The sequence below is a fragment of the Triturus cristatus genome, chromosome 5_2 (assembly GCF_964204655.1).
Source record: "Triturus cristatus chromosome 5_2, aTriCri1.1, whole genome shotgun sequence".
Taxonomy (NCBI): Eukaryota; Metazoa; Chordata; class Amphibia; order Caudata; family Salamandridae; genus Triturus; species Triturus cristatus.
In genome coordinates this window covers 472,078,196-473,231,628 of record NC_140588.1, presented here as the reverse complement: position 1 = coordinate 473,231,628, position 1,153,433 = coordinate 472,078,196, and the positions used below count along the sequence as shown (strand labels likewise).

General features: G+C 44.6%; 1 protein-coding gene across 1 annotated transcript; it reads right to left on the bottom strand.

The window, feature by feature from the left end:
• Positions 1–248,622: 248,622 nt before the first annotated feature.
• On the bottom strand, positions 248,623–1,076,985 carry VPS41 (VPS41 subunit of HOPS complex). Its single transcript, XM_085607440.1, has 29 exons — positions 1,076,870–1,076,985; positions 988,805–988,843; positions 889,181–889,288; positions 854,676–854,753; positions 725,200–725,274; positions 708,707–708,769; positions 707,336–707,401; positions 634,698–634,817; positions 605,455–605,601; positions 598,151–598,217; positions 596,966–597,063; positions 584,325–584,445; positions 559,837–559,952; positions 556,521–556,577; positions 538,615–538,676; positions 515,868–515,949; positions 502,414–502,506; positions 491,202–491,329; positions 486,056–486,200; positions 478,582–478,623; positions 445,325–445,375; positions 436,127–436,264; positions 412,193–412,247; positions 392,966–393,106; positions 367,044–367,180; positions 341,466–341,565; positions 332,626–332,670; positions 305,962–306,041; positions 248,623–248,973 (listed from the first exon to the last, which is right to left on the bottom strand). The coding sequence occupies exons 1-29, from the start codon at positions 1,076,888–1,076,890 to the stop codon at positions 248,893–248,895; spliced, it is 2,556 nt and encodes an 851-aa protein (XP_085463566.1). The 5' UTR covers positions 1,076,891–1,076,985; the 3' UTR covers positions 248,623–248,892.
• Positions 1,076,986–1,153,433: the final 76,448 nt, after the last annotated feature.

The following is a 1,153,433-nucleotide window of genomic DNA, read 5'->3' as shown; positions in this document are numbered from 1 at the left end:
AACTGGAATGGCATGGTGAGCAAAAAAACGATGGATTTAGGCCCAGATCTCTGTACTGGGGTGAATGTATGACATTGTTCTGCATTCTGTTCATCAATTGTTGTTTTTGCATTTATCACCCCGAGTGGGACGGGTATGCTCAGACGTGAGTCCCGTGCTCTCCATGCCACTGGAATCAAGCTATCCTGGCTGAAGAGGGGTGAAACCCCGAAACCGGTCCTAGGATGCTTGTTTCCAGTCCAGGGAGTACCTGGCTTGGCAGTTCGGGCTGGACTGTTCCCATGAGGCACAGGGTCAAGACTGATTTGCATATGGCTGAGTTCAAACTGGAATGGCATGGTGAGCAAAAAAACGATGGATTTAGGCCCAGATCTCTGTACTGGGGTGAATGTATGACATTGTTCTGCATTCTGTTCATCAATTGTTGTTTTTGCCATTTAGGAATGGCACCCACAAACTTCAGAACTGGGGGAGCTCTGGTGACAGACGCCCTACGACCTCCTGACTCTAGGTGTTCTTCCTCACACAGCTGGCAAGTAGGCGCTAGGCCTCCCACCGGGTGCTCCTGTAATCAATCAATCAATCAGGGAATTGTAAGCGTGCTATTCACCCATGAGGGTCTCAAGGCGCTGAGGGGGAGAGGGGGTGCAGATCCGTTCAGCCGAAGAGCCAGGTTTTGAGGGTCCTCCTAAAGGTGTTCAGGTTGGGGGTGAGTCGGATTTATGCTGGCGGCTCGTTCCATGTTCTGGCTGCGATGTGGGAGAACGATCTTCCACCTGCTCTGGCTCTGTGGATGCGAGGGGTTTCGGCCAGTGGGAGGTTGGCAGACTGGAGGTTTCTTTTGTGTATGTGGAGGTTTATTCTGTCATTTAGGTATTTTGGTCCGTTGTTGTGTAGGCAATTGTAGGCATGGGTGAGGATCTTGAAGGTGATTCTTTTCTCTACGGGGAGCCAGTGGAGTCTCCGCAGTTGTTGGCTGATTGAGTGTTTGTTACGGGGGATGTCAAGGACGAGTCTGTCTGCGGTGTTCTGTATGGTCTAAAGTTTGCGGAGAAGGGACTTGTTGATGCCGGCGTAGAGTGCATTTCCATAGCCCAGTCTGCTGGTGATGAGTGCATGGGTGACTGTCTTCCTTGACTCAGGGGGATCCACTTAAAGGTCTTGCAGAGGATGCAGAGGGTGTTGAAGCAGCTGGAGGTGACGGTGTTGATTTGTCTGTTCATGGTGAGCGATGAGTCGAGTATGATGCTGAGGTTTTTGATGTAGTCTGAGGGGGTAGGTGGGCTCCCGATGGCGGTAGGCCACCAGGTGTCGTCCCATGCTGAGGGGGTGGTTCCGAGGACAAGGACTTCTGTCTTATCGGTGTTGAGTTTTAGGCAGCTCTTGGTCATCCAGACTGCGACGTCTTGCATTACTTTTTGGAAGTTCAGTTTTGCGGTGGTGGGGTCTCTGGTGAGGGAGAGGATGAGCTGGTTATCATTGGCGTAGGATACGATGTTGAGGCCGTGTTGTCGGACGATGGCTGCGAGGGGGGCCATGTAGATGTTGAAGAGGGTCGGGCTCAGCGATGACCCCTAGGGACTCCGCAGATGATCTCCATGGGGGCAGAGAAGAAGGGTGGTAGTCTGATCCTTTGGCTTCTTCCGGTGAGGAATGATCGGATCCAGTCCAGGGCAGTCCATAGTATGCCGGCTTCATGCAGCCTGGCTACTAGAGTGATTCGAGAGACGGTGTTGAAAGCTGCGGACAAGTCAAGGAGGATGAGGGCTGCTGAGTGGCCTTGGTCCAAGAGGGTGCGGATGTCATCTGTGGCGGCGAGAAGGGCGGTATCAGTGCTGTGGTTGCTCTGGAATCTGGATTGGGAGGGGTCGAGGATGGCGTTTTCTTCGATGAACCGTGACAGTTCCCTGTTGACAGCTTTCTCTGCTACTTTGGCTGTGAAGGGGAGGAGCGAGATGGGCCGGTAGTTCTTGAGGTCGGTGGGGTCAGCCGTGGGCTTCTTGAGCAGGGGCCTGACTTCTGCGTGCTTCCAGCTGTCTGGGAAGGTGCCTGTTGTGAAGGTGGTGTTGATGGTCCATTGTATTCCAGGTGCAATGGTGTCAGCGGGTCTGGGGTAGATGTTCGGGGGGCAGGGGTCGGTGGGGGCTCCTGAGTGGATGCTTTTCATGGTCATGGAGGTGTCCTTGGTTGTGATTGGAGTCCAGTCGGTGATGTTGGGCTGGGTGGTGTCTTTGGAGTACAGGGGGCTGGCAGTGGCATCTTGCGTGCGGCAGACGCAGTTGTCATAGAGTTTTCTGATCTTGAGGTCGAAGTAACTCCCAAGCTTCTCGCAAAGGGCTTGGGATGGGGTGATGTCTGCGGCTGCGCTGTGAGGGTTGGTAAATTCCTGGATCACAGTGAAGAGTTCCTTGGAGTTGGTGGCGTTGGTGAGGATTTTGCTGTGGATGAAGTTCCTTTTGGTTGTTCTGATTTGGTTGTGGAAGTTAGTCATGGCGTTCTTGTAGCTGGAGTAGTTGTCAGTTGTCTTGGTGTTCCTCCAGGTCTTCTCCAGGCGTCTGCAGTTGCGTCTTGCTTCTTGGAGATCTCTAGTGAACCAGGCGGCTTTCCTGGGGTGTTGCTCGCCGGGGTTCCGTATCGGGGCGAGTTCGCCCACACAGTTGGAGATCCAGGTGTGGAGTTCTTTGGCTGCGGCGTTTGTGTCGGGTGTCCAGGTGGGGTTTTCTCGGGTGAGGGTGGAGCTCAGTTGCTCGTCAGTGACCTTGCTCCAGTTCCTTTGAGGTAGGTGGGGGAGGTGTTGGTGCCTTGGGTGTGTCAACGGTGAAGTGGACGCAGTGGTGGTCAGTCCATGGTGGTTGCGTTGTGTGGCTGAAGCGGACACTGTTGCCTGCTCTGTGTGTGGGCATGGTGACAAGTTGGTTAAGTCTGATGTTGGCAAAGTTGTCGTGGAGGGTGGTGGAATTGTGGTCGCTGGGGTTGTCTAGGTGGAAGTTGAGGTCTCCGATGAGTAGGTAGGTCATTGATGCGATGGCTTGAGGTGCGATGAAGTCGGTGATGGTGGTGGCAAAGGTTGTCTGTGGGCCGGGGGCCTGTAGATGAGGGTTTCTCGGAGTGTGGTGTTGTGGCTGATCCATATCTGGAAGTGCAGGTGTTCTGCAGTGGGGAAGGTTTCGCTGGAGTTGGTTAGTCGGAGGGTGTTCTTGTGGACGATGGCGAGTCCTCCTCCCGGGTGGTTGGTACGGTCCTTCCTCTGGATCTTGTATCCGTCCAGGATGGCGGTGTTTGATGTCCGGAGCGGAGGCGGCATTGGTCCAGGTCTCCATGAAGAAGGCTATGTCGGGCGAGAGAGAGTCGAGTAGGTTCCAGATTTCCAGGCTGTGTTTGTGTACGGAGCGCATGTTGTGGAGAATGCACCTTAGTGTGTCGTTGGCGGCGGAGTCTGTTCGTTCCGGGAGTCGGGGAGGAGTAAAACGTCTGGCGGCAGTGGTGGCAGGATAACTGGCTGGGGGTCGAGGCTGGAGATGCCAGTTGGCAGTCTCTGAGTTTTCCGGGGTTGAGTATGAAGAGGGCGGCGTTGTTGTAGCGGTGGGAGGTCGTGGATCCAGGGTTCCTGGCGCTGGCTGCTTCCGGGACGCTGACGGGAGCAAACGGGCTTGCCTTAGGCGCCAGCTGTGCGACTGCGCAGCGGTCGGCATCAAGTAGGGAAGGGGGGCGGGACCGGAGGTAAGGAGGCGGGAGCGGGGGCTGTGTCGGGGTGGGAGGGGCTGCAGGGGCAGCAGGGGCGGGAAACCGGGCTCAAGTCAATTACGCAAATTAAATATAATAATCAGAGAGTCCGTTGGAATTGTGTAAAAGAAAAATAAATCACCTGGAAACCTGGCGGGCTGCAGGCGCGAACCCTGCGCAGGCGGAGGACTAGATTGCTGTGGCGGTGAGGCGGAGCTGCTTGGGAGAGTGCTGGCCTGGACGAAAGGTCTAGGCATCACACGCGCTCCCCCCGCAGCGGTCGGCATTAAGTAGGGGAGGGGGCGGGACCAGAGGAGGGAGGCTGGAGCGGGGGCTGTGTCGGCGTGGGAGAGGCCGCAGGGGCAGCAGCGGCGGGAAACCAGGCTCAAGTCACTTACACAAATTAAATATAATAATCAGAGAGTCCAGCGGAATCCTGTGAAAGAAAAATAAATCACCTGGAGACCTGGTGGGCTGCAGGCGCGAACCCTGTGCAGAGGAGGACTCTAGGCTGCGGCGTGGAGGCAGAGCTGCTGGGGAGAGTGCTGGCCTGGACCAAAGGAACCCTCCAGTCTCTGGGGTGGGGTGGCAAACCCCTGGGGACGCAGCTCACACTCCCTCCCTCTCCTTTGAGACAGGGTGCTAGCCGCCATGCTCCCCCACTACTCTGGGACCTACCAGTTCTACTTCACCTCTCTTCCCTCTCTAGGGCCTTTTCAGGCCCTTGGACCCATGATCAGGGGTCCGTCTCTTGTGCCTGCTCCCGGGAATCAAAGAGCTCACACCCAACATGGGTTGGCGCAATCCTGGAAAATAATTACTGAGCCTAGGCTCCCTAGGGGTATGAGCACCCCCTTCAAATCATTTGCCATGCTCACCAACACCCTGGTCTAGCTGCTACGGCATTCTTTGAATGCTCTGCGAAATATGACATCTGCCCCCCCTCCTCTCCAGGAGGCTCTTAATCCAAATATTCATTCTCTCCTGCTTGGACTATGAGAATTCATTATATCTGGGCGCAACAAAAGCTGTGACCAAAAAACTGCAAGTGGCACAGAACACTTCAGCCCGAGCACACCTCGAAGTCCCCAAACACAACTCCATCCGGCAGGTCCTTGCCACTCTCCATTGTGCACCTGTTGAGTAGAGGATCAAATTCAAAGCCCTATGCATTGCTCATAGGGCACTCCAACTAAAAGGCCCTTCCATCCTCAGGCCTCTGATCTTTCCCTATACACCAAATAGAGCCCTTCGATCCTCCAACGCCCGCCTGGCAACTGAACCCCCTCCCTGAGTGCAGGGGTTGTTTTTTATTTTGAGGGTTATTAGGCGTTCTCAAAATGGAGATGTCAAATGTATTCATACAAGAGCAGAACAAAATACCATCCAAAACATAGCATTCTGATATTGCTATAGTCAGGTGTAAGACGGGACATCTTTTTAAGAGGTCATACCACTTTTTAAAATTGTCTTTGCTTACCTTTAAAATGTTGACACTGTGGCATTGCCATTCAGTCTCACAGTGCATGTGCTATAACCCTAAAATATATGGCAAAACTGTTTACATTCAATCAGTTTATTGAACTTTTAGGTAAGACCACATTAGTTGGCTCAAGAAGTGCAGTAGTGACACAAAGGCCCATAAGGGTTCCATGGCTGAAGGGGAATACATAGCTCCAGGTTCACCATTATGGCCTGGCTGAGTACAGCTTAAACCCAACAGTAACACATGTGAGAAGAAAGTCCTCTGACAAGTAGAAAATCCTAATTTTAATCATTAAAATAAATCACCTCTAAGGGTTGATTATGTGCAGGTCAAATTTGGGTGTGGTGATAGTGGGTGGCAGGAATTAATATTTTCGGATGGTAACCCCACATCTAAAGTCAGCTATTACAAGTTTTTAGGTCGAGCCTGAGCCAGCGCGCATGTGCTGCTCTGCGAGACTTATTGTAGACGAGTATCAAATAGAAGCACCGCCCACTCTCCGCCCATGTTTGCCATTGGCTTATGTCATTGTCTGTCCTATAGGCTGGCTTCTGATTCATCAATAGGCTTGTTAGTCCCTCCTTAGTACCGCCTCCTCTTCATTTGTCACCTCCTGTGGTGACTGGCCCCTTTACTTCGAGTGTTACACGGTACGTGTTATTTAGACTGTGGGCACTATTTTCCTTAATGAGGTTCTCCTACAGCCTTCTCTACTCCCCCCTCCCTCCCGTTGTCCATGCCTTCTCCCCCAGCCCACACTCCCATTGCCAATGCCTTCTTCCTCCCCGCCCACTCTCCCGTTGTCCGTGATGACTGCCATTTGCAATGCAATAGGTCTCGCGTAAATGCGAGACCTATTACACAACTGCTTGTTATGCCTGGAATGGGAATAACTTCCTGGCCTAATTTTGCTGATTCAAATAACTCATGTAATCCCTTTTCTGGGCCAAACGATGGGCTCCTTTCGGCTTCCTACCTGCTTTGAGTGTACCTGGACACCGACATCTTTTCCATGGCAGTCCTTTGTGAATTACATCTCCAGTCATGTTCCTGGGGAAGCGTCCCATAAGGCTCCACTACAATCACAATCACTGCTGAACCATCACCTCCAGGGAGAGCCAGATCACCTTGTGCCTGCTGCTGGCCATAGAACTTGCCCAGCAGGCAGTGCCTGCCAACACCTTTGCCACCTGCCACCTACTTTGAGCAGGTAGTAAATGAGAGTGAAGGGATCACTGTAGTTTAGAGGTGGGGGTGGGAGGTCGGGAAGATATGAGGGCTCATGGCAGGCTCTGGGATTGGTTGAGGGAGTGTTCCATGCTTCCCTCTAGGTTGGGAGCCCAGCTGTGGCTATGCCCGCTTCGGCCCAGATTGGCACGCAGTTTTTCTAGGCGTACTTCCACCCGGTAAAATCAGTCCTGATGTTCCAGCACGCAGTAATCACAGGTGCAGGCACAGAACCGCGTGTGATGAGTTGGGCTGGTTACCTGTCGAGATACCGCTCCACATGACTTGTAACCGGGCCCCTTATATATCTAGTAGGCTACAGGGCTACGTGCCTAATTTAACACAGTTTGACACATATTAGAGAAAAGGATGCCCCAGTATTGAATGGCTGAAAATGTAGTTCATATTGTGTAGGCAAAGTGGCATTTTTCTAAGGAGAGGACACGTTGTGATTAAAAGTTTAATTTTAGAATTTCGGCTCGGATACTGCAAGAAATGTCGAAGTTCATTTAAAAAAAACCAAAAACCTTGTTTAATGAGGATAGTAGATTATTTATAATTATATTATAAAGTTAACTTTTAAAAATCATGCTATGCGCTGCCTGAGGCTGAAGTAGTAATTGATTTAATTCTGCCGGGTTTTGCTTCCGACAGTAATTACACCTTGATGAGGCATGAAAAGCTTCTCTGTCAATGAAACCAAAGACCTATTTTTGAGAGCGGAAGAGGAAAATCACTAGTCAATTATCTGGGCATGTGACAGCTGAGAATGGGCAAGAAAACATGGTCCTACAAAGGCCTGAATCAGGGCCTCGCATATCGGATGAAGATAACACTTGTGGAATTGTGTGCAATATTAGGAGAACACTCTCAAATATTCACCTCTGCTCTCAGAATGAGCTAATCCCACATCAGGCAGAGGGTGTGGTTTTTCATTTCCAGGTCAGAACCTCGGAAGCAAATAGGAACTCTGACCCTGACTCCTGCCACTTTGAACAAAGTCTTCTGGGATAGTTGCAGGACGACAAGACTGCGAATTCTGCAAAAGTGGGATAGAACTTGATCGGAGGAATCGTGAAGTGAGTGATTATGGAAGAGCACAGATCCCGGCTAGTGCATTGGATAAAATAAAGCCGCACCACTGGCTCAGCAGAACGTTCCTGATTGTGTAAAGAATCAGACGAAGGAAGGCTTCTCAATGGATCTCCCGGTTGAAAAAACCCGAGGTACAGGCTGTTCTCCGCTTGGATGGACCAAGTGACTGGTAGTGCCCTCCTATGGCCAGTTGACTTCAGTTGACTCCCCTCTTGTACTGCGTCAGAAATGTAAAAGGCTGAAAAATGGGCCGACCTGCCCAGGTGGGACTGGAATGCAGCGAATCCAGTGTGAAGCCTGGATGAGAGAGTTCTGGAGCGTAGGATCCGTCTTTAGAAACCTTGGAGTGGTGGAGAGACCATGAGTGACTTTCCAGCATCTTCAAAAAGGGGCACTTCATCATCTTTTCAGCCCCTGAATAACTATAACTGGGACAAGGCACCGAAGCTCCCTGAGAAATGCACAACATGGCCGGCTACAAATTGGTAGCGTAGCCCACCTGGAGCTTTTTCCAGCGAAGTTCGAAGCTACTGGCTGGGTAGCTAAAAAGAAGTATCTTACCCCGTGGAGCACTCATCTGTGCAAGGGAAAGGATGCAACACAGAGACGTATTCATAAAAATTGCCTGCTGCTGTTATCATTCCCTGCACTGGCACACTATAAGGCTGCCTAGCACCATACAAAATCTTTGAACCCCTTTCGCAGAGGTGTGCGTGCTGTCTAGCAAAAGTTTTGCACTGAAAGTATACCCTTCCTGTATAAAGTTCCAATTTTAGACAAATTCTGTAAAATAGCACATATTTTGGGGCTTATTTGCAAACCCATTGCACCGCTGGTGCATCACTTTTACTGACACACCAGCAGTGCAATGGGCTTCCCCCAGCCTCGGCTCGCACAAGTACGAATTCAATAAATATATAAAAGCACTTTCCTTGCGCTCGCCACATCGCAGACTTCAGCGACGCGGCGAGCGCAAGGAAATTGCTTTTATTTATTTCATTTTCAAAGTGCTGACGTATGTCGGAACCCCCTACACCCCACCTCGCCCCGCCCCCGTCATGCCCTGCATCACCACCCCACAGCATTTACCTGTGCGAGCCGCTGCTGGCTTCCCCATATTTACAAGGCCATGTAAAGTCAAACTGCATGAATTTTCATGACCATGTAAATATGTTTCCTTTCACGCATAACTCTGTGTAAACGGGCGTTCCATAGGTGTTGCTGTGGGTGATTCCACGCAACATCCAAGATGCATTCCCAGATTTACAACATTTTGTAAACCTGGGAATGTGCCAGAATCCTACGCCTCGTAAGTTTTTGGTGCTGTCTCAGACTTAAGATTTCTCGTACATCTGGGGCAGTGTCAAAAATATATTGAATGTTGCTGGGAACGCCCCCAGCAATCCCATGAAACGCCCCTTTCACACAGTTTTCTGCATGAAAGGGGCACATATTTATAAGGCCATGATAAGCCAAGTAACATGGCTCTACGCGGACTTATAAATATGCCAGTGGCACATTTCACCACTAGAACATCAAAAAAATGATGTTCCGGCGGTGCAAAAGTGCCGGTAGGGCTTCATGAATGAGTCCCTTAGTGATATCTGTTAGCACGGTAGTTACAATGTTGTTAGCACGGTAGTTTCAATACAATTGTTGTGACATTAAATTTCAGCCTCTTGCCTTTAAGAAAGAAAGAAAGAAAGAAAGCAAGAAAGAAAGAAATGAGGGAAGAAAGAAAAAGGAAGAAAGGAAGAAGGAAGGAAGGGAAGAAGGAAAGAAAGGAAGAACAAAAGAAGAAAGGCAAGTAAGAAAAGAAAGAAGACAGGAAAGAAAGGATAGAAAAATAAACAGAAAGAGGGAAGGAAGGAAAGAAGGCTTGAAAGAGACAAAAAGAAAGAGGAATTGAATGAAAGCTTGAAAGAGAGAAAGAAGGAATGAAAGCTGGTGAGAAAGAAAGAAAAAGCAGGAGAGACAGGAAAAGAGAGAAAGAAAGCAAGAAAGAAAGAAAGATAAGTGAAAAAGAAGGGATGAAGGAAAACAAGAAAAAAGAGGGAATTAAATAATAAAAGAAGGAAAGTAGGAATGAAATCAAGAACTAAGGAAGGAAAGAAAGAAAGAATGAAAAAGAAAGGAAAAACAAGAAAGAAGGCAAGACAGAAAAAAAGCAAGAAAGAAGGAATGAAAGAAACAAAAAAGAAAGCAGGGAAGGAAGAAATGGAAGATTGAAAGAAAAAAGAAATGCAGTGAAGAAGGAATAAAAAAGGATAGCAAGAAAGAAGAAAAGGAGCAATGAAAGAATAAGAAATAAGGAAAAAAGATGGAACAAATTAAGTACTGAAAGAATGAAATAAAAAAGGAAAGAAGGAATGAAAGGGAAAAGGAAAGAAGGAATGAAAGGGAAAAGGAAAAAAGCAATGACAGAATGACATTGAAAGAAAGAAGGAATGAAGGAATAAAAAGAAAGAAAGAAGGAAAGAAAGAAAGAAGGAAGGAATAAAGAAACAAAGGATAGAAGAAAAGAAAGAAGGGAATAAAAAAGTGATGCAGATTTAACACTACAATAGTTGGAATCTTACTTAATAAGGTTTATGGGAGTCGCTGCGTGAGGACCATGGGATTCCGCGGAACTCTGCCTTGAGGCACCGTACCTTTTTTCAATGAGAGTGGTCTTTCCTGGATAAGCGTGTTGCCGGGCTGGTCTAGAGCACTCTCGGCGATCTGAGCTGCTCTTCTGTAAGAGGCGGCGTGGCCTTAGGAGACTCGTCATCACAGGGTTGCTAGTTGCCTTGGCAACGCGTCTCGCTACGGACTTTGGTAGGCTTCCCTGAAGGCAGGGCAGCCTGCGTTCGCAGGCCTCAGAAGAATGCCCCGCGCTGTACACAATACAGGCTTTCCCTCAGGGGGGCTCAGCAGCAACCACGCTGAATTCCACAAGGGTAAGAAGTGCTTACCGCGCACATTGCTGGAAGAATCCGCTACCACAACCCCCCTCACCTTAGATTCAGGCATGAAAACCAAAGCGCTCCATTCGGGCTAAGGAAGTCAGGCAAGTTAAAGGCCTGGCGCAGTCTCACAGCGTTCACTACACACTGAGCTCCTGGGAGAGCACTTGGGGGCACTAAGGTCCAGCAATGCAGGAAGGCAGACCAGCACAATCAGGGTAAATGCAAGGTGGCAGTCCCTTATGCAGCCCAGCAATCAGTAGGCAGAAGACCAGCACAACAAAGCAAGTAGTCCAAATGGGAGTTCCTCCTGGCGGATCACTGACAGAATATTGACAGTCAGAATATCGAAGTACAGAAATATCGACACAAGAATATCGATGTCCAGAATATCGAAGTCTTGTCTACATTATTGGTTAGTACAAAAATATCGGGGAAAAAATATTGGTCAAAAATATCATTAAAAATATCGTTTTTTTTAATGTTAAAAAAATAATGTAAAGAAAGTAAATAATATATATAATTACAAGAAACATAGTTAAAAATATTTAAAAATGTTTGAAAATTATAAATAATACATATAGGTGCCAATTCCGATCCTGTATTTTTTTTCCTGTACGACTCGTATCCGTATTTTTTTACGTACGAATCGTACAATTACCGTACAAACGGTGAAGCACGATTCGTACGTGAAAAATACATACGATTCACTAAGGAAAAGGGTATGAGAGGGAGTCGGACAGTTTCACGAATCGTCAAACTGAAGTCCGAGCGTGCAAGTACGATCCGTACCGCCCTTCCGAAAACCCAAGCGCATGGAAAATGACCCATACGTAGCGAACGCAGCACCACTCATATCCGGGGCAAATTGTGCCCGGGATACGAGTCGTACAGCCCACCCCTCCCCCCGCATATGTCAGCACCGTACCCCCCACATGTCCGCACTGTACCCCAGCCCCGTGTACGCGCCGTACCCCAGCGCGGTACCCCACCACCATACCCCAGCCCCGTACTTGTACGCACCGTACCCCACCACCGTATCCCAGCCCCATACTTGTACGCACCGCACCCCAGCGCCGTACCCCAACACCATACCCAAGCCCCGTACTTGTACGCACCGTACCACAGTGCTGTATCCCAGCCCCGTACTTGTACGCACCGTACCCCAGCGCCATACCCCAACACCGTACCCCAGCCCCGTACTTGTACGCACCGTACCCCAGCACCGTACCCCAACACCGTACCCCAGCCCCGTACTTGTTCGCACCGTACCCCAGCGCCATACCTCAGCATCGCGTATGTACAAACCGTTACAACAACATTGCATATGTGAGGAGCACTGTACAACAATAGCGTATGTAAGCACCTTACATAACGACTCGTACATAACCAGGACACTGTAAAACAGCACAAGGAGGGTCAATTTGACTCGCACAACACCACAAAACACATCTACATGAGAAAATGCATCTAAATGACTGACCTGGCACATCCAAACAGACAAACAGAGGCCCAAAATCACAACCACCTCTTATAACACACCCACCACATTTTCAAACCCAGCCACTCCCACAAATGGACCAATAAAAAGGGCCCACACACACAAACCATGAGCCTTTGCAACAGACCCACTGCTGACAGACACCACACACAAACAACTGCACCCATACACCTTAACTTACACACCTTCACACAACCTCCATCACACAGACCCCCTCTTCACATTCACACCCACACTGTCACATTCACACCCACACACCCACAACCATCCACACCCACACCCCACACCATGCCCACAGACAAGAATCCAAAGTTCACAAGGGAGGAGCTGGACATCCTTGTCAACGAAGTCATCAGAGTCGAGCCACAGCTCTTTGGAACATTGGTCAGACAGACCAGCATAGCTGAAAAATCATGCATGTGGCAGAGGATCGTCGATAGGGTGAATGCTGTTGCGCCCATCAGGAGGACCAGGCATGAATGCCAAGCCAGGTGGTATGATCTGCGGAGGGCAGTCAAGCGCAAAATGAACGAGGACTACGCCCAGAGCAACATCACTGGAGGTGGGCTGCCCCGCAGACCGGTACATTACCATCACTGAGAGGAGAAGGTGATGGCCCTGCTTCCGCCAGTGGGAGTACACAGAGTCCAAGGAGTGGCAGAGCCTGGTGAGTACACAAACAACTTGCATAACATGGGGGTAATGGCATCCACACCCCAACTACACAAAATGCACGCAACTACCCCCAAGCCCTCACCCTACACAACCACACTAAAAAACAATGCAAATGCCACTAACATGTCCATGCCCCATTCACAAAGCAAGGCCATGCCATGTCCCAGTCTACACGAACAACAAACCCAAGACTGGATGTCCGTGATGCTGGGAGGGTGGGGCTCACAAAACACATTGTTCAACTCAGAAGCAGACACCATTGCCCTCAGCCCATATGGCCCAGGTACATACCCATGCACCATGCTCAATGCACAGGGACTGGCTAAGTACTGACAAGGTAGCTGACACTTGGCCATGCTGTAGCCAGCACAAGGCCCTCCTGTGACCACTGTAAACTCAAACACCAACACCACAAGCTCAGATATCTAGCACAGGAACTCACACTCACTGTCATGCCAGCATGCTCCATGAGGGGACAGATACATCACCTGGGAGACCCAATGCCAAATCACACTACACCCAACAGCAGGCCCTGTCACACACACCCCTTACACAAGCACACACCCCCGGGGCAGGCAACGGATTTACCCACTCTCACAATGGACATGTGACACTACAAGATCAATCCATAGTCAAATATGCATCCAAGCCACAAAGCTACATGTCAAACACTCAGGAGAACATATCAATCTGTCCCCTGCAACATAGCCATCCACAAGTGAACATTGAGAGGAATGCTAGGCACATCCAACTACCTGGAGGAACTGTGCCAACTTGAATATGTATGAAACATGGATGTCGCACGAAACAGCATTAACATTGTCTCTCTCTCACACACAGGGCAACGTCATGGATCTCCCCCCAACACTGGGGGGGAAGAATCACAGTCCCAGGCTCGGCAGGAAGATGATCCCACCGGCAGCGACGACTCTCAGCACTCCGTGGATGACCCCAACCAACCTGGACCCTCTGGTGCCCAAGCCCCTGCAGCACCTGCTTCAGGTACATCTGTGCCAACCCCCCCATTCCTGCCACTTCCCAGGAGACACCCAGGAGCCCTGCCCGCACAGAACAACTGAGCCAGTTTGACCTGGAGGGACAATCCCTCAGGGGTCCCATAGACCCGATGTGCCCACAACGGCAGGCCAGGCTCGTGTGGGCAGGGGTGGTGGGAGTGGAGGCAGACGGAGGCGCGAACCTGACCAGCCAGGTGAGGGAACCGGTATGTCACACATACGCCACATCTTGGACACATACCGGCGTGACACCAGGGGAATCAGCCAGGTAGTGGCGACCCTCAACGAGATTAAGAACCAGCAGGCCAAGCAACACGCCAGTCAACAACAACACCAAGGACGGATGGAGGCAAGACTGGCTGAGGTCCTGGAGGTGCAAACGGACATAAGCCGTTCACTCCGTCGGATCGCTGACAACATGGGCAACCCTCCCTGTGCCCCCAGGCGAAGACCACCACCAGCCACAGGGAGGGAGGAGGAGGAGGAATCGTCCAACGGAGCGTCACAAACATCGTCAAGGCCTGCATCTGAGGGTCCCCCGAGGAAGGTGGGTCGTCCACGGAAAAGACCGTGAGAGGCAGCGGAGCATCCACATCTCCCAGGTCACCTGGCCTGGCACCTGGCCCTCATGCGCAACAGCAGCACCTCATCCAATGACATTCTCTGCCACATGGACTTGCTGGTCACAGTCTGACCAATGATGACCAACACTGTGGTCTGGAATCTGTTGACTCCAAATGACAAGGATCTCATCTCCCCCTGTGAACTTTGGATTCCATGCACACTGTATAGCACCTATTTGTCCACAACAAACATGCCCCCCACCGAGAATAAATCTTAATTTCTTTAATTTGATGTTGCAGTCATTTTGCATGAGTACACAACCTACGTGTGGGGAAATGTCAAACTATGCCTGAGTGTTGAACTAACTCCAGCCATCCATACCCTGGGATCTGAGTCTGGTACAGGACACACATGGGTCACAATGTATCATACAATACAGACATGGAGCACAATACTCACCCGTGATGGCCTCAAGCTGCTGAGGGGGGGCTTGCAATACTGTGCGGACAGACCAATTGGGAAGAGTATCATGAAGGCGTAGAGGTCATGGCTCATGTGGATGTTGCCGGGGAGGGAGTAGCAGGTATGTTTTGCCAGGTGGGAGAACTATGTCCTGCATGCTGGTGTACGGTGGATGTGAAGAATGGTGGCCAGGGCAAGGTTGGATGCACGGAGTTGGCACAACGGGGTCTCGGATGACGGCCAAGGTTGGTTTGGGGTCTGTGGTTGTGGCCTGCCTCCTGAGTGTGAGCGAGGAGTCTGAAGGTCATCCTGCAGCAGACAGTGATCCATTGCAGCTATCTCTGGTGGACGGTGATATGGCTGGGGCGCAGGATGTTGAAGCTAAGGTGTACAGATGCACCCTGGATGTGGACAAGTTTCCCAGGAGTTTGGATGTACTTGCTCTGTAGAGGGCGGGGCAGTCGTTGACACGGCTGTTGTTGTGGACCTGGGGGATGGTCTGTCTTTCCTTGGAGTGGATCTATCTGTGGATCATGTGCATCATGCAGAGGCTGTTGCAGCATGAGGTAAAGATGCTGGTGATTTGCATGGCAAATGTGAGCGTCGAATCCATGATGCACACCATCTTGTGTGCGTGGCCACTGGGTGCTTGTGCAGGGCCCTGGTGGGTGGGACACAAGGAGGTGACCCAGCTGTGAGGGGACAAACCTCAGATGATTACCTCAGTCCTGTACAAGTCCAGCCTCAGGTGGCTGATGTTCAGCCATTCATCAATGGACCTCATGCCTCCTTGAATGTTGGAACTGGCAATGGCTGCGTCTTTGGTGAGGGTGAGGAGCACCTGGCTGTCAATGGCATACGAGGTGATGATGAGGTTCTGTGTGCATGTGATGGTGGAAAGGGGGGTCCTGGACACATTGAAGATTGACACGCTGAGAGATGACCCCTAGGCCATGTGCCAGATGACGCCACTATACTACATGCTGAAGGCTCGAGTCCCACTCCCATGGCCTTGCTGGTGGATGGAGCCGGTGGGGAGTAGGAGGATCATGACCTGGTTGGTGTGACAGGGCCTGGAAGGCGGGGCAGCGCTGTGTAGGCAGTTGGAGTAGCACACTCAGCATGCAAAAGTGTCATGTGTGTGCTTAGGGTATGCCTGAGAGCAGCCAGTTGATTGTTGGATGGACATTGCTTGGAGGGTGGCTGCAACATCAAACTGTAGTGTGATGTGGGTCATGCAAGAGACATTAGGGTCGTGCAATGTGCACGTTGCATGCGCTGACGGTCCTGCCTTTGGCACCGTGTGGCCGCAACAGTGGCACAGACAAGCTGATGACAGACAAATGAATGGGTGGAGGGAGGAAGGGAGGAGCATCTTTGAGGCGTGTGTGCTGCTGAATCCGGGAACTTCGTGCAGGGGCCGCAGCAGCAGGTGGCATGTCCTGGAAACTATGCCAAAAGTTGTACACGAAGACAAGGATGTCAGAAAGGAAAACTGCAACAGGCGCATGTAAAGGAAGGAGTGTCCGGTTACCCATGGCACTCCCAGAGAAAATGGATGCACAATCACCAAAGATGACTGACACAGGATCAGGAAACTGCGCACAGGAGACACACCCTCAGCAGGTGTTGACGGCCCGTTGGCGGGGCCAACATGCCCAAATACATGCACAACCATGGACTTCATGCACAATACAGATTCAAATCCATGAAGAACTGCATGCATGTTGCTAAACTACACATAGACTCATATGCACTATCTTTTACAACTATGCCAGAGATGGCGCATGCAAAGTGGCAAGAGACCTGCATTGACAGAGATGAGGCACCTTGGAGGGTGAGGAACACCTTTATTACTCAGGCTCACACAAAGGGAAATGCATCAATATGAACAGACTCACAGGTCATTTGGCTGAACATGTGGGACCTACACTGGACACCCCCTTCACAACACAGATGTTGTAAATCCAAATGAACTGGCACACAAGTGAAGGGGGTGAGCCAAACACCCCCTGCTGCACACAGAGAGGCTGCAATTCCCCATTGAGCCTCTTATGGGGATGTCCCACACTATGCCCACCTGTAGCATCCCGTATGTGTCTGAGGGAAGTTTTACACACATTGATGCCTTCATCAGAATCCACATACCATTACAGATGACTGTCACGAAGGGTGACTATCAATTCCTGGGAGTCATGCTACATGTCATGTGCCCCATAGTGAGTCGACATATATGCATGGTAACACAACATGCACAGGAGCAGTCCCCACACATTCCAAACACGTACCACCCCCAAAATGCCTTGCTGCAATCCTTACCCAATATGTATTTTCAACATGTCCGTGCATGGAACGCTGATTCAGCATACGTTGCAATACTCATGAGGACTAGCAGGAGGCCAACGATGACACGAGCAGACAACATGCGCAAGACCCTGGGGATGACAGACACACAAGAAGTCTTTGAAAAGATAGTTATCCGCATACATGGTCATTTACTCTACATGAATAATGTTGTCACCATGCAAAATCAAAATGTAGTGTCTCAGCTAAGATGTGTGGAATGACATCATCACTCGAGTAACACATCAGAACACACCTCTAAGTCACTTAGCATACAGGCAGCTGGACACACACATTGCAAAACCTGCCATACAAGGCTCCAAGCGTGCACACTCAGACCCAGTGACTCACCATCATGAGAAGAAGTTGCGTATGAGCTGACTCCGGATGTCCTCCTCCTCCTCCTCCTCACTTGCCTCATGACCAAACCCTTCATCCTCCACGGGTGGATGTTCCTGCTCATCCGGATCCAGGATGAGTGGCACAGCCTTCTCCACTGCCATGTTGTGCAGCATGCAGCACACAAGGAAGATTTTGCAGACCTTTGCCGGTGCATATGGGAGGGACCCACCTGTCTTGTGAAGGCACCGGAATCGGCTCTTCAGGAGGCCAAACGTCTTCTCAATCACTCGCCTGGCCTGCCCGTGTGCATCGTTGTACCGGTGATCTGCAGCTGTTCTTGGGTTGCGGAGAGGCGTCATCAGCCATGGCATGTTGGGATAGCCAGAGTCCCCTACATGGAAACATCATGTAAAGAAGTGGGTCAGGAGATGCCGTAAGATCCAAAGATAGCGCTAAACACAGGACAAACAGAGTATACCCACCAACAAGACATGCTCATTCGTTGTGCAGCCGCAGCCTCATTTGTGGCACCCTGCTACGCCTCATGATGTAGGCATCGTGTGCTGACCCTGGAAAACGTACACAGACATGGGACATCAGCATGTTAGAAAGACACGCCACAAGGGCATTAATGGAGTGGTAATGTTTACGGTTGCGATAGGCTACCTCCTGTGCCTGTGGTGGTACCAAAGCCACATGTGTCCCATCAATGGACCCAATTACATGGGGCATCCCTCCCAGGGCATAGAAATCACCCTTGACACCTGTCAACTGCTCAGGAGTCGGAAAATGGACGAATTCATCCAGGTGCTCCAACATGGCTTCTAAAACATCATGCAGGACACGGCTGAACATCGTCTGAGACATGCCACCAACATCAGCTATGGTGAATTGAAACGTACCAGTGGCAAAAAAATGTAGGGCTGCCATCACCTTCATCTTGGGGGTCAGCGCAGTAGGATACCTGTATCGCGGTTGGAGGTGTGGTTCCAGCTTGGTGGTCAAGCCCTCAATCAACTGTTGAGAGAATCGGTAACGTCTTATGCAGTCACGTTCCCTCATGGCACCCAAGTCTGGCATTGGTCGGGGGAGAGGCGGTGCCCTGCAGAAAATGGGAATGAATAACGAAGAGTGAGGACATAACAACATCAATGTCAATGAACTGAGCACATGCTCAGCTGCTAATACACATCTGCTAAATACAGAGTCTGGACTGTGCAATACATCCAGGACACGTATGCCAGCCAGGTGATATTCCTATGAAAAGCCAGCTACACCCGTTGATTAGCAAGTCTACATGACATGCCCTAAATCGAGCTGTAGGCCAGTGTAAGTGAACAGCCAGAGACATCACAGGAGTGACATACATCCACATATCTACATTTGAGGGATGTCATCTCATAAAGACAGCTGACAGCAAGCTAGACGCACAGGTCACATGGAAGGTCGAATGTACAGATCACACACATTGCGATGAAGGGGTACACGTGAAAACTGAAACCACAGACATTGAGACAACGCAGATATGTCCTCATGTCGAATTACCATGTTCGATGCATACAGACACACGTTACGTGGGATTCCACATGTGGCATGGTGTGCGTAGATGTGTACAGAATTATTCAAACCGCAGTCTGAGCAAAGGCGCACTATCCACCCGCCCTATGAGGTGCCAAAAGGTAAGTAACAGATTCTTACAGGATCATGTTATAAATTATATTGTACACGAAACCCTTAATGTCAGTGTTGGATATGTACCCAATTCTAACAAAAGCAAAAAGCGTAATCAAACATTAACATGCTAGTAAAGTACTGTATCATAATAAATTCATGAGTGCTTGAAAAGTGTCAATGAACTTCTGGTTCAACAAACAAGATGAATATGAAACAACGATCAAAGGTCTTCTTTTCTAGTGCAGAAAGCGTTTTATTTTTTCAGCCCAGCATCATGACATTCCAATGCATTTCGGTTATAAAAACCTTCATCAGGGAAAAGCTGAAAGAATATATGTATACCCATAAGTACTTTGAATTCCTATCCAAATGACATCTTATGAAAATGCAAAACAATTCAACAGGTAAAAGCATATATTGTGTGCACATGTGTTTTGCATCCAGTGTTTTAACCAGTGTTTTAAACAGCCAATATCATAGAGCAGTTAGAGAATCCAGAGACAAACAATAGCCACCTATAATAATGATAAATCTGGAAACTTTCATGATATAAGATCGAACAACACCAAATTCTGATACATGTTCAAACGTATACAGATATTGCAACAAAAGCCCCAAGACCCTGTGAACATCAGTCGAGTGAAAAACCGAATGAACAGTGATCACAAGTGTGAACGATAATGCTACCCAGCCACCTGTAGAAGTCAAGATCACCGTGTGCGCGCGAATGTGCAAAACAAAAGGCTCACCGCCAGATTTCTCTGTGAGCTTGTGCTATCAATAAGGTGAAAGATGACCGTACTGGAAAAGGAAGGGGAAAAGGCCAGGTTATAAAAAATGAATGAATTGGCGTCTCCAGTAACCTTCGATTAATGTTATAAAGTCATAGAAAGTGAACCGTGCTGCCACTTACTTAATAGGCGTAATCAAGAGCCTGCAACGAAAACGGCTGCGACATGGAAGTATGTAGCGTCTTAGTTCAATGAGTGTCTGTTTGAAAAAGTTTAATAATTGCATCAGTTGCGGGTTAGCCAGCAAAGGAGTAAGCTTCACGAAGTGAAGCGATTTAAGCATAAAGGTTACCAGCTAACGAGCCGCCGTTATGTGCCTAGAAGGAGTTCGATGTTCCGACAGGAAAAGTGTGGAACTGTTTCAGCGCCATGTCCGTTTGTATATAACACGGACCACGTGTAATGCGTGCCGTGCATGCCTGTGTGACTGATGTGGAAAACAGACTGTAGCCCAGACGTGGTGTAAACACTGATGAAGCCAAAAATAAAGCCGGACACCCGTGCAATAGAGACAGAATGTGTCGTGAGTGTTTCATTGAGAAGTAGGATGCGCTGAAATGGTCATAAAAGTGAGGAAAGATACAAAAATGGAAATAAAGAGCCAATTGTGGAAAAAAACCTGTATACAGACATGCTACCAATGATTTGCGCGAATACCACAAATGAAGAGTTGTTAACAGTGAGTTTCCATGCTATTCAATAAGCATGTAACGTTATACAATCCGAATTGTCACGGAAAATGAGAAAGTTCACAGAAAATGAATGAGTTCAATTTTATCATTCAGCCCACAAGGGATCATAGTTTGCAAGAACCGTATCCAAAAGGTCTCTCTTTGAGCCAGATATTTATTAGGGTCAACATGTGGTGGTGCCGACACATGTTCAAGGATTGTAAATCGGAGTTGGGGTATGGTATGTTTGTGTGTGAACCAGTGTGCCGCTAGGCAGGATTTCCTATTCGATGTTCGAATAGAACTTTTATGTTCTGTCACTCTTATTTTGATTTTCCTAGTTGTCCTCCCCACATAAACTAGCCCGCAGGGACATTTGATGGCGTATATTACCATGGTTGTGTTGCAGTCAGAGGAATGTCTAAGCTTTATTAGTTTACCCGTGTGGGGATGTGTAAAGGTATCACCAACTATCACGTTACCGCAATGTCCGCAATTGTGGCATTTTCTCATCCCTGTTTTGATGGAGCTGACAGGATCTCGCTGCTTTGTGGCTAGAATTTCTTTGATGTTTTGAGATCTGGCCAGTGCGAAAATGGGTGTTCCAGAAAAGACATCCTTGAAGTCATGTTCTTGTTCGATGATTTCCCATCTTTTGAGAATGCTTCGTTTGATGGCTCTAGCTGCTGTGGAGTATTTTAGCACGCATACTTCCCGTGTAGAAGCAGGTTTTATGGTTTTTTTGAGTAGCTGTGCTCTTTCCATGTGAATTGCCTTATGTCTGGCAGTTTCGAGCACTGATGGTGGGTAGCCTCTCTCCAGGTATTGTTGAGACATGATTTCAATGTCTGTTTTTCCTTGTTCGTCATCCGAACTTATTCTGCGCACTCTAATAAATTGTGACAGAGGTAGATGGTTTTTGAGAGTTGGAGAGTGAAAGCTCCGGTAGTGGAGTGCATTGTTCCTGTCAGTAGGTTTCTTGAATACTCTGGTTGATTAAGATGACCCTTTTTTTTCAATCAAAATATCCAGGTAGTTAATGGTGGATGGATGGATAGAGTGTGTAAACTTGATGTAAGGGTGACAATCATTGAGAGTGGAAATGGCCCCTTCCAAGGATTCTTGAGTGCCTCTCCAAAAGATCAAAATGTCATCAATGTACCTCAGGTACAACAGTAAGTGATCAGACCACTGCTTGTTATGTAAGATGTGTTCATCCTCAAATTTTGCCATAAAGATGTTGGCGTACGTGGGTGCCCCAGAAAAGCCCATAGATGTACCGGTCTTCTGTAGAAAAAAGTGTTGTTTCCACGAAAAGTAGCTGTGATACAAGCTAAACTGGAGAAGTTCAAGAAGAAAAATGTTGAGAGTTTCTTCATAGTCGTGTCTCAGGAGCATCCATTCAACAGCCTCAATACCTTCGCCATGTGGGATGGAAGTGTAGAGTGCTGTGACATCTATAGTGCCTAATAGCATCTCTTTGTTATCAGGTATTTTGATGTGTTGAAGTTTATTGAGACAATCTGTGGTATCCTGTACGTATGTCACCCATTGTTGAACCAGAGGTTGTAAAAAATAATCTATGAATTTACCCAATGGTTCATGCAAGGACCCACAGCCCGCCACAATGGGGCGGAAGGGAGGATTCACCATGTCTTTATGCATCTTCGGGAGCATATATATATGTGGTCTTTTGGGATAGTTGGTGGTCAAGAATTTGAATGTGTTTTCATCTATCCAATTGAGGTCTTTGGCCTTGGTTAAAATTAGAACCAAAGTTGCTTGAAAGGTGTCCGTCGGATCATTGTCCAGGGCCATGTAGGTGTCGGTATCTAGAACATGTTGATCCACTTTATCTTCATAATATGTGGTGTCCATCACCACTAGGGCACCACCCTTATCTGCTGGTTGAAAGGTTAGGTTTTTCCGTGAAGCAAGATTAATGAGTGTCAACCGTTCTTTTTGAGTGAGATTGCTTTTTGTACTGACTCTTTGATGAATAGGTGCAAGATCTTTTTTGACCAATGTTTCAAAAAGATCAATGGCTTTATGAGTGACTGGTGGCATGAATGTGCTCTTTGGTCTGAATGCTTGGGGTCTGGTTTCTGCCACAGACTCAATCGGTTGGTCTTGCATAATCTGGTGGAAAAACCACCGTAAACATAGTTTGCGTGTGAATTTGAAAAGTGATATCTCCATTTCGAGTGCGTTGGTCCGATATGTAGGAACAAAAGACATACCCTTGTTCAATAAAGTCAGTTCATTTGGTTTCAACTGGACACTAGAAATATTCATCACTAGTTCCGCTTGGGATTCCTTCGGGTTCCATTTGTTTTTTTTGGAGCCTGGTTCGGTGGTACTGGCTGCTGGTGATTCTTCTGGTGGATGGTTCGAAGTTCGACCCAACTCTAAAAAAGACGTTTGTTTAGTTGTGCCGCTGGTGGATGGTACACTTTCCGATGACACTGTAGCTAAAGGAGTACGAGTAGCTAAAGGAGTACGAGTCGAGAGTGTTTCTTGCTCCGTTGCTATGCTCTCTTCCGAGGTTGAAGCATCCGGTTTTCTAAACGTGCGTCTTTGGGCATACATCTCTGCCCATGTATAAACCTCGTTCAGTTTATAATCGATGGTGTCTCGTCTAAACTTACGAAGTTTCCGGTCATGAACTTCTTTTGCGTGTTCGTCAAGCTTCTCATTGATATCTTTGAGAGCTTGCTCAAGTTCATTCGAAGATAATCTTTGTGATAGATCATCTTTCAAATCTTTTATTTCAGCTTCCAATTCTTTGAGTATGACTGACAGTTCTCCAACATTAGAAGAATCAAGTCTAGAGAGCACTTATTAAGAATCGCAAACCATTTGTTCATGAAAAGGTTTATTGAACTTAAACAGCATAGGTCTGAGTGCAATGCGTAGCCCTCTAGGGATGCGTTTCGCCTTGTGGTACTGAATCAGTGTGGTAGCATGAAGTCTCTGATTAATTTCTCTCTTCAGGGTGTATTGTAATTGCTTAAGTAATTGGCTGGTGGAACCGGATGGGGCCTGAAATGCCCGGGTTTCATCGATCAGGGAATATATGTTTGCTGCTTCTTCCGCAGAATAACCTTTTGTTTCTGCTTGATTGGTAGTTAGGTGAGAAATGTCCTCAAAGTCCATGGTGGGTGCTGGTTGTCAAAAGTGGGGCTGGACAGTAAATGACAAGAATGTAAGGGTAGACAACCTGCACTCCTATAATTATGTATTAGTTTATGAAATAAGGTGTTTACAATTAGTGAAACTTAAGTGATCAGGGGTGCTGCCTTTGTGAGACCTGTTCAGCCCCGAACAGGCTATGTAAGTAAGGCACAGAATTATTCAAACCGCAGTCTGAGCAAAGGCGCACTATCCAACCTTTGATCATTGTTTCATATTCATCTTGTTTGTTGAACCAGAAGTTCATTGACACTTTTCAAGCACTCATGAATTTATTATGATACAGTACTTTACTAGCATGTTAATGTTTGATTACGCTTTTTGCTTTTGTTAGAATTGGGTACATATCCAACACTGACATTAAGTGTTTCGTGGACAATATAATTTATAACATGATCCTGTAAGAATCTGTTACTTACCTTTTGGCACCTCATAGGGCGGGTGGATAGTGCGCCTTTGCTCAGACTGCGGTTTGAATAATTCTGTGCCTTACTTACATAGCCTGTTAGGGGCTGAACAGGTCTCACAAAGGCAGCACCCCTGATTACTTAAGTTTCACTAATTGTAAACACCTTATTTCATAAACTAATACATAATTATAGGAGTGCAGGTTGTCTACCCTTACACTCTTGTGCGTAGATGTGTGCCATGCCCATCTATACACCGTCACATGTTGGATGCAGCAACAGCAGATGCAGTTGGCGGGACACCAACAGCCAGCTCATGGGAACACATGACACACACATGACATAGTCACATCGTGGCACGCTGGTCTTTAAATGTCAGTTATCAGTGTCCCTGTCCCTGGCATCAGGGGACATTTGCGGGTGTTGTTGACTGTGCCATACCAGTGATGCTGTGCTTGACACATTTGTACTACATGCACACATGTGCAAAGTGTGAAGGGGAAGTGTGCCACATAGTGCCCCATCACACATGACATGTGTACACAGGTCATCACACATCTATTGTGCTTAAACATGAGGAGACATGTGCAATATCACTGACTGACACACCTAGGCCCTGCACATGAAGGACTGCAATGACAATGACTTGATGTACAGCCTTGTGCGAGTATGACACCTCCATTAATTACGTGTGCGTCCCCTATCACCAGTGTAAACGTGTGAAACGCACCGTACACACGCACTGAGGGCGTGTGTACGGTCCGTATCACTATAGTAGTGGTGCTGTAGGAGCACGCGTGTTACGGGCCGTACACACGTACATGTACTGAGGTAGTACACGTAAGTGCCTACACGTACGTGTACTGAGGTAGTACACGTACGTGTACTACCAGTGCCTACACGTACGTGTATTACCAGTGCCTATACATACGTGTACTGAGGTAGTACATGTATGTGTACTACCAGTGCCTACACGTACGACACGTACATGTAGGCACTGGTAGTACACAGTACACGTACGTGTAGGCACTGGTAGTACACATACGTGTACTACCAGTGCCTACACGTACGTGTACTGAGGTACATGTACACGTACGTGTAGGCACTGGTGGTACACGTACATGTACTACCTCAGTACACGTACGTGTACAACTAGTGCGTACATGTACGTGTACTGAGGTAGTACACGTACGTGTACTACGAGTGCCTACACGTACGTGTACTGAGGTAGTACATGTACGTGTACTCCCAGTGCCTACCCGTACGTGTGAAACGCACCGTACCTGTGTGGGGATTTGAAAATTACATAGGGGACACATAAGGGACAAGTTTTAGGCCCTAAATGCATGCTGATTGTCATGGATACCGAGTTTTCTGTTCAAATGTTTCCATCAGGTGGCCTTGAAAAGTCAGTTGGCCACAAAATACAATGTTGCAAAGTAGTTGTTGACTTGACAAGATGCTGCTAATTTGAACCATGCAAATGCTGTCACTGGTGTATGTTTAAAGGGATTGGAGGAAACGTAGGATGCAAATGAGTCTGACCAATCACTCTGTACTCCTGTAAATGAAAGACCCCAGCAAGGCAGATATAAGTCAGGCAGAACCCATGAGAGGGCACTTGCCTGCACAACCTTTCAGTCGACACCACTGCTGCTGTCTGTGCTTCCTCTGGCACCATGTCAAGGTCTGTGAAGTGGGCCCAGCCTTTCACCCAAGAGGAAAATGAGGCATTGCTTGATGTCATCCTCCCACAGTACCCTAGCCTGTATGGGAGACCAGGGGAGCAGGTGAGTGCTGACTCCACTACCTTTGACTGTGCACCTTTTTTGTGACTGTCACTTCTGGCATTGTATATAGGTGTGACAGACATGCAACGTTGTTTAGAGTGGGTCCCAGGGGGAGAAAGGGCTTATGTCTCTCATGCAGAGCATGATGTAGTTCATGACATTCACTGCATAGTGCATGGCACATTCAGCCTGGCTAATCCTTTGGGACATTTTTGTTCTATAGTCCTGAGGTGTTTCTGTGGTCCCCCCGGTGTGACAGGTGACTGTACCCACAGATGTGTGTGAGTTGAGTGGAGCTGTGGTGAGAGTGTCCAAATGATGTCTTCGCCCCCTGGACATTGATGTGTGTGAATGTTCCTTGTCATGTGGGTGAGTGTCTATGTGAAGTGTTGCACCACAGCTGCATGGAGGAGGCAACAGCTCTACCCATCTGATGTGAGAAGTAAGCCGTGCTGTGTGTCTGACTTGCTGATCTAGCCCCACACCTGTGACACCCCACAGGCAAGTGGCACATGTGCAGAGTGAGGTTTGGATCCGCTGTTGCCAATGGCAGGTGATTGATCTGTGCCTGTGTGTGTCTGTGTACTCTGCTGAGGTTGCGTCAGTGGCCTGGGGCATGTGACTGCTTTGAGGTGCTGTCCATCAGCCTGGTGTTGCTTGTGATGCACAGTGTGTGCCATGATCAGGGAGTGTGTTGCACCCCTCATGCCACCTGTGTACTTTCAATGCCATGTAGTGAATTGGGGCTTCCACAGAGGCTAATGTCCCTATGACAAAGGTGCTATTTGTTGGCAGCATACTATGCCCTGTTCAACATATCAAACATGTTCAAATGTGTGTCTCTGTGACATGGGGCAGGTGTAGTGATGTTGTCTCACTTTGTCATCCTCACAGGTAACTGCCTACGAGAAGGAGAAGATATGGAAGCGGGCCGTCAAGGCCGTGATATCGGTGGATGGTCGCAGCCGGCACCTAGCCCAAGTGAGGAAACGTTGGCAGGACATCCGGTGCTGGACCCGGAGGATTGCCCGGGTCCTGCTGAAGGACTCACCTCCACGTCCCCATGGCGGGTGCCGACGCCTGACCCACCAGATGAAGCGTGTCCTGGCGGTGGTCTTCCCTGACATGGATAGGCGGTTACAGGAGGGACAGAAGCAAGGAGGGGATAGGTACATGTGTGTTTGTTGTGTGTCACCAGCTTTTGGAAGTGCTCAGTCGCCTGGATACACTGCCAGGCTTTATATATGCAGTGCATATCCTGTTCCCCCAAGTCAACCGGTGCTGTTCTTCCTCCCTTCCCCTCCTTGACATGTGTTCCCTGGTCTGTGTGTAATCACTATTGCACATGGTCATATAGGCTGCCAGTTAATCCAAGTGCACACTGCTTTCTGCATCATGTGTGGAGGTGGTCTATGACATGTGTTGGTACCTTGCCTGTGCCCTGTCCTGTTCAGTCATTTGGGGGTTCATAGTTGTTGGCACTGATGCTGAGTTTCAACATAGGAGTGTGAGGTTTCAAATGAACAGACTTGCAGCATGCATGACCGATGTTGTGGCCTCAGACATGATGTGCATGAGTGGGAGATATGCATAGTGCCGGGACGGTTGCTCATTTTACAGTCAGATCATTCCAGGACCATGGAGCAGTGTGCCCACTACAGTCCCCTGAGACACCCTTGCCTCGGAATCATGTGTGTCATCCAACACTGTGCCCATTCTCTGTGTGTTCTGCATAGGTTGGCCTCTGTGGCATTGTTCCCTGGCCTCATTTGTATTTATGTAAAGTGTGCTACATGTGTCCACTGTACAAGGTGACCCCATTTGGATTGTGCATACTCACACTGGCCAGTGCCTGTGTGTCTATGTACAACTATCTGTTGATGGTTGTTTGTCACAAATATGTGTTGGCAGCCTCACAAGGCGATGTGGAGTACATTTAGGAATTCTTGATGCACATTTTAGTAAACCCAGATTAAGAGGTGTAACTTCTTGATCTGTCTCAATCACATTGTCTCAGGTATGGGGGGTTTGTGCGGGCAAGGCCTACATGTCCAAACCTTATGTCTCCTTGCCAGGTCTGACCTGTGTGTGATAATTGTCTGGACAGACACTCAAAGTGCAGTGACCCAGTCATGTTGTGCAGGGTTTAATGTTTGTGCTTTGCAGCATGTGTCAAAAGTTACAATACATGGTTCCTGCTCATCCATTTTTGGCACCAGTGTGTGGTCCAGATGCTACGTAGTTTGGTCTTTGTGTGCTGACATCTGTGTGGACATTCTTGGTTCCCATGAGGGTGTCTCCTCAGTGCAGGTGCTCCTTATTCCGACACAATTGCAGGCCCATTAGCTTATGCATTGTCCTGTGTTTGGACATGTGTGTCACTCCACATGACAGGCAGTGGGTCAGATGTGTTGCCAACTGTGTCATCATGGTACAGATGGCCATGTGACAGGTGGCATGATTCAAGTTGTTAGTCAAGAAGTCTTGTACCTTGGCACTCACTACACTTGTCAACATGTCTCAATGTTTTCAATGCTTGGCTTTTATGTTTTGTTGTGAAGGACAATAATGTGCCTGCATGACAGATGTCTCCCAAGGAAGTGCACAAGAAACCACCTTTACACTTTCCGGGGACACACTGGCACATTTAAAAGAAAGGCACAGTTTGAATAACACTTGTTTTGAGATTATACATATACATGTTCCCACAGTGTAGTTGCATTTGGGTAAGTCCTTGGTTGTTGCTGATACCAACTTACGAGTGTCAAGTCATCCAGACCGCCGTGGTGCCATGTATATGTACTTACTGAAACCCCATTTCTTCCTAACAGTGGCTTATGTGAATAAGGCTGCCAGCTCATACAATGACTGTGTAAATGTAGTTTTGTGTGCACCTCCTTGTGTGACTTCTTTTATACAGGCACATGTGTGTTCTGTTCAGAAAGTGGCACATTCACACATTCAGAACATGTAGATTGTGTAAAGTGTTGTGATTCTCAAGGGATCACAATGTATTTTTTTTGGGTTTCCAAAGTACTCACAGGTCTCTGAGTGTGGGGACACCTTCAGCATTGAGGTCTGTTATTTGGCCTTGGGTGCACCAATACTGTTTTGTTCACAGTGAACAAGAGGTGGCATGCCTTCATAGTCTTGCTGTGCTCAACTGTTCCCAGACACTAGCTTCTCAGTATAATTCGATATCAAGTTATTTGCTGTTGTGTCCTAATTTTCCTTGTTTCCAAGTGGCATGGTGGGTCAACCAACTGGGGAGTGCAGGGCTTACATATGTGCGGAGTATTCTAGATGTTACTCATGATGCATTTCCTGATATGCACTGTGACATATTTTGTTTGGACTCAGGTGTCAGATGTATACAGGTGACTGATTATTTTCTGTATCTCCACCTTTCCCACAGCATCATCGGAGGACACCGTGGGAGACACCTGCACGGACGTGGAGGAGGGATCCAGCACCGGTGCCACCACTGCTGGTGAGTCTGCGGGAGCAAGTGGCACGGAGGGCGAGGGGAGTCAGGCGGAGGACCTGTCTGGTGGCGACACCGACTACGATGCTGACGGGTCCGAGGCTGAACTCCTCGAGGGGGCGGAGGCTGCTACAACACCTGGCAGCAGCACAACATCTGTCACCGCCTCCTCCATTCCCATCACCACCCTCCCAGTTGCTCCGGTCCCTTCTGTCCGTGCAGGGCACCAGCATGTCTCCTTTGTGCCAGGCACCGCACCCCCTGCCCCTGTCCCCCCTGCTGCCCTCACTGCAGAGTTTGTGGACATTCAGCGGCAGTTGCAGGTTGGCCAGACATCGATGCTGAATGTCCTCCATGGCCACACCAGACTGCTGACACAGATGGTGTCGTTCATGGAGGGCATGTCATCAGTGACCAACGGATGTTGCTGAGGTCCATGGACTCTTCACTGATGGCAGCAGTGAGTCTCCTGCAGTGCTTCTTCCCCCCTACCCCTGCACCATCCACACTTCCCACTCCCATGCCTGTCCCATGCACACCCAGACATTCCCAAGCACGCACCCCACCAGACACAGGCAGCACACCAACACGTAAGGGCAAGCGCACACCTCCTGGCACGCACACTCAGGGGGATAAAGGCACACCCACTGGGTCTGGGGCACACAGGCATACATGCAGCCACAGTCTGAGTCCGCATGCCTCACTACCCAGTCCCTCCAAAGACATTCCCCTCGGCTCCCCTGCCCCACAGTCTGACAAGGAGAGCTACTTGGCTGTGCTGGGCCTCATCCCCACTGGGTCACCAGCCCGCAAACGGGCAAGTCACTCCACGGGTAGGGGAGTTGAGTCCCCCCCTGTCCACCCCCTCCCCCAGTAGCGCTGCACCCCATCCCTCCGACCCCCCCCCTCCTTTGTGCCTGTGGTTTCTTTGGGTGCTGGGGATACTCTGGACGCCCGGGCAGCAGTGTGCAGCGCCAAGCTCACCTCCACCATTGGCGCTGCCCCACCCCCTGTGGTGGAGGCGTCCGTCCCTGCACCCACCACACCTACCCTTACACCTCCTGTCCCTGCGGTGCCTGGTCCTTTCCCACATGATGCCCCCCCACAGTCAACGAACCTGAGGGTTCTAATGTGCAGGCAAACTAGGGGAGACGCGTGGCCATGTGTCCCCCCCAAGGGCTTCTGATCTGGACTGGCCATTGGCCTTTGTAAATAGTGTCCTTTAATAATTTTTCATTTAATGCTGAATGAAGCATTTTCTTTTTACTTTGAACACTATTGCATTTCAGGTATTGATGTTGGTGCTGATGCTCCAGGAGTTGGGGTTGTGGTAATGTGTTAGGTTTCAGGGAAATGTGGTATTCTGATGCTCATGGGGTGGACCATGGTATCTGTGCCCCGCTCCCGCTCCCGCCTCCCAGCTGCTCCTCCCTCCCTCTCTCCCTCATATGGAGGCCGCGCGGTGGTGAGAGGAGCGACCCTTGACCTTGTGACCAGGCAGGTCGCTCCCTCTGCCACCGCACAGACCCCCTGTGCGCCGCTGCTTCTCTCGATCAGAAGAGTGGTTTGTGCCGATTAGCAGACTGTGATTGTACTGCCTGCTGACTGTGTTGCCCCGGTCTACTCCTTGTGCTTCGCTCTGTGCCCCCTGGTTCTTGTCCCTTTGTCCTCCTCTCTGTGCCCCTCGGTTTTTGCCCCTTGTTTTCTCTCGTTGTGCCCCTGATCTTCAGTATTTTGCTTCGTTTACCCCTTGGTTTCCTCTCGCTGTCCCCTGAACCTCAGTGTTTGTGCTCTGTTTTTGCCCCTTGGTTTTCTCTTGTTTTGTGCCCCTGATCCTCAGTATTTGTGCCTGTTTGCCTCAGTGCCGCTGTACCCTCTCCCCCCCCGGTTTCCCGCCGCTTGTGCTCCCCGCGGCCCCGCTCCCCGCTTCCCATTGGCCGCCCCGCTCCCGCCTCCCAGCTGCCCCTCCCTCCCTCTCTCCCTCATATGGAGACCGCGCAGCGGGCGCGCCGCTGGCGCGCCGAAGGCACGCTTAAGGCAAGCCCGTCTGCGCCTGTCCGCGCCGGGACCGCGCCCAGCGCCAGGACCCCTGGCCCTCCTCGACGCCAGCCCACCCGACTGAGCTACGATGCCACCATCCTCAACGCACTCAACACCGGCCGGGCCACCGCCTGCCACCGAGCCACCCCGAAAGCACCCATGGACCCTTCACCTGCCTTGCCTGCAAATTCACCTGCCTCCAGACCTGCACTGCACCCGCCAGACCAGGCCCCAGCAACAATCACCTCAAGTGCGTCCTGCTCAACACCCGCTCCATCCACAGGCATGCCATCGAACTCTGGAACCTCCTCAACACAACAGCGCCGGACGTCGCCTTCCTCACAGAAACCTGGATGAACGCCTCCTCAGTCCCCGACATCGCCATTGCCATCCGGACGGCTACAAAATCACCCGGAGGGACCGCACCAACCAAACCGGAGGAGGCATCGCCATCGTCCACAGAAACACCATCCGCATCACGACCAACTCCGACGACACCCTCACCACCGCCGAACACCTTCACTTCCAGATACACACCAACCCCACGACCACCCTCAGAGGCACCCTCAACTACAGACCCCCGGGACCACGCACACATTTCAGCGAAGCCATCGCGGACTTCATCAGCCCGTTTGCCCTCACCTCATTAGACTACATCCTCCTAGGAGACCTCAACTTCCACCTGGAAAACAACAATGACAGCAACACCACCGCCCTGCTAGACAACCTCGCCAACCTCGGACTCAAGCAACTAGTGAACACCCCCACCCACTACGCCGGCCACATGCTTGACCCCGTCTTCTCCTCCAGCAACCACATCTCCTTCAGCCACTCAACCGGACTACACTGGACAGATCACAGCTGCGTCCACTTCAACTTCAGGAAAACAACGACCCACCACCACCCGCAACAGATCCCCCGAAGATGTTGGGGCAAGATCACCACCGACCAGCTCACCACCTCGCTGAGCCAGAACCCTCCCACCGACACTACGGACTCTAACGAAGCAGCCCTCAACCTCACTCAGTGGCTCACCAACTGTGCCGACACCCTTGCTCCACTGAAGATTCCTCCCAACAGACCCGGCAGCAAGAAAGCCTCATGGTTCACCAACGACCTCAAAGACTCCAAGATATCCTGCCGCACCCTAGAGAAAGCCTGGCGCCACGACCAGTAAACAGAAAACATGACAGCCCTCAAGAACGCCATCCGCAAACACCACCAACTGATCCGGACCACCAAAAGGGCAGCATTCAGAGAACGACTAGACAACAACACCCACAACAGCATGGAACCCTTCAGCATCGTCAAAGAGCTCTCCAACCCCAGCGCCAGCACCAGCAACAACGACATCACGCCTTCGCAAGACCTCTGCAATTCACTGGCCTCGTTCTTCCAACACAAGATCGTCGACATACACAACAGCTTCGGCGCCCAGACCACGCACCCAACCTCCGAACCAACGCCCCCCACCACCACCCTCTGCACCTGGACCCCCGTCAGCACTGAGGACACCACCCACGTGATGAACACCATCCACTCCGGCTCCCCAGCTGAACCCTGTCCACACCACATCTTCAACAAAGCCGACTCCATCATCGCACCCCAACTGCGGAACATCATCAACAGCTCCTTCGTTTCGGCCACCTTCCCGGAGAGCTGGAAGCATGCGGAGATAAATGCCCTCCTTAAAAAACCTACCGCGGACGCCACGGACCTCAAGAATTTTCGCCCCATCTCGCTCCTCCCTTTTCCCCCCAAAGTCATCGAGAAGACCGTCAACAAACAGCTGACCGCATTCCTCAAGACAACCGGCTCCCTCGACCCATCGCAGTCCGGCTTCCGAGCGAACCACAGCACCGAGACTGCCCTCATCGCAGCCACCGACGACATCAGGTCCCTGCTCGACAACGGAGAGACTGCTGCCCTCATCCTCCTCGACCTATCGGCCGCATTCGACACAGTCTGCCACCACACCCTTACAACCCGCCTCCACCATGCCGGAATCCAAGGAAAAGCTCTGGATTGGATCACCTCCTTCCTCTCAGACAGAACGCAGAGAGTCCGCCTCTCTCCCTTCCGAACAGCGTCCCCCAGGGATCCTCGCTCAGCCCCACCCTCTTCAATGTCTACATGACCCCCCTCGCAGCCATCGCACGCCAACACAACCTAAACGTCATCTCCTATGCTGACGACACCCAGCTGATACTCTCCCTCACCAACGACCCCACCACCGCCAGAGCCAACTTCCAGGAAGGAATGAAAGAAGTAGCGGATTGGATGAAGCTCAGCCATCTGAAACTGAACTCAGACAATACGGAAGTCCTCATCCTCGGATCATCCCCCTCCGCCTGGGACGACTCCTGGTGGCCCCCGGCACTAGGAACCGCCCCCAACCCCACGGACCACGCACGCAACCTGGGCTTCATCCTGGACTCCTCCCTCACGATGACCAAACAAGTCAACGCCGTCTCGTCATCATGTTTCAACACCCTGCGCATGCTCCGTAAGATCTCCCCACCGAAACCAGAAGGACGGTCACCCAGGCCCTCGTCACCAGCCGACTGGACTACGGGAATGCCCTCTACGCTGGAACCACAGCCAAACTACAGAAAAGACTCCAACGCATCCAGAGCGCCTTGGCACGACTCATCCTGGACATCCCCCGCCACAGCCACATCTCCGCCCACCTGAGAGACCTGCACTGGCTCCCCGTCAGCAAGAGAATCACATTCAGGCTCCTCACCCACGCACACAAGGTTCTCCATGACATGGGCCCCACATACCTCAACAATCGCCTCACGTTCTACACTCCCACCCGCCAGCTCCGATCCGCCAGCCTTGCCCTCGCCACCATCCCACGGATTCGCAGAACCACCACCGGAGGAAGATCCTTCTCCTACCTGGCTGCCAAGACATGGAACTCCCTCCCGCCCACCTACGACTGACCCAGGACCGTCGCACCTTCAGGAAACACCTCAAGACCTGGCTCTTCGAGCAGTAGCAGCACCACACCCCATCCCCTCCCCCCAGCACCTTGAGACCCTTGCGGGTGAGTAGCACGCTCTATAAATGTCATTGTTGTTGTTGTTGTTGCGTGCCATCACAAGGTCTCTGCAAAGAATCTTTGGTCATGTGTGCTATTTGTGTTTGGAGACATTGTCCCAAGGAGTGTTCCTTCCTCTGTGGCACCTGACATCTTCCCTGCAGGGAGTTGCACAATTGTTGTGCTGACCTGTGCCTACATTTCCTTTGTTGGTGACGGATCCCTTCAACTCTGGCCATGCCTGCTCAGCAATGTCTCCGGTTGCATCGTCTGTGCCATCCTTGCTAGTCACTGTACTTGTGTATTGAGTATGTTGCCATGCCTTCATGGAGAAATTGTCCCTTTTCTGCACTATGCATGTGTGTAATCCCAGCCTAGCACACATATGGTACTTGTTCTGAAGGGTATTTGGGCACCTGACTCACAATTGTGGGCATTGTATCTGTGGGAAGTCAACCCTATTCCTTCCATGAGAGATAACATCTTGGTGGCTGTCCCAGCACCTGTACATTCCTATCAGTCCTGGGATATGCGTGACAGTGTGTGTTCCCTTTGGCTCTCTTAGTTTAGTAGGCATTGACATGACTATACAGTCTTGTGGCATGATTTCTGTGTGTGTATTGTGCTGCATCCGCCAGGGGTGGGTATGGATGTGTCATTTGTCCTCACACCCACATGTGGTGTGTCATGCAATGGGGGAAAGACATCCATCCTCATGGGAGTGGGACACTGCTGTCAGTAATGTGTTGTTATGGCACTATCAACATAGTCGAAAATTAGGGATGCGTACATACACCCATGGAGTTGTGGTCATCTGATAATGATGTACACACCCCCATGTCTCTGTCCACTGCTGGGAGTCCTCTGCACCCACCCCTCACATGTCTCTGTCCACTGCTGGGAGTGATAGGCACCCACCCCCATTTCTCTGTCCACTGCTGGGAGTGAAGGCACCCATCCCCATGTCTCTGTCCACTGCTGGGAGTCCCCTGCACTCGCCCCCATGTCTCTGTCCACTGCTGGGATTCCTCTGCACACACACCCATGTCTCTGTCCACTGCTGGGAGTCCTCTGCACCCACCCCCATGTCTCTGTCCACTGCTGGGAGTCCTCTGCACCCACCCCTCACATGTCTCTGTCCACTGCTGGGAGGGATAGGCACTCACCCCCATGTCTCTGTCCACTGCTGGGCATGATAGGCACCCACCCCCATGTCTCTGTCCACTGCTGGGAGTCCTCTGCACCCACCCCTCACATGTCTCTGTCCACTGCTGGGAGTGATAGGCACCCACCCCCATGTCTCTGTCCACTGCTGGGAGTGATAGGCACCCACCTCCATGTCTCTGTTCACTGCTGGGAGTCCCCTGCACCCACCCCCATGTCTCTGTCCACTGCTGGGAGTCCTCTGCACCCACCCCCATGTCTCTGACCACTGCTGGGAGTCCTCTGCAACTACCCCTCACATGTCTCTGTCCACTGCTGGGTATCCTAGGCAGCCACCCACCCACCCGCCCACTCCCTTGGTGCAGTACACTGCTGTCCTGGGCATACATCCCCCCCCAATATACTGGTTATATGCTGCACCAGGCCCTATGCCAACATTCGTGGCGTGTGTACGCCTTGTATCACAAATGTACTGGTGCCCTAGGGGTACGGGGGATGCGGTCCGTAACCCCGCATTCATAGGGTGGGTACGGTCCATACCACGCGTACCCCTACGTCACCACTACAATGGTGGTACGGACCGTACCCACGCCCTCAGAGTCCGTACCACCATTGTAGTGGTGATGTTGGGGTACACGTGGTACGGACCGTACCCACGCTCTGAGGGCATGGGTACGGTCCGTACCACCACTGTAGTGATGATGTAGGGGTACGCATGATACGGACCGTACCCACGCCCTCTGAGCGTAGGTACGGTCCGTACCATGCGTACCCCTACGTCACCACAACAATGGTGGTACGGACCGTACCCACGCCCTCAGAGCATAGGTACGGTCCGTACCACGCGTACCCCTACGTCACCACAACAATGGTGGTACGGACCGTACCCACGCTCTGAGGGAGTGGGTACGGTCCGTACCACGCGTACCCCTACATCATCACTACAATGGTGGTACGGACCGTACCCACACCCTCAGAGCGTAGGTACGGTCCGTACCACGCGTACCCCTACATCACCACAACAATGGTGGTACGGACCGTACCCACGCCCTCAGAGCGTGGGTACGGTCCGTCCCACCATTGTAGTGGTGACGGGTACGCGTCCACATCCACTTCCGTTGTGGCGGTATGCAGGGATTGGTGGACACGCCCCCGAAGTGACCAGACCCTAGAGGTAATGTATGTACAGGATATATTTTTTTTATATTGGGTAGGGGTTATGTTTCCTGCTCCTCGCCCCCACCTTTGCCCCTGGGTGTTGTTCTGACCTTCTGCGGCGTGCACAGCAGTTTCGGTGCACCAGGTCGTAGGCTAGGAGGGCCGGGATGACACGTAGGATGGGGTCCATGGCTGTCCATCGCGTACCGGTGCTCCTTCTTCACGTTGTCCTCAATTTTCTGGGAGTTTTTGGCTGCCGTAAAAAATGAGCTGTGCGGAGTGACACGAATCGTACTTGCTGGTCCGTAAAACACTGCCTGACTCCATCCGGACGTCACGTACGCGATGTCCCGGATCGGAATTGTGGGTATTTTTTCGCCGCACGTAGTTTTTTACGATTCGTACGGTAATGGTATTTCTGTACGAATCGTACTTGCTGCTTTGTAAGGAGGATTTCCCGGCTACGAATCATACGGAGAATACGCTCCGTACGACCATTCGTACCCGGGTTTTACAGGATCGGAATCGACCCCATAATGTAAACATACATTAAACATATAAAATATACTATACATACCTAATAATATTCATAAATAATTATTTTAATATCTTATAAATTGTTAAAAAACATTTTCTAAATTATAAATACATATATACACATACAACAATAATATAAATACAAATATAAAAAATATATATAACAAATTAAAAAATGACAGTATTTTAAATATTTTTTAAATAAATTATACACTACATTAACAAAAACAGTAGAGGAAATATTGGATAGCGGAGGGAATAAAATTGCTATTCCCACTCCAGAGAGTGTAACAGTAGGGAAAGTGTTGGATAGCGTAGGGGTAAAAATTACTATTCCCACTCGAGAGAGTGCAACAGTAGGGAAAGTGTTGGATAGCGTAGGGGTAAAAATTACTATTCCCACTCCAGAGAGTGCAACAGTAGGGAAAATGTTAGATAGAGAAGGGGTAAAAATTACTATTTCCACTCCGGTGAGTGCAACAGTAGGGAAAGTGATGGATAGCGTAGGGGTTAAAATTACTATTCCCACTCCAGAGAGTGCAACAGTAGGGAAAGTGTTGGATAGCGAAAGGGTTAAAATTACTATTCCCACTCCAGAGAGTGCAACAGTAGGGAAAGTGTTGGATAGCGTAGGGGTTAAAATTACTATTCCAACTCCAGAGAGTGCAACAGTAGGGAAAGTGTTGGATAGCAAGGGAGCAAAAATCACTATTCCCACCACAGTGAGTGCAACAGTAGGGAAAGTGTTGGATAGCTTAGGGGTTAAAATTACTATTCCCACACCAGAGGGTGCAACAGTAGGGAAAGTGACGGATAACGGAGGGGTTAAAATTACTATTCCCACTCCAGAGAGTGCAACACTAGGGAAAGTGTTGGACAGCAGAGGGTTAAAATGAACATGCTTATCAATTAAATACTTTTGTTAATTAAATAACCAATTAATAATTATTTAACAATAAATTAATGATCAATACCAATAAATAAAAAAAAAAAACTTTATTATAATTAATTTACTTCCCACCCTATTCCCCTATAAACCCACAACCCACTCCCCCAAAAAATTAACACAATTAATATAATTATCAATTAATAAAAATGAATTACCAATTAATAATTAATTAACAATAAATTAATTATCAATACCAATAAATACAAATTAATAATTACTTCATTATAATTAAATTACTTCCCACCCTATTCCCCTATAAACCCACAACCTGCAACGGTACTAAAACACAAAATTTACTTTAAAAAAATCACTAACTTCTAAAAATGTAATACATATATTAAAAAAAAAAATACAAAACATAACAAAACATGTGAAACACATACATAGAAAATACATACTAAAATACATAACACTAACATAAACCGATATTATTAACAACGATATTTTTGCAAAAGATATTACTGACTTTGATATTAACAAAAACAATATTTCTTACCTTCAGGTCGATATTCTGGTCACCGATATTCATGATGTCGATATTCTGTCCCTTCAATATTCATAACTCGATATTTCTGTACTTTGAAATTAAAAAGTCGATATTATGTCTGTACACCCCTCCTGGCAGCATAATAGTCCCTGGCATTGTGCAGCATGTAGAGCCTGTAACATCTTGTTACATGTCCCACACCGTGTCTAAAATCCTGGGTTCAGAGCCCCTGTATTTATACTCAAAATGTCTTGGATGCAGAGGTAACTTCAAAACAATTTTAAAAGGACACAACACCCCCTTTCAACCCAGCTCTGGCTTCAGATGTACAATAGGAGGGGAACAAGCCCTTTGTGTGAGTTCAGGACACAGCCTATACAAATGTATGTGCACCCCGCCTCCCTCTCTACCAGCCCAGGAAGACCATTCAGTATGCAGATGTAACCCTGTTACACCCCAGCCTCCCTGTGTAATAGCTGTCTGTAAAGTATGCACAAAGCCTAGCTGTCACTCTGCCTTAGATGTGGATTGGAGTCAGGCTGCAAAGCTCAAGAGTCATAAGCACATAGAAATGCACACTTTCTAAAAGTGGCCTTTTACAATCGAAAAGAAAAACCTACCTATCCAATAAGCAGGATTTATCACCACTGTTCCAAACATACCAAACATGGCAGTGATACTCCTTTCAGATCAGGAACTACAAGTTAAACATATATAATGGAATTCCCAAAGCTAGCCTATAAGAGGAGCAGGCCTCACAGTAGTGAGAAACAAAATAGGGTGTTTGTCACTACCAGGAAAGCACATGTCCTACCTTATATTTACAGAGCACCCTACCCATAGGGCTGCCTAGGGCCTAACTTAGGGGTGACATATATGTAGTAAAAAGGGCGTTTAGGGCCTGGCAATTACTTTTAAATAGCAAGTCGAAGTGTCAGTAATCTTCGCACGCAGGCACTGCAGTGGCAGAGGCCTGAGATAGGTTTGAAAGGAAACTTCTACGGGTGGCGCGATCAGCGCTGCAGGTCCACTAGTAGCATGTAATTTACAGTCCCTGGGTATATGGAGTACCACTGTACAAGGGACTTACAGGTAAATTAAATATGCCTAACATGTGTAAACCAATCATACCATGTTTAAAGGAGAGAGCACATGCACTGTAGCACTGATTAGCAGTGGTAAAAAGCCCACAGATCTAAAACCAACAAAAAGCGGGTCAGAAAAATAGGAGGAAGAAGGCAAAATGTTTGGATATAACCCTACAAAAAGAGCCAGGCTCAACAACTGCTCAATCCACAATGGTCAAATGTAGGGTAGACATGGATCTCAGGATTGCTCTTTTGGGCTTGGTGAAAGCAATTGTTACATCTCACAAGAAAATTATCACATCAGCCCTACACCTGGCAAAGAGACAGGTAGCCTGGTACTGGGGTAGGAGGAGGTCTCCCAAATTTGAACACTTGTTGAACTTCATTGTCTATTAAAACAAACTGATGGAACTGCATGCTGACCTGATCCCACTTTCCTCCAGACCCAAAGACATTTGAGGCCCACCAAAGGTGTACCTGCTCTCTTTGAACCCATAACAGGCCAACAATCAATGTCAGTACTGCAACCTGTAGGCTTGCACCTGGCTGTCCCACTGTGAACTATAAAGGTTTAAACAGGGCTTATGGTGCGTGACAGACATATCTGTTCATAACCAATGTATTTGCCATCGTCATGATCAGGAACTTTTTTGTTTGCTATTATCTAAGTGTGCATTGCTCCTAATGCAATGCTAGTCATTGGACAATGGTGTGGAGGGAATGTATATTCTGGATCAGTCATGTAGTATGCTTCCCATGCAAACAGTCCCAACTATACTGATTCTTCTGTGCAAGCAGTTACTTGGGTTGTACTGAAAGTTGTAACAAACTTAAAAACCTCAATAACATTTTTTTGCTACATTTGAAATAATGTGTGCAAGTACAAAATTAGGGTTTGACCTTTAGGGGTCGATTCTGATTCCGTTTGGAAATCGAACCGACCGTCACGGACCGGGAACGGAGTCCGACCAACACGTACAGGCGCCGTACGACCCATGTAGTATGATGCAACGCCCGTGACGTACAACCGTCACGTACGGAATACAATCCGTACGACCAAGCCGTAGGGAAACCAGTGATTCGCCCGGAAACGGGACGCGATTTGCACCGACCGATACGCACCAGGAATGAACCCGACCGACACGCACCCGCGATGTCCGACCCACGCAGTACGATGCAATGCGTGTAAAACCAGACCGACTCGCACGGAGCCCAAGCCGCATGACTGACACTCACACAAAACAGGGACCTGAAGCAATAGAGATCTCCGCAACCGACGTGTATGAAACACAGAAGAAAGTCAGCGTGAAAGACCCGGAGAAGCCCGCACGAGCCAACATCTTCATCCGTCTCAGTCAGAGGAACGTCTTCTTCATGCCTAAAAAACCCAAAGGAAAAAATACAAAAAAAAGGACCAAACAAGCAATGACAAAGTCAATAAGTATTTTTTTTTTAAACTTGGAACAAAGACACACCCGCAACTCCACCTATATAAAGGCCACAGATCACTACCATGATCCTTTGCAAATTCAAGAGAACAGCCAGCAGAGGACACCATCAGACAGCAACCACAGACACACTCACAACTCACCCATCACACAACCTTCACACCATTAGCACCTCTCCAAAAGCACTCACACATACACCTAGCAAAACTGACACTCACCCACCTTCACTTGCACCCTCACAGACACATCACTCACCACCATCACCCATCACCATGCCCCCAAAGAAGAATCCAAAGTTCACAGATAGTGAGTTAGAAGTCCTGGTAGATGAAATCATCAGAGTAGAGCCCCTTTTGTTTGGTACATTGGTCCAAAGGACCCCCATGTCATAGAAAACAATGATGTGGTCGAGGATTGTGGACAAGGTCAACGCACAAGCACCAATGTTGCGCACAAAGGATGACATCCAGAACAGGTGGTATGATGTGCGCAGGAGGATCAAGAAGCTCATCGAGAAGGATCATGCCTTGAGTCAGCGCACTGGTGGTTGCCCTCCTGCCAAACCCGTATACTTCAGGTCCTGGGAGGAGAAGGTGCGGGACATCCTACCACCAGAGAGCGTCTATGGTCTATCAGACATATCAGAGCCTGGTGAGAACACAACCAATATACTCAATATTGTGTGGCAATACACACACATCACTATCAAGGGGACAGTAAAAGCATGCACCGTTAGCAAAGCCACAGTAACCAATAGATAATCATCCCAAGATGTGTATGCTAGTCAGACAAACACAATACCTGCCATCTCATAGTGACTTGTAACTGTGTCATGACATGTACAAACCTACCAACAAATTGAGAAAGGCAGTGGCACAAATCTAAATAAGCACTGTCAGACATTTTGCCACCACAAACACACTACCTCACAGTGAAGCTGACTGACAGGAAGGAATAGTGGGTATGCTGGAGAAGTGAGTGTATCCAAAAGCATGATGGAGTCTGTAGTCACAGATAATGCTCCCCCTCCCAATTGGCCCATCAAGACCTCTCTGAACCATGCTCACACCACAGGGAGTGGAAAATAACTGACAAGATGGCTGACACTGGGTCCTGCTGTGGGGAGCACAAGGCCCTGGTAGGGGTTGTGCTCAAATCAGAAGCAGGACACCACTGCCTGACATCCTGAAAGCCAACTTGTACGCCCTGCAACGTAAGCACGTTTCATGGTGGGATGTCTAGCCGGGTGGGAAGGAGGACTGACAGCTCTGACCATACTTACCAGCATGTTTCGTCACACACACCCCTCAACACAAACTCCACACAACTCACCTGGGATAATGCATTGACTCACACTCTATTGAAATATCACCCAAAGATACACCACACTGGGTTCTGCTGTGTGAAGCACAGGGGCTCGTTTTGGACTTGTAGCCAAACAAACACCAGGACTGCACTGTCAGCCATCTTGCCATTGCTGTCACACTCCCTCACAGGGAAGCAGAGTCAAAAGGAAAGAAGTATGGGCATGCTGGGAAGGGGGGGTGTAGCCAAGAGCATGATGGGAGTTGCAGTCACAGACAATCCTTACCTACCTACATGGCCCAGCAAGCTCACACTGAACCATGCTCACCTCACAGGGAGTGGAAATGGACTGACAAGATGTCTGACACTGGGCTCTGTTGTGGGGAGCACAAGGCCCTGCTGGGAACTGTGCACCAACAAACAACAGGACTGCACTGTCAGCCATCTTGCCATTGCTGTCACACTCCCTCACAGGGAAGCAGAGTCAAAAGGAAGGACGTATGGGAATGCTGGGAAGGGGGTGTAGCCAAGAGCATGACGGAGTTGCAGTCACAGACAATCCTCACCCACCTACATGGTCCAGCAAGCTTACACTGAACCATGCTCACCTCACAGGGAGTGGAAATGGACTGACAAGATGTCTGACACTGGGCTCTGTTGTGGGGAGCACAAGGCCCTGCTGGGAACTGTGCACCAACAAACAATAGGACTGCAATGTCAGCCATCTTGTCATTGCTGTCACACTCCCTCACAGGGAAGCAGAGTCAAAAGGAAGGAAGTATGGACATGCTGGGAAGGGGGGGGGTGTAGCCAAGAGCGTGATGGGAGTTGCAGTCACAGACAATCCTCACCCACCTATATGGCCCAGCAAGCTCACACTGAACCATGCTCACCTCACAGGGAGTGGAAATGGACTGAAAAGATGTCTGACACTGAGCTCTGTTGTGGGGAGCACTAGGCCCTGCTGGGAACTGTGCACCAACAAACAATAGGACAACACTGACTGACATCCTGAAAGTTAACCTGCACCCACTGCAATGGTGGCACGCTTCATGATGGGATAACTGGCCTGGGGGAGAAGGAGGTCCTGACTTAAAAACAAATAACACGGATGCTGGCCATACACACACCTTCTTTGCTAAAACACATTGCACACGTGGTACCAGTCACTCACAAAGTAAATGCCCGGGCAAGATGGCTGACACATGGGCCTGATAAATTATGTGGCTGCAAATCACACATATGCACTGGCCAACCCAAACACGTTCGCACTCACAGCCATTGCAACCGTATGTTCAAACTCACTGTCTGGGGATGCAGTGTCCAGGGGTGACCCCTGGCTTGGCTGTGGAGGTGTGTCTTGCAGATGACAAGTGTGGAGATCCATATATAGTACATTGCACAAAACACACAGGAACTCACATATACATAATTGACAGTGGACGTCTGACAGTGAATGGAATGGACACATCAATATAGCTGACACTGTAGCATAGTCTCATTCACACTGGGTGCTGCTGTGAGCTGCATTCCACTCCTACATCGGTCTGCAACATATGCATCCTTCACACAACACACCACTCACTGTCATAGACACTGTAGACACAAGGTCTAACCTGGACTGCATTGGAGGAGACATGCTACTCACAGCAGCAAAACCGCAACACACACAACACTGGCTATCACTGTCATGAGCATGGAAAAGCCAGAGAGCTGCCTTGCTCAATCCATATCACCATGGAGAACATTGACAAGTTAAGTCAGTTCTGCACGTACAAAACTCAGCACCAGCCTCATTAGCTACGGTGACATCATCACTTGTATGAAATGAGATGGGGACTAGGAACACAGGAAAATAAAAACACTTTCTCCCAAGAGATCAAATGCATACCGGACTGTGACCATGTCGTACCAACACACCAATGTGACGCACAAAGACTAGCAAAAACTGCTACCACACATGCCCCAATCTTGCAATATATCCTAAGTGTTAAATTACATGTATGTCCTCGTTAAAGGTCAAATGTGTACAGGGATGACACACCTGTGTCAGCCACGGGATGGCCCTTGAGTAGCAATGGCCATGTACACTCAAATCTATACATGAGCTGGTCATGCACACACTTCGACATGCACATTGAAATGCTTCATGTTGGCTGGACAATGTGCTACAACAATATCAATCTCTGTCCGTGACAACTTTGGACAATGCAGTGTACAGGCACGCATCCTGACGTACAGTTGCAAATGTCATGTATGTGAACCATTGATGCCTGTAGAAACATAACTTACATTGTGTGTCTCTTCCAAACACAGGTGGTGCTTGGGACACAGCAGCAAAGTCCCTGTCCCAGACTCTGGTGGACCGTCAGCTCTCTGGTGTGGATCAGTCTCTGTCCTCTTCAGATGATGAAGAACAACCTGGCACCTTCGGTGTGAGTCATCATGCAGCACCAGCAGTACAAACATCTGCACCCCCTGCACCCACGCCTCCAACATCTGGCAACAGACAGAGCAGCCCCGCCAACATGGACAGACCAAGGACACAGAATTCCGACAGCACAGGGACACTGGCCACCCAGGAAACTACGGACAACACCACCAGTAACAACACCCGAGGGGGCCCAGGGTCACCTGTGCGTGCCACCGCAGGTCCTGCCCGTGTGGCTAGTGGGGGCGGGAAGGGGTGGTAGGCAGAGGTCACGGCTTGCAGAGGGGTCTGGACTGCATGATGAGCCCCAACTGGCACGCATCATAGATGCGTACCAGGATAGCACCGGAGGGTTCAGCCAGGTAGTGGGGATCCTCAAGGACATTCAACAGGAGCAGGCTGCCCATCATGCTCGCATTGAGGCCAAGTGGGATGAACTTACTGCGGTGCATAGGGACATACTGACATGCCTCCGCCAGATAAGCACCAACATGTCCATACCTCCCTGTGTGCCAACAACATCTGTTGCCGCTAGATCTGCTAATACCATAAGCAGGGAGGATGACTTTGGTGGAGAGTCCTCTGCACCGCAGACGCCTGCACCTGAGGATACCCCCCCGGAAGAAGAAAGGGGGTCGTCCGAAGAAGGAAAAGTGAGACGCAGATGGCCATGCACATCCTCCAGGGACACAAAACCTGTTCTGGAAAATGTTCTTTGTGTGCAAACCGTTCACCTTGTTGTATATAACCCAACTCGCCAACATGACATGGAGGGTTTATGTTGGTCTAATGTAGCAGATGACTGTGGACTTTACTCTGGACATTTCAGCTACCAACACTTCCAACTCATCTGTGAACTTTGGATTCCAAACCCAATGTACAGCACCCACTATCTTGTGCACTATCCTCACACATGTTTGTAAATAAACTCACTATTACACTATATTTGCCTCTGTTGTGATTCCAACTTGGTATGTGTCATGGAGATGATGATCTGCTAAAGAACACAGTGCATGTTATTTACTACAGCAATGTGATCACTGTTATGTGAGTCATGGTGATGTGACACATGTGAGGGAGACACACCACTAGGGCAACACAACACATACTCACCATGGCCATGTAACTTATCGCCCACAATGATGTTGACCAGAAATACAGTGGAATGCACAAACACCACACCTATCCACAGTCAGTGGTAACAAGCCCACAGATGAGGTAAGCAAATGTCAGTCAAATGTGGGAAGACAGACAACGCACATAACAAAGTGTAGCACAGGTTCATTACACATCAGCAACATGTTTATTCCACAACAGTTGCAAGGTAATTCTACGTGACAGTGGACACATGGTCACCAAGTGTCGAAGAATTGAAGTCCAGGGGTGTGTGGTACATCACTTGATGGGAATAGGCAACTTACACCCTGGGATTGGATTCTGGGTGTTGGGGGTCAGAGTTGACCAAACAGGCAAAGTACCCTGGGAAGGACAGACATAAGACACAGTCAAAAGCACATCAGAACAGGATAGAAATGCAACACACATGCACAAGACACCTACACAGAAACAAGTTTATTTCTTTAAAAAAAAATATTTGAGTTTTATATAGAGCTGGCTAGACCCGGAGGTATCCGAGCGCTTTACACAAGGTTCCACAAAATGACATCAATTACAAGTTACATGAGTTACAAGAAAACATTTCAAGAGCGTCGGAAGATGTAATAAATGGAGATTAGAAGTGTAAGGAGGTGGGGTAAGATGTAGGAGGGAGAAAGAATGGAGATAGGATAGATGGAGAGACGAAGGAGAGTCTGCCCAAAGTCCGGCTGGGTAGGTGACGGCCGAGGGGGAAGTCCACAGCCCATCTCCTCTATAGCTATCAGGTAGCACCACCGGGTATCAGCCAAGTGGCTAGGTCTCAATGAGAAAACAATTAGAGAGCAAAGAGTAGGGATAAATGGAGCATAAAGGCGAAAGTGGGTGGAGTAAAGGGGTATGAGGGAGAGTACGACGGAGAGACTAAGTAAGGTCTGCCCAGTGTCCGGCTGGGTAGGTGACGGCCGAAGGGGTAGCCCACAGCCCATCTCCTCTATAAGTAACAAGTAGCTCCACCGGGCATCAGCCAAAAAGCTAGGTCTCCACGGTCCGAGGCAGGTTCACAGATTTGGTATACTGAAGGGTAGGCTAGATGGGGGATGTGTTTGAGGTCTGGACAAAGTCCGTTTTTTTCTCAGAGGAGTAGCACGACGTGGTAGGGAACACTGTGGCAGTCATCTTGGGGTCAGGCAGTCCAAATGATTTTAAACAAGTGATCTTGCAATTGAGACGGGGGCTGGTCGTCATCCTGTTGTGCTTCTGCATCATCGCTGGGGGGCTGTTTCCACGCTGAGAAGTGCAGTTTCGGCTGCTTACCGTCTGTGCGGCCCATTGTTCTCCTCCCTCCTTTAGGCTTGATCCAGGTCCCACGTAGCAAACAGTGATCGCCTCCAGTAGCAATAAGGACAAGATTGCAAGGAGTCACAGGTAGGCAGTAAAGGAACGATTGTGCTCTCTGCACCAGGGTCTATGTGGTGTCACGCGTCTTCCCCTCACTCGCAATCATGGGACTCATGGGGGCGCGAAGCATACACTGCAGTCCACAAGGTTCGCAGGGCGTTATCATGCAGTGTGCGAAGAGTTAGTGTGAGTCTTCTGCAGAGAGGTGTTCTCCCATGTTTCAATGCCACAATTTGGAAGGTGCAGATGCAATTGGTTATGCATTAGTGGGGTCCACGGGCACTCCCCACAATCCACCGTCGCTGTGCTCAAAGCGTGTCATGCACCGCTGCGACATGCATACCATAAGCATTCCCTGCACTCCGCACCCAATGTTGATTCGCAGTTGTAAGCAGGCTCACGCTTCTGTAGTAGGAGCCAGGAGCCCCTACCCACACAAACACCATGGAACGTCTCGCAAGGGTCTCGGGCTGCCCGTTAGTCTGTGAGGTAGCACACCACACGCGCTGCTGTGCAGAAGCGGCCCAACACTGCAATTCCGATGCACTCGCGGGTAAAACGTGCCAATGGGTGCGTCCGCAATTTACTTGGCAGATAGATGTGTCCCCCGGCCTCACCAGGCAGAGTAGCACTGTATGTGGGCCTCAGAGCAGTCGCCCCCATATCCGCTCCACCGGGAGCATAGCAGCATTAGTCCGGGCATTCACCCGCGCGTCGGGCACGCACGTCTGTTTCCTGAGCCTCTTTGCAGGAACCCCGGCGGCCACTCAGGACAGCGTCCCTGATGGGCATCATCAGGATAGTTCAGCCGCACCGGAGCACCGGAGCCCCCCCCCCCGCGTACAATCCCAGCTGGCTCCGATATTCAATGAGCACAGCAGGCACAAAGGTAATGCTCGCGACGGTGATAGAAAGCGCCTCCGGGGTTCCAGCTCTCACCTCCTTAATGCCCGGGTGCTGCCTTGTACCTCTCAATGGGTGAAGGCAGGCGTAGTCAGAACTGGGAGTTTTTCCCCACCCTCCCGGAGGGGCAGCCGGCAAGTCCGTTAGTCGGGAAGAGGGCAAGCGGTGATGAGAGCCTCATCTGCTGAAAGAGTGTGGTTCGGCAACATCACAGGTGGATTCTCTCGGCCTCCGGGTCCGTCCAGCAGCTCCTCGGGCACCATCTTAGTGCCCGCACCTACGGGGACGTAGCGACTCAGTTATTGGTCAGGCAGGGTCGAAGAGAGGCAATGCTTAGTTTTATGTGAGCTGCCTGCATTCCGATTGCAGAAAATTGGTTTTCCAATGGGAATTGAGCGCGGAAATGCACCATTCTGGAAACTGGTGTGTGAGTTCGCAACAAAGCATCAGCTCCGAGCGGCCATCATAGTCAGGCCACGCCCCTTCTTCAATGTTAGCATGTCAACACTATTGGGGAGTACAGACTACCTGAAAGGACACATCACTGCACACATCCAGTCAAGTAGCACACAGACACACTCAAACAGCAACAGAGCAGCACCAACACATTTCAGGCTTACTCAATACATTGACATAACAACCCTGTAAAATCACATTCAGGTGAAGAAGTTGTTGATGAGCTGTGTGCGGACGTCACCCTCATCATCATCATCATCACTGGCATTGTGGCCCAGGCCTGGATCCTCCACAGGTGGCGGATGTAGGTCATCGTCATCCTGGATGAGAGGCAACTTCTTCCGCACTGCCATGTTGTGTAGCATGCAGCATACAATGATAATTTTGCACACCTTTGCAGGGTCATATGGGAGGGCCCCCCCGGTTTTGTCCAGGCAGCAGAAGTGGCTTTGAAGGAGACTAAATGTCCGCTCGATCACCCTCCTGGTCCGACCATGTGCCTCATTGTAGCACATCTCAGGTAGTGTCACAGGGTTCCTGAGGGGTGTCAGCAACCACGGCAGGTTGGGGTATCCGGAGTCACCTACATACAAACAATTGAACAATTAGCTGAGTTTTGAAAGAGGGTCGAATACAACATTGCCAAACGCACACAATGGTAAAGAGTCATTACACACCGACAAGCCAGGCACGCTGGTTTGGCATCTGTGACATCATCGTTGCAATGCGACTACTCCTCATGATGTAGGCATCGTGCGCAGAACCGGGGAAACGTGCACACACATGTGTGATACACATGTCCGCTAGACATACCACCGGAGCATTGATGGAGTGGAAATGTTTCCTGTTCCGGTATGTCTGCTCATGTGCCTGTGATGGTACCAGGGCCGCATGTGTACCATCAATAGATCCGATGACGTTCGGCATCCTCCCCAGTGTATAAAAAAGCAGCCTTTATGTCAGTGAGTTGACCTGGGCTAGGAAACTTGATGTACAGGTCAAGGAAAGGAAACGCAACATCCCCTCCAAGACATCGCGAAGCACACGACTGAACATAGTTTGCGACATACCACCAGCAGTAGCCACAGTGTACTGGAAGGTACCGGTAGCAAAGAAGTGCAGGGCTGCCATCACCTTCACCTCTGAGGTCAGTGCTGGAGGGTATGTCTGGCCAGGTAGCAGATGTGGCGCCAACTGCTCCGCCAACTCCTCAATCAGTGGCCTGGTGAAGCGGTACCATCGGATGCAGTCGCGTTCCAGCATGGTTTCAAGGTCTGGGAACGGTCTATGGACAGCGGGTGCCCTGCAGTACAGAGATGAACAAAGGAAGATTGTCGATTCACCACCCATGTGGCTATGACCAAGCAAAATATCACATGATACATCATGACAATACACAATGTACTGAAGTGTGTGCTGTTGGGTATGGGCACATATGTCACCTACATGCCCATCATCTCACATCTCAAGTCCACATGTCTACATAACTTCCATGTAGTGCAATGGCAAATCATTAGGCTGTGTCACAGTACCTATGTACTGCTGTCACGTTACAAACACACACCACAGTGACAAGTGAGGACTGATGTCTCCCAGGCATCACAGCTCTTTGACAGGCAGATACCCAGGGTCCCTGTATTGCCACATGGACACTGGCATGACATGGCGTATAATGTACACGCCACATAACAACCATGAGTCCCACAGATAGTGGCCCCTGTTGTCTCTGCAGGCCATACATGGACGTCTCTGAGACACACACACAACATCAATGTTGGTGCACAAACCACATGGATGTGGAGACCGTCTCCCATTGGGCACATAGGATCAGACACATCTGAGATACAACATGCACACAGACTGTGGGTGTACATCAGAATTGTGGCTATGGGTCTTGCTGTGACGTACATACCATCCCACCCAGGACCCAGGGTGTATGTGACATGTCATAAACATATCCAACCTGCAACTGTGTCCATGACTCATGCCCATAACTGTACAGTTGCACATCACAGTGGTAATGTGCACAACACACAAAGGATTCTGTCCCCATGAACCTGTGCACAGCCTGGGAGTGGCTGCACCAAAGTGCCACACAACAAACCAAATGTTGCCCCCCCTAAACACACAGGTAATGCAGCCTTACATGCCATGGGATACAGTGTGGCACATGCTGTGGTCTGGTAGGTGTGCACCAGAGTCCCTGGCAAGTAATTGTGTGTGGAATCCGTTAACAAGTTACACCAATGTCAACCGATGCAGGTGACTTCTACAGAGATGCATCGCACAGTTGTGGACCGAGCCGTGCGCACGCCTTGGCCAGTGACTGCAATGTTAACCGTTGCGGGTGACTATTATGCATACGTGTCGTGCAGGCATGGACCGAGCCATGCACACGCCTTGGCCAGTGACTGCAATGTTAACCGACGCGGGTGACTATTATGCATACGCGTCGTGCAGGCATGGACTGAGCCGTGCGCACGCATAACCCATTGAATTGTATGGAGACGGGTGCGTGTGGATTTTCAAACTACGCGTCGTACAGTTAGTTGACCGAGCCGTGCGCACTCCATGGCTATGGACTGTCATGGAGACGGACGCGGATTAAAAACTTGTACGAGTCGTGCGCTGGAAATTCAGTTGGCTGCCTACAACAATGTTGCAATTCCTAGGGTGTCATGAAGGTGAAATTTTGAACAATGCGAAAGACGTGTACGAGCCGTACAATTCCATGGATTGGCCAGATTCATGGGATGCAACCGTGTTGGACCTATCACTTAGGACACATGGCACAGATTCTGCCTCTGCAGCACAGATATAAGGCTGGCTGGCCCCCAGAGAGCTCACTTGCCTGCACTACATGCTACAGGACCACATCTCTGCTACCACTGCTGCTGTCTCTGCATCCTCTGGCTACTGCTATGGCACTTACTCTGGAGAGAGCCCCAGCCTTCACAGAGGAGGAGAACCAGGCCCTGCTGGACGGGCTCCTTCCACAGTACTGCAGTGGCAAGCGTACTCACTGAGTACTTTCAACCACCAAAGTGTGTAGGTACATGTGATGAACAGGTGTTCTGCAGCAAAAGTGCATTTGTGCAAGCTTTAACTTCCCAGGCAATGTTACTATGTCTGACATGCCGGGCAATTGTCCATTTCCATGTGTGCACTACCTGTGTACCTCATTTACCTTTGTGATGACTACATGTATATCCAACTGTGTGCAGTACAAATATGTGGCATGTGTGGTAATGGCCTTTTCACTTTGTCGTCCTCACAGGTTGATGCCCATCAGAAGCACAAGATCTGGCTGACCATCGCCCAGGCAGTTAGATCAGTGGGGCTCTACAAGCGGCAGATCCGCAACTGCCAGAAGAGGTGGCAGGACCTTCGGGGCTGGACCCGGAGGATCGCAAGGGTCCAGCTGAAGCTGTCGCCTCCTCGCAGGAGGGGCGGACACCGGACCCTGACCCCCCACATGCTCAGGATTCTGGCTGAAGTCTTCCCGGACCTGGATGGACAGCTGAAGGCCATACAGCAGCAAGGAGGGGGTAAGTCCATGCCTAATCTGTGAACTATGTCTGACATGCTATTTGCAGTCTTTTGGCCTGGTTACACTTCCACATTACGTCGGTCTTGTAGTCCAGGACTCATGTCCCTCAATTGTGTAATGCACTCTCCTCATCTGATCGACAGGTGTGGCCCCTAAAGTCTGTGACTTGTTTCACTTGGGCACTGTGTCCCTGCAGTCAGCTATGCTTAAGGTTCCGGACAGCATCTGTTACCGGGACTCTGTTGTGTGCTTTGTGGGTGGGTCAATTGTTTACACAATGCCTGACATGTCATCTGTGTGTGCCTTTGATATGTGTTCCAATTGCTGGTCTGACTTGCCACATGTGCCTGGGGTATTTCAAACACACCCATGCAGCAGGTGACTCTAATTTTGGGGCCTCAGGAGTATGTATATCAAGTGTGTCACACTTGCTTAGCCACCTGCCTACTGTCCAGGGCTATACACTGTTTCACGTAGACCTGGGCAGTCATGCCTACTCCAGGGCATTAAAATGCTCTGTACTCCCACTCCCGTGTATCAATTTACAGATTGTTCTTAGTGACATGTGCCCTCAGATGTCTGCCTCTGTGTCATTGTGGTGTGGCTTCCTTTTCAGGACAACTGGGGTGTTCATGAGTTTGAGGGTCAGCAGGACATCTGAGATGTGACTATAGGAGACGAGACCTGTGTGACATATAGGTGTGTGATCACTTGACAGTGCACAATGGTGTATGCAACTGTGAAGTTCAGGCAGCTGTGTTTCATTCACAGCAGACTGTGAGGTGCTCATGTTCAAGGAGTTGTGTTCGCAGTCACTCATATGTCTGATTTGTATGATGTGGGGTCATCAGAGTCCAGAATATGTTACTTGCAGGGGATGGACAAGTGCACTTGTCAGCTGCAGAGTTTGCTTTACCCATGACCTATGATTGCACTGTGTCACAGACTGTTGTTGTCTGGATGCCCTGCCCCTATGACAGGAGACAGTGATGACTGACTTTCCAGGCATGCCTGTGCCATGGCATTGAACTTGCTATGAGGGATCCTGCAGTGGAGTCAAATGTGCTCCATGCACCCCATTGTGGCATTGACTATCAGGACATGAGAACATCATTGTGTGTGGTGCTGGTATACACCACAAGCATGTGAAATGAGACTCTGGCCATCCCTTCTTCCTGACACCTGTACTGAGTCAGTGGCAAGAGATGTGATGTGTGTATAGTGACAAACTTCTACATGTTCACGTGCATGTCCAACAACTGTGTAGGTGGTGCATGTCTGCACATTAGGGTATTAGCATCCAACATGCAACAGACATATGGGTGCAAGTCCAGGAAGGATATGAGTGCCATGGTTGATGGTCAGACTGACAATTGGCTTATTCAAAACAGTGTGAGCACTTTGAGCAGTGTTCAGATGATGATGCCAGGGCTTGCCCTGTGATGTGCTGTACTCACTGTGGTGTGTGCGGTCAGTGCAGGTGACTAATGTTGGTCTGGTTTTCCTAATTCTATCCAGATACATCCACGGCCACCGGAGGGGACAGCGCCACGGACCAGGAGGAGCCGCAGAGCCAGACTGGACAGCAAGTGAGGAGTTGGAGGGACCCAGTGGCACGGAGGGCGAGTGGAGCCACACCGAGGAGTCCTCAGCACCATCCACCCCAGCTGAGGACCCCAGCAGCTCAGAGGATGACTCCCTTGTGGAGGCGGGTGTCAGCAGCCACCAAACCCCAGCTAGTGAGGCTGTCCTTGCCACCACCAACACCATCACCATTACCACCCTCCCATCGGCTTCCATCCCAGAGGTCCGTGGAGGCTCCCGTGTTTGGGAGCATGTCTCCTTTGTGCCAGGCACTGCACCCCCTGCCCCTGTGTCCCCTGCTGCCCTGAGTGTAGAGTATGTGGACTTGCTTCAACACATCCATGTAGGGCAGACATCAATGCTGAGTGTCCTCCATGCACACACCAGTCTGTTGACACAACTGGTGTCGTTCATGGAGGGCATGTCATCGGGCATGTCTGCCCTACAGAGGACCAATCAGTCCATGGCCTCCTCCCTGACGGCAGCTGTGTCCCTCCTCCAACAGTCCCTCACCCCGCCTACCTCTGCCCCATCCACAATTCCTAGCACCCTACCTGTCCCAAGCACACACACACCAGCACATTCATCCAAACCCACAGACACGGGCAGCACACAAACACCCAAACCAATGTCTAGACGTGCATGCAAGCAACCTCAGGGGACTGATACCACACTCACAGGGGATGGTTTGCAAACACACACAAAGGCATCCACAACCACTCCGCACTCCTCCGAGACCTCTCCCTCCAAGAGCCCTTCCCTTGCCTCACCTGCAACCCCATCTCCCAAGAATCTCTTCCTCTGTGACCTTGGCCTCTTCCCCACCGATCCAGCAGATCCAGCATACAAGGGGTAGAGGAAGTCCCCACACACAGAGGGGAGTGCCCCTCACACCCGGACACCCTCCCCAGGCGCAGACAGACTGAGGCCCCCACCTGCAAGTCCCCCCGGACACGGAAGAGCAGGACTCCACGACACAGTCTCCATCCTCCTTCCCCCAGGCCACCACTCCACAGGTTCCCCCACCACGCCTTGCTCCAGGTTCCCCCACCCACAGATACACCATCCCCAAAATGCTCCGGCCCTCCCCCCTAACACTTGCTCATCCACCCCCACCCCCCTGGTCAGCCTGTTTGTGCCACTGGTGTGGGGACCGTGGTCCCCCCCCTCTGTCCTGCCGACCTCACCTGAACCCCATCCCGCTCCCATGGAGTTAGGTACTGCAGTGGAGTCCACGACCTCCCCGTCTGACTTGGGCACTGCAGTGGGGACCCAGTCCACTCCATCTGACCTACCCACTGCAGTTGTGCCATCACCCACCCCATCTGACTTGTGCCCCACAGTTGTGACTGCACCCACTATGCCAGACACCTACACTGCAGTTGCCAGTGACTCTCCTGCACCCACCACCCCTTCACTGCCTCCTTCTGCAGAGCCCTGATCCTGTCCCTGCGGTGTCTGGCCTGCCCCCATGTATGCCCCTCTGAGTGGATGTCCCCTGTCCTTAGCAGTGCAAGCAACCAACGTGTGACAGTTGTCACTCACACCCTATTTGGACTTTAGCTATGAACTGGCCATTGGCCTTTGTTTTTCATGGACTTTGCATTTGTATTTTCAAATTTGCTGAATAAAGCATTTGTTGTTATCCTTGTGAATTTGATTTAGCTGTACATTATATTGATGATGTTTACCATGACCTTGCTGTTATAATGCTGGATTTTCAATGTTGAGTACTGAGGTGTTGATGTGATGTACTCCATGTGGTCCATGAGATATGTATCCTATTCTGGTCGGTATCCATGTCATCCTTTGCAGCAAACTGGGTGTGTCATGATTAATAATTTTTGCACATGGATGTAAACATTTCATTTGCATGGTCACATCTCTGGCTTGCATATGATGTGCTTCCCATTGTCCAATTTGTCTATTTCCCTGACTCTGGGCCCATCTCCACTGGACATGCAGGTGTGGGCATCATTGTTGTAGGAGCAACTGTGTCCTCTGTGCAACTTTCTAGACATATTTATTGAGTATGTGCAGAGGACTTAAGGGACACTCCCGTACCCAGGCTGATGTGACCAGAGCCTTCATTGGGTGGTCACTGATGGCTGACTGACCAAGTGCTCTGCTGACATGACTGAGACCTGCTGGAACTATGTTTGGCACAGCTGAGCTTCCACTGGAGTTGAGTCCCCTCAAGTAAGTGTGTTTTTCCGTGACATTGCCTGGGCCCATGGTGTGTGTTGTGTGAGCATGTGTGTGTGTGTCCACATCCCTTTTTCTACACAGGCTGTGTTCCCTTAATATGTTTCTGTTGTTGATACTTGATGAGTTGTCCTGTGTTCATCCCACATCTTTGTCCTGAGCTACCAGAAATGTGGGTGCATGACTCACTACTGTTCATAGGTGTGTCATCATTGAGATTTGTCAGTTCTTAGTGGTCATGATGTGGTCAGATGCAGATGGGACACAGTCAGGGGTCCCCATGGCACTTGTTTGTTCGCAATATCATGTAGTTGTCCCTAGGTGGTACCTTTCAGTGATTGAGACATGTGTATGTGTGTGTGACTGCTCCCACTCATCAGGTTCAGAGGTGCAATGTTGACAGGTGGTAGCATGTGTGCCTTGTGGTTCTCCTTGGCTTCTGCATTGTCCTGGGACTGTGGCAGGTATTCCGAAGGTTACGGGAGCTTTGACGTCATGTCCATGTACAACATACTGTGCAGTATGTCTGTCATTCACCAGGGTTGTAGACTGTCCTTGTGTGATGAGTCTGTGCACCTTAGATCCTCCCAACATTACTGTGTTTATCATGGGTGCATGTGCAATGTCACCAGTCCATGTGGGCTTCACTGATGCACATTGGTGCACTTCAGGGTGTGTGGTGTTGAGGGTGGACAGATGTGAATGTTTGCATGGCTCCGCCCTTACCTCCCTTTTGTCCCTGGATGACGGGCCATGCTGAGTGATTTATGTTTGTGTTTAGGTGTGATGTACGTTTGTGGCACAGGACACATGTCTGAGTTTCACAGTTTGAACTACATCAGCCTTTGTCATCACAGTGGACATATCATGCAGGCTTGTGTCACCCCAGTGTATGGTCCCTGGGGTAGTGGGGTTGTGGGTCTGTCTCTTGCTGTTTTAGTTGCTGTTCATTCCAGCTTGTGTCACATGTGTCTGTTGGGATCCCTCTAATCTTACAATGCCGGATTGCCCACTGAGGGGTGCCCAATTAATGGGTTACTTTTGTATGGCACTGTGTCCACATCTGTGTCAATGTGGTTCAGCCCCCCTCATGTGTTGTGTAGTTACCTGGGGATACTGAGACACACACACACACATGTTGTGTCAGATGTGCAGTGTGAGGTTGCCTGTTTGTGCATCCGCACCGGTGCATTGGTATTGCTGTTGTGGGCCATTGGCTGGATGTTGTTTGGGTGATTTTCCCTACTGTCCCTGTGAGTCATATCTTATCATTCTGCACATTCATCCTGGTTGTTAGGTCCCATTGCTACCATGGAATGGAAATTTGTGACCTGACACCTACAGTCTACACAGGATGTATTGATTTGTGTGTCTATTTTCGAGATGTGTGTATGCATTCTGATGGTCACTTCTGCTTTTGTGTCATTGTACACTGTATGCAATGTCAGCCCCCATGGGTTGTGCTTGTCTGCACATGGCGGAGAGTATGTTTTTTTTCACAGCACTGTTAGCCTCACCACATCTCTGTGGGTATGGGACACAACCACTATTTTGCCACAAAAGTGTTTCATGTGTTGGGACCAGGAATCATACATGCTGTTTGGCATTTGCAGCTTTTACCATGACGACACTTACCTTTTGGTCAATGTGAAGATGGGGGGTTTAGACCCCATTACCACAATGCACAACATTTGCTGCAGTTTGGAACCCCACACTTAACTTTTGTTCTACACAGTGAGGGGGGTTAGTGCACATTAACACAGTGCTATTGTGATGCTTGACTTGTGTAGCCCACAATCAGTTTTTGGTCACACATGTGATGGGAGTTACATTGTATGTTCGAAGTCATATTTACTGTTGTGGGCATTTGTCACAGACTACACACTGTTTTCATGATGTTAGGGGGATGTATTTTGCTGACATACCTAATGTTGGTGTATGATGGATGTGTGGCGCATCACCCATCCTTTGGGTGTGGGTGTTGATATTGATAGTCACACAGCACCCTATGAGTGGGGGTGGCAGTACTGATAGGCAACAAGTCCCCTATGAGTGGGGGTGGCAGTAGTGATAGGCAACATACCCCCATGAGTGGGGATGGCAGTAGTGATCGGTAACATACTCCCTATGAGTGGGGGTGGCTGTAGTGATAGGCAAAAAGTCCCCCATGAGTGGGGGTGGCAGTAGTGATGGGCAAAAAGTCCCCTATGAGTGGGGGTGGCAGTAGTGATAGGCAACATACCCCCTCTGAGTGGGGGAGGCAGTAGTGATGGGCAACAAGTCCCCTATGAGTGGGGGTGGCAGTAGTGATAGGCAACAAGTCTCCTATGAGTGGGGGTGGCAGTAGTGATAGGCAACATACCTCCATGAGTGGGGATGGCAGTAGTGATCGGTAACATACTCCCTATGGGTGGGGGTGGCTGTAGTGATGGGCAAAAAGTCCCCCATGAGTGGGGGTGGCAGTAGTGATGGGCAACAAGTCCCCTATGAGTGGGGGTGGCAGTAGTGATAGGCAACAAGTCTCCTATGAGTGGGGGTGGCAGTAGTGAGAGGCAATAAGTCCCCTATGAGTGGGGGTGGCAGTAGTGAGAGGCAACAAGTCCCCTATGAGTGGGGGTGGCAGTAGTGATGGGCAACAAGTCCCCTATGAGTGGGGATGGCAGTAGTGATAGGCAACAAGTCCCCTATGAGTGGGGGTGGCAGTAGTGATAGGAAACAAGTCCCCTATGAGTGGGGGTGGCAGTAGTGAGAGGCAACAAGTCCCCTATGAGTGGGGGTGGCAGTAGTGATAGGCAACATACCCCCTATGAGTGGGGGTGGCAGTAGTGATAGGCATCGAGTCCCCTATGAGTGGGGGTGGCAGTAGTGATAGGCAACATACCCCCTATGAGTGGGGGTGGCAGTAGTGATAGGCAACATACCCCCTATGAGTAGGGGTGGCAGTAGTGATGGGCAACAAGTCCCCTATGAGTGGGGGTGGCAGTAGTGATAGGTAACAAGTCCCCTATGAGTGGGGGTGACAGTAGTGATAGGCAACAAGTCCCCTATGAGTGGGGGTGGCAGTAGTGATGGGCAACAAGTCCCCTATGAGTGGGGGTGGCAGAGTGGGGTTGGCAGTAGTGATGGGCAACAAGTCCCCTATGAGTGGGGGTGGCAGTAGTGATAGGCAACATACCCCCTTTGAGTGGGGGTGGCAGTAGTGATAGGCAACAAGTCCCCTATGAGTGGGGGTGGCAGTAGTGAGAGGCAACAAGTCCCCTATGAGTGGGGGTGGCAGTAGTGATAGGAAACAAGTCCCCTATGAGTGGGGGTGGCGGTAGTGAGATGCAACAAGTCCCCTATGAGTGGGGGTGGCAGTAGTGATAGGCAACATACCCCCTATGAGTGGGGGTGGCAGAAGTGAGGGGCAACAAGTCCCCTCTGAGTGGGGGTGGCAGTAGTGATAGGCAACAAGTCCCCTATGAGTGTGGGTGGCAGTAGTGAGAGGCAACAAGTCCCCTATGAGTGGGGGTGGCAGTAGTGATAGGCAACAAGTACCCTATGAGTGGGGGTGGCAGTAGTGAGAGGCAACAAGTCCCCTATGAGTGGGGGTGGCAGGAGTGATGGGCAACAAGTCCCCTATAAGTGGGGGTGGCAGTAGTGAGAGGCAACAAGTCCCCTATGAGTGGGGGTGGCAGTAGTGATGGGCAACAAGTCCCCAATGAGTGGGGGTGGCAGTAGTGATAGGCAACAAGTCCCCTATGAGTGGGGGTGGCAGTAGTGATAGGAAACAAGTCCCCTATGAGTGGGGGTGGCAGTAGTGAGAGGCAACAAGTACCCTATGAGTGGGGGTGGCTGTAGTGATGGGCAACAAGTCCCCTATGAGTGGGGGTGGCAGTAGTGATAGGCAACAAGTCCCCTATGAGTGGGGTTGGCTGTAGTGATAGGCAACATACTCCCTTTGAGTGGAGGTGGCAGTAGTGATAGGCAACAAGTCCCCTATGAGTAGGGGTGGCAGTAGTGATAGGCAACATACCCCCTATGAGTGGGGGTGGTAGTAGTGATAGGCAACATACCCCCTATGTGTGGGGGTGGCAGTAGTGATGGGCTACAAGTCCCCTATGAGTGGGGGTGGCAGTAGTGATAGGCAACATACCCCCTATGAGTGGGGGTGGCAGTAGTGATAGGAAACAAGTCCCCTATGAGTGGGGGTGGGAGTAGTGATAGGCAACATACCCCCTATGAGTGGGGGTGGCAGTAGTGATAGGCAAAAAGTCTCCTATGAGTGGGGGTGGCAGTAGTGATAGGCAACATACGCCCTATGAGTGGGGGTGGCAGTAGTTATAGGCAACATACCCCCTATGAGTGGGGGTGGCAGTAGTGATGGGCAACAAGTCCCCTATGAGTGGGGCTGGTAGTGGTGATAGCCATGCGAACCCTATGATGGCCTGTTGCCAATGGACAGGATATGGATCCCCTGGGTGTGTGTGACATTTGGCGGGTATGTGTCGTTTGTTTGTGTGGTGGGTGTCTGACTTACCATCTGTGCCCTCCGCGTCTGTTCCTGATCCGGTCATAGATGTACAGTACTGGTTTGACCTGCGCGATGGGATTTATGATGTGTTCGTCTCGTACACGCTGCTTATTGCTCCGTCTTGTACCCGTTGCTAGCTGGTCCGTCTCGTAGCCGTGGATTGTGTTCTGGTGCGAATCGTACCTGATATGCTGCTTTCCCAGGTGCTGTGACGTGCTGTACGTGGCGACTCGTCCGGCACGTATGATTTGCGCATCGTACTTGTCCAGACGGAAACTGCTGTGGGAACTGCTTCCGGGCGACTCGAATCGGCGATCGGAGGTACGGCTCGTACGGGAAATGCTGCTGGAATCGCAGCCTACATGTCGGACGGAATTGTGTCAGTTATGCGCATTGTACTTCATTGCCCGGACGGACCGGCTCCCGGAGTGTGTCGGTCGCAAGGTAAGGCTACGAACAGCTCTCGTAGGGCTGTCCGTCCCGGATAGGAGTCGACCCCTTAGTGTTCTATAGTGTCTCTTTGTATTCTAGTACTTGCAGTTTTGATTGTCTTCACTTTAAAGCAGCACTAAAAGTACGAGGAACGCAAAGAAAACATGTATTTAAAAATTCAATGCAGTTAATGGTTTACATTTTTTGTATCTTTATTATGAAACTGTAGGCCAAAAGCAGGCAAGAATAGGGTGCCAAATTTGATTCCACCCAGGGTGTGGTCTGAGCAAAAACTAAAATATCACTATAATCTATTGTTTTTGCATTGGATGTTTGAAGCTCTGGCATAAGTTCATCACATATTATATACTGCACAGTCTTAGAAACTGCTGATAGATTTCAATGTAGCTTTTTAGAGGTCTGATATTGCTCTTCTTAAAATACATAACTGTACCCTAGAACAACCAGCAATCAGAATAGTTTGAGAAATGACACACATTGATTGTTTAGTACTGAAGGGACGACAGAGAGCTTGTGAAGAGTGATGATTTTTTATCGTTAATAATGTTACACTTACATTGACATTAACATGTAACGAAAATATACTGAGTGTATTTTTCACGTTTAGATTGTCCATAGCTAATGTAAGCCAATTCCAGGTATATTATCTGGATGTGTTCTTGGGCTTCTGTTCTCATGTGAAGTGTTTTTCTTTAGGAAATCCTTGTAGAATATACTTATGAGCTGTTGCAATGCATCTGCAGAGCAGAACTTGTTCCACATGTAACCCGTTATTTTGCAAATAACGGTTAGTTTGAAGAATATTTAGAGTAGCCTTATTGTGAGGCAGCTAGAGAAAATAATTAATTTAGTTATTAGTTTGTTCTTTAACCTGATTGGTCAACTATGTGGGAACTAATGCAATGTAGATGCAGATTCAGATGCCTTTAGAGCAGATGTCCTTTCACTTGTCTTTACGGCAGAGTCCTTTTTCCTCACTTCCTGGCAGAACCTTTCCCTGGTTTAGCAGTCTAGGGTGCACTCGCCATGGGAGATCTGATCTTGCCTGATTTTCCCTTTGAGACAACTTTATAATAGTCTTTGCTTACATTACTTCTGAAATGCTTTCAATATATTTACTAAAACATCCACGTATCGGTTATGTTTTTTACCACTAATTTGATGATTTGAGTTTGGAACGTTGCTATTCTTTTAATAAACCTTTATGGTTTGAAACGCAAGCACTGTCTATCTTCCTTGTGGGGCCTAATGTGCTTCGGGTAATTGAAATGCATTGAACTTTGATATTAGCCTCAGTCAAAAGTAAAGATTATTCGGAATTCGCTTTATGAACCTGACTTAGCACCAGAATTTGCACAAAGCAAAGTGCTCTATCAAGCGACAGACTCCACTCCATTGTGCACAGAGATTTAGGCATTCTTACCACGTGTAAAGCAAAATTCTGACAGAGGCTGGGATTGTTTTACTGTCAGCACAACTGCAATTTTTGCGATGGCTCACACCTTTCCCATCCCACTGATTGTCACGTCAGTGTAGGCAAGACTAAAGAGGTGGAAACGGATGAAAGCCACATGGAAGAAAACCTGTGAGCCTGATTCAAAGACTTGTAAGTGCTTCAGGCTCAAGTTAGGTGCACAAAAAGAACAGTCTGATGTTAATTCCAGAGATTTACAGAACCAGGATCTAAACAGTTGGCTGCCTCCTGATCCATGGCCTGAATAGCTGATAAGTATGGTGCAATTCCATGGTCTGAAATGTAGGCATAAGAGTGGAAAAAAGGGTGTGCAAAATGTGCTTCTAACAAGAATAATTTCATGCATTTCTCGAATATTGAACTTCCCAAAGCTCTCATATGTTTTTCCTTTCTTCCATATGCGCTTGTGGTAAGTTTTTACTTGCAAATGTCAGTTCACGCTGAAAGAGGTTGCGCCTTTTTCTCGTCAGAGAAGTGAAACCTGAAGTGTGATGGTTGCACTACTCTGTCAACCTTTTCCTTGCCACCTAAAGAAACTGGATGGACCTTCACAATCTTTTTATTTTTATTTCAAGGTGTTCTTTAAATGGAATCATACTCACTATACAGAGTACCTGTTCACTCCTGAAAATTTCTGTTACTCTCCCATTAAATGTACTGTAATGGTGCTGAGAAGTGCAGGTACTCTCCATTTCAAATTTGAGAAGTGCCGGCACTCAGTAATGGACAATACCTGCCCATTTAAAGCACTGGCTTGGCATATAGTTATTTGGCAGGCTTTAATTTTAGGAACTTTTTAAGTGGAATTCAGTTGAGAAAGTTTAGGGGCACATTTATGAGTGGGGTTGAGTAGCACTTACACCACAAAACTTGGTGCATGCACGAAGCAAGCCCAAAATGTGATTAATGAAGGCTTGCAAGTCCACCTTATGTGGCCCTGAGGGGCCTCATAAATCCAGAGTAACGCAGCGCAGCACAAATAGCTATGCTGCATTACTCTGCTCCAGGGAGGTGTTCCATGGGTGTTCCCATGCAACATCCATGGATTTTGACGCATTCCGAGTTTTACAAAAAGTGGCCAACCTGGCAATACCCCAAAATGTGACACTTTCCCAGGTGAGGTGCAACGAGGAGAAATATCTTTATTTCTCCTCGTTACTTCCTCTTTTAGTGTGTGCTGCACTCTGCAGCACACAAAGAAAGAGGAAAAAGACTTGGGATTGTTTTTGTGTAGGAAGATAGCCCTTTCTGCACAAAATCAATTTGTGGGCACTAGGTGGCCAAAACGGCCCCAGCGCAGGGACAATGGCAGGAATTTTCTATTTTCTTTTAAATACTGTGCATTTCTCTACTTTCCCTGTTACGCAGCACAGCACAGTAAGTCAGCTTGCTGCGCTAAGTGACTTTGCCATAAATATGGCCTTTCCTACTCTTCATCTGTGCATCTCATGTGTTTCTTTACACAAAAATGCCTACAGGAGGTAGCAGTCACTGTGCTTATTGCACATCTGTGCCAACGTCCCCTTTCTGCCCTCCACACTCCTCCCTTGTGTTTGTTAACTGCCTTTTGTTTTTGGCAAAGATTCTCGCAGTTCTGTATCTTTGTCTTCATGATCCGTGCATTTATTTTGGGAAATCAAATAAGCGCGTTGGTATGAATTTCAGTTTGATGGACTGATGATGGGCGAGCCATAAAAAGCATAAAAGGTTAAAAGCGCATTTTGTTTCTTGTTTGTTGGCATATGAGGTGGGGTGAATGCAGGCTAGAGCAGACCCATGTAAGGACTAAGGGACAATCACAGGGCTCATTTTGTATTTAATGGGCATTTTTATTGTACTAGAATGGGATGGTTTGTTGCTGGGTTATGTGTGTTTGTGTGATCATTGATTATGTGTTAGTTGTTCTAGCATTTTTACTTATCTCCCGGCTTGGGGTCTTGGGGTCTTGGTGTACTAGAAGATTTCAAGAGTCCAGAACTTGTATCTTTTTTTTCTCAATCTTGCTGCTGGTGTGCTGGCACTAGTGGTCTTGTGGAACCTACAATTATTTCACGAGATTTTTCTAATTTCCTACAAGTCTTTCTATTGGAGTCCTGAATGTTGCAGGGGCCTTAATAATTGTCAATGATGAAAGTAAAAGAAATTGAGATTATTTCAATTCACTTTTTGTCCTTTGTGTTTTTGGTGAGGCGCTCCTTGCTGCTATATTAGAAAATCCATTTACTTACTTCATGTGTTTGTTGCTGGACTAGGCACCTGTATTGTGTGTGCGTGTCTGTTTGTGTTTTCTCTTTTCAATGTTCTTGAATTTTCTTCAATTTTTTTAGATTCTTTCCACTGGAGTTCATGGATGTATTAAAAGCTATGTGAAGCCCACAAATATTTTCGCCTGTTTCTTTTAATTTTCCAGTTTTTCAGCTGGTGGCCTGGGTTTGAAAAGGCCTGGGGTGATAAGATACTTGGGAATTCCCTTTAGCCAGAGCGCTCAGGTTTTGAGCATTATGCTTCCCTAATACCCTCCCAGAGTATGCTATTTTTGGCAGAGGCCTCTATTCGGATGTGGTAGGTAATTGTGAATAATAATAAAGTATCTCTAATAAGAGTGAGGGTCTAAGGGATAAAGGTTTAAAGACTCAAACAGTGCATAATCCCCAATTCTACATATCTGACCAAAAAAGAACTGTGAGTCTACCAAATCAAATGACCCAAAGAAGTGCTGTACCCCAATTACTATAACAGAATGTTCGTGTCAAAATATCACAGTGGATACATATGCATTGGAGATCTATATATGCATAAAAAGGTTCCCATCACCCACTGGAAGTGGCTCGCTTCATCATTTGGGAAACCAGGGATTTCTCAAAAAACCATCCATCACTAGATGAACATTGATAGAGGTTCAGAGATTATCCCAGATGCAACCATAGATGTGTCGCTCCAATGAAAGGAACCAACCTACAAAATGATATGGGGTGATGTGTGCAGTGCAAGTGAAATAAATGTGATGAGTAAAATTGGAAAACAAGGCACAAAAAGATTTTTATTTGAGTGCTGCCTTGATACCAAATTAAAATCAGTGCTGTGACAGTTTTAAACAAATAACTGTGTTGGATCTGGTCTACATGTTTCAGCTTATAGGTAATTTGTACCCCAGCTTTCGTCAGGACCACGACAAGCTACTGCATATTAAGTGAAGAAACACCTACACACTTTATCATGGAATGTGCCAGACTGGCGATGACGGAGAATTTCTTCAGATTTGAGGAAACCATCTTTCTCCAAATCTCCGGAACATCTATGGGGAGTATTTACGCACCCAGTCTGGCCAATCTCTATGTCCACTGTTTTGAACAAAACATTGTGTTGACTGACCAGAATCCCTTCTGAGGGCAGATTGCCTGTTGGAAGAGATATATAGATGATATCCTGGTGGTCTGGCATGGCACTGTGGCTACCCTTTTAGATTTCCATTCTTGGTTGAACTCTCAAAACAATTTCTTGAGATTCACAGTCACGCATGACAAGACCAACCTTCCCTTTTTAGATATCAGTATCCATCCAACATCAGGCACATTAGGGAGTGAGTTGTACAAGAAACCTCAGACGAAGAACTCTCTTCTGAGCTTTCATAGTCACCATCCTAGATCGCTTCGACAAAATCTGCCTATAGGACAGTTCCTGCGTATTCGCAGGAATTGCTCAACCAAAGATAGCTTTCTATCCCATGCTGATGATCTGTCTAAACAACTTAGAGCCAGACAATACCCGACCTACTTGGTAAAACAAGCTCTTAAACGGGCATCCAACAACAATAAAGATGCCTTGCTTGAACCCCCGGGTCCCAAGGTACCTCTGGCTAGAATGACTCTGGTCACCACTTTCAGTACACTATCCAATAGTGTACAGAAGTCAGTACGCAAGCACTGGCATATCCTCAACGTGGGCAATGATAAGATCCCAACTCCTTTGTTCTCCTTCAAACGAGGTTCCAGTTTGCGTGACAACCTTGTTCACACCAGACCCAAAGCGAAACCGGCCTTGAAGGCTTCCACACTCTGGGATTTGCCACCTATACAGGGCCACTATCCTTGTGGTTCTTGTTCTGCATGTCCTCAGACTCAACAAACGAAGTCTGTTGATGTAGGATCGGAAAAACCATGGGTCTTACGCAATCACACCAATTGCAATTCAGAGAAAGTGATCTACCAAATAACATGCCCTTGTTCACTTAGATACATTGGAATGACAACACGCAAGATCAAAATCAGGATCGGTGAACATAAGAGCACGATAAGACGCAACAAACAGGCCACCAGACTAACCAGTCATTTTCTCACCCTGAATCACAAAGCTGAGGATTTGAGGTGGCTTATCCTTGAACAACCGTTCATTCCACCCCACATCACTGACATAAAGAAATTTCTTTTTCTTCGTGAGCAGAAATGGGTTTTCAGACTCAAAAGCGATGTCCATGGACTTAATGATCAAATACCATGGACATCATTTTGATAACTGGGGAGGTGTAGACAGGGTGAATCACTAGAATATGCTGTTGTTCATCTAACTTATTGCACTCCTTTGAAGTCTAATCCTCCTATCTATGGTGATCCATCTTTGGGGCTACAATGTTATCTTTGTTTGTTCCCATTGATACGTCATCGATACGGATGATGTTCAACAACCCACTGGGTCGTCCCACAAGACATCTTGTCTTTTTGAATATAAAGAAATCTCCCAAGGTGTCATTGATATGGCCGCCATGCTCTCTAGCGATTGTATGTCAGACTACTGTGATTTCGTCATTTTACTCTTCAGCAGACGGCTAGTCTTTTCAATCATAGGTGATGGATGATGTTAATATATATTCCTTTACACTAGTTGTTGCGCATTAAGAAAGAAGTACTACACTTTTTATGATGATTCAGGCGCTCTTGCACGACACTGTTTTGGCACTGGTCCTTTCCTAAGCTGTTGACTTATGCACTAGATGGTGACTACTACAAATCCCATGACCACCAGGGGCATACGTAATGGCGCACATACGTAATGACGTATTGACGCAGTTCCGTCATCTGGACGTCCCGAAACACGTCGTTACGAGAACGGAGACCCCGGGTAAATAAAAGGTCGACATCACCTGAGTCGAGTACCTCCCCTACTGGCTCAGCAGCCGTTTGAGGTACCGACGGATAGGTAAGAAGAGAAACGTTCATGTTGACTACTTTGGGAACCCTTGTTCTAACCTTACAAACTTTTAAGTCGGTATTTTGGTCCTAGTTGGTTACGGGGAATTGCTATTGACCTAGTTTTACGGTCTTTCGCCTGATTGATTCGATATATGTCGGCTCCCTGCATTAATAGTACCAACTCTATTCAATAGTCTTCCATCTTGTGAAAGACAACTTTCTGCAATTGAGCTCATGAACTACGTCTTTTTACAAAATTACCATTATGACAGACTGTATACTGCACTTACATAGGGCAGAATTTCTTTTCGTAGGCTAACACCCCCTCTGTTTTCTTAGCCTTGGTTTTTAGGATAAGCGTATTTCACATTGAGGTATTGTTTAAATCTTAACTTTGGAATATGCCTCTTATTTTCTTTAGAGCGGTGCCTCCTTTAGCCTGAGCAGTTGCCAGGTGAGGTGAGGCTCATACCCAGATTCATTCGGGTGAGTGCTAAACAATAAGCATCTTAATTTCCTGATACGATGTATTCACTAATATGTGTTTTTGCATAATTGAATAATACTTCTTGTGCATTTCGCGACCCACAATAATTTGGAATACTTAGCTGTACTCTCCTGTTTACTTTTCATTGTGTTTTGTTTTCACTTTAACAGGTAATTTCTCCTAGACCTAGTAATGGTTCAGGTTGTATGATTTACCTTTTCTTCACTTAATATGCAGTAGCTTGTCGTGGTCCTGACGAAAGCTGGGGTACAAATTACCTATAAGCTGAAACATGTAGACCAGATCCAACACAGTTATTTGTTTAAAACTGTCACAGCACTGTTTTTAATTTGGTATCAAGGCAGCACTCAAATAAAAATCTTTTTGTGCCTTGTTTTCCAATTTTACTCATCACATTTATTTCACTTGCACTGCACACATCACCCCATATCATTTTGTAGGTTGGTTCCTTTCATTGGAGCGACACATCTATGGTTGCATCTGGGATAATCTCTGAACCTCTATCAATGTTCATCTAGTGATGGATGGTTTTTTGAGAAATCCCTGGTTTCCCAAATGATGAAGCGAGCCACTTCCAGTGGGTGATGGGAACCTTTTTATGCATATATAGATCTCCAATGCATATGTATCCACTGTGATATTTTGACACGAACATTCTGTTATAGTAATTGGGGTACAGCACTTCTTTGGGTCATTTGATTTGGTAGACTCACAGTTCTTTTTTGGTCAGGTAATTGTGAATGTCAGATTCTTTGGCCACACTACACAGCTAGCTATTGGAACATAATGTTAGACCTAAAATAGCACAGAAGAGCACACACGTAAGCTAATGGAGATGGCGGCTACCATTAAATGGGAAGAGTAGAAAACATGTTCATTTTTGAAGATCTGTAGGTATTACACAGCTGAGTGCACGATGCTATGAAAAAGAGAGATGGCATTGCTCTAGGGTTATCCAATACGCATATGATTTCATGAAAATACACATTTGAAGGATTGCAAAGAGGTTTCCAAATCTAATGTTCAAAATGAGCGACATGCCTTTTAAAATAAAATGATCATTCCAAAACCATATCCCTCCTTGTCATGCTTCAAATAATGAATGCGCGTAATGTTTAGCGATCATCGGAGATTGTGTACACTGCTGGTGTGCCTTCTCATGCTTTGTCAACATCGTGTTGAGAAAGCTGCATTATTGGATTTGACATAGATCCAATATTCCTTAATTTACTACCGGTTTATTTGATGTAAGAGCATCTTTTCTTCACTCAACAACTTATCATGTTAGAAAATGCTGCTTCAGACAAAACAATGCATGTGCCCTAGAGCAAACATTCCTACACAATAATTGTTTTACATTGCTACATGAATTAAAGATGCATACATTGGTCTCAGTAAATCAAGAATATTTTAGAATAAGCTACCAGCCTATTTCCCATCACATGCCTGCATACCCCATCGCCATGGTTACACAGATGCACAGAGACCAGCAGTTCATGTTAATTACAACAGAGTTGCAAAGATGCCACTTAGCATCCTGCATGCTGAAATTATTGCTAGCTTCAAACACAAGTGTTTATGTTCCTCTGCTAAGTGCTTCGGTTTCCAATTTAAATTACTACAGTCCAATTTAACAAGAAACACCTGTTACACTATCAATTATAAATCACTAATGGAAAATTATGCAAACCTTTTTTATTACATGTTTTCAAAGTTTTTAATTTTTTCGAATGACATTTTTCAGTTTACATCCTACTGCGCAAATTTCGAATGTGAAGACCTTTAGACATTCATCTTACCAGACCAAAGTGATACGTTGCTGCGTTGCATTGAGTGAAAAGGAGAGAAAAGAACAATGACAAATCTACTAAGACATGGTGCCGTTTCTCTCCCCCCCCCTGCACTGGTGCACTTTTGGCTGCCTTGCACCAACACAATACCCCTTGCACTTTAATGCATGCCAGTTGCTCGCTAAAGAGTGTTTTTATGAACTATGCTTAAGCAATTTATTATTTACACAAAAGGCAGGAGCTAGATTGATAATATCATGTTCTAAATTTGGTGTTTCAGTTCAATGCAAGAACATTTTAAATGGAAATACAATAACAGTTACAATAGGGCTGCTGAAGTCGAAAGCAAAGTAACTGGTTTTTAACGCGGATTTACCATACATTTATGATAAAAAGGAATCGTCAACACTTGCCTAGTGTAAAGTTTGCATTTGGAATTTCAGCATACTTGACATTGGTACCCAGCCCTAACTTACATCATGAGCTTCTGCATTCTCAAATGAGGGTCCAAGAAAATCGACATACCAAGAGTGCGGTGAATTTACTGTCAAAGAGTCACCGCTGTTCCCAGAGACCAACTGTTCTTGTACATATCAGATTATTAAGTCCTGTCTTTAAAACCCTAAGATTGAATATTAGAAACCTGTATTATCTGAGAATAGTCTCCATAATATTGATGCTGCATTTAGATTTGTAACTGAACTGAACACGGAAAGGATTGTAATAGCAGTTACTTTATGTTCAGTTAGGTTATTAACTTTTCTTACTGCTTTTTAAAGACTCTATATCATGTTTTAAGCTGTTGTTTGATATTTTTTAGATGCATTAAATCTGTTTTTATGGACTAAAAACTCGAAATAAACTTTGAATTGAATTGAATTGAATATGGCTTTTTCCTGCATGGCCTTACAGAAGAGGTTTTGACTCAATGGATTCCACTCTGAAACAAATCCTAAACCGATTTGAACATAGTCATCAATAACTATACGACTGTCACAAAACACTAAACTTGCTCTCTTGATCCAATCCAACTGCAGTGATTTACATTTCCACCTCCCACCACAATCACTACAGACAATACACAGTATTATAGGGTGGGCAAAAAGTAGAGCAGGGCAAAAGTGAATGGGAAAAGAGAGAAAGCAGAGACACCAGATTTCACCACTCTGGTTTTGTACTCTGCTGCACACTGACATTGGCATGTTGAAATGGGTATCTAAAGGCAAACAGAAGGCCTTATATTAATCTGCCATGAATTTTCTGCACCTAAGTTTAATAGTGAAACGATATAGCTTAGAGATGTCTCTGTGTCTCTTTGCTTTTGATATTCAGCTGAATTTCCAGACACTGAAATGTAGCAAGATTTAAGCGACTGCTGAATGCCCCCTAACGTCCTGCCCTGTTGATGAGATGACCGCCTCCAGCTTAAGGCACATGCGCCTTCTGATATTAATTGTCTTGAGTTCTGAATTTCCATTGATGCAGCTGGAAAATATTCAACAATCATTAACACTGCTTTAGCTACTCCTAACCACATATATATCACTTACTAAATACCACTTGAACCTTAATTGCACATACACATACCAAAATCAATGACATTCGATGCCAAAATCCTTCCTGTTCCTTCTCAAAAGAAGTACGTCAAAGTTCCAAAAGAATGCAATTACTTCCCATGTCTCTAACTACAAAAGTCCATGTTTAAAAATTTTTTAATTTTGTTTTGCCACTTGACTTGATTTTCTGTATTCTTCTCTAAAACAAGAATGTCTTTCAGCAAGCTGGCAAGGAAGAAATTATTCATCCAATACGAATCGGGAACTCACGAAGTAAGTGTCATAACTACAGCAATATTGTAGCTCGATTACCCAACAAGGGCGTACTGACACACAAGTAACTTGATAAACGACAATCTTAGAAGTCCTCTGCCATCTCCAAACCTCAAGAAAGATCAAGGATTCCTGCTAACAGGGGCCTGTGGCATGGGGGACAGCCTACATAGGGCCCCTTTGAAGTCCCCATTCAGCCCAAAGTCAATGAATGTCTGTGAGCTATGGAAAACTCAGGGGCCTCTCATCACTTTCTGCAGAGGGGCTCTCTCATTTTGCATTACGCAACTGCCTGGGAAATGTAGCTTATTCTCAGACAGCGTTGAATTTGATAACTTTTACAATTGTGGATCCTTTTGTCAGGATGTGTCAACATTTGATGCACACCACCAGCCGCTCCGACCTTGATACTCAATACAGGTAGGTTTAGAGTATGACACCCACCTTTCACTGAGTAGCTATTGGAATGTGCTACCTCTGAGTCTGCCTCCAGACAAAGATGAAGGCAGGTCCGGCATGATGACATCCATGCTTTTGACTCCTCATAAAACATATTGTAAAGATGTTCACACCCTTCGAAAATACCACATCATACCACCAATGACAAGTCTACCTGGAGCGAAGCTATTCCTCTGATGCAGGTGCTGTCTGACCAGATGGTGATAATGTTAAGGTCTATCTACTGATGGTCCAACCAAGACACTATTCTGTCACCTAAGACAAATGCTAGAGTCAAGAATGACATATAGGCCTCCTCAGAGTACATCCCTGCCACTATAATGGATCCATGCAACTACCTATATTTTGGCTAAATTCCCAGAAAAATCTCATGCAGTAAAAGTTGTGGATCTTGAACATACTGTTGGTGCATAAACAACAACAGTTGCATATTCAGGGGCAGGGAAGAAGCAAGTGAACTCTCTCTTTGCACACGGGGTGAGAATAGCAGCACCAGAACCACCAGCTCACTACCAGCAGAATATCAATATATACTGTGTTTAACATTCATCATCCCAAACAGCATCACAGGTGCAAAGTAACACTTCACTTTAGAGACGGATCTGTCCCTACCTGCATCAATGGGTTGATTCAACTTTAAAGAACCAATTTCCATTTGATTTTTTTAAAACATTTGAACTATTGTCAATGGGATGCTAGCTGTAACAATGCCAACAATACCAAAAAGGCTAGTATTAGCCCTGGCCCCTTGCTATACCTCCATAAAAAATTGTTGTCCAGAGATTTTTATTTTTGATTTATGTTTTTGTATCATTAGAGGACTAATTTAGCTTTGGTAGACATTGCTCATCCGGGGCAAATTTGTCTGGACAACATTTCTAAAAATGGCAGATATGTTGCAGTGAATATGTAATATTTCAGGAACCATGAGACCTTCATACTTCATTTTGGAGTCAAAACATAGGTTTTGGGGGTCACATATGTATATAGAGATGCAAAATAACTCCTCAGAGCAACCCTTCTGCCATTTTCCAAAATGGTGGCTCTATAATGATGTATTTTAGTCATCATATTGCCAATTTATTTTAAAAGTGTTTTTGTTTCAGGATTTCTGTTGATTGAAATTTATAAACATGAGCGAAGCAGTTGGCAGCAGATGATCTTTACCTCCAGACACAGTGTTTCGAACTACATAATCTGAGGACTCCTTCAACAAAGAAAAACATGTTGTATGCCAAAGTAATCCGAAAGAAAAGCTAACATAAACTGTAGCTGGAAAGAAGAGAGTTTGAGATGAGGCAGAAATACGGCACGACACAGTTCACAAAAGATTGAAACTGATGGGTGAAGAGGATCAAATATTTTAGCATTGTACACAATGGAAAAAAAAGCCTGGAAAAAGTTTGTAAAAGAAGTTGCAGAAACCAGTGAATAACAACAAGAATCTGAGTCGTCTGAGAAAAAAACGACAATCAAAATCAATGCCCATCCACTTAGAAGATCGATGGCTACCCCTCATCCACCTCCAACAACTGATTGGAAAGCAGAAGATCTTCAATGTGTTATCTGTGGTTTAGCCAGAACAAGGGCCAAAGGGATTGTTGAAAGAACAAAGTACAGAGCATGTGAGTCTCAAATAGCAAACATGTTTTTATCCTCAGGTAGTTTCTTCCAAGATGAAGTTTTCAGCTGAGTAACTGATCTAAACAGCAAGGTGCATGTATTTGCAGTGGAGTTGTATGGTCATCCAAACTGCATGCATGCATACATTTGAAAAAAATATTGTACAATGAGCTCCCAGCAGCAACATAACCACCAGTCTTCAGTTAACTTTGCATTCTTTGAAAAAGCAAATGAAGTTTTAAAGCCACTCTTGAGTGCTGGCTAGGGGTTCACACTCAATGAGATCAGAGAAATAATGGGCAGCGTTGATGAAACTGAATTGATCCATAATAATGAAATGAAGATTTTTCTGGGAGAATGTACAATTACAGAATTAGTTTTTTGTCAGTCTAATAAAAAGAATGAGCCACTTATGGTGTTCTCAGTTGATTAGACTCCTGAAGCTCTGGCTGCCAAAATAAGATCACAGGATGCAGGAAAATGAGCAGGAACAATTTTAAGAAACATCCTCAAAGATTTAGATTTTTGACTGAATGACACATTTTGTGATGCCCCAGGGTTCCTCCAATCATGGGAGTCAACAAAAATGCCTGATATTATCTTAACATTTTTTACATCATTGTTTAATATCAGCAAAGAAAAACTGTTACAAACTAAAGTTCTTGAGTTTGGAACAGAATCCAACAACATTTATGATGGCTTTGAGGATATAAGCAAAGAAGTGGAAGACAATCAGATGAACCAACAAGCCTATGCTGTGCTAATATACTGTCTATTCCAAATCATGTTTTATGAATTTCATCATGACAAAAAAACACTCCACTACACATAAAGACTGCCCACCCAATTTATGACAAGTGCAAAGGTAGAGAGCTAATCAATTCAATTAATAGGATTGGAATATCAACAAGTTAAAATGACATAGTACGGAGCAGGAACTTGTTAGCAGCGCATGCTGTAAAATCTTCTGAATCCAACAGCACACCACTCCCAAGTCACTTTACCAGGAAAGGAGTTTCAATTGCTGCTCTTGATAATTTTTATTTTGAAGACAGCTCTTTTTTGTCTGGAACATCGAGCTCACAGGAATACTGCCATGGTGCTTTTTCAAAAATGTACCAATGAAGTAGCTGCTGGAAAACAAGCTGTGACAGCTGCAGGCATAAACAAATGAAGCTGCAAACGTATAACCCAAATGCCTTGCCAATGTGTGCAAAATCACCACAAGCCATAAACACATCCCAGTCTACCAGAAAGTGCCAAAGTGGCTGAGGACATGGATCTTCTTCTACCTCATGCTACCGTCCACATAGCTGATTTAACTGAATTTATCATAATCCTTATTCGGTGCGGACTGAAGGATGAAGAAAAGCCAGTTCCTCCGTGGGCTTGCATTCATGCTCTAAACTCCCACAATACCGTCCCACTGAGGAAGGTTGGGTTTTTACCAGTAATATCATTTCCAGTCACAAACTTCGTAAGAGCATATACAGCTCTAAAAAATTTCCAAAATGCGCATGCTCAGCTTAAAGACCAGCCTATCCTGCCAATTTTCTGCAATGAAGGTGTTTTCCACATTGTAGCTGACATTTTTATGACCAATCCAGTAGAATTTGATGATCTTTATTCAATGATAAGCGTTATCCACATGACAAAAGTTGCATTAACCCAGGATATTATGGGCTGTTGCACGTATAAAACTGTTCATGTAGGATGCTTAACACGGGTTAAACGGGTTGTGGGACACCTAAGATGGCTGCCAGCACTGTTTTGCATGTTGGAGGAAACGTGAGTCATGTGCCTGCCTTCATGACGTCTTTTGTTTTGCTCACGCTGTGTTATTTTAAAATAACTCAGACTTAGGGATATCTGGCAATTACGAGCATGAAGTTACTATTTAACTTAAAAACTGGTGGTCATGGAAACCAAAACTCTGTAAATTGCTGATGGGTGATGTCCTAGTATGTCTAGCGTTTTTGATGTTCATTGAATGCAATGTGACTGAATATGCATCGGTTTCCCTGGGTTTCTGTGTTTTCCTATGGAAATTGGTTATTAGAATAAGTACTATATGAAGGACACTTTAAACAGATGTTCTCCTTGATCAATAAATGTATAGGATTCAACAAAAAAATTGAGTTATACATGTACCATTGATGTTATATATTAAGGGGTGCACATGAAAAAATAAGTTGTTTTTCATGTATACACATGTATATTGAATATATAAGAGTGAGATGTTTTTTATACTCCATATATCTGTTATTTTCAGAGTCTTTGAATTTTATAGAAGCTTTCCGAACATTGGAATTTTAAACTGTTGAATTGTACGACCGACTAATGAACACATTTAATACCATACTGTGAAGGTACGAGGTTTATTATAACTATATGAATAATCTATGAAGCCTCTTTGAAAAAACCATATTCTTAAGTAAACTTTGCCAACTGTTTAACATAGCGCTCATGACCTCATAAATACTCTTGCTGGTAAATGTCCCTTTTTGGTAATAGTGTAAACAGATCCCTGTATGTTTAAAGAATTTATTCGTACGCTGTATTTGAAAGAAAAATTATTTGTATGTTTTTGTAAAAATGTGTGTTTCTCTCTATGTATTTGTAATGATGTGTATGTCAAGGTTCACCTTTTAAAATTATATTTGTATGTATTATTTAATAGCCCTGAAGAAGTCTCTTTGGGAGATGAAACGTGTTGGCTATGGCTATGATCATTTGTTCATAGAAAATTAAAGAAAAATCCTTTTAAGAAAAATAAAGAGAAACTACTTCAAGAAACACACATCTTGGCTTTGGATGTCTCCTTGTGTGCTAACTGTCCTTGAACTTTAATATGACATGTTTATATCATATTGTATAGTGCTGAACCTTTTTGCACTAAATACTGTTGTAGGACTGGTTCCTATTTTGGGGAGCATAGAGGGGAGTGCTCCTTGGTTTCGTGCACTATTTGACACCTTGACACATTATTCATTTGTTGAGTGCGGCCTCAAATAGCCTCGACCCTCAGTTTTTTGGTTCTCATTGTATGTGGGCTGCCAGCACTGACATTTGAGGTCAAAATATCAAAAATATAATAGAGTCATGGATTATGACGACAAACGTGAAGAGTTACTAGATGATCTGTTTAATGACAAATCGCTAACGAGTGTAGCGCACAAGGACATGTCTTTAGAAAAAAGTGAAGGCCTAAAAAGAAAATGTATGTGTCTAGAAAAATTAAAAAAGATCGAGTTGGGTAAATGGTAGGATGGGGCCACCCTCAAGAAATATATTGAAAATTGACGTATTCCAAGATGATAGAGGATTCTTATCTTTCCGAATTTTGAGGATTTGATCCAGATCTTTTCAAAGAATGGGAAGAAGGACTATATGAGGCTTCATATAAGATGATGGGGACATTAATCACAAGCACAGAGAGAAAAGTCTCTAAGATCAAGGAGGAAATCAGGATCCTAGAAAAAAAGATTAATGAGAGCAGTCTTAAAGACGTGATACAAAAGAATATGGAAATCCTGAAAAAGGAGTTGAATAGCTATCAATTGTATCTCAAAGAGAAAAAGCAGAAAAAATACAAAGAGATGAAGGAGATTACAGAAGGAGACGTATTTTCACGATCGCGAAAAAATACGATGATCTGATTCCGAAACCTCAGGCAACTGAAAAAAAGAGTGAGAAATCAGTCAGCATCTCATCTAGCAGCACCTCCCTCTCTTCATTGGAAAGTTATCCAGGTGAAGGGGCTAGCAATGCAACCTCCCTAGACCCTCCCTCTGTTTTTTTACAGGAGGTACGGAGGTATCGATTAGGGAATCGCATGAAAATACCAAACGAAGATGCAGGCGGAGGGGTGGCAAGAAACACCAGGTCAGGTACAAAGGCCAGGGAGCAGAATGTGGGCAACAAGAAGTAAAAGATGGTACATCAAGTGAAATTGATTGTTTTGATGTATCCCCTGATTGTAATGCATTGTCAATTGTAAATCTGTCTTTAGGGAGTTATCACCTCAAGAAGAGCTTGTTCTAAGTAAGGGTCTTAATTACTGCCCAACAAGTAAATGTGATTTTGTGAATGTACACACAGACTTATTTAAATTCATCCATAAAGTAAAAATAAAAAAGTATTTTGAAGATCATCCTGCTGTGCAATGTGTCCCCTTACCTGTTATTAACAGTAATCATGTACTATCTATAGCGGATATACATCACACACACCTGCTCGCCTCACTATATGATGAGGAGGATATAGGAGATGTTATGCAGGTAGCTAACCATTTGAGTATATCTCAGGACTATACAACTGATAGCGGACTATGTTGTAAATCTAAATTTATGCCACCACAAATACAAGAGTTAGCTATAGATGCCTTCTATGAAAAGGTCAAAAATGATCTTCATGATCTAGAGGATTTGTATCACAAAAGGAGGGGCTGTATACATAACAATAATCTCAGTGAAGCAGGGAATAAAATACTACAATGGTTAAAAGATGATGAAAATCTGGTTATCAAGGAGGCCGATAAAGGCGGGAACATCGTTCTTATGAATCTAAATGACTATCTGCAAGAGATCGATAGGCAACTAAATGATGTTCAATGCTATGAGAAATTAATGGTAAATCCTACAACTCAGATAGAGGAGAACATCAACTCTAAACTATGGGACTGGCACGAGTCTTGTTTATTGTCTGATCAGGAATATACATTTTTAGGGGCCCCACCATTCTCGATCGTCGTGTATTTACATCCTACCGAAAATCCATAAAGGGGGCCCTTTTCCACCTGGGCGTCCCATTATTTCTGGGAATGGTGGGCCCACTGAAAACATTGCTCAATATGTGAATAATTTTCTTCAACCCACTGTAAAGAACTTGCCGTCATATCTTAGAGATAGTTCTGATCTCTTGTGTAAACTTGAGGACTTTAAATGGGATCTTGATAATCTATTCTTTGTGACCATGGATGTGGAAGTTTATAAACCTGTATTCACATTCAAGATGGAATGAGAGCTCTTAAACACTTTCTCTTCAAGCGGGGGGCGCAACATCTGGAGCATACGGATATGTTAATATCCATGGCGGAGATGGTCTTGACACAAAATGCTTTTCTGCATAACGGCACATGGTTTTTGCAGCGACGGGGCACTGCCATGGGCTCCAGATTTGCTCCATCTTATGCTAACCTCTTTATGGGGTTGTATGAGGTGGAGCATGTCTGGGGCCCAGGGGCACACTTGTGGAGTGACAATGTGATCTTTTACGTGCGTTATATTGATGATGCCATCATGATATGGCACGAAACGGTTGAGCAACTGAATATGTGCCATTCCTATTTGAATAGGAATACATTTAATGTGAAATTGACTATTCAATACTCTGAGACCAGCATAGAGTTCTTGGATCTGAGGCTATTTGTAAAGGATGCTAACATACATAGTGATATGCTCAGAAAGAAGACGGCGTGCAACAGTTATCTCCAGGCCACCAGTGCACATTTACAGTCTACCATTGAAGCCATACCATATGGCGAAATGGTTCGCGCTAGGCGCAATTTCAGCTTGGATGAAGACTTCACTAGAAACATCAATAAAATCAAAACCAAATTTTCTAAGAGGGGCTATAATCGAGCCTGCTTAGATAAGGCAGAGAGGAGAGTTGTGTCTCTCAAGAGAAATGAAACACTGATGTCCAATGCTGGAAGAAAGACAGATACTAGAAAACTTGATTCTGAGGTCCTTTTCATTAATGAGCACAACGCTTTCAGTAACCATATTTACAATATTTTAAGAAAGAACTGGCATCTCCTTGAAATGGAAGGTTCTTTGAGCGCTATAACATCAAAAAAGCCCAGAGTGGTATACCGGAGGAGTAGGACATTAAAAGATATACTAAGTCCCAGTTACATTAAAAGTATCCCTACTTCCTCTACAACTTGGTTACCTGATAAACCTCTTGGTTTTCACATCTGTGGAAACTGCTGCATAAGGCCAGTAAGTTTAGCAGCAGTGAATCTAGGGAGTTCTCAATAAATTGTTTTATCAACTGTAATACAACATTCACAGTGTACATGATCACATGTGCCTGCCAGAAGAAATACATTGGCAGCAGTATCCGCAGTCTTAAACTGCGGATACAAGAACATGCAAGAGCCATAAAAAATTGTGATATGAAATACCCGGTCGCTATACACATACAATGTGAGCATCTAAATGATAAGAACTTTAAATTTTACGGCATTGATCATGTTAAGATGCCTGAACGAGGAGGTGATAGAGAGTTGATTCTCAGGTAACGTGATTTTTCCGCTTGCTGATGAATTTGTCTGCTGGATGATTTGGAACTGTCTAGTGAGAGACCAGACTTGAACTTTCCTGATTTTTGCTCCATTCCTCTTGTCCATGCCCATTGACTTTTTCCTAGTGGACTCTAACTTGATCCTTTTGCCCATGCTAAGAGAACCCTTGTGAACCATCCTCCTGCCTTAGTTGGTGGCGGATATTATTAATTTTTAACCATTCTCTTTATAGATTAATTTAATGAGAAATAGTTTTTCTTTGACTAGATGTGTGGTTCTATATTTCAAGCTGATAGATTTATGACAGAGCTTCTTAAAATGCTACTTATATGCATTGATTTTGATTCTTTAATACAATAACTAAATTATCTAAATTTGTCTCACTCTTTTATTGTGTCTTAATGTTCTTTCTACAGAAACTGTGCTTATCGCTATCTGATTTCTAAGTGCATGATAGAGAAAACCATAGATTATTTTCAGAACATCAGGTTCTTTCGCTCTGTTTTGTGTAGCCACAGTAGAGATATTGATATGTATGATTCTTATCAGACTGAACTTATTTAGGACGTTGGGTCTTCCAGTTGTAATCCTCTATTTTTATAGCATGATTCTGGGAGTAATAGATTTGAACCTGATCTGTAATTTGTGAGTCGGCTGCCAAATATTGGTCCTTGTTGGGTGACAAGCAGTGGCACACCCTGATTTGTCATTCCTCACTTTGACGATGAAAGGTCCTTTGGATGATCATCACCTCTATGGGTGTAGAATCTGAGTAAAGCAGTTGTCATATTGGCCCAGTGCTAGGAAACCAGTTTATTACTTGTGCTGCGACAAAACCTGGCAGCAAAGATATGATTTTGTCTAGTGACATGAAGAATTTAGGGTGCCCAAAATAGATTTTCCCCTGTCCTGTCCAAAATGCCCAAAATCCCATGATTCTGCAGAAGGAGTGATGGAGTACTGGGATTTCAATGACTTATAGCATCAAAGGAGTGTGAGTATTAATGGGGATGCGTGTTGCGATTGCTTTGGCATAAATCGCAGTGTTTTAAAATGGATGTGCGATGTTATGCGAAGTTGAAAATTTGTATGCGCCATATCCCTTAATGAAATAAGTTGAAGTTGTTATCCGGTCTGTTTGCGGCCTCAGATCCTGGGATACACACCTACGTGGTGGTCATAGTGTAGGAGACACTATGTAAGTGGCCTGCTGTATTGTGGTGTTTGTTGAGTCGTCTTCGACAATATCTTATGGATAGGGACTTTCTTTTATGTGCTTGTGGTAAGCTATTGGTATAGTCATTCTCAGGTGCACCGGGAATAACTGTATCAATTAGGTTGAAATCCTGCTGGTCAAGATTTCATTTGAAGTGAACGAGAAGGATAAGTATAGAAATATTATTTTTTCGTATTAGCTTTGACTGAGAGACATTTCTTTTTCCTTTAGAGGAGCAGACAGTTTGATGTTGAAAACACTTGCACATTGTCTTGTGTATTTGCTTGGAACACGCGCTGAAAAAAATTGTAAATGAAGGTGAGCTGCTCTAAGGAGTAAGATTGACGTCACAGTGTGTCGCGATGTGTTTGGTCCGTTGGTGTATAGACACGCGGAGATTGGATGATTATGTCATAAAAGTCATGCTATTATTGGTTGTGATTGACAAGCAAGAGAACTTTGGGAGAATTTCTTCCCCAGATTTTAGTGGAAAACATTTGTGAAATACGAAATTGAATTAAAAAATGAAGGTTTTCCAAGCATCACGAATATTAATACAAAGAGATGTGACCATACCTGTTAGAGCCACAGGGCATGCCTGGATGCACTGCATTGATGGGTAAAGGATTGCATCCATGAACAAAGGCATAAACTTACAGAGAAAGACAAGATTCTACAGTTTCCTTGTTATGGGACATTTAATTTGAGAATAATTGAGAATTTGAGGAGGAAATTATTGTAAAGTAGACCACATCCTAGACCTGCTCAATTTGAGGCATTAAATACTTTGGAACACATAGCTCATCAAAAAGAGAAAGGAAAGTATCAGGGAAAATATAGAGGCACCATAGTTCAATGTGCATAAGTTAGATGGGATGCATAACAGAACGTATGGAGAGCAGATGTTATACAGGGAACAAGAACATACTCCTTGATACCTGTTGAGGGAGAGATTAGGGGAAAACAAAAAGAGAAAAGGAAACACATTGAGGCAAAAAAAAGTGATGGTGAAACAGAAGGAGAAAGTAGTGACGTGTGTGATGATCTTTTAAATGACCAATTGCTGAATCGTCCACCATCATACAATGAATCTCAGAGTGGAGTGAGAGTTTGACAAACAGAAATACAGCTGAGATTCCAAATGCCCCTCTTTTGCCTCAAGTACCAAAAGAAGCTACACTAATTTCTCCTGTAAGGGGGGAACAGAATTACCAACTCAATTGAACCCCTTTGTACTGAATGCTCCAGATGCTTTAACCATGTATGATTCTTGTTAGGCGGAACTTCTTTTGGAGGTTGAGTCTTCCAGTTGCAATCCTCTATTTTTATAGCATGGTTCTGAGAGTGTTAGACTTGGCCCTTTTTGCAGGGTCATCCCTAAACGTTTTGCCTTTCTCCTAGCCTTTTTTCCAACATAGTGGTAGTGGTTTTAGGACTCTGGGCACTTTAGCACTGCTGTCCAGTGTAAAGTGTGCGCGCTCTGTGTTACATTTTGCGAGATTGGTCTGCCCTCACATAGGAATGCATTGGGGGGTTCCCTGATAAGTTGGCATTTCTGTGTGCTATGTGTCTGCCTGCCTGATGTGAATTGCATGTCTGGCTTTTAAGTGACAAGGGCTGAGAGGTGTGTGTGTCTCCAGGAGGGGCAGGGTGAGTTAGCACTAGGCTGAATTGGAGCTGCCTGTCATTTTGGAGGGAATCCCGATGTGGAGATCCCCCCCCCAGTGGAGCGGGTTCCCACCCTGCTTATTGAAATTTAAATCGCGGGTGCCCACCACGCTTTTTGCTTTATTTGAATGTCGGGTGCACACCCCGTGTTTGTGCTTGTTCTGGCGGGTGCCCACCCCATCAGTATCTTTAAATCGAAGCGGGAGCCCACCCCGCGTTTCACCGCCGCGGCCCGATCCGACAGTGAAGAGGACCGGCTGGAGGCTGCCAATGGTAGCGCGGCCAGAGAGGAAGTCAGGCAACGTGATGCCTGACGTGGGGCAGGACTTCAGCCTCACCAAGAGAAGCCCCGTGTCCACGGAAGCACTGGCAAAGCCGTCTGGAGCGTCGCGGGCTCCCCTGCAAAGTCCCGGGTCCCAGTAGAGGGACCGGGTGAAGGTGAAGTGCAGGGGGAGCCTTGCGAGCTCTCCAGGAGTACGATAGACATCCCAGTCCCAGCAGAGAGCCTGGTGAGTGGAGATGGCTGGGGGGGCGAGATCGAGGCACCAGTGCCGGTGCCTATCTTCTGAGTGGCCCCGCCTGACAGTGGGCCGCTCCAACATAGGCCACATTGTTTTAGGGCCCTGTGGGGGTCCAGAGGGCCCAGGGTTGCCCGGGTCCTTTGTTTGGTGATTTTCCCAGCTACCCCACCGGACAGTGGGCAGCTGCAACGATAGGGGCAGATTTGTTTGGCAGAGCCCCAGTGCAGGGCTCCTTTGGTTATTTCCCAGTTGCACCGCTGTAGCGGGGACTGCAACGTGTTGGGCATATTTGTCTCAGAGAGTCCCAGTGGGGACCCACCCAGAGGGCACAGTGAGTGCCCAGGCCTACAATTCATCACAGCTGCACGGCAATTAGCGGCAGCTGCAACATTTAGACTGACATTTCTTTGGGGGCATTTTTAGTGAGACAGGAGTGAGGTACACTCCTGTGCCCCAGCGCAATTGAGCACTTTTGGATGTTGCTGCATTGGCAGCCGCCCTGACACTTTTGGACAAGGGGCATTTGAGCCCTCTGAAAATGCCAGTTGGCCAGGGGGACTGTTAGTTTGCTAGGGCGCCAGGCCCTACTTTGATTTATGTGGTGCTAGGAAATGTGATTCATGTACAGTGATTTATGCACCCTGTGTTACGCCTCTAAATGTGGTTTATGTATGAGGTTATTTGCATACTGTGGTTTATGCTTGTGAGGTTATCCTCTACTGTGATTTATGCCTAATGTGAGTTATGATTAGGAGGTTAGGATCTACTATGTTTAGGCTTATGAGGTTGGCGCATAATATATTTTGCGCCTGATGTGATACTGTACATAATATGGTTTATGTTGCAGGATAATGCTGAGTACAGTGTTTGCCAGTAATTACTGGTTGTGTTCTACATTTACTATGTTCACTTTGTGATGGTTCTGACAGTGGTCTAATTGGCCCTGTCACATGTATATAATCCCCTGTAAATATTGCCTAGTGCCAGGTGGCACAGTGTATATTGTGTGATTACTATTCTAATGTGTTTTATGATAATACAAAGGCTATTTTTGATATAACCTTGTGTGGAGTTCCTTTTGTGGTGTGCCTAGTATGTTGTTGCTTTGTGTGTGTTGCGCAAACGCTTTACACATAATGGCGGGATGGGCACCCGCCAGAACAAGCACAAATACGGGGTGTGCACCCGCCATTCAAATAAAGCAAAAAGCAGGATGGGCACCCCCGATTTAAATTTCAATAAGCGGGGTGGGTACCCGCAATTTAAATTTCAATAAGCAGGGTGGGTACCTGCTCCACGGCATCACTGGGGGGGATCCCCACGTCTGGATTCCCTCCAAAACGACAGGCACCTCAGCGCTGCACAGCCCACGCTCCCCTCCTTCTTGGGGAAATAAAAATGTAGCGCTCACGAGGCGCTAGATGCAGCCAAAAGCCTTTTAAGATCCTGGAGATCAAGGGGGCAATGCAGGGCCCAGGGAGGCAAGCCCTCATGGTGATTCCTCCTGGGCCCCAGCAGCAGCATGCCCCAGCAAGGTCAGGAACAGCACACCATCACGGAACACACACATGGGGTCACAGCCCCTTTACTTATACCACTTCTTTCCTTTGTCTGCAGTATAGGGAATGGGAGGAACCAGATGCAACTGGTTCAGGGGGGAATTGGAGCACTTTGTTTACCAAGCTCCTCTTCCCCTTTGTCAGGTGGGGGCTAGGTGATCAGACACACCACAGGGGGCGGAGCCAGCATTGTCCAGGCTGGGCACAGTCCTATTCAGAGTCAGGGGATTACTCCTCCCACTACTCCCAACACAGATGTCCCATTCAGCCTAGTGCTGACTCACCCTGCCCCTCCTGGAGCCACACACACCTCTCAGCACTTGTCACTCAAAAGCCATGCATGCAATTAACATCAGGCAGACACATAGCACACATAAATGCCAACTTCTAAAAGTGGCATTTGTCAAATAGTCATAATAAATCTGCGCACACCATTGCGTAGCATTTATTATTAATATTCCAACCATACTAAACTTGACCACTCTGCTCCTCTCATAACAGGAATTACCACTGACACACTCATCAGGGGACCCCCCCAATGCATTCCTATAGGAGGGCAGGCCAATCTCACCAAATGTAACACAGAGTGCGCACGCACTTTACACTGGACAGCAGGTGCTCAGAGTCCTAAAACCACTACCACCAAGTTGGAAAAAAGGCTAGGAGAAAGGAAAAAAGTTTAGGGATGACCCTGCAAAAAGGGCCAAGTCCAACAGAGAGTAATGTATTTTAACATGATCTCTAATTTGGGAGATGGCTGCCAATTATTGGTCCTCATTGGGTGGCTAACAGTGAGACAACCTGATTTCTAACCCCTCACTATGAAGAAGAAAGGTCCATCGTAGGACCATTGCCTCTGTGGGTGAAGAATAGAATCTGAGTAAAACAGTTACTCATATGGGCCCAATGCTAGGAACCCAGTGTATTGCTTCTGCTGCAACAGATTTAAAGAGAGCAGATTCATTAAAAGACCCTGCCATCCCTGAACCCATAGGCAGGTGAGTAAAGTTAACGACCACCCACTGTAGGGATTGGAGGAAAACAAGGAAAGGGAGTAAGAGGAAAACACTGGACTGGTCTCCCAGAAGGGATTCATCATGGACTGGGAAAGGTACTGAGTAACCTGAGAGGAGGAATGGTTAATCATTGCGCAGGCTGTTTTAAATATGGAAAAAACATGTGTACAGCACAGAATGAGAAAATAATTGTAAAAGAAACTCAGGCGTTCTAGTATCAGCAGAGGATGATGCTGTATTGAGCCCCTGGCAGACCTGGATATTAGACAGAAACCCTAGGATGCCACATCAATCAGACCACACAGAAACTGTGTGCCTGAAGTTATCGCCCACAACAAAACGCACATTAATGGAGCGAAATAGAGGGCTTCCTCTACAAGAGGGGACCAGTAAGGAACAAAAGTATAAATGTAAGGGATGCATAAATTGGTGAAAGCTAGTAAATAGTGGGAGTCACAACATGTAATGACACATTGCCAGGCATAGACTCCACGTCCGAGTGGAATACTGGCGCTACCTCTTATTGCCTGCAAGTGCACTAAGAACCAGGAGGTGTGTGTGACAATGTGGTTTTGTCTGCTTTGCGGTCTAGTGTGCAAGTCTCTTCAGTTTCCATTGTCCAATCTCTACAATCTCCAGCTCAAGCTACCCCTACACTTGGTTCCATGTGTGTGTTGAGCCTAAATACTGACGCATGGACTGCAACACAGAGTGGTCAGGCTCTGGAGCAATAACAGGGAGGGGCCCAGAGAGGTCAGTCACCTTATTCAATGTATGTTATGTTAAAAATATTTATAGTGCGCACGTTCACCATTCCGATATTACTTGACCTGCCGCCGGCTTGCGACACGGTTCCACATGAGAGATGTCTTGATAGATTGAGGCACTTGGGCATAGGGGGGACAGCTCTGGCCTGGATGATTTCTTTCTAGAAAGACAGGTATGGAGGTCCCAGGTTCAAGCAGTGTTTGGTTCCTGTTTGGGCATACTTCGTATGCTAAAAGAATTCCTTCCTCTTCTGTCATTAGATACCAGGAAGATAGTGGTCCAAGCCCTGATGACATCAAGACTAGACTGCGCCAATATCTTGTACCTAGGCCTACCAGTCTATCTCATACAGAGCATGCAAGTGGTGCAAAAAGCTGTGGCCGAGGTGATTCTGAGACCCAAAACCCAGGTCCCATATGACCCCCATCCTTAAAACCCTACATTGATTGCGAATGAAGGAAAGGATCAAGTTCAAAGCTCTGGTGATATTTTTCAAAGCCCTTCATGGCTTAGGAACCAGCTACATTCCAGCGCGGACTCCAAGATCCTCTTCTTCCAATCTCGCCCACACCCCTAAAGTTCACTTGGCCCGCATAGGGGGCAGGTCTTTCGGGTTTTTGGGCGCACAAGAGTGGAACAGATTACCAGCTATGCTGAGAGCAACAACTGACCTGACTACTTTTAAGAAACATCTAAAAACTTGGCTTTTCAGGAATTAGTTGCGCCACACAATCCTGCCACATCTTCCCACAATGCCAGGACACTTTTGTTGAGTAGCTGAGCGTTATATTAAATCTCTTTCATTCATTAATTCATTCATATGGTTTCTTGGCTCTATGTATGAAAGGAGGTATCCAGCTGCTCACTAGGGGCCATATGTAGGAAGCCTAATACCGGTCGGTAACGGCCGATTTTCGGTAAATATACCGTTACCGACCGGTATTTAGGCTTTTGCTATGTAGGGGGATCATTTCAGGATTCGGTAATTTACCGAATCGGTAAAATTACCGAATCGGTAATTTTACCGATTCGGTAAATACCGAATCCTGAAATGAGATGTAGGGGGAGTGTGTCGTGGGTGTGGGGATTCGTTATTTACCACCAACTAAAAGTTGGTGGTAAATGACGAATAGGTGTAAAAAAGCATTTTTGTGCACTTTGAAGTGTGCAATGTGGCAGACATACATGCCCTTAGGGCATGTATGTGCGCCACATGTGCACACATGGACGAATCAGGGGTGCAACAGGGTGTCAATGTGACACCCTGCCACCCATGATGATGCCTCCCCCATTACCGATTCGGTATTTACCGATTCGGTAATGGCAACTGGCTAACCATTCATTCCTATGGGCCTCCAGGCCCATAGGAATGAATGGGAAGCCAGTTGCCATTACCGAATCGGTAAATACCGATTCTAAAATACCGACACTTACCGATTCGGTATTTTTTTACCTACATTACATTTACCGATTCATAAATTCCGAATCGGTAAAATTCGGTATTTAAGTAATCGGTAAATGTAATTTACCTACATATGGCCCTAGATCATTAATTCGTATGCCTGGGAGAACAACCAAGTTTTTGATTGTCTCCTGAATTGGGAGTAACATGTTGAGAATCTGATTTTAAAGGGAAGTGCATTCCAAAAATTAGTGGCCAAGGCCGCAAAACGAGAACCGCCAAGTCTTTTCCGTTTGAAGGGGGGGATGGCCAAAAAGTTCTGATGGGATGACCTCATTTCCAAGTGGGGGCATACCTCTCTATAAGAGTGGAAATAAATTCTGGGCAGGTACCGTGAAGGATTTGAAGATGAGGCATCCGATCTTGAATGAGCAACTTTGTGTTACAGGGAGCCAGTGTAGCTTCCTCATGAGAGGGGTGACATGGAGCAACCTCCACTGTTGCTAGATCAGTCTCGCCGCCTGATTTTACACCATTTGCAATATCTTTGTTAAGTAACCTGGAAGGCCGAAGTAAATTGAATTGGCATAGTCAAGGTGAGAGATGACCAAAGAAAGAACGGCCTGAATAACATCTTCCATCCTAAGGAATCTGCTGATTTTCCTGATGATCCAAAGTTGAAAAAAACAGGTGGAAACTACTGTTCCGATCTGGGTCTTCAAAGTGAGGTCGCTATCAATTATAACACCAAGGCTCTCGGCTGAAGGAAATGGGAGTGATGGCACTCCCAGCTCGGCCTGCCAGAAATTTGAGGTCCAACGGTTACCAGAGCCGCCATGTAGGATCAGTTCTGTTTTATCAGGATTTAATTTACCGTGATTATTATTCATCCAATTGCGGATATGTAACATAGTGGTCAGAAAATTCAGACTAGAGTCAATGGTGTTATCGATGGTGATAATCAGTTGCAGATCATCTGCATAATTGAAGGTGCACACCTTTCTTTCACCCAGGGACAGAATAAGTGGTAGATGATACAAATTGAACTAGTGCAGGTACAGGTAAGAGCCTTGCGGAACCCCACAAGTTATTTTAACTCTGGGAGCTGTGAATTGGGAGAGGCGTACTGATTGGAAGCGATCATCTAACAAGGGACATCAGCCATTGGAGGGCAGGTCCCTGAACCCCTGCTTCTCTGACACGGTCCCCCAGGATTTCAAGGTCAACCGTGTCAAAAGCCGCAAAGAGATCAAAGAGCACTAAGGCTTGGATGGTGCCTCTGTCTGCTTCTTTCCTCATTTCATCTAATAGGGTCAGAGTTACCATCTCAGTAGAGTGAGAGGGGCTGAAGCCTGCTTGATGAGAGTGTAGAAACTGAGATTGTTCGACAATTGGCGACATGGGCTTCCAACATCTTAGCTAGGTAGGGGGCAGTGAGATGGGGCAATAATTCAGGGGACCAAAGAGTCTGCGCCTATTGTCTTGATTAGTAGGACTATCACAGCTTCTTTGAAGGATCTGGGGACCAAGGGGCATATGTATCAAAGGATTTTGTATTCGCAAACGCTGCGAACGCAAAAAAACAGCGTTTGCGAATACAAAATCGCAAAAGGAGATGTATGAGGCATTTCAGCCTCGCAATCTTAAGGAATCGGTAAATTTGCGATTTCTTAAGTTTGCGTAAGCATTTAAGAAATCGAAAATTGCGATTTCTTAACTGCAATGTAACACGCACCCAAGTTGTGCGATTTCTCCTTATGAAATCGCAAATTACCACCAACTTCAAGTTGGTGGTAAGTTGCGATTTCTTTGAAATATGCACTTTTTTGCATATTTCAAAGTGCCATGTGGTGCATATACATGCCCTTAGGGCATGTATGTGCGCCATATGTGCACACATGCTAATTTCAGGGGTGCATCAGGGTGTCATCATGACACCCTTGCACCTTTGAAATTATTCTCAATTTGCGATTAGCAAATAGCGATTCGCAAATTGAGAAGGACTTCCCATTCATTGCTATGGGCCTCCTGGCCCATAGGAATGAATGGGAAGGTATTCCTTAATTGCGATTTCGCAATTAGCTAATCGCAATTAAGGAATTTTAAGAAATCGCAAAATTTTTGCGATTTTTTAAATACATCCCGTTTTGCAATTCTCAAATAGCGATTCTCAAAAAATCGCTATTTGAGAATCGCAAATGGAGATGATGATACATATGCCCCCAAGTCCTGAGTTAGCGAGTCATTTAATAAAGAGAGGGCAGGCTCGGGCATGCAAGTAAGACTTCTCTCAGAATATGAGGGGGGCAACTGTCAACAGGGGAGCCAGATTTAACTTTGGTTAGCAGGTCTGGGAAGGTTTCTCTGCTAATTACCGGGAACTGATGGTTCATGGGTGTCGCATGCTGGTCACCAGGGGATGTATTTAATGGTATACTCACTTTAATGGAACTGATTTTATAATAAAAAAAACTGTTCAGAGAGTTGCACAGAACCTGGGTTGAAAAATAATTTTGCCGTGACTCTATCTGGGTTAGACAGCTCATTCACAATCGCAATTTTTGGGGGGGATTTATTTGTAAAATTCAAAATCGTATTTGAGAAATAGGTGGCTTTAATTTGTAGAATAGATTTTTTATATTGTTTAAGTTGAGTTTGATTGATATCTTTATTATCAGGAGAGTAATTCCTTCTCCAAATACGTTTTCTGCGGCTTATTGCTAGTTTTTGGGATTTTAGATAATCTGGGAACCACCTCTGAGCATCATGACGCCTGGACGTTTTGACTTTCCTGAGAGAGGCTTGGGAGTTGCTGGCGACTGCCAGCCCTGATCTAATGTTTTCTTCCCTTTGGATGACAGAGGAATGATGTGTGGGCACAGTAGATTTCAATAAGACGCTGATATTGCTATGGTTCTAGTTCCTTGCCATCAAACTCGTCTTAGCTGGGGGTTTAGGTATAATCAGATTGTGGAGGGAGAAGTTTATTAAAAAGTGGTCAGACCAGGTGCATGGAAACACCAGCAGACTGAACACTGTGAGGTTAGTGTTCCAAATTTAGTCAAGGATGTGGCCTTTAGTGTGGATGGGCGATGTCACATGTTGGATAAAGTTCAACCAGCTAAGAAGATCAGTGAATTCTGATGAGCGTGGTCCACCCATCTTATTATGGGCCCAATAGCTAAAGTCACCAATTAATAATACTTTAGCATGGGGGACTACTAAATGGGATATTTGTTCCGCCAGTAAGTGGGACAATAGAGGTATGTTGTGCGGGGCCTGTACAACAGTACACAGATCAGGGGGGTGGGAGGGGAGTTAAGTTTAATAACTAAGCTTTCCACAGAGGTGATATCTATCACTGTGAGGGTGGTGAACTTCAAATCTTGACGGATTATACCAGCTACCCCTCCTCCTGTCTTCCCTACTGGCCGATTGGCCTGAAGGATATAGTAGTGGCTAGGGAGAGCAGCAAAGCTGTCGGGGTTGCATTCCTGAGAAAGCCATGTTTCTGTTAAGAAAAGTATGTCTGGTTTGGCGAAATCCAAGAGATGAAATATTTCCAGTTGGTGTTTCACCAGTGGCAGAGGATTCAGATACATCATAGTTAGATCAGATGACCTATGATTATCTTTCCTCCGTGTGATGTTTTCGATGGAAGATGGCGTGGTTGAGTTGAGGACTGTAATCCCTGGGATTCCTAATCCCCGGGTTAACAAGTCTTGCGTGGATATCGAAGTTAAGTGGATAATTTTGGAGTACTGTTGTTTAAGTTTGAGTATAGAATAAGTAAAAATTTGAGCATGATGGCTAGCCTCTAGCGCCGGATGGGTGCAGACGGGCTTGCCTTTGGTGCACCGTCAGCGCGCCCACTGCGCTCTTTCACTGCACTCCCGTGCTCCAGCCAGTATTAAATGGCTGAAAACAGCTAAGTGGCTCCGCCCCTGTCCACTGTGATTGGATGCCCCGAAGGATCTAGGCCGGGAGAAAGTATCCAACGTCAAGCGCCGAGAAGAGCAAGAAGAAAGTGCCGAGTGTGCAGAGAGCCGAGGACAGGCAAGTCAAATTCAAGAAGGCATTACAAATTCAACAAGTCATTTACAAAATGTTTAGGAGCATTACAATATGTTTACAAACAGGTGTTACAGTTGCCATCTTTGACGTGGTTGCCCCTGACTTTTTGCCTCTACCACCTGTATTTTTGATGCTATGCTTGATTTAGTTTTTGCTGGCGTAGATGCTTTGGGCACTTTGCCACTGCTGATCAGTGTTAAAGTTCAAGCGCTCCCTCTGTAAATAGTTGTCACAATTGGTTCTTCTTGATTGGCATATTTGATTGACTGGTAAGTCCCTAGTAAAGTGCACTGAAATGTGCTAGGGCCTGTACATCAAATGCTACTAGTGGGCCTGCAGCACTGATTGTCCCACCCACATGAGTAGCCCGGAAAAGGTAACTCAGACCTGCCACAGCAGTGTCTGTGTGCAGTTGTTAACTAACATGTCGACCTGGCAAGTGCACCCACTTGCCAGGCCCCAACCTTTTCTTTTCGTACATGTAAGGCGCCCCTGGGCAGGGTGCAGTGTGTGTGAGAGGTAGGACATGTACTGGTGTGTGTGATATGTCCTCATAGTGAAATACTGCCAATTTTGTTTTTCACTATTGAAAGGCTATCTTGCCCCATAGGATATAATTGGAAATGCTTTGTAACATCTTACAAGTATAACTTCCTATTGGGACAAGATTTAGAGATAAAGTTTAGGCTCTCTGAACTCAGAATTTAATAACACATCTTTTGTAAAGATGGTTTTCTAAATTGTGTGTTTGAAAATGCCACTTTTAGAAAGTAGGCATTTTTTTGTTTAACCATTCTGTGTGCCTCTACTTGTTTGTGTATTGACCATCAGGTTTTGGAGTGACAGGGGCTGGGGATGTGCATTCACTGTAAGCAGCCACTGGGGGGGGTTAGGTGTGCCTGGCCCTTCCTGGATGACTCAGCTGAGCTGAATGGGGTTTGGCTGCCTTTAGAGTAGTGGGAGGAGATTTCCTTGCACCTGAATAAGGCCTGTATCCCTTGCGCAATGCTTTCTCCACCCCCTGTGTTCATACTGCACCAGTGAGGACATAACTGGTTTGGACTCGGCTCAGAGACTCTTGCACAAATAGAACAAAGACAGTTGGGGTATAAGTATTAGACCTAAAACCCCAGAATCTTCTACCACTTCTGGAATCAAGAGGAACCTTTACCAAGGAGAAGAGCTGGAGAAACTGGAGGAGGATGACTGCCCCTTTTCTGTGTGCTGTCTGGAGTTGGCCTGCAGTTGCTGTTACTGCCAAGGAAAGGACAAGGACTTTGCTGTTTGCTGTGTGCTCCCTGCTTGAGGAAGATCTCTAAGGGCTTGAGTAGAGCTTGCTTCTTTTTCTGAAGTCTCAGGGACACAAAGACTTCACCCCCAGCTCTCCTGAACTTCCTTGCTGGGTGTTCTGACCTGCCAAGAGGTGCCTGTGATGGGCCTCTGGAGGCTGTTCCTGCTGTTGTGAGCTAAAAAAGCAACGCAACTACATGAAAATTGATGCATCGCTCCTCTAGCGGCTGTTTTGCCGACACAGCACCGCTGTGCGAGAAGCATCTCCACGCATCGCTGAACTGCTGCTGAAACCAACGTGGCACCTGTTGCCACTGCAAGAACCAATGCAACGAGGGATCGCGGCTGAAGAAAGCGACTCCATGCCACTCGACGACGCCACATAGATCGTCGACGCATCCCAGATGTCCACGCATTGACCCTGTGAGGCAAATGTTCCCGATGCATCACATGCAGACCAGAATCGTCTCTGAATCGATGCATCACTTCCCCTATAGACCGGATTTGACGCCTCACTACTGTTGCATCACCTCCCCATGGTCTCAGGAACTGACGCATCTCTTTGTTTTTCAACGCTTCCCATATCTGCGGCTGTTTGGCATTGTGAATTTTGTCTCTCAACTACAGGTACTTTGAGAGAAATCACGCATCCATAGTTTTCTATGGACCCAGATGCCTAAAAACGTTTTAAAGTCATATTAATACTTGTATGTTGGATTTTTGTCATTTTCGTCTGTTTGAGTTTAGATAAAGATATTTTATTTTTCTAAGCTGGTGTGGTGTCCATTTGTGATGTTATCACTGTATTGCTGTGTGTTTTGAGTGCAAATACTTCACACATTGCCTTTGGGGTAGGGCTGTCTGCTCGTGCCAAGCTACCCAGGGGTGAGCAGGGGTTATCTAAAGTGTGTATCCCCCTTACCCTGACTAGAAGCAAGGGTCCCTATTGGGACAAAGGTACCTACCTCTGCCAACCAGAGACCCCCATTTCCAACAACCAGTAATTAATCAGGGCAGCCGCGATACCTCTATTGCCAACTCCTGCACTACAGCCAGCATTAAATGGCCTGAAACAGCTAAGTGGCTCTGCCCCCGCCCACCGTGATTGGCTGCCCCTAATGGGCTAGGCCGGGAGAATGTAACCAGCGTCAAGCGCCGAGAGAAGCAAGAAGAAAGTGCCGAATGCGCAGGCACGTCAAATTCAATAAGGCATTACAAATTCAATAAGGCATTTACAAAATGTTTAAGAGCATTACAATATGTTTAAAAACGAATAATTAATCAGGGCAGTGGCGATACCTCTATTAAATTCTTTCCAACTCTATTCTTTTGTAAAAAAAAGAAGGCATCAGAGAGGTAAGGCTCTAAAGGCAGGGCAATGGAGGCCCAGACAGAATGGACTGAGAGGCATAGCGATGTTAGAGAGCCCTTTGAAAGATCAGACTCTTCATCCAGTGAAACAGGAGAATGGAGCGAAGAGGTCGAGCACTTGGGCCGTTGAAACTGGAAAATAAAGCAGGGAAGGCAGACTCTGTAACTAATGCAATTCCAAGAGAAGCAGAGAGGACCAGCTCTGTGGCCAAAAGTAGAGCAAGGATTATAGTGTTTCAGGCAATATAGCAGTTTGTTATTTGAGTGCTGTCTGTTCTTTAATAAAAAGGCAATGTTTCAGGCCTTTTCCTGTATACAGCAGCAAGTCCATGAAGGCACCCTAAGGACCGGGCCAACACGCTCTCGACTCATGGGAATGCCTCCCCGTGTCCAGTTAGGATAACAGGAGAGAAGAGGATAAAGGGATGTTGCTACAGTTAGAGTATGACTAGTAACGATGCTAAGGTGAACAAGTGAGAGATGCCAGTAAATATCAATGAGAATTCCTACAATGATACTCAAAGAGATCTAATGAATTGTGCAAGTGAAGAGTTTTGAAGAAAGTTATGGTAGACCTGACAGAATGGCACTTTGGCCATCTTCTGGAAAATATGCTAGGAAAATGTAAATCTACAAAGGCGTCTCCACATTACAGAGATGTATTAATGTATAGCTGATTCACAGACTCCCCTGGTGTTCGCTTGCACTGCTTGGATGTTCAGTATTTAACTTTATCGATGTATGATAACAACAAACATTTTGAGCAAAATGTGCTTTTTCTGAATTCTACGAATAATTCCGACCCTGTGGAAAATCATCATGCATAGAGTTTGCAAAGGAAAATTGGTAAAGCTGTTTTTTCACATGTAAACTGTTCTTTCCCATGCAGTCTTTCCTTCCCTCACAGTCCCTGTGGAAATTTGGATTTACATACACTTTATTCTGCTTTCTTTCGATTTTGTCCTTGTCAAGCTCTCCTGCTGAAAGAGCAGACCCAGGAATGTCTCCTAATCTGTTTTGTTCAGCTGCAGACAGTTATGGCAATTTCATAGGATGATCAATTAGGGCAGCCAGCTGCTTCTGTCTGCCATTCATCATGTCACACAATGTAAGCAGTTTTATATGTCCATGGCAACTAGCAGCTCCTCTGATGTACAGTGACACCTCTCCCTTTGAACATTTTTAGCATGCGAATTCATCAAACAAGTGACCACATGAAAAGTGACACAATTAGATGCATCTTTTGTTCAACATTCAAAAATTCCTACCATCCTCGGATGATAGCGGTACCATTAAAAAACAGAACGAAGAGAAAATAAGTAAGGTGTGAACTTTAGTCATTCATACCATGCATGCCCTCCTGTGAGCTGACAAAAGAGTAATTATTCTTTGAGGTGTGTGGGCACATACATTGACAGATTCTAAATCCAGAGCACCAAAATGAGAATTGGAAACCAGTTTTTACCATACACTGCAGTATTCCATAAAACTTGGCTGTGAAATTGACTTTGTAAGTTACAAATTGGCTTACATTTACATTTTAAGCATTTCACATCTCCCCTTAATACAGTGCAAGTCAACAGGCAAAGTGAAGTGTCCTAAAACTTTTCATAAAATCTCCCTCTTCCCTGTTTTCAATGTTATCAAGTCCGATTAGCAAGTGCAGACCACAGAAAACGTCAACATTTGAATGTGAATCAAAGCCTTTAATCAACAAATGTCCATATGTGCTCCCTTAGTGAACATTTTCCCCATCAACTTACATCCTTGTCACGCTGTGTCTCAAATACCCTCACATAAAGGTCAGCATGTGTGCATTTGAAAACATCGTTTGAAAACAAATACCGTGCGACAATAATTTAGCTATAGAAGTGAGTGGCTTCAGTTATCTCAAGGACTGCATGGCGATGAACTTTTTGAACTGTATGGGCATGCTCAATTCTTCAGGTATTTCCCACCATTCCATAGAAAGAACATCAGTGATTACTGAAACTGTAAGGCCAAGTTTGAGGTTGTGGTGAAAGCCATTCAAATGTTTGAGCCCAAACTCTTTTGATCAAAATGTCATCATACACTACTTTTGTCAAATAAATTGAATATTTTCTGAACAGTGAAATGGTGCGGAAAATTACAGAACTAAATAAGTTGTTATCATGGTGTACCTGCACAGTATTTCTCATTTATTCAGTTGGTCAAGTACCCTACGTCTACTTTCTATTAGTGACACCTCAGCATGTTGAATCAATGACACTGTATTGTAAAGTGAGATAATTATAGAAGTTGTTTCACATCTTCTCTTTAACAGGTGGCAAGAGTGAAGGAGTGAAACGAACCAATATGTACATACACAAAGCAATGTGGACACAGGCATCGTTGACAATGCTCCTGAAGGTGATGCTGAACACGAGTTGGTGCTGCAACATGATTGATTTGGTGCTCCACCAGAAATGATGACAGCATCGTTGAATAGAAAATCTGCAATCATCAACCCAAAACACCACAGGACCCTCAGACCCACAACCCTCCTGGCAACCCATTCAAAGAACCTCAATAGCAATTGACAACCAACTCACCATGACTGATCAAGTGAACGCAGTCTCTGTCTCCTGCTTTCACATGCTAAGGAGGCTCAAGAAGATTTTCTAATTGCACCCCACCAACACTCTCAGAACCGACAGCCAGGTCCTCATCACCTTCAACGTGGACTACGGCAATGCACTCAATGCCTGAATCAAAGCTCAACTCACCAGAAGACCATCCGAAACTCAGCGGCCAGGCTTACCCTCAACCCCCTACCCTGCACTCACATCACCCCATACCTCAAAGAGCTCCACTGGCTCCCAATCCACAAAAGGAGCCGTCTTCAATCACCTCATGTACACATACAACCCCTTACAAAACATCGGCTCTACATACCTTAAGAACCACAGAAATTACCATATACCTACTAGACACCTCCACTCAGCCGGACTCCTACTTGCATACACACGTGCATACACAGAACCAGACCCGACTAGCCTGCCTTCTTCAACCTATCTCCTAAAGTCTGGAATGACCTGCCCCAGCCCATCAGAGCCACCTCCTCAATTCTAGAATCCTGTAAGAAACTGAAGGCCTAGCTCTTCACATAGCCCAACCCTGGCTCTACCCTCACAGCTCCTGCCTCAGCACCAGGATACACTTCTAGGTGAATTTTGCCTCATTCAAATACACATATCATAACATATCATGGTAGGGGACCAATCAGGAATAGGTTAAACTTTATCCATTGCACTACGAATTTGCTTATGACCTCGACACAACTTTTGTGGAGGAGACAATAAAGTACAATTCCTTAGCAACACAAAATTGCAAAGAGAGACACTTGGCCAACTGGATCAGTGTTTCAGTTATTGCCTTGCAAGGAGAAAACATGAATGATTGCTGTGAGGAGTGAAATAAAATAGTCTGAACACTGCTTTCAAACAGATTGCAAGTATTCTAGAGGCAATGTGCACCTATATAAATATAAGCATGAGTAGGTATGAATCTATGGATTGTGGAATGCTGTCCAAGTACTGCTCATGCTCTGTGTAAAAGACATGGCCTAACCAGTAAGATCTTTGCTGACATCAGGGAGACTGGTTTACTGGCCCTAAATTCACTGTACATGTTGACATCAACCTGAAACTCACATCCCTGATGCAATTAGAAAACATAGAGAGAAGGGAGTCATTTTTTTCTGTTTCTTGCGGCAACAATATTATGTTACCTAAAAAGGTTCCACGCTTATGAAAGGCTGTTTTTGGAACTTTATTCATATTATTACACTTGATTTGTATGAGCCCTGTACTCTGATTTTGGAATGAACTGTGTAAATTAGAAAAATATACGTTTTCAGAACCAGGAAAATAAGTATTAAACATATTTAATAATTATTTACTAATCAAAATGTAAGCATTTCCGCAAATATGAGCAGAATTAGCAAATCACCACAGTAGAGCAAATAGGGATTAAGAAAACAAAGGGCTCAATTATTAAAGCTATTTGTGCATGTACTTTTTGCATAGACCAGCCAGTTAACCTTTTTTTTACAATTGTAAAGCCACTTTGGCATTGATATTTTGAGCCGTGGTTGCCGGTGGGGCCCACTGACACTAATTTTTGGGGACCAGCACATATTTTTCCTAATGAGATATTGACTGTGAAAGAGAAAAACAAACAAACAGGAAAGGAGAAGAATGACTGAAAACAGACACAAAATGAGAAAGCTGGGTCCGGCAATGGTAAGATAAAGGGGCAGCAGTGTCTGGTGGTGGAATAAAGAGGCCTGAGGTGAATTAAACACTACGCAGCCTTGGGATTCTGTGTCCTTACTTTTAACAGTACAACTGGAGCAGAGGTTTTGACACTGGCACTCATTCTTCTACAAATTAATTACTGATTCACAGTGCTTAATTTGAGCCAGGGCTTTCCGGTGCTAAGCACCAGCACTTAATTAGTTACCAGTGCTCGGCAACTAAGTGTCAACACCATACTTAGACATGGTGGCGCTGCTCATCTAATTTAGAGATGAGCAGAACACCGGTAGTTTAGGTATACAATATACATTAATACCTGCCTCCCCAGCCGGGAGACAGTGTTTGCAGAGCTGGTAATACCACATGGGTTGATAACAATGCGGACGTTACATCGTCCGCGTTGTTACCACGCATGGCATTACATCTCAAGTCGTTGCGACTTGCGCTAGGTGGCATGCAACACCAGGGAATGTGTTGGATTTTAAATCCAACACCTTCCCTGCTGCTGCGCTAACTGGAGTAAGAATAGTAATTTATACTATTCCTAAGTCCAGCGCACCATCTAGCGCAAGTCGTTGAAATGACTTGCAATGTAATGCCATGCGTAGTAACAACGTGGACGATGTAACAACCGCGTTGTTACTTACCGCGTGGTAACACCACCCGTTGTAATATCACATATTCTCCCCAGCCATTCCTTTAGCTTTGGGGACCTGGAATAATCTGAACTCTCGCATTTACACGCGAGAGAGATGATTAGCAGTTGTTTTGGCAGTGATGACTAGGGCGATGGGTGGTGCAAGCTGCAGTGGCATCCTGGTCAGAGCCCTGGCACTTAATATTTTACAAATTAGGCACTGCTGATTCAAGAAACCATTGAAGTCCTAACCGGCATCTGTAAAGACGCACAGAGCTACAGACCATGAATGCAATGCCGATGCAGCAGCACCATCAGTGCACATGGGAACATTGCAGTGGCTTGCATGCTCTGCTGCTGGCATTCTTCTTTGTTTCCAAAGTCTGTAATGTACTACGGTCTCATTTCTGTAAGGACAGAACCCCTGCACAGCAATTTACAGATGACCAATGATGGAACATCATACACTATGTAGTGTGCATAACAGCTCACATTGGAAATGGACACATATCAATGATGTATCTGTAAGCACCACTGCGGTGCCTCATCTTGTAATTATCTCATCTACAAGAGATGGCTCATAGCCTCATCTTAAGGGTAGGACATATAACAATTCAACCACGATAAAGGACCCACTATTGAGAGGAATGTTGGCATTGTGAAGTCTCCTTTCTGCTGTCTACACTATCCCATAGGAGTGGGGGCCTATTATAAAAGGTAAAGGTCAGCAGCAACATTGTTTGTTTCTGTTCTGCTCATCTTTATTACACCTTAACCTGGAAGTTATCTTTTTTTGTCCCGGGTGGCTGCTTCCCCCCAGCGACCCTTTTAAGGCAATACCTGCCCCATCCACGCTTATTTCATCATGTGAAGCGGCACAGTGGCTAAAGGCCTACAAAACAAAAAGTAGCATTACTACTTTAGTTGCCTTCGTCAAGCATATTCTTCACCTTGTACTTGAGGCGTTCAATTGCTTTCTGCATCTATTCAGTACACACCGCATTGCAGGACACAAGGTCAGAGGGATGAGTGCAAAGCAACAGCTAATAATAGCATCCTTCAATAGGTCAAACACCACATTATATATTGGTATTGGCACAGCTATGTTTCACCCAGCTAGGAAGGCTGAGTAAATGTATATATTTATCCACAACCCTACAGCTTGAACAATTACAGTGTTGATGACAGAGCACTACTTAATTTAGATCTATCGGGACACTTTAACAAATCAAATTCATTGTGGTTTGGGATCTGGCACACGATTGGATCCTTGCCTCTTAACCAGAGGGAGCCAGGCCATCTCACTACCACCCCTTCCAGTCAAACTCTTGATCGACTTTAGGGGTTCTTCAGGGATTCACTGTGTCTCAGTTGAGGAGGACAGATGGAATCTGCTTTACAGCCAGTCCGGGCTTTTTTAAATCCCCTTCAGCAGTGTCAGAAAGCTGGTAGCTAAAGAAAGCAAAAACGTCCTACATTACTGCTTATGCTGGTATTTTCTCTTGTATGATGGTAATAGGGGGCGGTGAACGTTCTACTTAGCACGTGGGGTAGCGGGGTAGCAGATATCTCGCATTCAATGCCAGTGTAAGGCAGTCCAGCTCCACAACCAGGATTAAGGACCAGAAGCTAATGCAAGATATGGATGGATGGACATGTCCTGGGAGACAGGGCTGCAAGGCTCAATGAGTGGCTAGTCGGGTGACGAGAAGTGGGCGCATGATTAATCCAAGTGGTCGCAACGCAGCGGTCAAGGGTGGGTGCTCTGCTTTCATTTTAGCTTCTACATTAAAACATCACTCTCCCCAAACACTACTGCCATAAGTCCTGATGAAACATGCGTAGTCTAGCTGTTCTTAAGTCAGTACACTGATTGAGCAACCCAGTGATCTTAATACAATTCATTAGGCTCTGATCTAAAATGGGAGAGAGACGGAGTGAAATAACCATGAGGTGAATGAATTGCACAACGTAAAAACCAAGAAATCTTGCATCAATTCCAGCTTCCACTTGACCACATTGTGTGATCATAGGCAATTACTTATTTTACAATGCTTCCGTTGCCTTTATCTCACTTGAGAGCACCTTGAAATGAATCAGTTTGCGGTGCACGCTGTATAAAAGTAAAATACCATGATATTACTCCACCTACAGTACACCCTGGGAAATGCATAGGTGACAAAAGACAGCTGACGTGACCCTGGTCCACTAATAGCATTGTCATCAGGGCAGTGGTGGTGGGATCATGAATGTTTGTAAGATCATGATTAGAATCTGTCACGTCTAACAATTGTCACTTAATGCATTGGTATAATTTAATATAGGTAACTGAAATGCGTTGCAAGGATCGCATTGTAAAGAAATGCACTGGATTTTGTAGCGTCTGTATATAAGTAGCAGACTCCCTGAGCCAAGCAACAGCAGCCGCTTCGACCCTGCCTCCTTCTCCCCCACCGAAGCCTTGAAGGTCAGTGCAGTTGTGGCGACACTTCATGAGACTTGGTTTTGCCCTGTTTATTCAAATCTCTGCAGCCAACAAACGCCGCTGGTCCGAGCCTAAAAGCAAAACTGTCCCCTACCGCAATCAGGGCCGGACTGGCCATACCGGGCACCAGGCATTTCTCCGGTGGGCCGCCAGGGTGGGTGCCAGTTTTTGTTACTGGGGGCTGGCAATATCGGCTCCCGGTAACAAAATCGGCAGAAACCGGCACTTTCAAACAGCTCAGTTGCACCCCCGCTGCCCCCAGGGGGGCCGGCCGAGCAGTTTGCCAGGGCCAATTTCAGTTCCCAGTCTGGCCCTGACCGCAATGTCTAATGGTTAAAATGCCCAGTGCCCGATAGTGCCAGCCCAGGCCAGACTGACCATGCTAATGAGGATGATCCTGAACCTAGTATCGTTGGGCCACCTGGGAATATTGACAAGACAAGAACAAAATAGACACTGGGCCCCTATTTCAAGGACCTGAACTCCAGAGCTACCAACATAACATGACATGAACATCAACACAAAAGCATCAATGCCAGAGATCTATTGGCAAATGATGAGGTTGAATGCTTAATGGGAACACCAAAAAAGACACAATCAGCGTGGAACAAAACATTAATCTTGAGTGGGTATCATGTATTTGAAATACTACAAACACTCACTATTTATCCGCCAAATGCACACCAGAGGCGCAACTAGAGCCAAATTTCGGGGGGGGCTAAGAAAAAATTTCGGGGGGGGCTGAATCTTTTAAGCCATAGGTAGAGTGGAGCTGCAGGGGCTCTTAGAAGGGGTGAAACAACAGCGAGGCCTCATTAACATGCAAATGGTCTTTTAAAGACCTGTGAAGTGCTCGGGTGTGGCTGTGTGTGCGCCCGGGAAGTTGTCTCATCCCGGGCTGCCACACACGAGGGGGGGGGTGCTGAAGCCCTTTGAGTCCAATGGGTGTTGCGCGCCTGATGCACACTAACATTCATGCTACTTTGCCACACAATAAAGAAGGGCTTGCCTGCTGTATCACAGTGGACTCCTCAAATTACCATGCCTCAGACACCAGGAATCATCTGAACAGGACAGATGACTAAAAAACAGCAAGTGCATGAGGGACCATCAGCCGAACATTCAGATCAGACACACTGAGCTAATAGACGATTGACATACTTGATGGAAATTGTGCATGTTATTTGACACTCAAATATGGTAGGTGGTGGTGCAAAAAGTGAAGAGGTTCAGGGTGAAGAGAAGAAAGGAGTAGGTCACATGAAACTATTTCATGGTCAAGTTATTAAGGTGCATCCACTCACCCTCTGTTGAGAATTTGTCATGCACATTTGATGTGTGTATTTTGGCCCCTGATGACTGTTGGTGCTTTGCACTAACACATTGAAAGGGCTGAGGGCTGATGTGCAAGAACTCGGCTAGAGCTCTTGAACACATAAAGAAAACCTTTGCAGGATAAAATTCTAAATTAAAAACCATGAAGCTGTATTCAAAATTTAAGAACTATTACAAATGTCAAAAAGTAGTTAGATTCAAATTAATACCAATAATGCATAACAATAAAGTCAGTTGCAAGGGAATAAGTCATAATGAGATATAGTTCAGTAATGAACCAGCATAAATCTATTCAGTTTGTAATTAGCCACCGAAAAATGAGATAAATTAGTAGGCAGTTTAATGTGGAGTTCACTCAGTTAAAAAGCAAAGAAAAGTATAATTATAAAGTCAGATAACAGTCTGACATGGGGACTGCTGGTATGAAAGCAAGGAAAGGACAAATCAAATAAGCAAGCAAAAGACATGGCAAAGTCTCTGGCACACATCCCAGAAAAGTGTAAATTGTTTACTTTAAAATTAGTGAAAAATAGCACATTCCACATGGCGGTAAGTGGTATCATAGGGCTGAATTGCCAAAGATACATGGCATAACTCCATCAACATTGCAGAAATTGTGATACATAAAATAAGATGCTCTAGTAAACGCCTACATCGCAAATTATTAGTGGACATCATTTACTCTACACATAAAAGAAATTATATTGTACTATTGAAGCAAACTAAACAAATTGGCCTTTTGAAATTAATGAAAATATAGTTGTGGCTTGGGCAGCAGCACCCTTGAATATTGCAACATTGGAGAGCATCTCAGCCTGCCTCCCTCCAAGGGCATGCAGATAAATACATTTTATTCAGTACAAGAAAGCAAAACCATTAAATGAATCCCATTTTCACTAGTTTATGAAAAGAAAAAATAAACAAGCAAAACATATACTAGGAAACTTAATGCAATTTTAAAAACCACAGACCCAATTCACAAAGGTAAACTTATACTTTTGTGTAAATCTACTACTTTTCGGTATTCACAGCGGGAAACTTAGACCAAAAGTCTAACCTTATTACTTTTCGGTATTCACAAAGGTACACTTAGACCAAAATTCTTACTTTACTAACACATCACATGAAAAATCCCACAGCAATTTAGGAAAACAGAGCTGAATGTAATAAAATATTTGACACCAAAATGATAAAAATGCAATCAGTAGAACTGGAGATATGCAATTTCAAAGATGTAAGGTAAGTAAAGTGCCTAAAAGTCCAAAGTGCCACTTGCGGTTATCTCGTCATGCGAGACCGAGTGAAAGTCACTGCGATGGACTTTGTGTTGGATACAGGGACCAGGTTAATCCAGCTGAAAAAGTTACCTTCTAAAGTCCAGTACGAAAAGCCCAGTTCACGGTGGAGGAGCCTGCAAGGAGCAGGGAGAATGTCACGGATGGTCATCAATGTAATGCGAAGAGCAGGCTGGGTATGAGGGATGGTTGTAGTTGCAGCACAAAGATTCTGTACAGCATCACAAATGGTGGTTGCTGGAGATTTGTCAACATCGGCAGTCACCGTGGGCTGTCGATACTGTAGTGAGAAGTGCAGATCTTGTGTTGCCGGTCACCGCTGCCAGTCGCTGTAGCCTAAACAGTAGGGTTTCCTTATGCTTTGCGTTAGCAGTCAAATCGGGCAGCAAGATTTTGGCACAAATTGGCCCATTCACAGATTGTGAAGAGCCCAAAACTTCAGGACTACTTCTTTTCTCCTAGTAGGAGCTCAATTGATGCCACACTAAGGGGTCCATTAGGATGTAGGGCGGCTCGCCACCGCCCGCATGGCGGTGGCGATCCGCCCTACATCCTTCCCCACATCCATTTCCCCCGCCATACTAAAATGGCGGGGGGGACCCCGGCAGACAGAAAGACTGTCTGCCGGTTTTCCGCCGGTCACACAGGTGACCGAGCGGAAAAGGGTCCTGCTATGGTGGCGGTGTCTGTTAGACACCGCCATCCATATTAGGAAGGCAGCGGGAAGCTGCCTTTCCGTGGCAGCAAAGCCGCCACAGAAAGGCATGCGGATAGTGACGTTGGGGGCCCGTTGCGGGCCCCCAGGGTATTGGGGGGTAGGGGGTGCCCTACATTGTCATGAACAAGGTGGCTCCAACTCTTAAACTCTATAGCTCAAAGGTTGTGAGTAGTGTACTCTATGGGGCAAAACTGTGGGGTCTGGTGGACACAAGGAAATTAACAACAGTTGAAAACAAGTTTCTTAGCAGTCTTGTAGCCCTGCCCCAAAGCACCGCCCTCCTTCCTTTGAAACTGGACCTGGGAGTTAGGTCCATACATGACTAAGCGAGTCTGCGCCCCTTGCTTTTTTGGTATAGGTTAGTCACTACCCCCGACCTGGCCCCTTATGTTGCTGCTTTGATCGAAGTGTCCGCCCTAGACAGGAACAAAAGAATTGGGTGGATAAAATATGTTAACACTGTTCGGGCAGCAATTGGCCTCCCTAATGAGCCTGCCAGCTCTCCACCACGGTACTCAAAGGACCAGCTAAAGCATCAATATTGGCTATGGGTAGAACAGACCACCTACTCGAGGATTCGTCATGGTTGTTTAACCAATTGTTTTTTAGACATAAAATCCTCGAAATACCTTGAGAAATATCTTGATATTATCAAAGTGCCTGGGGACAGGAAATTGTATACTCAGTTTAGGTTTGGCTGCTTACCCATCAATGCCTTTACCAACCTTTGACTAAACAACACCAGCCAGCCCAAGGGATGCCCATCCTGTCCAGACCCAAACGAAACTGTGGGCCATGTTTACTTTGCATGACCAGCCTACGATAGACCAAGAAGGAATTGGTTGGTCCCACTATGCAGACAGTTGAGGACACATAGCCATCTTGACGCACTACGGATTTTAGAATCGGATACGAGACTATTCTTTGTATGTGCCATTGCAAAATTTCTTGGCCGGTTCTGGGCCATTAGGCGAAGGCTCCTGTCCACTTTTCCTTGTGCCAGGGACCAGCTGTAGTAAAAACCTTTCGACTCGAGGGTGCTTTAATCCCCAGGATCCTGTTTTTAACTTCCTTCTCAAAGTTTTATCAAAATCTTTTTAAATTGAGGACATTGTTAGTCATTATTGCACTCGCACTTTATTCCTGTTTTATCTTTTTACTTGATTTTTAATTGAGTACACACATAGAAATGTTGCATCTTAGTGATTTCCTCGGTGTTTACAATTCTCAGTACGTGATACTTGTCCATTTGAAACTGGTGTATTAAATATCTACTTTTACTTGTGTAAATTGTATCATGGGCTCCACTGCCAAGGAAGAATATGTGTGTATCTTTTATGGTTTTACAACCGAAATAAAGATTATGATGATGAACAAGGTGGCAGGCACCGCACGGTGCCTGTCACCCTGAGCATGACAATGCACACTGTGCATTCCCAGCATTGTGGCGGGCGGTGCTGTCAGCACCGCCCGCCACAATGCTGGGAATGGAGGATGCCACCGCCACGGTGGTGGTGGCATCCGAATTGCAGGCGCGGGACAGCCGCACCACTGGCGGCCGGTCCCAGCACCGCTAAGTCCGCCCTCCCGCCATCCTAATCGGCCCCTAAGGGTCCAGCAGCTGGGAGGCACCTATTGGGGATCAACAACTCACTCCATCAGTGGCCAACAGAACTCAGGCAGGTCCAGTTGCAGGTCTAGTGCAGCAGATCAGCTGGGCAGTTGCAGTTAATCCTCCGGAGCTTGTTGTACCTGTAGCTTAGAACAGGAGGTCATTCAACTGACCCATGAAGTAACTTCAGCCTGGGATAAAGGTTGCAGATCTATACTTCCTTCTCAGACAGGAGGGCAGGCCTCAAGTAGCAAAACAGTCCTTCTTCCGTAGTATCCACAGGCCAGGAGTGTACTGAAGAGTGGGTCTCATTTTTACACCTGATGCCCACTTTGAGGTGGAAGAAACTTCTGTAGTTTTCCACTTACAGAGGTTTCTGGAACTTCCTGCCTCCCTGTCCTGGTTCCAATCTGTCTACAGGCACAATAAACTAGTGTGAAATCCTTTGCATGTGACCTAAGACCGTGTCTTTGAAGTGTAAGTGTGACAGTTGACAGCTCCGGCCCCCTGCGAGTCAGGATGGCCAATCCTGCTAACACTCAGACCCTGTACTGTGTGGAGGTCTGGGAGGAATACGCAAAGGCCAACTGTCAACTACACTTAATCATGCAACCCAGGAACAGACTGTATACACCAAATGGTTAGGATAAGAAAAGGATAGCTTTCTAAAAGTAGCCTTTTTAGAACTAGGACTTAAAGCATGAGATACCTACCTGCTCCTCAACAAATTTAGCATGTAATAAATGTAATAGGATAACCCAATGTTGGTGGGAGAAGTGGGCCTTACAAAAATGAAAAATTAATTTGTGAGTTTTTCACTACCTGGACATATAAAACTTAAATGTACATGTCCACCTTTTTTAATGCAATGCACCCTGCCCTATGGACTGTTTAGGGTCTTCCCTAGGGGTGACATATGAAATTAATAGGTAAGTTTTAGGCCTGGGAATAGGTTTTGTTGCCAGGTCAAAACTGCATACACAGGCTGCAATGGCAGACCTGAGACATGTTTTCAAGGGCTACTTAAGTGTGTGGAACATTAAATGCTGCAGGCTCCCAGTAGCATTTAATTTACAGGCCTTGGGTACCTATAGTACCACTGTACTAGGGACTTATAAGTAAATTAAATGTGGCAATTGGGCTTAAGCCAATTTGTATTACATTTGAATGCAAGAGCACAAGCATTTTAGCACTGGTTAGCAGTGGTGAGGGGCGCAGAGTCCTAAAGCCAACAGAAACAATTTCCGAAATACAGGAAGCGTGAAAGCAAAACATCTGGGAGGAATCCTGCAGAGAGGGCCGGGTCCAACACCCTCTGTGATGATTTTTTAAATCATCACAAACTACATTACACTACTCTGCAACCATTCATCTATCAATTTTGTTTTCTTCAGCTTTGTCTTCTGCAAGGCCTTCTTTTCATCACAGACTCAGGCATGTCATCAAGTATAATATCTTCCCTCTTTCTGTTTCTGGTTTTCTTCTTATTTCCACAATCACATTGCAAACCTCCCTTAAAACACATAACTTAGGTTTTAATAGAAGAAATCGACCATTCAGACTAAGAATAATTATGGCATTAAGGTTAGTTCCACGACCGACATCACTGAACCATTCACCAATCCCTCCAATTCCTTTTCCAATCATACTAAACCAAGAGATAATCATTTCCTGTGCACCGGTCTCTCCCAAGGTTTTAGCTTCATGCTAAATATTAGGTAAATTATTATTACACTTAATAATTAGAATGCTATTATCGGGCACAAATGTACATTTGCGGACCTTTATTGAGCACCACACACCATCATACTTCACAAGTAAAACATCCAAATCAAGCCTAGTTAGTATAACTATCGCACCAATGGGTTCCACATCTTTATTACTTTTTTTATGCATCTGCAGTATTAGTAGCTAAACATTCCACTAAAGTAGACAGCTTTCTAATTTTCACACCATTCAAAACCACACCAGTAGGTGGAATCAACACACCAAATATATCCATAAGCACTTGACCTAACCCACTTTCCACCCTTTTCAGACTTGTTTCACTCATCTCACCTACATGACACACCATCGGAAAGACTAGGGCAAGATAGCTGTGACTTGGAATGTTAAAATAAGCTGTTTACCACAGGGCGATTGATCAAAATATCAGAACAAAAATAGCATGTGACATGACTGCCATGGGGTACAGTGATCAGGATTTATCAGGCCAAAGCAGTCTGATGTGTGGGGTTATATAGACTCACAAGAGCTCCAGTTCCAGTATCCACTCCTGCATGTATGGTTCATGGAGTGCCTTACTTGTTGGACCTCATTGCACTGCGCCCCTTAATTAGGTGGCTCACCATTTGGGTGAGACCTGAGAATCACTTTAATAGGGAGATACTTATGGATTGTATGAAGCTCCATGGGTGGAGGTCAATTAAATGGTTAGCATACATATGGGACACCTTTATTAAACTAGGAGAATCAGCTCTGTTTGATTCTCCCCAAAATATTTTGAAGGCAGATATTCTTTGTCATGTTGGAAAGCAGTAAAAGAGGGTGTAAAACTCGAGAAGTCCTTGGTGTGAGGACATGCACATGTTTTAACAGAGCCAGTTATTGAACCCTATTTTCTCAATGTCCCCAACGGTCATCATTGGTTCCTTCTTACTAGATTTCGGTTTGATCAGTTTAATCTGTTGCTGATTTTACCTAGGCCTATTACTGGAAATGTGCAGTCTGGACCCTGGACATTTGATCATTTTTCTGCTCAGGTTCTTGTACATATTATGTTTTTTGGTAGTTTTTATCATGTTCCTCATGAGATTTTTTTGGTACATTTGTTGGAATCCCTTCATTTACTCCTGGATGTTTGCGTAACTTATTCTGTTTCCTGTTTCTTGGCCTCGTCTCGGAATCTGGGCCGACTTGATCTGTTATATAGAATGTACTTTATTGTTGTTACAAAAACCTTTACGACTGTATACCTGATAGGTCAGATGGACCCAAATGTCATGCAATGCAATGTTTTAAGGGGTCTTAGTCTAGAAAATGGTTCATACATTTGACTAATGTTCACATTAGGTCTATTCCAATTTTCAATATGTATAGTTCAGGAATTAATTGTCTTGACCTATTATTTGACTGCAATATTTTGTATTCAGGTTTTTAATATTGAGTTTGTCTTAAAATGTTGATGTACTTTACATAACAATATCATTGGAATCATCAAAGAATAATTATACTTTTATGGTGCAAATAAAGTTTTTATGATGATGATGACTATTGAGTCAAAATTACTGTGACTAACAAAATATAATGCAACAGAATATCTAGGGTTAAAATATCTTTTTTATTGCTATAAAATATAATTTTTAAGAATACATTCCATATAATTTACTTTAATATAGTTGCACTAAATATTTTTGGGTTATTTAATATAAATTAATTGTTGTTGTGGGGTTTGTAGGGAAGTTCATTAAATTGTTAAAATGTAGTTTTGTATAATTCATATTTAATTGATTATTAGCGATGTAAATTGTTTAATTGATATTTAATTTAAGTTTTTTTAGTTTTATTTTATTTTTAAATTTACATCAACAATTTACATCTTAATAAGAGCTGTTGGTTTTATAGAGGCATGGGGAGGCAATTAAATGATAATTATTTTGATATAAATGTTTATTATATTTTTTGTCCAAATGGCATAATTACTTGATTGTTATTTTTAAATTGTTTATTTTTGTAATTTTCATTCATATATTTAGGTTTAATATGTAAATTATAATGTATATTTAAATTTGTATACTTTTGTTAGTAATTTATATTTTAGTAGCAGGTTGTTGTGTCTGTAGTGTAATAGCTTGGGAAGTTATTGAATATATATGTTTTTAATTTATTATAAATCTTAGTTAATGTTTTCTTCACAAAGAATTATGTATATATTTTAATTGTTAGCTCATTATTAAAATATTTTTTATTTGAATTATTTATTAATTTATTGTTGCACGGTTTTCATATCAATATTTGTAAAATGTCCTTTTTAATTTTTTGTGTATTTGTTTTATTTAAGTAATTAAAATATTCTTTATTTAATTGTTGGAGTGTGCATTTTTTTAGGTTGTTAGGGAGGTAAGCAAATTTAATTTTTAATCGTTTTTTTAAGTATATATAATATTATTCAACACAAACAAATCTGAGATAGTTTCATATTACAAGCAAAGAAACAATATATGAGTCTTCTTATGTATTCATCTTCTGATGTTTATTCTTATTTTCTTTGTAGAGATTTACATATAAGAATCACAGTGATGCCTTCTGCGGTACGGGCTGAGGAAAAGGTTAGACGATCGTCGAAAGGTTGAGAGATCTTATCAAGGATCAGTAGACTGAGGACTGATAAAGAATACACTCTGATTATGAAGATATATTTTAGCTGTGCAACAAGTATACATGAATAATTAAGGAACCTATACGTAGAAAACGGAGACTCTACTAATGGGAGAACTTTTTCCAAAATACAAGGCAAGAAGTGAGATTAGCTACTTAACTGAGCCCTGAAGAAGCGCAGTGTGCACGAAACACGTGTTGGCTTTACTGTGATACTTGTATGTAAATCTGAACATAAAGGAAAAAGAAGCCCTGCAAACTCCAACACTTTCCATACTGTTGCATAGACTAGAGTGGAAATAGTAAATCTAACCCCATTTGAAGTCAAGCACTTTCTCTACGGTTACTTGGACTGGGAATAGTAAATCTTACCTTTTTGAAGGCAAACACTTTCTCTACTGTTGCATGGACTGGAGTGGGACTAGTAAATCCAACCCCTTCGAAGTCCAACCGTGTCCCTATTGTAGACTAGACTAGAATGGTAATAGTAAGCCTAACCCCTCCAAAGTCCAGCAATTTCCCTACTGGTAGTTAGACTGGAGTGCGGATAGTAAATCTAACCCCTTGAAAGTCCAATACTTTCTCTTCAGTTGTCTAGACTTCAACGGGAAAAGTAAATCTAACCGCTCTGAAGTCAAGCACTTTTCCTACTGTTGGTTAGATTGGATTGGAGATAGTAAATCGAACCCCTTCCATTGGAGTGAAAATATATTAAATGCACCCCTCCAAAGTTCAACATTTTTCTTACAGTTGCATAGACTGGAATGGGAACACTAAGGGATGAATTTGGATGTCACCTGAAAAGCCTCCGACCGACATCCAAGATTTCAAATCTGACCACCGTATTACAATGATGGCATTGGATTTGCAACCGGCCTGTCAATCTGACTGGCTTCCGACAGACTCAAGGAGCCTGTTGGCCAGTGGGAACAGCCACATAATCCCATACGGACTGCGTTTCAGCCATTGGGACAGTGGCGTAGCAAGGTCAGGTGGTACTCGGTGCAGAAAATTTCTTGTCACCCCCTTCATGACAAAATAGCAAAAATATGTGTTTAAAACACATATTTATGCCATTTTGTCACCCACCCCCACTCAGTGATGTCACCCGGGGCGGTCCGCACCAAACGCACCCCCCTTTCCTACGCCACTGCATTGGAATTTAGATGTCGGTTTCCGACAGGCTTCCTATGTCGGGCTTTCCGATACGGAAAGCCTGTCAGAAAGCAACTTTGGGTGCCCCTAGCAGGCCCCCCCTTCTTCTGTGGCCTCTGGTTGGGGGCCAAGCACCTATGGTGCCCCTCTGAACATCCCTACACTGTGCCTCCCATTTATCTATAAGAGCATTTGCTGCGGGCGGTTTCCGCCCGCACCACAAGGTCCCATAATGAAATGGGAGTTTGCAACAGCATCATGTGCGGTCGCATCGTAATTGCGGTTTTAACCACCATCCTGGTGCCGATCGGTTCCGAAACTGCAGCGATGTCGGTCAGAGGCAACTCCAACCGGCACCTTAATTGGCCCCCTTATTTAACCCCTCTAAACTCTAACACTTTCTCTAGTGTTGCTTAGACTGAAGTGGGAATAAAAAATGTAACCCTCCCCCCGAAGTCCAACACTTTCCATACTTTTGCTTAAACCAGAGTGGGGATTGTAAATCTAACCCCTCTGAAGTTCAACACTTTCCCTAGTGTTGCTTAAACTAGAGTGGGAAAAGTTAGTATAACCAATCTAAAGTCCAACACCTTCCGTACTATTGTGCAAATTGGAGTGGGGATAGGAAATCAATCCCTTACGACCACCAACAGTTTCCCTAATGCTGGTTAGTTTGAGTCGATTTATGGTATTTTTATTATTGGTGAATAATTAGTTTTTTAATACTTTGTTACTTTGTATTGTTTATTTAACTTTTACAAAAATGTTTTATTTTGTACATTTATTATATTGCTTTTATTTACTTATTATATGCATATACTTAAATGTTTTAATTTCTGTTAGGATCATTTTTGTACATTTTTAGATAATGATAAAATATTGGTATTATTTAAAAAAAATATATGTTTTTAATATTTCTATATTTAGTGTGCAGTGCTGAATTATTGAATAAAATATTTTTATATGTTTATTTTAATATTTAATTTAGTTGCAGGTATGTTTGCTAATTTCTCATCTTATTTTATTATTAATATTTAAAATTAAATGTATTGAAAAACAGTTTATTTATTGTTATATTTTTTAAAAAACACTCCCTGCACCCACACACACACATAAACATACACATATATATCCTTCAACCTCTTTCTTTGTCACAAAAGAGATCGGCACGCCGACAGCTTACTCTTACAGATTTATTCATGCAAAAGATGTGGTCAAAGCAGTTTGGCTTGGTCTCTGGGGTCAGCAGACCACCATGCCTGTGACTGCTTTTCAATAAAGCAATTTAAAAAAAAAAATCAGCCTATTTTCCTTAAAGGAATACAGGGTGTGTTTAAAAAAAATAAAAGGATAGTTTTCTTAAAACTTTTTAAGGGTAAGCAGTAGTCCGTGGAGCCTTGAATGTTTTGCGAACATATTTTGTTGCAATATATTCACACATACCACTGCAATTCAGTATTAGGAAGGAAAGCCCTAAATACGCCCCTTCCTAAAACTAAATCACAGACCCAATTTGTGATTCAGTAATAGGTTATCAAATCACAAATAGGGATTTGTACATTAATAAAATGCTTTTTTTGCAGTCGCAAACCACCCGTTTCTGCTTTCTACATTTGTCCCTAAATCTCTAAACAAGGTGTAAGAAACTTCAGAAGCAAATTCTTCAAAAATGATTAGAAATGTGATGTCATTAATTTCAGTTTTCAAACAAAATTGTTGCAAATAGATACAGACATATAATTCAACAGCTCATATCTCAACGTTTAATGCAAACACAAAATTATCTTCAGCTGGATCACCAAGGTGTAAAATTAATTATTTAATCTTCTTCAAAAGCAATCAATAGTATTATAATACGACAATAAACAAAAAATCTCTGTCATTCTGATCTGTTGCTGTTTTAGCTGATGTCTCTCTATTTTTTTCAAACTGCAAACTCTTTGGAACACTCCTTTTCTTTTCTCTCAGCTTCAGATCAATCAGCTTGTATCTGTATCAAGCTTACACCTTCAGTCAGATTTGCTCCACTTGACTTGTTGTCATCTTTATTTGTTTCATGATTTACACAACTTGCAACTGGACCACCTCAAGTTGCTCTTGGGGTCTTCATAGTTCCAGTTTTTGAGGTTTGTGTTTCTTGTTGAGTTTTGACATTTGACTTTTGTCTTTGTTCTTAAACTCTTTGTTCTCCTTGTTGTTCTTGAAATCTTTTTTTACCCTCTGGATCAATATAGTGAATTCAAGCTGGATTCTGTGAATTAGTTGTTTGTGTTCACTCCCTTCTTGGAAGATGCATGGATCCAACGTGGTATGCCTCCACACTTCACAGCAGTATTCGACATTAAGATTACTTGATAGCAGTCTTTCCATCAAGGTTCCAAACCGCTCTTATGAACATGTTTCTTCACCACAACCCAATCACCAGGCTCTTGGTCATGGAAGGGTTCTCCACTTGCTGAAGAGGTTTAGGTGCTATGGTATGCTCTATCTCTAATGAGAGGTGGAGCATACCATAGCACCTAAACCCTAGCAGTAATCCAAAAACAGATCATCAGTAATATTCACAAGTGCAGCTGAAGGAGCATCAGAAATCCTCATAGTTCACCCCATTAAGCCTTCATGGGCAGACACGCCTATAGTCTTCTGAAGTGTGCCCCTAATACTCAGCAAACCTAGGGTAATATATGACCATGTTAATGTTGTTGATGTACACACTGTGGACAACTTTGATTTCAGGGTACCTGTGGTGCTCTGTACAATTCCTGATGTTTCTGCATGATATCCATAATCACATTCTTCTCCACTGACTAGTCCGCACAAAGGACTTGCATGACATCAATTTAAAAATGAGTTCCTCTACCTGACTCTAAAAAAGTTGGCAGACCAACACTAGGGATCAACTTTCTAATTAAAAGCTTGGCTACAACTGGTCGCTACTACCTTTAACTGGGTAGAGTATCCCTTATCAAATGTCCATACCTCCGTCACTTGTTTTCCTTTTTATAAATATACCTATCAAAATTAACATCAAGCACTTTAGGGAGCTGGAAACTATGTTTAGACAGTTTGTTTGGGGGGAAAAGACATCAAGGGTTAAGCTTTCTTTATTACAATTAGATATCAACCGGGGTGGATTGGCCTTACCTCATGTTCGCTCATATTAAGAAGCAGCCTTTTTAGACTTAACATCTCGTTTATTGGTTTCTAATGGTTCAAATGACAATTTTTTTGTGGATAAAATGGTGCAGGAAGCGGGTTCCCAGATTCCAATATTTTTAATAACCTCTAAACTCACAAAAAGGACAAGATATAAGACGTTGAAGGATTACTCTATCAGACTTTAATCTTTTTTTAAGAGGGCTGATTCCTCCGGGTTCCACTATTTAAAATTAGAAGAATGCAAAAAACTCGACCTCCAAATCCCATTTAGACATCTAAGAAATTGGAAGGATTGTGGGTTTGAAGAGTCAAGACATTTCTCCATTCAGAACAGGATAATCACCTGGCAAGAGATGCTGACGAGGAGTGCGGACCGGAGGAAGCCCGTTTTTAAAAAAAATATCTACAGATTTTATATTTCCTAAATTGACAAAATTTTATTTCTAGTATGCCCTTTTTGGAGCAAAGCTAAGAGGGGTGGGTAACTGGTTTGTCTCCTGCGCAATCATGGCCAACCCTTACTGGTTGAGAAGCACCTAGAAAGGGTAACTCGGGAAACGCAATGTACCCTCTCTAGTCAAGAATGGCAAGTCTTATGCCAGTATAGTAGTAAGGCCTTGAGAGCTGCTAATTTTAAAAGAATGGCCTTTCTATCCCGGTGGCTGGCATACTTTACACCCAAAGCACTTAATAAAAAATACCCAGAAGTTGAATATAGATGCTTCCGTTGCCAGGCAGAAGGTGAAGGGGCCTGGCTACATATTTTCATTAGATTAGGGCCCTTCTGAAATAAGATCTTCTCGGCTTTAAATAGGGCAATTTAGAAGAGGATCCAGCCAGAGGCAGAGGTTGCCCTTTTTGGAATTAGTACAAATAGGGCAATTCTGATAAAAGCAGAGGAGGCTTTTCTCTCTATCTCTTCCCTGGTTCCAGCTCTTTAATTCTTCAGAACTGGAGGTCGATGGAAGTACCCACTTATGAAAAGGGGTTCAACAAAATGAAGAGGTCTAGGGCCTTTGAGGAAGCATATGCGAGGTGGGTGGGTACTTTCAAAAAGTTCAATGAAATCTGGAAGTATTTTAGGAGTTGGCATAATCCGATAGGATTGTAGTCTTACTAAGATAAGGTATTTAGGTCCTTTTTAAAGGTTGGTTGAATATGAGGTATATGTTTAAGGGGTTTGGAGGTTGATTCCCGAGGCATTTCAGCACTTTAAGACTTTCTTATATTATCACTTTAAATATTTCTGCAAGAATTAATGGCAGTTGTTCTCGAACCTCTGATGAAAAAATGTTTCTCGCACATACTTTATGCTTTTATAAACTGTTTTTATCCATATATTGATCTATTGATGTTATCCTGTTTTATATTCCTTTTGTGACAAGTTATGCTCTCGATGCCCTGCTCAATAATATATATATTTTTTAAAAAGCTTGGCTACAGTAAGTGAGTCACACCTGAGGGTTGAGTACACCTCAACCCACATATAAAAAAGACAGACAATCACCGAAATATATATTAGATTGTTAAAGGGAGCATCTCTATAAAATATATCTGCAATCTTCCAAAGGGACTTTCTGACTTTCCTGTGTGACTCATGGTTACATTTGTACTCCTACCCATTCACTGGTGACTCATCCCTGACATAGTGTCTGTACAATTTTCTTGAGATGAGGATGAAATCAATACTTTTGACAACATACCATCACGTCACACGTTTGCAGTCCCAGGCAATAATATGGATTCAAGCAGCACAAACTTCTTATCATTCCACATCCAAATCCCATTGCTGTCTTTGGAACATTCTGCTTTCTCCCATTTTTTCATCCCCAGGCACTTCATTTTGCAGTTCTTACAACTCCTCAAGTAGTTGAACTAACATTGGCAAGAAACTTTTTTTTTTCGCGCCAGGATACTATACTATTTAGTAGCAGAGCGCGTTATAAAAGCCTCTATAATAATTATAATAATAATAAACTATTGACATTTTCAATTTCACAGTCTGTTTATTTGTACCCAATCTACCAGAAGCAAGTGCACAGTACTTCTCAACCTTATCTGCTGCAAAACTATTGCCCACTGAAACTAAGATGTCTCCACTCTTGTATGTGGCTCATTTAACAACTGTAATCTTCTTTGGGATTTATGCCTCTAAAAATTCAACATTCTTAGCCTATTTCTACAGGTGCCAGCAGATGTCAAGAAACCCCCTTGTGACCATATTTAGCCAGAGTCATAAGACACTTCAAATTCTTATTGACAGTCTGTATGGATTGTAACACTCAATCCATTGGCTACGCAGCATGCTGTTCTAATTGCTTGTAGTGCTCCTACTTATACTGAAGTTACATGACGCACGTTTGATGCTTCAACAATATATGCTGCTCATAGTGTTCAATAGCATCCTCTCGGACAAAAAATAATCCCAAATAAAGTTTAATTGGCCATTTCGAGTGGCCCATCTTGAATGTCTGGTTTTAGTGTACAGCTCTGTCACATCAATACAATCATGGTCGCTTTACTTTATTTCTTCATTAAGCTCATTATATGACAATGGTAGAAGTGTTGCAGGATTCAGGGTATTGCAACAATTTATTGAAATATCTCTGCTGCCACAATAATCTGTTCATATTTAGTTAAGCAACTGTTTGTAAGATACTGAGTATATGTATGAGTCAACAATGTTTCAACTGAGTGTGGAACCAGCATAATAATTGAGTGAAATGTTTGGAATCCACTGATGATAGTAGCCAACCAACCCTAGAAATGTACTCTCTTCTCTCTGTGTTATTGGTGGGTTCATTCATAGTATCACAGAAATGTGCTCTTTGAACATCTTTCCTACTCCCTTCTTAATTTAGTGTCCTTAATAAATCTTTTAAAAAGCAATTATGTAAAGTCCACAGCCTTCTCTCATTTTGGCTGTGACCAACACGTCATCAATATATTGGACTATCACTGAGTCACAGGTCAAAGTTAAACTGTCCTAGGGTTTGGGAATAGATCGAAGGACTTTCTGTATACCCGAGTGGGATTCTACACCAAACAAGGATTGCAAAATATACTGACTATCCTCATAAAGAGGAATTAAGAAATATCTTTGACACCAGTTTACGTCAGTAAACCACTTGGCATCTGCAGAAATCTGAAACAATATTGCTGCACGATTTGGCACCACAGGACAACATGGAATCACTACATCATTAATTTTGCTCATGCCCTGTACTCTTCTCCATTTTCTACTAGGCTTTTTAAATCCCATAATCAGAGAGTACATCTTTTAGAATGCACTGCTCAATCATTTTATCAATAATGGATGAAATCCCCTCATCTGCTTCAAGAGTAAGCTTGTACTGAAGAGTGCGGGGATACATTGCATTCAGCTAAACAGTGAGCCGGGCTGACTCTGCATCTCATCTCTCCTGACGCTCGACTCTCCTGCTCCTATTTCTTCCATCTGCACTTGAACTTGAGCCTTGTTACATTCAGGGGGTCTCACATCAGTCAACAATCTGTCCATAAACTAATCTTCACCATCAGAATAACTCCTATTCTTTTCCGTCTCATTCTTGTTCTCATTTTGGTCATCTTTTGTTTTCTTGTTGTCAGATTCAGAAGTAATTACAGTGAAATCACCTATGGTTTCCAGCATTTTCTATCTCCATGCCTTCTTTCATAAACTCAATTTCACATCCATTCAGCAGTTGACAGCTTTAACAATTTGCCCTTTCAACATTTTCTTATGCATTTTATTATTCCTCATATAATCCTATTCAACCAAGGTTCTGAACTGTGCAAGTCTAGGCTGCGGTTTCATCTCAAAGCTACCACGACTAGAATTCTCAAACTTTTTCACTTCTAACGTACCATTTACAGGAAATTGTAACTGTTTATTGTCAGCAGTAATTTTATTCCATTCTTTAAGGCACAAGCATGTGTGTAACCTATGGTCAAAGAACACTTTGAGGGCAGCGGTACCGATTGGGGTGGAAATCACAGATTCTTTCTAAAGTGCACCCATTGTAACCTCAACCTAGTTTACACATACACACAATATTAATACAACCAATCATAATAACATTTCAAAACATGACCTGAAACACAATCAAAGACCAACACAAATAAACCTTTACCGGCTTACTGGGATACCATACAGAAAATCAAACTCACCATAGAAAGGAAAAAACACCTTAAATGCTTCCAGTCACACCAAACAGGCTCTCAACCAGCAGTAACCTACCCTTAGAGTCAGCGTGCCTATCCTTGTGCACAATAGAATAAATAACACCACCCGATAAGTTTAGACACAGCTAGACTATTAATGGTTTTATAGTAGTTTAACCTAAGGGGCTTTAACATATAACCTAATGTGAGGCCACCCACCTTTTCACCATACAACTGTATAATATAGTGATTAAGAAATCCGAAAGAGCGGTAATGTAGTGGTGTGGCCGCTTGACATGTACTTGAATGAAGGGAAAAGACAGTTAAATGACCCAGACAGATATGATAAATTATCAAGAAAATGCTATGAATGATGCTAACAACGAGTATTTAGACAAACTCATGAATAGGCGGGATCAAGGAATTTTAGAATGAGAATGTACCGAGTACTAGCGGTTTTTCAGTTCATCAATACAAAGATTTATCTGGTAAAACAATCCAGGCTTGAATCCCAACCACGGCTCACCAATGTGAGAGGCTGGCCTGGTATATGATGTCCCCTAATGTAAGTGGGCACCTTGCACCAGTCCAGACGACCCTTATGGTGATTTAGGAGGTCTTAGACAACCTTAGAATGCTATCCAAGTGGTAGCTGTGGAGAGCAGCATTCAGGCTTAGTCCTGAAGGAGTATGAAGCAGCTTGTTTCACCAGAATGCAATCTTATAGTATAGATTAAATTAAATAGAACCACACAAAGTATTTATAAAAATATGTATTTATTATATAGCACTCTCTAGAACGTTACAGTATCTCCTAGAATGAGATAGACACAAAGCACACAATACTCTAGCAAAGAAATCACAGTAAATAGCACTAATTGACAGTGGGCCCTCGGGGGGACCAAACCATATACTAAGAAAGTGGTACAAGAACCACAACTCGAGTCAAGACACTGTTTAGAGGATGTAGAATTTCTGGAGACCCAGAGAACAGCCCAAGGTAAGTAGATACGGACCCCACGGAGCGCGTGTGCAATGTGTGAACACAACCAAGTGCTCCGTACAAGTCTATGTGCAAGTCGGGGTTGGAATTTTAAAGATTAGGGACCCTTCCCAGTGGACCCTGAAGACACCCTGTGGAAGACAGAAGGTTGGATAGCCACCCCACCCCACCCATGGTTACCGTGGTACCCAAGTTACCTATCCCAGGGAAGCTGGGTGCATAGGGGTGAACTGGCGTAGGAAACCGCCGTTGAACCCAATGGAGGACTTCAGGAAAGTGCCACTGCTGGAAGAGGAGAAAGTGTTTGGAGGAATCCAAATAAATGTGGATTCTTGTAGAGGAGTAACTGAAAGCAGAGCGGACAGAGTCTATGTCACTCGGGAGTGACCAGGAGCCTTGGAAGACGAATATCCTCCGATGTCGGGTGCTTCAGGAAAGATGACGTGACCTTGACTCTGCAACTTCGAGGACCAGGTGATGCTGAGGACAACCAGGACCTGTCCCATGAAGGAAGTCGAGTGCTGAGGTATCGGTGTCTGGCGGGGGCACCAACAAACCTTGCCAAATGCAAGCCACGCAGGAAGTCAAGAAGGTGCACGGTTGGGACCAGCAAGGTCCAGGTGACTCACCAGAAGCACAGGAGTCAGGGCAGGCCCTGAGCAATTGGGGAGCCCAAGGAAAACAAAGGTGACCCTCAAATGGACCCACAGGCTGAAGGCACAGGAGTTGTGAGAGGACCTCAAGCTGCTCACCAAAAGATGCAGGCCATGATGCACATGATATGGTGTGGGCAAAACTTCTGGTCACTGGAGGTGCTTGAGGTTGGGGCTACTTGGAGCCCGAAGATCTTCTTGCATAGATGTCAACAAGCCTTTGCAACTGCAAAGGGGATGTGGTACCCAGGGGTTCGGTTATTGCAACACTCACAAGGACTACTGGCCTCAAACTTGGTGAGAGGGTAGAGCAGGCCTCAGTAGATGAGGAAAACCACCACCTGTGTTGCAGAGCCCACGGAGTCTGGAGGAGCTTGGGATATGCAGACAAGTCGTCTTTGTTGCGTTGCCTGCGAATGCAGGGGAGGGGCTCCTTCACTCCAAGGGAGATTACTTTGATTGTCCTTGATGCTTCAGAAACCTTAGAATGTTCCTGTATGATGCACAGGCACAGACGATGCAGCAGGCTGGTAGGGAGATGAAGTCAGGCCCAAACAAAGTCCATCGAAGTCCAGAGTGCCCAGACGGTAGAAGTACAGTGGTTTCAGTTTTGAATCTTATCCTACAATGAATCTAGGGACCTACACCCAGGTAAGCCCTTAAGTACGCTAAGGAAAGGGTTGGGAAGGGTTGGGAAGATTCAGGGGACCCTCCCAGGGGAGAGTCTGGACAGGGGGGAGGTTACTCCCATGTCCTTTGTCCAGTTTCGCACCAGAGCGGGAGCCAACGGCTCCCAGGACTGGTTTGAACTGGACTATGCACAGGGACAACAAATGTGCCTCTCCTACAGACTTTAAGGCGCTGGCAAGCGCACCCACCCAGCCCTAATACACTAAATCCTGTCTGGGAGGTGGTCACACCTCCCGGTGACAGGATGCCTTTTGTTCTGCCTTCCCCTGCTCGAGCTTGGTTCAACAGCAGGAGGGCAGACATGTGTTTCTGGTCTGCAGCAACCATTTTGTGCTGTCCGGGGCTAGAAGGCTGGTACTGGGAAGACTGAGAGCCTAACGGCGGGCTCTTCCAGTGCTTGGAATCATACCTCCCACACTTTTTATGTTGTGGGGGTAGGATTCCAACATGCTTGATACCAAACATGATAGGATTCGTTGCAGTCGTTTTCGAGATGGTCGTCGTGCGATTACGCGACGCCCCTCTATATAGTATGGCTGCTTCACTAACAACCCGGGAGAATGGACTCCGTAGGCTGCAGGGGTGTTCTGCTCATGCAGGGGCACCCTCTCACTTAGAACCAAGCACCCTGCCCTCAGGATTGTAAAAGACTGCTATAGGGGTGACTTATAGGTTTTAAATGCAGTCACCCTTAGATATAGTAAATCTATATCTTTAGTAAGTGGTGCATGCACCGACTTACACAGGCTGCAATGGCAGGCCTGTAGTTCAATTTTGAATGGTCTCTCATGGGTGGCATAATGCATGCTTGAGCCCATGGAAGGACTCTGGGGTACCTATGCCCTGGGTACATGGTTACCATATACTAGGGACTGACAAGGGTACCCCAGTATCCAATCTGGGGTGTACCGAGGTACTGAACAAACTAGTTTAGGTAGAAAGAAGAGAGACTGGGGTCCTAATTAGCAGGATCCAAGTCAGACTAGTCAAAAACAGCATCACATCAAGCAGAAACTGGGGGTAACCATAAGAATCAGATCCTACAATTCCATATCAAGGTAGAAAACTAGAGCAAAATGTATTAAATAAAACAAGATGAAAATGACAAAAATCCAATCAGTAGAACAGGAGTTATGAATTTTTGAATAAACTGCTCTAAAGTGCCCAAAAGCATAAAGCACCAAATGTGTCGGAAGAAGTGTAAAAAAATGTGGGATACATGTTTTGTGCATGTGATCTTATGTTCTACTGCTCTGAATTATAGAGTAATTATATAGCTTACCCAGTCATGTAACCAGAAACAGGTTGCAGGCACCTATTGCCTAAGGCAAGAAAATGCCAACTTTCTAAAAGTGCTGCAGCAACAAATGATGGATGGAATGCTGAACGAATCGAACATTCACCCCCTGTCAAAGAGATCTGGATTAAATCGATTGTTCTTTTACTCACTACGCCGCCCAAGTTTGGACCCAGCCATGTGCAAATCAGTCTTGACCCTGTTCCTCATGGGAACAGTCAAGCTCGAACTGCCATGCTGGGTCCTCCCTGGACCAGAAACAAGCATCCTGGGACCCGTTTCGAGGAATCCACCCTCATCAGCCAGGCTAGCTTGAATTCACTAGCACAGGGAGCAAGGGACCCACATCTGGGTATATCCATTCCACTTAGGGCATAAGGTCCTGCTGCAACAAATGATGGACAGAATGGTGAATATATCAAACATTCACCCTCAGTAATGAGATCTAGGTTAAATCCATTGTTCTTTTGCTCACTAAGCCACCCCAGTTTGGAACCAGCTGTCATGTAGTTCCTATAAACCTATGTAGGATCTGCGCGTTTTGACAACATGGACTGTTGGATTAGTGTCCAGACTGATTACAGACACCCCCACCGGGTATATTTGCCTGTATACCTAGCTAACTCACAGTGCCACTGTAAACTCCTCTTACCAAGGAGAGAATAGTTCCTGGCAACTATCGAACATGACAACTCTGTCCCATCAGGGATTGTGGAAACAGTACAGTACTTTTCCCTCAGTCACTCATGCTCACTTTGTCTCAGAGAGATACACAGAATAAACGGTGGGGACGTTCTCAATAAGTATTTATTGAACCAGCATCATTGTAGTGTAAATAGGTGGGCCGAAACAGCCATTAGACAGAAACAGATATAAATGATTATTAGCACCAACAGAGTAAATGGATGGTAGATTCCTACCATAGTGCTAAAGACAATGAATATATGCTAACATATAAATACAGGACAATAGTAATGCGTACGCCTACGATGCAACCCGACTAGGGTATAAACTGCTCAGGATTGTGTTGCTAAAGTAAACAGCAAGTATTTATTTCTCAATGAAAGTTCTCCAAGGTTATTGTACAACGACTACCCCACGTTGTAAAACAGGTGTTGACCTAGGTCCACACAAATGAAACAATGAAAGAGTCAATATCCTGAGCAACGATCATATAGTCAAGCCAAAACCAGTCCAAGCAGTAGTCTTCACAATTTCTTCTTTGTGCTTTATTCCGTATTTCGTTTGCATATATCTGTGCTTCAATCTTCATCAACCACCAATAATCACATATTAAGCCAACACATGTTTTGTCTTATGGGTATAAGCAAAGACTTCCTCTGGCTGCCTGCAGCGAAATATGACTGAATCTTAACGTAGTGTCCTATATCAGAAACCGTCTTCATAAGAATCTCAAAATCCAGACTGTATCCTAAGAAACAGCAGCAATTCAACGGAGAGTGCGCCGCACATATCCTCGACATGTTGCATAGCATGTATGTAGGTGTAGAGCCAAGAACCCCCCTAGGCTGAAGCCAATCCCATTACCTGAAATGAGAGACTGTGGGACCCCGTCTTGGTCTCGAGATCGGCACTCCACGAGGGATGACAGACCACTGTGAGCTGGAGTGTCTGCATGCAGGAACATAGCATCTCGCGTCAGTGTGTCAGCATGGAAATCTTTCTCCTCTGCTCACCCTGGCAAATATGTGGTGTATTTATATACCCAAAAGATACCCTCAGGGGACTCTACCTTGCTGTGTCATGTCTGCCGAGGATGATGGAAGGGATGACCCTTATACAAAGTTATCATGCAGAAGATGGTAATCCTGCTGTGATTCTGAGAATCGTTATGCATAATTAATGAGGTTAGTTTTCGGGTAAAACCACACGTTTATGCAGCCCTTAGCTAGGTAAAAGGTCAATACCAAAACTCATTATGTAGTACAATGGTACAGTAAATGTTGGTGAAGGGTCAGGTGATCACTCAAGCCTATAATGGGGTACCCTACGAAACATAACACAGGTATATAAATAAATCAGTCTTGACCATGTTCCTCATGGGAACAGTCTAGCCCAAACTGCAAAGTCTGGTCCTCCCTGGACCAGAAACAAGCACCCTGGGACCGGTTTCGGGGTAACACTCCTCATCAGCCAGGCTAGCTTGAATCCTATGGCACAGAGAGCAAGGGACCCACGTCTGGGTATTCCCATCCCACTCAGGGCTTAAAGTGCTGCCGCAACAAATGATGGACTTTCTAAAAGTGGCATTTTTAGAATGGCAATTTAAAATCTGACTTCACCATAAATTAGGATTCTAAATTAGCACTCCAGAGACACCAAACAGCTATTCCTATCCATTTGGATATTGCACTTATGAAATGAAATAGGCAATTCCAATGTTATCGTATGGGAGGGACAGGCCTTGCAGTAGTGAAAAACAAGTTTACGCATTTTTCACTACCAGGACATGTAAAACTTAAAAGTACATGTCCACCATTTTTGGCACACTGCACCCTGTCCTTGGGACTACCTAGGGCCTATCTTAGGGGTGACTTATATGTATTAAAAATAAAGGTTTTGGTGCAGCAAAAGGGTTTTTTGCCAGGTTGATATAGCAGGTTAAAAATGCACACATAGGCTCTGCAATGGCAGGCCAGAGACATGTTCAAAGGGCTACTTAAGAGACTGGCACAATCAGTGCTGCAGGCCCACTAGTAGCATTTAATTTACAATCCCTGAGCATATGTAGTGCACTTTACTAGGGACTTATAAATAAATTAAATATGCCAGTTGGGTATAAGCCAATTCTACCAAGTTCTAAGAGAGCAGAAGCACTTTGGCACTGGTTAGCAGTGGTAAAGTGCACAGAGTCCTAAACCCAACAAAATGAATTGAGCAAAAATAGTAGAGGGAAGGCAAAACGTTTGTGGGTGACCATGCAGGGCCAGGTCCAACAATACACCTATATTACACAAAAATGAGGTAGGAATGTGTTTTTTTGGAAGTGGCATTTGCTCTGTGAGTAAAAACTGCCCTCACTCAGAAAATTGTGACATGCTTCATCATCGGACTTGCTAACTAACACCCGTGCGTAGACCAACACCTGGGGTGGAGCAAAGGGGAGGGGAAGACAAAACAAACACAAAGTAATGGGATCACCAAAGAAAAGTGCAGTGCGTGAAAATTAAAACTAGCTCATATGTGCCCCTGATACTATTTCTATTCCTGGACCACCCGGTCAGGGTTAAAAACATGAAGGATGGTGGTGAAAGGAGAAAATTAGGATCACTTCACCCCTCCTTACTGCAAAGCTGTCAACATGTTTCTGCCGATTCGATTGCACACACAATGTTGGGTCACTCCGGCATTCATCAGGACCTTTAGGATCTCAAATGCAATACCCATCTCTGATCCTAATTTGGGATTTGCTGGGTTATTCCTTCCAAGATAGGGTTTCAGTAACTCACACTCTTAAGAACCTGTGAACAATACAACTTCCTTCATGTAACAGAAAGTGAATGAACTGGTGGTGATCAGTGCTTAATTTATAAAAGAATAAGTGTCGGGCCTGCGCTATTTAATATCAGCATGCCAAATACCAAGGCTGCAAAATCTTATGTCTACCTTATGTCTCTTTCATCCACCACCAGACACTCTTCTCCTTTATCACAATCTTGCTGGTTCTTCGAATTTCTGCTTTCTCTCTTTGTCACTGTTTTCCATCTTTTGCTATCTCCTTCTTTCTTTCCTTTGTGTTTTTCTCTCTCTTGTTCTGGGTTAAATTAGAATAAAAGCGGGTTATCAAAAATATGTGCCAGTGTGTCCCACCTGCAACCACCGGCTCAAATTGAGCAATGGTGATGGCATTTCCTGCGTCTCTGAGCAAATGCATTAGCCACATTCTTTATCATTTGTTTATATATAGATTTCTGCCATGTGCACATGCACAACTCATGCCCAACTCACTGCCCAGAACCGGAAGATAAATGACAAGAGTTTACGGTTTTATTTGTTGGGCAGGCTAAATCCCCTTAACATCACATTTGAAATTAGCAGTCCTTGAGGTAATTTTAAAAGTAGAGGATGTAATGCAAATGTAATATTTCCACCTGGGGTGTTGCTGTCTTTCCTCTTTTCTGCAGATTTACGACACAATAAATCAATGTCAGCGAGATTATCTAGGGTGTAATATTCGGCTTGACGTTGTCTCGGTGGTGTAGATGTCTTCACGGTTGGCAAACTTATGCATTAAACTAAATCTACTGCTTCTCTATCGAGAGTTAAACTGACTTTACCTTGTTTATATTGTAATAGCAGTAATTTTATGCTGGGACTGCAGTATGTTTTTTTTTTAAAAAACTGCCTAACAACAGGCACATTTCATGCAGGGAGGCCCGCGAAATCTACCTGACTCTCTTGTATAAGGAAGCGCAGAAACACTTGGATTTCGTGTACATTATATCACTTGAGAGCATCGTGGTCAGTTCGAAATGGCGACGCCGACTATTTGATGATGAATTTAAGTTTTTTTAAAATTTAGCTAGTATTTTTTATTTTAGTTATTTCACTTTGGCTAATAATTTTTATAAGTTTCCTGTCCTAATTTTCAATACGTGCTACTCGATGCGTTGTTTGGTAAATGGCCCTGAGCAACTGGCAAATGCCCTCCACTAGGGATGCGAGGAACCGGGATTTGGAGAGTTTGAGACATCCCTTTGTCCCTTGACTCATTACAGGATCCCCCTTTTACCGTGAGAACAGATACCGGGGCTACAGAATGAGCAATTCCGGACGGTACATCCCCGTTAGTTAGCCGTGATTAGGAAGTAAGATGCCGACCCTGGAATACCTGGTCCTATTCCGAGTCTTTTTCCCCATTCAATACAAATATCAGTTTCAAGCCCGATGCTGGGCACACATTACCACGCGCTTGCTGTATGGCAGAAAGGGTGTGGGGACTTGTTTTTCTTGGCAGTGAGGGATCTATCTTTGCTCTCATATAACGCCCTGTGCAGTTGGCCTGGGAGCAAGGCAAGACAATCTTGATCTCTGAAGAGTATTGGGAAAACGTTTTTAATCGAGGTGTAATCGAGGACGATGGTATGAAACGAGTATTTAATGCAGGTCCAGGAGTGCCGCATTCAAGTTAGATTTTCAGATTAACTATTAACTGTGCAAAGGAGTTTCATTTCAAATCCTAGGACCTTATTATGAGTTTGGCGAATCAACCCCCATAGGACCGCGTCCGTGACTGTCAGGAGACCTCTTTGCCATTTGCCGTACGACCGCTGTATTACGAGTTTGCTATGGGGCCGGAGGTATGGCTGCGGTGGAGGGCAATGTATTTCAATATGTATTGATGGCTGGGTGTACATTGCGACTGCATATGTGGAGGATGCACATATATGCATGATACATGTTGAAAAATACCACCTACCCATCGTCGGAGTCCGAATCATATGTGGGCAGTCCCTCTAATGGGTATATGGTAGCAATGCACATACCTGTATTTCATCACACACGGGGTATTATTCCTCGGGGTGAAGATGCTCCTGTGTAAGGAGGACTTACAAAAAAGGGATCCACATAGAAATCTGCTGCGAAGAACAGGAAAGGGGTGAGTATATACCCCAAATCCTTCATCTCCGTTGACCTTTAGCCGGAGGTTGGGTCACTTTGGTCAGCTTGTGGTAAAGCCAATACATAATACGAAAGTCGGTCTTGCTCCTTTGTACTGCTCAATGAAGGGTGCCTTCGCCCGAATGTGAACCCGGTGGTCAGTGGTCTGCTGGTAGTGCCGCTTGTCCAGTGGTGGTCCCTGCACAGGCACCACTCCCAACTCATAACGGCTCACCGCTGACGGACTGCTACCGCCGAGACGGCAGTCCACAAACCGCCAAACTCATAATAAGGCCCATAGTATGAAAATCTATCTTTGCAGGGTATCCAGAAATAATGGGGTGGATTTAGCTCCTCTGGACCTAGGATGGGCTTATCTTGCAGACGAAGCTTGGGCTTATCCACATCCCTCTGACACATGTAGGGGTTCAAAGGGTATAAAGACTGCTGAAGAATTTGTTTGCTCTTGCACAGTGTGAGCATTAGTGGCAGTAGTACATGTTCTGTCCCCTATAGAGCAGTCTGAGAAAATACTGGTTATAGCCCTTTCTCACTTCAAAGGGGATCAGGGCAGCAATGGAGTCAAGGTGCTCATGTCGGTCATCAATTGCAGTTGTCACTGCACTGGCCCAATTTTTCAGTAGAGTGCAGCAGTTAAGATGCTGGGTAATCCAAAGGTCTTAGTGCAGGTGGACGACTGTGCTAAGAGAATACTTCTTACTCGTTTATGGCCAGCATGTGGATAAGGGAATGCCCTTTCCTTGGATGTTAAGTGTTTAGTACATTTTTTAGAAGGTTTTATGTGATTCATATAATTTTATTAGTGTGTTGGATGAGCTTACATTTTTGTAATTTTCTGTTTCTTTTGGAGTCTAATTTCTAATACACACGCCACCGCTGCACACAAAGAATGCATATTTAGACTGACTGAAAGATTATTTTGTTTTAAAAGAGCCAATTCAGCCAGCTCTCCCTAACCTCTGCCTATTTTCTCAACAGTTTCCTTAATCCAGCGCTGAAAGGAACAAACTTTACCCCAGGATACAATAACTTGGGAGAGGCAGAAACAAGGTAGAGTCATGAGGGCTGGTAACATAATGGGAAATATCAGAAGTGGAGGTGCCTGACAGTTGGTGTTAGACCAGTCAGCCTTAGGGTGGATTTCCTCCAAAAGGCTGCCTTCACCTTCCTGAATTAGGTTTTGATGGCCTTAGAACTCTGTGCACTTTACTACTGTTAACCACTGCTAAAATGTTTGTGCTCAGTCCCTAAAACATGGTAAAATTGGTTTACACCTGATTGACATTTTTAATTCACTTATAAGTCAATAGTAAAGTGGTATACAATATAACCTGGCCCTGCAAATGAAATGCCACTAGTGGGCCTGTAGCACTTACTTGAGTAGCCCCTTAAAAGATGAACGCCGTCTACCATTACAATTTGAATGCAGTTTTAAACTTCCATTTTGACTTGTCAAAATAACCCCATTGCCAGGCTTTACACTTCCATTTTATTACATATGTCACCCCTAAGGTTGGCCCTTGGCAGCCCATAGGGCAGGGTGCATTGTCATTGAAAGGTTAGACGTATACTTTTAAGTTTTACATGCCCTGGTAGTGAAAAGCTCCTAATTCCGTTTTTGACTATTGTGAGGCCTAGCTCTCTTATTGGATAACATTGGGCTGCCTTATTACGTTTAAAAAGTGCTAACCTTTGATTAGCAGCAGGCAACAAATTTATGTTTGGTGTCTAGGAAATTGTCATTTAAAATCCTGTATAATGGTAACGTCAGAATTTAATTCACAATTTTGAAAATGCCACTTTTAGAAAGTTGACATTTTCCTGCCCTAGCTATTTTGTGCCTGAAGCCTGTTCCTGGGTCACATGATTGGTTGCAGTTGGCAGTTGGACTTTGCGTATTTCTCCCAGACAGCCATACAATAGAGGGATTAGGTGTGCCTGGATGGGCCATCACTGGCAGGATGGGGGGAAGACCTGGGCACTGCCCCTCTTGTAAATTAATAGGCTGTGCCTTGCTTTCACACAAAGTACTTCACACTACCTCATTGTGACTGATGTCAGGCTGGAGCCAGGGCAGAGGAGGCAGGAAATTTCAAGCACTTAAAAGCACAATCTTTAGAAACTTCTCCTACTTCAACTGAGCACCTGGAATTAAATAGTATCTTCAGACCCACTCTTCAATTCAGTTTTTGGACCTGCCAAAAGACTCTCAGAGGAGTGTCAGCTGCTGTGGCTTGCTGTGGACTTCAGAAGACTTCTTTGTTGTACTCAGAAGGATTGCTCTGCCGTCTGAAGCCTGCCTAGAACTCTCAGAAGCTGGCTCTGCTGCTTTAGCCCTCTTCCACCTCTTGAATCCAGGACTACCAGAGTGGCTCCAAGGGCCAGTTGGCTGGCCTCCTGATCAGAGACTCAGGGACAGAAAAGGCTTCAGCCATCTTGATCCCACACCTGGAGCCAGCCTGAGTGATTCCTGGCCCTCCAAATGGTGCCACTCCATGTCTAGGCCCTTGGAAGTGGTGCTAAAGGTGCTCTGATAGCCAAAATCAAAAACTTAGGACTTGGAAAAATTTGGGCTAAATAGTTTAAAGTCTCCAAGAGGAGACCAGGACCTATCTGTTTGCTATTCTACCCAATGAGCATCACCTGTCTGCCTGACTTTGCAGCAGCTCTCTCTATGTACTTTTCCACAGCAGCACATCCTGTTCAGCCGTCCTTCACAGAAGGGGTATCCAGTCTCGTGGAGTCCTCATCGGCTTCAGCTTGCAGCTTTGTGCTGCTGGAGATTTATGACTTCTAAAAAAGAGACTAAGAGACCATTTCCGATCTCGTTGGGAAAGCCCTACGGCCGACTCGGTCCCGTAGAGCTTTCCGAACGACTCATGCTCCTGGCCTCCGAGTGCCCGAGTACGATGCAAGTGCGAGATGACGGACTCGGGTCGCTCGGAGTCCCATTGACATCTATGGGAGCCTGATGTACGTTGCGTACATAGGCTCCCATACAGAAAAAATGTATGTCGCGGAAAAGGGCGCCCCCTGTCGCCGGGACGCCTCGGTGCCCTCCGCACTGTGCATGCACGTGTCAGGGGGCCCTTGGATCCCCCACTGTAACCGACTCGTAAGGCTACGGGTCAAGGGGGGCCCACTATGGCCCCCCCAAAGTCCACTTCCCGAAACTTTTTAGAGTCCGAGGCTCCAAGTCAATCCAGCTGCCCCACGCATGCATCGTAATTGGTCGCTTGGAAATCGGACCCGTTGCGCTGTACTAGGTCAACCATGTTGTAGTCGTCCTGAGGGCTTCGCTGACGGGTACAAGTCACTCGGAGCGTGAGGCGATAATTACATCGTACTTGCTAGCTCGTACGGCGGGATGAGCCGGTCAGAAATCAAGCGCGTGACTCAGACTTGCACCTGACGGTTGCCGTCAGGAGCCCTTCCAAGCGAGGTCAGAATCGGGCCCTAAGTCGGAACTTAGAAATATTTACTGCGACTTTGACCTGTGGCTCCCTGACGACGGTGCTTCCTCCTCGGACACTGCTTGCAGCCTTGCCCCATTGTACTTACCTTCTCTGACATTTTATCACAACATTTCTGCTAAGTTCTGAGGTAAGCATTGACCGGGCTCAATCTTCTTTTTGTATCTGTCTGGCGCTCCATTGTGGCAAGCCATATTTTTTTACTATGACTCGGTTTTGCGCGTCTAGTGGTCCACGGTTGGTGCTTTGATGTTTTAGGCACCAGTTTTTACCTTGGACTTTAAAAGTTCATAACTCCGTTTCTACTGAATGGATTTTTTGTCATTTTGGTGTCAAATTATTTATTAAAATCTACTCTATTTTTCTAGATTGGTGTGGGATTTTTAATGTTGTGTTTTCACTGTGTTGCTGTTTGTGTATTGCATAAATACTTTATACATTGTCTCTAAGTTAAGCCTGACTGCCTTTGTGCACATCTTACTAACTGCCTTGGTGCCAATCTTACTAACAGCTAATTTTCCTTTGAAATTGCACTAGCCTATGTTCCTGTCACAGAGGTAGCTAATCACTACAGCTTACTTATAGACAGTCTTTTCTATCAACTAAAGAAACACAAAGTAGGCCCACCAATGAACTATTTTGAAGAAACCTGAGTTGGCAGACTGCACCGCTCTGGACACAGATGACAAATCAAATGCCTAATACCGTGGTAAAATGCCTTCAATAGCACCTCGGCTCAAGAAGCCAATCTCGACAACCCATTCAAGTATATGGCACAATCCCTTCCAATCCACACTAGGCAGAACCCAACCTCCACTCATTCATGGGAACCCTGAGGGCCAGACTGGCCGTAGCAGGCTTCGGGTGTTTCCCCGGGAGGCTTGAAGGGTGGGGTCTGGTTTTGAAGCTGTGGGAGCTGGTTTTGTTACTGGTGCCTGGTTCGAACAATGCTGTAATATCGGCCCCCAGTAACAAAAGGAGCAATGCACCAATCCCAGCTCACAGGGCGAGTGGTGTTGGGGGTGCGCTGGTCGGACAAAAGTGCAAGGGCTGCTTTGGGTTCCCAGTCTCACCCTGGAAACCCCACAAATCAAAGATACCAACAACTACGAATGGAACAATTAGTAACCAAATTTAAGCCTAAAGTTAGCAAACAAACCAATAAAATGTACAACATCATACAATGTAACATAAAACTCTTTATTAACAACAAAGGAGTACATTATTTAGATAGCTAAAACCCATTATAAAAAAATATTTCCTATAAAGCACCCAATAAACCAAAGCAAGACTCCAAATCAGCATAACCTCAAAATTACAATTAGAATCAAACAGAAACAATTAACTACAACACATAAAATATATTAAAACAAATACTAATCATATAAAATACATATACATAATAAAATATGCCATTTCCCAAGCACAACAAATTACTTGAGTAGCTGCAGACCATCCTCCGTCTCCAGGTGGTGAAAAATATAATCCACCAAAAAGGTAAAAATAATTTCAAAACAGCCCCCCCAAAAAAAGCAAAGTAAAACTGGTCCAAAAGAGATCCATTGAAGTATTCCAAAGCCTTATCGATCCACAAAACCCCTAAAAATTGTTAAAAACAGAAACGCTCCCAGTAACCTGAAAAATCCTTTAAAAATAAAAACGCAAAATCCAAAAGTCCATACAAAATCTTTGGATCGGTTAACTTTGTAAAATAAGATACAATACCCACTCACAAAAAAACGTATGTTCAAATGCAACATGAACACCACAACTAATCTGCACAAAGAATATAACATAAAATAACAATACATTACTAACAAGCTCTACCTAAGCCTAACACAAAACACTACAAAACAAAAATACAAAAACTACTAATACACTTTCCCAAAAACCACAAAACAACACCATAACTAGCATTTACTAGTACTACATACATCCCCGCTACCCTCACAACAAGGGCCGGACTGGCCATAGCGGGCACCGAGCGTTTCCCCGGTAGGCCGCTAGGGTGGGGGCCGGTTTTGGGCCCCAGGGGGCCGTTTTTGTTACCGGGGTTCTGCAATATCGGCCCCCGGTAACAAAATCGACCGAAAGCGACTCTCGCAAACTGCTCGGCTGCACTCCCCTTTACCCCAGGGGGGCCGGCTGAGCAGTTTGCTAGGGCCGGTTTCTGTTCCCAGTCCGGCCCTGCTCACAACACTGGGGCAGATCTACAAGAAAGTGCCGCAGCATGGCACCGCAAGCCCTTTGCCTGCGCCACGCTGCAGCACTTTCAGAGCACAGGAATGCAACATACCTACAATGATATGTCGCATTCCTGTGCTGTCCCCTGCGCTGGCGCACAAACAGCTGCCATGCGCTGCGCAGGCACCCTTGCACCATGGTGCAAGGATGCCTGCGCCATGGAGAAATTGGTTTGTGCAGGAAAGAGCACCTTCCTGCAGAAAAACAATCACTACAGGCATTTTTCTCTTCCAGTGCGTACTGTAGAATACAGCACGCGTTGGAAGAGGAAAAAACAAGGAGAAATTAAAACAGTTCTCCTCGTTGCGCCTGGCTACGCCACCCCTAGGGTGGCATAGCAAACTGACACAAAATCTGGAAATGTGTCTGGTTCTATGGGTATTGCGTGGGAACACCCACAACAAGACCCATGGAACGCCCCTTTCACGCAAAGTGCTGCGTGTAAAGGGGCTATATTTACAAGGACAGGAAAAGCTACGCAGGGTGGCTTTTCCTCTCCTTGTAAAAAATGGGGCAAAAAAATGCACTGCCAGTACGTCACAAAAAGTGCCGTACTAGCAGCGCAAGGGGCTTGTAAATCTGCACCACTATATTTTTAAAAAAACACGGAAATAAGCTCTTACTTACTCCGATGAAAAGTAGCCCTTTACCATGACTGACTTCCAGTTAAATGAACCAAAAATGAGACAAATTAACTACAAAAGCTAAGTTAGCAGAATTAATTTTTGCTAAATGAAACTAAGAAAATGCTTTTTCACAATGGAATATGATGGGGGATTAACTGGAAAAATATTTTAAAACTTTTAACAATGTAAAAATGTTTTAGTAATGTAAAGCATGTCAAAAAAGTGATATACAAATATGACCCAATTATGTAGAGTTTAAAGTAAATAGTACTATAAAAAAATATTGTATTATTTAAAATACTTAAAATAATTATGCTAACATTTTTTTAAAAAATGCATGTGAAACAACTGTATCAATGTACAAAAAAATAAATGTATCACTTTGGAAAAATATATAAAAAAATATAGAAATGTATGGCGCTGTTTAAATATTATTTGCGTATTTTCTTGAATATTTCAATTGTATTAAGTCATTATTTAAATATAACTATAAAAATGTTTTTCTTGTGTGTAGAAATATATATGGAATAAACACTGTATACCTATACATCAAATACATATTATAAAATATAAGTAATAATTACAAACTGTGTTATATCGCTTTATTGTTATAAAATGAATAATTATTAATTATGTATGTTAAAATTGCAAAACCAACTCTTATCTAAACTGTTTTGAGAAAGGTGCTGGAAACTAAAGGAGTTACATTTGCTACTCCCACTCCAACCTAAACCATTTTGGGAAAGATGTTGGACAGTAAAAGGGTTACATTTATTATTCCCTCTGCAATCTAATAAACCATTTTGAGAAACATGTTGGCGACTAAAGAGGTTATATAAGGTGTTGGGCACTAAAGGGGTTACATTCACTATTCCTACTCTAATCTAAACCATTTTGAGGTACGTCCTGGACACTAAAGGGTTTACATTTAATATTCCCACTGAAATCTAAACCATTTTGGGGGAAATTATGGACACTAAAAGGGCTACAGTTACCATTCCCACTTAAATCTAAACCATTCAAAGAAGGTATTGGACACTATGGGCCCAATTACGAGTTTGTTGGTCTTCCCGTCGGAGCACTGACGCGGCGGCCCCAAGAAGACTGACAAGCATGCTGTCTCTCGCCTGCTGGATTACGAGTGTAATCCAGGGCTGGCGGTGTAGTTGCAGTGGTGTCACTGCGTCAGTATGTTTGGCTCATGGGAGAGTCATACAAGCATACCACTGCCATGACAGCACCACTAGGCCCTAATAGGCGTACAAACCAGAATGCAAAGCAAAACACAAGTAAGGAAGTGAACATCATATTGGATGAATGTAACAGTGAGGATGAAACTACTGCCAATAATCGAATCGCAAATGAATTGAATATTGTAAACTTGTCAGGAAGAACTTTGACCAATTGTGAAAAGGACATCCTACGTAAAGGATTGAGCTTTTGTGTTACGAACTCATGTGATTTTGTTGATGTCCACATTGATCTCTTCAAATTTGTAAGAAAATTGAGATTAAAAAAGTTCTTTGAAAATCGACCTTGTATGCAAAATGTATTGTCTGACCATCCAAATGTTTCCTCACTAACCATTGCAGATCTTAATGCTACACATCTTTTGGCCACTCTTGATAATGATGATGATAACATTGATATTACGGATACTGCAAGTATGTTAGAAATTTTTGAGGACACTTCAATAGATAGTGGTTTAAAAGATAGATCAAGATTTCAACCACCCAGAACACAGGACACCCACATTGATGAGTTCTACAATAGGGTCACACAACAGTTACATCAGTTGGAGGATAAACACACTGGAAATGCCCATTGTAAACACAAATACAATATAACTAAAAGAGAAAGGGAATTGCTAACATCACTAAGGGAAGATCCAGAAATAGTTATAAGGGAAGCCGATAAGGGAGGAAACATTGTGGTGATGAATAGATGTGATTACTTGGGTGAAATTGACAGACAATTGGGAAATAGCGAATGTTACACACAACTTAAGGAGGATCCAACGAAACTGATTGAACAAAATATCAATGCTAGTCTACGCGACTGGCATGAATCATGTCTTTTGTCTGATAAAGAATATAAATACCTACTAGCACAGGATTCTAGGAAACCATGCATCTACATTCTCCCGAAAATTCATAAAGGAGGGGGGGGATTTCCCCCAGGAAGACCTATTATCTCGGGCAATGGGGGACCAACCGAGCACCTCTCTGAATATGTAGATGGGTTTTTGCAACCCTTTGTTAAGAATCTGCCATCGTATCTTAAGGATAGTAGGGATGTCCTTTGTAAGCTGGAGGATTTTGTCTGGGACAGTAATGATCTTCTATTTGTATCCTTAGACGTTGAGAGTCTATATACATGCATAAAAACTGATGTTGGACTTGAAGCTCTAAAACACTTCCTTTACAAACGTAATGCTTGTCACCTGGAGCATACTCTCATGCTCCTTGAAATGACTCTCATGATTCTCAGTATGAATGCATTTATGCATGGTGAAAAATGGTTTCTACAACAGCAGGGCACGGCCATGGGATCCAGGTTTGCTCCGTCTTATGCGAACCTTTTTATGGGTCTGTATGAGACGGAGCACGCCTGGGGACAAGGCTCAAAAAATTGGAGCAATAATATCATTTTTTATGGGAGATACATAGACGATGTGCTCCTAATATGGAATGGAGGAGTGGAAGACCTAATGGATTACCATAGATACCTAAATCAAAATAGATTTAATATAAAAATGACCATCACTTACTCTAGAGATTCTATTGACTTTCTCGACTTAAATCTATATGTGGCAAACAATCAAATACAAAGTAAAATGTTTGCTAAACCAACTGCATGCAACAGTATCCTGCATGCTGAAAGTTCACACCCCAGGTCCACTATCAATGCCATACCCTTTGGGGAAATGATTAGAGCACGACGTGCGTGTAGTGAGGAAAGCAATTTCACAAAAAGCATTAATGACATCAAACATAAATTCAGAAATAGGGGATATACAGAAAAATGTCTGAAACAAGCAGAATCAAGGGCATTAAAAATAGATCGCAAAACTACTCTAACATCAAGTCAACAAAAAGCAAATATAGGGGTAAAAACGGAAGAAATTCTGTTTATAACCAAGTATAATGCTTACAGTGATCATGTATATAACATCCTACGAAAAAATTGGCATTTAATTGCCAATGAACAAATGCCACCTGGAAGTGTACCTAAAAAACCGAGAGTGGTTTATAAAAAAGGTGAAACATTGAAAAAGATTCTCTGTCCAAGTTACATTAAAAAAACCGACCCAAGACCAATAACATGGCTTCCTTGTAAACCATCAGGGTTCTTTATATGTGGTTCATGCAATGTATGTAAATTTGGATGCAACAAAAAAACAGATTTCCGGTACAACACTCAAAAAGGCTATACAATTAATACTTTTATTAATTGCAATTCAACTTACACAGTCTATGCCCTTGGATGTGCTTGTAATAAAATCTATATAGGCAGCAGTATTAGAAATTTAAAAATCAGGATCCAGGAGCACATAAGGGCCATAAAAAACAAGGATGAGCGTTATCCAGTAGCAATACACATCCATGAACATCACCCATCTAAAACAGATATATGGTTCCATGCATTGGAACACATAAAAATACCGGAGAGGGGTGGGAATAGAGAATCGATTCTTAGAAGAGCAGAGGCTGGTTGGATTTGCCGCTTAAGAACTGTAGCTCTGGGTCTAAATACAAATGATGAACTTTACCATTTCTTGTGAGTCTGAATGCCCTAGAATGATGACAGGTGATTAGTCCCATCTTTAAATAAATCCTGTACGGATGATGATTGACACATATATAAGGGGTATGTACTCTTTAAGAAACTGGCCCCCTTTAACCCTATGTCTTTTCTTTAAAAAAGATCATTAAGAACTACCTGTGGTATAATGCCACGCATGGGGGTGAATTGGAATATAAACAAATGCCTTCATTCCCCATGTGATGGTGGCATCATTATATAGAATACTATACAAAGATGGCTGAATCTAAATAGAAAGGAAAGGAAGGAAAAAAATTTTTTATGATGAATCCTCTAAAGGGATCTAAGTACGTATTACATAACTAGACAAAGTAATTCAGGGAATACTCGTCAATTGCTATATAGGGAGCATGTCATTGGGAGCACAATGTAGGATTGATGGCAATACACCAAACCCTCATAATGTGAAAAGCGGTGTGCATCTTCAAAGGTATAAAATATAAAATAAAATCCCGAATTAACAAAGTTCACCAGGTATTAGAGTATAATTAGGCTCTTAAGTAAAAGAAACGCGAACAATTTGTGGCACAACACCCATTCTAAGATGGCGACCGAAATTAGAAATCGCCTAAAAGAACTTTTACTTAATAATAATACGAGAATGAAACATGTTAAGTATCTATTCTAAAATAGCGACCAATGTTACGATTAGCTAATGAACAAGGCGACGATCTAACAGAGATGCATAGAATTCCGATTAAAGCTGGGATAAGTTGATTATCATTTACTTAAACCCATTCTAAGATGGCGACCAAAATTTAAAACCGTTAAAGGACGATGCGATAACTGAATAAAGGTGCCGGCATATTTCTCGGTTTAAAAATAGAAAGTGGATAAAATACATTTGCGCAAGAGTGCACTAGATAAATTATTTAAATGACGAAAGAGATCTTCTTAGGTAAAACAACGAGGATAGAATATGGTAAATTACCTATTCAAACATGGCGCCTAAAACTAGAAATAGCTAATGAACGAGGTGGCGAGGTGCATTGAATTCCGATTAAAGCTGGGATTCAAGCTGGGTTGAGTTGATTATCATATACTAAAACCCATTCTAAGATGGCGACCGAAATTTAAAATCGTTATAGGAAGATGCGATAACTGAATAAAGGTGCCGGCATATTTCTCGGTTTAAAAATAGGAAGTGGATATAAATACATTTTGCACAAGTGTGCAATAGATAAAGTAATTGAATGACAAAAAAGATCCTCTTAGGTCTAACAACGAGGAGAAAATATGTTAAATTACCTATTCAAACATGGCGCCCAAAACTAGAAATAGCTAATGAATTAAAATTATTTAAATGACGAAAGAGATCTTCTTAGGTAAAACAACGAGGATAGAATATGGTAAATTACCCATTCAAACATGGCGCCTAAAACTAGAAATAGCTAATGAACGAGGCGGCGAGGTGCATTGAATTCCGATTAAAGCTGGTATTCAAGCTGGGTTGAGTTGATTATCATATACCAAAACCCATTCTAAGATGGCGACCGAAATTTAAAATCGTTATAGGAAGATGCGATAACTGAATAAAGGTGCCGGCATATTTCTCGGTTTAAAAATAGGAAGTGGATATAAATACATTTTGCGCAAGTGTGCAATAGATAAAGTAATTGAATGACAAAAAAGATCCTCTTAGGTCTAACAACGAGGAGAAAATATGTTAAATTACCTATTCAAACATGGCGCCCAGAACTAGAAATAGCTAATGAACGGGGCGGCGATCCAACACAGGTGCTGTGCATCTCGATTAGAGCGGGGTATTTAAACTGGATACTCACACTTCTTTTGGTAACAATGACGCCACGCGAGTAGCCGGCAGACAAAAAACGGAAAGGTAAGCCTATGGATAAAAATATTGGAATCAATGAGGAAGTAACTAAATACCAGGGAAATTAAGACTAATGGGGAATTACTGGAATACAAGGGAACTTGTTTGTGTGTCTTTATATTTATATCTTTTTATTTTTTACATTTTCTCAGCCAAAATAATTTTGGGAAATAAAATTGAGGAGAATATACCCACCTTGGAATTGAGAGTTGTGCTAGTTTTAAATTCCTACAGCCTTGTGAGCATGTTCATATTAGATTCATATAAAGAATGGCTTTAGCTAAAATATTTTTGTGATATGAGCATGTTTAATTTAGATCCATATTAGTAATTGGGACAAAAATTTAATCATACCCAGTTTTGGATTAACATTATATCCAAACTGAGATAATAACGCAGTAGCATGTTTTCATTAAATAGAAAGGAGACATAAAAAGAAGGGGAAAACTAGGGAGAAATAAAGTGGTATATGTGTAATCAGGGTATATGGTTACCATGGATGGAATAGCAACAGACCTTTGTTATTTACTCTTGGATAGATACTCTCTGACTGAGGAATGGCGGATACTGACTAATCCAACAAACTGGAAAAATATAAGGAACTGGTTTTTCAATCGCCCGAGCACTCTGTCAGGTAGGGATATGCAAAGTAATTGAAATTGGAAATTTGGAAAGTAAGAAATAGCATAAATCCCCGTATCCTAACCTTATTATCTGTTTGTGGATAACACCACGAAGCTTGTATACATACTTTCGCACCTTATAAGATCTAAAGAAATTCTTTTATATAAAATGTGAAATGAAAAATAATATCTTTTTTTAGATATTGTAAAAACGCACACAACAAATAGACTACCTACAATCGTAAGGAAAGAGCACAGACCACAGAAAAACAAAGCTATTATTTTATGGTAAGCCTGTTGGAATTGATACCACTTTTTCACTACTCTAGCTAAGGTTGTTGAGTTGCTCTAATATGAGAGTATGTGTTGATGTGGAACGTACATGGAATCTTGAATAAATGAAATACTCTAGGAATAGTATATATAATTGTTCCTCTCTTGTAATTTGGAATTCAGCAGAGTGATTATGATCCCATAGTAGATGTATTGAAAAATGGGCAGAAGGAAATAACGAATTTTGAGTACTTTTGCTTTATTCTTTCATGTTAAAAGAATTGTTAAAGTCATTTTTCTTAATCATATGTTATGATTGTTTGAATTGTATATAGTGTAATATAAAATGAGAAACTTTGTGTAAATAATGTATATTAATTTTATGTATATGTATGTATTGTTTATAGCCCTGAAGAAGTCCGTGAGGATGAAACGCGTTGGCTATGGTCTGTTTTAACATGTTGAAAGAAAATTTCTGCATAAAGGATCAAAAAAAGAAAAGAATCGTTTCTGCTGAAAATCCATTTCTTGAAAGACGAACTGTCGACATTTATTTATGTCATGAACAAATGTCTAATATCTGTTGCTTTTTGGGTGCTGGACCATTAAATTTTACCATTTTGAGGTACGTCCTGGACACTAAAGGGTTTACATTTAATATTCCCACTGAAATCTAAACCATTTTGGGGGAAATTATGGACACTAAAAGGGCTACAGTTACCATTCCCACTTAAATCTAAACCATTCAAAGAAGGTATTGGACACTATGGGCCCAATTACGAGTTTGTTGGTCTTCCCGTCGGAGCACTGACGCGGCGGCCCCAAGAAGACTGACAAGCATGCTGTCTCTCGCCTGCTGGATTACGAGTGTAATCCAGGGCTGGCGGTGTAGTTGCAGTGGTGTCACTGCGTCAGTATGTTTGGCTCATGGGAGAGTCATACAAGCATACCACTGCCATGACAGCACCACTAGGCCCTCCATGCATGGTGTGTCATGCACCATGTCATGCATGCCACACAGTGCATACACGACTGTGCACTTTTGGGGGGAAAATCCTGTGCCCCCTCACCCACCCCATGGGGAGATTTGGCCAGGGGCATGTTGCTGGTCCCTTTACATGCCTTTTGCCAACCATTTCATGGCAGGGTTACCACCATGAAGTGCTTAGAAGAAAGGCAGGTCGTAATCTGAATGACGGTGCTGGGATCGGCACCACCGCACAGACCTCTGCCTTCTCGACCACCGCCCCCTTGAGATCCAGGAGCCTGGTGGCGGTTGCGATCTTCTGTCAGGCTGCTAGCGGTCCAACTGCCACCATCGTAATACAGAAGTTGGATCACCAGGGTGGTGGCGTTTGACCGCCACAGCGAGTGTGGCAGTCCCAGGACCTCCGTACTCATAATAAGGCCCTTAATAAATAACATGTACTATTCCAACTCCAATCTATTACATTTTGGAGAAGGTGTTGGACACTAAAGAAGTTATATTCAATATTCCCACTTCAATACAAACCATTTCGGGAATGGTGTTGGACCCTACAGGACTTATATTTACTATTCCAACTCCGATTGAAACCATTTAAAGGAACGTGTTGGAGACTAAAGAGGTTATATTCCCTATTTCCACTCCAATCTAAACTATTTTGGAGAAGATGTTGGGCACTAAAGGGGTTATATTTACTATTCCCACCTAAATCTAAACCATTTTGGGGAAGATATAGGATACTAAATAAATTACATTTACTATTCCCACTCCGATCTAAACTATTTTGGCAAAGGTGTTGGATATTTACCATTCCCACACAGATGTAAACCATTTTGGGGTAGGTGTAAGACACGTATGGCATTACATTTACTGTCCATACTCCATAGTAAAACATCCTAAAAAATAGTTTTAAAATAAATAAAAACATTACTTATAGCACACTGGTACCTAATAAACAAGTCCTGAATAGTTAACATTACAATTTATCATATTAAATAATTATTTTTCTTTTATAAAATGAAATTATTTAGATAATACATTCAATATTATAACTAATTCAAAATTCTTGTTTTACATAGATCAGAAAAACTCTGATTAACAAATAGAAAACATAATTTAAATGTTATATATAAAATAACATGTATACATTCTATTACTGTTGGAAAGTGGATTATTGGTAGTGGCAAACGTAGATCTGCCACTGTCAATAAGGCCACTTACACAGTATAGGGTTCAGAATAGGTCTTAGAAAATTATTCCTATGCTCAATCCTTGGTAGCTTGGCTGCGAGCAGGAAGGCTTAACTTCAAAGACAGGTATGTAAAGCATTTGAAAACACCAATTTAGTAAATATTTAAGACACAATGCACAACAAAAATCCAATGCTAATTTATAAAAATGGAACATATTTTTTATCGTTAAAATGACACCAAAATGAAAAGAGATCCAATAATGGGAACGGGAGATATGCATTTTCTAAGATTTAGCAACTACAAGCACATAGAAACCCATAGCAGCTTATCGGGACATCTGGTCGCGGTAGACCGGGTCAAAGTCAAAGTTTGAGACCGACCGCGATGGAGCCCTGATCGGCTACCCCTCACGATAGGTCTCGTCACAGTTTTTACCTTTGGACTTAGAAAATTTTCTGGAGTTTTTTCTGCGGGGTCCCTCGATGCTCTTTACCAGGCCGGTTAGGAGAGGGTTAGCTGGCCTCGGATTTCGCCTATTCCGGGTCAAACTCTGGAAGTTGGACCTACGGAGCTGTTCAACGGGACAAACCCGGACAGCAGGCCGGCTCGCGGTTGAAAGCAGGCGGCATGGCTAGCCAGGTTGAGTCGGTCCCCTTATGGAGCTTTTTTCCAAAGTTGCTCCACAGTTCTCCAAACTCCTGGAACTTCTCCCTGAAGTTCCCCAAAGGGCCCCAAAGTGTCTCAAACTCACTCAAAGGGTCTGGAATTTCCAAGATGGTCCTTGAATGTTGAGGACTTCAGTTCCCACAACCCACTTGGACAAAACCATAACAAATCCACTGGTAGTTCTCCAGGTTGAGGATCCTTGGTGGTGATGTTCCCGGTGAGCTCTGTTAACCAGTAGCTTGAAGGGAGTCCACTCTTTAGTCCTGTTACATCAAGGTAATCCACAGGCTGCAGTTTCAGATGGTGCAGAATGTGCAATCTTCAGAGTGCAGGCCTTAGGAAAAGCACATCAAACTTCTCAGCATTTCCCATCTTGCTTTCTTAGGTTTCAAGTAGCAGATCTGAGAGGCTCTGCCCCTCTCTCAGATACTTATTCCAAATTCTCTGGGTCAAGCAGGGGGGCACTTCTGCCAAGGGAGTGTAGGGTACCGCCCCAATGTCTGACCACGTCCTGAAGAGTGTGGCACTATTTTGTCCCAGCGTACACCAATTCTTCCAAATTCATAATGGCTGATTTTCCAGCAGGGAGTGGAGAGCTGGCTAAACAAACCCCTGGGATGGCTAATCTACATAGTCTCTCCCCCTTGCATCTGCTCATTTCTTCTTTAAGCCTAGCATCAGGCTGGGTTCAAAAGAGTAGAGTTGTAAATAACACTGGTGTCGTCCCCTTCCCTTGAAGTCCATTGTTTACGACTCCTCCCCATGCTCTGGCATTCCTGTGTAACAGAACACTGCCCTCCCAGCAGAGCTGGTCAATCCCAGGGGCTCTTTATCGCCTCTTCAAAGAAGCCTGGCTAATCCATGTTAAGTTTATTAATACTATTCTGGGAAATCTTTGAATGGCATTTGTAGCCTTCTCCTATCAAGAGTTAGTAGTTAATAACTTCTTGCCATATTAACATATATGGCATGGGATTTGCAAAGGGAAAAATTACTTGGGCCATTTTTGCAGCACCCAGGCTTATAAAAACAAATTTTATAAGTATTCTGCCTATATCTACAGGACCCCCATCCCTGGAAAATCTAGGGGAGACCTTAGGTGTCCCAAATATTTAAAAATATTTTAGATCCTCCCTTCACAGTGCTCCTAGCACCAAAGTCGATTTTGGGTAGCACTTCATCACAATGTGGGGAGTTCAATGTGCAATTTCACTTAACCTAGGGCATAAAAAACTCATTTTATAAGGGTCCTCCTTATACATACCTAAGACCCCAACCCTTGAACACCTAGGGGAGATGTTGGGAGTACCTAATATGCAGAAACATTTTAGGTTACCCATTTGTAAGTGCCCCAAACACCAAAGTCGAGTTTGGGCACAATTTACTTTTTAGAAGCAGTCCTGCAACACAGGGCTACTTTTAAACTGACGTCAGCCTCAGCAGTGCACACATGCAAGTGCAGAAAGGGCTGCCAGACTCTAAACTGCCATGCCCTACTATATACTAGGGACTGAGAGGTAGTTTCAATCCCCTTGCCTGATTTTGTAATAGGACCTTATAGGGTAGGTCATGCCAATCACAGGGGAACCCCAACCAATAGTTTACCCTAGTGTATGTAGGTGTTTTCACTGTATTCTAAGTGTGTCTCTTTCAGCTTAGCACTGGCCCTGGGCCTTATTAGGCAGAGCCCAGGGCCCGCCAACACTGCCCCAATCCCTTGTTCTGAAGCATCTGTCTGAACTACAAATTATTTTGTGTAGTCAGGGGCCAGCAGCACTGGTGCTGAACACATAGCAGCTTTCAGTGTGTCAAAAGCCTTCTGACAATCTGGCGTCCAATCCATCTTTTTGGGCCTTTTCTTAAAAGTGAGTTCTGTTAGGGGCCCCACAATAGTCCCATAATTATGAACAAACCTTCTATAATACCATCAGTCCAAGAAATGCCCTGACCTGAGTCTGGGTAACAGGATCTCTCCAATCCAAAATAGTTTGGACTTTAGCTTGGAGAGGCTGTACATGGCCCCACCTACCAGGTGGCCCAGGTACACCACAGAACTCTACCCTATTTGGCACTTACTTGCCTTAATAGTCAGGCTTGCCTGCTGCATGACCTGAAGCACTTCCCTAAGGTGGCTTAAGTGATTCCCCAGGTAGAACTATATACAGCTATATCATCCGGATAGGCTGCATTGAACTGTTCCAACCCAGACAAGACCCTGTTCACCAATCTTTGGAAGGTGGCAGGTGCATTCTTTAAGCCAAAGGGCGTAACTTCGAACTGATAATGGTCCTCTGGTGTGGAGAATAATGATCTCTCCTTTGTTTCATCAGTGACGGCAGTCAGCCAGTAACCTGAAGTCAAATCAAAAGTACTCAGGTACTTAGCAGCCCCTAACCTGTCAATGAGCTCATCAGCTCTAGGTATAGGGTGAGTGTCAGTCTTTGTGACTGCATTCAATCCTCTGTAGTCCACACAGAACCTTAACTCCTTGGGTTCCCCCTGTGGATTAGGTTTAGGTACCAGCACCAATGGACTGGCCCATGGACTCTCAGACGGTTCAATTACCTCCAATTCCAGCATTTTAGCAACCTCAGCTTTAATGCTGGCTCTGACATGGTCAGACAACCTGTACAGTTATTTTTGAAAGGTTGGCTATCACCAGTGTCAATGTGGTGCACACACCACTCAGTGATGCCTGGGGCCAAATGGAACAGGCCAGCAAACTGTTCCAGCACCTGCTTACAGTCTCTGTGCTGCTGGCCTGTCAACTTGGGAGAGAGTACAACTCCTTCCACTAACCCATCTTGCACATTAGTGGAGAGGAGGTCGGGCATTGGATCAGTTTCCTCCTCCACTCCCTCATCAGTGACCACTAACATGGTCATATCTGCCCTGTCATCGTAGGGTTTCAATCCATTAACATGCAGGACCCTACGACCCTCACTAAGATATACCTATTCCCTGATGCAATAGGTTGGTCTAGGGGACCAACAATGCCCATCCCCACCCTTTCAAAAGGAACCCCAACCACTGGCAGTAGTATTAGGGGAGCCTTTGTCTTGCCCCCTGCTATGCTACTAGTCTGACAGCTGATACAGGAGCTGCAAAACTCCTTTACCTTTTCAGACATATGGGGCCAGTAGAAGCGGTTCACCAATCGGTTCCTTGTCTTTGTCTGTCCCAAATGTCCTGCCAAGGGGATATCATGACCCAAAGTCAGAATGAACTCTCTGTACTTCTGAGGCACCACCAACCGCCTGATGGCCACCTCCTTGAGGTTTCTGGCCTCAGTATAAAGCAGTCCATTTTCCCAGTAGATTCTATGAAACTCACTGTCATCCCCCTCCTCTTGCTTAGAGGTAATCCGCCTCAAGCTCTCAAGGGTGGGACAGTCTCTCTATCCCACACTGAACTCCTCTCTGGAGGGTCCACCTGCTCCTATCAGTTCTGCCAAATCTGACAACTCTGGCAGGGATGGAGTCCCTCCCTCAGAGGCCAGATCCTTCCCATCCAGATTAGATTCTTCCTGCACCTCTGGAGTTCCCAGGGCTGGCTCACCAGGCCCAGTGCCCTTGTCCTTGGATGCTTGACCCTTTGTTCCAGGGTCCAAGTGTCCAACTCCTCTCTTCTGGCTAGTCTGTGACCTAGTCCCAGCACATACCCACTAAGGGAGCTCCAATATTTTCATAAGGAGTCCTTTCTCCACCTCTGACCACTCAGAGACTTCAAGATCATTGCCCAGTAAACACTGGACTGGGAGCACTTAGACACAGCTACCTTCATAGGACTTGTTACACCCCCCCATTCCAAATCCACCACAGCCATATGAAGGAGTTTGGCAGTGCTGTCTGCATAAGTCACCTGGTGAAAGTCACCAGGTAGTAACCTTCCTAGAGGCACCAGCTCATCCAGGACCATAGTTACTCCAGCGTCGGTGTCTCTGATAGCCTCAACATCAGTCCCATTCACTTTAGGCCTCTGCCTGTACTTGTCCATGTTTGGAGGTAAGGCATCAAGGGATGAAATAGTCACCCCACCCAGGGGCACTAAGGTTGCTTCCACCACCTGTCTACCCCTCTCTGGGGCACAACTCTCCACCGCTACACTTATGCTAGCAATCCCTGTGGATGGCCCCTTAGGGGCGAGCTTCTTGGCACAGACAACATCTCAATTTGTGTGCTCTGGCTGGTTACAGTCAGAGCACCTACCCACCTTTGAGGGATCAAATTACCTACCATTCTTTCCCTGATACCCCCTCCCTGTGAATTTGGATTGGCTCAGCCCTCCACCATCTTGTTCAGGTTTTTGTGGGTCTTTTGAGGGCTCCTTCGGTTTTGGCCTTCCTTTCCCTGGGCTTTCCCCTGGGGAGGGACCTGTCCTCCTTCTTCTGGTCAACCCCCTGGTGCTGAATGGAAACCCGGGTTCTCATCCACTCATCAGCTGCTTCCCCAACTCTTTGGGGTCTGTCAGCTTAAAGTACACTAGATACTGGCATAACTTCTCTTCTGCATATGGAGTCAAAATATGTTCTTTCAAAAACAAATTATTCAATCCCTCATATGTATCAACTTTTGTTACCAACAATCCAGCCTTCCAGTGCCTTCACTGAAACATCCACAAAGTCTACCCAAGACTTTAAACTCACTTTCTGGGAGCCTCTAAACTTTACCATGTACTGCTCTGGTGTCAGACCAAATCTCTTGACTAAGCATGCCTTTATCTGCTGCTATGATTCTGCATCCTCCCCCTTCAGGGTCAGGAGCCTATCCCTCCTAGCTACTGGAATCAACTTCCACAGGAGTGCACCCCAATACTTAAAGTGGACCCTACTCATTCTAAGTGCCCTCTCAAAGGCTGCTAGCCACTTGTCAATGTCATTCCCCTCGGTCCCTCGGTGTACCTCGGCTCTATACCCTTGAAAAGTTTGTGAGCAATACCACCACCCCTGGACATCTCAACATCTTCATCATTTTCACTGCCTCCTCCCACTTCTTCTCGGCCAATTCCAGTTTCCTCTGCTCGAAAGCTATCAAAGCTAATTGAGCCTCAAGCTGTCTCTCTGCAAGGGACAGTGGTGTTTCCAGAGTAAGAGACCCTTCCCTCTCCCCCATCTGGAATCATATGGGTAACACTAGAGAAAATGGAAGAGGCATCATCCCTATTGCCCTCTTGGGTGAGGGGGGGGGGGAACACCCTCCATACTCCCTTGAATCTCCTCAGCTAACCCAGCCCAGGCTTTTAGGGACTTAAGCAACCCTGCCTTCCTAATCTTGTGGGCAGCAGGCACCCTCCTCGACCTATACTGTACCCTAAGATCAGTCTTCCTGAACTGGGACAGTTTAGCCAGGTCCAGCTTCATGGTTCCCTAGATTTGGGTCACAACAACTAGGCACAACAGAATTAGAACAATTTGGAAAAATCAAACAAATGGATTAAAAATGGTTTCATCCAAATTCCAAAAAATCAACCTCAAAGATTTTGCTCTAAGGCAATTTAGAGGATTTTTACAATCTTAATTCACGTTACTGAAAGCTGTACCTTTTAAACACAATTCCTCATCCACACTGCTGAGCACCAAATGTTGGAAAGTGGATTATTGGTATGGGCAAATGTAGATCTGCAACTGCAACTGGCAACAGCAACTGGCAATAAGGCCGCTAGCACAGTAAAGTGCTCAGAATAGGTCTTAGAAAATGATCCCTATCCTCAACCCTTAGTAGCTTGGCTGCGAGCAGACAGGCTTAACTTCAAAGACAGGTATGTAAAGCATTTGGAAACACCAATTCAGTGAACAATTAGGATACAATACATAATAAAAATCCAACACCAACTCATAAGAACAAGAAATATTTGTATCTTTAAAATGACACCAAAACGACAAAGATCCAATGTAGGGAACCTGAGATATGAATTTTCAAAGATTTGGCAATTTCTAGCACATAGAAACCTATAGTGCCTTATCAGGACATCTGGTCACGATAGACTGGGTCAAAGTCAAAGTTTCAGGCCGACTGCGATGGAGCCCTGCCCGGCTAGCCCTCGCGGTAGGTATTGGTCACAGTTTTTACCTTCAGACTTTTCTGGCGCTTTTTCCCGCGGGGTCGCTCCATGCTCTTCACCAGGCCGTTTTCGGTGAGGGTTCGCCGGCTTCGGATTTCGCCTACTCCTGGTCAAACTCTGGAAGAAGGACTTATGGAGCTTTTCAGCAGGACAAACCTGGATGGCAGGCTAGTTCATGGTTGAAGGCAGGCGGCTTTGCAGGCCAGGTTGAGTCAATCCCCTTACGCAGCGTTCTTCCAAAGTTGCTCCAAAGTTCTCCAAATTCCTGGAACTTCTTCCTGAAGTTTCACAAAGGGTCCCAAAGTGTCACAAACTCACTCTAAGGGTCTGGAATTTCCAAGACGGTCCTTGAAAGTTGAGGACTTCAGTTCCCATAATCCAATTGGACAAAACCCTTACAAATCCACTGGTAGTTCTCCAGGTTAAGGATCCTTGGTGGTGATGTTCCAGATAAGCTCTGTTAGCCTGTAGCTTGGAGGGAGTCCACTCTTTAGTTATTTTACAGCAAGGTAATCCCCAGGCTGTAGTTTCAGATGGTGCAGAAGGTGCAATCGTCAGAGTGCAGGCCTTGGAAAATGTGCATCAAGGTTCTCAGCATGGCCTGTGTTGCTTTCTTTTTTTTTTTTTTTTTAAACTTTATTGTGCAAAGAGCATCATTACAAATATGGGCCTACAACCACCAGGGCCGGCCGCTAGTATATGCATGTCAATTGCTAGACGTCACGAAGCAGCGACCGATCCCCAGAGGCTCAGCAGGATTACAGGAGATATTCTCGGCAACTCAGAAGTTAGGCAGGATACAAATATTTTAAATTTTAATAGAAAAGAACAAACAAAGAAACAATGAAACAAAACTCAAGGCGAGAAACAGTCTAAACGGTGTGGAGCGCCGACTGTGTTGCTTTCTTAGGTTTCAAGCAGCAGATCTGAGAGGATCTGCCCCTCTCAGATACTTATTCCAAGTTCTCTGGGTCAGCAGAGGGTCACTCCTGTCCAATGGAGTGTAGGGTACGGCCCCAAGGTCTGTCCACTTCCTGCAGAGTGTGGCACTATTTTGTCCCAAAGTGCACCAATTCTTCCAAATTCATAATTGCTTATTTTCCAGCAGGGAGAGAAGAGCTGGCTAAACATACACCTAGGATGGCTAATCTCCATAGTCTCTCCCCCTTGCTTCTGCTCATTCCTTCCATAAGCCTAGCATCTGGCTGGGTTAAAAAGAGTAGAGTTGTAAATGACACTGGTGCCTTCTCCTTCCCTTGAAGTCCATTGTTTCTGACTCTTCCCCTTGCTCTGGCCTTCCTGTGTAACAGAACACTGCCCTCCCAGCAGGGCTGGTCAACCCCAGGAGCTCCTTATCACCTCTTCAAAGGAGCCTGGTGAATCCACTTAGCTCTGACCAATCAGGATAGACCACTGGAAGGCTGAATCTAGGCTTACAAACAAAAAAGTCTTATAATTCATTGTCTGTACATTTTAGGAGAAATTCAACAATATCATATTGTTCAGTTTATTAAATACCATTCTGGAAAGCTTTTGAATGGTAGTTTTAGCTTTCTCCTATCAAGAGTTAGTAGTTAATAACTTCTTGCCATGTTAACCTATGTGGCATGGGATTTGCAATGGGAAAAATGACTTGGGCCATTTTTCCAGCACCAGGGCTTATACAACATATTTATATTTTCGATATCTACAGGACCTCCACCCCTGGAACACCTAGGGTGGACTTTAGGGGTGAATGTGTAAAAATATTGCAGATCCTCCATCCACAGTGCTCCAAGCACTAAAGTTGATTTTGGACAGCACTTTATCACAATGTGGGGAGTGAAATGTACAATTCACTTAACCCAGGGCATATAAAACCCGTTTTATAAGGGTCTTCCTCATACATACCTGACCCCCCACCGCTGGGACACCTAGGGGAGACCGTGTGGGTACCTAATATGCCCAAACATTGTAGGATATCCACTTTTAAGTGTCCCAAACACCAAAGTCGAGTTTGGGCACAATTTACTTTTTAAAAGCAGTCCTGCAACAATGGGCTACTTTAAACTGATCTCAGGCTCAGCAGTGTACACATGCAAGTGCAGAAAGGGCTGCTCGCCTCTAAACTGCCATGCCTTATTATGTACTGGGGACTGAAAGGTAGTTTCAATCCCCCTTCCCTATTATGTACTAGGGCCTTATAGGGTAGGTCATGCCAATTACAGGGCACATCCCACAGTGTACCCTTTTGTATGTAGGTGTTTTCACTGTATTCAAAGTGTGTCTCTTTCAGCATAGCACTGGCCCAGGGCCTGATTAGGCAGTGCCCAGGGTCAGTCAGAGTTAGTTACCACCAGTACCAGTCAGCAAAAAGTTAGGGGGGTGCCTAGGGCACAGGATGAATGTTCAACAATTACAGTTATAACATTATGATCGCACTTATATAATATATGAATTATATTCACAGTATCCTATTTTTAGCAGTTAAAAACATAATATATTTAAATAATAAAACATTTTTGTAAATGAAAAATAGAATACGTAATAAAAATCAATATGATTATCAATTTTTAAATATACATGTATTTTAAAACATATTAATTCAATTTTTAACATAAAGTTAGACATATAATACATTTAAAATACATTAGGATATTACATTTTGAAATATAATTATAAAATATACACATAGAAATTATAAAAAAAATGAACTAATCTAGATTTCCAAAGTAAAACAAAAAATATACCATGATTAATTTTGAATTAGAAATTTAAATGTAAACAAATAATCATAACAAAAGAAATATTTTTTATTTAAAAATATATTTTTAGGGGAGCGTGGCTAACCGCCGAGGGTAATGGCCGAACGGTCGCTTAGCTCCGTTGCACCACTCCCTTCATCTACCCTGAAAGTTTGACTTGCCCCGTGTCACATCAGCGGAAAGTGGACTCACCTGAGGAGCGTCCGCCACTCGGGCGGAGATTTGGCCCGATTGGCGGTGGTCCGGCGCAGCTATCAGCCAGACTCTGAGCAGCGGCGGTGTGGGGCACAGAACGGAGTGTCAGACCCCTGCCACTCTATGCAAATCGACGCCGCGGCTGTAGAAAGTTCATTAGGCCCATCTTCACAACGAAGGAGCCGCACTGCCTCTGATTGTCTCTGGCGGCCTCCCTGGTGAGTTCTTCCGCCCCACAGCCCCCACGGCACATTGCCTTGTCTCCACACGTGTCTCCCCATCAGCGCATGGACTGATTTGTTCCTCGCGGGGTAGAGGGAGCGAGGCTTCATACGATCGTTAGGCTCTGAACTTGGCGTGGGGGGTGCCGGCCGGAGAGACTCTTGGACCAAAGGGGGGGGGCTGATTGGCACAATCTCCTAGTGCAAAGTCGCAATCCCTCTTCACATCGGGGGGAACACTCACCCATCATCTTGCTTCATTGGCTTCAGCCTCCACATTGCTGGCGCTTTCCCCCCAACCCACCCCCTCCTCTTGGTGGTGTTCAATCTCCAGCATCGACGTGCCGCTTGGTCTGGACTTACCCAGCAAAACCCAACAGACTGGTGACGGGGAGAGGACCTTTTTTTCCTCCCCGGTGAGTAGCTGGTTCGCCCAGGCCCTCCATACTCGGGGCCACACACAGCGACCTCATCATGGCGAGCGGCCACAGTGGCCGGAACTCACATCAGGCGAAGTTGGAGGAATACACCTGGCAGAAGGGCCAGGAGGAGCAACAATCTACCCCTAAGCCCAAGGGGACTCCACCAAATCCTAACTTTGCAGGGTATCCTCACGGCGATAACGACTGTGCGCACCTCCTTGGAAGGTCGTATCAATTCTGTTGCTACGGAAGTCTTCTTGATCCGGGCTGATATGCGCAAGATGGCAGAGTGCGTTACTGAGGTCGAGAGCACAATCAAGGGCCTCACAGCTGACACTGACCTCCTGAAACGCCAAGTGGCTGACCTGCAATCTAATCAAGAGGCGCTAGAACGGCAACTCGACGACTAAGATGGCCGAATGCAACAACATTCGCATTCTGGGTGTTCCGGAGCAGGCCGAGGGGCAGGCCTCAGACCTCTTTGTCGAGGGGCTGATCTTGCAACACCTTCAGCCCAAGGGCCTGTCTCAGTACTTCTCCATTGAAAGAGCACATCGTGTGCCAGGTGGTCTCCCCAAACCCGGTGCACCGCCCAGGCCTCTGCTAGCAGGAGTATTTAATTTTCGCGACAGGGACACTATCCTGCAGACAGCAAGGGCGGCCCCACCAATCACTATCGATAATAGCAGAATCACACTCTTTCCTGACTTTACACAGAAGGTACAGAAACAGCTTCGTAGCTTCCTGGAGGTGAAGCCCGCACTGAGTAACCAAGACATTAAATATGCAATGATGTTTCTCGCAAAGTTTTGCATCGCTTCCGAAAGGAAGGTCTGGTTCTTCACAAGGCCAGAGGATGCCTGGGACTGGCTCGATGGCTGGCGCACCGTCTACAAGTGGTATCGCCCCTCCACCGGGGCCAACAGAGGCGAAAACAGACCGGGTCTGGTCTCTGCCTCCCCCACTGGCACCGCATCGGGCACAGAGGGACAGAGTACGTCCCCATCCAACAGCGACTTGGTGGCACAGAGTCCGAAGGGTTGAAGTTTTATGATCAGCAAGTATAAGTGACTGTCCCCTAGGCATTGACCACCTGAACATGCATTTGGTGGTGGCTTCATGTTTAGGGTGCCTCACCTCTTACATGGGGTACAACAGATCAGGGTTCATAATGATCCAATTCCATCTTGTTCTTGGTTTTTAGTGTATTAGATAATGTTATCGCTTCACTATTGCAACAAGGTATTAGTGGTGTTCATATACCAGGTTATGGGCTTGCTGGCCGGGTCTGTTCCTGTTCTCATGAACCGTTGCCATAGGGAGTGGGGTTGTTCACGTACCCGACACTGTTGAGGGAGGGCGACAGGCACTCTGCAAGTTGGGGGTGGCGGGTGGTTTTGTACCCGTTGTGGGGGCAGGGTGTTGAGTTTCAGGGAGAGGGGGGGGCTTGGATGTCTTTGGTGTTCTGTTTACTGTACTCGTGCAATGCTACTCTTTGTTTTCCTTTTCTTCAATGGGTCCAATTTTCCTATGCACCTATTCACTTTCACTGTGGTATATAATGCTCCCCGCCAAAATGCAAAGGCATCACAATGGGGAGTGCTGGGGATACCTGGAGATCAGTACAGGTGTCCACTCGTTGATGCGACTGGACCCAGATCTGTCTTATTGCCATACAGCAGGCTCCCCTGCTTCTGTTGCCCCGGGGCTGCAATTCTGACCTCACCCTCTGATTTCAGATATTTTTGTCATCCAAACACATCACCCATATGGCTTCACACTCAGTCCTTAAACTCCTGACGTGGAACATCAATGGCCTGGGTGACAAGATTAAGCGGGGAATAGTACTGCAATACCTGAAGCGACAGGCACCGGATATCGTCCTACTCCAGGAGACGCACTTGGTTTGGAACTCTTGTGGGGCACTGAATAGGTGGGATACGGACTGGTCGCCCATTCAGGGTTTACCTCGGGTTCACGGGGCGGGAGTACTCCTCTGCAGGGGCTGTCCATATATGATCCACAAGACTTGGACAGATGCGCAGGGTAGATATGTACCATTTTCTGGCACCTGGGTGGGACAAATTCTCAACGTCATATCCATCTATATCCCCGCTGGTTTACAGCGTCCCGTGTTGCAAGACATAGGTGCGCTCATACTTGACTTGCCATTGGGTGTACTTGTGCTGGGAGGTGATTTCAACTTGACATTTGATGGCGCTAGGGATCGCCTTCCAGCCCGCAGGGACCCCCTCCGGGGATCCCAACTGAACGAGTTCTCATCCGCCATGGGCTTGGTGGATATCTGGAGATGGCTTAACCCGACCACCATACAATTCATGTTTCAATCAGGGGACCACAATAGTCAATCCCGCATTCACACACGCCCAAGATATTCATGTTTTTTCTGAGTCCCCAGAATCTCTGATCACTCCCCCATTCTCACGACTTTAACCTTGGGGCAGACCAGGCGCTGTTCTACTCTCTCTATCAATCCATGGGCGCTTAAAGTACCCTACATTAGGGAAACACTGCTCAAAGACACTGACTACTATTTCACAGAAAACGTGGGGTCGGTCACTTCCGCCTGTGTAATGTGGGGGGCGTTTGGCGCTGTCATTAAGGGTCGAGCCTTATCATTGATGGTGGGATATAGGAGGGAACTTTCCAAACGAGTAGTGGAGTTGGAAGAGGAAATCCTGGTAAAGGAAAAAGCCCTTGCGTGTGCTCCTGATTCAGACGCACAGCACGTACTCAATATGGTGCCTCTGGACTACCATTAGCTACTGACGGAAGCTGCCAAGATGCGCTAGCTTGCTACCCGTCACAAGATCTACGAGCATGGCAAGCGTGCAGGTAAACTCCTGGCCTGGCTAGAAAAAAGGGAGTGGGCATTCAGGTGGGTCCACTCAATATCTGGGGTTGAGGGTGTGCTTCTCACTGACCCTCAGCAGATTGCTGAAACATTTGCCTCTTACTTCTCACCTGTATATACTACTGCCGAGACGTCCCAGGCCTCTATGGCTGCAGACCTCCTGTCTACTATCAAAGTCGCTCGCCTATCAACACAGGATTGTGACTCCCTGGAGAGTGACATTACAGAGACTGGAATTCAAAAAGCTAATCAGGTAAAGCTATGGGACCTAACGGGCTCCCAATTGAATTCTTTAAACCAATGGCTTCTAAGCTCTCTCCCCACTTACTGCGCATGTACACCGAAAGCTTTGATCTAGGTATCCTTCCAACTGATGTTAAGACGGCCTCAATTGTGGTGATACACAAACCAGGCAAGCCAGCGGATGACTGTAAATCCTATCACCCTATATCCCTTCTCTCCGTGGAGGCAAAAATCCTAGCAAAATTATTGGCCAATTGACTCATCCCCCATATTACTGCGCTGGTGCATGCAGAGCAATCCGGGTTTATGCCAGGAAGGAACACAGCCTTGAACCTGTGGCGGTTGAATGGGGTCCTCTGCAGACTAGACACCGTCAGGGAAGAGCGATCCTGTTGTCATTGGACGCCACCATGGCATTTGACACCATCAAGTGGGATTTTCTCTTCGCAGTTTTGGCTCGGATTGGCTTTGGACCCAATTTTATTAGATGGATTCAGCTACTTTACACCCAACCTACTGTGCATGTAACTGTCAACAACCATGTCTCTAGTAGTTTCCCATTGTAGCGGGGCACGAGACAGGGATGCCCTCTATCGCCCCTGCTCTTTGCCCTCGTATTAAAGCCGCTGGCTGTCTGGATCAGGGGCGACCCGGAGATAAGGGGACTTAAGTGGACTGAGGATCACGAAGGTCGCATTTCGCTCTATGCAGATGACATTCTCCTCTACTTGGCCTCGCCTGCGTCGAGTGCCCACGTATTCCATATATTTGGTGCCCACTCAGGGTACACAATTAATTTGGCCAAGTCCCAGTTATATGTGCTGTGGGGTGAACCACCACTTAGCTCCAGGGGCTACAACATACCGGTGGCATCTCAGGGCTTTAAGTACCTTGGCATATTCATTACCCCGGACCCAACTTTATTCTATGAATCCAATCTGCTGGGGCCCCTGACCCGTCTGAAATCGAATGCTAGATATTGGCGATCTCTCCCTCCAACTCTTCTGGGGCAGGCGGCACTTTTTAAGATGCTTGCTCTACCGTGCTTCCTGTACGCACTGCAAAATACCCCCAACGTTATCCCCGACGCCTATTTTTCCTGTATTGAAAGCGTAGTGTGAGGACTGCTGTGGGAGGGGCGGGCACCGCGTATAGCCATGACTAAACTTACAATGGGATGGTATGATGGAGGTATTGCATTGCCTGATATGCGGCTCTACTACCAGGCGTCACAACCGGTTGCGATTAATAAGTGGGTACATGGGGAGTACGATGATCCAAACTTTAGCACAGACTGCTGGCTTTTGGGACGGGGAGGATACCATAGAGCACTCTACACGAACCCCCGTAAGCTTCGCCTCACGGGGCCCACCGCACGCACAGTGGAGGTCTGGCACGGAATCACTAAGAAATGAGGCTGGCACAATCGACTTACAAAAGCTACGCCACTCTGGGAACCAGATATGTTGGGTCAGCTTAGTAAATGTCCTGGCTTTGACAGGTGGGATATGATAGGCATCTCAACGGTGGGGCACATATGGGTAAAGGGGAAATTGGCCACTTTTGCCGACCTACAGGCCAGGTATCAACTGGCGCCCACCGAGACCTTCAGGTACCTTCAGATCAGCCGTGCTGTCTCAGCTGCCATGCCCAAGGAGCTCTCCATTCGAGGACAGATTGATGCTTGACCCTATGCCCACAAAAGCTATATCCCTTACTTATAAAAAACTGTTAAACAATCGGCCTGATCCTATGCAACGCCTGCGGCAGGGTTGGGAGTCGGACCTGGGGAGCATGGATGATGAGGACTGGCGTGACGCATTGGCTTCTCCTAGAGAAGTTGCTATCCCTATGAGACTGCGCTTAGTTCCACTCAAAATACTCCATCGTATGTATTTGGATGCAAAGCTTCGGTTCAAGCTAGGTAGGAGGCCTGATTCCTTATGCTTACGAAAGTGCAACCAGAAAGGCACCTTCTTCCAGATCCTATGGGACTGGTGGGGCAATACTGGGATAAGGTTACAAAACAGAGGGAGAGGGCTTGTGGCAAGATCTTGAAGGCCTCTCCCCAGTTGTGCCTCCTCAATGTGTGGGAGGCCACTGACCTCTCGCAGATCGTTCAAACATGGACCCCAATGGGATAGGCCATCGCAAAACGCAACATTGTGCAAAAATTGGGGCTGGGGCTCCAATATTGTATTTATTAAATACTCTATAAATATAGGTAGGGGCTTCAGGTCAGGTTTATTGCCCTATTGGGTTGGCACATTGTCTTTCTATTCAGTTAAATGTGCCCTTTTGCTTTTTGTGGAATGCACAAGGAACTGTTTTATATTCGAAAATCAGGCTCTGCCATCACACATTTAGTTCTTTATTTAATTCATGGACTGTATATACAAAACAATATTTTATTTTCTACCCCAGCACGGATATGTTATTTGCTTTTGTCATCATCACACTTGGAGGCATAAGTCTCTGCACAACCAAAAAGTTCAATAGGCCAGTCTCCCTTTTACGTGAATTGCCTTGAGATTGCCATTGGCAACCGAGCTACGACCAGGAAAGCTGCAGGTTTGCTATCCAGTCGATATATGTCCTCAAAGGAGGATACAAATGCTTGAAAGCTGAAAGCTGAAGATGCACTCACAGAAGAATATAATCGAAATCAAAAGCTGCAGGTGTGCAATGCAACCTAATGATGTCCTCACAGAAAATGGAGGACTGCTATTCTAGTGAAGGGAAGACAGGTATGCTCACATAAAATTATAATTTGGAGGAAGAGAAAACTGAGGCTGAGCTAGAGTCTCTTGTAAAAGATAAATGTCGAAGGACAGTTGGAGGGGGCATAAAGTTCAGAGGATGGCAGCACTTTCATATTCTGAGTGCCACTGCTCTTCCTGGGTAAACACCTAATTAATGGTTCATACAGTTCAACCTTTTCCCTGCAGTCTGTTATTTGCAATCTTTTAATGGCAGTATCAAACTAAACAGATAATAAATCTGGCTTTCCTTCACTATTTATACATAAGCTTCAGAAGGGAGAGCTGGGGGACCAAAAAACAAAGGAATAAGTGTGCACTGGCACAGTTGTCATCTTGAGAAAAAGTGTACAGCACTGCCCTCCATTTAAGTCCAAGTTTTTCACAGCTTCAGGCAAGTTGAAGAGTCACTATGCAGCCTACAGATGCCCTAACAGAAGAGTACAATGGTGAGAAAAAGCTTGTTGTACTGTACTGCAAACAGGTGTCCTCAGATAAGAATATGTGAACTTGAAAACTAAAGTTGCACTGTACTACCAACAGAGGTCATCACAGAACATTGGAATGGAGATGGGAAGCTGCAGTTGCACTATACTACCAACAGAGGGATAACAAAAGAATACACTGCTGGTGAAAAACTTATTGCACTCAATGGAAAGCTTGCTGCACTCTACTAGAAAGTGTAGGAATATGTATTTCAAGGCATTACGAATAGGGAAATAATAAAACTTGGTAAGCAAGGAAACAGGCCCCTTTCGACCTTTTTTGGGTGTTACAGGGCAGAGAGGGTTGCTGGTCTCAGGTTGTGGCAATCTGAGCTTTTTACCATCGGAGTATTGGGGTTTAACCTTACTACTGAGGCCAAAACCGAGGGCAAGGTTTTCCCTTTAGCATTTCACCTCAGGGTAGCGAAGGTGAGCAGTCAATCAATCAATCATTTGTAAAGCACACTACATACCCACGAGGGTTTCAAGGCGCTGGGGAGGGGGCCGCTACTGATCGAATAGCCAGGTCTTGAGTATCCTCCTGAAGGTCAGCAGGTCTTGGGTCTGTCGTAGGCTCAGTGGGAGGGTGTTCCATGTCTTGGCGGCGAGGTGGGAGAAGGACCTCCTGCCGGTGGTTGTTCTTCGGATGCGTGGGACGGTGGCGAGTGAGAGGTCGGCGGAGCGTAGCTGGCGGTTGGGGATGTAGAAGGAGAGCCGTCTGTTGAGGTAGGCTGGGCCGGTCTTGTGGAGTGCTTTGTATGCGTGGATGAGGAGCTTGAAGGATATCCTCTTCTTGACGGGGAGCCATTGCAGGTTTCTCAAGTGGGGGGTGATGTGGCCGTGTCATGGTACGTCGAGGATCAGTCTTGCCGAGGCGTTTTGGATGCGTTGTAGTCGTTTGATGAGCTTGGTCAGGACACCCGCATAGAGGGTGTTTCTGTAGTCGAGTCTGCTGATGATGAGGGCCTTTCTTGTATCTGTCTGGATCCATCTGTAGATCATGCGGAGGGTGTTGAAGCAGGAGGAGGAGACGGCGTTGACTTGCTTGGTCATTGAGAGCGTTGAGTCGAGGATGATTCCCTGGTTATGTGCATGGTCGGTGGGTGTCGGGGCTGCCCCCAGTGCCGTCGGCCACCAGGAGTCGTCCCAGGCTGAAGGGTTGGAGCCGAGGATGAGGACCTCCGTCTTGTCCGAGTTCAGCTTCAGACGGCTGATCTTCATCCAGTCGGCGACAGCCTTCATTCCTTCATGGAGGTTGGCTTTGGTGGTGATGGGGTCCTTGGTGAGAGAGAGGATCAGTTGAGTGTCGTCGGTGTAGGAGATTATGTTGAGGTCATGCTGTCGGGCGACGTGTGCGAGCGGGGCCATGTAAATGTTGAACAGTGTTGGGCTGAGGGAGGATCCCTGGGGTACGCCGCAGATGATCTCGGAGGCTTTGGAACGGAATGGGGGAGGCAGACGCTCTGAGTTCTGCCGGAGAGGAAGGAGGTGGTCCATTCCAGAGCCTTGTCTCGGATCCCTGCGGTGTGGAGGTGTGCGCGTAGTGTGCGGTTGCAGATGGCGTCGAAGGCGGCGGAGAGGTCTAGGAGGATGAGTGTTGCGATCTCACCGTTGTCCAGCAGGGTCCTGATGTCATCGGTGGCGGCGATGAGGGCAGTCTTGGTGCTGTGGTTGCTGCGGAACATTCGAGGTATCGGGTTAGCTGTCTGTTGACGATTTTCTCGATGACCTTGGCCGGGAATGGGAGCAGAGAGATGGGCCGGTAGTTCTTGAGGTCTCTTGGGTCTGCCTTAGGTTTTTTGAGTAGGGCGTTTATCTCGGCGTGTTTCCAGCTCTCTGGGAAGGTCGCGGTCTCAAAGGAAAGGTTGATGACATTGCATAGGTGGGGTGCGATGGAGCTGCTTGCTTTGTTGAAGACGTGGTGCGGGAATGGGTCTGACGGAGACCCGGAGTGGATTGTGCTCATGGTCTTGATGGTGTCAGGGCTTACTCGGGGAAATAGTGTGTGGCACGAGACTCCAAACTGAATAGAATATTCAAAAACAACTAATAAATCAATGTCCAGACAATGCTTTTACTTTAGAAGAGTAAGTAATTTACTTTTTAGCACAACATGATACTGTACATAATGTCAGAGGGTGACGACATGTTCTTGGATAGCTAAGCAATAGTTCTAGTGAGGCAGTTCCCACTGATACTCTCTGTGCAAATCAAAAACGAACTCAGAAGAAAGGTGGTTGCCTGATAGTCTGCATTTGTGGGGGCCAAGCTGGCTTTACTAGTAGTGTGTTTTCTTCCCTCTCCTCAATTTTCTGGTAGCTCGCCCCCACCCCCATCTAGGAGCACACTACCTTCATATCTACATTCAATCTTTTCAGTGGCAGAAAGGACATGTAGTCGACCGCGATCAATGGAGGTAGCGCCTCTCTTCTATGGCCAACTGAGTGGAGATGTTGAGGCTCTTACCCGCCCAGTCAAAGTGATTGTGCTTCAAAATTAAGGTGCTGGCTGACTAAGATAGGCAGTGTCATCAGCATTGGTGTTCGCAATTCTGCCGATCTTGTTGCTTGGGTCTTTACTCGGGCCCAGCAGCAAACCCCACCATCCAAACAGGCCAGCTGCCCATCCCAAGTAACAGAAGTAACTATTTCTTGCCTGTACAGTCCCCTCTGTTATTGTAGCTCTTCTACCTGGAATTGTAAACTTCGTCTTAGTACAAGTGCAGATTGCGGTCAAAATTTCTTTAGTGTCTGGGCCACATTTATCATTGGATTGCATTGCCCTTGCATCACATATGGTGTTGCAAGGGCAACAGTCAGATTTACCATCACTGTCTTACATTACTCTGCCCTGTGAATGGGTTTCCATGGAAGAAGCAAGTTCTTAATTTGAGCTGGTTATTTTCGGTGCTAAGCACTGGCACTTAATTGGTTTCCGGTGCTCGGTACCGGCACCTAATTGTCAACACCATACTAATTTAGAGATGAGCAGAACAACGGTAGTTTAGGAATACAATACATATTAAAATTGTTAATACCTGCCTCCCCAGCCATTCCTTTAGCTTTGGGGACCAGGAATAATCTCACCTGTTGCATTTACATGGCAGAGAGATGGTTAGTAGTTGTTTTGACAGCAATGACGAGGGCAATAGACAGTGCAAGCTGCAGTGGCCTCCTGGTCAGAGCCCTGGCACTTAATATTTTACAATTTAAGCACTGGGTGGAGTGTGAGTGTTCACACATCCACCCATTAATTTAGGTGCACCCCCACATTTACCAGGACTGTTAAACCTGGGAATGTCTCAAGTTGCTGTACCTTCCTGACAGAAGCTTAACAAGGTGAAATATTGTTATTTCTCCTAGTATTTTCCTCTTTTTCTGAAGCACACAGAGAAAGAGAAAAATGTCTCTAAGGTTTGCTTTTGTGCAGGAAGGTATACCTTCCTACACAGAAACAATCCTGCCTAAAAATGCAGGTGAACTTGCACCATAACACAAGGGTGCCTGCGTTAGCGCTTGGCTGCATTGAGTGCACCACAGCAAGGAGAGAGTAGGAATGCGACATTTCTTGATAGATATGGCTCATTCCTGCCCTCTTTATTTGATAGAGTACAGCACAGCAAGTTGTCTTGCTGTTTTGCGCTGTGTCAAAGTTTGGTAAATCCATCAGGACCCCAAATAATGTGCCAAACAATTTGGGGACCTTCTTCAGTGGAGGCCGGGTTCTGCTTGCTAGCCAGCAATCTGTGCGTCACTAAAGGAACTGAATGCTCCCTGCCCTTCTCAGTGAGCTGGATGAGAACTACTCCAAATCTATTGTTGGAAAAATTGCTCTGCGCAATAAATGGTTGACTGTAGTCAGGGGCCTATAAGAATGGTGCATTGCACAGTGCAGCTTTCAGGTCATCAAAGGCCTTCTGATGCTCCTCATTCTAAATCACCTTTGTGGGCTGCATGTTGGATGTCAGGGGTGTGAACGGGGAAACCTTGTCCCGTAGTTAACCACAAACCTTATATCATACTCTGTTAGGCCTAAAACCTAAAGTTGTTATTTGGGTCTGAGTCATGGGAACCTCACAATTCAACATTTCTTATACTGTTATCTCTACTTATTGTTCAAGAAAGAACTTTAAGGACTAACACGCCTGGCACTTTGTAACTTGGATGGTCAGTTTTGACCCTGCATCCTCACAGACACCTACTCCAGGTGCTTCAGACAGATGGTTTTCCCATGAACATCTGAAGATAGAAACATCATCTAAGTAGGCTACAAAGAACTCTTTCAGGCCAAGCAACACATAGTTGACTATGTGCTGAAAAGTGTCTTGAGCATTCTTTAAGGAATAGCTTTGAACTGATAGAGGCCATCTGGGGTGGAGAAGGCAGTCATGTCCTTAACACCAACTCTGTGTAATCTGCTGACAGCCACTGATCGGACCAAAAGTACTGAAGTACTTGGATGTATACAATGAGTCTACTAGCGCTTAAGATTAGGGAATGCGATGAGGATCCATTGTTGTTATGGTGTTGAGGGCCCAACATTCCATGCCAAAACACATACCTGTTGAGTCTTGCTTAAGAACTAGCAACACTGCTGTAGCCTAAGGACAATGGGTACACTCAATCACCTCCAGGTCCAGCATCCTGGCCAATTCTGCATTGATGCACTGCTGGGCACAATCTCACATCTTATATAATTTGCATTATTGGGTAAACTACCCCTAATGCGTATGTCATTGGCACAGAATGGAGATAACTCTAGGTTGAGTGAAAAGAGGTAGCCAAACTGTCCCAAATTCTCCCCACACTTAACATATTTTTCTTGACTCGGGTCATGGCCAAGTTTTACAAACTTTTACTGAGCCTTCTTTCCTATCACCCTGCTACATATAAGGAAAGGCTCACTCTCCCTCTCAACCTGTTCTGCCATCTTCAGGATGCTAACAGTGTAATTTCTATTGAAGCAAGATTCCAGCCCCTTCATGTGGGGGACATCCTTTGTGGTTCCAAAATGCACTTGCATCAACTAGGTAGTTGACATCAGAAATCTTATTGACCAGCTTATAGGGACAACTTCATTTGTCTTTCAAAGCTTGACAGCAAATTGGCTTAAGCACCTATACCTCTTGGTACCCAGTCAGCGTTGTTTTCTGGTCATCCCACTCCCTCACCAACTCTTAGCTAGTCTGGAGGTTCTACTTCACCTGTATCATCAGCTAAGCCATCAATTTCCTAAGATCCTGACTACAGTCCATTATATCATGGCCTGGAGACTCAGTAGTACCTTTCAAGCATTTCCGAACAAAGTCATTGTCCTACAGACAGAATGGCCAAACATAGCTTCAAAGGCACCAATTCTTACCCCCTTCTGTGGGATTTCTCTGTAAACAAGAGCAAAGGCAGGAGGAGATCCAATTTCTTTGGTAGAGTTCTAATCATGCTTTTTAGGGGTTTGCTGAAGCGTCCACAAACCTATTGGTTAGCAAGGGATATGCAGTGGAGAAGCGATAATTTATACTACCTTGCTTGATCTCATATTGCCCACATGTATGAAGAGATAAAATGTATTCTTGTGTCAGACACAGGGAATCCAACCCTGGAAAAAATGGCAAGGATCACCCTTGGCACTCGTCGTCCTAGGGGATACGACTTCTGGATATGTCCTCCCGATATTTATCGCAGTGAAAATATAGTTGTTCCCAAAGTAGAGGGGGGCATCAAAGGGACGGACAATTTTGATGTTGACCCTCTCAAAAGGCACACCGACTATTGGTACAGGTACTCACTGTGCCTTGGTCTGCCTTCAGGACATACCATTGGAGAATGAGTTGTCAATACCCTGCGCTGATTAATGGCTTGTATTTTATGACAAAGTTCTCCAGACCCTCCACGGTCAGTGTATGGGACTAGTGGGTGACTCCGATCAACGGCGGAAGGCCTCCGCACCAGGACACTCGTCCTGGGCCTGGCCACCCGTTGCTGATCATCGAGACCCCATTTTGCCGATCACCCGTGAGTGGAGTCTGGCTCTCTGCTACACTGCAACCATGTACTCAACTTTTTCTATTTCGTGTCCAGTTGATGGAAATATGTGGGACGTAAAACTTTGATATATTGTTTGTTCCTTTCTTCTTTTTTCTTTTGTCATTTATGTTTACCTAGGCTTATATCCAGGAGCGACCGTACAGATATCAGGGCAACTTAGTCCCTGTACGCCCGGATATATATATTACGGGTATTATCCCCCAGATCTCATTTGTACCTTTTTTGCACTTTATAGTTGGTCCTGAGGAAGCACCACGGATCCTGTTGGACCGCAGGGGCGCGAAACATGTTGACCACTTTGACCACATTTTAGTTATCTGATGGGACATTATCCCCATTAGCGTAACACCTAACCTACGGGTTTTTTAGTGTGTCAAGGGTGCCATCCCTTTGTATTAAACAATATTCCACAGGCAACCCTTAGACACTTTTAATTGATCACGTCACACACATGACTGCACCACTAACTCCCTATTTTTAGGACCCATATCACACACCCGCATGCACCAAACGGCCTTTTCTCTTAAAAGATCTCCGCTAAAGTGACCCTTCGGGGGACCCGTAGGGCATTGCAGCGCCGGCCCGACGAGGAGCAAAACGCCCGATGATGAAGCATGACACCTTTCGGGGTGTGTGAGGGCAACAAGAGAAACTAAGCTCTGCTTCCCCTCCCCACACTTGGGTCCTATAAAGCCTAGGACTTTATCCTCTCATGCCTTTTTGAGTCTTTCTCCATTTCTCTCTCTTTTTGGAACAGTGTCTCCTTTTTTGATTGATAATGTTAATAATGATACATTCATATGTAAGAACTAAATTGCATCTCTATTATCAAATTCACCTGTCATGAGCTTTCCTTCAAACGTGACTCAGAAATCGGTGGTCAGGCAGGCTCTGAGACCTAGGCCTGAGGCTACTAATTTACAGGTCACAGTTGGAGTGGCACATAGCTGACAGACAAACGTTCGAACAGGAAACTCAGATCAATCCCACAGATAGGTGCAGACCAGCTTGTTTAACTGTACCCCCAGCCGAAGCGTTTAATTAAATTAACTGTTCCTGTTTTGCCAAACGCCACTTGTTTTTTGTTTTTTCATGGTAAATTCATATTTGAGCAACGGGACTACAAAACGGAGTTCCAGGACCTAAGGATGATTCCCTAGAGACAAAATCTCTATTTTATCTGCATTCAACTTCACAAGATTAGCATGCAACTGAAGAAAGACATTCCTGCAGCTCAAGGGAAAAGTTTAAGTTACAAGCACATTTTTGAATCAGGAATCTAATATCAACAGCTAGGTAAAAAAAAGTAAAACCAAAAAGAACAAATTGGGGCTTAAAAATGTAATTCACAACAGTTCCTAATTAATCAATGCCCTGTGTTTTTACTGTTGGGATGAAATACTGTAATTCATAAACAGCTAAATACTAAACATAAAATTACAAATGTGCACAAGGAAATCAAGACCAATCTAGCACTACCTGAATTAGAGCTCTGTGTCAGAATGTCTCTTATTCTTAAACAATGTTTAGACTCATCCTAAGGTGTTTGTCAAGAAAGCTCTTCCAATTGTAGTTGACACAGAATTATCAATGCAAAACCCTTTCTTTCAGTGAGTTCTCAATGTATAACATGAATACCCAGGTATTGAGGCAGAAAAGTCCAAGGTTAACTCTGGAAAGAACTGAGCAACACATAACAATAACACACACTAAGTCAATTTCCAACCAAAATATTTTATCTAATAAGGAAAAGTACTTTAATGCACACACAACTAAATACTATACCCAAAAGTACAAACATTTGCAAAGTTTCAGGTGGAATTACAAATTGGAATTCCTCCTTTAGGGGCCTCTCAGACTAACCAGACTGCAAATCACTAAGTTGTAAATTAGGTATGTTCTTGTTATCTGTGAGGTAACATATGACACTTTGTGCAACAGCAGGCTTTAAACCTTAAATCTAGCACTGCCCCTTTATGGGCCCATTGGAAAAAATGTGTCCATCAAATTGTCTGCAGGCTTTGGTAAGTAATTCAAAATGTAAAATGAGAGGCCTACTGCCCTTTTCACCACTCAATAAAGAAGACCTGTTGGCTGTGCGACAAAAATAAATAAACATGCACAACTCTGTGGTCTCTGCCTAGAGATAATTGTCAACCATTTTAGAAAGATTCAAAGTATACATTAACATAAACCTTAAATCTCCCCCTGGAGATATTAAGCATTTTCCAGTGCGAGATCAAGAAAATGGACATATGTACTAAACGGCTTCTTATTGAATCTGTCAGAGAGTTCACAATGTTTATCCAGGGTCAGACTGGCAGTACCGGTCATCAGGCATTTCCCCGGGAGGCTGAAGGGATGGAGCCAGTTTTGCAATGGAGGCCTGTTTTGCAATATCAACCCCCAATAATAAAAGCAGCAAGCAAGTATTTCTAGCCTCCCAAGGCCAAGCAGTGCTTCCCCAGGGGCTGGGCCACGAAATCTTCCAGGGCTGCTTTGGGTTCCCAGTCCAGCCGTGTGTATATCCCATTCCTATTGTGTATGTTAGATAGTTAAGAATGTAAAGCCCCTTTCTCTGGTGTTAATCCTTGAGTTCAGATTATATTAACCCTTCCTATTCTGCAGAGAATTCACTGTGTAACACCAATTTCTATTGTATTTGTCAGAGTTTGGAATGTAATACCTGTTCCTTTTGAATTTGCAAGACAGTTCAAAATGTGAATTCCCTTCCTAAGGTGTGCCATGGAGTTCACAATGAAAAAGCCCTTTTTTGTTGTATTTGTCAGAGACTTTGCATCGTAAAATTCCTTTGTACTGAAGTTACTAAATGTCAGAAGGTGGATAATTAGTTAGGGTGGAAGGCAGTCAAACCTCAAGATATAACAAAACTATCCTTGCTGCGTCCAGCAAAGGTTTCAGTAAATTAGCCCTGATAGCTATGGCACAGAGGAGGTAGCCTTAACCTAAGAAAATGTGTAAAGCATTTAGAAGTACCAAAACATTTATTAAAAAAAGATCAAGAACATAAAATAAAAATCCAATAAGGGGAACCAGAGAAATGAACTTTGAAGAAAAAAAATGGCAAAAAGCACAAAGAGTTAATCATGGGCCACTGGTCATGCTAGACTGGGACAAGAGTAAGGTTCAAATCTGAGCGCTGGTCAGATATAGAGACCAGGTTTGTCACAATCGGACGTTTTACCTTCTGGCCTGATTTATATATTGGTGGAGAGTGTACTTAGTCGCTATTGCAATGGAGTTCCCTCCCAGCCAATATAGTGGTCCACCCGCCAAATTTAATTGTGGTTGGGCCTTACGTTTGGCCATGGCAGAGGCTACTCTGTCTCCACCACGACCAAACTTCTCCAGCGGCCCAGGGAGTAAGGGCCATCAGAGAAATGGCTACATGTCCGCACACCCAATTTAGATGGGTGGACATGTAGTTATGTTTTAGTTTCTTACCGACAGTGAGGAACAGTGGAATCATTATAATGCTCCCCCGCATGGGAGAAACCTCCCATGGCGAGGGAGCATTATATTTTTTCTTCATAAAACTAAAATCCGGTTTCAGTATTTGTTTTGTAAATAAAGAACTATTACTCTGTGCTATAGGACTGCACCCTGTTGATGCAGCCCCATAGCACACAGTAATATGCATTGCCAGGAACTGCCTTGATGGTGATTTCTGGCAATGTTTTTATAAATGACCACCTGCTTGGCACTGATTTATAAACTGGCGCTGATTTATAAATTGGGCAGGTGGCCTCTCCACCATGTGAATGGAGTAAATGACTCCATCACCATGGCAGAACTGACACTTATCCAAGGGGCCCAGAACCTTAGGGACACCACTTAGGAGACAGGACTCATTCCAGTAGAAGCCACCAGCAGGGTCCAGGTCAGGTTAAGTTGGAACGTGTCAGCTGTGCTCTTCAGCAAAGTTGACATCTTGCAGCTTTTGTGTTCCTGTAACTTAACAGGAGGTCAGTCAACTATCCGTTGTAGTCCACTTCTAAATCCTGGGTTTAACGTAGGAGCAGGTCCAGCCCTTGGGGGTCTCCTCACACGTCACTACAGAAGGTGCAGTCCTTCTTCTGCCTTCGCAAGTGTTCACAATAGGGCACTGGGAATAACAGTGCCAGCCTATGGGTGGGGGAAACTCCTGGCCACTCTCTATCCAATGGGGTAAAAGTTCCCAGGGATGACCCTATCTACTTTTGAAGCACTTCCTGTCTGTTTTACTGTACATTATGGCAGAGTAACCCTCTCTACCTTAAACCAATGTGGCAGAACCTTCCTTCCTCTGTGCAGAGCTCCTTGTGCCCACCAGAGGTGTGGGTATGATAATGGGAAAACCCTCCCTTGTGGTCACTCATACCCATTTCTGGGGGCAACACCCCTCCAAGTGGGAGGAGAGCCTGGCTCTCTTGCAGGACAAGAGAGAGGTCAGGCCTAGTTGTGAGCAACAGAGTAATTCCATCCACAGGCAGCCTTTTATCTCAGCCCTGGTATCCACTTCACACCTCATCAAAGGAGTCATTCAGCTCCAGGGTGAAAGTGTGCACTGGCTGAAAGGCACATTTGGCTCAGGCAGGAAAATTACAACTCTCTTAAAAGTGCAATTTTCAAAAAAAGAATGTAAAATTCTACTTGATCATTAGTTGGAATTTAGATTACTATCAAAATGAGTTCTTGAAGTATTTTTCTAGCTACTTCCAAACTGAAATTATGAATGAAAATGTGTTTTCATGTTACCTAGTGCTTTTCTATGGGAGAACCAGTTTTACCACTGTGAAAAACGACTATAGGGTTTTTTTTAATGCCAGGGTATGTAGAACATAAGTACACCTGTCCTACTTTATAAACACCCTGCCCTTGGGCATGTGGACCTACATTTGGGGGTGACTTATAAATATTGAAAAGGAAGGTTTAGGCCTTGCAAAGGTTTTATTTTACCAAGTCGAATTGGTAGTTTTAAAACTGCCTATCACGGCTGCAGGGGCTAGTCCAGAGATGTGCTTTGGATTTACACATTAGTGCTGGCACAATATATGCTGCAGTCCACAAGGGAAATTTAACTTACAGGCCCTGAATACAGTTTGATACTATATTCTAGATACTTGTAGGTAAGTTAAATATGTCAATCAGGAGTGCAGCCTATTTTGACGTATTTTAGGGGTCAGAGCACATGCATTGGGGATTGGTTAGCAGTGATGCAGTGTGCAGCGTTAAATAGACGCATTAGTACAGAAAATGGGGATGAACATACACTAGATAGTTCGTATTGTAAACCCCTTTCTTTTTTACTTGTTGAACTTGACAACATCATCCTACTATATTCTTCATAGAGTTCCCTCATTATTATGTTTTTCAGTGAGTTTACAAAATAATACTCCTTCTTCAGTGTTTTGAAAGGAGTTGACAATGTAAAATTCCTTCCTATTATATTTGAGAAATTGAGTTTCACATATCCCAGCGCAGTCACTAGTTACTGGGCTCTTATTATGTAAATGTGTATCTCTTTGCTTTGATGTCCTGAGTCCTCTTACCTCAGTCCCTCAGACTGGGGACCAAGTACTACTTTTAATCCTCATACTAATGAGGCAAAGCAATCCAAGGCTTGCTCAGAAAGGTAATGTGGGCTCGCAAAATTAAAGCACAAAACTATCACTAAATGAATGCCTAGACAATGTGTCTTTAAAAATAAAAAGTACTTTAATGAACACACAACTAAATACTATGCACACAATGATATATATTTACAAGATTTCAAGTGGAGTTACAAACCGAAACCCTTCTTACAGAGGCCTCTTGAAAGTGCAAGTAATTACCATGTATATGGGGCTATTGCAACTGTACTAAACTGTTTTGGATGCCTTTAAGACTCTACACACTCTAGTCCTGCTAACTAGTAGTAAAGTGCTGTGTGTTTCCTTAAAAAGTGCTATATTTGGCATGCACCTGATTGGCACATTTAATTTACTCATAAATTTCTAGTATATGGTACTACATGTACACAGGCCCTGTAAATTAAATGCTACTAGTGGACTGCAGTATTTACTGTACTACCCACTTCAGTATCTCTGTAAATCATTTCTCCACACTTTCCACTGCAGCCTGGCTCTCCAGTTTTAAAAATCAAATTTTGACTTGTTAAAAGCTGCCCTTCTGACAGTGCTAAACCATCTTTTTAAATATGTATGTCATCCATAAGGTAGACATCCTTGCCCAATAAGGCAGAGTGTATGGTCTTTAAAAGTATGACATGTAAAAATGAATGTAGCACATGTCCTGACAGTAAAAATGTCCCTAAATCCCTTTTTACAAGGTTATCTGCTTAATAGGAACACACTGGATTACATTATAACACCTTATAATTATTTTTTATGGTTAAAGAACGGGAAACAACCTTTAAAACGCAGTCATTACATCGCACAACCTTTACATAGCAGTCATTACATCGCAACATCCGTTACATCGCATGTCATTACGATGCAGCCATTACATCGCATGTCACTACAACGCATGTCATTACAACGCATGTCACTAGAACGCAGGTATTACATCGCAAGTCATTACAATGCATACCATTACAACGCATAGTACCCTTACACTATCCAACACTTACCCTACTGTTGCACTCACTGGAGTTAGAATAGTAATTTTATCCCTACACTATCCAACACTTACTCTACTGTTGCACTCACTGGAGTTAGAATAGTAATTATTACCCCTATACTATCCAACAATTACCTTAAATACGATGTAAGGGTATGCATTGTAATGGTATGCGTTGTAAAGGTATGATGTGATGTAACGGAATGCGTGGTAAAGGTAGTTTCTGAAAATGCTATGTAATGGCATGCGATGTAAAAAAAATGTGTTGTAAAGGATGCTGCGATGTAAAAACTGCGTAGTAAAGGAATGCGTTGTAAATGTATGCTTCGTAACGTCATACATTCTTAAAGAACAGCTACAAGATTAATTCAGGACCTTAAAGGTTATTCCAAATACTATTTAATGGTGAAATCATATTTGGACTAACTGTTTTGGAAAATGTACTTTTAGAAAAGTTACCTCCACCTGCCTAAACCTCTGGAAATGTTCTGCCTGTATTCAACTGTCATCTGCATGCTGATACCCTGTAGTGAGATGTGGATGCTCCCATGCAGAGGACCAAGGGCGGGTGTGTGAAGGCATTTGCCTTCCCTTAACAGGTTGGCCTGGTGGCTGTGCCCAAGGACTAATTACACTTTAAAGAGGCCTCCCTGTCACGAGCAGATGGACTTGACGCCAGGCCTGTCCCCTAGTCATCCTGGATCCTAACACAGTGTGAGAGGGAGCTGCCCCAGAAATGGTTTGGGTTGATCACAAGGAATGGTTTGCCCATTATCATAGCCAAGCATTTGGCTGTGTCCCAGAAGCTATGACTGAGGGAAGAAATGTCCTACCATCTTGGGCTTAAGTAGGGAGCGGCACTGTGGGATAGTTTACAGTAAAACACACAAGAAGTGCAAAAGTGGGTAGGGCCACCTGTGGGAACTCTTTCTTCACTGGCTAGGGTGTGGCTAGTGGTTGCCCCCAGCCACAGGCTGACACTGGGCATAAATGTAGCATTCCCAGTACCCTCCTCAGAACACTCCTGGACCTAAGAAGAACCAAAAGAAGGACTGCCATGCTGTCTGAATAACCTGATTGAAGACTTGACCTGTTTGCCTTGAATCCAGTACCCCAAAAGGGACTCCAACAGCCAGTTGACTGACCTCCTGTTTGAGCTGCAGGGCCACAACAAGCTTCCAGTGGGCTTTTCCTGCTTTGCAGCTGACCAGTTCCAACATGACCTGACCTAGTCCTCTCTTCTGGCATCGGTGGAAGAGAGCCCTGACCTCCTAGTACTGTCCACAAGGTCCTAGACCTGTGTTTGTGGTCAGAGTCTACTCCTCCCTGCCTAACAGAAAGTTTTGCCAGACTCCGCACCAGGCAGCAACGCTGATAACCTTTGTTAATGGTTCTTCAGATTCACCACTGACAAGCCTCCAGTCAAAAGACTTGACTCCTAGCACCATCCGAGCGTTGGCTTCACTTGAGTCGATGTCGAGGAGCATCCGAGCTACACCAATGACCTTCGTTGATGGCTTCACTGGACCCTATGTTGAGACGCCTCCGATCGATTACGAGACCTCACGCAGGGGCTGCCCCACATCATCCAGTCTGTTCTCAGACCCAGTCAACTGCTTGGCCACACTGAAGACTTTCTGCCTCCAAAAAAGCTTCATAGTGAGATAGTAACTTTGTGAGCGGGATATCCCTGGTCCAAGTACCTGACCCATGTTCGATCGCTGTAAGCCTTAAATCTTACCATTGTCCAAGTCCAGTGCGACCTATTGCCTGCAGTTGATATTCAGTGTGTTTTGCCGCTATTTTATTTAAAAACTTTAAAAATCCCTAACCCAGGTTCCTACAAATTAGATTTTTGTCATTTAGTGTCATCTTATTTTTTTTAAATATTCTCTATTTTTATAAATTGGCTTAGGATTTTTTGCATGGTGTTTTCATTTTATTACTGCTTGAGTACTGCATAAATATTTTAAACATTGCCTCTAAGTTAAGCCTGGCTGCTCTGTGGGATGGTTCTCAGGGTGTTGAGCACAGGTTTATTTTGTGACTTATTGGTTCACCCTGTTAAAGATTGTGATTATTATTTGAAGTGGGTTAACACTCCCCCTCAACTAATACTCCAATGCCTTACATTAGGCCTACAGTATTTGTCAGTCACCTACTAAATATTATGAGAGGCCTACTTCCTTCGTCACCACATTGAAAAATCAATAAAGTAAATATATTAACTTTACATGAACATAAATATGACCATGTAGTCTTTGCCTAAATAGACCATCAAACATTTTAGACAGCCCCAAAGTATACATTGACATGATCATAAAGAGTGACACTCAGAATATACTTTTGTTAGACCATAAAAGGGAGCTCTATAACAAATTCCTTCCTATTGCATTTGTCAGGGAGTTAACAATGGAAAAACCCTTCCTCCTGCATTTGTCAGAGGGTTCACAATGTTAAACCATGCCTATGGTGTTTGACAAAAGAATCCAAAGTGTAAGACCCTTCCCTATTGTATTTGTCTGAGAGTTCACAATGTAAAGCCACTTTGTATGTTTTTGGGCAAGTAGTTAAAAGTAAAATACCATTTTATAATATTTGCCAGAGAGTTCACAGTGTGAATCCCCTTCCTACTGTATTACTCATGGGGTTGGTAACACAAACAAAATCCTTCCCACAATAGTTGCCCTGGGGGTCTGCAATAGCAATATCCCCTATCAGTTATGAGCAATGGAACTACTACTTAGGCAAACTAACACAACTATTTTCTATTCAAATGCTTGAACAAAAGAAGATGAACGTGTGGGCAGAGCCCCAACTGCTCTTCAAGTACCATTTTTACAACTCTTTTTTTGTTGATCACATAAGCCCTCGCAGGCAATTACCCAGTCTAAAAAATACTGGTCTAAAGGCTCTAATAGTATAAGTACAATCCTCCCATGAAGGGATATTGGCTTTAACATATGCTTTTCACAACTAATTACCCAGTCTACTGTCTTTGACACAACTTTTCATAATCAACAGTTCTTTTCCTGTTAATTATCAGGTCCACAGACAGATTCACAGCTACACTGTTAAACCAGAGCTAAAATATGACACAAAATACGACGTTTTAGGAATGGCCACATTAGGTTGTCTTGAAGGAAAACATTTTTTTGCTTTCACGACACAAACTCTAACTTGATTTTGATTTTGCACACATTAAGCAAAATACAAATGCCCTTGCTTAAGTGCATTGATTAAATATTTAGCAGTAAATATGTGTTCAGAGCAATGGGTAAGGAAAACAGCTCAATTTATTGACACACATGCAATCCTTGTTTTAGTAAGTGCTAGCTAATGAATAAAAATTAGGCAAATGATTCAAGTGTAAAGTACAGCAGATTCCTGCAGGCAAATGATGAACAGCTCTTCTGATCACACTCTCATCATGTGTGCTGGGATGATGGTCTCGCCATCTGTCGCAGGCTCCTCTGGTGCCTCTGCTGCACAGGAAAAATACAAAGAGAAAACAAATAACACCGCGTTATTGTCATCTGTCTGAAAACTATGTCCATAGATAATACAATGCATATTAAATATGCACTGATTAAATATGCATGAACCTTCTATGTCAGAGAAGAATTAACTATCAAATCAACCAGAGGGCAAGTAAACATAATTTACCACGTCAGCACCAATACAGATTCTAGAATTTAAAAAGGAATCAGATTGGTTTTTGTTACAGGTGTAATTGTGTACATGCATTACAGTTAACATGCGTATGGTATGTATTACAAGTTATATCACTATCAAAGGAGAGAGAGAGAGGACTAGGTAGCTAGTCCGTATCCCCGGGGTTTATATGTGAGATCAAAAAGGACTAGCCTATTTATGAATTTACATAGACTCAAGACTGTAAGGCAGGGTACAAACCATTTTGTTTGTTCATGAAGCCCTCACCCACCAACCATGTTGGTGGCATGCTTCATCATCGGGCCCACCGAATGACACCGAGTGTGTCCTGGGTGTGCTTCGACGCCTGGATACAGCGGAGCGGGTATGTATCTGAGTGTGCAGTGTAGTGACGTGAAGGTGACGATTTAAAAGCTATGCAGGGATCCCAGTACCCGAGGGTAAATTATATTTTAATAACTGGGTTTCATGAACAAACAAAATGATTTGTACCCTGCCTTACAGTCTTGGGTCTATGTAAATTCACAAATAGGCTAGTCCTTTTTGATCTCACATGTATTACAAGTTAACATGTGCACATGCACATGTTAACATTGAAATGTTAGTCACTGTTGCCGTGTTTATGTTTGGTACGGGCACGCAGGCACTGGAAGGTATGAGAAGTTAATAATGGGGAGTGGGGAAGGGGAGCGGTGATCAGTTGCTCCGGATTGTCTTGGAGAGATGACAGAGGGTTATTAGTTCAACTGGAGTTATGACAGCATTCAGCATTCCTCACCTGTTTCTGTGGAATTATTGGAGCACATCTCCACCCTACACTGGCGACGAGCGGGAGTTTATTTTCAGCCGTTTTTGGCTGGCAGTGGATTGTATTTGGGGTTTGAGTGACGGATGGACCGTTGCAGACGGCCACATGGGTGTTTTGTGCCTCAGTGAGCAAAGTACGTATTGGATGGTACGGAGAATCACCCATGAATGGCAGATGGTAGCAGACCATTTCGGCACGCCGCGTGTTGCTGCGCGCATTTCTGAAGTCGGCTTAGACAAATGGGGCACGCCCACGCGACTTTATCCTTCCCTACGCAACACGTGCACATGTCGTTCAGGAAACTGACATCATTGTGGGAAACCGTTTTAGCTCACTTTCACTCCACGGGTATCCTGGCGCAGATTTTACTCTGGGCACAACGAATATCTCATTTTCCATTCATAATCCACTGAAAGTAATTATTAACATAAAAGCTGGATGACAGAGCTACGCAGACAAAAATTGTTGCTATCGATAAACAAGAATTGTTGACAAAGAAGTTACACGCATAAGAACTCCACGATGATGCACACACCATAGACTACGGTGACAACTTTCCCAATTTTGATTTGTTTTTTTCAAGCAACACTACTAGTGACTATAGTTGAGTATATCAGTATGTATTCATATCATATGCAAATGTGTCTGGTTGTGCCACCTGCTTCATTTCTTCCACTACCTGGGGAAACACCCATGTACTGGTAAATATGGAAAGCAGTACTTTTAGCGTATGTAGAGGTACTTGAATGAGATGACTGTGGGCCAGAAAAGAAAATGGCTTTACTTAAACACTGTTTAGGCGTGTTTGGTCTGAAGGAATATGACAGTTTACCTATATTCATTAATCTGGGAAATTTAGATGTGTACCAATATGCTTCTATATAAATGTGTATAAGGTATGGTAGGAAAACAAATGTTGTAATGGAAAGGTTCACATTTTATTCCAGGAAACAAGGAGTTGAGGAGTAGGTTTCCATATTAACATTGCTAGCATCATCTTTTGAACATATACATAATGAACAAGTTTTGCAAGATCAGATTTTTATCAAAACAACTAACAAGAAATCGACCCGTCATAAAATATACGAACATGGAGATAGAACTGGTAAGCTTCTTGCCTGGCTGGTAAGAAAGGAGCAATTGTGGAAGTGGGTTCATCTACTGATTGGGCCCAATGGGGAGACAATTGTGGATCCCCATCTGATGGCGGACACATTTACTACCCATTTCACATCAGTATACAAGTCCGCGGGTGCTACTCCGCCATCGGCGGCGGCAGACCTACTCTCGACCATCAATGTCACCTGTTTGTCTCCAGACAACAGAGACTCCCTGGAAGGCAAACTTAGCAACCTAGAAGTCCAATTAGCCATACAACATGTCCGCTGAGGCAAGGCCATGGGACCCAATGGACTCCCGATTGAATTTCTTAAACCAATGGCGTCCAAACTATCCCTCCACCTCCTCCAAATGTATATCGAAAGCTTTAAAAAAGGCATGCTGCCTGCAGATATCCGAATGGCCTCCATTGTGGTTATTCACAAGCAAGGCAAGCCACCGGACGACTGCAGGTCTTATCGACCCATTTCGCGTTCCTAACAGTTGAGGCTAAAATACTGGCTAAGCTGTAGGCTAATAGACTGATTCCCCTCATTGCGGACTTGGTGCATCCGGACCAATCAGGCTTTAAGCCTGGGCGGAAAACAGCCCTTAACTTACGAAGATTGCACGGGGTACTTGATAGACTCGATACGATTAGAGAGGATGCCACCTTATTATCATTAGACGCAACAATGGCATTTGACACAATCGAATGGGACTTTCTCTTTGCAGTATTGGTGAGAATGGGATTCGGTCCCAACTTTATAAAATGGATCCAACTATTATATGCTTGCCCAACCGCACAGGTGAACAATCACACCTCTAGGCCGTTTCAATTAGAAAGGGAAACCAGACAGGGATACCCTCTTTTGCCTTTCCTTTTCACCCTAGTGCTGAAACCACTTGCAGTCTGGATCAGGGGAGACCCACTTATCCGCGGCCTGAGGTGGACAGAGTGCTACGAGGACCGCATCTCCTCATATGCCGATGATATCCTTTTATACATGTCTTCACCTTCGCAATCACTTCGGCGGGTCCTACATATATTTCATATATTTGGCTCACATTCTGGACACACTATCAACTGAACCAAGTCCCAGCTCTATGTGCTGTGGGGGACACCGCCAAGCAACCCGAGAGGATATGATATTCCAGTGGCATTAAGGAGTTTTCGGTACCTAGGCATATACATCACACACGATCCGACCCTATTCTATGAGACAAAACTGCTCACACCACAGGCGCGTCTTCGAGCTGACGTAAAGCATTGGCGCTCCCTCCCCCTCACTCTTCTGGGATGTGCAGCCCTTTTCAAGATGCTCGCACTCCCATGCTTCCTATACGCACAGCAGAATACCCCAGACAAAGTACCCAACACCTATTTCACCAACATCGACAGTGCCGTGCGCGAGTTATTATGGGATGGCCATGCCCCACGAGTAGCCATCAAAAAATGAACAGCTGGGTGTTATGACGGGGGAATTGCCTTACCCGACATCAAACTCTATCATCAAGCATCCCAACTGGTCGCAGTTAATACATGGGCTCATGGGGCTCATGATGACCCCAATTTCTGCACTGATCGATGGCTTATGGGATAGGGGGGATACCAAAGGGCACTATATACGAATCCCCGGAAGCTACACCTCACAGGGCCCACTGCACGTACAGTGGAGACATGGCACAGGGTTAACAAACAAATGGGCTGGCACGACAAGCTTACACGAGCTACACCACTCTGGAGCCTGACCGTTTGGGTCGCCTCAGCACTTGTCCAGGGATGGACAAGTGGGACCTATCGGTATTTCAACAGTGGGAGATATGCTGATCTCGGGGAGGCTGGCCACAATTGCAGAGCTCCAGAACAAACACCAATTGGCACAGTCCAAAACAGTTCAGTATTTACAAATAAGTCATGCCCTTAAGGCAATCCTACCCAAGGACGACCCTCCACCAGAGGCCTCGCCTTTGGAAGACAGATTAATACTTAACTCCATGAATAAAAAGGTCATATCCCTCACATACAAAAAATTGCTGATCAACCGCCCTGACTCCCTGGTTCGACTCAAGCAAAAATGGGAGTCGGACTTGGGCAAGCTTGACGAGGATGACTGGCGTGACGCTCTGGCCTCTCCCAGGGAGGTGGCTATCCCCATGAGACTGGTCCAACTGAAAATTCTCCACCGAGTATACCTAGATGCGGTAATCCTAGCCAAAATAGGTAGACGAGAAGACCCATTGTGGCATGGACACTGTCACCAAACGGGGACCTTTTTCCATATCATCTGGGACTGCCCATTTGTGGGGAAATATTGGGATGAAGTCACCACACAAATGGGAAGGGCGGGAGGTAAGACACTGAGGGCCACCCCTCAGCTCTGCTTATTAAATATTTGGGAAGCCACTGACCTCACACAAACTGAGAAAATGTGGGCCACCCTGGGATGGGCCATTGCTAAACAGAATATTGCACAGAAATGGGGGGGTGGGGGTGATCCCTACTAGGTGCAATGGGGCCGCAGATATGGACAGAGCAATGGTAGCAGAAAAAGATGTCTTGAAAGTAGGGGATGCCCCAAAAAGTTGGACCGTAATGGGGAGGATGGAATACATACAGGGGTGATATCTGCCTGTTCCCGACACTTGAACTGCGGCGTGATCGGCACCAAAGGGCAGACATATCTGACACTGAGAATGAGATACTACATGAGGAAGAGTAATGTAAATGTATATACCTTGGTTTTTGGACAAGATGTGAAGGTGTACTATGACCTCAGAACAAGGCCGCATAACGACTAATGATTTTGTGTCTGATATCAAAATGTGCCCTGTGTGGCGATGTATAACGTGATTCCTGAATGCATATCATACTGCGTTGTGGCCTGGATTTGGAGCTGTAATACAGTATTCTGTGTTCTTATTTTGATCAATAAACAGTTTGTAAAAAAAAAAAACCACAACTAACAAGAAAATACAAGAAAGGTTATGAACTAGGACTGATATGTCACTGCATGCAGTATTGAGCTCACCTGGGTTTACTGCAGGGACGGCATGGATGAACATGAGGCTAAAACCCAACTTCCCTCACCCACCTCCTTCACTCAACTTAGTCAAAGCAAACGAGGGAAGGTGGGGAAGAAGGGAATCAAAACAAGGGAAGGAAGAAGGGGTAGTCATCCGCTGGATCTTCTGAGAGAGTCTCCTAGAACCCTAAAAGAGAAAGCACACGGTGAGTGCTAAGTATTCCCACAAGCAAGCTAGATACATTCCCCACTATTTCTTAAGGGAGACCTGGGATAGAAGAAGCTAATATGCATGAAGAGACAGCTCCTAGGAACGCCAGAATGCCCCGATACCTAGAAGGACGGACAAGGTTCAATTAAGTATCTCTTCCCTTTTCTATAGAGACTGGAAAGCAAATAAGAATCACCAGGAATGCTCAGGGGAACGCAGACCCTCAGATAAGTACTGTTCCAAAAAAGTAAAAGCTTTGAAATCCAAACATAAGAAAACCAAAAACAAGATATTGATGCTTTAAAACCCTATGCTGTTTCCTTTGTCTTACAGGACCAGACTGCCAAGGGTCAACATCACTGAGTCTAACTAGTAACTATGTATCATCACTAAAAAGCAGCAAGCTCGGAAGAATAACCCGAGGACCAAGGAAGCCGAAGAGCCCTTCCGGAGACTGAGAGCAAGGAGACGACCAACAGAGATCTGAGGTCAGAATGAAGCAGGTAAGTGTTGCACAGGAAATGCGACGGGCTGTGGGAGGCCAGGTGGGATCCGAACTGGAACGCGAAGCTCGTTTCCAGCGTAGATCCTGCCCTTAAATACCCCTTAGGTGCCACCCCCGGCCGCCGACAGGGAATAGCGGGCAGGGCTCTCAGCTCCGTGTGCGAGCGCGGGTGCCGTTAAAGGCCTGGCACACCACAGAGCCTGACAGTACACCCCCCAAGAACCCCCCCCCAACAGGCTTGGGTTTGTGCGGACATCAGCGATGGAACAAGCGGACTAAACGGGGTGCATGCACATTAGAAGCTGGTTCCCATGATCGTTCATCAGTCCCGTAGCCCTTCCAGTAAATCAGGTACTGCAATCGACGACGCACTCTACGGGAGTCCACGAAATAAGCAACCTCATACTCGGGACCTTCATCAAGGAAAACAGGGGGAGGCTGCACAGGAACAACAGTACCAAGGGCGACAGGTTTCAATAAAGACACATGAAAGACAGGATGTTACCTCAAGGAGGCAGGCAACTCAAGCTTCAGAGCCACAGGGTTCACTAATTTGGTAACAACATAGGGACCAATATAGCGAGGCTTGAATCTGGTGGTACCCTTCAGCTGGATGTTTCGAGTGGACAACCATACCCTGTCTCCAATAGCATAAACAGGTGATGGTCAACAATGCCAATCTGGCCCCTCCTTATACTTGTTTTTTGGCTCATCTAAAGATTTCTTAGCAGAAGCATGAACTTTCTGGAGGTGAGCCACCATCTCCTGAGCCACTAGGGAAGTAGCAGGCATTAAAGGTGAGACCAGATCACAACGAGGGTGAAACCCATAGGTACAAAAAAAGGTGAAACCCTGATAGACACATGTTCACTGTTATATGCAAACTCTGCAGTCCATAAAACCGAGTCCCAATCCTTCTCCCCCTGCAGGAGGTAATACCGCAAATATTGCTCTAGACACTGGTTGACCCTTTCTGTTTGATCATCATTTTGCGGATGGTGAGCCGCAGAGAGACGTACATCTATCCCCAGCATGCTATTCAGCTCTTTCCAGAAACGGGACACGAATTGAGGGCCCCTGTCTGAGACACTGATGGAGGGTAAGCCATGAAGTCGCACTATCTGTTGGAGAAACACACAAGCTAGTTCTTTGAAGAAGAAGGTAGTTTCTTCAAGGGTATAAAATGAGGCATTTTGTATAGCATATCGACAACGACAAATATGACAGTGTGCCCTTTTTTAGTAGGAGGCAATTCTACAATAAAGTCCATAGAGATGGAGTGCCATGGTGTAGGGGTATAGACAGAGGAGTTAAGAGACCAGCTGGGACTCGGTGAGTGCTTGTGCTTTGTGCGCAGATATAACAATCTTCTACGTACAAACGGGCATCTTGGTTCATAGATGGCCACCAAAAATACCTTTTGAGCATGGCGAGGGTCTTTTTGTATGCAGGGTGGCCTGCTAGAGCATGTGTATGACACCAAGTGAATGCTTGTGCCTGAAGAGACTGAGTAGGGAGAACTAAGCCTCCTTGAACAAAGACCTAGTCCTTACTCCTGACTCCACTGTGTTTAGTTTCAAGGTTCCTTACTTCCTCTGATTTGTGTGCAAGGGCCACTTCTTTCATAAAAGATTCTTCTGAAAAGTTACCCCCTAATACACAATCAGGATTCAAGATGAAAGAGGGTTCTTGTGCACCCAGTTCATCAGGAAGGTCATAGCCAAAACGGGATAGGGCATCTGCTTTGCTATGTTTGATGCCAGCCTGGTACTGGATGACATAATCAAAATCACAAAAAAATGGGCCCATCTCAACTGTCTCATAGATAAGGTCTTGGCTGCCTTCAAGAATTGCTGGTTTCTGTGATCAGTGATGATAGTTACTGTGTGCAAAGCCCCAAGCAGATACTAACGCCATTCCTCGAAGGCCCTTTTTATGGCCAACAGCTCCCTATCCCCTACTGAGTAGTTTACTTCAGCAGGAGTTAGCTTATGGGAATAATATGCTATGGGATGTAGATGTCCTGTTTGTCTGTCCCTTTGAGGCAACACTCCTCCTGTAGCAACCTGGGATGCGTCCGTTTCCAATAGAAATGGCTGTGACTTGTCAGGATGTGCCAGAACAGGGGCGGTAACAAAGGCCTCTTTTAAACAGGAAAAAGCCTTTTTAGCCTCAAGAGTCCAACAGAACGGTATCTCTTTCTTCAAGAGTCTGGTGATGGGAGTTGTGAGTGCAGCAAATCCTTGTATGAATGGCCTGTAGAAACTGGTGAAGATCAGAAAGCTCTGCACTTCCTTTACAGAACAAAGAGATGGCCATTTCGTAATAGCAGTTTGAGGGTTTTGTCTTATCTTGTGCTGATAAGACAAAACCCAAGAAGGTGACCTCAGGGACATGAAACTCACATTTGTCTAGTTTGACGTACAGGTGGTTGTCTCTGAGACGGGTTAAAACACTCTTGACATGTCTGACATGATCCTCCACAGAGGAAGATTAAATCAGGATATCATCGATGTACGCAATAGTGTTTAAGTCCAAGGTCTCTCTTAATAAGTCATCGATAAAGAATTGAAAGGTCGCAGGGGCATTAAAAAGCCCAAAAGGCATTACCAAGTACTCGTACAGCCCAAACTTGGTTCGAAAAGCTGTCTTCCAATCAGCTCCTGCTCTTACTCGGACAAAGTGATACGCACCCCTCAAATCCAATTTAGTGAATATGGAGGCTGTTTTAACTTGGTCGAGCAGAGATTGTATCAGAGGCAATGGATATTGTTTATTTGAAGACACATTGTTCAGGGCTCTATAATCTATGCAACATCTAAGGCCCCCTTCCCGTTTGGGTATAAAAAAAAGAAGGGAGGACGTGGCAGATCGCGAAGGGGGAATGAAGCCTTTTTGCAGCATGTCGCCCAAGTATCCCTCAAATATATGTCCTCTTTTTCAGTTAGGGGATAGACGCGACTACACAGAATTGTGGCATAGGGTACCAGGTCTATACGACAGTCATATGACCAATGGGGTGGCAGAGCAGAAGCTTTCTCTTGATCGAATACTTCTTTGAACTCATCATAACAGTCCAGTAATACCGGTACTGAACATTCGATACTGCTAGCCACCTGTTGCACTGTTACAGAAGGCTCCAGATAATAGTTTATACTGTACTCTGACGCAAAGTTTATGGAATGTTTTTCCCAGTCGATATTGGGGTTATGTGTCATCAACCAAGGGAGACCAATGATGGCTTGGAACTGAGGTGAAGAGATAATATCGAATTGAATAATTTCCTGATGTTGGTTTACAAGTAACACGTGTAACTGTGTGGTGGTATGTGTTATAGGCCCAGACTTCATAGAACTGCCGTCAATCGTTTTTACGATGTCCACAGTGCTTTTCGGTTCTGTAGGGATACACATTCTCTCTACCCAGGCTTAACCTATGAAGTTCCCTGTGTCACCTGAATCAAGCATAAGTTGAATGTCAATTCTGTGATCACAATGAGTGTTGCACTGACCCGTCATGGGTAGTGTCCCTCTGTACGCACAGCGCTGGTCGGTAACGAAGTTACCAAATGTAACACCAAGAAAGTTTAAATCAAAGTTCGTTTAATCACGATATGATGCTCTTTGCACTTGAGTTTAGAATTTCACATGTTATTTCAATAGCGATATCAACAGAAATCCCCAATGCATTTCGGGTTGTAAACCCTTCATCAGGAGGAATCCTGTAAGAGAAATAGGGGTCAATGTAGTCTACCCCGTCAGGGATTCAACGAAATCAATAATAATAACAGTAAAAAATAGTGAGAGTCCTTAGAGTAAACGCTGAACTAAATACAATGGGTTTAGTGAAGGATCAAAAAGAGGATTTAGAAATTAGATCCAAGACGTGCCAGTGGTAAAATCAAAACGTATAAATGCGCCAAAAGTACACCGAAATATAAGTGGTGATGAGTTGAAGCGATAAAGGAAATACGAGTGTTAGAACTGAATGAGAGATTGAAAAAAGGGGGGTTCAAGAAATTAGACCCAAATATACCAGTAGTAAATTCAAAACGTGTATATGCGCCAAAAAGTACACCGAAATGTGACGAGTTGAGACAATGAAGGAAATATGAATAGACCCAAATTCCAGAGTTAAGTAAATTAGTTTGGAAGATTACCTCGGTTGACGCGTTAGACGAGCATCGTCAAAAATGCTCTGAAGGATACGGAAGTGTATTGTTGAGCATGTAGCCGGGTTATAGCAGAAAGCGGGTTATAAACAGAAAAAGAGGACCAGAAGTATGGCGGCCATCTTTAAGATAGAAAATGCGCTTTGTGAAAATGTGCCAATGTCAGACCGTGACAGTACAAGGAATAAGTGGGTTGTAAACAGAAAGAGAGGACCAGAAGTGTGGCGGCCATTTTTAAGATAGAAAATGCGCTTTGTGGAAATATGACAATCTCAGACCGTGACTGTAAAAGGAATAAGAAAATGTAGGATTCCGAGTGTTGCGAAAATCCAGGGTAAAATAAAGTGGTTCGGGGAAAAAATAAACTAGTTGGAAGATGAATAGTGTGAAGTGAAAAAATGGGAGTTCAAATAAGGTATGAAGATTGAAAAAAGTTGTGAACAATAAAGTAAAAAAATCAAGAAGAAGAAAAAAATCAAGAAGAAAAAGATCCAGGAATAGTTAAAATGAAGTTAAGAAATGACAAGTCTCAATGTAAACAAATTAGTTAGGTAGAAATAAGTTAAGAATGAATGAACAAATAATGAAAATGAAAGAAAATAATAACGGAAATTGATGTCATTCAAATAAGAACTGAACATAAAACATTTAAACATTAACAGAATCCTACATTTTCTTATTCCTTTTACAGTCACGGTCTGAGATTGTCATATTTCCACAAAGCGCATTTTCTATCTTAAAAATGGCCGCCACACTTCTGGTCCTCTCTTTCTGTTTACAACCCACTTATTCCTTGTACAGTCACGGTCTGACATTGGCACATTTTCACAAAGCGCATTTTCTATCTTAAAGATGGCCGCCATACTTCTAGTCCTCTTTTTCTGTTTATAACCCGCTTTCCGCTATAACCCGGCTACATGCTCAACAATACACTTCCGTATCCTTCAGAGCATTTTTGACGATGCTCGTCTAACGCGTCAACCGAGGTAATCTTCCAAACTAATTTACTTAACTCTGGAATTTGGGTCTATTCATATTTCCTTCATTGTCTCAACTCGTCACATTTCGGTGTACTTTTTGGCACATATACACGTTTTGAATTTACTACTGGTATATTTGGGTCTAATTTCTTGAACCCCCCTTTTTTTCAATCTCTCATTCAGTTCTAACACTCGTATTTCCTTTATCGCTTCAACTCATCACCACTTATATTTCGGTGTACTTTTGGCGCGTTTATACGTTTTGATTTTACCACTGGCACGTCTTGGATCTAATTTCTAAATCCTCTTTTTGATCCTTCACTAAACCCATTGTATTTAGTTCAGCGTTTACTCTAAGGACTCTCACTATTTTTTACTGTTATTATTATTGATTTCGTTGAATCCCTGACGGGGTAGACTACATTGACCCCTATTTCTCTTACAGGATTCCTCCTGATGAAGGGTTTACAACCCGAAATGCATTGGGGATTTCCGTTGATATCGCTATTGAAATAACATGTGAAATTCTAAACTCAAGTGCAAAGAGCATCATATCGTGATTAAACGAACTTTGATTTAAACTTTCTTGGTGTTACATTTGGTAACTTCGTTACCGACCAGCACTGTGCGTACAGAGGGACACTACTCATGACAGGTCAGTGCAACACTCATTGTAATTTACCGACCTTGGTTTAGAGGTCGCTCCTCTCTCAGCACGCCATTACCTTTTCAAGAATCATTTACATTTGGATTAAAAAACGGTGTGCGTGATATTCCAACTTTCTGATTTTCTGCTTCGCTAAACCACTATCACAGCACCCATGGCCTATCAAGACATTACTAATCTTACAGACAAACGCGCCGAGACATTTGCTTTCGGCAATGAAGAAGCACAAAGGATCTATTCATTAATAGGAGATATTGAAGCTACCCCCTCCGGCACAGGCACCATACAAAGCAACATCAAGCAACTTCTTTACTTAACGAAACGAGAAATCAATCAACGCTTGCACGCAAGCACTATGATACAATATCATCGAGCCCAACGCATCCCGAGAGGCCTAAGGATCTCTCTTAAACCGTCTCTCTGCAAGAATGATCCTAAATTTGTTGATAGATGGTACGGTATCCTGAACAAGTGTTCCTTGGAACTTATATTGTTGATTATCGAGGAGCTATCCAACATTCTTGAAGACCTGAACACAGAAATCACTCAACTTAAAAATGAGCTGTCCACTAAGATGTCCCCAGACGAATTAACTCAGACTCTCATGGACATCAATGAACAACTTGATAAACACAAACAAGAAGTAAACGAGAGAAAACTCAGAAAGTTCCGTCGGGACACAATTGATTATAAACTGGGAGAAGTTTATAACTGGGCGGAGGTATATGCCCGGAGACGGCAATTTAAACCACCTTTTAAAACATCTGACACCGACACTTCACCAGCCACCAGTGATTCTGACACTTCTCGCCGTAAACCGAGAAACTTTCCTCATAACGATCAACCACAATCTGAAGTCATCACAGACACCGAAATTCCAACCACTTCAGCTTCCACCTCTTTACCTTCTGCGGTTCCTTTTTTAGGGACAAGCCAAAAAGATCACGGAGGCCCAGGAGGGGCAAAAAAAACGGTTCCACCAATGGACAAAAGAACGACAAGGAGCCAACGTTAAATGATCGTGACAACTTGGTGATTAACATTTCTACAACCACCTTTAACAAAGCTCAACAGCGTCTATTACAAAAGGGGTCATCTTTTGTTCCAACTTATTCAAGCAACCTTATGGAAGCAGAAGTTAGTTTCTACAAATTCATGCGGAAGCTCAGACTTAGACATTTTTTTGACAATGTCCTCACTGAACCTACAACTCAAACAGTCAATACTTTAAAAGGTCTTACATCAAAGAGCACCTTCCTAGCCCCGGTGAGTCACAAGATCCTAGACACGTTTGAGACTTTGGTTAAGCATGATCTGCAGTCAGTATTTAAACATCGAAAACCCAGACATCCGAACTTTTCATCCAAGGATAAATCTTTGCTTAAACAACTGGCTGACAATCCCAACATCATCTTCCTTAATGCTGACAAAGGAGGCGCACTTGTGGCGATGGATACCATACACTATACACGGAAACTTGATGAACACGTATTAGACATCAACACCTACTCTAAACTTGATTACAATCCTACAATGGACATTCTGAAAACATTGCAGAACCTTGTGGATAAAGCAGTTCTATCAGGTACCATTGGAGATACTGAAAGGAAATTTTTAATTTCCAAATTTCCCAGAAGCCCATCTTTACGGATGTTACCCAAGATACATAAAAACCTGTTGGATCCTCCTATGCGGCCCATCGTTTCAACCAGAGGCTCGCTCCATGAACCTGTTGGTAAATATCTGGACAGGCACCTCCAACCTTTAGTGCAGTCCATGTCTACCTTCGTCAAGGACACCACAGACTTTTTGAACATTCTTCTCAACTTTACCACTCCATGGGAAACTGACATGTACTTTTGTACGATAGATGTTACTTCCCTCTACACCTCGATTCCCCATGATTTGGGGCTAGAGGCAACGGAATACTTTTTGCTACAATCACAGACACCGTATGATTTAAAGGTTTTTCTGATGGAGCTACTACACTTTACACTATATCACAGTTATTTTTGTCACAACAACCAATTTTTTCTTCAATTGAATGGAACATCCATGGGAAATTGTGCAGCTCCTTGCTACGCTAACCTGTTCATGCACAAGTTTGAGTTGGATCACATACTTCACACGACACCTTGGGAGAGTCATTTGTTACTGTTTGTCCGCTACATTGATGACATTTTTTTAATTTGGAGAGGTTCTAAGACCACATTGATTGAAGCCATTGCGAATCTCAATACCATCAACGACAGGTTGCAGTTTACTTCTCACATCAGTGATACACACATAAACTTTTTGGACGTTTCCATTTACATCATTGATCAACACATCCAAACAACACTTTTCAGGAAGGAGACGGACAGAAACAACTTGCTACACTACCTTAGTTTTCACCAGCCTTCACTCAAACGTCATTTACCATATTCTCAAATTCTCAGGATAAAACGGATCACGTCTGAACCTCAACAACTAACACAACAAACTGTTGATATGGAACGACGCTTTGTGGAACGAGGTTATCCACCACAAATTCTTGCTAAAGCAATTGATAAATCTCTAAACAAACAAAGGAAAACGCTGTTGGAAAAACAATCAACATCTCTGAAACCGTCCTCAAGGATTGTTATGGTCACTAAATATTCCACTGAAAGCTTTAACATTAGGAAATCAGTTCTCAGACACTGGCCTCTACTACAAATGGAGTCAGACTTCAATCAAATTTTTTCAGATCAACCACTGTTTGCCTACGAAAGGAGCAAAAACTTTATGGAGTTACTGAAACCCACATGCTCTCCACAGGTTTTTTCTAAATACAAGGGCACCATACCTTGTCACAATTGCGGAAACTGCAACAACATCATCTTAGGCAATAGTATACAGCATCCAACAAAGGGCCACAACATCAAGCTTTTTGTTTCAGCGACCTGCGATTCTAAGAACGTTGTGTATATGTTAAAATGTCCATGTGGCTTGCCATACATCGGCAAAACTGAAAGAAAAATAAAAACCCGGTTGAATGAACACAAGAGTAACATTCGCAACAACAACGTGAAATCCACTGTGGCAGTACACTTTAATGAACACAAACACAACGTCAGCCAACTGCGTTTTCTAGTGTGTGAAACTGTTCCATTAAAAGAAGGATGTGATAACAAAAAATTTTTGATTCAAAGAGAAACATCTTGGATATACAGAATGAACTCCATGGTACCCTTTGGACTGAATGACCGCATCGAACTCAGTTGCTTTATCTGAACTTGTATAGGTGCCTCTGTTAATGTTTAAATGTTTTATGTTCAGTTCTTATTTGAATGACATCAATTTCCGTTATTATTTTCTTTCATTTTCATTATTTGTTCATTCATTCTTAACTTATTTCTACCTAACTCATTTGTTTACATTGAGACTTGTCATTTCTTAACTTCATTTTAACTATTCCTGGATCTTTTTCTTCTTGATTTTTTTCTTCTTCTTGATTTTTTTACTTTATTGTTCACAACTTTTTTCAATCTTCATACCTTATTTGAACTCCCATTTTTTCACTTCACACTATTCATCTTCCAACTAGTTTATTTTTTCCCCGAACCACTTTATTTTACCCTGGATTTTCGCAACACTCGGAATCCTACATTTTCTTATTCCTTTTACAGTCACGGTCTGAGATTGTCATATTTCCACAAAGCGCATTTTCTATCTTAAAAATGGCCGCCACACTTCTGGTCCTCTCTTTCTGTTTACAACCCACTTATTCCTTGTACAGTCACGGTCTGACATTGGCACATTTTCACAAAGCGCATTTTCTATCTTAAAGATGGCCGCCATACTTCTAGTCCTCTTTTTATGTTTATAACCCGCTTTCCGCTATAACCCGGCTACATGCTCAACAATACACTTCCGTATCCTTCAGAGCATTTTTGACGATGCTCGTCTAACGCGTCAACCGAGGTAATCTTCCAAACTAATTTACTTAACTCTGGAATTTGGGTCTATTCATATTTCCTTCATTGTCTCAACTCGTCACATTTCGGTGTACTTTTTGGCGCATATACACGTTTTGAATTTACTACTGGTATATTTGGGTCTAATTTCTTGAACCCCCCTTTTTTTCAATCTCTCATTCAGTTCTAACACTCGTATTTCCTTTATCGCTTCAACTCATCGCCACTTATATTTCGGTGTACTTTTGGCGCGTTTATACGTTTTGATTTTACCACTGGCACGTCTTGGATCTAATTTCTAAATCCTCTTTTTGATCCCTCACTAAACCCATTGTATTTAGTTCAGCGTTTACTCTAAGGACTCTCACTATTTTTTACTGTTATTATTATTGATTTCGTTGAATCCCTGACGGGGTAGACTACATTGACCCCTATTTCTCTTACAGGATTCCTCCTGATGAAGGGTTTACAACCCGAAATGCATTGGGGATTTCCGTTGATATCGCTATTGAAATAACATGTGAAATTCTAAACTCAAGTGCAAAGAGCATCATATCGTGATTAAACGAACTTTGATTTAAACTTTCTTGGTGTTACATTTGGTAACTTCGTTACCGACCAGCGCTGTGCGTACAGAGGGACACTACCCATGACGGGTCAGTGCAACACTCATTGTAATTTACCGACCTTGGTTTAGAGGTCGCTCCTCTCTCAGCACGCCATTACCTTTTCAAGAATCATTTACATTTGGATTAAAAAACGGTGTGCGTGATATTCCAACTTTCTAATTCTGTGATCACCCCAACTGAGTTGAGCAGAAAGGAAAAATTGTTGTAGGGGATACGATGTGGGTCCTAACCCTATCATGTAGGAGACAGGTAAGCCTGTCCCACCTGAGCGATTCGTGTCCACCATGCTCAGGTGAATCAGTTTCCTGACTCCATACGTTTCTGGGGTTTAACTGGGCAATCCCTCAAAAAAGTGCCCTGATTTACCACAGTAAAGACACAGGTTGTTGGCTTGTCGCCTCTGTCTCTCGTCCTGGCTCAGGGGCCCTTTAATACTGCCTATTTGCATAGGTTCTGATTCCTCAGCAGGTTTTTCCATTTCGGGTTTCCTTTCTCTCACAGCAAAATACTTGGAGTCAGTGTGTCCTTTTTCCCTTTTTCTCTCACGGAGGCGGTGGTCTAACTTGATGACCAGATCGATTAATGCATCACAAGATTCGGGGGGGTCTAGCACCTGTGCCAACATATCTTTTAAGTCGTCCCTTAAGCCTTTGTAAAAGAGAGCACTACATTTGGCTTCCGGCCAGCCAGCTTCGGCCAACAGCCTGTTGAAACAGGAAACGTAAGTCATAAGATCCTTCGATCCTTGTTTAAGTTTTAACAGCTCCGTATCCACCGACTGCATGAAAGAGTGTCTGTCGAATAAACGCCGTAACTCCTCTTTAAAGGCTTGGTAATTATATAACAGGGGATCGTTTTTGTCCACTAAGGAAATTGACCAAGTGGCGGCTGTCCCACTTAAGTATGACAAAACAAAAGCCACCTTGGATTGTTCAGTGGGTAAGCAGGAGGCTTTGCACATGAAGTGCAGCTGGCACTGATTAATAAAAGTGGCAAACTTGGACAGGTCACCCGTAAACCTCTCTGGGGGTGATAAAGGGATAGAAGATGGTGTCGTGATGTGATACACTGGACGAGCAGTGCTTGAAGACGGAGGAGAGGAGGTAAATGTGGAAGCATAGGGACCTGTAGGTAAACCAGAAGATTGCACAGTCCGAGAGGCTTGTTGTAGTGAGTCAACTCTAAGAGACGGGGCCTGGGATTCCTTCTGCAGGTTCCCGATCATGAGTGCCACATCTGCTAACGTTATCGGATGTTCCTCCAAGATGCCCGGGCAGCAAGGTATTCGTGGGCTTCGCGTTCTGTTGAGCTCACCTGGGTTTACTGCAGGGACGGCATGGATGAACACGAGGTTAAACCCCAACTTCCCTCACCCACCTCCTTCGCCCAACTTAGTCAAAGCAAACGAGGGAAGGTGGGGAAGAAGGGAAACAAAACAAGGGAAGTAAGAAGGGGTAGTCATCAGCTGGATCTTCTGAGAGAGTCTCCTAGAACCCTAAAAGAGAAAGCACACGGTGAGTGCTAAGTATTCCCACAAGCAAGCTAGATACATTCCCCACTATTTCTTAAGGGATACCTGGGTTAGAAGAAGCTAATATGCACGAAGAGACAACTCCTAGGAACCCCAGAATGCCCCGCTACCTAGAAGGATAGACAAGGTTCAATTAAGTATAGGACTGCAGCAGTTAGCATATGTAACTAAGAAGGCAAAACAACAAGCACTAACCTAGATTAAAATCACCATAGGTATGGAAGACCCCCAGTAAGACAAAAATACATCCGTACTCCTGTACGCAGGGAAAAACCCAAAAACTAATTTCCCTTCGCAGGAGGAGGTGCGGGGTTATATGATAAAAATAAAAGTAAACAGGGTCTAATTATGCAAATGATATAATAAAGGTATGGACTCCTTTATAATGCCAATATCTCTTCCCTTTTTTATAAAGACTGGAAAGCAAAAAAGAATCGCCAGGAATGCTCAGGGCAACGGAGGACCCTTAGATAAGTACTGTTCCAAAAAAGTAAAAGCTTTAAAATCCAAACATAATAAAACCAAAAACAAGATATTGATGCTTTAAAACCCTATGTTGTTTCCTAAGTCTTATAGGACCAGACTGCCAAGGGTTAACATCACTGAGTCTAACTAGTAACTATGTATCGTAACTGAAAAGCAGCAAGCTGTGGGAGGCCAGGCAGGATCCAAACTGGAACGTAAAGCGTGTTTCCAGGGTGGATCCCGCCCTTAAATACCCCTTAGGTGCCACCCCCGGCTGCCGACAGGGAATGGCGGGTGGGGCTCCCAGCTCCGTGTGCGAGCGCGGGTGCCGTTAAAGGCCCCGCACGCCATGGAGCCTGACATGCAGCAATTGAAATATCAAAAGCCATTTAGCACTCAGAAAAGTTGTTCAAGAAATCAGAGATTTTCTGGACAATGATGTTCATATTGTTACAAAAAACTTTGGGGACAATTAAAAAAATCTGTGCCACAAATAAATGAACTCAAAAGGACGTCCGCATCGCGGTATAAGTGTGGTAGCATGTCTAATTTGGGAAAATCAAAATACTGTCCGTCCATGGATAAAGTGTGTTCTAAAAGGGACATTTTAGTGTGCAGGGCTAATACTAGGAGGGTGAATCTTAGTAACAACACGGAAGATAGGGTGAACAATTCTGACAATATATTTGAAAATCCTAATGCTATTTTAAATGTGGGTGACACCATTCTAAGTGGGGATGGTAGTAAATCCAAAAGAACATTTCCATCATACAATATTACTATTGATGGGAAAGGAGTCAATGTACTCGTTGATTCTTGTGCATGGAATACTAATATTGGGCAAAACATTGTTAATGAAAAAGGCCAAATAGAGTTATCTCCTGGTGGCTATACTGGCCATGAAATCGATTTATATGGGTATTTTTGGGAAGACCCATATTTTCCATGGCGACACACACGGGAAAGTGTATGTAGCTCGAAATGGACAATCATTACTAGGTTGGCCATACCAGGAAGAAATTGCCATTAAGTTAGACACTAGGTCGCATCCCTCTGTTTATGTGATTAACAATCAAGAAACACAGTCCAACAATAGTAGTGTGTATAAGTTGCATGAGTTCATATTGGATCTAAAAGAAGATATAGTAATGTTGTTAGTAGTAAACTGAGTGAATATCATAGCTTTAAGCATCTTCTAATATTGAATAAGGATGCTGTACACCTGGACATAAGGTCAGGAATGTTCGTCTCACCTATACAGAGAAACATAAAATTATATTGAAGGAGCTGTGTAAAGAAGGGGTAATTGAACTGGTGGAATCATCATTTTGAGTGTCTCCGGTTGTTATTTCAGTTAAGGCTTCAGGAGAATTGAGGCTTTGTGTTGATTTACGCAGCCTAAGCAGTGCTATTTGGATTGACTCTCATCCTTTTCCCAACCTGCATTAAATGGTTACAACACTGGCAGGTGGAAAAGTTTTTTCAACTTTGTATATAGCTTTTGCTTAACAACAGGTAAACTGGAAGATGAATCTAACATGCTGACATAATGTATTACTCCAAATGGTCTTTTTACTGTAGAATTCAATTTGGCCATTTGCCATAGTCACTGTTCCACAGGTTAATGCAAGAAACTCTTGAAGAGTTGACTGGAGCAGCGGCTTTCCAAGAAGACATCTTAGTCTTTGGAAATGATCTTGAAGAACATGATAAGAATTTTAATAATGTTCTAACTGCATTGTCAAATAAAGGGCTAACTCAGAAATAACCAAGGCAGGTATTAAGCCTAAATGCAGTCATGTAGAAAGCATTTTGAGGACCCCTGCTCCTGAAAGTAAACAACAATTGGTTGCATTTCTGGAGTTGACTGAACTCTATGCGAAATATATTCAAAATTACGCGACTAAGGTGGAGCCATTTAGATATTTACTGGCCTATTGGAAAACCTCTAATTCAGTGACAAATAATTTGGAAAGTTGTAGAAGATTACAAGCAAAAAATGAAATGTGAAATGAACCGAAAGAAGGGGGCCTCTAGTAAACAGTGTGTGAGAATTGGTGATTTTGTTAATGTAAATAACAATACAGTTGGAGGTAAAGGTTTAGCATGTTGGTCAGATCCAGTGTGTGTTACCGAAATGTTTAATAATGCTGTACGTGTTGATGGTGGAATCTTGATCGTGTCTCACCATTTAAAGGTAAAATAAATGAATGGGTGAAGGACAGTGAAGCCAGAAGTATTGTGTTCCTGGATGTGTCTAAAACTGTGTGCCGGAGAGAATTGGCATCTATCACAGATTGCAATCAGTAATCCTTCAACTTCAGCTGGTGGTGATAGAAGGATGTACTTGGATCAAGGGAGAAATGGCAGAACAAGCAAGTTACCAATTAGATTTCATGATTATATCATGAAGTGATTTTATTTTCTCTTTCTTTCATTTGAAACTTAGTTATCTTATTTTTCTGTTAATTTAATTACTTTAAAGGGGGAAGATGTGTTACATATATTATTATGTAAATGCATAACAGTTAATATGTGCATGCATGTATTACCGATTGACATGTTCACATGCACATGTTGAAATTGAAATGTTAGTCACTGTTTCTTTGTTTATGTTTGTTATGGGCACACAGGCATTGGAATGTATGGGAGGTAATAAAGGGGAGCGGGGAAGGTTCGCGGGGATAAGTTGCTTATGATTGTCTTGGAGAAATGTTAGAGGATTATTATTTCAATTGGAGATATTAAAGCATTCAGCATTCCTCACCTGTTTCTGTGGAATCGTTGGACCACATCTCCACCCTACAGTTTTAGCAATACTAGAATCAAAATATCTATTTGCTAATGAGTTCTGAAATGTTATGCACTGCATAAATGACCGCTGAATCTTCAGAGAACAGTCTTTTCAAAGGCAGATGATATTTCATCAGGAATGTCTACAGACATCCACCCTTTTCTGCCATGGTCCGCTCCTCCCACAACATGCTGACAGATGTTTATAGGTCTACGTTTGGAGTGGAGTGAAGAAGACAGTATTCCTGTTTCCATCGATGTATTTTAGTACTGTTGGCTGCTCCTTGTATCTAGGCAACTAAGTTCCCAGGACAGTATTGAGTGTAGTATACTCTTGTTGCTGCTAAGCAGGAAGACCATAGTCATTAACTGGGGACAAACATAACCCGCCCCAGGCACTGTACCAGGCTGTGACCTTGTTGCCACCTTCCCGGTACATAGGAAGTAACAAAAATACTATTATGCACTGGTGAGAGCGGACATGAGCTGGGAGGGGGGGTGCAGGATGAATTCATGCACCGGCATTTAAGAACCTAGGCTCCTAAACTCTGACCATTGTGATTTTTTCAGTACTCTTATTGTGGTCTCACCGGCCTTCGAGCAGATGTATGATTGACACCAATTAGCATCATGTAGGTGAGTTAAAAGAAAAGAAAAGAAAAAAAAGGTGGAGTGGATTGCAGCCTCTGAAACCTCTGAGGCAGATACATAATTAACAAGTAGCAATCTGTGCCTTCTCAAATCACCCCAATGGAATTGCAAGGCCATAATATTAGTCCAACAGTGCAACAGCTTGAAGGCGATCCAACACATTCTGCCCACTTTGCGAAAAGTTCCCCGCACAACAAGTATATCAACTACAGCTGCCACAGCCTGAACCATTCCCACTGAAGGAAAGCAAACTGTGTCTGGTACAAAAAGAAGTTCATGTTCTCAAAATAAATTTGAAATAAAACACAAAAATGATAAGTGAGGCTACAAGGAGAGAGATTTGATTATTAACTATGATGGAGAAAACAAAATAGAGACTTAAGCAGACCAAAATTCTTGGACAATGGGACAATGTGTAGATAAATCAGCTACAATACTACTGAAGCATGCAATAGAGGAATAGATTCTGTACCAAGGTTTTGGGCAGAAGTACCCGAGGATACAAGAGACAAACATTCACTAATGGAACTGGAAGTAGTGGAAAGTCTATCATCTGCTTCACCCACTTTATAACTGCTCAAAAAGCACAAGAGCCAGAGGAGGACTTTAATATTTCAACAATTGGCTCCACAGAGAAAAATAAAACTATAATCAGGAAAGAAAAGCTATTATATTATTCTTTAATAAATGCCATGGCCAACCCCTGTGTGCAATACTAAAGGAATCCAGACCTCAAGTAGCGCTACAAGATTTCTCTAAAGAAGCTAGCAAAAAGCAGAATAAACAACCCAAAAGAAATGGGAATGGAAACAAAACCCCCGAATCTATGAATGGAAAATTGGGCAAAAGGGTGAGCTCATTGAGGAAAACTGATTTGAAGGAGAAAAAAAAGCCAAATGCCAGGAAGGAGAGAAATCACACTCTCTCCTAGCTAAGCAATTTCTTTACAAGCCCCACACCCACAAGCAGATGGCACCCATATTGAAGGTCATAAAATGATCATTAAATGACAATCACAATGAAGAAAAAGGTGATTCTCTGCTTTTGCATTGGACCAATTTTACAGCTTACCTCAAGTTGATCCACCTCTGGGACAAGCTATTTGGAGGTTCAGATGAAACAGTGTTTCAACTGCTGAGACACACACTGTTTGAACTTAAGTCAATTTAACAAAATTAAACTGAAACTACAATTTCCCTTAAGGAGAAGATACAGATCTTGTACTTGAAAAATGGAAAATCTAGTAATGATTTTGATAAATTAGAGAAATGAATCAACAATCTCTAAAGAGAGGAAGGCTCTGAAACAAAAGCAGGAGGAGTACAAAAATAGAATGACAAGATCAAATTTAGGATTATTGGGAATTTGAGAGCACAAAGAAGAGGGGTTGTAGCCAAATAAAGAGTTCAAAAGCTGATCAGATCGTTCATAAATCAAGGACGATCTCTCCATTTGTCAGACGCACAGTTCACATTTTGCACATGGAGAGAATGCCTTGTGCCCTGGATAATTTTGGGAAACTTCGGTGATTTCTGGTTAAAAGAAAGAAAATTTACCAGAGCAATTCAACAGGAAACAATGAGCATTGCCAACAAATATGATCTGAGAGTCTTCTCAGATATTTCTTTTGAATCCTCAAAAGTACATTGGCAGTTCAAGCAGAAGATCCCATTCATTTGCTCAGTTGCAGCCCAGCCCATGGTACTAAAACTAGTGAAAGGCAGTAGCAGATAGGATGGTTTGTGTTTTCAATGACCTGCGCTTCACACAAACCTACTGCAAGTAGATACAAAGTAGAGGAAAATATGGAATCTAAGAAAAAAAGCTGCAAACACCATGGATTTTAAAATGTAAAATACAAAACACCTCTATCATGATAACTTTAAAGCTACCAATTACTCCTCTAATTGCAGCACAATAAAATATGTGATGTTATTTGTCTTAAATAGCATAAATATTGAGAAGATGGATGAACACAATCTAGACTGAATCCACTTTCAATTGTTACCTTAAAGACCGATTATCCTGTCACTACACATTGGAGTACTGGGCTCTTAGACCCCAATGTAACATAGAAAGACACAATGAGGTTGAAGGTTGTGCATATTACACCTAAAACCTCCAACATGTTAGACCCATTTCCATGAAATGTAACGGACATATTACCCCACACAACAGTCATGCAAAAAAAATGGTTTGACTGAAACCCTGAAACACCATAGCACTATATGCCAATTGCTTATGCACCAGAACATAAGGAGGCACCAGAGGGTGGCTAATGAAACCTTGTTTGTACCACCATATCACTATTTAGTTGCAATAAGGAAGAGAATTCAGAGACTTTACCTCATTACAATATTCACTCATTCTATGGATATCATGGATGGAATTTTGAGACCCTATATGACAAATACCGAGGAACCTTTTGAAAAAGATCATTAATTAAGGCGCAGTTAAAAAAAATTAACCAGCTATATATGCATTGATTAACGTGCAATTTAAAGAGAAAATGACAGGTTGAAGCTGCACTCGGCAGCCATAGTTATTAGTGTAGAGCGCAGAAATGTTTAAATACAAGTTTCCTTTTCACTACAAGTGAACTAGGTATTGATGAAATATGGACAATGGAATTTGAAAACTTGACTTTAATGTGACATGCTTAGAAAAGTTTGTCATTACTGCAGAATGTTCCAGTTTAAATACATGTATAATTTTACTAAGTAACATATTATTTGTAATGATTGAACTTCCTATTATTACCATGTTTCACATAATGCTTGAATAGAATAGTTGTACATTTAAAAAAAAGTAATGCTTGTTTATATTGATGAAGTACAATACTAAACAGTGATTTTGTAAGTTGATGTTTCTCTTCATTAGCATAATTAATTGTTAAAGCAGTGAAAAATGTAACATTAGATGGTTAAACTGTGTTTGATGCATATGAGAACGGAGGTTTATAAAAGAAGCTGCATAACAAACTTTGTGTGATAATACTTTGCAAGCTGCAAATTATTTCGTGGGAAAGGAAGAGCTGAACTCACTCTCAGAAGAATGCTGCTGCCTGATTGGATCTGCAGAGGAGAGACCTGCTACAGGCAACATTATTTTTGCCTTTTATATTGGTGTGTGTTCCTAGTGTAAATCAGCACTCAACACTCTCTTTCCACATAGCTATTCCCAGACACCCATTGCATTTTTCCTTTTCGACAGTTGTGGTTACTGCTGCTTCTGCTCATCTTTTGCCTTACTATTGATGCTCGATTTTTAACAGATTGGTACTGCAACTGTTGTTCGTATTACTGAGACTCACCTGAGTTTCAATAACTATTCTTAATGAGAAGTTCTGCTGTTTTAATTAGATTTTTGAGCTTTGTGCTCTCTTATCTCACCCTTTTGCATTGAACTCCTTATCTCTCACTTTTCCATTGAACTTGAACTCTTCATGAGTTCCATTAACTTTAAATTATGATCCTGGTTTTTAGAATAGGAATTTTGGTCCTTTATGGATGCGCTTAATACATTATTTGTTTATTTGTTCTAATCATTCTCTTTGATGAACTTTCTGTAAACTTACATGATTTTATTGACAATGTCAATAAAAAGTATAAAAGATACTAATCTCTTTATAAGAAATGCAACTTTTCAAATTATTTCAAACTCTCATAATCGACTGAACTTGAAACTGATAATGTGGTATGACTTGTTATGATGAAATAGCTCCTGACTCAAAATATGGCGGCGAAGATCTGTCACCTGAGGCAATTTATTGGAAGAAGCCAGCGCAGGAACGGGGCTTGACCTTGTATGTGGCGGTGATGAAAAATGTTGAACAATATTTATTTAAATTTTGACCCGATCTGCGCTATCAGTTTTCCGGTAGCAGAGTAATGGTTCATGCCTTGAGCAGGGAGCTATAAAATAATTACTTAAGTTTGAATAAGATATCTGAATCTTGCAATCCAATGACCAGAATTTGAAGGACTGACAAGGTGAAATTTCTGAAGGCGCTTGCTGTTTTGGAGGTGTGAGTATTAATAGGGTGATGGGTCCTTTATTGTGATTGTGTTTATTGGTGTATTATTCAAGTTGAGTAGAGTTTGTAGAGAAGTTGAAGAGTTTAAATCTGGAAGTAGTCTAAGGATCCAGGGATATTGAGACAAGTGTAGAAGACACTTAAGTAGCCATTGTCGAATGGTATTTCTTGTTTGCAGAGATTTTGTGGTATAGAGTGTGAAGAACCGTCACCTACACAACTGATACAGAGACTAATAATTTGTTGTGATTGTATTAATATTGACTGATGCTAGCAGAACCTGATTGAGCAAATGGTGGAGCTGCATTGATTAGAGGGATTTCATGCTGGTCGAGATTTCACTTGCGAATGTAAAATTCTTTTTGTATGATAAAAGTCAGAAGGTGTAAAAACCTAAATATTGCGGTTTTTGAATTACTATTGTTTTGTTTAGTAAAGCAAACAAGAATTGTTACATGTTTTGGTATTGTCGTTTTGAAGATTTTGTTGAATTGTGTGAGTACAAGAGAAATTGTAAAGAAGTGAGATTATACGCCATATTGTTTTGCTCTGAGATTGGTTGGTTGGTGTGCTTTCACTTTGTGATTGGTTGGTGACGTCAGCATGTCCCACTGTGATAGGTCAGTGGTTGTGTGAATATTGCATTGGGATTTGTTAACAGGATTTCAATAAATGACAACTGAGACAGGATTGGAGTAAATGAAATCTGACGTTTACGGTCCGGAATCAAAATATTGAATAGTGAATTGTTTACTGTACAATTTTGTGAAAAACACAAAATGCTTTAAAGATTGTAAGAGTTTTGTGAAGGGTGATATTAAAATTCCAGCATGTCCCACTGTGATAGGTCAGTGGTTGTGTGAATATTGCATTGGGATTTGTTAACAGGATTTCAATAAATGACAACTGAGACAGGATTGGAGTAAATGAAATCTGACGTTTACGGTCCGGAATCAAAATATTGAATAGTGAATTGTTTACTGTACAATTTTGTGAAAAACACAAAATGCTTTAAAGAATGTAAGAGTTTTGTGAAGGGTGATATTAAAATTCCAGTATGGGAACGTGAAGAGGCACCTCCTGATGGTATGCCTGCACATTACATGACAACTGAATTAGGATTATATACATGTTTATGGCTTCATCAATGGTGAAAGATTACTGAGAACGAGGGTGCATTAAGATTGCCAAAATATGGTAGCTTTGACACTAGAATTATTGAAAGGAAAATTTAACAAAATTGAACCGCCCACTAGACCTACACAGTATGAAGCTTTGAATATATGGGAAAAGGTTTCCCAAGAGAAGGAAAGGAAAAAATATCAGAAGAAGACCAAGAGAGCAATATATAATTATGCAGATGGGATGAAGGACAGCAGAGATAGAGGAAAGCTAAAGTTGAAGGGACTAGACTGTATCCAGCTATTTCCATGGAAAACCCAGAGAAAAGCAAGAAGACAAAAACCCAGGAAAAAGACAAAGAGAGATGTGAAAAAGAAAATGAGACAGATTGTGAATTAGGGGATGATATTTTAGAGTAATTGTTAGCTGCAGGTCCCCCGTGTTATGCAACATCAACTGTCAGTACTGGAAATGCTGCCTCTATAAGCAGTGCAATACCTACTGCCACTGTAGAAGCTAGTATAGTGCAAATTGAGAGACCCCTTTAGATACTTCAGATTGCCCCATCAAGTGTTGTTCAGCCGCAGATTGGTATTTCCCCTGTGATGACTACATCTGTTACAACTGGCCTAGTGCAAGTGCCGCAAATAGCAACCGTGCTGATAGTGCATAGACCAATGGCAAATGCTCCAGTAAATGTTAAGCTGACTCGAGAGATACAGAGAGCTGTAGGAGGTTTACCTAGGCCAGGGTTTATTCTTCTCAAAATTCACAGATTGTTCTACGTAGATCCCCTCAGATTGTTTAATCAATAAGAGATGGGGAAAGGACTGTTTTTACAACATAAATAGCCCCGGGGGAAACTCATTTTATTTTAATTGAATGTTTCCACCATGTTTTGAGGAAGCTGAAGAGATTTGAAAGACAGTGAGCACAGTGCAAGTTGTAAGACCAGGACCTGAAAAAGAGTGACCTAAAATATTCACAAATTCAAAGTTGAACTGGAAGAAATCAAATGGTGATGTTTAGATTTAAAATATTTTAGTACATATCAAGAGAAAGAACTTTTTTACCTGTGTAAAGAAATTACAAGACGAGCAGCAATTACACATGATAAATTGACTAAGTTGGCTCATAAATATGAGGTTGATCTTTCTAAAAGTTTTCCTTTGCAGAGTTGTGACAGGGTTCAATTAGATGATGAATCAATAGAAACCATGTGTTCTTCAGGAATGTGTTTGCACATCACAGAATTAATAAAATGCATTCACAAATTGAGTGATTTTGAAAAGTTAGTAACAAAATGGGCAGAAAAGTATGAAATGAAAAAGGGACACCCAGAACTATCTGAGGAAAATAATAAACAAGATGAGGGAGACATGTCAGCTTATCCACCGAGAGAAATAGCAGGAGGAGTGTATGTTCATGTGCTTTGGAACCGAGGTAAGCTTGCAGCGTTTACAAACTACTTTCCAAAATTAGGAGCCAAGCCTGTGCAGTGGTGTACACAAGTTGATCGATTTGGGAAAATGTCAAAGGTACTGTGCATTGATTTGAATATGTTCCTTGATTTTGTTGTCCCAGGTGACTTGTGGGCTGAGTGTAAGATTGCTGTACAATGGCCACATGTAGAGCCAACAAGAGTGGTAAAAATAAATTAAGAAAACACGATATGGAGAGGAGGAGGACTAAGCACCCTACACCCCTCCAGTACAAAAATCATATATCGCATGCAAGTAGGGTGCCTATCAAGTAAATCAGAGATGTATGGAGATGCCCCCATCCTGTGATCACAGGGAAGCGGGGTTGTTTCTCCGTTACCAATAAATTCGGTGGGAGTCAGAATAAAATGAGAAGGCCATCCTTAATGGAAGAGGATGTCTAACACACATAACAGTGTCATGCTTCATCATCGGCACCCTCTCACTACCCCAATCAGATGGTACTACCAGGGCAGACTCAACCTCCGTGAAGACTTGGCGGTAAGAGGGAGTTCTTACATAAAGCTTACTGGACAGGGCGGGATCCAGAAAATCTAAAAATACCTCAATGTTCCTCGGTTGTCATCTTTATTCCTGAGGACTTTGGGTATGGCTAAAAACACTTAGCTCGGCAGGTAGGAAGAGCACAATGGCTCTAACCCATCTGCCAATTGCCAAAATGTTTCTGCCCTCGATATTAAGCCTCTCTGGTCTGGGACATTTGTCGGGGTTACAGGATCCCTATAACTAATAGCCACTAGGCTTAGTTAAATTTTCTGGTAATGTAGGTGCATCACCAAACATCATAGCCGTCCAGGTGTAGAAAACCTATTTAGAGATAATAAAAACAAAAAGAAAACAGAAAAATAAGTGTAAGAGTATGCACTGTAATTCCTCTTACACATTGACGCATGAATGCACTATCTCCTGTAGTTAAGGGGAAATATGAAGCAATGATTACCTTCCTGAAAGGCAAAATGCCTCTGAAAGATCTTGGTTGGTTAAAAATCAAATGAACTACACAAGAAAACATCAGTACATGAGTTTTATGAGCGGTTGTTGCAGGTGGTTTAGCAGCACAGTGGGAGAGAATATCCAGGTGAGAGTGACATGGAGATTTTGTATCTCAGTTTCTATTACGGTTGACACCAGAGATAAGGGTGTATATACAACAATGTGTAATCTGCTGGCAGAGTGATTCACTTGATAAGATCCTGTAGTATGCAAAATAATGTTGTGTTGAAGCAGGCAAAGATTAAAGAGAAATTCAATTTTTGTTGGCTCAGACAAAGCTTGCTCAAAAATGTTTTCTGAATTTGTCTACTGAAGGAAATGAAGGAGGTGTGCAAGGTGTTGGTGTTCCACAAACAGGATTTCAGGGTAATTCAGTAGTTCAGTTCTGTTCAATTTTATTAATGTGTAATGTGGGTAGCGTGAGTCTGTCTACCTTGTCTGAAGGCCATCAGACAAGGTAGACGAGGTCATGCAGCTCTACCCACACGCGTATTGGATGCACGTGTGCAGCATTCCGCTTTCATGAGCATCGTCTCTTTAATATGGTCGATACTGATTGTCGTACACAGGTCTCCAAATAGATTATTCTAAAAAAAACTTTCCCCACTGGTCGGAGTGGTTGTAACTAGCGCGATGAGCATTGTTTTGTAGTCACCTAGACAATTATCCATAGACACACATTGTTGTGTTCTTCTAGCAGTGCTATATGCTCTTCCTTCTAGCCTGAGGACTACCGCCATTGACCCCTCCCAGTCAGCTCCCCTCACTGGGTGCCCGGCTGGGACCCATGTGAGTAATCCTTTTACCTACCCACTTCCTTAGGGTGCACCATTTTCACTCGGACAGACCTTTCCCTATTCAGATGTCCCTACATCAATAGGTCCTTATTGCTAAAGGGGTCGAAACGCGCTCAACAATATTTTAAAGCGAACCATTCAGCAGCCCCTATAATTGTATAAGGAAGCTGCTCCCATCATTTATCCCTCTCTAATGCTGGACTTTACCTCTATTTTTGGAAAACCCCTTTTCTATGTCACAATATGTCACTATTCTTGTAGTTTCCATTTTTTCACAGGGGACACTTTTCACCATTTATGCATTTACCCTTACGTAAAAATTGTTGCATTTTGTTATAGATAACGATTTTGATTACCAGACATTGAGTTGTATATGTTTTCCTCTTATTTGGACATCAACTTAACCCTTTCTATTGTGATTGTGCTTAAATTTACCAGTATCATTGTATTAGCCCACAAGAACCATTGTTTCTGTTTATACTCTTATCAGGTTGCAGCTGCCACTAAAGATCCACATCAAGAACAGTGCCACAATGTCAATCCTGGGGATTGGGTTGTGATCTAGAAGCATGTTCAGAAGACTTGCCTGGAACCAAGATGAAAAGGCCCCTTTCAGGTTATTTTGGTAACCAGAGCTGCAGTGAAGTGCGCCAAAGTTCCAAATTCGGTGCATGTGTCAGGAAGTAGGCATTCAAGATGCTTACAGGGTCCACGATATGAACAGTAACATTGGTTAACACACTGCCTAAATTACCAATTATTGAGTCCACCACGGAGTGATAAACTTGGACCCCAGGTATTTAAAGGTGTCGCAGGACCAAGGGGGCTGTGCATGTGGGAGCGCAACCCTCTGCTCCTGCATAAAATATTGCAAAGAGAATAGGAGGGATTCATCTCAGTTCACCCTCAGTCCTGAGATGCACCCAAAGAGATCCAGCAATTCTATTAGTTTGAGCAGAACAGTGATGTTACTGCGCAAATAAAACAGTGCATCATCTGCATAGAGCGAGACTGAGTGCCATTGATTATGTCCCATAGAACTCCAGTCCATGGCTCGTTGGCATAGTGCACAGACTAGGGCTTCCATTGCCAAAGGCAAGATAATTGGGGACAGTGGACAACCCTGTCTGGTGCCCCACTCAATGACCAACGAGTCAAATATCTTGCAGCCTGTCTTGTCACATGCTGTTGGTGTGTTATATAGTAGTGTTATCCACTGTAAAAACCAAGGGCCTATTCCGTCCCTCGCGAGTGCTGCACGCGAGTATCCCCAGCCCAGCGTATGAAACCCCTTTTGCTCTCGTCCTTTGTTGGATGCCATCAGCTATCCCAGTCACAGTAATGGGGGATTCAAGTGCTGTAAGATGCGATAGTGGAATGCGGGGTAGGCGTACGTGTTTTAGGAAAAGCTGCATCACCTCTGGGTCCTGGACCATTGGGCCTTTGTATAGGGAGATGTATTATGACCAAAAGGCAGAGTTGATGTTGTCCTGTGTGTTGACTAAACGTCCCTTTGCATTATAAATAGCACTAGTAGGTAGGTGATTCGAATTTAAGGATCCATGCCGGCAGCCTACTCATGACTCTGGCATAGGCGTACCCGCCGACGCTGACTTCAGGGACCACAATTCTTTGGGGCAACACGCTGGTAGGTGGAGCAGTGTGCGACCAATTGGACTTTAGTTAATATTCAGGCTCCTTGAGCCGGTGGAGCTGACGAGCTCATGGTTACGCACCTGCGCGCTACGAGAGGTACTTTACCTGAAAACACTTATTTTAGCAGCCTACACAGCAACCCTACACACTTTCCTACTCCCTGCTGACGAGAGGCAACTACCTCGAAACACGTGTCCAGGGATGGCTAACGCTACACTTACTTGCACTCATGACTCTGGCATAGGCGTACCCGCCGACGCTGACTTCAGGGACCACAATTCTTTGGGGCAACACGCTGGTAGGTGGAGCAGTGTGCGACCAATTGGACTTAAGTTAATATTCAGGCTCCTTGAGCCGGTGGAGCTGACGAGCTCATGGTTACGCACCTGCGCGCTACGAGAGGTACTTTACCTGAAAACTCTTATTTTAGCAGCCTACACAGCAACCCTACACACTTTCCTACTCCCTGCTGACGAGAGGCAACTACCTCGAAACACGTGTCCAGGGATGGCTAACGCTACACTTACTTGCACTCATGACTCTGGCATAGGCGTACCCGCCGATGCTGACTTCAGGGACCACAATTCTTTGGGGCAACACGCTGGTAGGTGGAGCAGTGTGCGACCAATTGGACTTTAGTTAATATTCAGGCTCCTTGAGCCGGTGGAGCTGACGAGCTCATGGTTACGCACCTGCGCGCTACGAGAGGTACTTTACCTGAAAACACTTATTTTAGCAGCCTACACAGCAACCCTACACACTTTCCTACTCCCTGCTGACGAGAGGCAACTACCTCGAAACACGTGTCCACGGATGGCTAACGCTACACTTACTTGCACTCATGACTCTGGCATAGGCGTACCCGCCGATGCTGACTTCAGGGACCACAATTCTTTGGGGCCACACGCTGGTAGGTGGAGCAGTGTGCGACCAATTGGACTTTAGTTAATATTCAGGCTCCTTGAGCCGGTGGAGCTGACGAGCTCATGGTTACGCACCTGCGCGCTACGAGAGGTACTTTACCTGAAAACACTTATTTTAGCAGCCTACACAGCAACCCTACACACTTTCCTACTCCCTGCTGATGAGGCAACTACCTCGAAACACGTGTCCAGGGATGGCTAACGCTACACTTACTTGCACTCATGACTCTGGCATAGGCGTACCCACCGACGCTGACTTCAGGGACCACAATTCTTTGGGGCAACACGCTGGTAGGTGGAGCAGTGTGCGACCAATTGGACTTTAGTTAATATTCAGGCTCCTTGAGCCGGTGGAGCTGACGAGCTCATGGTTACGCACCTGCGCGCTACGAGAGGTACTTTACCTGAAAACACTTATTTTAGCAGCCTACACAGCAACCCTACACACTTTCCTACTCCCTGCTGACGAGAGGCAACTACCTCGAAACACGTGTCCAGGGATGGCTAACGCTACACTTACTTGCACTCATGACTCTGGCATAGGCGTACCCGCCGACGCTGACTTCAGGGACCACAATTCTTTGGGGCAACACGCTGGTAGGTGGAGCAGTGTGCGACCAATTGGACTTTAGACTAACGTAGCAGGGCATCTTGGAGCGATTCTAGGGGTAGATGCCATGTAAAGATTTTAGGTTTAGCTCATCGGCCACATTAGTTCTAACTATAGGGGTGGCAATGATCGGACAGTGTGCACCCATGCTACTCCGCGCGAGACACTTTAGTGATGCCGTTAGAGGCGCAACGGAACAGATCAATACAAGTGTGGAGATTGTTCAGTCCTGAGTAGTATGGGTATTCCTGGTCAGTGGGGTGCATGCAGCACCACACCTCTTGAAAGTGAAGGTTAGTGGCCCATGTCTGTAAGTGTTGTGCGAGTAAACTTGTGTGGGCACCTGACAGCGTGGGATGTGAACTATCCATAGTCAAATCAGGGGTGTAATTAAAATCCCCCACACCAGTAGGTTGGTGCCAGTGGGTTGCGAAGCAGTGCTGGTGACAGTGATTGGAGGAAGGAGGCTTGACCAGAATTGGGTGTATACAGTGAGACCACTGAGATTGGAAGTCCATCTAATAGTCCCTCCAGCGCCATGTAGCGACCCTCTGTATCAATGTGAGTGCTTAGCACTTCCAATGGAATCCCAGGCCCCATCCAGATCAGGGCACCTCTGGCATACCCTGAGTATATGGTCCCCACCAGCATACCCTTCCAACACTTGCGCATTGAGTGAAGTATCTGGGTAGTCAGGTGGGTTTCTTGAAGGAATGCGATTGTAACCTTGCGCCTCAGCAAGTATTGGTAGACTATATTTTTTAGCATATCCTGCAAGGCTGCGGACATTCCACGTCATTACCAATACGGATGTACCTAGTAAACCAGTTGTTATAGGCATAACAATGTAAGTAATACCAGACCCAGCGGAGTCTACAGTGCCTCTAAGGTTACCACGATGTATGAGCTCCAGACGCATCCACTCCGGAGGGTGCGATACCATTACGTTCCATTCAAGACCAGTCTTCTTTGGAAGTTGGCACAGAAGGTGGTGGCTCCTTCATGCTGCACTCTTAGAATGGCTGGGAACTGCAGTGCATACTTCACGTTGTGTTCCTCAATCAAGGAGGACCTACGTCTCTGGACCTCTAAGGTGTAGTCCGGGTAGATGCGAACTTGAGCGTTCTCGACAGGCCATGGTCCCTGTGCCTGTCCGGCTTATTCCTAACCATCTCTGAAGAGATAGAGTGGTCTAGGTGACAAAATCCCAGTAATAATGATATGGCAGTTCATCTCAGCTCCATCACGAGTTGAAAGCAGTACACACAGCTGTTGAGGCTCATACATCATCTGCCCTCCTCCTCAAGCGCCATTGTAACCACCCTCATCGGCCCTTAGGTTCACTCAGCTAGGCACAGTGAGGGGGTGCAGTGACAATATTATGACAGCGGGAAGCAGTGAGACTTCACGTTGGTATGTCACACACAGTGAATTCAGGGAGGAGATGTTACCACATATAACTACTGACTGTGTTATGTCTGCCTTTGAAGTTATCTATGATTATGATGACATTACTCGTCGACTCCCTCATCGTACAGGTCAGGCCTGATAATAGTTTCACGACCCCCTCTACCAGTCTGCTCACTGCAGAATCTTCGCCTTGAGAGCGCACGTAGTAAATGCGTGGGTCATGCCCGGCTGCAGGCCTAACACACAGGGGCTGATCTGTTCACCGTTTAGTCCTTGCCTGGGGGTCCCGCAACGGCATGCAGGCTGGTCATACCAGGCTGCTCACAGCCACAGTTCTCCTGGGGAGGCCTGTGATGTTCCACTCTTTACCCAGGCGGTACTCACACAGGCTGCGTATAAGCTTTCTTTAGCCGGGATCATAAAATTCACCTCGGGGGGGGGGGGGGGGGTGGCATAACTGCCGCACGGCTACATGGTGCCCCCCTCGTTCCTGGGGAGCAGGTTGGAAAAGTCCAATGTGGCATGTGCGACCAAACCCGTCCTCCACCAGGATAGATCTCGAAGCTCCAAGGGAGAGCACCTGGATGGCCCTAGGTACCTCGTGCTGCAGCAGGCTCAGCATTGGAGGCGCACCAGGTCATTGGCTCGTCACCCTCATGGGTATGGTCTTAGAGTCCGGTGTCTCCACACGCAGTTGGCTCGCAGAAGACCCTGCAGGGGTCCTGGGGTCCGACCACCCCTCAGTGTATCGCCGTGTCCGGGGGGTGTTCCTCCACCTCTCTGGGGAGTCCCCGCCACTCCATGGAGTCACCCCCCCAGAACTGAAGAATCCAGTGGCTTGAGTGTGGGCAATGACTGCCGACCGACCGCCTGCAATGGACAGGCCGCAGCATTTGTCTAGATGCACCGGAATCGAGTCACCTGGTCGCTGCCACTCTGTGTTTTGCAAAGAAGGGTCACACTGGCACTGGGGGACTCGGAACACACTAGATTGGCATGGGACAGCAAAATCAGCTGCATACTTTGCAGGCAGTAGCAGATCTCTTACGTCCAACACAGTCACCATCTTAGCCTACTCTTTCGCTCTCTTGATCACCCTAAAACTATGTGCCATTATGGTAAGTGGACTTGGGGATATCAATGGGTGGACGTTATTGTACATCGCACAGATCCTAAGGAGCATTCTCGCAAGTGCGAGCCTTGACAGCACGTATACCACACCAAGAAAGTGAGAAATCCAAAAGTGATTGTGTTCTTGCATCCTAAATGAAGAATATTGTTGACTGCACCACCACTAACTGAGAGATCACAAAGAGAAGTTATATCCAGATCACAACAGGAGCAATGAGAAGAAAGGGGTAAAAGCAGAGACTCGTCCTTGATTTGGACACGTGACTGAGACAACATCAGTAGAACTAGAAGATCTGGGGAAAGGAATAAGCACTGACATGAGAAGAGTCACCCGCAAAGTTGAATGGCCACAAAGCGGTAATCAAGGAAGACTATGAAAAAGCGTATGTTTTGATTGGATTCTATCAACTATTTCTGAAAGAGATAGAGTCAAGTGATTAAATAATACAGAAGAAAATCAACAAAAGCTGAGAAGATCGAAAAGAGCAAGAGCGTCTTTTCAGAGGTATTCAGCACCTGAATGGTCTTACTATGTGCGCAAAATAGTGAATATCACAATAGATGAGTTGTGTGATGTGAAAGCTGAACTGTTTGAAACTCCATGATATCACCACAGTGAGCATTGTTGGATAAAAGATACTCGACAAGAACAAACTGTGCAATTACAAAGAGACATTAAAAAAGCTTAAAAGGTAGTTTAAAAGAAAGAAAAGAGACTGAAACTTACTCCGTTCTATTTGTGTACTTTAAAGAAGATTTACCTAGGGCTGAATCTGCAGTAAAAGAGTAGGCAATTCAGAAGAACAGAGGGAATGATGAAGGATTATCTATAAAAAAAGATTGTTTGCTGAAAGCTAATTACTTAAATAATATACAGAATGCTGTGCTGAACTTTTGAACTTGGCTGTATCTGTTTTGGGTCTAGACAGACATTTGTTGCCTTAGAAAAATAAGTGCACATATAATATGTGTTTGATTTTTAATAATGAATATTATAGTGCTTGTAGGGTTTTATTTAACACCCGAGAAAGTTATTAGATCTGAAAATGCAAATAAAATGCAAATTGTATTGTACTGTATTGTAATTGCATTTGTATAGTGCTTACTACCCATGACGAGGCGTCGAAGTGCTTTTTTCGGAGAGTAGAACGCTACTCCAGGACCCATAGATGATTAGTGTTGAATTAGTATAGTGAAACATGCAAGTACATTTTATGTGGTGGATAGGTTAGTCAGTTATTTGGATTGGGAACGATAGCAGAAGGAGAGATGAGGAAAAAAGGTTTGTATTTATATAGTGCTTGTTACCCCTGATGGGGTGTTGAGGCACACTACTATGGAAACCCATAAAGGATTAGTGGTGAATTAGTATGGTGAAATATGAAAGAAATTTGAGTGGTGGGTATTAGTCAGTTATTTGGATTGAGAAGGATAGCAGAGGGATAGAAGGGGAAGAAAGGTTTGCATTCATGTAGCACCTGTTACCCCTGATGGGTGTTGAAGCTCTTTTCTGGCGAGTAGCACGCTACTCCGGAACCCATAAAGGAGTAGTGGTGAAAATTAGTATAGTGAAATATGAAGTAATTTGAGTGGTAGATATGTTATTCAGTTATTTGGATAGAGAAGGGTAGGTGGCGGGATAGAAGAGGGAAAGAGATTTGTATTTATATAGCGCTTGCTACCCCTGATGGGGTTTTGAAACGCTTTTTTGGCGAGTAGCCTGCTACTCTGGAGCCCATAAGGATTAGTGTTGAATTAGTATGGTAAAACATAAAATTAATTTGAGTGGTGGACATGTTAGTCAGTTATTTGGATTGAGAAGTGTTGGGAGGGGTAGAAAAAGGAAAAAAGGTTTGCATTTATAGAGCGCGTGTAACCCTGAGGGGTGTTGTAACTCTTTATTGGCGAGTAGCATGCTACTCTGGAACGCATAAAGGATTAGTGGTGAGTTAGTATAGTGGAATATAGAATTTGAGAAGTGAACATGTGAGTCTGTTATTTTGATTGAAAAGGATAGTGAAGGGATAGAAGAGTGAATAATTTTTTAAAGATTTTATTTTAGGTCATAGCAGTAGGAGGAGGCTTTTGGATGAGTAAAATGGGTTTTTGGAGGGGAAGAGTCAGAGGGAAGAGTTTAGAGAGGTTTGTTTTGGGATCGGTATAGTAAAAGAGGTGTCAGATAATGCAAGGAGGGGTAGAGTAGGAGTGAGTCTCGAAAGGGTTATTTTGGGGATCATAGTATTGGTATGGGGTTTGGGATAAATGAGAGAGTGGATGTAGAGGATATATTGATAGATGTATAGGGTGAGAGATAGGGTTGTGTATTGGAAAGAGTAGTAGAAAGTAGTTTGAGATGAGTCAGAAAGTTGGTCTAGAAGATATATTGAAAGAAGTATAGGCTGAGAAATAGGGTAGTGCATTGGAAATGCCAAATTAGAAGAAAGTGATAAATATATAGATCCATAAGTACATTGAAAGTTTATTGATGCATAAAGGAGGTAAGTATATGTAGATTAAAGATATTGATAGAGGTACAGGATGAGAAATAGGGTACTACATTGGGTATGCTTTTTCAGGAGAAACGTAACGGACACACAGATCCAAGTACATGGAGGTACATAGATGCACAATGGAAGCAAGTACATGTAGACCAAAGGTGATTTTTTTTTTAACAACAATTATTCTACATGTTTATACAAAACAATACACAGAGATAGGTACATAACCATAGTGAAAATAAATGCTTATATACAGAGGGATATGCTGTAAATTTCTGTTTGCATATGGGGCTTATGTGGGGATGAGCCAAATATTGAGTAGTTTTCTGAAAATAAGGTGGTTGTCGGAGGAGCTTATGTTGGGGGGTAAAGAGTTCCATAGTTTGGCTGCTTGTACAGAGAAGGATGTGCCACCCATGGTTTTTTTCTTCTATCATAGGATTTTGATGCGAGATGCTCCTTTAGAGCGAAGGTTCCTTTGTTGAATGTGTTTGGTGATTTTATTCCTGATGAGAGCGGTCCCATTCCATGCATTGCTTTGAGGGTGATACAAAGTAGCTTGAACGTGGATCTTCTGGCAACCTGTAACCAATGCAGGGCTTTCAAGGCAGGTGAGATGTGATCTTGCGGTTTGATATGCAAGAGTAGTCTGGCAGCCGAGTTCTGAATCCGTTGTAGTCTTTTCATGGTCGTTAAAGGTGATCCGTGGTAGAGGCTATTGGCGTAATCGAGTTTTTACAGAACAAGGTAGATGGTAGCTTGGACTTTGTGTGGAAATACCAAATGAGGGGAAATTTGTGGCAGAGTGTCTATAGTTACAAAGCTTGGTCTTGCTAGTTTGTTCACTCGGACATTCATCGACAGCTTGGAGTCCATGGTCATTCCGAGGTTTCTTACTTCCTTCGATACTTTAGGCAGTGATCCCAGTTCATCAGGCCAGGCAGCAAGTGGGTCATAATGTTTCCAATCGCCACACGTGAGTTTTTCCATTTTGGAAGCATTCAATTTCTGATGGCTCCAAGTCATCACTGATCCACGGCTCTGAGACAATAGAAAATTGGGGATTTTCCAATGTCTTTGGGGCACTCCAGTTGAAGGAGTATTTGCTTGTCATCTGCATAGTTATAGCACATGCGGTGAAATTGATTGATCAGTTCCGGTAATGACTTCATGTAAATGTTGAAAAGCATGGGAAAGATGATAGAGCCTTGAGGGTCCCCTGCTTTTGTGGAGTATGGTTTGGATGAGAAAGGTGGGGTATGGATGACATTAGTTCTGTTTCGAAGGTAGGACGCAATCCAGTCTAGAGCAGTTACCTCTATGCCGGCTTCATAGAATCTTTGCTTCAGAGTGTCATGGTCAACCGTGTCAAAGGCAGCCGAGAGGTCCAAGAGGAGTAGCGCAGCAACCCCGTTGAGGTCGACTGTATTCTTCAGGTCATCCCAGATGGCAAGGAGGGCAGATTCAGTGCCTCTTCCTGGACGGATTCCTGTTTGGAAGCCTGAAAGTATGTCATTCTCTTCAATGAATTGTGACATAAGGGCGAATGCTGCTCTTTCTATCAGTTTGCCCAGGAAAGGTCCATTTGTAATGGGTCTGTAGTTATCAGGGTTCACCGGGTCCAAGTTTGTTTTCATCATTATAGGGCATATGTGTGACTTTTTTAGTTCTTCTAGAAATTAAAAGGAATCGTTGATGATACTTCTTACTGGAGTGGCAGCAGAGGTTGGTAAAAGAATTGTCTTGTAAGTTTGTGGTGGACAGGGGTCAGAAGGGCTGCTAGCAGGCCTGCCTGCTTTGACCAGGCCCATAAATTCATTGTGTGAAATGTGGTGGAAGGAACTGGGCCATATTAAATAAAACGTTCTAGGGGTGTAACAGGTGTGTGAATCCAGTTTCTGAGCCCCATGGCACATAGTTATTAGAGAAGGGGCCACAGACGTTTGTGCGGCTCCTTCTGTAAAACAGCTTACACCAGCAAACATTTAGAGTTGACGCAATCCTAAGGATGCATTCCCTTATTTGCATGGTGACATGCACCCATGCGAAGGAGGTAAATACTCAGGGGCGTAGCTTGGTCAATAATATTGGGGCGGGGGGGGTTGAGCTTCATATTTTCCAACAATCAGGCTAGCATATATTGTTAAATACATTATAGGACACGCAGGGTGCATGAGATGAGCCTAAGGAGCAGAGGAAAGGGAGAGCAATTGGTAGGGGTACTAAGAGAGAAAAGACAATATTTTGAAAAATAACCAATATTCTGAGGACTTTCAAAACAAAGAGGGAAGACCGTGTGCGTGTTTTTCTTTGTATGTATATAAAAATCCTTGGTGAAATCCGACCTCACAATACCTGACTGAAAGTACCTGTGCCCAACTATTTTTCAGAAAATACATTCATAGGAAAGCAGGGGGTGTAACACCTGCAAACACCCCCCTGAAGCTATGCCCCTGAAAATACTTTGCCTCTGAGCATATGCCTTATTACAAACAGAGGTGCATAGGCAAAGGAGCTGTTGAGAGGCATACTGACTGTGCCCTACAAAAGAGGTGACATGCACACCCAAGGGCGACCCAAGGAATAGGAGAACGTTGGTTTAATAGACCCCCTTTAGACATCTCTTGCAGTAGGGTGCAGTAACTCATTTCATCCACCTGCAAGGGAATCTCTGACCCGCCCGCCACCCCTTTCAAACAGAAGAAACATATATTGCATCTATACTTTAATGGAGGATCTCGTGTGAATTCCAGTTTTCACAGAACATATCACTGAATAGAGATTTGTGTGTATTAAACCTCTAAATGCCAAGTAGGAAGCACACGTTTACCAAGTTGGTCAGCAATGCAATGGGCATTTCACCATTCACAAAAGGAAGCACCTGCAAAAAGAAAATGTTCTACTGAAACTAAAGAAAAGCATATTATACTCTTGTTAAGAGACATAACAGGAGAAAATGCGGACATATTTAGGGCAAATCGTGAACTGATGGGACCCTACAGGAGGATTAATGGCGTGGAGATTGTTATGGTTAGATAGGTAACCATACATTGATCACTGCTGGTCTTTTATCTTTTGGAAAGGGTTAGGTGTTGTGCAGGAAGTCTGATAAAATGTCAAACAAATATTTTGGGGGTTCAGTTCTGGAAAATGGGCCATTGTGTGGTGCATGTGGCAGGCAAATAAACTAATCATATATTAATTGTTATCAGTCCTAAAATGGATCAGCTCCTTCCTAGAGAACAGATCGTAAAAATTCATAGTCAACCAAACATTGTCAGGTTTAACCAGAAATACACTATCCCCGGCGTTATTCAATCTGTATGTAGAGCCACTCACAGAAACATTACAAAGAGCAAACATTTCTTTCCACATGTACGCAGATGACACTCAGCTGTACATCAAAGTCACATCGACAGAAGAGCTAGGTATCATGAACCACTAATGAGAACCATCCATTGGCTACCCAGCAACCACCTGAAGCTTAACCCACATAAAACCGAATTCCTGCTAATCACGCCCCAGACAAGCGCAACGAGTATATTAGAATGGACTAACCTAATTGCGGCTTTAAAATGTACTCCGAAGATTGTTGACTCCACCAAATCCTTGGGAATTATTCTGGACAAAAATTTGAACATGCTATCACATATTAACACGATGGCAAAAAATGCCCAGTTCCATTTAAGCTATCTCAGAAAACTGAAACCGTTCTTAAATAAGTCAGATCTTAAAACAGCAGTTCAGGCACTTGTCATATCAAGGATAGAATATGGATGCAGAACTCTGGCCTGGCTCCCCAAGATCTCAACAGCCCCACTGAAAGCATGTCTTAATGCGGTCGCAAGACATATAACTGGATCCAAAAGATTCGACCATATCATCCCTCATTTGAAAGCACTCAACTGGTTGCCCTATGAAGCAAGAGTTCAATTCAAGTTGGCATGTACCACTCAGAAAGCAATACATTACAAAACACCAGGGTACCTAGCCCAGAAACTCACACTATCAGGAGGTTGCCGGGTCTCCAGGAACCACGCAGATCTATTACTGAAACCGGCACGTTTTCGTAAGAAAATAACTCATAACCGAGCGCTCTCCGGTGCAGCTCCTAGAATCTGGAACACTCTCCCTCCTAACATTAGAAGAATCCCATCCATCGCTGCATTCAAAGATGAAGCAAAATCTTTCTAAATGAGTAAATGATGACTTGGTAACATAACTTGTTTTGGAAATGAAAATGTAAAGCGCTCTGATACCCTACGCAGGGTCATGTTTGCGCTATAGAAAACACCAAACAAATAAATAAATAAAAATCTGTAATTGAAGACTTACATGGTGAATAAAGTACAGTAAAAATAATTACTGTGGTGATTCCTCCTGGGGAAATGATCTAGTTTTGGTACAGGATACACATATCACTAGTGCAATGGTCAATTTAAGAAGGCTACTCAGAGGCCCTATCAAGTAATTCCTAAAGCAACCTTGAAGGACTATCCTTTTAGGGTCACAGAGAAATCTATCTCGATCCTAGAGTGCCAATTAGATTGGATGAGGAGGTCTCACCCACTAATTGTGGCATGCTTCATCATCGGCCACCTCCTCCCACCCTCGTAATTTGACACTACCAGGATGGACTCAACTTCATTAAGAGGGAGTTCTTAATGAAATTAACCGAAAAAGAAGGGATCCAGATAATTGTTGCAACCAAAGGATGATCCTCTGTAGGCAGGTCACGTTGGTTTTAATGATGACATTCATTAGTAGATAATAGCCTCTGTTCCAGGTTTCAGACGTCATGTAAATGTCATATCAATGCCCCACCAACTGCAGCCTCCTGCTGCTCAGCCCACTCTCTCTAACTGATCCCTCAGGCAAAAATAAACTTGCAATGACATCACACACAGAGGTTGAACAGCAGGTAACATGGCGATTAGGGAGAGAATGCATTATATCTATCACATGATATAACACATTTTCCCCCTCAGAAATAATGCACATACATAATAAGTATCTTTCAACCCTAGTCCACAATGTAAGCAATGGGTATCTCTCAACCCACCCTCATGCCAATAAGGGCATCTTGTGAACATATAAAAGCCACATAACAACAGTAGGAATCTACGGTTATCTCTCAACCCACACTCATTCCAACTTATCTTGCCGCTGGGGTGCTTCACCAGGTGAAGTCCACTCCTAACCAGTAAGTCTCATAAAATCACTCTGAATAATCCAACTCTACACCTTGTTGACTCCAGTATGCAATACTCAGTAAGGGGCTTACCAAATGCACCTACCTAGTGATCAGGTTAAACGCTTAAACACACTCTTCAATTCAGTTGACTGAAGGCTGTCTGGTGTTGCAGACACCAATGGGGCTTCCAGGGCTTTAATTTTTCTTGCCGGTCTTAACTCATTTCCTCTTAGTTTCAGTAATTCATTCACTTAGTTTCTTGTAGATTTTATCTTACTTCTGGTCCCCTTTCACTTAGTTTCTTGCAAACTTGACATCTTCACACGTATGTAAGAACTCCAATCGTTGCCATTGTTGCAATCAAAGAATGATCCTCTGTAGGCAGATCCTGTAGGTTTTCTGATTACATTTATTAGGAGATAATAGTCGCTGTTACAGGTTACAGATGTCATGTAAATACCATATCAATGCCCCACCAGGAGCAGCCTTCTGCTGCTCAGCCTGCTCTCTCCAACTGATCCCTCGGGTAAACATAAACATGTTATGACATCACACACAGAGGCTGAGCAGCAGGTACAATTGCACCTAGGGAGAGAATGGATTATATCGAACACATGATATAACAATAATCCACATGTATTTTAGGGTAAACCCAAGGGTGTGGGTACCCAAGGTACAGTTAAAACAAACAACAGGGGATGCTACGCAGGTACAATGTCTAACAACCCCTAAAGAGCCAACATGTTTCGGCCCACATACATGCCAGTCTGTGGTCAGGGGTATTCACCAAGGCTAAAGGGGGATTCCCATCTCTAATCCTTGCACTAAATAAGTAAGAAAATGGATGAAGTTGTCAAACTGTGAGTCCTTCCTTGACAATCCAGGTAATAAGGGTCCCTAAAATAAGGATAAAATATAAACAATATTACATATGAATATTAAATTTGTTTTGGTACAGTACAAATCAATAGCTTACTAGAGAGCAATAGTAAGTAAGCTCTGTATTCGCTTAAAACACTTCTAACCATAAAAGATACATAAAATCAGATACAACAATCATAACATCTTTTTTAGGTTACAAAAATACACATCAAATTTTAGAAAAAAGATGAGACATATAGCCCTGTGTAAAAAATTGAGACATTAGCCAACATTCAGTTTGATTGAGGAACAAATCTAGGTTATGTGCAATTATGATCAATTAAAAACAATCCGCTTCATAAGGAAAGGGGAAGGGGAAAAGGTACATAATCTTGTGATAAACAATGGTGCACATCCCAAGCTTGAAGTAACAAATGAGCATGAATGGCCCAATTGGATGGCAGAAAACAAGCACACCATGACAAATAAGTCTTGACCCTGCTCCAATGGGAATAGTCCAGCCCAAGTTGCCAGACCAGGTCCTCCCTGAACCGGAACACAAGGAAGCTATGACCAGTTTCACCCTAGTTAAGGCATAGTTTGGTTCCAGTGACACAGTGTGAACAGGCTGGACGACTGAATATGTCCATCCCACTTTGGGCGGCACACTCAAGTATACAAAAAGTGCTGGATGAAATGCTTAAATTAAAAATGATAATGGACTAGGATGTGGCCCAAGTATTTTCCAGTGGCTGAGATTAATTCAAGCATTCAATCCATCACGTTTTGTATACTTATAGCAAACCACAGTTGTAGTCGGAATATAGGGATTGTTGAAACTGTAGCATTAACTTCCTCTATGGAAGATGGAGCTTGGTGCAAAGCTGGAAATACAGCATGCTTCACAGTCCCTGGAATGGCAAATACGATTTCAACATGGATGTACTCATCTTGGTAGAGTTCTTGTAAGAAGAGCATGTTCTGTTGTATTCCAAGGCACCTTGGGGTCAATGTGGGTCTGCTGAATAGGATCAGCCACATAATGCTTTTGAATGCAATCAGTGGACACCTTCATGTTCTAGTCTAGGCCAGGCAAAGTTGGTAAGATTAATGTTCGAGTGCTTTCTGCCCCAAGTACTGGAATGGGTGGTCTGTAAGATGGCCCAAAAACTTGCTTTTCTGGGACCATTTCTTGGACCAACTTTCCACTTTGGGGAGCCGCCCGTCAGCAGCTTTAGGAATCTTATATTCACTATTGGCGAAGTCACAGTGCTTCACACTAGAAGTTAGTTCTGTCTTCTTGACATTCGGCAACAGATCTAAACTCACTGATGGGTCGGGAATTGTTGACTCTGCCACCTTTCCAGGCACAGTAAGATCAGGCACATATATTGGTTCGCTGAAGAGAATTTTGTATGCGGTTTGACCACTTAATACTCCTCTAAGCAAGTTATATAATGCTGTTTAGGCTCCATATAGATTATGCAGCCAATTAAATCCTGTATTCCATACCCATGGGTGGAAAGGATGCAAATATAGAAGTCATACTCCTAGAGCAGACAAAACATCCCCAGACACCTTAACAGTGAATTCAGGTCCATGGTTTGAATGGAGGATATAAACCGCTTTGATTGCTAATAGGCACTGTAAGTCTTTTATGATCTCTTAAGCATGTGGCAGTTTCTTCTGTCCAAACCCATAGGAATCTGGAGCATGAATCGACAGCAAACAATATATATTTATTTCAGTTTACACTCTGTTTCAGACCATTCATTAGAAGGGATGCATATAGCAGGTATTAGGAAGACTTGTTCTGTATACAGATGGTCTTTTAACCCCTTCAGTGCCCATGACGAGCTGGACTCGTCATGGGCCGCGGTGGCGCTGTGCCCATGACGAGTCCAGCTCGTCATAGACCCCGCCCGCTAATGCAACGGCCGGCACTGGGCGGGGAAAGGGGCGGGCACTGAAGGGGTTAATAAATTAAAATTGAAGGAAGAAACCAAGATAGAGATCTTTCTGTATTTTTTCCAGAATGAAGGCTCTGCTAGTCTGGAGATGATATGGATGCATTTAAAACCACTATCAGAGCAAATATAACCATTAGAGACATAGTAGAGAAGAAGAACTAAAGGCCTATAAAGAAAGAAATTGAGTTTCCATTTAAAAAAAGCACATAATGCCTATTTGCAGCATAAGGCAACTATTAATTATCAGGATCTTAGGCAAGCAAAGCAGCAGATGAAGAGGTACTATTATGAACAGATTTGTCAAGTAAAGTCTATATGCAGAAATTGTATGAAGAGAGTGAATATGCTCCAAGGTTTGTAACCTGCCAGTCATGGTAGAGACAAGTAAAAAATAAAATGAAGTCAGTCTATGAGGCTGAAACAAATACTCGTGTCACTGATTGTAAATTCATTCATTATATGATTCTGCGGCACTACAAAAAGATCAATGGCCTCCAACAAGAGGTGGATAATCTGAAGCTACTGGATTTTTTAGCTAACCTCCCAATTCCAACATTAAGACAAGGGACTGTCAAGCTCTGAAAAAGTAATTTACGCTGGAGTAAATTGAGGAGGTGGTAAAATTGCTACTTTTCTGTAATGCATGTGGGGAAGATGTGTATTCAACAGAGTAAAAAAAAATGATGAACCAACATTTTCAATCAATATATTTTGAGGTTTGCAAATCACATTTTGGGGGGTGACACTCCACCCTCTTGTGACAATACTTTGGTGTTTAGTTTGCTCAGAAAAAGGTCCAGAAAACCTGAATTCCTACAGGCAGATTAGCCTTTTAAATGGAGATTATAAAATTATAATTAAACTATTTAAACTATTAGCGAATCGGATTAGTCAAAGTGGTTTCATAGCTGGCAGCCAATTGTTTCCTTTTTTTAATTGAAGTTCTAGATTTTGTAAGGATAAGCAGATTTAGCCCAGATTTTTACTGGATGTGGAAAAGGCTTTTGACCTTGGAAAATGAGAGAGCCTTTTCTATATTTTTGAAAGTTTCAGATTTCCATCAGTGCCTACTAAAGTAATGTCTAATTTATATGAAGATGCGCAGGCCGGTCTCATTGTGAATTATACTGATATCAGCAAATGCAAGATAAAGCAAGATACAAGACAGGGCTGTCCACTCTCCCAGATTATATTTGAAATATTTATCGAACCTCTGGCTATTGATATTTGAAATTATATGGTAACTAAGCCCCTATTGATAAGATGTCTAAAATCCAGTTCTATACAGCTGATTTTGCACTTTTTTTAAGCCTAAATTAGAGGCTCAAAAGAGGGTTTTTAACCTCTTCAATCAGTTTTAGGATTTGGGAGGATGCCAGATAAATTAGTTCAAGATGGAGAATTTGTTATGTAACTGCACAACAGACACTTTACATTTAGAAGTACTTTCACTTGTAAATCAGAGACCACAGAGAAATTTAGGAACACATACAACTAGGAATATAGATAATCTCTATGGATCAAATTACATACCATTGTTAGAAAAAAATAATTATTTATTTATAAAATGGAACTACTTTTCACTCTTAATTATGGGCAGAAAAGAACTGATTCAGATGTCGGTCCTGCCCCTAATTCAATTTCGTATATGTAGCTTTGCCATACTTTTTGCACATGAAATTCTTGGATTGTTTTCTGCTGTTATTTGGGCAAATAAAGTACCCAGATTGTCATTGAACGTACTGTATAAAGCAGTTAATGAGTGGAAACTTGTCCACCTAAATGTGAAAGAATTGTACTTTGGGAATTTTGCACAGCCTTCTTCCAGTCTTTATAAAGCACATTTGACCCATAGTGCAGTATATACTGTTTTTATGAATCACACGATTTTCTGTGCCTGACTAATGGGCTGATCTAGATGTTGGTGAAGAGGGAACGCTGTCACAACAGCGACGGTGTTCCCTCCCCAACAACACAGTGAGCCGCTCACCCAAGGTAAATGCGGGCATACCATAGGTTTGGCTCAGGTTGTGACGACTCAATCATTGGCATAGCCAAACTTCTCTTATGGTTCTTGTCACGATCTGCTAGGATGGAATGAACCGGTAAGAGCTGACTGCCATTACGGAACATTGCGGGAAAAAACTACAAGTCCCGGCATGCCCGGGGAAGCACGTTGTGCGTGCTTCAACCAGCGCGCAGGAAACGCGTAAAAGCCGAACGAAGCCCGCAAACGCTGCCGATTATTTTGCAGCAGCATTTTCCTGTCTTCGTCCTCCAAGGCCGCGGGGATTTCATCTTCGGCGGTAAGAGTGGGGGGTCCACGTAATATTTCTTGAAGTCCCTGGAAAGGACCGTTCGATTGAGCCCAGGATTGTTTTCTGGTAACACGCTTCCTTGTTGGGTTGAGTTCGAGAACGGCGTCTCTCGTTGGGGTGTTTCCATTACCTTGTGTGTAGCCCAGGAATAGCGGGTACGCTTCTCCCGTTGGCCGAGACAAGAACTTACAGTCTCTTGCGGGAGAAACATTTCAGACCGAAACAGGCCATAGATACATGTGCTCAGAGTGAGTGGTGATTCACTGAGCGAACTTGATCTGCCCCGTTGGTAGAGGTTAGTGGCTGCCGCGTCTGTGCGGGGGAGGTTTATTTTCCCTAAGGAAAACCACGGGCTGTGCCAGAAACAGCCAAAGTAACTCCAGTACTATTGAACATATCTAAGAGAAGGGCGATTGACACTCCTTCTCTTAGGGAAATACACCTAAGAACGTCATTAGGTGAGAAAGTGCTTAAAAGTCATTAACTGTGTCTTCGCTAACCGACTCGACCCCAGGTATCACCGCGGCTGAGTTCATGAATTGAACAGACTGCTGGGAGTATTGCTAACTACTGGTCTAAACTGTGTCGTGGGGGCATTGTCAGCATTCTCCACGCCTTCCTGGTGTCTTCTTGTTGCTCTTTGTTGTTTATTTTTTTTCTTCCTATCCCAGGAGAGAGAGCCAGATGTAAGGGTGTTTCTCAGGTCGTGGTCCCCGGGTGTGAGAGTTCCCACGGCAAGGCGTAGCCCCAGTGGATTCCATGACCTCACCCTACTCTCTCCTGGCACCCAACGTTAACCTTTTATTCCTTTACAGGTAGGATAGGTGAGGTTAGGTGCATGTATTATAACAATGGTTGTGGGGGAGAGGTGCCGCAGGAATTCATTCTTGTATTGATATTGTGTTTTGTTGTTCCCCTTGTCCAGGTCTCCCTCCCTGCTGTTCCTTCCCTTTCCTTCCCTCACTTGACTACCTCAATAGCCTGTGTGTACACATTCCAGACTTGAGGCTGTCGAGAGGTGGAACCCCTTTGAGCTTCAGCGCAATCCCGAGGATTCTGGTAGGAAGAGCCTGACAGAATAATCGGCCCACGAATTCTTTTCTTCCCGATTACGTTCAAGGGTAGGGATGGCCACCTTAGAGGATGTTTTGGTGGCTCTGGCGTTGGTACAAAACGAACTGGCGGCTTCACGCCAAGAGGGGGGCATTTCCTTTTTTTTTCTAAAAAAATAAATCCCTCTTTGGGATTTTCTTTTTGGAAAGAAAAAAGAAAACACTTTGGTGCACGGCTCTAACATGGTGACGGAGCCCTTCACCAAAAAGTGAAAAGCATTGACAGGAACCGTTGTGACAGCGGTTCCTTCCAATGCTTTAGCAATGACCCCTAGAATGGTGGTCATTTCTAAATTCGGTGAGTGGCATCTCCATCAGGGTGACTGAGTAATTAACTGCATCACCTTGGCACCAAAGAAAGTCTGATATAAGACATTGCTGTGGATGGTAAAACAAAGTAAAAATAGAAGGAGCAAATGTTTTGATATTAGGCCATTCAATGCCTCAACGTATCCACCCGATTGGAAGATATTTCTTTAAAGTCACTCCTGGAAATGATCACAGATTCAAGATAGAGAATGAATGGTTATAAATATCTGGTAGATTTTTTAAATCAGGATATATGGAAAGAATGAGCAGACATTGAACTGCATATTAGATTTGCCAAAAGTGCATTGCTGTGATCCTTTAATGGAATATATGTTTTTAAAGAACTTGGATCCAAAAGCTGTAATAGTAAGATGGGGATTAGTTCATGAGCTTGTAGAGACCAATATGTATACATCGTTTCAATTTTGGAAAAAACTGATTGACTGGAATTAAAGTGACAGATGCTTGCTCCTAAATAATTCAGAAACAGCAGAAAATGAAAAAATTGAGTATTACAGCCAAGGCATGGAAAATAATAAACCAATATAATTTTTCAGTCCTTAAAAGAGCAAACTTCCATAGAATGGAATTTTACACTAAATGGTTATTGTATAGAATGCTAAGTCCAGTATATTGCTACAGGTGTTTAATACAAAGGGTGGGTAATTGGACACATATGATATGATGTTGCCGTAAATTAACAGACTATTGATAAGCAATATTGCAATTTTGTCAGGTCACAATAGATATAGATTTGCCAGGTGACCCACAACTCATTGCATTGGCCCATTCGTCATGAGCAGGATTAAGTTCTAATCGTTCAGAAAAAGCTATAAATAACAATGCTCTTAGTGAGAACCATATAGCAAAACTGGGAAGCAATGATAATACCAACGTTTGACCAATGGAAAAAAATATGCTGAAAGTGAAAGAATGTGAAAGACATTATGCGTTAAGAATGGGTTCACTCAAGATACTGCACCGGATAGCCTGTTATAATGAAGTTTAATGCCATTATGTATAAAATATATGTGACCTTGTAATTATTAATCGCCTATTGCGAAGTGTGGCCTCCATAGATGATTGATTGTATGATGTCAGTTGTGTCAAATGTTGTCTTTAATAAAAGGTTGTGATAAAAAAGAAACAAAAAGTACAGATTGCTTTGAATTTGTCAATTTTAGGCTGTAATGCCAGGTTAATTTATTTGGGGTTGATGCAATTTTGAAAATTAGAAGCAACTATATATATAGATGGAATTTTTTAGGTCATGACAGCTGAAGTATGTAAATTGATTTAGTTATTTTCTCTTTTTGTAGATGTAACTTATGGACAATTGTAATTGATTGAATGGCTGGGATTTCTTCCCCAAAAATAAAATAAATAAATTAAAAATCGTTTACACTCTGTATTGGCCTGAATATGTTTGAGGAAAATTACCCCAGAGTGTCTGTCGGAAACAGTAAGGGGAGTCTGTGCTGGTCTTGTAAGAGTAGAGTATTTTATCAGTTCACAAACACCTCATTGCTGGACATATTTCTTCATATGCTTTAATAAATATGATATAGCACTGATACTGTAACACTTATGCCAGCCTATACAGATGCTATCCCCTCATAAGCTACCCTGATTAAATCTAACTTAGATCACTCATTCGAAATATGTGCATCTCTTACTCTGTAATGTTAGAGCTCCAATGGTTCGAGGAAAAATATACATCAAACAAATCAAAAAAAATATAATAATGGTGAATTTAAAATCATCAATACATACAAGTTAATCACATGAGAACATCAGAACAAGAAAATCTTGACAAAAGATTAAGACAAAAGAATGTTAAAAGGGGTACCCAACACAAAAGATCATTACAAAAATATGTTCTTTACTACAATAACAAGATATAAAAGGGCAATTACAAAAAAGGTACTCACATAATAACACAAAAAACATCATTCATAACATAATGTACACTGAAGACATAAAAACAATGGCGAAAAATTAAACAAAAATTTGAAACAAGAATCAGTCCAACAAGTAACAAGAAAAGAAAATAGCATTCAATGCTTCCTTATAGCTGTAAGCCAAGGGTAGGCGTCAATGGCGTTTCGACCTATATTATTATAAGGTCATCATCAGGACTAATACATATTTAGAGCATTCAAAGAAAGGAATCTGAAAAATAAAAAAACAATTATAAGCGGGTGCCCCAACCACAAAACACTGAATCAGTGAATGTGACCATAACACAATAAAAGATATATCATGCATAGAAGTCCAGATAGAGACCAACCAAAGTGGTATATTATGGAATCAGCCACCATGAAATAAATCCAAAGTGTAGAAAACCAGAGTTAAAACTCACATAGGAGTATCTATTTTCAAAAGTCAAACAAAACCCATGTGAAAGAAGGGCGGAAGGCGAAAATCCACAGTCACCAATTGCCAACAGACTACCAGCCAACCTACTTGTATATTTCGGGAGAGACAATCAGAATGGAACAAATCATGGCAACATCATCAAAACTGCGTCCAAGGTTCTAAACAACATCAAATCAATGAAGGTACTCAAATGCAGTCACCGAATGCAATGAGTGTAAATCCAACTTTTACCAAAAATTATAAAGCTTACCAAAAGAGAGAACTCAGAATAAGGCACACATCTCAATTTATGTGCCAGTCTAAGGATCAGTGCAGTTTAACAACCCGACTCAATAGGGTTCAGAGTACAAAATATCTGAACGCTATAAGAAGAAAGATTATGTCGTTAGATTTATAAAGTAAAATCTTTTTAAAGAGTTAACACTGCATAAAGGGTGAACTCGAGCAGCCTTACCAGTTGAATGACTCACAAAGAGAACCCATCTCGTTCCCCGGCAATACAGAATGAGCGCGGAAAAATCATGGCGTCTCAAGTAGCACTACTCGCTAATATAGCTAAACAACAGACGAAATCGAGCTAAACAACAGTCAAAGGGCCTGATGTATGAAGGCCCAGTTTTGTTATTTCCTAATTGTGAATCTTTGCGACTCCCAATTAGGAAATCGCAAAACGGAATGCATGAAAGTGTGTTTAACACTTTTAGCGATTCCTAGGGGATCGCAAATGACCTACCTCATGAATAATAATGAGGTAGGTCGCAATTTGCGACCCCTTTGGAATCGCAAAAATCACAGGGATGGTGGCCTGCTTGGCTCAGCAGACCACCATGTCTGGGATTGCTTTTAAATAAAGCAATTCGCAATTCTTTTTGTTTTAAAATGCAGCCCATTTTTCTTAAAGGAAAACGGGATGCGTTTAAAAAAAAAAAGACAAGTAAAAAAATTATTTTATTACCATTCACAAATTTGCGAATGGGTTACCACCTACTTGAAGTAGGTGGTAAAATGCAAATGTTTTGCGACAGCATTCACGGTCACAAAACATTCATGTATACTGTTAGTATTCGCTATTTGGAAGGTACGCCCTAAACACGCACCTTCAAAATAGCGAGTCGCAAACCTATTTTGTGATTCGGTAACAGGTTACCAAATCGGCAAATTGGGTTTGCTGGGATCGCAAACGGGCAAATTCTGCGAATCAGCCCTTTTGCGTGGAGCAAAATGCATGATGCATCTGGCCCTAAGAACTTAAGTCTGGCTGCAGGGTCAATCATTTCGAAACCAAAAAATGAAATACATATCAATATCCTAAAAGTATATAAAAATTTTAAGAGAAAAACATATATGACAATACAGAAAATACCTACTTTGCGATGTATGCCACTGGAGGCGTTACACCGGTGATATTTTTATCATTTGGCGGGGGAATTAACTTAGTTTAGAAATCTTTCTAAATTGGTTGAACTCCTGCTTCATAGATTTGAATTTTACCTCCCATTCCAGCAATTAAATGATTGACTTTTTAGATCTTTCGATTATTCCATCTGAGGGCAAACTAACTACCAGACTTTATACCAAACCTACGGCTCGTAATACTTTATTGCAGTATGCCAGTCACCATCCAAGAGGTTTAAAGGATGGGTTGGCCTTTGGGCAATTCCTCCGGAAGTGACATAACTGTATGTTTAGAAAGGATTACTTCCATGAAGCGAATTTCTTAGCCAAGAAACTGAAGCACCGTGGCTACCCTCGACGATTAGTCAAAAGATCAGTAAAACAAGCTTGGTTTAATCATTGTGACCTTTTACTTACACCTTCTGTCAAAAAAACAATAGATAGGATTCCCTGTGTGACCTACTTTGTCACACAGAGTAATGCCATTACCACATTTATCAAAAAGCACTGGCCTTTGATTCCATCTACTGGCATTTCCAAAGAGTTACCATTATTTTCCTTCAAAAGGGAACGCAATATGGGCGATCACCTGGTATGTGCTGCTTTGCCAAAACCCCTTTCTTTGGACTTGGTTTTGATTTGGGGACTCAATAAAGTTGTAGGTCACCATAAATGTGGTAGTTGTATAATGTGTGACTCAACAATTAACAACATAACATAAAGGATCACACTAATTGTAATTCACGAAATGTGATTTATGCATTATGGTGCCCGTGCAATTTAATCTATTTGTGCCAAACAACTCAAAAGGTTAAAAACCCGCCTCTCCCAACATAAGTGCCGGATTAGATGTAGGAATGCACATGCTCCTATCGTATTGTATTGAGCATCATCATTCTCCTGATCAGATAAAATGGCAAGTGATTGAACTAATACGTAAACCATCACGTGGTGGTGATGTCCAGAAAATACTAAATGAGGCAGAATGGCGCTGGATCTTAGGTGCGACAGCATCAAAAAAGGTCTTGAGACGCTTGAATGCAGTTCTTTAATCTAAAATTGAGAACCTATAGAAGTTTATTAGTTTTTCTCTGAATTACATTTCTGATGAAGTGTGACAATTCTATTTACATGCATGTACTTGAATGCAGAATTAGTACTGTATAACATCTTCGAAATTCTGCTGTTATATATGGATCTTGATTACCTTTTCAAAAGATTAGAATACAATTTCATAGTGAAATGTATGTATTTTTTCCTTGTTTATTTTGTCTTGATTGTACCCTTGCTATGATCTTTTGCTGTTTCATCTGCATTGCAGCATGACACTGTGTAAGGTAGAGTGCAATCCTATACAATAGGTACATCTGTGGTTGATTTTCTTAGGTTTTACTATTATCTTAATTTTTGATTGTTACCGGATTCACACATTTTTTACTCTGCAGAGTACTAAGGCTTGTTTTGAAATCATCAGCCTGTTTTTTTTTCGTTTTTTTTGTTTGCTTGTTTTTTGGTTCAGCAGCCTTCCTATATAAATTTGGTCAATTTAGGATAATGGGGTAGCCCAGTTATGTGCAGAACCTGGGGATTTGTGCATGAAAGAAAAAGTGGTTCTGCCACTAATTAAAAAAGCTTATGATCTGTATTCATTTTTATATCCCTCTGTCCTGATGGGACTCAAATCTATTGCACTGTCAAAAGAATTCAAGGTGGAACTTCCTTGAAGGCCATACACAGACTCTTTTAAGTCCTGAGGAAGACCCCGTCATAGACGAGTACAATTTCGTATTTATTCAGGGGTCGAAACGTCGACGATCATTATCAAGTGTAAATGATCATCCAGATCAAGATTAACAAGATTTACTTCACCCTGGGAGGATATATTTTTCTAAAAACACTTCACACTTTGTCCAAATAGTTTTTTTGAATTTTGGTTGATGTCTCCTATATATGGTGTTGTGATTAGTAGAGTCATTGTTTTGTGTTCACTTCATGTCACTTATTATCTTTTGTAAGTTTACAGTGTTTATCTGTGTATGTATTCCTGAATTGAATACATGATTCACATGAATTTATTATAAAATCGTATTTAAGAAAACAAAAGGTTCTTTTGATTTTGGTTTGGTATTGATGTAATTAAGATACATATATATTTGCAATAGATTTGAGTCCCATCAGAACAGAGGGATATAAAAATGAATACAGATCATAAGCTTTTCTAATTAGTGGCAGAACCACTATATACATTTGGAGCCCAAAAATTCTTTAAAAAAAGTAAGGTTAAAGGTTTTAAATTCTGCATTGAGCCTCTGGTTTGCAGCAAGGAGGTTACTAAACATTGGCTACTTCTCAGAATTTGCTCCAATTTGGGAATACCCAGGGACGCCGGAATGCCTGAAAGATGCTCTAAGTTTGCCCTTAAAGCAGGCAGGGATATCTAAGTGGGGATATTTGATACCAACAGGAGGTGTGACACCCTAGGAGGTATTGAGTGCTTAGAAGGGCAACAGACTTTCTACGTTTAAGTATCTGCAGCTTACTTCTTGGTTCTCAACTGCCTCACAGGAAGTAGGGGGGCCATGGGAGTTTTAGGCTTCACTCCAGGAAGTTAGCCCAAAAGTTAAAGAAGTGGCAAAGTGGTATGGACAATTCCTGGAGGCAGAGGAAGAGAAAGTGAAGGCTCCTTTTGAGATCTGGGAGGACACACTCCAGGAAGGAAACTTACAATCTCTTTGGACAGATTCATTGAAATTATTATATGCTATAGTAACATCTGCTAACTTTAAACATCAAAGTTTCTTTGTCATCAATAGGCTGTATTGGACCCCTCAAAGATTGGCTAAGTTTGTGTCACAGCCGATTCCCAGATGTAAGAGATGTAACCTTTTAAATGCCAACGATGTCCATGTTTTCTTTACATGTCCAGTGATAAAAGAATTCTGGAAAACTGTGGAAGCTATCAAGAGAGACATTTTAGAAGAACATGTAGTCCTGACAGAGGCCCTGGTGCTTTTGGGGGGTAGATAGTGTTTCGCAACACTCCTTAAACAGCAACCAAAGGGGCTTAGTATTTTACTTGTTGCTCTTGGCCAGGCGGGAGATCTGTAAACACTGGCTAGATCCCGTTCCTCCATACCCCATGGGGTGGTTAAGTGTAGTCAGCTGGACATGCAATATGGTCAGGCTTCAGGATAGTTCCCATGGTGGCTGGAAACATTGATATATTGTCCTATGATTACACCAGGTCATGGACTCGGGTGTGGTTTTGTCCCCCCCACCCCCTGTGATAAGACCAGAGCCGGGGAGGTTCAGGGCGCAAAACTGCAATGGACCACAAGACGGACCGAAGATGTTTAAAAAGGCCCACTGTTCAGTCGCCATGGTGATATGAGGACAAAAAATACAACCAAATAAACAGCCTTTTGTTTTGTTAGTTTTTTCTTCAATTGTTGTTAAGATATAGAGAATGTTCCTTTCCCTTCATTTCCATAGAAGCGGCATGCAACTCTCCGACTATGTTTTAGATTACTCCCTTAATTTTATTTTCATTTTTGTAGTCCTTCAGATTTCATTATATTTATTAATGTATTATTTTGATTATGGCAGTTTGCAAATATTTGTTGCCTCGCTGGGGATGGGTCGCTGACACAGTACCCTACATGGTTGAGCTTGTTACCGGACGAAGTCTTTTGTTTAGCTCTCTTTCAGGATTAGTCTCACTCAGGATGTAGGTCAGCAGCTCAGTGGTCTTGGTCCCAAAGGCTACTGCACCACGTGCCACACCTGAAATTCAGTTCTATGTGGATTACTGTGGGCTCAACACCATCACTAGGACTGACGCGCATCCAATCAAAGGAGCTGATGAGCTCATAGATCGGCTGGGAGCTGCCAAGTTACTCAGTACATTTGACTTGACATCTTGACATTACGCGTTTCGAGTCCTAGGCTACAAATACAAGGACTCTCATCAGGGCTTCTAAATTCATTGCACTAACTTCTGCGTGCGATGGTATTATCTGAAAAGATTTAAACAAAAAAAAGTAGTCATATTCTTCATTATTATAAACTGCTCCTTCTCTACAGTCTTTTTTGAAAAAAGGAAAACTCACAAATTAATCCATATCGGTACCTAGGCGGGAAGATATTTATTGTTCTTTGGGCCAATTGGAGTCTTTTTTTTGGGGGGGGGAGAACTCTACCAAAAAAGGACCCCAATCGGCCCGAAGAACAATGAGATGAGAGTCCTTGTATCTGTAGACTAGGACTCGAAACGCATTGGCATTTTCCTTGACATTGAGGAACTGAGATTGAATCTTTACACCATACGGAGGGTTTATACATACATAAAATTGTTCCCCTTGTTACGGCTAGTAAGTACTGTTCCCCTTGTGATTAGAAGCCATGCTGATTAATTGCACCTAATATGTGTTTGCACCTAATATGTGCTTGTATTGTTAATAACATGGTATTGTATTGTTTATGGTCATTAGTGAGATTGATTCTTACATTTTTGACTTCATGATTGAGTTTATGATTTTTTGGAAAGAAAGCTGGCAATTTGTATGTGTGACTTTTTTTGTAATGTAATGAATTTTCGAGATATCTATATAAAAAGGAAAATAAAAACTAGGTCAAACAAAATAATTAGTTTTGACCATAACGGTGAAACATAGGTACACCAAAAGTAATATAAGGTCCAGGTAAAACCCCTTTTTGTCTCCTGACTATATGGCCCTACCTGCACTTTGGCCATTTGAGCCTAACTCCTTTGTGTTGATCAACTTTTAGAAAGTGGACATTTCTTTTTTTACCATCCTGTGTCTCTGCCTACCTGAGGAATCAACATCTGGTTTAGACTGACAGCTGGGTTGTTTGTGAATTCACTCTACACAGTCACACAAAGGGAGCTGAGGTGTGTACTACATAGCCTGATTGCCCATCACCATGCTGATGGGCCTTACTTAGGTAGATTGGTGGGAGGAGTTGTCATTGACACCTGACTAGAGCTATGCCTGGCCTCTCACAGTGCTGTCTCCATCCCTCTGCAGTGTGTCTGGAGCCAAGACAGCACAAGCCAGGACCTGTGCACTACAAAAACTATCCTTCAAAGGATGCCTACTTCAAAGGCCAAAAAGGGTATAAGTATTGGACCTATAACCCCAGACCGTTTAGAACACTTCTAGATCAAGAGGAGACTGCTAATAAGAATAGCTGGAGTGCTGTTTGCTGAATTGCTTTGCTGGGTTAGTCTGCAGTGGCTGTTTCTATCATGGAGAGGATAACAACTGGACTTTGCTTTGGTAACCTGCTTAAGAAAATTATCCAAGAGCTTGTGTGTGCTTGCCTCCTGTTAAGAAGTCTCAGGGCTATCAAAGACCTCACCTGATGCATACCTGAACTCCACTACTGGGAGTTCTGACCTGCCAAGTGTTGCTAATTCCAGTTTTGGGTCCATGGAGGTAGTTCTGCCGCTTGTTGACATAAAAACCAACGCATAGCCCTTTCAGTGCCGTTTTTCCCACCACAAGCTTGTTGTGCAGTTGAAAAACCAAAGAAATTCCGCAATGTGGCTGAAAAATCGACGCAATGCCTGTTCGCGGCCTGAAGAACCACCACAGCCAGAGTCCAGAGCACCAAGTCTCCGTCGTCCAAGACGGCTGTTCCGACTCTGAAGCAGGCCGTGTTGTGCGGCTGAAAGAATTGATGCATCACCGGTCCATGGCTCAAAGAATCAACGCAGTGGCTGTTTTGCCGCTGCCGCATCGACCTGCAGTGCGTCCGGATTTCCAAACATTGCTCCTGTGTACCTAAGTTTCCAACGCATCATCCCCAGAAAGGAGTCACCACGGAAAATCAACACCGCTTCTACCCGCAGTCTGGAATTGACGCAACACTTCCACGTGCAGCAGAACTGAAGCATCCATTCCCCAAGGACTCAAGAACCGACACATTCCTGTGTTTTCTGATGCTTTCCTCCTTTGCGGCTGTTTTTCGTCTTGGATTATGACGCATCAAAGGTACTTTGAGCTAAAATCACCGCATCCATACACTTCTATGGACAGAATTGCTTAAACCTTTTAAAAGTGATATTTTGAGTTATATATGTTGGATTGTCATTTTAGTCTTATTCAGTTTAGATAAAGATTGCTTATTTTTCTAAACTGGTGTGGTGTCTTTAGGAAAGTAGGATCTGCTTCTTATGGTTACCCCCACTTTTTGCCTGATGTTACACTGTTTTTGACTAGTCTGACTGGGATCCTGCTAATCAGAACCCTAGTCTATCTGCTTTCTCCTTAAAATGTTATGCATGTACTTAGGTACACTCCAGATTGGATACTGGGGTCCCCTTGTCATGCACTAGTATATGGTACACATGTACCCAGAGGCCTTCCATGGGCTGAAACATGTATTATGCCACCCATGAGAGGCCATGCAAAATGGAACTACAGGCCTGCCATTGCAGCCTGTGTAATCTGGTGCTTGCACCACTTACTTTAGATATAGGTTTACTACATCTCTAGGTCACCATACTTAAAACCTATCAGTCACCCCTCTAGCAGGCCTTGACAATCCTGAAGGCAGGGTGCTGGGTTTTACATGAGGGTGCCCCTGCATGAGCAGAGCCGCTCTGCAGCCTTCGGAGACCATTCTCCAGGGTTGTCGGTGACATATAGGTAAAGGTGCATTATATGCTTGCGTAAAATGCTATCTCGAAAACGGCTGCAACAAAACATGTTGTGTTTGGTATCAAACACCTTGGAATCCTACCTCCACACCGGTAACCTGTGTGGGAGGTATGATTCCACCCGTCTGTAGCAAGCTTCGTGGGGTCACTGGTCTTTCCGGTACCTGCCTTCTCGACCCGGGCAGCACAAAATGGTTGCTGCCGACCAGAGACACATTTCTGCCCTTCTGCTGCTGAGCCAAGCTCGAGCAGGGGAAGCAGGACAATAGGAATCCTGTCACAGGGAGGTGTGACCACTTCCCAGACATGATTTAGTGTATTGGGGCTGCGTGGGTGCACTTCCAAAGTGCCTGAAAGTCTGCATCTGGGGCATATTTGGTGTCCCTGTGAATAGTCCAGTTCAAACCAGTCCTGGGAGCCGTTGGCTCCTGCTCTGGTGCGAAACTGGACAAAGGACAGGGGAGTATCCTCCCCACTGCCCTGACGCTCAATGGGAGGGTCCCCATAATCTGTCCAACCCTCTCCCGTGGGTACAAAAGGGCTCACCTGGCTGTCGGACCCTAGATTCGACGTGGACAGGATTCTGATCAAGAAACCACTGACCTTCAACCGTCTGGACTATCTGGACTTTGCTGGACCTCAACTGGGCCCGACTTTGCCTCCCTCTCCGTCCAAAGCATCGTCTGTGCCTGTGCACCATACAGGCTCCGTGCAGGACCTGTGGAGCATCAAGGAAAACTGAAGTATCTCCCTTGGGGTGAAGGAGTCACTACCCTGCATTCGCAGGCACCATAACGCAACTGACCGGTCTGCTGATCCTGAGCTCCTGTGGACTCCAAAGGATCCAGCAACACAGGAGGTGGGTTCCTATGTTCCTTGAGGTCAAGCTGCCCTCTCACTGAGTTTGAGGCAAGTATCCCTCGCGGGGACCGCATAACCTTTTGCAATTGCATATGCCTGTTGGCGTTCCCCAACTAAGTGCATTGGGCTATCGATAGCCCCAACTTCTGTGAACATTTCGTACAAAGGACTTCAGCCTCCTTGCACTCTGTGCCCTGCAAGCTGCTACTTTGCTAGAGGTCCCCTCACGACTCCTGTGCCTCCGGCCTGTGGGTCCATTGGAGGGACAACCCTGATTTTCTTGGGCTCCCATGGTTGCTCCAGGCCTGCCATGACTCCCCTTGCTGTGGTCAGTATCCTGGTACTTGCTGGGACAGACCGTGACCTTCCTCGACCTTCTTTGTGGGTTGCCGCTGCCAAGGTTTGTTGGTGCTCCCGTTGCACACCGACCCCTCTGCACTCAACATCCTTCGTGGTACAGCTCTTATCTGGCTCCTGGTCGTCCTCGACGTCTCCTGGTCCCCGAGGCTGCAGAGTCAAGGTCTCCCTATTCGCACCTGAAGCACCCAACATTGGTGGGCATTCGTCTACTGAGCCCATGGTCACTCCTGAGTGACCCAGAATCTGTCCCCTCTGCTTTCAGGTTCCTACCTTCAAGAATCCACTTGTGGGTTCCAACGGACACTTTTCTTCTTTCCAGCAGTGGTATTTCTTTGAAGACTCCCATTGAGAACAACGGTTTCTGACGCCACTTTGACCTATGCACCCAGCTTCCCTGGGATAGGTAACTCTGGTACTTCAGTATCCACAGGTGGGGTGACTCTCCAACCTTCTATTTTCTAAAGGGTTCTTTGTAACCCACTAAGAAGGGTCCTTAAACACTAAAACTGCAACTGCGACTCTACCACTGAATTGTACGTAGCACGCAGTCATGTTCTCACACTGCACCCGTCCTCCATGGGGTCCCTACTTACTCACCTTGGGTAGTTCCTTGGGGTCCCAGCAATTCTACAACCTCTAGACACTGTTTTGACTTAAGTGGTGGTTCATATACCACTATTTTAGTATACGGTTTGGTCTCCCCCTGGAGCCCATTGTGTATTAGTGCTACTTACATTTGTTTCTGTGCTACAGTATTGTGTGCTTTGTGTTTATCTGCATGTAGTAGAGACTGTGAGGTATTTAAGGTGTGTTATAATATTAAATACATATTTTTATAACTACTTTGTGGTTCTCCTTTCATTTAACCAATACATTAAGGTTGCATTCTGCTAAAACAAGCTGCTTAACATTTCTTCAAGACGAAGCCTGAAGGCTGCTCTCCACAGCTTCCACTTGGATAGCTTTCTAAGGTTATATTTGACCTCTTAAATCACCATAAGGGTTGTTTGGACTGGTGCAAGGTGCGCACTTTAAATAGTGGACATCCTATACCAGGCCAACTTCTCACAGAGTCCATTTTTAGTGTTTTCACTGTATTACTGTGTGTGTTATGTACAAATGCTTTACACATTGCCTCTGAGATAGGCCTGACTGCTCAAGTCAAGCTGCCAAAGGGGGTGAGCAGGGGTTATCTTGGGTGTGTAACTCCGTTACCTTGACTTGAAGGAAGGGTCCCTACCTGGACATGGTGAAGACCACTACCAACTAGAGACCCCCATTTCTAACAGAACCTAATTAGGAGGTCCCTACAATGTGCAGAACAAAAACATGTACTGACCCGATGGGTAGATATGTTTTTGCGAGACTGAAAACTATGGACACTAAAATGATAATGGGCACCATATATGCCACAAATTTCAGCAGATAGGCCTTTTTCTAGAGTCTTTCGAGACTAATGATGGAATCTGGGTGCACCAAGATAGTGGTGGGTGTCGACTGAACTTGGTATGGGACCCACACACTGACAGATCATGCCCACTTGACAAAGCTAACTTCCTGGACAGAACAGTGTTGCGGGACCTATTTAGAGACCACGTCTGGTAGATGCTTGGTGTCTGTTACATCCGAGGGATAAGGAGTACACCTTCCTCTCCTGAGTAGTGCACACGGAACATGTTCCAGAATTGATTACTATCTTGTTAACCATCACAATTGATTGTCTTTAAAGAGGGACTGCGCAAAAATAGGGGGCAGAATATCCAACCACACTATAGCGGCTCTGGAAATTAACTTAAGCCGTGTCACACCTGCGGCCAAGCGCTAGCACCTAAACCTGTCCTACTATAAACTACCTTATAATAAACAGGAGCTAACAACACACCTGCGCCTTTATTTAGATGACAATGAACACTCGGCCATCTCACCTCAGGCACTATGGGCTGTGGGGAAAGCTGCCATTAGAGGGGAATTGCTAAGAGATTAGGGCCAGATGTATGAAAGTATTTTGTGGTCGCAAACGGGGTGTATCGCAAAATTCAGCCGTTAGTGAATGCAAATAGCTTTTGCCCATGTATGAAAGGCTTCAGGACTCGCTCTTTAGGTAATCACAATTTGTAGTAATTACCTAAATTTCAAATGCAAATTCGCTAATGCTCATGTAGGACGCCTTTCCTAAATGCGAACTGTGCATTTAGGAAACGCTATTACCATCAACTTCAACAGTGTAGGGGCTCCCTCCTCCGTAGCCATGGTAGAGGGGAAAGCATACCAAGTTCTGGGGATGTATCCAGACCACTGGCCTCACCCAATACCTCACTCCAGTCCGGCTCATTAAGTTGCTCTGCCAGAGGGTCAACACATCCCTCCCAGTCCTGCTCACCCTCTTCTGGATGCCACTCAGGGCAATAGGGAGGTGTTGTCAATGGAATCGGCACCGGAGGAGGTGTCGTAAGGTCGATCTGGATCCAGGCCCGGATCCCTGGCCGTCCTGCGGTGCCTGGGCTGGAGCTGTGGCATTGAACGCCCCCCAACCGATTCTGCGGGGCCTGAAGGTGCGCCGGCAGAGCCGGGCTGTCCAAAGATGAAGTGGAAAGCTTCGCAAAAGGTACGAAGTAGGGCAGGACTCGGTATGGCTCCCACGGAGCCGTCCCAACGGGCTCTGTGGGCAGAGCCGAAGGACGACGAACTTCTGCGTCCCACCTCGCGTCGGCCGACAGACGGTGAGAAAGCAAAGAGCGACGGTGTTTCTTTGCCTTCTTTTTGTGCTTCAACTTACCCGAAGACGAAGACTTCGACGAGGAGTGATGGTGGTGACTCCGCGACCGGTCCCGCCACCTCCCTCTCGGCCAGGACCTCGAGCGGCGCAGAGCTGACTGCCGGGCCTTGAGAAGCTTTCGGGACTGCTCCCGCAGGGACTTCGGGTTCATGGCCTGACAGTCGGAGCACGACTTCGAGAGGCACACGAGGACTGGGTCCGTCACTGACATCAACTTGTGGCAGGAGTCACAAGGTTTGAAGCCGTTCCGACGATGGGATATCATTACGTGCACCAGGAGTCAAAACGACTCGAATACAGGTTGAAAAAAGTCAAGAAATAGTTAGTCTGCGCTGGCTGGCGCGGAAAAAGAAAGAACTGACGTCAGCGCGAATGCTGAGTCGACTGACGCCACCTACTGACGCGCAGGGGTACTGATATGAAAAATTTCTCCGCATCCAGTCTGATGCTTGGGGTAATTCTAAGGTAAGGAATCTATAACTAATAGTCTCTTTCAGATGCCTGTTTTCACCACACTTTGAGCTGTAAATGATCATTGTCTCCAGCACAGCCACATATTGTTTTTACTCATAACAAGAGCACCAGCCTAATAAAGACCTTATAGGTCCTCTTAGTAATTTTTAAATCACTCAATCACCAATCTCCAAGCACTACGCCTCCACACATGCTACATCACTGCTTTTGAAATCTTTAAAAGATTTCCAGCCAAGAGCCCCCTCCGAGAGGCCAGTTGGGCATTGCAGTGCCGGCATAAAGAGGAGCTGCCCCATGATGAAACATGACACCCATCATGCTTCTGATTGGTTTGACCAGTCCCTTCCAACCGGTTATTCTGCTTTCTCCTTCCCTGCTATACCTTTTATAGGAACTGCACACCTTTTTGTGGACACATATATACTTATGAAGCATGTATGCTGGACCTTAGAAGCTCTCCTAGTCCCTCCTTATTGTTTTTGACTTAATTTAGAAAACATAGAATGGCCTACAGAGACAGAACGACTAGGAGAGTTTTGTACTGAGAATGGCCATCTTATTAATTATAGCGAAAACTTATATAATGTCATTTGGAAAATGAAATCCTAGATATAAGTGGCAAATGGACAAAGTGAAAGAGCAAGTCATGGAATATACTTATCTAGGGGTAGCCTTTGATTTAAAATGGACTTGGTCGTCACATTTAGACTGGATTAAGAACAAACTGACTTCCACAGCCGTTGCCACTGTACGTGTTGCACAGCTATATGGGGTGGAGCCATGGGCCCCACATTATAGGTTTTTATGATGAAAGTTTGTACAGTTCTTTTATATGGGCCTATAGTTTTAAAGAGACAAAAGATGGAGGTGTTAAATTCCATTTTTATAAAGAATTATTCAGCAAACATTTAAGTTAAGATCCTTTACACCGCATTCCTTGATAACACTAGACTTTGGATTAACTCAGGTAACCATTTTAAGTTATATTAATATAGTTCACTAGTTGTGTGATTGTCAGAACTCACCACTGACCAGTTTACAGTGCCTCATTAGAGAAGCTTTGGCAAAACACCCTAGAGCAAGTGTGGTGTCCTCTAAAACCGAGCAGGAGCTGTTATTCGGAAATCATCAATTAGCTACAATAAAAACTTTAGCAGCTATGCCTAATCTGATTAGAACGATGATAATAAAAAGGAACACGAGAGCTATATTGTTTGAAATGGATTTAGCTGAGGTAGCAAGGTTTAAGAACTCTCTTTACACCTGCGGAACTGTATGTTGGCTGCAACCTAAATCAGTGGATAAAAGCTATTTAACGCTTTAGGGTCTTATATATCCCACCATTACCGTTTGAGGGATCCTGGATTAAGACTGGGGATAAAAACAGACAATGTCTTTTTTGTAATTAATTCCCCGAAACTATAGACTTTATCCTTTGCTTATCCAAAGGACATAATAAAAAAGTATTTGAAACCTCTTTTTAGAGAAGTGGACATTAGAACACTCAAAGAAGCAACACCATTTTGTTTTGTACAAGTACTAACAAATTAATTGGGTGTACAATTACATTTACTTCGTAGCTTTGAATCAATCGAAATAATTTATCTTGTCAGATTTTATAAGTGCAATAAGAAATTTTAACTGCTGAATATTTTTCATAGTATTTTAAAAAGGGGGAGCTTTGGGATGTTTCTCTAGATTCATCAGTAATAATGTTTTGGGCAGCTTTTCAAGAATAAACAGAAACCATTAATCTGATTCATGTTAAATTCTTAAAGTAGTAACAATGATTTCTAACTGTAAAATTTTAGATTCTATTAATTTAAAGTGGTTTTAAACATTTTATTTTTGTTTAGTATTGTATTGACTTTTAATATAAATTATGCAATAAAACTTTTACCAACCAACCATATGTGAAAATCATCCTTTTTAATAAAGGCATCACAATGGTTGATTTGAATAATGAGGGCTGATCAGGCAAACAAAGAAGGCCCAGAATGATATCTACCATTCTAACGCAAGACTAAGGCATCTTAGTTGATTCCACTCACACTCAGTGCATGGAGGTGTACCGAGTTGAGTTCTGGGTCTGTCATGCTGCTGTTACAGCAGATACCCTCGAAGACACAGCTGCAGCGGGGTCAAGCTCCCGTCCTTCTTGGGGCAGTATCAGAATTATTAGCCCTGTCTATGCTCCACCATGAGTATAAGCTAGAAGACCTTGCGGCAAGAAATAATAACTGCAACTGGCTTTGGCACTGCCTGAGCCACCACGAAAACTCTATGTTGACAGGTGAGGCCCATAGGGTAACCTGAACTTCCTGTACAGCAGGTGTAATTGGCTGTTTGGGATAGCAAGTCCAAGGAACAAGCCATATCTCTGCTGGCTTTGAAACACTCCAGGGCTGAATCGTCTGCTTCTTTACAAAGTCTGGCCCCGTCAAAAGGCATACCTATCAATGCAGCTGGATGTCTCTGGAAAATCTAGCAGAACATATCAAGGCATGTTGTCTGATAATGACGCTTGTGCCCATAATATGAGCAACCAAGTCAGTGGATTCCAGACCAGAACATGGAATCTGCTTAGCTGCATCTTGTCCATCTTTGACCATTTGTGTAAAGGCATCATGCTGGTCAGCGAAGGTAGAACCTCACACACCATGTCTCGTAGTGTGGGGCATTAAAAAAGCATAGTGCCAGACAGCCTGAAAAAACTTTCATGTCTATTCAAATAATTCTCTTAGGGCCACATGCATCAAGCGAAACACCAGTCGCAAATGGGCAGATTCGCAGAATCTGCCCCTTTGCGACTGGTATTTTTGCATTTGGGATGCATCATCCCAAATGCAAAAATCGCAAGTTGAGAAATCACAAAAATAGTGATTACTTAATGGCAACTGCATTTAGGGAATCGCAAATTGTGATTCCCTGAATGCAATGCATGATGGGGTCTCAAATTACCATCAATTTGAACTTGATGGTAATTTGCAAAAACTTTGAAAAATGCACTTCAGTGCATTTTTCAAAGTTTCTGGTGACACACACAAACACACATGTGTGCACAACATGTGTCCACGTTACAATTTCAGGGGTGCAACAGGGTGTCCTTTTGGCACCCTTGTACCCTTGAAATTGCATGCACAATTTGTGAGTAGCTATTGGGTACTCACAAATTGCGCATGCAATACCCATTCATTCCTATGGGCCTGTAGGCCCATAGGAATGAATAGGAAGCCATTCCTTAATTGCGACTCACAATTTGCGAGTCCCAATTAAGGAATGTTTAGGAATCGCTAGTTTTTTTAGCAATTCGTACATGCATAGGCTTTTGCGATTCCTTAATTGCGATTCCTTAACAATCACAATTAAGGAATAACAAAAGCCTATCTTGATGCATGTGCCCCTTAGACTCTTAATCTGAAAGAGTTCCCGAAAAGGAGTTAGGGTTAACTTTGCAAGAGAAGAGCAGTACTAAAAGGCTCTGTGGCATGGAATGCTGCATCAAGTACTTAGGGTCACCGGGTGGTTTCTGGCGTAAGAATTAGACTATTTAAATTTGGCAAACAAAATCGTTTTCACCAAGGTGCCATGATTGGGCTAACCAGAGCCTTATTAAATGACAACAAAAGCTCGGAAGTAGAAGGTCACAGACCTTTGGTCAGAAGGTTTGCATTAGTCTGCTTACAGGGGAGGGGTAGTTCCAACACTTCTGCTGCCATCCAAATTACAACTGTGAAAGTGGCACAGTCTATAGTTGGAGTCCAACAGTGAATCAAGTGTGGATTCGCAGGAAGTATCTAGGCCAGTGGCATTTTGTATTAAAGGTATAAGCATCCATATAATGAGGAGGTAGCATAAGAAGTGCTTCCCCATCATCATCTTCATCATGTCTGGCTTGCTGAAGACTTTGTATGGTATCAGAGTCAATCCCAAAAATAACCTTCTTCTTCCAGAAGTATTGCTGCGAGGAACCAGTGGGTAGTCTTACTCCACGATTGGCTGTGCCCTGGCAATGCTTTAGTTTGAGATATATGGTGAACTCTCTCGGAAGATGGATATAAATCCAGTGCAGAGCTGAAAAACTGGAGCCAGAACCAGTGCCTCCACAGGTGGTGCTGATGGAGAAATGACAAGGCCTGTGACACAGGAGTAGACACATGTGCTAGCACCGGGGCTGGAATAGGCTTTGTCCAAAGTCAAGCAGTGCAGGAGAAATAACTATCTTGGAAGTTCGACTGGGGCACCGTCAGGTCAGTTACACACTTGAGGAAGGTGGTATAAATTTGAAGAACTGCAGCAGGGCTTCCCTGAATGCTTCAACCTGCTGTGGAGTAGACGATAACTTAGAGAACTCAGGGCGCATCAGTTTCAGGTTCGGTATCAGGCTCAAAAAGAGAAAGGCAAAGCTGGCACTGGGTTTCTGGGAGTCCAATTGATGGACTTCTCCTGAGATTGTTATGGCTGAACAATAAAGAACCTTGTTTACTCTTCCTATGTTTCTTTTTCGACTTGGAGATAAACTCAATAGCAATAAACTGCTCAACATTAAAGAGACACGGGAAGCAGGTCGACGTCGTCTTTGGGGTTTCAGGCCCATAAATGAAGGAACCTCTGTCTGAGCGATTGCAATACTTAAGGAAGATTTAGATAGTAAGCCACAGTGACTACAGGTATTCTTTAAAGAGAGTAGATAAACTACTTCAGGGAAGTGTAATCAACCCATTTACCTGCTATTGCCAAACAACCATACGTCAGCTACAAAGACTGATGGTGGCTTAGGTGGAACACTGGTTCTAGATATCAAGATATGAGCCATGTTGTAATGTGGAAATGGTGCTCTGAACTTGAAAACTTTCGTCTTCGTTGTCTCCGGTATTGTAGGTGCCATTCTGACATCAACATAACAGTGATTTGTGGAGTGACTGAGTCCTAGACCGGGGCGGTTCCTTAGTTATGGCAGAGGAGCGCCCCCCACCCCCTGCTGAAAGTCAGCAGAGGCAAAGGGCAAAAATAAAATATTAAAACATTTTTTCTATCATTTCATTTTTCGTCCTGCAGGCTGCGAGCTGAGGGAGTGGCATGGCCACCCACACTGACGCTGTAGCATCAGAGTGGTGGGGCATGTGGTGGGCACTACCAAGTGTGCATGACGGTTTGGCTGTCTCTCTGGGGGCTGGCCAAACTGTCATGCGCACTTAGCATTTCTACACCTGAGCTGTGTTGTACAGCTGGGTGGAGAAACCAACACAGGCTCAGAGTCTATGTCTGAGCGCTGAACCCAGGTGCTAAGACCAATCCCAGCACTGCACAGAGTAATCCTTTTATCTCTTCAACAAGAAAATCGCAAAACAGGATTTCCTTTATGAAAAGGAGTCATCTCCCAAGGTGGTGGTGGTGGTGGTGGGGGTAATATAATGATTTTACTGTTAGATGGCAGTAAGAAGCAGTAAAAAAAATAACGACATGTCTGCCCATCCGAATTGGGCGGGCGGACATGTAGCTATTTCTCCGACAGCCCTGGGGAGTAAGGGTTGTTGGAGAAGTTTGGCCACGATGGAGGCAGAGTAGTCTCTACTGTGGGCAAGTTGAAGGTCTGCCCGCATTTAAATCAGGCGGGCAGACCTTCATATTGGTGGTATTTATACTCCGTTGCTGTTTCAACAGAGGAAAAATATCGCCCATGTATAAATCGGCCCTTAGTTGTAAGATTCTAGCAAACATGGCCAAAACTTTTTAGGGGGATCTTTTTAATCCCTGGGGTAATATAAGAAATCAAAAGTAAGTTTAGGTAGAACCCATGCTGAGGAATCCGTTTTAATCCAAAAACATACGGTCTTGTTATAATGCATTAGAAGAAGACACTTTTGCTAAATGGTGATGATTAATATACAATTGTACTATGAAATAAATTACAATAAATATATTTATTTGTCTTAGTTTAATGGTTAAATTATTTCAGAAAATACAGTGTAAATGACATTGTGTACAAAGCTTAAGAACAGTTATATTTGTAAATGGCTTATACAGAGATAGCGCATATCAGCCTGCTATCTGCCTCTAGACACACAAACACACAAATAAGCTTTTCTCCGGCTGCACAGCTATAGTTTTTCCAATGCAATATTGACAACAACTTCATATTAGTTCCAGACGAAACATAAAACGACATCCGTAGTATAAGAATGCAGTCATGCTATTTTTTCATCTCTAAAATGGCGCTCCCTGGGCCTCGGTGCTTGGCACTGCAGATGTTGCAGAACTGTGCAGGTGACATCTAAAGAGGCAAAAAACGGAGATCATTACGTTACTAGTAACAATAAATGAGGTAAACTAACAGTATTGTGATGACTTACAAAGAAAAATAACCTTCACAGCAACATCAGATTACTGACTGCTTCTTGGTAACCAAAGTTGAAAGAGGGGGAAGGAAAATAGTCACTAGTTGTTCCGTTAATCTATAAAGGATTTTCAGCAAGAAGATAACAATTTCTTGAACATAATTCTTCCTGATAAGGGGATCACTTTTAAACTAACATTACCAAAGTTAATAGTTTTGGCTCTTGCATACTGCGTGTAGAGAGTGAAAGACACACTGACATGACCACACGTACTTGCGCATTTACAGAGCAACACACCTTCAAAATCCATGTGCATACAGGAACACACTTACATACACAAATAACAGCGCATACTGATACCTGTGTGCATAGGTCTACACAATACCATGTCTTCAGACTAGCAGACAATCACCTATAAACACATACACACACACACACTGCGCAACTACAGACCCACAACCGACATGGGGTCAGAGAGCTCACAATCAGGCATAGACAGATACTCAGGAATGCAAACAAACACCGAATATATGCAGAGATGGATGCAGGTTTCATGTACACTTCTGCCGAGAGGAAACATTTCCGGTAGAAAAGGGGAGGGTAACATCAACACTAATTTAATCCTTGACATCTTCTTGGTTGATGGAACACTTCATTCTCCAAGCACATTCTCTTAGCAAGGTGTGAAAAACATAAGCAGTGCCAGAGCCAATCGGTCTAGTTATTGGGCAGGCTTTTGCTTTGATAATGCTTGCTTTTTGTTTTGCCATGGCATTTTTTTTTTATAACACATTGCTGTGGGGAATTGCTCGCCCTCACAAATATTAATTAAAGTGGGGAAAAGAGCAAAATTATTATTTTGGCCTCTAAAAGCATACATTGCCATAGTAGTCCCTGGCGCAGAAGGGAACTACTTTGAGTGCGGATGTGCTGCTTGTTAAAGGGTGGAATGTCATAATTCAGAATAAAGTTTGCTAAAGGCTGCAGTGGGCTAACCCACGTTGCCTATGCTGTGTGCTGTTGTGGGCAGAAGAAACATGTGAATGACACAACAGATAAATTAAGAAGGCTGGTTAAAACACTTATAAGTAAATGCATTGTATATAAAAAATAAAAAAAATAAAAAGGTCTGGGCTATCACCAGACCAAAAAAAACAAGGAGTGGTTTAACTGTGAGCAAAACATTTCATCTGGAGTATATCTAGTGCAGATTACTTAACTGTATTTGATTTTCACTGAAGAGTATTCCTTGAACTAGAAGGCACAATATGGGGAATAACGCTAGTACTTTTTTTAATGCACTTTTTTCCATGCAAGTGGTGGTGAAGGCTTACCTGAGACGTGAGGCAGTAGTTCTTGCCAAAATTATGCAAAGATAACCATGCAGCCACCCATCAGATATCAGCAACCATTACACCTGTGGAGAGGGCCATGGAGGCAGTCATAGTTGTTGTAGAGTGGGGACTAAAATCCGTTTGGAGAGCCTTTCTTGCATAGCAGACCTTGATACAGAGGATGACTTAGTGAGAAAACGTACATTTGGTCCCTGTCTTGCACATCTTAGCTCCAGCAAGGCCCACAAAGAGCTGATCATCCACTCTATTCTGATGAGTGTAATCAATGCAATTAGATACTACTGAACTCCTGGGGTCCAGTCTATGAAGTGACTCCTCCTCCTTGACTGGATGTGGAGGAGCGGAGGTTCAATAAACAGAGTTAGAGGGAACAAGAACAGGGCTAACCTTTAAGAAAACACACTACTAATGGTTATTTAAACTTGCAAGGTTGATTAGCCAAATGTATGAAGGCAGAGAGGGCCCCCAGGTAGCCCTTAAAAGTCACCACCGCCAGACCTTACTGTAAAAGAGAAATTAAAAAGCGCAACATGTTAAAAAAGGCGAAACTTAAAGGGTCAATGCCTTCTGACTCGTACCACTGGACAAACATAGTTCCCCAATAACCCTTTTTACGGGGATTTGATGGAGGGTTTTGTATCTGCCAAGATGATGTTCTCTTCATCATCAGTCAGGTGTACCAGATTCTCCAAGCTCATTTTAGGGTAGAGAATCAACTATGCCTGATCCTCTCACACCTGCTGCAGTAAGTTTGACAGAAATTGTATCTGTAGAGATGTGGAAATGTGTACGGCAGACAATAAGATCAGATGAACCTGAAGGCAGACACAAGGGAACTCATTCAGAGGAAAGTGAATGGCACAGAACTGAGGACCATTTGTGATTTGGGATCTGGCAAAGAGATCCATGCTGAATACCACAATCCGGAGAAGATCACCCCCGTCTCTTCAGAATGCAGTTCCCACTCATGGTTTTCCAGTGAGAGCTGACTGAAAGTCCTCTTGTTAAGGGAACCCACTTTCACAGGTGAATCACATCCCAACGAAGGGCCTATGATCCCACACTACACTACTGTTGGTTGACATGATGGACAGCGGTGACGTTGTACGATAGAATGTGAATGTCGCTCCCTGACATGAAAGGGAAAAATTCCCTCAAGGCAAGACTGACTGCCTGCAGTTTGAGAACATTATGTGCAGGTAATGCTCTGATGCTGACCAAGGTCCTGTGCACCCCAACCAAGTGAGGAGGTGTCTTTCACCATGGTAGCCTGAGGCCCTGGAGTGCTGAAGGGCCGACCGACCAAAAGGTTGAAGGGGTTTATCCACCAGTACAGAGCCAGATGAACGCACCTCAGCCACAAGTATCTTCTGCTGCTGGATCCACTGTGACCTCAGATACCACAGAGCAGTGCTCATCCGCCATCTAGCATTAAGCAACAACAAGATGCAGAAGGCTATGTGGTCAGGCAGACTTAAGATCTGCAAAACTGGGCTCAGAGACCTAATCGCAAAATGCAGAGGAGTTCCTCAATGTCGATTATACTTAGAAGAGGAGGAGAAGCCTTCATGCAGTTAATTTCTAGCAAAGCCCCTATGAAAGTTAGCCTCTGTGAGGGAGCGAGGTGGGATTTATGGCCGTTATTAGTAAAGTAAAGATGTTTCAACCTGTAGAGTCCAGCTTCTTCGATTCTCTTTCGAGAGACATTGTAGGAAAGGCATTTGTGTTCTGCTTTGAGGAGAACACGTGGACAACCAGACTTTTCAGGGTCTAGTGAGAAGACAAAAAGTAGTGGTATTCAATGCAGGCTTATGGGGACTGACTATCTGTGTGTGGGCTGCAGGGCTTCAAAAGGATTTCTCTCACGCAGCCATGACAGGACCAAAAACGCCCTTTGTTGAATGGAAGCAAAGCCTCTTTCACTGATCAGGAGATCTGTATAATCTCAGCCAAAAAGTTAGACTTTGCAACCGCAAAGGGCAATTTCAATTTCAAAGCTTCAGCTTTCTCTGAAGCAAGACCAGAAGGGGAGGGAATGTCTCTTTCTGGTGAAGTGTCTCGGCCACTGAAATTTTCTAACTACTGACTAAAGCCAGCATCAGTGTTATAGGGGAGAAGGAGGTTATCACCCTCAGCATCATTATCATGGCCTTATGAGAACTTTGAAAGCAACATCATAGTCGACTCTGTGGATAATGCCTGCAATGGTACAGACGGATGATGGAACCTTGGTAGACTGTGACTAATTTTATGGAGCCAGAGACCATGGAATAGTGGCATCGGGAGGCATTGAGGTGGGAGTAACAAAACCTGCTAGAATGAGCTTCCTCTTGGAGGGTGGTCCAGAGGGTGCTGGAGTCATCCTGAACAGATACAGCATAGCAAGTTGGATGGATTTAACTTGCACAAAGTTGGCAGAAGGATTCAGAAATGTGTGTCTCACTTGTGTCAAGGTTGGTATCTGCTCTGATGACAAGGAAAGGTTTGGCATTGGAGAACATCACTGAGATGCCGCATGACCCCTTGAGTAGGACCGTTTCCATGAGGAAGAAGAGGACTTCTTCCTATGGTACTTTCTGTGGTTTTTATGGGAATATTGTTTTAGCGAACACTCCCATAGAGGAGACTTACCTGTCATTAAAATAACCTGCTGAGGCGTAAACCGGCAAGCCTTAGCTACAAGCAGCTCCTGTGTTCTCATGATCTTTGGTGTATGAGAGTACAAGCAGAACAAAAACACCACGCCCAATTGTCATGTGTATCCAAAAGGAACAAGTTACTTACCTTTGGTAACAATATATCTGTAAGAGACATAGATTAGTTATGGATTCCTCACCTTAGAATTACCCCCAGGCGTCAGACTGGATCCGGAGAATTTTTCTTCTGCAGTACCCCTGCACGTCAGTAGGTGGCATCGGTCGACTGCGCGTTCGTCGTTGGTGTCGTGGTTGCCGGAATTTAGTCGTGGTATCCACTTAGACGCCGCCCCTGCGTGCTGACGTCAGTTCTTTACACGACATTCCACACCAGAGGCATAGAGCCATGCAAGACACTGACCACTGGTGCACAAAAATAGGGCTCTGAAGGAAAGTCCCTAACCCTAGAAGTCAGTTCGCAGAACGGGGAGGGCGGGTGGGCGGTGAGGAATCCATAACTAATCTATGTCTCTTACAGAAATAACGTTACCAATGGTAAATAACTTGTTCATTTGAAAGAGACAATTAGTTATGGATTGCTCACCTTAGAATAGATACCCCAGAAATACCAACCCCAGAGGTGGGTCTGAGAACTAAGTTCACACCAGAAAGTCCTGGAGAACTGAATGGCCAAAGAAGCCGTCTCTCTGGACTTGGCTGTCCAGGCAGTAGTGTTTGGTAAACGTGTGCAATGAAGCCGACGTAGCTGCCTGGCAGATGTCATAAAGGGGGACTCCACGTCCCAAAGCAGTAGTAGCTGCCATTGCCCTGGTGGAATGGGAATGCAACCCCACTGGATGTTCCTTTTTCACTAGGGAATAGCATATTTTTATGCAAAGCACGACCCATCGAGAGATGATTCGTTTTTGCTCGGCCCGACCTTTCTTGGTGCCCACATAGCCAACAAAGAGCTGATCATCCACCTGGAATTGTTTTGTGTGATCCAGGTAGAATGAAAGCGCACGTTTTGGATCCAGACGGTGAAGCCTCTCCTCATCTTTAGAAGGATGCGGGGCGGGAAGAAGGTGGGCAAAGTGATGGTCTATTCTATGTGGAAAGAGGTAACCACTTTGGGAAGGATAGAAGGCCTAGTGTGAAGGACAACTTTGTCTGAATGAACAGCCAGAAAAGGAGGATTGGAAGAAAGAGCCTGAAGCTCACTCACCCTGCGGGCAGAGGTGATGGCAACCAGAAAGGCAGTTTTAAGTGTCAGAAGTCTGAGAAGACAGTTATGTAGCAGCTCAAAAGGAGCGCACATAAGATAGGTCAGAGCCAGGTTCAAGTCCCTATGGGCATTACAAAAGGACTTGGAGGAAACAAGTCAGTAATGTCCTTAAGGAAGCGATTTACAATAGGGGACTTGAAAAGAGAAGGCTGGTCAGGAAGCCGAAGGAAGGCCGAAATGGCTGAAAGATAGCCTTTTAGAGTGCCCAGAGCAGAGCCCTTCGGGGCCAAAGAAAGAATGAAGAGGAGAACCTCTGAAAGAAGTGCAGAAAGGGGATCCACAGCCTTTGCTGAACACCATGCCACAAATTTGTTCCATCTACAGGCATATATCGTTTTAGTGGAGGGACGCCTGGCTGCAAGATAACGCTAACGATTTAAGGAGGAAGGTCTAAAGCTGTCAACTGTCGTGCTAAATCTCCATGCAGGGAGGTGGAGGCTGGACAGGATTGGGTGGAGGACCATTCCCTGCTGCTGCGACAGAAGATCCTCCCGAAGGGGCAGTCTGATTGGAGGATCGATGGCCATGTGTAAGAGCCCGGGATACTATACTCTTCGAGCCCAGTCCGGAGCCACAAGAATGACTTCGGCCCAGTCGCGCTTGATCTTCTTCAGCACTCTGGGTAGAAGTGGTAAAGGTGGAAAGGAGTTTAGAAGGCCGCAACTCCACTAGTGTCGAAAAGCGTTGCCGAGTGAGTGCCGCCTTGGAAATTCCAACGCGCAGAACTGCTGAGATTGCGTGTTCTCTTCGGTGGCGGATAGATCTAACCAAGGCTCTCCCCACCGCTGAAAGACCTTGCACCACCTCCGAGTGAAGACGCCATTAGTGATCCATCATGCAACAGCGGCTGAGTTTGTCTGCAGTGGCGTTCAGAGAACCTGCCAGGTGTTGAACCACCAGGGACATGCCCTGATGTTCCAGCCACTTCCACAGACGAAGTGCCTCCTGACATAGGGTCCACGACCCCATCTTGCCCTGTTTATTGCAGTACAACATGGCGGTGGTGTTGTCTGTGAACACCTGCACTACTCTCCCTTTGACAGAAGGAAGGAATGCCTTCAGTGCAAGACGGATCGCCTGAAGCTCCAGAAAGTTGATGTGGAGCCCCGACTCCACCGGAGACCAAAGGCCTTTGATGTCCACCTCTACCATGTGGCCGCCCCACCCCAGAAGTGATGCAGCTGTCACCACTGTGAACTCCGGCTGGGTAAGGGAGAGGGGCCTGCCATTGACCCAATCCTTGTTTGTTAGCCACCACAGCAATTGATGTGCAGTGCCCTCTGAGATCTGGACGCAATTGTAAAGATTCCCCTGATGCTGTGCCTACTGGGACTTCAGGTCCCACTGCAGAGCCCGTATATGCCACATGGCATGGTCCATCAGCAGGATGCAGAAGGCCATGAGGTCCAGTAGCCTCAGGGGCATTCTGACCAAAACACGAGATAGAGGCTGAAAGATCGGAATCATAGCCTGAATATCGAGGACTCGCTGCTCAGGAGGATAAGCCCGAAACTGCGCTGTGTCCAGGTGTGACTTCGGGACGTTGATGGAGTCTGGAGGTGGGAGACAACAGCCTGAGGCGAGCCTGCCTTCAACAGTCAGTCGTCGAGATAGGGGAAGACTGTAACCCCTCATCAGCGTAGATTAGCTGAGACCACCGCAATCACCTTCGTCAACACCCGAGGGGTGCTGGTAAGGCCAAAGGGGAGCACGGTAAACTGAAAGTGCTCGTGGCCTACAGTAGGTAACGCAGATGGGCTGGCAGGATGGGGATGTGAAATTAAGCGTCCTGCAAGTCCAACGCTACCATCCAGTCTCCAGGGTCAGGGCAGACAGGACATGAGCCAGTGTCAACATCTTGAACTTCTTCTCCTTCCGGAGGAAGCGGTTGACACTCCTGAGATCAAAGATAGGATGCAGGCCTTTGTCCTTCTTGGGGACCAGAAAGTAGTGGGAATAACAACCACAACCTACTACTGGGACAAGAACTCGCTCGATGGCTTCCTTGGCCAAGAGAGCCGTTACTTCTTGTTGGAGAAGGGCCAGGTGATCCTCCGACATGCGATGGAATTGAGGTGGCATGAATGGAGGGGTAGTCTCGAAGGGGAGGGAGTAGCCCCTTCTGACTATTTGCAAAACGCACCTGTTCGACGTGATGTTGAGCCAGTGGGGGAGGTGATGGCAAATCCTGATGCCCACTGGCAATTGGCGGGCCTGAAAAGGTCAGACTAGGAGGGCTTGGAGGCTGCTGAAGAGGGGGCGCTGGTGGACTGGCCCGCCCGCTGGCTCCTAGACCCACGGCGGTGGGTACCACATCCGCGGCCACGCAGAGGCTGAACAGCTTGCGCAGGCCTGTGGCTCTGGGTAGAACGTGACGGGGCACCTCTTCCGTAGCCAGGAAAGGGGCAAAAAGCAGATTGCGTAGGGCAAGAGGTGGAGGCGAGGCCCAAGGATCTGGCCGTAGCCCTGGAGTCCTTAAAGCGATCAAGCGTATTGTCTGCTTTGGCGAACAGGCGATGGCCATCAAAGGACATGTCTAAAAGAGTAGCTTGGACATCACCCGAAAAGCCAGTGGACCTCAGCCAGGCATAGCGTCTGAGGGCTACTAACATGGAAATTGTCCTGTCTAGCGAGTCGGCGGTGTCCAGCCCACATTGGATGGCAAACTTTGCTGTGTCTCTCCTCTCGGCATGGGAGAGCACAGCCCGGGCCTCCTCCGGGCACTGTGGCAGCACCTGTGTGACCATGTCCCACACAGAGTGGGAGTAACAGCCCAAGAGACAAGCGGTGTTCACCGACTGCAGTCCTAAGCTGGAGGAAGAGAACATTTTCTTCCCAAGATGGTCCAGCTTCTTGGATTCCCTATCAGGTGGTGCGGTAGGGAATGCACACTTGGAAGTGGAGGTTTGGACCACCAAACTTTCAGGGGTGGGGTGTTGGGAGAGGAAAATGGGGTCGCCCGGGGCCGGGCGGTGGTGTCGGGCAATCATCCTGTCCACAGGAGACCCTCTGTTGGGCTTGTACTACGTGCCCAAAAGGATGTCCATAAGGGCCTAACTGAACGGCAGTAGGGGCTCCGAAGAGGCTGTGCCGGTTGAAGCATCTCGGTCAGGAGGTTAGTCCTAACCACCACTGTAGGAAGCTTGAGGTTTAAGGCCTTGAACACCCTACGCAACACCACTGTGTATGATGCACCCTCCTCTGTAGCCACGGTAGGGGGAGAAAGCATGCCAAGGTCAGGGGAACTGTCCAGGCCACTGGCCTCACCCAACTCCTCTCTCCAGTAAGGTTCTTCCAACATGTCTGTCAGAGGGTCCACAGACCCCTACTGGTCCCCCTCACCCTCCTCTGGTAGACACTCAGGGTGGTAAGGAACACTGGGGGAGAACAGGAGTTCACAAGTAGCGGTCGGTGCCAGTCCCGATGTCAGGCGACGTCGGTCCGGCTCTGGGTCCATATTGAGGAGTAGGCTGGGTCGATGTTGGCTGGGGACACAATCCGCATCGCAGGGGGCGGAGGTGTCGCCAATTGATTCGGCGCCGGAGGAGGTGTCACGTGGTCGACCGGTGCCGATCCGGATCTAGGCCTGGATCCCTGCGGCACCGGAGCCGAAGCCGCCAGCATCAAAGGCCTAGAGCCCCTAGCCGAGTCTGCGGGGCTGTAGGCATGTCGGCGGAGCAAGGTTGCCCAAAAATAGAATGGAGGGCTTCGTAAAAATTCCGAAGTTGGGCAGAGGGTCACCCCGGCTCCCGGAAAGGGAGGGAGGCTTGGGGTCGACCCAGCAGGCTCCGTGGGTGGATCCAGGTGACTACCACCTGCTTCCCGCATCCCGTGGGCCGACAGACGGGGAGAACGCGAAGAGCGACGGCGCTTCTTCGCCTTCTTTTTGTGCTTCGACTTACCCGAAGGCGAAAACTTTGATGAAGAGTGGTGGTGATGGCTCCGCGACCGGTCCAGCGACATCCCTCTCGACCGGGACCCCGAGCGGCGTGGAGCCAACGGCTGGGCCTCCAGAAACTTTCGGGACCACTCCCTCAAAGACTTCGGGGCCATGGTCCAGCAGTCGGAGCACGACTTTGGGTCGTGGTCACGCTCCACCGAGATGACATCCCTGTGCACCAGGAGTCGTAACGACTCAAAAAGACATCAACAATAAGTCGCAAAAATAGAGTAAAAAAGTGACTTGAGTTACCGCTCTCTCCGGATCTACGCTGGCTGGCGTGGAAAAAGAAAGAAGACAACAGCATGCCACCTACCGATACGCAGTGGTACTGCTGAAAAAAAATTCTACGGATCCAGTCTGACGCCTGAGGGTAATTCTAAGGTGAGGAATCCATAACTAATTGTCTCTTTCAGATGGACATCTTGTTACAGCATCTGTGATACCATTCCAAATCTGAATGTTTAGGAGGACACATTTGACCTAGTTGCTGTTGAAATGCCATGAAATTTCATTGGTGAGATATCGAGAGGGATCCCCAGAAGCAGGCAATGAGGTGTGGAAAAGCAGGAACTGATGGGTGATGCCAGTTCATCGACTGGCACCTAATGTACCCCAGTGACATGGCTCAAACTGTATGGCGCTGGATAGCCATAGTGGCTAGACGTTTCCCCTACCAGTCTGAGGCCTGTGGAGATAATTCACAAGGTGAGGAATATGTCAGAAATAATATCCATGAGAAATTTCCATAATCTGTGCAAACACTATGTGTAAGAGAAACAATGAAGGTCATGCAAAAATATACGAAAACCACTTAGACAACCCAGCAACTATTATGCAACAGAAGCTACAAACTGTTTAGTTAATCCTTATATTATTATAACTGCAGAGAAAGTAGATAATAATGGTTAATGTATTGCCCAAGATATTGGTGTCGATACAGAGAGCCAGGTGGAATATAAGAGTGATGGAGCATAATTGTTGCGAAAATGAAGTCTTGCTTGATCAAATCTACTCATAAGTGTGTTATTAACAAAATAAATGGCTACGAGTGTGAAACATGATTAGCATGGGCTCTTTAAAAGATGTTCGTAAAAAATTAGCAAGAACAAGTGACGTGTTTATTGATCAAAGTTACACTGATCACCATGCAGAAAGCATTTAAATTATGGAGTTTTTATGAAAAATACGATATATGGGAGAGATTTTACTAATATACATTACAATCCCTTAAGTAGAATTATGAAATAATAAATATAATGAATAAGGCTTGCAGAAAATGTTTCGTAAATACTTTATTTTTTCCTATAGTAAGAAAAAATGATTAATAATTAATTCGTTTGCATTTAGTTATTAGTTTATGCTTATAAGTCTAATTAGGAAAACTATTTCTGTAAAAAACTTTCAAATATATAAATATATTTCCTTTGTCTTTTAAATTGTTTTCTATTTCTTCAGCAAATGATTATAGTTTCTCCGAGAAAGCCTCAAATCCTGCTAAAGCTATTCTCTTTTTGTAACATAGGCCACAGAAGAATGTATTTTGTCCTTCATTATTTCTAAATTGCTTATTTATTTGTTTAGCCATGCACATGATATATCACTAGGATTTCCTTCCTACGGTGAGAATATTTCTTTCTATGAATATTGTGTCAACTAATGTTGCAAGCTGATGTGGAAGTGAGTGCAAGGACGTGGAAAAAGTCGCCAATTTCTTTCCTGCTTCCGAAGACCGTTGATGACATTTGTTTTAACAAGGAACTCTAACAAAGAAATCTGGATGAGCTGGTTAGGATGATGGTCATCTCATAAGCCTGTCCAATTAAATTGTGTGCAATTGTAAAAGTGAAACATGGAGAAAGTATAACTGATACTGTGAGATAAGAACTTGGAAATATCTGTTTCTTTGAGAAGAGAGCCTTTCTGCTGTGTTCTCTATGATACTCTGGCTCGCTATTATCCTTGCAATTCCTGATTAAGATTTCCTGATTATTTGCACGTCATCGGCTGGTAATATTGCTCAAGCACATCTTTTGGATTAAAGGGTTAGCGATCTCTAACTTTTGCATGCTGTGCATTAGCGTATTTGATCTAGGTTTATATGAGAAATTACAAATTGCATAATTGATTTGCAAATTATTTATTTTTCCTTGTCTCTCGCTCTCTCTCTCTCACTTGTCTTTGATTTGGTCTATTATCTAGAACTGTGTTTTGCTATTGTAAATTTACATGTACCTGTATTAACGAGATTCCAAAGAAGAAACTGATGATTCTTTTATATACTTGGGTATTGACCATTCATTTTTTAAATTATTAGTTCAAAGTAACTTGATAAGTATTCAGAGTTTGTCTTTTATTGATGAGTTATTTGGCATGCTATATTTTGTGACTTTGATTATTGGTTAGGCATTTTCTTCATTATAGGTCCTCATGAAGGAAATAGCATTCTTCTCTTGTTACCGAGTCCCTATTAACTCTACCAACGATCTATTGGAGGACCTGGTAATTGTAAGTGGATGCTGAGATAACTATGGGTCCAAAAGTTAGAATTCATTTCACACTATAGAGATATGGAAAGGTGAGTAAAAAACATTTCTAGCCTCTACCGCTGGATCAGTTTCTGGTAGCAGAGGATGGTTAGTTTAGATTAAATATACTAGGTAATTAAGAGACAAAATTTAGGGACAAACGTTTGTTGACTATGTATCTTTATATTTTTATGTTGTGGTCCGTTGTTGACCTTAATGGAAGTAATGGATCTGTCGTTGGCCTAAGATCCCGGGATAAGCCCAAGGGCAGTCTTAGTGTGGCATACACTAAGTAAATGTGCGCTGTCTGCTGTTGATGCAGTGCTGAGTGATGGTCGTATTGTCGGTATTGCACAGGGAATCTTGAAGTATGAATAGTAAACAATGGAGATTTATTTGGGTCACTTCAGAAAGCGCATCTGGGTAAGTCCAGAGAGTCTTTCACTTGAGTGAGGGTAAAATCACGCTGATGGAGATTTTTGCTGGAAGCTAAAGGAAATCTCAGAGTATACGTTTCTATTGATTTATTTCTTTTAGAGAAGCAGACAAGCTGTTTTTATGTAGTTTGTTTTGTTAAAGACTTCGAAAAGACGGTGACTTTTTAAAGGGAGGGTCAGTAGCAGGAGTTAAACTGACGTCACTAGGTGCCACGCAGGTATTGGTCGCTTGCCGTGAGTCGTGCTGCGATTGGACAGCGTGAATATTTCTGATTGATAACAGAGAAACATAATATGGAAGAAGAATTTCCTATGTATTTACTTATATAGTTTAGTGTTAGAGTAGAATACTCATGAAGATATTAAAACTATTAAAAACCTTATTTAGAAAAGATGAGCCAATACCCATTAGAGAAGGAATTCCTATAGCTCCGGATGGAACACCAGCTTCATTCATGTCATTAGAAAAGGTTTATCATACATGTAAATGGTTAGAAAATTGGATGAAATATACTGAGCAAGATGGTATTCTAGCATTCCAGAGAATGGGACATTTAATACTAGAATTTTAGAGAATTTAAGAAGAAAAATGAATGATTTGAGACCTAGTCCTAGACCTATGCAGAACGAAGCTCTTGAAGAATGGAAACATGAGGCATACCAAAGAGAAAAAGAAAAGTATCAGACCAGATATAAGAATACTGTGAGTAGATACTCAGAAGCAAAATGGGATGCTAAAAAGAAATTGTGGAGAATAGATGTAGCGAAGGAGCAAGGATGTATCCAGTTATGGTAGCTGAGACTAGTGAGGGAGAAAAGCGTAAGGAGAAAAAGAAGAATATCGAAGAACAGAAATCTAAAAATACTCAATTAGTTGAAGAAATTGAACACACAGATGATGAATTTTTAAAATGAATTATTGATGAATAAACCTCCGCCTTATCAAGAAGAACTTAAAAGAGATTAATACTTTAACGAGTGCTCTTTTGATTCAAATAGAAGTGCCACAAGAGAAAACTCCTTTAAGTGTAAGTCAGAATCAAAATTTTTTTAGAGAAGAGTTGACAAGAATAATATCACCAATGAATCCAGACGTGTTGTCAGTTCCTGTGACTATTGGTCCAATTGTCACATTATATAATGATGGAAAAGGAGTTTCTCGAGTACATGCTTTAACGATAGAAATACGAATGGAGTTCATACAGTTTACAAAAAAATAAATGAGACTAATCAAGGATTGAATGATAATAGTGGATCAAATGTGAGTACAGTTGCAGGAGAATCAGAGCAGTTGATTAACATTTCAGATAGGTTTGTTAAAACCCCAAAGCGAGGTATATATAGATCCAAGGAGATTGTTGCTGCTTGAGAAAATAGTGACACCTACACCAAGAAGGTCAGGAAGCAAGACAGATGAAAATACTCAGAAATCATTAGGTCCATCACCAGAAGAATTAGGTGAGTGCATTAAAGAAATAGCACCTGGTTGCAGTATATAGAATAGTAACACAAGTATAGATGTGAGTAAATTAAAGCCGATTTGGAAGAAAAGATTTTAGGTAGATTAGTCCACAGAGATTATGTAAATATCAGGATGAAGAATTACTTTTTATGTGTAAAAATATTACAAGAAAGGCAAGAAACCCACATGAGAAATTTGCTGAAATTGCACCAATGTATGGAGTTGACATAGAAAAGTCTAAAGCTTTGAAAAAAGACATACAGATTAGATTTCAGTGACAAAGATTTGGAGAGTTTGAATGTTTCGGGGAAACTATAGCAGATTAAAGAGTTAATTAGTACACTAAGGCAAAGGGGTGATTTAGATCGATGGAAAGGAAGATGGGCTAAAAAGAAGGAAGATACAATAGAGACTTCAGTGGCTTTACCGTTGCATCCAGTGAGGGAAACAGGAGCGGAAACAGTTGATGTGACAATATATTCAACGAGAGAAGAACCAGGAGGTGGGTTTTTTCTTGTCCCATTGTCAAGACAGGATATATTATCATTCACAAATAATTTCCCTCGATTAAGAGAAAAACCAGTAGAATGATACAAGTAAGTGGAAAGGTTTGTGAAAGTTTGAAAGATTCTGTGGAAGGATTTGGATGGCTTGTTGATATTGTGGAACCAGCTGATTTGTGGGTTGAATGTAAGATTGCTGTAGATTGGCCAAAAGAAGAATATCAAGAGATGCAAAGACAGGGGCACCATCTGAAGAAGTTATAAAAAGATATACTCAGGTCATCACATATTTGAAAGGAAAGATTTCACCAAAAGAAACTGATGGGTGAGGATAGATAGAACTACTCAGAAGTTGAAAGAGTCAGTTCATGCTTATTATGAAAGGCTCCTACAGGTGTTCAAACAGTACAGAGGCATTGAGAACATCACTGAAAAAGATATGGAACATTTTGTGTAAAGGTTCATGTATGGATTGAGACCAGAAATTAGTGTTATGATTCAGCAGCATTTAATCTGTTGGCAGAGTAAAATGATTGATGACATTTTTCGTTATCCGAAGTACTGTGGTGATGACATTGAAATGAGACCTAAAAAGTTAAAGGAGAAATTAATGTTAGCCCAGAAAGCGGCGAAAAAAGGAGGATTTTTTAATACAGATTTTACAGAAGGTTATCAAGGAAATGGTCAGACTACTTCTGGTATGAGAGGTGTGGTGTCAAATGGAAATATTGTGACACAAATGATACCGATTCCTCATGGAAGAGGTAGATGCAATAGAGTTGAATTGAAAACGAAGTTTCACTGTCATGCGTGTGGCAAGTTGGGGCACTGGAAGTGCAAGTGTAGAAGTCTACAGGTAAACAAAGGTTATTCAGGAATAAATTAAATGAGTCAACATAATCAGAATCAACAAATGGCAGTTGGCAGAGGTCAGGGTCAACAGATGCAAATACCACAAGCTCCGATGCAAAATCAGAATATGAATGGTCAAGTACAGAAATACAATGCAAATATGGGTTTTCATACATTTGATCAAGTAAATCCAAATGTACAGGTGACTTCCCAATATTTGATGCAGTGGGAAGAAAATTATTCAGATACATCTCAATGATGGTGCCAGAGGGGGGAGGAGGAGTGTGTTCTTGGCGCATTCTTCAATGTAGATCAGTGTGGTCCCTATGTGGATGGCGAGGTTGATGCAAATTCAATTACGTTCCTCGTAGATACTGGTGCTACCAGTTCCACTATGAGAACTGTGGAAATTCTCAACCTACCCTTCTCGGGAGAAAGTATCTAAGTTGTAGGAGTTTCAAACAAATTGATTAAGACCCTACTAACTAAACCAATGAAAGTGCAAATTGGAGGATTTCAAGACTTACACCGATTTGTGGTGTGTGATACAAGTCCAATTAAATTATTCGGAAGGGACTTGTTATGTAAGATGAACTATTCCATTTACTGTACACCAGATGGAATAGCATTTTGCACTAAAGATGAGGATGTGGTCTTCAAAATGGTAAGGCAGGGAACAGAAGTGAATGATTTGTATCCATTTTTATAGCAAATGATTTGCCTGTTAAATTGAGAGATACGGTACTGGCTGATGTGTGGGATCTTTCAAGAAAAGACATTGAACTAATGAAAGGAGTAGCTCCAGTTCAGGTTACAGTCAAACCAAATGCAGAATTTCCAAGAACACCAGCTTATAAAATGAATCATGAAACGACTGCAAGAGTAACACCTGCAATTGAAATGTTAATTGAACAAGGTATCTTAAAGGAGTTTCTGGGGAGTCCATGCAATTCACATAATATGGGAATTCGCAAACCCAATGGTAAATACAGGATAGTTCAGGATTTGCGCAAAATAAATCAGATAATGATACCTTATTGTCCAACAGTGCCAAATCCAGCTGTGATTCTTCATCATATTCCATGTGAAGCAGAATGATTTTCAGTGATTGATCTATGTCAAACATTTTTCTCAATACCTTTGCATCTGGTTAGGCAATATTTATTTGCTTTCTGGTTCAGAAACTGTGTTTTGGCATGGTGCCGAGTTCCTCAAGGGTATACAGGGAGCCTATCAATCTTTAATCAGACACTGAAAAGTTTTGAGAAATCACTAGTAATGGCTTATGATTCAGTCTTAGTACAAAACATCGATGACTCGTTGGTTGCGTCAAAAACAAAAGAGGCTTGAGTGACAGATACAATTGCTCTATTAAACCACTTGGCAGTAGGTGGGCAAACAGTGTCACCAGCAAAATTGCAATTTTGTCAAAAGGAAGTTCTTTATTTGAGTCATAATATTTAGGAAGGAATCAGGAAAGTGTCTCAGGATTGGATCAATGCGATTTTGCAAATTAATCCATTAAGAACACACAAGGAAGTTCCAATGTTCCTAGGAATGGTTTGATAAGGCAGGCAGTGTATCAATAACTTTTCACTGATAGCCGAGTCATTACAAAGGTTGACACACAAAGATGTGTCAGATCCTATACAGCTTGATGAAGAATGCATGAAAACATTTGTTGAACTGCGAGACAGTTTGTGTCGAGCACCAGAATTTGGGAATGCCCGATTTCAAAAAGGATTTTGCATTCTTTTGCAGTGAACATGATGGCTGTGCACTTTCAGTTCTAACGCAAATGCATGGAACAGCACGCCGTCCATTGGCATATTTTTCAGCCACTCTTGATCCTGTGGCTGCAGCTTTGCCTGGTTGTTTAAAAGCAGTTGCTGCTACTTGTATGAGTTTGGAGCAGAGTGAATCGATTGTAATGGGGCATCCATTGAGAGTGTATCTGCCACATTCAGTTGAAATTGTGTTAACACGAACTTGCACCCAGCACCTTACAAGCAGTCGGTTAACAAAATATGTTAATAAAATATGAGCAAGTGATTTTAGGAGCTGAAAATTTAACAGTGACGAGATGTACAAATTTGAATCCAGATAGTTTGTCGCCGATTCCAAGTTGTGAAGTGGTGGTGCATAAGGCAGATAATGATTGTCTGGATGTGACTGAATTGTGAATGAAACCAAGGCCTGACATACAAGATTCTCCATTACCTGAATCTGATATTGTGTTGTTTGTGGATGGATTCTGCTTGAGAGATCATGAAGGTACCTTGTGAGCTGCATATGCAATTTGTACCATGGCGAGTGTCATTGAAGTGTCATGGTTGAAAGGAGTCAGTTCAGCACAAGTGGCTGAGCCGATTGCTTTGACAAGGGCATGCTGTCTTACAAAGAAAATACGAGTAACCATATTTACGAATAGTCAATATGGTTTTGGGGTTGTGCATGATTTTGGGCAGTTGTGGTCTCAACATGGATTTTTTACCTCTTTGGGTTCACCAATACGAAACGGAGAGTGTGCAAATGATCTATAGATGGCACTACAATTGCCAGCTCAAATTGGGGGTGGTGAAGTGTTCAGCACACAAATCTGGCAAGGACTATGTCACTGTGGGCAAAAGATATGCTGATGGAATTGCACGTTATTGCGCTCAAAATTCATTTACAATCAATGGGGAACATTTGAAAGAACGATCTGATCAAGCAGAATGTAGGTTAATGTTCTCATCTGTTGAAACATGGGAAGAAATCTGAGAAATACAAGATGCAGTTAGTGATGCAGGAAAAGAAGGGTGGATCAAAGCAGGATGTACACGCAGGGCAGATAATGAAGTATGGGTTTACACCGATGGAAGACCAATATTGCCAGAAAGTCTGTTATCTCAAATGGCACAAATTTGTCACGGTCCTACACATGTGGGAAGGGATGCTATGATTAGACTTTATAAATAGACTTGGTTTAATCCCAAGTTTAGAGTCATTGTAGAAAGTCTTTGTCAGAGATGCATAACTTGTCAACAACAAAATCCAGGAAGGAAAACAGTTGTTACTTTGGGTCCAATTTGAAGAGCAGCAGGTCAGTTTACATGCATGCAAGTTGATTTCATTGACATGCCTCCTTGCAATGGACTAAAATATGTATTAGTGATTGTGTGTCTGTTTTCTCATTGGGTTGAGGCATATCCAACAAGACCTAATGACAGCCTAACTGTTGCTGAACTGCTACTTAGAGAGATTATTCCTATATTTGGATTTCCAGTCTCTTTGGAATCTGATAGGGGGACACATTTCAATAATGAGATCATTTGGATGATTTCTGCTGCATTACAAATTGAGCAAAACGTGCATTGTGCTTACTGCCCTGAGACTTCAGGTGTGGTTGAGCAGGTCAATGGCACAATAAAATCAAGGCTGGCTAAAGTCTGTGCATCCACAACACTGAAATGGCCTGATGCATTACCATTGGTACTGATGAGTTTGAGAAGTATCCCAAATGGGACGGGCTATGAGACAGCCAACAGTCCCAGCAAATCAACTTGTGAACATAACTGATGATTTAGTGCTCAATTATTGCAAAGGATTGGCTGATGTAGTGCGTTCTGTCTCACCAGGTTGGAGAAGTCGCAACTACAGTTCAACAAGAGCAAGCACATGATTTGAGCCCTGGAGAGTGGGTGTTTATCAAGACGCATGTGAGGAAGAATTGTTTGGAACCTCGTTCGCGTGGGCCATATCAAGTGATTCTTGTGATAACAGCAGCAGTGAAATGTGGTGGTCTGGCCAACTCCACCAACTCCAAGGAACTTTTCAGTGTCATTCAAGAATTCACCAACCCACACAGCGAAGCCACAGACATCACCTCATCCCAAGACCTCTGCGACAATGTTGGAACCTATTTCCACCTCAAGATAAAAACCAAACCTCTACGACAACTTCATCGGCCATCGACCAGGCACCACAGACGGCCCCCCCCGCCCACCAGAAACCCCAGCCAGCCCACCATCTCCAACTGGACACCGATCACACCTCAAGAAACCGCCTCAACCATGAAAAGCATCCACTCGGGCCCCCACCGACCCCTGCCCCCTCACATCTACCACAGAGCCGTGGCTACCATCGCACCTGAACTACAACGCACAAACACCACCTTCAAAACAGGCACCTTCCCAGACGACTGGAAGCGCGCAAAAGTCAGACCTCTGCACAAAAAGACCACAGCTGACCCCACCGACCTCAAGAACTATCGGCCCATCTCGCTCCTCCCCTTCGCAGCCAAAGGTGCACAGAAAACAGTCAACAGGAAACTGACGCGATTCATTGAAGAGAACACCATCCTAGACCCATCCCAATACGGATTCCGAAGCAACCACAGCACATAGACTGCCCTACTCGCCACCACAGATGACATCGACACCCTCCTGGACCAAGGCCACTTCACAGTCCTCATCCTACTCGACCTATCAGCGGCCTTCGACACCGTCTCCCACCACACACTAGTCGCCAGACTACATGACGCAGGCATACAAGGAACAGCCCTGGACTGGATCCGATCATTCCTCACTGGAAGAAGCCAAAGGATCAGACCCCACCCTTCCTCTCTGACCCCACGAAAATCACCTGCGGAGTCCCACAGGGTTTATCCCTGAGCCCCACCCTCTTCAACATCTACATGGCCCCCGTCGCAGCCATCGTCTGACAACATGGCCTCAACATCGTATCCTACGCCGACGACACCCAGCTCATCCTCTCCCTCACCAAAGACTCCACCACTGCCAAACTCAACTTCCAGAAAGGAATGCAAGACGTCGCAGTCTGGATGACCAACAGCTGCCTGAAGCTCAACACCAAGAAGACATAAGTCCTCGTCCTTGGTACCACCCTTTCTGCATGGGACAGCACCTGGTGGCCGACCGCCCTCGGAAGCCCCTCAGACCACGCCAAGAACCTCGGCATCGTACTCGACTCATCACTCACCATGAACCGACAGGTCAATGCCGTCACCTCCAACTGCTTCAACACCCTCCGCATGACCTTCAAGTGGATCCCCCTGAGTCAAGGAAGACAGTCACCCACGCACTCATCATCAGCAGACTGGACTATGGAAACCCACTCTACACCGGCATCAACAAGTCCCTACTCCGCAAACCCCAGACAATACAGAACACCGCCGCCAGACTCGTCCTCGGCATCCCCCGACATGAACACATCAGTCAACACCTACGAAGTCTCCACTGGCTCCCCGTGGAGAAAAGAGTCACTTTCAAAATCCTCAATCACGTCTACAAATGCCTACACAACAACGGACCCAAATACCTCAATGACAGAATCAACTTCCACGTACCCAAAAGAAACCTCAGATCTTCCAACCCCGCACTGGCCGAAACCCTGCGCATCCACAGAGCCAGAGCAGTCAGAAGATCCTTCTCTCACATTGCAGCCAAGACCTGGAACGAGCTACCAGCAGACATCAGATGCGCCCCCTCCCTGAACACCTTCAGGAAGATCCTCAAGACCTGGCCCTTTGGCTAAACGGATCTGCGGCACCCCTCCTCAGCGCATTGAGACCCTCATGGGTGAGTGGCGCGCTTACAATTCCGATTGGTCTGCCTAATTGGATACATGCAAGCCACACCCGTTGAGTCCCATGTCCACTTGAAAGCACATAGTCAGTTGAAGGTTAACAAAGGGAACAAAAAGAACCCGAACAGGCTGAGAATGAAGTAGAGTGGGCACAAGCTACTGGGTCTCGCAATACTGTCGTTGCTGGTGCAGAGAGTGAACTGCTCCCTGGAAAAGACAAAGAAAAAGAAACAAGGGAATCAGCTAAGCAAAGTCTTGAATCAAATGAAATAGACAGTGTTACTGGAAAAGGTGATAAATGGCGAAGAGGAGTTAAGAAAGTAATATACCTTGAATAAAAAAGTTCCAACAACTGTTATTGAAATATCTAGTCAATCTGAACAAAGTGATACTGAACAAGAAGAAAATACAGTACGCACAACAATAAAAGCAAAAATCCCAAATAAGAAGTACACAGCACCTGAATGGACATATTTGGCGGCTGAGGCAAACGATTGGGAAAAATAATTCATCGAGTTATGTTTCAAAGTCAACTCATCATATGAGCCACCCTAAATAAACTATGCTAAAGAAAAAGGGTGCAGAAAAAGAGGAGGAGATTGGAAAATAAGGTTGTGTCGTGACCTGAAGAAAAGTAAAATTGTGTTGGGCTCTTAAGCAAACACATATAATTATTAGCAAATACTCTTCAGCAAATATGGATAATTGTTAAATTTTTTATTTTTAAAAAATGTGTTATCTATAAAATGGATAGTAATGAGACTGGTAATGAAAACCAAGGTTTAATTAGGCTAAAGTGTTTTACCGCTTGAATTATATGTGTTCTTATAATTATTTTTGTCTGGTTAATACTAATCGTGGTAGTACCTTATTTTATGTATTTTATTAATGTTAATTCTACTAATGGATACGTAGATACAAAAATTAACATAAAGAAAGGACGAAAGGAAGATTCAGAAACTAATATTAAAAAATTACCATGGAATGATTTGCATCAAGATAATTCTATTAATGATTTTTCGTTGAATGTTTTTACAAAACTTCTCTATGAGTATGTAGACACAATGGATGCGAGAGCCGGTTATGTGTGCATGCAATTCTCCTCATCTGTGTCAGAAGGGGTGACTTATCATTACCTTCCCTTAACATATAGTATTTCGTGTAGTGTACTAACAAGTTCTATGCCAAAGAGTAATTTCAATATTTGTACTAAAACTATGATTTAGTGTTCTGAGGAGTCCCTATCAAGCAGAATATGAATATAGTGAATAGCGTGAGTAATTCTGAGTACTTGGGTGAAGTTTTTCATACTACTAAAACAATAGATACTGTATATGCGCATCGAAATAATTTGACTTGTAGATTACACAGTGTAGCGATAGAATTTATAAATTCTGTAGAGGATAGGTGACAAGATTTTAAAAGAAATGCTGCAAAACAAAAGACTAACATACCTCCATGGGCACATAGGGAGGGTGATTATAAGAAAGGTGAGATGTATGCTGCAATGACTCTAGACTGGCATCACAAGGGGAAGCTTTGAATACTAAGACAGAAAACTTAATAGAACAAATATTTAATTGATTCTAGTGAATGTGAACATAACTTCCTAATTAGAGGGGGTTGGGGACTGAAAGGTGGTATTGATCCAGTATATCCTGGAGTTTATTATGTATGTGGTAAAATTGCTTATTATAGACTGCCACAACATTGGTATGGGTGTTGTTACATGGGTATAGTATTCCCAAAAATATATTATGTAAATGAAAATCATGGAACCAATGAAAAGAATGAGAAGATACTAACACGGAGAAAAAGAGGAATTAGTGCTGCAGATATTGAAGGAGAAATTTCCGGTGCATTGATACCTTCGGTGGGAGAAATCCTGAACTCACATACAATTAGAAAATTGTCTACAGTAGTTCATCGTTTATCAACGGATACTGCTGGTGGGTTCTTAATGATTAACACTGAGATGGTTGTAATGAGATCCATGGTTTTACAAAATAGACTTGCTTTAGACGTATTATTGGCAAAAAAGGGTGGAGTCTGTAGTATGCTGAAAATTCAACAATGTTGCACTTATATCCCCGATAAAAGCAGAGACTTGGAGGGATATATCTCAGCAATATTACTAACGAGCATAATGATTTGACAGAATTGCAAATTGATGGTGCATGGGAAAAACTTGGTAAGGGTTTTTCCTCGGTAGGTAATTGGTTTTCGGCGCTAAGTAACAGCTTGTTAAGGCGAATACTAACACCAATAATTGCTATTGCTGCTGGCACACTAATAGTAATACTGATATACAGATACTGTAAATGCAAAGTAAAAGAGACAAAACAAAGAATAGGAAAAAGGAAGAGAGATGAAATAGAACTAGAGGATAAAAAGGGAGCTTACTATGAAGTATTGAGAGATGTAGAGGGTGTGGACTGAAAGAAATGATAAAAAGAACGTTTCGAAAACAACTCAGGTCGTAATCAGATTATATAGTTGTGTGGTGGTTTGAGTTGCCATCAGATGGGGGAATTGATGGAGCAGAATGTTTGCGAAAATGAAGTCTTGCTCGATCTAATCTACTAATAAGTGAGTTAACAAAGTAAATGGCTAACAGTATGAAACATGATTAACATGGGTTCTTTAAAAGATGTTCGTAAAAAATGAGCAAGAACAAGTGAAGTGTTTAATGATCAAAGTTACACTGATCACCGTGCAGAAAGCATTTAAATCATGAAGTTTTATGAAAAATACTATATATGGAAGATACTTGACTAATATACATTAAAACTCATATAGTAGAATTGTGAAATAATATATATAATGAAGAAGGCTTGCAGAAAATGTTTCATGAATACTTTATCTTTTCTATAGTAAGAAAAGTTGATTAATAATAAATTAATTTGCATTTCTTTATTAAATTTTGCTTATGAGTCTAATTAGGAAAATGATTTCTTTAAGAAAATATCGTATATATATTTCTTTTGTCTTTTAAATAAAATGTGTTTTCTATTTCTTCAGAGTTTATCCTGATATTATCAGAACTGCAGAGAAAGGAGATGAAAATGGTTAATGTATTGCCCAGGGAATTTGTGTCGATACAGGGAGCCAGGAGGAATATGAGAGTTTATTAACACCTCAGGTTCCGATCACTAGTATTATAAATAAGGTCATGTTGGTTTTTATGAGAAGCAGGGGTAGGCCTGTCTAATATGATTAAAGGATAACAATATAAAACATTTACAGAGTAATGTAACGGAGCAGGGAGTGAAACAGACCAGGATTTTGTAGTTAATTGCGGAAGGCAAGCTTCCATAAACACATATTTTTAAGGTACAGTATTTCAACTCAGAAACATAATTGCAAAACCTGAATTTAATTGGTGGAGCAAAGTTCTTTAAGATGAGAAGAGTAACGCTTGATATGGAGCCCTCTCTATTGCTGCACATTCAGGCAAATACTAGATACCATGACAACGAGAAGGACAATGTGCACAGGTAACCCAAATGTTCACAGAACTGTATGTCTCAAATGAAAAAAAGGGGATCGCACTCACATCTTTCATGTGGCTCCAGAGAATGTTTTTTATTTATATATAACCACCATTAAAGTGCTATTGCCAACATGTGTTCGTTCATATGAAAAGGAAGGAGAGTAATGGAAGAAAATGGCAGTTATACGAATTTATAAATTTATTTGGGAAAAACTGCCGTTCTCCGGCACAATGACACACCTGAAGTTAAAATGGCGTTGTTTGTTCATTTTGGAGGTGATGATGAGGGGAAGTAGCAGTATGATTATGAACAAAAAGCAGTGGCAGCGGACACAGTGGAAAACATTTCTGCCTTTGATAAAAAGGACCCCATGAATAATTACTTGGCATAGTGATTTGGCATTGATGTTGTCTCGGAACCTGTGATCAATGGTCTCATAAGGCCCACATGGAATCGGTCCACTCCCATTCTCAGGCTATTATAGGACCACAAAAGATAGCAGTTAATAATTGCATTTAGGATTTGAAGTACAAGTTTAGTTGGAGAGATAGCGCTCAAATGAGAGATCCATAGGCTACAGAAGTGGGCAAATCATTCACATGATGATACAAGGATTACTCCAAACGGTAAGGTCTCAACAAGAGTATCCTGAAAGTGCACCCTTGAAATTTACATGGATTTAACCATCATTTGATCCTGATATTGTGTACTCACAGTACCCCTGGTGATGAACCCCCTATTATGAATGTGAATCTATGTGCACGTGTTGATGCCCTGGCGCAAAAAAAGATCGGCAAAAGGTCTTGCTTGTGGTTCCTGGCTGGCATCAGCCTGGTCTATACTGTTTAGAATACTACACCTATCAAGCCTCTCATTGTTAATGATAATTCCTAATTTTCAAGTGTTGGGGATCTGATTAATGTTTACCAGGTCCCAAGTATGGTTGTGGAAAAAGTGTGTTTAATGTGGGCATTTTAGAAAATATTTTTAACCATGGGAGGAAGTGGGAGGAGGATTTCCTTTTACTTGCAAATCCAAAACAGAACTGCATAGCCAATAATGGAAACTAAGGATGTGATCTGCTGCATCCCAAAGATATTTTGAGTAGTCAAGAAAGTACAAAATAAAAGAGAGGGGTTTATCTTGCTTACAGTTCACCTAAGGGAGATTTTCTGAGTTAGAAAATGTATGCTTGTGCCAGGCCCCACAGATTATGTATTTGCTTCAGTTGATCATTCTCCTTTAGTGCTATCTTCCTAGTTGAGTGATTTTAGGTGAGAAGTGATACCTGCTCTCAGTTCCTAGATGGAGGCTTTCAAGTAACTAATGTCTATGTATTGGCGACTTAAATATTTGAGGCCTAAAATCATAAAGCTAGAAGAAGTTTCTTTCGAAAAGGAGGCATTATCATTCTGACAACTCACCAGTAAATTTTAATTGTCTGCATGCTGCATATATTGTCATGCGCTACAGCTCTTAGTAAGCTTTAACAACTTGGAGAGGATTAGAGAAGTTGCAATTAGACAAAGGAAACACCCTGCCTCTTAAATAGGAATGTGTCCAAGCTAAAAGGACGCTTTGCTGGGAAAGAATACAGACTTCAAGGGTGACAAAAATAGGTACAATGGTGATAGCATTTAAAACGAGATGCCTTATTAATAAACTTAGCTGGTAATCGAGGATACCTCATAAGCTGAAGGTGGGAAAGCATGTCTGAGCCAGAAGGTCTGTTAGTGTTGAGGACTATGCAATAATTCTAAATAGTTGCATACGGGAGTGTCTTCCAAAAACTGAATGCTGTATTGTCATTCAGGTATGTCCCTTCACATGCATTTTAAGAGACTCTGATTCTCAAATTCTTTAACTAGACAGGGTTCTCAACTGTTTTATCAGACACCCATGACTTGTGGACTGCTTTGATGCATGCCTCGTTTAGACAAGTTGCCTTTGAGGGAGTATGCCTGATAACTTAAAATGGTCCTATAGTGAAGCCTGTCATCAAACATCGTTCCTCTTATAAGCCCAGCAACATAAAAGTTAATTTTACTGACATGATGCGAGTACGTTTTTTGCTAATCTGATTTTGTGGGGATCTCTTGGTGGGGTTTAAGGAAAAGTCAACGTTGAGTTAAGTATTCTGGGACGGTTTCCATTCTGGAACGGAACCCTTCATCAATGTTTAGCCCTAAAGTGATAAGCATATATTTAATATTTTAAGTTATCAATTAATCATTGTTGTTGCTCTGTGGACTACTGGCCAATTTTTGGCCATTTAAATTAACAAGTTATATTTTGTAACTTTTTTATGGATTTTTAATTTCCTCCTGCATTCTCTATTTTTCTGTATTATCCACAGACGTTAGAGTGGGTCTAGAAAGTTTTATTTTAGCAGGCATCAACCCGAGGTATGGATTCCCTATCTTTGTTCCTTGTATAATGCTGTATTCCATGGTGCACCTATCCCTGATACTTGGGCGGGCGCTGAAATAATCCCAGTTTTTAAGAAAGACTCCACACTTCTGCCAAATAATTACCGCCCGATAAGTTTGATTGACGTCAGTCAAAAGCTTTTTGCACGCATTATTTTAGATCGAGTGCAATCCTGGATGGATGAACAATCAATATTGACTCCGGGCTGGCTTTAGGGAGAAGACATCCACGGTGGACCAACTTCTCCGTTTACAACTTCTTTATTGGAAAACCGTGAGGGTAGAGGGTGGCAGCCTCTACCTAATCTTCGTCGACCTTAAAGCGGCTTTTGACTTGGTCCCTCGTCAGACACTTTGGGCGGTTTTGGCAGAGATGGGGATGCCTACTTGTCTACTTGGGATTATTAAGCGACTCCATAAAGACAACTTTGCCCAAGTAAGGTGCGGCAAGAGGGGCAACTTGACATCTAAGTTCCCTGTTAACCGTGGAGTCAGACAGGGGTGTGTGCTGGCCCCAATCTTATTTTCCCTTTATGTCAATGCACTAGTGGCCCACCTGAGGGGAGTCAAGGACATTAATGCCCCTAAACTTAATAATGAGCAGGTAGTGGCATTAATGTTTGCCGACGACACTCTTTTAGTGTCAAAATCCCCTATGTGGATACAGCGTGCTCTTGAAAGTTTTACTAAATTCTGTTCCCTAAGAGGGCTTGACATTAAGTCCACGAAAACAAAATTCATGGTATGTAACCCGCCCAAAACCACTCGCCCTAATCCTTCCCTTAACGGTGTTACACTGGATAGGGAAACTGTGTTTGAATATCTTGGAGTTATACTCACAGATAGAATGGATTGGGGTCCTCAACTAGCAAAAGCAAAACTTCGACTTACCCAGACCTGCGGTGGGATCCTTAAATTGCACAGAGCATCCACCTCCAAACCTATAACACCCATTATTGAGATCTATAAAGCCCAAGCACGGGGTACAATCTTTTATGGGGCTGAGCTCTGGGGGCACTGTCCAGCTGGAGACATCAGCAGGTCTGAGAATTTGTTTTTAATGTCTTTATTGGCCCTACCACCCAGTACACCACTCAATCCACTTAGAATGGATTTGGTCGTTAGATCTATACAGGAAGAAGTTGCGTTGAGGCCTCTAATGTATTGGCGGAGGTTGTGGGCAACGCCGGAATTAGTAAATTATCGAAATGATTTAAAGGCACTAATGGCTCTTCCTGGCTTAGCCAAAATACCGTGGCTAGTATACATCCAAAAGGAGTTTATGAGATTGGGAATTCCTGCCCTCTGGTATCAGCCAGAGACAATCGCTCCAAATCTCTCTAGAGCTGAACTGGCTAACATATTTTGGTTAAATAGTAAGGACAAACTGCTAACTACTAATAGGCTAGGCCCATTGACCCTAGAATTCTTTAATATGAAGGAGGAGTTCAAAATAGAGCCCTTCCTAGATTAGATTGAGCCGTGTGCCTCTAGAAAGCTCTAAATTCAATTTAGATACGGCACACTTCCCCTGAGAGCCTTTTCGGGAAATTGGTTGACTAACAATCCTTCTGATTGCCCGACCTGTGGATCTATAAAAGAAACTGAGTTACACGTCCTGTTCTTTTGCCCCACATACATATCGATTAGGAAACGCTGGCTTGCCCAAGTTTGTAGTAACTTGGGCACTACACACTGTTATGAGGCCTATAGAATTTTGAAGACTGATACCTCAACACCTATAGTTTTTTCGGTATCACGTTATTGGCACGCTGTGTGGCGGAGGAGATATTCCCTTACCTCATTTAACGCCTAGGGCCATTTAAACAGATATACCTATTAACCTTCGTCACTAGTACTTTTTTAATCACTTTTACATTTTTTATTCTTTTATCCCTCTTTTAAATATTTGTCTTGGTAATTAATGTAATTTACAATGAAATGTCATTTAATATAAATTGTAACTGTTTACTTCTATCTTTTTATGATGTATGTTTTTATGATCTACCATCTTTTATGGTCCAAGACCGAAATAAATATCACTTTGAAGTTTGAAGTTATATATTTATTTTTAAGAGTAGGCAGTGGTCTCAGAGAACACCGCCTACTCCTAAAAGAAGGGGTGCACTGCAAGAAAAAAACCCAAAAGATTGCTTTACTTAAAAGCAATCACATGCATGGTGGTCTGCGAGCTGCCTCATTAAAATTCATGAGGTAGGTCAATTTGGGACTCACTAGGAATCTGTAATTTTTATACATTAGGAATAGTGATTTCGTAATTGAGATTTTGGAGAAAATTGCACTTCGGAAATCGCTATTCCCAATCATAGTACATTTGGTCCCCCAGTTTGAAACTAAATATTACATATTAGGTAAGCCCAAAATTTATCTTGCAGATACAAGATTGAGTATCCATCATAAAACCACTACCCCGGTGTGGGAGTTGGCCCTTTTTGGCTAAAGTTCCCTAAACTTTTTGCTTTTCCCCTAGACCTTTTTTCTGACATGTGTTGCCAACTTAGATGCTTTGGACACTTTGCCACTGCTAAACAGTGTCAAAGTGCAAGTGCTCCCTGTGTACAGTGTAATGGTAATTGGTTGTCCATAATTGGTATGTTGTATTACTAGTGAAGTCCCTAGTAAAATGCACTATGTGTGCCAGGGCTAGTAATGCAAATGCTACTTGTGGGCCTGTAGCACTCATTGTGCCACCCACTCAAGTAGCCTTGAAAAGGGAACTCAGGCCGGCCATTGCAGGGCCTGTGCACAGTTTCCTAAACGGCCATGTTGTTCTGGTAAGTGCACACACTTACCAGACCCTGCTCTTCCTTTTCCATACACATCAGGCACCCCATTGGTAGGTCTAGGGCACCCCCTGGACTGGGTGCAGTGCATGTGAAAGGTGGGACGTGTACCAAGATGTGTACCATGGCCTGGCAGTGAAATAATCTCCATTTCGTTTTTACCGTTGAAAGGCCATCTTGCCCATTAGAATAGAATGGGAAGGCTGTGTAATATGTTTTCCTGCCTAACTTCCCAAAGGTTTAAGATGGAAAGGTGACGTTTAGTATGCCTGTACTCACCCTGCAATAACACATCTTTTTATGAAGATTGTTTTTGCATTATGTGTTTGTAAGCCACTCTTTCAGAAGTGGCTGGGTTTTTGTGCTTTAAACATTTTTGTGTGTCTCTGCCTGGTTGTGGATTGACTGGCTGGATTTGAAAGCGATAGGATCTGGGGAATGTTTTGACCCAGGGGAGGAGGTGAGACAGCGCAGGCTGACCTGCATCTGGAATGTAGGGGGAGGAGTAGCCCTAGAGGTGAAGAGAACTGGGCTGGTGCTATAAAACAATTGTCCCATCTCCTGCTGAGTGATTGAGAATCCAGACCCCCCACTAATCAAAGGAAGAAGGTGTCACTGGTAGGGAGGCACCCAGAACTGGTTTGAGCAGGGGTCAGTGCCCAATGTAACACAAAGACTTCAAAGCCATTGAGGGGCATAACTATACGAGCTGAAACCCCTGAACTTTGATAATGGCTTGATCAAGATTAAACAAGACTGGAGCTACTTCCCGGTTCAAGAGGAACCTTTGCCAAGGAAGAAACAACTGAATAGACTGAAGGGAAGGACGGTCCCTTGCTGTGTGTCTGGGGGCTGGTCTGCATTTTGCTGTTTTTACCAAGGAAAGGCTGTAGGGACTTTGCTGTGTGCTGTGTCCCCCTGCTTGAAAGGACTTTGCTGTACTGGGTCCTGAAGTAACTGATCCCCAAGGGCCCGAGGTGAGCTGGCTCCCTGTTCGGAAACACAGGAACACAAAAGTTTCCAAAGAAGACTCTCAGAAATGCTGTGTGCGTGTGCTCTGTCTAGCCTGAGACCTTCGTAAGTTGTACCCTGTGATTTTGGGCACCTGGAGTTTCAAACGAGACTCAGCGATGCAGTGGGCGTGTGTTTGGTGCAGCCTGAGTCCTTCGAGAGGATCGTCCTGTGAACGTGTGCACCGGGAAGCCAAGTAAGTCTCAGCGTCGCAGTGTGTGTGTTTGGTGCAGCCTGAGACTTTCTCGTGGACTGGCCCGTGATCATGCACACCAGAACGGCAAGTGTGCCTCAGCGACGCTGTGTGTGTGTGCAGTGCTGTTTGCAGCCTGAGACCCTCGCCTGTGAGTGCGTGTGCTTTCTACCACCGGAGACCTGCGCAAGTTGTGACCTGTGATCGTGGGCACCAGAAGATGAAAAGTTTCTCAGCGGAGTGCGTGTGCTTTCTACTGCCTGAGACCTGCGCAAGTTATGCCCTGTGATCGTGGACACTAGAAGATCAAGTGTGTCTCAGCGACGCTGCATGTCGTGTGCAGCCTGAGACCCTCGTGTGGAGTTGTCTGGTTATAGTGCACCCGGAGTTCCAGTGAGTCTCACTGACTCTGAGTGCGGGTTTATGTGCAGCCTGGCATCTTCCCATTGCCCGGAAATTCTGAGAGATTGCATCAGAGGCCCAAGTCGCAGGACGAGGAGAGAATGGGTTTGCGTCCCCCAGATAACGAGTGTCGACTCCTGGGGCGGGGCGCGGTCTCGGAGGGAGACGCTCTCGGCCTCTTTCCCCGTCCTGCAGTGCGAGCCTCGGCTTCGGCTCAGATCACGGCCCATGTGCCTAGAGAGTGGCAGCACCGGGTCCCGAGCGCAAAGCTGGATTTACTGTGTTATATCTTACCCGTGTGGGGGGGGGGCAACTGTGGCCAGAGACTAACCGCAAGCCAGCACGAGTGGCGGAGAGACCACTGGAGGCACCGCGAATGGTGCTGGAGTAAATTACGTATTGCATTATTTCTGCATAACAGAGTATCTGATGATTGTATGACGCATTGCCTTATTTTTGCACAACAGACTGCCTGTTTGTCATATTGCCCATTGCATTAGTTTTGCATAACAAACTGCCTGATAGGTGTGTTACGCATTGCACTAGGTTTGCATAACGAACTGCCAGATAGATGTGTTACGCCTTGTCTTAGTCCTGCATCACGAACTGCCGGATTGTCGTATTACACAATGCATTAGTGTTGCATACCGAACTGCCTGATATATGTGTTCCACATTGCATTCGTTTCCAGAACGAACAGCCTGATAACTGTATTACACCTTGCATTACTTTTTCCTAACAGAGTATCTGAAGGGGACCGTACACATTGCATTATGGGAGCATAACAGTTTACAACATTGTTGCATTACCCACTGCATTATAGTGACAGTACAAATCACCAGATAGCCGTATTACGATCTGCATTATTCTTATGTCGTGAAATAATAATAGGCCAGGGGGAGCATTACCCCGACGCATATGTTGGTTTAATATTGTGTGGTCGCATCGTATATCTTTTTATAAACATATACTTGTTTTTCTATGAAACTCCTGTGGAGTCTATTTGTGGTGTCATCATTGGGTTGCTGTGAGCGTAATTGCAAATACTTTACACATTGGCCTTGAAGATACGCTTGGCTGCTCGTGCCAAGCTACCAAGGAGGTGGAGATGGGGCTATCTCTAGAGGCGACCTTTCTTTCCCTAATGTTGGGGCTCACGGGTCCATATTTGGCCTAAGGTACCTACCTCAGCCAACCAGGGATCCTGGGATTCTAACAATGATCCATCAGGAAAACGTTCCTTTCTGAAATGATTTGCCCTTCCTACTTCTACAGTAGCCAAAAAGAGCTGGTTGTCCGATCTAATGACTATCAGCGGTTGAAAGGGAAACTAATTGCCAGTCTAGGATCCTAGGTGATGCAACTCCTGTTCCTCCTTAGTGAGATGGGGCAGGGAATAGAAAGATGAAGGGGTGATGGAATGACCCAGGTGAAAAGGAGTAACCACCTAGGGAAGGAACGCAGCTCTGGTTCACACAACCAGAACGTCTGGGAAAAAGGGTGGGAATGACAGATGGATTCTCAGAGCTTGTAACTCTGACACACCTTGCCAAAGTCAATGACTTGGCTCTGGTGAAATGTGCCTTGTTTCTATCTGGTGGCTCTTTTTTTGCAAGGGCATAGTACATTTTGATGCAAATGATGATCCATCAGTACAATGTCTGATTCTGAAATGATTTGCCGTTCCAACTGCTACAGTAGCCAAAAAGACTGGTTGTCCGTTCTGATGACTTTCGGCAGTCGAAATAGAAACTAATTGGTGGTCTAGGATCGTAGGTGATGCAACTACTCTTCCTCCTTCGTGAGATGGGGCAGGGAAGAGGATGATGGAATGACCAAAGTGAAAGGGAGTAAACAGCTAGATCCTACTCTGGGAATAGACTCGGCCAGTTTGATCGTGGGTGGCGCGGGGGTAAGCCGATCGTCAGAGCTAGTCCAGAGAAGGGCAGAAGAACAACTCCAGCTCTGAGGATGAAGATCCTGTGAGAGGGTGTTCGAGTGACTTACCTTTTGAAGACAGTCTGTGTTTCTTGTGATCTTCCAATCCACCCGAGGAATGAAAGGATGGTGACCTCAAGTGGGCCCGGGATTGGCACCTGTGTCGCTTGTCGTTGTGTGCCAAAGCCATGTCTTAGAGTCATAGCCTGACTCAATCCAACATAAGCAGATCAAATAAGGGTTGGAATAGAACTCTGCTTTTCAAAGTCGCTACAGGGCTTGAAGTATGAAAACACTGCACTTGTATGCATAGAGATTGAGCAGTGTCAACTAGAGTCCTTCTGTTTACCTGGAGAAGTCACTGATGGCAACATGGCTGCTAGAAGAACAAGTTACTTACTTTCGTTAACGCTCTTTAAGGTGGATATGTTTGGTGCAGATTCCTCACCTTTTGATTTTCCGCAGGCACCATAATAGATCCAGAGCTTTTTCAGCAATTGCTACTGTCTAATGAGAGGTGAAACCATCGGGCTTCACAGTGGCATTGCACTCTCTCTGAAAGTGATGTCACAGAGAGATATACAAGCACACTGATGTCAGGTTTCTAATCAACTTTTCTACACCCTCAGACATGGATCAGCCACAATTGATTGTAAACCATACAGTGAGCCAAATCTAATTTGAGACCTTTTTAAAATCCTGAATGTACACTCTGCAGAACTGTGAGGAGAGGAGGTGGTGCGGAATCGGTAGCTAAATATAGTATCCACCAGAAAGAGGGTTGTGATCAGCACTTCAAACAGAAGACCCTCGCCTTGAATAGATACCGAAGCAGTACCTCACAAAACAAAGAGTAGCTGAGGAGTGTAATAAACACCCAGAAGTTCTGCAGAACTGAGCATGAAAAATAGCCCTTTCTAGGCAGCAGTGCCTAGTAAAGGTATGGCCGAGCACCAGTGAACCCCTTGCGACCTGTGCCATGATGGCAGTCTTTGATTTTGTAGAATGAACCATAAGACCCTAAAGCGGCTCCTTCCTGGCCAGGGTATATGCACCATATGATCCATCCAGCCCTTCCTTTCTAAGAACCAGGAAAACACATAAAATGTTAGTCATCCACCTGGTGATGCTTATGTATCCTGTGTAAAAACTATGGGTGCAACTGGTGAAGCCACTCTTACTTAGAGGGATGTGGCAGAGACAAAAAAGCAAGGACCGAGACAACAATCCCACGTGGAAGGGTGACCAACTTGTCAGGGAAGAAGGTGGTATTTAAAGTTTCTTTGATAGAATCTGCTGATCAAAGTCATGGCACACATAAGTTCACCATCAGGAAACCATTTTAATGGTAAGCAATCTGAACTCTGAACAACTGTGCATAAGCTTGAAGAACGAGTACATCAACAATGTAAGGGCCAAGTTAAGAACCCCTTCAGGCATAATACAGGGAATAGGAGGGACCATATAAGTAAGCTATTTTAAGATAAGCATCACAACAGGTGACTTTAATAACGAAGGTTGGTCAGGCAAATGCAATAAGAGTGAGAGAGCTGATAAATAACCTTTAATGGTGCTTCTAGCAAAGCCTTGCTGTGCCAGTGCCTTTACCGTCCTTGCATCGCCTACAAACTTTGTTCAAAGATCAGAAAAAACAGATTTAGTAGATGTGCAGCTAGCCACAAAGATAACATCCACTACTTCTGCAGCCAGATGAAACCAACTCATCTGGTTCAACTCAATCTCTATGCATGAAGGTGCAGGTTGTGGAGTTTTGGGAGAAGAACTCTGCTCTATTGCTGGACAGAAGGTCCTCCCAAAGAGCTAGACAGAGCAAAGGGCAAATACTTATGAGGTCTGAGTATCATACTCACCTGGCCCAGTACAGGGCTAACAGGGTAAGTTGGGATTAATCCCTCCTTACCTTCTTCAGAACTCGGGCCAAAGAGGCAGAGGTAGGAATCCATGAAGAAGACTGTAGTCTCACTGCATGTGGAATGTATATCCCAGGGAGCCTTGAAACAGAAACTACAGCCCACACTAGGCAACATAGTGAGTGCTTTCGGCCATAGCAAAACGATCTACCATTCGCGGTCAACGAGGCAGCACATGCTGAGCACATCGGTCCTGACACTGAGAGACCCCATTAGATGGTTGGTATTCAGAGAGATCCCTTGAAGGTCGAGCAATCTCAGAACACTGTGGCACAGTACCTGCAACCCTGCGTATTACAGTACCACATGACAGTTTTACTGTCTTTCAAAATATGGACTGCCTTCCCCTAAATGGATGGGAATAAAGACGTCAGTGCCAAACAAATGACATGAAGCTTTGAAAGACTGATATTGTACTTCTTCTTCTCTTAGGGGGATCAAAGGCCCCTGACTTCCACCTACCCCAGGTGAGTGCCCCAGCCCAGAGAGGATGCTACTGTGAGCTGGGTGGGGTAGGGAGAATCACCTGCCATAATTCAGGCTGGCTTCTGCTGGCTATCACTAAAGGTCCAGTGCTGCCTCTTCCAAAATACAGATGTTGTCCGAGCGACAACTCCAGGGCTAGGCCCACTGCAGGCAGAACTTCCACTGAGGAGCCCACATGTGCAAACAGGCAAGAGTGATCAGCAGGATGAATGAGACCAAGAGACCACAAATCCTTAGAACATTCGATGCCACAACACAGGAGGGACATCAGGATCATAACCTGAAAGTCGTGGACTCACTGAGGTGGTGTAAAGGACTTGGAAGGCACTGTGTCCAGGATAGCTCTTTTGAGAAAAATCTTCTGCAGCAGGTGGGATTTTTGCTTGTTGATGGAAATTCCCAGGGACGACAGCATTGTGACAGTTAGATCAAGGTGGTCTGCAACTGACTGCAGTAAGCCTGCCATCAAGAGAGAGAGATGTTGAGGTATGGAAATAGTGTATCCATGCAGGGCCGGACTGGCCATAGCGGGCACCATGCATTTCCCCGGTAGGCCGCTAGGGTAGGGCCGGTTTTGGGCCCCGGGGGGGCGTTTTTGTTACAGAGGGTCGGCAATATTGGCCCCCTGTAACAAAATCGTCCAAAACCGTCCCTCGCAAACTACTCAGCCACACTCCCCCTCACCCCAGAGTGGGCCAGCTGAGCAGTTTGCCAGGGCCGGTTTCTGTTCCCAGTCTGGCCCTGTATCCATGACCTACGAAGATCACCACCATAACCTTCTTAAACAACTGGGGCTTGGGATGAGATTGAATGGCAGAACAATAAATTGAAATGGTTCTGACCCCACCACAAACCAAATAAAGAATTTGTGGGACTGCAGGATGGACACCCAAAAGTATCCATCCTGCAAGTCCACCATCCAGTCACTTGGTAGAGAGCACCTGGGCCAAGGTCAACATCTGGAAGTTGTCCTTCTCAAGGAATGTGTTTAGAAATGGAAGGTCTAATATCAGCCTAGGCCCTCTGTCCTTTTGGGTACCAAAAGGTTCCGGGAGTAATAACCTCTTTCCCTCTCTGTGTCTGCAACTTTTTCTATGACCACTTTGGCCAACAGGGATTGAACTTCCTGTGCAAGGGTGATTTATGATCTGCTGACGTCTCAACAAAAGCAGGATGAACAGAAGGAGAAGCAGATTTGAAGGGGAGAGTATAACAGTACTATACAACCTGTAGAAGTTACTGGTCTGAGGTAACAGTACTCTAGCTGGATAGGTGAAATGGAACTTCGCCCCCTACTAGCAGTGCATGGTTATGGGAGGGGGATCAAAGCAGATTAGCTGCAATTTCAGCTGGTGATATAGAGGAAGAGGTATGCTGTCCTTGCTGGCAACCAAAGGCTCGGCTACCATATGCTCTGAAGTCATAAAACATCTGTTTTGACTGTTGCATGGGCTGCAAGGTCAGCCTTTGGCAGTAGGTGAGACATCAAGAATATCCTCTGCATTTTCAATAATATTGGTGGAATTGATGGACTGGAGATAGCGAGCTTGAGGAGAGGCTGTAGCCCTGCTATTATTGAAATGGTACAACAGAGAATCATCTTTATCTTCAAAAAGTCTGCAGCCATCAAATGGAATGTCCACAAGGGACACCTGCACATTCCCCAAAAAATTTTGTGGTGTGCATTCAGGCATGGCTCTTAATTACCACACTGGTGGCAATGGTGACACAGACATTAGTTTGTGATTGGCTCTCAGCACATACTAAGCTTTGTTTTGTCAGTCTTGAATTGTTTGGGCAAAAGCGCTTCTGACTTCTCCTGGGAACAGCTGGTAAGATCTCACTGGCCATGTCCCAAAGGGTATGCACAATGCGCCCCAGGGTTTCGAAACTGTAAAGTCAGACTGGCAGATGAGAGGCTTGCTTCTTGAATGCATCTATGCACTCAGAGTCCCTATCTGGCAGAGCAGAAGGGGAATGCATAGGGGTTGACACTTGGTGGAAGCCTGAACCACCTGTAGAAAGACTGGCTACCCAGGGGCAGGTCTACGATAGTTAGCCGCAATGCGACTTACCAGAGGAGCCAAGCAGGGCTTGAACCAGGTCCCCATCTATTCACTGTCAAAGCTTCTTTAAAGTGCAACAAGAGTTCTAAAGTGGCATGCCCAGACTGCAAGATCTCTTGCCTTTCTCTCCACTGTGGTTAGGTAAAGCTCCAACACTTTTACCGCTCTGCTGACTACCGCCGTAAAAGATGCATTCCACTCTGAAGGTGGCCTCGGTGAAGGCTCCAACTCTGTCTCAGAAAAACTATCCAGACCACTAGAGGTCTGCATTTCTAAATATAGCCCAGCATCAGTTCAATGGGGGGGGGGGAGAGTAATTATCTGCTTTCTTCTCATCTTGTGTAATGTTTTAGAGGCCCTGCAAAGTGTCAGACTCTGACCCAAATAGGTTCTCTAGTCTTCAGCAGTACTGGTGCAGAGGGAGTGGAACTGCTGGGGATGCTCTTAAGTCATGGGATGTGCTTTGGTTATCTCATAACAGGTCATCAACTGAGCATGGATCAGTGTAAAACTTGCCGTCAGTGCTGAGTCAGATGCATGTGCCAATGGAGTAAGAGCCAGTGCAGGAGTCAATGAGCTAGGTGTGGCCTTTAACACAGGTGTGGACTTTCTTAGCCAGCACCAGCTGGAGCACATGTGGGGGCTCAGAGGGTTCAGTGAGCACCGGGACAGGCCCTGCTGATTGAAAGCTGATTGGGGTCCTGTATAATTCTATGGGGCCTTTAGGCACTTCTGGGCAAGTTGCCTCCATGAATGGCCTGCACTTGCTGTTGGGTTGACGATGGTCTAGTGAAAATGGGGTGTACCAGGATCAGCGTGGCGTGGGGTCCTTCAAGTGTCGACTCAACAACTTCTTCCAGAGCGAGAGTGGCATTACATGACCAACTTGGACTTCTTGTGGTTGTGATGGGATATATCCACACACTTTGCCTTCAATTTACCTGACAATGGTGACTTGTGGGGAAACTGGGACCTGGAAATGGAATGGCCCTGTGATTTGAAACAGAAGCAATTCTTAGGTTTGGAGTGTGATCCACCCTGTTTCTTGTGCCTTGGGATGTGCTGTTTCACATCCCCACTCCCTGATGGCCTTCAGGCGCATCAGAAAGCAGCTTGTTGCAAGTTTGAATTATGATTAGTGCCTGTACATCACAGGCTGACTTCATGCACCTCTGTGAACAATGTCTGCTTCCAGCAGTCACAGTTTGAAGCCTATAGCCTTTGGGTGAGACATTTCCCCTAGCACACTTTTGTGAAGAGAATGATTTAGGAGTCTGTGATACACAGAAAAAGTCTGGGGGAGGACCTCTGGATCGGAGTAGAAGGTTGTAGAAAAAAACTGATGTCAGCATGCAGGAATGGCACCTAATACAGGTCAATGACATTACTTCCAAGGTACAATGTTGCAGCAGAGTTCAATGGCAAAACCTGTTGGTGCGCTGGAGCAATTGCTGAAAATGTTCAGGATCTAGTCTGGCACCTGAGGGAATTCAAAAGACGAGGAACCTGCGGTTAGAAGTATGCATCGAAAAACCTGCCACACAGGGGCGTGGCTTGCCGCGGAGCGTAATGGCTGCTTAATCGAGCGGCTTTGCTGGTCTGGCCAGACTTTTCCCCTATAAATCTGGACTATCATCCAAAATTAGAGCGAGAGCGAGGTCCGCATGACTTGCTGAATGCCCAGGTGCAACACTGGTCCCGAAAAACTCGGTTGGTCCCGAACAGAAGGCGAGACAGCAGGAGGCCGGCAGACGAGCGGCATCCCCAGGCTCGAGTGACGGACCTGGAGAGTAATGTGAGGAAAGCTCCGTGCAGAGTCGGAGACTAGCCCCGCCCGGGGTATGCTCCGAGGCCCATCGGTTGTGTCATCACCAACTGGAGCAGCCTGGGAGCTGTAAGGACAATAGGTAAGAGGTGCAATCAGACGAAGGAGGTGGTGCCTGGTGCCCTGAGTGAACAGAAGCAGCTGGAAAGACGAACTGACTCTTGCTCCTCAGTGTGGCGCCTGAAAGTGTACTGTAGTGAGAAACAGAAGGCGATAACAACTGGGGGTGCTGGGACCACAGCAAGTGCACACCACTCTGTGAGACACCACGATCACAAAAGGGGGAAAATAAATAAAAGAGCGGGCATTTGATGAGGCCTAAATCACCAGCATAGGCCAGACTGCAGTGACAAGCATACACGGGAAGCGTGGAGCCCCCCAACGACTCGCGTCTTTCAAGCGGAGCTGTAGAGGCTGCGCCTGGTAATCCTGCATGGGGCCTAAATACCAGACATCAACTAGCCCCCGCTCGATACGATGGTTCCGCGTGGAATCTGCACTGCGACAATGATGGGGGACAGGGGACCCCACCCCCCAACAGACAAAACTGGACAAGTACACTTTGCCTTGTGACCAGATGGTTAACCTAGAAGAGACAGGCGCCTCCGGGTCACAAATGATGACCACCCAAGCGGCTAACCCAGAACCGACATTGAAAGATGTCATGGCTGCCATACAGGGGATCAAAGTAGACTTGGCAGGTAAAGTTGATGCGGTAACTACGGAGGTGTCACTCCTCAGAGCAGACTTCTGCAACATGAGGGACAGAGTAAGGGAAGTGGAGGGAACAACGGCGGAACTGGTGGCAGATGCGAAGACCCTGAAGTAACAAGTCCAGGAACTGACACAGACGACGAGGTACTTGGAAGCCAAGCTGGAGGACCAGGAGGGGTGCTCCCGCCATAATAATATACATATAATAGGAGTGCCAGAGAGAGCAGAAGGACAGGCCATGGACCTATTTGTGGAAAACTTTATCACTAACTCACTCCAGCCCAAATGCCTATCAATTTTTTTTTCGGTAGAGCGAGCCCATAGGATTCCGGGAATACGGCCGAAACCGGGAACCCCACCGTGACCTATAATTGCAAGATTATTCAACTATCGCGACAGGGATGTGATCCTTCAGATGGCCAGGAGTATCCCACCGCTTAAATATGAAAATTCTCTCATTACCTTCTACCTGGACTTTACACAGAAAGTGCAGCAAAAATGACAAACCTTTCTGAAAATTAAAAAGAGTCTGCATGCGCAAGACATCAAGTACTCTGTGCTTTTCCCGGCCACCCTGAGAGTGATGACAGAGGGCAAGGTATGGCGATTTGCAACTCCTGAAGAAGTCCAAGACTGGCTCGAGGGCTGGAGAACGATCACAAAATCACAACGCCAACAGGGGAATACATCGAGGGAGGCTGCAGCGGAAATGGATCTGGATGATGGATCTGACTCTGGGCACTGACTAAGGAAGAAGGGACAATGTCGTTGCCATGGGAGAGTTGCCGCAGCATGAAACTCCATGAGTGGGGGGAGATATGGAGTTGCAGATAGTTTAAATTGACCTCAAGCAGGTGAAGTTAGACAACAGGCTGGTTCATCGGGAGAAGATCCTATATACAGATAAGAACTACGTTTTTAATGAATAGGAAAATGTTAAGTAGTGTTGTTGCATCTGCTTTGAAATAAGTTGCTATAGCACCTACTTAATGGATACTGGATGGGGACCGGTAGACTCTCAGGCGTTGAGCAGACCCCAGTTGGGATTGTTATTATGGGGCTACAGGCACTCTGCAAATTGGGGGTGTAGGTGGTTCTTAACCCACAGTGCAGGGCAGCAGGGAGGGGGGGGGGTGTTCACAAGGTTCTGCAGTGTTGGAATGGCCACTAGAAGAATGGCAAAGTTTTCATGTTTTACAATTTGATTACCTGACAGGGCGCAGGAAGACAACGAGGTATACGGAAACAAAGGGCAGAGTAGACTTCGCACACACATATGGCAGTTCGGATACAGCCCCAGTAATAAATTGCACGACCACGCTGGATAGGAGTCTGGGCACGGATGAGTGGCGGGCCTCTCACTGGGTGGGGGCGGGGTTACGGGTTATGACCTGGAATGTTAATGGGCTGAGACACAAAATCAAACACACAGTGGTCTTGCAATATCTCCGTAGACAAAATCAATAGTATTAATTTAAGAATCTCATCTTAAAGGTACAACCTGCAAAGCACTTGATAGGTTTCGATATAAATTAGCCACGCACGCAGGTTTCACCATGGGGTCCAGAGGGGTTGGGATCCTGATCCGGATGGCTCTTCCCGTCACTCCCGGGAGAATATAGCATGACCCGTTAGGCAGATATGTGGCCATGACAGAAAGATGGGAGGGTAGAGTTCTTAATTTCTGTCCGGTATATGTACCGTCGAAGCTGCACTCGGACACATTGAGGGAGCTGGGGGTCCTCCTATCAGATCTCCAGGAAGGAATTCTAATTATGGGTGGGGACATGAATGCCACAATGGAACCGGGATTGGACAGAATATCGAGGTCGGATCGGGACAAGGGACATGATCCACTACAAAACTTTGTGGGGGAGATGGGGTTAGTGGACTTATGGAGAGTACATAATCCAGAGGACCGACAATACACGTTTTATTCCGCCCCACACAAGGAGTACTCATGCTTAGACTACCTGATGACGTAAACAGTACATGCACACTGGTTTACTGGGACAGAACATAAGGCAATGGGAATCTCCAATCACTCACCTGTAGAAAACTCTATAGAAAGGATCCACGAGAAACTGTATCTTGCCCCCCAGAATGGACCCCTGGCTCTTTAAAGACAAGCAGATTAGAAATAAAATAGGAGAGCGCACAGAACAAATACTTCCTGGATAATATAGGGACGGTGGATTTGTCCTGTACATTGTGGGAGGCCAACAAGACGGTGATGCAGGGGTGTCTGCAGGCCATTGTTGGAGGGAAAAAGAAAGAGCAATGAATCCAATACGACACACTAAAGGGAGGGCCATGGGAAGTGGTGAGGCAACAGTGAAGGTTAGGCAGAAGATACGACTCAAGCAAAAAGAGTTGAGAGAGATAGTAGAAGAGGTGGCTACAAAGCACGCCAGAGCGACCCAAAGGCAATTATATGAGGTAAGGGACAAAGCTAACAAGTTGTTGGCATGGCTTGAAAAAAAGGGAAAAAGAGCGAAGCGAGGTCTTAGCGATAAAGACTCCTCAACGGGAGACTAAAACGACAGGCGAAGAAATCGCCTCAGCATTCGCAGATCACTATGAGGCCCTGTATAAATCAACATCCAGTAGAACGAAGGAGGATTGCGCGGAGTTACTCAGAGACCGCCCAGTCCCACGGCTCAACGATGAAGACGGAGCGACGCTGGATAAAGAGCTCACGACGGAGGACATATTAGGAGCTATGGGTGATTTGCAATCAGGTAAAACAACCAGGCCCAATGGAATACCCATAGAATTTTATAAGAGTGTGGCATCGAAAGTAGCCCCACACATGTTGGCTATGTATAATGAAGCCCTCAGTAGCAGAGTACTACCTGCAGATCAGAGATTAGCTACAATTGTGGTAATACCGAACACCAGAGGACTGTGGTTCTTACCGTCTAATATCTCTGCTCAATATAGAGGTTATGGTATTGACAAAAGTGTTGGAAAACAGGGTTGGGGCAGTTATTACCTCTAAAATACATCTGGACCAGTCTGGGTTTATTCCCAATAGGAGCACTAGGCTCAACCTGCGAAGACTATATGGAGTACTGCTCGCCACCGGAGAAGAATCGTCGCACTACTGTCACTTGACGCAAGCATGGTGTTTGACAATATAGAATGGCCATACCTGCAGGCGGTATTGGAGAGGTTTGAATTTAGGCCCAGCTTCTGCACGTGGGTGCGACTAATATATGCAGGAATGCTAGCAAGAGTACGAGTGAATGGGGCGATCTCGAGGGTAATACAGCTGAACAAAGACACGAGGAAGGGTTGACCGCTCTCGCCTATGTTGTTTGTGCTTGCCCTGGAGCCTTTGGTGGCATAGGTTAGAATGCAGTGAATAAGTGGAGGCAGAGACTGGTACGAAAATATATCTCTATATGCCAATGACATACTACTATACGTTACCAAACCAGGGTCCTCGATCGGCCGAGCCATCCATATATTCCACCTGTTCGGAATATATTCAGGATACCGGATGAATTGGGATAAGTCCCTACTGTACATACAGTCTGGTGCGACACCGAACCTACCCACTAGCGCTCGATCTTTGGTAATTAAAAACACATTCAAATACCTAGGAATAATAATATCAAAGGGGAACAACCGATTCCTGGAGGAAAACTTGCTTTCCTTACTGGATAGGCAACACAGAGACATAGTTCACTGGAGAAGGCTACCACTGTCCCTAATGGGCACCCAGCGTTATTTGAGATGATGGCGCTGCCACGATTCCTGTATATTCTGCAGAACACCCCGAGTAAAATACCACCAAGCTTCTTTAAGCAGGTAGATACTGAACTGAAACTGTTTCTGTGGGATGGAGGGCGGGCTAGAACTGTGGTACAGAAGCTCCCAGGGGAAGGGGTGTCCAAAGAAATGGGACAAAGTATGGGGGAATTGGATACAATACAGAGGACTTTAAATGTCTGCCAATAAGATGGGTACTGGAGAATAAAGGGTAGAACATATATGGTACTATATTGTAATGTACCAGAACCAATTTTGTTGTAACGTTTCTGCACTGTATATAATATGAGATAAGCAAGTGAAAATAATAACAATGTAAAGTATGGAGTGTACTTGTTGACTGTCATCCTGCCGGGTTTTGTTTTCTTAATAAATAGAAAAATAAAAAATAAAAAACTGCCACACAATTCATTTATGCCAGTGACTAGAATAAACCTGAGCAGTGGGTAATGATGGAAGGACTTTGTACCTTTCTGTCCCATCTTTCTGATGTTCTACAGTTTGCTTTACCTCTTGCACAGCAGCGCTAAGCAGTCACATTGTTAAAGGTCTATTTGCCGACTTTTTCTGCATGGATGCGTCTGCCTCCCAAATCTTCTTTTTCTTAGTCGGCACCTATGGTGTGCTTTCTGATAACTTTACTTTATTTACTACCTTTCCATTTGTTGTTCCACAGTGGGATTTAAATTTGGTGTCAACGTACCTCATGGTGTCTGAGAAAATGCAGTAACCCAGTTCAACCACTGATGCACAAAACTGTTTTCTTGGTGGCAATAACTTGGGCCCATGAGGTTGGTGAACTCTCTACCACGATAAACTGGTGCTTTGCACCTATGCAAAACCCTGTTGACCTTTCATATTACCCAGTCTATCGCATTCATCCTTCTTCCCTCCATCCCAACCCCCCACAGATGAGAAGTGAGTTTGTTGACTGTATACCAGGCGCACAAGTTACTTACCTTCGGTAACTATATATCTGTAAGAAACATTAGTTAGTTATAGATTCCTTACCTTAGAATTACCCCCAGGCGTTAGACTGGATCCAGAAAGCTTTTTCGTCAGCAGTACCTCTGCGCGTCGGAAGGTGGCGTCGGAAGGTGGCGTCGGTCGGCTCCGCGTCCGTCGTCAGCGTCGTGATCGCCGGGATGATGTCGTGGCAGCTACTTAGATGCCGCCCTCGCGCACTGACATCAGTTCTGTACACGACTTTCCGCGCCAGAAACGCAGAGCCATGCCAGAGGCTGACCATTGGTGCACAAAACTAGGGCCCGGAGAGGATGTCCTTAACCCTAGAAATCAGTTCGCAGAACGGGGAGGATGTATAAGGAATCTATAACTAACTAATGTTTCTTACAGATATATCGTTACCGAAGGTAAGTAACTTGTGCATCTGAAAGAAACACGTCAGTTATAGATTCCTTACCTTAGAATAGATACCCCAGCAATACGAACCCTGGTGGTGGCTCTGCGAACCAAGATCACACCAGAAAATCCTGGAGAACATAACGGCCAAAGAAGCCGTCTCTCTGGACTTGGCTGTCCAGGCAGTAGTGTTTGGTGAACGTGTGCAGCAGATGCCCATGTTGCTGCCTGACAGATGTCATTCAGAGGCACTCCCCTTCCCAAGGCAGTAGTGGCTGCCGTCGTCCTGGTGGAGTGAGTGCATAGCCCGACTGGAGGCTCCTTTTTAGCCAGAGAGAAAGAAGCCTTAATACACAACACGACCCATCAAGAAAAGGAGCATTTGTGTACGATCTGACCCTTCTATGCATCCACGTAGCCAACAAAATGTTGATCATCCACTTGGAACTGTTTTGTGTGATCCAGACAGAAGGAGAGCGCACGATTTGGGTCCAGACGGTGGAGCCTCTCTTCTACCTATGAAGGATGTGGAGGCAGAAAGAAGGTGGACAAAGTAATGGTCTGCCCGATGTGGAAGGCAGTGACCACCTTAGGAAGAAAGGAGGGATGGGTCCTGAGAAACACCTTGTCCGGATGAACAGACAAGAAAGAAGGTTTTGAAGAAAGAGCCTGGAGCTCACTCTCCCTTCTAGCAGAAGTGATGGCTACCAGGAAAGCAGTCTTAAGAGTCGTAAAGGACAGTTATGAAGCGGATTAAAAGGGAGCGCACATTAAATAAGTAAGCACAAGGATCAAGTCCCACTGAGGCATAAGGAATGGAATTGGAGGAAAAAGATGCGTTAAGCCTTTTCAAGAAATGGTTAACTACCGGGGACTTGAAAAGAGAAGGCTGATCTGGCAGCCGAAGGAAAGCAGAGATGGAAGAAAGGTAGCCCTTGATAGTGCCCAGAGCAGAGCCCTGCTGGGCTAAAGTGAGAAGGAACAAGAGTACTTCAGAAAGAGGGGCAGAAAGGGGATCCACAGCCTTTGCTGTGCACCATGCTACAAATTTGTTCCACCTGCAGGCATATACCATCTTTGTGGAGGGATGCCTGGCTGCCAAGATTACGTCACAAACTACAGGAGGCAGGTCAAAAGATGTCAACTGCTGCCACTCAATCTCCACGCAAGGAGGTGGACACTGGATAGGTTCGGGTGGAGGATCGTCCCCTGCTGCTGCGACAGAAGATCCTCCCGAAGAGGCAGTTTGATCGGAGGATCGATGGCCATGTTGAGCAGCTCAGGATACCAGACTCTTCGTGCCCAATCCGGAGACACAAGAATGACTTGGGCCCGGTCGCTCCTGATCTTCTTCAGCACTCTGGGCAGAAGTGGTATAGGCGGAAAGGCGTACAACAGACCGCAACTCCACTCGTGACGAAAAGCGTCGCCTAGCGAGTGCCGCCTTGGAAACTCCAATGCGCAGAATTGCTGACATTGCGCGTTCTCTTCGGGGGCGAATAGATCTAACCAAGGCTCTCCCCACTGTTGAAAGAGACCTTGCACCACCTCCGAGTGAAGATACCATTCGTGATTCATCATGCACCTGCGGCTGAGTTCGTCCGCCCTAGTGTTCAGAGAACCTGCTAGGTGTTGAACCACCAGGGAAATGCCTTGATGTTCCAGCCATGTCCAGAGGCAGAGGGCCTCCTGACATAGGGTCCATGACCCCACCCCGCCCTGTTTGCTGCAATACCGCATGGCAGTGGTGTTGTCTGTGAACACCTGCACTACTCTTCCCCGGACAGAGGGAAGGAATGCCTTCAGTGCAAGACGAATCGCCCGGAGCTCCAGAAGGTTGATGTGGAGACCGGACTTCGCCGTAGACCAGAGGCCTCTGATCTCCGCCTCTCCCATGTGGCCACCCCATTCCAGAACGGAGGCATCCGTCACCGCAGTGTGGTCTGGTAGGGGAAGGGAGAGCGAGCTGCCATTGACCCAATTCTGGTTCGTAAGCTACCACTGCAGTTGTCGAACAGAGCCCTCCGAGATCTGGACACAATCGGACAGATTCCCCTGATGCTGCGCCCACTGCAACTTCAGGTCCCACTGCAGAGCCCGCATATGCCACCTGGGATGATCGATCAGCAGGATGCAGGAGGCTATGGGGCCCAGCAGCCTCAGAGTCATTCTTACCGAAACCCGGGACAGAGGCTGAAAGATCGGAATCATAACCTGAATATCCCGGACTCGCTGTTCTGGAGGATAGACCCGAAACCGCGTCGTGTCCAGAACTGCTCTGATGAAGAGGAGCTTCTGAGAGGGAATCGGGTGTGGCTTCGGCACATTGATGGAGAACCCCAGCAAATGCAGGAGGTCGGCCGTAGTCTGGAGGTGGGAGACAGCTGCCTGGGGCGAGGCCATCTTCAACATTGAGTCGTCGAGATAGGGGAAGACCCTGCGCAGATGAGCTGCGACCGTCGCCATCACTTTTGTGAACACCTGAGGGGCGGTGGTAAGGCCAAAGGGAAGCACAGTGAACTGAAAGGGCTCGTTGCCTACAGCGAACCACAGGTAACGCCGGTGGGCCGGCAGGACGGATGTGTGAAAATAAGCATCCTGCAAGTCCAACGCTACCATCCAATCTTGCGGGTCGAGGGCAGACAAGACCAGAGCAAGCGTCAACATCTTGAACTTCTCCTTCCAGAGGAAGTGATTGACGTCCCTGAGGTCCAGAATAGGACGGAGGCCCTTGTCCTTCTTGGGAACCAGAAAGTAGTGGGAGTAACAACCACGACCTACTTCTGGGACAGGAACGTGCTCGATCGCTACCTTGGCCAAGAGAGCCATAACTTCCTGCTGGAGAAGGGCCAGATGATCCTCCAACATGCGGTGGTATCGCGGTGGCATGGCTGGAGGGGTAGTCTCTAAGGGGAGGGAGTAGACCCTTCGGGCTATTTGCAAAGCCCACCTGTCTTAAGTGATGGTGCGCCAGTGGGGGAAGGATGGCAAATCCTGCCGCCCACTGGCGTTTGAGGGGCCTGAAAGGTCAGACTAAGAGGGTTTGGAGGCAGCTGCAGAGGGGGGATTTGTGAACTGGCCCACCTGCTGGGCCCCGGAACCTCACCAGTTGTTTCCACGTCCCCGGCCGCCCAAAGGTTGGGTAACTTGCTGCGGCCTGTGGCCCTGGGTGGTATGGAGCAGGGCACCCCTTCCATAGCCATGAAAGGGGCAAAAAGCAGACTGCGCTGGACAGGAGGAGAGGCCCAAGGACTTGGCCGTAGCCCGTGGGTACATAAAGTGCTCTAGGGCGTTGTCTGCCTTGTCGCCACAAAGGCGACGGCCATCAAAGAGCATGTCCATCAAGGTGTTCTGAACATCCCCTGAAAAGCCAGTGGACCTCATTCAGGCGTAGCATCGAAGCGCTACAGACGTTGAAATAGTCCTGCCCAGAGAGTCAGCGGTGGCCAGCCCACAACGGATCGTAAACACTGCTGCATCTCTCCAGGTGGCAAAAGCTGGGAGAGCACTACCCGGGCCTCCTCCGGACACTGAGGCAGCACTTGCGCCACCATATCCCACACTGAGTGCGAATAACTGCCCAAGAGACATGCAGTGTTTACGGACCGCAGTCCTAAGCTGGCAGAAGAGAAAATGTTCTTGCCAAGATGGTCCATCTTCTTGGATTCCCTTTCCGGTCGGGTGGTAGGGAAGGCGCTTTTGGAGGTGGAGGCTTGGACCACCATGCTCTCTGGGGTAGGGTGTTGGGAGAGGAAAGTGGGGTTGCCTGGAGCCGGGCGGTGGCCTCGGTCTCCGGGCGACCCCACTTTCCATTCCTGTCCATGGGAGCCCCCGTGTTGGGCCTGGACCACATGCCCAAAAGGACATCGATGAGGGCCTCATTAAACGGTAGCAGGGGCTCCGAAGACCTTGCCACTGGTTGAAGCATCTCAGTCAGGAGGTAAGTCCTGACCGCCACTGTAGGAAGTTTGAGATTGAGAGCCACGGCCGCCCTACGCAACACCACAGCGTATGAAGCTGCCTCCTCCGCAGCCACGATAGGAGGAGACAACATGCCAAGGTCGGGTGAAGTGTCAAGACCACTGGCATCCCCCAGTTCCTCTCTCCAGTCCTGCTCAATATCTTGCTGGTCAGTTAAAGGGTCACCTGACCCCTCCCAGTCCTCCTCATCATACTCTGGGTGTCACTGTTGTTGGAAAGGGACCCCAGGAGAGAATAGGGGCATGAAAACCCCACCCGGTGCCGGATCCGGCATCAGCGACGCTGGTCCGGCTCCGTGTCCACGTCAGGATGGAGGCCAGAGTCGACGCCGGCCGGGGTCATGACCGGTGTCGGTAGCGGAAGTGGTGCCGGAGGAAGCGGCACCGGTGGAGCTGTAATGAGGTCAACCGGCGCCGATCCGGATCCAGGCCTGGATCCAAGGAGAGCCTGAGGCGCAGGGGCCGGAGCCGCCGGCTGCTAAGACCCAGGTCCCCCGACAAAGTCCTCGGGACCCGAAGGCCAACCAGCGGTGTCAGTCCGCCCAAAGAAGGCATGCATTGCTTCGTAGAATGTACGAAGTTGGGCGTGGTCGCTCCGGGTCCCGGAAAAGGAGGGAAGCTCGGAATCGACCCTTAAGGCTCCGCACATGGAGCCGCGGAAGTGGCACCACCCGCGTGCCTCGTCGGATCAGCCGACTGACGAGGAGAAGTCGAAGAGCGATGATGCTTCTTTGACTTCTTCTTATGCTTCGGCTTCCCCGACCCCGAGTGCGAAGACTTCGATGACTTGGAACCGGAATGGTGGTGGCTCCACGACCGGTCCCTCGACCTCCCTCTCGACCGAGACCTCGACCGGCACAGAGCCAACTGTCGGCATTCGAGCAACTTTCGGGACTGCTCCTGCAAAACCTTTGGCGTCAACAACTGACAGTCGGAGCACGACTTGGTGTCGTGGTCGCGCTCCAGGCAAAAGAGGCACACGAGGTGCGGATCCGTCACTGACATCAATCAGTTACAGGAACCGCAGGCCTTAAAACTAGGCATTCCTCATGCACCTGTTTGGAGTCGGAGACTCGAAACAAGACGTCGACAAAAGTCGATAGAAAGTTAGTCAAAAAATGACTGGGGTACTGCTCTTCCCAGATCTGCACTGGCTGGCGTGGAAAAAGAAATAACTGACATCAGCGTGCGAGGGCAGCATCTAAGTAGCTGTCGCGATGTCATCCCGGTGACCACGACGCCAACGACGTACACGGAGCCGACCGACGCCACCTTCTGACGCGCAGAGTTACTGCTGACGAAAAAACTTTCCGCATCCAGTCTGACGCCTGGGGGTAATTCTAAGGTAAGGAATCTATGACTAACGTGTTTCTTTCAGATATGCTGTTTTAACAGTATTCAGTAGTTAGAATAGATAATCAGCTGTTTGTGGGCCAAGAAGGGTTAAGGGGGTAACTAACTGCACAATCTCATGGTGGGTTACCTTCTGAATCAAGATATGTTATGCCTTTTTAAGATAAATCTGCCAGCTGGCATTTGTGCTCATTCCATGAGGTTCATGGCAGTTTCTATTGTTCTCACCAGCTAGTGGTTGCTATTTGCCAGGTCGCCAGGTGCTCATACTTACATAGTTTTGCTAAACACTTTGGCCGCACAGCTTGGGTTCGCAGTGGTTAATACTTTGCCAGGTATGTACTGCATAACTTACTTGATTTATCTGCTCTACTCAATCCAACCTCTTGGAAGGTCCTATTATAGGAGTAAGGGAGAACCATTTAGGTCTGTCCAAGGAATAAGGTAGGGGTGTGTTCCAGCTCCCTTTGTTTTAATGATGTATATTAATCACCTAGGGAAGGAGCTTGCTGCTGTCTCCACTGATTCTCCTATGATTCACGGGGAAAAATGACCTATTTTTCTCTAAGCAGACAATGAAGTATTGAATGATATTGAGGAGTGTGCAAGGGCATTAGCAATTGGTTTCAATATATGTTAAATTTATAGAGAAGCTTGGACTAAAAAATAATGTCAAAATCAAAAAATCATGTCTGTGGGAATGTGAAAACTAGAGGTATCGTAGTGGATAGCAACAATTGGAAAGAGTTAATTCATTACCATACTTGGTTGTTATTTTTGACTCAACCTACAATGTGAGCCTTTGATGGCAATGGTGATTTCCTGTATTTATCTGGAAGTAGGGGGTATGGATACTAATTTTATATTAACAAATCTATGAGGCTAAGAGTTGCTACTGCTAGTTATGGAGCTGGAATATAGAACTATATTGAAGCTAATACCTTGCAATTAGAAGAAAGGAGATGTTTGTATGCAGCTTTTCAAAGTAAACCTTTAGCCAAACTCAAAATTGCAGCATTCGGCCATTACAGTTCATTCAAACCCCAGCACAGTAACCATCTTCTTCTTTTCATTGCTGTTATCTGTCATTTAAGTTGTTTTGTTATTGTTATTCATATTGACTTTTATTTTAGTTTAGTGATAATTTGCAAGTTTATTCATTTGGTTTTAATGGTGGTTCATATTGATAGCATTATATGAAATGTATATCTTAACTTATTAAAGAATATGTTAATTAAGATTTTAACTTGTTTTATGTGATGGCATTTTAGATTGTACTGCTTTTTGAATGACGATTATTTGCGATGTTTTGGTTTATACAGATTTATTCCTTAACTGAGTATCTCTTACTGTTCGGCTTTTCCTTCAGAAGCCTGAGAAGGGCTGCATGTTTTTGCATGCAGAGTGAAAACAAGGTCTATTGATGTTCAGCAAGCTTCAGCGTGTGACAGAGCTCCGTTACTGCCAGGTTTGTGTGACGTTTACGTCACATGGCGTCAAGCCACCATCGTTATTCAAGGCCGCTTAGCCTGATGCCTCTTAAAGAGTGTTTGCTCTACTGAGACATGTTTGAGAAATGTCTCAAAGCAGCACAATCGCCTGAGGGGATTACAACAGTTAGCAGTGTTTAAAAAAAAAAAACACAATATTAGTTATGAACAAATATTAATATTTTAAACATAATATTTAAATCTCAAAATGAACGTAAATCCCTTTAACAGAATAGAATAAGCAGGATAGTCAGAAATCCAAGTCCAGCTGGACTTAATTAAACAATTGATACTAAAAGAGGTAAATCTTCTATTAAGAAGGGAGTTGAGTCTGTTATTTACTAGATAGAGAAAGACTGCAGGGCAATCAGCTATAGATGATGAATTTTGGTCACTTGATGAGGGAGATTTAGGAGAAAATAGGAAGGAAGATGGGAAAAGAAAAATTAAGAAAAGGCACATTAGTAGGGAGTGTGAGGATGGTATATCCTCATTGTAGAGAGGTGAACTAAGGATCCCAGAAGGAGGAGGTGATCCTTGCGGCACGCTGACAAGTGTCCCTTGTGGTACAAAAGAGATTCAGGCTAGATCTGATCACTGATCAAGAGACAGATTTATTTTTGGATGCTACTGGTTTGAGAAGTCATTTTTTGATGAGTATGTGTTTAACATTTATGATGATGAGCATTGGGATATGGATAGTGATAGAGGTAAGGCGTTTGTGATGTACCCTCAAGAAGAAGATATACTTTACACATGAACTGCTGATTGGTGGCAGCTAAGTCATGTGGAGGTTTATTAAACTTTGGATTTGCAGGCCTTTAGAAAAGGAGTATAGGGTTAATATACCAGCAGAATGTTCTCGGCCTGTGATTGATAAAAAAGCATATACTAACCCAGAGTCGAATCTTGGTCAAATTTTGTTTTTTTGAGATTGTTGAGATTCGAGAAAAGGTTTAGAGAGGACATTAAACAAAGTCAGATGTAATGGACAACTGCAGAGGGCGATATAAGGTCGTACAGGGTACTGGAAGGGGTGAGCCCCCTAACATTCCTGTTCTGGTCTGCATACTTCTTAGATAACTCATTCTTTAAATGTCTTTTGAATACTCCGTTGATTGGGGTGATGTGTTAATGGGAATGTGATTGAAGAGTGGGTGGGGGGAACTGAGACATGTTGATTTCTTTGAAGCGTTGATTTTGGTAGACCCTCTTACATGTATCCTTGATATGGCTGAGGAAAGCAGGGCAAAGGAAGTGTTTATTGATGTAGCTTGAATAAGAGACGAGGCTCAGTGGGCTGTTGTTTTAGGTACTGCTAACACTGCTTTAATTACAGAGAGAAATAATAATTCTAATGAGAATTAATCCTAAGCTAGGTGATTTTGCTAAAAAAAGAGCCTATCGAGGATCCATAATGTCTTTTTTAGAGTGATGGGCTCGAGAAAGGATTTGGCAAGTATGTGTCAACTTTTGAACCATTGGATATGGCAAATCAAAACTCAGCAGAGTGTTTGGTGAAATAGTTTTTGACAGGCCCAGAACAAGAGGACATTTCTCCGCTAGAATGTTTCACAAGTCCCACCTCAGCATCTTCTTGGACACAGCAAGCTATCTATGAAGAAACAGGTAAATGCAGTGTCATCTGCCAGCTTCTACACCGTACGAACGCTCCGCAAGACCTTCAAGTGGCTCGCAGTCAACAACAGAAGTACCGTCCCATAGGACCTCACCACCAGCAGGCTGGACTATGGGAACACACTACGTAGAATTCACTGCACATCTCCTGACGAGATTACGGACAAAACAAAACTCAGTGGCAAGACTCATCCTCGACCTCCCCAGGCGGACCCACATCGCACTGCACCTCAAGAAGCTACACTGACTCCCGATCCAGAAGAGATGCCAGTTCAAGATGTTGCCCCCGGCATACAAAGCCCTGCACAACGAAGGACCAGCATACACCAACAAACACATGACCTTCTACCAAGCAACCAGACCCCTGCGATCTGCCTCCTCCTTCTTTGCAGACACACCCACCGCTCTGTGAAAGCAACAGTGGAAGATGCTCCTTCTCATGCCTGGTGGCCAAAGCTTGGAACTAACTTCCCTTGCACCTCAAGACTGCTGCAGCGCTCCGGGAATTCAGGAACGGACTTAAGACGTGGCTGTTAGAATCAGCAATCCCCATGAAGCAATTAGCTACTCCCGCACTTTGAGACCCTCATGCGTGATTTACCAAACTCTATAAGTTCCTGATTGATTGATTGACTATTAAGCAGAGGGAAAAAAGTCGTTAGGGGTTTCCAGTCAGTCACTTTTTTTTTGCAGCATGGGAGATCCTGAAGAAGTAGCCAATATAAAGGAAGAGCACAACATATGTTTGAAGGAAATTAAGGGAGGTATAGTGATGTCTATTGGTTTTCACTCAGAAAAGATAGGGGGACAGTTGAGTGAGTTTTGGAAAAGATAGAGGTATTTAACTAAGGACCAACTAATTCTAAATATGGGGAGAGGTTATGTGGTAGAGTTCAGGGAATTGCTGCATCAGGAGAAGGAGCCAAAAGAGATTGTGTTTTTAAAAGGTCAGTGTTTGCTTCTAGATTTTGATGTTCAGGACATTTCATGTAAGAGTGCTATAAAACCGGTGCCAGAAGAATTTGCAACATTCCTGAGTTCAATTCTTTTGGTGAAAAAGAAGGACAATATTTGGCACTCAGTGATAAACTTGTGGGATCTCAATTGATTTATATAGTACAGACATTTCAAGATGGTGGGTATCCGTGTATTAAGAGACATTCTTCAGGAGAAAGCTTGGTAGGCAAAGATAGATCTGAATGATTCTTGCTTTACGATTCCATTGTCAGTGGAAAGTAGAAGGTATCAGCAGTTCAGATAGTCAGGGGTACTGTAACAATGGCCATGTCTTCCTTTTGGGTTAGCCTCAGCTCCTTGGTGCTTCTCAAAGATGTTGAAACCCATAGCATCTTCCCTCAGAGAGAGGGCGAGAGAGGGTTATGTATGATTATGTACACGGATGATTTCTTAATTAGGTCTCAGGATCTAGTGGAGTTGGAAGTTCAGTTGAAAATGGACACGGAGGCTAGCATTATCCCTACCAGTCCACCCTTTTTTTTTGGTTGGTTAGGAAAAAAAATCTGAATGTTCATGAAATCTGGATATCATTAAAGATGGGGAGGCTGGAATTATGCATAAATCTTTTATCTCTATCTCCATGCAGCTTTTCACAGTAAACATTTAGCCTAACTCAAAATTTCAAAATTAAAATAATATAGTACGTATAAACCCCAGTACGGCAGCCACCTTTTTCTTTACTTACTCTTGATGCGCCAACTGAACAATAAACTGAGATTTGAATTTTAACTCCCAACAGATTATGAAGTCAATTGAATGAAAGCAAATACAACTCTAAGTTTTAGTAAAATACATCCTACATTTAAAAAATCTGAATTCTCTTAACATGACTAATTTTCAAATCTACATTTTTCATTACCCTATGGGGCACTGCCTACACTGATCAGCGATAAGACCTGGAACACTAACTTGGGTTTTAGTTCCTCTCTTACACCATATCTGCAGACAGAGTTTTGTGTATTCCCCAGGGTAGTTGCAGACCTGGCTTGAGGTGGATCTGAGGTGGTTTGAGGTGGCCACTTTGAGTACCCAACATCAGACAGGCCAGCCATAGTCATTGTCTTCAATTAAATTAACAGCAGGAAGAAGGAATCAACCTGGGAATCTCTTACTCAGAGAGGAACAAAACATGGACACAAAAGATAACAGAAAAGAAGCCTTCACACCTTACACTCATCAGACTTGCTTGTGAGAGCAACACCTCCAGGTAAACAAAAGAGCAGGTCAGAGTTGAAGAGTAACTCCGCACTCTCAGACCACTCTCCTGTCCTCCCACACTACCGATCAACCTGATGTGAGTGGAACAAAAAGACAGAACCTGAAAAAACATTATCTCTGCACTTGTGAAGAGACTGTTGTGTCTAGTCATCCCAAATCCTTTAGTCAGCAGACTCCCTCAAATTTCAGGAATGTTTGCATTAAACATTGCTGAATTGTCAAGCTTCCTCCAACCTCCATTTTGTACACCTTGCTTACGCTGGAGATTCAAATGGATTTCCCTGTACCCAGCCATCCATAAAAAAAAATAAACAGTTATTCATTCATTCATATGCATATTCTCTATCTCTCTCTCTCTCTCTCTCTCTCTCTCTCTCCCCCACCATCTGACACATCACACATACAGCACCCTTACACACCTATGTGTGCTGAATGTAATGAAAGACCATATATGAAGACTGGACAGACAATTGTAATAGGCAAGGCCAATAGGACAACCATCTCATGCAGCAAACAGGTCACAAAAGGGCTGTCCTTCCCCTATTAATTAACATTTTGTCACCACAGTCTTTCTAGGGCAATCCATTTGAGCTGATAGTAGTCACCCTCGCGATGGAAGGCACGGATCATGCACCCCTTCTGACAGCAAATCCTCACTCTTGGTCACAATCCATAACCCAGTGGTTCTCAGCATGCATGTGTGATCATACACTGAACAAACAGCTCTCATAATACCAGGGACATACTTCCTTGGTCACCAAAGACGGGATATGTTTAGAAACAAAAGCCATGTAGGGGAACATTCCTGTCACAACATTTCTTACAGGAGCTGTTGGAAAATGGTGCAGCTGAGGATTACATTTTTTTTAATGGGACATAGGATCCTCTCGATTGAGGAGTGTCCTTGGATGTTCATATACAAGGCTGAAAATAAAACACAGATTTTTCTGATAATCAGTAGACAAGCGACAGACAAAACAGAAACGAAAATAAAATGCAATAATGTTATGTATGTTTTGACATAATTAGCACAAACACCATAAAACTTAATTTACAAACAGTGAAAAAGGAGAGCCTTTTTACAAACATATTACTACTTTACGATATTCTACAGAGATGACACTACTGGTGAAAATTTGAAGTACAAATTAACCTCTTTTTTAGGTAGGATAGATTTTAATATCAGGCATAGATCAATGTTTTGCTTACCGTGCTGGGAACCGGCAGACACTCTTTATGAAACATATGCCTGCAGTGGAACAATACTACACCGTAGGGTTTAGATGCATCTAGGAGAAAGACAAAAAATTAAATAAATTATACTTTGAGGGTGAACAATAATAAATCATTGACCTAATCTACCTATTTATGGATAATTCGTAAATGTACTTCTAAGTCATTGACAGGAAGAAATGAATCTATCCTGACAAACTGTACACATCTTTACTTCTTTAAGTTTACATTATGCCAAAGGCTCTCACACAAAAAAAATAGGAATAATCCAAACCTAAGCAATATTTAATAAAAAATATATATTCACTCTATTAATTTCATTTTCATTTTGCTCATAGTAAGCTTTAAGACTGCAACACACTGAACTATGCTTGCACTCTGCACTCCATCTCACCTTTTTCTCCCTCTTAATCCTCTTATCTCTTGCCTCTATTTTTCCGCACCCCGTCAACATTCTCACTCCACATCCATTCTCTTATCCACAGTCACTCTGTAGCTTGCTATAATCTCTCGATCTTCTTTCAAAAACATTGCCCAATCAGCCATTTAATCCGCTGTCAGCCTCGTCAGTCACACTTTTCTACACTTTTACCACTGATCAACTTTCAACATTTCTCTACACACTAAACACAAATATAAAGCTTAAAGGAGAAATCCCTTTTAGAATGTTTAACTTTGCTTGTCGTTTTCTCCTTTATGCTCCTGTAATATCTCTTTATCCTCACTGACTCAAGGGGGAGCCATAACAACTTTTATCATCCTCTGACAGAAATGTTCTTCCTTTTTGACGTTTTTCATTTCTTTCGTTTTATTACATTTAAATGGCACAGGGTTAACCTACAGGGAAATATAGCATTACAAAATGCGATAAAAACATCTTACGAACTCAATGCATTCTTTCTTTTCCAGAGAGTTATACACCAGTTGTTGTTTCCATCTTAGATCACTAATGCAAGCAAGTATTCACAGCACAGGAGCCGAATATACACTGAATTGACCTTATTTGCTAGTCGCAAATAATACACATTTAATATTGGTAATTTGTTACTTCATGTGGAATCAGCAATAACAGTCCCTTTGTTTTATGTCCCATAAAACTAAGTCCAGAATAAATTAAAAGATGGTGCCTATACAAATACATCACAGTTAATACTGGTTGTCATGCTTTTATTTGACAGTCGAGATTGAGCAGGTGTGAGAATATGCACGTCAATCAAGCTTTGTATTAACGATTCTGTGTATTCTAGAATAAGTCAAATAGACAAATTGAAGTTATGCATGTCAGGAAATGAAGTGGGGAATTCACAGGCCTTGATTTCTAGGAACAGCACACCACAGGAACCTCAAGGACCTAGCAGCTCAGGCTGCCAGTTGCCAAAGCATTCCGAGTAGGCCACCGGACCAGTAAAGTGGCAGTTAAGACCCAACCCTCTTCCAAAAAATGGAAGCTACCACCCAAAAGTAACATTTCCATGTGAGCGCTATAGTTAAAGGACTTTCAGTGTCACTCTCGTCACAAGACAGCCAAAAACCTAAGACCTAGCTCATCTGAGATGGCCATAGACGATAGATGTGAGGCTTAACCTTTTCTCCCAAGGTGACCAGTGAGGAGATGGAAGATGTGTCTGGCGCTGATGTGAATTCCCTTCTAGCCCTAGCAGGTTCCAGCTCCAGTACAGGTCTCTCAGCCTCCACTTTACCGGATTCAATGAGGAGACCTTTTCCACCCACCTGAACAATAGCATCCTATGTCTAGGGCAGCAATACTCAAAGTACAGCCTTGGAGCTGCACGCGGCCATCCTGACCTTTACCTGGGGCTCTCTGGGCTGCTGTTTACTCGACACAACAGTAACATCAAAAAAATGTTAAACAAGCAGGCATTTATTTATACTTTAATTTAAGGTAAAGAAAGGAAGTAACTGGGTTGTCCTGCACCACCATGATAAAGTCACTTCAGTTGTATTTCATTAACATGTAGAACCATTTCACCTTAGTACACCAGATTATCAGTGCAGTGAGAAACATTTATTCTCGCCAACCCGGGCAACAATGCCAATAGTGAATTAAGTCAGTTATGTGCATTCTTCGAGTGGCCTGTGTCCCTACTATACAAGAACAACATTATAGTTAATCAAATCAAACACAGAGGAAAGTTTTTTTGTACAGCGCACATCCTTTAGTGATGTACTTTGAGATCCTCTTATACGCAATATTGAAGAAAAAGGAGGAAAAGTGAAATAAAACAATGGCCTATGACCACGCAATTTAGTTAAGTAGGGAAGCCAGGGTTAATCCCAGGTTTTCGGCTTTCACATTGTGCAATTTAACCACTAGATGTATAATGCTTTGCTTCCCTTACACCCACCCTTCCCCCCCACCCCAAACCCTCAACGCAGTTCTGCTGGTATCAATGCAGCACTTGGTCACTTCACAGACTAAACTTTGTGGCCTGGAAAAATATTTGCGAGTACCATAGACTCTAAGAAGTGGTCACCTTTAGAACATATGGCGTATTTTACAAGCTATTGGCTATCTTGACCTCAATAAAAGAGTAGATCGACTTTGGAGGCAAACTGCCAACTGCCCAACGCCCATGATTGAAGGTAATCCCTGCCCTGTCCAGAAAATTGACTCTTGCCTTGCAAAGCTCCTAGATTTATAGGAGCAAACTTGTTCCTCCTCAGAAGCACTTCATATCTCCAAATGTAGATGCTGGGCACAAAGATCCATGTGTTTTTGGGTGATTTTCATAGAGCAATTACCATTGAATTATGTAAATTTGACCTTCTGCATAATGAGAGTAAAATCACTGGTATGACTGCTTCAACTCAGCTAGGTACTTCTGGGGCCTTTCCTTTGTGGATCTGTTCCTCAAGGAAAGGAGATCTTTAAGCATATTTCTACCTTCACCTCCTTGGTCCATGCATCATGCTTTCTATAAATGATGTGATTTTGACTCAACCAGTCGATGGTGCTGTGCTGGCAGAACAGGTTTCGTCAATCATACTCACTTCTTTGGCTGTGGAGGTAGAAGTTCTTTAACAAAACAAGAGATGCCAGAGGGAGAAAAGACAGTCTTACCATCCTTCCCTCTTCCTAATGAGACAAATCAGATATGTTTCATACTATACCTGCCTTCCATTTGGTCTGTCTTTGTACCTTGGTGCTTTACCAAGATCAACACTGGCGTAGGCTGCATCCATCCTGGAGATTTTGGCTCATGGACTACCTAGATGGCATTCTCCTGACAGCTTATTGTTCTCTCCTACTTAAGGAACAGTCTGCTTCATCACTTAAGCTTCCAGGTAAACTTCACAAAGTCAGCTTGTACTACCTCTCAGGGTTGCCATGGACACCAAAACTGTCTGCTCAGACTTCTCGGACAGAAAGTTACTACTTGAAGAAGGAACTTCATCCAACGGTAGATGAGAAACTGGTCCTTACATTGTTCATCAAAGGGATATTGCCAAGTCCCCCAACTACAGAGCCCCCCTGAGCAACGAAGAATCTTTCACTTGAAGATGAGCTTGAGCTACTTGGTTTAGTCCATCCAAACCATGATTGCATGAAGGAGTTACACTGGTGGTTGTCTCCGGTTCTCTCACTCAAGAAATTTCAGAGCTGCAGAAACAAGAAGCTGGTTTTCCGAGTAGTAAAGGCAATCATCAGTCTATGCTATCCCATGGAAGAGGACCCCTTTATCTCTTGCCTCAAAAATAAGCTTCCCTATTTTGTTAGTTGAGACCCAGATAAAGAAGCCTGGATGATAGTCAACCACCCTCCTAGACTTGAGCATCTTCTGAGGCTATATTTTCCAGCCTTTCTTTATGACTCCTCAAATCATTGTCCACGTTCGTCAATGTTGGATTCTACTAGTCCCAGTGAACCCTTTCTGAGCCTCTCAGGATTGCTAAAGAAAAAGGCCTCCTGGAGTGAGTGATGGACAATCTATGCTAATTACCCTCCTGTTGTGCTGTGTTATATGTATTTTTATAGGGCACAACTCCCTGAGAGGGTATCCTGGCATGGGAGCACAAGCTTTATGGGCTGAGCCAGGGCTATGGCTAGGTGAAGATCCATGTCTTCAGTTGCTTGCGCAATTCAAGAACTGAGGAGGAGGGTCTGATGTGCAGGGGCATCCGTTCCAGAATTGTGGAGCAAGGTAGGAAAAGGCAAGACTGTCGGATCTGGTTCTTTGTATGAAGATGGTGTTTGTGAGTGGGAGGCCTGGTAAACAGAGGTGTTTGGTAGGTCTGTAGAATGTATTTGGTTGTTGAGGTACGTGGGGCCAATGTTGTGTAAGACTTTTTCTGTGAGCGTGAAAGGTTTGAAGAGTGCTTGCTTGTGGATTGGGAGTCAGTGAAACTCTTTAAGGTGCGTGTCAATGTGAGTGTTAGGAGTAAGTTGAGGGTGAGCCTGGCTGTTGAGCTTGGTATGGCCTGGAGTCTTCTGTTGAGCATTGATTTCAGCATAGAAAGCAATGCCATCATCCAGCTTGCTGGTGATGAGGGTTTGGGTGTTGGTTCTGCCAGCTTTCTTGGATAATCATTTGAGGATCTTCTTGGGCATCTTGAGTGTGTGGAAGCAGGAGTTGGAGACTGTGATGACTTGACTGGTCATGGCGAGCTGGTTGTCGATTTTCTGAGGTTCTTTGCGTGGGTTGCCAGGAAGAATGTGGGATCGAGTTCTGCAGTAAAGCAGGTAGAGTTCTAGAGCGAGGTGTCTTTGCCATAGATTACTTCTTTCGTCTCTTTTTTGTGCTCAGTTTGAGGCACTTGGGTTTCATCCATCTGGAGGCTTCAGTAATGCAGGTGAAGAAATTGGTCTGGGTGTTTGGAGTCTTCTTGGAGAGGGAGAGTACGTGTCATCACCGTAGGATATGAGGTTGATTTAGAGGGCGCGGAGATGCCGGCGAGTGGAGTCATGTAGCTGTTTAACAGGGTGGGGATGAGTGACCATAATTTTAATTATGGAACTCTGCATATGAGGTTGACGGTGTCTGCGGTGAATGGGGACAGGCTGACTGACTGGGTGCAGCCAGCTTATCAGGAAGGAGCAAATTCGGCAAAAGGCTGGTCTTTGAATGCTGGCTTCGTGCAGTCGTTGGATATGGACAATGTGGGAGACAGTGTCAAAGGCTGTGGAAAGGTTCAGTAGGATAAGGAAGTAGAGTAACCTCTGTCCATGATGATTCGGATGTCATCCATGCCATTAGGGCAGTCTCTGTACTGTGGTTGGGCTTGGATCTGGATTGAGTGGTATCAAGGAAGTGCTTGCCATTGAGGTAGGTGACTAGGTTTTTGTTTATCCTCTTACCCATGACTTTTGACGGGAAACATCCTGAACAACGACTCCGAAACAATGAGTTCCGAAGTCACGAAAGCAGAACAACGACTTGCCCGATCAACGACTCGGACTTAACCACGCATGTGCGTGGTTAAGGCTGAGTCGGTCTAGTGTTCAGGCAGGGCGGAGTTCGGAGGAGCATCGCAGTCGCAGAGGAACAGGTAAGAGGGGTTGATTTTTATGGGGTGGGGGTTTGGGGTAGTTTATAGGAGTTTGGGTTTAGTATTTAGGGGTATGGGTGATCGTAATAGATTAGAAGGTGTGAGGGGGATTAGTATGAAGGAGTAGAATAAGTAAATAGGAGGTGGGGGTTTACGTGATTAGTAAATGGGAGAGGGGAATTAAAATTATGGGGGTTGAGTTCGAATTAAGGAGGAGGGTGTTTTGTGATTAATTAAAGGAAGAGCGGAAATAGATTTAAAGGGGTTGAGTATGTATTTAGGAGGAGGGGGTTTCGTAATTATTTAAAGGGAGAGGGGTATTAGATTTATGGGGGTTGCGTTCGCATTTTAGGGAGTGTGAGTGATCGAGTTTTTGTTTTTGGGTGGGGGGAATTAGTATTTAAGGGATGGGGGATAGGGGTAGTATTTGGAAAGCATTTTTTTTAACACGCATTCCTTTAAGAAGAAAAATCGTGATAAAGGAATGCGTGGTAAAAAAAAAAACGTGGTTTAGACGAGGTCGTGGTTGCGACCTCTTTTTTAAGGAAGTCGTGGTTGGGGAACTTGTTGTTCCAACATACAACTCTTTTGACAGGTAAGGTAGCAGGGAGATAGCCCGGTAGTTGGCTAGTTTCTTTGGGTCTGCTGAGGGTTTCTTTTAAAAAAAAAAAATCTTTTTATTGAACATTCTCGACATGAAGGTACAGATTCACAAAATCAGTAAAGGGGTTTACAGTGAAATGAAATCTACATACAGATATAACAGCATAGTTCATTGGAAATCATAGGGGATCGTTAATAGAATCTAATATTAAGCTAAGTTCGGGACTAATAGGGGTGGCGTTGGTAGGTTGTGGAGTAGTCATCTTTGAGTCATCAGCTGTAGGATCCCCTGGCGAAGTCCCAGCCATCCTTGTGTGGGAATAATCCCATTTTAAGCCGCTACCAGGAACTTTCTTTGTTCTTTGTTTTCTAGGCTCAATGCTGCCCTTGCGCACTTTCTGCTGCTTCGGGCGTTTAAATGCTGTTTCAGGTGCCTCCAGGGTGCTAGATTCCGATGTGACTGAGAGATTCCCACTAGACTCGCTGTTATATGAGTCAGAATCAGAGTCATCAGTCAGAGAGAAGAATTTATCAACCCCCTCCAATGTGGTGTCAGAGGATGCAGACGCCGTAGCGCCGTGCAGCCCGGCAGTGCGGTCCTTGCCCTCTTCACCTTTATCCACGCCACCCCCTGCAGGTTCGGTATTTGTTCAGGTAGCAAAGGATCACTAGTACTGTGGGGCTCCCTGCCCTCTGTCCCATCCTCACCGTTCTCTCCCATCGCGTCTGCCTGTGGTGTGACGTCTAGCGCTGCCGGTGTAGTCTGCCTACTAGTCTTTTTACCCGCAAATGGCAGAGATGGTAAAGATGGCCAGTTCTCAGTATGTTTGCTGGTGAAAAATTGTGTAATTGAGGGCTGCGGTGCATATTGTAAGTCAGTGTCCAGAGCCCCTGTTCCTTCTTCAACACCAGCACCTATCTTGCTTAATTTAGGGACTTGATTCCTCCTTTTACTAGTGTTAATACTGCCCAATCTGTTTTTCCCCGCTTGGGCTGTTACTGTCGCTGCTGCCTTACCTGGCCCAGGCTGCTCGATAGTCCCATCCGGTCTGACAGCAGGAGCTCGAGTTGTAGATCTGTTCAGGGCTATGCTGGGCACTTCACCTTTGTCTTTCAGGGTCTTTACAGGTTTTGGTGGCATTCTCAAGCAAGCAGCCACCCAGGCAGTACGGTATACTAATCCAAGGGCCAGTTGTGGGAGCTTCCTGGCAAGTCCCGCCCACCAGTCCAGAGCACTGAGACACCGGCGAGCAGCAGGCTCACAGAACGAGCGCCAGTCCCCGCTCTTCGTCCCTCTCCACACCGATGATCCCGTGAGCATCACAGTGAGGCGGGTTGATCGACCGATCGAGAGGAGCCGCGAGCCGTAAGAACTCCAAGTGACCAGACCGATTCACATAGCAGGAGCAAGGTAAGAATTTGGAGACTGCGGGGAGAGCACCGTCGCCAGTGTCTAAGCGGCCGCCATCTTGCTTTCGGCAGAAGTTCTGCACTGGTTAACTGCTGGAAAACTCCTTGCTAGCGAACAAGATCGCTATGAATATAATGAGCGCATTGGGAGGTATTTGGCAGTCAGGGCCAAACAGCAGGGCATGGATTTAATATCAGTAAAGTTAAGAATATGAGTGGAAATATAGGCACTGAACCTGGGGAAATTAGGGAGGCCTTCAGGGAGTTTTACGCTAACTTGTATAAAGAACCGCTTATATCCGGCTCTGCATTACCAGACAACCACTCAGTTGGCCCACTGGGCTCCGCTACACTCACAGATGAGGACAGGTTGATGATAGGAGGAGAAATTTCATTAGAAGAGCTGCAATCGGCATTGTTTGCCCTACCCTCAGGGAAGGCTTCAGGGTTAGACTCTACACCATTAGAGTTTTATAAAATATTATTTGCATAAGTTCAGCAGGAGCTCTTGAACCTCGTAAATGGAGTCAGAAAGGGGATTCCACCGCCCAGATCATGGGATGCTGCCAATATAATTATATTCTTAAAGAAAGATAAAGATCCTATTGCTCTTGGCTCCTACAGACCCATTACACTGCTAAACAGTGACGGAAAGCTATACTCAAAGATCTTCGCTACCCGACTGGCTGGGGTCATACATCAGCTTGTATCGGATAAACAGCATGGGTTTATTCCGGGGCGGGGAACTACAGACCATATCCAAAGGGTTATAACCATATTCGACGCAACTGAAGTTTTGGCTAAACCAATGGGGGTCTGTTTTTTGGATGCTGAAAAGGCCTTCGACCGTGTGTCGTGGGCCTTTCTCTGGAAAGTGATGGAGGGTGTTGGATTGGGGATAAACTTTATCAACGCAATCCAGGCAATATATAAAAGACCTATTGTCTATCTGAGTATAATGGGACAACAAACCAAACCCTTTGTAATAGAGAGGGGTACAAGACAGGGTTGCCCTATGTCTCCCCTACTCTTCGCGCTATTTATTGACCCTTTTATTAGAACGTTAGAAGCCTCTCAAGAGGTTGTGCCCGTTACATTACAGGGGTGGGACACTAAGACCCTCGCCTATGCCGATGACATCGCCATAATTACAAGTAATCCAGATAGGGCTCTAATGGCAGTGGAGGAACTGGCTGAAGTATTTGGAAATGGGTCAGGATTCCTTTTGAACAAACTAAAACCCAAATTTTAATCAACAGGCACACGCTAGCATCTGATATGAGGATTACAAATGAGGCTACGTACCTTGGTATTCGTATTACTTCAAAGATAGAAAGATAGTTGATAAAAATGTGTCCCCTATTCTGGAGAAAGCCAAGCTTGATTTTAAAAGATGGGATAACATGAGATTGTCGATAATGGGAAGATGCAATTGAATAAAAATGATCTTTCTTCCAAAAATATTATACGTGTTTAGATCTCTCCCATTAGAAATTAATGATATATGGTTTAAGAAAATTTATCGGATAACAGCTAGTTTTATTTGGGCATACGGGAAGACCAGAAGAGCGAACGCTTTTATGTGTATCCCTAGAGTTAGGGGCTGCTGGGCACTACCAAACTTCAGGCTGTACTATCTCTCTGCAGTCTTGCAGTGTTATCAGATATTGTTTAGCTGTCGTACAACGGCGCAGGATTCCAGCATCAGGTCACCCTCCATCTATGAGCTATTGCTTGGTAAATCTGCTCAGGGTTGTCCAATGATGTTCTTTGAGCAAAGCTATTTCAAACGAACCCGCTTTGTAGACCTTGCAGCTTATAGGAATTGGGTATTGGTTAAGAAAAAAGCAGGGGTGGGCAGGTATAGTCGATATACCCCTCTGATTCAAAATGAGCAACTGCCTTGCATCTTTCAGGACAGTTGCTTTAAAAGATGGGGGTGTAACAGGGTTAGCAGACCGGGAGATTTTTTGGTAGAGAGTTTGTTTGCTCCTTTTGAACTGGTCCGTAGTAAATTTAATATCTCATCACGAGATTTTTTTTAATATTTACAGATCAAAGATTTTTTTTTTTTTTAAAGTAGGGGGGACTGCTGGCTTTGATCAAATACCGGTATTGGAGGTAATGATAAAAGAAGCTACCCCTTCCATTTCTCAGATATATGGCTGCTTATTGGAACTGGTCCCTGATGACCTCGAGAAGCAGGATGGGAAATGGAAGGAGAAACTTGACATGGTCGGCTCAGGATTTTTGGAATCACTGGAGCTAGGGGGCACAGTGATGTTTGCCTCGAATTTGCAATCGCAACACTATAAAACGGTGTATGATTCATATATAACCCCAGCAAAGATTGCAAAATGGGGCGGCACGGCTGGGACACATTGCCCCAGATGTCAAGCTTCAGGGGCAGACCTGGTTCATATATTCTACTCCTGTCCCAGTCTGAATCAAATAGAGCTAGAAATTGTGGGCTTTTTAGGGGAGATATTAAAAAGCAGTATCACTCCGTCCCCGCAGCTTATGCTACTGGGAGTAGACAAAACCTATTTAGGGCCTGGGCTGGAATTGATTTTTATAGCTATGACTGTGTATAGATTGTGCATATCTGCTGCATGGTTGGATAGACTTCCTCCGACATTCCAGCAATGGAAAGGGCGCTTCCTGCATGTATATCAATTTGAAATGGCCCTATATAAACGTAAGGGTATTCAGGCTAAACGAAAAGGAAGGAAGATCTGGGGATTATTATCTGCATGGATAAATGAGTTTTAAGGAGCTCTAATGTTGCTAACTACCCCTAAATATGATTCAAACTGGGTTAATCTTAAGTAGAGTATTGCTTTAGCTTAGATACTGGGATTTGAATAATTGTTTGTTTAATTCTGTTTTTTTATGCTGAATACTGCCCGTGGATTTATGTACGTACACTTGCTGAAATCGTATATGTATTTTGTGATATGAAAAAATAAAAAATTAAAATTGGAAAAAAAAAAGGAAATCATGAGGGATCATCATCATCGGTATCACGGGGAGGGGTACATATATCACCACGGTATGTATTCCAGGGGGCCCAAACCCTAGACCATTTGCGGGGGTATCCACGGGCCACATAAACTGTCTTTTCTCTTAGCATACACCAGTCGAGATCTCTCTCCCAATCTGTGACCGTGGGTGGGTGTGGGGCTCCCCATAGCTGCGCAATATTTTGCTTGGCGATCATGCAGCCAAGTGTAACCCATTGCATAGTATAAGTGTTCAGGTCGGTAGGTTCCCAGATGTTAAGGAGGCATCTGGGTGCTTCTGGTTTGATTTCTACCCCCAATGCTTCACTCATAATTGTGTGTATGCCGCGCTGGATCCGCACGCAATGCCATAATGTATGCATGAATGTACCCAATTGTGTGCATCCCCTCCTACAAGAGCCATCTGTCAGTCCCCCCATGTGCACCAACTGAGGACCAGTTATGTAAATTCTGAGAAGGATCTTTAATTGCACCAGTCTTAGTCGCGCCGGGATAGCAACTGTTCTGGGAGAGGAAATTGCTTCCTGCCAGGTTTCATCATCTAATTCAATTCCGTCCTCAGTCCATTTATTCCGTAGTGTCAATAGGGGATTTTCCATATTATTAATGAGTTTCCGATATGTCAGGGAAATGGCCATGTCAGGCAAGTGGCCATCCAGCAGTCTATCCTCTAGCGGGGAGGTATCTGGTGGAGTAGCGTTACTGGGAAATACTGTTAGTAGCGCGTGTCTGATTTGTAGGTACCGATAAAACTCAGAATCCGCCAGGGCATATTGGGTTTGGAGAGTGTTAAAGGGCTTCACGCCCTCTGCGCACCAGAGGTCTTTAACTTGATAGATGCCTATTAGAGCCCATTTATGAAACCCTTTTGAGTTTCCCAGGTATCAAAGTTTCTGTGAGTCCCACAGAGGCGTGGCGAGAGTCAGCTTGTTTTGCCAACCGAGCGACTTAGTTGCAGAGTGCCATATTTTGACTGTGTGACTGGTGGGGCCGGTGAGTGGGTATTTGCCTGGCGTAGAGTACAGCGCCCGGGAGAAGGCCCCGTTAGGCAGACGCCAACGATCCATGAGGAATCCTGGGTTGTCAGGGCGGCCATATGTGCAATGATTAATAGCTGTTAGATGCGCAACCCAATAATATTTTTTAATATCGGGTAAATCGATTTCGCCGTCGTACCAGCTGAGTGTCAACTTTTTCAGAGTAATACGCGGTCTCCCTCCCCAAAGGAGGACTCACAGGAGCCCTTCAAGATCTTTAAAATACGAGTTTGGGACAGGGTCGGCTGAATTCTGCAGGGTGTACAGGAAACAGGGTAACAACATCATTTTAAATATTGCTGCTTTGCCCAATAGTGAGAGCGGGAGTGACTTCCAGTTTGTTATGTTGCTGAGGGTTTCTTGAAAAGTGGTGGGGGGCAAAGTTTTCCTTTATGCTATTTGTACTGCTTTCGATGCGGTCGGTGAGAGTGGGGTGTTTGGTGCCTCTGAATTAATGATGGCAGCATCTGAGGTGCTCTTGTCGGCGTCGTCCTGACTTTGTCTCCATCTGCATTCAAGTTGCTTGCAGTGGTGTTTAGTGAGCCTTTCCTTCCTTGTATCAGCTTGCTTGTAGTCTGGGTCTCATGATTTTGTTGGCTGTAGAAGGAGCCAGGATGTCTGTGCAGTTGGAGAAGGATTCGGTGAAGTTGTTGTGTTGAGGACACTGGTGTGGGAGTTAGGAGACAGGATGCTTCTGAGATCTTTTAGCAGTGGTGATTCTTCAGTGGTGTGGGATGAGTGTGCTGAAGTTAACTAGGGCGTGGTTGGTCAAGGTGCTCGGTGTGGGCTTGTATACTGCAATGCCACTGAAGTTGGTGAAGATGGGGCCGGTAGGTGTCCAGTGGCATGTCCTGGGTCTCCCACTCGCTGGGTGAGTCTAAGGTTGCACAAGTCCTGAAGCAGGTTGGTCATGCTGGGCTCAGTGAGGTTGTCCAGGTGGTAGTTGGGGTCACCAAGGAGGATAGAGGTGCTTGAGTAGAGGATAGAGGTGGGTAGGAATTCTGTGACAGTACTGCTGAAGTGGACAAGTGGTCTGGGGGGGTGGGAGGAGTAGACAAGGGTGCCACTCAGGGTGTAGTTATTGGTAATGAGGAGTTTGAAGGTCCTGTTGGTCCATTGTGCTGATGATGTTTTTGAAGGTGGTGTAGCACTGGATGGATTATTTGAAGGCGATGGTGATTCCACCTCTAGGTCTGTTCGTCCTGTTCTGTCTAGTCTTGTGTCCAGAGCAATGAGGGGAGTCGGGCAGGTTTCAGGTCCAATGAGCGGTCGTATAGCAGATTTAAAATGTTGGTGATGAGTGATTAGGAATATGCAGGATAGGAAGAGGCACTGTGTGGGGGGTGTATGTGGTCATGTGTGTTGAGAGTGTGAAGTACCAGGGGAGTGAGGTGGGAGATGCGACTGGGCATCAGGATGTGATGGTCAACCTGTAGTAGCGCCAGGGGAAGGTCGGTGTCTGGAGTACTGCTCTAAGGCCAGCTGTCACTACCACTTAACAATATGTCTGGCACTAACTCAGATATGAAACCGGCACAATATCTGTCAAATAAAAGGGAACAGGTTGCATATCGTCCCCCTGTCAAAAGCTATTAAATCACAAGATCTAGCAATGGCTAAAGGTTTAGTAGAATTCATGTGATTTACTGCCATACGGATTCTTTTTGCTTTGATATCAAACATATTACAAGCGATATATCAGGGTTGATTGATCAGCTAACACCTCAGGTCAGTCAAATAACTGATGAAAAAAATCTTGCTTGACTTAGAAAACAGGAATCTTCAGTTAACCCATGTATATTCAATTTGTTAAACAACAGCGAGGGTCAAAATTGTATACCGTTTTTGGGAAACTCTGTTGTCTTTATTTCTAAAAATAAAATTCTTCAAAAAGTTTGAAATTGATAAAGCTGATACACATTGGCATCGTAAACCTAATCAGTCAACACAAACTGCTTCATCATCACCATTCTCATCTGGAAAGCAGTGAGAGAAATTCTAACTTTAATAGTAGAAGGTAATAAAATATCTATCTAACAGGATTTTGAGAAGAAAATTTGGCAGTAACCAACAATCCTTTAATCTGTGCCCTTAGATTAGAGAGGCTGTTTATAAATATTGACTTTTTGATCCATATGTTATAAGAATTTGGAAAACCACGTTTCTAAATCTTTTACTTCACCCACAGATTTGGTTACTCACTTAGAATAACATGACTTTATGGCGTTGGATTTGCAAGCTTCAAGAAGTGGGAAATGATGTTCAACAGTGCATAATTACTAAGGCTTTTTCCCCTATTAGCAGATTTCCATTGCACACTAATGTCTCCTTGGATTGTCACACTGTTACATCATTATTTCACTTGATCTACTCCTCCTTTAGGGTTTTTATATGTTATGTCTGTATCGTCTGTCTTGTTTATATGTTTAATAGTCGAACAATTTACCTCATTTTGACGCTTTTATATTACTTTAAATAGAAATTGTAATGGCTAACAAGTGTTCTTTAAAACTTGCTTCCCTGGATGGTAAGGGTTTAAGTTCTGAGGTTGAAAAAACAAAAAATATTATATTATTTAACTAAATGTATGGTTGATACATGTTTCACTCAAGAAACACCTACAGATGATAATATATTACCATGTATGACAAAAAGCTGGATTGGTACATTTGTATCCTCACCAGCTATACAAAATACAGTGTAGCTAAACTTTCTCTCTTGAAAATTACAATAGAACATTTGAAATTGTAAAAAAGACTCTGAGGGCTGTTTTGTATATGTTCAAATCAGACTGACAAATGTTCTCTTTATTTAGTTAATAGTTATGCCCCTACCAAAGAAGACGCTAATTTCTTTTACATTTATATATACAGGAATAGCTAATATCAGCAGTGTAACTTTTGTTATTGATGGGGATTTTAAGATAATTTCAGACCAATTTTTATACAGAATTTGTGGATTCATATTTCATCCTACAATATCATGTTCATTATTTAAAACATTTTTGTCTTATAACAAAATTATTGATTATGGGAGACTGAGATATCCTACTGGTAAAGATTTCACTTTCTTCTCTAATGCTCACTCCACACATTCACGTATTGGCAACATACTCTATTCTAGAAATATTTTTCACATGATTGCTAACCCTAAAATAGAACCTTTCGCTATACTACCTTATGCTTAAATTTTATTTTCACTACTATTTGTGAATATCCATAAATACATCCCTAGATGGACAATGAACACTGATATTGAAGTGATCAAATAAACTATTAGCTGCTATTTCTGATTATTTGTAGGGTTGGTTTTAAAGTATTAACAAATGAAACTACCACTTCAATTATGGTTCAGGAAAATTAAAGGTTTAACCCAAAATTAAATTTCTCTGAGAAACAAATTGGCAAAATTGAAATGTTATTTGTATCTTGACCAGATATCAATGTCAAATCACAAATACAAAATCTCTGCTATGTATATACTTTTCTTAGTAAAACAGCTGGTCTATACATCCGTAAACAATCAATTTAATGCTAATAGTTTGGTGAAACTTTCAGTAATTACTTATGTATTAAAAAAGACAAGCGCTAAAGATAAAAATCAAATGCACATTATAAGGCTAGATGAGCAATACAATCTTTCAGCACTGAGACGGCTATTGAATTCAAGACTTTTTACTGAAATCTTTATAGTGAATCTCAAGGTATTCACAACACTACTATTGGTCAATTCTTACTCAAGTGCAATTAACCACTTATATCTCAAGCTGACATGGATAATTTAGATGCTCCAATAACATTAGAAAAGCTTCATCCAACAACTAAATTCATCCAACAATTAAATTACTGAACTCCAAAAAAAGCTCCTGGTCCTGGTGGTATCATCAGCATCTCGCTCCTAGTCCTGATGGTATTCTGGTAGAATTTTACAAATGTTTTGAAACTTATTTCCTCTACTACTCTCTTTATTTCAAGGTTTTGTAACCAATGCTTTAGTTGAAGGCTCATTTAAGGATGCAACTCTAATTCTTCTTCCTAAGCCTGACAACGACAACACCTTAGTTTCTAATTATCCATAAAGCTCTCTTATGAATCATGATTGTAAGATTTACACTACAATTCTGGCAATTAGGTTATCTCAAAGGTTGAGTTCTATTATATACCCTGACCAGATTGGTTTTATGAAAGACAGGATTTTATTGCACAAGACTAGGCTTCTTTGTGACACTTTAGCCTAAGTTAGTAACATTAAAAAACGATTGTTTCACTTGCTTTAGATGCAGAAATATTTGAATAAGGTTAATTGGCAATTCTTGTTTAGCACTATGTGAGTATTTCATTTTTGTACTCATTTTATATTTAAGGTTAAAATCAGAACATATATCTCTCTCTCTCTGCATCAATATACTTCAATAGTATTATTTACTTCCTCTTTTAAACTATTCAGAGAGACTAGGCAGGGATGCCTTTTATCTCCTCTGTTATTTGTATTGGACACTGCGCCATTATTGTGTATTATTGGCAAATCTGTAAATGATAAATGATTCACTGTTAATTTCATACATTTATAAGCATCAGCTTATGCAGATGACATTTTATTATACATCAATGATCCATTTCAATACATTTCAAATATGCTAAATATTGTAATTATACTAAATATGTTTGAGAGTAATGCATCGATATCTGGATTTACACTGAATTTTAATAAAAACCATTACTTTTTCTCCTAACTGTCTTTTGTGCTGCTGGTGTACTGTATAGCACTAGGATTCCCTGGCACCATCTGGCTTTAAATACCATGGTATTCACTTTTTGAAAACAAAGAAAAGTGCAGTTGGTATGAATTGTAAAAAGAATTTCTAAAACTCTTGAGCAATTAGATAAATTAACTTTTTTTACATTCATCGTGATGGGGAACAATAGAAGCTAATAAAATTATAATTTCTCCACAGGTATGCTCAATGTTCCTAGTGACCTTTCCTCAATTTCTTTTCTATAATCCAAATAAAATAATGAATACATTCATTTGGAACAGTACATGCTCTTGGATTCGTTATAAGATATTACAAGGTTCTAAACTGATTGGTGGCATTGGTATTCCTGGTTTTAGAAAATATCAGTGTGCTTCACTGATAGCGCAAAGTGCTTTCTGGTTACAATATTCTGAGTTGGTCCTTGTTGGACTTGGCCCTTGTTGCAGGGTCATCCCTGAACTTTTTGCTTTCCTCCTAGCCTTTTTAGGTCTCGCCTGAGCCAGCGCTTTAGCGCTGCTCTCGCGAGAGCTTTTGTAAAAGGGGAATCTGGAAGTGCAAACTAGTGCTTTTCAGGCCTCCAAATACAGTGCATGTGTGCCGGGCGCGCGTACCATTTGGCAGCCTGAAAAGCACTGCCTGGTCACTTTCGCGGTCGCTTTGATGTCAGCCGCGCGGCCACTGAGGACATCCAAAGCGGCCGCGTACACCATTTGCCACCCCCTTCCTGCTTGTTCTTTCTAATAAGCTTTCCCGCGTGCGCGCTTGTATGTTTTTTAAACTTTGAGCGCGAGGCGCGCGTGCTTCTTCCTCTAGTTTTCCCCTTGTCTCACTACTTGCACCTCATGCTTCCAATTTTCCTGTATGTTTGTTGTCCCCAAAGTTGCTTGTTTTCACTGTTAGTCATTCCACATTCCCCTCAGTCTGCTTGCTTTCCAGCCTCCCTTGTTTGACTGCTTTCCCCAGAGTCTGCCGTTTCTGATCCTTAGCCTGCCCTTTTACCGCAGTGTCTGTTTTGCCCTTGAGTCTTTCCATGTTCCCTCGAATCAGCCCATGTATGATCTTTCTCCCCTCAGTGTTGCCTCGCTCCCCGGCAGTCTCTCCGCTCTCATCTGTCACCGCCGGTCTGTTCTTTCTTCCCAGTGTTGCTGCTCTTCATGAATGTCTCTACCCTTACCACCCTCATCCTCTTCTCTCCACCTCCCCTGCGGATCTCCGCTATCCTCTGCCACCCTGCTTCTGTTCTTTTTCTCAGTTTCAACGCTGTCCCTGCTGGTCCCTAACAGTTGTTAATTCATCTTTATTTATTTATTTTTAAGGCGCTCTACAAACAGATTGGTCTCTAGGCGCCGGTGGTGAAAGGAGTCATAACCATCACTCCTGCAGGCCAGTTCTCATCAGAGTTGCTCCTCTTCTTAGAATATACCTTTTATGTGCGTCACACATTACACAGGAAAAGCAGCGTCCGGTAACAACGACCAGGCTCACCACTTTGCTTCGATTACACTAATTTACTATGCGTGCTTTTCGCTTTCCCCGCTGGGGGACTTTCTGCAAAGGGGTAATTTTGGTGTACCATTCCTGTAATGTTCTCTTTTCATCATGCTACAACATGCACTGTGTCTCAGTGTTTCCATATAAAGGAACTGTTATTGAGAACGTGTTATTTTGAAATCATCACAGACCTGAGAAGGCTTGTTAAAGCATTTGTCTAAAATGAAGAAAATCTGGATCCAGTATGTTCGCGAATTAGAGATAAATGTTCTTCAAGAATGTAATTGGCCGTACTTGTGCTTCTTATGTGGCAACTGCACATGAAACAAGCATTGGCATAGCCAATAGGTCTCGCTCTTTATTAAGATGGCCGCATTTTCTGTATTCTTTTTTCTACACCTTGTCTGTTGTCCTACCTCTATTTTTTGTACTTGCATGTAGAGACGCGAGCAGTCGGAAGCACTTTGTTAATTTAAATATACCGCGCGTACACCTGGGTTTTAAGCAGTAGCGGGGGCACGTCCTCTTCGTTTTCACGGTGAGTTTTATTTAGACAAAGGTCACGGGATACTGATTTCATGAGGCACTGGCGTTTTAGTTAGTGACGAGCTAACATTTAAAAAGCTTTTGGCAGGTGTCTGTGAAGGCCATGACCCCACCCCCTCACCCCCTCTAGGGATTGTAAACACAGGCTTGCTGTCCGCGAGGTGCTCTCTGCCACCACCCCCTGCTGTGTGCTCTCACTACCCCCTCCCTTCTCTCTCTCCCTCCTCGTCAGTCACCGGGCTACAGCTTGTTAGTAGTGCATTTCAAGCGCACCTATAACAAGCATTGGCATAGCCAATAGGTCTCGCCTTTGGGACCTTATAAGTGTTTGGCCATGCAACAGTTATATGATATTCTGCTGCATAACTAAATACTTATAAGGTCCCAAAAGCGAGACCTATTGGCTTTGCCAATGCTTGTTTCTGACATGGTGTTGGTGGTTTTAGGACTCTGGGCACTTTAGCACTGATGTCCAGTGTAAAGTGAGCGTGCTCTCTGTGGTAAACATGGTAATATTGGTCTACATCTGTTTGGCATATTTAATTTACCTGTCAGCCTCTTGTAAAGTGGTATCTCAGATACCCGGGCCAGTAGATTAAATGCTACTGGCGGGCTTGAAGCACTGATTGCGCCACCCACCAAAGTAGCCTTTGAAACCTGTCTCAGGCCTCTGCCATTGCAGGGCCTGTGCGCGCAGTGTTACTGCCGCTGTGACGTGACACCTAAAGTGTGCCCACGTCTGTGACCCCCCTTTTACTGCATGTCAGTCACCACTAATGCAGACCCTAGCTAGACCTATGGGCAGGGTGCATTGTAGGTAGAAGGTAGGACATGTACCTTAAGTGTGAGACATGCCCTGGTAGTGACAAACCACCATTTTGGTTTCTCACTGCTGTGAGGCTGTCCTCTCATAGGAATGCATTGAGGATTCCCTGATAAGTGTTTCAGTGGCAATTCCTGATATGAGAGGAGCATCATGGTCAAGTTTTGTATGTTTGGAATAGTAATAATAAATGCTACGCAATGGTGTGTGCAGATTTATTATTACTATTTTAGAAGTGCCACTTTTAGAAGTTGGCATTTCTGTGTGCTAAGTGTCTGTCGGCCTGATGTGTATTGCATGTCTGGCTTTGGAGTGACAGGGACTGGTGAGGTGTGTGTGGCTCCAGGGAGGGCAGGGTGAGTCAGCGCTAGGCTGAATGGGAGATCTGCATTTGGAGTAGTGGGAGGAGGAGTCCCCTGACCTTGAATAGGTCAGTGCCTGCCTAGGTGAATGCTGGCTCTGGCCCCCTGTGGTGTGTCTGATGACAGAACCCCAACCTGACAAAGGAGGGGGGAGCCCTGTGAACAAAGTGCTCCACACCCCCCCAGAACCAGTTGAGGCTGGATTCCCCCAAACCCTGTGCCAGGGCAGACAAAGAAAATGTACTATAAATATTGGGGCTGTGACCCAATGTCAGTGTGCTTCCTTGTGACTTGCTGCTCCTGGGCCCCAGGAGGAACCGCCAGGAGGGACTGCCTCCCTGCTGGAGGACCCTGTGAGCTGGCCTGCCTGGGCCCTCAAAGCGCCTCGTGAGCGTTGCACAGTTTTCTCTTGTGCTCCAAGACGGGGAAGAGTGCTAGTGCTTTTGCAGCACGGATCTGTGACACCTTCAGAGGTAATCCCGTTGTGGAGATTCCTCCGCATTTGTGGGTATTTCAAGGCGGGAGTCTACCCACATTGTGAGGGAAGCGGGCACCCCGCATTTATACTACTGAAAGCGGGAGCCTACCCCGCTGTGTTTGTGATCTTGTCGTCAGGAGCCCACCCCGCATTTGCGAGCATTACGAAGCGGGAGCCCACCCCGCATTGGTCCTGAACCGCCGAAAGGAACCGCTGCGTCCCGACCTGGAAGATAGGCAACGTGCCTGGTTGTAGGCAGGGCCCAGAGAAGTCAGCACGTGCCTTACTCGGAGCTCTCATGAGGAGAGGAAGAGCCCCACGCCTTCGCCGGTGACAGCAGGAAGGCTGAAGAGGTCCCGTGAGCATGGCCTGTCGAGGCATGTAGTCGGTGCCTGCCCCCAACTAAGGAGGACCGGAGGTATCTACGAGGAGCCTCGATGAGCGGGAGCTGTACCGAGAGCATTGTTGGTGCTCCCAGAGCACGCTTATTACCGAGAGTGGTACAGGGAGGAGCCCAGTGAACGGGGCTCCACAAGGCACGGAGAGTGCCAGTGCTGGTTCCTCGTTGGGCCCGTTTGGAGGCCTCATTTGTAGAAGAGGGCATTTTTCTGAGAGAGAGGAGCCCTGGGAAGGAGGGGCTCCCCAGGCACTTTTTGGTGCAGGTTTCCCCAACTGTACCACAGGAGCGTGGGCAGCTGCACCGAGGGGGCATTTTCATTTCGTGAAGAGGAGGGGGTGAGTTGCACCCCACGCCCCCAGCACATTGCACACAGTGGTTTTCGCTGCTTTTTGCAGCCAGAGGGCTAATTGGGAGGCCCTACAAGCCCTGACATTTTGGACAAAGGGCATTTGAGCCCCACGGAAGGCCAGGTGGCCTGGGATCATGTTTGGTACCTGTGTGTAGCAGGAGGGTGCAAGGCCCTAAGGGAAGGTGGTGTTTGCACCTGGGGAGGGTCATTAAGGTGCCCTCCTAATTGTGATCTATGCATGATGTGTTCTATGCCTAATGCTAATGTGATATAATGCTGAGGTCATTATTGTACCAGTAGATACTGTTTTTAGGTCTCGCTGAGACAGCGAAAGCTGTCTCTTTGAGACATGTTGTAAGTGGGTTTTTGAAAGTGCTTCCCGTGGCATAGAGCTACAGTGCACGAGGCGTGCACGCGCAAAGCAGCCATATGGCTTTACGTCGCTCTCCCTCGTAGCCCCTCTCCGCCCCCTTCCCTGCTTCTATTTCACACCAGTTTATCAGAACTCGCGCTTCTCTCCCCCACCTCCCCACCATCGCGTTGTTTATGCCTAATTAGCCTGGCCTGGTTTCCTTTCTCAAGTGTCGGAAAATTCACAGCAACGTAATCAGACTTTTATTCACAAAACATACGTAGATCTATTACATTATTTTAACCCCATTACAAAAGCAACGTGCAAGGTATTTTCTAAATATTTGTAGCGTATTTTGACAATTTTGTTTGCTAATATTTAACGCTACTAATTTTGGTTGTGTGTAGTTGCAAACATGTGGCTTCAGTTGTTCTGTTCGACACGTATCTCCTGCCGATAATTAACGGAATGTTTTATTCTTTTGTTTGTTGCGTGTGATTTTGTGGCCGGAGTTTTTATTAGGCGGCTGCTTTCTAAATACAATTTTGGGTGTTAGCCTGCCTAAGAAACAAAATAGAAACTGTATTATTGGGGAGGGCACGTTTAAATGCAAAAAATGAGAAATTCAGCACTTGCGGTTAACTAAATTTCAAAAGCAACTTCTTTCTGAATGTACGTGTACTTAGCCAGCTGCAGTTCCTTGTTTTTGTGGGTTTAGCTACAGCCGCTATTACAGTGCTGGTTACAGCTGCTTTTATACAGCTTAATTTGTGACAGGATACGTGCCGGGGCTCTTCTTAGGTGGCAGATTTTAAAGGGATTTTTTTTGGGTTAGCCTGCCTAAGAAACAGCCTAGAAACTGTACAATTCTGGAGGGCATGTTCCTTAAAGGCAAAAAAATGAGACACTCAGCACTTGTGTTAATTTTACTTTAAGAGGCAACTTCACTTACAATGCACCTGTGTCCAGCCAGCTGCAGTTCCTTGTTGTTTGTGGCTTTGCTACAGCCGCATTCACAGTGCGGGTTACAGCTGCTTTCCTACAGCTTAATTTGTGATGAAAGAGGTGTCGGGGCTCTTATTAGGCGGCACAGCCGCATTCACAGTGCTGTTACAGCCGCTTTCCCACAGCCTAATTTGTGATGAAAGAGGTGCCGGGTCTCTTTTTAGGCGGCACTTTTTCTATTAAAAAAACTGTTGGTGTTAAACTGCCTAAAAATAAGCACAGAAACCGTACAATTTGGAAGTGCATGTTGTATAAAGGCAAACAATGAGAAAATCAGCACTTGCATTTCTATTAATTTTAAAGGGAACTTAACACACAATGCACCTGTGCCCAACTACCTGCAGTTCCTTGTTGTTTGTTAACTGTGAGTGGATGTACATAAAAATATAAGGCATTACATTTATATTAATTTGAACTGCAAATTATCACACAATGCACGTGTTTTACGATTTTAAACAGTATGCATTTTTTCATTTGTGTTATGTGAGTTAGCTGTTTTATACGAGGAAGGAAATACTGATATTTTACATAGGCAGCAGGCCTTGAACTATTGGCTCGTTGCACAACCTAGGATTACATTTAAAATCTCACTTTTTACATGAGCTTAGACCACCAGAAAATGTTGGTGTTTGGGGACACGGGGAGGCGAAACATGTACTTTTGTTTGCCATATGTGACTTTTATTTTCACAGGTGTCCCTTTGGATCATCATTTGTGGCGAACAAGCGTTTCTTGTGCGGCCTTTGGAATCAGTGCATGTCCTTTACAGGCCACACCAGCCTTTTTTACACACGTTAGCCTTATCATGTATGCCCAGCCAGCTGTTCCATGTTGCTTTTTGTCTGTGAGTTAAGGTACATAAAAACGTTATACAATCATCACTTGCGTTCAGGATAATTTTAAAATCAACTTATCACCCAATGCACGTGCACATAGCCAGCTGCAGTTCCTTGTTCTTTCCTGCTCCTGGCTTATTTATCCGCCACAAGAACTGAGGCTTTTGCAACCGATGGAAGCTCTCAACAAGGTTAACAAGCACTGGCATAGCCAATTGGTCTCGCCTTTGGGACCTTATAAGTGTTTAGCCATGCAACAGTTGATGTTGCACCAAGGATATTGTGCTGCATAACTAAACACTTATAAGGTCCCAAAAGCGAGACCTATTGGCTATGCCAATGCTTGTTGATATTTACTGCTTGTGCTTATAATGGTTCTGACTGTGGCCCAATTGGCCCGGTCCTGTATGTATAATCCCCAGTGAATATTGCCTAGTGCTAGTTGGCACCGTGTATAGGTGTCATTATGATTCAAATGTGTTTTGGATAATACAAAGGCTATTGTTTAATATAACCTTGTGTGGAGATTGTGGTGTGGTGTAATGTGTGTGTGTGTGTTGCGCAAATGCTTTACACATTGCCTCTGGGATAAGCCTGACGGCTCGTGCCAAGCTACCAAGGGGGTGAGCAGGGGTTATCTTCAGCGTCTAACTCCCTTGCCCTGACTAGAGTGGTGGTCTCTGCCTGGCTTAGGTGCAAGCCCTAGCCAACCAGAAATCCCATTTCTAACAGTCATATTACCCAAAAGGGTTTTATTTGAGAAAAACATTGTCAAACGTGTTCCACTACCTGCAATCTTAACTATGGACATTAAGAAAGTAAGATCATATTCCCCGATGATCACTGCTACTAAATATGCTTTATTTGATTTACAAATGTTGATGCCAAATTTCATACTAAGATTACATCATCAAAGAGAGTATCCTTGTAGAATAATCCCACAATGAAATTATCGAAGCCAATATTTTATTGGGAAGCTTGGGTTAAATCTGGGTTTATTATAGCTAAAATATCTGTCAAATCAATATATATTGTTTTCTTTTTAGATATACAAACCAAGTAAAATATATGTTCTTCTGAGAAAAACAAATATTTACTACCATACAGCATAATAATGATTGCATTTAACAATTCTATTCCACATGCAAAATGCTCAGACTTCGAACTTTTTCTTATTATTGATAATATATCTGTTAAAAGGCCTCTAAAACACATCAAAAATAATTCATACCAATTCTGAGAGTGTAAGGAAAATTAGTTGATTTCGGAATACCATCTTACAGAACACATTTACGACAGAACAATGGAAAAAAATATGCCTAAGTAATAGGTATAGTTGACTACCGGCTTCCTTATGTCAAAATAATTCAGTTATTTTAAATTACCATCATTGGTCCCATTTTAAATTATTGGAAGAAAAATTAATTGGTAAGTTAGATTGCTGAATTTGTAATAAGGAAACTAGTACATTACAACACTTAGGAGCCGATTTATAATTTTGCAAACAATTTTTTTTTTTTAAATAAAAAAGACAATGCTTTCCTAGCCATGGGAGTTCTCTCTCATGGTGACGGTAGCATTTTGTAGTTTTCACTGGCCTGTACGACCAGGGTTTACCTGGCAGTGATGGGCAGTCAAACTGACCTCATATTCTGGCCAGATTTGGTGGGCGGAGGTCATCCTCCAATGGCCCTTACTTACTCTGTCATGCCATTAGAGGGGTTTAATCATGTCAGAGATGGAGTAGTCTCCGTTGTGATTAAACCAGAGGGCTGCAGTCTTGGAGGTATGGATACTGCATCACCTTTGCGACAGATGTAGTATCCATCCTTCCAAGATATAAATCAGGCCCTTAATATTTGAATACCCAATATGGAAAAATTTGGATCTGATGTTTGTGATAAAATGACAAACATTTTCAACTTAATATTCTGATGATGTTATTGTTTGCCGATCTACTATGTGTGCATTTCCATTGTCCTATGTAGACATGATCTTCTGATTTCTTAAGTTATCAAATCAATTACAATTATTAGGAAGCATGCTGTTAATCTATCCTTTAATGCTTAGTGGGAATGCATTTAATTTATGAAGAATTAAATTGAGGCTTATTTCAATAAAAACCATAAACCATAAATAACACACTTTAAAATTTGGAATAAGCTTAAAAACATATATTGTTCTTAAATATTGACTTCAACAACTTCATAATACATATGTGTTGTAAATTGCAACTTCGATGTGATTAAGCATTCACTAAAGACATGAATTCTCCTCCCTTACACATGTTCCTTTTGTTATGTTGACTGAAGTCTGGACTCCATTTTGTACTGTCATGTCTCCACGTGCTCAACACGAGGAGAGTCTTATCTTTGTGTTAGTTGCTCTTGTAATCTGCCTAGTAACAGTCTATAAATAGTTCCTTTGTCCGTCTGGCGCATGCCCAGACTTGACCACATCTGTTATCAGTTAGTGCTTGCTTGACCATGTTTTCGCGGGCTTAAGGAGTATGTCAGCTCCGCCCACATATCGATCTTGTATTGCAAATGTCCATAAAAGGTAACATTCCTCGTCTCATGTCGTGCCCTCCCACTTATGAGCCCCTCTGTTGTGTATAAAAGGGGACCGTGTATGCAAGTTCTGTGTGCTACTCTATGCAATACTGAAGGGTATTGTATGGATTGTAGGACCACCCTTAAGGGTTAATAAACCTTGTCTTTGTACTTTGCAGTTTCCGTGCCAACTTCCTTATAGATTCCATTGCAGGAGAGCGAACCCTTGTGTCCTGCGGGCCTAGTTGGGGCCTGTACTCATCATACGTAGCCCTACTGATGTTTTATAATTTACTTATTTTATTGAATTCATAGAAGATAAGATTTCTTTAAATTATTATTAAAGTCTTTAAACCATCTTAAAATATGCTAATTACTGTACCTAGGTTTACAATAATATTTTGTACATGTTTTCTTGTAAACCAACATATAATTTCAATGAAATATTTTGAATAGCTTATCTGTGCGGCTAGACCTATACAATTGCTTCCTGGACCAACGTACATGTCATGGATCTCTCCAGTAGTTCCCTGTCTGTCGTCAACATACTACAGTATAACAATAGTGGCTGTACTTATATACTAAACCTATATGAATGATACTAAATGCTTTCCAAAATTATGTCGTCCAAAACAATTGCAGCTTCATGACTACAAATCAACAAGACATTGATATTCCAATTAGTTCACATTGTGTTATACAAAGATTTCTGCAGCAGGTTTATTGACATACTAAGCTCTCCTCTCTGATACTGATGCTAATTTACCCTTTATTGTTATGAAGTAGCTATATATTTATTTAAAATGTGTACTCATACCCTCCTTTCTGTTATTACTGAGCAATCAATTGATTATGAGTGTTGCTAAACAAACTACAGCCTCTGACAACTTGGACTGAAATTGGGTGAACTTGCTATGCAATCAGCCCGGCCACATACCTAGTGAACAAGAGTCTCTTTTAATGCAGAAGCACTTTGTGCCCCAAACTAAAAACATTCAAAATTGTATGTAATCACGTTTTTTAACTCAAAAGATTTTACATTGAAGGGATATATCAAAGAAGTGGTTATATGGAATGCTGTTTATTAGCAATTTATAAACAAAGCTCACCTGAAGGAAGTATTGGTGCCTGACATGATTCACAAACATTTTCCTCTGAAAGGAAAAGACAAAAGAAAGCAGATGACAATGGTACAAATTCTGAACAGATGGGATCCTTCAACAAAGAATAAAACACATTATGGGGATTCGGTGCATGTTATAAAACTGCACAAGGAACTTGGATATCTGTTTTGCAGATTACAGTTTAAGGGCAGAAGAAAACAATTGTCTCAAGAGTACAAAAGAACAGGTTACTTACCTTTGGTATAGCTTTTTCTGGTAGAGATGTATCTAACTGCATTGTCTTCACCTTGGAATATGTCCCAGGGCTCAGACTGGATCAAGAAAATTTGGAGCAGTGTCTCAGCACACCAGTAGGTGGCGCTGATCGGATTCAGTCACGTTGGAAGTGATGTGTGCCTATATAGGCACCTCCCAGGCACAATGACATCAGTTTCTTTTGTGACTATTTCTGCACCAAAAATGTGGAGCGATGTTAGGCTGAGTGTTTGACCAGTGTGCAGAATCTAAGACGATATTTTAGTGAAGAGCACATTTCACAGAACGGGGAAGATGGGATGGGATGGGAGGGTCGATGAGGAATCTGCGCTTAAATAGAGACTCTACCAGAAAAAGGGTTACCAAAGATAAGTAACTTGTTCTTCTTATAGAGACTTCTAAATGCAGATTCCTCAACTTAGAAGAGATACCCAAGCAATACCTTCTGAGCGGAGGTTCTGCGAAAGGCTCAAACCAGGAAGTCCTGGAGGAGCAAATGAGCAAAATGCCCATCCCGATGGATCTGACTGTCCAAGCAATAAGGCTTCATGAACATGTGGAGGGACGCCCATGTAGCAGTTTGGCAGATGCTCAGTACAAGTACCTTGCATGCTAACGCAGAAGTAGCAGCCCTGTCCCTGTTTAAATGGGCCCACAAGCCCTCAGGAGGCTGCTTTTTTGTTAATGTACAGTGGATCGGATGCGTAGCAGTTCTTGACACACAGTACAATACATTGAGAAATGGATAATTTCTGCACGTCCTTGCCCTTTTTCGCTCCAGTGAACCTAATGAAGTGCAGATAATCCACCCGATATTCTTTGGTGCAACTGATGTAGAAAGGCGGTGGAGTTTGCCCTCCTTGGAAAAATGAGGCAAGGTGAAAAATGAATGCAGCATGTTGTTCTGGTCATCATGAAATGGAGTGGCCATCTTTGGCAGAAAAGAGGCACGTGTCCAAAGAACCAATTTGTCTGGATAAAAAATGGTGTACTAAGGGTTAGCTGAAAAAGCCTGAAGCTCCTTAACCCTCCTGGCCAATATAATGGCCACCAGGAAGCCACCTTACAAGATAGGAGTCTGGGTGGACAACTGTGCAGGGGTTCGAATAGGGAGCCCATGAGGAACATTAGGACCAAAGTAAGGTGACATCGGAGCATGATAAAAGAGGTTGTATGGAACTAATGTTACAAGCCCTTAATAAAATGTTTACAATGGGCGACTTAAACAGTATTAGCTGATCAGGCCACTGCAACAAATTTGATATGGCCAAAAGATAACCTTTAATTATGCCTAGGGCAAGGGCTTGTTGGGCTAAAAACTGTACAAATAGCAACACCTCCAACAAGGGGGACTAAAAGCAGGTGAACATGAAGGGAAAGACACCGTGCCACATATTTGTCGGCAGGCGTATACAGTTTTTGAGGGATGCCTGGTTGCCAAGATGAAAGAAAAAAATCTCTGGATGCAGATCAAGGGCATTCAACTGTCACCATGCAATCTCCATGCATGAAGGTGGAGTGAGCGTAGGTCCGGGTGCAGGACCATGCCCTGCAGCTGCGATAAGTAGTCCTCCCAAAGAGGCAGCCTGATCAGATGACAGATGCTCATGCTCAAATGTTTGGGATACTAAACGCTCCTTGTCCTGTCCAGAGCCAATAGGATGGCTCTGGTTAAGCCAGTCCTGATTTTCTTGAGAACTCGGGGCAAGAGCAGTATTGGTGGAAAGGGGTACACAAGTCGGGGGTTTTAGTCTGAACAGAACGCGTTTCAGAGCGAGAGATACTTTAGAAACTCCAATACACAGAAGAGCTGTGGTGGAGAACAGATCAAACCAAGGTTCTCCCCATTCGCAGAAAAGACCTTGCGCCACCTCCAGGTGTAGACGCCATTTGAGATCTGCACGGTATTGGTGGCTGAATTTATTCCCCTTGGCGTTCCAGGATCCCACACGGTGCTGCACAACCAGGAAGATGTCCTATTACTCCAGGCAGGACCAGAGGCACAGGGCCTCCTGGTACAGAGTCCACAACCCCACTCTGCCCTATTTGCTGCAATACCACATGGTGATAGCATTGCTTTTGAATACCGGAACCAGCCTGCCTTTGATAGATGGGAAGAAGGTTTTTAATGCCAATTGAATCGCCCTCAGCTACAGAAGATTGATGTGGAGCTAGGACTTGGCTGGAGACAAGAGTCCTCTGATCTCCACTTCTGCCAGGTGGCCACCTCAACCCAGAACCAAGGCATCATCGTAACTGTATGTCCTGGGTGGGGAAGGGAGAGGTGTAAGTCACTAGTCTAATTGCAGTTTGTTAGCCACCACTGCAGATCTTTTGCAGTCTCCTTCTAAATCCGGATCCGGTCTGAGAGACTCCCCTGATACTGCACCCAATGGACTTCAGGTCTTACTGCAGAGCCCGCATGTGCCATTGGGCATGCTTCACCAGTAGCATGTAGGAGGCCATCAGACCCAGCAGTTTCAGAGGCAGTATCACTGAAATCCAGGACTGAGGTTGAAACTTCAGGATCATAGCCCAAATTACCTGAATTCGCCCCTCCAGAGGGTAGGCGTGGAACTCCAGCATGTCCATAATAGCATTGATGAAAGGGAGCGTATGAGAAGGAGACAGGTGTGAGTTTGACATGTTGATAGTGAACCCCAGCAAATCCTGGGGGTTCGCTTTACACTGGAGGTGGGTGACTGGAGGCTGGGACAAGCCTGCCTTCAGCAGTCAGTTGACAAGGTAGGGGAAGACTGGGACCCCTGACCTTCGAAGGTGAGCTGCAACCACTGTTATCACTTTCCTGAACACCCAAAGGGTACTATTGAGGCTGAAGGGGAGCACAGCAAACTCGAAAGGCTTATGGCATACCGTCAACCACAGGAAACACCTGTGGGCTTGTAGGACAAGGATGTGATAATAAGTATCCTGCAAGTCCACTGCTACCATCCAGGGTAGACAAAACCTGACCCAATGTGAACACACTGATTTTCTTGGAGGAAGGTGTTGAGGGGGCGAAGATCCAGTATGGGGCAGAAGCCTCCATCCTTTTTTGATACTAGGAAGTAGTGAGGATAGCAACCACATCCTACTTGGCTCTGGCCCCTTCTCTCTCGATTGGTCCTTTGGCCAACAGAGCCTGCGCATCCTGATGGAGCAAGATGAGATGGTCTTCCGTCTGCCGTTCTGGGGATGGTGGCAAAGGCATAGGGATTGCCATGAATGTTATTGCTTGCCATTGGGGCAGATGGTGCTTGATTCTGCCCCGAACAGCATGGGTGTGCTGTGTGGGGGGCACACTAAAAGGGCTTAGAGGCTTCGGCAGCCGGAAGGGCTATACATGGTCACCAGGGAGGCCTGGTGACCATGGAGGAATGGCTGGTATTGCAGGCACAGTGGGTAACCCCTACCGTAGTCAAGAAAGGCGCAAAAAGAGAAGGGCAGATCAGGCGACTTCGGGGAAAGATCTGATGGTAGCCTGACGCCCCTTAAAGTGCTCAAGGCTGAATCAGTCTTATCATCGAGAAGGCAAGAGCTGCCGAACAGCATGTCCATCACAACTAACTGGAGGTTGTATGACGGAACAACGCAGGGAAATACTCTGCATGACTTTACCATGCTTTTTTTTGGAATGCATATGCTTTCACAACGTATGCCTTTACTACACATTGTTTATATATTTGTTTATATATATATATAAACAATCTATTTGGGGGGGAGACCACCCCACACTCCTGAACTTACCTTAAATGCATGGTAAAGGCATACATTGTAAAAGCATATGCGTTCTAAAAACGTGTGGTAAAAAATGCATGGAACAGGTACAACATGGGAAAAAACATGTTTCCCCCAACTGATTATTTCCACGAGAAGGCAGTTGATCAGACCCCGGAGTAGTGGCATAGTGCCACTGTGAAGGCTATAGCCTGGTGATAGCCTTGCCGAGCAAATCAGTGATGTCCAATGGAACACGGGATGGAGACCTTTGCTGCGTCCCTGCCATCAATAATGGCCTCGTTCAGTATGGCTCGGGTCTCTTCTGAGACCATAGGCTGCACTTGCGCGACCAAGTCCCACAAGCTGTGGGAGTATGGGCCTAAGAGGCATGCGGTGTTTACCAACTGCAATGTAGGCTGGAGGAAGACAAGATTATCTTTCCAAAGGTGTCCAGCCTCTTGGATTCCCTGTCCGGAGGAGTGGTGGGGAAGGTGCTGGGAAGAAGTTTGGCAATCGAGCCTGCACCACCAGGCTTTTGGGCAGTGGGGGATGAAAGCTGGGTTCCCAGGAGCGGGCCGTAACGGGCAAGCATCTTGTGCACTGGAACACCTGCGCAGCGCTTGGACCAAGTCCCCCAGAGAGTTTCCGTGATGCCTTTGTTGAAAGGAAGCATGGTCTCTGAAGGGGATAGCTCTGGCTGAAACACCTCGGTTAAGACATTGGTCTTAACCGAGGTGGAGAGAAGCTGCAGGTTGAGGATCTCCGTTGCCCTCCTCATCACCATAGTGAAGGATGCATCTTCCTCCCTGGCTGGTCCTGGAGGTGGGACCAGGCCAGCATCTGGAAATGTGTCCAGTCCACTGGCATCGCCCAGCTCTTTGTACCAGTTATTGTTTTAGCATGGATGGGCCATGTTGTCAGAGGGGTCAAAGAACTGGTTAGCATTGTCGCATTGTCCCACTCAAACGCCAATTCAGCATTAAGCCTGTCAAATGCCAGGGGCAGCGTGTCCGAATCCTGCCTCCGGGTAAGGACTGTTATATGTGCACGGAAGCACACAAGACTCTTAACAAGACTACGATGTGTTTCACTTTATTGACAAGGTCACAACTACAGCAGATCAGTGACAGATAACATTGATGGACAAATGCATATCATTGTCTCTCTTTTAATCTTCTTTCATAGAACAGAAGAGGACTAAACATGTCTGATCATTGTGTAAATTCTCTGTCTTACCTCCAGGAGAAAGGTAACTCTAAGGTAATCCTGCTAATCTGAGCCACAATCTTGCATTCAGAGCTAGAAAAGAGCAACACTAACACAGCATCAGTTCTCACATAAAGGCATGCATCTTCAAATGGATAGCTGGCATGAATCTAAGTAGGCAGACATTTATAACCACACAGCAACATCAGCAAACATGCCTACTAAGTCTCACAAAAGGATCTGTTAGACCCGTCATCCTAAGGTTGGTCTTCCCACAACTAATTGCCTGCTTACCACCACTTTTTGCTGTATCTTTTTGTTGGCCTTAGGACTCCGAGCACTTTCCTACTACTAACTAGTGCTAAAATGCATAACTCGGCCACCTGTGAGCCCTACCCTTGCCTGAGGTGCCCCCTTCAGCTCTGGGGCTCAGAAGTGGGTTCTGCAGCTGTTTTACTACAAAACCGACGCATCGCCACCTTTGTACCAATCGGAACTGAAGCATCGCCCTTCAACATTGATGCAGCGGTTGTTTGATGACAATGGTTCTACAGCCTAGGCAGCCAGATGATGACGCTCTGCGTGGCTAGATGATGACGCATTGCCTGCATCTCAGGCTCGACGACAACTCTGTGTGGAAAAGATTAACGCATCGTGCCCTCCGCATCAGCGCTTTGCTCCATCCAAGGTACTTTTTTCGGCAGGACCTGCGTGAGTCTCATATCCAACCTGCCATCTATCGCAGCCGGCCTGAACTTTGGATTCACCCTGGTACCTCACGACCTCAAATAACTTTTTTATGCTATTAACTTCAAAGCACTGTTTTTACATTTATTATTTAAAAAATGTATATATCTACTTATACGGATTGGATTTTTGTCGTTTTGATCTTGTTTTACGCAGATAGGTATTCTCTGTTTTTCTAAACATGTGTGGAATCATTGTGGGGTCTTTTCATGATGTTACCTTGTGTATGTGTTGAGCAAATGGTTTACACATTGCCTCTTTAGATAAGTCTTCCTGCTCTGTGCCAAGCTACCAGAGGGTGAGCATAAGTTATCTTTTAGTGAGTATCTAGCTTACCATGACTAGAGTGGTAGTTCCTGCTTGGACAGGGTGCATGCCTCTGCCAACCAGAAACACCATTTCTAACAGCATCCATTAAAAAAACATGTTAAGGTCCTGTGCCCCTGGTTAAACTCCCAACACAGAGATGGTTCCTGATTTTTATTATTACTTGAACTTGTTGCTCATACCAAGCCACTCATGTACAAAGGTGTTTGGAGATGTGACTGTGATATACATCTGAGGAGTCAGGTGAGGCTAGGCCACAGAGTGAGTCGTTTGAAGGGTTCAGTCTGATTGATCCTTGTTGGATCAGATGCTCTTTGATGTCACAAGGAGAGGACAGGATTGCACAAAGAGAAAACATTAAGAGAGCATTTATTATAGATACCCTGGAAGCAATAATGGAACCTTTCTCCAGAAAGGAAACCCCTGGTCTAATAGACTTTGATGGTGGGGCAGATGCCCTTCAAGTGCTTGTCACAACAAATCCACTCATTTCAGAAGCCCTTTGAAGAGCCAACTGTGTAAACCCTCACCCACAAATTAGCTTTGCAAATTAATGGACCTCTTTGGAAAACCCTAAAATACTGAGATTTGAATGATGTTTTGTTAGATAACACAGTTGCATTCTAAACAAAGGCCTTGATTATAAGTGCTTCCAGGTAGAAAGACCAATACAAACACCTGTTTGCCGAATGTAAATATAAGATGTGTTTACGGCACCTGGAAAGGTGTTTGGATTAAATTTGGAAGATGAAGGTTGCACCACTAGACTCTCTGCTGAGGGATGTGGGGTGAGAGGACAACAATTATGGGAAGGAGGATGCTGGTCTATGACACTGTGCGATATGACTGGGTCTGAAAAGAGTTTCTTCCAGGAAGCCAAACCTGGTTCCAAAAGTGGCTCATTGAATGTGAACAAATGGGTTCAGAATGTGACCAGGACGGTTATACGATTTTGGAGACTACAGTAAACTTTGGTTCAGTGGTGGAAATGGGTAAATTCTGTGCTTTCAAAGCATTTGTGCCACAGAGGTAAACGATGAAATTTACTCAGAAAGATACCAGGAAGGGTAAGGGAAGTCACCTTTTGGAACTGCATTGATACCGCCAGCGTCTTGTATGTCTAAATATATACCAGCATCTATATTATAAGGAGAAATGAGGTCGCAAGCTGGCAACTCGTTTTCCTATATGTGTCAATAATCCTTATTGAACATCTCTGAGGGAGATGAATCTGATCCAAAAATGTCCACTCATGGACTAACCTGAGGGCCTAGGGATGGGTTCACACAGAGGTTCATCACCAAAACGTGCCCAAAATGTTTTCTTTTGCCTTGTTGTTAAAAGCCAACTTTAAAAGCTTTGGAGGTGGTTCTGAAATCTGCTCTGAGGACAGCACTGCAGGCACCACCAAAGACATATGGACGTGTACCTTAGGTAGTATATTTTTCGTGAGTGATGAGAAGGGCCAAGCCTGAGAAGGTCTGGAGATAGGTGGCTTCAAGTTGGAGCTGCTAGAATCCCAATTGCTGTTGAACTACTAAAGAATGTTGTCAGTGAATAGAGCTCCGGACTTCCTTTGATGAGGTGTGGAAAATCAGGAACTGATGGTGAATCAGCCGGAAACGCATATACCATAATTGCGTCACATCTGGGATGGAGGAAACTGTGGCTTAAGCCTCTTGGCCACCTTGCAGGCTGCAGAGCTGTTGCTGAGGGAAAACGTTTCAGGATCTAAACTGGGACCTGGAGGATCTTCATGGATGGAATCTACAGAAAGAAGTGTTCATCAGAAACATTCTGAATCCCACAATGCATAGTGCTCTGCTTGCCAGATTCTTCAAGAAATGTTGAAATTAGTACAACAACAACTAAAATCTGGGATGCAGTTGTACAGATTGACTTTACAATTGCAATCTTATCAAACTGAAAGCAAACTGTTTTACTAACAACCAAATTAGCCCATCCTGGACTATTTATTTTTCATGTATGAAGTCGCGCATTTGCTTAGGGGAGAATTACATGTAAAAAATAGGACCACCTTCCAAGACATGCCTAATTTCTTTTTTCAGTTGTGAAAAAGCCAATAATTGTTGCCTGCTCAGTACCAATACCTGATTTGAACTTTAAAAACAAAAAAACAGATAAAGAAATCTGATCATTGAAATAATACAACCAGGCAACTGTCGCTAAAAAAATACATTTTGTAAAACATTTTCAGTTTTCTTTGCAGTGCTAATTATAAAAACAAATATTTTGTCACCATACTTTCACATACGGAGGCGCCGAGCAAAGGACTGAAAAGTGACATGAGAGATGACAAAACAGACCATTTTTTCACTGGCTCTGTCCACACATTAGGCAACAAAATTGCTCATCTTTAATATGCAGTGGTCAACTAGTCTGTCTTCGGTGCCAGCTGTTGGTGGAGCCGGCAAAGGCAATGAGCGGGTCCGGAAGCAGCTCGAAAAAGGTATTTATTTTCAAATTGCAAAAATACCCGTGATGTTCCTCAGTACAATCAGTGAGTTTTAGATGCCATAGCGCTATCATTTTTTTTCTATACAACGTACCATCCACCCTTACGCCTTTCATTTGAGTCCGGTGCATTTTCTTCAGCAATGAAAGAGAATCGGACACAAGGATTTTTTTGCATCCTTCACGCAGCAAAATCTACAAGATAAGAAGAAGTAATAGATATTGTAAAAATTCTCAAGCACGGGCACCAAAATACAAATCACAAAACAGACATCATTGCATTGCCATGGTCGCCATACTTTACAAAAAAATGAGCAAAAAGAAAAAAGTGAGAGTAAGAGAAAACTGAAATGGCTGCATACTTCCCCGTTCCTTGGTTCCAGTCCTTTAGCTCAAACCTCGGGTATACGTTTAGAATTGTGCTGGTACTCTACTAATACCTGGTGGTAATGCATGCTACATTATTACTACCAAGTGCAGAAATGATCTTCTGGAGAAAGCATGAAATGTGCTACTAGTTTGGTGTTCTGAAACACTTCAAAATATAATTAATACCTAGCATCCACACATTCTGTGTTAAGCGAGTGTCACTAAAATTGAATAGAATGTCTAGCGTTTACACTGGCTCTTCTACTGTAATGCACTGTGCATTGTGCGATAGGGAGACTGCAACTGGTGAATACAGAGTGCAACGGAAAGGTGTTTGGGTGGAGTCTGGAAGATGACGTTTACACCACTAGACGCTCTAGTGAGGGGTGAGAGGACAAGAAGTTTGGAACACTGTTCCAACACTGGGCGATATGTCTGTGGACTGCTGGGCCTAAAAAAAGCTTCTTCAATGCAGCCAGAATTGTCTCCTAAAGTGTCTCTATGAATGGGAATATGGGTTCAGAAACTGCCAGGGACGATTGCTGGATTTCGTATAGGGTCGTAGACTTAGGTTCAGCAGCGGAAATGGGTAATTCATGTGCTGCCACTGCTTTTCGTACCACAGAGGTATAACAATAGACTTCCTCAGAAAGGGGCCCAGAAGAGTAAGGGATGTCACCTTTCGGAAATGCCTTGAAGCCACTAGGGTCTGTAAGTCTACATATAGACTAGCATGTGCATTCTGGCTCGCTGCAGTTGAACCCTCGCTTGTATTTTACACACCCTACCACCTTTGGGCAAAATGATTATCAACAATAAGGTTTGCTAGTTGGCCTCTTGAGTGATAACTAGAGATATAGATGACTGTAACCCTTCTGAAAATAAAACATAATGATTATTTCTATTGCAACAAGATTGTCCATGCACAGAGTCAGTAAGTCAGATAGCTAGATTTCTCAAATGGCACGCCATACTAAGGGCAATTGTTCATGTTGGCGAGATTATGGTGGATGGGTTGCCATAACTAGAGATGACTGATGGAGCAGTAGGTGTTGGTCTTCTTAAAAGGTTCCTCATGGCGGCAGGTCCACCATGCCATTATGACTAGGCAGAAGGGCTGTTATGAATGTGGACCCTGGAAATGAGTCACCACTTAGCAGCCAGATAAAAAACGTTTCTGACATGCTGGGTGTTTTCTACCACCATAAAAGGAGCATTTTAAAAGATTCATGTGCAAGGCAGACATAGTCGTAATAGGGTTCCGGCACAGAAGCGACGCCAGCGGACTGGCTCCTCAAGTAGCTTGCACTTGACATTGCATCTGCAATCAGCCATCTTGTGAAGTTATATTTTTGAGATAGCTGTGTTTCAAAATTGTTAAAAGAAAGCTGAACCAGGCTCTTTCTCAACTTGCCAAACGGACCCTCATCATCCAACACCTGAGAAGCCTCCACTGGCTTCCTGTCCAGAAAAGATGTCAATTCAAGCTACTAACACACAGAGACAAAACCCCCCACGGCCAAGGAGCAGCACACATGAACTACTTTCACCAACCATCCGGAAACCTTTGCTCCGTCTCTCTCACCATCACACAGACACTGTGCATCCGCCGTAGCCATAGCGGAGGCTGCTCATTCTCCCACCTCGCCGCCAAGTACGGGAGCACCCTCCCTCTCCTCCTCTGAACATCGTCCTCGCTGACTGACTTCAGGAAGAGACTCAAGACCTGGATTTTCAACCAAGCCTAGCAAACCAGTGCCTGGATACCTCACGGGTGATAAGCCACGCTCCAAAAGTATGATTTATTGATTGATTACAGTTGTAAAGAGAACTTTAATTAGACATCTCTGTTTTGGACAATTATAGACTCATTACTATCATACCTCTCTTTATGCAGAGATTTGAGTAGTAGTTGGAAGCTGTTACCATCACTAGCTACGTTAAGGGCTATGTGGCCTCTACCTTTACAAACTAAGGAAGCCTTAATGGTGGGAGTTGTGGTGAACTGATGGCTAGATTATTACAACAACCTCTATTCCGGTCTCTGCTGCAATGACTTGCAGCCACATACAATATTTAATTTAAGTTAGAAGGTTTCTGCTCAAGGAGCCCAACTACTGTATTGGGGTGTACTGAGCCTCACTTCAGAAGAGGAACTGATCCTACCAGCCCCAGAACAGCACCAGCCATCATTACTATGATCAGTCATACACAGGCCTCATTTACAATGCATGCAGTGTTCAAAGAGGAGGAGTAAAGAAATAAACAATCGCCAGTCATTATCTTTAAGCCAGGGGGAACCTTAATTTCAAGTGTTAGTTGAGTGCGAGGGAGTGGCACTCCCATTCCACCACAAGGATCAAAAATAAAGTGGATCCATCAAAAAGATAAAGCAGGAGAGACTCAATAAATAGTTAACTTACCAGTATTTGCAGATTCAGTATTTCTTACAACACAAATGTTAAAGCAGCACAATTGCACCTCCAGGTCTTCTTCATTCACTTTAGTTAGGCCCAAACACTCTCTATCACCAAGTACTTTTCTTTACTGCAGCATCATCCACTATGTTGCATATGGACGGCTCTGGCATAAAAATGCACGTGCTTTGCTTCTACAAGCATTCTTTCATGTGGTCCAAAGAAAGCATCATCAAGTCTATTTTCTCATCAAGGGTTGTCAGACATCTTCATATTGAGGAGCAGTGTTCTCACATCTGCCTCAATACTTAGTGCTGCCAGCAGATGCGCATCTTCAAGTGGGTTCTGTACGTCTGGGTCTGCAGATTTTGCAGCCTGCCTATGGCAGCCCCTATCCATTGCGGCACACAGACAAGAACACAGTCTGCACACTTCAGTTCATAGATATGACGATGCCCGATTCAGTACAGATCCCAGCTGCTGCAGGTGAACTGAAGCGGCATAACTAGGCAATCTCTGGGATCAGGCTGTCACCCCCATTCATCAGTTAGAGACACTCCCACACTTGCATCAAATAGGCTATGACCAATTTAACAATTCTAACATGAGGGTGCAATGAGGCAGGGTAGTGACAACTTTGTGATCCCTGGTTGATAGTCCTAATGTCACTTATTAGGTATGCATCATGGAAGAACTGAGCAGAAGTCCTCACTTCCACAGGAGCACAAGCATGACCCAGAAGTCACTGTTCACCATCTCTCGGCGATGCTGGGTGTCAAGGCCTGCACATCAACTTCTGGATTGAGGGATCAGCTGGGTCTAGGGAGAATCCGACACCTGATCACACTGGGGCCTGGCCCCAAGCTCACAACAAGCGCTGCAGTCAGTAAACAGGAGCCAAGTTATTACTGGCAGCATTACAACAATGCCCCTCAGATAGCTATTCTTTGTGGCGTGGACAGGATTTGGAAAGTATATCCCGAATGCCTGCATCCAATGAAGCTAATCCTCTGTAAGGCAGAATGTTGCAGGCACCCTCACTCCTTCTGGTTTTCCCTCTATTGGCCAGCCAGTTGAAACTTCGTCCCTCATGCCAGAGAGACTGGCAAAAGCATCCTGAAAGCGATCAGACTAGTTTCATCAGCCTACTGCCCCTAAGCCATGAGCACTAACTGAGGGGCAAGAGAAGATTGGCCCACCCTGATAAGTAGGTTCACCAATTTTCTGTCCAGCAAGTTGCCATGTAGTCTTCCTCACTATCAAGGCAGGAAGGCACTGAAACCGTGCCGAAATCATTTTCCTTGCAACTGACTTCCTGAATGTACAATGATGGCCCCAGTCAACACAGGATGGAGGTCAGTCAAACTCAACAGCGGAAATGGGTTTTCCACCATTTAGGCCCCAGGCTCTTCATCAATCGGTGAGGAGAAACGGACACAGGGCCAGATCTACTGTATGCCAGGCCACACTGCAGTTATTTGTTTTTTGCTCTTGGTTGAAAGAAATCTTGCCTTTTCAATATTTATGACGCATGATTCCTTTTGCGAAATTAGCCAACAAGATGGAAATACAGCGATGAAGCCTGCATGTTAGAGCACTCCTCCATCTCTGCGTTTGTAATGTGGCAAACCCTGACCCTTAAAGGGACACTGCTAAAGAGACATCAGGAGGAACATGCATTGTTCCATTGGACCACATGCTGACCCTCCCTAATGCCCAAAGATTTAAGTAGCACAGCAGGAGGTGTCCTTCATCGACAACTTCTACTGTCCATATAGTTACTGACTGACAGTACTTTGCAGCTGCTAGAATGGTCATAAACCAATGATACATTTCCTGGGAAGTGCAAGCAGCCACGGTCCGCAGGTAACAGCGGTGGGGCAGTGGGGCCGCATGGGGGTTGGGGAGGATTTTGAGGGACGATGCAGAGGGAAAATGAATTATTTATTTAATTTTCCCTCGGCATCGGCCCTTGAAATCCACCCCCTCACACGGCCCCACTGTCCAAACGCTGTTATCTGCACGGACCGTGGCTGAGTGCAAGGAAATGGGAAACACATTTTGCTGTAACCTTTTTCTTGGGATTGGCAAGCAACAGCAATAAAAATGTCTGCCAACTCATGTGCGGTTTTATTTTCATACATCGTGTTTTGACTTTTCACTCTCGCACTTCAGAAAGCAACACACCTCCACTGCACATTAATGCGCCATTTTTCATTTTAGTTTTGCTGGTTTTAGTAACTCAGACTGCTGGCACTTTTATTTCCCTTTCAACCATCACAATTACAATCCTGATCTTCATCTTTCCTTTTGGTTGCCTTTAGATTTTGCACACTTTGAGGTATGAATTGTTCTGGTTTGGAAACAGTAGGCTGCATGTGTCTTTTCATCATATCTCAAGCAAAGCCTTTTTTATGTCTCGGAGATTAAATGCTTCCTCCAATGTGTCCCGGAAGTGCGTGGTTGTCAGAAGTCATCATCTCAGGCCAGGTTTCGTGGATCTCTCACAGTGCGACCTTCCAACAAAACCAGGTCAACAGCATCCCAGCTACGACGGCTACTAGTTGGATAAGCAGCTCCTACTTCAGTTTCATACATGAGTGATTGCTTAATTTGCCTTCCAACAATTAATGAGACAAAGGTTTCCTCCAGTAAATGGTCACAAACTCAGCTGCTGATTGTGGGTTGAGGTTAAAGCAGGATGGAACGTAGTTCTTTGGTCATCTTGTCAATTCAACACTACCAGTGTGTGAGGTGTTCTAGATCAGGAACTGTCCTTGAAAGCGCAGAATAAATCAGTTGGCAGTAATTTCTTACATGTACTTCACTTACTGAGACTGATCTTGCCATTTCTTTTCAAAGAGTATGAGGCAAATGTAGTTTCCTCGAGTGTCTAATCTAGGCTTGACTAATGCAACATTACATATCTCGGTCTCCTGATTTACACTCCTGCCAAGCTGCAGTGAGTCCTATGCGGATCTTACTGCTGTGTATCTGCTCCGAATGGCATACAAGCTCGCACTGGCTGGTGATAGAACAAAGGGCAATGTTCAAGTGTCTAAGTTTGGTACACAAACCCATTCAAGTATACGACGCCTCTTGTCTGACAGAGTGATTTCCCACTATGGGACCTTAAAATCAGCTTCTCCTTCTAATCTTGCGGATTAGGAAGTATATGTGTGGCTACTGCCCTTTATTTCATTGGGCCGCAAGTTGTGAAACGATCGGCCTTTCCACATCTAACTGTGAAGCAGAAACTTTGCATCTAAATAAATCTCTAAAGACGTTTTTGTTTTTATTTTATTTTTTTCAATTTCGTTTCCATTCTATACTACTTGTCAATTCCATTTCAATTTTTCCGGCCAACATCGCTAGTGCGTTAAGAAGCCAATTGTTGGAAAACGCTTTTACAACAAGCAATTACAAATAAAATTAGACAAACTAACCCCCCTTCCTCCTTAGACAGAGGGTAGAGGAAATAGAGGGGGCACAGATTAAGGCGGACTTCCTCAGATTTACAAAGAGACCAATGGTATCTGCCGCTCCACCCTCCAGGTTTGATGAATGACTTGCCAAGGTAGACCTAGCTACTACTAAATTACTTTTTTATTGCAAAATGATGAATGTTCTGATTGAGAGTGACATATTTATACAACCAATTACAGCCACTTAATTGTTTCCTCTTATATGGAATGTGCATTAGGCTGCAATTGATTCGATTACCAGTATTACATTTGTACAAATTAAGAACCATGCATGAATACACCTGTAAAATATAATCCTGCCAGTTACTTAATATCAGCATATTAAAGGACACACTAAAGTACAAAGTTCAGGGAAGATTTTAAATATGGTGAGTAGATCAGAACAAAAAGCCAAACACGTGATATATAAAAATGCACTTTAAACAAAGTGCGTGCTCTCACGCTCTGTTCACTATCAGCCTCCAGTTGGGCGAGATCCCGGGGGCAGTGTTTTAATGGAGGGGGTGCACAGGGGCTCATTATGCCTGGATACCACCACCTCCTTGGTGCTTTTTCCACAATTAATGTGGGGGAGGCACTTCCCCGGGGCATATATTTTTATAAATGGGGTGGCCCTTGGACCCAGCCCCGGGGACCGCCACCTCCCCGGGGCTTTATGTACTAAGAATGCGAGGGGGCCGTGTGCCCCACCATCACCGCTACCTCCCCGGGCTTTATGTACTAAGAATGCAAGGGGGCTGTGTGCCCCACCATTGCAGCCCCGGGGTCCACCACCTCCCCGGGGCAAATATAAAGAAGGGAGGGGGGTGCGTTGCCCCCCTCATGGAGCCATACATGGCCCTGGGGACCACCACCCCCTAGGGCCGCATTCAGCAATGTCCCGGGGTGCCCACCCCGTGACATTTCAGTTTCAGTACTCCTGCCAAGCCATAGCAAACTCTGCTCCGCTTTCTGAAAGCAAGAGCACAAAATGGTGTCACTTGCACGAAGGGGAGCAGAAAAGCTTTTGGACAGAGGAAGCTGCATGGTAGCAGCTCCCTCTGTCCAAAAGCAATGCCTGCTCCTGCAGGACGTGGGGAGCCGTCAGGAACTGCAGGGGCTTCAGGCTCCCCCTACAGTCCCCAACGAAAATGACTGGGTGCCCTGCGTGGGACCAGGGCACCCAGTAGAGAGGCCTGGCCCTGGGGGATGGGGTCCCCAGGGCCCAAATTGTCCCGGTAAAGGGGCCGCGTGGCCCAGGTCCCAGCTGATGGGGTTCCCAGGGCTAAAATCGGCCCAGGAGGTAATGGAAAAAAAGCCCTTCGAAATTCACGGACAAAAACAAAGGTGACAGGGACGTTATAGTTAGGCTCAGGTTTCAATCGTACAAAACCAGTGAAATTTTGCCGTTATAGTTAGTGAGCCAACTATAACTCGCACCCCTGCAATGCACTTCCCCGGGGCATATATTTTTATAAATGGGGTGGCCCTTGGACCCAGCCCCGGGGACCGCCACCTCCCCGGGGCTTTATGTACTAAGAATGCGAGGGGGCCGTGTGCCCCACCATCACCGCTACCTCCCCGGGCTTTATGTACTAAGAATGCAAGGGGGCTGTGTGCCCCACCATTGCAGCCCCGGGGTCCACCACCTCCCCGGGGCAAATATAAAGAAGGGAGGGGGGTGCGTTGCCCCCCTCATGGAGCCATACATGGCCCTGGGGACCACCACCCCCTAGGGCCGCATTCAGCAATGTCCCGGGGTGCCCACCCCGTGACATTTCAGTTTCAGTACTCCTGCCAAGCCATAGCAAACTCTGCTCCGCTTTCTGAAAGCAAGAGCACAAAATGGTGTCACTTGCACGAAGGGGAGCAGAAAAGCTTTTGGACAGAGGAAGCTGCATGGTAGCAGCTCCCTCTGTCCAAAAGCAATGCCTGCTCCTGCAGGACGTGGGGAGCCGTCAGGAACTGCAGGGGCTTCAGGCTCCCCCTACAGTCCCCAACGAAAATGACTGGGTGCCCTGCGTGGGACCAGGGCACCCAGTAGAGAGGCCTGGCCCTGGGGGATGGGGTCCCCAGGGCCCAAATTGTCCCGGTAAAGGGGCCGCGTGGCCCAGGTCCCAGCTGATGGGGTTCCCAGGGCTAAAATCGGCCCAGGAGGTAATGGAAAAAAAGCCCTTCGAAATTCACGGACAAAAACAAAGGTGACAGGGACGTTATAGTTAGGCTCAGGTTTCAATCGTACAAAACCAGTGAAATTTTGCCGTTATAGTTAGTGAGCCAACTATAACTCGCACCCCTGCAATGCACTGCTTATGATCGCACATATTACATCACACATGACATGGTCAGTAACATCACTCATGACATCACTGATGACATCTCAAATTACATCAATGATGACATCTACAGAATCTCTGATGCACCCACTCAAACCCCCATATAACCTTTCATACTCCCATTCCAATTTCCACACTAACATTCTCAAACCCATGAATGGGCGTGTCAAACCCATTCACACACTCATACCAGTACTTACACGGCCACTCACGGATTCATAGATCAACACACACATCCACTCACTCATCTATACAGCAATTGACATATCCACTCATACACCCATCCAGCCACTCACACACTGAGCCAGTCACCCATAGAGCTACTCACACACCTACTTATCCACCCATAAAATCACACAGCCACTTACTCACCCATACAGTTAAACACACACTCACTCAATTACTCATACAAATATTAACACGTACTAACTTACCCATACAGTCACTGACACAAGCACACACTCACCCACACAGACACTTGCACAATCACTCACCCACCCATACAGCCGCTCACATACCCCATCACTCACCTATACTGCTTTCACATACCCCGTTACTCACCCCTATTCCACTGACACATGCACTCATTCACTGTGACAGCCATATACCCACACTCACCTATGCAATCACTAACCCATACCGTCACTGACTCACTCATCCATCCAAGCAGTCAGACACCCCCCCCATCCACCCACATAAGACAATGAGAAACCCATAGAGGTACTCAGACAACCAATCACTCACACACCCATACAGCCACTTAGACACTAACTGTCAGACAGATACAGACATTCACACAACCAGTCACTCACCCATTCATTCACTGAGACAACTCATCACTCACTTATACAGTCAGTCACGCACCCAATGAATTATCCAAACAGGCGCTCCTACACCCACTGATCCACCAATACACCTTGTTATATATATTTAACACACCTTAACTTTTAAAAAACACTCACAGTCACTGGATGATGTCATCTGCTATGTCACCAGTGATGTCACTGACCATGTCATGAGTGATGTAATATGTGAGGTCATAAGCAGTGCATTGCGGGGGTGCAAGTTATAGTTAGCTCACTAACTAGAACAGCTGAATTTCATTGGTTTTGTAGGAGAGAAACCTGAGCCTAACTGTAATGTCCCCGTAAACTTAGTTTTTTTATGTGAATATATATATATATATATATATATATATATATATATATATATATATATATATATATATATATTGCTTCATTTCCAATCCAGTGCGAATAATCTACCAAACAAAACAGGACACGGACCACAGATAAGTGCAGAATTATATAGTTTACTCCTTCGTTGCCATGACGCGTTTCAGCTCGTCAAAAGCCTTGTTCACATGATATATATATATGTTTATGCAAAGAGGTCCTTCAATGTGGTGCGCTCTAGCAGCTGCTGCGGCATTTAGGGGAAAAGACCAAACACCCTTCATAGTACTACTTGTCAAAGAGATGGTGCCACACTCCCAGGAGTTTCATTAAAACAAATTATTCCAGAAAACAGCTATATTCCAGCTTGTCTTCAGAGGTCCATGACTCGTTTCGACTTCCATCTTTCTCAAATGGCTGTAGCTCTCATCTGTTTCTAATACCATCCTTATACTTTTGTGCAAACCATTGTGGGAAATGCAGTCTGTTTAATAGTCGGTATGTAAACATTTTCTTCTATATATTATTAATTGCTAAGTGCTGTATTCAAACATTGAATAATATACTGTTCCTTAAGCATTCCCAACAATGTATTTCCTCTATTTGGGCAATGTTTCTGTAAGTTTACTAACTCCTGGGCCCTTTCTCCTCCACAGTGGAGATATATATATCCATAAAAGCCCACTCCATTCAGAACAGGTAGAGGCCACTCGGGGGAAGCGTTCGAAGATCTTTAATTAGAATAGCTTGTGCATAATGCATTTCAACCTTTCGGCCTTCTTCAGATGCCGCTGTGTGCAAAGAATAACTCCACCGACACCTTTAAATGTCCAGAGTCTCTTCCATTGGCAGAAATCCGCTGACCTAAGGTCACATAATCACAACTCCTCTGCAGTTCTGCCACAATTACAGCTCCCAGAATGCTGTATAACCGGGTAAGTGTCGCTTGGGAGTGACTAAATGTGATTAACCCCTATGGTATTATATCTATATATTATATATATATATTATATATTTGTTTGTAAACCTTCTACAGCATTAGTTACTTGCACATAGCTGCGTGCCACATTATCACTATAGTGACCCATTTCTACCTGCAGACTTACAGGGCAGCATGAGAGTGTAAAGTAGCCTGTGCAAGGCAATTTAAGGAGTGACTCAACACGTCCATATGTGAAAAAAGTTATGTTGTCTATGCCTTTGTGTTACATTTTCCTGTTGCAACTGGCCAACTAATTTATTCATAACCTCTGTTATAGAGTGCACTTTTTCACCCAAGGACTTATGAGATTCTTCTATAGTTGTTGATAGACGTTGTAAGCTACTAATGATTTTTCGTTCTAGTCCAGATATTCTTTTGTTCATGAGTCTTATTTGTTTGTGTTGTAGGTGCTGTACCTTCAACATTGAGGCTTCTATATCTCCAAACAACTGTGTGTCCTTGCCCATATTCTGTTTGGACACAGATCTTGGAATAACTTGACTGACAACACTATGATGTCAGACTCGATTTCTTCTGTGCAGTTGTCTGCACCTCACTGCAGTTTCTTCTAAATCATTTGGACTCCCTGCATCCTCAGGTTCTTCAACAGCCAGCGTGTAACTGTTATGTTCTGGAGTGGAACATTGCCTCTGGGAGGGTCTTTTTAGAATATCGGATCATTTCCTCCTTCCATCTACATTTTAGAATCTTCCAGCCCCTCTACTTCAGACTCATGATTTGTTTGTGCTTGGATATCGGTTTAGAAATGCAACGTAAAAATTATTTGTAAAATAAATAGTAGTTATGTATACCTTTATTTGTCTAACTTAATTTACGATAAGTCTGCTTTGTGCTTCATATGTTTATAATGGAGTACTATATATCACACAATGCACTACAAGGGTAAACTTAACCCTTCTAATGAGGTTTTAAAGATATTATATAGTGCATAAGGAGTTACCAAGCTTAACAAGATTACAATGTTAATTGAAACATTTCTCTAAATATGTTATAGCAACACTGTAAGTGTGAGTCCCTCCTTTGAATGTAGCAGGAGCCTCAGAGGTGTCTATATTGCTGAGGCCAGACACAGTTTGTGGCCTCAGGGAGGACTATCATTTACTCAAGAGGTGTCGGAGGTGGTTGAGTTGGAGCGCCTCCGCTTGTTGCACAGGCATCATTTCTACATGTTGCCAACTACTCTTTGGTTGTGGATCGGAGCTCATTGCAACTTTTCCTGAGCATGTCTATTGATCTCTTTGTGACCATCACAGAGTTAAACCACTCCTGTATATTGAGCCACATATTTTCCTTCAGTGACTCTTTTGCAGAGAGTGACGTTTTGCCAAACAAGGCATCCTGATGGGATACACACGCTTCTGCTAATATATTTTACTATTGATAAAGTCAATGCCAATGTTTATAATGATACACTTGCATATACAAGCAAAATCACATCACTATAGTCAAAGTCGCATGCCATGAACTCTCCATCAACCCCGACTCAGAAATATGTGGTCAGGCAGGCTCTGTGACCTAGGCCTGAGGTTACTGACTTATAGATCAGGAGTGGGGTGGCACGTAGCCGGAAAACAAACACGTGAATAGGAAACTCAGGTCAATCACCCAGATAAGCACAGGAACACCACAATGGTCCAGGGACATTGGCTCCAATAAAGCACAAATGGCCAGATGGGTGCGCGCATTGTCAAAACATCATAAAGTCAGATGTCACACGAAGTTAGCACAGCACACACAGTACACACAGCGATCTCGCGCCCCCTCATGCCGGACATATGACACGTTACACAGTGGCCCCCATTGTGTCCAAGCAAGGTCGTGGCTCACCTGAATTTATCAGGGGCCTTATTTATGACTCCACCGAGAAGGCCCACAGTCTTTTACCAAAATAGGGATCTTTGGAAGTACTTTATGACACCCAAAAACTGTATGAAAACTCGTTCAGATTGATTGTACTTTGAGACAGTCCTCAGACCCGCTTCTGTTAACTGTGCTCCCGGACAAAGTATTTAATTAAACCAAAAGTTCTTGTTTTGTTTTTTCACGGTAAATTCATATTCAAGCAACATTTTGGGAAGCCATCCAGGAGAGATTGGTACCTCGGACCTGACTGCAGCCAAAGGAAAGGGACCGCCCCTGGACAGATTCACATCTGCGCAGCAAGGAAGGTGAACAGATGCTGCAATTGATTGGAAGTTCTGCTGAATCAGCGGGGGCGGAGGTCCATCCTGAAGAGGCCACTAGAGGGTAAGAGACCACATCTGATCCTTAGTCCCCAGCATTTGGCATATGGCAAACTAAGAAGAAGTGCAAAAATGTAACCTGAGCGCCCTGCCACTGACAGAAATCAATATGGCAACAATGGGGCGACCCTGTGTCCCTCAGAACCTGGGTATGTATATAATAAGCTACAATGGTTCTGTCGGGGAGAACCCAATTGCTTTGAAAAAAATACAATTGAAAAGGAACAGGAAAACCTGCTTGATCCCTATTAAATAAGTATGAAAAGTATAGCATTTACTTTGGTAAAATCATTGTAGCCTATTATATACTGACAAAAGTCAGGCATGTTACCTATTGTCTGAACTGAGTAGTCGCAAGGCGGCCTCAGGGTCGTTCCCACAGAGGTCACCTTTTTCAATAGTCAGCATCCTAGTAAGGGTGAATAGTCCAGCACAGATGGTACGCTTGTCCCCTGGGTGTGATCGAGGGTTGAGCCCTCACCGCTTGGACCATTAGGCGTAACACAGACGGTGCGCATGGGCCCTGGGTGTGATATAGGGCAGGCACCACAATAAAAAAGTTTTCTATAAAGGGTTTTCTAAGTGCTACCGGTTTCTTAACACTGTTGGTATCTGAAAGAAGTGAGTGGTGTTGTTCGTTTCGACTGCTGGTCGTGACACAGATGGTACGCTAAGTCCCCGGGTGTGAAAAAGGAAGCTATTTGGACGTTAGGGAAAAAGATTTGGGTCTGGGAGATAAGGTGTAGCTTGTGTTTGGCCATGAGAGGCCTGGTAATCTTCCATTTATTCCTTTTCTCTGTGAAAATGTTTTAATTTTCTTTGTCCTGGAGCCGATATTGACAGACTATCGGGCTCACTCAGTCCTGTGTACCGCACTGGTCTTCCCCTGGTCACAGGATAGCATGCACTAGGAGTGGGCTAAGGTATTTTTTGACAAAGTTATAATTTTTTCTCTGTCAGGTTTTTTTTCTTATTGTAGTATTGAAGTTGATGCAAGGTCTATTTGATGTTGTTTAATGCCGTGGCGCTGCTGAATTTTTGCGACTGTATTTTATGTTGAGTATTGTGTTTCGTCGATGTCAGTGTGCTATATGAAGGCGTTGTTATTTCTCACAATCGATATTTCATACCAATGTAAAGTCTGCTATTTGCTGCCAAATATCATGACATTTTAACAATTGCACTTTCTTCTAGGTTTTGACCCTTCATATGCATTGCTATTTGTGTTTGTGAAATGTTCATATTTTTGCATCTGCAAACAGCGTTGAGCTCATAGTGAGTAGTTAGAACCAGCAGTCTCAGTGTATAATATTTCCCCATGGCAAGAGCACAGCTTAAAGGTTACCTAAAACCAGAAAAAATAGGGTATCTGTCCCTTAAAAAGTACCCAACTTATTATGGAGTTGCCACTAAAACACATGCAAACTAGGTTCCCCAAATGGGCTAAAAGACTTAGCAAGCATCGCCACGAATGGCACACACACACTAAGGTACACGAGTTTTCCTGGTCAAAGGAGGGAACCTTCGACACTAACATAATCGAGCACATGAGGAAACACAAATGGACCAAATACACAGGACAGAAGAAGGACAGGAGACAGGCACTATTAGACCTGTGGGTCATCTACGAGGAGGCGCAGACTGACAATCCTATCCCACAGGCAATAACGAAGGCATCTGCATCTCCTCTGCCATATGCAGGTATGGAGGTGCTCTATCCGATTCCAGCTATGCCCGCATTAGTATGCACCAACCCACCAGTTGACGGAGCCAGCGGATACCCTACTGAACAATGAACTGATAGGTCCAGGCAAGAGAATCTAACAGGCCAGCAGGCCCGTGCTAACCCAGCACCACCCCAGTCCAGTGAAAGCTCCCCGAAGTTCGACCCCCCATCTGTCGCTTTCAGCCCACCGAACAATAGGGAGATTCATAGCGGTAGCTAGCGGGGATTAGGAGAGGGGTTCCAGTCCTCTGGGATCTAATGACAAGGGTAGGCACTGCAGGGCCCGAGCACATAACAATTATAGGCTAACCCAAAGGAGATTGTAGCGAGAGATAAAAGGAGAAATGTTTGAACGCCCGTTCTGCGACTTGCTAGCAGACTGGCCTAAGGAGGGGAACCAATTTGACCGGTCCTAGTCCAGAGGAGTGTCATTTGAGCCAGAGGACATGGCTATGGCAGAGGATTACATCAGATATATAAGAGGGGTAATCCCGATTGGAATTTCCCCTACACGCAGCAATGCCACATAAGGTGGGAGAAGGCTAGTTCAGGAAAGAAGGGAAAGAAGGGAAAAGAGAGATAATAGGAAGCAGGATGCCACTGTGAAACACCAGAACTGTGAGCAGGTAGTCCTGGTCAGAACAGCTGTGGCCGCAATGGCGCTGAAGGCGGCAGCATGAATGAGGGTGCCGCCACAGAGGTTCAGGAAGGATAAAGCACGTAGTAGCAGGATTCGAGGAAGTATAATAGAGAACTTCCAAAGCTGGAACAGGGCCAAAATCCCCCCCCCCCACTGCTCCCAGAGCTAGATAAGCCGCAGGGACAACATGGGTCAGTCCTGCACCCTATGGATGACACACACACCCAATCTGTCACCTGCCCCGCGCTGTCAGTGGCCCAACATTCTGAGGAAGAACCCACCGTGACAGTGTTGGTAAACAACATGCCTTACAGCTTCCTAATTGGCACAGGAGCAACAAATTCATGTCCGAAGGAAAGGGTTGTTCCCCCTATCCAAAGACTCCATGGACACGCAGGGGTTCTTGGGCACGGTTATTAGTGTCCCCTTTACAAAACCCCTAGAGATAGATGTCGGAGGCCACCGTGTAAAAGGACAGCTTCTAGATCACCCTCATCCCCAACTAATCTCCTAGGAAGAGACTTAATGGGCAAACTAAACATGACTATTTGTTTCTCAGAAGATGGGACAATGACCTTCTCAACCCCTGGAGTCACCCCCATCAAGACTCATGTCCATAATCCGCCCACATCGCACAGACAGGCTGATAAGAGCGACCCCCACCGACCTGACCGCCTTCGCTAACGTTGCCCTCACAGTCATTGGAAATACCCTGGAGCAACAGCTGCCCCACAAATTTGTGTTCTGCCGGGAGGGTCACCATGATATGGAACCATGACAGGAGGTGCTATTTTGCTTGGAAAGCATAGAAGTGCAGCCGAAATACGAGGTCCTGCTGGCCACCGAGCAAGCTATCGCAATGTGGGCATGTATCATCTTTATTATGATTGGTCACAGTATACAGGAGGTAACCGATGACCAGCTGTTTGTTGAATGTCCAGTGGTCTCAGAAATCATCTTCGCTGACTCAGTCACGGTTAGGGTGGTACTGCAGAATGGGGCACCATTGCCCATGGCGGTATTAACAACTTGACAGGAGCAAGACTTGTCAGCAGTACTGCCACAATTATGGGCAGGGGGACCCTATAATGTGGGGTTCATCAATACCGCTGAACCAGTAAGGATAACACTCCAAGAAGGGGCCATCCTACCCCAGGTGCACCAGTACCCGCTCTCCAAAGAAGCAGATGACGGTATAGCACGCACCATCCAAGTACTAGTTGATCAGGAGGTCCTCCACGAAGGGGTCTCCCACTGCAATATACAGATCTTCCTGGTCAAAAAGAGTAAGGGAGGGAACTGGCGCCTGGTGCAAGACCTGTACCTCCTCAGTGACATTGTGGTCCCGGAATTCCTGTAGTGTCATATCCCTCCATTATATTAACTAACATACCTGCAGATGCCTGCTATTTTTCAGTGATAGACATGAGAACACGTTCTTTAGCATTCTGCTGCACCCCAGCAGTCTGTACCTGAACGCGTTCACTTTCCGAGGGGTTCAGCTGCTATATCGAAGTCCCCCAGGATTTTCAATCAAATACTGAGGACGGACCTCGCTGGCTTTCGATTAAACAGCACTCTGATAGAGTATGCGGATATCAGCATGATATGCAGTCCCTCTGAGGACCTGTGTCATCAGGACACGATAACCCCCCTGACTGCTCTTGCTGATAGAGGGTACAAAGTAGAGAAGGGGAAAATACAGTATGTACAACAGGAGCTTAATTACCTGGGCCAACTGATCTCAGCAGCCGATCAGCAGATCATGCTCAAACACACGGACTCTATCAGGACTATGCCATCACCAAAACCGAAAAAGAGTATGCAAATGTTTTGAGGACTATGCAACTACATCCAGCAGTGAGTCTTTGACTACAGTACGCTCGTTGCCCCCTTAATCGAGGCCATGAAAAAGGCAAAAGCTGGCCACAAGGAGCTAGTGTGGATGCCTGCGAAGCACAATGCCTTCAGCAAACTCAAAACAGAAATAACACACTGCCGTGTGCTAGGAACAATGAACTATGGGAAGGAATACTTGTTATTTAGCCACAGCGACTGGTGAGGCAAGTCAGCGGTTCTGACTAAGAAGTATCCCCTGGGGCTTAAACCTCTTGCATACTACAGCTAGTCTCTTGGACTCAGTCATGCAGGGTAATTTCCCATTCGAACAAGCGCTAGCAGCAACCTTTGCCGTTGACAAAAGCACCTCCATTTGTGATGGGTGCACTGCTGACACTATATGCAGAACACTCAGTGTTTGCGATTATACAAAAGAGCACGCTGACTACAGAACAAATTCATGTTATGAACTGATGCTCTCCAGGCCATCATTAAAAATAATACGGTGCCATCTAGTAAACCCAGCCACCTTCCCAGCTAACGAGGCTCAGGAGGAAAAGGAGATCCATGAATGTGGCACTCACACCCCTGAGGGGATCAGCCAGGCAGAGGAGGATCACATCGTGGACAGTAAAGCATTGTTCATCTACGGTTCCTCCATGATAGACCAAGAGATCGGAGTAAGACACACGGGGGCAGCAATAGTGATGGCCCATAGCTACGCACCCTCAAAAAGACTGCAAGTCACCACACAGCTTACTCTCCTCCCCCCACCTTTCAGCACAGGTAGCAAAGCTGACAGCACTAATCGAAGCCCTTACCTAAAGCATGGGAAAAGCAGTAACAATCTACTCAGATTCAGCCTGTCACCACCATGGTGCACTCTAGCATACTAGCATAGGAAGGTGGAAACGGCGAGGGTTCCTGAAATCACAAGCACACCAGCTGTGCACAAGAACCCCCTAGAATTACTAATCAATTAATTAACCTTACCTAAAAGCATGCCTGTGGTAAAGTGCACCGCCCACACTGGGGGCAAGGGTTTCATATTCTGGGTTAAGGCATTAGTAGACCAATTTGCGAAAAGGGCAGCTAATGGAACGTTCAAAGATACGTGTGCTTTCTTTACAACAAGCACCAGAAATTAAACCCCTGCAAAACAAGCCTAATATAGAAACAGCAGGGTTGTACTTGAGGGAGTTGCAGGAAACAGAATTGCCTGACGAAAAAGAGCAATGGGTGGCCAGGGGCTGCACTCAGACTGCACAAGACCTCATATACAGACATACACCCACAGGGAAACCCGCCATGTCTCAGAACCTAGTCCACATAGCGTTGTTCCAATTGCACTTAACAGCACATACAGCAAAAGACAACATGATAGCAGAACTACAAAACAACTGGTTTATCCCCAACCTTGCCAAAACCATGATTGTGTTTAAACAGATACACCCTCTGCCAATTATACTCACCCAAACCTACACTCAAGGTCGTGTCATCAGATATTCCAAGACCAGCGGAGCCTTTCAGGGCATTACACATCGATGTTGTTGACATGACTGATCGAAGTGCTAACTACAGATACATGAATGTAGTTGTCTGCCCCTACTCTAAGTGGATTGAAGCCGGTCCTTGTGTGCACTGTGATGCCAAGGCAGCGGCGGTGTTAGTTGCGAATGAAGTAATACCCAGATGCGAGGACCAGACATCATCTGGTCAGACAACGGAAAGCACTTTGTCAACTCCATGTTAAATCACATCTTCTCCCTTTTTGGAATAACATATAAACTTGCCATGGTGTATCACCCCAAAAGCAACGGCATCATTGAGACACTCGAACACCTGTTGAAAAATAAAAGAAGCAAAATTTGCGCCAGCCTTATTAAGAAATGGCTTCACTGTCAGCCCCTAGCCTTGTTTGTGCTCAGAAACACGCCCATTAATGATCACGACCTCAGAGCACACCAAATCGCGACTGGTAGATTGGTGGGGACACCTATCCCAAAAACCAGGACCAAAGTGAGCTTCAAGGCTAGCTCTTTGCATTTGGGGACAACTTGCATGTGTTTTTCTCTGAATTAACCATAACACCAAGATTCCTATCTAAGCAGCTCCACCAGCGGAACTCCAAGTGCACCAACACCAAGCTACCATCCCAAGCACCTCAATCTGGACAGGAAGTCTACATTTGCATCTTTGTAAGGAAGTGGAAGCAAGCCAAGTTTGAAGGGCCCTACCGAGTAGTCTTCACAACACCAACCACCCTCAAGGTGGAAGGGAAAAATTAGTGGGTCCACCTCTTTGGCGTGGGGCTGAAACCTTCCACGGTAACCCTTCCCCCATGAACTGCACCGTGAACTTCTTATCTTGAACTTTTTGTTTTTAACTTTCCAGTCAATAACCCCCAATCACTAGAGGACTACAAGACATCTCCCCTGGATTCAAGCCCAAGAAGTTCAATAAGTTATATATTGTGCACTTCTATGTACCCTCTGTTTACTATGGGTGTTTTTGCATCCATTCATCACCAAAGTACTGACAAGTCAAATGGAGTCCACCCCGAAGCTATCACCCTACTTGCTTAGGGACATCTCCCATATAACTCACAATTACACCAAACCCAATACTAGCATTCCACACACACTACACAGCGCCCTCTTACATAACACATAGTATCAGCACATGACTGTGGTCGGCTCCAAGACAACAGCCAGGTCATGTTACGTCTGTTTGCTGATCCCACATGCAGTAGGCACAGACAGTCTTTACTTCTCCCAAGAGGTAGCCCTCGAAAAAGCAAAATGCCTTCCCCACCTATACTTATGTAGGATTAGGGCAAGATACAACCCAACAGAGTAGAACCCCAAAGAGTAGTAGTGATTCTGACCCAATATGAGACCCACAGCATTGTACCTTTTCACCGATTCTAAAGACATTCAGACTGAGCTAGATGCACGGGAGGGGCACCATAGGGGAGGATACTGTTTGGCTCCAAGACTTTCCTGAGAAGAGATTTTTGAAGGTAGGAAAACCACCACACCAATGCACAAATACATCGGCTCCCGCTTCCATCTGTGGTCCTAGGGTGGTTTAGGGCTGCCTTCTTTAATAACTAATGGAATCCAGACATGGAGTTCCAGTTTAGGGCCGTCCACCTTGATGATACAAAGGAAAACAAGCCTTGTAGGGGAAGGGGGGGGGGGGGTTGTACCACTGCATAGATAACCCATGTCAGGAAATTTGAGATACTGAGGTGAATAGATATAAGTGGTTAGAAGGGAAGGTGGCCACCTCTAATTGTACGGACACTTACACTGTATTATTTGTGTTTCAGAGGTAAAGGAACCATTCCACTGGGAATAGATGGAACATGTGGCACAATACTGCGCATTCCGGATATGAAATGGGGCACCTCCACGCTGATGGATACCTGCAGGCAATCGGGTGTGTATGCCTACACTCAGCTCGTCCCCGGATGACTCTGGTCATTCCTTGAGAAAATCTGTCAGAGTTGCACCAATATCCGCTAAAGAAGAAGGTGACTCTGTTGCATCAGGCTCGAGAAAAAAGAACTGCTATTTTGGTTGGGATCAGTACAGGGACATTCCGGAAGAATTCAGACTGTTTTCTGACACACAAGCAAACGCAGGAGGGTCCATACCCATCTTCACAGTGCAGGCCAAAGCGGACCCCCACTGGTTACAAATAACCAGGTGGGAAATGCTCAAGATGATGATCAGCACTAAGCTCAACCCTAATGCAATCAAGGAAGAACGAAGAGCCTACCACCTCATGGTGATGCAACATCGATATGTGTCGGACTTAATGACCGCATTGGAAGGAGGGACGTGTGCCAAGATCGAAGCGTCCTGCCGCACGTTTTTCTCAGGCAATGATCTAGACAACGGGACTTTGACTCTTGCCATCCAAGCGTTGCATCATTTACAAAGAGACATGCATGAGGAGGGAGGTGCCCCCGAGCAGGAATGGTACTTGAACTGGTTTTCCTGGCTCCTCCGCTGGCTGTTCGGACTGTGCACGACATTGTTGCCTGTTTTCACATTCCTAAAGTTTTCTGTGGTTTCTTGCAATTGGGGGTTTCCTGCTGTACAAACGCAGTCCTCAAATTGGGTAGAATGCAAGTAACTAGGAAGATAGTAATAGTCAAAGCTGAAGAACAACAAATCTGCAATAATGTGACTGTCATGAAGTATGGGTTAGATAATGTAGTTGAAAATCCAACTACAGGGAGTAGTGTTAATACTTATAAAATTGATGCTAATGATTATAATTATACACTTGCAATTACGAGCAAAATCACATCACTATTGTCAAACTCAGCAGTCATGAACTCTCCATCAACCCGACTCAAAAATATGTGGTCAGGCAGTTTCTGCGACCTAGACCTGAGGTTACTGATTGACAGATCACAGGTGGGGTGGCACGTAGCCGGCAGACAAATGCCTGAACAGGAAACTCAGGTAAATCCTTGAGATAAGCACAGCAACACCACAATGGTCCAGGGATATAGGCCCCAATAAAGCACACAATGGCCAGAGGGGTGTGCGCATTCCCAAAACCCCATACAGTCATATGACACACAAAGTTAGGAACACATAGGTAATCAGGACACAGCACACACAGTACATGCAGTGATCACTTGCCCCTCAGGCCGGACATCTGGACACGTTACCCACTGGCCCCCACCCTGTCCACGCAAGGTCGAGGCCCACCTACATTTGTTCTCAGGGGCCTTATTTATGACTCCACAGACAAGACCTGCATACTTTTACAAAAAAAGGGATCATAGGAAGTACTTTATGACATCCAGAAACGGTTTAAAGACTCTGTCAGATTGATCTTACTTTGAGTTAGTCCTCAGACCCGCTTCTGTAACTGTGCTCCAGGCCGAAGTGTTTAATTAAACCAATTGTTCCTGTTTTGTTAAACACCTAGTCTTTTGTTGTTTCAAGGTAACTTAATATTCAAGCAACAATCTCTAACTCTTTCTCAGAAAATTGTAAGTTTCTTTTTCTCCCTCCATAAGCCTTCTCCTTCTCAGGTTCTGCCGAGACATATTGATGCTTTCCAAGAGTGGATAGCAGAGTTTGATGATGATTCAAATGTCAATTACTAGTCTCAATGCTTGGCAGTCTTCTTTTAGCCTGGTGCTACACTACTTCTTATTTGTCAAGTTATCACTTACTCCCAGAAAGGAACATTCTGTATTTGTGGCTCGATTTGCTATTTACAGAATCTGTAAATACAATTCCTAAAATTGGGAATGCAACTTGTACCGAATTGATACAGAGCTGTTAGAAATTGGGTTACTGCTTGGGGGTGTGGCAGGTGAAATGCTACTCAAGCAAGAACTACAATCTTTGCCAGGGTGAAACACAAGCAAACCCCAAATTAACCTGTGCCTAACCTCTGGAAGCTTTGCACAAAAGCAGCCAGGCTTACATTAGAGGCGATGCGTAAAGTCTGTATGCAGAACACAAACAGTAATAAAGTGAAAACACAGCACAAGAAAAATCCCACACCAACTTAGAAAATAGAGTAGCATTTACTGGACACCAAAATGACAAAAATCCAATCAGTAGAATCGGAGATATGCAATCTTAAAGATTTCAGTAAAAATAATGCCTATAAGCACAAAGCGCCAACTGTGGTTTTCAGGTCCCACTGGACCGGGAAGTCAAAAGTTCAGGCCGACCGCGACGGAGCGTGCACCAGATCCTGTGCGAGAATGCATAGTGCTGCCGAGGCAATGCAAGCTTCTGGTGGGAAGATGCTTCGCACAGTGGCTGTCATGGCAAGTTGGGAGGATTGATGCCAGGTCCTGCATTGTCGTCGCGGACACCTTTTACGAGGGGCTTGTAATGCGTCGGAGATGCGCTGCGCACCAGCTTGTTCTGAAGTTGTTGTACGTCTTGCGATGTGGAGTTCTGCGTCATGCCTAGGGTTGCCTTCAACGAGGGGCTTGCAGTGTGAAGACCTGCGTCGGGTATGCATTGCACAGAGGTTTCCAAGTGAAATACTAAGAGGTGATGTGTTGCACCATAGTTCTGATGTGGAGTTTTGGGATGCGATGCATAGCGCTGCATCAGTTTTGCAGGGACTACAGCTGGGCTGGAAGACCACCTTCAGGTCCACATCCAAGCGTACAGGACTGGGGTGGCATCACTTGGGATGGCAGGTCTCACAGCAGTCAGAGTCCATGTGCTGGGTCAAGGTTGGGTGGAGCCTTCTGTCCCTGAGGCGCTGATCAGCAGGCCAGCCAACTAGTCCTAGGAGTGACTCTAGTTGTTCTGAGTTCAAGTTGCAGGTCCAGTCCTTCTCACTCAGACAGGGGGACAGTAGGGCAGCAGAGTAGCAGTCCTTCTTGAAGCAAGGCATCACAGCAGTCCTTCTTTTGACTCTTTTACAGCTCCAGATGTGTACTGAAGAGTTGGGTCTGGGGGTCTAATATTTATACCTGGAGCCAACTTTTAAGTAGGAGAAGGCTACGGAGGGTTTCACCCCCAGAGGTACCTGGAATTTCCTGCCACCCTCTCCTGGCCCTCAGATTATCTGGGGTCACAATAGATTAGTGTCAAACCCTTTGTGAGTGTGCTCAGGCAGAGCCTTTGTGATGTGCCAGTGTGGTAAGTGACAGCTCCTCCCCCTCATCAATTCAGAAATGGCCCATCCAGCCAACACCTATGGCCCTTTGTTTCACTGTCTGGGAGCAATACACAAAAACCAACTGCCAGTTACATCTAGTCATGTGACCCTGTAAACAGACAGCAGGCACCAAATAGTTAGGACAAGTAAATGCCAACTTTCTAAAAGTGGCATTTTCAGAATTGAGAATTAAACTCCAACTGTACAATTGAAGAGAGCTTTAAATTACAATTCTTTAGACACCAAACTTGACATTCCTAACTGATCTCAATTGAAAGTGATAATTCATTAAAGGTAAAAATGTTACCTAATATTATCCTATGGGAGAGTTAGGCCTTGCAGTAGTGAAAAACGGATTATGAGTTTTCTACTATAGGACATGTAAAAGTTAAATGTACTTGCCCAACTTTTCAAATGCATTGCGCCCTGCCCTAAGGACTGTTTAGGGCCTACCCTAGGGGTGACTTACATGTATTAAAAAGGAAGGTTTAGGCCTGACAAAAGGTGTATCGTCAGGTCAAAATGCCAGTTTAAAAATGCACACACAGGTTGCAATGGCAGGCCTGAAGCATGTTTAAAGGGCTACTTAAGTGGGTGGCACAATCAATGCTGCCGGCCCACTAGTAGAATTTAATTTACAGGCCATGGGTATATGTAGTACCACTTTACAAAGGATTTACAAGGAAATAAATGTGTTAATTGGGTGGAAGCCAATGTTACCATGTTTAAAAGTGAGAGCACAAGCACTTTGGCACTGGTTAGCAGAGGTAAAGTGTGCTGTCCTAAAGCCAGCAAAAATGAAGTCCGCAAAAACAGGAGGCTTGAAGGCAAAAGGTTGGGGGTAAACTATGCCCAGGATGTAAGGTCCAAGAATACCGAATACAGTAATCTGCGATTCAGAAAGTATCGCAAATCACGAACCGGTATTCGTTTGCTTTGTACACCTGGCCCCCAGTGAACATATGATTTTGAGGGCGCTGACATCTGGTGCAGCTCTGTGCATACATTTTGTACTACTAATGAGTAACGTTTTATTCTGAATCAATAGGAAAACTATTTTCATCACTTGCACTATAGAGAATGCACTTGAGTCTCTGTTCTGTTTATCGACTTTGTGATAAGCATATATACAGGGGAATTGTGATGAGCAGCAGACAGAATGAAGGACTACTCTATTTTCAACACTATTTACAGAGCAGAGTACACTGAACTATAATCAGGGCCAGTGGAATTATGCGGCAGAGGAGGACCAAATTATGTGTTAGGGTTGACTACATTAATTGGTAGGAACAGGCACATTATGTGATCTGATGCTGCACATTTTGTGTTAGTATTAGCTAATTATTTTGGCATTTTTACAATGGTAATGTTTTATGAGCACCCCATTACTACCACTTTGACACCCAAATATAGAAATGAGCAAAAGTAAGGTGACCAGTCATCCTTTGCGGAGGGCCTTACACTGCGCGGCAACATGTGTTGCTGCGCTTTTAGTAACTTTTGATCCGTTTGAGCTGGAAACAATTTTTTTTTTACTGCTATCTGCAGATTATGTGGCAGATGATGGGTTATGAGACAAATCCATAATTATGTGGAACACGCTATAGCTGCAAAATCACATAATTCCAGTGGCCTTGTCTATAAGTAAGAAAATATTTTGCAGAATAATTTCTGTGTATGACAGTCTGATGTACTCAACTCAAAACCTTCTTGTGCACCATTTTAGTACCAAATAAACACATAAAAAACACTTTTTAAAAGTAAATTGTTTTTACACATCTCCTTTGAAACTTACTTGTAAATTGTAATCCTGCAGGATTTTTACCAATGAATCTCTTAAATTAGGAATTTCCATTCCCTCCTTGATGTGTCGAATCAGACGAATGGGGTCCACATGGGTTCCAATGTTGTTCAGTAAGCCAGTGATAAATGCTATAGAGGCAACCAAGAAAGACAACAACCAGTTACCACATGCACACTGCCTCATATACCTGTTTACCCCATGCAATAGGACAAAATAAAAATGCTTCAAATTAAATGTATTTTGACACAATTTAAGTTTTTGAAATTTGGTGTTGGGATTTTACATATGTTGGGCAAACATCATAGTGTTGTCAACTCCGTCATCGGACTTAAATGTCATTCAATCATAGCCCAGCTCCTTCTCTTCTGCTGACTTGTTGACCCCCTTATACATCACCCTTCTCATAGAATAGGATAATACAAGACATAGGAATCCATACATTAAAAAATAGGAACCTCACTGTTCTCAGTGACCTTGATTTATGTCTCGACCAATCCATAGCAACATTCAATCTCCAGGTGGTCAATATGATTCGTGAAAAGATCTCATTAAAAAACAGCTGCTGATTTGACCTATGCAAGATGATTTATGGCTGCTGTAGAGGGGGGGCTGGTGGACTGGCCTGCCCGCTGGCCCCCTGAACCAAGGTGGTGGTTTCCATGTCCACGGGCGCATGAATATTGGGAAACTTTCTGCGGCCTGTGGCTCTGGGCGGGACGTAGTGCGGCACCCCTTCCATAGCCACGAAAGGGGCAAAAAGCAGACTACGCTGGGCGAGTGGAGTTGCCCAAGGACTTGGCCGTAGCCTGTTAGTCCTTGAAATGCTCTAGAGCGTTGTCTGCTTTGTCGCCAAAAATGCAACGGCCATCAAAAGACATGTCCATGAGAGTATTCTGGATATTCCCAGAAAAGCCAGCCAACCTCATCCAGGTGTATGGTACACTTGGCCGCATCCCTCCTGGCAGCAACAGCCTGGGAGAGCACTGTCCGGGCCTCCTCCAGACACTGAGGCAGCACCTGCGCAACCGTGTCCCACACAGAGTAGGAATAACGGCCAAACAGACATGCAGTGCTTACCTACCGCAGTCCCAAGCTGGCGGAAGAAAAAATCTTCTTCCCAAGATGGTCCAGCTTCTTGGATTCCCTTTCCGGTGGAGCGGTAGGGAATGAGCTTTTGGAAGCGGAGTCTTGGACCACCAAGCTCTCAGGGGTGGGGTGTTGGGAGAGGAAAGTGGGGTCACCCGGAGCCGGGCGGTGGCATCGGGCAATCATCCTATCCACTGGAGCCCCCGTGTTGGACTTGGACCAGGTGACCAAAAGGATGTCGGTAAGGGCCTCATTAAACGGCAGCAGGGGCTCCGAAGAGCTCCCTGCCAGCTGAAGTACCTCTGTCAGGAGGTTAGTCCTGACCGCTACTGTAGGGAGATCGAGTTTGAGAGCCTCGGCCGCCCTATGCAATTCCACTGCATATGACGCTCCCTCCTCCGTAGCCACGGTAGGAGGAGACAACATGCCAAGGTCAAGGGAGTGTCTAGACCACTGGCATCCCCCAGTTCCTCTGTCCATGCTTGCTCCGAGTTGAGCTGGTTAGTTAAAGGGTCACCTGACCCCCTCCCATTCCTCCTCCTCATCCTCTGGGTACCAATCTGGCCGAAAAGGGACCCCAGGAGTGAACAGGTGCACAAACACCCCTCTTGGCGCCGGGTCCGACTCCGGGTCCACATCAGGAAGGCGGCTGGGGTCGATGCCGGTCGGGGGCACGACCGGCGTCGGTAGTGGAATCGGTGCCTGAGGATGCGGTGCTGGTGGAGGCGTAATAAGGTCAACCGGCGTCTATCCGAGTCCAGGGCTGGATCCAAGGGGGGCCTGCGGCACTGGGGCCGGAGCCGCCAGCAGAGAATGCCTAGGCCCCCCAACCGAGTCCGTGTGGCCCGAAGGCGTGCTGGCGGAGTCGGGCTGCCCAAAGATGGCGTGCATCGTGCAAAAAAATTTACGAAGCTAGGCAAGAGTTGCTCTAGATCCCGGGAAGGGAGGGAACCGCTGAGTCAATTATTCCGGCTCTGCGCACGGAGCCGCGGGAGGGGCACCGCCCGCATCCCTCCTCGCGTCAGCCGACGATGGGGAGAATCTGAAGAGCGACGATGCTTCTTCGACTTCTTCTTGTACTTCGACTTACCCGACCCAGAGTGCGAAGACTTGGACGAATGGTGATGGCTCCGCGACAGGTCCTTCGACCTCCATCATGACCGGGACCTCGGACGGAGCCGACTGCCAGCGCTCAAGAAGCTTTCGGAACTGCTTTCACAAAGCCTTCGGAGCCATGGACCGGCAGTCGGAGCACGACGTGGGATCGTGGTCGCGCTCCAGGCAAAAGAGGTACACGCGATGCGGATTCGTAACCAACAACAGTCGGGTACAGGAACTGCAGGCCTTGAAGCCGGATATCCCTTAGTGCACCAGGAGTCGTAGACTCAAAAAAGACATAGACAAAAGTCGCTCAAAAAGTTCAGTAAAAAAATGACTGGAGGTACCGCTCTCTCCGGATCTGCGCTGGCTGGAGCGGAAAAAGAAAGAACGGACGTCAGTGCTCGAGGGCGGCGTCTAAGTAGCTGGCGCAACGTCATCCTGGCGACCACGACGGCAACCACGGACGCGGAGCCGACCGACGCCACCTTCCGATGCGCAGAGGTACAGGGGTGATTACCCCTTACTGTTCTACATCTATGTGCGCCCTTTCATTAGGGCTCTCCATCAAATGGCAGATTCTTTCTATATGTACTCCTATGATGCCAACTTTGTCTTTAGCCTTAGGAAAGGGAATGACAAAAATATTTTCGCTGGCCCTGATTTAAAGAATTTTCTATGTCACATCAGGTGGTGTATGTAAAATTGTTTAGGGAAATTAATTATTAAAATACAGAGCCACAATAGACTCTCTACAGATCGAAGAATCTGAGGAGGACTTGATGAAGGACATACAAAGGATCCACAGGGACCCTTTTAGGAAACACCCGAAAAGGCCTAAGCCAAGGTAAATTCTAATAAACCTTCTTACATTTTCTCTGAAAGAAAACATTTTGAACTGTGCCTTAAAACAAAACTCTTTGAAACCCAGAGATTTTGCTTTTGAAATCCGCTCCGACCTGGCACGCGCTACTTTGGATAGACAATGGGAACTGGGCAGGAAAATGGATGTTTTTAAAAAACTTGGCACGGCTGCCCAGCTAAAATTTCCTGCACTCTTAAAAATTATGTATAATAATAATATGTCCAATCTAAATACAGTGCAGGAGGTGGATGAGCTTTTGGAGAACTTAGCTAAAGCCCCTAAATAGCTCAGTTAGGATGTTATGTATACACCTTCATCACAGGTTTCTTCGGGTTTCGGGGAAAAGGTCGAATTCAAATTTAAGAATTAACAGCTCTGAGACGTCGGCCAAATCGAAACACATGGGTCACAGCATCAGAGGTAAACTTTGGAAGACCGAGATAGGGTATCTTTTTGTGGAGTTTTTTAGCCTTTCGTCTTCCTGAAGTATTTTGAGTAATTAGGGACAGGGTAGGTTGCCCCGGTAGGCAGAACCTGGACTTAGTCCAGGTAAATGAGGGTAGGGTTCTCCAGGGAGGGGCTCAAAGGGAGGGAGAGGAAGGAAGGGGAGCATGGGGTGGGGAGTATAGGGGTTAAAAAAGAAATAAATTCTCATTCAACTCTTTGTTCTGTTTATGTAGGGATGTCGCGCTTGGTTTGGGATTGGCATTCGGGGAGACCCGCCATATTTAAGGTTCCATCAATTAAACCACCATGAGAACTCTGCAGTGCTTATCCTGGAATGTCAATGGCTTCCGAGTGAAGAATAGCAGGGCAACAATTCTACAATACTTTAAAGATTCCCCTGCTCAGATAATTATTTTACAGGAGACACATCTACTGAAAGAGGAAATATGTGGAATCTTTAGGAAGGTCAGATGGATAGAACAATGTGTTAGTTACAATCAGAGTGCTAATATTAGGGGGTGGCAGTTTTGGTAAAAAAACAAGCAAACGCCCGGGTTTTAAACACGATGATAGACCCAGGTGGCAGGTGGGTCATTGTCAAGTTATCTGTTCAGAGCTCTTTTTTAACAGTGGTAGGCTAGTATGGCCCTAACCAAGACGACCTCTCCACTTTGAAAACCATTTTCGCAAATTTGCTGGATTTCCCAGAATCAATTATCTTGGCTGGGTATTTTAATGTATTTCTGAATACTCAGACGGATAAGTCCCCAAGCAGTAGGGCGAAAGTTTTGACTAAGTCTAGGGCATACCTTCAGATGATGATGAGGCAGAATGGATTGTGCGATATTTGGAGAGAAAGTTCGGGCTCCCAATAGGCGTTTCTTTCTACAACCACAAATATAGACACAAATCAAGGAATGATCACATTTTGGTTAGCCATGATCTGAGAGGTAAAGTTAAAGATATTGGCTACCTGACTCCCCACTTATCAGACCATGCTGCTGTATGGATGGATTTAACTCTGGTGGAAAAATAACAATTAAGGGTGTGGACGTTTGATCTTTATCTACTATTGGGTGAATCAGAAGCTACATACTTATGTATGTAGCTTCTGATTCACCCAGAGTCCTTTTTCAACATAAACATCGGCTCGGCTGAGATCTCAATAGTAGGGGATGCCTGGAAGGCTTACCTGACAGGTCTAGTCACAAGTAGGACATGTTATAAGAACAGGCAATACAGAGAGGAGATAGCTCACATTGAGTGTGAAGAACAAGTTACTTACCTTCGGTAACGCTTTTTCTGGTGGATACAGTATCTGCCTGTGGATTCCTCACCTTGTGAATATCCCCTGCGCCAGCATTCCACGGAATGTTTTCCCCAGCTCTCCACGCTGACGTGGACGTCATAATACCTCGGCTCCGCTCGCGACTCCGTATCACGTCACCGGAGCCATAAGAGAACCACGTCGGCGTGATGACGTCAGTTCCATCCATTTTTTCCGTGGCTCCGAGGCGAACAGGAGAACCGACAACAGATTTAAAGTATACACAGTATACAACATTCAAACAAATATACATAGTACATATACAAAAAGGAAAGCTAAAGAACAAAAGCATTTTCTATGAGTGTACCAGATAGAAGATACAATGTAAAACAACATGTCAAGCAAGGCATCCTTTAAGGTATACAAAGGTGGACAATGGGGAGGCGGGTGGGCCAGTGAGGAATCCAGAGGCAGATACTGTATCCACCAGAAAAAGCGTTACCGAAGGTAAGTAACTTGTTCTTCTGATGGATACATCTGCCAGTGGATTCCTCACCTTGTGAATAGATTCCCACAGCAGTCCCACTCCCGGAGGAGAGTGTCCACCTTCCTATACCAAAAAGTCCTGCAAAACAGAGTGCGCAAAGTGGCCCTCCCTCCTCATCTCAGAGTCCAAGCAATAATGCTTTGCGAAAGTATGGAGGGAGGCCCAAGTCGTGGCTTTACAAATGTCTGCAACAGGAACACCCCTGGCCAAAGCAGAGGTAGAAGACTTAGCTCTAGTTGAATGTGCTCTAATACCCTCAGGAGGAACCTTACCAGCAAGGGCGTAGCAGATCTTGATGGCTAGGATGATCCACCTGGACAGAGTGCGCTTGTGCACAGCCTTGCCTTTAGAGTGTCCAATATAGCCCACGAAGAGCTGATCATCCAAACAAAAATCCTCCTTTCTGTCCAAATAAAAGCTCACAGGCTCCAATCGGTGAAGTCTTTCCTCCTCCTTGGAAGGGTGAAGGGGGGGATAAAACACAGGGAGAGTAATGGACTGCCCCAGATGAAAGGGAGTAACTACCTTAGGTAGGAAAGCAGCCCTGGTCCTAAGGACCATCCTTTCAGCATGTAAGGATAAAAACAGGAGTTTTGAACTAAGAGCTTGAAGCTCACTCACCCTCCTTGCCGAGGTTATGGCTACAAGAAAGACCGTTTTAAAGGACAACAGCCTCAAAGGACAGCTATGAAGGGGCTCAAAAGGGGACCTCATCAAAAAAGTTAAGACAAGATTAAGGTCCCACTGTGTCATTACAAAGGGATTAGGTGGAAACCTGTTGGTAAGACCTTTGATAAATCTTAAAACAATAGGAGACTTAAATAACGACAGCGGATCTGGAAGACACAGAAAAGCCGATATGGCTGATAAATATAGCCCTTAACCGTGACCACAGCACAACCTTGCTGAGCCAAAGAAGAGCAAACTGAAGCACATTGGAAAGATGGGCTTTTAAAGGGCCAATGGATCTCTCTCCACACCATTTTACAAACTTAGACCACCTGTAGGAGTAAATAAACTTGGTGGAGTGTCGCCTGGCTGATAAAATAACATTCATCACGTCAGGCGGGAGAGAAAAAGAACTCAGGTTGCCCCATTCAATCAAGGCATGAAGGTGCAGGCCCTGGAGGTGGGGATGAACAACCTGCCCCTCCGACTGCGGAAGGAGGTCTGTCCTGAGAGGGAGACGGAGCGGAGGGTGCGATGAAAGGTGAAGTAGATCTGTGTACCACACCCTTCTTGGCCAATCCGGGGCGATCAATATAACTTGGGCCCGATCTTGGCGAATCTTCCTCAGAACCCGAGGAATCAAGGGTATGGGAGGAAACGCGTAAAGGAGTTGTGAGCCCCAACTCAACTGAAATGCGTCCCTCAATGCCCCCTGCATCGGAAACTGGAGACGGCAGAATGACGGGCAATGCGCATTCTCGTGAGTGGCAAACAGGTCCACCCGATGTGTCCCCCACGTCCGGAAGATGTACTGAACTGCCTCTGGATGAAGCCTCCACGCGTGGTCGGTGGAAAACTGTCGACTGAGACTGTCCGCACGTACGTTCAGCACCCCGGCCAGATGATTCACCATCAAGCAAATCCGATGGTCCTGAGCCCGGGACCAGAGCCGCAACGCCTCTCTGCAGAGACGGTACGACCCTACTCCCCCCTGCTTGTTGACATACCACATCGCTGTAGTGTTGTCCGTCAGGACTTGTACCGACTGACCGTGAAGGGAAGGGAGGAAGGCCTTGAGCGGCAAACGTATCGCCCGCAATTCTAGAAGATTGATATGAGACAATCTTTCCTCTGGAGACCAAAGACCCTTGATCTCCAGATTCCCCAGATGAGCACCCCACCTTAGGATGGAGGTATCCGATATTACTGTGGCCACCGTTGGAGGAAGATGAAAGGGCTTTCCTTGAGACAGGTTGCCCTCCACGTTCCATCAAGACAGATCCGCTGCAGCTTCTCTGGAGATCCTGATCGACTCCCTGAGATCTCTGTTGTGCTGATACCAGTGCCTGCGAAGACACCACTGGAGTGCCCTCATGTGCCAGCGTGCATGGTTGACCAACAGAATGCAGGAGGCGAACAGACCGAGCAGGCGAAGGACCTTCAGAACTGAAACAACCGCTCCATTGTGGAATAAAGGGATCCTCTCCTGAATGTCGAGAATTCTTTGTGGAGGAGGAAATGCTCGACACACAGTAGTGTCCAGTACCGCCCCTATGAACAGGTTGCGTTGAAAGGGACCAGGTGAGATTTGGGCACATTGATCGAAAAACCCAAGTCGAATAACAGTTGAGATGTTGCACCATCTCTGGGGACTCTGCTTTCAGAAGCCAGTCGTCCAGGTAGGGGAAAACCGGAATCCCCGACCTCCTGAGATGAGCAGCCACCACCGCCATCACCTTGGTGAAGACTCGAGGTGCAGTAGTAAGACCAAACGGAAGAACCGCAAACTGGTAGTGTTGCGACCCAACCGTAAAACGGAGATACTTCCTGTGCGACTTCAGGATTGGGATGTGGAAATACGCATCCTGCAAGTCGATCGACACCATCCAGTCTTCTTGCTGCAACGCTTAAAGAACCTGTGCAAGGGTTATCATCTTGAATTTCTCCTGTTTCAGGTAAAAATTAAAAACTCTGAGGTCCAGGATTGGACGCCATCTGCCGTCCTTTTTGGGAATCAGGAAATACCGGGAGTAGCATCCCTGACCCCTTTCCTGCTCCGGAACCACCTCTATCGCACCATTTTGTAGCAATGCAAGAACCTCCTTCTGCAGAAGAAGTAGATGGTCCTCTGAGCAAAAACCTTGGCAAGGAGGGTAAGGGGGGGGGGAGGGGAGGGGGGGGAAACTCCCGAAAGGGAAGGGCGTACCCATTCTCCACAAGGTTTAAAACCCAAAGGTCCGTAGTGACGGATTTCCAACCTCGCAGAAAGTGGGACACCCGACCCCCAACAGGCCTCACATGATCTAGGATGGGGGGTAGGGCTGCTTCCCTGAAGTTTTATTGGGAGCAGAGGAGGCTGAAGAGGAGGAGGGATTGCGGCCAGAACCTCGCTGACCCCTTTGTCTTCCCCTATATGATCTATAGAGAGGATTTTGCTGCTGTTGAGGTTGACGGAAGGAATGAAAGGACGACCTCCCAAATCCTCTATACTTCCTGTAGCCAAACCCTTTTGCTTGCGTCTGCAAACCTAAAGATTTTGCAGTAGCCCTGCTATCTTTAAATCTTTGTAGGGCGGAATCAGCTTTTTCCTCAAAAGGCTTTTCCCCATCAAAGGGTAAGTCAACTAGGGTGGCCTGAACATCAACAGAGAAGCCGGAAGAACGAAGCCAAGCCTGCCTTCTAGTGGCTATAGGAGATCCCATAATCCTAGCCACGGAATCAGCCGTATCTAGGCCTGACTGAATAACTTGCCTAGCGGCAGCTTGAGTGTCTGCAACGTCCTCCATAAAAGAGACCTTCTCCTCATCAGGCAGTTTAGGGGCTAACTGCTTCACCGAGTCCATTAAAGCATGAACGTAGCGCCCCAATAAGCAAGTGGCATTTGTTGACTTAAGCGCCATGCTTCCAGATGAAAAGACCTTTTTAGCTGACTGTTCGATCTTTTTAGAGTCCCTGTCAGCTGGTGCTTGTGGGAAGGCACCTGAAGATTGCTTCGAACAGGAAGCTTGCACTACAAGGCTCTCTGGTGAAGGGTGCGAGGAAAGGAAGCTCGGGTCCCCCGGAGCCACTCTATACCTCATTGCCACAGTTCTGGAGACCGCAGGTGAAGAAAGTGGCCTGCGCCCAACGTCCATAACAGGCTCTAAAATAGCCTCATTAAAGGGCAACAAAGGCTCAACGATGGAAGAAGGTGAATGAAGGACTTCAGTCAAAAGGTTTGGCTTGTATTCTGCAGAAGGCAACTGTAAGTCCAACTACTCCGCAGCCTTCCTGATGACTAAATGGTAAGGAGCCAACTCTTGTGGAGGAGAAGATTGCTCCCATTAAGGAGTAGTATCTAATCCGCTTGCCTCCTGAATACCCTCAAATTCATCAGTGGAGTCACCAACTTCACCTTCCTCCACTTCTTCCCTATATTGCTCCTCCTCTATAATCCTCTGAGCCTCTCTTCGAGAGCGGATCCGAGGGCACGGCGTCGGCGGCACCGTACGCGGAGTGGGCGGCAACGAACGTGGAGTCGGCGGCGCCGGAGGAGTAGGCGGCGCCGGACGCAGTGCAGATGGAGTCAGCACTGGCGTTGAGGGAGGCTCCGTTGAAGGCAAGCGATCCAGTCGAGGCCGGGAGGAAGGATCTCCAGACGGCACCAGGAACTGCCATGAAGGATCTATCGGCAAGAAGGGCATAAAAGGTGCCTGAGCATAATGTTGCGGCACGCCCAAACTAAATGACATTGGACCCACGGGACCAGAAGGTGCGCCGGATGGGAAGACAGCTCTTTGGAAAACCCCATACATTGCATTAAGGAAATGCGTCCGATCCGCACCCTGAGTCGGGAAATGCGGGTATGGGTTAGAACCTGAATTCGGCCGAGAAATAGCTGGAGCCGGAGCCGAAGTATCCTCAACTGGAGCTGCAGGTTCACCTTCTGGCACTGGCGAAAGATCTTCCACCTGCTCCGGCTCGGCGTCGGAAGCTGGAGAATCCACCGGCGCTGGAGACTGCGCCGGAGTCAACTTGGGCGAAGGTGACTTCTCCGGAGACACACGAGGAGAAGGGGAAGGCGAAGGAGAAATTAATTCCTCACTTCGACGTCGAGGCGACGGCGACCTCGAAGCCTTATTCTTCGACGATCGGCACCGAGAGCTATGTTTCCTCTTCTTTTTGTGCCTTCTCGACTTCGAAGAGTGCGAAGTCGACGACTCCGGCTTCGACTTCTCTTTCTTCCTACCTCTGCTCTCCTTTTTTGCCTTGGCCATGAAAAGCTTCGCTTCCCTCTCTTTTGGGGCCTTGGGATTCATTTTTCTACAGCTGGAACAGTCGTCCACATCATGGTCCGATGAAAGGCACCATAAACAATCTTCGTGGGGGTCAGTGATAGACATGTGACCCCCACATTCCCTACACGGCTTGAAACCGAACTTCCTCGTCGAAGACATTTTAAATCCAGAAACAGTAACCCACAGGAAGACTACAAAGTAAAAGGAGAGTGCTGGAAAACCGTTACGCATCAACGGCGCGGAAAAAAGGGAACTGACGTCATCACGCCGAAGTGGCTCTCTTATGGCTCCGGTGACGTCATACGGAGTCGCGAGCGGAGCCGAGGTATTATGACATCCACGTTGGCGTGGAGAGCTGGGGAAAAAATTCCGTGGAATGCTGGCACAGGGGATATTCACAAGGTGAGAAATCCACTGGCAGATCTATCCATCAGAAAGGAAGACGGTAGAGTTGAGCCTAAATAGAGAGAATGACATTGTAAAACGTCAGGAGTATCTGGTGAAACTGGGAACCCTGAAAGATAATTTAGAAAGTATTATCCAGACAAGGATGTCCAAAAAATGGGAGGCTAGTAAGCTCGCCTATTTTTAATACGGGGAGGGGGCTAGCAAACTCCTGGCTTGGAAAGCCAAGATTGACAGGGTTCATAATATTATAAAGCAGATTGACAATGAACAGAATAACACATCAGTAGTTGCTGATGAAGAGATTGGAGAAGCCTTTTTCGCTTTCTTCCAAAATCTAATGAAGACAATGTGGTAGAGAGTAATCATGATCGAGAGTGGTTAAGTGGGATTAAGCTCACCTCTCTAAGTTCCTTCCAACGTGAAAACCTCGAGCTGGATGTATCTCAGCAAGAGGTCAGGAAAGCTATTTCAGCTTGTAAGGGGGGTAAGGCTGCAGGGCCCGATGGGCTTCCAGTGGAATTATATAGATTCCTGGGAGAAGCTATAATTCTTATCTATGACAGCTCTATTCAACAAGATATTAGTTGAAGGGTTTAGACCTCCTGTTTCGTGGGGATAAGCCACCATAACACTAATCTTGAAGGCGAGGAAGTCTCCGGTGAATTGTGGGTCATATAGACCCATTTCTCTTTTAAACACAGACTATAAAGTTTTCACTAGGAACTTAGCAGATAGGTTGGGCGCGGCAGTGGGTGGATTGTTGCACTTAGATCAAAAGGGGTTTTTGAGAGGCAGGAATCTTTTCGATCTCACTTATGATTTTATCGGAGCTATTGATCTTGTTTCCACTTTTTCATTACCCCTCGCTGTAATGACACTCGACGCCATCAAGGCTTTTGATAGGGTCAACTGGACCTATTTCTTGGTGGTGTTGGAGACGTTTAACTTTAGGGAGAAATTTCGTAGAGTTAACCAGCTTATATATAGTGATCTATCGGCAAGATTCTTAGTTAATACTAAATTGACTAACCCCTTCAAGATCACATGGGGAACCAGACAGGGCTGCCCCCTCTCCCCCCTCCTATTTGACATGTACATTGAGCCTTTTGCTCAGCATCTTAGGGAGGAGATGTGTATTGCATCATTCAAGTTCGGAGCATGAGAGAGGAAGGTGGCCCTGTATGCGGATGACATCTTGATTCTTACATCTGATCAAAAGTCGTCCTTTCCTCATGTCATTAGGTTGGCACAAGACTTTGGGCAGGTTTCTGGCTATGAAGTCAACGTGGAGAAAACCGATATTATGTCGTGGAACCTGCCGGAGTGTCGATAACAGACAAGAGTGATATGCGATATTTGGGGGTTAGGATTGTCCAAAATATAGACAATATTTCAGGGATTAGTTTTGCAAATGTCTTTAAGGAGTGCCCGAAACTCATGAAATCATGGACTGATCTCCCATTGACCATTTTGGGTAGAATTAATTTGATTAAAATGGTTATATTACCAAAAATCACTTTTCTTTTTAATACTATTACTTTGTATTTTGAAAAGCAGACCATTGAAAAACTTCAGCAAGCAATTAATTCATTTGTGTGGGCTTATAAAGCACAAGAAGAGCTTGGAAGAAGCTAAGGCATAGGAGAGAGAAAGGCGGCCTTACACTCCCGGATCTCCAATACTACGCCTGGTCCATTCAGCTAACACACTCTAGGATGCTGCTAAAATCCCCAGATTCGTCAGAGAGGGAGGTTATGTTTTCGGTTATGCTTGATGGAGTGGGGTTGTCACATGTGGGGTTTATTTTTAAGTACGGAGACCAAACGTTTTTCAAGAAGATCCGGCTTTAAGTCTTACTGTGCATGGCTCGTACATGGGCCAGAATTAAGTAATGCACTGGCTTAAACTATTTTTCAAGATTGGCTATTCTGTGGGACTCCCCGGGCGCTCCGGACTGCCTGAAAGATAAACTGGCAGTCCCACTCAAAACAGCTGGGCTTTTGGTGTGGGGCGACTTGGCCGCTGATGGTTCACTTTTGCCTTGGGTGTCACTCGATAATAAGTTAGAGGAGGGCATGTCCAGGTTTAAATATTTGCAATTGCAGAGTTGGTCCCAGACTCTTAAAAAATCTACAGGTAAAGGGAATACTCTAGAGGAGCAATTGGTATCAAGGCAGGTAGGGAAGAAAGAGGTGTCCTTTTTCTACTGGGCCATAGAGGAAGTCATAGACGGCGATTTTAATTTAGCTGAAGCATTGTGGGGAGCTTCTATACCAGGTGAAGACTGAGAAGAGCTGTGGCAAACCTCCTTTAACACCTTGTTCACAGTTTAAAGCCAGCCTGGTTTAGGAGGAACCACTACTTCACTGTACACAAAGTTTACTTATCTCCTTCTAGACTTCCTACTGTCAGTTGTAAGAAGTGCGACCTGGTGAATACCTCAGACAAAGAGATAATCAAAGAGAGGGAGGGAAGAGGTATAAGGATAGAACCTACCTCCTATCTGATATTTAATAAACAAAAGTGATTCTATCCTATCAAAAAAGTGTAAAAAAGTGATACTAAATAGTTAATTAATTACTTGATTTTATATATTGTTTTGTTTTTACAATAATTAGTACAGTGAAATAGAAGTGATCCGTGGAGTGCCACGGAAAGCACTAAGTGTTTTTAAAATACCCCTCACACACTATGAGTCCCATAGTGTCATGCTTCATCATGGGGGTCTTCCCGTCCCTCTACGGGGCGGGGCGTGCTACTACCAACGACTGCGCGGGAGCACTGTTGTTGTGATAGTAAGGCTTATGTGTAGTGCAAGGGATGTGAGTGATTAGGGATTCGTGAAAATAAGAGTAAAATTAAAAAGACCCTGGCTAGTAGAAAAAACAATTTTATTCTGTTCTCTAGCTGGGACCATTAAAAATGGGGAAAAAGAGTAGGAAATCTCAATTTTGTGGTTACCTACTGGGTCGACATGTTTCGTGAGCAGTCCCCACTGCTATACTCATCAGGACCAAAAATTATAGTAATCCCTTAAGCACTAGAGAAAATTTCTAGAGTCATATGCCTATTCGTCTCTATTGGCAGACTTAAATGAAAGCTGCGCCCTAGGGTACACTGACCCTAATTGGAAAATAGGACCAAATTGGTATCTGAAAAAAAGGAAAGAGGATGAAGAGAACATCAGAAATACATGGCTTTTTTATCATCATTGTCGGGTATGAACACAACACCGTACTTATAGTATAACTTGCTGCAAATACAGTTGATATTGATCTGTGATATATTTTTCTCGATATATATATTTTTCGTTCTATATCTATGCGGGTATGGTAAATTGCACACAGCACCCGTTTTTTAGGAAGGCTAGAAGAGAAAGTTGGACATAGAAAACAGACTATACGAAACGTTACTACACAAAGGCACACAATGGTATATACATATATAAAATACAAATAGACATGATGGTACGCAATCATACACTACATACAGAAAGACGTGATGTACATACTTTGGTTAGTTGTACTGTTCAGGCTTCATGAGCACGCACTGGAGGGGAGGACGCCTGGTAATAGTCACTACAGAATAGTAAGTATCGTAATAGTTAGTGAAGCGGTAGCTGTTGGTGATAAGCGAGCTTACCAAACTCCTGACCTGTTTTTAAGGACCTGGCCCGGTCACAACTTACAGTTTTCAGGATCATGCCTCGCTTCCGTCTGCCTCCGTGCCGCTCCGTCGATGTAAACACTGAAGTGTACAGCAGTGTTTTTATTGGCCGGGAGCACGTAGGAAGCGAGCGCGCTACTAGAGCGTGAAAGGCTAAAAATGGCCGCCCAGCATGGACTTTGTGAAACACCAATCCCTCACTTCCTGGTTGCTATGGTGAAGGAAGCAAGCGCGCTACTAGTGCGTGAAAAGCTTAAGATGGCCGCCCCACATGGACTTTTGTGAAAAACCAATCCCTCACTTCCTTGTTGCGGCATTGGAGTTGCGGTTATCTGCAGAACACCAAATTAAGTCATCGGCCGATCGCGTAGTCCATTGGTCGTTAGTTTCATGAAACATCTATTCATTGTCTGAGTTAATCTGACGTTTCCCCGTCATTATTGTGGAAATTAAAGCACGAAAGACACAAAAGAACACGCCGCTTCACTAACTATTACGATACTTACTATTCTGTAGTGACTATTACCAGGCGTCCTCCCCTCCAGTGCGTGCTCATGAAGCCTGAACAGTACAACTAACCAAAGTATGTACATCACGTCTTTCTGTATGTAGTGTATGATTGCGTACCATCATGTCTATTTGTATTTTATATATGTATATACCATTGTGTGCCTTTGTGTAGTAACGTTTCGTATAGTCTGTTTTCTATGTCCAACTTTCTCTTCTAGCCTTCCTAAAAAACGGGTGCTGTGTGCAATTTACCATACCCGCATAGATATAGAACGAAAAATATATATATCGAGAAAAATATATCACAGATCAATATCAACTGTATTTGCAGCAAGTTATACTATAAGTACGGTGTTGTGTTCATACCCGACAATGATGATAAAAAAGCCATGTATTTCTGATGTTCTCTTCATCCTCTTTCCTTTTTTTCAGATACCAATTTGGTCCTATTTTCCAATTAGGGTCAGTGTACCCTAGGGCGCAGCTTTCATTTAAGTCTGCCAATAGAGACGAATAGGCATATGACTCTAGAAATTTTCTCTAGTGCTTAAGGGATTACTATAATTTTTGGTCCTGATGAGTATAGCAGTGGGGACTGCTCACGAAACATGTCGACCCAGTAGGTAACCACAAAATTGAGATTTCCTACTCTTTTTCCCCATTTTTAATGGTCCCAGCTAGAGAACAGAATAAAATTGTTTTTTCTACTAGCCAGGGTCTTTTTAATTTTACTCTTATTTTCACGAATCCCTAATCACTCACATCCCTTGCACTACACATAAGCCTTACTATCACAACAACAGTGCTCCCGCGCAGTCGTTGGTAGTAGCACGCCCCGCCCCGTAGAGGGACGGGAAGACCCCCATGATGAAGCATGACACTATGGGACTCATAGTGTGTGAGGGGTATTTTAAAAACACTTAGTGCTTTCCGTGGCACTCCACGGATCACTTCTATTTCACTGTACTAATTATTGTAAAAACAAAAAAATATATAAAATCAAGTAATTAATTAACTATTTAGTATCACTTTTTTACACTTTTTTGATAGGATAGAATCACTTTTGTTTATTGAATACCTCAGACATACATATCTTTAAAGATTGTCCACCCATTTCTGAATTTTGGGAGAAAGTAGGGGCAACCCTAACTGATATTTTGGGAACCCCTGCCAAATTTCCCTGGTCTTGATTATCTTTGGCATAGCCAGTGAAGTTATTGGCCCTGCTAGGGTTTTTTTTATTTTACGCAATCCTGCTGGCCAGACTAGAAATATGCAGGAGATGGGCAGAAGTTACACCCACCGTTCACTCAGATTGGCTGTCCTCCTTATACAAGACCTCTAAAATGGATTTTGGTAGATTGCAGAATACTAGAAAGAAAGCATTGTGGGATTGTTTGCTTAATTTGTCTCTTTCTTAGCTTTTGGACGAGTTTATATAGTTTTTTAGGGGTTTAAGTTGTTGAGTCATTAATTTGAAAATCAAGCCTCGGATCCTATGATTATGCCTCTCTGGAGTCTCTCGGACTGTGCTGGCCTTGCTTTCTTCCCAGTTCTTACACTCTACTGACCAATATGTCACAGTGTTGGTTACGATCAGAAGAGAGTGCGACCACCCTCTCCTTTAAAAAGAGAGGTCAGCGACATTCTGTAGGTTTTGTTATATACCGGTAGGCGGGTGGTATCTCTCGGGCCTCATCTCGATTGCCTAAGTCTCTTGAAAAAGAGTAACGGTAAAGACAATCTACTTGTTTTAGTCGTCGGAGGCGAATGAGGATTTAAAAAAGAATAACAAAAGAAAAAAATCATCTCTGTAAACCAATTGTAAAATCAATATTAATTGGTACCAAAATATCACAAGTCGCTGAATTACAAATAAAGAAGGTGGCTTTACAATCTTTAGCGTCTTGCTGATGATTGGCGTGTTGTGAACAGAGCAATGGGAAAAAGCTAAATAAATGGGGTGAAAACAACCTTGAATTGTTATTGGCTGAGACAGTAAATATTCTTCTGCTAGGGCTCTGGTGTCAAACACTCTTGCAAAAGAAAAGCTAATAAAAGTGGTCAGTAAGTGCGGTTCCCTCGCTGTTCGTGCTAGATTTTTTTATTTTTTTAAAATGTTATGCCAAAAAGTACATTTGTCTACTGAGGAAATACAGCTGTGTAATAGTACCAGTGAAATAGCAGTAAAAAATAATAAATTAATCAAATGAAGAAAAAAAAAGACTCTCTACATATTAATTGACTTGACTGGGCATATGAAATGGGTGTATACCCTATGCCTGCCAAGTCAGTAAGGAATCTTGAATCTCATGTAAATTCTATTCTTTCGCATAGATGACAAGTAGCAAAAGTGGCAAAAACCTGCCTCTGACAGTTAAAACTTTAGGAACATTACTACCTTATCTCTAAGATACTCTTCATATTCCGGTGAATGCTCTCATATAGTCCTTGCTACATTATGGCAATGCCATATATCTTGCCTCTCCCGATAACAGGTCAACTGCAATTAGTACAAAATGCAACAGCACTCCCTAAGACTAAGATATCAAGGAGAGTACATATTTTTCCTGTCCTACACCAATTACATTGGTTTCCAAACAAAGAAAGAAAGAATCAGATTTAAGGCCTTAGTCCTTGTACACAGGGCAGATAATACGCAGCTTCTCAAATTCCTTGCAAAGAAGTTGTCTTGGCACTTGTCCAGTTGTACTCTTTGCTGTAAGTCTCAATAATTAAGTTGTAATTCCCAGGCCTAAAACCGCTCATTTTGGCAAAAGAGATTTCTATGTTGTGGCGGCAAAATTGCAGAACTTCCTTTCTATCAATCTTGGAGCTGAAATTAATCTCCAGCATGTTAGGAATCTTTAAAGTGTTAATATAATACGCCTTGTATTTTAATGTTCTGCCTTTGTGGACACTCAAGCACCAATAAGCTCCAGAGATAGATGCACTATATATGTTTCATTCCAAAGAAAAGACACTTTCCTGTCACATAAATGCTCCATAGTTGATGTCATCAATGTTTTCAAATATTACTTTGGACAGTTAAAAAACGTTAGTCTCCCAATTGTTTTGTAATCTTTCTAAGTCATTAGGGCCTGTAAGGTAAACACCATAACTTCGCAAATGATCTCTGCAGTCAGACAAGAAAATAATCTCTACAATGTTTGTAGGCTGTGTCTAACAAAGTCTCATCAGGTTCAATTCAATGATTAGACTTTTAGAGATCTAAAATGATGTCCACTTCCAACAATTAGAGAATGCTACTAAACCTGTTCTTCTACTGGATACTATCTCCAACAGATTGCCATACTGAAAGACTCCATCAGAAGCAACTTAGTAGCAAGTCAGAGTGATTGGACACACAGAACAAAGGAAAAAAGGGTGGTATGCACAAGCCTGCTGCAACCAGAGATAACCCAGCCTCACTTCGAGCGTCCACAAATGCCAAGTAATATGAGTGCACAGAAGGAAAAGGCTTGACTGGCAGGTATCTGAAAAATCTACTCTGCTGAGAAGATGAGAAATGACAGTTCTGCTCCAAATGCCTACTTTGGTGCATGAGGGCCAAGACATTCTAAAATAATCATTCACGATGTAAGGGTTTTCCACTGGATAATATATAGCTAAATTTATAGGAGGAGATATTCTGAATCTCTGGGATGGAGCAGATCACTGTGGATCAATCTTGGATGGTCTCTCTTAGCGGAATGCACCCAGTGTCCACTTGGGATCCCACTTTTCAATCTCACAGCAAAGTCATTTTCAGGGTAAAATGAATTTCGAAATTGTGTGTTTGGAAAATGCATGGCTTTTTTCAGCATAGGGAGCTCAAACAAGCAATCATGAACAAGTTTAAGAAGAGAGCCCCCTCATCAAAAACAAAAGCAAGGGGGGAGGAACAAACAGCTTAGGAGGAAATGTGCGAGGAAGTTCCTTCTGAAAAAGCAATACCAAGGGATCTTTGATAAATAAACCCTGATCTACTAACCCTGTAGACTGCAGCTACCTTGCCATCTAGCACGGTACAGAGGACACATTAAGTCTCTACTATGTGAAGGACACAGCAACCTTCAGAATGAGTGGGACTGCACTTGAGGATTCACATCACTGTCAGAACACCAAGAGGTAAACCTCCTCCAATGGTAGGAGTACATAAATATGGTAGGACACCTAACAACAAAGACCACAGTCAAGTGTTCCCGATCCACACAAAAAAAATGTAGAGAGGCAAAGGTAGATCATGGAAAATCATCTGACTCAGAGCACTTCTAAGAAGGGCTGATGTTACTACTTTTTCCCACATAGAGTACGCTCAAAATCTTTTATAGGGATCTCCTGTTAGTTCATAATAATGTTTAATGCACACACACAACCATCTGAAGATTGCTTGTTGTCTGACTTACTTAATTAGTTCATAATAACTATAGCCTGCAACCAGGTCATCATTTTAATTTGTTTCCTAGTATCTATGTATTTAATGGGTTCTTACATGGTATAATGTATGTAATATTTCCTTCTCTTTCCAGGCGTGGGGGAGGGGACAAACCCAGGCAAAAGTTTAATTGGAGATAGGCGGAGCACCAAACACATCTTCAGTAAGAAAGATTGACTTTCAACCTCATTCTGCCGTTCATGAATACAATATATGGGGGGAATGCTGAAATGCCAGCAGCTCGCACATGCTTCTTGATTAGGCAACCAAAAATAAGAAGGGTAACTTTAAGGTTAGGCATCTTTGCACACAAGAATGCATGACTTCAAATGGGCGACCCATAAATTATGTCAGTACTAAATGAAGCTACCATAAAGTGCATGGGAGAAATATTCTACACAACTTCAAGTACTAGCCATCAGAGGTAAACTGAAAAAGAGCTCTGCGGTATAAAGACAAGAAGGAATAACAACCATGAATTTCCAGTTTTCAGACCCTTCTCTGCAAGTCAGTTAATGACTTCTGGATGGATGGTATGGATACAGCCATGATTTCTGGATGGATGGTATGGATACAGCCATGTAGACAAGTTTGGACACTTCATTGCTCGTTTGATGGGTCTGGCACGTGCTCTCTCTGGAACAGCGCAATACAGTTGGTGCAGTGTATTTTGTAGATGGTGTCTCCACTGATTACTAGACCTGATGGAAGATGAGGTACTAAACAGAAGGAACACATGTACAGAAATACTTAAATAAAACAGTCCTGAGTATCCTCTAATGTGTGCAAGTGGTGGCAATGATAACGGAAAAAAGAATATTGAGGACTAAAATTCAGGAAAAAGTGGAGGAACATGTTTCTATTTCTATTCAATTAAATGCCTGTTGGACAATAAATATATTGTGGCTATTCAAAATGTAGTGGTTGAATGTCAAAGATTTACTGGATTAAGACAGGTATAGGTGGTGAGGTCAGGCATGTGGAAAGCTAGAGAAATTAGCTTTACTGGATATGGAGCACTTAGACGGACTACAGTGATGTAGTCAGTGAGTGGCAAAAGATTAAAGGCCTCACGTAGAGGCAAGGTGCAAGTAGTGAGAGTAAATTATGTATCAACTTTCTGACACCTACCTGCCATTTTAACGATGGGACCTATATACTAATATTTCGCTTCACAAAATGCCCAGTAGCAGGAGGCTGCAGAACAACATGTGTAATTATTACTAGTTAGGCAGTTCCCTCTTTAAAACCCGCTGAGATTGGCAAAGTACATATGGATGGTGGGCTGCAAGGGAAAAAAGACCCAATATCCTTAAGTTCACATTTCCAAGGGGGAATATTTTTAAAGTAGCTTGTATTTCTTAAAGGAACTGGTGTTGCAAAATATTCTCATTTGGTAAGGCAATAGGATGATCAGGCAGTGGTACCCTGATCACTGCCTACTCCCACCCTCGAAACAATTTCCAAGGGTTGCGACTGTAATTGTGACCCTGAAAGATTTTTTTAAATCATAAAAGGGGTTTAGTACATTGTGAAAAACATTTGGCAGTCATAAACACTGTGATTTGGTCACAGTGCCTAAATCATGGAATTAAGATACTGTTAATGTATGGCTGCTTGGACAAACACTGGGAAGCTGCTTACAGCAATGCAAATAGCCCGCTTTAATATTTAGTCTCTCCTCAAGCTAAGCAAATTATTACCTAAATACATATCAATCCACCTATGTTATGAGACTGCAGTAATAGGGTAAAAATAGGGTTAAAAACTGTCAGACAGATGGAGTGGAGGATTTGGGACTGATTCTGGTATTTGGACTTCACAAACTGGAGTTGCTGATGCTGGCGGTCTGTGGGCAGCAGAAATTCTAGAGACAGAATTATTCCTGATTATAGGATTTTGTGGACTAGCAAGAGGGTGTTGTGTTTTCAGGCCTATTAGCGCATATTTTGCTGAGTATTTCACACAGACGTTTTTTGCTGCTTTTAGCAGTACCTTACACTATGAAGTGGTGTGTGGGTAATCTTTGAAGAGGGCATAAATGTGCGAAGTGAATTCGAAGTGCATTATTAACATACTGAACTAGCATTAATAACACAAGTAAGTAAAGAGGAAAAGACAGTTCTGAAGAGCTTTTACGAATATGAAAAACCAAATGCAAACACAGCATGCTAGGGGCATGAATTGCTAGTGAGACCCTGATTAAAGGTTCTAACTCCATGACCAATAGGGTTTATGGAAATGAAGTCTTACAGCAAGTGAAGCAGAATTATCTCATAACCATTAACCCAGCAGACAAGGGGGGTGCCATTGTTGTTCAGGACACAAGTGATTACAACAGAGTGTTTGATGCTGTTGGGCGATACAAGGAGTTGCACTAAAACTAACAGAGATCCCACACATGATATCTAAAAAGAGATTAAGAAAGCAATTGATAAAGCTCGAAAAAACAGATGGATTATGGAGAACAAGGCAATCTTTATGATCTAGAATAACCCTAAGATTCTGTATTCTTACACCATTCCCAAGATTCACAAAGGGGTTACTGCTGTTCCAGGGCGATCGATAGTATCAGGCACAGGCTGGGTACTGGAACCCCTTTTACAGTATTGCGACCACCACCTACGTCCCTTAGTTGCGAACATTCCATCCTATTTGAAGGATACCAAGGAAGTGTTGAATCTTTTTGACTCTCTTACATACGATGAAGAGTCAGACCTTTTGAGTTCCCTTGCTATTGAGTCATTGTATACCAACATTCTACAGGAGGAGACCCTAAGGGTAGTTTATGACTTAATTAGAAATGAGGAGTGGAATTACTTGAACCCCCAAGAATATAATATTTCTCTGGCTAGAATAGTTCTGACCATGAACTATTTAGAATTGAATGGGGCTTACTATAAACAGATTCATGGCACTTTCATGGGAAGCACCTTTACTCCTAGTCTGGCCTGTCTTTAGGTCCCCCGGTTTGAAGAGTAACACATATTCTCACTAGACAATCCACACAGAGATAAGATTTAAGTCTGGAAACGCCACAATGATGATATTATTTTGATTTGGCATGGCACAGAGGCAGAAGCGATTGCATTTGTCGGATGGTGAGTTCATGTAACCAGTTCTTGAGGTTTACATCCACCATAACCAAGACTGAACTTCCTTTTTTAGGTCGAGCCTATAGCGGCAGCACGCATGCTCTGCAAGGCATGCAGTAATAGAGTATGGAGTGGAAGCTCCATGGAAGCTCCACCCACTCTCCGCCCTTGTGTTTAATTGGCTCGTGTCATTGTCTTTCGTAAATGCTGCCTTCTGATTGATTATGAGGCTTGTTCGTCCCTCCTTATTATGGCCATGTCGTCATTTGTACCCTCCCATGGCTACTGGCCCCTTTATTTCGAGTGTAACACAGTACGGTACGAGTAACTTAGACTGTGAGCACTACTTTGTCCATGCCTTCTCGCCCCCTTCCCCCTCTCCCCTGCCCGCACTCCCCTTGTTTGTGCTCCCCCCCCTCCCATTGTCTGTGATGCAAGGCAACAGGTCTCGCATAAATGCAAGTCCTATTGCATTCCAAATGCTTTTTTTTGTCTCTGTAAACAGCGCCCCACTCCAGCGAAAGGCGCGGTCTCCTCCGATCTGTGACACGGCTGTCACGCTGCCTACCCTTCCCGGCTGCGTCTACCCAAGGGACCCGCCAGCAACAGCGGTGCTGCCGATTCCCCAGCACCGAGCATGGCCGGGGAGGACACTGGCACCCGGGCGCTGCTGGCTCTGTGCTCAACCCCCTGCAGCCCGCTGCACAGCTCGGTGTGTGAGGGCCCGGCCAGGTCTTTTCTCCTGCAAATTTCTTTACTGCCGTCTCAGTGGCCCGGTGTGGGTTGGATGCAGGGTTCCACCTCACCCTCTCAGGACTCTTGTTGGCTGTGGCAGTGGGGTGTTCAGTCTCGTTTGCTGACGTAGGAAGCTTTCGGGAATGTTTTTTTCCTGCCTAGAGCAGGTTGCAACTTGCAATTTGTAGTTCCACATTTAACGTTGCAAAGCATGGGCCAGAAATGCGATGCAGTGCTTGTTTGCTACGAAATGTAGCCATGTTATTTTTCTCTGTACATAAAATATTGCCTTTCCCACTCAACTCACGCCGTGCAACTGTAACCAAACTCACTCGCATGTCTTCCTTATCTGGCAGTAATAATGCGGGGCTTTTTGCTCATCAGAAACAGTATTCACAGGCATCATTGTCAAGTATTTAATGTGTTGCAGTGATTACTTTATACAAAAGGAGGTTATGCCGTTCCTCTCTTATAAAAACATCTAGAAGTACAGAGTCAGGGAAGACAGGGAGCCCCACTAACCCGAGGATTGGGGTCCGTGTGGGGAATCCATATTCCGGATAGTAATACCCTCACACACCCTTGCAGGTGTCATGCTTCATCATATGGGCTGCTCCTCGTCGGGTCGGCGGTGCAATACCCGACGTGCTCCCTATAATAGGGACTCTTTGTCGGAGATCTTTTTATCCGAATGCCGTATGGTGAAGTGCGAGTGATTAGTGTCATGTGGGGGATGTCATTGTGCTAAAAATACATGTGAACGAAGCTACGTTGCAGTAATGTGCATTAATGTGCTGCATAGCCAAGGTCCCAAAGGCGAGTCTGATTGCATTGCAAATGCCTGTTTAGATCTGGCAATTGTACCCAGTTATGAGAGATTTATTACATGATTGTTTAAAAAACCAACCAACAGAGACAGGCTCCTTCTGTTCAGCAGTTTTCATCCAAGGGCATTGAGGAAGAACCTTCAAATTTGTAAATTTATGAGGGTACGCTGCACTTGTACGTCAGTAAAAGATTATGACCAGGAAGCACAGACTATCGTTTAAATTAAGAAACCGTGGCTACCTCCTATGGGTTGTGTCTTAAGCATGCAAAAGGGCAAGTAATAATAACAGGGAGGCCCTCTTGCAGAATGAATGAGGACAAGAAACCAACAAACTGATTTGTGTCTTGACATAGAGCGCAATGTCTAATCAGGTTAAGAAAATAGTTAAACTTTTGACAATCTTGAAAAGTAACAGTTTAGGACTTGCACCACCGATGTTCTCCTTCAGAAAGAGTATAAATCTTAGGGATGAATTGGTCCACACTCTACCCAGACCATAAAACTAGAAGTCAAACACCCTATGGGATAAAATGCTACTTACCTTGAGGGGGTGCAGGGGTCGCAGATTTACCTGAGTCACAAAGGAAGTGAATCTAGGTTTAACTATTCCATAGCAACTTCACTCTCATACTAACAGTGTGCTTGCCCCAACACCTCCCATCCACCCTGCGCTCTCCGTGTGGTTGTCCCAGACCTTTCCTGCCATCCCTCTGTGTCCATATACTCTCTATCTCCTTTCACCTGTCCTCTCATCCTACAGGTGTCCTTCTCTTCCTTCCTCCCTCAGTGTTGCCTCATAACCTACCTCACTACCCCGTTGATTGGAAAGGGGAGTGGGTTGGAGGATGAGGATGACCTACTGGCTCTGCCAATGCTTGTTTAATTTCAAATGGACAGTGACAGCTTATTAAAAGATATATTACTTTACAAAAGGGGCATAAGGGTTCATATTCCTTGCTAGCATATAACTAAAGACGCCCTTGCTGCATGGAGGTGGGGAGAGGGAACACATGAGAGCTATTTCTCTTCTGACCTGCAGAAAAGGTACCCCAGGAATCATCCCATAAGCTCCTCTTTATGTGCTCAGCCCAGTCTCTTTTACTCTCCCAGTGCTCACCATAAAGTTTTTAAAGTTTTGGTGGGGAGGTGGGAAACAGATGAGAGCTATTTTGTTTCTGAAAGGGATGGAGTGCCGGGTTCAAGATTGACGTGATAACCAGGCATGGGGGGAAAAGTTGAAAGAGGCACAGGAGACGGTCTGCTACTCAGTCGCCACTCTCCTTAGTGTACCAGGCACAGTTGCACTGAGGAGTGTGAGGGGCTCACGTCACCCCTATTATAGGAAGCAGTGTTTTTAGGTCAGTTTCTGTTTTTGTCTGATGCATTTGCTCCTTTATAAGAATCACATTTAATATGGATTATGACCTACAGAAAAAGAGTACCCCCTGCAATGATCTCATATGCCCCACCCTATGCTCTCATCCCTGCCCCTCCTGCTCTCCCAATCTGTGCTATAAAGTTATGGAGGGGGGTCGACTTCAAAACCTTTTGCTTAGGGAGCGGTCATAACAAATACGTTTAAAGACGTCTGACACAGAAAAAGGCATTCACTTAAAATGCATTTTTTCAGCATTATGATTTTGATAGGTGGCACAAAAACTCTTGTTTGGCAGAAATAAGATGAAGAGGTAACATGCATAAAATTAATACAAATATTTATGTGAGGCACCTGATGCATCATTTATACTATCTGCTTTGTCTAAGAGAATTGTGCAATGTATTCTGAAGTGTACAACAGGCAAGGGGACTGAATGACTGGCATTTTCTGAACCATCTAGTCTTTCCTGCCACTATTGTATTCCCTGGCACAGGTCCCGAAACAAATTTTGAATTCATCTCACTATGCACTGTGATGATTCATACCACAGCTTTGTTCCCACAAAATTAAATCGAGAAAAGAAAACTTAGCTACTAACGAGGTTTGTCAATAGAATACAAAATCAGGTCATCCCATAGCTCAGAATCATCTTGCTCCTTTGCAAACTCAATGGCTTTGTCCACATCATGCAGCTCCTCCATAATCATCTTCAAAGCCCGGCGGCTGTTGCCCATGCGACCTAAAGAAAAAACAAGGAGGGAACACGCATAAGTCACTCAAGAAGGTGAGCAGCCATAGCAGTGCATAAGGGCTTGTTAAGAGTGGCAAGAGGTAACGGCGGCTGAATTTTATTATTTTGCTGTTACATTTCTTAGCTCAATTTAGTACCATATTACTGAAATAAATTGAGCTTGTACAAAATATATGATGATTAACTGGAAATATATCTGTAAAAAAATATTATCCTTTTCATTGTTACTTATTCGTTTTATAGCAAGCTTTTTATATTATATTATTCTCCTAAAAAATAGTGTAAGTTAACTATTCATGTCTTATATGTTATATTCCGTAAAACGTTGTCTCATATCTTACACCTGTTTTGCAACTAGAGTTGATTTAACTTTGATTGCAGAACTTGTTTACTGCTGAAGAATGTTACTTACTTTTAGAAGTGCTATTTCTGGTGAGTATGATGTATGACTGCAGATTCCTTATTTTTAGAATATTTCCGAGGCGCCAGACTGGACTCCCACGTTTTCATAGCAGTGCTCCTGTGCACCTCTAGATGGTGCTGTGCGGCTCCACACTTGCCTTATTCTGCCACAAAAGTGACAGAGGTGAGACACATATAAGCGCCACCTCGGCACGCAGATGTCAGTTTCTTGCTTGACTCATTCTGCGCCCTTGGACGTGGAGCACTAAAATACAATTGGGAGTACTGGAGTGCAGATCTCTAATTTGGGAACTTTTCAGATGACTAAAGGAGAGCACTCCCCAGAACAGGAAGGTGAAATGGCAGTGAGGAATCTGCGGTTATAAAGAGTATGAACCAAAAACATCGTTAGCGAAGGAGAGTAACGTATTCTTTTGATGGGTACTTAAAAAATGAGATTCCTCACCTTTCTAAGAGATACCAAAGCAGTAACTCCTAAAGGTGGAGGGTCTGTGCAGTGGGCTCAGATCAAAAAAGTTCTGCAGGACCAAACAGGCAAAATGCCCTTCCTTCGGACGTAGCTGTCAAGACGTAGTACTGGCACATAACCACGGAGCAGCCCACCAGATGTCAAGCACAGGCACTCTGCCTTCCAACACAGAGATAGCAGACTTAACTCTGGTGAAATGAGCCCTCAGCCATTCCAGCGGCTGCTTCTTGGCCATTGTGTAGCAGGTCTTAATGCAGAGGACTATCCATCTTGACAGAGACCTCTTCTGTACTGGGTTGCCTTCCTTTGCTCCAGAAAATCCAACAAAGACCAATTGTCCACACAATGGATATAGTGTGAACAATATAAAAGCTCGGGACTCTCTTGAGATCTAGTCATTGAAGTCTCGCCTCTTATTACGAGGGTTGAGGGGGAGGAAAGAATGTTGGTTGCCTGATGAACTGCCCAACATGAAACAACGTCCTAACGTTTAGCAAAAAGGCCGCCCTGGTCCTCAACACCAGTTTACCAAGGAAAAACATGTTTAGGGCGGCTGTACAGATAGAGCCTGGAGCTCACTTTCGCAACAAGCGAACATGATCGCAATGAAAAAGACTGTTTGTAAAGTCATAAGGTGCAGTGAACAGCTGTGCTTGGGTTCGAAGGGAGTACACATAAGTAAAGTCAGCACCGAGATCCCACTATAGTATCAAAAACGGTTTGGGAGGGAACATGTGTATCAAACCTTAAAAAAAAACATCACAACAGATTATTTAAACAATGGTAGTTGGTCCAGCAAAGGCAAAAAGGCTGAAACTGCCAGGGACAAGGGTAACAGTAAAACATTGACAGCTTGGCTGGTAAGTGATCTTTGTTGTGGACTCCACACCAGTCCACAAAATTGTCCAGCGTAGACAGACTTTGGAGAAGGATGCCTGGACACAGGGATGATATCCACAATCTCGGTGACAGATAGAACGCACTCCATGCATGGAGGTGTATACTGCGCAGGTTCGGGTATAGAACCCAGTCCTGCCTCTGCAACAGAGGATCCTCCCGCAGAGCTAGGCTCATCAGAGGACAAATGCTCATGCACAGAGATTCAGGGTACCACACTCTCTTGAGCCAGTCTGGAGCCACTAGGATGACTTGAATAGATGAGTCTTCAGAGAAGGAGGGGCAGTAGCGAAAAGGTGTACAGGAGACCTGCTCTCCAATCTAGCCTGAATCAATCTCCTAGAGAGAGCCTTCTTAGGAAGTCCAGCGAGTGGACAATTTGACACTGCGTGTTCTCGAAGGTGGCAAAAAGATGCTGCCAGGACTTACCTCATTGTCGTAAGCTTCCCTGTGGCACCTCGAGATGTAGTCACCCTTAGTGGCCCCCTCACCCCCCCTCACCTCCCCCCCAGCCCCTTTTGGCAGAGTTCATCTATCCTGGAATTCATCTATCCCACCAAGTGATTTATGATCAGGGATATGCCCTGACAGTCCAGCCAACTCCAACAAGAGTCTCTTGGCACAGGACCCTGGACTCCACTCTGCCCTGCTTGATACAGTAGCATATGGCAGTGGTGTTGTCCTTGCGAACCTGCTCCAGCCTCCCATTGAGTGATGGGAGGAAGGCCATCAACATCAGGCCAATGGCATGCGACTACAACAGAAGAAGGCAAGTGTGACTTTGGCACATTGATAGTGAACTGAAGCGATATAAGAAAGTTCACTGTCGTCTGGAGGTAGTCTACGACTGACCATGGGGAGTCCGCCTTCAACAGCGAATCATCAAGGTTGGGAAAACCACTATCGCCAACCCCCCAATATGTACAAAGCTCATCAATCTCATTTTTGTGAGCACCTGAGGGGCACTGGTAAGGCTGAAGGAGAGCACAGCAAATAGGAAATGCTCCTGTTCTACCATGAACCTCAGGTAATGTATGGGGGACCGCAGGATGTGTACATGAAAATATGCATCCTGCAGGTCCAGGGTTACCATCCATTTACCCAGATCAGAGCAGATAGTACCTGGCCCAAGGGAGCATATTGAATTTGTCCTCTGCAGTAAGGCATTCAGAGGGCGAACATCTGGAATAAGACAAAGGCCTCTTTCTTTCTTCAGCAACAAAAAGTAGCAGCAATAACATCCATCTCCTATTTCCGAAGCCAGCACCCTCTCTATGGCCCCTTTGGAGAAGGAAGCCTGCACTTCCGGAAGTAAAATGGCCAAGTTGTCCTCTGAAAGCTACTCTGATATAGGTGCAAGTTACAGTGGGTCGAGAAGAAACAGGAGGGGGTAACCTCGTTGAACAATTTAGAGGACCCATCTGTCCGATGTAATCTGTTGGTATCCCTGGAGAAAATGTTGGATTCGGCCTCCTACAGGGTGGTTGTGAGTCGCTAAGGGCAAGCTAAAGCAGCTTAGAGGCTGCTGCTGCAGGGCTGGGAGAATGAAAGGGTCGGTGTCCCTGCTGACCAACACGTTGCCTGTATGATCCTCTTCTCCTACCACAAAAGGACTAGGGTTTCTCCTGGCAACAGGAGGGTCTGTCGTTGTCTGTATGCTAACCCTATAAAGAATCCCCTAAAAGGACAGTTTTGCTGACCGAATTGCCTGGTAGAACCTTAAAGGCCCTAAGACTATGACATGGCTTTCTTTAAAGCATTCACAGGTGGAATCCACTTTTTTGCCAAACAGCCAAGACCCATCAAATATCATATCCACAAAGGAGGCCTGGACATCCCCAGAAAAAACTGTAGTCTTTTTCCAAGCATGCGACGGAGGACCACACAGGTACTGATGCTCGGCCTAAACAATTTGTGGTGTCTAAGCTCGACCAGATAATGAATTTAGCGGCATCCTGAATGGTCTGCGACAGGGAAACCCTAAGTTCCTCAGGGACTGTCGGAAAGATCTTGCTGACCATGTCTCAAAGGGCATACAAATATTAGCTAAGCAAACAACTGGCGTTGACCAATCCCCAAGGCTAGACTGCCTGATGAGAACATTTGCTTCTTGAATACTCAATCCAATTTACTCTGTCTGGGGAAATTGCAGGGAAAGAGTTGGGACTAACCTTGCTTGTAGAGGGTTGAAACACTAGACTCTCAGGAGCGGAATACTAAGCTAGGAAAACAGGGCTGCCTGGCCCCCCTGTGGCATCAGGCAATCTGCCTTTGCATTGGTTGGCATGAACAAAGCTTTGTCCATGTGTCCATCAATGTATCAGCCAGAGCTTCACTAACGGGCAATACAAGCTCAGAGAAAAATTGCCCAGGTTGCAGACCCTCTGCACTGATGTTATTTTTAACCTCCACAAAGGGAAGTTGTAGGTCCAAGACTTCTGATGCACCCCTAATGACCACAGTAAAGGAAGCACCCCGTTCTGGCAGCAGTCTAAGGGGAGAAATCAACTCAGTATTAAGGAGTGTATCAAACCCACTGGCCTCCTGTAAAACCATATAAAAACTGCCATCATCGTAGTATGGGGGTAAATTATCTCCATCATCAGCATTTTCATCTCCAAAAGTCAAAAAGCTGATGTAATGTTGTGTCAGAATCAGATTAAACAGAGGTGGGCACGTCAATCTGGATTCCACAAGTGACTTTGGTCAAGGCCGAGATGAGTTTGCCTCAGAGTCAAGTGCTGAAATCGGCATAGGGTATTCCACTGGTGCTGGTGGCATCAATAAAAGAGTCAATGTCAAAGGGACTGGTGCAAATTTTGGCACCGTTGCAGAACCCGAAGATGGTTTGAAGGACAGAGACGAGGCTGGAGACCGGTCCACTGGCGGTAACCTGACTGGAGGCCCCTTTGGATCCTTGGGGCCCAAAGATGACCCAGAGTGTACTGGGAGAGTGCCAAAGATGCGCAACATGCATCCCTGAAGACCTCAATCAGTTGTGACTTCACCCAGGACCCAGTAAATTCAGAGGACATCGAAACCTATTATGGAAACGTCTCCTCATTGAATTGTTAGCGAGACTGGGCAGCATATTAACACCCTTGCAGCTTCTATGGAGATAAAGTTTGACAAGATGTGGATGTGTCCAGCTTGGCTTTCTTGTGTTTCCTCTTCGATTTGGACTTTCCCAAAGACTTCAACCACGACAAGGACCTGTCACTGGAACAACCTTGGGAACGGAAGTGGGACTTGAGCAGTTTTTACCGATGTTCGGTGACGTGCAGCTTTGCTTCACATTCATGGCTAGCTCTGGTGTTCATGAGGGCGCATTACTCACATGACTTGGAGTTGAGTCCAGAGCCCAAACACAAAAAGGCATACCTTGTGGGGATCTGTCAAGGACATTCGTTTGAGATAGTGCCAGAATGGCTTAGATCCTGTGGTCTTCACACTGGTTTCCCTTTTTGGGAGAAAATAAATCCTGCAAAAAGTTAATCAAAACAGTGGGGGTAAAAAAGTGCTGATCGCCGGATCAGCATCTGAAGGCACAGAAAGGAACTGAAGTCAGAGCACAAGCGTGGCACCTATTTTGGCTCCACACCGTCACTTCTGGGGTGGAAAGAAGTCAACACAGAGCAGCACAACGCACCCTTCTAGCAGCTGGGAGCACTGCTGTGAGAGGCTTCCGGATCCAGTCGAGCGCCTGGGGATTATTGTAAAGTGAGGAATCTTTGGTTAGAAGTATCCATCACAAATACATTTTCTTTGTCAGCTGTCTCACATAACTTAACATCAAACGGTATACACAGTTTGCACCCAAAATTCACACAAAACAATAATTAACAACGGCTAGTTTAAACAGCAACATTAAACATGTTCAATATGAGACACACAGTATTGCTTATGAACCTGTGGCATGTCAGTCTGTTGGATGCAAATGAATGCAAATAAGATGAACATTTCTAAGGAATGACTTTTCAAGAACAGCACTGCCTCAAATCAAGAGGAAAAGATCATGTGGCCATTAGGGATTAGTAAAGGCTGCGGAGAGAATACAGACACAGGAAAGAATACAGAACAAAGTGGACCGATCAAATCAATATTAAAATGGTGCAATACATTTTGCAATTAACGGAATGTATTTCTGATGAATCAAATCCAAATCTGTGGCAAAATATGTGAAGCTTTCTAGGACAAAGCTTACATCAATTTCTGACACAAAGATTTGAATCTCTTTCAAATTATTCATTTAGAAAAACAATCAGGGCATATGATCGCTGCACACTGCAGATACAGACCATATATTAAAATCTGAGCCAGGAACCGGGAAATCTATACCCTTAAATGATAAACGGTTATGGTGCAGCAGAAAATATTATAAATGCATAAGGACCGAACACGGTTTAAACATCTTGAGGTGGCTACTTCGAGGACATACTAACAACGTGCTGCGTTCTTAGCTTCACATACAATGCTAATAACAGCCACTCATAGGTTGTTATAACCGCTGTGCAACCGTTTTCTGTCCACCAATTTAATAGTCCCTGTCAGATTAAACTGGGAAATGCTCTGGTACATTTCACACTATAATACTGCATGAAAAGGAGGCAACCAGCAGATCCCTGATAAACAACCACTGTAGGGGACAATAACTCACGCGTCCCAACACTGCAAAATAATAGGCAGCAATAACTAAGTGTTTTCAAAACTGAAAAAACATATAAAACCCTCTGATGGCAGTTCAAATACATGCATGGCCTGGGAAACTAGACAGGCCATTTGAACACCATATCGTTCCACAGCTCCATTGGACTCGGGATGATAAAGGGCACATCTTTTATGAAGAACCCCACACCACAGGAGAAAATTCTCCGTCTCCTTAGAGACAAGCTGTATGCCATTGTCAGCCAGCAGTGTTTCTGGCAACTCTTCTCTTGTGAATAACACTTTAAGGAAGTTAATTACAGTTTTTGTGTCCACACCCCTAGAGAAACTGATTTCAGGACACCTGGAGAAAAGATCCATCACAACAATGACATAAGTGTCATGGCCATCACCATGTACAGGACCCAGAATGTCCAAAGCAATGTCCTTCCACGGACCACTTGGGCGTGTCCTAGCTACTATGGGCTAAGTTCTAGTTTTCATGCTCTTTTCACTCAGCGAGCATTGTACACATTCACTCACCAAACGTTCGACCTGGAGATCCATGCCAGTCCACCAGTAAGTGGAGCGTAATCTCTCCTTAGTTTTAGAAATGGCTAAATGGGATTTGTGTGCAGGGTCCAGCAGCTCCTTGCGTAATGTAACTGGAGCAACTAGCCTATGACCTCTCCACAACATGCTCTCACTAGAGGATAACTGGACCCTCACACACCAAAAGTCATTACAGCATGCATTACAGCATGCACCTCCTTGTTCCTTATGTCACCAACCAGCACAGATAACCTTTATAACGCCTTGAAGAACCTCATCCTCATGACGATCTCGTTCAAGTCCCAGAACATTCTACAGCCAGCCAAGGGCTTGCAAGTATTATAGAACTTGTACATATGATGTAATGATGAGGCAAAGCAGAACCACATTACACTATTGACATGTCATACTACATCCACCCACACACCTTGTGTATCCAATAGTTGGATTTCATTGGACATCCAACAGCACTCACTATTCAATGATATCACCACACACATACATAAACGCACACACCATCTGTTCTGTCACACCTACAAAGACCATTCTCAGCACACGTTATACGGAATCATTTCATCATCATATGAACACTGCGGCATCACAGTCTTATAGCTGGTGAAGCTAAATCAACAGCACTGTCATGAACCTCTCCAACATAAATGAGGACCACTCAGTCTGGTGGGTCCATTTTACTGCATACTGTACGACTTTTTTGATTTTTTTAAATTTGCTTGAGGTGTTTACAAGTACAATACCAAGAAGCATACAGCAACGAAGCCTGATAGAGTGCTCAAATAATACACAAATTTGGGCAGGCATCACCAAATACCTTACCCATAATTAGAAACTCATGTTAGTGGGAGATCGTGCATTTAGTAGAAGCTTTCAATCCAAAATCCCAAGATTAAATCTATTATGGTCTTAGTAAATTACACCATTTGTTAAATAAAGCAGTACTAATATAGAACATTGATGCCCCTGCAACTATGAAACTTAGGTAAAAATATATTTTTTTAAATGGAGTTCCTACAATAAAGGGCAGCCTCTGCAAAAGTTGAAGATGAGATTTTGACTCATTGATGGAAATCCCGTGGGTGGTCAACAATGAATATATGGTTTGCAGGTGGTTTGAAATTAGGTAAGGCAGTCCACATTCAACAGCCAGTTGTCAAGTTACAGAAGAACACATTCCTTACTTTCGGTAACACTTCTACTGGTAGAGCTCTATCTAACCACATATTACTCACCTTAGAATATTGCCGAGGTGTTAGACTGGATCTGGAACATCTTGAGAGGCACCAATGCACGCCGATTGGCTCTGCGTACACATCATCTGAGTCGGAAGTGACGTACACTGTGCCTATACAGGAGCAACCCCGGGATGCCAACACCATTTAATTTCAGGAATATTTCTGCCCCAAAAATGTGGAACCATAACTCAACAATATGTGACCACTGCGCAGAAATTTAACAGACTTTAGGGAGAAGATCCTATATCACATTGCGGGGAGGATGGGATGGTCGCAAGGAATCTGCAGTTAGATGGAGTCTCTACCAGAAAAAGAGTTACCGAAGGTAAGTAACTTGTTCTGCTGCTAGAGACTTCCAACCACAGATTCCTCACCTTAGAATGCATACCCCAGCAATACCTCGCGGAGGTGGGTCATCAAATGGCTCAAACCAGGAAGTCCTGGAGGATAAACAGGCAAAATGCTCGTCCTAACGAACCAAACTGTCCAAGCAGTAGTGATTCTTTAACATGTGAAAAGACGCCCATGGGGCAGTGTGACTGATGTCCAGGACAGGACTGATGTCCCTGAGCGCTAACACAGTAGTAGCGGCCTTGGCCCAGGTACCCAGTATGTAGCAGATTTTGACGCAGACTACAATCCATCAAGAGTTGGTCCCTTTCTGCACCGCCTTGCCTTTTTTCTCTCCAGCAAATCCAATGAATAGCTGATCATTCACCCGGTGTTCTTTGGTGCGATTGATGTAAAAGGAAGGGGGTCTTTTTGGGTCCAGATGATGTAACCTCACCTTTCTTATAAGGATGAGGTAGAGGGAAAAATTTCAGCAGCGTGATGCTTTGACAAATGTGAAAAAGAGGGACAATTTTTCACAGAAAGGATGCACGAGTCCGAATAACAAGTTTGTCCGGGTAAAAGCTGGTGAATGGTGGGTCAATGGAAAGAGCCTGAAGCTCGCTGTCCTTCCTGGCCGATGTAATGGCCACCAAGAATGCTGTTTTGAATGAAAGGAGCTACAGAAAAAAGCTGTGCATGGACTTGAAAGGGGAGAAAGAGCAAACAACCAGAGACTGCAGAAAGATAACCTTTAATGGTGCCTAAACCAAGGCCTTTCAGGGCTAGCGACAGAACAAGTAACAAGACTTCTGAAGGAGACAGAAAGTGAATCAACCCTGGGGGAGAAACTCCAAGTCATAAACTTGTCCCAACAGTAGTTGTATACAGTTTCTCTTGAGGAGCACCTGACTGCCAAGATAACATTACAGATCTCAGGGAGAAATCAAAAGCATTCAATTTTCGCTGTTCAATCCCCATGCGTGAAGGTGAAGCGTGTGCAGGTTCGGGTGCAGAGCCCTGCATTGTTGCTGCAACAACAACTCCTCCTCAAGGGGCAGTCTGTTCAGAGGAAAGATGTTCATACTCAGGAATTCTGGATTCCAGACTCTCCTTGCCAAGTCCACAGCCACTACGATGACTTGGCCCAGTTGGTCCTGATCTTCTTGAAAAGTCGGGTTGGAGTGGTATCGGCTGAGTCCCCAGTTCCAGTTTAAGAGGAAAGCATTTCAGAGTAAGAACTGCTTTGGAAACTCCAATGGGCAGAAGCATAGACAGTGCATGTTCTCAGTGGTGGCGAACAGATCTAGCCAAGTAACTCTCCATTTGCAGAAAAGACCTTGCGTGACCTCCGGATGCAGATGCCATTCATAATCCGTGAGGCATCGACGGCTGAATTTGTCTGCCCTACAATTTACAGAGCGCGCCAGGTCCTGCACAACCAGGAAAATGTCTTGCCGCTCCAGCCGGTACCAGAGGCACAGAGCCTCCTGGAACAGGGTCCATCTTGCTTGTTGTGGTACCACATGGTGGTATTGTTGTCAGTAACACCTGATCCAGCCTTCCCTTGATGAATGTCAGGAAGGCCTTTAATGCCAAGCGAAATGCCCGCAGCTCAAGAAGATTGATGTGGAGCATCTTCTCCACTGGAGACCAGAGTCCTCTGCCTCCACCCCCCCAGACGGCCACCCTAACTTAGTAATGATGCGCCTGTCACCACCGTTAACTCTGGAGAGGGAAGGCAGAGGGATCTGCCATTGACCCAATCGCAGTCCGACAACCACCACTGCAGATCTTTTGCAGTCTCCTCCAAACTCTGGACCAGGTCAGAAAGAGCCCACTGGGACTTGAGATCCCACTACAGCGTCTGCATATGCCAAGAGGCATACTTCAGCAGCAAGAAACAGGAGGCCATCAGTCACAGGAGACTCAAAGTCAGTCTCACCTATATCCAGGACTGAGACTCAAACATCTCAAACATCAGGATCTGAACATTCTGGACTCGCCGCTCCGGAAGACAGGTGCTCAACTGTACCACTCCAATGAGAGGGAGAGTCTGAGAAGGAGTCAAGTGTAACCTAGGCATGTTGATAGTGAACCACAGCGAATGCAGGAGATTTGCCGTAGTCCGGAGGTGGGTGACAACTGTCTGCGGCGAGCCTGCCTTCAACAGCCACTCATTGAGATAGAGAAAGACTGGAACCCCTGACCTCCCGCAGATGAGCCACAACCCCCACCATCACTTTTGTGAACACCTGAGGGGCACTGGTGATTCCAAAGGGGAGCACAGAAAACCGAGAATGCTCTGACCCACCGTGAACCGCAGGTAACACCTGTTGGCCCGCAGGACGAGAATACGAAAACACGTATCCTGGACTTCCAAGGCAACCATCCTGACTCCGAGGTAGAAGGCAGACAGGACCTGAGCCAAGGTAAGCATCATCAAATGTTCTTTTTTCAGAAAGGCGTTGAGAGGGTGAGAATAAGGAGGAGGCCTCCATCCTCTTTCAATACCAGAAAAGTAGCAGGAATAGCAACCAAGCCCTACTTCTGATGCTGGCACTTTCTCAATGGCACCTTTGGCTAGCAGAGCCTGCACTTCCTGATGGAATAAGGAGAGATGGTCCTCTGTCAGCTGGGCTGGGGATGGTAGTGAGGGCAGTGGGGATTACAGAAAGGGAAGGCCATAACCCCACTGTACAATTTGGAACACCCACTTGTCAGAGGTAACTGCCTGCCATTGAGGCAGGTGGTGCCTGATACTGCCACAAACGGGTTAGGTGTGCTATGCTGATGATCCATTGTAAGAAATGGGGGTCTGTAGTTGGCAATTTACTTATTTATTTATAAAGTTTTATATAGCAATAGCTAGACCCGTGGGTATCAGAGTGCTTTACATACACAAAAGAAAAGAAGAATTGCATAACATCGTAGGACATGAGGATGCATAAAGATATAAGCTAAGACATAATACTTATGTATCCAGTGAGGGGAGAAAGACGCAGGGGGTTGAAACAGTCAGATAACCCCAGTCCTTGAAGGTCAAAGTGAGGGGGGAGTCCATTAGGTTATTGATGCCTAGGTTGGTTGACTTGGTCGGTAAAGTATTGGTTGAGGAGAAGGAGTTTCAGGTCCTTTTTGAAGCAAGAGAAGGAGGGGTTGCATCTGAGGTCAATAGGGAGTGCGTTCCACATCCTGGGTATGTTACCAGAGAAGGATCGGCACTGGGTCGTTTTCCTTTTCAGTTTCAGAGGGATGAGAAGAAGTAAGTTGGTGCTTCTCAGAGTTCTGGATTTTCCTGCTTTTACTAGTTTGCTGTTTAGGTATTTGGGGGATTGGGCGTGAAGTGCCTTGTGTGTGATGCAGGCCAGTTTGTAAATACATCTACCTTCCATGGGAAGCCAGTTGAGTGCGTCGAGGGTTGGTGTGATGTGTTCAAATCTTTTTACACCAGTTATGAGTCGAGCTGCCATGTTAAGGACTGACCTTATTGGGGCTAGGTGAGCTTTTGGTGACCCTGTTAGGATGGTGTTCCCATAGCCCAGTTTAGAAAGGACTAGGGATTGTACTATTGTCTTGAGATCATCCTGGGGAATTAAAGGTTTACATTTCTTGAGGTGTTTAGGAGAGTAAAGCGCACCTTTTGCAGAGTTCTTGATGTGGTCATTCATTGACAAGTTCTTATCCAGGGTAATGCCTAGTGACTTTACCGAGTCGGATAGAATGAGGGAGCAGTTTAGAGCATCAAACTCCTTGAGCCAGTCTTGAATTGGTCGGTGGTTACTTTTCGGAGAGAACAGTATTAATTCTGTTTTGTCCGGGTTCAGTTTTAAGTAGTTTGCGTTAAACAAGGTTTGGATCCTGGTTAGCGTGACATTGAGGTGTTGGACGTCACTGGGTGATTTGATTTTGTAGTATATTTGAGTGTCATCTGCATATAGGTGGTATTGAACCCCTGCTTGTTTCAGAATAATTGCCAGGGGTTCCATGAAGCGATTGAAGATGGCTGGTGACAGGATCGATCCTTCCAGGACTCCAAGTTTGACTTGTGTTGGTACAGAGAGGCAGGAGTTGATTTTAATCTGTTGCGAACGGTGCTGAAGGAAGTGAACCATTCTAGTACTGTGCCATTAATGCCAGAGTGCCTCTTCAGAGTCTCAAGTAACGCTAGATGGTTTATTGTGTTGAATGCCGCTGATAAGTCAATAAGGATGAGGAGACAGGCTTCACCTTCAGCTAAGGGTCTGTGGATATCGTCTGCAATATTGAGCATCGCTGTTTCGGTGCGACAACCTTTCCTGAAACCCGATTGAAAGGTGTTGAGGAGGTTGAAGTCATCAATATGTTTGTTGAGTTGTTGGAGAACGCACTTCTCCAGTGTTTTAGCTAGGAACGAAAGGTTGGAGCTAGGTCTGAGGTTGTTGAGCTCGTTGGGGTCGGCCCCTGGTTTCTTGAGTATAGGTGTGATTTGTCCTAGCTGATGGGAGTCTGGGACACAACCTGATGTGAGAGAGGAGTTGATGATTTTTGTCCAGAAAGGGGCAATGATATGGTTGAGTTTTTTTACTGTTGTGGATGGGAGGGGGTCCATAGTGTGGGAAGTAGGCTTTAAGCTTGCAATTATATTGAAGACTTCGATTTCTGACATGGGTTCGAAGTTCGAACAATTAGCGTCATTTTTCAGTTGGAAGAGGGCCTGGTGGGCAATGGTTGGCACCTTTGTCCAAGTAGGGACTCTGCATTCTAGTTGGGCTAAGGGAGTCACCAAGAGTAATACAGTGAAAACACTACAAAAGGACACCACACCAGTTTAGAAAAATATCCAATATTTTTTATATATTCAAAATAAGACCAAAACGATTAGAGGCCAACATACAGTACTTAAAAATATATACTGTGCAAAATATCCTTTAAAATTGCAGAAATATCTCAAACCACAGTTCTTCTGAGTTGGTAGCTCCGGCCGGGGCTATTGCGATACTGAAAACAACAGAATCCAAGAGCTCCGTCTGACCGCGTCGGTCGGGGTGGCGACAGACTCGTAAACAGTACCTTTTGCGTTGTGGCTGACACGTTGGTGCGAGCCTGTTGTGGCAACCGTTGTGGTTGCGATGTGAAGTGAAGCAGTGCAGTGTGCGGTGCCCTCAAGGCGCAGTGCAGGCAACAGCTCGATGACGGTCATCCAGCGGCGTCGGTGAGACCATCTCTACGATGCAGTGTAAGGTCGTGCTCGTTGTGGTGCTGGCAGGTCACGGTGCATGCGACAGAGCAGGTGAACAGAAGCTGGCATCAGTCGGCCCAGACTGTGGTGTGGGAGGAGGTGGTGCATCGTGAAACTTACAAGCGGTGCCCCCAGCCACGATGCGGTCATGAATGTCGAAGGCAGCAACGGCATCGGTGAGACCAGGGTGGCGAAGTGAAGTCAGGCAGTGCGGAGGGCGGTGCCCACAGGTCTCGGTGCAAGCAGTGGCTCGATGGCGTCACTCGTCATCCTCGGTGAGACCAGGGATGCGGTGCGAGATGCAGAGGTGCCCTTCCCTTCTCTGTGGCAACTGAAACAACGCTTCCAGAAGCGGTACCCAGAGGTTAGTGAAGTCTTTGCAGTCCCCGAGACTTCAGTACAGGAGGCAAGCTCTACTTCCAGCCCTTGGAGATACTCAGCACAAGTAAAGAAAGTTCAGTCGAATCCTTTCACTGCCCAAGGCAGAAGCAGCAACTGCAGGCCAACCCACCAAAGCAACAACAAAGCAAAGGGGAAGTACTCCTCCTGGCAGATCTTCCAGCTCTTCTTCTTGGCAGGTTCCTTGATTCCAGCAAGTATTAATGTTCTGGGATCTGGGCCCCAATACTTATACTCAGAATTCCTTTGTTCTCTCAGGCAGAGTGTGGCTGTGCTTAGTCCAAACCAGTTCTGTCCTCTCTGGCCCAGCTTCCCGGCAGGAGGTGGAGACAGTATTGCCCAAGGCAGACCAGGCCCATCCAGGTGCAAGGAAATCTCCTCCCACTACTCTAAATGCAGCCGAGGTCTATTAAGCCCAGCCCTGACTCATCCAGGAAAGGTAGGACACACCTCGACCCCCCCTGTGGCTGTCTAGAGAGAATACACATCCCCAGCCCCTGTCACTCCAAAGCAATACAGTCAATCCACAAACCCAGCAGAGGCACACAGGATGGCTAAGCAAGAAAATACCTACATTCTAAAAGTGGTATTTCCAAACAAAGAACCTAATAATCATCTTTACTAAAAGCTGCATTTTTACATTCTGAGTCCAGGAATACTAAACTCCATTTCCTCTATCTTGTCCCAATGGTAAGTTATGCTTATTAGATGTTATAAGTAAAACTCCCATTCTAGCCTATGGGACAGATACCCTTTCCATAGTGGAAAACGAAATGCACTGTAATTCACTATCAGGACATATCACACACACCAGTACATGGCCTACCTCTAACATACACAGCACCCTGCCCACAGGGGTACCTTGGGCCTACCTTAGGGGTGACTTATATGTAAGAAAATGGAAGATTAGGGCCTGGCAAGTGGGATGTCTGAGATACCATTTCAGGGCTACTCCTTTGGGTGGCACAATCAGTGCTGCAGGCCCACTAGTAGCATTTGATTTACAGGCCCTGGCACACTTACCAGTAAGTCAAATATGTCATATTATGGAAACATCAATCTATAATAACAATGTACAACAGGAGCACTTGCACTTTAACACTGAACAGCAGTGAGAAAGTGCACAGAGACACTAAACCAATAAAAACAGAGTCAAACCCAGGAGTTTAGAAAGCCAAAAGACAGGGGAAACACGCCAAAAGATGCCAAGTCTAACACCCATCAAAGAGTTTTTGGGGGCTGTGGAAGCCGGAGTGACGGGGGACTGGATGGTGCGCTGGGTGGGGGTTCCACATCCTCTCTGGGATCTACGTCCACGGCCAAAAAAGTGCTGGGAAACTTCAGGGGTACAGGTGGTACTGTGGGTGCCATGGGAATCACTGCCATGGAAGTGGTGAAAAGACTGTTATTGGTGCCAGGAACCCAAGGAAAGGCCAAGATATCCGGTGGCGACCCAGTGCTATTTAAAACACTCGAGCGCTGTGTCAACTTTGTCGCTGAATAGGTGGGAACCATAATAAAATATGTCTACCAATGATGATTGGATATCTCCTGAGAACCCAGTGAATCTTATCCAGGCAAGATACTGCAGTGCCATTGTAGAGGCCGGGGGCCTTCCCAGTGAGTCAGTGGTGTCCAAACCGCACTGAATGGTGAACTTTGCCGCGTCCTAGCCTTCAAGCAATACTTGGTTCAGTATAGCTCAGCCCTCTTAGGTTAGCAGCTGTGCAACAGAGCTCCGCAACGTGTGGGTGTAGCGGCCCAAGAGGTATGTGGTGTTCACCAACAGCAAAGCCAGGCTAGTGGAAGGGAAAATCCTCTTCCTGAAGGTATCCAGACTCCTGGATTCCCTATATGGTGGTGTGGTAGGGAATGTGCTTGGGTTGACCTTGGTTGACCTTGGTTGTTTAGGCCTGCACCATCAGGCTCTCGGGTGAGGGAAATGAAGGCTGGGTCTCCAGGAGTGGGGCAGCAGGCAATTATACTGTGCACAGGAGTCCCATGCTAGGTTTGGCTCAGCCCCTCAGGAGAATGTTGGTGAGGATCTCATTAAAGGGGTGCAGGACCTCTGCAGAGCTGACCTCCCAGTTGAAATACCTCTGCCAGGACATTGGTATTGTCCTCAATGTAAGGTAGCAGTTGGTCAAGGACCTATGCCACTCAGTGCATCACTACCACAAAGGATCATCCATGGCAGGACTCGAAGGAGCAATCAGGACTGGTCTGGAGAGTTGTCCAAGGCACTGGCATCACCCTACTCCCCGTACTTTTCCTCTTGATGGGAGTTGTCCTCAAGGAGGCCATAGCCCTCTTCATCATCTCCTCGTCAGAGAATAGAGGCCTGTTCAGAGGTAGGAAATGTGGACCGGGCAGCACTCTGGTTGACGTTGAGTGTCGTCATCTCAGACAGGAGAATAAGGCCTTCTTTGGTCTGCTTTGGGGACGACGGTGGGTAGACTGGGACCAACAGGGCTGATGTCAGCATTGGTCCAGATTGGGGAACAGATCCAGGGGGCCCAGGTGGCTTTGAGGGGGAACCCACCAATGGTAACCCAGCAGGGGCACCTCTTGCCTCAGTGGGGCACAAGGGCATGCCACAGGGAGCAGTTGGCCCAAAAATAGAATGTATGGTGTCGCAAAACTCTTTAAGGTTGGGCAGGAGTTGCTCCAAGTCTGGGAAACTCAGGAAAGCATGGAGCAGATCCTGCCACCTATTCCGTGGGTGGAGTGTGGAAGCAGGACCTAGAGGCTTGCTCGGAGAAATCAAAGAACATTTCAACTTCTTCTTATATTTTGTGGACTTACCCAACTTTGATGACGACCTGGATCGGAATGACAATCGTTCATGAGATTGGCTCTGAGAAAGTGCTCGAGATCTTCCTTGGGAAGGGTGCAGTGCCTTCTTCTGCCACTATGCCAGGCACTTCATCGCCCGCTCACGAATTGCGTTTGGGTGCATGGACTTGCAATCAGCGCAGGCCTAGAGGTTGTGACCCAATCTCAGGCACTAGAGGCAAACTACGTGAGGGTCAGAGACCGACATCTGTCTGTGACACTCCTCACATGGCTTAAACCCTGTGGGTTAATTGGGAGACATGTCCCTAGCACACTGGGAGTAAATGCTTACAAAAGAGCAGACAAAATATTAAAGGTAGTTCACGCCAGATCTGTGTTGTTGGCACAGAAAGAAAGAAACTAATGTCAGAGTACTGGGCAGGTGTCTATACAGGCACTGCGCACGTCAGTTCTGATGCAGGCGATGCATTTCTGGAGCCAATCGGCGCCACCTACTGGCATGCAGAGGTACTGCTCAAGATTTTCTGAATCCAGTCTGACGCCTGGGGAATATTCTAAGGTAAGGAATTTGGGGTTGGAAGTCTCTCTATCAGAAATATGTGTATCCACAACAAGCAAAGGTGGATGAAGATGGACAGTGGTCACCAAATTGACTTCATGAAGACCTGAGAACAGCAGGACAGCGAACTGGAAGTAGCTTAATCCCACTGCTATTGTCTGTGGTATTGAAAGACTGTCATATGAAAGTACATGTCCTGCAGGTCTAGGCACACCATCCAGTCGTAATGCTCCAGGGCCACCTAGAACCTATACAAGGGGCATCATTTAGAAATGTGCCTCCTTGAAGGATGAGTTTAGCACCCTGGGGTTTAGAATCAGTATCAAACCACTGTCTTTGTAGAGACTGGGACATAAAATAACAATCAATTCTCCATTTCACCTCACTCACAATTCGGATCGCACCCTTGGTGAGCAACATGAACACCTTCCTTGGAGAAGATACTGGCATCGGCCAACATAAAAGTTTCATCTGGGAGAATATGAAGAGGGGTGTCCAGAAAGGAAGGTGCACAGACAATTTTAACAACCTTAAGGACCCACTGACCGAAAGCCAGTAAGGTAAAATGTTAAATTTGACACTTTAATGGGCACATATATCAACTGGATAGTGACCTAAATAGGTTAGGAAGTGGTGCCTGGAGAAGAGGAAGAAGAAGGAATAATGCACTGCTCTCCTAGGGCCTTTAGAATTGTCTGCCCCGACCACCATAAAAGGTTTATGCGGAGTGCTGAATAGGTTCAGCAAATAGATGAAGTACTTCTGGTCTACCAGAGGAACTCAGGAGAAAGATAGAAGTACTACAAGAGTAAGTTCACAATGAAATCTCAGTGAATTGGGGCCTGAAAGTCTAATAAAATTCAACATGGAGGGAGTCAGGTTAAGACCCTTGCGATAGGAGAAGATAATGGTAAAGCAGCGTGAAGGGACTGTGACCATTGAAGCACATGCCTGACCCACATTTTCACAAGTAGAAGAATACTGATTTGAAAAATAAAGAAACTGAAAATTAGTACAATTCGGAGACAGAGTAAATGTGTACTGAAAAAAAGGACATCCAATGAAGGGCTACAGCATCAGCCATGGTTACCAAAAGTGCTGATGGCTTCACCATAGTGTACAACCCCAATGGATGCCAACTATCATAAAATCTTTGACGAGACATACATTTTGACAGGAATGCTAGTGAAAGTGTAAGATGTTATTAAGGTGTGGACAAAAGCTTGGGAATTTTGAAGTAGTTGGTGGCAAGTCCGCAATAATGCATCCACCTTTAGAAGGAACAGTTTCCCAAAACAAGCTCTTCCTCTGCTGTGTGAGAACATGATTTAACAAATGTGTTGTTCATTTTCTCTAATATACCAATCCCTAAAGTGTTAGGCCGATCAAAACAAACAAAACAAGTCAGTACAGACATGATACAAAAACTATGCCACAAGTATGCTTAGGTAAGACCTTGAACAGCGCTTATCCCCACAACTTAATGGGATCGTGCATGGGGCAACTGTATTTAAACCAGCTAAATGCTACTTACTCAAAAGAAATACAGTCTCTTCCACGAAATTTCTTTGGATGCAGATCTCGAGGGCCTTAATAAAAGAAAGAGTGGAAAAACAATTTATTGAGCATTGCCTCCACATTCAAAATGCACAGTGCCATACAATAAATTGGAATACTGCAGGGTCATTCATACTTTTATCACTTCACTAAATGGAATGTTTAAAGCAACATTAAAATCGATCCACTGCAAATGAATGTCCTGCACAGAATATATTGTCGCTGTCACTTGGGTACTTTTCTCACACAGGTCACCTACTCCTATGCGGTTGGTAATACATAAAACGTACTCATAAGTTTACCTCTTTGGACCCTATATTTCTGATGGCCAGTCCACCTCAATTAATCCCACGCCGTATGAAAGAAGGCATGGAACAGGTAAAACAACACTTGCTGCGCTTGAGAGGTGCCACCAAAGAACAGTAACCCGAAAACTGCTAACAGCTGGGCAGATGTCTGAATTAAGAATCCAGGCAGGTGCGTAGAATAGGTAGGTACTGCTTATGTGTTCAGGAACAGATCATTTTGAGTGAATGCCATTTGTATATCCCTGTAACTGAAATATTTCAGCTGACCTCCACCTCCTTTGAGGGGGGCCACTGACTATTCATCCAAAGAATGAGGACTGCTGAGGTAGAGTGCTATTTTCATAATAGAAAATGTATTAAAAAATTGTTCAACAAAGCAGAGTATCGACGTCCACACACTGATGTTTGTTAAAATGTTTGCGTGGACGGTGGATTCTCAGCTATAGATAACCACAACACGAGAGGAACATGTCCAGTAAAGGCCATGCCTGATGCTTTTCGGATTATTATTCTTTTATTACATCAAATAACCACAATTCATTTACAGCTCTTGTCATAATGTGTTCTTCTTTCGTCTAACATACTGCTTCTTCTAATTTTACAACAGCTCCCTGTTCTCAGATTGGCACAGAATTTCTTTAGTCCTTCCCCACATGTGCTTTCATTTTAGATTTGATCTGATAACCAGAAACCCTCACAGTTAGGTGGTGCAGAGATATAACTCCTATATGTCTCTCATATCTTGGTTCCAGCTACTGCAAACTATTCTCTAGGTAGCAGTAGCACAGATGCCACAAGTGTCCACTGTATGTATTTATCACTAATTTGTTGCTGTGAGGGATGTGAGTCTAGAATCTCTAGTCTACGTGTTCTTGCCAAGGATGCCTGCAGTTCCCTCTCTAGTCTATGAAACACCTGCATCCAGAAAAGTTGGCAGCCGGCAGGAGAATGGGGTTCCAGTAGGTCATTTGGGGACATGGCACTCTTGACAACTGAGTGACTACATGAGCATGTCCCCCTTCTCCTCTCATGTTGCATTATACGGTCCACAAATAGGGAGTCAAGATAAATTTCCTCTAAAATTGGGTGAGTAAACACTACAAGTGTATATTTATGTGCTGCATGTTGTTTTCCCCTTTTGAGTAGACAGGTAGACATGAAGTAGACCCCGGGGCAACTCACTTGTCCTGGCGAAAGCCCTGGACCCAAGAAGACATAAGAATGAGTGCTGAAACATGTCACCACACTAGGAGGGTAAAAGCGAACTTAAATCTCCATCTTCCTGCCACATTGGCTTTGAGATATACCTGAAAGATGGTTGTTCAAGGTATTTTTATTCTTTTCAAAGACCGCAGCTGTAACAATATCAGAAGCGCTCACTGGAACAAGGTTGAGCCCATCCTGGTTTCTAGGGACCGGGATAAGACCTGATGATGAAGCATGCCACTAATAGAGTGGGTGAGGGTCTTACGAAAAAAACAACTCGGGTTCCAGAAAGCAGGGTGTACATGATAAGACATCAGCCTTCAAATATACTCCTGGGTAGTGGATACCTTATTGTGCCAAAGTATCATACCGGCAGATCGAAACCCAAATCCATATAACGTCCTTCTCCCCTCCCCGAAGGGAAGTCTGGTGGCCACCTTCTCAGGTTATTGGATTGTGGGCATTGGAATGCACTCAAACTCTCCCAAAAACCCACCATCTTTTTTTACTGCTCTGTCAAGCAATTCTGTACTATGCCCAAGGTAGTAAATAGATGTTTTGGGCTTTCTCTCCATGTAGCACTTCCACCGTCCATCGGGCACCACTGAGGATTTCAAATGAGCATGTGAACTCAAAAAATGAGCAGTGGCTTGGGGGTCACTGATTTTTACAGTGAGCCATCTATGGCAGATAAAAGATTACCACTCGACCTTGCTTCTGCCCACCTGTTGGCGGCATGCCTGGAGACCTAGACTTCCACTTGCCACAATGGTAAAGATGTTGGCTCAAGTGTGCTTATGTTCTTGCTTACTGAAAGATGGATGTGAGGGGGCTGCAAGATCTAACCCAGATGCTTTGAAAGCCGATCACAAACTGTGTACCTAAACTAGACTTTTAGACGCAGCTACGTAGACGACATGTCACAAAGAGCTTTGTAACACAGCTGCAAGAGTATTGGATCTTTCCTCCTGCCCTTCTGACCTGTCCCGACAAATTAAAATGACTGAATGAAGTGAGACCAGTAAATTGCAGTACCTGGCAACTGGTAACATCCACAGATGTCAGAGGCACCCGGTGCTGTCACATGGGTCCAACTTCCACTGGGATCAACGCAACTGCTGTGGCCTGATGTCACCCTTGGTCTACTTAGTCTTTTATGCAGTTGTTACTTTTCAGAAAGCAGGGACCCAGCTGAGTTATAACTCCAATTCTTCAAAGTGCCATTAGACTGGGGTGCTGGTGGCTCTCTGTGGAAGCATCAGGTAGTGATAACACTTGAAACTTCGACTTGGTTCAACTGTTGTTGCTGTTAAACAGTAACTACTACCACTGGGCGAGACAGTGAACACCTCTGAATAGGTACAACCATATTTAGCTCTATTTAGGCTTTAAACATTATGCTGTCCTTATCTCAAAGGGTGGTTTTTGAAACTCAAGATTATTTGCACCTACACAAGCCACCTTTCACTTACTGCCACAGTGTGCATTTTTGAGATTATGCAATTGGGCTCCATTTAGCACTTAGGTGGTTAAGGGGTAAGTTTCAATACCAAAGCAAACAGGAGTTTGCTCAGGGATCTGACTTCTGAGTTATGTGAAAAAACACCTCATGACATGTTTAGCTCAGGGTGGGGTGTTTACCACAATGGTAATTACTGCATCTCAGCAATTGTTTCCAGGCAGATTTTTGCTATGAAAGACCTGGGAAAATCTATCAGAGGAAAAAGTCTAGAAAAAAAGGTAAAACACGAAAATTGATGCTGTAAACATCAATTCTACATAGTATGCCTCCTTTTTCCCTGTAAAACTCAGAAGACAGCTATTTACCACACTGCCAAATCCACCACCCCGCAGTAACATTACTTATTGGATATTGTAAATATCCCCCCTGGGCTCTGGCCTCATCAGGTGCAATAGCTACCCCTTGATTCAAGATGAGAAGAGAGAGTGCATTGTGTCTAGGAGGTACAAGAACACACCACCACTTGCCAGCTGCCACAGTGTTACTGTATGAAGCAGTAGCCACAATCTGTGTGGACTGACACTGCATGATTCATAGTCATTGCTTACTACAGTTACAGCAAGGGAAAATATAAATGCAAAGCAGTTCTGGCTCTGTAGAAATCTACCATAAGAATCATGGATACTGATAGCAATGTGAAGCAAGAAGCCATTACTTCTCACTGAGTTATTCGATAGCCAGAGTGACGTTCACCACGTAACCAAATGCAGCCTGACGGACGGCTTGTCATCCATTCAAGCTGGTAATAAGGCACTCACGAAAAGGGATAATATCGCCATTCAACTCACCAGTATCTGTGGCAAAATGAGAAAATGTGCAGACAGTGCTACTGAAGTTGAGAGGCGAAAGTGAGATGTAAAGGATGGAACACACTGTGTTTTCATAACATCCACATTAATGGCCTGCTGAAAAGGACAGAAAATGGCGCCATGATCAAGGGCGCTTTGTGAAACAAGGTCCTAACACCTTCTGTTATTGACTATGCAACAGATTTCCCATTGGCCATGCTTCACTTTGTGAACTACAGAGAGAGTGCTCAGAGCAATTAGACTATGAAAAACACTGCCTGCAACCACTCTTTTATTCCAATGTTAAGTTTTATCTTACTTGAGATATATGTTACGATGGTAAGCCATTTCCAACGGACGTACTTCACGCCTCCTTATTAGGGCGTCTATATTAAAGGTTTTCTGAATTTCTTCATTTAAAAGAGCCTTCCTAAAGAGAGCCGCTTTGTACTATTTAGAGTGCCAATATCTTTATGCACTACTGTGCCCCTGGAACCACTCGTCCTTTATGTATTAACCCACAACAACATAACGATACATAACATTAGATGCATATTTTGTAAACTGCATGTTTACCCCAAGAGGTTCCTTAGCACTACCCAACAGAAGTTTATTGTTAGCCATCTCAATAGTACTCTTAATATCAACCGGAGGAAAATGAAAGGCTTAGCAGAGCCACTATGGGTTAAACATGTGACGAAGGAGTCAAACTCAGATTCCTGGAGCCAGGAGATTGCCCTAATGTTAGTAGCTGAATCTTCTCAAAGCTCAGCAGATTCACAGGAGCAGCAGAATACCAGTAGTTCCCATTTCAGCTGTGACTCTGGATCAGTGTTTTAAAATGGCATGAGACGTTCTACCAAGGGGCTGTACTCTAATAAGCTCAATAGCTGACAGAAATATACTACTATGGCACCAGTTTCTGCTGCAAATCTTCATTATTCTTGTGACTTTCTAATTTCTACAGTAGATACCTTTGTACATTTGAGAACACCTTGGATGCTGTGAGGCTTGTGCTTTTCTCAATGCACATCAGTGACACGTGAGGATCCTGTCGTATCATTTCTGTGTTGAAGTCACCAATTAAACTTGCGCATAGGCAAAATATTTCAGTGCTATTATTTTCCTTAGTGTGCGTGCACACGAACTGCAAATCTAGAGAGTCTGGTGAATCCAATATCAATGTTTCCTTAAACTGCATCTGCTTGCTGTGTACAAGATCTGGGTGTCAATTTCGTTCAAGATGCAACATGAACATCCCTAAACTGGTCTTTCATTGAAATGCTGGAGTGTTGGCTTTTCTGTAGCTATCATGTCCTGGCCTAACAGACCACAACTGCTTGCTGCTTTTAGTTTTAATGAAGGATGCTGCACTCTCTGATGGACTGGCACCTTAGCATTCTCATCTCATAAAGTAATAAAGTGGATTAGACATTTTGGGCTATAACCACTGGAAAAAGACCTTCAAAAGCATGCTTTGGCCAACAGCAACACAATACAGTGTGGATCTTCTAATGTGATCTTTAATGGCTAAATTCTTCAAAATTGCAGAGAAACTCAGGCAAAGCGCCTAAAGGAGAAATTAGATATATGGAAAAAAGCAGAGAGAGATACTATACTGTCTGATATAAATGTCTATAAATATAAACTTTCTCGTATAAAATGAGACAACCTTCAGTTGAAAACTGGGACTGACCACACAGTAAAGGTAAAAGACAGCGCAAAGAAAAAAGGTCTGCATTTCATCTACTATCCTAAACACGTCACAGTAATAAAAGAACTGCCAAGAAATGTAAGTGTTTCAAGTTCCGCATCTATTGGTTTGATGGGTGCTTCACAAAAGATCTGAAGTATGTAACTGTACTCCATGTGGGGGCCTCTTTTCTATAGGATGACATTAAACATTATTTGAACGCTTCTATAAAGGTATGACCATCTCTTCACATGAAAACACTGCAGGGTAGTACGCTGAATCTTTCAGGCAGGCACAGTAGCAGGTATGGAAGTCATTGCTTGAGCCATTATTCGGAATGGCCCCTAAAAGTGAGGTGATGTTTTAAAGTCAGTCTGTGAATCTACAATCTCAGACCACACAGGGGAGATGGGACCAAACTCTTAGGTGCACAGGTCACATCTGATGCATGGCCTGACTAGTGCAGTTCATTCGAAAAAGATGCAGAAGTATGAGACAAGAAATGTGAGTGATGCCTTGCGTTACTGAACACAAACTAAGTTACACAAAGAGAAATGTAGGCTATGCCTCTGAGAAATGCAAATATATCCAGGCACATAACCCATGCGTGCATATGGCTGTGTATTATGCGGCTCTAACTAACGCCAGATGCTTTCTCAAAAATGCTCCAATATGTGAGGTGAATTTTGGAGGGTTGATGGTGGCCGATGAAGGAGTTATTCACTTGTTCGTTAAGCACATGGCATTCAGAAGAACTGTCAACCAATTCAAAATTCTGGCCTAACATAATGAAAAGAGGTTTTATTGTTGCTGCAGCACGTGAGAGGGATTAATTCGTCAGAATAAAAACATGCTGACCGTACGGGAAAAGTAATGCATTAATACATTCAAAATGTATTGATCAGAAAGTCAACTGAAGCCAAAATCGAAGAAAGGAAGATTTGTTTTCCTCTTGGCCTGAGCCTCTTCTCGGGAATTCATTATAATAAGTGTCTTTTTGGCCTATGTCCACATATGTTACACGACTTCTTCCACCTGGAACTATCTGTGCCCAGGAAAAGCTTGAATATTTCAAACTGACATGACTTTGGATCGGGCGCAAAATAAATCTTTGGTCTAAAGAGAATAAAGTGGATTTTAGATAACAAAAGGTGATCAGTTTTGTACTGTACCTTCACCAAAGAGACGTTTCGCGAAAAGGACCGGAAGCACTGCAACCAATGATTTACTGCACAACTTGAATTTGAAACCGCCTTGGCTCAGAACAGCAACTCTTTCTATAGGACAATACCTAAGAAGCAATTGGACACATCTCCGGAAATCTTTCAGTAGTAAATAACACATTCACAGGCTACTGAGTATCTGGGCTCAAGGGTCGGATTTATTTTGACAAGGGCCTCTGCAAGGTGAGGCGGGGATGGCGCCGGACTGCCCATTTATTCTACTGGGCAGTTCCCCGGTGGGTTGGAGCGTTAGGAAGCCTGCTTTTGAAGGCAGAGGGGCACCGCTGGCTCCTCTGCCATCTTTTCCTACTCCACTAAGTGAACTGCAGGTGACACAGTGAATGTTTAGATAGAAGAAAGAGATAGAGGAAAGGCAAACAGAGAGGGAGAGAGATAGGAGAGGAGAAAGGGGGCAGGCTGGTGGCCATTTTTGCTGAGACTGCTTTCTTCTGGTTCATAATCTGGCACTAGGCTGGGTTTGCCTGGCAGAAGGGCCTCAGCCTTTTGGATCTGCTTGCATCTCCATAACAGGTCTCTATGCCCACATGATGGTACGATGCGTGGTAGGCTGCCCGGAGAAGAGTGTTCGTACTCCTGTGTACAGGGAAGTCTGTTCAGGCTCGCTGAGCCTTTGGAAAACATCAGCCTGGAGATCGGGGGACAGGGGAGGGGAAAGGGTGGATTTCCTGGGGTTTCTCCAATCTGGGAAAAGGGATGCAGTCTCCACCAACATCAAACAGTGGAGGAAACATGTTGCCTGCTACCTCTCATAAGGTCTATCAGCCCACCTCTAAATTGAGACACAAGCTCTGTTTCCTGAATTAAGGGCGGTGAGAGTCATCAAATTCCATGCAGGACAGAGACAATTTGACCCTCGAAGGAAGTGGGTGCTGCACTGCCCCGCCTATTATCAGGAAGGAAGCAGCGGCGCTGAGGGAGGAGACTAAACCATTCTTGACATCTGAGATGCCCAACTAAGGGTAGTTCCTGCTACTTTACAAATACTCACTGTGTTATGAATAATTTACAAAACTAAACAATTTGTATTATCTCAAACAATTGCGCCCTTAGTCAGGGCACACTTTTTTGTAATACCTAAAACACCGATTGAAGGAAAGAAGAATTGTCTTGCAAGGAAGGGGTTGGCAAGGTGTATAAAGAGGCATTTAGTTATGCCTTTCTCATGCGATAAATGCCACGCCAGTCATTCATGAAATGAAAGTAGCAAGGACTATGTCGACCAGAATACTACGGTGCCTTACAGAAAGTAGCCTTCCTAAAGGTATGTACCTGGGAAACGTTCTGTGCTGCTTTGAGCCCTCCCACAATCTGCGTTAATACCACCGTACTTCCTGTCACCATAAAGCGATGGTTGGTAATGCTGCAGAAAAGCTCGTTTATTCTGTGAGAGCAGAAAAACGAGACCCGACCATTATTACGAGAATCCCTTGAAATTTTCGGCCCGAATTGAGAATTCTGCAGCAAACACTGCACCCATGCATTTTTCCCGAGAATAATGTCAATAATTCATAGCTGCTGAAATTTGCTGAGGGAAAAGTACCGGGAAAATACCAAAACATTCGAATTTTGGAGGGGTAAGCACCAAACAGTTCCGATGCCCGAGATGTCACATTTTAACAGACACGATAATTAGAGCTATCCGGAGCAGATGCCACTATTCATGAGGGTCCCGGGCAATTCTACGCTTCCATAGAAAGGTTGAGCTCAGATTGTCCTGCAGGTCGCGTAGTACCAGATGGAAGGGGAAAGAGATAAGGCAGCAGTGAGAAACATACCAAAGGCTTAAACGGTACTAACAGTGCTGACGTAGGACTGTTACACCAAAATCACGAGAAGTGGTGTGTCGGGAAAAACTATGCCTCGCCTGTCAGCTTTCCCAGTTGCGGACCTTGGTGACATTGCTGGGCCCAGCAGAACTTAAACCACCTGTCACCCAGAAGGGAAGGGCACTCTCAACCTATAGCTGAGAGGTTCAAGTGGGTGAAGTGTGGTGTTCGAGGTTTCGAAACCCGCCATCACTTCTATAGCTGCAATCAAGATATGTATGAAAGACTCCAGTCACGGGTGGCAAACTGAGGGGGGTATGTACGCCAGGGGGTTTATGGTTCTAGGAGCTGGCTTGGGAAATGTATTGTGTTGTTTTCTGAAGCACTGAAATGGACCATCAGAGTTACATTTCAAGTTCTTCAGGCTTTTGAATCTGCGGGAGCCCTCCAATTCTCCTAACAACGTATATAAAAACGTTCAAATTACAGAAAATAACTCTACCGGAAGTAGAGACCATGGAAACATCATTTACGGGTTGCTTCATGTCCTGTGCGCCGGGTAAAATCTAATTGATGGTGCTTTTATCACTCAAAGACCGTTTTAGACAAATAGTTTTTGTGAATCTTATGCAATTGTGAAAGGCTCACTGATGGGAACGACCTATCAGGTTTCAGAACAATTTATTACCTATGAATCTGCAGGCAGAGGAGTGTGGTAGCAACTCAGTAAATAAACTGGGAGGCTCTAATGCCCATAATAAGAGAACAATTTACTTACCTTACGTAACGCTCTTTCTGGTAGATTCTCTATCTAAGCACAGGTTCCTCACTTTTGAGACTGGATCCAGAAAATCCAAAGCAGTGCTCCTACATACTGTTAGATAGTGGCATAAGACACTGCGTCAACATCATTCAGCTCCGGAAGTGACGAATGGAGACGCATATAAGCACCACTCAAACACACTGACCTCAGTTACATTCAGGAAATCTTCTGCTAACCTCAGACAGGGAGCCCATCAGCAAAGTGAATGAGCTAATATGCATGTCCTAGATTGAGATACTTTTAGATGGAAGACACCATACCACAGAATGGGGACGTGGGAGGGTGGTGAGGAATCTGTGGCTAGATTCACCAGAAGGTAAGTAATTTGTTCTTCTCATGGATGCTTCTAACTGCTGATTCCTCTCCTTGTGAATAAATACCAAACCAGTACCTTCCAAAGTGGTGGGTCTGTGGAATAGCTCAAACTTAAAAGCCCTGCAGGACCGAGGGGGTATAATGTCTATCTATCTATGCCAATGCAGTGGTAGCAACCTTGGCACCGGTGGAGTGGGCCCTTAGGCCTTCTGGAGGTGGCTTCTGAGCCAATGTGTAACAGATCTTTAGTGCAGAGGACTATCCATCGAGAGGTGATACATTTCTGCACCACTTTGCCCTTATCCCCAGAGAATCCAACACAGAGTTGATCATCCACCCGATATTTTCTGGTATGATTGATGAAAAACTGACTGACCTTTTTGGGCTCCAAACGGTGGAGTGTCTCTTCTTCTTTCAAGGGACGAGGCAGAGCAAAGAAAGTAAGATGCGTGATGGATTGCCCAACATGAACAGGCATCACCACCTGTGGTAGGAAAGCAGCTAGAGTCCATAATACCAGTGTGTCCAGAAAAAAGGTGGTATAGGGAGGCTGCATCCAAGGGCCTACAGTTCACTTTCCCATCGTGCAGATATTATCACAAACAGGAGTCATGGGGGAGTAGGGACAACTGTGCATTGGTCCAAATGTACGCATTGAAAATTTCAGAATATTTAGGTATCACTGTAGCATCACAAAGGCCTTAGAAGCAAATATGTGTAGTAAACCTTTAAGAAAAAGCATCACAACTGATAATTTGAATAAGGACGGTTGGTCCACCAAATGTAAAAAGGGTGGCAGGTAAACTTTAACTGTGCCAGAAGCAATTCCTTGCCAGGCTAAAAACAAAGAAAACAACACATCCAAAAGCTGTGCCTGCAACAGATCCAACTGATATGCGCTACACCAAGCCACAAAATTGTCCCAGTGTCCAGCATACACAGAATTCTCTGAAGGACGCCTGGCTGCCTAGATAAACTCAACCACATTGGAGGAAGATGAAAGGGGATCAACTTTTGCCACTTAATTATCATTCATGGAGGTGCATTTTGCTCAGACTCCAATGCAGGCTCTGTCCAACCACTGCAACAAGGCCTTCTCCCAAAGCTGCAGCCTGATCGGAGGACAGATGCTCAAGCCCAGAAATCCCAGGCACCACACTCTCCTGGTTTAATCGGAGCCCCTACAATGACTTTCAGCTCGGTCATTCCTGATCTTCTTCAGGGCTTGGGGCAGGAGAGGTAGCAGCGGTAAGGCATACAGGAGTTCCGTGCTCCACTCTAGTTGGAATGCATCTCTGAGAAACAGCCTTCTTGGGACCTCCAGCTTGCAAAGGTGCTGACACTACGCGTTCCCAGCAGTGATGAAGAGATCAAGACAGGGTTCTGCCGATTGTTGGAAGATGCCCAGTGCCACCTCCAAGTGTAACAGCTATTTGTGATCTACACTAGATGCCACCAGCTGAGTTGGTCTTCCCTGTTATTTTAAAGATACTGCCAGGTGGTGCACCACTACAAAGATTCCCTGATGATTCAGCCAGCTCTACCAGTGGAGAGCCTCCTGGCACAGGCGCAGGATCCCACACCACCTTGCTTGTTGCAGTACCCCATGGTAGTGGTGTTTCTGTCAGAACCTGTACCAGCTGTCCCTTGATGTATGGGGGGGAAGACCTTCAACACCAAGCGAATCGCCCACAACTCCAGGAAATTGATGTGGATGCAGGTCTTCCCTTCAGACCAGAGTCTTCTGATTCCCAGTTCTCCTAGATGACCTCCCCAACACAGTTGCAGCGTATCTGTCACCAATGCCAACTCTGGGTGGGGCAGGGAGAGGGATCTGATACTGGTCCAATTGCAGTCAAGACAGCAACACTGCAGGTCTTTTGCAGTCTCCTCTGATACCACTGCAAAGCTTGCATGTGCCACCTGGCATCGTCAATGAGTGGGATGTCAAAGGCTAGCAGGCCCAAAATCAACAGAGCCATCTTCACTGAGGCCCATGACAGAAGCTGAAACATTAAAACTGAGTGTCCTGGACTTGTTGATCTGGACAAACAGCTTGAAAGCACCCTGTATCCATGATGGCTCCAATGAAGGGGAGCGTCTGTGAAGGAGTCAGGTGTGACTTCGGCGGGTTGATTGAGAACCACAAATATGTATGGAGGCTTGCAGTCTTCAGGAGGTGGATCACAACTAACGGTGGAGAGTCTGTCTTCAACAACCAGTCTTCGAGGTAGGGGGAAGACTGGTACTCTCGACCTCCGAAGGTGGGCAGGGACCACCACCATCACCTTTGTGAACACCCAAGAGACACTGGTGACACCGAAAGGGAGCAAACTGAAAGTGTTTGTGGCCCACCATGAACCGCAGGTAGTGTCTGTGGGTCTGCAGGACAGGGAAGTGAAAATAAACATTGAGCAGGTTCAAAACCACGATCAAGGATCTAGGATCCACAGTAGAGAGAACCTGGGCCATGATAAGCATTTTGAATTTGTCCTTGCGCAGAAAGGCATTGAGAGGGCAAAGATCTAGAATAGGACGGCGGCCTCTATCCTTCTTCAGCACAAGGCAGTAACAAGACTCAGAGACAGGGTTTTCTCTTTAGCCTAAGTCTCTTCCTTCTACCATTCTGAAGGGTGGGGATAATCCTTACCTTCTGATGTCTTTGACCATGTACAGATGTACATCATTTCTGTCTCTTCTGATGTCTCTGAATCTCTTACTGTTTATTGTTCTCCCTTTTCTTTGCCAGTTCTTTGGCTCAGGAGCTGTTGTCAAAGGTGAGTTCTTGCTCCTAGTTTGTGTTGACTACTAGGGTGGGATGTCCTTCTCCAGCTTGCATACCGATTATTTGGTTAATCCTCAAGTTGGTTGTTTTCTAGCTTTCATTTAGTTTCTTTCTTACTCCAGTGCATAATCAGAGTATTTCCAAAGGTTTCTTTTCACAGCCCTCAATTTTCTTGACAGTTCAGGGGCTCTTCTTGTATTCCGAATGGGTTTATTTGAATTGTTGGTCAAATTAATCTAGAATGGATACACTTTTGCCTGAAAGCTAAGCAGAGCAAAGATATCAGGCATGACATGGAGCTGCTTAGCTGTTAGCTTAGCACATTTGTCCTTTGAGGGTTATCGCCCTTCTTTTTCTCAGGGGATTAGTCATCCTCCCACCGTGCCTTTCCCAGATTCCTTTATTCTGGGAGTCCACTCACCTACAATTTACCCTCTCTTTTTAGGCTACATCCTACCCAGTTTTCCTTTCTTTAGGCGAGGATTCGTGCTTGACAATATGCCTAATTTGGAGGCACAATCCAAGAACATGTGGTCCTTAGAGGAATTGACTTGCCCCTTTTCACTGGTGTCATTTCCACCTATTTGTCTTCAAAGGCGTAGAGGACAACAGACCCTCTGCTGTCCTTTTCAACATGCTCCCCTTGCCAACAGTGAAATTGACAGTTTGGGTGCATCCACAAGCTTTTCCTGGCCCTTCAGGGTCCTTTGTTTACAAGAGCAAGCCCTCCCAGTTCAAAAGTGGATTCTGCCTCCCCATCTGCACTGCTTTATCAGCACATTGCATCATCCAGGGCAATTCCCAAGGAATACCTTGCAGGTCTTCCTGATTCACTCGTTCTGTACTACTACCTCTAGAACACTTTTTCTAAAGCCTGCCATCCACAGCTGATAGAGTTGGTTGCTATTGGTTCAAAATCTTACACTGGACAAGCTGGAGCCAGTCAATGCTGATAAATTTCAGAAATTAAACAAGTAAAAAGAAAACCAACCAAAAAAACTATATATATATATATATATATATATATATATATATATATATATATATATATATATATATATATATATATATAGAGAGAGAGAGAGAAAGAGAGAGAGAGAGAGAGAGAGAGAGAGAGAGATAGATACGTTCTGGACATTGAAGATGATCTGCATGTCATTTGCATAGCTGGAATAAGACAGGCCAAAAGTCAGTTCTTGGGCGGAGTTAAGATAGACGTTGAAATGGGGAAAGGAGATCTTAAAGCTCTGAGGAATACAGCATAAAAGCAGGAGGGGCCTGTTAGACCTAGGCACCATTGGTGTGGGTCTCGCCTGCATTTTTGACTTTGCCTCCTGTGTTTTTGCTGTGTATTGGACTCCGTTTTGCTGGTCTAGATGTTTTGGGCACTTTGCCACTGCTGTTCAGTGTCAAAGTGCAAGTGCTCCTTTTTGTAAATTGTTGTTATGTATTAGTGATTTCATGATTAGCATATTTGATGTACTTGTCAGACCCTAGTATAGTGCACTCTGTGTGCCCTGGGCCTGTAAATCAAATGCTACTAGTGGGCTGCAGCACTGATTGTGCCACCCACAGAAGCAGCCTGTAAAATGTAAATTTGGCCTGCCATTGCAGAGTCTGTGTGCAGTCTGGGACTGCCATGTCGACTTGGCAAGTGCACACACTTGCCAGTCCTTAAACCTTCCCTTTTCTACATATTAGTCACCCCTCAAGTAGGCCCAAGGTACCCCTGTGGGCAGGGTGCATTGTATGTGAAAGGCAGGACATGCCCTGATTTGTGTGGCATGTCCTGAAAGTGAAATACTGCCAATTTCGATTTTCACTATTGCAAGGCTATCTGTTCCCATAGGACAGAATGGGGAGTTTGTTTATAACATCTTATAAACATAACTGGCCCTGGGAACAAGGTTGAAATATAAAGTTTAGTATGCCTGAACTCAGAATGTTAAAATGCATCTTTTAGTGAGGGTATTTTTACATTCTGTGTTTGAAAATACTTTTAGAAAGTAGGTATTTTCTTGCCTAACTATCCAGTGTGCCTCTGCTAGGTTTGTGTATTGCATGTCTGGCTTTTGGATGACAGGGGCTGGAGAGGGGCAGCGGCTCCAGAAGTCTGATGAGTCAGGGCTGGGCTGAATAGACCTGGGCTGCATTTAGAGTAGGGGGAGGAGATTTCCTTTCACCTGAATGGGCCTGGTCTGCCTTCAACAATGCTGCCTCCACCTCCTGTGAGGAAGCTGCACCAGTGAGGACAGAACTGGTTTTGGCTGGGTACAGACACTCTCTGCTTTCAGAGAACAAAGGATATTTGTGTATAAAAAGAGAGACCCAGACTCCAGACTTTTAGATCACTTCTGGGAAATCAAGAGAAACCTTTGTCAAGGAGAAGAACCAGAGAAGCTGAGGAGGAATACTGCCCCGTGCTGTTTGCTGTCGGGGGTTGGCCTGCAGTGGCTACTTTCTGCCAAGGAAAGGAGAAAAGGACTTTGCTGTTTGCTTTGTCATCTTGAGGTAGATCTCCACGGGGTTGAAACTGAGCTTGCATCCTGTTCTGAAGTCTCAGGTACACAAAGACTTCACCACCAACTTCCTTGCTGGGAGTTCTGATCTGCAACAGGTGCCTGCTGTTGTTTTGGACCTCTAGAGAACTGTTTGACGCTGGGAGCTAGAAAATCGACGCAACATCAAAGAAGCATGACGCATCAATACCTGTTTCCAACGCTTTGCCAAAGAAACCGTCGCAGCACCTGCGGCGGCTCAAAAATCACCGCAAGCCGCATCGAGTGCAACGACCTCCGAAGTCTGAGATCACTGCACCGAGCCCTGCTGTGCTGCTGCAAGAAACCACGCATCGTCTCGGATCGAGGCACCAAGTCTGTCGCATCATTGGGGGACACAGTAAGAAACAGACGCATCAACTCCCCATGCAGTAAGAAATCGACGCATCAACTCCTCTCCGGTAAGGAACAGACGCCTCAACTCCCCTGCGCTGCAGTAAGGAACCAACGCATCACCTCCCCCGGTGCAAGGAACCAACGCATCACCTTTCCTGAGTGTAAGGAACCGACATATCACCTTCCCTGCAGCCTGTTTTGTTTGTTTGCGTGATGCAACCAAGGCCCTTTGTGAGAAAAGTGTCGCATTTACAACTTGCATTGACCTAAACCATTCCTGCCATTTGAAAGCCTTATTTTTAATACTGTATTGTGGATTTTTGTCGTTTGGTCTTGTTTTGGTTTAGATAAAGATTACTTATTTTTCTAAACTGGTGTGGTGTCCATTTGTAGTGTTTTCACTGTATTACTGTATGTGTTCACAAATGCTTTACACACTGCCTCTGAGATAAGCCTATCTGCTCGTGCCAAGCTACCAAGGGGGTGAGCAGGGGTTATTTTAGGATTGTATCCCCCTTACCCTGACTAGAAGCAAGGATCCCTATGTGGACAATGGAAACTACCTCTGCCAACTAGAGACCCCCATTTCTAATAGGGCCAAAGGCTTATAAGGGTTAAGGCGATAAATTGATTATGTTTTGCGAAGAAAAAGGCAATCCAATTCAATGATTTGACCTGAATAACTACATATACAAGTCTGGTCAGTAAAATTGGGTGAGGGACAGTAGTGAATGCAGCAGAGAGGTTTAGTGAAATCAGTGCAGATGTCCCATTACAATCAGCCTTTGGTTGAATCAGGAAACTTTCAGCTACAGTTGAAAGTAGGTTAGATTCAGTCCCTCTGCAGGGGTGGAATACAGCCTGTACACTGGAAAGGGTGTTATTTTTTTTTAGGATTAGAGCGCATAGAAGGATCCTTTGCTACATAGTTGTAAATTGAGGAGTTTTGCATAAAGACTTAGGGCCAGATGTCCAAAGCATTTTCCTAGTCACAAACAGGCAATTTGCGATTGGAAAAAAGCTTTTTCAAATGTACAAAATGTGATTCAGTAACTTGTTACCGAATCGCATTTTGCATTTGCGATACAGTATTTGGAAGGGGCGTGTTTAGGGCGGCCCTTCCAAATTTTGAATCAGTATGGTATGTATTACTGTTTTGCAACTTAATTCTGGTTGCAAAAGAGTGATTCTTTACCACCAGTTTAAAACTGGTAGAAACCCATTCTTAAAGGGAAATGGGTTCCTAAGCGACCCCCTTCCCTTTGAATATGTAAAAATAATATTTTTTTAGAGCAGGCAGTGATCCCACAGATCACTGCCTACACTTAAAAAATGAAATTTCAGGGTTTCATTCTTTTCTCTTTAAACATATCCCAATTTCCTTTAAGGAAAATGGGTTGCATTTTAAAAAAAAACATTGCTTTATTAAAAAGCAATTACAGACATGGTGGTCTGGGGTTTGCAAACTGCGACCTACCTCATTAAGATTCATGAGGTAGGTCGATTTGCGACCCACAAAGAATGCCCAAATGAAAATTAATGAGTTTCATTCATTAGGAATACCAATTTCCTAATTGTGATTCGGAAAGAATCGCAATTAGGAAATCGGTATTCCTAATGTTTATACATCCGACCCTTAGTTTCTTTAGACGAGGTTTGAAGAATGCACATTTAATTTCACTAGGCATGGTTCCAGTAGTGAAGAAAGCATTGATGATCACTGGATTTGTTTCTGTGTTGGATTAATTACGACGATTTCTTTGAGAATTGCCAGCAGAATGGATCAGCAGGGGATTCTGATTTTTTTTACCTGTGTTAAATGAGCTCCTACAAGATGGTCTTGAAGGAGGAAAAATGTTTTCTCGGGTCTTACAATTGTTAAAGATGAAGCTTTAGCTATGACAGAGATTCATGCAAGAAAATATATATTCTGAAAACTGTGTCCACATTTTAGCACCCCTGTGATACTAATTCTTGCATAGAATGTGTTTTAACACCCACTCCAGAACCTCTCAGAGATAATAACTCTCCCGTAGAACTATGCAGAATACATCACGCAACACTTCAAGCCTGTGAACAGCCCAATAGACAACTGTTCTTTGTTGTACTGCAAGAATGGTTCATACTCCAGATAACAAAATGTAATATTTGCTACTCTGACATTTTTAATACCCTTGCAACCGTCCCCATTTGAGTTTATATGTCTAATCAGAATTTAAAAAAAGGATAAAGTAAATGCCTCAAGCAGACACAAAATAGGATTATGTAGTTCCAATTTATTTTGTACCGGAATAGATCATAGAAATCCGTCAGGAAGTCTCAGGATAAAAACTCAACTCTGTTCTTCTTTCTTCTACACTTGTTTATTCTTGTGAGAAGCCATTAGCCTCTTCCAGTGTGAGGCAAGCGTCCTCTGTATTCAGGAACCAGACGTTACGCTTCGCAGGGACATACATCCAGACAGCACCACCTTCCTCTTTCCACCCACTGGCCATATTCAGTCTCTTTAATTTTGCAAACATCAGATGGAATCCAGAAACCGGTTACATCTCACAGCAAATTACAGAGGTGGACTCACCAGCAGCAGTGTGTTCCTTTTGCCTTGTGTTGTGCACGACAAAGACGGGGCGTCTCTAGTGCTAGTGCTCAGTTGGTGGTTTTCCTTCACTCAGCGTTGCTAGCTCCAGTGTCTCCACAGTAGTCTTTGCTTCAAGAACCACATGGAGGAATGGGTGCAGGAGGCAGTCAGAAAGGCGGAGGGCATAAGGAAGGGCAAACGTGGGATTTTTCTTCCTCTGCGAACCCTTATTCGAAAATATAATTTTCATGGAAGAATAGGCCAGTCTAACTTTATATTTACACTTACCCAAGATGGTTGTTTTGCCTGTGTTTGCTATCTGTCCCTTATCTTTCTTGCTGTTATATAATTTCCTATCTTACACATATATAAGCAGACTAGGTCTTCCCAAGGATGTGCCGCAATTCATTAATTCCTTGATTTTTCAATGTATCCATAGCCCATTGCTGTTCATTTTTGTCTGCTATTTTTCCATTTGGTTTTTCTTATGGATATATTCTCAACCTCATTAAGAGAGGTTCTTCGTCACCCTCCGGCAGTGCTGGAATAGGTGCCAGAGGCGGGCAGGTATAGTCCGCCCGTACGCTCCGGAAATCCCACTTGGGATGTGTACCGCGTTCCCGCATGGGGGAGATTGGTCGGGGCTAGCGATTTGGGAGGAGCTAGGGGTACAGATGGTAGGGGACCTCTACCGGGATGGTGCATTATTGTCTTTTCAGGAATTGCTGGAGGCCTATGGGCTCCCGCAGGGGGACTTCCTGCTCCATGCGGCTTTGGTGGCGAGCATTCAGAAGCATTGGAACATGGGGCTGTCGGAACCCCCGACGGCGGCGGGTTGTCAGTATGTCGTGATGGCAGCAGGGACGGCCAAAGCCATAACCTGCTTATACCGCAGACTATCGACGGAGGGTTTGCAACCACTGGCCGCCCTGCGAGAAAAATGGGAAAGGGACCTCGGGAAAGCGATACCGGAAACCACATGGTCTACGCTAGTGCGGAGGGCCTGGAAGGGGACTCGGAACGCACGATTCCAGCTCGTTCAGTTCTTCACATTACACAGGGCGTATATGACGCCGGCCAAGATCCTGCAATACTTTGGTGGAGCGCAATCTCTCTGCCCTCGATGTGGGGGAGAGGGGGTAGATTTTCGCCACATGTTTTGGGCCTGTCCACAGCTAGGCGATTATTGGGCTGAGGTAGTGGATTGTCTGAACCAGGTGACGGACCGCTCCCTCACTCCGGAGATGGGGACATGCTTGTTGCTATGGTTTCCCCACACCCGCCGCACGAAGGTTACTAGTAGGTTCTATGATCTGGGGCTGATATTGGCTAAGAGAGAATTGACCCTGCACTGGAAATCCAGGGGGGGGCCCAGCAATATGCGGTGGAGGGCAGCACTAGTGAGATGGGCGGGGGCGGAGGGTACGCTCCGGGTGCAGATGGCTCTGAGGGGTGATGATGAGAAAGCGTTAGCGACGGCGAGGGCATGGGAAGCGTTGGTAGTGGAGCTCCAGGGGCTGATGTCTGAGGTGGAAGAAGAGGGGAGCGCTTCGGATCGGCGTGAGGCGAGGGGAACTGGGGATTGAGTTAGGCAGGAGATGAGAGCGGTCCCCTGACTAAGGCCAGAGGCCTGGCTACGAGGGACGATTTGCTTACGTAGAGAGGAGGTGAGCAACTGTAATTGAATTCCAGGGATGGGGGGGCACATCGAGGGTGAACTGGGGGACAAGGGCACACTGACATAGGGGTGGGAGGGGGGGGACGAGTTGGGATTGGGAGGGGAGCTGATCTTCCGACACGAGGGAACCCGTGCTGTAATGAACAGTTGTTATTGATTTGGAAACTAATAAAAATGTTTCAACAAAAAAAAAAGAGAGGTTCTTCGTGTCTTGTTTATCAACCTAATTTTTACCTGTCATCTACCACCAAAAAAACATCAAGACTGCCAAGGAGGTTTTTTTTATTACCCATTGGCTTTTTCGTCTGAAGTGGGATACTCTTAAGGAGACATTTGACACATTTCATGCGTGTAAAGTGCAGGGTGGAGCCGTGGCTGCTGGCAGGAGTAACCCTTTCCTTGGGCATTCAAGAAGGAAGTTAGATAGGTTTTCTTTCTGTCCAGCCCTTGACAAATCCACGAGCATTGACAGCCTTGGTCCAGTGGGCTAAAAATGAATATCTTCCCTTTTACTTCAAATGACAAAACTAATTGGCACTCTCTCAGATGTTTGTTCCATAGGGGTTCAGAGGGCTGGGCCGTAAATCAGTTCTTCCATTGTTTTTCAGTAGAGTTATATGGAAGAGATCACTAGTGGATTCTTTTACTACTATCTTCCATGCGCTGGGTGCATTTAAAAAAAAAAATCCCTTCTTGATGTAAAAGGAATTGTTCAGTGAACTTCAGTGATCTAATACCCTCAAAGGCCTATCTACTGCTTCATTGTGAGGACATAAATATTTTCATGACTCTTCCCATGCAAAGATCCTGATTATTCTCACAGCTTACCAAACTGTTTTTCAATCTCTTTCAGAGTATTTTGATCAAGTTGACTATTGGGCAGATCCTGTTTTTTTAATACATAATCCAATATTTGGTTATCTTTAGGCTATTCTTGTGATGTATCCTTGTGTGATTATCACCTCCCTTTCTGTACTTACTTCATTTAACAGCTATTCTCTTCTTGGCGTCACAGGCATAACCCTCAATCAGCCTTTTACCTGTAGCCTATACACTGGAGTGATGGTTCTGCACGAGAGATCACCAGGCATATGCATAATGGCTGGAAGTAACTTTGCCTTGAAATGTAGCAACATCCAGCCTTCACCTTTCCTCGTGATTTTCATTACAAAGATCACCTCAGGGGTGTAGAGTACTAGTTCCAGAGAAGGATCTTCAAACCAAAGAATGTGATTTTCAGCAAGCAAAGGCTCCTAGTCCGGTTTTTTCTTTGTTTGAGTAAAACTATGAAGCAGCGTAAACCTATCCAATTCCTTACGGCCTTCACTTGCGCAATCCTACACTTATCTTTTAGACATGTCAAAGATACATCATCCAGTATAATTAGGTCCAAGGGGATTTTCTCACTCTCTCCCTCTTAAATTGTTTCAATCGGAGCTGATGGGGGGGGCGAGAATGCAGCAGACATTTGTGGGATATTGCTGGTGTTACAAAGATCTTCTAGGCTGCATCATTAACATACAAGACAGAGTCAGTTCTGTGTACAAGATGGTCCTAATACAGAAGAGTGCAGGTGACGTAAGCCCATGTAAGCAGCTGCTACTGAAGCTGGCATATGCTGTTGTGGGTCTACCAGTGAGACTGATTTGCAAGCAACTGGCTGGCAATGTCTTCCAAGAACTGATCGCATGGCGGTTGGCTCCAAACTTTCAGTCTTAAAACGGTTGTCTTTATTTGCATATGTAGAGCACAGGCAGCATTCCTCTTCTGTCAACCCTTTGTAACCCCTGCGCCTCTTCATTTTCTTCTGCACTTCCTCTTAAGTGCCGTTCATTATTTACTATCAGGAAACAGCCAAGCAGAGATGCTTTTTTGGCCCATTTCATACAGCACCAGCTGGCTTAATAGGTAAGGTACATTCAACAGAAAGGAATGGCTATTCATGCCGGATAACTTTTCATCAGCCGTTAACAGGTGGGGATGGACACATATAGATTTCTAAATTTATTCACTGTCTTTTGTCGCTTCTGCATGGCACCCTAGCATGCCGCCATGTATTTGGTGTTGTTTCATCAGTGGCGGCTGGTAGTGCTTCTCTCTGCTCCTCCACTTCTTCCTTAACAAATGCTGACCCCCCACTACCATTTCTCATTGTGCTTGCAGTGACACAGACTGCCTCACATCGCCACAGAGGACAGCCTCAATAAGAACTAGCCACACATAGCCAGGAGTTTGAAGGAAAAACAAATACAATAAAACAAAATGCTGGGGACTTGCAGTAGTGTTTTTTAACACGACCACGGAGGCCGCAGCTGACCAGTCAACTGAAACGCAGATATACCTCATGGAATTCATCTTATGCATGTATTTTTTCATTTTCTCAAACTCCCAATTAAGAATCTTGTTCTATAATTAAATGGTAAGTGAGACAGCAGGTGTTGTAATTGTGAACCCCCAGGAAAATGAAAACATTCTTCAATTTCGGCAGGAGCGGCTACTCCGTGAGAGCGGAGGAGCATCGCTCCATTAAAAAATTCCCAGAGCAGCCGATAAATAAAAGAGTAATAACGTTTTTTGTCACAATTTTATTTTTCAGCAACCTGTCCTAAACCGAGTGGCAGGCCAGGGTAATTGCTGCTCAGTGGCAGCAGGGAGCTGTGTACTTATGTTTAAAATGCAAATGTCCGTGTGGCCAGCCGTCTTACCCTCGCTGTCTTAGTCAGCTGAGTTAGAGAAAGCGCAGGCTTCCAGTACTCTTAAGAGCACTGAGAGAGGCCGCTCCCTCCAATCCTGATGCTTCTCTCATGCTGTGACAGCAGCGCCGGGATTGGGTGGTGCAGTTTCCTGGGTCCGGACTTCCAGAAGACAAGACACCGGAGGGAGGACAACATCGCGTGGCAAGTGAGAAAGGCAAGTGGCCTTTAAAAAAATATATATTTTAATATCATCCGTATTTTTGCTTTCCACACCTCTGTAATTACATGCCAGCCGCCACTGAGTTTCGGCCAAGATTTTTACCCAGACAGGTAAAGTAGAAACCACTGACAATGCACAGCTTTTATTCATGTGAGTTAACATGCCATTCTAGAAAGAAATCAGTTTTTGATACAAACATGAAATAAGAGTACAGTGTGTGAAGAACCGAAAAGCAAATCACATGTCTGGTAGTCATAAATTAATGATATTTTTTTAAACACAAAATACACAACTCATAAAGCTGGGGAAGGGAATGCCATAAATCTCTAATTGTTTTCTCATGCATTTGTGAAAAGTTGGGAAATATTTAGGATTCACAAAGAATCACGTAAGTAATCCTCAGAGCAATATGTTTCCAGTATTACTCCCACTCACAAATTTTATTCGTGAACATTTTTGAATGGGCTGATAATGTACGAGAGTGAATGATATCTAAATGAGCATTTGTATAAACAAATGTGTTATCTAACCTGGGAAAACAGTTTTCTCTCTCCCAACACAACCCTAAAATGTTTAGAATGGCCACGACCCCTTACAGTGCCTCTTTCCCAGCCCAACCATAAATTTATCACAGACTTGTAACCTTTCTAGTACCCTGTTTTCTATTTATGCCATACATATTGGAACCATGAATCAAGATCTGGAATTTAGAATTACAAATAGGATTTTACGCACCTTTGCAACACTTAGATCGATGCACAATATCTCTTTTGTAAATCGGGCCCGCTGTTTCAATTAGGAATGAGATGTTCAATGCTGTTTGGCGCAGCTCTGCGCTGTTTATGGGCGATACTATTTAATCAAACCTCTGTTCTGTTCTTTAATTTTGTTCTGCATTTGCTAAAAAGCCTCAAGTTGCTGCGGCACATGATCACATCCCCTGTGAGCTGTGCTATCAAAAATAAATGTGCCTTGTAGATCTATCAGTCAAACCGTGGTGTTCTGAACAGCTGTCCATTTGCATGTATTAGCCTAATATATTCACGCTGTATTTAAATATTGTTTTCCTCAATTATTGTTGGGCTGCTGTTCTGAACAGCATGTTTTGATTATTTTTCGTGCCACAGCTGACTGGATTTGTCTTGCTCTTGTACCACCTCACAGTCAAGTTTCCAGAACAAGTTCATTTTCATGCTGGGTTGAGAACATAATTTCCCATTAATTGTACAAACCGCAGTGACTGCAATTTCTGCAAAATTAAATTAGGCCAATACTTCAAAGCAGCGGCACCTGTTACGTCATAGATGAAAAGTTAGACCGATGTAAGTTTAATTTTGTTTATGAGAAACAATAAAACATCTTCAGAACGATACTGTTTGGGACACACAATTTCACCTTTTCCAGGGGACAGTGGGTGCTGTCTCGGATGAATGGTAACAGGTTTGGACGGTCGTACTCAGCATACAAACTGATTTGTTTCTCGTGGTATTTTTGCCCCTTGTGATGATCTCTTTTAAACAGCTTGTGCAAATACTGGAATAAAAAAAGAAAAATAAATGTAAATCAGGTGATTGTAGAATTTTAAGTAGAGCAGTTGCATATTTCTTTTTTTATAACTTTCAGTGTGCCTAATGAATTTTTCCATAGGATTTCTCCTTCTCATGGAGACCATTTCCAACGTACATTGAATTTGCTAAATATTCAATAAGTACGCGAGAAAAGCACATATAGATAGGAGATATAGTTGAATAATCTAATGCTTAAAAATCAGGTATACAACATTTTAAGTAGGTGCAAAATATTCAATGCATACATCTACCACAAATGTGTAGTTAAACTGTTTCTACATCAGGAAATGATTTCCTATAGAGGAGCCCCTGACCCAGTGCCCCCGTTAAATACAGGTTGATGCCTCCCCATTCACACATTGAAAAGAGAAGGTTTTAGCACGTTTGGAAGAGGAACGAGACACCCATCAACTTACGAGCTGGCAAATGTTCATCTACTTTGCAGGCAGCCCGACTTAGAACTGACCACAAACTCGTCCCTAAATTAGCTGGAAAATCCACAATACTGACAACATTTCTGAACTTGCAGATGCACGTAACAAAACAAACAAGTAACATTTCATCAATCGTGATCCTGTAAAACGAGTTTGGGTTTTCACACCAACATAAGGGTCACACTTTGAGTACATTAGGGGCACAACATACTCTGTGAACCTGGCCCCCAATCTGCATGCTAGTAACTCTCCTAAAGAATCCCCTTTAAAAAAGGTGTGAGTTTGGAAATCTTCATCCCTAGTGTGTGTGTGGGGGGGGGGCGGGGGGAATAATAAGCACCTTTTTACTACTTTATTTTCTTTTTTTTTGTTCATTTATTATGATGCCAATCTGAAAGCTACCTGAGTGTTTTGCTTTACAGCATGTGTTGGAACCTTAGAATTATGTGGAATAATTGTACGTTTGGCTGAAAGCGCATTTGAATCTTAACTTTAGCCATGTTATTTCTTAAGGCCTGCACGCTGGTAGCACAGCCATCTTCCAAGTCAGCCATGCTATTTCTTAAGGCCTGCACGTCGGCAGCGCTGGCATCTTCCACGTCAGCCATGTTATTTCGTAAGGCCTGCACACTCAAGGCAGCACTGCCATGTTGAACGTTAGCGATGTAATTTATTACATATTGCATGTTGGCAATGTTATTTGTTAAGGACAAACAAGTCACTTAACTTCAGAAAAGCCTTATCTGGTAGAGAATCTATCTAGCCGCCGATTCTTTACCTTAGAATTATCCCCAAGTGTAACACTGGTTCTGGAAATTTTTATTGAGCAGTACCCCTGAGCGCTGGTAAGTGGCGTCATTCGGATCCGCATATTCAGCGATGGAAGTGACGTATTCAGTGTCTAAATAGGTGCTACTCCAATGGGCTGAAGTCAGTTTCCTTTCGCGACTTTCCACACCTCAAGCATAAAGCCATGAAGAACGCTTACATACTGGTGTGCATTACTAGGGCCCTCAGAAAGGTGACCCTTATGACTCAGTTCACAGAGCGGGAAGAATGGGAGGGTCAGTAAGAAATGTGCAGCCAGAAGGAGTCTCTACAAGATAAGGCGCTACCGAAGGTAAGCAACTTGTTCATCTCACAGAAACTTCTAGCTGTAGATTCCTTACCTTGGATTACCTCCCCGGAGGATGGTCCGTGAACAGGTTAGACCTAAAAGTCCTGAAGGACCAAGCGGGCCAAGTGTCCGTCACAACAGACCTGACCATACACTCACTAGTGCTAGGTGAACGTGTGCAAGGACGCCCATGTTGCTGCCTGACAGATGTGCAGGACAGGGACTCCACAAGCTAACACAGTAGTCACAGCCTTGACAGAATGAGCGTGCACGCCTTCAGGCGGTTACTTTTTGGCCAATACATAGCAGATCTTAATGCAGAGCACTTTCCATCATGAGATGGTCCATCTCTGCACTGCCTTCCAACATAGTCTACAAAGAGTTGATCATCCACACGGAACTCTCTTGTGCGATCAATATAGAATGACATCACTCTTTTTGGGGTACAGACCGTGGAGTCTCTCCTCTTCTTTAGAAGGATGAGGTGGAGCAAACAAGATGGCAAGATAATGGTTTGGCTTACATGAAAGGGTGTCACACCTTCGGAAGGAAGGAAGCACGGCTCCTCAGAACAACCTTGTGTGGGTAAAAGGGAATATAAGGAGGTTAACCAGAGAGGGACTGCAGTTCGCTGCTTCTCCTGGCCAATGTTATGGCCACTAGAAAAGTTGTTTTAATAGTCAGCAAGCGAAGTGGGAAGTTGGGTAAATGCTTATAGGGAGCACACATGAGGAAGGTAAGGACCAGTTGAGATCCCACTGAGGCATAATGAATGGCTTGGGAGGAAACATGTATTGTAGTCCTTTCAGGAACTTAGTCACAAAGGGTGACTTGAACAAAGGAGATAGGTCCAGCAACCCCAACTGCCCAAATGGCAGACAGATAAACTTTAACAGTGCCGGGAGCAGAGAATAAAATAGCAGAACCTGGGAAAATGGTGCAGAAAGCGGTCAATTTTTCCGGGTGCACACAAACGTGTCCCAATGCCAATGTCTTGGTGGAGAGAAGGCTGGCTCCCTGGATGATGTCACTGGCTTCGAGAGGAAGGTCAAAAGCTGTCAACTGTTGCTGCACAAGCTCCACGCATGAAGGCAGAGGTTGTGCAGTTTTGGGTGCAGAAACCTCTCTTGCTGGTGCGACAGAAGATCCTCCCGAAGGGGCGGCCTGATCAGAGGACCAAACTCTACGTGACCAATCTAGAGCCACAGGAGGGACTTGGGCCCAGCCATTCCTGATCTTCTTGAGAACTCTGGGCAGGAGTGGTAATGGCCCTGCATACCTGAGAGCTAGACTCAAGCATTATCATCAAGACCAGACCCTCAGATCTAACCATCTTCGTCTCCTTGCTACCCCCCGTTTTTGCAGGTCGAGAACGGGTGGCAAAGCCTTTGCGGTTATTACCTCCAAAATCTGGAACGCCCTGCCACTCTCCCTCCGCGCCTCTGAGTAAGAACCTATCTTTCGATGTGCCTTGAAAACCTGGTTGTTCATCAACCTCTAGTTCCCCTCCCTGCACCAATCATCTGCGCTTTATAAACTCCCAAATAAAATGGTGGAAAGGCATACAGGACGCCACAGGTCCACTCAAGAGGAAAAGCGTCTCTGAGCGAGAAATGCTTTGGAAACTCCAGCATGCAAAACAGCTGACATTACGTGTTCTCAGTGGTAGTGAACAGATCTAACCAAGTTTCTCCTCACTGCTGAAAGAAACCTTGCACCACCTCTGGTTGGAGACGCCACTACTGATCTACTAGGCACCTTCAGCTGCGTTTCTCGGCTCTGCCATTCAGTGAACCTGCCAGGTGTTGAATCGCCAGAGGAATGCTCTGACATTCCAGCCATGTCCAGAGACACAGGTCCTCTTCACAGAGGGTCAACAGCCCCATCCTGGCCTGTTTGTTGAAGTACCAAACGGACGGTGGGGTTGTCAGTGAACTCCTGTACCAGTCGTCGCTGGAGTGAAGGAAAAAAGGCTTTAAGTTTAAGTGCTGTGAGGAAATAGGGTGTATTATATGGTGTGGTTGTGCAACCTTACCATGTAATATACTTACAAACCCCTTTAGGTCCAGTAGGTTTCGGCTGTAAAACCCTCAGCTGAAACCGGAATAGCTGTGCCACTGAGCAGCAAGGCTTATACAGAGGAACAAGTGTTAAGCATTAAAACAGTACCATAACAATTAAAGAAGAGATCAGCATGACACTCAAGCAATCCACCACCAATTTATAAAAATAGACAGTATTTTATAAGATTTTAGACACTAGAACGAAAAAGATCCACCAGAAGGTTCCGGAGATATTGATTTTACAAGCAATAATAAACCGGTGTAATTTTACTCAACCGCGAACAAGCCTTGGCAAAGTCAACGAATTGGACACGAAGAAACTTTTTCGAAGAAAACTTAGGTAAGTGTCAAAGCTGTTGGTTACAAGTACTTGGGGCAACCAATTCCAGCAGGAAGGTAGTCAGGTGGATCAGCAATGTCCTCAAGAACAGTCACCTTTCCAAGAGAAGTGGTCCATCAACAGTTCCAGGTACTTTATCCACGTTACAATGAATTCTTTTGGAGTGGTCTTGATGCAAGGGAGGAAGGATACTTAGGATGCTCTAAGGATGCTGTGGATGTGACGCAGTCAACAGAGGTCTTCTTGTAGGGATTCCTCTGCCCACAAAGATGATGCGTGGTCCTGGTTGCAGGGTCAATATCCCACGAAGTCCCCTCTGGTCGAGCTGAAGTCCAGTCGCAACTGGACTAGTAATTGCCTGTATGTCGCAGTCACAGGACAGTCATTCCCAGGTGGATAACTTGCCTTCTGAAAGAAAGGAAAATCGATACATCGGCACCTTTGCGTCAATTAGAACCGACATATCGCCCTTCGACGCTGACACAGAGGATGTTCGATGACCGCAGTTCTACAGCCTGCACGGTCCGACTGCGTGACTCACCTCAGTGAAGCTCAACGACAACACAGAGACCCGACTGTGTGGAAAGGATGGATGCATTGTGCCCTCAGCATCAACGCTTTGCTCCATCCAAGGTACTTTCTCAGCCAGCCCTGCATGGGTTCTTTAGCCAGCCTGCCTTCTATCGCGGTCGGCCTGAACTTTGGAGTTGCACTAGTCCTTCGTGTCCTCAAGTAATCTTTTGACCGGTAGTGATTTCTAAGCACTGTTTTTGCATTTAATCTTTAAAAAATCATGTCTCAACTTATACTGACTGAATTTGTGTCGTTTTGGTCAGATAAACACTTTTTTCTAAACCTGTGTGTAGTTTTTTTGCGGTGTATTCATTGTGTTACTGTGTGTCTGTTGCACACATACTTTACACATTGCCTCTTTAGACAAGCCTGACTGATCTACCACTGGGTGAGTTCAGGTTATCTTTTAGTGTGTATCTAGATTACCATGACTAGAGTGGTGGTTCCTGCCTTGTCTGGGAGCATACCTCAGCCAAACCGGAATCCTATCTCTAACAGCCCCTCTCCTAAGTGTTACCCATTTGCCCTTTAAAGGTGATTTCTCCTTCGAAGCTCGCCATTTGGGATAACAACTGTGTGGCTTTCACCAGGAGGGAGGTAACACCTCTCTCCCATGCAGGCCCCTATTGTGTTCTTTTCTGGTAGTTATTAGCACGTCTCCCCAGGAGGGCGGAAAGCTGTCTGCAGGAAAATTCACATGTACCTCAGGAAATGGCACTGGAAACCTTGGGAAACTAAAGTGGTCACTTCTAAAGTTGCACTGTGCCCACCGGTGACAGTAAGTTAGAAGGAACCACTACATTGGATTTAATGCACTTATTCTTTTGCTATCAAACAGTACCAACATTAGTAGTCACGTTCAGAAGTTAGGATGGCTGGGGTGCCAACCTGTAACTCCGTACTTGCCAATGGGGCTACTAGCCTTTACGCAGTAAAAACAGCAATTTAGGAGTTTTACTGCCGGAAAATGTTAAAGTATATGTTCTAATTTTTAATATACAGCACCCTGCCTTCAAACTCGTTAGGCCTGCTACAGGAGTGACTTACATACATTAAAAAGGGGGATTTGGGCTTTGTCATTAACCTAAATGGCAAAGTCGGGTTAGCAGTTTAAAACTGCCCTTCCAGTCTGCAGTGTCAGACTGGGAGCCATGTTTTACCTTGTCCCACTCAGGGTGGCCCACCAAGTGCTTTAGTCCCTGGGGGGCATTCGGACTTACAGACCCTGGGTACCCCTGGTACCATATTCTAGGGACTTACAGGAAAGTTAGGCTATGCAAATTGGGGGCGAGCGAATAGAACATGCACAGTTTAAGGGTCAGAGAACATGCACCGACTTCTGTTGAGCAGGGGTCAGGGCATTCAGTGATATTATATCAGTAACTAGCAGTCAAAATGGGGGCAAGAAGTCGAGATAAACCTGCAAAAAGCCTGTTTCCTTACGAGTGCCAAGCAAATTGCCCAGAGCTCCAACATGTTGTTGTGAAGCCCAGACTCCGCGGGTGACCAGAGTCCTCTGATCTTCACCTCTCCCAAGTGGCCACCCTAGCCCAGAAGTGAAGCATCTACTACAATCAACTCCGGTTGGGAAAGGGAGAGGAGTCTGCCACTAACTCCAATGCGGTTTGTCAGACACCACCGGAGGTGTTTTGCAGTTCCCTTCTGAGATCTGGATGATGAAGGAGATTTCCCCTTGATGCTGTGCGCACTGTAACTCAGGGATAGCAGAAGGTTCGCTGTAGTATGAAGGTGGGAGACAAGTGCCTGGTGCGAGCCTACCTTCAACAGCCAATCGTCGAGGTAGGGAATGACTGGAATTCCTGACCTCTGCAGATAAGCTGCAACCACCGTCACAACTTTCGTAAACATCCAAGGGGCGTTGGCAAAGCATGGTAAACAAAGTGCTCTTGACCTACCATGAACCACTGAATAGAGATGTTAAAATAAGTGTCCTGTAAGTCCAGCGATACCATCCAGTCTCCTATGTCCAGGGCAGACAGGAGCTGCGCTAGAATTTTGAATTTCTCCTACTTCAGGAACAGATTGAAAAGGCGCTTGTCTAAAATAGTACAAAGTCATCAGTTCTTTTTGGGCACCAGAAAGTAGCGAGAATAGCAACCGCGACCTACTTCTGATGCCGGTACCTTCTCTAAAGCGTCCTTGGCCAAAAAAGCTAATAATGCCTGATCACGTAAGGATAGGTGGTCCTCCAACAGCTTCTCGCAAGTAAGTGATATGGGTGGGGGTGGTCACGAAGTGGAGGGAGTAGCCCCTTTGGACTAACAGCAAAGACCAACAATTGGATGTTATTGACCTCCAGTGGTGCAGGTGATAGCATATCCTGTTCCCCACTGGATGCTCATGTTGTTCAGAGGGCATACTAAATGGGGTTTGGAGGCTGTGGCTGCCAGGGGGTAGTGGACTGGCTCGACCTCTGGCTGCCAGTCCTACGTACTCTGTTGGAACTGCGTCCTCTGCCACAAAAAGATTTTGGGGTTTGCTGGCTGGGGTTGCTGGGTATGTCCCTTTGGTGGCCACAAAAGGGTCCAGAGGTGGACTGGGGTTGGCGAGGGGCCATGGAAATGCCGAAGGCCCTGGCTGCAGCGCTGCTGTCCTTAAAGCACTCAAGCGCAGAGTCGGCCTTCGCTCTGAACAACCAAGAGCCAACACAGGGCATGTCCATGAGCAAGGCTTGGATATCCCCTGGTTTTCATTCAGGCATGGTGCCTAAGGGCAACTGACGATAAAATCACTCTGCCCAGTGAGTCAGTCCTATCTAGTCCACATCGTACAGTGAACCTGGCTGCATCCCTCCCATCAGCAATTGCTTAAGAGAGTATGGCTCGGGCCTCCTTTGAGACTATGGGAAACACTTGCGGATAAGAGTCCCAGATGGTATGGGAGTATCAGTCTAAGAGGCATGCAGTGTTCAACAGAATGGCAGAAAAGAATATCCTCTTCCCGAGGTATCCGGCTTCTTGGATTCCATGTCTGGTAAAGTAGAAGGGAATGCGCTGGGGTTAACTGTGGAGGTGGAGGCCTGAGCCAGCAAGCTCTCCGGGATGGGGGCTGGGTGAGGAAAGTGGAGTCCCATGGGGGGACCCATTGTCTTAACCAATTGTTCTATGCACAGGAGCCCCTGTGCAGGGCTTGAACCAAACCCCCTGGAGGGTGTCAGTAAGGGTTATTTTAAAAATGAGTAATGGTCCCATGTGTGCAACTCCTGGCTGAAGCACCTAGGTCAAGACGTTCGTCTTGACTGCCACCGAGGGTAGCGTAAGTCCTGGCCTTCCGCACCACCACTGCGAATGAGGTACCCTCCTCTGTAGCAACGGTAGGTGGATAGGCCAGGTCAGTGCCTGGGGAGGTATCCAGCCCGGAGCCATTCCAGATTCATCAATGGATCTGAGGGGCCTGACTGGCGTCGAGGGTGAATCCACCGGCAGAAGACCAGCAGTTGCTCCAGTGGGGATGGGCTGCCCAAATATGAGGGGCTCAGCCTCATAAAATGTATGTAACTGGCCAGGTGTCACACCAGCTCCTGGAAACTCTGGAAGACGCGGAGATGACCCAGGCTCCACCAAAGATCTAGGCCTCGAGTGCTGATGCTCAATCCGCTTGTCAGATTACTTCAAAGGATGTAGCGAAGTCAAACATCTCTTTGATGTCTTGTGGGACTTACCCTATTTCCCCAACAACATTGACTGCAACGGTGAGCGCTTGGAGGGGCTCCGTGACCGATCTCAGGACCATCCTCTCGTCCAAGATCTCCAGGATCGTGCATGGTGTGCCGAGGAGCTTTAGAGACTGCTCCTTCAAGGACCTGGGGTCATGGCGCAGCAATCGATGCAGGTCGTGGTGGTGCCAAAACACCAGAGGCACATCAAATGTTGGTCCATCACCAACATCTGTCGGTGACAGGCACCACACAGCTTAAATCCAGCTTTCTTAGCTGACATCCTGACACACCAAGAGACAAAGTCTCAGATAAATCTTGACAAAAAGTCAAAAAAGGTCAGTCTAAAAAGAATGAAGGTAGCGCCTCTCTGGAACTGCACTTACTGGTGCTGAAAAAAAAGAACGGACGTAAGTGTAGGGATGATGCTGATATAGGCACCGTGCACATCACTTTCAGCGCAGACAATGCCAATGACACCACACAGAGTCGAAGAATGCCACCTAATAGCACGCAGGGGTACTGCTCACGAAAAATTGCTGGATCGAGTCTGGAGCCTGTGGATAATTCTATGGTAAGGAATCTGTAGATAGAAGGCTCTATCAGATCTTCTGTTACTACCAAACATGTTAGATGGGCAAACCAACACATTTTTTACCAAATTGTGTAGCCTGCTGCAAACAATTTGTAAAATGTGTCTGAAAATGTTTACTTCATAAGTAACCATTTTCACTCTATATGGTGCCTGAAATGGATGCTTTCGTTGCTTTAAGCATGATCCTTGACAGGCTGAAGATCTATGAAAATTTACAAAATATTTACCACATGCTGCAGTTCATGGCGTTGCTCAAGTTCTTCAACAACTTTATCAACCTAAAAAACAAACAAAATGGCGATCTGGTTGATAACTGAAACAAAACATATTCAACGATTTTCAATCAAGCACAAATAAACATTCAAAACTAAACATATCAGTACTCTTATGAAGGGCACAATGCTTCTCCATTACAAAATTATAATGCAGTGCTATTTAAATGATAATCCAAGCATTTATTTTAATTTGTTTAACAAAAAAAAACACCACACTGTAATACAGTCACATATCAAACAGCATGCAAGCAGGACACAAACACTAAGGGAAAATGTAAGATATAACAATAGAGAAGTTAAATCACCACATTGTCTAGCACTCCCAATACACCACAGTGCAATGTAAAGGACACTATTGCTGGAGTAGTGTCTATGTCATCACCATTGTGGGATACCGGTGCCAGCCTCTAACGGTCCCCGACTATTAATATTTTAATCTTCAGGCAGTCAGAGACGCAGAAATGCAATATCTTTCTCTGATGATCTAGAATGCCAACTATCTATAGAGGCATGTCATCCGAGTGTCTGTAAAACTTGAGGTGGTCTGTAGAAGGTAAATCTTCTCCAATCACACTCAGTGCCTTCATGGTAGTGCGCTCTGCAGGGCTTACATAAGGACGACTCTCATTCCCTCAATAATTTTAGGGACGGATGTAAATTTCTATGCAAGAGCAATTCTCCATTTTGCAAATATAACATTGAGTCTGTGGACCTCCCCCTCTATTGTATACTTCCTAGGTGTATCAGTAGTCCCAATAAGCACACTTTGAGACAAAGCAGGTTTGTCCCACTCCTATGGTGGAAACCCTTTTCAACACTTCAACCCAAAAGCAACATAAACTCATTAGGAATATGTAGAAAAGTAAGCATTCTCAGCTCTGCATACATGGAATTCTTCCAAGGGCTTTCTATATAACTTGTGAAACCAGGCACCGTTTAGGTATGTAGGGTGGAAATGATTATGCTGAATATGCTTACAAAAAGTGATAAATACATGTGATCACAGATTGTTCCATTCAGAAAGACTCTTAAATAATGAATGTCATCTGATCAAGACAAAATGGAAAGGGGTTACTCCTCCAAAGGTGAGATGTGTATCTACAGAAATGGGTTTGCTCACAGGTAAATTCTGCCAGTATACAAGAGTTTTTACATGTGAAAATCTCCTGAGAGCGGGTGGTGAACATTTGATGGCAGAACAATCCCACCAAAGGTAGAAGGAAATATGTTTTTTGAGTGGAGAAAGGGAGGGTTGTGGTGGCAGTTCTTATGGATTCTATTGGACAGATCCCCAAAATGCTCAAAAGGAAAACTCACATCTTTATAAAGGAAATTTGCCTACATTGAGGACTTTCTAGTACTGTTCAAATAACAATAATTTCAAATAATTACTCTGGGAAGCTGGAACTCTTGCAGTTTCTCAGGAGTTTTCACCTGCTTAATCATTTATGTATTTGTAAATAAAGAAAGTCTACATTTCTGCATACAAATATGGGGGAGTGGGGAAATCCTCAGGTAGAAGCCTTTTTAACCAACACCCCACCAGTTTTAGATGGGTTTCCTGCCTTTTCCCATCCAGAAAACACATTTGGGGCCAGAGCTACAAAAACATTTAGCAGTCACAAACCCCGGAAATTCGCAAAATCACAAGGTTGGCAATAGCAAAATATTTTATCCTATGTACCAATTCCAGAAAGCAGTTTGGAAAAGCATTTCCGACTCACAATCTGGGTTTTGCGACAATTAGAAGATGAAACAAGTGCCTCCTCCTAATTGCAACTCTGAACAGTTTGTGACCACAATCCAGGTCACAAACCATTGATAGGTTACTGACTCCTCAAAGGAGTAGTAAGGGAATTGCAGAGGTTAAACTGTCCTCAATGGACAAGTTTGGGAATCAGTCAAACAGGAAACATTTTTCTTAAAGCAACATTGGATCCATTAATAAATAGAAAATCCCATTTGGGGATACAAACAACACAGGGATGGTGGTCTGTTTGTTGCAGGCCACCATCCCTGTGTTTGTAGACAATCACAGGGGTTGCAAATAGCTACCTAACTAATTCTTTTTCGGTATTAGTATATACTTTGCATCATAAAATCAGGGACTCCACAAACAGTCAGTGCGCCATTTGCGACTATATTTGCAATTTGTCTCTTCGACAATCGGCACAAAGATGCCCAGGAATAAATATACAACTGCTTTCATGTTAAGAAACTACTTGCAAAGGTTTTTGAGTACAAGCAGTCTGCAATTTTGGGGGTGTTCATTTCATCTGCAGATGATTTGCCATAAAATGTCCACCTCTGTACGTAAATTTTCTTACACAAAAAGTCTGCCACGTTAGAAGAATTGTAATTCTGTGTAAATCCATTTATGGGGGTAAAATCTCAACTTTTTAATATTCTGGATGCACTTATGAACTAAATGTATACTACGTTAACAAATAGTTTGTCTATAGAGATTTTTTTGTTGTGGTTTTAAACATTTTTTTTATTAGTTGTTAACAAAAGATGTAAATTTGCACGTTTCACATTAACAATTTAAATTGCAATCACATTCCAAAAACCTTAGGACTTCGTCGGAACGATTATGCAACAAATAAATCTTCAGTGGTAATTACCTTTCCTACATTATTCTCACATCATATCTTCTACCCCAAGTTCGTGTCTATCAGCTTTAAAGGCAGGGTCCGCTTGTGGGGCATGTATCCATTGGTTAACGATCTTCAATTGGGCTGCCCAATAGTATAATTGTATATTTAGGAGCGCAATTCCCCCGTCGTACCATCCCTTTACCAGTTTGCCCTGTGCAATCCATGCTGGTTTGTTCCCCCATAGCAAACTAGAGACCTGTGCCTCGATTGCCTTGAAGTAACATGGGGGTACCATGAATGGTGCATTTTCTAGTAGATAAAGGAATCGAGGAAGCGCCATCATTTTAAAAAGCGCTGCCTTACCCAGGAGCGTCAATGGTAACGTGCCCCAATGTGTCACATCCCGTCTGAAATGCTCCAGATGAGGTATGAGATTCAGCTTATAGAAGGCCTCCGGACTTGCAGTTATATTGATTCCTAAATATTTAAATGTGCCATTTGCGACTTGCAGTGGGTAGTCTTTGGGGAGCCGAGGGGGCGGTCCCTTTAAAATAAACAAAACAGATTTGGACCAATTTATGGTATACCCGCACGCACGCCCAAAAAGCTTACAGATATTAAGTTGCGCCTCAATTGAACGACTGGGGGAGGCCATATACAGTAGCACGTCATCTGCGTACAATGAGAAGCGATCCTCCCAATCCACCGTCCATCTCAGTCCCCTAATCAGTGGTTCCCATCTAATCCATGCCACCAACGGCTCAAGGACAAGAGCAAACAAGAGTGGCGACAGTGGACAGCCCTGGCGTGTGCCGTGTGAGAGTGGGAAATCCCGAGAAATGTGCCCGTTGGCTGTCACATGTGCCATTGGGTTGGTGTATAACAAGCGTATCAATGCACAAAATTTGGGACCAAAGCCCATGTGGGTAAGGACCGCAAAGAGGAAGGGCCATTCCACCGTATCAAATGCCATACGAGCATCTAAGGAGAGGGTAACTGCTGGTTCTTGTATCTGAGGTATGCGAGCCAACACCCCATGTAGGCGTCTCAAGTTTAATGCTGTACTTCTGCCTGGCATGAAGCCCGATTGGTCTGGGTGTATCAGTGTCCCTAAGTGTGGCGTGAGTCGCATCGCAAAAAGTTTCGCCAGAATTTTTGCCTCCCCATTAATTAAGCATATGGGACGATACGAGGCACACTCCTCGGGGGGTTTTCCCGGTTTTGGAATCGCTACTATAGTGGTCAGTCTTTGATCTAATGGAAGTTCGCCGCGCTGCAAACTGTCGCGAAACATATTAAGCAGGTAAGGTGAAATTGTTCCCGCCATTCTTTTGTATAGTTCTACTGGTATACCATTGGGTCCCATGGCCTTCCCGGATTGTAGGGAGCCGATCGCCAACTGCAGTTCTGCAATCGTGAGATCAGCTTCGAGTTGGAGGGTCACCTCAGGTGTGAGTTTGGGCATGGCGATATCTCTAATATATGATTGCGCCTCTTCCATGGACATATCAGATGACGACGTATAGACCTGTAGAAAGTGCCTCGCTATTATCTGTACTATTTTTTCTGGGTCAGTTTCTACCTGTCCATTGGCTGCACGGAGCTGGGCTATGCAGTTCTTACCCTCCTCCCGGCTATCCAACCATGCCAGGAGTTTAACGGCCTTATCGCCAGTTTCATAAATCTTGTGTTGAGTTGCTGTCATACGTGTTCTAACCGTGTCTTTGAGATACTCCATGTATTCTTGTTGTCTGAGGGACAGGCGTTGGGTCGCGGCTTGGGAGGGACCGAGGGCGCATTGCCTTTCCGCCTCATGCAATCCAAGTTCTATGTCATTTAATTCTCGTTGTTTATCAAGTTTGTGACCCGTGATAGTTGCAATTGCTTGCCCTCTGATCACAGTCTTGTATGCCTCCCAGAGAACAGTAGGAGAACTAACTGATGACACATTATCCTGAAAATAAGCCTGGGTCGTAGTAGTGATAGCCTTCTTGATTTTAGGGACTTGTAGATACCCCGGGTATATGGGGTAAATGTGCTGTCGTACTTTGTGACTACTTGCGTATATCAATAACATTGGAGAGTGATCCGAAATGCCCCTCGGCTTAATTTCCACTGTCGCCACATTTCTTAGACATTCAGGGGAGGCAAAAAAAAAATCTAACCTAGAGAGACTATTGTGAACTCCTGAGTGAAAAGTGAATTGATGCTCATCATGGTGTCGATATCTCCATGTATCAGTGAGTCCCAGTGCCTCTGTAAACCCCCCTACTGGGGAGACCCCACGTGTTCGTGTTCTAGCTGGGTATCGATCTATGGCTGTATCGATGGTGTCATTAATGTCCCGCCCAATCAATACTTCACCCTCTGGCAGGTCCAATAAAATTTCACCAAGTGCTGGGAGTGATACAGCGTGAAGGGCCGGAGGAATGTAGACCGACACAATGTTGATGAGCCTCCCTTCCCATTGACCAGATATGGCCGCAAAGCAGCCGTATTTGTCCGATTTCGTGCGGTGCACTATCAGTGGAGACTGTTTTTTAACGAGGATGCCCACCCCTCTTGAGCCAGAGGTGAACTCTGAATGCGCAACCATTTTAAAGCCCCATCGATCCATTGCTTTGCAGGTGGTACCGGTAAGATGCTTTTACTGCAATAAGGCTACTGCGGGAGCACACCGTTTTAAACTATGCAGGACTAAACCTCGTTTTATTTTGTCCCCCAAACCACGGACATTCCAGGTAACTAGTGTCAGGGGGACCACCTGTGAAGTGGAGTGCTGCCCACTCTCCGGGGCACGTGGGTTATGTGGGTCCGATACTATCATCCTAGTACATAGTGTCATGGGTTTTCCGGCACTGTATTCTATTTTGCCACAGCTCAAGAATCGGGTGCGCCCTGACCTGGTGGTGAGTGCGAGCCTTTTGTGAAACATGCTTAGAAACAAACCTTAACTTTAACCCCTAGAACTGAACCCTGTCCCCAGCCCACCTCCCTGCTTCCCTGCCTAGCGGACTTTGAACTACCCGCCTCCCCAACTTAGCAGAGCGTTTTGTTCCCCAAACCATTTACTTGCGTGTAGGGGGAGAGCTACGACCAACCACTTCAGGTATCTCCCTTGAATCAATCCTGCCTGCCTGTAGGCGATCACTCCATGAGAAAGCTGTCAGTCCCGGCATTATAGTGGACGAATTACTACCATATGTTCCAATCTATGGCAAGTTCTTGGCTACACCTCGTCGGCACCCTCATTAGAAAGTCCCACGGGGCCCTACTTCCCAGATAAAAGTCCAAGCGGAAGTCCAGTATCATTGTCAGTATTAATGACAGTCTGAGTTCTCCGACCTGTTTGGCAATGTCCTGCTTGTTGCTGTCGCCATGGACAGCACCTCCGATGCACAAGATCCCCCGGACGTTCGTCTATTTCTGCGCCCTTGCCGGTTGGTCCCTCCAGGCTTCCTCCATCCCTCAAGCCATTCCTGAGCCTCCTGTGGAGATGTGAAGAACCACGTCTTTCCGTCTGCTTCAACTCTTAACTTGGCCAGGAATAGCATGGCATATTTCAAATCTCGACTACGCAGTTCTTTTTTAACTTCAGTGAAGTCTCTTCTTTGCTTTGCAACCGCCGCTGTGTAGTCTGGGTACAGCATCACTGTACAGTTGTCCATCCTAAGGGGAGGTGCCACTCGGGCCGCCTGCAGGATCGCATCACGGTCCCTAAAGTTGAAAAATCGGGCTAGGATAGGTCTGGGTGGTGCGCCCAGCCGCGGTCTCCCGCCGGGTACCCGGTGCGTGCGTTCCACTGAAAAGAAGTTAGACAATCCACGGGGCTGCAGCTTGGTCTTGATCAAGTCTTCGACGAATAGGTCGAGGCCCGGTCCTTGTATGTTTTCCGGCACCCCCACCAGAGCGCCCTTCTTGATCGTCCAGTTTGGCTTACATCTGCCTTTGGGCCAGCTCTAATTTATGAACTTGACGCTGCAGCACGGTCGTGTCCGATGAGATTGTCGCCGTGGTGGACTCTACGTCTGACAGTCGGGTACTTATTTGGGAAATATCCGCCCGGAGCAGGGAGATATCAGTGGAGATAGTCCCCATCGAGGTCTGCATCTGGGTCAGCAGGGCCATTACATACTGCAAAGTTACTTCCTTGGTGTCTGCGTATCGACCACCTTCATCGTTACTCTTTTGCATCACCGTATAGGTGAACAGATCACTTCGATAGGCATATATCTATAGAGATTTTTGAGAATTCTTTAAAAAGTTAGAAATCACTATCCCCATGATCGTACAATTGCTGGTTTTCCTTTTTCAAGATCTGTAAATCAGGTCCTTATTGTACCTGATGTGTCTCGAGGACTCCAAGAACGCCATATTGGCACATTGGGATCGCATATTCACACAACTTTTTCCCTTAAAAACCGAAACCTATGCAAGCCACATCGCAGGAAGTAAATATCTTGGGAAAGAGGATTTATTTCAGGAAGCAATCTACCTACCTTTGAGAATCCTCCATGTTACCTTCTCTGTCGTGTCCCATAGGCACCCAGGAAGAGACAGAGCTAGACTATGTTAACATTCCAAATCCAAGATGGTGGGAGCAGTAGATTCTTATGGATTTTTTCCATTTCAAGATAGCTCTTGTACTTCCTGTGATGCCACATCTCTTTAGCATAAAAAGGCTGCTGAATTCACAGCAAAGTGCCCTGCAACATAGTCAATAGTAGCTTTCATCTCGTGGGTTACTGATTGAGGGGGGTGAAACCCTATTAAACAGCAACCACAATTCTTGTCAAGGTGAAACACAAGCAAACCCCACATTAACCTGTGCTCAAGCCTCTAGGTAGGTTGGAACAAAAGCAGTAAGGCTTAAATTAAAGGCAATTTGTACATTATTTATGCAGCCGGGATAACATAGAAATACAACACAAAAAACCCCACACCAGTTTAGGAAAATAGAGTAAAATGTAATAAATTATTTGACACCAAAGACCAAAAAAAGCAATTAGTAGAACCACAGATATGCAGTTTTGAAGATATAGGTAAAAATGGTGCTTTAAAGCACAATGCACCAACTGTGGCTAAATGGTCACGACGGACCGGGACAATGTTCAGGCTGACCGCAATGGAGCAAGGTCCGGATACAGGGAAGAAGTTATGCCGGTTGAACAAAGTACCTTAAATCCTGGCTGCAGAGCGTTGCAAGGTCCTTCGTTGATAATGTGTCATGCAGCAGTGGTTACGAACAGCAGTGGAGGCTGCAATGCAAGGTCCAGTGTCTAGGATGTGTGGCACTGCGGCGGTTCAGAGGAGCTGGGGGGCTGCAATGCGACATTCTGCGTCGAGGATACATTGCCTAGTGGCAGTTCCAAGGGAAGGCAATGCATGGTCTTACATCGAGAATGTGTCATGCAGATGTGGTCCCAAGGAGCTGTCAGGTCCTGCATCAGGGAAGTGTCGTGCAGTGGTGGTTTCCGATGCAAAGCTGCGAGGCGATGTATCGCGCTGCGTCAGTTCTACTAGGACCATCGTTGGGCAGGCAGAGCACCTTAAGGTCCACTTACAAGGGTCCAGCACAGAGCGAGCACCACTTGGGGGGGGGGGCAGGATTCACAGCAGGCAAGTCTAAGGTGGTTGGGGCCTTTTCTGTCCCTAAGACTCTGATCAGGAGGCCAATCAACTAGTCCCAGGTGGCCCTGGGTTCAAAATGCAGGCCCAGTTATTCTCACTCAGGCAGCAGAGTAGTAGTCCTTCTTGCAGCAGAGCAGCACAGCAGTCCTTCTTCTGATTCTTCCACAGGTTCAGATGTCCACTGAAAAGTTGGGTCTGAGGGTCCACTACAAATACCTAGTGCCCACTTTAAAGAGGGAGAAGCTTCTAGAGTCCTCCCCCTACAGAGATATCTCGAATTGTCTGCCCCCTTGCCCTGTCCCCAGCTAGTCTTCTTTATATTTTTTATTTTTATTGGTCTTTATACTGAGAGTACTGAGTACTAAATGCCAAACAATTGTAACAAATACACAGTTGCGCCGATTAAATGTACAATGACAGAGATAGAGTCTTTTTGATGTGCAAGTGTGGTAGGTGACAAGTCAGAGATGGCCCATTCTGCCAACACCTTTCCTTCCTTCGACTCACTGTCTGGGAGTAGAGTCATGTGACCAAAGATACAGGCTGCAGGCACCAAATGGCAGGGCTAAAAAAATCCTAGTGTCTAAAAGTGGCATTTTCAGAGACCAAACTCAATGTCCCTACTTACTCCCAGTTGAAAGTTGTCACTTATGAAATGTAACAAGGTAACCCAATGTTATCCTATGGGAGATTCGGGTCTTGCCACAGTGAAAAACAAATGGAATATGCTATGGGTTTCTTAAGCAGGGGACAGACTTCTGCGCATTTCCAGTCATCGGAGAAGGTGCCTGTCATGAAGGTGGAGTTGATGGTGTGTCGTAATTCCGGTGCAATGGTGGTGGTGGCAGCTCTTTGGTAGATGTGCAGTTGGCTGGGGTCCGTGGGGGCACCCAAGTGGATGCCTTTCATGGTGGAGGCGGAAGTTTCTTCAGTATAGACCTGTGTAAGTGTGCAGACTGCATGAGGAGGCCCTGGGACATGGGCACCGGACCCATACGACCCCCTAATCCTTGCTACAGATTGATACTCCAAATCGGATCGTCAAGCCATTTCGGATTGGACTAGTCACCCACAACTGATGTCATCCCAACCCATGGGGGGCACCATTTTTACTGAAGTCTTGGTATTCCTTAAAGCAGCTGCTTCACCTTGTGGAAGTCTAATAAACTGCACCCGCAGACCATAAAGGCTGAAAATCGAGCTGGCTTCTGAATTTACTAGACTTTCTCTAATTTTCTTTCTAGACTGGCACCATTAGTACACCGAACTGCTACGCTATGCATTACCTCTACTTCTGACACACGAGCACACATCTGATGCTCTGTAACCTCTGGCACTCTGAAGCACACAGACTCTGAACAATTAGTCAGAGAAATATAAATGTCAAAGTTCAGAGCCTTCGACTAACTATCATTCGCTGAGGCGGTATCCGGGAGCTCCAAGGAGGTATCCCACCCATCTGCAGACACCAACATGTCTACTGTGACACTAGACTCAATTATGGTAGAACTAACTAAAAAGTGTTAAGTCATTCATAAATACAGTAGAGGCATCCACTACTAAAGAGCTTAAAAACATTCATGAGGAACTAGCATGTTTCAAATCACAAATTCAGACTTCAGAAATTTGGATCGCAGAACTGGAATGTAAATTCTACAATATGCTGTACTGGGGGGACTAGCTCTGGAACCTTTGGCGGAAAATCATTGATTGCGAAGACCAGAGCAGATGAAACAATGCCCATATCTTTGACTTGTCAGTAATGAAAAATGGGACTGATCTGATCGCGCTCCTAATAGATTTGCTGCCTAATATCATGAGCCTGAAATTCCATCCAGAACTGGAATTTCATGGAGCGCATAAACTGAAAATAGGAGATATCACCCCAAACATGTGATAGCGTGTCTTTTACAGCATCAAGACACATAAACACTGCTCTAAGCCTCCAGGCAGAATGGCCAATCACCATACAATGGATGTCCCATCTTCTCCTTCAAAACCAACATGGTCAGGAGAATGTTTTTGCCACTTTGTCCACAACTGAGGAAACTCAACAGACAATATGACTCCTAGACCCAGCAACAATGATCATCACATTAGATGGGCAAACCAAGGAAGTTACTGACCCTGGTGACCTAGAACTATTCCTCACAGAACGGTGATGCAATGAACATCACCAGCACACCAATGGCCAAACCCTTACAGCCTATAGAGGAATGCAACAATCTTTCTAACCAGCACAACAAAATGATTTGCCATCTACCTTCGAGACACAGACACACTTTCAAGGAGCAGAACTAGTCTCAATGTCCTGTTCACCATTAAAATTGTGATTAGCCATCAGATAACCAGCTGGTTCTTTAATTTACAACTATGGCAGGTGCAAGCAACCATCGTAAAACGATTCTAGAGAATACTTCTCTATTTCGATACACCGTTCATAATGCGACTGGGCTCTAATGAGAAGTACAACCTGCAAGTTTAAAGTTAAGGCTAAGGGTAAAATTTGGAGGTTACAGTTTGTGCCCAACATGAAACATCCCCTTTTGAGTTTATGAGTTCCTCCTCAGTGTCCCCTCTAACTGAAGGACTATTATTACTAGTAAAGGATAACAAAAGTATCTTCCAACACACTCGCTCAACCTTCTGATTCTCCGATCCGTTAATTAATCACAAATCACGTCTTACGTCACCATAACCTGGGGCCTCATGCAATTGTACCATGGCATCGCCTAACAGACAATTATCCATCTGGTCTCTCCAAGTTACTTACCTTTGGTAATGCTATTTCTAGTGACTGTATCTAGTCGCAGATTCTTCATCTTTTCAATATTCCCTGGGTGTCAGACTAGATACAGAAATGTATCAGCAGTACCTTTGTGTTGCCGGTAGGTGGCATTGTGCGGCTCCGCACTGATGCCATTTCACTCTGGAAATTATGTGCAGAGCCTATGTCGGTGCCACTCGTGCATGCTGATTCCAGTTACATTTGAGACTGTCAGTGCTCCCAAAACAGGGCCCCAAAAGCAAATTGTTGTGAAGAGTGTGCAGATTCCCAGACTTGGGATCTTGTTAACGGATAGAAGCCAACCACAGAATGGGGAGGATCATTGAAGAATCTGCGGCTAGATGGAATCTCTGCCAGAAAGAGTGTTACAGAAGGGGAAGTAACTAGTAACTTGTTCATCTGATACAGACTTCTAGCCACAGAATCCTCATCTTCTGAATACATGAAAAGCAGTATCTAATTGGAGATGGGTCTGTGGATGGACTCAAACCAGAAAGTCATGCAGGACTGAGTTGGCAAAATGACCCTCTCAGCGAACTGGACTATCCAGACAACAGTGCTTTGTGAAACTATGGAGTGACGCACCCTGACAAATGTCTTCATCAGGGAGTTTGTGTGCTATGCAATGTTAGAAGCTGTGTCCCAGGTAGAATGAGCACGCAGTCTATCTGGAGACTGCATTTTAGCTAGTGCATAGCAGATCCTAATGCAGAACATAATCCAGTGGGAAATGGTTCTCTTCAGCACAGCCTTGCCTTATTTCACTCCAGAAAACCCCACAAAGAGCTGATCGTTCCCCCGGTGATCTTGGGTATGATCTATATAAAAGCTCAGCGCTCTTTTGGGGTCCAAGCCATGGAGTCTCTCCTGCAAGGTGATCTTTTGACCGACGTGGAACAGTGTCACACCTTTAGGTAAGAAAAAAGCTCACGTAGGCAGAACCAGTTTGTCTGATGTTATGGCAATGAGGAACACTAACTTGAGGGTGAGTATCTAAAAGGAACAGCTGTTAAGCGGCTCAAATGAAGTGCACATCAGAAATGTGAGGATCAAGTCAATGTCCCACGATGGCATGACAAAGGGAGATAGTTGAAACAAAGGTTGTTAACCTTTCAAAAAGCATATAACAACTGGAAACTTAAACAAAGAGGGCTGATCCAGCAACCGCAAAAAGGCCAAGAGAGCGGAAAGGTTCCATTTGACGGTGCCCAGAGCAAGGCCTTGCAGGACTATGGACAAATCATACAACAAAAAGTCATATACCTTCTCCCGAAGAGGGTCTTTGTGCTGAGTATCACAAAAAGCCAAACATGTGCCCAAACAACAGGAGCATACACTTTCTCCAGGGGCACGTCTCCTCCATGATGACAACAACCTCTAGAGGTAGGCTTAACATGTTTAGCTGTCTCCAAGCATGAAGGTGGAGATTGCGAAGGCCCGGGTTCAGAAACGTACCCTGTTGCTAAGACAGCAGATCCTCCTGGAGGCACAGATGCTCAAGCCCAGGAGTTCTGGATACCATACGCTCCGTGTCCAATCTGGGTGCACTAGGAAGACTTGCGTCCGGATAGTCCTGATCTTTTTGAAAGCTCAGGCAGAACTAGTATCGGCGGACCTGCTACCTGTCCTTCCCTGGTCGGGCCCCGGCAACAAGCAGCGGCCCAGGCCGCGGGCGACCAAACTGGAACGCACCGGGTGTATTGGGAAAATGACCTTTTGTACAGCGAGCAGAAGTCGGTGGAGCTAGGATCCGCCCGGGTGCTGGTGGTACCCCTACGCTTCCGAGACCTCCTCCTGGGCTTGGCCCACGACGTCCACCTCGCAGGCCACTTGGGCCAGGACAAAACCTACAGTCGCCTCGTGACTCACTTCTACTGGCCCAGAATGAAAGCGGATGTAGAAGCCCACTGCAAGTCCTGTCCCACGTGCCAGGCTAGTGGGAAGAGCGGAGGAAAGCGCAAGGCTCCCCTCCAACCCTTCCCTGTCGTCAGTACCCCTTTTGAACGAGTCGGGATCGACATCCTGGGGCCCCTGGACCCCCCAACCTCCCAAGGTCACCGCTTTATCCTCGTCCTGGTGGATCATGCCACCCGATACCCTGAGGCCATACCCCTGCGTACCGTCACAGCCCCCGTGGTGGGCCGGGCGTTGATGGGAATCTTTTCCCGTATGGGTTTTCCCCGCGAGGTCGTGAGCGATCGCGGTACGAACTTCATCTCCAAATACATGACGTCCCTGTGGCAACAATGTGGAGTGTCCTATAAGTTCACCACCCCGTACCACCCCCAAGGAAATGGCCTGGTAGAGCGGTTTAAAAGGACTCTGAAGGGGATGATCGCGGGCCTAGAAGAGCCCCTCCGGCGTAAGTGGGACGTCCTGCTCCCCTGCCTCCTGTTCGCCTACCGGGAAGTCCCCCAGAAATCCTTGGGGTTCAGCCCCTTCGAGTTACTCTACGGGCACCCCGTCCGGAGGCCCCTCAGCCTGGTCAAGGAAGGGTGGGAGGCGGCGCCCCGAGGCCCCCCCGAGATGTGTTCCGATACGTCCTGACCCTCCGAAATCAGACTAGGAAGTTCCGAGAGCTGGCCGAGGCCAACTTGGAGGCGAGCCAGGAAGAGATGAAGCGCTGGTACGACCAGAATGCCACTCTGGTCGAGTTCCAGCCGGGCCAGCAGGTATGGGTCATGGCCCCCGTGAAACCTTGCGCCCTCCAGGATAAATGAACCGGGCCCTTCAAAGTGATTGAGCGGAAGAGCCAGGTCACGTACTTGGTGGACGTCCAGTCCCCCGGGACCCCCTCCGGGTCCTTCACGTGAACCGCCTCAAGCCTCACTTTGTGCGGACGGAACTGAGCCTCCTGCTGGCCACTGATGACGGGGCCGAAGACGAGTCGGATCCCCTCCCTGATCTCCTGTGTACCAAAGAGAAGGATGGCTCTGTAGAAGGAGTGAACCTCTCCCCATCCCTCACTTCCCAGCAACGTGAGGATTGCCGCCAACTCCTAGGGCAGTTTTCCGACCTATTCTCTCTGGTCCCCCAAGTCACCGACTGGTGTGTCCATGACGTGGACACCGGAGACAGCCCACTGGTGAAACACCGAGCCTACCGAGTCCCTGATCGAGTCCGGTCCTGCATTCAGGCCGAGGTCTCGAAGATGTTGACCTTGGGAGTGATCGAACCCTCAGACAGTCCCTGGGCCAGCCCCGTGGTCCTGGTCCCGAAAGCAGCTGCCCCCGGTGTCGCCCCAGAACTCCGCTTCTGCGTGGACTACCGGGGACTCAATGAAGTCACCCGAGCCGATGCGCACCCCATTCCCCGAGCCGACGAGCTCATTGACCGACTCGGGGCTGCTCGGTTCCTCAGCACATTCGATCTCACCTGCGGCTATTGGCAAATTGCGCTCACAGAAGGAGTCAAGGAGCGGTCCGCCTTCTCCACCCCGGATGGGCACTATCGCTTTCGCGTGATGCCCTTCGGGATGAAAAATGCCCCGGCCACCTTTCAGCGACTGGTAAAAAGAGTCCTGGCCGGGCTGGAACAGTTCAGCGCTGCCTATCTAGACGATATCGCAGTTTTCAGTTCCGAATGGAGTGAGCACCTCCAGCACCTCCGGAGGGTGCTAACCGCCCTGTGCCAGGCAGGCCTCACCGTGAAAGCCAGCAAGTGCCAGATTGGGCAAGGTTCGGTAGACTACCTGGGGCACCAGGTCGGAAGCGGCCAGGTCGCCCCTCTACAGCCCAAGATCGACGCCATCCTAGCCTGGGAACCACCCACTACCCAAACAGAGGTCCGAGCCTTTCTGGGCCTCACGGGCTACTACCGGAGATTCATCCGGGGGTACGGCAGCCTGGTCGGTCCCCTCACGGAACTCACGTCCAAGAAACAACCCAAGAAAGTGCAGTGGACCTCTGCCTGCCAAGAGGCGTTCGAGGCCCTGAAAGCGGCCATGTGCACTGCCCCCGTCCTCCAGGCCCCCGACTACTCCAAGGAGTTTGTGGTGCAAACGGACGCCTCCGAGCATGGGATTGGGGCCGTCCTGTCCCAGGTGAATGACCAAGGCCTAGACCAGCCCGTAGCCTTCCTCAGCCGAAGGCTGTTGCCCAGAGAACAGAGATGGAGCACCATCGAGCGCGAGGCGTTCGCCGTAGTCTGGGCCCTCAAGAAGTTACGCCCTTATCTGTTCGGCACCCATTTCAAAGTCCAAACCGACCATCGCCCCTTGCGATGGCTCATGCAGATGCGAGGAGAAAACCCCAAACTACTGCGGTGGTCAATCTCCCTCCAGGGGATGGATTTCACCGTGGAACATCGCCTTGGTACTGACCACGCCAACGCCGATGGCCTCTCCCGGTTCTTCCGCCTCAGCGAAGAGAACCCCCAAGACGATGGGTAGTTCTCTCCGGTTTCAGCTGGGGGGGACGCGTGTTAGACCCGGCCTCGTGGCATGGCCATCCCTGTCCCCGCACCACATATCCTGACCCATGCACCTCAGGCAGCCCCCCGAGCACACGGCCTAGCCGATCCTTCCCACCAGAACACACACACACCCGACCCGGACTTCCCCGTCCGTGGCCTTCCTCCTTTCGGCCACACCGGGCCCGCGTGCCCACTTCATGCACCAAGATGGCCGCCCGGCCCCAGCGCGACCCTGGCCTAGAGGCGCCACTCCGGCTGGAGGATATCGCGCTCCCATAGGGAGGAGCAGTTTCCATCGCACCTCTGAGCTCCCCTGGGAAGGTGGGTTTCGATCGGCCCTCCGGCCTCCCCGAGGGCTGGCTCCACGCCTGCTGGGTGTCTGGGACTCCTCCCAACCCGGCCCTGAAAGGATCAAAAGACACTGGCAGGAAACCCCGACAAGCGACCCCCAGGTGACAAGACCCCTGCCTGCACAGACTCCGGACATCAAAGAGGGGTCGACCTATAACAAGGGGTGCTCTGGGACTATCCGGCAGATTCGCCTTTGGAAACACCTGAGCCCTGCTGAGTGACTCGCGGCTCCCTGAAGATCGTAAGACCTCCGAACTTGTGCTTGAGCCCTGCTGAGTGACTCGCGGCTCCCTGAAGATCGTAAGACCTCCGAACTTGTGCTTGAGCCCTGCTGAGTGACTCGCGGCTCCCTGAAGATCGTAAGACCTCCGAACTTGTGCTTGAGCCCTGCTGAGTGACTCGCGGCTCCCACAGACTCTCCTGGGCCCGCCGGACCCCGACAACGACAAGCGTATCCCCCAGCTCGAGGATTGTGAGCTGTGCGCCGGGTACGCCCCTGCATTTGATCCATACCCCCAAAAGACTGTCCCGCTACCTCCTACCCTCCCCGAGATTCTGTGAGCCCGTGCTCTACTTGTATATATTTGCCTTGCTGATCATAAAGATCCTACGACTCCGGTTTGATAAAGATTTGTTCTTAAGAACTCACGGTGTGGCGTCTCTTTGTCGTGTGGTGCCGAGTGTACGATCCTAGATACGAGATTCCTCCCCTGAGGAGTCTCCCGCCAGTGTCCGGCTACGATACCTCGAGGGTTGGTCTCAGGATAGTCAGGGCCCCCCTCCGGGCTCCTCTGAGGTCGCCTTCTAACATTCCGTATTGCCAAAACTTTAACCAAGCTGCCAACCCCACAAACCACCACTGAGGGCGCCCTCGATCGCTGTAATGATCTAGTGGAGTTTTTCCACAAGAAGATACACAATATATATATTACCTTTCCCCACACAGCAGGTCACAGGGATCTGTCCCCTATGATCATGTCTACACCATGTACGAGTGTGCTATTGGAACATATCCCTCCGCTGGATCTTAAATCTCTAGAATCCATCCTGGGTCGCCTAAAATCAGGTTCCCCCAGGGACCCTGCCCTCCCTCATGTTCTGAACTTAGCTGCAGGAACAATCCTCCTGGTCATTCGTGAACTGGTCAATTCTTCCATTTCCTCTGGAGTGGTCCCCTCCCTCCTTGGAAATGTGCAATAGTCAAAGCACTGCTCAAAAAGCCCAACCTTGACCCAGAACTCCTGGGAAACTACCGGACTATCTCCCTCCTCCCCACCATCAGCAAACTCCTGAAGAGGCATGTTAATTCAGTCCTATTCAGGTTCTTAGAATCAAAACACCTGCTTCGCCCCTCACAGACTGGTTTCCGGCCTCCACACGGAACGGGAACAGCACTATTAGCGGTGGTCAAAAAATCCAGGAGAATATATGACCAAGGTGGTGCAGCGGCCATCATTCTCCTGGACCTTAGCGCCGCATTCGACACCGTCAACCATGACATCTTCATCCTTAGACTCAGGAATCTTGCAGTGACTGGAGACGTCATCACCTGGCTGCAGTCATTCTTAGAAGACAGGATCTTTCAGGTCTTTGAGGGTAATGTCAGTTCTAAACGTATGTCACGTAGCTGTGGTGTGCCTCAGCAGTCCTCCTTGAGCCCTACATTATTCAATGTATACATGAGTCCGCTGGAAGAGATAGTTCGTCCATTTGGCATAAAAATAGTCACCTATGCTGATGACACACAACTTGTTTTGTCCTTAAACCACCCAGGAATCTCGACCTCTAGCTTAGGTCCCTGTCTGGAGAAGGTAGCGAAATGGATGGAGCTCTCCTGTCTGAAACTAAACGGAGACAAGACAGATCTCATGCTCCTAGGCAATTTGCCAACTTTCAATCCTGGGCTACTGACGACAAACTGTCTTGGGCCTCTACCAGTTCCTAAAAAACAGATTAAGAGTCTGGGCATACGACTGGACCAACCCCTGACTTTTGACTATCAAGCAGGGAAACTGTCGGCCACATGCTATGGCATTCTGAGGATACTGAGGAAAATTCTTCCTCTTCTCCCATTCCTTGCTAGGCGGATAATGGTCCAAGCTCTGATATTATCATGCATAGACTACGGGAACGCGCTCTATCTGGGAGCCCCCCAATCTACCATCTCCTAACTACAGGTCATTCAAAACTGCGCAGCCCGCTTTCTTCTCAAAATCCTCTATCGGCAATACGCCAAACCTGCACTAAACACTCTGCACTGGTTGCCCATACCGGAGAGAGTCAAATTTAAGGCCCTCTGCATTACCCACAAGTCCTTCAGGGAGAGAGGCCCGCCCATTAACCAATCCATTGCTGTCCCATATTGCCCTAATAGAAGCCTCCTCTTGGCTAACCTCTTGCTCACGGTTCTCCCAAAAATAAAGAGAGCAAGAGGTGGCGGCCTCTCTTTCTCCTATAATGCTGCAAGGCTTTGGAATTCCTTCCCTCCCCAACTACGGAGGGAGTCTAACCATTTACCTTTCAGAAAACTTCTAAAAACCTGGCTGTTCCAAGTTAACAGCCAGTAAAGATGCCTCCTCTCTCCATGTCCACAGATAGCGCAGGGATGCCTTAGGGTAGCTATGCGCTCTATAAGTGCTTATTCATTCATTCAATGTGCTGGGGTTTGTTTTTTTCAGCAGAAGCCTGCACCACCAAGCTTTCAGGGGATGGGTGCTGAGACAAAAACGTAGGATCGCCTAGGGCAGGGTGATGGCCTTCTGCAATTCGGCAGTTGAGCAGGGGGCCTGATCAAGGCTGGCCCCATGTCCCCAAAAAGGTATCCATAAGGGCCTCGTTCAATGGTAAGAGGGGCTCGGTAGATGTGTGCCCTGGCTGAAGAATTTCCATAGATACATTGATCTTGACCTCCAAGTTGGGGAGCTGCAGGTCAAGGACTTTGCCCACCCTATGAACAAGAAGCATTCTCCGCAATGATAGGACCAAGGGGTGAGAGGTGTTCGGAATCAGGGGAGATATCAAGGCCACTAACCTCCTGCAGGTCGTCAGACCAATTCTCCTCATGATAGGGTTATCCAATCTCATCACACGCATTGCAATCATTGTCCAAATCCGTGCTGACCATTTCATTGAGGAGGCAGATGAAATGGAGGAAATGAAGACTCAATGGTGGTCAGGTCAGACACTGATCGAGGACGATCGGGGTCTCATCTTCTGGTGTTGATGGAGTTGGTGTCAATGCGCTGGGAACTGGTGTGGACCAAAGTGCCAGAGTCAGAGTTGAGATTGGAGCCGGTGGCAGCCCATTAAGGTCTCGGAGAGTTCTGTGGGCGCCAAGGGCAGTCCCGCCTGCGGTAACTCCTATAGAGAACCTCAAGACTCTCTGGGGCCCGCAGGCACACTGGATGGAGTCAGATCTGAAGAGCATGGCCAAGCAGGAACTCTTCGATCTGCTTAGGAATGCCGGATGGCCTGGGAAACTTGCATTGTGCCAGAACATGCTACGGGATCAGCTCTGAAGTCGAATAACTTTGGGTGTTAGACTTTTGGTGCCGCCACAAATTATATTGTCGTGTGAGTGACGGAAAGGGACAGAGTCCTACTATTCATCCATTCTATTCAAGAATCTTTATTCGGTGATTAAAAAACACCATAAAAGCACACATACATATACATAGATAAAACAGCATTAAATATTAGTCTAGATCCTTGTGCATAAATAACAATAAAATAGTAACATACAAGGCTGTAAATTTGAAACAGGGAGTCACAAGTCTTTTAATCCTCTCCCCTCGGACCGCAACCTTGATAAAATTCATTACACAACACAAGGTTAGCGGGTCAGAAGCTTTTTGCAAGTAGATTAGTGCATCTCTGGCATGTTCCAGGTGGGCCTTTTTTAGGATGTCTACTAGGAATCTACGCCTGGGCATTGAATAATAGGGACAGAGCAAAGTAAAATGAAGGGAGTCCTGCGGAGACCGATTGTCGCAGCCGCAGGGTCCCTTCTGCTCGATTGACATGGTAAAGCCTGCTGGCGAGGCCAACATAAAAGGAAGTAGGCTCAGTCTGAAACGGCACATAAGAGATCTGTCCTGTGTATTGTGTACAAGATACAGGTAGGGCTCCATACCCTCCACACTCTTCACCAAAGTATGAGCCCTTATTGACTTTTTTTCCCCTTCAGCCAGAGCACGGCATTGGGTTTTCCGCTCTAGGAAAATTTCCCCTACTTGTTTCTTGTGCTGTGCTGAAATGGTGGTGGGGTTCTTGAAGAGGTTTCCAAACCCTAGTTCCTCAAGAGTGTTTCTCACATATTTGAGCCATGGGATGCGCATGCAGTGGGTCCTACCTAGGCAGTCCAGTAAGATTTTTCTACTTAGATGCGCGTCTGGACTTACCCAGATTTTTAGCCACGCCACAATTGGCCTAAGTTTTAACAAATCGACCAGATATGGCCTCCCTAGCTCCCTGTGAGCTATGAGTCCAGCAGTGCTGGGTGGTACCCTCAGGATAGATTTCAGATGTTTGTTCTCTTCCTGGTCAATTCTAGAGGTATTCACGAAGCCCCAAACTTCTGCCCCATAGCTTACTTTAGCGCATGTTATGGAGCCGTACAGGTTCATCACCTGTTCCGGACTCCATCTGCCCAACCTCCTGCCATATCCGGCTATTGCCCCGTTAGAGGCAATCATTTTGTTACAGCGCTCTTCCACCAAGGAGTTAAATTGAAGAGCACCATCAAAGGTTACTCCGAGATAGGAGAACGTTTTAACCTCCTCTAAACAATGGGAGCCTATTGTGTAAGAAAATTTTGAGGAAGGTTTTTTGCCTGCCAGGAGCACGTAAGATTTGCTTAGGTTGACAGATAAGTCCAGATCGCTCATAAACTTGACGAACCCATCTATCAGAATCTGTAGGCTTCGTGGTGTACGCGCCAGCAAGACCGCGTCGTCTGCGTAAAGCAGGACAGGGATTTGCCGCGTCCCAACCCTTGGGGAATCTGCCTTTAAGCCCAAAAGAAACTGTTCCAAATTATTAATGTAAAGGGAGAACAAAAAAGGGGCAAGAATACAACCTTGTCTGACTCCACTTTTGCATGGAAAGGAGTCCGTCAAACCTCCCTCCCTGTTAAATCTAACTCTAGCCGTGGTGTCGCTATGCAGCTCTCTTAATATGGTAATTAGGCCGCTCTCGATCCCCATCCCTGCCATCATGTCCCACAACTTCCCTCTGTTGACGTGATCGAATGCTGCTGCCAGGTCCATGAATCCCATATAAATGGGTTCCTTACTGGCCAGAGTATATTTGGCAGTCAGCATATATAGGTTCAGGCATTGGTCGCTGGTGGACCTCCCTGACCTGAACCCATATTGAGTGTCCGAGAAGATGTTGTTCTCTTCAGTCCACTCGGACAATCTGTTCAGGAGTGCCCTTCCCAGAAGTTTAGCCGAGACGTCAATCAGGGAAATAGGCCGATAACACTTGGGGTCGTCCTTGTTGCCCTTTTTAAAGATTGGCACAATGATCGCTTTAGACCATGATGGAGGGAGACCGCAGGTGATAGCAGTGTTTAGGACCCTGGTCGTCAGTGGGGCCCAAAGATCTATATTACTAAGAAAAAGGTCAGGGGGAATTCCATCTGGGCCCGGGGCTTTATTCTTAGTTAGACTCTCCATCCCTGCCGTGATCTCCTTAAGGGTAAATACTACCGGAGGAGCCTGACTTGGGGTTACTGATGACTCTACGTGGGGACCCGATTCATGGTTATACAGGCTCCTAAAGTGTGTGACCCACTGCTCCGGGAGGATGTTAGCCCCTATCTCCGGAGAATCATTTTCTTGAAAGGTCGGTTTATTGATGATTCTCCAGAACCCCGCTAGGTCCCTTCTTTCCCCTGCCTCTCTCAGATCTGCCCAAGCTTCTGCCTGCAGGGTGAGTTTCCTCCTTTTGGTCTCTTTTTTATATTTTTCTCTGCATGCCCTGATTACTTGTGGATCTCGTGGTTTTGACTTAAGGGAGCATTTCAGTTCCCTCAGTGCCTTGGAACAATCTTTATCAAACCACCGGGGATTGACCAGATTACGCGTGGGCGCACTGGACCTTAGTAATCCGTCTATCAGGTTGGCAATTTGGTTAAATGCTTCTAATAACCTTGGTCCCTGGACTTCCAGATCCAAACATTCATTTATGGCCAGCAGACCCTTATCGCTCAGGTTTTTATAGAACTTTGCCCCATCTATTTTGGACCATTTCAGTCTCCTGCCTTGATCGGTGACCCTCTCCACGATTGAACGATGGGCATTGGAGCCAATACCCGCCCTATATGCGAGCATTAAAACAAGCGGGTTATGGTCGCTGAAAGTGTTCCAGTCTATCCCTACACTGACTACTTTATTAACCAGGGATCTCGAGACCAGAATATAATCTATGATAGACGAGCAGCCCCTGCCCTTAAAAGTTGGTGGGAGTGTACCATCCGACTGTGGGTCTACCATATTAATGGTGTGCTCTAGGTCGTACTTAAGCCGAAGCAACCTAAGAGCCGACCCAGTAGGCGAGTGAGAAAAATGCGGTCCCTTCTCAATTGGGCATTGCGCCCAATCTGTGTTCTTTTTGACCAGTGCCGGACAAAGGTGACAATTAAAATCCCCCACCACAAGCAGTCCACCAGACGGTCCCTTATTCTGGGATATGATTTCTTTTCCTAACCTTTGATCGAGTTCAGTTAATACCGGGGTGTGGCTATTTTCTAACTCGGTGCTATATATGTTAAAAACAGAGAAACGTAACCCCTTTCCCTGGAACCGAACCGCCTGTATCCCATATGAGAACCAGTCTGGAAAGGACCAGGTGCCTGGCAGGTCTAAATCTACATAGATGGACAAACCGCCCATTGCTCTCCCTGAGCTAGATTTTCGGGCGGGAACAAAAAAACACTTGTACCCCTGCAGATGGTAGTTATTCTCCACAGCCCATGTCTCCTGTACACATATAATGTGAAATGTTCTAATGAAGTCCACCCATTCCTTATTGTTGAATTTGCCCGCTATACCCGCTATATTCCATGAAATAAGTCTCACACCCTCTCCACTCCATTCAGCACCCCCCTGGGCCCTTGGTCTTCTTTCCCACATTGATCTTTGCATTCCCTGCCCATGTCCCCCTCCTGTCTTGTCTACAACTATTTCCTTTGGCACAACGCAGTTTGGTTCCCCCTCACCAACCACCAGGATTTGCTGAGCCTTGGATCTTTGCTCCTCCAGTCTTTCTACCGTACCTCCAATTTCTATACAACCCTGGGGGGCATTGTCTGTCTGTCAATCGACCCCTTCAAGGCCATTTAGGCAATGGAACCGGTTATAGGAAAAAAAGGGTTGTTCAGGTCGGCCAGAAAACGGCCTAGGGTTAAAGGCCTGGTGACTCCCCCTCCTGCCAACCCTCTCCCAGTTGTCATGAGTTTGGGGTTGCTGAGATAGGACTGGGATGATGGGAAAAAAGAACGACACATGGAGGGTTTGGATGGTGGATTCCCTAGATCTGTTTTTCCCTTGACATATATGGGACACCGTTCCTGTGTCCCTAAAACTCACCAGTATGCAGTCCCCTTTAATGGATTTTTGTGTTCTTCCCACCCATGGTACCCTTCTTACCATTATAATTTCGTTATTAAAATGTGTCGGGAGGGGTCTATTTATGTTTAACCACTTGATTACCCTACTTTTTAGGGCACAAAAGTCCTCCGTTTCACCTTCCTCAAGTGGGGGGACACCTGCCATAACGACAGTAAAAGCATTGGTCTCTGGAGGTAAATTGGGTCTGCGTGGTCTCAGGGTGAGCTTCATTAAAGGGGTCGGGGTGCTCTTGTCTACCGGCTGTGCCGGGGGTACAGATCCTAAAGGAGGGTTGGGCATATTGGTGTTAGGGGGCTTAGCTGTTGCAGGCTTTGGCCTTGTGGGTTGTTGCGAGGGTGCCACATTCACAGCTTGTGGAGGGACTGGATTGGCGACACTATTTGCCGACTGCTTAGGGGCTACAGTGGAGGGAGTGGACTCTGATTGCCTTCCCTGTCTGCCAGCTGGAGTTTTCAGACTGCCCAATGTGGCCTCTAAAATGGTTAGTCTGATCTCAATCTTTTTAATACTCTCGCTGATCGGTAATAACAGGGACCTTAGCAAAAATTCTAGGTTTCCCAGCGGGACAACAGACAAGGGAATATTAGCAATACCAACTCCTATGTCTTTTATCATAGTAGGAGCTGGATCCTCATGAGCAATGGGTTTAGGGTGTAAATCGACCAATGGTTTCTCTACTAATGTGGGGGTTTTTAAAAACTTCCCAAAATCCGAGTGTGGAACCTTGGGTTTGCTCTTTCCTTGAACTCCCCTCGATTTCCTCCTGCGTTTATTTGGAGGAGGTCCAAAGGCTACTTGTGTGTTAGTTGGCTTAGATTTAGTTTTCCTAATCTTCGAGGCTGGAGGGGCCGGAGGGGGTTGGGACACTAAATCAGTGGTCACCCTTGGGGGGCTAGAACTAATTTCTGGGGCTATACTCAAGGCTTCAACTGGTGACATGTTAGTGCAATCCCTCAGCAATAGTGGGACATCATCAATTCGGGACAACTCCTCCCTTGGTAAAATAAGTTGGTCTCCGAGGGGCGTGTTTTTCATATTATCTATTGAGCGTCTCCGTTCTGCCCTTAACCTGGACAGATTACACTCTTTGTCCCCCTCCCCCACTACCCGGGAGAAATAATTCTCTAGAGTCCTATTCTTTGCTCCACCCGGTTTTAGTGGGGTGCTCTCCCTTGCAGGGGACGGCATAATGTTCACAATAAATTAAACTCGGCGGGCGGCTCCACCGAGTGTAAGAGACCAGGGGTCGGAAGCACAATCCAAGAGGGTAGGCCCAGCCCGGCCACCTTCGGCCCCGGACGGCCACAGACGGTCCCGCCCTTGTCCCGGGCTTCTCCCGGCGCCCTCCCGCGCGCTCCCGCGCCGCGGAAGAAGCTGCACCTGATATAGGGGGAGGGTGCTTAGGGGGCGTGGCCAGCAGGGAGAGCGTCCAGGTGCAGGAAATGATGGCAGCACAGGGACTCCTGGGCAATGGAGTCCCTGATCCTCACCGGGCGCTCGCAGCCCTGCTCCCCGAGATTCAGGCAGCTCCCCTGTCAGGAATCAGCAACGATGCGCCCAGGCACACGGGCGAAGCGGGACCCGCGGAGCGGGTTCCGCGAGGTGCATCAGCAGAACAAACAGCCCAACAGGAAGGACCTCGCAGGACAGAGCTCGCGCTCACAGGTCAGTCAATGTCTCCCAAAGAGCTAGGGACAAGCAGGCTCTTTTCAGCTGTGCTTAGGGGGCGTGGCCAGCAGGGAGAGCGTCCAGGTGCAGGAAATGATGGCCATCCTCAGGTCTGATGTTCTGAGTAATATGTTCACAATCCATGGCAGGGTCGTTCGTCTGCACCAGTTTTCAATGTCCTTTGATGCAGTTGTTGACGGCCTTCAGGAATTCTAGCTTGGAAGGATGCAAAGAACTTAGCATAGAAAGAACTAGTATTACACAGCTTACCGATCAACCTGGAGACGCGACGATCCAGCGTAGCGCGAAGCTCTCACACGCTACGCCCCAGCCGCGAGAGAACTGCCGTCAATCGGACATCAATGATGCTCTACGCCCTGCGCCGTGGTTCTGCAGAGTCCTACTAAAATTTCTTGTGTTTGGTTTTCAACTTACCCGAGGACTTTGATAAGAGACCACCTCTGGAATGCCTCCTGTGTATCAAGCAGGACTGGGGCCGAACTTTAAACTCGGAGCGGTCTCATCACAGTGTCTTACAGTGCTTGGTGATGTAGAGTTTCACCTTGCATCTTGTATGGCCTTTGGGTTCATTGATGCACATTCACTGCAAGCCTTAGAGTTTTTTTTTTCTTTTGTATAGCACAAACTCGTTCCAAAGGTATCAGAGCGCTTTACAAGAGCACCAGTTGGGTGTCACAGACGAACACATTCATTTTGTTAGGCACAGGGAGATTAAGTGATTTGCAGAGAATCACAGGATGTTGAGCGTACCCGCCGAGGCTCGAACCTGGTTCCCCAAGAGTTGTGGCTCAACCACAGGCAAATTTGGTGAGGATCTGTCACACACATTTGTTTGCAAGAGTTCTTATAGGGCTTAAAACCTGTAGTTTTAGGAGGTGCCATGTCCCTTGCACACAGAAAAAAACAATATTTTGATCGATGGAAGGGTCTCAAAGAGATGAGAGGCAAATGACGTTGGTGCGCGAGATTAGTGTCTATATGGGCTACGCATGTCATATCTGTAGCAGAACGGCATCAGTGAGGAGCCGCACAGCACCATCTTCTTGAGTGCAGACATACTGTTGAAAGGTTTCTGGGTCTAGAGTGGCAAATGGGGACTATCCCCTCACAAGCTGGACATTGTACTCTTACAAGACATACAAGTTATCCCCTACAGACTCTGAAAAACTGAAACAGGGACAGTTATACTTTCAACCACCGACCAACATCTTTCCCAGTCATCAAGTGAACATCATACATCTTACAGGAAACAGGAATTAGCCAATCTTTTACATAAAAACTTGAAAGCCAGGATAATACAAATGTGGTCTGAAACAGAGGGCAAGTACATCTTTGACAAACTCTCATTGCACCATCACCTTTTTGTAAAAGGCTCAATTTATGCCCTCAAGGTCCAGAAAAGCAATTTTTTTCACAGATCAGCAGACTGTGTACAGACCTAGGCAGATCACAACTTTCATGGGGGAGACTTGACCATGACAGTAAACCCTATAACAGATTGGCCGGCCTGACCCAACAATAATCAGGACAGAAATACGCAAAAAGATCTGAGACCCTTGGTGTTTTTTTCACCATAAAAATAGAGACCTTCTTGCCAACATGGTACAGAAACATACATAGACTTTTCCTTACTACTGCTCCTCTATTACATGAGGTGGAGAAGTGTGACATTAAAACGGCTGGATTGAAGGGACAGGCTCCAATTACATTGTCACTAGGCTTTCAGATCCTCACCCAAAAACAAATACCAGGCGAAATAATTAATTTTATTACAGACAACCGCTGGAGAAAAAAAATTATGTTTGCAGATACAGGACTATATCAATTTGAATAAAGGATGAGTGTCATCCCCACAAAGTCTGAGTAGGTATACACCAGAGGCCTGATATAAAAAAAGATCCATTTGAAGGACAAGCAACTCTCCGCATTCAGAGAGGCACCTTGGAATACGAGATCATTGTTCTACAACAAGCATGCAGGACTGCCCCAGTAGATGAATGCCTGCAAACTTTAAGGAACAAAAAATATGATTAAAACATCCAGTTCACCTCCATAGTGGGGAAAGCCCTACTGAGAGTTTGTAGTAACCGCTATGAGCATGGCGATAAAGCTGGTTGATTACTCGCATTCCAAACCATGGGAGGCCAATTCAGCAATTCCACATATACATAGCAAATGAGGAACGTTACGGATTAACCCCCTCATATTTACCAGAGAATTTGCCTTCTACTACTCTCAGCTATACACGGCGGAAGGAACAAACAGTATCAAAATTGAACCATCTTTAATGGATGCCCTACTGATCCCGATGCTATCAACACCTTTAAGGGATACTTTAGATCATGACGTCACAACCAAAGAGTTGTCCGAAGCAATTAAAGCAATGCCACCGAGAAAAGCTCCCGGGAGGATAGCTAGCTTTCCACTGGACTTTTAGGAAATCACATCTCAGACCTCGACGCCTCTCATTAACAAATTCTTCAAGGATGCTACTGAAATCGATACTTTATGCCCAGAGTTCAACAAAGCCTACCTTCCTCTGCTTCCCAAGCTGGACAGAGACCCATTACAAATCAGGTACTATATGCCCATCTTGCTTTCAAATTGCAAGATAAAAATCCTGACAAAGATTCTTGACAACCACCTGAAAAAATCTGATTCTAACCTCATTCATAAAAAGTAAGCTGGCTTTGTACTGGGAAGATGTTTGATAAATCACCTCAGAACCCTGTTACACTTCATTTGGCAGGTACAGAATGGCACTTTTGGGAAGGTGGCCCTCTCCTACGATGCAGGAAAAGCATTTGATTGGGTGGAGTGGGGGCCTTTATCCAGGGTCAGGTACAAAGTTCATCAGAATGGTACAAATACCGTATCCCAATCAATCAGCGCAAGTCAATTGGAATGGATTTCTTTAGGAGCGGATCCAAATTGGCAGAAGAACTAGACAGTGATGTCCACTATCCCCTCTCCTCTTCTTGATATATCTGGAACCACTGGCGATCCCAATCCACCATAGCACTGACATAAAGAGGATAGTAACTGTAGGGTCTTATATCTTCAGCTGCAGTATGACGATTGAATTTCTTAGAGCATGCCAGTGGTTTTATATTAAAAACTTGAACACATATTACCATTACGGGTGTTTCCACTTTCTGAAGGGATTGTACGCTTCCTATTATCCTTGTATAAAAAGTGGCCTTCACCAAAATGCAATCAGTTTATTGATTTTCTGTTAGAATGTGTCTGTAGTTAATTACCTGTTGGAAGAGATAAGATTTTGTCCACATACGTACACGGAGACACACAACTACAGGTCAGAATATGCTGGGCTGGTATAAAAATAAATGATGTGGTACATCACATTTTAGTAACTTAGTTTAAAGCACTGTTGTCCACATGAGGCTATATGAAAGGCACTAAAAGGTGATGATTGTGCTTAAGTGATGTTGCTAACTGCAGATACTTCACATTAATGCACCTGATTAGCCCCAAGTTGCTGGGGCTAAATACAACAGTATGTTTGACACAGAAAAGAAACAAAATGCGCACATACTTGCAATAAACGGAACTGTCATGATCACTAGAACAACTTTTTCCATATTTTTGTGCTTAACCATGTTCTGTTTTGCATTCTTGCACAGTATAATTAGTACCATAACCCACTGTGTAGCTGCATTTGAGAAAGTGGCCAGTGTCATCTCAAAGAAAGGATAGCACACTATGAAGCTTGTTAAGTGGCATACCATAAAATCATGCCTAACACTTAATAGAAAGCAAAGCTAAGAATGGTCGAACAGGATACTAATGCATCAAGAAATGACGCAGAAATCTTCCCTAAAAACAAATTCTAGATTTTGTGAAAAAAATAGAATAAACATACTAAAAACATATTGAAAGAAATGGGGTTTCTGGTTGGCTAGGGTATGCACCTAAGCCAGGCAGAGCCCACCACTCTAGTCAGGGCAAGTCAGTTACACACCAAAGATAACCTGTGCTGACCCCCTGGTAGCCTGGCACAGACCAGGCAGCCTTATTCTAAGAGGTAACGCGTAAAGCGTTTGCACAACACACTCACACAGAATGTACACACTACAAAAGAGATAGAGTAAACTGTACATAAAACAGACCAACACTACGTATATCATAAATACTGTGCATATTATACAAATCCTGAGATAATATGCATTTTCCTGAGAATGCAAGGCAAAAACAACATATCAGTGAATACTTAGGAGATTAAATACAGCAGGTTTATGAAAAAGCACATGAATTTTCATGAAAAGCCTAGGGCATAGTGCACCTGTGCTACTAGTAATAATTTTACTGTCAGTAGGTACCAAGCATAGGGCACAGACGCACCTGTGTGTCTATTACACAGGATACGGTGAGTCCAGGGACTCCCCTGTGATGGAAACCACATGCAGCCGTTTCAAGTGCAAGAAAGAAACCTTGTGATCCCACTAAAGAGGTATTTGCTTCTCTAGATAAAACAACTCTCCAGTGGGGATCGGGCCTCTGTCGAGGATCCGCACCATAAGGCGCACACTGGTCAAGTGCCCCAAATCACTGTAGGCAAACCCAGAGTACTCTGCGGCCACAGGATGGTGTCTCCTGAATTAGGGCAAGCAGCATCAACACAAAGCCCCCTTGGTCTATCCCAATGAAACAGGGCAGGCACAAACCTTAGGGCAAAGCAGAGAGCCCACGTCCGGTCCTGAGCACTCTGGCCTCAATGCAGCGGTGCAGCTGCTGACGATACTGCGCGGCTCCTCTCAGTCTTTGTCCCTCTGGTTGTCGAGGGGCTTCCACAGCGGGGCCAAGGTCAAGTTGCAGGCCCCTGAAGCTCTTTGACTCTTAGAGAAAAGAGTGCTGCTCGCTCCTACATGGCGCTGGGCACAAGCACAGCTTTAAGTGCCCTGAAAGCGCTGAAAACATGCTGACTTCCTAGGAGTAGGGAGTGCAGCTAAATGTACTGCTTTGTAAGACAAAGGGTAGCCACAAGCCCAGGGAGAGCACTTGGACATGAAAAGGTGGGCATGCGGAAGACCAGCACATAAGGCAGATGACAAATAGCGGTCCCTCCAGCAGCCCAACAGTCCTCTTGGCAATGGGGAAATTCTGGAGCCAGCAGCATCGTATTACAACTACATGCAGTCTCTAGTTAGACCAGAGTCTGGGATCAGCAGGTAGCAGGGCAAAAAGCAGTCCAGTTGAGCTCTTTAGGCAGCACAGCAGTTAGCAGAGCAATAAGCAGAAAAGCAGTCCAGTATTAAAGTTAAGCAGCGCAGCAGTCCTTCTGATAGAGGTTCAGTTCCAGATCCAACAGTGTTTCACCAGCATGGTATAAGAGCCCCTGTACTTATACTTCAACATTTCTTTGATGTAGAGGTGACTTCACAAGAATCTTTAACAGTGCAAAACAATCCCTTTCATCCCAGCCCTGGCTCCAGATATTAGTGGAAGGGGACACCCTCTCCCAGCCCAGGAAGACCATCAGTATTCCAATGAATGCAGATGTATCCCTGTCAAACCCAGCCCTTCCTGTGTTGTGGCTGTCTGGAAAGTATGCACAAGGTGTAGCTGTCACCCAAGCCCAGATGTGGATTGGAGTCAGGCTGCAAAACACAAAGTGTCAATAGTACAGAGAAATATCCACTTTCTAAAAGTGGCATTTCTAAAACAGTAATGTAAAATGCAACTACACCTGTAAGCAGGATTTATCACTACCATTCTAGACATACCAAACATGGAAACACTTCCTTTCAGAACAGGAATTACCATTTAAAAGTATATAATGGAATTCCCAATGCTAGCCTATGAGAGATCTAGGCCTCACAGACAACAAAATAGCTTGTTTGTCACTACTAGGACATGCCACACAATAAAGGCACATGTTCTACCTTTTATTTACACAGCACCCTTCCCAACCTTAGGAGTGACCTATGTGTAATAAAAGGGGAGTTTAAGGCTTGACAAGCAGTTTTAAATACCAAATCAAAGTGGCAGCAAATGGTGCATGCAGGTACGGGACTTGACAGGCTTGAGACACATTTGAAAGGCTATCTCAGTGGGTGGCACAAGCAGTGCTGCAGGCCCACTAGTAGCATTTCATTTACAGGCCCTTAAAATGTGGTAAACCACTTTGCAAGGGACTTACATTTAAATGAAATATACCAAACAGGTGTAAACCAACTATAACATGTTTAGAGGAGAAAGCACATGCACTTTAGCACTGATTAGAAGTGGTAAAGAGCCCAGAGTCCTAAAGGCAACAAAAGGTAAATCAGAAAAATAGGCAGAGGAAGGCAAAAGGTTTGGGGATAACCCTACCAAAAGGCTGGTATCAATCACCCCCCCCGCCAGTTCTCCTGACACCATGGGATCCCCTCAGCGAATGGTCTCCTGATACATACTAGACTTCCCTCCTGAGGCCCCCTCGGTGTACTCTCCAGGACCAGGGACTGGGCATAAGGCACCCTAGGACTTTGCCCACCTCTCCTCCTACCCTGAGAAGTGACATGGGACCCTTTACCCACCCGACTACACTTGGAACTGTCTGGGCTACTGTGACCCTCCCCAGCCCTCGATTGGGGGGAACCTGGCCAATCCCTTTAGGATCACTCCCAAATGCCTTTCCAGACCCTCTGGCACTCCCAGAGGTCTACCTCCTTTAAAAATGCTCTGGGGTCAGAGAACTTACACTCCAACAGGTGTTGGCATGGCCCTGGAAAACAACAATGGAACATGTGCTCTCTGACAATCAGATTAAGCAGCCCTTCAAAATTGTTTACTGTGCTACCCTTCACCCTTCCATGCAGTGCTCTGCAGAAATCCTCCACAAATTCCTCCCAAGACTGGTGAGATAGCTTCCTGCTGCCCCTAAACCTCAACCTATACTCTTCGGGGTGAATCCATACTTTATTATCATGGTCTCCTTCATGGGGGTGCACCTCTGCCTGTCACTCCCTTCTGGGCCAGTAGGGCATCCCTACCATCCTCAGGAATTTAACTCCCCGGGCCAGTGCCGCAATCATCCTCAGGGATCCTGCATCCTACTAGATCTCTCTCATGCTACTGAAACCACTGATGTATGTCCTCCCCCTCCTTGAAGCGAGGCACCAAGTCTCTGGGTACGTGAATGGTACTTTTAACACTGGACTCAATATTGCTGCCACCACTGGACTCTGCATGCAGCGCTGGTAAGTCCAGAACTCTTAAACTACGCTCATTGGCCAGTTTCCATACCTCAAGAGCAGGTTTTACCCTGATAAAGGCCCTTTCAGCCTCCGCCATCCTCTCCTCAGCTAAGGGTCTTTCAGCCTCTGACCTTCTCTATTCTACAGCCAGCTGGGCCAGCTGTAACCTTAGGTCCCTCTCAGCCTGTCTATCCTTGAGTTCCTCAAGGGACAGGGTGTGGGAAACCACACAGCTCCTGGAACTAGGCTCAGTAAGGTATGGGCCTTCTCCTTCTACTAGTGTACCTGCCCAGTCATTTTCTCCCTCCTTCTCAAACTCTTCAGCGTCACTGCCCTCTAGGGGTGCGGATTGGGAACCCTCCCACTGAAAGCCCTCACTAATCTTCGGGTCCCCTTCAGGGTCTTCTCTAAAACCACCACCCTCCTGGTGCAGTGGCAGGCCTTAGACTGGTTTGAAAGGCTACGTCAGTGGGTGGCAAAAGCAGTGCTGCAGGCCCACTAGTATATTTAATTTACAGGCCCTGGGATTATGGGAAAACAATTAACAAGGGACTAAAATGTAAATTAAATATACCAAACAGGTGTAAACCAATCATACCATGTTTAGAGGAGAGTGCAAATGCAATTTAGCATTAATTAGCTGTGGTAGAGTGCCCAGTCCTAAATCCAAAAAACAGTAGCTCCAAATAATAGTCGGAGGAAGGCAAAGAAGGTTGGGGATAACCCTGCAAGAAGGGCCAGCTCCAACATACATGTAGAAATGCTTTCGATAAAACAACAACTGGAGTTACCTTTAAACATAAGAAATAAAATCACAGATACATCCTCGGATCAATACTTAAACACTACATAGATTCAAGGAGAACATGAGTTATAGGGTTTTCATGGATGCAACGCTGATACTCACTGAAATTTTATCTTCATTGTCCAAAAGCATACCCACTGCTTTCTGAATAAGAAAGAGCAGACATAAAGGTGAAATTAGCACAGTGCAGTTATTTTACAATCTGACTCAAACTACATAATGTTTTGTTTCCAAACAGTGCACATACATTTATTTTTTTAAATAGAAGACTTGTTTCTGTATAAAAACAAATGAGAATTGACCAGATTTATGTCCAGTTGAAGCAGGATTCATAACATTTTCGTGTCATGCTGAGCGAGCTGTCAGATGAAAAGTCCGGCAGAGCTAAAAGATGGGTACAAAATGTACACATTTCCAGAGGATGTTGCCCTATATGGCCAGTTTTTAGCCTCTTAATCTCAAACTTTTAAAAAGGGAAACTATCTTTAGATACTTCGAGGTACATTTTTGTCTGAAATGATGCAGTAGTTGTATGTCTGAGTCTAGAATCTTCAGTGTGTAATTTAAAAACAATATTGAATTATTTCATGGAGCAGCTTTAAACTCACCTAGGGTAAATAATTCAGTAAAATTTCCTTTATAGTTATTTCAATTGCTTTGCTCTAGAATTCCTTGACTATATTATCAGTTGGGTTCCCTGTGCATATGTATACATCGCAAAGCAGAAGGTGTTTACAGCTGGTAAAATCTGATGTGGGAACCAATATTTTAATACATAGTAGGAAGATTGGATCTCATTGTAACCCTGCTATAACTGGCTGTGATTTTGATATTTACCAATATCTTAGAGAGGCAATTGCTGACTTAAGGATGGTCTACTGTTCGGGGAAGTCATTAGATGAGAGCAGTACCAACTCCCCACACATAATTCACAGTTTTTTTTTCAATCTTTCCTTATTGGTTTTCAATATAACAGAACAGACTCAACAGTTGGATCTTGTAAGTCCAGATGTACATTCGGTAGGTTCGAAAATATAAAGCATGGCATGTCTTATTACAGTGTTACAGAATAAAGCAACACATTAACACATAGGAGCAGGGTCGCGAAAGTTGACGTTAAGGAAACACTACCTCATTCCTCCCCTCCCCACCTTCCACCTGCTAGCGTTCTATATCTCCCAGTATCCAAAAAAACTTCCTCTTCCCCCTGTATAGACCCACTTCAAGTACATATATTGCGTGGTGAGGGCCTACACTTTCATATTGTCTGGTTGATACAGTATCCAATTACGCCTGCCGGACAATCCCTCATAATGGGAAGAACTTCCGGGTCAGACTTTGTGGCCCACAACTGCATGTATATAGAGATTCCCCTTTGATTGGTTTTAAAATAACAGGACAGAATTAGGAGTCCGATCTAATAAGTCTGGGTGTACATTCGGCAGATTCGAAAGTATAAGGAATGTCATGTCCTATTACAGTGCTAAGGAATAAGGCAATATATTAACACATAGGAGCGTATCCCGGAAGCTCACGTCTGGAAATACTACCTCATCCCTGCCCCACATCCCAGCAGCAGGTGACATGCATCTCAACAATGTCCAAGAGCCTTCCTCTTCCCCCAGTATAGATACACAGGTACATATATTGTATGACCAGGGCCAACAGTGTCATATTGTCTGGTTGATACATTGTCTAATTACATCTCTCCGGTCAATCCCTCCCAACAGGTATCCCTCCCGGGTCATAGTTCATGGCTCTCGCATGTTTGTATGAAGAGAGTCCCCTTTGAGAGTGAGGGGGTCTATACACCCAGAACAATAACGTGTAGCTAACCAGTGATATCAAGTAAGAGGCTTTCTGGAGTCAACCAATCATAGGAATGGACCTCACCCACCATCAAACTGAGGGAGTTTATCCTGAACTTTGTAAATTTTTCTCTCATACATGGTCAATCTAAAAAGTTCAGTCAACCATTCTTGATGTGTAGGTACAGTCAGCAAGTGCCAATGTCTTAATATACAGATTTTCTCAACCATCAGAGCTGTCCATATAGTCCACATTCAGTCTGACCTACCCATGGGTCCTGGTCTCCTGTTGCTTGAGTATGGGGAATCAATGAGGATCTGCTAGAGTCTGAAGATTGTACTTCTAGAATTCTCCTACGAGTGTATGTATTTGTTGACTCAGGAAGGGCAGGTAGGTCCAGACCCAGCTTGCTCACCAAACAGTGTCTCAGTTGACGATAATGCCAATACTGTGGAATCGTCAGGGTAAATTCTGAACATATGGTTTCTAAGGACTTGAATTCAATACCACTGTATAGGTCACCAACTACATTGATTCCCACCTCCGTCCACTGTGGCCAATTGAACGTGGTACATCTAATCCAGAGGACTGCATTTTACCATATCGGAGCAATTTGGTGAAGCAATATGTTCATACCTCGATGTTTATGAGTATCCGTCCAGGCAGCTCACATTGCTGTCAGTGTGGGGGAATAAGTGGCAAAGGAGAAAGCCCAAGCACTGTATAGTGAGCTCAGTCCAGATGGTGCTTGCACCTCAGTTCATTCTACCAACACCCATGTGGGTCTTTCCCTACCAGAGGTTGGAAAGTATTCGGGCTGCGAGATGTGGTGGGAGAGGTAGTATACGTACATGTCTGGCAATCCACCTGTTCTCATTTCTGAATAAAGTTTTGCAGGCTTGAGCCTAGGTTTCCTTCATATCAAGACAAAGTCTTCGCTGCATTAGTTTAGTGTTCGAAAAAGTCTTTTTGGGGATCATAAGCGGGATCATATTGAAGGTGTAATTAAATCTTGGAAATTTGACTATTTGCACAAACTGGACTTTACCACATAGGAAGAGATTGTCATGTAGCTTCCACCAATTAGTAGGAACTGCGCGTTTGCAGACGATATAAACTCTGATGTTCTGAGGGTGAGTTCTTGTGGAGGTCGTCTGTGATCGGAGAACCGGTTACTGCTGGCTGATGTGGAGTGTCAGATGCGCCCTTCGGGGATAAGGTATCCATTTCTGGCACTTCCAGCTTCTCCAGAAAGAGTTAATGCTCTGCGGATCTGTAAACTCTCTATGAGTGCCACTGATGGCAAGTAATATTGTGGATGGTTCCAGCAGCCCATACACTGGACACTGAAAATGTAGCTGGGAGACCTGATGGCCACAGCAGCCAGTCACTACAAAGGAGGAATTTCTGAAATGGTGGAGGTATAACCACTCTTACCAGACCTTGAAAGAGGAATAGTGAGTTTAGATGAGGGAACCAAGGTTCCACAGTGATCTCCCCTCAGTCCAACCCTCTTTAACCTTTACGTGAACCCACTCGCTGACATTGTTAAGTACTGCAGTCTCACTCTCCTATCATTGAGGACACTCGGATCGTTGTCTCCCAGTCATCTTAAGAGAATCGTGGTGCAGAGACCTTTAGTAACTGCCTCATACAAGTATCTTCCTGGATGAATGACAATACCCTTAAGTTGAATGGAGATAAAACCGAGGTTCTATTGGTGGGCAACCTCCCCCACCTTTAGGGTCCTCATCTGTGGCCTGAGGCTATGGGTACTATTCCTACTCCAGTACCAGTGGTTAAAAATTTAGGAGTCTGGCTGGATGACAGTTTGTCTACGAGTCACCAAATCACAAAGGTGGCTTCCACCTATTTTGGCATTTTAAGATGGCTCAATAAAATTCTGGGTTGTCTTCCTGTCTCCACCCAAAGAACAGTTATTCAGACCTTGGTCATTTCAGGCTGGATTATGGGAACATTCTATTCCTAAGTGTCATGAAGGGCCTGCTTCAAGAGGCTTAAGGCAGTGCAAAATTCAGCTGCAAGGCTCCTACTTCACCCCCTAAGTTTGCCTCTACTTCAAGCCTGCTCAAGGAACTGCAAACACTTTTTCTTCTTAGGACCCAAGCTGTGGATTTCCTTACCCCTGATTTGAGAGCCTGTTGCTTTCTTTCGGTCTTCCTCAATAAGATAAAAACCTGGTTGTTTTAAAGCTGCTCTACTCTGTTGATAGGAAAGGCATGTCTTTGCGGTTCTGGTACTTCACTGTTGCTTAGTGCTGGGAAACCCTTGCGGTTAGCCATGCGCTGTAAAAAATCTATAATAATAATAAGAAGAAGAAGAAGAAGAAAGGAATATTTAGTCATTCTTTCATTCCCCATTGGGCACATTGCGAGATCTTTACTTGATGCTTCTGAGAGAACATGAGTACCTACAATATTCACAGCTGATGGTTGAAGATTTGTGCTCTTCACATGGAAGAGCTCAATGTATCACATTAAGGACTGCCTTGTTTGTAAGTTTAACACATGTACACATGCCTTCAAGTTTTGGAAATGCAACATTTAAAACAGCCACGGTATAAACTATCTGTATATGTGGAATGGAAAAAACAGGTTCATAAATCTAAAGCGGTTTACAAATCCATTCTCCAGAAAAAGATATACCTAGTCTAAGTCTAAGTCTAAAGCGGTTGTTTATGTGGTTGTGAGCAGACTCCTATTACTCTTCCAAATATCAACAAAAAACAGAAAACTAAGAACATTGTTTTATTTATGAAAACAGCAAGTGTTGACTTAATCTCAGGATGCCTAATTTCTGGAGAGCAAATAGTTCCAATTGGTAGCAAACTCCGACCTGTTCCTTTTATTCTCAACTGCAAGTGAGGCTTCATGGGGATCAGATGACACTCCCATATCTTTAGGGGGTGACAATTTCATATCCTGAGGAGGTCATAGTCCTACAGATGGATGCGTCTATGTCTATATTTCAACTGACATTCCTTCCATAGCATAAGACTATGCTTATTTGTTTTGCTTTTTTCTGCAGATTATCTTGCTTGAAAAATGCAAATACATCACATTAATTCTTTAAGACGCATTTTAAGTTTCTTTAACAGTCCGTTTTATATCAGCCCATCGTTTCCAGTAGTGAGTCAATTTGCTCTTTATCATTACAATTTTTCAGAAACAACAATGGAAACCTTATGGATTCTTGCCTTTCCTCTGTTCTTGGATAGAAGTGTAAGGAACTACTATGGGTCCATGTTTAGTACTTACATGTGGTTGTACCCGATAATATTGCCATATCTGCTTGAGTTAACATCTTTCTAATGTAAGTTTCTGTATGGACAATGAGATACATTGCATTTTCTGACTTGGAAGAATCAATGAGAGATTGGAAGATTACTGAAACCATGTTTAATAAATGTTCTGAATTTGACATTGCTTATGCCCATTAGGTATAATAATGAAGAAAGAACCCAATTAAGTGCAAAGAGGGCTTCTGAAAATATCACTGTCTCAATGGAAAGGTGATACGAGTCCGACACTTTCAGTACTGGGGTTTGGCCACTCATTCACCATTTTAGGTTGTACAGCATACTATCTCTCAGGGGGTCTGCCATCGATGTAAGGATAACTGGGGTAAAGGTCAGTTGAAAAGTTGGTAGTAATGTTTTGTTCTGACAGGTTCCAATTTGAATTTTTAAAAATGGCTATATATGAGGAAGGGTAAAGTTAAGAATATAATCAAAAGGGGGGACGTCAGAGCTAGTTATTTACCGAGGTCCTGTTCCTGTGCTCCTAGGCATATCAATAAATATCAGAAGGGAGCAGTTCCTCCCTAGGGGCCTGGGTAGGGAGTTACAATGACTATCTACACAATCGTGGATGGTATCTAGGGGAATCTGCAAGTTCAGATCGTAATGCCCTCACACACCTGTTAGGGTGTCATGCTTCATCATCGGGCGCTCCTCGTCGGACCGGCGCTGCAATGTCCGACGGGCCTGGTGGCATCTTTATCGGAGATCTTTTTGATCTAAGAACGCCGTTTGGTGAGTGAGGTGTGTGGGGCTCTAGGAGAAACAATGTCTTCTAAGGTGTGCGAAATGTGATTTAAAATAGCCCCTGACCTTGTTGTTTCACTTTATTAAGTAATCAAGGTTGGGACTTATTAAAAAGCAGTGAGGCTACGTGTAATAGGTAAGGGTATTTCAGTAGCCTTTAGTCGATTAGGTCAACATGTTTCGTGTCTGGTGCTCTAAAGTAAAGCGACACTTCTTCAGGACCGATATAACCTGACCGCTAATGGTCAGTCAAGGGATGTGATCTCCCCTTCTTAATGTCAAGGTCCTTAGATTAGGGTTCTTGATCTGGCGTTCCACCTCTTAGAGGTCGAATGGAAGGCCTCATAGATGAGGGAAGGCGACCCGACCACTTGAACGGGTATACCTAGGACGGAGGCGGGTACATTGTAGATCCTACTCGTCTTCGTCCGGATGAGTCACATCCCTTGACTGACCATTAGCGGTCAGGTTATATCGGTTATATCGGTCCTGAAGAAGTGTCGCTTTACTTTAGAGCACCAGACACGAAACATGTTGACCTAATCGACTAAAGGCTACTGAAATACCCTTACCTATTACACGTAGCCTCACTGCTTTTTAATAAGTCCCAACCTTGATTACTTAATAAAGTTAAACAACAAGGTCAGGGGCTATTTTAAATCACATTTCGCACACCTTAGAAGGCATTGTTTCTCCTAGAGCCCCACACACCTCCCTCACCAAACGGCGTTCTCAGATCAAAAAGATCTCCGATAAAGATGCCACCAGGCCCGTCGGACATTGCAGCGCCGGTCCGACGAGGAGCGCCCGATGATGAAGCATGACACCCTAACAGGTGTGTGAGGGCATTACGATCTGAACTTGCAGATTCCCCTAGATACCATCCACGATTGTGTAGATAGTCATTGTAACTCCCTACTCAGGCCCCTAGGGAGGAACTGTTCCCTTCTGATATTTAAAGTTAAGAATATACACTTTGTTTATTTAGTAAATTCTCAGTTTCCTCATCAAAGCCAATATCTATAGCGATGGAGTGAGGGTTTGTAGACACCTAAACATCTACTGGGGCTAAAAAACTTAGATTGTGACAGCATACCCATTGCATTCCCATAAACTTTTTTCGGGGTTCTATGTGAGCGTGTACCAAATTTCTGTTGTTATGTAAATCTGCCACTTGCTACCCTCCAGACTCATAAATGGCATATAAACTTTTTTTAAACATGGATATACATGGGGGACTCTCCATGAGAAATTCTGTTTGAGAGGCCTTCGGGGTTATATTTCTTTGGCATACATCACTTTTTATTGCAGTAATGCATCCACAAAGTTTCTTAGTGATCATCACAAGAGCACTGTATTTTTTTAATTTACATTTTGTATAGCCAGCACATGGTTGCCGCATTTAGTTTTCATTGTGCCAAGACACCTACTGGCTTTACCAATGCTTGTTCTGTTAGCAGTAAAGAACTCTGCTGCAGGACTTGTCTCTGCAAGGGGCATCAATGACACACTCTGAGTGCATTCGCTGTGCTGCTCAATGATAACATCTACCTTCTATATTTACAACCATGGCCAACAGTTATGTAGAAGGTACGGAAAAGTTAATGACGTTATGTGACTACTTAGGTACTCAACCGGCAATGTTAAGAAAAATGAAAAAGTTAGCACAATGATGTATGATGTGGCTGAATGCTACATTACCTCAGCATCAAAATCCATCAGCAACACAATCTTGTCCCTGATGGCGCTAAAAAGATTGTGCTTGTGAATCAGCTCAAAGACGTCCTTGTGTCTGAGTGTTAAGTAAATTTCTAGGGCCTTGTCATAGCGCTGGTCATACGTGTGCCTGAAAGGAAAAGGAAGCTTTCATTGTTTCATAACATGTAGTAAAACACAGACATTCTCACAAGTTAGCACAGCAATGACTTCATTAGGCAGTGTAGGCAATGATGACAACCATCAGCAGTACAGGTCTGGCTCAATGACTCAACAACTGCACATCCTAAGACTGGCCTCTTCCAGCAAAGAAGAAATCAAACAAAAAGGCCCACTTTGAAAACTGAACATTAAAAAACAATTAATTGCCGATTGTCTCTCTGGCATATAACACGGCTTGCAAATAGAACGCAGCTAGGGAGCAACATAATTGGAACAATAGCTTCAATACAACAAAACGCCTATTACATATACAGTTTGATCTTATTCTCCAACTTACCCATCATAAGTCACAGATTTGATGGCCAAAGAGGCGGAATCGGGTAAAAACATTTTATTCTTAAAGAATTGGAATAGGTTAGGTCTAATCAAATACATTAAGGTGAAACGTGTCTAAATAGTATTTTATACATATTCGGTTACTTCATGACTCTTTCTTTTTACAAATTATAACAGAAAGTATTTAAAGAAATGTTAGTTATATACATCCACAACTCTGAGAATAAAGTGCAATAATTAATGTTAGAGGGCGTTCCAGATGACCTTCCTGAGAGAACTTTGACAAGATTTCCCATCAGCTTATTACATGATGTGTATTCTCAAATACATTTGTAAAAGTTTCCACAATCGTTGCAAAGCATTTACAAAAAGGTTTTAATTAATTCTGTTTGGATAACCGTGATGTTTTACCTTAGCGGGACCGAATTTAGGGGCACATGCATCATTCTAAAGTATTTTTGCATTTGACATGCATCAACCCAAATGCAAATTCGCAATTTAAGTAATCGCAAAATGTGCGATAACTTAAATTGCAAATGCATTTAGGGAATCGCAAACTGCTTTTTTCTAAATGCAATGCATGATGCAATTTTAAATTGCAATTTCATAATTAAGGATCGCTAATTACCTTCAATTTAAAGTTGATGGTAATTTGCGAAAACTTTGAAAAATGCACAAAAGCGCAATTTTAATTTTAACAGGAAGGTTACAGCTTTTCAAAATGTTGTTTTATTTCTAAAAGAAAAAATAGCATGCAGCATCGTTACAGTCTAGCATATCACTTTGTCATTTTTGCCCCTGATGCATGTTCTTTTTTTAGGTCGAGCCTGGTAGTGCATGCGCTGCTCTGCAAGGCATGCTGTATTCAGGTATGGACTTGAAGCTCTGCCCACTCTCCGATCATATTTTTCATTGGCTTGTGTCACTGTCCTTTGTAAACTCGGACTCTTCATTGGTCAATAGGCTTAGTAATACCTCCTTAGTACTGCCACAGTAGTGGCCACACCTTTGGTTTATTTGCGGCGCCGAACGCAGCCACATGTCTTTTAAAAAATATTTATTCACTTTTTTTTGGGTTGTTTCCAAGCGACCCATTCCACGCTTGCATGTTAATAGAGGCAACGCCCCTTCCTTTAGACAAGACAAGTCTAAAAAAAGGGACGCTGCCGCCATTAAAATGAAAGCGATGTTAGGGGAGCTTTTACAAAAAAAGCATTTAAATGCTTTTTTTGTGAAAGTGCCCCATACTGAACTTACACTTTAATGGTGGCTGTGCCCCTTTCTTTAGACGTGGCTCATCTAAAGAAAGAGGAATGGCCTCTATTTATGTGAAAGTGCGGCAAGGGGTGCTTGGAAACAAAAAATATTTGCAATGCAATAGATCTTGCATTTGCGAGAATTTAAGCTATTGTCATTTACAATGCCATCAGTTCAAACTCTCATAAATGTGAGACCTATTGCATTGTAAATGCTTGCTGTGTGTGGATACCAGTGCTTCAATTGAACACACTAAACGTCCGTTCTAGATTCCGTTTGCTGTACTTGTGCTGCTCCTGCTGCTCCCACGAATCAAGATAAGGAAGCCAATCTAATTGTTGTCTTCAAATTCAAATTCCTTTACATTGACAAAGTTTTTTTTTTTTAGCTAAATATACATTATTAATCTGCTAATATTATTTAATTTTCAAACAGTCACGGACCCCCTGAGTAGGCATCACAGAGCCGAGGTTAAGAATTGCAGCCCGGACCACTAGAAACCTACAAAGTCCAAAAGGAGCAATCAAGGCCTTCTAATCTAGCTAAAAGTATGAAGGTCCCATGTTAATGCATGATGGAAAATACCTCCTAAGTAGTAACATTACCATTGAATGTTCAGTACTGCAAACTTCGCCTCCGAGTAGCATGAAGAACAGAGTCATTCCCACCATTTAAAAGAGCTTGTTTCTTGTCTACAGGTCTTCAGTGTAACACACTTTATCAAGGGCTCAGGGCACCATCTGAAAAAGACCTGAAAGGATGCAGAAGTCCTAACAGTTTATCCCCCAGTTAAGTCTACACTTTTGGCACACGAGTCGAAGGCCTTTGAGAGGCTGGCATGAAGTATGGTGGACAGAACAATTTACAGCAGTGCTTTCCAAACTGTGTGTCGCGACACGTTAGTGTGTCGGCTGCTTTCTGTAGGTGTGTCACACAATGAGTCTAGGCAACGCGGCCTAGGCATCATGCAGGACGGTATTGCGCATGCTACTGATGCATTACCTGTTCCTGCAGGAAGAGGAGGAGTCTCCTGAGGTGGACAGCGAGCCATGATTGGAGTCTGAGCACCACTGCTTCTCGCAGCCACCCTCCTGCAGACCCACTGAAGCATCCGGCAGCGGCAGTGGTGGTGAGTATTTATTTATTTATTTTATTTATGGGTTTTGTATAGCGCCCGAATCACCCCATACGGGGTATCTCTGCGCTGTAGACTGCTGATTGGCCACTGAGGGAAAACTGATTAGAAAAGATGCGTTTTCAGTAATTTCCGGAAGACCCCCAAATTGGGACATTGGCGAAGATGTAATGGGAGGAGATTCCAGTAACGGGGTGCCAGATATGAGAACGCTTTACCACCCATCCGGGATAGTTTTATGCGAGGGATTTGCAGATATGCAAGTTGGCTGGATCTCAGTAATCTAGTCGGAGTGTACCTGACCAGTTTCCGAGCAAAGTAGCCAGGACCCAAGTTGTGCAAGGATTTAAAAACCATGCAGCAGATTTTGAATCTGACCCTCTTTTTTATGGGGAGCCAATGGAGGTCGTGGAGTAAGGGAGCAGAGGGGGTCATGGGAAGTGCGTTATTTACTAATCGGGCAGCAGTGTTCTGGACCACTTGTAGTTTGCATAGAGATTTTTCTTTTGCTGCAATTAACAGGGCATTGCAGTAGTCCAATCTACTGATAATCAATGACTGAACCAAAGATTTACGGGTAGATAAAGGGAGGAAGGGACAGACCTTACGCAACATGCGGAGGGTATGAAAGCAGGTGTTGGCGGTACTGTTAACATGTTCTTCTAAAGTAAGATCACTATCCAGGCGTACACCCAGATCTTTTACAACATCTTTGGGGGACGGGGCAGAGCCCAATTCCTCAGGCCACCAACTAGGGGACCATCTCAGTTTTGCCTCTCCAAACAGCATGATTTCTGATTTGTCAGAGTTTAACTGTAAATAATTTTCCCTCATCCACTGCGCAACTCCTTTCATGCCCTCGGAAAACAAGTCTCGGGTAAGCGGACTAGTTTTGTCGAAAGACATCAAAAGTTGCGTGTCATCGGCATAGGATATGGGGTCAAACCCAAGCCGTCTGAGGTGTCCTGCCAAGGGGGCTACATAGACATTGAACAGTGTAGGGCTCAAACAAGAGCCCTGAGGAACCCCCTTGCTGATCCTGGTGGTGGACGAGCTAAAAGGACCTAGATTGACAGTTTGCGTCCTGTTGGTCAGAAAATCAGTCAGCCAACCAAGCGCTTTACCTCTTACACCCGTCTCCTCAAGTCTGGTGATAAGGACCTGATGAGAAATGGTGTCGAAGGCAGCAGATAGGTCAAGCAGGACCAATAACACTGCCTGACCCTTATCTGCTGCCATTCTGATGTTGTCTATGACCTCCACTAATGTGGTCTCCGTACTGTGTTTTGGACGGAAACCGGATTGTGATTCGTCTAAGCATTTGGAAGATTCAATAAACGCGGAAAGATGTTTGTTAATGTGTTTTTCCAGGAGTTTACTGTGAAGGGGGAGCAGTGAGATGGGTCTGTAATTGGTATAGTCCTCCGGTGACAGTTTCGCATTTTTCTTAATGGGAATGACCTGGGCTGCCTTCCACTCTGCCGCAAGAACGCCATCTTTTAGTGACTTATTGAGGATGGCACAAATAGAATTGGCGAGCGAATCTGACAAAGTGGCTGTGATTTTGGCAGGCATAGGGTCTAGTGGTGAGCCGGATTTGGTACTTTTTAGAAGAGCAGCAACTTCCAGTACCGTGCATGCAGGGAAGGTGTCAAGGGTGTGCAATATCTCTTTGACGGGGATGGAGTTTGAGGGCCGACTGGGGCAGGGCCTACTAGTCGAAGTAATTTTTTGATATATATTTTCAATTTTCTGAGACAAATAATTTGCAATATTGTCACAGAGGTATTGTGAAGGTGCAGCATCTGTGTTACAAGCCTTGGGATTTGTAAACGTATTTAATATTTGGTAGAGTGTACGAGAAGAATTTTGGTGGCTCCTGCAGTGCAGTGTTCTGAGCCACCCCCCACAAATTATTATTTTTATTCTTGCACATATTTACATATTGTTACTCCTAAATGACAGCAGTCTTGGAAATGAATGTATGTAATTATTTTACAAATCATATATTTTGCTGGTAGAACTCAATTACCGTGTCGCGAAATGATGCATGTCTAAAAAGTGTGTCACCAACATTAAAAGTTTGGAAAGCACTGATTTACAGTGATGCCAAACAAGGTAAATCATGGCCATTCAAAATAGTAAATGAGAAAGTAGAACAAGTTCCACAAAGCCGAAAATGAAACATAAATGCTCCTCTTACTTTGTACCCTCTGGTAACCTACTAAAAGGCGCACTTACAGCTCGGCCAGCGTTTTCAGCAGCGTCCTGTTCTGCGGATCTTTCTTCAGATTATCCTGCACAGCTTGCACGATTGCTTTGTTGTTGTACAGATCTCCAGGCCACTCTTTTATCAAGGCAGAAAATCCCTAGACAAAAGAGAACTCAATGAAACACAGCGCTGAAAGAGAAGATAGTGTCGCTGCACCCAGTGTGGGGCCTGGAAATAAGGGATTATGTGACAGAGGATGACAAGCTGTTCGGATGGAAACCGACACCATAGCATATATGACAACATTCAAAACAGAGAGACTGTTTCATCGTTCCATTGGGGGGCTGCCCTGCAGTGCTTTGTGTCTGCAAACAATAATACAAAGCTTGCGGTACTACGGTGTGCACAACACCGGGCGCCCGTTTGCGAACAATGGGCCAAGCTAAAAGAGAACATAATAAGTACTTTCAGAAAATGAAAACTCATCTTGTGCTAGAATTACCATTAAAGGAACAAATGGCAAAGCATACAGTAAGGCACTGAAGACATCTCAGAGCAGATAAAGAACAAGGTGGAAGTGCTGCTGGTATGCAGCCAAGGGTCCAGTTACTATCTTGGCGCGAGGAGCATGCTGCCAGATTTAGAGGAAGGCAATGTGGAGTTATATAGTGCTGCATCCACAACATTATGCCCTATTGGGTACCACATGATTTCAAGATGAACGGGTACCAAAGGATTGAAAGAGAAGTATAGATGCCTTGATTATTGTATTAGAGATGTGATGCCCCATCACCCTAGGGATAGCAGTAGTCCTCCTACCCAAGGCCAGGCAGCCATGGGAATGTTCCCTCTCTAGCTGGGAGCGCACACCTTGCTAGGGGCAAATGGAAGGCCCCGCTATTGCAGAAGGCAAAGTGATCGAAGAGGAGAGCAGCACTCCCCACCACCTCATAGCATTCAAAATAAGCTCTTGGAAAAAGTGGCACCTTTCTCTCCAGTGCCTCGGCTTGCCTCTGTGCTGCAGCCTTCAGCACAGCAAGCTCAACTGAACTGCCCATTACATATTTAAACGCCTAGCTGATTTTGAATCATTTTTTTTTTAACATGAAGTTTAATGCATGTGCTTAAACCATTTTTCAGATTCTTACTAGTTCCCTCTAAAATATCATTAGAACTTAAGATATATTTTTGTAAAGAACAAGTTACTTACCTTCTGTAATGCCTTTTCTAGTAGGGACTATCTAGCTGCAGATTCCTTACCTTAGAATTATACCAGGCGTCAGACTGGATCCAGAAATGTTATCGTGAGCAGTACCCATGCGTGCCAGTAGGGTGGAGTTGTTTGCCTCCGCATGGTGTCATCTGTGCTGGAACTGATGTGCGTTGTGCCTATAAAGGCGCCACTTCACTGATGTCAGTTTCTAATCGCGAATTTCCACGCTAGGAGCACACAGCCAAGAATAACAGTGACCAATGGTGTGAAAAACTAGGGCTCTAAAAGGAAAACAGATAAGGCATTGCCGCAGGCAAGTAACTTGTTCATCTGATAGAGACTTTAACTGTAGACTCCTTAACTTAGAATATATACCCAAGCAATACCATACTGGAGGTGGGTCTGCAAACATGATTTAAACCAGAAAGTCTTGCATGACCGGACGGGCAAAGTGCCCAACCCGACGGAACGAACTGTCTAGACAGTAGTGTTTGGTGAACATGTCCAACAAGGCCCACGTTGCTGCCTGGCAGATGTCCAGGACCAGAACACCGCGTTCTAGCGCAGTGTTTGCAGCCTTTGCTCTGGGGGAATGAGTATGCAAACCCTTCGGGAGTTGCTTCTTGACCAATGCCTAGCTGATCTTGATACAGAGCAAAATTCATAGGGAAATAGTTTCCTTCTGCACAACCTTATATTAAATATTTATTAATTTAAGAAGCGCCTGAATCACCTCGCCAGGGGTATCGCCGCGCTATAGGGTTGCTACAGCCAGCCGCAGAGAAGGAGCGGATTAGAACAATGAGGTTTTTAGAAGCCTTCTGAACTGTAAATGATCTGGGCATTGTCGCAAGTGGATGAGAAGTTGGTTCCAATAAGAAGGGGCTAGGTGGGAGAAAGCTTTACCACTAAGGCGAGATTTTTTATAGCGTGGAGTAAGAAGCAAAGATTTAGTCCCTGATCGAAGGGACCTAAGTGACAGATATTTGGTATATGTATCTGCTAGGTAACTGGGACCTTGGCCATTCAAAGATTTGTGGACAATGCAGCAAATCTTAAATCTGGTCCACTTCCGCACCGGAAGCCAATGCAATTGTTGCAGAAGAGGGAGGGAGGCCCTTCAGGGGCGGGGGGGGTTGGAGACCAAACGAGCCGCAGTGTTCTGGACTACTTGCAATCTATTTTTAAGGAGGCTTCATTAGCTGAAATCAGCAAAGCATTGCAGTAGTCCAGGCGTCTTAGCACCAGTGCCTGGATAAGAGTTTTTCGAGTGGTTAAAGGAAAGAAAGGGAATACTCTTCGGAAAAGACTTAGCACATGGAAGCATGCACCAACAGTAGTTGTGGCATGCTCCTTAATTATTCGTTTCTGATCCAGGCGAACTCCCTGATTTTAAACCACCAGTTTGGGAGTCGGAGCGGTGCCCCATTCCACTGTTAACCATCTTTGGGACCACCCCACCGATGCATCTCCAAACAACATGATCTCAGTTTTCCCCGCGTTAAGCTGGAGGAAGTTATCCCTCATCCAGCCAGGGATGGCCGTCATGCCCTCCGAAAAAGTAGACTGGACATTGGGATTGTTTTTATCAAAGGAAAGTAGGAGGTGAGTATTGTCAGCATAAGATATTGGGGTGACAAAGGAGAGCTCATCAAACAGCACCCGACTGACAAAGGAGCAGTCATGTTCTAATCCAGTGGTTCCTACAGCTTTGACTTCTGAGGACCCCTACTGGCATTCGCGGACCCCCCTTCACCGAGTCATGATTGGAAGCTGGGGACCCACAGCAATTTCTATGATTTGAACCTCAAAACAATACACGAAAATACAACACGTATACACCAAATGCTCAAATATTGAAATATTTTGTTTAATTAACAATCAAATATAGAAAGATTTCAAATGTTTTGTTTGTACATACTTTATTAAGTTAAATAATAGGAACCTCTATTCTAATTTATAAAATACAGTGGACATTAGGGAATGTCTATTATCCCAGAAGAAACTACATTGACAGTGTACCTTTGGTAGCTGGTTAACATGGAATACTACAGGACGATTCACTTTTAAATCATTGGTTCCGTGCAAATCTTTGGGAACTCCTTCACAGCATATAAGGGTTGAATCAGAAACAGAGACACCAGCTATTCACAGTGGGGCACTCAGGGCAGGGGAACACGACTGTACACCATGCAGTAGACATTCGAACATGATCTCACGTTGGACAATTGCTGATTTGGCAGACGCAGCCCCACACAGGTCGATCTGGAATTTGGCAGCTGCAGTTCTGCATGGCCAGCCACAGCAGGTGCAGACCCACCTGGGATGATCAAGAATATGGAAGATGCAGCCTCACATGTGTTGATTAGCAACATGCAATCATTATAGCCCCTACCAGGCCTCGGCAATCACGTTGTTGAGTCGCGGTTCCCACCTGCAAAGGGAGTGACATATATGTTAAATAAGGTGGGGCTAAGACAGGAGCCCTGAGGTACTCCATTAGTCAGTCTTGTAGTCTTGGAGCGGAAAGGGCCTAAGTTAATGGTCTGAGTTCTGTCAGACAGAAAACTCAACATCCATTGTAGAGCATTCCCTTGGAGGCCAATTTCCCTAAGTCTCCTGAGCAGAGTCTGATGGGAAATCGTGTCGAAGGCTGCCGATAAATCAAGCAGGAAAAGAAGCACTGCTTGTCCGTTGTCCAAGGACATTCTGATGTTATCGGTGACAGCCACCAAAGCCGACTTTGTGCTGTATCTGGGTCGAAAGCCCGACTGAGATGGATCAAGGCAGCTCGAAGCTTCGACAAAGTCAGACATATGTTTATTGATATGTTTTTCTAATACCTTCCTTTTCTTGACCCCGACATACCCCACGAAGAGTTGATTGTCCACCCAAAACGATTTTGTGTGGTCAAGGAATAATGACAATGCTCTTCTTTGGTCCAGATTGTGGAGTCTCTCCTTTTTTTTTTAGAGGGATGAGGCAGGGAATAAAGGGTAGACAAATTGATGAACTGGCCTACGTGGAATGAGGTGACTACCTTTTGCAAGACGGGCACTCAAGTGCTAGGACCCAGCTTGTCTGGGAAGAAAGACATATGGAGCCTGAGATGACAGCGCCTGCAGATAACTGAACCTCCGGGCAGATGTATTGCCACTAGGAAGGCCGTTGATGATGAAAAGCCCAAAAGGGCAGGTACAAAGTGGCTCAAAGGGAGCACACATCAGAAAAGTAAGAACCGAATTAAGGTCCCATTGAGTCACTACAAATGGAGTTGTGTAAACATGTGGGAGACCTTTAAGTAACCTAATACCAATAGGGGACTTGAAGAGGAATGTTGGGCTGGCAGCCGCAGTAAAGCGGAGATGGCAGCTAAGTAACAGTTTAAGGTGCCCAATGCAGAGCCCCGCCAGGCAAGGGTAAGGATAAACAGCAAGACCTGAGAAAGGGGGGCAGATAAGGGATCAATCTGATTTTTAGCAAACCATGACACTAATTTATTGCAATGGCTGGTGTATACCATCTTGGTGGAGGGGCGCTGGGCTACCAAAACAACAGTGCAGACTTCGGGCAGGAGGTTGAAAGCGGTCAACTGTTGGTATTCAATCTCCATGCATGAAACAAAGCATTGACAGGTTTTGGTAGAGAACCCTTCTTACTTATCCTGTGACAGAAGATCCTCCCGAAGGACCAATGGCCATGCTCAACAGCTAAAGTTAACAAAATCTCTGGTGCCCAGTCCAGAGCCACAAGGATGATTTGGGCCCGGTCTTCCTGATCTTCTTGAGAACTCGGAGCAGGAGTGGTAAGGGCAGAAAGGCATACAGGAGGCCTGAGCTCCACTCGAGATTAAGTTTCTCAAGCGCGGGCCGCCTTGAAAACTCCAGTGTGCAGAACTGGCGACATTGTGAGTTCTAGGCGGTGGCAAAAAAATCAAACCACGGACCTCTCTACTTCTGAAACAGACCTTGCACCACCTCCAGATGGAGATGCATTCATGATCTGCTAGGCTTCTGCAGCCGAGTTAACCTGAACTGACATTCAGAGCACCCGCCAGGTATTGAACCACCAGGGAATGCCCTGATGTTTAAGCCATGTCCAGAGGCACAGAGCATCTTGACAAAGGTTCCATGACCTTACCGCACCCTGCGTGTTGCGGTACCATTTGGCAGTGGTGTTGTCCATCAACACCTGCACTAACCTTCCCTTGATGTATGGTAGAAAGGCTTTCAAGCCAGCCGGATTGCTCAGAGCTCCAGTAGGTTGATGTGAAGCCCAGATTCTCCCAGAGACCAGAAATCTCTGATCACCACTTCTACCGGATGACTGTCTCATCTCAGGAGTGACATATATGTCACCACTGTCAGATCTAGTAGAGGAAGGGAGAGGAAATTATGCCTGAAACAGTAATGTGTCCCGAACAGCACTAATGAAAGGAAGCATCTGAGAGGGAGTCAGCACATTGATTGTGAACTCCAGCAAGTGGAGGTCAGCCAAAGCCCGGAGGTGGGAGACGACTGCCTGGGGCAAGTTTGCCTTGAACAATCAATCACTGAGCTAGGGGGAGACTGGCAACCTTGATTTTTGCAGATGAGCTGCAACCACTGCCATCACCTTTGTGAACACCTGAGGGGCGCTGGTAAGACCAAAAGGGAGCACGGTAAATTGAAAGTGCTCATGGCACTCCCTGAACCGGAGGTAGCGCCTGTGGGCAGGCAGGACATGAATGTGGAAGTATGGGTCCTGCAAATCCAACAGTACCAACCAGTCTCCCAAGTCAAGGCAGACAAAACTTGAACGAGCATGAGCATTTAGAATTTCTCCTTTTTTAGTTGGAAATTGAGATGGTGAAGGTCTAGTATAGGATGAATGCCTCTGTCCTTCTTTGCACCAGAAAACAGAGGGAATAACAATCATAACCTACTCCTGATGTCGGCACCCTCTCTATGGCTCTCTGGGCCATGAGAGCTGCCACTTCCTGGCAGAGTAAGGAGAGATGTTCCTCCGTCAGGAATTGGGGCATGGGTGAAGGGGTAGCCATGAAGGGGAGGGAGTAGTTACTTTGGACAATCTGGATAAACTAGCGGTCTGATGTAATTGACTTCCAGTGGTGCAGGTGATAGCATATCCTGCCGCCTACTGGTTGCCCACGATGGTCGGAGCGCAAACTAAAGGGGCTTGGACGCTGCTGCTGCTGGGGGGGGGGGGGGGGGTGGCAGTGGACTGGGTCAACCTCTAGCTACCTGACCCATGAGGTCTGGGTCCACCCAGATGCTGGGCAGCTCGCAGGCCATGGTGGCTGGGTAGGTAAGAGCTTGGATGGTAGCCCCTTTCATGGCTACAAAAGGAGCAAAAGGCAGACTGGGGTTGCACTCCAGCAGTAAGTCCGTGTTGTCCCCGAAGAGACAGGAGCCATCGAAGGGCATGTCCATAAGCGAAGCTTGGACAGCCCCTGAAACGCCAGTTGTTCTCAGCCAAGTGTGGTGTCGTAAGGCCAACGATGATGAATCTGCTCTGCTCAGCGAGTCAGTCATGTCCAGCCCACATCTGATTGTCGACTCAGCTGCGTCTCTCCCATCTGCCGTAGCTTGGGACAGTATGACCTGGGCCTCCTCGGGATGATGGGCAGCACCTGCGCAATTGAATCCTGCAGTGCATGGAAGTAACGGCCCAAATGGCACGCAGTGTTTACTGACCGCCGTCCAAGGCTGGTGGAAGAAAAACAATTCTTGCCTAAGGTGCCCAGGCTCTTAGATTCCCTATCCAGTGGGGTATGAATGCGCCAGGGTTTACAAAGGAAGTGGAGGCTTGGGCCACCAAGCTCTCTGGGGAAGGGTGTTATGTAAGATAATTGGGGTCTCCTATGGTGGGACAATGGCTGTGGGCAATTGCCCTGTTCACAGGAGCCCCTACGTAGGGCTTGGACGAGGTCCCCAGCAGGACATCCGTAAGGGCTTCATTAAATGGGAGAAGAGGTATGAATGGGATCACGGGCTGAAGCACCTCCGAGGGCAAGCTAAGGTACAGGACCTCGGCCGCCCTTCTCACCACCATAGCAAAAAAAACTCCTCCTTCCGTAGCCACTGTAGGGCGAGAGACAATGCCAGTATGAGGAGAGGTGTCCAGTCCACTTGCGTCTGCCAAGTCCTCACACCAGCCCATGTTGGGGTTTAGGGGCTGGCATTCCTCAGTGGCCCCTCCCAATCATCCCCAAGTCCTAGCTCATAGGAATAAGGCTCAGGTTCCAATAAGGAGGGCAAGGCTCCAGTAGGCGCTTGTCTGGCTCCATGTTGGAGTTGAGAATGGAGACAGCGCCGTGGGGGTGTGGGTTTTGCCGGCACCACCGAGAGCATCGGCATCGCGACTGCCGCCAGAGAAGGTTGAGGTGGTATGACCAGTGCCTATCGGGATCTATCCGTGGATCCAAGGGTCCTGACAGGCACGGGGGTATACCCCTCAGCAGGGGATCCAGGAGGGACCCCTCCAGAACCCATGGTGCATGAAGGCGCGCTAGAGGGAACAGGCTGCCCAAATATGAGGTGCAGAGCCTCATAAAATGTGCTAAGTTGGGGGGTCGCTCCGGCTCCCGGAATCTTAGGGAGGTACAGAGTCAGACCTTGAATGAGGACGCTCCCTCGTCTAATTGCAAGACTTCAATGGAGGGTATGATTCTCCTGAGCACGCACCTCCAGGCAATCTAAAAGGACCCTCCCCATTATGTTCGCTGTTGAGTCAATGAGAGATATTGGGCAGTAGCATCTAGGATTCCCTTTATCTCCCTTCTTAAAAATTGTCACAATAGTGGGGTGGGACCAGAACTGTGGTGGTCCACACTTAACTAAGCTCTTCCACACATTGGTGAGCAGAGGGGCCGATAGGGAGTTGCTGTCATTAAACAGATATACTGGCACCTAATCAGGACAAGGGGCCTTAGGGTACCTATTTATAGCGGGCCACCACTGCTGTAAATTCTCCATCTATGTCTGTGGAATACATTATGATGGAATCCGCCGGTCTCAGTGACATGCTCGCTGTTAACAAATGGATGAAGGTAAACCTTGGGAAATGGACTCACCCACTAATGGGAGAGATCAGAATAGAGAGACTGGACCCTGTAAAGTCTCTGAAGTAATCGAGATTTAAGACATGCCGAAACGCTTGGTTTTGGTTTTTGGGCGCCAACTGCTATTAGGTAGTCACTTGTATTCTCTGCAATAGTCTTCTTTCTGTTATTAAGGGCCCTTTTATAGGCCACTCTGAAAAAATGCACACCATCAAGATTCCTGGGTACTGCTCTAGTGCAATAAAAAGGTTTCTGTATGACTTGGAACACAGTGAATCAAACCATCTAAATGACTTTGGCCTATGGCACCATGGAGATAATGTCTGCAACTCTCTAATAAACCCACACAGGAAATGACACTGTATTTTTGCCTCTGCTTACTCATCCAGACAGATAGAAAACTCCACTTTTTTGCATGATAGCAGATCTGTAAGCAAACTTATTTTGTCAACGTGTTCCCAGATCAGGTTTGCTTAGGGCACCCCTAGTCTACTCACAATTTCATAGGCCACATAGATAATGAGGGCATTTGTTTTCACAGGAGTCCGGGCCGGCTTCTTTTACTTCACAAGCGGACCTTCTCTATGATCTAACCCATCCTTGGTGAATTGTTGAAGCAAGCACAACAACCCAACTCTAGGGCTTAACCCATGTTGTTTAAAGGGTATTTAAATAGGGTGTGGCCGCCACTGTGAATTTTTGACAAAGGTACTGTGAGAGCCTAGCTAAAAATATACTGAAGTCTACAGACACTTTTCCACGAGATCATGAATACCAATTGCTTCTGTCCACGTGACCCCATTGTATTCACTGACAAAGGGGCATTTCAACGGGAACGTTTCTATCTGCTAGTTCTGATACTGCTACAATGACATCTAAAAGAGATTTGCCTGGTTTCAATTGTTTGTAGGAGTGGGCGAAAATCAGAAAGCAGGTGCAAATTCTACAGCAAAATAAACTTTGTCATAGGATTCAGACCCGCCTTCCATGCAGGCAGCACACCCCCTTAGTTCCTGTTCTCAGGGTTCACAGTTCTCTGTAATTACCATTTAGCGACCCCTGTGCTAGGAGCCCAACAGTGCTAATTACTGACAGAGGCCGCTACAGCGCTCTCAAGGGGACTTCCTGGGCGGCTGATAAGGGGATCTGCAACCCTTTCATACGCAGAAAACAACTTCATGAGCAGCTGGGGAAGCAATTCACTCCGGCCTCCGAGCAGAGACAGTTATTCATTAAAAAGTAGTTGGTGGAGGGGAGAAGTGACTTAAGTTTTGGAAGACACCATTCAAAGAACATAACCTCAAATCTCCCGCTCCCCTGCTTCTCCAGCACTTTAAATCCTGCCTCTATAGGGAGACCATAATATAAGACTCCCCCAGTGGCTACGTGCTGATAAGGGCGTCTATTGCATACCACAAGGCTGCTAACACCCTTAGCAGCAGTCAGTAGTTTGAAAACAGCAGATTTCAACAATATAATAATTTTGCTGTGGACGTTTGCCCAGCACTAGACTACAATGCATCTGGAACCAGTCTTGCACAACAAGGAACATGCATTATGGTATTAGTATAATAGGTGGTTTATATATCAAGTAGAAATGTACCTGAATCAATTCGAACGGTTAAATATTGAGAAATATACAGATAAAAAAGGTGTGCGCCATTTGCAACAAATACAATTCTTTTTATTAGTTTAACAAGTGCCATGTGACAAATGAACATACGAAACTGAAGGAAACTTCCCTGGAAGAAAAGACCAAACAATGTCTTTAACTTATTTGCCTTGGCATAGAGGTCAGAAACATCCTCTTCGTGTGAACAGAAATGTACTCATGAATGTTCGAGTGTCTATATATGCATGCAGCAAGAAAAAAAGGCTATACGTCCTAAGGATGGCAACTAACGACAGGAGGAATCCGAATCCTGGGAATTGATGAATGTGTGTATGCAAAGATATTAACCGTAACAGGCTCAATCTAAGAGAATCAGAAATGAATTGATGATTAGTGGGTACACCAAGCAAGTGAGACAATGCAGCCTCAACCCTGGTAGAAAGGACACAAAAAGAGGGCCCTTAGGATTTTTGAGATTCTCCAAGCAGATCCCAAGAATGGTAGACAAGTGCTTGTGAGCATGCTGACTCAGTGACCACCCAACATGATAGTGGGTGCATGCCTCCACACACAATGTGAGGAAGGCGGCAGGCAAGAGGGAGAGGGTGTTTGCATGCACCTGATCAAAAAGCCACTCTCACTGGGAGACCAGGAAGAGAAGCAGCCTGTCACGCCTACTGTGGGCACTTCTCAGCACAGACGGGACCAGTGGAAACTACTTGAAAGTCTGATTTACCTGCCTCTCCGGATGACATGCTTCACATGAAGTGACGCGACAGGTAGCAAATGAAGTAATATCAAGGGCAAAGAAAAACTACCCAAATGTGCGGACTTCTTACTTTTAATGACGGACAGAGGCAGTTAAAAGTGACTTTTAACTTTCACTGCTTTGTCTCTCCAGTTAGAGGTGATGCTGTTTTTGGTCTTCCCCAATTCACATTTGGTTAGGGGCTTTTATATGAACTTCTTCTGTTTTTGTGATTGAAATATTTAATGTGTAAATTGGAAACACTAATAACGGTCTACTTTGGAGTTATGAGGGAGACATAAAACAAGATAGGAAAGAGCTAGCTATAATTGTGGTCTTTTCAAAGGACGACTACACCCTGACCACCTGATGTGGCTACAAGTTTGAAATAGAATTATTTCAGAATGTAAAAAAAACATGCATTCAAGGGCAAATACATCCATATGTTGCTTGCTTAATGAGCCTTATGGCGGACCCAGTGTGCAAATCCTTCATTTAACCTGATTAAGGTACCTAGAGTTAAATAATGTCCAGTAATGCGAATATTTTAAAACATTTCGATAATGTAATAAAAATACACCAAAAGAAAATGTGGTTTGCTGTACCTCATAATCACTCTGCAAAAACTCATCTAGGATCATTTCATATATCACTGGTCTCAGGCGCAAATCTCCTCTTGGCAAATACCGGCTAATTGCCTGCAAAGCAAAACAAAGCAAAGCATAACGTAACACACCAACATCAATTTAATTTAAAATCTTTCCAAATAGCTGTACCAGTCATGACCGCTCATACATCCCATGGGCCCAAAAGGTAGAGAATCTCCATTCCACCACTCAGAGCTTTTCAATGAACAATTCCTCTCTACTTGTACATTGCTCTATTGCTTGAAAACTGGGTTTCCTAGACATAAGCCGCAAAGCATACCTACACATGCAGTCAGCAAATGAGTACTGACGTTGACGTGGCTCATGAACACCTCACAAAATAGTCACCACAGTCATGAATCGTGTTTTTACTGGACCAAAGCAAAAAAAGAGTTATCTACTGCGGCTTCCTGCAGTACTGGCATTTTAACAGCAGACCTCCACAGCATCTGTGGGAATGCATGTTTAGACTATCTCGTGTTGTGACTTTTTTACAAATGGGCAAAACATAGGTGTTGGGTCCCAAAATACAACTAAACACATGCAACAATACGTACACGTATTGGTAAAATTCAAAACATTTTAATTTTCTCATCTGTGGTGCGATTACAGTGCTTAATTTGTGAAATAGTAAGCGCCAGTGCCCACTGTGCTGCTCAGAAGCCAGTGGCTAGAGCGAATAAATATCAGCTTCCGGAAAACTAGGGCTGAGTAGTCCTAAATCCACCTCAGGCTTCTTTAATCCACTGCAAGATACTTACTCCCTGCCAGTTTATCTCACTCTTGCAGGTTCCTGCTTTCTCCCTTCGTGACTATTTTTCCATCTTTCTCTTGTTCCTTATTTCCCTGTTTGTGGGGTTTCCCTCTCTTGCTGAGGAAAAATAAGTGCCGGTCCCCACATCAGCACCCACCGGCTCAAATTAAGCAATGGTTGCGGTTTTCCAAACAAACCGCGGTAATGCAGGGACATTCTAGGTAAAGCAGGGACGTTGGCAGTAATGCCTTTCTAACATCTGTCTAACTTTTGACTTAATTTCCTTTCTGTGGTTGGGAGGGATTTGCCTTTTTCATGTTCTTTTTTTCTTATTTTAGGGATGATACATGTTTTAATTACTTATTTCTGTGCGGTGAAAGGCTGCTAACCAAACTTTCAATTCATGAGTTTTTACCCATTAAATGTGTTCACATAGAGAAGCTGATTGGCCTATTTGACTTTAATGTAAGTTCATGGTAAATGTTTGCAAAGCATAAAAGTCAAATACCCAATGTAGGATAGCATAACTTTACACACTCACATATGGGGCTACACACCTGGCACCTGGGCTGACAAGCACCAGTAACACCAGCGTTAACACATCAGTGTACAATTTTAAAACCAATCCGTTTTCACAGTAAACAGATACCTCTGCACCTAGCAGCTGCAAAAAAACAGTAGCTAACGTTCATATTTGTAGAAAGCATGTTTCACCAACATGCATGTTTTAAAAGTAATAAAAAAACAATGTATCTTGCCATGTAGGCCCTCTGACAGGTTACATTGGTAAATCAAGTCCATAGTTTAGAAAGCCTATTTCCGCATCCTATTCTAGGAACCTCCTTAAAACTTATTTTCGTGAAATTGTACTAATTAGATCCAATCTAATTGCTGGGCAAACTAAGATTTTTAGCGCAAATACCACAAAAATGATTTATTTTGAGAAATGTTGTTAAACACCGCCTTCCACTGATCTGTTTTTTAGAACCTGTTTACACAGAGAGGTGCACTAGAACCCTGCTGCCACAGTAACATTTACTTCGGTTCTTCTCTAGCTTCAGAGCATTACGATTGCCATGAACTTCTAACATAAATCTTGCGCTTCTACAGACAAGACAGTATTCTGATTTACTGGCACTACTGTGTGCACGATATCAGAAAGAAAATAAACCCTGATTTAAGGACTGGTAGGTCAGCCCAGCCCTTAGGTTTCACAGGCACCTGTGAAAGGAAGAGAGGCACGTCTGACAACTTTAGCTACTCAAAGACAGGCCAGGCCTTTTGTCTTAGTAAGTACATGTCAAATGGAGGCCATTCCAAGGAATCACTTCGAAGGAAGCTTCCTATAGGCATCCTGCCACCATTCAAGAGAAGGATAACAGATAGAAACCAAGCAGGGGGTGCATGTTTCTGACTGAGAGGAGTATAGGGGCGGTCTCGGGTAAAATTGAGCTATCATTTACGAATACGGAGTAAAACAGCAACGTTTTGAAAAAAGTTAAATATTCATAGAAGCTATTAGAGGAGATAAATCCGGGAATTATCCAAGTAGGTCCACCATAAACCTCGTTACTATTGATATGGCACGCATAGTGAAAGGACCCTTCGCTGCACACCTCAATCAGGAAGAAATGTCCCGATAAATAGGGCAAAATGTGTTTTCAACTATAAAAGCGCCGTTTCTCGTGCTTTTCAATCTCATGATAGCACTTGAAATTCAATCACCAGCTTCTCTTGGAAGAGCCGACACGAATATTAGTCTTACATTTAGATTTCGAACACATTACACGGTTCTGCAGTGACATCTACTGGCCCCATCATGAATGTCAGACACTTCCTGATTATTTAGGCTGGGTTTAGAATTCCTATCTACATGAATATCAATACTCTGACTTTACCTTTTTCCAATTACCAGGCGTGGTCACTCCCCACCTTGAATATTTCCTAATTCCAGAACCTCGCCCTTAATTGCGCTTTTTCTTCGGCATCCATACCTGTCTTTGCCTCCATTCTTATTGTGCTTCTTACCATGTCTTCTCCCAAGCCCACCTTCTTGCCCCCGGATCCTGCCCTCTCTTGACATGGCCCTAACTCGTGGAGCATTTCATATCCGTCTAACCTTTCTTAAAACGCCTAGAAAAATTTCAAACACAAGTTATTGAAACTTCACCCTGAAACGCTAATAGATGATACCTACTACAGCTTGTCTTGTCCAATGAAAACTGATTTTCTTTTCCACTCCAAACGCCCCACTAAATGGAAAAACACTTTCTTTCTCCACATTCCTATCACCAAATCTATCAAAATCTCATAAGGAATCAAACTGTCGACTACCCCATCCCTCGCCATCATCGGGGAAATCGATATTTCTATATTCAGAACTGGTATCATCCTGATTCAAGCATCTAATATCCACCTCAACATTTTTGACAGACATTTCAGCACCTTGGGCTATCAAATCTCTCAGCTGATTCATAATCCCTCAACATCTCAACTGCCTTGCGCCCATGTGTCTTTACCCTCTACCTGCATTCAGGTCCTCCTTCCCCTGCCCCTCCCAACCTCATTCATAGTCTCAAACGGGGCCCCTCACCTCCTCGGTGAACCCCCAGCTCCCGCTCTCCCTAGTCCAGTTGATCTCTCTCCTACTCTTTCCATCGATCTCACCCCTCCTGTCCCTACCATCTTTCCTGACTCTCCCCCTATCTCTTCTACTACTCACTTGCCTCCCCTTGGGCCTCCCTCTGCACTCGCCTCCATGTCTAATTCTCCGACTCCTTCTCTTACCATCGACCGAACCCCGCCTGTCCCCTCCATTAGCCCAGATTCTCCATCGCACTCCTTTCTTACTCAATTGCCTCCTCTTGGGACTCCTACTACTATCTCCTCTAGATCTAATTCTCCAACACCTATTCTTATAAACAACCAATCCCCTCCTCTCCCTTCCTTCTTCCCAGATGCTCCCTCCTACTCTTTTCCTACGGACTCACCTTCCCTGGGGTCTCCCTCTGCACTCTCCTCTTTGTATAATTCTCCGGCTCCCAATGACATCCTTCCCTAGCAATTCGATGTGGTTTACCCCTGCAAACCTCCCTCCCTCTCTCGCTCTCCCTATGCTTCCCCTGACTTTATGACATTGCCGAAGCGTGACCTGAAGCACTCCACGCAGAATCCGCGTAATACCTGTCCGAACACTGTTCTGACTCCCTCCCCTGTCCTTTCTCACCTTCCACTCGTTGGATTGCCTTCCCCTGGCATCACTGACCCCACTTCATCCCCTTCCTCCTTCTCTGCGGGTCTCCCCCCTAATTTTTTTGCCGAGACACTTATCAGCATGGAACACAAACTCACTGTTATGACCACTGAATTAACAAAACTCAGAAGGGATTTCTCCAATCTTAACTCCAGGGCTTGCCCCATTTTCTATGATACCTCTCACTCGGATTCTCGTATCTTCTTCCTACATTACAGATAGCCGACCACACCCCTTAGCAGTCGCGCACACACGCCTCACTGTGCTGCTTGCTACCTCTCCACTGCTGACCTAAATGACTTGTGCAACTCCTATTTACCTAAGCCTCCGATGACGAATCACCTTCCTCACTCCAGCATCCCAGTAATTGTGGGCGTAAACAGATTTCCTTTTACTGCCATCTCACCTAGACCTCCAGCCCAACTCACCACCATGCACTCTCTTAAACCTGCTCAGGATTACCCCAAACCCCTATCTTGCATGCTTGTTAACTGAAGATTGGCAGTTCTACATGCTACTGAAATTGCAAAAACCATCCTTAGTGAGGCTGTAGACATTGCCTTTCTCACTGAAACCCTGGCTCAATGACCGCTCTACAGCCATTCTTGACTTTCTCACCCCACCAGGTTACTCCATCATTAGGAAGGACAGACCTGGCAGAATAGGAGGTGGACTAGCCATAATCTATAAAACTGAATTTTATTTCACCCTTATTAAGAACATTGACCACATGACATTTGAATACCTTGGCGTTGAACTCGCTGTCAAAGGCTCACCCCTGATTAGACTACATAATATCGACCACCCTCTGGGTGAAACTCTCCTCTTCTCTGAGGAATTATCCGACCTTCGCACCCACTTCTCCGTTTCGGTCTCCAAAAATCTGTTATTAGGAGATTTTAACATCCACTGGAATAACTCAATTGATCTCACGGCTAGACGCCTCACTAACTTTTTGGAGATGAACAACCTTAAGCAACTATGCCACAATCTCACTCATATCAAAGGGGCCACACTTGACGCTATTATCTCTAACACTGACTTGGTCTCCCTGACCAACATCATCCCCATCGACTGGTCCGACCACCATCTCATTCTGTTCAAAATCGCAACCAGCGCCCCACTAACCCCCAACAGTTAACAACAAACCCAAAATGTGGTACAGAAACCTTAAGCAAGTCCCTCAAAGTGAACTAGAGTCTAAACTTCAAGCTCAACTTCAACTCATCCCTCTTTCTCAAAACGCTAATGAGCTCACCGAACATTTCAATAAGGCCATTTGAGATGCCCTGGATCAATTCGCCCCACTCAAACTTAAACAACAAAGAAAAATCTAATCTAAATCTTGGTTCAATCCTGAACTTAATAATGAAAGAAGACAACTCTGACTATCTGAAAGAAGATGGAGGCACCACCCTCCACCCTCTCTTGCCCTCCTCAGATCGGCAATAGCAACTTTTAGGAAGCACTTCTTTCTTTCTCGCACAACTTGATCGTGCCAAAAACAGGTCCAGAGAACTCTTCAATATTGTCAGAAAACAAACGTCATCTGCCCCTCCAGAGCTGAAAGCCTCAATTGAAAGATGTGAGGAAATTGCCAATTTCTTTTCGGAAAAAATTATCAAAATTGATCAATCCTCCCTTCGAACTCTGGCCCTGCCCAACCCACAAATGGACATAGACGTTCCTCCATTCTCGACACCGTCCATCCCGCCCAATCCTCCCACTCAAATACCCACTACTTCTACTTCTGGCGACATCCTTCCAATTTGCAACTGAAAAATAACGCCTCCTGGTCTAATTTCCATCCTAAGACTGAGCTCGAAGTCTTTAATATCATTTCAAAATTAAAGCCGACCTCGCACACCAAAGATCCTCTCTCATCTATCCCAGTTCATAACCTTAACCACATTATCGCCCCATGTTGGGCTAAAATCATTAACACCTCTTTTGCCACTGGTTGCGTCACTGACCTCCTCCAACTAGGGCAAATCACTCCCATCCTTAAAAACCCCACGGCTGACCAAAACGATCCTAACAACCTCCGCCCCATCTCCAACCTCCCACTATAAGCTAAAACCCTAGAAAATGTGCTTTACTTCAATTGGATAGCCATATAAGCAAATTCAACTTACTTGACTCCCTTCAATCTGGTTTCAGGGAAGGCTGTAGCACAGAAACTGCCATGCTCAACATTTTTGATGACATTCACTGCTCCCTCGACAATGGAGAGGCTTGCCTTCTTGACCTCTCTACAGCATTCGATACAGTCAATCATCCTTCCTTACTGGAATTGCTTAATGCTCGCTCTGGCCTTAATGGCTTGGTCCTCAATGGTTCACTTCCTACCTCCAGCACAGAACATAACAAATAAAAATCAACTTCTGCCTCTCCAATCCTACCCCCATCTCCCTGGGTGTCCCCCAGGGTTCAATACTCTCCCCCCCTCTCTTTAAACTCTTTATGGAACCCCTTACTCTCATTTTGAAACAAGCCAGAACCGACTATCACCTCTATGCTGATGACACCCAACTCTACTATAAGATCAAATCCCATTCTGATGTACTTCATTTAAACAACACTCTGAGCAAGATTCAATCCTGGTTCTACACCAACCATCTTAAACTGAACCCTAACAAAACGGAAATTATTCTTTTCTCTCCTAAAAGCAACCATCTCCCCATACAAGGCTGGATCTCTGACCTCAACCCCCTCAACTTTCCGCTCACCTTATCTAGCTCAGTGAAATTCCTGGGCTTCATTCTTGACAAACATTTGACCCGGAAGGACCATATCGGCCAAAGAAGCACTGTTCACTCTCAGGCACCTCAAGAAAATCAAACCCTTTATCCCTTAAGATTACTTAAAATGAGTCATACAATCACTAGTCGTCTCCAAACTTGACTACAGCAATGCTATCCTCACTGGAACCCCTAAAGTCCACCTAGCCCCCCTTAGAGCTGTGCTCAACTTGGCGGCCAGGCTAATTACCAATTGTAAATGTTTCAACCACATCACGCCTGCCCTCAAATCCCTCAATTGGCTGCCCATCAAAGGGAGATGCCTTTATACGACCGCCTGCATCATGCACAAAGCTCTCCACCAACAATCCCCTTCATACCTAACAAACAAACTCAAAAATGCGTGCTGCTCCAGACTGATGAGAAGCTCCACTGTGCTTCTTCTCGTCCCCCGTTACTAAAAAAAAAATCCACCCAATCTCGCTCCTTTTCTGGGAATGCTCCGAACATCTGGAATGCCCTCCCGAGGGACCCGCGCTGCAACCCCTCCTACCTTAGCTTTAAAAAAGACCTAAACTATCACCTTTTCAACAAATATTGGAGTCTTTAATTGCCGTGCTGTCCTGGCTTTGCGTATCCCCCGCATTGGTTATCTTTCCACATACCTAGCTCTCTTTTCGCTCTACTGTTTACTCTTACTTTTATGTATCCTGATCTTAGCTCGCCTTGGTTCGCAGCTACCCTAGCAGCTCCATTCTTCCATGCTGTTTAGCAGCTTGTTGGACACTCTCACGTGTCTTCACCCCCCCTTTCCTTCCCCTGCCACCTAAATCTTTAGCTTGTTATTCCTAGTTGATTTTCTTTTTTGTGCTCTGAGTCATTGTTCTCCACCATTGCATTATTCAGATGTTTTAACCTATGAATCACTCGGAACTCTGCCACCCTTGACTTACGGATTGTTGTGCTTCCCTTGATTTGTTATTTTTTGCTCTGAACTACTGCTTTCTTTTTCTGGTTTTGCTCCTGCACATGTAAAGCGGTCTGATGCCTCTGGGTCTAGCCAGCGCTATATAAAACCTTACAAATAAATAAATAACATAAATAAATCATTACATAAACTAACCATTCGACACATATTTATACTGAAGTACTGAAGTTGTCTTTGCTCTGGACTGTTAGCGCAATGCCATTCATGCAGTGAGTGGATGGCTGGAGAAAACTATAGACCTGTCCAAAATTGCACCAATACGTAGTTCTAAAGTGCTAGTGTAATCTGGATAAACCTATATGATCCAGCATCAAATATTCAATAACAAACTCTGTGGGCCATACTGCACTTCATAAACCCTGCCTTGTACTAGTACCACTTTGGCTTCATACTTAAAACACCTTACTCTTTAATCATGTTTCTCTATGTACAAAATAGTTGCTACAGATTTTTGTATGCATCAAGGAATCTTATTAGTAATACTTAAAAAAGAGATATATCCTCAGGGCTTAAAATTACATTCAATCTGTGTGGGTGATGAAAAATGAAGAAAAGTATTTATAAATAAAATGGTAATAATAGCATATAAATATAAACTATAAATGTATTAACTGAAGAGCTTGGAATTGAATTTCTACAATACACTGCGTGCTTTTCGAGTGAACATTGACAATGGCCCAGGTAGTTCACTCACTGGGAATGGACACTGTGCGCATGCGTAGAGAAGGTGAAGAAGAGATAGGACTGGCAGAAGGAAGAGTAGTGTCTACAATCCACACATATTGGCGCAAACAGAAAACAATGCTGCTGCAAGGGATGCCATCTTTGTAAGCGAAACAATGGCCATTTGTTCACATTCTGCGCTGTTGGAAGCACCAGGACCTGGGCACTAATGATTTTGTGTAATATCCTCTGCATTCTTTTTTCTCATATCAATTCTTTTTCTGTATGCTTCAATAATTAATAAGGCATTGTTTAATCGGCTCTAAACTATATTTAAATTGGTTTCTTATTCTAGTTGATATTTCAATTTATATCTTAAGAAGGAGAAAATACGCTTTTCTTGTTGAGTTTCTCATTATAATTATCGACCTTGACATAAAAATATCAGTAATTTCGGCACAATACATGCCAAGTGGTAACCTTAGCTGCTGTATTATTGTCTATATAACAAATGACCTATCCACTGCCCGTTATGCCGTCTGGTGGGTAGGGCAGCAACAAAGGACCTCCACTCCTGTTTGTCTTGGGCATGTTTGCGTAGGCACCCCATCCATGGCTCATGGTCTTCAGTACTATTTCCACAGTTCGCCTCCAGGTCGACCAACTATCATGCAATTGATGAAAGTAGGTTTATTCTTCAACGTGCTTACAAGCATTGTTGCACGTCTGGCAACTGTTTTGGGGCTGCCTGCAATCAGATTACAGGTGACTGGATGTTTACGTCAAAGAGTACTCATAAGCAGTATGCCTGCGACCTCATTTGGGTACTGAATCTCAGTTCAGTAACCACAGGGAAAGATTTTAAGTAAAACGTTTATATTTTAGCAGTTCATATCACTTTTCTGATAGGGAAAATAACCTACTTAGGTTTTTCCTGTCATCTTTTGACAAGATGCTTTTGGGTAGAGTTTGTTTACTTGCAGTTTTCATTTTTACATCGAACCTAATTTACAAGGACTGACTTCGATAACTTTCTGGCTCATTCTCCAGTCTAGGGTCTGAGGGTTCTTTTAAGTTTTAAAATAGTTTTGTTGCTTTAAAACATTTAGTTAGGGGAAGCATGATATTCATCCAAATCCTGAATGTAAGTGCCTACCAATTCCAAATCTTTAAACTATTTATTTATTTTAAAGAGCTCACAAGGCCCAAGATCACCAGCTTGCTTAGCACACAAGACTGCACAGAAACACACACAGTAACATGATCACTGTGAAGCTAGGACATTAACATCAAGTTACCGAAGTAAAGGCTGCCTGAGAAAGCTATGTGGTGCAGGATCCATCCATCCATCCATAAGCAGAATATAGTGAAAAATAAATGGGGTTTAAGAGAGGTACAACACAATAAGCAACGCCGAGGCATGAGTTTATGTACAGAGAAAAATAACTCGGAAGACAGACCTATCATCTGTTCCTTCAGCTACACACAAAACATTATTGGGCTTGACAAGGCTAACTATGAAAAAGAACATGCCAGTTTACTTCACCAACATTGGCTTCTATTAGTCTTCATCACCTACAAAACACAAACCAATCCCGTCAATGTGAAAAAAGGCAAATCAACTGATATTGGTACTCAACACCACAGGGACTTGTGATATGATCCCTTAATTCCCTAGCTCGGTACCCAAAGTTCCGAGAATTTGGAAACATTGACAAACCAACTACTCAGAAAATCACTGCATGAAATACAACTAACATAAAGAAACAAACTGGTTAAGGTACGTTTGTTCTTCTCATCTCAGAACCACTAATTCTCAGTGAATATTTCCAGTTAACAAATATTATCATGTTATAACAAGGCTTTCAATGTAATTACATCATCCTCACATTATGTAGATCACTCAATCAACTGGTCCCTGTGAGCAATATTTTTATATTGAAAAACTCCAAAATAAATAAACTGAGAAACCAACAGAAGAAAACAGACCTAAGAAGATCTATAATTCAGGCCAATCTGATCATTCTCCTCAATCATATTTGTCTACTGGTGAATTGCTTGAACTAAATGCACAGTATTTTTTAATATTTAATAATTATGCAATAAAATAGAACAAAAGGAAAAATCATTCGAAACAATCCACACACTAGTGTCGAGGTTGCTTCTGTTTTGCCCTTTGCAGGTCAAACACATATACCCCTATGTAAGCTCCACAGATATGGTGTAGACAGTGGAGTACTCAGGAACGAGGTTTCAGATACCCTAAGCCTGATAGCATGCAGCGTTGGTGCCTGCAATTCACACAGAACATCTACGTAAACCTATATTCTTAAGAGTCTATGCTTTTTAGCACAAAAAGACATGCACCTCTGAGATATACTGGATATGTCTCCCATTAGCAAGAATACCTTAATGAGATTTTTTTCCAACTCAGCAATTTTGCAGGGAACTGGTCTAACAGTTTTTACACTAAGGGCCTGGCTTAGATCTCGGCGGACAAGTTAATCTATCACAACGTTGACTGATATTCCGTTCACTATAAATCCTATAGGATATTATGGGAGATATATTTCAGCAGACGGGATATCTGTCGCTGTTGTAACGGAGTAACCCGTCCGCCGAGACCTAAATCACGCCCTTAGCTACTGGAGCAGGTGTGTCCCAAATGCAATGGTATACTACAGCTGCAAATTTAGAGGTATAGTTTTCACACCTTTCTCGCTTTAAAAGTGACTCCCCATCAATAGTGATCTCAATAACGTGCTCTATTTTATCATGAACATCGCCTGCAACAGGCAGCAGGGACCGAATGCTTTACAATAATGGTTCGATAATAAGTGCTACACACTAGAAGAGATATCAGCTAGAAACATTACAAACTGGCATTGTTTGGCGAAGCCTTGGAACACTGAGTCTCCACGCAAATGATCAATTAAGTTATCAAATCACTCTTCCCATTCCTTGGCAATTTGGCATCAGGACAGAGATGGCAACTTTGATGGTCAAGCACAAAATTTACTATATCATCAACAAGGCTGACCCATGGATCCTGGCTCCACTGAACCCTTCAGTAGCTATTGGCCAAACTGCTGAATATATTGTAGCACAAAACTGGCCTTGCTTTTAAATCCTAACCCAGTTCTCATCTCACCTTCTTAAGCATATTACCTGGTAATAAAAATGGCAATAGCTGCTCCTTCATGTCCAGCATGGTCTGTGGTGTGTCCCAATGTTCAATATTAGCACCTCTTATACATAACCTCTTTCTTCAAACTCACTCCGATATTCTAGATGAGTATGATGTTGATATCCACCAATACGCTGACAATACACAGCTATATTTGAAGACATTTACCTAAAGAACATTCTAACAATGAAGGCCTGCCTCTCAAAAATTTGATGGGGTACGTCAAACAATTTCCTCCTACACAATCCCCAAAAGACAGAACTTTTCCCTCATCACCTCAAGCAACAAAAATGAAATAGGCAAAGCTCTACTAAATGACCTCTCCTCTAAAAACATCTTGTCCATCACCTCATTTTCCATAAAATCCTTGGGATTCACTATTGAGAGCACCCGGACTCTAAATCACAAATCAAAAAACTCTATTTGTTCTTAGGAAGGTGTGTGTTTTGCTTCTGAAAGATGGAGGTGTGAGAGTTTGTTGTGCTGAGTAGTTTAATAAAGTGAGAGGAATGTCTGAAAACATTGTGCGGGAGTGTAGTTCTGACGACAGATTTTATGTTGGAGTTTGGTTAAGGGAATTTTTAGCTGAGGTGATGTACAGGTAAACTTTCCATTTTGTTTCGCACCTTGAAAATATAGACTTAGGGATGATGGGGAAGCCCTTTGTGAAAGAAGCTTAGGCTTGGTGCCATAGCTGTTGCATGAATGGGCATCCATGACTACATGTGCTGCGTACTTCAAAAGGTCAAGCAGGCCGCAAGACTTTCATATCTTGGTCTTCTGTGGAGTGGTAGTCACAATCAAATTGTTGTCTTTTTTTCACATGAGATGTGGGTGAGCCTCGTGTCTTAACCTTTCACAGAGTGTCTATGACTGCTAATGGAGTGTAGAGAATCCTGTGAGTCCCCACTCCCTGTATCTCTGAATTGGTGACCAGAATGCTAAAAGTAAATTATGTATTATAATGTTGGTGCAAGGGCTGGAGTGGAAGCTAGGAGAGAGTTCCAATTGAAGCGAGGATGGAACCCTGACAAGATCTAATGGCTATTGCTGTAACTTAAAAAGCCAAATATGAAATATATAACTTACCTCCTACCTGAGTGGCTCCAGACTCATGAATGAAAAGTCTGCCCCCCTGCTTCAACACTGGACCAACCCACAAATTCCATACTTCACACCCTGAAGATTATAAAAAAGGTCCTAACGCCGATCATCTCAGAAAGGTTGCCCACAAATTAATCAGGTCTTGCATGAACTATGGCAATTCTATTCTTGCTGGAGTTCCCCCCATCTTCTCTTGCCTTCATCAAGGCGGTCCTCCATGCCACAACTCAGCTGATCTCACACACAGAGGTCCCAAGAGCAAGAACTATCTCTTCCTACAAACACCAGCCTTGGGCAAGTCCTTAGCTCAAAAACAATTATTCTTTGGCACCAATCCTAGGTTTTGGAACTCTCTTCCTCCTTAACTCATAACTCAATTAGATCTGCTAACCTTCAGAATGTTTCTAAAAATCCATCTGTTCGGCTCTCCTGAATTAATCCTCAAACTCTTTGCCTAGTGCTTTCAGTTTGCCTTATGCTTTTAGCTTCTTCTCTCTAACTATTACTTGTATTCCTGTAGTCCACACTTTACAACTTATTTGTTACAGAAGTGCAAACGCAAATTATAAATAGGCAATTAAACAGATTTTATCAACCTACCAATATCCCACCGCTTTCATGCAATAACCAATTCTTTAGCAAGCATACTGGCCTTTGTCTCTTAGTGTAGCTACAGAAGAGAAGTACATAATTCATTTCAATACAAGCATGTTGTCACTAACTTTGAGTTGACCAATTTTCTTGAATCTGTAAACTTCGTCTTCCCAGAGTTTCATATTTTTTCCAAGTATCTTTTGGCATTTTCTGAAAAGAAAGTATATGGTACGACAGTCCGTAGTAGCAAAAACACGCAATTCCAAAATACATGCATTGCAATTTGTTTGTCTAATACATGAATTGCAAATGTTTAGCAATATGACAGAGACATTACAAACATTTAGAGGCTGACTCAGAGTTTGGTGGATGAGTCGCTCTGTCACAAATGTGTTGGATATCTCATCTCCCTAATTACAAGTGTCAAAGGATATAATGCAGTTGTAATTAGGAGGATGTTTGTGACGGAGTAACTCGTCCGCCAAGCTATAAATCAGGAACTTAGATACAAAGAGATTTTTGCTTATATCAATTTAAAAACTTCACATTTTATATACATCTTGATTTTCATTACTACAAGCATTAAACATAATTATTTTTGTCAACTTGAAAGTGGCAATAAACCTGCACACCCAAACATTTACATTTTTGTTATGTTAAGGTGTGTGTTGTGTAACGTTTTCCACTTAAGTGGCCTTGTGGCACTGAGAGATAGGAATAGCCCCAAACAGATAGATAACTAAAGAATACCCACGAGGGGCCACATTACACATAAAGAGCATTTTCATTGTTTGCACTGGGTGCACCATTGAAAAGGTGCGGCGGGTGCAAACAGTGAAAATGCGCCCCATTACGATTATTGCGCTGCCCCTAGGGCAGCCGCGAACTCGTGCTGCTCTCATGGCAGCGTATTTAGGTGAAAATCAGAGCGGCTGCTTTTCAGCCACTCCGTGTTTTTACAGTGCAGGCGGCAACCCGCCAGAACTTTTGAAGGGGATGTCTGGGGGGTTTATGGGACCCCTTTACTCCTGCCAGAGGGCTGCCATCAGGGAGTATGTGTTCTGCTTTACAAACAAAATCTCTACCATTAGAAACGCACTCACCAACCTACTTGATGCTCACCCTCCGGCTCCTTTCCCTTTTTGCACACTGATCGACCTGATCGCTTTACCTCGGCCTCTCTGACAGAACTCATCCCTATCCATTGGAATGCCAACCCACTTTGCACCCCAACTAACCAACTGACAATTTCTCCACCATGTAACTAATGGTGGCCCTGCCACAACAGCAGTGAAGGGGGTTTTATATTTTATTTGTACATATTCATTATTAGCCTTGCAATTTCGAGAGTTTGGCCACAATTGTGATTTGTTGTCTTAGAGAGTTTTGTAAATTATTGTGCCTTTGAGCGTCAGTTGTTGCTTTCATGGGTTCATACATTTAAATTGCTTTTCTTTTTCTTTTCTAGTGGTTGCACTATTCTAGCAGTACATGGAAGATTCTGGGCTCCATTTTCATCATTCTAATTGAATGTGAAAGCACTGGCACCTTAACAATGATCTCAACCCATGCCAGTATCTTGTTGTTACGTTGCCAAAGCAGGCACGTCTCTTGGTTTTGGGTAGAGCATATAGACTACATTTCGGCTTCTTCTTTGCCACTACTAGGTCTACAACGGAGAGACGGTTATTTTAGATACATTAAGTGCTTATGCATATTAGACGCCTCCTTGTTGCACTTGGGCCAGGTTTAGAGATTGCTGGAGGGGCTACTCCGTCACAAAATATGACGGATATCAGGTCTGCAGTTTCACAAGTGTATTACATTCAATTGCACTTGTAATACGGCCAAATAGATATCCATCACGTTTGTGACTGAGTATCTCATCCACTAAAGTCTAACTCAGGCCCTCTGTCTCTAGGCCTCTCGCTGCACTGCATATTGCTTCTTATGCGGAGTTATCCTGCATGCTAATTGACTCAAGGTCGCTTTGCAAATACAGGTTGGAATGTCATGGTCTCATTATTGACCCGAATCTAGATATCCGTCACGTTTGTGATGGAGTATACCATTTCCGCCACGTTTGTGACTAAGTATCTCACTTACTAAAGTCTAACTCAGGCCCTCTGTCTCTAGTCCTCTCGCTGCACATTGCTTCTTATGCAGAGTTATCCTGCATGCAAATTGACTCAAGGTCACTTTCCAAATACAGGTTGGAATGTCATGGTCTCATTATTGACCCGAATCTAAATATCCGCTTAGTCATCGACATGTGGCTGAATTGGCTCCAGAAATCCGTGAACCTGTTGCACCTAATCACAAATGTAGACAGAGTAGGTAAGGAGACAAATATTTCTGTCATTTCTTGTCCACTGTTTTTGGAAGCAGGGATCTAAATGCTTCTTCTTGGCCTCTTCTCTCCTGCTACTATAAAATGTATGCTAATTTATCAGCCCCAAAATGTATTAGGTAACTTTATTGAACTATTTGTGCAACTACTTTTGCCTATGTGTTTTCAGTCCATTTTATACAACTGCGTGATTTACATTTGAGCTTCAAAAATAATCAGTTACAATATTTCCCAGTTCATTGACACCTGCCCTATCTTGTAGACTACTGTCTGCCCAATGATTGGCAATGTTATAGAGGGTGGCACTGGCTTATTGGTTATTTTAAGGCCATTGCCCAATGAACACATTACTTTTTCATCTAATAAATCCTTACATTTTCAACGAGCAATATCCTTCGCCTACCTGCTCTCGTAAGAACAGACAAAAGAAAAACAGGCCTGCAAATGTTATGAATTCCATTCGAATAATAAAACTCCATAAATATTGAATAAAATCCACAAGAGGCCTATTATCAAACTACAATTTCCTCTGTCTCTAATTACACTAACGAGATTTTTAGAATCTTAAACACTTTCACTTCTTCAAGAGCCAATTCTACCTTATGGAGAACTTCTGAAGACTTGAGTGATCAGCCCTCTATCATTCATGATAAAACCGAATTCTTGCTGAAAACGTTTTCTTCATCAATTTCCAACCATTCAAATATTGACCAGCAAAATCTATTCAGACACCCACCATACCGTGAAAATACTTAAAAGCTTTAGCTCATTGATGAAACCACCATCAACAGCCTAATGTAATATTTCTTCGACTGAAGGAATGGACCCCTCTGATTGGAAACAGACTGGAGAGTAGGCCCATCTGTACTGGTGACCTACAGGTTAATCGAACTTTCATCCAAGATTACTAAAGTGAATGTGTTCAAGGACCAACTCTCAACATTCACTAAATAGAATTGATACAGCTCAAGCAGGTTTCTGGCCTAGTCATGGTACAGAGGTGGACTTGGTGGTTGTCCTTAATGAAATCAGATACACTATGGATGAGAGTGGTACAGCAGCGGTTGTATTTCTCCAATTGTCTGCTGCTTTCAACACAGTCTCCCATACCATCCTCCATGTCCATTTTTGAGGGGAGAGCATGGGAGACCTGCCTTAGAATGGATTGGCTTTTTTTGTCCAGCCAAAATCATCTCCTTACGTCTTTTTTGGCAAATGCTAAATCTATCATATGTGGTGTGCCCCAGGGTGTCAGCTCTTAGTCCCACAGGGTTTAATATTAATGTACCGTGCATGTTTGATCATATATTTTTGGCTGACTGGACTACGTTTTTGAAGCCTATACTGACGACACTAAATTGATCATTTGACTCACTGGAGATGCGGTTATGCAGTAACAGTAATTTAAGACTGAATTAGTGTTACTGACACATGGATGGACTCCAATACTCTCTGCTTGAACTTCAACAAAACTGAGATACTTATTTTCCCTAACACTTCTTTGACGTGGTCTGATGCTTGGTCACCCACTGATCTTGGCCCCTTTCCTTGTCAGTAGGTAGTGCTCATAATATGTGAGTAATTTTCAACACCAACCTAAGTTTTTTAGGGAATATAACAATACATTGGTGCTAGTGTGTTTTCTTTTGTTAAAGGTATAGTCTAAGTTCTTGCCCTTACTCGCTCCAGCTTACAAGAAAACAACTGTAGAGTTGTACTTGGTGTCAAGGAAAAGCTTAACTAATGTAATTGCACGTCATTTAAAATTCAGCAATCAGATTAACGCTTGGCTCAAGTAAATGATCGCACAATTGCTCCGATCTTACCACCTTCCATTAGAGCCCATTAGGAAACACATTATTTTTTTTTAAAAATCTAAGTTAGGCACAGCATTCATATTACAATGCAGGGCCTAAACTCATGAGGGACCTTTTCCTCCCTGTGGCCCAGCATCAACCCTCACATCCTCTGCCACCTACCTGCTCTATACTCCACAAATCCCCAATGCCAGGACAGGTAATCATTGTTTTTCTGCCCTGGACTTACAAAACTGGAATACCTTTCTTCATGACGTTAGAAGAGCACCCAACCATCAGAGGTTAAGTTAAAAATGTGAGACCTTTTTATAATCTGCAGTGCTATTTAGTTTGCTGTAGTCTTGCTTGGTTTGACCAGTTAACGACCAGGATGCCCTGCCCCAAGAAGCTAGTAGTGATATATAAACGACTACTATTTCTACTACAGCTACTAATAAATTAATATTTTTCCCTTTCAGCTGGCATCAAATTATTTGCTCTATCAACTAGTATCCTACCCTGCCTCACCTCACTCTTTAACAATTCCTCCCTATGTACTATCTACCCAGACTGTTTCAAATGTCAAGCTACATAGGTACGTAATCAAAGCATTTTTTAATGTTAATGCAGTTAGACCCCATTCACAGGGACAAGGAGCAGTCAAGGACTAATGGCCACAGCCATAGAATGGATGGGATTGTTTGCTTCTACTGTCCTGCAGTCCGTCCAACTATGGCTCTGCAAAACTGGGACAAGTACAACCCCTTCAGCACTTGTCTCTCAGTGGTAGTGTTGGTGAGCAGTCACACCCTTTCTAGGGAGGTTAGTGAGGGGGTAAGGTAGGCTCAGAACTCAATGACCACCCAACAGTGCAATAATGTAATTGTCTAGCACAGTGCTTTACTTTCCATAAAGAATGCTACTTTATTACACTCTAAGGCTCAATAAAAAGGGTAACAGATACCAGATATACAGGTGTGTGTCTATTATGCTAGAAGGCTGTCCCCCCTCTCACTCGATCCTTCCCCTTACTTGAAGTCTAGGGCCTCATGGCATAATAATGAATGCATCAACATTTACTCATTCTATGGCATTAAACACAAACCCATCCTATAGCAGTAAGTCTCCGGGGATGAATCAGCCAATCAATCTCCCAACTGTTCTCTAGAAGGTGGTGGGCTTTAGTGGGGCTTTGGCTCACAGCCTGTGCTCACCAGAGGAATGCTGGGCAACGATCGAGTCACACAGCCACCCCGCTCGGGCCGAGTGGGCACACACCGCTCTGGTATATCCTGAAGACAATGGAGGTAGGAGGTAGCCTTAGGATGGGGCTCGCTTCCAGGATTAGTTCGCATCAGCAGCAGTTATGCCTTGTGAGTGCAGCAGAAATTTGTCCTCGCGTATGGTGAGTCTTGGTGGCAGTTGAAACCCTAGGATGGGGCAATGACAAGTCCTCCATCAAGCGGTAGGTCTCAGGTGGCAACAGGACAGCTTTGAGGCACTTTGGAGACACAGACTGCTAAGTCCAATTGTATGTACAGTTAGTTCCCCAGCCACCAATCTGTTCTCCAGCACCTATTGACTTGAGCTGCAGCTTGATTGTAAGAGTAGAATAGCCCATTCTGCACATTAGTCACTCATTCAGGTCAGCAGAATGCTCCAAGGCGGGCACCGCAGGTTCATAGAATACTTCTTTGCAGCAGCAGGGACCACGCTGGCACAGGTTAGACAGTGCCACAGTTGCAGTGACAACTTCTGTCAACTTTTATCATTTACACGGTCAGAAGAAGCTCTGCGAGTGTTCAGATCTGATACCACTAAATGGCTAGTTTTACATTAACACGATACTTGCGCCTGGTGTATTCGGACAAAAATCTTATCCACTATTGTGTAGTATGGTAACAACATTTGTGCTCTTTATGAATGCTATAGATACTATAAATTGAGCTCAATACAAGTGGATGGATTAGGTCAAGGGTTTATAAGCCACTTTGCCCCTAGGACTAAATGATGTTGCTTTTATCAATATTTTGTACTGATGAGTATGATGTTTTTATACTATGTCTATTTTTTATAATTATGATGTATTTATGATGTCTATTTTATATTTTTTATTAGTATTTAATATATTTTTATGGAAGTATGTTGTGTATATTTTATGTGAATGATTTTTTTTTTTTTTTTTGAAACCGTTTATTGCAATCTCAAGTATATACATGTATGGGCCTACAACCTTCCGGCCGGCCGCTAGAGTGACAGGAGCACATGACAAACTTACAACAGGGCACTTGGCGTTACAGAGAAGCAAATCAAGAGACATCAACGACGTGGGCCACATGACTCTAAGCCCACAATACGGTTTCATTTTATACACACGCAACAACATAGAAAAAACACACCCGCAAGGCAAGCCGCAATCGAAGGTAATCACACGTGCTCCTCGAATGAGGGACCCCGACCATCCACAGGAATCTGAGGAGGGGGAAGGGAAACAGGTCCAGGACTGGGGGAACTCTGTGCCCGGGGCTGGGGGAGGGGGTCAACTAGGGGGACGGAGCCGGTGAGGCAGCCGGCAGCAGTGGTAGCTCGCAGATACCCCCGCGGTAGGCGTTCCAGGGGCCCCATATTTTCACCCACGCCCCAGGCTTGCCCCTCGCCACATACACCACCTTTTCTCGGAACATGCACCAATCCATATTTTCTTGCCAGGCCGACACCGCCGGGGGCCGCTGGGATCCCCACAGTTGAGCGATGTCACGCTTAGCTATCATGTATCCCAGAGTCACCCATCGCGTCTGCGGAACCGAGTAATCAGTTGGTTCCCACACATTCAGCAAGCATCTCCTCGCTTCAGGCAACAGTGCGACATGCGTAACCAGACGCAGGACCTCATGCACACCACGCCAAAATCGCTCCACCTTCGGGCATTCCCACAAAATATGCAAAAAAGTCGCCAAAGCACCACACCCACGCTTACACAACCCATCTCCAGCATAACCCATACGCAGAAGCCTTGGCCCCGTCATGTAAACCCGGTGGAGTATCTTAAGCTGGACGAAGCGAAGGCGAGCCGGTATGGCCACCTCCTTCGGAGAGGCCACCGCGGAAATCCAGTCTTCGTCGTCCAACTCCAGCCCGTCGGCAACCCACGCCTCACGGAGGCCGGTCAGCAGGCCCGAGCGGTCATTAATCAATTTTTTGTAAATGAGGGAAATCGTGCTATCCGGAACGTGGCCATCCAGCACTCTATCCTCCAGGGGGGATGACTCCGGGATGGAGGCGGCGTCTGGGAAGACGGAGCCCAGCGCATGACGGACCTGCAAGTACCGAAAGTATTCACTGCCCTGCAGCTGAAACTCCGTCTGCAGCATCTCGAATGTTTTAAATCCCCCTCTCGTCCAGAGGTCCCCAACTTTACTGATGCCAATCGTGTCCCACTTCTCGAAGCCCTTCGAGGTCCACAGGGAGCCCAACCGCTGAGGCGCATACAACGGCGACGCCCGGGTCAAACGGTCCTTATGTGAATGATTGATCGAATAAAGTAACTACTACTACTGCTTTATTTAACCTTAAACTGGGAATCCTTTCTGAATCCTGTCCAACAGCGGTTCTCACAAAACTGGGACCAACCGTCTCCCAGAATCAATATTTAATAGCTATTTTCGATACGACTACAGAGGCTTCATTTTGATGAAAATCAAAATTAACAAGTCCTATGATGATCTGCAGTACCCATTTCCAGTCATAGCACAATAGATATAAATATATCACCAGTGACATATTTCAGTAGGCCGGTTGCTTTAAACAGATGCAGATACCAATTAACAAAAAAATAAAATAAAATAACAACTAAACCTAAGTAGAAATTGCAATATCTCGCACTTAACACAGTTAGAGTGTGCTAAAGAGAAAATGAAGGCACATAAATTCACATTCAGCTTTACACTTACATATATGGACATTCATTCAATCCTAATGCTTATGGGTATGGATCTTATGAAATGACATGCGTGTCAATACTTTTACAATGGGATCGGTTGGTAGGGCATTGCTCAAATATGTCCCTATTTGTTTGGGTGGGAGGCTTATTTTTTTTAATAGCTCCATAGTATCTGGCACCCTGTAGGTTCTCTTCCAAGATGAGGGAAGGTGACCAAATTCTGTCTGCCTTTTTTAAAGTGTAGGAGTCGCTATACTTTTCCACTATCTTAATATGCACAGTTTGTTCACAATAAGTGAAGTGGCCACCCATCTACACCACGAGGGAGACGCTTCTTCGCTTTCTTATATATCATTCCATAGATGGATTGAGGGGTAGAAGACGATCTTTTCTCGATGTATCCCATATCTCTAACTAGTAGGGTATGAGTAATGGGAATGCCCAGAAGGATATAGCATAATGGACCATCTTCTTGATCACATCTCCAACAGCGAGAGTTGCAACTTAGTCCTTACTTGACTAGGTGTGAGGGTGCCCAATAACATTAAAGTACCTGAACTTCAGCTGTGACTTTCTCAATCCCTCATCCTGAAAGTCTATCCATTTAGACCAGTCTTCTTGTGTGTATTCTGATGAAAGGTTAACTTAACACTGGGTGCACAGGGCATTCAATGCGGAAATAGAACGTAATTCAGTGATTAGGGTGTTTTGTAGGCCTGTAACGGTTCCTCTCCGACCACCTCACAAATTAATGTACTTGTGTATAGGTGAAAAGGTTGAGGTGGTGTGAGTACCAACACATGTGTAAGGCAGTACTTCAGTTGTCAGTATATCTACTTCTCATTATCACCAAGAATATATTGTGTCAGCTCCACAAATGTAAGATCCCTTGATCCGCCTACTTTCTCCAGCTAACGGGTCGCCCCCTATTCTATGTTGGCATTATTCCCAAGTGAATTCTCTAATTGCTGGTAGGGTCTATCTTTATGACTTTTATGAACAGTGAACCAGGATGTCAGTAGTAATCTCATCTTAGGGTCAAGTCCCCTGGAAAGAGCAAAGCCACAATCTGTAAATCAGGAGTTCCATAATTTTCCAGGACGGCGGCAAGCTCCAGTCGATCTCAAAAAGGTGATTGTGCCGAAGTATATAATTGATAGGTAACTGTTGGGCACTTTGATATGACTCAATATGCGGAAGTCTAAGACTAGTTGAACTTGGCTGCAAGCTTAACACTAGACATGGCTTCATCCCACAGGAAACGTTGGATATCTAGGTCGATTTGTCTTAGGCTGTCGAAGAGAGGACGCATGCCCAGGACATAACTGAAAAGCAGGCAAAACTCATTTTAATCACTTGCCCTCAACGCCAGAACGATGCGTTCCACCTCTGAATGTATAGTTTAATTTGGCACTATATGAAGAGAGAAGTCTTAGACCCTTTCAAATGGCAACTCAATGTTTGCATTTGTTAGAGCATGGTTTTTTATGATTTCAAATACCCTCAGGTGCCTCGGATGTTAAATAAACCAAATACCAATTCCTCAGATTCTTTTTTCTATCACTTAATTTCTCTTTTTCCCGTTGGCGCAAAACGTTTACAAGGTTTATGTGTCTAAGAAACTAAGTGACTGCTGTGAATTCTCGCAAACTATGACCTACGTCAGGTTTGTGCCCACATCACAGTACAAAAATGGTCCTTATCGAGGCCCTAGACAACCTTAGGACAGTGTCATTGTCCCTGGCTGTGTCATTGTCCGTATACTGTTAGAGATCTTTCTGTGGTATTGAACAACATTGACAACTCACACCTGTTTGAATGTTCGGAAACAATTTCTGTAACTGGAAAAACTCTAGCCCTGTTGAGATTATTCTTCTGGACTGATATCAAGATGTGATTACTGCATCTATAAATTCTGCGCATTTTCCCGTAAACTGCAGAGTCAACTGGAATCGTCTTTTTCTCTTTTCATTGACATTACACCTCTAGCCATTCAGAAACACTCTTGTAGTGTATGCCAATAATACTTAACATATCTTCAGCTTTGATAGAGGAGTATTGTAGGAAACTGGCTTACAGGTTGAGCGGGGTGAAACCATACTCAAGCAGCAACCACAATCTCTGTCAGGGTGAGACAGAAGCAAACCCCAAATTAACCTGTGCTCTCCCCTCTAGTAGCTTAGAAAAGAAGCAGTCAGGCTCAACCTAGAGGCAATGGGTAAAGTATTTTTACTGCACTTCTAACAGTAATAAAGTTAAAACACAACACATGAAACATCCCACACCAATTAAAAAAGTAGAGTAAAATGTAATAAATTATTTGAGCCCAGAACGACAGAAATACAATGAGTAGAACCAGAGATATGCAATTTTAAAGGTTTAAGTAAAATAAGTGCCTAGAAAGCACAAAGCACTAACTTTGGTTAGCCGGTCGCGCTGGACCGGGACAAAAGTCCCAAGTTCAGGCTGACAGCGATGGAGTGCGGGCCAAATAAAGGGACCAAGTTAGGCCTGCTGAGCAAAGTACCTTAAATTCTGGTTTACTGAGCACTGTGAGATCTCGCGTCAAAGATGCTTTGCACAGCGGCGGTTCTGAGGAACCTGCGGGGCAGCGAAATCGAGCGCTGCATCATTGTCAACGAAGCTATGGATGAGTGGTTTGCAATGAAAGTCCTGCGTCAAGGATGCATTGTGCAGCAGTGGTTTTGAGGAAGTTGTGGGCTGTGGTGGAAGTCATGCATAGTCGTCAAGGATGCTTTGGACAAGGGGATTGCGATGGGAAGGAATGCATCGAGAAAAGTCCCACAGCGGCAGTTCCGATGAAGCTGTGGGCTTTGATGCTTGGACCTGCATCAAGGATGCATTGAGCAGCAGGTGTTCTGATGCGGATGCTGGGAGATGCGCTGTGCTGCATCTTTTCTGCTCACAGGATCACAGATAAGCAGCAGAGCACCTTCCGGCCCACTTCCAAGGGTCCAGGACTGGAGTGGTGTCATTTGAGAGGTAGGACTCACAGCAGACAGGTGCTGGGTTCAAGGGGGTTGGAGCTTTTTTAACCCCTGAGGCTCTGATTACGAAGACAGTCAACTAGCCCGTGGAGTCACTCTGGTCCAGGTCCAGGCCACTTCACTCAGGTTGCAAAGCAGCAGGGCGACCGAGTAGCAGTCCTAATGGCAGAGCAGCAAAGCAGTCCTGCTGAGTCTTCCATAGGTCCAGAGGTGTACTGAAGAGTAGGGTCTGAGTGTACAATATTTAATCTGGTACCCACTTTGAAGCAGGCGAATGTTCTGGAGCTTTCCACCCAAGAGGTTCTTGGAATCTCCTTCCTCCATGCTCTGGCCCCAGCTTGTCTGAGGTCACAAAAGAATATTGTCAAACCCTTTGTGTGTGTGCTCAGACAGGGCCTTTGTGATGTGCAAGTGTGGTAGGTGACAGCGTCTCCCTCTCACAAAGTTAGAGATGGCCCATCTTCCAACACCTATTCTCCTTTGTCTCACTGTCTGGGAGTAAAACACAAAGACCAACTGCCAGCTACACCTAGTCACATGACCCAGGATGCAGGGACTAAATGCTTAGGACAAGAAAATGCCAAGTTGCTAAAAGTATGTGAACAAAGGACAAGAGAACCCTGAAAGTCAGAAGGGACCAAGGGTAGGAGTAGGTTATTAGAGACAACGGTCCCTATCAACGAAGATATGCAATCAGAACCACAAAGCTACAATCAGAGTTGGGCATGTTACTGTCTAATTGGAAAATATTACATTTATTTACACAATAGATTAACATGAACCAGCATATAATCTGATGCAATGAGCAGGAAGTGACGGGGCACTGGAAATCTGCCGATTTCCAGACCTCAGGCATAGAGCTGCAAAGTGATTTTTGCTGATACATAAGTTACAGTAGTCACAGTAGAAAAAACATCTTATGCTCCACATAAGTCATGAGTCAGAGTATGGAGTCAAGATGTAGTTGTTGCAACAATCTTCGTTGATAGGGACTGTTCTCTCTAATAACACAACTTGCTTTCAGTAGCATTTTCAGAATTGTGACTTAAAATGCGACTCTACCATTAAGGAGGGTTTTAAATTACAATTCTTTAGACCCCAAACTCAACATTCCTAAATGCTCCCAAGTGAAAGTTGGCATTCACTAAATGCAATAATGCCATTTTGTGATAAGCTGGCAGAATCCTTCAAAAATAAAGTTGAAGCAGTATATAAACAATTTGATTCAACCCGCTCTTTTAGTGTTCCAAGTGTTGACACTGCCTCCTTGAGCCTCAAAAACAGTGAGCTCTGTAACTTTCCACCTTTGATGATTGACCAAGCGCTAGAATTAATCAATCATACTAAATCAGGAGCCCCTTCAGACCCCTTCCCGCTTAAAGTATTACATGACCTAGCCGAAAAGGTAGCTATGGCTCTAACCACTTTTAAATATCATTATTCATGCAGAGATCATTTCTACAGAATGAAAAAAAGCTTCCATTCTTCCACTACTTAAAAATAAAACCCTCTCTCAACCCCAAGTAGTAAAAAACCATCTTGCGATTACCTTTTCCGGCAAAGATCCTTGAAAAGCATGTAAACCACACTCTCTGAGTATTTAGATAAAAATGAGATTCTGGGTGAATTAAAGTTTGGCTTCAGATCAAGTTACAGCACCGAGTCAGCTCTGGGTGTAGTTACTGAAGAGATAAGACACATCATGATCAACGGAGGGAGGGCTGAGGTGGTCCTCTTGCACCTATCTGCAGCCTTTGACACCGTGAGTCATGCATTCCTGTTGGAGAGTCTAGCGAAAATTGGTGGCTAAGCCCTTGGTCTGTTCATCTCAAAATCTTTCTCCCTGCTTTGTGGTGTCCCCCAGGGGTATTCACTGAGTCCAACACTTTTCAACATATACGTGGCTCCCTTAGCTTAGTGGATTTATTCCTTTGGCTTTGCATACTGGCATATGCCGACAACTTTCAACTTGAAGTGTCGATCTCCAGCAATACTGACAAGCTCGCTGACAGCTTTAACAGATGCATGTGTGCAATTGTTAGCTGGATGAGTGGCAATTGCCTCAAGTTGAACTCGGAAAAAACAGAGGTTCTCCTCTTCAGGAAGGACACCTATTTTTGTAATCAATCTTGGTGGCCCCAGACTATGAGTCCTCCCCCTTTGGCAGTACCAAAAGTCAGGAATTTAGGGGCAATGTTTGACACGAATCTGTCGTTCACAGACCAGATTAATAAATTGACCTCATCCTGTTTCATTCTGCTGAGAAGTCTGAGGAAGGTTCTGCTTTTTATTCCTTTTGATTTGCAGAAATCGGTTGTCATTACGTTGGTCTTATCAAGGTTGGATTATTGCAATGCCCTTTATTTGGGCATAAATCAGCTTTCTGTATACAAGCTTTAGACACTGCAGAACGCAGCTGCCCGTCTGCTTAGGAAAATGAGAAAGTTGAAATCTGCTCCGGGTGCTTTATTGGAGCTTCACTAGCTTTCAGTTATAAAATGAGTGGCCTTTAAAGCTCTGTATGGGATGCAAAGCACTTTATAGTTCTGGACCTGAGTACCTGAAAAAGAAATGTGCATGGTACACACCTAATAGATTGTTGCGCTTTGCAGGTTGTAAAACAGTCATTGTCCAAAAATGAAGAAAATCTCTTGGGGTGGCAGAGAGTTTGTTCACTCTACCTGACAAGTTTGGCATTAACTGTCTTGGTATCTTAAATGTCAATTCAGTATATGACAAGCTTAAGGAAACACCTGAAGTCCTGGTTGTTTTCTCTACCCTTGTAGTTTTGTATCCCCCCTGTGACCTCAGTTGAGGCAATTTGTAGATGTTTAATGCCAAGACGACATAGGGCATTCATTGCGCTCTATAAGTTTAAAATCAAAATTAAAATCAAATAAGCTAACACAATGTTATCCTGTGCGAGAGGTAGGACGTGCAGTACTGAAAAATGAATTGAATAGTTTTTCACTAGCAGGACATGCAAAAAGTAAAAGTAAATGTTCAATGTTTTAAATTTACACTGCACCCTGCCATCTGGGCTGTTTAGGGCCTACCCTATGGGCAACATATGTATTAAAAAAAAAAAAGTTTAGGCCTGGCAAAAGGTTTATTTTGCCAAGTTGAAATGGCAGTTTAAACTGCACACACAGACTGTAATTGCAGGCTTGAGACATGTTTAAAGGGCAAGTTAAGTTGGTGGCACTGTCAGTTCTACAGGCCCAGTAGTAACATTTAATTTACAGGCCCTAGATACATGTTGTACCCCTTCACTAGGGACAAACAAATACATTAAATGTGCCAATTGGGTGTAAGCCCATTTACCATGAGTGAGCAGGCAAAACGCCCTTACGAGCGGACCTGCCTGTTTACAAAATAGTGCCTTATGAACGTATGAAGTGACGCCAATGTAGCAGCACGACAAATGTCTAGAATAGGCACCTTGTGCACTAACAGTGGTAGCAGCTTTAACTCTGGTAGAATGAGCCAGCAATCCTTCGTGGTGGCTTTTGACTGAGTGCGAAGCAGATCTTAATGCAGAGTATGATCCAGGGTGAAATGATATTTTTCTGCACCGACATGCCTTTCTTTGCTCCAGTGAATCTGATAAAAAGCAGTCTCCCCACCCAGTGGTCTTTGGTACAATCAATGTAGAAGCTGAAAGACCTTTACGGATCCAGCCAGTGAAGTCTCTCCTCTCCTTAGAAATGTGAAGAGGAGCAAAGAACACCAGAAGAGTGCTGCTCTGACCTGTGGAAGGAAGAAGACTCAAGTCTGCAGAAGTGGCTTGATTCAGAAGAAAGTGGTGGAGGGTGAGTTGACCAACAGGGCCTGTAACTCGCTCACCCACCTACCACACCGATGTTATGGTAACAAAAAAATCTCAAGGGCAAGGAGCCGGAGGTAACAGCTGTGTAGAGGCTGAAAGAATGCACGAAGGAGGAATGTGAGGACCAAATTTAATTCCCATCGGGGCATATCAAGTGGAGAAGGGGGAAACATAAATTAAAACCCTTTCAGAAAAGTATCACAACTTGCGATTTGAACAACGAGGGCTGTTCTGGCAACCATAAAAAGATGAAAGCCAGCAGGTTCCCTTTAATGGTGTCCAAAGCAAGGCCTAGCTGGGCCTGGGACAACACAAATAATAAAACTTTGAACAGCTTGGCATGGAGTGGGTCAATCTGTTTCAAAGCGCACCAAGCCACAAACGTATCCCAATAGCAGGCATATAGAGCTTTGGTTGATGCCTGGTGGCTATGGTGACATCTACAACCTCAACAGCAAGATCGAAAGCACTCAATTGTTTTTGTTTAATCTTCAACCATGAGGTGCGGGAAGCTCAGATTTGAGTGCAGAACCCTGCCTTGCTGCTGCAAAAGGAGATTTCCCTACAAGGCAGCCTGATTCAGGATCAGATACTCATGTCCAGGAGTTCAGGATACCATACTTTCCATGCCAAATCCGGAGCCACAAGGAAGACTTGGGCACAATCGGTCCTAATCTTTTTCAGAACTCCATGCAGGAAAAGTACTGGCAGAAAGGCACACAAGAGTTCCACTCTACACGGAATGCATCTCAAAGTGAGAGACTGCTTGGAAACTCCAATGCGCAAAAGTGCTAACATTGTGCGTTCCCAGTGGTGGCAAAAAGATCAAGCCAGGGATCGCCCCATTTGAGGAAAAGACCGTGCTCTACCTCCGGATGTAACCGCCACTTGTGATCTGCAAGGCGTTAATGGATTAGTTTGTCCCTTCTGGCGTTCAGAGAGCCTGCCAGGTGGTGCCCCGACAGAAAAACTCCTTAGCAGTCTAGCTACATCTACAGATGCAAAGCCTCCTTTCACAGTGTCCACAACCCCACCCACCCTGCTTTTTGCAGTACCAAATGACAGTAGTGTGGTCCATCAGCACCTGCACCAGCTTTCCTTTGATGGCTGGCAGGAGGGCTTTCAACACCAAGCAGGTGGCTCTCAGCTCCAGAAGATTGATATGGAGCCGGGCCTCCATCGGAGTCCAGATGCCTTTGATCTCCACCTTTCTGGTTGGCCTCTGTGAGACGTTCAGTTGTTGGTTGAGGTGCTTCTCAAGAAACAGCCACAATCCTTGTCAGGGTGAACCACAAAAGTAACTAAATTAACCCGTGCGTAATGCTCCAGTAGCATGGCACAAAAGCAGTCCGTTTTTTGGATTTTTAACTTTATGCACATTTTGTGTGGATTACACCCCATCATCCATCAGGAGAGGCTCCTGAGTATTGCTTGGAGAAGGTGACCCACCACTAGAAAATGTGGTGGCGGGTGAGGTTGGCCGATGATGAAGTATGACACTCAGGGTGTGTGTGAGGCCATACCTTTCACATTTTTAAAATTTCTGAATTTGGTTTCATCATGCATAAATGAAAAGTGTAAGGTGGTCCAGTTTTGACTCAAGGCAATGTAATTTGCAAATTTTTGGGAATTTCCAGAAGTCTAGGTAAGAATCCTAGGATAACCTAAATATGCCTTATTCGGTTTTATGTGTTTGGTGATTCAAGAAATGTAACCTGAAACATAATTTGAAATCCCCATTTGTCTGAAGTTATAGCCTGTCACTCCGGTAGATAATGTTAGATCCTGCCTCCGACAGGGTGGCTGCATGCAAGCAAGGACACATTAAAGAGGTTTCAGGCATGCGGCAACTAAACAAGTGGAAAACTGGGCTGCGCACTTCACTGTTATCTGCGTGCTCTGTGGTACCACAGACATGAAAACACTGGAGGATTGCTGTGCTATTCGGATTTGCTGCCGATATGAAAGTCATTACCATAGCCACGGAGGGGGTGAAACTGATGGTGTGGTTGGCACAGGGGAGTGGATAGGCCCAGGGTGTGCATTGTGACCCTGCTGTCTATAAAAAGCATTCTAGAGCCAAAAATGTTGTACCCAAAAACATGGGAACCATCAAATTTCATGTCCATAGGACTCGCCTGAGTATCTTGTGAAAGTCCAGTGGACCGCATACAGGCGTGCTTGCGAAGGGCCACACTGGTGTTTATGGCTCTGCCAAGCAAATCAGTGGTGACCAGCTATCAGCAGATATTGAATTTGGCTACATCACAACCGCCATGCATAGCCTGGGAAAGGATAGCACAGACTTCCTCTGGAACAATAGAGAGCATCTGAGTCACTGAATCCCACAAGGCATGAGAAAAGCAGCCTAGAAGGCAATTGGCATTCATAGAGCAGAGGACCAAAGTCGTAGAAGAAGATCCTTTCCCCGAAAATCTCTATTCTCTTGGATTCCCTGTCAGAAGGAGTAGTCAGGAAGGGATGATCTTTGCTGGCCGAACCCAGTACCATGAGGCTGTCTGAAGTGGAATGGTGGGAATGAAAGTCTGGGTAGCTTGGGACCAGGTAGATGGCCCCTGACAACCTGCCGATTAACAGGAGGGCCTGAACAAGGCTTGGCTCAGGATTCCAAAATCATGCTCGGAAGAGCCTCATTAAAAGTCAGAAGGGGCCCAAAACGCCTTTAGTCAGCTTGAAGCATCTCAGTCAAAACATTGATCTTTGCTTTCTGGGTAAGAAGCTGAAGATCAAGAACTTTAGCTGCCATCTGCACAACCATGGCAAAGGAGGCGCTTTCCACCGTGGGAGCCCATGCCAAACAGTTTGTGTCAGACATGAGCCCTACTGGGGGGAAAGGTACTATGCTGGAATCAGAAAGGAGGATAAATGGCAGAGGTGCAGTAAAAGCAGAACACAGCCTCAGCCTCATCTTAGCATTGGACAGCACGATGGGTTGGCTGTCGTCGTCCGGTGTCGATGGCAATGATATCAGCATTGGTGCAATGTGTTCCGGCGTGGGTTGTGGTGCCAGAGAGGAACCGGTACTGAGATTGGTCTAAATCCCAGAACAAACCCAGAGGGCCCAGCTGGTGCTGAGGACGAACCCACTGGCAGAAGCCTAGTCGTGAGGTCTTCTGGCTCCTTGGGGCCAGTAGGCGCAACAGAGGTAGCGGATAACATGACAAAGAGCAGCATCATGGCTTCATGGAATTCCTAAATTTGCTGCAGTGTTTCCAACAGCCCCAGGAATTCAAGTTGCCATGGGACAAGGTTGAAATTGGCTCTGTAGTCTAATGACTTCTGGAGCGACACCTGAATGCACGATGATGCCCTCCCACTTGGACTTCTTGCGTTTTACTTGGACTTACCAAAGGATTTGGACCTAGTTGATGATTTTTCCTAGGACCAGCCTCGGGAGCAGGACTATGATCTGGTTTTGGAATTCAACCAGTCATGATATGGAGACTTGCAGTGCTTTGCTATAAACAGCTTTGCTCCCGAATCAATATGGCCTTGGGGTGCATCAAGGCGCAGTCACGCAAACCTTGGAGTCGTAGTCTGACCTGGGCAACAAATGCAAACCTTGTGCGGGTTAGTCATGAACATCTGTTTGCAAAATTCCCCACACAGTTTTAAAACCTGTAGAGCTGGGAGGTGACATTGTCCCTTGCACACTGTAGAAATTGTTGAAAAAAGTCAGACAGGCTCAAAAGCACATATGGTTGGTGCCAATATAGGCCCGCAGAACGACGTAGATATGGAGCTGCCGGCGCAACCTTCTTGTGAGCAGGGGTACTGCTGAAGATTTCCTGGATCTAGGCTAAGGCCTGGGGAAGTATTCAAAAGGTAAGGAGAATCTAGCAGAAATAGAAATCTGATCAGAAATTTGATGCAAGCTTACAATGCATTTCTGACTTTTTTAGTGAAATGGGTAGCTTGTGGTGAATTCTCAGAATTTTTCATTATTGAGATTGAAGAAGTTTCTGATGATATTGGGCAGGGGATGTGAGAGAGGTGATAGATTAAAAGTGTATGTATTTGCTAATAAAGAAAGCAAAGAGATGCTTATATAGAGGAGGAGCGAATGAGGGGAATGGACACACAGACTCTTATGAGGGAAAGAGGGTAAAACTCTTTGGAATGGCATATCAGGAGAATAACCTTACACTAATAGCCTGAGATTTGGAGAGCCCACCTTTACACATCTAATTCACTACAGATCTTCATCTGAGGAGAAACTGAAAGCAATTCTGGAATTAATACAATGCAAGCATTATTTCAATCTCACTTTCTTTTTTTGCATCAATTCTGTATTCAAGACATACAACATATGGTGCACAAAAAAATACCAGCCCCACCCGTGCGGTGCAATGAAAGATAATTAGAATCAGAGTACAAGAATACTACAACCACTTGGAAACTCTAGATCGATTACTTTTTTTCAGTTAATGCCAGTCCCCGGTTCCGGCTGGTCGTGTCCTTGTTCACTCACCAAAATGGAATTTGGGAGACTTAATTCAGGCTCAGTCTGGTTATTAGGGCCCACCTCTCAGTCTAAGCCTAACTTGGTCTCCCGACCTTTCCATCCCTTCATCCTCCTGATATGAGTGTTCATCTGTCTCCAAGTGGCTAACCAAACATCGTCAACTGCTGGGGCCGGTGCGGCCTTAATATCAGTACCACCCGTTATATCTCAGCTTAGTGTTCGTCATGTGTAATCTTGGCTTCTATTCAGTTAACAAGAGTGACACATGATTAACAACTTTGATAAGGTGGATGACCAGGTAACAGACTGCCCTCTATGATCCTAAACCTGCATCAACTCTGAACACGCTACCTCCAGAGTAAAACAGTTCCTAAGTTCAGTAGAGTTCACCCTCAGGTATCCACCTATCGCCCCTACACTACTATCTACTCCAAGTTTCAACTGGAGTGCTATCGCAAAGGGAGGGATTGGTAAGCCACAGCAGGACTGCGAGGAGCTAGAGAGTTTCACTAAAGGGCATGGTCCTTATACCCAGCCTGGTTATGCAGGCCTGAGGCTTCAGTATCTCCATCACAGTTACCCCTCACAGTTTGTGCCGTCCGCCACTCTAAGGGGAAAGAAGGGGATCCCATAACCAGTCATAGGTGCACATTTGATCATTTATTTAATAGGTAATACGCTCACATGAGCCAATTTTCTCCATTTTTGACAGCCACTCATAGCTTGTTGACACTGGTGGCTTCCTCTAAAAGTGAAGAATGCAGCGTTTGGCCGTCGCCAGGGTCGTTGCTACCTAACATCTCCTGTGTTTGTGGGGAGGAAACAGCCTGTCAATTCATGCAGAAGGGCTAAGCAGGTAGATGGAAGAATCCAGACATCCCCTGGCTCATCAAGGATTAGCCACACCTCACACCAGCAACCCGATAGTTGGGTGCAGCAACGCAGGATGTGCACAAGATCACATCTGCTCGCTCCACGCAGAATGTGGCAGTAAACCAGCTCTGTCCAACTTGGTCGGTGACCAGTACCAATTAAGGAGTAGTTTGAAGTAGAAAATCTTCAGCCTTGACTCTGTGGTTAATGGTTATCAGCACATTTTAGAATCCTGAAATTGCTCCCCTGGCAGTGCACCACTTATTTACATATGTGCAGATCAGTGAGGCCAGGAGAGTTAATGGACCACTACCTAACTTGTCTCTGATGCAATGGCGTAACTGGAGTTATTTCAATCATTGGGTTTGTGCTAGGCCATATTCTGAGCTCAGATCGGCAATCAGTTTAAGAGTATCCCTCAGGATCATCTGGTCTAGGGTCTGAATGTCTTGTCCCCTCCATTCAGGCCAGTCAACCTTAAGTCCCCCTAGCCGTAACCCTGCATTATTCCAAAGTGGGGTGTAATTGTAGAGCTAGAGCTGTAGCATCAGTGAGGCATGCGTCTGTTTCCATATTCGGGGCATATGGAGAACTATTGGGTTATCTGTTATCTGGCAGTCCGGCTTTGCCACATAGAGGGCCCCTAGGTTGGCCTCGCACTGCAATATGCATTGTTATATCCGTCTCCATACAGGGGGATCTCTATTGGTGGGTTACCAGTGAACCATCTGAGATAACTGAGTGGACAGGAAGTATGTTCTCATGTATGGCAAACGGGTCCCTCCTGCCTCAGTGTGCGCACACAGTTTCACCCCTACGGATCCATGGCTTACTTGTGTCCCATACAAAGTTTTTGATTTTAGAATCAACACCCAACAGGAGAGTGGGAGGAACAGGTTCTGGCAGCATCCCAAAGATGTAGTTAAAACATGGCGAGGTCATCATCTTCATGGCCTGCACCCAGTCCTACAATGATAGGTGAAGATGCAACCATTTCCAATCTTTGTAAGAGGGGGGTTTTAAGTTTTTTTTGTCTATTTGCAGTAAGCCCCTATTTCACAATAAAACAAATATTTCAACCCTCGCGGGACGCACAATGCCACCATCTCTTGTATACAAGCATAAGTCAATCTTACTTTGTGACGCACATATATGAAAAAAAATCCTTGACATTATACATGCCAGACTGGAGAGCCTGCATTCTTAGGTAATAGAAATGAGCTTTATCGTGTTCAGACCAAGCTGATTATGAAAACTGGGCTGAATAAACTCAAATTGAAGAGGCACCAGTGCAAAAACTATAAACTTTTTTATATGTGTCTTTGAGATTATGAGAGTGCTGTATTGTACGTATGTGATTATTTAGGTCGAGGTGAAATAATAAAATGTACCTTTCTGAAGATTCTGGTGAAATACTCAATCATCCCTTTCTGGAGATTCTAACTGAGCGATCTTCACTTACAAATGTCCTAGGTAACTGATAGCAATTCCGGAAATTCAGTTGAACCCAAATAGGCTGGTGCATACAGTGGCCAACCTCAAAGAGCTGTTTTACTGAGGGTCAAGGAGAGATACGCTAGAGCTCTTAGAACCCACACGAGCGCTGATTGGAGCTTACCATACAGCTTCCTTTTATAACTTGCTAGAGGAATGACAACATACCTTAATCGAAAAACTTGTTCAGGAGTTGAAAAGGCTTAATTCATCTAGGGGTTGAAACGTTCTTATATGATGGAGGGCTTGTGAGCACAGTACATTCCTAGCCTCTATGAATCAAATCCAACGGTTCAGACAAAAAATGTTTGATACAATAAAAATGGATAGGACAGCTGCAAGGATTGACAGAAAATGCTTCTTTGCAGTTTAAAAGGAACAGGGTTTATAAGAGACTAAAAGCTGCCAGTCTAGGAGATTTTAGACCAGGGGGCACTAGAAAGGACGACCCTGACAAATAAAAGAATAGAAAACAAACACAACTATTGAGAAGTCACACAAATACCCTTAGAAATACTGGAAAAACACAGATGTGAGTCGACTGCAAAAATTTAAATTCAAAATCATTATTACAAGGGTTGGTACATGGATAAACTTTGAGCGACTTGAGCTCCTATAATGGGTGTGGTAATTACTGATATTTATATATTTTATTAAAATTTCAAGCTTCTGAGTAGGATGCACAAAACCCTACCAATTGAAAATCTGTGTACATAAAGCAATAGTGGCATTTTAGCATTACATATTGTAGGCATGGTACGGGTTAATAGACTTCACAAACTAGACATATAGAATATAAACACACCAGTCTCAGTACAGGGATACTATTTTGACTCTTGATGACAGGATATGTCTGGCCACTGGTCAAAATACCCGCTGACAATAAAACTGACCATTTAGATTTCTGTTACAAAACAATAACGACATACATCTGCTGTACTGATCAAATCTGTCAGCTCCTTCAGAGTATGCAATGGCAAATTTTAAAGAGAAAATTGAATGGATTAGGGAGTTTGTTAAAGGCTGTTCTTTGATATGAAAATCATATTATGAGTAATTCCCAGTAAACAGACGTAGCGACTCAATCATAAAATATTACCGTGCAGCCAAGTCGTAATCTTGTTTCTCCACGAGGTGAGTTATGTAGGCCAAGCCTATATCCTGAACACAAACAGATCTCATATTAGTCATCTGTACATTTCAGACTGCTGCAATGACATATTTAACTGTGCTTGGTGTGTGAGGAGCTCATTAACATCTCTTTCATTAAGGTTTTTCCAGACTTTAGCAAGTGTCCTTCAGACAAACAATGTGAACATTACTGACAGCTGTGCTAGAGTAAAGGCAATGCATTAGTACTTTAGGTGTGTTTAAATATAACAGTCATTTGTGTTAACTGCTTTTAATTTCAACGTGTCTTTATTGAAATTTTTATTAAAGAGGTAAATAACCAACCAAAGGAGGAGGATGAGAAAAAGCTACAAAAGTTCAAATTTTATCACTGTAGGGCAGGTACAACATGTATAAACAAAAACATGTCTGGTAATATTTCTAAAGGAAGAAGCATATGTTGAGTGGAGCAGGTAGAAGCAAAGGTGTTAATGCCAGGAGGTATATCATGTATTAACAGAGATTTAAAAATACAGCGATGTATCAAAGTATGTCAAAGTAAAGAAACATCAAAAATTACCAGAGGACTTGTGGAGTGTCAGCAGAGATCAAAGATCAGAAAGAAAAGTAATAATGATGGGAAATGTACGGAAAGAATAAAGGAGAGAGGAAGTTAGGGAAACTAGGGTACAGATGTAGGTAAGGAAGGGAGGACCTAGAGGGGTAGGATTGAAAGGGAATGAGGAGGAAGTTGTGTGACTACTATAACATAACATAATATGGGGAGAGGTGTCATAGTAAGACAAAATTGCAGCAGCATGTTTGGGCCATGATCTTGGGTTCACAGATCCCAGGAATGCCAGATGTCATTTGAGATAGTGGAATGGCCTGGTAAGTTATATAGGGAGAAATGAGATCTGCATAAATAAGTGATGCTCTCCAATTGTGAAAAGAGACTTGGTTGAAATATTTCCAATCTAAAGAAAGCAATCATTAGAAGAACATCAAGGACGGCAAGGTCTAGATCACGAAGATTCAAAGCAGGGCAGGCCACGTGGGGACCTAACATTATGGTGGGAAAGACTAGTATGAGATTTGTTTTAAAAAATAGCATTAAGAGTAAATTGACTCTGCCAACCAAAGTGAGATATAAACTCTGCCAAGATTCCAATGCCTGCTTCGTTTTGTCCAATATATCAATCCAATTGGTATCGACGAGTTCCTCCAAATTAGGCCTAATCTTAATGCCTAAATAGACCACTTCCCCCATAATCCTATTGTCAAGTACAAGAGTTTGATCTGTGCACAAACACTGTGTTTTGGAATTATTAAGTTTATAGCCAGAATATCTCCCAAAAGATTCCGCTAACAATTCAATGGATGGTAAAGCCGAATTCAAATCAGACGTAACAACGGCGATGTCATCGGCATACGCCAGAACCTTATACTTCACCTCATTAGCAATAAAAGGGGGAATCTGTAAGCTAAGCTCGAGCATTTTAACAAAGGGATTGATATAAAAAGCAAAAAGAATTGGGGAACAAGGACAGCCTTGCCGCGTCCCTCTTCTAATCTGAACCTCCTCAGATTTGAGACCCATAGCGCAAATCCTAGCTGTTGGGGACTGATAAAATATCTGGAGTGCCAGAAGAAATTTAGTGCTAAATCCCAGACGTGTCATGACCTCCCACAAAAATTTCCAAGAAACGCGGTCAAAGGCCTTCTCGGCGTCGAGCAGGGCAAGACCCAGAAATCTGGACTCCGCCTGCGCGGCGTCGAGAAGAGCGATGACCCTATTAACATGATCTACCGTCCCACGCCCCGGCACAAAACCATGTTGTTGTAATGAGACCAGTCGTGGAACGTGAGGAGCCATGCGATTTGCTAATAATTTCGCATAGAGTTTACCATCACAATTAAGAAGCGATATCGGGCGGTACGACCCGGGTTGATCGGGGGATTTCCCCTTCTTCGGAAATATGGCAATATGCGCAGCAGCCCATGATTCGGGAGGAGTACCCAACCTGGCTGCCTGAAAAGTATCCAACAAATCAGCTCGAAGTTCTTTAAAAAAAGTCTTATAAATCTCTGATGGGAGAGAATCGGGGCCCGCAGCTTTACCAGAAGGTAAATTAAACACTGCGCGTTCCATTTCCTCATCAGAAAACGGAAGAACCAATTTTTCAGCAGCAGCGGGATCAAGTCTGTCCCATTCTAGAGTAGGGAGCCCAAGATCAGGTGGGATGTCATCATTACTCGGCTGACTATAGAGTTCAGAGTAGAATTGATGAAAAACTTTCATGATAGTCGCGGGATCTTGAACTAATACCTGTTGATCATTATAGATAGCTTTGATGTTAGATAATTGCTTTTTCGCCCGAACCCTCTGAGCTAAACATCTCCCAACTGTTTCTCCGTATTCATACATTTGTTTTCGATAAAGCTGATATTTAAGCGCAATCTCTTGGGCCCAAATAAGATTGATCTCCGCCTTACAGCGAGCTAGTTCATCAAGACTATCTTTGGGGTCTATTGCAGCCTGTAGATTAGTTATAAGCTCTAATTCCGCATCCCGTAGATGCGTATATAACTGCATCAAATTTTGTTTCCGAGTTTTTTGCAGATGGAGCGCAAAGCTAAGGACCTCACCTCTAAAGCAAGCCTTAAAGGAATCCCAGACAACAGCCGGTTCTGCAGATCCGCGATTAAGCTGAAAAAAATCTGGGATCCACTTTTTCATATGTGACACAAACGAAGTGTCAAACAGTAACTTCCTATCAAAGGTGAAAATTTTATCAAGTCGTGTAGTGACAACATTAGAAAAGGAAATAGTTACCGGGGCATGGTCGGATAACAATTTGGGATATATGCGAATTTGACAATGAGAAGCCCAAGCAGCGGGGATAAGAAAATAATCCAATCGGAAAAACTTAGTATGTGGGGAGGAAAAGAAAGTATACCCGGGTGTCTGAGGATGTAAAAAATTCCATCCATCTACCAAACCATGGTCATCCATCAAATTCTTTAGTGCCTGAAAAACCTTAGGTTTACGACCCCTATATGGAGAAGAAAAAAAAGGGCCTGCCCAGTCACTATCTAAATGGATGTTAAAATCCCCGCAGCAGAGAAGTGGAGAAGGCCATAATGCAAGCTCACCATTTAGAAAATTCAAAATTTTTGGATCATCATCATTAAAACCATATATTGTACAAAGAGTAAACCGCTTGTTGCCAATTAAACACTCAATAATAGCCCATCTGCCCTGTATGTCTGCTGAAATACGCTCAGTTTTAGTTATAGAAGGGCGTGCCAAAATAGCCACCCCCCGTGTTGTGTCCGATTGTTTAGAGGCCACTAACAAGGTATACCCCAAATCATCTAACTTCTGTCGTACCGACCACGAAATATGTGTTTCCTGAATACATATGATATCGGGATTAATAAGTTTCAACTCACTTTGCATCTTCCTACGTTTTTCATATCGGTTAAGACCACACACATTATACGTGGCGATTGTTAGATTCAAACTAGCCATCAGTTTGAGAACCTAAAAGTCCTTTAATAAAGCCAATCAAAAAATAACTCAAATAACAAAACATAAAAATAAAAAAGATGGTTGCGGAACATATTTTTTCCCCCATTTCTCCCTTCACCCTCAACCCAACCCAATCACCCCCCCCACCCAGTATACCACCCACCCCAATCTCAACCCTCCCCCCTCCCGACCTACCCACCCAATAATGAGGCATTAGGACTGTGGTCCTGATGATGGAGAGTTAGGATGGACTCACCCGCGGTGCCCCCATAATAGTGGAGTCAGACGTAACTACATAACTACGTAATAGAAATAACAGACTAAATCTAATCACTATACTATCTTCAGCCCAGAGGAGCTAGTTGTTGCAAAAATTCCTCTGCGGCAATTTCAGACTGAAAAAATTGATTTCGGCCCTGCGCCACCACCCTTAATTTAGCAGGGTTCATTAAAAACGCCTGTGCCCCCTTTGCATGAAACATAGGAATTAACTGGCGGAGGCGCCATCGACGTGAGACAGTTTCATGGGCAAAATCGGGTCTAACAAAAAAGTGGACCCCCTTAGCCAGGCGTTTACGATTGGGGCGGGCAAGGTCGAAAACAGCATCTCTTGCGAGGAAATTATTGACAGAAATCAGAATGGCACGGGGGTATTTAGGATCTGAGCCAGCCTGGGTAGTTTGCTGTTTTTGATGGAACGGAAAACGGTGAGCTCTCTGAATCTGTGTCCCCCAGTCCCAATGGGAGAGCTCCGGGAAAAGCCTCAGTGAACAATTGAATTATAAATTGTCTCGCATCATCATGCTCCACCCCCTCGGGAACACCCAGCACGCGTAGATTGTTCCGGCGCATCTGGTTTTCAAGCTCAGATAGTTTCCAAGTGACATCATCCTTTTGTTTTTTGAGAGCAGTCACCATATCCGTCTGTGTGGATAATGCATCTTCCAGAGCGGAGATACGATTCTCCGTCTCATTAACTCTAATACCAATCTCGGCAGTAGACTTGTTAATGCGTCTAATGGCATTTTGCAGTTTGCGACAGGCATTTTGGGTTCTAGCGTTCTCCAACCGAGTCTCCGCTCTGTGTGAGATCATTGTATCATAGATCATTTCTAATGTTATTGGTTTAGAGGAGTCCGATGCTTTCAATAAAATTGAACTTACAGGATCTTCTCCTATATTACCCAGAGTACTTTATTTTTTTCGTGCTGTCCCTTTATTAGTCCCTAGGCCCAAAATTCGTCAATTACAGTCAATTTGTGAAAAATATTTATGGGCTCCTGGAAAAATACGCAGAGCTTCACGCTTTATGACACTCCCTTTGGTTCGTGGGGGCTGGGGGGTGCCAGATTTCGCCCTTTACCAGATGGCCTGTTTGCTTTTAAGAATGCGTACTCTCCTGACTGGAGAGGCAATATCTAACATGGCAGAAAATCCATCGATTTACCATATTACTTTAGGTCCATCTGCAAAAAGTTGTCTGATTTCTAATTTTGACAGTAGCTATTACAAACACACACGGTTTAAAACTATTATATCTGCCTTTAACACTTGGAAAAGTCTCAGGAAAATGTGTAATATGCCCAAATTCACAATATATACTCCATTCAAGGCTCCACATTTATTGCCGTCAATTTTTGGTGATGTAGTTGCACGATGCTGGCACTTTAAAGGTATTACATGTCTCGGCGACTTCGTTTCTGTTGATGGTTCTCTTCTTTCTTTTGATACACTTAGATTACAATTTGATTTAGACAATAATCATTTCTTTAAATACTTACAGATTCGGGATTTTTTATATAAACACACCATGCCATTGACTTCAAATGATGTTATGGATGCTATTAGATTACAACCTCCTATTGGAACTATCTATAAACACTTATTAACTTATCGTATAGATGATATTGATAAAACTAATCAGAAATGGTCGGGCAAGATAATGTCTGCCTCCATTAATATTCAAGAATCTATTAAAATGGCTCATATGGTTTTTTTTTCTGCTTCATTAAAAACACAATTGTATAAGACTATTTTTAATTTATATCACACTCCGGCTGTGATGATGAAATGGGGTAATTCATCTTTATATTCTAATTCTGGTGAATGCTTCCGTTGTAAAACAAGAGAGGCTGATTTATTACATGTCTTTTATGCATGTTCATCTTTAACATCTTTTTTTAATCAAATTTCAAACTTTCTTGGCTATGTTCTTAGGAAACCTGTAGTATTTTCACCAAAGCTAATTCTACTGGGTATAGGGGATGAAATCATTGAGGGGCACCCTCTATTTGAATTTCGTTTTTTTTCTTTTTATTATTGCCGCCACAATCCGCTTGTCTATAGCTACTGCCTGGCTGCAACCACAAGCCCCGAGTTTTGATGTATGGCGATCTAAGCTTTTTACTTTGTATAATACTGAAATTAGTATATATTTGTTAAAAAAATCTCGCAAAAGAAACTTAGGTCTTACAATTTGGCGTCCTTTAAAAGATTATTTTGATGTTTAATTTGATAAATTTATATAAGTTTTATATAAGTGGATATCACAGAAATGAGATATATGTGATATATGTTATGTGATACATGTGACCTGTACTGTTTTATGTTAAGGATACACTGCAATTGTTGGTTTGTGGAACACTAATAAAAATTAAAAAAAAAAAAAAAAAATAGCATTAAGGTGGTTTGTAACTTGTTCCCAGAATGATGGTAAGAATTTGTATTTGAAGAACATATGAGGGAGGTTTGTTGCAAAGTCTAACATACATTTGAAGATCCTAATTTTAATGTAAGCAATTTAACCAGAGCCCAATGTAGAAGATGTATAGCAAAGAGTTTGGTTTGATATAGTACGGGAGAAATGTTTCATGAGGATATCAGTACAATTCTTATTCCACAGAGTCTTCGAAAGGGGAGCTCTCCCAATTTGAGAAAAGTAAGAGATCCAGTTGACTTGTATCGGACGAGGACATTTGGTTGACTTATTTTGCAAGAATTTGTAGATCGTGGAGGCCATATGGCCTTTCATGTGCCATGTAGCTAACATATAAGGTAATGAGTGCATTGTTAGATAATCAAGATTGGTGATTCAGCCTGATTTTTTTTTATATCATAAAAAGCTATATTGGGTAGGTCAAAAGTATTTTGGAGGGCCGCAAAGGTCTGACCTTGTGTAAAGGTCTTGAACAAGACTGATGCCTCTGTTAGCCTAAGACGTAGTCGTTGATCGTGCAATTGGAGCTTCCAATTTCTTATAGTGGCAACTTGGATTCATGTATTGGACACAGGAGATTTTTTTATCAATGATTCGAAGGGCAAAGATGGTGACAAAAAGAATTTTGGGAATACTTTTAGCAGGGGAGATATGGTCCATCGAATAGAGTGTTTGTAGTGCGAAGGATAAGGAGATTTTCTTCTATCACTAGTCAGGGAGGGTGTAGGAAGGGTGCAGTAGAAACCATTTAGCGCCTAGAGAAGCAAGAAAGGCAGATTGATAGCTGTAGTAGGGAGGGCAGTTACAACCACCGTCTCGCTTAGGGAGATACAGTTTCTTAGGGGAAATTCTTATTCTTTTCTGCGACCACCAAAAATCTGAGGAGAGTTTCTCTAAGGTAGAAAATGACATAGGAGGGAGCCTGACAGGAATCATGCTGGAGAGAAAGTTTAATAAAGGAGTCATCATCATTTTAATAGTTTCTAATATTCCCCACCAACAGACGCATTTGGAAGAGCAAGTTCTTAATTTTGAGGATAGTATAATGTTTGTTATGTGCAATGGAGTCTGAGAGGCTGTTGTTAAAGCAGATATCCAAATACTTAAAGTATTTGGATTGCCACCCAAGTCTGAGACAAGAGAGGGAGTACAGTGTAGGTTGAGAGGGAGGGCCTACATTTTATCTTTGTTTAGGTAATATCCAGAATAGGATGAGTAAGTATGGATGATGTCCATAATAGCCGGAAGGGACGATTATCTCCTCTGGGAAAATAAGAATATTGTCAGCTTATGCAGCTGTCATGAAGCATTCGTTTTGGAAATAAAAGTCTTTGATGTTAGGTGAATTGTTAGGAGGGCGAATTAGATGGTTTATAGAGACGACAAAAAATAGAAGGGATATTGGGCATCCTTGACGGTTGCCCTAACGCAGTGGGAAAGAGGGCTAGAGAGATCCATTAATCCTAATGCACGCACTTGGATCTGCATACAGTGAAATGGTAATTTTAATAAAGTTATCGCCGAGACTGCACCGACATAAAGATACTTCCAAGTAAGGCCATATGCTTTTTCGGCATCCAGAGCTATTGCCGCAGTGGGGGAGTCAGAGAGGGCAGCCTTTCAATAATATAGCAAAATACTTGAATGTTGTCACCAGCTAATTTGCCCTTAATGAATACCGCTTGTAAGGAATTAATGATTTTTGTCGTAATGACGCCCTCTAAACAGGAAGCCACAATTTTTGCTGCCACATGGATTAGGGAGATTGGGCAAAAGTTGTTTGGATAAGAGTGGTCTTGACCCTCTTTGGAGATTACAACAATGGTAGCAACTGCCACTGAACCCGAGACAGCTCCGGAGAAAGCAAAGTGATTCAGTGTGGATTTGAGGGGGGAGATTATGAAGGAGATTAAAGATTTATAGACATTGATAGGGAAACCTCCTGGTCCAAGGGCCTTACCCACATGGGTAGCTTTAATGGCTGTCAATATTTCATTCTTCTCCATGGGTCTATTCAATATTTCAATGTCACTTTCACATAAGTTATGTTATGGTATACAATTTGTAGAGCGCATGGCTGCCTCAGCAACGGGGCGTCCAAGCGCTAGCCTCGACAGTTAACCAACTGTAAAGAGAGACCCAGGGGAAAGAGAAATGGCCCAACAGAGAACTTAGATGGAAAACAGCCAGGTCTTCGGAGATTTCCTAAAGGACCAGTGGTTCTGACTGCACCTCAAGGGAATGTGCCAAAGGGCAGGGGCTTAGCGCGGGAAAGACCAGCCACCCGCCCTTACTCTTCTTACACGTGGCACACAGGTTAAGTTAAGATCAGCAGAGCGCAAGGACCGTGAGGGGAGGCATGACATCAGCAAATTTTATAAAATGAGGGCCTCCCTGAAAAAGAAAGATCTCAAGGGCCGTGGACACAGCCTTAAGCTGAATACACTTGTCCACCTGGAGCCAGTGTAATTTACGAATAGCGTCCACAGCGGAGAAGTACTTTGGAAACGTTGAGATTGGGGTATAGAATACAGAAAATCAAGGCAAGTTTCTTTGAAGTTCTGGATAGAGGGAGTGTACAGTTTGGCGTAGAAATCTCTAAAGACTACTAAAATGTCATTAATATTAGTTTTGAGATTACCAAAGGGGTCTTTGATGGATGTAATGCTAGAACTATTTCTTTTATATTTCAAAGAGACCACAAGAGATGTACCCGCTCTTTTAAGGTATAGGACTTTTTTCCCTTTCATCGCATTGACCGAGATGTGCTCTTTAACTTAAAATTGAGTTGTATTCACATTTTAATTTCCTAAGTTTCTCAAGAATCAATGGGTTTTTGGACTTACTGAACAGGATTTCATGACTTCTAATTTCTTTAGAGAGAGACTCAATAGAGCCATATGCTTAATGATGTATCCACGTACAGTGCATCTCAATGCGTTCACAAGAATGATTGAGTAGGAGACCGAGCCCTTATGTTCCTTTAGAACAGATCAATTTCACAAGCTAAGTTCTGGCGTTCAGCCGGCTCCTCAATGAAGTCGTTATGGAATCGGAAAGCTGTATTTTTACATTGAGGTGGGGCAAAAGAAAGAGAGAGTATAATGGCCACATAATCCGTTATACAAATAGGCTCAATTGATGAAGATGAAAAATATTGTAAAAAGGAGGGGCTAGTTAGGAGGTAGTCAATTTGTCAAAAACTCTGATGCAGATGCGAAAAGAAAGTGAGGTCTCTACCTGAAGGAATGTGGAGTCTCCAGATGCCCTCTAGTCCCAGGGCAGAGCAGAATTCAAGCATGGCTTTATGCACTTTTGGGGGTCGAAACTTAAAAATCTAATCTTTGTCTATAATTGGGTACATAGACAGACTGAAATCGCCACTGCAGATAATACGAGCGGACAAGGGGAGGGCTGCCAATTTAGATATGAGTGACATCCAGAAGCGAGGTACATCACGTTGGGAGCATATATATTAACCGCATATATATTTAAGCACATATACCTTGGAGTCGCCCCATTGGAGTCTAGTGCCCAGCCACCTATTCCTGTTATCTTCTTCAGCCGGAAATATGGGTAGGCCCCAGTCTCTCGAGATAAGTGAAATTACACCATTTTTCTTGGAGGATGCTTCTGAGCACACCAAGTCATTGACCCACCCTCCCCGCATTCAGAGGGCTTGTTTGTAGGCTATTTTAGTTTTTTGAAGAATTACTATGGGCCTCATGTAGGTGGGCTTGCATTTACCACTTCATAAATACCGAATCATACCGATTCGGTATTTATGAAGTGGTAAATGCAATGTAGGTAATGAGTCGGTAAATATTACCGATTCGGAAAAATTCGGTAATTACCGAATCGGTATTTACCGATTCGGTAATGAGGCATACCTTCCCATTGATGGGAAGGTATGCCTCATTACCGAATCGGTAAATACCGATTCGGTAATGGGGGAGCACATGCAAGGGTGGCAGGGTGTCACATTGACACCCTGTTGCACCCCTGATTCGGCCATGTGTGCACATGTGGCGCACATACATGCCCTAAGGGCATGTATGTCTGCCACATTGCACACTTCTAAGCGCTATAAAATGCTTTTACACATCCATTCTTTATTTACCACCAACTATTAGTTGGTGGTAAATACCGACTCCAAACAACACCCACACACTCCCCCTACATCTCATTTCTGTATTCGGAATTTACCGAATCGGTAAAATTACCGATTCGGTAAATTACCGAATACAGAAATGAGCCCCCTACATGTCACAAGCCTAAATACCGGTCGGTAACGGTATAATTACCGAAAATCGGCCGTTACCGACCGGTATTCGGCTCCGTACATGAGGCCCTAAGTCACCAGTTAGCTTATCACAATATTCAGAGATTTGACGGCATTTGATTGGGTGGGTGAGGCCATTGGTGTTTAGGAAGAGTACTTTTGTGGTGGCCATACGCGAGTAAGGAGCATGTGATAGAAGTGGGACCGTAGATGACATAGGATTACTGGATGTGGAGAAAGGAGAGTATAATTAGCACAGCGCAAAGGGTCAAATACAGCATTGGTGACGGTCAGAAATCTTAGTATCGATGATTGGGGACCTCAGAGCGATTCTATGAAGGCATATATCTGCAGGGAGGCACGACACGTCAGCAATATAGTGAGGGGGACACAGAAGGGAAGAAGGAAAGAAAATAAATATAACAAAAGAGTTACAATTTTAAGAACGGAAGCAGAAGTCTCAAGGAGACTAAGAGATAAATGCAGAGCTGTGTGGAGACACAAGCTCGAAGGGAGTCAGCAGGAAGAGATGCATTACAGTTGGAATAGGAGCCAGAATAGGTATAGGCATAAGGAAGCCGAGTAGGGCATCAGTATACAAGACAGAGCACTACAGACCGGCATTTGGACAATAAAGAACAACGTAACAAGGGGGCACAAGACAGGTGGTGTCATTCTGTTGAGTATAATAAACAACAAAAGAGTCAAGAACAAAAGGAGCAATAGTTGTAAATAACAAGCCCCTACATGTATTGGAGGTGAGGCTACATTGAATATAGAAGACCTGAGGCAACTCTATGTGGTATTACATCATACCCACCAATATGAAAACTCCAACACTGGAAAACCCGGATAAAGAAAACAAGCGAACATAGTAACATCTCATGGTTTTCCAATAAAAACATGGCAGGAGTTATAAAAGAACATCAGAAGGAGGGATATAACAGTGCTATGCATGCAAGTTAATAAACAAGCATTGGCTGTAATAAAGTAATCACCAGAAGGAATGACCAAGATCTGTGAGGAATAACAACCTGTCAATAAAAAGTTAAAATGTGTATCATACTAATTAGTTAAAGTCTAACATCACTGGAGCGACACTTGTGAATGAGAAGCATTGATCATGCTCCTTGGTCAGAAAGGCGCTAGTGCAGAAGCAATGACAGAACCTGGAAGGACAATATATCAGATATTGGTAAAAGAGCATTATCAATGCCGAGAGGAGATGCCGACCCTCCCGCAGTGGCCGGCTGGAGAAACTCTCTCCTAGTATGGGCAAAGGCAGAAAGTACGTCATCACACAGGGAGGAAATAGCAGGAATGCGTAAATACCCTATTGCCCAGCCATGGGATGCTGTAATGATGGATCAGACGCGCGCGGGAGGGGGGGTGCAGCTCTTCTCAGGAGGCTGGGAGTCAGGGTGGAGATGATGAGGTGGGGGCGGTTACGCCTGAACTCTCCATGAGCCAAGGTAGCGACGACAATCACTGATTCCCTTAATCACCAGGAGGATGGGGGACACATCTAATGCAGTATGGCTACATAGACAACACATTTCCTCTACATACTCTAACCAGGGCATGACGATGTGATGACGATTTTCTTTGTTTGTTTCCATGTTTAAATTGTAGATTTACAAAAACAACAAATTATATCGGATTTTGTCAGGATTAGGCATTAAGCTGTATATTCAGGTACAGACATGGATGTGTAAAGCTGAGATAGGATGAATAATCTTCTCTGTTTTGTATGGAAACTAAAAAGTGGTCCTTCTGATAGTTGGTACACCGAATATGCAATCTGTGATCAGTCACTGGCCACATGGACTTAATGCACACCACGGTTTGCGACTGCTCCCGAAATGACTGCTGGTCCATTCCTGCACCTGTGCTGATTGGTTGTTCACTGTCTCATTCAAGCTCGATTACTCACCTGTCTTCCCTTTCCCTCTCCCCTTCCTTTTCGGTTTTCATTTATGTTCACTGTAACCTGTTTGTTTAACAAAATGCAAATAAAGATATTTTAAAAAATAAATTAAAAAAATCGGCGCCGAGAGGAGAAACCTGCGCCTTTAGGCATATTTTAGTGGGCACCATGGGGGGTGTCAATGAAAACTGCCATGCATGGGAGCATATGAAAGAGTCATGGTGTAGACAAGGAGGAGGATAGGTCTTCATCAATACTGGTTTCAGCTTTAATATCAAGAACGTTTACCAATCTAGGTGTTCAGAGAAGACCATTGTCTTCCCTTTAAAGTGGAGAGGAGTTGGCCTAACGGCTAGGGCAGTCGACCTCGGAACTGGGGAGTCTCGGCAATGATGCTGAACATCCTGAGATTCTGGGCAAAATCTCTTAATCTCCCCGTGCCTAACAAACAAAAAACAAACACGTGTCCTCATGTAATGCAACTGGTGCTATGTAAAGCGCTCTGATACCCGATTCAGGTCTAGTTCACGCTATATAAAACTGTATAAAAAAATATATATATATTTTAAATTGGAAATAATCCATGTAGAAACAAAGTCAATCAACAGAGGGTAAATTGTTTTCAATATCCTCCTGGAGGCCAAAGATCCTGTGATTGCTTCTTCTATTTCTGTCCTCCAGGTCAGTTATGTCCCTCTTTAGACAAGCCAGCAAGGAGTCTTTTTTTCTTTAGATGTTTCACTTGCAAATTGCTATAGTCTTCAAGGAAATTGATTCTGGCCTTGGCATTGGAGATCCGTACTGTCATGTCCTTCAAATCCTTTCTTATAGCAGGGACATCGGCTTGCAGCAGGAGTTTGCTGCTTTTTTTTATGCTTTGGGCAATATCATGGACCAAGTTTAATTTCTTCAAAATGGTGCCCTGTGTAGATGGGTTATTTGACATATCTCTGACCAGAGAGTCCGAAATAGGAGGGCTTTATTTTGGTCTTTTAAGGTTTCCCTTAATGTCTTTCTCTTTGTTTTCTTTTTGGTCCTTCGTGTCTTTATGCTGTCTAAATTCTGCCATACTCCTACCGATAGTAATTTCCCCAGGCATAAGAGGGTTATTTGGCTTACCCCTCAGTTAAACACACATGCTCCGACCAATAGGCCACAAAGACGTTCATTGCTCAGAGTAAAGGATTTCCAAGTTGGTGATGGACAAAAGTAGGAAATGGTGAAGGTAGCAGCAAAGTCGGTGTGGATTTGACCCGCCATAGAGCGACGAGGTTGTATGTTAATATCATTGCTTTGGGAGGATTAGGTTGAGCACAAGATGACGAGGTGGATCACAACAAACTTCTCTCAGGCTCCAAGGAGTGAATGGTAAGTGTGGGGTATATGAGTAGGGCACAAGCCTTACAGGTGTCTTTGGGTACCCACACCAGTCTCTCCTGGGACGACTTCTTGGTGGCTAGATCTAGCCAAATTACTACAGAGGTGCGGAGGGCACCGCTACCGCAACCCAGCAGAAAGGACCAACAGAAATGTGCTTCAAAGTACAAAGCAAAACTTGAATTTCTGCAGCGCCCCAAAAGGTGAGCCGCGATGGTAGTTTAAGAGAGTACCTTATTGCACAATTAACATACACACCGGAATGGTGGGTAGTAAGAGTGCTGGATTGGGGATCCACCCGGCATGTAATGATCTATATTGGCAATTGCACAGGTAAACACAAACCACCAGGCAATCAGAGAGCAGAGGGGGGATGAACCTCATCTCCACAACGGATTCTACAGATTGCTGTGCCCTCTAGGGTCTAGACCACATGCCCTGGCAGGTTGATCGAGAGCTGGGAGAACTGCACTGCAATATTGAAGTCAGGCATGTCGTCACATCTTGACCTTGTGTGAAATCACAAGCCCCCGCTTGTCGGTGGAATTAGTTTCCAAGGTTATTTCATCACCATCCTGGCCGTGGTGGGTACTGGATGCGATGTAGAGGCCAGATCGTACATCAAGGCAGACTGTCAGTGAGCTAGGTGAGCAGTGCAGCCATAGTGGAGTCAGGCAGGCCACAACACACTTCCACTGCACCCTCACCAAACACCTCTTATGGGTGGCATTTAGTCTGTCGGTAGGTTAGAAACTCACCATAACACTTGCCAGAGTGGGATCCGTGGTCAGATTTGCAGAAGAAGGGCCCTTGAAGGTAACTAAGCTAAAAAGCAGCCGCAGACTTGCTGAAGCTCAGAGAGGAGCCACCATTACATTTGGGCTCCAATTGAATATCTGAGTACTGAATACCAAGGCTGCGTACTCTTGATTCCAGCGTGTCTCTTAAATCCACCACCAGACACTGTCCCCCTTTAGCTCACCCTTGCAGGTTCTTTTTGATCCAAGGTTCCTCCCTTTGTCATGTTTTTTCTGTCTTTCTTTCCAGCCTTATTTCTTCTTTGTGTGTTTTTCTCTTTTCTTTACTTTGCATCAAAGTCTGACGAGAAGTGCTGATCCCCAAAAATAAGTCTCAGTGCGCCTCACCTACAACCACCGGCTCAACTTAAGCACTGCCTCCAACGTTCCGAAGCTTGGTGTGCAAGGCTCTCTAGATGATTTTCAAACACAATCACATATAAAGTTGCCACTGTTGCAAGGATTCCCCTTAGAAACAGAACTGTGCCTTGGGAGAACAGGATGTCAGACTGTAGGGACTGAGTCTCTCTACCACGTCAGTACCTGTAGGCCCAAATCAGACTAACTCACAGTGCCTCACCTGAACTCCTAACCTTTCCAGAGTAGTGGGTGATTTCAGCAAACCTAGAACATGAAGCTCTAGTCCCCAAGGGAACCGTGGGAATAGATCATCACCTTTCGTTCTAACTCATGCATGTCCATAGTAACAGAAGAAAGGCACAAAGAAAATTTACAATATATTAATTGAAACAACTGTAGTCTATTTTGAAGCAAATGTGCCGCCACCAGTAAACCAATCCAAATAAGCAACTTAATCAACATTACTAGCAGGCTGTAAACAATGAACAACTCAAGCATGGCAACTAATATATCTATCTAGGCCTACCCTCACTATGTGAGCACCAGGATATTAGTGATCTGTGGGATTAGCACCGGACACCCTATCTGGTGTATGTAGTTAGGTGGTGGGCATCACAGTTGTAAACTCAGTTTAGGCAAGGCTGCTGCCTTCGTTCCACGACCGGTATCTCTGCTGGAGTTCTACTCACTGCTCCCCAAAGGGTTAAGACACAGTTTATATGATAAGAACTACTGTGTTGGAAAACTGCAGCTGTGCTACAGTGTTAGGTCTAAAAACTTTAGGAAATTTTGTCGACTGGGCACAAGAAAACAGTACACCATGTTGTTCGACCTTGTACAAAATGTTCAGACTGAATCCCAAGAAGAGTCACTGAATAACAAATATTATGTGCGGCGTATTTCTAAAATAATATCATGTGACAAAAACAAATGAGGCTGTGCAAAGCAAAGGCCGCCTGAAGCAGCTAATACGTGAAACCAAGGGAGAACTAAAGTTGGCCCAGAAGGGAAAACACTACACCACAATATGTTGACATAACTTTTCAGTAATACAACGCACACACCACTACTCCAATGAAGTACACCAATGACGCAGAGACACATGAAGCATACTCCCAAACTGCTACATTTTTTAAACTACCTTTAGAATTTGTAGAAAGAAGTGAATGTACACTTTATATGATGGTCACATTTGTCCTTCGGTTAACATTTAGAAAGCTTACCCTGCAGCAGAGCAGAAAGCTATTTACATTATCAACAAACTGTAATAATTATTATTTTGATAATGATTCCAAAGTATTCTCAACAGTAGCCTCTTGAATTTTTTTTCTTTTACTTTTGATGCGGACTCACAAGTGAATGTCACTCAGATTACTGCCACCCTTTCAATGCGCCCCGCATGTATTTTGTGCCATGTAAATTAAGAGCCACATAATTAAATCCATAACCAAAAGTTGGAGAGGAACCTTTTATAGAAACCTAACGGACGTTTGGTCAAATGTATGTTTTAAACGATTTTTATCTACCTAAACTCAGAAGGAATTCAGTAGGCGCTTTTATAGACCTAAATCATAATTCGATTCAAATCCGATTTTTGATGGTCACACACAAAGTGAAAACAATTTCTTCTTAAGGTGACCAAGTGTCATTAGTCTCGGAGCTGGCCGAGCACATGATTTTCATCGGCAAATATGGGGGTGAAATGAAAAGATAGATTTTAGAAATAAAATAAAGGCATGCCAAATGAAATCCTGCAAAAGTAAAACTAATTTTGCAGCCTGCGTCTCTAAAGAACAAAGCAAGCCGTCCTTCGAATATCACAAACAGGAAAAACATTTGGAAACGAGGAATGGGACTCAAGCAAGGAATACATAGAAGTAGTGTTGGGGGTGCCACTTCTGAGAAGGTACAACATCCAGTGGGACCAACCCCTGGGATAAATGCCACCGAAGCAGTATCCAGGATGGTCCTTACCTCTCCCAATTCGAAATCTGCAAGCTTGAAAAGAACAATGCATTAACCTCTGGAAGGAGTCAAATTGCCACAATTTCCAGAATTGTCACTTGTGTGCAAGACCCGCATGTTGTGCAGAAAACGTTCCTGGAACATGCCTTAACATGTTCCGAAAAATTTGAATTATTTGATTACATTTATTATGTGGGGAGAGGAAATGAATTCCTAGTTTGGGGGATACATTTACAGAAGTCACATTTGAGATCATTGTCTATGCTATGGTAGAACTGGAGGAGTGCCTACAAATGTCAATATACCTGAATATCCCAAGCACGACTGAGCTGTCCTAAGGGAGATGAGTTGTGGAGGCCAGATACAGACAGGGAAGCAGGGAGGAACCTGGTTTTCAAGTGACAGGCGAACCCACGACAGAAGAGAGAGAGAAGGCCAGCATTCCACACGAGTGTTGCAGCAAGTTTGCAATCCCCGGGCCAGCCCCGCCCATCCCTCGAAATCTGAATCCTTGGGACTCATGGTTAGTTAAGGTGTTTATGAATGTGAAGTTTGGTGGACAGTTCGGTACCATGTCCGGCCACAACTGCACGTTTCCCAGTCAAAACAAGGATCAGTCGGGAGGCATGAAAAGGAAGCTGTGCTTTCCAAGCACATTGGCAACTGTCCAATGCCATTTTGCAATTAAATTGTAAGCAGCAGTGCATACAATGGTCATTTTGCCTTCGCGTGAAGCAATGCATTTTATAAAGCTGAGAATAAATTTGAATATTAGAAAATGTGTTCATGATCTGATGTCTTCATCAGGTTATCACTATAAAAATATTTTAAACAAATACGTGAAAAATTACACCTAAAAACTGCTTTGTTAAGCACATAAATACCAAACAGGCATAACTACTACAAAATCATATGTTTTACAAAATGCAAACTCACCTGAACCTTATGTCGCTTTATATTCTTTTGGCTGATCTCTGTTGCCATTAAAGCTTCCTACAAAGAAGTACAGAAAAGTGAAATGCAGAACATAGGACAAAGCAAATACATAATGCACTATCTTTCTTTAGACGACATTCTCTGATGCTAATTCTAAGGATGTTTCTTTGTGAAGTCAATTGCAGGAATACAAGATGTGATTCCCCTCCTGGAGTGGCCTCCAGACATGATAATGAGGGGCTGGGTATCACCTTTAAGTGAGAGCATACCAGAGGAGGTTGGCAAGAGTAAGTCGGTGAACTGGATGCAATCATCAAATTTGGCCCTGCATAAAAGAGCAGAAAAATCTAATTTAAACAGAAAAAAACAATGCACATATGGACATCAACTATTACCACTGGCTTGTACTTTGGTATCCCTGCCACTGCTCTAGCTGCCACAAAGACAGTGGCAAGAAGAGAAAGTGGAGCAATGACTAATTTCTGTAGTTTTCTATCTTTGGCCTAACCCAACACAACCAACAGCAAACAGGAGGCTGTTAAGGGGCAAAGGGCTTGGCAAGCAGATTAATCCAGCGACATTACTCAAAAAGTGCAGGAGGAAACATCCGCTACACATGCCAATATGGTAATTGGCATTGCATCCTCAATCCCAGAACACTTAGAGAATTCAAATCCACAAAATAAAAAAAACAGAACACAGTATAAAATGGTTTGTAGAGACGATGAAATAAAAAATAATCAACATTTAGAAATGTATGAGAAACTTAAAACAAACAAGTAACACATCTTTGTCATTCATAATGACCAGACATAGAAAAACACTTTAGAAACATCAACAAATATCCCCAATGAAATCAGTCAGAAATAACCAGATGAAGCAAACAACTTGAAGATGCTACCTTAGAGCGATATGTTTCCTTCAGTGCTATTAAGTCTCAACTGTCAAGATTGCAGAATCTCATTTTAAACCGATCCCCATAAACTTGTGGTGTTGTGCAGGGATCGGCAATCTCACCAGGTTTGAGGTAAGACCACAAATGGAGATGCCAAGGGAAAAACGAATCCCATCAGTACACAAAGCACTATCTCATCACCCCTTCCCTTGGTGACTCTCGTGTTGAACAGATACTGAGCGCCCCTGCAGTCGCATGTTGAACTATGGGTTGTTAAGAAGGTAGTGTGTGTCTTGGGCTGGATACCTTATGTCTCCATCCAGACCTCCACAAAGTTGGCTTCTTGTTCAGTACATGTAAATTAATTCTCTTTAAAGAGCATTTAGAGTTTTGGTTAGAGTCCTAATTGGAGATGTGTATTCACGTTCAGGAGCTCCTTCCGAACTTTAATTGAGTGGCTCCTGCACACGACAGATTCACATCAAAGTACAAGGGAAAAATAACAATTGAATCCTTCACAGTTCACTTATATAATCCTCATTGCAGCCCTGAAAATATGTTCCCTGCACATTACCCTCTTCAAACTAATAAGTAGGTCCCTCTAGCCCTTTGCCAGCCCTCTTCAATGGCTTACGAAATCATCTCTAGATTTGAACAATCTCTAAAGGCATATTTTGGTCTACTGGCTATGTTATCTCAGTACACAATTCATTTCATGCACCAAGTCTTACTCTGAATCGTGATGTGGTTGTGCAGGGCTCAAATTTGTTCAGCACTAGATAGGAACTGAAGGAATTCCTTATTTCACCTCTGGAAAGATTTCAACTCTCTCAAAGAAGTTTGCAAGGCCATTACTCCCACCTACGTTTTCATAAGTGAGGTCTTTGTCACTGTAACTCTGGATGACAGATCCCTTAATGGGCTCTTCACTGAGGCACCAGAAGTATTAATCATACCGGCTGTGCCATGGGTTCCAATAAAGCAAGCATTTTTGAGATTCTCTTCATTTTGGAGCTCCTCCACTCTACTCTCTTACAGGTCTGTGTGGGGTTAAGAGGCCCAGGGCTTGAAGAACTCTGCATTCCTCTGTCTCCTTGTCTCTCTGTGATGACCATGTTTGCATGAGTAGCCCAGCTTCCTTTTTATCTTAGAATTTCATAGAAACAGTGAAAGTCTCACCACATTGGACAGTGATTACTTATCCCATCACATATCACTTACCTTTGCTTCCCTGTTGTGTCAATAAAGTTTCAACAAGAGAAAATATTCTGTAGGTGTGGGAGGTCTTCATGGTCTAAGCAGAAAATATACAGCGATCACGGTGTGCCAGGGTATCACAGCACCTTTGTGGCTGCTTTAACCTAGCCCAACAATCATGTGCCTTACAGTCCTGGTCAGACTGCAGATCCTCCTGCACCTGCAATCTTTCCACTTGACAACTGTGTAACACTATAGTATTTTAAGTGGTCACTTCACTTAGGAGACCCCAGGCCCGCCAGGAATGCTTCTTCATCTTTGATGCCAGTTCCATGTTGCTTCTCTGTTGTCCCACCTCTACTGTAAAGGGGAATCTCTGGAAAAGTTTATTTGCTCTCCTGACTGCTCATCATATGCAGCACCTCAGTACTGCTGATGAACGTCGTCAAAACCATTGAGCACTCCCAGTTGAATCGAAGACCTTTGGTAGAGAAACACAGGATGTCGAGAAAATCGCCAAAGAGAGACTGTGTGGAAAGAGTTCTCTGCCATGCGAGGATGCCCGTCACTACGGCACAAACATAGGGTCAGTAAACGCTAGCCATGCCAAAACCTGGCAAAAACGCCTGGCATTGGGTGGTGCTTGAAAAAGAACAAAAAAAGAATAGCTGAAGGTGTCCTTGTGGCATGCAGAACCTCACTTTCGAATGCGTTTCCGTCTGACATTTAATAAACATTGACAAGCAAATCTTTCCGTCAGTTAACTTCGATATATTGTCTTTGCTATAAACTCTGCATGCAGAGGTCACAGAAGTGGTGATGACACATACTCTAGAATGCCTTACAGAGTGCAAGTCTCAGAAATCATATAACCCTTTTCCACAGCATAAATTCAATCCATAAAGCCGAGGGAGAAGCAAAATTCAAGTGCCCAATAATCAGGGAGCAAATAATAGGAAGAGCATCATAGGAGATCAGGTCAATGACAACCCGTCTACGGCTCTAATACCGAAACTCAGGCCTGGGGAAAAAGGCTTAACCTTTGTTGGGTTGGTGGAAGGATGGTAGCACCTACATCAAGGTCACTCCTATGTGTGACGTTTGCTGGAAACACAACATAACCCTCAACCCACCTCTTTTGAGAAAAGTCTAACCATCAATCAATGGAAATGAAACACGCTTACCGCAACATTGAGTTATAGACATACAAGTTTTATACATTACCTCATATTTTTTCTTTTCTAAAAGCCAATCAATGTGGTCATCTTGATCTCGCTCTTTGGCCAAGACTACATCTCTTGGACTGATGATGTAAAAGAGGGATTCTCCCTCGGAATGTTCTGCAAAAAGCAGACATGTTACTTGAGAACTTCTTGCAAATAATTGAGAGGACAGACTGAAAACACGTCAGAAGAATTAGCAATAAACATGTCAGCAAGGCAGAAATATAATTAAACAATAGACTAATATTTTCAATTTGAATCTTTATTGTTTCGATTAAATTGTAATACAATTGGTTTGTGCCTGAAAACCTAGTATCATGATGGACAGAACCAATGACATAAGAAATATAAAACATTGTAAATCGCTTGGCTTTTTCACAGTCTCTTAATCAGGCACTCCTGTCAGACTGAAAAGTAATGCACAATGAATTAGCAAGGAGACTAAACCAGAAATCACAATCAATCTAGTGATAGCAGCTGATGGAAAAGGCAAACAAAGGACCATGTGCCGAGTTATTTTTCAATTCTCAAACTAAAAAATAAGTAAATTACTGGATTAGCCCAATCTGCAGGGTCATCCCCAAACGTTTTACCTTCAGCCTTCTGTTTTCTAAAAATATTTTTGTTGGTTTTTAGGACTCTGCATACTTTACCACTGCTAACCAGTGCTACAGTGCTTGTGCTCTTCCCTTTAAACATGGTATAATTGGCTTACACCCAATTGGCACATTTAATTTACTTGCAAGTCCCTAGTGAAGTGTACTACATGTACCCAGGGCTTGTACATTAAATGCTACTTATGGGCCTGCAGCACTCAATGTGCCACCCACTTAAGTAGCCCTTTAAACCTGTCTCGGGCCTGCCATTGCAGCCTGTGTGTGCAGTTTTAAACTGCCATTTCTACCAGGCAAAATAAACCTTTTGCCCGGCCTAAACCTTCCTTTTTAATACATATTGGTAACTCCTAGATTAGGCCTTGAACAGCCCAGAAGGCAGGTGCAGTGTATTTAAATAGGTGGACATTCACGTTTAGGTTTTACATGTCCTAGTAGTGAAAAACTCCTAAATTTGTTTTTCACTATTGCAAGGCCTATCTCTCCCATAGGATAAAATTAAGTTACCTTATTACATTTAATAAGTGATAACTTCCAATCGAGAGCAGGTAGACTGTTCGTGTTTGGTGTAAATAAAAGCCCTCTTTAATAGTAAAGTCAGATTATTAGTCACAATTCAGAAAATTAAACTTTTAGAAAGTTGCCATTTTCTTGTCCTAATCATTTGGTGCTTGCAGCCTGTTCCAGCGTCACATGCCTAAGTGTAGGAGGCAGTTGGTCTTGTTTATTGCTCCCGACAGTTAGACAAAGAGAAACTAGGTGATGGCAGAATGGGCCACTCTGAGTTGGGGGGGAGGAGCTGTCACCTACCACACCTGCACATTACAAAGGCTCTTCCTGAGCACTCTCACAAAGGGTTTGACAGTAGTCTTTTGTGACCCCAGACAAGCTGTGACTAGGACAGGGAGGAAGGGAATGCCTGACACTTCAGGTGGTGGAAACCTCTAGTAGCTTCCTCTACTTCAAAGTGGGCACCAGGTATAAATACTGGACCTCAGAACCCAACTCTTCAGTACACTTCTTGACATATTACATTTTAACCTCCCACAAGAGAACCTTTAGATTCTCTAACAATGTGCCAGGATAGAAAGTGCTGGGAAACAAAAGGAGAGAAAAATGGAGAGGCAAAAAAATGTATTTTACAAGTTTATTAGCATTATTTGGCTCAACGTGGCCTAAGATAATTTCTCGTAACATAAACTGACTACAAAGCGACTGAATGTTACTTCAAGCCACAACCTTGTCAGTACTGGAGGTCAGAAAACTCTTTTAGAAGAGCAGCAGTGCCATTTTGGGCTCTCGGAGAGGAGGTGCCCATATAATGTTTGACCTGATGTTGCCTCTGAATGTAGCATGCTTTATTAATGATCTGGATTGTGATGTCATCTGCAGACAAGCCATTGAAGGGACAGTGGCAGACATCTCCCTGATGCAGAAACCTCTCACACAGAGTCTACAAGGTCTGTGTTGTAGGTAAACAGGAGATTCCAGACCCAGTCTCGGCCTGACTTTACTAATCAACGTGGCTTAAATAACTCCTGTGACTGGTGTCAGTCATGTTCTGCCCTAAATCTGCTTATTAAATGGTCACCTGTACTGGCAATGTCCCTAAAATTTGGAACCCCCCCCCCCCAACCCATATTAGTCTTCTCCCTTTCGGAACACAATTTTAAAGTCTAAAGTACCTCCCACTAACTCCACAGACAACTCTAGAACAGAATGTGAAAATAGCCTAACATGTTGTATTTTGCTCATGATGTAATTTTTTTAATCTGATATTCATATGTAATATTTTATTACGTTGATTATACTGCATGCAGAATATTGAGCTGTATTTTTATCTCATATCTGTGCTTTTTATATCTCTGTATTCCACTGCTTATGAACACGTCTGTACATTACTGTCCCAGTACATCTGTGTTTCTTTGCTCTGTACTGCATAAATACAAGTGTATATTTTTAGGTCTCGCAGACCTAGCGCTGGTGCGAGCATGCATTCCTCGCTCTGCGAGGCTTATTGTGATCGATACAATTTCAGAAGGGGACTTGAAGCCATGCCCCTTCTTCCCATAGGCTTGCATCATAGTTCAGGCTAAACGCTGGCTTTCTATTGTAAAGGATGCTTCTTAGTCCCTCCTTGTTACCGCCCTGTCCACTTTTGGCCCCGCCTACCCGGACTGGATCATTTACTGGCAGAGTTACACGGTCTCTTTTGTAAGTCTGTTGGCACTCTTTTATTTTCATTTTCTGCGCGGTCCGCTCCTTACCCTCTTCACCCACGCACAGGTCCGACCTGTTACACACTGAAGCATTGCCCCGATTACCCTGCCTGTTCTCTGCCTGTCAGCGCAGGTCCTACCTTTTACACACAGAAGCATTGCCCCGATTATCCTGCCTGTCAGCGCACAAGCTAAAAAGGGTAGATACATATTAAACTGGATGTTCCTTATATTGTTGATGACAAGGGAGTGCTTATCCTGATAATTATACAATATACTGGCATCAATTCATTCTCACATAGAAGCTGGAAAGAACAATAGCACGTGAGCACCTATCTTTCTTTCAGTGAAACATTTAACTAGCATACTTGTGAGCTCAACACAGTAGGGAACCGGATTTTAGGTCCAAAGGGAGGAATGCCACAGTCTTGATACGAGCTTTGGTTGGAGTCCCACAAAGTACACACATTCTAAAGCCTGAGAGTCAATGCAGGTTTCTTGGAGTAATCTATAGCTCATATTTCTGCCGAAAAAATTATGTGTAACACAGGAAAAAAGAACTCCAAAACAACAAGAGAGAAGAAAATAGATGATAAAATTCCCAAACCAGTTTCAGTTAAAACGAAAAAAGGTAATGAACAAAATGACCAAAACATGAAGGAATTATCATGAGGGATACGGAGATATTAACAATGCAAATTGAAATATGATTTGCATTCAAAGAAGTTTGTGGGAGTGAAAACCCAAACAAAGCAAGCCTCAGATTTTGCTTTTCCGCAAGGGCTAATAGAAGGCCAGCGTACCTTTGTTTAATGGCACTGACACAAGCAACATGATTAGGAAATACTTTTTAGGAAGTTGCCTCCCTTGTAAAATGCAATTTTACCCACTTGCAGCACAACAATCATCGTTTCAGAAAATAGCGTTTGGTATAAAAAACAAAAAAGGTCCAAGCTTTCAGATCGTGTATAATATTTTCTTTTCTGATTCAGTTCTGGTACTCCAAATGTCTTCACGGATAGCTACTTAGACACCAAGCCATGCTCTGAGTTGTCAGACAGGCTTGACTCTATTTTCTGTCAGAGTTTCAGACAAAAGTCAAGTTTAAACAGGACCTACTGGTTCTTCTTGTAAAGGTGCCTTGCAGCCTTTCTCCATGTGGACTACCAGAAGGCAGGCTTTTCTGATCTTGACATTACCTTTAAGAATTTAGGTTTCAAAGGGAGCGGAACTTATTCCTTAGTAATACCTTAGGTAACACAATAAAACATCATCAGTCTCTTGTTGTCTTCCCAGATTTCAGTGGGAGTCTAAGCTTTGAGAGTGGGCAGCATTAGTTTACAGGCTTCATACACTAATGATTGGCTTAATTTCTTAACCTATCATAAGAGCATTCCTGCACAGTCTCTGCCTGGACTGTTATTTCTTCTGCTGATTTATAGCAAAATTGAATGCTTTACTCATCCAGCTTCCAAAGTAGGAATGGGAACATTATCTAAAAGTTCTTTCTTCTTGGCTCTGTGACACGCCCTCAACTGCATTCCAGACCTTCATGTCACATTCCACCATACAGCTATGCTTCACTTGTTCTCTATGAACCCATTATTCCAAAAGGTTTTATGGGGAATGGGCACCTCTTCTGATCCCTATGCCACAAAATATGGCAGGAAGCTCAGTGTGAAAGCATGCCTCTAAAGTATGATAAATCTCCCTTGTCAGAACCATAGGCAGTGTGAAGTAATGAAGATGCAGGAAACAGATGACAGGAACAAGGTAGGCTTTGTAGGTTCTTTATTGTAGGATGTACACAAGAGACCCCATCCTTCAACATCCAAGAGTAACTGCCACAGCGTTGAAGAAGTAACATTCTGCCTCAAGAACATTCCACATTAGAATATGCCAACACAGTATGACATAGACAAGTGACCTAAGCCCACTCTAGAACATTACATCATCTCCCTCTTACAACCTAGAACACTACATAAAACACTACATCACCTCCCTTTTTCCCAAAACACCAAACCCAAAGAACAAAAATAAAAAAAAACAAAAAGCTAAAAACAGCACTGTGACTAACAATAAGCCTCAATCTTGAAATCTTCGAGGAATTCTCCTCAACCTGATAGGTCTCGACGATTCAGGTTGAGAAGAAATGGAGGGAACAGGTACAACTTGAGACCCATCTCCCTCTACACATTTGGGAGGACATTTTGCAACCCTGTTAAGATTCCACACTCTATGATCCTGAGTTCTGACAGCATTACCTAGAAGTTTTATCACTTTTATTGGTTGACCAAATTTAGACTTCCCGAACCTCCTCTCAGGTAGCTTTACCCTGACCCAATCACCCACCTGAATAACCGTTCTCTTAACACTCTTCTTGTTGTCATACAACTCCTTTCTCTTAACCATTTTATCCATTTCACGATCCCTCCAACCTTCAGTTTTGTCAATAGGACCACCCAGTTCCAACCTTCTTGAAGTAACCCAAAGAGGATTCACCTGCGTGCTGGGGACCCTTCCTCTAAACAGAGTAAAAGGGGAAACACCAGTAGAGGAATGGGGTGTGACTCTATACTCATAAACCTTTTTAACAACAGCTTCCTCCCAGTCATACTCAGACACTAATGCCAGCTGCATAGTTTCCTTGAGCACCCTCACAAACCTCTCAACCACACCATTGCATTCAGGGTGATACAATGCAGCATTTTAAAAAAATCCCTCTTTCACGGAAAAATTCCTCCACCACACCAGACACAAACTGCACTCCATTGTCTGTCAGTACAGATGCTGGCAACCCTTCACCAGCAAAAAGACCATCAAGAAAATTGATGACAGCAGCAGAATCAACACTGTTCACAATTTTGATGACTGGCCACCTGGAAAACATGTCCACACAGACCAAAACATACTGATCTCGAGACTTCACCCTTACCGGTCCGAGAATGTCTACAGCAATATCAGACCAGGGACCATCTGCTTGCTTTCTGATAACCAAGGGTTGAGTCCTACATTTGAGAACCTTGTCACTACCCGCACACTGAGGACACGAGCGCACCAATCTTTCAATCATAGTGTCCATTGCAGGCCACCAATAACCTTCCCTCAGTCTTTCTTTCGTCTTTGCAATGCCCATGTGACTGGAATGAGCATTCTCAACCAATTTTTGGCGTACAGCAGTAGGAACCACCAGTCTACTTCCTCTAAAGAGGAGCCCATTAGAAAACGACAACTCGTCTCTGACATTCCAAAAACCCTTAATCTCCTCATCACACACATGCTTCTCACACCACCCATCACGAACAAAACAAACAACACGCTGAAGGACAGCATCATCCCTCAACACAGCATTCCATTCATCCTCAGTGACCACCCCCTGGGTGACCAGACACACACTCCATTCACCACCAGAAGCTTCACCCAAAAAATAATCCTCCTCATCATCACCTTCATCTGAAATAGTGGACCCACCAAGTCTTGACAAACAGTCAGCAAGAATATTGTTAGCACCAGGCAAGTACTGGACAACAAATTCAAATTCTTGCAATGCAACGACCCATCTCCTTATCCTATGTGACACACGGTCAATCCCTTTTTTCCCGAAAACTTCCTTCAACGGTTTGTGGTCTGAGACTACAACAAACCCTTTACCCCACAAAAATTTTCGCAGTTTACGAATCGCCCAGTACACAGCTAGAGCCTCTTTCTCAACGACCGAGTAATTGCACTCAGCCCCTCTGAGAGGCCTTGATATAAACAGAATGGTATTGTCCCCTGCATCACCGGACTGTAGTAACACAGCACCCAGTCCTTTGGAGCTGGCATCAGTCATAACATATGAATTCTTATTTGGATCAAAACTTGAAAGATTAGGAGCTTTTTTTAGATGATCCTTAATCAAATCAAACTCAGAGCTACAAGATTCATCCCACTTGAATTCACAACCTTTCTTTAATAAGGCCCTGATCTTTTCTGTATTTTGAGCAAACCCAGGAACAAACTTATTATAGAACTCTGCCATCCCTAAAAACTTTGTGAGTTCGTCTCTACTTGCAGGATAATTCAACTTACAAATGGCCTCTACCAAAGACGGTTTTGGCTTAATTCCTGAGCCAGAAATCATATGGCCCAGGTACTCAATCTGCTTCACATCAAATTTGCACTTGTCCAACCTGAGAGTGAGACCAGAATCTTCCAACCTTGAGAGAACTTGATTTACCCTTTCATTGTGTTCTCCCAAACTGGACCCGTACACAAGGATGTCATCCTGATAGACTTTGACCCCAGTAACACCCCGTAAAGCATTTTCCATCACCCTTTGAAATACCGATGCAGCTGATATTAAGCCAAAGGGCATTCTAAGAAATTTGAAAGTGCCAAAAGGCGTGATGAAAGCAGTCAAATCTTGGCACGAGGGATGGAGTCTGACCTGATGGTAGGCAGAAGATAAATCTAGTGTAGAAAAGTGTGTGGCTTCACCTAACGATGACAACATTTCGGTGATGTTTGGAAGAGGGTAATGATCTACAACTACCGCCTTATTCAGTTCTCTCAAATCAATACATAACCTGGCCTCTCCGTTGGCCTTTTGGGCCATAACTACCGGAGAAACCCACTCTGTGGCTTCAATTTCTTGAATGACCTCACTATCCAACAATTTTTTTAATTCCTCTTTCATTTTATCTCTTACCAATAAAGGAACATTCCTGACCTTGGCCACCACGGGAATAGAATCTTTTTTGAGTTTAATCAGGTGCACATACTTTCTAAGACAGCCTAGTTTCTTTTCGAACACTTTAGGGAACTTATTTATCCAAACACTGTTATCAGAGATGGAAGCAACAGTGGAAAGATCCCTCAAACACACTGAAGGAGATTCATTGGGATCTAAATAAACCCCAAGATCACGTTGGTGTGACCAACTGATTAACGAGTCCCCTTTCATTGAGACATAAATCTTCCCAGCCGTGATCCTCCCTTTGTAATCTATAGTTCCCATAAAATATCCCAACAGGCTTATGACCTGACCACCATAACCTCTAGGAATAATATCAGGCTTAAAAAGCTTCACTTTGTTGATTAGGTATTTTACATAGAAAATTTTTGGAACCAAAGTGATCTTGGCCCCGGAATCAAACAACATATCCACCTGATTGTCATTCACCAAAACCTTCTCTACAGGACCATCTGCTTGCTGACTGTAAATTTGTGAAACAATAAGATCGCCCTCATCTTGCTCATAGATGTCTACCTCATTCACCTTTTTTGTATTCTTGCTAGCCCTACAACACTTAGAAAAATGTCCTTTTCTTTTACAAATAGAACATGTAGCTTTCCAGCCCGGACAGTCTTTAAAGTTAGCCACATGACCTGCATTACCACACCTAAAGCACTTTACAGAGAATTTTGGATTCCAGTTCTGACGTAAGGTCTTAGAGGAACTTTGTCCAGATTGTACCGAAGACTTTACCAAACTATCAGAATTCACATTAGGTTTTATGTTGATCTCTTTGACATCCGTGTCAGCACTTTTTTCAGAGACCGACCCCTTTTTTATGGCTTCAGAACAAGCCTTAGAGTGTTCATGCATCTTTAAAGTAGTGATAACATCTTCCAGCGGTGGATTGTCTTTCTGCCAAAGTGCATCTTTCGCCTTCTCAATCGAGGACCCCAACATGAGTTGGTCTCTAAGTCTTTCCTCCAAGCTACCAGCAAACGAGCAAGTGGAAGCTAGTTTGCGCAACGATGTAACATATTGTTCCACAGTCTCATCATGTCTTTGAACCCTCTTACCAAAATGATATCTTTCTAAAACCATGCTCATTTTTGGTAAATAATGCAAATCCATCTTCTTAAAACAGATTTCGTACTCATTGAGGGAGTCTCCATCCGGTAAATCTGGGAGATGTTCAAAGACTTCCTGGCCCTCTGAGCCAAGGCAATGTAAGAACAGAGCAGATTTTCTTTCTGCACTCAGAGACGTACCACACACCCTGGCGTAATTGGCAAAAACCTTTTTCCATTTTATCCATGGAATAGTGGGATCACCAGGAGCGGACAGAAAGAAAGGCGGAGCAGTGACATTCTGCATAACCGCAAAGAGAAGAAGTGAACAGCAAGAGAGAAAAAAAAAAAAAAAAAAAAGATGGGATGTAAAATATGTGAGCAGGCTACAGAACCTCTTCTTTTATCTAAAATAAACAGATGCCTATGTCTGCATTACTTAAGGTACCTACGCATATTTTAAACAATGAGACATGCACATCAACACCTTGTAACCCCTAAACGATCTGCAAATGAGAAGGGCTGAGCAGATCAGCGTAGGGAGAGAAAACGAGGCTATGCAGATCAGCGTTGTCACGAAATATCCAGACAAGTCACTGTAAACCCAAAAACGATCTGCAATGAAAAACCACAAAGCTGTGCAGATCAGCGTTGCCAAAACGTGAAAATACTAGACAGTACCTTGTTTTCCAGCCCTGGACTTCTGACTACTTGCGTGTGCTCCGTAAGCGGTGTTTCCAAATGCAGGGTGAGTTGCCAGGTAACTCTGCAAAAGACGGAGGAGACAGAGACGTGTACGGAGTGACGTCAAAGCTTCCCCCGTTGCTTGGTGACAGGAAACAATAGCGGTGACTGCAGCGTGTGCGGAGCGACGTCAAAGCTTCCAACGTTGCTTGGAGACAAGAAGCAGCTTGAGCCCAGCGCGAGGTGAGTTGCTAGGCAACGCTGCGAGCGCGCACGGGCTTTCGGAAGTTAAAAACCAAACAAAAAAAAAACTTTATTGATGCCTGCGAGTGTCCGACCCCTTTCCTAGGATTCAGGAAGAAGCAAACGGCGTAGTGGGCAGCAGGGCCGCTTGATTCAGGCAGAAGCAAACGGCGTAGTGGGCAGTTGGGGCGCAGACGCTCTCCAAAGGCCAGGGAAATCACCGCGGCAGCAATCGTGGTCCCGATAGGATCTCCCACACGCCTCGATGATCGGCAGACAAAGCGACAGTAGAAGAGTGCGCGAATAGAATCCGAGGCAGCCCAAAGCCCATTTAAAGCAGCGAGTTGGGGTCTCTTGACAATCACAATTTCCAGTCGTCGCCAAAATGAAGTAATGAAGATGCAGGAAACAGATGACAGGAACAAGGTAGGCTTTGTAGGTTCTTTATTGTAGGATGTACACAAGAGACCCCATCCTTCAACATCCAAGAGTAACTGCCACAGCGTTCAAGAAGTAACATTCTGCCTCAAGAACATTCCACATTAGAATATGCCAACACAGTATGACATAGACAAGTGACCTAAGCCCACTCTAGAACATTACATCATCTCCCTCTTACAACCTAGAACACTACATAAAACACTACACAGTGACACCTGTCACTTATTTGGCAAAGCAGGCACAAATCTTGGCTGAATCCTGCGACTGAAGTATTTTGAGAACTACATCAGTCTTATTTAATGCATGAGAGTTGATATGGACTCCCAGATCGCATCTGCTATGTCACCGTGAAGAGAAAATCCCTTTATAGCGAGGCCCTGTCTGCTATATGGCAGAGAAGAAAAAGTTATTTTCCATGCAATAGTGATCTTTCTGTGGATACTCGGTTTACCCGCAGATTCCTGATCTGTGGAATAATCCAGAATGTCAGACTAGATCCGGAAACTTCAAAGCCCTCACGTCGCAAGTAGGGGGCACTGTTTTGGTGTTGACGCTGGAAGTGGCATCAGATGATATGAGCAAAGCCATATAGCACCCGCCCCAGCGCAAATATGCCAGTTCCCTTTTTTCCATCCCTTTTAGGAGCTCGCTCTTCAGAGCTGTTAGTTTTTCTTACAATACAAAATTCAGTGCAGCACCAAGTCACCCCTAAGCATTTGGGTTTTAAGCCCTGCAGGGATTAGGAGGCACAGATGTCTATCACTGACCTCCACTTCATTTGTCTCTGCTGCTTTTGGTAGATGCACGGTTCACGCTTCTGTGAATCCTGTCGGAGCATGCACTCGAAAGTCATCAAAAAACACAAAGCCAAACTTTTTATGGCTCATGCCAAAGATGACGGGTGACTTCATCGACAGTCGAGACCTCGCTCTAGGTCTCCTTCACATTCTTCGGGTGCAAAGCAGAGTTTTATGATCAAACAATGTCTTGTTTTAAATGAAATAAAGCTGCTTGGTGTCAAACCTATGAGCAGACATCTTGAAATACCCAATGGATTACTGCCTACTACAGTAATCTGATCATGAATTCGTTTTTGACATCACTGAAATAAAAGAGGGCAAGATATATATTTAATGAGGAGGGCGCAAAGCATGTTCCCTGGGAAAACTTCATAAGTTTGTTCTTCTCCTTGGGGTGTGAGAATTTTCATGTTATGGTTATTATTATATCTGTTAAATAACCTCAGGATGGACGGAAGTTTGGATATTTCATATGGTGACTTTTTAGACAGTTTCAACTATACAGGTATGGCAGTTGATGCAGCACAATTATAAAAATCACAAACCACAATACATTACAAACAAAAGGATGAAAAGCTGAAAGTACAATTTGCGCACGCTAGACACAGTGAAACATGAAAATGAGACAAGTGTAGTAGGAGCACCTTAAAAGTGTGATTTAAAAAGTGAAGATAAAAAAAACATATATACAAAACAATATTAATACATATAAACGAGTTGAACTAATGAATTTCTAATGCATATGTTGCTTATTAACGTATATTGATGGAAATTGGATGTAAAGTGGAGTTGCCTAAAGTTTCAAAAGCTTTCTGCTGAGAATGCCCCAGTTAGAAAAGTCAGTGCAAAAACGAGTAGAAGTGAAGTACAAGCTTAGAACTTCACATAGTCGGGAGATGCACTGCGCAGTGGTGGGTCCGATGCCAGGCGATGCATCGCGCTGCCCAAGTTCTGCTTGGGCCACAACTAGGTTGGCAGGGCACCTTTAGGCACACTTCTAAGGTTACAAGACTCACAGCAGACGGAGTTCAGGTAAAGGGTTCAAGGGGTTTGAAGCCCTCTCTGTCCCCGAGGCTCTGATCAGGAGGTCATCCACCTAGCCCTTGGAGTCACTCTGGTGATCCTGGCTTCAGGATGCAGGTCCAGTCCTTTTCACTAAGGCAGCAGGGCAAAAGTGAGGCAGGGCAGCACAGTAGCAGTCCTTCTTGCAGCAGAGCAGCACAACAGTCCTTCTGAGAGTCTTCTACAGGTCCAGAGTTGTGCTGAATAGTTGTGTCTGAGGGTCCACTATTTATACCTGATGCCAGCTTTGAAGCAGAAGAAGGTTCTTGAGGCTTCCACCCTCAAAGGTGTTTGGATTTTCTTGCCTCTCTGCCCTGGCCCCAGCTTGTCTGGTGGCACAAAATACTGGTGTCAAATCCTTTGTGAGTGTGCTGAGACAGAGCCATTGTGATATGCAAGTGTGGTAGGTGACAGCTCGTCCCCTATCAAGTCAGAGACGGACCACCCTGTCAACACCTATTCCCCTTTTGTCTCACTGTCCAGAAGCAACACACAAACATAAACTGCCAGCTACACCTAGTCATTTGACCCAAGATACAGGCTGCAGGCACTAAATGGTTAGAGCAGAAAATGCCAACTTTCCAAAAGTGGCATTTTCAGAATTGTGACTTAAAATGTTACTTCACTATTATAGAGGGTTTTAAATTACAATTCTGTAAACACAACATTCGTGCCTGTTCCCAACTGAAAGTCATCATTTATTAAATATAATAAGGTAACCCAATGCTATCCTATGGGAGAGGCAGGCCTTGCAGTAGTGAAAATCGAATTAAAGAGTTGTTCAGTACCAGGACATGTAAAAGTGAAAAGTACATGTCCAACTCGTTTTAAAAGGCTATTTAAGTGGGGGGCACCCTAAATACTGCAGGTCCAAGTAGCATATAGGCCCTGGATATACGCAGTACCACTTTACTTGGACTTACAAGTAAATTAAACATCCCAATTAGGTGTGAGCCAATGGTACTATGTTTTAGGGAGAGAGCACATCCACTTTAGCACTGGTTAGCACAGAAGTAAAGTGCACAGAGTCCAAAAAGCCAGCAAAAACAAAGTCAGCAAATACAGGAGGATGGAGGGCACAAAGTTGGGGGAAAACCACAATAAAGATGTCAGGTGCAACTTCACGTATTATATATACAACATGATTTAGCAACGGAAAATGAAGAATCAAATGACATTGGGGAATGCTATGTCCGTAATATACAAACTTGAGCAGGGAGAGTGGTTCTGGTGACACTTACAAATCACTCACCCTTTGACCTAGTGCTTAATGAAGTCACTGGAATCTTTCAATGTCAATCTATGTCATATTGCATGGTTACCAATTCTGGACAAAATATACATCCCTACCTCTTCCTTTCTCTCTCTCTCTCCCTCTCCTTCTGCCTGTTCCTCTACGCACATCTATTTTAGGGCTTAGGTTAGCAAACATACCTATATTTATCTCCTCCCTCAATTCACTTTTGAAGACCTGAAGGCTAGTAAAGTGATCTCTTTTAGTGATGGCCTCATTAATGGGATCAGAGCTCACAGACCAGGCTAGTATCAGGATTGCTGCTGTCTCACCCTCTTTCAGCTGTGTGGACAAAGTATTGAAGAAGCTGGTTACACTCTAGTGCTGCTTCTTAGGTGGCATGCGTCAGAAGAACGTGCGCCCTGCAAATACTACAGTTGTTGAGACTGTCTGATACTTTGATAAGAGACCATGTGGACCCCTATGTGCCTTTTTTAGTATATGTTCAGAAGCTGGAAGTGTAGGTGTACAGTTTGTAGTCTTTGATCTACTCTCGCTCACCAGAACAATCTCGTCTGAGGAGGAGATACAGATTTACAATAAAGACACTCTTTCCTTCAACCTGAGAGCTACAGAACTATAGCTCTAGCTGCTTGTTAACAGTGAGTGATTTTCTGTTTGAACTCAGATGTGCTTTAGTTGTTGGTTCTGCCTTCGCCTAGATACCCGCATTAGTTTGATACTGGTACAGAATAGAGTCCTGGCTTCCTTTGGTACTCTATTTTACAGCAGCCTTCTGGTTAATGGAACACTTTTATTGTGAAGTTGCTTCGGCCCCACAAACTCACTTGTCAAATTTTCACAAGAAAAGAAAACCTTCCGTCATATCCGCCGGTTACTGTGCAACAAGGGTCTTGCAAGGTAATGTGGCTTGATATAGTAATACCCCATTACCCCCTGGATTTTGCTTCGTTCACCCTGTCCAAGGGGTTGTTGGCAGCGGGAGATTCTTATGCACTGAAGGGTTTGAGTCAGCTCCCCTCTACCTGTTTTTCTATCTCGTGCTATTTTCAGCGGCGTAGTTTTCTCTCTGACAGAGGTCGCTATCTGATGGGTACTGTTCACCTCTACTTTATTTCTGCCACTGGAGAGGAGATTTTGAGGTGCTGTTGCAAGTCGTGATAAAGGGCGCCACCATTTTTAGGTCTCGCCTAGGCAGCGCGCATGCGCTGCTCTAGGAGATGACCTTTAGAAATTGGTCAGCTCTTTTTCAGCGCTTATGCTTGTGCTGGCATCTACCTTGTAGGAGCGAGCAGCGGTGCGCGCACTAATTGAAAAACACGGATGGTCCGCGCACCGCTGCTCGCTCTCGCAAGGGGTATGCTAGCACAAGCACGAGTGTTTAGTACGAGTGCTTATTTTTGTTTAGCCTCCACTTGCTCGCCGCCCCTACACCACCTCCCGCCCATTGCTGTCTTTCAGGCTTGTTTTTGTTTAGCCTCAGCTCACTCACCGTCCTTACACCACCTCCCACCCATTCCTTTCTTTGATGCTTTTTTTAAACTTTCAGCGCGAGGCGGAACGCTTGTTTCCCTTCTAAACTGTGCATGGTTAGCTGCTGAGGTGCCTCCTTGTTCTGCTATGTCCTGAACTCACAGGCTACACAGTCCACGTCTCTACTCTCTGCTATAGCTCTCTATCCCGTCCTCCTGGGGCTTCCTCACTCAGCTTCTCACTGTCTCCCTAAAAATCTTTGTCCGATACAAACATCAGCAGTTAGTACGTGTAGCCCTCAGGTCTACCTCTTGTGTACCACTCTTTTGATACTACACACTCTCCTTTTATTCCATGTCTGTCCTCCTTGTATTCCATGTCTATCCTCCTTGTATTCCGTATCTGTCCTCCTTGTATTCCATGTTTCTCCTCCTTGTATTCCGTGTTGGTCCTCCTTGTATTCTGTGCCCGTCCTCCTTTTAGTCCATGTCTGTCCCTTTTAGTCCGTGTTTGTCCTCCTTTTAGTCCGTGTCCCTTTTTCTTTCTCTGCTTAACTATCATTTCATGACTATTTCTGACATCTTTTGTCGATTTACTTTCTACATATCACTGTGATGTCTCTACATTAACCCTGCAACATTGTTTCCATCTATTCCTATTTCTTTCTCTTATTCACACATTGACAGCTGTTGTTCATTTTCTTATCTGGCATTTCCTCTATTGGATTGGTGTGTGACAGCACTTTTATGTAATTGATATTACACTTATATGAAGGAGCACCACGTTTCCAGGAAAAAAATGTTTAGAAATCTAACAAAAAAATGATGATCATTTAATTAATAACTGTTTGACCTTTTATGAAAAATATATATATTGTGCATTGTGTTTCACATTGTATATTTTGTATGTCCATAGGATCTAAAGATACTGTGGCTCTCCTGATGAAGACGCTGTGTTAGCGTCGAAACGCGCGTTGAGAACATCTCGGTTTTTGCCACTCCTATTTTTATTTTTCTGTATCTATATTTTGTTATTTGATTGACCACAGATGCGATTTGTTGCATATTGTTTAATGCATTGTCCATTTCTTTCAACCTCTGTTTAAATCACATCCTCTAAGTATATAGTCCTGTATCATCAATTTACTTCTATCACTGCTATATTCAAATATAATAAATTTAATATATTTTTATAATATTTTGTATGTTGTGTCTCCTTCTATAACATTCATGTTCTCCTATTGAATATTACATTGTTTATTGTCTTTCTATTGAACATTATACTGCTTTGTGCTTAGACTGCCTAGGTGTTTATTTTTACAATGTCTGTCTAATGCCACCTAGCCATCACTCACAATCAACTCACTCTGAGTTCACATTCTGCTAACCCCACCCATTCATCACTCACCATCCTCTCTCTGAATGCACCTTCTTCCTACGCCACCCAGTCATCACTCACCATCCTCATCACTCATCACCCTCTGAGAGCACCTTCCTCCTACGCCACTATCATCACTCACCATCCTCCCTCTGAGTGCACCTTCTTCCTACGCCACCCAGTCATCACTCACTAAACTCTCTGAGTGCACATCCTTCTAGCGCCACCCAGTCATCACTCACTGACCTCTCTGAGTGCACATTCTTCTAGCGCCACCAAGTCCTCACTCACCATCCTCTCTTGAGTGCACCTTCTTCCAACGCCACCCAGTCATCACTCACCATCCTTTCTCTGAGTGCACCTTCTTCCTACGACTCGCAGTCCTCACTCATCATCCTCTCTTGAGTGCACCTTCTACCAACACCACCCAGTCATCACTCACCATCCTTTCTCTGAGTGCACCTTCTTCCTACGACTCGCAGTCCTCACTCACCATCCTCTCTTGAGTGCACCTTCTTCCAACGCCACCCAGTCAGCACTCACCATCCTCTGAGTACACCTTCTTCCTACGACTCGCAGTCCTCACTCACCATCCTCTCTTGAGCGCACCTTCTTCCAACGCCATCCAGTCATCACTCACCATCCTCTCTCTGAGTGCACCTTCTTTCTACGCCACCAAGTCCTCACTCCCCATCCTCTCTTGAATGCAGCTTCTTCCAACGCCACCCAGTCATCACTCACCATCCTCTCTCTGAGTGCACCTTCTTCCTACGACTCGCAGTCCTCACTCACCATCCTCTCTTGAGTGCACTTTCTTCCAACATCACCAAGTCAGCACACACTAACCTCTCTGAGTACACATTCTTCTAGCGCCACCAAGTCCTCACTCACAATCCTCTCTCTGAGTGCACCTTATTCCTACGCCACCAAGTCCTCACTCACCATCCTCTCTTGAGTGCACCTTCTTCCAACGCCATCCAGTCATCACTCACCATCCTCATCACTCATCACCCTCTGAGAGCACCTTCCACCTACGCCACTATCATCACTCACCATCCTCCCTCTGAGTGCACCTTCTTCCTACGCCACCCAGTCATCACTCACTAAACTCTCGAGTGCACATTCTTCTAGCGCCACCCAGTCATCACTCACTGACCTCTATGAGTGCACATTCTTCTAGCGCCACCAAGTCCTCACTCACCATCCTCTCTTGAGTGCACCTTCTTCCAACGCCACCCAGTCATCACTCACCATCCTTTCTCTGAGTGCACCTTCTTCCTACGACTCGCAGTCCTCACTCATCATCCTCTCTTGAGTGCACCTTCTTCCAATGCCACCCAGTCATCACTCACCATCCTTTCTCTGAGTGCACCTTCTTCCTACGACTCGCAGTCCTCACTCATCATCCTCTCTTGAGTGCACCTTCTTCCAACGCCACCCAGTCATCACTCTCCATCCTCTCTCTGAGTGCACATTCTTCCTAAGACTCGCAGTCCTCACTCACCATCCTCTCTCTGAGTGCACCTTCTTTCTACGCCATCAAGTCCTCACTCCCCATCCTCTCTTGAATGCACTTTCTTCCAACGTCACCAAGTCAGCACACACTAACCTCTCTGAGTGCACATTCTTCTAGCGCCACCAAGTCCTCACTCACAATCCTCTCTCTGAGTGCACCTTATTCCTACGCCACCAAGTCCTCACTCACCATCCTCTCTTGAGTGCACCTTCTTCCAACGCCACCCAGTCATCACTCACCATCCTCCCTCTGAGTGCACCTTCTTCCTACACCACCAAGTCCTCACTCACCATCCTCTCTTGAATGCAGCTTCTTCCAACGTCTCCCAGTCATCACTCATCATCCTCTCTCTGAGTGCACCTTCTTCCTCCGACTCGCAGTCCTCACTCAACATCCTCTGAGTGCACTTTCTTCCAACGCCACCAAGTCCTCACTCACAATCCTCTCTCTGAGTGCACATTCTTCCTACGACTTGCAGTCCTCACTCACCATTCTCTCGAGTGCACCTTCTGCTAGCGCCACCCAGTCAGCACTCACCATCCTCTGAGTGCATCTTCTTCCTCTGCCGCCTCGCAGTGCTCACTTGCCATCATCACTCTGACTGAACCCCTGAATTTTAGCAAAGCTTGACCTCACAGGACAGGTGTTCAGTAACCAGAGTAGGCACAGGATGATGCACTAAGCTGCTTCCCATCTAGGAGCCCTCTCCATGTCCATACCAATATGGCAGATTGACAACCCCCTTACTGAAAGCTGCACGTGTGTAAGTAGTACTAAATATTCTTAGAAAACAGCCACAAGTTTTTGGATGAATAGTTAGAAATGAAAGTTTCAGAGACATACAACGTCATTGGAGGAAGGAAACGCTAGAAATGAACTTTCTTCTCAAATGGGGCACAGCCGTTTTGCGACAACGGTTCCACTCTGTAAAATGTGTTATGTATGTAAAGCATGTTATTGTTGCTTGGAACTTGTATAGTCCAGATAACATTCGCTTAAAGTTTTTTGTGAATATGTCACACTCACCAGAGATGGTCTTAAAGCCCTCGAGTAGCTCAATCGTTCCAGGTTCTTTTGTCGCATTCTGATAAACATAGACCTCATTTTAGAATTGAAGCAGCAGGACTGCATATCCCAGAGTGCAAAGTGAAAACCTTGAGTGAATGAGCTACTTAGCCACGGAATTGGAAATGTGAGCTCTCTGGCTTAGCCATCTAAACTGCAACCTATAGAAGAACCCAAGAGGGCACACTTTTCTGCTACCCCTAGTGCCAGAAGGCCACTGTTCCATATTTTGTTGTCACAATGTAGCCTCTTATTAACATCCACATTAGGGTGACCAACACAATATGGAAATCTCTTCAAGCTCAAAAAAGCTTGTGTTATAAACAAGCATTGGCATAGCCAATAGGTCTTGCCTTTGGGACCCTATAAGTGTTTAGCCATGCAACAGTTGATGTTGTTGTTGTGCTGCATAACTAAATACTTATAAGTTCCCAAAGGCGAGACCTATTGGCAATCCCAATGCTTGTTCTTACGGACAGAGCCTGCAAGGAATGTTTTCATAGAGAGGGTGTCCTCCTTTGTCTGGGCCAAACGTTCGAAATAAGCTGCCTTCTCTGGAGCGAGGTTTTTTTTTCACGTTTAGGTTTAGTTTGCATTCTTTGATTGGGGTGCCAATTAGATCTGTGAGAAATTTACTTTACACTAGCGTAATCTGGCGGGACTTCTAGTTAGGCGTATGTGGAGAAATGTAATAAATTAAGCTACTACTCCGTGGTCCCATAATTATGTACCGTTTACTGCAAAAATGTCATGTGAACAGGCCACGATCTGAGCATCTTCTGTATGCAGCGATTGTGTATCTTGACTTTTTTTATTTAAACTAAAATAGAACGCCAAATGTCTGTCTTGAATTTCGCATAATTATGTATAATTAAAAAACGGGCAACACAGTTTAAAGACACTGGCCTACTTAAATGTTAGTAAATTCATCATCTATATTGTGATCTACACTAGCTATGCATTTTACACATTTGCATCATGTATTTGTAGAATGTACACGTTTATAAATAAACAACGCCATCTAATCTGGTGTTAGGCCTCTATTCATTTTTGCTATTTTAATTTGAGGTTAGTTCTTTTTGGGTATATAAAAATATCCATGTTTTAGTTTACCAAACGTTTTCCCAAGCAAGTTAACTGCTTAGGCGGTGCAAATTGATTGCATAATTTATTCATTTGTGCTTCGTGTGTCCTGCACCTGCAGAAGAATATAATAAGTGTGTTTTTTCAGTCGGACATTAGCAAGGACAGGCCTTGATTCTGGGAGGTTACTCCTACTTTCACTCGCAATGTCCCGAAAATAAATACACACATTTTACTTGGGTTTCATCTAAATGCAATGGTAGCTAATTTACACCATTTGGCTCAATTATAATGTTAATTTTAAAAATGATTTATAAAGCGCATGTACACCGGGTGGTTTCATGGCGCTGTAGAAGGCTCTGTGTGCTATTGATGAATACATTAAATGTAGGCTTGTGCAAATAGCCATGTTTTGAGGGACTTCCTGAATTGCAGAAGGTTGGTGCAGGACCGTATTTCCAGCAGCAGGGAGTTCCACAGTTTGGGGGCAAGGATAGCAAATCTGCGGCCTCCTTGACGTACCCGCTTGAATGCCGGGGTGGTGAGGAGTGAGAGGTGGGCAGATCGTAGGTTGCGTGAGGGAGTGTGCCTAAATATCAAGCTGTTAATAAATACGGGACTATAGCAATGCAGGGATTTAAAGATGAGGCAGCCTGTTTTGAAGGCGCAGCGCTGGGAAATGGGGAGCCAGTGCTATTTCCTCAGCAAGGGGGTTGCTGGTTGCCATTTAGGTTGTCGAAAGACCAGTCCGGCTGCCTGGTTTTGGGCCATCTGAAGCCGTTTGAGCAGGTACAGTGGCATACCCAAGTATACAGAGTTGGCATAGTCCAGGTGCAACATGACGGTGGCTATTATGACCTGGATCAGTGCTTCCTAAGTGAGAAGGCGATGTATCTTCCTGATCTTGCGCAGTTGAAAAGAAACACTTGGAGATAACCGTGCCAACCTGGGTTTTCAGTGAGAGGTGACACCTAGTGTTTTGGCCGAGGGGGAAGGGGAGGGAGGGGTTCCTAGCTCTGGTGGCCAGTAGTGTGGACCCCAGTACTTATGACTGTCCCCAGTGAGAACAAGCTCTGTCTTACCAGGGTTTAATTTAAGGTGGTTGTGGTCTATCCATTGTTGGATGTGCAGCATTGTGGCCTGGAAATCGGTGACAGAGTTGTGTGAGTTGTCAATCTTGAAGACTAGTTGAAGGTCATCTGCATAGTTGAAAACCGTCACCTTCCTGTCTTTGAGGGACTGAATCAAGGGGGCAATATAAAGATTAAACAGGTGGGGAGAGAGAGCCGAGCCCTGTGGGACACCACAGGTAGTTTTGCGTGGGGGACCCAAGAAGTGTCCTTGACGGACGGCCTGGGAGAGATCTTCCAGAAAGGGAGTGAGCCAGCGAGCCGCCGCACCTTGAATACCAGCATGTTTGACACAGTCAGACAATATAGTATGGTCGACCGTCTCAAAGGCGGTGGAGAGGTCCAATAATACCAGTGCCTGAGGGGAGCTTCTGTCGGCGTTGTCCCGGAGAGTGTCCAGGACAACGAGGATTACGGTTTCAGTGGAATGAGCCGGCCAAAACCCTGCCTGATGAGGGTTCAGGAATTTAGATTCCTCCAAAAAGTTGGATAGACATTTAGCTACATGGGCCTCTAATACCTTCGCCAAAAACGGAAGCAGGGAGATTGGGCGGTAGTTAGGCAGGAGCTCCAGGTTTTTTTAGGAGGGGTACCACTATGGCTTTCTTGAAGGCAATAGGGACTTGGCCGGATGAGAGTGACTAGTTCAGAAGGGCGAGTGCGGGGCCCGGGTAGACTGCAACGCAGTCCTTGAGTATATGTGGTGGGCAGCAGTCAGAAGGGGCACCTGATTTGACTTTCGCTAGGAGATCCTGGAAGGTATCAGTGCTAATAGTGGGGAAACAGCTGATAGTACAGTTGTTTCTGTGCAAGACGGGAGAATTTGGGGTGAATGCTGGCCTTGATAGTGGTGATTTTTTCAATAAAGTCATTTAATGAATTGCAAAGTGCTTGGGAGGGTGTAACCTTCAGAAGGATTCTCTCTGGGTTGGATAATTCATTAATTATGGTAAATATTTCTTTAGAGCTTTTGTTGGAATTGAGGATGCGCGTAGAAAAGTGGGCGGCTTTGGCCGTAAGGATGCTCTTCTTGTGTTCATTCCGGGCTGTAGTATAAAGGAGTTTTTTGTTGGGGGAACACTTCAGTCGCCCCTGCCTCTCTAGTTGGCGCAAGGCCAATTTCTGGGTTTTAAGTTCAGTGGAGAACCATCGCTGTGCGTCTGCACGACGGGCTAATTTAAGATTTTTAAGGGGTGCGTGCTTGTTACTGGCTTTAAGTAGCCATTCAGATACGTTCATTTCCGTGGCATTGATGTCAGTGCCAGGGGACGGGGCTGTGTTAGATAGCGTTTCAAGGAAATCTTTTTTATTGACAGTGTTCCATTTCCTAGAGAAGCCACCTTCGGCCGTGCTGATTTTCTGGATGGACGGGAATACAAGTGTAAATTTTATTAAGTGGTGGTCAGACCCAATACAAGGAGCAATTGTGGGGATGGAAGTGGTCAGGCCGTTAGTCCAAACTTGGTCAAGGATGTGCCCTTTCAGATGGGTGGGGGATGAGACCTGTTGGGTAAAGTTTAGATTGGTGAGGAAATCAGACATCTCAGCCGATTGTGGCCCTTCTTCTTTGATAGCTTTATTTCGGTCGGATGACCATAAAAGCACAAGTAAAATATGTACATACAAGATAAAATACATAAATAATTTAGCACTTAAGAATTAAAAAGTTATTAAACAGAAGTTATCAAAGAAGAGATAATAGGCAATTTAATTCATCATTGTTAAAACAATTGGTTAATTGGTTAGTTTATCAGGGCAGACCTATAAGAAAATGGAATATTAGTTGAGGAGGGTAAGTACCTACAAAAAAAAAAAAAAAAAAAAAAAAGAAATTTTTCCCTTTTTTTTTATGAGGGACCCAACGCCTTTAGAATACGGTTACGCGTATGCCAAACGTTGGTAAGAAATTTTGTTAGTGCGAAGACAGTTGGGCCAGAGACATCAGATTTTAAAATCCTATACATTGGTGCATATTCCCTGCAGCCCATATTCCTTATCAGCGGGAGGAGCCAGTATTTTCGTGCTACCTTGTAGGCTGGGCAGAAGAAAGCCACATGCAAGTCAGTTTCCTCCGTAGCATCACAAACCGGACACTGCTTTGTGGTGGGAGCCGATGACCAGGTGCTTGTAAAAGACCGGAAGGGCAGTGTGCCGTATCTCCATTGGAGAAACAGCTTCCGGGCCAGTACAGGGGAAATAAGATCCAATACCTTCTCAAACCTATAGAGATCCTTGCTTTGCAGAAACACGGAGGATAAGGACCCTTCTGCCTGGGTGGCTTGGGCCCTGGCTAATTTGTGTTTGTGATATACATTAGCCAGGGACTTTTTGGAGATGTTTAGTGCGGCTTTCGCTGGCTCAGTCCATAAATCAGGGAGCCCTATTTCCATGCAAGTGGCTAGGATGTTTTTGACCCAAGGGATATTGAGCACTTTTGGGTGATTCAGAAGTTCGACCAGTTCCGCCCGATATTCTGCAAGATCATTGCTACTCCACAGCCTACGCCAGAAGGCTATGGGTCTCAGGCTTATTTCATCAGCTAACGGTCGTAAACCCAAATGAAGCCTCAGGGGGAGGAGCGGGGTGCTGGGCGGGAGTGCGGCTATCTGTCTTATAAACTTATTTTCCGTTAGTGACAGACTCCGGCAAGACGTGTGACCCCATAGTTCCGCCCCATACATTATCGCTCCCCTAGCCTGGGCCTTATATATCTGGATTAGTGCCCCCAATGGACGGTATGATGAACCAGTCATCCTCCGGGCGATGCCCCCAGTGGTTTGTATTAGTTTGAGGTTAGCCCTACTCTGATGAGATCCCCAAGTCATGGTTTCGTTGAGAGTCACACCAAGGTATTCAAAGGTGGCTACTCTCTCGAGCCGTACAGCTCCCAATTGCGGATTTGGCCGCAATTTTTGGCTCGGATTAAAAACCATGAATTTGTTTTTTGCCGCATTAATTTCCAGCCCCCTATCAGTACAGAAGGCCACGAAGGAATCAAGAATCCTCTGTATACCCATAGGGGTTTTGGATAGCAGCAGGGTGTCGTCCGCTAACATAATTGCGGGCACCCTGCTGCCATTTAAGGGGTGCGTGCTTGTTACTGGCTTTAAGTAGCCATTCAGATACGTTCATTTCCATGGCATTGATGTCAGTGCCAGGGGACGGGGCTGTGTTAGATAGCGTTTCAAGGAAATCTTTTTTATTGACAGTGTTCCATTTCCTAGAGAAGCCACCTTCGGCCGTGCTGATTTTCTGGATGGACGGGAATACAAGTGTAAATTTTATTAAGTGGTGGTCAGACCCAATACAAGGAGCAATTGTGGGGATGGAAGTGGTCAGGCCGTTAGTCCAAACTTGGTCAAGGATGTGCCCTTTCAGATGGGTGGGGGATGAGACCTGTTGGGTAAAGTTTAGATTGGTGAGGAAATCAGACATCTCAGCCGATTGTGGCCCTTCATTAGGGTCATTGTACCAGTAATTGAAGTCGCCTACGAGGAGGACCTTGGCATGCTCAATCATGAGTTTAGCCATCTGTTCACTGAGTGAGAGGGGAAAATGAGGCATCTGATGAGGTGGCCTGTAGATTAATACGCAGACAAAGGAGAACACATGTTTCTCTTGTTGGCTGCAAGTACAGCAGAGTAATTATTTACATGATCATTCACTTTTATATAATTTTAACAATTTTTTTGACTAGAGCTTTACAAATGTCTTAAGAGTTTAAAGAGCTAGAACTCTTTTACCTAGGCGGTAGTCTCGGCACTCATTCTCCTGGAAACCTCTGACCGTCAGAGCATCAGATGAGATTTCCTCAAACGACTCCGGAAGTGGTTGAATAATGTCAAGTCGAGGCCTTGCTGTGTCCTTTGAAAAAATGTAAAACCAGTCAGACTTTGTTTACAATGACCACATTAGCACAGACCATATTGAATAACATGAATGCAAATAATTGTGTGATAGTGGAACCATTCCATCTGCATTATCTTAAATGTTATGTCCAGTCCTCTCTTTACAACTCTGCATTACATATGCAAATACATTCTCAAATTAGTAACCTATAAATGACTACAACAAAATCTCCTGTCAGGTTTGATAGTTCATTCCATCAACAACAGGCGACATGTTGAACCAGCTTCCTCCTGCACTAGGTCATAAATAACACCTTAATAGACACCAGTTAGGAGCTAAGAGGAATGCTTCAAGCGCTAAATCCATGAAAAGATGACGAAACAACTGCCCGGGGAACCTCTGTACACTTCTATATATTATCTACAATCTTTTTGGGGGTAATTAGTTATCCCTAGTTCACAGGGCTTTCAGTGGGATGGAAAAACTGGGGGGTCTCTCAAAGGGGCGTGGTCAATGTAATTAAGGGCGTGGCTTAAGAACATATAAACTACAAATCTGTGCTTAGCATAGTGTGCCGCCCGACTTGTATTTTGCTGTTTCTGTCATTGCATCCTGATATATGATACAAGTCACATCATAGCAACAAGTCAGGACTTTTCGCTTTGTCAATGGTTGTTAGTGGCATAGATAAATAAGCGTAGAGAAAAGAACAAGGGGACCCGTTTTGGTAGCCTAGGGACCTCGGGTAATAACTTATTTTAAAGAACAAAGGTCCTTGGCATAAAAGGAAATAATTCGAATGTTTCAACATAGACTACAATGAGCACTATGGAGGTTCTTTCAATGTCCAGGAGAGGGAACTAGTACCACTAGACGTGGAGGCTTAAATCAAAACACTTTTTTAGCCAGGGGCCAACAAGAGCAACCCCAACGAGGCAGAGTGAAGAAAACTCAGCGGTGGTACAATCCACCGGGAGAGAGACGCACACGCAACAATTTTTACCAATGGTAATGACAGATACTTCTGCCAACCAACATACTGATGTGATTCCCATCTTCAATCTCTCCTCTCACTCATTGACCCCCGACGAACTCTCTCTCCTCAAAAAAGGTTTATCCTTTGTCCCTACAATTCCACCCAATTTCATGGACCTACAGACTGAGCTTCTCAGATTTTTCCGGCGCATCCGCCTACAAGCATTTTTTCAACTGCACCCTATGCCAGATCAAGTGGCTAATACTCCCTTCCGGCCCCCATCCACTTTCTCACCATCAGCCAGTATGGTACCCCCAGAGGTAATCACCTTTGAGAAAATGTTATTGAAAGATCTCTCTAATCTACAGAACAACAAAAGGTTCATCCCATTTAACATTACACGCAAAGAGAAACAAGCTATCACCCAGTTAAAGAACACCGACTCCTTGATCATCAAAAGTGCAGATAAAGGTGGTGGAATAGTGCTCCAGGAAAAAACAGCGTACATATCGGAGATCCAACGCCAACTTGACAACACAGAACACTACTTGAAGTTGGCATCGAATCCTACTAAAGAGATTCAGGGTTTGATCCTCAAGACAACCACAGAGGGTCTCCTTGCTGGCTTCCTTTCAAAAAAGGAGTTTAATTTTCTCAACGTTAAGTCAGCACGCACACCCGTTATATACACGCTACCCAAGGTCCACAAAAATATTTCAAACCCTCCGGGCCGTCCCATTGTTTCTGCCTGCGGTTCGATCTTAGAACCACTGGGTTCTTATGTAGATTTCTTCATTAAAGACTTTATCCCCACCACTCAATGCTTTGTCCGAGACTCGATGGCAATGATTAACATGGTTGAGCATCATCCTTTCGATCCTTTGACTGAAACTCTGTGTACTATGGATGTTGAGTCATTGTACACTAATATCCCGCAGACTGCTGCCCTTCTAGTAATCCAAAAAACACTAGACTCACGTCCACGCCCACATGCTGTCCCCAGCAATTTCATACTACAGCTTCTTGAACTTTGCTTAACCCGTAATTTTTTCAGCTTCAATAACACCTTCTACCAGCAGATCAAAGGCACGTCAATGGGGGCCATTTTTGCCCCAAATCTGGCAATACTCTTCATGGACCAATTAGAGACTAATGTCATTCTGACTGCCTCCAATCCGTTCTTCCCAGGCATCGTGTTTTGGCGTAGATACATCGACGACATCTTCATCATTTGGAAACAGCACGTCGATGTTCTACGCCAATTCTTACACTGGCTGAACAACAACTGCTCTGGTTTATCTTTCACTACCACCACTGACACCGCCTCCATAGCATTTTTAGACCTTACGATTTTCCATGACAATGGTGAACTACTCACACGCCTCTTCCGTAAGCCCACAGAACGCAACACCCTATTAAACTACACCAGCAATCACCCTAGGGCTCTAAGGGATTCATTGCCTTACTCTCAATTTTTGAGAATAAGGAGAAATTGCTCCTGTAGGGTTGATTATTTCAGAGAATCTGCTGTTTTGGCCTCCAAACTAAAAGACAGAGGCTATCCTAAAAGAATCGTAAAAAATGCTTCAAAAAGAGCTTGGTATTGTCCCCGGGAGGTGCTTTTGACTCCTAAACCCAAAAAAGAACTGCAGAGAATTGCCTGTGTGACCACTTTCTCTTTGGTATCCAACAAATTGAGAAAAGCGATACTACACCACTGGCCCATTCTAAATGCAGGGAATCTCACTATTGATAAACCACTATTTGCCTTCAAAAAAAGCAAGAATCTGAAGGACCATCTGGTCAGGGCTGCACTACCTGTCGCTCCCAATACTACCCTCCTTGCCAGTTGGGGTCTGTCCCCCATCGTTGGTCATTCCAAATGCGGTTCGTGCAATGTCTGTGTGTTCACCATTGAAGGAAAAAGTTTCACATTTGATAACATTACAGTGCATTGTCAAGCTTTCACAAATTGTAATTCCTGCAATGTCATTTACCTTATCCAATGCCCTTGTTTGAAGATATACATCGGACAGACCACCCAAAAAATCAAGACCAGAATCTGTCAGCACAGAAGCCGTATCCGATGCAATACACAGAACGCCCCCCTGGTTGAACATTTCACTGAGGCCAACCACAATGAGGACGATTTGCGCTGGACGGTACTCAAATCATTGAAGTTACCTCCAAGAGGTGGCAACATGGCTCAACTTTTAAACAGAGAGGAACTTAAGACAATCATTCTGTTCAATTCTATCAACACTGGACTCAATAGAACAGAAGACTGGACATCCTTACTGTAATCATGTGCGATTTGTGAATCACCTGTTTTCCTCGCTCCAGTCACTATAAGTTGGCATGACTACCCCCGCTGGGACTCCATGCCTAAACCTGATTTGTAAAATTATGCAAATAATATTCAGCTGCTTTTTTCCCCTTGTTGACAATTGCTATCATCAACCTCCAAGTCAATTGTGTTCATTTTATTATGTGTCCCTTTGTTTTACGGTTTGTCAACTTCCAGTGACAATTGTCTATTCCTAAAGCATGCTCACGTAGCCCCTCACCTTCCTCCCCATTCCATCATGGCCGCCGGCCTTTCCCGATCCCCGTCATAGTCCTCCCTTGCTTTCGCCCACTCCCCGGGCCCGCCTTAAAACACCCACAGTCCCGTTTGTTCCTTGCTATCACGCCGAACGGAAAAGCAGACCCGTGCTTCCTCCGGCCGCCAGCTACTCATTGAGAGGTAAGCCTTGATCCACACGCCATCCGCCAGAGCGCAAACTATGTGCTCCCCCATATAATCTCCTTATTTTAACTTTCTCCCAGCTCCGGTCCCGCCTTGTCTGGCAGCCCACTCCGCTGCATAGACTGTCCACCGCAGGCCCTTGAACACTCGGTTCTGGCCCCTTGCGCCCTGGTTTTATTCATAAGGTAAGCCCTTTCCTACGACGGCCCCGGAACTTACTAGTCGATTTTTGTTGGGGTCCCGTCAACATTATCCTTTCCTTTTCCAGCTCCAGCCCTCCTGATCGGTTGGCTGTTCCAGACGCCCTCGTCAGGCTTTCACGTATTGCCGACGAACTCCAGGCACCCATTGAGCTGCCCCTGGCATTCACCGAGCCTTCCCAGTTCCACTGCGAGCTGGCTCCCAGGTTAGCACACACCCCGCCCCCCCTTCCCCCCCCCCCCCCTTTCACACCTGAACCCGGTTCCCTAAACTTCACACGGATCCCGCCTCGTCAGCACTAACTTGCTCCCAACAGCACGGCGCCACCCCCTCCGTCCCACCACCATTGTTTTCACCCTCCTCTCTCGGTAGGACACACATCCATTCCTTGTCTAATGGGTCACGCGTCGTTAGCATCTTTCTCGAATTGTAATTCCTGCAATGACAGACCACGCATCGTTAGCATCTTCTCTGTTTGATCCATACGGGCACTCTTCACGTCCCCACCTGTTTCCTCACCGTCCTTGACCTCCTTGGTCTTGTCTTCACTTTGTGCGTCACTGCACTGCACTGCAACAACGCTGCCATTTCCTTCCGCATGTGTACCCTCACATGTACATGCACTCACCCTCTTCACGTAGCGGAATTTTACACCCCTCTAACGGTCTCCTGACCAGTTTTGTTCGTAGTAAGGTGGACTTGCTTTATTGTTTATTTACCAATTTTTTGTTGTTCCTTTTTCCTGTCTTACTACCCTACAGGCTCCTTGACACTTTCTATCAGGCAACAGTTCAATTCCTAGTCCTGATGATGATCCCTTAGTATTGAGAGCTAGGGATCGAAACGTCGACCTATGTAACAAACACCACTATTTAACCATTGTGAAAAAATGAGTGTGCTGTTTGTTGGTTTGAGCTTACATAGTATTATTATGTAAATGTAAGCCGCCTTTTGCTCTCTCCCCTCTTTTTGCCTGTTGTTTCCTTCCTGCATCTATACCACTTATACCTTCTTTTCAAACGCTCGGTACAGGACTATGCCGTTCGCCATCTTTGTTGTGCCTTGTATTTTGCCCATCTTGTTACCTCACTTGAATAAATATTCCTCTGTCCGGCTGGACATTGAAAGAACCTCCATAGTGCTCATTGTAGTCTATGTTGAAACATTCGAATTATTTCCTTTTATGCCAAGGACCTTTGTTCTTTAAAATAGATAAATAAGCAGCAACTATGGCTTGTATATAATATTGAAAAAACTTCAACTTAAAGCCCTGGTGACACCACGACAATGTAGCTGCTCCTGAGTTTCACAAAGAGAAGGGAAATCCAGAGAGAGAATGGCTCTCTTTAAAGGATTTCCCTTCCCCTACACCGCTCACCATGCGCACATTGATGTGCCTGCGTCACTGCAGTCCGAAAAAAAAGAAAACGGACCGCCTGTGCCAGGGCACAAAACAGAGCCCGATAGAGACCAGTTTCGAGGCCCCCTTAAAAAAAACTGCCGGTACTCAGACCCGGCCCACTTAAAGCCCTGCTAGTTCAGATACAAAGGTGACATGACCAGTAGTAGGGTGCGGAAATGTGTTCACTGTATTTCACGAAAAAGGGGAGCAACCATGACTACTAGCTTTAAACTTTAGGAGTGTCTCACAAAAATATATGGAATAAAATACCCCCTTCTGTGCATTATAAGGATACCGTAAGTCACGGAGGAGTGCCCTAACGATACAGAGGGACAACGTCGAAGAATGAATGCCTTTATAGGTCAAAGAACTCAGAGGTGACTTGTAATATCCTTATAAAGTAAAGGAAGGAGGTGATTTGTCCCAAAAAAATATGGGTCTCTTTTACCATCCTTCGCTGACATGTGCCACCGTGTCATGTCACGTGTGACACCTTCTGACAGTCCTGCCTTTCTATCCAGGAGCACTTGCATCCTGGGATTTTCAGTGTTGAAATCAAAACTACATGCCCCTGTATGCACCAGTGCCAGCCTATCTAAAAAAAAACCAATTTATTTCACGGTTGTAAGGCAGAAGAGCGAACAAACCAGTTCATCAAACTATGCACGTGAAACAAATAATTTTTTTGGCTTAGATGGATAGGCGCAGCTTGCTCCTGCAGACAGCCCGCATTCAGAAGTGAGTGAAGTTGAAACACGACCCCAAACACTGTCTCTGTAAAGTTACCGTTTGTTTTACAAATGGCTGCTACACACAAACAGTGCTTGGGCTCCTGCGCACCAACTTCCTTTACGCTGACTGAAGGCCACTGTTCCCCCTTGAGCAATGTGACGTCAGAAGTCGTTTGTAATAACCTATTAAAAGCGTCTGGTTGTATCATTTTCTTACTATAGGTGCGTGGTGACGTCTGAAAGTACCGGTAACAAGAACAAAAAAACAGTAGAATATAGATAGCTTAGAGTCTCCAGCATATTATATACAGAATTATAGAAGGGTACCAGTGATTTTTTTGTTGTTGATTTTTTTATTTTTATTATATTGCTTAGAACCAAGACACACGTCATAGAAACATCTTATACATATGGTACATTTCCGCATTTGACATTCCGTTAACACTGGCTCATAATCAAACCTCCTAACGTAGTTATTGTCGACCCCCCTGCATTCAATCCCCCTTCTCAATTTCATTTTCATCATCATCATCGCCCTCTTCCTCCATTACCCCTGGCGGTGCACATATGTATCCCCTGAATTTATTCCAGTTCCCCCAAACCCTGTTCCACTTTTGCGGACAGCCACGACTAACATACACTGTTTTCTCGGCCACCATAGCTGAGTCCATATCTTTACACCATGCTTTGAGTGTTGGTGAGTTTGCTGAGCCCCATTTTTGTGCAATATTACGTTTTGCAAACATTATCCCTAATGTGGCCCAAGTCTGTGCTGTGCGGGTAAGATCATTCGGCTCCCAAATATTTAATAAACATCTCTTGGGCTCAGGTATTAGTGATACTTCCTCCGCCTGCGATATTGTTCTCATCACCTTAACCCAGTACTCCCTGATCTTTGGGCATTGCCACAGGGTATGGTAAAATGTGTCCTCCTCCCCACAGCGTCTTAGGCAATACGGGTTTAAAGCTGTACCTATTTTGTGTAGAGTGAGCCTTGTGTAGTAGGTCCGGTGCAGTATTTTAAGCTGCACCAACCTGAGTTTTGAAGGTATTCCCACCTCCCTTGGTGAAGCCAGTGCCTCCTGCCAATCAGTGTTATCAAGATCTCCCACATCCCGGGACCATTTTTCCCGAAGTCTCTTGGTAGGATCAGGTAGGTTCTTAATTAGTTTTCGGTATGTGAGAGAGGTAGCCTGTTTGTGCATATAATCTGTCAACAACCTATCCTCCAGTTGGGTTGCCTCCGGGACCTCAGCGCCCGGTGTCAAGGCCGCTTGAAGCGCGAGTTTCACCTGCATATATCTAAAGACTTCGGAGGGTGTCAACTCGTACTGTTGTTGAAGACACTCAAATGTGATTACTTTTCCTTTGTGCCACATGTCCCCCACTGTGGATAAACCAATTGCGTCCCAGCGTGGGAACCCCTTACAGTTCCGGAGGCTCCTCAGCCTTCGCGCATCCCAGAGCGGAGTGAGTTGTGTTATGACCCCCTGCCAGCCCAGTTTGGTGTGCGCTGTGTGCCATATTATAACTGTGTGTCTTGTGGGCCCTATTAATGAGGAGGTCTGCTTTTTGTTATAAAGGGCTGACAGCATACCTTCTGTTCCCAGTCCCGATCTGGTAACAGTGAATTTTGGGGATGTTTTTCACTATTGGGTTTCGTGTGACATCAAATAGACCACAAGATCAAACTCGAGTTGTCTATGATGTCACTCAGAACCCAGATGTGAAAACCATCCCTGTAATTCACTTTTTACCCATCTATGATTTCATGTTATGTATGACCCCCAAAATCATCTGCCCCTGCATTCAACTGCACAGGAGTAATCAGAGCAGCCTTACATAACAAGGCCTCTCCTTCCTAACCCAGATGTGAAATAATAAATACCTAACATGCCACCAGTAACCAGACCCCACCACCATCCCTACTTTCCTTCTCCCTCCTGCAGCTGTGTTTTCTGCTTTCAGTCAAAACAGACACACAGTGCTGCTCTGTCAGGCTCTTAGAGAGCTCTGTCAGCCTGCGTAGCAATAGTGGGTTATGAGTTTTCTTATCAACTGCCGCTATATCACAGCAGTGAGTTACCAGATTTAGAAACTGGTGTAAACAATGTTCTCTAGTAGAACCACACATATCATATAGAATCATAGATGAGTAGCAGTAAATTACAGGGATATTGTTCAGCAAGGGGTTCTGAGAGACATAAAATAGCCAATGAGAGCAACACTTGAGTTGTCTATGATGACACTCAGAACCCCAAGGTAAAAACAATATCAGAAATTCGCTGTTAATCCATCTATAATTTTATGTACTGTATGTCCGCCCCAAATCATCTGACACTGCTTTCAACTGCTGCGCAGAGGCAAAGGAGTAATGGAGGAGGCATACATAACATGGTCTCTCCTCCCAGCACTTCCCCCCCAAAAAAGACCTGGCTTTCAGTCGCCTAAACCCACCACTTTCTGTGCTGTCTCTTTCCTCTCCTTCACAAGCTGTGCGCCCTGCATTCTATCGCTGCTCTGACAGCCTCTCACAGAGCCCTGCCAGATAAGCCTGGAATTCCGTTATGATGTGCCAACAGTGAGCTCTCCTTCTACACTCCCACCAGACATCTCCGCTCTGACCAATTGGCCCTGGCCACCATCCCATAGAAATGCAAGACCACGGCTGGAGGAAGATCATTCTCCTACCTCGCTGCGAAGACCACAAACTCCCTGCCTCTGCACCTCAGGCAATCATCATTGCTGCCACAATTCAGGAAGGACCTCAAGACCTGGCTCTTCGACTAAACCACAGATCCACCCTTCCCCTCCTCAGCACTTCGAGACCCTCACGGGTGAGTAGTTTGCACTTACTAAGATTACTGATTGAGTGAGAAGGCGTTGCTGGTTTTGTTAGAACTGTCGGCGCCTTCGATAAGGTGTCGCATCAGATGCTCCTGACCCGGCTTCACGCGATTGGCATCAGGGGTTTGGCTTGGAAATGGCTGGCATCTTTTCTAGAGGGGAGGGGGCAGGATGTCTGGTGCAACGCTTTCTCAGCTTCCTCACGCTCACTGAAGGTGGGGGTCCCACTGGGTTCTGCTTTGAGGCCGACCCCGTTTAACATCTACCTCACTCCTTTAGCCGAGGTGGCCGAATCACAGGGGGCTAAAATCGTGTCCTATGCAGACAACACACAGTTGTTGTTTACATGGAAGGCTAATGAGCCTTGCCTGGGTTTGTTAATCAGTTCCTGCCTTGCAGCTGTCTTCGGTTGGCTGGCCTTTAACCAGCTGAAATGTAATGCTGGTAAGACAGAGCTACTCTTTTTTGGTAAAGAGGCGGAGACCCCTTTACATGTCTTCTGGCCAGCGGACGCTGCTGCCTCCTCAGCGAACAGCCTGGTGGTGAAAATCTGGGGTTTAACTTGGACAACCAGCTAATATTTTGCGCTCAAGTTAATGCAGTAGTTGGCGCTTGTTTTGCTCTGTTGCGTCTTCTACGGACATTTTTGTTCTTTCTGTCCAAAGCTGCCAGACAACAGGTGATTCAAGCTCTGATTATATCCAGGCTGGATAATAGGAACTGACTCTATCTTGGCATGCCTGGCTTCTTGCTGGATAGGCTCCAATGTGTCCAGAATGCAGCAGCCAGTACCATCTTTGAGCTCCCTCGAAATTTGTATGTGTCACACCTTCTGAAGAGCCTGCACTGGCTCCCTGTAAGGAAAAGAATAATTTTTTTAACTTTGCTCATCACACAGAAGGCCCTTTACGGAGAAGGACGAGGTTACCTTAAAAGTAGGATTTCCTTCTACTCTCCTCGTAGAAATCTTCGCTCCGCCTATCTCTTGTTGCCCAAAGTTCCCTGTTTTAAAAAGTCCAGGCTAGGAGGTAAGTCTCTCTCTTTCCTGGGGCCCTTCTACTGGAACAAAATGCCTCTTCATCTGAGAAGCATTGAATCCACTCCCCTGTTTAGGAAAAATCTGAAAACATTTTTTTCTCTTGCCCCTAAGTTTCCTTCTCCCATGCTACTACCGTTCAGCTTAGCGCCAGGACACTCTTTGGAGTAACATTGCGCTCTACAAGTATTCCCACATAGACACATATATAATGAGATCCACAACTTACCGTTTCTACATCACAGCTATGAATTATTAGATTTAGAACTTGAAACATTCACGTTAATGGCTCTCAGTCAGAGCCATACACAACACATTATTTTTACCTCCACATACATTTTTCGCGTTTAAGCACACCTTAAGTGTAGGATCAGATGAGGGACAGTAGTGCTAGTGTAAAGGATGAAGATAACACACTACTGCACATACACATAGGGACAGTTTAACCAGGAGTTTGCCTCAGTGTCAAATACAAAAGAGTACATCTGCCTATCCTGATCCCTTATTTTTAATTTTGATGGCACCAATGATGAGAACAAAGGAGGTTGACAAATCATTTGACCTTGTATTTTGCACCTAAAGGTCTTTTTTCACCTCCTTTGAGCACATTGCAAGAACCTTTTAATTTAGCTTTCTGAAAAAAAGCTGTATTCTTTGATTGACATTTTCGAGATGTATGTAGTGGATACAATTTAGTGTACAAATTACATTCATAGAAGTGAAACACATGAGTTCTTGTGTATTCAAATTCGTTTTTGATGTAACCTTGTACTATGCTTTCCATCGCAACCCCATCCCAATAAGTTTTCCTAATAAGTTCAGATTTAGCATTATAACAAAAGACAATTTGTTAGAAGCAAACTCTTCGGGGGCCTACATTCCAGTACAGAGGGATTTGTCTGGTTACAAGTAGGCACCCAGCCTCGGTCCGAGATAACACTCAGCGTCAAGTGCACAGCAAGGCACCATGTGACTTATTCTTTTCTACAGAATCCTATTTCATTGTTGAACTGAACAAGATCAGATGCATAGGCAACCAACAAAATTTCAGTTAAATGGCATTGACTGCCTTCTCTAGATGACACGTGTGGTCCTGCCTTCAGTCACAATAGTTAACCTTCAACGGATGGTGGTCGCCACCCCAAACTTGGCCAGGTTGTGACTCGCATCTTCCGCTGCCTAATACCTATCTGACCAAACGTCTCAGGTGATTATGGTGCAGTTCAGGAGTTGCTCTAAGGTAGAACCATTCAAGCACCTAGCTACTACATTTCCCCCTGGAACAATGAGTCAGCAATATTCAGGCTTAATATCCTCCATCTACGAACCCTATTCAGTCAGTCCCTGCCTGCGATACGAGAGGCGAATATTCAGTACATCTGGAACTTGGGATTGGTTACATAGCAGATATAATTAAACTAGCCCCAATACTGCTATGGATCAAAATATGGTTAAATCCGAACCTCTCCCTTAATCATAAAATCCTAAAGGACTGCATTAGGTTAGACAATAGGAACAAAATTCAGTGGTTGTCTAACATAGAAATGTTAGCCGCATACATGGGGAGACCAGACATTTTTTCTAACCCAGAATCCCTATGTAAGGCTGACCTTGAGTGGGTAAAATCTAATTTCATTAAATTAAGGGAGGCCGAGCGGGAGGGAGTAGAACTCGGTAAATCTTCTGTCAGGGGGCATGTTTTGGTAACCCTGTCCCCAGGAATGTCATTATATCTGACAATAGTATCCAATCCTTTCCATAGATGGCTGTTGACCAAATTGCGGTTTAACCAAATACATATGGTCCTATGGGATGTGGAGGGTTGGAGTAGACCTGAAGATGTTGCCCCTTGTAAGTGCGACGACTTCTCTCCTCAAGACACCACGCACTTTATGTTTTTTTGTTCATTTTATAAACATGCCTGGAAAAGGTTTATTATCCCATTGTTAAAAAGTATGAACTTTATTCAGTGCAAGCCAGCCCTAATGTTTTTATACTTGGTAGAGTCTCCATTAATTATGTTCTGTGTTGCCAGCTTTCTTGCAGCGTCTGTTAGAGAGAGGAGGGTCAGACAAAAAATGTACAAGACACTGATCCCCTCAATTAACAGACAATGAATTTGTATTAACTGCTCAAGTTGGCTATGTTCGATTATGAATTTTCATTGTTATTGAATAGTTTTTACCTGTATAATAGCTATTTATAAGATTTTTAATATTTTTGTATATGTATAGCATACTTTTATGATTTTAATTAATCGAATAAAGTGGTTTTTGACTTTGACTTTGAGAGGCGAATGAGCAGGCCACACAAATTATAGCATGAAGGGGAATGATTAGCTATGTCAACAATTCAGTTTTGTTTCCTTGCAGTTTTTCGCACTTAAATACATCCTCCAAAGTTGAAAGTTCTAGGTGCTACAAAGAGGTCAACTCAGATTTCTGGTGGTTCCATGAGAGGAGCTCTGTCTAGGCATAACGGTGGTGACAGAACAGATCCTCGGGTCTAACAATTGGAAAGATGTTGGTAAGCAACCTTAAGGAAACCAAACTAAGTGTGTATGTGCACTTTAAAGAAACAGACACCAAATCACCTCTTTATCAGAATTCTCTGTCACATAAAACAGGAGTACAAGTTGGTCACAGAGGGGTGCTAGGCCGCTGATGTAGTAGTCGGTGTCAAACTGAAAAACTGCAACAACAAAAAAATGACAGAGGAAACATGTTACATTTTTAAAAAACATTACAGTTTCATTTCTATTGTCTTGTTTAAGCAAGAAAAATGTTTACGGAATCAGATACAGTTACCACATCTCTTGAAATAAATGTTTAATGAGGTTCCTTCTGAATCCAAGATAGACGTGCATCTTAATCAATGTTGCACCACTCTTCCAACCAACAATACACTCAAGTCACAAGAGCACAGCAAGTTGAAGGTTCTAAACATCCTTTACACAGCTCACATGCCTTGATACACTAGATTATGGACTACTGAGATGGCCTATATACACTTGCAGTACAAGTCATAGCAAATAAAAGATAACAAGTAAAACTCTACATAACAAACATCCTAACAAGACGTTTAGATTTGAAGTGAACAGCCTACCCACATGCTGGAGCATGCCAGAGATCTGTGTGTTTGCAGCGTCAACGAGGGCTGCAACAGAATAATCCTTTGTTGAATACAGTGACTTGGTAGAGGCCTGCTGCTGTTTGCAGGGACATTACGGTTACCAGAATAGGTCTTCACTGCAAGATACAGTACCTTGGTAGAGGGCTGCAGCTATTTCCTGGGTCACTACAGTTATCAGAATAGGCGTCCTGTGAGGGACAGAGTGCCTTAGTAGAGGCCTGCTGCTGTTTGCTTCATCCATAAAGCTAGCACTAGAGAGGTCCTGTGCAGGACACACAGTGTCTTGGTCAAGGCTTACAGGCTAAAGTGAGCAGGGATTTTCACAATTTAGTGCTTCTCTGTCAGGGTGTTAGCCAATGGGGTGGAAATGTGGGATTGTCTTCTGTTGAGCAGCACCACTGCTAGTCACTTACTACACAGCTGGTGGTGTATGAGTCACCAAAATGAACCATCTGAGGCTCTCAAGCAAAGTTCTGCTATCAGGGAGGAGTAATCACAGATCTCGAAGAAGTCTTGAAACGGAGACATCAAACAGCTTTATGGGCAAACCTCGAGTATTCACGTCCCCAGTAAACGTACAATTGTGAGTATTTAATGTTTCTTCTGATTTCTACTCATAATTTACTCATGTAGCACAAACTAATACCTATTTCAACGTAGCGGCTCGGAAGGTCTCTTATTTCATTGGCATGGCGTTCTTTAACTGAGCAGACCTGGAAGATAAATGAAAATATTATAATGAAATATTTCTCAACAAACTCCTTTACAACAGTCATATATAGCATTCTTTAAAAGAAAGCGAGGAATGCAGCATCACAGATCTATCGCGAAATGTGGATCTGGCACGACAGTTTCAAGACACAAAGACTTCTTGTTAAGGCTATCTGAATGTGATTTGCTGTGATTACACAATGAAGACATCCGGGATGAAAAGGAATGACAACAAAATAGTCCCTAAAATGTATCAGTTATTCTATGGCAACTGCATAAAGTAGACCAGAAGCTATATATTTCACCATTTACAAAGAATAAAGAAGCACAGCACCTTATTTGCAATTGCAACATTAAAATCTCAAAATAACATTTCTATAGTCTGTTGAGCTGCACACAGAGGAAGAGGAGAGAGCAGAGCAAGAGCAACATGTGAGGGGGAACGCAGGGCCTAGGAGAGGCCTACTTTGGTGGCCGCCATCTTGTGGGGCCCACACAGGTGCACTGATCCTGAAGCATGCCTCTGGGTTTGCCGCAGATTTTGTCAGGGGGCCAATAAGGATCAGTGGTAGAAAGAAACTACACTTACACCCGGTGTCAGAATGTTGCAGTAGAGAAGTGAGTATGTACGTGTTCTGTGAAGATAGCACAACTGGCGATGAGTCTGAAGAAGGGAAGGCGGGACGACATGTCCATGCCTGGAGGTACCAGAGCCAACAGTGGCAAAATAAGAGGTGCACAGTGGGGCAAAGGAGCTCTGCTTCATCCAGGAACGCCTGTCACAGAGGAGGTCAGAGTCTGATCAGAGGACAGAGCTCAGGCTGCAACACAGACTCCATGGAGAGTCTGTCCTGGGGGCTCGAGATATGAACAGACTGAGTCAGGACCAAAGTCCACCACTCATGCCCCCAAGCATAGCTAAGGAGCGCACTCAGCTTTAGAATAGAGTACAAGGACTGACAGATAGGAATCGTGGTTGTGATGGGGAAGAGGGAGGTGGGAGGAGGGAGGGACGTTTTGACGTCTCTTTCTTTCTCACTTGCTGAATCAATCAAGCTGTTTGCTGACCAGAAGTTAGTAGACAATGGCATGTATATTTGCAAAACCTGAAAAAAATTGAATCAATAATTCAAATCAAAAGAATGAACAATGAACCGACAAAAGCTTTTACTTTTGTTGGTTCATTCTTGGCACTGTGTCTTCTGAAAGATTGGAAACTCAGAAAGGAAACTTTGAATCGATTTCCTGGACTGGAAATAGCATTTTGGCTCCTCGAACGGCAACCTCTACCTTTTCCTCACCAGTGTCTGGATGAGTTTCAAATCACTGAATTTTATGAAGGGGTCTGAACTCTCCAAACGTTTTCACTAATCAGTTTTGAGGTGTAAACTATCTTTACCATTATGTTTGTGATAACAGTCTACTAGTTCTTTCTGTGATACAGTTTTGAATGCTTTAATTAAATTGTGGCAGCCTAGTGCATTCTCTTTGTCCAGTGGAAAAGAGAGACGGGTAATTTGAACGCGCGCTTATATTTCTCGATTCCGTATTGATGTCCAATGTAAAGTGCCCTATTTTGGTTCTAGTAGTTTTACTGGAAAAGGACCCTTCGCTATAGCCTTACGTTTCTTTCTCAGTCATAGAACTGTAATAAAACTAAGAGGTTTTAAAATAATCTGAGCTTACATTTGTCAGAATTTATTGTGCTAGCACTGTTTTACATGTGTTAGTACATTAAATCCAGATCTACAGGCTTTGCCAATGCTCCTTAATCTGGGCCTTTGCTAAATCACGATAAAAACAAATACACACACAAACTGTAAGAGTGAGGAAAACAAGGCAGACCTATCGAGGTGGGTTCCTGCAAATCTCTTTTTTGTTTTCTAATGTTTGATGTTCCATATTTTTTAAGGGAGAATATTCACTTACTTGTTTAAATAAAACAAATAGGTTAAACTAATTTAAAGTGCATATTCATAATCCGCTTTTCCCAGTGGTTCTTTGGTTGTATGTGATGCTCGAGAAAATCTCTTTAAGAACTCCTGTTTTTCAGAAATGTTCTCAATCCTAGCATGTCTAATCCATCCTCATGAATAACCTTGAAGTAAAAAAAATCCTACCTTGATTCGCATATCTAACTTGATTCTCTTTTACTTCCTAATCTAATATATTTCCTTTCTTCTTAACTCCTCTTCCTATACCAGGTTCAGTTCTCCTCCCTCAACTATGTTTTTTTCTACAACTGTCATCTACTCCTATTTACATCCCTGTCCTACTAACCTTATTTCGGCTATAACCTAGTTTATTTACTCAAACAAAACCTTGCCCTATACCCCTAACTATATCCCATTTTGGACTACCAGGGTGGAACTCTTACCTGTGCAATCCTTGGATCCTGGCCGGGCTTGGCTACGCCGTCACTTCTGTGGCTTTCCCCCCGGCCGGGCTTCCCTCCGCTGCGGCGTGTGACATCGCCTACAATCCCCAGCAGCCCGCTCTCCCGGAGGTTGCCGCTGACGCTGCTTTCGTGCGCCAGGAGGCGCTAAAGCCTTGAGTGGGGCCGAGGCTCTCTGTGGAACTCTTACCTGTGCAATCCTTGGATCCTGGCCGGGCTTGGCTACGCCGTCCCTTCTGTGGCTTTCCCCCCAGCCGGGCTTCCCTCCGCTGCGGCGTGTGACATCGCCTACAATCCCCAGCAGCCCCGCTCTCCCGGAGGTCGCCGCTGATGCTGCTTTCACGCGCCAGGAGGTGCTAAAGCCTCGAGTGGATCCTCGTCCCACGGGACGCGCGCGGGACGCTCCGGGCGAAGCCCGGGACAAGGGCGGGACCGTCTTAGGCCGTCGTTAGCCTTAAATTTATGGACGGCTCTTCGATGCTGATCGCTAATCTATATTTACGCCGTCCCCCTATCGAGCTGGAGTTATCCATGCTAGAAACCCTTGATGAACTCCTAGCAGCCACTCCACTAACTTCTCACAGAATCTAAGGGGGCGATTTTAATTGCCACTTTGAACCTTTGGCAGGAATTCCCTCAGCCTCCCTGGACGAAGACTCCACCTGGCAGATTCAGGAGTGTCAGGCGTACCCAGTCAGGAGCTTAACCCCATTAACATTGCAGCTAAATAAGCTTTTGGCAGCCCATTCTCTTAGGGCCTGCAATGGTAGAATTCCCCCTGACGTCCCTGGGCACTTTACATTTAACCGAATTGGGAAGAGCTCTATTATTGACAATATATTAGTCAATGTCGAACTCTGGTCCCAAATAAGGGCTTTCCGGGTCCTATAGAGGGTTGATAGCGACCACAACCTCCTCTCTCTTGAACTAAAACACAAACTCGGCCATTCCTTCGGCAGGGAGAAGCTGGACACCCCTGCTGCTACGAATCTGGTCTCTGTGGCGGGTGGCAGACGTATTAGATGAGCGAGGTTTGTGACAAATCCTGGTAAGGTGGCTGAGCTTTACTCTTGTGTAGTCCCCAAATTGGGGGAGGCCTTTGTTCTCTTCCCTGGGAATTATGACATATCCTTCTTCCAGGATTTGGAACATATCCACTCTAGCATAACTAGAAATCTGGCAGAATACTTCTACACCTCTGCAACCAACAGGCCACAAACAAATAAAGAGGGCCATTGGTTTAATAAAGCTTGTAGACAGGCCAAAAGAGAGCTCGTCAGAGTGGTTAAAACCGGCTCTGTTTCGAGTGTAAGAGTGGCTAGAATTGCCTACAAAGCTTTGATAGTGTCAGCTAAGACTGAGTGGGAAGAGCTCAAATGGGCAAATATAAAAGATGCTCTAGATAGGCGTGATTATTCTGAGTTTTGGAACTTGGTCAGATCAGGTTCACTAGAGGGTCCAACCGCTTTCTCACCAAACTTGAGTGAAGAGGTTTGGCTAGCTCATTTTAAGCCTTTATATTCTCTTATGAAAGCCGACCTGGCGGTGCCACTCAGCCTCTCTACTTGGGAGCCCGCCACCTCTAACATCCTCGGCTGCGGATGAGTGCCCACCTCTATCTATTCAAGAAATTAAAGCGGCCCTTAAAAATTTGGCTCCAGGGAAAGCTCCAGGGCTGGATAGAATACCTGGTGATTTATTTTTAGGTGAGCAGGAAGTTTGGGTCCCCTATATCTGGCTATTCTTCAATGCAATTTTGAATGGCATGGAAATTCCTGGAACTTGGCTGGGGGCCGAGATTATTCCCATTCACAAAAAGGCCTCCCCCCTCGATCCGGCCAATTATCGACCCATTAGCCTGATTGATGTGTTGCAGAAATTGTTTTCTCGCATTCTCCTAACAAGGCTACAGAGTTGGATCGATGACCACCAAATTCTGACCTCCTATAAAGCGGGGTTTCGCTGCAAGGTCTCCACCATTGATCAACTGTTTAGACTCCAGTTGATCTTTTGGAAAACGGTTACACTGGGGGCCGGTAGCCTGTATCTGATCTTCGTTGACCTTAGATCTGCCCTTTGACTTGGTGCAGAGGGATAAGCTTTGGGCCATTTTGAGGGAGATGGGGGCTCCCACATACCTATGCAACCTATTTAAACGGCTCCACCAAGGTACCTATGCGAGGGTAAGGTATGGGCGCTCTGGGGAGCTCTCGGCCCCCTTTTCGGTCGAACGGGGAGTGAGACAGGGGTGTGTGTTGCCTCCCACTCTCTTCTCCCTGTTCCTCAACGGATTAATTGACCATCTTTCGGGAGGCAGGGATCTGGATTCCCCCAGCCTGGCTGCCCGGAAGATCCCAGCCCTGATGTTCGCTGATGACACCCTATTATTATCAAAAACCTCTATGGGTTTGCAGCGAACACTGGAGTCAAGGAACCTGGAGATTAATTTGGCTAAAACCACATTTATGTTTTTTAACGCCAAAATCTCCAGCTGTTCACATCCACACCTGGACGGTATGGCGCTAGAAAGGGTTTCTAATTTTGACTACCAAGGTGTTACCTTGAGTGACAGGATGGGGTGGGGGCCCCAGGTAGCCAAAGCAAACTTGAGGTTGGCCCAATCTTCTGGTGGCATTCTTAAAGCTCATACTGGGTCCCCTTTTAAATCAGTGGGTCCGCCCTTAGAAATTTATAAGACCCAGGCGAGAGGAGGAGCGCTCTACGGGGCAGAGTTATGGGGTCATTCGCCTGCTACTCCCCTGACAATTACTGAGAATACCTTTATCAGATGTTTCTTGGGCTTACCTCAGAGTACACCATTGCTTCCCCTTCACCTTGATCTGGGTTTACCCCCCATACAGGCGGTCATCTCAAACCGGCCAGTGTTATATTGGAGGCGGCTCTGGTCTACACCAGAGCTGCTAAGCTATAGAGATGACCTAAGGGACCTTTTGTCTCTCAGGGGGGTGGGGAAAATTCCTTGGCAACAGTTTGTTAAAAATACATGTAAAACCTTGGGCAGGGTTGACTTATGGGATGTCCCTGAGTTGACATGCCACTCCCTCTCTAAGAGAGAGTTGGCCACCCTACTCAATAATCACCGTTTGGAACTTGCTCTTAGTAATCCATCGTTGGGCACGCTCTCTGAAAGGTTCTTGGAGGTCAAGGATCTTTAACATTTTGAGAAATGTCTGGACGACATCCAACCTGCATTGGCTAAGAAGTTGTATGTCCAACTGAGACACGGGACACTCCCCTTTCGGGCAGTGATTACCAATTGGTCTGTCATCCCTGTGGTCTCTAGTCTTTGTGTTGGTTGTGAAAGGTGTGATGAAACAGATCTACATGTATTGCTTTTTTGCCCGTATTATTCTAGGAGCAGAGCTAAGTGGATTATCCCTCTTTGTAAAGTGTTGGGTCTCGGAGACTATAGGGAGGCTTTTAGACTATTTAAATATGACACCACCCCCCTAATTATCTTTGCGATCTCGAGATTTCTATGGGCTATGTGGAATGCTCGACGTGCTAAAATTAATCTGCACTTACCTGTTGTATCTGTGACTCCATAGGCCTATCCTTTCTGGATAGATCTTCCAGTGTAGCCCATGTTTCTTAGCCCATTGGGCGATTTGGTTTTTAAGTATTTTAATTATATTACGTGTGTTTTATTTATGTATTAATTCTTGTCTGGTGTGCTCAGGAAACTTTGTATTCTCTTGTTTGTATTGCTTTTATGGTTTTTAACCGATAATAAAGCTTATTGATGATGATGATGACTACCATACCCATGCATCTCTACGACGATCTATTCCCTGAAACCTCTACCTACACCATAGTACCACCACCCGTACATATTTTCTACCTAGTTTCTCTATCCCTGATGGTACCTCATACTTCTATCCATGCACATTTACCAAGACCTATAGCTCAATGCCGGTCTATACCTTATTATACTTACTTACAACCTTTTACCACTTCCCCGTGTATACCTTTTAGCCCTGACTATATTCTAGTACTTCTGCTCCTACCCTAGTATAAATTCCCTAGTTTATCTAACCCCTGCCAAGGCACTTGCACCTCTGACTTACCTATACCCTACTGCCTCTACCCATACCAAGGTATCCCTGTATCGTTACATCAGCTTACAGCGCAGTTCCCCTACCGCTACCTCTACCCTTGTACCTTTGCTGCTGCTTATACTCTAAGACAGCCACCACTCCCTATACCGTACATTCTCTACCTCTGTCTCCCCCCAGCACCACAAAACCTCGAACATTGTTTATACACCAATAACCTTACCTCTATCCTTTTACGGATATCCCTACCTGTACACTAGTACCTCTATCCCTGCCAAGACCAGAGTATCCCTACAATTATTTATACCCTAGTAGTGTTGGCCCTACCCACAGCTTGGCATTTCGACCTCTACCTACATCACAATATCTCTTTCCACTTCACAGTTCTGTTAAGGTCACTCTTTTTTCTTAGCTCTCTTCTCTGCAATTTCCTTCTCTCTCTTGTGCCCTCCCATGGTGTTTATATAATGACTTCGTTTTTATCGAGGAAAAGAGTATCCCTCTATTTCAAAATACTCCAAAATGGAGTTTCACTAGCCTGGGCTAGTCAAGCTGGAGCATTTCACTTTTCATTTTCTCCGAAACGAGGATGGCTCAACAATGTATTTGGCAAGCAAGGTATAATACTATTCTTCTTCGCCTGTTTTGGAGAAAGGTAGACATGAGCATTAAACACCGTTTCTAATTCTGGTTAAATGTGCAGATTGGCAGAACGCATGCACATAGATTGTGGTCTGTGAGAAAATACAGAAGTTGAGATTATCATACCTTTACAGACCGTCCCCAGCCAATAATCAGAGTCAAGTTATCCTTCCAGCAGAGACTGCAGGGATACATGTCTGGGCGAAGACTCATATCATCCCGCGGCACATTAGTAATCCTTTGCTTTGTGATCATATCAAGTATCTTCACACCCTGCAAAAAACGTATTCATTAGACTTCGAGGACAAACATCTAAGGCGTTTGGTTCAAGCTTGGCATTTTAAATTCCCATTTCTTGCTAAAAGACGTCACCTTTCGCAGTGCTAGAGTCACTCAAGTTTCATAACAGAATTGTGGGAGTACACTACCTTTTTTCAAAGAAGAAACCATTATTTTGATAGAATACACCTTTTACAATCATGCGCTGCCATTCCGCCTTAATTTCCTTATTTTGTTTCCAGCATTTATTTACCTGGTATTGAAATCATCTTATTACCAAGGGCAGCTCCTCAAGTGTAGCGGAGGAGCATCACTCCACTTAAAATCCCCCCCAAAAAATGAAAAATAAAATGGTATTTGTTAGACCTGGCATCATTGACGTGGGTCTCCCTTCCTCTTTTCGCTTCCTATATTTTATGTTACCTGGATTTAGATGCTCTGGGCGCCGTGCCACTGCTAATCACTGCCACAGCGCAAATGCTCCCCGTGTAAAGATGACTGTATGAATTAGGATAACCATAATGCCTAGGTCTGTGTAGCATGTTCTAATAGCGAGTTACCCTCCATTTCACTGTTACTATTGTGAAGCTATCCGTTCTCATAGGCCAGAATGGGCAGGTTGACGATTACCTTCTATAATCCTATCTGACCCCCAGAACCTGATATGAACTTGGAGTTTGATATGTTTATGTTCAGGACATTGAGATACACCTTTTAGTAAGAACCATTTATATATTCCATGTTCGAAAATGGCTCTTCTGGAAACATGGTATTTTCTTGCCTGAGCTTTCCTGTAGGCTTTGCTACTATGTGTATTGGCCGTCTGGTTTTGGAGCTGCAGGGCCAGCTGGGTCAGATCTGGCTGGAGAGAGAGATTGGTATTCAGAGCATGGGGAGGGGTGACTCTTTGATCTGAGCAAGGCCGTGCCTGGCCAGGTGAATGATGGTTCCACCCCCCCCACTGGGCGTCTGATAGCAGACTCCCGCATTCTGAAAGGGCAGGATGTCGCCTCGTAAACCAAGTGCTCCCCGACCCCACCGAACTGGTTCTGACTGGATTTAGTGATTTGTGGCTTTAGAGAACAAATACTTTTTAGGCATAAAACGCTGCGCTGGAACCTTGTCCAAGTGTGTTCCTTCTGGACGTCAAGACGAAACTCTTTCCGAGTGAACAGAGGAAAGGACTTTCACCAAGCTTGCTGAAGAAACTACCCGAGAGCCTGAATCGAGAGCGCCACCTACCGAAGTCTCAGGGACATTAGACTTCACCCCGTCAGCCGTCGGAATTCCTGTGCGAGGAATTCTGCTTGCAGGTGAGGCCTCCGTCGAGCAATCCAGAGCCTCTAGTTCTACTGTGAGGAACGCGGAATGGGAACCTTCATGAATCTGTGTGGGCCGCTGCAGCTAAGAGAGAGCAGCTGCCGCTGAGAGTCCGCCTGAATTTGAAGCTCCAGAACATTCGCTGAATCCGTGTGGGCTGCCGCAGCTAAGAGAGAGCTGCCGCCACTGAGAGCCCACCTGAATTTGAACCTCCGGAAAGTTTGCTGAATCTGTGTGGGCCGCAGCAGCTTAGAGAGAGCTGCTGCCGCTGAGAGCCCGCCTGAATTTGAACCTTCAGAACATTTGCTGAATCTGTGTGGGCCGCTGCAGCTAAGAGAGAGCTGTAGCTGCTGAGTGCCCGCACCTTTGCCGACTTCGCATCATTGTGATCTGTTCTGTGGGCCACCGCAGCTAAGAGAGAGCTGCTGCCGCTGAATGCCCGCACCTTTGCCAACTTGGCATCATCATGATTCGTCCTGTGGGCCGCTGCAGCTAAGAGAGTGCTGCTGTAGCTGAGTGCCCGCACCTTTGTCGACTTTGCATTATTGTGATCTGTCCTGTGGGCCGCCGCAGCTAAGAGAGAGCTGCTGCTGCTGAGTACCCGCACTTTTGCCAACTTTGCATCATTGGGATTAGTCCGGTGGGCCGCCGTAGCTAAGAGAGAGCTGCTGCCGCTGAGCGCCCACACCTTTGCCAACGTTGCCTCATCGTGATTTGTCCTGTGGGCCTTCGCAGCTAAGGGAGAGCTGCCGCCGCTGTGTGCCCGCCTCTTGTTCACCATTGTCGAGGATTGTCGCTATCGTCTTGTGGGCCGCCGCAGCTAAGAGAGAGCTGCTACCGCTGTGAGCCCACCATGGAGCTGCAAGACGACAGTCATCGCCACCACCAGCCCGGGCCGCTGCAGCCGCGTGCTGCTGCCGCCTAGAGCCCGCCTGTCCCAGAGTGCCCGAATCATTGTGGGTGCACGCTGTGGACCCCTGCAGCCAAGGCCAGGTGAATGATGGTTCCACCCCCCCACTGGGCGTCTGATAGCAGACTCCCGCATTCTGAAAGGGCAGGATGTCGCCTCGTAAACCAAGTGCTCCCCGACCCCACCAAACTGGTTCTGACGGGATTTAGTGATTTGTGGCTTTAGATAAGAAATACTTTTTAGGCATAAAACGCTGCGCGGGAACCTTGTCCAAGTGTGTTCCTTCTGGACGTCAAGACGAAACTCTTTCCGATTGAACAGAGGAAAGGACTTTCACCAAGCTTGCTGAAGAAACTACCCGAGTGCCTGAATCGAGAGCGCCACCTACCGAAGTCTCAGGGATATTAGACTTCACCCCATCAGCCGTCGGAATTCCTGTGCGAGGAATTCTGCTTGCAGGTGAGGCCTCCGTCGAGCAATCCAGAGCCTCTAGTTCTACTGTGAGGAAAGCGGAATGGGAACCTTCATGAATCTGTGTGGGCCGCTGCAGCTAAGAGAGAGCAGCTGCCGCTGAGAGTCCGCCTGAATTTGAAGCTCCGGAACATTCGCTGAATCCGTGTGGGCTGCCGCAGCTAAGAGAGAGCTGCCGCCACTGAGAGCCCACCTGAATTTGAACCTCCGGAAAGTTCGCTGAATCTGTGTGGGCCGTTGCAGCTTAGAGAGAGCTGCCGCCGCTGAGAGCTCGCCTGAATTTGAACCTTCAGAACCTTTGCTGAATCTGTGTGGGCCGCTGCAGCTAAGAGAGAGCTGTAGCTGCTGAGTGCCCGCACCTTTGCCGACTTCGCATCATTGTGATCTGTCCTGTGGGCCACCGCAGCTAAGAGAGAGCTGCTGCCGCTGAATGCCCGCACCTTTGCCAACTTGGCATCATCATGATTCGTCCTGTGGCCCGCTGCAGCTAAGAGAGAGCTGCTGTAGCTGAGTGCCCGCACCTTTGCCGACTTTGCATTATTGTGATCTGTCCTGTGGGCCGCCGCAGCTAAGAGAGAGCTGCTGCTGCTGAGTGCCCGCACTTTTGCCAACTTTGCATCATTGGGATTAGTCCTGTGGGCCGCCGTAGCTAAGAGAGAGCTGCTGCCGCTGAGCGCTCACACCTTTGCCAACGTTGCCTCATCGTGATTTGTCCTGTGGGCCTTCGCAGCTAAGGGAGAGCTGCCGCCGCTGTGTGCCCGCCTCTTGTTCACCATTGTCGAGGATTGTCGCTATCGTCTTGTGGGCCGCCGCAGCTAAGAGAGAGCTGCTGCCGCTGTGAGCCCACCATGGAGCTGCAAGACGAGAGTCATGGCCACCACCAGCCCGGGCCGCCGCAGCCGCGTGCTGCTGCCGCCTAGAGCCCGCCTGTCCCAGAGTGCCCGAATCATTGTGGGTACACGCTGCGGACCGCTGCAGCCAAGGCCAGGTGAATGATGGTTCCACCCCCCCACTGGGCGTCTGATAGCAGACTCCCGCATTCTGAAAGGGCAGGATGTCGCCTCGTAAACCAAGTGCTCCCTGACCCCACCAAACTGGTTCTGACTGGATTTAGTGATTTGTGGCTTTAGAGAACAAATACTTTTTAGGCATAAAACGCTGCGCTGGACCTTGTCCAAGTGTGTTCCTTCTGGACGTCAAGACGAAACTCTTTCCGAGTGAACAGAGGAAAGGACTTTCACCAAGCTTGCTGAAGAAACTACCCGAGAGCCTGAATCGAGAGCGCCTCCTACCGAAGTCTCAGGGACATTAGACTTCACCCCGTCAGCCGTCGGAATTCCTGTGCGAGGAATTCTGCTTGCAGGTGAGGCCTCCGTCGAGCAATCCAGAGCCTCTAGTTCTACTGTGAGGAACGCGGAATGGGAATAGGAACCTTCATGAATCTGTGTGGACCGCTAGAGCTAAGAGAGAGCTACTGCTGCTGAGTGCCCGCACCTTTGCTGACTTCGCATCATTGTGATCTGTTTTGTAGGCCGCCGCAGCTAAGAGAGAGCTGCTGCTGCTGAGTGCCCGCACCTTTGCCGACTTCGCATCACTGTGATCTGTCCTGTGGGCCGCCGCAGCTAAGAGAGAGCTGCTGCTGCTGAGTGCCCGCACTTTTTCAAACTTTGCATCATTGGGATTAGTCCTGTGGGCCGCCGTAGCTAAGAGAGAGCTGCTGCCGCTGAGTGCCCACACCTTGACGAGAGTCATCGCCACCACCAGCCCGGGCCGCCGCAGCCACGTGCTGCTGCCGCCTAGAGCCCACCTGTCCCAGAGTGCCTGAATCATTGTGGGTGCACGCTGCGGACCCCTGCAGCCAAGACTTGTGGTGGCTGGGAGACCGCCTGTCACCGTCTCCGCTTCATCGAGAAGCTGCGTGCTGTGTCCCCTTTCAACAGCAGGTATCTGGTGCGCAACAGGTCACGTAGGCCCCGGCCTTGAACTCAGCCAGTGTCACATCTGGTGAATACGTTATTGCCTTTTTGAGTCCCTACTGGTTTACGTGCATTGTAGCTTGTTAAAAAAACGCTTTGAGAGTCTTGAGTTAAACCTTAGATAAAGATATTATTTTTCTATACCTACTTGAGTTGTGTCCTTTTGTGGTGTTGTTACTGCCTAATTGTGCATGGTGATAAATGCTTCACACTCTGCCTCTGAGATAGGCCTAACTGCTTGTGCTACGTTACCACAGGGTTGAGCAGGGGTTGTCAAAGGGGGTAGCCCACTTGCCCTGACTTAGGAAGAAGGGACCCTATTTGGACATTGGCACCAGCCATTGCCAACTAGAGACCCCCATTTCTAACATTGGTGGCAGGGGTGGGATCAGGAATTGCATTTGTGATCCACATACAATAACTGGTAGACACCACTAGTGAGTGTAGACCAGAGCGCAGCCACAATTTCCTTTTTTATTGTTTGGTTGGTTGTTCTAGGATTGAATTGTTGATCACAGCCATGAGTACTGCTAATATGGGAAGGCCAACCTCCAGTGCTTCGGAGGATCTCACCTTTGAGAAGGAAAGATTAGATACCTATACTGCCAGACAGCTGAAGTAATTTTGTAAGCAATTTGCAGTCCCCTGGATAGGTCTCTCTAGGAAGGAGGAGTACCAGAAGGCGCTGAAGGCCTGGTGGGAAGCGAGAGAGTCCGCTGGGGATGAGGAAGAGAATACTGGAGGGCAGCAGGATGATGCGGGGGGGGGGGGAGATAGGACACCCTCCAATCCAGGTACTAGTGTATCCCAAAGGAACCTGACCCCAGAAGAGCTGGAGGACAGGGAGAGATAGGAGGCATGTAGCTGGCTAAATTGGAAGGTCAGAAGGACCTTCAGAGTAAGAAGTTAGACATTGAGAGGAATCGATTGTCAATTGAACTTGAGAAAATGAAAATGGAGCATGAGAGAATGTTGAGGGAGATAGAGATTGGGCGAGGAGTGTCCCGGTCCCCCCCCCCTCAGGTGGCAGCATACCTTTAGTAACTCCTGAGAGTAGAGTTTATGTTCCTAAAGATGTCATTAAGGATTTTCACAAGAGTGAGGATATTGGGCAATGGTTTCCCGCATATGAGATAGCAATGATGTCCCACCGGGTCCCTGAGAAGGATTGGGGTTTGGGGTTGTGGGGACACTTTGTGAGTGATGGTAGGGATACCCTGTTGGACCTGCCTGAGGAGAGCAGGATGGTGTATGCCCATATGAAGGAAGCTTTGATGACCTGTTATGGTTTGACCCCAGAAATGTACTGGCAGAGGTTTAGAACCTGTAAGAAGTTAGAGGGTACCACATGAGTTGAATATGTGTCTTATTTCTGCAGAGCAATGGATCGCTGGGTAAAAGGTAGCAAAGTGGAAACATTTGAGCAGTTGTATGATTTGTTTGCGTGGGAGCATTTTTCTAGTAACTGTTTTCCAGAGCTACGCCAGCACCTGATTGATAGCAAGCTGACTAACCCTAGGAAGCTTGCTGAGGAGGCGAACCGCTGGGTGAGCAGCCGGGTCCGCAAAGGTGTTGTGGGAGACTTCGCCAGAGGTGGGCAGGGTCCCCAGTAGAGAAGTGGGGGGGACAAGGGTAAGCCGAGGGAGTTCCAGAGAGGGCCCCAGAGTAATTCCCCAGGGAACCAAGCAGTGGTATCCCAGCCTCCCCGGGAGAAGAAGCCAGTGTCCCCGACAGGTAGGCCTGTTCAGAGGGGGGCACTCTCTTGTTTCAAGTGTGGTCAAGTGGGCCACTGGTATTATGATCCCCAGTGTCCCCAGAGGGACCCCAATCCATCCCCTCTTGCACCACCCGTGCACCATCCCGCCAGATTGCCAGTGTAGCCCTGGGGGGGAGGAGATGGAGGTCCAAGGTGGGTGGACGCACCTTTGCCGACTTTACATCGTGATCTGTCCTGTGGGCCGCCACAGCTAAGAGAGAGCTGCTGCCGCTGAGTGCCCGTACCTTAGCTTACTTTGCATCATTGTGATCTGTCCTGTGGGCCGCCGCAGCTTAGAGAGAGCTTCTGCCGCTGAGTGCCCGCACCTTTGCCAACTTTGCATCATTGGGATCTGTCCTGTGGGCTGCCGTAGCTAAGAGAGAGCTGCTGCCGCTGAGCGCCCGCACCTTTGCCAACGTTGCCTCATCGTGATTTGCCCTGCGGGCCGTCGCAGCTCAGGGAGAGCTGTCGCCGCTGTGTGCCCGCATCTTGTTCACCATTGTCGAGGATTTTCGCTATCGTCTCGTGGGTCCGCCACAGCTAAGAGAGAGCTGCTGCCGCTGTGAGCCCACCACGTAGAAGCAAGACGAAAGTCATCGCCACCAGCAGCCCGGGCCGCCGCAGCCGCGTGCTGCTGCCGCTGAGAGCCCACCTGTCCCTGAGTGCCTGAATCATTGTGGGTGCACGCTGCGGACCCATGCAGCCAAGACTTTTGGTCGCTGGGCGTCCGCCTGTCACCGTGTCCGCTTCTTCAAGAAGCTGAGTGCTGTGTCCCCTTTCAACAGCAGGTATCTGGTGTGCAATGGGTTGCATAGGCACCGGCCTTGAACTCAGTCAGTGTCACGTCTGGTGAATACGTTATTGCCTTTTTGAGTCCCTACTGATTTACATGCATTGTAGCTTTTTAAAACGCTTTGAGAGTCTTGTAATAATCCTTAGATAAAGATATTATTTTTCTATACCTACTTGAAGTGTGTCCTTTTGTGGTGTTGTTACTGCCTTATTGTGCATGGTCATAAATGCTTCACACTGCCTCTGAGATAGGCCTAACTGCTCATGCTTCGTTACCACAGGGTTGAGCAGGGGTTGTCAAAGGAGGTAGTCAACTTGCCCTGACTTAGGAAGAAGGGTCCCTATTTGGATACTGGCGCCAGCCATTGACAACTAGAGATCCCCATTTCTAACAGTACTCATTACCATTTATTTTTCATCCCCGTCCCAAGCCGACCGTCAGGACGGGGGCGAAGTCTCTGCTAAGTGACCGCAGCAGGGAGGAGGGTGGGCTTTCTAATGCATTTGTTTAAAGTGTGCATGTATTTTTGTCAGGCTGGCTTGCGACAGCCAGCCACATATGCACACTTTAAACAGCTCTAATTCAGCTGTCTTAAAACAGCTAGGTTAGAGCAAGTGCATGCCTCCAGAGCTCTGGGGAGCGCCGAGAGAGGACGCTACCTTCAATCAGGGTGCTATTCTCATGCTACATGAGAGCAGCGTCATGATTGGTCAAGGGAGTTGCTGCATCCAGTGGAGAGAAGAGGACTGGAGTGGAGAACGTCACGTTCAGGTCAGTTTTTTATTCATTTGTATTTTATTTTACACCCCCCTTGCCCCCCATCCCGTAGATGCCAGTTGTCACTGCTAATTACTTAAAATTACAAGCATATGTTACTGTTTGAGAAAAAAGCGGGGAGTTAGCAGGATGGATTCATGGGCAAGTAAGGAATGTGTAAAAACAGACCATGAAATGCAAGTATGGTCACAATAACACATGTACGTACAACCACACCATATATGTGCATATACATGTGTGCATGAGTAGTCACTTTAAAAGCACAATTAAAGTGAACTTATGGTTACAAACCTGAACCAAACAAAAAACTGATATTCACCAGGTGTGGTTACCTCCACAACACATAACTCAAACAACAGCTATGCAAACTGTAACTCGCACACAAGATGCAATGCTCAGGACCTCACCTGTGATGCTACAAATACCATAAATGATCTTACTGGTTAGCTTACATATGACATTTCCATTAGCAACATCAATGACATGTCTATGAATGTAATAGTGTTCACTTGCTCTAGTATGTGAAGTTGTTTACACTTAGTTTATGTTTTTAAGAGTTGTTACTTATTAGTATAAATATTTTGAAGTCTCAAACATGGCATTTGGTTTGCAAGTTATGGTTTGCATGGCAGTTGTGCCAATTATGGGATACACATGACTAACTATAACTGTCAATTTCAGTGGGATTCTGGTGACATCATAAACTGCAGACGGCAGAGTGCTTTGTAAATATTGCCAGAACCCCAACATAGCAATATATAGCCACATTATATGTTACAATGTCATGCATTTTATATATGTTTTTTTGAGGGCACAGTTAGCTCGTAAAAACTTTTTTCTTCAAAGTTCAGCTAACAATGTGGACTAATTTGAATAAGAAAGTTTAGGGGTATTTAGTCCACCTCCACAAGCCTACAAAGGACCCAGAGACCACATCCCACAGGGCTGATTTCTTTAAGAGAAGGGGGCCTCTGTGCCCCACTCCTACAGCCATGATAGGCCCCAGAGAACTCACCCCTGTGGCTAAAATTGACCAAAAAAGGGGAGGGGGAGCAGTGTCGTCCAATTAACTTTTTAAAAGGGAGGGGACACCCCAAGGACACAGTGGTTTCCCTGTCCACACCGGTGCAGGCAGGGAAACCTGTTTTTGCTTCTGTGTGGTGGGAGAATTTCTGAATCTACCACCAAATGGGAGCAATCACAGTCTGCTCCTAGTGGGCGGGTGCTTTAAAAATGCACCCGTCAGCTGGGAGCAGACTTGAAAACTGTTTCTCTGCCCACACTGATGTGGGCAGGGAAACAGATCAACATATTGCTGCAACCTAGAGGGAGCAGCATAAATAGCTGGTCCTTGCCAGCAGGACCTATGCCGCCGCCCTGAGCATGTGGGGAGCCGGCTGGGGCCGTGAGGGCCCTGGGGCTGCCCCTGAAGCCCCCAATGTGTTAATAGTGGGTGACCTGTGTGGGCACTGAGGCACCCACCTATTCAAAATAGATTCCCCAGGGCATGCGGTCCCTGGGGCAAAATAAGCTCAGGGAAGGGAGCCAAGCGGTCTTTGAACTAGATACGGTATGAGGTCTCCAGGGCCTGATGAGTCTTGGGGAGGGAGGGGCACGACCCCCATCACTTTAAAATAAAAACAGCCGTGATAGATGGGATCCCCAGGGTCCGATGAGGCTCGAGGAGGAGGGCCATGCAGCGCTCTCCTCTTTAAAAAATAAATATGTTGACGACCCCAGATAGATGGGGTCCCCGGAGCCTGAAAGGGCGAGTCTGCGCAGGCCCCTTCCCTTTAAACAAACATACGGGCCCAGGGGATGGGGTCCCTGAGTCCTGACAAGGGAAGGGGATGGGGGCCACCTGGCCTGCCTTAATAATCCGGACCTGGGAGATGGGGTCCCCAGGGCCTAATAAAGCTTGAGGAAGGGGGCCACGCCTCCCCTGTTCCCTTTTTAACTGCATGGAGTCTGAGGGGGTGGAGTTCCTGGGGCCTGAGAAGGCTCTGGAAGGGGATTGCGTGGCCCCTCCTCCCCTATTTAAAAAAGATGCACAGCCCTGCGGATTGGGTCCTTGGGGCCTTAAAGGCTCTGGGAGGTGAGCTGCGGGGCTCCCTCACCTTTTCTTTTATATTGTGCCCCGGGGGATGGGATCCCGAGGTGTAACAAGGCAAGGGGAGCGGGGTAGTGTTCCTCTCCCCTTTTTATTGGGGTTTTTAACAGGGATGGGATCACCAGGGTCTTTTAAGGCTCAGGGAGGGGGGCCATGCTGCCCCCTCCCCCTTATAGGTGCACTGGGCCTCAGGGAATGGCGATATGATGTCCACTGATTAAAGTGGGCACCTTGCACCATTCCAAACAACCCTTGTGGTGATTTAAGAGGTCAAAGATAACCTTAGAAAGCTATCCATGTGGTAGCTGTGGAGAGCAGCCTTCAGGCTTAGTCTTGAAGGAATGCTAAGCAGCTTGTTTTACCAGAATACAACCTTATTGTATTGATTCGAGTCAAGACAGCAACCAGATAGACTGAAGCCCTGATTAGCAAGATCGCAGACAGACTAGTCAAAAACAGTGTAACATCAAGCAAAAAGTGGGGGTAACCACAAGAAGCAGATCCTTATTTCCTACAATAGCCATATTACATGTTATATTGTCATGAATTTTATATATGATATGTTTTTTTGGGGGGCAGTTAGCTTCAAAGTTCCGCTAACAATGTGGACTTATTTGAATAAGAAAGTTTAGGGGCTTTTTGTCTTTCAAGAATGCATTATTGGTAAAACAATGGTCAGCCGTGAGGGCCAGTAGATTTATGCGATTCTGCAGCTGCAGAGTTACCCGCACAATTATGGATTTATCAAATTTGCCTCATAATTTGCAGTTTGCAAATTTCACTTAAATGTTGTTTCTTGCTCAGATTCATGGCCCGTGCACTGCTTATGACCTCACATAGTACATTACTTATGACATGTTATATGGCAACATTGATAACACACTGACAAAATCTGAAACAACATAATTGATGACACTGTACATGGCAAGGGCACATGTTATAGTTATTACTGATGACACAGACGCCCCGCGGGGGTAAAATACAAAAAGAATTGGCAATTTTTGACGCGAACCCGGAAGGATCGCAGCCCCAAAAAAAGAAAGAAATGGAGGCCCAGCCCACCTTGTTTAATTAAGGAGAGGGGAGTGCCCGTACACCTTCCAGGAGACATTTTAAGCCCCAGGGAGCCCACCCCTAGGGCTGAAAATGTCCAAAAAGGGGGAGGGGAGTCATGTAGTCGCCCTCCACAAGCCTCCAAAGGACCCAGAGACCACATCCCCTAGGGCTGATTTCTTTAAGGGAAGGGGGGCCACGGAGCCCCCCTCCCCAAGCCATTATAGGCCCCAGAGAACTCACCCCTGGGGCTGACATTTACCATAAAAAGTGGGGAGCCGTGTGGGCCAATTAACATTTTAAAGGGAGGGGACACCCCCAGGAACAGTGGTTTCCCTGTCCGCACCGGTGCGGACAGGAAAACCTGGTTTTGCTTCTGTGTGGTGGGAGCCTTTCGGAATCTCCTGCCAAATAGGAGCAATCACAGTCTGCTCCTAGTGAGCCGGAGCTTTAAAAATGCACACGTCGGCTGGGAGCAGACTTGAGAACTGTTTTTCTGCCCGCACTGATGTGGGCAGGGCAACAGATCAACATATTGCTCCCGCCTGGAAGGAGCAGCATAAATAGCTGTTCCTTGCGAGCAGGACCAATGCTGCCTCCCTGAGCATGTGGGGAGCAGGCTGGGGCCGTGAGGGCCCTGGGGCTTCCCCTGAAGCCCCCAATTTGTTAATAATGGGTGTCCTGTGTGGGCACCGAGGCACCCACCTATTTAAAATGGATTCCCTTGGGCATGGGGTTCTTGGGGCAAAATAAGCTCAGGCCCTTGACCCTTTTACTGGCAGGTCGCTCCCCACGCCTCACAGCACCACCTGTGTGCCCGCTACCACCTGCGCCTCTTCCCTGGTGGCCAGTGGTAGGCCGTAGGTTTTGCTCTTTTTTGTTTTTATCTGCTTTCTTTGGTTTTATCGTTTTTCCTTTCACTCTTGTACTTTTACTGTGCCCTGTGCACTTTTGCCTTCTGTTTCCTTCGCCGTTCCTCCCTGCCGTTTTTCCCGCCGCTGCGTCCCCTGCGGCCACGTTACCCCGCTCGCCCATTTGTTCGCTCCCATCTCCCAGCTGCTCCTTCCTCCCCCTCCCCTTCTTATGGCGGCCGCGCGCAGCAGGCGCGCCGCTGGCACTCCAAAGACATCGCCATAGCCATCCCTGACGGCTACAAGATCACCCGCAGGGACCGCACCAATGGAACAGGAAGAGGAATCACCATCGGCCACAGGAACACCCTCAGAGTCTCGACCAGCACCGATGACACCCTCAGCACCGCCGAACACCTGCACTTACAGATCTACACTGATCCCAACACCACCCTCAGAGGAACCCTCATCTACAGACCCCCGGACCACGGCCAGAGTTCAGCGACGCAATCGCCGACTTAGTCAGCACGCACACCCTCGCCTCCACAGACTACATCCTCCTCGGGGACCTGAACTTCCACCTCGAGAACAACGACAATACCAATGCCACCACCTTGATTGACAAGCTCGCCAACCTCAGACTCAGACAGCTCGTCACAACACCCACCAACTCGGCCGGCCACACGCTTGACCCCATCTTCTCCGCAAGCTCCCACGTCTCCTTCAGCCACACCACCGAACTCCACTGGACTGACCATCGCTGCATCCACTTCACCTTCCGGAAACCCACAATGCACCACCACACTCAACAGATCCCTCGCCGATGCTGGAGCAAAGTCACCGAAGACCAGCTAAACACCACCCTCGCCCAAAGCTCACCCGTCGACCCCACCGACCCAGACACCTCCGCCCGCAACCTTAGACAGTGGATAGACAACTGCGCCAACACCCTCGCCCCGTTCAAGAAACCCTCCAACAGACACATCAACAAGAAAGCCAGTTGGTTCACCACGGACCTACAGGCATCCAAGCAAACCTGCCGAAAACTAGAGAAGAAATGGCACCGCGAACAGACGCCGGACAGCTACGCAGCGAACAAGAACGCCATCCGCAGACACCATCACCTCATCAGATCCACCAAAAGGACCTCCTTCAAAGACCGCCTAGACAACAACGCACACAACATCAAAGAACTCTTCAACATCATTTAGGAGCTCTCCAACCCCAGCTCCAACACCAACGGCATCCCACCTTCACAAGACCTATGCGACGCCCTCGCCAGCATCTTCGATCGCAAGATCGCAGATATCCACGACAGCTTCAACACCCTGACCACCCCAACAATCACCAAGACCTCCTGCTCACCTGGACCGACATAAACGACGACAAGACCATCAAAATCATGAACACCATCCACTCCGGCTCTCCGTCAGACCCATGCCCACACAACATCTTCGACAAAGCCAGCTCCACCATCGCACCCCATCTCCGCAAGGCCATCGACATCTCCTTCAAGACCGCGACCGTCTGGAAAGCTGGAAGCACGCCGATATCAACGCCTTACACAAAAAACCCAAGGCGGATCCCAAGGACCTCAAGAACTTCCGACCCATCTCCTTGCTCCCGTTCCCAGCGAAGGTCACCGAGAAGACCATCAACAGACAACTGACCCGCTACCTCGAGCAGAACAGCATCCTGGATCCATCTCAGTCCGGGTTCCGCAGGAACCACAGCACAGAAACTGCCCTCATCGCTGCCACTGATGACATCAGGATCCTACTGGACAATGGCGAAACTGCGGCCCTCACCCTCCTGGACCTGTCAGCTGCCTTCGACACTGTCTGCCACCGCACCCTATGCACACGCCTGCACAACGCTGGGATCCGTGACAAAGCACTGGACTGGACCACCTCCTTCGTTTCCGGCAGAACCCAGGGCGTTCGCACCCCCCCTTCCGATCCGAAGCTGCCGAGATCATCTGCGGCGTACCCCAAGGATCATCCCTCAGCCCAACATTGTTCAACATCTACATGGCACCACTCGCTCACCAAGCAAATCAACGCCGTTTCATCCTCCTGCTTCAACACCCTCCACATGCTCCGCAAGATCTACAGGTGGATCCCCACCGAAACAAGAAGAATGGTCACACAGGCCCTCGTCAGTAGCAGGCTAGACTACGGCAACGCCCTCTACGCAGGAGCCTCGGCCAAACTCCTGAAATGAAAACAACGCATACAGAACACCTCCGCACGCTTGATCCTCGACATCCCTCACCGTAGCCACATCACACCCTACCTAAAAGACCTGCACTGGCTTCCCATCAACAAGGGGATCACCTTAAAGCTCCTCAGCCACGCACACAAAGCACTCCACAACACCGGACCGACATACCTCAACAGACGACTCGCCTTCTGCACCCCGAACCGCCAGCTCCGCTCCGCCGACCACACCCTCGCCACCGTCCCCGGCATCTGAAGAGCGAACACCGTGGCAGATCGTTCTCACACCTCGCCACCAAAACCTGGAACACCCTCCCCATCCTTCTATGGCAGACCAAGGACCTACTCACCTTCAGGAGCCTACTCAAGACCAGGCTATTCTAACAGTAGCAGCGCCTTGAGAGCCTCACGGGTGAGTATTGCTCTTTACAAATGTTATGATTGATTGATTGAGGCAGGGGAGCCAAGCGGTCTTTGAATTAGATACGGTATGAGGGGATGGGGTTTCCAGGGCCTGATGAGTCTTGGGGAGGGAGGGGGCACGTTCCCCCTCCCTTTAAAATAAAAACAGCCTTGATCCAGGGTCCGATGAGGCTCAGGAGGAGCGCCATGCAGCCCCTCTCCTCTTAAAAAAAAAAAATAGACGACCCCGGCTAGATGGGGTTCAGGAGCCTGAAAGGGCAAGTCTGCGCAGGCCCCTCCCCATTAAACAAACACACGGGCCCGGGGGATTGGGTCCCTGGATCCTGACAAGGCAAGGGGACGGGGGCACCTGGCCTGCCTTTTGAAATTAATCCGGAGATGGGTCCCCAGGGCCTAATAAAGCTTGGGGAAGGGGGCCACGTCTCCCTTGATCCCTTTTTAAGTGCATGGGGCCTGAGGGGGTGGAGATGCTGGGGCCTGAGCAGGCTCTGGAATGGGGCCTGCGTGGCCCCATCTCCCCTAACAAAACAAACGCACAGCCCTGCGGATTGGGTCCCCGGCGCCTGAAAAGGCTCTGGGAGGTGAGCTGTGGCGCCCTCTCTCCTTTCCTTTTATATTTGTCCCTGGGGGATGGGGTCCCGAGGTGTAACAAGGGTCGGGAAGCAGGGCCAGTGGCCCCCCTCCCATTTTTGGGGGGTTTGTTAACGGGGATGGGGGCACAAGGGCCTATTTAGGCTCAGGGATGGGGGCCATGCTGCCCACCTCCCCTTTATAGGTTCACTGGGCCTCAGGGAATGGCGTCCCTGGGGCCTATGAACAGTCAGGGGTGGGGGCACGCTGCCCCCCCTCCACTTATTTATTATATTTGGCCCCCTAGGATGGGGTCTCCAGGGCCTATTTAGGCTAGGGAGGTGAGCTGCATGCTCCCCTTCCCTTAGAATTTGATCTCGGGGATGGGGTCCCTGAGGCCTTTTAAAGCTTGAGGAGGGAGCACCATATGCCCGCCTCTCCTTTTTATTGGAACTAGCCCTGAGGGATGGAGTCCCCGGAGCCAATTAAGGATCTGGGAGGGGGCTCCATGCCCCCTCCCCTTAGTATATATGTTTTGGTACCAGGTGAAGTAGTCCCCAGGACCCGAAAGGCATCCCTATGCTACGCACGCCAAAGGCTGTGCACTGTGTGGGGGTTGGCAGCCTACTGGAGGTTTGGCCCTGTGGCCAACCCCCTGCTGTGCACGTGGGGTTGGCTGCCTGCAGGGAGTTGGAAACGTGGCCTGGCTGCAAGACAGGCCCTGCGGCTAATCCCACCCCACACACAACCACGCGGCATGGGGTTGGCTGCCTCTGGGTGGCTGCTTGTAAGGAGTTGGACACAGCGCCTGGCAGCAAACCAGGCCCTTCGGCCAACCCCATGCCACACGATGAAAGACAGTGAAAAGCGTGGGTTTAGCTGTCTTTAGGGGGTTTTCGCTGTCTCCGAGTGGGTTGGTCAAGGGCCTGGCCACAGGCCAGGACCTATTGCCAACTCCATGCTGTACACGTCCAAAGGAGGCACACAGAGGGGGTTTGGCTTTATGTATGGTAATAAAATATTACTTTACATTACAAAAAAAACCTAGAAATGCACTAAAAAAACAAAGGTGTTATATAAAGAAGTGATAAAACGATCTGGTAATGTTCGTTAAAAAAAAAGTAGAGCTGCACTGAAAAAAAAAGGTTAACGTGATGTTATAGATAGGTGAATATTTCAATGATGAAATTAACATTTTGAACTAAAACAAACACAAAAATTCAAGAGTTACAGTTAGCAGAGCTAACTATAACTTGTGCCCCCTGCCACACACTGCTTATGACCTCACATAATACATCACTCATGACTTGTTCTATGACATTATAACATCACTGATGACATCACTGATGAAATCACTGTTGACATCATCCAACACATGGCGAGGGTGTGAGTTATGGTTACTTTAAGGCACCAGTTACAGTTTCTTGAGATAACTATAACTTGTGAATTTCAGTGGTTTTGTTAATTGAAAATGGGATGTTTTAACTGACATATACACCTAACTATGACGTTCTTTTGACCTATAGTTATTTCAGTGAATTTCCAAGGTATTTTAAATGTAAACTAAGAAATTATTACAATTCCTAACTATAACGTCACTCTAACCATTCATTTGTCAGTGAATTGTTATGTCTTTTCAGCGTAAAGTAAGATGTCACTCGCTGTACATGGCCTGGTGTTGGGCGTAGGAACTGGCCTGTTTCCAGGCCTTGTGCCCAACCCACTGTGGGTGCCAATGCCCCTGCCGCCCATGGCAAGGCACAGCTATGTTATTTACCAATATAAAGGGTGTCATTTCAAGTAAATAAGTCCTACTGGCTTTGTCAAAGTGTCAGAATACTAAAAGATAAAAAGCTGCGGGCCCATTGGCTTTATCAAGGAGTCAGCACATCAACATATATAAAGTAGACCTACTGACTTTGTCGAAAATTCACTAATATCTATAATCAAATGTACTTGTAATAAAGTCACACATCACAATATATAATAACAGTCACTGTCACAAAATATTTTCAATAAAGCTTTATTTAAAAAAATTAATAAAACATCTGAGCCTTTTTTTTTTCTTTTCTTCCAGACTACACACTAACCCGGCCAAGCTTTCCAAATATGGACCAATCTCCCTCCTACCATACGCAGCAAAGGTTTTAGGTAAACTAATCAACAGACACCTCAGCAACCACCAGCTCTTCGACACCACGAGTCCCAATTAAGACCAAATCAAAGTAATGAAATAGAACTCATTGTTAACACAGACAATATCTGCATGAGTCTTGGCACAGGGTAAAGGGCAGTACCTATTCTACTGGACCTCTCTGCAGCATTTGACATGGTCTCACAGCCCATCCTCATCAGCACCTGCCGGAGATTGGCTTCCAAGGACCCATTCTGCGCTGGATCTTCTCCTTCTTAACAGACAGAACACAAGCTGTCAGCTTGGCATCTTACTCCTTGGAAGCCCCCAAACTCATCTACAGCGTACCTCAAGCTTCATCACTCAGCCCCACCCTCTTCAATGCATACATGATCCATCCATATACAAAACATCAACATCCTTTCCTACGTCAACATATAACTCATACTCTCCCTCTCGGGCAAGACCCACAATACAGGAAACATGTTCACCGCCTGCATGACCAAAGGCGCTAACAATATGAAAGCCAACTGTCTCAAGCTCAACACCGACAAAAAAAAAGTAATCTTCAACAAAACACCTCACCATGGGACTCCAACTGGCGGGTGGCAGAACACAGACCCACACCAAGCACCCACGCAAGGAACCTCGGAAAAATCAAGAGCAAACTTGACATGACCACACAACGTAACAGTCACTTCATCCTGCTTCCACACCCTGAAGATGCTGAGGTAGATCGTTAAATGGCTCCTAAGAAACACTAGAAAATTGTCACTCACACCCTAGTCGCTAGCTAGTTGGACTATGGGAAAACCCTAAATGCCCGTATCACCAACAGCTCACTACATGACTACAAACCATCCAGAATGAGGCAAACAGACTCATCTTCAACCTCTGACACAGAACTCACATTAGACCACACCTCAGAAAGCTACACTAGCTCCAGATGCACAAACATGCTCATTTCAAACTCCTCACACACATTCCAGGCACTAAACATCTTAGTCCCCACCTACATGAACAGTCACATCCGTTTCCATCAACCACCCAGACACCACCGCTCTGCAGGACTCCTACTCACACGCATCCCACATATTCACAGAACCGGATTTGGAGGACAATCATTCTCTTACCTCGGTTCACTCCATATCTGAGCCTCCGAACCTATTCTTAAATTCCGAAAGAAGCTGAAGACCTGGCTTTTTAATTAACTAACCTACCATAGGCAGGGCTCGACAAGCACACCTTCTCCGTGCCAAGACACCTTCGCAAGTAATAGTGCACTTTACAAATACACATAACATACCATAATTAAGTGCAGCCATAGAAGCAACCACATAGGGTCCCTGCACTCCGGCTGAAGAGCCTACAGCTCTAGCTTGGAGTGCTTTAAAGAAATACGGTAAGTTCTCCTAGGGTCATGGATTCAATGACCCAGGATACTTACTGTGTTTTTTAATGTTGCTAGGGACCTGTGGAGCTCCCTGCAGCCCTCCACAACAAAACAAATGCTTGGTGGTGTCCCTGCCGTTTCTAGGGGCACAACCAGTAACAAAAAATTTAAATTAAAAGTCCTCGTAGAGCATTATGGGGGGCTCCTGACCTAGAGCATTAAATAATAGAGTGTCTCTTGTCACTCCTTTACACTTTTTTTCTTTTTGGGTGTCCCGATCACACCTGAGACACCCACACTTTATTTACACTTTGGGGCTTCTGGGGGAACCCCAAGGGCCCTGAAGACCTTTCCCTGCCAGCGCCCTAGGAGGTAGCTGGCCACTTCTTTTTTTAACCATGGGTGTCCCTCTGTCTAACCGGGGCACCCACACTTTTTATGTTGGGAGCTGCGGGGGAGCCAAAGGTCCCTGTGGCACCTGCTGGCTTCCCAAACAGCATCCTGGCAGGAGGCAGTCACTTGTTTCTTAATCGTGGGTGCCCCAGTGTCCATTTGGGGCACTTACACTTTTTTTAATGTTGGGGCTGACGGGGGAAGCCCCAGGACCCCCACAGCCCCTACCGGCTCCCTAACAGCACCCATACCGGTGGAGGCCGTCTCCATTCCTTTGCTCCTGCCTGAGCAGGAGCAGTTTTTCTTCTGCTTCCGTCCAGCAGGAGCAAAGCTGTGTTTCCTGCCTGGGAGTGTGCAAAAATAGTTTGGACCTTTCCTTGTTGTCTTCAAGAACATCTGGTTCCAAAGCATACATGGGTTGAAACATAGACAATTAATTTAATTATGAGCTTAATGCAGACTGATTATTACAGGCCTAAACGACGAACTGGCAACTAGCCGCTTGTGCATAAACTTTGTATATAACCTTTCACAGGCTCATGTTGATGTAATATATGCTGTACATTTGTCTTTTGTTGTGACTTCACTTTCATGAGCACTCCGCACATCTCACCTTGTGGAACACCCATATATATATAATGTTGTTGTCTTAGAATTCTTATAGTTTTGTTTTTAGTTAAGCTGTGTTTTATTGTAAGTCACTACATAACCTGTTTAAGGGGGATTATTTGACCACTTAGCAAAAAGCTGGTTTTCTAAAAACGTTTGGTGTTAATACGTCTTCCCGACAGAACCATTCTGGTATTTTCTATGTAATAGACAAAGATTCTGAGGGTTACCGGTTCCACCCCATATTTATTTAACGGGAGATAGTAACAGAAACTCCTCCTCTCCAACCGGGTATGTTGCACCATGCTTTTAACATTCTCATTACCTATTGTAGAAGTAGCCTCAATTATTCTATACTCACTGTTCTCTTTTTTTTCTTCTTGACAGTGAGTCGTAGTGTGACACTGCCATGCAGTGTCAACCTGTACCACAAAGAGTTCAGGCTAGGTCTTCTAAAAACCGCACTGCTTGAAACAAGGGTTGTGCTGCCTCTCTCCTTACCCCACTTCTAATTTTCAAAACTGGTGCTCTTTGCTCTCCTGCATATTGATACATTGAGTGGGACCACCTCTAAGGGGAGATGGAGGGATTAACCTTGCTATCCTTCAAGCCACACTACGACAACAGCGATGTCAAGGAACCTTATTTCCAATTTTGAGATTCCTGGGAAGAGAAAATGACCTAATGCAGTAGCCGTTAACCAAGGTAGTGCTACTGCTGCCATATGCAAGTCATGAACTGTGTTAAGTAAGCCATTTTTTCATACCTAATTTGTACATACGAGGTTTCCACTGGTGAGGTAAGTCAAATATTTTGTGCAAGCTAAGTTTACGCGTACATATCATGCAAATGCATTCAAAATATATGATATACAACCTATTTTTAGCATGAGCAAGTACAACAATAACATTTAGAAGGCAGAACAGCCATATCACTTTTAGAGGGATAATACAATGAAAAACTCCAGCAAACAATTTGCCCTAACTTGCATACAGCAGTAATGTTTTCCCCAAGCTCAGTGACAATTATAAGAGCCCACTCATTAGAAAACTCAACCATGAAGCTATCAGTTTGAAGGTGAATAGTGGCGGCCAAAATGACATAAGGATGAGAACATGTTCCATGTGTAGTGAGTAAGGTGTGGAGCTTGCAAGGGTTCTGCCTTGTCAACAATACTGTACAACATTTAGATGCCTTCTCCTTGCTGAACTCCTACCAGGTGGGAAATCACATGTATGCAGGTGCACACAGTTTCACCTCAACGTTGGAGTTCACTTCCCACGTGCGGATTAATCCGCCGTGCGACCCGACTGGAAAGCTCGTCGAGTTAGGAGTTGTGGTGAGCATTGAGAATGGGAAGACTTTTGCCCCAAAGTTAAAATAGCCGGAGAAGAAGACCCGCCTGTGGAGCCTCGAGGTAGAATACGAAGCTGAAATACAGCCCGTGCATCTTTCTGAATGTGCCATTAAGAAGTTTCACGCCCTCGCAAAGACTAATAAAAGAGAAAAGAACGAAAACTGGTATCACAAGTCCTCCTGATAAAGAATTAACCTGATGAAGACCTTTTCCATAAGAAGCGCCAACTAAAAGGTCGAAACGCGTTGGTTATACACTGTTGAGAGGTTCGCTCTAAGAACATAGTAACAACTTTGGTCCTGGACTTGGACACAATAGAGCCCACGGAGTACGGCCCTATACTAGGTTCAAGATAGTGGTGCGACCCCCCTTTAGGCGGAAGAAACTGGTGTACTTTGAGGACAGAAATGATACAAGTCCCTGTGCTGTTAATTATGAAAGGAGTAGGACTACTGTTTGTTTGTTGAAATGTACAGTCTCTGGTGCCTGCCAGCATCAATATGTTTTATGTTTGTAAATTGTATAGATGGTTGCTTATTGTAAATATGGTCTAAATGTACAAAGTATGTTTTGTTGTTCATACTTTACACAAAAAACATGGCAAGAAGGCAATTGTCTAGCTAGTTCTACATAGGGTTCATGTGTTTTGGGAAAAGTAAATAAAAATCATTCCACATATTTAAAAATAATCCAGGGATAAATAAAAAATTCAACTGGAGAAAAACTAAAATTGGATCCATGGTGTCAGAGGTACTTTGTTATTTAATACAATTTTGAACACAGTTTCACCTCAAGCATCCTGATGAACAAGATAACCTCCAGAACTTGCCTCTGTACTCTTTAATAGGGTGTCAAAGAACTACAGTTCACCATCTACATCCGCAAAAAGGGGGGTCCTACTGTTGCTGCACTACTCTCAGAAATACCTGCCAGTCGTAGCCATATTCATATCCTGCATGTACTACAGTAAGATCTTCTACACAGGCCTCTACAGTCTCCTCGCTTAAAACTACGCAGCCTGCATTTTGTTTTGTTTGAAAAAAAATTAACCTTTGTTACGGCAATGAAATCCATACAGTGGTGCCTAGTAGAATAAATAGTGACTTTCAAAACTCTTTGCCAAGTACATAAGTCGTGCAGGGGTCAATCGCCAAACTACCTCAAATAACTGTTTGCCCCTTACCTACCACCTTGAAGCCACAGCTCTGACAACAGTTGTCTCTTGAGTATCCAACCGATGAATACAAAATATTTGATGGCCAAACTCATTATACCAAGGTTCCTCTTGTGGAATTCACTACAAATTTATCAGAGATTTGAGGATGACAATCAAGTTCAGAAAATATTTAAAGACACACCTATTCTCTTTGGCATTTGGAAAATCTTATCCTCACCAAGTCATCCTCTTTAGTTGGCGCTGAATATCTAGCTACTCAAATGCCTAAGACAAGCATTGCCTTCTTAACCATTGGCTTCAGGTCTCTGTTCTTTAAGGCTTTGTCATGATTTGGAACACATTTGAAGACTGCCGTCTTCGGTACATCCTACCTTTCCTGCTGAGCAGCCCATATTCTCAATTCCAGGCTCTACAAAGCTCTATCCACCCACCCACCATTACTGTATTTATCCACACCGCAGAGCACTCTGAGATTACCAGAAGATGTTTAGTAGCGGTTTACAAGAACCTAAATAAAACAAAATCCATAAAAGTACCTGATTTATGCTATGGTTCATATGTTGCCATGCAAATGGTAAAGATGAGCAATGCAAATGATAAAAAAGAGCAACATTTAATTCAATGTCAGTTTTTAACTCTATCTGAATTCTTTTTAAAGACATTATTGGACCTAAATTGAACTTCTGCATATTTTAGATTCACAAAATGTGTATTTACACTAATCAAACATTTACTCAGGTACGTGTGAATAAATGTGCTTCCTGGAGGAGGGAGTGGGCATTCCTGGGCAGGGATGCCCTAGGAAGTTTGTAAATACTTACTACCATGTGTTTAATTTTTATAGTACATTTCCACTCTGGGCTCAGCCTGGAATCTATTAGGTCAAGAATTAATCCATATTCAGGTTAGGGCTGAGGATACCCTCAAACTTTACGGACATGCAGAGAACGAGGTTCTCCAAGAGAAAAAATGTGCTCCAGGAAGGGGAAAACTGTTCGAAAGTGCAATTGCATAATTGAGAGGTATTTATTTATGCACAAATGCACACCATGTCCATATGCACATGCGGTAAATATTTCACTTGCGAGTAACCAGGAATTAAGAAAATAAATCAGGATTTACTTTTGGGAAAATTAAACTCTAGCCGCTTCAAAGTAGTACTGTCGAAAACCTCTGCAAAAGGCTAAAAATCCATAAACGTGCTATCTGTACGGAATTCATTGCAGTGAATGTCTGACTTTTTTGAGAATCGGAGAATTATGTTTTCTTCTTGATGATTTAAGCCCAGCATTCTTGCTTGGAACATGTTGTATTACCTTAACATTCACTTTGGCATTTGATATCATGACTTTTGAAATAAGCTAGTACATGAAGGGTGAAGAGAGGAAATTAAGATCTTTCAAGGTTGTCACCTTCTCTTGCCCTTCAGGGACAACAGTAGATGTGAGCATCACAAGCGGCTCATTATCCTCTTTTACAACTCAATCCACATACATCAGACAGATGGCCCGTGGTCCATGCTTTCCTCTAATTGCAGCAAGCGATGCTGATGTGCCTGACAGCTTAAAAGGAAACGGTACCTATTGGTGTTGCATCCTTTCTAGTTGACTGACTAATGAGAAAGTGATTTGCTTCCATGGCTATGAAAATGTTCGCTGATAGACTCCTTACAAGAAAACTAGACATGAACAGATGAGTAAATGGCACTGATGTTCCTCCTTCCTGCGGCATAATGAATAAACAATATTGTAATCTGCGTAGCCTACATAAACATCTGTCAGAATAAGCAAGAAAACAATTTACATCTATCCTTACATGGAAAAAACTGTACACAACCTAAATTTCCATTAGTTAGGTGACATCCATTTTACTCACAAAAGGGTCGCTCATGAGATGTAAGAAAAGTGCTGAGACCAGTGCTCTGATGGAGCACTGCAAGGTCAGAAACAGAAAGAAAGCACGGGAATGTTACTATGCTAAAACTTAACAAGCATTGTCAAAGCCAAAAGGTCTCGACTATGCAAGAGCTATTGACTTTGCCAATGTGTTTTAGCCATGTTGTACACCAGCGTGGCTGCTGTTCAGCATGGCTAAAAATTAGTGGCGTAGAGGAGAGTCACGTAGAGTGGAATGACGAAGAGTGGTGTAGTGGCAGAGAGCGTTGTGTATTGAAGTGGCATACTGTGGAGCTGCGTAGAGTAGAATACACTGGAGTGGCTTAGAGTAGAGTGGATGGGTGTAGAGTGCATTGGCGTAAAGTGTTGCACAGTACAGTGGCATAGAGTGCAGTGGCAATGAATTCAGCAGCATACAATGCAGTGTCGTAGAATGAAATGGCGTAGATTATAGTGGTGCAAAGTAGAGTGCAGTGGCGCAGAGTGCAGTGGCTGGTGCAGAGTGCAGTGGCTGGTGCAGAGTGGAGTTGCGCAGAGTGGAGTGGCGCACAGTGGAGTGGCGCACAGTGGAGTTGCGCACAGTGGAGTGGCGCACAGTGGAGAGTTCCTATATTAATGATTCTTAAAGCCCAAAACTAATGGTGAAGAATCTAGGTGAAATCTTATGAGTTAGGCATTTCTGAAAAGCACTGTCTAAAGGTCTCTCCAGGAAAAGCTCAGGAACGGGTCACAAGGCAATCAGGTGAGAGAGTGTTTGAGATGTTGGAGCACTACCGAAAAGAGACTGATTCGAGGTGTGTTACCTTTTTAGAAATCTTCACTCATAAAACAGTTGGCCAGCTATTTTTAAGAGTTTAGGCAAAGGACACTGTAGATCATGCAGGCAATTCTGTATGTATGCTGGGCAGTTCTGTATGTATGCTGGACTTATAGCAGAAGCAGTGCAGCAAGGTAAAGACTAAGGTGGTGACTGCCCTTATTCGGACATGCTGCTGCTTGTTACACAGTCTTTAAGTGTGTAAGGCAGCTAGTAGGGAGGTCCAATGGAAGGGTAGTCCCATAGTCAAGTCTGGAGATGACAAGGTCTTGAACCACTGAGCAAGGGATGTGATACGTTCCTCAATAAACAGGATAGAAAGTGGCTGCCTTTTACCACGTCTTTGATGTGAAGGTCGAGTCTTACTGTGCTGAACAAAGCTTAGTAATTTTGCATGGGTCACTAGGGTTGATGAGATTACACCGACTTTGAGGGCTGACTTCTAGTTACCTAGTAAAGAGGAGGTAAGTATGAATGCCATCCTTTGAAGGCATAACTTTAGATAGTGATGTGAATCATTCTCCGGATTTTAACTAGGCAGTCAGTGAGGTGGGTGGTATCTGGAGTGATCTTGAGGTACAGTTGAGTATATTAAGCATGATGGTGAAGAGTAGGTTATGTCCATAATCAGCTTGCCAAGGGGGTCTTTAAATACTGAAAAGTAGAGAGAAAGGACGGTCCTTGGGGGGCTGTAGGATGCAGGGAACTAAGGAGAACGTTAAAGTTTAATGTACTGATCTGTGTGTGGTCCTGGGAGACGAAGGTGAAACATCTGAAAACCGTGTCAGGAACACCAATGTGTTGACTCCATGTTTAGAAAAGTCTGGTTACTTAGTGTCAGGTTCAGAAAACGAGCTGGCAAAATAGCCTTAACCAAGGGTGGAAACTGCATCATCAACCAATGGAGGTGATTGTTTTGGTGCTGCTGTCAGATACAATGGCAGAAGGTTATTCTCCTAGCAAGCTAGCTTTAAAGAATAGTTGCACAGTTCCACTGCCACCGAACTTAGAAAACAATTTCTATGAATGAGAGGCCTAATATGTAAGCAATTATTCACGTCGGGATGATATGATATTCTGAAGGCTTTTTAAGCAGCAAGGTAATCTTAGTATTAGACTTTCAGGGATTTCTCTTAGGGATAATGAGGTATTTTTGAGCACTCAGCCAGCAAGCACTGGAGGTCACCTTAAGAGGAGGTAGGTATCAGGGCGCCTACGTAGCTTAAACATTTCAGCATAACTAGAGAGTGTAAATTCATAGCAACTCATCATGACCTTGTAATTGGGTACCATACACTACGCAGGCATAAGGAAAACAGCCACAAAGGGGTTGATTACGATCCCGTTCGGAAGGGCTCCGAATCGAATTTGGGTTTGCCAAATCCAATCCAGAACTCTTGTTTCTGACCGAATCGTAAACAGTTTCGAACAACCAATTACGATGCCGCAAACTGTTAGGGCGGTCCAAATCAGTTCTGAAAGGTATTCAGGCAGGTTGAGCCTTTCGGAGCGGAATCGTACAGCTCCATGGACTCTGTTTCCGAGCGAGCGATTACGATGACCGATTCGGACAGCCATTTCAATTTGGCTTACCTGAAACAAAACAGCTGTTAGATTCTGTCTTTGGGGGCCTGTAGCAAGCCCCATTTCACCTGGGTCCCTCCGAATAAGGCCAGTGGGGGTACCCATGGGTCCCCTCTTCCCAACCATGCACAGTGTGTCAGGCACCATGGGGTGCCTGCCACCCACTACATGATTTTCCCCAAACACCCCTTTCTTCAATGGGAGCCTGTGTTCACGTTCGGAACACAGGCTCCCATTGAAGTCAATGGGAGTCCGACCGAATCGTATCCGGAAGCATCGAGATGCATCCAAATCGTTCGGTCAGACTCCCCCAATTCGAGTCGTTCGGAAAGCATTCCAGAACCGAATCGGTCAAAATGCTTTCCGGACAAGATTGTAATTTCCAAAGTCTGTTTTTCTGTATTTTGTTGGCATAAAAGTGTCTGCAAATTTTAAGCACTACTCCATCAAGTAGGATTGCATTTGCAGTAGTTGGAGGCATGTCTTATCATCACAAACATCCTTTTTGGTCACTATTTCTCTGAGTCCATTTGGTCTTTGTAATAAGCGCCTTTGGTGTACATAGGCTTCCTTCTTGGTAGCCCACTTATATTTTTAGGCTCTTTTGTGTGGGGTCATGCAACTAAAAGCATTTATTTCAGGCTTTAGGGCAAACTGTTTCCGCTTGTCTCTTGCAAAGAGCAGGCATTAGTTCATCAAGGATGGCAGTCATCTTGTTTAATTAAAAGCAATGATCACATTTATATGTTAGACATAACCTGCGCGAATTTGGCATGCTGTGAGTACGTGGTCAGCCTTTGATAGTTTCTTGCTTTCTCTCCTCTTTGGCGTTGGATGGATTAATGCAGGAAAGGTGAGTTCATAGCAGGATGTATAACTGCATAACTGAATTGAGATAGTTGTTTGCAAAGAGCATGGTATTCATTTGTGGTGTCTACCACGTCATTGCTATGGGCCACGGCAGAACTGAAGTTGTGTAGCTGATGTACCAGATTAGAGGTTTCTGTCTCCATTATGGGAGACAGCTTGATTAATTGCTGAATGGAAGTGATATCTGGAATTCAGCATAACCCAGACATGGCCTGTTGGAGGAAGGGTCTGTGGTGAAAAATACTAGTAATTTGGAAGTCATGCAGAGGTTAATACTCTAGCTACAATCCCACTACAGTCACCCAGCCATGTTAATTGGAGCTTTATGTTCTCTGTGGTTGTTTGATGTTTGCTGTGGCTGTTCCTTAGAATGGGTTAGTGGAAGGGGTTCGCCAATAGAGGAGAAAGTCTATAGACAAAATGGTAAAAGGATGTATATATCTGCTTTTGCTGAAATGATTGTTGACTACAGTGAAGGAAACTTGGGTACATTCAAGAGTTCCATTTGAATAAATAGCAGTTCCCCTAAGTAGGTATAATTGTCTGGTTAGATACAGCCAAGATATGCATGCCACATTTGATGTCCCTTTGAGTAGAAATCAATTTTCTCAGTGGATAACATACTTTGAGTACTTTGAGGTTCATTTGCTGGTACAATTTAAGAGGTCACACTTTGGGTGATGGCTTGAACAAAAAGATTTTCGCAAGGATGTAAGCTTTACCACTCATAGATAGAGGAGAACAGTTAAGGATCTGAGGCAGGTTCCAGGATAATATTACATTTTGCAAAATACACACAAATCTATATAGTAGAGGAAGGCAAGCTAACAAATTGACAAGGAGAGCTGAGTCAGAACGAGCAAAGCGTCTGGCTTGGCTGTGGGAGTGCTTGCTAAGCGCTGAAAACAGAAGGCATGTAAATCATGCAACAAACATCATTAAAAATATGATACAGAATCTTCAAACTGAGAAAGTGCATTTCTTTAAGATGCAGAAGCATTTCACCTTACATCAGATTACATTACTGCAGTGAAAGATATTTTTTTTAAGTGATAGTTTTTAAATATGAAGTTAGAGACATTCCTGCTCCCCCTCCCCACCCCGACCGCCTGCAGCCCTGGTGCCAATGCCATTAGATACGACGCAAGTCAGTTGTCATCAGTACTATATATGTGGCCTAAGTTCTTATTATTCATGGAGTAACATTATAGTTTATTAAATCAAACATAAGAGATGTTTCTACAGTGCAGAACCTGAGCTCACATATTTAAAGGAGCTCTTACACGTGATAATGAAGAAGAAAGAGGCTCAATGTAATAAAATATTTGCCTAAGATCACACTATCTACTCAAGCGAGGAAGCCAGAATTGATCCCAGGCTTTCTGGTTTCACATTGTGCATTTCAGATAATAGATGGCAATCTCTTTCTCTCCCTTTTAACATTGAATGTTTATGTTATATTACTTCTTAGTGCATGAGGGTATAAAGTCGGTGGCAGGCAGAAGCCACATGAAAGCTCGGCTCATCTTGGGCTCGAGAGTCCAAGTTGACTTGGAGCTGGTTCTTCCACGATGGACAGGATTAGATAGATAGATAGACAGACGGATATGAAGTTACACAATTTTGCCTTACCATTGTATTTGCCCAAGCAATTAGGTTCCCTCTCCATTTCACATTGGTTATGCTTCCTTCTCCTTCGTGCAAGACAGATGTTTTCCATCTGTTTAGCCAGGTCCTGTCATATAACAATAACTGTTGAGAAAAACAGAAGATGTATGTGGTTTAGTTATTGAATATGTCCTACATTGTATAGGTTTGTACCTAAATGGCAACTAACACCATTCATGTGGTCTACTTGGTTCACGGCAGAGACAGAAGCACAAAATGTAAGTCTTACACCAAAATAGCAACTGAGCTATCTGGAAGGAACCCCAGGGTGGCACACCCCCCTATCATTGTCCACTGTTCAATAAGAGGGACGTAAGTGGGAATGCATAAATCTATAAGCACCAAATCATATTTGAATTCAGTTTTTTCACAGCACTTAAAATCCATCCCCGCCTCCCAAATCAGAGTCCATCGCCTTGGCCAACCTCTGTACGAAACAGAATGACACTACAATGTACGTACTGGTAGCCAGGAAAGTATGGACATTTTAGGAGAGCTAAATAATCAAATAAATCAGCATTCGGAAATTTGATTACAATAATAAGTTCTGTTGAAAGAAACATTATACACCGAACTTTCAAAGAGATTGTCCAAATAATCCTAGGGAAATTAATGCTGTTGTCAAAGTGTTGCCAGTCTGTTGTGAAACAATGCTGTGACTTGGATATCCCGGAGAGTGAACTACTCTTGGACTGTTGTCACAAGATGCTGCTCCCATATTGTCCCTTTCAAAGCCTGCATACGCACCCCAGAAACTCCATGGCTCCCCGTTCAGTGAAACAGAACTTTCACACTGACACAACCTTCATGTACAACACTTTCTGTGGCAGCCTAGTAAGGGAGACAAAATTCCAATCTTCTGTGCCACAGATGTGCCCCCTAACATCAAGCTTACATTGTCTAACTTGTGATTGTAACTGTTTATGCCAAGTATATGTTATGTTATGTTATAAAGGGTTTTATAGCACGCTCAAATACTCAAGAGTGTCCTGGCGAAGATGCAGCATGAACACATGGAATGGGGTCTGCAGTGAGAAGGGAAAGCGCCAATGTAATGTAACTCGATAAAGGTGGACTGTGCAAGAAAGGCATGTCTTAGGGGGTCTCCAGGATGCTGTGATATTTAAAGATATCATCCCTTGCTTCTTTGTGTAATGAAGGCTACTCCATCCAATTTCAATACTCAAAGCCAGGATCCTTTCCTCCTAGTGCAAGGGGGATTAGACAAAAGACAGACACATTCTGATCTACAAGCCTTGTGTACTCCTTACTTCACTGCAATCCTAAGCGCTCCAAATGGAGCTTTACATTGTCCACGAAATTAACAACATCTAAATATTTGTGAAGAGCGTCCTATTCCTCGTTTACCAGTGCAGTGAACAGGGGCTTTCTTCTGCCAGGCAAAGTCCCTAAACTACTTACTACACATACAATGGTCTTCAAGGCGCCATCACTAACTCGCCAATAACACTGCAGCATTCCCGCGGGCCCTTGAGGGGTGATGCTGGTACCTTCGGAGCCACTTGAAGCTGGTCAGCCAGAACGCACCCGCCTAGTCCCGGTGGGTGGTGTGGATAGAATCACTGTCTAACAGCGGGGCCAGAAGAGCTAATCTAAAGCGAAAACCAGCGGCAACAGGCTCAGGAGACTAATTTCCACCTTTGAATTCGTGATTGAGCAGCTAGACAAAGACAACATGCCATCTTAACGCTTTCTTTTATAAATCAAGGCATTACTGGAAGTTCTGTACTGCGGTAATTATAAACTCGTTCCAAATATTGTGGAAGAAATATCGTCTGTAAGAATAACTACACAACACTTAGGTAGTTTGTTCTGCGATAGAAGCCACCTGGAGAGTTTAGTAAGTTTTAACCAAGAATTGTTAGAGTAAATGGGGTTTATAAAGAAAATAAGCAGGCCCTCCCAGAAAGTCTGGAAATGCCCATGGTGAGGCATTCTTGTATCGTTTAATAAGCAGTTTCCTTTTCTCGATAAAGAAGAAACTATTGGCAAAAAGCTCATGGTCATGGGCAGTTTAGACGGCCCATTTGTGCAACGTTGGTAGGAATGTTCCACTGGCATTACGGATCCGGTGGGGGAAACATCCTTTACAACGGAGTATGAACCACGCACTGTCTTTACCACGCATGCTATTTTTTGGTGTTTGCGCGTGCTTGCGCGTGTGTGTGTATAGATATATATTTAAGGGTTTAGGCATGCGTGGGAAATGCATGCGATGTAACTTCGTATAACTAAATCTCCAGAGGTAGAATGGACCAGAAAGCTGCTGCTGTAATCGGTGCTGGATGTGCTACCTTGGGATTACTTGGGTCGAGTCGAGCAGATTGCTGCTAACAAGTGGAAGTAGCCGGAGGCTCCATCTACCCGGAGAGGGGCCACTGGTCGCTCTTTCCCACTGTGAGGAAACTTCAGAGGCCCCCCAGGAAACGGATGAGATATTTTTGTAGGACCTTTATATATAGGGTGACCAACTGTCCATAAATTTCACAGACCATACGTAATTTGGACCTCACGTCCGTTGTCCGTGTGTATCCCTTTACGGACACCTTTTGTCCATGATTTTGGGCCTTGCAGGGAGCAGAGCTGTTCCCCTGTGCTAGGCCTCAGCTCCCTGATGGGACAGCCTAGCACTCATCCTGGAGCACAAGAGCAGCCCTACCCCGCCCATTGTCATTCTGTATGGCTGATTGTCACATGCGGAAGAACAATGGGCCAGCTTGGAATTTACAGCATGTGGAGGGCGTCCTCCTGCCATGGTCTAGGGCAGGGCATTCTGTTAGGGTCAGATGATAGAAATGTACAAATCAAATGTACAAAGTTAAAAAGAAGAGGTTATAGTTCTTACACAGTCTCATCATTTCAAAGCTGAAGCATTTTTATTATTATATAAAACGAAGCCATAGTTGCTGAATTTTTTTATTTTATGCAACTAACATTCATTGACAAAGCCAATAGTCATGGCTTGTTGTAGGTCTAATGTTACTGGATGCAATGATAGAAACAGCCAAATACCAGTCGGGCAGCACATTATGCTCAGCACATATTTTTAGCTGAGGTGTTATAAGCCAAATAAGGACAGAATGCCTTATAGGGACATCACGCCTTATAAGGACTGTAGCCTTATGGACTAAACCTTTCACCTAGTTCCATGCCGAGGGTGGGTTTTTCCCAATCGATATTGCTAAGACGTCATCCTTAGCACATATGAATAATTGATGAGTACACTCTCCAGGGGGCATACTTCACCTCTTCCATCAACGCACAAGGTTTAATCCCCAACGTCACCCTCATACTGAACAATGGGTAACACACGTACATAGACTGTATAAATACAGCACCTCTTGCTATCAGAAAGCAGGAGGGAACCGAGACTTTAAGACCGACACACTGACCAGAGACGCTGCAGCTCCGGCATGCCATCGCTCCAGCTGACAGTGGTCTGACGATCCCTTGTGGGGTGTCCAGCTCACGTCCAGGACGAAGTCCCACACTCTCACGATTCAGGTGTGGGGGTTCGACTCAATCCTAGTGGGATTCTTGGCTCATAGGCTCTTAGGCTTAGGCTTTGTAGCACCTACTCACATGCTAGGTACACTTAGGTACATCTAGTCAGGCATCTTAGGAGTATGCACTTTATTTTATAAATGCATTTCATATTCATGTATATGTTCGCGACTATTGCAAAATGGTAGAACAACACTATTCCTTTTTATTCACTGTACTGTTGGTTCTATATCTGCTACTGTGTTACAGTTGTAACAGCGCACTAATTCTACAAAAGAAGAACTACGGTACAATAAATTCTTATTGTAAAAACGCTCCACTGTTTCTTCTCTGTATCCCTCTGATAGCAAAACAAGCAAGCACGAGTGACTGGGTGAAAAGTAGAATATTGTTTCCACAAGTCTGAGGTTATTGTGCTCTGAGGTTGCCAAAAACTAGTCTCTCTGATAGCAGGAGATTCTAGTGACACTGCAAGCTAGCTAATGCAAACCATAGGCCAACATATGTGGCGGGGGTGCACAGAGTTAGTCTGCCACCAGACCCACAGTATATGTTATCCGTAAACAGCGTAGGTCCTGCATGACAGGGTACTATTAGGACTACACTACACTATGTACACCCTCCCCATCCCATCCCTTGCTTTAGGAACTAAAGCGAGGGTGAAGTTCTTGATGGGCCTCTTCTGTCTACAACTGGATGGGTGGGTGGATGGGTGAAGGGTAGTTGGAAGGATGAGTGGCTAAGTGAAAGAGGAATGGAGATAAAAAGGGAGGATGAATGGGTGAGGGAAAGCATGAATTAATGATTGACAGAATGGATAGGCAAATGGGTGCATGGATGAGTGAAAAGAAGAATGTAAAGATGGATGAGTGAAAGAATGCATACATGAGTGAAAGGGATGGTGGAGAGCAGGATGGATGGATGAGTGAAAGGGTGAATGGGTGGACGGATGAGTGATTGAGTGGATGGATGAGTAAGTGAAAGGATGGCTGGATTGGTGAAAGGGTAAATGATTGGCTGGCTGAGTGAATGGATGGGTGGTAGAGTGGATGGATGAGTGAAGGAATGGCTTGGGTGAAAGGGTAAATGGTTGGATGTATGAGTGAACGGATGGATGGATGGATGGGTGGAAGATTGGATGGCTGAGTGAAAGGATGGATTGGGTGAAAGGGTGGATGGATGAATGATGGATGGATGAGTGAAAAGGTGGACGAAGGGATGAATGAGTGAAATTATGGATGGAAGGATAGATGATGGATAGGTTTGCAAATGGTTAAACAGGATTGGATATGGATGGGCACACAGATAGAAGGACAGAATGAATGGTGAAAGACTGAATGATGGATGAAAGAATTAATAGATGACAGACTGTAAATTTGAAATGGTGGATATCAGGGGTTTGATAGAAGGATGAATGGCTAGATCCTTGGACAAGAGAGCTCTTCTGCGGAGGGTTGTGATGTCTTACTTTGCTTTCTTGGCGCCATAAGAGCTTTAGTTCAAAGTGGGATGTATTTAAATTGTCTGGCTACTCCCTTGCCTATGTGCTATTATTCTGTATTTCATGTGTGCTTATGTGTGGGATCTATACTTAATGCACATGACATTTTGAGTGACACCCAACTGCTACTTGAATGTTACACTAGTAATTGTAAATGTCTGCATGCTTTGTTTTAGGTGTAAGGTTTTAGGAAGAGCCCCATAGTGCCATGAGCTGTGCTTGAGATGTATATTGTGTTTGTAGCAATAGGCAAGGCATCAAAAATAAGCTATGCAATAGTGTATCGACAGTGCATTCTTTATGAAAGCTGCAGAGTAAAGCATCTTTGTGACTTCCATCAGCTTGTGCAACTCTCTACGAAGCCCCCATGAGCAAAGTCAGATCCCATATTTTAAGTTCCACTTGCTGAAACACCCATAATGCGTTCCCTTTAGTGGGTTCATCAGATCAATCGTCCCTTTAGTTCACCTATGCGTGTCGCTTTACATTTCACAATGGCACTCAGATATGAGATGCTTGTAACAAAGTCTATCCGAGCAGATCTTCCTGACCACTTCTCTCACCAAAAATGCCTGCTCAGGACCATGAGCTCTAAACAAAATATCAGACTTGACAACCCAGTGCAGTAACCATATAAATAGATGAGGCCCGTACCGCTCCCTCAAAATGTGCATGTGTCCCACCTTCTGAGGAGCCTTCACTGGCTCCCTGTAAGGAAAAGAATAATCTTTAAAACTTTGCTCGTCACACAGAAAGCCCTGTACGGGGAAGGACCAAGTTACCTTAAACGTAGGATTTCTTTCTACACCCCACGCAGAAGGCTTCGCTCCTCCAATCTGCTGCTGGCCAATGTCCCCCCATTTTAAAAAGTCTAGGTCAGAAGGTAAGGCTCTCTCCTTCCTTGGACCCTTCCACTGGAACACAATGCCCCTCCATCTGAGAGGCATTGAATCCACATCCTTGTTCCGGCAAACAACTGAAAACCTGTTTTTTCTCCTGCCCCTAAGCCTTCTTCCATACTGCTACCTCTCAGCTTTAGCGCCAGGACACTCTTTGGAGTAGCAGTGTGCTCTACAAGTATCCCCACATAGACATAGATTATTATCATATGAAATACCACAAAAAGACCTGCACAGTTGCTCAAAGCTGCACGCATACCGAAAAAACGTGAAGTGCAAGAGTGTCTCAAACCAGGCGCGCAACACCAATTGGACTCACAGGGTTTCAGCCCCCTACCCCCCCCCCCCCCCCCCCGTCGTGTGTGGCAGCCCGGGATGAGACAGCTTCCCGGCGCACACACAGCCGCACCCGAGCACTTCACAGGTCTTTAAAAGACCATTTGCATGTTAATGAGGCCTCTCTGTTGTTTCACCCCTTCTACGAGCCCCTGCAGCTCCACTCTGCCTATGGCTTAAAAGATTCAGCCCCCCCCGAAATTCTTTCTTAGCCCCCCCCCCCCCCCCCCCCCGAAATGTGGCTTTAGTTGCGCCTCTGTCTCTAACTAATATAAAACATTTTTACTTGTACTCAAGTGGCTGTCTATTTATTTACTTTTATACTTTTGGGCAACTTCCTCTGATGTGTCTGTAAGAGTTACCTTTTGCCCCGACGTTTGTCCTGAATTTTGACCTTCTGTCCTGAATATTTGTGCAGAATGTTTACACTTACCGTCCTGAAATTGCACCCATGCCAGTTGGTCACCCTATTCATATACCATGGTTCTGAGGTGGCCTTCTGGGCGGGAAACGGACGTTTCATAAGTAGATTGTATCTTCTCTGCTTTGTACTGATCGGAAAGGGTCGCTGTACACCCCACAAAAAGTATGGTCGGGTCTGTTTATAGGTGCACAAAGACATGCCGTGGTATCATTCACGGGCATACCTAACAAAAGTGCAGCAGGTGCAGTGACACCGAGGCCTATGGGTCTGAGGTGTCCGTGCACTCCAACTATGTATGTATTTTAGTATCTCCCAGGGGGTGGGGTCGAGGGCCAGGGGCATTCTGCTGACTTGCATTAGAAACCATGGCATTCTTGCAATGCTACTGGTATTACGTACCAAACAACGTACACTGACAAAGGCAGCTACACTGACAAAGGCAGCTGTTTAGTGGTCATTCAGTGTAGCGATGAGGAGAGTACAGATACGTGTTTGTTTTCCCATTAAGTACTTCAACAAATAAATGTAGGTACCGAAATTCACATTTTAATATGTGCATATACGGATTCTAAAATCTGCAGCATGGCCACATGGTGGCTCCAAAGACCATATATTACTACCACAGCTCTCGAAAACTCAATGAACGCAAACTTTAGGAACCAGTTACTCCGAAAAGATGCGGAAGAAGTGATCTTCTCCTGACGCCCCTCGCTCCTGGAGCGCCCACTGGGCCCATGAATTCACCTCGACTCGACATTCTTAAGTCGTTGACAACGTGCAACGACAACAGATATCAACGCGAACGCGGCAGTGTATAACCAGGGCCGGAGAGTGAACTGGACGCTTGATACCAGTGCGAAGACGCTTAAAACAATTAGAGGAATCTTTGAAACCTTATTTAATCCAGATACTATACTTTAGATGAAGAGCCTCATGCAGATATGTAAATGTGACAATGACGGTCTCGGACTCCTTCATTGACTACCGACTTTGATTTAATTCACTTAGCTATTGTTTAAGATTATCACTGAGGGAGAGATTCACTTGTAATGATTTTAGTGCTCGTTGCTTACAAAAATGAAGCGGCGTGCATAGGTGTAAGATTTGTTGATCTTTTTCACTGTTTATGAGTTATTGCTGTAAATTTAAGTCTGCTCCACATTACCACGTGGATCAGTGCTCCTAAACAGACACCCCCTTTCCAGTAGAGGCCCGTACAGGTCAAGAGCGGTGGGGCCGGGTTGGGGGGGAATCCGACAGACGAAAATGAGGAAAAATGATTTATTTATTCAATTTTCCCTCTTGCTCGTCTGTCGAATTCCTTCCCGCCCACCCCCACCCGCTTTTACCTGCACGGGCCGCTACTGCCCCTTTCTTGGGAACGGTTTGGTCTGTATCGTTAACGTGTTTTCTTTTCATTTGGTCTTCAAACTTTTTAGTGCTTCACCTCCCAAGTGGAAAAAAAAATCATCCGGCCCCCTCAGAATTGTTCACAATTATTCTATTAAATTGGCAATGTTTAAATTTAGACCTATTTAAACATTGCATTGAAGTTTTGTTACTGTTTTAAAAATGCAATCAAATACATGATTCTTAAACATACTATTGCGGCCAGTCAGCCCTTACTAACGTGGAAAAGTATCCACAGTGTGATTATTAGACATGGGGGAGGGGGTCATGAAGAATATTTAGAGTCTCTTCCCTTTAGACACATACTCCCAGCTAGGATATAAATAACAAAATAAATTAGTGTTGGCCCATTACAAAGCGGCTAATTTTTCCAGCTTAAAACAAAGCATTGTTATCAGAATAATGAGTCTTTTGGCCAGAGCCTGGTGCCACCCCAGGATCCCCTGAAGCCCCCCCCCCTCCCCCGCCCACCACATCCCCTAGATTGAAGACTCCTGCATGAAGCTGTAGTGTCAATCATCAGTAGCGCTAGAGGGTAGCGCCCTGCCAAGCAGCAACCTGTGAGCTACTGCGCATTCGCTATAGTGTCCCAGTCGAAACGCCTGAGAAACTCGTCTACAGCAGACACAATGGTAAACAGTTCTGAGGCAACATCACAAAATGGTCTATGAGCTGAAACGTGCTTGGCTGGTTATTTGAGGCTTCTCGTGACAAAACATCTGTATGTTTTTTTTCTATTTTACTCCCCTCCCTCTTCCTTTTAGGTGTGGCGCTCCATTCCAGATCAATGGTGGGCTGTGATCCTTAGGCCAAAATGAAAAACCTTCTTGAGAGAGAGGACTTGTACATTGTGTCAGAGAAAGGGTGCAGGGCAATACAATGCAAGCCTAATTTACACCTACAAACAAGGTAGTACATGTTGTAACAGTCGCAAACATCTATTGCAGCAGTTTTTCAATCCTTACCAGCATTCCTAACTGGTGCCGAATTATTCTGATGTAAGCAATGCACAGGGGCGAGGACGGGCACCAATAAGAGCAGCTTCTTTCTAGAACATGTCTAAGAAGGGTCACAAGCACGTCAAGCGTCCTTTAGCAATAGGAACTCATAATACAACCAAAAACAAGAAGAAAACACACCATATTTCTAACCCCGTGGACTCATTATCTGTGGAGAGCATACATCATCCACACGGGAAACATCCTTTACCACGAAGGCTTTACAACGCGGTACGTTTACTACGGTACACTTACCACGTAAACGTCTTCACCACGCGTTCTCCTTCAACGATCGTCTTTACCACACAAGTATCTTCATCCATCTTCATCGTCTTCTACGTTCCTACGTCCTGCGTGTACGTCATTTGAGTAGTCCATGTTTGAGTTTTACAATCGTCTTAGGTGTGTTTTCACGCTTGTTTCAGTGGTTGGTGGAAGTAAAGGCTGCTGGTGCAAGGCGTGCAAGTGAATATTGAATATAAATAAAATTTTAAAAAATCCATGCAGAAAAAAAAGGGGGGTCCCCCCCCCCCAAAAAAAGAAAATGTAAAAACGAAGGGAAGTGGTAACATATTGAATGCGTGGTAGAATGCTCCGAAGTGAAAAGCTGCGTGGTAATGCCACTTGCGATGTAAAATTTGCATGGTAATGCCATGCGTGCTACTTGATTGCGATGTAAAATCATATATTCAATCCACACACGCAGACGTCTGGTTAGGACTTCAGTCACCACTCTACTCTACGCGCACTCAATGGACTCTCTGTAAGTAAAGAACAAGCCTTCAGCTGAGCCCATTCTTAAGTGTAAATGACGCAGTCCATCATCTGCGTGTCTATTTCCATACCCGCGTGAATTCGGTCTTTTAGTACGCTCCTAACAGGGGCGTCGCTGCCAGTGCCGCAGCACGTGGAACGGCATTATAGCCCAGAGGTCTCAGGGGCCCACAGGGACCTGGTTATTGTGTATTTCACAGCTCAAACAGCTGGGGCATTTCTTACTTGCAGTAGGGCCCATGACACACTGTCTACGCCACTGTCTTCGAAGTCTCTAAGCACTCATGCTCAGTTGCTGCTGAATGTTTACCAGCAGTAAACCACGAAAGATACCCACAGCTCTGTAATGTTGCCAGGTGGACCCTTCCACTGTCGTGGGGGTCCCTGGCCAAAGTGAAAGCATGCCCCCCTGCGAACGTGCCTCCCGTGGACGTGCCTGACGTTCAGGGAGGAGACACGTGGTGTTAAGTAATAAAGAGCCCGGAGCACCGGGCGTGGCAAGCAGTGTTCTAGCCACCAGTTGAAGACACATGTGTTGTGGCCCCCTTTGATTTCTAGGCCCATGGCCCCAACACTACACTGGCGACGAGGTGGTCTCGCCACCCCATCGCATGCATCGCCTCGCTGCGCTCTTGCCCAATGAGCGACTTTGATTTCCTCACCTCGTGAGGAGTTGTGCCCCCAGCGTGGCCCCCAGCTGCCCCCGGACCGCCTACCTGGTGCCCAGCCGTGCTGCGCCCGTCCTTCGCCTAGCCGGGCCCTCCGCTGCCCCCCCTCGGCCTCCAACGCCTGCCGCCTGGCTGCCCGAGACGCTTCTGAACACGCGGAGCCTGCACACGCGGAACACCGGTCCCGCCTGCCGTTCCTCACGCATCTCGCATGCACCGGGTATCCAGCCTTGCCGTTTCTCACGCATCTCGCGTGAGACGCGTTTTTGACCGTTCTGCAGCCTGGAATTGCCCCTCCTGCCTCCCAGGACGCCCCTGGATGCCGGGAAGGCCCCAGGAGGTCAGTATACGACGCCCGGAAAACGAGTGAGCCGGCCCCGAGGGGATGAAGGTGAGCCTACCCCCGCTGCTGCGCCCGCCCACGACAACCATGGCCAATGTGCCCCCCCCTGGAGCCGTTTGCAGTCACTGGCACACCCCCGTCGCAGGCGGCACGGTGGAGGAAGTGGGTGGAACGACTCGAGAACTACTTTGTGGCGGCGGAAATCGCGGCAGAGCGACGGCGCGCCATGCTGCTACACTTAGGAGGTGAAGCAATCCACGACATATCGAAGGACGTGACGAAGGCTGGCCCACCCAGGACGTATGCCACGCTGCGCGACGCTATCACTGGATACTTTGAGCCATTTGCGAGTGCCGACTATGAGCGATTCCTACTGCGACAAGCCCGCCAACTCCCGGAGGAGTCAGTGGACGTCTTTCATGCCAGACTAAAGAAGCTAGCCAGCACGTGCACACTCCCCGACGTGGACGACGAAATCCGCGCCCAATTCATACAAGGTTGCGCGTCATCAAAGTTGCGCGAGAGGGTGTTAGAAACGGACAACATGCCCATGCGGGACATCCTCGCGCTCGGGCGGTCAAAGGAGTTGTCTAAAGCACGTGCCGCCCACATGGAGCCAAAGCCGACAGTCGCAATCAAGACAGAGCCGGTGTGCGCCCTCAAGACCGACGCCGGCGAGAACAACTCAAAGCAGCCTCGGCGGAGGAACCCAAGACCGGCGCAAGCCCCCCCCGGCCGCGCGTGCGCGTGGTGCGGAGGAGCGACGCCCCACAGAGGAGCGTGCCCAGCACACGGCAAAGTATGCAGCGCATGCGGAAAGGCCAACCACTTTGCGAGTGTATGTCTGTCGGCACCCCGGAAGAAACAGAGTGGCCCGCCCAGGAGGGTAAGGCAGGTAGAGCCGCTACCTAGCACATCCACCAGCAGCGAAATGAATGACGATGAAGCAGACGTGGCCTCTGTCCATGTCGTGAGAGTTCTACACACCCTTGCGACCTCTCCATCCACGGAACCCATGTGCACAGTCAACGTACAGGACCAAGCCGTGGCGGCCCTGATTGACACAGGCGCATCAATCAACCTGATGGCTGCCAGCGTATACCGGACGTTAGAGAATGCCCCGGCGCTCCATCCCACGAGGGTACAAGTGTACGCCTACGGCACCAGTCGCCCACTCCGCCTGTGCGGGATGTTCCGGACGGACCTGTCCCACGACACCACTCGATTACAAACCAAGATCTATGTGTCGCAAGAGGGATCAGGATTCCGGCTTGGTTGTCGAACAGCCCAAGACCTCGGTTTGATCCATTTCGCACTCACCGTCCAAGCCAGCAGCCTCGACCACCTAGTTCGGAACCACACATCTCTATTCGAAGGGATAGGCTGCCTGAAAGGATCTGCTATTCACCTCCACATAGACAAGTCGGTCGCCCCGGTGGCCCTCCGGCACCGACGCATTGCATTCCACCTGCGACCCAAGGTGGAAGCAGAACTGAGAGTACTTGAGCGGGCTGGCATCATCGAGAGGGTAAGCGGGCCCACCCCGTGGGTGTCACCCATCGTGGTGGCAAAGAAACCGAAGCAGCCGGACGCGGTGCGAATATGCGTGGACATGCGCATCCCCAACCTCGCTATCAAGCGCGAACGCCACCTGACGCCAACGATTGATGAAATAGTCGGAGAGCTGTCCGGCTCAAAGTGGTTCTCCAAGATGGACTTGAGGTCAGGATACCACCAGATTCCCCTGCACCCGGATTCGCGTCCAATCACCACCTTCTCAATGCATGCGGGCCTCTGGCGCTACACCCGGCTCAACTTTGGAATCTCGAGTGCCGCGGAGGTGTTCCAAAACATCATCCAGAATGTACTACAGGGACTCGAGGGAGTTCTGAATGTCAGTGATGACATTTTGGTTCACGCACCGACTTTGGACGAGCACATCCAACGCCTCCAGGCCGTGTTCACCCGACTGCAAGAGCAAGGGCTGACCCTCCACCGAGAAAAATGCGACTTCCTACGCAAGGACATCAGTTTCTTCGGCTACCGGTTCTCAGACCACGGAATTGGGCCGGACCCAGAAAAGGTCAAGGACATCCACGCTGCTCCAGCCCCCACGTCGGTGACCGCGGTCCGCAGTTTCCTGGGGATGGTCACCTACTGCGGGAGGTTCATCAAGGACCTGTCCGACCTCACCGGCCCCCTCCGGGACCTCACCAAGGCGGCCGCCACCTGGGAGTGGGGCCCGGCACAGCAGGAGGCGTTTCAGAAGACCAAGGCGGCGCTCTCGGCCGACACCACCCTGGCCTACTTTGACCCCCGTAATGAGTCGCAACTCGTGGTGGATGCCAGCCCGACAGGCCTAGGGGCCGTGCTAACCCAACGACAAGCATGCGGGGAATGGGCCCCCATTGCATACGCGAGCAGGACCCTCACGCCAACGGAGCAGCGGTACTCGCAAATTGAACGCGAGGCCATCGCCATCCTATGGGGGTGCCGGCATTTCCACATCTACCTGTATGGGCACCCCTTTGTGGTCATCACGGACCACAAACCTCTAGTCCCGCTGTTCCAGGGTTCCTCCACTCGCCCCCCTCCGCGCATCGAGAAATGGGTGCTCCAACTCCAGGAATTCCAGTTCACGGTGGAGTATCGACCAGGCACCCGGAACCCTGCTGACTTTGTCGAGGCACGCACGTCCTGCCACGGACTCAGAGGCTGCTGAAGCCGCGGCCACGGAGGAATTTGTCAGGATGATCGTGGAAAGGTCACGGCCACTACCAATCTTGTTGGAGGAAGTGGCGCGAGCCACCAAAGATGATGACTGTCTCCAGATCGCCATCCAAGCCGTCACGTCAGGCAACTGGAAAGACCTCCAAAGCCCAGCGTTGTTCCGCACATCGGATGCCCAAGCAACCCTTAAATTAAAGCCCTACATCAAGTCCGGAACGAACTGTCCGTATCCCCGGAAGGATGCCTCCTGAGAGGGACCCGTCTGGTACTACCTAGCTGCCTCACCCAACAGGCAGCCCTTCTGGCGCACGGCGCGCACCAAGGCATCGTGAAATCGAAGAACCGCCTCCGGAGCAAGCTCTGGTTGCCGGCCTCGACAGGGTGGTGGAGACAATCGTCCAGCGGTGTCCCGTGTGCCTAGCGACCAGCCTACCCAACCCTCCAGCACCTATAATCACTGAGGAAGGCCCAACAGCTCCATGGGAGCGAGCCAGCGCAGACTTCGGCAGTCTCCCCGGAGGGAAGTAAATGCTGGTAGTGGTGGACGATTTCTCGCGATACCCCGAGGTGGAGCTCCTGTCCTCGACAGCCGCTGCGGAAGTGGTTCCCAAGTTGGAAAAGATACTTGCCACCCACGGCCTCATCGGGGAGCTGCGCACGGACAATGGGCCTCCGTTCAATGGCACCGAGCTGGCAGAGTACCTGCAGTCACACAGCATCAAACACCGACGCATAACCCCAAGGTGGCCGCAAGCTAATGGAGAAGTCGAGAGACTAATGAGGACTTTAAACAAGACAATTCAAATCGCACTGGCAGACGGCCAGAGCATAGAACTAGCCCTCTATCAATTTCTACGGGAGTACAGAGTGACGCCCCACTGCACCACGGGGATTTCTCCGAGCCGCCTCTGTTTTGGCAGAACGGTCACCGACACTATTCCACACCATCCCCGGTGGGCGTCAGCACCAACCCCGCCCAACCGGTCTATGGAACAAAGGACAAAAACTAATTACGAAGCATCACGGAGAAGGAGAGCGGCCGACAGCACCATCCAAGTGGGTGACCGGGTGCTGGTGAAAGACCGCCACCCCGGGGAAAAGTTCCGACTGCCCTTCGAGCTGGACCCTTGGACAGTCACGCGAGTCAGCGGAACCCTGGTCACGGCGGCCAGGAATGGTGAAGAGGTCACAAGAAACGTATCGTTCTTCAAGAAGGTCCCAGATGGTGGAGAGGAAGAGTATCCCGAGCAGGAAGATGACTGGCCAATGGCGCACCCGAGCCCCAGGAGTGCCACGGAACAAGAACCAGCGGCAGCAGGAGTGACTCCCCGCAGCGCCGAAGAAGAGGTGAGCGCCCCGACCGCCTCAGCCCAAGGAGGTCAGGAGTCGCAAGAGACACAGAACCGCCCCCACGGAGCAGGCGCAGACTGTTCGGAGGACATGCGTCTCACCCCTCCCGAAGGGCGCAGCCAGAGCAGGTACCACCTATGCCCATGCCCGCAGCCATCCCAGAGATACCGAGACTTTGTGGCCCGCTGTCATCTCCCGAAGCCGAAGTGAGCTGCGCCAAGACCAAGTAAGACTGTTCTTTGTTGATGTTGTGTCTGGAAACCTGCAGAGACTGTGCTAGAGACTCTAAAAGAAATGTGTGGCCATGGTCGCTATGTTTATTGTTGTTTTCAAGTTTTTCTATTTGTGGGTAAAGGAGGAATGGAATGTTGCCAGGTGGACCCTTCCACTGTCGTGGGGGTCCCTGGCCAAAGTGAAAGCATGCCCCCCTGCGAACGTGTCTCCCGTGGACGTGCCTGACGTCCAGGGAGGAGACACGTGGTGTTAAGTAATAAAGAGCCCGGAGCACCGGGCGTGGCAAGCAGTGTTCTAGCCACCAGTTGAAGACACATGTGTTGTGGCCCCCTTTGATTTCTAGGCCCACGGCCCCAACACTACAAGCTCTTCCACCATCTCCGGTCCCAGGCTGTTGACGTTTTTCTGTAGGTCTATGGGAGATTAGGCAACCAACAGCCTTCTTTGGAGCACAACAAGAAACAGATTTCAGTGAGCGAAAGTCCACAACCCATTTTAATTTCCTAATCTTTCACCGCTTTTCATTTTGTTGTTCATTTTTCCTGTTTGATATTTCAAGGTGAGCAGGTGGCCTGACGTTGACATGCAGTAACGAACGTTTTAGTCAGACGGGCTCAAATTCACCTGGTTTCGCAGAATCTATATTCGGTGTCTGTGATACTTCACACTGACCAGCAGAGGCCGCTATAATACAAGAATCTGCAGCATTCCACCCTATGGCACAGTAATTGGAGACGCTTTCACATTATAGACCAAGTCAATAGGGTCCGCTCGTGAGTAATGTGTATTTGAAATTCGACCAACACGAATCACCTCCTCTTTACCATTTCGAGAAGCCGAAAGCGCGCAGGGAACAGCTTGCGGAAGCGACGGATGGCCTGTGATTTTAGAACAAGGTGGGACTGTTGTAGTGTTGTGATGTCGATACATGTGCGGCCAGAGTTTAATTCGTAAAAATAAACAAACAAACAGACAAGCAAGCGCTGGTGCCCAAAGTATTAATCATTCCACTGCCGGAATTGCGAAATCAAGGATGCCAAAGCTGCCACCTACCTAAGTCTTAATTCCAGAAGTAGAGGGGTCTGGCAGCGCTGCCAAATGTTGCCAACATTGCTAACTTTATTAATCAAACTACTTACTGTATTCCCCACAACACCAATCCGAAACAATGACCAGTTCCCAGACTAACTCCTGAGAAGTAATATGCAGATGATATAGCATTGTAGCTCGAGGCAGGTCAAGAAGTCACTGCCAGTGTATTTGAGATTATGCAGACATCAACACGGTTTAGGGGCTATATAGCAAACTTTACAAAAAGTCAGAAATAATGTCTTCAGTACCACAATGGCAATACGCCCATCTCATCTTGAACTGAGATGCCTCCCACAGCTAAAAATATATCTCGGAATTAAGTTCTTATTTGATCTTTTTTCCTTAAACTACCGCAAACTTGTTTCTTTTTTCTTGTTCTATAATTTTCTAGATTTTAATAAGAAAACTCATATAAACAGACCAATATTGCAGAGGCTTTGTGATGCAAACAGAGGCAGAAAAACCGAAGAGACTATACAATATAGGTTTGGAAATATACATGCACGAGGAGGCTTGGTAGGAAACAACCAACTTCCAGGCAAGATACGGAAATGTGCATATGGAGATATATGAAGTCACTGGAACCATAATGAAGTAGAACTTTATGAGGTTGGAGGGGCTAATGTAGCGTGTAACTGTGTCATCTAAACACGGGAGTTTGAGAGCTTATTGGCCAAGAGTAGCCCAGAGCCACACAGATAAGGGACAGTGAAAGAGGAAAGGAAGGAGACGGGGGGAGGGGTAGTAAGTGGGAACTCGGCGTGAGAACATGTCTACATTCTGAAGATTGATATTGGTAGGTCTGTGGGGTTGGTCTTTTCAGACTCCATAAATATGTCAAGGGATTTCCAGACTCCATTAACCATTTGACGGTTGGACTGATGAGTAGAATGAGAGCCATGGGCTCATCTAAAAGAAAGTAGTCCAGGTCCACCATGTGTGGAAGGAAAGATGGTTAAAGGATTTACATTCAGACAGGATTACTTGTACAGCATTCGCCAACAGAAGGTCAAGTAGAGCCATGTCCATGGCTTTAAGGTTCAAGCTAGTCTTCAAAGCCCAGGGACCCAGCACCACCATTGGAAAATCTAAAATGGGAGCATTAAAAATAGCAGAGAGATAAATTTGTACTGGAGCCCAATAGTGAGCAAGAAGGGTACAATGAAAGAACATGTGCTGATTAGTGCCAGACTCTTGGTCACATTTCCAACAGGCGTCCTTCTTCCACAGATTTAGTTTATGTAACCTAGCTGGGGTCCAATGTAGTAGGTTAATTGTAAAGAATTTTGACTGGAGGAGAGAAGGGGTTGTTTTATTGCACAGCGATAGTTTGCTAATGTTTTGTCAATTTTCCTCTGAGATATGTTCAAGAACAGAATAAAAGTGGCTAGCCTATTTGGCAATTAGAATTGTAGGCTGTGTTTGGGGATGATTCACCATGGTTTTGTAGATTTTGGAGGCAATGTGACCTAATTGCAGCCATGTAGCTAGACGATCCAACAGTGACGGTTGCATAACATGTTTGAACTTGGACATCTTTACTTTGAATTTTCAGGAAAGAATAGAAGTACAAGTAAGGAAGGTTATATAGTTGTACCAAGTGTGAGAAGAGCAGAAGAAAGTTATTATCATCGTAAAGATCGTTAACTTGATTATTACCCATGGCGGAGTATAAGTGAGGGATATTCCTTGCCACATTGGCATATGTTTATAGTTGTACCAAAGTGAGGCTAGTGTAGAATTATGAATGGAGTCTGGCATATGTTTATTTAATAGATTTAGTGCAGCCCTGGTATCTGTCAAAATATTCTGAGATTGCGGACCTTGAATTTTGGTAGTGTGATTTGGAGGATAGGAGAAAGTGAGAGCAAACAGCACGTTCAATCTCCACCCACCATGGGGGGTTTTGGGGATTTGGCACAAGCCAGAACGCTCCCCACACTGCGAGAAATGCTGACTGATAAAGGCTCCAATTTGGGAGATTTTATCCCGCAAGAGGAAAACATTTGCATGATTTATATGAGATACTCCCTCTTTTGTCGCTCCCAAAGAATTTAGAGGTTAATCTGACGATTGCCTGAAAAAAGGAGGGAGATAGTTTCATCGGTAGAATAGCGGACACAAAATTCTCGACTGGGGTTATCATCATCTTAAGTGTCTGGAGCCTACCCCACCATGTAATATACTTGGGAGACCAGGATGACAGAAGATCTTTAACTTTGGAGATAGTCTAAGCTTCATTGTAATGTAACGTTTCAGCAAGATCTTTGCACAACCAAATTCCCAAGTATTTAAAATGTTTGGGCTGCCACTTATGACCAGTGTTGCATCCTTGTGAGGAGAAGCATATTGGGTTAAGAGGGAAGACCTAAGTTTCGTCCCTATTTAAAGAGTGTCCAGAAACCCTAGAAAACTCCTGGATAATTTTGGTGATACTTGGAATTGCCTTTTTTAATGTCCTCAGTAAAAATCAAGATATTTTCTGCGTATGCTGTGGTTTTATAAGTACTGGATCCGAATGTACATCCTTTTGTTTCAGAGGATGAATTGAGAAGTGTAAGTAAGGCATCAATGGACAGTAAAAATAGCAGGGGGGACTGGGGCAGCCCTGTGCAGTACCTTGGTGAAGGCTAAAGGAGGTAGCGGGGCACAATTTATTCTAATGTTAGCTTTGGGGTTAGCATTAAGGACATGATCATGTTAATAAATGAGATACCAAGATTATGAGATTCAAGGACTACTTGGAGGAAAGGCCAGGAAACTTTATCGAACACCTTTTCGGTGTCAAGGGCGATCACAGAAGATGGTGTGGAAGAGAAACTGGCTTTTTAAATGATGTGAAAATAAGTGAGTATATTGTCTCTGGCAAGCCTCCCCTTGACAAATCCTGTATGAGAATTATGACTCCGCTTAAGGATGGACAGCTCCAATCTTTTGGCACGATTTTTGGCAAATATTTTGGCTTCCATATTTATTCATGAAATTGGGTGAAAGTTTTTTGCATCAGAATGGTCTTTACCCTCTTTAGGGATAACAATCGTGGCCTCAGAAGCTGTTTCAGTCACCTTGCCAGAGAGTGCAAATTTATCTAGGGTATTTTTGAGATGCATAATGATTGAGTGTGTAAAAGTTTTTTAAAAGCTGCTGGAAAAACCATCGGGACCAGGAGCCTTACCGGATTGATTTTTTTGTTATAATAACCTCATCAGAAGTAAATGATGAGTTTAAGTGTTCTCTCTCAAAGTCTGAGACCGAAGTGATGGGAAGGGACTTTAGAAACTCCAAACATTTGAATTTGTCTTGTGTATTATGGGATGCATATAGTTTCTTATAAAAACTCTATAAACACTTGCAGTATGTCCTCAATTTTAACTTTCTGTACTCCATCTTGCGCCTTAATATGAGTAATCTGGGAGTTTGTGTTTTCAAATCTGAGTGTATTGGCCAAATCTTTACTGGCTCTATTACGGAAAAGAAGTTGATTGGGCGTTTGGGTCTGAATAAAGAGATGAGCTCCCTTACTGACAATAGTATTATAAGTGTATTTTAGTTGCTTAATGTCCTTCAGTATGGATTTATCAACTGAATGTCTGAAATCTTCCTCCTTCCTTTTGATGTCAATGTCTAGGCACTGTAAGGATTTTTTAATGACACTGGTTTTCTTTGCCATTCTTTTAATAATTTGACCCCTCATGACATTTGAAGGTGTACCAAGGTATCACAGGGGAAGAAACAGTCTTTGTTGTCACTAAAGAAAAATATAATTTTTTTCTATAGTTCCTCAGCATCTGTTTTCGTTATCGAGGACCTCCGAATTTAACTGCCATATTCTATTTCCTTTTTTATTTGAGTGATTTAAAATAGATAGGGAGATTGAATCATGGTCCGAGATTAGAAAAGAGTAGATTTTTGCATCAGAAGAACCTTTAAGAAGTGAGGCATTTGCCAAGAGATAGTCTATACAAGAGAAGATTGATTGGGGAGGCGAAAAGAAAGTTAAGTCTTTACCCGTTGGGTTATGCAATCTCCATGCATCTAATCCTCAATGTGAAGATCAAAGATTGATCCTCTGTTTGTGGGCCTGGGTGTTCTGAAGCTGAAGCTGAAGCAGAATTTCTATCCAAGATTAGGTCCACTGGCAGGTTAAAATCCCCTCCCAAATTAACTTCGCCTCTGATGGAGTGTCATTTAGTTTTTATCAAGAGAGAGCGAAAATATCCGATCATCAATGTTGGGAGCATACAGATTCATCACATACAGATCCTGTTCCCAGTTATTTAATCTAGATAGAAGCCATCTGCTGTTGGAATCATGCTCTGATGCAATGACTGTTAGGTCAGACTGTCTGGACAAAAGGGTGAGAACCCCGTTCTTCTTGTCATACACTTTGGAGCAGATAATGTCCGAAACCCAGCCTTTCTTCATCAATAGGGCCTCTTTAAAACCTATCTTTGTTTCCTGGAGGAGCACTATATCTCCAGCTAGGTTTTTGCACTAGTCAAGAATTTTGGACCTCTTTACTGGGTGGTTTAACCCCTTGACGTTGAGGGAGATTATATTTAAGGAGGAAAGAAATAATTTCTTCAATACCACAATGGCAATAATTCCACCTCGTCTTAAACTGGGATGTCTCCCACAACTGAAAAGATATCTTGGAATTAAAATCTTATCTGATCTTTTTTTCCTTAAACTATTGCCAACTAGTTTCTAAAACAGATTGGCTCCTTTGGCGATGGATGCCTTTACCCATGAGACTTCTGCGGTACACTGCCCTTATTAAAATTTATAATCTGCCTTTATTTTTAATTCTCTTTTGCTCGACTTAATGCTTCTTGTCGAAAGATGTTTTTAAGAAGCTTGAAGGTAAATATATTAGTTTAAACTTATTCAGAGCCCAACTGAGACTTAGTGCTTGATTACGAGTACAGCAGTCCCAAGACCGCTTAGCCCGTGGTGGCAGTCCGACCGCCTGATTATGAGGTTGGCGGACGGTCCACCACAAGCCCAGCGCAAAACCACCCCCACCGCTAGGAATCTGGATTCCGACGGGGCGGGGGTGGGGAAAGCTACGGTGGTGCCAATGACAACACCGCCATGCAGATTAGGACCTGCTTTACCGCTGACCTTTTCATGGCGGAGGCCCTGCCAATAAAAAGTCGGTGAAAAGGCAGGGAAGGGGCCACAAACAGTGCTCCAGGCGTTATAGCCCAGGGTGGGTGTGCATGATGGCACATGTTGTGCCACCCTCTTCATGCACTGTGTGCCATACACAACATGGTGCATGGTACACAGTGCTTTGACATGCAAGAGGCAATGACACGGCAGCGGCATGTGTTACAGGCTCTCTATGTCCCAAAACATGCTGCAGCCGTGGCACAGCCGCCACAACACCACCAGCCCAGCGGTTAACTCGTAATGCGGTGGTCGGGATGCTATCAGCTTGGCAGTGTTCTCTCGAACGCCGCAAGGGCAGTTTGGCAGTCGGACCACTAAAATCATAATCGGGCCTAAGTTTACATGGATTAAAAATAACAACAACACAAGGTAGCTCGGCATTCCTGGATTTTGATTGATAATATTTTTCCTCTTTTCACCTTCATTTTGCATAACTTATTAAACAGTGTTTCCCAGTTTCATAACGCTTCCATCAACATCATGATCGAGCAATTGGAAATATCGAGCATCCATGTTTACAAACGCTAAATTGGTTCACTTCACGAACTTTATCTGCCTGGAAAATCAAAACACAAATTGTAATTTTTTTTTTTAAATAATGCCAGTTCACGCACAGTCATTACTCCTTATTGTTTTGGTCTATTTCAGCCCTTAGACAATTCGGTGGTTAGAAGGGGGAACACTATCTGGGAATGAAGTTCGGGATTGTTTTCCTCCTGATTCCTTTAAAGACCTATCAGATTTCCCTATTTAAGATAGAGATAATTGCCAACCATTTGCATTTTTCATGTATGAATCTCTGTGGTGCACTCAAGGCTCAATCAGGATCAGATATTGCCTTCACCTACATGGTCCAGCGATAGGAGGTTAGGTTTGTCTAATTGGTAAAGGGAGCAAAAAAGTCTAAGGATGACTACTCAATTCTGGACAGTGAGAAGGAAGCCTCTGGATTAGAATCCGGTTTATAGGACTGACAAAATCTGTTATTATTAACTCGATTTAGGCTAGTTGTGTTTTCCCTCAGGGAAATACTCTCCAGACAATTTTTGTATTTGCCCATGTTATTGCACTTTGTTCTCTTTTGTAATTATTGTCTCCCTCGCATTATGACATTTTTATTGCCCCTGCTGCGCAGTCATAAATTTACTAAGTGTAAAGCCTCCCTGCTCTTCCTACAGCAACTAAACAATCAAGATACCTGTTATTTGGTTGGCTGTTTTTTAAAGAGTATCCTATGAGTGAGAAAGGCAATGTTATTTTAAATAAGGTTCACTCATTTCCATCCGCATTTTAAGTCATGACCTTAATGATCTTTTACTCAAATTTTATTATGTATTATACTAGTTTATATTCTGAGATTGGATTTTTTAAATATGATCTTGTGCCTGGTGTGCATTCCTTTTTTTGACGTATTTTAAATATTTAAATAGTTGGCTGATTTTTTTATATTAATTGTGTGGGTTTTATATTATGCTTGTCTTTTATGATCATCTATGAAATGATCAAGTAACAACTTGGGGAACGTGGTGCAAACGCAGGACGCGATTCTAAAAGAATTTGAGACTCACTTAAGACAAACATGCTCAACTGACACCCAGGCTAGCCCACGTGCACAGCAGAATTTTCTTGATGGGATAGAGCTCCCCACTTTGGGGGAAGATGAAGCCCAGACCCTAGAGGCGCCAATTTCTAGGGAGGAAGTACTAACACCAATTAAGAAGCTGAAATCAGGAGGAGGAGCCTAGCGCGCAACCAAGATGGCCGCGTAGGTGCGAGGCTCCCGAGGACCACCACGACCTCCTGAATTAATCCTGGCTATATCCTGTCCTTGTTGAGGGGACTGCATCGGTGAACCCGAGCTGAGGCGCCATCCGTTTTTCCTTTTCGAATCGGACCCCGGACACCGGTGGGAGCACCGATTGAAGGTTGCGGCCTTCTCCGCGCTGGCCCCCCGGATTGGAGTAGTGGGGCGATCCGGGGACAAAGCGAACAACAGCGGCGGGCAGGGCTGGGCGACTCGCGTATCCCGTGCTTTCACTTTCGCTTTTGCGCTCTCCTTGCCCTCAAGCGAGGTAGGGTTGCGGAGCGGGGTGCGCTGGTGTGGCCTTGTCCAGGTGTCCGGCTGACCCGCCGGCCGTGAGTCGTCCTGCGGCCCAGTGGTCGCCCTCCCCCCCCGGAACCCGTGAACTGGTTTACCGGCCCTTTCGAGGAGATTGGCACGACGGTGGGAGAGCAGGCATGTCCACCAAACAAGATGGCGACCGGGCGAAGGTGAAGACGACCCGCCGCGGCCCGGCGCCTCAATCCAACAGTATGGACCGCTACACCCTCCAGAAGGGATCTCCGGAGACATCGCGCACATCCCCGGCGGGCCCGACGGAGGCATCTGCTCAACCGGTGGATCTGACCCTCCGGGACGTCATGGGCGCCATCGCAGAGATGAAGGCCTCGGTGGACCAGCGCTTCGACACCTTAGCGCAAAAGATAGACTCGGTCCTGGTGGATGTTAGCCTCGTGAGGGCTGACTTGTCCAAAACCAAAGACCGGGTCGATTCCCTGGCCCACACCACGACGAGCCTCACGACGGACGTGGTGGCCCTCCAAAAGGAGGTGCGCCGGCTTGGCCAGGTGAGCGCCCTGATGGACCGGCGACTGGAGGATTCCGAGGGTCGGGCCCGGAGGAATAACGTTCGCATTGTGGGAGTGCCGGAGGGACGAGAGGCGGAGGCGGCAGATCTTTTTGTGGAAGAATTGATCCTTACCCATCTTCAGCCCCGGGGGCTGAGTAAGCTTTTTGCGGTGGAACGTGCTCACCGGGTCCCTGGGGGCAGACCTAAGGCCGGTGCCCCGCCGCGGCCTCTCATTGCCCGGATTTTTAATTTTCGGGACAGAGACGCTATCCTGCAGACCTCCAGGCAACAGGGACCGGTCAAGCTCGATAACATGGATGTGCATTTCTACCCAGACTTTACTCCGGCGGTCCAAAAACTGAGATTGAGTTTTATCGGAGTTAAACGTCGCCTACGGGACCTGAATCTTAAGTATTCAATGCTTTTTCCAGCTAAGGGTGGAGGTGGATGGGCGCACGCACTTTTTTGACCGACCCGAGGCGGCTGGGGACTGGTTGGACACTCTGCCTGGAGATCGGGGCCGAGGGGGTGGGGGGGGTGCGGTTGGCGGGGAGGGCCCGCCGGATCAGAACTGAGGGGTGAAGAATAGGCTTTGCTCTGGACAACATTCCTTTACCATTTACTGATCGTTTATGTTCCCCTCCGATGGAGGTCGTGTGGGGTCTGTTGGGGGCTTCCCTCCTCCTCTGGGGGACTAGTTAGATTTTCATCTATGGGGCGACAGGCACACTGCACTTTGGGGGGGCTGTCTGGGCTCATGCAGGGGTGCAGGGAGGGGGGAGTTCTGTTGGGATGGGGGGGTGGGGGGGGTGTGTCGTTTGTTTGCACCGCAAGGCAAGCCCTTTACTGTATTGTTGCTCTCGAGATGCTCTGTGGGGGACGACTGATTGCTTCTACGTATGATGGGGGGTAGGGATTTGACTGTGTTGTCATGGAATGTTAACGGTCTGGGGGACAGGATTAAGCGTGGTGTGGTCCTGCAGTACCTGAAACGTATCTCACCAGCTGTTATCTTCCTGCAGGAGACACACCTTGTAGGTAACTCCTTTCATGCCATGAATCGGCGAGGCTATCGTTTGGTGGCCCACTCGGGCTTCACCTCGGGCTCGCGGGGGGTGGGTATCATGATTAAGAACTCGCTCCCGTTGGAGATTGATGAGGTGCGCCATGATGAGAGGGGACGCTACACTGTTCTGGTGGGTAGAATGGAGGGTAGAGTGTTTGTTTTTATATCAGTGTACGTCCCGCCTGGGTTACAATCTACTACATTTGCGGATTTGGGGCGCCTCCTCCTGGACCTCCCGGGTGGCCTGCTGGTGGTTGGGGGGGACTTTAATGCGGTAGTTTCTGGGTCTCTGGATCGCCATCCCCCTAGGGACCTCCCCCGGGCACAGGCCTGGCTGTCCGGCCTTTTAGATACTCTGGGCCTGGTGGATTGCTGGCGACTAAAGCATCCCGCGCAGCGGCAATACACCTTCCACTCTGGTGCCCATGGTAGCCTCTCGCGGCTTGATTACATCCTTGTCCCGGCGGCCTATGCTGGGAGGGTGGGAGAGGTGTGCCATCTGGCGCGGGGCATTTCAGATCACTCCCCAGTACTGTTACATTTCGATGTCTTCCCTAGGGGGGGGGGGCAGGGTGGCTCCAATCAATGCTTGGTACTTGCGTGACCCCACTATTCGTGCCGACTTGATCAAATCCTTACAGCGATACTTTGATGAGAATGTGGGGTCTGTCCCTTCGGCCATCTCCCTGTGGGAGGCTTTTAAGGTAGTTCTCAGAGGGGAGGCCCTCTCCTTTATCTCCCAGGCCCGGAGGCTCGAGCGGGAGGAGGTAACCCGGGTGGAGGCCGAAATTGCGGAATTAGAGGGTGACCTGGGGAGCGGGGTAACCGACGCCAAGTTGCATGTTCTGCACCTCAAGCAGGCGGCCTATAGGGCCCTCGTCACGGAGGCGGCCAGGGGCCTCAGTAGAGAGCAACAGGGGCGACTGTATGATGTGGGTGATAAGGCTGGTAAATTGATTGCGTGGTTGGACAAGAGGGAGAGAGCGAGTCGTGTGGTTCCTTTGCTTGAGGGGATGGATGGTGTGCCTGTTACCGAGCCGGAAGCCATTGTCTCCTGCTTCGCGGATTACTTCCGCGAGGTGTACTCCCCGGTTTCTCCCTGCTCGGAGGAAGATTCCCATGCCCTGCTTCGGGACATCGCGCTGCCCTCCCTCACGGTGGAGGACAGGGATTTGCTGGACGCTCCTCCCACCTCGGACGAAATCGCCCTGGCTATTCGCTCGGTCGCATCCGGCAAGGCCATGGGCCCCAATGGTATCCCCATCGAGCTCTACAAGCTACGACCGGATGTACTGGCGCCCCACCTGCGCGCCATGTTCCTGGCGGCCCACTCGCAGGGTTCCCTCCCGCCGGACCAGCGTCTGGCCACAATCGTGGTGATCCACAAGGAGGGGAGACCCCGTGAGCGGGTTACATCCTATAGGCCTACCTCGCTCTTGAACGCGGAGCCCAAAATCCTCGCCAAAGTACTGGCCAACCGGCTGGTTGGCGTGGTGGGCGATTTGGTCCACCAAGACCAATCTGGCTTTATACCCCATCGCAACACGGCTCTTAATCTGCGACGCTTGCATGGGGTGCTCGCGCGTGTCCCGTTTGTGCGGGAGCCGGCCATCTTGGCGTCCTTAGACGCCACCATGGCGTTTGACACGCTTGAATGGCCATACATCTGGGCGATGCTGGCGAAATTTGGATTTGGACCGGGTTTCATTAGCTGGGTCAAATTGTTGTATTCGGGCCCATTGGCGCAGGTGGTGGTGAATGGGCGAGTCTCGGCCCCCTTTGCGCTGGGGCGGGGCACGCGTCAGGGTTGCCCCTTGTCACCGCTCCTGTTTGCATTGGCCTTGGAGCCCTTGGCGGAGTGGCTGCGGTGGCACCCCTCCATCCGTGGTCTCCGCTGGACCCCCGAGCATGAGGACCGCGTGTCTCTCTACGCCGATGATATCCTTTTGTATCTCGCCTCCCCGCGTAACTCGCTGATTGTCCTGGTTGATGTTTTGCGCTCCTTCGGTCGTAACTCAGGCCTTGTCATCAACTGGGCGAAATCCTGCGTGTATGTGCTCTCCGGGGAGGCTCCGGCCCTACCACGGGACTGCACGATCCAGATTGCCTCCCAGGGGTTCCGGTACCTGGGTATATATATTACTCTAGACCCGGAGGTCCGTTACGAGCGGAACTTGCTGCCCCCCCTCCAGCGCTTGCGGGAGGACGTTGCGCGCTGGCGGCGTCTTCCGCTTTCGCCGCTTGGCCGAGCGGCCTTGTTTAAGATGATGTCCTTGCCGCGCTTTCTGTATGCGCTTCAGAATACTATGGACTTGGTTCCGGCGCGCTACTTCCGTGAGGTGGAGAGCCTTCAGCGGCGCCTGTTCTGGGACGGGAGGCCGCGTATTGCTCTGGCTAAATTGACGCTCCCGTGGTACGATGGGGGGGTTGCCCTCCCGGACATTAAACGGTATTACTGGGCCTCCCAGCTAGCTGCAATTAATCATGGCCTTTACGGGCCCGCCTTGAACCCGGCATTTGAAATGGACAAGATGCTCCTGCCCGGTGGCGACTACAATCGAGCGCTCTACTCTGGCGCGCCCGACTCCCGTCTGACGGGACCGACGCGTGTCATGGTGCGTGTCTGGCACGCGGCTAATGCAGCGATGGGGTGGAAGGACCGTTTGACCCGGGCGACGCCGCTATATGCGTCTGAGAGGTTGGGCTCCCTGTGGACATCGAAGGGCTTCGAGAAGTGGGACACGATCGGAATCAGCACAGTGGGAGATCTCTGGACGAGGGGGGGATTCAAAACTTTTGAGACGCTGCAGACGGAGTTTCAGCTGCAGGGCAGTGAGTACTTTCGGTACTTGCAAGTCCGCCATGCGCTGGGCTCCGTCTTCCCGGATGTCGCGTCCATTCCGGAGTCTTCCCCCCTGGAGGACCGAGTGCTGGATGGCCATGTCCCAGACAGCACGATCTCCCTTATATATAAAAAGCTGATCAACGACAGATCGTGCCTGCTGACTAGTCTCCGCGAGGCCTGGGTTGCCGACGGGTTGGAACTGGACGACGAGGACTGGATCTCCGCGGTGGCCTCTCCGAAGGAGGTGGCCATCCCGGCTCGCCTTCGCTTCGTCCAGCTTAAGATCCTCCACCGGGTTTACGTGACGGGGCCAAGGCTTCTACGTATGGGCTTTGCTGGTGACGGATTGTGTAAGCGTGGCTGTGGTGCTTTGGCAACTTTCATGCATATTCTGTGGGAGTGCCCAAAGGTGGAGCGATTCTGGCGTGGTGTGCATGAGGTCCTGCGTGTGGTTACGCGTGTCGCGCTGTTGCCTGAAGCGAGGAGATGCTTGCTGAATGTGTGGGAACCAAATGACTATTCGGTCCCGCAGAAGCGGTGGGTGACTCTGGGATACATGATAGCTAAGCGTGACATTGCTCAATTGTGGGGATCCCAGAGGCCCCCGGCGGTGTTGGCCTGGAAAGAACATATGGATTGGTGTATGTTTCGTGAAAAGGTAGTGTATGTGGCGAGGGGTAAGCCTGGGGCGTGGGTGAAAATCTGGGGCCCCTGGAACGCCTACCGCGGGGGTATTTGTGAGCCGCCACTGCCACTGGCCGCCTCACCAGCTCCGTCCCCCTAGCTGACCCCCTCCCCCAGCCGCGGGCATGTGGTTCCCCTGTCCCTGATCTATTCCCATCCCCCTCTTCAGAGTTTGGCTGCTGGTTGGGATCCCCCACTTAAGGAGCACGTGCCGTCACTTTGGATTGCGGATTGCCTTGCGGGTGTGGTTTTTTGTGTTGTTCTGTTTTGAAAAAAAAGGAAACCGTATTGTGGGCTTGGGGTTATGTGACCTGCGCTATTGATATCTCCTGATTTACCGATCTGCACCGCCAAGAGACTCTTACTGTAGGTATGTCATATGCTTCTGCCACTCTAGCGGCCGGCCGGATGGTTGTAGGCCCATACCTGTAACCTTTTTAACATGTAAAAACGGTTTCAAAAAAAAAAAAAAAAAAAAAAAAAAAAAGAAGCTGAAATCAGAGAAGTGCCCCAGGACTGACGGACTCCCAGCAGAGTTTTATAAAACATTCGCTCCACAGCTGGTAGATCACCTCTTAGAGGTGTATAACGACGCCCTGGCCCGAGGGGTACTTCCTAACACCATGATGGAAGCACTAGTGTCCATGATCCTAAAGCCGGATAGAGATCCCCTCTCTCCGGGCTCATATAGGCCCATCTCCCTTCTGAATTTGGATGAAAAAATACTAAGAGGCGTGCTGGCGGCACGTCTGCTGCTATATGCGTCCAGACTGGTTCACCTGGACCAGGCTGGGTTTATCCTCGGTCGAAATACCACACATAACTTGCATAGGCTCGTGCATATATGGCACGTGCCAAGCTTCTGGGAGGAGGATTGGGCACTGTGTCTCCTAGATATCCAACAGGCTTACGACTCGGTCGAATGGGACTACATGTGGATGGTGCTTGTTAAGACGAGGTTAGGGAGAAAATATATAGGGTGGCTGAAACTGCTCTACACTAGTCCGACAGCTCGGGTCCGCCTTCGTAATCAGGTGTCCGACAGCTTCGAGCTCCAGAGGGGTACTCATTAGGGCTGCCCCCTGTCACCACTCCTATTTGCCCTCGCGATGGAGCCCCTGGCAATCACCCTCAGGAACAAGATGGAACGTTGGGGGATTCAGTTGAGAACTGCTACCCATGTGGTGTCAATGTATGCTGATGACACACTGGTGTATCTTCGACATCCAGATGAGGCAGTACCTGTGCTCCTTAGGGAGCTGACTGGCTTTGGAGAAATATCGGGGTTGAGCCTTAATCCGGGGAAGTCAAAACTCTTTCCCATTGAAAGCCTGGCAGAAAAGGAGGAGGGCGAGTTGCCCCTGGTGGGAATGCGGTGGGTCAGAGATGAAGTACGTTACCTAGGGATCAGGCTTGTACACACACAGGCTGCCTATCTGGAGCGTAATATGGGGAGATGTGTGGAGGGCATTCACAAATCAATTGCTTTCTGGCAAGATTTACCGTTATCCCTGATGGGCTGAGTTGCCTTGACAAAAATAGTGATCTTTCCGCACTGTCTGTATGTCATGCAGAACTCCCTTTACCGCATACCACAGGCATATTTTTGACAACTAGACCACCGACTGGTGGAATTACTATGGGGATCCAAAAGGAAAAGGGTTAAATTAGACACACTACAGAGGACATGGGAACAAGGGGGGCTGGAGGTCCCACGCCTGCGCCTCTATTATATGGCAACACAGCCTCAACACGCAATACACTGGCTGGACAAAAACGATAACTGGGAGAAGCGGTTACTGGAGGGCACTCAGCGGGGGAATCCCCTCCCTGACCTCCTCATGTTGGGTTCGAGGGTGCCCAAACGACTCCCGTACATTGTCCGGCATGTGGTGCAACATGGGAAACTGCAATCAAGTCCGTGGTGAAACGGGCTCCTTACGCCCCGGATGCTCGGTTGGGGGCAGTGATACCGTTCAAACGTATAAGTCATTCCATGTCCATTACTAAATGGATGGAGGGAGGTTGCCGTATGATGGGGGGATTTGTATTCTGGCCAGCAGTTCCTCACCAGGGAGGAGGCAGAAACCGCGTTTGAGTTGGGGATGGGGCAGTATCTCCAATATGCGAAAATCTCAACGGTGGCCCAGGAATTGTGGCCGATGTTTCCACAGGTGCCGCCCACATCCGCTACACTACAGGCTCTCTCGACATTGGCGGGGGGACGCAGGCTATTTTCCCACACCTACAGGGCGCTCAGGGGGGATATTACTGCTGACCCTCTCCCAATACACGCTAAATGGGACGCAATAATAGATGAACCTCTAACAGACCCGGAATGGAAGAGGGTACACGAGGGGGTCAAGCAAATCACCTCCAACGCCAGATTTAAGCTCACCCAATACAACATTGTCCATCAGACTTACCTGACTCCACGAGTACTACAGAAAATATTCCCGGACCGCCCTGCCCACTGCCCTAAATGCGGTTACATGGATGCCCATTTCTTACATATGATCTGGGCCTGTCCGGAATTCGTGCTATTCTGGAGGTCGGAGCTAGATAGCCTACAAAAGATTACTGGGTGGACGCTCCCTCACTCTGCCAAGGAGATACTTCTGGGACTCCTCCGTAGATCTAATGGGAAAAAATGTTCAAGGAGGTTCCTCCAGTTGGGGTTGGTACTGGCCAAACAGAGAATCGCAATCAAATGGATGAGTTTGGTGCCCCCCACGGTGGAGAGTAGGGCTAAAGACCTGCAGGAATGGGCTAAAGCGGAGCTAATCTGTATGAGGCGAGTTAGGAGAGATGAAAAGGTGGAAGATGATGCAAGGTCCTGGTATATCATGATCACAGAAGTTCCCATTAGAGAAGTCCTCACCTCGCATGAGATAGCGGAGACTCAAGTTGACCTAGCGGACTCAGGGGCGGCGGCACTATCTGGGGGCAATTGCAGTCAGAGAATGTAGTAGACAAAACATATTAGTGATTCGTAGTCTGACCTCTGGTGTATGGTACGAGGGGGAGTTTCCTTTATGCGACCCTGGGGGAAGGGGGGTTGTTAAGAGTTCACTGTTATGATACATTTCCCTGGGACAATGATGTTATATCCAGACACAGTAATCTGTTACTCATCTGCGATGTGTAATTGTTGCTACGATTTAACTGTGATTCTGGATGACTAATAAAATTATAAAAAATAAAAAATATATGAAATGATCAAATACAGATTATCTGTCTGGCATTCACCTACATGGTCCAGCGATAGGAGATGACATTTGTCTAATTGGTATAATCGCTAAAGGGAGCAAAAAAGCATAAGAATGACAACTCAATTCTGGATAGTGAGAAGGAAGCCTCTGGATTAGAATCTGGTTTATAAAACTGACAAAATCTGTTCTTTAAACTGCACTTGCATTCGGGGTTGTAATTTGGGAAGAAAGCAGCTGTTCATTATGTGGAAGATTTACTTTTACTATGTTAATGATAACATTATGTCAGCTTGTCTGACTTCACCAACCAGCAAATACACATTTTCTGTTGGTGTAAGTATCTTTTCTGCCACTGGCAGGTTATATTTTGATTGCTTTATTTATTGATTTCACCTAATCTTGCTAGCTTTTCCCCAAAGATTGCCCTCTTTTGGCTATCAGGCACAACAGAGTCAGCTCCAGCGGGGACGGCTTAAACTTTTTTTTATAGCTATAATTGTGGTTGGATCCATTTTTATGGTGAATTAGAAATTTGACAATCCACTGGATTTTCAGGTATGAAGCAACAAATTAGTGAGCATACACAATCTAAAATGTTGCTTTCATTTTAGAAATTATTCACTAAAAAACTGCATAAAATAATCTATATGATGCATTTATAATGAACTAACTGTTTTTGCTCAATTTGCTTCCTTCGGTCTATACATAAGAATATGAAGTCAATATATTTAATATAACCTACTTAACTATTTATACATATCGGAACAGGTCCATAAATAAGAATGCACCGCGATAACTGTGTTATAAAAAGAATATGATTTAATTTGTACACATTTTGCATCGAATAAAAAATAAAATCATTTAGGATGACCTACTTAGTTACTGCCTTTTTATGTTTTTAGAGTTTTCATTCCTAAAAGGGTAATGCTATTGTTCAAGCATTTAAATTTACAGTCTGGAAAGGGTAATTTTCACAATTAAGTAGGACCAGGTTCCTTGTAGTGGGGTAGAAGTAGAATCCAATGTGACTGCAATTAGAACTCAGCGAACTTTATATGACACCTTACATGCAAGGTCCTCTGTGAAGCTCACGACAAACAGACAGCTCATGCGGACAAATACATGCAGCTTCAATGACAGTTCAAATCTGTAGGGCATCTAGGTTAAGAGACAAAAACAAATATAGTTTGCATCCCAAAAGATTTTGGTTAAGTGTGCAGCCTCTTGGATGATCCCATTGTGTTTGTTTATTAATGTATTTTGTAGATGGACTACATATTGCTTTTTTACCACTTTGGAGTAGTAGGGTTTAATACACCAGCTGAGAGATCTGACATAACCTCCCAAATGAACAGCCAGCAAAGGTATTGGAGGTTAGATCATAGTTCGGCAAACAGAATATTGGGCCGAGCCTTTTCAGGAATGGGGAGAAGTGGGCATGTCCTCAGCTAAGGAGACTGTTGGGATATCTTCGTTTTTTTCTTGAATTCAACCAGCTTGTTCAGCATGAACAAAGCATGAACGTATTACCATGCAATACAGTTAGAAGGCAATTTCTGTAGGCATTTCCAGCTATTTTCCCGGGAACTCTAGCGGCTGTGTTTTAAATGTGATACTCTTATCAACCTGGAGAAATTGATGGTCTCCCAGGAACAGTGCGATGTTATTGGATTTGCTCAGATTAAAGAGTAACCTGTTGCCTCGTTATGGATCCCCTGTAATGACACCAAGCTATCCTGTTCATCCTTTCCCAGCTTCAGTGCCTACCACACTTAGGGCCTAATTATGAGTTTGGCGGATGGTTTACTCCGTCACAAATGTGACTGAGATCCTGTTCGACGTATTACAATTCCATTATATCCTACGGAACTTGTAATACGACAGACGGGATATCAGTCACATTTGTGATGGAGTATCCCATCTGCTAAGCTCGTAATGAGGCCCTATCCCATCTGCCAAACCCGTAATCAGGCCCTAAGTCTTAGAGTATGTTTCTCCCAGTGATGGAGTTAGCGTCTTATTGGTCTAGTGTTCATGTCTCAATCTTGTGATACGTCTGACTTTCTAGCTCCGTGTTAGCTTCTCGAAGTTCCTGCACCTCTTTACTCTGGGGTAACTAGTTAATTTTTTGAGTCCCTTCCTCAAGTACCTTTGTCTCCAGTCCCACAGCCTGAGTTTCAATGTCTAAGTTATCAGTGTATTCTTGCATGGCTGAATCCCAAACCTGAATCCGCTCGTCAAACTGGTGAGACCGTCCTTAGCCAACTCAATTGCATACCCTTCCTCTTCATTGCTGGCCCTTCGTACCACATCTTTGTCTCAGTATTGATCTCACCATGAATGCTAGTCTGGTACCCATTAGAACTGCCACCACAACATTCATCTCTGTAACCCCCACAAAGGCCCCTCCAAACCTAAAGAAAAGACGGGGAAGGCGAAATGGGACCCTCATTATCCACGTATGTTTTTCTATTCATCCCACTGTCTGCGTGTCTGTTCAAATCTCTGTGACCCTGAGACTCCGTATCCATCTCACCTAGTCCATGTCAGTAGTCACGTTTAAGCCATTATGTGGAAGTTTTATGGAAGTGTAGAAGTTTTCCGTTGTATTAGATGTGTGTAATAGGCACAGGAAGGAATAATTTTCACACGGCCAGACACATGTACCATGATCAAGATGGTGAATCTAACATACCTCATTATGATACTATGAAAAGTACATAAACAACCATATCTTAATGTTAACGTTATGAAGAATACATTCTTATTTAAAAAAAACAACTGTACATCATTGTAGCCAATTATATGGAGTTTATTGCCTATCTGTTATGGAAGATAATGGCAGCACATTTTGCATATTAGCCTCACAGACTCTTTTCAACTATTCAAAACAGCAACAACAGAAACAGTTGACTTAAAATGTGCTGACATCTTAACAGTGCACTTCATTAGACAAAGCAGTTATGTAGGGCACATAACACCCCTAACATGACATTATGCTCTGACATGAGGTCACATTGTCCGCCTGAATTGGCTACCAATTATCTCCACGCATCCTGTAATTCCTTCAGGACGGGCTCCGTTGTGACTGATAGGATGCAAATGGGGGCACTGACACTTAAAGTTTCTGCTCAGCCTCTCACACAACCACATATTCCAGTTTCCGTGATTGTGGAGGCGTTGCAATGACAGCGACGAGCCTCATGGGTCGCGCCAAGGATAGCCAGCAGCGGTTCATCATCAGGTGTGCTTTCTACGGTCAGTTTGTCTGTACATACAACTCCAGGGTATTGTAAGGCTCACAAGCAGATTCTTCCTCCCTAACATGACCCAATGAAAAGATCCCATGTCACCCTCTAATATCTACATAAATCAAAGGTTTTACAGGTGATCGTAGACATCTCTGTAGTATGTATGTATGTTCCTTAAGGGGCACCTCATACAACCAAGCACCATAGTACCTCAGGAGACTGGCTCAGCAAAAACAATCTCCCTTTTCCCCCATACTAATATGCACAATATAAAACCCTTCCTTGCTCCTTCCTTATAAAGTCACTATGCTCCAGTTTCGCAATCTACGGCACTTAGTTGCTGCCTAGCTAGGTCTGCACGATAGAAATACCATTACAGGGATGCACTAAAACGGACCAACGTGCAAAACACAACCTTTGCTGTTAAGGTGCCTGCACTTGAACAAACTACACACGCCTTCTTCATGGACCTCATGTACAAGATGGGATACAGACTCCTTCAAAGAGTTCCTTCCTCTTTTAGAGATGACCCATGACCTATGCTTGATACATGCATTCAACCATCATGAATTCTAAGTAATCTCATTATTGATAGAACAAAACTACTTGGTAGTTTGCTTTTTATCCACAAGTAGTTGTTCTGATTTGGTCAGTCCTAAGTAACAAAATCACTTTGCAGAACTTGTTCAATAAAAACCTTCTGTTTCTCAAGAAATACATTTGATCTGGTATTGATTATTTTGTAAACAATGTTTTTACTTGTGAACAGCCTAATAAGAGCTCGATACATGACTTTGTCAGAACTGGCAGGGTTCCGAGCACTTAACATGCATGGTATGGAGATTAAGCATGTGCTCCTGTACCAGTTGGCACCTATCAGTTTGGGTTGTATGACAGAGGCACGCATGGCTAAACAACGCGTGCCTCTACCTTGCAGCATGAACCACAAATGCGTATTAACCACGCATTCCTTTATTATGCTTGCCTTTACCACGCAACTTCATTGTAAAGGCAGGAATGGTAAGGGGGTGTGCGTGGTTAAGATCGCTAATACCCCGACGACTGCACTAAGCCCTAAACTTCTAACTCCCTACTTTGCCCCCCGCCCTGAGGGCTAAAACCGTCCCGGCCCTTAAAGCTACCCGTTCCCCTCCTCCTGCCGGAGGCCTAAAACCCTGACCCCACCATAAACTACTTTGCCCCTACCAGCCTGAGCCCTAAAACCCACCCCTGCACTGTCCATAAAACTACCCCAACCCTTTCCACTGCCCTGAGGCCTAAAACCCTGCCTCCAATGAAAAAAAACGACTCTGATTCCCCCCGCCCTGAGCCCTAAAATCTCCCACTCTTATAAACTCCCCTCCAAGCCCAGCCCTTAAAAATACCCTGACCCCTAAAAACCTGCCCCCTTCCCAAAAGTACCCCAATACCTCCCCCCCCACACTGAGCCCTAAAACCGACTCCCAGTCTCAATTACCTGTCTGCGTCCAGAGCTTCTTGTTCCGATGCTTCCTCTTCTTCTCCCCGCCCATCCTGAAGACTGGACCGCTATCTGCATTAACCATGCATATGCGTGGTTAAGGCAGATGCGTTGTTCCGGCAAGCGTGGCTCTGCCTGCGTTGTTCCAGCCATTCTCCATCAGTTTGTGGTGAATTTTTATAAGACTTTGTGAAATATCTACACCATGATACTATAAACTGAAAACACTGGGGGGGAGGCCAATTTTCTAAAATCAGCCAGGAATTATACCTATATGCACTATTTTAACTTTTTTTATTAAAGATCACCAGGAATACAATCAGCCCAACAACAGGGCTGTTGAGAAACACACCATTTTAATAAGTAATATCAAGTGTGCCAATGGCCAGATCAAAAAAAACTAAGAAAAAAAGGTGATGGGTGGGATCATTGCAAAAGTCTCAGCCATTGGCAATAACTCAGGCCTCATTCAAGTCCATCATTATTAGTCCAATATCCAAATCCAGAGGAGGAGCAACCCAATCCAAATCAGATCAGCCGAAACAGCCCAGCCCCAACAGCCAACCTGTGCCCCCTATAAATGGCAATGCAAGCAACCTCAAACTGGTTTCACTCATTAAAACAACAAAAGTTGAACAGACCATTGCTTGTAAAAGTCCCAGTCCTAGCAATCACTCGGGCTTAATTTCAGTCCATCATTGTATTGCCCATTGCGCCACACTAGATGCAGAGCAACCAGATCCCAATTGGTCTGGGCCCTGCTCCAGTAGGAACAGTCCCACTCAAAATGAGGAGACCATGTCTCCTCTGATTGGGAACACAAGCAAACCTAGACTAGGCATACCATCATGTATGTCTAGACATGGGTCCCATGCTCACTCTGAGATCGGACTCAAGATGCTCTACACTTATGAGTTACATTTTTTTGCGGTTACTTATATTACTGTAAGGGAGGAGACCTGGCCTAGTAGTTCAGAGTAGACTGTTCCTATCAAAGCAAGAGCAGAGTGTGTAAATAAGGTGAATCTAGCGAATGCAGCTTCACTCCAATAAGGAGGATAGGAAAGGAAGTAAAGAATAGGAGAAAGTTAAAAACAAGGCCTGTTGGGCAGACTTATTGTTGACTCACCTATTACTGTTGACTACGACTCACACTACAACTTCAAGTGGAGGTGGTTCCCAATCATAAGCAGAACCAATGAAGAAGCAGTCCACTAATTAGTGGCTGATCAATCTATATTCTTTTTAAGTAATATTTTTCACACCTAGTCATTTAGTCAAATTCATTGTAGCTTGGGACGGTTAACAGAAAGATAACAGTATTTATCACTGTATATGCCTAGTAAAGCAGGACCAACTCTGATTTGTATAAAACTTGTCTTGATCTAGAGTGGTATATTGGGCAAATAAATAATGGATTGCAAAGTGGCCCAGAGTAAGAACCAGTGGCGTGCCCTAAGTGTGACAGGTATGCCCAGAGGTGGGTCACTGTGCCGAAGGAATGCTACACACTACAGAAAAGGCCAAAACCAGTCTAGAGTTACTTGCCTTCTCTTCTGGATGGAGCCTCACATATCATTTTGTGATGGGCTGATCCAATGAAGGTTATTGCTGATTTGCAATACATGGGCCTCTCTCTAGAATGCATATATGGAATGTGGCCTAAGCAATCACCAATGGCTGAGATTAATTCATGCATTCCATCCATCACCTTTTTTTTGTAATTGATGCCAAATGCAACAGGAATGCCTAGACATGAGTCCCATGTTCGCTGTGTCATAGGATGCAGCTTGCATTCTATTGAAGAAGCCCAAAGAGGCTGAAACCGCTCAAGCGTTGCTTGTGTAAACTTCTAGAAGAGCTTCATGTGGCAGTTTGGGGTGGACTGTTCCTATTAGGAGCAGAGTTAGTACTGATTTGTATAAGGCGAGCCTCTGTGTGGAGTGCCATGGTGGGTGAAAAACAATGAACTAGAGTGCACCCTCAAGAGATCTTTAGTGACTGAGTTTAATTCATGCATTCCATCCATCACCTTGTGGTTTGTTGAAATTAAATTAAGCATTTCACCCATCTGTTTTTTGTCTTTCCAAGTGAGACACCATAAGTGTAACAGGTACTCCAAAATGTGGGTTCTATGCCCTCTGTAGGGCTGGTATCAAGCTGCACCTCACTGATTATGCCAAAAGAGGTCAAACCCTAATGGGGTTAATTGTGCTCCATCCGGAGGTCACTGTGGCCTACCCCAACTGGAGCAGAACTAAATCTAATTTGCCTATACCTGGCCTCTGTCTACAGTAGCATAAGGGACAAAAAACGATGGAACTGAATGTGGGCTAAGTAACTGCCAGTCTCTGAGATTATTTCAAGTATTCCACCCATCACTTTTTTTGTTTTTCTAAATGACTGGGTTGCAATATTTTCAGCACTACTAAATGGATTGGGAAGTGCCAGAAAAGGAAAGCAGCAGGACTAAAGGCCAAGGGAAAATAAAGCAGACCAGGATGAAAAACAAGATGAGTAGAACAATGATAGCAAGAGACGCAGCATATATAGGAAAATATCACCGGACACTGTGCTCCCTTACTGCATAACCCATCGCCATATCCATGTGAAACGATCTGTGACTACCGAGAGATCTCAGGGATGTCCATTCAACCAGAGGGAAATGTACTCCAGGATTGTTTTGAGTGCATACTGTCCCTGATAGAATCGAGGAACCACCTCTGCCTGTGGCCACACATGACTTGCAAATAGCGTACTTGAGGCTTCACCGGGTTCCACAGCAAGGCCACAGCACCTTCGTGTGTAACATTTGTAGCTGTCTCCATTTGTTTCGAGTGTGGGCCCTAAGTAAGGAAAATTAGGATCTAACTCTTGTTCACCTGAATGGAATGTTTCTGTTGCCACTTTTCATATGAAGGTTGCAGGAGATAAAGGTATCCTAATATCACTTTATTGCTTCTCTCTTTGCATCCTGAAAAGTTCCTGAAGACGTGGCAGGGACTCTAAGCATCCTTCTGACTAGAACATGCGTCTCACTACCCAGTACGTTTAAATGTTTAAAACAAGCATTTGCAATGCAATAGGTCTCGCATTGACGCGAGTTTGAGCTATTGACATTGCAAATAACAATGCCTTTTCTTTTTGTTTTCTTTTTAAAAACATAACTAAAAGGCATTGTTATTTACAATGCCAGCAGCTTAAACTCGCATAACTGCGAGACCTGGGCAGCAGCAGGCGAGGGACAGGAGGGGTCACAAGTGCCCCTCGGAGTGGCAGGTACGTGCTCCAAGGGCAGAGAGATGCCTTTAACTTGTCTTGTTGCAGTCAGCACCCACTCACCTCCATGTCTTAACCCGACGTGGGCACTAATGTGGCAATTCCGAGGCGCATGACCAGGCGTGTCAAATGCAGTATTTACGCTGGCATCAAGCGCGGTACATTAGACGTGGTACCAAGAGTGGACTCCGTGTTTTTTGCTTCTATACCACGTTTGAACATTCAAGGCTGTTTGTGTGGAAGAAGCACAGTAAGTCTGTCCTCTACTTTTTGCCGCAAACATGAATTTGGGGGTTTCAATGTGAAATGAAGGAGCGCTGTGCCCAGATAGCGTGAGATATCCAAATGAGGGCTTTTTATGGGGTGTTGGGAGTGTGTGGACAGGTTGCAGAGACAGAGAGACAGAGAACCAACATCAATATCCACTCCTTTCTGGAGCCTGGGTTGAAAACAGGAAATGGGTGAAGTACTGCAATGTTCAAGACGAGTGTAAGGGCAAAGGGATGTGTAATTGTCTGCACCCGACCCTACATGCACCATAGAAGTGTAGTGTATTTTTTTTACCGGCTGCCAATGTCAGGGAGTAAAGAATCTCTCTGTATCTTTTTAGCAATTTAGGGCGGATAGTATTCCAACCTGAAAAATGAGGTGTCCCACTTGTTGGTTATGCCAGCAGTGGAAGCGGGTGGGTATAGTTTGGGTGTGGCGGTTGTGTTGGCCCTGCAGGGACTGTGGTGTTTGATGGTAGTGTTCCTGGTGGTATTGGTGCTGTGGATGTTTGTGGTAGTGGTATACTGATGGTATTGGTATCAATCCTGTTGTTGCAGTTGGTTATGGTAGTGTTGGAAAAAACTGTTATTTGCTGCCTACTTTTCGCGGCAATGTCAAAACTGTCATTATTGTGGCTCAAAATTGGTTCTACGCCAGATAAAGACGTGGGGCTTGTGAGGCCAAGGGAATCTGCAACCTTGCGTACATACACGGAGTCAGAGGCAAACCGTGTCTGATGGGGTCAGACATGCACAGAATCGAGTGGCTTCTGGCAGTCAGCAGCACTGGGGTGCGGCTAAGCACAAACTACACATCGCTCAACAGTGGGCCAGTTTATCCCAAAACAGCCTCCTCCTAGAGTCTCTCTGGCCAGCGTGACGCTGTTCTGAGGAAGCAAGCCCTCCAGAGAGATAGGCCCCTCTGCTCCTGACCTATCAAGAATACGCAAATGGCCCAACTTAAAGACCCATTATAAGCAGTAATGCCAGAAACCCCTTAATACTACCAGGCACTGAGAGCTTTGTTGAGTCCTAAGTGGAGACCTTTGGTCTGCTATCCACCGATGCACCTTGACGCAGACATCGTTTCCAGCAACGTGCACGGTATTTGCTACCCCATACCTCCAGTTATAGGTACTGTGCGCACTCTCAATAAGAGAGCCATAAACTTAGGTTTACTCACTTCCTGCCCAACCTCTCCGAATCGGATGCTCTTGCTCCACTACATTCACTACGCAAGTCTCACCAGACCCAAGGTAAAGAGCAGTTGGAGGCTTGCATCCTTCCCTGTCAATTCAATCCTGAGAAACACGGCCTTGTCAAACTGCCAATAGAAAGAAGCTGTGAATAGGCGTGATAAAGGCACACTCACGTTGCTACAGCCCTTAAGAAGAACCTCGAGAGGACTTGGCGGCGGGCTGAGGGAAAACCGACAGGCCACAGGGAGTGCACCCATTGCCCTCGAGCAGGCAGCAGCAACTACTGAGGTTCCCCCCACCTCTCGAAGCTTCTCGACTAAAAGACTAAGGACAAGCCTTGCAAAAACGACCAGAGGTAGAGGAGCCCGCAGCACCCATCAGACCAAATTAGACAAACTGCCTAAAAACTCTACCATAACACCTGCTTTAGACTTGACATCCTTGGCGTGGTTTCCCATGTCTTTTTGGTTTCCCCTGTCTTTTTGCCTCTACCTCCTGTATTTCTGATGGTGCTGGACTTCGTTTTTGCTGGTTTACATATTTTGGGAACTTTACTACTGCTGATCAGAGCTAAAGTGCCATTGCTCCCTGTGTAAACTGTGATTCTGATTGGCTATCCAAGATTGTCATATTTGATCTACTGGTAAGTCCCCAGTAAAGTACACTGTGTGTGCCCAGGGCCTGTAAATAAAATGCTACTAGTGGGCCTGCAGCACTGGTTGTGCCACCCACATGAGTAGCCCTGTAAACTTGTCTCAGGCCTGCCATTGCAGTGTCTGTGAGTGCAGTTTTAAACCGCCCTGTCAACCTGGAAAGTGCACACACCTGCCAGGCCCTAACCTTCCCTTTTTCTACATGTACGGCACCCCTACGTCAGGCCCAAAGTACCCCCATGAGCAAAGGTGCGGTGTATGCGAAAGGAAGGACATGTGCTGGTGTGTTTTGCATGTCCTGATAGTGAAATACTGCCAATTTCATTTTCAATATTGCAAGGCCTGTCTCTCCCATAAGTTATCATTGGAGCTGCCTTGTAACATCTTACAAATGTAACTTCCAATTGGGAAAATATAGAGAATTGGAGTTTGGGCTCCCTAAGCTCAGAATTTCAAAAATACATATTTTTGTGAAGTTGGTTTTTAAATTGTGTTAAAAAATGCCACTTCTAGAATGAATTTGCCGCTCTGGACCATTGTTTGTTGCCTACGAGGGAGTTAGCCCACAGGACTGCGAGGACCAGCAGCCCTCCAACACTCACCTGCTGCCTCTTCCTTTGGGACTCCGCCTCCCCTTTCTGGACACTACAAGACGCCTCGCGGCCCCCGCTTCGCGGGAGCCGCTCGGGATCATTGTTTGTTGCCTACGAGAGAGTTAGCCCACAGGACTGCGAGGACCAGCAGCCCTCCAACACCCACCTGCTGCCTCTTCCTTTAGAACTCCGCCCCCTCTTTTAGGTGGATTACAACGTGCGCATAGTCACGCAGCGCGGGACGCAGCGCGGGCCCGTTCTAGCTCGTTACAGACCATGCAAGACCGGACCGGGCCACTACTCTTGGTTGGTTGCAATACTTCACTGTTCTCTTTTTTGTGAGTTTGTCTACTCAGGGGCTCACTGTCTTAACGTATGTAGAAAATGTCGACCAGGGAGACCAGGAGGAAAGCTCATTTGTCTAGTGTATCAATGTCGGGCACTCTGGACTGTTTTTTGTTGAGAGCCAACTCCCTGATTTCTAATGAGATTACTATTTTGGAAAGGCGGCTCTCACAGGGCATTGATAATGCTAAAAGATCGTCTCTTGGTCACATAGCTAATGCTAGAACACCTGACAGTCATACTATGCTTCCTGAGTCTATATTGCTCAGTGACCGCCTAGAGGTAAATACGCCCATGGTTCCCCCGCGACTCTCGGGTGAAATTATTGCTCCCCTCTTGTCTTCCAATAGTCCTATTCCCCCTGTTGTATCTAATCAGGATGAGGGCTGTGCCCAAAAGAAAGAGGGGAGCACAGGCTGAGGGAAGTAAAAAGCCAAAGGCAGTTGCTGCTAAATCCCATATAGACTCCTCTCGAGGGGCAAATACAATGTTGACATCTATTGCAGAAAACGATCCTGCTTGTTTATTGGCTTCTCATTCCACTCAGAGCCCCCCGGTAGATTACTCTCTTACTATGACTAATGGTGTCAATAATCAGGCAAGGGCAGACCCTCAACCGCAAGATCTCGAAGGCCTCTTGAAATCTTTATTGAACCCCCTTCTTGCCAGACTCGACCACATAGATCTTAGGCTGGCAAATATCGAAAGGTTTATTGAGCCTAGGTCTGATCTTACTCATAACACACCATCCAGGGGAAGGTGGGGGATGATATGGTGCTATCTGAGCGTTCACCTAACCCAATTGTCCCAGCAACTGCTTTAATTTCGGTAAATCACCCTCGCCATATACAGGCTGTGCCAACGGTGAACAAGCATGCTGTCCCCTCCACTTTTAGCGAGGTCGTGGATAAGCCCTCTGCGGGTATAGAGCAAGAAATCCTGGAGTCCAATAGTTTGGGGAATGATCAAATGCTAAATCTCCCCCCGGAAGCAGCGCCATTGGTCATCGTTCTAGCGGGAGTTCCCAAACTTACTAATACAAAAGAAGAAACATTTGCTTCATTAAAGAATAAAGTAGTAAGTTGGTTAAATAAATATAGACCTCTGCCCCCAAAATTTTCTGGTGAAATTATGATGGTTAGAAGGGTGCAATGGCTGGGATTAGCAAAGAAAAGTATTAGTGGTGATTGTGTTGTTGTAAATTTAAGGGACACTGCAGCAGTCTCTTTTATCCTGAATTGGCCTCATTTACAAAAAGAGTCCCAGATTCGAACACTGCCACTGGCTTTCTTCTACCCACCACATGACAGGCACTATGACGAGGCTTTGGAATTAGGATGGACGAGGGTGGGCCGAAGAAGTCGCTCTAGAGGCGCTACGAATAATTATCATCCCCCTGGCACCACTCCGTACCTTCGGGACTATAATAGGTTCAGATGTCTGAGCGAGATAGACTAACTAACTATTAATCCTAATCCAGTGATTGGGATTGCGGATAGTATGGATAGTATGAAAATCACCCATATCGAACCCAGAGTTACAGTAGTGAACAAGGGCGCTCTAGAGGGGTTGGATGAAGCCATGACTACATTAACCAGATATTCTTTTCCTAAAATATCCCCATTTGAATTGACCACGACAAACGACAATGCTTTGGGGGTACAAAATCAAACAATTAGCGGAGATAATGTGGACCTAATTCCGGAAATTCCACCTCCCCCTCCACTGATGACAATTTTATCCTGGAACTTGGCAGGGATTGGTAATAAGCTAATGTGCCCCGAATGGGGCCAGTTTATAGACAAGAACGACGTATGTCTCTTTCAAGAAACCTGGGCAAGGGACGATCCCCACCGGAGTGGTTTTGCCTCATTTTCGATTCCAGCTAGGTGGGGCGGCAGGGGCAGACCATCTGGGGGTTTGACTATTTGGGTCCGTACCCATCTTGGTTGTCAGGTGACGGTTGTGGACACGGCATCTTTTGATGTGCAGTGTGTAATTTTGGTATGGCCAAAGGATTTTCGGCTTACGCTGATCAATGTCTATTCTAGACCCGTGAACATCACAGCGGAGTCGAATACTATTGACGAGCTCTCTATATTTTTAAATACTATCCCACAGGGCTCTATCCTCCTAATAGGGGGAGACTTTAACTGCCATTTTGAGCCTCTCCCGGGTCTGATAGATGATGATATCCAGGTGGAGGATGACTATTGGGCTATACCCCCAGTTGTGGGTAAGTCACCCAGGTCATGGACGCCTCTTGTTCTCCAGATTACGGCCCTAACCTTAAAGCACTCAATTAGGGCATGTAATGGTCGTTTCAAATTAGATGCCCCTGCCAAGTGCACTTTCAACAAATCTGGTAAAGAGTCTCGACTGGACTATATATGTGTTGAGACCTGTGCGTGGGACAAGGTCCTAGATTTTAGGGTCGAACCAAGGGAAGATAGCGACCATAACCCACTGATTCTTCAGCTATTATTTCCCGTGATGTGTATTGCTCCTGGCACTGAAAACAAGGATTTAGATACAGGCTGCCATCTATCCAGCAATAGGCGTAGGGTGAGGTGGGGAAAATTAGTTAACCACCCCGGGCTATTGCCTGAACTTTATGGGAAGGTAATTCCGGTTCTGGAAGCTGTAGGTTCCTTATCGTTGGAAGTTCCCACTTCTGAAATGTATAAAAAATTTGAGAAATTAAATCTCGAGCTAAATACTATTTTGGCTAATGTGTTTAATCCTGTAGCGTCCACACAGTGCAGGAGCCATACTATACCTTCTTGGTACAATACTGCTTGCAGGAAATTAAAAACAGAACTCCTCGAAGCTGTTAAGTCTAATAATAACAAGGCGCTAATTAGACAGAAACGTTGGGAATATAAACAATTAATTGCCCATGCTAAGTCAGAGTGGGACAGTGACAAATGGGATAATTTAATTGAGGCACTTAAAAAAAAAGATCCCCGCAAGTTCTGGCAAATTGTTAATACGGGCTCATCTGAACCCTTATCAGCGACAGTTCCCAATATCGCTGTCAGTGTTTGGAAAGGCCATTTCTCCTCCATTTATGGCAGTTATCCCCCCAGTAAGGCCTCGACCCAGGGGGAGAAATCGACCAAACTTACCACTGCTGAATATGGGGAAGATTTTGTGGAACAGGAAGTTTGCGATATACTCTCTAGTCTCCCCGCCGGTAAAGCTCCGGGTTTGGATAAACTTCCCGGCGATCTTTTTAAAAATGAACCGCTGGTTTGGGCTCCTTATTTAACGGCGTTATTCAATGCAGTCCAGAAGGGTATGGCAATACCCAGCACTTGGTTGGGAGCAGAAATAGTTCCAATTTTTAAGAAGGGCTCCCCCTTACTACCTGTTAATTATAGGCCCATAAGCCTTATAGATGTCCCTCAATTTTTTTTTGCTAGGTTGATTCTAGAGCGCCTTAGGGACTGGATAGAGGAGTTCTCTATCCTTAGTCCCTACCGGGCAAGGTTTAGGAAAAATGTCTCAACTCTAGATCAAATCTTTCGTCTTATGATGCTACATTGGAAGACTGTAAAGTTGGAGGGTGGCTCGTTATATACCGTATTTGTTGACCTACGTGCGGCTTTTGATCTGGTTCCCAGATCAAAATTGTGGTCCGTACTAGCACAGTTGGGTATCCCTGTCTCTTTATTGAATATGATAATCCGCCTCCACAAGGGAAATTTTGCGCAAGTTAGATGCGGGATGAATGGGACTTTAACTTCTAGATTTGATGTTGATAAAGGAGTCAGACAGGGCTGCGTCCTGGCTCCAACCCTTTTCTGTCTCTATGTTAATGGAGCTTTTCTACACCTAAATAAAGTTATCAACAATGATTCCCCCAAACTTGCTGGAAATAGGGTTCCAGCGATAATGTTCGCAGATGGTACCCTATTACTTTCTAAATCCCCGTCGGGTTTACAGCGAGTCCTGGATGGCTTTGAGTTATTTTGCTTGGAGCAGGGATTAGAAATAAATACCCTTAAAACTAAATTTATGATTTTTAATCCACCGACCACGACACGCTCAAATCCGTCCATAGGGGGAACTACCTTTGAGTATTTGGGACTCACCCTAAATGAAAGTATGACCTGGGCTCCACATCAAACTAAGGTCCAGTTGAAACTAGTCCAAGCCATAGGGGGGATAATGAAACTTTTTAACACATCTAGTGCAAAACCGATTGGCCCACCCCTCGAAATATATAAAATGCAGGCAAAAGGCCGAGTAATTTATGGAGGCGAACTTTGGGGGACTAAATGTTGTTCGAAGATCTCAACTATAGAAACCAAGTTCCTAAGGCAATTGCTAGCCCTTCCCTCTAGTACTCCCTTACTTTCTCTGCGACTTGATCTGGGTTTGCGACCTATCGATGAAGTGCTTGGTCTCAAACCTTTAATATTCTGGAGGAGGATCTAGACTACTGCAGAACTTCAAGTCTATAGAAATGAACTTGTGGAAGTCTTGAGTCTACCTAATGCAGGGAAACACCCTTGGCTCAGCTATGTGAAGAAGGAACTAGGAACACTAGGCTTTCCACAGATGTGGTCAGACCCGGCGACAACATGTTATACTGTCTCCCAAAAGCATCTTATTAATTCTTATCATGAGTCCAAATTAGCAGATTTTATACGTAAATCTCAATCTTCTAGTTTAATACAAACTTTTTTAAATTGTAAAGATTTTTACTATTTTGAGGGGGCTCTGAGCACGATTAGACCCCATTTCACAAGAAAACTCTATGTGCAGTGGAGATACGGCACACTGCCTATAAGAGCTTTCACGAGCAAATGGATGCCGCTTTCCCCTAAAAATTGTCCTAGCTGTGATGCAGATCAGGAAACTGACTTACATATATTATTTTTCTGTCCTGCTTACAAAAAGATCAGGAAGTATTGGATTGTCCCTGTTCGCAAGAATTTGGGGTTTATGTTATGTATGCCAGCTTATCGGGTCCTCAAAACAGATATATCCACCCAAATAGTTTTTGCTGTATCATCATACCTTGCATCTATGTGGAGGAAAAGAAGAACATGTCTAACTCTTGCCTGAATTCATATGTATTTAGCCTAGGCCGTTAAAGCTTTTGACATGGGTTTTTAAGTTTAAAGCACGTATGGAGGTATTTCATACTCCTTATTATAACTATGCCATGATGTACAGACACAGGTTCCTTTTTCCTTTTTTCTCAATATATGTCCTTTGGTGATGTATTTATTTGTTCTAACTTTTTATTGTATTGTATGTACTTTTATGACTACTTGTCGAAATAAAGATTGAGATGATGATGAATTTCAATGCATAAGGGAAGGAGTGCATCCTCACATGGTTTTTCTGCTTTTCATACTTTTCGCCTCCAGGAGTTTTGCACCCCATTGATGCACTGAAAGTTCTACACATTAGAGGCAAGAGAATGTGGATGTTCATCACTACGGAGACAGTCAAAAAGTGGAGAGGATTTTACGGAGTCATCATCGTACATTAAAAATGAACAGTATCAGTCAAACCCCTTGGTGGTTGTGTTTGGATTATTTTTCAGGTCATGTACTTTTTACAAACATGTGTTCTGTTTAGCAGCAATGGATTTTCTATTGGATTCAAAATAGGATTTTATGTTAGTAATTGCAGAATATGGTTATGACATTTTTTTTCATGTCAACATTTTTTTCATGTCACCATTTGATTCTTTCACATGGATATTTGTGGGTTAAGAGGTTCGCCATCATGCCATAGGCATTTCTGTCCATTCGCTAGGCTGGGCAGTTTACGGTCTGCCTGACAGACACAATAACCTGGATGACATTGGGGTTGATGGTGGCTAAATGTAATATTGCGTGAATGTGGAGGGCACCACAACTGAAGGATTGGAAGCAAGACATGGATTGGTGCATGCTGGTGGAGAGAGTGGTCTATGAAAGCAGGGGCTGTCCGAATAAATGGACTAAAATATGGATGAAGTGGAATGACTATCGGGTGGATTATGCACTCCATTTGAAGGTACCAGTCATGATGTGTTGTGCCTGGGGAGCCCAGACTCTGGTGCAGCCCAGTGACCTGCTGGGGGGTGAGTGGGGAGACCGAGGGTTTCTAAAGGCAGACGAGAGATTAATTCGGTAGGCCTATGTCTTGATGCAACAATGTGAAATGTTTACTGTCATTGTTCTTTTGTTTGCCTTATTTGCAATAAAAAGATCGTTTACATTTTTTTTTTACAAAAAACACTTCCACTTGCTGATTACTATGTTTAGTTGTTAAACTTATATTAATGAGGGAGGTGAAACCTTTGTCTACAGTGTTATCGTGTCAAAATCCCAAAATAGTAAAGTAATACTGCGTCAAAATGTGGTGCATTAGACAATTCAATTTGGCTTTTCTTGCCACATAATTTAGTCGACCTACCACATAATTTGGTTCTACCCTGCTCCATAATTCCAATGGCCCTGGCTACAAGGCTTTTAAAAATTCAAGGGGTAATGCCAGAGTTTCTTCATTTCTACAGTGAACACATTAGTGAAAAAACATAAGTTTGAGGAGGATTAATTGTACAATTTATGGAATGAGGGGCAGTACCTCTAAATATTGCATACATTAAGATGCAGTAAATCTACATTTGCTTTACATTTTTATAGAGCGCCAACTCGACCCCTCGAGGTATTGGGGCGCTTTAAATGAGCACCAGTTGCATTGCACAAAGTCACATTCAATATTTTTAGGGTGCGAGATATTAAGTTATGTGTCCAATCACAGGATGCTGAGCTGAAGCCGAGACTCGAACGTGGTTTCTAGTTCCAAAGTCGTGCTCTGGCCGAAGCGCCACATCCTCTCCCCATGTTTAAAAGTAAACGGAAAGGCGTAAAAAATGGTATGAGGATAAACATTTCATGGTAGCCTCTTCCAAAATGGCAGAGAAACTATTCCAATTGTATTTACAGCAGACAGACCTACAAAGAAGCCTCCCTTCCTTGGTTGGGCACCCTCTTTTATCCAAACTCGACACCAAACAGCTGACTGTCTTGTTTCTAAAAATGGACTGTGCTGCTTACAGCATCCTGGCAATTTAATAATTTCCAGAGCAGCTCAAGCAGGTATTATGAAGAATATTGGGTTCAAAGTTATGGGCTCGCTCGCTGCTTTCCCAAGATGTGAAGATAAAGGTTATTCGCTGACTGGGAGCGCCAGGCAACTAGAAACGGCAAACTCCACTGACAGATTCTTAACTTACGGTTTCTTTTAAAATGCACACTCTCTGACAGAAACAGCAACACGCTGCTCGACAAAAGTCAGCCAGCCTAGCAAGGGCAGCCTACCTTGGTCGTGCGCAGAGAACAGGTGTGTGGAACGATGCAGATAAAAGCAAAAAAGTAAGAAAACACAGGTCTGAAAAAAAAAGTCACGTTTTATGTACAACAAGCACTGATGGGTACAGTCGAGTATTCATGTAGCGGTCGAGTCACAAAAAACTAAATTTGCAGGTCGTAGATTTGCACTGCGAGTTTCATAACTTTTAAGAAATTCACGAAAATTGTAGATTTCTGTTCATACGCCAAACTTCTACACGGGTGGGGGGGATTTCAACATGCAGAAAAACTGATGGTTTACAGTTGCAGATAAGATGCAAATTCAGCTTTTTACTTCACCTAAAAAATATGCTGCCAGATGATGAAATAATCTCTTTCTTCTAGACTCACAGAAAAACAGGAGTATTTGGGCATTTCAAAAAAACAATTGTCATTGCTTATATGGTCTTTAAGAGCATTAAAGTGCACAAATTAAGTCTGAAAACAGTTCGCAATGTTGAAAATCCAGACCAAATGTAAGATTTTGTGTGTTTTCCCCAATATTCCATGCGACCGCTCTTCCTTTCCTTTCCCTTCCCCATCTCCAAACTTGACCCTAACCAAAAAGTGGAAGATAGGCCATACTACGGATTTTCAGTGGTCATAAATTCCATCTACATACATAAATATATACAAATACTTAATCAATTACTCAGGACTACTTTTTTGCTCCTGTACATGACTTATTTGAGCACTAAAGTTTTAAGAAAACGCGCAAAACGTTTTGTGCATAAATCTTGCGGTAAATATGTATTTTAAATATTGAAAATATGATAATTAACCCTTGCACTACAGAGGCCTCGGTAGGTGAAGGATGGGTGTAACCACTGTACCACTGATATACATCAGTGTAGCATTCGTATTTATGCCCTTCATTATGGAGCACAATTTGTCCTTTTTTCACAATGATGCCCTCTACCATTTTGCAACAGAAAGTCAATAATAATTGTGCCAGTATATATGCCTAATTACACCAGACAATAGTCCTTATTTGCGACACAGAATGTACTCTGCCACACTGAGTTGTATTGGTCAAAGACTAGATCCATCACAGTTTTACAGAAAATTTCCAACTGGGTAAGTAAATATGAGAATTTGTCAGCAGAATATACAGATTATTATGTTACAGAAGGACACGATAATTGCCTTTGGTAATTCCCTTTCTTATGGATACTCTATTTAACTGCAATTCCTCAGCTTTAGAATATCCGCCAGGAGCCAGAATGGATCCAGATAATGTTCTCAGCAGTGCTCCTGTGCACCGCTAGGTGGTGCTGTACAGCTCGATGTAGGCTTAATTTTGCTCCAAAAGTGATGAAGTAGATATAACTAACACATCTCTGCACTGATGCCAGTTTCTTGCTTGCCACTTTCCACACACTCAAGGACATAGCACAAAACAATTGTCGGTACCAATGTGCAATTCTTTAATTTGGGACCTTTTTTTATGGTAAAAGAGACCACTCCACAGAATGTGGAGGTGGGATGGCAGTGAGAAATCTGAAGTTAGATAGACTATCCACCAGAAATAGCATTACCAAAGGTAAGTAACTTGTTCTTCTCATGAATACTTCTAACTGCAGTTTCCTCACCTTTGGAATTGATACCATAGCAGTACCTCCCGAAGATGTAAGGTCAGTGGAGTTGGCTCACATCAGAAATTCTTGCAGGACTGAATGGGCAAAATACCATACTCATAGGACCCTGGTCATGGCAGTAGTGCTTCGCAACCTGACGGGTGTCAAAGACAGACAGTCTGTGTGCCAAAGCAGTGGTGGCAGTATTAGCCCTGGTGGTATGGGCTCTCAGACCTTGCGTAACCTGCTTTTTTGCCAATGCATAGCAGATCTTAAATGTACAGGAGTATCCACCTCAACATAGACCTTTTCTGCACAGCCTTTCTTTTCTTTGCCCCCAGAGAACACACCCCTGGTAACCTTGTCCGGGTGGGGGGGGGGGGGGGGGGGGGAAAGAGGGACACATGGAATGAAGTGATATTCACCATGAAGGTGGAAGCCTGGACCACCATATCCTCTGGAGTATAATGCTGTGTAAGGAAATCAGGGTCGTTTATGCGTTTTACATGTTCTGGTAGTGAAAAACTGCTATATTTGTTTTTCACTACAGCAAGGCCTATTTCTCCCATAGGTTTGCATTGGAGCTTTCTTTTAACACTTTAGAAGCGTATCTTCCAATTGAGAACAGATAGAAAATTGGAGTTTGGTGTCTCTGGACTTGCAATTTAAAAACACATCTTTTAGTGAAGTTGGTTTTTAAATTGCAGGTCTGAAAATAAAATACCACTTTAAGAAAGATGGTATTTTCTTACTAAACCATTCCGTGCCTCTGCCTGTCCCTTTGATACACATCTGTGTTGGGTGACAGTTGGACTTTGTGAATTCATTCTAGACATTTACACACACAGGGAGTTGATGTGTGCCCTGCATATCCTGATGGCCCATCACCAGGCTGTTGGGTCTTCCTGAGCTAGATTGGTGGGAGGAGTTGATACTTGCACCTGAATGGGGATGTGCCTGTGCCCACACAAAGAGCTGCATACCCGCTGTAGTGTGTCTGGAGCCAGGGCCAGGAAGGGCAGGGTCTTGGGCATCACAAAGACCTTTTCTTGAAGTCTCCCTACTTCAAAGGCCAAAATGGGTACAAGTACTGGACCTCTGACACCATACACCCGGGACACTTCTGGACTGAGCACATCCTGCCACGAAGAAGAACTCTTGTGCTACCAGGAGGGACTGCGACTTTGCTATTTGATTTACTGTGTTGGCCTGCTGCTTTTGTCGTGAGAATGAGAGGACTGGACTTTGCTCTCCGCATCCTGCTTTATAAAGTTTCTTCAAGGGCTAGAGTTGTGCTTGCCTCCTATTAGAAGTCTCAGGGCCATAAAATACTTCACCTGCAGCACCTGGGCTCCTCTGCTGAGAGCCCTACTCTGCTAAGTGGTACCAAATCCAGTTCCGGGGCCCTTGGAAGTGAGTTGGCTGTCACAAAAAGAAGAAACCAACCCATTGACTTTGATCGTCACTTCGAAACTGGTGCCGCTCTTCGACACCGTGGCGCTGACTGCACTGGAGCCATGGTCCGCACTCATGGCAACAACAGTGACTTACAACGCAGTGCCTTCGGAGCACCACCACAGTGGGAGTCTTGAATACCGCGTCACCCACATCCATGGCACCAGACTCCGACTCCACTACAGCAGCTGTGGTCCCGTGGTGTGACATCAATACTGCGAAGCTGACACATCGCATTCGAATTGATGCAAACACTGCATCACCTCCCCTGCGCTCTGCAATGTCCCCAGGCGTCCACAGCACAACGACTCCGCAGTGCCTCCAGGAACCAATGCCTCACTTGATTCAGTGACGCCTTTCCTTCATTCTGAAATGCACCATCCCAGAGCCAACGACCTGCATAATAGTAAGGAACCAACACCACACCTGTCTACGCAACGCCTAACCTCCGTGGTGCCTTGCACCATCTTTGGTTCTAATTTTTTCCAAGGTATTATTCTGGGATCAGTGCAACTCCATAGCCGGCCCATGCCATCACGGTTGGCCCGAACTTGTGGATTCAACTTCATCAAGCACCAGCCCGAGCTATTGTTTTCTAAGCGCTATAACTGTCTTTAATATTGAAAAATTCATATCTTGGCTTGTGTATGTTGAATTTTTGTCGTTTTGGTCTTGTTTTACTCAAATATATATTGGCTATGTTTTTTAACTGGGGTGGAGTACTTTTGTGGTGTTTTCACTGTGTTATTCTGTGTGTGTGAACAAATACTTTACACATTGCCTCTTTAGTTTAGCCTGACTGCTCCGTGCAAAGCTACGCGAGGGTGAGCACAGGTAAACTTACTGTGTACTACACTTACCCTGACTAGGATTGTGGGTGCCTACTTGCACATGGTGCATACCTCTGGCAACCCCATTTCTAAAAGGGTTGGATGTACTGTAGCGGATTAGGGGTGCAACCTTGGTTGGATATCTAGCTGACGTCGTTTGGGAAACATTCTATAAGAAAAACAAAATGGAAAAAAGTGGTTTAAATGATCAAAAGTTATGATGTTAAAATATAATATAACAGGATTCAAGACGTCCTACAGAAAGCCATCATAAAGGTCACTCAGTATTGGTCACTAGGACCACCTTGATACTAGGAATCGTATATGGGTGCTTCAGAAAGTCTGGAAGAGTTGAGCAGGCAGTTACCTGAGCACACCAGGCCGCTCCCCCATGTCAATCTTTGCAGGCACGATGCAGGCTGCCACTTCGGCAGTGTCTGCAGTACTGTAGCAGTGGTGCTTCTAATCCTTTTGCATTGCTTTCAATGCTATGTCTCTTCTTCAACAGAAATGTACTTAAATCTCACACCCTGCCCTTACTTATTACAACAGCATAGCAGAAGTTTGCAGTTCCTTAGATCATACCGCAAGGGTCTACAAGTCTGATCCTCACCTAGTAAATAGCCACTCTAGGTGAATATCCCATAAAAGTATCCGTCTGTTCTGAGTTGGTTGTCTTCACAGTTCTTATAAGCTAGTAAGGGCAGTGTTCACAAGACTCTTTGGAGGATCCATGACTGTGATAGGAATGTGGCAGCACTGCAGGCATGAACAATTGTGGGGGGGAAGGGATGCACACCTTTTTCTACTGTTCATTTGTCCAAGTTTTGTCCATTATTCAACAAGTGCGTGCAGACTGGTGAATAGTGCCTTGCCCAATTGGCACCAGATTGACTTCAACAATGAGAGGTGGGGCGTCCTCTTAGCCCCTACCAGTCGTACAGCTGTGTGCGCCATCATGGCAATCCAATAGTTAATCCGTTTTAATCAATATTAATCACTCTGATCCTTGTAAACCTGCGCTTTGAACATCCTTTCAAGTTGCGCTTATTTGTCAAGCCACACACGGAATACATCTTTTTCTCTTCAATTTCTAGCTGCTATGAAGGGCAAACAGATTCATCTAGGGTTCTTAACATGCCCACTAGTATGTCACTGGATCATAACTCAATAGCAGTAAAATTTCCAGGACTACTATCCATCTTCCCTTAATTATATTACCAGACTTGTCCTAGGATTGGCCAAATTTCCACCCCTTTTCCCAGAGTCCTCTGAAAGTGGGGCATCAAATATGGATGAATCTTCAGCTCTGGGGATGGAACTTGCTCTCACACTATTGTTAACACCTCTTGCTATGTCAGTTGAGCTAATTTTGTAGACAATATCAGCCCATTGTCACGTGCCTGGATAGCGCAGAAGGAGTAGTTTCTTTTCTGTAACTCCAGTTCTGTAGTAGGGGTATCTCTGTTATAGTCATAATCTAGTGAATAGTCCCGCCCATGTACGTGGACCCCGGAGCAATAAAAAAGAATCTCTAAAGGTGACAAATCATGCAGACCTGCATACACCTTTAAGAGAGAATTTAATTTAAAGACAGATAATGCAGCCTATACCCACAGGCTACACTGTCCAGTACTTCAACTAGAATTCCACCAACATCCACAAACAGCACTGCCTGTCCAGCTTTTCTCCACATAGGAAAAAACCCTGCCTCTACCAGCAAAATCCACTGGAATGATAGAGAGGAAGGAGTGGACAGACAAGCCCCATAGGCTGCCATTATGTGGCTTAAAACAGGATACTGTGCCTTTAAGAAAACTTTCCAGATTTCCAGAACTTTCCCCAGTATCCCAGAATGCCCAGCAGGTCCCATTTACTTTCAGTTCTTTTTGAAGGCGTAGCACGCCAGACCTGTAGCATTCTTCATATGAATAATTATCTCTCCATTGGGGAGGAGGGCGGGCGCTTATGACTATAACAGAGATACCCCTACTACAGAACTGGAGTTACAGAAAAGAAACTACTCCTTCTGTAGTAGGGGATCTCTGTGTATAGTCATAATCTAGTGAATAGAATGGCAAGCCCATCCCTACACAACAACAGCGGTGGAGAACAACAAGACAAAAACCACTACTGTGCGAACAAATTTCGCAGCGAAGCCTGCCCAACCTGAGCATCTGCCCTGGCATCCGAGTCCAGACAGTAATGCGCAGCAAATGTATGGACCGACTTCCAAGTGGCCGCCTTGCAGATTTCTGCAATAGGAACATTACGCAGCAAAGCCGTCGTGGCAGCTTTGCCCCTGGTGGAATGAGCCTTAGGCTTACCCCCTAAGGTCTTATTAGCCTTTTGATAACACAATTGTATGCAGGACACAATCCACCGAGAAATGGACTGCTTAGAGGTCGCAAGACCAGTCCTGACTGAGCCATAATTAACAAACAATTGGTCAGACCTACGGATATCCTTGGTCTTATCCAGATAAAATTTCAACACCCTCCGAACATCCAGGGAATGGAGAGACCTTTCCGCTGGCGAAGAGGGATTCTGAAAGAACGTAGGTAAAGTTATGGTTTGGTTGACATGAAAGTCAGAGATAACCTTAGGCAGAAATTTAGGGTGAGTACGCATCACAACCTTAGCAGCATGAAATACAGTATAAGGTTCTTGACAACATAATGCCTGAAGTTCACTCACCCTGCGGGCCGATGTAATGGCCACTAGGAACGCCGCCTTCCAGGATAGGTGCTGCAATGAAGCCTTGTGAATGGGTTCAAAAGGCTCCTTCATCAGTCTGGACAGCACCACATTCAAGTCCCAGGAAGGAGAGGGAAGTCTGACGGGAGGAAACACTTTCTTCAAGCCTTCCAAAAAATCCTTGACCACAGGGATCTGAAAGAAGGAAGTCTGTGAAGGGCATTTCCTGTAAGCAGTCAAAGCAGCCAGATGAACCTTAATGGAATGGAAATTAAGGCCAGACTGCGCCAGATGTAAAAGGTACAGAAGGATGACATCTTCCTTACATGTCGTCCGATCAAAGTTCTTGGACTTACACCAGATACAGAACCTCTTCCACTTGTAAGCATAGGATGTCCTAGTGGAAGGTCGTTTAGACTCCTTTAGTATGTCCATACAATCGTCTGGTAGATTCAGATGGCCATATTGCACTATTTCAGGAGCCATGCCGCCAAACTCAAAGACGAGAGGTTGGGGTGCACCATCCGCCCCCCGAACTTCGTGAGAAGGTCCGGCCTGCACGGCAACCGCATGTGAGGAAGGAGAGACCGGTGAAGTAGGTCCGTGAACCACCACTGTCTGGGCCACTCCGGGGCGATCAGGATCATCCGCGCCCTGGACTGGGACAGCTTGATGAGCACTGCCGGAATCAGGGGAATGGGTGGAAAAGCATACAGAAAGCTGTTCGACCAATCGATCCATAGCGCATTCCCCAGCGTCCCCCGCTGGTAGTACCTGGATGCGAAGTCTCGGCATTTGCTGTTTTCGGCGGTGGCGAACAGATCTACGTCTGGAGTCCCCCACCTTGCGAAGACTTCTCCTAGTACTTCGTCGTTTATGACCCATTCGTGGTTTTCCTGAATAAGCCTGCTCAAGGCGTCCGCCTGAGCATTCTGCACCCCTGGCAGATGCGTGGCCGTAATCGTCAGTCCTCGGGCCAGCAGCCAGCGCCAGATCGCCTGCGCCTCCTGCGACAGAGTGCGCGATCTCGACCCCCCCTGCTTGTTGAGGTAATACATCATGGTTGTATTGTCCGTCTGTATCAGCAGCGAGTTGGTCTGGAAGGACGGAAGTAAGGCCTTCAGTGCCAGGAAGACAGATCTGAGTTCCAGGAAATTGATGTGGTACGTCGATTCTAAAGCAGACCACTTTCCTTGAATCTGCAAGTCCCCGGAATGCGCTCCCCAGCCCTGGAGAGACGCATCCGTCACGACACTCGTCGCGGGAATGTCCTTGTGGAAGGGAACCCCCTTGAGGAGGTTTTCCGCCGAACACCACCACTTCAGAGACTGAAGAGCATGCAGCGACAGTCGTATCTTGTCGTCCCAAGAGCCTGTCCTCTGATCCCACTGATCCTCCAAGCACTCCTGCAGTGGTCTCATGTGTAGCCGTGCGTGAGGCGTGAGGAAGATACAGGAGGCCATCGATCCCAGTAGAGAAGACACCTTCCTCACTGTCGTCGATGGAGCAGTCCTGAGGTCCTGAGCCTTCCGAAGGAATGATAACCGTCTCTCCTCCGAAGGAGACACGCTTGCTGACCGCGTATCGATGGAGGCTCCCAGGTACTGTATGCACTGGACCGGAGTCGGGACCGATTTGGACATGTTGACGTGTAACCCCAGCTTGTGCAAGAGAGCGCACGTCCATCGGAAGTGATCTTGCGCTTCCGAGAAGGATGAAGCCTTGATCAGCCAATCGTCCAGATACGGGTAGACAAACACCTTGTTCTTTCGCAGATGTGCCGCCACTACCGCCATGCACTTCGAGAAGGTCCTGGGCGCAGACTTTAGCCCGAATGGCAGTACTGTGTATTGATAGTGATTGGCGCCGACTTGGAATCTCAGGAACTTCCTGTGCTTCCGTGCTATGGGCACGTGGAAGTACGCATCCTGTAGATCTATGGCACAGAGCCAGTCTCCCCATTGCAGCTGAGGGTAAATCTGGTGCAACGATAGCATGCGAAACTTCTCTCTGCGAATCCATTTGTTTGCCTGTCGCAAATCCAGAATGGGCCTGAACTCGTTCTTGTCCTTCTTGCGAACGAGGAAGAACCGAGAGTATAGACCTCTTCCCCTTTGAGACAGAGGTACCTCTTCTACCGCCTTTTTTCTCAACAAGATGTCTGCCTCCGCCTGGAGCTCTCTCAGCTGGAACCGAGAGCTGACCGGCGGAATCGCTGGAGGCGGGCTGATAAACCGAAGACTGTATCCATTGCAAACAATATTCAGCACCCACTTGTCCTGAGTAATTTTTCTCCACTGTGCCGGAAAAAGTTGAATGCTTCCCCCCACTGGAGTGGGTAACGGTTGAGGGGGAAGTAGCCGCTCAGGGCCGAGACCCGGCCGGGCCCTTGGTAGTGGTAGTCGCCTGCTGGCCTCCTCTACCCCTCTGGCGCTTCTGGAAGGGCTTTCGGAACTGCTGCTGTAGGTGCTGCTGCTGTCCCGAACCCTGCCCACGCCCTCTGCCCGAAGACCCGAACCGCCTCTGGAACGGGCGCTTCTTCTTCTCGGCCTTCTCCAACCCGACGGCCGTCAGGGTTTCCGCCTCCGCCTTCATGCGGGCCATCTCATCACCCGCATGTTTCCTGAACAGGGTTTCCCCCGAAAAAGGGCAGGTTGGCCACTCTGTGCTGCGCCTCTGGTTTTAGGGACATCAGGCGCAGCCACGAATGCCGCCTCTGGTGGACGCCATGACAGTAGGCGTGGGCGGCCAACAAGGAGACATCCGCCGCCGCGCCGATCACCTGATTCGAAACCAGCATGCCCTCACGCACTGTTTCCAAGAAGTCCTCCTTCCTGTCCCGGGGCAGCAGGTCCGCATACTGCTGCAGGGACTCCCACAGGGCCCGGTCGTAACGCCCCAACAAAGCCCCTGCACTCGCCGCCTTCATGGTGGTGGCGGCGGTCCCACACACCTTCCTGCCCGCAGAATCCAGCCAGCGGCTTTCTTTGTCAGGCGGGACCGTCGATGAAGGAGCGGTCGCATGTTGTTTCCTCGCCGCCGTCACGATGACCGAATCCGGCTTCGGGTCCACCCTCAAAAAGGTAGGGTCCGACTCCGGGGCCCTATACTTTTTCATGAGCCTGAAGGGGGCGGCTTTCGTCACCGCGGGAGTGAGGAACAGCTCCAACGCGGGCTCCACCAGTCCTGGTACAAGAGGCAGTAGAGGGCGAGACAGATGTTTCTTATGAAGTGTCTCGAATATCACAGACGTCGTGGGTGTTGGAACCGTCACCGTGATACCCAACTTTGCTGCCCCTCTCAACAGCACCTCTTGGAAAGAGACCAAATCGTCCACCGGAGACACCCTAATCTCTGGTCGAGGACCGCGTGTGCGACCTGGACCTGTGCCTCCTACGGCGTCGTCCTGAGTCCGACGATGACCGTCCATGGCTCCGCGATCTTCTCCTCCTGAGAGAGCGGGAGCGTGACCTCTTCGGCGTCGGTCTGCCCGCTGGTCTAGCCGGTCCCGGCGACCATGGATGTCGCGGCCTCGGTGTCCCCTGCGGCGGAGTCGGGTACCTCGGAAGGGAAACCGACCGCGGAGGAACTGCCGGCGGCCCCAACGGAGTGCGTGGTAACGAACGAGGTGGGGGCGGCGGAGGCAGTGGCGCTGGAGGCGGTGGTGGCGGTGGAGGTGGCGGTGGTGGTGGCGGTGGTGTTGGCGGTGGTGGTGGAGGCGGAGTCGGAGGTGGTGGAGGAGGAGGCGGTGGCGTAGGCATCCGAGGAGGCTTATACACCACAGAGTACACCGATCCCGATGACTCTCTCTTCCTCGACGTCGATCTTCGCCTCGACGCCGATCTTCGCCTCGACGTCGACCTTCGCCTCGACGGCGACCTTCGTCTCGACGGCCACCTTCGTCTCGACGGCCACCTTCGCCTCGACGGCGATCTGTGCCTCGACGGCGATCTGTGCCTCGACGGCGATCTTCTTGACCTCGAGCGTCTCGACGTCGATCTTCTCATCGACGTCGACGTCGACCGTCTCCTCTTCACCGACGGCGAACGGCGATCTCCCTTCGACGGCGAGCGCCGACGCCGGGTCCGATCTCGACGCCGACTGCTGAAAGGCGCCGTAGACGGCGTCGTCGCCGAAGACGCCGATGTAGTCGACGGCGGCCTATTCAGGTCCCTCGACGTCGACCGCCGACGCCGCTTCTCCCCAGAGCCCTGGGGAGACGGCGAACAGATGGTGGTCATCCTCCTCGACGCCGCCGTCGACGCCCTCGACGTCGACGGGGAGTGGGAGCGCTTACTGGTCTTCCTGCCCCTGGGGAGCCCCCAGAGGCCTCAGTATGGGCCAAATCAGCCCCTCCAGACCCACCTGGTTCCTTCAGCCTTCTCTCCTCCAGGATTTGAAGCCTGATTTTCATTCTGTCCCTCAGGGTCCTGGCAGAGAACGAGTGGCAGATATCACAGCCTTCAGGCACGTGGGACTGGGGAAGGCAACCTATACACACCTCGTGTGGATCAGTTTTAGCCTTCTTTCTACCACATTCCGGGCACTTGTCGAACAAGCCAGGCATGTTGACAGTACCAGCCACTAAGCACTTGAAAAAGTGACAAAAATTGACAAAAAAACTACAATAAACCCTTGAAAAGGGGAGAGCTCAATGCTCCAGGGTCCTGCTAGCAGGAGCCGGAAAAAAGAACTGAAAGTAAATGGGACCTGCTGGGCATTCTGGGATACTGGGGAAAGTTCTGGAAATCTGGAAAGTTTTCTTAAAGGCACAGTATCCTGTTTTAAGCCACATAATGGCAGCCTATGGGGCTTGTCTGTCCACTCCTTCCTCTCTATCATTCCAGAGGCTTTTGCTGGTAGAGGCAGGGTTTTTTCCTATGTGGAGAAAAGCTGGACAGGCAGTGCTGTTTGTGGATGTTGGTGGAATTCTAGTTGAAGTACTGGACAGTGTAGCCTGTGGGTATAGGCTGCATTATCTGTCTTTAAATTAAATTCTCTCTTAAAGGTGTATGCAGGTCTGCATGATTTGTCACCTTTAGAGATTATTTTTTATTGCTCCGGGGTCCACGCACATGGGCGGGACTATTCACTAGATTATGACTATACACAGAGATCCCCTACTACAGAAGGCTCTTTTGCCATTCACTTAAGACCTTTTTATGGAGAAAGTGAATAACGGCAAAACCGTCACCAAGGTAAAAAGCAGGAAACTGCAAGAGTCAGATAAAGAGACAAGGAGTGTCTGGTAGAGGATTAAAGATGCATGAGGTGGATTTAAGACTACCATCCTTGGTATTCGGTGCGCCGATGTTTTATTGCACCGGCCGTGGGATTCAGAGCAGAGCTTTGTGCACCAGTACTTTTCCTTTTCACAAATTAAGCACTGGAAGTACTCTATTTGGTATACATTTATATTTCTACATGCAAACCCAATTAGAATTTTACCCAGAGTGATAACTCCAAGGGAAATTCCAATACATGCATCTCCAAGTGTCCCTTTGCCCAGAATTATCAGCTCCATAAACTCCAGACCCAAACTTCTGGGCCCAGAGACACAGGAGCCACTTCTAAGCTGCAGGGGCAGAAGCTGCAGGCAGCAACACGGCCCAGCCCCGTCAAACCCCTGCAGCAGTAGGGGAGGAATAGACAATGCTTCCCCAGACAGGCTGAAGCTTGTCCTGACCCCCGTACTTCCAAACCCTACTCCAAAAAGCCCCAAGAGCCCAACAGCTTTTCTTCTAACCTTTTACATCTGCTCTGAGCAGACTGAAAGTGTCATTGGTTTACTCCATCTGTCTGTAAAAGGAACAGATCTGTAGTTATTCCCCATTCTGAGGAGAAAACAGTATATTTTAGTTCAGAGATATCGGTCACAATCAGAAATTTCGACCAACCAGTATCCCCACACCAAAATCCACTTAACTCATAAACAAAGCTTATTGTGAATCCTGGCTGAAGGGGCGTGGGTTGATGAAGGGTGAAAAAACACCCATAATTTAGACAGGATTGAAATGTGAACAAGCCAGGGACAAAACTAAAAGTGGAACTGTTACTCAGTTCTTGAAAGCACATCTACATAATCCGAAAATTATACAGGAAACGTACTTCCTGGGGACGGGATGCCAATTTGTAAACAATGAAAAAAATGCACTTCTCATTCGCCATCATTAAAACAAGTACATAATCAAGGCCCCGTAGGCGACCCTTATTGTCATGGGGACTTTAATGACGTTATGGACTCTGAATGAGATGGGTCAAATGCACAATCTGACACCCATCCTATAAACCTGGTTAAATATGTAACCGCAATAAGTTTACAGGCTGTATTGTGGTAATTTCAAGATAACAGAAGTTATTAACCCTTTTGTTTGAAAACATATAGCTCTCTTTCTTGACTACACTACTTTCAGAGTCTTAATAAAGACACTCCCAATTAGTTCAGTGGAATTACCAGGCAGAAACATTTCATATCACTCGCTCTTGCTTTTGAGCACAGGGGAACTCAAAAAGGATGGGAGTGACATGCAGAGACTTGATGTTTGGGAACTGTGTGGATGCACCCCAACCACAAAATTGTCCACAGCGACTATCCTTCTAAAGAGAATGAAGAGATGGTTCACTCTGAGGTGATCCTATTCATGCATGATGCTCCACCAGGGGTAAACTATGCCCAGTATTGCTTAGTGGAAAAAGGCAGAGTCCTACAAATTCGGAAAGTAAAATCAGCTTTCTTCACAGATAAAAGACAAGAACAAATGAATAGCCTTGCTGTATTGACCAGAGGAGGCCCATGTAACCAGGCAAAATTTAATCTGCTCTTTCGGCGGGCATGAGACAAGGTAGTATAGTACTCATACCTAAAACGCCAAATCTGTGGGACATAGTCAATCATACTGCCGAATTTTTCTTTTCAATTTAGAGACCAAAATTCTTGACAAAATAATTTTGAATAGGTTTATACTTTCTGGCTCCTCACTGGTTTACCCTGATCAATTGACGTTCATACCTCGTAACGCTACACAATAATTTTTCATAGACTATATAATTGTTGGGACACAGCAAAATCCTTCTAAAGTCCTCGTAACATATAGCCACAATGTGCAGAGAAGGCATTTAACTCACAGTGGAGCCTTCTATTCCAGAGGTTATGAGTTTTTGGCTATTTTATCCCTATTTGCTCTCCCATATCCCAAACCCACTGGACATGTCAAATTGAATGGAACTTTATCAGTTGGGTTCCAATTGGGAAGGGTAACAAGACATGGGCTGAAGCAATTTCAATCCAATGCCATGAGTACACAGCTAACCCCGCCAACAATCACAGTACACTAGGAGGGATCATGCCTCTCTAACTCTTAATTTATACACATACAAGTAAATACAATTTTCTGTCAGTATCCCAACTTTCCTGTTCTCAAAACACAAACATACTGGTGTTGCTGCTTCTCTACCACACCTTACCTAGGGTATTATACCCCACCCCGAAGTGCCACAAAATACTCAACCCAAATACGATTGTCTTCCTCTCTCCCATTTTTTAAGTTCTACTTTCCTTTCCTTCTAAGCAAAGGCCGTTACTGATCTCTGAGCAAATACGAACGGCCAGCATATTTGCCAGCAGCCTCAGAGTGAAAAGACGCTGGCCAATCACAGACACTTTCCCTGTTTTTCTCTTCCTCAAGAGATATGTGGCAAGAGGGCAGTGCAGAAACAGCTGGTGGAGTAGCGCTGCCTTGATCCTCTTGCACTTGCAACTTTGCAGACGTAAGGAAAGGAACGTCATGCGGGGGAAGTACTAAAGCACTATCTACCTCAGCGGAGGGCCAGGTAAACCAAGGGATGGAAGAGAGAGGAGGCACTGTAGCACCTGCCGTCCTCCACTTCCTTCCGGTCCATACAGACCCAGGTGTAGCGTCCTGCCAGCCTAGGCCCCCGCCAATAAGTACGCTACACATGGAGAGCAATTTTACACGTCTTTATTCCGCTGCGTATAAGTCAGAAAACAACATTCTAAGCCTGTCTAAGTCATCCCTCCAACGCTTATGTCACAGGCCTACGGTGTACTGTGGGAACCAAAAGAGTTCCAGAGTTCTTGTATTACAAGACACTATACCAGCGATATGTGACAGAGATGTTAGTTGCAGGAGTCATCATCAACGTTCCTCGGGTCAAACGTCACGTGTGGGAGGGCTGTTGAAGCTGCTTAACATGGAAACACTTGACAAGAGGCACCGAAACGTGAGTTTTGTATAAACAATGGAAGTCCTGACTGCCGAGGAGCTCCTTCTAGAACAAAAAGATTTTATTCAAAATTCATAAAACTATGACTTACATTGTTAACACAAATAAAATTAATTCTACCAAAATCAGTGCATTCCTTGATCGTCATTATTAGCACACAAAAAAATGTAAACGCCAATAAAACAGAGTCGTTTTTTGTTCAACAGGTTTCTTCTAAATGCTCTCTGCTTGCAGGACATATGACACCTCCTCCTGGACCACAACTTAGCTTAGTCAGGGGCAGTGCTTTAAATGGGCTGGTACTCACCGGTACTGAGTACCGGCACTTCCGATTTTTTTTGCCGTCAGTACCGGCACTTCTCTGTAGCCAGGGAGAGTACCGGTACCCTGACCCACAGCACGGCAGGCGCAGCTTAGGTTTCTCCTCCAGTGCAGGCCAGATTCCACTCTGCTTCGGAGGAGCATGAAATTAACTGAGCCGAGTTGCTGGTGAAGATTCCAGCAGCGCCCATTTGAATGTCCCCAAACTGCAGGGGTTTGAGAGGGCTTGTGTCACCCTGTGATTAACAGGCCAGGGTCTCTAGACAGACCCTGCACTGTCAATCAGGTGCGCAGCGACCATTCGGGTGAAAGTGCCATTGTGGCTTTCATTATGTGTAATGAGTTTATCTGTTTTATTTACATTACCACATTTCTTGTGTGTTTTGATATGTGCTGCACCTGGTACAGAGGTCATTATGTATGATCATTTCTTGCCGTAAGTCCCGCCCCTAGACCCGCCCACTTGCCACACCTATTTTAATGAGTACCTGCACTTATTTATTCCCATTTAAAGCACTGGTCAGGGGCAACTACCACCAGCACCGGCAGGACCCGCTATCCGGTAACCAAGAGAGCCCTGCTAGCGAGCATTACCCCTCACTGCGTGCTCGGCTGGATTCTCACACAAGCAGCCTCGTTAGTTGCAGTGCTTTTGATAATGATCAGACGTGCACGAGCTCTGCCCTGACAGCGAGGCAGTCCCGCCGCTTCCTGTCACGCGGCTTCATACTGTATTCCTAAACTGTCCTTCCACAAGGTTAGTTAGCTGATTTAGGAAGCTGCTTATCTTGTTATCTTTATTCTCGAGTGTGCTGCAGGAAAAACGCACTATTTCATGTTGAGCTCGCTTACTTTCCAAGCCCTCGCCCTGCACCCGTTTTATTCTTCAGATGAAACTGTTCGGAGACAGGTGCCGTACCGCCTCAAGCCTGCTGGACGCCTCCGGGTCCTTCGCATGGAGATCCATGGTCATTCACGGGTTCCGCGCATCGCACCAAACGTGCTTCCGAAGAAGCGTGTAAATAATATTTTACAACGACGACTAAGAATTTAATGTCTCTTATTACGCTTATAATGGCCAATTAAGTTATACAAACTGTATCTGAGCATCGCGAACAGGATGATAAAGCAGCTCAAAGGAGGCAGGAATGAGGAGTCAGCACAGCTGCTCTTTCATCTCCCAGAGGAATGAATACATAACAACCTGACAAGCAATCAAAGATAACTAAAAAGATGGATTAAGCCCCTGACGGTGCTGCTTTTCTTCTAGCATCAGGTGAACCCCAATGATGTGGTTCATCGTGCATCTTATGTCATGAAGTCCCAGAGTTTCACTCTGCCACCAGTTTCACCCAGAGGCTTCAGTATTTCTTTGCTGGGGGGACCCGGCTTAGCCGCTGGCAGCAGTCCCCTATCGCAAAGCTTTAGCAATTCGCACTCCTCGGCGCTCAAAATAACTTTTGATTTTGTTAGACACGGTTTCAGGTTTCCTTGAGTACAGCTTTCGAGGTGGGCTACATGAGAAAGTCAAGACGTCAACATCGTGTGGTGACAAGGCAGGTGTACCGCAGGCAATGTACAGAAACGGTGCACTGTCTCCGCAACTCTGAGGTACATGACAGAAATGCCTTAATAAGCGACTGCAGCAAAACTTACCGCAACAATTGATCAGAATGGTTGACACTTACGCACAAGAAAATAAAACTAAGTTGGTATTTGGTCCTGTTACCTACATCATAGTATATTATATGTATGACTAGTGGCTGTAGGATTTGGCTTAGAATGAAGGAAGAAGGTCCCAAAACATGACACATATTAATAATTCAGGTGAGGTGGGTCAATGAGTGACAGTACACAGTTGAAACTGTGATTGCTCTGTCTTACGCTCAAGTACCAGGACACTCTCTTTATAGAGGTGGGCATCACCAAATACTAAGAAGGTTAGGACTGATGAACTTTGAGACAGTAGTCCATTAATAAGCACATCACGAGTCTCTAGTTATGGTAACCCTAGATACTGACAATGCAACAGATACGCCATGACAGATAGTCCATCAACAATCTGTTTGTAAAAGCCAATTTAATGTAGCAGGCATCAGTGGGGTCATCAACTACTATTATTTGGTATTTCATCACATATAATAGGGCACAAAAGGGCTTTTCATGTAAATGAGAGAAATGTATTTTTACTTTATTCAAAATTCAAATATCCAGGCTTGCAAATATAATTCTTTACAAGTTGTTGAACTTGGCCCTTTCGGCAGGGTCATCTCCAAACTTTTTGTCTTCACTCTCCTGTTTTCTGAACCCGCTTTTGTTAGCTTTTAAGGTCTCTGAGCACTTTACCACTGTCAACCAGTGCTAAAGTGCTTGCGCTCTCTCCTTTAAGCATGGTGAAATTGGCTTAGACATTGCTGGAACATTTTAATTTACTTGTAAGTCCCTGGTAAAGTGGTACTAGGTATACTCAGAGTCTGTATATTAATTGCTACTACTGGGCTGCAGCACTGATTGTGCCACCACTTAAGTAGCCTTTTAAATATGTCTCAGGTCTGCCACTGTAGACTGTGTGTGTAGTTTTAAACTGCAATGGGAGAGATTGCAAAATAAAACTTTTGTCGGGTCTAAACCTTCCTTTTAGAGGGCAACCCTTAAGCTAGGGCCTAAACAGCCCAGAGGGCAGGGTGCATTGTATTGAAAAAGTTGGACTTGTACTTTTAACTTTTACAAGTCCTGGTAGAAAAAAAATAAAAAATGTGTTTTTCACTACTGCACGGCACACCTTTCCCTTAGGATAACATTGGGTTAACTTGTTACATTTAATATGTGATAAGTAAAGTTCCAATTGGGAGAATGTAGGCAGATCGAGTTTGGTGTCTTAAGAATTGTAATTCAAAGACCTAATTAATGGTAAAGTCAGATTTTAAGTCACAATTCTGAAAATGCCACTTTTAGACAGCTGACATTTTCTTATTCCAACCATTTGGTGCCTGCAGCCTATTTCCTGGGTCATGTGACTATGTGTAGATGGACGTTGGTCTTTGTATATTGCTCCAAGACAGTGAGACAAAGGAGGATAGGTGTTGGCAGGATGGGCCATCTCTCACTTGATGAGGAAGAGGAGCCACACTTGCATATCTCAAAGACTCTGCCTGAGCACACTCACAAAGGGATTGACACTGGTCTATCATGACCTCAAAAAGTCTGGGGCCTGGGCAGGGAGTCATGAAATTCCAAACCCTCTTGGAGTAAAAACCTCCAGAACCTTCACTTACTTCAAAGTGGGCACCAGTTATAAATATCGGACCCTCAGACCCAACTCTTCAGTAGACCCCTGGACCTGTGGAAGACTCAGAAGGACTGCTGGACTGCAAGAAGAATTGCTTCTCTGCTGCCTGAGTGAAAGGACTAGACCTGCATGTTGATCCTAGGACCACCAGAGCGACTTCAAAGGGTAGTTGGCTGGCCTCCTGATAAGGACCTCAGGGATAGAAAAAACTTCAATCACCTTGAACCCAGAACCTGAACACAGGCTGCCATAAGACTTGAGCCCCAAGTTGTGCCACCCCAGTCTTGGATCCTTGGAAGTGGGCCTGAAGGTGCCCTGCCAGCCTAGCTGTGGTCCTGTGGTCAGAATCAACGCAACGCATCACCTTGTAGCTCTTCTTCAGAACAGCAGCTGCACGACGCATTCCCAATGCAGGACATCACAGCCGCAGACTCCTTGGATCCGCCTCTGCGCAACCTCGATGTTGGCTTTGCATTGCAAGCCCCTCACCGACAGTATCCTCAACGACAACGCAGGACCTCATATTGCAGCTCATCAGAACCACCATTGCACAATGCATCCTTAACACAGGATCTTGGAACGCAACGCAACCATGATTTAAGGTACTTTGTTTAGCGGGCCTAACTTGGTCCCTGTATCCGGCACACAGTCCATAGTGGTCAGCCTGAACTTGTGACTTGGTCCTGGTCAGGCATGACCAAATAACCACAGTTGGCGCTTTGTGCTTCTACGCACTATTTTTACTTAAAACTTTAGAATTGCATCCCTCAGGTCCCACTGATTGGATTTTTATCGTTTTGATCTAAGATGGTTTAAGTTTTACTAATTGTTTTTTAAATTGGTGTGAGATTTTTCTTGTGTTGGGTTTTCACTTTATTACTGTGTGAAGTGCGGCATAATTACTTTAAACATTGCTTCTAAGTTAAGCCTGACTGCTTTGTGCCAAGCTACAGAGGGTTGTGCACTGATTAATTTGGGGTTTGCTTGTTTTTCACCCTGACAGACATTGTGGTTGCTGCTTGAGTAGGGTTTCTCCTCACTCAACCGGTAACCCAATTTCAAACATATGTGTTCTCATTAGAGAATCAATCATACAAAAACCTGTGAAGACAAACTATCACAGTAATTATGCATGCCAAGGTTTGTGCTATGTGATGTGGATTTGAAAAAAAAAAGTTTAACAGCATGACTTGCTTGGTTGCTTGGTCCTTAAATGGTTGAGTACAGATTAATATAACTTCGTCACATAATGCTGTTAGAATGGAAGAAATACAGAAAGGAGCAGACTTGCATCTAGTTCTGCTGTGTCAAATGCTAAATACATTAGCATGTCATTGGAGTCATCATGAGGATGGAGACCTGGCATTGTCTTGTGTGTTGTTATGTTAATCCACTGTTGTGACTATGCTAATAATTTGTATAGCCTTCAGACATTATGCGGATGTCTTAGTTGGACTTTGTCAACCAGAACACACGCATATGCCTTTTATTTTGCTCTTTGCTGCCCAGGACGGTGTCTGAGTGCTTGCTTTATTCTCATGTGTGCAGAGGAACTCAAATCCACGTGAGCAGGTGCAGTCTGATAAATGCAGCATTGGGGATCAATTTCTCCACTCTGCAATGGAGAGCTACATTCATTTTTATGTTTGGTGGGTTGGAGTATAAGTGAGGACAGTGCATGTGGATGTATCAGGATGGTCATGCATCTTGTATGGTCAGTATGAGGTTATGGGATTAGCATTTCATATTTCTGAGAGCCATTTGTATTTATATGGTCTGGTGTTCTTTGTTATCAGTCTGATCGTTCTCTTTGTGTGTTGTGCAGTCGCTTTTTTATTTATGCTGCGCAGTATTTTGTTTTCACCTCTCATTAACTTACATTATTCTCTTTGTGTTTTGTTGGAACTGTTCCACCTTTTAATAAAACAAAAAATATCCAAGTCGCTTGGCTTGAATTTGACCAATTTGCATCATCTGAGTTAATTAATTTTTTTTTTCTCTTTTCTGAAATGTTATTGTTTTTTTCGGCTGTATTCTTTTTGGGCTGCTTAAATACTTAACACACATTTATTTGGGGTATAGCCCAGTGCCTTGGATCACTGCTATCAAGGGTTAAGCCCAGGTTTTTCTTTGATACCCTGATGTTCCCAGAAAGCCACTAGATTTCTAGTCTTTTGACAGTCTGCCCCCCTCCCCGAAATAATAATCCAGAATCTCACACTAATATATGAATAACTAAACGTTAGTAGTGACAGGCACACAAAACATAAAATGGCAATTTTAGGAAAAGAAAAACTCCAAAGGTCCCGGAACTAGACCATAGTCAAAGTCTCAAAGAGTGGAGGGAGAGAAAATAAGTAGAAAGGAATCCGCACAGACTGAAAAAGGGGGTAAATATCTCTCCAAACATCAAATCCAACACTCCCACCCCTACCTAAAGAATGTGGGACCCAGGAAATGTTCACAACTAATGAAGGATTTGCCAGGAGAATCATATTTCCCCCATGTTTTCAATATCAGGCACCCGGGGTGAGCTGCTATGAAACCACATGCAGCATAAGGGTATGTGAACACATACTTTTTCCCTCTTAGTCTAACCTCTACCTTGTCAGAAACCAAACCAGTGTCTCAGGGCCTCATTCTAGAAGATCACAAAGAACCACCTGCAGAGTTGCCATATAAATTGAGTGCGCTTGCTCAAGACAGTGAAGAACAAGACTCTACTGCCGTGCTGCGTGATAGTTTTCCTCTGTATCACAGCTATCACCAGCAGAGACCTGCACTAGGAGTGTAACTTATCCGTTAAGGCCAGTCTTGCTACTTTTACTATTCAGATGCATGAGGGAAATCTGAGGCAAACAACTCCAAGTCAAGACGTTTCTGTACTGCTATGTTCACATCACCATTCATATGGAATAGTACAAAACTCAAGATAAACAGATTTAAGGCCCTCACATAGTCCTCCAGCCGTTGATTCCACTCACACATGGAGGTAACAATTGCAGTACATCATGTACTAGATGATAGCAATCTTTCATCAGATCAGACAGTTATGACTGTACATCTCCCGCCTGAGGGCAACCTCTGAACCTTCAACTCATTTACCGTCAGACATGCCTGTAGCATCTCTAGCTATCCCTCAACTTGTGACATTTTCTTTTCTGCTAATCTTAAAAGGCAATCAAGAGGTGTGCTAGGTCTATTCCGCTCACATCCACCTGGGATACCTGTTTGCCATTCATTACATCTGCAGTGTGGTACCTCTAGTGTAGCCACTAGTTCTAAACTGGATAGTCATCTTGGAACAGGTATTGTTGATATTGTGGCATTCTTACTCCTCTGTGTCACAATAAACATTTTCAGAAAATGTAGTTGTCAATTTCTCAAATCGGCGTGGTCGGCAGTTTGGAAATCATCTGTGAGTGCTTAGAACTGGGTCTCATAATGATTCTCAGAGATTATTCTACACATCATACTAGAAATTTCATAGAATCCTACTTTCGAGGTTGTATAAATAACTAAGGAAATGTTGACTAGGGTAGCTTACTTTCAAAGAACAAAGCCTTTAGTGGAACATCTTTACGAGATGATGGTTGAACGTAATAATTGTTTGAATACAGTTTGACAATAGATATGGCTAAAATGAATGGAATTAAGAGGTTGGGTATAGAACAGCTTCAAATGCAGAAATATTTGATTTTATCAAGTAGTTGTATTGATGATGGAACATAAATGTGTGCTATGTTCATGATCTCTGGGTTTGTAGGATCAAATTGGGGGAAAATACATGAGGTGTAGCAAGATCATTTTGGCAAATGTAATTTAAATGACAGTAATAAAAGTTTACAAAAACATGCATATACCTTATTTCCCCCAGTTACAAACTGTTTGAAGCTGGATCGTCCAAACTGAGGATGAACTGCAACGATCTATAATTAGGATATCAAAATCAAATAATGTATTATAAATGTCCTTATATATTTGTATCTATCAGGACATAATTCATACAATTTATAGGCATAATAGTCACTTGTTACAACACATTCTTATACCAAGTATGAGGTTCACACAAGACCACATGTTCTTACTAGGAGACTCAATTACACAAATATCTTAGGGACTTCGTGAAACAGCTCAAATTAGGTGATGTTCAGATATAATGTCAACGTCCTCCCATTGAGCACAGGAGTTAAGCTGGTCACCTACACCTACTTACCATTCTGAAGATAGTGGTCAGTGTAAACCTTAGCATGTCTATTGAAAAGTGGGGGATTAGAGCCTTATACTTATATATGTCCATATTAACAGAGATATCAAGTAACATTTAGTTTATGGTTGATATATTTTGACTGCGAAAAAAAATAATACTACAGTCAGAAAGTCAAATATTTTTGTAGAACGATAACTTGTTCAAATATTTCTTCCAGAAGTGGTATCTGAGAAATAGTCATAAATAGCTTTGCTGGTATTTATTTCCTTGAACATCTGGAGTCTCTGCTTCCATCCCATGAGCCCAGAATTGTCCTCTAACAAATGTCACTTACTGGTCTGCTGTCTATTTTCTTTACATATTTCAAAAACAGCCAGCAGGAAGAACTTGGCTGACATCTTACCTATCTATTGACTTCAAGTGGTTTGTCCAAGGATTCATTTACTCTCACATGCTTCAAATATTTTCCTTGCAATGGGTGTTATTTGCATCTTTTTGGTGAGAATTTAACCGGGGGCCCTGAAAATCATGTAAGTGAACAGCCGTAATGAATAAGGCAGAGAGATGCTTGCCAATTCCCCCTGCAGCAGGAAGAAAAAGGCAACTCGGTAAAGATGATTTCCACTACTGGCTCACCTCTGTCCCGAGCTTTAGATAGAAGCCAGAGTCTGCATGACAGGCTACAGCTTCCCTCCCATCTATTTCAGTGAGACTAGTGGGCCCATGCCAGTGCATCTTACCACACACCGCCAGTCTGTTTCTTGCACTATAGAAGGTAATATGTAATGTGGCATAATATAAATAGAGTGGAGCAGAGCGAAAGAGTGTGTTGATAGAATCTATATGATTCTATATGCACATTATTGCATACAACCTTACATTACATTCACTAAGGAATGGCAATGCAGGGTTGTTCGTATTGTTATAACTTGTGCTGGTTCATGCTGAGACAAAAATTGTACATCATGGACTACACATTAAATTTTATTAAAGCAACAATAAAATAGAGGTGCAGCTCACATACTTTTATTGGGCAGTCAAAAATTTCATGGAATCCTTCTCTGGAGTACAATCCAAAGACCTGCACCTAAAACAAAACAGAAATAGCATATTAGCAGGCGCTTACACTTTTAATCACAACTACTACAACACAACTTAATGACTTTAAATAAAAATATTTTTGTATTGATCACAATGCAGCCTTTTTAAATATGTTCATTCTGTACAAAACCTTGTGACCATTAGAATGACATGCAAGAAAGAAAACATATTTTGAAAAGGGCATAGTAAAAACAATAAATATTCTAGCTTATCGTTTGAATAAATCAAAATGCCCAAAGAGCTGTTGTGGCTAGTTTTGGCTATCATCTGTCAGGCTGTCTGTTGATTGGCAAAGCATCTTGTTCCTCCTTTTTGGTATGCTTTTGTTTTTTACGCTGTTTTAGTTGACAACCTCCAAGATCAGGATAACTACACTGCTGTATAACTAGAGGGGCCATCTTTGATGAATGAATGTACTTTATATTAACGTTTCCCTGCTAGTGCTATAGTCGACTGACAGAATGTATACATTCCATTCCCTAATTTCACATCTCACTACTAAACTATATATATATATATATATATATATATATATATATATATATATATATATATATATATATATATATATTTATATTATGTACTGGCGGTCGCCAGTAGATAGTTATAGTTAGGACCTATTTTCCATAGGAAATCCACAACATTCTATTGGGAATATCTTTGGCGCCGGTTGACGAATCTTCGCGAAATTGTCCAAACTTTTGGCCAGCTCTGCTCCGCTCCTACCCTGAAAGTTTTGCGGTGATGCGTCAAGCGGGGGCCGAGAAAAAAGGGGGGTCCCAAAACGCGTTTTCCCCATGCAATTTCCCATAGGATCTGTTGTTGCAGCTACAGCCCGAACCGCTGAATGGAATGACACCAAATTTGGCAAAGAGGTAGTCCTCAGTTCGGACTCGTGCCTTTTGCATATATGGTGTGAATCTGTTCAGTAGTTCCTGAGAAAATTAGGGTAAAAAAGTTGGTGATATCTATGGCCTGGGAGGATCCGCGGACCCTACCCGCACCGTAAGCGCACCCTCCCGAACCGAGAGCGCACCTTCCCGATCGCACGCTGAATGCTAATTGGCTGTCGAGTGTCCCTCTACATTCGAAACCAGGAACTGTTGGCGGACATTTTCTGCCTCGGTAGAAGCGAGGCAGAAGATGGAAGGCGAAAAAGTGTGTAAAACATATAAAGGGGGCAGAGTGGAAATACTCTGACCCTCTAGAGGTGCTTAGGGGGTCCCAGAATGTCCCCCTGGGGCCCCCTTTTTAAAAATAAAAAACACGGGGAAATGCGCGCACGGTGCGCACATCCTATCACGTTGGATGCACGGATTCTCTCGCGGTGGGTGCGCGGATCCACGGCAACGTTTTTTGAAAAACGACAAGAAATCATTGGTTGTATGACAACTTTATACACTGAAAGGTAGGGTGTATATTTCTGTTTTTTAAAGGTATGATTGTTATTGGTTAACAAAAACAGATTGTAAGGAACATTATATATGATAAGCTGATATGTTGAGAAGTCAAGCACACTTCATGTCTTGTGTAGGAACATTGTGTGCTGAACTTGTGACCTGTGAGCTCAGTGCAGTGTTCCATGACCTGTTTCTATGGTAACAGTCAGAAGGCAGATTCTGGGAACGGTTGAAATGTATTTCAGTTGGAAAGGGTTGAAATGTTTAACCAATAGAAATGTGTGCTTGCTTTTGAGTTTATGTGCGAAGGATTGTGATTTGATGTTTACATGTATATGTGTGGAAAATGAAAGGGAAACTTTTTAATTCTTTGCTTTTGCTGAGAGGTGCACAGTGCAGAGATTCTGTAAAAGAAAATATGGTGAGTGATTGATATACTTCTTAATCTACAAAAGAACTTGAAAGACTAGTTATTTAATTGTGAGGGGATGTGTGTAGACTATTTTGATTTTAATCAGACTAATGTATTTTTCCTGCTAAAGTTTAGGGAGTACTTTTTTTCTCTACAATGTGTGTGCTTGTAGAAACCATTCTGTGATAAGCATTTGTGTTTTTCATGTGTTTGTAAACAGATAACTGTGCAGTTTTTATATTTTGGTAGAATTAGAAACCAGTCATTGTTTATGAATTTGTGAAATGAGTTATGTTATGTTTCTATACTAAAATGTAGTACTACTTCTAGATGAAGAAATGTGTTTTGGTATAGTGCAAGGGATAGTGTTGTTTGTCTAGAATCACACAGTGAGTCTGTGTGCATTTGGGAGCCACTGTGAAAGAAGCATTTGGTAACATCGTGTATTTGCTGACAGATAACTGTTTTAACTTGTCATGTTGTGAAGTTTTAGTAGCATTAGAAGACAGTTATGGCTTATGATTTGATTAAATGAGTCAGGCTTGGGCAGAAAAGTGCAGTCCTGAAATATGTAGCTTGTGTGCAGTTCACTTACCAGTTGCACTGTAGTAAATGAGTTTTGGTAAACTCCTAGGGATAGTGGTGCATGTCTAGAATCACAGTGTGAGTTAGTGTGTATTTGGGATCAGTGTGAGAGAAGCATTTGGTGATATCATGTATTTGCTTACAGATAACTTTTTTAAAACCTGTCATGTTGTGAAGTTTTAGTAGCATTAGAATCCAGTCTTTGCTTATGCGTTGATTAAATGAGTCATGCTTTGACACTGATGTGCTATACTTAAATATGTAGATTGTGTTCAGTACCATTAACTCTTCCAGACTAGTGAATGAGTTTTGGTAAACTCCTAGGATAGTGTTGATTGTATAAAATCACACTGTGAGTCTGTGTGCATTTGGGTAAGGATTGTGAGAGAAGCATTTGGTAACATCGTGTATTTGCTGACAGAAATCTGTTTTAAAACCGGTCATGTTGTGAAGTTTTAGTAGCATTAGAAGCCAGTCTTTGCTTATGCTTTGATTGTATGAGACAGGCTTTGACATAAAAGGGCAGTCCTGAAACATGAAGATTGTGTGCAGTTCGCTTACCACTTCCACAGTAGTGAATGATTTGTGGTAAACTCCTAGGTATAGTGGTTGTTGTCTAGAATCACACTGTGAGTCTGTGTGCATTTGAGAACCACTGTGAGAGAAGCATTTGGTAACATCGTGTATTTGCTGAGAGATAACTAATCTAAAACTTCTCATGTTGTCAAGTTTTAGTAGCATTAGAAGCTAGTCTTTGCTTATGCATTGATAACATGAGTCAGGGTTTGACACTAAGGTGCAGTACCATGTACTATTCTGTTCACTGTGGCAGAACTGAAAATTTAAAAGTTTTACCTAAGCACTGTCCTAGAAGTAGTCTGATTATTTAGGCAGTTTCTAAGTACCAAATAGACTGCTTCAAATGTCTATGCAGTATGCATGTAGTGTTCTAACATACTATACACTTGTCTTTTACACCTTCAATTCCCTAGTCAGTATCCATACACTTCCAGGAAACATCCTGTCACTTCCTTTGCAGTCCTCTAGAGACCCATTCAACAGCATGTACTAATCCATTCACTGTGCCAAAACCCAAACACTTATAAATTCACCAAGACACTCTCTTTCCAGTACTCTAATGATTCAGTCACTGCCTAAGTATTCATGCACTGAGCCAGGTCTTAGCACATGGACTTCTTCAAACCCCTATCCACTATGCATGCAGTCCTCTAAACACCTACACACTTGTCTTTCACACCTTCAATGCCCCAGTCAGTATCCGTTCACTTCCAGCAAACACCCTGTCACTCCATTTGCACTCCTCTAGTGACCCATTCAGCATCATGTACTAATCCTTTCACTGCGCCAAACTCTAATAAATTCACCCAGGCACTCTCCTTGCAGTACTCTAATCATTCAGTCAGTACCCAAGTACTCATCCAGTGACCCAGGCCTTAGTATATGGACTGCTTCAAACCCTTGTCCACTATGCATGCAGTCCTCTAACCACTTACACAATTGTCTTTCTCACCTTCAATTCCCTAGTCAGTATCCATACACTTCCAGGAAATACCCTGTCACTCCCTTTGCAGTCCTCTAGTGACCCATTCAGCACCATGTACTAATCCATTCACTGTGCTAAAACCCAAACACTTATAAATTCACCAAGATACTATCTTTGCAGTACTCTAATCATTCAGTCAGTGCCTAAGTATTCATACACTGAGCCAGGCCTTAGCACATGGACTGCTTCAAACCCCTATGCACTATGCATGCAGTCTTCTAACCACCTAGACACTTGTCTTTCACACTTTCAATTTCCTAGTCAGTATCCATACAGTCCAGCACTTGTGACTGCCTTTGCACTCCTCTAGTGACCCATTCAGTACCAAGTACTAATCCATTCCCTGTGCGAAAAGCCTAGCACTTATAAATTCACCTAGGTACTCTCCTTGCTGTACTCTAATCATTCAGTCAGTACCCAAGTAGTCATGCAGTGAGTCAGGCCTTAGCACATGGACTGCTTTAAATGCCTATGCAGTATGGATGCAGTCATCTAATCACCTACACAGTTGTGTTTCACACCTTCAATTCCCTAGTTAGTATTTATACTCTTCTAGCAAACACCCTGTCACTCACCCAGTGTGTCTCCTTATAGTACTGTAATCATTTAGTCAGTTAGCATGTAGTCTTTTAGTGAGGTAGGCTTTAGGGCATGAACTGCTTCAAAGTAGTATGCACAATGCATGTAATGTTTTAACGATCGTCACACTTGTGGTTCAGGGCTATCGTTTCTTAGTCAGTTTTTATATAAAATGTGTTTGTGCAGTAATGGAATAGTATAAATTTGAAAGTTATTAATATACATTTATTTGTGATTCTTTTTTACAGATACAGAACAGGAGTGTTTCTCATCTGTTTGCACTCTTCTCGTGCAAGATTGTTTGGATGAAGGGTCCTTAGGTGTTTCATCATACTTGCTGTGCCGCACGAGTATTTTTTGTTAGGATCCCCTCGTAACAGAACTCTTTGGCAAATCTTGCGAATGAAGGTGGCATTGGTCTTTGTTTGCCCTTTGGAAAAAGTGAAAAATTTCTTCACCACTGAAGAAAAACGTTGTGGGCGTGGGGCCTTCTGCAAAAAAATTTCCTCAGATTCGGTAAATATTTTAAAGCGGCAACATTTACAGTTTTTGTAAATTAAACATATAAAATGCATACAGCTAACAAAATGTTATAAATCTGTGATTTGTTTCTTGTGGTATTTTGTTGAGAATACCATGTTGTTTTTTTTTTTAACAATCTTTCTGATTTTCCAGGTCTGTCGTCGACATCCGTGGTTCCCACAGGAGTGTTCCGCCTTGCTGTTTTGTATTATTGTTGTTACATTTTGTTTATTAGTTTATTGTTTATATTTATGTTAATAAAAAATAAAGTTTGAAAATAGTTTATCGTTTATATATTTATTATTATAAAAAATAAAGTTTGAAAAAAAAATTAAGAATGTTTTTGGTTGTTCTCTTAACTGCTGTGTGACTCTTTCTTGTTCTTATTACTGTTATTTGATGGAGTCCACCATGGTGTTACATTTTGGGGCACTTATCACTGGAATACTGGTGATATCTGCAGTTTGCACCAACTTCTGAATAGTGTGTTAGATTTATCTCAACTTTACTTCCGATAAAGTGCTGATAATGAAATGGAGAGTAGCCGTTCCTGTGCAAAAAGACACGAAGTGCACCTTTGCGATTTATTCTAAATACTAAAATCCTGTATTGTATGGCACTGAGGTATTGGCTGCACTTACAGTGTACACACAAAATCTATTAAGAAATCTCATTGTATTTATATTGATTGGGAATAGTGCGTCAGGTGCTGGATCTTGACGAGATACACTGCTCAGTTCGTATATTGTTGTGCACACGAAAAAAATCACATCACAACTTTCACACCAATTGCAATGCGAAACAAATTCCGGCGATAAGACACGTTAGCACCGGGGATTTTGCACCTGCGTTCTGCTGGTGTTAAGCAGGACAACTACCTGCACCATGAAAGGGAACACAGCCAAGAGCCACACCAGAACACCCACAGGTGCCATAGAGTCAATGAGCATGATACAGGGATACCCATGAGGGCCAGAAGACTCATCTCAACAACTTCAGGACCGCCAATGCCCCCCAAACCCACATCTTAGTAAGTGTGTCCCTGTGGTCATTGTCTTAGCATGATAGGCAAGAGCCCTGCAACATCACAATGTGCTGTCACCTCAGCGTTGGCAGTGAGCCTGGATGTGTAGCTACGTACGCATCCTCCTGCATGCACAACTGGTGTGTGCTGGTCTGTCGTTCACAGGTCAGTGCAGGGGTGTGCCTATCCAGCAAGGGAAATGGGGTGTCTCGGACATGACCGTGTACAGGAAGTGCAGTAAGTGTGTCTCTGTGTTCTGGTGTGGCCTGTTACAAGAGCCGCAGCAGTCGATGTTGTAAAGTGGCATGCACCACCTCCAAACGGCACTGTGATGTTGTAGTTGGAATGTAGCAGGACATGCGCAAATAAGCATTACAATGGCGTGCCGTACGAGTGCAAGAGATACAACAGCTCACCGTACAAAAGTGTGGGGGCTCGTGGGAGGGAGGAGCAGCCGTTTGGCAATATAACACACAGTGAACTCGACCATGTGCCACATGCTGGGCATCTCATCCATGATGACCACGGTCGCAGACATCCCACAACACCAACGACTGGCCTTTGTACACATCCTGTATGAATGCAGCGTGGTTTTCACTTCTATGCTCGTTCAGTGGTGTGATGTTGGGAGGTTGTGTGACTTGTGCTCCTTGTTGGTGTGTTTCATCTTGGCCATTGTTAGTCTATATGTGTGTTGTACTTAATTGTGCATGTGTGCCAGTCTGCCCATCTCCCCCCCTCCCCCCACTCCCTGCTTCTTCCTCTTCCTAGTGCTGTTGTGTCTATAATTTTGTTGCTGCACACATAAATACATGTAAAGAATAAATTAGAATAGTTCCTTGATTCTTTTAGGTTTCAAAACTTCTCTATTGGTTTCTTTTTAATTTTCCATATGAACCGTTTTTTTAATATTCAACAACACATAGAAGTCAGAAGTGCAACGTATTCTATCAACACACTTTCTAGAACATTCTACAATATGTGCAGGTTAAAAGTTCATAAATTTTTTAAAACTTTACGATATTTTTTTGTAACATTTTCTTGAACATTTAACGACACGTGCAGGTTAAACGTTGACGATTCTTTTAAGTTCGAACAGTGCCTTCCAAATGCAAGTAGCAGGTGTGGTTGAGCTGAGCAAATTTTATCCTATGATATGTACTCCACATTGAAACTGCTTTTTCTTAACCAATCACAAAGATGCTTTTCCACAAAACTAATGTGCACCCTACTTTTAAAAAAGAATGCTTTTCATGATATCTTCAGAGATAAGTTATAGATAGGAATTAGCATTTAAAAAACCTTTGAAATTCACTGAAAAAACCATAGGTTTCATGCACGTTATAGTTAGGAATTGGCATTTAAAAAACCTTTGAAATTCACTGAAAAAAAACAAAGGTTTCAGGGGCGTTATAGTTAGGAATTGGCATTTAAAAAACCTTAGAAATTCACTGAAAAAAACATAGGTTTCAGGGGTGTTATAGTTAGCTGGACATTTCCCTCGGACAAAACCCTAGAAATTCCCCTGTTATAGTTAGTTCAGCTAACTATAACTCGCGCCCCCGCAATGCACTGCTGATGACGTCACATACTACATCACTCATGACATGGTCAGTGACATCACTGATGACATCACTGATGACATCTCAAATGACATCACTGATGACATCACTGATGATGTCATCCATGTGATAATTAGTGCATCTTCTCAGACCCTAATATAACCTTTGATACACCGCCTCAAAATTTCAGACGGACATTTTGACAACCATAGATACTCCAATACCAATAACTACTCACCCACTCATTGACTTTTAAGTCTACTTACATCTCCACTCACTCACCTGTACAGTCACTCATACTTACAGTCATTCTGTGCATTTATACACCTATATAGACACTCACACACCGCCAATCATCCATTGAGGTACTGACACATCTAGTCAGTCATGCAAATAATTAATCACAGTAAAATTTACTCACCTATACAGTTAAAAACACTCAAGTTCACTTACTCATAAAAATACTAACAAATTCTGTGTCTCCCTGCAGAAAAACAAACAGCACATGACACAGATATGTACAGTCACTGGGAATGGGGTGTCTCGGACATGACCGTGTACAGGAAGTGCAGTAAGTGTGTCTCTTGCAGTCAAACAAATACACATTGCAGCAGCACGGCAGGACCCAGACCCCCTTATGTTGGCAGCGAAAAGCCAGATTCCTGGCAACATTCTACTGGAAGAGAGTTTATATCTCTGTAAAGGGAGGAGAGCTTGGGCTAGAGGTGCAGCTGTTTGGTTACCTGTGACTAGGTGACTGGATACAGTATCCTTCAGGATGGGTGGGAGCTTTGGATGAGGAGAGCTGATTTCAGTATCTGAGGCATCATCTTAAGTTCAAATATTTAACACAATTTTTTATGGAAATGAATTATGTATCACAATGTATGCCACAGTAATTGGTCGCTACTAGACTGTGAAATAAGGATAAATGTGAAATAAGGATAATTTGACCTATTATAAGACTTTGTAGATAATAATGCTGATCGGATGCTTATGTATTCCTGTATTTGTAATCCTTTTACCTCTTTTTGTCCGAAATAAAGACAAGACCAGGAAACTGTAGATTGCTGTCTTAATGCATGGGCACGCTGGACAGCTGTTCGAGGGCCTCACGAGCATAGGGGCCCCATGCAGACCAGAATTTAACACACATTTTCTGTTAAACATGTTTATTTCTGTGAGTGGTTGTGTAGGCAGGGCCCAGTGCACTGCTTTGCCCAGAGATCTATAATGCTGTTAAGACGGCCCTGATCACAGCCCAATATCTCAAGTAAAATGAAGGCTCGGTACAGTCTCATTTAATGCTGTTAGAGGCTTTTAAAACTGTCCATAGGTAAGCATTGGCCAATAATTCTAACCAGAGCGTCAAAATGTCTCCACTAGAACGTTATGATTTTAATATCAGTTTTCAAACAGTCTGAAGTTACATTCTTCTTGGTTAACAAAGAGGGCTATCGGAGGCTTGCTCCATATGGCAAACCATTGATGCACTTTTGCTCCATAAAATTCCCACTGAAGGTACATTCCTAGGTCAATGCTTCAGGCACTTGTTAGGTTGCTCACTAAACCTGGTAAGTGTTCCAAAATCGGATGAATGATGTGAAAAATACACAATACTTAAGCTTTGATGAAGGGCCTGAGTGACCTCGTCCTACCCTGATTTTAAATCTAACATAGAATGAGTGTTTTCACTTTTAGGCCCTAGATGTTTGGTACAAATGGTTGTAGTACCAGTTACCTACTCTTGAGCTCTAAAATAGTTATAGCGAGATTTCTCTATTCCTGTGTCTGGTGGCTTTTGGTAGTCAGCTCACACATATGTAGTTCTCTCTTAAAAAAACAGAAGCATCTGTGATTATTGCTATGTAAAGGTCCCTCAATCCATAGATGTTTCTTCCAGATTTAGATATATGTTTTTGACTAACCGTAAAAATATTCACACACTTGCTCACACTCTCAATTCCAAATGTTCTTGGAAGAATTGCATTTTAAACCAGGAGTGAGGAATTGATTGGATAGATGATGCATAATGGTCATTTACGAGCAGGGGAAAGAAATGGCTGAGAGTAATGGTGTTTTATCTGCTTAAGACCTTTTATTCATTCAGTAAAGTTTGCAAGCTTCGATCTGATGGGTGGACATGCACATTCCTTGAATTGCAATATGTGACTATCAATATATATTTTCATATTTATTCAAACAATATTTCTTAAAGTTAACTAACATGCTCTGTGTATTCGAAAGAGCTAAAATTACTAACGATGCCAAAATTGTTCCTCTAAGAGACAGATCGTGCTAGTAAGGAAAAACCCAATCAACTACTAGTAGGGGAAGACACTTTGAGCAAATGTTCAAGTGGATTGGCAGCATTTTTATTGGATAATGTGTTCGAGCATTAGGCAACAGAGGCGGTTTATGTGGTTTTTGTAAATTGGAATGTGAATTTCTCTGTCATCTAGATCTACGACTGCTAAGAATAATCTCTCTTGTTGAGGAACAGAAGAGCTAGAATTGGCCTTCAGCCGACAGGTATCAGCCTTCTTTTTTAAAGTCCCTGCATATTTTCTATAGCAACTTTGAAGGTATACTTCTTTATGAATTTCAGTGTGTGGCCTGTGTTTACAATGCTGTGCTCAGATGTGTCTGATGCAATATTGTCCTGTTTCTGTTGGTGACTGGACAATCATTCTCCCACCTGGGCATCAAGGGAAGGAGGAGCTCTAATCCTTGGGTAAAACGTGTTCCTGAGTTTATACATTTGGTTGAAACCAGGTTTTTATAATGTCGTCTGAAGGCAGTCGGGCCTTATTTTTTGTGGTCTGATTGCATTTCAACGTCTCACCACAACCACCCTCAATGTTAAGCCATGACTACAAGTGCACCGGTAACTTTCATCAATGAGTGTGTAGCAGAGACTTTCAATCGAAGTTGTGCGGTTTGCAACCATACACAGAAAAGACAAGGTTTTGCAGTATCTCTAACTAGCTGCTGACAGTACAAAGTCAGATTTAGTTTGTTCTGTACACGTTTTGGGGGAATATCTTTAAGTATTCCATTATTTCTTATACCATCTGGTGATGCTAATAGAGAGTATTTCATCATAATGTCCTCTTCTTATAGGTTCCTAAAATATAGCATTTTGATCACTGTAATATGGGACTTGTTTATGTATCAAACAGAAAATATTATTATACCCTTGCTTAGTTTCCAGTTTGACCATCATGGATGCCTTATTGATCATGGTATTTAGTGATCTTATTTCATCTCGGGTGAGTCCTGCACAAAACATTTAGATGAACCATAGTTCAGTATAATATAATTGTTCCAATTCTCATGATGTCCCATTCTCTATTAGACTTTCCCTCTCTGCCAACTGAATCCTCTTTAATTCCTTATCCTCATTAATTATGCTACAAAGAGGAGTTAGCACATTACGTAGTAGCTTTAGAGGCACTGTAGAGTCACAAGGTCATGGCGCATCTGGTCAAGAATCTGACTCGTCAGATATAGGATCAATTTTTGATGGTGTAGCCAAGCCCTCATCCGGGTTCCCAAAACGAATTATCAAATTCCCCATTGTCAACAATGACTGAATAAAATCTATGAGACTAAGTTTGGAAGAAATTTAAATTAGATAAAAAAATTCCTAAATGGAAAAAATCTGTACAAAGTTAAGGCTTTTGACTTTATGGGAGCATGATTTACCAAACGGGCACTTGGGTTAAGCACAAAGGAAACGTCTCAAGTTGATCTTGATCAAGTGGACAGAAAGTGCTCTATTTTACTTCCAAATATGAATGGTCTTATATATCTCAGCAAAAAACTAGATGGGCCTGCACACCTCTTCTGAGAGTTTTTTTAAAACTCTGCCTGTTAAAGAATGTGAATGAATAATATATCCAAGTAAAGCGTGCGATCACGTGATAGGGTGTAGCCCGAACCCCAGTGCAATCAAACAAAAAACTGGAGGTCTGGAAAGATCCAAACCTTACGTGATGCACAGCTCAGGACCTTGAGGTCTCAAACGTTTTAAACACGATTAACTCAAATACAACAATCTGTATAAACAAGATGAATTACAACACCATGTTGTAGCATTTAAAAAAGTAAGACTTGTATTTAACACAAATGTAAATGATAATATATAAACATCATTCCATCCTCATGAATTGGCAAAATCATATCATAGGAAGTACTGCATTGAATAATATGAGAGGATGTAAATCCAATTTTACAACTTAAATCCAATCTAAAAGCATCCCTATGCATTTCGGGTTAATCTGAACCCTTCTTTAGGGGATTGGTGTCATAGACGAGGAGTTGATTTTGTATAAATCCACCGTTTGGAACTGAACAAAGTTGAGAATAAACCATAAGATCTCTTGTGTAGTACATTGCAATGAACTGAATTAGGATTTGCACTCAAGCTGCGGAATTAGTGCCCTAGATCCCGTGCATCAGTGAGAATGTGTGAAACTATCCTCTGTGCGGCTAAATCTGCCTAACCACAATTATACTAATGGAAAAAACACGAACGTGAGGGTGAAACGAAGAAGGAGTGAAACGAAGCTGAGGAAACGAAGTGCCTGAAAAGGTGTGTAGTGTACAGACGTGAAAGGCTAAAAAGCTGTAAACACCTAACCCAGGTAAATGAACAAAATGAAACACTCATGTAGAGAAATTATGAATGTAGTAAAGAGCAAACTGTATAGAGTCTCTCCGCTTACCCGACTCAAAAAACGGCATTTAACCCGAGTATTCTATAAAACACAAATCAAGAAACCTATCATTATCCCGCCTTAATTATCTGAAAAAATGGTTAAAACAGTCCCGGTGTTAGAAGTACAACCGGACACCCGTGAACTCAATGTCAGAGCTTACCCGATGTAAAAGGTATGCAGTATCTTTTCTGGAAAAATCAAAACACGTATAGTGGAACACAAAAGTACTATACGGAACAAAAACCCAAAGTCATGTTTAGCAGTACAATGGGTACACAACTCACACACAATACCCCAACTGTGGTTTACTATTTTAGAAAAAATAGAGGCAATCCCAGGTATAGATCTACAGACTGTGTTAGCTCGTAAAGAGACTTTTTGGATTAAACATTTAGGTACAGTGATCCCTGGGGGTCTGAACGATCATTATGAACTTTTATGCTTCTTGTAATTCATGTCACAGGTTTCATGACAAATACATGTTTCTTTATTCAGGTTTGTTGGCCCCTGGAATCTACTATTATCATGTACGCTCTTTTGTACGATATAATTTATAATGCATTATACATGTATCTTCACTGTCTTGTTTGTACACATTTACTATCTTGGTTCTCAGTTCTTTTACATGTACAGGATTTGCACTCATTGTCTGTTGCGTTTATTTCTTTCACACTTTTTTCTATCTCACCACACTGGTAGATTTCTAGGACTCTCTTGAGATCTACTACATTTTGTTATATTCTTCCATATCGAAATGAGTACTTTTCCAGTACCCGATTCAAGACATTTGTAGCTGGCTTCAACATCACGCTAATAAGGGAGAACTACCTTTTGTCCTCCCGTATTGTTGACGTCGCGCTCAATAAAGCTTTTGCTTTAGTTTTTTGGTTCACCCGCGCCTTTCAGACTGTCTCTTTAAATACGCAGCGTATACGTATACGTTGACACGCACGCAGTCGGTGGCAACATCGAACACGAAAGTTTGACTCCATTAACAACTGAGGTGAGCGCGTACGTAATTGTGTACTTTTTCTTTTACTTTTTTCACTTTACTTCTGTTTCGTACTAAGACAGATCCAGTAATGATCTTGTTTACCCTTCCAGCCTACCTGGATTTCGATAGAGATACTGCATACTTTTTACATCGGGTAAGCTCTGACATCGAGTTCACGGGTGTCCGGTTGTACTTCTAATACGGGACTGTTCTAACCGTCTTTTTCAGATAATTAAGGCGGGATAATGATAGGTTTCTCGATTTGTGTTAAATGCCGTTTTTTGGAGTCGGGTAAGTGGAGAGACTCTATACAGTTTGCTCTTTACTACATTCATAATTTCTCTACATGAGTCTTTAATTTTGTTCATTTACCTGGGTTAGGTGTTTACAGCTTTTTAGCCTTTCACGTCTGTACACTACACACCTTTTCAGGCACTTTGTTTCCTCAGCTTCGTTACACTCCTTCTTCGTTTCACCCTCACGTTCGTGTTTTTTCCATTAGTATAACTGTGGTTAGGCAGATTTAGCCGCACAGAGCATAGTTTCACACATTCTCACTGATGCACGGGATCTGGGGCACTAATTCCGCAGCTTGAGTGCAAATCCTAATTCAGTTCATTGCAATGTACTACACAAGAGTTCTTATGGTTTATTCTCAACTTTGTTTCAGTTCCAAACGGTGGATTTATACAAAATCAACTCCTCGTCTATGACACCATTTCCCTGAAGAAGGGTTCAGATTAACCCAAAATGCATAGGGATGCTTTTAGATTGGAGTGTATGTTGTAAAATTGGATTTACATCCTCTCATATTATTCAATGCATGTACTTCCTATGATATGATTTTGCCAATTCATGAGGATGGAATGATGTTTATATATTATCATTTACATTTGTGTTAAATACAAGTCTTACTTTTTCAAATGCTACAACATGGTGTTGTAATTCATCTTGTTTATACAGATTGTTGTATTTGAGTTAATCGTGTTTAAAACGTTTGAGACCTCAAGGTCCTGAGCTGTGCATCACGTGTGGTTTGGATCTTTCCAGACCTCCAGTTTTTTGTTCTTATATATCTCAGGCCATGGCTGTTTACCTGGCCCGGCCCATTGGCCTACATAGCAAAAACAATGGGGAGATGTTCTGCTTGATGTGTTACGCATAACAGAAAATATTTCTGTGGAGAGTTGGGGCATTCCCGATTCGCCCAGGAAGCTATTATGAGTTCCATCACTGGGAAACATAACAATATATTGCTACCTTTGGCTACAGGTTGGTGAAAATATTTTGGTTTGTTCTCCAGAAAGGTCATGTGCAAGGTACTACAACAAAACTGGACCAATCAGACTCCCTGTTTGCCACCGTCAAAGACCACCTAGGAAACTTCGGTCTACATTCTCTGCCTGCAGTTTGTTTGCTCGGAAGACAAGCACAGGCTTAACACTGAGGGAAGATTAGAAGTAGGCAGCCAATATTATCTGAGCCTTCGCTTATTTTTAACAGATGCCAAAAGTGCTTGAGGGCCAGCCTCTTCTGGTGAACAGCAGCATTCGATCTACAAGGGATGCTGTATATATAATTCTTTTACTTCATAACCAATACAGTTGCAGTCATTTGTTGCTTTGCAGTTTCCATACAGAACCTAACAGTATGATAACACGTTCGAAGAAGGGCTAGGCTTTGCCGCCTCAGGAAGTGAGTAAAGTTCAAGGAAACAGCTAAAAAGTAGGCAGATGCTATCTGTGGATAGTAGGTGTGAAACATATGTTAAAGGCTGCACAAGTTCCAGTAAGACTCCATGGAGGAAACATTGGAAAATGATCTCTGAAGGGTTGCACTTGGGCCTATCCATCTCATTGACAAGTTAATGGACAGAAACAATGGGGTGGATGGGCTACAGGACCAAAAGTGGTATTGATGCACCATTTTTTAGATCGAGCATTCCCAGAACTATTTAAAGTTTGTGTATATCTGAAATCTGCAATGCTAGATGTAATATTTTACAATTATATTACCCCAGAATTGACTTGTAGTAAAACATGTAAGGGGCTATATCTTGGTTTTTTCATGTCAACCACTGGTACAGCATTGTTTTCCTTATAAGATCGCTTCCGGACCATCACTATATACATTTTGCAATTTACATAACAAAGCACAAATAAAAGCCCATAAAAAACGCTAGCAGTTCAGAAAAGCATAAGGACTGTACCCAGGCAATGTTAAAATAATTTCTTCGACTCCATTTTTGGGCATCTCATTTATTAAAGGCACAAGAATAGAAGGTTATCACAGAGAAGCAATACTGGACTAAAACAATAACAAAAAGGCACTCTTCCGTGGTAAAAAATCAATCATTAGAACCTCGATATGTCATAGCTCCACGTTTCACAGGGATACTGATAATTGTTAGCTGCATGACACATTTGATATATGTCCATCTGCTGAAGATGTACGTGGCAGGGTTTTTTGTTAGGGGACTGCACATATATTGATTTCACATTTATTAAATGTGTCTATTGCGCTCCACTTTATTCTTCTGATAAACTAATAAATAATTGAGCATCAATGAATTCCATAATGTGCAAAATATATTCGTTATGGATATGCGTCTTTATGTCTGTGTCTGAAGTTGGAAATTAACAACGCGCAGAAATCCTGCGCGCAAAATCCAATTTTGTAGATTTATTATAGCACAGCATAACACCACTGTCCTTCAGGAACAGCAAACCAGTGGCTGAAGTACCACTGGCATCATGGCAAAAATAATGAAAGTGATATGCTCTGCTCTTACCATCACTGTTGTTAATCAGCCTAATAGCAGTAACAATATTGACAGTCTTGTAATTACTTTCCCTACGGCATTTAGGTGCAAAATATATTTGTTTTTTATTATAAGAACTGAAATTGGGCGAGTTTCCTGAATGACTGAGCACAGTGTTTTTTTCTGCTTCAGCTCCTCACTGCGAATAGAAGTTTCTTCCCGCGTGGTGGACAGTTAGGTATACATTGCTTAAAATTCCCATGTAGCCAGTGTTACACATAGAATGTACCTTGCCATCCTCAGAGCAGATCCCAACATGTTCTCCGTCTTCATCCAAGCTGATATGATTTATCTTCACCTGACTCTGCAAAAAAAAAAAAAAAAAAAAAACCAGACACATTTGTAAATTTTTCCTCGAATAACCCCTGAAAGGTTATGGGAACATTTAAGAAAAAATAAACACAATTTAATTATGACCCTATATATATCAGAATAACTCGCGCTTTTTAACGAAACTGCATACAACTTTCCAAAAGCTTTAGTCAGACGCATTACACATTGACTCGATTATGGGAACGTTATAAAGGGATTTAACCCATGTTAATTTCCGCAGACAAAAACGGTGGCATCTACAGCGAAAACTGCTGGACAGATTTCCACTAGACGATGACGAGGTGAAGTGATCTGTTATAACTGACGATCGTTTATGTGGTTTGTGAAAATCCATACTCAGTAGTTGTCAAGGTAGATAAAACAAATAGAGGCATCTTGTCAGCCCGAGTAACCATCTTGGATTAGCAAAACCCAGCAATGAAATTTGTAAACTTGTAAAAAAAAAAAAAAACAAGTTTGATTAAACAAACGACATTTGTTGCCTTGAGTGGGATTAGTAGATTCTAAAGGGACCACAGCTCATCAAAATGTGATTGGATGGAAATAAATGTAATGTTTTATTGCAGGTGTCACCACACACAGCAAGTGATCTACAAATTGTCATGGATCCTGCCTGTGAACAGGGACGTTTTAAGAATTTTGGGGGCCCGGGGCCAAATGTATTTTGGGGGCCCATGTTCGGAGCAGCTTTGATTTTATGATCCAGTTTCATCTCTTTCATTCCGTCTTTGTTCAAATTCTAAATGTGCGTACATCTGATATTCAGGGCTAGTGATGTGTGTTTTCAGTATTGTCACACAGCAGCACCTCACTAATGTTACTGCAAATAATCTGTCACACACTCCCATTTCACCTTCTCATATGTGAGGGCCTGTACTGATCTAAAAGAAACTTTTATATGGATGTTGCATGAAAATAAATAATAGAAAAATGCTATTTACAACAATCTGTTTAAAAATGGTTCAAGGTCAACAGGGCAAGACTCTGTGCAGAACAGAGCTGGCTCTATCGGGGCCCCCTGAAAGGCTGGGGCCCTGGGCCAGAGCCCACTTTGTCCATGCCTTAAAACGTCTCTGCCTGTGAAAGACATTGGGGAGAGTATAAGAGAGCAGGGAAAGACTTTCCAGGGTGGAGGGATCCCACACGGTTGGATACTTTTCCTCAACAAAGACAACAGTAATCATTTTCACCGTGGAATCCGCAACTCTGCCTGCAGCTTAGCTGTTCCACAGAGCCACCATTTTGTGCTTGTGCACTCCATGTACTCAAATCAGAAAGGTGGAGTCCAAGATGATGGCTGCGAATCCATTTGACCATTCTGGATTTGCAGATCGTAAAAAAATAAAAAAATACACAAAGCACATTTGCACAGCTCAAGGCTGAGCGCAGTGATTTTTGTAAGCACATGGGTTTGGCCCAGGTCCCTCACCCATACCCGGCTGCATATACCATACCATACCATACCATACCAAACAATTTATAGAGCGCTCGGCTACCACCAATAGCGGTGTCCCGGCGCTAAATGGTCAGATAGGGGGAAGAGCAACAGGCTAGGGCAAGTCAAACAGCCATGTTTTCATTGCCTTCCTAAAAGTAGATTCCGATTCTGCTTTGAGCACGTGATTAGGCATAGCATTCCAAAGAGCGCTGTTCTTACTGCAAAGGCTCACCCGCCAATCCTGGCTTTAGAAAAGCGAGGAGTGTGGAGAAGCATCTGAGAGTTAGATCGCAGGGTCCTGTTCTGATGGTATTTCTGAAGTCTCTGTTTCAGGTATCCTGGACCTCTATCTCTTGTGGCTCTAAAGGCAAGAGACAGTGCCTTAAATTCGATTCTCCTGTTCACTGGGAGTCAGTGAAGGCTATGCAAATGAGGGGTAATGTGATGTCAGAGGGGCACATTTCTGATGAACCTTGCTGTGGCGTTCTGGACTGTCTGCAGCCTATGGGTAAGATAAGCAGGGAGACCCAGGTACAAGCTGTTAGCATAGTCCAGCTGAGATGTAATAAGGGCATTGACTATTGTGGCCCGACAGTCCATCGGCAGCAGATGGAGACATCTTCGCAGGGTTTTGAGTTTCCAAAAACATGCTCTGGAAACCTGACCGATCTGGGTCTAGGCCGACAATTTGGAATCAAATTTGAAGCCTAAATTTCTAACTGAGGTGACAGGGGTGGGAGGGGGATTCCGCTGCATTGGCCACCAGAGATCAGCCAGTAAGGGTGAAAGTTGATTAAAGAACATCACCTCTGTTTTGTCAGCATTTAATTTCAGGCAATTGTCCGTCATCCAGGAGGCGATCTTGGTTAGGCAATGCCTGAAGCTGTCAAACGCAGACTTTGCAGTGTCTCTAAATGAAAACACAAGCTGTGCATCATCAGTGTATGATATTCTTCTCACTCCACAGTGTTCCACTACGCAGAATGAGGCTTAATGCCGAAGCCTGAGGTACTCCACATACCATGGAACAGGAGGGGGAGAAATGGGGGGGCAGAAAGACCTGCTGAGACCGCTTATCCAGAAATGAGTGGAACCAATTTAAGATGGTCCCCGAGATACCCAGCCTTACCAGTCGGTCTAAAAGAATCGAGTGAGAGACCGTATCGAATGCTGCGGACAAGTCCAACAGCACAAGCATGGCACAGCTACCATGGTCTAGGGATTCTCGGATGGTTTCCGCCACCTCCAGCAGAGCAGCCTCAGTACTATAGCCCATCCTAAAGCCCGAATGGGAGTCACAAAGAAGGTTGTTGGACTCCAAGTAATTGGAGAGCTGTCTCTGAACTTTCTTCTCCAGTATTTCTGCAGGAGTGGGCAGGAGCGAAACGTGCATAGGTTTCTTAAGTATACCAGAATCTGCGTCTTCCTTTTTAAGAGATGCATTCCAGATAACATTTAGGTTGGGATTAAAAAAAGGAGCCAGCAGATAAAAAAATCTAGCTGGACAAGGATCAAGAGGCGAACCTGACTTGGTTCTCACTAGGTCTAGCAGGGACAAAGTCGGACAAAAAGGCCGAAATTCAGGCCAGTGACAAGGAGAACCAGGAGCCAGAGAGGTGGTTGAACAATCCTCTGACACTGAGAAGGCAGAATATATAGATTGTACCTTATCCTGGAAAAAATTTGACAGATCTCTACATAAATCAGCTGATGGCATAATCGTACTCATGGTAGCTTGAGGTTTCATGAAAACTTGCAAGATCTTAAATACTTCCTTGGATGAATTGTCCGACTCTTTAATTTGGTTGGCTAGGAAATTCCTAATAGCTAGACGTTTGAGGGCATGACATTTTTTTAGTGCAGTTTTGTACATACTCTTCGCATCCAGATTATAAGCTTTTCGCCAGATGTCCTCCAACTTTTTACAGGCGCTTTTCTCTAAGCGGAGCTCTGAGGAGAACCAGGGAGCGGAAGGTTTTTTCCTAGTCAGTTTTACCATTTTCATGGGAGCAATAAAATCAAGGGAGGATGTAACCCACTCATTAAAAGTGGTTGCATCCATGCTGGGATCACCTGTCAACAGAAGTGGGGTATTATGCAGGACGGGACCCACGGACTCGGGGGAAACCCTTTTCCAGTTTCTCTTCTTCACAAACTCGGGTCTCGAGCTATGTTTCCCACCACTTCTTAACAGACTAAACGGAACCAGCCAGTGGTCTGATCACGTTAATGGCAAGGGAGCCTTAACCTTGATTGTGGGATCGTTTGAAAAAATAAGGTCCAAAATGTGACGCGCACGATGTGTGGGGGCCGTGTCCAGCTGAGTCAAATGTAGTCCCCCCAACATCTCAGCCACTTGGAGTGCACGGCACGTTATACCCTTCAAAGGAGCTTGCCGCAGGACATGGCCAAAAGCCATGATCTGTGTTCGACCCCCAATGCAGATGGCATAATGGAAAAGGAAATGGGTCATGTTCACATGGGGCCTGAGCACCCATGGTCATCCATAGTGGGATGTCCACAAGGGGGGAGTGAGTGCAATGCTTGATCAATGGTCATAAGGCTAACTGCTAATTACAGCACCTAAAAGAAGGCCAGATACTGCAGTTTAATCCCCGTACCAGAGAACGCATGGTAGGTACAGGGCTGGCTGAAGGATAGGGCTTGTTTTCAACCCTCATTGTACATAGCCATGGCCAAATGTTATGTGCAGCGGTTATGTGCATACAGGGGCTGGACGTTTTGCCAGGCCGGCTCTCAAACCTCACTGAAGGGCAGGTGCAGTGGGTATGTCCATCACTTAATCATCCTGTGCATGTCTGGGCAACAGCCTATCTTGTGGCCAGGCACTGAACTCAATGACTGTTGCAGTGCTCTATGTCCTGCGCTCAAGCCCGTGAGCATGACTCTTGGGAGTGGTTTATATGGAAACAAAAGCTGCGTGCATGTCAAAGGCTAAGCAAAATGGGTTATAACCTGTACGCCACCAAAGTTGCATATGGCCATGTTTGAGGAAACAGGGGTGTGATCAGGGTCTTGCTCTCAATCCCCAACTGGACATAACCCAAAGTAGTTCGTAGTGGGTAATATAGGTGCATGGTGCAGGTGACACAAACCCTAGTACTTGGTCATTGTCATCTGCACGCATCATTGGGTTGTATTCAGTGACGTGGAGATACAGATTATGGCCTTCAACTAGTTCTCGCTCCTTTTCTCATGCCTCACATATTAACCAATAACCATGTGCAACTGCCCCAGAACTTTTAAATCACAAACAGGTTCAGTGAGGCCAAAGGTCTTGCAAAGCCTCTTTCAGAGTCATGAGGGCTGGGTGTTAGTGACCATATACCCTTTTCCCTCTCAGTATGATCTAAATTAAGAGCACAATGGGCTCTGTTGTCTCACAATTTGGGGGTTGTCATGCAGGTGGTTTCGCCCTACTGATCCAGCTCCTTGGAGGCACAGATTGTAGTTTTTCATCATTTCTTTTAATTTTGTCTTGTGCAAACAGCATTTTATATTATTTTTGTTTATATTGCTGTTATTGATGTGATCAGAGTGTAATGAATCACAGAGATTTCATTAATGATGCCATCAGTGCTGTTAAGTGAGTGGTCAGGAGCAGCACATGGTAATGGATTTAGTTATCCTTCTCGCAAATTACTAGAACCGATTTATCTCAGTGTTTGTTAGGTTTTGCAGTGAACCTATTTTAGAGAAATTCTGAATTTGATTCAGGGAATTTATCATCAATCTGAACAGAGAACCGAAATGCGCCTAAGAAGGCTTTTTCACTTTTCAGTGAGTACTTCTATGAATGTACATACATATTTAAAATGAGAGCTAGTTATCATTTGCAACTGTTTCAATAGTTGTAACTAAAACTTGTGTTGAATCAGCTCAGAACTTGCATTACCTACCTCTTAATTTCTTCTAAAGAAGAATTCACAGTCTAGCCAAAAAGTGTGTGTAGATATGTGCATGGTGGGGAGGGTGGGGGGGATAAGGGGGAGAGCTGGAGGGGGGGGGGGAGCGATGGAGGCTCCAAAATAGATATTCTCTCATTACAAGCATAGAAAGAATTGCTCAAGCTCCCAGCAGGAAGTGTTTCACAAGCTATTTTGCAGGAAAAAAGAAAGTACTTGTGCCATCTTGAAATCGCTTATTGATTTGGTGTTAATTTGCTCAGCACTGTTTGTCAAATGTTCAGGCATTGAATCTGGAATGAACAGGTGTAAAAACCACACATGTTGTACCATTTGGTCTTAAAACCAATTTGCGAACTGTATTTTCGAAAACATTTGAACCTGATTGCCCAAGAACTTTGAGCAAATCTCACAACAACGATGCCGGATGATCGGAAATCCTTTAGTGGCAGAGAAGATTATCAGCTGCTTTCTCATTGCAGCTAAGACCCCTACAATGATCTGGTACAGAGCCTTGTAGTTTATACGTCAAATGCTTCATTTATTAATTGACATTATGATTTGGAGCTCTTATTTTCTTCTTAGCAAAACAAATAATCATTACCTTATATATGTGTTGACTACAGGCAATTAAATGAGATACATATACTGTTGATAAGTGTCCGAATTCAGCAAGCCCAAGGATCCAAATTAATCCTTAATTGGATATATGAGGAGCCTAAACTTTTAGAGGGTCCAACAAGGAGGCAAAGGGAAAATGCCAATTTGTACCTGAGATGGGCATTACTCGTCACTCATAATGAACTTTGGACTATGCAACTGCCTTCCATCCCTTGTACAATAAGGTGATTAAATCTGAATCCAATCAACACATCATTCTGAACTTTTCAAAATCCAGAGGTTTGCTTTGTTCTTGAAGGTTGAGAAAGACTACAACTGTCCTTACATGGTAAACCAAGGGAAGCCTGAAGGAGCCACAAAGTGGTTGGAATTGTTATAATTTCTATTGGTGATTTATCAAGGCTTATTTCATGCTCACTGCCCCATAACTACTCTTGAGAAAAGAAACAGACTATTTCTAGGATTAAACTAGTAAATGAGGATTTCAGAATACACTACTATAGTGATCTGGGTAAGTGGGTAACAGATACACCATGGTGAACAGAACCGAAACAGCTCTAAAAAAAACCTGCCTGCATGAAATACAAACCTGATAATGAAATATTTAAATCCATTCTTTTCCTAAAAAAACGTGCACTGTATTACATAAGCCTTCTGACATACAGGTCAGGACAAAACATATGTAGACTGATCAATTGGAAAATACATATAAAACAACTAACTTAAATGAATTGATATACTGATTATTGTTGTTGTTGTTCACCTAAAAAAACAATGCAGAGTGCTACACCTCACATTTCTAACACTACTCAGGGGCTGTATTATACATTGTGCCCGGTGGTAGCAACAAGAGGGTGCACCTGCTTTGTGCGACCCCGGGGCACAATGATATTACAGAGGGGGCCGGAGTCGCTTGTCCATCCCCTTCTGTAATACAGATAGTGCTGGTGCACATTTTGCATCAGCACTACAATAAGAGAGCCTCGTGCAAATAAGGGAATCTGTTTGCCTGTGTGCCAGCGCCATATTATAAACCCAGGCGCAGAGGAACGCATGGCTTTAGGAGGCACACTGAAAGTGCTTCAAGAAGGTGGCACACTTTCAGAGTGCCTCCTAAAGGCAGCTCTTTGGAGGTGAGAAAGGGGGTCCTATGGCCCCACCAGACATTCCTTTAAAGGCAGGTGCAGTCACTCACTGCACCCGCATGCAATGGGATTGCTCTCTCCTCTTGAAAGTGCAGGCAGGTTGCCACCTGCACTGTAAAACACAGAGAAGCTTTAAAACACTGCTCCGTATTTCACTTGAATGCACTGCCCCAAGGGCAGCGCAAGTTTGTGACCGCCCTGAGGACAGCACATTCTTTCTAAGACGGCACACTGTCCCCGTTTGCACTTGGTGCACTTTTTAAAAGGCGCACCATGGCACAGGGAAAGTGTGCTGTATTCATAATACGGCCCCTGGTGTTTAATTTACTAACTTCTTTTAACCATGCGGAAGCCTGATGCCTTTAATTATTGATGTAGGTGCAATTCTGGGCTATCCTCTCTAAAGAGATCCATCTGGTTGCCTTTCATTTTTGGTAAAACACTCTTTCCAGCTTTAACTATAATGTCCTTGAAAAGGAGCTCCAAGCCATTACCATTCCCAGTGATTACCAATTATCAGAACTGATGTAATTAAAAACCACCAGGGATGCAAATCAACATCAGCTATGCTGGGTGCACTTTTAAACACAAATCTTCATCATAGACCTATACCGACCAGGAAACCACAAAGCAAAGACGAATTTAGGCCCTGATTTCCATCTTGGCAGATGGGTTACTCCGTCCCAACAGTGACAGATATCCCGTCCACCGAAATATAAATCCCAATATGTTGTAAGGGATTTATATTTCGGCAGACGGGATATGTCACCGTTGTGATGAAGTAACCCGTCCGCCAAGATCTAAATCAGGCTCTTAGACATTTAAGTAGACAATAAGCCCAAAATAAAGAAGAAAATGTTGCAGTACCATTTATGCTTCTCAGTTGTATCCTTGCAGTCCCATCAGTAACTGTGCTAAACTAACTTTGCCAACAAATGAAGTGAGCAGTTTCTGTAAAAAAAACTTATAAGGTGAAGGATATGCCTAGGATTCTGTTTAAACATGCAATGATTTGACACCCTGCCACAGAATTTTAAAAGTAACTCACTGAAATAGTGTCCCAATAGCAAAATTGTCAACCGATACACCGAGTGAAAGACCAATGAATTGTTAACTTGTTTGGTCGAATTAGAGGATTTATCAAAGGTTGTGACTAATTCCTACTCACTTAACTGATTGTCAAGGTTTGTACCAGGGTTTGTCTTTTCATGTCAAACAATTCTTCCTCTACTTGTGCAACTGCTGCCTTTGTTATCACAGCCAACAGTTCATCCCCAGCCAGGTCATCTGCTAGAGTCACTCCTTGACATCTGATTCCTCTGGTCACTTTGCTGTCTGAAGACTGGCTTCCACCAAAAATGGTGAGTATGTCTGCACACCCTTTTCAAAGACAGTGTATTTTTGTTACGCTGTTGTTATCACATCCAAAGCCAAGCAAAACCGTTCCCACTTTGTGGAGATGCCAACTTGCCATGGGTCTTCAGAATGCACATTAATTCATCAAAATACCTGGGGAAGTAGCATCACATGCCCTTTGACCTTCACTTTCACTCACACACGCTTCCATATATATACACCCACACTCACTTATTTTTTTTTATTTATTTATTTATTTGGCGATTTTTAGAGCGCGCAAATACCCAAGGGTGTCTCGGCGCTGTGGTTGCGGAACTCTCAGGAGGAAGGGAGGATTAGGCAGGGAACAACCATGTCTTTAGTTTTTTTCTAAAGTTGAGAAGGGTCGGAGCACACTTGATGTATAGAGGAAGTGTATTCCATAGTATGGCTGTAGCCACGGAGAAGCGTTTGTCACCCCAATTGGCCCTTCTTGTACGGGGGACCATGAGTAGATGCGCAGAGGATGAGCGCAAGGCTCTTGTGTGTTTAAGCGGTCGAAAGGCTCTTCTTAGGAATAGCGGTCCGTGATCGTGAATAGCCTTATATGCTATGCATAAAGCTTTGAATTTGATACGGCTCCTCACCGGTAGCCAATGTAGCTGTCGGATGTAGGGTGAGACAGATGCAAATTTAGGGATGGACAGCAGAGTCCTAGCTGCTGCATTCTGCACTGTTTGCAGTTTATTGAGGACCTTCTGTTGTGCATTGAGTAGCAATGCATTGCAGTAGTCAGTTTTGGAGAATACTAATGTACTGACCAGGGTTTTGCCTGCATGTGGAGGAAGGTATGGAATTAATTTTTTTATCCTTTTTAGTATGTAAAAGGAAGAGGAAACCACTGAATTGGCATGTTGCTGGAATGACAGCTTGTTATCGAAGATAACACCCAGGTTGCGTACCTTCGTTACAGGTTCTGGGGGTTGTCCCATCTGGTGGGGCCACCATTGTGGGGACCAGGTGGGTTGAAGCCTCCCGAATGTCATCACTTCTGTCTTATCGGAATTGAGTTTAAGACAGTTGGATGACATCCAGGAGCTTATTGCCTTCATTCCCGTTTGGAAATTGGCTGCCACTGAGATTCCATCATTGTATATCGACAGCACCAGTTGGGTGTCGTCTGCGTAGGTAGTGAGGGAGATTCCGCAGGATTTTATGACCCTCGCCAGGTCCGACACATAGATGTTGAATAGTGTCGGACTTAGCGAGGATCCCTGCGGTACTCCACATGGCAGGGAGAAGGTCTGGGATGTGAAATTGCCTAGTTTCACAGTTTGCGGACGGTTTGACAGAAATGAGGCCAGGAGGTTTTTTGCTTTGTCTGTAACTCCTATGGCCTCGACACGGTCGATCAAGGTGGCATGGTCGACCGTGTCGAAGGCCACAGATAGGTCCAAGAGTATCAGGACTGCGGCTCCTCCGTTATCCATCGTGTATCTAATCTCATCTGCTGCTTTTAGCAGTGCCGTCTCTGTTCCGTGGCCCTGTCGAAACCCAAATTGGGTGTCATCCAGTAGATTGTTGTGGTGAATATAGTTTGACAGCTGGATATTCATGATCTTTTCAAAGATCTTTGCGGGGAATGGGAGGCAGGCGATGGGCCTGTAGCTAGCAGGAAGGAAAGGATCTAGGCTGGGTTTTTTGAGTAGTGGTTTAATTATTGCTTTTTTCCATACCGGGGGGTAAACACCAGATGCAAACATTGCATTGCAGATGGTGGTTAGAGGTGGAGCAATAACTTCCGGGATGAGGTTGAGGATGCTAGGGGGGCAAGGATCTAGAGGTGAACCAGATTTGGTTCGAGCGATCAGGGGTTGGATGAATTCACAGGTGGTAGGTTCGAAAGCTGCGAATGTGGGGCCAGTATCAACGCTAGAGTCAGAGGGAATGGGCGCAACGTCGGGTGTGAACGTATTGAAGATGGTTCTGACCTTGTCCTCGAAGAAGTTGGCTAATGCATCAGAAAGGGCTTGAGATCCTTCTGACTGAGGAGCAGGTGGGTTAGACAGGTATGTTACTACTTGGAATAGTTTCCCTGAGGAGTTTTTAGCCTGATTAATTTGGTTAGTGTAATACGTGGTTTTCTCTGTTTTTATGAGTTTTTTATAGTTGGAGAGAGCGCTTTTGTAAATGATTTTGTCAGGCGTATTGAAGTTACGGCGCCACTGTCGTTCAAGGTTTCTGCAGTGCTGGCGCTGAAGTCTAAGCGACTCGGAGAACCAAGGGGCTGAAGGGAGTTTTCTACTCCGATGGGCGGTTTTGGACGGTGCTAATTTGTTGCAAGCTTCGATCAGATTCTCCTTGTAGGTATCTGAGGCTGCTATGGGATCATGCGCGTTAGGTAATGGACTGTCCTGTATCATCTGAGTGAGATGTTCAAGATTTAAGTTTTTCCAGTCTCTGAATTTGGTGGGAGGGGGAAGAGACAAGCGAGGGGAAGTGGGTTTGGTGGGAATAGAGAAGCATATTGCAGAATGATCTGTCCAGATTAAAGGAATGATCTCGGTGATGGAGATTTCAGGGTTGTTGGTGAATAATCCATCCAACGTATGTCCTGCTTTGTGCGTGGGTTTTTTAACAATTTGTGTAAGACCGGCTGTCTCTAAATCTCCCAGTAGCGTTATGGTGTCTGGGTCTTCTAAAACTTCGAGGTGAAAATTGAAATCACCTAAGATGGTAAACTGTGGTGATCCAATTGATGTCTCGATTATTTGATCCAAGCGTGCTAGGAATTTGGCTCTGGATCCTGGGGGGCGGTAGATCAACATACCTTTGAATGTTGCTTTACTGGATAGGCCTATCGAGAATAGGAGGGCCTCGCATTCAGGGTAGGTTGTGTCTGCTGTAGTTATTTTGAGGTGGTTTTTGTAAATAATCGCTACTCCTCCACCCTTCCTTATCGGTCTGTCTAACTTACACACACAGTAATTGTTAGGTGTGGCATCTCTGAAGTCCGGGCCAGAGGCCTCGTCTCCCCATGTCTCGGTGATAAATAAAATATCTATCTGTTGCGAGTCTATGAAATCGGCGATTTCAAATTTGTGTTTCGGCAGGGATCTTACATTTATAAGTGCTGTTCTCACTAGTGGGGGAGGTGTAGGGAGAGGAGTAGATGGAATAACGATACAAGTGGGACACTTGAGTGGTCCGATCCTAGGATTGTTATAGTTGAAGTTGGGTAAGGAGTGAGGAGACCTTATTGTTTGGTTAATGATGAGGAGTTGTTCCGAGGTGTAGGTTATTGGTACGGAGCTGGAGGCGGGATGGGGGGGTGGTGGATCAGAGGGGGTGGCCCTTTGCCCGGTCTCGGCGCGGAAGAGCGCAGACGAGCTTGCCTTATGCGCGCCTTCGGCGCGCAACCGGCGCGCCCGCTGCGCTCGTCCGCTGCGCTTCCGATATTGACACATGGTTTATAGTGGCGACTGATGACATGGGAGGGGGCGTGGCCAGCAATGGGAGGGCGTGGCAGAAGTCTCCCTCGGGGTGCCAATGGCGCCCAGAAAGCAGCGTTAGGGGGACAGGCAGTGTCAGCTAGTGATCAGCTGCACGGCGCGATCAGGGTGAGTGCCAGAAAGAACAATGTGCAAATCAGCAGTTTTAAAAACACAATACACAAGTTTTAAAAATATTTAGCTTAGATACAGACTCCCGGCTTCCGCCTCAGGAGTAACGCAGCCTTACACAATCTCTCACCTAAACACGCTCTCATCCACAAGCAAGCACACAAAATACATTTAAAAGCATTTCTTACTTACTTCAGCTGGTTGGGGGGGTCATATTTCGGCTATTTGAACTCCATTTCTATTACACTAATAGTGACAAATATAATATGTATATTATTCCCAATTAGTGTAATAAATTAATTGACAGAATACAAAGAGAGCCTGGCACCAACTGATGTCCATAAGGACGAGCTGCCACTGTCCATGGTCTTCGGATATGATCATCTCCACTCCACACTAGGGAATCACCAAACTGCAGCCTAGAGCATAGCAAGCAAGTGCAAAACTAAAAGGAACAGACCCAATGAAACTACTGGCAGATAGCATCAATCTTCTTTTTTCTTTCGAAGTGGAGGAGCCACACTTATTCTTGAGCGGTCATCTTTCCCGTAAGAGAAAGGATATTATTATAGGTAATATTAAAGCTTTCCTTCATATGATCCTTGAAACCTTTTTACTGGCATGAGCAGCAAGGCTCGGAGGCACCCACAATGATGATGAATAAAAGCTAGTGAAATGGCTGATATCATCGGTTCTCTGGGGAGTGGATAGACAATAATCTCTGTATGGGCGTAGCAAGAGATTTACTATCTGTACCCTTTAGCCTAATACTTCCACCACTTCTGTCTTGCCCTCCCACATCCACAACACTGTGCCTGTTCCATTCGTCCACTCACAGGTACGCAGTGAAAATTGCTTTCAGCCCATTTTGGACTCAGTAAAGCTTTCAGATGCCAGACTATAAACTAGTTCTCATATACTTCTAAGAGCTCTTACTGGACACCCTTCTTCAGTGTTCTTCATACTAACTTTTATAAGAAAATTGAAAGCAATGTTTAAAAAACGAACCATTTGGCTAGTACCTGCACTCATGGGCAAAAAATAAGCATTGTCATGTTTGATTAAATTAATGATCCCTTATACTGGACATGAGATGATATTCAGAGCAGACTGGCCAATCAAGCCTGGGCAATTCCCATTGATGAGGGAAGACCTGAAGACTTGTTTCAAGTCTCAACCCGGCCTCTGGGTGTTTGTGACCTCACACCATTGGGCTGTTGAAAAATGTATGGGCACCCTACCACTCCCAATAGTGACAGATCAATGCATGTTTGATAGGTGCTTTTCATCTTTTTAATTCATCCATTACGAGCAATGACACAACATTACATCCTAAGTGTGAGTCTTGCATAGACTTCAATCCAAGAGCAACAAGCATTTGCAATGCAATAGGTCTCGTAGTTATACAAGTTTGAGCTATTGGCATTGTAAATGACAGTGCCTTTTATTTATGTTTTTAAAAAACCAAAACATAAATAAAACACGTTGTCATTTACAATGCCAATAGCTCAAACTCCTATAAATGCGAGACCTATTGCATTGCAAATGCTTGTTTTGCTTTATAGTTGAGGCTTAGCTGTGCATTGGGCACTGCGATGTTCTGGACGCTTTTAGAATACAGAGAAGAGAGCAGAGGGCGCCCAATGTAAGACACATCTAGGGACATCCTGTAAACGCTTTCATCCTCCCTAACACCAACCAGCTACCTCTTCCAACACATACTTCTTACGGAAAAGAAGCATGCCCTCCAGCATTTGTTTACTGCCTGATAACCAAGTGTTTGCCATTTGTTAGTAATGAATTAACAGTCGCTGAGCACAGCACGACACGACACCAACAGAGCCCTCCGGGCCAACGTCCTCTAGCGGCAAATGCATACTCCTGTACGAAAGTACCAGCATCCGTTCGTCACTACCTATATTAGTGATCAAAGCACTATTTCTAAACTTACAGCTATTTATATTTCCTTTTATTTCCAGCTCTACTTATAATACCATCTGAATATATCTCTTATGTGATGTTGTGTTAGGCTAGGCCATATTATGTTGTGTTAGGCTAGTCTATATTATGTTGTATTAGGCTAGGCTACGTTATGTTGTGTTAGGCTGGCTATATTATGGTAGGCTGGGCTACGTTATGTTGTGTTAGGCTGGCTATATTATGTTGTGTTAGGCTAGGCTACGTTATGTTGTGTTAGGCTAGGCTTTATTATGTTGTTAGGCTAGGCTATATTATGGTAGGCTGGGCTACGTTATGTTGTGTTAGGCTAGGCTTTATTATGTTGTTTGGCTAGGCTATATTATGGTAGGCTGGGCTACGTTATGTTGTGTTAGGCTAGGCTATATTATGTTTTGTTAGGCTAGGCTACATTATGTTGTGTTAGGATAGGCTATATTATGTTGTGTTAGGCTAGTCTATATTATGTTGTATTAGGATAGGCTACGTTATGTTGTGTTAGGCTAGGCTACGTTATGTTGTGTTAGGCTGGCTATATTATGTTGTGTTAGGCTAGGCTACGTTATGTTGTGTTAGGCTAGGCTTTATTATGTTGTTAGGCTAGGCTATATTATGGTAGGCTGGGCTACGTTATGTTGTGTTAGGCTAGGCTATATTATGTTTTGTTAGGATAGGCTATAGTATGTTGTGTTAGGCTAGTCTATATTATGTTGTATTAGGCTAGGCTACGTTATGTTGTGTTAGGCTAGGCTACGTTATGTTGTGTTAGGCTGGCTATATTATGTTGTGTTAGGCTAGGCTACGTTATGTTGTGTTAGGCTAGGCTACGTTATGTTGTGTTAGGCTAGGCTATATTATGTTGTGTTAGGCTAGGCTACGTTATGTTGCGTTAGGCTAGGCTATGTTATGTTAGACTAGGCTATATTATGTTGTGTTAGGCCAGGCTACGTTATGTTGTGTTAGGCTAGGCTATATTATGTTGTTAGGCTAGGCTATATTATGGTAGGCTAGGCTACGTTATGTTGTGTTAGGCTAGGCTATATTATGTTTTGTTAGGCTAGGCTACATTATGTTGTGTTAGGATAGGCTATATTATGTTGTGTTAGGCTAGTCTATATTATGTTGTGTTAGGCTAGGCTACGTTATGTTGTTTTAGGCTAGGCTACGTTATGTTGTGTTAGGCTAGGCTACGTTATGTTGTGTTAGGCTAGGCTACGTTATGTCGTGTTAGGCTAGGCTGTGTTATGTCGTGTTAGGCTAGGCTGTGTTATGTCGTGTTAGGCTAGGCTGTGTTATGTTGTGTCAGTCTAGGTTGTGTCGTGTTGTGCTGTGTTTTGTTATGTTTTACTGCTGAAATGATATCAGCCTGGGTTTTGTTCTTTATGTTTCGGAACCGGGTGAGATGGGCAGGGAACAAGACCCACCAGATGTGTGTGTTCCGAGTATCTGGCAGAAATGTAGGCTTTCAAACTCTTACTCTGTACTGGGTAGTTTGAGGTGAGCTCAGGGTTTTGTTGGCCGCTTTATTTCCTAAATAGTTATTTACCTTCCAGAAGGAGCAGTGGTGGGTGGGGGTCATTGAACTCTGCATATTTTCTTTGCCTCACCAGGTGTATTGCAAAGATTGCTATATATTTATAATGTTTGCCCTGAGTCTTTGTCATTCACTCTCCAGTTAGTCAGTGCAAATATCACTCTTGCTCTGGTTGGTTAGAACAAACACCGCTGCAAAACTGCCCTGCTGTAGTGCAAATGTAACTAATCCTGCCCCTCAGTTCAATTATTACCAGGGAGGTCGTTAACCGACCAGGAAGGCATGGCAGCCTGAGTGTTCTGTTACTGGGAGCCTCTGGGATAGGACCGCGGCCCTCCTTGGAAAGGATGCACTCGGTTAAAGTTTGCCTTCGACACAGAGAGAGGTTCCAGGGAAGAGATCGGTCGGAGTTTCACACTTGGCAACACGAGGGCAGGGCCGGTGCGTGTTTACTGGGAAACCAGGGGAAATACCTGGAGCTTGTCCCCATGGCCCCACTGCAATTAGGAAATCTTTGATGTGGGTGGTAAAGGAATGGGTGGGGTGGGGGGTGGCAGCATCAAGGAGGAGGGACAGGGATGGAGAGGACGGAAGGCTGTGATCGTTCCACAATGAATTCCGCTATATATATATATATATGTTTGTGTGTTTTAAAACATGACACTATTTATAGAACCCAAATAATTAACAAAACACTGGTAAAGCATACAAGAAAAAGGCGAGAAACTGTGTCAGCGAGTTAAAACCTCTCTTGTGTGCAGTCACGAGTTCAAAGCCTGGGAGGGCTAACTCGGCTTTTCAGCTTCACGGTGTTGATAAACTGAGCACCAATAAGCATACAAGAACAAGCATCCTCTGCAGACACGCAATTCAACGTCTATATTCCTGATAATTTACATTAATTTATCTAGAAATTAAACTATTGCCTAGCATTCTCCAAATACAGTTTTGATATTAATATCCAGTGCGCAGAAGAAATTCATTTTTGTTTACACTCTACAGAAATTCAAAACTGCACTTTATTTAAAACAATAATTAAACACTCGTGTCACAGCAATATGGAGCCGGCTTTAAGGTGTTGTCACCCCTTATAAACATATTTACCATCGGGCCATTTTGCAAAGCGCCATCATAAAAAAGAATCAGGGGGCAAAAGTAAACAGGAAATCTAAAACTCGCTGATGTGAAGCACAGCTCAGAAAGCCGCCGCCCCACTCCGTAGTACCTGCCTCTGCAGTGTAATTAAACGTGTATTACCCCGCAGTCTGACCTACTGGAGTGATTCTAAATACGGCAACAACATGGCACCTGGAAATTTTGAGTGAAGGGAATATGGAGACTCGCACTGAGCGGTTCAATGGCCAAATAGCCCAAGATTGGAACCCCGGCCAGGGCTTGTATTTACTGGCGGCAGCTGTGCCTGCCTTTCGTGCAAGGGGAGGAGGAGGGTGGTGATCGCCTCCCAGGGCTGAAAAGAGAGACGCCGGCCGCCTGACAGGAGAAAGCGATCGGGAGAACCAGTCTGGCAAGTAGGTGCGAACGTTAAAGTGAAAGTAATCATTTCGCGGGCGCTTTGATGTTCGCAGTGGCCGCGCGGCTCACCGAGAACATCAAAGCGCCCGCGAAATGTACACGCAGGCTGCCAACTGGTGCGCGCGCCCGGCGCACATGCACTGTAGTTGAGGGCCTGAAAAGCACTCGTTTGCACTTCCAAATCCCCGTTTTCTATAGCTCTCGCCAGAGCAGCGCTAAAGCGCTGGCTCAGACGAGACCTAAAAACTGAGAGCAGCAATGCAAGCCATGCCACCTGTTGTGTACTGAATGCTGTTCCTTTCCTTATGTTTAGTGTGCTAGGTACCTGAGAACATTCTGGCTGACATGGGCTGTGAAGGTCAAAAGTGACCTGAGGTTAGGCGGCCAGGAAGGTCAATGAATGCGAGGTCCAGGAAAAGGGTTATGGCATCATGGTGTCTGGCATGGATAGGGCACCTAAAGTGCTTCATATGGGAGGCCAGAGCTTCTTGGCAGGGAGAGTCAGTTGTTTTGACAGTTTATGAAGGGGATCTTTGGTCTTGTGGAAAGGATCTGAACAACAGCTTTGGAGGATTAAAGTCTTTGATGGTTTCCTGGATGTACTCTTCAGGGAAGGGGAAGAGTTGTTGGCGCTAGAAGGCTACATGGGGAGACTTGTGAGAGGATCTGAGGGGAAGTTCATATAGTTTTAGATGATGAAAATCAGCTGAGGGGCTCGAGAACATAAGGCTCTGAAGCAACATAACTGTTTCTAGGGTCTATGAGACACAATTTAGGATTATTTAAGAACCAGTTACATAGCTTTACAGGTTGCCCAAAGACTTTTCAGAATCAGCAAGCCGATGATTGGTGTAGGGTTTTCTGAGCTGAGTAAGTGTCCCTGTGGGTTAAGAGAGTGTGCCTGAAGGAGAACTGTGATTGTCTTGCTGTTGCCTCAGAGAAACTCTGGAGTGTCTATGGAAAGATAAAATCTATCTGAGGCCCAGTAGAGAGGTTTTGGCAAACAAAGTAGTAGTAGTCTCTGAGGGGCTTTTGATGGTGACTGAGGGCAGGTTAAATATTTGTCAGCCAGTCAAGGGTCACAGATGGCAAACTGTGACACTCTGGAGCAGAGAAAGGATGTCTGAAAGCTGGTACAGGGTGTCAAATGATTAACAGAGGGGGTCCGATATTTGCAACAGACAAATTAGAGTTGGCTTAGGGTCACATTGGGATCGCGGTCTGCTGAGCAACTTCCTGGACCAGCAACAGATTTTGTGAGGGTTGGCATACGCAACCTGAGGGACTCCAACAAAAATCATGCTGGATGACCGGAACAATAAATGTGTGTGAAACGCGTGAGAAAGTGAATTATTAGTAGGGGTTCGATAGTAATCCACCACAAGTAATAATGTCACTAATCTTGTTAGGCCCAGTATAGGTTTCAGTAATTTAAACCTGAGCCCAACCCATGGTAGCTATGGTACAGAACAGACAGGCTTGACTTAAGAAAGAGTGCAAAGCATTAAAAAGAACCAAAACAATTAAAAAGTCGAAAAGACAACAAAATAAAAATCTAATATATGAAATGTTTAAGTTTTAAATAAAATAGCACAAGAAAAGCCAAAGTGACAACCACGGACAACTGGTTGTGCTAGTCCGGGACAAGGGTAAGGTTTGAGGTTGACTGCATTTATGCATAGGTCCGTTAAGAGGACCAGGTCAGTCCCAGTCAAAGAATTAACTTCAGTCTTAGAAATGCTTCAAGAAGGTAGAGTCCCCAGAGGGACAAGGCTTCAGACTGAATCTGAAGACATGCTCATCAACAATGGATTGACAAAGGACAGGTCTCAGTGAAGCCATTGATGAAATCGTGAACAGCTTTGAGTGGGGAAAAACTAGAGTTTTCACCCAGGAAATCATTAGCATCAATTGGATGCTGCTCTGCATCAGGCCCAGTGATAATTTCTATCTTCGGAATTTGACTCTTTCTAGAAGTCTAACTTCGCCAGCAGGGAAACTTGCTTGCTAAAGCCGAATATGGTTCGACATCCTTGGACGCCAGTCGGTGTCAGACCCAGTGAATCAGATTTGCTGCTGCAGAGAAGAACGTAAGCGGAGCTGCAGCAAAGTCAGGCCCACCAGCGATACACCGCTGGCAGGTTAGTCCCAGTCCTAGCATGGTTCTCCAAGGAGGAAGTTAGCAAAAAGTTTTAGGTCCATGGTTTTTGGTTTAGACTGGAGAAGAAGATTCTGAAACAAGGGTTCCAAGACCTCAGGAACAACAAATGGGGGGTGAAGTCTCACTCCAATTGAAATCGGTCAGATGGGCTCTTCCAGGAAAGTGGGCTTATTGCAGCTTTTGTGTCCCTGTGTGGTATGGTCATAACAGCCTCTTCAATTACACCCATTATTTTTGACCAACTTAATACAGTCTGTCAAAACCCTGTTCATTCTCTCCAGAAGGCCTTTGGTTTGCAGATAGTGAAAATAACTTTTAGGGTATATATCCTTAAGAAAGATTTCTGCTACCAGAGATGTGTTTTACCTCAAATTTGCATTGTAAGATTTTGGTGGTAGTCTGGCTATGCATGGGGTGGCATACTTAACATATTTGTCATTTAAAATGTAGACCAATGGCGTGTGATCAGTTTGAAGAGTACATTTTCTGCCCCATATATAGCAACAAAAACTTTCTATTGAGCAAAAACGCCTCACTCCTTCTGAATGACCTTGCTGCATAGATAAGGGTGGCTTCTTCTACATTAGTCTTTTGAGTACGAAAAAGCTCCCAAGCTATACTGTGATGATGCATAGAGAATTAGGGCAGATATCACCCCAAACAAAAAGGACAGATTTGCTTAAGATATTTGAAAGACTTTTCAATTCAGCAGCATACTCATGAATGAATTTCAAGTAGTACTCGCGAAGTCCTATATATGAGCCTACCTCAACCTTATTCTTTCGAACTGGACAATCCTGTATTCACCAAAGCTGGTCTGTGCCTTATTCTGTTACGGGAAACAAGCACCAAAAAGTCAATGCTTTTTTCCAAAATTCATATTTTTGTTTCTTATAACAATGCCTTTCTCCAAAAATAATTTGAGAACCTTATGTAAGTTATTTTCAGAGTACTGTAGGTTGTATGAAGACATTAGGGTATCACCTTGGAAAACAATACCACCATCAAATTTCCCAGAAGGTGAAACATGATTCTCTGGAAAACTAACGCTGCAGATGTCAGTCCGTATAGCATACAACAATACTGGAATGTGCCTACAGTAGAGCTGAAAGCAGTGAAAAGTTTGGGTAATTCTTTCAACTCCACTTGATGGTAAGCTGAAGCTAGGTCAATTTTCGAAGACCACTTGGTCCCACCAAGTTTACTTAACAAGTTGTTAATTTTTGTGAGAGGATGGAGTCGATCTAAATCTCTTTATTTAAACTGTGTAAATCTAAAAATAACTTCATGTCCCCATTGTGTTTGCAGGCTATTACAAAAGGTGATAACAATAGAAAAGATTCAACTGGCTCAACTACACCCATTTATTGCTATCTATTCATTCTCTACATCATTCCTTAAGCTAAATGGTACGGTTCGCACCTCGTGTTTGACAAGTATCACACTTTCTTTAACCTTGATCTTGTGTGTCAACCCTTTTTGTAATATCCAAAGTATCTGACAAAAAACATTATGAAATTGCTGTGAAAGACTTCCACGGCTGTCTGACCATGAGGACCATAAGTTGCTCCTTAGTTCCAGGCCTCAGTACCATCTCTGGTGGAACCAACCTGTCATGTTAAGACTATTGATTGTGACATTGACATTATCATGAATCTTGTGTTTTTGAACTCAAGTACTTCGTCAATGAAGTCCTCTAATTCTACCTCTTGTCTCTTTATATAATACAGGGGATCTGTCATGATCCTCCAACTTTTCTCTGAAAAGGTCTAAAGTAATCATTGTGATCCTTGAAACAGAGTTGACTAATAGATGTAAACTTTTACTACCAACTACAATATCAACATATAGATTCACCCACCAAGAGCACCATAACCATCTCTTGGAAATCATGGATTAACTTCTCATTAGAAGGCGTATGTTTAACAATGCTCTATAACTTTGGCGAAGCACTTCAGAAACTTCGACACACCTTTGCAAAATGCCCAACGTTAGAACATATTCTACATGAGACATTTCTGGCCAGATATGGTTTTCCCACTTTTGACATAAAGTGTGTTGCCACACCTGTAAGAAATGCTGCATAATTATTATTATTTTTAACTCTTTTCACTAGGTTTGGATACTATCTTTCAGGTTGAATTAATACTATGTAATACTGTTTGCTCTTTCTTGTGTGATTCACTTAGTTCTTTTATCACAGTTTGGGAAAGTTCAATCCTTTTTGCCACTCTGATGACCGCTTCTAATGAATTAGTGTGTTTGTCGTGACAGTGCCCAATGAACTGCTTCCTAATTAATTAGAAGGTAAAATTCCCTCAAAGCCCAAGGAATGAAGTAAAAGAATTGTTTTTCCTTTCTGGTCTAAAACAAGCTGCATCTGTATCTCCTAAATATATCTGAAAAGCATCACAACATTGTCTTCATTAAATAAGTGATACCCGTGGTATTTCTAAAGATGGTGGTGCTGGTGGATTTACAGACCGCATATTAAATGGTAATAGAAAAAAATACTGTTAGAACAAAGAAGAACAGTAAGCATAAGAAATAGAGCACAAAATAAAATTCCTTGGACACTCTAATGGTATGTGTATCACTGTTGTAAACATGTCTAGTGACACACTAACAAAACACAATAAGGGGAGTGTTTCACTGTGTCAATAAATAAATAAGGCGTGTCATCATTAGTTGCTAGGCACGAAGAACCACTGTATCTAGTTCAGTTTCTGTACTTCAGCCTTTCTAGGATGTGACCACTGACTAGAATCTGAGCTGCCACATTCAACATACCAGGAGAACTGACGCAAGGAAGAATGAAGAACACTCTTCTTAAAGTTTTTTTTAACCTGGATTGTTAATGTAGATGGCACAGGGTTCATCTTAATGATCACCCCAGACTCACTTTTGCTTCTGAATAAACTGGACAGTATATGGGTGTCTGACAATGTGTTTTCAATGAGAGAAGAAATATAAATATATTAGCTTCTGGTGATTGCCAGTAGGTAGTTATAGTTAGGAGATATTTTACATACGTAAAGCATTTTTATCATCAGTGATTTCATTTGAGATGTCATCAGTGATGTCACTGACCATGTCATGAGTGATGTGAGGTCATAAGCAGTAAATTCCAGTGGCGCGAGTTATAGTTAGCCCAGCTAACTATAACTTCTGAATTTCTCTGATTTTGTACGATTGAAATATCACCCTAACTATAACGTCCCTGTAACCTTTGTTTTTTTCAGTGAATTTCTAAGGTTTTTTAAAATTCCATTTGCTAACTAAAACGTCCCTGTAACCTTTGGTTTTTTCAGTGAATTTCTACGTTTAAAAAAAAAAAATCTATTTCCTAACTATAACATCCCTGAAACCTTTGGTTTGAGCGGTGAAATAAGATAGATAGATAGATAGATAGATAGATAGATAGATAGATAGATAGATAGATAGATAGATAGATAGATAGATAGATAGATAGATAGATAGATAGATAGATAGATAGATAGATAGATAGATAGATAGATAGATAGATAGATAGATAGATAGATAGATAGATAGATAGATAGATAGATAGATAGATAGTTAGATAGATAGATAGATAGATAGAATACAACAACATAGGTGTGTGTCACCAGTGACCTGAAGTAACTGACCACCAGAACAATGAATAAAAAAAGTTTCACTTATGAATAGTTCAGAGAGCTCTTACAGTATAGACACTGCCAACTCAAAACAATATTGTGGCATGTAAGCTGCCTCAAAGTTCAAACATGGTCCCCATGCACAACCATGTATGTGCTATTTGCAGGCAGTGGGGCAAATCAATTAAATGAGCAAAATCAAAGTGCAATGATAGCCATGGATTGCATAGCAGTTGTTTTTAAAGACGGTTGGTCACAATAAACAACTCTCCAACCCTTAAAAAAGGCCTCCACATAACAATGCATGTTTTTAAGGGCAGCGCACTTGTTCGCCAACCACTCTCCTCGCTTAAATGCACTACGCAAACAGTATCACTCACCAAAGATGACACTCATAAATCCATGTACACTATTCCTCAAAATGAACCAGCCCTGCCTGAAAGACAAGTGCCTAGCTGCTTCTAATTGTCATTAACTAGCAGCATTGCAATAAAAGAGAACTTTAGTTGATTGTAGAGGCACAGCTGGACAGCAGTGGGTGTCGATGGAGGCGGTGAGTCACCGGACATTTTCATTGTCAAAGCTATGTTACAGTGGGTGACATACACAAAGTAAGGTAAGACCCTAGAACTATTTAGTGTAGCTGAGAGTAAGTGAAGGACTTACCACAGGTCTTGGTAGCTATCCTGCAAATCACAACTGACAAGGTGCAGAACGACTTCGGACAACATTCAACAGTCACAGAATTATGAGGAAGGGACGTTCTAATAGAGGTTATCTCAAGGTAGCTTATAACCAATTGCCCAGCTTTTGTAGCCATCATTAATGCAGCAAGGGCAGTTGAACCAGAATTCATGGGCCATACAGAGGTGAGAGCCCTATCAATGTCTTAGTACCAGGATTAAATGAAGGCGAGTATTAGGTGGTGCACTGCAAGAACCCTGATTTTTCGTCTGTGGTACAGTGACACATAAGCGCTAATTCTTGTCTGCTGTGTAATCGGTGTTAGTTTTATTGAGCATCAATTTTCTGTTGAGTACATGCAAGATTTTCTGCTGCTGATAAATAGTGCCCATTCGGCCGGTGGCAGACTCCGAAGCATTGAAAGAGCTTACCAGACCCCTTTTAGACACGTGTTTCGAATCTATTGTTTTCTTAATAGATATATTTGAACAATTCTGCTGTAAAATGCACAACTTGGGTGATGGAGGGGAACCCTTCCCCTTCTACAGCCCTTCTCGAGAGCAGCAAGTCGACTCACTATGTTAGACTGTATGGTGCGATGTAGTGTCACTATAGGCATTTATAGAAGGTATGTGTTTGGTTTTCACTGCTACTAGGGGGAAATATAACAAAACCCTATCAATCTATGAACGAACAGGAGAAATTCAGAAGTTGTGTTAAGAACAGTGTTTTCCTTAATGTTCCTCAATAGGACTGGGGTAAATTCAATAAAACCTTATGAAATAAATACATCTATGGAAGAGCTTGAGAGCTTGACCAATTGTGTTGAGAGCAGTATTTTCCCTAAAATAATTCAATAGGTTTGATAAAGGATTATCTCTTTATCCATCGTCATCACCAAGGCAATTCCAAAAATAAACTACTCACAAGTGTTGACAATAACCAACAGGTTAGACAACAGTGCTTAATTAGAGCCAGTGGTTTCCGGTGCTCGACACTGGCACTTAATTGTCATCAGCGGCACTACAGTGCTCCCAGACAATTTAGAGATGACCACAACAACAGTTAATTATTAGTTCAATATACATTAAAAATAACCACTACCTGCCGCCTAAGCCATTCTTATAGCTTTGGGGGCCTGTAATAGTCTGAATTGTAACACTTGTAGGAGTGTAATCGTTAGTAGTTGTGTTGCTACTATCATTGGCAGTATGGCAGGGGCAATGTGTGGTGCAAGCTTCAGACGAGAGACCTGGCACATATTTTTTTTAACAAATTAAGCAATTGGACAACCGGCATACCTCTCATCATGCATAATGATAGGATGCATTATTCTCAATGAAACAACAATTCGTTTACTCAAATACATGCCTTGTTTACATAGGATTGAAATAAAAACTACAATTGTCATTGGAATTTGCCAGCGCTCTTAACACTTGATGATGCGCCGAATTGAATCAACGAGCACAATCCACTTCTAAAAATAACACGGTCCGATTTTTAATGACGAAGCTTCTTACAAGAAACGAAAGCCTGAAATTATTAGCTCGGGAGGACTCGGAACTCATAAGAGGCAGAGGCAAGAAAGCATGGATTCAGCTGAATTTTCATTAGCTGCTGGGTTTTTTTTCTGATGGAGACATGTTCAGAATGCTGGACACTTTAAAGAAGTTTCACTGCCTCAAAATCGATATTGCCAAGCTGACACTATGGAACAAGAATGTTATCATAATTGGAAAAAATAAGTTTAGAGAGGGTTGAGAAAGGTCAGGGGGCTCCTCTGATGTGCAGAGGTCGAAGGCAGGCTTTGGCAAAACTGTAGACTTGAAGAACAGCGAAGCCAGACATCTCTCAACAAATGTGCCTCATGTTACAATCAATTACTTAATGTAAAGTGCTAGAAATAAATACACTTAGTATAGATTCTGTCAGCTCTTCAATTAGGAATAAATTCCAGGCCGCACTCAAAGGCTCTTTTAATTGTGTTCTCTGTGGCAACTTCTTCCCCCTCGACACCCATCATCGTCCCAACTTCTCCTGTCTGTCCCCCAATGGTGAATTTAGGAAATCAATCTGCTAATGTATAATTTGTAAAGCTTTGCAGCCTAACAAATAGATAATTGATCCCTCCACAAATGCTGCCTCCCCACGGATGTGAAGCCGAGTGAATAAGAAACATTAGACTGGCTCTAGGGTAGAATCAAGGGAGATGCAATATTTAAAAGCCAGCAAGCTAAACGGGTTAATACTTGCATTAGTGGCTTCTTGCCTTTTAGCTGTGGTGGGCCAACAAACGCCGCTTGCATTAAGAGTGTGAAAAGGGAACATGTATTTCACTTCGCTTATCCTCCACCGAGCTCTTATTACTCTTAAGGCACGGAAGGCAAAACCCAACATGGAAATAAGAAGCTGAGATTCCATCAGTCTGTAAGTCGTTTTCCCCAAACCTCTGATAGCAATAACAACACACACAGGTCTCCCGTGACATTTCAACCCATCTAAAAACACACTTCTTCGATACTAAAATACAATGAAATCAGTCAAAACCTGGTCTCTCGTGGTTTTGAATACTGTGAGGCTATAGACAATTTAAATTGTCAGTAACAGGCGCACTCTTGTGTAAATCAGCATTATCTCAACCACAGATGATGCAAAATGCAAACGGAAATGCCAATGTTTGTTGCAGCAAAAAGCTTAAACAATTTTACGCACATTTTACTTTCAATAAATGGGTCAAAATAACTTCAGTGTAAGATTTCTATGTATTGCATGAGTTGGCCCAGCTAAACATTGAGTAGTGCTAAGATGCTCAAAGAAAAGGGGGGTCAGAGCCAAGATGGCCAACTAAGCTGACGTCTCCGCTCGGAGCTCCAACAGATCGCCTCTAAGGGGACCCCCCCTCAGCCCCATCCAATGCAATTTGGGGCCCTCGAGTGCATGGCCCCCTTCCCGCAGAGTCTGCTGTAGGGGTGCCGAGCCCGCTTTATTGGCCTGATGGTCCACGTCGCAGCTGTCGTCTGCGGGCCAGAGCTGCGTGGGAGCTGGGATGGAGAAGATTCGGGTATCGGAGAGGCGTGACCCCGGCTGCGGAGGAGGTGAACGGCGTGCGACTGCGCCGCAGGGCACACTACAGACAGCGCTCTGGGGGGATGATACCCAGAGAGCGGTACTGGACTCCTTGAAGGCTGAGAGGCGTTCCCCGCCCATGGTAAAAGATGACAGGCGCAGCCTAGCGGCTCACCGGAGACTGTGAGAGCCGCATTGGTGGGGCCCGGAAACTACCCTTGTTCAGAAATATTGCAGGAGGTTGGCAGTTGTTTCCTTCCACCCCCAGTTTTTTTTATCCCCAATACACCATCTGGACGCATACGAGTAGGGGATTTGCGCCAACCCCCTATTGGGTAATACAGCTGACCTTGGTGGTAGCAGTACTTTCAGTGGGGCATCGCTCTGGAGTAGTTTACAGCCCGCAAAGGCTGTGGTGCTTGAGCACAGGGACAGTGGGGAGCCCACAGTCTGGAGGTAATTCAACAAGAGCTGGGTGGATTAGAAATAGGGAAGGAAGGGGTTTCTTTGACCACAATGGCTAACGTTGATGCTTGTGTGTGTCCCCTTCCACCCCGTCCCTTATGGAGCAGGTACAAGAAGTCTGACACTGCTGGCAATCCAGAGATTGGGTGACCAAAGACTGTTACAGTTCATCTACTCCTACTACCTACTCCTAATAGTGGTCTATTATCGAACTTGGAGAATGGACTGGAAGGGCCACTTGATGCTCACAAAATGAAAATACTGTGGAAGGGTGGCTGTGGAGGGACTGGGTTGTGAGACCTATAATGTAGTGTAATCTGCCTGGGCATAAATGCTCCAAAAACCCAAGGGGGGCCCAGGAACAGACTTCAAACCCTGACACTCGATGGGCCAGACTGGCGCAAGGCGGAATTACTGGTGAGGAGCCAGTGCTGGGAGACTCCAAGGCCATCCACTTTGGATATTAAAAACTTGATATTGGGGGGTAACAAAGCCATCACCAAGCACATTATTGGCGTTGTCATCACAGTAGTGATGCTGCGCCAAGATATGGATAAAATTGCCTGGTGAAGGACTCCGGTACTATAGCTGATGGGGAGGAGGAGATTTTGGGGGCCCACACTAGTCAGGTAGTGGACGAAGAGAGTCAATTGCAGCAGCAGGAGGCCAAGATGGCTAATCTGGAAGACAGATCCCACCGCAACAACTCGCACATACAGGGGCTCCCAGAGGGGATGGAGTCCACACCGTAGGAGCTATTTCTGGAAGCATGGTTCCCTACGATACTGCCGGGGTTAGACATTGAGGGCGTGCAAGTAGACATATCACATAGAACCCCAGGTGGCAGGCCCAAACTCAACGCCCGCCACGCATGTTGATCCCCTGTAGGTTGAGGTATGAAGACAAGATGGGTATTTTGGCGGCAGTTCTTCAACACGGTTATGTGTAATTTAATGGGAACAGAATTTTCTTCTATCCTGACTATGGAGTGGCAACCCAAAAGAGACGTAGATCATTTATGGAGGTGAAGAGGAAACTCAGAAATCATGGGTTGGCCTATGCCCTGCTGTCTCCAGCACGCCTATGAGTGGACTTATGGGGGAAAAGGCTTTTCTTAGATCATGCTGAAGAAGCCATGCAGTTTCCTGAGAGTCACTGAACACTTTGCAGGGGAGGGAGCAGGCATATGGATACAGGTTTGCAGTTACTGGGGGATGGAAATGCCAACACTACTCTATGCATCTCCGAGGGGGGTACACTGCAGATAATGGAGTATATTACACAAGTTGGATGAGGTGGGGGCGATGCCTGAGTACACCACTCTACTCTGGTATGTGTATGACTAATGGTGGCACTGTTCCTGGAGCAGCCCACACCAAGCAACCTAGGGAACAATGCACTATAATGGGAAATGACACCATGTATGTTACATGTGGAGGCCAGGTTGGGGCTGGCCACAAGGGTGGGGTGGGGGGATGTTACAGTTTTTGAGTTTGAGAGGTGGAGGGCATATCAGCGACACAACCACTTGCTGGCAACACCAGTGCATAAGCACAGAGATGGTAACAATTTATGCACATGGGGGTAACAATGTTGTCCTGCAATGTTAATGGGATCCAGAGCCCCATCAAGCGGCAAAGGATTTGGTCATAGGCGAACAAGCAGCAGGCAAAGATAGTAATGTTGCAAGAGACACACCTCCTGCCTCAGTAACACGAGAAGATACAATCGAAATGATGTGCCATCATCCTTGGCAAGCTGATGTTATTGTTGGTGGATACTAGTGGCCCCCTACGAGTAGACACTGGACTAAAATATGCTGAGAGGCGATATATCGGGGTCGTGGGGGAGATTGGAGGCACGCCCACGGTATTACTAAATACGCATGCAACCAACATATACACACCAGATTTCTTTGAAGGAGTGGTGCACCTCATGGCGACATATGCACATTACGATATCATATGGATTGGGGACTACAATTGTGTACCAGATAGAGAACTGGACAGCTACAGGCTTACGGCCCGGTCGTAAAACAGGGCCTTCAGGGCGCTACTGGAAAGTATGGATACTCTGAATCTACTGGAAGTATGGTGGGAAAAATGTGGTCAGACTAGAGGCTACTCTTTCTATTCACCTCCCCCTGGCACCTTCTCTAGAATCGATTATATGCTGATACACCCAGAACAAGCTGCAAACTTAGGGGTGGTCTGCTATTTAGACCGCACGCTTATGGCAGAGTTGAAAGGACAAGCCTATACGGCACAGATACCGAGATGGCGCTTCCAGTCACGAGCATTGCATGGCCAAGCGTACAGGGAAGAAATCAGGGGAGTAGTACAGGAGCTTTTTACTGTTGTCTGCTGGGGTAGTATGGGAAGCCTTTAAGTTGACCATAAGGGGGAAATGTATGGCTACCAGCTATGAGGTGCGTAAATCGCTGATGCACACAGTGATGACACTAGAACGCTAGATAGGGGACGTAGACAGGCAGGGTTCACACACGGGAGCAATCTGGGAAGACGACACAGGTTGCAGGGAGAGGTAGGTGAGGCTCGGGATACACTAGGGAAACATGACTATAGAGCATACACAGAAGTCCAACATGAACAGGGTGACACACCGGGCAGACTACTCATGTGGCTGATTAACAGGGAGAAAGGAGGGAATGCTGTTGTGCCTCTAAGAGACGCAAAGGGGATAACCCTCACAGCTCAGGAGAATATTCCACTTGCAGAGTTTTACTCTGCACTGTATGTGCAACAGGGCAGGAGCAAAATGGTGGGCATAACCGATGTTCTAGATGAAGCACAAATAACCAAAGCAGATGGAGATATGAGGGTAGCCCTGAATGCACTGACTGACAAAACAGATATTGGATGGGCCATAAAACAAATGAGCACGGGGAAGGCGCCCAGTAATGAAGGTCTGTCAATCGAATTTTATCAAGAATATGTGGATCTCTTATGCGCATCACTCATAGCTATGTACAGGGAGGAGTTTGAACTGGAGTGTTACCGGCATTGTTGAGGGAGGCAAACATAGTGGTCCTCCCTAAGCCAGGATGCAAATCATATCGACAATTGTCAATGATTAATGTAGATGCTAACATTTTGGGGAAGATATTAGCCCACCGCTTGGCTAAAGTGGCTGGGGAGATCATACACCCAGACCAAGCAGGGTTTGCGGGAAGCCGCACTACCATCACCAACATCAGGAAATCATTTTTATTATGGAATGGATCGTGAAAGAGAAAGAATCCTGTGCCCTTGCTAGTCTGGAAGCCCATAAGGCTTCTGATACTGTTAAATGGCTGTTCATGGAACAAGAGTTCCAACGCTACAGCTTAGGGGCTGACTACTTGGGGTGGGTGCATCTATTGTACACTGACAACAGGGCAAGAGTAAAAGTAGGTAACAGAGTGTCGGAAACTGGCAGGTAGAGAGGGGGAACCGACAGAGGTGCCCTTTCTCACCACTGATCTTTGCACTAGTCATCAAACTATTGGCATGAGTTATACGCACCAGGCATGAGGGAGACGGTATCACAGTAGGGACAAGAAGGAAGTAATTTCATTATACACTGAAGATGTCCTACTGACCCTAAGGAAACCGGAGATAACATGGCATGCAGTTGACACCACGATTGTTGAGGTGGGGGCACACTCTGGGTTTATGGTGATTGTCGACAAGTCAGTACTTTACCCCATGCAGACAGACTGGGTCATGGGTGGGGATCTACCTAACATAAGGGTCCAAACAATCCCAATTAAATACTTGGGGGTATGGGGCGTGGCGTCGCAGTGCAGCGAAATGGCCGCGCACTAAAGCGCCTCCGCCGGCCGAGTTGAATAAATCCTACATAGATCCGTCATAGCTGCCCTAGGTGGGTGCCAACTGTTGTCCCATTGCCTGGTGGGTACGGCGCTATCCCCGGAGCAGGGTTGCGGAAGCGACTGGGGCCAGCAGAGACGGTGATGCGATGGAGGCCTGCGTGCGCCTGACCTCGAAGAAGCCAGGACCTCGAGTGCCTCCGCATCCCCCTGTGGTGGTTGGGTGATGCGGACACGTACCAGCGGCTCCGGAGGGCCTCCGAACGGAAGGTCAGCAGAAGCCGGCCGCCACCTGACTGAAGCGAACGGGCGGCGGTGAAGCAGTCAGTCCGGAGGCCTGGAGTTTATCGAGTCCCCGAGATAGTGGTGTGGAGAACGGGGGCCGAGACGGGGCGTGCTGCAGAGGTGAGCAGGGACAATTGGAGGCAGCAAACGTATAGCACGGGTGGGTAGACGGTGTCTGCCGCCGCCCCCGTTTTGGCCCCTAAGAGTGGCGGTTGCACACGGAACCCAAAAAAGATCCCCGTCAGGCCGTAAACATTTAGCTGAGCCGCATATGACTGAGGCTTAGCGCCACTGGAACGCACGCGGTAAGAGGGGCCGCTGTATTGGCGGTATGAGCTGGGGACACTGAGGTGAAGGACTGGCAGGAACCGGGGAGGTGGCACACAGAATTGGAGTAATTACTTCTTGGTCGTTTGTTGTGCGATGGGGTCAGCACGCAGACCAACGCTAAACGCACAAGGAGACGCTTAAGGGGCTGTGGCTGAGCGGAGACTTGCTGTTGTTGTCTGGTGGCTGCTCTCCTGCTGGACTGGGTCGGAAGGAGACTCGGCGATGGTGCAGACTCTGTGATTGCAGGGGCCAGAAGTTACAGCGCGTCGCTTCAGTGGGTCCAGTGGTGTGGCAGATCCCACCCCCCGCTTGGCATAGACCACGCTGCACACAGCCTGAGGTGGCTTGGCGTGGCAGTGGTCGGCAGACAGCGGTTGTTTGATGCTGCGTTGCTGAGAAGGTGATGTGCGTTTATGCCCTACTGATATCCGGCGTGTGATAGCCTCCGGGGCTGTGCTCTACTTCTCTGGAGTCGGTGTTCGGTGGCTGGGACATACGCTTTGCAGAGGTATCCCGTATGGATAAGTGGATTGCTCGTGGCGGTGCTTACTGGAAAAGAATCGACTACGGCCGAGATGGGGAAACCTGACACAAGGCAGCCCAGGCTGACTTTCGACAAAAAGGCCAACAAGTCGACGGAGGGTGAGACCAGCCACCAAAGTCAGGTGGAGGAGGGTGCTGCTTCGATGCCACCTGCTGAGGACATCCAATCTATGTTTAAGGACCTCAAGGCCAGCCTTCAGGGCCTGGATTAAAAAATGGACTCCCTTGCAGACCGCATGGACCGGATAACACAGAGGATGGACAAGCAGGAAGGGAGAATGGGTGTGTTGGAAACTAGGGTCACGGAGACGGAAGAAGGGCAGACGGAACTAACCAAGCAGCTACGTGAAATGGACGCAGTGCTGCAAGTAATCCGACTGAAGAATGAGGATTTAGAAGCAAGATCGAGAAGGAACAACGTACGCATCACAGGCGTAGCAGAAACCACGGATATTCAGAACATGGAACGCTACGTGGAGACAATGATGAAAGACCTCTTTGGCCCTTCCTTGTCCCCCATGTTCCTAACAGAACGGGCTCACAGAACACTGGGTCCCCGGCCACGGCCAGGGGCCCCGCCGAGACCTATCCTGGCAAGAATCCTTAACTACAGAGTTCGGGATGCGATCCTTAGAGCAGCGCGGGAGAAAGGAGATGTGCAATACAATGGTAACTCCATTGCCTTGTACCCAGACTTCACATTGCAGGTTCAGGCGGCCAGAAAAGAATTCCTGCCAGCCAAAAAGATTTTTCAGCAGATCGGAACTAAATACTCGCTAATATACCCAGCCAAGCTAAGGGTGCAGGGCCCTGGTAAACCGGCCGTCTTCACAGACGCGAAGGCTGCGCTGGCGTATGCTAAACAGCTGGCTAAAGAACAGAGACAAAAGCCAAAGCCTGTGGACCTGAATGAGGCGGGCAATCTGAGTGACAACGACTGACTCGCCGCCACAGAGAGCAGCTGAATCAAGCGGTCCTGTGCGAGAGAAACACAGACTGCTGCACAGGTGAATACAACTTTTCATATTAAGGTACTAGGAGAAGCGTGTAATCAAGGTGTGCTTTAGGGTATTCCTCTAAGAACCTGGGCGCAACACAATCCAGATAAGATCCACAAACCTGGGGAGAAGGCAGCCAGAGAACCTCAAAGAACAAGCATTGGCATAGCCAATAGGTCTCGCTTTTGGGACCTTGTAAGTATTTAGTTATGCAACTGTTGCATGGCTAAACACTTATAAGGTCCCAAAAGCGAGACCTATTGGCTATGCCAATGCTTTTTGAGAGCGGGTCGGATGAGGACACACATTATCACAGTGTGGTACAGGGCGCACATTTTCTCCGGCTCTCTCAACACAGGAACATGAGCGGAGCGGTTTAAAAGCCACCCTCTGCCTTGCCTTTCCCAGGCAGCACAGCAGGATGTAATGAGGGGGCGACTCCGTGTCCCATCAGCCCAAGCCAGACTCAATAGCAGCCCACCCCTGGGTCTCATCACACATGTGTATATGTCATATTTACTCACTCACTCATTATTTCCATGCACTGGCACTTTGTCCTTAATTGCACCAGACATACAGAAAGTAATGACTCAGGAGTCCACTTGCCATCAGTACGATTTTGTAGCTTTTAACCGTTTCTATACCGGTGACATCTGCTTCATTCTCATCTGTGTCGCGCGAGCTCGTTGGTAGCATTAAGGACAATTATTGAAGGAGTCTGGTGTTTAGCGTGTGCTTTTGTATTTTTCACTGCACGTTCTATAATCATGTAATGGTTTCAATTAACTGTATCATAATGAATAAATACAAGAGCTATGAAATATATGCATATGGGAAAGTGACCTTAAATATTTTTGGTGCAGTCCTTTTGAAACCGTGATCCGGCCCGACCAAAACAGTCCTATTTCTATGTCGGCGGCCGTCCAGGTTGTTTCATTCTGAAAATCCGGTCACCTCATGCTAAATGCTCATTATGTGGGGTGCAAAGCTGGCCTTGTTTCCAGTGCGAGCATGGTACTCGAGAGTCTGTAGCTGTAATGTACTCGGCAGTGTTTTGATTTGTTAAAAAGTGCCAGGCCACTCCTCACGAGCCCTTTGCAACGTGCACTTACCCATTCATTGCCCCTGCCATCTCTGCCAATGAAAGTGCCAGCACAATTACTAGCAAGCCCCCAGAGCTATATGGCATGGGCGGCAGGTATTGGCCATTCTTAATGTATATTAAATTAATAAAACAACAGTTGTTGTAAATAAGAGAGACCGCGCCACCAGGCGACTGACTCTCATAAGCATCGGTGTTGACAATTAAAAGCTGGTGTTGAGCACACAAACCACCGGCTCAAATTAAGCACTCTAGGTCCTGTGGGACTTGCAAGCCCAGGGGTGAGGGCAGGGAGGTAGCTTGATGGAGAGAAGAGGCGGTGGGCTGGTACAAAGTGTGGACTTGGAGCTACGGTGGCAGTCAGGGGGCTTGCCAGATGAAGAGGTTGATGGCCCTCTAGGAAGGGCTCTGGTCTGTAAATCGACAAGGCGGGTGTGCAGCGTGTGTGAGCTTGTAGCTCTAAAACATAAAGCGCCCCTCTTGTGCAGTGACCGCCCTGTGCCAATGGTATTCCAGTGAGAGTGCCTGAGTCACTGGCCCTGAAAAAGTTTTTGGAACCCTGACACACACACACTGACACTTTGAGGTGCCTGTGAAGTCATCCTGCACCATGCCTTTAAATATGGAATCGAGAGTCTCCCTGGTGTCACACGTCTCGCGCAGTGCTAGAGGGGAATGAAGGCAGATCGAAAATCCAATAAAACAAGCAGGAAGTGGGATAAGGGAGGGGGTGGCAAATGGTGTGCACTTTCGCGGCCGCTTTGATGTTCTCAGTGGCCGCGCGGCTCACTGAGAACATCAAAGCGGCCGGGAAAGTGATCTTGAAACCTTTGACTTGTAAAATTGTATTTGGACCTCATATACACTGTATGTACACTGTCTATATACCATGCATCAATGAAGAAAGCAAGCAATAATAAAAGCAAAGCGTTCCATAAACACCGGTAAAACACCGTTTCAGTTGTTTTTTATGGGGCGAAAATGACTAACCACTGAAAAGCACTGTTTTTTTGAGGTTTTGAAATCACTGGAAAACACTGAAAAAACACCACCAGAATTCACCAAAAATAGAAACTGAAAACAGGAAAGCCTACTTATAGTCCTCAGGCAATATTTGCACTTCTGGCAGCACCCCACACCTTTCCAACCACATGTAGCGATAGAAACTGATAGAGTAGCTCCCACTCCGCTGAACGCGGCGGTCTACCAGCCTTATAAAAGGCCTAATTTAGAAATTGACACAGTGGAAGCACTGAGGTGGGCGTGGACAGGGATTGCTAAGAGGGCCAAACCCGAGGAATTATATGCACCATCTATGCCGCTGGGGGGAAACCCACTCCTAACTCCACTAATGGACAAAGCAGTTACACTTCGAGCCTCGGCACACAAACTGGTGAAGGGGGCGGATCTATATCCGGACAATACCTTCCTTACGTTACAACAGATGTGTGAGGCCCAGGAACCTACGGCGTCAGACACTCTCTTGTATTATCAGCTTAGGGCTGCATGCCGTGCTAGATATGTATCCTTTCCGCAGGCACCGCCTGTGCTACCTGCGCTTGAGAATGTGTTGGCGAATCCGTCTCCTCAAAAACTGATTACACGTATATACAGCATAACACAAAAGGAATCACCAATAATGGTGTGCAAGGCCAAGACAGAATGGGAGAAAGACTCAGGCGTTGACATTACGGATAAACAGTGGCAATATTGCTGTTCGCAACTAGAACAGTTGTCGCCTAATTACAGATTACGGCTGATTCATTTTAACTTTTTGCATAGACTATATCGCACGCCCTCCCAGTTGCACCGCATGGGCATACACCCGGAAACGAACTGTTGGAGGTGTGGGGCTCCTGGTGCCACATTCTCACATCTAGCATGGGACTGCGGCCCGATGGGAGGGTACTGGGAGAAAGTGTTTGAGCATGTCCGACAAATCACGAAACATGTGATACCTGCCTCTCCACTGACGGCGCTTCTGGGGTTCGTATTTGAAGTCCCGAAGACCTCCCGTAAACTCACGGCCATGCTGTTTCTGCTGGCGAAGAGGCAGGTGGCAATCCACTGGAAAAAGCAACAGGCCCCTACCATAGCAGCGTGGGTAAATACAGTGGTTTATTGTAAAGACCAGTTGTCGCACTATTGGGAGTTAATGCCAAGCAGATCTAGGCCGGTGGATATCTGCCAACCATTTGTGGCCTGGCTAGAGGCGGGGGGCTCGGACTTACTAAGGGGATAGGAAGGGGGGCATGGGTGGGGTCGTCACAGACTGGAGTCGTAGGTCATTTCCGGCGGAGATTCTTACTAATCAGGAAATGTAAGGGGAAAGCCTTGATGTGTCTTGAAGTACTTGGGGAAACAAGGTAGCCACTGATTTACGATAACTTCGCCCCCTTCTTTTATGGGCGAGAATTTGGAGAGTTCCAGAAATGTCTAGCTACGCAGATGGCCTAACCGATGTGTTGGGGTCACCCGGCTGGTCCAAGATCCATTGGTTGAGGGAAGTCAAGCGTCTTCTCATCAACTTGGGCCTTGGCGATGCCTGGGACAATAGAACTGCCCCCCCAAAGTCTGTCCTGAAGAAAATATACTGGAGTTGGGTAGCTGATGGCAGGAGTAGAAATGCCAACTTGTGCAGGACCACCTTGGATTTCCTTTTGGTAAAAGACATGCCCTTTGGTGAACCATATCTGGATATTATTACAAAGCGTAGGGACAGGGCTTTGTACTTCCAATTTAGGATTGGATTACTCCCCGTCGGGGATCTAACCTCTAGATGGAAGGCCCCGGCCCAAACAATTTCTTCTTGTCCGTTCTGTGAAGACAGGATAGAGTCAGTCCCGCATTTGTTCTTTCTATGCCCGGCCTACGTAGCTCCCCGTAACAGATGGCTTAAACCACTCTGTAGAGAACTTGGAACAAGATATCACAAGGAGGCCCTACGTATACTGAAAAACGAACATCGGCCTCTCTTTGCTTGCGGTTTAGCCAAGTTCCTAGGATGGGCTTGGCGCATTCGATCAGTTAGGCTTTCGTATCTTGTTTAGTTCGTTTTTTAAAATAATTTTATCTAACTTATTGGGCCCATGCGTAGTATGAATTGTATGGTTATTTTCTATGTATTGGCTCCTTTTATTGTTTTATTGTTCTTATGTCTTGTATTGCTTTTTAAGATATTTGTCATATCGAAATAAAGCCTAATGATGATAACTACGTAGATTGCAAGACCAGTTGAGTGTGATCTTGGATGATTAGTATATGGGGTGGGGAGGGGGGAGGGATGGTTGTCGCTTTGGTTAAGCTAATTAAGTATAAAAACGCGCTATAAGCTGTAATGGGACGACGAATAGATATAGCGGAAGATGCAAAGCGGTTTTCTTGCATTGCTGCCGGCCCGTTGGGTTTTAGGCAGGCAAGGTGTATATTTATGGCAATGCTTAAGTCAGAAATTAGCTGCCGGCCTCCGGGTTGTGGGCAATAAGCTGTGTCAACCAAATTTTGGGGGGTTTTTTCACAATAAAAAAAAAAACTTGGGGGTATATTTGAGTTCAGATATGGCTGAGATTTAGGACTCCAATGTGGGTAACCTGATAGATAACCTGGAACAGAGCATGCACAAGTGACTACGGTTCTTGATGTCACTGATGGGGCACATAGCGATAAGCAAGAGAAGCATCCTACCTAGAGTCTTATATGTTCTAAAGCACATGCCCATGTGTGTGCTGGATGCATGCTTCCATTGGCTGCATCAACTACATTGGTTACTCTACTGAGGAAATTGTAGGGCACGCATTAGTTTGGAGGTCCTTAAATTACTGTGGGATGGTGGAGGGTTACAGGCAAGGAACTTCTGTATCTATTATTGGGTATCCCACCTACAGCATTTGGTACCATGGTTCCTGGAGGGGGCACTGACCCAGTGACAGGACTTCTGACGCACCTGATCAGACTGGCTTTACATCCTGTTCTGAGAAAGAAGATGGCAAACCTACAGCAGCAGGTCAGGACCATACTAGATATATGGGGACAGGCCTCCCAAAGGGGTGCAGATGACTTTATTTACATGCAACAACTGATTGCCTGGTATAAGAGGATTAGCCTCATACTGCCTCTTTTCTTACAACGCAGGGAGGGGATGTCCCGCAAACATTGGGGACCTCTGTGAAGATGGTCGCATGGCAGGATATGCGGCCTTCTGCGCCAGATGGGAGATGACTGGGGGCTGTTTTCTGGCCAATGCTGGCCTCGCTGCGGCTATTTGCAAAGCATGGGCTGGGATTTCCGCAGGAACTAGAAATTCACATACTAAATCAAACTCTGTCGGACATAGGAAGGGAAGGCAAACTAGTCACCGATTACATGCATTATTGCTACCGCAAACTGCCGCCCGTGTGGAGGCGTAGAAGTTGCAATGGGAGAACAATCTAGGTGTGGAATTGCGGGATCGCCAATGGATATCCATACTGGGCAACTACAGGAGGTTCACATGCAATGCAAGGTTGAAACAAATAGGGACTATGTTACACCTAAGCCTGGGCGGAGTTCGCAGAGTTCTGCTACGCAGATCTTCGCGAAAGTGCAAACAAAACTCTGCCGCGCTATGCGGAGCTCCGCAAGCCGCAGAGTGTGTTGGATAAATGCTGGTCGCAGTGATTTTCAGTGCCAGGTGCTTGTATGCACTATGCAATCATCCCGAACGGCACCATGCACAGCGCAAGAGGGCGCTGCTTCTATTCTGATGGTCGAGTAGATTATTCCTCGAGCTGCAGCTTTCTCAACGCAAGCGGACAGTTTCTCAACGTGAGCGTTCGCGAGCATACACGATCACTCACAATGAGAAATCTAACCGCCTGCATTGAGAAATCTTGTTTAGAGGTTGATTTTCCACTCTTGCGCTCGTCAACCTGATGTTGACGATCGCAAACTAGGACAATCTCACCGGGCGGATTATTTTCCTCGCTCGCGCTCGCCAACTTGATGTTGACGAATGCGAGTGAGGGAAAAAACTCTGCAAGCTCCACGTAACGCGGAGTGCGGAAATTGAATATGCTACTTACCAGTATGCATCTGTTCTTGGCATGTAGGGCTGCTGACATTCATATCTGTGCATAGATCGCCGCCTAGTGTTGGGTCCGGATGTTTGCACGTTGTTGTCCTGGAAGAGTCTTTGAAGTATCCTTGGATAGGTGACTCCTCCCCGGACTACAGTGCGCATGGGCATCCTCTCCATCCTCAGATTGTTTTTCGCCATTGTGGCAGTGATGGAGTAGATACAGAAAGTGATGACCATGCTTGCAGTAATTCTGAGAGCTGCAGCTGCGACAGGCGCCGGGGAGGAGGGAGGGCGATATGAATGTCAGCAGCCCTACATGCCAAGAACAGATGCATACTGGTAAGTAGCATATTCAGTTCGAGGCATGTGGGCTGCTGAATTCATATCTGTGCATAGAATACATAGCAGTGCCCTCTATTGGCGGCGGCTACCCGTGCCAGCTGCAGCGGTCTGAAAAAGTGTTTTGAGAACAGCCTGTCCTACAGCTTCCTGCTGTTTTGACTGCACATCTACGCAATAGTGTTTTGTAAATGTGTGTGTAGTGGACCATGTGGCTGCTCTGCATATATCATGCAGGGGAATATTTCCTAGGAAGGCCATGGAAGCCCCCAACTTACGTGTTGAGTGGGCTCGTGGTGGAATAGTTAATGTGCGTTTTGCTTTTTGATAACAGATTTGAATACACTTAACTATCCATCTGGCTATCCCTGCTTTGGAGATGGCGTTACCTTTGTGGTGTGGGGCAAAGGCAACGAACAGTTGTTTTGTCTTCCTGAAGGGTTTAGTCCTATCGATGTAGTACATGAGGGCCCTCCGTACATCTAGTGTATGTAGTGCCCTTTCTGCAACAGTTTGTGGGTTTTGGAAGAAAACTGGCAGTTCAATAGTCTGATTCATGTGGAACTGCGATATTACTTTGGGCATGAATTTGGGGTTGGTACGTAGTACGACCCTGTTGGTGTGAACCTGTATAAATGGCTCTTGAACGGTTAGTGCCTGGAGTTCACTAACTCTTCTTAGGGAAGTGATCGCTACAAGGAAGGCCACTTTCCAGGTAAGGAATTGAATCTCGCATGAGTGTAGAGGTTCAAAGGGTGGACCCATCAGGCGTGTGAGGACCAAGTTGAGGTTCCACATTGGAGCCGGTGGGTGGCTTGGTGGAATGACTCGTTTGAGTCCTTCCAAGAATGCTTTGATGGCAGGCACTCTGAATAGAGAGAGGTGCTGCCTGGTTTGCAGATAGGCTGAGATTGCGGTCAAATGGACACGTATAGAGGTGTACGCCAGATTGCATCGATATAGGTGTAAGAGATAACAGATGATGTTTTGGATGGATGCGTCCAGCGGGTTGATGTCATTATTACCGCAATAAATGACGAACCTTTTCCATTTGGCTGCATAGCAAGCTCTGGTAGTGGGTCTCCTGGCCTCCTTGATGATGTCCATACAGTCAGGTGGCAGGTTGAGATAGCCAAACTCTAGGACTTCAGGAGCCAGATCGCCAGATTCAGCTGTTGCGGATCTGGGTGCTGAACCTCTCCATGGTTCTGCGTCAAATGCGCGGGTTTGATTCGCAGCCTTTGATGCGGCACCACAGAAAGTTCGAGGAAGGTGGTGTACCACGGCTGGCGTGCCCACGTGGGAGCAACTAGGACGAGTGTCAGGGAGTGTTGTCGGAGTTTGCGGGCCACTAGCGGTATCAATGGCGCTGGGGGAAAAGCGTACGCAAATCTGCCGGGCCAGTTCATCCATATCGCATTGCCCTGCGACTGCGGATGTGGGAATCTGGCGGCGAAGCTTTGGCATTTTGCGTTTTCGCTTGTCGCGAATAGGTCTATCTCCGGATGACCCCACTGCTGGAAGTACGGTTGGAGTACTGATGGGTGTAACTCCCACTCGTGCATCTGGTGGCTGTGTCTGCTGAGCAGATCCGCCATCTGGTTGTCCTTGCCAGGGAGGTGTTCCGCCATGAGGAACATGTTCCTTTGAATGGCCCACTTCCACATGCTCTGAGCCAGATGAGACAACTGTGGAGAGTGTGTGCCTCCCTGTTTCTGTATGTAGTACATTGCGGTCATGTTGTCCGCCCGGATCAACACGACCTTGTTGCATAGATGTACTTTGAATGCCTTCATGGCTAGGAAGATTGCCATCAATTCCAGAAGGTTGATGTGCAACTTCTTTTGTTGTGTTGTCCATAGTCCTTGCACTGTGTAGTGGAGTACATGAGCTCCCCATCCCTGGAGAGACGCGTCCGCTGTCAGTACTATCTGTGGGACAGGCTCTTGGAATGGTCGGCCCTTGCAAAGGTTTTGTGGATTCCACCAATGCAGAGAGTTGTATGCCCGACCGCTCACCAACACTAGGTCCTTTAACTGTCCTTGAGCCTGATTCCACTGACGTGCTAGGCACTCCTGAAGTGGGCGCATATGTAATCTCGCGTGCGGGACTATGAAGATGCAGGAGGTCATCATGTCTATCAACTGCATAAACACTCGCGCTGGAAGTGAGTGATTGGGTTTGAATTTGGAGATCAGCAGTTGTATGCTGTTGATCCTCACTAAATTTGGCTGAGCTGTGGCCGCCAGAGTGTCTATAGTCGCACCTAGGTACTGTTGTACGTGTGCGGGCTGGAGATGGGACTTTGGATAATTTAGTGAGAATCCCAGACTGTGAAGAAGGTGAATGGTGCGGGACATGTGGCTTGCACATTGCTGGGCTGACTTCGCTTGAACGAGCCAGTCGTCTAGGTAGGGGTAGACGTGTATATGCTGCCTCCGTAGATGTGCTGCCACCGTAGCTAGGCACTTCGTGAAAACCCTGGGCGCTGTTGTCACGCCGAAGGGAAGGACTTTGAACTGATAGTGCTGCCCCTGAACAGTGAACCTGAGGTATTTTTTGTGTGAGGGGTGGATGGGTATGTGAAAGTACGCATCCTTGAGGTCCAGTGTGGCTAGGAAGTCTCCCTGCTTGAGAAGCGGAAGGACTTGCTGTAGAGTGAGCATGTGAAAGTGCTCTGAAAGAATGTACTGGTTCAGGGGTCTCAGGTCTAATATAGGTCTGAGCGACCCGTCCTTTTTTGGAATTAAGAAGTAGAGGGAGTACACTCCCGCACCCTGCTCGTGGATGGGTACGACCTCTATAGCGCCTTTTAGAAGCATACTTTGCACTTCTTGCTGTAAGAGCGTTAAGTGCTCTGAGGACATAGGACGGCTTCTTGGTGGTATTGTGGGTGGAGTGGAGGTTAACTCCAGACAGTAACCGTATTTTACAATATCTTTGACCCACCTGTCCGTGGTGATGGAATTCCACGTGGACAGGAACCTTTGTAGCCTTCCCCCGACAGGTGTTATGTGGTCGGGAGGAAGGGAGAGGGCGTCACTGCTTGTTCTTGGGGGAGGACCTGGTGTTGCCGTAGCCGCGTCCTCTGCCCTTTGTGCTGGAGCCACGATATCCACCTCGGGTGTTTTTATCATAGGTGGTCTGTGTATTGCCTTTGTTATATGTTTGTTGTGACCCCTGTCCTCTACCTGCTCCCTTGTTTCCGGGGCGACGAAAGGAGCCGCTCCGAAAGGACTGAGTTTGTAGGGCGCCCATGGACTTTGCAGTGTCCGTGTCCTTTTTTATCTTTTCGAGGGTGGTGTCAACCTCTGGCCCGAATAAATAGTCGGGGTTGACGGGCTGGTTCAGTATATTGTTTTGTACCTCAGGCTTGAATCCTGAGATCCGTAGCCAGGCATGTCGTCGCAACATGACGCTTGTGTTTATGGCTCTGGCAGCCGTGTCTGCAGCATCTAGTGCGCATTTGATGGAAGCGTTCGTTAGTAGCTGTCCTTCTCTGATGAGCATTTCTGCGCCTTCCTTGAACTGGTCAGGGAGATGTTGGAATATTTGCTCCAGTGTGTCATAGTGCGCTCTATCATAGCGAGCAAGGAGCGCTTGAGTGTTGGCTATGCGCCATATGTTGGCAGCTTGGGCGGCAACCCGCTTGCCAGAGGTTTCTAACACCTTGGACTCTTTGTCCGGGGGAGGAGCGTCACCTGTTGTTTGCGAGTGTGCCCTCTTGCGTGCATTCGCTACGACGATGGAGTCGAGTGGTAATTGTCCTCTGATGTAAGTAGGATCCCCAGGTGCTGATCTGTATTTTTTATCAATCCTGGGGTTTATCACTCGTGCCCTGGTGGGTTCTTTGAAAATGTCCTTGGCTGGTTTGAGGACCCCCTTCAACATTGGCAGAGTCTTTACATGTCTTTCTGAGGATGCAAAGGTGTCCATTAGAAAGTCATCTTCGATGGTATCAGAGTGAAGCTGTACCCCATGGTTATTTGCAGCACGTTCGATAAGAGCGTTGAACGCCGCAGTATCCTCCGTAGGAGATGTTTTTGCCCCATAGAGTTGTTGGTCCTGTGCATCGAGAGGTGCACTGGGGTCTGCAGGGTCGCCCCAAGTTTGATCAGGGTCCTGCTGGTCATCAGGGTCCGTGTCTACATGGTAGGGGACTTGGTCATCCATGTAGTCCTCCAATGCATCTGTATCGGAGCGTGTGGGGGAGAACCGGTGTGGATCCTGGTAGGATGAATGGAAGGGTTCATAAAGGAGAGGTTCCGATTCTGCAGGCAACTTCCTTTTTAGTGGAATCCTGAAAGGGTCCAATGGCGGCTCCGAAGTTATCCTTCGGTCGTGGAGAATCATCCTGCCAGTGTCGGCGTCGATGATACGTGCCGGAGACGTCTCAGCAGGTGTGACCGTAGGTTGGGTGACCCGTGTCCTGAGTTGGAACATTTTTGGGATTGTCGACGGAGGCAAGCCGAAGGTAATGTTGGCCGGCACCGAAGAGGCTGCTGGAGCTCCGATCGAACCGGAACCCGACGTGTCCTGGAGGACAGCTGTGGTTTTGCTGCCTTGCGTCGCACCAGGTCGTACTTGGGGCGCCTTCGAGGCTTTGGCACCGGCCAGGCTCGTAGAGGCGGCCGTGGATTTTTTCGGCGCCGGCGGTTCATCGAGTCGAGGTGCAGAGATCACCGTCGAAGTCTTCGATACCTGAGGCTTAGGTGTCGTCGAGGGAGCGATGCGAGACACAGCAGGCGGTACGGCCCTTGGTGTCGTTGGTGCCGGTAGCCGAGCAGGTTTGTCGGTGCCGATGGCTTTTTTCCGTTTGTCGACTCCAACGTCGCCCGCTTCAAGTTCGGCACCGAAGTCCCTCTTGGTGCGGTCGGTGCCGACGCGGTGCGCTGGCGTCGAAGGCCTCGATCCGACCAGCGCCACTTTCAGTTTCGGTTTCGGTGGAACCGGAGCAGCTTTCGGTTTCGGTTTTGTGGTAGGGAAACCAGCCTGTTTATGTAGTAATGGCTGCCGCTGAACGTCCGAGGCCGGGCCTGAGGGCGGGGCCGAAGAACTGCGGGATGGGTCTCGGGTAAGGCCCGAAGGCGATCCCTCGACCGGAGCCATAGGCTGTGGCACTGGTGTTTGAACGGTTTGAACAGGTAGGCCTTGTTCATCATTGGAGCTACTTTCTTCGGCCCCTAAGGCCTCCTCGTCGTCTCCTACCTCGGTGTCGTCTTCACCTCTGTGGAAGAGTGACTCGTCTACCTCGTCCGATCCGGGTTCGTGTTCGGAAACAGGACTGGAGGGCAAGACTTCTAATTCCTCGACGTCTTCGGCCTCGTCGAAGATGTCTGTTGGGGCCGGTGCCGCGTGCTGCGCCTCAAGTCTCGCCGCTCGTCGATTCCGCAGAGTCTTCTTGGAACGGAACCGGGCACAGGCCATGTATGTCGATTCGTCGTGGTCCGGCGAAAGGCATTTGTTGCACACCGGATGGACGTCGATGTGTGGGTACTTCGCATTGCATACCGGACACCTTTTGAATGGCGTCCTCGATTCCATCGTCGAAGTAGTCGATGGACAGGTAAATGCGAAAAAAGTCGGTGCTGAAAGTTAGTAAACTAACAGGATTGTATCGAAACCCGATCGATAAACAGTACCGACGCAAACTAAAGGCCTTTTGGCCTCGAAAAAATATTTTCCTAACTTGAGCTAAGATAGCACATCCGAACCCAATGGCGGAAAAAAACAATCTGAGGATGGAGAGGATGCCCATGCGCACTGTAGTCCAGGGGAGGAGTCACCTATCCAAGGATACTTCAAAGACTCTTCCAGGACAACAACGTGCAAACATCCGGACCCAACACTAGGCGGCGATCTATGCACAGATATGAATTCAGCAGCCCACATGCCTCGAACCTCCGCAAACTCCGCGAGTGGAGCGGAGTTCCCTGCCCAGGCTTAGCTACACCCCGCTGGCTCCACAGATGTGATTCCATCAAATCTGAGCACTGCTCCAAATGCAAGACAGCAGTAGGAACCTTTATACACAAGTGGTGGGTGGGTCCGGGGGTTAGAGAAGTCTGAGGGACAGTTATCAAGATACCGAGGGGCCTGATCGAATTGCCACTGCAGCTGACAATCCAACTCTGTCTGTTAGGCTTGGTGACCCGGGCCAAATACGCTAAATATGTGGAAAAGATCCTAGAATTGGGATTAACTGTTGCAAAGAAATGTACAGCTCTAAGATGGATAACAAATTGACTACCCACCCCTAAACAATTGCTACGGGAATGTGTGAGATGGGTATGAGCTGAATGTGGGGTGTGACACACATTAATGTATACTGGAACGGAACAAGGAGGTAGGATGGACTGGGATATGGTAGAGGTTCGTTTACAGCAGGAAATGGAGGATCCTGCAGCGGAGCAGGTCAAAGGGACTCTAGAGGGGTAAATAGATGCTAATGAAATGGAGTTGTTGAAGTGAAGAGTATCTGCATGCTGAACTTATAAATATGCCTGTACTATCTGGGTACTGTGTATTACTGGACAATGATATGTGATTGCTGTAGCATGCTCCTTCTCTTGGTTAAGGGGGGGTGGGGGATGGGACAATTGGGAAGTTCAACTATTGTATTCCTCATAACTTAATAAAAGGCATGAGAAAAAATGCTCAAAGAAAAGATAGAATCTGATGAATAACTGGTATTTCTCAGAGGTACTGAAATGTGTCTGTTGTACTAAACATATCACCTAAACATATTAATTTGGTAGTTGTAGTAAGAAACATTTTAACGCCTCACTGTAAACTATAGACTGCCTAATAATAGTGCAGCATAGTGCCATGTAATGAATTTTTCATTAAATCACTTTTTGGACAACAAATCAAAATACCTTCAACAGCTTTGACTGCTGCAAATTAAAATACAGTTGACACCCACCTATTTACATTGACTAAAAGTGGCATATTTTGAGCTCAGGGTGACAGATTACTGAATAAGAATTATTTTTCTTTTTTGCTGCCTAAAAGGCCACTAATTGTACTTTAACCCCTTGAGTGCCCATGACGAGATGGTCTCGTCATGGGCCGCGGTTGCGCTGTGCCCATGACGAGACTATCTAGTCATGAGCCCCACCCGCAAATGAAACGCCCGGCACAGGGCGTGGAAAGGGCGGGGCACTCAAGGGGTTAAACACTGTTACAAAAATGTTTAACATGACAGTGGTGCGGTGCTGGTAAGCCATCTACTGAAGGTGAACGATTTTCACAAGATCTTAAAATTATTCTTGCGAGCTTAATAGTGCATTTGGTTAATATAGCTTTGCCACCCCAAACTGAAATGAAAACAGGCCATCCTACAGGGAAACAGCTGAGTCCATTTGAAAATGCAATATTCCTCCCTTGAGAACAGGAAAGCAGAGCATGTGTAACAGAAAAGACAAGAAGAGGAAAGGTGAAGACAAAAGTCAATTTTAAGTTGAGGAACAACTTAAAACTTACATTGATCGATATGCTCAATTCCACCATGCGCTGTGTTCGGTTTTTCCGGACGCTGCTGCCATCCCCGAGTATTCCCCACTGGAGGATAGAGTGTTGGATGGCTACGTGCCCGACAGCACTATTTCTCTGATTTACAAGAAACTCATCAACGATCGTGCGGACTTGCTGCTCCGTCTGAGGGAGGCATGGACGGGCGATGGCTTAGAGCTGGATGATGAGGACTGGGTGTCGGCGGTGGCCTCCCCGAAGGAGGTGGCGATCCCGGCCCGCTAACGGTTTGTTCAGCTGAAGATCCTTCATAGAGTATATGTCACGGGGCCCGGTTTGCTGCGTATGGGTTATTCGATGGATGGACGATGTAAGCGTGGATGTGGCCTACCGGGCACCTTTCTTCATATCTTGTGGGAATGTTCGGAGGTTGTGCGATTTTGGAACGATGTCCACACTGTTATGGAGGAGGTCACGCGCGTGGCCCTGTTTCCAGAGGCTAGGAGGTGTTTGTTGAATGTTTGGGAACCGAATGATTGCACTGCGGCGCAGATGCAGTGGGTGACCTTGGGGTACATGGTGGCTAAGCGTAACATTGCGCAGCTATGGGGCTCCCCGAGGCCGCCCACGATTGAGGTATGGAAGGAGAATATGGACTGGTGTATGTTTAGGGAAAAGACGGTGTATGTGGCGAGAGGTAAGCCAGGGAAATGGAGTGGGGTATGGGGTCCGTGGAATTTATATCGAGGCCGTATCTGCGCCCCGCCTTTGCCATTAGAGGTCGATATTGCTTTGACCCCCTAGCCGCGCATTCTGCGGGAGTGTGTGATGTGTGTTCCATGCTTTGTTTTCCCATTGTTCCCCTTCACCGCTTCTGGACCAGAATCGCTTTGGACACTTTATGTTATTCCCCGTCCTGGGAAGAGCACGCTGCTATCTCGGACTCTCATTGCCTTGAGTGTGTTTTATGTTTAATAAAAAATGAAACTGTTGTCCTAAACTGCTCCTGGCCTATGGCCATGGCCTGTTATAGGTGCTTACGGACTGCCGGGTGCTTTGCAGCTGGTTCATTTGAATGTATGGCGTTACACTGCGGGCCCTCGGGCTCTATAGCAGCCGGCCCTGGTGGTTGTAGGCCCTCGTATGTCTTTTATTGTGTGCTAACGGTTTCTAATAAAAATATTTAAAAAAAAAAAAACTTACATTGATATAAACATAATCCTTGTGATGCTTGGCTGCCATCCTCAGAATAATATCGACCTGATTGCTCTTAAAAACCTGAGTGTAAGTGTTGAGGACCCTTTTGTCACTTTCGTAAAGTGAGCAGGCAAAACTACCCGCGTGATTCTAATGCCTCTTCGCTTTATGCACTCTTTAGGAGTGTGTCACGGTGAAGCACCCTAGAGGTGATGAGTGCTAGCTATTTCCCCATATTAATTGAGGCCCATCTTTAACTCAGGTGGTGGCACCACCTCGGCCGTACATCTTTACTGGGAGCCCCTCGATCACGACGTCATGGTAGCCTGAGTGTAGCGGTTCACCACAATATGGCCACGTGTACCCCCAAGCACTGGGAATGCTGGGTTTCGTAGCAGACTAGAAGGCAGCTATGTTCCAAATCGAACCTCCAATATTGAGTGTAGGCACTTGAGATGAAACTGACAGTATCATAGTACCATCTGTAGACAGCAACATGGAGAAGAGTACAGCTCTCAATAGTTTAAATATGACATAGTATTTCTTTTTAAATTCATCTCTTAAGGCAAATCTGAGGGCGATAACTCCAGAAAACTTAGTACGTTAGCTTCTATGCTTAACTTCTTTTGTCAAAACTGCTGGGCACTTCACTTTAGTTCGGAAATGTTGCCTGACAATTCACGGGCTTTGTATTTTGCAACAACTGAATAGTATTTTTCAACTCTATATGTTAGGCATTCACATTGGGTATCGGATTGTTCATTTATGACGTCTGTTCTATAAGTTGTAACCATTGTTCCCTCCTATATGTGGGAAATAATACATAAACACGTCTCTAGGCGAGCAAAATAATGGATGTTTGTTGTTACCCAACTCAATGGTGAGGATTTTCTGGTCAAACACAGATTCTTACAGCGGATTCATTCATTAATCCACTGACCAACCAAACATGGATCATTAAAGTTGTATACCATGTTAGCATCTAAGTAGTACCTACAGCTTCCAGGCAATCCAGGCAATGTAGCTTTAACAATTAATATATTGGCAACACAGTGGATGTCCAGTAACTTCCAAGGGACACCATTCTAACTGGGTTCTTGTGCAAACTGAGTCAGCCATGTACTGAGTGCCTTGCTTTAGATACTCATTCCCTAATATGTTGGTATGCACACAAAAGTCATTGTGCAATTTAAGGCACTTTTCAGCAATCAGACCTGAATCCACGGTCTCCAGTAAATGACATTCAGAGTAATTGTGAACATCACTTTCAAGCTTTTTCCAGCAATATAGAGAATGTGGTAGGTAGCTCACATAAAGCTACAATATATAGGGCAGAAAACTTATCGTGTTTGAAGAAGTTGTTTAATTCACGCAATAATCTACAATTAACCCTACAAAGGACCTTGATGAAACAATGAAACACACACCTGCACTGTAAAAACCGGAAGCAATCTGGTGGCCTTGGAAGCCTCTCAATGCTTGAGAGGCTACCTATCTGACACTGATCAAACTTGTATTATTGCAACTGGTGCACTGACTGTGTAAACCACGTCTATGAGCAATCACAGACACTTGCTTCAAAATATGAAAACTGGAAATAAATAAATTAAATATTGCACACAAAATAATTTTATGTTAAATATTAAAGACAATAAGGAACTAAAAAGAATGTTTTTTTGTACTTTTGAAGAGTTACCTTCTATGAAGGTATGACTACTTGTTTTGACATTATCAAGTTGGTCACAAATATCCATCCTTTCCATACTATACAAAACATCCCACTCTGGGTTTCACCTCTTACTTATCATTTGTTCATTGCTCTAGCACCCAGGATCTAATCACTTTGAACTTGTATTGCATTGTCCAATCATGATTTTGTTGTATCCATCCAATTACACCATTTGCTATATTTGACCTAGGGCTACTGTACTTTTATTGCCCACCAGGTCTAGTTCTATGTAAAGCGATCAGTTGCATTGTAAATGTTCATTTCGGAAATTGCATTCCATAAAACATGCAGTCAATAAGAACATTTAATTTCACAATTTAATCTATCACTTTAAATAAAACCTATAGCACCCAAAACCGAACGAAAAAAATACAATATGCCAAATAGCAGTAGCATTTCATCTGCAAGCAGTTCGTCCAGACTTAAAATGTTTGGCCTTTTTGTTTCCTTGTCAGCCCTACAGAGAATAAGTATTTACTTAAGATAACCGCTGGAATAGTATATGTATCACCCTTCAACACCCTTAAAGCCTCGATATGCCTCCTGATGCCCAAGAGGGTACTGAGTGGGCGAATCCATTTGCTTCTGAGTTTGTTATATGCGGGGCAAAACAACAAAACATGGCTTATACTTTCTACACCACATTCTACAGACATCAATAGAATCATGGGTTCCTGCCAGCATTCCGCCTAGATGTTAAGGACCTTATTTCGAGCGTGCCATAACGAAACTTCAGATACAAGGTTTTTGCCAATTGCTGCTGAGGAATATCTAGAAATGCTCCATATAGGGGACAATCTTTACTGAGAAAGAATTGATGTGTAAGTCTCCCATGGGTAGAAGTTTGATGGAGACTAGCTTAGGTGTGCTCCCAATAGCGAGAATGTAATGGTTTCCTTGAGGCGACTATCAACGATCGAGGGTCTGACCAAAAGGATCCAAAGCCAAGCTTTTCAAACCACGATTGAACATGTCTAAACCACGGGAAAGTGCAGCCTTTGTCAAGAGACAGCAGTTCCTCTATTGCATTCCAACATGGCTTAAGTGCCTCTGTAAGGCCAAATGCTCACCCAGTATACAAGTGGTCTTAGCCGGCCAATTTCTCCCACCCATTTGAGTGTCACATCAAGAAATATGGGGGTTAAGGGAGTGCTCTTAGGATTGTGGAGAAGTAAGCGGATAAACTTTTTTTCGCTTAAGGTAAGTGGGTCTGTGTTCACGTGGCCCTAAATTTCAGCACCATGAAAGGCAGCTGAATGATTATATTAATTTATGTAGCTCTATGGCCGGGAGTAGGGCCCTAGAGATTGTTCATTGGTATTTTATGTAAATAATTGAAGCTTGGTGCTTGAGCATCCTCATTCTCTTCTGGATGTGGGGGGATCACGCAACCCTGCTATCGAGAATAATACCCAGATATTCAAATCTAAAAAGATTCACTCCAGATTCACATTGCCCAAGGTTAGGGCATTTGTAAATGCTTTGTGGGGTCTGACTGCCATGAATTTTGTTTTTAAGACGTTAATCTCGAGGCCCCTAGCTATGCAAAATGCTCCAATGGTTGTAGTCCTATAGGGGACTGGGAGCTTAAGAGGGTGACGTCTGCAAATAGGAGAGCAGTGATACTGGCCCCTTCTAATATAGGAGTATCTATGTTTTCATGGGAGAGAGCCTAAATTAGATCATCAAATAAGGAGAAGAGGGTAGGGGCCATCACGCACCAATGTCCATCCATCTACAAAATGGAATCTGGTCTGTTAATTGCCCCTTGGGACCCCATCACACCTGGGTGTAGTTATATTAGTGAGTCTTATTATTTGTCATACAAGGGCTTCAGGGACCCCTAAGGTATTTAATGACGCCCATAACAACCTCCTAGGGACCAAGTCAAAGGATGCTTTGAGGTCTACGAAGGCTATGTAAAGATGACCCTCTGGAAGCCATGTGTATTTCCAAATTATAAGAAGCAGCCTCAGGACTTGGTCTGTGGTGCTGACTTTGGGTTTAAACCCTGCTTGATACGGGCTCAAGATTTCTGCGCCCTGAATCCAATCATTCAATTTATTTAGCAGCTGCCTTGCTTAAACTATCTGAAGGATATCCAAAAGACTTACTGGCCAATAATTACCAGGGCTTCTATGAGCCCCATTTTATAAATAGGAATAATTTCAGCCCCTTTCCATGTGTCGGGAATTAAAGCCCCTGAAGGTATGCCATTGCTCAAGCAATTGACGTATAGTACCCAGACTAACATATAATGGCGGAGTAATTCTCCAGGAATTTTATCTAGTCCAGGAGCCTTATCCAGTTTAATTGAAGCAATAGCTGCCCTAGATTCTTCAAGTGTAAAGTGTAGGTATGGGGTAGTAAGATCTGGAATGGAGCAAGCGGGTGCAATAAGCTCAATGGGAATGGGGTGTGCTCATAAAGTTTAGTAAAGTGGTCTACCCAGATCCCTGGATTGAGATGACAGTCGATCTGTAAATTAGAGCACCTGCTTCCATGAGCAATTATTTTCCTAAATGACCTGTTGTGACCGGACCTAGCAGCCACAATTAGGTTACCCCAGCTAGGTTCCTCCCACTTGGGACGTGCAGTTCCTAATGTTTTCTTCTATATGTCCCTTGCTATACAAACCTCAAGCAGGTTTTTATTTTTTTGTGCTTTTACCAAGGCTTTTTTGGCCAACCTACAATGCTTTGTATACCATAGGTTGCTGTCAGAGCTGTGGAACCTAGTCAGGGGTTTCCTTGTTGGGTGTTTAGTCAAGTTCAATTTTAGGGATGTCCAAGAAAGGGAACGCAAAAGGTGCAGGGTTGATTTCCATGGACAGGGACTTCACAGATAGATTATATGTATCGGTCAAGGCCTCCTCGTTCCCCAAAATTGAGGGCCATTTGATAGAGCTATGGTTGTTTCCCATTATTGGCATTGTAGTTGGGGATACTGGGGCAGGGTGATTATTGCACCATCACCTCAGGAGCTTAAGATATAGGGGATAGTGGTCACTCTCTTCTGTTTCATCTATTTAAAAATCTTCCATTCTATCCCACATGGAGGTCTTGATCAGAATGTAATCTAGATTGGATCTTATTTGGCCTTCCCTAAATGTTGGTGCCCCCTGCTTGTCGGATATAGACCTGCCGTTACATACCCTCATCCCTTTAAGCTTATTAAAACGGACAACTTGCATGGCAACCACTGAGCTCGGGACAGAATTTGGAGCTAAGGGAAGGCTCTCATCCTTTTCTTCTACAACCAAATCATAGCCATATATAGGCTCAAAGTTGATGTTAAGATCTACACCAATGACAACCAAATCCTTGGAGTTAAATTAACTAAAAATGTGTTGCAGACGATTAGAGTAGGTGATGCCACACTCCTGCTTTTGGGCCTACAATAGACAGTAAACAAACACATGCAAGTACCCCCTGGAAAATAGGTTTTAAATCCCAAGATATCCAACAAGTTGATAATCAAAAACACGATGCGTAGGTTTAGGTCAATTGTTAATTTAAACACACATTCATTATCTTTGAATAAAGTATTGTGTAGAATCTTGTTACCATAAATTGATAGAATGTTATTTTTATAGCGCAATATGAATTTAATCAGAGTAATTACCAAACTTCGTTTTCACTCTTTCTGGTAGACACTCTATCTAATAGGAGTTCCTCATCTTTAGAATGTCCCCAAGAACAAGACTGGATTGAGAGAAGTCTTCAGCAATGCTCCTTCTTGCTGGTAGGTAGTGCAGTGTGTCACTAGGGAGACTCCCTAACACCCCAGAAGAGATAGAGCAGAGCTGCTTATATGCACCATCCCCACTGCTTAATTTGTAATATACTAGGTGACAGGACTCAGATCAGGAGGCCACTGTAGCTTGCACCACCCGCTGCCCTAATCATCACTGCTAAAAAACCTACTAACCATCTCTCTGGCATGTAAATGCGACAGTTCAGATTATACCAGCTCGCTAAAGGAATGGCTGGGGAGACAGGTATTAGCAATTTTAATGCATATTGTATCCCCAAACAACCATTGTTCTTCTCATCTCTAAATTAGATGAACAGCGCCACCATGTGGTAGACTGTTCCAAGTATCGTGTTGACAATCAGGTGCCGGTGCCGAGCACCGCAAACCAATTAAGTGCCGGTGCTGAGCACCGGAAAGCACCGGCTCAAATTAGGCACTGACCACCCCATGCGCGCACATCAATTTTCTGTATCTTTCTCCTCCACACCCCCAGATGCAAAGCATAGAACAAATTGTCTGAGACAGTGTGCTACCTCCTAACTAGGGATCTCTTTAGATAGCAAAGAGGCCACCCCACAGAACAGGTAGGCTGGAGGGCAGTGAGGATCTTGCCGTTAGAGCATCTACAAGAAAGATTATTACCAAAGGTATGTTATTTGTTCTTCTGATGGAATTTTATACCTGCATGTCCCTCACCTTGAGAATGGATACCATAGCAGTACCTCCTAAAGGTGGAGTGCACTCTGACAAAAAAACATGCAGAACCAAGCACACAAAGTGGCGTTCCGGCTGGAGCTCTCAAGGCAGCAGTGTTTTGGAAAAGTATGCACCAATGTCCACATTGCAGCCTGCTATATCAAGGACAGGTACTCCTCTCACCAAATGTGTTGTAGTGGTCTTGGCCCTGATGCAAAGAGCCCACAGACCTTCTGTGGACTGTTTCTTGGCCACTATGTAGAAGATCTTAATACTGGAGACTATCGACCGCCACAGGATCTTCCTCTGCGCCGCTTTTCCTTTATTTGCCACAATAAAACCCACAAAGAGCTGCTTACCCATGTGATGCTCTTGTCTTCAGCATGAAAGATGGTCTTTAGTGTTAAGAGTCTTAAAGAAAAGCTGTGCATAGTCTAAAAGGGCTTGCACATGAGAAATGTCAAGACCAGGTTCAGACCACATTGAGGCATAAAAATAGTGTGGAGGAAACATGGGAGTCAAACCTAATATATATAATGGATTATGACCAGTGACTTAAATAAAAAGTGGTTGATCAGGTAAGCACATATACGCTGAAAGACCCAATAAATCATCTTTGACTGAGCCCATCACAAGGTCTTGTTGGGCTAATGAAAGAAAGTCTAAAAGGTAATTAGAAAGTCCAGCTAGTAAGAGGACAGCATACATCAGAATCAGAAGGGCATCTAGCTGGATGACATCCAGCTGCTCGCACAGCAAGTCAAAAGCATTTAGCTGCAACTGCTCAATTTCTGCATATGTTGGTGTAGATTATAGAGACCCAGACACAGGACCCTGCCTTGCTGAGACAAGAGGTCCTCCCAAAACAAAAGCCTGATCAGAGGGCAAATGCTCAGTATCAAAAGCCTGGGTAAAACACACTCCTGGCCCAGTCCAGAGAATAGGTAAGATTTGGACCCAGCCTGTCTTGATCTTCCTCAAACCTCGAGGCAGGAGAGGTAGCAATGGAAATTGACAAAGGAGAATGTGTCTCCTAAAAAGTGCCTTGGACGAAAATGCAGCACACAGAAATGTTGATATTGCACGTTCTCGATGGTGGTGAATAGATAGAGCCAGGGTGAACCTCACTGCTCGTAAACACTCTGAACTTCTTCGAGATGAAGACGCCACTTGCAGTCCACCAGACAATGCAACTCTGTTCATCCACTATGGCATTCAGAGATCCCATCACGAGGTTGGTGACTAGGAAGATGTTCTGCTGATCAAGTCACATCTACAGGAGAAGTGCCTCATGAAACAGAATCCAGGACCCACCCCTCCTAGCTTGTTGTCACACCACTTAGCAGTTGAATTGTCTGTGAATACCTGCACCAGCCACCCTTTGATAGGCGGCAGGAGGAGTTTCAGGGCCAGAGGGGTCGCGTGAAGCTTCAGAAGAATAATATGGCAATGGCTCTCTGCCAGAAACCAGATGCCTCTGATCTTCGCCTGTCCTAAATGGCCTCCAACCCAGCAGTGATGAGTCTGCCACTCCCTGAATTATGGGGGTGTGGGCAAGGGTAGCGGCCTAACGCAGGTCAGGCTGGTATTTGTCTGCCACCACAGAAGATCCTGAGCCATATCCTGCAAATTCTTGATGGAGCTGGAGAAGCATCCCTGGAATCTGCGGTTCCTATCCAGGGCCCACATATGCCACCTGGCATTCAGGATAAGAAGGATGCACAAAGCCAGGAGATCAAGAACTACCAGTGCCATTTTCGCTGAGACCCAGGACAATTACTGACACATTAGAATCATACCCTGGATGTCCCAGACTTGGTGCAAAGGAGAAAGGGTTATGAATGCCGCTGGGTCCAGATTTACCCCAATGAATGGAGGTCTTTGCATAGGGTTCAGGTGGAACTTCAGCTCATTCATGGTAAAATCCAAGAGTGTGAGGCTAGTAGCCGTCGTCGGAGGTGCTCTATGATGGACTGTGGTGAGACTGCCTTTAGCGCCCGGACATGAAGGTACCAGAACACGTGTACACCAACCACTGAATAGGGGCAGCGACCACCACCATCACTTTTGTAAACTCCCAAAGGGCCCAGGCAAGGCAGAAGGGAGCACAGTAAACTGAAAGTCTTTCTGGCGCACAATGAACCACAGGTAAAATCTGTGGGACTGCAGGGCATGTATATGGAAATACGTGCCCTGCAAGTCTAAGGATGCCATCCAGTCTCCTGGGCCTAAAGCTGATTCAGTGAGAGTATCTTGAACCTTCCTCTGAATAGTTTTGAGCGGGTGGAGGTCCAAAATAGGCCTGAAACCTACTTTGTTATTCAGAATGAGGCAGTAACATGAGTAGCATCCTCCTCCTAATGTATCCAAGTCTGGCACCTGTTCAATAGCATCTTTTAAGAACAAACGGTTGACTTCTTGAACCTGAAATGCAGAGTGCTCCTTTAAAAGTCACTCCAGTGTGGGAGGAAGGTGAAGTAGGAAGGAAGTGAAGAACAGGACATCGCCCCTTCACAAAATATGAAAGACCCATCTCTCTATGATAGATCTCCAGAGGGAGAGATAATGCTGGCTCCAACCGACCAGGTATGAGCCTGAGAGGGCAAACTGAAGCATCTTGCAGCAGGGGAGGAAGAATGAGAGGATTGCTGTCCCCACAGGATTTTAACAGTTTCTTTTGGTGCCATGTCCACAGACTTGAAAGGACTAGGTTGGTTGCTGTAGAACAGGTTTGAAGTGCTGCCTTTGTCTGGAATCTAGCTCCCTGGAATAGCATCTGAATTTACTGTATTTGTGGGGAAATTCCCTGGGTCCAAGGATCCTGCTATGGTGTGACTATACTTCAATTATTATATGATCAAATCAGTTTTTTCTCCAAATAGCCTGGAGCAATTGAAGGGCAGTAAGGACATATGCATATCTCTCAAAAACCTGGTTGACTGCATCCAGGCATTCCTCCTGAGCATGACACTGGTGCCAATAGATCTGCCACAGCAGTCTGTATAGTCCAGACCAGCTCAGAGTACTTACTTGCCCGTGCCTTGACCATCCTGTATAACTTGGGCTAGTGACATCCTGGGGTTCTCAAGGATGGCTGGCAAGAAGTTGATGGCCAGGTCCCACAGTGCAGTGGTGTAACTCCCCAGTAGTCAAACAGAAATGACAGATTTGAGTGCTAGAGTGGACGAAGAAAACATTTTCTTTCCAAAACCATCAATTCTTTTGGAATCGCTTTCCAGAGGACTGGTTGGCAAAGAAATTAGGATTAACCTTATTTCTCAAGGTTAGAACAGTCAGACTCTTTGGTGTAAGGTGCTTAGTTAGGAAGTCTGGGTCACCAGGAGCTGGTCTATGTCACTTGGACACAAGTCTATGAACTGGTGAGCATGAGCATATCTTAGACCATGCAGCAAGAAAAGCATCAGTTACACCTTCATTAAGTTAGAATAATGGCTCAGATGAAGCTGTCCCTTATTAATAAACCTCAATCAATGCATTTGTTTTCGTCTACAGGGGTCAACTGCAATTCTAAAGCTTCAGGTGCCCTCTGAATCACCATCACAAATTAAGCTTTGCTTTCCATTGGAGAGTGAAATGGCAAATCTAGCTATAAGGACACTGGTTGCTTCTTACATTGGGTTCAAATATGAGTAAAAATAACACAAATCTTATGCTGGTGCCAGGGTCAGGACAGAGGTACTGGATTGGAACCTGCCCATATAACCACTGGTTACACTTTTGTAATCTCGTAGCATGACATAGGCCTTGATAGGCTGACGTTGGTTTGGGTGTCAGTGCCGGTACATAAAGAACTATACAGACATTGGCGTTAGTTTAAAATTCAGTGCCAGAGTCGGAAAGAGCCAAGGAGAAACCACCAAGGGGGCAGATAGCATCTTCGGCGGAGGCGAGGGAGGCAGTCTGACAAGAGTCCTCTGCGCTTGGTGTGCTTAAAGGGGCTCTAGAGAAAGAAACCCACCAAAAATGTGCATCATGGCCTTTTTGAAGGCTGCCATTTGTTGTAGGAGAAACAATTGCCAGGGGAAATTGGAGCATGACAAGGCCAACTGCAGCATCAGTCCAGACTTAGAAGGCATTGGGGAGTGTTATCTCTATAATGAAGCCCATACGTCTTTCATTAGATGTTGGGTCCCACTTACCATTTTTGAAATTTGATTTGTACTTACATAAAGACTGCGATATAGAAGTGGATTTTTCACTGGAGTGAACTCACAACTTGAAGCAGCAGCCGGACCTATGGTTTGACCTCAATCTCTTCTTGAAAATGAAAATGTAGTTTCACCTCTCAATTCCAAATTGCCCTACCGTGACAAGATGGCCGCCAAGTAGGAGAGCTCTGTTAGAGCTCCTGGGTAGAGGATAACCTAATCGGTTTAAATCCCCATGCAAAACCCGCCATCCATCCGCCAGCCTACCTCCTGCCTTTCCGTAACACTCCGGATTGTATGGAACTAAATTCAGCTTACCTCCAGGTGGATCGACTCCCAAACGGCGCGCCTTTCTCCACTCCTACCTCACCGCTCCAGGCTTGTGGTGATTTTTCCGAGATTTTCACTAGACGTGCGGGATCGCTACGGGACCTACAACATCAACACAGCCTGCGGGACCTGCAACATCAATACACCCGGCGGCCGATGGCGTTGTCGTTACTGTGATCTCGGTGGCTTGTTTTCCACCTAGAGCTTCACCCTCATCGACCGCCTATGTTCTTCCCGTCGGGGGCCCAGATGAACACACCACATCCCTGCCGATTCGTAGATTCTCCGAGCCTCGTCGCCCTCCTGCTGGTCCGTGCCCCCAGGAGCAGCTTTGCTTCAAGACTGTGGCCCCGATGATCGTGCCGTATCCCGGCCGACTCGTGAATGCTCCAGGCCTCGTCGCCCTCCTGATGGTCTGTGCCCCCAGGAACAGCTTTGCCAATCAGATTCCCCAAGGAGCCGTGCGACCCTGCTTCTGGGCCGAGCCTCCAAGAATGCGCTGTTCTCTGCCGGACTGTGCACCAGATACCGTTTTTCTGCAGATCGGTTTCCTCCAGGCCATGTCGCCCTCTCTGGCCGCCTATGTTCTCACCGCTTGTACCTTCACTGAACACGCACGTACGTCACGGCGGATCTGATGCCCCAAAGAACTGTGTATGACTCTACTGCTGATCCGGGCCTCCAGTGGTGTGTGGCTCACTGTTTGCCTGTGCACCTGGGGCCACGCTGCTTTACTTTACGGCAGGCTTGGACCTTCTAACGGATCGGATTCCCCCAGGAGCCGTACGACCCTGCTGCTGGGCCGAGCCTCCAGCAACGCGCTACTCTCAGCAGAACCGGGAAACAGGGGCCGCGTCGCCCTTTTTGGCCGCCTTTGTCCTCCCCGTTTGCGGCTTCCCTGAACAAGGACGGCGCTGCTCCAGGGCGGATCTGGTGCCCCAAGGAGCCGTCTGACTCTGCTGTTGAGCCGGGCCTCCAGTGGTGTGTGTTTCCCTATGTGCCTGTGAACCTGGGGCCGCACTGCTTTGTTTTGCTGCAGGTCTGGGCCTTCCATCATTTTGCCCCCAAACCCGATCTGTGCGAGCATTCCACCTGCATTGTGGTGTTGGGCCTCTGAGCAGTTGACCTCTGTGAGTGGCCCCAACCTGCGGCGGGCTCACTTGCTGCTTGGCCGCCTATGGGTCCTGCTGCTTCTTGTCCGGTGTGCGCCCCTGTGGCGCGCTGCTCCCCACGGGACTGTGCCCCTGTGATCAAGCTGCTCACTGCTGGGCTGGGCCCTGGGGATTTCACTCCCGGGAATCGTATGTTTCATAATTGACCCCCTGTTTATTCTCTACTCTTACAGCCTCCAATCCCTTGAGGGCTGCCTATATGCTCCCTGAATGCCTCAATCAATAATGCACCCCATCTTTCTCTATGATGCTTTGGGTCTTTTCTAATCTGCTCTGCTCCCCTGCAAGTATAAAGACTCGAGAATGTGCGCACTGAGGCGCCGAACCCCATGCTGAATATTATGACCTGAGGTGTGGCATCTGAACTTCGACGCCCCCCCACAAGCTCTTATCTACAGGGGGAAAATCTCTGCACCTCAGGGTTATTTATCTATGTAATTTGTTTTCTTTGCATATACAGTCTTCATTTTTGCACTTCTATTCACCTACAGCTCAAACTTATTGAACTGTATTTGTATATTGATTTTGTATTGTACTTGGATATTGTTTTGTATTTTATATTGGAACATCTCCTATCTTATCAGCCGGCCCTCTGCCCTATCCACACACTCTTCATAACCCTAGCTATGCCCGTTACCATTATAACTACCTACCCACACTACACGAGCCTGTACAGCTGCTTTCAGCTCCCCCCTAAATTTGTATTTTTTTTGCTGATTATCTACTGGATACCTCATCCCTATATGCCCCACACAACCATTCAGATCCACACAACCTTACCTACCGCTAGCCAAAACCGTATGATCATCCTTATAGAATTACCTCATTTTCGGACAGCCTAATTTGTCCATAGTTTCTCATTGAATACTGCTAACTGCTATTTATCTATTTATTCATTTATGCTCTATGTGCACTCATAATGGTCTATTTCATAATTTGTCTCTAATTATAACATAGCCCAACACTGCTTAATAATACATACTGCTGCACTCATACTTTCACCTCCTAGCCTCTCGCTATCTTGTCTATTTTGTCCCACATACTTATTTACCCATCAGGCCCCCCCACAACCATACCCTTATGACACTGGACTCACCCATCACTAGACATGGCCCTAATTCTTGGTCCATCCTTTACCCCCAAAACCTTTCCAAAAATGGCAAGAAAAACTTTAAACACAAACTTTTGCTACACCACCAAGAAACCTCATTTGATGACAACTACATTAGCCTAACTGCCATCATAAAAACGAACTACGTCTTCTACTCCAAACGCCCTTCTAAATGGAAAAGTATCTTTCTCCACCACCTTCCGATATCAAACTCCTGCAAAATCCCCTACGGCATGAAACTATCCACCACTCCTTCACACACTTTCTCTGGCAAAGTCGACATCTCCATCTTCAAATCAGGAAATATCCTTATACAAGCCACCGAGAACCACCTCAGCATTTTTGAGCACCACTTCTACTCCCTATCCAAATACCTTCTACCTACTCCTACCTCCAACCCCCCAGCCTCCCAAACGCAAGATATCTCCTCGCCCCCTCTCACCCTGGCCCCAACCTATCCACTCCCTGACCTATCACTCAACAATGAAACCCTCAATACCCTGTTACATTCTCCACCAGCCTCAGCAACACCTCCCCCTCCCCATGACTTTCACTTACCTCCCACAGCCAACCAAACCCCCCCCCCCTCATCCCCTTGGTCCCCTGCTCCCCTACCCTCTGATGGATCCACCTACAGCTCCTATCTCCTCATCTCCTAGTAACCTTCCTACAACCCCCCCAGCCACCACAACATCTCCCGCTCTCCCACTCCCCGATCCCCTGACGGCTCCACCATTAACTCCAATCTCCTTATCTCCCAGTAACCCTCCAACAACTCCCTCAACCACCCTAACCCTCCCTCCTCTCTATGTTCCCTTGATGACTCCACTAACAACCCCTATCACCGCCCCTCATAGTAACCAACCCCCCCATTATCTAATCAACAACCTTCTCAACCACTCCCATGCCCCTTTTTTGTCCTATGATGCCCAGCTTACCCCCGAGAGTGACCTCTCACATCCTGTAATTCTACCTCTACCCTGCAACCCTAACGCACTCCACTCGCCTTCTCCTGGCTTCCCACCCCACCCACACTCTAAACTGTCATCCACGACCAGCAAAGAACAGACACCCCCCCACAGCGACCTTCACCCCCCCACTCCCACCCTCCTGGCTTCCCACCCCATCCACACCCTAAACCGCCATCCTCGACTAACAAAGAACATACCCCCCTCCCCTGTGATCTTCTTGCCCCCCTCCCTATCTCACTTCTCACCCAATCACTCTTCAATATAGAACTCCACCTCTCAACCCTGGTACTAGAGCTTTCTTCACTCAGAAATGAAATTAACTTCCCTCTCTTCTAGAATCCCTTCCAATCATTCTCTTTTGGAGTTTGTTCAATCTGAGCCCACACTCCCTCCCCAAGGGAATACCTCCCCTTACGATAATCCTCCTTCTATACATTGGCTTACTCAGTTCGCCCCTCTCTCCAAGCCATTTACCCACTCCTGACCTCCGTGACCCTAATAAAAAACACTCTCTTTTCACCTCGACGACAAACACCCTTCCCCTCATTCCTCCATTCCTGTGATCCTGGGGACAAGCCGAATCTCGTCCTCCCCAGTCTCACCTCGACCCCCGCAACAACTCTCCACCATCCACTCCTCCTCCCCCCCCCAAAAAAACGGACCCTAAACCCCTTAACTGCATGCTGGTTAACTGCCGACCGGCAGCCTGTCATGCTACAGAAATCGCTGAAAGTATCCTTAGTGAAGGCATTGACATAGCCTTTCTTACAGAAACCTGGCTCAATGCCCACTCAACATCTATACTCGACCTGCTCTCTCTCCCCGGTTACTCCATCCTCAGAAAAGACAGGCTTAATAAAATCGGAGGGGGACTCGCCATAATCTATAAAGAAGAACTTCAACTCCTACCTGTCCAACATCCTGACCTCACTACTTTTGAATACCTTGGTGCCGACCTTATAACTCAAGGATCACCCCCCATCCACCTATATACCATCTACCATCCCCCTGGAGACCCTCCTACCTTTGTGAAAGAGCTATCTGATTTCCTCACTCAATCATCCTCTTCTAAATCTAGAAACCTCTTGCTCTGAGATTTTAACCTCCACTGGAATAAAAATGATGACCCCTCGGTTAATCTCATCAATTACTTACTTGATATCAATAGCTTGGAACAGCTCTGCCATTCCCCAACACACACCAAAGGAGCCACCCTTGACGCTATCATCACAAGCAAGGAACTGGCTTCTCTCTCCCACATCATCCCCATTGACTGGTCTGACCACCACCTCATCCTCTTCACGATAAACAGCTTTGTACCCCCACCTTACACTAACACCTCCAACCAAAAGAAACTAACTAGAAATCTCCACCGCATACCTCCAGGCGAACTAGAGAAAAAAATTACATCTCACCTTAGCCTTACTCCTTCCTCCCAAAGTGCTAGTGACCTTACAGAACATTACAACAAATCTATTGTTGATGTCCTTGACCAAATTGCTCCTGCCAAATTAAAACCGCTTAAACGTAACCCCTCCAAATCCTGGTTCAATAGCGACCTCAACAGTGAAAGACACGCTCTTAGACAGACAGAGCGCTCTTGGAGACAACAGCCCTCCACCTCAAATCTTATCCTCCTTAGAGCCGCAAGAGCCAACTACAAAAAACACATATTTAAGGAAAAGACTTCCTTCTTCCGATCACAACTTGATCGGGCAAGAAACCGACCTAGAGAACTATTTAGCATTGTCAAAAGCCAAACTGCCTCAGCCCCCCCCAAACTTATGGCTACGGTCGAGAGATGTGAAGAAATTGCTAGCTTCTTCTCAGATAAAATCAACAAGATTGATCAATCGTTCATTCTAACACCCCTCCCTCATGACCAGACACCCTACTCTAACATCCCCCCTATCTCTCCTCCCTCCCTTTACCTTCCCTCAGACTCCTCCCAACCCCCCCCCCCCCTTCGACACCCCTCATGAGCCTGACTACATCACCCCCCAACTAAAAAACAATGCATTCTGGAGTAATTTTTGTCCAGTTACGGAACGGGAGGTCTTCAACATCATCTCCAAACTTAAACCTTCCTCTCATACCAAAGATCCCCTTCCAGCCTACCTTGTTCAGGACCTTAAGCACATCATTGCTCCTTTTTGGACCACTATAATCAACTCCTCCCTTTCTACTGGTAGTGTCCCTGCCTCCCTCCAACTAGGACAAATTACCCCCATCATCAAAAACGCTACAGCTGACCCCAATGATTTAAATAATCTACGCCCTATTTCCAACCTTCCTTTCCTATCTAAGGCCCTAGAAAAATGCGCTCTGCTCCAATTAGACAAGCATATTGAATCATTCAACCTCTTAGACGCTTTACAATCTGACTTTCGAAAGGGCTGCAGCACGGAAACAGCTATGCTCAACATAGTCGATGACATCCACCACTCTCTAGACAAGGGTGAATCCTCCCTTCTGATCCTTCTCGACCTCTCTGCAGCTTTTGATACTGTCAACGATGCTGCCTTACTCAACATTCTCAAAGTCCGTTTTGGTCTTAATGGCGCTGTTCTGAAATGGTTCTCCTCCTTCCTCCAACATAGAGCCCAACAAATTAAAGTCAACAACTGTCTTTCCAAACCTCTGCCTGTCTCTTTAGGGTTCCCCCAGGGATCTATTCTCTCCCCCACTCGATTCAACCTCTTCATGGAACCCCTCACACTCATTCTTAAACAAGCAAAAATCAGCTACCACCTTTATGCTGATGACACCCAACTTTACTATAAGATCAAATCCCATGCAGATGTCTTGCACCTTAACGTTGCTTTGTCTAAGATCCAATCCTGGTTCCATCACAACCACCTAAAACGTAACCCTAAGAAAACTGAAATCATCCTATTCTCTCCCAAAAACAACTCTCTCCCTATCCTACATTGGATCTCTGACATCAAAGCCCTTAACTGCTCTCTCTCCATCTCTAGCTCAATCAAGTCCCTTGGCATCAGCATCGACCAGAACCTCAATCTTACTCCTCAAATAAAAAATGTGGCTAAAGGCGCTCTCTTCACACTACACCATCTTAAAAAAATTAAACCCTTCATTCCTGCCGATGACTTTAAATCAGTGGTTCAATCATTGGTCCTATCTAAACTCGACTACGGAAATGCCACTCTCTCTGGAACTCCCAAAGTACACCTTGCCCCGATCAAATCCGTTCTCAACCTTGCTGTCAGGCTTATTAATGACTGTAAGCGGTTTGATCACATATCCCCCGTCCTCAAAAACCTTAAGTGGCTTCCTATTGAAGGTAGATCCACTTACAAAATTGCCTGCATCACGCACAAAGCCCTCCATCAAAACACCCCATCATATCTCTCTGATAAACTCCACAAATCGGGCTGTACCAGAAATATGAGGAGCACCAATGCTCTCATCCTAATCCCACCCTTATTAAAAAAGAAATCTACTCAATCTCGCTCTTTCTCTGGAAATGCGCCTACCATATGGAATGCTCTCCCTAAGGAACTACGCTGCAAGCCCTCCAACCCCAGCTTCAAAAAAGACCTCAAACTGCTCCTTCTCAACAAATACTGGGGTCCTTAATTACATTGTCACTGGATATATATGCTTACCCCTGCCATAACTCTTTCATTTAGGACCTCCTCTCCCCCCCTTCTCTTAGCATAGATAACGTCCTTCTGCCCCCATCCACCTTACCCTCCTTAGTAACCCTACTCTCTCCCTCCTTCCCCCATCCAATAACTAATTTTTGCTTTCCTCCACGCCTATTATCTTCGATATGCTGTTAGATATATAACATATCTGTAAATTTTTACCTCATTTTAAACCAACCATTGTATGCCTTGTTTGCGGACTTATGTGTAAAAAAGTTATACTGCAACTCTGTTTTACCTAATCCTGTAAAGCGCTGTGATACTCTTGGGTCCAGCCAGCGCTATATAAAACCTTTTAAATAAATAAATAAATAAAAATTCCAAATTGCCCTGGAGTGCATGAGGGCACACTTGCTGCCTCACTGTTGCATCACCAAACACCTTAGCTAGGTCTGTGACCAAAATATGCTTTCTGCAGTCTCAGCATGTTGTGAATCCTATTGTTTTCAGTGGGGGCATTGTTTCCTAGCACACTGCAAAACTTTTTGGAGTTGTCAGAAAAATGAAGTTGGAAGAAGATCTCTGGTTCAGCATCAAAGGGTAAGGAAATAAAGGAGCAGGCATCAGTGCCGTGTGGTGATGCGTATGTGTGGCTCTGCACCAATACTTCTGGGGCAGGACGGAGTCACCATGGAACCTCGCTGCACCACTTAAAGTTGTGTAGCACATTGATGAAGAATTATCTGCATCCAGCCTGGTGCCTAAGGATATTCTAAAGTTGGGGAATCTGTGTTTAGAAGTATCCATTAGCCACAATTTCAGGCTGACTGCGATGGCACATAGGTCGGATACACCAACCAGGTTAGTCCAGGCTATGGATTTTATCTTCTGACTTTGTCCTTTAAGTTCCAATCCACCACAGAATTACACTTCTAAAGACCCCCAGGAACGTAGCGGAGGCACTTAGAGACTTATAGTGTCAAAAAGAAGCCAAAAGCAGGGTCAAGACCAGATCCACTTGCCACTGGTCAGCTAGGCAGTTGCGGGAAAGGCCTATTTGTAGCTTGTTGTATCCTGTAGCTTCAACAGGAGGTTGGTGAACTGACCTTTGGGGCCCACTTCTTTATTCTTGGTACATGAAATAGCAGTTCTAGTCCTTTAGGCAGATCCAGGAGTGTTCTGACGTGGGGGCCTTGAGATGCCACATTTATGCCAGTCTCGAGCTACTGGGTGAGAATGACTCATGGGTACACCTTAACCAAAGTGGGTAAAAGTTCCTAGCGCCAACCCTACTTGCTTTGGGCATTTTCAAGATGGCAAAAGTCTTTGGTCACACTAAATGTAGGCTCCCCGGGATAGGCATGTGTGTGGTGATTATACCATGGTAATTGTAGAGTCGTCCCACATCTAACAAGAAAATCGAGTGTGGGGAAGCCACTGTGCCAATAATAAGGTCAGAAGTCTGGTATAAAAAAGGTAGGGTTTTCCAGGAACCAGACAGTAGAAACACAAGAACTGTTTTGGCATTCCGTTTCCCTACGTTTCAAGTGTGACCCAGTAAAACCCAGAGGCAGAAGTCTGTTGTTTGGTCCTGGGAGGCACTTCTCACCTTTTTCACACACGTTCATTAGTGCCTTACAATTTACAAAAACGTCTATGTCTTATTCAATTTAACATATTAACAAGTGTCTAAAATATAACAGATGCACTGAAGATGATACATTGTGAACTAGATATTTTTGCTGGCCCATAAAAGTACTAACAACGAAAGAAGTAATTAAGAACACAGATGAAATATTTTTGAATAATATGGTATAAAAATGGATTTCGTTGTTAGGACTACAGTGTTAATGAACAGTAATATACAACTACATGTTATTTGAATATGAATTAGTCAAATATGTCCCTGTAGATATTTTTGACATTTTAGGGATTTGCTCCAATCGCAGGTCAGAGTGGTCTAAAATCCAGTATTAAAGATAAGGCCTAATAAAGGCTGTAGTTGAATGAGGTTGCCAAACAAAAATGCAGTGTCGACCAGACCTCGTTATCTACACTTGCAAAAATTCAGGGAGTAGTGAAGTGATTACAAAGACACAGGTAAGTGTAAGAGCACTTAGTTTATTGACCGTTCATCTCCACACCTTCCAGGGAATGGCTCAACAGACCCTGGAGTTCAAACAGCAACATTCTGTCACCAAGGAGCTGACATCATAGCAGGGAGACATAGGTTATCTAATTACAACATCTCCTTTCTTTCCATTAAAGGAACATAGAAATAAGGCATCACAAGTTTAACTGAGAAGAACAAAGGCAATGCAATAAATAAATAGAGTAAGAAACAATAGAGTAAAAATGCAAAAGCACAATGGAACATATACAAAAGAACTTCCATGAACAGTAGGATACGGAACCATTTACAATGCGTTTCATATAGAAAGCAAACCCATATATATAATAATTCACTGAAAAAACCATAGGTTTCACACACGTTATAGTTAGGAATTAGCATTTAAAAAACCTTGCAAATTCACTGAAAAAACCATAGGTTTCACACACGTTATAGTTATCGGACATTTCACTCATAAAAAACCAATGAAATTCCCCCGTTATAGTTAGTTCAGGCAACTATAACTCACGCGACCGCAATCCTCTGCTGATGCTAATACTGTATTTAGACACTTATTTGCCCATGTCTTCTTCCATTAAATTTTAGCTATACATATATTACAAATATTTTTTTTTCATAAAGACACATATGTCATCAGCAGAGGATTGCGGTCGCGTGAGTTATAGTTGCCTGCACTAACTATAACGGGGGAATTTCATTGGTTTTTTATGAGTGAAATGTCCGATAACTATAACGTGTGTGAAACCTATGGTTTTTTCAGTGAATTTGCAAGGTTTTTTAAATGCTAATTCCTAACTATAACGTGTGTGAAACCTATGGTTTTTTCAGTGAATTTGTACGGTTTTTTAAATGCTAAGTTACTTTACGCCGTTCGTGGCGTGCGCGCCCACTTCACGCAGTTCGTTCCGTGCGCGCACGGTGCGCTTCGCGCACCGCGCGCCCACTTTACGCAGTTAGTGCCGTGCACGCACGTTGGGCACGCGGTGCGCGATACGCACCGTCCGCACACGGAGGACATATTATGTGCTTCGTTTTGAAAGGTTATCTATTAAATGTTCGAAGTCTAAATATGCCCTGCGGGCACCTTTTGTACACGGGGGGGGATAATGTGGATATTTTTTTTTTTTTATTTTTTTTTAACCGTACGCCGTAAGAGTAATCGGCGTTTTTTCGAAAAAAAAAATAATAATATTTTGTCCTTGGGGGTTCTTTTGGGACACCCTAACCAAGGCTAGGTGGTTAAGAGCTGTCTAGCCTGCCCCTTTACATGATATCCAACTTTGTTTTTCCTCACCCCTCAGAGTGCGAGAGAGAAAATGGCGGCCGCCATTTCCTGGTTTCGACCGATTCGAATGTTTACTAAGATCTAACATCCAATCAGAATCGCGCTCGCGCACGGCACCGTACGCGTACGGTAAGCTTACCGTAAGCGCACGGTAAGCGCACCGTAAGCTGCCACAGATATATATATTGATTTAAATGCTATTTTCTCAGGAACTACTGAACAGATTTACACCAGTAACTCTGTTCAGCCGTTCGGGCTGTAGCTGTGTCTAAAGGTCCTATGGAAAAATGCATGGGGAAAACGCGTTTTGGGACCCCCCTTTTTTCTCAGCCCCCGCTTGACGAATCCCCCCGAGACTTTCAGGGTAGGAGCGGAGCGTAGCGCCCCATTAGTTTTGAAAATTTCGCGAGGATTCGTCGACCGGCGCCAAAGTTATTCCAAATAGAATGTTGCGGATTTCCTATGGAAACAGGGTCCTAACTATAACTATCTACTGGCGACCGCCAGTAGATAATATGATTCGGAGACATCATACCCTGTAATTGCACACCAAATATAAATCCAAACACTTTGGTGGAACACTTCTTCTAACACTCCTACGTGTATTGGAAAGTTGAGGAGACCCCTGACAGAGAAGGGTTTTGAGATGGGTTCTGGGTTTCGTCTGAACAAGCTCTGACCCACAAGACCCAGACCCACTCTCGAGTCCCAATTTCAGAATCACCCTCCTGGGAATCTTGTAAATTCTGGAGCAAGTCCACCAATTCTTTCCATTAACTCTAAAAGCAAAGCGTAAAGTAGCATCAACCTTAACAGGAGGAATGAACTTTGACAAACCCTTGGCCACTTTGAGCGGAAGCTTAACTTTTACCCAATTGCCCACCGAAACCTTGGAAATAACATCAGAAGAATCCTGGACAGCATTCCTTGACAACTTATTGGCAGCATTAGCTGAACATTTATCCGCACACATACCTGAATTCGGAGAAACAGTCACAGCATTGTCTGAAGCTCCAACCTTGATACACAAACGCCCCTTCCTCATCCAAGCAGGACACATGTCAAAAGTTGCAACTCTTTCACGCAAGAACTCAAATGGACTCTTACCCAGTGCTTGACGGGGGGGGTAGTGCAATACACCCATAACATGCTATGCACCGCTTCCTTGATTTCCACCCGATTGGATAAAGCCCACTGCACACACTCAACCAGGATGCGATTCATGTGCTCAATAAAACCATTGGCTTGGGGATGATATAAAGCCACACGGCGATGCAGAATGTCAGACTGAGACAAGAAATCAGACATTTCTTTGGTGTAAATTGCACACCATTGTCTGGCACAATTTCTTTAAGAAATACTTCCCTTGCAAACAAACTTTGAAAGAAACTGATAACTTCTTTAGTATTGGGATCAACCATGAAATGGACCTCCTACCACTTGCTGTAATAGTCGTGCACCACCACAGCAAATTTGTACCGGTGTGGCAAAGCATTGAAAGGACCTACAACTAGACTGCCCTCTATGTCAAATTGTTTCTCCAACATTGCCACTGCTTGGTCGAACTCATTAAGAGGCTCTTCATCCTCAGCAACTTCAAGAGGGGGTAAGCGTTCTAACACAGCCTTTCCCTCTAGGCCTAGATTGTGTTCTAAAATAAACTTCATGCGTTCTGCACTAAACCTAATGCCCCCTATAGCTCCTAATTAATTTGTGAAAGCTCTATATCAAGCTTTCCACCTCACAGGTGGGTCTCCTGGAAGCTGTGAGAAAGGAGAAGGTGCTTGAACATTCTCCATTTTGTGTAAGAAATTGTAAACTTAGCAGCATCTACAAAAAAAAGCAAAAGGAATACACCTGAGCTAAAACAGCCTAGAAAAACAGAAAAATAAGTATCAACTATGCGGCAGAAAAGAACAAATGCTTATGTCCAACTGCTACTCAATTTCCCACCAAGTTCACTCAGTTCAAGATGAAACAAATTTTTCCTTGCAGATGATTTTGACATCGTACAAATCTTCTGATGACACAGTGGTACACTGTTGGTACTACGATACCAGCTGAATCTGTTTCAATCCGCATTACTTCTACGTACCAGAATGTGTAACTCGGCCGTTTAAAAATGTACTTGTCAACCCACCAATCACCGGATTCAGCCAGCAGGTCCTGTAATACCTTTCAGTCAGCCACGCTCAATGTTGATCGCTGAAGAACAACGAGTACTCTTGTTAGAAAATGTTGCGCATATTACCTTGTAAATACTTTTCAGGCAGCTGCACCCGTTGCTAAGCACTGAAAAAAACATCATACACACGTTGCGCGTCACACATTCTCAAACACTGCACATCACTCGTTCAACGTTCCAACGCGTCTTCACTTTACCGCTGGCATCCGAGGGAAGAAGATCGCGCTATGCCGGACTTCACTCAAAGGCACAACATTTCCAGCAACGGACAGAATGAGACACGTTCAGGCAAATCCTTACCAGTTGTCGACTCACAGTGTTTTCCAAGACATGTCAGCTTTGCTCCAAATGGCGAACTCTTCAGTTGCTGCACACGAAGACAACAGGAGGTACCTCCACACTTGGCAATCGACTATGCTCACCACTCTTGCATCGGGAACGAATTCCCACCAGTGACAACATGAGAGTGACCTTTTTGTAGATGATATGAACTTCAAAACATGCAGGTGCGGCGAACTGTCAACCCCACACAAACTGGAATCACGACCACCTGCACATTGCTTCTCATTTACGGTTTTGAAAACAGCTGGCACAGCACACATGGGTGAGATACAGAATGGTCCGACTCATCGCTAAATTTGAAGTGATTACACAGAGACAAGTAAGTGTAAGAGCACTTAGTTTATTGACTGTTCATCTCCACAGCTTCCAAGGAATGGCACAACCGACCCTGGAGTTCAAACAGCAACATTCTGTAACCAAGGAGCTGACATAATCGCAGGCAGAGATAGGTTATCTAACTACTACAAGTAGGTTCTCTGATATAGTAAGATATAACTACATTTTCAAATGGTGATAAAAGATAGTCATAAATGAGTTGCCTGTATTTTCATTCAGTAGTTGCAGAAAATGTCTGCATTAAGAGGATGCACCCACTCACCTAATCAGATGGAATTGAGGAACTTTAATTATATTATCTGATGATGAATGTGCAGCCAATAATACTAAATTTTTCTTCTTAGGAAAATTGAACCATGATCATCTAAAGAGCAATGAACCATCCAAAGAGCTGTAAAGATTATATGCTTTTTCATAGGAAGTGGATACAAACCTTGTGGGATTGAAAATATAGGAGCTTCAGGAGCTGTTCTAAATACTTCTTGTCCAGCGGCATTCTAAAGCTGTTGAAGTATCATCTGGTATAAATAAGATAACTGCAATAGTGGCGTGAATTTTCTGTTCCAAACAAGGAAATATGTTAAGCATCAAGCCGAAACGACCATCAGCTCTAGCGGCTTTTTCATGCACGAGTTTTAGGGCAGAATCTATCAGGACAGGAGTGCACCCAGTCAAATTAGCCCAATGCAATCCAACTCCAGAGTGACCAGAATATCTTTGTGAATCTGTGGTAGGCATAAGGGATATAAAATGGGTCATGAATTTAGGCTTACAACTAAATTTACATTTGTGGATTGGCCCCAATGGATTTAATCCACAATATCACACACACAAAAGGCGTTTACAAATTGTGAGGTGATAGGTGTTAGACCAAGGAAAACAAATACCAACATAATGCTTATGGTTCACATGCAATGCTAACTTCAGCAAGACATAAAAACAATATATTCAATATTAATTGTGACATTTGTATTCTATCCTGGGACTTAATTTCTCACAGCAGTAAATAACTTAGGTTTCATCGTTCCCCATAAACAAATGAATAGAGACATGCGCAGCACACCATTGAAATGTAAAAGAACTGCACCATCCCAACTCAAAAGATAGCTAAAGGCATGTATGCACGGGTACCTACATAGCGACAATCCAACAATAAAGCAGCACAGTGCAGGACAAAATGCCCCTCTGTTTATCAATGTATAGATAAGTACAAGGCCGTCTGTTCACCTGCTGTGACAGGCAGTTTATAACAGAATTTATAATAAACTCTTTTTATGATGAAATTAAGCATGGGATGCAATGATGCCTAGCCTCATTTAAAATCATTAAAAATGTTACTGTGAGGACAAGATCTGAAGACCACATGTAAGCGAATGTAATTGGCATTTGGTATGGCTTAACAAAGGCCCAGCACTCTGAGGAATGGAAGTGCGCCTGCCGCTATCGAACCAATCCCTTCTAAATCCCCCTTCTGCTTTATAGGTTGTTAGGATTTATGAAGCGGGTGCTTATAAAAAATACTGCTGCCAACTACACTTTACTGTGCTGAAGTTCCTCTAGATCACATATGTTCTACTGGCTGTTAAGCAAAAATGTAACTTTGTTTTATTGCACTAAGATGAGGGACAGAGGTAGCGAAGAGAATAAATAGCTTCCATACTCGAAAAAAAAAAAAACGTAATTTAAATTCGCCATCATGGACAAGCTGTTTGAATATCTGGTCACAAAATACTGGCCATAAACTGCGACTTGTCAAGATTTTTAAGGACCGACATATGTAAAATGTTACATTTTGATTTGGAGGTTCAACAAAGTGATGAACGAGGAATCCTGCTGCCAGGTTAATACTTCAGTATTAACCAACGCGAAAGCTAAATAAATCTGGCCTGGCTACTCTGAAAAACAAAACGTGGCTAGGGGTGTACATGATGTGCTGCTGGTTTCTGTAAAAAAAGAAATCTTTAAAAAAAATCAAGCTATTGGAGAACATTTGACGAGTTTGGAACTCGGATTTTCTATCAGTGCAGCAGGCAGTTGGTGTTGAGTTCACTGGTAATACATCAGTAGGCTGCTTGGCCTCTTTGAGTGGAGCTCGCAGCGTCCTCCTTATGTAGCACAGAGACGTGTTTTGAATGTATTTAAAGACCGTAGTTCATTCTTTATCAAACACTATGACTTGGTCGTATGTGTGACGATTTAAATTGAGTTTGTGGAAACATTTTGATAGTGATAGTGGAAAGACAAATTATTTCATGTACTCAATACATCTTTCACAGTGAAAACACGCTTAGTGCCGGTTACAGTTTCAAAAGATACTTCTGCAAGCGCTGAGCTACATCCTCCACTGACCCTAGCTGCCCTTTCACTGCTTAGACAGATTCCAGAGGCGCAGGAAAGCAGCATTTTGCGTTAGGATGAAAAGTATGCTATACAATGGATGCTGCACATCTAGCATTTGGCAACATAAATAATGTTGCTTCTTTTTCGGCAGTGCAAGGACAAAGGAGGCAAGCAGGTTCCTTACTGGAGCCAAGGCTCTTCCTGCAGCACCGATGCAGTGCAGACTCCCCCAGTGTCTGATGGGGGCAGCCAGTATGTAGCTATATTCACTGCGTTTTCAGCAGGTGCCAAGGCTGTTGCTTGCCGAGCTGAAAGAGTTGAGAGGACTACTGCGAGCTGGTGAATGAAAAACCAGCGCTGACGTCCAAAGGGAGGCAAGGTTATTTCCTGAGAGCGGCTGCCCAGCAGCAGCGGCTCCCCCGCTTGTTCCTGCCCCAGCAGCGCAAACATGTAAAAATAAAATGATAATAAACCAGGTTTATTATCATTTAATTTTTCTCTCCTGGGCAAGTCTTGGGGATGAGGCCATTGCTTGGGATGGGGTCAGTCAAGGAGGGAGAGTGGTGAGCGGTGAGCACTGAGATTCAGTGCACATGACGGTTTGGCCGGCCGTCTCAGGTCGGCCAAAGTCTCATGTGCAGTGAAGCTCTCTCCAACCCCAGCTGCATTGCTGGGTTGGATACAGCAGTCACAGGCTCCTAGTCTCCCTGGGAGCGCAAGTCCTCAGCGCTCAGCCGAATTCTGACGCTTTTCTCATGAGGCACTTCCGTTTCAGGATGAATCTTGCAGAGAGGTTCCCTTTTGGACGCTCCGTTTCCCGCCCTGAGCCACCTCCTGTGATGAGTATCATTCTTTGTGGGTTGGACGACGTAGCAAGAATAATATGCAGTGAAGAGCACATTTAGGTTTTGAGCCCGTTTTCCAGAGGCAGACTTGCAGCACCTCTTGACTCCTATTATTTGATGCATTTAGGAGTATTGATCCTCAATAAAAAGATGAAGATTAATGACAGTAGAGAGCATCTACATCATTTGCCCAAAAAGGTGATTGTTTACGATCCTGTCTAGAGGGTGTTTTTCGAAAAGAAGACCAGGTGGTCTCCTTTTGCAGTATTCTACTTATTTTTAGGCTTTAAACAAAAAGCATTGTTGTGAAATGGCAAAAAAAGGATCAATACTCCTGGCTTTGATTTTTACTGTTAATTTTTTTGCACAACATTACGTGCACTAGAATATATCTCTATGGCCCTATCAATCTTTTTTCGTGCAACACACTGCAATTTGCCATATATATCTATATCTTTTACCCATCCTTTATCTCACCTAAGGGTACATAAACAATGACTCCACATATTTTAAAAGTTATCTGTTTTTAATTTCCAATTCGACTGCAAGATAGCAGCCGCAAACCGGTTTAGTTGTGGAGCACAAATCCAGGAAGTGTGCCACCTATGGGCGGCCATTTTGTTGTGGTTAGCGGTCTAGACCCCAGAAACATGAGGACGTTGAGCGTGAGATCTCCTGTCATTTAACAGGAAGAGCTCCACTCTCAACCATTAGCATCAGAGCCACGGGCAGGTAAAGTAAGCTGGGCGAGGGTGCAGCTTTGACAAAGTAAGTATGGCATAGCCGATTCTGACAACAAGTCTTTCGTTATGGAATCGACAACAAGTATTTCTTTATGGAATCTCTGAGGTACGCCTTGTTGCAAATAGAACAGTTCCCTTATCATTGATTAAATTATTATTTTTTCAGTGTGTGACTACAAGCACTCCTCCCCTCCTTTGGAGAGCTCATGAGGCCTGAATCAGGCATTATATATGTATGCTCATCATCAACGTTTTTGATTCACTGCATTTAATCTGATCACTACCAGTCTCCCACCAGGAATATCCATTCATACAGGGTTGCAACTCCTCCCATGACAGGTGGATAACTACCATATAGAGTGTGTGATTTATGTTTTATGTATTGTATTGTCGTGTCTGTCTTTTAACCCGTTAACCGCGGCGTAAATTCCACCGCGGTTTGGGTAATTTATTGCGCGGATGGGGCCGCGTCGGCCAAAGGATGTGCGCAGCACTACGGAGGTAGTGCTCGCGACGGCCTTTGGCCGACGCACGCGAGGGGTTAAAGGGCATCACAACACCACCAAGGTTAATGCAAGGAATAGTTGTGCACTAGAGAAATATATCACTCTCTTTTCCACAGTTAGTGATGTATTTATAAACTACATAACTTTATTGAATTGTTAACAATGATTTACTGTCCTATCTTTCCAGATCATACACAGGAAATATACTAAATGGGTATTGTATGTGTATGAAAATCTCTCACCTTAATAATAATAAATAAGATGACTAATATGGTTTTGTTCTAGGAGTGGTTTTTGGGATTATTCAATTAGGTCCTGAAGAAAAGCCTTAGGAGTAGGCTTGAAACATGTAGACCAGGAGACACATACACATCACAGTGTGTCACTCCGCTCTTCCACTTTTTAATAATATCAGCTATAGGAGTCAATAAAAGCTACTTTCCATGAAGCCAGATATATTTTCTTAACTCACAAGTTTGACCCTCCCACTCTTATCACTATTCACTTTATAGTCCACACCCTAAAAAAAGTCTCCCACGTCTCCGTCAGTCGCAGCACGCCCGTCCCGCAGTGGGGCGGGAAGAACCCGATGATGAAGCATGCTACCAAGGGACATTTTGGTGGGTGAGGGTTATTTTAAGAAAAAATATTGCTTTTCTTGAATACTATAAAGTTCCCTGGAAAGATAGCTAATTTGTCTTGGAGTATGGGTGGACTCTTTTTTAGTTATTTATATAAGAAAGGAGGTCAAGTCCACAGTATAACCTTACTTCTCTCTCTCTTTTTGATTTGATTAATTGTTGTACAAGACACCAGGTCTGGTAAGTGTTTGTCCTCGTCTACTCTGAATCGCAGAGTGACATTCTCTTGTTTTTCTGCTTGCTTTCCAGTAAGATTCTTTTCAGTGTTTTATAGTTCCATAATGTTTGTGTGTGTGATATTTATGTCAGGACCTGGGGCACAGCTGCTGGGTGAACCTGTAGTAAACTCTTACGGTAGGTCCTAAACGTTCATAGGGTATGGTGCCTGGCAGTTAAAAGTGAGGACATGTATATTTAATGTTTAACATGTCGTTTTTCACAGTGGCAAGGCTGGCCTCCCACTAACAGCAGCTTACTTTATTACAATTCATAGGAGCTACATTTAGTTTGAGAACCGCCAGGAAAATACTTCTTCCACTCATCTTAATTGTAATTAGAAAAATCCTTTTTAATGGTAAAATCGGATTTTAAAGTGGAAATGCCACTTTCAAAAAGCCAATGTGCCTTTCTGCGAGTGTCAAGGGTCTCCTGACTGTTGCTGGCTCCCCGACTGGGATATGTGTATTGGAACCAATCAGTGGACAAAGGACCTGGGTGTAGAGTGAAGTGGATCTCTGAAGTGAATGGAATGTCAGGGGAGGAGTTTTGCCCCTACACTGATTGTACTTCAAAGGGTAGCATGCAGCTCACATCTTGACCAGCCTGCCCTTTGTTTCACTGGCCAGGCTCGACCCAAACCCAGGGGAAAAGGGAAGAACTGACCAGAACCAATTTAGGGATAGACAAAGGAGGTGTCTCCCACCCACAGGCTGGTACTGGACATAAAAGTGGCATCGCCAGAACCTGAAATCAGAGCACTCCTGGATCTGGGAAGACTCAGAAGAAGGACTGCCCAGCTGTCTGAAGCCTGCACCTGCCTGCGCTTAACCCAAGAACCTAAGAAATAACTCCACTGGCCACTTGACTGACCTCCTGCTTCAGCTACAGGAACACAACAAGCTTCCAGGGGTTTTTCCTGCTTTCCAGCTGAGTAGACCCACTGGACCTGACCTGGTCCCCTCTGCTGGCCTCTGTGGAAGTGAGTCCTAAACCCCAAGCGCTGTCCTAAAAGTCCTAGACCATTGGCAGGAGTCAAAAGTGTACTTTTCACTCCTAACTGAAGGTTTTCACCAGATCCGCTGGTTAGCGATGCAGAGCCGTACCACGCAGATCCTGACAGAAGGCTCCACTGGATTTGGCAACAATTGACGCAGAGCTGTGCGCCTCCAGAGTGAAAGCCTCACCTGATCCAACACAGGACGTTGCTAAGCCATGCTGCACTGTTTTCACATCAAAGTCAAATGGTAAAACTTCCAGTGGGAAAAACCTGGTCCTGTATCCAGGCCGCGTTCCATGACAGTTGGCCTGAACTTGTGACTTTGTCCAGTCCAGAACGACCAGATACCTGCAGTAGGTGCTATCTTTACCTAAAACTTTAGAAACTCCTAACATAATAGTAATAGTTAAGTGCTGCATAAATACTTTACACAGTCTCCGAGTTAAGCTTGACTGCTTTTCTGTCAAGCTAACGGAAGGTTAAGCACAGGTTTATTTAGTAACGTTCGTGGTTCAACCTGACAAGGATTGTGATTATTATTTTAAGTGGGTTCTCTCCTCCTTGAACCAAAAATCCGATTTCTTACATTCCCCCAACACCGTATTTCACTAAGCTCTGCTCTGAAGTTGGGTAAAAACTGAGAACGAAGAAGAGTTATGGCATGGTGAAACGTATTTTGACAGACAAGAGACCCAACAGCTTGTTTGAATCTTCTCTGTAGGTCAGACTGTCTCTGGGATATTCTTAATATGCACACTCCAGTAACTGCTGCTATAGTATGGAGAGCAGATTAAAAAAGTTGCCAGTTGAGAGACACAATCAATCATTGAAAGAATACATAAGACTACTGTCTTGTGGACAGTGGCGGCTGCTCAGGATCCAAAGTGAAGGGCAGCGCAAGGGGATTAATACAACATTAGCATAGACCCAGACAAAAAAAGAAATAAAACATTTAAAACTTTACTTAAATGCCGCTGTGGTCGCCGCATTGTTTCTCTCCCGATTCTCAACTCCAGGGCTAGTGCACACGGCGCAGGCTCCCAGATGCCAATCCTGCCACTGCACTCATTCTGGGAGTAATATTCCCAGCATGAGAGAAATGCTGGGATTGGTTTGAGTAGCCTGGTTTGCTGCTCAGACAGTGCCTGGGAGCCTGTAGCTATTTCTCCACCTGGCTGTACAACAAACACAGCTGGGTGGAGAAATGCTAAGTGCACATGACGGTTTGGCCTGCCAAACAGTCATCCACACTTAATAGTGCCCATCACCCATCCTTCCCACTGTAGTGTTCGATTGCATGGCCTCACCCCGCCCAATGACGCAGCTTGCTGGCAGCCTGCAGGTAAGAAGGTAAATAAAATGATAATAAATTTAGTTTATCATTTTATTTATCATGTGTTTAAATCTGCTGCCACCTAGAGAGGTGAAGCTACTCCACCATAACGGAGGAGCTGCCCTTGCTTGCTGACTTGGGTAACAGGAAAGGAACTGTTGCAAATATAGCCACTTTTCCTGAAGCACACACTAAAGCCAGCCGAAATGGGGGAGAGGAAAGGTCGCTCTGCTGTCATTCACAACAAGATGGCCGTACGAAGCTGAAGAAGGAACCCAACATAAAGGAGCAAATGCAATAGACCATTTTCAAAAGATAGGAGGAAAAAAGCGAAACAACTACTCACGCCTCTAAACCACAAGGGAAGCAGAGGAACAAATAGGGTAAGGGAGCAATGTTGGGTGGTCAAGCTAGACATAAGCAGCATAGCCACACAATGTTGCTATTCACGAGTTAGCATGCCACAGATGTACTACAATGACGTCCCGAATGAGCCCTCTTAAAATGCACCTCAGCGGTTGCAAGCTGATCTTCCATAATAGGAAAGCAAAAACAGAAACGAGGTGCATGTGCACTGCATCTTATATTTCCTTGTTACTACATCACTCCTGAATGATTCCTGACAATTCACCACAGGTCAGTGCAAATGATGATGACAGAAATGTATAGCGCACACAGCTACTCCAAGGAGTGTCTCGGCACTAGAAACGTGGGTCAGAAAGGAAAAGCTGAGTTAGTCCTGCACAAAAAACAGGTTTTAAACTTTTTCTTAAACACTGCAGCATCGCTCACAGCATGCAACTCAAGGGATAGCAGATTCTATGCAACTGCCTCAGATCCATTAGGTACCTTTCACCTTTTGTTACGTGCTGAATTTTGGGGATCGCTGCCAGAAGTTTGTTGGCAGATCTCAGCTTTCTGGAGGATTGTAGAATCCAAATCTGGCTCTGAACTCCACACTGTTTTAAATACTTCAATTAAAAATGTAGGGTTATAGGTACATTTGAGGGTGCTCCTCTGCAGGTCTACCTATAAAGTTGCACATCTGTCGATATTCGGTTCCGCTCGCAGGTAATTTCTCATCCTGGAGATACATACAAATGTATTCCTATCATAGACAGTTGTAAGAGAATTTCCAGATTTAGAATGGAAAATGAGCCCTTCTATGCACAATGGAGGAGGGACTAGAGGAATTTCTCTATGTTTCCCATGGAAACAATTATATGTGCAATTCATAGGTGTGAAACATTTCCACATGTAAATTGGCAACTGTTTGAAATCTAACAAGCATACAATTTAGAAGATTTCTCCTGGGATCCCTTGAGAACCCCATAAATGTTGGAAACGTGCTCCAAATGCAGCATATCAATTTACAATTTTATCAAAGTGATCAGAGTCTTCAATTGATAATTTAACAATGATATACGCAGGATCTCCAAAGTGAAATAAAGAACCAAGAAGCATGACTCTGTACCTTAGGGAATCTTAATACCTCCTTTTTTGGGATCAAGACAGGGTGGTGTCTTTGTACATAAAGCTTTTGGGGATAGCTGGATGCTTAACAATCACAGTCTCATATTTATCAAAGCTTTATTCCAATTGCTGGTGAATTTGGAGTGACAGTAAAATATTACCACTAGAAGTGCAACTCAAATGAGGATTACAAATGTAAAAAAGCTGGAGTTCACCGTCAGATAAAATCTTGCACCTTAAAGCATATAACGTTTACATCTTGAATCCTCGTCTAGTCTCAGAGTCTGCACAATTAATAAATAAATGTGTCAGCATTTCAGAGGGCATTCACAACACAAATTCTACTGGCTAAAGAAATGGATTATATTAAACAATGTTTTTTATACTCTTGTATATAAACGTGTTTTTACTGGTGCATCAAAATTAGTAACCAAAACATTGGGCATTAAAGTTTCTATAACAGAATTAACTATGAGGAGTCTAGAGTGGATCCAATAAATTATTAGTCTAACTCCTTCAACGTTTTCACAGGTATTTCAAAGAAGAGGCCTTACATAACTCCCCAAAGCTATATTGAAGGGCCTGTGAAACATGCTTTGAAATAGTACTAGTCTGAGGATCTGCCTTTTTTCATTTGTAACTTTTCTTGGAGATGGAAATCAAATGTGGCATCAAAGGGAAATTATCCAATGTACAACACGTACAGCAACTTAGGGGTTGTCTGTCAAGAGATCCGACTGTAAGAGAAGGCCCGAAGAATGTAGGGATTTGTAACTAACGCTTAGTTAGCTATGAGGTGCTCTGGGTCATACTAAGCCACTGTTGCAAAACCAATACAAAAAAGCAAAATAAGGTACTCACTATTAAATGTTTTTATTTATTTAGCCTTGCAGTAACTCTTTAGGAACCTATTTTCGTTGCAGCCTTTGATTGTTTTATTTGTAGAACTTGTATGTTGAAACACTATGTCTGCTTGGAATAAGTTTCCTAGTAATACTGGGCTGATTAACCATAATTAACAGCAGGGTCCGGCCATTTAACCTGTTTTTTTACCAGTGGCATAAGAGATGAGCATTTTAATTACTGATTAGTAGGAAAAAAGTACACAATTTAGCACAGTCATTATCACTTCATCTGCCATCGATAAACAAGCAGTTATTTGTGTGTAATGCCAAGTCTAATGGTGGATATACCTGAAATGCATTGACACTAGAATGAAACTTTAAATTCACACTGTGGATTATTATCCTTTTATTGTAAATGAGGTACATTAATATGTTTTTAGAGAATGTTTTAGTATATTGTAGGGTTCAAATGAGCCACTAAGGTTGTATATGGACCAATAACAATTAAGTAAATATAAATATAAGATAAGCGTATTTATTTCCTTTTTATGAACTGTGTGAGAAATATTGTTGCAATAGCTGTTCTTTTCAACTTTCTGTATCCCCCCCTGTCCTAAATTTAAAAGTATTAGACAAGCTAGTGTCTGCCTTGGGGGTTACTGGATTTTAAAATGTGCATTATCACATCTACAGTGTGATGTTGTGTTGCTAATTGGAGAAAATAAAAAATGCACAGTGCGCTATATTGTTAACTGAACATAGTGGGTTGGGAGCTGTCACAGAGCTACACCTAAAGGCAAGGTAGTTTGCATGCAGACTAAACATTGGATAACTCTTTATAGAAGGCAGGCCCTATGTTGTGATTATCTGGCCTCCTTTAGAAATGCAGGAAAAAATCAACTGTCAACGTTAAGTGAACGTTCTTAATTGGTTTGACAATGACATGCAACAATATACTGCTGGCAAAAGTCCAAGGAAGGTAAACCGTTACCACTGATACCTGGTGCAATCTGCAAGTCACATGTTTGACTCATAGCTGTCATTCGTTTGAGGTAAATGTACTGAGGACCATTAAATAGGGTCCTATTAAGCCCGATATTTCTATCGCTTAAGAATAGCAAAATCAGTAGTATTAAGTACTATTTATACAAAAAGTAATTATTAATATTTTAAAAGAGACACGCACACACACTAATAAAAAGAAAGGCTAAAGGAGCATGTCAATTAAAACATACTGTTTTAAACAAACAAAACCACTCAAATTCAACAGCTATAGTTATCTCAATTTTAAGTAACTAAAACTAGCCACCGCCATGTAAAATTTTGTCATTTCAATCGATCAATCAATCAGTAATCTTATAAAGCACGGCTAATAACCCGTGAGCCTCAAGCAGCTAAGTGTGGGGGGGGGTCTGCGGTTCATTCAAAGAGCCTGGTGTTGAGGTCCTTCCTGAATTATGGCAGCGATGGTGACTGTCTGAGGTGCAGAGGCAGGGAGCATCAGGTCTTCGTAGCGAGGTACGAGAAGGATCTTCCTCCAACGTGGTCTTGCAGATCCGTGGGATGGTGGCCAGGGCACAGTTGGGCAGTGTTGATATGTCTGGTGGAAATGTAGGCGGAGAGGTGGTAGTTGAGGTATGCAGGTCCGGGCTTGTAGGCATGCGTGAGGAGCTTGAAGGTTATTCTTTTGTTGACAGGTAGCCAGTGTAGGCCTCTCAGATGGCCAGTGATGTGGTTGCAGCGTGGGATGTTCAGAATGAGTCTGGCTGAGGCGTTCTGGATGTTCTGCAGTTGTTTATTTTAGTTTTTGGGTGGTGCTGGCATATAGTCCGCTGCCGCAGTCGAATCAGCTGCTCATAGGTGTCCGTTTTTCCTGGACTCAGTGGGGATCCACATGAAGATCTTATGAAGCAGGCAGAGCGTGTGGAAGCAGGAGGACAAAATGGTGTTGATTTGGTGGTTCATTGACAGGAAGATGTCCAGCATGATGCTGAGGCTTTGTGCATGGCCCGTGGGTGTGTGGGGGGGTTCCGAGCTCTGCGGGCACCAAGAGTCATCGCAGGTGAGGGAGAGAAGCCCAGGGTGAGGACTTTGGTCTTGTTTGAGTTAAGCTTGAAGCAACTGTCTTTCAACCCATTGTGGAAGCTGATCTTGGCAGCTGTGGGTAGTCTGTGAGGGAGAGAATCAGCTGGGTGTTGTCAGTGTAGGAGACTTTTCCAGGCCGCTGCATAAAGTACAATTGATGGACAGAACAATGTCAAACATTCACCCCAGTACAGAGATCAGGGTCTAAATCCATAGATTTTTGCTCTCCATGCCATTCCAGTTTAAACCCAGCAATATGCAAACCAGTCTTGTCCCTGCTCCCTACGGGAACAGTCCAGCCCGAACTGCCAAGCGAGGGCCTCCATGGACCTGAAACCAGCATCCTGGCAGCCCTTGCCTGGGTCCAAACTGGGGTGTCGTAGTAAGCAAAGGAACAATGATTTTTAACGGGTTTCTTGACTGGGGGTGAATCTTTGCTTCATTCAGCATTCCGTCAATAATTTTTTAATGCAGCACCTTTCCAGGCCTCAGCACAAGCCGCAATAGTAAACTGCATGTTTCCGACTACCTTCACAGCGGCCGGATAGTAATACGGTGGGTGAAGACGCCAACTACATGTCGAGCGGTTTCCATCCCGCAGTGATCGCGGTCAGACACTCGTCTGATCGTCATTGTAAGGAGGGTCAAAGTACTTTCCAGAGTTAAAATTTGCAGGAGAAACATTAGCCTTGTTTTTACCTGCAACACGGATAAAATACATCATCTAAGAATTTCTGCAATAATCTGGAAAAACCTCCTACACAAATTTCACAGGAACATCATTCTATTTCGGTTGCCTCTGCCAAGGGTAGCCTTCATTTTTATTTGATAAAAATGTGGACTTCCTATGCTATAATTTCATATACATTTTTCACTTCACTTATAATTTAACATGCTGTCTATTCAGTACCTCGCTACGATACTAGCAAGAGTCAGATCAAAATGCAAAACATTACACATTGTGCTATGACGAAAACAATATGTTAGGAACAATATAAAGTTGCACATTTCCAGTAGAAAATGTGGCTGATTAAAATATAAAAACAATGCACTTTTATGACGAGTGTCTCTGGTAAACAATCAGAGAGAAAAGCGATTTTTTCAAGAACCTAAACTCTGCTCTGTAAGTTATTACAAAGATCTAACAAAGCAATGCATGTCTTCTACAAATCCTAAAGTAGCAGTAAGTCATTTGAGGCATGAAAGCGAACTTTCCATTTAACTTTCGCTCAAACTGTGTTGAACAAGGTGGGCCAACAAAACTGCAATTACAGCTAGGTCAGCACAACATTCTTTAAATTTCAATAGACCTTAAACTAACAGACCAAAAACACTTTTTTGACCGACTAAAGGTATATTGCTAAACTGTTTTATACTTAAATATTTACATTACAGACTTCTTCCACTGTTTACCACAGGGTTAACATTCACATGTACTACATGCACTTTAAAAACGCTAGAGGCCACGATTTTGATCTTCATAGTATTTCACGGTATTAAACACCTGGTGCATAAAAAAACAGGATAATCCAGGAAATGTTGCAGTTCAAACGTTGCTTGCGGAAGGTAAGTAGTGGCTAACGAATGTAATATATATATTAAATAATGATAACAAAATAATACTTTGTTCTTAATAAGTTCTTAGTCCCATACACAAGAAAAAAAACTTTAGATGGCTCACAAAAGACAGAGACTGACAGGGCACACACAAAAACTTTGATAGACTAGCCTTAGGAGAATTTTTTCTTTTGTGGCCACATTTACAGAGTGTGGGATATATAGGATTATTTTATAAAATAAAAATTGACAGTGTGGGAGGCATCAACCTTACAAGACGAGGCTCAGAGTACCTTGTCCTCTCTAGATCAGGTTCAGTGGCTGTTTTAACCCAGGTATGAAATATACCTTGGTATATTTAATTCAAGGATGCTAGGAAGGGTTAGCTTTACTAGTAATCCCATCAAAGTATTACCTGTATCTTTATTAGAACATTGATCTGTCATTAAACTGTAGAGTGAACTTTGTACAAGAATCCGGATATGCAGCAATTCTACACCATTCTTGGAATACGGTAACTATTCTCTATGTATATAATCAAGGATTCAGAAGTAATGGTGAAGCACCCTAGTTTTATTAGAGGAATTGTTATCGAATCCTAATCGTACACTTAACATAATCCCAGAAGGCTGATTATGATTGTGAGTTATCTTAATACCACAGATGAACCCATTACAGAATTCACAGAACGTCTGGAAGATCAAGATCTGATTTGAAGGTTACCTTTGCTTCAGCCACTTTTTTATAAAACAGCTCTCTAGAGTTTCAATCCAAATTCCTGCATTAAGCATGATGCATAGTCTGTGGGCAGGTAGATGTAGAAGTAACAAACGTTCCTCAATATTTAACTTTCTCAGGAAATCAGAGCAGTCACATAAAACAGATCGACATACTATAGTGGAAGCGTAAGATGCAATGGCCCATGAGCAACTTATTGTGACACTCAGAGTTTCAGATCCTCCAAATGAGTTAACACACAAGATGAACATTCCATAAATGACATGTGGTGCACTAATGACTGTAAAATATATAATTATATGCTCCCAATTTAGGCGTTGTTCGTTAGCAATAACCTGGATCCTGGACATGTACTCTTACATAAGGAACTGGTACGCCCTCACTTCAAAAACATGCACTAATACAAGGTCAAGGATACTCATCCCTGGAGTGATGCTGATTTAAGAGTCCTGAAGGGAGAAATGCGAAGAGATGTCACACAAGAGTGAACGGATGAAGGTTTCTGATCTATTGTGCCTAAAAGAAATCTCTAAAAGATAAGAATTCAGACTAGGATCAACAGCAATAGTCTGAGTTACTGGAAGAAGCTAAAGAGACACATACCTCCTAGCAACTTATGCGGGCTTGTAACGCGGCCGTAGCTATTTCGGAATATCATATTGTGGAAAATAGTGGGTTTAAAACTTTTCGAATTCAAATACTAAAAGGGTCAGAAGCCATGGATAGTTAAAGTTCAGCATCAATCTCTAACACACCAATGTTTTGTACTTCCTTTACAGTTTTCACTGGAAGAATATGCTATTCAGAACAAAAAACAGCGGAGTGGCCACAGTCGAGATAAGAAACCCAGAGATGTGTGCAAATCAGAATTATCCATCTGCGGTAGCTATTTCTTTTACTCTGTAATACAATCATGCAAAGCATCATGGTTCCAACTACATGGTTGCAGCAAAAAATATTCTTCAAAATGTAAAGTTGCTGTGACCCTGTGAATTACTGATCAATCGGTGAAATCAACAGTCAAAGAATATCTGAGTGGATGTTCATGACATGATAAGAGAAATGTATATAACTAATAATATTCTTTCACATTATCATGTGGAGTTTAGTAAACAAACGAGCAGGGTAAACCATTCATTTAGGTTCCACTGATAGATGGAAAAGCATGTGAACCTTAACAAAGAGTATCTTTTTCGTTTTTTGTGTGGATCTAGTCTGCATTTGATAGCATCCCACCTCTTAAGGACGGTACTAGGAGAAGAGGGATTCCCTCTTACTTGTTTGATGCTTTGATATGTGCTCAAAAGTACAATTACGCCTACGTAACGAGGAGGACATTGACGAAACCATCAATTTTTTCCAGTGTGCCAGGGGTGTGTGCTAGCCCTGACAATGTTTACAATATTTATATCTCAAGTAACGGTCGGCCAGTCTTGAAGATTGTGTCAATTATGCACCTCATTTGGGGGGTGGGGGTCAGAAAATCACTACCTTATTGTTAGCAGACAACACTTTAATAGTTTCCTGAATACCCTTCGGGTTACAATATTTATTGACTATACTTTCTGTCTTCTGCAAGAGATATGGGATCACTGTGAACCACAGCAAGTGCAATCCTATGGTGTTAACTCATTTAGAAATAAAACTGAGTTGGGGCGCTAGGTGGCGCACAACCGTAATGGCCGCTCCTCTGTGAGGCTCCGGGAGCTCGGCCTCAATATCCTGCATTTCTCCTCTTTGTACTGGGAGAAAATTGCCCAAATAGCCTGCCGCCTGCTGAACTAGGTGCCCTCCTGCTCCGGTGTCACTTTCAGCCTCTCCGGACCTCCGGTATCTTCTCCCGAGTGGATTCTACATTGCAGCGGGGAGTGGGCAGGGAGACTGCATGCCGGCGCCGATGTGCCATCTGATTTTAATCTGCGCCTACCGACAGCTCCCAGACCTACTGCAGTGAGCCCCTCCCCTACGGCTCCCTAGTCTTCAGCAGCAATATCATGGGAGAAGCGAAGACTGCTGCGCGATGGACCTGGCCCGGACATACAAGGTGGGTGTACGCTGCGCTCGCATCAGCTTGTGCCAGCCCGGCCGTGGACTCAGGCCTCTAACATAACCTGCTCTCCGTTGGGGTGTCGTTCAGCTCCCCTGCCCACCCAAACTGGAGTGCTGCTCCCTGCCAAAGCGTTACTTGGGGGACTCAGACATGCCGCTGCACAGTACTGCCTCCAATCCCTGCTGTATTCTGTATAATCCGGAGCGGGACAACTGCCTGGGATCAACGCCTGTGGAGGTGGTACGTTATGCCACGTCCTTACCACCTCTCCATCCCCCTTTTCGGACCCTTTAGGTAGCTTGCAATGAGGTACGCAATCCTCCTTAGCCAAGACGCGGCGGACACTGTAAGGGCCCACACTGTTGCAAGAGCCGGCAATTTGTACATGCCGCAACTCACCCCATCTGCATCGGAGCCACTTGGACGGTCCTGCGGCATGATTCCGGAACAACACACTAGTGTGGGCCCACGCCTGACACCGACCAGCTTGCCAAACGTGTAGCCTTTCGCTCCCACCCACAATTTGATGCTATACCTGCAATTGTCAGGCTTCATCCACTAAGATCCCGGCACAACACACCAGCTACATCCTACCACTTATATCCCCCACATAGTTCGGGTGGTGCTTTGTTCGGATCCTCTATTGGGACTCTATCCTCTGATCGCTGTGCCGTTTGACTCAGTGGGGGGGGGGCACCGGCAACATTTCAGGGCGCAGGGCTCAATCAGCCTCACCTTGCCGTGATGGTGAATCAGGGGGGCCGGCAATCCAAGCTTGTATTCGACGCAAAGAAGACCGTCACACGTTCAAGCACGGAGGAGCCTGCACAAAATGCTGAGGACAAATCTCAAGCACAATCTTCCACTTCAGACGACGAGGTAAAAACATTGCTGCTGGTGATGCAGCACAGTCTCACGCCCTTGTCCAGCAAGATGGGCACAATGAACAGTCGCTTAGACTTTCTGGTGCTGAAAGTGGATAAGCATGATGAGCAAATCAAGGAAGCAGAACGTAGGATTTCGGACACGGAAGATACTACAACCCAGATGCACCAGTAAATGACACAAATGGACAAGCTTCTGAAAGTAATCGCCGCCAAAAACAAAGACCTTGAAGCTCGAAGCCGCCGGAATAACATACGCGTCATAGGCATTTCGGAAAGTACGAACACTGGCCGCATGAAAGACTTCATCGAGCGCCTCCTGCGCGACACTTTTGGAACAGACGCCTTCTCTCCCCATCTGACTGTGGAGCGCGCACACCGGTCTCTTGCTCCCGCTCGCCTCTGGATGGCACCCCACATCCCATTGTGGCTCGGCTCCTTAACTATCGGGACCGAGACATCGCACACCGGCTGGCACGCGAGAAGAAGACATTGACATATGAAGGCGTGGAATTTACAATCTATCCTGACTTCACCGTAGCTGTACAGGAGGTTCGCCACAAGTTCCTCATAGTGAAAGAAAAGCTCCGAAAGGCGCAAATTTACTTTGCACTTATGTATCCGGCGCACCTACGGGTCACCCATCAAGGCAAGCAAAGCATATTTGTTAATCCACAGCAAGTTGAAGAGTTCCTCAAGTGCATCAAAAGACATTCACCTCACCGGAATTCAGATGACTGCACCTCCAATCCACATTGCCCTGAGGCTGACGGCCCCCCGTAGTAATGGGAAACGCTGGGCTATCCCGGAACTTCCAGTTGTCAGAACCCCACAAGGCTTACCTGGTATGCTCGTGAGGCTATCTCGCAGAGACGACACGAACAACCTCCACCGTCCCCCTCCCTACCTTGGCAGAGTGGATATACTGACCGAGGCGAGGATGGGACCAGGGGAAGGAGTCAAAAAGGTGGTGGGAAGGGACACCGTCCTTGAAGGATCTGCACTAAACTGAGGACTTTTGTTGTGGGATCGCCAGCTATAGAAGAAAGGAACCCATAGATTAGTGCATTTGCTCACCCTTCTAGCATGCTTGTACATACACAGCACTCATACCAATACAAGAGTCAATGAGTATAGTCACCTGGGAAGGCAAGCGGGTCTGGTTCTTGAAGCACCAGTAGAGAGTGGTCCCAGAGAGTCCAATGTCAGTGACAGAAGAAGGGCCACCACGCTCACCTGCGTGGTAGCTGGGCAAGGACGAAGAGAAAACAAGGAGTGTTCCGGTGAATGAAGGTAAACGAGGAAGCCGCGATCACGCGTTACCTGTGTGTGTCGCGGGAAGAAGAAAGAATAAGGCACTCCTGCGTGGTGAAAACAAACAAATAGCCATGAGCACACTTCCCTGTGCGTGTCACAGCGAGTACCAGAACACAAGGCGCTCTTGCGCCGGGAAGTAACAAGTAACCATGAGCACGTTTTCCCTGTGCGTGTCACCGCGAAGTACAAGAACACTCATCTTAGTCAAAAAGAACATTCCCTTCCTTCTTAGTGGGACTTATGTCGATGCTTTGGGGCACATGGGGCACACAATCGATCACACTCGTCTGTTGTTACGGACTGAACGTTGAAGATCCTGACTACTTCATTACACTCTGGGGGCAAATTCTATATGTGGGCTCCACACATGTCATTTGGGGGGGCAACTTCAATACCGCCTTATGCCCTGCCGCTGATAGATCTAATCCACTTCCTCATCATTGTACCAAGATACAAGACACGCTTGCACACCTATTCGCTGACCATGGTCTTCTGGACGTGTGGCGACACGTACATCTCGCAAAAAAGGGAGAGCACCTTTTACACTGCAATGCACTCCTCCTGGTCCCGTTTGGACTACTGGGTGGTCACCAGAGGTGTAGCTTCCTGGGTACAGACAGTGGAACATTTGGCCAAAACTTACTCCGACCACTCCCCTGTCTGCCTTGTGCGTCCCACCCCCCCCCCCCCAACTCCATTGTTGCCCCGCGTTGCTGGCGGCTCATACCTGAGGCGCTGCTAGATGCCGTCTTTAAAGCAGAACTGGGGGACGAAATATCAGATTTTTTCCAACGTAACAGAGGATCGGTCACGCATATGGGTAAAGTCTGGGAGGCCTTTAAAGTCACAGTGCGGGGTACATGCATCTCAAAAAGGTTTGGAGTCCTTGGGGACATATGCCGCAACCTGCGCAGATTAGAGGGAGAACTGAAACAACTGGAAGCCAATATGTGGCGGGATGGGACGGGAAATCAAGAAGTCACGCTGAGAGACAAACTCTCCGACTTCAAGGACACTGCGGAACGTGAGGCCCGATTTTGTGGCAAATACTTTACCGCCCGAAAATATGGGGAGGGAGAAAGACCTGGTAAAGCGCTAGCAATGGAAATTCATCAACCTCGTTTCTCAAATGATATCCCTGACATAATTGATAGTACTGGGATACGCCACAGGGAGTCTTGATATACGGCGCACGTTCACTGACTTCTATACTGACTTGTACAGCACCCGCAGGACTCTACCCCCAGACTTCTCTCACTATCTTGGGGATATTGCATTGGGCTGGCTCGGTGATCATCACAGGGAATTCCTAGCGGCACCATTCGAAGATGACGACCTGCGAGCTGCCGTCATGCAGATGCAATCCGGGAAGGCCCCGGGCTCCGACGGGCTCCCTGTCGATTTCTATAAAACCTATCTTGATCAACTACTTCCCGTCTTGCAAGAGGCTTACTTAGAGGCTCAGGAACTACAGATTTTACCCGGCTCGATGAGGGAGGCCCTTATTACATCACTATTGAAACCTGGAAAGGCTCCAGACTGTGGAGACTCTAATAGGCCCCTTTCCCTGATAAATACTGACACCAACATCCTTGCCAAGATGATTGCTAATCGTCTTAGCCTTCTCATGGACAAACTGGTTCTACCGGACCAGGCGGGTTTTGTCACAGGAAGGGCAACCTCCCACAATCTCCGCACTCTTTTCTCCATCCTGCAAAATGTTGACCCACAACTGGAACTAGTGGCGGTCATTTTGAGTATAGTCACCTGGGAAGGCAAGCGGGTCTGGTTCTTGAAGCACCAGTAGAGAGTGGTCCCAGAGAGTCCAATGTTAGTGACAGAAGAAGGGCCACCACGCTCACCTGCGTGGTAGCTGGGCAAGGACGAAGAGAAAACAAGGAGTGTTCCGGTGAATGAAGGTAAACGAGGAAGCCGCGATCACGCGTTACCTGTGTGTGTCGCGGGAAGAAGAAAGAATAAGGCACTCCTGCGTGGTGAAAACAAACAAATAGCCATGAGCACACTTCCCTGTGCGTGTCACAGCGAGTACCAGAACACAAGGCGCTCTTGCGCCGGGAAGTAACAAGTAACCATGAGCACGTTTTCCCTGTGCGTGTCACCGCGAAGTACAAGAACACTCATCTTAGTCAAAAAGAACATTCCCTTCCTTCTTAGTGGGACTTATGTCGATGCTTTGGGGCACATGGGGCACACAATCGATCACACTCGTCTGTTGTTACGGACTGAACGTTGAAGATCCTGACTACTTCATTACACTCTGGGGGCAAATTCTATATGTGGGCTCCACACATGTCATTTGGGGGGGCAACTTCAATACCGCCTTATGCCCTGCCGCTGATAGATCTAATCCACTTCCTCATCATTGTACCAAGATACAAGACACGCTTGAACACCTATTCGCTGACCATGGTCTTCTGGACGTGTGGCGACACGTACATCCCGCAAAAAAGGGAGAGCACCTTTTACACTGCAATGCACTCCTCCTGGTCCCGTTTGGACTACTGGGTGGTCACCAGAGGTGTAGCTTCCTGGGTACAGACAGTGGAACATTTGGCCAGAACTTACTCCGACCACTCCCCTGTCTGCCTTGTGCGTCCCACCCCCCCCACCCCCCCAACTCCATTGTTGCCCCGCGTTGCTGGCGGCTCATACCTGAGGCGCTGCTAGATGCCGTCTTTAAAGCAGAACTGGGGGACGAAATATCTGATTTTTTCCAACGTAACAGAGGATCGGTCACGCATATGGGTAAAGTCTGGGAGGCCTTTAAAGTCACAGTGCGGGGTACATGCATCTCAAAAAGGTTTGGAGTCCTTGGGGACATATGCCGCAACCTGCGCAGATTAGAGGGAGAACTGAAACAACTGGAAGCCAATATGTGGCGGGATGGGACGGGAAATCAAGAAGTCACGCTGAGAGACAAACTCTCCGACTTCAAGGACACTGCGGAACGTGAGGCCCGATTTTGTGGCAAATACTTTACCGCCCGAAAATATGGGGAGGGAGAAAGACCTGGTAAAGCGCTAGCAATGGAAATTCATCAACCTTGTTTCTCAAATGATATCCCTGACATAATTGATAGTACTGGGATACGCCACAGGGAGTCTTGATATACGGCGCACGTTCACTGACTTCTATACTGACTTGTACAGCACCCGCAGGACTCTACCCCCAGACTTCTCTCACTATCTTGGGGATATTGCATTGGGCTGGCTCGGTGATCATCACAGGGAATTCCTAGCGGCACCATTCGAAGATGACGACCTGCGAGCTGCCGTCATGCAGATGCAATCCGGGAAGGCCCCGGGCTCCGACGGGCTCCCTGTCGATTTCTATAAAACCTATCTTGATCAACTACTTCCCGTCTTGCAAGAGGCTTACTTAGAGGCTCAGGAACTATAGATTTTACCCGGCTCGATGAGGGAGGCCCTTATTACATCGCTATTGAAACCTGGAAAGGCTCCAGACTGTGGCGACTCTAATAGGCCCCTTTCCCTGATAAATACTGACACCAACATCCTTGCCAAGATGATTGCTAATCGTCTTAGCCTTCTCATGGACAAACTGGTTCTAACGTACCAGGCGGGTTTTGTCACAGGAAGGGCAACCTCCCACAATCTCCGCACTCTTTTCTCCATCCTGCAAAATGTTGACCCACAACTGGAACTAGTGGCGGTCATTTTGAGTATAGTCACCTGGGAAGGCAAGCGGGTCTGGTTCTTGAAGCACCAGTAGAGAGTGGTCCCAGAGAGTCCAATGTCAGTGACAGAAGAAGGGCCACCACGCTCACCTGCGTGGTAGCTGGGCAAGGACGAAGAGAAAACAAGGAGTGTTCCGGTGAATGAAGGTAAACGAGGAAGCCGCGATCACGCGTTACCTGTGTGTGTCGCGGGAAGAAGAAAGAATAAGGCACTCCTGCGTGGTGAAAACAAACAAATAGCCATGAGCACACTTCCCTGTGTGTGTCACAGCGAGTACCAGAACACAAGGCGCTCTTGCGCCGGGAAGTAACAAGTAACCATGAGCACGTTTTCCCTGTGCGTGTCACCGCGAAGTACAAGAACACTCATCTTAGTCAAAAAGAACATTCCCTTCCTTCTTAGTGGGACTTATGTCGATGCTTTGGGGCACATGGGGCACACAATCGGTCACACTCGTCTGTTGTTACGGACTGAACGTTGAAGATCCTGACTACTTCATTACACTCTGGGGGCAAATTCTATATGTGGGCTCCACACATGTCATTTGGGGGGGCAACTTCAATACCGCCTTATGCCCTGCCGCTGATAGATCTAATCCACTTCCTCATCATTGTACCAAGATACAAGACACGCTTGAACACCTATTCGCTGACCATGGTCTTCTGGACGTGTGGCGACACGTACATCCCGCAAAAAAGGGAGAGCACCTTTTACACTGCAATGCACTCCTCCTGGTCCCGTTTGGACTACTGGGTGGTCACCAGAGGTGTAGCTTCCTGGGTACAGACAGTGGAACATTTGGCCAGAACTTACTCCGACCACTCCCCTGTCTGCCTTGTGCTTCCCACCCCCCCCCCCCCAACTCCATTGTTGCCCCGCGTTGCTGGCGGCTCATACCTGAGGCGCTGCTAGATGCCGTCTTTAAAGCAGAACTGGGGGACGAAATATCTGATTTTTTCCAACGTAACAGAGTATCGGTCACGCATATGGGTAAAGTCTGGGATGCCTTTAAAGTCACAGTGCGGGGTACATGCATCTCAAAAAGGTTTGGAGTCCTTGGGGACATATGCCGCAACCTGCGCAGATTAGAGGGAGAACTGAAACAACTGGAAGCCAATATGTGGCGGGATGGGACGGGAAATCAAGAAGTCACGCTGAGAGACAAACTCTCCGACTTCAAGGACACTGCGGAACGTGAGGCCCGATTTTGTGGCAAATACTTCACCGCCCGAAAATATGGGGAGGGAGAAAGACCTGGTAAAGCGCTAGCAATGGAAATTCATCAACCTTGTTTCTCAAATGATATCCCTGACATAATTGATAGTACTGGGATACGCCACAGGGAGTCTTGATATACGGCGCACGTTCACTGACTTCTATACTGACTTGTACAGCACCCGCAGGACTCTACCCCCAGACTTCTCTCACTATCTTGGGGATATTGCATTGGGCTGGCTCGGTGATCATCACAGGGAATTCCTAGCGGCACCATTCGAAGATGACGACCTGCGAGCTGCCGTCATGCAGATGCAATCCGGGAAGGCCCCGGGCTCCGACGGGCTCCCTGTCGATTTCTATAAAACCTATCTTGATCAACTACTTCCCGTCTTGCAAGAGGCTTACTTAGAGGCTCAGGAACTACAGATTTTACCCGGCTCGATGAGGGAGGCCCTTATTACATCGCTATTGAAACCTGGAAAGGATCCAGACTGTGGCGACTCTAATAGGCCCCTTTCCCTGATAAATACTGACACCAACATCCTTGCCAAGATGATTGCTAATCGTCTTAGCCTTCTCATGGACAAACTGGTTCTACCGGACCAGGCGGGTTTTGTCACAGGAAGGGCAATCTCCCACAATCTCCGCACTCTTTTCTCCATCCTGCAAAATGTTGACCCACAACTGGAACTAGTGGCGGTCATTTTGAGTATAGTCACCTGGGAAGGCAAGCGGGTCTGGTTCTTGAAGCACCAGTAGAGAGTGGTCCCAGAGAGTCCAATGTCAGTGACAGAAGAAGGGCCACCACGCTCACCTGCGTGGTAGCTGGGCAAGGACGAAGAGAAAACAAGGAGTGTTCCGGTGAATGAAGGTAAACGAGGAAGCCGCGATCACGCGTTACCTGTGTGTGTCGCGGGAAGAAGAAAGAATAAGGCACTCCTGCGTGGTGAAAACAAACAAATAGCCATGAGCACACTTCCCTGTGCGTGTCACAGCGAGTACCAGAACACAAGGCGCTCTTGCGCCGGGAAGTAACAAGTAACCATGAGCACGTTTTCCCTGTGCGTGTCACCGCGAAGTACAAGAACACTCATCTTAGTCAAAAAGAACATTCCCTTCCTTCTTAGTGGGACTTATGTCGATGCTTTGGGGCACATGGGGCACACAATCGGTCACACTCGTCTGTTGTTACGGACTGAACGTTGAAGATCCTGACTACTTCATTACACTCTGGGGGCAAATTCTATATGTGGGCTCCACACATGTCATTTGGGGGGGCAACTTCAATACCGCCTTATGCCCTGCCGCTGATAGATCTAATCCACTTCCTCATCATTGTACCAAGATACAAGACACGCTTGAACACCTATTCGCTGACCATGGTCTTCTGGACGTGTGGCGACACGTACATCCCGCAAAAAAGGGAGAGCACCTTTTACACTGCAATGCACTCCTCCTGGTCCCGTTTGGACTACTGGGTGGTCACCAGAGGTGTAGCTTCCTGGGTACAGACAGTGGAACATTTGGCCAGAACTTACTCCGACCACTCCCCTGTCTGCCTTGTGCTTCCCACCCCCCCCCCCCAACTCCATTGTTGCCCCGCGTTGCTGGCGGCTCATACCTGAGGCGCTGCTAGATGCCGTCTTTAAAGCAGAACTGGGGGACGAAATATCTGATTTTTTCCAACGTAACAGAGGATCGGTCACGCATATGGGTAAAGTCTGGGAGGCCTTTAAAGTCACAGTGCGGGGTACATGCATCTCAAAAAGGTTTGGAGTCCTTGGGGACATATGCCACAACCTGCGCGGATTAGAGGGAGAACTGAAACAACTGGAAGCCAATATGTGGCGGGATGGGACGGGAAATCAAGAAGTCACGCTGAGAGACAAACTCTCCGACTTCAAGGACACTGCGGAACGTGAGGCCCGATTTTGTGGCAAATACTTTACCGCCCGAAAATATGGGGAGGGAGAAAGACCTGGTAAAGCGCTAGCAATGGAAATTCATCAACCTCGTTTCTCAAATGATATCCCTGACATAATTGATAGTACTGGGATACGCCACAGGGAGTCTTGATATACGGCGCACGTTCACTGACTTCTATACTGACTTGTACAGCACCCGCAGGACTCAACCCCCAGACTTCTCTCACTATCTTGGGGATATTGCAATGAGCTGGCTCGGTGATCATCACAGGGAATTCCTAGCGGCACCATTCGAAGATGACGACCTGCGAGCTGCCGTCATGCAGATGCAATCCGGGAAGGCCCCGGGCTCCGACGGGCTTCCTGTCGATTTCTATAAAACCTATCTTGATCAACTACTTCCCGTCTTGCAAGAGGCTTACTTAGAGGCTCAGGAACTACAGATTTTACCCGGCTCGATGAGGGAGGCCCTTATTACATCGCTATTGAAACCTGGAAAGGCTCCAGACTGTGGCGACTCTAATAGGCCCCTTTCCCTGATAAATACTGACACCAACATCCTTGCCAAGATGATTGCTAATCGTCTTAGCCTTCTCATGGACAAACTGGTTCTAACGGACCAGGCGGGTTTTGTCACAGGAAGGGCAACCTCCCACAATCTCCGCACTCTTTTCTCCATCCTGCAAAATGTTGACCCACAACTGGAACTAGTGGCGGTCATTTTGAGTATAGTCACCTGGGAAGGCAAGCGGGTCTGGTTCTTGAAGCACCAGTAGAGAGTGGTCCCAGAGAGTCCAATGTCAGTGACAGAAGAAGGGCCACCACGCTCACCTGCGTGGTAGCTGGGCAAGGACGAAGAGAAAACAAGGAGTGTTCCGGTGAATGAAGGTAAACGAGGAAGCCGCGATCACGCGTTACCTGTGTGTGTCGCGGGAAGAAGAAAGAATAAGGCACTCCTGCGTGGTGAAAACAAACAAATAGCCATGAGCACACTTCCCTGTGTGTGTCACAGCGAGTACCAGAACACAAGGCGCTCTTGCGCCCGGAAGTAACAAGTAACCATGAGCACGTTTTCCCTGTGCGTGTCACCGCGAAGTACAAGAACACTCATCTTAGTCAAAAAGAACATTCCCTTCCTTCTTAGTGGGACTTATGTCGATGCTTTGGGGCACATGGGGCACACAATCGGTCACACTCGTCTGTTGTTACGGACTGAACGTTGAAGATCCTGACTACTTCATTACACTCTGGGGGCAAATTCTATATGTGGGCTCCACACATGTCATTTGGGGGGGCAACTTCAATACCGCCTTATGCCCTGCCGCTGATAGATCTAATCCACTTCCTCATCATTGTACCAAGATACAAGACACGCTTGAACACCTATTCGCTGACCATGGTCTTCTGGACGTGTGGCGACACGTACATCCCGCAAAAAAGGGAGAGCACCTTTTACACTGCAATGCACTCCTCCTGGTCCCGTTTGGACTACTGGGTGGTCACCAGAGGTGTAGCTTCCTGGGTACAGACAGTGGAACATTTGGCCAGAACTTACTCCGACCACTCCCCTGTCTGCCTTGAGCTTCCCCCCCCCCCCAACTCCATTGTTGCCCCGCGTTGCTGGCGGCTCATACCTGAGGCGCTGCTAGATGCCGTCTTTAAAGCAGAACTGGGGGACGAAATATCTGATTTTTTCCAACGTAACAGAGGATCGGTCACGCATATGGGTAAAGTCTGGGATGCCTTTAAAGTCACAGTGCGGGGTACATGCATCTCAAAAAGGTTTGGAGTCCTTGGGGACATATGCCGCAACCTGCGCAGATTAGAGGGAGAACTGAAACAACTGGAAGCCAATATGTGGCGGGATGGGACGGGAAATCAAGAAGTCACGCTGAGAGACAAACTCTCCGACTTCAAGGACACTGCGGAACGTGAGGCCCGATTTTGTGGCAAATACTTTACCGCCCGAAAATATGGGGAGGGAGAAAGACCTGGTAAAGCGCTAGCAATGGAAATTCATCAACCTCGTTTCTCAAATGATATCCCTGACATAATTGATAGTACTGGGATACGCCACAGGGAGTCTTGATATACGGCGCACGTTCACTGACTTCTATACTGACTTGTACAGCACCCGCAGGACTCTACCCCCAGACTTCTCTCACTATCTTGGGGATATTGCATTGGGCTGGCTCGGTGATCATCACAGGGAATTCCTAGCGGCACCATTCGAAGATGACGACCTGCGAGCTGCCGTCATGCAGATGCAATCCGGGAAGGCCCCGGGCTCCGACGGGCTCCCTGTCGATTTCTATAAAACCTATCTTGATCAACTACTTCCCATCTTGCAAGAGGCTTACTTAGAGGCTCAGGAACTACAGATTTTACCCGGCTCGATGAGGGAGGCCCTTATTACATCGCTATTGAAACCTGGAAAGGCTCCAGACTGTGGCGACTCTAATAGGCCCCTTTCCCTGATAAATACGGACACCAACATCCTTGCCAAGATGATTGCTAATCGTCTTAGCCTTCTCATGGACAAACTGGTTCTACCGGACCAGGCGGGTTTTGTCACAGGAAGGGCAATCTCCCACAATCTCCGCACTCTTTTCTCCATCCTGCAAAATGTTGACCCACAACTGGAACTAGTGGCGGTCATTTTGAGTATAGTCACCTGGGAAGGCAAGCGGGTCTGGTTCTTGAAGCACCAGTAGAGAGTGGTCCCAGAGAGTCCAATGTCAGTGACAGAAGAAGGGCCACCACGCTCACCTGCGTGGTAGCTGGGCAAGGACGAAGAGAAAACAAGGAGTGTTCCGGTGAATGAAGGTAAACGAGGAAGCCGCGATCACGCGTTACCTGTGTGTGTCGCGGGAAGAAGAAAGAATAAGGCACTCCTGCGTGGTGAAAACAAACAAATAGCCATGAGCACACTTCCCTGTGTGTGTCACAGCGAGTACCAGAACACAAGGCGCTCTTGCGCCGGGAAGTAACAAGTAACCATGAGCACGTTTTCCCTGTGCGTGTCACCGCGAAGTACAAGAACACTCATCTTAGTCAAAAAGAACATTCCCTTCCTTCTTAGTGGGACTTATGTCGATGCTTTGGGGCACATGGGGCACACAATCGGTCACACTCGTCTGTTGTTACGGACTGAACGTTGAAGATCCTGACTACTTCATTACACTCTGGGGGCAAATTCTATATGTGGGCTCCACACATGTCATTTGGGGGGGCAATTTCAATACCGCCTTATGCCCTGCCGCTGATAGATCTAATCCACTTCCTCATCATTGTACCAAGATACAAGACACGCTTGAACACCTATTCGCTGACCATGGTCTTCTGGACGTGTGGCGACACGTACATCCCGCAAAAAAGGGAGAGCACCTTTTACACTGCAATGCACTCCTCCTGGTCCCGTTTGGACTACTGGGTGGTCACCAGAGGTGTAGCTTCCTGGGTACAGACAGTGGAACATTTGGCCAGAACTTACTCCGACCACTCCCCTGTCTGCCTTGTGCTTCCCACCCCCCCCCCCCCAACTCCATTGTTGCCCCGCGTTGCTGGCGGCTCATACCTGAGGCGCTGCTAGATGCCGTCTTTAAAGCAGAACTGGGGGACGAAATATCTGATTTTTTCCAACGTAACAGAGGATCGGTCACGCATATGGGTAAAGTCTGGGATGCCTTTAAAGTCACAGTGCGGGGTACATGCATCTCAAAAAGGTTTGGAGTCCTTGGGGACATATGCCGCAACCTGCGCAGATTAGAGGGAGAACTGAAACAACTGGAAGCCAATATGTGGCGGGATGGGACGGGAAATCAAGAAGTCACGCTGAGAGACAAACTCTCCGACTTCAAGGACACTGCGGAACGTGAGGCCCGATTTTGTGGCAAATACTTTACCGCCCGAAAATATGGGGAGGGAGAAAGACCTGGTAAAGCGCTAGCAATGGAAATTCATCAACCTCGTTTCTCAAATGATATCCCTGACATAATTGATAGTACTGGGATACGCCACAGGGAGTCTTGATATACGGCGCACGTTCACTGACTTCTATACTGACTTGTACAGCACCCGCAGGACTCTACCCCCAGACTTCTCTCACTATCTTGGGGATATTGCATTGGGCTGGCTCGGTGATCATCACAGGGAATTCCTAGCGGCACCATTCGAAGATGACGACCTGCGAGCTGCCGTCATGCAGATGCAATCCGGGAAGGCCCCGGGCTCCGACGGGCTCCCTGTCGATTTCTATAAAACCTATCTTGATCAACTACTTCCCGTCTTGCAAGAGGCTTACTTAGAGGCTCAGGAACTACAGATTTTACCCGGCTCGATGAGGGAGGCCCTTATTACATCGCTATTGAAACCTGGAAAGGCTCCAGACTGTGGCGACTCTAATAGGCCCCTTTCCCTGATAAATACTGACACCAACATCCTTGCCAAGATGATTGCTAATCGTCTTAGCCTTCTCATGGACAAACTGGTTCTACCGGACCAGGCGGGTTTTGTCACAGGAAGGGCAATCTCCCACAATCTCCGCACTCTTTTCTCCATCCTGCAAAATGTTGACCCACAACTGGAACTAGTGGCGGTCATTTTAGACTCCACAAATGCATTCGACTCAGTGGAGTGGGACTACCTCTTCACCATCCTCCAATTCATGGGCCTCCCCAAGGGTTTCCTAGCGTGGATACGCCACCTCTACACGTCTCCACTAGCTAGAGTACTCATCAATGGGCATACCTCCCTCCCCTTTGCCATTACCCGTGGCACCCAGCAGGGCTGCCCGCTTTCCCCGCTACTTTCCGCCTTGGCCATAGAGCCTCTTGCCGCCAGACTTAGACAGCACCATAACGACAAGGCTCTTCGATGCTTCCTCCGCCCCATTTTAATCTCACTCTACGCGGACAACATCACTCTATACGTCAGGGACCCGTCACAAAATCTCAACCCTTTGCTCCATGAGATTGTTCACTTTGGTGGTCTTTCTGGGATTCATATTAACTGGGCCAAATCCCAATTTTCCCACTTACTACCTCTATTTCGCCATTCGACACTGATTACCTGACTTCGGACTCAAAATACCTGGGTATCCATGTTACCGCTGATCGAGACGAACGGATGAGACTTAATTATGGGAAGACGATGCATCATATCACGATCTGCATAACGAGGTGGATCGCCCTTCCACTCACTATGGCCAGCTGGCATTTCTCTTATTAAAATGGTCATACTTCCCAAACTCTTGTATCTATTTTTAAATATTTCCTACGACCCAGGTCGCTATTTCTTCTCCTCCTTGCGTTCGGAATTAACTAGATTGATCTGGGGCGGTAAACATCCAAGATTACAATGGGACGTAATTTCTCGCCCCTACTCTCAAGGGGGATTTGATGTCCCCAATATCGAGCTATATTATCTCTGTGCCCAAGGGCACTACACTCACTATTGGTTCCATCCCCCCAGATACAGGCCTCAAGTGGCGACAGAACACTGGTTGGTGGATCCCATCCCGATAGACGGCGTCATACGTTTGGAGCTCCCACCACGTGCTCGCACACCCACCTTCGTTGATTGTACGAATAGGGCCTGGCAGCACATCTCTGCACGCTTGCATGCCCCCATGCTATACTCGCCATTGCTTCCTCTTACATACCATCCAAGAATGCCAGTACTGCAAGAGGGCACCTTTAAAGAGACAAGAGCCAAATACAACATCACCTGCTGGGGCAATCTTTATCTTCAGGGGAAATTCCACACGTTGGTGCAACTATTTGCTAAATCACCCCCCTTCCCCATGGATATATTTATGTACGTCCAACTGTGACAGGGCTTCTAGGAATATACACCCACATACCCACAAGAACCCCCTGACTTCTTACCATTACGCCACGTGCTGCGAACTGACAGTGCCTCACACTTAGTGTCTACCCTCTACCACAGCATATCTATTGCCATCACGTACCCCCCCCCGCCCCTCCAGGGCCAAGTGGTCTCTGGAGCTGGGACACGAACTCACTGACCAACAGTGGACATATTGCTGCACACAGACTACAATGGTTTCCTCCAGCAGCAGGCTGCGTATCATCCATTACAAATTTCTGCATCGCTTATATTATACCCCAGTCAAACTCCACAAGTATAGACTACCAGATAGTGACAGGTGTGACAGGTGCGGCTCAGACGCGGCTGACTTTCTACACCTTGCCTGGGAATGTAACTCCGTACTGGCATATTGGCACCAAGTGATAGCAGCCCTGAAACTCATGATATCCACCGCACTGCCCTCCACTCCCCTTTTCGCCCTTCTTGGCTACATAGAACCATTTGCTGCAAAACACTGTAAATTTGTCGCCTTTAGCCTGCTCCTGGCCAGGAGGCGTGTGGCGTGTAGATGGGGTCGTGGCAGAGCACCTAAATTTAAGGAATGGCTTAGTGATATGATCTTTTGGCAAGACCAGACATTTATTTATTCAAAACGCCTACCTCTCACTTCCTAGCCCAGCCACTTAAAGCCTAGCTCCTCGAACATCCAGTCGAGAGGGACCGTGACACTCCTCCTCCCGCAACATCCAATCCCATACTGTAAACATTTTCATTATCCTGCTGCATAGACATGGAAGCCTGCCCCATGACTCTCCTCTCCTTACGTTTCACTTTAGTGCCTTGATACGGACACATTGTCATGTATCCCCTCATTTGATATATTGCTTATGTATTTGTTGCATATCTTCTATGATGTTGGTCATATTCCGATGTACTTATTTCATTCTGCTGAACGATGTATTGTGTTGTCATATTGCATTTATGCCGATACTACGCTAGTGCCTACCTATCTGTATGCTACACATATTGCGTTTGATGTCCTTGTTGGAAACTAATAAATAAACATTAAAAAAAAAAGAAATAAACTGAGTTTGAATAAACACCCACTTGAAGTGGTGACATGCATTAATTACTTGAAGATAATTGCTGATTCAAAATGGAAGAAGCAGGGGTACAAAGCACAGCACTATTGTCACTGCAGTCATGGCCACAAGGTGTTTTGCAAAACAGGTATGAGGACGGCCAATATCATCTGTACTGAAAGTTTTTAGTGCTGACACCAAATAGCTGCAGTGTATTGGTCTGAAATTTTTGGGCATACTGCAATTTTTTGTATGATTTCAATCGTATTGTAGGCAAAATAATCACAAAAGGTCGACACCAGTGGATACTTTTTCTGTTTGTATTAGCGAAATTCTTCAGATAGCAACATCATAGGAACAAGCATTAAAAATGCAATAGGTCTCGCCTTTGATTAAGTTAAAGCCATTTGCTTTGCTACACAATACCATTAGCAAAGCAAATGGCTTTAACTTAATCAAAGGCGAGACCTATTGCATTTTCAATGCTTGTTTTTCCAAGCATTGGCCGCGCGCCCACACAACTCCCGCTTCTCCTCCTCCCCCACCACATATCGCGTCTCGCGGCCGCATCAATAAGATGTGGCCTAACGGCTAGAGCGTACGACCTTGAAGCTTGGTAACCAGGTTCGAGTCTCTGCGGCTCAACCTCTTGTGATTCTGGGCAAATCACTTCATCTCCCCATGCCTAACAAAACATGGATGTGCCCGTCTGGAACAGCTGGTGCTCGTGTAAAGTGCCCTGATACCTCCGGGTTGAGTTCGAGCTATATAAACCTACAAGACAAAAAAAACGGCTCTGCGGATCTCACACTCCCTCACATGTGCACTCACTGTCACGGGCCACAGAGATGCTCTCGTGCTCGTGGGGGATGCACTCTCCCCCTCCATGTGTAGCCCTCGCTCCGAGAAGATTCACACACTTCCTGCTGGTTGGTGAAGAGTGAGACACAAGCTCTCACATGACAAAGCCGGGGTATAGCGTCCACCAAGCGCATCTCGGGTTTAAACAAGCATCGCCATACAAATAGAACACGGTGACCAGGACGGGGTTGTTTGCTCTACCCCACGCCCCAGTGACACACTCAGGAGTGACACCCTCAGTAATGACACACCTGGTATTGATACATCCATGAGTGATAACCGCAGGAGAGGCACACAGGGCTGACAAACTTAAGAGTGACACACTCTGGAGTGTAAGTACATGGGCCCCTGTCCCTGCAGGCTGGACTCATTAAGATGTGGCCTAACGGTTAGAGTGTACAACCTCGAAGCTGGGTAACCAGGTTCGAGTCTCTGCGGCTCAACCTCTTGTGATTCTGGGCAAATCACTTCATCTCCCCACGCCTAACAAAACATGGCTGTGCCCATCTGGAACAGCTGGTGCTCGTGTAAAGCGCCATGATACCTTCAGGTCGAGTTCGAGCTATATAAAACTGCAAGTCAAAAAACACAGCTCTGCGGATCTTACACGCCCTCACACATGCACTCCCTGTCACGTGCCTCAGAGGTACTCTCGTGCTCGTGGGAGATGCACTCTCTACCCTCCATAAATGCCTCTCTCTCCCAGATGATTCACGCACTTCCTGCTGGTTGGCGAAGAGTGAGACACAAGCTCTCACGTGACAAGGTTGGGGTATAGCGCCCACCAAGCGCCTCTTGGGTTTAAAAAAGCATCGGCATACAAATAGAACATGGTGACCAGTATGGGGTTGTTTGCTCTCCCCCACGCCCCAGTGACACACTCAGGAGTGACACCCTCAGTAATGACACATCCAGGAGTGATAACCTCAGGAGAGACACACAGGACTGACAAACTTAAGAGTGACACACCCAGGAGTGACACACTCTGGAGTGAAAGTACATGGGCCCCTGTCCCTGCAGGCTGGACTCATTAAGATGTGGCCTAACTGTTAGAGCGAATGACCTCGAAGTTGGGTTACCAGGTTCGAGTCTCTGCGGCTCAACCTCTTGTGATTCTGGGCAAATCACTTCATCTCCCCACACCTAACAAAACATGGATGTGCCCGTCTGCAACAGCTGGTGCTCGTGTATAGCGCCATGATACCTCCGGGTTGAGTTCGAGCTATATAAAATTGCAAGACAAAAAACACGGCTCTGCGGATCTCACACGCCCTCTCACGTGCACTCACTGTCACGTGCCTCAGAGGTACTCTCGTGCTCGTGGGGGATACACTCTCTCCCCTCCAAAAGTGCCCCTCGCTCCCAGAAAATTCACGCACTTCCTGCTGGTTAGCGAAGAGTGAGACACAAGCTCTCACATGACAATGTCAAGGTATAGCGCCCACCAAGCGCCTCATGGGTTTAAACAAGCATCGGCATACAAACAGAACACGGTGACCACTATAGGGTTGTTTGCTCTCCCCCCACGCCCCAGTGGCACACTCAGGAGTTACACCCTCAGTAATGACACACCCAGTAGTGATACATTCAGGAGTGATAACCTCAGGAGAGACACACAGGACTGACAAACTTAAGAGTGACATGCCCAGGAGTGACACACTCTGGAGTTTAAGTATAGAAGCCCCTGTCCCTGCAGGTTGGACTCATTAAGATGTGGCCTAACGGTTAGAGCATATGACCTCGAAGCTGGGTTACCAGGTTCGAGTCTCTGGGGCTCAACCTCTTGTGATTCTGGGCAAATCACTTCATCTCCCCGTGCCTAACAAAACATGGATGTGCCCGTCTGGAACAGCTGGTGCTCCTGTAAAGCGCCCTGATACCTCCAGGTTGAATTCGAGCTATATAAAACTGCGAGACAAAAAACACGGCTCTGCGGATCTTACACGCCTGGAAATTGCTTGTACTGTCGCCACGCAAGGAAACTAGAGATGTTTAGGAACGACTGCTGTGGCACAAAATGCCATGAAGGTGCTTGTGTGTGGCATAGAAGGACTTCCTGGAGATAAATCACGGATTACAGTGACATAGCACGTGACAGTAAGAAAATAACAAGCGCTCGCCATGACGTTTTCGTCGCCTTTTTCTGCCGTCACACTTGGACGGCCTCGCCTGCTAAAAGGTTTCTTGTCTTTAGGGGGCCATGTGTTTGGCCCCATAAAGAAGATAAGAAACCTTTTACACCAGCAGGAAGTCAGACGAGCCAGTCCAACTGAGACAGCTCTAAAAGAGAAAAGTGTACGTTACTAGAAGCTCTTTCCCAATGGCTGGCCACCGTTTAGCATAAACGGTGACGCCAGCCAATGGAAAATAGGGGCGGGGCTTAAACCCCGCTAGTGAAAGCTACCCAAAAACATAAAATCTCGCCAGCGAGACTGCGCATGTCTGCGCAGCCTACGCTAGCCGAGACCTAAAAACCAGCCGACACGTGTTGCGTCACTAAGGTATTCACCTGTGACTCTTCAGGGGTGAGTTACGATAAAGGCAGAGATTCGTTGGACCGGTGATAATTCCAACCCGGTCTGAACGGGTACCAAGTGAAAATAAGTGAATGCGCGGCGTGCCAATGAAAAGGCAGGCGGGGGAGGACGGGTAGGTCTCTTGCCCGTGGAGACCGGATCAAGTTCGGGCGGGCACATCCGTCCTATGACAATCCGACGTGTGTCATGCATCTGAGAATTTATCGTAACTCAGCCCTGAAGAGTCACGGGTGAATACCCTAGTGACGAAACACGTGTCGGCTGGTTTGTCGTCGCGGGTGAATACCCTAGTGACGAAACACGTGTCGGTTGGTTTTTCCTATGCTGTTACTATCTGAAGAATGTTGCTAATACAAACAGAAAAAGTATCCACTGGTGTCGACCTTTTGTGATTATTTTGCCTACAATGCGATTGAAGTTGATTGATACTCGTGCTTTAACCTTAATCTGTGCCCAGGACTTGGTTTAATTTATACAGTGCTGGCCCGTGCCCTCACTTTCAGGGGTTATTGGGTTCCCCCTGACCAGGTTAGCACATATCCATTTCGGACTTTCCTAAGCTTACTGCTTAGTTTTTTTTGTTTTTTTTTTTATTTCTATTTGATGCGCACACAGAATTTAGACATTATGTACATCTCCAATAACAAAGAACAAACAGATCAGCAATGCAAACCAAAGGAAAGAAAAAAGAAAAATTATACATCCCAGAAATATAAAGCAAAAAATGCACAAAATTTTGAAAATAAAAATCTAGATCTATACAATCGCTTCTAGCCAATTAGTGATCGGGGACCAAATTTTTTGTCCCCAAGTTTGTTTCTTTAAGACACGTCTTTCGTAAACAGAAAGTTCTAAATTGTATAACCCAAGTAACCTTGATCTCCAATTGCTAAAGGTAGGAGCATCAGTGCTAATCCAATGAGAGGTTATACATAATCTCGTGATGGACATTGTGATAAAAAGAAAGCAAGTTTCTGCACTTTCACGGAATGTTCCTTCCGCCTCCCCCTCAACCTCCAGGATTACCAGCTCAGGAGTAAGTGTAACAGGTGTTGATAGAATTAGGTTTAAAAAGTAATTTAAATCTTGAAAAAAAGTTCCTAAACCTGGGCACGAAAAAAGCATATGTACAGAATCAGCCACATATAATCCACACCTATTGCAAGAGCTCCCCAGGGAATGGACCCATTTGGAAGTTTTGGCAGGGGAATAATACAGATCAAAGGCAAACATGAAATGTTGCGATTTCAAACTACCAGACAAAATTGCTGAGTTTGCCAGTTCTAACAATTTATCCAGATTTATACCAACTTTATTTAATTTCCTTTCCCACCGAGCACATTGGGATATTAAATCGTCGGGAAACCCAGTCAGCAATGTCTGATAGATTGCCCCAATACGTGGTTGTCGTAGCAGAATTTCAATTATGTTAATTGAACCCAGATACCCCTGACCCATTTGTAATCTAAAACCAAGAAAACTCCGAATTTGTTAAATTTTTAAGAAATCGATCCTAGGGAAACCAAATTCCTTCTGTAGAAATGTGAATGACTTCAAGCTTCCTTCTTGACTTAAATCACCAATAACCGTGATCCCTAAATCAGCCCATCTAAACGTAATCCTATCCTGGAATATTGATGGTAAAAGGCCACATGCTGAAAAGGGGGTGTACAAATTAATATTTTATATTTTAAATCTCTTCCGGATTTTCTTCCATACAGAGTATGCAGATTGAATTGTTTTAAATCTAGTTTTCTTGTAATAGCTGGGTTTCAGAGTCTTAACTAACCTTTGTTGAGCTTGTTCTCCTAAAAGCATCTCATAAATTGTGGGGTTGGTAGCATCTGATCTGACTGTTTTGGCGGTCACGAGTATCTCCGAGTGCTGCAATAAAGCAGCGAAATGATATAATAAGAAATTCGGCATGCCCCAACCCCCCCTTAATCTTGGGAGAAACATCCATTTTATTGCTCTTCTGGGCCTTGGGTAGCTCCATAAGAGCGGAAAACAAACCTGTTTAATTTTAGAATAGAGAGAGGGTGGAAAAATGAATGGGATAGTTCGGAAAAAAGTATAAGAATTTGGGAAAAATAGACATTTTAATAACATTACAACGGCCATATAGTGATAAGTGCAGATGGTCTAGCCTCTCCAAAGAGGTGCTAACAGTATGAACAATAGGTAGTATGTTAAGTTCCGGAATGCGTTTTACATCAGGTGTTATTCTGACCCCCAAGTAAGTAGCCTCTGGAATTATTGTAATGTCAAAGGGGCGGGATTTATCTGAATGTAGACATTGCGTTTTGTCCACATTCAGTTTGTAGCCGGAAATTTCACCAAACCATTTTGCACAGATACCCACAGTAGGAAGAGCGTGCCTTAAATTGCTAGTTAAAATCGCTATGTCATCAGCATAGGGCATTGTTTTATAAGGGATATTATTCACAATTACGGGCTCGATATTTGTTTCCCTTTCAAGTTTTTCTAAAAAGGGATCAATATAAAGCGAAAATAGTAAAGGAGAACACGGGCAGCCCTGTCTGGTGCCCCTAGTAGTATTGAGTGTTTGTGAGTTTTGTCCAGATATGTGAATAGCTGCTTCTGGTAATGTATATAGAGCTTGAATGGCTTGAATAAATTCTGGGGTAAATCCCTTCCAGTGCAACCTGTCAAACGCTTTTTCTGCGTCTAACAGGATCATCCCAAGCAGAGATCCCGTGGCCTGTGCCCAGTCAAAAAGGGCAATTGCTCTTTTGACATGGTCTGTGGTGTCTCTTCCCGGGATAAACCTGTGTTGTCTAAGAGATACTAAAGGGGTTATAACAGTACAAAGCCGAGAGGCAATTATTTTTGCATATATCTTGCTATCAGCCGTAATGAGTGTGATCGGCTGATAAGAGCCTGGATTAAGCTCCGGTTTTCCCTTTTTCTTAAACACTATGATCGTGGTCTTTTGCCAAGATTTGGGAGTCAATCCTCGTTGAGCAAGCTGAAATAAAGATATTAAAATAGGTTTCAGCGTTTCCCAAAATACCCTAAAAAACTCAAGGGGAATTCCGTCTGGCCCAACTGCTTTGCCAGAGGCTAGAGATAAAATCGCGGCCTCAATTTCATCCCATGTAATTGAGGTAATTAGAATCTCATTCTGTTCCGAAGTAACTTTTAGCGTGGCTATTCCATTTAAAAATCCCATAATGCTGTCAGTGGCAGCTTCTTCTTCAGCCGTATAGAGTTGGCTATAAAAATTATGAAATACTTTTAGTATTCCTTGCGGGGTATCCACTATTTGACCTTGCATATCCTTTATCCAACTGATACCACTGGTCACAGCTCTTTGTTTGATACGTTTTGCCAGAAGTTTCCCTGTTTGTTCCCCAAGTTCAAAAATATCTGACCGGTATTGTATACATTTAGAAGCGAGCTCTTCAGCATAATAGAATTGTATTTTGGATTTGATGGCAGATATTAGATTTAAGCATTTGTCGATATTTTGAGCAGTACTGATCTTCCTAGTAAGCTCTACCTCTGCAGATGTCAGTTCATCAATCCAATATTTAATCAGATCTTTAGTCTTCTTCTGGTGATATAATGAAAAGCTAAGTGTTTCACCACGTAAAGCTGCTTTAAATGCGTCCCGTACAGTGGTTTCGGGGGCAGTGCCATTATTGATATTGAAAAATTCAGAAATCCATTTAGCCATATGTTGACAATAAGCCTCTTCCAGTAGGAGTTTTTTGTCAAACGTCCATGCTTTTAAGTTCCTGGGGAGCCTATATAATGGCATCCCAATAATTAATGGATTGTGATCAGAGATAAGTCTCGGATATAAATTAATGTCAACTTTATCTGCTAACTGTTGTGAGCAAAAGAAATAATCAAGCCGTACAAGTTTCTTGTGTGGTGCCGAAAAAAAAATATATATCCAGGGTCCCCAGATCTGTGTCGGTGCCATATATCCACTAAGCCATACTCCTTAACAAGGCCCTGTAGAGCCTTAAACGTCTTATTCTTACAACCAGAGTAAGACATGGCACCAGCTAAATTAACATTATGCTCTAGATGAATGTTAAAATCGCCACAAATAACCAAAGGGGATGGCCAAGTGGCTAATTCGACACTGATATAATTCAAAATTTCTGGGTCATCTAGATTGGAGCCATATATGGAGCAAATTGTAAAAAGAGAACCACGAATATCTACCTCAAGAGTCACCCAACGGCCCAGTTGATCCTCTTTCTTACGCCTGCAGACAATAGACCCGTATTTCGCTAAAATTGCTACCCCACGAGTGTTGGTACTTTGATGTGTACAGGCTAATAGATCTGCAAAGTTGAAGGTCATTTCCCAAGGGCAAACTCACTTTTTTTTTTTGTCTGAGATTCAAGCTCAAGAATTTTTGTCCTCTATTTAGTTCTGTCAGGGGTATTCATCAGTAAATTATAACAGGTGTTGAATCTTATTTAATCAGTCTATGGGAAATTTGTTGGCCTTATTCTTTAGATATCTAATCCTTTTTTTCCCTTTTTTTTCTTTCTCTGTAACTGTTAATATATGACCAATGGTTTTTTGATACTTTTCCCGGTATAGTCTTACTTCAGGGAGGGGGGGAGGGATCAGCGATGGTAGGGGGTGGAGTCTCGCTCGACATCACCAGGGACTGGGTTCCCTATGCCTTGCGAATTGGGGGAGGTCAGGGGGTGGGGCCTTTTGGGAGGGTGGGGCACATGGGTTGGGGGTGTGGGATGGGGAGCACACGGCACGATTAATCTATTCAATTTGTATGTACATCTTTACTTGAATAGAGAAATAATTATTATAATGATGAATTCAGCAATGCTCAAAACTTTTTCTGGAAATCATGCTATAAGCCAAGTGGATATTCAGCCACTTAATATTGAGAATGGCTAGAGATAAACTGTCTGTTTGTACCATTAATATTTGCGGGCTCAATGATCGCAAAAAAAGGAATCTATTTGCTAAAGTAATCAAGGAGTTACAAATAGAAATACTTTGTGTACAAGAAACACATATTTCTTGGTGCCATCGTAATTGGCTCAGAGATCTGGGTCTTGATCTATTGCTTACTGCTTAGAGCGCCATTTTTTCCTGTTTATTTAAAACCCTACGCAGAACTGTTATTTTTTTGTATGATGTTAGTCAGAATCCCCTTGGTCAAAAGCATCCTCATTATTTGTAGATACGCATTAAAAATTCTATGAACTGTCATGTAATTCTTTAGTTTCTTATCCCTACTAAATAACATATAAAGAATGAACAGCCTTTTCTCTGGGATGCTAAACATTTCCTTCACTATGGTCTCCCCTCACCCACCTTCCACTGCTTTCTTTTAACAAGCACAAAAAGAATAACAGATGATGGACAGAATGCTGAAAAAATCAAACATTCACCCCCAGTCACAGATCTGAGTTAAATCCATTGTTTTTTTCTCGCCACGTTATTCCAATTTAGACCCAGCCATATACAAATCAGTCCTGACTCTGCTCTCTATGGGAACAGTCCAGCTCAAACTGCCAGGCTAGGTCTTCCCTGGCCTGGAAACGGACCTCCTGGTACCGGTTTTGGGGTAACACCCCCTCATAAGCCAGGCTAGCTTGGATCCGGTGGCATAGCGAGCACGGGACCCACGTCTGGGCATACCCTTCCCAGTTAGGGTGACAATTGCAAGAAGAACAGATGATGGACGGAATGCTGAACATATCAAATATTCATCCCCAGTCACAGATCTGGGTTAAATCCATCGTTGTTTTGCTCACCATGCCATTCCAATTTGGACCGAGCATATGAAAATCAGTTTTCACCCTGCTCCCCATGGGAATAGTCCAGCCCAAACTGCCAGGCTAGGTTCTCCCTGGACTGGAAACGAGCATCCTGGTACCGGTTTCGGGGTATCACCCCCTCATCAGCCAGGCTAGCTTGAAACCAGTGGCATAGCGAGCACGGGACCCACGTCTGGGCATACCCTTCCCAATTAGGGAGACAATTGCAAATAGACCAGATGATGGACGGAATGCTGAACAAATCAAACATTCATACCCAGTCACAGATCTGGGTTAAATCCATCGTTTTTTTGCTCATCATGCCATTCCAATTTGGACCGATCCATATTAAAATCAGTGTTGACTCTGCTTCCCATGGGAATAGTCCAGTTTGAACATCTAGGCAAGGTCCTCCTTGTTCTGGAAATAATCATACTGAAATTAGAATTTTGAGTTCCCGTTTTTTATCTATAAGTATTTGTGAGGCAACAGTCATGGGTATTTTTAAATGTAAAACTGACTGACATGCCCTGGGAAAAGAGCAGTGCTTTTTAAAAATCATAAATAAATAAAAAAATGTATCCAAAATGGAAACTTAAATACATGACTCAGGCACAAGTGAAGCAGACTCAGTAGGCGCCAACTGTTGGCAAAAGTTGGGTCTCTGCTTCATCGACTAACTTGGCATATATCCACCACTATCTCTGAAGTCTCACTAATGTTCCAAAGGAAGGGAGGAAAGGCTACAGAGGTATCTTTAACTTTTCACGCATGCAAGCATGCTGTCAAAAAGACATCAGACTCACAAGAAATTTGGCAGCTTTAATCTGTTTCTTGTGACCAGAGTTCTGTACGAAAGTCCCTGGTATTTCCTAAGAATGTTAGGGTTACATCTTTCAGAACACATAAGAATGCATTTACAGGCAGATAATGGCGATAGGCATCACAACCCAGTATTAACACACTGATTTAGAACGTAAAAAATAAGCAAAAAATAAGACTTGTGAAAATAAATATGCCAATTTACATTGAACCCATATCGTCTCCGAAATCTGGCCTGCTGAAAACAAAAGCGCAGTCAAGTTTCTGCCACTAATTCTTTCCACTTCAACAAATTTCACTCAAGGGCGTCAGCTGCAGCTGGTATCCCGAGATTAAAGGGGCATCCGTGGACACCTCTGGGGACTCATGAAACTGAATAAGGTACTGCCTGATTACAGGAAGGACATATGTCTGATCTGATTCCAGGGACATTTAGTAATATCCTACAGTACTCCACCCTGTTTCAGAAATTGATTTGTGCCTGACTCCATGGAGTCTACATCAAAACAAATTTGATTTCCAACTCCAGTGACCGCTAATAAGAGCCTAAGGTACTGCAGCCTGATTACAACAAAGGCATCTGTCAGAATCTAGACCTATAGTAAGAATTTAAGGTGCTGCCACCTGATTACAGCAAAGACATATGTCTAACTCCAGAGACCCCAAATAACAGCTTTAAGTACCCCATTCTGCTGGTTGTAAGACAGAACAACGCTGGGAAATACTCTGCATGCCTTTACCACGCATTTCTTACCCCGCATATTTTTTTTAGATCGCATATGTTTTTACAACATATGCTTTTACCATGCATTATATATAGATATATATATATATATATATATATTACCTACTGGCGGTCGCCAGTAGGTAGTTATAGTTAGGACCACGTTTCCATAGGAAATCCACAACATTCTATTTTGAATAACTTTGGCGCCGGTCGACGAATCCTCGCGAATTTTTCAAAATAGGTGGGGCGCTACGCTCCGCTCCTACCCTGAAAGTCTCGGGGGGATTCGTCAAGCGGGGGCTGAGATAAAAGGGGGGTCCCAAAACGCGTTTTTCCCATGCATTTTTCCATAGGACCTTTAGACACAGCTACAGCCCGAACGGCTGAACAGAATTACTAGAAATTTGGCAGAGAGGTAGTCCTCCGGTCAAGGAAGTGCCTTTTGTAGGTTTGGTGTAAATCTGTTCAGTAGATTCTGAGAAAATAGCCTTTAAATCAATATATATATCTGAGCCAGCTTACGGTGCGCTTACGGTACGCTTACCGTACGCGTACGGTGGCGTGCGCGAGCGCGATTCTGATTGGCTCTTAGATCTTAGTAAACATTCGAATCGGCCGAAACCAGGAAGCGGCGGCCGCCATTTTCTCTCTCGCACTGAGAGTGTGGATTAAAATACAAAGCACAAAAACATGTAAAAGGGCTGTTTTGACAGCTCCAAAACACCTAGCCATGTTGAGGGAGTCCCCAAAGATCCCCCAAGGCCAAAAACGGAATTTTTATTTTTTCGCTAATTTCGCCGATTACGCTTACCGTACGCGTACGGTAAAAAAATATAAAAAAAAAAAAAATGATCCACACTCTCCCCACCCCGTGTGCAAATGGTGCCCGAAGGGCACCATTTGTGCATGGCTTTTAACAGGTGTGAAAAATTAAAATATTAACTTTCAAAATGAAGTGCATCATATGTCCTCCATGTGCGCACGGTGCGCGAAGCGCATCGTGCGTACATGGCCCATCTAGCGTAACGTGGGCACGCGGTGGGCGTAGCGCACCGCGTGCCCACCGTGCGTGCACGGCACTAACTGCGTAAAGTGGGCGCGCGGTGCGCAAAGCGCACCGCGTGCTCACTGTGCGCGCACGGTGCGCGAAGCGCACCGTGCGCGCACGGAACGAACTGCGTTAAGTGGGCGCGCACGCCACGAATGGCGTAAAGTAACTTAGCATTTAAAAAACCGTACAAATTCACTGAAAAAACCATAGGTTTCACACACGTTATAGTTAGGAATTAGCATTTAAAAAACCTTGCAAATTCACTGAAAAAACCATAGGTTTCACACATGTTATAGTTAGCGGAAATTTTACTGATAAAAAAACCAATGAAATTACCCCGTTATTGTTAGTGCAGGCAACTATAACTCACGCAACCGCAATCTTCTGCTGATGACATATGTGTCTTTATGAAAAGAAAATATTTGTAATATATGTATAGCTAAAAATTTATGGAAGAAGACATGGGCAAATAAGTGTCTAAATACAGTATTAGCATCAGCAGAGGATTGCGGTCGCGTGAGTTATAGTTGCCTGCACTAACTATAACGGGGGAATTTCATTGGTTTTTTATCAGTAAAATTTCCGCTAACTATAACATGTGTGAAACCTATGGTTTTTTCAGTGAATATATATATATATATATATATATATATATATATATATATATATATACACACACACACACACACACACACACACACAATGTATTTGTGGGGGGAGACCCTCCACATCCCCGAACTTACCTTAAAAACGCAGTAAAGGTATACGTTGTAAAAGCATATGCGCTCTAAAAACATGGGTGGTGAAAAACGCGTGGTAAAGGTACAAAGTGGTAAAAGCTTTGTTCTAAAGGCTGTTTCCTATTCTGCTTCAGAATAAATTTGTTTTTAACAGCAAGGACCTCTAGTGATGTCCGAAAGTACTGCAGCTTCAGAAAAGGATCAGTGTCCGACTACAGGGTCCTTTAATAAAGGCCTACATTACTGCACCTTGCTTTCCAGAAGATTTATTTCTGCCTCCAGGGACGGCAATTAAGAACCTGAGGTGCTGCACCCTCTTTAGACATTATTTGTGGCCGACTCCAGGAAGCCCCCTACAGAATTACCCACCATTTCGCTTTCAGCATCAGAAGTCAATACATGTAGCTATTCTTCCTTGCTCCCTGCGTTCTCCATCCTCTCCATTCCGAGCTCAGTTTCGACATGTAACAGTCTGGTATTAGCTAGGAATTATAGACTGGCTTCTCCAGAATATAAAGAAATGCATTTAGAGCATGGATAATAATTATTGTCATTACCAACCCTGATTAGCACATTTATTTGAGACATGTAAAACAAGCAAAAATCAATAGATTTGTGAAAGTGAATATGCAAACATATATTGGCAAGATACCTTCGGTCTATGGAGTGCTATACAAATAACCCAAAACAATTAAGTTAACAAGCATTGGAAAAGTCCATTAGGTCTTGCTTTTAGGGAGAACATTTTAAAGGACAACGACAAGGTTATTTGTGTCATATCGCCTAGGATACAAAAAATATTAGCTGTGTGATCTAACCGAGGAACTGGTAGGACATTGTCCATTATTTTTTACGCCTGGTTCAGACAAAAATTAACTGTGGTAGGCCTAGACATCCATTTAAATGCTGGTATTTCTATGAGAAACTATGACTTTCCTAATTTTGATTTGCTTTGTACATCAATTGTTGGGAAGTTCTGGAACACCCACTTTCTCAAATAAACTGACACAGAAAATATTAATATGTTAACTTTCAATTTGTTCAATTTAATGCATTTCACTTTTTATCCTTTGTCTGCAAAGGGATATTTAGACTTAATACAATAAAAATGTAAATTGAAATGCTTGCTATTCTGACATGTCATGCTTTGTTAGTACATACATCTGGGGGTGTTGGACTTGGCCCTGTTTCCCTGAGATATTTCGCTTTTCTGGGAAATCGCATGATGTGTAAATGCGAAGATTGAATGCTGAGTGATAATGTACGCAGACTGAGTTTCCCCATTTTAAACATGTAACTTAAAATGGATGCCATAACTGTGTGGTTGCGCCGTTTGACTGAGCTGGGTTAACAGTCTAGTGGTTATTTCCCAGCAACCCCAGCTTTTGGAGGGAAGGATGGCACCCCGGGTGCTCTACCCCTCCCCCTATGCCAGTTAGAGCCAGTCTCCCCAGACGCTTCTAGAAGCTTCTGGCACTGTCTGGAAGGTGGGGTGAGGGGCGTATAAAGGGCGGAGCTGGGCTGCCATGTGCTCAGTCAGAGGGTGGACCTGAGAGAGAGGGGACCTGCTGCCAGGGGTTACCGCCACATGGGCCTGTGTGCTGGGCCCTGAGCCTACCTACCCCCCTCTACTGTCCCCAGGGCGAGGGAATGCTATAGTTGGGGCAATGCAGACCTGGAGAAGCCTACGCAGGAGTTTTAGGCGGTAGGGCTTAGTCAGGGACCTATGCCTCTGAAAGTGACAGGGCTTAGGTGCCGCCTTTTAAGTGAGCGAGGGATCCTGAACTAACCCACTGATCTGGCCCGGCGAGAGGAGAACCCAGGGACGACAGGCAGAGACTAATTAGTCCGCCTTCAGCCACCAACGCAACTCCCCCCCTCAAGAAACCCTCCACCAAGGGGCAGGAACCAGAAAGCGCCTTGTGGGAACCAGACTGCAGTCCCTGCAGAGAGACAGCGCTATTTACAAGCCGCCTGAAGGGAGAGAGCGCTATATTCAAGCTGCCCGTGGAAGGAGAGCGCGATAGCTGGTGAGCGCTACCTTTCTAATCGACTGTGCCCGGCTGGTGAGTGTGGGAGAACTACCTTAGTCAAAGCGGGAGCCCACCCCGCATCATTGCCGCTGGTGTGCCTATGTTTATCACGGGTGCCCACCCCGTGTTATGGCGGCACATCTCATGCTCCTGCAACATCGGGAGCCCACCCCATGTGTGTGCCGCCACGCGGTGTTTGTATTTATACTAGCGGGTGCCCACCCCGCACGTTGTCGCCGCCGGAATCACCGCCGCGGCCCCCTGAGTGAGGAAAGGGCTGACGAGGCTGGAACCAAGGCCGCGCGGGCCTGAAGGACGCTGGGAGGCATTGCCCGGCAACAGGAGCCCCGGCCGCGTCATCGGCCGCGCCCCCGCGATAGCCGCGCACGGATTGGTCGCCGGCCGGCAAGAAACCAGGAAGCCGACCGGGACGAAGAATCCAGGCGGGAGCCTACCCCGCGCTGGACGGCGACCAGGAGGGGGAAGGAGAGATCAGGGAATCCAGGCGGGAGCTTACCCCGCGCTGGTTCAGCCGCCACCGAGGATGGCCGCAGCCTTGCTGAGGCTGCCTCGAAGTCCCGGGTCCCAGGAGGGGGCCCGGGTGAAGCCAGAAGGAGGCGTTGCTGTTAGCGGAGCTCCCGTGTGGGAAGGGGAAGCCCCGCGCCTGCCAGCGCTGAGAGGGCCGGAGCAGAAAGGAGCCACTCCCCTGAGATCCCGGTGAGTTGGGCCCCGTGAGGAATCAAGGGGTGGAGAGGGCAACGGGGCACATTGCCGGTGCCCGCCCCCAGTACCAGGAGTGCCGCATTGGTTCCCTGCACAGCTGCCCCACCTGACAGCGGGCAGCTGCAACGAAGGGGCCGGCCTGACTCTGGAGCCCCAGAGTGTGGAACCTCAACGTGCCCCGTTCTGGTTACTGTTTTTTTCGGCCGCCACGTATGGGCCATCGGTAACCTAAGGAGGCCCGGAGTTGAGCTCCCGGTGGGGCCCTAACTTCAACAGTAACTGGTGGGCCTAATTCTGCACGGTCACAACGCTGGGGGGGGGGGGCCTGTATAAGGTGTTCCCTGCTCATGGGGTTGTGGCCGCTGTTGTGGTTGTCACGTTCAAGGGAAAGCCATGTTCCATGCTCTGAGTGCAATTGCCTTGTTTTGTGCAGCGCTATGGTAAATGCACTGTTCTGAGCGCTATTGCCTTGCTATGTGCAGCGCTATGTTAAGGGCTATGTGTTGAAGCGCTAATGCATTGCTACGTGCAGCGCTAGGTGTATATGCCATGTTTTGAAGCGCTATTGCCTGGCTATGCGCAGCGCTAGGTTAGAATGCCATATGTGAAGCGCTAATAATTCGCTATGTGCAGCGCTATGATAAAAGGCTCTACTTTGAAGTGCTGGTAATTGGCTATGTGTAGCGCTGTGTTGAGCTGCCAGGTTTTGACGTGTCAACGAACTGTCTACCTTAATTTTGGCCTCAGGGGTCACTCATATTGGTGATGCATAGGGGAATGCCATGATGTTTTTATTACAGGTGTCCCGGACTATTGCTTAATGTTGTGCCATGATGCTTTTCTTGCAGGGTTGAGGCCGATGGACTTATTTTTATTGTTTTCTAAGTTGCAATGATTCCGGCAGGGGCCCGATTGGCCCAGCCCTGTATATAATTCCCCCCTGTAAATGTTAACCGAGCGCCAGTTGGCGCAGTGTAGAGATTACCAAATATACTGTGATCTGACAATACAAAAGTTATTTTTACCTAAACTGGTGAAGTGTCTCTTTTTGTAGTGTACCTTGTGTGTCGCCTGTGTGTACTGCGTGAATGCTTTGCACATTTCCTCCAGAGTTTGGCCCACCCGCTCTGCACCACGCTACCCGTTTCCAACAGGGGGGGATAGGAGGCATCCTCTCCCAGTGCCAATTGTTATATTGAGGAGATTTTGCTAGTCCTTCCTTGATTTTCTGAGAACACTCCATAACTATAAATCTAACATTTTCACCGGACCCATATCAACAAAAGGGTATACACACACAATTGTTCGACTGTCTTTTCAAAGCAATTTCAGTCAAGCTACAATTTTGTAGTTTCTGTTTCATTATATTTATTGAGTTCATTTCCTCAAGAATATTGTCCATGTTTTGTCTTCCCACAAATTCTAATTGATTTTGATGTATTAATGTGGGAAATGTGTGGTCTAGTCTTTCAGCAAGTGCCTGTATACTGGTTGGCATCTAAAATTAGGATAATAACAAGCCAATAGGAGAATCAAACTTGGTAACCCCTGGTTGATGGACTAGTTATGTAGGCGCCACCACCATTGTATTGGCTACTCTCTGCCTTAATTTCCTTTTCTAAAATGTGGGGGTGAAGCACTTAGAGTTGTTTCACTTGAGGCTTTTAGCCGTTTTTACTTTTGTGTAATGTTATTGGTACATCTAGCTCTTCTAATGAGCCCTTAATGTATCTTCTTGGGTGAAGCAGAGCTACATCAAAGTTTGTTCCAGGTTGAACACAGGATATTACAGAGGACACGGATTTGAATCAGGTCTATGGTGATCTTAGCATATTATTCCTTAGTGATGTGTTAAATATTAGCTGAGAGAATCGCTTTGAGTTTTTTTTAATTTAATATATATTCACTCAAGGTATAATAAAACAATATAAACCATATATAGTATCCAAACTCCATCACATTATAAACCATCTATTAGATTAATAAAAAAAATCACAGTAATCTGTAAGTATGTCTGTCAAAGAGACGCTCATAGTACAATAAAGCTTCGGGCCTTATTTAGAGTCTAGCAGATGAGGGACGTCTGCTAAAAAGTGGTGGAAGTTAGAATGTTGAGGTTATCTGTGCATTCTAAACAGGGCAGGTGAGACAGACTCTGCTTTTTGCCTGACCTCCCACATCCGGCAATCTCTAAATAAGGCCTTTAGTCTGCACATCAACATATATGCAACTAGATAATAATGGATCAATAGACACTGATCTTGAAAATGTAACAGCTTACATAGTTACAAAATAAGTTCTAAAGGTTCAAAGTACAACATTACACAATCACAAACCCCATAGATTCATATATACGATTATGCCAGGTCCAACCTAATTCTCATGAGTCTTCTCACTGGAAGTGAACCTTTTATTATTTCATAGTCAAGTTATCAATAAATTGTATTCTGACAAAGAAGCGAAAATATCAACAAAACGTACGCTTAAATCACCTCTACTGACAATTGATATGCTGCTTTTTAGGTCTCGCATACCAGACAACACAAGCTGTTTGGTTGTGAACGACCTACTGTGAAGTAACAGGAGACTACAGACTGCCCATTGCATACCATTGGTTGACTTTATTGTCACTCTCATTTGCTTGCTTCTTATTTGAGGACTTGCCTTCCTATTCTTTTATTCGTTCCTTGTCTGGAGCATATCCACTTTACCATTCTTTTCATTGGCTGACTTGTATTCATTCACTGCTTACCGTTAGGAAACTACTTTTTTTTTCTTTTTGGTTAAGCACTACATGACAGTGCAAGTGTTTTCCAGGTCTCTCCTTTATGTGCTTCTCCCCTGCCAAATACCTGCTCCTGTGCTCCATGTTGCTATCATCCGCATGTGCTGCTCATTCTTGCTTTCTTATGTGCTTCTCCCTCTCATACTTCTCCATCCCCAGGGTATGTGCTGCTCTCTCCCTCATGCACTTCTTACCTTCCACCTGTGTTGCTCAATGCCTTGTGTGCTTCTGTATGATGATGCATGAATGCACCTACAGAATGATGCGAACAGCTACAGGGGTAGCATCATAGTATCTTCTTTTACTTCTTTTTTCCCCAGTGCTTGGCAGCATTGTCTTATAAAATTTTAGTTTTGTCGATGCTGCACAGCATCAGCAAACTGCATTGACAAAGGCAACAGGCCCTAAAGGCCAGACCTATTGACTTTGCTAGTGATGGTTTAACCCGTGATTTAAACATATTAGAGGTAAATGGAGAAAAAAAATAAAGTTTTCTGAGACCTATGATAAAAACCACCCAGAACAACATTTGGAATACAAAGTGTAATTACGTTTTTGTATTAATAAACTCCTTTTACAGCCAGTGAGCTAATGTATCAGCTGTTTTTTTCCAATATGAAAATTACAAAAGTCTTTACGATACCTAGCAAGACTTGAGGTAATTTTCCAAACTAATCGATGGACTGCTTTTTGGCAGCCTACCATCTTTCTGCAAACACGAACTTCTAAATTCGTTATAGACATGCTAATGATCGGAAACCAATTTGGTGCAGCAAAAGTTAAAATATTTGAAACTTTCGTATGGTGCACACTTATTGCTGGCTAGGATGAGTGCCCTGCACACTAATCATTATAGCCCTCTAATGAACGTGTCACATTTATCACATTACTTATTTAGATGTAAAAAGAGACTTCCAAGCTCACTTTGCAGTCAAAAAAATACATTTGACTTTAATTTAATCACAGTTTAGGCATACAACAGACCGTTAAAATTATGATTGCCATGCCTTTGCTTTTATTATGTTATATGTAATTGTAAGCACATTAACTTGACAGTAGATGGAAAATGCCTTGAACCTCTCATGTAATCCTAATGAATTCTAGTCAAAAAGTAATGGAATCATGGGAACAGTATGCTCCGCCCCCAACATATATGTACCAGCCAAAGGAGGAAAAGATTGTATATTGTTTAGTATGGTATGCTTAGAAATTTGGATCCAAGTATTAAGTCAGCCAGACTACCTATTTGGCCAGTAGATAAACCAAGATCGCAGATTTTTCCCAGCATCGCTGGCAATACAAATGGCCGAATGATTTAAAAACAATTTTTTAAAGCCAACACACATAAAAGGCAAAATAACAGCACTGGCAACCAAAGCTAACCATAACACCTATAAAGCCATGTGCGCTTGAACCGTGGGTTGTCCATATTCTCCGGTGAAAGCCAGTTTGACAGCTAGGAACAGTATTATTAATATGAATAAATATCTGGAGATTGTTGCGAATTATTTTAAATACTTATGTTTGTGATCACTTAAAGGTAGGATCAGTTCAAATATCTGAGCCTAAGACATCTTTTCTGGGTCACAGCTGCCATGGTTCCTCTTTGAATAAAGCAGTCAAAAGTACATTTTTAGCTCATCTCAGTGATTTTCCTGAAATCCTTCTCCATCTCCATAATCTCAAATCCTATATTCCGCTGCTACTTTTCCTGATGGCTTTACCCTTCAACTCTTGGACGGGGTTTTACACCTACTGGAGAAGAAAAATAGTCTCAGTTCCCGGATACTATACAAATGACTGCTCTTACTGAGTATTATTTATTAAGTTACATATTGTTCGTTATGCTGCCAAATTCTATGTCCTCTACTTTTAAACTATATATAGCACCTATTATACTTAGAATACTGAACATTCTGACATGATTTAAGTCACTAAATGTATTATTATTCGGAGGATGCAGATAGATCCTTGGATACCCTTTCTTTCTCACTGAATTCACGGTCACACTGAAATAAACAGATCAATTAGCCTTTACCATAGCTTATGCAGATTCCATGCAAGGTTGCTCCATTAACTGTGTTTCTTGACACACAGTAATGCCATTTTGTTTTGATGCAAGTAAATAATAAAACATGATGGTGCCAATTTTCTATAGCGCTTGCCATCAATGAGGACCTCATGATGAGTGATCATGTAATGCTGATAGCACCGGTAACAACAAACACCGGTCCCATTACAATTATATGTTTTTTAATTTCGCCTTGAGTTTTCCGTAGCTGAAAGGTGCTGAAGATTCTTTGCGACAGTCAGGGCCAAAAGAAGGAATTGCAAGGAAATTGGAGCCAGAAATATCAATCCCACTGAGTTAAATGCTCTTCCAACTCATAATCGGGCATTTTTACCCAACCTCAAAGATCGCAATATTCCCGGTATCGATAAGTCCTGAGGTGGGGAAAATACAGCCTATTTCATAGGCCACTACAAATGAGAGACTGAGTGTAATGGACTTAGTGAAAAGCTGCTAGATCTTACCTCAATTCATGGAAGTGAACATTAATAAGAATGCTTCGACCATTAACTTGGAATCAATCGGCAGTGATCACAAGCTCCAGATTGTCCAAACTCAGGCTGCCTGGCTGCTTCTGTTAGAAGCCAATGGATCACATCCAACCAGGCTCCTCCATTTACTTCCAGTTGCAAAATGTATTTGCCTTACTTCAAAATCACCACCAGAATCAAAGACAATGGCAACCATCACACTCCAGGAAAGAAGTATTTGCCTTACTTGTACAACCCAAGATGCCATGTGGAATGAGTGCCAGATTTATCTCAGGGTGCACCTAAAAAGGTACCACTTGACCAGGGTCGCCCAGTCCAGCAAGGCATGTTTTCTAGTCTCCCCACCGTGAAAAAAATAAAACTGATGTGAGAAAAATGGATGCATGAATCCAAAGCTATCAACTGTCATCCCACCAGAATCAAAGACAATGGCGACCATCACACTCCAGGAAAGAAGTTGGCGACTCTCTTATTTCAATTTTCTCACCCACTGATATTGTCAGTGACTTTGAAGTTCGAAAACATTTTTCTTCACCTCCCCACCCATGTTTTCTCCCATATTGACTCTTCTCTGAAGCCTACCTCTGCCATCCGAGTGCTACGAACCAACAATAACTGTTTAAATGTAATCACATACATACTCTACGTGCATAAATACATGCAAGTGTGTTCAACTTGAAACTTTCAGCATCGTTATTTTAAAGTCCAGATTTAAAATGTCGGACTATCGGTGCAGCAAATTTGATATGAGCTGAAGACATTATTAATAATGCTAAATTCATCAAATTATATTCTCTTATGTCAAGTACTTTTTTGTTTTTGCGTAATAATAATCCTGCATGTCCACAAACAAATCCTTCTGCAGTTCGTTATTGACAGTAGCACATGAGGACAAAGTTAGCAAATGCATCAGAAGCAGAAGGAACTAACTACAACTTGTAAAGCTTCACTCTAGCCCAGGTCTTTAGTTTGCGTGCCAATAAATGGTCACCTTTCAACGGGAACATAAATCACACCCTAAAATTGAAACATGTACTTAAGCGTGGTTCGGACGGTACTGCGTGCTATGTAAAACACAATTACGAACCTATTTTCATTACTGCAGTTTTCCAGCAGCAAAAACTGAAGAATACAAATGACTCCACAAGTCACTCACTGATTCTTGTTTTAGAACAGAGGGATTTAAATTCTTTTTATTTCAAAAAGTTCGGAAAATCGAACAATGCTCAGCCTTGCAAAGACATCACGTTCATTAATTAGTGAAACGGCCAAATATAGAAAAAAAATAAGGCCACAAACCTTGTGGCATCTATTACAAAATAAGCTAAAAACAGGCTTTGGTTGTAATGTTTCCTACATGCAGAAGAGCTGAAATGATTCACATCCCCGCTGACAACAAAGTCCGAGTGTAGAAAGCTTCCAGGCCTGTTGCGCCGTCGTGTTTTTTACGTTTCTGACCTCCACGCACAAGAGAACCAGCTACCGAGCTTTCTGAATCCCACGAGCGTCATCGACAAACACTTGGGCTGGTTTAGGTTGAAGCCTTCACGTGTGAGGCAGAACACTCAGACGGAGCGCGCGCCGCCACGCGGAGGAAATCAGTGCAGCCAACACAAGGACCATGAAGGACAAAGCTGCTTGGGATTTTCGACTATGGTTCTGTAGCCTGGGTAAGGGCATTCTGTAAGGCTGACAATGACCACAGATTGAAACTAGCTGCCCTCGCCATGGTCTGAGAATTCAGAAGCTATTTAGGAACAACCACAAAACCCATGTTTCATCAGACCAAACAATGACGGGGAAAACCTACAAAACCCTTCTTGTACTCGCAGTGCAATGGTAACTCCGTAGCTATTGTTAGAAAAAAAACCTCTTGGCTGTAGGCAGCGTCACCGATGTTTCATTTCGGAGACCTGTGTCCAACTGTGTGCCATAAGCATGCCGGAGGACTGGGAGGCCTGGCCCTGACCACACTGACAGGAAAAGAATTAACCAGCCTGGCCGTGGGCATGGGTAGTCAATTCAAAATGAAATACTTTAAATATGCAAAAAAGTGCCAAACTATACCTTTATAGATAAAAAAAAAAACAAGAATATATAACATTTCAAATAAAACCGAACATTCATTCAAAGTATTAATAAGATATTTTGAATATTTAATAATTTTGCACCGAGCGTGATTATAGACATACACCTGCCATGTAGCCCCCACTAGTAACTAAGTAGTTCATGTTAACATAATACTTCTTCTTTAAATCTTCTTTTGTACAAAAATGAATCTTCAAGATATTTAAACTCGTGTTTTCTCACCAACTAATTAGTACTCAGTGGTTCAGTGTAATACGATCCTCCAAAGAGTGTAAATTCTAGATTCAGAACCAGGTTTTGCTCAACAGCATCACAAAAATGCTGCGGTTGTGAACACTAAATTTCGTAGGGAGTTGCACCAGGCTGCTGTGATTGCACCTTCACTGGAAACGTGTTTTTGGGAAAACAGATATGCACTAAATCATGCATATTGAGGTGCACAGATACGGCAAACTTAAGAAAAGCACCAGTCTATTATTATTTTACGTGTTACAACGGCCAGTGCAAATTGTTCTTGATACTTCACTTAGGAACTACCAATCACAACGGATAGGCACAGTAACTAAGAATGACATCCTATGTACCATATAAATAAAAGTAGGGTTTTATTCCACAACTACACCGTTCATTTCAAGAATATTAAGGTAATGATGTGGCATTTAGTGTTTTTTAACTTAAATAGTTATATGAAAATGAACTTAGGGAGAGCGAGGCTCTTCGGAATTGGGGCAGAGATGTTAGCAATCATGTTGGAAGGTAGGGAAAAGGAAAGTGGAGGCGCACTATTAGAATTCTTTTGAATGCTAACAGAATGTGCGTGCCTACTTCCAAATTCTGTACATTTTTGAATGACGAGAATACAAGATAAATAAGTGTTCTGATATTTGAAATATAGTAAATACAAATTATCACTGGAGAGATTTGTGATAAATAAAAAAAACTTTCTTGCGTTTCAAGGATGAGTCAAAATAATTAAACTCATGCGGATGACAATTCTTTATTCTGTTCCAAAGTTAACACCTTTCCTATAGTGGCTGATCGCCTCAAAAATTGTTAAAACTGCAATTTTAAGCCCCAGTAAATTAAATTGTCAAAATAGTTTGTGAGTTTGCTTGCCCGGTGTATATGGGTTGTAGTTTACTGTATTTGATGCAGACCCCGACACAGCCCCTGTGAGGTCCTTATGGATTCGATTCTGGTGGTGGTGGGGAGGAGGTAATATTGGTGTGTGGAGATGAGCGTAAGAACTCCTCGCTGTCAGGTGCCAATAAAGCAACAAGGGTTGCGTGAAGACACTCCAGTCCCCCCCTTTGTTTTCAAACCTGTGTGTTATACTTTGCCTTCAACAGGCGACAGGTATTCGAACTTACAGGCACTCTGAGGTAAGTACCAGGAATGTGTTACTCTGGAATTCTGCTCTGTTCTGTCCTACTACTCTACCCATCGGCTGTGTGAAGGCAGACGACCACTGCAGGAATGGGCAGTGTTTGTGTCAGCCAGACATACACTCCGTGGTAGCGCTAGTTTGTTATTGCATGTGGGGGCCTGAGAGCATTCCTCAGAGTACACTCTTGGCCCAGTAGATAAGTACAATTATAACGAGTTTACATTCAGAGTGTATGGCGGAACATGCTCTGTCACACACACTGGATCATGTAACTGTGCCTGCCCTGTAGCCTACTGACTGGTACTCTATGACAGCACGTGATCCCGGTGAATGGAGATAGGTGCTATGGTGTCTGTGGATTTGAATCTGCATGGCTACATCTGAAAACTATTGTGAGTAATAAAATACTCCCAAAAATACATGGAAAGTATACTGCAAGTCACCTCAGAATACTCGACTTGCAGCCTTGTGCCTCTTTAGGGCCAGAGAACTCACTGTTGACTTGGAGTACCCTTATAATATGCGTTTGGGGGTACATTATCTCGTATACTACTCAATAGATTTTATATGGCAACATTCAAGTGCTATTGAGGTTGTGCTCTTCAAGAAATCACTGTAACACAGTGAGATGTATTGTGATCTACTGCACTTGGTGCAGCCTACGGCACAGCTCCAGTCAGGTCCTTTGTGGCATGTTCTGGGGAGAGGAGCCAGCTGATATGTGGAGCTGGGGTGAGAAGCTACAAGCTGGTCTCCTTGTCTTCAATACAATCAAAACTAAAGAAACGACCATCACGGTAGACTCTCCAATATGGTTTTCTGTACTTACAATTTCAAACTTTTGTGTGATGTTGCCCTGGACGTCGAGTAGATACACTTTTCCATTATGCGTCCCCAGTGCCAAGAACTGAAAAAGAGAAACAAAAGGACAGTTGGAATCCATAAATATGTGCACAGTTACAACACACATTTGAAACCATTCGAAGTTTATTAGGGTGTAATAGCCGCAGCATGAAATAAAGAGTTTACTTTTTAAAGCTGGCCCCTTCCGAGGCACACACGCGCCTCGAAGCGCGCCTCACAGAGCTAGCTGCCGCAGCTGTCACAGTCAGCCACGCATGCCCCACTCTTCCGCTGTATAATTAGGCGGCACTGCTGGATGCGCGGGGGCAGCCCTGAATTAAGAATGCAGCTTAAAACTCAAAGGCAACACAACGGCGTGACTCAGGAAGCCTTAGAACAGGAGGGGGGGAAAAGTGCACCTCCAACGTGTGTCCAACACTGAGGACAAACTGACGGAGGGTGACCGGCACGGGGAGTCGGACATGTTTATCAAGTAATGCGAAGAAGATGAGCAGTGTGGACTGTGTAAACTATGAACATAAAGGCTTTATCGGGAATGTCATCAAAGAGCAAAATATATAAAGGAATCACAAAGATGTGTGGAGCACCGATGAAACTTATTTAGCAAAAAATATATCTTAAATAAATGCATCATCGCATCTGCAAATGTCGGCTATTAATATTTTGTAAATGCATTTATTTCATTTAGCGCCTTGTGGTTAATTAACCCTCTGAGGTGAATCCTGCCATACCAAGGATTTGCGACCGTGCGCGCATGTTTTCATTCTATAAGGCTGCAGAAAGCTGCCAGTTGAACCACCACGAAGTAACCGTAAACCAGAGGCCCTCGTTTGAGCTCATCCCCTGCTTCCTCTCACGGCATTGCTAAGACGGCCCGGAACTGGGGCACTCTTTGTGTATCACTGCACGCCCGCATGCTTCATTGCAACCCATAATGAAATGCTCCCATTTACAGGCGCTCCTAAGCGCGTCAGTCAAGCAGCACAATCTGTACAAAAAATAACCTTATAGAAAGTCAAGGTTTAAAAGGATTTATCAGAATGGAATTGCTTAAAATGAAATTTCAGTTTCGGCACTTAAAATATGAAGCTATATTAAAGAGGCAAGGAGGGGGGAAAAAGAGGAGAGAAGGGGGTGTCATTAGAAATTCATCCCCTGCAATGCCTTCCACTCCTGCAAGGTTGTCTTTTTTCAGGAAGAAAAAAAGTCCCCCGGGTAAAAAAATCAATACTGGTTAATAAAACATCAGGTGTGCAGACATAACTAGGTATGACTATTCCAGTGCACAGGCCTGCCTGAATGCACCAGGTGCCATGCCGATTAGTCATCCGCTTCAGACAGCAAGCCTGCTGAAAATATGATGCTTTAGCACCGAGAGAGGACGAAAAAAATATAATTCGGAGGGGAAATTAGTCAGAGGAGATAAGACAGGCTAAGAGACTTCCAACAAAGCCAAATTGTCCTCATCAGACATAAGTGTGTCCTAGGACCATACTTTTCTTCCCGGATACTGTTTCTGGAGGGTTGAGTGAAAGCACACAATCCATTTTCATTTTGAGAAAGCGTGTTGTCAGTGCAGCACTTCAGGAAGGCCGCAGCACCCCGGCTTTTAACAATATTGATTCTTTCCATAAATATCAAGCCCAGTTGACCAGAAATCAGAAAAGACTGGAGACATTTTAGTCTGTTATTTACCAGTGAGCTGGATGTCTGAAAGCAGGTGAGCACCATGGCAATTTGGAGGCCGGGTAATTTCATATATTTATTAATTTACAAGCAACTAAACTAGGGTGACCCCAGTTTCTAAGAAAGAGAAGAAAACATACTATGGTAAAGACAAAGGGGCCAGTTCACAAAACATTAATGAATACGCAGAATATTACGCGCTACTGCACATATCCATCCATGTCACAGTGAAGTAGCAACGAGATGTGTAACTCTAAATTAATAAAAGTGCAACGGGTGAAACTGGTGCATTTGAGTTAAAATCTTTTGAAGATGTACACGAACCTTTATTTTTAGAAAATATGACATTGTTGGGGAAGTTAGGGCAGCAGGCTCATGTTTCACTGCGGTATATTGACCACAGAGGTTCAACAATGCTGTTGGATTTAAATATCACGTCAGTGTACATTCCAATTTTTGTCCTACCAAACATACCTAGTTAGAAAATCATGCAGTGCTTATCATTGTAACTATGTATAGGTATTAAAGAAAATAAACTAGTAATGTGGGGCACACCAGAGGAGCAAGCCATTATTTCTTTCTACATTGTGTTGTTGTGACTGTGAGGATGGGCGAACAGGGCATGGAAACACCAGGATGCTGTTAATTGGTCATCGTAAAATCCTCCAGGAAAGAACAAAATATGAAAAATAAAACAAAACACAAACATTTCAAATTTAGAGCTGAATGAAATATGTCTCAACATCAGCATCTATTGCAAGATGCTCACCAACATCCTTTAGAAGGTGCTCTCATATGGGTAATTCGATGACCTGTGACCCGAAAGTTGGTGAGCAGGTCAATTACTTACAAGATCGTTCTGACTGACACATTAGTGGTGTCCATGCCTGGACAAGAGCTCCATGTCAGTGACGTGCCATAATGGGAGATTCCAAACAGTCGGGGTGGATGTTTTAATATGCAATTCATCAAGCAACACATTCAATATAGTCAATACAATTGCAAACATATTGGAGAGAGACCATTATGAGATAATGATTCAACTTGTCCTTGCAGTGATAGTGAAAAAATAATGTTTTTGTATCTAGTTATATTAAAGAGACACATGGGAAAGCAAGCATGCCATATTGAGTCAACATGGCATTAGGGAGGAAGGAGTCTTCTCTCAAAAGCTGGTAAGCTTGCAACCAAGCGGTATCTCACGTTTTGCTTTGATAAGTAGTGTAGTTGCAAACAAGAGGAATCAAGTTTGCTTTGAGCTGGCAATAAACGGTGGGGCATCGCTGTGGTGAGGATGAAGGGAGGTGATGACGTCCAGGGCCCGTGGAGGCTGATAGGAGGAAGGGGGAAGTGCTCCACACTTACCCCTGCCATAGGAAGGGGATGGCTACGCATTTGGGCCAGCCTCTGTCCAACCTGCACTCAATCTTACCAGCCAACGGCTCTGGTCAGTAAAATTGGGTCCATTAAGGGAGTGGGCGCTTGTGATCAAACAAGGCAGTGTGCCACCCAAGCATATTGCTCCACCCGACCTGTAATTGGGTCAATGGTCATGAAATGGGATCTGCGAGTGCACACTTTCATGGCCAACTAGGCAGTGTGGGCAAAGAGAATTCAGCTGCTGATACATGTTAGAAGGTGGAGCTAAAAGTTCTTTAAATTCTTACCAAAAAAATGGAGGAGGAATACATGAATACAACCAGCATTTGTGATAGACAGTGTAGTACACTCAAGAGGGCTAAAGAAACCCCCCAAAGATGAGGTTACTAACTCTTGGGAAAAAGGAGGACACAGAAAGCAGAAGTGAGAGTTGGTGTCCAGTAATAATGCTTAGTCTACCCCAGCCTGAAGTCGAAGATACAGCCATAACTGGAGCAAGAGTGAATCCCAAAACCATGTCTCTAGATCTTTGTGGGGCGAACCTCAAGAGGTGGGAAAATCTGCACTGTACAAACAAAATGCTGACAAAAAGTAAAAACTTACAAACATACCCATAGCAAGGGAAACGTGGCATTGAAGGAGGACGAGACGTGTACCAACAGCAGTTCTACTCATAGCAATTTATAAATGAAAGGACTCGGTGGGAGAACACAGTTGATGCAGTGGAAGAGAAACTCAGAGTACTCCAAAAATTATGTAGAAACTCTCTCTAAGAGTGAAGAAAATGTAATGCATCAAAAACTGCTTGACAGCTATTTAATACCAGATGGATACCCTTCTCCAGAAAATGCAAACATTGTTGCACATGGCAGTGGATGCTCGCATTAGAAGCATTTAAAAGTTGGAGTACTCGGTGGGGAGGAGGTACTGAGTGGAGGCTAGGAAGAAATATAACACTCTTTCTGCAGGACTGGATCAGAGGTTTGCTTGATCCACATAACGTGACTGTTTTATTCAGGAAAGGACAAAGTCATCCATGCTGTCGGAGGAGTTGAATGCCCAGTCTCTAGAGGTCTTGGACAAAGTGGTATTCTTGATTCTAGAATGTACTCTGCAGTGGCAAAAAGTCAGGTGTTTCCTTTATGAGTTAAAAGAAACCTGAGTGAGCTACAAAAACATTATATCCTTAGGTTCCCTACAAAACTAAGCTGTTGATCTTTCTTCTTCATACCACAAGGAGCCTGTGAATGGACAGACTGGCCAGCATAACCCAGGAAGAAATTAAAGGACTTTTTGTTCAAAACGAAGATGCAGAGTATGCAAACCGTTGCCAGCAGAGGAACAGCCAAACATATTGAGGGGGAAACCTTTGACAGTGTGGAAAAAGTATGAATAAAAAGGAGTATGAGACAAAGAGAAATGGTGAGGTGGGAGGGTGAGATGAGAGAGAGAGATATGCAGATAGGGAAGGAAGAGTTCAACTTCAGCAGAAACTTGTAAAACAAGCATTGGTAAATGTATTATATTTCGCCTGTGTGATTAATAAGCAGATTTTTGTTGTAAGTTGTAGCTTGCTGAGTAGTTGTACAGTATAAGATACAGAAAGTCTGTTAAAGTGTTATGATTCCTTTATGTACAAAAAGGCAATATACTGTACTGTTACTAGTGGTATTGATGGAGCACGTACTTGTAGAAAAGAGATTTGCTTGGAAGTAATACGCTCCTTTAACTCACTAACAAGTTATTAAAGTTGTTTTGTGTAAAACTAATGCGCACCACATGAATACGTGGGTTAGTGAACCTTGCTTATGTGTTTACTAACGCAAATAACATGAACCAAGGACAAAAACCGCTTTAAACGGGAAATCTTTACTGTGCATGTGTCAACTGCACCTACCCAGTATGACGAGCTATCGCTTGGAGGGAAATTCTTGCGCATGAGCAAAAGACATTAAAATGGAGTCTTGAAGACTCGCCTGCATGGCATCTGCTTAGCTAAAACAAAAACGAGCTATTTTTACTAACGGTAATGCGGTGAAAGTATTAATAAGTAAAGGGGAGTAGAGATGGGTGGTATACACTGAAACCATTTATTCATGAAATTAATATTTGTCTTTCTGCCTTTATTACTAGTGCGCATTTGGGCCTCTCATGTATAACTGAAGTAAGCGGAGTAAAGCAAAGACTGCGCATGTCTATTTGAATGCAGTCATGAAGGTCAATGACAGAATACTTGAACGGAAGCCAATTTGAGTGCCATACTCTGGGAACAGATGGTGAAAAGTTCAACGAAGAAGAAGTCACATTCAAATGTTATACAATTGTTTCAAGTAAAAGGTGAATGCGTGTGTGAAATAACATTTTGAATAAAAATGAAGGAGATGAGTTTGCGAACAATAGTTGAATAGAATTTAATGTCATGTAAGCATGGTGTGATGATCATCCCCCCCCTGGCCCGACTAATCATAGTTCGTATTTTTACGATATTGAAACATTAGTAGGTGGAACATGCAGAACGAAAGGTATAATTAAGATAGCTTTAGTTAGTTAGTCAGATGAAGATTTGCTGAATGCTGTTGAAGACGGAGATGCTGTGTGCGAGATGCTGATGCTGTGAGATGCTGATTAAGAAGTCGAATGCAGAACCTTCTATCCTAATTTTATTGGGTTAGATAGGAAGATCGCAGAAGAATCTCAAGGAGGAAGAGAGTGTCAGAGGGGTGCACCACAATTGTCGGTATTCTAGAGAGGTCAACTATCCTGTCCTGAATCCTGTCCTGAAGTCTTTGTGGCCTGATCTATCCCGGGGGATCCTTACCAGCTCTTTGTCCAGGGGGTTGGTCTTAACACCATTCTTGGTAATTATAATTTTCACGTTACTTGCTGAAGTCCTTTTCTCTCTGGCCTCTCCTTTTCTGAGCGTTGATCATTGTATGATTCCGAAGTATGTTTGGTGAATTTTTTCTCCTATGAATGATGGTGACTGTACTGTATTTTTGAAGTGGTTCACATAAATTTAATTTAGATAAAGATTTAAAGTGTTCCTGAGTCTGTGGTTATTTACTTTAAATGAATAAGTTAGAGTTAGACTTCATTATCACCATCAACTAGTTCAACTAATGGTCCATCGACCAGAGGAAATAACTTTTTGATCCGTTAAGGGTTAGTTAAAGATGAATAGAGGTATTTTAGACTAATCCTAAACATTGTGAAGAACATACAAACCAGTCCAGCGGTTTACTCAAATGTGTGTGTGTTTATGGGCCCAGGTGAGTATATGGTAGTAGAGTATCTGTTGTTGGTACGCCGCTGGATCAGTATAGCGCGAGTAAGTAATAGCAACCTTTTGAAAAATGAAATGAAAGAGGGAAATAATAGAATTAACTGATGTAATACCAATAATATGTATTTAGAGGAGTTCTGACAACTTTTGGGTCCGGTGCCACTGCACCTGCTGCACCATTCCAATTATGCCCTTGGGACTGCATTTGTTAGTAGTAAAATATAGCAATATTTGGTGTTTAGAGGAGTTATGACAACTTTTGGCCCCGGTGCCACTGCACCTGCTGCACCATTCAAATCATGACCATATTGCCTGTAAGGTAACTGCATTTGTGACTGCCTGTTTAGTAGTAAAATATTGCAATATTTGGTGTTTAGAGGGATTCCTAGAGCTTTGGGCCCCGGTGTCACTACACCTGCTACACGATTGAAATCATGACCGTAGTGCCTGCAAGGTAACTACACTTGCAACTTCTTATTTAGTAGTTAAATGCAGCAATATTTGGTGTTGAGAGGTATTCTGACAACTTTGGCCATGGTGCCACTGCACCTGCTGCACCATTCAACTCATGATCCTAGTACTTGAAAGATAACTGCACTTGTGACTGCCTGTTTAGTTGTAAAATATAGCAATAATCGGTGTTTAATGGGGGGCCTGGATCTTTTGGTCCCGGTGCCACTGCACTTGCTGCACTATTGAAATCATGACCTTAACGCTTGCTAGACCTGCACTTGTGACTGCCTGTTTAGTTGTAAAATATAGCAATATTTGGTGTTTAGAGGAGCTCTTTTGGGCACGGTGCCACTGCACCTGATGCACAAATTCAAATAATGAGCCTGTTGCCTGCAAGATAACTGCACTTGTGACTGTCTTTTTAGTAGTAAAATATAGCAATATTTGGTGTTTAGTGAAGTTATGAGAACTTTTGGGCCCGGTGCCGCTGCAACTGCTGTACCATTTAAATCAAGCCACTTTTAACTGCAAGGTAACTGTACTTCTGACTGTCTGTTTAGTATCAAATTTTTGCAATATACTGGATTTAGTGAGGTCCCTAGAGCTATTGGCCCTGGTGACACTGCACCTGCTGCACCATTCGAATCATGACCCTTTTAACTGCAAGGTAACTGCAATTTTTACTGCATTTTTAGTAGTCAAATATAGCAATATTATGTGTTTAGAAGAGTTCTGACAACTTTTGGGCCCGGAGCTACTGCACCTGCTACACCATTCAAATCACGACCCTATTGTCTGCAAGGTAACTAACTACACTTGTGGCTGCCTGTTTAGTAGTAAAATATAGCACAGCTCTTGTATATTAACGTTTTTTTAACACACAATGTTTATTAGAACATTTCGAATTTGATCATAATGACCGAATTGATTCAATTGCAAAACAAATCAATCCGATAATGCCTACAAAGTGCAAAGAAAGGTACTGCGGCATGAATAGAAAATGCCACAAACGTTCTAAGGCTAAAGCATTTACTTTACACAACTAAGTAATAAAAAGTAAGCATTCCAGCATACCGTTAGAAGCTGTCTGCCTTTTCCGTTGGAAGAGATCTTATCTTGACAGTGAATGGGACTTAAACAGTGTGAACAGCTTTAGTAGAAGTATCGTAAATGTGTGTAGCTAGGGAAAGTTAACAAACAAAAAAGTTCCACACAAAAAGCGAATGAACACAGTAATTCAGCTATGAAAACTGGTAAGAGCCCCCTTTCAAGATATATTAAGTACAAGAGATTTCACAAGCACAGTGAAAGCGCTGTGCAGGCGAAAACTAAAAAGTAAGTTAAATCCAGATCTGACTTACAGTGGAGGGCTCATTTTAAAGGATGAAACCCTCACACTTGGTGTATATATCTTGGAATGTAAACTAGTTGAGAGACCAATTCAAATTAGCTCAGTAATTAATTCTTTAAAGATTCAAAGGCTAGATATGCTAATACTTCATTATCTTACTTTTAAGGGAACAAACACTGATTTCAGAGTAGATCAGGCTTTTGGTACACTCCAACAGCGAGAGATAGAGAGTGGATCCACAGTTTTATATCGTCATAATGACTGGGTGGCGTAAAGATGAGAGTATCATAAACTAAATGTGCATGTCCCTTTCACCTCAGGTTTAATAGATTTGATATGGTACCTACTGTACAGACACATTAGCACTCGGAGGAAGGAGGATCTCAAGACAGTAAAAGACATATAAAAAGAGCAAAAGACAGATTTGCAGGACTAACCAAGTAGAACTGGCATCATGCAGCTGAAAAGGTTTGGTGAAGCACCGGGGACGTAAGATGTCCGCCAGGATAGCACTACAATCACAATATAGAAATATCCACGATGAACTATTACATTCCAAAAGAATGACAAAACAGCTGACAGTCAGTCTATCACTCGAAATCAGACTGTCACTCAACACTCTAACCATCAGGAAAGGGCTATGATGTAGGAGTCATCCTACCCTCATGTACTAAATGAGGGAAAACCTACACCAAATATACCAAAAGTTGCCAGGGAGTGTCTCAGAAAGTGGGAGCTAACAGGAATATCAAAACAGGGGACGTTTTCTTGGATAAGGAGCTGAAATCATTTGATGACATAAAAATCAATTTCACAACAGGGTGATGTACCATAGTAATTGAAGGTACTTATTCAAAGCAATGTAGATATTTATTTAAATAAAATGTAGAATAGCTTAGAAAACCAGAACACCTTCTAAGGCTTAGACAGAATCTTAAACAGTTTTATAGCGCTTACAAGTTAAAGTGGTGTAACAGACTGAACAGGTCGATCTATACATAGTTCTATATGATGGAAATGATTATTAAGATTTGCTATCAGTCAGACTCTGGGTCTTGTCAGGCTTACCACAAGTTTCCCTATGCTGTGGTCTAAGGACTTGAAATGCCAAGCCTATTGCACAATATAGCAATCACGGTCTGTTGTTTATTTTACTTTCTGTAGTCTGGAGCCTCTGGAAATATAGCCATGCCCAAACTCATCAGCCCACCACGAAAAGTGTAATAGTAACTAAAAGAATGGAAGAAGGATAACATTTTACAATGGTAACTGGTTAAAGATTCCAAAATCAAAATGGGATATAGTACACTAAGGTTCGGCTCTGGTGTCAGTGAGGGGGAACACCAGACACTATTCAAGAGGCATGTAGCTCCTTCAACTTGTCTCAACCATAGTTTGGGATGGAAACCTAGATAGGGAGTGGGTGAGCACTAATGGAGAACTCCCAAGAGGGTTCACAATGCTCAGCTGTTTGTCCATTAGCAATAAAGTGTATCCAATGAATGGGACACCCAAGCATCCTCAGGCACTCACTGTATACAAAGGAGCGAACTCGGAATAGGGCACTCTGGCTTAGGCATAGGGAGATACAAGAACTTGTGACTGTTATACTCAAAATTATAGTGTAAGAAAAGCTAGTAATTAGTGAAGCCTCTTTGTACATGATTTCTTTTATGGGACTGGGTTTACTGGCATTATTTTGACTATGGGTACTTGAAGATCGCTAAACATCTCCCAATGAATGTGCTGTGCCCCTTAAGCATGTGAACAATGATTAATTCCAATTGGCATAAGTGATTCTTTAGTAAGACTGCAATAGTATGGCAGAGGATGTGCACTAGAGGTATGAAGGTCGTAAGTCACAAGTGGGATCTTTGTGGATACAGGATGTCAAAGTGCATTTACACCACCAAAATGAATGATTCCAAAAACGTGCAATCTAGGCTGCTCACTGCAGCAGCAGCAGCAGTAGTCTAAAGCCAATGTTGCAGCCAGCACATGTCAAAGTAAACCTTTTTTAATATGATGAAATGCCTACCTTTAACACTATGTTGCCCAAAGTATACATTTGCAGATCAGAAGGTCTTGATGAACAATTTATAAATGTATTCCATGACAAATGTGGAATTGACATGACTCTGCAGTAATAAAAATCAAAAGTGCAATTTGACTAGGAGTCTACATTACCCACGATAACACGAAATTCGTGGCTGAACACCTCACACAGCCCCTGATGCACTTCCGTAGAGAGGTCAAGCATTGGCGCTCGTTACCACTAACACTGCTGGGAAGGGCAGCCCTATTTAAAATGATGGCGCTCCCCAGAGTCCTCTACGCACTACAAAATACACCATTCCCAGTCTCCCCAACCTATTTTACTGCCATAAACGCAGAAGTAACCAGCTTGCTATGGGACGGCAAGACGCCTCGTGTGGCCATGCACAAACTCACCAGAAGTTGGTATGACGGCGGCATTGCCCTCCCTAATATTAAACTATATTATTGAGCCTCTCAATTAGTTGTCATAAATAACTGGTTACACGTACCCCAGAATGACCCAGCATATTACATGGATAGACAACTCCTGGGAACTGCGGGAGTTTTGGGAGCACTATACAACAGGGTCAAAAGAAACAACCTCACAGGCCCAACGGCACACACGGTTCAAATCTGGTTCAAGAAACAACGAGCACTGGGCTGGGAGGGAGTAATATCTCAGGCCACGCCACTGTGGGACACAAACAGGGAGTAATATCTCAGGCCACGCCACTGTGGGACACAAACAGGGAGTAATATCTCAGGCCACGCCACTGTGGGACACAAACAGATTTGGCACACTACGCAATACTAAAGGCTTTCGGCAATGGGACCTGATAGGAATTTCGCAGGTGGGGGACTTGTGGAAAAAAGGGGCAATGATTGCATTCGCCCAATTACAGGTCACGTATGGCCTGGCGCAAACGGAAACATTTCGCTATATGCAGATCAGACACGCACTCACAGCACAGATATCACAGGGTACGCAACTTGCGGAATCTTCCCCACTAGAGGATAGGCTTTTAACTGACCACCTTACTAAACTAATTAACAATCACCCAGACCCCACTGTCACCCTCAAAACCAAATGGGAAACGGAAGTAGGTGAGTTAGATGAGGCAGACTGGCAAGAGGCTCTTGCATCCCCTAAGGAGGTTGCAATATCATCCAAACTCAAATTGATACAACTAAAAATCTTGCATCGCACATACTACACCCGGATACTCCTTCACAGAATTGATAGGACGGACACACCACTATGTCTTAGACAATGTGGTGTATTAGGAACACTCTTCCACACCCTCTGGATCTGTCCAGAAATTATGAGCTATTGGAGGGTGGTGATGCGTACACTATCACAGGTTAGGACGATTACGATCCTCCCAGAACCGAAAAGATGTTTACTTAATATATGGGAACCCACTGATCTCAACAATACAGCTTGTGACTGAGTGGCGCTGGGCATGCTACTAGCGAAACGGAATATTGCGCGAAACTGGGGATCCCGACAGACCCCTACCCTTCACCAATGGTGCAAAGACATGGACAATACAATGGTAGTGGAAAAGTCAGTCTACATACACAGAGGGTGTCCCAAAAAATGGACGAGGGTGTGGGGTGGGTGGAATACATACAGAGGCAATATATGTGAACCTCCGCATGAGGAACCTGAATCGGATACAAGTTAATGACTGGAGCACAATGTCTACTTGAAGGACTAAGAGATACTAAGCATAGTGATTGTCCACTAGCGATCATCCACTCTGTGAATTCCTAACTGTTGAATGTATGCCAGTAACATATTTATAATTCACATGTAACTGGATATGTACCGTCAAGTCCTATTGGATTATGTATAAATGTTGCATTGCTGAAAATACCAATACAAATATTTTTTTTTTTTTAAAAGAAAGAAAAAAAAAGTGCAATTTGATGCAGGAGTTTTAAATGCTGTTTTTTATAAAGTATTTGGATGAAAAGTCCAATTTGATTTTACGTATATTATATATATATATATATATATATATATATATATATATATATATATATATATATATATGTTCACCGAAAAAAACATAGGTTTCAGGCACGTTATAGTTAGAAATTAGCATTTAAAAAACCTTAGAAATTCACTGAAAAAACCATAGGTTTTAGGGAAAGTTATAGTTAGTTGGACATTGCACTCGTACAAAACCCGTGAAATTCCCCCGTTATAGTTAGTTCAGCTAACTATAACTCGCACCCCCGCAATGCACTGCTGATGACGTAACATATTACATCACTCATGACATGGTCAGTGACATCACTGATGACATCACTGATGACATCTCAAATGTCCACAAGGCGATGGATGTTTGAGCACGGTTTATTTCCAGGTAACAAAGACCCACAACATGACAAATCCTGCCAGTATGGATCCCAACAGTTTACTGACCACTGGCTAAAATCCCCACTGCCTGTTCGCGCAGCACGTGTACCAAATCAAATCACAACAATGCACACATACACATGTGTGCATGGGATGCATAGCAAACATAGAACAATGCATTTACCACATCACCTTCCCCTTTATAAAAATAAAACAAAAAACAATATGAATGAAACAAAACTTACAAAGTATCAATTCTAAAGGAAGTTACAGAATGCATCACAAAATAACCCATATAGCAATTTGCGAGAGTAGATTTAAATAATAATTATGAAAATACATAATCTTCAACCCCCTTGGGAACCTTTCTGGTGAGAGCACCCACAGAACTCATACCAACCGGTCACTAGGCAAAACAAGACACTCCGTATACCTCTCATCAGCACACATGTGACCTCCTACTGCACTGTTATGAGTCGGCATTTTGAACAAGGCCTTTCCTTTTGCACAGAATATTCACTTGCTCAGGTTTAAGTTTTGCTAGCTGCCTTTTGTTCCACCAGCCTTTTCCCAAGACAAGTGCAGCTAGTTTACTGACCTTGCACACTTGTACAGGTGCATACATTTTGATTCCCCTTTCTTAATCCTGATGGGATTTTCAATCATGACCCGATCACCTTCCACTAGATCTACTACTATTTGACTATATTTTTTTTATTTTTTTAATCAAACTTTTGCTTCATGCTTGCTTGTTTGCCAACCACCCATGAGGTTATGTCATCTCTATTAATGTGGACACAGCCGCCATTGTGAGTTCTTTCACGCAACAATGAAGGAAACAACAGCGTATGCACATCCCTAACTCTCAGCAAAGAGAAAGGGGTTACACCTGTGGTACAATGTGGAGATGTGTTATACGCCCAAACTTTTTGAAGAACGAACGTGCCAACATCCAACCCTGAAGCTACGGCCATCTGAACACCCTCCTTAATAACTGTTGCCACACTCAACCAGGCCATTAGAGGAAGGTGAATACAGAGCAACCTTGAGTTGTTTGATATCCATGCTAGCCAAAAATCCCTTCATGTGTTCCGACACAAAATGTGTACCATTGCCCGTAACCTCAATTTTAGGTGCACCCTCCAGAACAAAAACATGTTCCAAAAATTTGACAACGGTTTCAATGTCTGGTGACTCCAAAAATTCATGATGCTTCCATTTTCAAAAGTAATCCATGAGAAGTATGGTATATCTCATGTTGCCTGGTAATAATGAATAGGAACCTGAAAAAATCCAAACCCACTTTTCCCCAAGCGCTCTCCGGAAAAGTGCATACCCCTCCAGTACTTATCAGATAGAAGACACTCCGGATATTTCTCAATCATGAGCTTGACCTGACTGTCCAAAGCAGGCAACAAGTAGTGCTACTTGATCTTCATCTTCATGCACGTCATGGTGGACCCTAAATGCGCCCGAGATACTAGGATCAACTCAAATCTGGTATCCCATATATATGTCCTAAACTTAAGTACAGCCCACACACACGCTAGAGCCTCCAGCTCAAGGGTGCTATATGGGCACTCATATGGCTTAAGGGTCCTGGATGCAAAGGTAACAATTTTTTTAATACTTACAACCTTTAGAATCAACATGGCCCCTAAACCATGAGTGCTGGCATCCACAGTGATGATGGAAGGTTGATTCCCACAGAATGCACTTAGCGCTGAAGCTGTCACAATTAAGTCTTTGACATTCTCAAAGGCTCTCCCCAGTTTGTCTGACGATATGAACTTTGGCACCTTCCTAAGTAACACTCTCAGACTCAACAGCCAGTACATAGCCAGTAAACCTGGGCAGTGAACTCCGCTCCATTTGCAGAGTTTTTGGCACTCCGCGCTCCACAGAGCACGCGGAGTTCTGAAAATCTCTGCTATGCCTAGCAGAGTTTTTTCCCTCACTCGCCAACGTCAAGTTGGCTAGCGGGAAAAATCCACCTCCCGGTGAGTTTTCTCAATGCGGGCGGTCGTGGATATTTGCGACCACTCGCATTGAGAAACCTTCCGTACAGGTTGGGAAAGCTGCATCTCGGGTAGAAAATCTACTCGAGCGACAAGAAAAGCAGCGCCCTCTTGCACTGCGCATGGTGCAGTTCGTGCTGATTTTACAGCACAGGATAAACACCTCGCAATGAAAATCAATGCGAACGGCAAGACCAAACGCACTCCGCCGCTTGCGGAAATCCGCGTAGCGTGGCAGAGATTTTTGGTAACTTAATGCGGAACTCCGCAAACTCCGCCCAGGCCTAATAGCCAGGGACAAACTGTGCATATTATTCAGCAAGCATGCATCCTTGGCCACTGGTGCCTTAGCTTCCTTGCTTGCCTTAATGAGTGGCATTTTAGGTTTTATACCATTGCACGACACAGTATGACCAAGATATTCAAGCTCATTAGTAGCAAACTTACACTTCTCACATTGTATCGTTATGCCACGTGCATTAAAATTGATAAAACCTTTCACAAAATTTTATGTTCACTCAAGTCTTTAGCAAAAATCAGATGTAATCTTGATACGCCTGCAAACCAGCAATGTTCCCAAACATATTAGCCATATGTTTCTGGAACGCTCTGGTGGCAGACCCCAGAACGAAGGACAATCTAAGGAATCTGTACGTCCCGTAAGGGGTCACAAACAACGTTAAATCCTGTGAGTCTGTGTTAAGGGCAACCTGGTGGTAAGGGGACCTTAGATAAATTGTGAAAAACCACTTTGCTCCCTTCAAGCTGGCTAACAGATCCTGGATTTTAGGGAGTTGGTGGCAATCCACATTCATGTTTTTATTGAGGGCACGCAAGTGGGCACATAACCTGTCCTCGACAGATTTTTTGCGTGCCACCACGAAGGCTGCCACTCACTGAGAAGAATCCGTAGACTGGATAATACCTTGAGATAACAATTCATCAAGCATATTCTTTAACTCTTTCTTATATTCAGAGGCACTGAGCGGACCGTATCAGCTTTAGGTTGAGCATTAGGGACCAATATAATTTGATGTTCAAGCCCTTTCACTTTGCCCACATGTGTATAAAATAGCGGCTTTAAATCAACCAATACATTATCAACAGTCTCCTGTATGTCACCAACAAATGAAACTGGAATATCACCAACCGCTACAGGGTTATCAGAACCTAGGACTAAGTATAAGTCCGTGTTGGCAAGGTCCTGCCAGCCTATAATATTTCTGCCCTTAACCGCCACATAAACTTTAGTGTATGTCTCTCTTCCAGACAAGAAACACTGGTAACCAAGCATATCAATATCCTTCTCCCCAAAACACCTTGGAATTAACATCGGTGGGAGACAAGTCTCTCAGAATGGTGATGGGTGATCCGGAAATGACCATAAGCGTCACATTATCAATACGAGCTTCACATGTAGGGCCTTTAACAGGCGTGGATGGTTTGTTTCACTCTAATGAGAGAACAACATTGTTTAACAATTCTGTACACACATCCACATCCACACTCACAATCTTCAGAGGTTGTTTAACACTCCTACACACACTTTGAATGTGACCCAATTTTTTAAAATACAAACATCTCTTGCCAGCAGCGGGTTAGCCAGGGAAATTACTGAGGTGAGTTTTTGACGCACACCTATAGCAAGAGCCAAAAATCTTCTTGCCAGTGTTTCTAAATGGCTATCCTTTTGTGTTAACAGTACACACAGATTCAGAATAACTATCATTGGGGACTACTACGTTGACACCTGGTTCAGAATGAAGTATTTTGGAGGAAATCAGTGACCTCTCGATGCTCTTGGCTAAGTTAACATCCTGCAAGGTTGGATTCCTACAGCTCAGCAGTCTCTTCTGAACCTTCTTTGAGTAACAGTTAGACACAAACTGGTCACAAATACAGGTGTCTAGGTTGGGACCAAATTTGAAAGTTGTAGCCTGCACTCTAAGGGCTGGCACATACTCCTCCGCATTCTCCTCTGGTTGTTGTTTACACTTGCAGAATCTATGGCGTTCAAGCATGATGCTATGCGCATCCGAGAATTGTTTGCGCAGCCTCGCAATAGCCTCCAGATAAGCATTTCGCTGACCATCTCCAGATGGTGCAGGCACAGGCGGTAAACTGTCAAAAACTTTTTGAGCCGTTTCATCAAGGCTACCAAATAATAAGGTAAATTTGAGCACATGACTGTACCCATTAGCGTCTATGGCAACGAGATGATGTTCAAACAACCTAAACCCCAGAACCCATTTTATGAGTGGGGTCCCAGGTTTAGCTAGAAAAGGAGGTGGCTGCGTAATTTGCTGCAGGGTGGCCATGACAAAACACCATTTAAAACAACAAATTAACAAAGTACAGTAAAATAAACACGCTTAACTGTTACAGCAACTCAAAAATAGAGGTAAATTACCAGTTCAAATAAATTGTGGTCACAATAATGCCTGAAATGTACCTTAATTGTGCACTAGTACTTGACTGAGAACTCCAGATAAGCGATAATGTGGCCAGAAATTAGCATGGAATTGTGAATGCTGCTCTTGACGATGTAGAAATGTGAGCAAATATGGGCGTCACATTAAAACAAAGTGATGTCACTGCCTCTCAGTTGTACTTAGATGTGAAAGCCCAATTTAGGATGGCCATCGACTGCTGCAGTGAGAAACAGCTGAAGAGGAGCCTTGGCAAGCGCGTGAGCCAATTAAAAGGAGTATTCTGTAAGGCACGCGCAAGCCAATCAAGAGAACAGCTGATGGAGAGGCTGGGCAAGCGTGTGAGCCAATGGAAAGTTGCGCTCGGTAAGGCGCGCATGAGCCAATCACCATCCTCAGTGTGCGAGCCAATCCAATGACGCACCCCCAGCACATATCCGCAGCCACGCCCCAAAAATATCTTATGACTGACCCAAAGGAAGTCCTGCTCAGAGGGCCATACGAGGGGTGTGGCCTAAAGTGGCAGTGAAAATTCTCTAAGGCAACAGCAATGTCCAGCAAAGAGCAGCAGCGTGCCTAATCAGCAGCGTTGGTGGGCCAAGAAATAAATGCCAACACGTTGCCAATATGTAGTGAAAGAAGAAGGTCCAAAAAGCGATGCACGGTTTATTTCCAGGTGACAAAGACCCACAACGCGACACATCCTGCCAGTATGGATCCCAACAGCTCACTGACCACTGGCTGTAATCACCGCTGACCATTCGCGTAGCGCGTGTGCCAAATCAAATCACAACAATGCACACGTACACACGTGTGATTGGAATGCATAGCAAACATAGAACATTGCATTTACCACAGTGATGTAGTATACAATGGTATAAACAATGCATGGAAAAGGCATGAGTTATAGTTAATGTAGTGTGGCGAGTACGGTGACAAGACTGCATTTGGAGGTGCACGACATAGTAATTTGAATGTGGTGCATAAATTATAAATTCAAGTTATAGTTATAACTTTACAATGTTTAATGTTTGTGTATTTTAAGTTGGATATGTAAAAAAATAATACACAAGTTATTTCAAACTAAAAATTATCCTCAATCTTTGTTTGTTGCATTGTATATTATTGTTTTTTTATTTACTAATAAAAATGTGTTTCAAATCGCATTGTGGAGTGTCATTGATTGGAGTGTCGTAATGTGAAGTATAGTACAGTACAGTGAAGGAGAATATCATACAGTGTAGTGTCACAGAGTGGAGTATTGTAGAGTGGAATAGAGTGAAGTCCAGTAGAGTAACGTAGCGTACAGTTGAGTAAAGTGTTATAAAGTGGATTGGTGTGGTGTGTCGTATTGTTGAGTGGAGTATCGTAGAGTGGAGTGGCATGTTGTACAGTGTAGCGGCGTGTCGACCAGTAGAGCTGAGAATTCTACAGTGGAGTGTTATTGACTGGAGTGTCAAGAAATGCAGTGTGGAGGAGTGGAGTGTCAATCAGTAGAGTGGCACAGAGTGTAGTAGAATAGAGAGGAGTTCAGTGGAGTAGAGTGTTGTGTAGTTCAGTGTTATCGAGTGTGGTGTTGTTCAGTAAAGTGGCGGAGAGTCTTATATACAGTGTCGTGCCATACAGAGGAGCATCATTATTTGTGAGAACACAGTGCATGGTAGAGTGGGGAGTTACAATTAGTGTGCTGAAAAGAGTGTGTAACAAAGTCCGCTACTTATAATAATTTGAAGGTGGAAGATAAATTGTAAAAGAAAGTTATACCTATTACTTTAGAATTTTTTAAAGTTTGTATAGTGTAAACTTGGTTTGAGTAGAGAAAATAAGTTTTCCTAACTATAAGTAAGTTTTAACCTTTGTTTTTATGTTTCAAGTTCAATGTTTTAAAAAAAAGTTTAATAAAAATGCGTTCAAGTCGTAGAACCTAGTGTCACAAGTGGAGGGTTGTATAGAGTGTCATACAGTACATTGGAGGAGAGTGTTGTGAAAGTCTATTGCCATAAACTGGAGTATCGTAGATTAAAGTAAAGTGTGGTAGCAAATTGAACAATGTAGTAAAGTGTTATATACTCTAGTGGCATGGTGTCTCATATAGTGGAGTCAAGTATCGTAGACTGGAGCAGCGAGTTTTACGGTGGAATGTCGTGTGAAACAGTACACTAGGGTTTAGTAGACTGTCATTGAGTGGAGTAGAGTGTTTTAGAGTGGAATAAAGTGAAGTATTGTCAAGTCGAGTGTCTTAGAGTAATGAGAGGAGAGTGTTGTAGAGAGGAGTGCCGTGTCATATAGTGTAGTACAGTGTTGTAGAGTGGAGTTGCATACAGTAATGTAGAGTGTCAGACAGTGGAGCTGCATAGAGCGGAGTATAGTACAGTGGCATAGAGTGGGATAAAGTGGAGTGGAGTGGTGTAGAATGAAGTAAAGTGTCAGAGTGAAGTGGTGTATCAGACTATTGTGGTCATGGAGTGCAGTAGAGTGGGGGTGGCGTAGCATACCGTTGAGTAAAGTGTCTTAAATTGCAGTACTGTGTTGTACAGTGGAGTGTAGTAGGGTATCATACAGTATTGGAAAGTGATGTAGACTACAGTAGAGTAAACTGGCATACACTCTAGTTCATTATTGTAGAGTTGAGTGGCATACAGTAAACTGTTGTAGAGTGTGGTATAGTGGATTGGCCTACAGTGTTATAGAGAACAAAGGCGTTAAGTGGAGTGGCGAGTAGTGGAGTAGCGTGGAGTACTGTGACAGTAAAGTGGAATGCAGTGGCATACACAGAGTTGCACAAAGTGTCATATAGTGAACTATTGTAGAGGACAATATTGTTTGTGTTTTACAGTGGCATGCAGTATAATGAAGTGTCGTACAGTAGAGTGAAGGGGTAAAGACCGGAGTAAAGTGGAAAATGGCATACAGTGTAGTAGAGTGGAGTTGCATGGAGTACAGTAATGTATGAAACACAGGAGCTACGTGGAATGGACCGTTGTATAGCAGCGAAGAGTGAGGTAAAGTTTTGTAGAGTCAAGTGTAGAGGTGTAACGTACTGTGGAGTAAAGTACAATAGAGTATATTGGTGTGTCGTAGAGTGGCATGGAGTGGAGGGTACTGGCATAGCGGGGGGAGTAAACTGTTATAAATTGGAGTGGGGTCTCATACAGTAGAGTGGAGTGCTGTGTCATATTGAAAAGTGTTGTATAGTAGAATAGAGTGTTGTACATTGGAGTGTACAGGCATAGAGTGGAGTATAGAGTTGAACAGTGGAGTGTACAGGGATAGAGTGGAGTAGAATGTAGTGTGGTAGGCTGCTATAGAGAGGACTTATATAGAGTGGAGGAGAGTGTCATACAATGGAGCCGTGTACAGTGGAGTGATGTACACTGTAATGGTGTAGAGTGGATTACCATACAGTGCAGTAGCATTTAGTGGAATACTGCGCAGTGAAGTGTAGAAGAGTGGAGTAGCATATAGTGGAATAACGCAGAGTGGAGTAGCATAAAGTGGAATACCGCAGAGTGGAGTGTTGCAAAGTGGAGTGGCGCAGAGGGGAGTGGCACAGAGTGGAGTAGGGTACAGTGGATTAAAGTAGGATGGGGTGGCATACATTGTGTAGTGTCGTAGCATAGAATCAATGAAACTGTTATAAATTGGAGTAGAGTCTCATACAGTAGAGTGGATTGCTGGGTCGGAAACTGTCGCACAGTGAAGTAGAGTGTTGTACAATGGAGTGTGCTGGCATTGAGTCAAGTGCAAGTTTTGACAGTGGAGTGTACGGGGATAGAGTGGAGCAGAGTCTAGTGGAGTATCAGGATGAAGTAGAGTTGTGTAGCGTGGAGTTATATAGAGAGGAGGAGAGTACCCTGGAGTGGTGTAGAGTGGAGAAGTATACAATGAAGTGGCATAATGTGAAATAGTGTACAGTGGAGTAGCATAGACTGGAGTGGGGTAGAGTGGAGTGGTATAGAGCAGAGTGTTGTACAGAGGAGTTGCATACAGTGTAATAGTGTATGTTGCAGTAACGTACAGTGGAGTGGCATATAATGAAGTGTGCAGACTGGAGTGGTGTAGAGTGGCGTGGAGTAGAGTGTATTAGAATACAGTGGAGTAGAGTGGCGTGCATTGGAGTGGGGCCAATCGAACGCCGTAAAATGGAATGGCGTAGAGTGGAGTAGCATCCAGTGGAGTGGCATACAGTGGAGTGACGTAGACTGGAGTGGCATACATTGGTGTTGCATATAATGTAATAGAGTAGAGTGGAGTGGCGTAGATTGGAGTCTCGTACAGTGGAGGGGTGTAGAATGGAGTAGCATAGAGTAAAATAGCCTATACTGGAGTGGCTACAGTGGCGTAGCATACAAATGCATGTGAAATTTAGCAGCAATATAGATTATGGTGTACAGAGTAATGCAAAAGAGGAAATTGCGCTACCTTGTGTTTCTCGAAATTTACCAATCACTAAAGGGCCACGCATGGGGGCCTTGTGTTCCTTTGTAAATTTGACTTAAGCATTTTATCCCCCATGCAACACCATGAGTGATGCAAAGGTACCTCAATCCAATAATACAGCTAAGACTTAGTTATATTTTGTGCCATGGTACATCGGGATAACTTTGCAGTATATAGTGGCACATGGCGTTGACAAGCTAGTATATAATTGGGTTATTTTCAGTGTTAGAGCCTTAGATATAGGTAACTAGTAGGTCCCTACCTATTACTACTTTCTTAAAGTGACAACAAGTAGGGAAATTGTTTTATATATTTTTATATATTTTTAAATATGTTTACGGCCATGTACTGCAGTAGTTTCTACAAATATTGTGAAATTCCATGAAAGTACAGCGGTGATGGATATCACAAAGTCTAAATGTCTTATAACTAAAAAAACAACAAAAAAAACATACCCTACTTGACAGCAGTACCCAAGAAGCATAATGTCTACACCATAATGTATAATCCTGTGAAATTTCATGTAAATCCATTCAGCAGTTTTCAAGCTACGTCAAATACAAAGGTCTTATAGAAAATGCATTGGTGGAAAAACACTTTGAGACCTCCTTTTATATTTCCACTCCCTTAACAATTTACTACAAAAATTGACATCATCTCAAAATGTAGAAAAAGCTATAGGTCTGGCAAGTTTTGTGGCGATTCGTCAAATGGGCGGAAAGTTATTAGGGCGCTAATATTCAAGGAATTTCTTTCTTTGGGAATACTAGCTATAACTACAGTGGCAATCAAATTTAATGTAATTTCTTTCTTTTTATTTATAGTATTTGTTATGTATTTTGTTTATTGGTTTACATTATCATGTGGCCATAAATGTGTATTTTAGTTCTTAATGAAGTCTGAAACTTTACATATGCAGTCTACTTTATTTTTTGGGCTTGCTTGCTACTTTTAGTAGGATTGTGCAACATATAGTAGTTTGTGTAGCTCATTATTAGGTCAATTTTTTACTTTGCTGCACTGGGGTGCATAAGAAAGTTTTTGTTTGGCTTGTTGGGCCAGTTTTATTTTGTGAGCCAGAGAGCATGCAAAGAAAACGTATGTAGATTAAGATGTATTCTATTAGTTAAGTATTTGTTTATAGAATTCCATTAGCATGTGACCATAAATGGGTCTTTCACTTGTTTGCATAGTAAATCTGAAACTTTACATATGCAGCCTAGTTGATATTTTTGGCTTCCTTGATACTTTTAGTAGTATTGTGCTACAAGATATCACTAAGTTGAAAAACCTTATAACTTAAAAAATACTTACTCTACTTACCTGCAATACCCCCAAAAAAATCATCTGTGCACACTAATATCTAATGCTGCCAAATTTCAGCAAAATCTGACGCTACACGAAATACAAAAGTCTATGTACAATGCATTGAATTTCAAGCATGTTTTAGGCCCCCCTCTCCTTTTCACTTTGCACTCCCTTGACCAAACACGATAAACTTTCAGTCCTCCAACAATGAAATGGGTGCAACAGGTCTGCAAAGTTTTGCAGACATTCGTTAAACGCATAGAAAAATCCCTATCTCTGGTGACCCTAACTATAACTACAGAGTGGTTACCGCTAGACTGTAATATATATAAAAATATATATATTTTTTCTTTCACCCACAACAGCATGAGGCAGTGGGTTGGCTCATTTCAGTCACAGACTAGAAAGTATTTTGCTTTTTACACATTTGTTTCTATTAGTTATATTTCCAAGTGCCCAGCAACTAACTCAAAAAGAACGTTTTACAAAAGCCATCACAAAACAAAATGAGCATTGAAAGTGTCAAAACACACTGGAGTCAATGCCAGACCCTCTGGCTTTATTAACGCTTGCTTCTTAAGTAGAATTAGGTAACTGTGAACGTGGATTTTTGGTAAATGTGACATTTCTCAGTCCCTGCTATCCTCATCACTCCTCACTTTTTGTCTATAAGACAACTTTTCTTGAAACAATTTCACCTAGATGTTGAATGGTGTTACTAAAACCCCTTTTCTCACACAGCATAAACAGAGCAGCAAACCTGAAACCGCATCTACATCACTGGATTTTATCAGACAGTGAGCATTGGAGGTGAAAAGCTCTCTCCACAGGTCAATTAAAATGGTGGAAAAGAAGCAGGTGTGGCAGACCTGAAGAAAAAGAAAGAGAAAGGGAACAAGAGTGGAAGGAGGGCAGAGGAAAGGAGAACGATAAATCAGAAATAAATAGTGGCCCAGAAACAGATAAGTGTGAAGATCAACGGGGCAGACTAAAGTTCATCAATCCACCAAGGAGTGTCACGAACAGAACAAAGGATTATCAATCTTGAAAGAATACAGAAATCAGAGAACATGAAACTGTCGACCCAAAAATGGGCCAAAAAAATTTAATTGGGCACAGCTCCCTCAATGAGCCAGGAGCTAAGTACCCGAATGCACAGGTCAGAGCTGGAGGGAAGTTTTGACTGCTTGCAGAGCTGAGCATACTACTGTGTGATATTCAAATACAAATAATAAAGGTTGCACCCATGAGAACTGGCTTTTGACCACCGGCCCTTTAAGAAAGCACTAATGATGACCAGATATTAGTTAAGATATCTAGAAAGGAAATACAGGTGTTGACACAAAAGCTTGTCACAGAGGTGAATTAGGGCTCTGGAAAAACCCTGATTAAATGTTCATTCTGGTTAAGGGACTTCAATATTCTTGGTTCAAGACAGCAGATGTATTTAGTACCCTAAGAAAAGTCTGATATCCCCCTACTTCTTTTTACAGAGGTCATGTAAGGTCCCATGTAGTGAAGAAATCAAGACTACTCAACCTCTAATGACCATTCCTGTGTACCATCTGCTGCAGAAAAGCACAATGAGAAGATAAAGAAATAATTAAGACCACTGCATAGACTGCCAGACACTTAGACCTTACTGATATAGTCAAATCCTAAATTCAGAGTTTTCTGCTTCCTTATTTCTGAAACACCTGCAATGCATCACAGATGATTTTTGCATACGTTTAGCATCTTTGCCAGTAAACTGGCCAGTACAGAAACTGGTTGTGCCAGGCTCACTTCTGTGCATAGAGATGGTTAGGACTGCCTAGTTCCACTGAAAGGTGTGACGTGGCTCCTGTGAAAGAACAAGCAACCTCTGGAAGCAAATGCCCTCTTGGCCCTGCTGACTAGTATAACAGAAAGGAGAGACTAATTTCAGGAGCATCCATTCGTAGTTACATAGGATTCAAAGGGGATAAGAGAGGAGAAAGCACAAATGGCTAACAGAGCAACCAGGGATCATTATAGTTACAAGCTAAAATCTAAATAGGAGTCTAATGAAGATACTATCAGGATCCCTGCCTATCTTACTTATGGGGAAAGCTAGCTTCATCACCAGTGTAGATCAAGGGGTAGGAAACCTCTTAGAGGGAAGAGGGCGAAGTATACTCTTGTGTTCCTTAGATCAGAAGTGGCCCTCACGAACTTACTCTTAGCTAGTCTATGAAGCTAATCGTACTTATATCTAAACTGGCTCCAATCACCACAGAAGGTGTACTGGATCCAGAGCCAGTTCGGATGGATTTTCTGCTGGTATTGGAAGAGGTAGTTTTCTCTCATTTTCATACGCTAGCCCTTGGCTGGATGAGGGAGCTCCATAGAGCGGCCTTGAGGTTCTGCCATCTTAGACGGTCCCCATAACAGGATGTTATCGGCTTGTTTGCAGTTAAATGAAAGGAAATACGTCAAAGGAGGGATGGCCAGATAGTTGGAAATGTCTTAGGACAGTTTAAAGTCTTTTTACTAGCCAGTGGCTACTACAAGCAATACACCCACTCTACAGACTTCAGAATTATGCTGTGTTGAAAAAGAACAAAAGAGGAAGGACGCATGTTTTCGGCATTCACTTGTGGAGAAGTCTCAGATCTAGCTTTCTTTCCCCTTGTACCAATGTTTTGGAAGAGCTTCTGAGGTCAAAGCAGCTAGTCTTCTGTGGTACCAGTATTCTATAGAACAACAAGTGTGTCTTTGCAAAAGAACCATCAGACAAGTGGGAGCTGGGTACTGTGCTGAAACCCTTGTTCAAAAAAATACTGATCAAGGAAGGCATCTTTATAGAAGAATTGTAGGCCAGTTGGAACCGGGACCTGCCCCGAAGCCTTAAAATATAAGAGTGATTGAACCAATCTACCATCTGATCCCTTGCATCCAAGACGCTGTCTCTCACACTATGAAAACTCATTAGCACCTCTTTGCCAAACATGGGAAGAAGACTTTGCACACCCCTCAATGACACGGAGAGTCAGGCACTGGAATCTCCACAAATAGTCTCATGCAACACACAATGCAAAAACATACAATACATGATTCTTCACAGGGCCTATCTCATGCCATCCAGGCTGAACCACATCTTCCCAGAATAATATCTCACTTGTCCCGGGTGTAAATGTGCTGTTGCTGACCTACAGTACATGCTGTGGTCCTGCCCCTACCTCAACCACAACTGGCACACCATCCACGACACTCTGGCCACAATTACCAATCTCGCTTCTCTTGATACATGGGAGGCAACTGCACTGGGGATTCAAAAATACAAGAAAAACCACAAGGTGCAAGCGAGGTTACTCAATCCTGGTCCTCCTAATGGCCAAACGAACCCTTACATTACATTGGAGGGCAAGCCAAGCTCCAGCTGTCTCACAATGGCAGAGGGCGCTCCTTCAATGGGGAGAAGCTGAGAGCGTAGCTCTCAGTTACCAAGAAGCCTATACGCTCGTAAGTGACCAATAGCATCGGTCTGGGGCACAGTGCTTACCCATCTCCGCGAACTGGTGCACGGAGAGGACCTCCTGCCCAGGGCTCGCAGTCTGCCTAATCACCCTCCTTATTCTTGACCCCCAGGCTTCTTCTGTTGGTCCATGATACAACAAAGTGTCACTCCTCATTGTCACTTTTATAGAAGCAGGTACGGTGCCGCGAGCAGCTATGGCAGACACCACCAAGTCAGATACAATCCCCACCCATAAATGACTCCTCTTCAACCTTCTCTTAGTTGTGCCTGCAATCCCTCTTCCTTTAGTTTTCCTGTCCCTCCCTATCCCACAGTTCTCGCACAGAGGTTTTGCATCCATGCTTACCTGCCTCAAAGGGCTGCAAGTTAACCCACCAGTCATAGACTTTCCACTTACAGTCATCACTCCCATCTGAAAGGACCCACATCAAGTATGATACACCTACTGTTTTGTACTGTTCCACCACTCAATTGAATAATACAGCAGGGAAAAGCTGACGTTCCAATCTTCTAAACTGAGATTGCACCATTGGCTGATTTATGTTGCGTATGTCACTCTAGATATGTTTATTGTACCTGTGTTATAGGAATACTAAAATAATACATGGTAATGTAACTAGTATGAGAAAATCTCAATAAAAAGAGTTTGGAAAAAGAAATACACAAAGGGATGTAATGATGCAAGTCCCAAACTTACATGTATAGTATATCATGTCTCTATGTTATATATTTTTAGGGCTTATTCTGACGCATGGGTACTTTCGACACTATCTGCAGAATAAAAATTATGCCACACTCAAACATACACAATTCGGTGCATACGGTTATAGGTACGAAGGACAGGACTGCAAGCGACAAGGCTAAGAACAATGTTGGTATTTCCTATATTGCTTTGTGAATAAACATGTGATTATTATTCTGGAGGATTAGTGACTTGAGTACTTGTTTGCTACATGCTTAGCTCAAACTAAACTAGCATTCCCTTCCAAGAAGGTAACACCCAGAAGGACTGGATAATCATTACCTTACATGAGTACATAGGGGTAATGAAAACGAGCGGTGTTGCATGTATTTTTTTCACCCTTTATTCAGTGTCTTCACCCATGGGGGTTCAGTCTAATATTGACATTAACCTTACACTGCAAAAGCAAAGCATGTTGTTGCCAGTGGAACTACTTAAACGGGAATGTAACAGTGAGGTTCACATTAAACAAGGAGTTCATCTTTTAAGTAATTTCTTAAATCTCGGTCCCTTGTACTTGGTTTTTCCAAGTTGGATTGGATGGTGGTATGTTAGCCCACCCAGGGACCATCTCTGGTTCACTATACAGATCATTCATTCATTAATTACCATTGGCATTCACTTTAATAGTTAGTGAGGGCATTATGTCCTAATAACAGCAGCTTTGAGCAGGGTGGCTTTACTGGCTGTTTAACAATTGGTTATATGGGACAGGAATTATGAGGGATAATACCGCAGGGGGTTCCTACTTTTCCTCTCCAGAATACGTCATGTTTATGTAGCTTTTGGTAATGGTTTGGGGAGATTGCTGATTGGTTTCTTGATTTCAATGTTGTTTTGCTGCTAGTTCAATATTTTAATCACACTTCTCATATGAAAAACCTATCAATTTCTGACAAAGTTGGCAGAGGCAACCCAAGATTTTCACATTGAGACCTTAGTTACTTAATAGGGCATTGGTGCTCCCCTCAGTTAATGAAACACAATCACACACATAGGTCATAAAAAGATGGATCAAACAGTTCTGAGATTAGTGAAGACTCACACAAGGATAGCAACCCAAATTATTTTTAGGAAAGGAGATAACAATAACTGTCAGTCCATATACCCAGAGAGACAAAAGAGAGTTGAATTATCTCTTCTGTCCACCAATCTGTCAGAGCTCTGCAAGTGCAATACTGGATTCCTGTTCATGAATGGGCTGAATGACAAAATTGAGAGCGGTGCCATCCTACTGCAGGTTAAAAAATGAACGCTGATCTTTTGCTACTGCAGGAGACGCACCTCCTAGGTACGAATTGTTAATTTCTCTGCAGGCCTAAGTTCACCACGCATTTAGGGAGGCGGCGGTCCAGCTCCATAGAAACTTACCATCTGAGCTGGAGGGCACCACCACCGATCCTTTGGTCAGCTGGGTGGTGGTTACTGGTATAGTGGAGGGTAAGCCATGGTCACTCCTAGTGTCTACATCCTGCCCTTATTGGTATATAGGTGGACCACATGCTTCGGGGGTTCTCAGAATTGCTACAGACAGATCTGAAGGGCACTTCATAAAGGGGGAGACTTAGATAGATCCTTAGACTTAGATCCTGTCATGTTCGTAACATATCCCTTGGGGGCTGGGTACAGTCCATGGGTGTATGCAACATGTGGTGCATTATATATCCCCAGGACAATATTTACACATAGTTTTCCTATTCACACCATTCCCAATTGAAACTAGAATACGTTCTAACTCCAGCTGGCCGATCCAGGACATAGTAGACTTGACCATTTTCCCCAGATGCCTTTCTGATCACTCCCCCACTGAGCTAGTACTCACTCTTAAGGAGGGCGGCTGATCCAATTGGTGCCTGAGCTCCTTGCTTCTTACCCTCTTTTAGACAATAGCTTTGTGGAGGGGCTCCAAAAGGAGATAGACCAGTTCCTGGAAATCTATAGGGGATCAGTCTCCTCATATATTACCCTATGGGAATCCCTTAAGGGTATCTGTGAAAGGCGTCTCCTACAGTACCACCCGCAACAAGGAGCGGCACAAGAATATCTCATTCTGAAAAGCAAAATAGGAGATTTGGAGGGGAAGGTTACACTGGATACCTTGGTCCTAAGACATCTGGAGGTGACCAGGGAGACCCTAAAAATAAAGTTCTGCAAGCAGATCAAGTTGGTGCTTTTGGCCTCTAAATGTAGTATTACAAGGCTGGGGATAAGGCAAGCAAACTAATATACTGGTTCTCAAACAGAAAGGCTGAGGCTCGATTCATCCTAGTATATGGGGCCCCAAGAGGAGTGTGGTCTACAGTTCCCAGGAGATAGTTTCAGTCTTTGCTACAGCTTACGCACAGTTATATGCGAATTGTGAACCAATGATAGGGACATGCTCTAAAACCCATCATCGGTGATTTCTCTCCTTCACCAGATTGGCGCTCAATTTTGGACCTTCTTATCCCGAAGAGCTATCAGGGATATGCCCAGGAGCATGGCCCCCCGCCCCAATTGAATTCTTTAGACGTTATGCCTCTCGATTAGCCCACAACTGAAAGCTGTGTTTGAAGACATCCTTGGGATGAAAATTCTACCACATTATTTGCGAGCGGCCACTGTCATGGTAATGCACAAGCAGGGCTGGCCCCGCTGGAGTGTGCCTCTTATGGGCCCATTTTGTTGCTTACAAAGAGTTGAAAATTCTGGCCAAAGTGCTGGCTAACTGTATTGTGGGGGCTAACTGATCCTTCATGCGCAGAGATCAAAATGGCTTTATGCCTGGCAGGAGGGCCCAACACTGCCTCAGACGGCTCCAGGTGTTGCTAGTTTTGGCACTGCTGTCTCATGTTTGCCAGGCGCTGGTCTCAATTGATATTGAGAAGATGTTTGATTCAGTGGAATGGCCATTTATGCATGCAGTCATAGAAAAGATGAACGTGGGCCCATTGATCAGGTCCTAAGTCCACCTGTCCACAATCTATCCTGGGCTACAGTCTGGGTCAACAAGACCTCGTCTGCACCATTCCCGATACAACGAGATACCAGACAGCGTTGCTGCCTAGCTCCACTTCTCTTTGCTCCAGTAAAGGAACTACTAGCTGGATGGGTGAGATCCGATGGCCAGCTGCAGTGACTGCAGGGGCATCCAAACTACGAGGATCGCATAGCGCTGTTTGCAGATGATGTTATATTTTATGTGCGACGTTTGAGATTTTTAGCCTTGGCTCAAGCAAATCCTTAAGGTTTATGGCAAGGACATAGATCTTCAAGGGAACGGGGGAAATCTGATGTCTTCCTAACTATTAGTACCCTTGAGGACATGGGCGAAGGTCGCAGGAGTCCCTCTGAGGTGTGTCCCATACTTTAGGTATTTGGGTGTCTATGTGACAATGGACCCAAAGTGTTGTTGGGAGCTTAACATTCCCCCCCATGATTCAGCAAATGAAGTGCCACTTCAGATATAGAATATCCTGCCGCTGTCGGTGATGGGCCACAGATAGTGGTCAGAAATGTAATCACCCCAGCCCAAGTGACAGGTGTGGGTCTGGAGATGGATCCAAGGCTTGCTCTGTTTGGAATAATGTTGGGCAGGGATGGCAGCAGGTGGGGAAGGCATTTGTAGCTTTGGGATTGTTGATTGCAAAAAGCAAAATTGCACGGATGTGAAGGGTCCCAGCAGTTCCTACTATAAGGAACTGGACCTGATTCATGGACTTGTGCACAGCAGCAGAGGAGAGAATGTACTTGGTGAGGGGTTGCCCTCAGAAATTTGCAAAAATCGGGGACTCATGGCAAATGCTGATCTAGGTTATGTTTTATTCCCAAATTAGGCCCATGTACCGAAGCAACATATTTCTTTCATTGTCCTCACAAATAAAATTTTCAGCTGTGACATTTTGCACATGTTTGCGTGCATGACAATGTTGGATTTTTTTCCCTGAAACTAAACTTGTTTACATATCTAGCTTCGCACAACATTATCACAACGCCCTGAACAGGATGTACAAGGTCTGATTTCGCACTATGTACAAATGTCATCACTATCTTCATTCATGGAGCGACAAGTTTATCTATATATCCATAACATCACTAATCTATACGCACATCGCAAGGCTGCTTTCTATTTTAAAAGATGAGCATCCTGATAGAGTGGTAGAGGAGGCACTTCCGCAGACACAGAGGTCCTTGCATGCTGAGAAATCACCAGGCAGCGGTCTGAAATCTTATGAGGGGTGTCCGGTTTGTGACCAAGACAGGTTCCTTCACTCTATCCCATCAGGTAATGGGGTTGAATCGTCCCTTGGGGGGATTCTTGGCTCTACACCTACACACACTCTAGGTACACTTAGTGTAGGATTTGCATAGTAGGAGTACGCTCGATTACTACCTTGTTTTATATGCCTACTTATATATATTGTTTTACCACCATGGTAGAACTATATCTATTATTTACGCTTTTGGTGCTTGTGATCACGTTTATCTGCTTCTGTCTACTAATAATTGCAGCACACGTATTGTATGCAAGAATGACGTTGGTTCCATAAATATTGAAAATGTCCCACTGTGTATTCTCTGTATATTTCTCTGAGAATAAATGAGCATGAATGACTTAGCGAAAAGTTCTATACTGCTTCCATGATCCCTGAGGGGTCAGAGTTGTCATGTTCGGTGGTTGCCAGAAAACCATTTGCTCCATGATCGGTTAAGGGCGCTTACAGTGGCACTGTGAGCTAGCTGGTTTTTAGGCCAACATATCCTTCGGAAGTGTCCAGAATCAGTCTTGGCACCAAGCCCCTAGTTTATGTTGTCCAAACAATGCGCAGATCCTATGGGTTAGTAGGAACTACACAACAGTTACGCTTTATCAGGTTTATTCCAGTGCACCATGTGAGGGGGATAATTGTCTCCAGTAATGGGGTGTTGTTATGTGTGCAATGCTGGATACTGTCATTGTTGATTCCATTGTACATTTTGCGGGAGGCAAGCTATATTGTTTTGAATGGTATTAATTATTCTTTTGCTGTTTTTGGAAGGGGAAAACTCAATAAAAAGATTTTTAGAAAAAAATGGCTAGCTCTCTAATGGAGTGGGGACGTAAGAGTGGACTAATATTCATATTGGAAAGCAATACTGACCTTGCTCCCCCATTATCAACAAATTATAAGTGTATTCTGGAAACTGGTATGATCCCAGAAAACAAGGCAACCAAAAACGTTGTCAATTCAGACTTAGGACAAGGTACAATAACAGTGCTTGTATTTAAGACTGAACTGTGATTTGATGCACATAAACTATAGATAACTTTCTATGTAAAGATCCAGCCTAAAAAATGCTGAAATGCTTTTAAACAATCTGACTGCCTTCTTTTCAAAATGGGTTTAGAAAATATGACTTAACCCTATGTAACACTCTGGATTTAGGATTACAGGCCAATAAATAATGCTTTGACTGCAGGCAGTTTACCCCTGTATTGCACTTTTGTCAATATGTCCTTTTGGAATCTTCTAATACTTTGGACTAAAAGGTTGCACAAGATGGCGTCTGTTCTGACATGAGGAATTGCATCACTTCTAGGATTAAGAATAAAAAATAAAAATAATCTATTGCTACTCAGGAGTGTATCTAAGATGTGCTTTGACACCTTATTCATTTAGTATATTTCTGAACAACTTTGAAGAGATATTAGACTCAGTACCACTCGACCCTCCAACCAGAGGTACAAGGCACACCACACATGTATATTGTGCAGATGGCCTCCTGATGTTTAGCAAAACCACAAGAAGGCATGTTCTTAGCACACTAACAAGCTTCCCTTAATATAACTATTATAAAAAACTGAAATACGCTTAGGCACAGTTAACGACTACTGCAATCTAGGGATATAAATTGACACACCCCTAGTGTGAGTCACTGTGTTAATTATCAATAAAATCCAGCACCATATTGTCAAACTCTCTAATTTGGTTCTGTAATCAAAATAAGGGGTACTCCTTAAGACCATAAAAGAAGCTTACCTAGGTGAAGTTATTACGCCATTAATTTATGTAGCTCCACTTTGTGTTTTTTTTTTAACTATGAATAAATCCAGTGGCGCAATGGAGGGCCTCATTTTGGAAACCTTGTTAAATCTCAGGCCCTCAATTCCCTGAGGAGAGGTTCAAATGAAAATATATTTGACATAATCTTGGGCCTTGTTACAAAAGGCAACTTGAAATTGTCTTTCAGTATCCACCATTCTGCCCTAAGAAGTCATTTAAGTTAATTAAAACAGAACTTTTGAGTTGCAAGAGAGGAAATTACACAGCGTTTGTTCCTTTTTGTAATTCATGGTAGCCAACAATAAACTTCTACTTTATGATTAATTAACTCATATGACAGAATTTAAAGCATATTATGCACACCATAAATCAATTTCCCTTTAAGCAGGTGTTTTAAATATGCAATTCAAATGTCAGAGCAAACACCTACTGTGCAAGGCGGATTCTATAGCTGCCACTGAAGCATATGAGAAAACTTACAATTGCAACAAAATGATAATAACTAATGCGTTGTAGAACAGGACACATATTAACGATGGATAAAATATGCACATGGAGGGCAAATACTGCAATGAATTGTAATTGCCTTTGTGTGCTCGAGATATTGAGAGCTTAGCTCATGTTTTACTGGGCTGTGATTCTCCTTGCTCCTCAGTGCATATCTTATTAATGTATTACATTTCACTCGTGAACTACAAGAACAGACAGCGGTGTGTGTATTCATGAACAACATTTCTTTTACAAATTGCAATTATTTAATGGAGGTGTTTTTAAAATCTGATTAACTTGTTAAATCCTCAAACAGAATTGACGTTTTAATTCTGGCTATTAATTTACTGCCCTTGATTATCACTGTATGGCTGTATTATGTTTAAATGTATTATTCTTCTAAGTTTTCTTGTGAACGAAAACCGGGAGATCCTTTTAAAGTATGTTGATGCAACGAATGAAAACAACTCTCAAAAACACTCCACCTAACATCTCAACAACTAATATTCGTGTCGCAGGAATAATGAAAAATGTTAACGGAACAGAAACATACTGTACTAATGATATTTATTCACTTCAGCTAATTTTTGGGAAGGCTTTTGACACTGTTCTACAGGTAATTTAATAGGGAACTACACCCTATTGCATTGTAAGATGAAAAGCATTGTCAATGTTCTTCTACTGTGAAAAATATTGCAAAGTGGTCAAGTACATAATTCAGCCCAATAAAATGATCAAAAGAGGAGGTACAGAAAGTTTAAAGCTTTGCATTTATATGCACAAAATGTATGCAAATTCGACCACGGTGTGCACACCTCAGTTTAGGCTTCCCTTCTGTTGAAGACCCTTAGTATATAATTAAGCTACAATCATTAGCTATCAGAATCCTGCCTGCTCTGTATCAACGGAAAGTACAAACCGATATACTCTTTTTATCACTAAAATCTGGAAAGCCATATCTTACCTTTTCATGCACTGTCATACAGCTTGCTGCATCTTTCTGAAGAATATCAGTTACCCCATTCGAGAGCCTCTCATACTTCAGCTTTGGTTCTTCTTCACTGTCTTCATCCTGTGTTTCAGAAACATAAATAACAAAAAAACCTTTTTTAGTTTTGTGACTTGTTGCTAGTTTCTAAGTTATTTCCTCATTCCACATTCCATAGACACTGTGCTATAATTTTTAATGGAGTATACATGCACAATGAAGATTTCAAATATAATCACAATTTAGCACTAGGGTATCAAAGGCACAATTTTAACACTTTGGGCTCGATCTCAACCCCATTTACACTCATGAGCGAACAAACACTTCCTTGAGCAACACCCATCTCCCAATTTGGCATAACACCATACATCTTTACTTGAACTTACATCAGCTACTTTTGGCCAATGCAAATAAAAAGGCAAGAGGGGTGAACAGGACATTTCAACCTTCAAACTATAATAATAGTCTTCGAACAGAGACAGGATCTCGTGTTCTACAATGGTTTTTCATATTTTATGAACTCTCATTTATCGTGCCATTTTTAGATTATTGTTGGAAAACTATAGCTCATGCATTATCTTAAGATTTCAGAAATACTGTACGATTAGCATTGCACATATATCTTTGGGAGGTGCACAACAAGACTGCCCTTGTCTTGCTATCTATTCTCTGTAGCTCCACAAAAGTCGTAAATAAATTAAATACACTTTTATGAGGACCTTGTACACAAGACACACTGAGCTTGCATGGCCATGATTTTAGATAGAGTAAATCTTATAAAACTAAAACTCCCACCATGCAGAGGCAAACAGCTCACCACAATCAAATGCACATTACTGTAGGCATGCTACTGAAGGCATGCTCAATCTCTCTGAGCGCAAATGGGTTCAGCAGACAGGATGGTCCCATCTCCACTCCTTTACAGAAAACAAAATAAGCGTCCCTATATAAAATAATAGCGTTCAACTGAATACATGTCTAATGAAACCTTTTAGGTACATGAGCTGGAGTATTACATGTACAGAGGGAATGTGTAGGCAACACAATTTAACAAAATAGGTACAATTCAAGAAGTCCTTTAAATTCCTGATATGACGATTAGAGAAGATGCACCCCTGACTTGCGAGTTGTAGGACTGATGTGTGCAAAAAAGCCCTGTGTTGGAGGGATACAAGACAAGATTGACTGGTGGAGAACCAAGGTAATTCTAAAAATCCTGAGGAGCCTTTTTAACAATGCACATGTATACTGCAGTTTAAGTTCTCAGGACAGAACAGTGAAAATCTTAACAACGTGTTTATGCTTATAGGTAACTTAGAAAAATTAATGAAGTTTGACAACATTATCATTAATGTGCTATAAACAAAGTTCTGTGCCAAAGTGGCATGCAAGAAATTCAGAGAAAACCATACAAACATAGTATTAGGTGTGAACGTAGATTAGATCACATTTGCAAAAAAGGTGTTCCATGTGTGATTTGTTGCTGGTTACTTCGACCATGATATTCTGACAGTTATGCCAAATTAAACACTTTTCCGTTTATTTAGTATTTACATCAAACTCTGACAGGGATGCAATGTAAGAGGGAACAGGACAAACCATATTAGAAGGAACATGGGTACACTTGTAAAATAGAAGCCATTTTGGTGCCTGTCGAAAGTATGAATAGGAGCAATTTGGGCTAGCAATCACCAGATAATTATTAATTAAAGATTGCACATCATAATACACATCAGATGATAATCCAATAAATGTACTGAAGAGCAAGTTGCGCAGAAGTGGAAAGGTGCAGATAGAGCGGTGCGCAGAATAAATATGAAAGGTCACCAATTATTAAGGTGTGATTCATTGGCAAAGCACATAATTTGTTCCCCATAGTAATATATAAGTGGCTATCTAGAAGAATGGCTAATGGACCTAAGCAATCCTTGTAAGTCAGTCCAAGTTAAAAACTCTTCACCACTGCTGTCCTGTTGACATTTTGATCCATTTGAATTTGGATTAATCGTAGAGTCATTACCAGTGGAATATTGTAAGACGATCAATAGTTGTATGAATGAACAACATAAAAAAGAAGAATGGGTATCACTATCAAGTAATAAAAATTGAAAAGGTTATCCCAAGTAAAAATGAATGATATAAACCTACAGGGAAAGGGCCCAATAATGGGTCCCATAACTTTTAAACTAGTTAGACAACCAGCTAAGAAATATGTGGTTGTTCAGCTAGTAGGCAAAACAAGTAAATTAGGATAGCAGTGAAAATTGTATTTAAAAAAGCTTCTTACTAGGATTCAGAAATATGTGAAAAAATTACAGTGAAAGCAATTTGGAACAATATCAAAATTATTAGATAACCATTAATAATATGGGTTCTCTAAAATTAAAGTCCATTTTAAATGAGGTCCTACACAGAGCAGGTTCCAGATATCAATGGGGCTATATCATCTTTATCTCCTCTGATTCAAAGTATGCTTTGGTTCCTATAGTCAGACAAGCGCGGCATATAAAGTAAGCAAGGGAAATACTGCGTAGTGTTAAATTTGGACACACGCCAGAGGTAAAATATAACATTCCATCCTAAAAATATATATACTTGCATTTAAAAAGCGTCTCCGAACTGAAGCAATACACTGTGGTTTATACTTAAAATTCTCGTTTAAGCAATGATTATGCCTCTTCTTAAAATAATAAAGAAACGAGGAATTTACAATCTGTTAAACTGTTGTATAAAGTACCTATAAACACAGGAATACTTTAGATATTATAACAACTGTATGTTTTTGTTCTTGTTATGCTTATTTGTGTGTTAATCTGAAATTCCTAATGAAAATTACATGCATGGCAATAAGTAAAAAAGATCAAATTAAAATCATCCACTAAGTGAAGACACTCTTTGTGAAATAATAACCATTGTAACATCTGTTTATCATTTATCCATGAATCTCTTAATGTAAAGGTGTGAATGAAAGATAAAGAATAAGAAAGGGGAGACAAAATTAGTGAAACTATAAACAAACTATAGCAATCAAGTTATGCAAATTGTATTACAGTGCAAATTTGTTTCTTGGTAGCAGAGTACCACCAAACAAACCACAAAATTAAATATTGTTTTGTAGGCCAAAATCTCTATGAGGTTCCTTAGTCACCCTCACAATGAACAGGCTCTTAGGTCATTCCTCCATGCTTAATTTTGGCACATTCTTTTAATAGACACTGTTGCTGTAACTATGATACTTTGCAACTAACTATGAAAAAACACCACACAATAATTTTTCTAACAGGTTCTAAAGCCCAGTTTAGTACTATTAATTTATTTTCTATCTCTGTAAGGAGCATGACTTTCCCAATGTAACAAACTGTATTATTATTTGCGGTTGACAGACGGCCATCGCAAGGGAGAATAATACTAACTGGTAAGAGTGAGCCCCAGAGTTACTAAATTAACGTAAGCTTAAACTCCTGGTAGCGATAACACAGAGCAGACTGACTAAACTTAGGGCAATGTATAAAGTATTTATACAGACACCAAAACAGTAATAAAGTTAAAACACCAAACAACGAAAATCCCAAACTAAATAAGAAAAATAGTGTCAAATGAATAAACAAAATAACACAATATCAACAAAAATCCAATAAGGGGAACCAAAGATTTTTTAAGTTTTAGACAAATAGAGCTAAAGAGCACTACGTGCCAATGATAGTCTATGGAAACAGCAGATTGGGACATAGGCACTTTTTCAGGCTCACTCCAATGGATACACCTAACAGGTTTGTCTCGTTCAAAAGTTTTACCTTTGGACTCAGTCTTTTTCTCAAGATCCTTCAGCAGGCAAGCCTTGAGCTGTATCTGAGGACGGTTGATTAAAATAAGATACTTTTATCTTGAAGTCCCCCTGACATCTCTTTGAGGTCTTGGAAGTCCAAAAATGTCTTAAGTCAACACTTTTCAGAGTTTCAGGAGCAACTCCTCTGGGTCACTTCTAATGCTCCCAGGGCTGCAAGGACAGCAGTTAGGGACCAGGCCTCACTCCAGCAAAGGCCACCAGTAAGGTCCAGTCAAGGTCTAGTTGGTACTGGTCAACAGGTCACTTTCAGAAAAAGGCCTCTTGTAATGTCCTTGTAGCCACACAAGAGATCAGCCAACAGACCACTGGAGTCCACTTCTTTGTTCTGGGTACAACAGGGAGCAGGTCACAGAAAGCAGATTCTTTTTGATCTTCCACATGTTCAGAATGTGTTCTGAGGAGGGTTTGTTGGGATGCCTAATTTATGGATGGCAATAGCCAGTGGGTGGGTGGTGACTCCAGGAAAACCAATGGGAGAAAATGCCCCGGGGGCAACCCTGTCTACATTTTCAGCAGTTCCTGTTTGCCCTACTTCAAGAAATCCCACACCGCTCCTTACTACTAAACCCCAAGATGGGGAACCCTTCCTCCCTTGTGCAGAGCTCTTGTATCCACCCAGAGGTTTAGTCAGCTGAATGAGCAGGTCCCTTCCCAGTGTGCACTTCAAACCAGTTCTGCGGGCAGGTTTCCTCCCACTGGGTTTGATGCCTGCCTGGTTAGTATGGGCCTTGGGGACAAAGGCCTTCATTTCTTCAGTTCTCTCCTTGCACTAAACTATGAATGTCCTGGCCTCAAGTTAATAATGCTTCTGGGTCCACCACCACTGTAATTCTTGGGCTGATGGGAATCAAATGCCTCACAGCCAGACCATCCTGTCAGCAGACTAAAGCCACTCTTCTGCTCTGGTAGTGGTTGTCAAATCTTAGTAAGGCCAATCACTGGGCTGGAAAACGGCTGGAGAGCCAATGTAAATTAGTCTCCAGGACCTTCAGGCAGGCAAAGATAACTTTCTAAAAGTTACATTTCTTAAATAATGATTACATTTCCAGTTTCACAATTAATTTTGGTTTTCAATAAATATTAAAAATGGTCTTTAAATGACTTTTGTATCCCGTTCCTATCAAAAGTTACAAATTAAAGTTTATAATCTGGACTTTGACATTTTCTAGGGGATAGCCCTCCCATTGAAAATAGCATTTAGGCCTAGTCACTGACGGAACATGCCAATTTATTTTGCTCATGTTGCACTTCAAAATATTATGAACCCGACCTTGTGGGCCACAGGGTGTGCTTAGGGGAGACTTAAACATATTTTAAATTAGTCAAAAAGGTTATTTTAACAGGTTTGTCAGTCAGGATTTAGGCCGCTGCAGTTAGGGTACACAAAGTAGGCCTGAAGCCATGTTTTACAAACCACCTCTATAGATGGCATCATAAGTCCTGCAGTCCACAGGTGGCATTTCCTACACCATATGGTAGGGAATTATAGGCGAGTTAAATATGTCAATCAGGAATAAGTCAACTTAACCATGTTTAAATGGGGAACACATCACTTTACTCCTGTGTAACATGCACAGAAATGTAACATGCAAAAATGGGACCAGAAAACAAGGAAAAATCTGGGGTTACTATGCAGAAAAGGCATATTTGCAAGACCCCGTGACAATATATCAAGACCGACAAAAAAGCTAAAGTGTTGCGTCACATCTCAGGAGGATCTTCTGACAATGATTCATCAGTGAAAAGCGGCTCGAGCAGAGGAAGCTACCGCAACAAACAACGAGGAAGAGGACGCACCGGGAACTGGCAACAACACTGGCCCGATTTTTCCCCGGGAGGCCCAATGCCCTATACAAATCCTTACCCTCAGATCAACCCACACATGATGTACGGGTGGAATCCACCCTTCACCCAGCCACAAGTATCTTACCTGAATTCAAACCCCAGGTTTCCTTGTTTAGGAAGTGGCAGAAGAGGACACGGCAAGAGACGGAGACAAAGTCAAGTTCATTGGGAGGAAGATCAGAACCAAGGAGCCAACACACGCAGCAAGACCATGGAGCAACAAGCAGGACCCAGATCCCACAGAACTTAATAACGAACTTGTCATCCCATACACTAAGCCAAACAGAAGAAAAACTCCTGAATAAAGGTCTTGGTTTTGTGCCCACATCAAGACTCAACAAATTCAAACTACACTGCGAGCTTGCAGAATTCTTTCGTAAACTAAAACTGAAAGCTTTCTTTCAGAACCAACCAATAGACGAAGAAAGAGAAGGACAAGGAGACATCAAACTCAAACTAAAATCTACATTTAACCCTCCTCCAAGCACAATACCAACTGACTGAGCACATTTGAACAAGCCGTCTAACAAAATCGAGGAGACAAATGAAGAACCTAACTTCAAAAACACGAGCAGAACAGAATTTGACGCTCTACAGACCTCAAGATTAAATGACCAAATCATCATCAAACCAGCAGACAAAGGGGGTGGCATAGTACTCCAAAATAGGGATGATTACTCGGCGATATAAAGAATTACAGACATCTGGAGCATGATCCCAGTGAGAACCTCAGAACCAGAATTGATGCCCTAGTAGAAGATGCAGTATCAAAGCAAAACATCAGCAAACAGGAAGCCCAGTTTCTGACCACAAATTCAGCGAGGATCTTGCACTTCTACACCATTCCAAAAATACATAAAAACAAACAACCCCCACCAGGCCGCCCGATAGTCTCGGGCATTGGATCTCTGCTAGAACCGCTTTCACGCTTTTGCGATTTGTTCTTTCAACCCATTGTGCAGGCAACACCCACTTATGTGAAAGACACAAAAGACTTACTAGGACAATTGCAGACCCTAACATTTGATCCAGACACATCATTCTTGGTTAGCCTGGACGTACCCAAGCCTACCCAAGACGACACCCTAAACGTGCTAAGAACATCGTTGGAGGAAACACCCTGGAATTACAAAACTCCCAAATCTTTTGTGCTCTAATGCGCAGAACTGCCGCTCAAGGACAACTTTTTCGAGTTCAAAGGTGACCTGTTTTCACAAACATACGGAACATCTATGGGGAGCACTTTTGCCCCTAGTGTGGCAGGGTTGTATGTTTTTAACTTCGAAAAGACACATCTCCTCAACTCCGGGATGCCATTTGCATCCAACATCAAATTTTACAAAAGGTACATTAACGATGTCTTCCTAATATGGGAAGGCCAGGAAGACATATTGCACACTTTTTTCTTGAGTGGATTAATGGATGCAGCCCAACATTTTGAATACAGGCATGCTTTCTTTTGATGGTCTTCTGATGGCGAGCATATACTAATACTCATTACTTATTAGCCATCGGACTGATCAGCACCAGTGATCAGCTAGTAATTCGAGGGACGACTATGTTATGCGGGCCGCACTTATTCAAAGACCACTATGACACGTAAAAACAGAAATCAATACCCTTTCCCTGTTTGCAACACCATGGCATGTCACATATCTATGGTTATGGTTATGCCCAAATACAAATTACCATCTCTTCAGTGTAATATGTTTTCAAACAAGCCTCATATCCAGTGTGGCGATCCACTCGTTATACTCAGTATATATACATTTTCGGTGCGCAATAGCACTGTATGCAGCACGCCAAGTGAGACGGTCTAGTGGTTCTGCACATTTCACGTACCCATAACCACGTGGTTACGTCTTTACACGCGGCCACGACCCCAGCTACTGCCATGAAGCATTCAAAGGACCGCAAAGGCCGTCCACGGTCACCTACAGGGTCCCGAGAAGACCGTGATAGGTAAGATCGGCGGGCGGTCAACCTTGATGAGGTAAGTTTTTTTACAACCAAAACCTAGGCTATCCCTGGCATCACCTGGCCATAATTCCTCCGTTATATTCAGGGTTCGTTAAATCCAAAATCTAGAATGCCATATTTGTTTCACCAGTGTTTGACTACAGGAGTCCGCCCCCTTCCGGGACCCATTAAAGCTACCCAAACCATGTAGCTAATGTAAGATACTGCGGGCAGTTCTCCCCCACTTTCTACTGCTTCTTCTGTGACAAAATAAACATTTTTTATTTGCATGACTTTTACAGCACACATGCTTTCATATTAAAACGTAATTAGTTTATGACCTAATACACTGGCCACTTTTTAAAGGTAATAGTTACCTAGAATAGCAAGTACTCCACAAAAGAAAGCCCCAACAAAGATATTTTGCTAAAAACCGTGATCACATAGATTTGTGACTACACAATCTTAATTACAAATGTTCACTACAAGACATGCATGTCAGCACCATCCACAAATGCACAAATTTGCATACACTAGGTGTATGTCGCATTTCTAGGTGTGAATGAATGTATATAATGAATCCCTTAAACTGACTCACGGAGTGCACTTGGATACGAAAGTCAGCACAGGCGAAAGGATAACGAAGCTAGACATGAGTCACAATCAAGCTTCTCTAAATGTTGTGTACATCCTTTATGTTGTGTTTTGTCTTTCAGGTTTTACCGGCAAGTGGGTCCGTAAGTACGGCTACACCACAGCATGCACAGCACACCTTAGGGCGTGTGCTGTAAACAATTCACATGGCTTCCTTTTTGCCACATCACAAATCACTTCACATGGTCCTGAAGAAAGCCTCATAATAATTTTTGGGAAGGCTGAAACATGTCAACCAACACCTAAAGGGATAACGAAGACCAATTTTTACCTTCATATTATCCCGCGCTGGTTTTTTTGTGTCTCAGGACCCCAGGAATAAACCTTTTTCAGCAGGGGATCCCAGAGATATTTTTAATATCACCACTCTGAACACACTACACATAAAAAACATCAAAAACCCGCTCCGCTGTCACACAGGCGTCAAAGCACAGCTGGGTTGCATTCGGCAGACCAGCTGGGAACCCAATGATGAAGCATGCCACCAACTAGGTTGGTGGTTGAGGGTTCTTCTTAAAAACCAATGGGTTTTTCTGCATTCCAACACTCGAAATTGAGTCATTCTGGCACGTGAATGCATTAGTGGGTTTGTCCACGTTGTTCTAGACACTTTCATATGGGACATACTTAGAAGGAATAAATAAAAATAGAAAGAGTGTGTGTCAAAGTCATTTATTTTTGGCAACAAACTACTGTAAAAATGTAAGAGCAATTTTAATTGGTAAATATTTGCACACAAACACCATTTCCCCCCAAGCTGACAATGGAGTCAAAATCGGAGTCAATGCTGTTGAAATTAAGGATCTGATGTATAAAGCCATTTCGCGATCGCAAACCCTGCAGTTAGCACAATCACAGAGTTTAGAACCGTAAAAAGGCTTTTTGTTATATACTAAACCCATTTTGTGAGTTGGAAAAGCATTTCTGACTACAAAAAAACAAAGGGGTGTCCTCCCTTAAGTTATAAGACCTACAAAGACCATTACCAATGCTCTCTCTTAATTGCGCTTCAGAATAGTATCTAACAACTGTTTGACACCCCTCATTGAATCGCGAAACCATTGGCAAGTCACTGATTTCTCAAAGGAGGGAGTAACTGATTTGCAAATTGGAAGTTGTCACTGTTGGTCAGCTTCCTCTTTGGTAATGATCTCTGGTGAACTCAGGTGATTAAGAGGAAACACAATATGATACAATGCATTAAAGTGATTAAGGGCATCAACTAAGAAAGTTGTATCAATGCTTAAAAATTATAATGATGTTCACCAGTTAACCTATGTGAATGTGTACAGCAAGGACTGTTACTATACCTGTCCTCTCTTGAATGCATACAAAAAGCTGCAAAATCAATCCCTTTGGAATATAAATTCAGTACTTAAAAATATATAAAAAGTCCAAAATGAAAACAGTGATAGATTTACACATGAATCCCCTCCCTCACAAGGTCAACGTCACACCATCCCTCTTTTCGATGACCATTAGTTCAAGGTGTGTAAAAAGAAAGTGTAAATCCTTAACAACTCCCTGACTGTCAACAAAGAAGTAGGAGTGGGTTAGAAATGGAGATCACTCCTCCCCTAACTGAGTAGCTGAGTAGTGTCCGCAGTTTCCTCAACTAACCCGATAGACACATTTTGTGACAGCACAGAAGTGTCACTGCAACACCACAGGGGGTTGCATGCACTGCTACTGTGAAATGGAAGACAGTCCTACTCTACATGTTTTTACCAGAAAATGCCCAGTGCTTAATTTGTGAACAATTAAGAAACAGGGCCGTCATCAGAAAGCCATTGCAGCTTGCACCACCCATTGCCCCTGCCAGCACTACCAATGACAGTACCAACACAACTCCTAACCATCGAAGTGTGGCAATTGAGACTGTTCCAAGCACCCAAAGCTATACGAATGGCATGGGTAGCAGGAATTATTAATGTTTTATTTATATTGAATTAATAAACAAGTTTTGTTGTGCTCATCTCTAACTTAGACAAATAGTGGCCCAATGTGGCAGACTGTTATAAGTGCCCGTGTTGACAATTACGTACCGGTGCCGAGCACCAGAAACCACCAGCTCAAATTAAGTACCGACATGCACATATTTAAATTTCCCTCCTGGCCACTGACAGTTTTCTTTGTAGGTTTAGATACCCAGGTCTCACTTCCATTCAGTGCTTGCCACAGAAATCACAAGCTCAGCTACTTCACATATCAACAGTGTCTTGTCACACATTGTGCTAATCCAGCAACATCTAAAATAAGCAATCTGTCTTAATGGGAGCAGATTGATCTTTCTATGCCCACATCCTCCATCTCACCTGGACGGTCTTTCTGTAGTGTGACTTGTTCCTTAATAGTTCCAACTTGGAACTAACAAAGAAAATGTATCCTGCCTTCTGCTAATGGATGTAAACCTACCGAACCCTAGGTCTGAGGAATACCGTTCATCTCAGGTAAGAGTCACTGTCGACCTGAATCCAAAGTTTCTTACAGTGATGTTAGTATTATTTCCCCCAAAAACTATTTCATGCATCCCTTCCTCTCCCTTTCCTTCTTTTTTTCTATTGAATCCCAAAGGAATGAAAAGGCGGTCTCTAGTGCTATTATCAAATGCCACAGTCGATCATAGTCAGTGCAAACCTACCCACAGCCTCCGCAAGCCATAGCCAGCAAAGATGTTCGAACGAAACTGACAAATGTAATTATGAGTAAAATATTTATAAGAAAAATCTATGTACGGTCAATTTAGTCTTTCATCCTCCCACTGTATATTTACTAAAATGAAAGGCAGCTGAAACTGGGTAATAATAAAAGAGGTAACATACTTGCGGTCTGCTTTTGGAAAGATATTTGTATTGATTTTTTGTTACTATGGAAACTTTTGCTTTGAAAGAACTGGTGAAGGCAGACTTTGAAAAGGAATAGTTTACGATCTCATTACTCCAAAGGTTCAACGCTATGTCCCTTTACCGAGTATACTTCATTTGTTGTAAAGAATACTTAAAATGCACCTACCGTCTTACCAACTCCCCAAGTCAACTGAGAAACATACACTGCTTGACATTTTTTCGTATGCCTTCATATTTTTATTTGTAAATTCATGTAAAATGTTTAAAAACCAAACACATTTCAGTTATCCAATAACAGCTTAACAGTATGAATATAAAATAAAAATGTAATAGGTTTACATTACTACAACCCGTACATATCTTAAACGGTCTACATGTCTACATTCTATTTGTACACCAGGACGCAACATCTCTCTACAACAAGGACACTGAACTCCCAAGTCCCAAGGGCATGCAGTTATTCGACCAAATCACCATACAGGCTATGTTAAATCTCAGAGAGGTCATGGTACAGCAGGCGTGAGCACCTAAACTGGAAGGCAAGGTTAATAAGGTGTTTTAACTATGTATAAAATAAGACCTCAACTTCCTGTCTTCGAGTCTCTATGTTCAAATTACTTCAATAATCATAACACCTTTAAATGCATACACAATGGGATAAAACACGGACACAAAAACCGTATAATCACTACAAACATACTTTCAGCTACAAACACATTATATCTAAATATTCCTTGATATTTCGACCCCAAAGTGGAAAGTTTTGGGGGGAAACTACACGAAGCATTAGTCCATTCTTAAACAGATACGATTTCACTGGAGAAAATGTGCATTATTCTTATATATATACTTATTAGGTATATTAAATGGTTAAAGATTTGGCGCCGCCTCTAATGTAAAAGGATATAAACTATTTTTTCAACTCTTCCCAAACTAGTCCAACCCCTTTTATTGTCAATCCTCTCGTCTCGCATGGTTTCTTACATCTTTCACTTTCTTTAGTCCAGCTCTCCGCCTATGCTACCATCTTCCACCTTGTTTCTCCAGTGTACCTTACTAACTTTTCCAAGTCTGCAACATTCTTTGCTGAATAAGTCAATGAACTCTCACAGACCACCACTGAAAGGGGGAGACACAAGGTGAAAAGGAGTGAGACAGAGAGGACAGGAGTTAAAAAAACAACAAGATGAGAGCTGAACTATGAGAGGCTATGGGTTGAAAGTAGGAGCTCTGTCAAAAAGACGAGATATTAGAAAGATCAAAGATCCGAGGCAAAGAAGGAGGACAGCTCAAAAACCAAAGGTGAGAGATTAAAAGCTCTAAGGAACAATATCATCGCTAGTGCAAGAGTACTGTAAGGTACCAAAAAGTGGGCATTAGGCATTATCTAGCTGTACGTTGAACTGGGAAATCAAGGCATCATTGGACCTCAACAGTAAAGTCTGTAGTCCTTTACTGTAACTCTGTAATGCATTACTGTATTAATCCTCTAAGTGAAAGGTATCTCAAAATATTAACTTAATATTGGCACAGGAAACAAATTAACATTTATTTCCCTGTGTTTCAAAAAGTCCTTAGTGCAAACATAACATTGAGTTGCCCACATTTCTACTTCTGCATTTACTTGGGGTTTGCAGTCCCCCCTAAATAATACTCAGGCTTTGAATTAATTTCTCTGCTGGCTAGATGGTAGATCAGAGACTTTAAGAGATAATTAGCATTTCCTGGGGAAGAGCAAGCAAACAGCACAGACTTTGTGGCCAATGGACTCCAAGTCCCACAATGCCAAGCGCCAAAAGGCGTGCTCTGGGGGCGGAGTTACCGCAGCAGCGCTACAAAGCGCCTTGTCACATCTCTCAAGCCAAGAGCAGGTCCATCACGCCAGTCACAGCCGGGAGGAGGCTGGGCTGGGCCCACACACTTGGATCTGCTTTCTGGGCTCCCTCTACACCGCTGCAGTTTCACCTCACTTCACCCTTGTGGCTGCTACACAGGGAAACAGTGAACAACAAACAAAGTCCCTGATGTTCCCTGAACGGTGTCTATCTGGACTCAGACCACACAGTCAGAAGGTAAGCCCTACGGGGGCATCATCATCACTTCTATTAGCGTAGTTCTTGGTCAACCTTGGGTAGACAGAGGGGGAAGGGGCAGATGATTTAAGAAGTCCCATGATGCTCACCCCTTTCAACCAGGAAACGTCTGGGCACAGTTTCAACATCTGGACTGAATCCTACTTCTGGCTCCCCCTTTTTTTTCGCCCTTATTTGAATTTTCATCAAGGGAGTCCAGCCTAAGCCAAATCAAGGTCAATTATTCCCAGAGATCTGTATAATTGGCATTGCACTGTTCTGTTTTCCAACCACACACCCTACATAGCTACGAATCATGGGGAAACGCAAAACAGCTGCCGTAATCCATGCAGCTCCAGCTATTACAACCATGGACGGTTTCCTACAGCGAGCGGTGGGGGGGTTCTTGATAAGAAAATGTAGCTGGTGGCTTGTCGGCTCTCATGCTCACCGGTGAACCAACTGCACCCCCTTGTGTCCGCCCCCGCTTGTGGGACACAGCCGAAGTGCACCCCGGAGCTGGTAGAGCTTGAAGTCTCTTCCACATTTCCCCCTGATCACCAAGACCAAGGATCAAGCAACCTCAGGAGAGACGAATCTCATGTCGCCAAAGGGCAGACCGGCAAGGCACATCCAATCTAGGTGCCTGTGTCAGGTCGTGGGGTGTCAGCCCACAATCAAGTATTTCAAGTAGACGTGCAGGAGGGGCGGTCCTGGGGGGATCGGATCTGGGGCCAAGCGTAAGTGTTCCACCCCAGGGGCCAGGGCGAAACATCTTAGAGTGGATACCCCGACCCCCATCACTTAGGGAGCAGTTCCCGTCACAAAAGACAAACTGGCAGCCATTCTGGAAGCCTGTGTGGGTTCCCTTCTTGATGGTCTGAACTCTAAATTAGAACCAATCAAGCAACAATTGTCCTCCATCAACACAGGCGAGGGCAGGCCCCCACAATCTACTCAGGTCGAAGACCAGTCACCGGAATGAGTTGACCCCCAGTATGAGGTTGGTAGATGGGGAAGCCTCAATCCCTGCTACCAGGGGACCGGGTATACAGCCCCAAGGACCAAACATCATCCATATACCACCTGAAGCAACTCCATATGTCGTGGTCCTGGGCAATGTGTCAGTAATAAAGCCGGGTGTCACAGAGGTCTTTCTCCAGTTAAAGAATAAAGTCCTTCACTGGCTTAACATCAATACACCCTTGGGCTTTAGAGTGGAGAAGCACATCATCATGTTTCGGAGGGTGGCCTGGATAGGAGGATCGAAAAAGAGTAGTGGTGGCGATTGGGCAATCATCAACTTTAACTGGCTACACCTGGCAGAGAGAATTCTTCATGCAGCTAGCCGTTGTAATAATAGTAAGGGCCCAGTCACCTCCATCACGGCCCTCCTCTTGGGCTACTTTTATACACCTTTACCCACGGCCTCATATTCTAGGAAACCAGTCAGTCCGGCTCTTTTCGAGTTTCCTCATGTGTCCTCGTCGGTACCACTTTTCAACACATTTGCTCCGCTGGGGTACCTCGGCAACTACGATTGACTTGAAGGGTCAGCATTCATGACCCCCAAGGCCCTTTCTTCACAACCTCATTCCATGCATCAGCCAGTACAACGCATCTCTAGCAGCCATGACCAGGACACTAACTCTTGTAACCTCATCTCCTGGAATATAGCTGGCCTGGCCAGCAAGTTTACAGATCCAGAATGGCAGAGCTTTATCCAAAAGTATGACATTATCTGCCTGCAGGAGACTTGGACCACCAACAACTCCTATTTCTGGAAGGCTACAAGTTGTTTAATATACCCACAACCCTCTCGAGGGCTGGTCGACCGAAGGGGGGCCTTGCAGTCTATGTGACACTCAGGATTAGGGGCTGCATTCTGGACTTGAACACTGACAACCCATGACTGCAAGCCTTGCTATTTTCCCTAGGTTCGAGCAGATCACTGATCTTGAACTTTTATAATGCTACATCTTCTCTCCCCGAGGTTTGTAACCCGATTAGGCACTTTCCTGACAAATCTTAATGCCTCCCCCCATAACACCTGAAACATTGTTTTGTCAGGAGACTTTAACGTTCATCCCTGTGAGGACCTTAGGCTGCAGGGTCATGGGGGTATTGGGGGCTCCCTCTGCCCTTGCGCTGCTCATGCCCATTTTGAATATAGCGGAAAGGGGGCCAAACTAAACTCCATGGTTTGTGATCTGGACCTCCAATCAGCAATGGGCAAATTGGACTGTGACAGGAGTAACTTAATTCCCACCTTTAAAGGGCTATGTTGTGAACCATCCTTTATCGATTTCATTCTAGTTATCACCCCTCTTTTTTACTTCTTTCCGACTTTTCAGTTATAGCCAGTAACCACAGCGATCATAATCCGCTTACAGCTAAGTGGCCCATATTGGGTTTGAAAAGGAGGAGTAGCGGCTTACTGATGGAGGCAAGAGGCTGAAATGGGCGTAGATTATCACAGGCTCCTTGCTTGAGCCCCTCTTTGTGAAATGTCAGAACCACATTCGGATTTGTTGGGATGTAGAGGCAGAGACAGATGAGTCTATCATCCGCGCCTTTGAATCCATCTCTCGTTGCTAATCTATTAACGGTCCCTGCACCCAAAGTCCAACAGGAAAGGGCACCTAGATGGTTTAACCCAGAATGTTCGCTTGGTGCTAGGAGGCTCAGAATAGTGTTGCAAGCTACCCCCAGGAACAGCTCCCTAGTTAAGATTCGAAGGAAGCAATATAAGATAGTCCTAAGTAAGCATAAGGAGGCTCTGAAGGAGGAAGCTTGGGGTAAGCTTATGGAAGTAACAACCATTAAGTATAGTGCCAAGTTTTGGAGCATTATTAACAGCCCCTTTTTGGGAGTAGAGGCTGCAAACGTCCTAGAAGCACATATTACAGAGAATAACTGGGTCAGCCATTTTGAGGGCATGTTTAAGGGCGCTTCAGTCCAGTATTCACCACCTGAGGGGGGAACCGATAACAGAACCCTATCTGGAACGAAGGAAGAAGTGAGGTTAGGCATTGCTGATATGACGCGTAATAAGGCCCCGGGACCTGATGGAATTCCACCCAATCTTTATTTGTCAGATGTGGAGTTCTGGGCACCCTTGCTTACCTCTGTAATTAATGTAATTAACGCAGTCCTGACTTCTGGTCCTCCTGCCTCTTGGGCTACCTCCATAATCATCCCGGGTTTTTAAAAAGGGGAACTGGGACAGCACTCATTGCTACAGGCCTATATCCCTGTTGGACTCTGTGGTCAAAGTGGTCGGGCGGATCCTGCTGGGCAGGTTAACGTCTTGGGCTCTTGACAATAACATCCTGTCAGATGTCCAATAGGGTTTCCATCCTGGCCGATCCATGATCGACCAATGTCTAAATCTTTTTATGATCTAGAACAAGTACATGGTAGCCGCTCTGGTACCATCTTTCTGGCCTTTAGGACCTGTCCTCCGAAACTGTGGCAGATCCTTCTCTCTCTAGGGGTGGACAGGGATATAGTCTCCTTCCTACATGAGCTCAATCAAGACACTAAGGCAGCTGTGCGTTATTCGGCCGTCCAGAATGTATCACGCTTGTTTCACGTCAGGGGTGGAGTCCGTCAGGGTTGTATTTTGGGCCTGTTTCTATTCAATCTCTACATTAACAACTTCGAGAAAACACTTTTGGAGACCAAGGCAGACTTCCCTCAGCCAGGACGGCGGGGTCTCCCCGTCTTGCTATATGCAGAGGATGCCGTCCTGATGGCCAGGACCGAACGGGGTTTGCAAATGCATATAAACTCCTTCACACAATTTATAGGGGACACAGACCTAACAATTAATAATTCAAAGTCATACATTATGCAAGTAGGGGCTCGGTCCAGTAGGCCATACACTTTTAGGGTTGAGTGTGTTCTCCTATTTGAGGGTATTCTTAGATGAAAAAATGAATTGGGGGTTCCAACTCGCCGGTAAAAGAAATTACCTCATCAGGGAGACTTCAGCCATCTTTAACTTCGCCGCTAGTCTGGGGAAAAGACGGGTGGGAAACCTTCTAAAGCTCTGCAGGGCCAAGTGTACCTCAAAGTCCCTTTATGTCAGAGAAATCTGGGGGTATACCGACACAGACGATCACAAAATCATGGAAAACAAATTCCTGTGACGTCTTTTATCCGTTCCTCAGGGTGCTCCCTCCTTCACTGCTCATGAACTGCTAGCCATGCCCTACATCTGTGATCTGATGGCTTTGTGTCCGGTGTCTCTCTGGCAAAAAATGTGGACTGGGAAGGGGACCTCCATAAAAAAAGCAATTCTAAAAGATTGTCTAGGCCTCGATCACGCATCCAGAGTACCATCGCCTGTAGAAAGGAGCCTCACGAGCTGGGAAGTGGAAACCTTTTCTCCAACCCCGATGCAACGTATAAGAAAGATTTAGCCCTTCTCAAGACGGCCTTCCTTGCACGGCAGTACATGGCAAGAGAGAAGAAGGAGCTTCTGAAGCCTAGATTACGTCGCTTCCTTATGTTAAGGAATACCCTGTTGGTGGAGCCGTACTTGCTGGGTTTCACAAACTCATACAACAGTTTTCTTCTGACCAGGCGCTGGTTTGATCTTTTCTATCTTCCTCTTGCCCATCCTAGGGGTCAGAACAAAGGGCAAACCCTTTTATCCTGCGGCTGCGATGGTACATCTCCACAGGACATGGTTAATTTCATGATGTTCTGCCCATTTTATGATACAGTTAGAAAATCTTTTTTAATCCCTATTTTGAAACAGGCCAATTTTATATTTCCTCAAATGTTGACGGTTTACACTGTTTTTATGTGCTTAACTTTTTACAATTTGCAATCATGCTTAGGGCGAGTTGTGACTAACTCGCTTGACCCTTGTCACTATTCACGGCACTATGCACTTTACCTTGCTCCACTAGCCTGTTTCACAAATAACTTGATTAAGCGCAAGGTCTTATCGTACCATCTAGAATGTTTTGTTTAAAAGGTACTTTATGTGTGTATGTGGAGATTTGGAAATCATATATCTTTAAATTGCATATATTTTTATATATACTTTTACATTGTATATAAGTTGTTTAAATCGGGTATGTTACCGTCTGGATTGTATGTATTTTATCTTGTGCTTTTATGGTTTTATTACATGAAACCAAATAAAGGTATTTGAATTGAATTGAGTTTTTGGCACTTCTAAAGGTATTCTTGTCAGCATTCCAATAAAAAGTGTGCATTAGGCATTTTCTAGGTGTACGTTGAACTGGGAAATCAAGGCATCATTAGACCTCAAAAGTAAATTTTCGAGACAAAGTGAATGAATAGCTGCTATCAAGTTTTCCTGTATACTAAGTTCGTTACTATGCACTAGAGGCATCACAAGAATGGTTTTGGTAACAAGTGTGTAAAGTGTGCTGTAACACCATAATAGTGGCTGGTTGCCATACTGAAGGCAAAGTTATTTAAGGACAAGAATGTCACCTACAAACCCCTGGAATTGTTATCAAATATTACAGAGAGGGAGGATTAGGAAAGGGTCGTTCCTCGGTTGACTCGGGTCACTTTTGTTAAAAACACTAGAGTGGCCATTCAATTAACATCGCTGGCTTTGCAATGCAGTTTAAGAGCATGTAATGGAAGTACCAACTCTGATAGGGACCTTAGATTCACCTACAAAAGTATGAACTGTCAAATGAGGATTGATTATACTCAAGATTTATCATGTTAAAGTTATGGCGTCTATTTTATATGGGGCAGAACTCTGGGGGTTTGAAAATTTGTCCCTATTAGCTCAGGCTCAAAAAAGTTTTCTGAAAGGTCTGGTTGGTCTCCCCCAGAGCACTCCTCTTATTCCTCTATATCTTGACATGGGGTGTCACCCGCTAACAGAGGTTGCAAGGTTCAAACCATTGGCTTACTGGAGAAGGCTCTGGTCTACACCGGAACTAGCCCATTATGCCTCAGCCCTTATGGACATAAGAGGAAACGATACCTCCCACAAGATCAGATGGTTACAGCAGGTTAAAAGATCCCTGGTGGACATGGGCATGAGGCATCTATGGGACGATCCAGCTCACAATATATTTCCTTCTAAAAAAGCATTCAAGGATGCGTACTGGTATATGATTAGATCCGGAAAAACTCAAAATACCGGGTCTATATCGTTGACCAGTGCCTTTTTGGATCATAAGCTGTATCCTTTTTATGAAGAATTTTGGGACATTATAGCTAAGCCATTGGATAGAAAACTTTACTTTCAGTTCAGGGTTGGAACATTGCCTACCAACGTTTTTACTAAGCCGTGGCACCCTTCTCAAGAGAGTAAATCTCTATTTTGCCAAAGTATGGATGAAACGATCTCCCATATACTTTTTGCGTGCCCAGCATATTGTTCTCCACGGAGAAAATGGCTCAAACCAGTTTGTCTGAACCTTGGCACTAGGTCAAGTGTTGTTGCGCTAAGAATATTAAAGTCCAGTACCCAAGAGGCAATTGTAATTGCCATAGCGAAGTTTTTGGGATGGGCCTGGAGAATAAGGCAACAGTTTGAAAATAAGCAGACTGCGACAGTGATTACCAATGCTTTGTCTTCTGCTTAGTTTCCTGGTATTGTTATACAAAATATAAAACATTTATAAATATATATAAACCATGTATATCTGCATAGGGGTTCGCCGGTATGGTCCATTATAAGAAATGTTTCTTTTTTAGTTTGTGCTTTTTAAATTTTTAATATGGGTTTTACATTTAACCCATTTTTGTTTGTGCTCTAGTGGTTGGGTGTACTTAAACAGGGGAATGCAAGCGCGCCATCCCACGAACTGAGACTTCCAGCTAACGCTATCAGACGCTGTCGTAGAACGCTCACCACTGATTGGGGAAGATCACGAGGGTTTGAAGTATCGCTATACCGCTAATGCTAATACGAGGACAGGCATAAGCATTGCGCTTTTATTCTGAAATCGACGATAATAATTTTTAATTGCTGTGTGTTGAGAGACCTTTTTTTAAAAAAAAAAATCCTATTAAAATTTGCACAGTCCGCTCACTTGCACCTTAAAAATCATCTCACCTCGCTACTTAGCGAGATTTCATTGATCTGTGCCAATTACTAAGCGCCAATTTTTGTTTGCGCTCTAGTTGTTGGGTGTACTTAAACAGGGGAATGCAAGCGCGCCATCCCACAAACTGAGACTTCCAGCTAACGCTATCAGACGCTGTCGTAGAACGCTCACCACTGATTGGGGAAGATCACGAGGGTTTGAAGTATCACTATACCGCTAATGCTAATACGAGGACAGGCATAAGCATTGCGCTTTTATTCTGAAATCGCCGATAATAATTTTTAATTGCTGTGTGTTGAGAGACCTTTTTTTAAAAAAAAATCCTATTAAAATTTGCACAGTCCGCTCACTTGCACCTTAAAAATCATCTCACCTCGCTACTTAGCGAGATTTCATCGATCTGTGCCAATTACTAAGCGCCATTTTTGTTTGCGCTCTAGTGGTTGGGTGTACTTAAACAGGGGAATCCAAGAGCGCAGCGCACGCGTGCAGCGGGCGCGACGATGGCGCACCAGAGGCGCGCCAGAGGCATGCCCGTCTGCGCCCGTCCACGCCCCGGTCGCGCCGAGCGCCAAAAACGCTGCCCAAATCCTCACAGCCCGACTCCACTATTCCAGGGACGCCCTACTTAACATTGGCAAAGGGCAGCTGGGGGCTCTTCCGCAGGCTTTGGACTGTGGGTTGATTAACAGCAGATCATTGATAAAACATCACCAGGAGATCAATGATCTGCAGGAGGATTTAGACTTTGACCTACTGTTCATTACGGAAACCTGGATCACCCCTGACTCCTCGGTGGAACTTGGCCTTGCGTGCCCAGCAGGCTATAAAATCCTTCAGAAGCCGCGCATGACGGGGAGAGGAGGAGGGGTAGGGATTATATTCAAAGAGAAGTGGGACTGTGTCCCATTGCCGATCAACGATATAGCAGGGTATGAACTCCTGGGTTTCTCTATACAGGAGCCCAAGGGAAAAATGCTGTCAGGCATGGTCTGCTACAGGCCCCCGGGTTTGGATTTTCAGCATCAGGCCCTATTGGACACTATTATTACCCTAGCTTCATCACACTCCAGACTACTGCTCTTAGGAGATTTCAATCTTTGGGACACAGGGAGCCTAGGAACCCACCTGAAGGCTCTGAGCCAAACCTGTGGAAACTGCGGTCTGCAGCAGCTCATTCAAAACCCTACTCACAAGGGTGGAAACATGCTTGACCTAGTTTTCGCTAAGCAGCCAGAAACAGAGGTACTTAGTATAGCACCGCTGAACTGGACTGATCATTTCCTGATCCAGCTCAGGATAAATCTGCCAAGACAAAAGACGACGGGAAGGAATCCAACTACCTACCGGTGGGGGAGAGACTGGGCGAAACTCTCCAAACTGGGCCCAGCACCCCTATTCCCTTGTCAGATTTTACCTAAACCTGGGGAAGCAGTTGAGGAAAGTTACAATAGATATAGTAATTTTATCAACGATGTCCTGGAGAAATACATCCCAAGGAAAAAGCTCAAGGTCAGAAGCGCGCCTTCGGCCCCCTGGTTCAATGAGGAACTGAGAGTGCTACGCGCAGCCCGCCGACACACTGAGAGAAGGTGGCGCAGGGCCTACCTAGAAACCGATGAAAAAGCCTTGAAATCTATACAAGCTCAATACAAGCAGGCTATTAGGGAGGACAAGTCACAATTTTATGCAAGTTCTATTCTGCAGGCACCTAATGGCTCTAAGGCTCTCTTCAATATTGTAAGAGACCTTAGTAACCCTGGATGCTTGGCTAATAGAGTCCAGCCATCGCAAAACCTGTGCAACAAGGTTGCCACTTTCTTTATTGACAAGGTCACTAAAATCGTGGGTGGACTTGACCACAGCAGAATGGAAACTGTGATAGCTAGCGGAAGGACATCTCTCTGAACGTTTCCCACCCCCCACGGAGGATGCTTTTGGTACCATTGCTCGGCAGATTTCCTCTGGCTCGCCCCTTGACCCCCTTCCTCATAAAATCTGGAAGGAGCATGGCCCTGATTTATTTCCAGGCCTGTGGCACATTTGCTGCCAATCCTTGAACGAAGGAGAGGTACCAGACTGCTGGAAACGGGCGATAGTCACCTCCCTGTTGAAAAAGCCATCTCTAGACCCTACGCTGCCAGACAGTTTCCGTCCCATATCTCTACTGCCATTTCCTATTAAAATTCTGGAAAAAATGGTCAGCAAATCCCTGTCAAACTATCTGGAAGAGAATCAGTTGCTGGACAGGGACCAGTTGGGATTCCGGCCGGGGCATGGGACGGAAACTGCCTTGACAACAGTGATGGACAGACTTCATATGCGAGCCGACAGTGGAAAGTCTTCAGTTTTGGTGCTGTTAGATATGTCGGCCGCGTTCGACACGGTTAGCCATGCCGTACTGTTGTCGAGACTGGAAGGCCTAGGGGTAAAGGGATGCGCCCTGAAATGGATATGCTCCTATTTGGCGGGCCGGCAACAGGCAGTTATGCTGACACCCTTTACCTCCCCCTGGTCCCCAGTTTGTTACGGAGTACCCCAGGGCTCGGCAATTAGTCCGATCCTTTTTAATGTCTACCTAGGCCCACTGATCCCCATTATAAAATCCTATGGGATCAAAGTGGTCAACTACGCGGACGACACTTAACTGCTGTTTTCCCTTGAAGGAGAGCATGCAGTCCCTATGAGCTCCTTTCAAGCATGTATGGGGCAGGTCTCAGACTGGCTGAAGACTAACTCCTTGCAGCTGAACGCCGAGAAAACTGAGCTATTGCATTGCCACGCTGCCAGAATATCTAACCTTCTTCTGGGCGAGTTCAGGCTCAGACCAGAGGATGCCCCTATAGAAGCCGCCAAAACAGTCCGCAATTTGGGGGTCATGATGGACGAAAATCTCCGGATTCAAACTCAGGGCAACAAAACAATTAGCACCTGCCTCTCCCTGCTGAGAGCTCTTCGCCAGATTCTCCCACTTCTACCAAGCAATGCGAGGCCCTTAGTGGTCCAGAGTATAATTCTGAGTAGACTGGACTACTGTAACTCCTTGTATTTGGGTGCTCCCCAATACATTGTGCAAGGGCTACAACGAATTCAGTCCTTGGCAGCTAAAATGGCACTGAAGCGACAACGCGATTCCTCTGTGCTGCAGGCACTGAAGGATCTACATTGGCTGCCTGTGAAAGACAGAATTAGCTTCAAATCCCTAGTCATGGTCTACAAAGCTCTACACAACATAGGTCCGCTACCTCTGCGAGAGCGCTTCTCATGGTATGCACCAAAAAGACTCCTCCGCTCCACCAGTCAGGGACTAGTACCCGTCGCCAGAAATAAACTAGCAAGGATGGGAGGTAGGGACTTTGGCACGGCAGCCGCATGTCTTTGGAATAAAATTCCCCAAGAACTGAGACTGGCCGAATCCTTGTTGGGCTTTAGGAGAGGCCTTAAAACTTGGCTATTTGCCAAGAGCAGACAGTAATTTCCCTGATTAGCTGACCGATCGTCCGACATTCTCTACACCATCTCTGTCACCAAGCGCCAGGATACCCGTTGGGTGACAGCCGCGCTATACAAAAGAGTTATACAATACTACACAATACATTGGACAGCTTTTAGTGGATACTCGCTGTTTTCTAATATGTACTATTATATTTTTGTAAAGTCCCTGATGAGAAATTTATTTTATATATGTGATGTTGTAAATATCCTTGTCTTTTATGATCAACTTGGTCGAAATAAAGACTAATAAATGAATGAAAAAAAATGATTGAAAATATCCTTTTGGACACCCTATATTGGTATCTCATTATTGATATTTGAGTCACAGAACAATCCGGCAGTAAGCTTGACTTGATTATACTCAGTAATAACAGGGGGGGGGTTTAAGTGGTCAAAGATTGAAGGCAACTCAACAGTTTTAGCGTGAATTTACAATGTGGTCCTTCAGTCACTTTACGACTTTGTAAAAATATGCAGATGTAGGACATCATATAATCAGATCATTCAACAACCTAAACGGGAAAATAAAAAAATTCTTCTATATGAAGAAAAGGGGAACGTTTATAAGTAGCAACAATACTGAATGGTACGATGATTATTGTAAGGACTGAAGAGCTGAGATAAAGTCTACTGTAAAAAATAGAAACAGGCAAACCGCCACCTTGCAGCAGAACAAAGGAAAAAATATAAAGCAGCACAGGAAAGGGCACAAAGAAATTGGAAGGCGGTCCTATGGCAAGACCTCCTTTATGCAGCAAAAGTAGAAGATTGTAAACAGTTTGGCACAAGAACAGAATAATGGAAGAAACATTTCACATTCAACCGCACCTCTGGGTTAATCATTTTAGAGCGTTATACACTAATCTGTCAGATAACCATTTAGATGAAAATTACAAAGATTACCTGGAGAGCTTTGGGGAGTTGTGCTCTGGTGATCCAGATGTTTTTAACTTAGACGAAACAAAGATGGCCCTTTCCACACACAGTGGGACAAGGCCCGGGGTCTAGATAAAATTCCAGAAGATCTCTACCACTCCGAAGAAGAAATCGGGAATTTTATCACAAGTGTTAATGCAATTTTATTGGGGGCAGAGGTACTGGATTCCAGTTTAAGCGCGGAGGTGGTGCCAGTTTAAAAAAAAAAGGCAATATGGCGAGTCCATCAAATTACAGGCCAATAAGTATCATTAATAAATCTCAGGAGTTGTTTCCAGGCCTCTGTTAGAAAGAAAGTCTGAATTCAAGAGGGGAACAAATTGTCACAGTTGCAAGCAGGGTTCAGAGCAAATACAAGTACTACCAACCACATTTTTAAATTACTTTAATCCTTTGGAAGTATGTGACTATTAGGAAAGAACACATTTATGTAGTATTTGTTAACTTATGCCTTTGACCTCATCTCGCAAGAGAAATTGTGGATCGCCTTAAAACGTGTGGGAGTTCTTGATTATTTGCTGCACACTATAAAAAGACTCAACATTAATAATTATGTCCAAATAAGATGGGTTCAGAAAAGTGAATTAACTGAGCGTATTAGCGTGGACAGGGGAGTCGCCAAGGTTGCATATTACCACCAACCCTGCTCACCTTATACATTAATGGGTTGATCGAGACATTAGATAATTGCATTTGCGACACCCCCTATGATCACTGGCCAGAAGGTATTGTCACTACTATTTGCCGACAATACCCTACTTGTCTCCAAATCCCCTATGGGACTGCAGAACCTCTTCAACCGATTTTCACTTTCTTGTAGGGAATTTGGGTTGGAAATAAATGTAACAAAAACGAAATTTATGACATTCAACCCACATGTTCTCATACAACAAGATATATGAGGTGTGCTTTATTCTGTATTTTATAGTTTGTATTGTTCTTATGGATGTTATTGTTATTAAAGACTGTACTTTTGGTGTAATTTCATGATTTTTATTCAAAACCGAATAAAGATTTACTTACTTTTTTGAGAATCATACCTCATCTGCTTTTAAACATTTCTGGTATTTATATTGATCGTAGTTTAAGTGAGTATTTGGCATTGCTAAAGGTATTCTTGTCAGCATTCCATAACAGAGAAAATATACTTTAGACACTAGAGGTAGTGGTTACAGGACCAATTATCTTGAGAGAGACTTGATAACACTGGTGAGAACTAGTACAGAAAATACGAAGTGCTTCTACTGAGAATTGATCTGTGAGAATAATTTTGTGAAGGATTCAAGCTCAAAGAGAAAACAGCGAAACTGATAAAGTGAAAGGTAATTAAGCTGAGCATATGGGTGTTATTCCACTGCAACTTTTCAGTCAGAGTTGTAAAATTACAGAAGATTTAAAAAACAGAAGTCAACAAACACAGATTACGTGCTGTTCAGTGACTTTGAGCTGTGAATACTGAATAATGACCAGTAGGCTGTTCAATTCCCATGTGCTTTCCAAGGTCTCATTAATCAGATTTTTGGCGACATGAGAGAGTGGGTTTTTACCCACTTAAACTCCCAACATTTTTGTTTTACTTAGGGCCTTTGGTTTTTGGATCGCTTCTTTATGCAAGTCTCACCAACCCAGTCTTATTCACTAAAAGCGTTGGTAAAATATACATGACTGCTAACATCGTAGGCTCATCTGTTCAAAGTAGATCCTTTGCTGGGTAGCTGGGATAAGATGCTGTGTGCTGATTATATGTGAAAGTGTGTGCACATGTGTTAAGATGTGCAGGCTGAGTGAGAGGGACTACTGTGCGACTCAGCCTGGGATTTGCATGCAGGTATATCTGTCATAGATATACCCTTGAGAATATTAGTACTATCCTGTGTAGGTCTTATAATTTAACTGGGCACACTAAAAGAGATATTCCAATTTCTTTTTACTAAAGTGCAAGTTTATAGTCCTTTACTGTCAATCTGTAGTGCATTACTGTATTAATTCTCTAAGTGAAAGGTATCTCAAAATATTAACTTAATATTGGCACAGAAAAAAGATTAACATTTGTTTTCCTGTGTTTCAAAAAGTCTTTGGTGCAAACATAATATTGAGTTGCCCACATTTGTACTCCTGCATTTACCTGGGGTTTGCAGTCTTTTCCTTAGTCCCCTCCTCAATAATACTCAGGCTTTGAGTTAATTTTCTACTGGCTAGATGGTAGATCAGAGACTTTGAGAGATAAATATCCTTTTCTGTGAGAGGGAAAGGGTAGGGAGGAATTTACGTGAGCTTATTAATGCACACCCTATCTCGCAAATACCAATGGGTGCAGCCAGACCTCTGCATCACTCACACAGGGGGGCCCCTTTTTGAAGCTTTGAAGGGAAGGAATGAGCTTGCTGTATCTGGGATGGAGTTACATGCACTGGGAGAACTATGACTGACCAAAGCTATATTTGCCATCTTGAAAAATCACAGGATAGCGCACAGAGTGGAGAAATACTGTGGTACGTTTGCATTGGGCAGACACAATCATCTTTACTTTTAAATCCCTACTCAATGGAGAATCACTGTGAAGAACTTGGAACTACAGAGGAAGAATGACGGCCTACCTTGCTTTTACTCCTGCCTAGAGAGGGCTCTAGGACAATTCTCCTAAGGAGCTCAGAAGCACAGGGAGGAGAGGAGAAGGTTTTCTGTCTACGTTTGTGTCTGTTTACACATGACAGAAGAGCATTGATGTGTGTGTGAGAGAGTGAATTCAAAGACGCAGAGTTGAGAGATGTTGCAGGAAAACTTAAATAAAGAAAAAATGAGAAGACTCCTCTTTGGCAAGGCAAACAGCTTTATACTGTCACTATAGGGAGAGTAGCTATCTTCACACAGGCAAAGAGCTGGTCTCAATCCGCTGCATCACAGGCAGCCACTTTTAAATTTAGTCAGACAATGCTTGTTACAAAAGATTAAACAACGGGATACTTAATAATAATAATAATATATAGGTTACAGAAAAACATCATCCCCGTAAATTTTAACCTAATTCTCTACACATTCTTTATTTTAATTCCAACGCTTAACAAACAAACTGTGAGAAGTTGACCTGGCATATGCTGGTCACAAGTTATAGTGGCCACCTTGCACCAGTTCAATTCGACTCTTATGGTAGATAGATTTAAGACAACCTTTTAAAGAAAGCTATCCTAGTGGTAGCTGTGGAGAGCAGCCTTCAATCTAAGTCTCGGAGGAATGTAAAGCAGCTTGTTTTACCTTATAATCTCTTGAATTACCAAATGAAAGGACACCACACAGGTATATATATCAAATATATATGTATTTATTTCTAGACACACTCTACTAATCTCTTTATGAGATTAGAAGTCAGGAACACATTCAAATATCAACGTTTCACAATAAGTTAAGCACAAATATGGCTGGGGCCCTAGGGGCATACCAGACCATATACTAACAAAGAGGTTTAGGAAAGTCGACTTGCCGAGGGACAAGGCCTAGAGCCTGTAGAATCGCTGGAGCTTCACTAATCCACCCAAGGCAGGTAAGTAAAAGACCCACGGGAGACGCGTGCAGTGTGAGAACACAGCCGCGGGTTCCCTATTGATTTCAATGGAGCAAGTCGTGGTTGGATTTTTAAAGTTTTAGGGTACTTCGAGGAAGTCTACAAGCAAGCCACTTACAAGGTAAGTAATTCGAGGGCCAACACACACTAGGGCACCGGAGTGCACAAGTTACCTCACCCAGGGAAGCCAGGTGCATAGGTGTCTTTTGGTGTCGGGGCGCGTCGCTGTTTTCTATGGAAGCCAAAGAAGATTTTCTGCTTGCGAAGACTGAAGAAGTATCCAGTGGAATCCAAGGCTGGATTCAAGATGAAGATGACCTGAAAGCAGAAGGGACAGTGTTCACAGTCACTTGCCAGTGACCCGGGGCCAGGAAGATGGATGCCCACGAAAGTCGGGTGATTACAGGTGATCAAGGGTGTTTTGACTCTTCGCTCACGAGGACCAGGAGGCATCGACGATGACCAGCAGCTGGATTTGGAGTGTCCCACGACGTCTGCAGCTTACTGAGGTGTCGGTAACCGGATTGGAGCCAACAAGCCTTGGCAACAGCAAGTCTTGTGAAAAGTGAATTAAGTCAATGGTAGACCAGCAAGGTCTGAGGGACTCACCCAGCGAGGGTGAGTGAGGGCAGGCCTGGAACAACCAGGGGAGCCATTTGGTTCGATAAGAAAGTCTTCAGGGGACCCACAAGCCAGTGGGTAAGGGATTGCGAAGACGCCTCGTGAGGAAATGCTTTACAGGAGCCCATGGTCACTCGGGACGGGGTAGGCCTCCGATTTTCGGTGCACAACCTGCTGGAGGCTTGGGCCACAAATGGTCCAAAGCACAAGTTCGTAGAACGTCTTGAAGGGGTTGCACTCGACAATAGTGCACGGTACCCGGGTATTGCTGTTCCTCGTCACTTGTGGGGTCCACTCGCCTCAGCTCTGCTGGGGACTCACAATGGCCGTCGAGAAGTCAGGAGATCTGCTTCCGGGGATGCAGGGACTTCGGGCTCCAGCGGGAAAGTTTGAGACCGTTGATTCAAAGTTTTGGTGCCTACCAGGCAGGGGAGTCACTCCTTGACTCCAAGGGAGATTCTTCCGTCTTCCAAAGGTAGTGGAACGTCGAAGGACCAGGATTCTTCTTGTAAAGCGTCGTCCAGGGATATCTAACTTGCAAGGGCAAGGGTTCCCTATCTTATACTAAAAGACAGGGAGGGACTAGCTCTATGACCACTCCTCTGGGAGGGTCAGGGTAGAGGGTGGTTACACCCACTTCCCTTTGTCCAGTTTCGCGCCAGAGCAGGGACAGGCAGCCCCTGAACCGGTTTGAGCTGGCATATGCACAGAGGGGCCTACTGCTCCCCCAGTGCAGGACTTCAAAGCACTCGTAGAGTGCACCCACCCAGCCCCAATACACTAAATCCTGTCTGGAAGGTGGTGACACCTCCCTGTGACAGGATGCATATTGTTGGGCCTCCTCCACTGCGAGTTTCAATCAGCAGCAGGAGGGCAGCCCAGTGTCTGTGCTGGTGGCATCCATTTTGTGATGCCAGGGCTCTTTCAGATTTCTACCGTGTTTCCACAGTGGGTACATGTCGTCCCCTCTAGAAGGGTGGGATCATACTCCCACACCAGTTACTGGTGTGGGGGTATGATTCCAAGCTGTTTGGCACCAAACATGACATGTTTTGATGCAATCATTCCAAAGTCAGCATTTACCGGGAGTTTATAATGCACTTAAGAGTATATGGTTTAACCGCATCCACAAACAGCCACAGAGAATAGACTCTGCCAGCTGCAGAGGGGTCCTGCTCATGCAGAGGCACCCCCTCACATTGTAAACCAAGCACCCTGCCCTCAGGATTGATAGGGCCTGCCTTAGGGGTGACTGATAGGTTTATATGTGTGTGTATGGTGAGATATAGGAACCTATACCTCGGTGAGGAGTGCTAACACTACCTCACCCAGGCTGCAGTAGCAGGCCAGTGGTGTCAGATTTAGTCTGCTTCCCAGGAGTGGCATAATACATGCTTCAGCCCCTGGTAGGCCTGTGAAGTACCTATGCCCTTGGTACCTAGGGTACCATATACTAAGGGCTCATAAGGTACCACAGTATCCAATCGCTAGTGCATCTAGTATGCACTCAAAGTTGTTTAGAGAGAACAGAGAGACTGGGGCCCTGATTAGCAGGGACCCAGCCAGACTATAGCCAGAAACCAGTGTCATCATCAGAAAAAAAAAATGGGGGGCAATATAAGTGCAGATCCTACTCTCCTACACAAACTATTCTCCACTTTTGAATGTATGTGTATTTGATATGTGTGCTTAATCATTCTGGTCCCAAGACCCCTTATCAGATTCTATGTGCACTTGGCTAATTCAATCTCCTGCTTCTATTGTCAAATCGGTTTTCAATTTGCTGAGAACACAGAATACATACCTGTGTGCTAAGACCGTAAATTCCTTCAAGCTTACAAATACAAGTTTTCCTTTAACTAAGACCTTGCAGGACATGCGCTCTATTTTAAAGTGAATTCCTCACCTCTCTGGCATCAGCATGGATTTTAGGCCTACACTGCTCTTTCACCGCGTATACTTTAATATCGCTTTCTATTGGTGTCTGCTGTAGTATAGTTTCTTCATATTTAATTTCCTCTATATCAAAGATAAGGAGAAAATTAGCTCACAGTTAAGAGAAAGAAAAAAGTTGCCACCCAGGTGAGAGTGATGCACAGCAGACCACAAAACATATAGAATAAAAAAAAGATAAAAGGCAAAAGGCAGAGACAAAGGCACTAAGATGACACCAAACAAAAGAGAGACAAATTAGGTACAGGATTGGAAAATAGAGATGAGAGGCAGAGATAGACTTCAGGAGGAGGAAGAGTTGAGGAAGAGATTAGAAACTCACAGAAGAAAGAAACAGACAGACACGGGCTCCAGAGACACCAAAGTGTGATAAAGTGGGAACATAAAGCGACACAGAGAGAGGGAGACATCAGAGAAGCAGTGATTATTAAGACAATGGGGAACAATTGAAGAATAAGGAAGGGAGGGGAGCAGAATAAGAATTGGGGAGCACCAGAAACACACAAACAAACACAGTCTTGTACCATAAATTTCTGGTTGATCACAAGCATATGCTATTACCTTCCACATACAGGGGCAGAAACAAAACTTCCAAGCACCGGTCCAGTAACTGAGAAATCCCTCAACAAACCATAAAACAACACAAACACACAAATCCATGTGCCAGTAGAAACCCAGGTGCAGATGGCAACAGTGTGCGGCTGTCAACAAAACACATCTCTAATATTGACAACCGCTCCTCACCCAGCTATTGTTTCCCGCTCATGTCTCCATGCTCCTATGACTCATACTTTACTGTCACTTCTCGGTCCATTTTCGTAGGACCACAACTAAAAACTTCCCATTTCCATTTCTCCAGACATTTGCCACTACAGGAATCCATCTCTTTAGCGCATCCATCTGCCCACTTATCTGTCTCCTACCCTGCTTCTTTGTCTACACACAGCTCTACTCTCCTGCTATCTTGTAGTCCCACTCTATTCTATTTTTGACATTTCTAAAACACATTGCTACCCAAAGGAACTCCCAGCACTAACAAATTATACCAATACCGTATCCTCACAAAGTAAAAAAAGAAAAAAAAAAACACATTTGGGGACGTGGCCTAGCAACATGGTCAACAGGAAGTGAGCTCCCGAGCTCTCACCCAGTCAGGGGACCTTCTCCCCTATATCCAGTATAATCCTGCCCAAAGTGGCGTAATTTGTTATGCTATAGACGTTGATTCATTCACCCAAGCTGTTTCTCGTTCAAATTCCTGGATAAACACAACAAATCCAGCATTTCTTTGACTGCGGCCTAATCATGCCTGTTATATCCCGGCAGACCCAGAGGTGTGGAGAGGAGGGTGCCTGCCTGCGTCTGGAGACGAGGGTCTAGGCGGGTCGGGACCCTCACAAGGCCTGCGCAGCTGTGGGAGACTAATTCAGAGATTCCTGATCCTTCTTTGGTGGTCCCCCCGAGAGTGACATCACCCTACGACCGGTGAGTGTACCTGTCCCGAGGGCGCTGCCTGGGAGCCACACAGTCCCCTAGACTGCAGGGTGGGCACGGGAGCCTGGAGGTGAAGGTCGGAGCTAAGGGGAAAGTGACACTGGACTTAATTGGCCTCTTCTCTGGTGGGCCGAGGTCTCCCTGCCTCAGAACAGTTTTCTCTGGGACCCTAGCGGTCCCTGGATCTCTCCTCCATACTGTCAGGCCATGAATTTGATGGGCGCCGTGAACATCCTATGGTCACCCCCGGGGTGGGCTGGATGCCCTACTGGTGGAAGAACCTGCAGTGAATATGTGGGGTATGCACACGCAGAGACGTCCTGACCTTGCTAACGGGGGTCGAATTTGTAAGCAGTGACTCTGGAATTTTGAAGCCCACTCCCTTCAGTGTGGTGAAACTTGTCTGGAGACCTTTGTTGTGGTACTGGATGGCTCTTACTCACCTAGGGGGTTGATCTCCAGTGCATGGTAAGTTGGGCACCTGCAGGATCTGGAATCCCCAGGCTCTCTCAATCCTTACAACTCGCCGTTGACTGGGGACCCGTGGTGCATTGTGGGGGGCAGCGATATCCACCCTGAAAGACCAGTGGCATCCACTGGGCTGATGGGAAACACAGATGATATGGCATAGAGACTTGGCGGTGTCTGGGCTAGCGCTTCAAATCCTACTTTAAAAGCAGCCACCACGCCGCTGTTGCCTTTGCCCTTGCTCCATTGTTGTAATACAGGAGACACAGTAGTGCCGGCTTCTGAGTATCCTCTAGCTCAAACATCAGCAGTGCATTGTGTGGTATGACCACCATCACGGCAGCCATTATGGGTAAAGACAACTCTGCATGCTCTCAAGCGACAAACACTATCATGCAGTACACCACCCCGTGACAGCCTACCCACAGGTTAACAAGGCAGTCAGGTGCTGCAAAATCGGGGGGCAGTACCTAGGAGCCCTAAAGAGCAGACCTGCTGTCAGCTATCCAGGGATCACATATGGCATTGGAGCACCAGTTAGACGCTGCATTGATAGATGTCAACCTACTGAGAGCTGATCTACGAAATGTTTCCGATAAGGTAATTAATGTTGAAACCAACATCAAGACCCTGCAGGGGAAGGTGGTGACCTTAAAGCGACAGATGGCCACAATCATTGCCACGATGGTGGAACTGGACCGGAGAGCGAAGGACACGGAGGGTTGCCCCTGCCGCAGCAATATTTCTGTGTTGGGTTCAACCGAAAAAGCAGAAGGATTGTCTACTGAGCATTTCTTGGAATACTGGATTAGATCATCTCTGAAGCCACAAGGCCTTTCTGAAATCTTTGCCACTGAGCAGGCCCACAGGGCCTTGGTCCTGCTGCAGCGCCCCTGTGCCCGCCCCAGGGCCATCATTGCTAAGGTAAATCAATTATAGGGACAGGGACTGCATCTTGAAAGCAGCTTGGGAACAAGAAGTCCCACGATTTGAGAACTGTAAAATAGCTCTCTTTCCGGATCACACAAAACTGGTTCAGGAAAAACAAAAGTCTTTTATAGCTGCCAAACAAAAACTGAGAGCAATGGACTCAAGATATATGTTGTTGTATCCAGCTAAACTGAAAGTCATAAACAATGATAAAGCTCACTTTTTGACATGGATGTTTAGAATGGCTTGAAGTTAGGGAAGCTGCTACTACTTCAACTGGAGGTCCTAAGCGTCAACTGAACTGGGCCCCCCCCCGTGCGATCTCTGTAAAGTCCCGCACAATCAGCGACAATCCAAACCTGTCTCCGAGGGCTCCGACAGGGTGCATATAGGGGAGGATGAAGCAATGCATTTCGCATTTCCGACATTCTCTGAGGGGAAATGGACTGTCACCTGGAAGAGCGTCATCAGAGGATACTGCATCCGAGCCCAATGTCTTAGATGATTCTGGACACTGCTATTATGGAGGTTGGGAATGGGGAGGGCCGAGGGGAACAGCCAATGCGTCATTTAGAGTTTGTATCTTGGTTGCACATTTGAAGGCCTATTTATGTGGGCGAAGGCGTTTTATGAAAATGTTTGGTATGTCTTATCTTTTCATTGTTGATTATTAACGCATATATTGTGGCTGCCTGCAGTGCTCGCAGTTGCGGGTACTATGGATCCTGAATGATGTATCGAGCTCCACATGAGTGTCTACTCCTTGAGGTGTTCAGTAAGGGGCGGAGGGTGGAGACAACTGGCTGGGAGGGAGGTTGGTTTTTTCCTTCAGTTAATAGGTCTGTGTTGGGCCAATGGGGGTGTTGAGTTCATCCTGACATGACGGTTGGTGAGCTTCTGCAGTCATATGTTGGCACTATGGTGGAGGGTGGGGCGAGTGTAGTTTGTTGCTCATGTTATATTTGAGAATGGTTTTGGGGTTTTCCTAAAGAGGTAGTAGCCATTTTAACATGTGGGCATCTCAGCAAACGGGACGTCAGAAAACGACTGTAGGTACTGACTATAAACTTCTCTACTGGAATGTTAGAGCGATCAACACTTGTAACAAACGCTATTGAGTTCTGTCACTTCTCAAACGTCCTGTTGCTATTATAGCATGTCTCCAAGAGACCCACTTAACCGAGACCGAAGTTATAAAACTCGCAAAAAAAATGGAGGGGGTAGACATATTATGCTACTTATTCATCATTCGCTATGGGGGTATTTGTACGGCTAGCCTCTGGAGTGCTGCTCGCATTGACATATATGGAGGCTGATATAGAAGGCCAATACAGACTAATTCATAGTAAATTAGATGGCCAGGAAATGGTGTTCATTAATTCCTATGGTCCCAATACTGATGAAGTCTCTTTTTATCCTATACTCACGGGTGAAATGTCAGCTACACCTGGGACTGACACATTCTGGGTGGGAGATTTCAACTGTGTGGTAAATGGGAACTTAGATCGTCACCCTCCCCAACAGGGCACTAATCATAGGATGACAACCAGATTGGTCAATATGATGTCTCAATTAGGGTTCAGCTGCATCTGGCGAAACACTCACCCGAGGCGCCGAGAATATATCTGTCACTCAGCCACACATGGTACCTTTAGCAGGTTGGACCGAACATTGGTAATGCAACAAAAGCGGGGTCCTTGACTGGTTATATTGACACAAACTGGACAACCAGCCAGAACCGAGCGATGGAATGGGAGGCGCTGAAAGCAGTACTGGGTCTTTCTTGAGGAGTGCGAGGTACCCAACAGAGATAACTTCTTCATATGTGGAAGCCTTGGCAGCCTTGCAGAGGCAGTCGGATGGGGAGGAGGGAAAACAAGACACTGAGACAGAGATCTGGAGGAAGTTGTTGGACACTAGGGACAGGCTAGAGCATTACGCATTGAAATAGTATCAACAACTGCTTCATCGGAAGGGAGATAATTCGGGCAGACTCTTGGCCTGGACCCTTCGCCATGAGCTGCCCCATTTCCCTGTACTTCTCCTTATAGATGAGACACTTGGAGTGGGTATACGCCAACTCAGGGGACTCGGACCAAAATCAGCTCCTGGGTTATTTGACGGGAAGACAGATCCCACAGCAGGGTGACGTAGCGCGGCAGGAACTGGATGCTGAACCCACCTTAGAGGAGATTCGGCAAGCGGTTGGATCTCTTTCAACGGGGAACATGCCAGGGAATGACAGCTTAACGTACACATTTTATCAGGCCTATAGTACATTTGAGGCTCCCTGTCAGCTTGAGGTTTATATAGAAGCACTAGCTAAGAAAATACTCCTGATTTCAATGTGTGAAGGTACCATTGCAATGATCTTGAAACCCGGAGCGGAGGCATCTGACTCGTCCTCCTACCGTCCAATCACAACGATAAATATTGACATGAAAATACTGTGTAAACTTTTTGCATTGCGATTGGGCCTAGGAATTGGTAGGTTGGTCCACCCGGACCAGTGTGGGTTCATACCCAGGCAGAGTACTACCTTGATTATTTGTGGTTTACACATGTTATGCATGAAGTAGAAGATAGGGAGGAAGAATTAGCCTTTGACACTGTGAACTGGCGGTACCTTCTGGTGGTTCTGGAGGTAATGGGGTTTGGCCCTCAATTTAGAAACTCGGTTTGTCTGCTGTACATGGAGCCCATTACAAGGGTCAGGTCGAGTAGACTGTGCTCCCCCCTCTGAAGGGGCACCCGAGGTTTCTTCGCATCTCTAACTTGCATCATGGAGGTGGAAGAGGTGACCGCACGTCCCATACCCAATTAAATATACATCATCACTGTGGGAGCGCGCAGTCAAAGTGGTGCTCATACGTGCTCCTTTTGCACAAGAGTTTGTCTTTTGGGACCTCCCGGCATTCCACCTGTTGACCGCCGCGGTTGATACTAGTGCCTGGAGCAATGGGGGGTATTTGGCACTGAGTGACCTTTACCACAATGACACGTTCATTACCTTTGAAGCGGCACAAGAGACCGTTGGTGTGGGTCAGGGCCAGATATTGTTGTATGCAAGAATGGACATAGTGCCAGATGTCTGTCCCACATACCCGGATGTCCCGACTTCCTCTGAACTGTTTAGGACGTTACTAGAATTCGGCAGAGGTAGACAATTTCCCACTTATACAGGGCTTTGACTCCGGATAAGCCTAGGACCACATTTTGGGCTTGGGCGGCGTGGGAAGAGGAACTGGGAAACCCCACTAGAGGACACACAATGGAAAGATATCTGCGCATTAGTTAAACAAGGGACGTGCAATACACGGTTCAAGTTAGTACACTTTAATTATATACATTGCACATATTTCACCCCGGTGTTCCTCCACAGAATAGGCCCTGCCAAAACGGACCGATGCCACCAATGTCAGGGCAGACCAGCCGGCTTCCTTCACTTGGCCTAGCACTGCCCCCTTGAGCATGTTTATTGGGAATTAGTGATTCAGAGACTGGGTCTAACAGTGGACCTGGCCATGGCCACCTGTCTCTTGGGGACAGTCAGGAACTGCAAGGGTAGGAAAATGGAATGGAAATGTATACAACTGGCCCAGCTGGTAGCGAAACGGCTGGTTGCCATCTTGTGGATGATCCCGTTTGGGCCCAAGAATCAGGGATGGATCAAACATGTTACAGAGTGGGCGGTAGCCAAAGAGGTGTGGCTCTGTCAATGTAGGAGAGATGACCACGCAGAGGAGGACTTTCAGAAATGGAAGGGAATCCTTACGAGGTTCGGGGAGGTCCAGGAGGTCTTTATGGAAGATAGGCAGAAATCTGATTGGTAGGATCTATTGGCAGATATGGGGAGAGGGGCACATATTCTGGAGAGAAGGATTAACAAGCAATCATTCCTACTGTTATGCACACTCCGGTCCCTTTGTACACAATTATTGCAATTTTATTACATGTCCGGGCTGATGGCCCACCTGTTCAGAATTGTTATTTAGTGTTTGTAATGTATTGACTGAACAAAATAAATAAATACATTCTTTTAAAAAATGTTTTTTTAAACACAGTCTTTAGCTGCTACCTGAAGCTTAGCTCATCTTTAGTCTTCCTCAACTTCATAGGCAGGAAGTTCCATAATTTAGAACCAGGTAAGATCTACCTCGACTTTTTGATTTTTTTTAAATATCTGGATCTGTTAATAATCATGAAGCAAAGGAATGTGTTCTCTTGGGGAAGTGGGAATGAACCAGGTGTTGTAATAGCTGTGGGCCCTTGGTATGTAGAACACGATGGACCATGCGTAGAGCCTTGAACTGTATCCTCTTAGAAATTGGCAGCCAGTGAAAAGAGGCTAATTCAGCAGAGACACAATTAGATTTAGGTAACTTGAGCAATATCCGAGAGGCTGCATTTTGTACCACATGAAGTCTTTTTACGACATACTGAGGGCTTCCAAGGTAAAGCGAGCTACCATAGTCCAATCGCGATAACACCAATTACTGTACCACCATTCTCCATGCAGAAGAAGGTAACAATGGCAGCATTTTCCGGAGTGTCCTCAACAGACCAAAGCAACTAGCAGCTAGGTTCCGAGCTTGTATCTGCTGGGACCAATGAGCTGGGTCGTTTCCAACTACTAATACCATTTAGCTTTAGGCAACTGGCTGCCATCCATTCTGCTACCAATGTACAAGAACCTAAGGCAACTCAAATGGTTTAATTTACAGACATATATTTATCAAAACAAATATTCAACAGAAAAGGAGAGCACAAGGAAAAATGCATAGAGGGTGTATCAAGAACATATTTATTATTATTTAATTTTGAATCCTTGTTATGGAATATAGTGAAAATATTAAAAATATTATCGAGCCAATGTATTCTTCAAGAAGCTTCAGTAATTTACAGAACTCATCTGTTACTTTCGCATCATAATTCATTTAAAAACACACTCACTCCTAGAACAGCAAATTACATCTAATCTATTCAGCAGTAGTATAGTAATGAACAACAGAGGATGATTTGCTGATCGAAAGACACTACAATAGATGAATTTCACATAGAATGAGTCATCCTGTGGTTTTTGTTCAATTATCTATGAGCGTTTTGGGAAGCCACATGATAAAAACAATCAGAAGTACCTGCAAATATATAATACACAAGAAAATAATAGAGCCCTCGCTAACGAAGCAAAACCAAACCGGAGATTATTAAAAAGGTGCAATGGTTTGTAACCAGAGACCGTGGCACATCACCAAAGAAAGAGACAACATGTAGGACGCTATATACTGTGAAGTTAACTAAATTAAGTGTCATCAAGCCAAAAAGAGCCATAGATGAGAACCTTATTCAAGCAGTTCAGCCATCTAGAACCTGCTGCTGTGTCAGGCGTAAGCAAAATGACAATCAGAGTGTCATCTGCATACAACTCTATTGAGAACTTGTGTGAATACACAATCTCTGCCAGTGGGTGGACATACAGATTGAATAAAGTAGGACTTAATGAGGAACCCTGGGGCACTCCACATTTTACAGGATGTTATTCTGAATGTAAAGGTTCCTCATCGACCTGGAAATGTTAGTCATCAAGAAAAGAGGCAAGCCGTTTCAAGGATAGGCTAGTCACTTCATCCTGCGTCTGTGTAATAAGACGGGGTGCGATACAGTATCAAAAGCTGCCCTGAAATCCAATAGTATCACTGCTACCTGACCCACCTTGGTCAATAAGTTTTCTCAGCTGATCCATAAAAGCTAAAAGTGCTTTTTCCGTACCACATCCTGGACAGAAACTTGTTTGGGTGAAATGAAGAACCTTATGTCATCTAAGGATGACGACAACTGTTGGTTAACAATTTTTCCAACACTTTACTTATACCCAGTAGCAGGGATATTGGCCTATAGTTTTTTTGCTAGTACCAGGTCCAGCGAAGGTTTCTTTTACAGAGGTATCGCAAAAACATGTTTCCAAGAAAGCGACACCATGCTGCTTTCAAGAGAAAAATTTAAAATATCTTCTAACACTGGGTAGATTACATTTTCCCCTTGCAGAAGTACAGCAAGAAGGGCCGGACCCAACAGGGAATCCAATTTCAGTCTTCAACAACCCTTCTACATCTTCCTTCCTAATAGGAGGAAAGGCCACTAGATCATCATTTAATGCACTGTTGTGAAAGGCCCACTAAAAGGACCCTTCACAACAGGACCCTTTCCTGTCCTCAAACCTCTCATCTTTCTTTGCCATTTTCTTTCCTTACTCCCACTGCAGCTCGATTCCACTGCTAGATTGGCACTAATTGCTCAACTGTGGCGAAGATCTTTCCTGATCCACTGACAATTTCCTCCCTTTAGCCTAACTCACCTGTCCCGCTGTAGCACCTGCCTATATACCCTGTAATAACTTTCCAATCTGATCTCACAGCCATGATTATATTCTCGCCTCCTATCTTTGCCCGCCCATTGTACCACTCTTGTAACCTCACTCTTCTGTCCCTCTCATCCTCAATCTCTCTTCTCCTTAGTCTACCTGCTCCATAATATTTACTTTCCTCGGGCTTTCTGCTATTCTGTCTCTCTACATACTTTGAAACTTCAAAATAACCCTGAGAATAACAGTTAGCATATACAGAGGATTTTCCCGAAGTATCTTTACCTCTCTGTTCCGAGCCTACAGGTATGAATGGGGAACATAGGGCAACTACAGTATCACCGCATGCTAAACCAGTATACTTTCCCAATTACCAAAAGGTAAAAGTGCTATACATCTATTGAGCACAAGCTTTCCCACAAGTCACCAGCACGCAAACAGTCACAAAATAAGAAATGCACACATTACCATATGTAATGCAAAATACTATGTCTCCTTAAAGGGCCTAACAAGGATTATTGCATTTTCTAGGGGTAACAAACACTAAAATGATTGCCTACTACAGTAAATCTTGAGAGTCCATGAAATAAAATACCTTTCTGCCGGTTTTAATGCAGAGTAATATCAATCTACCCTTAAATGCCTATTTACTTTTACATATTTTTTCACAATAATCAGGTCAAGCAGGCCTACTGCAACTTTTCATAACAAATAGATGTAGCTTGTATCCTCTGCCATTGGTTTGCTAGCATAACCAACAAAACTGTGCTATACTTGGGCATAAGCTTTCCAACATGACCACTAGAGAAAAACCAACACCATAATTAACTAATTGTCTAGGAAAAGCTGTTAAATAGCATCAACGTGGCATGTGTGAGTGTGCCCTTAAAAAGACAAGCTGCAAGATCCATTAATCACAAAATAGTTTTACATAATAAGGACCCTGGCTTCACCAATCATTACAGCTGGTTGGAAGGTAAGCACTCTTTCTGTTGAAGCATGCAGCTTATGACAAATCAAAAGCGGTACTAAGGAGACAAACATTTTCCTTCCCTGACATGAAGTCCCTAAGGGATGGATTTGATCAGAATGTACCGAGGGACAGTAGCTGCTGAAGGGTCTGGCACATTCCATGCGTGGACAAAGGGGACTGCAAATTATCTAGTATGAGACGATACCTCCAAAGCCCCAGAGCTTAAAAATAAAATGTGCATTTATTACCGTTTTATTTTTCATCCCCTGTCCTGAACAGAGCGTCAGGATGGGGTCGTTGCTGAGTGACAGCAGCAGGTAGGAGGGTGAGCTGTCTATGCACTGTTTAAAGTGTGCATGTCTTTTTGGCCGGCTGTCTTGCGACACCCAGCCACATATGCACACCTTAAACATCTCTAACCCAGCAGCTGTTTTTAGACAGCTGGTTTAGAGCAAGTGCAGGCCTCCAGAGCGCTGTGGAGTGTCGAGTAAGGCCGCTGTAGGAAAGTGACCCTTTTTGCATGGTTATCCTGTAACGTTTAGCCTAGAACTGATACCAAACTAACTGAAGTATGTGCTGGGAAACTGCTAACCAGGCCCAAGCACTTGTGTTTTGCCCCTAAACTGTACTTTTGCATCCACAAATTGGCAAAACCTCTGTCCCACCTGTAAGTCCCTTGTAAAAGATACTACTGGTACCAAACGGCCTTGTGGCCAGACAGAGACTCTGAGGACTGCAGCATGTATTATGCCATCCTCAGAGACTCCTCACCTGACCCATACACTCTGCCACTGCAGCCTGTGTGTCAGAGTGGGACCCCAAACCAAAAAGTCGACATGGCACCCGTCCCTGGGTGACATGCCTAACAAACACTGCCTGTGGCATAGACAAGTTACCCCTCTAGCAGGGTGCACAATACCACAAGTGAGAGCACAGTGGCATGATTACTGTGCCCCTAAAGTGCCTGTGCCATTGTAAGTGCAGTGAAGCCATTCCGAGTACATGGGCTCGGAGTTTGTCATCACAAACTCCCCAACTCCACGATGGCTTTACTGAAGACTGAAAAGTTTGGTATCAAACTTCTCAGCACATTAAACCCGCCCTGATGCCAGTGTCAGATGTAACGTAAAATGCACTCAGAGGGCATCTTAGAGATGCTCCCTGAAACACAGCCAGCCCTGGTGTAGTTTCTGACTCGCTACCAGCCATCTGCCACCACCAGGCATGTTTCTGGGCCCCTGGATAGAGAGCCCTCTGCTCTCGGAGTCTGGAACAAAGCATATCCTGGGCAGAGGTGTCATGACTCCCCCCCAACCCCATGATGGGTAGGGTCCACAAAGAGGGAGCTTTGAAGGCCTGCCGCCTTTTGTTAGCTACCCCCAGCCTTTTTCTGCTATCAGCAACTGGATCCCACTGGTTCTGATCCCCATTTGGGCGCAAGAACCGGCAGGAAAACCTAGCCAGGAAGGGAGGTATGCCCACCTTTGTCGACCCCACACCTCAGGTAGGCAAGGCGTGGTGAAGCACACATCTCAGTCTCCTCTATCTTGAAGAGGGGACTGATGAGGATCCTGCCCCCTCCCACTGGAGGATGGCATTCTAGGGGTGTAGAAGGAAGGGACCCATTTGTCCTGATCTGTACACCCCTGTAACGCCCCTAAATCTAGTATTTAAGGGCACCCCTGAACCTTACCTCCTTCAGATTCAACAGACCAATGAAGAAGATGGACCAGGACAACTGCTGGGCCAGAAACTGAACTGCTGCAGACAAAACTCAGCAAGAACCCCGCCACCTGCATCTGGCTTGACCACTTGACCGGCTGTCCTTCCAAAAAACCTGCCTGACCTCCCAAAAACCCCGGAGGCCCTGCAACTTTCACCAAATCACCAAGAATCTCCCTACTGACTAGAGACTCTTAGAGACTCTAGTCCCCGGCGTCCGCCAGTACAAGAACCGCGACAGTGAGGACCGACATGGGTGTCGAAGCAACTTATTGTTACAAAATAACTCCCTGACCGCAGTGGTAGAGGACCAACGTTTGTGTCAACGTGCCTCTGCCGTGTCAGAAGAAAAGCAACCCAGCCGGACAGCCTCCACGACCTCGAGGGATCCTCTGAGCCCAACAACCCCAGCTGTGCCTAGCTGGTGCCCAAGACCCTGTACCCTCCTGCAAGTTGCCCTGTCAGCTTTCTCCAGCCCTACTGCCTGACCGTGACCTCCACATGACAGCCCAATGACGGCGGAACTCCACCAACCAAACCAGTGCAGCCTGCCTCTAGCGACCTCCACGGTAACCAAGTTGGTGGTCTGCTGAAAACCAACCTACTTCATTACTCTTCGCGGACCGCAAGAGTAAATCTCATTGCTAGTATTGACAGCCACGGCATGGATACTGAATCCGGCACCTAGGGGTCCCCCCAGTCTTCCATGAGCAACACTGCCCTCAGTGTTGGCCTGAGTCCATCCGAAGACAGGAACTATCAGCCGGGTGCCTACTTGTAAGTACATTACCTGTCTTTTTCCCTACAGGATTGCATAGCGTTCTCTCTGTATTGCAATAACTGTATATCCTGAATACCAAGTATTTTCTTTCCGACTGAAAAGTATTGCTTGAAACATTATAAACCTTTCTACCTGAAAATCTTTGATACTTTGGAAGTATTACAACTTGCCCGCATTAAGTAACCCTTGGTTCTTAAATACAATACAAAGTATAATTTTTTATACTGACCAATTGGTCTGGATTCAGTCTTTGAGTGTGTGATGACATTTCTTGCCTGAGTGTGTACAATAAAATACTTAACACTTCCCTCTGATAAGCCTAACTGCTCAACCACACTACCACAAATAGAGCTATTAGTATTATCCACTTTAGCCTCTGCTATAACTCTGGGGATTCACTGAACTCTGTGCACACTATACCTCACTTTGGTATAGTATATACAAAGCCAGCTTTCTACGTTGGTGGATCAGCGGTGGGGTCTACGACTTTGGCATTTGTTGGACTAACTCAGTCAACAACTGATCACATGACATGAATCCCAAAAATTGACTTAAGTACAAGTCATTTTTTGAATTGACTATTTTTCTAACTTACTAAAAGTCTTCTTAGAGCCTTGGTTAAGTCCCTTTAGTATTTGTATTCAGACATTTAAATACTCATTTTAGTTAGGGGCAAGTATTTAGAAGTTCTGGTCTCTTCAAAAAAGTCCCCACCATTAGTGTGATAATGGCTGATTTAAACACTCAACCTCCCCTCTCTGCTCCTCTGTAGATGAGCGAATTTAGGTTTCAATGTAGACTTAATAATATCAAATAAACAGCAGAAGACTGAAGCTAGAAAGTCAAAGACTTTCAACAGGGATCACTCATGTTTTATTAAAAAGAGCCCTCACTCGCCAACATAGTTGGTGACATGCTTCATCATTGGGCTCCCACCAGAGAGGCAGAGTGCCTCACCGGGGTGCTACAACGCCTGATTACAGCAGAGTGGGTTTTTTTTGGTGACAAGTGCTTGTGCATTAAGTGCGATTAAAATGGATTTACTGCTTCCTAAATAAATTTTTATTAGGTGGAGAGTAAGACCAGGTTAAAAATATATGTGGTGGATGTTATGGCTGAGTATATTGCTCAGGTACATCCAAAGTTAAGAAGACGGGTCTACATGTTTCAGCCTCTTAATGCTAATTGCCAGGCTTTTGTCAGTGCCGGAGACCATGGCGCACCCTAACCTATGGTCTCAGAATGGGACCGAGTTGCTCACGGTTCCAAGGTAAATACCTTCCAGATTACTGAACGCTTTTTACGAACATTTGTCGTGGCGAATTTTCACTTCATGGGTCTCGGCAGGAGGCGGTGACTAATAGTCACACGTACTCCGTAGTTCACCACCCACGTTGTGCCTAGGTCGTGCCCATGTCCGGGACCCCGAGGGTCAGGACTTCTTAACTTTGGATGTACCTGAGCAACATACTCAGCCATAACATCCACCACATATATTTTTAACCTGGCCTTACTCTCCACCTAATAAAAAGCTCAAGAAGCTCTTGGCGGTGTATGCTGAAGACCACCCCTCTGAGCATGGACTCCCAACCTCTCCCACTAGAAAAGAAAGATAGGAACACTGTGCTCCTGTCCCCCAGAATACTAGTGAGAGGACTTAGGCACCACACAGGCGGGCTGGGTTCTACTGAATTCAATGAGGACATACTTCTAGCAAGGTTGACCGAATCAATAGCTCTAGAATATAAACTCTTGGATCTAGAAAAACAATGAGGAGAATTGGGTCTAGCACCCATACATGGTGGCAGCAATTTAATAAGCACAGAAAAGGATTTTAAAATCCCCAAAAGGGTTTGTTCCTAAATCTGAGAAGGGTGATGATATAACAAAATGGTTCACAGCCTTTGAGAGATCCTATGCCATGAGAAAAGTGAAGTAGTAGCGGTGGGGGGCACCACTTCCGGAACTGTTCACTGGTAAGTAAAGTGAAATACTACTGACCCTTACATGGGCAGATGCTGGATTTTATAACCTCATGAAAGGCACCCTTATTGAGGGATTTGGACTCACAAATGAGGAGTATAGAATCAGGTTGTGGGAGGCTCACAAAACCCAGTCAGTCCTGGGTCGACTTCATAGACTACTCAGTAAAAACACTAGATGGCTGGTTAACTGGAAGTGATGTGCATGATTATACTGGACTGTACAATCTTTTTATGAAAGAACACACGTTAAGTAATTGGACTAAAGAAAGGTTGCATCAGTATCGGGTAGACCTAGGTCTAATTTCTCCTCAAGAATTGGCAAAGAAGTCAGACTACTGGATCAAGACCAGGGTGACCAATACTACCTCTGGGGGTGATCAGAACAAAGGGGTTACCAAACCTCCCCAGGGGAAAGGGGGTGTACTCGAGATGCCACTTGTCCTAACAAGGCTGCCCCTAGTCCCCCGCCTGTTACTCCTGGTGTGGGTAATCTCTGGATGGGTTCCACAGTGTGCCCAGAGAAAATCAGGGTTCATACTCAAGCAACTTTAGTTTCTGAAGGGGTGGACCTTGCCGCTTTAGCTGTATGGCTCAACAGTTTAAAGAAGTACCTGCAGTATCCCTTAATTATTGGGACTAGAGTAGAAGCTCTAAAGAATACAGGTGCCAGTGTCATCATGGTGAAAGATACACTGGTTTCCCCAGGACAGTACCTGACTGGACAAACGTATCCAGTCACCAATGCTGACAGTGTAACCCCAGACTATTCCTTGGCTATGGTGACATTAGATGGGGGGAGGGGATTTACTGGCCTGAAACAGATAGCGTTCTCTCCAAAATTTAAGCTGCTTGTCTGCTTGGCAACGACCTGGAGACTTCAGTATGCCTGAGGTAGAATTAAGAATTCATTCAGCTATGCTGGAAATCCGCGAGCTTGTGTGTGTGAAAACCAGAGCACAGAGCCAAGCCCAGGGTGAAGAAGGAGTGTTGGAGCCTGAAATTATGGCCCAACCTCCCTCCAGTCCAATCAGGGAACAGCTCTCATGCTGCATGAGAGCAGCGCCAGGATTGGTCAAGGGAGTTGCAGCATACACTTCCTGTTATAAGAGGCCCGGAGCGGAGGACGTGTGTTCGTCTTCAGGTAAGTCTTTATTTTTATTTTCCCATGTGCAGCCCACCCCTCCCCAATATATGCCAGCCGCCACTGTATCTAGAGCTCTCTCTGTAGTGAGCAGAACAATTTTGACCTAAGACATGTTTAGTCACATTGCGAGGGATGGCCTTTTGTCCTGTCCTGTCCTGTCCTGTCAGTACGCTTAATATTTATGACCCACTCAGGTGAAACACTGTGGTGCGGATCCGGCATGGTAAATATCGTGGAACATATAGAAAAAAAAATAATATCATCACAATCAGAGGCAGAGAAGCCACGGTGACAGAAAAACTGTTGAAAAGACAGTGATTCAAAGTAATAGACGGAAGAAAAACTGGAGCAGGTCTGCAAGTGAACAAAGATGAGAACAAACTGCTTCAGCTAAAACATTATTTTATATACGATCCATAGATTCAAGCAATCGCAAAAGTGCTATATATTTACCTTCCCGTTAATACATTTGACTTCAAAGAATGTATGCTAATGGGAAAAGATAGCACTCTCTCAAAGCCTAGAATCACTATGCATTCAGCATTGAATTAATGTGTGCAGTCACAAGTGAATTCTGTGTGTCTAGCTTTCAATAATGACCTCCTTAGACATTTCCTGCGTGTGGACTTCAAATGTGCAACCAATGTGAAAACTTAATTCTAGGCCCCTCGCAGTTTTGCATAAAAGCACTCACCCACAGGCCATTAGATAAAGTTGATGTAAATAAACTTTGCCTGTCATGCTTATGAGTGAAAACTAAATAATTTTCCCTGCACATACACCAAAATATATACCTTCAAATCTCAGTGCAATGAAGCATTTCGATGGGCTTCAAAAAAACATGAGCACAAATGAGAACTTAAATATTGGGCACGCTGATGGCACATCGCCTGCTTTCCTGACAAGATTTTTTTTATGTTGAGTTAAAGTCAGCAAAGGGGTAAATTTGTCTCGTTTTTTATCCCTTTCTGAAAATCAAAGGAAATGGCAAATGATTTATAAAAGCACAATTCAGAGAGTGCTCCATTGCTTCAGACCATATATCACGTCCCAAAGAACAAAAGGAAGCTTTCCGTGCATTTAATGTACTGGAGCTTCACAGTTTAGAGTATTATTCCAGGGAAAAAAAGCTTTGTTTAGACTGCACTTCTCCAGTAAACACAAGCCAGCGTTCATAAAAAGAAAATCAATAATTTTTGTTAAATTTTAATAATCCCACAAACCTACAAATAAAACCATCAGCAGCTTGAGTTGAGATGACAGTTAACTGCGTTTCTATGACAACCTGGTGAAATAGTACAGGCGCTGACTCGCAGCAAAGCTAAGATATGAACAGAATGACATTTACCCCATACAAGAAAACGCGCAGCTTTCCTTTAAAAAAAAAAATCAATTTCTCCAGTAACATGGATTTTTACTAAGTGTATTGCACTTTTAATTAAAGACGTGTTCTTTAATCCGTCCAGTAGGATTCTAAAACACTTTTTGTTTCACATGATGTTGCTGTGAGTTTTTATCTATAACACACATAATCCGCACTTGGGGCTGTGGTTCTGAAATAACTCCAAACAGTATTCATTATTTGAACTAAAGCAAAATAATGGCATTATGCCACTTCTGAAATGCAGAGTTTTGAAAGGAAACATTAGTTATGAACTAACAAAAATATAGTAGGCTGGCGACTCAGTTAATTGGTGCTAGAGCAGCATTAAATACATCGAATATTCACTTATAGAATGTATGTACCATATAAAACCAGAATGAACAGAAAATGTTTGTTAAATTTACGGACTATTGGTAAACAAGAAAACAATACAGGCATTCTTTGAAATTCAGTTTACATGCCACACCATACATGGATTTTGTTTATTTTTATGTATTTCTTCTTATGCCTGAACATTTTTCTCCAATTTAGAGTGGCAACTAGTAAATTATCCCTGGCTTTGTCCGGAAGGGTCGAATACCTTCATAACTATCAACTTGCGAGCAAGGATAGATTTTAAATAATGTCATAGAAATTCGACATAACACATCCTCAGGGCAGGCAAATAGTGCTGTGAAGTCCTTCCTGATGACACGGAGCTGGTACCGGCAACTGTTCTGCAGTGTGCTGTGTCCGTTTTTTCACTGCACCAGGAGACTGACCGGAATCAACTTTCACAGATAGACAATGTGATGCTTGAATGAGGTCCCACCGTAGCAACCGACACAAAGTCAATGCATTAAGTCAAGTCAGTTTCATCACGCCAATAGGAGTGACGAGTGTCATATGACTTTTAACAGTCACTCAACTATGCCTACAGCATTCTTTCTGATAATTCAGCTGTGTAAAAGGTGCAATGCCTGCTCCTAATAAAACATCATCAAAGTCTAGAGCCAATTAGGCTAAAGCGGTATGTCAGATGACACTAGCGTTTTCTTTATTAACTTCTAAGGTTATGCAAACAAGCCATGGCAAAGCTAAGAGGTCTGGCTTTAATGTTCTAACATTTGTAAACATAAACATGCACAAATGCCATCTGTACGTGTTAGCACATTAAAGCAGTCCAATTGGCTCTGTCAATGGTACGAGGGAGAGCGACAAGGATTTTCAGTGTCCTAAGCTAACTTATATTTTCTGACTTGGAACCTTCATTTCACTGGGAACAAAGTCTTTATTAGGTCATTTGTTGCACTCTGGCACCATCTTGGAACTATTTGTGGAGGCAGTACCAGCCATCTCCTTACAAAGAAAGGCCTGAAAATAGCACCAGCCCTGGCTTGCTCTCTGTAAATGTAGTGCAGTGCAAGTTCTGGCATCCCAAAAGGAAAAAAAACCACACATCAGAATTTGCAGGTGTTTTGGGTCATAACAGAAACACTCCATGATTGCAACGACAGTCTGCTCGGCATAGATGCTGAGCTGGCTGCCCAGTCAGTGACACACTGCCTACAGGTCGTTTTTCCCTTCACGTTAACACTGTGATTGAAGCTGAGCTGTTTTTGCTATATGTATGTGTGTATTTTTTAATTTATAACGTATGTGTCTGGTAGGGGTAGAAAGTTTTGTATGTGTGTGTGTAAGTGCATGTAGGAACCTTGCACTGCTACTATATTTGTTATACTTATGCTCTCTGCTGTAAAGAAATTAAAAAAAAAATGTAAACTGAGATTTTGTGCCATTCATGTATGAGATCACCAATTTTGTGTATGGTGATTCAGTTCTCATTTGATTTAAAGATGCATTCCCATTCAAGCAATCCAAAAAGGTGGAATGATACATAACAGCCAATACCAGGGGTGGAGCCAGTACCTATTTGATGTATATTTTTTAAATAATTGACAACGTAATGGCTTACAAGTGCGTCTAAATATGGAAATAGGCAACACAGGGAGTTTCTATTCATATGAATAACATCAGTGAACCCGGTTCTTTTCTCCACAGGCATTTGCCTTTGGTAACATTTATTTTACCTCTGAAAATGTGTATTAATTGTTACAAAGTGCCACAAGTTTTACACACTGCACCCAATGAAATTTGTTTATTTCAGTTAACATTGTATAACCATGGAAACCGAGAAAACGAACATGTACAAGTAAAACCACATTCAAAGCCACCACAGTCATGGCACACGCAGAAACTCCAACAATAAAAATGCTACCTCCAGAACTAAAGATGTCATGAACCTTGCTAGGAACTCACAATTATGGGCGTTCAGCAAAAAACACAATGAACATGGTTCAATAAAAGTAATAGTTTTTGGTAATAATAAAAGTACTCACTGGGCATTTGGCTAATTCTGCAACATCCCTTTGTAAATGTTTGAGTAATAGAAGTAAGAAACTGGTTACTGGTTGAGTAGGAATGGAAACCTCAGTCACACAAGAACCAAAATCCTTGTCAGGACGAACCACAAAAGTCACTAACTTAACCTGTGCTTAAACCTCTGGTAGCTTCGTACAAAAGTAGTCCAGCACAACTAAGAGGCAAGGTGTAAAGTATTTATAATCCTACAGAAATTTAGAAAAATAGAATAAAATGTAATGTATAAAATTAATTTCCCCAAAAAATTAAATCTAATCAGCAGAATTGCAGTTACGAATTTTGAAAGCTTTTACAACAAAATACCCCCCCAAAAAATTAAAGTGCCAACCGAAGGTATCTGGTCTCGCAAGGCCAGAGAAAAGTCAAAAGTTAAGGCAGAGAGATGGACTGTGAGTCGGATACACAAGGTGAATTGGGCCCAGCCTCGGCTTACCTTCGGACTTAGAAGACATTTTGAAGAAAAGTCCCTGAGAAGATAGAAGTTCAGCAAAGCAAGCATTGTCTAAGCAGGCATCGTCAGGGAGTCTCTGGACACAGCAGCAGTGGAGATTTTTACATTTGAAATTTGTCACTTTTTTGGAAGTCAAAATCTCCAGCAGGATGAAGCTGCAGTCAGTAGCTGAACAGGGCTTCACAAGGTCAGATACCTTGGTCAAGAGGTCCTAAGGAATAGCAATTTTAGCTGCAGAGAAGAACGTATCGAGGAGCCTGTAGTGAAGTAGGGGCTGATGGGCGATGCACCTTGGATGGATCGGCTGGCAGGTAAGTCCTGGCCAGCTGCCAGTTGTCAAGCCACTTTTTGTTGAAAATGTTTCTTGGAGCTGTACCACCAGCCCCACAACCACTTGAGGGTATAGGACTCACTCCAGCAGGGACCAGGAGCAGGGTTCCAGGCCCCAGGTGATTGCTATGTCCCTGTAGCTTGGTTCAAGTGGTGTCCCACTTGCGCTTGGTCACACCTCTCCATTTGCTCTCCTCGGGTCTCTCCTCATGGCTCTCATTCTGGCTTTTTTTCTTTAGTCTGCTTGCCTGCCTTCTCTTTCATCTCCCTCATCCGGGTTTCCCTCTGCGCTCTGCAGGGTGATGCGGAAGAGTCTTTTTTTTCTCTTTCTACAATTTCTCCTCTTACTGCTTCTGTACCCCTTCTCTTTCTAAACATTTGTTTTCCCTTTTCTTCTCTCTAAGGTCTTCAAGGAGTGAGATGTCTGACAGGAGCCAGCAGTTATGTCAGGTAAGTCTACTCTTCTTACATCTTAATTGTAAATATGCCAAGAAATTCAGAAAAATGAGCCTTAATTATGAGGTTCTAAATTTCTACTTTCAAAATGTTTTTTTCGAATTCTATACATATCGAGCACTTTTTTGAAGGTAATGCTGGGTCTAGAAAGAAGGTCATGATCCAAAGTTATGTAAATAAATAAATCCGGTATTTGTAAAGCACAAATTAATCACCCCTAAGGGTCTCAAGGCACTGGGGGCAGTCAGGGAGATTAAGAGAGCTATTTCCAAGAGTCACATGATACTGAACTGAGCTGCCGACAGCGCCGGGGTTCGAACTGTAAGACCCTCGCCGTGGAGTCTGCCCTTCTGCCCGCTGCGCCACATCTCTCCCACAGAGAACTATACACCAGTCTTCCTTTTGAACACAGATTGTTTGAACTTTACAGAGGGCTTGGCTCTGGTGATGGAATGCTTTTTACAGCCTCCATTTGTGCCTGAACATTTGTCTTGCTTTTTCTTCAGAACGTATGAGCAAGACTTTAAAATACCAGAACACTATCTGAACACTCTTTCAAATAGGACTCTACACACTTTAGAGTACTAAAATACAACATAAACAAAGCTTAACACTCAGTTGGCAAGTATAGGGGAATATTTATTGCAGCAAGTTCCCATATATCAAATGGCAATAATGCACATGTAAAATAAATGCATATAGTGAATATATACATATATTACCTACTGGCGGTCGCCAGTAGGTAGTTATAGTTAGAACCTATTTTCCATAGGAAATCCGCAACATTCTATTCCCAATAACTTTGGCGCCGATTGACGAATCTTCGCGAAATTTTCAAAACTTTTGTCCAGCTCCGGGCCGCTCCTATCCTGAAAGTCTCGGGATGATTTGTGTAGCGGGGTCCCAAAACGTGTTATCCCCATGCAATTTTCCATAGGACCTTCAGCCGCAGCTACAGCCCGAACTCCTGAACGGAATTACACCAAATTTGGCAAAGAGGTAGTCCTCAGTTCAGACCCGTGCCTTTTGCTTTAATGGTGTCAATCTGTTCAGTAGTTCCTGAGAAAATTACAGTTAAAAGTACATATATATCTTTGGCCGCGCCGGATCCGCGCACCCTGAGAGCATCCTGAGCGTACCCTCCCGATCACGCGCTGAATCCTAATTGGCTGTCAAGTGGTTGTCAACATTCGAAACCAGGAACTGTTGCCATTTTGTGCCTCGGTAGAAGCGAGGCTGAAGAAGTCTGTGGAATAAGTGTGCAAAACGTATAAAGGGGGCAGGGTAGAAACACCCTGACCCTCTAGACCTGCTTAGGGGGTCCCAGAAGGACTCCCAGGGTCCCCAAATTATTATTATTTTTTTAAACGCAAAGTGCACGCAGGGTGCGCGGATCCTGCCGTAAAAAAACTAAAATAAATTAAAACTGAGCTTTTTTATAATTAGCCCCCGGGGGCAAAATTATTGAATTTAAAGGGCCCCCCAGCCCCGGGGACCGCCACCCCCGGGCTACAAAATAAATTGGGAGGGGCTCAAAAGATTTGTGGGGGGAGGCTCAAAGGCCCCCCCCCCCCCAAGCCCCAGGGACCACCACCCCCGGGGCTTTAAGTATTGAGGGAGGGGGGCTGCGTGGCCCCCCTCCTGGAGCCCTAGAGGGCCCTGGGGACCGCTGCCCCCAGGACCGGCTCCTGCAGTGTCCTGGGGTGCCCACCGGTTCGCACAATTCATGTGGCAATTGATGGAACATTAACTTAAAAGTGCCAGAACCGCTGCTATGTCTGTAGCAACATGCCCTGCCTGCTGATAACGAATCAGGACATTACTAAATGACCGGGCACAAGTCACTATGGAATGTGCTTGAAGGTATGTGGCACGAGCAAAATTGGCTATAAAGCAGCAGAAAGAGGGCACAAACAGTAATGAATATGAGCAGATACCTGTGGCAGTGAAATGGATGTTAAAATAATTTCTCATTAGCCAGTACGCTTTCCGTTGTGCAACATGATTATTGGGCCTGAAAGTAAGGGAATATTAAAGAACTACAAAAGAGAGGATGAGCCCATATATATATAGACATTGCAACATTTCCTTCATGGAACAATGGCGACGTACTGGCATTAAAATACTTGGAAACACCAGTTGGTCTGTTTTTGGTTACTACTAACCTGTCATCCAATGAGAGAAATGCAGGTTGTCTTTAAAATCAGAAAAGCAGCATTACCTTGCACAAACCCACATTGAAACGCGTCTGTGGTTGTTAGAGAGGCCCGGGAGTGCTGTAAGCATCGTGAGGAGCATTGGTGACTTATATATATATATATAAATAAACTCATAGAAGGATTACTGCATGTACACAGGATGAGTGAATGAGTAATTAGTAGCTTGGAATACTTCACCGGCTGTCTGCTTAGCATCATCCTTGCCAACACGACTGAAGACCCGTTGGTAGTCTCAAGCAGGGAGGTCTCAACCGGGCACAAAAATCCCTCTACAGCACGTCCGCTCCCAGAAGAGTTCCTGCCAAAGAGCCAAGAGGTCTCCATCTTTATACTCTTTACTAATACAGAGAAAGACTTCTAAAAGCTCCCCCCGCCCCTTTATCTGCAGTGTAGGTGCTGGCTACACTCTCTGCGTCAAGGTCACTCAACAGTGCTGGTCAGGCTCCGTTGACAGCAAAGGCATAATTTTTCACATTCTCATCCTTGGAAACTGTATGCCTCCCACAGTGTCTGTTCTTATCTCTCTCGGAAAAGTGAGAAACATAAACAATCTATGTGCTAAATTAGCCTGGGCCTGCCTGCGTTCGCAACTGAAAGGTAGGGTCAGACAGACACAAGATGAAACCATGCTCACAAATGTTGTTAAAGTAAAATGGAGTCAATGATCAATATACAATCTCACAATGTATAATTGCCCGTAGCCAAACAACATTCTGGTTTCATTAAAGAAAGATTATCCTCTAATAGTGCTAGATGATTTTGTAACATTTTAAGAAAACTTCTAATAAGTAATTCTCCTGTTACTGCCATGACATGAGACATGGAGAAAACTTTCGAGCATTTGGGTAAGACTTTCTGAAGAAAAACTACTCTGGTATGATTTCATATATTTAAATTTGATTTCCCTACTAATGACCTCTTCTTTCCGAGCCGAGGCACAGAACCACAGACCCCAGGCACCAACGCTGCCTGATGCCTTTCCTTGCGCCCGGAGGCGCTTAAAGTGTGTTACGATGTCCCGCTGCGAGGGACCTCTCTTTTCCGAGGCGAGACACGAACCACAGCCCCAAGGCTCCAACACTGCCTGACGCCTTTCCTTGCGCCGGAGGTGCTTAAAGTGTGTTGCGAGGTCTTACTGTCCTTGCCCGTCACTGTCCGGAGAAGACCGGGTTGGAACACTCCTCTGACATTTATCGAGAGGTACTGTATTTATTGTGACTGTCTTTAGCGCTGGGTACGCAGAACTATTAACACAGTATGGGTTAAATTGTTAAACTGTTGACCCATAATTGAACAAGAGCGACGTACCTTCTGTTGTTCATCAACCTGGACCTACCTCGGAATATTTAGCCACTAGCTAGTACTGCTTGCATATACTTTTTCAAGTATAGATTGGTGTGGGCGCCCAGTTATCCAGGGGGCCATGGGTAAACTCAAAGCAGCGAATATCCCATCAGCATGTGATATTGGCCGGTCAACTATTAACTCGTATTTAGTGCAGGCAGTAAATCTGATCTCTCAGGAGATAGATATTGTTGAACGTCGCCTCTCTATTGGTGGAGGGTCTTGGTGCAGGACTACTGAATTAGTTAACGATATAATAACAATACCCCCAGCAAATGAGAGTGCAAATAGGGAAGATAACGGCCAGGGAATTGTCAATAATCCGGCTAGCCCACTAAATAATGAGATACTACTATCCCCCAGTACTACTTCTGTTAGCCCTCCTACTCCCAAAAGGAAAAGAAATTGTAAAAAGACCTCGGTTGTGCCGAAAGTTTCTAAAGGGCTAAACGCACTTAAGATTCCAGTCCCCTCTTGTAATGAGGCTGGGTCTATTCCAGGCGATTTGGGGGATCCACAATGGGTATCATTAATGGCTGGAATTAGTTCCAGACTAGAAGCTTTGTTAGCACCAATTGTAGAGAAGTTAGAGGCCTTCTCTGTCGAGGTAACTAGGATTAGGACACACCACCTTACACTCCTGATAGGACAATCTAAGGAGAGGCTGAATAGGGCATTAGAACCAACAGTAACCCCAAATACATCAATAACAGTACTGAAGGACAACCCAGTGCTACCAAGTACTAAGTCAAAGAAGTTACAGGTCGCAGGCGTTATACCCGAAGTTAATTTTAGGGATCCTACGCGACTGCTCGTATGTAGACCTAACACATTGTTACAGCCTTGGGCTCCTAACGAGAATAACAAATATTTAACACATGGTGATATTGCACGAGCCCCACTGTTAGGAGACACAAGTAATATCAATCCAAGGAAAACTAGTGTCATAGATGCTTGTGTTTCCATTAATTTACCACCGGAATTTGTCCCCTAGGTGGCAGTTATAGTCAATGTCCCTCCTTTACGCCCAGGTCAAATAGAAACGTATGACTCTCTTAAGAATAGAGTGATTCATTGGCTCAGCAGGAATTGTCACTTCTCAGTAAGGGACGCCAATGATAGTCTGTTCGTTAGGTGGGTGCAACGGATTGGACCCCTGAGGAAAAATGATGTGGGGGACTGCATAATTAATTTCAGGGAACCCAGGTGCGCTGAAGGTGTCCTTATGGGGAGCGTACGTCATCTTCAATTTTAATGCAATATGTCACTACAGTCCCTAGGTTTTTTTCTACAGGCATTTTAGTCCCTGTGCCCCCGAGATGCGCAGACTCAGCCCAACAGGTAATAAGCCTGCATTAGTACACCCACCATTCCAACCTTTGGTGGTATCTAATAGATTTGAAGCACTGAGTGATATTTAGGATATCGATTGACTTGAGACAATGAATCAACTTCACGAAGGAAGGGACAACCACACACATATGGGACCCTTGGACTATCACAATTATTCCTATATTACCTGACACCTCCTCAGTCCCTTGTGATAATATAGCTGTCCCTACACATACAATAGCTGCCACACCTAATTTATTACTAACCAGTAGTAGAGGCCCTGGGATGGACGGTGGCCGCAGTATTGCATCTGTAACCCCCCCTATAGCTTCATGATATTGAAGTGGTTCGTACACACCCAATAGTTGCTACACCCAAACAACTTAAACTTAGTAGTAGTGGCCCAGGGATGATTGGTGGCTATAGAATTGCGACCTGGAATGTAGGTGGGTTAGCGGAAAAACAGTGTAACCCAGGGTGGTCGGAATTTATTAACGACTTGAATATATTATCTATCCAAGAAACATGGTTTATCAAGCCCATCTACTTGAGGGTTTTACGTCATATTGACTGGAGGCAGAGTCATCACCAGTAGGAAGAGTGAAAGGGGGGCTTATGGTTCTTATATTGAATAAACTCCACATAAGGTTGAGGAGGAAAATATCCATTGGCCACCACTCCTTAATTTCATGGCTAACTTTTAGGAGATGTCGGGACATTGTTTTGGTTAATTTTTATAATAATGTTTTTAACAATACCCGAGGCAAGGTGGTTTTAGTCCTCAAGGGGGGATTGGAGACCATACTCTAGTCCATTACTAGTAGTTTTATATTGATATGGGCCGGAGATTTTAATATTCACACATGCCCACATTCTACTACACAGGTATGTGGGGAAACTGATGAGGCTTGGAATGGTTATTTGCATTTCCATCATAGTGACTACGGCAAACAATTAAATTCTATGATATCTAAGTTTTATTTACATTTACTAGAGAGTGCCCGAGAAAATAAGGGCGATCTTATCCCAACCTTTATAGGGAGGACTTCAGCGTCCGTTATCGACCACATCTTAATATCTGCCAATGCATGTAAGTGGTGCACCTCACCACGGGTAGTCTCCCTGTGTCTCAGTGACCATGACTGTATAATCTTGTCTGTCTTTTTCTGGGGCAGGCATAGTGTGACAACTCTTAGTTGTGCTACTGATATTGTACCAATTGGACCTAATGGGACTCGTATTAAGTGGAACGGGTGGACCAGACACAATTTCTGTCCGACATTTGTACTAAACGTTTTAATTACATCATGTGTTGTTTAGAAGACGTGGTTGCCCCCAATCAGATATTTGAACATTTTATTGGCATTATTAACATAATTGATGCTCTAATTTGTGGTCTGTGCTGTGGAAAAATAAAGTATGGAATGCCGATTTCTCTTGAGTCAGATAGAGGAACTCATTTTAATACTGAGGGTCTGAAAATGATCAGCACAGCATTAAAGATTGAGCAAAGATTGCATTGCAGTTACAGACTTGAAGCTTATGGAATAGTTGAACAGGTAAATAGGACTATCAAGTTTCGATTGGCCAAAGTTTGTGCTTCATCTCTGAAATGGCCAGATGCACTACCATTCTTGTTAATGAGAATTCAACGTACTCCAGACAGAAAGACGAGTTCTTCGCCGCATGAAATTCTCATGGGCAGGGCCAGAGATTACCAGCTGTCCACACAAATGCTCTCTTGAATATAACTGATGATATTATTTTGGATTATTGCACAGGATTGGCTGATGTAGTCTGTTCTATTTCTCATCAGGTTTCAGCAGCAACACAAGATCCACACCAGGAACAGTGGCATGACCTCAGTCCTTGTGATTGGGTCGTCATTAAGACGCAAGTTCGGAAGACTTGTCTCAAGCTCAAATGGAAAGACTCCTTCCAGGTCATTTCGACAACAAATACTGCTATTAAGTGTAATGGAATTCCAAACTGGATTCGGGCCTCACACACCAAGAACTTGAGAAATCCAGAGGAAGCAATTGTGATCTATGATCCTGAATGAAGTACATTGGTGACAGCACCACCCAAGAGACCACCCAGACCAGTAGCACTGTGGCCTGTGCAACAGCAAGAGGAAGAGATGGGTGAAAATCAACAAACTGAACAAGACATTCAGGTGCCTGAAGTTACTCAGAGTGGAATCTGAGTTTCTAACAAAAATGAAGCAAAGGCTTATTCTCAGAAAGGAAGTATCACTGAAATTGTGCCCACCAAAACAGAAGATCCAGGTGAAGGAATGAGTACTAGATGAAGGAGGGTAAATCAACAAGCTGGATTGTCACAGGGCTATGAACACAGAAACCTGAGAAGAAGCTCTTCAATAGCTCAAATACCTGGAATTATACCAGTAGAAATGGATTCCAGTGTTGAAAGTGGTATAGAACCAAATCAACAAACACTAAGAAGATCCAAGAGACCAAGGGTGCCTTGTTACAGATACGGAGCACTCAGTGGTCATACTACGTAAGCACAGCATTAAATGTCACTTTGGAAGACTTTTCCAAAGTGAATCCTTAACTGCTAGACCGCCCTTTAGGGCAATCTGGAAACTTGAGGGGAGAAGATTTGAAAGAACTTAAAGAAAAAACACCAAAATAACTCATTGATTAAACAAATTGTGCTATCAGACCGTTGTTATTTTTATCTTTTATTTTAAGGAAGATCAACCTAGGCACGAGTAAGCAGTAGTAGAGAAGGGATAACATTTTAGAAGAACACAGAGTAGGGTTAAAGATTGTCTAATTGGTAACTGAATTTCTGAAGACTAACATTGTCAAAAGTAACCTGAGAAGAAAAAATTAACTGCTGAATTTAAGAAGCATTGCAGCTGACTCACGGAGAAATGTGTTGCATTAGAATTAAGTGTAAATATATCATGTGTTCAATTTTTGTAATAACAGTAATGATGATTTCTATAGTACTAATAGGATTTTACTTAGCACCAGAGAGGATCCATAGCAAAGAATTCTACTAAACAACATACATACCTTAGTGAAGAAGATCTATTAAAATATCCCTTGTGAGCTATAAGTTGATTTTCTACTAATGTTTACTCTAAGTTAGTACAAGAAAACACTAACTAATGCCATGGGCGCAAAGGACAATTATGTCTGTTTCAGAAGAAGCAACATGCCTTTATGTTATGCAATTTCATGCAGCCTCTTACTTTCATTAGTTTATAGATGAGGGCATTTTAAATATTTCTATTCTAACTATGATCTAATACTTTCTAGGGTGACTTTGGTAGAAAACATAAATTTACACCCGCAAGCAAAAGAAAATGGATACAGCCTTGTATCATTTCTTTCAACACTGACCTATAGATAGTGTCAAAGCTTACAAGACTAATCTTACATGCTTAATAGGATCAATGGAGAAGATTGCATAACGGCCTTAGAAGAAAGGTACACTAACATAACACAAACTAGCGATAAAGATTGTGATGTATTAGAAAATGTTTGGAAAAAGGAAGCGGAATGAACTTAGAAAGAAAATGGTTTACCCACAATTAAGATTAGAAAGCCGACACAAAAGGAAATATTTGCGTTTACAGAAGAAGGACACACAAACAAAACAGACATGTAGGAATTAGTAGTTGCGAATACACATTTTAATTGACAGGAGTAACTTGGCTAATTCTGCAGGGAGTAGAGAATGTGATTCCTGCAGTTTACTATATCTGTGGACTAAATGCTTATTTCTGGTTGCCAGCCTACTGGGAGGGTATTTGTTATTTAGGCATACTAAGCCCTAAAATGTATAATCAGCAAAGGTTGGACATATTAACAATGGTAACATCACATAGACAGAAAAGAAATGCTGAAACTAGAATAGGCTTAGTAGGAGATATATTTGGATCACTCATTCCATCTGTAGGGATCATTTAAATGACAAAGATCAAAAAGTTGGCTACAGTTGTTGACAAGATGGCAACGAGCACTTTTGGAGCTTTGCTTATAATTAACACTGAGTTAATTGCTATACGGTGAATGGTACTTCAAGGCGGATTTGCACTAGACATTAATGCTTAAATTTAATTCACAGCTGTTCATACATACCCTATTGAAGTAAGGAAATAGAAGGCTATGCAAAGAACATTTTGGGTTTAGAAACTGAATTACATTAACTGGAAACTGTTTTTGAAAACTTTGGGAAAGGAGTTTACACAATTGGAAATTGGTTTCCAAAAGCAGGAAAGGGTATTTTGAAAGCTATACTAATTCCAAAAGCAATTATAGGACTTTGTCTAAAATTTCTTTATGTTTTGTTTGTGAGCTGTAGGTATATTATGTGGGAAGAAGCAGCAGACCATTAGATGACCCTTCCTCATTTGCTCAAGATGATCAAACACCAGCGTAGATTGCTAAAAAAATTGTGTTTATAATATACGTGTTCCTAGTTAGAATGAAGGCAGTCTACGCAGTCTGGTCCAGGCCATTCTTCTGCGACAATCCCTTTTCCCTTAGCACTTTTTACCTATTTGCTGTGAGCTACTGCTGACTGATTTCTGTCGCCTACTACTTTGTGGATGTCTATTTCTTTGACGGTTATGGCTACTACTGTGACTATTTTCTTACTTTACCTTTGAACAATTGTTACTGCGACATTTCGCTGATGGTAATTCGAGAGAAGACACTCAGACGAGTTTCAGGATCTACTCTTCATGAAGAGTTTGACTTCAATCTGATTCTATTTCAAAGCTCCTTTAAATCTTGCTCTTTTCCCAAAGGACTCTTCATGGGTTCTGGTAGGTTGGAGTCCACTCAGAGTAGAATAGGGATTCATTTTCTTTATGGAACACGTTGTACTTTTCTTGATTGACACTAACTGTGATTTTCTTCATATTTCTGTGAACGGATTTATCTGATTTACTAATTTGAATGAAGAGATCAAAATAATACACAAAATTCTTATGGCTAAATAAAGGTTTTCAAACAGATTTAAAACTGTCATCATTGACAGAACTAAATGATTACATTGCTGTTGTTTATTGAAATTATTTTGACTGATACTTCATACTAAAACAGTGGCAAAGATTTACTGCGGGGTAGAAGAATTTGATGCGAGCTGGAGACCCCTATTGTAAGTCAAGGGTTAAACTGATTAAATTAAAGAAAATGTTTCTATGCCAGCATATCCGAGGTCAATTTCTAATTAAAAGTTCAATCACCCCCTAGTGAAACAAACTGAACAATAAGTCTATTTTAACTTAACAAGCATGTTGAGAAGACAACTTTAGAGGAGATAATGAATGCAGCCAAAGCGTGGAATAAGCTCTCTCTACACGTAAGAGAGTTTACTAATCTCTTGGCTTTTCGTAAAGCCTTAAAAACGTGGCTATTTGTGGAATAATCTCTCCTGTCTGATGCTGAGTCTCTTTGTTGTATTTTTACATAGCGCCAGGACACCCTTGGGTAACAGCAGCGCTTTATAAGTGTTATAAATAAATAAAAATAAAATAAATAAAAACAAGATATTTGCAAAACTTTTGTGAAAATGTAACATGTGCAACTTGGGCCGGTTACAAGTTAGGTCATCTTTAGATTCAGAACAGGTTCTTAAACTAATACAGTTAGCATAAGTGACAATATCAAATGCAATATAGGAAAGAGCTACATTTTCTCTCATGTTGAACACACTTATTATAGTTCAACCAAACATTCAGGTGACTGATCTAAGTGAATATGTAGCCACTCACAAGAATTGATTAATAAATTGCTCACAAAATAATATACTGTTAAGCACACAGGTTGCATATAAAGGGGTGGGGCACTGAATTACTCTGCTCCATACTTATGCTAATACGTAACCAACAGTAACACAAAGAGCTATAGAAAATATCAATAAATAGGTCAGAGTAATATAAAGGGTTCCTTTTCTTCCAAAGAACCAGCACATACCCTGTGGTATAGTCTTCCAATCTCACACCGTAAAACTGTTAAAGCAGTATTTTACTTTTGATCTTCAAACTAGTTTATGTTGTAGATGTATTCGCCTGCTTAAGGACCAAAAACAAACTTTAGCACATGCGAAATAGACTAACGACACAGAGTGACATTGATTTGTACAGAGATCCAAATAGCCAGCCGCTAGCAGATTCTAAGGGATATATATTTGGAGAAAAAAACACCTTCACGTTGACAAAGCCTTTAAAGGTGAGAGCACAACTAAGTCTGAAACTCATAAGGATATGTCAACATTTCCCAGATGTAATTTCTCCCTCTACCTCCCTAGAGGGGAAGCGAAGAACATGGGGCAGAAAGGAGGGGGACACAGTATGATAATCATAAAGTCACACATTTTCTTTCAACTAAGGCACTGATTGCTTAAATCAATGGACATGAAGTGCAGTCATGTTTTCCAATATAGACCTTCTTTCTAGACTGGAAATCTGTGAGTTATGTTAAGCTTCAAACAAACATTTGTCATGTTTGAATGTGCTCATGGCAAAGAAAATTCGGAGGAACACTGAAATAAACGAATGGAAAAAAGCCATAACCACTCACTATGATCAACCATCCTGGAAGTAAAAACCAGTAAAGCCCGATGACCCTGGGGGAATAAAAACACTTATTCAGACACCCTATGGGCGCATCCTATTCATATAGAAAGGATAGCTACTAGTCTACACGGCAAGAAAGAGTTTGCAAATAATTGGATCGCACAGCATGAGAGCTTAAAAAATGTGTTGCACTCACTGCAGGGTAAGCTGCAGACTTCGCCATGTTTACACATATAGCTAGAACAAATCTAAATTGATACTTGAGATATTAACTGATTACGGCGCATAACAATTATTGAAAATTAGGTTTTCAAGCAACATTATTATAATTCTTCCATACAGGATATCACAATCCATTGATAAAGTGATATATGCTAATGCAATGGAGCAGAATGTAAAGGGAAGGAAACTGCCACAAACTCGTACAGACACTCTGAGCTTAGATAATAGCTGGCATGGGCCCCTTGTCAGCTGTGTCTTCTAATGCTGCCAGAGTTAACACAATCCCCAATAAAAACTTGCTCTATATTTAAATTGACAAAAAAGCGACATCTACTTGATGTTCTAAATCCAAAGTGGGAACCCAAAACCATATTTTGAGGTCAGCAGGAACACTAATCTTAGAAATATTTGAGTACGTGAATGTGGTTTAATTTTCATGATCCAAAATTCTTTGATCACAGCTTTCAAAGACTATGACAGTTATTTATTCTAGCAACCTGTTGGCTGTTTTTGATAGCTAGTACTCTAGAATTGGTACAGAACAACAGACCAGCCATGGTTTCCATACTTATGCCTATGTGCTGCAGAATAGGATACCAAGGCCATCATTCTAAATTATATGGGAACAACATATTGGTAATTCCATACACGGAATAAAGGTTATCTCAGCAATCGATAATTCTACAATGCCACATTAATATGGCATTTACTTTCTGTAATGGAAATTACTGTGGAAATCCATGTTTTCTCGCAAAGTTCTTACAGTTCTTCTCAAATTCCAAGCTGTTTTCCTCAGACACAGACTGTCACCTTTTTCGTGGTGAATTCCGCGGAAATCCTCGGATTTGGAAATGACGCCATTCTCAGAATCCCTGTCGTACCCAATAACTTCTGTTACTATACAAATGGTGAATTCTGAGACAGTGATAATTGGGGGGTAAAAGTTCTGTTGTATTTATACAACTGTACTTGTATATGATCAGTATGGAAATGGATGGGAAGCAATTAACCTAAATGACGATAAAACAGACGTTTTAACAGCCAGGCCAATCTGTTGTTGAAATCTTAATGACCACAAGATCTTGGCCCTGCTCCTTCTCCTGTTAAATGTGTGAAAAGCCTGGGAGTTCAACTGGATGGCCATCTTTCCATGGTCCTTAGTCAGATTCAGTGGTTTCCTCCAGCGCTTACCATCTGAAAGTGGTGAGGAAAATCCTACATCTTCTTACAACAGAAGGCAAACATCTGTCTGCCTCAAGGGATCCCCTCTGGATTATGCTAACTCCTTATACATGGAGTCATCACAACAGCTAATTCATAAACTGCAGGTGGATCAAAATACTGCAGCCAGAATGGTGACTGGTGCTCCTCGCTTTTCACATCCAAAGTCTTTTCTAGAAAACCTTCAGTGGCTACCAATCAAACAGAGAATCCATTTTACATCTCTCTCTAGAGTACACTTAGTACAAGAAGGAAACACCCCAGCCTTTTTGAAAATAAAATTAATTGATTATTCTCCAAGGAGACAACTACATTCATCTGGGACTAACCTTGCGGTCATACCGAGAGCGCGCAGGTCTATATCGGGTGTTTTTCAATTAATGCCCTCAAAGTCTGAGCGTGTGTTTCTTCTTAAAATGATAGCCTAGAGACCTATTGGGTAGTAGAGTGCTATATAAATAATTGAACGACATAATGTACCATAAAGGAACAGACAAAGGTGAGAAGGGCCTCTTAGCCAGTCAACCAGCATCAGAGACCATACGAACTGTGCTGACAATTAAACATTATGACCAGTGCTTAATTTGAGCTGTTGGTTGGTGGTGGGGCCCACTGGCACTCATATTTGCAGACCGGCACTTATTTTTCTGCATCAAATATTGAATGGAACCAAGACAGAGAAAAGCACACAAATGGGAAAGAAGGAGACAGAGAAAGACGGAAAAATAGGCACAAAGGGAGAAAGTAGGGACTGGCAAGAGTAAGATAAGGGTCCAGAAGTGTCCGATAGAGTGTTGAAGAGGTCTGAGGTGGTTTTAATACTATGCAATATTGGTATGCAGAGCTACAATTTTTAATAGGACAGCGAAAGCAGAGCTTGGGGCAACAACACTCATTCTTTTACAAGTTAAGCATTGATTATGAAAGCGCAACTGTGAATTTAGGATTGAGCACTGGACAAGTGGGCATGAGGCCATCCAAAAAACATCAAATTATAAAGTGGACTGTAGATTAAATGTCCCCCAAAAGATAATCTCTCCTGCCCCCATGACCCATATATAAATATGCGCTCTTTGCCTATGTGAAATTGGGGACCTTACAAATCAACAGCAGGAGAAGGATAAAAAATGTTTTTTAAAAAGAAGTGGAATGCGGTGTAAGGGTAGTGAAGAAAGAATGGCGAGGTCAGAAAAGGGAAGAAAATAAAGATGGGAAGGAGTGGAGTAGAGGCAGAGAAAGTGGAGGACGAGGAGAGTGACCAGTGGAGAAAGAAAAGAAAGAAAGAAGTTGTGTCCAACTGTTGAATCAAAAGCTCCTGGTTGCAATGTTGGCTTGCACACTGACACTGAACTAAAATTCCATATGTTTTTGAACAAATCATTTCTCCTTATTCCTCAACTCCCCAATCTGTCAAATCTTACAGAACTTAGAAGCAAGCTGAATACCAGTAGGAATCCCTATATTAAAAGCTAACACACAGGCCTGGGCAGGGAAGAAGAACAGGAGATCCGGCTAAAATTGTGATCAAAACAAAATATAACCCATGAATTTATCTGGGTCGAAATAATGCGTGGGAACAATGAAAACATATAAACTGTAGTAGTACAAATGTCATTCACACCTGTCCCTTCAATAGATGATATATAGGGATAAGAACCAGAAGGACCAAACTTTGAATACAAGAATATAAAAGTAGCATACGCCGGGTTAAGCTGACTACGGAACGAGTCATACATTTCTCAGAGATGAAACACAAAGCAGGCAAATAAATCTGGACGGTAATTAAGAGAATCTTAACACAGAATCATCAGACAAACATAGCAAGGATATAGCTAGAGAAGCAACAACGCAGGATTTTAAGATTGTCCACAGATATAAATGGGCTTGATGATGAGGAGTGGAGTTGGGTAAGTATTTACACAGATTACATAACTGATTTCCTGGAGATGGGGTTTTTATAAGTAGATGTAATAAGTTCAGTGCATTTTTCCCCCCCGCGCAGTCGGCCTAAAAACTTCTGGACTTTATACCAAACATACCTGTCGTCTAAAGCTGTGCCATCTGGTAGCGAGGCTGATGCTGGTCTGCATGAGGAGGGGGCTGAACATGAACATTAGTAGGGGATAGAAAAGTGGCAGGAATATGCGCTGTCAGGCTGCTATGTGCAGTAGTGGAGAGACTGAACTAGGCCCAACACTTCATGCATTCGGATAAGGATAGCCTATGCTACAAGCAAGACCCTGGCATTGATTCTAATTTTGGTGGTATAGACGGATAATGAATAACACATGGTAACCACGGCTCAAACTGAATGTATATTGATGTATCATGTTTGATTACTTGCTGCGCTATCCTAACACTATGCTGATTGAAGTCATGTCTCTTTATTGTGTTGAAAACTTCAATAAAAGATAAACAAAAAAAATAAGTTCAGTGTAATTAAAACACATTGAAAGCCTATTCGATCAAAGGCATTTTATATCAGGGTTGGCACAGGATGTAATATGACTTAACAGGAACAATAATAACACTTATATAAGTGCCCACAAATAGGAATAGGACAATGATATTAATTGTAATGATCTTTTCTCATTGTGGTTATCATATTCTCATTTCTTAATGAAAAATGTTTGCAACTCATACTTGAGCAGCCTATTATTTAATAGACATATCAAAGTCGATCATTTTGAGACACAACCAGGTTCCATACACTGATGATAAGATCTGACCAATTAGGCGAAACCTTGGGATCAAAATATTTTTTCTTTATATTATAAATTTGGGACAGTCATTTCACCTATACGTATACCCTACACCATAATGTTTATTATGTAATATCAGGTGAGACCAAGATCTTAAACACATAAATTGTTGTCAATGACAAAATTAGTCATTAAGGAACTATTCTTTATAGGACCACTTAAAAGGACCTATTCTTCATTGCACCATTTTGTGTCTGGCGTACTGGTTTACATTTTAAATTATAACTGCCACAATGACACCTTCACTTCACACAATAACGTTTTAGAGGGAGAGGAGTTGGACTAACGGCTAGGGCGCTCGACCTGGGGAACTGCGTTCGAGTCTCGGTAATGACGCTGAACATCCTGTGATTCTGGGCAAATCGCTTTATCTCCCCGTGCCTAACAAAAAAATAAATAATGAATGTGTGTCCTCATGTAACGTAACTGGTGCTATGTAAAGCGCTCTGATACCTGATTGGATTCGGGTCAAGTTTGCGCTATATAAAACTCTGCAAAAAAAGAAAAAACATGTCAGTCAAAGAATGTTGCTTGTTATCAGGGGAACCAGAAAGGAACTACTCTTCCCAAAATACCCAGCACGTAAATGCGATTACACGCATGTCTTATCAATTAGGCTAAAGAAATCTGCCAAAAATTCAAATTTTTTCCTTACATTTAAAATATAGCACATTTAACCCTCTGTTACAATGATATAACAGACAGAGATTAATATCTGATGAACATAGTTCGGTGCTCACAAAATCAATAGAAGAGTAGACACTACTCTCCCCGCACAAGCTAGAGGATGAACGTCATTCCAGGCTCCCTCATGCAGCACGCCCTTATGGAGCGGAAGAGAAGAGTTCATGTGCAATACCATCAAGTGACCACCATCTTGGTAGATAGTCTGAGCCTAAGCACTACAAAAGTTTTTTTCTGTGTTGACTGTTTAACCGTATCCAAGCCATCTAGGCTGGTACAGGGTGGATCTTTAGAAACATCTTTACCCTTACCCATGGTGCAAGTAACCCAAGTCTGGGGTGAATAAATGTGCTCCACAATGGAGTTCACTAGAACTATTTATTTTTTTCTGATTTATGTTAACAATGACTGCATGTTTTTTGTGATATACACTTTTGGGCAGGTGTTTGCTAAGTGTCTAAGAATTAAGCATGGTAAAATATACTGCAAAAATATTTTCAAGATTTTCAATGTTTCTAAAACTTATGATGAAGTAAGAAGATGCTGCATTTTGAGCTCTTGGGAATTGGGCAGTGTGTTAAATACGTTGACTTTCACAGACCAAAACGTACAGTCATAATAGGTTACTGTAGACCTTGACAAGGACTGTAACTTCAACAATGTAAGAGTTGATCCTTATCTTGGCCAAGACCAGTTTTTGGCTAAATACTGTAGGGCACAAACATGCCGATTTCTATTATTGACGATATAGGGTACTAATATCGAACGATAGGTCTCTTTTATGTTTTTTAATCTTGCTATAGGAAGACAGCAAATAATAACATTAAATACGCCATCCCACTCTTTTCTTCAGTACTTCAGAATCGCTCGCCACAGACAGCAGCAAAGACAAACTTGGAGACAATATAACTTCGGGTGTGGCTCAGGGTTTCAACTATGTATAGCTATGTAACGGCTTGGGTTATAATGATGCAGTCATTGGTTTCAGTCTTAGGGTAGCCTTCTCCCGCTGCTTTTCGGAACCAGAGAAAAGGATGGAGATGAGGTGATCCTTGTGAAAACTGGAGGGAACTGGAAGCTGCTAAGTGCTTTCCTTCAGCATGGATGAGCCCAGGGACGAGGTATACTGAATAGTAGTTCTGCAACAGGTAAGAACTCTCTATCAGATGGTAATAACAGATAATGTCCTTCACTATGGCTGAAGAGACTATATGTTCCTTGAGCAGGGTAATCAAACTATGACTCTCACAGGACATCACAGTCCCCTTCCCCTGGTTTCTAAACTTGGCTGGCAACCCTCTTCTTCATCCAAAGGTAAACAAGGCGCTCTCCACACAGGCAAGTCAGCGCACCAATCCAGTGAAGATCTTTCCTTAGATTTATTACTAGCCTACAAGGGGAGGAAGCAGTCAGTAAGACTCCGACTCTGGACGGCAGCCCTTCTCAATTACATTGCACTACACTGATAAGTAACTCTGTCCTTGATGATGAGAGAGCGTGAAACCATGTAATATAGGATTTCGAGACCCATCACATATTTTCATTCATGGCAACTGGAATTATCTGCACCCACGAAAAAAAGGCAATGTCTGAATGTCCCCAACTCAAAAGGGGCATTAAAAGTATGGGATTGGGATACGCAAGATTTTTGTTCAGGTGAAGGTTTTCCTGAGCCACTGGTCCAGGTATAATGTGTATCTGCTCCATGCACAAGGCCGGATTCTGTACAGATGGAGATCCCAGCAGATAGGAGAGATTTGGAAAACTCTGGCAGAGGCACTGTACTAACTTCAGACTTGGTGGGCCATTTCCCCTGTATACAGGAACAAGTGTACAGATGTGCTTGGGAGGAATGGAGAAACATAGGCGCCTAGCAGCCGAGACCAAGGCAGCCTTTCCACAAAGCCAATTACTATTTTGAAAGGCACACATATGTGAATTCCAACTAACTCTTCTAGCCACTTAGCTAGACCTACACATAGATCTCACACTCAACCACAGCCATATGCTCACATTTGCAGACATCCTCCATGACCCGCTCTCTGGGTGATGGGAATAAGCAACTCCAGTTAAGAGAGATTGAATGGCCCTTTTATATAAGGAAGACAGTACACATCTTCCACAGAAGGGTACCCGCAAAAAGGCCTGTCCCTTCACTATAATCTTCACTGCCACCACTGACAGCAGAGAGGCCAGTAGCCACTGGTGCAATATGTGTGCCCTGTCAACCTTGGAGACTTGCTTGCAGGTCTCATTGTCATTTACATTAGAGAACTCTCAGTGGCTTGCATGACAGTGAGCTCGCTGTGGGAAAACAACAGAGTCAACAGGGAAAAGGGCACAGATTAGGGCAGCATGGCTCTCTGGGCCTATGCAGAAGTCTTTCCAGCCCAATAATTCAATAAGAGTTCACATAAAATAGTGCTTTCAAGGACTAAGGCTCAATTTCCATCCAAGGGGGTTCTTTAGAGAACTGAACTATGTTCCTTCAGTGGTACTGGTAGACTCAGAGGGCTAAAGGAACGTGGCATTACTTAAACTGAGTATACCAACTAAAGTAAGGGGCATATGAACAACAGATTATGAGATGTACTACACAACGACTGAACTCGGGTGGATAGAGGGAGGGCAGGATAGCATGGAGACAGAAGCTGGGCAGTGGAATCCTGAAGTCCCATGAACAGAATACATGGAGAACATCATAGTTAGTTCCGGAGATAGGAGAAGAATAGTACCAAGTGATACACTCGGGGAAGAGGTGTGGCGCCGCGGCCAGGGCGACTGACTCCGGAATCTGGGATCACGGTTCGATCCCCGGCGCCGGAGGCAGATTAGCCCAGCACCATGTGACTCTGGGCAATAGCTTGCTTAATCTTCCCGACGGCCCCCAGCGCCTAGAGACCCTTACGGGTGATTGTTCGCGCTTTACAAATGTGGATTTTTATTATTATTATTATACACTTCTGCTAACTGCATTGGCTTACAGGCTCATGTACAGCGTACCCTTGTGCCGTAGAAATTCCATTAGTAAACCTTCTAGAATCCAAAATAGGGAAGGAAGAATATGATCAAGGGCCGGGGGGAAAATGAGAGGCATTGGTGGGAGATTTATTTAAAGGTGGAATCCTCAAACAATTCCAGGACTTAATCCGTGAATGTGAACCACTAGTGGGGCATTTTCTGCAATACTGAACACTTATACTGACATTAAGACAGAAGTGGGAGAAAGGAAATGAGAAACCACCAACAGATAAAAGGACTACAAATGATATGCAACATGGGCACAAGAATCAAATCAGTGACCATGGTACATACAGTATGTATCGACCTTATACATGAAGTGAGATGAGAACAAAAACGGGAGAGTGATTTAGATCGAGAGAAGGGGGATAGAGAATGAGATACTGTATGAAGTGCTGCACCAAACGTTTCTAGAAACGACCATTTTATATTGATACAATTTAACTACATATCCAGAACTTTTGTTTATACGTCGCAGATTTTAAATAAATTTAACACTAGTGTGTTTGCATTATGCCCTAGTTGTGATGACTAGGCCAAGGCAAACTTTTAGTTAGATCAGAGTAATCTAATGTTATTTCCAGCATTTTGCATTATGCTTCTTACCCTGAAATTACCCTTTATGACTGGCTGCGTATTTAAAGACCCTTCAGATGAAAATCTTAGCACGGGGGCACAGGAACAATAAGAATGACCAAACATGAGCAGCTGCTGTTTGTGAAACTTGTGGTTTTTGCACTATTTTTTAGCAATCAAATGGGACGTACGAAATGGATGCACTGCCATATTTCGCGTTAAAATATAACGCTAAATTTCATGTTTCCATTTGCGTAATTTTTCCCAAATTTTGATTTCTTATGCAAAAGGAAATGATGAGAATTTCTCAAGCTTGTAGCACATATGTAAATGCAGGATTTTACCATATGGTTTGGGATAGTCCTAAACAGGTGAAATATTGGGAGGAAATAATGTGAATCAGAAAACAGGTCACAGAGTGTAGGATCAAGTGAACACATGAGGCCTTCTGTTTAGGAAGATCCTACACCCGTCCGTCCCTCCAAGAATAATAAAGTTACATGTAAATTCACAGATCTAGTGCGGATGCTAGTGAAAAGGCAAATTGCAATGACCTGTGCAGGTTGGACAAGGAGGTGAAGAAATGAACAGCGCGCAAGAGCACACTGTTGGAAATGGAGACCAGAAGAGGTTTAAGGGATACAGACAGCACTAGAGCATGTGATGTAATAGTTATAGATTTCAGCCACAAACACATAAAAAGGCAACCTAGCCTGGCAACAAAAATGGCAATAATTAAGGCACAGAGTCAAAAACAACATCAACATTGCGTGGTGGTGGCTGTATTGGTGGTGGTGGTGATATTGGTGGTGGTGGTGGTATTGGTATTGGTGGTATTGGTGGTGGTGGTGGTATTGGTGGTGGCAGTATTGGTATTGGCTGTGGTATTGGTATTGGTGGTAGTGGTATTGGTGGTGGTATTTGTGGTGGTATTGATGGTATTGGTGGTGGTGGTTGTATTGGTGGTGGGGGTATTGGTGGTGGCAGTATTGGTGGTGGCGGTATAGGTTGTATTGGTGGTGGTGGTATTGCTTTTATTGGTGGTGGTGGTATTGATGGTGGTGTTGGTACTGGTGGTGGTGGTATTCGTGGTGGTGGTATTAGTGGTGGTGGTGGTATTGGTGGTGGTAGTATTAGTATTGGTGGTGGTGGTATTGATATTGGTGGCGGTATTGGTGGTGGTGGTTGTATTGGATTGGTAGGGTGGTATTGGTAGTGGTGGTATTGGTAGTGGTGGCATTGGTAGTGGTGGCACTGGTGGTAGTGGTGGTGGTGATATTGATGGTGGTGGTGGTATTAGTGGTGATATTGGTGGTGGTATTGGTGGTGGTGGTATTGGTGGTGATGGTGGTATTAGTGGTGGTCGTGTTGGTGGTGGTGGTATTGGTGGTGGTGGTATTGGTGGTGGCGGTATTATTATTGGCTGTGGTATTGGTATTGGTGGAGGTGGTATTGGATTGGTGGTAGTGGCATTGGTGGTGGTATCAGTGGTGGTGGTGGTATTGTTGGTGGTGGTTGTATAGGTGGTGGTAGTATTGGTGGTAGGGGTATAGGTTGTATTGGTGCTGGTGGTATTGCTTGTATTGGTGGCGGTGTTGGTACTGGTGGTGGTGATGGTAGTGGTATTGGTGGTCGTGGTATTGGTGGTAGTATTGGTAGTGGTGGTACTGGTGGTGATATTGATGGTGGTGGTGGTACGGATAGTGGTGGATTTGATGGTGGTATTGGTGGTGGTGGTGGTATTGGTGGTAGTGGTCTTGTTGTTGTTAATAAAACAGGCTTTTGAAAACAACCCGTCAGGTGACTTAGTGCAGATTACATGCAACACAGATGTGCTATCGTCAGCTTCAGCCCATTGGCACACATTTATGTGCTACCTGGAATTCAAATGACTTAATTCGCTAATCATTTCTAAATCCATTTTACTTGGGGGGAGGAGGTTGAAACAGACATGAGATAATGCCGGGTTTAAGTGATTGAAAGCTGGCACCCGTGTTACAGGGGAGGCAGTGCTGCTTAAAAAAACACAAGCGGTTTCAGCTGAAGCCGCTCATGTCCGGCCTGCAGTAAGAGAAACTCAATATAGTAAATAGTGATTGCAGACTAAATAACAGGTCCCATGTAACAACCAAGTAAAGGGGCCAGTAGCCATGGGAGGTCACAAATGAAGACATGGCCGTACTAAGGAGGGACTAACAAGCATATTAGCGAATCCGAAGGCAGCATTTACGAAAGACAATGACCCAAGACAATGAAAAATACTGGTGGAGAGTGGGCACGGCTTCTCTCCCATACTCTACTACAGCAGTCTCGCAGAGCGAGCAGCGCATGCACGCTGCCGCTAGGCTCGACTTAAAAAGACGTTACTAAAGATATTGTTTTTAGACTAAAGAATGAGTGATTCATGTGGCACTCATTTCTTACCCGCTGCAAACCTCATAACACTCCATACCCCATCACACCCCATAACATGGTAATTCTAAAAATTCAAGTGAGTCGCTTGAAGTGTGAATCTTTTTGGGTCAAATTAGTTTTAAAATATGAATTCATGCATGTTGCGAAAGAAACACAAGTCTGCTTTCTTCGAGTCCGGCTATCTATATTTGGGGGAGGGGGGGGTTTGACTCTCCAGTGCTGCTGCATAAATACATCATACCTCTAATTATTGACACTTGGTAGGTATGCCAGCGAGTCTCAAATGTCCAGTTAGGTCTCAATAATTTAAAACTGAGCTTGACTCTTGGTAGTTGTAGCACAGAACGTGCAAGTCGAACTTAGTAGTACCAAAACAGTTAAAAATAGAAAAAACACAAAACAATAAAAAAAACTCCACTTTATAAAGATAAAGTAAAATTTCATGAACAAATAGACACCAAAACAACAAACATTGGATGTAGAGAAGCAGAGATATGATTTTTGGAACTCTTAAGTCAAAATAGCGCCTAAAAGTGCAAAACGGTAATCATGCTTAACTGGTTGCCCTAGACCGGTTCCAAGTCAAAAGTTGAGGTTGAACGCAAGCTACTGTCAGTCGGGTACAGGGACCAGGTTTGCCTTTTTGACTTAGAAGATTTTCTGAAGTTAAGTCCTTGTCAATGGGTCAGGCTGGGTCCAAAGGAGGACTCGACAATAGCAGCCTGGTGAAGCACAGGTCCTTGAAGGAAGCCTCCACTCGGGCAGGAAACTTGACACAGAAATCGTGGATGGCAGAAATGCTCTGAGCAGGTGAAGTCCAGAATTAGTGCCCAGTAAAGTCTTGTCGGCCATCAGTAGCTGTTCGATCGCGACCTCGGTCAAGCCTATCCACATTCAGACTTAGAACCTTTTCTGGAAGTCTAAATGCTGTCAGCGAGGGAAACCTGCATGTTGAGTACAACCGACGATCCAATGTTGGTGACTTCAGATTTGGACCTGGTCCTCACTGGTTCTCTGGAAGAAAGGTTCTGAAAATGTTTCTAATTGTCTGGTTATGCAGGTGTTAGGGGTAGAGAAGTACACTCTACCACCAGCCAAGGGTCCGGGACCTTGTGGGCGACACTAGGGGGTTTGGACTCTCCTAGAAATGGGGGTCTCTAGTTGGCAGAGGTAGGTACCTTTGTCCAAATAGACACCCTTGCTTCTAGTCAGGGTAAGGGGGATACACTCCTAAAATAACCCCTGCTCACCCCCTTGGTAGCTTGGCACGAGCAGACAGGCTTATCTCAGAGGCAGTGTGTAAAGCATTTGTGAGCACATACAATAACACAGCGAAAACACTACAAATGGACACCACACCAGTTTAGAAAAATAAGTAATCGTTATCTAAACCAAAACAAGACCAAACGACAAACATCCACAATACAGTATTAAAAATAAGGCTTTCAAATGGTAGAAATAGTTGAGTTCAATGCAAGTCATAAATGCGACACTTTTCTCCCGAAGTACCTTAGATGCGTCACTCAAAACAAACAAAAGGATCACAGGGAAGGTGATGCATCAGTTCCTTGCTTTGGGGGAGGTGATGCGTCGGTTTCTTACTGCAGCGCAGGGGAGGGGATGCATCTGTTCCTTACCGGAGAGGAGGGGATGCGTCTGTTACTTACTGCGTTCCGGTTACAATGCGACAAGATGGCACCTCGATGCGTGGCGACAATCCGGTGCGATGTGACAAAATGGCGGCTTGATGCGATGCAACGGTCCGGTACGATGCATGATCTTTTGCAGCCGCACGGCCGGTGCTGCGTCGGTCTTCTCAGCGATGCGTCGGGACCCAGTGTGGATGCGGCACGCTTCTTCCTGGTTGCTCGGCGAGGCGTCGGGAATCGATGCGAATGCGACACGCTTCTTCTCGTTGCATCGATCTTCCAGCTCCCAGCGACAAACAGTCTTTAGAGATCCTAAACAGCAACAGGCACCTCTTTGCAGGTTAGAATTCCCAGCAAGGAAATTCAGGGGAGCTGGTGGTGAAGTCTTTGTGTCCCTGAGACTTCAGGCAGGAAGCAAGCTCAGTTTCAAGCCCTTGGAGATCTCCCGCAAAATGACAAAGCAAACAGCAAAGTCCTTTTTCTCCTTTTCTTGGCAGCAAGAAGCCACTGCAGGACAACTCCGAACAGCAAACACCACAGGGGCAGTAATCGTCCTCAGCTTCTCTGGCTCTTCTCCTTGGCAAAGGTTCCTCTTGACTTCGCAGAAGGCCTGGGTCCCCCTTTTTATACACACAATTGCTATGTTCTCTGAAGGCAGAGTGTGTCTGTACCCAGCCAAAACCAGTTCTGTCCTCACTGGTGCAGCTTCCTGACAGGAGGAGGAGACAGCATTGTTGAAAGCAGATGTAGCCCAGGCAGGTGAAAGGAAATCTCCTCCCCCTACTCTAAATTCAACCCAGGTCCCATTCAGCCCAGCCCTGACTCATCAGACTCCCGGAGCTGCTGCCCTCTCCCAGCTGCTGTCACTCAAACGCCAGATATGCAATACACAAACCTAGCAGAGGTACACTGGGTGGTTAGGCAAGAAAATATCCACTTTCTAAAAGTGGTATTTTCAAACACAGAATGTAAAAATCACCCTCACTAAAAGATGCACTTTAACATTCTGAGTTCAGGCATACTAAACTTTATTTTTCTATCTTGTTCCTAGGGCCAGTTATGTTTATAAGCTGCTATAAACTAACTGCTCAATCCGGCCTATGGGAACAGATAGCCTTGCAATACTGAAAAACGAATTTGGTTGTATTTCACTATCAGGACATGCCACACACATCAGGGCATGTCCTACCTTTCACATACAATACACCCTGCCCACAGGGGTACCTTGGGCCTACCTTAGGGGTGACTAACATGCAAAAAAAGGACGGTTTGGGGACTGGCAAGTGTGTGCACTTGCCAAATCGACATGGCAGTCCCAGACTGCACAAAGGCTCTGCAATGGCTGGCCTGAGTCACGTTTTACAGGCTGCCTCTGTGGGTGGCACAATCAGTGCTGCAAGCCCACAAGCAGCATTTGATTTAGAGGCCCTGTGGTCTGACAAGTAAATCAAATAACCAATCATGGAGTCACCAATCCATAACAACAATTTACAAAAGGGAGCACTTGCACCTTGGCACTGAGCAGCAGTGGCAAAGTGCCCAAGGCATCTAAACCAGCAAAAACAGAAGAGGCAACAGCAAAAAATGGAAGGGAGACCCACGCCAATGGTGCAAAGTCGAACACGTGTCCCCTCCAGCTGAAATGTGGGGAGAACTACCCACCCTCTTGGTAGTTCTCTTCACTAAGGCAGAAAAATCTGGACAGACCATCAGCACATCAGCATTGGCGTGTTCTGTACCAGGGTGGTGTTCCACCGTAAAGTCGGTTCCCCTGTAGGGAAATGGACCACCTCAACAGTTTTGGATTCTCACCCCTCATCTGCTTCAACCATCTGAGGGGCCTGTGGTCTGTCTGAACCCAGAAGTGAGTCCCAAACAAGTGTGGTCTCAACTTCTTCAGTGCCAAGACCACAGCAAATACCTCACGCTCAATCGCACTCCCCTTTGTTCCTGTGGAAGTAACCTCCTACTAATGAAGGTTACAGGTTGGACTAGGCCCTACTCATTCATCTGTTAAAGCACAGCCCCCACACCATGCTCTGAAGCATCTGTCTGCACAATGAATTCCTTTGAGAAGTTGGGTGCCTGAAGCACGGGCGCCGTGCACATGGCAGATTTCAGGGCATCAAAAGCTTTCTGGCAGGCATCAGTCCAGTTCACTTTCTCAGGCTGCTTCCTGGAAGTCAGCTCTGTCAAGTGTGCAACAATGCTGACATACCCCTTGACAAACCTCCTGTCTGGGTCTTGGGGGTTCCCAAGCCAGAATGATATAAATCTTGGGCTGTAAGGGCGCCACCTGGCTGCTCCCAACCTGGTGTCCCAAGTACACCACAGAACCCTGCCCGATCTGGCACTTATTCGCCTTGATCATGAGGCCTGCCCTCCGCAGCGCCTTCAACACTTCCCAGAGGTGGTTCAGATGTTCCTACCAAGTGGCACTGAACACTGCAATGTCATCCAGGTAGGCGGCACTGAAATCCTCCAGTCCAGCCAACACCTGGTTGACCAACCTCTGAAAGGTGGCATGGGCATTCTTCATCCCAAAGGGCATCACCCGGGATTGGTAGCGCCCATCTGGAGGGGCTTCCTTCCTGCTGCCAATGGGTCAGCTCAGGCAGGTCACCCAGTTCAGCCACTTGATCCTCTGTAGGTTCCAGGGCATACCCCTCAAGGGCTGCCTCCTCCTAGACCGTGGGAACTTCGGGGGCCTGTTTCCCGCACCCCCTGCCTCTTCTCTTTAAGGCAGGCACCTGGGCCACTCTTTCCGGCTCCAGGTCCTCTTGAATACCCTTACCGCCTGCCATTGACCGAGTTGTCACATATGCCTACTCAGGCAGACCCAACATCTCCAAATGAGACCTTCTCTCCACCTTAGAATAAATGGGAGCGCTCAAAATGATTGCCTAGCAGGAGGTCAACAGGCATGGCTGGCCTCACAGCTACTTGAAAGGTACCCGAGACCCCCCCTACTCAAAGGGAACCTGTGCCACCTTGCAGTGGCACTCTGAATTGTCAGCAGCAACTACCAGGTAGAATGCGTTGGGGATCACCTGCTCTTCAGACACCAGCTGACAACTGACAGCTGTCACACTGGCTCTGGTGTCTCTCAGAGCCTCCACCCTATGGCCATTGATGGTCACCCACTCCCTGTACTTCTTAGTGTTATCAGGCAGCTGAGTCCTAGGGATCATCTCACTGTCTCCTAAAGAGACTAGGGACATCTCTGCGGGACCCCACCCACCTTGGGCACCTGACTCGTTCCCCAGGGCAACACTAGCCATCTGCCGGGGCGGTGCACCAGTGGGTGCAATGTTAACCTTATTGGGACAATTAGGATCCCAGTAGAAACGACCCACCTGACCACAACCAAAACATGTCTTGGGACCCTTCTGAAAAGGCTTATCTGTCGGGCCCATGGTTTCTTCTCAGTGGGAGGCCGGGAACCTTTCCCTTGGTTCCCTTGGGGATTACTTTGTGGCCCTTTCTGGAACTCCTTTGGTTTACACCCTTGTCCCCCCCACTCTTCTGCTGGGGACCCTGCCCACCTTTGGCGGAGTCTCCCACAAGACTCTTGTGGACCCTGGTACTGACCCAGCGGTCTGCCTCCACAGCAAGCTTCCTGGGATCAGTCAGCTTACTATCAATCAAGTGCTGGTGTAGCTCTGGAAAACAACTACAGGACAAGTGCTCCCATGCAATCAAATCATAGAGCGCCTGAAAATCATTTACTTTGCTACCTTTCACCCAACCATCCAATGCTCTGCAAAAATGACACATATTCCACCCAGGTGCTAGACTCCAGCTTCTTGCAATTTCTAAATTTCTGCCTATAAAGCTCTGGGGTCAATCCATACCTGGCTATTAAGGCTTCCTTCATGAGGGCATAGGACATCTGATCCTCCTTGGGCAATGTTAGTAAAGTGTCCCTTCCTTCATCCATAAAGCGGCTCCACAACCCCGCTCCCCAATCTTTCTCAGGGACCCGGTGGGACGTCATCGCTACCTCATAGGTCACTGCCCAATGTCCTCCCTCTTCATGAATTCCTTAATGACATCCTTGGGAATATATACTCTTCCTTCTACAGGCACTGAAGGTGTGTTGCCACCAGAGGGAGTGATCTCTAGGCTCTTTGCCTTCAGCTCCAGCTTCCTCACCACTCTATCATGCTCTAAAAGCATCTTCTTCTCTTCCATGGCAAACCTCTTATTTTCTAACTCCAATTTCTTACTTTCTGTGTTATTCTGCCTCCCGACTTTGAGCTTGGCTAGCTCCATCTCATGCACTCTGCTTTTCTCCCAGTCTTCCAACTCCTCTGGGGACGGGCCCTTTGAAGAAACACTGCTGCCCACCCTGGAAGGCATTTTCCCCCCAGCTAGGCCAATGGCCCCTTCAGCTGCCCATCTAAATTCTCTGCCTCCTCCCTAGGGTCTTCAGGATGGTCACTGGCATTTCTAGATTCCAACCAGGCCCTCGGAACCTTTTGGTATTCCTCCTTTCCGGTGAGGCCTCTTATAGAGATTTTAGATTTCTTGCAAACAGCTTTGAGGTGTGGCACAGTGTAGTTATCAACCCACTCTTCTTCAAATTCAATATCCACAGATGCAATGGATGCTGCTTTGCTCATGGTGAAAACAAACGGGCAGTTTTCAAAAAATAGAAGTTACAAGGAAAAGTTCTACCAAAATGTATGTGGTCGCATAATGGTCTGCACTCACTAGTAGTGTACACCAATCACTGTATGTAAATCACAAATGCAAGCCCAAATCCTCACCGCTGACCACCAATATTAGAAATGGGGGTCTCAAGTTGGCAGAGGTAGGTACCTTTGTACAAATAGGGACCCTTGCTTCAAGTCAGGGTAAGATGGATACACTCCTAAAATAACCCCTGCTCACCCCCTTGGTGTCTTGGCACAAGCAGACAGGAGTATCTCAGAGGCAGTGTGTAAAGCATTTGTGAGCACATACAGTAACACAGTGAAAACACTACAAATGGACACCACACCAGTTTAGAAAAATAAGTAATCTTTATCTAAACCAAAACAAGACCAAACGACAAACATCTACAATACAGCATTAAAAATAAGGCTTTAAAATGGTAGAAATAGTTCAGTTCAATGCAAGTTGTAAATGCGACCCATTTCTCCCAAAGTACCTTGGATGCGTCACGCAATACAAACACAAGGGTCGCAGGGAAGGTGATGCCTCAAGTCCTTGCTTCGAGAGAAGTGTTGTGTCGGTTCCTTACTGCAGCGCAGGGGAGGTGATGCGTCTGTTCCTTACCGGAGAGGAGGGGATGCGTCTGTTTCTTACTGCGTTCCGGTTACGATGCGACAAGATGGCGCCTCGATGCGTGGCGATGATCTGGTGCGATGTGACAAAATGGCGGCTAGATTCAATGGGACGGTCCGGTACGATGCGTGATCTTTTGCAGCCGCACAACAGGTGCTGCGACGGTCTTCTCGGCAATGCGTCGGGACCCGGTATGGATGCGGCACGCTTCTCGTTGCGTTGATCTTCCAGCTCCCAGCGACAAACAGTCTCTGGAGGTCCTAAACAGCAGCATGCACATCTTTCAAGGTTAGAATTCCCAGCAAGGAAATTCGGGGGAGCTGGTGGTGAAGTCTTTGTGCCCCTGAGACTTCAGACAGGAAGCAAGCTCAGTTTCAAGCCCGTGGAGATCTTCCTCAAGATGACAAAGCAAACAACAAAGTCCTTTTTCTCCTTTCCGTGACAGCACGTAGCCACTGCAGGCCAACCCAAACAGCAAAAAGCACAGGGGCAGTAATCTCCCTTAGCTTCTCCGGCTCTTCCCCTTGGCAAAGGTTCCTCTTGATTTCCCAGAAGTGATCTAAAGTTCTTGGGTCTGGGTCCCCCTTTTAAACACACAAATGCTTTGTTCTCTGAAGGCAGAGAGTGTCTGTACCAAGCCAAAACCAGTTCTGTCCTCACTGGTGCAGCTTCCTGGCAGGAGGTGGAGACAGCATTGTTGAATGCAGACCTGGCCCAGGCAGGTGAAAGGAAATCTCCTACTCTGAATTCAACCCAGGTCCCATTCAGCCCAGCCCTGACTCATCAGACTGCCCAGAGCTGCTGCCCTCTCCCAGCTCCTGTCACTCACAAGCCAGACATGCAATACACAAACCAATAACAAATCAAGAGGACCCTTTGCCAAGGAGAAGAGCCGGATAAGCTGAGGAGGAATACTGCCCCTGTGCTGTTTGCTGTCTGTGGTTGGCCTGCAGTGGCTGCCTGTTGCCAAGGAAAGGACAAAAAGGACTTTGCTGTTTGCTTTGTCACCTGCTTGAAGAAAAGATCTCAAAGGGCTTGAAACTGAGCTTGCCTCCTGTTCTGAAGTCTTAGGGACACAAAGACTTCACCACCAGCTCCCCTGAACTTCCTTGCTGGGAGTTCTGACCTGCAAAGAGGTGCCTGCTGCTGTTTGGGACCTCTAGAGACTGTTTGTCGCTGGGAGATGGAAGAATCCACGCATCGGCCCAGATCGTCGCATCACGGCGCCAAGTTTGTCGCATCATTGGGGGGGCGCAGTAAGAAACCGACACCTCACTTCTTCTCCAGTAAAGAACCGACACCTCCCCTGCGCAGCAGTAAGGAATCGACAAATTACCTCCCCCGGAGCAAGAAACCAACGCATCACCTTCCCTGAGTATAAGGAACCGACGCATCACCTTCCCTGTGGCCCGTGTTTGTTTGTTTGCGTGAAGCATTCCAGGTACTTTGTGTGAAAAGTGTTGCATCTGCAATTTGCTTTGAACTGAACTATTTCTACCATCTGAAAGTCATATTTGTATTATTGTACTGTGGATTTTTGTCGCTTGGTCTTGTTTTGGTTTAGAAAAAGATAAATTATTTTTCTAAACTTTTGTGATGTCCATTTGTAGTGTTTTGACTGTATTACTGTATGTGTTCACAAATGCTTTACACCCAGCCTCTGAGATGAGCCTGTCTGCTCGTGCCAAACTCGTGCCAAGCTACCAAGGGGGTGAGCAGGGGTTATTTTAGGAGTGTATCCCCCTTTACACTGACTGTCCCTATTTGGACTAAGGTACCTACCTCTGCCAACTAGAGACCTCCATTCCTAACACCTGCGTAATGGACATTTTGCCTAGGATTAATTAATACCCAACTATGAATCCTTTCTAGCACAAACCTAGTGTACTTTCACTTCCAAAATGTAGCTTTTGTGATACATAGGCTGCCACCATATTAGGCATCATTTACAGACTTTCATTGAAAAAGCACAAAGTATTAACTTGATTTCATTGTGTGATATTAACACTTGGATGGACAGAGAAGCTATTTCTGTCTCAAACCATGTACTGTTCAGCATCAGTGCTCTGAACTTCAGACAACAGGTTAAGAAACATATATATTGGAGGCTATGCCATCAACCTTATTTATGAACCAAAATGCACAATTTTAGGAAACAAAATCAGACATCTGTAATTGCCATATTAATACACCATCATGTCTGACCCACGATAAGCCAAATCCTAATTTCAGTGGCAGACAAAGCACCTAGCATAGTGCAGGAACCTTGGAAATCACACACTCCAGAGATCTTTAAATGCAATATTTGAGTGAATCCCATTTTAATCTTTGAAAAATATTAATCCCAAACTGACTGTCAAAGTTCTGTAGCATCTCCTCTTGACTAGTCTACACACGTGCACTAAATGAAACCAGACAAAATGGTTCACACCTCAAAGTCTAGCAACCAAGTCACTGAAGCATTCACTTCAATGGGAATTGCTACTGGAATATTATACCAGTGGTCTAATTAGGTACTTTAAATGTATTAAGAAAGCGAGAAATCTTGTTAAAACACTCAACTACATAAAAATGATCAAGCACACAAGAAATATTCAAAGAAATGTTCAACTCATGCATGATTATAGGAAAGGAGTAACAAAAGAGATAAAAATGATGCATTGCAAAAACTATCAAGGATGTCAATCACCAAAATGCCAGGAGTAGCAGAAGGGACATCAAAATTCCTCTGACTCTTGTTAGACCTTGCATCATTGGATTGGGTTTCCCCTGTATTTTTGCATTTGCCTCCTGTTATTTTGCTGTGTGTTGGACTCCAATTTGCTGGTCTAGATGCTTTGGGCACTTTGCCACTGCTGTTCAGTGCCAAAGTGCAAGTGCTCCCTGTAAATTGCTATATGGATTAGTGATTCCATGATTGGCATATTTGATTTACTAGTCAACCCCTAGTACAGTGCACTGTGTGTGCCCAGGGCTTGTAAATCAAATTCTGCTAGTGGGCACTGACTGTGCCACCCACATAAGCAGCCTGTAAAAGTAACTCAGACCTGCCACTGCAGAGTCTGTGCACAGTTTCGTACTGCCATGTCGACTTGGCAAGTGCACCCACTTGCCAGGCCCTAACCATCTCTTTTCCTACATGTGAGTCACCCCTAAGGTAGGCTCAAGGTACCCCTGTAGGCAGGGTGCAGTGTATGTGAAAGGTAGGACATGCCCTGGTGTGTGTGGCATGTCTTGATAGTGAACTACTGCCAATTTTGTTTCTTACTATTGTAAGGCTATCTGTCCCTTGGGATAGAATGGGGAGTTTGCTTATAACATCAGGGGAACAAGATAGGAAAATAAAGTTTATGATTCCTGAACTCAGAATGTTAAGAGGGATCTTATAGTAAGGGTGATTTTTACATTCTGGGTTTGAGAATACCATTTTTAGAAAGTAGGTATTTTCTTCCTTAGCCATCCAGTGTGCCTCTGCTGGGTTGCAGATTGAGTGTCTGTTTTGGGAGAGACAGGGGCTGGGGATGTGCATTCTGTTCAGACAGTCACTTGGGGGTTAGGTGTGTCCTGGCTTTCCAGGGTGAGTCAGGGCTGGGCTGAATAGACCTGGGCTGCATTTAGAGTAGGGGGGAGGAGATTTCCTTTAATCTGAATTGGCCTGGTCTGCCTTACACAATGCTGCAGTTGCTGTTTCTGCCAAGGAGAGGAACTGTGTGTGCATCCTGCTTGAGAAAGTATCTCCAAGGGCTTGAAATGGAGCTTGCCCCCTGTTCACGAGGTCTCAGGAACAGCAAAGACCTCACCATCCTTCTGGGCACCGTCTCTGGTTCCGCTGGTTCCAGTCACCGCAGAAGAAAAGAGCAGCCGACTCAGTCACAGAGTCCGTCGCAGACTCCATGTCCTGAAGGCAACGCAGAGAGCACTGCCTTGCTTCGCAACGCAACCGTGGTCTCACCGACTCCATCAACGAGCTGCTGCTTGCACCATGCCCTGTGGGTACCACACTCCGAATCGCTTTGCTACACACTGTCCAGACATCATCTACTCCGTCGCAAACATCAACTGCCTCCGTCACCACACCATGACCATCCAGCACCGCATCGAGCAAGGTCTCACCCTGTAACGCAAGCCTTGGTCTTACGACTCCATCAACAAGCCACTGCCTGCATCGAACCGTGAGGACACCGCACGCTGCAACGCTTCCATCTCACATTGCCCCGACCGACTAGCATCGGTGGATTGGCCGCAACAAGAAATATACTATCTGTCGATCCGTTAGCTGACCCATACCGACGCGGTTGGCTGGAATTATTAGACTCTGTCGTGTTCAGTATCGTGGTAGCCTCGAAAGGAGCTACTGAGTCGGAGGAACTGTGTTTTCATGTTGTTCCTGCTATTTAAAGGTTATTTTGCGCAGTGACTATTTTTACAGTATTTTATGTTGGAATTTTGTCGTTTTTGGTCTTGTTTTTCTAAACTGGTGTGGTGTCCATTTGTAGTGTTTTCACTGTGTCACTGTATGCATGCATAAAATGTTTTACACACTGCCTCTGAGATAAGACTGCTTGCTCGTGCCAAGCTACCAAGGGGGTGAGAAGGGGTTATTTTAGAAGTGTACCCCTTACCCTGACTAGGAAGAAGGGTCCCATCTTAGACAAAGGTACCTACCTCTACCAACTAGAGCCCCCTTTTCTAACAACTCTAATGACAACACAGGAAATAACAACATATGACATCACACTCCCTACGACCCTAATGTCAGGAAGTGATATCAAAAGACTGTTTGTTCTGATGGCACTGCAGACGAACGGATATCCAGAAGACCAAGCAAGAAGGACAAGATTGATAAGAGTTCCCAAAGTAGCTAAGCAACTTATTTAGTCACAAGACGAATTGTAACTAGGGTAGAACCAAATAGTCATCACTTACCATGGCATAGTCATTATACATCCAAGGCTGTCATATCAAATTACAGCCGGAAATGCCCAGACACAAATATTGAAAGTCAATTCATCAGCATTCATACGAAAGTATGAGAAGTGATATCATATGCTCTCCTCACACGAGAACATTGCAGAAAGTTATAAAAACAACATCCCTTTGACCACAATGAAAGTGCATGTTTAAGAAACTACGATAAAAACCGTAGGGAGACATCAACCAAACAATGGCTGTTTATTGCTTGTTAATAAGAGTTTGTGTTTTTTCTTGTGCAGGATCCTCCCCTCGCCATTCACTCCGTGGAAAATGAAAGACATTTAGGGGTCTAATGCGATGGCAGGTGGACTTTGTCTGCCTGCCACCACAACAGCTAAAGGGACCATCCGCCATAGGTGCGGTGGTCCTGTCATATGCATTAGGATGCCCCCACCACACTGTTGGGCTCATCCTGCATTCCAAACATTGCGGCGGGCGGTGCTGTCAGCAGCACCCGCCGCAATGCCAGAAATGCATGTCGTGCATTTGCATGCACAACGTGGCAGCCGCCCCGATGCCTGCCACCTTGTGCATGCAAATGCTGGGGGGCACCATAGTGTGCACCCCCCACACTCCCAACACCCTGGGGGCCCGCAACGGGACCCCAAATGGGTTGCAGCCATGGAAAGGCTGATCTCCGCAATCATCTTGATATGGATGGCGGTGTCTTACAGACACCGCCACCATATCAAACACGTTTTCCGCCCGGTCGACGAGCCGACCAGCGGAAAACCGGCGGACGGTCATTACGTCTGCCGAGGTCCCTCCCGCCATCGTAATGTGGCGGGGGGAAAATGGTAGGCGGGCGGGGGGAATTGGTGGGCGGATCGCCACACGGGCTGTGGCGATCCGCCCGCCAACATAATCAACCCCTTAGTTCTGCTAGGTTGAATGAGTAAATTATTTTACAGGGTGGGATGGGAACACTCCAAAAGTAGTGGTGACATAAGCAACAGATCCCCCCTATTTTCCCCATTGAGAAAAGTTTTCTGGTCATATTGGCTGTGCTCTAAAAATCCAACTGTGCCTTTGTTTACCAAATCTGTTTTTTCATCTGAGGAGCCTAGCAAAGCCACCTTTGCTGTGTGTCACCACTTCCATGAGAATGCAGAGTCAGGGGTCAGAAAGGCCTTGGTCGGTCTCAAGAGAAGTGCCAGGGATAGCAACAGGTAAACCAAGCGGTCTCAAGAGCAGTGCCAGGGGTAGCAACATGTAATCAGAGGGTCACAGCTGCAACATCTTGGAATCCCTAAATGACATGCATGAGGAATATCGTCCCAATTTGCTACAGAAAGTTGGAAATTTACTAAAGAAGGCTTACTCAAATATTTTGGAAACATTTCTTCAGGCATAGCTCTGGGGACATGTGACTGTCAAAAAATCTCAAACGTGCTTACATGCATCAAAGTTTTCACACATGGAAATTTTTGTGTACATTTTTGCTTTTGAAAAAGATCATTTACATTATGAAACTTTATTTTTTTATTTAAAAAAAGATAAACCTCTCAAGTGAAGTAGAAACCTCTTCCCTATAGCACCTGCAATTTTGGGGCGGTACTCTCATTATGAATCCAGATGTACTCCTGATCTTGTTCAAAGTAAATGCCCAACATTTCATAATATGGTAGAGTGCCACCTTGTGAAACACCCACATCCTGTGAGCCTATGGGTATTCACCAACGTTGGTATGTCTCTCCCCACTTGAAAGCCCACAAACTTATCCTGTCAGAATTTTCAATATAGGGAAATCTTTTAGGAGTGAAAACTCACATTCTGTTTATGAGTAAAGTGTGTTTGCTCTAGTAAACCTGCATACCCTAAGGTCACTTTGGTGGTACTCAGATCTTTGAAAATAAAACGCATAGTGAAGAGCTACAGTTCTTCATCGTTGCAAAAGTAAAGGAAATCAAATTAAAAAAGATTATATCATAGCTTAAGACGATTTTTCATTGTTGTGAAAGTAAATCAGATTCACAAACATCAAATCATAGCTCAAGACATTCATAGACAAATCTATATAGGTTTGCAGTCAGCCAAACTATTTTAAATCTGTCAATTTGGACACTTTTTACTTTGTTGGACACTTTTACCTTTTACATCCGACTGAATTATAATAAAAGTAATAATGTACATAGCGTGGGCCCCCATCTTTAAAGCAATGGATCACCTCCCTGGAGCTCAGCGATGTATAGAGGACTTGGCATACTTGTAAGGGCCCATCACCCACGTATCGGCGGAGCACTGATGTTTATGTATGCTTCACTATATGTTCATGTCTGTCAATGCCCTAATGCACAGAACAGAATAGGATATTCTATTGAGAGTCATACTGCACCTGAGCAGAGATGGCCTCAGGCCAATGTAGCGACTTAATGCATGGTACTTATGGGACCCCCAGTGCACCCAACTCCTAAAACACGAACTGACTAATTTTTTACTCAATCAGCTATCTTTGGACACACTGGGATACTGTGGACAGCAGGGAAGGCGATCATGCAGGAGAAAAGTGAGAGCATTCCTCTATGGCTGGCGGAAACACGCTGTCAAAAGATAGTGGACCTGGAATCCACTCAGTTATGTAGGGAACGCAAACACTGTAGGCTACAAAACGAAGATTCAAAATGCCAGTTGACTGGTCCACACCTCCCTGCGGCTGCTGTGCCTCAAAGAACTAAGAAATGCTGATACACCACACAGGCATGAGTCTATGAATGGGGCGATAAGACTGGGAAGATGCTCTATTGTTTGGCAACCCGCAACCGGCTGATGCCGGAGATCTGGGGGTTCTGGCGATACCTCGCTGCATGCTTCTATGCAGATAGCAGCTGCGTTCACTGCTTATTATTCCAATGCATTTGCTAAGCAACATTGTGACCCACCCAAAACCATGCACCCTGTTATTGCAGACATTCCCTTCGCCAAACTGTGAACAAAAGACAGGAAGACACTAGACCAGCCCATTACCCCCAAGGAGATCTCCGAAGCCATCACAGACATGCAGATGGACAAAACACAAGGACCAGATGGATTTCAGCTTGAATACTACTCCAAAGTTAGGCCAATTCTTACTCCACCCTTAGTAAACCAATATCAAGAGGTGGAGAAGAGAGGCTAATTCCCGCCAGAATTAGACCTTGCTTCCATTGTAGTTCCCCACAAAGCCCCTGAGGAAACCCAAGACAAATGCTCATCTCCCTCATCAACTCAAAAGTCAAGATATATGCCAAAGTCATGGCCAACCGCCTCCTACCAATCATCACAACACTTATCCATCCCGACCAGTGCGAATTCATGCCACTGTATAGAACGACATTGCATAGGCAGAGTACATACTGCGCTGAAAGACTCACTATTGCACGCTCCCCGACCCCACTGCGCACCTCCTTCTTGACTTTGAGAAGCCGTTCGACTTCCTAGATTGGGAGTTTCTTTTTCAAGTCCTCCGACAAATGGGATTCGGGCCCCACTTTCTATCCTTCGTCAAGATTCTATATGCCCAACCCAATGCGCAAGTGAGGTCCAGTGGCAATGGTATACTCTTAGCCCAATTTCCGATTGGTTGAGGAACGAAGCTGGGTTGCACGCTCTTGCCATTGTTGTTCACATTAGTGATAGTCATTGATCACATGGGGGCAGATTCACAGAACTAATCTGAGACAAAATACTAAGCTTACTACTTTTGGTATTCACAGAAGGCATTTAGTAGTAGTAAAGTTAGGATTTTGTCTTAAGATAGGATTTTGTCTTAAGATCAAAACTTAAGTTTAACTTAAGTTTAACGCACAACAAAATCCTAACTTAAGACAAAATCCTAACTTTACTAGTACTAAATGGCTTCTGTGAATACCAAAAGTTTAGGATTTTGTCTCAGATTAGTTCTGGGAATCGGCCCCATGGATCCCTGGCGACGGACAGCTTTGGTGGTTCTGCTGGACAGATGAATTGGAGGACTGTATTGCCCTATATGCAAAAGTCCTCCTTTTTATGGGCCGGCCTCAAACCTCCGAGCCTCATATTCTCCAAATCCTGACTCTATATGGTGAGGCCTCCAGGTTAGGAGAGGTGTGGCTCACTGGTTAGAGGCGGCAGACCCGTAAGCAGAGAATCAGCCAGGGACCAGGGTTCAATTCCTGACGCGGCAGGGTCGTGGACCAGGGTCAAAACAGACTCGATAATTCTCGCCTCGGTACCTACTCTAACCAGGAACACACTCGGCAACTCTGCGCATTAAGCTTGCCTCATCTCTACAACGGCCCCCCACAGATGCTGGGGATGCCTGGTTTCACCTTGGAGATACCCAGAAAGGGACCATATCACAGGGATAGCCAGGACGGGTTCCCCAGCGGTCTACAGCGCCGGGACGCCCCGTTGCTGGGGCAGCTGTGCGCTTTACAAGTCTACAACATTTACATTTACAACTGGACCAATTCACACCTGCTCCCCCTTAAGGGAGACACCTCAATAGTCAACTGGCAGTTCCAACTTCCAGTCCAACATCTTAGTTTCAAATGCTTGGGGGTACACATTGACCTCGAACCAGATCTAACCTGGAGCCTTAATCTTAGCCCCTTAGAATTACAAACTCGACAGAACTTGACCAAATGGTCTAATCTACCCCTCAGCGTCTTTGAGCAAACGTCCCTCTTTAAAACGATGATGAAGGATCGATTACTCTATGTCTTGCAAAGGTTTCCATTATATATCCCACAAACCTGGTTCAAGAAACTCACTGCTCATATTTCAGTCTTTCTATAGAGAAATAAAAACCCCAAGCTTGCTTTCCAAAAATGTATCCAGTCCATGTATGAGGGAGGCATGGCGATTGCCAACCAAAGTTGTATTATTGGGCATCCCAGATCTAGGTGATTAATGACTGGCTCTTTGGAGGACATGAGGACCCCGCCTTCCGACTATAAGTGTTCCTCATAGGCAGACACCATTTCATCCTGCCTGCACCGCCTCGCATTAAAGTACTTCCACCAGGTCTACCTTACCCATCAGCGGCTGGAAAAGATGGATACGCTTTCTAATGCGACCTGTCCCAGGTGTATCAGTGAAGTTGTAGATTCTTTCGTATAGTTTGGGAGTGAATTGCTTTTATTTTTAATAACAAATTTTTATAAGATTTATTAGCTTTAAACCACCAATTAATGTATGAAGCCCATTGCACATGCACAATATAACCCGCCTTGTACCAATCACAAACCAACTTCATAGTAAGTCCCTTGTGAGTGACTCTTATTGCTCGGTATTGGAGTAGGATCTTTTCTACACTTTCCCAAATTATTGAACACCCAATTGACTGCTCTCCTCATGTCACTTTGTTGAGGATCCTAGAGTACATTGGGGGCCCCTGGGGAGAATGCACCTTGGTGGTGCTGGGGGTCACAGTTGTCAAAAGGAAGAATGGGTACACTGGATAGCTTCCCACAGCCCTTTGAAAACTGCATAGAGAGTGGTGATAGACTTGTGTGACAAATGAGAGGAACCCATATATACATTGAGGAGAGGCCCTCACAAACACCACAAGATCTGGGGGAGATATTGGGAATACTACAATATACTTGTGCCTTAGAGAAAGTGCCAGAGACTTTGTTTGCATATGGACCGTGATACTCGCAAATTGTCTTAATTACAGTGTTTACCAAGTGTCTTTTCCTTATTTTTGTTTCACTACTTTTCAATTGTATTGTATTCTCTGCCACGTTATGGCGCGTGTATAAACTAAATAAAATGTATTTATCATTTGAACTATACAAGGGTAATTTTTATAAACAGAGTCTTTAATGCTTATGACCATTCTGGGTTTCCTGCCTAAAAGAAATAGCTTAGACACTTCTTTTTAAATTGGAGTATATCTAATTTAGTAATTTCTTCATTAGCTTCTGGAGATGTCCTTCTGGGCTTGACAAATATTATAGTGATTTTCCTCTTAAATTAAAAGGACATTGTTGGATTCACAGAGTAGTAGTTCATGAATTTATTATTATTATTATTATTATTATTACTTTATTTCGGCCATTTTGGCCATAAAAGTCACATACATACATTAAAAAAAAATCAAACTGTAAACATAGCAGCAATTTAAGAGAATAGTGCACAAAAAATGAATACCTTTTACAATTCATCTCATTTCAAATTTTTTTTAAAAATATATAAAAATATTAAAAATGTAAGAGATTTGTAAACATATACATATTTCCAACTCAAAGTACCTGTCCTTGTTTCTTACGAGTTATGTAGGCAGAGTATAGAAATTTACTTATGCTAAATACAATGTACTGGGTTGAGTTACTTTTCATGATCCTAAAGGCTATAACGCAGGACCTGGTTCCCAAAAGGTTGCACATTGGTTTTAGCCATTTCTTTCTAGCATTCATGTAGGCGCTACAGACAAAAAACATATGAGCTTCATTCTCAGAACAGACATTGGAACACATAGGGCAACACCCCTTTTTAACATTCGCTTCTCCCATTCTTTTTTGTGCCCATCTTTCGGTGTTGTAATTAAGCATAAGTATCCCATATCTGAACTTTAAATAAAGGGTTTTTGCAATAGGAGGCTCTATCTCGTCCAGGAATGGTTCAAAACGAAACTCATCCTTAAATGACAAAAAGAACTGGACTGCGGAGCCTACACTAATTCCATCCACTAAATTTCTGTTCGTGTGGGTCCAAAAAGCTCGCTTAACTATTAGTTTAGAAGAGGTGGGCAATTTGTCGGGAGCCTCCCACATGGAATATAAGCCCAGGAGTGTAAACCATTTTTTAATATGCACTAGCCATTGGATGGAATTAAAAGAATCAAGGGTCATCAGTTCATGTAGACCATTTCTATATTCTATCAATTCCGGGGTGGACCAAAGCCTAACCCAGAATATTAATGGTCTTAAGATAGCTAGGTGGTCTGTTCTCTTAAGGTTCAGGTCAAGTTGGAGAGGTAAAAGAGGTGTACTATTAGGGACCCTTACAGAGGCACGCATGAATTTGTTGTCCAGATTTTGAAAGCTATTCTTGGCCCATGCGCCCCATATCTCTGCTCCATAAAGCACAGCAGATTGTATTTTGAATTTAAAAAGTTCTAAAACCGGGGTTACACTTTTACTCGTGCTAGTATTCATTTTACATAAAATTGGCTTAGCATTTTGGGCATATGTTATCTTGCTTTTCTCGATTTGGGCTTTCCAACTAAGTTTGGAATCAAGCACAACACCCAGATAGGAAAAGTTTTCCACAATATCTAGTTTTTGGCTATTCAGGGTTAAAGACCCTCTATCTGGCATACTGGGATTTAATGACATGCATTTTGTTTTGTCAGCATTGATTTCCAGGCCCTTTATCTGACAATAGCGACTGAAGGAATTAAGGAGTGCCTGGAGGCCCTTTTTTGTTTGAGATATAAGTAATGTATCATCTGCGAAGAGCAACGCAGGCACCCTTTCACCATTGAGCCGCGGCGAATCGTTAACACAGACATTCAGATAAGCAGGAGCATCATTAATAAACAGCGAAAACAAGGTAGGGGCCAGGACACATCCCTGGCGAACCCCGCGTTCAATGGGAATATTACGTGTCAACTCGCCATTAGGGCCCCACCTAATGTTTGCAAAGTTATCAGCATGTAGCTCGACTATTTGGGCTAGGAGGCATCCCGGTAGACCCATTTCTCTTAGAGTTTTCCAAAGTAGACTGCGTGGGACAAGATCGAATGCAGCCCTCAGGTCAACGAAGGCAACATACAGGTGACCTTTTTTAATGTGCACATACTTCCAAATCAAACAACAAAATCGAAAAATTTGGTCAATAGTGCTGGTCCTACTCCTAAAACCAGCTTGAAATTTGGAAATTATGTTCGAGTCTTCCAGCCAGTCGTTGATCCTGAATAGCAAGTGTTTAGCATATAATTTTTGGAGCGTGTCCATCAGACTAATGGGTCTGTAGTTAGAGGGTGTCAATCTATCCCCCTTTTTAAATATTAACACAATCTCCGCTGCACGCCAACTATCAGGAAAGTTGCAGTTTGATGATAAAGCATTAAAAAGGCGGTTCACATATGGGGCCCAGACGTCAACTTCATGTTTGTAAAGATCCCCCGGTATTTTATCAGGACCAGGGGCTTTGGTGTTTTTAAGTTCGTTGATCGCCCTTACTGTCTCATCCAGTGTAAAATTGAGGGGTTCAATAATGGGAGAATCAATAAAGGGGGGGCACCTTAAACTCGCTTTACTGTCGCCATCGTATTGTTTATAAAGATTTGTAAAGTGAGTTACCCAGGTCATCTCATCCAGGAATGCATCTTTCACAGCTCTCCCAGCATGCCCCCCATTAGCCACCAGCCTCCAGAAGCCAACATTATCATTAATTTTTGCTGCAGCTAACATTTCAGCCCAAATTGATTCTTCCCATAGTCTTTTAGATGTTTTAAGTATACGTTTGTATTCAACCCTTGCAAGATTAACTTCTTCTTTTGTCTTGTTTTTAATGGCAAGCAATAAGTTTCTTTTAGCAATCCTACACGAGTGGTCATACCATAACTTTCCGTGATTAGCCACTCTTATAGATTGTTGTTTTTTTCTCGGCATATCTGATAGATACGTTTTTAGTTCTGAAAAGAAGATTTTGTGGAGATCAACAAAATGATCAAAATGTTCAGGTAAGAAGGCATGGTCAACTGTGTGTGCAAACGTTTGCTCAAAAAGAGAGTATACCAATGCTAAGGCCTTACCATCCGCCAGAACACGTGACCATCTTACTGCACGTCTGTTGTTGTTTATATGGACGTCCTCACACGTACTTACAGTTGATGTTATGGAAGTATCACTAAACAAATTCATATTGATGTAAAGTTCTAAAGGATAGTGATCGCTTTCCCCCCTGCTTACTACTTTCAGATCGATCAAAAAATGCCAGATGCTAAGAGAAACAAGAACAAAATCTAGACTACTTTTAGCTTTAGAGAAGGTTGGTTGTTTTTGCAAGTCCGATGGGAGACGGCCGTTTCCTGCTCTAAGGCCGTGGTCTGCGGTGAGTCTTAATAATTGGCTAGCCAATGTGGAGTATTTTACAGATTTTGAGGTACCAAGCTGAGGGATATTATACGCTTGGTCCTCATCTTCAAACACATCAGAAATGCCCAGAACAGGTTCGTAATTACAATTTAAGTCTCCTCCCAAGATAACCGGGATGTCTCCAACTACGTTTTTCAAGAGGAGATCCAGGGCTTCAAATGTTGGTGAAACCTTGGAGTGGCCAATCGGTCTGTTATAAACATTAATTATGTAACATTTGTTTCCACAGGGTGGAGTAACCCTTAGGGCCAAGATATCCGGAGAGCCTGTGTCAACAAGATCAACCTGCATGGGCAAGGTGATTTTTAGCCAAATTAATAGGCCCCCCGATGGTCTTCCTCGAATGGACTGTACTGCCTCAATGCCATAAGTTTTAAATCCTACCCGATGTGGAACTTCTATCGCCCAAGTTTCTTGTAGCAGACAAATATCACAGATGTCAATATAGTCTGCCCAGTCAGGGTCTTTTAAGTTCTTACAAACACCTGCGATGTTCCAAGATAAAATAAGTAGACGAGGTGATAGACTCTGGGTGACATTGGAGGGATTGACTACACACTGTTTAGATAAAATGCCTAGCTGTGAATTTAGCATGTCTTTCTCTGCATCCCTGACTCTTTCTTTCACTACGGTATTAGATCCCCCAGCCGGGCCACCCTTAGCTTTACTATAACATACATCTCTGGCTTTGTAAGATAGTTCCACGTTCTGGGGATTTGAGACCGTCCTATGCATCCTAACCTTAATGGTCTGATCTTCATCATGCAAATGTAGTACATTTTTTAGTTTGGTATTACCTTTATCCATGCTACAGAAGGTGTCATATAAATTAGAGATACAGTCAGGCATAGTGGCAAGTCAATCGACAGCGTCAAGGCAACTAAATCTGTTGGAGGTGGTAATGCCAGACCACATATTATAATCACCATGTCTAGCCAAATTGGGAGCACTGCCATAATAATGGTTGACATAGTTCCACTTGGGGACATGATGAATGGGTCTAGGTAAAGGGTAAAAAAATGGTAAGGGTCTAGCTTCGATGGAAGGATTCACACCGTACGATTTCCAATTGCATATTAGTTCAGCACTTTGGGGTTCTTCGAAGGATATGACAATACAGTCACCCGTGGTTGATTTGGCCGTTGGCCCTACCCATGGTACCCTCCTAACCATAAGAATCTTACTTTTCATCTGGTTAGGAATGGGTTTATATTTGTCTAGCCAAAAAATCACTTTATTTTTTAAAGATTGAAAATTTTCTTCATATTGGCTATCCAATTCTGGTACCCCTGTGAGGACGACTACAAATGGACTAGCGTCTGGGGGCAGATCTATATACCCTCCTCTAAAGTTACCATGCGTGTGGCTAGACTGATGGTTTGACTTATGAGTAGTATTTATAGAAGATTTATCTGGCAGGGATTGATTGCTTACAGAAGGAATATGGGAAAATGCAAGCGGATTAGGTCGAGATTTATTTGGGACTAATACGCTCTGGTTGGAGGAGTGGGTAGAGGGAACAATTGGCATTTGAGAAGTCTTACTATGTACCTGCTTTTTCTGAAAAGGTTTACTGGTAGCATTTACAGCAGTAGAAGTTGAGGGGGTTGAATTAGGTTTATCTTTAGTACTACTAATTGGTTGTTTGGCTTTAGTATTCCCTACTATCCCCTCCTTTTTTTGCTGCACAATCGATGAATATGTGTTTATTGTTAGGTCCGGGGCGAGAACTGGAGTTTGTTGGATGGCTCTAGGCACATCAGTACAGTTAAGGCTTAAACTTGACAAAGTGATAACACTTTTCTCAACTTCAAGAAGTTGGTTCTCAATGTCAGTAAGCCTGACTTCTAGTGGTTTAAGTAATCTCTTTAGGGTCTCCCAAACTATTTTTAAAAATTCTTCTCTTCCACCATCTTGTTCTGCCATATCAGACGAGACTCTTTGCCCCTCACTAGCTGAGTGATCAGACATGCTGATAAAGATTTGTTCATCTGTGATAGCATTAGTATTTTCTACAGTTGCTGGGGCTACATCGTGTACAATGTCAGTTGTTGCAATAGGCATACTTGGAGCTCCCCCCGTGATATTATGGCTAAGAGCTACTTTTGCTTTTTTCCTAGCAAAAGCGGTTAGGTGTTTGCGTTTTCTTTTGTGTTTTGGTGCAACCTTGGCAGATGACTTGCCTTTATTAGACTCTATCTCAGCTAGTAGCTGACAGGTCTCCTCATTTACGATATCCTCAGCACTCTCCTTTGGAAAATTCAGCAGTGATAGGCTTCCAGTTTCGGCTCTAACAGAAGGCCCAGGAGGTTCCTGATAATTAAAAGGAGTTATTTCATCTGCTGTTGAGTGAACCTCAGCCGAAATTATAATTGGTTTTGTGCCAGTAATGCGATCAGGCGTTTTAGAGGTTGCAATACTGCCTAGAGAAGATTTTTTTCCAAGCGCAAATTCAGATGAGAGCCTCCTAGCACTCTCAAGTTCTACTGAGACTTTGTGCTGAAGTTTAGTTATTTCATTATCAATTGAGAGATTGGTCCTGGTGATAAAATCATCTAGGGTGCCTGTAGCCTTTTTGGAGATCTTAGTAGCCTTACTCCTAGTTTCTCGCGAGAACATTGTGTGAGAGGGGTTTTACAATTGTGTGTGAGTAGGGAAAAAAGGTCAACTAATGTGACACAAAACTTAAAAGCCAAGAGGAATGGCCCGGTCCGGTCTTACACGGTCTCTAATGGCCTAAAACGGCCCTGTCTTTGCCCCGTCTTCGCCCGGGCTGCGTCCCGCGCTGCGGGAGTAGGATGTTGTTATGAAGCCTCAGGAGGGCGGGGGGCGGGCCAGCAGGGAGAGCGGACCGGAAGCTCTCCGTCGGTCTAGCAGGGACTTCTGGGAATTGAAGTCCCCGCACGCTCGCAGCCCTGCTGCAGCCACACGCCTGATGCCGCTTTTCCTCCTCAGTACTCCTCGCAAACGTCAGGTGTGATCCTCTCCTCAAGACGGGCGAAGGGGCACCCGCGAAGCGGGTGCGCCGAGAGGTGGAAGGGCGCCGAGTGAGAGACAGGTGAGCCGGCAGTTGGCAGTGCTAAACTCCTCCGTTTAGTGTCCAAACAATTTGAGCGAAGTGTCCCATTCGTTTAGCTGCAAACAGGTGTTTTGAATCCTCAGGAGGGCGGGGGGCGGGCCAGCAGGGAGAGCGGACCGGAAGCTCTCCGTCGGTCTAGCAGGGACTTCTGGGAATTGAAGTCCCCGCACGCTCGCAGCCCTGCTGCAGCCACACGCCTGATGCCGCTTTTCCTCCTCAGTACTCCTCGCAAACGTCAGGTGTGATCCTCTGCTCAAGACGGGCGAAGGGGCACCCGCGAAGCGGGTGCGCCGAGAGGTGGAAGGGCGCCGAGTGAGAGACAGGTGAGCCGGCAGTTGGCAGTGCTAAACTCCTCCGTTTAGTGTCCAAACAATTTGAGCGAAGTGTCCCACTCGTTTAGCTGCAAACAGGTGTTTTGAATCCTCAGGAGGGCGGGGGGCGGGCCAGCAGGGAGAGCGGACCGGAAGCTCTCCGTCGGTCTAGCAGGGACTTCTGGGAATTGAAGTCCCCGCACGCTCGCAGCCCTGCTGCAGCCACACGCCTGATGCCGCTTTTCCTCCTCAGTACTCCTCGCAAACGTCAGGTGTGATCCTCTCCTCAAGACGGGCGAAGGGGCACCCGCGAAGCGGGTGCGCCGAGAGGTGGAAGGGCGCCGAGTGAGAGACAGGTGAGCCGGCAGTTGGCAGTGCTAAACTCCTCCGTTTAGTGTCCAAACAATTTGAGCGAAGTGTTCATGAATTTAATTGGACATTTAGCACTCCCTAAACAACAAACAACACACATCTATATAAAAGCAGATAGATAAAAAAACATATGAATACAACTTCAAATATTCAATCAGTTTTACATGAATAATAAAATCTAAACTATGTTGAAAATAAAAAACTTGCATTTTAAAGCATCTCTCAGGAATGTGCATGCAATCTGCCAATTGCAATATTTTGTGAAAACATATGCAGGTTCCGTGGAAAAGTACAATGTGGCACAAAGCCAGCATCTTTATATAGTATTGTGAGCAAAAGAAAACCAATGAGGCCTATAAGGTGCACCGTTAGGCTAACAAAGGGAAAACTACAATGGGCCATGCAAGAAACCCACGACACCCGAGCTCCAGGGGGCTCCCTCAGCACAGTACTCTGGCCTGAGAGCTACTGATTAGATCCAGAGTGGGGCCCTCCGTGTACCTTGCAGAGGGGCCCCCTCAAGTTTCGTTACGCCACTGCATGTACACCCATTCACTGATATCCAATAACTCATTTGCAGTTATGGTTCAAGAACAAAAGCTCTGTAAAACATAAGCATACACTACCATCTAAACTAAGAATTTCTGCAAGAAGAGAGCAACAATCAAATGCTTTACAGTGTTACAGCTTGAAAATAACATAGACTGACAGGTAAGGTTCTGTCATGGGGCTTTCCTATGTTGTCTTACCTCTGATTCTTCTGTAGATTCTTCATTGGCTGTGAACACCTGGAAACAGAAAATATTTCAAATAATTTATTTTCTTCATTTACAACTATATTATTTTACGTTTAACCAAAATAGTTTAATATTTGTATTTTGACAGTTGTGTACAAAAGGTCAAGACTAACTACAACTCCAAAATACACAAAATGTAAAAGCAGCAGAGCTGACATTGAAATGTACTAGCCCACACCTACCAAACTTCTAGTATGTTTACAGCTGAAATTGGCATGTGCTCTAACAAACTTAATAAACTTCCAATACTTTGTATTGTCTTTATTATTTTTTTCCGTAGTGTGGCATTATCACATGGGATGTTAATGAGCTTTACATATGATGTGTGCCAAAGGGTATACATTTCTACATGAGAATCACTGACTGTGTGAGTCACATAAAAATAGATCTCACTTAAGAGAAAGTTCATATTTAATATCAATTTGACAAAGTCCGATTTATATACAACAGGTTTACTAAATACGTTAGTGTGCATTCAATGCGCATAGTCAAAAGGAGAAATTGGAATATTGGCTACAGAGATATGAGTTGAGGAGAATTTGGGCTCTGAAAATATTTTTTCTTTACTTCACTCTCTTTATTGGACATCCTACTGAAGCTTAGGGATATATGTTATAAATTATTATAAAAAGTTTATACTATGAAATGAATCTAACTCCTTCGCTTACAATTAGTTTACACATTCGTACACGTCGCTCTCGCTACTCTCGAAGGATCTTTCCCTCGAGCGTCTTAAGAATGTAATTGTCAGTTGTAGGGTCAGTTAACCCTAGGGTCCACCCAAAGTTTACACGGCTAGTAATAATACCCAGCCTGTGCTAGTCAGGCTAAACAGTTTTCATAGTTTGGTACAGGGCAGTGTTTAAAGCCACGCTGATAGCAACAAGCACCTTCAGACACCATGTAGATACTGAACACAACATGCCCCATGGCAGTGGCATTGTGGGTGGAGAACATTTTGGGGATGAGATGGTCAACTAACCCTATTTATTTTGCCTATGCATAGCATAACGCAGGTAACAATGGTGGGATGTCAAATGGCTTTGCTGCTCCGTTGCTTAGACATGGCCGTAACCATACTTTCACTGCACTGGTACCAGAGAGCCTGTAACAGCTTCCAGTGATAGCTGGCACACTCTTCTTTTTAAACCAAGGAGCCTGTTAAAAGGCACAGGCCTAGGTAAGGAAGCCAGGCAAGCCTCAAGCTATTCCCATTCCCACTATACTCTTCTGAAGTTTTGATTGGGGTCTCAGATCTTTAGAAATTGCAAATAGAGGATCCAGCTACTGTTACACAAAAGCAGAAGGAGGACAGGGAAAGAGGAGCATCTAGGGGCTGAGGCAATGCACTACTGACAATGAAGCAATAATTAGTCTCGAATCACTGACAGAATATCGAGGAGCTAAATATCGACCTACAAAAATATCGGCGACAAAATATCGACTACCAGAATATCGAATTCCTATCTACAAACAGATAAGTACAAAAATATCGAATCCTAAATATTGTTGTAAATAATATAGTTTGCTAAAATATGGACTTTTTTAAATGTCTTAAAAGTAATGTAAAATTAATGGAATAATAAATATAATTAAGTAAAATATACTTAAATACCCTTAAAATTAATAAATAATAAATGTAAGTAAAAAAAATAAACATGCATTTTTTTATTACATATATATTAAAAATTAATCAATATTTTTAATAATTAAATGTTAAAAATATAATTATATATTTATATAAATTGACCTATAATATAAATATAAAAATAAATTATATATAATAAGTTAAAGCATTAAAAAAAAAATGTAAATAATATTTTACACTACATTAAATACTGAAAAGATTGCATAGCGTAAAAGATAAAATTACTATTTTCACTCCAACAAGTGGTACAGTAGGGAAAGTGTTGGATTGCGGGAGGGTAAAAATTACTATTCCCACTCCAGTGAGTGCAACAGTAGGGAAAGCGTTGGATAGCAGGTGGGTAAAAAAGTACTATTCCCACTCCAGTGAGTGCAACAGTAGGGAAAGCGTTGGATAGCGGGAGGGTACAACAGTAGGGAAAGCGTTGGATAGCGGGAGGGTAAAAATTACTATTCGTCACTCCTGTGAGTGCAACAGTAGGGAAAGTGTTGGATAGCGGGAGGGTTAAAATTACTATTCCCACTCCACTGAGTGCAACAGTAGGGAAAGCGATGGATAGCGGGAGGGTAAAAATTACTATTCCCACTCCAGTGAGTGCAACAGTAGGGAAAGCGTTGGATAGCAGGTGGGTAAAAAAGTACTATTCCCACTCCAGTGAGTGCAACAATAGGGAAAGCGTTGGATAGCGGGAGGGTAAAAATTACTATTCCCACTCCTGTGAGTGCAACAGTAGTGTCACGGTGGCCGGGGGTCCTCTCCTCAGGATGGCGCTGATGCTCTATAGGGGTCCACCTCTCATCTGTCCCCAGTCCGGAATATGTGTTATACACACGGACTCGGGAGACAGGTGAGCGAGGGAAGGAAAGGGAGGAACAGCAGGGAAAGGAACCTGAAAAGACACAAGCACACAATGAGCACGACTATCTTTATCCCCGTATTTGATTTGATACTCAATCCCCTCTCCTCCTCCTCTTACCTGCACCTCCTCTAACCCCTCGGAAGGAAGGCGCGAGACCCAGGGCACTATCCGCTATCCGGTTAAAGGGAGTCACTGGCCAACGGGTGATAGTCTGGAACGGGACCCGCTGGGGATCTCTCAGGCAGGTGTACACAGTTCCTCTAGGAGTAAAGGGCAGCACTTTGGGACAGTGCTTAATACTCTAGAGCGCACTGCATCACAAGGTTAATAATTGGAAACAAAAAAGGAGGTGTTTTCCCGAACACAAGGAACGGTAGCTGGTCTGATCAGTACTCACGGTTGAGAAGGAGACAAACGGTGCAGAGCGCTTCAACTCTGTACCCGGAAATCCGTGGGCAGAGGAGCGCTCCGTTCGCGCTGCCACTCTGAACCCGGAACTCCGTGGGCAGAGGAGCGCTGGAGCAGTTTCCAGGAGCTCGAGTGTCTGTGGGCGGAGATTCTCTAGTGCCGTGATTCGGAGGTCGGTACACCAGGAGCGGGCTTGCCAAGGCGGGAACAGCTACTTCTTGCAAGGCGGGTCGAAGATAGGACCGGAGAGCCAAGATAGACGAACTTCCAGGAATCATCGGCACCGCTCTCTGCGCGCGCTGGGTTATATCTGCTTTGCCTTGCATAACCTGGATCACGTGAGACAGGCTCCGCTGAGCCTTCTGGGGAGTGTAGTTCGTGCTGCGTTCGTATCGCGCAACAGGAGTTTGTGATACTGCGAGCAGCGTTTCACCGGGTCTCGGTTCGTGACAGTACATCCCCCTCACGCCTCATCCGGCGCTGGGAGCAGCCCCAGGTTTACCCGGACAACGGCGGTGAAAAGCGGCCACCAGGCGTGAAGCGTGAATTGCTGCCGCAGGCTCCCAAGAGCTTTCCTCCGGACCAAAGCCTTTCCATGCTAAGAGATACCAAACCTTGCCTCTCACCAGTTTGGAATCAAGCACTCTTTGCACCACGTACTCGCGTTCATGTTGCACCCACACGGGAGGAGGGACCTTCCTGACGGGACAAAGCGAGGGTTTGAGCAACGATACGTGGAACACGGGATGAATGCGCATGTGCGTCGGGAGACGTAGTTGTACGGCCACGGGGTTGACGTGCCGCACCACCGGGTAGGGGCCTATGTACTTCGGATTGAACATACTGGGTTTCTTGAATGTGATGTTCTTTGTGGATAACCACACCCTGTCCCCCTTGTGGTAAACGGGATTGGGCCTGCGGTGTCTATCAGCCTGCGTCTTATATCTCTCCTTTGCTAAACGTAGGTTTGCGCGGGCTGTGGTGAGGGTTGAGTGTATCTGTGTGAGCCTGTGTTGTAGATCAGGAAGAGCGAGGCGCTTTCGAGGGAGCAAAAAAGGGGTGAAACGAGGATGAAACCCTGAAGAAAGGAAGAAGGGTGTGTGTTGTGTGGATGCGTGTGTAGTGCTATTATAAGCGATTTCGGCCACCCACAACTAGTCCACCCATGCTTCGGTTGCTTTGTCCACGTAGCAGCGGAGATACTGTTTCAGGGTCTGGTTGAGTCGCTCGGTTTGTCTGTCGGATTGGGGGTGGAAACTCGTGGAGAGGGAAGATTGGATGCCCAGCTCCGTACACCAGACTTTCCAAAAACTGGCGGTGAATTGGGATCCTCGGTCGGATACGATTTCAAGGGGAAGTCTGTGTAGACGCACTATGTTCTTTAGCAGGAGTTTTGCCAATGTACCCGCGGTGGGTACCTGTTTGCAGGCGATGAAATGCCCCATCTTTGTGAGGTAGTCGATGACCACCACTATTGCAGTACAGTTTTGATCCTTCGGCAGACCCACAATGAAATCGACCGATATTTTCTCCCATGGATTCATAGGGGTCGACAGCGGAAGCAGGAGACCTTGTTTTTTGCTGTGGTCGGTCTTCATTTGGGCACATGTGGCGCAGGTTTTCACCCATTGCAGAACATCCGGTCGAACCGACGGCCACCAGAACTGCCTCAGAACCTTTTCAAGGGTTTTGGTTCCCCCATGTGACCTGCACTTGGGACTTGGTGACACCAGCAGAACACGATTTTCCGGAGGCGAAGAGTTGGGACCAACACCCTTGAGCCACGCATGGGGATGCCCTGATGCATTCGCCATTCCTTGTGACTCCGAAGCCAGGATGTCCAGGCAAATGTCCGTATACCTTGTTTCACTCCGTGTATGAATGACTCCGTTTCCACTCTACCCACCACCTTATCGGGGGATATGATGGGTTGTTCTGGATCCACCGAAGGGAGACAGGACGTGTCCTGGCGAGACAAGGCGTCAGCCTTCCTATTCAGTGTCCCTGGTCGAAAGGTAACGAGGAAGTGGTATTCCGCGAAGAAGAGCATCCATCGCCGTTGACGGGGAGTGAGATGTCGTGCCGACCGCAGGAACTGGAGGTTGCGATGGTCTGTGTAGACCGTCACCTGATGTTGAGCGCCCATCACCCAGTGTCTCCATTCCAGGAAGGCTTCTCGGATGGCTAGCAACTCCTTCTCGGCGACCGTGTAATTTCTTTCTGCAGGATTCAGCTTGAAAGGTATGCCACGGGATGGAGTTGCCCAGTCTCGGGATGTCTTTGTGACAGGACAGCACCCACGGCGATGTCAGAAGCGTCTGCCTCCACGATAAAAGGAAGTTCGGGTTTGGCGTGCATCAAGACGGGAGCAGAGGTGAAGGCCGTTTTGAGCTGTTTCGAACGCCGTCTGCGCCTCAGGGTGCCAGGAAAACGGTACTCCCTTTCATGTCAGTCTTGTGAGCGGGGCTACTAACTGCGAGAAATGGTGGATAAAGCGTCTGTAGAAGTTCGAGAAGCCCAGGAAACTTTGCACGTCTTTGACGGTTTGTGGCGGCGGCCAGTTGGTAACGGCTTGTATCTTGCGGTCCGCCATGATCTGTCCAGCGGGAGTTAGCAAGACGCCCAGGAACTCCACTGTAGTCACGTGAAATTCGCACTTAGTGAGCTTGCAGTACAAGTGATGTTCTCTTAGTGCTTGTAGGACCTGTCTCACGTGGACGACGTGTTCTTCCGGGTTGGCTGAAAAGATCAGGATGTCATCGATGTATACGACAACAAACTTATCCAAAAAGTCCCTCAACACCTCGTTAAGGAAGAATTGGAATGCCGCAGGGGCGTTGCAGAGCCCGAAGGACATCACCAAATATTCAAACAACCCGTACCGCGTTTTAAAGGCCGTCTTCCATTCGTCCCCCTCTCTCATCCTCACTAAGTGGTACGCCCCACGGAGATCCAGTTTGGTGTATAGTGCGGCCCCCCGCACCTGGTCTAGCAACACCGGTATCAACGGCAATGGATATTGATTCTTTATCGTCACGGAATTGAGAGCGCGCTAGTCTATGCAGCAGCGTAATTCGCCATTGGCCTTTGGGATGAAAAAGAGCGGGGACGCTGCGGGTGACCGGGAGGGACGTATGAATCCCAATGCGAGGTATGTGTCCAAGTACTCACGGAGATGGCAGGTTTCAGGACCCGTGAGCGCATAGATTCTACAACACGGTATGATGGCATCGGATTCCAGGTCGATGCGACAATCGTAGTCCCTATGTGGAGGGAGTTCCTCTGCCTTTTTTCTGTCAAATACGTCTTTGTAAGAGTAATACCACTCAGGAAGTACCACTTCTTTTTCTTCCGCCGTGGCGATGTATTGAGGAGACGCCAGGAGCATGGCCGGAGAGGAAGCAGGAACTGTGCAGTGTTGTTGGCACTCAGTGGAACAAAAGGATATCGTGTTCGTAGACCACTCTATGGTAGGTTCATGTTGTCGTAACCATGGTACCCCCAAGATGAGTTTACACCGGGGAGCTTGGATGATGTTCAGGGCCAGCCATTCCCCATGAGTCCTCCCTATAGTCACCCAGAGGGCAGGTGTGAGTTACCGTATGGGTCCAGATTCCAACTCCTTCCCGTCCACAGCGTAGACGAGTTCGGGTGTTTGTTTAGGCAAGAGTTGCACTCCCAGTCTCTGGGCTTCTGCTTTATCCAGAAAGCAGCCAGTGGCCCCGGAGTCGATCATGGCCCGAATCCTCTGAGTCGTATGGTTGATGACTATCTCGAGTGTGAGGAAGAAATGGTCAGGTTCTTTGGCGGTGTCGGACTCCATAGAAGGGATAGAGAGATAGCTTGAAGGCTTCCCTTCCTGATCCTTCAAGCCCGAGAGTTTCCCGCCTCTCCGTCGCCTGCCACTGCGGCGGCTTGACCAGCGCGAGTCCGTCCATACTTAGGTCGTACGGGGCATTCTCGGAGATAGTGCCCCTTTTTACCGCAGTAAAGACAAAGCCCCTGTTTTCGGCGGTAATCCCGTTCGCTCAATGTCATCGACGCCCGCACAGCACCAATCTCCATGGGTTCGGGTTTGGTTGACCCAGGATCTGGAGCACGTGTCTGCTCATACGAAGAAGGGGTCTTCTCCTTCCTCTTATGGTCCCATCTTCTTTCTCTGAGTCGGTACTCTAACCGAGAAGCTAGTTCCACCATCGCTGCACAAGTACGGGGTTGAGGGTCGATCTGGGCTATGTCGTCTTTCAGCTCCTCCGTCAACCCTCGGTAGAAGATGGCGGACTGTTTCGATTCTGGCCAATCCGTTTCGGCTACCAGTCTGCGGAAACTGTTGAGGTATCCGATAAAGTCGTTGCTACTTTGTTTGAGGTCTAGGAGATCGCGGTCCGCGAAGAAGGTATCGGCGCGTCGATCGAAGGTTCTCTCGAACTCTGCCCGAAAGGCGTCCCAATCATACAGCAGAGCTTCGTCTTTTCGGACAATTGGGACCGCCCATTGAGCCGCTTCTCTGGTGAGGTAAGAGATTAGGAATGCCACCCGTGATTGATTGGTGGTAAACAGTTTAGGTTTACAATGGAAGTGTAACATAATCTGTGTCATGAACACCTGTACTTTCTGCATGTCCCCGTGAAATCTTTCTGGAGGGGTCAAGGGGACGTGAGTGGGAATCTCAACCACGACCTGGGGTGGTTGAGGAGGACCTATGCTCCCTGCATTGAAGGGATTACGTTGTAAGCGATCTATCCGGGAGTGCAATGCGGCCGTTTCCTGTCGAGACGCGGCTAGCTCTACCTGTACCTGGGCTAAGGCCGCCACTACATCTTCTAAAGTGGCCATCCCCTATGTCAGCGCAATCAGGAGGAGTGATAATCCGTGGGCCGATGATTCTGTCACGGTGGCCGGGGGTCCTCTCCTCAGGATGGCGCTGATGCTCTATAGGGGTCCACCTCTCATCTGTCCCCAGTCCGGAATATGTGTTATACACACGGACTCGGGAGACAGGTGAGCGAGGGAAGGAAAGGGAGGAACAGCAGGGAAAGGAACCTGAAAAGACACAAGCACACAATGAGCACGACTGTATCTTTATCCCCGTATTTGATTGATACTCAATCCCCTCTCCTCCTCCTCTTACCTGCACCTCCTCTAACCCCTCGGAAGGAAGGCGCGAGACCCAGGGCTCTATCCGCTATCCGGTTAAAGGGAGTCACTGGCCAACGGGTGATAGTCTGGAACGGGACCCGCTGGGGATCTCTCAGGCAGGTGTACACAGTTCCTCTAGGAGTAAAGGGCAGCACTTTGGGACAGTGCTTAATACTCTAGAGCGCACTGCATCACAAGGTTAATAATTGGAAACAAAAAAGGAGGTGTTTTCCCGAACACAAGGAACGGTAGCTGGTCTGATCAGTACTCACGGTTGAGAAGGAGACAAACGGTGCAGAGCGCTTCCACTCTGTACCCGGAAATCCGTGGGCAGAGGAGCGCTCCGTTCGCGCTGCCACTCTGTACCCGGAACTCCGTGGGCAGAGGAGCGCTGGAGCAGTTTCCAGGAGCTCGAGTGTCTGTGGGTGGAGATTCTCTAGTGCCGTGATTCGGAGGTCGGTACACCAGGAGCGAGCTTGCCAAGGCGGGAACAGCTACTTCTTGCAAGGCGGGTCAAAGATAGGACCGGAGAGCCAATATAGACGAACTTGCAGGAATCATCGGCACCGCTCTCTGCGCGCGCTGGGTTATATCCGCTTTGCCTTGCATAACCTGGATCACGTGAGACAGGCTCCGCTGAGCCTTCTGGGGAGTGTAGTTCGTGCTGCGTTCGTATCGCGCAACGGGAGTTTGTGATACTGCGAGCAGCGTTTCACCGGGTCTCGGTTCGTGACAAGTAGGGAAAGTGTTGGATAGCGGGAGGGTTAAAATTACTATTCCCACTCCACTGAGTGCAACAGTAGGGAAAGCGATGGATAGCAGGAGGGTAAAAATTACTATTCCCAGTCCAGTGAGTGCATCAGTAGGGAAAGCGTTGGATAGCGGGAGGGTATAACAGTAGGGAAAGTGTTGGATAGCGGGAGGGTAAAAATTTCTATTCCCACTCCAGTGAGTGCAACAGTAGGGAAAGCGATGGATAGCGGGAGGGTAAAAATTACTATTCCCACTCCATTGAGTGCAACAGTAGGGAAAGTGTTGGATAGCGTAGGGGAATAAATTAATATACCCAGTCCTGCAATATAATGAACATTAATTAACAATTAATTATTTTGTAAAAATGTATTTACCTCCCACCATTTTCCCCATAAACATCACCTACAATATTGTAACATATTAATATAATTAATTAACAATTAATTAACCAATTACAATTAATATAATTAACATATTTACAAATTAATTGCTAATAATTAATATCTAATGACTTACTCATTAATAAAACAAATACAAAATAAATAATTAACAATGAATTATTAATTGTTATTAATCAGTTTATTATTAATTAATAATGTCATTAACGTAATAAACAATATAAATTATTGAATATTAAATTATTAAGTAATAAAATAATTAATTAATTAATTACAATTAAATTACTTCCCACCCTTTTCCCCTATAAACCCACGACCCGCTACGGAATTAAATTACACAAAAATTAATTAACATACAATTCATTACTTTTACAAAATTCAAACATATATTACAAAAATAATACATACTTTTAACAGATATACTATCACTTAAATAACTAATTAAAAAAAAAACGATATTACTAACTTCGATATTGTAGAACTCGATATTTCTTACCTGCATTTTGATATTCTGCACCACTATATTTTTGCAATTCAATATTCTGTCCATTCGATATCAAAAACTCGATATTCTGTGCTGTCGATATTTTTTTTCCCGATATTGTGACTAGTTACCTTTCGTCCCATGTACTCAGCATTCCCACATGATGAGCCATGACAACCTGCTCAGGAGACGCATGGCCTGTATGCCTGGTATAACTGCTAAATAGAAAACCAGTGACTTATGATGGAAATGTTTTAGTTACCAACATTATTCATATACAGACTGTGTCAGTCCTAGGTCTCACTGAAAGGACTGCCCCAAAAATACCACACTCCATAAGTCACCTGAAATTGACATTACTTTAGTGCAATCAATTATCTAAACTCTGATTTTGGTGTATATACTACAATATTTTCATAGGTAGTCTGGAAGACCCATATAATTTCGGAATCAATGGAGCCAGTAAATTATATAGAGAGTACGTTTTGATAGTTTGATTTCCAAAAACCAAGAATTCGTTTGAGCACCTGGTTGTGAAGTAGTCGAAATCTTTGGCCTTTAGAGTGATATGATTAGATTATTAGATGACATAATTCGACAAGTGGTTGTGTGGTTTGGATAGTGAGGCTGAGCCTGTGACAGATGGCCTGCTTCACTTTCATGCACAAGGATGTTTGTGCTGGAATAACAAACACAGCCACGACAGTTGGAGGACATAAAATGAAGGCAGCAAATTAAAGATGGCATAAGGGTGTCAGAAGGTCTGGCATTAGCCAAGACCTTTTGATTTTACTAACATTATGAGCATAATATACTTATATAAAGGGCATTTCAGCCACCTAGCTTCATCCATTGGTTTGTTGTGGCATTCACAGGTTGCTTCCACCCACTACAGCATACAGGATCGAGCAATGGACCAGTCTGCTTAAGCCACTTGTTAACATCACTTTGGAAGGCTGCATATTGCTCTTTCACAAGAAGCAAATCTGCATTGCACACACCACACACAAGGTATTTACATTCAGTGCCAGTATTATTGTTTTTACTTTAAAATTACTTTAGTGCCATCTTTGCATGTGAGCACAGAGCACAATCCAGCTTTATCAGATCCCATCTCCTGCTAATGCTGTTGTAAAAATCCTTTTGGAGTAGCCTTGTGTTAGAAATGGGGGTCTCTAGTTGGCAATGCTATGCACTGTTGTCGAAGTAGGGACCCTTCTTCCTAGTCAGGGTAAGGGGGATACACTTCTAAAATAATCACTGCTCACCCATTTGGTAGCTTGGCACAAGCAGACATGCTTATCTCAGAGGCAGTATGTGAAGCATTTCTGCACACATACAGCAATACAATGAAAACATTACAAATGGATACCATGCTAGTTTAGAAAAATACGTAATCTTAATCTAAACCAAACCAAACCAAAATGACAAAAAATCCACAATACAGCAATCGAGATGTACTTTTTAGAAGAAAAAAATGGATCTGTCCAAAGCAAACTATAGATGCGATACTTTCAAGACAAAGTACCTTGGATGCGTCAAAATCATTAACAAAAACAGCTGCAGTAGAGGTGATTCGTCGGTTACTTACGAGCAGGGAATGTGATGCGTCGGTTCCTTACTCCAAGGGAGGTGAATCGTCGGTTCCTTACTGCCAAGCAGGGGAGGTGATGCGTCGGTTCCTTACTGAAGAGGAAGTTATGCGTCAGTTTCTTACTGTGGCCCCGGTGTCCCTGTAGACATGGCGCCCCGGTGCGATGCCTGGGGATCGGGGATGCGTCGCTTCCCGATGCGGCAGCTGCGGCAACGGCGCTGCGTTGGTATCTCCAGCCACAGTCCCACGATGCATTGGTTTTTGCAGCTGCACAGCAATCGTCTGCGTCGGAATCGGTGCGACGATCTCGGACTTCTTAGATCGGTGCACTCAATGCAGCGTGCGGCGATTTCTGTAGCCGCAGGCAGGTGATGGGTCGTTTTTTTCAGCGGCACGATGGCGATGTGTGGAAATTCTTCCTGCACGACGGCGATGAGTCGGAAACAGGTGCGGATGCATCACGGTTCTCGTAGTTGCGAGTCTTTTCCAGCTCCCAACAGCGGAAACAACCTCCATAGGCCCAACTCAGCAACAGGCACCTCTTGGCAGGTCAGAACTCCCAGCAAGGAACTTCAGGGGAGCTGGTGGTGAAGTATTTGTGTCCCTGAGACTTCAGAATAGGAGGCAAGCTCTATTTCAAGCCCTTGGAGATCTACCTCAAGCAGGGGACATAGCACACAGCAAAGTCCTTGTCCTTTCCTTGGCAGAAACAGCCCCTGAAGGCCAACCCCAGACAACACACAGCGTAAGGCAGTACTTCTCCTTCAGTTTCTCCAGCTTTTCTCCTTGGCAATGGTTCCTTTTGAATTCCATAAATGATTTAAAGTTCTGGGTTCTGGGCCCCAATAATTATACAGCCTCTTTGTTCTCGGTAGCAGAGCAGCGCTGTGCTCAGGCCAAACCAGTTCTGTCCTCTTTGGTTCAGCTTCCCGACAGAAGGTGGACACCGCATTATGTAAGGCAGACCCGGTCATTCAGGTGAAAGGAAATCTCCTCCCCCTACTCTAAATGCAGCCCAGGTCTATTCAGCCCAGCCCTGACTCATCCAGGAAAGGCAGGACACACCTCCACCCCCCCCCCAGTGGCTGTCTACAGTGAATGCACATCCCCAGCCCTGTCACTCCAAAACCAGACAGTCAATACACAGCGCAGCAGAGGCACACAGGATGGCTAAGCAAGAAAAGATCCACTTTCTAAAAGTGTTATTTTCAAACACAGAATGTAAAAATGATCTATACTAAAAGATGCATCTTTATATTCTGAGTTCAGGCATACTTAACTTTCCATTCACATCTGTCCCAACATGATATTGTATTTATAAGATGTTATAAATAAACGCCCATTCTATCCTATGGGACAGATAGCCTTTCAATAGTGAAAAAAGAAATACACTGTATTTCACTATCAGGACATGTCACACACATCAGTACATGTCCTACCTTTCATATACACTGCACCCTGCCCCAGGGGTACCTTGGGCCTCCCTTAGGTGTGACTCACATGCAAGAAAAGGGAAGGTTAGGGACTGGCAACTGGGTGCACTTGCTAGGTCGACATGGCAGTACAGACTGCGCGCAGACACTGCAGTGGCAGGTCTGAAAACCCTTTGAAAGGCGGCTTGTGTGGGTGGCACAATCAGTGCTGCAGGCCAAATAGCAACATTTACTACTATGAAAGCAACAATGAGGGTTACTGCTATGTGTGCACCAGAGAGTAATATCTAGTGTAATAATGTCATTACCTACAATTAATGGTCTCCTGCTCACTCCTAGTGGCCCACCGTTAAAGCCACTTAAATACAAAACATTAGAAGTATAATAGAAAGGAGCGGAGTAATGTTACATGCTATCCACGAATAAATGTTGTAGTACAAAATAAATTTGAGTTATTTGTTTTTATTTATTATTCTGTTGGAACAATGTATATGAATTGGCTGTACGACTGTATACACTGAGCATTATTTACTGAATGGATTCATTATAATGCTTGTAATTTTGAATATTGTTTGAACAAAGTATATGAAACAATGCAACAGTTTTACATGTGATGGTTGAGATGGAAACCAATGTTACAGTTTATTGGAATACTATCGAACAATTGATCATTTGAAATAATTGGGAGGGAAATACTCAAAGAATTACAAAGAATAAGAAATAAATACAAATAACTCAAATTTATTTTGTACTACAACATTTATTTGTGGATAGCATGTAACATTACTCCGCTCCTTTCTATTATACTTCAAATAGCAACATTTGACTTACAGACCCTGGGCACACACAGTGCACTGTACTAGGGACTTAGTTGTAAGTCAAATAAGCCAATCATGGAAACAACAATCCATAATCACAATTTACAGAGGGAGCACTTGCACTTTGGCACTGATCAGCAGTGGCAAAGTGCCTAGAGCATCTAGAACAGCAAAAACACAATTCAGCACATTCCAAAAACACAGGAGGCAGAGGCAAAAAAATGGGAGAAAACCACGCCAAGGATGCCAGGTCTAACAGCTTTGTTGTCCAACTTCCCATCAGCTCACATGAAGCTTGATCAATCTTGCCAACCCTGTCTTTCTTTCTTTCTCCCCTTCCTCCTTTCCTTCTTCTTTTAACCTTCCTTCATTCCTTCTTCCTTTCCTTCATTCTTGCTTTCTTCCATTCCTTCATTCTTGTTTTCTTTCTTTCCTTTATTCTTTTTAGGTGGAAGCCTACCTGGCAGCACAGCTGTCTGGTTTGCTAATGGCACCTTGAGGACATTCAGAAAGCTTCCCTGGGAATGCATTCCACCAGTTACTTACAATTGGCTTTGTGGTTTGTAACTAACATTTTCTCGCTTCTATTTGCTGGCTTTATTTGTTTTAGACTGCCCAGCTTGAGTACGTCCCTTCCGTTGCCCAAACCTTATTTATAGTGTCATTCCGAGTGCTTCCTTTCTCTAAATAGGCCTTTAAATCTTGCTCTTATCTTGTCACCCGTGGCAGCTCTTTCGCAATGGCAGAGGAGTATTGCCATAGTGGCTAAGAGCCAGCAGCTGAAAATTAAATATTTTATTATTGTTTTATTTTTCAGCTACTGGCTGAGCCACTGTGTGAAGGGAGGGGGCAGGCCGTGACATGGGACGGAGGAAGAATGGAGTGGTATGAGCACTTCTAAGTGCACATGTTTTTTGGTCGGCCATCTAAGGCTGCCCCAACTGACATGCGCAGTTATGTTTCTCCAACCCAGCTGTATTGCACAGAGAAGGAACACAGACTCCCTGTGCCTGAGCGAGCGTTGAACCAGCCTGCTCAGGTCAATCCCCGTGCTGCTGTCATGTTTGGTAGCAGCAAGGGAGCAGCACGGGAATTGTACAGGGAGTCTATGTTGCTGTCCCAATGTCTTCTGGAACTAGGAAGCAGAAGAACACCGAGCCACAAAGTAGCCGGCAGCTTCAGATAAGCCTTTTTTTTTTGTTTTTATTTAACCCCGGCGTTCCCCCACCCGCTCCCCCCCCCCACACCCTTCCACCCGCCCCAGCACTTGTTTGTTTGTGTTGGCTGCCACATCTGGTGTGCATTGAAAGGCAGAGATCGAATGTCAGGCTTTGTCTTCCAGAAAGATTGATGTTTACTTTTCTTTCTCTGACTACAAAGTGAGAGGATTTCTGTGACAATCATACTGGCTTCTAGGGGCAATTCTGGTAATTCTGAAAAGGGGTGGAAACAAATATTTGAATACCATCAAAACAAATCAATATACTAGGTGATGACATCTCCACACATTATCGTTTGTGCGCTGTATACTTTTATCAGTAAAACTGTATGTCTCTGCAAATGCAATGGTCATTTCATCTGAAGATGCATAGTCTGTAATGGCAATGCGTTACAAAACCATGCATACTGAACTTTACCCCATTCCACTCTACTCTCCACCACTCCACGCCACTGCACCGCTTCACACTATGCCACTCCACTCTACGCCACTCTGCACTGTGTCACTGCACTCTACGCAACTTCCCTCTACGCGTCTCTATTCTACTCTGTATCACTCTACTCTATGCCAATGCACTCTGCCCCACTCTATTCTACTATGAACCATTGCACTCTATGCCACCTCATGCCAATGCCCTTCACTCTGTACCACTCCACTCTACCATGCACCATTCTACTCTACACCACTTCACTCTATCGGAAACAATCTATTCTGCGCCACTCTATTCTACACTATGGCAATGCAATCCACGCTACACCACTCCACTCTACTCTACTCTACGGTGTACCTAAGGAATGTAGGATATTTCTTTTATGGTTACCCCCACTTTTTGCCTGGTGTTTTGACTGTAGTGTGCTGGGATCCTGCTAACGAGGACCGCAGCATCTGTGCGCTCTCTCCGAAAATGGCTTTGGTAAGTACTTTAATACCTCCACAATTTGCTACTGGTGTACCCTTATAAGTCCCTAGTATATGGCAGTAATTTACCCAGGGCATAGGTACACCAGGGGTCTCCCATGGGCTGCAGCATGTATTGTGCCATCCATGGGAGACCACTTAAACTCTGACTACAGGCCTGCCATTGTAGCCTGTGTGAGATGGTGCTTGCACTTCTCAACACAGATATAAGTTTCACTCTATCTGAGGTCCCTGCACATAAAAACTATAAGTCACTTCGATGGTAGGCCATTCAGTCCTGAGGGCAGGGTACTTGGTTATATGTATGAGGGTATCCTGTATGAGCTGGACACATCTGAATACCCCGGAGTCAATTCTCCAGTTTGGTCAGCCATTTTAAAACATATAGTGGACATCAGTCATTACAAGATGTCTAACTATATAACGGCTATATAATGGCTGCACCGAACCTGGTCATGTTTGGTATCAAACATGTTGGAATCATACCCCAACACAGATTTTGGTGTTGGAGGTATGACTCTCCTGTACTGGGTGGCCCCTTAGAGGAGCCCCCCCTGTTCTCTCGGTTACAGCCTTTCAGGGTCTGACAGCAAGCTAGTGCTGCTGCCGACCGCAGCTGAGCTCGAGCAGGGAAGATAGATCAAAAGGTTTCCTGTCACAGGGAGGTGTGACCACCCCTCCAGACAGGACTTAGTGTATTGTGTGGGGATGCTTTCCAGCACCACCAGACTGCATTGAAGGACACATTTGGTGCCCTCCTGGCATACACTGGTTTCAGCCAGTTCAGGAATCCCTGGTTCCCGATCTTGGGTGAAACTGGGCAAAGGACAGGGGAGTATCCTCCCCTCTGTCCAGCCCCTTATCTAGGAGGGATCCCGGAGTTGTTCAAACCCTTTCCTTGGGTATTTAAGGGCTCCCCTGTGGGTGGTCCTTAAATTTGTTGTGGAACAAGACTCACTTCTGAAACCAAGACACTCTTCGAACCTTTAGACACTTGAATTTGCTGGACTTTGCCTGGAACCAAAACTGCATCAAGGAAGACTCCTGCTGGTCCAGGTCTTACTGTTCTGCAAGTATCCTGCCTCGTCTGTGTCTGTGCTTCATTCAGGTTCTCCAGAGACCGATGGGCATCAAGGACATCGAAGTAATCTTCCTTAAAGTGAAGGAGTCACTTCCCTGCATTTGCAGGCACCGCATCGAAGCTGACCGGTCAGCTGCTCCAGTCGTCTTGTGGACTTCCTGAGGCTCAGCAACACAGGTGGTGGTTCTGTTGTTTCCCAGGGTCTTGACCTGTCTGCCCTGCAATTTAGAGGACAGTATCCCTCATCGGAGCCGCTGGGTCAAATCCTTGTGCACCGCGTCGACTTGCCCCTGCCAAGGCTTGTTGGCTCTGAACTCCAGAGATCTTCGGGTTGCAAGAAGCTCCAGCCTCCAGCATCTTATCCTTCAAATCCCTTGCATCGTGAGCCTCCATCTTTGGTGAGCTGCCTGAGGTCCTCTTGCAACTCCTGTGCCTTCGGCCTGTGGGTCCTCTTGAGGGACATCTGCTTTGGTTGGCTCCCCTGCTTGCTCAGGGCCTGCTCTGACTCTCCTGCATGTGGTGAGTCCCCTGGACCTTGCTGTTCCCAACAATTGCATCTTTTCATCTTCCACGCCAGTTGCGGCTACCAAGGCTTGTTGGTGCACCTGGATACCAACATCTGACGTAGGACAGCTTGTGAATGTCTCCTGGTCTTCCACACCGTGGCATGGTCCCCACAGCTGCAGCCACAAGGTCCTCCTGAACTCTTCTGAACTTCTCGACAAGGGTGAGCATTGTGCTTCCGTGCCTCCTGGTCACCTCCGAGTGTCATAGACTCTGTACCCTCTGCTTGCAGGTTCACCTCTTCAAGAATCCACCCTTGGATTCCATCAGACATCTTCACAGACTTCTCCAGAGGTATTTCTTCCCAAGTCTCCCACTGTAGTCTACCGGAGGTTCAGATGTCACTTCATCGCTTTGCACCTGTCTTCCCTGGTGCAAGTAACCTGGTTCCTAGAGCATTCACGGGTGGGGTGGCTCTTCAACCTTCCGTCCCCCAAAAGACTTCTTCAGAGTCCTCTGGGAAGGGTCCTTTTTCTTTAAAACTGCAACTGCTCCATTGACTTCTATTGAACACACAGCTGTGTTTCCACTCTGCACACAGCCTCCTTGGGTAGTTCTTGGCCTCCCAAGCTCTCTTAAATCTTTTGGTCCAAGTCCCATTCTCCTTTGCAGTTCGCATTCCACCTTTTTAGTATATGGTTTGGTCTCACCCTGGAGACCAGTGTAGATTTGTGCTACTTACCTGATTTATTTGAAGTATTCTTTTGTGTATTATTGATATCTTCGGATAGAAGATATACCAAATGATAGTGATTGTGTAATAAGTAACTGTATTTTTATTTTAAAAAATCACCGTGTGGTTCTCTCTCATCTAATCTACATTCTTGATTAAACGTGGGTGGCAAAACAAGCTGCTTTACACTCCTTCAAGATAAGCCTGATGGCTGCTATCCACAGCTACCCCTTTGAGAGCTTTTAAGGTTATCAAAGACCCTTAAAATCACCATAAGGGTTGCCTGGATTAGTGCAAGGTGCCTCACTCATTTAAGTATGCACCATATACCAAGCCAGCCTCCTACAGTACCACTCTACTCTACACCACTGTCCTCTATTCTAACCACTGCACTCTATGCCAATGCACTCTACACCCCTTTACTCAAAACCAATCCACTCTACCCCACTGCACTCTACGTCAATCTACTCTGCACCACTGCACTCTACGCCATTATACTCTACAACACTTTTGGGCCACTCTACTCCACTGCAATTTCCACCACTGTACTCTACATCACTGAACTCAACCCCACTCTGTTCCCCTCTGCACCAATGTACTCTACGCCATTGCTCTCTATGCCACACTACCCTGCACCACTCTACACTACTGCACTCTACATCACTCTACTAAATACCACATCCACTCTACGACAATCTATTCCGCAACACTGCTCTCTTTGCCACTTAACTCTACGCAACTCTAATCTATGCTACTGCATCCACACCACTGCACTCTATTCTGCACCACTTTACTCTATGCCACTCCATGCCAATGCACTCTACGCCACTCTACTCTGCATCATTCCACTCTACGCTAATGCACCTTGCACCGTTGCACTCGGCGCCACACCACTCTACTCTGGAACACTACACTCTCCGCCACTGAACATTGCGCCATTGCACTCTATGCCACTGCACTCTATACCAATGCACAGTAAGCCACATCATTCTACGTCTCTCTTCTCTGCATCACTCCACTGTATGCCACTGCATTCTATGTCAATCCACTTTAAGCCACTCAAATCTTACTCTGCACCACTGCCCTCTATGGCACTGTACTGAATGCCATGGTACTGAATGCCACTGCACTCTACGCCACTTCACTTTACTCTGAAACAATCTACGCCACTCTGTTCCACTCTGCACTACTCCACTCTACGCCACTCCCCTCAACGCCACTTTACTCAAAACCAATACACCATACGCCACTGTACTGTATGCCACTATACTCTACAACACTCTACCCCATGCCCCTACACTCTATGTCACTGAAATCTATGCCACACTATTCTACTCTGCACTACTGTACTCTAAGCCACTGCACTCTGTGCCACTTTAATTTGCACCACTCTACTGTGCACCACTGCACTCTACTCTGCAACACTGCACTCGCCACCACTGAACTCTAAGCCACTCTACTTTGCATCACTGCACTCTATGCAACTGCACCACTGTACTCTACACCTCTCAACTCTGCACCATTCAACTCTATGCCAATGCACTCTACTTTACTATACTCCACTCAACCCTGCACCACTCCACTTCACTCTGCTCTGAAACAATCTACTCTACACCACTGCACTCTATGCAACTGCACTCTACACTATTATACTTTGTCACTGTAGTCTACGCACTCTACACCACTCTTCTCAGCACTACTCTATGCCACTCTACTCTAAACCATTGCCCTCTGCCCAATGTACTCCACAATAATTTACTCAAGAGCACTGCTCTATATGACACATTGCCACAGCACGCTACGCCACTCTATTGTACTCACCATCACTGTACTGCACGCCACTGCTCTCTACAGCATTCTACTCTGCCACAATCTACGCCACTGCACTCTAAGTCACTGCACTCTATGCCAAAGCACTCTAAGACACTCTACTCTGCAAAACTGCACACTCTGCCACTAAACTCAATGCTACTCTGCACCATTGCACTCTGTGCCACTGCAGCATTCAATTGTATGCCACTGCACGCCACGCCATTATATGCCACTGCACTCTACGCCACTATATGCCACTGCACTCTACGCTACTCTAATCTACTTTGCTCCTCGTCTTTTCACTCTGCTTGTGTTATCTATTTTAGTCAACTTCCTGACTCAGCTAAAGCAATGTATGTGCTGAGGGTTTGTAGCTGCCAGTGTACCTGGTCTCAGATGATAACTGTCGACCATTTACTGCTGCCATAAGAATTCCTGCTCCCCCTCCCACTTTGCTGACCACGTATTCATCTGCCCTTGTTTGCTGATAACTATTTCTAAAACTTGTTCTTCCTATTTCTGTTCACATGCTTACATTGCAGAAAACCGGTATAAAAGGGACCACGGTTTGTGAATTCAGTGTACTACCTCCTGCAGCACTTGAGAGTGTTGTGTGGATGTGGTCTCACTCATGAGTGATCAGTAAACTTGTTATGTATTCCAACTCCAGTGCCGATTTCTATTTTGTTGGTCTTTGGACTCATGGACATGAGGGTGACCCTGCACTATTGTGCCCACTTTTAGGCACATTTCCACAGTTGGCGCCCGACACGTGGGGCCCCATCGGAGACGCGGCCGTCCGAAGGAGTGGTCTCGACGGAGGATCTAAATATTACTGAGGAAGCGCACTGCGCGAGGAGACCTTTGTCTTTGCAGGCCGACGTGACTTTTCCGATTTTCCTGATTTGACCCTCCAGGTGGTGGCCGGTCTCGACTGGGGTTTTCTTTGGCGCAATTTTGCAGTGACCATTAGATCAACCAAGAGATCGGCAAGTGGGAGTTGGAGATTTCTGTTTGGTAAGGTCGCTGAAGCGGCTTTTTGTTTGTGGAGATTTTTCTCCTTTTGGAATATTTGTTTGGAGTAGTAATATTTTACATATATTTATAAAACATGCCTGTTCTCAGCACACTTCGTAGGTGGTGTTTCTGCTCTGGTGGTACCAAAGTAAGCTTGGAACAAAGTCAGCTGGCTCCCCCAGAAGGGACACCTAATAGAGACATGCATGTCAAATATGGTATTTCTTCCATAATGTATGGTCCACTGTGGAACAAATACACAAAGAAAGATTTCGATCTGCAATGACCAGTGAATGGGTCATTCGATTTTAAAAAGGTTCAATATGTACAGCAGTGTTTATTTAAAAGAAAAAGTAGACAGGATATGTTTGATTGTGTGTGTATGTGGGAGAAAGAAGTACGAGAGAGAGCGAATAGCGAGAATAACGAGAAGCTATAGCAAAAATAGAACAACGAAAAAACGATATACCAAAAAGCGCTAGAATTAAAAAATAAAGAAATGAAGGAAAACATAGAAAAAGAAGATAGGGAACGTCGATTAGAGGTAAATGGCCAGTATCCTATTAGGCGCCCTCTCTATTCCCTACTGGATACATCTAAGGATGATTGCATCTTATTAGAACGCCCCCCCCCATCCCCATATAAACTTCCCACTCCAAGTGCCCCTGATGAGGTTTCTGATGACGAGCACTTCTCTTCAGACGACAAAGAGAAATATAAACAAGATGGGCGACAGACTCGCTCTACTTTGACTGAAGCAGAAAAAGATCAATTAAAAAACGCTGCTAGGGATGGGGCTCGTCGGCCTCACGCTGTATCTCTCATTGTAACTATGGTTTAACAGTGGAAAAATACAGAGCAATTTTATTTTGTAGAAAATTTTGCTTGGGTGGTAATATTTGATTATAGGCAAATTTCTCAGGAACTAGAGCCAGCTGATATAAATACTGATTATAAACGATTAACAAAGGGGACTTTTCCTTTTTCAGACCTATCGGATATGATTACAAGAGTGGTTAAAATACGAGACGTAACATTGCGTTTACGAAAGGAGCAAGAATTAGCTAGAAAACAGAAAGGTGTAGAAACAGTTCAATCCCCAGCACAGAAAGTAGATGCTCCAGTGGATGAGGTTGCACCTGTTAGTACTACACTCGCTATAAAACCTATGCTTGAAGCTGCACCCCTCTATGTTCCTCCGAAGGGTGCGGAACCAATGATGATAAAACTTTGGATGATGCAAAGGGATATTTTATATATAATTGGTTTTACACTCCTTGGAGTAGAGCTGACGTGATGGCTCTTAAAGCTGCTTTGCCCGACCCCCGGAAAAATCCTGCCGCCTTCTATGAGGAGGTGGAAGGAGCCATTAGTTCCTGCACTATGACCTTGCCAGATATTGATATGTTCTTTGGGTTTATTTTGCCTCCTGATATGTGGAGAAGGATACGTAAAACAGATGACAATGTAGCATATGGTGATACCTGGGAACATTTAGAACAAATAGATGCGGAAAGGGAGCCTGCGCAGAAACCTCAGAAGGAGATATTAGATCTTCCGAAGGCTATTGTGACTAAGTTAAAGACTCTCATACGCCCGAAGAAAATAGATTGGACTACTTTAGCGTACTGTAAACAGAAAACGGATGAGTCAGTTTCTGATTTCTTTTCAAGGTTTGAGGAAACATTCCATGATTTTAGTGGTCAGTCATTGGCCGATGATACGGGTAAGCATTTGTTTGTCGATAAATTTGTTGCTAATATGTTACCGGAAATAGCTAGTCACTTAAAGGCAAGCGAGAGTTCTTGGACCACGTCTTCCCTAGTTTCCCTTTTGACTATGGCCCAATACTATGAGCGACAGGAACAGGAAGCGAAAGGCATGGAGGATAAGAGGATAAAGCTTTAAAGACAAAAGTTATGTTGGCTCAAATATATGGTCCACCATTTAGGGGAGGTGGAAGAGGCGGACGTGCAATGTATACACCTGGAGTGCCCCCTCTTCCTCGAGCAAATTTGTCCCCTGATCAGTGTGCTTATTGTAAAGAGACTGGGCATTGGCGTTCTGAGTGCCCTCTTTTGCGAGGTGAGCAGTATCAGCGGTGAAGGGGCAGTATAAGAGGACGCCCAGGGAATTCAGGAAGAAGGGGAGGTACAGGAGCTCGCCCCAGATTTGAAGCAGTTGAACAAGGACCAAATTACTCTAATACTTTTGATAGACAAAAATCAATCTCAAATGTCTGATTACTCTGCTGATGCCCTAGCGGATACCGATTATGCATAGGGATGCCTAGGATGGGGTAAGGAACCGGTTGAGGTGCCAGTAGATCAAATGGGTCCCTATGTTGACGCAAACGTCTTGGGATCTACTGATCGGTTTCTGGTTGATACAGGGGCTACCTGTAGTGCTGTTTAAAAAATTGGTTCCTAGGGCTCCCCTGTCCGGCACAATGATAACATCGATAGGATTCAATGGGGCACCTACACCTAGCCCACTTTCACAGTCACTTGAATTCAGAATTGATAAGTTCACTGTAGCATGTCCATTTTTGCTTTTCCCTACCACACCGGACAACATTATGGGTATCGATATGCTTAAATATTTTCATACCACAATACGTTGTTCTCCGGAAGGTGTGCGTGTTATTTTGAATGACAATTATCCAATGGCTGAGAGATTTTGTATTATCAATGAGAATGTCGCTCTGGTATCCTTACCTAGTACTTTGTGGGCTAAATCAGATACTGAGGTGAGTCAAAGGAGGGTGTTTCATTGCCTCGAGTGCCCCAATACAAAATATCCAGAGAAGGTGAAGAAGCATTAGCACATATTGTTCAGGATTTGATTAAAGTAGGGGTAGTGGAAGAAGTCCCCCATAACACTTGCAATAGCCCTAACCTTCCTATTTTGAAAAAAGACACTGACATTACCATTATTGATTTGCGAGAAGTTAATAACATTGTAGGGCCCAATATCCGATAGTTTCTGATATCACTACACTTCTCACTATGGTCTCTCCTACTGCCACTACATTTTCTTCTCAATACCCATTCATCCTGACAGCTGTTATTTGTTCGGGTTCACCCTGAAAAATAGATCATTTCGGTTCTGTAGAGCGCCACAGGGCTATACAGAGAGTCCTAGCACTTACAGTCAGGCATTAAACAGGCAGCTTGATTATTTTCCTGTACCTAAAGTGGTGGCCCTTATCCAAAATGTCGACGATATCTTGTTGGCTGCAAATACCCCTAAGCAGTGTGAAGAAGGAACACTGTTATTGTTATCATTTCTTGCCTCTCACAATCACAAAGTCTCGCGAAAGAAATTGCAAATATGTAGACAGCAGGTTACCTATTTAGGTCACCTCCTGTATAATGAGGGATGTGCACTTACACCAGACCACATTCAGACTATTTTAGATACTTACATGCCCCATACTCAGAAGGATGTCCGTGCACTGATTGGCCTTACTTCTTTTTGTAGGCAGTGAATCCCAAGTTTTTCACACATTATTAAACCTTTGTTGGCCCTTTTGACTAAAGACACTCCGATGCCCCTCCCATGGACTACTGAATGTCAGAATGCCTTCCAACACTTACGCCAAGCTCTTTGCTCTGCACCAGTATAAGGAACTCCAGACCACACTTAAGACTTTCACACTCTATGTACACGAGAGGAAAGGTTGTGCCCTCTCGGTTTTAACACAGACACATGGTGATAAACAACGTCCTTGTGCATATTTCTCAGCTATCCTTGACCCAGTCGCTTGTGCGCTTGCTGGATGTTTCCGAGCGGTGGCAGCAACGGCTGTATCAATACGTCAGAGTGAAGGAATAGTTTTGTCACATAAATTGCTTGGGTTAGTACCCCATTCAGTTGATGCTTTGCTAAATCAAATGAAAACACAGCATTTGACTAGTGCTCGCTTGACAGGATATGAATTGACACTTTTGGCCCCTCATATCACATTGAAAAGATGTTTGACACTAAACCCTGCCACATTGTTGCCATTTCCATCTACTCAGCAGCAGTCACAAGAGTCACATGATTGTATATTCCTCACTGAAGAGCAAACAAAGGGTTGTGTTGACCTACAAGATACACCTCTCTCTAGTGTTGATGGGGAGCTATGGGTTGACGGCTCGTGTCTAAAATTGCCTGATGGCACTACATCAGCTGCCCTTGCAATTGCAACACTTCGGACAGTAGTTGAAACAGCTCGCATCCCACAGAAGTCGGCCGAAGCGGCCAAATTGACTGCACTAATGAGAGCATATGAGCTTAGTACAGATTTGCTTGTTAACATTTTTACCGACAGCCAGTACGCTTTCGGGGTAGCACACAATTTTGGTTGTCTGTGGAAAGAAAGGGGCTTTCTCACCTCACATGGGACACAGATAGTGCATGGAGAATTAGTAGATAATCTTCTTACTGCTCTAACCTATCCTAAGAAAGTGGCAATTGTTAAGCGTAGTGCACACAAGAAAGTGACTGATAAAATAGGAGCAGGTAATGCCTTTGCAGATCACACAGCCCGTGAAACCGCAATGCAGCGAAGTACCACATCTATGTATGTAGTGAAGTCACAAGCTGAACGTTGGCATGATGTCTGGCAAGAGGTGCTGGACATGCAACAATCTGCCTCCACTGATGAACTAGACCAATGGTCTAAGGAGGGAACACTGGATGATGAGGGCTGTTGGAGGAATAAAGATATGACCAAATGGAAGTTACCCACAGCCTACTTATACCCCATGATTCACATGGCACATGGGCCGGCACATGTTGGTGCATCCTCAATGGCAAAAGAACTTATGCAAGTTTGGGATCATCCTGATATTGCCGGCACTGCTAAAAAGATGGTCCAGTCTCTTTTGGTCTGTCTCCAGTATAATCCTGGAAAGGGAACGCGAAATCCAACAGGAGGGTTTGCGACACCAACTGCACCTTTTGAGGTCCTGCAAATGGACTACATTCAGTTTGAGCACTGTAATAACTTAAAATATTTTTGGTAGTGGTTTGTGCCTTCAGTAAATGGGTGGAGGAGTATGCTATGAAGGATAATAGTGCTCTCACAACAGCGAATGTTCTCCTAAAGGAGTTCTTCCCTCGATTCAGCATTTGTCGAGTCTTATGGAGTGACAATGGACCTCTTTTCAATGGGCAAGTTGTCGAATATGTCATGAAAGGGTTAGGGATTAAGCAGAAATTTCATGCCGCTTTTCACCCACTATCAGCAGGCTTGGTGGAGCATTACAACTCCACCCTGAAATTGAAATTGACTAAAATACAGGCTTCCACGTCTTTGAAATGGCCTGATGCCCTGTCCCCAGCACTACTTTCTATCAGATCAATACCACATACACGATCTGGCCTTACGCCATATGACGTTGTGTTTGGCAGGCCCATGAATATTTGGGGAATCCCTAAGCCTCGCCCTATACATGATGTACCCCATGTGTTGATGAGTGACTATTTGTCCCAGTTAACTGACAGCTTTTCTTCTATTTATCAGCAGGTAAGGGAGACCTTTCCAGACAGGTCGCAGGGTGATGGCCAGGATCTGCGGCCTGGTGACTTTGTCTTGACAAAGTCCTTCCAGCGGACCAGTTCCTTGGCACCTCGTTGGCACGGACCAGAACATGTCCTCCTTGCTATCAGAAGTGCAGTGCAAGTGACCAACCGGAAAAATTGGGTGCATGCCACCTATTGTCGAAAAGTCTCGCATGCCCTCATGAGCCCAGCTACATTGACAGATCACCGCGACATCCTGGTCACCGAGAAAGGACGAGCTGTGTCACCTGAAAGACCTGAGGAAATCTTGCCGGACCACACGATCCCTGGTAATCTAGATATCTGCTTTGATCCAAGAAGAACGACATTTCATCGCAGAAAGAGACTGTTTGAGCCACTGTCCTGGGTGGTTAAAGACTGACTACAAAGGGGGGTAGCCTATTAGTGACTACTCGTCTCAACGTTAGTGAAGAAACCAACGTCTGCCCAGGACCTTAGGGCACCATCTGTTTTGTTGTTTGCCGACGAAATGAACATGCCGGAGGAGAAGAAATCGAACGCTGCAAAAGTCTGAAGTAAAAATATGATGTTCGCTATTGGACTAACTTTGACTGTTGTCATCATTGTTGTAATAATGTGGGTTGTAGAGGAAGTAGCTCCGGCTCAAAACATATTGACTGCTACTACTCCTGTCCCCACCGAACATTATTATTTTACTCTTCCCTATCATGAAAAGAAGCACTGAATGTCGTATCACAATAACACTTTTATACAAATGTTGCATCATACTCATAATGCTACGAACACTACCAACTGCTAGGTATGTGGAATGATGCCAGCTCATCAGAAGAAGGGAGGAACGCCTTTCATTCCCTTGCCATTCTCACATAATGGCTCCTGTAGAGCCTGGTTTGTGGGCCTCTGAATTATTTTTTTTTAAACATTTTTATTTGCATTTAAAACATACATGGACGATCAGTCAATATTACAGTGGAGCACTCAGTGGCAAATATCAACAATAAGTTAAATATCTTCAATGGTGGTACATTTTGCGTAACTGCACATACGCATCGAGCATCACTTAATGTTTAGTAACACCTTACGTATGGTAGTGCATACCTTGTCCCGTCCAATCACCCCCATCAGTCACTATCGTCTGAATCCCGCTCTATTGGGGGAGGTTCACGGAATCGATTCCACTTTCCCCATATACGCATCCACTTTTGGGGGCATCCCCGGTGAATATACACTGATCTCTCTGTTACCATCGTGCGGTCCATATACCGGCACCATTGCTGATATGAAGGGGACAGTCCTGAGCCCCATTGTTGCGCTATATTACGTTTGGCTAAAGTTTCTCCTAGCGTTACCCAATCTTGGTCTGTGTGATTCAGATCCATAGGCTCCCAGATGTTAAGTACGCATCGCTTTGGGTTAGGCAGAATCTGTACTCTGGTAACTTATGCCATTGTGCGTATGATGGCCTCCCAGAAGCGAGTTATAATCGGGCAAACCCAAAGTGTGTGCCAGAAGGTGCCTTTGGCACCGCATTGTCGGAGGCAGAGAAGAGTATCTGCCTTGCCTAACTTGTGTAGCAGGGTTCTTGTGTAGTATATACGGTGTAGAATTTTTTATTGCAGTAATCTTAGCGTAGAGGGTATTGCGACTTCCCTTGGGGATGCCAGGGCCGCCTGCCAGTCGTCTTCGTCTAGGTCCCCCAGGTCCACCTCCCAGCTCTCTTTCAGTGTCCCTGTTGGGTCTTGCTGGTTGTTTATTATTTTCTTGTAAGTGAAGGAAATGGCCTTTTTCTGGAGGTGATCCGTGAGAACTCTGTCCTCCAGTGGGGAGGCCTCCGGTAATTGTGTGGCTGTTGGAAGCACTGCTAGAAGTGCATGTCTAATCTGCGCATATCTGAATGTTTCAGTCTGTGCCAATTTGTAGGTGGCTTGTAATTAAGTAAAGGGAACAACCCCGCCTTTCTTCCAAAGGTCCCCCACCCTGGAGATCCCTATCAGATCCCATTGCCGGAATCCTTTGGTGTTTCTTAATCTTCATAGTTTATGGGTGTCCCAAAGTGGTGTCATCTGCGTGATGGTATCTTCCCAACCCAGTGCTCGCTGCGCCGCATGCCAGATTTGTAGTGTGTGGGCCGTGGGGCCTGTGTAGTGCGATTTCTTAGATATATCGTAGAGTGCCCCCATTATCCCTTCCGAATCCAGGAGATGCCGGTCCATACGGAATGCCGGATCTTCCTGTGGTGCATGTAGCCATTGGTTTATGATGGTCAATTGCGAAGCCCAGTATGTTTGTATATGTGGGAGGGCAATTCCTCCGTCATACCAGCCCTTCACCAGTTTTTTCATGGCGATATTGGCTGACCCACCATCCCAGAGGAGTTTAGTCACTTCAGTATTTATGAGCATGAAAAAGGAGGGGGGGATCTTAAAGGGGGGTGTTCTGTAGAATATATAAAAATCTGGGTAACACCATCATTTTGAAGAGGGCTGCCCTTCCCAGTAGGGGCAGCGGCAGCGAGCGCCAGTGCTTCACATCACGGCGAAATCGGGCTAAGGGTTTCATTAGATTTTCTTCGGTGAAGTGCGAGACTTGAGGGGTGATATATATGCCGAGGTACTTGAAGCCCCAGTCCGCGACCTGGATTTCACAATTTCACGGCAATTTGGGCATAGGGCCATGAAGCATGTAGAGCACTGATTTAGACCAGTTTATTGTATATACAGATGCTTTGCCACATGCCGCACAGATGTCTAAAAGACAGTTGATGGATCGCGACGAAGTTGACAAGTAGAGAAACACATCGTCTGCATACAATGATATGCGATCTTCCCACCACATAGTCCAAATTGAGCCCCCTGATAACCGGGTCTTGGCGTACCCAAGCAGCCAGTGGTTCCAGTACTAACGCGAATAAGAGTGGGGAGAGTGGGCACCCCTGTCTCGTTCCTTTACCTAGGGGGAAGTCCCTCAAGGTTCGGCTGTTTGCTACGACATGCGCCATGGGTTTATTATATAATAGGCGTACCCAGTCGCAGAATTTGGGCCCAAATCCCATGTGTCAGAGAACTACAAAGAGGAAGGGCCATTCGACCATGTCAAACGCCATCCGTGCATCTAACGAAAGAATCACCGCATCTTCTGCAATGATTGACTGTCGCGCTATAACACCCTGCAGCCTCCGGAGATTCAGGGCCGTATTACGACAGGGCATGAAGCCCGATTGGTCTGGGTGAATCAGCGTGGTCAGATATGGCTGAAGTCGTGTTGCCAGTGCATTGGCCTTGGCTAATATTTTCACTTCCACATTTATTAGGGAGATAGGTCTGTAATGGATTGTAACTATGGTCACCAGGCGTTGGTCCCTGGGGAGCTCTCCCACATCCAGGCTGGCATTGTACATATTTAGGAGGTGTGGTGTGAGTTGGGTCGTTAGCTTTTTTAGGTCTCGCGAGCCAAAGGCTTGAAAGAGACATTTTATATGTGGGAATTTCAAAGTGCTACCCACACTTTTGGCTGGCCTAAACCTTGAGTGCACGAGATCACATGCACGTGCACAGCTGCTCCTCTGCTCATTGCATTTCCCCCCTCCCTTCTCACCCAGCCCTTTGATGCTCTGCTGGAGTACTTTCACTTTCGCCGCTTTGACCCTTGCATTCCCCCCTCCCTTCTCACCCAGCCCTTTGATGCTCTGCTCGCATCTCCCTCCTCCCTGGGCGTGAAGGGAGACAGAGCCATCCTGCTTGATTAATGGCATTCTTATGTGTTCCCGTAAGCGCTCGCTTTAGGTCTTTCTCTATAACCTGTAACCCCACCCAGTCTTTTCGCCCTCTCCATGTGTCCTGTTCTCCTCATGGGGTCGCGCTGTTTGCTCCCCATGTACCTCCATTGCACCCTCCTTTTGCCCCCTCTTTGCCCCTTTCTCCCTCTCCTTGCTTCCTTTTCACCTTCCGTACTTTTTCTCCGTTCTCCCACTTCACAAGCTCCTCCCGCTCTCACTCGCACGTACTGCTCCATCAGTGCCAGAAGCTTCCCAAAGGAGTGAGTCACGGCTGCCAGGTGGCCCCGGGCCATGCGTGGCACTTTCAATCCGAGCAGAACTCCCACCCCGCGTGCACACGCCTCGAGGCGCACTACAAACACTGTTCAGTTTTGCGTGTAGTCACAGTTCTACCACAGAAATGTACACATTCTATTGCTTACAGACTTCAAGCCCATTGCACTCTAGCTGCAAAACCGATCCATTCATGTGAGTGTTTCAGTACAACGCGCACACAGCGCACTTTCAGTTCTGTGCCGGTGCGAATTACAGCGCGCCATGGGTATACACAAGCACTGCCCAAGGTGGCTATTGACAAACACTAAATGGGTTTCAAGCCGCTACCCAAAAAACAATACATTGATATACAGAGCACGCGCACAGTTTTGCGTGTAGCCACAGTTCTAACACAGAAATGTACACATTCTATTGCTTACAGACTTACAGCCCATTGCACTCTAGCCTGTGGGCCCCGTGAACTGTGGAGAATACAAAGTCGGACTCGCATGTTCAGCACAAACTCCCCCATCCTCCCCCACCCTCCCAAAAAATGGAAAGGCACAAGTTTAAAACTTTAAAGGGCTCCGTTTATTATCGGAATGGCACCAACATCGTATTTCTGGCTATGGCTCCTCACACTGTCTCATTAAGCAAGCCCCCCCCCCCTCAGCCGCTGCCAAACCGATACATTCATGTGAGTGTTTCAGTACAACGCGTACACAGCGCACTTTCAGATCTGTGCCGGTGCTCATTACAGCGCGCCATGGGTATACACAAGCACTGCCCAAGGTGGCTATTGACAAACGCTGTATAGGTTTCACGCTGCCAAACACATCCATTCATGTGAATGTTTTAGTACAACGCGCACACAGCGCACTTTCAGTTCTGTGCCGGTGCTCATTACAGCGCGCCATGGGTATACACAGGCACTGCCCAAGGTGGCTATTAAACGCTGTATAGGTTTCACGCTGCCAAACACATCCATTCATGGGAGTGTTTTAGTACAACGCGCACACAGCGCGCTTTCAGATCTGTGCCGGTGCTCATTACAGCGCGCCATGGGTATACACAAGCACTGCCCAAGGTGGCTATTGACAAACGCTGTATAGGTTTCACGCTGCAAAACCGATCCATTCATGTGAGTGTTTCAGTACAACGCGCACACAGCGCAATTCAGTTCTGTGCCGGTGCTCATTATAGCGCGCCATGGGTATACACAGGCACTGCCCAAGGTGGCTATTGACAAACGCTGTATAGGTTTCACGCTGCCAAACCGATCCATTCATGTGAGTGTTTTAGTACAACGCGCACACAGCGCACTTTCAGTTCTGTGCCGGTGCTCATTACAGCGCGCCATGGGTATACACAGGCACTGCCCAAGGTGGCTATTAACAAACGCTGTATAGGTTTCACGCTGCCAAACACATCCATTCATGGGAGTGTTTTAGTACAACGCGCACACAGCACACTTTCAGTTCTGTGCCGGTGCAAATTACAGAGCGCCATGGGTATACACAGACGTTGCCCAAGGTGGCTATTGACAAACACTGAATGGGTTTCAAGCCGCTACCCAAAAAACAATACATTGATATACAGAGCACGCGCACAGTTTTGCGTGTAGCCACAGTTCTAACACAGAAATGTACACATTCTATTGCTTACAGACTTACAGCCCATTGCACTCTAGCCTGTGGGCCCCGTGAACTGTGGAGAATACAAAGTCGGACTCGCATGTTAAGCACAAACTCCCCCACCCTCCCCAAAAATGGAAAGGCACAAGTTTAAAACTTTAAAGGGCTCCGTTTATTATCGGAATGGCACCCACATCGTATTTCTGGCTATGGCTCCTCACACGGTCTCATTAAGCAAGCCCCCCCTCTCAGCCGCTGCCAAACCGATACATTCATGTCAGTGTTTTAGTACAACGCGCATATAGCGCGCTTTCAGATGTGTGCCGGTGCTCATTACAGCGCGCCATGGGTATACACAAGCACTGCCCAAGGTGGCTATTGACAAACGCTGTATAGGTTTCACGCTGCCAAACCGATCCATTCATGGGAGTGTTTTAGTACAACGCACACACAGCGCACTTTCAGTTCTGTGCCGGTGCTCATTACAGCGCGCCATGGGTATACACAGGGACTGCCCAAGGTGGCGATTAACAAACGCTGTATAGGTTTCACGCTGCCAAACACATCCATTCATGGGAGTGTTTTAGTACAACGCGCACACAGCGCGCTTTCAGATCTGTGCCGGTGCTCATTACAGCGCGCCATGGGTATACACAAGCACTGCCCAAGGTGGCTATTGACAAACGCTGTATAGGTTTCACGCTGCCAAACCGATCCATTCATGGGAGTGTTTTAGTACAACGCGCGCACAGCGCACTTTCAGTTCTGTGCCGGTGCTCATTACAGCGCGCCATGGGTATACACAGGCACTGCCCAAGGTGGCTATTAACAAACGCTGTATAGGTTTCACGCTGCCAAACACATCCATTCATGGGAGTGTTTTAGTACAACGCGCACACAGCGCACTTTCAGTTCTGTGCCGGTGCGAATTACAGCGCGCCATGGGTATACACAGCCGTTGCCCAAGGTGGCTATTGACAAACGCTGTATAGGTTTCACGCTGCCAAACACATCCATTCATGTGAGTGTTTTAGTACAACGCGCACACAGCGCGCTTTCAGATCTGTGCCGGTGCTCATTACAGCGCGCCATGGGTATACACAAGCACTGCCCAAGGTGGCTATTGACAAACGCTGTATAGGTTTCACGCTGCCAAACCGATCCATTCATGTGAGTGTTTTAGTACAACGCGCACACAGCTCACTTTCAGTTCTGTGCCGGTGCTCATTACAGCGCGCCATGGGTATACACAGGCACTGCCCAAGGTGGCTATTAACAAACGCTGTATAGGTTTCACGCTGCCAAACACATCCCTTCATGTGAGTGTTTTAGTACAACGCGCACACAGCGCACTTTCAGTTCTGTGCCGGTGCTCATTACAGCGCGCCATGGGTATACACAGGCACTGCCCAAGGTGGCTATTAACAAACGCTGTATAGCACACAAACAAGACACAAAACTACACACTCAAACACACACACACAACTACACACACAAAACACACACACAACCACGCAGAGAGACACAAAATCACACACATACAACCACACACAAACCCACACACACACTCAACCACACACACTAACAGAACAAACAGACACACACAACCACACACACATAACCAAACACACACACAACCACACACACACACACACACAACAACACACACACACACACACAACTACACACACACACACAACCACAAACAATTTTTGGGCTGACAGCATAAATACGCTGTCAACAAACCCGATGAACACTCGGGAAAATTTAGAAAGTCACCCCCAACTTTCAAACCATCTTGCTGTTGCAAAGTGTGTGCTGTACACATGGCAACACCGTGCCACAGCGCACTGTTGCAAGGAATGCTTTGATCCTCGGAGGCTAACAGACCTCACTCTCTGCATTAGTTAACCCCGTCTTGGCACTGCATGAAAACAGGGTACACACTGTCCACCATGAAGTGAGACATTGTCCTCGGGGCTGGAGATCCTATTTAGCAATCTGCTTTAAACATTGTGATTCATTTAGGCCATTAAACATAAAGGAGCACTGGGAACGCTGATAACATGGATTCCATTTTGAGTATTGACTACAACTTTTAAAAAGCACGCAGTACTGAAACAAGCATTTACACTGCAATGGGTCTCGCATTTAAAAACAGGCATTTGCAATGCACTAGATCTCGCATTGACACGAGTTTGAGATATTGGCATTGCACATAACAATGCTTTTTTTTTGGGATTACTTTTTGAATACTTAAATAGAAAGGATTTGTTATTTACAATACCAATAGCTCCAACTCCAATAAATGCGAGACCTATTGCATTGCAAATGCTTGTTATATAATTCCACCGGGATACCATTGGATCCCAGGGCTCTCCCCGTATGCAGCGCCCCAATTGCCAAGTTGAGTTCTTCTACAGCTAGTTCGGCGTCAAGCGCCAACGCGTCATCGTGTGGCAGCGTGGGCATACGAATATCCTTGAGGATGGCCAGGTTATCATCAATTGAATTAGTGGCTGTGGGCGTGTATACTGTTGTGTAATGTGAAGCTAGTGCGTCTACTATTTGCTGGGGGTCTGATGTCACCTCTCCACTTTCCAAATGGAGTTGGGCTATCCATCTACTGGCTCGGTCCTTCTTGTCCAGGCAGGCAAGAAGTTTGCCTGCCTTGTCACCCACCTCATAAATAGTATGCCGTGTAGTTGTAAGTTTGGCCTTTGCTGTCTCCCACGCAAAAGCTTTATATTCCTGTTGCGCTAAGTTCAGTGAATGTGTGGTGTCAACAGTGATGTCACATGCATGGTCTAGTTCAGCTTCAGCCACCCCTTGTTCTAGGTCCTCCAACTGTTGCCTCTGTGACTTCCTATACCCAGCTATTAATGAGATCGCATGACTACGCAAAACTGTTTTATAGGCCTCCCAGAGTACCAATGGGGAGGACACTGAGTCTTCATTCTCAGCAAAATAGTGTTTCGTGGCCGTGCGGAGTCCCTAGGATATCTTGCGATTTTTTAGATAACCTGGGTATATTGGGAATATCCGTCTTCGTGTTGTGTTATGGGATGCGTATTGCATGTACAGCGGCAAATGATCTGATATTCCCCGTGGCAGGTGTTGAATCTCTATGACCCGCTCCAGCCCAGTCGCTATCGTAAACACATAGTCAATCCTGGAAAGACTATTGTGCACCCCTGAGAGGTAGGTGTATTGTCTATTTTGTGGGTGTTTGGTTCTCCAGACGTCAATTAGACCAATGGCGTCAAAGTCCGCCAGTTTGAGATTTGTACTGCTGGGATCCCTGGGTGGTTGCTTATCAATAGAGGCGTCTATTACGGCATTAAAATCTCCCCCTATAATGATTTCACCGTGTGGCAGAGATAGTAGAAATGCCCCTCATGCTGGAAAGGTCGTTTGGTGTAGTACCGGTGAGGCATATACTGAAACCAAATTATATAGCCGCCCCTTCCCATTGGCATGTTAAGGCTGCAAAGCGTCCCTGATCATCTGTTGCGGAACCCATGAGTATCAACGGGAATCGTTTGTGGACCAGAATTCCTACCCCACGGGAGCCTGTGGTGAATTCCGAGTGAACTGCCATACTATATCCCCACCTGTCTAGGGCTTTGGTAGCTGATCCTGTGAGATGTGTTTCCTGTATGAGTGCTATCGCAGGACTCTTACGCTTTATGTATTGGAGGACCAGACCCCTTTTGATCTTGTCTCCCAGTCCATTCACATTCCAAGACAGCACCATGAACGGAGGTGGCGGTCCCACAGGGTTTTGGGACAAGTTATCCGTGGTGTCTGTTACTGGGCCAGTGTGTGCCATGTATGCCTAGGAGTGCGAAGTTGTGTGTAGTGACCACCTCGTCCTGTAGCCCTGAGTGCCATCCAAACAAAACCTTTTGAACCAACACAAAACTTAAAACCAGGAAATGCCACTGTATTCCTCCCCCCCCTCGCCTCCCTGCCCAGCAGATCCCCTACTGCCCGCCACCCCAACTGAGCAGAGTGCTTAGTTCCCATAACTGATACTTGCGTAGGGGGTGAAAGTCTGTCTGTGATCTCTGATGGCCCCTTTTGCATATCACAGTGGGCCTCTAAAATTGATAATATTACTCTAGCTAATGTAGGAGGTCTTAATGCAAAACTTAATAAAGTTTGTTACCCCGATGAGGAAGGGGACCAACAAGCCAAAGGAACTGTATGGGAAATGGAGGAGGATCGCAAAGGAAATTCCTCCACACTTTATGTTTTCCCAACACTCGAACAGCCAAGGGTAACGGGCCTTTTGTTATCGCTGTTACTAGAGCCCAAGCAAATCTTTGTGTGAGCAGTTTTGGTCGTATCCCAGTGGGAAAAAGTGACTGTACCACAGTATTGAACATTACTGGAACGAACAATAGCAGTTTTCTATCCTCACACAACACTTATTTCATTTGTGGGAGTAAAGGCTATCATCTACCAATCGGACGGTCTGGAACATGTTATGTTCCTTCTTGCTTCCTCCTGTGTTCCTAGCACCTGCATCTTATCATAAAGATCAAAAACCGTTTAATGACATTTCCTTGAACCGATTCAAAAGAACTATAAATAATGATGATGTGAATCAAACTGACACTGCATTACAGCAATATGTTGACTTTAATTTGGGACTCTTTTTCTTTGTTGGTGCGGCTGTAAATAGTAGGAAGATCAGATGCTTAACACATGTAGTAGAGGCTGTGACTAATCAGACAGCAATGGTGTTTAGAAATATTACAGAAGAACGCCAAATTACGAGAATTGTGACTTTACAAAACTGAATGGTGCTAGACGTTATTGTAGCTGATCGTGGTGGAGCATGTCCCATTATCGGTAGTAGTAGTTGTGTATTTATCCCTGACCACGCCCCTTCTGTTTATGATGCTATTTCCAAAATGCATAAAATAGCCACTGAGATACAGCAAGATTCAGGGACATGGACTTGGGCTGGATGGTTCTGGAGCATATTCTTTGTATGGGGTTTGAAAATATTATCGGCATTGTTCATAATTATTGCAATTCTCTTCTCTTGTTGTTTATGTATCCAATGCGGGCCAATGCTTTGTTCCCTCTGTATTTCCACTTGTACTACTTGTCTACCATCTAAAACGAATGTCCAAAATGTAAATGCCCGTTTAGCAATAGACCGAGAAGTCAGTGATATGATGCTAATTGATATACATGATGTTTATCGTACCCCTTTTGAAGCATAAGAAAATGTCTTAGCTTATGCTAAAAGGGTCGTCTGTGGAAATGTGTAATATTTTACTTAGCATAAGCGACAGCCATTTTGGCTGTGGTGTCCATTTTGTTTCCTTTGTAATTTTCCTGTCCTCTGCTGCTCGTCTTTTCACTCTGCTTGTGTTATCTATTTTAGTTGACTTCCAGACTCAGCTAAGGCAATGTACGTGCTGAGGGTTTGTAGATGACGGTTTGTGAATTCAGTGCACTACCTCCTGCAGCACTTGAGAGTGTTGTGTGGATGTGGTCCCACTCATGAGTGATGAATAAACTTGTTATTTATTCGAACTTCAGTGCCGATCTCTATTTTGTTGGTCTTTGGACCCGTGGACAAGAGGGTGACCCTGCACCAGTGTGCCCACTTTTAAGCACATTTCCACAACTCCACATGACCGCACATTACGCCTCTGCACTCTATTCTCACCACTTCACTCTACTCTGAAATAATCTACTCCACGCCACTGCACTCCACTATACTCCACCATGCGCCACTCCTCCCTGCGCCATTGCCCTCTACGGCACTGCAATCTACACTTCGCCACTTCACTCTACTCTACATCAAAGTACTATACAGAACTTTATTCAAAACCAATGCACTCTACACAACAGCACTCTATGCTAATATACTTTGCACCATTGTTCCTTATGCCACTTCACTGTAAAACACTACTCCATTCTACAACACTCTACTCTGACACGCTACTCCATTAAACTCTACTCCACTCTACAACACTACTCCACTCTACGCAGCTCCCTCTACATTATTCCATTGCCACTTAACTCCACTCTATTCTACGACACACTACTCCACTCCACGTCACTCTATGCCTCTCCACTATACTCTACTACACTCTATGCCACTCCACTCCACTATACTCTACTACACCCTTTGCCACTCCACTCTACGACACTCTACTCCATTCTACACAACACCTTCTATGCCACTCCACTCTTTTCTACACCACTTCACAACACTCTATACCACTCCACTCGATGACACTCCATGCCCTACCACTTTACGAAACTCTGCTCCCCCCACGACCCTCAACACCATATGCCACTCCACTCTACCCCACTCCATGCTACTCAACTCTACACTACTCCATGCCATTCCACAACTCTCTATTCCACCCCATAACACTCCACGACAGTCTACTTTAGGACACTCCACTTCATGCCACTCTCCTTAACGCCACTAACATTTAGCCATGCTGGTGTACAACATGGTTAAAGAATATTGGCAAAGCCAATAGCAATTGCATAGGCAAGACCTATTGGCTTTACCAGTGCTTGTTTTCCTTCTTCTGCTCCTCTTTCTTGCCTTCATGCCTTTCTTCCCTTTCCTTTCTCCATTCATGCTTTCTTTCTTTGCTTCTTTCCTTCCCCCTTTCTTTGCGTCCTTTTTTGATTCCTTAATTTTTTCCCTTCTTACTTTTTATTTCATTCCTTCTTTCTTTCTTTCCTCTCTCCCTTCAGCCCTTCCTTCTTTATTGCCTTCATTCTTGCTTGCCTTCTTTCTTCATTTCTTTGTCTCGTTTTTGCCGTCTTTCTTTCTTGCCTTCTGTCTTAAAAGAAAACGGGCTAGAAGCCAATGCCAGACCAATTGGCTTTTTTAGGTCTCTGCTACAAAAGAGCTTTTGATTTGCTAAAATTAGGTGTATAACATACTTATGTATATGGGTTTTCAGCGAGACTTCATCCATTAGTCTGTGGTCACGTCATTCACATTTTTCTTCTACCCACTCCAGCATGCATCAAAGGGTAATGCGTCTGCCCACTTCAGCCATTGGCTGACTTCACTGTGACTTATGGCGTGCTGCCCTTTCCGAGTAGCATATCCACCCACAAAGCACTTCCCTTCAGTGCCAATGGCAATGTTTGTTTTCTTTAGATCAAAAAAAAAAATTTTGCCATCAGCTAATGCTACTTTTTATGTTTAGATTGATGAGAGCCCGGAAGATTCTAAAACAATAAGGTTCTGCAAAAACCACAACAAAACAAGAATTGCCAAAAGGCTGCCGACCCACGCCAGACTTATAGGCTTTGCTAATGCTTGCTTAATAACTACAATTACTTTGACTTGTTTAACCCTTTGTTACGTTAGCCGTTTATTGTGTTTAATGTTTAATTTTGGAGCCATTTGTTGTTTTGGAATCAAAGATGTGACCCTTTTTTTCACACCACAGTCCCTTAATTTTGGAGATCACTCAAATGATCTGTTTAGACACAAACACTGCAAATACCACTCTTTCCCAGCAGGTACGACACGAAGATTCTGATGAGCAGAAGCGGTGCAGAAAAAAGGGATTTTTGTTTAAAATATCCCTTTAACACACTCTTGTTTAAAATGTCCCTTTAACGCACTCCAGATGATTGAAAGTTCAAAGACTGTGCTGCACATGGCAGTCCTTTATCTTGCTCTACCTGCCAGCAAAAGTCCTACAGCCAAAATCCTCTTCAAGCAAATCTTGAAAGCATGCACAAACTCAAAGACATTTCTCTAAAACTGGATGAGGAATCATTGTGCATCAAATATACAAGGAAGAGGCATTTTTAAATTCGTATACAGTTTAACAGATACTGGACTAGAAATGCGGGAGGGGCAGAAGGTGTACATGCGTCCTGGGATTCTAGCAATCTGTCCAGCGATCCTGCCAAGTGCCATGCATTTGAGGTTATACTGACACATTTCAGTGCAGAACCCCGCATCACCTCACTGAAATGCAATGTCATGCTAATTTAACAACTTCTCTATCTGCAAGTTGCTCCAGTCGCTCTCAGCACAGCGAGAGGTCTGCTGTCTGGGGTAGAGGAGAGATGAGGATTTTAACTGCCTACTTACTCCCTTTTATGTAGCAACGGGCTGGAACCAGTACCCCTTCCCTCCACTTCAGCAGTAATTTTTTGTTTTTGTTTTAATTATTGTTCTCTTTCAAACAACAGGCATATTGCTGTTTCGTTTTAATGAGTATTTTTTTCAGTCTGTCTAAAGTTCGAATATACCATGTTCTCCTTAAGTTCAGAAGAAACGCCAAGTTTAATCGATCTTCCAGGTAAAGAGAATGTTGCACCAGGTGGAAGAATTGTTTGTTATATGTACAAGGATCTGAACACACAGACAAGTGAGTGGCACTATTCAAGTAAAGTTAATTTTATAGTTAACAACAATAGACAACACATTTGTAGTATGCCAACCTAAGCAGCAGTAGGAACCTAAAAGAGTGTACTGTTAAAAAAATTACAGCACTCTTCTTATCGGTCTGCTGCTTTTTCTTCAAGCATTCTTTAACAATGAGTACTACATATCCCAGAATGCAACTTTGCTATTGGCTACAAAAGCAAATATTGACTGAAGGCTTCACTTAATCCTTACTGAAATGTATCTAATTAAATAGGCATTGGCGCTTTACTCATGGTAAGGAATCAGTCAAAATGCCACCCGGAAGGCATTTGAATGACACACATAAATACATGAACAACATGGCAATGTCACACATAAGCAGTCTGAAAACTTGGCAACTATGCCACCTAAAATAGTCGATGTGTCATATTGACATAGCGGCCATCATGAATGGGGATTCCCCTCACAGTCCAATGGGTTTTAGCTTATGGATACGCTAAGAAACTAAATGAAAATGTCATGTCACAAAAAGTTTCAGTGACAGTGCAAGGAATTGCCTACAAATCGTGTCTCATTGAGACAGCCATGCTGCTGCCAGTCCAGACACTGGTAGGGATTTGTGATAATAAAACACAAGTGATTTCTTTTAGAGAAGTTAGGTAGAAAATTATATTAAATCAATAAAACTTCACTGTCCATGCACTGTAATGGAACTGCTTAAGAAGTATAATAACACAACTTCTAAGCAATAAAATGCCTAACAAGAATAGGCTGACCACAGGGACGGTGCAAAATCCCACTCTCAATATTGTTTTTTAAAGTTTTTTTTGCTGAATACATGAGCTCTGGCAGACAGCTAACTCTGCCTCTACCCAAACCTCAAAGGACTTTCTTTCAGACACAAATTAATACTAAACATAACATTACAAATATATGGTATGAGAGACAGAGCTTTGTGGCTCTCCTGGACTAGAACTCTGTTTAAGGTCTCTCTGTGTTAAACAATCTTAAGCTTTTTCCCATGGTGTTCGCCATAGAGTATAAGTAAGAGTGATCAAAATGTACAACTCCTTTCTATTGAACTTGTCAGAGACTTCACAATGTAAAACCCCTTCCTAGTGTATTTGACGGAGTTCACATTGTAAAACCCCTTAAATACAATTTTTGCCACAGTTACATCATGCAAAGCTCATTCATACTGTATTTGACACAGGCCTGTGTTAATGTGGGAGCAAAACCGTACAGAATAATTAGGCATCCCAAAGATGGCCCACCCTGAAATTTTACCTCATATGTTTCTTTCAGAGAGTGAATTGTGTGCTAGGACACCTCTCTAAACATCAATTAACAAAGGAAAACGGTTAATTAAATAATGGGGCCCACTCATTCGATTTTCGATTCTAGGTCAATGGAAAAGTTAAAGGGGTTTATTGCAAAACTTCAAATAAGACAGGTCAGAGTCAATGCCATGTAGACTCTCAGATGCAACGTTATACAGAGTATCTAAAGTTGGGGAATTATTTTGAGTCCCAAATAGACAGCAAACTTAGAAGGAAGTGGGGCAGCGTCTTACCCTCAAAATCATGTAGTTCTAATGCACAATTCTTCCATAAAAAAATTAGAGAAACTGCGAAATCATTGTGGTATGAGCAAAAGTATAATTTCTTTGGAAAATCAGAACACAAGAATAAAACACGTCATTACTTAAGACATAAGCATCATCCCAGTTTTCAGACAAATATTCAACACCCTCTGTGCTAATGTCATCTGGAGATGTTCTAACTAATATGAGACATTGGACAATAAAACTTTCAGCGCATGTATAGACTAGTGAGCATAGTAAAAGGGACCTTGACAAGGTTACAAGTCATAAAGAACAGGGAAAGATTCACTGAAAGTAATGGAATCATAACAGCAGAAATAAACTACTACCCGTCAGCTTGACTGTGCTCTTCGGAGCCGGTGGGGAGAAGATGTGCGCAGGGGTGGGAAAGCAGGAGTGAGCGAATAGGTTGGCATCCATCTTGTTTAAAATTGCATTTTGCATGAGAATGTGGCATAACTAAAACACGTTAACCATGTCTCTGTTATGTATTAGCAGGGCCACTGGAATTCTATGGCAGGGAAGCAGCAAATTATACGACAGGGTTGACTAAATTATGCGGCAAGAAAAGGCAAATTATGCTGCATAATGCAGCACTTTTTAATCGTATTATTCAATTATTTTGAAATCTTTGTTTTACATATGGTAGTATTATCTTGGAAAAGATTACACCTCATTAGTACTGATTTTACAATCAAAGAGAAATAAGCAACCGAAAGATGACCAGTTTATCTTTGCGAATGGCCTTCTACTGCGCGTGAACATCTAGCAACATTTTTTGTAACTTTTGATCCTTTTGAGGTAGAAATTAAAAAAAAAAATGTTGCTAAAATCTGCAGATTATGCAGCAGATGGATTGTGTGGCAAATCCATAATTATTGGGAAAAAATCTGCGGCTGAAGAATCACATAATTATAGGTGGCCCTGGGTATGAGCCGCAGATTGAATAACACAAACACAGACATCAAATACCTTAAGAGAAAAAGATCCATATAGACAAAACTATTAGTACAGCACGTTTTGGCGATTGCATGATCTCTAGAAATGCAACTGGGAGTCCTAACCAGACCTAGTCAAAACACAAACCTGTTTTTGGAAAAATAAAGAAAAGTACATTCTTAATGTTCTGTACGGATTACCATTTTGCAGAGAAATGAAAAAAACATCCATACAGTAGGAGACAAAGTGCACACAATAAACTAGCATCAATATAGTGCACACCAATCTATTGCCAAATAACATATCGTTCACTTTCCACCATTTTCATATTACATGTTAACTTTCTGCTACTCCATTGAAGGATACAATGTGCAGTGCCTCTCATGAGGTCAGCAAAACTCAAATGTACTTAACCTATTAGCAGTACTCAACAGCAATATAAAGTTACACTTAAATATGCTGACACAAACTTACTAATGTCATCATGACAAAGAAGGTTGGAAGCCTGAATAAACTGGATAAACATATTTTAAGATCCAGTCAAACAAGCACAAATATAAACAACATAAAGGGATGATGCTCTACCTAGGATTAGGTATAGGAAGAGAAGAAGCCTGAAGGGTGTGAAGATTCAGTTTCATGACTGCTCAATGAAGCCTTTAAGCATGAGTAGGACTCTCGGCTAATCAGTTTACTCAACAATTACAAACAAAACGTATCCCCACTAAGTAAATGAAATCAATTTGCCTCACAGACTAAAGCTGCTTCTAACCTCTTTTGATTCTACTTTATGAAGCATTCATTGCTGGTGTGTCTGTGTGCCTTAGTATCCTACAGACCAAAGACTCAGTGGGTCATCCATTTAACAAGCATTGAAAATGCAATAGGTCTCGCCTTTGATTAAGTGGCTTTAACTTAATGAAAGGCCAGACCTATTGCATTTTTAATGCTGGTTATTTACGCTGTTAGCGTAGCGCTCACACGACAGTCGGGTCGTTACTATTATTTACGATTTCCGCATAGAACCACTGTCTCAAAAAGCAGCATGCTGCTGGGGTCTTATTAATATTTACGCTTTCAGCGTAGAGCTCACGCCCCAAGAAGCAGCAGGCAGCCAGGATGCTGTTATTATTTACGCTTTCAGCATAGATTGCAGGTCCCAGAAAGCAGAAGACGGCCGGTTTGCTTTTAAAAGTGGAACTTTGCGGGTGCCGATATTTTGCGCGTTGCTTTTAGTGAGGCAGATTAGCAGAGCCGCACTGTTCAAGCTTTCCTGACTCTTTCCGAATCCAGGTGCTGTAGAACTGGTTCAGTTTATAGTGCTGCATTTAAAGGTCTAGGGCGCAGGTATCATTAGTGCAGCAGGTACAGTGGTTCCAAAGTTTAGGACTGTGAGAGGCTCTGTTTACCATGATGATGGCTGTCGTTTACCACAGAGCAATTGCATTATTCTTGCATGACTTGAGAGCCCACAGCAACCTTGCTAAGCCACTGTACGGTTCCCCTTACTTACACACTTTAATGTTAAAAAAAAGTAGCTCTGAAACCTGAAGAGCCTGTAAACTTCACAGGGTAAAACTTTGGTTCTGCCCTTTGCTGTCAATCAGGCTCCAAGACTTCAAATTATTGTATACACTAGCCACTGTGTTTGTTTGTACAATAAAAGACATGCCTTGGGTGGGGAGGGGGAGTGTTCGAGGGGGGGTAGCTTTTTTCTTTTTTTTTTTTAGAGTATTTTATATAAAGTTTCCCTTGATTTCAGCAAACAAACTCAAGCACATAAAAGGCAGAATGCACTTGACTACCTCTTTCCTTCTTCCTTGTCCCTGGTCAGAGAGCACCAGAGAGTCTCACTGAGAAGCTATGGGAAATGAAAACAAAGAGGGGTTAACATGGCAGAGGCACTTGATGTACAGCTGGGTCACCAAAGGTTGGCTCCAGAGTGAGCTTCTTATCCACGCAGGGAGAGAAAGATACAGATCTCTTAATAATTGTTGTGGCCAGTTCAGGTTATTAATAAAAAATTTAAAAAACTTATCTTACAGAAGAATGATATTTAACCTATTTTCTCCACCCCTTTGTGTCTGAACTTGCCACAGAAAGACCAAACAGGTTGCAGCTGGCTGTCTCGCGAGTCGTCTTTTCACCTATAGCTAATAGCACGATTGCTACTTACAGGCCTCTGTAAGACAGCTTGACACAAAACAACCAGTTTCCATTTTGAACTCTTGTCGCTGATCCACAAGAAAAATGCCGCCTGACCTGCTGAGTAACTGTAAATAAAATGAATATCGTTTGAGGAGAAAACGTGAACCACAGAAAAAGATAATTATCAGCAGTGAAGAACACTCTGGTGTTTTATTTAGTTTTTTCCCGTCAATTGCGTTCTGAATTGGGTTAGCTTTTTGAGCATCAGTCAAGATGCCATTTAGCATAGTAAACGCCTATATTCATGCAGCTGGGTCGGCAGTGAAAGAAAATGAAAGTGTTTCTGGTTGTCGGAGGCATTACATGTAAGGAAAAGCACTGCGTGTAAAGTTTAAAACAGGACCATCTGAAAGAGACAGCTTTAAAAGCATTGCCTTTTGGCAGCTTCCCGTCACCGCTTTGTTGCCGTGAACTGAAGTTGGGGAGTATGTTCGGCGCTTCGTGTTAACCCCTTCGGTGCTCATGACGGAACGGTTCCGTCATGAGCCACGGTTGAGCTGTGCTCATGACGGAACCGTTCCGTCATGACCACGCCCGCGCAAGATTCCGTCAGCACAGCGGCGGAATCTGCGCAGCATGGAAGGGGTTAATGAAATGTGGTAAATAAAAACGACGGAATGGCAACGTAAAAAGAAAACATTACTCAGTGCCATTTACCTTGCTGTTGCCAACCGCTCTTCTTCATGCATCGCTGCTCCTGGGGTCTGCTGCTGACCAGTGGGGGCGGGGAGGGCTGAGTCCGGGACGGAACAATGCTCGAAGGCATACAAAGCTGCCGTATGAAAGTGCAGACTGGAGGTTTAAACGTGCGTTCGGCGGCCGGGATGCGCGCCTAGACAAGACCTAAAAAAAATGCAGGCTACAACATCTCTCGATACTAAAACGAAAAACAAAATAGCCAGCATGCTCGAAAGTCTCCAATTACAAAGCAAGACTACAGCGTGCAAAACAGATGCCACTGAAACAGATGGCATTGAAAGAAGTGCAAGCAGATTGAAATAACACAGTAGTTAGGCACCGCTGTATCGGGACTACACGGAAGTTAGGAAATCACCAACAGCCAACAGAAAAGCAGATACCAACAACACTAACACAACTAAGCCAATACCAAGCGAAAAGACAAATAACATGAAATTTAAGCCAACATACAAATTACTTTAAGTCTCGCTGAGACAGCGCATGCGCTGCCAAGACGAGACCTAACAAGCAAAAAGGGAGAACTTTTCTCAAACAATATATTTAAAGATTTTTTTTCCATAGCTGACAAACACGTTGTCGACCTGAAGTGCTATTTGAACAGAACATTAGATTTTGAGCTTAACCAATGCATGAATTAAAGCATCTTCAAATGGGTCATTCGTCCCACTCTTGGGTCAAAATGCTGCACTATGTAGCATTGCAACAAGTTTTTGTAAATGTTTCTTGTAACATCCTGAAACATCCAAGTGCTAATATAGCAAAACTCTTTGAGCGTTACTCTTTTTTCTAACACACGAGCTGGACTTAAATGTGGTACTCAAACGTCTGGCACAAAGTACACATTATGATAATATTGTACAAAATTGAAGGCAACCCTTTTAGTCGCCAAAAGTGTTGCTCATGTACAGTGTAGGTGAGCTCTGAGGCTTCCCATAGCAGAGTGGAGGACCACAATATAAAAGTTGTTAAGTTTCAAATGTATTTAAAATAAATGAAGAATTTGCTATATCTATACCTAGACTAACACATGCAACAAGGTATACATGCAATTAATGGGTCTTGGATGATAAACTAGTCTTCCCAGTTCAGGAGCTCACTGGTTTAGATGAAAGACAGGGGAGAAGCTGTAATGCTCAGTAATTAGGCATTTCTCATAGTGGCTAACTCGCTAAAAAATTGGTCTTTTTAAAAAAAATGAAATTATGCTCCTTCAAACTTGGTTCTCTAAGTGCCAGTTAGTTGGTAAGCTATTGAAGTCGAATACCCGTTGGTTCAACAGCAACTGAATTCTCTACCAATTAATGTAAGGGTGAGGCTGTTGCACTCCAGTGCTACTGCTGGAGCAGAGTTTTCTGTTTGAAAATTCGCTGGCTTTTGAAGCTCTGGCATGTCTATTTGTCGTATTAATTTTATTAATTACTAGCAATTAATTATTTGTCTTGTGCAAGTGTGTTTATATTAATCAATCCGTTTGTCTTAACAAGAGAGAGAGTTACACGAGGGTACGCATAAACGTGCTGACTAATTATAATGTGCGTGTTTCCAGGTTTAAACGTTGCTATGTGCTGTTTATTTTTGAGCACAAAATGCTTTCCGAATTAATGCTTTTCTATGTTGCAAGTGCTAGATAGATGCATACACATAAGGGTATTAGTGGGGTTAACACTGTTTAATCACTATGCTGTGGTAATGTTGTTTTTGTTTCTTTTAATTAAGATGGTCTATTGAGGCCTATGATGGCCTAGAAAAGATGGCCGATTTGTAAGCCTGGCTGTGATTTATAATATGAAAACTGTGACGAGGGAGACCCCTGCTGGAAATGGTCCTGAAGCTAACTGACCATGGTCCTTGCTTGCTTGTTTGAAAACTTTCCATGAGGACAGCAGCAGTTTTGGGAGATCTCCAAGTGAAATGAAAATGTCCTTGGCAGCCTTGGGAAACAAAGGAGCCTTAGAGAAAAACTCTGAACTGTGGCTCGATTGCCGAGGAGAAGTAGAATTAATAAGATACATTTTTTATTTCTTGGTTCCTGTTCCGTAGTCTTTATTATGTGAACTTTTCCTGAGCGGAGATTTTCAAATGTAGCGATGTTACATCCTTTCCTTCTCGCTCTGCTCAGCAGGTCCGGCGGACATTACAGCTTTTTCTATGTTTCCAATGTATCTTTCCATTGTTTTAGAAACTATAAGAAATGTTAGCCTAGAGAGGGTTTTTGCCACTTGCCATTTTGCCTTTGCCGCGTACCGAATCTGCGTTGCTGAGGGTCGATGCTGAAGGGACTTCGTCTTGAGAGACATTTACCGAGAGACTTGTCCTGACCCGTTCTGACATTTAGCTAGAATAGGTAACTATGAGAGAATGATTTACTTTGATTGATTTTCTTTGACTAATTTTAGATAAAGCAATATAATTTTAAACATGGTGTTGGATATTCTTTCTTGTCAATTATTGGGTTTACATTTTTGATCATTGCTGTATATGTTGTATAGATTATGTTTAAGGACAGTCACAAAAACCAGGTCTTATCGACCTCGATATAGATGCAGGGTGATTAGGAGTTTTCTTTCCACAGGTTTATTGCTGGTAGAGTATATGAGCGTATGTTAGTGTAGTGAAATGGGCCCTGGCGTATGATGTATGCATGTGCGTGTAACTGTGAGATTACTCTATCCGTGGCAGTGGGAATATTATACACACCCTGATCTCTATCAATTTCCTGGTAGCAGAGTAGGATGGTTTTTGATGATTGTCTTGATCTGATAAGATTGCTTGTACATTAGTTTATTGATTATTGATTATTGGTTCATGTTGGTATATGTACTAATACTATATGTTGGAGTCGTAATGTTGAGTTCTATGTAGTGCTTCTGGAACTTGGAAGCTGTAGCAGTTCCGTAGTAGGGCAGAGGGAAGTATATGCTGCTCTCGGGAAAGACGGAATTGTAAGGAATAACGTGTGACAATTGAAGTTGCGCGTCACATTGTCTGGGTTCGGAATCAGTGACATCGTCGTATGTTACTATTAGATATTTCTGGTATATAAGGAGTGTGTATGATAGTGAAGGTTATCTGTGAAACTCTGGTCTTAAGTCCCAGGGATCCGTAAGGATTTCCGTTAAAGCTTATCGCGGGAGGAGTAATAGGTATTTTCTGAGCTTGTTTGAAGAACTGGGCAAAGAAAGCTTGCTTAGTTGATGTATGTTATAATTCTGTAGTGGAGCAGATTGTCTGTTCTCGGGAAGCAGGATTCTGTGCGTATGTACTATATTTCCTTGTATGAATGTGCGTGAATGTTTGTACATTTAGTTGATTGTAAAACTCTTTGGACAAGTCCTAGAGGAAACAGTTAATGAATGTATGTTAGTAGGGCAGAGTAGAGGAAGTGCTACTGTGTCAATGAAAGGTCTCTTATGAAATAGACACTCTTTACTGTTCTGTGGTTAGCGAAGCAGACAATGGAGATGTTTTTTATGTTGTAACTAATAGATTTGTAGAAATTTTGACACAAAGTCTACTTAAAAGATTTTGTAAAGGAGGGGTAGACGAGTGACAGAAGACAGGACACAAGCGACTGCAGCGACTGTTGACGTCAGAAAGACCGCGCTCTGATTGGATGGTAGATCAGAATAGTGCTCGCGCTAGGATTGGTGCGTTAGTGTGAGCCGCGCAAGGATTGGAAGAGCTATTTAGTGACGTAGACGTTCCAGGATTGGTGCGTTAGTGTGAATTGCGCTGCAATTGGTTGAAAATTCGTATTGTATATTTATAATACGGAAAGAGTAGAGAGTTTTGGTAAACGCTAAAATGTATTACCAAGAAGAGAAAAAGAAGAAAACATTTTTTGGTAAAATTAAAAAGTGGTTTAGCAAGGATAAAGATGTTAAAACAAGAGAGGGTGAGTTGTTACCTCCACCGAAAACACCTGCATCCTTCATGGCTGCAAGACATGGGTTTCATACCTGTATATGGTTGGAGAATTGGGTTAGGTATACTAAAGAAGATGGTGTTCTAGCATTTCCAGAACATGGTTCATTTAATCTAGCCGTGTTGAGAAATTTACGGGAAAAGATGCTATGTCTAGACCCGAAACCGAGACCTACACAGTTCGAGGCTTTAGTGGAATGGGAAGAGGAAGTACATGAGAGAGAAAAACAGAGATCTGGAGGGTACTATAGGTACATGTTTGGGAGGAGACATGATCGTGAGACTCATCATGATCGAATGAAAAGGTGGCGAGATGTTAGTATGTCAGAGGGATTATATCCGATGAGAACAGTTGAAGGAGGAGCAGAAAGGGTTCCTGAGTCAGAAATGAGAAAATATGGAGTTAATGAGTATGAGGATGAGGTCTTGAATGACATGATTTACAAGAGACCACCTCCATATAGACCAGAACCGGATAAAAGTACACCAATTGTTTCTCCGATAAGAGATACAGTGTGTGTTAGTGAGACAGAAAATGAGACACCTGAGGTAAGAAGTGATCATTACCTTGATGAGAATGCCAGACAATTAGCCAGAACTACAACAGAGTTGACAGAGAAGATTAGGGAGTTAACGAAGAATCTAGAAGCTGTTACGGTGCCTGTAACAATAGGTCCGGTTATGCCTGTGTTTGACAAACAGAGGACAGGTGAGAATGGACTGGTGATTCCATATGTTGGGAATAATCTGACAAATTCAGTTGGTCCTTCAGGAGATTCAGGTAAAAGAGCAGAAAGAAGTGACCTGAGACAATCAAGACATGACACATGTAGTGAAATATTGGATGCTAGTGAAGCTAGTTGTTCAGGGATGCCAATTTTAGAACCGCAAAAGAGAGTGGTTCCAGTGAGAAAAACTGCTGAAATAACAGTTGATGATTTGAATGATTGGATGAAGGTTCTACAGAAAAAGGATAAAGATTCACAAGTAATTGATGTAGCTAGGTTACGTGTAGAACTAGAAGAGCTTGTTACAGGAACAGTTCCAACAGAGATTCTGAAGAGTCATCATGATGGTGAACTAATGTTCATGTGCAAAAATATTACCTGGAGAGCAAGAAATACACATGACAGGCTAAGAGCGATAGCAAATCAACAGGGAGTTGACATTGATAAAGTGAAAGCTTTACAAAGAACTTACAGGATGGATTTTACAGAGAAGGATATTGAGAATTTGAATGCTACTGGTAGAACAGGACAGATTAAGGAAATGGTAGCATTATTGCGAAGATGGGGTGATGTAGAAAAGTGGAAGGATAGGTGGTACAAGAAAAGAGATGAGGCTGAAGATAGAACAACTTATTCAGCATTTCCAGTGAGAGAAAAGGAGAAACCAGTGGATAATTATCCTATGAGAGAAATACCTGGAGGAGGATATGTACATGTTCCATGGACCAGACAGGATATTTTATCATTCACGAATGATTTCCCTCGATTGAGAGAAAAGCCCGTCGAGTGGTATAGGCAGGTAGATAGGTTTGTGAAATTGTCAAAAGTGCTGTGGGTTGACCTGAATAGTCTGTTTGATATAATTGTTCCAGCAGACTTGTGGACTGAGTGTAAAATAGTTGTGAGTTGGCCTACTGAGGAATATCCAAGAGACCCAAGAACAGGGGCACCAGATCCAGAGGTAATGAGAAAGTATGATCAGGTGATGGTATACCTGAAGAGTAAAGTTCCTGCAAAAGAGACAGACTGGGTAAAGATAGATCGAACACAACAGGAAGCGAAAGAATCAGTTCATGCTTTTTACGAGAGGCTGATACTGGCATTTAAACAATTCAGTGGAGATGAACACCTGGGTGACAAAGATTTGAGTCATTTTGTATACAGATTTGTATATGGCCTTAGACCTGAAATTGGTGAGAGAATTCGTGAGCACACAGTGGATTGGCAGAGTAAGAAAGTAGATGAGATCCTGAGGCATGCAAAATACTTCAGTGATGAAATTGAAGCAAAACAAAGAAAGCTGAAAGAGAAAGCAATGTGGGCACAAGTGAAAGTTGCGGAAAGACAGGAAGCACAGTTAGTGGAACAGGCGAATAATCCAGGAAACAATGCAGGGAATAGACCTAGATATGCAGGGAAAGGAAAAGGAAGTCTTGAGGAAGCGAAGAAAAAGTTTCCTTGTCACAACTGTGGCCAATTGGGACATTGGAGATCGGAGTGTCCTAATCCACCATTAGTAAGTAATGAAAATAAACCCTTAAATCAACAGGTGCAGAACGAAGGAAATAATCAACAGCAGCAACAACAGAAAGTTGTGAGACAGCAGAGTCAAGAGCCAAAACCGCCCTTGCCGCAGAATAGAGGGTTACAAAAGTATAATCAGGATTCAGGATTCTACAATGATGAGCAGGTAAACAAACCAAGACGTTCTAACAAAGTACAACAGTACTTGTTAAAGAGTGAAGGGAGTGAATCTGAGGGTGATTATTGACGGTGCCGAGGAGAGGAAGAAGAGTGCATACTTGGTGCAACTCTAGAAATAGACCAGGCAGGACCATTTGTGGATGGGAAAATAAATGAGGAGAGTGTTACTTTTTTAGTAGACACAGGTGCGACAAGATCAACTGTCAGGTCAACAGATGTTAGAAATCTTCCTCTCTCGGATGAAGCAATCCAAGTAGTTGGTGTAGCCAATACGCAAATCAGAACACGTCTTACTGAACCTGTAAGAGTACAGATAGGGAAATTTTCAGACATGCACAGATTCATTGTCTGTGACACGAGTCCAGTGAACGTATTGGGTAGGGACTTGTTGTGCAAAATGAACTGTACGATTTTTTGTACACCGGATGGAATAGCCTTTGAGACACCAGATGAACATGTTTTGTACCGAGTGACTCTAGAGAATAGAGAAAGTGAGTTAATTGGTGCATTTGCTGTGTTTAATCCGGAGGATTTGCCTCGAGGGCTGAGAGACACAGTGAAAAGGACAGTTTGGGATTTTACTGGAGAGGATGTGGGATTGATGAATAATGTAGATCCAGTGAAAATTGCAGTAAAAGAGGGAATTACATATCCTAACATTCCTCAATACAAAATGACACCAGAAATAATTGAAGGGATAACTCCTATAATTGAAAAAATGATTCAGCAAGGAGTCCTGAGAGAACTACTGAGTAGTCCGTGTAATTCACCGATAATGGGACTAAAAAAGCCCATTGGGAAATTTAGGATTGTACAGGATTTGAGAAAAGTTAATCAAATTGTGGTGGCATGTTGTCCTATTGTGCCAAATCCATCAGTGATCCTGTATCAAATTCCACATGATGCTGAGTGGTATACAGTGATTGATTTGTGTCATGCGTTCTTTTCAATTCCATTGCATCATGATAGCCAGCCGATTTTTGCATTTAGGTTTGGCCAGCGTATCTTAGCATGGTGTCGTATCCCACAGGGGTATACGGAAAGTCCTTCAATATTCAATCAGTTATTGAAGAAATCGTTGGAAAGTTTGATCATGCCCGAGAGTTCAGTGCTAGTGCAGTATATTGATGACCTACTGGTGGCATCAAAGACACGTGAAGCTTGTGAAGTAGATACCATAGCTTTACTGAATCATCTGGCAGATGGAGGGTTAAAGGTATCTCCAGCCAAATTGCAATTTTGCAAGAAAGAGGTGCATTATCTTGGACACAATATTGAAAAGGGTCTGAGAAAAGTGACTGATGACCGGATCAGAATAATCAGAGAAATGAAAGCTCCAAAAACCCAGAGAGAAGTGAGAATGTTCCTGGGTATGGTGGGTTATTGTCGTCAGTGGATAATTAATTTTTCCTTGATAGCAAAGCCACTGATTAAACTGACAAAAAGTGAGATGACAGATCCATTGGATCTAGATGCAGAACAAATGGCAGCATTTGAAGAGCTTAAAAGTAAAATGTGTGAGGCTCCAGCTTTGGGTATGCCTGACTACGAAAAGGAATTTGAGCTGTACTGCAGTGAAAGAAATGGATGTGCACTTTCAGTGTTAATTCAGAAACATGGATTACTGAGAAGGCCTATTGCGTACTTCTCATCGACACTTGACCCTGTAGCTGTGGGTTTACCAGGTTGTCTGAAATCTGTGGCAGCAACATGCAGAAGCCTGGAACAGAGTGAGGGAATCATAATGGGATATCCTGTAAGGGTATTCGTACCTCACAATGTGGCAATTCTTTTGACAAGAAGCAGAACTCAGTACATGTCACATAGTCGGTTGACTAAATATGAAAAAGTGATTCTGGGAGCATCAAATGTGACTCTCGAGAGATGTGTAAATGTGAATCCAGCGACACTTTTGCCAGATATGGAAAATGTGGGTGTGAAAATGGAAGATGATCATGATTGTTTGGATGTGCTTGAATACTGTACAAAACCGAGACCAGACATAAGGGATCTTCCCTTACATGAAAGTGATCATGTGTTGTTTGTGGATGGTTCATGCCTGAGAAATGATGATGGTGTGCTATGTGCAGCATATGCGGTGTGTAAAGTTTCAGAGGTCATGGAAGCATCACCATTGAAAGGAGTGAAATCTGCGCAAGTTGCTGAATTAGTGGCATTGACAAAAGCTTGCGAAATTGGGAAAGATTTGAGGACAACTGTAATGACTGATAGTCAGTATGGATTTGGAGTGGTGCATGATTTTGGCCAGCTTTGGCTACAAAGAGGTTTCTTGACATCGGGTGGAACTCCGATAAAGAATGCTGAAATGATTGGTAAATTGCTTGAGGCGATACAGCTGCCTAAGGAGTTAGCAGTTGTAAAATGTGCTGCCCATGGACAAGGGGAGGATTTTATAACGGTCGGAAACCGTTATGCCAACGATGTTGCGCAATACTGTGCCAAGACAAATCAGTCCATCAATCGGGACAGAGAGGGGGAAATGTCTTTACTCTCTGTGATGTTTACTAATGTCTTAGAAACCTGGGATGAAGTGAAACAGTTGCAAGATGAGGCAGGAGAGGAAGAGAAAAAAGATTGGATTAAGGCAGGATGTGCTCCAAGAGAAACAGACCATGTTTGGGTCTACAGAGATGGCAGACCAGTAATGCCCAACTCCATCTTGTCGTCAATGGCAAGGATGTATCATGGCCAGGGACATTTGGGGAGGGATGCGATGGTTAGGTCGTTTAAGCAGACCTGGTACAATGCAAAGTTCAGGACAATTGCAGAAAGCATCTGTCAAAGGTGTTTAATTTGTCAGCAATTTAACACTGGGAAAAAGACAGTGGTGAGTCTAGGAACAATAGGCAGAGAAGGAGGTCCTTTTACAAGAATGCAGATTGATTTCATTGAAATGCCCCAAGTAAACAGACTGAGATATGTTTTAGTGGTAGTCTGTTTGTTTTCAAGGTGGGTGGAAGCTTACCCGACTAGAAGAAATGATGGATTAACAGTGGCAAAGTTACTGTTAAGGGAGTTGATTCCTAGGTACGGGTTTCCAGTAACAGTTGAGTCTGATAGAGGTGGACACTTTCAAAATGAGCTTATGGGTTTGATTTGTGAAGCATTGAAAATACAGCAGAAGCTACATTGTGCATACCGACCAGAGGCTTCTGGTGTGGTTGAGCAGATTAATGGCACAATCAAGAATAGGATTGGAAAAATGTGCTTAGCCACTGGCATGAAATGGCCAGACGTTTTACCTCTAGTTCTGATGACTATGAGATCTACTCCAGATAGAACTACTGGTTTGAGTCCGCACGAAATAATCATGGGACGTGCAATGCGCCATGCATTCGTGCCTGTCAATAAGTTGGTGACAATAACTGATGACATGATTTTGGATTACTGTAAAGGCCTGGCTGACGCCGTTCATTCTGTGTTTCACCAGGTTGGAGAAGAAGCTACCACACTTGAGAAGAAGCAAGCCCATGATCTGAGTCCAGGAGACTGGGTGAGGATAAAGGTACACAGAAGAAGAAATTGCTTGATTCCAAGGTGGGGAAGGCCAAGACAAGTTATTCTGACTACGACGACTGCAGTAAAGTGTGCTGGAGTGAGACACTGGGTACATGCAAGTCATACTCTGAGAGTTCCAAACCCAAAAGAAGGGACTGGTAAAGAGTATTTTGAAGAGTCAGATTCCAGTGATGATGAAGATACAGAATCAGTGGGGAAAGAAGTAGGAAAAACTTCGAATGAACCACTGCGAGTATCAGAGAAGAGATCAGATTCTGTAAGAGAGCCTGAAGTTTCAAACAGCAGTGAAGGAAAAAGAAAAGAAAAAAGAAATTTCACAGAGACTACTCCTGAATCAGAAGAGGAGGAGATTGAAGAACCACTTGAGATTATACTTGAAGAAGTAGGGTCAGAAGAAGATAGAGAGGGACAGATTGCGGAAGACCCCCGAGGAGGTGTAGGGAACATTCTTGATGAGCCAGGTGAAGGGACAAGTAGACAGCAAGAAGATTGCGTGTCGGAGACCCGAGGAGGGACAGGAGTAGGGAGGTCTCAAACAGTGGTGAAAAGATCTGTGGAAAAGAAGAAAGCTGCTGGAAAACGGAAACAAGAGGCACTTGAAACAGATGATGAGAATGAACAAACAGAGGGTCGAGTTCTGAGAAAGAGAACTTGGATTGGAGAAAGAAGTAATAAAGAAATAAAGCCGAAAAAGGTGTTAAGAGGAGATCATTGGCCTAACAACAGAGTTAAGAGGCTGAGATACAAAATAATAAGAGCAAGTACATCGAAAGCTGAACAAGTGAATGAAGTTTCGAGTCAAAGTTCAAAAGCTGAAGGAGAAGAATCAAAGGAGTCAAAAGAACCAGTGGAAATAAAAAGAGTAAGAAGACCCAACCAAAAGTACAGATCACCGGAATGGTCTTATGTGGCACTGTCTGAAGGAGGAAAAGAAGAAACAGTGACTCGAGATAATCCGGAAGAGATCTTGAGAGAAGTGGTTGAGGAAGATACTGGTGAAATTCTGAAGGTACTCTTGACTGACATTGGAGAAGAGTCGAGTACTGAGGATTTTGATGTCGGAGATCTAATACAATTTGATGTTGAAGAAATTGAAGTGAAGAATGACAAGTATCCAAACTGAATAAAGGAAGGATTCACTTGGATTAAGTGAACGAAAAGATCATTTGGAAAAACTGAAAGCTGAAGAATTGAAGAAGTTCCAACAGTAGTGGAGTAGTAGAGACTAAACTAAAGTAGTAAAATGGCTAACATAGAGGATAATAGAAATAGATGTGCCTTCTTTAAAAGGTGGTGTAGAATGTGCTGTTGCTGTACTGGATTATTAATGCTTCTATGGGGTGTTTTAGTTTTATTAGTTACTTTTAAAGTAGAGTTTGAGATGCATACAGAGAATGTGACAAATGTAGAGAAGAATTCGCAAAAAGTAGTTCCAATTAGAATTAGTAATACTTACATACACAAAGATAGGTCAATTAATAACTTTTCTAGTAATGTTTTTTCAAATTGTTATATGAATATGTGAAAACAATGGAAGTAAGGGATTGCTACGTCTGTATGCAATTACCTGCATCCGTTTCAGAGGGTGTTACTTATCATCATTTACCAGCTACATATGGTATTTCCTGTAGTATTTTAAGTAGTGTTTTTTATTTGTTAGGGAAAGTAGATTATAAAATGTCTAACAGAGATAGTATTTTTGGGCACTTGCCAATGAACAAAGAGCTTAATCCAGCTAAAGAAGCTAACACTTTTGGTGAGATTTTTATTGAAGAAAAAGGATTAACATTAGATTACATTTTTAAGAATAATTTAACTTGCAGTTTGAAAGGAGAGGAGAAAGCTTTCCTGGATATGGTAGAAGAAAGGAGATTGAACATGCAGGAAAAAGCAGGAAAATATAAAGTGAGTGAGACAATTTGGGACATTGAGATGGGAAAAGAGTTACAGAATGGGGCTAGTCCAACTTTAGCTTTAGATGCACCGCAGAAAGGTAAACTTTGTATTACAAGAAGGAAATCCCAATATGATACATATTTTGTTGGGACTAGTGAGTGCCATGATACATACTTCATTGCAACAGGTTGGGGTTTCAGAGGTGGAGAAGATACAATTTTTCCAGGAGTATATTATGTTTGTGGGAATAAGGCTTATTACAAGTTGCCTGACCATTGGTATGGCAAGTGTTATGTGGGCCTGGTTTTTCCAAAGATTTTTCATATAGATAAAATAACAGATGTAGAACATATTAATTTACTAATGCGTTTTAAGAGAGAAACTTGGTCTGAAATAGTGGGTGACATTTTTGGGGTTTTGATTCCAGCAGTGGGAATTTCTTTGAATGCTTATGGAATTCGGAAACTGTCCACAGTGGTTGATCGCTTATCGACAAATACCGCTGGAGGGTTTCTTTTGGTGAATACGGAATTAAGTGCCGTACGTGCCATGTCTATGCAAAATCGACTTGCCCTTGATATTCTATTGGCCAAGGAGGGTGGAGTCTGTGGAATGCTGAAAGTTCAACATTGTTGCACTTACATTCCAGACGAAAGTAAAGACCTGAAGGTCTATATCAAAAATATTACTGATTTGCATGAAGAATTAGTACCACTTGAAGCTGAGAATTTATGGACTAAAATAGCTAATAAAATGATAGCTGTTAAGGATTTTATTGCAAAAATAGGTAGTACTATTATAGGTAGAATATTGTTTCCTTTAACTTGTATAATTGTTGCTTTATTGATAATAAGATTGGTGTGTGTGTGTTGTAAAAACAGGGGAGGGAGGAAGAAATTGAATAAAGAAAAGGAAAATAAGAGGTTGAAAAGAGAACCTCAAGAAATTGAATTAGAAGAATTAAGAGAGAGTGTTTACTTAGAGACAAAAAGGGATGATGAAAGAGTGACTGGTGTGTAATGTTGTGTAAGGGGAAAAAGACATTTCCGATTTCTCCTAAAATGGGACTAAATTTTCACTAATTTTTTTTGGGGGTTTATTTGGTGATAAAATCACCAAAGGGGGGATTGCTGGAGCAGAGTTTTCTGTTTGAAAATTCGCTGGCTTTTGAAGCTCTGGCATGTCTATTTGTCGTATTAATTTTATTAATTACTAGCAATTAATTATTTGTCTTGTGCAAGTGTGTTTATATTAATCAATCTGTTTGTCTTAACAAGAGAGAGAGTTACACGAGGGTACGCATAAACGTGCTGACTAATTATAATGTGCGTGTTTCCATGTTTAAACGTTGCTATGTGCTGTTTATTTTTTAGCACAAAATGCTTTCCGAATTAATGCTTTTCTATGTTGCAAGTGCTAGATAGATGCATACACATAAGGGTATTAGTGGGGTTAACACTGTTTAATCACTATGCTGTGGTAACGTTGTTTTTGTTTCTTTTAATTAAGATGGTCTATTGAGGCCTATGATGGCCTAGAAAAGATGGCCGATTTGTAAGCCTGGCTGTGATTTATAATATGAAAACTGTGACGAGGGAGACCCCTGCTGGAAATGGTCCTGAAGCTAACTGACCATGGTCCTTGCTTGCTTGTTTGAAAACTTTCCATGAGGACAGCAGCAGTTTTGGGAGATCTCCAAGTGAAATGAAAATGTCCTTGGCAGCCTTGGGAAACAAAGGAGCCTTAGAGAAAAACTCTGAACTGTGGCTCGATTGCCGAGGAGAAGTAGAATTAATAAGATACATTTTTTATTTCTTGGTTCCTTTTCCGTAGTCTTTATTATGTGAACTTTTCCTGAGCGGAGATTTTCAAATGTAGCGATGTTACATCCTTTCCTTATCGCTCTGCTCAGCAGGTCCGGCGGACATTACAGCTTTTTCTATGTTTCCAATGTATCTTTCCATTGTTTTAGAAACTATAAGAAATGTTAGCCTAGAGAGGGTTTTTGCCACTTGCCATTTTGCCTTTGCCGCGTACCGAATCTGCGTTGCTGAGGGTCGATGCTGAAGGGACTTCGTCTTGAGAGACATTTACCGAGAGACTTGTCCTGACCCGTTCTGACATTTAGCTAGAATAGGTAACTATGAGAGAATGATTTACTTTGATTGATTTTCTTTGACTAATTTTAGATAAAGCAATATAATTTTAAACATGGTGTTGGATATTCTTTCTTGTCAATTATTGGGTTTACATTTTTGATCATTGCTGTATATGTTGTATAGATTATGTTTAAGGACAGTCACAAAAACCAGGTCTTATCGACCTCGATATAGATGCAGGGTGATTAGGAGTTTTCTTTCCACAGGTTTATTGCTGGTAGAGTATATGAGCGTATGTTAGTGTAGTGAAATGGGCCCTGGCGTATGATGTATGTATGTGCGTGTAACTGTGAGATTACTCTATCCGTGGCATTGGGAATATTATACACACCCTGATCTCTATCACTACTACTGGAGTAGAGGGGCTGGGAATACCTCTGTTTGATTGTGCAAAAGCCAGTGATTTTTTCCTTACTGGCTCTCACCACTGAACATTAAAATTAAAGGATCTCCTCAGCAAATTATGCCATTAAGGAAAAAGAAATTCCCGATGCCTTTAGAACATGTTTCTTCCTCATTCTGTGGGAAAATGGCGTTTGCAGTCAAGTATACCCAAGGAGCGATACAAGAGCATAACTCTGAACACCCAGACTGAATGCCTGTAGCAGCAACTTACAGATATCACTTTGTAACCACAAAAAGGTGAATGTTCTTCACAGCCCTTGAACAGAAGCACTTGTAAACTCAAAAAAACAATCTGAGAACTAGAAATCCACATGGCTGGTGCCAAATACGCTGTATGCAAAACTTAATCTTCCCAACAATCAAGGGACTTAATCAACTACATGCTTGTCTCAGATCATTAAGTAAATGGATGAGTGCAAACACAAAAAAACAAGTTAAAGAAGAAGACTAGAAAAAAATGGTGGTGAGGTGTATGTCGTAGCGCAGCAACTCTTAACCTGTGGTCTGCGGACCCCTGAAGGTCTGCCACCCTTACTCATGGGGTCCACGACTGTTTAGAAACAAGCATTTTCAATGCAATAGGTCTCGCATTATTAAAGTTTGAGCTGTTGGCATTGCTAATAATAATGCAACACCAATAGCAGCTCAAAGATTCAGTAATGTGAGACCTATTGCATTGCAATCTTTTTGTTTTTTGTTTTTTTATATAGCACGAACTTGAGTGAAAGGTGTGTATTTATGTTGCATTGAGTACAGTGTAATTATGTGTTGTGTTATTATGTGGCACAGAGTGGTATTGTGTGGAGTGTATTTATCTTGCATTAAGTAGAGAGTAATTATGTGACGTGCAATTATGTAGTACTGAGTGGTATGTGGAGTGTATTTATGTTGTATTGAATACAATGTAATTATGTGATGTGTAATCACACAACCACACCCAACCACACAACCACACACACACACAACACACACACACAACACACACACACAACCACCACAACCACACACACACACAACCACACACACAACCACACACACAACCACACAGCCACCCACACAACCACACACACAACCACACTCACACACAAGCACACACACAACCACACAGCCACCCACACAACCACACACACACACAATTACACACACAACCACACACACAACCACACATGTCTCATTATCCATTCCTACCTTTTTGGAAGAAGATGTTGTACTCAAGTGATGTACTTGACAATCGATTAATTAATTCTCCCTTCCCTTATTTTATTCCCTCAAGATTAAATGTAAAGAAAATTGTTGTTTGTTCATTGTAAAGTGCATTAACCCCATTTCACAGGTAGAGTGACACTATAGAAAATGTAAAATTAAAAAAATTGCACTGGCTGACTACTACTAGTTTTTGGCTCCCCAAACGACAAAAGCAGCGTGGTCTTCATGTGATTTACAGAAAGGTAATTCCCTTGAGATTATGTGTTTAGAGTCGGTACAGACTTCCTTGAAGAGCCAAAACCATAGGTTCTAGGTCAGCTCAACTTCAGAAGCGAGGAATCAACTTAGACTGATAGGTCACCTGCATAAATCACAAAGAGGATCAGTGCAATGACACAATCTCGACTCACTCCCCTGCTGCCTTGCTAGGCTTTTGACTATAGTGCCCGCTCAAGTATCTAGGCCAAAAAGATTCTCCTACAATGCACTGCACTGGGAATGCCAGTCAACCAGGAAGGCCTTGCTATCTTGGCAAATAAGCATCCTCCATTGTATGCTACATTGTCCAGTGATTCTATTCCCTGCCTAAAGCCTGTCTAGGCCGAAGGAAAGATGCCTAGGGTGTGAACCCATTCAAGGAGATGCTGGGTAAATCTCTCAGTAAAGATAGCAACTGAGCATGCGGGCTAGCATCGCTGTTAATATATGGTTCTCATGTAAAAACACAAGGAATTGCTCTGGTCCTAAGAATTTCTGGAAAAAACTATTTAACATCAAATAGTCAGCATCCCTGCATCTCTGAAGCCCTTCTGTGTCAGATTCTTTCAGATAACGAGCAGCAAGAGAGAAAAGAACATTTCACCAAAAAGGATTGGTGGGAAAGGAGTCTTAAATTTAAAGGACAGGGAGGCAATTCCAGACAGAGATCCTGCTGCACTTTCTGTGATAACTCTGAAACTGCGTCACACTTGGAAAAATCTCACTGATCCTTTAAGGGAAATAAAAGTCCCACATCTCCCACGAATGTGAGAAAATCACAGCCAGTATATAAATGGAACAAAAACTAGAAACATAACGATCGAAAGCATCCTGCTCAACTATTAAGCAACAGAGTGAGAGCCTCCCGTGTTCTCAGGTTTCCATCTTGGGATCTACAAAAAATAGCTGTCCAAGAGCACCTTCAAAAGTGCTGGTGTACCTCAGTTTAGGTATTATAAACTCACCAACTACACATACTTCTATCTCGGTCTGACTCTAAGAGGTGGTGAGGTGCCCGTGGGCATCAGGAGAGTGCCCTGATGTCCTGTAAATTCCAGATGGCACTACATACTATGTGTACAAGAGGCGTCAAAGACCCCGGCATTCGCAGCCAGTGACACTGAATTCACACCATTCAAGCACTCCAAAGCCCCCATCCCCATTTTCAAACGCGCTCAACACTCACTTTGCTGTCCAGCAGATTCCATCCCGGTTCCTTGTTCACCAATTCTGATGCAACATCAACAAAACGTGTCCGGAAGTAGACCTTGCAGTTTCCATGTCACGGACGGTATCCAAGCAACCATGGGACGCACATTAAAACAGAGTTAGGCTCGCTCCTTGTCAGTGCTCTGCTCTCATGCCCACTGCTCCGAGAGCGGTAATATGGCAGTTTTCAGAACAGCTTCTCGGTGTGGACGCTCAGAAGAGCAAGAAGGCACTCTGCAATATAACTCAACGGCTGAAGACTGTACATGCCAATATTTTGTAAAAACGAAAACACATAAGCCGCGCGCAAAAAAATACAAGCGGCACTGAAGAAAAAAAAAAACACGCCAGCGAGGCATATGTTTTCAATTATCGCGCCCGTGTCTGGGCACGATAATTGAAAACATATGGGCTTTGGTGCGCGTAACAGACACCAATAGGCCGCGGGTGGAGCAATGCGCCCACCTTCGGCCTATTGCGTGCTCTGTTGAAACAAAACACGCACTCAAAGCCCAATTACAGACCCCAAAACAGAAAACACACGCACAAGCGTGTGCGATTCCAGGGTCCATTTTTGAACCCCGGACAAAAGGACTCTCGCCTGCGCGAGCACTGCTGCGTAGTGCAACGCAGGTCGCGAGACCTAAAAATAAATATTAGCACATTAAGGAAGTACATAAAAAGTAAAATTGAAGAATTTAGAAACCCACTGTGTTAAGGAATTTGAAAATGGGGATAAAAATTAAGTTTGTGTCCTTATCTTGATTTGTGGGAGCAGTGCAAGTACAGCAAAGGGAATCTAGAATGGACAATTGGTGCCACAGGTGAAGCACAGGTAAACACCAACAAAAAGAGTGTATCAATTTGGAGTAAATGAAGGCAAAAGCATATGCTAGATTCCAGATTATCACTTCAACTTTTAGAAATAAAACTACATTTTTAAACGTTTTAACCTTCTTATTCAAATTTTAAATTTTTCAATGTTTTTTGTGTGAATTAGATCAAAAATGTCAGGGGTGTGGAATTTAATAACATATCTACTTGTCCATAGGGCAGGTTGCTTCATAAATCTACTTGTCCTGTAACAAAACCCAGTTGTCCCTTTTGTGCAATGTAATGCGGCGACAAATTATGACAGCAATCCCATTATATGAGAGCTCTGAAATAGCCTCTCTGTTTATGCCTGGGCTCCTTCATAGTAGGGTTTGAATACCAGCAATTCCCCTATATTGCCACGTTTCCGCAGATCTACATACTGGGGCTGAAGGTAAAGGTAAGCAGTAGTTCCAGGGTTGGAAGGCCCTTCTGAGTCTGTGCAAATCTACTAACTTGCATGTTTTAAGAGTTTTCACCAACTCTTCTCTAATCTTTTCCCATACTGAGAAAGAATGGATATTTACTCCTGACAATGGCAGACCTAAAACTTCTTCAAGGGTTGAGAAATAAGTGGTTTAGAGGGAAAGTGAACTTGCAAACACTCAGATTTTTGCATGAGCAAATCTACACCTGCATATTTGATCATGCTAAAATGCAGTTCAAAAATATTTTCTAGGAGTACTATTTCTTGGCCTACTTCTGTAAAGTCTTGTGAATTCACGAGAGTTGTACATCTGCACTTAATCCAAGGACATGGGTGCACTTTATTTAATAATTGGGCCCCTATAGGTCTGGCGTTAATCATGACCTTTGGTATGTATTAAAATGTAGTCTCTCTTTCTGTCTATCGGCTAGCTTCACTGGGAGTGACAGCATTCTGTTCTTTCACAAGGAGCATATCGATACAGTTGTTTTGTTCAGTGCCAGGAACTACTATGCAATGTGTGCTTTTTGAGACCAAAACAATTTTTGCTTTTCCAATGTTTGCTATAATGGCTCAGGGCCCAGCAGCTCCCACACTAATAATGTTTTACAAACACCATGCCAAAACAAATCACGCATTTACAAAACCAAAAGGCTGACCAACAATTTCAGATGTACTGGCTTTACCAATGCTTGTTTATTTTTGTTTCCCATAATCTTATTAAAACTAGTTACACTTATTTTCCATTATTAATCTTTTTGGGAAATACTAGCATGCATCAACACATTTTACTAAATGATGCTACAAAGAAATGTTACCTACATTTTTTCAGTAGTTTAGCAAAATGTTTTTACATTTTTCATGTGAACATTTTATTTTGAAAACAAAGAATCAAACATGCTTTCAGGCTTCTTCATATATTTGCATGTAAACAGAGAGCATTCTGGGAGCAGCATACATATCCTCATATTGTTAAACTTTGCTAACGTGTGGCACATTTTTATACTCTAACCACTGTCAGTAGTGCAGTCTGAGCTTACAACATTTACTTAGAGAGCTCACCCTAATAATAAAGGCTTTGCATTAATGAACCATAAATACAGGTTTGGACAGCATTAACACATGGACACATATATTACCTTAACTGCAGGCAATGCCTTTCCCTGATCCATAATGTGGTACTGTAAACTGGCAGCCAAAGGGTTTGTGCTGTAGGGGGTTGGGCCTACTTGTCCCAAGGACAAAATACACATGAAAACTTGTGGCCCTTGACCCCAAACAGTATGTACCGGACGTCGGGCTATAGGAATTCCACATCCCTGAATGTAATTATTTGTTTACTTGATGTACACTTGCTACTGTATTTTTGTGTAGTAGTTTGAGGTTCAAATCATAGGCATTTTAGGTAAGGGTCCCCGACTTCTAGTAGTGATTCCCTGGGGGTCCTTAAGGTTAAGAACTACTGTCCTAGTCAAATATGGCAGGTATGGAGCTTAGCGTTTGTGATGGAGATTCAACTTACCTTACCCCCACAGTAAGGTTCTAATTATATATAGCCTATATATTTATAGGCTATAGCAATAGTATTTCCATAAATTCCCCAAAAGTAAGAATATGCCGAAAAAAGTAACGGGATTTATTATACGTGCAGTGTATTTTAACAAAATATGGCTAAAAGTAAGTGAGCACAAACCCAATTGAGCACGTGTGCACCAATCCGAGCATTACCAAATTTACCATCATTGTGTATATTGTTGATTGGAATCAATGGGAAAGTGCCCAGAGCCAATTATGGGCATTATTGTGCTATATAATGGCGATGTGTCAGTCTCCAAGTCATATTCACTACTTAATATAAGGAGCAGTTACGTCACCTAGCTAATTAAACTTTTCCCAAAAGAACTCGCATTTACAGAATATGCAACCAACTGAAAACATTAATAAATCAATGAAAAGGCAGGGACAATAACGTTACAAACTCTATATAAACTGACTTAACAGAAAGTATTAATTTTCCAAACGTTTTCAGCTCTAACTCTCCTGTTAAGTTCTAAAAGTATAAAGGGAATGACATAGACAGTAGAAAACAGATTAGTTAGAGTAAGAATGAGTAAAAAGAGCACTGATTTTCGGCAAACAGGAATCCGAATTATTGGGTCCAAACATTGTCAAGTTTAAGATTCTGTAGAGACATTGCAAAACACAGTGGCAATCTAGAACACACGCTGTTGAGATGTCCCAAGCTCTTTTAATATGGGTTATTTATTTAATCTCGAGCAGAAGAAATACTAAGTAGGAGCATCAATATAAAACTAAGAATGCTTATTGTGTCTAACTTAGAAAGACTACTAGTGAGTAAGACCAAGACGTGCTTCTGCACCAGATCATTAGATTGTCTAAGAACTTTAAAATAAACACGGATCGATGAGGAGGTTCAGTGAATATTAAACCTACTCGGGGGAATTCATTGATTGTAGGATTCAATTCACATAATGAATTTCAAAAAACAAATTTACTCAGCACAGTTTACTCCTATGATTTGGTCACAAATTTCAAGGGATTCACAAAACTCTCCAGGAGTAAGAAATTTACAAAAGAGGCAGAATTCCATAACTACTCCTCCTCTACTCCCATGCCTTCAAATTGATGATTGCCTGAATAAATATTGAAGCATTACAAAGTTCAGGGAAAAGGATCAATGTATCAAAGTTCAGATCACAAAGAGGTCAGTATTTTTGCACAGTGACTGCTTTGCAACTCAGCTTGCAATCTGCACTGTGACTTATGTACATATTCATTGCACTGTAAAAGAAAAGTCACCATTTTGTAACATTCACAGAATCCTGCCCCATTAATATTAATGAGGCAGGATTCTTAATTGAAAATCCCACCAAAGTGGTTGGGAATACATGGATGGAGGGTGATAGTACAGCAGTCCTCTACCCCTGCAATTGCATTCACAGAATGCCTTCCTTTTTATAATAGCAGCCATCTTACTACTTTTTGTATTTGAGACAAGAAACTAGATAACCAACTGATGAGCCCAGACCATCTTACTCAAAGATCGCTTTAAACATTGACTAGGGTATAACTGTGTGTGCAGAGGCTGCCTTCTGGTCTAGTAATACTGGCGGGCTCTGCTTTCCTCTGACTACTGTAGACATTTTCAGATATCTCTGTATAAACCACTTTTGTTATCCGGCTTCTCAAGGACTACATTTTGAAGCGAACAGTGGAGAATGGGAATAGATGTTGTCCTTTTCAGACAGGATCTAGGAAAGGCAGTGCATACAGTCACAGAAAAGGAGGGTTGTGTTTCAGACTTGGAAAACTCGATGACAGCCTTGTATGTGACAGTAGCCGGTTGGTGGTAACTTCGAGTTAATGCAGTGAAGGAAGTGAGGGCCCACCAAAGCAACCTCTGTTTCATGGGTTTCCCAGAGGAGGCGAAGAGCCTGCAGTCTGAGAGTTTTTTAGAACATAGGCTAAGCAAGATTGTCCCAGCAGAAAAATTCTCAATGGGCTTTGTAGTGGAGAGAGCTCATCGTGAAATGACACAGATGCCACCCCCTGGAGCCCCGCCAGGCCACTGATAACCAGACTGTTGAATTATAAAGAAAGGGACGAAATCTTAAAGCCCACAAGAGCAGGAGAGCTTATGTGCTTTGAATCTAAATCAAATAATGTTTTTTTGTGACTACACCAAGCAGATGCAGAAATCCTTTGAATGGGTTGAATAAAAACTGTGTCCTATAAACCTGATAAATGATGCTAGGTTCAGCAAAACTGAAGGTCATTTTCCAAAGGAAATCTTACTTTTTGACACCGCTGAAGAGGCATGGGGGTGGACAGAAGAGAGAAAAAAAACCTGGCCCTAACACAAGGAAACGGGCAGATATGCTGGTGCAGTGGAGCTCCCCCTGGGCATGCTTAAGAGACAAGCAAAAGAAGAACAGAAAGAGGACTCACTCTGGACTACATCTGTTGGAGTAATGAGAGGGGTTCTAGAGGGCACACTTGCTGCATAATGGTTCCACAGACTCTCATTCTACTTCATCTCTGAGGAAAGGTACATTAACCAGTCACAAAGAAAATGGCTCACAGTGGGGGCTCCACTCGTTTGTCAGTAGAAACCAGCAAAATGGAGCCCTCATTCAGTGATACGGGACCAGGGCCCAGGAAGAATCTTTAAGAGTGCAGAGCACGTGTTGTCACATGAGGCTCCAAAGTTCTCCTTGCTATGGCGTGAACTGAGCCAATGGTGAGGGGGAAAATTCAGGGGTACTGCGATATCTGATGTTGTCAGATGCACATCAATGATATACAAAATACTGCTGATGATTGAAGGACCATAATTCATTGTTATGATTTGCAGACCCTATATTTTGTTTGAATTTGGTGTTATTACGTTTGTAGACTGTAGATTGTAGCTCGGCAGGTGTTTCCATGTTTTGAAGTGAAGACTGTAACAAAGATATACATAACCTCCCAGGGCACATTTTTCAAGAGGAGAACGAAAAGGCCCAATCATGTCATCCAACAGCCAAGAAGAGGGGATAGGCAATCGCACAAAAGAGCTTCAGACAGATAGGAGAAACACAGCATCAATTCAAGCTACTTATATGGACTGTGAACAGGCTCTTGGGCAAAGTCAAGAGAAGGTTAGTACTCAAGGCAGCTGAAAGATATGGCCAGATGTGATATTCCTACAAGAGACTACATAATTGTTATCAATTGTAATTTTATCAAGAAATACAGATTTGCCACTGTACTGCATACAGGATTCACTAGGTGTTCACAAGTGGTAGCAACCATGATAAAGAAAGAACTCTTGTATCAGCTATCGGAGATACAGTATGACAAATTGGGGAGATATATAATGGTTTGAGACACCTTTGGGGATACAGTATGACACTCATTAATGTTTATGTGCTAACTGGTCCAGGGTTCTTCTGCACAAACAGGGGCAACTGTTAATGAAGGCTCCTCTGATAACCAAGGTGTTTGGCCTAATGCAGCTGGGTGAAAATAACAGGGCTAAATGTGTTTTGAACAGAATTCTTCAGGATATTCTCTGGTCTCTTTGTCCCTCACCTCTTAGCAACGTACATGAAAATCAGGGATGACTTAGGTCTACCACCTTATGTAGAGAAGGTAGTTAGTGTAATCCAAAACCTCAGCACAATGGAAAAAAAAGATTCTGCCACCTTGGTTTTAGGTGGAGATGGGCACTGCGAGATGGTATGTAGTAGGGCAGACAGGAACTGCTGCAAAAGTGGATATGGTTAACCTTGGGGAATTTTTTCTCTACTATAGAAAAAAATTGTCAAGAGAAATACAACACAAAACTGGCAGGTGAAGGAGGCCCTGAGAGTGAGTAAAGGGAACGCAGGACTAGATCATTGCAGAATATTACAGCTACTGATTTTGAAGCAAGAGGTGGCTCCAAGAAACATCAGAAAATATGGAAGGTATTGATGACAACTTGGGGTATTGCAATATAGTTATTAATTGCTCTTGTGAGCGGTAACAGCCAGTACTCAGCTGGTTACCAATACTGATTTGCATATGAAAGTGGAATAATTGTAATGTACGACAATTGCAAGAGATATGCATTGGAGTCTTGCCAGTTGTTATGCATATTTTGTACTCAGCTAATAAAATGATTCTAATAAAAAAGAATTTTTGTTTAAGTGTTTTTATTTCTCCGGGGTTTTATATAGCGCGAATTTGACCCGAAGGTATCGGGTATCAGAGCACTTTACATGAGCACCAGTGAGCACTTTACATGAGCACCAGTTACGTTACACAAGGACACATTCATTTTTGTTAGGCAAAGGGAGATTAAGTGATTTACCCAGAATCACATGATGTTGAGCGTCATTGCCGAGACTCGAACCTGGTTCCCCAGATCTGAGATCGACTGCCCTAGCATGTTCAGCCACATCCTCTCCCCAAGTCCGGCAATTCTGGGTTTTTAAGTGCCAAAAGTATCCGGTCAAGGAGGGACCTTGCTTGGAGGCAAATTTTGAATTTCTCCTGCTTGGAGCCTTCCCGCCAAAATTCAATGGCTTAACTGGGACTTGGTCTGATGGCTATCCGGCCTTTTAGAGTCGTTCTCGGCCACAGCCTGCTGCCTTGCCCCACTGAGGATTTTTTACTTTCATTTCAGAGAATAAGTCAGGTTGAATCTGGTTGCTGTATCCAATCAGTGCTTCATCGCGGTCAGCTTTAAATCGCACGTAGGTATCGGCCAAGCTCAACCAGATTACCTAAGTTGCCACTTAATGCTTTTTGGTGCTATTTTCATTTAAAATTTTTAAAATACATATATCCAGTTCCACTTGTTCAATTTTTGTCAGTTTGGTGCAGTTTTGTTCATTAAAATATTCTCTATTTCTTATAAACTGGGGTAGGTTTTTTATTGTGTTGTGGTTTTGACTTTTTAACTGTTTTGGTATTTCTAAATGCTTTTCATATTTCTCTTGAGTTAAACCTGCCTGCTCTGTGCCACAGCTACCGGGGCTGAGAACAGGTTTAAATTACTAAAAACCATTACTGGACCTAAAAAGAATAGTGACATTATAACTTGGACTACCATCCACCCCAGCTAATAATAAATTTTTTCACACCCCTCACTTCCTGTTTTTCATTTTCTCTGCAGTGAAAACTCCAAGCACAGTGGGTAAGATTATTTGATATATACAATACTGTTTACCACAGAAAACTCAGGTGGAAGTCCTGCTCCAGCAGACTCATGGTCTTATGTTGGGGTGCTCCCATAGTGTATCCAGTAACAGTATAAGACAAGTCCTGCAATAGTGGGCTTGGTTATTTAAGACAATTCGAGGAACTGCACAAGTGAACCGAGGTAATTAAAAGTCAGATGTCCTGCTCTAGCATATCCAACAAAATCAGCTACAGAGCTACAGAACGCACCTGGAGGCATGGGCGGACTTAGAGCATCTTTCCTCTTGCAGAGTTGTGGTTCTCTTAATAGAGAGATCGTGGCTGTACATGTGCGTATTATGGTTAAAAGCAAACAAGTGAACATGTTCTGTGTGTTTGTCACTAGGGCCAGTGCTAGGCATGGGCAGCTGCCCAGGCCCCAATGCTCGTCCCACCAACATGGGGCTTCGCACCAGTGTGCCCCCTGACCTGGTCCTCAGTGGAGGGGCACTTCTCTCCTGGGCTTTGCAGGCATGTGTAGTGCTGCCAGGAGTAGGGGGGAAGGAGCCCTTCGAAACAACAAGCAACTTTCACTCTTTTAGTCCTTGATGAGCTTTGAAAGAGATGCTTGTCAATGTCTGGGATGGGGCGTTGCAGCAGAGGAAGGGTCCTGCGCCATGCAGGTTCAGGATCTCCGTCAACTATTGGGATGCACAGAGGGTTGCCACCTTTCCAAGAGAAAAATCCAGGCCATTTATTGCTGTTTTAGGAGGCTGTAAAGGCTGGGACACAATACTAAATAGCACTTTAAAAGAAAATCATATGTATTCATTTGTAACAAGACGTTCCTGTCGTTGTTTAACTTATATATTACTAGGGGGTCAAACGCAGCTCTAGAACGTGTTTAAATGTGCTTTCTATTTATATTTGCTGTTTCGATTATGTACAGATAAGGGCTAAAAATAACGGCTTCAGGTGAAAGGGACAGAAAACCCGCCAGGTGGCAACCCTAGATGCAAACAGCCTTGAATGAGGAATGAAATCAATTTTTTGCAGTTTCTATAGCGCAAACTCAACACGCAGGTATTGGAGCACTTTACATGAGAACCAGTTGCATTACACAAGGACACACTCTTTTTTTAGGCACAGGGAGATGAAGTGATTTGCCCAGAATCATAGGATCTTGAGCTGATGCCAAAACCGGAAACTGGTTACCCAGTTACAGAGTAGGCAGCTCTAGCCTGGTTAGATGGATGGTGGCAGCTTGAAGCCACATGAAAGCTCAGCTCTTTATGGATTTGTGGTTCAAACTGGACCTCGAGCTGACCCAGAGCAAGGGAGTATGCCTTTGGTATTTATTTCTCACATTAAGCCTGTTTCAAAGTGCTGCTGTATTGTCAGATCAGCAGGACCACTGGAACTATGGGCAGGGGTGCGTTAAATTATGCAGCAGGGATGAGCAAATTGTAAACCAAGAAAAGGAACATTATTCTGCGTAATTCGGCATATTTTATTATAGTATTACTTCACTATAAAGTCATTTTTAGGTCGAGCATTCGGGACCTCTTGTATATACTTATATATAAGTATATACTTATATGTTTATACACTTTGTGTGCTCTGGAGATCAGACCTAGGACATGTCTGCTTCCGCATAGGGACTTTTTTTCTGATCAACTGCCTCTATTTAACTGTCTTAATAAAAAAGGACGGGTAGAGGTCAGTAAAATACCAGATCTTCTTTCTGCTGATGGACTTTCCTTTTTAAAAATGTTCTGGCAACTGCCTCTATTTAACTTTCTTGATAGAAAACGACCAGCAGAGGTCATGTAAAATACCAGAATCACTTTAGCATTCTCTAGATTCCAGTCCATTGAAATTGTCTTCCACAAGCACCCGTAGACAATAATATTTTTTTCAAATCTTGTATTTTCAGTGATATGACCACCGAAGGCCCTGATTTTATATTAAAAACAGATCTTTGGACTATACCATTTCCCACTGAAAGGCAATATTTCTCTCCATGTGTTCCCATACCTGGCGTGTCACGCAGTTTGGTGCTTACTTTCCACCATGTTAAAGAACAGTAGATGTTTCAGCACCCATAGCTAAATATATATAAGGTCCCAAAGGCGGGACCGATTGCATTGCAAATGCTTGTTGCACTTGTTAACACTGCCTGGGTATTAGTTGCACTTAATCAGTACCAGTTTAACATCCAAATGTAGCAGTAAGCAACAGAAAGGTAACCTATCTAGCTTTGCAAAGGATCTTTGGGTCTGCAGCAACAAGTGTTTGATGTGTTATTAGGAACTTTTGAACCAATTGAGCTAGAAACATAAAAATAATTGTTAAAACCTGGAGATTATCCAACAGATGATGTGATAATGTAGCAAATGCGACAAATCTATAACGATGCGAGAAACATGCAGCGGATGCACATTCACATAATTCCAGTGGCATTGGCAATAAATTCATTAAAGTGATTGCCCAAGAGCACCCAATTTGGCCAAATGGGATTAAAAAACTTGTCTCTTGGTTTCATACCTCCAACTAGTCCATTGGACGCCAACTGTGGTGTTTGTGATTAAGACGGCAAAACGAAGTGGCTGCCCCTCCCAAGGAATCGCCACTCTGTTATCCGCCCAGGTCAGCTTTAGAACATGGTGATTATTTCCATCCTAAAACTGAGATTAGACGTCTAAAATCCTAGTTCCATGGTTAAAATGTACCAGTTGGACAAGTTCCTGTGGCAGTGGGTACTGACTGAACAGTATGCAAGGTAGATATTTACCACTGGTGTTTCAAAGTTTAAGATTATTTCATTCTGTTTGAATACCAGAGTTCATTTTCTAAACGTGTCGCTAAAAATTGCAATCGTGAGCAGTCAAGGCTGACACCAAGAGGTGGTAAAGGGATTATACCTCAAATATAGTATGAAGTAATCATGCTCGATAAACTCAATCTGCAGCTGAGTTATCTTTTAACATGACCTGTTTTAGAGGGGGGATTTAGAATGAAACCCCAAAAATCTGCCCTGTGACTCTTAATTCCCCTGCTCCACCAATAAACATCTTCTAAAGTCTCTGCATGCAAAATGTGTCGTCACACGTGCAGTGTTTCTACAAAGGCATAAATTGTCGTGTGATGGGATAATAGAAAATTGTCAACCCTACTTTGCTCTTGCAGTGATTGCTGGGCACCATGGTTGTGAGGCCCAGGGAAGGGGACTCTCCTTCCCTGGCTCTTGCACCACCAGATCATGGATGTGAAGCCCAGGGCAGTGGGGCCACATTATATGGGCCTTGCAGCACTACATTATAGTTGTGGGACCAAAGGATCACATGGGCCTCACAGCCGTGGATCATGGTAGGGTGGTCCATGGGAGGGAACACCGTTCCCCAGGGTTTGCAGTGCTACACTATTTTTGTGATGCCAATGATAGAGATCTCCCCTATACTGGGTCCCCTCTATTGGGCCGCACAGCACTAGAACATGGTTGGGAGACCTAGGGGAGTGGCCTCTCTCCCATGGGCCTTGCAGCCATTCTTATGTGTCAAGAGGCCCATGGGTTAGTGGGCTACCTCCCCTAATCCTTTAAGCGCTACACCTTGTCTGAGAGGTCCAGAAGGTGGGGGAGGAGGCCTCCCATGGGCCCCATTGAAACTGTCTCACAGCTCTGTACCATTGCTCTGTGCACAGGCCAATGTCAAGGTCCATGTCCTGTGATGTAATTTCCTGTGATTTCACATTGCATGCAAATCAGAGGGACCTAACACGTTCCCTTTCTCCCCAGGCATAGCCATCGGTGAGGGCCACATCCATTAGTAGTGCAGCAGGTGCAGTGGCACTGGGCCCAGGGGTATTAAGGTCCCAAATGATGGCTTTATTTTACTGTGCAGCCAGTGGACAAGCTTAAAGATGCGCTTTTACTTTGCACCAGCACTCATGGCACCATTGCTGTGCCACTTGCTTCTCTTCCATGGGCATGGCAACCATGTTCCAAAACTGTGAGGGCTGGAAGAGGCCCTTCCTCCCCTGGGCATTGCAGCCGGCCGTAGTTGGACACTCAGAGGAGGAAGCGCCAGTCCATGAGCTTACTAGCAGAAGTATGGCTGTGAGGCTCATTGGGGGCCTCTCTCAGGGGTGTAGCTATCAGCAGTGCAGAAAGTGCTGTGGTACCAGGGCTCATGGATGTTCTGGACCCAATGCATTCAGATTATGGCTGTGTTTACTGTACAGCATGATTTTCTTTCATCAGGGCCATGGCTACATTACTAGCCACTGGTGCCTTCTCTCATGCACCGCACAGCCATAATCCAGAGATGCAAAGGTCAGGGAAGGGCCATCCTTCCCTAGGCCTACCAGACATGGTCCAGTGTTGAAGGCCAAGGGAAGGAAGCTTGCTGTTCTGAGCCTTGCAGCACTGGTCCATGACTGCAAGACCCAGGTCAAGAAGCCCGTCTGAAGGGAATAGTTATCAATAGTGCAGCGGGACCATAGCCTCGTGGGGTTATGGGTCCAAAGCGCCCAATTATGGCTGTATTTTACTGTCTGCAAAAAAAGTATACAAAATGTGATGGATGGAATGCTTGAATTAATCACAGTAACTGGTAATTACTTTGTCCGCATCCACTTCATCGTTATTTTGCATACCATGCCATCTCAGTTTGGACCCAGCCATGTGCAAATCAGTCTTAACCCTGCTCCCTGGGAACAGTCCAAACTGAACTACCTGGCCAGGCCCTCCCTGACACATAACACAAGCAACCCAGGACAGGTGTTGCCCTAATTAGGAATCATCAGGCAGATATAGCTTTGTTCCACTGGCACAGTTTGCATGGGACCCACGTCTGGGCATACCTGTCCCCACTTAGGGCGACTCACTAAAGTATACAAAAAAGTGAAGGATGGAATGCTTGACTTAATCTCAGCTACTGTTGAGGCTGATGCCTCCTATGATAAACTGAGGTCCAACAGGGGAGCCGAGTCCCAATTTGAAGACCTCAACTTACACCATTTGTCTTTATATTTTGTGCACTTACAGTTTGAGAGATTTTTCCTAGCTGATGAGGCATGGATATTTTGTTCTATATTGTTAAATCCCTAGATGTTTTATTGAGATTTTTAGCTTTTTTTGCTCTGTTTTAGACATCAAAATATTATCCATGATGCTAAAATACTAACCAGACAGAACCCTAGACGTGTAGCCTCTCTCCTATGGGCTTTACAGCCATAGTCCAGCACTATGAGAGCCTAGGAAAAGGACCAGTTAGTGGGCCTGGCACGCAGCATTATTTAATTGCATTTAAGTGTGTGCTTTCCAAATTTTATTCAAAATTAGGAAAAATGACATGAGAGGAGATGCATCTCAACTCTGTTAACTGAATTGCATCATGCTAATTTACTAAATGAAATGCACTCTAGAACCATGTAAGTTTATACTAATTATTAGTATCAGAACATTTAAAGGCTTCAGAGTACCTAGATAGGGGTGTTGTAGCTATGACATTAAACCCTTTAAGCCTACACATGATTGTAAAAAGAGGGGGCAGTGGGGTATAGGCTGCACAAGATTATGTAGCTGTGTACTTCAAACTCATCAATTTTCTCTTCTGTGAAAGTGTTCTAAGGAAATTGAACAACGACCACCCCAGGTTGTTAGAGGAGTGTAAACAATGTCCACACACATGTAGCGAATACAAAATCAATTTCCTGAGCCACAGTCATAAAATTAAACCAAAATCAGTCCACGCCATAGTCTTCTCAGATATTCTTCTTGATGCTTTATTCCAAATCTTGAATAGTTTGTACTTCAGTTCTTCATCACAACAACAGATAGCCACAGATTGAGCTGCTGGGGGTCGCGTAACTAGTTAGCAAGGAGGAGTCTTGTTTGTTATCGGAATTAACCAGACAAAATCGCTCCACCAACTAAAAACGGCCATGCACCACCACCCACAGAATCGAGAAAGAGCTATCGATCCTTTCCGTGTCCGGGTGAGGTTTCCCATGCTAACTAGTTACGCAACCCCCAGCGGCTCAATCTGTGGCTATCTGTTGTTCTGATGAAGAACTGAAGTACAAACTATACAAGATTTGGAATAAAGCATCAAGAAGAATATCTGAGAAGACTACTGCGTGGACTGATTTTGGTTTAACTTTATGACTGTGGCTCAGGAAATTGATTTTGTATGCACATGATTGTATTCTGGTAGCTTCTGATGTTTTTTAGTGACTAGGGTGATGCCTTTAATACAAGTCAAGCTATTTTCAACTGCTTTAATGTCTTTTTTGCACACACCCTATCTTGCATTGGGTGTCTATAAAACCATCTTGGAATTATAATCCATGCTGGCATTCTACATGCTGCAGCACACCTCACTATGGCATAAAACCATGATGGAACTCCACAGGTCTCCTTTGCCTCCTGCACCATCTTGAAGCTTAGCTTCATTATCTGCAGAACTATCACAATGCGTTAACAGACCGCAAACATTTCCCATCACTCCTTGACTTTATGCTGGTCATTGACCCTGTACAGTGCTCCGCTGCCTTTGGCTAGGTTTGCACTATACGACGGACACCCCTGCCTTCTTGGATGGCAAGCTTTCCACCTCCAATAGCTCTCAACACACCCACAGCAAGGACACCTTCAGACAGAAGAAGAAGAAGAAGAGGTGCTAAAAAGAGAATAAGCAAGAAAAAGGCCTTTTCGATCTATGCCCCAAGAACCTGGAATTTTATTCCCATATCCATCCGGTTAGCCTAGAGTCAGCTCCAATTTACGAAACAGTGAATACTCAACTTTAAAAAAAACAAAATCATGATGCAGTCACAATCCTCAAACCATCTACTCCTCCTATCACATGTTGACTGTGTCTTTGAACCTGTACAGTGCTTAGCAGCCAGCATTGTGGCTTGGTTTGCACTATATAAATACCACATACACATATCTAACATACTAATCTGGAAACAAATTGTTAACATTTGATTGAATTTATATGTTTTGGCGAGAGCTAGGCCAAACTTTTCCATCCAGTGTGACTAATATCATATATTTCTAGTTAACTGGAATTTAAAATATATGTGCTCATTTTATTAGTGTTAGTATTTATGTTTTTGTTTTACTGATATCAGCACCAGGAAAGTTGTTACTTGTAAAGTCATTCAACAATGGTCAATTGATGGTACTTCCTATGATGTCATTTTATGTGCATTCATGTTGTATGCAAATTAGGGGGGCCTTATACATTCCCTTTCTGCCCGGGGCCCCAAAAGTCCTAATACTGGCCCTGTGTGTCACGGTGGGTTACCTAGCAAGCACAAGAGGCTGGAAGTTCTTGCTGCAGTCGATCGCTTTTGGACATAGAGTGTGGTTCTGCAAATATGGCACAGCCTAAGAAATTTATGAGACAATAGCACAAAGTAGAGGACAATATTGAAGGGGTGAAGTCCCCAGCATCCAAAATCCCTTCCATGGTAGCCATACAAGACATGATTCAAATGACTGTGGCGGCAGCATTTAAAGTGAGAAACAACCCAGCCTCTCCAAAGAAGTCACAAATAGAGGTTCCTGTAACTGAAAATAAGGAGGGTGAGGAGGTGGGCATTAGAGGAAAATTTATTCAGAGAACTGAATAAAAAAAAAAGGTTTTGCAGTATTTTAGGGACAACATGGCTTTCCCTGAGGTTTCAAGTTTCGATGAAAATTAGAATTTCTGTTATCAATACCAGAAAAAAAGGAACCTGATACTCCCCAATTACATGTTGCAATTAAGAAGGTTATGGAGACAGAATAGTTGGAAATAGATAAACATTCTTTCCTGAGGTTTCTATCAAAGAGAAAGTGGACCTCGCTCTAAAGCTAGTTTGTGCAGCCTCTAATTTTGCAATCAGACCAGCAGCATATTAGCATATTAGTTATGCTATTCAGTCCCTCATTAGAGACTTCCAGAGTCTCGCTGAACTAAATGAACAGGGAGCAGAACTCTGACATGGACGATGATGGAGTAACAGATTAGTCTATTATGGAACATTTCGCCTCTATAATCGCTAAAAAATAGAACTTCCTCAGAACCTAAAAGGAGAATGCAGCCCAGATGGGTCTACTTTATGAAAATTCAATTCACAGTAGCAAAGCTGTTTGGAAGTCAGCTGGAGGAAATGGTGAAGAAATGTGCTGGGGATTGGAAACTGATATCTCCTTCTAGACCAGGGGTCTTCAAACTGTGGGGCGCGACCCACAGGGGGGCCGTGGAGTGATGCAAAGGGGGTCACGCCTTCCCAGTCACACGTCTGCCCAGGCCCAAGGACTTCAGCCCCCCTCTTCCCCCGTCCTGTGTCTCAGCCCGGGCTGCTGCAGTGCAACTCGAGCTGCTGGGGGCTCAGCTGGGCAGTGTCTGGAGTCTTATCTCCGGCACGCCAGAGTTTTTCACAGGTCTTTAAGGACCATTTGCATATTTACATACCTTTGTAAACTGGTTACAGAGGCTTCGTTTTCTTCCTGGTTCCAGTACCCCCTGGGTCCCCACTCGGCCTATTCCTTACATTGGTATTTTACATTTACTGCTGTAGTGTGAGAATGGATTTAATGAAAAGGAATATAAAGTAGGGTTGCCAAAAGAAAAATGCCTGCCCTGTTTTGTTTAAAGAGCCTGCAAAGATATCCTGTTGACACTAATTAGTCTTATAAATAAAAAAGTATGTATGCATTTGTTATGTGACTTTTCTGTCTTTGTTCTCTTTAATTATCAGTATCATTGAGGCAGCCCTAGAACACAATTAAAAGTGCTTTCTATTTATATTTGCTGTTCGACATATGCACACATAAGTGCTGAAAATACAGCTTTAGGTGACTGCTTATGTTTGTACTAACTGGGCCATCAAAATAATCTGCTGGCAACCCTAACCATAGGAATGGAAGTTTGTTGCAGGATCAGCACATTATTTATTTCCTTCACCCCTGATCCCCGATTAATGTCCCAATAGTTTAACTTGGATCTTAAACTCTACGCCGCCGTCAATAACATGCTGAGTTACTTCATGGGTCTGGGAAAGCACCCTGCATTCAGACAACTCATTCCTCATTCTCGCCCTTCACTTTCACGCTCACCCTGCACTCACAGCGATCACAATGCACTCACACTGATCACAATGCACTCACACTGATCACCATGCACTCACACCATTCACCCGCTCACCCTGCACTCACAGTGATCACTCTGCACTCACAATGCACTTCCGCTGTTCACCCTATACCTCACCCTGCAGTCACACGAGTACACTACTCATCCTGCACTCATGTGACATTTCACTCACCTGTCTCCCTCACTGCTCAATATGCAACTCACTCAAACAAGCCCATCAGTAATCATACATTCATTCATTCCATTCTGAACTTGCATCCACACCCAAATTCATATGCCACCTCACTCACCCTGCAGTCACTCCTCTCGCCCTACTCTCACATCGCTCACCGTACACTCACATGGGCCCTCTTGTCACCCTCACAGTGCAGAGGGTTAATGTACCTGCTACAAAGAATATGTACCATGCAGATCACAGAAATGAGTGTGAGTAAACTATGAGTAGCGCTATAAAAAAGGAAATGTTTGACAGAAAGGTGCTATAGAGAGATGAGGTGCATTGTTGGTGAGTGACAGTGAAGGAATTCATGGAGAAGGAGGAAATGGGGGTGGGGCATCAAAAAAGACTGTTGCGCCGTGTGTGACCAGTGCTATGGCCAGCCCTGCCTGGCAGTGTAGGCCCACCATGAAGGTTGGGTCTAGTGGCTACCATGCTTCTGCCTATTATTATTATTTACATTTGTAGTGAGCTACTGTTACCAAAAGATGTCCTGGGGCTAATGAACATCTGCTGCCTGAAGGCAAAGGAGAAACACAGAAGGAGAAGGAGAACCAGCCAAACGGGGTAACCTACAGAGCATAGAGAAAGGTTTTTATATCTTCCTAAAGGATAATAGATGCTTAGTGGAGTGAAGCAAAGGAGGGTGCACGTTCCCTAACTGTGTGGCCTGCACCAAAACAGCAAGACAGACAATTCATGCCTTCTTGAATTAGGGAACAATAAGCAGAGTGGCACATGATGAGAGGAGCATACGGGTCCAACCCGTATGCTTTGTGAGGAGAGATGAGAGGATGAAGGCAGCAAGGGAGTGAGAGAATTTGATTGAAGAGGTCAGGGATGAGGAGAAATGTGAATTGCCAAAGAGAAGTGTGGACACCCAAGAAGTGAGTGTGAGCCAAAGGTGAGGGCTTCTGTTAGAACAAAGGGTAGATGTGAAAGATGAATGGGGGGGATGGAGAGGTGTAAGATACAAATAGACAAAAATTTGAATGGAGAGACGAGGTGAATGAGAAGTGCTGAGGGGCACGGGAGGTGACAGGGCCAGAGAGGCAATGAGATAAATACGAGACTGTTAGAGATGAGGGCAGTGAAAAGACAGAATGGCAAGAGGTGATTAAAGGTGAAGTGATAGGTTGAATGGTGAGAGTTCAGAAGTTGTAAAAAGGGGTGAAAGAGAATAGCCTTTAAAGTGAGAGAGGGATGCGGAGTTAGGAGAGGAGAGAGGGATTGAAGGGAGCAGGTGAGAGGAAAGTGTAGTACATGTTCTGCTTGTTGAGCATTCTCTGTGCTTGTGGAATGTTCCTTTTACTATGTTCTAGGTTGCTTCATGCTTCGGTGTTCTCTCCTTTGGCAGTTGCGTTTGGCTTCTGCTGTGGAGAGTCCGCTCTTGTGTTTCCTGTTCTACTTAATAAAAGCAACTTGAGAAGAAAGCGGTTGTGGACCACTATTTATCTACAACAATTTTGGCGACGATTTCTTCATCAGCCCACGTTTGTTTACACTTCGTTCTAGTCTTCATCACAAGAGCGGAACATCTCTACGCTTTCACCCTCCAAAGCTCGATCCTACAGAACTGTCTCTGCCTCTAGTCAATACAAACAGATGAGCTTTCCTGCGTGGTCAACTCTCCGTTTGTGGGTCTTTCTACGGATCGTCTTACGCGTCAAGCGTCTTACGCGTAAAGCGTGAGGGAAAGCCAAACCTGTGTGCAACGATTCGCTCTGGAGAAGGTTTTGTCTCAATTTAACTGCTGTAGAGACACTTGCGACTAACCTGTTTGCCTAGTTCTGGTTGCGGGCACGATCGGCGTGGGAGTGACAGTTGGTGCGACAGGAGCTCCTCTTCTCGTCGAGGTTTCCTTCCTCTGATGACATCATGGAATCTTCACTGCGGAGTGGTTCACGGCAAGAATCCTCTTCGTCACGCTAGAAGCTCTCTGCTCACCTCTCGTCAAGCATCTAGTTACGCTCTCACGTCTCTGCGTCATCGACATGGCGGCCATCTTTGTTTGGTACTGTTTCCAGGACAACTCCTTCCCTGTCAGCCACCGAGGTACGCTACTCGGTCTTTGAGCGCATTTGGCTGGCGTTTCGTTCTCTGAGGTGGCACACGGGTCGTGTGTCTCATCCGACCTGCTTTGGTTTCAGGTACTGTTTTACTGTCTTGCTTTATTTCTCTCTCTTCATTTACAAGTTTATTTTCTGTTCTGTACAAGGCTCAGCGTGGTCAGCCATGACAAACGAGAATCCTTCTGTAGTGCTTCCTCCTAGTTTTCTGGCTCTGCCTGGACAACCTAGCATTTCTTGGGATGATTGGTTCCCGATGTTTGACAACTATTTGGATGCTCTAGATGCTCAAGAATACTCTGCAAAACGTAAGAAAGCACTCTTATTGGGTTCTTTGGGCAAAGAAGGTCAACGCATTTTTCGCTATTTACCTCAAGCACTACAAGCTAATGGGCAACCTGTGCCTGACGAATATAAGGAGGCCATTGGTAGGCTTGAGGTAAGATATGCGAAGGAGGAGAACTTAGTCATGAATCGATACAGGTTTTACACAAAAAGTCAAAGAACAGGCGAATCTATCGATGACTTTGTTGCCAGGTTGAGAGAGATGTCAGTGAAATGCAAGTTCGGTGGAATGACAGATGAACTTATTAGGGATCAACTTATTGTACAGTGCAATAACAAGAAGATCCAAGAGCGTCTTTGGGCGGCGAAAAATCCTAACCTACTGACAGCCATAGACCTAGCTAAAATTGTTGAGGAGTCTCAAGGATATATGAAGGAACTTGAAAAGAAGAATTCTGGTGACGTTAATGAAATTTCCGGTCAGGAATGCTCAGAACAAACCCTCTTTTCCGGAGAACAAGCTGACATTGCAGTGGTAAAGAATAAGAAGCTTGTCAAAAAAGTTCCTTTCATCAAAAATCCCACTACACAGAAGTCCTCTGTAACTCGCATGTGCAACAGGTGTGGGAGCACCGTTCACTCCTCTGACTCTAAATTTTGCTTTGCAGCCAAACAAGAATGTTTGAAGTGTGGTAGGGTGGGTCATTATGCGAGAGTTTGTCGTAGCAAACCTCGTTCTTCTGTGGCTTCTGTGGACGATAGTGCATTTGTTGATGAAGATGGTCACAAAATTCTGGTGGTTGATGGAGATTCGTCTGTGGTGTTGAGTGATGAACTCAAAGTCAGGCCTAAGGCACTTTTCATCATAGATGGCAAAGAAATTCACTTAATGGTGGATACTGGCTCAAGGTACACTATTATCCCACATGATCTTTTCTTGCTCAATTGGGGTACTAGGCATCTTTTACCTAAAGACATTTCCCCGGGTGGTTATCAAGGTGAGACCATTGACATTTTGGGGTACTTCAATGCACACATTATTTTTTCTTATAGGAACATACAAGGGAAAGTTTATGTTTCTAGGTCAGGCACGGCAATTCTGGGTTGGGTTCACCAGTATGACTTGGCGATCATTGTCAACCCTCGTGCTTCACCACAGGTGATGATAATCGAGGATAATGAGTTAGAGAAGATTTTGGACGATGCTAGCGCTGTATTCAGAGAAAGCTTGGGTCAACTCAAAGGGTATTCTCATCGAATTGTGTTGAGGGACCACTCCATTCCTGTGCAGCACAAGGTCAGGCGAGTCCCAATCGTGGTTAGGCAAGAGGTTAAGAGCATGATCGATGAGATGTTGGCCTCTGGAGTAATTGAACCAGTCGAGGCGTCACCCTGGGTTTCTCCCATAGTCGTCACAAAGAAATCGGATGGCAAGCTCCGTTTCTGTGTTGACTTAAGATCCTTGAATGATTGTGTGGTTGCGGACACCTTTCCTCTTCCCAATATATCCGAGTTGGTCACTACGTTACATGGTGCTAGAGTATTTTCTAAGCTGGATCTTAGAAGTGCTTATCACCAGATTAATTTGCATAAGGACTCTAAGCATTTAACTGCCTTCATTACACCTTTTGGCACGTTTCAGTTTACTCGCTTGCCTTTTGGGCTTAATTCAGCTGCCAGCGTGTTTCAAAGGATGGTCTCCAATCTTCTTGAGGGAGTGGGTAATACGGTCTACTTTCAGGACGAAATTTTGATCTTTGGGCATTCAGTGGAGCAACATAATGTCACTCTCAAAATAGTGTTGGACAGGCTTTTGGCGGCTGGTTTGACTTTGCGAAAGGACAAATGCAAATTTTTTTCTGAGCGTGTAGACTACTTAGGGTACACCATTAGTGCAAGTGGGGTGAGCCCGAAGGAGGATCTGTGTAGGGCGATTCGCTCTGCTCCTCAACCTCAGGACAAGGACCAGTTACGGTCCTTTATGGGGCTTATCGAGTACTATGCTAAGTTTGTCAAGAACTTTTCTGACAAGACTTCTTGCTTGAGGTCACTGTTAAAGAGAGGAGTTAGCTTTGTGTGGTCTGCAGAGGTTCAAGAATCTTTTGAAGCTATCAAAAGAGAGATTTGTGAGGCTAAAGTTCTTACCCCGTTTGACATTAAGAAAAGTTCTGTGGTCACGGTTGATGCCAGTGCTACCGGTCTTGGGGCTATGCTTTCACAAATCTCTGGTCAGGATGAGCGTACTGTTGCTTTTGCGTCACGAACTTTAACAGAGGCTGAGAGGAATTACTCGGTTATCGAAAGGGAGGCCCTGGCGGCTTCATGGGCAGTGGAACACTTTCGTACCTACCTGTGGGGCATGAAGTTCGTGCTCAAAACCGATCACAAGCCTCTTGTTAAGATTCTCTCTCCGGGAGGGACGGGTAAAGGCTCGGCTAGATTAGCTAGGCTTGCTTCCAAGCTTCAGGAGTTTCAATACACTGTCCAATACATCCAGGGTTGGAGGAATACACAGGCTGATTGTCTTTCTAGGTTGTCGTTAGATTGGAAATCTGTGGGAGCTCCGTTCTCATCTGAGGATGATGTTGCTGTTACTCCAATTGAAGATGCTGTGTTTGTTGGAGAAGGTGTTTTTCAGGCTGTTGATTGGGAGCGTGAAATGTCTGCCGATCTTACGCTACAAGAGGTCATTAAGCTTATCAGGCTAGGTTCTAGGAGAGAGAGTACAGTGTCAGTTTCGGTACGTCCTTTCCTGAAAGTTTTGGAGGATCTTTCTCTGGTTACGGATAATTTGATTGTCAAAGGTGAAAGGTTTGTACCTCCTGGTGGTCTGAGAAGGAAATTGTTGGCTCTGGCCCACGAGGGCCATTTAGGCCAAACTCTCACACAACGCCGGCTGAGAGATAATTTCTGGTGGCCGGGTATGGATGCACAGGTGGTGGACTGGGTGGTGAATTGTCCTACTTGCAAGGAGGGCGAAAAGAGACTTAAGGTTGGTCCCAGCAATTCTCAAACTCACATACAGAACCCTGGTTCACCGTGGCACAGTATTTGCTTGGACTTTATTGGCCCTATGGGTGAACTTCATGAGAAGGACAGGTATGCTATTGTGGTTGTTGATGTTTACTCAAAATGGTTGGTGGTGGAGTTCACTCACAACATTACTACTGAAAGGACAATTGGGTTTTTGGGCGATTTGTTTAGAGATGAGGGTCTTCCGTCTGTGCTCATCACAGACAATGGTACTCAACTCACTTCTTTGGAAATGCAGTCTTTTCTTAAGGGGTGTGGTGTTACTCATCATCGTACCTCCTTGTACAACCCTCAAGGAAATGGCATGTGTGAAAGGGCTAATAGGGTGGTGAAGGGCATTATTCAAATGGCTTCCTCTGAGGGTCTCATTGTAAGGAAAATGGTCAATGAGATGTTATGGGCCTATCGCACCACACCCTTGGTAGATGGTCAATTGTCCCCTTTTCAACTGATGAGAGGGCGCACTCCGGGTTCCAAACTGGTTCCTGCTTGGATGAAGCGTGTGGTGGCTTTGCAAAAGAACCCCTCTGGGGTTGTTTCTTCGTCCACTGGGTGTTCTTTCCGGGTTGGTGACTTAGTTAAGGTCAAGAGTGGTAGAATTGCAAGGGGGTTGTCTAAATTCAAGGGGCCTTTTGCTGTGAAGAAGGTCTTGGATAATTGTATTATCCTGAATAATGGGGAGTGTTGGAATTTTAGACGGGTGGCTCTTTATGAAAAGGGTGGGTCTCTGGCCAGCGGGTGTGAATCTTCTTCAGCTGAAGGTAACAGTGGTTATCTTTTGGCGCCCTTGCCACACGAGGCTACCTTGGTGTCTCCTGCGTCTCATGTGGTTGGTGGGTGGGGAGATTCTGGTGCCTCTGGTGTTCACTCTGCTCCAGATGCTATTCCTCTTTCTTTGCCTTTGCCTCGGGGTAGGGTTCAAAGGTTTAGAAGAGCTCCAGCTTATTTGCAAGATTTTGTGTGTTGAGGTGTTTTTTTCTTTTCTTTCTTTTGCTTTTCTTTTCATTAGAAAGAAAGAAGATGTGTAGTACATGTTCTGCTTGTTGAGCATTCTCTGTGCTTGTGGAATGTTCCTTTTACTATGTTCTAGGTTGCTTCATGCTTCGGTGTTCTCTCCTTTGGCAGTTGCGTTTGGCTTCTGCTGTGGAGAGTCCGCTCTTGTGTTTCCTGTTCTACTTAATAAAAGCAACTTGAGAAGAAAGCGGTTGTGGACCACTATTTATCTACAACAGAAAGCTGCATGGATAAACTGCTTAACTCTGCACAAAACCACCAGGGTTTTAAGGGACACCTGCTTCTCACGGCCAGGGCCAGGTGAGCTTCTAATGTGGCAGCACGTATTCCTGCAGAGTGGAAGGCCCTTCACAAAGGTTGACTAGAAATCTTTCTGATGATAATTGCTGTATTTTGGTTATAAACGGGGACTGATTGGGTGAAATCTTTCCTCAGTGTTACTGTGTGTAAAAAATGTCAAAATAATGAAGCAATGCTATCCCAAAATACGCGGCATCACATAACCTCATTTACATTTTCTTCCCACACAATTTAGTCAAACCTGTTGTGTAATTTGGTCCTCAGCTGCCTCATAATTCCAGTAGCCCTGCCTACAGGTTTAGAAATTTTTGTCAGGAGGGGGTCCTTACGCCTCAAAATGTTGACAGGGGTGTCTCGGCATCCAAAAGTTTGAACACCTCTGTACTAGACCTACATGGGGCATATTATCGCTATGTAACCATGGCATTTCTGTACCTCCTGTGATTATTTTTCTTTGCTCCCACAGTTTGAAGTATAGAAAAGAATCTGACGACGTAGTCACATGCTGGTGAGCTTACACACAATTGGCGAAATTCACACTCTTTTCACTTATATTATGGCTCCTTACAAGCAAACGCCCCCATAGATGTCAATGGGGCCGCAGTCTTGTCAGACCTATATCATGTTTCAAAATGCTGTTCACTCTACGCCACCCAGTCACCCTCTTAAACGTCTGTCTTCACTCTCACTCCTCTCTCAACAAACTTACAGGTTTGGAGTCAGCATTCCTAGTGGAACTTGGTTCCAATACGTTTGCAGTCCTGAGGACACCAGTACCGAAGTAGCAAGGTTTCACATAAAATAATTAAATACGTCTACTACAAGACGGTACCGCTGCCGTCCGAATAACAGAAATATGTGATTATTACGATTTTCATTGCAAACATTGAAAGGACTGTTACAGTAAACACAATCTTCTAGCTCTCCCAGTGATATATTCGTAGATATAATGCCAATATAAATACACACGTAACCATACAAATTTAGGGTAAATAAAATAAAAATATTGCGAGAAACAGCTCATACAAGCAACAGTAGCAGAGCAATTAAGTAGCACAGCATCTCTTCTACCCATACCGGTACAGCCCAAGCTTTACCTGCTCTTGTATTTCCGCCATGCTGCAGCTGACAGCAGATCACGTGAACACAACAGGAAGAAGGGACGCGGAGGGTCATTGCTGTAGGACACATGGGAAATGGAGTCCGTGTTGTAACGAGAACTACGGCTTTCGCTCTCCGCCCTCTTGCGACACCGTCGCGCAGGTCGAAGAGTTGCTACAGAGTTAACAGCTCTTACTCGAATCGATGAGTAAACAGGATTTTGTGTGTATGTCCACGGACTCCAATCAGTAGAGAAACTGAATCTTGTTTTTGGGGGGCAGGGTTGGAAAAGGTGTAATTCTTCGAACAGAAAATATGCGAGGCTTCTGTTGAAAAGGTGCGTGACTTATGTTTGACCGTTGCCATCTCTATATGGTAATCGCGTTTCCTGTAGCGTGGAGTTGTAGGGAACTTGGAAATACGAGTTTATTTATTTATGCGTTTTTATATAGCGCGTAGTTTACCCGAAGTTGTCAGTGCTTTACAATACAACCTATTACATTATATAAGGACTTCATAGTACATGAATTACATAAAAGATACGAAACAGATAAACTCTAAACTCACACAAGAATGGTAGTAAGTGCATACGTCTACTACAGATACTAGTAGTTTGAGTTACATATATACAAGTTGCAAATTCACTCAAGATTACATATTGAAACAAGCATTTACAATGCAATAGGTCTCGCATTTACGTGAGAACTATTGAATTGCGAATGGGAGGCATCATGAACAACAGGAGGGAGGGTGGGCTAGAAGGCACGGACAACAGGCGGTGGGAGTGAGAAAGCATGGACAAAGGGGGGGGCGAGAAGCCACGGACAATAGGGGGCGAGAAGGCACGGACAACGGGTGGGAAGGCGGGGGGAAGAAGGCATGACAATGGGAGGGAGTGGGGGAGTAAAGAAGGCACCAAAGCATGTCGTGCCTGCCGTAGGAGAACCTAATTAAAGAAAATAGTGCTCACAGTCTAAATAACACGTACCGTGTAAAAACTGAAGTAAAGGGGCCAGTCGCCATGGGAGGGGACAAATGAAGAGGTGGCGGAACTGAGGAGGGACTTACAAGCCTATTGATGAATCAGACGCCAGCATTTAGGATGGACAATGACATGCCAATGGCAAATATGGGCGGAGAGTGTGCGGGGCTTCTACATCCTACTCCTCAACAATAAGTCTTGCAGCGCATGTATGGTTAATTGCCCCAGTTTCCAGAGAGGATTCTCCAGACGCAGGGAACTGCATAAACATTGTTCGACATTAAATCAACCTCACTCCCTAGCTCAAACACATACATCCCCCAAGTTCGTAAGTAGTCACTCACACACATCAAACGCTCACGAGCATTACACACGCACTGCCAACCGCCTTTAAGATCACCTGATCAAATCTCATGCGCCTCTGGGGCGACCCTCCCTCCTGTTAAGTATGCCAAGTGTCGGAGTGCCAGCCTTACTCTGAGGCACTGGCATCTGACGTGTCCTCATTTTCAGAAAAATGTACAAAGGTAGTGATGTTGGGGCGGACGCACCCTGAGCCATTCACACCAAGTGTGCAAGAGTGTAAGTGTGCGTCGCACAAACCCCAGCTGATCTGCGAGACACGGGGTGAGGATACTTTCCGATGGTGACAAACGTTTACCGAGTGCATACAGGAAAGTAGGCTCCTGAAACACCTGCGTCACACATCTCCCCCACAGCACAAAGTCAGCCATGGGGACACTTTCCTGCAACAACAAACTGTACGTGGGTGTAGTCTTGCCCCGCCCCTCGCTGCTACAATGCCATGCCATGGGTGCCTGTCGAGTGAGGCTGCACGGGTGCTGTGGCGTGTTTCGTGCTTTGGATGTCATCTCAGCGCCTTAAAAACAAACCAAAAACACCCATGCTTCTTCCTGCTCTCCGCTGTTGCTCCTACGAGTGTGAAGCGCCCCTCCCTCCTCCACTGTAACACGACCCTCTCCCCTGCACGCACAGAGTGCGCCACTCGTTCACTTATCCCACAGCGGTGTCTGGTAACTCCACGGCGTTTGCTCGGGTCTCGCCTTCTACCGGCATCAAGTGTCACTGTGCCTCGGCGGGTACTCGGCCTTGAGGTGCCCCCTCGGGTGACGGGGGGGCTCCAGTACTGATAACACAACACGCGCTCTCTTCTAGGTTATCCTAACCAGCCTAAACCCCAGACATCTCAAGCTTGTCCCTCGTCATGCTCTCCGCTAACTGGTACAGTAACCGCAGCGGTGCCCTGTTACCTGTCCCATCAAACCGTGCAAGGGCACAGACGGGCAAAGGCTAGGCAGATGACAGGGTTCACTTTAGTAACTGCTGGTGAATGCCCGTCGTATCCTCTCCAAAACCACCCTCCGTGCGTGCCCCGCTCACGGTGGCTGACTTGTGGAGGGCGGTGCACTCTCCTGGCCCCGGAACAATCTTCCAGATACTTTACTTACTCCGCGAGTGTCGGGCTTTTCCAGCATTTACATAAAGAGTCAGAGCTCCTCCCCTGTACTCTACTGCTCACAGATACCCCGCCGACTATCGGGACCGGTCCAAGGCTCTAGCGCTCACTGGCTCCAAAGGTCTCCTTGTGTAATGTAACTGGTGCTCATGTAAAGCGCTCAAATCTCTTCAGGTCGAGTTCGCGCTATATAAAATCTGCAGGAAAAAAAAGTGTCTCAAGTCTTTCCTGTCTGGTCATTAATTAGAAGCGCCCAGCCATGATACTTTGCGCTCACTGTTACTCTGCTCGCAGTGGGGACTGCCCGGCTTTTCTACGGGAGCCCATACTTAATACTCTATTTGCTCTTTGTTCCTTTGGTGGGGTCATCCGGACTGTTCCATTGAGCGTCAGCAAACTCCCTCAAAACTCTCGTACTCACTGTTACTCCGGTGGGTGCCGGCAAATATCCTGGCAGTACCTTTACGTGTTAGAGCCCCCCACCCCGGGTAGTAGCTCACTCTTACTTGTTGGGTACCGGCAGATATCTTGGCTGTACCAGTACGTGAGAGCTCACCTCCTGTGTTTTAGGAGATGGCCATTACTCCTCCATCCAGGCGTACGTGCATCGGAGAGGCGGAAACAGCAGCGTTAAAAAACAAGACGTCAGCGGTTGTTTTATTTAGTTGCTTCGCCGTGAAATGGATCCAAAAAAAAAGAAGCTCACGAGTGGTGCGCGCGCGCCACATCGAGCCGTGGTTTTCAATTATCGCGCCCGTGTCTGGGCACGATAATTGAAACCACATGGCCTATTGATGTCTATTACGTGCACCAAGCTCGTAATAGACACCAATAGGCCGTGGGAGGAGCAATGCGCTCGCCTCGGGCCAATTACGTGCAGTCTTTTACAGTAGGACGCACGCAAAGGCCAATGGGGGAGCTCAAAAGGAAACGCACAAGCGTGTGCGATTCCTAGGTCAGCTCAGATTCCCCGTTTTTCACCTACAAAATGCCTCGCGCTGCACGAGCACGCTGCGCAGTGCACCACTGCGCAGTGAACCGCTAGGCGTAAGACCTAAAAAGTTGACACGATAATGGTTGGACAAATATATATAACATATTTACAGAGCAAGAACTTCTCGCCATTGCTGGGGTTTTTGCAGTGCTCATTTAGCCAGAACTCCAGGGTGCTGTTGCACTCACGGTGGTGATATAGGGCCTGGAAGGATCCCCCAGTTGGTGATGGCTGTAGGAGTAGAATGCCAGGCGGTGGAGGGCGAAGATGGCGTGCAGGAGCCTTGGGTTGTCCTTGAGCTTGTGCTGGGCTCCAACTATAGGAAGGGGGAGTAGCTTGGCACTGTAGGTCATGAAGGCTCCATACCAACTAGGGAGGACACCTGCCTGGTTTATATAATTATGGGCCTAAAGCAAAGGTCCCTGGATATAAGATCACTGCCTTGAGCTGAATCAGCAATATGTTCATATCATGGAATCACAACATTGTTAAATAGAAAAGCAGTCCGGATCAGACAAGCGTCCAGATATCTCTTTGAGTATATACATATCCATCAAGTGAAGATACATACATAAATCCACATCAACTTTGATTTAGTTTTAAAGTCTGGTTTATGTCCCCCACTATCTACCGGTCTGCGCCCTAATGAAGGTGGGGCCCTGTTTTGGGTCCGACACCGAAACGCGCGTTGGCGTTTGAACTTTTGGCATATTTCTCTCTATATTATCCTTATTTTCCAACTGGATGACATATGAGCAAACCACCTATATAATTCCATCTGGAAGCCTTACCACCAGGACCGTTATATGATAGTTCGATTGTTGTTGGAATGAATGTATGTGTGCATGAATATAGTGATGTGTGGGACATTGAAAAATATTTTGTGTAAAAATTATTCTGTATATTCCTCTTTTTTCATTATGTAATGTTCTTATTTGTATAAAAAAAAATCTCTTTGAAAACTCTGTTAATAAAAAGAAATATATGTTTTTCTACTTAACAATGTTGTGATTCCATGATGTGAACATATTGCTGATTCAGCTCCAGGCAGTGATCTTATATCCAGGGACCTTTGCTTTAGGCCCATAATTATATAAACCAGGCAGGTGTCCTCCCTAGTTGACTTTGACTGATTTTCCCCTACTACACCTGCCCCGTATTGCTCTTAGGGGTCCCCCTTTTGTAATTGGTCATGAAGGCTCCATACCCGGTGTAGGGGTGTTAGTAAATGGAGGAAAGGTAGTCATTGGTTCGGTGTTGTGGGAGAGAAACTGGAGTAGTGGGAGCCAGCCAGTCTGCGGTGCGCCCCAAAGTGACCCGCTGAGCGGGGTCATGTTCCACAACGAAACTCCCCGCTCAGGTGTAATCAGGGTTGCCCCCGTGATCAAAGGGTGGCCGCCAACTTAGTCCTCGTGCTAGGGGCTGTAGCCAGGAGGTATTGAGGGTGATGGAGTGGGGGAGGTTGACCAATCCACAGGGTCTCCCACAGCAGCAACAAAAGAAGAAGGTACCAGCCCCTTGAAACTCACAGCCACGGGTAGAAGAGGCCAGTCCATGTGCTCTGGGCAAGGTCAAATGTCCATGCTCCAGCCGCCACTGTGTATGCGCTGATTCGTGGTGGGGGTCTCTCAGGTCTATGCCCCCCCCCCCAAGTATTCTGCACGGAAAGGGGCACCTTCCCCACAAAATCGTAACGCTGCGGCTGCCAGTGTAATCAGGACAGCCTCCACGATCAGAGTGGCGCCACCATCTTCACTCCGTCATGAGTGTAGGAGCCGGGATAATCAGCGGCCCTCAGCTCTGCGTCTCACTCCTAGAATTCTTTACGCACACTGCCGGCATCTCTTATATATCGGCACCCCTCTCCTGTGGAAGTGGGGAGGCGATGGCTGCTGGGTGAGGCCAGGGTCCATCAGACAAGCAAACTTGGTTTTCTTTGGAACACGCATGTACAGACGTGTGACGCAATATCAGGGCCGCACCTCCTCTGTCAATCTGAGTTCAATTTTCTGATTGTTGTTCATTAGCAAAGTTGAATGAACAATGAACTAACATGCACATTTTGCCATATTCTAGTTTGCACGTACATCAGCTATGCAAGAGTCAGCCTTTTATATGAAATGACACAGCTCTTTAAATGGAATTAGAACATTGGAATGTTGAGAGCGCCATTGTAGACAATGGTGTGCTCCGGCCTTCTACTGCCCATTAGAGACAGCAGCATTCCAATGTTGCTTTTATTTTACAGCTGTTGCTGTGAACAAAGGCCTCTCAGAGTCTGAGGGGATTTAAACTCTCTCTGGCTCAAGAGGCCTTTGTGTTTGCAAACTAGAACATTCTGCCCTCAAGGGGCAGAATGTTCTAATGGTTTTTAAAGGTATATCCCTTGGCAGTGGGTTATAAAGCTACAATATATAAGTGCAGGTATTCAAAATTTGGAGTGCCTGTTTGCGTCTGAGAAGTGCTGGTATTCTCCCATTAAATGTATTGCAGCAGTGCAGGTGCTCTCCATTTCAGATGAAAGATGTGCAGTTACTCAGTGTTAGAAATGGGATTTCTGGTTGGCTAGTGTGTGCGCCTAAGCCAGGCAGAAACCACCACTCTAGTCAGGGCAAGGGAGTTACACGCTTAAGATAACCCTTGCTCACCGCCTTGATAGCTTGGCACGAGCAGTCAGGCTTATCCCAGAGGCAATGTGTAAAGCGTTTGTGCAACACACATTCACAGCAGCACCACACTAGGCTCACCACAAAAGAGACTCCACACAAGGTTATATATAAAATAGCCTTTGTATTATCATAAATACATTAGATCATAAACACACATATACTCTGTGCCAACTGGCACTAGGTAGTAATTTACAGGGGATTATATACATGACAGGGCCAATCGGGCCACTGTCAAAACCATCACAAAGCACACGTAGTAACCATGAAACAACCAGCAACTACTGGCATTAGCACTTAGCACATATCACGTTATGCATTAGCATTAGGCATCACATTAGGCATACATCCTATTAATCAAGGCACCACAGTAATACTCCTGTGGTGTACACGTCACCTTATGGCCTTACACCCTACAGAACCACAAAATGATCCCTGGCCAACTGGCCTTCCTCGGGGGCCCTTCAGGGTTGTCCCAAATGCTCTTTATCCAAAGTCAGGGCTTGATAATCACAGGGCCTTCCAACTGGCCCTCTGGCTGCCTCGGCAGCGAAGACAATCTGCGTAATGCACAGGGGGGTGGGGGTGCATCTCACCCCTGACTCTTCATAAAAATAAGAATGCCCCCGTTGTTGAAGCTGCCAGCACTCCGGTGGTGTAGCTGGAAATAATCTGCACTGGCACCAACAGTGCCATGTGAGCGCCCTTCACCGGAGCTCGTCTGGTGACACTACCAGGCACCAAAGAAAATACTAAATTCTAGTCCCACTCACCAGGGCTGTCCTTCTTTCGCCGGCAGGGAGAGCGCCGCCAATCCGTGCTAGGAGCCCACAAGGCTCCGGTCGAGCCCCTCCTCACGCCGGGACTCCTTGGCGGTGTACACAAAGGCGGTGACCCATCACAAGGCTCCTTCTCCCACCGGGCAGGTGCGCGGGACTTCTCCTCCTCCACCCTTGGAGGCCCTGCTTACCAGCAACAAATGGAGCTCTCTCCGGCCATGGGAGCCCCACCCGCAAGCAGGCACAACTCTGCCTGACTTCCGCGTCGCGCTGCCTCTACTTCGGTCAGCCCAAACCAGGCAGAGTCACGCCGGGCACTTCTGCCGGCCATCAGTTTCCTTTTCCTGGCCATGCCCACAGTCAGGCAATGGACGCATGGCTTCCGGGTCGCTTTGGCGGTGGCTCTTCAGGTGCACAAAAATGCGGGGTAGCTCCTGCTCCACTTCTAGGCAGCACGGGGGAATCCCCATGCCGGGATTCCCTGGGAATGCTTTTGCGCTTCCGGCCTCAAGACCCCTTGGGCACTCCTCACATCCTCTCCGGTCTGGGCAGTGCCCTACTCACGCCGAGTGCGCTCTCCAGGACACGTAGTCCACAGTCATCAGTGGCAGAGCGGGGTACAGGCAGGCCAGCACGTAGGGACCCCCAGGAAGCAGTAGCTGAGTTCCACAGCGGTTCCTCCTGTCGCCCAGCAGTCCTTCGCCCCAGAACAGGTACAAGCAAGCACACACACCCAAGGGGTCACAGCCCCAATACTTATATCAGGCTGTATCTTTATTTTGCCCTGGCACAGGGCTTGGTGATCCAGTCCCAACTGGATCTGGGGAGTTTGGGAGCATTTTCTTTACAGTACTCACACCCTCCGTTGTCAGGTTGGGCTCTGTCCTCAGACACACCACAGGGGGACGGAGCCAGCATTGAACCAGGCCGGCACAGAACTATTCAGGGTCAGGGCCTACTCTTCCCACTACTCTTAAATGTAGATCTGCCTATTCAGCCCAGCGCTGGCTCACCCTGCCCCTCTGGAGCCACACACCTCACCAGCCCCTGTCACTCCAGAGCGAGACATGCAATACACATCAGGCAGGCAAAGTCACATAGCACACAGAAAAGCCAACTTCTAAAAGTGGCATTTTTAAAATAGTGATCATAAATCTGCGAACACCATTACGCAGCATTTATATATCACTATTCCAAACATTTCAAACTTGACCACGCTGCTCCTTTCATATCAGGAATTACCACTGAAAAACTTGTCAGGGAATCCCCAATGCATTCCTATGAGAGGGCAGACTCACAGCAGTGAGAAATCAAAATGGCTGTTTGCCACTACCAGGACATGTCACACACTTAAGGTACATGTTCTACCTTTTACCTACAATGCACCCTGCCAATAGGGCTAGCTAGGGATTACCTTAGGGGTGACTGACATGCAGTAACATGCATTGGCATAGCCAATAGGTCTCGCTTTGGGACCTTATAAGTTTTTAGCCATGCAGCACATTATTCTGGGTGCTTAACATTTACATTTGCACTTGTGACGTGATGGTGGTCTGGGTAAGGAAGAGGGATACAAGGATGGGAGATGGGAAGCTGCAAGAATGGGAAAGAATGCTCATGGTTCACTTTTTGAAGAGAATGAGGCACACTCAGATACATGCACAAGACACAGGCATATATGTATACACAGGTGCTGGTATATACAAGATATATGTTTGCAGATATAAGTACCAAAGTGCACAGATGGACGCATACATATTTACTCATACACACACACAAATTTACTTACATAAACACACACACAGATGCATACACACACAAGGTATGGGGAGCTTACCATCCAGCCTAGGGCAGACATAAGTGGCACCAAGGACCGCTTACTCGTTCTCACCCTCTCATGACAAAGTGTTACAGTTTACTCTCCTATATTAGCCGGCCAGTTCATAAGAGGTAGCACTCCAAACTTGCTGATCTTGTGAGACTAGAAGGGTATAGTATGGGTAAAGGTGAGCTGGATCTGGATCGTTCCCATTCCTCCAGCGGCTTTAAACAGGATTTAGGACATGACATTCAAATCCAGAATAGTTCCACAATATACTGTCTGGTTTCCCACCCTGGTTTCATTCCAGCACGCCCAGTATGTCCACATCTTCTACCCCAGCAACAGATAAAATGGAGTTTGCACCAGGCCCATGGGGGATGCAGTGTATGACCCAGACACAGATGCAGAGACTTTGACCACTGCTCTTCTGGATGACATCTATCTGATTGAAGACAATAGTGGTGTTGAGGCCCTAATCCTACTGGACCTGTTGGCAGCCTTTCATGTAAACCTTAAGATCTTGTACAGCAGCTTGACCGAATGCAGTATTTGTGATACTACAGTGTCATGTCACTGTTTCTTCCTAAAGGAGGGAAGTCAATTCATATATCTTGTTACTCACACATCTAGTTAGAGCCCTTTCCCTTTGAATTGAGGACCTTCACAAGGATTAGTTCTAGCACCTCTTCCCTATTATACATATGGCGCCCAAGAAAAGATTTCAGAGGTCGTGGAACATCCAACTTCAAATCTACACAGATAACCCACTGCTTATTTTTAGGGTTCGCGCCTGCGTTGCAGTGTGTAGCACTGCTTGCGCAACGAGAGCCCTTTTGTATGGGGTTTGAAAGCTGACCACACGCTTGTGCGTGTGATCAGCTTTCGCCATCAGGCATTGGCTTGCGCGTGTTTTTTTTTACAAAAAAGGCACGTGATTGGGCAAAGGCAGGCGCATGTCCTATCTTTGCTACGCCCATTCCCGACAGTGGCTAGCACGCGCAGCAGCGCGCATTCGCCTTGCTGTCGCCTCACCCCCGCTCCTCTGTGCTGCGCGCGCACCACTAGTTGTTGATAACAGCGATCACGATGCGATCGCTTTCAGTGCCGCTTGTTATCTTTACTTTTGGAATAATCGCGGCACCCGCGCTTTACTTTTGATGTTTTAACTAAAGCGCGGGTGCCGCGATTATACCAAAAGTAAAGAAATAGAAAAAAACATCTATTTCTTTACTTTTGGTATAATCGCGGCACCCGTGCTTTACTTTTCATGTTATAAGTAAAGCACGGGTGCCGCAATTATACCAAAAGTAAAGAAATAGAAAAAAAATCTATTTCTTTACTTTTGGTATAATCGCGGCACCCGCGCTTTACTTTTAACATTAAAAGTAATGCGTCGGTGCCGCAATGCTTGTTAAAGAGATGGAGGGTGGCGAGGCCTGGGATGAAGTAGTGGGCAACCCTGAAGATTGTGCACACATGCGTAATACAAGCATAAACGAGTACAGTCATTTCCAGTGTTCTTAAAAATGTTTAATTTATTGTTTTTTGTAAAGGGCTTGTGCTACTAGAAAGTTGCTCATAAGGCTTAACTTTGAAGCGGGAGATGAACAAGGAAATATACTTTGGAATGTAAATCATAAAGTTGTTGGTAGAGATGAACCTTCAAGTTTTGCAGATTTTTTAGTAGTCTGCTTCCTGTAGAAAGAGCAGAGTCCCTGATAGTGGAGCTTCGTATGGGTAGTGGCTTTTAAGATGATGTGAGAATGAGGATTAGAAGCAGAATGATGAATGCATGCAGCTTTATCACAAATAAAAGCCAATAGGTCTCGCTTTTGGGACCTTATTAGTATTTAGTTATGCAGCACAATATCCTTGGTGCAACAACATCAACTGTTGCATGGCTAAACACTTATAAGGTCCCAAAAGCGAGACCTATTGGCTATGCCAATGCTTGTTTAAGTTGTAGCTGACACCAACAAGCAGATAAACTGCTTTGGGGGCTGTCTTCTTGAAATTTACTGCTGCTGAGTGTTTACCAACCAGATGAAATGAAATTCCACCAAAACTAAAATCATGCTGGTTGGAACTCCACCAACAGTCTGACTGACAGAAATTTGAGCACCCACTGTGGCACACAAGGTAAAAAACACATTTTGTGATCTTGATAGATACTGATCTACCATGAAAGCACCATTAGCTAGGGTTGGAGGTACAGGCTTCGGTCAACAGTACCTATTGGTAAAATCCAGAGTTGGTGTTAACTAAACTCATCTAAATCCTGCGTTGGATGTTAGCCAAACTATACCAAAGTGCAGCATTTGCAGAATGTAGGCGCTTTCACCCTACTCTAACAAGACTAGGGAAATCACATTACTCTCTCTACCTATTGCTGAGCTTATTACACACAAATCTCAAAGCGTGGTCCAGAAAGTGACGTGAAGCATGAATCTTGCCCTCTTTAAATGCAAATTTAAAATATGATGATCTATATGGAGGTTGATCTTACCCAGCAAACACACAGTAATCATCCATATATGTAAGCATATTGAATGGGGGCGTGTGCTTTCTCTGTGTGCGCTGCTGTGCTATGGAACGCTATTTCTCAAGCTTTGAAAGAAAGGACTCACCTGGAGATGGTGAAACCTACCTTGGGTGTTTACTCTTCCAGAATGTCTACTGTAAAAAACTGGCCAATGAGCCTCATTCTAACTACACGTCTTTGTTTATTTACCAATCATTTCCTCAAGAGTTTTCTATACAAGTTTGCACTAAGAGGTTGCAATGGCGGTGTTTGAGCGTGCTTCGGAAAACTGGATAGCAACAGTACTGAGCATCCTTGAAGCACTCACGCTAGACACCACTTTTAAAAGAAAAGAGAATAATTCAACAACCACCGGAGAAATACTTGGAATGCACTTAGGTGCAGTAACAAACTGTGCAAGAGGCCTGCGGCACGAATAGTAATTGTGATTAAAGTTGTATTTATATAGCGCTTACTACCCCTGACGAGACATCGAAGCACTTTTCAGCGAATATCACTCTACCTTTGCTCTTACCACATCCTGGGAGCTCTTTTCTGGTCTCCCAAGAAAGGCAGTGCTCTCAGAGAGCAAACACTCCATATATAGAAGAACAGTTGCATTTCTGATGAAAACAAACAGTTTAGCTTTAAGAAAAAGTTTGTCAGGTTGATACTCGGAAGGCTGGTTAACCCTTAATACTGATTCACCCTTAAAGGTGAGATGGAAGATAGGAATGCCAATAATGCTGTAAACAATTAAACTGACGCTATAAAATGATGTAATTCTATGCACCAAAGTATAACAGCTCTGTAGATTATTTAAGTGACCCTCCCTGGCCATAGAAAAGTATCATGCTAGGCACACAAGCGTTTTAAACGCAGGCGCACAAAGCAAGATATGGGTCCTTCTAGGCACTATGTTGGTGAAGGCGTTATTGGATAGAGTCAAGCATATTACACTAACAGAAAGGCGCACATAACTTGTTGAGAAAGAGCAAAACAGACACATCCTTCAATTAATATGTCAGAATTAACTTCCCCCGTCAGTGCGCGCGCTCAATAACTGGGTGACTTCGCCCTGGAATGAAAGCTCCACCATCAGCACCTGTCGACGAGGCGGACATTCCAGACAGCTGTAATAACCGAAAGGGCACAAATGAAAGCAAGGAAAACAGATTCGGGGTTTTGTGGGTCACAACGGGATTCAGAAGGCTGCAGCGCGTCACTACGTTCCCTGGATTCGAGCTGACTAGGGTGAAATCAGTGCGTGGCGGCCGGGATTGAAAAGGGCTGCCGGCCTGCCAGAAGCGGACTTGAAAGAGATATTCAAAGGGCTCATTTATTTGATGGCTCCGCACATGTCCTGTAATGTTAGATTATCTAGAACTCTGCATTTTTCTCTAACAAAAGCAATTTACGGGAAGTTTTAGCTGCATTTAGTAAAATAATAGTAGTTTCCTTGATAAGGGTCCGGTTTCAAGGCGCTTAATGAAGAATCCCCTCTTCCTGCGGGAGCGAGGGTTGCTTGTCTCCTTCGGGTATGGAAGTGTTGTGCTGTTTTGGCCAGTCTGCAGTGTTGTTAGTCTCTGCGGATGGTAAGAGGAGACGGACATAAGGTGTAAACGGGGATTCCAAAGTCTGAGCGTGCCAGGGTTTTGAAACGAGACTCCTGTGAGAGACTAGAAATGTCTTATTTGAAACTAATTGATAGCATTTCAAAAGCGAGTAAAGGCCCAGCTATGGCCGCGTTGCCAAGGAAATACCCCAAACTGTTTCTGGCAACAACTTAGAAACGAGAGAGGAAAGTCGCTGCTCGACTGCTATCTGTTTACAATCAGCACGAGACGCGGGCGCGATAATTGAAAACATATGGCGCTGCTGCTCGCTCTAGCAAGCCGAAGGCCGTGGGCGGATACAAAGGTGGGACATGCACCCGCCTTTGTCCAATTGCGCTCTGTATTTTTATAAAGACGCATGCAAAGCCCAATAGCTTGTGAGCACCACATGCACGAGCTTCAAGAAAAGCTGTAGCGATGCCAAGAGGCCCTCTCCTAGAGCAGCGCATGCGCGCTTCGCTCTAGGCGAGACCTAAAAAGGGGGGTCACAGATGTGGCAACCACTTTGCGTGCCATCTCACAGCGGCAGCAAACTGCGCGCACAGGCCCTGCAATGGCAGAGGCCTGAGATAGGTTTGTAAGCCCACCAGTAGCATTTAATTTACTGGCCCTGGTATTTGAGATACCACATTACTGGGGACTGATAGGTAAATTAAATACATCAAACAGGTGTAGATCAATCTTACCATGTTTACCACAGAGAGCGCACACACTTTACACTGGACAGCAGTGCTAAAGTGCCCTGAGTTCTAAAACCACCAACACCAGGTTAGAAAAAAGACTAGGCGGAAGGCAAAAAGTTCAGGGATGACCCTGCAAAAAGGGCCAAGTCCAACACTCAGTACCGGACAGAACTTGCCCATTTAAAGCACTGGCCCTGATGTACCTACTCGTCTGCGCCACATACTGTAGAACACTTTTTGCATCTTTGTATGATCACTTTAACACTGTTCAAGCCAATTCTGATATATATCATATACTAAATCCAGTACAGCTAATTTCTTCTCCATGCAGAACTCTAAAAGCTTCCAGGTATGAGTAGCTTATCTAAACCAGGTTTTTCTTTGCATTGTGGTATTTATGGTTCTGTGAATCCCCATATAAATCAGGACAAATAGTCCCAGAATTCAAAGAAAACACTTGGGCTGGGCTAGCTACTCGTTAATGGAATGGAAAACACAAGAGCTCTGCAACGTGTAATTTGTACATTTGTAAAAAGTACCTTTGGGGCAGGTGGTATGAGAATATTGGCAGAATTACTTATCAGAATTCTTCACTGTTAGAAATGGGGGTCTCTCATAGGCAATGGTTTGCACCTTTGTCCAAGTAGGGACCCTTGCTTCTAATCAGGGCAAGGGAGTTACGCCCTTAGACAACCCCTGCTCACCCCCTTGGTAGCTTGGCACGAGCAGACAGGCATATCTCAGAGGCAGTGTGTAAAGCATTTGTGCACACATACAGTAATACAGGAAAACACTACAATTAGTCACCACACCAGTTTACAATAATAAGTAATCTTTATCTAAATCAAACAAGACCAAAACGACAAAAATCCAACATAGTTATCAAGATTTGATTTAAAATGCAAAAACAGTTCTGTCCGTAGCAAACTATAGATGCAACTCTTTCAACACAAAGTACTTTGGATGCGTCAAAATCATAAGCAAAAACAGCCGCAAGGAAGGTGATGCATTGGTTCCTTACGCACAGGGAAGGTGATGCATCAGTTACTTGCTCCAGGGGAGGTGATGCGTCGGTTCCTTACTGAAGAGGAGGTGATGCGTCAGTTTCTTACTGTGCAGGGAGGTGATGTGTCAGTTTCTTACTGCGGCCGGGCGTTGCTGTAGACTTGGCGCCCCGGTGTGATGTGTGGGGATTTGAGAAGCATTGGCCCTCGATGCGGCGGCAGCAACGGCGTTGCAGTGATCTCTTCAGCCATGGTCCCCAATGAGTCGGTTATTGTAGTCGGACAGCAGGTCCTGCATCGGAATCGGTGCGGTGATCTCGGACTTCGGAGATAGGTGCACGAGAACCGTCGTGCGGCGACCTCTCCAGTCGTGGGCATGGGCTGCGTTGGTTTCTTCCGAGGCACGGTGGCGATGCATAAAAAACGGGTGCTGCTGCATCACTCTTCTTTAGTTGCTTCGCTTTCCCAGCTCCCAGCAGCAGGAACAACCTCCAGAGGCCCAACACAGGAACAGGCACCTCTTGGCAGGTCAGAACTCCCAGCAAAGGAGGTCAGGGGAGATGGTGGTGAAGCCTTTGTGTCCCTGAGCCTTCAGAACAGGAGGCAAGCTCTACTTCAAGCCCGTGGAGATCTTCTGCAAGCAGGATACACAGCACACAGCAAAGTCTTTGTCCTCTCCTTGGCAGAAACAGCCACTGCAGGCCAACCCCAGACAGTACACAGCAAAGGGGCAGTACTTCTCTTTCAGCTTTCCCAACTCTTCTCCTTGGCAGAGGTTCCTCTTGAGTCCAGAAGTAGTCTAAAGTCCTGGGGTCTAGGCCCCAATATTTATGCTCAATTTCTCTTTGTTCTTCTTTGTGCAATGGCCTCTGAGCCCAGTCCATACCATTTCTGTCCTCACTGGTGCAGCAAGACTACGGGGGTGGAGACAGCATTGTGCAAGGTAGACAGACCCTATTCAGGTGTAAGGAAAGCTCCTCCCACTACTCTAAATGCAACCAAGGTCTATTCAGCTCAGCACTGGGTCATCCAGGAAGTGCCAGGCACACCTCAACCCCCCCCCCCCCCCAGTGGCTGTCTGCAGTGAATGCATATCCCCAGCCCCTGTCACTCCAAAACCAGCCAGTCAATCCACAAACAGGCAGAGGCACTCAGAATGGTTAAACAAGAAAATGACTACTTTCCAAAAATGGCATTTTCAAACACAATTTGAAAAGCATCTTTACTAAAAGATGTGTTATTAAATTCTTAGTTCAGAGAGCCTAAACCTTATATCTCAATCTTTTCCCAATGGGAAGTTATGCTTATAAGATGTTATAAATAAACTCCCATTCTTATCCTATGGGACAGATGGCCTTTCGATAGTGAAAAACGAAATGCACTGTATTTCACTATCAGGACATGTCACACAGACCAGTATATGACCTACCTTTCACATACACTGCACCCTGCCCAAAGGGGTATCTTGGGCCTACCTGAGGGGTGTTTTACATGTAAGATAAGGGAGGGTTAGGGTCTGGCAAGTGGGTGCACTTGCCAGGTCGACATGGTGGTAAATACTGTGTGCAGACACTGCAGTGGCAGGTCTGAGAATCCTATGAAAAGCTGCTTGTGTGGGTGGCACAATCAGTGCTGCAGGCCCACTAGCAGCATTTGATTTACAGGCCCTGGGCACACACAGTGTTATGTTATGTTGTTGGCACTTATAACATGCGCAGCTACTCCAAGGAGTGTTCCGGCGCATGCCTAGGAGGTAGACTAACAGCTCAGGCAATCTTATATGAAGAGACATGTCTTCAGCTTCTTCCTAAATATGCTCGGGGCACGGACAGCTCGAAGCTCCACCGGAAGTTGATTCCAGGCCATAGCTCCCAGATGGGACAGGGAGCTACCACCGGACCTCTGTTTGAGGGCCCTTGGAACAATCGCCAGTAGCTTGTTAGAAGAACAAAGCTGCCTGGAAGGAGAGTAGAAACCAAATCTGGATGAAATAACGCAGAGTGAACCATTACAAGGGCCTTGAACTTCACCCTCGCACCCACAGGTAGCCAGTGCAGACCGCGAAGATGCAACCTGACTTTTGCCCGCTTGGGAAGGTTAAACAAGTGTCTGGCTGCAGCATTCTGGATCACCTGAAGTTTATTAAACAGATAGGCGGGCAGACCGACATAAAGAGCGTTGGCATAATCTATGCGGGAGGTAATCAAAGTTTGGATGACAGTGTTCCTAGCTTTAATGGGGAGCACTGGATGTAAATGTTTTAGGTAATTTCAGAATGCTGAAACATAAGCCCGATAGCCTTTTGATCTGAGGGCCAACACAGAGTTTATCATCAAAGCAAATACCCAGGTTTTTTACTGGACCATCATGGGGAGAAGGCATAGGGAACTCATCTGGCCAGAAAGACCGCCAGAGCTGATAGGTACAGTTCCCGAAAAGAAGAATCTCTGTCTTGTCCACGTCGCATTTTAGTTGTGCCTCTGCCAGCCAATGAAAAACTGCAGTGAGGCAGACCTTAGCCTGAGAACAGTTGGCTTCGCTGTCTTTGTCCCAAGAAAAGTACAGCTGAATGTCATCAGCAAATGAGATTACTTTGGCCCCAAGATCTTCGGTTAACTGAATAAGGGGCGACATCTAGATGTTGAATAAAAGAGGGCTCAGTATTGAGCCCTGAAGGACCCCCGTATCTAGAGCCAGGGGAGAGGCTGAAAAGGGCAGGATCCAAACGTGTTCGGATATGTCCGCCAGGTAAGATTTAAACCAATTCCAGGCTGGGCCATCCACTCCAAAAGTCAGAAGATGGGCTAGTAGCAGGGCTTTGGGGACCGTATCGATTGCCGCTGATAGGTACAAGAGAACCAGGACATCCCAGCCCCTCACATCAAGGGTTTCCCGGATAGCTTCCGATATTTCGGCCAGCGCCATTTCCGTGCTATGCTGGGCACGAAAGCCAGGTTGAGCTGTGTCGAGAAGTTCATATCTCTCAATAAAGCCAGATAATTGAATATTAACCTGCTTTTCATGGATTTTAGATATTGCCGGAAGAAGCGAGATAGAACAATAGTTGGAGGGCAGTAAAGGATCCAGAGACGGTTTCTTGAGAAGAGGAATGATCATGGCCTGCTTCCAGGCCAAATGAACCCTGGCGGAAGATAGAGACAGATTAAGTAGCGTGTTAACTGCCGGGTTGATGATCTCAGCTGCATCTACAAGCAACTTGGACGGGCATGGATCCTTAAGAGAGCCTGATTTGAGTGTTTTAAGTGCCACCAGAGAGTCCTGCAGAGAAATTGCTTCGAAGGGCACTAGTTTATGTTGAGGGACCGGGTCCCTTGTGCTAGAGAGGTAGTTAGTTGCACTGAGATTAACTTGAATGAATCTGATCTTGTCCATAAAGTGGCCAGCCAGTGCCTCGAACCATTCCTGCGAGGCCGTCATGTCACGACTCTCAGCTTTGGGTGCAGATAAAGCCCTTCACAATGAAAAGTATTTATTTGGCTTTGTTGCCCTACAATCCTCATAGTATAGGCATTTTACTTTGAAAATAGCAGCATAATACTCCTTTTGAGCCTTTTTAAGATTCTCTTTGTCAAGTGAGCTATACTTATGCCTCCACTTATGTTCTAGCTGCTTGCATTTTTGTCTTGCTAGCCTGGAGAACCAGAGCTTGGAAGGTGATTTCCTACCCCCTCTCAAATGGATAGGGGGGGGAATTGGTCAACCACATTATTGAGCAATTTGTGGCAACTGCCTAAGGCCTCCTCAATATCACCCGAGAGCATGGGGATGGACCCAGCTAGCAAATCTTTAAATTCCCCAGGATCAATCTTATTGAGAGCTCTCCCATGTGAACTGAAGGCCTTACTGCCATGAGATGAATTATGAGAGCTACACCATGAACATTTGTTGAGAGAGTGATCTGACCAGATCACAGGGAGGAGATGTTCTATTGATAAAGGCATATTTGAACAAACCAGATCCAGGATATGCCCATCTTGGTGAGTAGGGAGTGTACCCCATTGCTTAAGCTGTACTAGGCTTAAAGTATCAAGAAATTCCACAGCCTCTCCTGAGTTACTATTATCAATATGAATATTTAAATCAGCAAGAATTAAAAATTGGGAATATTGTAGCACCATTGGGGTCATAGTGTTGTCCGGAGCTGTGAGGAACGGGCCGGCTGGGCCAGGGGATCTATAGACCAAGACTCCACCCACAAAGTATTGGGGGGAGATTTTGACTCAAAATCCCAGATCTTCAGCATCCGCAAATTCATTTTTGAACATTCTATTGACAATTCCAATCATCCCTTAGCACATTTGCTATGCCTCTACCATGACCCACCATGCGGTTGAACATTATGATTTTATAGCCATCAAGGTTGGCCATTTCAATCACCGAACTGGAGTCCTCCGATAACCAGGTTTCGGTGATAAATAGCTAGTCTAGTGGCTCACCAGCGAGTAAGTCAATAATGTCTTGCCTGTGCTTAGATACAGAGGGGGCATTTCTCAGTGCCGCCCTCAGAGTATGCTTGCGTTGATTGCCTTGTTTCTGTCTTCTAATTGGGAGCGCTGAAGTGTGACTGGTTCAGCCTGAAGGAGCATTTACTACACTTCCTAGTGAAAGTTGCAGGAGTTCAGAGCTACTGTACGTACGATGAGGCAGCCTACGAGCGCACCCGGAACCGGCAGCATGGCTGGCGCTGTCCGCATCCTGGGACGCTGACGTGCACATACAGGCATGCCTTAGGCATGCCCGCTGCACACGTCTGCGCAGCTGGTGCCTTTAACATCCTGCCCCTGCCAACGACTAGATCGCTACTTTGTAGAATGCGCTGCTTCTTTCTATGCGTGTTATTCAAGATTCTAATCATTTTAAGCAGCAACTCAAAACTCTCTTGTTCTAATTCCTTTTCTGCTCTGCTGACCTCTAAGCTCGCGCCGGGACACTCCTAGGAGTAGCTGTGCGAGCTATAAAAATACAATAACATAACATAACATCGCGCCGAACACAAAATGGCATCTCTAGACGGCACACCAGGAAACAGTGGCCTTCCCCACTTCCCAGCACCCCCCAGGCAATTCAGATTCAATACAGTCGGAACCACAGAAATGCGTGGGCACGCTGTACAAGATAAGAGCAAATGCTAAAAACAGAGGTAAAAACTGTATAAACGGTTAAAAAGACAAAAAAAAGGGCAGGGAGCGAGACACGAAGAGGAGAACAAAACGGAGCTGACAACACGTCTGACTACCTAGGCAATTGCGCCAGCGCAGCTGGTGCCTTTAACAGCCTGCCTCTGCTAACAACTAGAGCGCGCCTCTGACACAAAATGACGTCTCTAGACCACACACCAGGAAACAGTGGCCTGCTCCACTTCCCAGTACCCCCCAGGCAATTCAGATTCAATACAGTCGGAACCACAGAAAAGCGGGGGCGCACACAGTACACTGTACTAGGGACTTAGTAGTAAATCAAATAAGCCAATCATGGAAACGCCAATCCATAAACACAATTTACAGGGAGAGCATATGCACTTTAGCACTGATCGGCAGTGGTATGGTGCCAAGAGTCACAAAACCAACAAAAACAGGTCAGAAACTGGAGACCAAAAAGAAAAAAGTCTGAGGATAAACCTGCTGAAAAAGCCAGGTCTAACATTTCCCCTAAGAATGAGAGAAAGGAAGGTAAGCCAAAACACAATCTTTCACTGTACTCCTCCCATTACCCAAGCAACTTGCTAGTAGTAGAGCCTCCTGGCTGGACAGGGTAATCTTCCCTACACAGGCAATGAAGACAAGCTCGGTAAGGGAAGGCAAGATGCAAAATATACTCTACTACAGAAAGATACTAGTATTCATCATATCATAAAATTATCACAAAAAATATAAATAGGTTCATAGCCAAGCTCATTACAAAAATGATAAATGCTGTCTTTAAGTAACAGCAAAATAAATAATTTCAGCTGATCTTACTGGCTTGCAAAACTCACATTTTAAGCGATAAGGTCCATGTTGCCTTGCCTCCAAGATAGGCATATCTGGTCAGCAGAGATAGCATAAGAAGAAAAACATAGCAGTTATGGGTTACTATACATCCTCTAATAGCAGAATGGAACAAGCCTCTTGTAAACTGCTTAGTGGTCTAAAACTGAGGCATCAAACACCTTCAGGTTGACTCAGGAGGCTTAGGAAGAAATGTCATTGTGAGCTTAGTATCCTGCAGCTTGTTTCTCCATGTTCTCCTATGTGCTGTCTTAAAGCCTCCTGACAAAGAAATGACAGTTTAAGCAATGAAGATATACCAAAATCATCCCCTCCAAGATCTCATCTGGTATTGTCTTTGAGCTGCCACAGCAGCCACCCCAATTAAACAGCTGCCTCAAGCCCATCAGATTCCACATCAGAAGCTAGCCAGAGCTGTTTATCCATAAACTGCAGACTAGAGCCACAAGCTTGCCCTCTCTTCCAAAGCAACCAGAACAATCTGAAAGACCTGGTGTTGCAACTATGCTGTATTAGGTCATAAAGGCCTTAGAGAAAAAATGTAAAGATATTGAACCCATTCAATTAACTCTCTTAACTACATGTCAAGAGGATCAGAACAGCCAGCCTTCCCCTAGGCCAGATTCCTGCATCTTGCCAAATTGAGGAAACAAGAATCAGTTCTTTTAATTCTCATAAACCTCCTAATCAAAGGTTAACAAAGAGTACAACAACTTCCATATCTACTGGACCAAAATTCTCAAATGTAAGGACAGTGATGAGAATGACTGAACAATGAGGCTATACAGCCAATGCCATTTCCAACAGATGCTCACAGAACGTCTTATCCCCAAGGCCAACATTATTATGTCAAGAAAAGGAAAGAGCATAGAGTGCTGTTTTGCAGCTGGTATCTGCAAATATGGATTTGTTTGCTGGAGGGCTCGGGGATGACACAACATTGTATAGTTACTTGTGACAATACTAATAATCCTTACAACATTCTTGTCTTCCCAGTCGGTAGTGGCACCAGCCTGCCACCACACATCCAATGTCAATATTCTATATAAAATCATCTTCGATTTTCCTATTGAAAAGCTTATTGTGCAATGTTTTCTGCCAGCTCATTTATGGCATCTTCACTTCTGGTTGGCCCTCTCCATGTCAACATTTACAAGCATACCTTTATTCTTAGTTTGCTCCTTGTACGACCTGATATCTTTATTGTGGTTTCCTGCAATGTTTTGCCTTCCAGCCCCCTGTTTTTGCTGTCTTCGCTTTTGCCGCCTTTAGGGCTCTACTCACTTTACCACTGCTATCCAGGGCTAAAGTGCCTGTGCTCTCTCCTTTAAACATGGTAACATTGACTTGCAAACCAATTGGCATATTTAATTTACTGGTAAGTCCCTATTCATATGGTACTACATGTACCCAGGGCCCTATAAATTAAATGATACTAGTGGGCGTGCAGCACTCTTTGTGTCACCCACTTAAGTAGACCTTTAAACATGTCTCGGGCCTGCCATTGCAGCCCGTGTGTCCTCAGTTTTAAACTGCCATTTCGACCTGGCAAGATAAACCTCTTGCCAGGCCCAAACCTCCTCTTTTAATACATATGTCATCCCTAGGTTAGGGTCTAAACAGCTCATAGGGATGGGTGCGGTGCATTTAAAAAGTACAACATGTACTTTTAAGTTTTACATATCCTTGTAGTGAAAAACTCCTAAATTCGGTTTTCACTACTGTGAGGCCAACTCTCCCATAGGAAAACGTTGCCTTATCACATTTAATAAGTAGTAACTTTAATTTGGAAGTAGATAGGAATGTTGAGTTTGCTGTCTAAGGAATTGTAATTTAAAACCCTCTTCAATTCTGAAAATGTCAGTTTTAGAAAGTTGGCATTTCCTTCTCCTAACCATTTGGTGTTTGCAGCCTGTTTTCTGGGTCACATGATCTATAGCTGGCAGCTGGCAGTTGGTCAGACAGTGAAACAAAGGAGCGTAGGTGTTGGTAAGATGGGCCATCTCTAACTTGATGACGAGGTTGAGCTGTCACCTACCGCACTTTCTCATCACAAAGGCTCTGCCTGAGCACAAACACAAAGGGATTGACTCTAGCCTATGTGGACCTAGACAATCTGGACCAGGGCTGGGAGGCAGGAAATTCCAAGCACTTCTGGGAGTGGAAACATACAGAACCCTCTACTACTTCAAAGGGGGGCACCAGGTATAAATATTTGACCATCAGACCCAACTCTTCAGTATACCTCTGGACCTATGAAAGACTCAGAAGGACTGCTGTGTTGCTCTGCAAGAAGGACTTCTACTCTGTTGTCCTCTTCCTGCTATCTGAGTGAAAGAACTGGTCCTGCATCTTGAACTCAGAACCACCAGAGTGACTCCAAGGACTAGTTGGCTGGCCTCCTGATCAGAGTCTCAAGGACAAAAAAGGTTCCAACCACCTTGAGCCCAGCACCTGGACTCCGCTGGGAGTCCTAATCCCCAAGTGGTGCCACCCAAGTCCTAAACTTCTTGAAGTTGGTCTGAACCTGAACTGCCAGCCCAGCTGTTGTCCTACGAAGCAGTACTGACACAGCACAACATATCTCCTTGGAGGCGCATCATAACTGCCACATTGCGACACATACCCGATATCGGAACTCTCATCGCAGCTCTTAGTCTCATCAGAACCACCACTGTGCGACGCATCCTTGATTCAGGCCTTCATATCATAAGCCCCTCATCTATGGCATCCTCAACGATGTCGCATGTCTCAACTTCGCAAACCCACAGCTCTTTGGAACTGCTGGTGTGCAATGCATGTTTGGCGCAGGACTTTGCATCGCAAGCCCCTCGTCGAAAGTATCCTCAATGACTATGCAGGAGTCTGCATCGCAGCCCACAGCTTCTTGAAACCACCACTACTGACGCATCCTCGATGATGGATCTCACAACAGTCCGCAAACCAGAATTTTGGGTACATTTGTTCAGCTGGCTTAACGGGGTTCCTGAAGCCAGCCACAGCCCCATCGCATGGAACTAATTTGAAAGAAAATTATGAATGTCACAGATCTTTCTGTGTGGATTAAATAAAAGTAAACCAATATTAATTAGGCATTTAAAAAAAGCAATGATAGCTCAGCCAGTATTTTAGTGCGAAACTGTGGTTAAGCTGAACCGAGCTTTTATTCAACTAGAATCATTATGACACACATTATTATGAGTGTTTTTTAAGACCCTTCAAGAAAGAAAATAGAATAAAAAGACCCCAGGTGTGTAATAAAAGCGAGCCCGGTGTCCCGAGAAACGGCACCTCCCAGTGAAAACCTCCTACCCGGAAGTCAGCTGCAGGGCAGGCGCAAAGTGAGTTTGGTCCCGTGAGGCTTCAGCAGCTTGCCTTTTCAGAACACCTGTGCTGCTGCTGTGAAGGTCCCAGAGAGGAAAGGGAAAGGAGGTCCCAGAGAGGAAGGGGAAGGAGAGGTGCCCCTGCAACGCCTGCCTGGCTCAATGCTAGTGGAATTGCTTGGCGGCGCCAAAAGCTGGAAGGTCGTACTGGGGCTGTAACGCCCGATCAAAAAGATACGCCGGACAGGGAGAGGAGAGTTTGCCGGCTGTTTACTCCGAGAGCGATAAGAGCGATAAGAGGAGCCGCTTGTAAAACTTGCCCTCAGTTATTTGTTATTTAGTTCTCTGTCCTTAGCTCTGTTGCCTTTTGCGCTTGGAGCGCGAGGAGATTCCTGTTGGCTGGTCCCCTCCGCTGCTGCTTACTGTGCTATTTTGCGGCCGCTGTGCGGGGGGACTACAGCACCCAGAAGCCACTGCAGGAAATCCCCGCTCACTCACGCCCACTTCCACGCCCGAAGGCGCACAAAATACCGGCGCCTCCCTTGTGTCGCGGGCGGCACCAGGCTAATTAAACAGTGGACTTTGTTATCTTCGGGGCTCTATGTTCGTTAAATATATTTGTAGTTATATTTGTTCTGGCTGTTCATTGTTCTGGTTGTTTTATTGTACTGACCTATACTGACCTACTGCAAATTTTGTTGTATCTCCTGGTCCACCTGAGGTTTGTCGCCTACTATGGGGAAAGGGAAAGTGAAAGAGAAAAAAAGCGCGACTAGTAGCACTGAAGGGTCTATTTCAAGGACCATGGACTAGTTTTTTACAAGGGCTGCGGTCGTGCTGGAACGAGGGATAGCGCTAACCGAGAAGAGACTGTCGTTAGATCTCATCTTCTCCAAGCGCTCCTCACTGGGTACTATTAGGGATGCTGTTACCCCAGAGCAGTTGGTCACCGATTCACCCCGCGATGATACCAGGCAGGTTATTAGCCGAGATTTGGAGGCTACTGATGTATCTGACGCTTGTTCTTCAGTAGCTCCTATGATCTCGAATTCATTACCAGTGGACAGCTCCATAAAAGCTACTGTTTTACCTTCCAAATACGGGAAAAGAAAGAGAGGGGGTGGGGCTCATAAGGGCAGGTGCCCCAAAACAATTAAAACCAGTAAATCTGGAGGGGCCTCAGTCATAGCGTCCCATTTGGTAATTGAGAATACTCTGCCCAATCCTGAAGTGTTAGGGAAACAGACTACTGAGCTGCCTAAGCGCTGGCCTTTGAAAGCACAGTATACTGATAGCTTCTGTGACCAGATAGAGCATTTGATGAAGTCGTTAATGCTCCCCCTATTCGAAAGAATTAAACTAATTCTTGAAAATTTGGGGAAATTGGGAAAAATAGTTATGGCGAATACTATTGCATTAGAAAAGGTTGTGGGTTGCACTATTGTCCCGAATTGTGTAGCAGAAGGAGGACCAGCGTCGGAGTTGGATGGTTTTCTTGCTGTCAGCTCCAATAATATCCCACCCCAAAACCCCATGCATCCAAGACATCATGATAGTAGGGACACTACAGGGGTAATCAAGAATAGTCACCACAATAGTACGAGAGTTGATGTGCCAGGGTGAGAGGATAGGAAGGAGTCTGAACATGCCAAACTGGCAGTAGAGGTTATCCATAAGGAGAAGGAGGTTGTAGAAACTGTTGTCAGGAAAAGGAAACATCCCTGTATCGATCTGCCCCCGATTCAGTGCCGTACAGTGTGATATTGGCAGGGGTACCAGAGATCGAAGAGGAGAAACTGGAAAATCACAGGTAGCTGAAAAATAAAGTCATTTTTTGGCTTAGTAACAAAAGACCACTCCCTGGCCACATTAATGGTGAAATACTTCATGTAAGGAGGGTGAGCTGGTTGGGCAGTAGATGTAAGGACAAGGTAGGGGATTGTATTATTGTAAATTTTAGAGATCCCAGAGCAGTAAGGTTTATCTGTGAAGGAAGGGTCTCTAGAGGAGGGGGTGGGATCCAAACGCTTAAGTCACTGTTATCCTCGATCAACTTCAGGTACCCCTCTGCTTACATGGAATAGGTTTGAAACACCCTATAGACATTCTAATCTTGCTTTTAGGGTAGAGAGTCACCTCCCTCAGGCCCACCATTTTGATACCTTATTTAATCACCCTATTTCTACCTATAACCAATTTGCCCCCTTGTACACCCTAGAGGAAAATGATTGACATGGGGATGGAAAGGATCTGGATAGGTTATCGCTATATGGGTGCCAGTTCCAAACCTCTGGGGTAAATGGTTGTAGTTCAGAATCACCGCCTCATGACTCCCTCTCGCTCCAGTTCTCTCCTCCTATCTTCAATAATGTCGTGATGGGGAGTACTGCCTCTTGTAATATGGTGGATAGTCAGGCGGCTACTTCTAGCCCCGTTACTCCTTCTGCGAAGGGAGCGTCATGGAAAATTGCGGGGCTGGAATCCAAATTATATCTACCAGACTGGGCTAGTTTTATTGATAAGACTGATATCTGGTCCTTTCAGGAAACTTGGGCAATAGCTCCACTTTTTCGCTCAGGCTACTTGAACTTTTTTAAACCAGCAGTTAAGGGTAATAGGGGTAAACCTGTGGGCGGTTTGTCGATCTGGGTACGCCAACGAGAGGGTGTGTCAGTGGTGGAGATTCCGATAGATAGCCCAGACATTATGGCTATTAGGGTCTGCTCCACTAAGGGGCTTAACATCATTATTATTAATATTTATTTAAGGGGGCTCCCAGGCGGTAGATGTTCTCCAACAGCCCTTATATTAGAGGATTTCTTAGGAACCATAACTAAAAAAGTTAACAGGGTTGTTGTTGGGGACTTCAACACCTGTTTTGAGCCTCTTGGAGTGGATGATGGGAAGCTTACAGATGCTGAAGACTCTATGTGGGGCATACCTCAGTTGGAGCTGATACCCATTAAAAAATGGACGCAAGCGGCTTTGTTTATTAAGGGCTTGTGTCTCGAAAAGGGTATGCGGGCTGTTAATGGTAGATCGAAGTCTGATAGATCTGGGGTAGTGACCTTTGACAATGGAAGATCTGGGTCCCGTATTGATTATATACTGGTTAACCTCTTCAGTGCCCCGCCCTTTCCCCGCCCTGTGCCGGGCGTTGCATTAGCGGGCGGGGTTCATGACGAGATAGTCTCGTCATTGGCACAGCGCAACCGCGCTCCATGATGAGACTATCTCGTCATGGGCACTGAAGGGGTTAATGTGGAGTTGTGGTCGATGATTGATGATATGGTGGTTGTATGTAGACCAGAAAGCGACCATAACCCCCTAGTTTTGTCCATACTTGATAACAGTTTTATTGATATTGTTATGGATGATGTCCCTACTGTTCAGGCAAAAGTATTCTTAACTAATGATGAAAGAAGGGTACGCTGGCCTAAAATAGTTATTAATGAGGGTTTTATGTCCATGATTAGGATTTTGCTTATTAATACATTAGACAAACTCAATTGTTCTGAGTTCCAGGTTGAGATTAATGGAAAATTTCCCGGTATTCATATTGGGGTATTCTCGGAGCTTAAATCCTTCTTTGTTAAGAGTTTACCCCATAACTCCAAAAACAAAGAGTTGAGATCCCGATCCTGGTACGATAATGGTTGTAGACAGGCTCAAAGAGCCTTGCTTGTTGCCATTAAATCTAGATTACCAGATGTTATTCGTAGCTGTAGGGCTATTTATAAACGTGCCCAATTATCAGCTAAAAAGAATTGGGACGAGAATCGCTGGAAGGGGTTACTACAGGCGTACGATGGGCGGAATATGACTGCATTTTGGTATCTCCTTAAGTGGGGTAACCACCCACAAGATATGGTATCTACCACCCACGTGGAGCCACAGCACTGGGTTTCATATTTTGAAAACCAGTTCAAACTTAAGAGTAGGACTACAGCTGCGACACCGTCTCTTATGTGTGAGGAACCCTTGGTATTTGTCCCCTGTGAGGTGAAGTCTATTTTAAAGGCCATCCCGAGTGGCAAAGCACCGGGCCCGATTGTATCCCTGCAGACCTATTTAAACATGAGCAAGACCTATGGGTCCCATATTTGACCATGCTAGCCAATGCCCTTGCTAATGGAGCTTCAGTTCCTGATTCTTGGTTAGGGGCAGAGATATTGCCAATCTATAAGAAGGGCGATCGCTCTGCCCCGGCCAATTATCGTCCAATTAGCCTTATAGATGCGGTACAAAAGATTGTTGCCCGCCTACTTTTGGGTTGTATACAGGGCTGGATGGCCGATTTTGATATATTAACACCACTCCAGGCGGGTTTTCGGTCGCATATTGAAACCCTAGACCAAGCGTTCAGGGTTATGCTCCTGTATTGGAAAGAGGTTATCCTTGGTGTTGGCATGCTTTTTGCGGCATTTGTGGACCTAAGGGCCACATTTGATCTTGTTCCAAGGATTAAGTTGTGGGATGTTTTATTGGAGATGGGCATGCCCAAAGAGCTGGTGGCTCTTCTTATTAAATTGCATGAACATACGTATGCTAAAGTTCGATGGGGTAAACCCGGGGAGGTGACGGATAGGTTTGAGGTTTCTAAAGGGGTTAGACAAGGGTGTGTTTTGGCTCCCACCCTGTTTTCCCTGTTCATTACTGGGGTTATGAACTACTTTACTAATTTCCCCACTGATGCACCTTCCCTTGCTGGCAAGAAAGTCCCCTTGCTAATGTTCGTGGACGATACGCTCTTAGGGCCTGATTCACAGAACTCACTTAAGACAAAATCCTAAACTTACTACCATTTTGGTATTCACAGAAGGCACTTACTCATTTTGGTATTCACAGAAGGCACTTACTCATTTTGGTATTCACAGAAGTTAGGAGTCCTAAGTTTAGGACTCCTAAATGCCTTCTGTGAATACCGAAAGTCTTAAAATTAGGATTTTTCGCAGTTTAGTAGTAGTATAGTTAGGACTCCTAACGTTAGGACTCCTAAATGCCTTCTGTGAAAACCGAAAGTCTTAAAATTAGGATTTTTCTCACTTTAGTAGTAGTAAAGTTAGGACTCCTAACTTTAGGACTCCTAAATGCCTTCTGTGAATGCCGAAAGCCTTAAAATTAGGATTTTTCTCAGTTTAGTAGTAGTATAGTTAGGACTCCTAACTTTAGGACTCCTAAATGCCTTCTCTGAATACCGAAAGTCTTAAAATTAGGATTTTTCTCAATTTAGTAGTAGTAAACTTAGGACTCCTAACTTTAGGACTCCTAAATGCCTTCTGTGAATACCGAAAGCCTTAAAATTAGGATTTTTCTGAGTTTAGTAGTAGTAAAGTTAGGAGTCCTAACTTCAGGACTCCTAAACTGAGAAAAATCCTAATTTTAAGACTTTTGGTATTCACAGATAGCATTTAGGAGTCCTAAAGTTAGGACTCCTAACTTCTGTGAATACCGAAGTGAGTAAGTGTCTTCTGTGAATACCAAAATGAGTAAGTGCCTTCTTTGAATACGAAAATGGTAGTAAGTTTAGGATTTTGTCTTAAGTTAGTTCTGTGAATCGGGCCCGTAATTTCTAAGACGAGACAGGGGTTACAGCTTGCTCTGTCTCGCTTTGAGCTTTTCTGCCGCGATCACGAGCTGGAAGTTAACGCAGGGAAGACCAAATTCATGGTCCTTCGTGGTCCAAGATTAGTTAAATCAAGGGTTGAAATGGGTGGGGTTATTCTTGACCAGACAGCTGTTTTTACTTATTTGGGAGTCATATTTAGTGAAAATTTGAGTTGGAAACCCCAGATAGATGTCCTCACCCTTAAGAACGCCCAACTTGGCGGAGCTCCGTTGAAGGAACATAGAAACTCGCTAACAAAACCATTGGCTCCACTGATTAAAATCTATGGTTCCAAAATTCTTCCAGCCATTATGTATGGAGCGGAGTTGTGGGGCTTTAGTGATATGTCTAAACTTAAGGTTGCACAGAACAAATTCCTTAGGTCAGCAATAGGGTTACCGCAATCAACTCCTCGTATTCCCCTATGGTATGACATAGGCTGTAACCCGGTGGAGGACATGGTACGGTATAGACCACTTGCGTTTTGGCGGTGCCTGTGGACGACACCGGAACTGTCTATGTATGCCGAGGCCCTCTTGGAAGTAAAAGGGCTACGGGGTTCGTCGGGGATTCCTTGGTTATCAGCAATAAAAGCTTCCCTGATTGATATGGGGCTGTGGTCCTTATGGGTTGATCCTGTTACTGCTGTTTTCCCCTCAAAGAAGCTTTTTAAAGAAATCTATTGGTGTAAGATTAAGGAAAAGAGATTAGCAGCTGCTCTGGGTGGCCCCATGACAGTATTATTCCTTGTCATCAAGGATGTCCCCACTTATGATGAATATTGGGACATCATAACAAAGCCATCTGTTCGCAAATTGTATCATCAGTTAAGAGTTGGCTCCCTCCCTCTTCGTGGGGTAACGAGTTCATGGAATCTATGTGGCAGTGATAAATGTCCCTTTTGTGTGGAGGAGGTAGAAACTGCTGATCACTTCCTTTTTTGTTGTCCAAAGTACACTCAACCTAGATGTGTATGGCTAAAGCCTGTATGCCGTTCACTGGGAACAAGATCAGCACAGGTTGCCAGTCGAATCCTAAAATCTGACACCACTAAGTATATTGTCATGGGGTATCTAAATGTGTTAGTTGGGCTTGGTCAATTCGGACCCGGAATTTGAGTCTATAATTCAGTAGTACACATAATGTTGCAGGTGGTTTAGCATATTGTTCATTATTATTGTTCATTTTATTATGAAATTTGTTCTTATTTTTTTTTTTTTTTTTAGCGGCTATTGATTGCATCAGTCGTGAGTCTTTGTATTGTATTTAATACCTTTTTATTTTGTTTTTAGTATGTATTTATTTATGGATTTTATGGACTATACTAGGACAATTTATTATGGATTGTGTTTTATATGTATAGCATGTCTTTTATGATGTAAATCGAAATAAAGACCTTTTGATTGTAATCAAACCAGAACCAAAGTAAAACAGAAAAAGGTGAAGTGAAACATCAGCATAAAAGGTATATTGGTTGATACATATAAGAGGCAGCAATTTCTATTCAAAACAGTCTTGGATACATAGAACCAATCATTGTATCAGAAATACGGAAATGTTGCCTGTCTTTTGAATTGTGTCGTCTGCGTTTAGATACTTTAGGTATAATAGGGTCTCATCAGGACTAAGATTGCCTGGGATCTAGGGAAACAGAAAGCTTACAATCAGGGAACTGTTTGAATCTGGTGTAGTCCATATTGAAGGATATATATAAATGATGTACTGGCTGGTATTTGGAAAGTGTGTCAATTATTCATAAATAGAAACCTCTTAGGTTTGGGGAATCAATCCTACTGGGTGGACTAGCGTCTCAATCTCTTGAGGGCGGTAATATCTATTGAAGAGAGGATTTGTGTAAAAAAGAGCACAACCTGGCTGGAGTGGGAAATTAAACCGAAAAAGAGTCGGCTCACCTTGTGGTCATGGGAGCTGCTGAGTCAAGCTCTCTAGTGGACACTTCAAGTTAAGTGAGAGAAAGGCATATTCTTTATAGGGGGCAATCTTCAATATATATGATAGCCCCGGGGGTAAAAGAAAATGTTTGTCTAGTATCTAAAAGAATAAACTAGCCACTACTCATCAATGGAGTATTCTAATTATTTACTTGAAGTGGCATAGATGGCTTCTGGTGATGAGGACACTTCTGTAAGGGTTGGGATGCTAATGAGGGCGGGCTCCTTGAAGTGAGACAGATAAAGGAAAACAGAGCTCTCTGCGTAGCGTCCTCTTGTAGGGGGCAGGACAACTAGGAGCAGCCCACCAATTACATTGGATCACATCTACAAGTCTTTTAAATAGAGGTACAACACTTGCCAATAGGAGAATTGCAAATATGTTAATTTTATTATGATGTGGGGGAGGCAGCCTCTCGGTAAAGCACGCGTCTGGTGTTGTCGGGTTGACACCATTTCTGAAGGTGGTGGGTTAGAGGACAGGCAGGCGGAACAAAAAGCGATAAAGATAAACATAATAATAATTACAAATCTTGCGACAAATCTGAGAGAATTAGATAATCAGTTCAAAATGGGGATGTGACTAAATGCGGATTCGAACTCCTGTGTAGTGGGACGGCACCACTCATTATAACACTACAGGGGTGACGGATCTTCTGCTCTAAACCAACGTTGATTGGACAGGGTCTTAACTTGGCTAAGGTAGCTGGGAGGGACCCTGAACAATCTATTGATTGTCAGGCGATCATGGAGTCCTCGTTGCGAGCGCGCTCTCTTATACCACATTTATTCTTAAAAAGAGACCCCGCAGAGGGCTGCTGTGTGAAGAGCAGCACACGTATGGCAAGGTGTTAACCTATATTGGCCATCTGGTCAGGAAGGTATTCGGTGCATAGGTCATTTGAATCCAGGCCAAAGGTCCTCAGAGTGATGCCCAAAGTGACAGGGCATCATCACAGTAACATATTGATTAATATAAACAATACTTGTGCCATACTAATACTCAATTGTTCTTTGTAGAGTTCCCGGAACAGTTCTGGAAAAATGTGATAAAATCACAGAAATGCAAGTAAAGAAAATAAAGAAAAACATGATTGTGTACATTCACATAGTGATCGAAGGTTATTACAAGGTCAGTCTGAGCAGTTAGTCAGATGTTAGTTGAGAACAATCCATTCATGAGACAGATCGGAATTAGGTAAATATGTCAGTTCATTAGAGAAACAAAATTTCGCCATTCTTCACTTGTGTTTTAACCATTTTTTATAGTGTCACAGGTGTCTATCAATTTACATTCAAGTGTTTGTAAGAGGTACTTCATGTCACCTCCTCTCGACTGTAACGTTGCTTGTTCCAGGGCTTGTCATTTGATGTCATCTGCTGTGTGTTTTTTCTCCAGAAAGTGAGCCACCATTGTTGCTGTGATGACAGAACATTGAATTCTTCTCCTGTGTTGGGAAATCCTGGCTCTGGTTAGTGGAGTGGTCTGCCCAATAGACATTAATCCACAAGGACACCATATACAGTATACAACATTGATAGATGCACAATTAGTGTGGTTTTGTAAAGTAGTTTTAACCAGTCCATGTGTAAACGTTTTTGTGTTAAAGGTAAACACACAGGAAGTGCAGCCGCCACACTTATAGTGGCCTGTGATGGGCTGTAAGCCCTATCTGGATAGAATGATGCTGTCATTTTTGATTTTTTCTGTATTGGTGTGGACAAGTGACAGTTTTATGTTTTCTACCTTTTCTGAATGAGAAGAGCAGCGGATCAATGAATGTGTCCATTGTTTTAAGTACTTGCCAGTGCTCCTTGGTAATTTTAACTATCTTGTTGGCCTCCGGGCAAAAGGTAGTAACACAGACAACTTTGTTCATTTTAGGTTTAGGATGTGTTTGTAAGATCTGTTCTAGGTTTTTGTGCTCTAACATTTCTGTGTGTCTCTGCCTGGTTGTGGATTGTCTGTCTGGATCTGAAAGTGATAGGATCTGGGGAATGTCTTGATCCAGGGGAGGTGAGACAGCAACAGGCTGACCTGCATCTGGAGTGTAGGGGGGAGGAGTAGCCTCTGGAGGTGAAGAGGCCTGGGTTGCTGCCATGAAACAATGGCTCCATCTCCTGCTGAGTGATTAAGGATCCAGACCCCCACTATCAAAGGAAGAAGGTGTCACTGGCAGGGAGACGCCCAGAACTGGTTTGAACAGGGGTCAGTGCCCCCCTGACACAAAGACTTCAAAGACTTTGAGGGGTATAACTATGAGAGCTGAAACCCCTGAACATTGGAATTGGATTGATCAAGACTGAAAAAGATTGAAACTACTTAGTGGTCAAGAGGAACCTCTGCCAAGGAAGAAACAGCTGAAGAGACTGAAGGAAGGGACTGACCCTTGCTGTGTGTTCTGGGGCTGGCCTGCAGTTTGCTGATTTAACCAAGGAGAGGCTAACGGACTTTGCTGTGTGCTGTGTCTCCCTGCTTGAGAGGACTTTGCTGTGTGCTGTGTCCTGAAGTAACTTGTCCCCAAGTACCCGAGGAGAGCTGGCTCCTATTTGTGGAAACTCAGGAACACAAAAGTTTCCAGGTGTGTCTCAGCGACGCTGTGTGCGTGTGCTTTTTGCAGCCTGAGACCCTCGCAAGAATTGTCCTGTGATCGTGTGCACCTGGAGTCTAAGTGAGTCTCAGCGACGCTGTGTGCGTGTGCTTTGTGCAGCCTGAGACCTTCGTGAGGATTGCCCTGTTATCGTGCACACCCGGAGTCCAAGTGAGTCTCAGCAACGCTGTGTGCATGTGCTTCTTGCAGCCTGAAACCTTCATGAGGATTGCCCTGTGATCGTGTGCACCCAGAACTCAAGTGAGTCTCAGTGACGCTGTGTGCGTGTGCTTCTTGCAGTCTGAGACCTTCATGAGGATTGCCATGTGATTGTGCACACCCGAAACTCAAGGAAGTCTCAGTGACGCTGTGTGCGTGTGCCCTGTTGCAGCCTGAGATCTTCGTTATCGCCACTGCCCGGAATCCCCAAAGTCGCATCGGAGGCCCAAGTCGCGAGAACAGGAGAAGAGAGCGAGGTCTCTCCCTCCAGGTAGTGTGTCGCCGTGGCAGGGTGCGGGCTCAAAGAGAGACGCACTTGGCCTCTCCCATTCTTGCAGCGCGAGCCTCTGCTTCAGCTCGTATCGCGGCCCGTACTTGCCGAGGAGTGGCAGTACCGGGGCCAGAGTGCGGAGCTGCCCTTTGGATTACACCATACCGGTGTTGGGGGCATATGTTGGCAGAAGTGACCGCGAGTCAGTACGAGTGGCGGAGAGACCGTCTAAAGCACAGAGATCGGTGCTGGAGTGTACTACGCATCCCATTATTTCTGCATTACCAACTACCTGATTTTTGCATTACTCATTGCATTATTTCTGCATTACGAACTGCTGGATTGTTGCAATACGCATTGCACTATTTTTGCATAACGAACTACCTGATTGTATAATGAACTGCATTATTTTTACATTGTGAAGTGCCTTATTCTTGCATTATGAACTGCATAACATTGCATTAGGACTGCATTGGATCATCTAAAATTGCTCATTGATATCGCCAGAACGGACAAGGGCTGGCTGGCCTAATAATTGGCCAGGAGAAATATTACAAATACGCATATGTTGGATTTATATCATGTGGTCTCATCCTATATCTTTTTATATAAATATATACTTGTTTTTATGAAACTTGTGTGGAGTCCATTTGTGGTGTCATCATTGGGTTACTGAGGGTGTGCTTGCAAATACTGTACACATTTGTCTTGGAGATAAGCCTGGCTGCTCGTGCCAAGCTATCGAGGGGGACTATCTGAGAAGGCGTCCTTACTTTCCCCGACTTAGAAGCAAGGGTCTCTATTTGGACTAAGGTACCTACCTCAGCCATCTAGAGACCCCCAGTTCTAACAAGGATGAACCACAAAAGTCTCTAAATTAACCTGCGCTTAACCCTCTGGAAGCTTGCCACAAAGGTAGTCAGGTTTAACGTAAGACCTGTGTAAAGTATTTATGCAGCATTCAAACAGTAATAAAGTGAAAACACCAGAAAAATCCCAAATCAATTTCGAAAACTAGGATAAATTGTAATAAGTAAAATGATACCAAATCAAATTAAATTCAATCAGTTGAACCACAGTTATGCATTTTTAAAGTTTTTATTGTAAAATGCATCTAACAGATCAAAGTACCAACCGCGGGTATCTTATGGAATAGCCAGATTTCTACTAGTTATGTTAAAGGAAACTCTTTATGTCAACAAAACCACATGCTTTGTGCTGATAACTTTGTCTGAGCATTAGGCTTCTCAGAGGAGAGTATAGAGTCAGTACATAGTACAATAAAACATAGGTTAAATTGTGGGAAGAATGTGAAATAGCATACTCATGTCAAAATAATGATGAAATCACAAACAGTAAAACAAACACATTAAGCATGAAGTATATAAAGGATTTGCCAAAGCACTACCGATGCATAGAAGTCCTCTTCACCTGATTGAATGCACGCTTACAGTGGCAACTGGAAATGAATGGGTTGGGTCATGTCACAAGACATGGGTTACTGCTTATAGCATGTGTGCAATATTTCAAACTCAATCGCGCCGAGTTCCTGCCAGAGTAGGAAAGATTGTCAGGGTTCACAGTGTCAGCTCTGCCTGTTGTGAGCCTGTGCATGTGTGGCTAACATTCTACGGGGCATCTCCACAAAAAAATCAAATTACATTTCCCAGCAGTCCTTCAACTCTCGTGTTATTTGGTGACAGCAACAGCCATTTTGGAACATTGATATGTGTTTCTTCATGTTTCATGGCAAGCTTCCTAAGCAGTGGTTCTTCAATATCTGCAGCTCGGACCTGCTACTTGGATTCAGGATTTCTTTTTGCAAAGAGCAATTGTTTTCCTTAGATCTTGTTTTCTCTCTTCTTTTTATTGGCTTTTAGATACAACAAGACAATCAGGCTTAATTGTAAAAGCACTTTATAATTTTTTATCGGGTATTCATCGAGCATCTTCCAGCTCTTTGTGTCAACCATCAAACATTGTTAGGTGTAATTCATTCAGATATTATATCATGTGCATCTTCGTACTTCTCATATACAATAGATATCCAGCTCCCCAGTATCCCCTCTGTACTGGATCAAGTTATCCTAAATCTTACCATATTTCTGTTGAACATCCATGTACCAGTTGTTCCAGCATGCAGCAAGTATCTAAGCTGGCTTTCCAGACAATGTATATATCTGTTTTGCAGATAGTTTACCCTAACCTTATGAAAATCTCTCCGGTGTGAACCCTCATCATATACCACATTCAGCAGCACCATTTTCAGGCTTAACCCAGAATCCTCTGTAGCGTGTCTTGCTCGACATTCCAATAGGTGTGAATAACTCCACATAACATGAGGAATATGTGTGAGGAAATCACATATCCCTGTTTTGTACCCAAGGCAAATTAGGTCTCCGCTTCTCTGCATTCTGTCTAGATATTTAAATAGAATCAGGCGATAGTGAGTAGATATTGCTGATTCTCTTGGCCATCAACGCAAAGGTCCACTCCTCCTTCTCAATCGATCCCAGGTCTCCCTCCCTCTCTCCTCCTAACTTAGGAAGGGTATCAAGAGTAAAATAATACGATATCTGTATAATATTGATATTTGACTAAGGTGAGGTAAACAATACATGAGTTTGGCCTCTAATGGGGTATTTTCTAGCACCTCCATATTCGGTGGCAGATATCATTTGAATATAGTATACAAAAAAATGCTGAATGGAATGCTTGAATTAATCTCAGCCACTGGTAATACTCAGGCCGCATCCCAGTCCATCGCTATTTTGCACACCAATCAACCTCAGTTGCCTCATGCATTGCGGTGCAAGTGCTCCTTCTGAGGCTCAGTGATACAGAACACACCCAGTAGCATTTGGTGAGAGATTTATACTCTTCTGGGGGGTGGGGGGAGCCAACTCTGTATATGTTTAAGTATTTGTTATAGCAAGTCTTGTACACAGGTGTGCTGTCAAGTCGGGCCTAAAAATTCATGGCAGAAAAAAAGTATGCAGTAATATTTAGCATCAATATATTGTTAGTCTTTCCTGCTTTCAGTCTCTCTCTGTTGGGAATTCCAGTGTTTTTTTGATGTGTTTTCCAGTGGTTTGATAAATTGTAAAACATCAATGGCTATCAGTGTTGACTTTTCTTTCCCTGTAAACAAATCACAGGGATTGTGTTTTTCCAGGGCTTATAAAGATATTTACTTTTATTCCCTTCTTGCCCTCTTTCATTCCTTTGTCAATTTTCCTTCATTCTCACTCTTATGTTCTTTATATCCTTTGCTTCAATTTGCTGTTTCAAATGTTTTTATTATGGTTTACACCTCTCTGCCTGCCTCATTTTTCAACACTCAAACTCAACTTTCTAGCAATCCAGTCCTACTACACATCAAATATGTGCGTGGATGGAGGTAAGAAATTGAAGCCCCAATCAGCCAACAACCACAATTCTTATTAGGATAAACCACAAAAGTCTCTAAAGTAACCTGAGCTTTACCTTCTGGATGCTTGCCACAAAGGTAGGCAGGTTTAACATAAGACCTGTGTAAAGTATTTATGCAGCACTCAAACATTAATAAAGTGAAAACACAAGAAAAATCCCAAACCAATTTCGAAAAGTAGGATAAATTGTAATAAATAAAATGATACCAAATCAAATTAAGTGCAATCAGTTGAACCAGAGTTATGCATTTTTAAAGTTTTTATTGTAAAATGTCATCTAACAGATCAAAGTGCCAACCAAGGATATCTTATGGAATGAGACCGTGGCAGAGTCAAAAGTTAAGGCAGACTGCGATGGAGCACAGGTCCGATACACAAAACGGATTTAGCCTGATCTCTGTTTACCTTTGGACTTAGAAGACATTTTTAATAAAAGTTCCTGAGAAGGTACACTTCCGTTGGGAAAGGCAGCAGGAGGTCTTCGTCCTCAGGGAGCCGCTGGACTGAGTTGTGGTAAAGATGTTTACCGTCAGACTTTGTCAGTGCTTTCAAAGTCAAAAATCTCCAGTTTGACGAAGCTGCAGGCTGTAGCTAAAGAGGACTCCATGAGGCTGGATACATTCACTGAGAGGTCCCGCTGAACAGGATTTGCTGCTGCAGAGAAGAACGTAGCGGAAGCTACCGCAAAGACAGGCCAGCCGGCGATGCTCCTTGGTTGGATCGGCTGGCAGGTAGGACACATGACTAGGTTCATTTGGTCTTTGTAGGTTGCTCTCAGACAGTAAGACATAGGAGCATAGGTGTTGGCAGGATGGGCCGGTCTTCTGTCAGTTCTCAGTGCACTTTTTGGTGAAAATGTTCTAAGTCCCAACTTTTAGGGTTAGGCAGGAGCAGCAACTCTAACACCACGTCCAAGGGTACAGGGCCTGAGGGGTACCACTTGGGGGCTTAAGACTCACTCCAGCAGAGACCAAGTACAGGGTTAAAGGTCTCTGTAGCTTGTTATGTCCCAGTAGCTCATACAGGAGCCAGCCAACTAGCCTTTGGAGTCACTTCTGGTGGTCCTGGGTTCAAGTAGATGGTCAGTTTCTCCTTCAAGCAGCAAGGCAGGCCTTCAGGCAGCAGGGTAGTAGCAGAAAGGCAGCCATGTGGCGGTCCACAAAGTCCTTCTGAAGTGATTCACAGGTCCAGGATTGTACTGAACAGTTGTTCTGAGGGTCCAGTATTTATATCTGATGCCAGCCTTTGAAGTGGGGGATATCTTGAGCTACCCCCACATCTGGCTTTGGAAACTTCTTCTATTCCCCTTGTGGAAATATGGATTTTTATGATCAGTTATGTCCCCTATCTTGGACCCCAACGGTTTCATGTATAAATCACAAGTACATGTATGTTCCCTCCAGTTCCAGTTATAAAGACGCAAACACATGTGCGTCCACCGTCAACATGTCCTCTTTCAGATCCGCCATGAATGGGCCGGATATTCCATTCCTAAGTATGAAAGGCCACCGGCTTTATATGGTTCACTTATGCCATTTTACAGTCCAGGCGAGTAGGCCCTGATTCTGCCATCAAGCCTTTTCTTGCCTTCTGCCTCTGAAAGCTCCAGTCTGAGCTCGCATCTGTATCCATGAACTTTGTCCTACTCTCTGCGCGGCTAACGGTGCCTGACATCAGCCTGTTGCCTGCCAAAAACTGTATTTCACCTTCGAAATTATCTGCTCCGCTCCCTATCCAATACATTCCTGTCTAGTAGTTTAAATAAACATCCTTCCAGCTACCGAGCAAAAGGCCCGGCTTCTCTGTCTTTATGCAAGTAATTCATAGCCCTGTTACTATGGAAGATTTCTGCCCTCGCATCTAGTATAGACACTTAGACGTTTGTACACGCACTCACAGTCAGTATAGAATAGATTTTGTTCGAAAGACCTTTCTTCTTGGATAACACAGTTCTTTAAACATAGGATGTTAGATATGATTTGGGATTAGGTTGACTTGACCCTCCAGACTTCTGTCGCCACATGTAGAGCTAAATGTCAAGTCCCCTTCACCCCCTAGTTGCACGTCAATCACACGTCATGCTGCTGCGCGCGCATTTCTGCCAAGTATTTCTGCTGACATTGCGAAATTCTTTCATGGAACCACCCTATTATGACATCATACCTGATGACGTTCTTTAGTTACGCCCAGTTACACCCACTCTAGCTACGCATGTATGTTTTATCTTTGCTATCAATTGTTACGCCTCCTCCATCTGTTTCACTGTAATGCCTATTGTATAAAAATGATTACTTGTCAATAAAGTACGCCCTTCACTTCCTGAACCTTCGTGGTGATGGAACATGAAGTCCTCAATTTAAATTGATTTTGGAATAAAGCCCGTTCCGAACCTCTAATACCACGGATTCTGCCTCTTATTTTACTGAGCTATTGTTATAGATTTTCCGCATCAAATTAAGTTCCGGTAATTAAATTATTTACCACATAAATGGCGCCCGAACAGGGACACTTTCTCATCTCACGCGCCGGCGGTGCGTTGCAGGCCCGGTCTCCTGTCACAGTTGGACGGACAACAACGCGTACCCACAGGATTTCCTGTATCTCCCTCCTGCCGAGCGGGGGTAACTGAGGCTGCGATCAACACCCAGACGAGGCGGTGAGAAGTGCGAAGTATCCCGACCAGAGCCTAGCTGAGAGAGCAAGATCCGAGGTATACAGAGGCCCACCAGTTTCCGAAGTTTCCGAAGTTTCGAGTCGAGTCCAGTCCGGTTCAAGTTCAGTTCAGTTCCGAGGCCTTCCGTTCCGAGCTACCCGGTGAGTACCATTATCGGGGAGGCGTTCTGACGTGCACATAGGTTGTGCCGGTCAAGACGGGTTTGGGTACACAAATCCGGTCTGCACTGTTTCAGCAGTGTATCTGTACTGTTTAGCAGTATATCAAGTATGTCTAGTATATAATTCAGAATTACCTAGTTAGTATCGAGTATTATGCTTAGTGACTAGTTCCCTAAATGGCCATCATTGTCTATTTCATTTAAATGTTAAATGTTAAAATGTTTTAAATACGTTCTGTATACTGTGGTGTGAATGACTGTTCATTATTGTGTTTTATGGTATTAAACGTGTTCAAAATTAGGTATCAGATCAGTTCTCAATATGCCGCTCTTTTCGAAATTAAGACAGATTAAAACTAGAAAAGGGGTACTCGAAGAAGCTGTTCCCATTCCTCCTAGGGACACTCCAGGGTACTTCATGTATCATAAACATGGCCTAGACGCCATATTATTTCTTGATCTATGGGTAGACTACACCAAGGAATTACCAGAAAGTCAGAGGTGGCCCGCAGCTGGGACCTGGGATGCAGATTGCATTATGAAAGTAGAAGAAGAATTATGGAAAAAGAAAGCTAGACAGTCACAGAAAGATGCCATTGAATTATGGCGTAAAGAATCATATAGACGCACAGAAAAAGCGCTCAGACAGGAAGAGAAAAGTAAGGAGAATTCAAATAAAGTTCGAGAAAGTGTATTAATTGAAGAAGGTACTCGAGTAAAGTCAGAACAAACAGACAGACAAAGAAATGCCCTTGTGAATGGTATGTATCCTCTTCTGGCCGAAGGATTACCTAAGGCTACTCCGGAAATACCAAAAGACTTGCCACCCCCATTGTTTCCGATAAAAGTACATCCCAAAGGGCATCCCAGATCCGCAGAAGATGTTTTTCTTTCCTCTTATTTAGACGACGCAGCTCCCGAGTATGCTAATACTGCGCCACATAGACCGTCTGCCGAGGGGGTTCAACGCCAAGACCCTCCTCCGTCTGTACCTCTGCAACAGCAAACCCCGACACAAGTTCCGGCAAGCACATCTGTTTCTACATCTGCATCCACACCTATGGTTGCTATATCCCGTTCAACGAATCCTTTCACATCCAGCACCCCAGGTGGTGCTACCGGAGGTACATCAAGCATTTTTTCCACGCCGCCTAGAACAAATAAACTTTCCTTTCAAGAATTAGCCCACCAACGTACGCCCAAACTAGTAACTCCCAACACGCTCAAGGAACTTCTAATAGATTGTAGATATGACCCTGTGCCCGGAAAGGGGGACGAAATGATGCTGGCATCATTACGTATCCGACGAGCTGCAATATACTTAGGGAAGCTACCAGGAATGACTGCACATTTAGAAAATATATATCATTTTGTTCAGTCAGGGCGAGACCCTGAGAGTATTACCAGAGCCATGGAGTACCAAAAGGTGGAAATACAGGGGGAACTGTTACGTTTCCTCATAAACTGTGTGATCAGAAATCAAGACCAACCAGGGGTAAATCCGGAAGAAATGCAAATTCTCACCACATGGGGTAAGAATATATCAGAGGGGAGACACGATAAATGATCATGTATAGTAGCTATGAGCCGAAAGATCCGCAAAGAAATAGAACGAATACACGAGGAAAGATTAGCAGTAGACGAACCAGAACAAACCGAGGACGAGGAAGAATTAGAACTGCCCACAGGACAGTTAGAAACTATGGCCTACGTAGGTAGAGGAAGATCTTGCAATAATACTAGATGCTTTACTGATCCGATATGTCCGATACGTCCAGATAATAACAGAAAATTCCAAACTCCTATAATAAATACAAGGTCCCCCGAACATTCATTCCAAGCCGCTGACAAATTACTCCGAGAACGAAGGGGTTATCATATACTCGATTCTATGGACGAACAAGAATTAGCCAGGTCAGCCGTACACTGGGTTGATAGTCCTGGAAAATATGGTGATGATACACTAGCACATACGTTTTTGAACCTCGCCCCAGATGAACAGCGTTTAGCTGGTATCTATATGATTCAACAACTCCTTATATTATATAAAAGCCAACACTCCGATCCTGGCCCTTTACCTGATATATTGACTGAATTACTCACGAACAAATGGAGAGGTTCCGGTACTAAGTTAATTAGAGAAATACTAGAATCCAGAAAGCAGTACATCCTTTTTGTATGTCCTGAACATGTCTCACTGCCCATCAAGGAAAGAACGACGTATTACATGGATAGACAGAATCCCTTACGCGAGGTACACCCGATAAAAGGTGATGACAATGAGTTTAAACGTGTGTTTGTCTACACACCCATATCGAAAATAGAACTATTAGAAATGAAGAAAGTGGTCCCCAGTCATGATAAAGACCCAGCGGGTTTCCACCGTGAAATTAAAGATATGTTACTCATGGGAGAATATACCTACCCCGACATTATGACAATATTGAAGGTATTAATGCCTGCGGGCATTTACGAAAAACTCAAGGAAAAGGATTGGGAGGTGGGAGACCAGAAGATAGATTGGACAGCATTAGAGAACGAAGAAAAAGCTCGAGGTCCAGGTTCAGGGCTCGGGGACAAGACCAAAGCACTACCAGGTTTACTAGTACAGGTACTGCCACGTTTATTAACTACGAAAAAGGAAGACTGGGGTGCAATCTCAGCCTGTAAACAAAAATCAGATGAAGACACTAGTGATTTCTATTCCCGATTTGAGAAATGTTTTGGTATAAATAGTGGAATAAAAGCAAGTAGCAAGTCGTATCCACATCTGTTTGTGACAAAATTGGTTGAAAATGCCTTACCCCAAGTTAAGAATAGAGTATTGAAGTTCGAGAGTACCTGGCAAGGTAACACTCCGTCACAAATGTTACAAATGCTACAGTACCATCACAATAGAATTAGAGAAGAACAAGAACATGAACATAGACGCATGAAAGACACGAAAATGAAAATGCTAGTTTCCCAGACAGTTCCAGCTGATGGTCATAAGAAGGGTATAACACAGTCCAGTGTTTCAACAGGTCCTGTAAAAGGGACATGTAACTATTGTAAACAGCCAGGTCATTATGTACACGATTGTCCAGTCTTAAAACATAATATCGCCATAGGTAATACAAAAGAAAGACCACGACCACTTAGACAGGATCAGAACCAACAAGGAGCACTGCAGCATGCACAGTCCATGCCAGCTCCGCAACAGTCTATGCCAGCTCCGCCACCACAGCCTATTGCTGCCACACAAACAACGACCCGACAGATGTATCAGACCGCACAGTATGACTATCCTGATTATCAACGATACTCATGAAACAGCCTAGAGAGGGAAGTTGGCTTACCCCTTATTGAGGTCCCTGTAGATCAAGAAGGACCTTATGTACACAGTGAACTGTTAGGTCAAGATAGAAAATTCTTACTTGATACAGGGGCAAGCCGAACAACAATAAAACGTAGTGAAGTTCCAGGGGCACCCCTCTCAGGCTCACAGAATATTTCCCTTGGCTTTTCAGGAAAACCTATCATTAACGAAGTAACACAGCCTCTTCCACTTACGATCGGTCCCTTGACACGAACTACAGATTTATTACTTACTAGATCATGTCCAGAAAACTTGTTAGGCATAAAAACTTTGAAAGCTCTAGGAGCTATTATATGTTGTTCTCCGGAAGGAGTAAGATTGTTTTTACGTGATTTCAAAGGGCACTACGTGTCCCGAGACATGGATCACCGACTACAGACTTTACCCACGCATTTATGGGCACAAGGCCCTACAGATGTTGGTTGCATGAACATTACACCATATCGAGTCACACTAAAGGCAGGAGTGGTACTTCCACGAATGCGACAATACAAGTTACCCCCAGATGCTGTAGTGGCTTTACTACAAATCATTGACGAGCTGATTACCCAAGGAGTGGTTGTGGAAACTGACTCCAATGTATGTAATTCACCGATAATTCCGATTCTTAAACGAACCGATACAACAGCCCCGCCAGTATATCGATTGGTTATTGATCTGCGCGAATTAAATAAATGCATAGTACCACAATACCCCGTAGTCCCAGACATTTCTTCATTACTGACAGCCATTGATTCCGAGGCAACATTCTTTACTGTAATTGATCTCAAGAATGCCTTCTTCAGCGTCCCAATAGATCCGGAAAGCCAATACTTGTTCGGATTTAGTTTAAATGGACGTAGCTTTAAATTCACACGCGCACCTCAAGGATTTACCGAAAGCCCCAGCATCTATAGCCAAGCACTGAAACGAGAACTCGACAGTATCCACATGCCAGTCAACACTGCCCTGCTTCAATATGTCGATGATCTGCTGATCACCGCTAGAAGCGAACGCGAATGTGAAAAAGCCTCACTGACGGTTTTACAATTTTTGGCCGAAAAGGGGCACAAGGTGTCCCCTTCTAAGCTGCAATTCTGTGTCCAGCGAGTTGTTTACCTTGGTCACTCGCTGTCCAAGGAGGGAAGGCAGCTTACACCAGATCGCATCCAGCTAATTGCTAATATGCCAATACCCAAGACACAAAAGGAGGTGCGGGCTTTCATAGGCCTCACTTCATATTGTAGGCAGTGGATCCCTCAGTATGCATTTCTAGCAAAACCACTCATTCAATTGACAACACAGGAGGCAGCCACATCGACTGTTCTCCCTTGGACTCAGGAACATACACAAGCTTTTGAAAGCCTAAAGAAAGCCTTATGCCAAGCACCTGTTTTAGCAACACCATGTTACAATAAACAGTTTACACTCTTCGTTACAGAACGCGAAGGTACTGCCTTGTCAGTACTCACACAGGAACAAGCAGGATCACACAAACCATGTGCTTATTTTTCTAGTACATTAGATCCCGTAGCTCAGGCTTTGCCTGCGTGCCTGAAATCAGTGGCAGCAACAGCTTTAGCAATCAGACAAAGTGATGCCATAGTATTAGGACATCCATTGACAGTACAAGTACCACATGCAGTAGAGGTTCTCTTGAACCGCACACAAACACAACACTTGACTATAGCACGACTCACTGGTTATGAATTAACATTGTTTCAGCCACATATAGAAATCAGATGTTGTAGTACATTGAATCCTGCCACACTGTTACCTGTAAATGGAACAGACCCACTAGCACATGATTGTATTGAAGTTATCACTATCACGACGAAACCCAGACAAGATTTGACAGACGTCCCATTGTCAGACCCAGACCTGACGTTGTATGTAGATGGTTCATGTATGAGAACAGGTACAGGAGAGCTAGTGGCCGCTTACGCAGTCACAACAGACACTGAAATCGTTGAAACAAATTGCATAAATACCTTGTCAGCTCAAGCCGCAGAGCTCATCGCTCTGACACAAGCCTGTATTCAAGCCACAAATAAAAAAGTTAACATATACACTGATTCACGTTATGCATTCGGAGTTGTACATGACTTCGGCGTGCTGTGGCGAGAGAGAGGTTATTTAACTTCTCACGGTGCCCACATTCAGCACGGACCCCTCATTCATGCCTTATTAGATGCAATACATCTACCCACTGCAATATCAATTATGAAATGTAAAGCTCATACGAAAGTTACTGATATCATTTCTCAAGGCAATGATCTAGCTGACAGAACAGCTAAACAGACTGCTCAAACTCAAACATCCGACATGACAAAGACAATAGTCCCGACACCAACATATTGCATGATGGTTAAGGATCCCGCTCTTGACGTAATCGACATACAGACACATGCTACACCAGACGAAATAAAGAAATGGACTGCATTAGGAGGGATCCAAACGGATCAAGGATGGATGACGAAGGAAAAATCTGTGTGGTTCCTTCCTGATTCAATGGTCCAAGTCGTTATTAACACTGTACATAGTCCAGCACATCTAGGAGAAAAAGCTATGCTAGACAGCATCCAACACATTTGGTTCAACAAACATTTACGAGCAGCAGCTAAACAAAAAGTCCGTACCTGTATGATCTGTTGTCAGTTTAACCCAGGTAAAAGCATTCCCGTAGAACAGGGTGGATTTCAGCCTCCTGATCACCCTTTTGAAGTCCTCCAGATGGATTATATCCAGATGGAACGATGTCGAGGATTCAAATATGTTCTCGTAGTTGTCTGTGCTCTTTCCCGTTGGACAGAGGCATACCCGGTTTCAGATTACACTGCTCCGACTACTGCCAAACAGTTGGTTCGAGAATTCTTCCCACGGTACGGTTTACCACGTGTTGTCTACTCAGATAACGGCCAGCCGTTCTCATCCGAACTAATGAGACACGTTTCACTTTTGTTAGGCTATCAGTGGAAATTTCACTGTGTCCGACACCCCGAGGCAGCAGGTCTCGTGGAAAGACATAATCAGACCCTGAAAATTAGATTGTCCAAAATATGCAGAGAGAAAGGTGTCGACTGGGTAGTAGCGTTACCAGTTGCACTCTTTTACATGAGAATGGTAGCACACTCTCGAACAGGGCTATCCCCTTATGAAGTGATCTTCGGTAGACCACCAAATATGTGGGGGACGCCTATACCACGCAAAATAACTGATATTGACTGTAATATGCTGACAGATTACTTGGCTTCCTTGATGTCTGCACTACAATCTTGTCGTTCACAGGTAGCTGCAGCCTTTCCCGACAACACCGAGGTGAAACCCCATGACGTAATTCCAGGGGACTTGGTTTTAGTGAGGAACTTTGACCGGAAGTCTCAGCTGGATCCTAGGTGGAAATCGCCTCAACTCGTATTGCTAACGACGAGGACAGCCGTGAAGATCGAAGGTCGAAAAGGCTGGATACATTCAAGTCATATCAAGAAATTTCATGGACTACCGTCAGACGTAAACGACACACCTTGCGTGTCTTCCCCGATTGACTCAAAACTTCCTTTGGTTGAACTGAATAACCATGAACAATATAAACTAAAACTTCGGTCTAACAAGTCAGGCAATTTGATTGTTTAAGTCCTCTCCAAGGTGAATCGGTCGAATTTGTCTCTGACATGTACCCCTTAGACCTGTATAGAGAAAGAAACAGAAGGATAAAGTTGAAACGACATGCGTACTGTAAATCACTGCGTAGTCATTGCACAGTGACGTTATTAATTTTGTTTTCCTTAAGTCTTTTAATAATTACTGCAAGTATATTGTTGCACATATATTATCCTATTTCTAGACATATTTATAATGTTACTGCTGAACATTCTTTTAGTGAATTACCTCCGCATGAGTTGTCCTATAGATTTGCGCTGCGCAATAACACTTTTATTAGTATGTTACATCATTCCCATCAGGTTAGCAATGCTACAAATTGTTGGATATGTGGTCGACTCCCTCCCTATCAGAACTATAAAGGAATTTTTCCTCTCTTTCCATACCCGTTCACACACAACGGCTCCTGTGGAGCATGGTTTAGTTTAATTAATTCCCTAGATTCGAATTCTGCAGTTTACCAGAATAACTGGGTATGGGGAAATCTGAACTTAGTTTTACTCAAAGTCTGTCACCCTAACAAGGAGGGACTTCCCAAAAGAACAGGAACTGATCTAGAAAATGAAGTATATGGATTAGGTAATTTTACGCTTAATCTCATGATCCTGAATGTCGAATCCGAAGCTACTCCAATTTTGCCCGCCATGTCAGTATTTCCAGTTAAAGGTGAATTATGTGTAAGAAAGAATGGTTCCATACATATGGGCCATAGTAGATGCACCACTGTAATAGAATTCCGTGATCAAGGCAAGTCTACATTTAGAGCTTCCCGCCATTCCTACTTCATATGTGGTCAGACGGCATATATACGTTTGCCTCTAGATTGGGATGGTACCTGCTACATCGGATTCCTTTTGCCACCTGTTTTCCTAGCTCCTCCTGATTATCACAGAAATACTCATTTAGTACACAATAGAGAAAGGAGAGATCTCCCAATAGTCGATTACACTGAGACAGCATGGGAAAAATACACAGATTTCAATAAAGGTCTCTTTCCCTATATAGGTACAGTTACCAATAGTAAGCTGATACGTAGATTAACCAGAACCCTTGAAGCAGTAGTGAACGAAACTATTTCCGCCTTAGGCAATTTAACAGAAGAGCAGTCTGCTATGCGGATTGTTGTGCTTCAAAATCGTCTTGTCCTTGACGTCATCCTGGCCGATAGGGGCGGAGCTTGTAGGGTCATCGGATCAAGCTGTTGCATTTTCATACCAGAAAATTCGCCATCTGTATATAAAGCCATAACTCGCCTTCATAAGATTGTAAGCCAGATACACCAGAATCCAGGCACTTGGACTTGGTCCGGTTGGTTTTGGAGTGTATTATCTACCTTTGGATGGAAGGTCCTATCCTTCCTAGGTATTGGCTTTCTCATATTATTCAGTTGCTGTCTATGTCTACAATGTGGACCAGCGATCTGTGGTCTGTGTGCCACATCGTGTATTCCACCACCAAGATTTCATTCATCACGGAAGAAGAAAGAAGAACAAATGATGCTATATGAACAGATCAACGGATTGATGAAGATTGATATCTCTTAACGGGCAAGTAGGGGACAAGGAGGGAATGTGGAAATATGGATTTTTATGATCAGTTATGTCCCCTATCTTGGACCCCAACGGTTTCATGTATAAATCACAAGTACATGTATGTTCCCTCCAGTTCCAGTTATAAAGACGCAAACACATGTGCGTCCACCGTCAACATGTCCTCTTTCAGATCCGCCATGAATGGGCCGGATATTCCATTCCTAAGTATGAAAGGCCACCGGCTTTATATGGTTCACTTATGCCATTTTACAGTCCAGGCGAGTAGGCCCTGATTCTGCCATCAAGCCTTTTCTTGCCTTCTGCCTCTGAAAGCTCCAGTCTGAGCTCGCATCTGTATCCATGAACTTTGTCCTACTCTCTGCGCGGCTAACGGTGCCTGACATCAGCCTGTTGCCTGCCAAAAACTGTATTTCACCTTCGAAATTATCTGCTCCGCTCCCTATCCAATACATTCCTGTCTAGTAGTTTAAATAAACATCCTTCCAGCTACCGAGCAAAAGGCCCGGCTTCTCTGTCTTTATGCAAGTAATTCATAGCCCTGTTACTATGGAAGATTTCTGCCCTCGCATCTAGTATAGACACTTAGACGTTTGTACACGCACTCACAGTCAGTATAGAATAGATTTTGTTCGAAAGACCTTTCTTCTTGGATAACACAGTTCTTTAAACATAGGATGTTAGATATGATTTGGGATTAGGTTGACTTGACCCTCCAGACTTCTGTCGCCACATGTAGAGCTAAATGTCAAGTCCCCTTCACCCCCTAGTTGCACGTCAATCACACGTCATGCTGCTGCGCGCGCATTTCTGCCAAGTATTTCTGCTGACATTGCGAAATTCTTTCATGGAACCACCCTATTATGACATCATACCTGATGACGTTCTTTAGTTACACCCAGTTACACCCACTCTAGCTACGCATGTATGTTTTATCTTTGCTATCAATTGTTACGCCTCCTCCATCTGTTTCACTGTAATGCCTATTGTATAAAAATGATTACTTGTCAATAAAGTACGCCCTTCACTTCCTGAACCTTCGTGGTGATGGAACATGAAGTCCTCAATTTAAATTGATTTTGGAATAAAGCCCGTTCCGAACCTCTAATACCACGGATTCTGCCTCTTATTTTACTGAGCTATTGTTATAGATTTTCCGCATCAAATTAAGTTCCGGTAATTAAATTATTTACCACACCCTGCCAAGGCTCCAAGAATTCTGGGGTGATAAAAGGTGCGTGTCAGGTTCCTTTGTTTGTTCTACAGGCAAGCCCTTTGAAATTGTAAGTGGGACAAGGAACAGCTCTGCCCCAGCCATCCTGGCAGAATGGCCATTCCTGCCTACACCCAGTCTGCTTTGTCTCACTGTCTGGCAAGAGTATTCAAACCCCAATAGAAAGGTAATTCCCAGTCATGACCCAGGACACTGGCAGCAGGCACCAAATGATTAGGGAAAGAAAATGCCAATTTTCTAAAAGATGCATTTTCAGAATTGTGACTTAAAACCTAACTTTACCATTAAAGAGGATTTAAAATATTTAAATCATTTGAGTTTAAACATGATATTTCTACCCATCCCTAATTAAAGGTTAGCACTTATACAATGTAATAAGGTTACCCCATGTTATCCAATGGGAGAGGTAGGCCTGAAAGTAGAGAGAAAGACATTTAAGAGTATTTCACTACCATAACATGTAAATCTTAAACCCACATGTCCTATCTTGTAAATAACTTGCTCTATGGGCTTTTGGGGCCCATCTAAGGCGTGACTTATATGTATTGAAAATGAAGGTTTAAGCCTGGCAACATGTTTATTTTGCCAGGTCGGATTAGTAGTTTAAAACTGTACTACAGGCTGTAATGGCAGGCCTGAAACAGGTTTTATTGTGCTTCTTTAGTCTGTGGCACAATGAGTGCTGCAGGCCAACTAGTGCAAAATGCAAAAAGAGTAGTAGCATTTACTTTACAGGCCCTGGATACATGTAGTACCACTTTACTAGGGTCTTACAAGTAAATAAATTAAATGTGCCAATCAGGTGTAGGTCAATTTTAATATTTTTAAGGGAGAGAGCACAAGCACTTTTGCACTGGTTAACAGTGGTAAACTGCTTAAAGTCTTAATGCCAGCAAAAACGAAGTCAGTAAACAGGAGTGGTGAAAGCAAAAGGTTTGGGTGAAGACCACACCAAGGATGTTAGGTCTAACAATGGAGGTATGTTTGCACTGCATTAGTTGATTTCAAGCAGATAAAAAGTTAATGAAGAGCATTTAAGTCATTGCTCAAGCCTTCAGACAAAGGGCAAAAAAATGACTGACTGGAGATTTTCTACTTCGCACATGAAATAAACATAGTAGGGTGCTCGGTGTTCTGTAATTGAAAGCCAGAACCATACTTCCCTGGACATTGTCTCAAGATACCAACCAAGGACTGGGATAATGAATTATTACTGTCTGAACCTAGTTTATTCCTTATTCCTGCTCTACCTAGTCATAAAGGAGAAGCCTGCAAAGGAATGAATATACATTCTGTTAGCTGTAGAGCCCTCGTTGACAGCAAACTGTGCTGCTATATGAAGAGCTCAGGTAGCAGATAAACTTCATGACCTACAGGGTCGTTTGCTTGTGCAGTTCACACAGTGAATTGAAGTTTATTTGACATTGTAGGCCCATGCCTATGAGATGTTGTGTTTATCTGAAATCCAGCTCGAGGACCACTAAGCATTGATTTTTACCAAGCTAGTGGGCCTTTGTTTACTTGAAAGCAGTGCATGTACTGTACTCCTGCTGGGAATGAATGAGAGTTGTACAAGCCACTTTACCTTTCTGTTCCGTGCAGTGTGTACTGTTCTAGTGCATTTTCCATCTCGGGTGAAAGCACAAGTACAGCTCAATATAATAAATGCAGTCAGAGTGGTTTCTACATGTTATGTGGCAACGTTGCAAGCTTTGCTTCAACATCATATGTTCCAAGATATATTTTTCCAAGGAGCCAATCAGAATGAGTGATGGTCGAACTTGGTGATCCTGGGACTGTATTATAAATGTATTCTACATAGGTGGACAGTCTCAGAAATGATCCATGCACCTGTTTCTCCTTAGAGTGCACTGTCTGCAGCACATACAAAGAAACGCAGAGCAATGGTTGCCTCTTCAGGTTTCTGACCTATACTGTCAACAACCTGTAAACTCTCTTGTATATTTTATGAGTTAATTTATACACTGTCGGCAGTGCAGTTTCATCAAAACCAGCATAGGGACCCATTTATGGGCCTGTGCATGGGTGCTGATGATGTTCATAAAATGAAACCCGAACCTTCTGTAAGAGGAAATGAGCACTTACAGGCTTTTCATACCATCACAATGTAAATTTAAGAGGCAAGGATGTTGGATACAGCACTTTATTGGAAGACATTCACTAGTGATTCATTCTTATGCAAAGTGATCTTTGGTGCCTCAGTCCAGTTAGCTGAGCTTTCAAAGCACCATCCCACTGTAAATGACATCATGGTGGTGTCTCTTGCCCTCGACTAAGACACTTGCTTAGATTTCAGCTTCGAACCTGCTGGCCCCTACACATTAATATGCAGTGAGCAGAAGCCATGCTCCCAGAACTGGAGTGAAATTGATGTACTGGGGATACAGGGGCACTGCAGATGTCACAAAGGTACAGTAAGCGGTTTACCATGACTCACATGGCGTCATAGCAGCAGCCTTTATCACAGATAAACTACTTTGGTGTAAAAGCAGTAAAAGTGCAACAGGATTCAGTGTTGTCTGGTTTCGAATAAAAAGCAAATATTAAGTATCATCAGTTTTAACTGAAAACTGGAATCCCAAGATACAATATATGGCAGGTACACCAGAAATATGTATTTCTCATACCCAGTGAGTGTTCTTTTGTTTCACAATATTTTAGTTGAACTGTTTTCATCATTCTATCGTTTTAAAGTAGCAAAGAAACAACCAGCACATATACAGAATTATTTTGTCATAAACTGATGATTCATACTTTATGATTCATGTACATTTAGCAATCAGAAGGGATTCACAGACAGATTACCTCAATTCTGGCATAATCAAAATCCTTGATGCAAAGGCAATGGTGACTGTACCGAATTCACTTCCCTTTGTTAAAACAGCTCCAACACCTCTGCATCCTTGGTAATTATACAATCGTTACCAGTGTTAAGCATTCCTAATGTCAAAGCTGCCACAAACCTCTTTTTCAAACCCTCAAGCTCTTGCTGCCATTCATCTTGCCTAGTCAAGTTTCACCCATTTTCTTCTCAGCCTTTTTAAATTCACAAGCCTAATGACCTTGCTCTCCACACACTCTGAATACAGCTCCACCATACCAAGAAAAGAAAAAACTAAGTTTATACTTTGGCGTACTTCTAATTATGCCTACTAAGTGTTTCTCAGTTTAACTCCTTTGCTACAAATCGTGGGCTATAAGTAATTCACCCCTTATTTGCTGAACCAGCACTAATGCACATTGACTGTCGGTCCTTTTTCCTTCAGTATTTCCAATACCCTCCTTAATCACTAATCTGGTTCCTCAGTTCCATTTCCAGCAATCAGGATATGAAGCTGAGAAAACAGGACACCTGGATATTCATCTGAAAAGCTCATTCATACTCCTCTTGAATACCAGAGTGGCCAACACCAGGCCAAATGGCGCCCTGCACAACCTGAAAAAGCTTTGGGCATGACAGTTTCTCTAATATTTTAGGTGGGTGTTTGTTTTCTGCTATACTTCTGTTCTGTCTCCACAAATCTCTGCATATTCTTAACAAGCCAAATGGTTTTGTGGCTATAATGACAGGGATTCTCACACCCTTCCTTCATTACAGCTTCTTTATACCTGAGAGTCTGTGTTGAGATCCAACTTTATGGTTAATCTTTTGTGATGATGCCAACCACATTTTTCGTCTTTTGCTAGGAACACCCTTTCCAATATTCTCTTGTCACCAAGCCTTGAACCCCCAACACAAGAAACATGTTTACCGTCAGAATGACCAAAGTTGCTAACTGGACGAAAGCCAACAGTCTGAACATCGACAAGACAGAAGTATTGATCTTCAGCAAGAACCCCTCTCTAGGGGACTCCAACTGGTGGACAACCAAATTCGGACCCTCAGTAACACCCAAAACTCACACCAGGAACCTCAGAAAACTGGACAACGGGTAATGACCACACAAGTCAGCGTCGTCACTGCATTCTGATTCCACACCCTGAAGATGCAGAGAAAGATCTTCAAATGGCACCCAGGCAACACTAGAAAAGTTGTCACTTATGCCCTGGTCACTAGTACATTGGACTATGGGAACATCCTCTACACCGGGATCAGCAACCAACTCACAAGAAGACTACAAACCATCCAGAACTTGGCAGCAAGACTCATTGTAGGAAAATGGCTGTCTCCTGAAGGGTTACTTGAAACCTTTTGCCTTCCTCCTTCTCTTTTACTGACCTTGTTTTTATTGGCTTTAGGACGTTGAGCACCTGGCCACTACTAAACAGTGTCAAAGTGCTTGTGCTCTCCCCGCTAAACATGGTAACATTGTCTCATAGCCAATTGGCTTAATTAATTTACTTATAAGTCCCTAGTAAAGTCCACTACATGTGCCCAGGGCCTGTAAATTAAATGCTACTCGTGGGCCTGCAGCACTGATTGTGCCACCTACTTAAGTAGCCTCTTAACCATGTCTCAGGCCTATGTGCAGTTTTATGCTGCCATGTCGACCTGGCATGTTAAACCTTTTATTCCAAATAGAGGGGACAATGGGCTTTTGGTAAGGTCCAGCATACATGCCCTAGACTGTCAAAAGGAAGAAGGGTACGAAGTTCCTTGGTCCCTTAAAAATCTTGGTAAGAGACCTTGTTATAGTCACTTGAGGCAGGTTGACTTGTCAGTTGAGTAGTGGGAGGAGAGGAATTCCTCCTTTCGGTACTAGTGCCCTCACACCCCCAGCAAGCTAGGTGTCATGCTTCATCATATGGGCCTGCTCCTCGTCGGGTCGGCGCTGCAATACCCGACGGCACCCATAAAGGGGCTCTTTATCGGAGATCTTTTGTTCCTTGCTGTTTGGTGCCGTGGGTGTGAGGGCCCTAGTGTGTTTGGATGTAGTAGTGAGTAGGATGATTAAAACAGGTCAGGGGTCCTATGGAACCAACTTTATTCTAGCAGGGTCCATGCCTGATTTAAAAGGGGGGGGGAGAGGCTCTCCCCCACTTTTAGAAAGCTGGCATTTTCTTACTCTATCCATTTGGTGCCTGCTGCCTGTGTCTGATCAGTCAGGGTTGGGTGAGAGATGGGCTTTGTATATTCCCTCTAGACACACACAAAGGGAGCTTGAATATGCCTTGATAGGCAATCCTAAGAGATAAGAGGAAGGAGCTGGGCACAATCTCACACTTACACCTGAATAGACTGCATCCTGGGCACACACAAAGGGCTGCATACCCACCTGTAGTGAGTCTGGAGCCAGGGCAGGAAGGGAGGATCTCTGTGCGCTTCAAAGACCCTTCTTTTAAGTCTCTCCCACTTCAAAGGTACTACTGGGTAAATATACTGGACCTCTGATACTCTGCCAGGAAGAAGGACTGCTGTGCTGCTGAAGGACCACCACTCTGCCGGACCGCTGCTTTGCCAGACTCCTGCCTTGTTGTACTGTCCTGCTGCATGCTCTTCCCCTGCCTGGACCTGCATCACTTGAACCAGGAGTGGCCAGAAGAGCTTGCTGATTTGTCTCCTGATTTGAAGTCTCAGGGACATTAAAGTCTTATCATCTTATCTACACCTGGACTCTGCCATCTGTGAGTCTGCCCTGCCAAGTGGCGCCACCATAGTCCTGGACCCTTGGAAGTGAGTCTAAGTTGCTTCTTCAGCTAACCCACGTATCCTCATCGGAACTGGCGCATCTTAGCCGATGCGGGGATCAGAACAGGTGCATCTTTGCATGTGCGTGGATCGGAACCAGCACATCATTTTTGTTGCATAGAGCAGATCTGGCGCATCGCCTTCGGAACCAACACATCGGCAACTTTACATGGAGAAAAGCAACAATCTCCTTATGGTGCTGGATTGGAACCGACGTATGGCCTCGGTTGCACCCAGCATCTTCCTCGACATCGATGCAACCAGGATCAAGATACTTTTGTTCAGTGGGACCTATGTGAGTCCCTGTATCCGGCCCATGCTCCATCATGGCCAGCCTTAACTCTTGACTTTGCCCCAGTCCAGCACGACCAAATATCCCAAATAGCGCTTATTGTCTCTAATTGCTATTTTACAGTTTATGCTTTAAAAATTCATATCTCAAGTTCTACATATTGGGTTTTTGCCGGTTTGGTCTTGTTTTATATATAAAATAAAATTCTATTTTTCTATCCTGATGTGAAGTCTTTTTGGGGTGTTTTCACTGTGTTTCTATTTGAAGTGTTGCCCAAATAATTTACACATTGCCTCTAAAGTTAAGTCTGACTACTCTGAGCACAGGTTAATTTAGTGTGCAGTGGTGACTTACCCTGACTTGGATTTTGGTTCCTGCTTGGACTGGGTGCATACCTCTGCCAACCAGAAACTAAATTTCTAGCGCTTATCCTTACCCTGCCACACAGAACCCACATCACACCACACCTCCAGGAACATCACAAGCCCCTGACACACAAATGTGTTCCATATCCTCTGCAGGACTGCTACTCGCACACATCCCATACATACACAGAGGCAGATAAGGAGGATGGGTGTTCTCTTACTTTGCCCCTAAAGCATGGAATCAGCTCCCAATCCACACCAGAGCCTCCTCCTCTCTTCTTGAATTCCACAAGAGGCTGAAGAGATGGCTTTTCAATCAAGCAACCTAAAATAGGCAGGGCTAGGCACACACACCTGCTCAGCGCCAGGATGTCCACGCGGGTGATAGTGTGCTTTACAAATACACCTAGCATAACATAACAATGAGGCATACATCTGTAGTATAAAGTGAAGGCACCCACGCAGCATTGTAGAAGGTTTTTGGCAGCAGGTGACTGACTTAATCAATGCTAAGATCGTATCAAAAAGACTGTAGTAAGTGTGAAAAGGTTGTGGCAGAATGTGTTGAACAAGTCTAACAAGACCATGGTCAAGCCTTACCCACTGAAAGGGGCTCGGGGCGAAATACAGTCTGCTCTGTTCAGCGGCATACACTCACTTTCCATCTGTGTGTGTATGTGCCTTAAGAAATGACAGTGCTCTGTGATTCAGAATTCTGAGAAACCTCATGCCTCCACAAGTGTCAAAGAAGAATAAACAAATTTGCTCTATTCTAATAAACATTTGCATGCGAGGTGCATGCAGATGAAATATTTATTTAAATGAGAGTAAAGTGTCACAGGGCGTATGAGTCTGCCCTTTATGTGACAACCACTTTCTCATGCATCAGTGAGCATTATTGGCAAAGACGTAAGTCATTTGAGCCCCTCAGCCTTCATTAGCATCATTAAGAAATACACTTTGCAGTCCGAGACTTTGGGTTTACGGTTAACAGAAAATGAACGTACTTCAATGTCAACAAGCACTGAAAAAAAATAGGTCTCGCCTATGGAGGATGGAGAACAGGCAGTGATGGGAATATGGGAGGGTGGGTGGAGTTGGAGAACAGGAAGACGCGTGCATTAAGTTGTTTTACCGCACTTGTGATAATCATCAATTAACCCCACACTCAAGAGCATAGCTTGCCTGCAAGCAACACGGCTACCAACCTGGACTAGTATCATGTTATAACTGCATCCCTTTCTGTTGCAATCAAGGATTGTGGAAATTACATTATTGAACATTGAACTGAACTCTCCTGCTAAATATTGATGCATTCTATGTAAAGTTAAGTATATAATTCAGAAATAAACATGAATGCAGGTTATGTGAGTTTTTCTTTATTTAAATTAACTACTCACTTTAGAAGAGTCCTATGCAAATGGCGAGTGCAATGCTTGTCTGAAATGCCCTTCTCCGGCAACACACAAATGGTGTCTAGAGGACTTTGTTATGGCGGCCTCGGGTGGGAGAGAAGGCAGAGCCCTGCCGCTGATTGCTGTGCTTTGACTGCTACACATCCTCTGCTCGTTCTGCCGAGAGATGGCGCCATGTCCTGTTCACTTGCATGGGGGGCCTCGGTTTTACTTTTGGACATCGAAGGCACCACTACCCCATCAGCTTTGTGAAGGTGAGGGGTGGGGTGGCTAGCCTGCCAGACGAAACAAGAGCTGACACCTACCAGAGAGGAAGCACTCACTCCTAAAGGATGCACCTATTACAGACCAAAGGTTTTAATGCCAGAGAAACTACAGTTGTGCACTGCCCGAGAAGACACACTCTTCCAGAACCCACATAGTACCTGCTGTGTTGGTTGTGAGAGCTGCAATAGACGACAACATAACAATAGATGCAGGCTACATCGGAAAGAGGGTATGTGCGGACCGACAGTAACTGAAGTTGCAGGGGCGTAACACAGGCCCCCCGCATCCCCTGTGGTGCGGTGGGCCCCCAAGCGTCAGGGGGCGCCCTCAGCACAGAGTGGACCCCTGTACGCGCTTCTTCCAGCTACCTCCCTGGCACACGCGTCTAGATTCTGGCGTCTCATGTTCTCCGCCTTGTGAGAGCGTGCGTACGTAAGAACTTTCCCTGTGCGTCTCTCGTGCTCCTGTGTCCCGCTCTCTTGTTTGTCTTCTGGGGATGTCGTGCGGAGAAGGGGCATGAAGTAACAGCGTATGAATAATGTCATGAGGCGGAACGTTGACATCTATATGTAATCTTTATTACAAAGGCCCACAAGCAGCCAGCAGGAGGCGTGGCTAGCCGGGGAATCTCAAGCTGAGGAATGCGGCAGCATTCCATGACGTACATTATACACACAACTAGGATTCCATATGATGTCACAATGTCAAAAGCAGTTAAGAGGGAATGGGTGCAAGCTAACTCTGAAATGGGACAACTTTATTGTTCACTGGAAGGAGTACAACATCTCCCTTTTCTTCTAACAACAAGTGAGCTAGTATGACACGTAGTCTCTGTACCTGTTAGGGACACGAGAAAACCTAGCAGATCTAGTGCAAGAATCATTATAAATATTTCCACAAGTTTCAATACACTCTCCGAAAGACTGATCTCCTATAGTAGGAACACTTGTTAAACCTGGGCTATCAACATTTTGGCTACTAGATATTACATTCTCAGAATCCGCAACATTTTGACTATGTATACAGGTATCATTGTAATTTGAAGAATTACATGGTGTAGAGTTCAAATTATGAGAATTAACAAGTGACTCTAGATCTGCATTTTCCTTAAGCTCAAGGTCAAACCACAAATAGTCATCCTCTGAAGACAAACTATTCTTTTTGTAATTTCCAATGAGTTCCCTTTGACCAGATTTGAGTTTAATAATATCACTATTATTTCTCCATCCTAGTTTATCAACAAGCACAGAACCATGAGCAATCTCAAAAGCACCAGAGTACTTAGATTCCCCTTTTTGTACCTTGCAGGGTTTCTTAGCTATGACCCAATCTCCTTTGCTTATCTTTTTGACTACAGCTCTATGAATTTTGTCATGGCAAAGCTTAGACTTTATTTGATGCTCTTGAATTCTTTCCTGTACTTTAAGCTGTTTATAGTTGAGCTCAACAAAGCTGGATTTTCTTTCCTTCTGTGGAATGAACTTGGGGGTGAGTAAAGTGTTCCCTTTTCTACCTCTCATGAGAAAGAAAGGTGTATGTCCAGTAACACTGTTTATAGTATTGTAGTAACTGTTTACCTTCTCCTGTAAAAAGTCTTTGACTGGAAATTTGAAGCAATGGCAAGCTGAACACCTTCCTTCAGGAATCTGTTGATCCTCTCAACTTGTGCATTAGATTTAGGTGAATACAGAGGTGTTTTCTCTTGTTTGATACCATTGCGAGTCAGAAACGAAACAATTTTTTCCGAGGTAAGTTGTTTACCATTATCAGAAACCAAAATGCGTGGAAGTCCTTCTATGAAAAAGCATTTTTCTAAAAATTCAATGACAGTATTGCTGCAACAAACTCATAATAAATCCATTTACTATAATAATCACTCACTACAACTAAAAATTTACAGTCATTTTCTAAGATTGTGAATGGACCTGCAAAATCTATTGTGACTTTGTTCCAAGAACAATCTGGTATAAAAACCAATTGCATCTCATCAACCCTGGGTTTCCAGTGCTTATCAGATTTCAAGCAAACTGCACAATTTTCGACTAAGATGTTAACATCTGTATCTAAACCTGGCCACCAATTGTATTCCTTTAACCTTTTCTTGGTCATGGTAGCACAACGATGACTTCTGTGAGCTAAATCAATCAATGTTTTTCTCAACTTTGCAGGTGGTATCAATAGATCACCACAGAAAAGAAAATCATTTACGATACTGAGTTCATTTGAAACCTGGATATACGTTTTTAGTTCTGATGACAAATTTCTCACTGGGAGCTAATTACCCCAGACAAATTCTTTAACTTTAAGAATGATAGGCTCAGTACTGGATAATTATTTCCATTCTGTTTCACAACACAATTGATCAGTATCTTTGTAAATATCAACAGTTGCTACCACACATTCAGTGTCTTCTTCTGGTTCAGGCTTAGATGACTCTAAAGGGAGCCTAGATAAACAATCTGCACGAACATTATCCTTGCCACATATGTGCTTTATGATAAAGTTGTATTCCTGCAATTTTCGATAATAATCTCACTAACCTAGAAGAGGCCTTACCATTACCTCTACCATAACCATCCATCATGTAGGTGAGGGGTTTGTAGTCAGTGATCAATTTAAAAGTTTTGCCCCACAGATACATTTTGAGTTTCTCCACAGCCCATACGCAAGCTAACGTTTCTCGCTCTATTGTGCTGTAATGAAACTCAGAATCGTGGAGGCGCCTTGAAATGAAAACTACAGTATGTACAGATCCTTTTACTTTCTGTGTAAAAATTGCTCCAATTCCAACTGAACTTGCATCAACTGTAATGATGTTTGTACCTTCAGGATCATATGGTTTTAATGTTGGAGCATTCGATATAGCCAGTTTTACTTTAGTGAATGCAGATTCTTGTTCATTATCCCAAACAAAGTTCTCACCCTTTCGTAACAAAGCACGCAGTGGTTCTACCTTATCAGCATAGTTTTCTATGAAACAAGAGTAATATTCGCTTAGTCCTAAAAAGGATCTAAGGGAATCTTTGTCTTTAGGCCTTGGTGCATCAGAAGTGGCTCTGACCAAATCAAGTTTTGGTCTTATGCCATCTCCACTCAAGATATGACTTAGATATTCTATCTCTGCCTGTAAAGAATTTACATTTATTTTTCGCAACTGTCATGCCTCTTTTATTCAACTTGTTAAGAACAGTATCAAGAATTTTATTGTGCTCTTCAATAGTATCAGCATGTATCAAGATGTCATCCTTGAATTTCTCAATACCTGTGACACCTTTGAGAATACATTCCATGAGTTTCTGGAACACACTAGCTGATGAGGCTTACCCAAATGGAAGCCTGATAAATCTATACGCTCCCATATGGGTTATGAAGGTTGTGTATTCTTTAGAATCATCAGCCAGCTTGACTTGGTGGTAGGCCCACTTGAGGTCAATTAACGAAAAATATTTCGAGCCAGAAGTTGCAACTAGAATTTCCTAAATTTTAGGTAAGGGGTGGCAATCAATCAATATATTTTTATTTAATGACCTCAGGTCGGCACATAGACAAATCTCGCCATTCTTTTTTTTCTATAATCACAATTGCAGAAACCCATTCGGAAGAATCTGTCTGTTCAATGACGTGTTCCTCCACCAACTGATTAAGTAACATTTGCCAATCATTTCTAACAGATAGCGGGACAGCCCTTACCTTGTGCTTGACTGCGACAGCATTCTTCTTCAATCTGATTGAATGCTCAAAGCCTTTCACACAACCAATACGATCTTCAAATAAAGTTTCATACTTACTGAGAATTACACCTAAACGATCAATGGAAGAATTTGAAGAACAAGAAGAAACTTGAATTGAATCAACATTAATATCACTTAGAACAATAGGATCATCAGCACCCGGTTTTAAGATTATCCCCAATCGTGCCAAATCTTTCCGTCTGACAATGTCTCTGCCACGTTCAACAACATACATTTTTGTAGAGATTGACCTAACCTTAATATTCAACACATCATGGAAATATCCTAACATGTGAATATCAAATTCACCGAAGGCTTTAGGGTTGACATCAGAAGTTAACAAGTTTATATTTGGCCAATTCTGGTTATATGTGACATCCAAAATGATAGTAATTGGCGACCCTGAGTCTGCCATTATTTCAAGTTCAATTATACCAATATATGCCATACCTAAAGGTTCTCTGATATTGCAGCTTTTCTCATCAACAGTTAACACAATGGGGGAGGAGCCTAGCGCGCAACCAAGATGGCCGCGTAGGTGCGAGGCTCCCGAGGACCTCCGCGACCTCCTACGATTATCCTGACATTATCCTGCCCTGGATGAGGGGACTAGGTTGGTGAACCTGAGCTGAGGTGGCACCCGTTTCCCGCTTCCGAATCGGACCTCGGACACCGGAGTGAGCACCGATTGAAGTGTGCGGCCTTCCCCTCGCCGGACCCCAGATTTGCGCTGTGGGGTGATCCAGTGACAAAGTGAACAACAGCGGCAGGCAGGGCCTGGCGACTCGCGTGCCCCGCACTTTCGCTTTCGCTTTCGCACCACCTCGTCGTCTCGGCGAGGTTGGGTCGCGGAGCCCTTGGTGTTGGTGTGGTGTGGCCTTGCTAGGAGACCCTGCCTGCCTGCAGGCTGTGATCCACCCCGCTGCCCTGAGGGGACCCCCCCGGAGCTCGTGTCTGCTTTCCTGCCCTACACGACGTGGCTGGTGCGACTGGGAGACTGGTGGCCATGGCCACGAAACAAGATGGAGACCGGGCAAAGACCAAATCGACCCGGCGCGGCGCCGTCCATCAGGCCAACAGTATGGACCGCTATACCCTCCAGAAGGGATCGCCCGATGGACCGCGCAAGTCCCCTGAGAGCCCTCCTGATGCCCCAGACCTGCCCGCAGACTTGACTCTGCGAGATGTTATGGGCGCCATTGCCGAGATGAAGGCCTCGGTGGGCCAGCGGTTTGATGCACTGGCGCAGAAGATTGACTCGGTCCTCGTGGATGTTGGCCTGGTGAGGGCCGATCTTTCCAAAACCAATGACCGAGTAGAGTCTTTGGCCCACACCGCATCGGGCCTAACGACAGATGTGGCGGCCTTGCAAACAGAGGTGCGCCGGCTTAGTCGGGCGACTGCGCTAATGGATCGACGCCTGGAGGACTCCGAGAGTCGGGCACGGAGGAACAACATCCGCATTATCGGGGTGCCCGAGGGACGCGAGGAGGCGGCGGCGGATCTTTTTGTGAAGGACCTGATTGCTACCCATCTCCAGCCACGGGGGCTGAGCAAATTCTTCGCTGTGGAGAGGGCTCACAGGGTTCCCGGGGGAAGGCCGAATGTCGGAGCCCCTCCGAGACCTCTCATCGCCCGGATTTTCAATTTTCGGGATAGAGACGCTATCCTGCAAACCTCCAGACTGCATGGACCGGTCACGCTTGACAATATGGAGGTTAATTTCTATCCTGATTTCACCCCAGCGGTCCAGAAGCAGAGACTGAGCTTCCTAGGTGTCAAACGCCGTCTTCGGGACCTAAACCTCAAATATGCCATGCTTTTCCCGGCCAAGTTGCGTGTGGAGGTGGATGGTCGCAAGCATTTCTTTGATCGTCCCGAGGCGGCCGGGGACTGGCTGGATACTCTGCCCGGGGATCGTGATCGGGGGGGGCGGGGGGGGGGGGGGCGGCGGGGGGAGACGGCACGCTGGATCAGGACTGAGGGTCTAATAATGGGCCTCACTCTGGACGAAAATGATGCCACTTTTAATTCTGCGTCAGTTTTTTGTAAGTGTCCCTCCTATGGAGGTTGTGTTGGGTCTCTTGGGGGTTCTCCCTCCTCCTCTAGGGGGTTTAGTTAGTCTAACTACATATGGGGCGACAGGCACACTGCACGTTGGGGGGGCTGTTTGGGCTCATGCAGGGGTGCAGGGATGGGGGAGTTCTGTTGGGGTGGGTGGGTAGGGATGGGGTGTTGTTCGTTTTTCTCACAAGGCAAACGTATTATTGTGTTGGTTTTAAAGTGCTCTCCGGGGTACGAATGATGGCTTTTGTATATGATGGGGGGTAGGGAACTAACTTTGTTATCCTGGAATGTGAATGGACTGGGGGACAGGATCAAACGGGGTGTGGTCCTGCAGTTTTTGAAGCGAATCTCGCCTGATGTAGTCTTTCTGCAGGAGACACACCTCATTGGTAACTCCTTCTGCGCCATGAATCGGCGTGGCTATCGCCTAGTGGCTCACTCGGGCTTTACGTCCGGCTCACGGGGTGTGGGCATCATGGTGAAGAACTCGCTCCCGTTGGAGATTGATGAGGTGCTCCACGATGATAGGGGACGTTATACGGTCTTGGTGGGAAGACTGGGGGGCAAAGTGGTTGTCTTTGTGTCAATATACATCCCACCGGGGCTGCAGTCGACCACCTTTGCGGACCTGGGGCGCCTTCTCCTTGGCCTTCCGGGGGGGCTTTTGGTTGTGGGGGGGGATTTCAATGCGGTGGTATCTGGATCTTTGGATCGTCACCCCCCTAGGGACCTCCCCCGGGCACAGGCGTGGCTACCCGGCCTCTTAGATACATTTGGATTAGTGGACTGCTGGCGTTTAAAACACCCCGCGCAGCTGCAGTATACTTTCCACTCGGGAGCCCATGGTAGTCTCTCACAACTAGACTATGTCCTTGTCCCGGCGGCCTATGTTGGGAGGGTGGGGGAGGTACGCCATTTGCCACGGGGTATTTCGGACAACTCCCCGCTCCTACTGCACTTTGATGTCTTTCCGAGGGGTGAGGGTAGGGTGGTCCCAATCAATCCTTGGTACCTGCGCGACCCCTCCATTCGCGCTGCATTGATTAAATCCCTTCAGCGATATTTTGATGAGAATGTGGGGTCTGTGCCTTCGGCCATACCGCTATGGGAGGCCTTCAAGACAGTACTCCGAGGGGAGGCCCTATCCCTTATTTCCCATGCCCGGAGGCGCGAGCGGGAGGAGGTGACCCGGATGGAGGTTGAAATAGCCGAGTTGGAGGGGAATTTAGAAGGTGGGGTGACGGATGTTGCATTACATGTCCTCCAACTCAAGCAGGCGGCCTACAGGGCCCTCGTCACGGAGGCGGCCAGGGGCTTCAGTAGAGAGCAACAGGGGCGTCTGTATGATGTGGGTGATAAGGCTGGTAAACTTATAGCGTGGTTGGACAAAAAAGAGAGAGCGAATCGTGTGGTCCCGCTGATTGAGAAAACGGATGGTGTGTGTGTGACTGAGCCAGAAGAAATTGTCTCCTGCTTCGCGGATTATTTCCATGGGGTGTATTCCCCGGTGTCTCCCTGCTCGGAAGAGGATTCCCTTGCCCTGCTCAGTGATATCGCGCTGCCCTCCCTTTCCGGGGAGGACAGGGTGTCGTTGGACGCCGCCCCCACCTCCGACGAGATCGCCCTCGCCATACGCTCGGTCGCTTCCGGCAAGGCCATGGGTCCGAATGGTCTCCCTATCGAGTTGTATAAGTTACGACCGGATACGCTGGCACCCCACCTCCGGGCTATGTTCCTGGCGGCACACTCGGTGGGCTCCCTCCCGCCGGACCAGCGTCTGGCTACAATAGTGGTCATCCACAAGGAGGGGAGACCTCGGGACCGGGTTACATCCTATCGGCCCATTTCGCTGCTGAATGCGGAGCCCAAGATTCTCGCTAAGGTACTGGCCAATCGGCTGGTCGGCGTGGTGGGCGATTTGGTTCATCAGGACCAGTCTGGCTTTATTCCTCATCGCAACACAGCCCTTAATCTGCGGCGTTTGCACGGTGTGCTCGCACGTGCCCCGTTTATACGGGAGCCGGCCATTTTGGCGTCCTTAGACGCCACCATGGCGTTTGACACGCTTGAATGGCCATATATCTGGGCGATGCTTGCGAAGTTTGGATTTGGCCCAGGGTTCATCAGTTGGGTCAAATTGCTATATTCGGGCCCATTGGCGCAGGTGGTGGTGAACGGAAGAGTATCGGCTCCGTTTGAGCTGGGCCGGGGCACTCGACAGGGCTGCCCCTTATCGCCGCTCCTCTTTGCACTTGCCTTGGAGCCCCTGGCGGAGTGGCTGCGGTGGGAGCCTTCCATCCGTGGTCTCCACTGGACCCCCGAGTATGAGGACCGCGTATCCCTATACGCTGATGACATCCTCTTGTACCTAGCTTCCCCACGTAAATCACTCATAGTACTAGTTGATGTTCTGCATTCATTCGGTCGTAACTCCGGTCTGGTCATCAACTGGGCTAAATCGTGTGTGTATGTTCTCTCTGGGGAGGCTCCTATCCTCCCGCGGGGCTGTCCGATCCAGGTCGCCCCGCAGGGATTTAGGTACCTGGGTGTCTTCATTACTTTGGACCCGGAGGCTCGGTATGATCGGAACTTGCTTCCCCCCCTCCAGCGTCTAAAAGAGGATGTCGCGCGCTGGCGGCGTTTGCCGCTTTCGCCGCTCGGCCGGGCGGCATTGTTTAAAATGATGTCGTTGCCGCGTTTCCTATACGCGTTGCAGAACACGATGGACCTCGTCCCAGCGCGCTACTTCCGCGAAGTGGAGAGTTTGCAGCGCCGCCTGTTCTGGGACGGGAGGCCACGTATTGCCCTGGCTAAGCTGACGCTCCCCTGGTATGATGGGGGGATTGCCCTCCCGGATATTAAACGGTATTATTGGGCCTCCCAGCTAGCTGCAATTAATCAGGGCCTATACGGGCCAGCCTTGAACCCGGCGCTTGAAATGGATAGGATGCTACTTCCAGGTGGTGACTATAATCGAGCGCTCTACTCTAGCGCGCCCGACGCTCGCCTGACGGGCCCCACGCGTGTCATGGTGCGAGTGTGGCACGCGGCCAATGCTGCAATGGGGTGGAAGGACCGTTTGACCCGGGCGTCACCACTATACGCATCTGAGCGATTGGGCTCCTTGTGGACCTCGAAGGGCTTTGAGAAGTGGGATTTAATAGGCATCAGCAGAGTGGGGGATCTCTGGACGAGGGGAGGATTTAAAACGTTCGAGATGCTGCAGACGGAATTTCAGTTGCAGGGCAGCGAGTACTTTCGGTACTTGCAGGTCCGGCATGCGCTGGGCTCCGTCTTTCCGGACGTTGCCTCCATCCCGGAGTGCTCCCCCCTGGAGGATAGAGTGCTGGATGGACACGTCCCTGACAGCACGATCTCACTGATCTACAAAAAACTGATCAACGATCGCTCAGACTTGCTGACTGCCCTTCGTGAGGCTTGGGTAGCCGATGGGCTGGAGCTGGACGATGAGGACTGGATCTCCGCGGTGGCCTCCCCGAAAGAGGTGGCCATACCGGCTCGCCTTCGTTTCGTCCAGCTCAAGATACTCCACAGGGTCTACATGACGGGGCCAAAGCTCCTGCGTATGGGCTATGCTGAGGACGGTTTGTGTAAGCGTGGGTGTGGTGCGCTGGGGACTTTTCTGCATATCCTTTGGGAGTGCCCGCAAGTGGAGGGGTTCTGGCGAGGTGTGCATGAGGTGCTGCGAGTGGTCACGCATGTGGCGCTGTTGCCCGAAGCGAGGAGATGCCTGTTGAATGTGTGGGAGCCTACCGATTACTCGGTGCCGCAGACGTGGTGGGTGACTCTGGGGTATATGGTTGCCAAGCGTGATATTGCCCAGCTGTGGGGATCCCAGAGCCCCCCGACTGTCTCGGCCTGGAAGGAACATATGGATTGGTGCATGTTTCGGGAAAAGGTGGTGTATGTGGCGAGAGGTAAGCCTGCGACATGGGTGAAAGTGTGGGGCCCCTGGAACGCCTACCGCGGGGGAATCTGTGCTCCACCCCTATTGCCTGATCCGTCGCCGTCCCCGTCCCCTTAGCCAACTCATCCCCCCGGTACCTGGGCATTGGGTGTCCCCAACCCTAGTTCTGATCTCTCCCCCCCCTCTTGAGATTCCTATGGATGGCTAGAATCCCCCCTTTAGGGGAGCACGTGTTGCTATTCCGATTGAGGATTGCCTTGTGGGTTTGTTTGTGTTTGTTGTGCTTTAAATTTAAAATGGAACCGTATAATGGGGTCTGAACAGTGTGGCACGCAACGATGTTATCTCCTGTAAATGCTCGACCGCAGCACCATGTGTTTTATAAATGTATACCGTATGCTCCTTCTATTGCTAGCGGCCGGCCGGAAGGTTGTAGGCCCATACTTGTATAATTTTTTGAGTCTTGTAATAAACGGTTTCAAAAAAAAAAAAAACAGTTAACACAATGTTGGAGCACATTTCCTCATTAAAATCATCTACATTGTTAACTTGGACTTTATGAAAACGTTGTGGCTTAAAATTCTTGCAAACTCCCGCAAAATGTCCAATTTTTAAACATTTTGTGCACTTCTTAACAATTGCTGGGCAACCTGGAAAATCTGCTTCATGATTCTTCGAGCCACACTTGTAACAAACAATATTTTTAAGATCTGCAGAATTGCTTGGTTTGCTACTTAACTCACTATGTGATACAAATTTCCTTTTATCTTGTACAGAATAAACATTAGCCTTTGGAGTTCTTTCATGGGAAAGCTCTTTAGAACTTTTATGTGAGCGTTCTATTCCTTTTGCTATGTCTATCACCTCATACAGCATAGGATTCCTATATGGCAGTAATCTTTCTTGAATTTTTTTTTCATATCAATAAAAGACAAATTGATCACGAATATACACATCAGCCATATCATGGAACTCGCATTTAGTTGCTAATACTCTCAGGCTAGCAATATATTCCTCAATTGTCTCAGATTTCATTTGCTTTCTCATAGCAAATCGGTGTCTACCAATCATAATGTTTGGTTCTTTCCCAAACTGTTTTTCCAAACGTTTAATTGCCTCCTGATACTCATCCATGGGTATGAATTGCCCTGGGAGAACTTCATATTCTGGTAAACTGTCAAATATCTCCTGTTCTGCCACACCAAGCAAACCAAACATTATGGCTTTTTTTCTTTCCGGTTCATATTTCTTGCCATCAATGGCTACAAGATAATTTTCAAAAGAACTTAGCCAGTTCTTCCATTTTATGGATGGTTTGCCAGGTTCAGATAAAAATGCAATTTTCGCACTGATATTAGAGTTCTGAGACATTGTATTTTACATTTGTTTTCTTTTCAACAAGCACACATAGTAGCTTGCCTTGGATTTAGGTTTAGTCGTCCTCGCAAGCCCTGAAAACATCTAGTACCTTGACATATTCTTATCGCAGTTGGTAAGCTACAACACAGAAATTGAACGTATAACACGTTCAAACAATTAGTTACTGCACGTTTGATTTTTTTTTTTAACAGAAAACGTAGTAACTTGCCTTAAATATAGAATTTGAAGTCCTCTAAAGTCTTGAACCTTCTACTTCTAGAACTAGTAATTTGACAGCTGCGGGCCCGCAGAAATCGCCGTAAAACACTCTTCACCAAATTGAAGTAACAGCGAATGAATAATGTCATGAGGCAGAACGTTGACATCTATATTTAATCTTTATTACAAATAGGCCCACAAGCAGCCAGCAGGAGGCGCGGCTAACTGGGGAATCTCAAGCTGAGGAATGCGGCAGCATTCCATGACTGTAGTATGCTCTCTTCACCTTCAGAGCATAAATGAAACACAGGAACAGATGGTTCTTCAAACGAAGTATTTATTTTAAGAGCAAACGACCCACGACATATCCCGTTAACATCCTGTCTTCATCTGACTTCTCCCTGGGATTCTAGATCCCTAGAAGCATTCTACATTTTGCTCACATAGCTACATTCCATAAAGTTACAGCAACCCATTAACAATAACATTATACAATCAACTTACTACAATGACGTACATTAAATACACAACTAGGATTTCATATGACGTCACAATGTCAAAAGCAGTTAAGAGGGAATGGGTGCAAGCTAACTCTGAAATGGGACAACTTTGTTGTTCACTGGAAGAAGTACAACCGGGCATTAGCTCATGTCTCCCTTAAAGAAACCACAGAATTTTCAAGTCATCTGATCCTTCAAAGCTTCGAGTGGTCCCTACGGACATTGTGCTTGCTTTGAGCCCAGCAAGGCGAGATGCCAGTTTCCAGCACCAACGCAGCCGCTGCCTCTTGGAAGGTGAGGGATTCCAGTGCTAGAGGATACAAGGCAGTAGCAACTTGGTTTACTTTTTCTTTAAATTCAGCATCTTGTGCGTTTTAAAAGATGGCATAAATGCAGAAACTTTTAAAGAGTTTGTGTAGAACGCTTCAGACGCTGAGGACCAGTGACATCTTGAGCTTGACCCTGGGTGAGGAGAGTGACTGGGAGTGGTTAATTTGTAAAAGAAAAAGTGCTTTGAGCTCAATGTCTTGCACAGAAACCCGTGGCCGACCCTATCTAAACAATCGGGGGTTCGGGTGAATACCGAGGCTGCTTAGCCTTGGTTCCGCCTCTTTATTACACCACCAGACGCCCACGGCCAGTTTATCTCACTCGAGCAGGCTCTTTTTCATCCCTGCTTTCTTCCTCAGTTAGTTTTTTCCGTCGTTGTCTTCCTCATTCGTTTCCTTCTTTTGTGGTTTTCTTTCTTTTGCTCTGGATCAAAATGTATTTAATAAAAATAATAAGCACATGTCTCATAAAATTAGTTTAGGTGGGCCCCTCTTACAACCGCCGGCTGAGTAGCCCCCTTGGACTGTGGGTCCTGGCCAAAGTAAGCCAGCCCTTTGCACCAAAGCCAAGAACAATTCAAATAAACCATACAATTAAAATATAAAATCACATAAAAGAAGAATCCACTGTGTATATACACTGCTACATATGGGAACAGTGGGTACATGTGTTGCTCCAATGCCACAGATAGTACTTGCTGTAGCTAGTATTTGGAGAAGTGTCCCATCGTAATAAACAACCAAATGGAAAGATAAAAATCAATATTTACCAATCCGCTTCAAATCAACTTGTCAGCTGTCAGGTTCTCAACATCATATTCTGTAGTACTAAATTCTGTGCTGTGAACCAGATGTATTTGCCTGCATTCAGTGCTAGCACGTGAGAGCTGGGATTATCCGAGTTAATTATGGGGTGCTCCTTTTCGGGGCAAGAAGCCACGTGGCCTGTGCTGGTTAACCAAGCAATGGAGGCAACTGTTCTATGGCAGGTGAAATACATATTCTGTAAACTATCTTTGTTTCCCTTCCAGCTGTGACCAGGTGCGTAACGCAGGCCTCCGCATCCCCCGCGGTGCGGGGCGGCCCCCGAGCTGCAGGGGGGCCCTCAGCACATTACTCAGGCCTGTGAGCTCCGGATTAAGCGGGGGCCCACTCCATGTACCTTGCAGGGGGGCGCCCTCAACTTTTGTTACGCCACTGTGAAGTTGGGCGGGGGTGAGTGGGTGAGGGAAAGCAACAACAGGACACCAAAGGAGGGAATGCCAGTGGGAGCGATCAACACTAAAGAGGGAGGGGTGAGAGAGGGAGGGGCACGGAGGCAAGAAGTATACAACACGACAGAGCAGCTGAATAAGACCCACTCTGATAGAGTGCTGAAACAGAAAGAAACAAGCATTGAAAATGCAATAGGTCTCGCCTTTGATTAAGTTAAAGCCATTTGCTTTGCTAATGGTATTGTATAGCAAAGCAAATGGCTTTAACTTAATGAAAGGCGAGACCTATTGCATTTTTAATGCTTGTTTTCGAAGGGTGCCGCACTGCTGCTGTGCGCCTGCAACACATGTGGCAGACAATTTGTAACTGACAGCTGTCCTGCAAGGCTTCTGGTGCGGCCTTACTGGCGACAGTGTCAGCGCCACGCAAAAATGTGTGCACCGCCAGCACCATACAACTTGAGCACTCCTGCAATCTGAGGCAGTGAACTCACACCACAACGTGTGCCTGCAGCACCATGCGACCAGAGCACTGGCAGCACCATTCACAATGTGTGCATAGCCCAAGCAAGCAGACAGTCACACCCTTCACAATCTGGGGGAGGTGAGAGGTGGACTAATGCAGTGTAAGAAGGTCAAGGAAGGTAGCATGTATAAGTAGGAAGTATAGAGAGGAGACAGATGGTGAGGGAGGGGGGAGAGAGGACGGTGGTATTGGGAGTTGAGTGTGCTTAGTGGGAGTGTGGGAGAGATGAGAGGGGAAGTGGGTGGAGCAACAATCGGCCAGCCTGGAGTGCAGCTCACGCAGATTTGTAAAATTATTTACACCACTTTAGAGTGCAATTGCTGCAGCACGGTGTAAGAGAAAGAGAAGAGTGCGCTAGAAATCCCTTGTAGTCTAGCAGTGGTTAATGTCTGTGACAGCACAGGGAGAAGCCATCCCCATGCCTCCTTCCTCTCCCCGAGCAGGGTTCTCAGGAAGCTGCAATGTAATGCTGGGAGCGAGACAGCAGCAGAGACACATGGAAGAGTAATAGGATTCCCTTCCTGCTATTTTTAAAAAAATCAAAATAAAACCAAAAACCACATATGGAGAGGGGGTTGTGGGGAGAGAGGAGGGAGGAGTGAGTTAATTAACCGCATTTGTATTGTGGTAAATAATGGACTTTGTTATGCTGAATGCTATCACCACCTACGGCAGTTTCCATACAGACAGGCATAAAGAGTAGCAGGGCTTTAAATGGGCCAGTTCCATCCAGGACTCAGGACCGGTAGTAATTAAAAATAGACATTGAAACAGTCCCTATCGGCCTCTATACCATTGTCCTGTCCCTAACCAGTAAAAACACTGATCGATTTCTGAACAATTAAGGCAAAAACTGTTAAGGTAATCCACGTCGGTGATGTAGTATATATTTCACTTGTTTTATTGAATTTTGCATTCCCTAAAAATGTTAGCTTTTTTTTTAGGATGTTGGTTTCTTTCTTTTTTTTCAGTGTGGCATGTTACTCTTGTACAATGCTTTATCCTAAACACCTAATGATTATTAATAAAGCCAATAGTCATGGCTGGTTTTAGGTGTATGTTGGTTGTTGTGTATATATATAGCTGGGTGCGACAGTGATGGAATGGCCTGTCGTGCACTCTGGCACACACTGCCTTTTCAAGCCTCCCAACGGGCAGTGCCACTGTGGCCGAACGCCCCAGGACAACACTAGGATGAAATAACCGAAAGCTCATAGAGGCACCAAAATGCTAGATGGGTGGCACACTATGGGAATCACAGAAATGTAGTTTACATGTGTAAGTCATGCTCTAAATTATACATGCTATGCCCCTTGTAGCAAACCACCATTTTTTTTGTCCCTCCTAAAGTCCAGGAAAGAAGAGAGCGTTCTCCTATAAAATCCGCTAACAGAGGCGTAAATAATACGTAGAAATATGCTTACAAATGCCGCTGTTTATTTACATTCTATACAAAACATGGGTTTGTCTTTTTATTTTACAAAAAAACTGAATATATTATTAAAATAGGCAACCCGTCCCATGTTGAAAATACAATTTATTTTGTTTTTTCTTTTTTTGCAATGGTGACTTTCTTTTTAAAACCCCAAATCTGAATTAAAAGATTAGATTCTCTGAAATCAGGGCGATGTGCCTGAGAAAAAGAGCAGAGGGACAGCGAGTGCTCCCACAGCGGTGGGGAAACGGCCAGTCAGAGGATGAAGTGTGAAGGGGGTGTGAGGAAAAGGGGGAGACGTCAGGGGGAGGGGAGAACACCTGGGATATGGGAGAGGCAGGGGGGATGGAGGGATCAGGTGCATAACTGAAATAGAGGCGAGAGGACAACGTAGAAACCGGAAAAAGCAGAAAGGATAGGGGGCAGAAATTTGAAAGAAAATAGCAAAGAGGGGAATGGAAAAATAGGAATGACCAGGAGGATAGAGGAGTGATGGGGAAGAGGCGAAAATGGATGAGACGGGTTGAAAGGAGAAGGGGAATGAAAATAAAGGAAAAACGCAATTTAGGAACACAAGTAAGAGGTGGAGGAGTGAAGATGAAAAAATGGAAGCAAGGAAGAAGCAGCGTAGATGGGAAACTTGGGGATACCGGTTAAAAATGGGAGAGGTGGAAATAGAAGGGAGACAACAACGAGCTAAAGATGTAATGTAAAATAGAGAAACGGTAGTAACATGAGAGACAGTGGCGTGGAGTAGATGGAGAGAAGGGGATAGACCAGGTGGGAAATGGAAGCTGAAAGGGAAATAGGACTGGGATTGTTTGGAGATAAATAGCACAGGTAGAACGGTCAGTAGGAGAGAAAGGAAAGTAATATAGGGCAACAGAGAGAAATTTCAATAAGGACAGAAAAATAAAAGAGGACGAAAGATAAAAGTACGTGGTGAGAATAAACTTAGTAGGAGGGACGAAAAATGAGAACGAGTCAGGTCAAGAGGAGATTCCGGCATGAGTTACAGGAAAAAGCGTGAGTGCGGCAAAAAAAGCACACAAAAAAACAAACAAAAAAACACGGCAGTAAGAAGGAAAAGGGGCGAAAGGGGACAGGGAGTTTAGAAGGCATGTTAGAAAGGAAGGTTAAAAGAAAGAGGACAAGAGACGAAGAGAAAAGTATACGAGAGATGGGGAAAGAAAAACAATAAATACAACGTATGCTATAAAGAAGGAGGAGTGTAAGGCGAAATTAAGATGGTTAAAGGCAAAGAAAAAGAACACGAAGGAGAAAGATTGACGCTAGTGAGAAGGAGCAAGAAGAAACGGAAGAACGATAGAAGTGGTGATACAGTAGCTCAGTAAGAAAAGAAAAAAGAAAAAAGTTCTTACTGGCTAATTAGGAGACACTGTCTCCCGCCGCCAGTGAAAGATGCAATCCCATTGGGCGGGGCCAAAAGCGAACAGGGTGGTAACCAGGAGGGACTAAAAAGCCTCCTGGACAATCATAACACCCGGTTTTGCATAATTGGTGATGCAAAATGACGCGCACCAATGCAAAACACGGCGGATCAGAAAGCGAGCTTCTGGAATCGTATAGATTCCAAGAGGCCCGCGCATGGCGAGAGCAGTGCATGCGCGCTGCTAACGCCAGGAGAGACCTTAAAAGTAGCGTCCAAAACAAAAAGCAGTGGAGGTACACAAGTAATACCTCCTTGCTCCAAGAAAGTGACAAACACACGGAAAAAGAGGGAAGCCTGGTGCATCTGACCACTATATAGCAGGGAACTGAGAGTGAGAGTGAAGCCAACCAATGGTAAGTAATGCGTGGACTCCAACCCCACTGGTAGAGAACAAAATGTCTTGAAGACACAGCACATGCACTGTCTAGACAAGAGGTAAAAATCAAACTACAGTGTGAAAGAAACAAACTTTACGGAATGTGTCACAGTCTACTCGAAATAGTGGTGTGAGTTCTACAGCACACATTTACTTAATGTATTATGCAAACCTGATACATTGTATTGCCAGAGAAATCATGTATATGTGAAGCCTAATATAATAATATAGAAAATCAGTAAAGAGTGTTATATTTCCCTTTAAAAACAATACTTTAAGCCAGAATGTACACAAGAGAATTTTAAATCTTTCTAGGATACACTGATATTTACACTTAAGCTCTACTTTTGATCTAAACCTTAGCACAGGATTATTTACACCATTTCAGATTAATGAATCAGCACCTGGACCATGCAGAATCTCAAAAACGAAAGACATTTCTGATAATTTTTAAAATATTGACAAAGTATCAACATACAATTAAACTGGACACAGGTATCTGCTCGTTCCATGAACACATGACAATCTCCTGGTGTATAACACCAGCCATTGTTCCCCTGTCCATGTGTAAGTTTTTTCCCTGCTGGAGAGTGACTTGTAAGTAAATGGGCCTAAGGTCTGATGAACCCCTCAACAGTGCCTTAAGCCATCCTCTCCTGGCTGCCTTGCCACTTGGTGCATTTACACCACTTTGTGGCGCATCCATATTTTGACATCATCTTAACTCTGTGGAGAGTACCAAAAGCATTGGCATCTTTATGGCTATATTCATGCATTGGCAACTGTAGTCAGAAGTTTCTCAGCAGCCAGGGAATAAACGCTCTTGTGACTGGCCACCATCTTTTCAGCCTAGAGGTGAACCTACAAACTCA

Bases quoted from the DNA above. Each gene is read 5' to 3' on its own strand.
- VPS41 (XM_085607440.1), bottom strand. From the start codon at position 1,076,890: ATGGCGGAAATACAAGAGCAG. The intron at 556,578-559,836 runs GTAATGTATAAA...ACTTCTTTGTAG, and splicing joins TAGAAAAGAAAAAATATGAG to GAAGCTTTAATGGCAACAGA. The intron at 486,201-491,201 runs GTAAGTGCGCCT...TTTTCCTTTCAG, and splicing joins CTGAAAACGCTGGCCGAGCT to GCACACGTATGACCAGCGCT.